The following is a 1066916-nucleotide window of genomic DNA, read 5'->3' as shown; positions in this document are numbered from 1 at the left end:
TTAATGTGCTCATTAATTCTGTGTTAAGCTGTTCAAATTTCAGGTTTTGTCTGTTGTATAAACTAATAGTCACTTAACTGATTAATGCAGAGTTCCTATTTATAGTAAATTATATATTTTAGTAAATATTAAATATTTATATTAGTAAATATTTTACTAATTTATATACTTAAAAAATATTTAAATTACTCTAGGAGCTCCTTGACTTTGCATATAGACCACTAAATATTTTAATTACAAAGGTAATTGTGCAAACATACCTATTGCAAAAAAAAAAAAATCTGAAAGTTCACATTTAACACAATTCTTACCTTTACAAAGTTCCTCTGAAAGGTCATCGGAATTAACCACAGTTAATAATATAATGTGTAATATTTGAGGAATGGCCTGGGACTAGTTACCTCATGCAGATAAAGGGCTGGGGTCCAACATGCCTTGAAAAATGATCCAGATAGTGTACCCACCTCAGACCATCTCCCTTGGATTCTGGGCCATTGGCACTCTAGAGGGCATTTGTGCTGTGGCTATGACTGCTGACCTACGTTGCCACCAGATACTATCTGGGATAGAGGATTGGACAAAGTGCAGACATTGTCAGGGTAGATGAAGATGGCTTGCTTCCTTGTGGAACTGAAGAGATATGTGGGTGGAATGCTCCTGAAGATGGAACACTTCCTTGTTAAATTAACAGAGATGTGTGGGATGCAAAACAAGAAGCATTGTGTGCCATGCTGTGTGGAAGTATATCCACAATCAAGAGGGCATTTAGGCCTGGAACAGAGTCCATATTGAAAGTTTCAGTGGTAGCTTTCCATGGGAATTCTTAAGTTACATTAGCAGTTGTGGCACTTTTGAGTTTTTTTCCATAAAGGCATAAGGCCCAGGCATGGGGCAGGCTCCATGTTTTAGTCTGTGAATGTGATCCTTTGCTACTTTGATTCATTCATTCATTCACTCATTTATTCATTCATCCAGCAAACATTTATTGAGCAAATGTTAAGGAAAAATGAAAAAAAAAAACAAGAGAACACTTAATTTAGCCTGGATTGGGTGCATAGATAGAGGTTGTCTGAGACACAAGCTTAGGAAATATTGTAGTTTGTATACAATACAATCATCCCTTCTCCTGAAAACACAGTAACCAAAATCACACAAAACTTGATAAATCTAGGTAACCATTTAAAAAGAGAAATTACTTACCAATAAAAATCTACCAATCAGAAAGTTTTCCTGTTTACACACACACACATGTGCCTATGCCTTTTACATCTCTAGTCTTATCCCTAGGATTCCTCTGAAATAATGCGGCTGTTTTACGCTGCTGGAAGCTCTTCAACAACCAAAGTTTCTTGTGGCAAACAGAGCAAGTGGCTAGAGGCAATACTGAGCATAAGTATCTGGAGGCCAAGATTCCATTATCTATCCTAACTGGTGAATAGTAGTTGTCAAATTTTACATGAGAGTGGCTTGAAAGGCCAAGGCAGGAGGATCTCAAGTTCAAAGCCAGCCTTGGCAACTTAACAAGGCCTTTGAGTAACTTAGATCCTGTCTCAAAATAAAACATAAAAAAAAGGACTGGGTATGTATCTCATGGTTAAGCATCACAGGGTTCAATCCCTGGTACCATAAACAAATAAACAAACAAACAAAAAACATTACACAAGAGACCCATCATCCAAAATGAAGCCTTCTACAGAAATCCAGCCCATGAATATGAGGAAACTGGAGAAAGCTGATTATTGTGAGGATTACTAGACCGGAGTCCTGCCTATTCAGTACCCTTTCCTCTTCCTTGGGGTCAATGGGTCTGGATACTCAACTATAGAACTCTAGGCTTCCCCTAGCACAGATAGGAAAGCTCTGTATTAGAAAACCCCCCTCCTCAAAGATGAAGTTTATCATACACCTGCACAAGCATCTGTGTGGTCCGCATTCTGCCCAGTACACTGAATCCCTACTTTGCTTCCATAATTACAGATACTATCAACTTTTGGCCCACCAACTTCTGTATCTCCAGCATACCTTGCCATTCCATTTATTATTTCTCCAACCCCACATTGCCATCAAGTTAGAGCCCCATAGGCACCCACTACCCTCCTAGCCACTCATTAAGACTCCATTCTCAGTCCAAGACTGACTGAGAATATCTAATGCACTATATTCCTTCAGATTTTGCATAAATTCTTTCTTCCTGCTGATTTCATTCCTGGTCTCTACCTTCCTTCATAACCTCCTTTGACTTTTCACCATGTTTTCTTCTTTTGAACCTATTATCAGGTCATGTTCCAGCTCCCTCAAAAAGAGCAGAAAACCTATATTATTTTACTTTGATTTGTTGGCTCTTTTCCCTCAACTTGATTCACAATTCCCTTGACTGATTTTCAAATTACCTAATCTTAGCCATACTCTATGAAAGATGTATAGCTTAATTCCTGTTAAGAACCCAAGGGGAAATTATTCTTCTAAGAGTTCTTTATATGGGACAGAGAGTAGTAATTTGTGGTTCACAGCACCCATTCTGATAACCATGTGTTCACCATTTAAATGACAAGTTTTTTTTTTTTTAAATCCCTCTTACTTGTGAGCTCACTTGGTCACTATGCCAGGGCCTTATGTATAACAGGCAAATAGCTGGCCCTACTCAATTGGACCTCAGAATAATCATCAATATAAAAACTAACAATATCTCTCTTCTTGGCCTGTGGTGAATTGTTAGCATACATTTTACACCTACACATGTTTAAACTCCTTTTATACATTTTTATTCTTCTTATTTTAATTGTTGATTATCTTTTTTTAAATTAAACAACACATTTATTTTCTCATAGGCTGGAGGTACAAAACTGAAGGTATCATCAAGTTTGGTTTTTTTCTGAGTTTTTAAAATTTTTTTAATTTGTTCTTTTTAGTTATACATGACAGTAGAATGTATTTTGACATATCATATATACATGGATTATAACTTCCCATTCTTGTGGTTTTACATGATGTGGGGTTACACTGGTCATGTATTCATTCATATATGAACGTAGGAAAATGATGTCCAATTCATTCTACTGTCTTTCCTATTCCCATTCCCCCTCCCTTCCCCCTGACTCTGCCCTGTCCAACCTGGTGAATCTCCCCTTCTCCCTCCCCTCCTTGTTGATTATCTTTTAAAGACACACACAAAGAAAGGAAAACATTTTATATTTACCCATGTAGTCACAATTTCTAGTGCTCTCCATTTGTATAGGATCCAGATTTCTGTCATTGTTTTCCATTGACAGAAGGACTTCTTTTTAACATTTCTTATAGTCCACAACTGTGGTTGACAAATTATGTTAGATTTTGTATTTCTACAAAAGGCTTTGTTTCACTTTTCTAAAAAATATTTTTCCTTATATAGAAAATTAGGTTGAATTTTTCCCCTTTTCAGTACTCTGGCTTTCATTGCTTTTGACGGGAAATCTTCTGCCATCCTTATCATTGTTCCTTTGTAGGTAGTGCCTTTAATTTTCCTCTAGCTTCTTTAAAGATTTTCTTTGTATTGCTGGTTTTTAAGGAATTTGATTATGATGTTATGATGTCTGTTTGCTATGTTTTCCTTCATGTTTCTTATTATTGTATCTATGATTTGCAGTTTATATCAAATTTGTGGACTTTCACTCATTATTTCTTTAAATATATATTTTTTCAAACTGCCTTTGAGCCTCTTTCTCAAGGTCTCAATGCATATAAGTTGGGCTACATGAAATTGTTCCATAGATTGATAATTCTCTACTTAGTTTTGGTCTTTTTTCTTCTTTGTTTCAATTTGGAAAACGTCTATTGCTATATCGTCAAATACGCTAACCTTTTATTTTGCTATGTTTAATTTGCCATTAATTTAGACAAGTGTAATTTTTTACATAGATATTGAAATTTTCTTCTCTCAAAGTAACTTTCATTATATATTTCATGTCTATTTTTAACATGTTTACTGTTCCTCTTATTTCTTGAACATATGAAATACTGTTATAATAACTGTTTTTCATAACTTTGCCTATTAACTAATCATCTGTGTCAGTTTCAATCAGCTGATTTTCTTCCTCAGTATCAAGCCAAATTTCATGCTGCTTGGCATGCATGGTAATTTTGATTAGATGTCAGACTTAGTGAATTTTACCTTGTTGAGTGCTGGATATATTTTTTAATTCTATAAATAAATAACCTTGAGCTTTCTTTGGGGACATAGTTAAGTTACTTGAAAACAGTATGATTTTCTCAGGTCTTGCTTTTAAATTTTGTTGGATAAGATTACAGCAATGTTTACTCCATAGCTAATATTGCCTCATTACTAAGGCAAAACACTTCAGAGTATTATACCTACTGCCCCAGGAATTATAAGGATTTTCATTCTGGCTATTGGGAAAAGGAACTATTCCCAGCTCTGGGTGAGCTCTAGAGTTTCTCCCTGTACATCTCTCTCCTCTCAGATATTCTGTATTGCAAATTCTAGCTATATTGGCCTCCCTGGATTCCCAGCTCTAAATCCTTAATTCAAGGAGAATGTGTTTTTTATTATCTCCCCAGGTAACTACTACTCAGCCTACTGGCTGAGGCAATTGTGGGTTCACCTTATTTGTTTTACTTTTCTCAAAAATCACTCTTCATCATTACCTGATGTCCATTAAGTTAAAAATCGTTGTTTTGTAGATTTCTTCTATATCTTTAAGTATATCAGATAGGACTAAAAATTTGTTCCCTGTTGCAACATTGTAGTCAGATGCAGAAGTCCTATAATCCAAATGAAAAACTTAAATTATCTGAGAAAGACAAGTCTCCCAATTTCAATATTATTCAAATTAAAATCAGAATTGAAGGACTTTCAGGCACACATTTATATTCATATGGACATATTTATATATAACTGGCAGAACATAGAGCAAAATACCAACAATGTTTTTCTTTACTTGTTGTAATGTAAGTGGTTTCTTCATTTATGTTTTTAAAATTCTCTAACACTTATGAACCATATGAATTATCTTTAAATATATAAAATAATATAAATATTTAAAAATATGGTTTAGACTACCAAAAATAAACACATGTTCTCTAGGTTGTTTGTTTGCAATATTGATCAACCTCTTGCTGGATTCTAGTCAGCCTTTGGCATGCCTATTGCTTGTTTAACAAGAAAGAAAAAAATGCAATGCAATTAGTAGACTATGGTCATCCAACTTCCCCCACAGTTTCACATAAAATGCTGCCCCAATAAGAAAGCATCTTCATTTTAATGTCCTCACTTTAGAAAAAGTATTCATTTATATTTTATAAGGGAATTATATGTATACTTAAACTATATTCTCTCTGACATGATTGCTTCCAATATTTATATGAAGTACAGTATATAGGCAATATTTGGAGAAGGGATTATGATGATCACTCCATTAATTATGAGTATTGTTTTACATGTCTTTTGTAAATGCTAACAAAAATTATGTTATTATACAAATGTATTCTTTAGTCATTACTGCCAATATTTCCAAGTTGTGATTGAAAATGTAGAGTACATTTAAAGTATACTTAAATATTCCTTGATTTTCCTGTGAATGATGCAACATTTTCAGAAGAGAAATTAGCATTTTCTTTCATAGACTTTTATTCAATACATGGTTTCTTAACATATAGTTAAATATCATATTATTAAGTAAATATCATGTAAAAAGTGCTATGCTTAGGCTGGGGTTGTAGCTCAGTGGTGGAGCGCTTGGGTTTGGTTCTCAGCACCACATATAAATAAATAAATAAAATAAAGGTCCATCAACAACTAGTAAAATTTAAAAAAGTGCTATGCTTCATGATTTAATGTTTCTCTACTGTATATATTATGTACTTTGTTGTTAGCTCTATGTAACATATTCATTTTTTGCACTCAAAAATTTCACCATTTTAACATTTTAATTCACATACTCTCCTGCCAATGTCATTAATGGTTACTGATATAATTCCATATTATTTTTATGGTTTTAGCTTTTCTCATTCCTGTATTATTTTTATTTATTGTTACTGTATATGAACACAATACCTTTATTTTCATTTATTTATTTTTATATGGTGCTGAGGATCAAACCCAGTGCCCCACATGTGCCAGGCAAGTGTTCTACCACTGAGCCACAGCCATAGCCCTCATCACTCTATTATTCGTTCATCTTTTATTTCCTTTTTATAAAACAACACTGTCTACCTATCACTGTGAATTGGTAGATAGACACCTCTTCAATATTCTGAGCTTGTTTTTTCATATGTTGGATCATGAACCTCTTTCTGAAACTACCAGTTTCTGAACTTTACCAACTAATTTGATTCAAATGTGTCTCTATAGGTATTAAATTGTCAAATATGTATACATTACTTACAAAGGAATTAACATATATTTTTTTAAATTTTTGACATATAGGTTTGTGTTATCCAAAAAGAAAAGTATAAGTGAATTAATAAGTACCAATATCTTTGACAATATCATTAATACCAACACCATTCAGTATTTAACCAGCATTTTCCCCTTGCAAAAATAAATCTCTTAGTTTTCCATGTTATTACCTTTCTTTATACTAATTCCCTATTGAGTTAAATAATTTGGTGACTCTTCCACACTTTTAACCAAAAAACTGGGGATATACCTCAGTGGTAGAGTTCTTGCCCAGCATGTTTAAGGCTCTGGGCTCAATCCTCAACACTGCATTTAAAAAAAAAGTAAACTATTACAAACCAATAGTGACATTTATTCATTTATATGATTATAACAGATGTCTTGTCATTTTTACTCTCTAGCCAACTCCTGTGTTATGTCTTTCTATATGTATATGCAGTTCCCTTTATTTTAAGTTGTGTCCAAAGTCATTCCTTTTCAATTAAAAAAAAATTTTTTTTGAATATTTAAGTTTTACTAATTTTTTTCAAAGAAACATTTTTTGTTCCATTGATATTATTTATTTCCAATTTCTATTACATTGGTTTCTACTCATCTATATTATAACTCTTTTTGCTTGTCTTGGGTTTGATTTATTTGTTTTTTATAATTTCTTAAGGGGGAAGCTGATATCATTAATTTGAGACGTTTTTCTTTCCTAAAATGATCATTTAATGGCATAAATTTTTCATTATGTTGTCCTTTAACTGAATTCCATAAATTCTAATAAATAGTAGTTAGAATTTCATTCAATTCAAAATATTTTATAATTCCCCTCAAACATTGTTTTGAAGTATGGCTTATTAAAACTGTATCATTTCACTTCCAAATATATGTGGACCTTGAAGATATAACAAAAAATAATATTGGGGCCTTAAAATGCCAGAGAAAAGTATCTATACCTAATATGTTGAATAGTGGGTGTCATTGATGATTTCTGAGAAGTATACTGATCATAGTTATGTATGAGAAAAATCAATCTTGAAGGGTAGACAGATTGGAGGCAAGAAGTGAGTGGGTAGATAGACGCCTCTGACATATTCTAGCCAACTGTGTCATATACTGCACTTACCTGCATTGAATTTCTAAGAAAGAAGGTATTTCTCTAGGTATTCAGGTCACTTTAAATTTAAATCCCAATTTTAATATACTAGTAAATTCCCTAGGTATAGTATTATCTGCATTTTTAATTAACACATTTAAACTACCTATATTCAAATGACTGTTACACTGGTCAAATCAGTTAAATCACTCAAATTGGGATAAAACTGTTGTTAGTAGAAAAGATGTTTGCGTTTAAAATGTATTTTCAAATTATAAGTAATTGCTGTTTAGCTACCTAAAATGTAATTGGCATGAGACATAATTAGTATGAAATCAGAATCTTATATATCTCTGCCTAATTATTTGATTCATAATCCTTGAAGTCTAAGTGCTATATATATTTTAAAGGTTTTATGATTTTTAAAATTAAAACATTTATTTAAACAAATATCTTAGAACTTACAAATGCTATGGAAATAATACATTTGTCATCTAACATATGAAATAAAAATGGTAAGAAAATTACATTGAGCTGGGCTCATAAAATAACATTACATTTTGTTCTGCAAGGATTCTTCAATTTTAAAGAGTTTTGGTATTTTGTCAATAGAGCTAAGTATCACGACAGCATATTATGTAGTCGGAGAGTAAGAGTATCCTCTTAATTTGGTACATAAGGACAAAGAGATAATTTTTTCCTAAAAAATGGATGAAAGGATAAGCCATAGCCCTACAGTTAAAACAAGCTGGTTCTTTTCATAGAAGAGATTTCTGAATCATGGCTTGGTGTACAATGCTCTCATCTAGAAGTCAGAAGGCAGTTTTCAAAGAATATTTGAGAACTTTATCAGTGGCAACTGTCTTAATACTTTTCAATGGGGAATCCTTTCAGAATCAGATGAAAGTTAAGGACAGAGCAACTTTTGCCAATAAAACTCTGTGTGTGTGTAGTTGATAAATTTCTTTCTATTATGGATTGAATCACATCCCTCAACAAAGAGAGATTGAAGGCCTAACCCTTAGTACCTCTAGATGCAATCTTTACCAATATAAAGACACTTGGGTGAACCCTAATTCAATATAAGTGGAGTTCCCACAAAAGGAGGGAAAACAATGCGAGACACAGAAACAGGAATAGAATGTCACATAAAGATCAAGGCAGATTGGAGTAGTGCATTTATAAGCCATGGAACACAAAAGACACCTAATGATGTGGATTCCCTTGAAATTAAAAGAAGACCAAAAGGGTCTTCTAGGAAAAAATTCTTCTCCATTTATAGAACTATGAAATCTAGGAAAGAAATTATTTTCTTCCAAGACACAATAGTGAAACAGACCTAAGAGATATTCTATTCCAAAAGGAAGAAATCATAAGGAAAAACAAGAACCACTGATTTAAAACAAGTTTGCAACACAACAGGGAAAATTCTATTAGTTTCCAAGACCTGTGAAAGTGACCTTATTTAGAAATAGGTTCTTTGCAGATATAGTCACATTCTTTAGGGTAGGCTCTAATCAAGTATGACTGGTGTCCTTATAAAAAGAAGGAATATAATACAATGTGAAGATGCAGACACAAGGGAAGTGCCATGAGCAGATGGAGTCAGAGGTTGGAGTGATAAATACAAGCCAAAGAATGCCAAGGATTTCTGCCCATCACCAGGAGAGATAGATAGAGATTGATAGCTAGATAGAGAGACAGATATATAGATAGATATAGATATAGATAGATAGACAGACAGATGATAGATAGAAAGAAAGAAAGAAATTCTCCCTGGGAAACCTTGTATGGAACCAACATTGCTGACACCACGATTTTGAACTTCTAGCATCCCAAATTGTAAGACTATACATTTAAATTGGTTTATGCCACCCAGTTTGTGGTACTTTGTTTCATCAGTTTTAGCAAACTAATAAACTTGCTCTCAGATCTCATCCATGACTTCTTTTAGCAGTCTATGAAATCCAGGATCCTTCCATTGGTAGGTATTTGTTCAGCAGCCAGAGTTAATGGTGCAATGCCTTGAAAACAATATAAAGCACATTTTGCTCCAACTTGTATGACTAGGACTAGATAATATTAAACATTTTAAGACCTTTGCATAATTTAATATGCATAATTTAACTATTGAAGAGTATACTTTGAAATTGGTACAAGTTGGACACAGAAATTTTATTCCAGAATTCTGATTCTCCCTCTGACTAGCCTTTGCTTTCTCATTGATTAATGTGTTTACCTGTTCTCCATGAGCACAGGGTTGAATATCAGATTTGCAGCTGACTCACTATTAAATAGACATTCAAATAAGCTCTTTTTCCGGTTCTAGGTAAAACATTTTTCTCAGTAGAATAAAATGTAGTCAATGGGTAGATAACTTTTACCTACTGAACTGTTAGGGCGAGTGACTTCCTAGGTTGTTAACTGGTGTTTATATCAGTATCCTACCCCATAAATCATTGAAATATGGAAAATACAAGAGATTAAAGATGGACTTGTACAAAAGTAAAAAATCTAACTATTTGGGTCAATACATCATGTTTCTTTGAGGCCAAAGCAGTTGTTGAAAATTCATGAAATACGTTTCACAGTGTTTAAAAAAAATAGAGAAAAAAGAAATGATTGCTTCCATTAAATTTACTTTAATTTTTGTCTTCTAGGGAAAAATACACTATTCTATCAAGTGTGAGTTTAGAGATCTATTTTAGGAAAGAATTTCTTATAATTTCTTAGTGCAGTAGTAAAAGTTTTCCAATTGTCTATAAAGAGAAAATATAAATATTAATATCAGGTAATCATTCACTTATCAGTGCCTATTATGAGTAAGGTACCATGTGGAACAATGAGAATATAGAGACAAATTAGATATAGTTTCTACCATCAGGGAATTTTGTTGATAGGAAAAAATACCCAAAATAGCAATTATTACACATGGTAATAAGAGTCCTCTGATCCACCCAGGATACCTAGGTCGGAGAGAATTTCAAGGATGGGTGTCATAAAGGAGATAGTAATTGCACTAAATCTTAAAATTACAAGTGATTGAATCGTTATTCTCATGTGGAAAGTAAGTAGAAGAAAAGAATAAAAAGGGATCTCACCAAATTAGAAGAGTGACCACTAGAATAGAAGTGGGGGACCAAAAGGGAGGGAGGGAAAGGGGAAGAACTGAAGAAGGAACTTGATCAAATGATACCTTGTGCATGTATGAATATATCACAATGAATTCTACTCCATTATAACTATAATGAACCAATTTTAAAGAATTATGTGTAAGACCAAGAGAATAGAAGAAGAGGATCATGGGAGTGGGGGGAGAGGAAGTACTGGGGGTTGAAAAGGAGCAAACTATGTTATATGCACTTATAGATATGTCAGAATGAACCCCACTGTCATGTATAACTATAAGGCACTAATAAAAAAAGTTGAAAAGTGAATTCCAGGGAGATGTGATAGCATTATCTAAAACTAAGACAAGAAACAGTATGCTATATGCAACATGCATATACTAAAAATGTGTTCATTGTTTATCTGAAATTAATATAAGTTAAAAGTCCTAAATTTATGTGGAAACTCCATATGTGATTAAATGAGAGCATTTCTGTATCATTGGAATATTCTGTGTAAGGCAGGGATTGTGAGATTATGCTGGAAGTGTAGATAGATGTCAGATCATAAAAATCTAGGTTTCCCAAGTAAGACACTGCACTTAGTTTTGAGGAAAGTAGAGTACCAGTACTTTGACAAGTTTTTAGTAGAGTACTAGTACAATCATATTTTTTAAAATGTGTTATTAAATAATATATGGAGACTACTTTGAAGTTAATAAAACTAGGGACAGGGAAATTATTAAATAACTAAAGCTTTGGTTAATCCAGAGGAGATGATGGTAGCTTGACTGGTTCAGTGGCTGATAGAGTTGAAGATAAGGGAATGGAAGAAAAATTTTCAAAGTCAAACCTAAAAAAATTTGAGTGTTTGGTTAAATGGGGAAATAAAAGAGAGGAAGTCTGGGATGACCCTAAACATCCTATTACAGTGACCAGATGGATGAAATGTGTTATGGTTTACAGATGAGTTTTTCCCCAAAAATTCATGTATAAGACAATGCAAGGCTTAGAGGAGAAAGTATCAGATTATAAAAGTTTTAATTTAATCAATGTATTAATATCCTGATAGTGATGTAGGGTTTAGTTGGAGGAGGTAGGTCCTGGGGGTGCCTTTGGGGGCCCATACTTTGTTCTTGGTGAATGGAGCCTGCTCTCTCTTGTACCCAACCCCCCCTGCCACTGCTCTCTCTCCTTCCTGATGCACTTTCCTCTCCACACCCTTCCACCATGAGACCTCTAAAACTGTGAGCCCCAAAACAAAATTTTCCTCCTCTAAAATTGTTCTTGCCAGATATTCTTTTGTTAACAACAACAAACTGACTAAAACAATATGGAAAATCTAGGTAAAAGGGGAAGGATTTTTAGGAAAAATTACAAGTTATGTTTTGGAATTAAGACACAGAGAAGTTAATTAGCATTTGTAGGGAGATGGCAATTTCCTGAGTATATGTTTAGGAATGTCATATTATGTGTAATATAATATATTATTAATGAGTGTCATGTATATATAGAAGTAATATATAAATATACATATCTATGTAGGGATACATACATGAAAACATAGCCTAATGTGTAGTCTAATAAATTTTTACCATTGTCAGAGTAACATTCCCTATTTTACTGCTTGTTTCATGATGCATATCATAAAATCTGCATCAAAGGGAGTGGTATAATGTGAATTTCTCCCTCTCTGAACAGCTATGCCATTAAATAGCCAACACATTGCTTTGACATATGTCAATTTACCTTCTTACATTTGAACCATAGAATCTCAGAGTTGAAAACTTTTTTATTTTCTTATTGGAGTATTATAGTTAGACATAATATTGGGGTTCATTTTGACATTATCATATAAGCATGGAATATAATTAGCTCTGATTCACTTCTAAGTGCTTCCTCTTCCCTCCTCTAAGCCCTCCCCCTGTTTCCCTTCCTTTACTGGTCTTCCTTCTATTTATTTATAGGCTATTTCTATTTATTTCTAAGATATCTATTTGTTTCATAGACATACATAAAGATGAAATTCACTGTGGTATATTCATATGTACACATAGTATAGTTTGGTCAATTTTATTTTGCTATTTCTCCCTTTTCCCATCCCTCATCCTCCCCCTCTGTCCCCCTCCTCTACTCTATTGATCTCACTTCTATTTTCACAACCCCCCCCCCTTTTCCGCCTTATTTTGGTCTAGTTTCCACATATGTGAGAAAACTTTCAAATCTAGAAGTAATGACAAATTTATAGACAAATATGACCTACCCAAATTGAACCATAAGGATGAAGAAAAATTAAACAGATCAATATCAAGTAATAAGATCGAAGCAGCAATTAAAATCTTCCAACAAAGAAAAGCCCAGGATCAGATGGATTTTCATCCTAGTCTACTAGTCCTTTAAAGAAGAATTAATGCCATTCCTCCTCAAATTATTTTATGAAATATAAAGGAAGGAAGCACTGCCAAATTCATACTATGAAGCCAATATCATCCTCATACCAAAACCAGACAAAGACATAACAAGGAAAGAATACTTCAGACCAATATCCATGATAAATATGGATGCAAAAATCCTAAATAAAATATTGGCAAACCGCATTCAAAACACACTAAGAAGATAGTATGCCATGAGTAAATGAGTTTCATCCCATGGGATACAACATATGCAAGTCAATAAATGTACAATAAATCACCACACATATAGAGTTAGGGGCAAGAATAACATGATCATTTCTTTCCTTTTTACTGTCTTTTTATTGACTCTTTAGTTATACATGACAACAGAATCCATTTTGATATAACTATACAAGATATAATTAGAATATATTTTATTCTAGTTAGAGTCCCATTCTTTTTTGAAATACTTATTTTTTACTTGAACAAAATACCTTTATTTTTTTCACATTTATATTACCATGTTTTTTTAAATTTTAATTTGTTATATAGGACAACAGAATGCATTACAATTCATATTACACATATAGAGCACAATTTTTTATATCTATGGTTATACACAAAATAGAATCACATCCTTTGTGTCTTCATACATGTATTTAGGGTAATAATGACCATCACATTACACCATCTTTCCTATTCATATAGCCCCTCCCATCCCCTCTCTCCCCTTTTTCCCTTTGCCCTATCTAGAGTTCATTTAATCCTCCCATCCCCCTCCCCCAACACAACATATTATGGATCAGCATCCTTAAATCAGATAAATCATTTGTCACTTGGTTTTTGGGGGGATTGGCTAATTTTACTTAGCATTATGTTCTCCAGCTCCATTAATTTACCTGAAAAGGCCATGATTTTATTCTCTTTGAATGCTGAATAATATCCCATTGTGTGTGTGTGTGTGTGTGTGTGTGTGTACACACACATACCACCTTTTATTTATTCATTCATCTACTGAAGGGCATCTAGGTTGGTTCCACAATTTACCTATTGTGAATTGTGCTGCTATAAACATTGATATGGCTGCATTACTATAGTATGTTCATTTTAAGTCGTTTGGGTATAGACCGAGGAGTAGGATAGCTGGGTCAAATGGTGGTTCCATTCCCAGTTTTCCAAGGAGTCTCCATACTTCTTTCTATATTGGCTGCACTAATTTGCAGTCCCACCAGCAGTGCATGAGTGTGCCTTTTTCCCTGCATCATGGCCAACACTTATTGTTGTTTGTATTCTTAATAGCTGCCATTCTGACTGAAGTGAGATGAAATCTTAGAGTAGTTGTGAATAAATGAAAGAGGTGAAAGACCTCTACAATGAAAACTACAGAATGCTAAAGAAAGAAATTAAAGAAGACCTTAAGAAGATGGAAAGATCTACCTTCTTCTTGGATAGACAGAATTAATATTGTCAGAATGACCATACTACTAAAAGCACTATACAGATTTAATGCAATTCCAATCAAAATCCTAATGACATTCCTCATAGAAATAGAAAATGCAGTCATGAAATTCATCTGGAAAAATAAGTGACCCAGAATAGCTAAAGCTATCCTTAGCAAGAAGAATGAAGCAGGTGGCATCACTATATCAGACCTTAAACTATAGTACAGAGCAATAGTAACAAAAAGAGCATCGTATTGGCACCAAAATAAACTTGTACACCAATGGTACAGAATAGAGGACATGGAGACTAACTCACATAATTACAGTTATGTTATATTTGACAAAGGCACCAAAAGTGTACATTGGAGAAAAGATAGGCTCTTCAACAAATGGTGCTGGAAAAAACTGGAAATCCATATGCAACAAAATGAAATTAAACCCCCATCTCTCACCATGCACAAACTCAACTCAAAGTGGATCAGGGGCATAGGAATTAAACCAGAGACACTGCATCTATTAGGAAAAAAAGTAGGACCAAATCTCCATCATGTAATATTACGCCCCAACTTCCTCAATAATATTCCTATAGTGCAAGTATTAATATCAAGAATCAGTAACTGGGATGGATTCAAACTAAAAAGCTTCTTCTCAGCAAAAGAAACAATCAGTGATGTGAGCCAAGAGCCAAATTGAGAACAAATGCATGTCAGATAGAGCACTAATCTCTAGAATATATAAAGAATTCAAAATATTTATTTATTTTTATGTGATACTGAGAATCGAACCCAGGGCTCACACATGCTAGGCAAGCACTCTACTGCTGAGACACAACCTCAGCCCTAGAGTTCCATTCTTATGGATGTACATGATGGTGAATTCGCTATGCTGTTTTCATATATATATATATACATGGGAAAACTACGTCAGATTCATTCCACAGTCTTTCCTTTTCCTATCTCCCATCTTTTCTCTCTAGTCTTCATTGTCTAATCTACTGCACTTGTATTCTTCCCCTCATCCTTACCCACCTATTGTGGGTTAGCTTCCACATATCAGAAAAAAAAATTGACCTTTGTTTTTTGGGGATTGGCTTACTTTAGATAGCATGATAGTCTCCAGATCCATCCATTTGCTGGCATATGTCATAGAGTCATTCTTTTTTATGGCTTAGTTATACTCCGTTGTGTATATGTACCACATTTTCTTATCCATTCATCTGCTGAGGGGCACCTAGATTGGCTTAGCTATTGTGAATTGAGCTGCTATGAACATTGATGTGGCTGCGTCACTATAGTATGCTGATTTTAACTCTATACTGAAGAGGGGGATAGGTGGCCAAATAGTGGTTCCATTCCAAGTTTTCTGAGGAATCTCCATACTGCTTTCCAGAGTGGTTGCACCAATTTGCAGCCCCACCAGCAATGTATGACTGTGCCTTTTCCCCCATATCCTTGCCAACATTTATAGTTATTTTATTATTGAAAATTGCCATTCTGACTGGAGTGAAATGGAATCTCAGTGTAGTTTTAATTTGTATTTCTCTAATTCCTAGATATGTTGAATATGTTTGCATATATTTGTTGACAGTTCATATTTCTTCTTCAGTAAACTGTATGTTCAGTTCCTTTGCCCATTTATTGATTGGGTTATTTGTGAGTTTTGTGTTTGTTTGGTGTTAATTTTTTTGAGTTCTTTGTATATCCTGGAGATTAAAGATCTATCTGATATGCAGGTAGCAAAGATTTTCTTCCATTCTGTAGTCTCACTCTTCATGATTTTGATTATATTTCTTTGCTGTGAAGAAGATATTTTTAGTTTCATGTCATCCCATTTATTAATTATTGATTTTATTTCTTGTGCTTTAGGAGTCTTATTAAGGGAGTCAGTTCCTGAGACCATATGTTGGAGTGTTGGGCCTACCTTTTCTTCTAGTATGTGCAGGGTTTCTGGTCTAATTCGTAGGTCCTTGATCCAATTTGAGCTGAGTTTTGTGCAAGGTGAGAGATAGGAGTTAAATTTCACTCTACTACATATGGGTTTCCAGTTTTCCCAGTATCACTTGTTAAGAGGTTATCTTTTCTATAATGTATGTTATTGGCACCTTTGACATGATCATTTCTATTAGATGAAAAGAAGCATTTGACAAAGTCCAGCACTCTTTCATGGAACTCTGGAGAAACTAGGGATAGAAGGAACTTATCTCAACATTATAAAGTCTATGTATAAATAAACCCAAGGCCAACAGCATACTGAATACAAAACTTTTAATTAAGTTCAACCTCCCTTTCTATGTGAGATTCACTCTCTGAAATCCATGAATATGTTTTTGTTAGTCTCTGATGAAATATCTGTAGTTACTAGAAGAACAAAGGCCATCAATTCTATTCTTGGGCAGCTGCAGTAGGTATATACTGACCTACACTCTGAGTAACACTCTATTTTTAAAAGACCTTTTGTAGGGTTTTCCTCTAATTCTTCAGGCATCTCCTACTCATGAAACTTCCTTCAGAATTTCCTTGAATGATTTGTGCAGTGGCAGTAAAATATGTCCACCTAACTTTGATACTAGTCCTTTCACAAAGTAGTGCATAATTTTCCCCCTTTTTGATTATAAGCTGGATTAACAAATAAAGTATGGCAGAAATTATCATGTATGACTTTTATAAAAGACACTGAAGCTTCTTTCTGTTTTCTTCCTTAGATTACTTGCCCTAGGGAAAGCCAGATGCCATGTTTTAAGGATATCCAATGAGCCCCATGGAAAGGTTTATATGGTGAGGCACTAAAGTGTTGTGCCAAAATCCATAAAGGAACTGAAGCTTTATGCCAAAATCTATGTGAGTGAGCCATGTTGAAAGTGGGTCCTCCCTGCCTCAGTTGACCCTTCATATGACTGCAACCCTAACACTGAGCCAGAACCAATAAGCTAAGCTTCTCTCAAATTACTGACCCCTAGAAGCTGAGGTAAAAATGTTTATTTGACTTGCTAAATCTGGAGTTCATCTGTTACACAGCAAAAAATAACTAATACAATGATTTCTAGGTCTTTTCACATACTGATCTCCTCTTCTGGAAACACTGAAGTTTGTTGGTATCTATCATAATATGTAACATAATAATTGATCAGATTGTTCTGATTCTTGCCACTCTACTTGGTGTGAAACGCACTGAACTATTTTAAGAATTGCAAAATAATAGATTGTGAACTTGCAGTGAACTGAATCCTTAGATTTTTTTAGATGAGCTTTTGGCAAGCTTTACTTCTTTTCTGTGGTTATACAACTGAATTTGAAAAACATAAATCACAAATATGACATTTATCCTTATTAAATATTATTTTATTGGGGATCAAATGCTTCCACCATGGTGAATATTTTATTTTATTCTGTTTTGAAAGAACTTTAGATTCACATTACATTGCAATTAATAATACTGTGAGGTCTCATTCAGCTTGTCTGCAGTTTCTTCTAATGGTAACATTTTGTATAACCATTGTACATCACAGCAAGGAAATTGATAAGGATACTATCAATCAATCTCATTAAGTCTTCCCGAGTTTTAGATATACATGTATACATGTGTGTATTAAGTTTTTACAATTTTATCCAATGTGTATTTTGTATATCTCCCATGACATTCAAGTACTGAATAGTTTAAAGCCACAAAAATTCCTTGCATTGCCCTTTTTTAACCACATCTTCTTAGATTTCTCCCTCCATCTAATTCTGATCCTTTGGTAACCACTGATCTACTCTCCAGTGAAAATGGCAGAGTAGGGGCAGGGGTTGTGGCTCAGTGGTAGAACCCCTGCCTAGCACATGGAGGCCCTGAGTTGGATCCTCAGCACCACATAAATATAAATAAATCAAATAAAGTTATTGTGTCCATGACAACTAAAAAATATTTAAAAAATTAAAATAGAAAAAAATGGCAGAGTAGGTGACCAAAAGAGGTCATTTACAGAAACATTTAAAAAAATTGAATAAGAACTGTCAGAATCAACTATGTCTCAACTCTAAAATATAGTCAAATGTTTACAGAAATCAAATGAACCAAGAAATTGAGGGGAAAAATGAACTTTTAATTGATAGGAAAGGTTTCTGGAGTTTTGCTTGCCCTTGGCCTACTCATCTCTCTGACTTGCCAACTATCTTGAAAATGGAAGCCCACGTTCTCAGTATGGGAGCCTATCTGGTCTCTCATTCTGAAGGGAGCAAAGCATATCTAATTTTCAAAGCATTGTTTTTGTCTGTTTTTACTTGTCAGGAGGTTTTCTTAAGGACTGATACAAGGTCTTTGCCTTTTTTAATTTAATGCAGAACTCTTTATTACTGATGCAATATAATTATACATAATAGTGGGATTCATTATGCTACAGTTGTTCATGCACATAACACAATGTAATCAATTTCATTCCCTAGTATCTTCCTATTTCTCCCATCCTCCCTCCCCTAATCTGCTTGCTCTACTCTACCAATATCCCTTTTATTACTATTATGATTATTATTATTATTATTTTGATTATTACATTGTAATTATATATAAAGACAGGATTTACTGTGGTATATTTATATATGGACATAGCACAATTTGTTCCCCATTGTTTCCCCCTTCTCTCTCCTCCCCTCTTCTCTCCCTCTTGATTCCCTTCTTTTACTCTATTGGTTTCCCTTCTATTTTCATGAGACACCTTTCTATTCCATTTTTTTTTTAAATTCTAAGACAAATGAACCACCTATTTCCATTGTGGCAAGAAAGCACAGATGAGGCAAACAATAGCTATATTAAAAGCCTAGAAGAGAGTTTCATGGGGAAGTAGTGTATTGAAAGTCAACTGCATATATAAGGGAATTAAATAGACATGCACATAGCCAGAATATGCTCAGTAAATGTCTGAGAGCACTAAACTTTCACCTCTGGATTATCTCTAGGCTCAGTCTAATCAGGAATTGAAAATGAAGGCAATGATGGCCTAGCTAAGACTCAACACTGAAGCAACATGCAAAGGTGGTGTACAGATCTTTCAATTCCTTGGTCAAAATTATTCCTAAGCATTTTGTTCTTTTTAATGTTACTGTAAATGGGATTTTATTCTTTCTTTATTTCCTTCTTTCTCTTGGCTAATTTCTTGTTAGGGAATAAAAATGTAACTGGTTAAATACTACAGTTCTGGTAAAAAAAAAAAAATCAGACACACAGACCAATGGAAAAAGAACAATGAGCCCAGAAATAAACCCATACATATAGAGTTAACTCATCTTTGACAAGGGTGTCAAGAGGATACAAGGAGGAAAGGATAGTCTCTTCAATAAATGGTGTTAGGAAAACTGTATTATAACCACATGAAAAAATGTGAAACTGAATTGGAACCTTGTCTTACAAGATATACAAAATTAAACTCAAAATGGATCAAAGACTTAAATATAAGATCTGAAACTATAAAACTCCAAGAAGAAACCCTAAGGAAAATCATTAACATTGATCATGGTACCAAAAGCATTGGGACTAAATAAAAATAAACAAGTGTGACAACATTAAAATTCCGTACAGCAAGGGAAGTGATCAACACAGTGAAAGCCTGTAGAATGGGAGAAAATATTTTCAAACCATAAAACTAAGGGGTTAATATCCAAAATACATAAGGAACTCATAACTCAGTAGCAAAAATATAAATAAATTAATTAATTAAATAACCTTATTTAAAAATGGGCAAAGAACTTGATTTTTTCCAAAGAATGTATACAAATGGCCAACAATATACAAAAAAGGTGCTTTAACATTATTAATCATCAGGGAAATGCAAATTAACACTACCATGAGCTGTTACTTTATACCTATTGGGATGATTATTTTTTTAAAAAAATGAGAAATAATGATGCTCACCATTAATCATCAGAGAAATGCAAATTAGTACTACAGAGAGATATTACCTCACACCTGCTGTGATAGTTATTATACAATACACAAGAGATAATAAGTACTGGTGAGGATGTGGAGGAAAGGGAACCCTTGCACACTTTGGGAATATAAATTGGTATTGTCATTATGGAAAACAGTATGGAAGTTCTTCAAAAAATGAAAAATAAAACTTCCATATGCTTTAGCAATCCCACTACTGAGTTTCAAAAGGAAATGAAATTGGTATCTTGCAGAGAGATGTGCTCTTTCATGTTCATTGTAGCACTATTCACAATAACCATGAGATGAAAATAACCTGTGTCCATTGACAGATGGTTGGAAAAAGGAAATGTATCATACATACACATGTACTCACATGTATATGTGCATATAATTGAATAATATTTAACCATAAAGAAGGAAATCCTTCCATTTGTGGCAACATGGATGAACCCAGAAGACATTATTCTAGGTTAAGTAAGCCAGATAGAGAAAATACTGTATGACCTCATTTATATGTGGAATATAAAAAAGTTGAACAAACACAAAGAATGGAGAATAGAATAGTGGTGGCCAGAGGCCCAAAGGTAGAATAAATGAGAAGATGTTAGTCAAAGGATACAAACTGTCATAAAATATTTTAAAATAGATTGATTATGGGTACATAATGTACAGCATTGTGACTATAGTTAATAATTCTGTAATGCTTTCTTGAAATTTGATAAGTGAGCAGATTTTAAGTGTCCTGATCACATACACACAAATACAAAATTGGTAAATTTAGGTGGTGATGGAGTGTTAATTAATATGACTATGATAATCAGTACACAAGATACATATATATATATATAGCTTATAGATATATAAAATCATCATGTGTACACCTTGATATGTGTATATATATATACATAATTCTTATTTGCTAGTTAATTTTTAAACAACAAAATAGATATTTGCAGAATGAAATGTAAAAATATATGATCCAAATATATGCTCTCAATTTTAATTCAGACAAAACTATGTGGAAAACAAAAGGATGGAAAAAAGACATCTCAAGAAATTAAAGAGAGCTGGAGTGGCTATATTAATATCAGACAAATATATACTTTAGGCAAAAAGTTATTGCAAGAGAAAAAGTTACATTACAGATGAATAAAGTGTCAATTTATTAAGAATATATAATGATTAGAACACACACACATATATATCTATCCATATCTATATATATATCTATATCTATATATCTATCTATATCTATATCTATATATATCTATATATATCTATCTATCTATCTATATATATATATATATATATATATATATATATATATATCCTGAAATAGAATTAGCAAAATCCACAGAATTGGAAGGAGAAGTTGTTCGACAACAACTGTTGATTTTTATATCCAACTTTCAATAATGGACAGAACATTTAGAAGATCAGTAAGGAAACAGAATACTAGACCAGAAAAATAAATCATTTAGCACTAATAGACATACATAGAACACACCATCAAGAGAGAAACACTTTTAGGTCACAAAACAAGCCTCAACAAATTTAATGATATTTAAATCATCCCATTTATCTTATCCAAGAATGATGAAATGAAACTAGAATTTAAAACCATGAAGAAAACTAGAAAATTCATAAATATGAAGAAAGTAAACAATTTACAACATTCTTCAGCAATCAATGGGTTGACAAATTTACAAGGGAAAATGAGAAATACTTTGAAACAAATGAAAATACAACACACTAAGATTTATGGAATGTAGTCAAAACCAAACTGAGAAGGAAATATACACCTGCAAATATTTAATTTTAAAAAGAAAAACAATTTCAAGCTAATAACTTTATATCTTGTAGAACTATATAAAGAGGAGCCAACTAAACCCAAAGCCAGGAAATCTAATAATAAAGACTAGAGAGTAGATAAGTTAAATAAGAGAATAGAAAGATAATAGGAAACTTCAACCAAATTAAAAGTTTCTTTAAAAAAAAATCAACAAAATTGACAAACTTTTTTCTAGACTGATTAAGAAAAAAGACTAAAATTACTAAAATCAGAAATCAGAAATGAAATAGAGACCTTAACACTGACCTTACAGAAATTAAAAAAAAATGATGGCAAGCATATTAGAAAACCAAGATGACAAGAGTAAATTCTTGGAGAGGTACAACCAACCAAAACTTACTCCAGAAGAAATAGTTAATAGCAAACAATGAGATTGAATTAGTAATCCAAAACCTTCAATTCAGAAAAAAGTTTTAGATTAGATGACTTCTCTGTTCTCTCCTTCTTTCTCTCCCTTTTCCTCCTCCTCCTCCTCCTCCTCCTCCTCCTCCTCCTCCTCCTCCTCCTCCTCCTCCTCCTCCTCCTCCTCCTCCTCCCCTTCTCCTTCTCTTTCTCCTCCTCTTCCTCCTTCTCTTTATTCTTTCTCTTCTTCCCCTTCTCCTTTTATTCCTTCTCCCTTCTTTTTTTATAATTTGGATTGAACCCAGATTTGCTTAGCCATAAAGAACTTTCTATTTTTGTTTGTTTGTTTTGAGACAAGTCTCACTACATTGTTTAGGGTATTGCTAAATTGCTGAGTCTAGCCTCAAATTTGTGATCCTCCTGACTCAGCTTCTTAAGTTACTGTGATTACAGGAGTGAGCTCCCATAACTCAGCTTCACTATTAAATTCTATCCCACCTCATGCCATATGAAAATTTCAATGCAGAAGGGATTAATAATCCAAAGGAGCTAAAAGTATAAAAGTTTTACAAGAAAACAGGTATAAATTTTCATAACCTTGGGTTTGATGTTACACTGAAAGCACAGCCAAATAATGAGAATATGAGATAAGACTTTATCAAAATATGTCATAGCTTTTGTTCATTAAATGACATTCTCAGGATAGAGAAAAGACAATCTCCACAATAGGAAAAATATTTGCAAACTATATCTGATAAATTTCTAGTATTCAGAATATATGAAAAACTCTACAATTAAAGAAAACTACACATCATAAGAGGGCTTGAATATTCATTTCTCCAAAGAACGTATCTAAATGGCAAGTATATGAAAAGATGCACAATATCATTAGTCACTAGGGAAAGTTGAGTCAAAACCACAATGAGATATCATTTCACATCCATTAGTATGGCTATAATTAAAAATGCAAAATAACAAGTGTTGGAAAGGATGTTTAGAAATTGTAGTTCAGAATATAAAATGGTGCAGCTGGCCTGGAAAACTGATGGGTGGTTCCTTATATTAAGCATATATTTTCCATATGATGGGTTATTCTACTTCTGGGTATACCTAAGAAACTTGAAAACATATATTCAAACAAAATTTGTGTACAACTGTTCATAGTGACCCTATTCAGAATAGGTAAAAAGTCGGGGGAAACTCCAATGTTCATCAAGGGCCAAATGGATAACTAAAATATGATCTATCTAGAAAATAGATATTCAGTCATAATATGAAATAAAGTACTGATGTATGCTACAATGTGGATGAACCTGTAAAATAGTATGATAAGTGAAAAAATTAAGTGCTATGTTATTATCTGGTTTCACTTCTATGGAATATCCAGAATTGGTAGATACATAGAGATAGAATGTATATTGGTGTTTTCCAGGAAATGGAGGAAGGTTTTAATGGGGAGTGACTACTTATTGAATCCGATGTTTTGTTTTGGGGTCATGAAAATTATTTGGAACTTGATATAGGTAGTATTTTCACAATATTGTGTATGTCCTAAGTTCCACTGAATATACACTTTCTAATGATTAATTTATGTGCATTTCACCTCAATAAAATATGAATGGTATATAAATGTAATCAATAGCATATGACCTTTTCTGTCCTTGCAATACTGGGGATTGAATGCAGAGGAACTCTACCACTCAGCCTCATCCCCAACCTTTTTACTGTTTTATTTTATGACAGGGTCTCTCTAAATTGCTTAGAGCCTCACTAAGCTGCTAAGGCTGGCATCAAACTTGTGATCCTCTTGCCTCAGCTTCCTGAGCTGCTGGGATTATAGGCATGAGCCACTGTGCCTGGGCAATATGTAACATTTTGATATTAACTGTTTTATTCATCAAATTTCATTTGAGATCCATATAAACTCTATGTTTTCTGTTTTCAGAGAAACTGAAAAAAGGGTCAAGGCCAAGCTAGAATATTAGTGGCATTCTCTACCCAGGTTAAATTGCCCTATTCATATTTTTGTACATTTCTACTAGATGTAATGCCACTTACCTGTCCTATCATCTGGTCTACTTTTCTCCCTCTTGCTCCTAATGCTGTAATGAAATTCTTTGCTGAATTTAATGAATATCTTCATTTGTTACTATTGTTGCTGTAATAAATCCCCCCATTTTGAAGCTTAAAGTAACAGGAGTTTATTCTGCAGTTCTGGAAGGGAAAAAATAAACAGTGAAGTACGCTTCATTTGCCTCAGATGAAGATATCAATAGGACTGAATTCCTCTTGGAGACTCCAGAGGAGAATATATTTCCTTGCTTTTTCCATCTGTTAGAGACTGCCAGCAAGCCTTGCCTATTAGTGGTACTTCCATCTTCAAATCCTATCACTCCAACCACCTTCTATTATGAAGACCCTCTCTCTCTGCCACTCATTTCCTTACTAAAAGACTTATTACCTTGGAATCACCTGGATATTTCAGGATACTATCCCCATCTCAAGGTCCTTAATTGAATCACATCTGCAAAGTCCCCTTTGACATACTTAAATATTATGGGGATTTAGGACTTGAATATATTTGATGGACCATTATTCAACTTTCCACAGTACTTTTTCCCTGAAATCCACGCATATTGGTTCAACAGCATCCCTTGACTTTCTAACCTTGTAAGCCTTTCAAGGGATATCAACCAAATCCATTGATTTAGCTGCAATGCATTGAATGAAATGAGTGAAAAGAACCATATTAAATTGCATATGCCAATTATGTTGCATGAATTGACTTTTTCTAGAGCTATGACTTTTATTAAAGCATAACCCTTACTTACAGTTATTCATACACTGTGTTTAAGGGAAATGCTTGGGATATTTGCAGATTCAATATGCATTGATTAATTAATCTTTCTTACATCTCTTCATTGAGTTTTTGTTTTGGTGGTTTGCAGTATTGATTTCCACAGTAGAAGTAATGATTTGTATTGGTAGAAAGAACAAATTAATACTTAAGTATTCATTTGACCAGCATTGTTACCATCTTTTGAAGAAAGAGAAGAAAATAGAGACAATACAATCTCAGAAAAGCTAGGCACTTCTTATAAATATACTTAAGATACAAGGTACAGCAATGTATCTAGTGAATATTTATGACATAAAAATGCAAAGTAAAGCAATGTACATCTATACACATGTTGCATATGTAATGTATTAAAATATATAGCATAGTATTATAATATATACCCTCCTTAAAAATGGGAAAGCATATCCAAATAAGAACATTTTTTAAACTGGGTCTTCAAAAAAATTTCTCACTACAAAACTAAAATTTTATTATACAAAAGGAAACCCCTTTTTCAGGAGTTCAGACCCAATGTTCCATTAGTACTTATGGCAATTACCAGCTGAAAATATAAAAAGTATAGAAAATCCCATCATAGCTTTCAAGTCAGTTGACGACAATGAAAATACTGGGACATTTATTCCTCAGACTGTGACTCCAAAGAGACCTTAGGAGTCTTCTAGCTTAAATGTTTACTCAGTTTGTGGCATCTGCCCGTTTAGTAAACATATCTTCTAGGTAGTCATCAAAAATGTTGACTGAGTAGAACCAAAGATGGGGACCAAAATAGGAAGGTCCCTTGAGAGTATTCTTGGCCATGTTTGTTTGGACATTTCCTAAGACTGGTGTGGGGGTTTCTAATTTACCTGTGGCCCTCCCCCTCTCTTTGTCCTCTTCCAGCCCTTGCAACCTGTTTTAATGATCATGTTCATTGCTTGTATTTGCAAACATGTTTGACTGGACTGCTTTGATATAAGGAAGTTACTAAGGGTCTTCTTTTAAGCTTCAGTTTTATTCTATGCACTAAATCCAAAGGAAAGAAATCTCTTTTCACAGACTATGGAATATTTCTAAATATCTTTACTGCAGTGGTATCTTTACTGAAACTGGGAATTTGCCTTACTTTACCTTTTCTTATTTATCGGGTCACATTTATTTTTTAATCAAATGGTATATATTGATATGTCATTGTTTCCATGTTTTTCTTTGTTGCCATTTGTCTCTCTAAGCTGTGAGCTGAGAAGGTTGAGAGCCAGACTTTGAAATGAGTCAGCTGTGTCGAGCCCAGATACCAAAAGAGGTTTCCCTAGCAACAGGAGCTGTGTGGGAAAGCCTTATGCACACTATAGTTTAGGAAGCAGGATTTACTGGCTGAGGCACAAAGCTTCCCCTTGGTCCCGGAGTTATTTTTTAAGTATCAGGATAGTTTGTATTCATTTTATCTAACAAACATGATAAAATTTCTTCTCAAGGCAAAACTTGCATTATGTGCAAATAAATTAGATGGTGATACGGAACACATATTGCTTCAAAAATAACCATAAAATCACACAGAACCCTATTAACCAAAGGAGCCAAGCTTTAGTAGTCAGTGATAACTAGCAAAGGTGTCTGATTTGTTTCAACACAAATACATTCACTGTAATAGTGAATTCAATCTGGTAAATGTCTTGCTTCTATCCTTATCTAGAAAGTGGTTCTTAAATATATAGAAAACATTTGACACCTAGCAAGTTTCCTAGAAGGGACTTCATCTTTCAGAACAATTGTTAGTTGATCTGTGGTTGACTTAACTGGTTAAAAATGATACAAAGTGAGCCAAAGCTTCTAGTCTGATCGCCTGTGCCTCTGAATCCTATGTAGTTGCATTGTGTTGTGGGCATTGAGCAAAAGAAAGAATCAGTATGTTTCCACTACTAGAGAAGCGACTCCAAGGGCATTCTGGGAAATGCATTCTTCTAAAATAAAGAGATTATATATTTCTGGAGATTTTGAAGACCAATTACAGATGTCTATGTGATCTAAGAGATACCACCACTAGACCATAAGGGTACTTGTAAACAAATTCTGCAAATGAACAATTTTTGTAAAATACTCTGTCTCAACTTAAAGCTAAACATGGTAATTTTTGAGGTTAGAATTATCATCCCATAGTCTTTGGGTCCATGGTGAGAACCTGGTTTATTAAGAACCATTCCTTTCTCTTTATTTCTGTCTTCTCTACTCATCTGTCCTTTACACTCTTGTTGCCATTCTGCTGCAAACCCACAATAAGTTTTATCTCCCTTACAGAATCACTTTGTTGACATTTAAAGGGACCCCAGCATTTTTTAACTAAAACCTGCCTCAAATTTGTGGTCACTATAATTAAAATATTAGATGGTCTTTTAAAAGTGACTATAACTAAAAGCTATGTAGGGGTACATGCAAACTACCAGCAGTGTTTTGTAACTTCAACATAGGGACCTGCTTTTAGATTCAGCTCTGTATTTATAGAATGTGAGAGCAAGAGTTGCTTTAATTAAGTAGTCTATTCTTCTCATTTTATAGATGGTAAAACTTGGTCTTTTATTGACAGGAGGTTATTTCTCCTTCATTTTAATAAAGGGAAGTTTAGTGATGTTTTTAATTTGAAATATATTTTCAATTCCCTTCTAATATACATTTTAAAACCAAATTACATGTGGTTAACATGACTATTTTTCTTTGAAGATCTTACAGGACATGAGGGCAGTACCCTCGTGAATGGGATTCAGGCCCCTATAAAGGAGGCACTTCCTAGCCTAGAACTGTGAACAATTAATTTCTGGTATTGACAATTACACAGTCTAAGGTATTTTGTTTTAGTGGTACAGACTAAGGTATTTAATGGAATAAAAAATATAATGAAATCTTCTGTGCCTAGGTTCTACAAACGCAGTGATCCTCCCTCTTTGTTCATGATAAAGACAAAAATGTTGAAAGTACCTAATATCATTCAGACTAATATTTATAAATACTAAATATGTAAATGGAATGCTCTTATTTCTGAATTAATATAAAAATATTGAAGGTATAGCTAAAGCCTCAGAAGTGATTTCATTAATGACAAATACTGTCTTACAGCTATAATGAGAGAATTTCTCTATTGGTTTTCTTTTATTCAGTAGGCTATACATAGAAAAAAAATGCCTATGAAAGTCTTTCTCAAACTAATGTACCAGTCTTACTATCTTGCCTGCTTTTCATCTTGGTATTACTGAAGTAGTAAATTATTTGTATTTGAATAATTAATAAGTTCTAACAAGTATATAGCACATAGTTTACAATTAGTGAATGCTTACTGAATAAAGGAGTGAATGAATGAATAGTACTCCTAATTTGTTTTTGCCAGGCTCTCTTAGGGACTCCTATCTTCCATCTAATCCCTGCAATTAGTATTAATCAATACACTATTTCAAACGTCACATTTCAAATTTGACCCTTTGACCCAGTTCTAATATTTCTGCCTGGATATTTGACATATACTCTTGAAGAGTGTATTCTTTACCCCAAATTAGTTAAGTCCATAAGCAAACTCCCTTCCCACAGCTACCATCCCAAAATTGTTTTCTATTCCAGATAACTTTGTCCCTGCTAGTAACACTTTTAATTTCTTAATCTATTTAGGCTTAAAACTTTGGATCATCTCTGGCAATTTCTACTCACATAGCTCTCATTCTAATTAAACACTTCATTTCTTTTCAAAAATGACTGCCATTTTCCTCCTATATTATTTCCCTTCTCTCCATGCCCATTCTCAAGTATTCACCGTCTCATCCTTAGATTTCTGTAAGAGCCTCCTTGCCAAGACTCCAGGTTCCAGCTTTTCCCTTACCTCAAATTATCTCCATTGCTTTCCAACTCTGCTCTCTACAATAGCATTTAAAATGTATCCATCAGGTCAGCCTTGAACTATGCAGTTTCACACTGGTCCTTACTGCTACATGTAAAGCTCATTTCCCCCCAAAATATTATAAATTCCTCAAAGACCTGGATACTATATTAAATTGCTCTGTATTTCTTGCAGCACTAAGCACAGAGTAGACACTCAAAAAATTAAGAAAGAATGTGGATAAAAATAAAGAGAAAACAGAAAAGGAGAAACAAAAGAGGAGAAAATAATCCTTAGAATTCTGTGGAGCATATAGTAGTTTCTCAGAAAAATATAGCACCTACCACCCAGAGAGGGTCTGGTAACTCTGCAAAGGCCATAAATTTAACTATTTCAGAAGTGGAATTAGAAACCAGTTTTTTTTATTATTATTGGTCTTTCAAAATATTACATAGTTCTTAATACATCATATTACACGGTTTGGTTCAAGTGGGTTATGAACTCCCAATTTTACCCCGTATACAGATTGCTGAATCACATCAGTTACCCTTCCATTGATTGACATATTGCCTTTCTAGTGTCTGATGTATTCTGCTGTCTGTCCTATTCTCTACTATCCCCCCTCCCCTCCCCTCCCCTCCCCTTTTCTCTCTCTACCCCTTTTACTGTAAATCATTTCTTCCATTTGTATTATCTTGTCTTACGCCTCCTTTCCTCTTATATGTCATTTTGTATAACCCTGAGGATCGCCTTCCATTTCCATGCAATTCCCCTTCTCACTCCCTTTCCCTCCCACCTCTCATCCCTGTTTAATGTAAATCTTCTTCTCAAGCTCTTCATCCCTACCCTGTCCTTGTTGACTCCCCTTATATCAAAGGAGTCATTTGGTATTTGTTTTTTAAAGATTGACTAGCTTCACTTAGCATAATCTGCTCTAATGCCATCCATTTCCCTCCAAATTCTATGATTTTGTCATTTTTTAATGCAGAGTAATACTCCATAGTGTATAAATGCCACATTTTTTTTATCCATTCATCTATTGAAGGGCATCTAGGCTGATTCCACAGTCTTGCCATCGTGAATTGAGCTGCTATGAACATCGATGTAGCAGTGTCCCTGTAGCATGCTCTTATTAGGTCTTTAGGGAATAGACCGAGAAGGGGAATAGCTGGGTCAAATGGTGGTTCCATTCCCAACTTTCCAAGAAATCTCCATACTGCTTTCCAAATTGGCTGCACCAATTTGCAGTCCCACCAGCAATGAACAAGAGTGCCCTTTTCCCTGCATCCTCTCCAGCACTTATTGTTGTTTGACTTCCTAATGGCTGCCAATCTTACCGGAGTGAGATGGTATCTTAGGGTGGTTTTGATTTGCATTTCTCTGACTGCTAGCGATGGTGAGCATTTTTTCATGTATTTATTGATTGATTGTATGTCCTCCTCTGAGAAGTGTCTGTTCAGGTCCTTGGCCCATTTATTGATTGGGTTATTTGTTATCTTATTGTCTAATTTTTTGAGTTCTTTGTATATTCTGGTTATTAGGGCTCTATCTGAAGTGTGATGAGTAAAGATTTGTTCCCAGGATGTAGGCTCCCTGTTTATCTCTCTTATTGTATCTTTTGCTGAGAAAAAACTTTTTAGTTTGAGTAAGTCCCATTTGCTGATTCTAGTTGTTAACTCTTGCGCTATGGGTGTCCTATTGAGGAATTTGGGGCCCGATCCCACAGCATGTAGATCATAACCAACTTTTTCTTCTATCAGATACCGTGTCTCTGATTTAATATCAAGCTCCTTGATCCATTTTGAGTTAACTTTTGTGCATGGTGAGAGATAGGGATTCAGATTCATTTTGATGCAAATGGATTTCCAGTTTTCCCAGCACCATTTGTTGAAGATGCTATCCTTCCTCCATTGCATGCTTTTAGCCCCTTTATCAAAAATAAGATAGTTGTAGTTTTGTGGATTGGTTACTGTGTCCTCTATTCTGTACCATTTGTCCACCCGCCTGTTTTGGTACCAGTACCATGCTGTTTTTGTTACTATTGCTCTGTAGTATAGTTTGAAGTCTGGTATCGCTATACTGCCTGATTCACACTTCCTGCTTAGTATTGTTTTTGCTATTCTGGGTCTTTTATTATTCCATATGAATTTCATGATTCTTTTATCTATTTCTATAAGAAATGCTGTTGGGATTTTGATTGGCATTGCATTGAACTTATAGAGAACTTTTGGTAATATCGCCATTTTGATGATGTTAGTTCTGCCTATCCATGAGCAGGGTATATTTTTCCATCTTCTAAGGTCTTCTTCTATATCTTTCTTTAGGGTTCTGTAATTTTCATTGTATAAATCTTTCACCTCTTTTGTTAGGTTGATTCCCAAGTATTTTATTTTTTGGGGGGATATTGTGAATGGAGTAGTTGTCCTCATTTCCATTTCAGAGGGTTTGTCGCTGATATACAGGAATGCCTTTGATTTATGCGTGTTGATCTTATATCCTGCCACTTTGCTGAATTCATTTATTAGCTCTAATAGCTTCTTTGTAGACCCTTTTGGGTCTGCTAGGTATAGAATCATATCATCTGCAAATAGTGATAATTTAAGTTCTTCTTTTCCTATTTTTATGCCTTTAATTTCTTTCGTTTGTCTAATTGCTCTGGCCAGTGTTTCGAGGACTATGTTGAACAGAAGTGGTGAGAGAGGGCATCCCTGTCTTGTACCAGATCTTAGAGGGAATGCCTTCAATTTTTCTCCATTCAGAATGATGCTGGCCTGTGGCTTATCATAGATTGCTTTTACAATGTTGAGGTATGATCCAGTTATCCCTAATTTTTCTAGAGTTTTGAACATAAAGGGATGCTGTACTTTGTCGAATGCTTTTTCTGCATCAATCGAGATGATCATATGGTTCTTATTTTTAAGTCTATTGATGTGGTGAATAACATTTATTGATTTCCGTATATTGAACCAGACTTGCATACCAGGGATGAATCCTACTTGATCATGGTGTATAATTTTTTTGATATGTATTTGAATCCGATTCGCCAGAATTTTATTGAGGATTTTTGCGTCAATGTTCATTAGAGATATTGGTCTGTAGTTTTCTTTCTTTGAAGTGTCTTTGTCTGGTTTCGGAATCAGGGTGATGTTGGCCTCGTAGAATGAATTTGGAAGTTCTCCCTCTTTTTCTATTTCCTGAAATAGCTTGAAAAGTATTGGTGTTAGTTCCTCTTTAAAGGTTTTGTAAAACTCTGCTGTATACCCATCCGGTCCTGGGCTTTTCTTAGTTGGTAATCTTTTGATGGTTTCTTCTATTTCCTCTATTGTTATTGGTCTGTTTAGATTGTCTATATCCTCCTGCCTCAATCTGGGCAGATTATATGACTTAAGAAAATTATCTATGCCTTCACTATCTTCTATTTTATTGGAGTATAATGATTCAAAATAATTTCTGATTATCTTCTGTATTTCTGAAGTGTCTGTTGTGATATTGCCTTTTTCATCCCGTATGCTAGTAATTTGGGTTCTCTCTCTTCTTCTCTTTGTTAGCATGGCTAAGGGTCTGTCGATTTTATTTATTTTTTCAAAGAACCAACTTTTAGTTTTGTCAATTTTTTCAATTGTTTCTTTTGTTTCGCTTTCATTAATTTCAGCTCTGATTTTAATTATTTCTTGCCTTCTACTTCTTTTGCTGTTGTTTTGCTCTTCTTTTTCTAGGATTTTGAGATGAAATATGAGATAATTTATTTGTTGTTTTTTTTCTTTTTTTAAGGAATGAACTCCAAGCAATGAATTTTCCTCTTAGAACTGCTTTCAATGTGCCCGAGAGGCTGTCCAAGATCCACTTCTCTGGGACGAACTGTTGCTTCCAATAAACCTACCAGTTCACAGCTGCTCTCCTCTTAAGGGAATTATGCTAGAAGTTCCTCCGTAGGTAGGCTGCATCTGTTCAGGTGGGTCTTTCTTATCCCGTTAAAGTGGAGACGTTGGAATCGCTGCTTCCTCGCCGGCCGCCATGATCCAGTTTTTTTTTTTTTTTTCAGAAGAAATGAAAGTAATTTTCTATGAAAAAATACGTTTAGAGGAATGTTATCTCCCAATTCTGTCACACCGTGCCCCTGACCCACTCATGGTATTGGAACAGAAAGAGGCCTTTGTTTCTTACCATGACTGTCATTTGTTTTGTTGGTCTAATACTCTGGAAGGCTCTTAGCTTTAACATCAAAACAGGGCTTATGATAGAGCTGATGTCTTGGCCAGAGTACTGAATTTTGACATGATTTGGAGAAACTTTGCTCAGGAAATAAAATCTGTAATTCTTCTTGTAGGGATCACCACCAAAAGCTTTTTGGAGTTCCACATCCCTAGTTCTCTAACTTCCACAGAATATTTCAAATATCAATAATGGCTTGTGTTTGTGCTATGGTCTGAATGTTTGTATTTCTTCCAAATTGATACATTATCCCCAATTATATATAATTATTACAAATCATCTGATATTGTGTGAAAATATATATATATCTTCAAAATTTACATGATGAAATTTGAAATACTAACCCAAAGTAATGCTATTAAGATATGGGGCTCAGGGAGATGATTGGATCATGAGGCAGAACGCTAATGGATGGGATTAGTGCCCTTATAAAAAATATTCTGGACACCTGGTTTTCCTTTCTGTCATGTGAGGACACACAGAAGGCATCATCAATGAGGAAAGGCTCTTACCAGACACCACAGGCACATTAATTTTGGACTTACCAGCCTCCAAAACTGAGAGCAATAAATTTCTGTTGTTCGTAAATTATCCAGTCTAAAGTATTTTGTTATGGCAGCCCTAACAGACTAAGACAGTTTGTAGCAATGCATTAGAAGAGGATTGGGTGTATTTCAGTAACATACAGCCTCAAAATCAGAGAGGCTTAAGATACAAAAATGTATTTCTCACTTTATGGTGTGAATGTGAGATGTCCCCCAAAAGTTCATGTTTGAGACAATGCAAAGTTTGGAGGTGAAATTGTTGGGTTATGAGAACCTTAACCTAATCATTGCATCAATCAAATCACCTGATAGGGTAACTGGGTGATTACTGTTGCAGGTAGGGTATAGCTGGAGGAAGTGGGTCCCTGGTGGCATCCCTTTGGTGTACATATTTTGTTCTTGTTGAGAAGACCTCTCTATCTGCTTCCTGGTGTGATATCTGAACTGCTTCCCTCCACCACAGTGTTCTGCCATATGTTCTGCCTAACCTTGAGCCCTGAGGAATGGATCTGGCTGTCTATGGACAGAGACCTCTGGAACTGAGTGCTCAAGTAAACTTTCCTCCTTTAAAATTGTTCTTATCAGGTCTTTTAGCCACAGCAGCCAAAAAAAAAAAAAAAAAACCTGACTGAAACACTCACACAGTCAATTGAGAATCATTTGAGTATGGGGTTTTCCTCCATTTAATAACTCAGTGATTGATGTTCCTTCTATCTTATGATACTACCATTTCAATATATCATCTCATTGGTTACTAAAGAGAGAAATATGGAGCTTGGAGAGGGCACACTAATTTTTCATGCTTTGACTTAGTTGTAACACATGCCATACCTACTAACAGGGTGCTCATATGGTCCCAAGATAACTAAAAACTTGTTAGGCTAAATATGGCAACACATAGTAAATAGGAAGATAACTACTGTGTTCCACAAGCACTTTATGTTATCCAAGCAATTTTACATCTATTTCTTGCTTGATTCAAACAACAGTCCTGTGAAGTCTGTAGAAACGAACCACCCACCACCCAGAGGGCATGATCCTTCTAAGGTCATGAATTTGACTATCACAGAAGTGGAATTATACCCGAGGATATCTGTTTTCATTCTAGAGTTCTTTGTGCTTTAAAACATTTCTTCCTAGAAGAAAAAAATCAAGGGCCAGGATAAATCCAAGAAGATATAGTCAACTTACTGCATACTTAGCTACTTTCATTCACTTCTGGATTTCAAATAAGTTCTCCCTCTTTAGAATGTACTTCTAAAAAAATTAAATGCATTTTCAGAATCTATTCAGAATAAATTATCAGATGTTTACACATTTTTAGATAGATACATGTATTTTTTTTTACTAGCAAAGAATCTCTGTTGATGCAACAGCAGTTAGCACCACAAAGCAGTTTAAAAAAGTAGTAGAGAAAAAAATCTTAATACACAGAACAGATGCTAAAAAGAAAGCCAATCAGAGGAAATTTAGTATTACTTATATGGTCTTCTTATGTCATGGTCATTTGCACACATATATACTTCTGATTATACTAAACCAGAGAGAGAATTTGTCAACTAGACTTCAAAATAATAAATGTTCCCAATTTGTTACTATGCCTCTCCTTACTCTTCTTCCACACTTACAGACCCCTGTAGTAACATGTGTCACATTGTGCTGTAATCACTGATGTTAGTATCTCTCTCTCATCCCTCCAATTTTTAGACAAGGACCATGTTTGTTGGTCATTACAGTCACAACACATAGTGAAGTGCTCTTGCCTCTCTTGTTCCTTCTTTGCTCAACTCTTGTCTCAGGTCCTCCTTCCTTCTCGATCTATACTCTCCTCTTGGGAGATTTCATCTATTCCCATGGGTTTAATTCTCAGCATTGTGATGATCCCTAATCTATCTCTGACTGAGCGTTAGAATCATAACTCATGGTCTACAAGACCACTCCATTGATCCTAAAATTTAACACATTTCTAGCTAACTCAATTATCTCCTTCCCCACACCTGAACTGCAACTGTTCCTATGTTCCCTAGCTCTTTGAATGACACTATCTTCCAACTAGTCATTCAAATAAGATATTTGAGAGTCATTTTTCCTCCTTCTTATCACCTATCATGATCAATCAATCATCAAATCCTGCTCATTCTACATCATTAAACTTCTCTCAAATCCATAAAATATCTCATCTCTGTCTCCATCACTATATTAATCATGACACTATTACCATCCAATTGAAATACTCCAATCTGTTTTTCTATCCCTTTTACATAATTTAGAGGGTCATATGTGTAAAATATCAATATGCTCTTATAGTGTTCATAGTAAAAATAAATCAACATGCAAATTATACAGAGGAAATGCATGATTCATGATCTTAAGGAGTTCAAGTATAGAAAGAAAAATCACTTAAGATTTTTGAACACAAACAACAGAAACTGACTCTAGATATTCAAGCAAAAATTTTTTTAAAATGTGTTGAGGGGCTGGGGTTGTGGCTCAGTGGTAGAGCGCTTGCATAGCATTTGAAAGGCCCTGGGTTTGATCCTCAGCACCACATAAAAATAAATAAAATAAAGATTTTTTAAAAATGTGTTGAAAGATCAGTGAATGGTTCACAGAACCAATGTGAAATCTGGAAAAATAGGTTCAGAAAACAGTCAAGAACCAAAGATAACTAGGTGGCAAAAAACACAGCTAAAGTCATTCCACAAGAAGAGCCGAAGCTGGCAGCACTATCTGTGGTTACTTAACTATCATATCAATAAATAATCTCTAACTGTTCATCTTTCTTTGTATTACTTCCTCAAAATTCAGATCCCAGGGGTTGGGAGTATAACTCAGTGGTACAGTACTTACCTAGAAAGTGGAAGACCCTGGGTTCCATCCACAGCATTACAAAAAAAATTCAAATCCCAGAGTATACCATTCAATTGGTGAAGTCTAGGTCATGCAACCATGACCAGGTGCCAGAAAGAAGTAAGGGTACCTAACTACTTTGAAATCTATGACACAGTACTGCCAGTACTCCCATGATGGCAGATTCTCATAATAGAATGGCTATTTAGATATTAGGCAACCCAAAATAATGATAACTCTATATAAATATAATCAATTTTCAATTCCTTATCCCCCAAACCTTGTAAACTGCTGTATTTCTGAATTCATAGATTTTTCAGAGTCAGAAGAGTAGTAAGGTCTATATAACATATATTAAATAATATGCTGAATAGGATTGGGGTCAATATTCTTCAATCAATCACATTTATATTTCTGAGCTGAAATATATGACTATTAACACTAAACTGGTCTAAATAATGTCTAGAGAGAGTCTCACATCACTACTGGTTAAATATTACCACCAAAAAATCCAGGCCAAATCAGATATTTTAATGTATTATGAAAAGTTTTCTATTTTCATAGCTTTGAGGATTTGAGAATTATAAGAAAGACATGGTTAGCCAATTTGTGCTAAGCACCATAAATACTAATCAAAATTTCTCTGATAAAGGAGAAGGTGATTATTCTAAAGCAATCAAGTAAAATTACTGAAGAAGGTAACATTTGAATCTACTCTAACTTAAATGATGGCTAGGATTTGAGTGGCTCTGAATGTGAAGGACATACATATTAGAAGGCATAGCATGAGGAAAAAATCCTGGATAGAATTACAAGGAAACATGTGAAGAGTAACTTGGGTTAAATTTTACAGTCTTAGAATAGGAAGAGTAGAATATAATCTTGAAAATTGGAGAACCAGATCAGGAGATTAATTTTACTCTCTAGCCAATGGGGAACCATTGAAGGTTTTTGAGCATGGTATTATAAGATCAGCAGTATGCTTTGGGAAGATTAATCTTGCTGCACTGTGTCACTTTCAAACAATCTTTACAGATAAATTTTACTGATGTCACAGGAGATTTTTAATTTATACAATTGAAATCCATTTTCACTTGTCCTTGTCTCAGTGAAGATAAACTGCTGCTCAACACAAACAAGTCAATATTCCTATACTTGCAGAACATCCCTATTCAATTGGCTACTAAAATTATTGAAGAATTGTCAGAAGAGTTGTGAAGAACTAGGTATAAGATAAACCACAAACATGCAATGTAATGCAGAAGACTGGAATTAAATGTTAATATTTAGTCACCTTTTCAGTTATTGCTTGTTTCTTTTAATTATCTAGTATCGATATGCCAGATGTTGGTCAGAATAAGTTATTTACAGTTTTTCCTTAGTGAGGGACATAGTTAAAGGGAAGATCAGCTCCAAAAATATTTATTGAGCATTCGGAGCCAGACATTATCCTAAGCAATTTCTGTATGTGATATTCATGTCAGGAGAGAACTACTTCTTGGCCATGCACCAGCAAATAAATCTCTCACCTTTTCCTCCTCACCCCAAATTACACACTCATTTCTTGGATGCAAAACAAAAATTCCATATTTGGCACTTCTTTGTCTTCAGGAATAGGAACTGGTAGTTTTCTTCATTTCAAAGTATCTCTAGTCTCAGCTACCACAGGGATCCAAAGTAGCTGTATATATCAAAGACCATTGGCTGTCCCAGCTGATTAACAGCCAAAAGCACAAAAGAAATGCAGTCTCAGCATATTTGATAATAGAAGCCCATTAGTACCCACTAAGTATGAGCCATGAAAATATTCTTCATTGCTACCACCCTCACCACTGCATTTGGCTAGATAGCACTATCCTCCCTGTTAGCTCTTACCTGCAGACACTGCCATGACATAAATCGGCCAGTTATGGTCAATATTAAACAACATATTTTTGCTCCATAGGCTAAAATATTTCCAGGAATTAAGAGACTTCAGAATGAATTTTGTTTTAAAACCAATTATTTTTCATGCATTTCACCAGTATCATTACAATACAATATATAATCCAGATCTTCAAATCCCTTAGTCGCTCCTTCCAACAATTAATTGTAAAAAAAAATGACTCCTTTTTAATCTGGAATAACATTTTACAGCAATAAATATGTTAAAAGTCAGCTGACTATGTTAAAATATTTTCAAGGACTTTATGTTTAGTTGGCTGCTATAACTGGAAAGATAGCATGACCCAATGGCAGCAGTTCTCAGCTCAACTTTCCCATGGCATGTGGAATGGAAAATGTGAATATTTTCCCCACTCCTCTGAGAAAATCCCAATGCACTATTAATAACGGCATCCTTTTCCCTTTCATTCAAGAAAGCAAATCAGAAAGTTTGGGGCCAACAGTAACCACATATTCTCTTGTTTTTTTTCTTTTTCTTTAATATTTATTTTTTGTAGTTGGACACAATACCTTTATTTTATTTATTTATTTTTATGTGGTGCTGAGGATCAAACCCAGGGCCTCCCATGTGCTAGACAAGCACTCTACCGCTGAGCCACAACCCCAGCCCGTGTTTTTTTTTTTCTTCTATGTTACTAAATCTTCATTGTTGGATCTTCTTCCTCAGCTTGACTTCAAACATGGAAGCTCTTTGGGATTCAATCCTGGAGACATCTATTTTTATTCTAGACTCTTTTGTTAGAGAAACTCTTAGATATCTATAGATTGATTTAATATCTAGATGCCAATGACTCCAATCAAATATATATATATCCAATACAAATCTCTTTCTTGGTCTCTAGAAACACATCTGTTTTTCTGTCTACTTGATAGCTCATTTTTTGATATTTAAAGAGCATTTCTAACTCAACTTTTCTGCATAATATTTCCCCAGGTCATTTTCCAATATGTCATGCCTTAGCTAGTTCTATAAGTCAGAAACCCAGGATTTAACTATACAACCTCCTTATCCCTCAACTACTATAGCTAATCTATCCTCAGGTCTTATCAATATACACAGCAAAATATGTCTCTATTTTGTCTGCATGTCTCTCTTTCTACAACTATCACAGCTATCCCCCTAGTCTAAGTCATTCCATTTACTACTTTACTTGGATTATTATTATTTACTTTCCACAGAACAGACCAAATAGAAGGTGAATGGTGCCCTAAGAGTTAGGGGTTGCTCGACTCAAGTTGTGGCACTGGAAAGTAGTAAAATTATGTGATCATGACCAGAAATCAGTTTTCAGAATTGTAGATGAAGAGATGCTCAACTGTTAGGAGACTAATGTGAAAGGCAGACGTTTCTCTGTGACCAATCTAGGGTCACAGGTGATAAAAAATATTAATAGATGCGAAGAATTAGGATGCAAGAACTGAGAACTCTGGGTTCATTTTTTATGGAGAAGTTAGCTTCTTATGACTCTTGTGATAGTCCAGAAACTTTCAGTGATCATGAAACTTGGCCACCATAAAGGCTCAGTACACTGAGTGAAACCTGTCTTAGAATTAATTTGTTTTCCATAAAGGTCTTCTCTAGCTCCTGGGCAGATTCAGCTCTGTCTGCTAAATCCAGTTCTCTAAGAGAAGAAGGAAACGGATGAACAGGGAGATGTAGATGGAGATAGAGATAAAGGGAACAAAGTTCTGTACTGAAAAAGAACAAGAACAAATAAGATGGTCTTAAACAATGAAGAGGGGCTGGGGTTGTGGCTCAGTTGGCAGAGTGCTTGCCTAGCATGTGTGAAGCACTGGGTTTGATCCTCAGCACCACGTAGAAATAAATAAATAATAAAATAAAGGGATAAAATACAATAACATTATAAAAAAATAAGTTATTAAAGATAACGAGGAAATGTTTCACCTACAGCTACTTTTGTTCTCTTGCAAAATCACAAACTCGATTTCATCATCCATTGCTAATTAGACATGGGCCCATAGCAATGAAAGTATGCATCATCTTTTACTACTCTCTTCTCCATATTCCTTCAAATCAGGAATTCTTCTTGCTATTACAGGAACCTACCATGGGTTGCCTTAAGGATTTATACTTGCTGTTGTCTCCGCTTGGACCCATCTTCTCCAGATATCCTCACTGCTTTCTACCTCACTTCCTTCAGGTCACATCTCAGGTGGTATTTCTTTCTTCTTACATCTCAGATGGTAATGTTCCTTTGGTTCTTCCCCCCATGCCTACCCACCCATAATAAAATGTCAGCTCCATCAGAACATGTTCTATTTTTGCTTCTTTGTGACATGCAAAGGGTTTAAAACAATGCCACACTTACAGTAAGTGCTCAATAAATGTTGGTTATATGAAAAAATGAACAAAAAATCTGACGCACCCTAATGATAAAAAACCCTGATGAAAATTCTTCCTATTAATTACTAGCAAATGCAAACAAAGAAAGCCCTAGTTACTTAAGCAGCATCAATCTGGTTGGATAGAATCCAGGAACTATGACAATCTCTGCTAACACCCACTCAGAAACCCCTTTGCCCCATCCATCTGCTAAGTGTTTCTATTCATGTATTTGCCTTGCGGCTTTGTTTTCAGTCCCATTTAAACCTTTTCTTGCCCAAAGGAAGAAAGATAATCTCAGTGTCTTGTACATATTTAGCCTTTTCCTGCTCAAGAATTGGTGTTATTTCTTTTTCCCAAGCTTCTGAGCCACAGCCCCAACTGCCAGTGGTTATCCTGCAGCCAGGCTACCCACCCTACTCACCACATTGCTGACCTAAAATATATTCACATTTTCTAGACCAAGTTAAGTACCTACCTCATACTGGGAAAGTATGGACAAGCTGACTAAGTTGTGTGTGGGAAGTAGAACTGTGAAAACTAGTTTTCAAGCTGCTTTTAGGAGTTGCCTGAGTAGTTATGCTTATGACAGTAAGCAGCACAAGAATGTATTCATGCTCACAAAACAGTAGGAAATGCTAAGAATTAAGTTTTCCAGAAATTAAAAATATTAGTATGTGCTTATTTATACAAAACCAAAACAAAACACTAATTATTCTACTGGATTTATATTGAGCCCTTTTCCTATGAAGGTTTTGTATGGAGCATTTTATAAACATTAAGTATATCAGTGTAGCAGGGAGAATATCAGGAAATGCAACTCTCATGCAATAGGTCAGATGGCTGTGGAAGGTTCATAAAATTTATAGAACAGTCATACTCAAAACTCATACCTCTTCTTCATGGTGGTTTTCCCAACAAGTGATATTAACTTAGGAGACAAAAATAAAACTATCTTCTAGTTCAATTTACATTGGAGTTATAGTTGGAATATTTTCACAACCAGAGAACTGAAACAAGAACTGGGATCTAGTCATAGGTCTGTAAAAGGAAATTGTTGTTCAACTTATGTAAATTACCTCCACTCTATGAACCTCAGTTCTTCCATCTGGTCAATGAGAGGGTAGAGTAACAGATGGCTCTACAATACCTTGAGGGGAGTATTTTGTAAAACTTTGGTGGCATTCTTGGCAGGTAACAGACAGGCAAGAGGGATATTAAGTGTTCTACAATGTATACGCCAGTCCTATACAATTAAAAAATGTCCTCCTCTAAATGTCAATAATGTTCCTCTGGGAAAACCTTGGGCTGTGTGTTTTTAAAGATCTCTTCAAGCTCTGAAATTCTTCAGTCTTATCATACTACCTCTTTTAAAATCACTACACTGATATATAAATACTAACACTTGGAATCAATAAGAAACACTTTTTGAAAGATTGTTTTTAATGTAATATGAAATATCAACTTTTCTTTTGGCCAATAAATTGTATGGGTGGAAATATACACTGAATATGATCAAAAAAAGTATGAAGAATGAGGAAGAGAAAATGGGCTTATAAATAATAAGGTTTATATATATTTTGAGAAGTGACAAAATATTAACCACAAGACAATGAAAAGTTAAAGAAGCATAATATCTAGAATACATTCTAAAATAAAAATAAGAAAGATATGTAGTTACAGAGCCAAAAGGAAAACAAAAATTAATTTTTAGAAACATTTGATTATAGTAAAAATAAATAACAGGGGTTCACCATAAAATGAATAGTAAATTTGTAAACCTAAATCTAACTGTATCAGCCATTATAGTAAAACCTCATATCAAGTTCTCTAACTAAAATATTAAAACCATTAGAATGGATAAATTTCAAGACCCACGTGAATGCTATCTACTAGTGATACACCTTAAAAATAAAGACACAAATTGGTGGGAAAAAAAAGGTGGATAGCCAAAAAGATGAAGAACATAAACTGTATACATGGGAAAGCAAGAGTCACTACATTAATATCATATAAAATGGGTTTCAGTAAGTGTATTAACAAATGCAGTAGGGAATTTCATAACAAAGAGGATGGGTAAATTCATAAGGAAGACATAAACAACCATGTTTATGTATTTAGTAAAGAGCTTTAAAATAATATAATAAATCTGAAAATGTCAAAAGGAAAAATAAACATTTCTACAATCAGGCAGAAATAAGAACATCTCTCTTTCAGACATAAAATAATAAGACAAAAAGTCCCCAAAGATATAGAAAATCTGAACAACTTTTATCAATCACTTTGAGCTAGTTATTTATAGAGCTCTGCACCTTACAAGTGCAAAGTGCACATTCCTTTCAAGTGTAGCTAGACCAGTGTCTGGACTGAAAACAAAAGACATTTAGTACATTTAATAAGACTAAAATCATAAGAGTATGTGCTCTGATGGCAAGGGAGTTAGAAATATCATGATGTTATCTAGAAAATAAACAAATATTTGGAATTAAACTTTTAAATGACCAAGAGAAGAAAGAAGAAATCACAAGGAGAATGAGAACATTTGGTTGGGGGGTACCAGGAATTGAACCTAGAGGCTCTTAACCACTGAGAAACATACCTGGCCCTTTTTAAAAATTTGTTTATTTAGAGACAGGGTCTCACTAAGTTCCTTAGGGCCTGACTGAGTTGTTGAGGCTGGCCTCAATCTTGTGATCCTCCTGCCTCAGTCTCCTGAGCCATTGGGATTATAGATGGGTGCCACCACACCTAGGAAATTAGATCATTTTAAAGCTGAATATAATAATCATGACAATGAAACTATATGACATGCATAAATTGTGAAATGTAGGTAAAGCAGTACTTATAGGAAAAATGTATAGCCATAAGTGCTTATAATAGAAAAAAAAAACTCCACCCCAAAGGCCAGAGGAAAAAAGAGCAAAAATAACTTTTAAACTTATTGCACAATTTTCATGTCTTATGTGTCAGTAAAAATTAAATATAGTAAAAATTTGTGGTAATTTATTCTAGCAGCAGAACCTTTAATCTTAGATAAGTAAAAGGACATAATGAAGACAAAATCAGGGGCTCTTCATTCAATCCCAAGCACCAGGAAAAAAAAAAAAAAAAGAGGAGGAGGAAAAAGAGAGTAATAGAGAAACATAAAGAAAAATTGGTTTCTTTGAGGAGTTGATAAAACTCTAATTAGTCTGATCAAGGAAATATGGAGAATAGAAATCAGCAATGTCAGTAATTAAAGAGGACTTAACAATAGAAAAAATATTAAAAGTATGATAAGGAATTATATCCTATCTATGTATGATATATCAAAGTATATAAGTACCTTCTACTGTCATATATAACTAATTAAAACAAATAATTTTTTTAAAGTATGATAAGGGAATTTTATGAATAACTTTATAACAAAACAGACTGTTTAGATGAAATTGGCTAATTCATTGAGAAATGCAATCTATCAAAAGTGACCAAAATAAAAAAAAATCCCTGAAAATCAAACTTACACAGTAAATCTTAAGAAAAATGAATTTATTATTTTAAAAATACTGTCCATAAAGAAAGATTTTGGCCCCTTATACTTTCAATTGTGATTTTTACCAAATATTTAAGGAGGAAACAAATGAATCTTAAAGAAACTCTTTTGGAAAATAGAGAAGGGTCAATTCAAAATACATTTTATAATGCAAAGCATAAATCTAATTATAATACCTCAGAGAAATTAAGAAAATAATATTCTTCATAAGTACAATCATAAAACCCTTAACATGATTTGAGCAAATGAAATTCAGAAACACAAAAACACATCATAATTATGTAACATTTATCTCAGGAGTATAGAATTGGATTAATTAAAAATAATTGGGAGGGGGTGGGATGAGGGTGCAGCTCAATGGAATAGTGTTTGATTAGCATCCATGGAGCCCTGGATTCAATCCCCAGCAACATAATAGTAACAACAATAAATAAATAATAAACTTACGTATTGAATAAAGAGAAACATAACTTTGCAGAATTCAAAATCCATTTATGATAGGAACCTTTAGCAAATTGGGTACAGAAGGTAACTTTTTAAAGTCAGATGAAAGGCATTTACAAAAAAGACCTAGAACCAACATGACATTTAATGGTGAAACATTGGATATTTCTCACCTTCCCCTTCAAATAAGAATGGCCAATTCCACCATCTTTGCTGGAGGTAAATAAGGGAAAAAAGAATTAAAAGATATAAAAATCAGCTAGGAAGAAGCAACAGTCTTTTATTTCTAGATCTCATGGAAGTATATATAGAAAATCACAAGGAATCTACAAGTAAAATTACTAGAACTGATTTATGTCACTTTAGCAATGTAACAGAATGCAAAATTAATATATAAGATCAACTATATTTTCATACAAAAAAGTCTCAATTGGAAAATATAAAATTAAAGCAATACAATTTACAATAGCAACAACAACATTATATTCCTAGAAATAAATCTAGCAACAGATGTGCAAGACCTCTACACTGAAAATTACAAACTATCGCTGAGAGCAATTAAGACCTAAATTAAATAGAAACATATGCCATGTTTATGAATTGGAAAACTTAATATTTTAAGATGTCAGTTATACTCAAATTTATCTTTCAATTCAATGCAATCTTAAATATGCTCTTACCATTTTTTGGTAAAAATTGACACTCTGATTCTCTAAATACATGCAGATTTCAAAGAACCTGGAAATGTGAGAAAAAAAAACAAATTCGGAGATATACACAACCTTATATCAAGGATTACCACAAAATTACATTAGTAAAGATAGTGTGGTACTGGCATGAGAATTAATAGGACAGAGTCCACAAGACCCACATGCTGACAACATTTACTCAATTTTTCAAAATGTGACTGAAGCAATCCAATGTTCAATGGAATGTCTTTCAACAAATGGCAATAGGAAAATTGGCTATCCATATAAAAATAATAAAACTCAATTTTTACTTTATATCACAAACAAAAATTAAAGATGGATCATTAACATAAATGTAGAATAATAAATATTATGTGTGTTTATAATTAAATACAACTTAGTAATAGAAAAGTACTACTGAAATAGGAAACAATTTGGAAAATCTCAAAAATGCTGAATGAAGAAATCTTCCACAAGCAAGCACATACTGTGTGATTCCATTAAATGAAGTTCTATAAGGCAAAACAAATATACTGTGGAAAACATCAGAACATTGCATCTGGTGAGAATGTGGGCAGGATATGCCTAGGCATGGTGCATTATGGAACTTCCTGAAGTCATGGTAATGTTCTATATTTTTGATATACATTGGAGTTACATGGTATATTCATTAGTCAGCACTCATTGAAAATTACATTAAAACTTTTACATTTCATGTTATGTAAATTTCACCTAAGAAAATAGCTATAAAAACACTTAACTGTAATTAATGATATGCATGCCCAAGTCTTCCCTGAAAAAAGTCTTCCATTTATTTTGAAGTGCATTAAAGAAAAAAAATGTATGAAAACAGATATTTTGATAAAGCAGAAATCATAGCAGTAATTCTAAAATCTAGATAATATGGGGCTGAGATTTTAGCTCAGTGGTACCGCACTAGTGTAGCATATGCGAGGCCCTGAGTTTGATCCTCAGCACCATAAAAATAAATAAATAAAGGTATTTTCTCCAACTACAATTAAAAAATAAATATAAAAAAATCTAGATAGTATGTATATTGGTGCTCATTGTAATGTCTTGGAGCTTTTTTGTGTGTATCAAAGATTTCATTGCAGAATGTTAGCCAAACAACAGACAAAAGGAATAAATGGATACATTTATAATGTCAAGTAGTTGTCTTCAATATAATACTAAATGGGCTGGGGCTGTGGTTCAGTGGAGGAGTGCTTGCTTCACACGTGTGAGGCCCTGGGTTAGATCCACAGCATCACATAAAAAAATAAACAAATAAAATAAAGGTATTGTGTCCATCTACAACTAATTTTTTTTAAAAGATAATATTAAGTGAAAAAAATTAAGGCACAAATCAGTATGTATATTATGCTTTCATAATGCAAAGATATATGTATATATAATATTATATGTTCATGTTATATTGTACTATAATATTATATATAATATTATATATCACATATATAATATTACATGTTTATGTATAATGTGTGTACACATAGACACCTATGCATATAAAATATGCATATATATGTTTTATATATAATTTCTTATATTCTTTGCATAAAATATTTTTGGAAGGGTAGGCAAAAGACTGATAATAGTGGTTGCTTTGTGGCTGCCTCAGCAGGTAGAGACTAGAGGGCTAGACACACTATTTATCCTGTACCATTCTAAATTGTATGAAATTTTATTATATTAATGCATGCTTTTTCAAAAAGGTGCTATGTAAAAAGCTAAAAATAAGCAAAATAATAAAATAGAAATTAATCCAGGCATCTTCTTCTCATATTTATTTAATAAACTAGCAATAGATAAGCCTAAAATTTAGAATCCAACAGGGTCTTGGCCATGCTATCATCAGGGTAGGCAAGTAATCAGTTTCAGCAAGGTCAGTATACAGATACTCTATACCTGTGTGGGCTTCATACAAGTTATTTAAAGTCTCTGAACTTTGTTGCTCGTTATAGGATAGAGATAATAATATGAGATTGCAACTTTAAATTACATGACCAGTGCAAGCATATGGATGAAACAAGATCTCAAAAGTCATAGCCCCCATGATAATAAACTCCCCCAAAAAGTGGAAAAAGAAATTGATTGAGGATCATTTGACTTGCTGGATATGTATGAAACAAGACACCTTCCTTCAAAACTACCACCATAAGAGACCAAATGCTCAGAAAACTATTCATAAATTACCAGAATAAATTAATGTACATGATGCTCTGCTGCATCTTAAACATGTTGATAAATGGGTTCAGTTACTTCTTAGCACCTGATGCCTGAAAACCTGTGAATCTTTGCTCAGGTGAACCCAAATCTTGTAATGAGTTCCTTGCCCTCAATACACTTATTTAAGAAGTGCCTAATAAATAATAAAAATAATTTCATTAGATTATTAATATTAACTTAGGGGTTAATATTTATCTATTTAGGAAAACTGTTTTTCCAAACAATTGCTTTTCTAAATACTTCAGTTTTATGAAGATTATTCAAGTGTTGAATGGTTGTAGGGACATGGATCCATTATAGGGGTGCATTCAATGCACATTTATATAACTGATTAAAATTTAGCTTTACACAAATCCACATTTAGCTTTGTCCAAAAGAGAAAGAAAGGCCATTAATAGGAGAAAGCCAACGGTGTTTCTATGTTCCTATTGACCTAATATGTAGAGGTGGTTCTAGAAATCTAGGTGTTGCCATCAGATCAATGTTTCATTAATCCAGCAAATATTTATTGAGAACCTTCCTTTTAAATGCCAAACACTACTGCAGTGGCAGTAAAGGCAATGCTGTGAAAGAAAGATCAGACTCTAGCTTTTGTTGGGTTTTCATCCTCATTGAGAAAGATAGGCAATAAAAAAGTAAACATATACACAATAACATAACTTCCAGATGGTGTTAACTGTGAAGAATATAAGACAGGATGATGAAATAATGACTATATGATTTGGATGTGAGGTGTCCCCAAAAGCTCACATGTGAGAAATGCAAGAATGTTCAGAGGAGAAATGATTGGGTTATGAGAGCCTTAACACAATCAGTGAATTAATCCTCCTACAGGGATTAACTGAGTGGTATCCTGGTATCTCCAGGAAGGTAGGGTGTGGCTGGAGGGGGTGAGTCCCTGGGAAATGCCTTTGGGGTACATATTTTATCCCTGATGAGCTCTTTTCCTGGTTATCATGTCCTCAGCTGCTTTCCTCCTCTACACTCTTTTGCCATAATGTTCTGCTTCACCTGTGGCCCAGAGCAATGGAGTAGGACATTTATGGACTATGAGCCTCTGAAACCATTAGCCTCCCAACAAACTTTTTCTCCTTTAATTGTTCTTGTAAAGTTTTGTTGTTGTTTGTTTGTTTGTTTGGTAACAGGGATCAAACTCAGGGGCACTCAACCACTGAGCCACATCCCCAGCCGTTTGTTTTTTGTGTGTTTTATTTAGAGACAGGGTCTCACTGAGTTGCTTAGCACCTCCCCGTTGCTGAGGCTGAGTTTTAACTTGCAATCCTCCTGTCTCAGCCTCCCAAGCCACTGGGATTACAGGCATGCACCATCACACCCAGTTCTTGTCAGGTCTTCTGGTTATAGCAGTAAAAAACAAAAAAGCTGACTAAAACAGTGACTTAAAGTGGGGGCAGGGGGCTGGGGTTGTGGCTTAGTGGTAGAGAGCTTGCCTGGAGGTCTGAGGCACTGGGTTTGGTTATCATCACCACATATAAATAAATTAAATAAAGGTCCATTTGGCACCTAAAAAAACTGGGGGCAGGGTATGTTCTGCTACACTGGCTGGGAAATCCTCTCCATTCTAGAAGGAGACACAGTGAAGGAATAAAAAGGTGTTATGGTTTGGATATGAGGTGTCCCCCAAAAGCTCACATGTGAGACAATGCAAGAAGGTTTGGAGGGGAAATGATGGTGTTATAGTCCTAACCCAATTAGTGAATGAATCTGTGATGGGATTAACCTAGTGGTGACTGGAGCAGGTGGGGTGTGTCTAGAGGAAATGATTCATTGGGGGTGTGGCTATGGGGTATATACTTTATATCTGGAGAGTGGAGTCTCTCTGCTTCCTGATGTGAGCTGCTTCCCTCTGCCACATTCTTCTGCCATGATATTCAGCCTCACCTCGAGCCCTGAGGACTGGAGTCTGCTGTCTATGGACTAAGACCTCTGAAACCGTGAGCCCTCAAAGAAACTTTTCCTTCTCTACAATTGTTCTGCTCAGATCCTTTCAGTCACAGCAGCAAGAAAGCTGACTAAAATATAAGGACATGCAACAACAAGGACTGATTCTTAAATATTCATGTAGTGATTTAAATAATAATTTCTGAGCTCCAACTGAACTAGTCTCATTCAATAGGTCTGAGTTGAGCTCCCTCATCTGCATTTGAGCCAGCTTCATGACCACCCCAAGATATTTCTGATTCTGATAATTTATTAACCACATTTTGAGAATCATAGACTTAGGTCCTGCTTCTTGTCTATGTGGGATGGATTTTTATACACTGAGGCTCAAGATTGATTGGGGAATCTAGAGCTTTTGGCCTAGAAAAAGGACCCCTAGAATTTTGTAACCCTAGAGGCATGGATGACATTGAAATGGCCAGGCAAACTGAAATCACGTTGTCAATCAAGGCTGGAAATCAGGTAGAAGTAGGAAGATCAGCTAAGGTAGATGGTATAGGCTCCATGTCTAGTCAGATAATTTTCTAATTAGCAGAAATCACTGAGATTTGTAAGAACTGATGGCTGATCCAAAAGCAGGCTGCTGTCTGCCTTGCTCATATTTCCTGCTGTGTGTGGGTAGACCTGAGCTCATGGGTGTTGATTGGCAAAGAAGGACTTCAAAATCCTGCAGACATACTGTCTCTAACGGGGAAAAAAGTTGAGATGTTGAGTTTTACCTTTCTCATTGATGCATCTTACCAGTGGAAGTATCTCAAGGTTGTTGACTGAGATAAATGGGGAAGGAAGAGATACATTCCACTTTTTATTTCCAACTCGGATGATAATGAGCTTCACCATATTCTAATTACTGATTTCTGCCTGGAGGGACATCTTGGCTTTTCCAATTAACAATAATTTAATATGTTATTGCTTATCCTTTGTTCTTTTTCTTTGACTTCATCCAATTATTACATAATGCTTTTGTTTTCTTGGGCTGAAACCCTAGTTTTATTATTTTTTTCCTTGTGATATTTTTCTTAGATCTTGTCCTAATTATAAAGTATTTCCAGTTGTATTTAAAACCATAGTTAAATGCTTTGTATTTTTGACAAGTATTAAAAGAATGGATAAAGTATCATACATTTGTTATTTAGGCAATAATAGAAATTACAAAATATTGTTTTGAATTTTTTAAACAAATCATTTTCATCTCTCTAAACTATTATCTGTACAAGGTATATGAAATTTAAATTAAATTGCATCATCTTTGCAAATCAATAGTTTCAGAAATAATCTCCATTGTTGATTGAATAATCAATCCAGGATTCATTCTGTTCCTTTTGCAACAGCGTGCAAATGAAACCATCCAAAAAATATAGTGGTTTAACTGTTAATGAAATATTTTAGAAAGAAAACAATCATTGGCATAAAATTTCCCAAGATATCACTGTTTTTATTAAGTAATAACAATCTTGTAGGCATTGTAATTAGTGTCTTCTAAGCAGCACCTGCAGTCTATACCTCATAATTTACTGTATTACAATGTTTTATATTTCCCAAATGTAATACCAACTTATTCATGGCAGAAATCTTCTATTATGCCTTTCTATGTCCCTATCATGTCAATCAAAAAGCTAGGATCAGAATGGGATTCCAAAGGTAACTGGCTGGCTCCCCAGTTCAAAAAGAAAGAAAGAAAGTGCTAACATATTTTAGTGTCATTTGTCCCTCAATGTGCTACCTACATTTGTGGTATAAGAGCATCCCTGAGTGTAAAATTCAATTAAATTAATGTTTCTAACTCATTTGTTCACCTACAACTTCACTGAGCTCATGCTTTGCCCCCTTTATAGGCTGTCAGAGAGGCCGGCTGACTGATCTTCTGTTGGGAGGAAAAAAGAATAGAATAGACACATTCCTAACAGTTTTTCCAGTCTTCATTAGAAAATTCTATAGCCTGAAGGCCAAAGCACAATTTTCAAGACTACTCTATTAACAGAACTCATCAGCTTTATTTCATTGATTTCATTGATAGAATTTGTGATCTACTAGAAGAAATGTAACCTCTGAATCATTTATTATAAAAGGACAACACTTTTAATCAGGTTGTATACTTCACAAAAGGTTATACATGTTGGAATATTTCAATTACTTACCAACCCACCCTTCTTAAGAGATTGGAGAGTTTAATTCACTGCAATAAATCATTGACTTATACAAATACATTATTAGCTCTATGTTGTAAGCACCCTCATTCAATCCAAATTTGCTAAAAAGCTCTTCATTGATTTACTTATGTAAGAGAATATGTTCTTAATGTTGACGTAACTTCAGATGTAAACATGTGAAATAGCTTTGTGGGTAATACAATGAATTCTGAAGATACAATTGGAAGAACTGGCTCTAGGCTTGATCATATCACTTATTGGCCAGGTCACATTGGGCACGTCTGGGTACTTCTCTAAAATATTGACTCATTCCTTGTAATGATGCCCATTATCCATCCCTTTTCAGGGCTCTGGGAATTTAAATGCTTTGAAGTGGTCAAATACAATGCACATTTAAAGGGTGATAGCCACATGTTGACCAAACAAATTCTTACCTTGTACTGTACTTTTATTGGATTGAGCATGAATTTTTCCAGAGGCAGGAAGATTCTAGTATCTAAATGAATAAAATTCACATCCTACTGGCTACAAATTGCTTCTTGCATACAAACATTTACCAGTTCTCTCTAAAAAGGTAGAGATATCTTCAATTTAGATACCTTGTTTCTAAGTACAGCTTTCCTCCTCATTTTTGCAGGCTGTTAACTCCAGTTCCTTGGCCAATGTATCCACACTACATTGGTTTCTTCCTTCCCTGAATGGTCTAAACCATTTGGAAAATTCCAGCTCTACAAGCAAAATTTCCCTGAAACACCTGCCACATCTGCCATCCGAGGCCCCTGGGCATGTCACACTTCTCTTAAAGCACCTGTCACACTTCATATTTTAAAGAGCATTATGAACTCTGACATAAAACTGAATTAAATAATAATTATTTATTCAAAATACAACTTAAGAAATAATGACCTCATCGAAATATTGAAGTCATCTAGGCCCCCCTCTTGAGCTTCATCCTTCTTTCTTGCCCAAAGAGGTAGCTATTCTGTGTTGATGTACATTGTTCCATGAAATTCCATATCACTTGACTATACATCATCTACAACACATAGTATTATTTGATATCTTTTAAAAACCACATATGGAATTACACTGGAAGCATTTTCCTGTGATATATGTTTCTGCTCAATGCTTTTTTGAAAAATTCCTCCATGTTGTGTTCTTGTATATTCTGCAGTTTTGGGCTTTGAATATACTACAGGCTGAGCATCCTTAATCCAAAAATCTGAAATCTGAAATTCTTCAAAATCTGGAACTTCATGAGTGCCCACATGTTGCTCAAAAAGCTTTTGATTTTAGAACATTTTAGATTTCAGATTTTTATATTAAGGACACTCAACTGATAAAGTCCAAAACAAAAACTTCCAAAGGCTGAAATAGTTATAATCCCAAGCATTCTGGTTAAGGAATACTCAACCTGTACATTATACTCATTGATTGTTTTAACTGATGATTTATTTTTCAACCAATATTTTCAGATATCTATGCTATGGGCATTCTTGTCTTTTGCTGTACTTGTATGTGTTTTTCTGCAAAGTATATACATAGAAGTGGGATTGTTGAGTCATAATGTATGTATGTGTTAAGATTTAGCAAATATTGCCAAATTGCTCTCTAAAGTGTTGGTTAAAAAACCCATCAGGATTGTATGGGTTTTTCCTTTGCTGTACACACTCTTCAACACTTTGTATGGATAGAGTTTTAAAATTAAATGGATCTTCTGCCACTCCAGATCCACTCTTCATTCCTTTTTACCCCGCTAGGTGATCTAGGAGATTGAACTGTATGGAAGAGAACAAAGGGTTCCCTTGTCTTTGGATTCTATTTGGGTTCACAGGAAGAACCAAAGAAGAAAACTGCAGGAAGGGAAAAATATTCTTACTCCTCCTGTCCCCTCTCTGTGAAGTAACTGCAATGTGGTCTAGAATCCTTTTTTTTTTTTCATTATTTCTTTTGGAGTAATCTTTTATTTATTGATTTACTGAAGTTTTTATATATTCTGGATACTAATGCTTTGGTGGGGGAGGTGGGGTATATGCATTGTAAATATCTTCTCCCAGTGTGTGTTATTTTGTATCAAGAGTTCTAAAAAAAATTATAGTGGTTATACATATCAAGTCATTCTTTTTTATAGTGTATGCTGTCTTTGTTTTCTTAAAGAAATCTTTCTCTACTCTAAAGTCATAAAGTTTTTTTCCTAAATTTTATTCTAGAAGATTAATGGAAGAATTGTTTTTCACGTTAGACTTTTAATCTACCTGGAATTGATTTTTGTATATAGTGTAAAATGAAAATCCACCTTTAATTAACTTTCAATGCCACACTTCCTCTGAAAGTCAGGGGGAGAATGTTCTCTTGCTCTTTTATGGCTTCTAGAGGCCACTTATATTTCTTGCTTTCCCTGACACATGACTCCTTCCCCCCATGTTCAAAGCCCACAGCATAGTAACTTCAAATCTCAAAGGTTGTTACATCTTTAATCTTCTGAAGTAAAATCTCGTTCTTCCTCCAGTTTATAAGGAGTTTTCATATTACACTCAGGTTCTACCTGGATAATCCAGGAAAATCTTCCTATCTCTTGATGCTTAACTTAATCACATCTGCGAAACCCTTGTTACCATATAAGGTAACATTTATAGGTTCTGAGAATTAGGGCCTGGATATATTTGGGAGATATTATTCAGTCTATCACATGCTCCATGAGACCTGTAAGCTACTTGAAGGTCTATAATCTTATTAGCCTTTATATCCCTAGTGAATCACACATAGCAAATGTTCCCTGAATGAAAACAATTTTGCTTCATTTCCGTGCTATTATTGTAAACTCCTTTAAAGATGATTTTGTGTCTTTAGCTTATTTCATACCTTCCAATTAGTCTACGATAGCATAGTAAATTCAATATACTTAAGGCAATATGGCAGAGTAGAAAAAGAACCTAGAATCTAGTCCTGGTTTATTGCTTATGGACAATGAATTAAGGTAAACACATTTTTTTTGTTGTTGTTGTTTCTCTGGAATTCTCTTTCTTCATTGATAAAATGGAAAGGAGAGAATAAGCCTAGCTGGTGAGATCCTAAGCTCCCTACTCCTGATCCATCTAGGGATTTTCTGCTTTTATTTGTTTAATATAACTAATGAGCTTTTTTAGACGAAATTTCATTTGAAAAAAAGAGTTTTGCTGTTTGATCAAATTATGTTATGTGCATGTACAAATATACCACAATGGAACCCACTATTCTAAATAAATATTATGCACCAATAAAAAAGTCTTTATTATTGTTCTTCTTGCAGCCCACCATGGGTGATACTGAAACTCGGAAAGTAGCATTACTTTACCCCCTGAATTTTTTTTCTGAAACCACCATCTTGAAACCATCTTGTTGAAAGAGCCACTGGGACCATTTCTGTCTTTTTCCTAGGGGTTGCTAACATTCTCTCTTGCTTCACTCAAAAGTCACCGTGTAAGATCTAAGACACCATATAGTTATATCATCAGTGACATGTTTCCTATTAACAGATGAAATCCCAATCTGCAGTACAGTTTCGTAAATGCAAAACCAAACAATAATTTGGAAAGAAAGGAAGAGTAGCACTAATCCATCACTAAGCCAGGCAACTTACTGTCTGTATTCCATGTGGTGGGGTGCACGAGATACTCATTGAAAGCAGGAATGGTATTTTATTTATATTCATACACACATTTATATTGACTACATGGCACAATATCTTCCCCAAAGGGACTTATATCTTAGTATGTTACATCACATATACAACTTTCATCTGTCTTCATCAGTAAGGCTGCCAAGCTGATTTGATTGACTATGGGCCAATACTTGTAGTCACTCAGATATGAGTTACACTGTCTCTCTCTAAGCTCTATGATTCAACTTCTAGAGCTCACTGTCATACATCCAAGAAATGGTCAATAAAATGACTGATGAGGAATATCTTAGCTTTTCTTTTATATATTTTCACAGTTTTCCTGAAAATTTAAATAAAATCACAAGCTCATTTTATTATATGAGAATCATGTTTATGTATTCCGATCATTTAATATCTGTGGGACTTTAAGCAATCCCTTCCTAATTCAGTGTGTCATTTTTCATATATATAAATGAGAAGACTCAGGCTAAATGATCCCTGAATTCCTCTTCAGAGCCAAGGGTTTATAATATTTTATTATGTACATAAATGTATCACTTTAACCAAGTGAATCAGTTTTCTTAAATGTTTTCACCCCTCAATAACTATTCTAATAATTACTAGGTGCAAAAAAAATCACTCAGAAAGATAAAAAAGAAACAGGAAGAGAGCATTGATTCTGATAGTGATAGATAATATTATTCATTGGCACAAATGGTGATGTCTGGTCACCAAGAGTACCATGTCAACCAAGAGTAACCATGGTAACATAGGTTAAATTGACTATTGCCCTATGGTAAAGTGTCAAAGTTTTAACAAATTCCTCCTCCGCAACAATGATAGCAAAGCAAGAAACCAGACACTCATTTCTGAAGCTCAATTAGTTGAAATAAATGCAGTAAGCTGGGTAATTTGAAAGGACTTCTCAAAAATTCTGTGACAGACCTTTTAAGTATTGAAGAGGAATTTAACTGCCACCAATAAAATAAGATTACCATTTTCTAATGTCCCATTCTGTCCATACAATGTAAACTCAATAGTCTGAGTTGTTGAAAAATATTATAATAAAAAATGGATTCATATTGTAAATAATTGCTATATTAGTCAATTTTCTCATTGATTAAAATTAAGAAATAATTTTAAAAATTTTAGCATTAATAATATAAGAAATGATGAGTGAAAGAACATACAGTGTGTGGAAAAATATGAAAAATAACCAATACATCTTGAAAAAGAATTTTTAAAGGGTAGAATAATTCAGAACCACCACTTGTATAAATCATTTAGGATTCAAATAAAATGAATTACATTTGAACTGGTTATTTAACTGGTTATTTGAACTGGTTATTTGTCTTAAATTATGGTTGTGTTATAGCAACTTATTTTTTTACTAGGAGATATACCAACAATATTTGTTAACATGTTAGATTGCTTCTCAAAATCAGAGGTGAATATTTCTTAGTTCTTTATTATGTTATGCCAAGTCCCTAATCTTTCTTTATCCTCACTTTCAACTCTACTTTTACTAAGAAGACACAAGAAGATAAACGTGGGCTGGGGTTGTGGCTCAGCAGTAGAGTGCTTGCCTAGCATGTGCAAGGCCCTGGATTCAATCCTTGGCACCACATAAAAATAAATAAATAAAGATGATATTGTGTCCAACTAAAAAACTATCTTTATTGAGTTCCTTCAAGGATTTTCCATTCCACTTCTATTCACTCATTCCCTCATTTTTTTCATATTTTAGAGGAAATAAATTCTTTCCATTATTTTAAATCTAATTCATCCCATTGCTCCTCTGTGGCTCTTTCCCCAAAACATACTCATCTCAATTTTTTTTTTTATCCACTTCCTGTATTTCTGTCTCAAGTACTTGCCTTTCGTGTAGGATCCAAAACAGTCTTTACCAACTACAAGATGGATATTTATAGGTAAATATTCCTAAGACTCTTCAAACTCAATTTTTCAATGAAATTCATTATTGCCTTGTAAACTCCTATCCAAAATGTTGCAAATTCTGATTTTCTCATTTTGTGTAATATTACTACCCAATTATTCTGTATTATCTTGAACCAAGTTTTGAACCATTCCTCCCACTATGTTTTGAACCATTCCCTCACTACATCAAGATAGTCATCAAGTCCTATTGATTTTAAGACTGTTATATTGGTGACATGTGCCCTCTGTTTGGTGGTCAAGTTAATACAAGCCCTCATGCTTTCATAATATACTGCAAAAGCCTCCCAATTAATCATTTTCTATTCTCACCCTCTTCATTTTATCCTTCATCCTACTCTGAAATGATCTCTTAATATTCAGCTGTAATCATGCCTTACAGCAGCTTAAATACCTTCGTTGAATGAATCAAGAGCAAAGCATAAACCAGTTAACAGCAAATTCCATTTCCTCAAGAAACATGGGCTAATTTTCCCATGAACCTCACTTCTTAGATCTACTTAACAACTCTTTGTTTCAGAGATGACCCTATTTCATTTCATCTGTGCAGACCTGCCCCCACCCTGTATCTGCAGCCTTACTCTCATGTCTATCAAAATTCAAGTCCAGTTGAACCTTCAAATCCACTATGAAGGCTTTTTATCGCTCTGTTTAAAATCACTCTTTTCTTACCTGTGTTCCCTTCATTCTCTACTTGTTCTCATCAGGTTTTAATTATTAGATGCTATGTTCTCAAAGATTCTGACACAATATAGGCCCTTGTATGTTTGAAGTGAATTGAATCAATACATGGGCAGTAAGTTGATCTGTGGTTGTGGTAATAGTTTATGTTGTATTATATGAAATCACTGTTTCTTTTGGTAAAAGAAATAGTTGAATGTAGGTAATTTCACATGGTTTAACTTAGCACAGGCTTATAATTGGATGTTCTATTTTTTTCTGGAAATGAATTTTCACAGTATAGCTGGGCCATAATTTAGCTAGTTTGAGTGCCATGGTTCTCCTTGTTAGAATGAGAGTATTTGGTAAACATTCTTCTATTTGTATTTCCACATTATTAGCAGTCACATTTTATTCCCTAGATCATATCACCTAAATCACAGGACTAAGGTCATACAGGATCAGAGCTAATACAGCATAAGTGCATTCCTGAAGAAGTATTGGCACACATATTTCATGGAAAATAGTCATTTGAACCCAAAACAGTATGGCTGAACATCATGAGTCAATAGAAGGGTTTAATTTTGGTTTAGTTGATCTGGCTCTATTAAAGGAATATTACCACATTCTTGAAGTATTTTACAAATGAACCGATTCTGATTTTCTTCTTTAAATTCATTATGGCCTGTTCAAGAGAATTATGAAGTAATTTTCACATATGTAAACGAAATGCACTTGTAACCTCTCTATAATGCACTTTACTTCACTGAGCCCTCAGCGGTAAATGATTTCCTGGAAATGGCTGGCATATCAGGATTACAGTCAGTACATTTGAGTTATATCTTGCATTTTCTCAACTACCCAATCTGCTCTTTGGAAGTAAAAAATACACTGGAAATTTTATGCGATGCTAATTCACAATAAGGGGGAGGCTAGGGAAAAATAGAAGTACTTTGGATTAGGCAGAGGGGAGTGAAGGAAGGGGAGAGGGAATGGGAGTAGGAAGGATAGCAGAATAAATCAGATATTATGACCCTTTGCACATATATGACAACATGAGTGGTATGATTCTACATCATGTATAAGCAGAATGAAAAGTTATACTCCATTTATGTATGATGTGTCAGAATGCATTCTATCATGTCTAACTAATTAGAAACAATTTTAAAAATGGGCAAAAGATATGACAAAAGGAAAAAAGAGCTTTATAGAAATACCAGTTTTGATATTGTGGAGGAACAACTAGTTAAACTATTTTTTAAGCAGAAAAAAGTTGTTCTGCCAAGTTACCGGTATTTATTCTCGCCTATTAATCTAAGAAATGCACTGAAACTATAATTACATAACTTGGTATAATCATTCTAGTTGTTTTATGAATTTCTGAGTTCAAAACAGTAAAATAAAAATAGAATGCAGATTCCAAATACATAGCTTAATCCCATTGAATATAAATGTGTACATTTTATCAAAAGTTATTCCCTGCCTTATAAAAATGTTGATATATAAAAGGCTCTATGTTCAAATTTCATCACCTTAAAATAAAAATAAAATAGATGCCCCCTCCAAATGGAATCAGGCCAAATGCATTTTGATAGATGATGTTTAAAAAGAAACAGAGAAGGAGTTCAACAAAGTAATTTAGAGTCAAGGGGTATATAGTTTGAGGCCCTACTTAGCCTCATATTAGTTAATGACACTGAGTCAGTTAGCTAATTTCTATGGATACTTATTCATGTATAGCACCTTTTCTGAAAGTTTATTAGGACTGCTATAAGAACAAGAGATTACAGAAATTAGATAACTTTTTTAAGGCAAAGAAACATCATCTTTATAGAAACTATAGAGATAAATCAGTCCATTTTAAAAGGAATGAAATATTTCACACTTTACAAAACTGCTAACAAATCCTATTTTCCTGCAGATTCCAGAGCCTCCTAGCAGAGTTAATTGTTCATGCTAACTGGCTATTGCCATTTTTATTTACACTTTTTCCCGTTAAACCATCATTCTGATTTCTTACATGCAGAAATAGCTGCCTTTATATTTCATGTCTTCTTTCCAATATCAATACTAATACTGTGCGGTGACATGAATAATAGCCAATCTGCCATAGCATGCACTATACCTAGTAACATGATTCATTGAGGCAGTTCTGGTAATGCAATGCTCCTTGATCTGAAGTCCTGCAGGTCTATGGTTTCTCTATATTAACTTTGACCATGTTTTGTCAGAGGCTTTGGACTGAAGAATGCTCCATTTTGAGGGACAAGGACTGTACTGTTGAATATAGAACCACAGTTTTTAGACAGATTCAATCCTTTTCTTAGTTCTCATTCTCTTGTTTACATTAGAAATAACTGTTACACTGCAGTGTACATAGTGATTGATTTCACAACGTATTTCAATGCTTTCCCCTCATTTCATTTTGTAAAGAGCCAGCGTGAGTTAGTAAAGCCATCACCAAAAATCTTTTAATTGAAAGAGGAGTCTATAAAGTAATCAATGGCTATGTTGAGGGCAATCCCATCCATGGCTTGTCTGCTTACTTGTGGTTTGTTTTTTTTTTTTTTTAAAAAAAAAAAAAAGTCTACCAGCACTTTCTACGAGGTTTTTTCTTCAAAACTGTGAGATACTCTCTTTGTTCTGGGATATTGGCTCTTTTCATATCCCTATACCTATAAAGTCATGTATCTGTAGAAAAGTCAATTCTCTATTTTTAGCTGTGCTAATGGCCAATTTTCACACAATAGAGGAACCTGACCAAACACTGACCTGAAACAGCATGTTAAGACAGATGACACATAGACCTGCCGTTACAATTCAAAATGCTGGTTGTTAAAAGCTATATGTGGTAACAGCTAAATCCAGGGCTGCTTAAAGATGGCACCCATAGCACAACTTTGGGAAGTTATTTGCAGCTCCATTTCAGATAGATGCTGAGTTCATATTCTGGGATAATGGAGTGAGCCCTTTTATGGGCTGAGGTTGACATTTCAACTGATTGATACATATTTCTTGAGTCTTTGCCATGTGTCTGAGGCTAGCAAATTGACTGAATTATTTGATTGTGTTGAAAGGCACCCAGTTTTAAGGCAGGGATCAAATTTGCAAAGTGAAATACTAAAAACTAAATTTAAAATGCCTTTACCATAGCCTAGGCTATAATACCTTAAAAATTATTTAAGTAAGGCATCTAAAGAGCAGACTGGGGGCCTAACCACAGCAAGGAGCAGGAAGAAAAATGGCACATAGGGTCTCAGAATGGGACTGGGAAAATGAGGGGAGATCTCCAGTCATCCTGTATGTTTTCACCCATGGCCTCCAGCTCCCTTTGGAGGTAACACGGGATGCCTCTGTTCTCTTTAATATATAAGCCAATTAGTCAATTGGTAAATAATTACTTCCTGTATGTACACTCTTCTCTTGATAATATAGAGAGATGAAATATGAATATTGAAATATATGAAATATGAAATATTTATTTTTAATTAACTTTAATCAGATATGATTTATATTCAATAAACTGTAGTCATTTAAAATGTCCAAGTTTTGATATGTGCATAAGCCATGGAATCACTGCCACAATCAAGATACAGAACATTTCCATTACCCCAAAATTCTCCTGAGTCCCTTTATAATCTATTCCTACCTCTGATCATGGGCCCTGGCAACTACTGATGTTTTGGTTACTATAACTTCAGGTCAATTTTATAGAATTTCACATACATGGAAATATAGAATATGTATCCTTTTGTCTAGCTTCTTCCACTAAGCATAATGACTTTGAGATTCCTTCATGTTATTGTGGTAACACAGTATTTTTTTTTGCACACCCAACAGTATTTTCTGATAACAATTTCCATTTTATTGCAATACATTATTTCAGTCATTTTCTCATGATAAATGGACAAGTGTGTTCCAAGTGGCATATGATATTTTGTAAGAATCTTCAGAAGAGTCTTCAGAAGAGACCTCAAAACTTATCATTGTTAAATGAACTTGCATCAGGCATTGGAATGAGTATTACGTAATTTTCATCTTTTGAAACTCTGGGATTCATTTTCTTTCTTTTCCTTTTAGCTAACTCCTTGTCAGATGTATTAGATAGTCATTGTTTTTAACTTGAATATAGCTAAGAGCTTGTAAGAAACATGTCAAATCTGTCATTTACCTGTCATTAATTTGTGCTCTTGTTATTTGTATTAGCCTCAAAGCTAAATGTCTTTGAAGGTATATTTTTAAGTTGCTTGTCAATTTTGTAAAGGTTTGTTTATTTCAAGCCATATTTTTAAGAACCCACAAATCAACCTAACTGGGTTCACAGAAACCGTAATTCATTGTAATCAGTGGAAAGTGAAGTTGGATAAGCAAGGGCTCTACTGTGTGTGGAACATCCCTCTGTGTGGTGGTCCCCCTCACTCTTTCCTTGGAACACTTTACCTACCTTGTGCTGTATGTGGTCCTATAAACACAAGGTGAGGCATCACCATATATCTGCATATTCACTATTAGTAGAGTGTATTTCTCTTGCCTGCTTTTTAAGCTCAACTATGTAAATAGAACCTACTTCACTTTGGAAACCACTATAGGCAGAGTTAATGAGGGTCAGTGAGCAGAGAAGTGACATGATGTAAAAGGTGCTTTAATTATATTACCCTTTTTAATACCATACCAAATGCATTGTAGAGAGTAGAGAATGGAGGCAAAAAGAGCAGTTAGAGGTTGTGTTTGTTTTTATGTCCATTTATTTTTTAATGAGTATATTTATGTTTTTATATTTATTTTTTAGTGGTAGATGGACATAATACCTTTATTTTATTTATTTATTTTTATGTGGTGCTGAGGATCAAACCTAGGGCCTCGCATGTGCTAGGCCAGTGCTCTACCACTGAGCCACAACCCCAGTCCCTAATTAGTATATTTTATTAGACAATCTTTATAAACAATCCTCCACAAAGAATGTGTGCATTTTTGATGGCTCTTTACAACTCTAAAAATATTGTAATATTCAGTATACCATAGAATAATAATATAAAAATGATATAAGTTGTATTGTAAAAGAAGAGCCAAGAGAACTTTTTAACTGATTAGCTATATAATGATAGGCAAGGATTTTTAAAATTTCAATGTTCAAAATTGGGCCTCATTGCCCAAGTTAGAGTTTTGTACTACAAGAAACTACTCTGCTCTTAACCATAATAATGCTCAGATGCCCTCTACAAACACATTCCTAAGGTACTTAAGCATCTTTAATAATAAGAACCTCTCCTTTCCCTACTATAATCATTCCATTCAGTGTCCTCAATCAAATGAAATTGTTCTTCCTAGAAACTTGAACTCCTCAGTCCTCCTTCCAACATAGAATACAAAGAATCATTCAGTTCTTCCTTTGCCAATTACCATGCTCTTCCTCAGTCTTTTCTTCTTTAGATTTAACATCCCCAGCTCTTTCATCTGTTTCCCATTTCATATCCCTTCCAAAATATTTATACTCTCTGTGGACAGCTGTATATGGATATTTCCTATTTTCCAACATTCCTTTGTCTCACACAAAATATGGAGTCTCACAAAATATAATGGAATGCAGTACATAAAAATGAGAAAGGTTTGACTAGTATAAAGCAAAGCCAAACCATTATTTCCTTTCCTTGGTAATTAAATTTTTAACATAAACCGAGGCTATGCTAGCTTTTTTTTTTTTGAAACTGTATTTTACATTTTACCTATTTCTATTTTTGAATAAATGAACAGCCAAAAAATAGAAACATAATTGAACAACCTTTTTTATGATATGCTCATTTTGACACTGTGCCAGGAGAGCCTTGAAAAGTCCTGAACTTCCAAGCCAAGAACTTTTTGTCACCCTACATGTGACGATCTTTCATCTAAGAAGAAACTGGGCTTAATAAACTGTTGTTCCTCTTACTACAAAGTAGTATCACAAGTACTGGGCCATTTTTGTTCCCAAATTATAATTTAAACATCACATGATTTACTTTACAAAGAAAAGTAATAAAACTTGAGATGCTCTGGGAAAATATTGTATTTTGCTTTTGTCCTGAGACCATATAGATATTAGGTACCCTGTTCTATTTATTTATTTATTTATTTATTTATTTATTTATTTATTTATTTATTTATTTTTGTGGTTCTGGGGACTGAACCCAGGGTTTTGTACATGGTAGGCAAGTGTTCTACCACTGAACTTACTCCTGATTATGTCTTAACAATAGATTCGCTGTTTCTACCAAGTTCTTGTCATTTTTTTAAGTACAGAAAAAGCCTACTTTTCATTGCATCAAATGAGAAGGAAAAGTTGTACTTACACATTAAGATTGTCATCTCAATATATTAATATTAAAATATAATAAGAAAGAAAAGGCAGATGGGCTGAGGTGATAGCTCAGTGGTAGAGTGCTTGCCTAGCATGTGTGAGGCAGTGTGTTAGATTCTCAGCACTAAAAAATATATAAATAAATAAATAAATAAAGCTACTGTGTCCAACTACAACTAAATATATTTTTACCAAAAGTAGAGGCAGAAATACTTTCCTATAAGTAACCAGTTTCATTCTTCTGAGAAGGTGGAAATGGTTGGGATTTCTACTTTTTAGATGTTTAAAACAAAAGAAAGAAATGTTATTGGCATAGGATTGAAAAACCATTACTTATGAAAATAATTGTAACTTAATGCTGTCTTTAATATAAATGGGTCTTTGTTTTGACTTTCTTTTTGAGTCTAAAATATAGTAATTAATAGTCTTATCAATTAATTGACTAATAGTCAGTTAATCAATTTATGGTTTAGAAGGGAGCTAAGTCCCCTGATCTTTGGCGATGAGTTCCTCTAATATAAGATGACATTTCCCTAAACTGTAGCTGCAGAATGGACTTTTTTCCACACCAATTATATTATTTTATATCAATCAAGATTCATCATTTTTATTCAGACCAAGAGTCTAGCTTGGATAAATCTCTAAGGCTCCTGATTATGTCTTAACAATAGATTCACTGTTTCTACCAAGTTCTTGTCATAAGCAGATTTTATGTGCATGTTATGAATGCCATCACCCAAGTCATTAAAAAATTATTGAACAGGACAAGCCCAAATTTTTAGCTCTGCAGTATGGCACTAGAAAATTCCCTCTAAGATTGCAGGGAGCTGTACTCAGCACCTTTTTGGCTATAGAAAATCAACAGGGGCTGAATCCACCAAGTTCTACTGGGCATCTAGCCCATTCCTTTCTAATTCATCCAAAAGGACATCATGAGAAATACTAATATCTGCTTCCTCCATGCCCACTCTTGTTTTCCTCCCTGAATTCCTAGTTTTTAACTCAGCAAGGTTTAAGTTTTTCCTCATATTATTTAAGCTTCATAAGGAAAGGCATTTCTAATGCAAGTATATTTTTGAATGTCCATAAAGTTCTTTAATTTGAAAATGCCAAATTCATCCATACAACAAATAAAGTGAAATAGCCCAATGCACGCTATTCTTAGCACAATCTGTCAGAGCAAATTTGCATAATATCACAATGTACTGATTTCAGCTGTTTGTAATATCAGTACCAGAGGGAGCAAGGCCAGGAAACAGTGGAAGTGGCTGTAGATGCTACAGTACTGCTGTTCATTAATAAGGAGCTTAAAGAACGGCCTTCAAAAAAATAACACTTGTCAGAGGCTAAAATGGGTGCTTTTGAAGGAGTTTTGATAGATCTCAACTAGCCAAGAAACTAGAAAGAGGAGAGCTATAGTGCAATCAATAAAAGGAATATTCTGCTCTGGAAACCATCTCTCTCCTGGTCTTTAGATATTAGGTAAAAGCATCTTTAAGGATGCCATCTTTCAGAAATGTATGTTTCTTTAGCAATTTTCATGTGTTATCTTGGAAAGTTATTCAATTATAGTAATTATTTAAGCTTATACTTGTCAACTTAAACTACTTTTACTCACACTCTCCTACAAAAGTAAAGTGTTGTAGGTATGCAATGTCCCCTAATGTTATGAAGGAATTTCTCAGTATGGTTTCATTGAAAATGACCTCATGTCAATGAAAATTCAAAGTTACATTCAATTTGTAATGTTTTCATTAGAATGTAAGCACCATGAGATTTGCAGTGTTCCTTTGCTCTCTGTCATGTCCCTAACAATGAGATGAGTACCTGGCATGTAGCAATAGTTAATAAATATTTGTGAGATAAATTTATGCATAACTTCTTTAATACATATCTATAGAATTTCTAAAATAGACAAGGGATCATATGCTGTTGAGAAGATCCAGTTAGTTATTTAACAAATATCGAGTACCTTCTACATCTCAGGCCTTGAACAAGGTTCTAGGCTTACAACTATGCAGAAGATGATGTTTACCCTCTTAACAATTTATAGAACAGTAACAAGTAGCCAATAATAAAAGGTAGATTCTCTACTCTTGAGAATTAGCTATTTGAAAATCAAGTTGTTGAGACAAAATCTGAACACAAAAGAAGTTAAACAATGAGAGTTTAACATATATGATACAAAATCCTGCCATTTCTTTTTGTTATGTGTAGTTCATAAAGCATAGAGACTCCACCTGCAGTTAAAGGTCAAATCAGTTTTTTAAATTTTGTTTTGTAAGAATTTAGCTGCCCTTACCTTAAACACATAAACCTATTCTTTCCTTTTCCCTTATAGCTACTTTATTTTCACTTATGATTTTTTCTTTCCTGTATACTGTAAACCCCCAACCAAATAGGAAACAAAATAAAGTGTGATACATCTTGTTTATTTTAAAACGTCTCAACCTTTCTGCCTACACCACCAAAAAGCAATCATACTTCAAAGTCTGTTGGCTGTATCATCTCGGCACTTTTAATTTAGATGTAGTTACATTTGCATAACAGTTTAGCTGTGAATTTGGCAGGAAATTTCTGAAGAGTTATTTTGGATCTACAGAGAGTATGCCCAATGTCTAATAAGCAGATCTCCTGTGCAGTGTTGCATTTTTATCTTTACAAAAAAAAAAAAGTACCCTGGAGACTCATATCTTGGCAAAAGCTTTTTTCCTAACAAATAATATGATTAGCAGCATTGCCTTTCATAAGAGTGAGAAATGGTAAAGCCTGTTGAATCTCTGAAACCATAGTAACAATACAGGAGAAACTCAATGAAATGGTCTTTAACATTTTTGTATGATTTAATTTTTATTGTAAAAGAAATGAATATTCAAGATTGCATATTTGGAAGAGGCAGAAAAATATAGAGAGGGTAAAAAAGAAATCACTCATAATCCTACTACCTGAAGGTAGCCACTTGTAATTTGCTGGAGTAAGTCCTGGTTACTTTTTCTGTGTATGTGTGCACGCGTGTGCGCACACACACGCAAAATCCAGAGTATACAAGCCCAGTATAGGAAGTAAGCATTATTTTATGTGCCCCTCTGATAGATTATTAGAGATTGTTAATGTATTAAAGACAATTCTTACTGGGAAGGATGGTGATGTATGCATGTAATCAGTGACTCTGAAGACTTTGGCAGGAGGGTCGCAAGTTCAAGGCCAGCCTCAGCAACTTAGCAAGACCGTGAACAACCTTGTCTCAAAATAAAAAAAAAATAAGAGGGGTTAGGGATGTGACTCAGTGATTAAATGCTCCTGGGTTCGATCCCCAGTACCAAAAAGAAAAAATGACAATTCTACACAAAGATACTGTGAAGAAATAATAATGACTGCCTTCTTTGTTTCTTTTTTACTTTTGATGACAGAAAATTTCAAACATAAAATTTTTAAAAATAATGGAAACCCATATACTCATTAACTCACCTCAATAACTATCAATGTTCTGTCATTCTTGTCTCATCTATATCACCCCCACTCACCAAGTTACTTGATTATTACATTTGTATATTTTAGATAAAATATGCAAAAATGCACACATTTTAACTACACAAATTTAAAAAGTTGACAACATTCATATCCAGAAAATTTCCCTTTTATAGTCAATCCTGCCCTCTTTCACCATGGAGGCAAACATAACTTCGCCTCTCCTAAAATACAGTGTATTTATACATGTAAATGTAAATGTGCTCTTTTGTGTATGGGCTCTTCAATCAGCTTGGTACCTATGAAATTAATCCATATTATTATGAATACCACAGTTTATTCATTTTTCCATTGATGGCCACATGAGCTATTTCCAGTTTTAGCTATTATGAAAAAAAGGTGCTATAAAAATTCTGGTGCATATTTCTTACATGTATTGATTAATATATTTTTATTTTTATTCAGTACATACCTAGAAGATGAATGGTTGAATCATAGGATAGGTATATGTTTTCTTTTATAAGAAATTGCCAGAATTTTTCAAAGTGTTTGTACCATTTTCTATGCCATTAACAATGTAAGAGATTTCTTATTTCTGAATCCTCAACCATATTAGTTGCTACTGGCCATTCTGGGGGAACATTGCTATTACATTTTGCTCCAGTCATTATGAAGACCAGCTTCCTAACGTGCACATTTCTAGAGCAAACTTGATCAGAACCCAAAGGACACCAACATCACCCTAATGTCTGAGGTATCACAAAAGCTAATATGGAGCTAGAGCACTGGGATACAGTGTGCAAAAATGAGCACTAGTGACTGGTGTTTCATGACACTAAGGACAGCTGGATGATCAAGCTTGACCAGTCAGACCAAAACCCAGCCATCTCATTCTCACCATGACCAAGAAAATAAAGCATAGGAGCTCCTATAGGTGTCAGAAGCTGACTTTCTCCTTCTTCCTAAGAACTGAGGAGCAGTTCCCAGGGAGCCATGTGGATTGCCTTAGGCAGGAAAAATATACTGCCTAGTGTCTGGGATTGTTCATCTGGTTTTCCTTAGTGCTACTCTTCAAAGCTGGTAGGTAACGAGGCCCACAACTACAAGATGTACATCACCACAGAACACATGAAGAGTGTGGTGGATAACAACCCACCACTTTGAGGATGACATCAACCCTCAAATTGATGAATTGTTTTGATCCAGGATGAACTGCTGATACCTGGGTCCTATACTCTGAAGGAAGTCCACACAGCCTTGTCATGATACCAAGCCATTTCTAGTCACGAGAGCTCAGGCTATTGCCATCTGAACATACAAGTAAGGACTTTATATCAGTATGCTTCCAGTTCCTCTCAATTTCAGATGATTTGAATTGAAAGTGTGAAAAATCTAGGAATAAAAATATATTAAAGAGTTGAATTGAAAGGATCAAATACTTTCTCTCATATGTGGAATCTAGAGATTAAGAAAAAGAAAAAAAGGTATAGAAACTTAACAGAGGGGAGGATCCCACAAAGATAGAAGGAAAACCAATAGAATAGAGGAATAAGATTGAGAGGAAGGTAGGAATGAATAGGGAAATACTGTGGAATGAAATCTACCAAATTAAGTTGTGTGTATTTATGAATATACCACAATGAATCTCCCATATGCATGTGTAATCATAATGCACTAATTAAAATAATAGAAGAGAGGTCAGTGGAATACAGCAATAAAGATGGGGGAAGGCGAAGGGAAGGGAAAGTGAAGTACTAAGGAATTAAATTGATCAAATTATGTTACATGCATGTACAAATACAGTATAATGAATCCCACTACTATGTATAATAATATAGCACCAATAAAAATATTATGGTATGGTCAGTGTAGGGTGTTCACATCAGTGATTTTTGGATAGGTACAATTTCTTTTTTTTTAATTTGTTTTAATTAGTTACACATAACAGTACAATGATCTTGACATATCATACATTTGAATCAGATGGGATATAATATCTCACTTTTCTGAGTGTACAGGTGATAAGTGCAATTTCTAATGGTGACAGTGCCAGACTCATTAGTTCTAATAAAGGCCTTATCAGGCCAGGAAGTTGATTTGGGGCCTCAAGGCATGTTAAATTCTCAAATAATGGTGACAGATGGAATTGAAGGTCATGACTGTGGTCTAGAAGGCTTCTTTTGTGATAGATATAGCCTAAAGTTTAGAAGGTGATAACAATGGGGATGGGGCAAAAAGGATTACATAATAGTTGGGATGAATTAATGGGGCTTTTAAATGAATATTGAGGCAGAAAAAATACTAAAAACTATATAAAATAAAACATGCTTATGTTTATTTCATTATTATTGTGCCCTATTTTATTCAGAGAAATGACTTAAAGCAGACATTATTAGCTACATAGTGCTGTGGTCCTCACTATAGAAATTATCTTTCTCTCCTCTTTTATGACACTGGTAAATAGTAATATTATTGTTAAAATAAGGCCTAAAACATGCAATTCAAAAAGTTCTTGATGACTATTAAGTATTAATGAAAGGGTTTATTAATACATGTCATTGTAAACACAATTATCAATCGCATTATCAAATCACGTAACAATGAATAATGATAATATGTTTGGTACAGTACTATGGAATTATGAGTGGTTGAATAAGTGTTTTAAAAGGTATAAGTATATTCTATATAAATTCCATCCGAAGTGATGGACTCAAAGAAAATGTAATACTTATAAACACTTACATGCACTGTATTAAGTTAACAGTAGGTGTCACAGAATGTGTTGTAGGATAAGAAATCAAGTTTTATGAACATTAACTATTCACCCTCTGTTGTGAGTGTCAAAATTTGATGTTTTCATTGTTCATTGGATACTCAAGGGTTACTTTCTTCTGTCTATTGACTTTTTCATAGAGAGCTAGTAAAAGCCTAAGCATCTGACTTGCACCATGGAATCAGAAGGCCTGGGTTTGAGATCATGGTTCACCGCTTACCAGCCTTGTAATCTTCTTTATATACTAGACATTTTAGGCATGGCTTCTCAAGGTCAAACAGATATGGTCCTCACATGATTGCTGTAAACCTGGATCATTTGATATGGAAACTACACCCTGCTGAATATTTTGGAGAGACAAAGGAATACAATGAAGGAGACATCAGAGAACTAGACAATCCATACACTAGTTTCTCCTTGGTTGTCCAGTATGTGGTGACTCACCCTCTCTCTGTTTCTTTCTACCATCTTTCACATTAGAAGGACTCTTTGGCCTTTGCCTGCTTCACAGGAGTTGCCTGAGAATGAAATTTAAAGTATTAGGACTGGGTTAACAGCTTTGTGGGAATACATGTCTATATAGATTCCAAAAAACCTTTCTTGTCTCACAATGCTTATTAAAAATCATATTGAAAGTTGATTGTCAAAATGCTCATGTTACAAATTTGTGATTTGTTATAGAGAGGCATTAAGCCTTCCTTTCACTAGCTAAGCTTAATTCATACTAATTTTGAGCCTCTCCCTGACAACTGGCAGCGGAGATTCAGCCTCAGATGATAATACTGGAACACAAACATTGCCATTATCACCTAACCCCAAAATGAAGTATGGTTGTCCAAGACATTAATTTCTCATATTACTGCTCTTCAGTCTACAGTGAATGCCTCTCAGATGAATAATGCCAAAAATTAATCATTACATATTATGGTTTGGATGTGAGGTGTCCCCTAAAAGCTTCTGTGTTAATGTAAGTATATTCAGACATGAAATGGTTGGATTATGAGAGCTGTAAGTTAATCAGTCCATCCTAGCTTGTGTGGCCTGGGCAATAAATGAAGGTAGGTGGGGGGTGTAGCTAGAGGAGGTGGATCAATGGGAGCATGCCCTGGGAGAATTTGTCTTCCCTGCAGCCCCTCCCAGCCCCTCCTGCCTCTACTTTCTGGTCACCATAAGCTGAGCAGCTTGCCTCGTTACACCTTTCCACGATGATGTTCTGCCTCACCTTGGGCCCAGAGTAATGGAATGAGCCCATCATGGACTAAGCTTCTGAGACTATGAGCCAAAATAATTTTTTCCTCCTCTAAGTTCTCCTCTATTTTGGTCACAGTGATGAAAAGCTGACTAACACATTATACTAGGATATGACATGTTGATAAAATAGTTATCTGATTTTTAAAAATTGCTTACTTGGTTTTAGAGTTGTTACTTATGGCACAAAACATAGTCTTCCGGATACTTCACTTGCACACCAGAGGAATTCATTATAGGAGTCAAGAGGCCACAGTAGACAGAAAAAAACAATGTCAAGGTTACATTTTTATATAGCTAGACACAGACCTAACAATCCATGCAGTAGTCAAAAATGGTCACTTATGACTCTTATAAGGAGACAGGCTTCCAGGGCACTTCAGATACTTAGTTTAACATCTGAAGTAAAAGCTGAGCATTCATGAGCCCATGTTGGCAAGTCCTTTGCAGAGTTAGGAGAATCAGGCAGAAGAATATCACAATAGATTTAAAGAATTGTGTTTCAGCTGCCCTTACAGTTTTTTGTTTTTTTGTTTTTTTTTTTTTTTGTATTCCACATTAAGTTTATTTAAAATGTGTAAAAGTATTAACAGATGCCAGAGTATTATTTACTCAACAGTATGTTTTACTGTTACATAGAACATTTAGTCAAGTGGAACACTATTATATCTGTCATTTAACAACAGGATGCAATACATGAGTGTTAACATATAAACAAATATTCAGTTATAAAGACATATTGCATACATAAGGTAAATATAGGTAAAAAAAAATGCACTATAAACCTGGCATGATGGTCCATGCTTGTAATCCAAGCAAATTGGGAAGCTGAGTAGTTTCAGAAGTTTAAATTTAGCCTCAGCAACCTAGTGTGGTTTCAAGCAACTTAGCGATACAGTCTCAACATTTGAAAAAGTGGAGAGATGGCTTAAGAATGTGGCTCAGTGTATAAAAATACCTAAACGTAAACTGAAATACAACAAAAAAATTAAAGTTTAAAATATTATACTTCAGTGTTAAACATCAAAAATAGATTTCATATAATTCTTTTCTCAGTATTCAAAAGTGAAAATAGTAATTTTGATTTAGAAAAACATTTATATTCTTTCAAACATGACATTTCTTCACTATGCATGTATGATATCTATGACTGATATTTCTACAAAATAACTTGATAATGCTTAATAAATTTAAGCAAAAGCTAAAGACAACTACTTGTTTTCTAAACTTAAATGAGTTCTGTATTTTACTGATCCTCATATACATCAAGGTGTAATATATAGATAATAACATTACTATACTCTCACATTTATTATAAATGTTACACTGTTATATAAGGCATATATTTTGGACAAAATCTGTTCAATATTCACTACTAGTATAAGTTTTCAAATGTTCAATGAATTTAAAATTTAAATACATTTTGGATATATTATTTAACTTTTTAGGGTTTCTGGGCACAATGAATTTTCCAAAAATAAGCAGTGTTTAAGAAACATGTAGCTACATTTTTTTCCATTTGTATTTTCTCTAACCAGTATATATCTACAGGTTCTGAATATTGGTGAATAAATTTTGGAGGCATTGTCAATTTTCACATTTCGAAACATTCTCTATGCTATGGTTATTGTGGTGAGGATTAAATGTTGTCCCTTTCTTAGAGTAATGATCTCATTTGTATAGCTTCTCTCCAATGTGTTTTCTCTGATGTCTAGTAATATATTGATATATAATTGAAAATGTTTCTACATTCTCTACATTTATATGTCTTCTTTCCAGAATAAGTAGCCTAGTGGTGAAAATAATTGATTTCTTATTAAAAGCTTTGCTGCATTTTTTTTTCAATTTGTAGAGGTTCTTTTCTGTATAAATTCTGCTGTTAATAAGGTTTACTCTCTTTTTTTATGTTTATTTTTTAGTTTTAGTTGGACACAATACCGTTATTTCACTTATTTATTTTAATGTGGTGCTGAGGATCAAAGCCAAGATCTCACATATGTGAGGCTAGCACTCTACTACTGAACCACAACCCCAGCCCCACATTCTTTACATTTGTAGGACTTCTCTCTAGTGAGATCTGCTGTGATGAATAAGGTCTATTTTTGACCAAAAGCTTTGCCACATTCTTTACATTTGTAGGGCTTCTCGCCAGTGTGAGTTTTGCTGTGACAAATAAGGCTTGATTTTTGACCAAAAGCTTTGCCACATTCTGCACATTTGTAGGGCTTCTCTCCAGTGTGAGTTCTTTGTGGCGAATAAGGTCTGAGTTTTGACCAAAAGCTTTGCCACAGTCTATACATTTGTAGGGCTTCTCTCCAGTGTGAGATCTGCTGTGGTAAATTAGGTCTGATTTTCGAACAAAAGCTTTGCCACAATCTTTACATTTGTAGGGCTTCTCTCCAGTGTGATATCTGCTGTGGCGAATAAGGTCTGATTTTCGAACAAAAGCTTTGCCACAGTCTTTACATTTGTAGGGCTTCTCTCCAGTTTGAGTTCTCCTGTGGCAAGTAAGGTCTGATTTTTGACCAAAAGCTTTGCCACAATTTTTACATTTGTAGGGCTTCTCTCCAGTGTGAGATCTTCTGTGGTAAATTACGTATGATTTTTGACCAAAAGCTTTGCCACAATCTTTACATTTGTAGGGCTTCTCTCCAGTGTGAGTTCTCCTGTGGTAAAAAAAAAAATGTTTGATTTCAAACAAAGGCTTTGCAACAGTCTTTACATTTGTAGGGCTTCTCTCCAGTGTGATATCTGCTATGGTAAATAAGGTCTGATTTTCGAACAAAAGCTTTGACACAGTCTTTACATTTGTAGGGCTTCTCTCCAGTGTGATATCTGCTGTGATAAATAAGGTCTGATTTTTGACCAAAAGCTTTGCCACAATCTTTACATTTGTAGGGCTACTCTCCAGTGTGAGTTCTGCGGTGGCGAATAAGGGATGATTTTCGACCAAAAGCTTTGTCACATTCTGTACATTTGTAGGGCTTCTCTCCAGTGTGAGTTCTCCTGTGGCAAATAAGGTCTGATTTTTGAACAAAAGCTTTGCCACAATCTTTACATTTGTAGGGCTTCTCTCCAGTGTGAGTTCTGTGGTGGCGAATAAGGTCTGATTTTTGAACAAAAGCTTTGCCACAGTCTTTACATTTGTAGGGCTTCTCTCCAGTGTGAGTTCTCCTGTGGTAAAAAATGTTTGATTTTCGACCAAAGGCTTTGCCACAGTCTTTGCATTTGTAGGGCTTCTCTCCAGTGTGATATCTGCTATGGTAAATAAGGTCTGATTTTCGAACAAAAGCTTTGCCACAGTCTTTACATTTGTAGGGCTTCTCTCCAGTGTGATATCTGCTGTGATAAATAAGGTCTGATTTTTTAACAAAAGCTTTGCCACAATCTTTACATTTTAGGGCTTCTCTCCAGTGTGAGTTCTGCGGTGGCGAATAAGGTGTGATTTTTGACCAAAAGCTTTGTCACATTCTGTACATTTGTAGGGCTTCTCTCCAATGTGAGTTCTCCTGTGGCAAATAAGGTCTGATTTCTGATGGAAAGCTTTGCCACATTCTGTACATTTGTGGGGCTTCTTTCCAGTGTGAGTTCTCCTGTGGCAAATAAGGTGTGATTTTTGACCAAAAGCTTTGGCACATACTTTACATTTGTAGGGCTTTTCTCCATTGTGGTTTCCTCTGTGGTAAATAAGACCATTTTTTCTACTAAAAGCTTTGCCACATTCTTTATATTTGTAGGGATTCTCTCCAGTATAAATTCTCTGGTGGAGAAAAAGGCCTGATTTTTTATATGATTTGTGGTGTTCACTCTCACTTGGAGTTTTCCCTATTTTCTTTTGTGGTAAATATTCAGGATTACAACTTCTATATTTTGCACTTATCACTTCTTGAAACATATGTTTTAGGCCCTTTTCTGGGGAATATACGTGGGTATGTTTAGGTGTCATGGCCAGGAATGCAAAGTTTCTATAATTCTCTAGCATCACATCTCTATATAAATTTTTCTGAGCAGGCTGAAGGCATTCCCACTCCTCTTCAGTAAAATCAATGGCTATATCCGTAAATGATAACAGTTCCATTTCCTGGCTCTCAAGGTTCTCAGCGTTCTCCCTGTGGTTTGTTTTCAGATTCTGCACAGCACAGACACCTGGGCTCTGGATCCAGGACAGAACCCTACAAAAAGATTGAAACAATGGCCGCCCTTACAGTTTTTACAGGAAGCACAGTGACTATGACAAATATAACATGCAATGCAGTTTGTAGCTTGCTTATTCATTTCCATTTATTGGTGTCTTATGAGAACTGTAAATTGTTATGAAGTATATTTTTTTCAGAATTATGTTGAATTACATGGAATTATTTTACCTTACATTGCTAGGATAGTTCCACTCCATCATAATGTATTTTCTACTTTATGTATTACTCTATACAGTTTGCTAATATTTGACAAAATAATTTTGGATTTGTGTTTCTGAGGAATAGCAATCTAAAGTTTTTCTTAGACTCTTCAAATGCATTTTTGGAAAGTTTTGGCATTAGGGTTATTTTAGCCTCTGAAATTTAGGAAATATTTCTCCTTCTGCTTTCTGAGTTTGTATAACATTGTTATTTCTTTCTGAAATGTTTTATAGAGCTCAGCAGTAAAATTATCTGAGGTGGAAGTTTGGTTTGTTTAAATGTTTTCAATAACAATTTCAATTACTTTGATAGATATAAAACTATTCAAATTTTTGTTTCATCTGTAAACATTTTGATGAGGTTTGTTTTTCAAACAAATTAATACTTTTTTCCTCATTGTTAATTTATTGGCATAATATATTCCTTTGATATCTGTAGAATCTGTATAGACATCTGCTCATGCACTCCTGAGACTATTTGTTGTTGTTTTTTCACTCTTTGTTTCTTAGTCTTTCTAGGCTTTTATTTATTTATTTCTTATTTTTTATTTTTTTAAAAGAGAGAGTGAGAGAGGAGAGAGAGAGAGAGAGAGAGAGAGAGAGAGAGAGAGAGAGAATTTTTAATATTTATTTTTTAGTTCTCGGCGGACACAACATCTTTGTTGGTATGTGGTGCTGAGGATCGAACCCGGGCCGCACGCATGCCAGGCGAGCGCGCTACCGCTTGAGCCACATCCCCAGCCCCTTTCTAGGCTTTTATAAATTTTATTAACCTCTGCAGACAATAATATTTGCTTAGTTCATTTTATGTTTTTTATATGTTTTCTGCTTCTATACTTGTTTTTTGTCATTTCCTTTCACTCTACTTAAAGTTCAATTTGGTATTATTTTTCTAGTGACATAGGGTAGAAACTGGATAATGATTTTTACTTTTTCTGTAATATGAGCATTTCAGATGCTGTAGCTGCATACCAAAAAGTTACTATGTTGTATTTTTAGTTTCTTTTTTAAAAATTATTTTTGTAGTTGTACATGGACAACATGTATTTATTTTGTTTATTTTTATGTGGTGCTGAGGGTTGAACCCAGCACATCACACATGCTAGATGAACACTCTACCACTGAGCCACAACCCCAGCCCGACACAGAATTTTTTAAAAATGAAAATTTCCTGGTTTTTTTTTTTTTTCATAGATGGACATTATGTTTTTACCATTTTAAACATTTGATGCTACCTTGGACAGCTCTACCCTATGCCTTGTGTTATGAAGGCTTTCCATTATGGATGGTAGGAACACAAAACATTCTTAGTCTTGTGGAACGTTCAGAATTTTTTAGCCTAGTGCTTTACAGTGATTCTATTTCCTGTGCCTGCTAGTTTCCTCTCACATATGAACAGTAATAATAATCCAAAGACACACAAGAACACTTCTGCAGGTCTCTGGAACATTTTTCTTTCTGGTACTCTGTCACACATTTGACTGGCTCTGTTGGCTTCCCTGAACTTTGATTATTGGTTCCTCAACTAGGCAACATCACCAGATTCTATTTAGTTGCCACCTCCTTCGAAATTGCAGCTTGAAAAAACCTCCAGGCAAGAAATCGGGATAATTGGAGAGATCACCTCCTTATTCTTTGTGAAAATGGTTCTGTGCTGTCTGTTGTCCAATCTGAAAACCATTCATTCATGTATTTTATCCAGCTTTCTGGTTGCTTCAGCAAGGAAAGTAAATTCAGTCCCATTATTCCTTTTAATCTTATCCACGTTTATTGACAAATAAAAAGTGTGTATATTCAGAGTGTACAATGTGATATTTTTGATGCATATATACATCATGAAATTCCAGTTACTCTAGCATGGATGAATACAGAAGTCTGACAAATTTCACGATTTATTATTTCCCAATGAAATTTTAAAGCTTGTCTTTTATTTCTTTAAGCACAGTAAGCATGGTCATTTTTTACTACAGATAGTTCCAATTTCTCTAGCCTTTATTGGGGTTTTCAATTTTTATGGTTGCATATCAAATTACCACAAATTTAGTCACTTAAATCAGCAACTGTTTATCAGTTCACAGTTTGGCCAGTTGGAAGCTTATATGGAATTCTCTGCTTGGTGTTTCATAAGGTTTTTGCCAAGCTGCATTTCATCTGAAACTGAGGGTCCTCTTCCTAGTTCATGTTGTGGCAGACATAAATTTTTTGCAGTTGTAGGACTGTGTTCCCTGCTTCCTTGACTGGCAGCTGCAGTGCAGTGCTAGTTGTCACATGCCTGCATTACTTGACACATAACCCTGCCAATTTCACAGCCTGAGGGCCATCTCCCTATCTCAGTCAACTGATTTGGGACCTTAATTACATCTTCAAAACCTTTCCACAGCATCACCTTAGTGTTTGATAAAATAACTGGAGAAGGGATTGTGAAGAGGGCTGCAAGGGACTGTGTCTGAGAATTTTGTCCACCACATTTGGTATGTTTCTGTTGACTGTGGTTTCTGTTAATTCTTGCTCATGGTGCCCTATTTCCTTATGCATCTAGATATAGTTACCTGTTTTCCTAGTATTGTATTTGAAAGTACAGATAAGAACTATTTGAGGCCTATAATTATAGTATCATTCTTCAGAGAGGATATTTTCTTTGTTTATACCAGGTGCTTATGGGCATTACTATTCCAAGAACACCTTAATAAAAATTTGAGGTTCGTATTGGTCTAGACCATTTAAGACTCTTTGTGTTCTGTTTACTTCTCATTACCTTCATGTTGAGAATTTATTTCTTCAGTGTTCTACCACAGAGTGGGAGCCAATTTATTCAGTCTCTCTATCCTAGGAAGACCCTGGGGTTTGACCATTGTCTTAATTAACCCAGGAAATTGTCAAAAATACAGGTCATTTTTGTAGGTTTATTTTTTAAAATTTTCAAGTTAGAAAATTTCCTTCATAGCCAAAATGTCTTTGAGTGTTGGACTCCCTTGTTTTGTCTTCATCTTCTGATTTCAGTTATTTCTTTGTGATTTAGAATGTGAATACAATATTTCATTCAACTTGTCTTAGATGTGTTCCACAGAAAATAATTCTAATTATTTAGCTGCCAATTTCAAAGTGGATGTCATCTCCATTGTCTTCTGGGCTTAATGTTATTTTAAGGAAACTGATGCCATTTTGAGTCCTGTTTCCTTGTATATGACCACTTTTCTTTTTAATAGTTTTTAGTTGTAGTTGGACACAATACCTTTATTTTATGTATTTTTATGTGGTGCTGAGGATCAAACCCAGTGCTTCACACATGCTCAGCAAGTGCTCTACCACTGAGCCAAACCTCCAGCCCCAACCACTTATATTTTCACCACACAATGTTTTACAATTCATTCTTTAGGTCTAATTTATTTTCATTTCATAGTGATGTGTCTGTCATATTTTTTTCCTATTTATTGTCCCAGGAACTTAGTATGTTCTTTTGACACAGAAATTTATATTCTTCAGTTTTAGGAAGTTTACTCAAATACTTTATAATTTCTTTCTCTGATTTCACTGCTCTCTTTCTAAATATTAGTTAGTTGGATATTTTGCATCCTATAATGATCTTCTAAATTCTGCCCTTGTTTCCATTATTTATTCCCTTTTTTCTTTTTTTTCCTTATTTTGCTCAAATTATCTCCCAACACTTCATTAAATTTTCACATCAGCAATTACATACTTAATTCCTTGTAACTATGGAGTGGCTTCATCTGAGAAGATTTTTCCTCTCTTAGATTTCTCTCTTTTTATGTCAAATAGGGTGTGGAAAATCATGGAAGCCTTTCTGGGCCAGCATAACCTATTATAGTCTCTGTCAAGTGCTTTCCCCTATAATGTGGCTCAATGTCTCAATGTTTCAAATTCAAATTCTCAAGAAAAGGAAACAAATTAACCCGATACTGCTAAGTTTGTAAATTATATAACTTTTCTTGAAGTCTTTGGCACATGGTGAATGAGGAGCTCAGGGTGCTATATTCTCAGGCAGTAGGTGGAGTGGGCCACAGGGAGCCAGGGACACTGGAACTCTTGAGGTTACAGAAGATGTCAGTGATACTTTAGCTTACCTTTCGTAGATTTTTCTAATCTGCATGCAGTATGAGTAGAATTACGGAGTTAAAGGAAGACTTAGAAGTTAAAAAGAAGCCAGGCATGGTGATGCACTCTTGTAATCTCAGCCTCTCAGAAGCCTGAAGCAGAAGAGTCACAAGTATGAGAAGGGGAAGGGGAGGAGGAGCAGGAGAGGGAAGTCCAAAATTTAAAATTGGAATGATGATGGATCGTGGTAGCAGATGACTGCTTAATGAAACCTTATCAAATTGATGATATTTTCATTAGCCATCTCAAGGAGAAAACCAGTAAGTGGCAGAAGAAGCAAAGAAAATTTTGCAAGAAACTGGCATTTAAGAATTCATAGTGGAATCATTTCAGAAGGTGTCAGCAGATTTGAAGTTTAGTTCTATGCAAAATTAAAAATAATATAAAACTTGAAGGTTATAAAAGTTAAACATGCTTAAAATTTTGTTTAATAAAATTAAATATTTAAAAAAATGAAAAATAAGTATTTGTTTTGATCTGACAATTCCACTTCTAAAAAAATTATCCTAAGAAAATAAACCTAAGGACACGAGTTAATATATGTATGCACATGCATGCAATTGTGTAATGAAATATCTATATTTGTATGTATAAATACACATACATATGTGTATATACATACAAACTTTCATGTTCTAAACATATTTTATGACATGAGCTATGTCATTTTAATTTTAAAAACAAATTACAGGGCTGGGGATGTGGCTCAAGCGGTAGCGCGCTCGCCTGGCATGCGTGCGGCCCGGGTTGGATCCTCAGCACCACATACCAACAAAGATGTTGTGTCCGCCGAGAACTAAAAAATAAATATTAAAAAAAAAAATTCTCTCTCTCTCTCTCCTCTCTCACTCTCTCTTTAAAAAAAAATTACAAAGCTTTAGAGATAGCATTCTATTTTTACAAAAATAGAATAATGCATAAAAATAAAGGATGTATGTTCTCATGTTAATAGTGGGCATGACTTTATTTATCCTTTTTAAATTTATTTTTTAGTTGTAGTCAGACATAATACTTTTATTTTATTTATTTATTTTTATGTGATGCTGAGGATTAAACCCAGGGCCTCACACATGCTAGGCAAGCGCTGTACTGCTGAGCCACAACTCCAGCCCCTTTATTTTTTCTTTGCACTTTTCTAAATATTCAAAGTTTCTATAGTGAACATATATACTTTTTTAAAATAAAAATGACATAAATATTATTTCACTTGTTAAATAAAAAGATCTGGTAATTTCAAACAGCATATTGGTTGCTTCAAAGTATAGGTGCCTCTTGAAACAGACAATGCTTGCATGATTTTCAGATCAGTACAGATCCTGGGAATTTTGTGCTACAAGGCAGGTAGTCAAAGAGAGACACTGTCTTCTTGTCTCTTTGCACATTGATAGGGAACTGCTCATTTTTTTTTTTTCAGAGATCATTGCTAGAACTTATTCCCAAGAATCTGTCAGTAGATGGCCTGTCTGACTTTTTTCTGCCTTTTTGAGTTTTTATCTTTTTCTGGGTATTCATTGGTGTTTCAGGGGATATGTTATGTGAGGCTTAATTAAATATATTAGTGTAAAGTCCTTTTGAAGTAGAACATAGAGGAAATTATTTCTGTTGCTCTATAATTCAGTTGTCAACAATAGTTGTGCAATATATGTGATGGGTCCCCCCACCCCGACGCCAGGGATTGAACCCAGGGCCTTGCATATACTAGGCAAACACTCTACCACTGAGCCACAACCCCAGCCTATGGCAGTATCTTAAGTAGGCTATTTTTCCTCTTATATTATTACTTCACAGAGACCAGTAATGCCTCCCACTTTGTGGTCACTACAGTAAGTTAGGTATGGCTTCTTGGCATATTGGGGGAAATTTGTTTTGTTTTGTTTGTATTTATTCCATATGTCTGAACCAGAGTGCAAAAAGAAGAAATGTTATACACAATGTGGATACTGTGCAAGCAACAAGGTTTGTTTCCGAAGATCACTCTCCTCCTGGTCTTCAGGAACCTCAGACAGCTTGTAGTTGTTAATATGCTTGGAGCAAAATCTCCCTGAAAGTTGAATTATACTAACAATGAAAATTAGGGTCATTACAAGAAAAAAAGTGTCATAGATCCCACTTCTCATACGTGTGGATTTTCTTGAGGGTCTTATTTATTTTTATTTACTTTTCAGACAAATTCCAATGATCAGAAATTTGCCCTAATGTTTTTCTTTAAGCCCCACAGAATTAGCCAACATAGGAAGAGGCCTAGACTTTTCCTTTACAGATTTCCATGGGTTCCCAAGGCTTTTCTTCTCCAGATTTCAAGTACTCAGTTCTGTCTACCTCTTGACATTTTGTTCTTTGTTCCAGCTCCCTTTGGGCACAGTGGTTCATTGTATCACAAATCTTCCAGCCCTTCTCTTTTCAGGTCACCATTTTTGCATGTTATTCACCATGATATCTCAGGAGCCTGTCAAGTTATTTGCTGCAGATACCTTATTTCAACAGGCTTTGTCTGACCAAGTCAAACTATCAAAAAAAAAATATGAGTTTTGTCTGGAGTTTTCCCTTTGTAGAACAAAGTTTGAGCAAATTTTATATGAAGTGTTTCTGTCTCCTCCACCTGAAAGTATCATTGTGATGGGTTTTATGTCTCATTGGGGAAGGCTTCCCAGACCTAGTATTGTAAAAGCCAAGGCATGTAAGTTTGCCCTTTGGACATGTGTTTTTAAGACTACACTTTAAATTTTTCTGCTAACATGATATTGAAGTGAATGAATGGATACAAGTTACATGTAGATTTGGTGAAGATTGGGAAGTGAGATCTCATAGAAGGTCACTACAATTTTCTCCTAATAGAATTTTCTGTGACATCCCAAAATAAAAATTTTAAATTGTATACTTGTTTTTTAAAATATTTTTGTAGTTGTAGATAGACAAAATGCCTACATTTTGTTTGTTTATTTTTATGTGGTGCTGAGGACCAAACCCAGTGTCTCAAGCATGCTAGGCAAGTGCTCTGCCACTGAGCTACAGCCCCAGCCCAACTGTATGCTTGTTTTTAATGCCTTAAATGAGTTGCCCTGAACACACATTATTTATTCCATTTTATGTTTTAAATAGAATAAATTTTAAAATATGAAATTTATCATTCAAAATAATGATGGAGCTGTAGAGATGGGTTGTAAATCAGTTTTGTGTGATCCCTAAGACAGTTTGATTAGTAATAGTCTTTGAATCATTCTCCCCAATATTAGCAAATCTGAAAAATCCTGAAAACTAGAGTTATATTGTTTATCAACTTGAAGAAAACTTTGAAATCATCCAAACCTAATTCTTTATTTTAAAGAATAAAAAATGATACTTTTCTAAATATAAGAGCAAATGTTGTATGTCAATCAAAAAAAATAATAAATATATAACTTGGGATCATATACCAGAGTTTTAAAACTACTGTTTCCTTGCTTTTATGAGACAGTCAACTGCAAAATACACATGCTGTGGAGGATGTCAACACAGGTGTCCTATAAAAACAAAATCCTGAACTTATTTGTTGAGCAATTCTTTCCTTTTTGTAAGTGAAAAGAATCAGAACAGCTATTGCTCCTGCTATTTCTTTTGCTACTTATATTTAGTTCACATTTTTTTAAAAGGCTCATTTGGTAATTACATAAAATCACAACCATTAAGGATGAGTCAGTCTACACTCAAGCAAATTTTTATTGAGATTAATTTATGCTAATCAGGGATAATGGGCTGACCATGAACAATTATATTGGCTAATGTAAATACATGAGCTAGTTATTAGAGTGGCGGCGCTCTGAGGAAAAAGCCAATTTGTAATGAAACAGACCTCTTCCACCTCTGAGCTACAGCTAGAGACCTGTCAATCCTTCAAATTCCCTAAGGCCTATGCTTCCTAAGCTTTGACACTAGCTACCAGAAACCAAAAACGAATTCATATTTCTTTCACAAAAATCCTCCTGGCATTTAGTGTCTTGTTAGGCACCTAAGCAGCAGATAAATCTCAGCTTCATGAAATCTGACTGTTTGGCTCTGTCTCTTACAGAGATGAAACTAAAGAAAAAACCCATCAATTTCTGACACCATCATGATTTCTCAAAAAATTGTGTGAATGTATTATTGTCATTTAGATGTGGACCCCTCCAGCTGTTTCTATGTGAGCTTTTGGAAAATAGTTACTAATAGATTTCCCTGGGAATGTGATGGTTGTTTAATGATGCGATTTCCTATACAATCTCTGCTTTTCAAAATGTAGTAATTTCCCCCAAATTTATAAGCACTGCCAATCACATCTCTTCCTCCAACTCTCCTGAAGGAAGTGATCTCAACCTAAAAATACAATAGTAATTTCAAACCAACATGTAGTTCCATTTGATCTCTTCTTGAACGTATGTGTGCATACTTGTTTAGTTAAGAGGCAAGTTTGAATTAATGAAAATTTGATATGTCTGAATATTCTAGATAAAGAGTGATAAAACATTTTGCTTGTTGAATACCTTTATGTGTCCAAAAGTATTTCAAATGCATTGTTTCATTTGATTTCACTTTTTTAGTTGTCATCATTGGTATTTAAAAAAAAATTAGTTGTAGGTGGGCACAATATCTTTATTTTGTTTATTTATTTTTATATCATGCTGAGAATCAAACCCAGTGCCTCACACATGCTAGGCAAGTGCTCTACCACTGAGCTACGATCCTAGTCCTGGTATTCTTATTAGGACATGCATTAATGGATTTAACAACATTATGTAAATTAATTTTATCATAACATAAGTAAATGAGCATTACTGAAGTGTTTGAAAAGAGTTAATGAAATATGTTGTTATAAAATTATTACTGAATACTATAGGGATGTAGCTACATCAATGTTTATTGCAGCACAATTCACAATAGCTAAGCTATGGAACCAACCTAAGTGCCTGTCAACAGATGAATGGATAAAGAAACTGTGGTTTATATACACACAAGGAGTTTTACCCAGCCATAAAGAAGAATGACTTTATGACATTAACCAGTAAATGGAGGGAACTGGAGACATTCATGCTAAGTGAAATAAGCCAGATCCAGAAGGTCAAAGGTCAAATGTTTTCTCTGATATTTGAAGATAATCCAAAACAATGGGGAAAAAGAAAAGAAAAGCAGGGAGGATTCCACCAAAATAAAAGAAAGATCAATGGAGGAGAAGAAGAGGATTGAGGGGGAGGGAGAAGGGATAGATAAAGGAAGAACACTGAATGCCTCTGACCTAACTTTCCTATATATGTGTAAGAATATAGCACAGTGAACCTTACTATAATGTGTATTCACAAGGCACTAATTAAAAATAAACTGTAAAGTAAACAGCAGAAATATTAAGAGAGAAGAGGGACAGGAACAGAGGGAGGGCAAAGAGGAGGAAGAAGGGAAATACTGGGGAGTGAATTAAAGCAAATTATATTCCATGCTTTTATGTGAAAATGAATTCTAATGCTATGTATAACTAAAAAGAACCAACTGAAAAGAAAAAAATATTGCTGATATATTCGGAATTCTGCACAGAAGAATCAAGACGTCAGAGGACTCTGGGTAATATAGCAAATGCTAGAAATTAGCCCATCATTTACGGATCAAAGTTGACCATTCAAAATTGACATGGTGACATTAACAAGGTGCTATTGTTTGAATATGTTTTTTTTCTCCATAGATTTGTGTGCCAAAAGCATGGTCACCAGTTGGTGGTATTGAGAGGTGGTAGAACCTTTAATAGGTGGGGTCAAGTCGAAGAACAGTAGGTCTTTGGAAGCACCACATTTGGTCTTATGAAATTGGATGGATTACAGCAAGAGAGAGTTTTATAAAGCAACTTCAGCTTTCTTGTCTTACTTTCTTCTTGCTTTCTCTCTTATCTTGAGATATCTTTCTTGCCTGTGTTCTTGCCATATGATGCCATCCACCATGAGTATCTCACAAGAATCTAATGCAAGTGTAATGCTCTTGGACTCCATAACTGTGATTTAAATAAATTTATTTTCTTTATAAAGTACTAAGCCTCAGGTATTTTGTTATTGCTACACAAAATAGACTGAGACATAAGGTTACCATTCCAATTTAGGATATTCAAGCTGGTGTTTTAGTTGTGAGTACCAGCTCAATGAGAGCTTAAGAATAAACCATTTTTACTCTTTTTCAAGCCATAGTATGTCCTCTCTTTGCCTCTACTTCACTTAATTGAAAGTCTTGCACTGGTAAGTTGGCTTTTTCAGGAAGCTTTTTTTATCTGATATAGAGCTCCATGGAAGCATGTTCTATTCACTGTTGGTGGTACTGAATTTATAACCTCCTCTTGCCTTATGTATTAAGCAGGTCTTTCACTTGTTCCATTTATCACACTATGTTTCAATATGAGAGCAATATAACATGCTTGCTTAAAACATGGATTTAGAAGTCAGATTGACTGAGGTTTGTTTTATCATGTTCTTATCTTATCCTGCCACCCTTAGCTGAGTGATCTTGGACTACACTCCTGAGGCAATGATTCCACATCTTAAAATGGTGTTAATGTGTTAATTTACAGGGGGGTTGGATAACAATTATACATAGCAAGTATAAAGCTGAGACAATGCAGGGACTGACAATAACTATAGCTGAACTGATTGTTCACCCATATTTTTTGGTTTAAGGAAGCCTATGTTACTTGGTTGTTACAGTTATTGAATTATGATGAGATAGATAGATAGGCTGACATAGATACTGATAGATATCATCCACATTCTGCCAAGGCTATTTAATTATGTGACCACTCAAGTATAGAAATATCTCCTATATAGATAGATGTATTTACACATAGTTTCTGCAGTTCATTTAACCTAATTTCTTCTTCTGGGACTCTGTTTGTTAGTATATTTAAGTACTCAGTAATAGAATAACCAATTAAAAAGTGATTTAAAACAATGGAGGGCTGGGGTTGCAGCTCAGAAGTACAGCACTTGCATAGCATGTGTGAGGCACTGAGTTCAATTCTCAGCACCACATTTGAATGGATGAATAAAATAAAGATCCATGAACAACTAAAAAAATATTTAAAAAAAAAGAAACAAAAACAAACAAACAATCAAACAAAAACCAATGGAGATTTGTTATCTGATTTGGTAAGAATAGATCTACCCTGGGATGGGTCTGTAGCTCAGTGGCAGAGCACTTGCCTAACAGGTGTGTGGCACTGGGTTTGATCCCCAGCACTACATAAAATAAATAAATAAAATAAAGTCATGCTGTTCATTGACAACTATAAAAAAAAAATTTAAAGGGGATAGATCTACCCTAGGATCCAGCTATACCACTCTTTGGCATATACCCAAAGGAATTAGTCAGTAGAGTATAGAAATACCTGCATACCCATGTTTATCATGGCAAAACTTACAATAGTCAAGTTATGAATTAGACTTGGTGCCTATTAACAGAATACATAAAGAAAATGTATGAAATTCACAATGGAATGTATTCAGCCATAAAGAAGAATGAAATCTTGTCATTTTCAGGAATGGAAATGAATGGAACTGGAAATCATCTTAAGCAAAATAAACCAGATTCAGAGATTATCACAAGTTTTCTGTCATATGTGTAATCTAGACAAGAAAAATGGTATGAAAGTAGAAGGGATACTATTAAAGAAAAATGGGGGGCTAGGGTTGTAGTTCAGTGGTAGAGTGTGAGGCACTGGGTTGGATTCTCAGCACCACATATAAATAAATGAGTAAAATAAAGATCCATTGACAACTAAAATAATTTTTTTAAAAAGGAAAGGGGTAAGGGAAGGAAAGGAAGAAAAGGTAATGTGGGAGTGGATGTGAGTAAGTATGTTGTATACATGAATGAATATGCTGCAATAAAACCTAGTACTTTGTATAAATAATATGCACTGATGACAAAAAGGAACTCTATAACTAGGCTCTCCTAAGATCTATGTCCTAGGATTCTGAGTTTGGTGTCTTCACAATTATTTTGGCTTCCCCTTCACAATTGCAAGATAGCTGCCACAAGTAACATATTGACAGGGAACCTGGCAAAGAGTTCTCCTACTGCATGTTCTGCTGTTTATCAGGAAGTAAACCTTACCCAGAAGCCCCACACCCTTGCCCTCTTGGAAGAATTTCCTTTAAGTTTTTTTTGAGTTTTTTTTTTTTTTTTTTTTTGGTATCAGTGATTGAATCCAAGGGTGCTTAACCACTGAACCACATCCCCAGCCCTTTTATTTTATTTTTTAAAATTTGAGACAGCATCTTGCTAGGTTGCTTAGGGTCTTGCTAAATTACTTAGGGACTCACTAAGCTGAGGTTGACCTTGAATTTGTGAACCTTCTGCCTCAGCCTCCCAAGTTCCTGGGATTACAGGTGTGTGCCACTGCACCCAGCTCCCTCTTATGTCTTTTTAAACAAAACTTGATCACATAATCATTACTGAACAGATCACTGTTATGTTAGTGAGCTTTCTGTAATTGTGACCAAAATATCTGACAAGAACAACTTAGATTAGGAAGTTTATTTTGGTTTATGGTTTCAGAGGTTCAGTTCATGGTTGCCTGACTCCACTGGTCTGAGCCAGAGTGAAGAGGAACATCATGGCAAAAGAGTATGGCTGAGGAAAGGTATTTACCTCATAGTACTTGGGAAGTAGAGAGAGTGGGAGGAGCCAGGGATAAACTATATAATGCCCAAACCATGCCCCAAACAACCCACTTCCTCCAGCTCAAGTCCCACCTGCCTACAGTTATCATCCATTGATCCATTCATATTATTAATCCATCAAGTGGATTAATCTATTAATTAGTTTATGACTTTCATAATCTAATCATTTCACCCTCCTGTATTAACACAGGAGCTTTTGGGGGACATCTCATATCCAAATCATAACAACTGTCAAGTGGGCAATGAGGTTCACATATTTCATTTAGACTGGAGAGATTCACACTTTCTGTGAGCTTATCACTATACATCGAATGAAAGTAGGGTTCTGTTAATAAGGTAATGGGGGAGTGGGGAGCTGGCTATAGGCCATGGGGACACACAGATTTTTGCCAGGCAATAAGTTTTTATCTGATGTAAGATTGAACCTCTCCTTGGCCTAAAACTGAAGAAAAAAATACAGCCCTGAAGACTCTTTAGAAAGTGAGAGTAATTTTCTTTTGTGGAATATTTGTTGTTTAAACAGTGCTAAGAGCCACAGCCAAGTAATATGATGCATGGCATTCTTGGTTGAAAGGTGATGCCAGCTAGCCATTGAGATGATATGATTATGTTAAGATCTGCATTCATATGGATATTGGACTCCTGCTGTTCACCTTGGCCTGCTACGGGACTCCTGGAGAGTTCCCATTGGTTGGGGAAGTGCAGTAGGGGGGAATTCCGGGGGAGGAACTTGTTCTGGGGTTCCGGGAGAAGCTGTGTGAGTGGATCAGCAATCTTCCCGGCGCGTAGGGGGCATTGGCGGCAGTTTCAAAAAATAAAGTTTGTTCCTGCTTGAGTGGCTCGTGATTTTGTGCCCAGCCAGACTGAGGCAAAACAGTACACATTGGTTTTCTTATCATTCTGGAGACTAAAAGTCTGAGATCTGGGCGCCAGTATTGGTCAGTTCTGGTAAAGCCTCCCTTCCTGCTTTATGGGCAGTCCTCTTTTACTGTGTTCACATGACCTCATTTTACCTTAATTACCTCTGGAGAGACACTATCTCCAAATACAATTGCTTTGGGGGTTAGGACCTCAACACATGAATATGCAGGATGAGGAGACACAAGGGAGCACATAACAAAATGTGAGAAGAGAGCCAAAGCAGAGACAAGGTAGGATTGAAGGGGGATTCTGTGAGTCTCATTGCAAAGGAAGTAATAACTTAGAGATTGTTTGAGAAACCAATTCAAATTAAAGTTGCAGATGACCCCAGTAAATTTAGAAGTGAAATTTGATATATAAAACCATATAAGCTATAATTTTAAAATTAGAGGATCATTTTCTAAGTTATCCAGAAATCCCAGTGTTGTGTTAATATAAAGTAGTTCTCTCAGGTTCAGATATCTTCTCAAATATTTATATATTTTGGATATAAATTAGAAATGACTTACATTTATTTATATAAAAATATAATCCATTTTCCACCCTTATGAAACTACTGTTAAAATTTTTGTATGTTTTCTTTATAATATCTCATGTCTTTCTCTTATACTCCCCCTTATGATCTTAATCACTTTGATATTAAGCCAAAACATGTCAGGTGAATATGTTCTGTTTTTTTAAATGTTTTTTTTTAGTTGTTGATGGACCTTCATTTTATTCATTTATTTATATGTGCTGCTGAGACTAGAACTCAGTACCTCACACATGCTAGGCAAGTGCCCTACCACTGAGTCACAACCCCCGTCCTGAATGTGTAATTTCTAATGAAAGAATGCAACATACTTCCTTCACCCATTTCCCCTTCATTAGGCATTTAGAATGGTGGTTTTAAGTAATGCTACACTGAATCTCTCAGCCATATAACGTTTACCATATTTTGAATAATTTCCTAAGCATAGCTCCCAGAAGTGGAATTAATTAGTAAAAGGGCATGAATATTTTATTGAATATTTTAAATTTCTTTCCAAGAGATCTATAAAATTTGCAATAAAATTTTCCACATATGAAGATACTGGTTCTGTCACACTGTTGCCAGAATCAGGTCATATCACTTATCATTTAATTTTTTGCAACTTAATAGACAAAATGACCTTATATTGCCTTCTGTGACATGCATTTCCTTGATTATCAGCAGGGTTAAATGTGTTCTTACTTTTAAATTTTTCCCAATCTGTTATTTTTCATTTATTTAGAAGTAAGGATGTAGGTTTTGGGTGAATAATAATATTTTTTTAAGTGGCCATGAATGATCTGATGATAACATGGTTTATGTGAAGATTCTTATCATGCAGTTTTCTGAATGAATATATATTCATTCCACAAAGTAAAATCAATGACAGCCTCTGAATACTTACCTGGTCCAAGGGAAACCAGATCCATAGGGCAAAAAGCCCTGTCTACCTTGGGGTAGGAGTGGGGAAGACATGGAAAGAAAGGTAAGAGAAGTAGGGAATTATCTTTCATTCTGTTATTTTGAAAATATTGGCAATATTAAAAGAAATATGACAATCAGTTTTGAACAAATTATGCTTTACTACACAGAAAAAGATACCTAGAGACAATAGGAAGTTCTCTAGTTTATGTGGATCTTTTCAACCTAACTTCCAGACTTTTAAATATCCACAATAATATGTAATTTGTGCTTTACATTTAGAAAAATAGCATTTGCTATAAATTTTATTCTTTTTGATGTCCATCCTTTGCATATCTCTCACTTTATTTATATATTTCTCTATTTACAAATATTCAGGTTGCCTTCAATACTAACACTACTGCAATGGGCATACTCGTACCTATTTTTGTGTGCCTGTGCAGGAATTTTTCTAGGTTCTATATTCAGGAGCAGAATCTCTAGGTCCTGAAAACTTGTATATTTCTGTTTTTGCTGGAATCTTGCAAATGCCTTTTTGTAATGGCCACACCCTATAAACACATAAGGATTCCAAATTATGCAATACCTTTATAGCACCAGTTATTATCCAGATATTGAAGTTATCTGACAAATATAAAGCAATGCTTTCTGCTGTTTCACCCTGTATATTTTTAACATACCAGGTTGAGCATCTCATTTTCCACTTATTACCCATTCATGCTGTCCTTCTCTGAACTTTTTTCCATATTTTTTAACCATTTTTCTATTATGGACGTCCCATTTTTATCTTGCTGATTTGCATGAGTTTCTTGTGCACCTAAACTCATTATTCTCAACGAGGGTAGCACTCCTCCCAAGGGACACTTTGGAAGTTTAGTTGCTTCAATGATTGGAGGGTATTATTAGGATTTAGTGGCAAGGGACAGGAATGTGAAACATCCTACACATAAAAAATTACTCTTTCATCCTTCTCAGATTTCAAATGTCTTCTCAGATAATCATGTGAATGATGAACATTTCTGCATAAAGCATATTAGATTTGGAGTTCAGATAATTTAAGCACAAAGTAGTTCTATGCTTTGTTCAAGAATCCATCTCATTTTATTCATCATTTTACCTCAGTTTGTTTAGAAAAGCAGATCATTGATGGCCACAAGGCTCAAAAATCTGTGACTTCAATAAAACACATCTACATTAGATTACATTTGTAGCAGACCCATTCCTAATAATTCTAAGTATAGATTCAAGCATCTCTCTACTCCATATGTCTTGTGGTATATTTGTCCTGACATTTACATTTTGAGCACATATATTATCATTATTATTATTAGACATTAATTTCCTTCACTCCCTCTAATATAAAATTAGAATATTATAGAGAATACTCTAAATTGTGTGTATTGGTAGGTCATAGTATCTGTAAATTTTATTTCAGGATAATACAGGATGGTTACAAAACAGTAATGAAAGGAATAGAATATGATAGAATTGCGACCTACTGCGGTTTACATTAATCTGTTTGTGTGTTTTTGACATTGCAAATGATCTTTCCCTAATAAGATCCTTTGTGTGTGGTGTCTTCTAATAAAGTGGGCATTGGATTTTGAAATGTATTGCATTTTTTCCATTATATTGTGTGTTTATTGCATCTTTCTTTAAAAAATCTAATTCATATCCAACAATACCTGAAATCTCTTATATTTCCTTATAATAAAATTATAGCTTTACTTGGAGTTTATACTTTGAACATGGTGAAAGGTAAAGATATTATTTCACTTTCTCAATATGGTAAATCAGTTTTTCCAATTTCATTTATTAAATATTTGATACAGGGGCTGGGGATGTGGCTCAAGTGGTAGTGCGCTCGCCTAGCATGCGTGCGGCCCGGGTTCGATCCTCAGCAACACCTACAAACAAAGATGTTGTGTCCGCCGAGAACTAAAAAATAAATATTTTGCTGCTTTGAACATCGATGTAGCAGTGTCCCTGTAGCATGCTCTTATTAGGTCTTTAGGGAATAGACCGAGAAGGGGAATCGCTGGGTCAAATGGTGGTTCCATTCCCAGCTTTCCAAGAAATCTCCATATGGCTTTCCAAATTGGCTGCACCAATTTGCAGTCCCACCAGCAATGAACAAGAGTGCCCTTTTCCCCGCATCCTCTCCAGCACTTGTTGTTGTTGGACTTCATGATGGCTGTCAATCTTACCGGAGTGAGATGGTATCTTAGGGTGGTTTTGATTTGCATTTCTCTGACTGCTAGCGATGATGAGCATTTTTTCATGTACTTGTTGATTGATTGTATGTCCTTCTCTGAGAAGTGTCTGTTCAGGTCCTTGGCCCATTTGTTGATTGAGTTATTTGTTATCTTATTGTCTAATTTTTTGAGTTCTTTGTATACTCTGGATTTTAGGGCTCTATCTGAAGTGTGTGGAGTAAAGATTTGTTCCCAGGATGTAGGCTCCCTGTTTATCTCTCTTATTGTTTCTTTTGCTGAGAAAAAACTTTTTAGTTTGAGTAAGTCCCATTTGTTGATTCTAGTTGTTAACTCTTGCGCTATGGGTGTTCTATTGAGGAATTTGGAGCCTGACCCCACAGTATGTAGATCATAACCAACTTTTTCTTCTATCAGACGCTGTGTCTCTGATTTAATATCAAGCTCCTTGATCCATTTTGAGTTAACTTTTGTGCATGGCGAGAGATAGGGATTCAGATTCATTTTGATGCAAATGGATCATAGCAAGATTGTGGAACCAACCTAGATGCCCTTCAATAGATGAATGGATAAAAAAAATGTGGCATTTATACACAATGGAGTATTACTCTGCATTAAAAAATGACAAAATCATAGAATTTGGAGGGAAATGGATGGCATTAGAGCAGATTATGCTAAGTGAAGCTAGTCAATCTTTAAAAAACAAATGCCAAATGACTCCTTTGATATAAGGGGAGTAAATAAGGACAGGGTAGGGACGAAGAGCTTGAGAAGAAGATTAACATTAAACAGGGATTAGAGGTGGGAGGGAAAGGGAGTGAGAAGGGAAATCGCATGGAAATGGAAGGCGTTCCTCAGGGTTATACAAAATTACATATAAGAGGAAAGGAGGGGTAAGACAAGATAATACAAGTGGAAGAAATGATTTACGGTAGAAGGGGTAGAGAGAGAAAAGGGGAGGGGAGGGGAGGGGAGGGGAGGGGAGGGGAGGGGAGGGGTGATAGTAGAGAATAGGACAGACAGCAGAATACATCAGACACTAGAAAGGCAATATGTTAATCAATGGAAGGGTAACTGATGTGATACAGCAATCTGTATACGGGGTAAAATTGGGAGTTCATAACCCACTTGAATCAAACTGTGAAATATGATGTATTAAGAACTATGTAATGTTTTGAACGACCAACAATAAAAAAAAAAATATTGAGAATCACAGAACCGTAAACTAAATAAATAAATAAATATTAAAAATTCTCTCTCTCTCTCTCTCTCTCTCTCTCTCTCTCCTCTCTCACTCTCTCTTTAAAAAAATAAAAATAAAAATAAATAAATATTTGATACAACTTTGTAGTATGTTTTTGTTTTTTGCAGTACTGGGCATTTACCAGGGCATTTCACATGCTACAAGAGAATTTTATGACTAGGTTACATTTCCCAGCAGCACCCCCCTCACTTTTTTTTGGTACTGGGATTGAACTCAGGGGCACTCAACCACTGAGTTGCATCCCCAGCCCTATTTTGTATTTTATAGGCACTCAGTTGCTTAGTGCCTTGCTATTGTTGGGGCTGGCTTTGAACTCGTGATCCTCCTGCCTCAGCCTCCCGAGCCACTAGGATTACAAGTGTGTGCCACCATGCTCAGCCATCCACATCCCTTTTTTAAATTTTGGTTTTGAGACAGAGTCTAGCTAATTTGCCCAGGCTGGCCTCAAACTTGCTATCCTCCTGCCTCAACTTCCCAAGTACCTAGAATTACAGGAGTGTGCTACCTTTTTAAAACTTAGTAGAACCAGTGGCTTGGAAAGCTGAGTTAGGAAGATCTCAAGTACAAAACCAGCCTCAGCAATTTAATGAGAATCTAAGCAACTTACCAAGACCCTGTCTCAAAATAAAAAATAAAAAGGGCTTGGTTGAGTGCCTAGTAGGTTCAGTCCTTGGTACAAAAAAAAAAAAAATAGTACAATAAAATCCTTCTTTGGTCTTTTTTAGAATTGTCTTAACTAATTATTATCATTTACTTTTTTCTATAAACTTTTTAGTCTATTTGGCTTATTACTCCTAAACTAATGCTGGATTCTGTTCTAATTTCATTAAATCTATAGATTATCTTGGCGTTTTATTCAGCTTTTTTATCAGTATGACCAAAAGACATGAAAAAAAAAAAACAATTAGAAGACAAAAAATTTATTTGGGGATTCACAGTTTCATTGGTTTCAGTCCAAAGACAGCCAGCTCCATTACTCTAGGTCCTAGGTGAGATGGAATACCATGGCAGAAAGATATGGAGGAGAAAAGCAGCTCAGGACATGAACAAGGAAGCAGAAAAAGACATCTTCAATCTCCAGGAACAAAATATTTACTCCTAATGGCCTACCTTTTCCAGCCATATCCAACCTGCTTAGAGTAACCACCCAGTTAATCCCTATCAGTGAATTAATGCATGGATTGGTTAAAGCTCTCATAACTCAATCATTTGACCTTTGAACTATCTTGGTTTGTTTCACACATGAGTTTTGTGGAACACCTCATATCTAAACCATAACACTTGGGTAGAAATGCATGCAGCAATATCATATATATTTTTACTTATTCAGCTATTCTTTAAGGTCCTTTGTAAACATTTACATTTTCTTCATTAGGTTTTGTGCTTTCGAGTTAAATTAGGTTTTGGATAATTTATCGTGTTGTCTGCTGTTTTAAATTGCATCTTATTTTCTATTATATTTTCTAATTCGTTATTTTTGATCTAGAGAAATGCTATTGATTTTTTTATGTTGACTGTGTTAGGCAAATTTTAGGAATTCTTCAGTTAATTCCAATGGTTTGGGGATTCTTTTCTGCTTTTGATGTAAATTATTATATTGCAAAACCACATTTTCAAAATTAACATTATATCTAAACCAATTATAGTAAAATGTAGTGGTAACAGTCAGCATCATTGTATATATCCCAACTTCATAAGAAAAGTATGTATGCTTTCTCCATTAGAAAGTGCTGGGCCTGGAGGTTGTAGCTCAGTGGTAAGATGTTTGCCTATCATGCACTGGATAGATCCTAGGTTCCTTTCCCTGTGCTAAAACCAAATAATAGTGGTTGCCATAGATTTTTGAAAGATAAACTTATGAAGGCAAAGAAGTTTCTTTCTAAGCTTTGTAAGCACTTTTGCCTTAAAGAGTTCCCCTCTTTGGTTCATTTATGTGGAAATTATATTAAAATATTTTTTCTGGCACTAAACTATTGTATCCCTGCGTTACACCTCATTTGATCATGATATGTTATTTTCCCTTGAGTTTCTCTTCACTTGAATTTAGCTAGCTAATATTGAGTTGTAAATTTTATATCAATAGTATTTGAAATTTTCTTGTTTTATCCTTGTATTTAACTGGACTTAGTTTTAAGACTGGAAGCCCTATAACACGAATATCTCTCCAAAATTTGCATAAGAGAATTAAATATTCTTTGAAAGTTGGTAAAAGAAGGAAAGTTGTTTTATTATCATTTCATTTCTTTAATATGATTAGGTTAATCAAGTTTTCAAATTTTTATGGCAGTTTAAGAATTTCTATTTTCCAGGTTAAATTGATTTGTGTAGGTTTAAGCATATGTCCAATGAATATATGCCATTTTTATTCCTGTAATTTTTCCACTGGGGTCTAAAGTTTCACATTTTATTTTTGTTGCTTTCAGATGTCCCTAGTTTCACATACATAAAAGCCTAGACTGTTTAGTAAAGTGATGTTTTCAGAGCTGGATTCCCCAATACAAAAAGGAAGGAAGGTTCTTCAGCCTTGTCAATATTGGTAATATATAGTATTTATTATACAAATGTAGGATTTGATGAACTTTCTGATGGGGATATTTCAAGAGACTGATCTCTAAGCATCACAGATTTTAAGAGGGTAGTGAACATCCTGGTGGTCAGAGGATGGCCTGATTATCTCAGAGGGAATATAGGCTGTGATTAGGAGAAGGAACAGTATTTGAATGTATTATATGGCTTAAATATTTTCTCAATGGCCACATTGGATTAAAATCCAGCAAACTTTCCTGAAATTTTTTTTGATTATATGTGTTATGACAATTTTATGTAAACAAATCAAACAATTATATGCAAACCTCCAAATCATGACTGAGACCAAATTTCACACTCATTTTAGTGGTAAGGGCTAAGCCAGGTTTAATTAGGTCATTATAAAAATTAGTTTTGTCCTACAAACTAGAAATATTGGGAATACTTTGACAGAAAGGAATGGTTTGTTTTCAGAGCACCACAACCAAAGGAATTCTTCCTGTAAGGCCATATAATATTTTGTCCCATCTCTCTTTTAGCATTTATTACATTCTTCCTTTTATTAATGTTATTTGTGGCCATGAATCATTAACTTAGAGCTCCAAAGGCATATATCATTTCATATTCATCATTAAATATTAGTTATAGTTATATTTCTGATTTTCCTTCCAAAAATGGTCTGAGGAAGGTGATAGTTCTCTGCCCCCCAAATTTAAGTCCAGCCATGTCACTTGTTCAATTAAACATGAGTGAAAATGTGTTTGTTATTTCCAAGTAAAAACTTCAAGAACAAGGACATAATCCACCACACTCTTTGGTTTAGCAATTCTAAAAGCACAGAGTTTGAGATTTTCTCAGCATAAGTCTTTGAGTAAAAAGACTGGATGTAACACACCAAGCCAACTGTGGTGAGCATGTAAATTGGATGAAAAATGCATTTTTGTTGTTTTAACCCTCTCATACTTGGGGGTTGTTTGTTTTTGAAACATAAATAAACCTATTCTGACTAATATATAATCCACATCACTAAACATGGTACCTCACAGATAAATTATCAATCACTAAAGGTCTTTTAGTTCTTAGGATTATTTCATTCTGTGAAGAGTCTTCCAGATCAGTGGCATGGATTGCTCTTGGTGTGGAAGCCTATATCTTTCTATGATTCTGAGTTTACCATGATGTACATGACCTTTAAATAATGTTTCATTATTTCAGCTTACCTTTCCACTAAGCAGTAATTGAAATCAATGTGATTTGAGAAGCACCTGATCTTCAATTGCTATAGCCATGGAGTTCTAGGACATCAAATTTGGAAGATACCACAGAGAACATCAACAATTTTCTTTCACTGTACTGATGGCCATTACACAGAGAACTCACGACTAGAGAAGGAAAGCCTTAAGGCTATGGTCAGTAGAAGAAAATAGGTTTAATGTTAATGACTGAAGTATTTACAGTCTAGTAGGGCAGAGAACAGGATGCAAGAACAAAATCTCTGAATACACTTATAATAAACTTATTAAAAATGGGAACCTATAAAAAAAGTGATCTATCTATCTCTGCTATATAATAACATATCAGTGACATCATATGAATTTTCTCCATGTGGCTTGTGTGCAAGAAATGTTGCATTTCTTAATTTAAACAAAAATCTAATTGAATCTGACTTAGTCCTTACCACTAAGAGGAGTGTGAAATTTAGTCTCAGTCATAATTTTGAGTTTCTGCTTTTTACTTTGCTTGCATAAAATATCCATAACTCATATAATTCAAGAAACTTCAGGAAACTTTGTTGGCTTTTAATTAATTACCTAAATATTAAGCTTCAAATACCTCACACAATGTGTAAGCACAGAGATTTCCATGTGCACTGCATAAAAAGGTTAAAATAAATATGAGATGGGGTTAGAATATCCCAAATTTAACTTGGAAGAGAGAACAAAGTTTAGATCCATGTATGTAATTCAGTTCAACTGCTGTTATTATGATTATTCTGGAGTTTCAATCTATTTAAAACTTCCTTACAAATACATTGAATCATATCTGAAATGTTTCCCAACACTGGTAAAGGGAAAGTGCATCTCATAGTAAAATTTTCAAGGATAGTAGTTAGTCCTTGGGCATCAAAAGTGATTACATGGGCTGGGGTTGTGGCTCAGTGGTGGTATAGCACTTGCCTAGCACATGTGAGGCACTGGGTTTGATCCTCGGCATCACATAAAAGTAAATAAAATAAAGGTATTGTGTCCATCTACAACAAAATTTTTAAAAAGTGATTATACTTTGAAGCTTTCCCTTTGCAGTACAATATTCATTGAATTTCTGTTCAATTCCTTTTAATCATGCTCTGAAAACTTACTGGATTTGAATTAAGGCACATTTTATTTATTCACTTATCGATGGAGTGGCTGTTAGAATGTAAATTGCAAGCCTCATTATGTGTGGAACTTCTTGTATTGGTTTGCATTTACTTGTGGATTACTTATTCTCTCATTATTTTGTAACCCTTGATAATGTTGAGTACTCACCAGTTCTTTTTCTCCACTTCTGATTTCTTTCAGGTGATGATGCGTTAGTTTTAAATACCCTGACTGGACATAGGGGGCACTCAGATTTCCATAACTCATAGAATGCCAGTCCCAGTCCCAGTGTTTGCCTCAATAGTGTAAACTCTAAATTTCAAGGTTCCTTCATGACACCCTCAAATGTATATTCTTCTTGATATTCTTTTGTCTGTTTATATGGTCCTCATAGATGCATACTACAAAGAAAACTTCCAGGAATATCTATAGTCATTCTATTTGGCCACAGCAAATTTATAGTTTTCAGAGTTCTGTGTAATTTAGTGATAAGGATATCTAAAAACTTAAACTAGTTTTTTTTAACTACAGTTGGCAAAAATCATAGTTTCTTTGTGCTGGCAACAATTTTATTGTTCTCAAATTCTATGAACTGTCATTGCACTATAAGTTAATTGCTATCAAAAGTTACATATTGCTGTGTGTGGTGGCACACACCTGTAATCCCAGTGGCTGGGGAGGCTGAGGCAGGAGGATCATGAGTTTGAAGCTAGACTCAGCAAAAGTGAGGCCCTAAGCAACTCAGTGAGACCTCTGTCTCTAAATAAAATACAAAATAAGGCTGAGGATATGGTTCAGTGTTGAGTGCACCTGAGTTTCATCCCTGGTACAAAAAAAACAAAAAGTTACATATTGCCAGGTGCAGGAGTGCACGCCTGTTATCCCATCAATTTAGGAGGCTGAAGCAGGATGAGCCCAAGTTCAAGGCCAGCCTCAGAAACTTAGCAAGGCCCTAAGCAACTTAGTAATATCATGTCTCAAAATGAAAAATAAAATGAGCTTTGGATGCAGGTCAATTGTTAAGCACCCCTGCTTCAATCCCTGATACCCTCCCAAAAGTTACATATTACTACAACTAGAAAAGTGTGGAGGTTTCCAACACATAGAAATGAGAGATATTTGAGGAGATAGAAATTCTGATTACCCTTACTTGATCATTGGACATTATATACATGTATCAAATTATCATATATACCCAATAAATGTCTACAAAGGTTACGTGTCAATTTTTTTAAAAACTACATATTAATAATGTAGTTTTACTGTTTATCTTCAATTTTAGGTGGTGTCATACCTTCTTTTCTGAGAAAATGGAAGCAATTGAGAGAGAATTTCCACATTCTTATACCACTACATTGATGGATCCAACTATATGGTACACAAAATTCTGCTTCATCATTGCTTTTAACAAAAACACTTCCACTCTTGTACAGGATCCCTAAACAAGGATTAAAACTATCACCTTTTAAAAAAAATAAATAAAAACCCTTCCTAGACACCACAACCACCCTCCTCATTCCCCAACCTCCATTATTAGTTATCTACTGCTAGGCAACAATGACAACAACAACAAAAATCTCTAAAACGTATCAACTGAAAACAATGTACACTTTCTTACAGTTTGTGTCAGAAATGTGGGGGCAGGTCAGATGGCAGATGTAGCACAGGTACTCTGATGAGACTGTGATCAAGCTATGTATTTGTTTACTCACAAAGTCATTGGCAGGATGTGGTCAATAGTCCACCAGGACGTGGTCCTTTGTGGAATATTGGCAATTGTATAGAGGGCCTTAAGTTCTTATCATACCTTTTGAGCCTCTCTATACAGTAGAGAGTACTCTGCTACCTGACAGCTTGCTCCCCACCAGAGAGGAAGATAGAGGGGGAGAGAGACAGTGAGGGGGTGGGGGGAGAGAGAAATGCCACAGAAAATATTACACTTTTTTGTAAATTCAACTTAAAAGTTGAACTGTGCCACACTCCAATCTTAGAAGTGAGTCTAAGAATTTAAGGGGAGAGGATTACATAGGAGTATGAATACCAGGAGGTAGGGAATCATGGGAGAATAGTTTGGGACTGAGACTAGTAATACTGCCTCAGCTGCTGTCATAGTCCTCGGCCTCCCTTCCTAGCTAGCTTAACACCCTAAAGGGCGATGCCTTAGTCAATTTTTGCTGCCATGATAAAATACCCATAGAGTGGGTAATTTATAATTACAATAATAGAAATTTATTTCTCATGGTTCTGGAGACTGGAAAGTCCAAGAGTAAGGTGTCAACAAGTTCAGTGTCTGATGAGGGCTTCTTTTCAGCTTCTAAGATGACACCTTGTTGTTTTGTCTCCAGAGGGAATAAATACTGTGTCCTCACATGGTAGAAGGAATGGAAGAGCAAAAGGGAACTCTGAACTAACTATAGTTTCTTTCAGAACGCGACTAATCCCATTCATGCAGGCAGAGCCTGAAGACCCCACTTTTTAATACTACTACATTGAAGATTAAGTTTCAACATGAATTTTGTAGGGGCACAAACACTCAAACTGTAGCATGTAGCTACTATTAAAAAGAAAGAAAAGAAGCATTGGTGAAGATGTAGAGAAATTTGAATTCTATTCACTGTTATTAAGATTGTATAATGATGCAGCTACTATAGAAAACAGGACAGTTCCTCAGAAAGGCAACACAAGAAAATCCAACAATAGTTAATGACTGATGAAAATAGATGTGAAAATTCTTAATAAAATACTAACAAGCTGAATTCAATAATACATCAAACAGATTATACATCATGACTGAGCATGATTGAGCTTAACTCCTAAACGTTTAGCCTGTACTTGTCATTTTCTCACCTCACATACCTTATTTTACTCCTTCCACTTCATTGAAACAACTTTGACTTTGACAAATCCACTGATTATTCTCAGCCCTTATGTTAAGGCATTATCAACAGCTTCTGATGTTGGAAATCACATCCTCCTTGAAACAATTGCTACATATGGGTTTTAGGACTCCATAGTCACTTGGTTTTCCTGATACGCTGATGGCTTTTCCTTGCCAACCTCTTTAATTGTTTTTTTCTACCTATTCTACGAAATCTCTAAGTGTTGGTATGAACAAGCATTTACTCCTAAATTTTAAGGTTTAGACATGAGATTTTTTTCCAATACAGGAATGTTCAAAGGTAGTAAGATTAGATTATGAGAGCTATGTCCTAATGAGAGGGTTAATCCATCAAATGGATTAATAATTTGAATGGATTAATGGGTGACAACTTTATACAGGTAGGGTATATCTGGAGGAAGTATGTTATTGAGAGGTATACCCTTGGGGATTGTATTATCCCTGGCTCCTTGCACTCAAGTTTCTCTCTCTCTCTCCCCCCTCCCTCTCCCTATCCCTCCCCCACCCCTTCTTCCCTCCCTCTTTCTCTCTTTCTCTTTCTCCCTCCCTCCCTCCTTCCCCTGCCTCTCTCCTCTTTCTCCCTCTCTCCTCTCTCTGGTTGCCATGTCCCAAGCAGCTTTCCTCCACAATGCACTTCTGCTATGATGTCCTGTTCACCTCTGGCTCAGAGCCTAAATTGTTCTTTTCAGATCTTTTAGTGATGAGAAGCTGATTAACACATAAACCATCTTCTTTTCCTTATATTATTTTATCCAGACTCACATCTAATGTTGGAGAATTTGATCAAAAAGTTTGGAGATGTTAAACCTGGGCTGCTCTCATAGTCTTAGGACTGAATTTTTGCTTCCATTCTTTAAATCCTACAGGTTTGTGTATGTTAAAAAAATGCTTAGTATCATAGCTTTTAAGTAGTAGTTAAGTAGTTTTAATTATACTCACAATGTTGTGAAAGAGATATGAAGGCTTCTTTTACCTTGTAAAACTAAAATTCTGCATCCATTAAACAACAATCTCCCTTTTTCTCCTTCTCCCAGCTCTTTCTATCAATTTGACAACTATAGATAACGCATATAAGTGGAATCATAATGTCTTAGCCCATTTTGTCTTACTGTAACAGAATAGCACAACTGTGTAATTTATAAAGAACAGAAAATTACTTGACTCATGGTTCTAGAGGCTGGGGAGTTTAAGATTGAAATACTTTTGTTAATTTGTATAAGCATTACTATAGTCTACACTAATTAATATATGGAAAATAGAGAAACATAGAAAGAAAATGATAATTACCCATAGATATTTTGTGCACATGTTAGTATATATCAATTTAATTTGTTATAAAGAATTGGAATTTTTTACCTAAATACATTGCTGAACATGGATGAACTGTACTTTATTTAACCATTTCCTTTTTGTTGAACATTTAAGTGGTCTTTAATCTTTTGTTAATGTCTGATGAACAGTGTTATAAATTTTTTTTTTCATTTTTATGCATGTTTCTTAATAGGAAAATTCAACATTGAAAGATTCTGGGTCACAGAACATACAAAGTATTGAGTTATTTTTATACATATTACTAAATTTTCTGCGGAGATAATTCTTTTAACTTGTACTCATATTAGTAGGGTTGGCAATTTCCTATTCCTTTAAAATTTTCCAACCTCGAATACTTTCATATTTATTTTATCAATTCATAGGCCAATTCATAATGATGCTTTGTCTTAATGTATGTGTGTGTGTGTGTGTGTGTGTGTGTGTGTGTGTGTGTGTGTTTTACAGGAGATTGAACTCCAAGACATGGTAAGCAAATGTTCTACCACTGAACTACATTCCAGTCCTAGCATCCATTTTACTTATTAAGGCTGAGCATTTTTATATGTTTATTGAGACTTTATTTCAATTTTATGATTATCTACCCCTTGTCATTTTTTTTTTTAGTTTTAATGTTTGCTTATTGATAAGGGAGTACTCTGTTAAGAAGATAATACTTTATTGAATATATGATCCCTTTCCGAGTTTCTCATTTTATTCTTATGTGAAGTTTAATGTGTTTATTTCTATTGCATCTAAATGTCATAATTTTATTTAGATAAACACTAAATATTACTTGTGTTAATTATTAATACTTTATATTTTCTTGTTTTTGTAAATAGGACTTTTGTCTCATATTTTCTAAATTACATTACTAAGTTAAAATTTTAATAGATGTAATTTTATTACATTTATTAGATTTTAATATTTTTATATTTATTTTTAGCTGTAGTTGGACACAATACCTTTATTTTATTTATTTTTATGTTGTGCTGAGAATCGAACCCAGGACTTTGCACATGTGAGATGAGTACTCTTCTGAGCTACAACTCCAGCGCTATATTTTAATCTTTATATTATGTCACTTGAATGTAATGTTTCACTTACTCCTTCATTCAACTATATTTATCTAGTACCTAATTTAAAAACAGACACTACTCCTCACACTGGGGATCTTTATCCAGCTACAGAACAAGACATATGACAACTGTACCCTCAGAGTAGAAGAAATCAATGATCCAACAAAACCTTCTACAATACATAAGATGCTGATAAGTATTTAAAAAAAATAAATCAGGGAAAGAGAATAGAGAGTAACAGAGAAAGGTTGTAATTTTAAATATGGTGATGATTCAGCAAGGATGCTCTGATAAGGCAATATTTGAGAAAAGGCTTAACATAAGTTAGGGAATAAACCATGGAAAGATGTAGATCTGAGAAACAATATGCCAGATAGAGGAGGGCACATGGAAAGTTCTGCTCTGAAGCAGAAATAAATCTGACATTTTTTAAGGAACAGTAAGGTGGCCAGTGTGCCTTGTGTGGCATGAACAAGAGGAAGAGTAGTGAGAAATGAGGTCAGAGAAGTAATAACAATGGTAGAATGTGTATCACTTTGTAGAGTTTTGTTTTTTGCTCTAAGTGAGATGGGAAACCATTAAACAATTTTAATGAAAAAAATGACATGAGCCAACTTAAATTTTATAGTGATTTATCTACTAATAGAAACATTGGTGGGGAAGGACAAAAGCATGAAAACTCAGTTTCAAGGGTATAATCAGGGCAAGCAATGAAGATATTGGCTATAATGAGATTGGTAGCATTAGAGGTGGTGGAAAGTACACAGGTTTGTAGTATGTTTTGAAGGTGTAAGTGACGATCATTGCTCACTGGATAGATGTAAATTATGAAAGAAAGTGTATTAAGTATAGAGTAAAGTATAATTTCTAAGTTGATGACCTAGACAACTGAGTTAATGTCCTAGCCATTTATGCAGATATAGAAATATAGGAAAGGAGTGGGGTTAGAATGAGAAATGAATCAAAAATTCTTCCTTGCATACATTAAGCAGGAGTTTTCAATTCAACATCCAAGTAGAGTTCTCATGGAAGATATTTAATATATGAATGTGAATTCAGGGAACAGTTCTGGGTAAAGATATTAGTTTGGGTTTCATCCATTTATAAAGAGTGTTTTAGTTAGCTTCTGCATCACTGTGACCAAAATACCCAACAAGAACAACTAAGAGGATGGAAAGCTTATTTGGGGCTCATGGTTTCAGAGGTATCAGTCCATAGGTAGCTGACTCCATTGCTCTGGGTCCAATTTTAGACAGCACATCATATAAAAAGGAACAAGCTAAGGAAAGCTGCTCAGATTATGATGGGATCAGGAAGCAGAGAAAGGAAAAGAGAGGGTGGAGAGAGGGAGGAAGGAACCACAAGGAAGCTGCACCCTTCCAGGGTGTGCCCCCAAATGGCCCACCTCCTTCAGCCATACCCCACCTGCCTGCAGTTAACAGTCCATTCAAAGTAGGTTGGACTGATTAGGTTATATGTCTCACAATCCAGTCATTTCACTTCTGAATATTCCTGCATTAACACAGGAACTTTGAAAGGAAACCTCATATCAAAACCATAACAGATGAAATTGAAAGACATCAGCTGGATAAGACTGTCACATGGTATCCAGCCATATGATTTTGCATGGAAAGACCTCAAGGTCTGAGCCCTGAGATGCTCCAACATGTATTTGTTGTGAAAATGAGTCAAGATCCAGCTTTGGAGACAGAAAGGAGTAGTCTGCAAGGTTGAAGAACAACCAAGAGCAAGTGGTGTCACAGGAGCAAATACAAGAGAGTATTTCAAGGAGGAATTGGTTCTTATTTTCCAAAATTGATCTCTAATTTATCATTACATTCTCCGAAGATTTCAATGATATTATTAACAGCATTTATATATTAAGCATTTTGTTAAGTCCTTTACGTGCATTATACAATTTAGTTTTCATAATTGTCTTAGGAGTAGATGAAAATTATTTTCAGATGCAAATCTAAGGACAAGGAAAATTAGAGTACTTACCTAAGATTGCATAGCCTTGAATCTGGATTTGAACCCAGAAATTCAGAATTCAAAATTAGTGTTCTTAACCACTAGGCAATTTTGCCAAAGCTGTGTTAATTATTAATGATATTATCAGTGGTCATCATTGGTTTTAAAATGGGTCTTGCCTTCTTCATTGTAATACTAGCTGTTAGCAAATAAATAAAATAGATTATAAGACAGATTAATAGAGATAGACAAACACAGTCATACTATGGAAATACAAGAAAAATAACCTATTTCTAATTTGAGAAGAATTTTTATCAGGGACAAATACTAAAATTGATTTAGAAACCCACTGAAGTGTTTTGAGATAATTATTGACAAGATTATTTTAAGGGGCTGATTTCAATGATATTATTAACAGCATCTATGTATTAGGCATTTTGTTAAGTCCTTTACATGCATTATACAATTTAGTTTTCATAATTGTCTTATGAAAACTAAGAGGCTGGGGTTGTGGCTCAGTGGTAGAGCACTTACATAGCATGTGTGATGGTCTGGGTTCAATACTCAGCACCACACACACACAAATAAAATAAGCAAATAAAATAAAGGTATTAAAAAACAAAACAAAAATTTAAAATATATATGGAAGCTGGGCATAGTGGTGCATAGCTATAATCCCAGTGGCTCAGGAGGCTGCAATAGGAGGATTGCAAGTTTAAAGCCAGCCTCAGAAATTTAGCAAGACCCTAAGCAACTTAGCTACACCCTGTCTCTAAAATTTAAAAAAGGGCTGGGGATGTGGCTCAGTTCAATCCCCAGTACCAAAAAAAAGTATATGGAAATATTAAAAGGCCATAGAATAGCTAAAACAATTTTCAATAAGAGGAACAATGTTAGAGGATGTACCTCATCTATCTCAGAACACTATAACACTACAGCAATCAAGACATTGTGGTATTGATGTAAGAATAGGCATATCCTTTTGTCAATGGAACAAAATAAGGAGTCCAAAAATAGATTTATAAATATATAGTCAATTCATTTTGACAAAGGTGCAAAAGCAATTCAGGGGAGAAAAGATAGTCTTTTAAACAAACTGTGCTGAAACAATTAGATGCAAAAACAAGTGGCCTGATGTTTTTATCAGGTAATATACAAAAATTAACTTGAACTGAATCATAGACCTAAATTTTAAATCTGAAAACTATAATACTTCCAGGAAAAGACATAAGAGACAATCATTGTGACCTAAGGTTAAGCAAAGCTTTCTGAAATAGGATACAAATATGTGCATGAAACCAAAAAAGAAAATTTGGGCAATTGAACTTCATTGAAATTTAAAAGTATTGCCCTTCAAGGTACATGGTTAAGAAAATGAAGAGGTAATCCTCAGACTTGGAAACGTAGTTGCAAAACATTCTGATAAAACATGTATTTCTATATTATATAAAGAACTCTTACAATCCCACAAGAGGATAAATGATCCAATTAAAAATGTGCAAAAGATTTGATGAGATATTCCACAAAAGTATGCATGGGATCAGTAAGCACATGCAAAGATAGCCAGTATTGTAAGTGGAATATATGACAAGTGTAGCTTTCACAAACTGGTGGTAAGTTATACAATAGTATAACATCACTTGTGTGATGGTTTGGGTTCAATACTCAGCACCACACACATTTTTATTAAAATAAATTACAAATTTTTTATTAAAATAAACATGCAGTGGGCTGGGGTTGTAGCTCAGCAGTACAGAGCTCACCTAGCATATGTGAGGCCCTGGGTTTGATCCTCAGCACCACATATAAATAAATAAAATAAAGGTATTGAGTCCAACTACAACTAAAAAATAAAAATAAATAAACATGCAGTTGTATTACTCAGCAATCCTACATTTTTGCTTTTACACAGGCAAAGTAAAATTCTATATGCACAAATAGACTTGCACCTGAAAGATCATAGCCACTTTGCTGATAATACCCAAACTCTAAATCATACAAATATCCATCAACACATCAATACACTGAAGCATTATTCCACAGTGAAAAGGAATGAACTCATACATGTTATGACATGGATGAACCTCAAAAATATTAGATTGATCAAAAGAAACCAGACAGAGTGGATACTGTATTATTTCATTTATTTAAAACTTCAGACAAAAAGGCTACACTAGATATATTAGGGAAGGGTATTGACAGTGATGTTAGCATGATGAAACTTTTAGTGGCAGAAAGATAGTTTTGGGGATAATAGAAAAGTTTTACATCTTCATTGTTGTGATGATCACATGAGTTTCAGTCAGCTTTTTCACTGCTGTGACTAAAAGACCTGACCAGAACAATTGTAGAGGAAGAAAAGTTTGAGGGCTCACAGTTTCACAGGTCTCAGTTCACAGAAGGCTGATTCCATTCCTTGGGGGCCAGTGAGGCTGAACATCACGGGGGAAGAGAGTGACAGAGGGAAGCAGCTCATATGATGATCAGAAAGCAAAGAGAGAGACTCCGCTCACCAGATACAAAATATATACCCCCAATTCACACTCCCCATGCCTACCTCCTCCAGGCACAGCCCACCTTCAGTTACCACTCAGTTAATACCATCAAGGGTTTTATTTACTGATTAGGTTAAGGCTCTCATAGCCCAATCATTTCACCTCTGAATATTCTTGCATTGTCTCATACAATAGCTTTTGGGAGATACCTCACATCCAAACCATAACATGAATAAATCTGTCAAAACTCAACAAATGCACAAAGTTGTATTGTAGATGAATAATACTTCAATAAACTGTACTTTTTGAAAATAAAATCTGTTTTGACAACCGAGGAGGTAACAGTATGATTTTTCTGGTTGATGATTTAGTGTGAGAAAGATATTTATAAATTTCATAATATTTGCCCTCCTTGCATTTCTAAAATGAAGCACAATTTATCATATTTTCTTCACTTACTTTCTTGCTAATTTTCAGTTTTTAGGATTTTCTTTAAGAATTTTGCATCTATATTCAGGAAATTCATTTGTGATTTTATTTTTCTATATTTGTCAAATCTTAATATCATGATCATAATAGCAGTGTGAATAAAGTTGGAAGCATTTGTAGAAAAAAAATTAGAAGTTGTTAAATAACATTATTGTTTTTTTCCTTGAAGGCACATAAAATCTGTGTACAATGTCATTTTAAGGATGCTGTTCTTTGATTTTTTTGCTGTCTCATTGCTATTGTGTGTCTATATTTTCTACAATCTATAAATTGTTTTTTACCTTGAATTATATTTTGTGTCATTTGATTTTGTTTCTAGCAAGATTTTTGACCTTTCTTCTAGTCTTTATTTTCTGTTATGTGTAATATCAAATTAGTTATCATTACCAAAAAAAAAAACAAGTTCATATGTAAATCGATGCTTAATTTCCAAATAACATGTTTCTTCTCTTCCCAGCTCATCCATCCCCAAGATTATGATATACTTTCTTAGGGATGTTGTGTGTGTCTAGGTTTTTATTATTTAGTAAGATTGCTAGTGACACATATAACATAGCAACACTGACAACAATAATCACACATTAAAAGAAAACTAAAAATAATGTATTTGTTCATGTAACTATAAAGGTCAAGAATAGCACAGTGAGTAAGAGAAACTATTGCTAAAAACAAAACAAAACAAACAAACAAACAAAACGACTTAATTAGATTGTCCCTGTTTGGGACATGTGCCCACTTTTGAACCAACCATATTGAATCAGGAAATAGTAGGCTGGGGCCAGGTCAGGGCCATGTACTTCACTCATACAGTGGTCCAAAGAAGGGTCAACTCCATTAGAAGCACATCAAATGGGTTCCCCAAAGAAACCAAAGAAGTGGTTCTGTTACTGAGGAAGAAAGGAAATCAGAAATGTTCCAGGCACTCTAATATACTCTCACCAATTGCACACTGGCATGCATACATTTGTCCTTCTTATCTCTCTTTCCCCTGTGGTCCCTGCTATTAGTTCATAGCCTGACATAAAAGTTAGACATTTTTTTCCTGTTCATATTTTGCAAGAAGTATTTATTACACCAAAAATATGTTTTATAACTTTGTGTAACCTGGTTTTTGAGTGACCTGGGCTCAGTTAGGACTGGAGGAAGTTCTTTGACTATTTCCCAACAGTTCTTATTAAACTTTCTCCAGCAGTTTGCTCATTCTTCTCAGAAAAAAGTATTGGGCATGTTCCATAGCTCTTCTGGTCATTCTAGGGTAACAAGAAAGCCCTCCAGTGACTTTCAGGTAATGAAGAGGCCAGTTCAATGCAACACCAATGTCCCAAACCTCATTCACCTTAAAATATCTCCACTTTCCCAACTTGTGTGTACCACAGCCTGGTAAATCAGAGGAGAAGGGAAGTTTGGTGCTTTCTAATTATTTCTTTCTCCAATTCTATCCAAAGTTACAAGCTGCCATAATGTGGAACTTCAACAATCAATCACAAAGGGTGAAAGAAAAGAGGTCAAGAAAGTAGAAAAAAATATTTTCCCTACATTTCTTATGTTCATATTTAGTTTCTTATTTTATACTGTCCATTTTTTAAAGAATAACCAGTAAAAACAGAAGTTATCTAAAATTTGTTTTCTTTCCTTCTACAAATAATTTTAAAAATATGTCCTTTCTCTTGAAAGCAGAGATCATCCACGATTATTATTTCTGCATTTGCCACATTTGGTAAACACAATAGATTTGATTCGCCAAAGGCATTCATAATACATATTTACCTTGCTTTCCTTCATTATAAAAGCAGATTATCTAAAATACCTTGCCAGTCTTGCTTGCAGCTGAGTGTGGCTATGTAACACAGTCTCTAGCCAATAAAACACAAGCAAATGTTTCTGAGTAAGACTTACTAGAAACTTTTTATGTGAAATATTAAGTATCTAGGCATGGGTGTACACTAAATTAGCATGTTCTTGAAGTAAATTATGTATTTCTGCCTAAAATTCAGATGTGAAGCTTAGGGATACAGTTATGAAGGGAAAATCCATGCATTAAGGCTAGTAGAGCAAGAAGATAAAAAAAATCTTGAATCTCTGTTGTTGTCCTTGAGTGCTGCATAAGCCCTGGATTGTCTACCTGTGGCCAGTTAATCACTGAAATATAAAGCCTTTCATACTTTTAGTCATTGTTAGTCAGGTTTTCTCATATACACAGAACAAACATAAGTGTATTTTCCTTGTATAGATTCAATATCTACCAGGTGGCTATTGACATTTTTCTATCACATATTACAATGGAGAGTGGACTGAAAACTATTAAAAATAACAACTAGTGAAGAAGGTAGAGCAAAGAATAGAGAAAGTGTTGGTGTTTTGAGAAGCTACATAAAGAATTTTTTATGATGTCTTCCATTTAATAAAGCCACTGAGCTGTGTGACAGCTTTCTGTGTTCATATGCCTTTTTTGCTTAGCCTCCATTTGATGGCTCTTCCTGGTCTTCTTCCTAGAGCTGTTATCAGAAATGCAGCCATCTGTACAGCTGGCTATCTGCTCTTGGTAGCAATGTACATCCTGGAACCTTCCAGGGTAGTTGTTTGTTGATATTATGGCTCTTCATTGTCAAAGGGGACTCAAGGAGGTTTGTTTCACATCCGCTCTAAGGTCCATTCTTGCCTGCAGCCCTTGCCCTTCCAAATGAGGTGATGATGATTGACCATTGCTAGGATCCCCTTTTTCTATGGTCCTGAATGCACAGTGCCTTTTCAGAAGACATTTCACAGTACAATTTTCCCCTCTTCAATATACTGATATATTCCTAACATTTAGAAAGAATTCTTTGAAATTTTACTATGTGACTAGCACCCTTACCTGGTTTCCAGAAACAAAACAAGTCCCCTGCCATCTTTTTAAATTCCTTTAGTTGTTCAATTGGTGCCTATTTAGGAAGACACTTTTGTTCAAGCCCCTTTCCTATACAGGGTTCCTGAAGTTGGCTTTAAACTTATGTAAGTATGTAAACATTAAGAAATAAAATTAAATATCTCAGTTTCAAATATAAATGATCTGCTTCATAACACTTGACAATGACACTAATGCATGTCAATCCAGTCAGTGTGGAACAGTTTGAAGTGCCCTGGTCTGGAAGCTAAAGGCTTGCTTACTAGGTGTACACTAGGGGCAAAAGATTTCAATTTCTCCATTTCCTCATCTGCAAGCAAATATTTGGTCACAGTTTTCATCCAAAATTACATTGTAGAACAGTAAATTGTCTGATGTCTGCAGTGTGAACCTCAGGAATAATGAATAGAGCACAGGGGACAGAAGAGGGCATGTTTTCAAGGCACAAAATAGCAGACAATATCCTAAGATTTCTTTGAGCTCCAATATTCTAGTACATGATTTCTTTCAGTGTGTGACATTTCTTAGAAATACCACGCTCAAAAAATGAGATGCCTCATTTTCATGAATTAAATATAGATAGGTAGATGATACATATAGATAAAGATAGATTTACAATGTATATTATATATGGTGGCTATTTTAATTTGGCAATTTTTATATTTCTATGTTTGAGCCTTTCTGAATTTCATATATTTTCTACAGAGTCACATATTATATGTCTAACAATACATGCAAAAGGAAAATCATCCTTTCTTTTCCTATAATGATATGCTCATTTAGGTAGGGGTTGTCCAATAAAGACATTGGGATAGTTAATATGCTGGTGTCAGTTTCCAAAAGGTATAATACAATAATAGAAGCAGCAGCAATAACAAAAACAGTGATAATAAGCATTAAGCTCTTATTCAAGCCCTATTTTGTGTTTTAGACTTTTATTTTGTTATAGTTAATATTTCTCATTTACCACGTGCCCAGACCTGTTCTAACATCTTCAATTCAATTTTATTTAATTCAATTTTTATAAGAAACCTATAAGAACACTACTATTATTATCCATAATTAATATTTAAAGAAACTTAGGAATATGGAGATCTACATCATCAGAATGACACACCATCACATGAAACAGAGGAGAACCACAGCAACCCAAAGATCTCTAAAACAATCAAGTAGTTTTAGTAAACTCACAAAATTGTACTACCAACACCACTATCCGATTTCAGAATATTTCAATTCCCCCAAAGGAAACCCTATACCTATCAGCAGTTACTTCCCTAAACTTTCCTTACTCTGGTGCCTAGCAACTATTAATCTATTTCCCGTCTTATGGATTTGCCTCTTCTGGATATTTTATATAGATGGAATCATATAATACGTGGCCTTTCATGTCCACCTTCTTTCACTTAGCATCATGTTTTCAAGGCTCATTCATGTTGTCAATGTGTCAGTTTTTTTGTTCCCTTTATTGTATGAATATGCAACATATTATTATCAGTCAGTTGGTGTCATTTGCCCTTTTTAGTTATTGTGAATGATGCTGCTATGAACATTCATGTACAGATTTTAATATAACATGTTTCATTTCTGCAAAGCACATACCTAGTAGTGGAATTGCTATGTCATGTGATAACTTCACATTTAACTTTTTGAAGAACTACCAGACTGTGTTTCAAAGTGGCTATCACATTTTACATTCCAACTATCAGTGTATGAAGGTTCCATATTCTTCACATCCTCACCAATGTGTTTATTATTTTTTTTCCTAACCATTTTAGTGAATGCCTTTATTGCAATCTCATTGTGATTGTGACTTGCATTACCCAAATGACTACAAAGTTGAGCATTTTTCATGTACTTATTAGCTATTTTTCTGCAGTCTTGGAAGGAATGACTATTCAAATCATTTCGCTACATTTAAGTGGGTCTTTTTGTTGTTGAGTTGTAATGGTTATTTATATATTCTGGATCCAAGTCTCTTACCATATATATGATTTGCAAATATTTCCTCCCATTCTATAGGCTTCCTTTTCACTTTCTTTATACAAATTTTGAAGCACAATTTTTAAAAAAAATAAGCATTTTGATGTGGGCAATTTATTCCTGTTTTTGTCTCTTGTGCTTCTGGTGTCCTATTTAATAAGACTCATTAAACTCATCTAGAGTTATAAAGATTAATGCCTATGGTTTCTTCTAAAAGTTTTAAGGTTTTAGTTTTTCATATTTAAGTGTAAATGTAAATGGGCTCATACATACATTTGGAGTTGATTTTTATGAATTTTGTGAGCCAGTTATCCAACTTTATTCTTTTGTGTATAGATATCCAGTTGTCCCAGAATCTTTTATTGAAAAACTCATATTTATTCATTGAATTGTCTTGGCACTGTTGATGAAACTCAACTGACATTAAACCGAAGGGCTTAGTTTTATACTCGCAATTGTCTGACATTGATCTATATCCTTATGGCAATATCACACTGTCTTGCTTACTGCAGCTTTGTTAATTTTTGTTCTTATTTTGGCCATTTAGTCTCTTGCATTTCCCTATAAATTTCAATATAAGCTCTTGAATTTTAGTACAAAAAGGTTGATGTACAATTCCGTATTCCTAAGTTCCTTTAAATGTTAAATATGGATAATAATAGTAAGCACTGAGTCTGTGGATAATTTGGGGGAATGTTGTTAAGTTTTATGAGGCAGCTTGCTTAATGCTGTTGTTTAATCAAGTAACAATGTCATAGATACACCTATATCTATACAGGTGTTTTGTACATATGGTTAAAAAACCTTTAGTGCACTTTAAGTAAAGGAGATTATCTCTTACAGTGTAGATGGAGGGCTTTAAGCAACAAGTTGCTAGGCCTAAAGAGTATAAATAGGTTTCTTGGAAAGAAAAAAATTCTCTCAAGCTTCAGCATCAATTCCTGCTTGACTTTCCAGCTTGTCTGCCCTGAAGATGTTGTATAACAGCCCCCCATAATTATGTAAGTGAACTCCTTGAAACAAATGTCTTTATAAATATATTTTTTTCTCTCTCCTCCCTTTATGACTGCTCTCCCTATTGATTCTTTTTCCCTGGAAAATCCTGACTGATACAAAGACTGACTGTATGTTTAATATGTCAAAATATACTCTACTTTCATGTATATCTAAAAAAAAACAAATAAAAAAATCAAAGAATATAGCTATCTTAAAAATATGAAGTCTTCTAACCCAGAAACATACACTGTCTTTTTATTTATTATACCTTTTCATTCAGCAGTATTTATAATTTCCACTGTACAATAGTTGCACTTTTTTATTTCTGAGTATTTTATTCTTCTTGATGTTATTGTAAATGGAACTGTTTTTGTAGTTTCATTTTAGATTATTTATTGATATGGTATAGAAATACAATTGATTTTTGTATATTAATTTTATAATGTAACAATGTTGAATCCATTTATTAAATCAATTGTTTTTGGTAAATGCCTTTTCTCTGTACAAGTTCATGCCTTCTGCCAATAAAGATAGTTTTACTTCTCTTTCAATCTGAATTCCTTTTATTTTTTTTCTTGCCTAATTGCACTGGCTAGAAACTATAGTAATTTAAAAAAAAATGGAGGTAGCAGATGTCTTGTTCCTGATGGTAGAGATAGTTTTCCGTCTTTCCCCAACAACTACAGTGGGAGTTATAAGATTCTCATGATATTATTTATCAAAGAAATGTCCCCTTTAAGCTTCATATTTTCAGTGTTTTTTTATAATGAAAGGGTGTTGAATGTTGTCAAATTTTTTTCCTACGTCTATTGAGACAGTTGTTTTTTTCCCTTACTAAATTAATATTCTACATTATATTTTCTTATATTTACATGTCAAATTGCATTCCTGAAATAAATCCTGCTTGTTCATGGTGTATAGAATACTTTCTGTATGTTTCTGGGTTTAGTTTGCTAGTATAATTTTTAGGATTTTTGAATCTTTAACAATAAAGGATATGGATCTGTTTGTGCTTCAGGTAATTTGGAGTTTCATTGGTATGTGCATATATAGCTATAATTGTTATGTCTTCTGGATGGATTGATCCCTTTATAGAATGTCCATTCTTTCTAGTCTCAAGTTTTGTCTTAAATTATTTTCTAGTATCAGTATAGCCACTCATCCTATATTATGGTTACTTCTGGCATAGTATACACACACACACAATGCATACTATATGACAATATTTTGTATCAAAACATAATGTTTGTGAATGTAATGGTCATGTATTTTGAAATGTTCTTAAGATTTGTGAAACTCAAATGCCGTTCAAGCTGTTTTGTTTCTATTCTTTTACTCTCCATAATTTTATCTTAGACTCTAACGTGTGTTCTTTTAGATAGCCGATGTCTAAAATATGCATTTTCTCCATTCTTCCAATCTATGATTTTGAAGTAGAGATTTAAATCCATTTATTTATTTTTTTATATTTATATGTTATTTGTAGTTGGACCCAGTATATTTATTTATTTTTATGTGGTGCTGAGGATTGAACCCAGGGCCTCGCATATGTGAGGCAATACTCTGCTGCTGAACCACAACGCAGCCCGTCCATTTATTTTTGATTGTGGAAAAATATACAATTTAAGTTATCACTTAAATATTTTAAACTGTACAATTTACTTCCATTAATATGTTTCTATTGTTATACAATTATCACCCTTCTCCACTTCCAGAACTTTTTTCATATTCTCACACTGAAACTCTTTTTTTTCACATTTTTATTTTTGATGAATACAACTTACCTATTTTCTTCTTGTTATCTGTGCATTCAGTGCCATGTCTAATCCATTTATTTTAAAATTTTTAGATTGACACATGGCAATGGTACATATTCATGGGGTACAATGTGATAATTTGATACATGTAGGGAATATGTAATGATCAAGTCCGTAATTAGCATTTCTATCTCTTTCAACATTTAGCATTCCTTTGTATTGGAAACCTTAAAACTCTTCACTTTTAGTTCTTTATCAGCTATGTAATAAATTGTTGTGCACTGTAGTCACCCTATTGTGTTGTAGAACAACAGAACTTATCATTCTTTTTTAATATTTATTTTTTTTAGTTGTAGATGAACACAATGTCTTTACTTCGTTTTTATGTGGTGCTGAGGATCGAACCCAGAGCCTCACGTGTGCTAGGCAAGCACTCTACCACTGAGCCACAACCCCAGCCCTGGAACTTATCATTCTTATCTAATTGTATTTGGTACCTGTTATCCAACCTTCCTCTATCTCCCCTCCCCTTGCCCTTCTTACCCTCTAATAATCATTACTCAAGTCTACATTTCTCTGAAATAAACTTAAATCTTCTATTATATGACAGAGAATATGCAGTACTTGTTTCTCTTTGCCTGAATTATTTCACTTAACATAATGTCCTCCAGTTATTTCTGCATGCCACAAATGACAGGGTTTAATTCTTTTCTATTGTTGAGCAGTATCCCACTGTGTACATATGCTACATCCTTTATCCATTTTCCCATTGATGTATAGCTCTGTCAAGTCCATATCTTGGCTATTATGAATAGTGCTGCAATAGACATGGCTATGAAGATATCATTTTCAGAAAGTGATTTCATTTCCATTAAATATATATTCAGTAGTGGGATAGCCAATTCATTTATTTTTAAGGTCATTACTAATATGGTAGAACTGACATCTGCCATTTTGCTGTTTTCTATGTCATATCTTTTTTGTCCCTCTGCACCTTTGTTACTGTCGCTTTTTGTCTTAAATGGCTATTTTTACTGTATGACTTTAATTTCCTTGTCACTTTTTGCTACATTTTCAAAGTTTTAGTGCTTACCCTCAAAATTCCAATCAATGCTGTATTTTAGATTAATAATGAACTTGGTAGCATATGAAAAGTTCGCTCCTATATATCTGTTCCCTTCCCCCTTGTGCTATCACTGGCATACATATTCAGTCTTTTTATATTATACATCCAACAGTTGTATAGCGTTTATCATACTCTCAATATGTCTACTGAACACTCTAGACTGAGAGTTTGTAGAAAGCAGAACCTATGCATTTGGTTTCTAGCACAGTTGAGCCACATGGTATTTTACTTACTGATGTGACTCCAAGGACCTTTGAAGCTCTCTGTAGCCACACCTCCCTGAGAGTAGGAGGTAACAAGAATTATGTAGTGCCTTGCTCCATAACACACACACACACACACACACACACACACACACACACAAATGCACACTATATGGCAGTATTTTGCACCAAAACATAATATGTTTGTGAATGTAATGGTCATGTACTTTGAAATGTTAAGATCCTTGAAACTCAAATGCTGTTCAAGATGTTTTGTTCAGCTATTTTACATTACAAGAGTAGATAGTCTTTTAGAACTAATTCATTCTGGTTTTAAGATTTTTAAAGAAAATAATGCTTGGATTGTAAACATCCTGTTTGTATAAGGGTATGAGTGACACAGAGGTTTTCATGTCTGAAGAACAGAATGGTTAATTCCAATTAGAGTTCCACTTTATTAATCTCAGTAAGAAGATTAATCCTTACAAAATCCCCCTGTTGCTGAACCCAGAATCTCTCTTTTTCTATGAGATTGACTCAGCCTCAACCCATTTATCATTGTGTGAATGCTTTATCCAGCCTTGGTAACATGCCATGCAGCATCAACATTTTATGAATCAATAAATACCCACAGTGCCAACAAGCTGAGCCATTGATTCAAAGAAACAGAGTTTTTACCAAAGCATTGCTCCATACATTTTAACTCTAATTGTTAACCTTACACATCATCAAAAACATTATTATGAATGCACACAATTATTTAGAGTACAAAATGTGCAGACATACTAGCATGTTGTGAGGCATACCCAGGCAAAATTCCTTAGTGTGCAGAAGACATGTGTCATAACTGCCAGGTCAGCTTCAGAAGCTTGAGATCCCTGGATTTCTAATCTGGCTGTTCTAGTGTCCCTACTGAATAAACACATGGTCATCTTTCCAGAACAAAGCATCTCTGCAAACTTTAGGAGGCACATCTGTGTTTGTGCACGTGTGTGTGTGTGTGTGTGTGTGAGTGTGTGTGTGTCAGTGTGTGTGTGTGTGTGTGAGAGAGAGAGAGAGAGAGAGAGAGAGAGACAGAGAGGAGAGAGAGTGGGGGAGAAATGTTTATATGAAAGACAAGAGGCAGAGTGAAACAAAAACTAATAAAAAGGAGAAATTGAAGTGTTATTTGGTCAGTTTAGAATTCTAAAGTGAAAATCATCCATATTGTATGTTCTACAAAAACTTCCTGCATGATGACAGAATTACAGCTTTTACAAACATCTTTGAGAATGTCCACATAGAAAGCCAAGCATGGTGACATGTACTTGTAGTCCCAGCTACTCAAGGAGCTGGGGTAGAATTACTTGAGTCCATGAGTTCAAATGAAACCCCCATTTCATAATACATGTAAATACCAAAATACCCACATAGAAGTTGTAATGTCCCCCCAAATGATACTTTTCTGCATTCATTAGCATAAATGTGATGAGAAAGACCAGACATTTGTACTCATGAGATATTAGCAAAAGAGCTGATTTTGCATAGATAGTTTTCTATGCAACAAATCCAAACCAAACTCTAAATAATGGTATGATGTTTAGAGATTAAAATGACCCAGGATGTGGTTCAGGAAAGAATTATTCCCCAGTGCTTTTACATTTAAGGTGGAATTTTCTTTCTTTCTTTCTCTCTCTCTCTCTCATAAAGAACAGTCCAAATTTAGAGACATATATTTTTGAGTATACAATAGCTTGTAGCAGTCTTATTAAAGAGAAGGGGAATGCCTAGGGTCAGAGCATGGCAGCTAGGTGTTTTCATTCCAAGGTAGCTAAATGCATGAAGTCAAACCATGGACCACATCTTTGTGGACAGAACAGTGAAAGCATGTCATGCTGTCCTTGTAAATATGGAGTCCTAGTGGCCTTCCCTAACTACAATTCACAAGTTATTTCTGTAATTGGAAATGATCATGTATTATGGCACTGCCATATCCTTGTATAGATTTTTTTGTGGCAACAATAGGATCCTGCTATAATCAATACTTAAAATGTAGAAGTGGCTTTGAATAGAGGTTGGAAGTATTTTGAGAAACAGAATAGAAAAAGTGTATGTTGTTTTGAAGTGACTGCTGGTAGAGACATGGATATTCTTCAAAGACTGCTGGGAGTATACTTTTCAATTTAACCCATGAATGATACACTTCAGCTAATGAGGGTTCTAAGATGCACTTGGATGAAATTGATTCAAAATGATTATCAGTTCTGATCCCATCACCCCTTATCCACAGAATGGTTACTATAATAAGCCAGCATCAGTGAAGAGATAATCCTATTAGATATTCATTTCCCCCATATGTTTACTTAGACAATGGATGGTTGGGAAAGTTGGAAACGTGTAGCTAAGGTCTGTGAGAAATTCTTTAGGGAGCATGTCTGGCTTAGGACCAAAAAAAAAAAAAATGCTGGTGATGGAGGTGAGGAGGAATGCCATAGATCACTTCCCCTCTCAGTGCTTTATAGACCCAATGGCAATGAGAACATGCCCTGTCCAATTGCAAACTCCTGGTTAGGATTTGTAAGTAGGGGCTGGGGTTTGTTTGCATTATTACCTAGAAGAAAGTGATTGTTTCTGTTTCTATATTCTACCCTAGGCTAAATACAGTGTAAGGATTGGATGTACATTTACAGAATAGTGATAATCTGTGGTCAAGTGCTATGCCACAGAACAATTGTTTTCAAGCTTTGGTAGAAATCATATTCAGGAGATTTCCACCCAAGTATAAAAATGCAGAAAAATAAAAATGACCATAGGTAGTTCAGATACCCACAAAGGTTTTGAAGTCTGCACTCCAGTGTTAATTGGTACTGTGTATGCCCAATCCTTATATAGCTTTATGTACAGATTTGTTTATCTCAGCATTTCACCAAGTTAAGCAGAGTTCTTCAACATGTTTTTTCTCCCTCAGAATATGTGCTAATGCACACTTCATTTTTACAAGAAAGTTTACTTTTTTCTTACTAGGTCTTCAATATCTCCTTTTTTGTTTGTTTTGTTTTAAGACAAGGTCTTGCTCAATTGCCCAAGCTGCCCTGGAACTTGTGATCCTCTGACTTAATTAAAGATCCTAGCCTCTAAAGTTGCTAGGATCCCAGGCATGTACCACCATGCCCAGTTTTAATGTACACTTTAAATCTGAGGAAGGGAAGAGTGTATGCCAATGGTTGTCAAAGTGTGGTTCCTCAGGATCAACAGTCTCAGCATCACCTGGGAACTTGTTACAAATGCTAAGTCTTGGGCCCACGTCAGATCTACTCAATCAGAAGCTCTGGAGGTCAGTCCAGCAATCTGAGTCTTATAAATCTTCCAGGTGATATTGTAGTGTTTTCCAAAACTATTTGACTACAGAATCTTTTGTCTTTCATCAAGGATATGGTAGGACTAATATTTTCTGCCATGATGTGTGCATGTATGTGACCAAGGGAGGTGTGTGAAAGTGGTGTCATCACTTACAGATAAGTTTCTTTGAGAACTATTTATTGATTTGTTTAAGTACCTCCTTCTTTTAAAAACAACTTGAGGCAGCTTAAAAAGAATACTAGGAACAAAGTATTCTTCAGTATTTTCATTCTTTCCTATTTATGTCAGGTTTCCCTGAGACACCAAAGTGCTAACTTGTTAACTACCAGTATGCCTACAGTTTTCCTGAGCAATGAAAGAGCAAAACCAGCAACCTCATAATAGTCAATAAAGAAACCTTAAAGTTCTTGATGGTGTGCTGTTTTATTGGTTGAAAATTATTAAGACTTAAAGGGGGAATGGGGAACAAGTGAGAGGCTACTGGTGTTTCTATCATGTGGCAAAGGTTTCTGAGTCCAATATAGGCAGCCTCACTACATACAGGTGTGCTTTAGAGCTAAGACAGGATGACTTAAAATGGAATCTCCAGGTCACTGGGCTAGGCTGGGCTGGATTGGGTTGGGAGTTTGTGCTGAATGTACATCTTGGGAATGGGCAGCCCCCTGGCCTTGCAAAACAATGCTGCTTGGGCCACAGTTACTATTTTGTGTATGCCCTGAACACAATTATGTTTTATCTGGTCTACTATTCTTCCCTTCTGTCATGGTTTGGATGTGAGGTGTCTTCCAAAAGCTCACATGTGAGACAATGTGTAAGAAGGTTCAGAGGAGAAAGGACTGGGTTGTGAAAGCCTTATCCCAATCATTGATTTAATCCCCTGATAGGGAGGGATTAACTGAGTGGTAACTGAAGTGGTAGGGTGTGGCTGGAGGAGGGGGGAATTGGAGCATGGCTTTGGGTATATATTTTGTATCTGGAGGGTGGAGTCTCTCTCTCTGCTTCTTGATCACTATGGTGTGAGCTGCTTCCCTCTGCCCCACTCTCCCACCATGATGTCCTGCCTTACCTTGAGCCCCAAGGAATGGAGCCTGTCATCTATGAACTGGGACTTCTGAAACTGTGAGCCTCCAAATAACTTTTCCCCCTCTATAATTGTTTTGGTCAGGTCCTTTAGTCATAGCAGTGAAAAAGCAGACTGAAACACCTTCATATATCCATAATTCCCAAAGAATTCATGGTCAGGCAATGGCAGCTTGTGGGAATGAGGTGAAAGAGATCAACACCAAACAATGTTTTCCTTCAGCTCTCAGAGATGAGAAGAACTTCAGATATTTAGTCCTGTGTATTTCCTCTACAGAGGTGAGAAATGAGAAACAGACAGGGGATATGACACTGTAAATGGTAGAAAGACTACTAGAGCACAGATCTCTTTTGTGTAATTTGATTGCTGAATGGGAATGAGATTTCCTTGTACCAATCTGAACTCTAAGTAAGTCCAATAAATGTACTTGAAAGATTGAACCTGTTAATATGAATGTCTAGACTGTAGATTATCTGAGGACATTGACTTTATCTACATAATTCAGTGTTTAACTCCCGTTTCTAATATAGTTAATGACACCTAATGGATACTCAATAAATATATGTTGAAGGATAATCTTCTTTGAATGAATATAAAGAGTTTATTCGGTGCGTATTTGGGTATACAACAACAAATATTAAACAACTTTTTTTTTTTTTTTTTACTTTTTGTGCACAGGACAGAAAACTGCCTGTACATGCTATGTTCACTTTTGGAACACAGATTTTAACAATTATTAATGCACAAAATCTTACATATCATGCAACTCTATGCCAAGATTCCAACTTTCTTCCATGCAACAGATATGAAGATCTAAATGGAAACCTAGCTAAGTCTTAAACACTTTTCCAGTAGCAGGTATAATATATGTTGTTTAGGGGTAACCAGTCTTAACATTTCCTTGTACACAATATTCACGTGCCAAATACAATGACAGGAGGACTTGTACATATACAGAGAAGACTTTTCTTATGTTAACAACACAAAAGACAACATCACATTTCCACAGTTCCTGTCTTACACAAGAAGCCACAACAATAGTTTAACATGATACACAAATGGAATTAAGAGAAATCTACACTTAAGGATATTCTTTTTTTAAAGTTATCTTTACTGACCAGGGTTGACAATATAACTTAATTTCTACTCACAAAGTACAGCACAAGAACTTGACCAGAATACTACAAATCTAAATAAAATAATTGGTAAAATCACAAGAACACTGTTACCTTGAGCCTGAGATGCCAATTCAGATTCAACCCTGAATTTGGTTGATTTGGATTAGGTGACACAGAGAGTCAATTAGAACCATTGAATTCAGAAACCATAAAGTTGCACTATATGAAAGTAAAGAGTACAGTTGAATGAAGCATAGATAGAAAACATTAAGCCAAGAAAACAACACTGTTCACATAATTTTGTTTGCCCCTACAAAACATTTAAGCAGTTAATTTTGTTTTGTTTTGTTTTTGAAGAACAATTGTGGTCTTTAAAATTTTCTTGGTTGGAGAGCAAATTTTGATCAGCGTTAGTGCTGTGAAATATTTTTGGTTGTCATCCCCAACATATACGTAAGATTGTGAGAAAATTTGGCAGTCCTTCTCCCAGGTTTAGTTCATTGATAATGCTTGGCATTCTTTTGCACAAGCTTTATCTAAATTTCGGGGCTTTAGTATGGATGATTAGAAGGTCTAATGGCAGATAGAATAGTGAATTCTGCCTGTTTGTTTGGTAAACGTCACTGACAAATTTGAACTTTTGGGTGAAGGACTGCTAGAAGAATTCAACAGCACCTGGAGGTAAGGTTCTGTTACAGAGCCCTTGTTTTGCCCTCACTGGCTACGTTGATTCATTGTGGCTCATGGATTTGCCTCCGTTCAGCACTCCGGAGACACTTCTGCTCTTGGTTGGGGTCCCACTTCCAGATCGAGAGAACTCCGTGAGATCGTGCAGCGATGGCTCCTTGTACATGGCCACTGAAATGCACATAAAGATCGTGTAAAAGGCCTTCAAATGAGCACATCAATGTATTGTAGCTTTGAAAATTGCTAAGAGAATGGATGTTAAGTGTTCTCACCACAAAAAGAATATGCATGCTATGCAAGGCAACAGATATGCTAATTAGCTAAATGTAGTCATTCCACAATGGATATATTTCAAAATATCTTGTCCATGAAAAATATATACAGTTTCATTTGTCAATACAGAAATAACTAAAAAAAAAAGGGAAAACAAAACAAAACAAACAAACAAAAAAACTGGGCATATCACTCCACATTGGCCAATTGTTCTTCCTGCCAAACATGAAAAATGCTGGTTTCAAGTCCTCATTACAGAGTGGATGCGATCAGATGAAGCAAAATCTGGTCTTGATGCAGTAGTGTGTCAAGAATTTTAATGCCTAACTTCTATCACTTATGTTTATATATGAGAGGACTGATGAAAAATGCATTTAATAAAGCTCTTAGAAGTTTAAATATGATCTACAGCATACTGTGCAAGCCAAATATTAAAGTTTAAAACATCTTAAAATACCGATTTCTATCATACTTAGAATGAAATTCTCCAAGAGTCTATTACCATATTTCTTGGTGCAGTAAATGTAGCAATTGCTACTGTTGGATTGTAAATAGCAGTACTAGCTTATACTTGTAAAACATAACATGCTAGATGTTGTTCTGAATTCTTCACATGAATTATCTCATTTAATCTAGATAAGATTCCTATGGCATAAATACTCTTACTCATACTTTACAGATGAACTTGAGGTACACACTGATAAATAGCCTTTTTAAGACCATTAGTTAGTAAAAGTAAAGCCAGGACTTGTACCCAGGAAGTCTGGCTCCAGAAAATGTGTTGTAAAACATAATGATATGCCGATTTCAATGGGGGTGGCATCATTGTGCCCCTACTTTAAATTCTTATTCTAATCCCAGTCTGGAAAACTTCTTTGAAATCTTCTCTTTGATCTGCATTTTCTGTGCCTTGTTTAACATATCTCACTACTTCTAGTATCCCTGTGTTCCATAGCCATTTCCTAACTTTTGCCTTTCCAATTTGCTATTAATCTGCTAGTAATGACTGGAAAACAAATTTATGAGTGAAAATTCTTGGGACCATATTGTTGGGTCTTAGAAAGGGCCCTCAGGAGATATCTGATAAGTGTTAAGTATGTGCACATTTTTAACATCTATGTTTCTTTATAGTTACCCTTTTGGTATAATTTGGGACTCTTAACTTTCCTGAGTTAGCAATTTAGCTACTTCTACTAGAAGTTACTGATGTAGATGTACAATGGAAAAAATCAGGAGACTAACTAACATTGCCTTAATATTTCTGTGACTTTTTCATTATTGTCCTAATGTTTTGAGTACTATAAAATGTAACTCTATGTATATTAGAGTTACATTTTATAGTATCTATGTATAAATGCCTTAACATAAATAAATTTCTCAAAGTTTTTATCAAACTTTCAAAAGTATAATAATCGAGTTAAATTAATATTTTTGGTACTATAACCCATAGTTCCTACAGTATCAACTTTACCTTTTAGTGGTTTGGGCAGAAAATGAGCTGCAGGCTTGTTCTTCTTCACATGGTTGCCTTTCATGATCTCTCCTTCTTTGTTCAGACCCAGATACCACCCTCGGCCTGACTGCTGCTGACGGTATATCATCGACGAATAGGTCACATAATAATTTTCAAACACCGATTCTTTGAATTTGCACTCAGGTGTGAAATGTTCCTGCAACAAAAGTAAATAACCAAAATCTCAATATTTGTAGCTATGAATTTCATGTAGAATAACTTGAATCACCTTTCAGGGGTTTAGGACATACTTTGTTAAAGCTTGTATGACTGCTGCTCTATTTTAGTAGCATAAACTATTATCATTGGAAACCAATAGACTATATATAACATTTCACATGATGTTTTAGGAAAAGACCTAAGTGAAAGTGCTACTGATCAATGATTAGTTCTCTCTGTAATAGGTAATGGGGAAATGAGAAGTAGCCACGTAAGTATAATATATTGGACAAATAAAAGAGCCAAATTTTGAAACAACCAATATAAAGCTATACTATGGAGCTTTGCTCCATTCAAGAATAAATATGAGAAAATAAACAGTCAGTATTTGTACTTAATTTTCATGGATTATCAAGTTATTATACACTATGATTGTCAGTTGCCTGAGGCAGAAACCTGTGTTACAATGCTGACTGCCTATATTTCTAAAAGGATGCTACAAAAAAGGCTACCTTTTACTTCAAGACAAACTAAATTGATTTTTTAGATTATTGGACCTTGACTTTAAAAAGAAAAAAATCCTCCCCCCACCCCATTCTTGCCTTATAGTACATTTACAAGCAAATCAATATAGAAGCAAGGAATTTACAGTAATTCTACAAGCAGACATGAGAGAGCAACCCAGGAGACTCTGAACCCTGGAATGTGATTTTCTGTCACGTACTTGGCCATGTTTTCTTTGGACTGGGCCATACAAAGCCACAAGAACTTATCGGGTAGAAAAAAATAGCCTCTTTTTTAGTATATGTGTACCCATGTACACATGCATGCACACAATAAATAGCCATTACAAATGACCATTTCTAAGTTGAATAATTGAAAAGCAGATTTTAATCTGTAAGTAATTCAGAGAGTAGCAAAGTGTTCACTGAGAATGGAAGATAATGAGGAAAATGCCAACTGAGCTACCTGTGATACACATACCAATGGAGTGCTATCAGATTTTTGCTAATATTTTATATGATATCAGGAATAACTGTTGATAATACCCCCAATTTTTTAAACATTGGATTGTAAGCCTCTATCTTTTTTCTAAACATTGCCTCTATAGTCCTTCTTTTTTCATTTTCATATTAGGTATCATTTTTTAAAAATATTTTTTAGTTGTTGATGGACCTTTATTTTATTCACTTATTTCTATGTGGTGCTGAGAATCGAACCCAGTGCCTCACACTTACTAGGCAAGTGCTTTACCACTGAGCCACAGCCCCAGCCCTAGCCCCATATCATTTTAAGCAATTGTACACTAGTTGAGCAACTACGTCTGAAGTACACTTAAGTCACTTCAGCAAAGAGGGGCATATTCCTCAGCTTTTCTCTAAAAGTTAAGCACCAAAGCAATTTTCTTTCCTCTTTTTTTCCTTGGAATTCACAAACCCTATTTCATTCAGTTATCAGTCTTATTCTCCCCCACTGGGCCTCCAGACTGCATGAATTTCAGTATCCTGAAGGGGTGGGACATTGCAGCCTAGGTACGTACTTGACAGATCCTCAGAGGAGTTACACAAATTCAACCTACTCAAGAAGAAAGGTACTTCTAAGGCAGCTGTCACATGGTAGGAACTGAAGAGTTCTATATACAGGCTGTGAAAACTCTTTGTAGGATTTCTTGACATAAGGAAAGCCAAGGTATGTCTACAAAGAAATCTGACTAGAAGTCTCATTTTGTCTAGTGGTGGGGCCAACTGCATAGAACACTGCTGAAATTCGTTGGGAATTAAATAATTTCTAAAAAAGTTGCCATCCTTGGACAGTGTGGACTGTGCTTTCATAAAGAGTCAGAAAGCATTTAAAAATAAAATTGCTGGAAAAACATATCATCAAGGTGGGAGGTACCATTTAGCCTCATGAACCATGTATAGCTGACCACAGAATGATGAGATGAGATTATAATTGTGTTCTAAGCTAGATCCTCAAAAAGAACTATATTTTAACATCTTGTGTAATAGCAGCATTAATTCATTGATTTCATGCACATTTTCTAATAATCCATGTGTTTAGGTGGTGCTAAAAATTCATAGGTAAATAATATGTCCTGCCAGATGGCTTATTATGAATTTGCAGGAGTCAGGCACGTACCCAAATGACTTACACACAAGATATGCTGCCCTAAGAACAAAAGGGAAGCATCAAATAGGTATTGTATGAGAACAGAGGAAGTCAGACTTAATTCTGACTGGGGGACTGGGGAGAACTTCACAGAGAAGGTGTCATTTCATTTGAGCCTTGAAGGATGGGTAGGAATTCAATGCAGAAGAAAAGGAATGATACTTCAAGTACTGTGTCACACTTACTCTCCCTACACTTTCCCTAAATTTCCTCTCTTAGTAATTGGAATCATCTATGTTGGTAGTTGCTTACACTAAAAGCTTTACATTCATTTATACACTCTCCAATCCATGATCCATGACTTTCACTTCCTCATTGCCACTGCTCTAGTTTATGCCTTTGTAATCTCTTTATTGGACTGTTGTAAGAATCTCCTAACTGGCCTTTCCTCTGCTGGCAGATTTGTCTTCCTAAAGCAAAGTTCCCTTCCTCAGGAAATTTTGATGATTTCACCACGCCTATAGTACAAATGACAAACAACTTGGTGTGGCATTTAAAATCCTCCACTATTCAGTCACCACCATGCCTTCCAGCATCTTCCACCAGAGAACCATATGTGTTTCTCCAGATGCTATTCATTTCCTTTATTTGGAAGGTCATTCCTCTTTTCTCTCTACTGGTTTCCTCTCATCATTCAAGGCCTTGCTCAAATACGAGTAATTTGGAATCATATATAATCTGTCCCAATCTGAGCTGATTACATCTGTACCTGGGCTCCCATAAACTCTATCTATATGACTAGCATGGCTCTGAGATTTAAACATGTGCATGATTAGCTACAGATGACGGGGAACTCATCTTATTTCCAAATCTATCTTCTCCCCTCAAAAATGACAGATCCTACTGTCTAGCTCATGGCAGACCAGTTGATTATTAGACCACTCAATTACTATTGATAGAATTTGAATTTCAGAGAGTCATATTTAAATATTAGAAATTCCAGGACTCCGATGTGTCAACCAGTAAAATGTCTGCAGGGATTTCCTTAATGTCATAGAATAAAATCAGCTGTCTGTAGAAGCAGGCTGTCATTGCACAGGCAGATCCCACATGTGTGATTTAATATCTGTTAAGAATAACATGACACCTACAATATTAGGAGGAAAACTTGGCAATTGTTACAACTATTGGAAAATGGCAAGGAAGGACTCAATGAACTGAATGCTCTGTCACATCCTGGAAATTTCTTAGTCATCCTCACTAAATTTGGACTCAAAAGCTCAGTAGAGAGAGAAAGAGAGAGAGAGAAAAAAATGAGGCCAAAAAAAGAATGTTGAAGCAACCAAAGGAGTGTTCTGTTCTCTATGTGTGACACTTGTCATTTCATCCAGTGTGGGAATGAGTAGGCAGAAGAGGTTTGATTTTATCAAATGTGGAAAATGTGAGCATCCCACCCAACACAGAAAGGTCCCCCAAAGGAGACAGGGTGCAACTGTACCTCTTTATATCTTAGCAGTGATCCCTATAAACAATAAAAATTCAATTTGACACAAGCCAGAAAGGTCCTATTCAGGGGAGACTAAATAGACATATGCTAGGAACCAACCTACTTTGATTGATTTGGAGATGCTCACTAGCACCCTGAAAGAAAGAACCCTAGTGGTCACATATGAAGGACTGAATGAAGAAAGTAATCACTGTGTTCTAGAATTAATAGGCACTAGATAAATATGTCCTATTAGAATGAATAAGTGAGGTAAATAAAATGTCCCATATTCCATGCATAATCACTAAGAAATTACTTGGCATGGGCAAAAAGGAAAGGTGCTTTATAACTTTTTCTACACAATTTTCTCTTAAAAGTTATTTACTGCCTTTGCATATCTGTATGGGAGAAATAACATCTTCTTAGTTCATGGAATAATTGATTTGTCTCTAATATCTTTCCTCTATATAATTGTCTCTATTCTATTTCCCTTAAACTTCAAGGTTTGCTTTTTTAGTGAATATTGAAACTTTTATCTGTGGAATCTATACCAGCTACTTATAATGATCATATTTTGAGTAAGGAATGAGGATCTACAGTTAGGGAACACGTGGACCCAGGAGTAAAATATAACACTGCTATTTTGCCAATTTGCTCACACTATTAAAGGGGAACAATTTGCAACCCTGCTATGTCAATAGAACACATCAATAGAACATATTGAGAATTTTTACAGCCACAGATGTTAATGTCAGCTGCTCTTCTATGGCAGATCAGACCTCCACACAGACTATGAGAGTTAAATGAAGAAGGCATTAGCACAATCAGTAATGTGGCCTGGGTGCAAATAACCCCAACAGTCAATGGTGTGTCAGGAACATATTCACCTGAGTATAAAGGGCTATTCTCTATTATAGTCAGAAAAAGCAATAGGGCCCTGGGTTGTCCCAGGCACTGAGAGTAAGATGTGGGGAGCACAGTTATCTTTGGCCTGCTGCAACTGGAGAAAGTCAAAAGCATGGGCTGTGAAGGTGGCTTCCCTGAAGGGAGCCAAGCAAGGGCCATGTCACTCAGCCAGAGGGTGTGTAGCTACACCCTCAGCAACTATAACCCAAAACACGAGAGTCAGAATATATCTGTATATAATTTATATTATCTCAGTCCTTAAATACATCTCCAATATTAAAGGATACTCACCCAGGCTAAATACCTTCCTGATTAAAGTTAGTAATTTTGTAAACATAGGCCTTAACAATAGATTTTCATCCTTTTTTCCCCTGGTCTTGTATTTTCAGCTATGACACCACTACTAGGTACCAGCATTTCATTTAAATCTGTTTCTCAGCAGGATGGGAAGCTTTGAGAATGGCTGTGTAGACTGTAAATGTTTCCTTTTAACATATTTTTCCCCAGAAGAAATATTTTTTTAAATGAGCTGCCCTGATTCTCTTGGATCTAGAGAGAGCAAGAGTCTATTGAAGTGGTCCATACACAAAATGGCAACACTAAGCTCCTAGACAGTAGGGGAAAGCCTGTGATAACAGTATTACACATTAATCACTTTTCACATATGTGTATGCTATGCTAAGTGCACACATCCTGGTACAGATGAATGCTTTTCAAAACACTTTATTTAATGCACATGTAACATTTTTAAGGCAGGCACCACAGAAAATGGAAACCAAAATATTTTATAGATGTATGAGTGAGCATTAACAAACTCTGATAATGAACCTAGAAATACATGATTTCCTGTTTCCAGCAGGTTCTTCATTTTAATTATTCTACATTTCCCTTCAATGCTTCCACTTCCCTCCCTTCCCCTTCTCTCTTCCAATGGCCTTATCGTCCAATTAATTTAAGAATTACTGCCAATAGCAAGGGTCACTCTTCTAATTCTGATCCATGTTCTGATGATGATTAATTTTCTATATTTAAAGTGAGCAGGTTATTTAAGCAGGTTTGACTTATGTGTGTCAATTATTCCCCAGGCTAATGAAAATCATAGGCAGATTAAAATCAGATTTTCAACTCTGTAAAAAATAAATAAATGGAAATTTAATTAGCAATAATCGCGCCTCGGATAAACCTCATTGGCTACGATACTGCCACTGCGCAAAGCTAATAAATGGAAATTTAAAACATAGATCAGACCCATGGGGTGACAATGTAGCTACCTATATTCTCTGTATAGGCTTGTCCTCCATCAGTGATCTCAAAATCCAGGACTAATTATTATATTCAGGGCTTTCATGTTCTCTCCCAGGGTGTATTTGATGTGAATGAACTTCATTATCATTGAGTTCAAGGAATGGGAAGGGATAGGTTAGGGAAGAGAGAATCAGTACTTACCCAGTACACTGTAGCTAAGCAAAATTGTTAATTCATGATAAAAGTGCATGGTTTATTCACAGATTATGAGATACTTGAGGGCAGTGCATACTATGAAGCATAGCTAATAGTATAAATCCAAAAAAAAAGGTAAAATATGGCATTACATTTTCCAAATGAATAGAGAAAGCTATTTTAAAGGACAGAGCTTGCCTGCCAGGGCAGAAAGAATAGGTAATAAAAGGAGGAAAGTGGCCTAGAGATACATTCAATATTTTTGTTTTAAAGGAAAAGAATGGAGGGAGGGAGGTAGGAAGAGAAGAAGAAAAGAGAATAATAAAGCATTGTTTTCTAATGCTTAAGCAGCAAACAAGAATAAAGACACTCCCTCATAATCAAGACATAGGCACAAATGTATACTCTTGGTTTTTGGATATGCAAATATTTAAAGTAAATTTTACTCATCTGCTTTTTGTAAAATGTTAAAAAAAAAAAAAAGTCTACCAGTCCTGCTCACCTTATTGGGTTTTTGTAAAAGGATCCAATGAAATGATATAGTGAAAGAAACTCTGAAAATTATAAAGCTCCATAAACATGAAATGTAGGATCACTTCTTATAATACATGCCCAGAAAATCAGGACAAAATAAATAAAATCTCTTTTGTTTGCAATACTCTTTTTACTATGGAATCAATTTACAAAAAAAAAAAAAAGCCTGTATACATTTTATTAACATGGAAGAATATAAATTCTGCCAAAAATTAGAGCTGCACATTAATTACACTTGGTGTTTAGTGTTCTCCTCCAAGCTTGCTTCCCAGAAAACAGTTTTGTCTCGTTTCATTTTTCATTTCTGTCTGCAGTAGGCTGAAATGGCTGCAGTGCTTCAAGCCACAACACTAAAGAAATGAGGTGTTTAAAATGGGCTTCATGAAATATCCTGCTGCAAAATGACTTAAAAGGTACACATAGGCAGGCATTTGAGAGTAAGTGCAAATTATAATTAACAATATGCATATGGGGCAATTTTTCCTCATTGTTACAATGGAATTTCTTAGTAGTGTTTTTTATATTCCAAGATATTTCATAGACATTTTAATTTACTTTAAGTTGAGCCCATAAAATATGCCAAAACAGTATTGCTTTATTCTCTTAGTTCTTTATGAACAAAAATAAATAAACTATTGAAGTGCCTGTCACAACCCATGGTCTGTTGAAAACAGAATTAGAGCCCAGATAGCATGATATTTTAGCCCCAGAGGTCATTTAGACCTTTGTAATGGATAGTTTGGGATTTTTATATATTTCTGAAAAACAGGGCCATGTGTTAGATTATCCAGTCTGTCAAATTTTTAAAAGCAATTTCTTTTCATAAACACACTGAAATAAGCTAGAAAACAGAATAAACAAAAATCATAATGCTTTACAGAGCTAAAAGGATTATTTTTGTCATGACATAAAATATATGATCCAGAAGCTGGGGTTGTGGCTCAGTGGTAGAGCACCCATCTAGCACGTGCAAGGCCCTGGGTTTGATCCTCAGCACCACATAAAAATAAATAAATTTTATATATATAAAATATCCAAAGGCCTCATTTAGCTCCAAGCCTGGTCAGCAAGTGCAGTATTAAATGGAAGTAGCTTGCTGATATTTGTAACAAAAAGGGATGGCCCACATATCTTTAAGCTGTGTGATTGGCACAAGGCAAGTTAGTCTATCCATACTTTCTGGAAGAATACAGATTGTTTAGGCAATCCAATTAGGTGGCAGAAGAAATACATGATTTTACATGAAATATGTTCCAGAAACTAAAACAAACCAAACCCCAAATTAACAGAAAGAAAGAAATAATAAAGATTAGAGCAGAAATAAATGAAAGAGACTAAAAAACACAAAAGATTAATGAATTGAAGAGCTAGTTTTTTGAAAGAAAACATGAAACTGATGAACCCTTAGATATCCTAAAAGAGAAGCCTTAAATCAATAAGATCAGAAATGAATAAGAAGATATTATATTGACAACACAGAAATACAGATAATCATTAGATTTTTATGAATAATTGCATGCCAACAAGCTTAGTAACCTAGAAGAACTGGACAAATTCTGGGATGTATACACCTTATCAAGATTGAATCATGAATAAATAGAAAACCTGAATTGACCAATAATAAGTAAGACTGAATCAGTAATAAAAAGTATCTCATCAAGGAAAAGCTCAGGACCAGATGGCTTCACTGATGAGTTCTATCAAACATTTGTAGATCTAATAACAATCTTCTTAAATCATTTCAAAAAATTGAAGGGGAAAAATTCCTCCAAACACATTCTATGAGGCCAGCATTACCCTAATACCAGAAACAGACAACAAGGACACAACAAGAAAGAAAACTACTATCCAATATGGTTGATGGATACAGATGTAAAAATCCTCAACAAAATGCTAACAAACAGAATCCAACAATACATTAAACAGATGCTCACCATGATCAAATGAAATTCATCCCAGGGATGCAAACATGGTTCAACATATGCAAATCAATAATCTTGTTAAACCACAGCAACAGAATGAAGGACAAAAAACATATGATGATCTCAAAAGATGCAGAAAATTCATTTGATTAAAGATAACATCTCGATTTTAAAAACCCTGAAAAAATTAAGTATAAAAGGAGCCTATGCAATAAAATAAAGGCCATATATAATAAGCCAACAGCTAACATTATGCTGAACGGGAAAAACTAAAAGCTTTCTAAGATCTGAATCAAGACAGGATGCCCACTTTCATCACTTTTGCTCAAAAGAGAATTGGAACTCCTAGCCAAAGCAATAAGGCGAGAGAAATAAATAAAGCTCATCCAAATTGGAAATGAAGAAACAAAACCATCACTTTTGCAGATAATACGATTCTACAGATAGAATATTCCAAAGATTCCACAAAAAATGGTAGACTAATAAATGAATACAGCAATCTTGTAAGATATAAAATCAACATACAGGAGTCAGTAGCATTACTGTTCACTAATAGTGAATTATATGAAAAAGAATTCAATGTCCCCTAAAATGATCTATACATTTATGAAAACTCTATCAAAATGCTAATGGTATTCTGAATAGAGAGCCTAGAAGTAAACACAGCCATCGATGGCCAATTTATTTTTGACAAAGGGTCTAAGAACGTACATTGAAAAAGGCCATCCTTTTCAATAAATAGTGCTGGGAAAATTGGATATTCATATAGAAGAAAGAAACTATACTCCTTTACCAGTAACAAAAATCAACTCAAATTGATTAAATAATTAAATAAAAGACCTGAACTTATGAAACCACTAGAAGAAAACATAATGGAAATGTTTAGGAGATGGGAATGGCCAAGGATTTTTTTATAAGACCCCAAAAGCAAAGAAAATAAAAGCAAAAATAGAAAAATTGGATTCCATCAAACTAAAGTGTCTGCACAAAAAAGAAAGCAATCATCATAATGAAGAAACAGCCTACAGAGTAGGAAAAATATTTGCAAACTATATATCTGACAAGGAAGTGATATCCAGAATATGTAAGGAGCTCCAAAAACTCAATAGCAAAAACCAAGTAACCAATTTCTAAATGGGCAATAGACATGAATAGCTATTTCTCAAAAGAAGACATATAAATAAATGGCCAAATGGTATATGAAAAAGGCTTGACATTATTAATCATCAAGAAAATGCAAACCCAAACCACAATGAAATATCACCTCACTTTAGTAAGAATGGATTCTATTGAAAAGACAAAAAAAAAAAAAAAAAAAAAAAAAACAAGTACTTGTGAGGAGGTAGAGAAAAGGCAAATCTTGCACACTGTGTTAGCAATGTAAATTAATAGAGCCACCATGGAAAACAGTAAGGAAATTCCTCAAAAAAATAAAAATAAAAATTGATCTACCATATGACCCAGCAATCCCACTACTGGGTATGTACCCAAAGAAAATAAAATCAGCATGTCAAAGAGAGGTCTGCCCTCCCACATTGATTGCAGCAATATTCACATTAACCAGTAAATGGGAATAATCTTAGTGTCCATCAAATGATGAATGGATAAAGACAATTTGGCACATATACACAAAGAAAGACCATTTTGCCATAAACCATGAAACCCTGCCACTTGCAACAACATGGATGGAAATGCAGATCACTACGTTAAGTGAAATAAGCCAAGCACAAAAAGACAAGTGCCATATTATCTCACTCATGTGGAATGTTAAAAACATAGACCTCATAGAAGTTGAGAGTGGTATGGTGTCTACTAGAAGGGAATGGCTACTAGTGGAATTGTGGGTAAAGCAGAAGGCAGGGGGAGTGATGAAACATTGATCAACGGGCACTAAATTACAATGACATAGGAGAAAGAAATTCTGGTGTGCTATTTTACAGTAGGGTGATTAAAGATAGGAACAAACTACACATTTCAAAAAGCTAGAAGAAAGGGTTCTTAATGTTTTCTCCATAAAATTGATGCTTGAAGAGATAGATAATGTTTAACCTGATTTAAACATTACACAATGTGTACTTGAATTGAAACATTATTTAGTACTCCACTAATATGTGTGATTTTAGTATTTTATGTATATGTTAAAGAAAGAACTATGTTCCAGGGAGACTGTGTAAGCATCAAGTTATTTTTTAAAAACACAGTGCAACTTACTGTTTACGAGAATTAGCAGAAAAAAGTATTTTTTTTCTAAATAAAGAATACTTCTATAAGGGGAATAAGTTTCTAAAACTTTTTTGCTTATTATATGTATTAGCTCTGCATATTGGCATTTTTAATGGTAGAGCTGACCTACATGATTTGGAAGGTAGATCACATATCAGAAAAAATTTTCTCAAAATAATCTTTTTAGCTAGTTCCTAGAGTTAATTACCCTGGTGTTTTCTAATTTGTGGCAGTACTTTTCTCTGTAATAACTTCAGAGTGTGATCTAAATCTATCTGCAAGAAAATGAGATCTGAAGTACTTTGAGGCAGCAGAAGAACAAGCTTAGTAGGTTGTATCTTTTCAAATAGCTGATGCTGGCACCTGACTGAAAACTGAAAGCCTAGGAACTCTGGAAAATTTTTCCCAGAGATCTGACCAAGTGTCAGGCAAAGGAGAAAGCTTCTTTTCCTCCTACAGCAATTGAAAACTTCTGGCACAACAGGTAACCAATTAAGAAATAAAATCATACCAACATAGGTACAGAGGATGCTTTGATACTTGAGGAAACTTTGAGTTTCATAATTGGATAGAGGTTATATTAAACTTGATAGGGTCTGTCTCTGTAGAAGTATATCACTTACACAAACTAGGAGTCTGCCTTTTCAAAGATTTCCAGAGGAGACTTCTCTCTTTTGTACAGGTAGAAAAGCAATGCTGAACGAAAGACTGGTAGCTCCAATGGAAATCAGTAATGCATGCTTCCACTGCAAAGTAGAAAACCTGGTATCACAGGACAAGGGGCAAAGGCCTCATGTATACACTGAGGATGAGAAGAGTGTCACAGAGGACTATTGGACTGCTATATTGCATGATCTCTGCATATTACTTCTGAGGACAGGAATCTTTCTTATAAAGGTAGTGCATTTCCATAGTCAACTGCCCCTTGAAATGAGCTATATGAGAGGATGCTAGGCTGTCACTTTCCAGGAGTCTGAATGGAGGAAGTCAATTGATTAATTTAAGATCCTCGATGGAATAATTTATTCTCAACTACCACTTACTGAATGCCTACTGCATGCTGAGCACTCTGGCAGACCCCTTTGTGCATATAATGATCTGATTTAATCTTGACAGCACCTCTCTGTAATCACTTCAGCATGGATCTACATCCTTTGGTCTGAGAGAGAAATTCCCCCACCTCATAGGTAGAAAGAAAAAAAAAACCCAGAGGAAAGAAACCCTTAACAAGTCCTTTATTTATAAATTCAATTGCAAGTTCACCTTTTCACCCAGTTACCAGTAACTGTGTAGACAATAGCTTCAATGTCAACTGCTTTCTAAATGTATGATTCCAACATGAAGGTTCAGCCCTTCCTCTCATTTGTGTGCCCTGCCCCTCGAACCATTGAAGAGATCTGTTTGAATCTGTACTCTACCTCTTTCCAGCTTTTTGAAACCAGACAATTTACATTGTGCTCTGATCCTGCCTCTGAAATATGGGAAGTAGTATCATATGCCTCAGAGGGAGGATTGGAGAGGGCATGAGAAGTGATTAACGTGTGTGTCAATGTTCAGTGACCACTGGATCCTTTGCCCTGCCTTTCTGTTTGTGATATATGAGAATAATATAGTTTCCCTTCCACTTCTCCCCACCTTGGAACTGCTATAAAAATTAGTAGCTGTCAATGAAGATACATGAAGTAGAGGACCACCTTTCCATTTCTGTGAAGGGTTAATGTTACAGATTAATTGTACCTGTGAGAATTACTTTCAGTTGCAATTCCTTTTCAAGGGTAACAATACATAAGCTTTCAATTTGGACCTAAAATATCCTAAGATTCTAAAACTAGAATTACTATAATGTGTATCAGTGAGCCCACATGATATTAAAGGGATCTCTGAGATAATCCAGTATTAATGGGCCAAATGACATTTCCATGTCTCATTTTAATTTCTATGCCACAAAAAGTACAACATTATTATCTCACTTCTTTTGTTCTAATCCACTGTTTCACTAGTTCTACTTTCATAATGTAGGCTACCAATAAAAACAATAATGAAAACCCTAATAGTACCTTATGTTTAAGCAGTGCCTGCTTTTAAAGTTTCCTGCAACTGCTTGAACATTATGTTATGGCATTCAAGTGACAGATAAGGGACAGTTTAATAATGATGATGATAACAAAGGTAATGATTATAATGAATTTTGGTAATTCTTCTTTTTCAAAAAATGTTCTCTAAAGAGCTTTTTTTAGCATCAAAGAAATGGAACCAGAGATGCTAATACACTGGAACCTGGCATTAACAATTTTTGCTAGAGAATGAATCCAGGGCAGGGAAGCAGTTCTTTCTAGAGAAAGATAAAATCTGTTTAAGGTAGCTGGCACTGGCCCCTGAGAGGCCCTTATTCTGGGGCAACCTGCTCTCTAAGATGCTCCCCTGGCAGTAACACACTGAGCGTCCAGTAGCCTTAACTGGCCCTGGATTCCAGAGGGAAGGACAAATTGTAACACAGAGCAGAAGCCAAGATACTTCTTCCTCTACCATACCAGGCAGCAGCTTTCCATTTTTATTATATAAATCTGTCCACTTAACATTCTCCTAGATCATTCCAAGAATAGTCTATTCTTCTACTGCAAAATATTTACAATTGTACTTCAGCACATTTTAGGTTTTTTCTTTTCAGTGACTTTCTCTCTACCCCATAGGTTTTTAAGGATATTTGCTGAAACTAAGCTTGTGCCTTTTTGGGTGCAGATGTGGGCATCACATACAAGGAGAAATCTACATTAATCTAGCCAGACTTAATGTGTGTAGATTTGCATGCACATGTGTGAAAGAGAGAGATGGAAACAGGGAGAAACAGAACACAGAGAAATAAAAATAGAGAAAGGAACAATTGTGATGACTTGGTTTTTCCAATTCTATAATTCTATGGTCTTTGAGAATGCACCCCCAAAATGTTAGTGGGGAAGATGAAAAGATAAGTTGTTTTCTCTCTGTTGGGGAAGATGTGTTTCTTATCCACAGTACTGGCTGTGCTCAGAACTGGAGTAAAATCTGAGAGGCTGCCACAGACAGGCTATGTTCTTTAGTGAAGTTAGCATGTATACAGGAACCAGAGACAGAAGTAACCCTATTTCTTCTGGGAGATATCCCAATGCACAATGCACATCCATCTCTGGGAGGAAAAAAAAGGAAACTCAGGTCTCTTGAGAAACTAAGAATTGATGCACAGAAGTCCTGTAAAAGTTAATTAAGACACTTTGAAATATGAATGTCACTCTCATAAAGTGAATCACATTTTCACAAGGGACATGTAATGCTTAGCTGTGTAGCTGCCCTGAAGTAATCAAGATGATGGTTACCTATTTATGACCAAACTGCTATCACCTGGGATGCTATTTATTATTATCAGCACCTTATATTATGGTTATGTAGAAAGCACTGCAGTGAAACCTTAATTCTTAAAAACACTGCTTTATAGGATTGTGTCAAACAAGTAGATAGCTATAATTCATAACTGAGCTTCTGCAGCTTAGCTGAAATTAAATGTTTTTTTTCTGTATTTCCTGAGATGCTGCAATATTTTGTGTTAATATTTTTAAAAAGCATTTGATGACATTCAATTTTGAAATAGGAAAATTATGGTTCTTTGTCAAAATATGCAATTTAAACTTTCAAATATTTGTTACTTAAGTATCACCTTGGTTGAAAACACAACAATGAAACAATAGAATATACACTCTGAGACTATATAAAAAATGATGACTACTTCACAAGCTTTGTACAACCATTACCTATTGGAATAATTTTCAGCTTTCATTTTCAACTGTGTAGACTGTTAAAGCATCTGACTAAGAGCAAAAAATGCATAAATTATCCCTCCAGGAGCACTTAAAACTTAAGGTAATTATATAGCATAGAAGTGGTGTCGAATGCAAACAAAATAACAATTCTACAATCACTCTTTAAAATGATTATTTTCCTGTTATCAGTAATCATGATCACTAAAATTCCTTCTCTTTACAACTACATTCACAGGATCAATTCTTACTTTGTTCTTTTACCATCAAGCTCATACAGCTGGCTCTGAAAATTTGCATGCTATAAAAGCTGAACTAGACAGCTAGTAGAGATGAATCCTCCAGTTATATTCATGCTGCGAACAGAACCGTAACACTCCCTTAATATATCTTATCATTGCACTTTTATACTAAACATGCATCCAAATCAAGTCCTATTTTTTACATTCCTCCTGCTCAAAATCTTTTCATGGCTCCCTGCTGCCTACAGGATAAATTGCAAACTCCCTGGCCCTCCCAAGGCCCTCCACAATCTGGCACCTGCTCTCTTACAACTCTAGCATAAGATTCCTCAACTCAAGCCAGAAAGGAGAAATAAGGCCAGGGCAAAAAGTAGCAGAGATTTTTTTTCTTATGAATGGAAAAATATCTCCAACAAACCATTTACCATGCTTCAGAGGCTGGGATACTCACTGTTTACAGAGATACTCACTGGGCCACAAGGAATATATAACTAATCATTCCTACATTTCTTTCTTATGCTCTGCTTTATTATATTTATATCCTGAAAAATGATTTGCACCTCTGGAACACCCAAACTGTCCTATATCCTGGTACTCTGCACTGTGAGTTAGCAGACACTGTGCTCATATAAGGGCTGCCACCAGACATGTAATTCTTTGGGGGACACTTGCTAATAATCATCACCTCTTCTTTTCAAAGCACAAAGAGAAAAAGAGTCAAACGTCAGCATGTCAGAAACCTCCAGGCTCAGCTTTGGCTGGAATGCAAAAGCACTTAACAATTGATTATTTTTGAAGACTTTTCACAGCATCAAGGAAGAGGGTAATGAAATTGTATCTGAACAGAAGGAAGCTAAATTATTTATCTCATACTAATCTTTACCAGATGGCTGGTGATGAAAAATCTATACTGGCAAATATGCTGTATATATTACCTTAAAGATAATCAGGGGAACTAAAACTTTAAATGTTCACAATATATGTGTTATTTAGTCTTATGTCTCTCATTGATTGCATACAAAGGTTCTTTGGTTCTTCCAAGTGTACCTGACTAGTATAAAATAAATCACATCACCAATTTCTAAGCACATTGTCTATTCAGGAATCACATACATCAGCAGTTAGATTGCCTTTCTCGTTTTAACCTCTCAGATGTAATAAATGTGATAGCTGGCTATGTGATGGTGCCTACTATATCCTTCAACAATCAGGAGGATGCAAACAACACTTCTTCCCCACAAGGAAGAGAAGGATGTAGCCCTTTAGGGATAATGGTCCTCAGAATTAAAACTTCCTCACTGTGCTTCAGGAAGAACTGATTCAATGCTGCTTTCCAACTAAAATAAACACATTTTGTCAGTTGAAGGAAAGGTGACTACTAGGAAGGAATCACACTATACCAGATGTACATTCTTTCTGTTTCCTGCCCAATTTATGTCTCCAGGGGCGAGGGTTGTGTGGGTTTAACATCCAATTCTTCCCTGCCCCATCCCATCATAGATCCATTCTCTCTTTGCTTTGAAACTTATCAACAGGGAATGGACATGGACTTGTTCTTTGACTCTTAAATTCCAACTGTTTAGAAAAAGGAGAGAAGACAAGTGTGGGTTCAAATCAAATATTTTCAGATGAGCCTAGCTATGCTATACTGTTTCCTATGTAAATCAGGTAAAAGTTCTGACCCCAAAAAGGAATTGGTTTGTGTAAAGAATCACAATGCATGATTTGCCTAGAGGGTCAGAACTTCTCTGAACATCTTTGTATAATGATTTTTTTTTTTTTTTTTGCAGAATGTGCAATAACACCCCTGGATGACTTACAAAGACTGACTATTCTGTATACCATTGTATGGAGAAGTTACTTGTTCAAGTCAATGAAGATTTCTTGATTGCCAAACATGTGCACTGGTTTCTAGATTCTGCAAGCATAGTGCTCAGCATGTGGGGAATTAGCATGTGTCTGTTCAGACAGTTGTCCAAAGTGCACTTCCCAAGGCCATACAACAGACACTTTGGTTTCACTGAAGTTATATTTTTGGCAAATGACATCTACTGAAGGAATGTTTAGGAAAGCTGAGTATTTGTTGAAAATCATAGGGAAGAGGAAGACACAAGAAAATCATAAGCCAAGTGACCAGAAGAAAAGGACAATATCAAGACTCTGAGCAAACACTAACTTTCAAGCCTCATAGCTTTGTGGGGAGCTTCACAGCCTAAGCTTAGTGGTTAGGGACTTTGTGAATTTTCTAGAATTAGAATGAAATAGAAGTAGAGAAATTAAGCAGCTGTGAAGCCATTTAGAATCAGGATGTTTAACTCTGTGCAAACATCAAACTGCTTGTGCGAATCCAGTAGAAAAGCAAAGAGATGGGTGTGCAAACAGCAGTCACTGGAGGACAGACATTCACACAAAGGCAGCTTGAGAATGACTGTAGATTACTTGCTTTCTTGGCAATGTTAACTCTCTATTCTTCTAAACAGACTCAATGTTTAGACACAGTTGCTTACAGTATTTTGAAGCAATAATAGCTTCGATTTTCCCTAAGCTTAAAGCATAGCTTAGTAGTAAATTAGGTGCTTAGAAAGGTGCTTTACTTCCTTGAGGACACTGGGCCATCATTTAAGGCATAATATGCTTGCCTCGGTTTATGAAGATGCTCCTGACTCACTTCAGTGGGAGTTGTTCTTGCACTGCTGATGGTGGAGTTAAATGAATGTACTTGTTTTTTCCTTATTGCAGTATGGGTGGGACAGCCTGAGCTAATTACACTTTCTTGCCAACTCCATTGTGACCCACAGAGCAAATGTTCATGATGTTTGGTTAAAGTTTGAAGTTTATTCTGTGGCTTTGGAACAAAGCAAAGTCACTGAGATTAAGTAGAGAAGTGTTTGTGGATTACTTGACAGCATTCTCTAATTGACTATGTTAGTTGGACATTGGTACCATATTAGCCATAACTGTAGGGAAATATTAATTAGCAATATAAGATATAAGTCTGATAATGTCACTCCTCTACTAACACCCTCCAATAGCTTCCCATATCACTCAGTTAAAGCCAAGCTCTTGCCTTGATATATGTCACTGATATGATTGCTGCCACTTCTCTACACTTGGGTATCACTTGCCCTCTTTTTTATGTTACATCAATAACGCTGGATTCCTAGGTTACCCACTGAACATGTGAAGCACATCCTTATCTCATGATCTTTGAACTTGCTGTTACATAGGCCTGGAATGTTTCCCTCCAGATACCCACATCAACCTTTCCCTCTGATCCTTCAAATGCCTCACGAATACAGAGGCTTTCCTTGACCAGCCTGTGTGAAAGAGGAACCTCATGTCTCAGACTGCACTATTCTCCTAACCCTGCTGATTTATTCCCCACAGCAAACTATATATTCATTTGTTTGCCTAATGTCTGTCTACCCCTCTAGAACATAAGCTCCATAAGTACAGGGATCATATTTTGTTCACTGCTATATTCCAGCATTTGGAACAGTGCCTGGTGCTCTGTATTCATGCCAAAAAATTTTTACTGAATGAAAAGATGGATAAGTCCTGGTGGCCTGGCGGATTGAAGGGACTAATTGTTCCTGATTATTAAGGTCTCTGCATAGTTGTTAAATAATTAGATTTATCATAAAATATTTAGGCTCCTTTTGAGGTACAGCTATCAGGGCTTTAATTTTCACTGTGGTTATGAATTGCATTATAATTATAAACCAGCATCTCTATCCAAAGCAACCAAATAAACTTTTACTAATACTCTTTTGAGCTAAACATGAAAGGCTACTCAGAAAAAAGGGAGAAGAAGATGAAAGGAAATAGCTAAATACCTTTGAAAAGTGTGCCAACAGGTAATTAATCATTGAAAAGAGCAAATTTTGATGGCTACTAAATTTCAGGGGCTTTCCTCAGTAATAGATGAAGGTGAAGTCCTCTCCTCAACATATTAGAAATGTCTATTCATTGTACAGGACAAAAGAATACATCTTTCCAAAGAAAATGCTGTAATTTTAATGATTCAATTAAGATACATTAAAGATTAAAGCATTAAAACACCAAGAGGAGCTTAGCCATGGACTAGTGCTTAATGCTGAAGTGTTTCTCAGGGATAGGGCTTAAAACCTGGCATTACTTGTGCTTAAACTGCTCTGTATAGACACAGAGATCTCAGGCAAATATACATAGAGTAGGATTCACAGCTCATTTCTTTTGCCATGGACCATGTTTTGTCTTCAATTTACCAAAACAATTTTTTTTTTTGTAGAAAGAGGTGCATTAAGTAAGAAAGAAATGTGACAACTTACTAATTACATACCATGGGATAAAAAAAAAGTCACTACAGGATCACAATTGTGATATTGTTTACAGAAGGGACTAATTTGAAAGAGAGCAGAGTGAAGGAGAAAGAAGAAAAAGTGATTTGGGAGTGGAGTATAGCACTTGCCTAGCATCAAGTGTGAAGCCCCGGATTTGATCTCTAGCACTATAAGGAAAATAAAAAGTTTACATTGTGAATTACATTTCACAAAAATAAACATTTAACTTTGTTAATAGCAGGCAATGGAAAATGTTCTGTTATTCTGCTCATTGACTGGCTGTGGCTATGTAAGGTAAGTGTGCACTTCGTAGGCACTTCAGGATTCCAGGGCACTGTGCCTTGCTGATAAGTAGACTCAGAAGTAACTAGACATAACCAAATGCCTGGCATGGGTCAGCCAGGAGCAGAGGTTCAGAGCCCTGATCTAAATATAATGAAGTGACTTGGCTGAATTCCCTGCAAGACAGTCTCTTTTGGATATAAACTAATGAACTAGACACTTTTTTCATAAGAATAAGGCAAGAAGCCCATTAGGCCCTCTAGTTCTTGTCTCAGAAACATTTATTTGAAGATACACCCATTTCAATCAACTGTCTCACTTCACTGATTTTGGGCACACTGGGAAAAGGAACAGTGGATAACAACATGCCCCTCAAACAATCCTAACTAAAGGCTAATGGCAAACAGTTCCAGACTGCTGTACTGTACACTCTTTAACTTCATTTTGAACACTATGTTAAAGCAAGTTTGTATACTGGTTAAGACAATAGGTTTTAAAGTCAGTAAATGGAAGCGCAACAGTTAGAATTGAGGACTAATTCAGTAATCTTAGGCAAGTAACATAGCTTCTGTGCCTCAGCTTCCTCATATTTAAAGTGGGAATAATACTATTTTCAGAGGGTTTTCAGCAAGATAAAATAGGTTAAGGGCTATTGTAAAGGGCCATCTGGCCTATAACGAGGAATCAAATTTTCTAAAGCAGATTTTTATAAATCCAGGAATGAATGGCAGTAATTTAGGATGTTTACATTTGTATAAAACATAATTACTTTTTGCCGGAATAAAATATCAACATATTTTCTCTGGATATAAACCCAGGAGTGAGGTGGTGGAATCATATGTTAATCTATTTCCAGTTTCTTGAGGGACGGCTACACTGTTCTCTATAATGGTTATACTAATTTACATTCCCACCAAGACCATATGAGAGTGATTACTAGATACTAGAAAGGGGAGGTGATGAATAAAGGGAGGCTGGATTTGTTCAGTGCATGCTGTATGCATGTCCTGAAATATCGTGCTGAACTCCATTACTATGTACAATTAATACATGTTAATCCAAAATAAAATTTTAAAATATCAACACAGTGGTGGCTGCTAACAAAATCATATGGGCCCTACATATAAACCACAGCAGGACTATTATTAGCACCTGCAGGCAGCATCAAATCTGCTTCACAGTAGATGATTTAGGTTCTCAAAATGGGATAGTGGCAGGTTTTGAAATTCTGTAACTCAGTTTTTTTCCTCAGTAAAGTCTATTTTTCAATCTATGCTTAATCAGTCATTCTCAGAGCATACGTGAGGATCTTCTACCTTTAAAAATTTAAGCAATATTTCCTAAACATCTGGCTGAGAAATCCCCAGAGGAATTCTCTGGAAGTGCTTCTCCACGCCTCTGCTCTTTCTCAGCTTTTGAGGAGTGAGGTCGCTTCTTCTGTTGCCAGGCAATAAATTACAAGAGCTTATATTCTGATAGTGGCCTCCAAAAAAAAAATGTGTTTCATTCTAGTGCACCTCCTCCTTATCAACATCCCAGTTCCTTGGATTTTTCTTACTGTTGTTTTGTTAATATTCCCATCTAAAACACTGTTAAAATGTTGCTTGGTAACAGTAATCTGTGCCTGATAGTTTTCACTTGGGAGTGGTCAGATCTTACTTTAGAAGGGATCCTAGAGTAAGCATCAATTGTAATTAGCCATTCAGTGTCTCTTTCTTTCATTTGAATGTTAAGTTCAGACAAGGCAGGGACTACATTTGGCAAGTACAGGGCAATCAGTGGATTATTGTTCAATTAATGAATGGATGCAAATATATATGTAACTATAGTAAGCTACTTGAAAATGGTAAAAGAAATAGAGATAAAAAAGAGCAAGAAACACATCTGTTCAGAATTTTACTAACTGGTAAACTAAATGAGAATCTGGGATTAGGTAGACTTGATGAACATATCCATAATAGGTGGAGAAAGTGAAAAGTAGGAAAGACATAAGATGTGTTGACGGGGTAGGTTTGATGCATGTGGGGTTTGGTTACATGAGAGGGAATGTGCATTTTAGAAGCTGCTACCCTAAGTAGATTTTAACCAATTAGTAATGGTACTGCATAATGATGGTGAAAGTATAATTATTTTAAAGGATTTGTAATTAATGTCAAAGTGTTATTATCATCTTGCAACCAACCCACAGTTAATCTCTGGAGCACAATCACTAATAGTCAGGCTTTGCATCTATTCATAGCACTTATGTTGATTATACTAACCAACATAAGGGGGTATAACTGAACAATGTACATCATCTTTGGGGTCCACTCTCACTCTGTAGGAGTCAGACCCTGTGATAGTAGAACATGTCATTCAACACTTACTGAACACCTATTATACATATGAAAAGCTCACACAGTATGCTATGCACTAGAGATACAGTAGTGAACAAGCTATAATCATTTCCTGCCCTTTTAGAATTTATAGCCTAGTTAAAGAAACAGGAGAGATAAATGTGCAAATACTGTTTGGGAAGATGAGTCCTGAAGGAGGTGTAATCCCAATGTACTAAGGAGACCTTGAGAACACAGAGCTATCTAGTCAGGAAATTTGCTGCTGTTTACTAAGAGCACACTAGGCCCAGATGCATCAGCCATTTTATCCTGAGGGCCACTAGAAAGGCTTAGACATAAAATGGATATTTAATAACAGAAATGGCTGCTGGGTATGGTACCATATGCTTGGGATCCCAGCAACTACAGAGGTTAAGGCAGGAGGATCACAAGTTGGAGGCCAGCCTCATCAATTTAGTGAGACCTTCTCTCAAAATAAAAAATAAAAACGGATGTGTTAGATGGCACTTGGTTTCAATCCCTAATACTGCAATAATAATAAAAGATAGGGCTAATATTAACTTTATACTTACAATATGTCAGTAATGTGCATAAGTCTTTATATACACATATATGTAGGTAATAGGATGAAATATCATATGTAGATCACATAGGCATTGCCAAGAGAACAGCAGAGTTGCCTTGGGAAGTTTTCTAAGAAGGCTTTTTTCTAGGCTGTCAGCTCCTCAGAGCTGAGGTGCTGACAGCAAAAAAGAACAAGAACTGTCCTGTGGTACTCTCTTGGCTGGCAAGGAGTTCAGTGGAGCTTGTTAGAGAAGCAGTGAATGGCAAGACCTATAATAGCTATTCTGAATTGCCAGTCCCCAGAAGCACAGGACTCTAACAATAGCAAATCTTCTGGCAGATGCCAGTATGCAAGTATGATGCTTGTGGGAGGGGTGGCAAAGCAGGGGGAGGGGGGAGGCTCAACTTCCTTTTTAATCTTCTATGTAGGTACCACTGAACTATGAAAGAAATGATAGAGTCCTCTAAACCTTGGAAAATAGGCACAATGTCCAGGGAAATAGAAAAGCTTGGGAGATGCTAACTTGGAAACATCGTGAAACATCTTAACCAGGGAAATGCTGTATGCAGAAAGGAACAAAGTGTCAGCTACATATACTGCTATGGCCTAATACCAATAGTCTTAAATGAAAGAATCTCTTCTATTTTTTTTTCTTTTTTGGTACCAGGGATTGAACTCAGAGGTGCTTAATCACTGAGCCACATTCCAGCATTTTTTATATTTTATTTTGAGTTAGGGTCTCACTCAGTTGCTTAGGGCCTTGCTAAGTTGGTGAGGCTGGCCATGAACCTGAGATCCTCCTGCCTCAGCCTCCCAAGTCACTGGGATTACAGACAGGCATGCACCCCCTCACCTGGCTTTCTTCTATTTAATGACTCTTAGAGAAGCTTTTTATATATGATGCTGTTTCATAGCCCACCCGTGTATACTTTTGAGCTGAATGCCCAATTTGAGGTCAAATGATTTCTAAGTATTGTTCTCCTTGAATGAAGTCTTATTCTTTTTTTTAATATTTATTTTTTAGTTGTAGTTGGACACAACACCCTCATTTTTTATTTATTCATTTTCATATGGTGCTGAGGATCGAACCCAGGGCCTCGCCCGTGCTAGGCAAGCACTTTGCCGCTGAGCCACAACTCCAACCCCTGAAGTCTTATTCTTTAGAAAAAAAATAGAAAACCAATTTTAGCAAAAACAAAGCTAATTGACTGTTAAATATTATGGATTGCCTATGGGCAGGACATTGTTCTACCAAATTCTTGGGAACAGATGAAATATGTTGTTGAATCTGTATTTTCTCTAGGGTCTTGTTTACCATGAATAAGCCCCACCTACTGATTTACAGATTAGGCATCTACATGGCTGCACCTACCATTAAAATAACATTAATCACTTGAAGTTCATCAATTATCTTGTCAGAATGACAAATACAAATATACCTCTACCAACCACAGATTCCATAGCAGCATGAGAAGTTAAAGATGGTCATTTGTCTTTATCCTCAAAGAGCCAATGTTAACTTTTGTCTTAAGCTACATGGGTACACGTAAACTATTTAAAAATATTTTCAAAAACTAAACCCAATGTCATGCAATGATATTGCATGTGATAATGGAACTACATTTCCACTTCCAGGCTAAGGCCATGAACCTGAGAACCTTATCCTTAAGGAAAACAATTATTTTTTTTAACTGAAGACTGATTTTTAGCAAGGTTCACTCTGGCATTCCATAACAGAAATTCAGTTTATTGCCCAGCATTCTGCCTGCTGGAAAAAAAAAACAGCCCCTAATATGATTACTTCATTGATGTCAAAAATCACTATATGAAATACTTATTAATGTTGGTCTTTGCTCATTATATTTCTTCCTCAATGACTCTATAGGACAGCATAGAATTCTAATAAAGATTTTGCCTTACTGATTTGCTTTGGGTTTTTTAAAATGCCTATGTACAAGTTGATAATGCAAATACTCATTATGCTTAATTGGTTGTTTTCTTTTCTTTTCAGTCATGAAAGGTGGAGACTGTGAAGTAAGCTCCCATTTGCAATTGTGAGACCTTACTAAAACAAAGCCAACTCGTAAAGTTGAGCAGTTAGATTTCACCAGAACTATAATATTTGTGTTCCAGAGGGAGGGATTTTTTTTTGTAAGACAGAAGGAAAAATAAATTTTCTGCACTCAAGTAATTTTCCCATTTAATTTCCAGAATGAGCAGAAAATGTGAGCCTGTCAAAACAGACAAGTTTCCTTTAAGGAAAGGTATGAGCAAATATAACCAGCAATTACTAACAGAAATTGCCTTCACTACAACAGTTATCAGCAAGGTTGCATAGCATATGTAAGAAACTAATCCCTAAACCTCATTTCCTTTTGTATGGGTACTTAAATGAAGGCAACCAGCTAATCCAATTATTCTAATTGTACTTTTTAAATTAAACTTTCTGATTTACTTTGGCTAGGCAGATAACTCAAACGTTACAATTATGACAAATTTAACTTCAATTTGTGAATACAGAGAATAATCAGTCTCATATAGCACTACAGGAAATAACTTTTCAATTTGGAAAATGTTTCAGTATTCAATATTTGAGTCTAGTTACCATCTTGGAGATTCAGGAGTTCTAGGAAGGGACCTCTGCATCTGTCAGTGACTTGACAAGTACCCTTACTCAAGCCTGGCAAATGCTTTGAGTCTTAGATTTCATAATTCATACAATGGGAAGAATGATATTGATCATTTCCATTTACAAGTTAAGGTATGTTGAGCATTATCTCTGCAAGGCTACGTAATCATAGTTGGATTTATTTCTCAAAATCACCATTAAAGAAGAAACTAGTTTTTAAAGTATGAGTAAACCCTCATCTCCTGCATTTTCTGACAAATATCTCAAGTTGAAAGAAATTTGCACACATCACATCTCAATGAAATAAGTCAAAATATAGGATCTTAACTCAAGCTGATGGGGGAAATACTGGCTTGCTTTTTCTATCAACCTTATATAATAATCTTGAAAGTTGTTCTTATCTGTCTAATCCTGAAATATGAAGGACATGAGTAATGGCTTGAAAACTGTGAATGACAGATATTCACAATCACATTAATGCCTTCCAAAGCAATGAGCCAAAAATGTTCCATGAAGAGATTTTTTAATTAACAATACAGTGACTATGAACTTAACTGTTCTTATTTTTGTAAACCATGTACCTTTACCAATTTGATGCCTGCTTCTAGTATTAATGTCTAAACAAAGCTGTCACATAGGTTATTAACCCAAGGCTGGCCAGAGAAAATTAACTTCACTGCATTTCCAACTTCATGTAAAAGTAATTCAATCTTTTAGAAGTGAAATGCTACAGCTCTTCCTAACAACTCTGTGGGCTGCAAACAAGTGACAGTGGTTTCCTAGTCTCTTTAACCCACCTGGATACTTTTGTTTAAATCATTTACACCTTGTCTAGCAAGTCAAGCCAATGATTTGAAGTGCCCATTCTTACATGAATGCCACTTTATCTATGTAAGATTGCCTTTGTTTTCAGAATCAATTGATTTGAAATGTTTTATATTTGGGGAATTACATAGGGAATACACACTCACTTTAGTATCCATCTAAGAAAAATATAAATGGGAAGAATCATTTCTGCTCCCCAAACCATCTTGCATGATCCTAAAAGGTCCATTGCAAACACATTTGATGAAATGTGCTCTTTAGACACTATACAGTGGGGTATTTTTGGCAATCTATTACTACTACTATTAATCTACTGGAGGAGTTTAGGCTAGTTAATGGGTAGCAAGTGACCCAAACTACATTGGTTATTAGCCTACTATGTGTCCATGTTATTTTCCTTCTTCCTCCAACTCCCTATCACAGCTCTCTTGCTTAGCCTTCTCCTTTTGTTATACACTAAATAAATAAGAGCTCAGAAAAATTATTAGAAGCAGTATAAACCTCATTTCTCATCTTCTCAGATATCTGGTGCTCCTCTACCATTGACATTTGTGGACACAAGAATCGTGGTTTGTTTTTGTGTCTCTTACATAAACTGTGTTTCTATTTGCTCATAGAGAGATCAACAATTGAGGAAGAATCTAATTTTCTAAGCTGTGACAAAAATCTACTTGGTGCTGTGGAGTTCAGTGGGGAACAAAGGATTTCACCATGAACTCTGGTGATGTGACTGATGCTATATTACTTCATCATAGTAGATGCTCCCCATACTAGGAGGCCCAGGAGGCACTGGGCTATTATTTGGAGAGCTTTCCTTTTTCTTATATGTTCTGCAATTTTCATCAAATTTTTACATAATAATTTAATTTCTCTGCCTCATTACTTTGGTAAAAAAAAAACACAGAGAGAGTTTCTGCATTAGATGAAAAATAAAGGTACTGAAATAGTTGAAGATCAGTATCTCTGTGTTCCTTTTCACAATTTGCCATTTTCATGTGTTTAATTCTATAGGAATGGTTTTGTTTTATTTTTTGATAATTGGGATATAATGAGAAACAGAATCAAGCTGTGAAAATGTTCATGACAAAATCTCACTTAGACTATTTCTCTAAATGTGATGCAAATTTCATTAGTGGTTTCTAACCTTCTTCATCACCTAAGTCTTTGGAAGAATAAAGCCCAGGATCCTCAATAAAAATTCTAATCTGCATTTTAACTAAGTTTTGCTTCTCTTTGGAGGAGGCGGAATAAAACTGGAAATAAACAATGCATCAACATAAGAAATGAGGAATTCACATTTACATAAGTCCTCATCCAAGTCTATGTCAGAAATATAAAAAAAGTCATATTAATAAAGTTGAAATTCATGAAGTCCTAATGATGTTTCTCTGAATTCTATAGGCCTGGCATTCAATGAATCACTTCCTGAGCATTGACAAAATCAGATCTATTGTTTCTTTAATTTCATTATTTTTTCCTATAAAATAGTTCCTTTTCAGACAAGGGTACAGTGATAGGTTGTGACAAGTAGAATAAAAAAACAAAACGCTCCCAATTAACAATGAATGATTAAGCTGTCTCAATAGCAGTCAATATGATTCCATAAACTTGCTGTGTGAGTTAAAGGATGGTTTTGGAATATGCGTCAACCGTCATTTTAATATATATTGTTCAGCATGAGAAAATGAGCTTACTAAATAATGTTTTCTAAAAAGCATCTGAAAATAAATGCAGCAATCAGCAACACATACTGAATCCATGTCCAGAAAATTTCCATTTTTAGGTGGAATGAAGCATGTGTCCATGGCAGAAAATAAGACATCGTTCAGGTACAATGGCACATCTGATTCAGAAAAGCACATTCTTTTCTGTTGAAAAATTGATTCTAAACACTAAAAGCAGCAAGGGCCTCTTCAGTTTTCCATTTGCTAATTGTTTCTAATCTATTCTGCAATAAAAACACGGTGTGCTAATGGATAATCATTAAGAAGGAGGGAATGGCATTCAGCTAGCTCCCATTCTCTCCAAGTCCAAAGGAGGCATTGACTGCAGTTTAGAAGCTCTAATACCTACTGGGTAGCTGCTGGGTGCTGTCACCAGCCAGCTGACAATGTAAGAGTTGGGATTTACCTCTACTCTAGAAGGCTCTTGGATTTCATATTTCCTTTTTTTATTATCTAGTCTCAAGCTTTATTCAGGGTTTCTAAAGTGTCTGTGCTATGTAATGAGTTCTACCTTGGACAAGATAAATTCCTCCCCAACCCCCAAAGGCTAAATTGTGCATTAATGGAAAGGAAAAAATCTGCAGAAGTTATCTAAGGGTAAAAATTACCTCAAATGTGTTTCTTTGGGAATTTTGTATGGTGCAACATGGTATTCAGGCAAGAACGTATCTTCCTAATTACATTTCGCTTAGGTGAATATTAAGATGCCTGTGTATTTTTTAAGACTCTTTGGTTGCGGGGAGTAATTCAGAAATGGGGTAAGGCGAAGCCAGCCTGGAAGTAAACATTTTTCTTTCTTTCTTTTCCTTCCTTTCTTTTCTTTCTTTTCCTTCCTTCCTCCCTCCTTCCCTCCCTCTCTCTTTTTTTGGGGGGTGGGTACCAGGGATTGAACTCATGGACTCTGGACCATTGAGCCACATCCCCAGCCCTATTTTGTATTTTATTTAGAGACAGGGTCTCACTGAGTTGCTTAGCACCTCACTATTACTAAGGCTGGCTTTGAACTCGCAATCCTCCTGTCTCAGCCTCCTAAGTCACTGGCATTACAGGCATGTGCCACCATGTCTGGCTTGGAAGTAAACATTTTCTGTAGATACAAATCATAATGTTCCATCTGCTAATTGTGTCTAATTAATCTTCAGTCAAATAGCCTGACAAAATCCATAAAGCAGTGAATAGTACCTTGATTTTATATATATATATTTGAAAGTTGACTAGTGAGTTCTAAAGAACAAAATCCAAAAATATCAAAAAATGGTTGATGCATGAAAAGAGTGCACATTAAATCCTTACCACAAATCACCATTGCTGACTTTGTACTTATATACAGGCATCCACTAGAATTTTAAAAATGGCATGGTTTGAATTGTGTCTGCATTCTGTATCTTATCCTAAATGAGTCATCTTTGACTACTATCCCTCACTCTCCACTATGGAAGCATATAATAAGCGAGTGGACATATGGTTGTGGACAATCTTAGAAACAGACATTCAAATAAACATGCACATATTTTATTTATTAAAAAGCAAAGTGGCCACCTACCCAAAATCCAAATCCAATTTATAAAACAATATAGGGTTGGTGTGAGAGTAGCACAGGCATTTTGGTCTATACTTTCTGGGCTTTATACTTGACATCATTGTAGCTGAAACTTAAGTTTTTTTAAATTAGAGTGGGGAAGCCCTACAGAAAGTCTTACAGCATCTTCTTCTGTGATTCACCTGTCTCTTTTGTATTCTTTGTCATCTGATCATCTACTAGTCTAATTTAGGTCTCATTTAGCACACCCCCAAGGCTTCTCTTACAAACAGGCAGCTGCTCCTAGAGCATCTTCTTAAATGGCTCCATAAATGAATAAGTAAAGAGTATGGCTGTTCCAGTGGCATGTTTTGGCTCAATGGTACAATCTCCCAGCTGGTGAATTCCCCAGGAAGTAACCACTACAAGAACAATCTGTTTGATTGATGTAGTGGAGTCTGAAATCCGCTATGGCATGAAGTTCCCTATCCAGATTGGGAGGAAACTGCCTAGCACAGTCCCTTGAGGACAATCATATGAAAACCCACCTTAGATTTTTCTTGTTAGCCAGGGCCCTCAAAACACTCAAAATTATTTCAAATGAATATCCAGGCCTCATATGCTATATCTGATACCTATACAGGCCCCCAAAACATACATTACTCCTTTGTTGCAATGAAATTACCTCATTTACATGATTTTAGGAGAAAACATTATTAAAAGCAAGCAATAAAGTTCAGCTGGAAAAAGGAAGTTGTTACAAGAGAGATCAGTTGTTCATTGATCTTCAATCACTAGGCACAGGGAGAGAGAGAGAATAAATTAATAAAAAATTAACAAGAAAAAAAAAATTCTTCCACAGATGGTTGGTTATAGAACACTTGGCAGTTAGAAAATGCCAAGAGGTTTTCCCACATGGGGCCAAGAAAAATGATTTTACCTCTGTTTAAAAGAAGTAGTGGCAGAAGGACCAAGAAATAGAGAAAGGGAAAGACAAAAGTAAAACAATCTGACCTCCCTCAACCAATAACCAACAATGGCCTGGGTCAAAGAATTCAGGCAACATATACCACCTAGTTTGGTTCTGAGAAATCCAGAGAAACAAAAGTATAAGAAAGCTGTCCCCTTCTCACCCTATTCCATCTTCTTCACCATCATTCCACTCTTTGTTTCTAGGTTGTTTTTAAAAATTCAGTGTGCACTGAACTTAAAAATCAAGGGCATTTTGTGTCCACTGAGCTCCCTGGACGTGAGCGAACACAGCCAAGATATTCATTTGTAGGAAAGGGGTTCTTTGTGCCCTAGAGTTTGCTCCTTTAGTTTCTTCAGAGCTCTCTAGACTTGGAGAGTAAACTCTATCTCATTGTATTAAGAGATCAATTCCAGGCAAAATCCTGTTATCACTTAAGCCTAAAGTTCCTTTACTCATAACCAATTTGAAGGGACAAAGCCATGCTATCTTGCCTCTTCTTGGTCCTGTGAGGCCTTGGAACCTGTGTCAATTTTCCTTCAATTATCATGTTGATTCTACAGCTACCTGGGTTTTGGTTTGAGCATGGGCTCTTATGATCTCAAGTTATTCTTGATCTGACTATGTAATTAAGTTAGTTTCATGGCGGTGCAGTGAACAGCTATTATATTTCCTATGATTATTGGAATGATGAGGGGATAGTGTGTGAACTGATACCTGAAAAAATATTTTTGGAAGATTTCATAAATAGAATCTGTGTATCTACAACATACTCTTCCATCTGGACCTTTGGAAATGTGTCATAAGCACCAAGTATACTAAAGTTAATGCCAAAGCATTAATTCTGAGGCAAGGGAAAATACTAAAACATTTCTTTGCTATTTGTGAAGCATATGCAGATTATTTTTCATTGATTATGTGCTCATTACATCAAGGGAGTTTTGCTGAGATGCAGTGGCACTTGATTCTTGAAAAAAAAAAAAAAACAGTCTTTACCCTCATGTAAAACAGGTGGTTAAAGTATGTGCCTGACCAGGACAGAACAGGGGAGCATATGGTGCTATTTTAGAAAAAATGGCAACCTTCTGTGAAGAGGAAAAAAAGAGGGAAGCAATAATGCCATCAAATCAATTTGGGCTGATATGAGATAGGAAGTTACAAGATCATCTATTTCAGAAGTCATTAGGTGAGGAGGAACCTCATTACCACTATCTGGTTATTTTACCATGTATCATATCTTAAAGATGTTTCAATAGGGAGTTTTTGTCCCATGATTCTGATATGTTGACTGTATTTTTTAACCTGACCATCCACATTTTGAAATTAAGCTTTTCAAAATATGGATGATGGCAATCTATACTTTCTAAACTCTTCAACAGAAGTAATGCATTTCTTTCTTCCCAAGAAAAGCCTGAGTTGCTATGTTAACTCATAAATATCATCAATAAACATCAAACTCTAAGAGTGTTTTCCCTAGATACATAATATACAGCTAATTTGCATTTCTGAAAGGAATTTTTATCATTAAAATCTAGCCATATTCAGTTTTTTCATAATAAGGAAATTGATGAGAAATCTATATTCTCCTAAGGAATGATTTGAAAAAAGTGTAATAAGAGAATATTTAAATAAGAGCTACTAGAAGCAAAAGGTGGAAAAGTATTGTTTGAGTCAGAATACTTGATTTTAAATGCTAAATTCCAATTTTTCCTCTTATTTAATAAATTATGTGTCCTTTGGAAAATCACATCATCTCTGTGAACATCAGTTTACTCATTTATAAGGACACAACATTGTAGTGTTTATCTCACAATCTGGTTGGAGAAATCAAATGAGGAAATAAATGTGGAAGTAATGCAAATCTTACAGAGTGTTAAACATATATATTATTACTATTATATATGAACAGGATATAGACACATACAAAATTTATAAGCAAAAGATTATTATAAACTATTTCGTTTCATAACACATTTTCAAAAATTCAAGTGCCTGAAATAGATGGAGATTGTACATTTAGATGCAAATAGTCACAAAACCAAAATGAACAAAAACAATATAATACACTATTACTATACAGCCATTAAAATGTTGATTTAGAACATTCTAATATATGAGGTAGTATTCATGGATGAGAAGAAAGCAATTTTTAAACATGTATACATAGATTGGTTCTAAATATGTGTGCATACACACATACACACACACACACACACACACACCATACAGAGAAAGCAAGAGCGAGAGCTCCAGCCAGTCTAATGGACCTATGATAGAACATTAACATTGGCTTTCCTTGGTTAGGGAAATTTCAAAAAATACTTTTTTGTATTTTCTAATTTTTCTACACAGACATTTATTACATTGATAACCAGAAAACAAACATTAGTGTTAAGAGATACAGAAAGAGAGGCTCAAATTGGAACTACAATTACGGTTCAACTTAAGACAATAAAAGAGTTACAAGGATTTTTGATAACTAAAGAAATTTATAAAGGTTGAGTTTCTTCTTACAAGCAGATGAGTTGACTTTTCATGAAGACTTGGATTGGTGGGGTAGATTCCTGGTGAAATGGCTCTGAAATCGAGTTCTGGTCAATCTTTGCTTTGCAGGGTAGCTTGTGCCCTCTGTATGGGAAACCCTGCCCTGCGCTCCCTTCAGTATGTATACAGATAGAGTGCAGACCAGGGTCTCCCAACAGCAGCAGATTCAACATTCCACTCCAGATTTTCTCTCTTCTGTTGTGACTTTATATGGGAAATGGATGGCTCGGTGAGTGACCTTGTCCTTTTGAACTGTCCTACTTTAGTAATGAATACGGGCTGATGAGGGTAGACTGTGGCCTTGTGGATCACTTTACCCCTGAAAATAACTGTACTTTTGGACTTTATATAAATGGTATTAATTCAGTGTTTAAGAAAACAAAATATGACAATTTAATACATGTTAGGATTCCTATAGTTTTCCAAGAATTGTAGGCTGTTACATAGGGGCCTGAAGGCAGCATGTTATTAAATGGGCTGTAATAGCAAATAATAATATCAACCATTTATTAACTTTTGCTTAACAATGTAAAATGCTGTGCATGTATCATCCCCTTGAATTCTCTTAAGAACCCTACAAGGTCTATACTATTATTATCCCGTTTCATAGATGAGGAAACTAAAGGATAGAAGGATTAATGCCTTTGTCACAAATCATTAACTTTACAAACACTTGAGCTGGGTTTCAAAGCCAAGTAATCCAATCCTCCCTATTTACCACTGCAAGCATTCTGCAAGCAAATATTATGTAACATTTATTAATGATGTTGAGTCTGTTTAATCCTAGGACATCAAATATTTGTTGCCACAGGGTAAAGAGGAGAAATATTCTGTTCCACTGCAGAGATAGAGACAATGGTTCCACAGTTGGCTATTTTCAGTTTAAAGAACAATTTATGATGCGCTGATGTGCAGGAGCCAGTTATACTGGTCTGGCTTTCAAGAGGAAGTTGTCTGTATATGGATGGTAACATGAATAGAAAACAAGTACAACAGAAGCTGGAAACTAGGGGAAGGGAAGCCATCAGACCTTTAAGAGATGAAGGAAGAGGAAAAACTTAAGAGAAAAATGGTGGTGTAGAACAGAGAGAGACACAAGTTGATTTCAATGAAGAGGACATCCCCAACCAGGGTCCGATGCTGCAGAAAGGAGAAATAAGGCAAGGACTGACAGGAACAACGGACTTTTATCTGTCAGTCACTAGTGATCTTAGAAAGAGGAGTTTATGGATGGTGATGAAGGCAGAAGATAGAATGAAGAGGGCTGAGGAATTAAAAAATAGGTGATGAAATGAAGCAGAGGTAAAGTTGGGTTTTGCCTATGAAGGGAAAGACAGAGGTAAACTGTCCGACGAGGAGACAGAGTTGCAGGAGAAACTTGTTTAGGATGAGGAGACCTGAAATAATCTGCATGTCAATGGGAAAAATTCAGGAGATAAGGAAATGGATAATGATATATCTAGGTCCACATGACTTTGGGAAGGGGAAAAAATCAATAGAAAGGTAGAGGGCTTAGCCCTGAAAAAGAAGTAGAACCCTTCTTTAGGGAAAGAATAGTTGACCTGTAAGGCCCTTCCCAATTTTCATATTCTTTAATGAAGGATGGAAAATCTTACAGCTATTGTAGTGAGTTCTGGAAAAGTAGAAAGTGAATATACTCCTGTGAGATTAGACTGGTTGCACATGGTACAAGGGAATGTTCCAAGGATTCCCGTCTGTTTCAGACAACTACTAATTAGTCATTCACCTGATGCTAAATGTAGACTTTTTCAGCAAAGAACCCCCTTTTCCTGTCTTGCTTGGCTTTTTGTAAATGCTGAGAATAAAATGTGGTACCTTTTACATGAAAATTACATGCAACCTTACATGGAAGTTGCTAAGAATATTTTGCAAATAGGTCACTTTAATACTGTGGATTGGGGCTCCCTACCTCACCCCTATCCATACTATTTTTAAATTTCTTCTCCTCCTCCTCCCTAAAATATTTCAGGATTTCTCCTGTGTGCGTAACAAATAACAGCATGATTTATATTTCAGCACTTTTTCAAAGAGGTTTCCAGGTGCTAGATATAAGCAGAAGATCTTGTGTTTTTTCCTTTAGATCTAAATAGTCTGAATCTCAGTATTGCTCATGGGAACTGTTTCAAAGGCTGAAGTGTCAGAATCAGAAAGGAAAGAAATGTGTGGGTGGGAAGTTCTGCATGCAAACTTGTCACACTCTTCTTTCATTTTCAGACCTGAATATGCATGGATGCAGAAATTATAGCTTATTCCAAAGTTTTTATTGTCAGCATCAAATATAACAAAAAATGTCAAGAAGATCAGTTTGGTATATTTAGGTTAAAATGTTCAACAGACTTGATCTTTAACTTAAATAGCTCTATTTGTTAATGAGCTCTTTCATTCCCTCTGAGTATACTTTTGGTTCTTGGGCAAAGTACAGAGTAACATCTCATTTATTCAATTTCATGACTTTGAAATTTACAACAATTTAGAAACAGAATAAGGGAGAAACTTTTATTAATGATTCCTTTAACACAGGAAAACAAAATAATGGCAGTGAAGAAGGAATTTTAAAAGTACTTGCAAATTGAATTATAAAGTTGCAGGGATTAAGACATTCACTGCAGAATTCTTTTAAAACAACAACAACAAAGAGAGCAATTCATCAACAGAAGACTGGCTAAGCAAAGTATGATACATACATAAGACAGAATATTATGCATCTTTTTAACATAACAATGCAGATTACATTTTGTTGACATAGAAATATGTGCACAAAGCAAGAATGGAAAAGGCAAGTTACAGAATAGCACAGAGGAGTTTAGTCCCTCTTACCCATGGGTGATGTATTCCAGAATGTTCCATGGATGTCTGGACTGCAAATAGCACTAAACCCTATTACATACTGCTATATTTCTTCCTACACATACATACCCATGATAAATTTTAATTTGTAAATTAGGCACAGTAGATTAACAACAGCAATAATAATAAGGGAAAATTATAACCATATGTTGTAATAAAAGTTGTTTAAAACTCACGAATTGTTTATTTCTGGAATTTTCCACTTAATAATATTTTCAGACCACAGTTGACTAAGGGTAACTGGAACTATAGAAAGTGAAACCTCAGATAAGGGAGGGCTGCTGTATAGAATTATCATGTTAATGTACAATCAAGTACATATGTACGTATATATACATTATATACATGGAGAGCAATATGGGTAATAGACACAAATCTGGGTGATGAGTTTGAGGTGATGGTTTTACTTGTTTTCATTTTACTGTAAAAAGTACATATAAAAAAGCAACTTAAATTCATCTATAAACAACTAAGACACTAACTGTATGTTATCTCATTAAATCAGGTCATCTCAGGACCCAAAGTAAACAAGAGTTAGCATAGTTTGAAGTAATCTAGGAAATAGATGTAATGATATCTCTTTTAAAATATTTTATAAGACTGACCCACTTCATAATTCTTTTTGGTCATCAGGGGATTGTGGGTGGTGTGTGTGTGTGTGTGTGTGTGTGTGTGTACTGAATAGCAAATTCCAATGCTGCTCTTTATCTGCAAGACACACACACACACCACCACCACCACCATCAAAAGGGTATTAAAAGCATGGAAGTGATCACCTCTTAGTGGAAATAAATATATACCTAAAACACAAAAGAATCATTGGATGGACTATAAATGTTAAATATAAATTAGGCTGAATGACATCTTTCCTTCACATGGGGCAATACACCTAGCAGGCAAAAACTCTGTTTTTTATAGTTATATTTAACTACCTTTGAACAAATCAGCATTTCCATACCAAGAGGTAAAGTAAAACATGAATCTTAAAAACACAGGCAATGTTTATCGATACATTTTTCTCACATAGCACTTGGATAAATATCCATCACATTAATTGTATTGGAAGCTGCTTTAATTCTTGAACTAATGAATTAATCAATTATTTCAAACAATATTCATTAAGCACCCACAGTATGCCAGGCACTGTTCTAGCCATTGGGGATAAATCACTGAACAGAATAGACTTTGCCATCAAGAAGCTGACATTCTATTAGAGTGACAATACACACAAAAATACATGCATATTCATTCATACAACAAAATAGTGAACAAAAAAAACTTGCTTATGAATAATTTATATTCTAGTGTAAAGATACAAACATTATACTTGTCCCTCAGTATCTGTGGAGGATTGGTTCCAGGACCTTTGTCAGATATAAAAAAATTCACAGAAGTTCAAGTCACTTATATAAAATGATGCAGTATTTGCATGTAAACTATATATATACTCCCACATTTAAAATCATCAAGATTATGTAGAATATCTAAATACAAGATGAATTCTATATAAGTGGTTGTTATATGATATTACTTAGGGAATAGTGACAATAAAAAGAACCTGTACATTTTCAGATCAGATTCAAGTTTTTTATTTTATTTTATTTTTGTTATTAGTGTTTTTGATTAGCAGTTGGTGGAATTCATGAATACATAACTTGCAGGTATGGAGAGTTGATTGTGTACAAATAAACATCTTACTCAACAAATATACTCAACATAATCAACATGACTTGACCCATTTATATGTACAATATAAATGATGGATGTATAAATAATGGATAATGGGAAATGGAAAATGACGGTGACAAAGTACTATTTTAAATTAAGTAGTCAGGGAAGCCTCTTTGATAAAGTGATATCTGAATAGATACCTGAAGGCAGTGAAGGAATGAGTAATAGGGAAAAGAGTCCAGAAAGGAGAAACAGCCAGTGCAGACACCAAAGCAGGAGTGGGCTTGTCATGATGTGGTAGAGGAATAGCAGGAAGGTCAATGTGAATATAGTATGTGGGTAGTGGGGAGCTCATGAGTATCAGGAGGATGTGGTCACATAGATTGCTAAGGGGCCACATCAGGAAAGGCTTACAATCCATACAAAGGATGAGAATAAATTCATTGGAGAAACCTGAACACAGAATTCATTACATGGTCTGACTAACATTTTAAAAGGATAACTACGTGGAACCTACAGTGGGGGTGTATAAGGATGGAAGCACAGAGACTAATTAGAAGGCTCCTACAATAATCCAAGTGTAAGAGCATAGAACTAGAATGTAGAAGTGGAAGTGGTGAGAACTAGTTTGATTCTGGAGTACATATATCTTGGAAGAAAATCCAAGATTTGCTTATGTATTGAGTGTGCAACCTTAGAAAAAGAAAGAAGGTGAGCATAGGCCCAAAAATATTGACCTAAGCAATAAAAAAGATAGAGATAGAGAAGACTGTTGCAAAGGAATATTTAGGACGGGGTATGACCATTTATGTTTTGGAAATCTTGAATGAAAGGTGTTAATTAACTAAATGGAGATGCTGGAAAAGTAGTTGAAAATATGCCTCTGGTCTTTAGGTTAAAGGTCTAGGCTGAAGAATTTGGAGTTGCCATATTTGAAGCCATGAAAATGGTACATCATCAGGGTAAATGTAGATAGAGAACAGAACTGGTTCAAGAATTGAGTCATGGGCCTACCACAGGCCAAAGGTGAGGAAGATGAGAAGGAGCCAATAAAGGAGACTTAGAAGGGTCCACTGATACAGTAAGAGAAAAACTACAAGAATGTGAAATATTAGAAGCCAGGTGAAGAAAGTACTTTCAGGAAGAAGTAGTGGTGAATAGCACCAACCACTACTGTTAGGTCAAGGAAGAGGAGGACTGAGGAGTGAACACTAGCTCTGGACACACGGAGGTAATTGGTGACTTAGCGAAGAGTAAGTTGAGTAATAGGGGGTAAAAGCTCAAATGAAACAGGTTTAAGAGAGAATGGGAGAAGATGAGGTGAATATACGGATTGTGTAATATGTGAGGGATTCTGGAGTGGTAGCCAATGAGGGCTGCACAATAAAGGGAGACTTTCTTATTTTAAATGGGAGTATACTTGTGTGCTGATGGGGGTGATCCCTAATAACAGAAAATAAGACAGAGTATGGGGGCAGACATACAGGTGGGTAAGTAGATATGAGATGGGAGTAGAAGCAAATTATGTCCTTTGTTTTCTCTGTGAAATAATGAAAATAATTTTTAAAAAACAGGCTGAAAAAGGGAAGGAGACATTCAAGTTTCAAGAGAAAGGATGCATGAAATAATCAACAAGGTTAGATATAAAAGTAATTCAACTAGGGAAATGCTAAGAACACTAATATTGAAAGGGGGAGAAGGGGGAAGAAGGAAAAAAGAAAGTAAGCACACACCAGAGAACTGTAACACTCTTAAATCTCCTATCTGTGACCCTGTTTGTTTGCTATTATTATCTTTATATTATAGATGGGAAAACAAAATCAAGTCAATACTCATTTGAGTCAAAGGTATACTGGGTTGCAATGATGGTCCATTGACAGTCATGGACTTAAGGTGAAACCAGTCACTGTGGTTGTGTTTTCCCCTGGAAGCACTAGTACACATGCAGAGTTGGCACAGACACAGATTTGCCTATGAGTGGGGTGCTATCTAGTGATTCACAATGGTGGGAGAAATGGAAAACTAAATCTTATGCATAAAAGATTATTATAAGGTAGTGGACTCTAGGCTAGGAGACAGAACTGAGGACATGAATGTGAGGGGGGTGAGAAGGTACTAGAGGAAGTATGAAAACTATGATAGAGTGAATATGGTGTCTCCCAATGGGATCAAGAAATTGTAAAAGTCTGGGGGCTCAAAGAAGTAAATCGTAAAGGTAGAAAGTGATAATCAAAGAATGGAATGCTTGAATTTAAGAGAGGGGAGCAGAAGTAACCATTGATAACCATAATGTTTCTATACAATTGGATGACTAATACAGGGTGGGCAAGATCATGGAGGAGAAAAGTTCAAGGAAGAAAAAACTGAAAAACACTTCCATACTTAAAAAATTTTATGACTCAGTGAATCAGCAGCTACCTATTCTTTGGCCCTAGCAAGCCCGAAAGGTCTATTACCACAGCAGCCTAAGAAAACAATGAGTTGGAACTAAGATACAAACCACGTTTATGGGGCCACTCAGGGTTCAAAGTTATGTTAAAAAGTGGATGAAGTTGATGCACTTAGAAAACCTATTTAAATGTCCAGTAAAGATTTATTTCCATGAATATGTGTCTGCTTCATCACTATTCCTCACTGACTTCAGAAAACCTTAACTTTGTCCTCAGTCTTCCAAGCTGTAAAACAGGGAGGCTATGAGGATATGGGATTACATTAATGGAGCTCAAGACTAGATCACCTTTGTGGAGACTCTCATGATTTCCTATAAGGAATTCATAAAAGTATGAATTCTTTTCACATAACTCAGCCAATCAGAAATTTAAATGTTTGGGACTATGATTAATACTAAAAACTAGCTCAGTCTTCAAATGTGGTTGATCCTTTCACAGAAAGCTTTTCATATTTCACTATATTATGTATTGCTTGTTATAGTCACAGACTGATATAATATCTCTGCAAAACAGAATGGCAGGAAAAATAATGAAATACACAATGATATCTTAGGAAATAAAATAGCTTTGCAAATAAACTATCACTTGATATGGATAAGTAAGCTGTTAGATTCAGTCATGTCAAATATTCTTTCAGTAGCTTTAATGCACTTTTTGTTCCCTTCTAATATATACCAAATATCATTCATAATTATCATGGGTCCACACAAGGTTAGCAAGAAGCGACTACAAGTGTGAGCCTTTCATAGGGCCCTATTTGTGCACATTTACAACCTGACCATATGTTTGTAATGCTAGACAGGTGGGCCATGGCAAGTTCTAGCTCTGAAATAATCTCAGATTTATACTAGTAATACGAACTTAGATGAGTGTAGCATTTTCCCACTGATATTCTTGGCTTACTTAATATAGAAGAACTTTTAGCTTATAATGAACAAAGTACACTCAACCAAATAAAACACGATAACAAAGTACCCATAGGAGATATTTTCTTTATAAGTTGCTTCATATAAAAGTCTAAAAATCCCTATGGCTTTTCCATAAACTGAGCTTCCAAACTGATATTAAATTTTAGACTCTGTAATTACATGAGCCCCAAGAAATGTTTCTAGAACTTCTGTTACATAGAAGGTGGCCTAGTCAAATGTTCATTCAACCACAACATGGATGCAGACATTTAATGAGCATCTATATATGACAGATAATTCACTAAACCTGAAGAAAAGATAATACTCCACTTCTATTTCTGGATCCTTAAGTTCATAAATGTAAGGTAGCTTGTCCAAGGTCACAGAGTTAGCAAGTGATAGGATATTCATGTTTATGGTGCCATGTTGAGTCTTAGTGGTGGGTTCCCTATACCTCGATTTTCTGTGACCCTATTCTATCACAGGAAACGAGGTTGTTTGAGGCTTCCACTGTAATTCTTTCCTCTACACATCTATAAATAGATTATAAGATGGAAAATTTTATGCATTGCCATGTCTAAGGAATATTTACAATGCCCCTGAAAGTTGTGCCATTAGAGTGGGTTGACTCTCTAGGTCAGAAAAAAGTGCTAACTAACTGTGGAAAGTTACATCATGGGACTTCTCAACTTTGTCCTGCAAACTAAATGGATTCTGAATCCTCATAGTTCCTGACAGAATTATACAAATCTCCATCTACAAATATATTTTTAGAGGAGGAACTTGGGGACATTGATCTTTCTGTGTTTCTCTAAAATGAAATAATTTGTACATAAATAGGAATTTTATGACAGACTCTATGTCCTCTAAAAGTTAACCTGAATTTCATTGCCATTTAGAGATCGATAAAAGAGGTCTGTAAACTATGAAATGGCTTATCTTAGCTCATTTATGAAGAAACAGCACAGAACTTCTTTGGTTTAATTCTTGGAAATTCTGAACACCAGTATATTTGATCCCCCCCCAAAATAAAACACAAAGGAATAAATAAACAAACCTGAGTCAAACCTAGAGCTTTAGCACTTCCTCTCTCTTTACATCATCAAAGCTTAGATTCTTTATCTGTGAACAATTCCCCTGAAGAATTCTCAAGCATGTTTTCTTGCCAGCAAAAGTAATATAAATTCTCAGCAATTATACTTGATAAATTCATAGAAGAGACAAGATTCCCATAAATATATCAGAAGCTTGCTGACATTCTGTAGTAACACTAACAAAACCTGCTAACAGAGAATAGAACTAGGGTATCTTTGGAGGTAAACTGATTTTAATTTGACTTATGTTTACATATCATATTCAGTTATGCCCAGAGATCCTTTCTGATAAATATCAACTTTTCTAATACTGTTTAACTGAGTTTGGAATGAAACTACAGATTGGCTAATTACCATCTGAGAGAATAAAGCCTGTAACTACCACAATTACCCACATTAATTCAAATTGCATGAAAAGAAAAATAACAAATGTTTGGAAGACTGCACTACGGGGGAAACTAAACAAACCAGCAACAAAGAAAAACCTGATTGTAACAGAGAAAGAAATCATGTATTTTCTCTTGTTATGTGGCATAATGATACTTCAGCTACAAGTCCATTTGATTTGCTTCCTGGGGCAAATTATCAGTGGGACAAGAATAAAGATGGGGCAAATGAGCCCTCATTAGATAGATGACTTAATATCTAAGTATATAACAAAAGTATATTTCTAAGCCCAAATGAGAGTTTTTCCATTTAGAAATATCTAGTTATGTACCTTAGCATTTTCAAAAGCTGTCTGCCTCCCTTTGCATACAGCAAATTGCTGTGTTTTGACACTATCCACACTTTCATTTGTTATGTGAGTCATAGAGCACGGAAATGTGACATTTTCCATAGTTCAGTGAGATGAAGAGCAGGACCATTAAGCGGAGGCAATTAGAAGGCACAAACAATCATCCTTTATTGGTCAAGTCCAATTATGTCCCCAATGGAATTCTAATGTTACCTTTATATAAATAAACTCAATAATTAAAGACAGAGAAAAATAAATGTTTGCTACCATGAAAGAATCAATAGAAACCTATATCCACTGTTTTGATCATGAGCAGATAATAACTATTTATTTGTTCAGGTATAGCCCATCTATTCCAAAGAGAAGATCCACCTGGCTACCCAGTATTCAGGAGCACTCATTAGATCTACACTCTACTCAACCTCATTGCTGTGGATTTTATTGGATATTTAATAATGGATACAAAGCAGAGGGATTATTTCTACTTACAAAATAGATCCAAGGGGCCACAAGAATCAAAAATTATCATTTAATATCAGACATATAAAAGGAGGGAGTTGGTCAACTTTATACATTCATTTAAACAAGGCTTAGAAGCTTTATTCCTGGATTTCTACTTCACTATGCCTATATTGCAATTCCCTATTTAACTAATATTTCTGATGTATATAAAAAAGACATGATTAATCAACCAGCATTTTATTCACCACCATTTTGGAATGGTGACAAAGATTTGGTACATTAATAGTTTCTATGAGGAAAAGAGAGAGAGAGATATATACATGTGTAGGCACGTGGAAATACACATAATTTGAACCTCTAAATCTTTCCTTACTCAATGGTCTCATTCTGATCCAGTCATCTTTTATTGTATAAAAGAGAGATATCATTTTTTTTCTCAAAATCTTTGGGGTTTTGCATGGTAACAGTTTCTTCAACCATTAATTTATTACATATTTGTAGATGATTTACTGGGTATTTGGTAATGAATTTGATATAATGGGAAATATCAAAGAAGGCACCATTCTTATTTGAAAACATCTTATATTATAGTTTACAAGATACCAGATTTATATGCAAGAAACATTTGGGGATAAAAGAGGTATGTGAAAATAGTACACACACTGAGCTCTAAAAATGCAAGGTTAAGGTACTTGTTTCTGTAATCTTTTAGGAGATTGTAACCTCTCAAGCAGATAGTTTGATGTTATGTGATACTTATCTCAATAATATTCATTTACAATGGACTAATGAAGTCCAAACAGGGTGTGGAGTTACAGACATGCATTCTAACCTCTACTGAAGAGACTTTTTGCTAAATAAAAATGTGAGGGCAGTGAGTATTCCCTTGAGCAATTCAAGACTGAACAGAATGGCTATACAAAAACCAAACAATAAAGCAAAAACTAACAAGAAATCCTATCTCATTTGAATAGAGAATGTCACACCTGAAGGGAAAATGAACTACTTGATATTCTTACAAAGAAAATTTCAATTTAAAGCAGGAATTACAATTGAGTTTTATGGAAGCTCATTTAGCAAACACAATTAGATACAATAAAACTGTCCAGAGGAATACTTTTTTCCTTGAATTTGGTGAGATGACCACTAAAGGTGTAGAAATGCCTTGGGGATTACTATCAATATCTGAACAGCAAATTTTTTTTCTAAGACCTTTGGATACTATATGAATCTGCCTCAAGATCACTTCAGAGGCAGTTAATTTGGAATTCTTCCCAAGATTGAGACTTAACCAACAACTAAAGTGAAGTTCATGTATCTTTTCAAGAAAGACACTTGAATGGTTTCTTGGCCAGCACTGCCTAACAGATAAAGGTACTTTACCTACAACTTCTAGGATGAAAGAATTCTTTCAGTATTCCCCTACATCATAATAAAAGTGGCATGAATGCCAGAAAAATAATAATGGGCAAAATAATAAATTTCACGCTATCACTCTTTGTGGTATTTTCTGTTGTTAGGAATTCTGAACCATCTGGACCTATTTGGACTTTGCATTTAATATAACAGTATAAAACTGCAATTCCAATACAATAGTGTTTTGTGATCACTTGACAAGTGCTATAAGGTAATGTAGGCAACAGGGCTTTGAAAGTATAAATTTCCATACTAAGTATTATATCTTTTAATATTATTACACTGGGTTATTACTATAATTGTACCCTTAGAGTCCTAGAAGCAGAAAAAACATAGAATGCAAATTGTTTTTATAGCAAAGTTTCTTTGGCATGCCACAAACTAAACTCCCCTAAATGAGATCTTCCTATATAGAGTGAGAACATTTATATCCAGGGTCTCCTGTGAACTTCTGACCCACCATGCATTCTAATAAAACAGCTCTGCTTGTGACTTCATGAAAGAGTAATTTCCTCAATATACTGTATAACACACTCCTTCCTGATGAGATGGTAATAGGTTGGGTGGCCACAATAACAGCAAATTAATGTTCAATAAAATATCATCAAAAAGACAAATTGTCTACGATGTTTGTAGTTTAGATAAACTCCATCTGAAAAAAAATTATTTTAAAATGTCTTGATGCTAAATTTTAGGAACAAAGGTTAATCTTAACTTCAGAGAGAAAAAATATTATTTATGCAAAAATTATATTGAATGGTTTCAATTTTTCCCTAATGCTCCAATAAATGTTTGAGAAGGCAGCATAACCACTGAATTGGGTCAGCCCATATGCTAATTCATAACCTATGCAACAGTCGTTAGTTCATTATGAAATTAAATGTTGTTAATGTTCAGTAAAATAAAGTGTTATTGTGCTTATAAAAGTGAAATGAGAACATGATGGACAAATTTGTGAAGTAATTAACTAATATGCCAGAAACGAGCAACTTGCTAGTGATACTTTTCAGGGTTTTTCCACAGTGGCCCTATTTTCGTTTTACCTGACTTGAAAACATCCTATGAAGTTTGAGATCCGTCAGGTTGAGGAGTACTGAGGCATATAAAAAAGCAAATTTAACTACTAGATGCTATTTATTCAATAAATCAGTGGGTTAACATCTCATACTCTTTATGACACATTTCATATAGTAAGATCTTGATATGATTTTACCTCTCCACAAATGACTCTGATGTCTTAGTAGAATCTTTTTGACTATTGAATTTTGGATCTGATGAAATCTATATAATTTCAGCTAAGACAATTGTGTCATATTAAAGAATGACTCAAATTGTGTAATGACACCAATACTTGAGGATTAGCTATACTTAGAAAAAGGCTGGGATGTGCATATGTGAAGCCTCTCGAAGGCTGATTGTGTCACTATTTGATGATACATAGAAATACTTCAGGAAACATTAATAATAAAACACAGCCAAGCATGGGTGGTTAAAAATGACGTAAAAATCCAAATAAACGAATTGTCCAGCTCCTCAGGAAGCTTTTTATGGTAGCATTCCAGTGCAGTAACCCACCACAGCAACAGAAAGTCTCATTATGTTTCCAATGTTCACAAGAACTCTGACTAAAATGGCAAATGCTTCCTCTTCCAAATGGAGGACTGACCATAGAAAAAGATGATGGTACAAGTGCTTCTATATTCACCACAAGAAATATTTTGTCAAATATGATGACAGAAAATGCTAAATAAACAGGAAAAAATCTGACCTTTTGGTATGAAATCAAACCATTTAAAAACCCATTTGCACAGATATTTATATGAATATGAGCATAACTGAAATAAATAAATTTTAATTTTTTTGAACATATCTGCCATGTATAATCTACTGACTCGCCGAACTCCCACCATTTTATAGCATTATCTCTTAAATAACAAAGGTGGGGACAGGAATTATGGGGTATCTAAGGAAGGAGCCCCCACACTGTTGAACCCTGAGAGTGGAGCCTAGCACTTAGAGGTCAAGCAGAATTTCAAAGAGAACTAAAAGCTTTGTAGAAGAAAAGTGCATTTTCATTTTTGCTTTGGCTCCCTAAACTGCCAAGACTGAAGAGTCCCAGCTGCTAAAATGAAGAGAAACCAGGTCTGAAACAAATTGAGTCCAGAATTTTTTCATACACATCTGGGATTCTTACCTTTCTTCATTCCTCACCTGTATGCTTGCATTTTTGTTTGCATGTATTGATTTTCCACAATTATAAAAACAACACTGCTATCTAGGTAGCTTGTTGCAAAACAACTGTGTCTGTGGATCAACATCTAGGTGTAAATGCCAATAGGCAGAGCCCTTGCCTCTCTGACAGCAAGGACCATGAATGGTTCATGCAAATAGATGAACATCACTAGAATGTTACAGATATCAGAAAACAAATAATTCCTTCACTACTCTCACAAAGGATTCAGAACCTCAAGAAAGCTGGTACAGGGAAGATTGGCCAGGAAAAGATAGGTTAAAGAAAAGAGAAAAAAAAAGCCTAACTTCAAAATATGAATAGGTGGCAGAGCTGAAGCAACTAGAGTACTGGATAAAAGAGCTTCCAAGCCATCTCAGATAGAATGCTGCTATGCATAGACAAAATCAGGCCAAGGTCCACAGCAAAGAAAGGTGCTATGCAAAACCATCCATCACAGTTCTGTTGACCACTGTGGTCAAGGTTAACTACTGATTTGAATGAAGGCTCATGCTCAGATTGAAAACACTAACAGCTAAAGCATTTGTTAAGCCCGTTTTCTTATGTAAAACTTAAAAATCATTAGGTGAAAATACCCTTGTGACATACAAATGCTTTGATTTACTGATAGCCCTACTAGAAACAGAACTTCTTTTGTATGAGCAAATAATCCTATTTGGAAATAGATAAGTACAAGGAAACATGAGTTGGCCAGGTGGTTTCCCTTGCTGGTAAGGATATTAGGAATATAAATATAATAAATAGCTTCAATAAATATGGTTGCATCTACTTACTTTCTCTAGCATTAACTACCCATCTACTCCCAAGGAAATAAGAAATGAATAATAGAGATTTTGAAGCAAGTAAAAATAATAGGGTCAAAATGTGGCTCCATTTCCTAATTGCTCATGAAAGTCAATGATAGCAAATAACTCCTTTCTGGAGGAAACAAAGCACTTTTTATTACTCAAAATATCAGGTGTTAATGTGTCTTGTGTATTACAGTTGCAAGCAGTTGTACCTCTATAGATCTATATTGTTTCTCTTTGTTATTCCTAATACTACAGAATGGAATCATGTAGGGAACAATAGCCCTGTGTCCTTGCCCAAACATGGAAGGTGGACTCTGATATATCTAAAAGGTTTGGTTGGTTGAATCCATCGTAATCCACTTGTGCTGTACAAGGGGAGATTTTTTAAAGAATCACATATTTATGAAAAATTAAAAGCACTTTAACCAACATCATTTCTGGGTAAAATTGAAGATTGTTTTCCATTAAACTCAATTTTACCTCACCATGACATATAAACATGGTCTTAATGTGTTCTGTATTGTTTAGTACAACTGGTAAATTCCCATAAAGGTGTGCCCTTATCCACCCCCAATCCCAAGGGCTCTCAAATTGTTTCCCTATATGGAGTCCTCTTCCAATGAGTTCTGGGCTAAAAATAGCATTGCCAGACTGAATATTTGGGTTGAAATAGTTTCTGCAGATCCTTCCTGTAGTAGATCAACTATTAGCAATCAGAGCTCTGAATTTAGGGCATATGTCTTTATGCACCCTGTAAAATCCAGACAGTGTTAATAGGGACCAATATGATCACTGCTTGGGGTGCCTCAGACCTTGTGGAGATTCAATGGGTATCTGCTAATTTATTGGCTGAAAAAGTTCCTGGAGCATTTCAAGCTTCAGGTTCTCTGGGAGTGTGTGACCAAGTTCTCTGAGACTAGAGGAATGAAGGGAGTTTTCTGGGAAATCGCTACTTTACAGCTTTCAGTCTCCAATAGGTTCTGTCTTCCACCCAAACTGCCTGCAAAGAGGTTTTTTCATTAAGACTTTTATTAGAGTGATTCATTATTGTGATATGGGCAGAAACCAGGGAATACTTTATGCAATATTTTTAAAAACTCTTTAACCAGACCAAATAATCTAAGAGGGATTTTAGTGTTTAACCTTGCTGACTTTGTGGCCAGGATACAACAATGGATGTTCTAACACAGACTTTTTTTGTTATAGCATTTGCTATATACAATGGAGTTTTACCTGTCTGAATTTCATTCTGAAAGTGATTACTGTGATTGTCAGGTTTCCCACTGCCAATTATGAAAGTATTATGGGATAATTCATACCTTCCTTCTGTTAAACATTTTCATCCTTTATATTTTCAAAGTCTAAGTTATAATACTTTGGAGTTGTACATTTGCCTTTTCTAAATCTTTATGAAATATTTTTCCTTAGGTAATTATGTTCATGTTATATTCTCTCCCAGAATTCCTGTATTCATCTGAAGTCTTTAAGGAAGGGGGTGTTATGTATTATTGCTACTGGCTATATGCAAAATCCACCCAAGAAATCAATTGAGGTTTTCCCCTAGTTCTACTTCCAGGGTTGTCAAAAGTAGTTAGCATCAGAGCATCTGATGAATAACTTAATCAGAATTTTTGCACAGACGTGTCATCCATTCGCACATTCAGGCTGGGCAAAACATATTAAATGTATTAGTCAGGGGCTTGCCAGTTATTAACCTTGGTTACAGCTATTATAATGATCAGAGAAATGTTTTCATTTAAAGTTTCTCTGTTCAGAAGTCACAATTCCCTTTAAGCATTGTAATCACTGAAACCAGTACTGCAGCCTTCAATTTTTTTTTCTTGCGTCTCAGTAATTCACTTACTTATATAACCTTGAAACGGTAACAGTTTAGCAAATGCACAAAAGGTTATAATTGGGACCTTTAACATATTTAAAATATTCAAAAGACCCAACAGAAAAATATTAGTGGTCTTTATATTTTATTACACAATAATCTACTAATTATTTTAATAAATAAGTACAAAAACATACTTTGTGCCAAATATTGCTCAAAGACTAAGGGGAATGTGGAGAAAAAAAGAAATCAGTTACTACTTAATGAGTAAATATTTTTGTAGGCAATTTGATTCAAATGTATGAAATGTCAAGATCATTGTACTGTCATGTGTAATAATTAAAAAATTAAAAATAAATAAATAAATAAAAAGATTTTGGTAGGCAAACCATTTCAAAGTACAAGTTTCATGGAAAGAAGGACAACACAGCTGTTTTTTTTTTCTCCTATCCCATTATGGATTAAAATGATACAAACAGGAAGGCAGAGACTAAAAAACAATATCCTCATCAAGACAGTCAACTCACTGGATAATCACATAAAATAAAGCTAAGAAGTCTTATTTGTTCTCTTTCATAAAGCTATTAAGTATTACTGAATGTTGCTAGAGCAATCTCCAAATGTTCAGTGTAGGTTACATATTTAAAACTTAGAATTATTTTAAGAATTCCAAAATAAACTAGTGTCATCATAGCAACAGAGCAATGAATATAAGACTGGTTTCATATGTGTGTGTGTGTGTGTGTGTGTGTGTGTGTGTGTATCTGTGTGTAATCTCCTTACATCCGGCTTTATTTGTTAAAAGTACGCTTAGTCATTCCTGCCAATTATTTTATTCTTCATCTCCAAGATACTGGTTTCTTCCTACAAAGATGAATTTAGCTTCAGAGTTAAAGCCATGAGACATTGTTAAATATGTGCCCCATGACCTCTTATTTAGATTAGTTTTTCAACTTGGCCACAAAAACAGAATACAGAGCCAATCTTGCTCTCTTTAGTTACAACCACCATAGTCTCTGATTTCTGAGAAAGTATCATTATCATTCATATACATAAGAAAGTAAATAACTTACCAGCTTTGGTTATTTTTTTAAAAGGGATCATAAAGAAAAGATACTTGATTTTGAAGGTACAAACAGATTTATCTAATTCCATTTTCAAATATGCTCAACTAGATTTTCTTTTACATTTTTAAAATATTTTTAGTTGTAAATGAACACACAGTATCTTCATTCATTTTTATGTGCTGCTGAGGATTGAACCCAGTGCCTCACACACGCAACGCAAGTGCTTTACCACTGAGCTACAGCCCCAGCCCTAGATTTTCTTTTACATTTTAATGAAACTTTTATTAACTGCAAAAAATACTAAACATGAAATAATCTGATTTGGGAAATGTATTTTGGCATTGAAAATTATGCTGATTCACTGGTAGTCTGAGGGAAAAAAATGTAAGACAGCTACTTGGGTATATTTTTCACTGCAATAATTTTAATGACTTCTTAGCTCTATAGCACCAATACCATAACTGAGCATCTCTTTAAAACATATACTCTAGTTCCTTAAGCTAACAGAATCATTCAGTAACAAATAAAATGTGCTTGTTTTCTCTGTTTGTCTTCTTGTAAAATAACTTTCTACATTTTCCATTTCTAGAGATATTACTCAGAAAAATGTGTGTGTGTGTTTGTGTATGTATATATATAATTACCCTCATAATCTTACAATTCAGTATTCTGAACCAAAAATGCCCATTGAACTTCAGTGCAGTGGCGCACACCTGTAATCCCAGCACCTCAGGAGGTTGAGGTAGAAGGATTGTGAGCTCACAGTCAGCCTCAGCAAAAGTGAGGTGCTAAGAAACTCAGTGAGACCTTGTTTCTAAATAAAATACAAAATAGGGCTGGGGATGTGGTTCAGTGGTTGAGTGTTCCTGTGTTCAATCCCCAGTACCCCCCCCAAAAAAAATGCCCACTGAAAATATTTATTTCCATATGTATTCACTATTTTGTCAAAAATTTTCTTGTATATGCACCAAATTGGGGAAAATAAGTTTTGGTTTATATTAAACAAACCAAATTGAATAATCTTTTAAATTAAATGAAGGGTACAAATATGCAAAGTTGTAATTAGAAGTTAGAATTCTTTGTACATGCCTGCTCTTTTTGGTTTGATATTTTCATTTGATCATGATCACTTTTTTCCACATTGGATATGATACTGCTGGTGCATATTTTAAATCTATTTACATTTGTAACTGAGTCAATCTCACTTTCTAAAGAGCTCAAATGATGAAACCAATGCTCTCCATTTAATTCTATTAAATTTGCAATTCTCTATGATGATAACCCTAGAAGTTATATTATAAGTATATGCTGATATAAGGATTTGACATAATGTAAACATTTACATGCTACAAATATTTACTAGGAGTATATTCATCACTGCACTGATCCATGAATTCATCTAAATTTCAATAACCCTTCTATAGTAGAATGTGGGATATAGATGTGAAGTCACATCATCTAAAATTAAGTCCTAAAGTATCACACTGAAATCAGAAGAACTAAACAAAGTAACAGAAGAGTAGCTCAGAGTCGACAAGTAAACATGCTGAACATTTGAGGCACCTTAACACAAACCAATCCCCATCCACAGTATGAAATTAAAACATTTATAAGAACTAATTTAAATATACCTCTGCAAAACTTGCCCATAAATAATTCTATTTAAGCCCAGAGATAAAAATGCCAAATCTATAAAATCTTTTGTTGCCATATCCTATTTTTCATGACTCTTGTTGACTTTGGGATATAAAATATTAATTTTTTTCTACCTCAATTTAGGTATCAGTAAACTTACAAAGACTATTTACTAATTACTTGTCATGTCCAATCATATTATTAATATAATTGCTAGTATTCATATATTTATTCCTGATTTACTCTCATTCCAGTAAGCATATGAACACATATTACATTTCTGTTATTCACTAGAATTTTGATGAGTACATGCTACTGGTTTCTCAATAAAGGCTTGATGACTGAATTGGTTAGACTCAAAAGAGAAGGATAGGTATGACCTCATGAGTATTAAAAATTTGTTTTTATTTGTACATAATTTAAAACTTACAGAAAATCTGGAAGAACAAAGAATAACATATATCCCTTACTAAGATTCATTTTATCTCATATTCTTTATCATTTCTTCATTTGTTCTATCTATAATATTTTTCTGAGCCTTTTGAGAGTATGTTGAATCCTGGCATAATATAATTATAATTATATTATTATATAATCATGTTATATAATTAGTGAAACTAATTATATTATCTTTTGAAAGAGGTTAGGGATTCCTAAAAATATAGTGTTAAAAACTTATAGTGTTAAGGCGGGTATGGTGGCACACGCATGTAATCCCAACAGCTCCCAAGGTTGAGGCAGGAGGATTGTGAGTTCAAAGCCAGCCTCAGCAACTTACCGAGGCCCTAAGCAACTCAGTGAGACCCTGTGTCTAGATAAAATACAAAATAGGGCTGGGGATGTGGCTCAGTGATCAAGTGCTCCTGAGTTCAATCCCCAGTACCAAAACAAAACAAAACACAACACAACAACCTGGGATCTTAGAGGGCTGGGTTTGTGGCAGTGGTGGAGCGCTTGTCTAGCATGTGTGAGGCACTGGGCTCCATTCTCAGCACTACATATAAATAAATGAATAAAATAAAGGTCTATCAACATCTAAGAAAAATTTTAAAAAATACTGGGCTCTCAGGAACATGATATTTACATGGTCTCAAAATGTCTCCTGATGCACTGTTTACTAGTTGAAGCAAACAAAAACTCAAGAGCTAAACAGTGGAAAAATCAGATAATGCATTGACTGGAGGATCAAAACTAACATCATCAGTGAGGACAGACATGTATGCCTCCAGATGTGAACCCCTAGAAGGATATATAGTATTCTGGCTAGAAACAATTAAACTCAGTCAAATCATGAAAAATTATCAAACCCCAAATTGGGAATTTTTTTTTTCAAAATTGGTGGATGGACTTTTTTTCTACAAAAACAATGTCATAAAAGATAAAGAATATGGAACTTTAAGGGACTCTAAAGGGACATGGCAACTTAATTCAGTATCTGACCCTAAGCTGGATCCTATAGTGAAGGAAAAAAATGCTATAAAGAACAATTTGTCAACTAACAAAATTGGAATATGGACAGTAGATTAGATAAAATATTATATTCATGAAAATTTACTGCAGTTGACAAATGTACTATACTATTGTTATATAAGAAAATAGACTTATTCTTAGGAAATATATACTGAAATATTTAGAGGTAAAATGCCAGGATTCAACATACTCTGAAATAGCTCAGAAGAATATGATGGGCAGATAGATAGAACAAATGAACAAATGATAAAGCAAATGGGGTAAAAATGAATGTGAGTAAGGGATATATGGTGTTCTTGCTACTGTTATTCTTGCAGATTTTCTATAAGTTTGAAATTATTTACAAATAAAAAGTATTTTCTAGAAAAAATTCTCACAAGGCCATACTTATCCTCCTCTTTTGAGTCTAACCAAGTCAGTCATTAAGCATTTATTGAGAAACCAGTAGCATGCACTCATCAAGCCTCCAGTGCATAACAGATATAAAATATGTGCTCCAATATGCTCATTGGAATGAGAGGAAATCAGGACTAAATATATGAATATGAATTTAAAACAGATAAGATATTAAAGAAGATAAATGAGGATAACATGGACAAGTAAATGTACTGCTTCAGTTAAGGTGGTCAGAAGTGAATTTTCTAAGGAATGCCTTCCAGGTTAAGACATGAGAATGAATCAGCTATGCAGCTATCTGGAAAAACAATCCAAATTTCTATCAACTGATGAAGGATAGACTAAATGTGGCATAGCCAATACAATGGAATATTACTCAGTCATAAAAAGAATGAAATACTGATAATATACTATAATATTTCAAGGAGAAAAATAATGTAAGTGACTTCATATTATTTAATATCTACTCTGTGAAGTTTTGAGGACCTCTCAAAGGCTCATATGTAACTCTTTATTATTGGTAAGAAAAACCAAAGGTAAGAACAAAGTTACCACTGTACAATGAATAATAAATTCCTTGTAGTTCCAGAAAGATTTAGTTATATTATGGGGTAAAGTAGTTATGTTATGAAATAATGGCTAATTATGATTCTCTTGCCACAGATGGTTTCTCACTGCCACTTGAGCCTACATCAAGTCTGTCCCCCATGGCAACAGGAAAAAAAGGGGAGAGGGGAGGGTGAAGTACAAGAATCCTGAGATTAATTATGGAAAGTAAATTGCTATCTCTGTAACAATAACAATGTGGAGGTGTTGTTCCTTTATTTAATGGAAAAGGGGGAATAATTTCTAATTTATAATTCAATCCTGAATTCAAAAGAAATTAGGGATATAGAAACAAATGCAAAACAGGAAGGAAAAAAGGAGATAGAATAAGAAAGCTCTTCCACGAATCAGCATTTTCTATCATCTTAAGAATAGTCCTTTAGAAATGTAAAGGCAATTTGCTTATAAAAGCAGAAAAAGATTGGCATTAGAAATATGGGATAAAATAAAGTGCATATAAATTCATGGTTTCTGACTTCATGGGGGGGGGGCTCAATGCTATTGCATTATCATTTTTGTTAGCCTCAGATCTGTGGTTTCAACACAGGCTACATATACACATCAGCTTAGATGCTTTAGAAAATAGACCCTACCCTCAGATATTCCTATATAATTCGTGTGCGTATAGCACAGGGAATGGCATTTTTTTACAGGTTCCTAGGCGATTCTGATGGATAAGTAAGGCTGAGAACACACTGTCTTATTAATAAGAGTTTAGAAGTCCACCAGGTGTGATGGCACATGCCTGTAATCCCAGCAGCTCTGGAGGCTGAGACAGAATGATCTCAAGTTCAAAGCCAGCCTCAACAAAGATGAGGCACTAAGCAACTCAGTGAGACCTTGTCTCTAAATAAAATACAAAATAGAGCTGAGAATGTGGCTCAGTGGTCGAGTGCCCCTGAGTTCAATCCCAGGTACCTCTCCCCCCACCAAAAAAAGAGTTTAGGAGTCAACAAACATTTTTTGATAAAGGGTCAAGTTATTTGGTAAATAATTTAGGCTCTGTGGTCCATAAGGTCTTGTCACAACTATCTAACTTTGCTAATGTAGCATAAAAGCAGCCAAATACAGTAGGTAAATGAATAATTATGACTGTATTCCTCTAATACAACTTTATTTACAAAAATAGGTAGTGGCCTGGATTTGGTCCATGGCCATAGTTTCTCCATGCCTGGTTATTAGACCCTTTTCCTTGTTCCTTTCCCAAAATAGCTATTCTTCACCAAATGCTATCCCTATGCCTCTGATTTTCACAGATGACCTCTTGTTGTACATCAGTGGGAAAATGCAAGTTGTGTGGCAGGAAACCCTTCAACTTCCTTGGGCATCGCCAGCAGACTCAGAAAAAACATCTACATCTGCATCTGTCATCATCTTTGCCTTCTACCACAAGAGGAACCCTTCTTCTCAAAGGTCATTCTAATCCTTTTACTTACACTCTTTTTTTAATGTTTTTTTTTTTTTAGTTGTTGATGGAACCTTTATTTTATTTATTTATTTTTAGGTGGTGCTGAGGATCAAACCCAGTGCCTCACACATGTTCTACCACTGAGCCACAACCCCAGCCCATTACTTATACTCTTAATTGCATCACTCTCCCATCTACTCTGGAGCTATGCCCCATAAAGAATACAATTTCCTATTTCTTTAATCAATCTCTCTCTGCTAGCTCCTTTCTTTTACATAACAAATATTTCCATGTGTCTTATTAAACAAAAAACCTTCAAAGCCTTCCTGAACCCTGTGTACTCACCATGTCTCCCTTTCTCTTAGGAATTCTATCCTTGCTGCCTCTTCTTCCGCTCCTCTCCTTCCCTCCTCTATCCTCTGAAGCCTGGCTTGTGTTCCTACTACTCCACTGAAAGTGATTTTGTCTGCATCACCAAAGACATTCATATGGTAAATTCACAGTTCTTGGTTTTGTTTTCTCTGAAGCATTTGACATGGTTGACTCTTTTAATACTCTCTCCCCCTTTAGTTTTTGCAATATATCTGCTATAATTAGTTCTTTCTCTCCTGGATGCTTCCATGGTAGTATTCCCTAATATTATTTGACAATTCTATTCTCTTCTTATGCTACATATGCTCTCAACAATTCCCATGGAATCAAGTGCCACCTACATATGATATCTTCCAATTTTATCTCTAGCTCAAGTCCCTTTCTCAAGTGCTAGGTCCATATTTTCAAATATCTTTTGCAAGCTGTACCCAACGATCTTCTTTCTCAAATCTGCCCTTCTTCCTTTATTCCCATTTAGTTAATAACTTTACATCAAAACAAATGCCAAAGGTCAAATTCTCCATCTCCTTCATGACCTTTGAACACCCTCTGAGCTCTACTGTACAAATTTGTTTAAATCACTACCTGTAAACACTTCATTTCCATCCATGCAGTGAATGGCAACAATACATGTTCAACCATATGTGGTAATCCTGCATTCTTTTCAAATACAATTAGCCAATAAATCCTGATGATTTTACCCATGTTGATCACCATGGGTAAAATTGTATAGGGACTCTAAGCTATAATCAACATGGTATAGGGACTCTAAGCCATAATCAATCATGAGTCATGGGAGCAATGGTAACATTTATCATGGAGAAGATTTGGATTTCTTTCTTGGGTAGAATAATTTGAATATTTTCTTCCTATATGAATTTCTGAATCATCAACCAGGCATATTTCCTTCTTCATAAAAACAGTTTGTTTTCCTTTATAGGAAATGCTTACTTACTGCTTCTTTTCCTAAATAGGAAATGTATACAGAATGTTTGACATTTTGCTAATATCCTGTACATTATAAAAAGGAAACTCACAAATCTACAGTGTTGATTCCTCTGGGAACCGGGACTGTCTATCTTCTTTTTTTCCTTCCTTCTTTTTTTCTTTCATTTGGTACTGGGGATTGACCCAAGGAGCACTTTACTACTGAGCTACATCCCCTGTCCTTTTTAGTTTTTTATTTTGGGACAGGTCTCACTAAGTTGCTGAGATTGATCTTGAACTCTCATTATTCCTGATCAGTCTCCTGAATTACTGGGCTTACAGATGTTCATTAACATACCCATTAGCTGGGAAGCGGGGTTTTTTTTTTTTTTTTAGAAATGAGCTCACATTGGCATTTACAACTTTGTTGGAATAATTGTAAATTTGAATGGTAGACAATACATTTCCAATATCAGGTCCCTAAACTTAATACTGAATGCTCTCATTTTCTTGAGTGGGGGAACCTCACATATGGCATAATGTAAGTGATTTCCCCACTCTTAAATATTATTTCCCAAATGTGAGTTTAGAAAAATTATACCATTGCAAGATCTGTTTTTACTCTATCCTTCTCATCCCAGCACCATAATGGGGACTACATCCCAGTGAAATTCTGAATGCTTTACCAGTAATTATTTCCTATGCCATCTGGCATTTGCCTTCTTACTGTCCATTATGTTCCATTTCCTTCTTGTGCCTGTATATAAGTTTTATTTATTCATTTATTTATTTATTTGAATCATTGGGGTATAATTTCTCATTTTTCTGATTGTACAGATTGCAGAAGCATATAAGTTTTTGAAAGCATTCTTTTATTAGAAACCTACCTTTGCCTCTGGTCCTGTTGATCTAAGGGAGGCTACTGAAAATCCTTCATTATAAAATTATCTTACCTCAATGTACAAATCTAAAAAAATCAATTCCTTTTCCTATCATTTATTTTAATAGCACTGTATTAAGAAAGTGACAGATTTCATGAAGTTTACAATACTTTCAAATCTTTCATTTAGTAAGAGGAATAAAATCCCTGTATTCATTAAGTAATAAGAAGATGGATACAGGAAAGCAGATAGAGACCAGGATTTGAAGCTGATAATTATCTTTCTTATCAAAATCTTTTCCATAGCATGAAAAGGACCACTTGGGTTAATCAAATAAATAAGCCCTTTGTGGACTAACTCTTTTCTCCCCTTTTTCCTATCCTGGCCTCTGGTTTCTACCATGTCTTCCAAGAACCTTTCTATGTGCCTGGCTTGGAAATAAATTCAGGGAACAGAAGAGAACAAAAGTGATTGCAGGTAAGTGTTTTACCTGCTGTTTTAGGAATAGATTTCTATAGTCATAATAATAATTTCCTTTAGGGCAAACTGGTGGGAAGTTTGACAAACAAATTTTTCCCTCTTAAATACCCCCTCTTTTATTAAAATATAAGAATTCAAAATAAAGACAAAATAATTCATATATTAAATGGTCTCCTGTATCTGAAAATATATCTACTGATATAAATGAAATCCTAACTTTTGTGCAAGTTTTGCTTCATATTTAAATGTCAAACATTTGTCAAAAAGCTTAATTGGCCTCATGTTCCTGATTGAATTGTAGACTATAAATTAAATTCACCTTTAAAAAATTCCATTTTTTACTTATTTCACTCCAAACTTGTAAGAAAAAGTCAAGCAAGAATTTGTATGTAAGGAGAGGTTGAATTGTGCTTGACAGAAAATGGTACTTAAAATGTATGTTTTATGAATAAGAAGAGAGGAACTCAAAGGCTCCAAACACAAAATTATGTCTGAGATACAAATACAAATTATCCTGCTTTGATAGGTACATATTATATACATGCATTGAAATAGTACACCATAGTCTATAAATATATACAGTAATTGAGTGTTAATCAGAACAATTTGAGTTATTAAGGAAATGGAAATGTTCATTATCTGATTAGACCATTACACATTGTATGCATATATTCAATTATAATATTATACCCCATAAATTTGAATAATTGAAATAAAAATTTACAAAATTGAAAGTAAGTATAGGCAGACAGCCATCATGTACTAGTTGAACAGTTAACAAAACTCTAGAAGTATTTCTAGAACTGGTCTTTGTGTCCTAAAGTTCATCTGAGGGAGATATATCATTAATTATTTTAGGAGTAAAAATGGATAAATGTGCTTAACTGCATTAAGAAATGGCTTTCTTTTCCAAAGCAGCAAAGCAAGAGAGATCATTTATTCCCATAGCCCATGACATTCCAATGGCACTGTATGTACAACTTTCCAGTAAATCTTTAATTTATTCTAAACATGTTAGCTTCACATTGGTTAATCAATAAGAGATATAATTTTCACAGGAAACTAATTTATCCTTCCAATTATGTATTCCCATCAAGAACATGATTCTTCTCATCACAGAAATCTGCACATTATTATGATTTGGACCTGAACGTGTTCCCCAAAAGCTCATGTAGCTTGGTCCCCATGATGGCAGTATTCAGAGATTTGGTCTTTGGAAGGTGATTGAATTAGGGTTCCAAAATGATTAACTCATTGATAATTTCATAATTTAACAAACTACTGGAAGGTAGTAGAAACTTAGGAGTTGGTGCTTAGTGGGAAGAGGTAGATCCTTGGGTGTGTGACCTTGAGGACTATGGCTTATCCCCAGTGTCTGTCTGTCTGCCTGCCCCCACCCCTGCTTTCTGGCCACAATGAAATGAGCAGCTTTGTTCTGCCACATCCTCCCTAACATGTTTGCCTTATCAAAGGCATAGAAACTACAGAGAAAAAAAAAAAAAAAAAAAAAAACATGGACTGAAACCTCTGAAGCCATGAGCCAAAATAAATCTTTCCTTCTTATGTTGTTTTTCTCAGGTATTTTGCCACAGTCACAGAAAACTAACACACATACATATTTTCTTTTATATCAGGTGAAAACTAGAATAGCCAAAACATGCACAATCAGAGGCTTACCGAGGTGTATAAGTATCCCTCACTGTTCATTGCCAAATACAGCTTGGTTTGAACTCCTTGAATAGCCACCACTCGAAGACCCACAGGGATGAGGTTAAACAGAGCTGAAATTTAAAAGAATGTGAAAACAACATTAATATTCTGGATTCCATAGCTTTTAATATTTCTAGCAGAACTACTTTATTCTCCAAAAGTAGTGTGAACTTGGTGAAGATAGATAATTAGATACAGATGGTCTTTTTTTTCTTTCTGTATGCTTGATTTATGGGTATAGTCACTTAACAGGGAGTATAACTATACATTCTCAGATAAAAGAGGAAATAGAAGACTTTTGTCCCAATTCTATGGGGTTTACACTATTGGAGGTGGAGAATCTTGATGCTTCTGGGGACCATGATCTAGTTCCAGGAATTGGTCTGTATACTAAACAGTGTCATCCTCCACAAAGTGAGATTTCAAACTGCTCCCCCAGATAGTTACTGAAATCTGCACAGGCACAGTTAATATCTACCAGTCAGGGAGAGATTATTAGACTTTTAAATACTAGTCCAATGCCCTCATCTAAATTATCTGTATGATTTTCAATGCAAAAACCCCCAAAGAATTTAGGTCTTTCGAAAAAGTCATCTTGCAGTCCTATATTCCCAGAGTAGTATTTCTCAAAGAACTGACATTTTCCAAGATAGAGTTGAGAGGATTCCTAGCTTTTAGTCTCTAAGAGCAAAGGTTACAGGAATAAAAATAATGAATTTGAGAGAGGTGTATTTTATTATTTTATTTTTTCCTGCAAAAGAGTTGCAAGTGGGCAGCTGAGTGGTGCCAATGAGGCCTTCATTGCCCCCACCTGAAGGTCTGATTGCGTGAAACTTACACCCAGGCTCTCCTCACAACCACACACCACTCACTAGAGACAACCAGTGGGTGTCCTCCCACTACCAGCTGTCTACTCCCTCCCACACTGTGAATAAAAATAAAACAGTACATTTTTAAAACATAGTGCTTGCCACACACATCTTTTGAAAATAGCCTATGCACCTTTTGCTCAGGAGTCATAGACTAATGTTGATGATTTTTGCCTTGTTTTGTAATTTTCTCAAGGATGATAAATCAGCCTGTTATTTTTGTGAACAAGAATGTAAAGAATTCAGTTCATGGGTAAGAGCAGGTTTTTTTAGGGGGAAACACTTTTCTCTGTGCATATATATTCTGCTGCAGTAGGTGGGGTAATATGGATGAAAAATATTAATGAGGAACTAAGTATTCCTTAGTGAGCCTACAGTGTATCTTTCTCTTAAAACCAGAGTGTTACCAAAGAGGAACTAGGACATATTGTACAGTTCAAAATACAAGTGTTCCTACCACATGCCACTGATGGCACTTTATTCAATGCTCATCGTATTAAAAGCTGTGCCCTTCTGTTATGTGAGGTAAAGGAAAGTAATTGCACAGATTGCAAGCCAGGATCTCATGTTATAGTCTACAAAGCAATGCACAGGCAAGAAGTCTGATATCTTCAGGACTGTCATCTACACGTCATATCTCTATTGACCATGCATGCCTTGCTCACAGCAAGGTGTTCAATACACATTTGTGGATTGATAGCAAACTGTATGGTGAAAACACAATATATTTTGGTAAAGTAATAGATCACAATTCCATAATATAAAAGCCCATATTTTAATTTTTTTGATGTAAAAAAAAGTGAACAAAAGCATTTATATAGGTTTGGTTTGGAAGCTTTAAACACTATATACTGCTTGACATCTGTAATACCAGAATATGTCTGAAAATGCATTTGGAGGTACTAATTGATAATATAGAACTATAAATGAAATTCAGAATTATTTCAATAACATCATATTTGATAAAATTCTCAATCTTTTTAAATTCTCTCAATGCAGCTTGAAATAGCAGAGTTGGGGGAAAAGAGGGAAATGGAAAGAGAAATTGAGATTGACTTGATGTTTGACTTGTTCCACAACCCTCTGATTTGGGCTTTAATAAGCAATAAAATGTTTAAACTTGGGCTGGGGCTGGGGCTCTGTGGTAGAGCGCTCGCCTAGCACATGTGAGGCCCTGGGTTGGATCCTCAGCACCACATAAAAATAAATAAGATAAATATATTGTGTCCAACTACAACTAAAAAAATAAAAATTTAATAAAAATGCTTAAACTTAAAACACCAGACAACTGTAGGGGGAAGAGAAGCAAACAGCATCAGCAATCCTACCTGAAAAATGGGACTGTGTAGTAGAAAATAAAAATTTCACTATGTACTATATATTTTTATGAAGTCTGTCTTTTTCCAAAAAAAAAAAAAAAAAAACAAAAAACAAAAAGCAAAAAAAACTAGTACTCAAAAAAATTTTTTTGAACAGCAATTGCTAGAGTCCTGCTCATACTAATCCAATATTTTTCTTTACTTAGACATTCAAGATAGATCATAACCTGAGTTGGCTTCAAATGTGTTTAAAGGGATAGTCTTTCCAGATAAAAATGCAAAGAAGTTACAGTAGGGGTAAGCTTGGACAGGATCACTACCTTTCTATATGCCTTGGTTTCTCTAAATCTGAAGTACTTCATCATAGACTTAAGATTTTTTTTTTTGGTCAGGATGAAAATATTCTAAATTTGAGAAGAAAGGAATTGATTTCATTTGTGTATCTAAGACACATTCATTAAAGGTCTAAAATCATTTTTTTCCATTTTAGCTAAAGTTTTGAAGAAGTTTTTAATAAACAGAAGCTTCCTTGGTTCTTATCTGTTCTATGTTGTATCTACACAAAAACACATTCTACCCTGAAGGTATCATTTTTTGGAGCTGTGCACCTAGTTGGCACTTAGTGTTTGTAGAAGATAGCAGTAAAACCATGCTTCTTTATTGGTTGAGTTAAAGTCCATTTCTCAAAAGACGGTAATTAATAAATGCATATTTTAATGTAGATTGGAAAGACATGACACACTGAGCTGGTAACGCTATAGCAGTTTTGAAGAGAAAGGGCAAACTATCCTTTAAAAATAGCCTTCATTGTATCATAGTCATGAAATGCCTATCATCTTTTCCTTTTCAGGGGAAAAATTCATAATTTATAATGGCTGATTTGCTCATGATGAAATTTCCTTGGACTGACATTTACCATTGTAATAAATCTATATAAGGTAGGCTTGAATGAATAATATCAAACATGTTTTAGGATTGAATATGTCTGGGTAAACATTAAATGATTCGTTTTATCATGATCTTGCTTCCCATATCAGAATTTAAAAAATATAAAATCAATTAAATTGAACTAAATGAGAAAATCATGATAAAAAAGAAAATTAGGAAAATAAAAACATAAATGTAATACCAGAATACATATTAAGGAAATACACTATAAATGAGTGGTAGTTGAAGAAAAACAACTTGTATTCTTGTTCCACTCATTTAAATAATTAGTTAAAAATTAGTGCCAGGCACGCCTGTAATCTCAGAGGCTCAGGAGGCTACAACAGGAGGATCATGAGTTCAAGACAGCCTCAGCAACTTAGCAAGACCCTGTGTCAAAAATAAATAAATAAATAGATAGATAGATAGATAGATAGATAGATAAATAAATAAATAAAAAGGGCTGGGGATGTGGCTCAGAGTTTGAGTGCCTCTGGGTTCAATATCTGGTATAAATTTTAAAATATATATATAATGCCAGGAAAATTGCTTGGATTTAGAAGAAAAGGAAGTCAATTCGGATGGCAAGATTTCCATTGTGACAGATCATTTCAGTCATTAAACACTCTTGTTTCACGATGGTTTATACTGCGTGATATTCTCACTGGGGAAGCTAAATTAGCTTTCTAGCTTCTGGTTACTTAGCATCAAGGCTAGAGTCAAGTCTCACCGAAGTACTATTTCCTTTGAGATAACTTCCATCAGTATGCATTATATTAGAGATATTAATACTTACCTTTGCTGACTTACCTGTTTTTGCTTTAATCTGCCTAAAAACAGATACTCGTTATCAAGCTATGTTATCTAAAAGCCTTCCAATATCATTAGTATATAGAAATGCCACACTTACCAGTCAAGAGTTATAAGAAAACCAAAGGCTGGAGTTATGCATATGTAGGGATAGAAGAGTAAAACCCACTATGTGATTTAAAGATCCATAGTAAGAATCAGAGCCTGATTTGTGTGTGTGTGTGTGTGTGTGTGTGAGCGAGCACATGTGGCATGGATCTCCTAAAAAGCTTACATAGAGTGTGATCTTGATGAGTTTGGCATAAAGGCTGTTAGTTAGAGACAACATAATGAATCATCTATTTTTTTAAAAAAATTCCTTTTCAGGAAATGCATGTGAACACTGGATTCAAAATATTTCTTCTGATTTGGGCCTGGAGAAGACATTAAACATAGATGGAAGAAAACTTGACTGAGAAGGGCTCATTGGTAGCTAATCACGAGCTTCCCTTTAATAATGCCCCACAAACCCATTTTCTTGAGGCACTCTGGAAAACAGAGCAGTTTATAAGCCTTAATTTCTTACCCAAACACTAATCTGTACACGTAATTTTGGGGAATAGTTTATTACAGTGCTAATGTCTGTTATTTGATAATAGTAAAGGCCTCCAGTTACACTTAACTAATTGCTTTAAATAGAAGAGTATGCATAAAACTGAAACTAAGATTCATTATAAAACTTTAATATCACAACACAGAGAGCACTTTGCAAAACAGGGAAGAGTCATGTGCAATGGAGATTCTTTTTTATTTTTTTTAAGAGAGAGTGACAGAGGAGAGAGGGGGAGAGAGAGAGAGAGAGAGAGAGAGAGAGAGAGAGAGAGAGAGAGAGAGAGAATTTTCAATATTTATTTTTTAGTTCTCGGCGGACACAACATCTTTGTTGGTATGTGGTGCTGAGGATCGAACCCAGGCCGCACGCATGCCAGGCGAGCGAGCTACCACTTGAGCCACATCCCCAGCCCGCAATGGAGATTCTTTATCCCAAGAACCAACAGAGCTGATTTCAAGGGTAATTAAAAGTGACTTCCTCTTGAGGTCACGGCTTTCCCATCAGCCCAGGAAACATTCCTAAAAGACCCTTGTCTAGGCTTTGCTGTCTATAGCTTTGCTGTCTACAGCCACACAAATTCTTCAAAAGCTGCAGAGTATTTCTTAAGAACAAGGCCTTCTTTGCTTGGCTGTTTTCTCAGCCAACAATGGGAATATTTCTGGAAATTATCAGTGTCTGAGGGAAATTCAAAACAAATTGAGGAACAGAGCATGAATTGTGAGAACCAAGTGTTTTAGCTGTATGCAGCATTCCATAGATCTGCAGAAATCTGTAAAACTGTAAGAAAACACCAGTTGTCATATGGAAGAGAAGGTTGCACTTTGTGTTTATGTTTTTATTATTTTAAATAAATCAAATATCGGTGATCCAAGGTTATATAACATCTTGAAATTACCTTTTTCCAATAATTATAAATGAAATGGCTGTTATTTTTGATGTGTTTCCTTTTGGGTTCACCACTATGTTCTCCAGTTTGGGCTTTATTTCAACCATGGTTAATTCTTTGTTTTTAATATTTTTTAGTTGTAGTTGGACACAATACCTTTATTTTATTTATTTATTTTTATGTGGTGCTGAGGATCAAACCCAGGGCCTCACACTTGCTAGGTGAGCACTCTACGGCTGAGCCACAGCCCCAGCCCCTCAACCATAGTTAAAAATGAAGCACTAGAGCTGGGGTTGTGGCTCAGTGGTAGAGCACTCACCTAGCATGTGTGAGGCACTGGGTTCAATACTCAGCACCACATTAAAAAAAAACCAAAAAAATCAATAAAGGTATTGTGTCCATCTACAACTAAATTTTTTTAAAAAATAAAGTACTAAAAAAATCCTTCACCCACCTGTGGAGGTCACTCCACATTAAGGTCCCAATTAATCTCAGGTTTATCACTGTGTGTGTGAAGGGGGGAGCAGGAGTGAAAGCTTGAAATGATGAATTCTCATGGTATGAAACCACTCCTGCCTCTTGGGATAAGACCAGTTCTTAAGAGTAGAGATAACATGCTATTTCAGGATCGGTGTGTGGGTGAGTCAATTTTCTGTGGGGAAAAAAGTAATAAAATCTAAAGGACAGCCATAAATCTATCATCTAGATTACCATGGAGATGACATTTGGATCATTCTTCAGATGGTGTCAACATTATTTGCTCAAGTTCACTATTTTAGATATTTTCATGTTCAACTTCCTGTAGGTGAACCTGTGTAAACAGGATTATGTGGTATGATCATATTTTACATTCACCTAAGGATTTAGTGAGGATTCTTTGCTGAAAAAGTAAATAAAAAGAACACGAAGTCAACAATATGCTGGCATATTACATTATTTATTTAGTGGTCACTTACTGTAAGTGCTGTCCTCGTCTTTGGTGCCATCAATGGTTCCATCTGCCTGCAGCTGCAAGTGGTAGCCTTGTCGGCTGTATAGTTTGGTAACTATACCCTTAAGCTGAGGCTCTGCAAAGAGAACAATGATTTGAATCAATTGATGGATTGTGCGTATGTAGTTGAAAAGACTCCATTCGAAATTCTAATCTCAGTTACAAATTCTAGTGCAAAAGGTTGAATTACATGTTTAAAGAATCCTCTAGAAGAAGAAAACAAATTAAAAGTTTCAGACTAAATCTCCATGCTTCTCCACTGAAGAAATATTTCATTTCTACCTCAGAGCGTTGGAACATTGGTAAAACCCTAAAGCTTCTGACAGCATTCACAGTGTCTCATAGCTTGTCCTTTGACTTACTCTGATTGAACATTCGAATGGGTTGGCAAATGGTACATTCTGCCTTTTTAACAATGTGCCGCCTTTCATGTGCAAGGAAAAAAAGTATAAGGATGATTTAGAGTTGTTTGCCAACCAAGGGCCAAAAACCCACTAGCAAAGGTTTCCTTCAGAATTACCATAATTTGAATAAATAATCCCCTCCATTCTAAGAATGTTAAAAAAGCAAAATAACCTTGAACCCATCAAAGGATCTGTAGTTAGAAAACTGAGGCTTCCCTACAAAACAGGGAGGGGGAGATAAAACAACCAGCATCATGCCCTATCATATTAATTACTGTTAAGGAAAACGGATGTGAGAAGAGCAAGTTTTTTTTTTTTGTTGTTGTTGTTGTTGTTGTTGTTGTTAATGGGGAGGAAAGAAAATTAGTTCATACTTATTTTCAGATTTAATATCAGAAATATGATTACCCAAAACATGGGTTATTAATTAAAATGATTTTCAATTATGAATTACCATAGATTAATCAAGAGACTAATTTACCAATAACAGCCGTGTTATCCAAAATTTGCTTTTATTGAATACAGACACCTGCGCTGAAATATTTATGTGATTATTCCAGCCACATAATCATACTTCGCAACCGCTTAAGCATCTTTAAAACAAGCCTAATTTACAGCTAATGCTTTACAAACTTTGTGCAAACAGAAGACGTATGCCTGCATTTCCATTCAGGGGTGTGTAGAATACATAAAGAAATAATAGATTGATGAGTAAGTCTGATTTGCTGTAATATTTACCTAGTAAAAGGTAAGAAAATACTGCAAAACATTCATTTAGTTAAGAATGACAAACTGCTTGTTCCCCTGAAGGTCTACCTTGACGCAACCTGACACCTAGAGCTATCTGAATTATCCTGTCACCAGAATATCGTGCTACTCTTACCACTGAAATGGTTCAAAAGGACCCACAATCAAGCTAGCTATGAGTTTAAACTCCCTCTTCAATCTTGCATTTTAATAGCTAGTAACCACAGTTTTACTAGTCTAAACAGATCACTAAGCTCTTTGCCGCAAGGTTCTAGAAACCCTACCTCTCCTCCCGCAAACATTTGAAAGCTGCACCACAAGTCTGTCCCGAAAAGCATAAAAGTAATCAAAGAAATGGAATGCCTAGACAGCGGAAGCCCACATCCCTTGGGGACGGAAGGTGTAGGGGAAGGGTCTGACAGGCAGAGATCAAGGAAGAGAGGGATTCCCTGGGTTTTCCAAGGGGAGCAGGCAATGGTGTCTGCCCAGCTCCACTTCTGCAATTTCAACGCCACACACACGATAGCCATGTCTGGGTCACGCCTTCCCAGAGCCCACCAGGCATGCACACACATGTGCGACACATCTGAAGCTGATGGCGTGCCTCCTGGGCAGGGTATGCCCCCAGGCTTTGCGCCTGTCCCAGGGCAGTTGCAATGCAGCAAGCTCTTTACTGTTACGAAGGAGGCAAGAAAGCAATCTCCTTGCCTTGCACGCACACGGACTAGGTAGTCTCACCAACACAATATGGGCTACAGACAACTCACCTAGGCTTCCATGCCCGCCCCCTAAACCCCTCCACACTCATAAAGTACAGGGGGAAAAAAACCCGAAAATTCCTAAATCCCCTTCCGACCTGGTCTTCTTCTGCGCCTCTTCTTGGAGCCGAAGAGTTTGACCCGGGAAAAGACGTTTAACTTGTTTTTGTCGCAGCTGGTCTTGCCTTTGCTGGGGCTGCTGACACACTTGCAGGCGTTGGATTTCTCGCGCTCACGGGCTTGTCTCTTCTGACGGATCAGCGAGCTGGCGATAGCCGCCGCCATGGCCACGACGCCCACCACCACCACTTCTTTTGCTGCCCCTCTCCGGGTTCGCCTCCTCCTCCTTCTCCTCCGCTGCTCTCCCGCTGTCTCGCGCTTCGCCGCCTTGGTCTCCTTAGCCTGAGCTTGCCCGGGCTTCTTTGCACTCGGGCTTCAGCCGAGGAGGGGGCTCAGCATGCCGTCCGAGCTCCTCTGGCGGTGGTCCGGCTCCCGCGCGGGCTGCTGGCTGCCTGGGTCCGAGCCGACGCCACAGCCCCGGGCCGGGATCGCAGGCGAGACTGGCAGGCGGAGGGAGAGCTGCGCGACTGCGTGCGCTCGGCCCCTGAGCCCCGAGGACACTGTGCGAGTCCAAGTGGCTCGGGTCGGAGTTTCGCGGCACCCCCCGCCCTGTGCCGCTGGAGGGGGCCGGAGGAGGGAGGCGGGAGGGCGGAGGGAGAGCGCGCAGGCGGGAGAGGCCGGGAGCGTGGGGGCCGGAGCGGCGGGAGGCGGCGCGGGGGAGCGCGCCCTGGTCCTGGCCCCTCCGAGTCTTCCACTAGTCCTTGCAACTTCTTGGCCTGATAATCGGGAAAAGTTGGCCCGTGCCGGCTTCCCGGCTGGGATCAAACAGGTAATGGCCTCGCATCCTCGCTGTTGCTGCTGCTCTGGGCGCGGCACAGTCGCAGCACAGGAATTCAGTCTCTGCAGGCACCCTCCCGAAGAGCGCGACGGCCTCCCTACGGCCCCCTCCCTCGCCGGCCCCTCCCTCGCTGCCTCCTGACGCTGAGCCCGTTGGCTCCGGGCCGCGGCTGCCCCCCACCCCCCCACCCCCCAAGTCCCCGACGGGCCGTTGGAGCTAACACCTGTAGGGGCTTGGGCTCTGCCCCATCGCCCCAAGGCTTCTCCTCTTCTTTTCCCGAAAGGAGCTTCGGGAGGAAACAGTGATGGAGGAGGCACCGGGATGAGGTAGTTAGATTGAAGGAGCGGGGGTTTGCTCCGCGATTGGGTGCGGGGAGGAGCAGGGTGGGGGTGTTCCCTTAGTGTTTGACTCTTAGCGGGCCAGACTGTGCTCGGGCTGGAGCCCCTGGAAGTTCACCAGACCCCCAGCCCCAGGCTCAGGCTCACCAACACCCCCACCCCCACTGAAATATTTTGCATGGCGACACTTGTAGCCATTCAGGAGAGGAGGCCAGTGCTCCCAGACGGGCTCAGCCCCCGCGGCAGCGGCAGCAGCAGGCACTGCAGCGCTGCGCCCGCACACCACGCTGCCACCCAGTGGTTTTTGCTGACTTTTCATTTCATGCCAATTTGTGCGGTCCGAACCCTGTTTTTCTTCTGCGCCCCCTAAGCTGTGGGTTTTGACTTTGGGATCCAAGCGGAGAGCTGGATCGTGAACCATAGGCAGTATTTGGGAAATATCTTTAAGCTATGGCCCATCTGCAGTTTCCTAATTTCTTCTTTTTATCTGCTCTTCAAACTCAAGCACCCCTCCCCCAAAATTCAGGAATCCAGTGTGGCTCTTTTCTGACTTCACTCTATTTGCAAGTTCTGTCTACACTGTCAACAAGAGAAGAAAGAAGGAGTTTTGAGGTCAAGGATGCAGTAAAGAGAACGGTCCTTCGACATCCCTACCTTCAAACAGACACAGTTGTCTTACTATTTTACTTGATTTCTGAGGCCAAACAGAAGTCCCAAATAGTAGGACTGCTCTATCCTAGAGCTGCCACTACACTCCTACACTTTCTTTTACTGGACTCCTTCCTCCTCCTTTACAGATCTTTTCAGAATTGAGATAGATGCAAAAACAAATACATAGCTTATCCCCAAGACTCCATTCTGTTTTTTTCTTGCCTGACCTCCCAACAAGCTCAGATTCAGCAAGGCGGAAGCTCTTTCTGGATTCTTAGCCCATCAGAGCTGAATCACCTGAGCCTTCTGTAGATTCTCTTGCTTAACAGGGGCTGTTGCTGCTACCTCTCCTTTATCTCCTTCCCAATACTGAAACGTCTCTTGCTCCATCAGAATCATTATCATGTTGCCTGTCTGCAAGGAAAGCTGGGGTGAAAGTTGGCTGCAGAAGCTGATGGATAGTTACAGGAGGATGATTTCAAAGGGCCTGAAATTCCCTGCATATTCCTTTGTGCTTTTAGCTTTCCCCAAAGAAAAGGACACTTCAGACTTGAATTCATAAGGGTTAAAAAAAAAAAAAAAACCTGGTCTGTCCCACTGGACCTTAAATGCCTTGACTGTTGAGAAGAGGTCTTGTTCACTACTATGTTCCCCATCTCCTGTCACAGATCTCATCATATAGTCTAATGCTCAGTAGAAATTGTTGAAAATAATTGATGAATGACTGACATATCAACTTCTATTGATTCAGAAGGGAAGAAGATGTTTCCCGGCTCTGAATGTAGGCAATTGTTGGCTACATTTCAGGAGGGGAAGTAAACTCACCAAAAGAGGGGTCAGAAGTTTTGACCAGGATCAGATTCTTGAGGTGTGGATGCACAGTTAAAGAGGTCCTTGTTCGTGCTGCCTGTTTGTGCCTTCTGTTGAGCACCCACCCCAAGGGCCCTTGTTTTTCTACTCTTGCTTCTTTCTTGGAATCGAAGCCAGAAAAGGCATGAAGAAGCTAAGAAGGACAAAGTTTGGATTCAGGAAAGGTATGGACCTGGAAAGAATGAGGGGATGATATTGAGAAAATGAGTAAGACTTCCCCATTCTTTTTTCCTCCACTCGTCTTCTGAGAAAGCTCTCATCATTTGTTCATTCAAACACCATCCATAAGGTATTTTCAGGATGCTTGGAGAGTCACTAGTATGGCCACTCAGGTGGATATTAGACGAAAACAGACCCAGAGAAGACTTAAAGAATATATTATCAGGGTGGGGGGGACACTTATTATTACAAAATTGCACACACAAATGTGTAAACGCATCTGCTCAGTTCCTAACCCCTATCTACCACCCACAGCTTCTTCTGACGGAGAATTAAACTCTATTCCATAAGCTCATGGAGCTACTGGGCCCAAACAGACAGCCTGTTGATTCTACAGGTGTTAATAGATGCCTTTCTTGCTCCAAGCCCTATCTCTCTGATTATTTTGTATTAAATTTTTAACTGCAGCACAAAAACTTAAAATTTTACACATTAATCAGGCACCATGTGATGTTTGTTCAAATCAGATAGATCTCCTTAAATATTTATAATTTCTTTACTATGAAAATATTCAAAATCCTTTCTTCTAACTTTTTACATTTTTGTAATCTATAGTCACCCTACTGTGCAATACACACCAGAACTTCTTGCTTCTATTTAACTGTAGCTTGGTATCCATTGATGGGCCTCTCCTCAGTTGACTTTTATAATCCTGAAAAATGAGCAGTATGAGGGAACCAGACATATTTCTTGTCTGTCCATTTTTATAGCCACCATTCATCCCCATGGATAAGAAAATAGATGGTATGTTATTGGTGACACTGGAGAAGGGGGCCTCTAATATTCTGTGATCTGTCTGCCTTTAGACCATCTGCTTTCTTTTCTCTCCTTCACTAGGAGAACTCAAGTCTACAGGGTCAATTTAATCCAGAGCAGAAAATGAAGAAAGACCATTTTCAGCTGGGGTCTACCCAAAACATATTATCCAATCAGCTTATCAATGAAGCAGATAGTTTATATTTTCCTCTCATTCTATTTCCCAGGTGCTTAGTTACTCAGAGATGAGTGTGAAGAACACTCTCACATCCTCAAAGGGGAACTAGGCCAGAGTCCTATCCATCTCAGGAAGGAATACTGAAAGACACATGGACTGCCAATCCCAGAGAAGCCCATTTTGCCTTCTCTTTCTTCTGCATTGCCATCTGAGACTAAGAGAATGGCATTTTAGTGGAAGAATAAAGAACGCTCTTTTGACACCTATTTGCAAAATCCCTTTTCTCCTGTCTTGCTTTATTCCAAACAATTCTGCTATGAAACTTCTGGATCTCCTCCAGATTCAGAGTTTCAATGCTCTCTGTTTCACCTCTGAGCTTCCTTGAGGCTGGATAGTCTACTTTTCTTTGTTCCTATCCTCTGGACCTCCTTCCTTTATTGCACTGCCCACCACACTCTCCTTAACAATGTGCAGGAAGAATGCATTCTTAGCCCCTTCCTCCAATTCCACTCCCAAAAAGTTTTAGCCTGGCTGGGCAGGAGGCATATATTTTAATCATATGTCTGCCACTGATTGACTGTGTGACCTTGGATATGTCATTTCTCCTATTGGGGCTCTCAGTTTTCCCATTTTGAAAGTAATGCTTAGATACTATTGGTTGGCTTTAAAATTCTGTTCTTTAGCACCCTAAAAGTACATGAAGATGATATGTTTCCTTCCCAGTGGGAGGGGGAACCATAGCACATCAGCTTTCATTTATTTTATACACTGTGGCTCACTGTATCATTTGTTTAAAAAATGATCCCATTACTGGAAATAAAATGTTCAAAAACCTCTAGATGAGCTGTTTCTTAAAGTTCTTTTGGCTCCAGGAGTCTGTGATTATTTTTCATTTGCCCTGTTCCTCCTACCTCCTTATCTTTCTCTCTTTATACTCCCTATCCTTCCAGTTCCTTCCTACTTCCCCCCACCAAAACATAAAAATCTATTTTAATTAGAAAAAAGAAAAAAAACATAAAATCTAAATGGGATTCCAAAGAAAAACACAAAAGTCCCTTTGGTTCTATTCCTTGTGGCTTCTCTTGAGAATCAGGTTTTAGCATCCTTTTCAAAGAGTTATGTGAGTTATCAGAGCATAGAACGCTGATCATTCTCTGCCAATCTCCCTTGGCAGGCCACAGATGAGCTGTACGAAATGAAGGGGACCTGCTCTCAAGAGGCATCTCCAGGAGAGAGACAGAAACCCAAACAGATGTGACTGTGATGAGTAAAAACGAGAGTATTCAGACAGCCTAATCAGGAGCAGTTTCAATACCTTTGGAGAAGGAAGTAATTGGCTGTCTTTCTGCAACTCTGAAAATGAGAGGTTTTAAATACACTTCCTTCGTGAGGCTAAACATAATCAGAGCCACTTGCCAGTTTGTTCTCTATGTCCACTAACAGTTCATCAAAGCCTCTAAGTGTCCAGTTCCCAGGTCAAGGGCTGATGATGAGCTCAAAGGGAGGCTGTAGGAGAAGGTTCAAGTGCATTGGAATGAAGCAATGCTGGAACCTCCTTATTCACTGAGTAAGGCAGCAGGGGGAGTTTTAAAAGAAATAAGCAACAAGTAGCACCTTTTGTGGTCTATCCAATTATGTCCAAAAGCCCAGAGAAACAACCAGATAGAAATACAAATGAGGAGATTAGGGAAAACCCATTAGAATAGGTTTATGCCACTTAACTCCATGTAGGAAGAAAGATGCAATTTAAGGAATTTCTGTCAATGTCACACTGGAGTTTCAGTGACAAAAAAAAGTGACAAATGTATCCTGTAACATGACCTGACATATTTATTAGCTGCCAAGCAGTCTTTGCTAGTCAGATCATCTGGGGAAGTTCGACTTCAGAAACAATGGTCTCCAGAACCATTTTTTAATAAATTGATTGGCTCTCCAGATTTGCATTCAGAATGAAAAGCCACGGGACCCTAGGTTTGCATTGCACTGGAATGGTCTTCATTATGTCTTCCCTCTGACATCATTCTCTAAATACTTGTTAGAGAATTTACTGAAGCCACCTCTGATTTATATTTAAAATCAATTGAGAAAACAATGATTAGTTCTGATTCTTAAGAAGAAAAATCCTATAACCACAAAAATTTCATTGTTCAGTCATAATTTATGAACATTAAAACATAAAACACCCTCATGGTATTAATCATATCCATGAGTTTAGTTCTTTACCATTTAATTAGCCATGGCAGCTGCAACATTGAGAGTTCAAGGCCTATGATTACCTGCTTGGCCATTTAATCAAGAAAACCTGAAGAGAAATAGCAGCTTGCTGGGGTGGAGGTTCCTCTCTTGATCATAAGGAGAGAACATAAGGAACTGATCTTAAGCTGCAGTATGTGGAGATTTACATTCTGTAGGAGGAAAACATTCTTTTCAGTAGAGGTTGTTAAATACCATAATTGATTACTGATTTTATTTCTGTAGATGCATTTAGGAATATAATAGAAACTAATCCATTAGGTGGGTATGTGGGTTGATTTCACTCAACTCTCAATATGTCATAAAAACTACACTACATATATACCCCTGACCTACAACCAAAACATGGTCACAAAGAAAGGGCAAAGGGGAAAATAAGAGACATGCCATTATGGAGAAAGCTTAATTGGGCATGGAGACAGCAAAAGCCTTTGTCCTTAGAAGATCATATTGGATGAACTTGGAGCACATGGGTCAAGTCACATTCGATTTCCAAATTTTCTCTCATTCAAATTGTGGAAAACACATTGTATAACAATATATTTATTCCTTACCAAATACGTTGCTTCTGTGGTGAGAGAATATCCAGAACTGACAAAAGCATCAGTTTCTTTAGATGAGTTTGATTCTGTTTTATTCAATAATGTTTGAAGATCTCGGAAGAACAGTTTATATTTCTTGAACTGACTAGTGGCTAACAACATAAATGAGGTGTTTTGATGATGAACATTTATGGCAGACTACAAATGTGCAAGATTCAGAGGCAAAATATCTGTAACACTGGCTTCATTTCTTGCCTAGTGAACTAACTAATCTAAATGAAAAACTGGGGGAAATGATGGAGGATTTGAAGCAAAAGCAGACAATACTATATTTCTGGATCTAAGATGTTTCAAACAATAAGGTTAATGGAAGCAGGCGATCTAAACTCAGGATTTAAGACAAGAAGCGCAATATTTGCAAATGACCTCATGTGCATTATTATTTAGCATATGGCGTAGGGCTCAAAAGAATCATAAAGAACACTGGATTGATTTCTTACTGTTGTCGTCACTAATTTCCTATCAAGAGTTTTCAATTTTTAAAGAAGCAGGGAGTTAATGGGGAAAAACTTCAGTGCTCTCTTGGGGTTAAGAGTCTTAACACCTCTCTTTTAAGACATCTGACTAGGATTTGTGCAGGAGAACCTGCAGAATTTGGAGGAAATATTATTCTCCAGAATCTATGAGAGTCTGAAGGATGTGTACCATGACACACCTGAGAACTGTACAGATGCCCTGGATGGTTTATAAACTCTTCAATCTGCTTCAGATTTTTTTCAAAACTAGGATTTCAAGTAGTAATAACACTCAATTAATTCCATGGTTATAATTGGACAAGTAAATTGTTAAGTGTTAGAAGACTACTTCTTCTAATCAAACAACCTGTGAGGTAGGTACTATCATTATTGCCATTTAAGAGGCAAAGAAAATGAGGTTTAGAAAGACTAAGTGATATATCTGTGATTCCCTGGCAAGTACACAAATGGCAGTGCCAGTATTTAAACTAAGGATCCTCAGCCAATACAATTTATGTGTACAAGGCCAGCCTGTTAAATACGACTTCTTTTCTCTTTGGCACAGTGTCTGGAATTGGGTTGCTGAAGAATGGTGCCTGGATAAGGCTATTTCTTGGCTGGAGTAACAGAAAAAGATGAGATATAGCGTGTTCTCAATTCAGTTCTGTTGTTTTCCTTTCTTTAACAAAAGGGAATTATGAAATAAGCAAGAATATAGATGATTTATACATTGTAATGAGTTGAAAGTTCATAACACTTTTAATAATAGCCTCTAACAGCAATACTTAAGAAGAACACATTGCTAATTCTCCTCACCAAAATCCAATGATTACAAATCACTGCTTACTGTTGTCTGGGGTTTCCCAGCTCAGGGAACTAGTTTGGCACTAGCATGTAGTCTGAACCAGGTAACCTGGGCCTTTGCAATAACATAGACCCAAAGGACACTTCTAGGCCTTTATCTTCATTTACTTAGCAGAGACAAGAAATAGAAGCACTCTCCATTCTCTCAGTTCTTTTCATATAAGGAAAGCTGGCTTTCCACATTGTAAGCTTTTCTGTGCCATCTGCTTTCAGCTACAGGAAGCTTGAGTTCAGCCAAAAGAGAGAAAAATATTACACACAGTGTATTTACTTCCATGGTTGGAAGCCCATGACTATCCTTTTGCAATCAGGGGTTTTTCCAGTATCCATTATAATTTTCTCTCACTTTCCCCTTCTGACAGACAGCTAAAAGTACAATCAACTGATTGAACTTATTTTGTAACTTCTCTTGCAACCACTGACGGGCTCCAGCAATTTTAGAACCTGATTTCATAACAGAGGCTTGGATGCTCAGCTAAGGATCCCATTTTTGAGAAGATATGTGGAGCAAGGGAAGTTAAATACATTTGACCTGGGCTATTTGTTCGCTTGTTGATTTGTTTGCTTATTCTTTCAAGATTTACCAGCAACTACCACCCAAGTACAGAGGTAAGACCTGAAGAATGCCAAGCTACTAATAGCTACAGTATATTGAGCAGTAAGTTTATCCCAGGTACTCTTATATCCTTGTTTATTCATTTAATACTTACAACAATGTTATGAGCTTATCCCCACTTTACAGATGAAGAGGTTGAGGCAAAGAGAGGGTAATGAATGTGGTCAGGTAGGAAGTGGCAGAATCAGGATTCAAATGAATGTATTCTGACTTCAGATCCCATGTTCTTAAGACTATTCTATTGCTACTGTCTCTCTCTTCAGTGACTATCCTTGGCCTTAAGTGGAAGGAAAATAAAAGTAAACAATAAAACCACAAATGTCATAAGCACAATGAGTAGCACCATATGTCCAAAGTGCTGGGAGACCCTGAAAGGAGGTACAGCTAACTGTGGGCAGGAGGGCAGGAACTGTGTTCACCTTCAGAAAGAAATATCCCACTAAAGATGACTTTTAGAGAATGAGAAGGAGCTAAGAAATTCAAATCTGGATCTAAAGTGACTCCTGGTACAGGATTATGACCAGTACATATTATTTCCTCTCAGATAAATGATCTTAGAAAACCTTGGATTTTTATGCCCTTTCACTTTGAATCCCCTGACAATAAGTTGCTCCAATATTGTAACCCTCTCTAGAAGTATGCTTCCTTGTGAAATGTTGATTACTACTATTGTTAGGAAGCTTCCTGACCATATTGAGGATTGAGAAAAATAATTGAGCTATGTGGATATTCTGATGGACATTTGGGTTTTATCATTCCTTGCAAACTGATTGTCCTCCTTTCCCCACTGATCGCATTAAGCACACATTGTCAATGATGACATTCACATTTACAATTGCTATCAATTTACCACTGCCATCAGCAGAGACCTGGTTCAGTAAAAGTAATGCTTTTAGAAAGATGCCAATCAAAATTAAAATTACATTGACAGGTAAGTTGCAGTGAAGCCAGCCATTCCCCTCCAGAAATAACCTGAGTGAGCTTGAAGGCCAGAGATTTGCATATGAATATCATTAAATGACTTTTATTTTGATGATGGTGAAGCTTTAAGTTAACAAGTGAATTAAAGATTATAGTAACATCACTGTTCAAGTCAGGCAATTCCTCTATGTAGATTTGAATATGCCTATTAGAGAGGAACAACTAGGATTTGGTTGATATTGAAATATATTGAAAACATGTTTAAAATCTCCTTATTCATTGCATTCCTCTTCCTGACTCTAAAATATAATATGTACTTTATTTGCTAGAATATTGGTATCATTTGGTCTAAAGGAAAAAAAAAAACACTTAACAGAATTGATAAGGGAAACAATGCCCTATTTCACTACATGAAGAAAAAATGTAGAGTATGTACATGCATGCATGCATGTATGTGTATGTACTTACTCCAGGCAGGCCTCAGGAAATGCTGCAAAGCCAGTACCTTAGCCCAGATTCTCACTGTCTTTATGAGGCTCTATAGAAACCTACTCTTCAGAAAAAAAAAAAAAACAACACTTTAGGTTCCAGGGTTATTCTCCTTCTTTAATATGGTCCCTTCCTGTATCACTGCCTTCCAGTGAGACAGCTTGTCCCTCAGATGCTCCCATCAGTGCCAGGTTAATGGGTACTAACATGCCTTCAACACACTCCAACCCCCAAACTGGCTTACACAGAGATTTTATGGAGTTAATATTAAACTACAAAAAAGCACCACTAATGGTGATATTTGAAATGACAGAATGGACTTCAGGGCAAGGGATACCTTCAAATAATCCTTCCATTCAAGGAAATTTCACCTTTATGTATATGCGGAAGAAAGGAAGTTTAGGAGGGAGGGTGGGAGAGAGAATACAGGAGAGGAAAGAGTGGGGTAAATAGGGATTGAAATCAAATTCCCTTCGTGGGGCTGGGGCTGTAGCTCAGTGGCAGAGCTCTTGCCTAATATGTGAGGCACTGGGTTTGATCCTCAGCACCACATATAAATGATTAAATAAAAATTAAGGTATTGTGTCCATCTACAACTAAAAATTAAAAAAAAATCCTTGCATGCATGATTTTGTCAAAATTAACCCAAATACTATGTATAATTATAGTGCTCTAGTAAAAAACTTAAAAAGTCCCCTGCCAGTTCAGTTCATGAGTATGTGTGTATGTAAGTGTACATTTGAGGTTGCTGAGCTGTTTTTGCTACTGATGTGGCATAAATTAATATATTTAGATGTGTACATCCTTCTTCTCCTTCATAGCCAAGGTTCTTGCAAAAAAAAAAACAACTTTTTGACTGATAATCCCTACTGCCTTACTTTATATTCATCATTCATTCTGGTTTATTATATATTCCTGACAGTTACTCTATGTAGATTTTGGTATTCCCACTGGAGAGATACAAGTAGGATTTCGCTGGTATTATAATATACTGAAAACATATTTGTAAATCTCCCTACTCACTGAATTCCTCTTTGATTGTGGTCCTTCAATTGTTCAATTGTTTTTCTACAATTCTGTAAATTTAGCCACCATCCCTTCAGTTATTGCATCTCTTTAAATCTCTCTGTTCTTCTTCTGAAACTTCTATTAAGTGTATCTTCCTTCTTTACATCATGATTCTTACTTCTCCTACTTCTCTTTCCTAGTTTCATCTATTCATCTTTCTTTGCAAAACATAGACACTTCACTCATTCCCCTCTTTAGCTAGACTTAGTGTATTATTTGACTTTGCTTGATTTTATTGGTATATACTCATACTATATTGTATATTATGCACTATATTTTATATATAACATATTATAAAATCATATATACATATATTATATACATAATTTATAATTTATCTTTGGTCATTATCAATATATCTGCTGTTTTTCACAATGTCCTTTGGCATACATTATGGATTCTACTCCTTCCTTTGACCCATTGAACATTTTGAAGATACTTGTGTTAAAGTATTTCATATTACCTTATTTCTGAATACCACTCTGAATTTTTGTCACTGTTGACTTACCCTGGTTTGTCTCCTTGCTTGTTCTGTAAATTAACCATGGGTTTATCTTTAGCAGAAGAGTTGTTTTCTGTAGAAGTCACATATGAAGCCAGGGTAGAAGAGTTATCTGTCTCTATAGTTTTGTGTTTGTTGTCTACCAGCATTTTTCACTTGTTCCAGATCAGTTTTTCTTTGAATTCCTCAGAATAGTTTAGAAATTCATATGTGAGTTCAAATTTCTTATAATCTCAGCCAATTAACATTCTGTAACTGGGCCTTAGGTCCTGATTCATCATTAACTGGGCCGGTCTTGTTGGTTCCTGGTTTTATGCAAGAAACTTGGGACTCTGTATTAGGGCTGTGGTTTCAATTTAAGTCCCACTTCTACTACTTTTGATGGCCATGTAGCATCCAATGGCTTCTTTGTTTCTTTTTATCTTATTTGACTAATCTTTTTCTACCTCTGTTTTCAGACCATTTGAATTCTTTAGGATTTTGTCCTTTAGTCTCTAATTTTCTCCCTTAATGTTTTCTTTCTAGGGATTTGCTCCATTCATTTCATGCATGTTCTTTTTTTTTAAGTTGCTGAGAATAGAACCCAGGGTCTCACACATGCTAGGCATGTTGTCTGCCACTGAGCTACAACCCCAGCCCTCAACAAATGTTCTTTTAGCATCTACTATGTGTTAGGTCAACATGTAAATATTTGGAAGTGAGAAAGGCAGTGGTGATCCCACTCTCACATGGAAATTACCTTCTAATGAAGAGGAAGATAATAACATAAATATGTAGTTATGAATGATGATGATTACTCTTAAACAGCATTCTAAGAGTAATGTAGAAGAAACAGAGATTGGAAAGTTGGGGAATACTTCTAAAAGAAGATAATATTTTGCCAACTCTTGAAATATGGTAGGGCCAAGCCACATGGACAGTATAGAAAAGAATTACTATTTATACTGTTCACAACTTCAAAGTTCTCGATTTGCTGTCATTAGTTCAGATGGCTCCATATTATATATAGTTTCACCTCAATGCCCCACAGGACCGAAAATTAAACAAATCCAAAGCTGAACTCATCTCAGCACACTGATGGTTAACAGTGTCTCTTGTATCCTACTCCTGTCTAGATATACCAGTTATGTCAACCAAGCCAAAAACTTGGGCACTCTCCCAAATGCTTACTTTTCCCCAACCCTGTATCCATGGGGTAACCTGGTACTGCAATTCTACCTCCTTAATATATCTCTGAAATTCCCATTGTTATAATACTTTACCCATTCCTATTTCATTTCTTTTTTTGCCTGAATACATCATAGCCTCCTAATGGGTTTCTCTGCCTCCTCTCTGCCTGTGATCAAACTACTCGGCTCACTGCTATAATCCTAACCTACAAAATTGATCATGGTATGCCCTATTAACAAGTCTCCAGTGGCTCTTCATCACATACAAGCTCACTATTATCTTCCCCCAGATTTCTTTGTCACAGTTGCTTCCTGCGACTCTTTCTCTGACACACTGTATTTCAGACATATCAAAGTACTTTCTTTCCCCAAACATATCTCTCCTATCCTTTAACCACTCCAACTGCTATACCCTTGAAATTTTCATTCCATCCCATCCAGAAAAGTCTTCACAAGTGGTCACAGATATTATGTCCTCTAGGAAAATTTCCCAACTAACCCCATGTAAAGTCACTGTTTCCTCTTCTCTGTTCCATAACCCCCTTCATATAGAGTTGCTATTATGACAACTATTAATTTGTCTACTTGTCTATCATTCCCTACTAAGCCATAAGCTCTCTGAAACAGGGATACCACAATTCTGTGTCCCCATATCTAGACAGAGTGAGCTAAATAAATATAGTTTCATAAATAAATTAATTTTCTAACTCTCCCTTTGTCCCTTGGGAAAGAAGACAGGAGGCAACTGAAGCAATGAAATGCAGGACGGGTCCATGTAGATGGAGTAGATTCATGTTCAATGCATATCAGAGCAAGTAGGATTCAGGCCATGTTTAAAGTACAAACGTCAGGAGTGTTCTGGCATTGAACTATGAGCAAGGAACTAATAGTAATACTAATAATCAAGTTAGTGGTTATATTGGTCCATGTTTTACCAATATTCTGATATTAAAATATAAATTTGTAAATATACAACACTTTAAGGTTTGCTTAAGCCTGTTTAAACAGTTGTCTTATTTACTGTGCATGAGGACTAGTGAGGCAACCAGGGTAACTTTCAACTGGATCCATTGTACAAACTGGAGGTCATGGTTTACTTTGGAAAGCAGTATAGAGATTTCTCAAATGACTAGGAATGGACCCACTATATCACTCAGTTATCTCACTACTTTGAATTTTCCTCCAAAGAACTAAAATCAGTATACTATATTGATAGAGGCACATCAATATTTATAGCAGCTCAATTTGCAATAGCCAAGTCATGGAACCAGCCCAGATGCCCCTCAATAAACAATTGGAAAAAATGTGGTATAAATACACAATGGAGTTTTACTCAGCTATGAAGAAGAATGAAATTATGTCATTGGTCGGTAAATAGATGGAACTGAAGAACATTATGCTGAGTGAAGTAAGCCAGACTCAGAAAGTCAAGGGTCAAATACGTGGGAACTAGAGAGAAATAAGGAATTAAAAAAGGGGGACAGATCTCATTAAAATAGAAGGGAGAACAGTGAAATAGAGGAAGAGAATAAGGGGGAAAAGATTAGAAAGGGGGAGAAATAGCAGAATTAAATTTACCAAACTATGTCATATGCATGCATGTACATATCCCGATAAATTCCACGTTTATGTATAAGTATATTGTACCAATTAAAAATAAAAAGGTTCAATATGCTGATATTGCTCAGAAAATATTAACATTATATTGTATTCACAATTACTACATAGTCTTTAAAATCATCATCCTTAACAGCTGCAAAATGTTTGAGCAAATGATTCATTCATTCTTTTAATAAATATTTGCCAAGCATAAAAAAGGAGTAAAATGGTCATGGTTTATCTAACATTATACTACTCATTTATTAATCAGTGTGGGTCCCACCTCATTCCAAAGAAGAAAAGCAGTGGCTTATAAAAAGTTGTACAAGAAAGAAAAACTGAAACACAAAGAAAAGGACATTGGAATCAGGAGAGGAGGTCAGGAAGGTTGAAAAGTCAAAGCTTCTGATTCCTTGGGTCACTCTTTTTCAGGCCAAATAGGCTGCCTCCAAAAGTTTGTTAGCCACTAAGTGATAATGGGCAGAAATTTTGTTGACATTCAAAAAAGAGTCAGTAAAAAATTTGGCCTCACAAAGCATGTAGCCCAAACAACTATGTTTTGAATAATCTCCCATCAAATGTGAGCACTGAATATTGAATCCAAACATCAATTACTGCAATTATCCTGCTTGGACTAGAAACATAACCAACAAAGGCAAGGTGAAATGAACTGAGACCACAAAGAAAATTGGTCCATGAGATGGCAGAGGCCTGGGTTTGTTTTTCAGAGCTACACATACATTATAAAAGAGGTGACTGTGTTCCTGTGGTAAACTAATTCACTTTTGATCACATAGCGTTTTAGAGATATCCATCTGCTCCCAGATTTTGATGAGAGTTTAAACAATAATGTGGCTTTACTTAGATCCTGTGCCTCAACAAGAATCACAGTTACCATTTTCCTAAGTGTTGCACTGAAATTGAAAATGATAATACCTATAAAACCTCTCCAGTGCTGACATTTCCAAGTCTCTTTTCTAGCACAAACAAAATTAGAAAATGGAAAATATAACCTTTCTTGCCCTGTAGTTTCTTCACAAGGTATAAAAATTGAAAGGTAGTCTACATTTTAGAGTCATGACCAACTAGCAGGAATAATAATGATGATGATGATAAGAATGATCATCATAATAAAAGCAACTAACATTTTCCAAGTGTTGACACTGGGTCAAGAACTCTTCTAAATACACATGTTAGCTTATGCAAGTCTCCCAACAACTCTATAAAATAGGAACTCTTCCTATTCCCAGGTCATACATGAGAAAGGTGAGGCACAGTGACACTTAAAACATTGCCTAGGGACTGGGATGGTGGCTCAGTGGTAGAGCGCTTGCCTAACATGTGGGAGGAACTGGGTTCAATTCTCAGCACCATATAGAAATTTTAAAAAAGGTCCATCAACAACTAAAAAATATTTTAAAAACATCAACAACAAAAACCTTGCCTAAGGTTACATAGCTAATGAATATTGGAACTCGGATACTAATGCAGACAATCCTGGTATACATTGCTATGCAAATAGTCTTAATTCATAGTTATTTGGTCAAATGAATGGATTATATATTTTATCGGTCAGTTCTAGCCTTTTCCTACTCCTTTCTGCTTGTTTTCTATTTATATCATTGTCAATTGTCATTCTAGTAGTAGAGGCTCAGGGAAGGTAAGGATGCCACCAAGTTTTTAGAAAGTTGTATGAACTTCTTTAAGAAATGAGAATACTTTTCTTTTCTGATTTTGTTTTCCTCTATGCTCATTGCAGTGATTTCTATCATCTCTTACAGTTTTGAAATCACTTCTTCACATGTATACTGCTAACCTCATTGTTGCCATGGAAATTTAGATCAACACCATGAGCCAGGGCCTAATTTGCACATTCTGTTGATTAGCAGGGGTATTTGCTAATCCTTGCCAAACACTCCTATCCACTACCATGACTAATCTTACCAGTTGGCGATATATAGGATTCATGAATGTTAGGAACTGATCCTCTGAGGTTATTTAACACTTCAGTTCTGTTCAGTAACAGCTTAATTAAACCTTAAGGGAGAAAAGGTCGACAGAAAAAAATAAAATTTCATCTTTCAAGAAATTAGATAGCAAGAAGAGAAAGAATTCACTGCTGTCAGGAAGAACAAAGAATAATGCAATGCAACACAAAGGGTCCAGTTCATGTGGGTATTCTAGAGTTGATCATCCTAATCAAAAGGTAACTATCATTTCTTAACAGTCTTTTCTGTGATTTTTGGTGTGCTAGGTGCTTCTGTATGTGCTATGCCATTTAATTTTCACAACAATCCTATCAGGTAAGTTTTTAAAAAAAACAAGTTAAGGAAATGAAGATGTTGAGAGATTGAGTTACATGTCCAAAATGAAACACTGAATAAACAATACTATGTGGTTGAATCTAGGACCCCTCTGAGTGTGTTCAAATTCTTCCACACCACTGGGGTAGGACTCTATTTTGCAGCTTACTTTCCCTCTAATACCTTGATTCTCTGGAGTATAGAAATAAAACCAATGAAGAGAAGCTACAAAGGAACAGATAAGAATTCATTTTTAATGAATTCATTTTAACAATATGGACTGTCCAAAGTAGGTAGCACAGATTTGTGGGAGGTAATCAAATGCTGTCACTGAAAATATTCATAGAGGGGTTGAAGTAGCATACAAACCTGTGCCAATGCTTAGCCCATATTGTGGAAGGAATTTTTGAATTTAGTGGATGATGCAATCACATTATCATGGATCAATCTGATATAGCCTCTACATAAAGACCACTGGAGAAATCTGTTGGCCATATAATGCTGTATGTATGTGGAAAAATGCTAAGCAAGAGAAAGTATCCCTTGTTAGAGGATCAGTAACAGCTCAAAATGGAGGAGTTAGTAAAGAGTAGGCATAGGTTCTTAGAGGCTAGCATCGGTCAGACTATAGTTTTAGCGCAGAAGTCTCTTAAATATGGCTCTTACAAATTCAGGTCAAAATCTGTAAGGTAGGTAGGTTGCTAGAACAGTCAGTGGTCTTATCTTCACGACACACAAGCCATGATGAGTCACTGTTAAAATAGTCTGAGCTGAAAAAACAAAATATGAAAGACTGTCACAGACCAGAGGAGGCTAAGGAGACGTGACGACTAAATACAATGTCCAATCCTGGATTGAATCCTAGAACATGATAAGGGCATTAGTGGAAAAACTGATGAAATCCAAATAAAGTCTATGGCTTAGTTGATAGTAATGTACCAGTGTTGGTTTCTTATTCTTTACAAGTGTATTCTAGTATGCAAGATGTAAATTCAGGGTAAAATGCATGAAACATACATGTACTATCATTACAATTTTTCTATAAATCTTAACTTATTCAAAAAATTAAAGGTTCATTAAAAATTTTTTTTATCTGTGGAGATTTATTTTCTTTTTTTTATTGTTGGTGTATTAAAAATTTTTGAGGTTCATTTTTCTCACACATCATGGTTTGCTCCAATTGATCTATTTTGTGAATGATAGTTCAATATGTTTTACAAACTGATTTGTTTCATTTCGTATCATGAACTGAAAACCACTTCAGAGGCCATGTAGTATAATGCAAACACAGTTTCTACATAAGTTGACTTATAAGGAAACAAGTAATGGGATAGATTATGGGGTTGGAAAAGATGTGTATAAAATGAGATCTAAATACTGCATTCATTCATTTTTTTCCTAATTGTATAATATCCTGAGCTAAGGGGACCATTCTGAGTGTACAAATAATATTGCACCAACAGGAATTTAGGGATAAAATGCACAACTTTTGTCACCACTATCCCCAGTGTTATATGTGAAGAAGTTATATATACATGTGAAGAAATGATTTCAAAACTGTAAGGGATGGCAGAAATCATTGTAATGAGCATAGAGGAAAACAAAACCTGAAAAGGAAAGCAACAAGCCAAGACTAGGGAAGCCCATGATGTGACTATAACCAGAGACTACAACTCCCTGGGTCTAACGGACCAGTGTAGAAAGTCAAAACAAGTTAAGAATGCTTCTAAAAAAAAAAAAAAAAAAAAAAATAGCTTCTTCATGTCCCACTGAATTAGAAACTGTATCCTTATTTCTCTTAAGAAGTACCATGAGATTTCTCAGCATTAAGACTGCCAGCACCACACATTATGAATGTCAAGTCTTTATCTCTTCAAAAGAGCTAGCTGCAGAAGGTGTTTATGACTTCAGTAGAGAAATGCCATTTAGGGCAAAGAGTATTGATAATACAATGGCTTCTGTCCTAGCTGGGAATATTTGGCATATGTTTCCACCAATACTTACTTTCATGTGCTCAGGAAGCTTGACATTCCTTCCTCCATACTCCCTGCAATAATTGTGATAGTATTGGTAATGGGCAAAGCCTTACCTTGCATTGGCAGAAGTAAGGCCTAGGCATTATAATAAGACAATTGGTGTGAGTTTTTATTATTTTTATTTTTTGACACCAGAGATTGAACCCAGGGATGTTTAACCACTGAACCACATCCCCAGCCCTTTATAATATTTTATTTAGAGATAAGTTATAACTAAATTGCTTAGGGCCTTGCTAAGTTACTGAAGCTGGCTTTGAACTCATGATCCTTGCCTCAGCCTCCTGAGCCACTAGAATTATAGGTATGTGCCACCACACCCCACCTTGGTATGGGTTTTTACATAATAATTAGAAGCAGTATTTAGGTGTAGTCAAGGTGTATTGTGATTTCCACTTTTCAAACTAATAGGTTTGTTGGAATGATGGAAATAAGCCTCTTGGGTTTGAGTCTCTGTTCTCCCTTTACCTAGTTATGAAACTTTACGAAAGCTCTACCTACACACTGGGCTTCTGTTCTACATATGTAAAATGACAGATAAAAGTTATATGACCTCCAAGACCTAGGAACTAGAAACCCCTTTGAAATTAATCAGTCCACCACTAATCAGAAAGACAATGGCTATGGAAATTAATCCCATAGCCACCATTCAGTTGATCCATCAAACCAAAAAAGTCAAGAAGCACAGGAATGCTGAAGCCCCAGGGCAAGCTCTCTACTTAGTGTATAGGATACTGGACTCTATAGCAGAGTTAGGAGTATGGGCTTTGTAGCTAGGAAACTCAGGTGGAACTCTTGATTCAGTAGCATGTAACATATATGACCTTCAAATGATATTTAATTTTTCTGTTCCTCATTTTTTTTATACTGCAACGTGATAATAAGTACAGCATCTACTCTACCTTTCTAGGTTAATTGTGAGAATTAAATGATTAATATTTGTAAAAAGTTAGTACATATTTGGTATGTTGTACATATTCACGAAATTGTAGTTACTTATTTTGTAATTTTCTTACTTACAGATACTATGTTTTTATTAGAGTTAGCTTTATCTGCATATATGTCTTGACAAAAGCAGCCAGAACCTCCTGTTTACTGTAGATCAACTAAAATGACTAATAGTTGAGACCTCCAATGGTCTCCCATCTCCTCAGCTTGCCATGATCTAGACTTTCTGAAATGGAGAGGAATAACAAGGATACATAACAACAACAAGTAATAAGAGTAACAAGTACATATAAGCATACTTATTCTATGTATCAAACACTGGTCCCTTTGATGCATTGATTAATCTAATCCTACTGATGAGGTGGATACTATTAATGACCATCTAATTTGGGGATGATAAATCTGAGGCATAGGGTGGTTAAGCAGCTTGCCCAAGGAGCAGTTAGGAGACATCAGAGTCAAGATTTGGACCCAAACAGACTGACTCTGGAGTCCCTGCTTTTAATATTTTGCTTTGCTGCCATCATAATACCTTGTATTTGTTAAGTGCCTAGCAAATGCCAAACTCAGTACCAGCTGTATCTTTCATACTTAAACTACTGCTGTAAGGTAAGTATCATGTTTACCTAAATTTTTATATATATGAAAGTGATACTCAGAAAGAATAAGTGACGTGAAGTATTTTCCCTATGTTTTTGAGGATGTGGAGAAAGGGGAACCCTCACACACTGTTGAAGAGAATGTAAATTAGTACAGCCATTATGGAAAAGAGTAGTATGGAAATTCCTCAAAAACTGAAAATAGAACAACCATATGATCCAGCAATCCCACTACTGGGTATATATTCAAAGGAAATGAAATCAGTATGTCAAAGAGAAACATGCATTTCCATGTTGTTATGGTTTGGATCCTTAATGTTCCAGAAAAGCTCATGTGTTAGGCAATGCAGGGATACTCAGAGTTGAAATGATTCAGTTATGAGAGCTATAACTTCATCAGTGAATTAATACATTTGACCAATTAATAATTTGAAAGGACTACTGTAGGCAGGCAGGGTGAGGTTGGAGGAAGTAGGTCACTGTGAGTATGTCCTTGGGGATTATATATCTTCTAATTACCCCCTCCTTTTCTGGCTGCCAGGAGCCAAGCAACTTTCCTCTGCCACACCCATCTACCATAATGTTCTGCCTCATCTTAGGCCTACAGCAAAGGACTTGGTCAACCATGGACAGAACCTCTGAAACCATGATCCCAAATAAACTTTCCCTCCTCTAAGTTGTTCTTGTCAGGTATTTTGATCACAGTGAAGAAAAGCTGACTAAAGCACAGGTTTATTGCAATGGTATTCATAATAGCCAAGATATGGAATCAATTCAGCTATCCATCAATGGATGTATGAATGTGAAAAAAATGTAAGCTATATACACAATGGAATATTATTCCATCACAAAAAGAGAGAAATACTGTAATTTACAGTAACATAAATGGAACCGGAGGACATTATACTAAATAAGATAGGCACAGAAAGACAAATGTTGAGTGTTTTCTCTCATTTGAAGAAGATGAAAGATTTGATTTCTGGGAAGTAGAGAGCAGAATAGAGATCAATAGAGGCTAGGAATGGAAAGGGGAAGAAGGGAGGAAGAGAAGGTGAAAAAAAAATACACACACACACACACACACACACATATATATATATATATATATATATATGCACACCTATATATGTGCATATATATGTATGTGTATATATGAAGCCAGATTTAAAGTTAGGTAGTCAGTGTAGTTAGGTAAATCGGGTCTAATATTGAGTGAAATCTAAAATGGAGGCCATGCTGAGAATGACTCAGGGAAAACACAGGACAACTCATGGAATGTTAATGAAGTCCGAAGAGGCCCTAGACCAAAGTCCACCTCAAAGAAGTGTTAATGAACAGCCCCCAGCAAACTTAAAGATAGCCCATCACAAAGAAGTGTCCCACCCCTCGGGCCTTCCAACCTACATTCCATCACTGAAAGAACTATAAAAAGGGGAGACAACAGCCCTTCCACGGATTCCACCTCTTGGGTCCCCTTCTTCCTCCGGGAGAAGTCTTTTCTTCTGTCCTTTAATAAACTTCTAATCTCTACTCTGACCTTGCCTCAGCGTGCTTCTTTGGTGTGATTCTTCAACATCGGGGAAGCAAGGACTCGTCACCGGTCAACAGCGGTAACATATATATGCACATTATATGTATGTGTATATATATAATTATAATATTGTATACTATATATAAGTATAGGCATCATACATCTTAAAAAAGACTAAATAACTTACTAAACATCACAGAGGAATGCTAGAGTCTGTGTTTACAATCTGTGTTCTGTCCACTCACTCTACCAAATTGGGTCTTGGCAGGAAAGAGACCCATTTTTTAAAACTCAGAGGCTTCATAGTAGAAGATGAAGGCAAATTTTATTCAGTGCTGAATTTCAGGGAGAGTTAGATTACAGCAACACCAACAGTCTGTCTGGGAAATATGCTTGCTCCACACCCCCTATTAATGAGGGACTGAAAGCAACAGCTTTCACTGAAGCCCCATACTGTCTGTCTAGCCCCTGCCCCCAAACCCTGGAGAGTTCTCACCAACAAGATTTTCTCATATATAAAGGAAAAATGTTACTGAAGCACATAAAGAAAGCTATCATATGAAATTCAAATTTGTTCAACCTTCCTGAGAATGAATCTTAAGTGAACAAAATAACATTCTGACTAAAGCCCATAATCACATCACTTTTTAACATGATAAAATACAATGACATACATGATGGAAATAATTGTGGAATAAACTTGCCCTGTTTAATTCTATAGGAGAACAGTGCACAGGATATCAATGAGGCCAATACATTTTTATGATCTACTACAAAAAGAGTAGTCAGTGTGGAATTAAGCTAATGATTAATATTTCCTTCTCTTTAAACTAGATGCTTGCAAGTATTGCCCACAAAATATTAATATGAAAGAATGTTCCAAAAGGCATTATAATGAACAACAAAGATTTAGAAAAATATGTAAGTTTATGATTTGTATGCTTTCCCACTGGAAAATATCTCCCAAGTTCAATGAGGTCATAATGCTAAATATGAAAAAGAAGACAGATGGGGAAACTTGTATCTTAACAGTGACTTTTACTCACCCAGCATTTTAATATTATATTATCCCTTCCAAAGCCACAGTTAGCAAAAGCTGAAGAGAAATGTGTGAATTTCTACTCTGCTGAGGATCCTTATATGCAGTAAAATATGAACACATTTGTATTAAATCAAAGTCTTTTATGAACTATAATCCATCATTGAATGACTTATTTGCTTATATTCCACTCTAAGCTGATACATTTTTTACAGCTTTGCTGTTTTGGCTCTATGGGCTAGAATTCCAGGTTCTTCAAAGATTCAGAGTGGAGTATATCTCCTATTTAGCATTTAAACATGGATAGACAAAGTGTTTCCCTTATCCCGTTTCCAAAGACCCCATTCCTTGAGCCTACAGTCTCTTAAATCTTCAAAGACTTTACATTTAAAATTTATTATAAACAAACTCTGACATCCAAATTGAAGATGGGGTTTAACTACACCCTATGTCAAATTATTACTTAGTTGACTACAACATGTACAGCATTTGAGAATGTTGTGTGGTTGGTATACATTTGATTAACATTATATTAAGCTATATGCTATAATAATTATACTCAAGAATAAGTATAAGACAAAATGGTGAATGAAACTCAGAAAGTATGAGTCAGAATGCTCCTACATCGTAGGCTTTACTACAAGTAGGAAACAATGGTTATCTAAATTGGGAAAGGATAAGGAAAGCTGAGAGCCACCATATTCTAGGTTTACAGTAGAAGGAGGAATAATAACTGAGAAAATAGACACAGGTGTTGATTACTTCAGCATACTTAATAGCACCCAGTGGTCCTCTACTGCTATGAGGGGTGAGAGATATAAGAAAGAAAACCCCCTCTAACCAGGGTTCTGCAGATGTATGAGGTTAAGGAAAAAGAATGGAGACAGACTATCCAGGTACTCAGATCTAAAGTCCCATTAAAGATAAGGTTGTGATCTTTCTCTTAAAAAGTGTGCAGCCTGTGGTGAATTGAATGTAACTAAAGCAACAACAATGCTTACATTCATCTCAATCTTACAGTAAATCGATCCCCAACAAAATATGAGTGGCCTAATAGAGAAACAAATTCCATTTTGGAACACTGATATAATTTACCTCAATTTCTGTTCTTTTACAAATAACAAGCTGTATTCAGAAAGTAGATAAACAACAACAAAACACACTTACACAGAAGGAAGAAAATATGAAGCCATCTCAACCAGTCACACAGATGGCCAAATCAAGGAATTATCAAAGAGGGACTTTAAAATAACTAAGATAAGGGCTGCGGATGTAGCTCAGGGTTAGTGTGCCCCTGGGTCCAACCCCCAGAAGTGGGAAAAAAACAGAATAACTAACATAATGTTTTTAAAGATTTGGTGGAAAAGGTGAATAACATGCATGGATGGGTTTATAATTTTGGCACTGAGATGAAGCCATCAAGAGAGAAAAATGAAAAAGCTAGAAATGAAATATAGAATATCAGAGATGAACCCTTTATAAGGGCTAAGCAGTTCACTGGGTATAGCAGAGAAAGGAATTTGTTACTTGGATAGTCTAAAGAAAAGTATCCAAAACTCAACAAAACAAAACAAAACAGCACAAATCTAGAACATTGTCTGATATCTCTGGGAGAATAGCAAATCATCTAGCATATAAGTAATTGAAGTCTCAGAAGTAGAGGATAGGAAAGGTAGCAGAATACAACAGTTACTAATATGGCATTATGTAAAAATGTGGATGTGTAACCGATGTGATTCTGTAATCTGTATTTAGGGTAAAAATGGGAGTTCATAATCCACTTGAATCTAATGTATGAAATATGATATGTCAAGAGCTTTGTAATGTTTTGAACAACCAATAAAAAAAAAGAAAAAAGAGAATTGGGCAGCAGTAATATGTGAGGGGATAATGACCAAGAAGTTTTCAAAATTTGTAAGATACAAGATCTTATATATCCAAGAATCTCAAAAAATACCAGGCAGGCATGTCATAGGAAAACTGTAAAAATACAAAGGTAAACAGAAAATCTTGAAGGCATCCAGAGATAAAAGAAATATTACATAAAGCAGAATAATAATGAGAGGTATATAACTTCTTAATGAAAGAATAAAGAATAGAAGACAATGGAACATCTCATCCTTCCCTCTCCCACATCCCCAGCCCTTTTTTAAAATTTTGAGATAGGGTCTCACCAAGTTGCTTAGGGCCTGCCTGGCTAATTTGCTGAGGCAGAGATAAAGATGCACATTTTGCTTTTAAAAATTTGTTTAAAATAATACTAAGAAGATAACATGAAAAATTATGTTTGGTTCACCTACAAAATGCTAGCAAAGAGGAACAGAGAGACACAGAGAAGGCAGGGTGAATGGAATTCAAGCACCAAATGGGATATTTATATTGAAACATACCAATAATTATTATAAATGTAAACAGACTAAAAGATTTAATAGAAGGCAGTTCTGTGGACCACAAGAAAAAGACAAGACTCAATTACACGTTGTTTACAAGAACACATTTTAAGCAAAAAGACACAAAAAAGGATGGCAGTAAAAGGATGGAAAATATGCACACTGGAAATATGAAACCTAACAAAGATAGTGTGGCTAGACTGATATAAGGTAAGGTGGACTTCATGGTGAAGAATATCAGCAGAAATTATGAGGGAAATTTCATGATTATAAAATGTTCAATGTAAAAAGGATATACAAATTCCTATATATGTTAACTACTAGTCCCAAAGTTTTTACACACTTAGAGAAAAAATTGAGAGCACTACAAAGAAACTTAAACCCACAACACAGGTTGAAAGCTTCAATACTTTGAGCAGTTTCAACACTTCTTGAGGAATGAATAGAATTTATAGAAAAAAATCAGAATATGGAAACATTGATCAACATTATTAATTTTACTTGATATAAATTTGTAGAACTGATCAACAGAAGAATTTCCAATTATGTATACATGGAATAGTCACCAAGTAAACCATAAACTGAACCATAATATAAGTTTAAATAAATTTCTAAGGTCAAAACCAAATAAGATATGTACTGATGCTGTGAAAATATTGAGCTTGAAATCAATGAGAAGTTATACTCCATTTGTGAGTGATGTGTCAAAATGCTTTCTACTGTCATATATAACTAATCTGAACAACAATAACAAAAAAAGATTAAGGGCAGCACTATTGATTTCCCTCCTTCAAAGTTATAAAATTCTTATTCTAATGTAAAAAAAAAATGTAAAAAATCTACATCCCCCCACATTGGAAATAAAACATCCCACAACAAAATAAGTCATGAGTAAAAGAAAAATTCAGAAGGGAAGTTGGAAAATACTTTAATTAGAATGATAATTTAAGTTTAATAGTGAAAAAAGAAAATTAATGTAAAGTAGCCCTAATAGGGGAGATTTGTAGCTTGAAATGCCTTTTCTCAAAAGGAAGAATATCCTAAAAGAAAGAGTTTGCATTTATATCTGATAAATCTAACAAAAGAAGAATTAATTAAACCCTGACTAAGTAGGAAAAAGTAATAAAAATGAGAAAGGAAATCAAGTAATGACATAAAAGCAGATAAATAAAATCACCCAAAGCCAAAATTTGGTTCTTTGAAAAGACTAATAAAATGTTAAACCACTAGCAAGACTGATCAAGGAAAAGAGAGAAACTAATAGTATATTACTAACCATTATCACACAAATGAATAATATAATAAATACAAGTGGGGATATTACTGGAGATGATATAGACATTAAAAGGATAATGAGGGGTGGTTATGAACAATTGACTAATAAGACCAAAAAATGAATAGACAAAACACTTGAACAGAAACTTCACTAAAGAAGATACACAAATGGATTAGGCACACCAAAAAGCACTCAGCATCATTAGTTATCAGGCAGAGGCAAATTGAAACCAAACTTCAATACCACTATATTCACACAAGATGGGTAGAATGAAAATAATTGGCAACCCTGAATGCTGAGATTATGTGAAACAATCAGGACTCTCATAGATTGCTGGTGGTGGGAGTATAAAATGGTACACCATTTGGGGAAATTGTTTGGCAGTAGCTTTATTTAAATTTATATCAACCTTATGAACCAACAATTTCACTGGGAGGTGTTTGTCCAAAACAAATTAAAACATTTGTCCAAAGAAGATTTGAAAAAAAAATGTTTATAGCAGCTTTACTCATTAAAGCCAAAATCTGGAAGCAATCCAGGTGTCCCTGAATGTGTGAAAGGATAAACAAACTGGCATATTCATGTAATGGAATACTACTCAGCAATAAAATGTAGTGATTTACCGATACATACAAAAACATGTGTGAATGTCAAAAACATTCTGAGTGAAACAAGGCAGACACACACACAAACACATCACACATACACAGAACTCCACATAATGTAGTGTTTCCATTCCTATACAGTCCTAAAATAGCAAAAACTAAGTTATGTTGATTGAAATGGTTACTTCTGGTGATAGAGGGAAATTCACTATGAAGGACAGAAGGAAATTTTCTGGGGTGATGAAAATCTATGTCTTGATAGAGGAATAGATTACATGACTGCATTTTCCAAGTTTATCAAACTATCCAATTAACCATGGAGTACTTCACTGTATATTAATTACACACATAAATAGCAAGACAACTTTAAAAAGAAGTATACACTCAACTTCTTGTATGTGGATGGGTGAGGCTGCTGAGAGAAGAACCATGAGCACTCGTAAGAGAGACATCAGTAGAGAGAGGAATTCTCAGTGAGATACATATGGTCTTCCTATATCAGAATCACATGGAATGCTTATTAAATGTAGATTCTTGGATTCTCATCAACTTAGTTTGGAATCTCCAATTTTAACCAGATTCACAGAGGATACTGATGGCACATGCTAAAGATTGGGACCAGCTGGGTTGTAGAATTTTCAGCCCAGAATACAGAATTTTATCATATAGAAATAGTGTAGTTAGACAACATTGAAGTTAATGCTTAAAATGTGATTTTGGATATTTTCACGAGTTATGAGTGTTATGAGCCAGCTTTCATGTCTATAAATTGTATTATTTTATTGAGATGAGCTGACAGTAATTTTTTGAAACTTTGAGCATCTGACAGAAACTAGAACTTTAAATGGGATTCTTTTTATATTATTTTTCAGTTGTAGATGGACACAATACCTTTATTTTATTTATTTATTTTTATGTGCTACTGAGTATCAAACCCAAAGCCTCACACATGGGAGATGAGCACTTCACCACTGAGCCTCAACCCCAGCCCCTTTTAAATGGGATTCTAACTCTTCCTATGTTATCTAGATAAATTTTCAATAAATATTTATGTAAAAATGTTTAGGAAAGTGAGTTATATTGCACTAAAATAATAGCTTTGTTTCTGTGAAGCATAAAGCATTCAAGCAACTACTATTAGGAACATAAAGACATCTGCTCAGGATTGATAGCAACCAAACACTACCAATCTTTCACACTGAAGTTTTGAATATACAAAGAGCTTTCAGGCAGAATAGGAATAATCAATCAATCAATCAATATTTGCCTCAAATCTATTATATCAAAGTTACTATAACTTTACATGAACCTGTTTTGAAGAGTAGCTCCAATGATCATTAATTAGGGATCTTGGTCAAGATATTTCACCTCTCTGAGCCTCGGTTCCTTCAGTATTAAAATGAAGAAACTACTAATATATCTCACAGGATTTTTGTAAGGATCGGATCTATATTAATATATAAGTGGGGACTGGCCCAGAGTTGATGCTTAATGAATGGTAACTGTCATTTCTTGGTCACAGTCTAACCATTAGAGTGATTATTTAAGCCTCCCTTTTCTTAATGAACAGGGACAAAGAAGATGTTGACTAAGGATCAAGTGGATCATATATTTAAAGAATAAAATATTTTGGAGAGGAAAAACAAGAATCTGAGCCAGGCACAGTGGTGACACAGTCCTGTAATCCCAGTGGCTTGGGAGGCTGGGGCAGGAGGGTTGCAAGTTCAAGGCCAGCCTCAGAGACCCTAAGGAACTTAGTGAGACCCTGTGTCGAAATTAAGTATGAAAAGGGTTGGGGATGTGGCTTAGTGGTTAAGTGTCCCTGTGTTCAATCCCCAGTACCATAAAAAAAGTACCTTTGTATTATTCACTTTTCCTTGTGTTTGGGATGTTGAGACATGTAGGATAGGATTAGGATGTCCTCTTGGGGAAAGGGACCAAAAAGACCACTTCAGGTGCTTCTAGACCTTCTAGTCCATGTTTTGATCTGTACTTTATACCTGGCAGCCAGCACAGTGCTTGGAACATAGTAGGAAATTAGAATAAGGTTTAGATTAAGCTTCCAGCTAATAACAGTAAACATGACTTGTTTTTTTTTCCTGTTTGATTCTCTTGGTATCCTTCTGTATAGCAGTGGTTAACTACGAAATCAAAGAATTCTCAAGATCCAACCAAATATTTTTCACATAAATAACATTTTCAGTTACTATCATTATAGGTTGTAGGTAATTGATTAGAAGGATAAAAAGAAGTGTTGAATATGGGCCTTGCCTCCCAGGAATTTATAATCCAGTAGAGGCAAATAAATACAATGGTCAATACAATATGAGCAAGTTTAAGATAAATGTTGTATGAATGTTTAGCTAGTATTATGAGAGTTGTATGGGATGGGGGGAGGGGAGTGAAAGGAGAAATCTTATTTTAGTTGGGAGGACAGGAAAGACATTTCAGAGAACATAAACTAAAATCACATACACTGAAATCATACCTCCTTGATGAAGCTGTCTCAAATCCAGCCAGGAAAAGGCATCTATCTTAATCCTGTTCCCCTGTGGCTTTTTGAATTTTGATTACAGCTCTCTTCCCAGAGTGTTTGTATAAGCTAGCTGGGCAACCAGGCTGTGCCTTCCTGGAAGGCAGGGTCTATGGCTCTTTCATTTTGGCACCTTCCTCACTGTCTAGCACATCACAGAGAGGACACTGTATAGAGTACACATTAATGAATTAGACAAATATGTCTAGGCCCAATAGAGGAGACTGGATTGGCTAAAGTATTATTTGTAGGTTAGGACTAGAAAGATACGTGGAGCCGACTACTATGCACTTTGTTGATAGAATAAAATCAGCCACCCTCTGCCCCCAACTGGTTGGCATTTAAAGTAAAGCCAGGAAAAGGTTGTATATAATGAAGGAATATGATGAATGTGGCATTTGGAGATGTTATTTGGATTCCATTATAGTAGTTACTATTAGAGCTTAAAAAAATCTTCTTCATATTCAACTATGCAGTGAAGTCTGAGTAGAACTGTGGATGTTACAAAGAACACTGTTATATTTGGTAATTACACTGAGATGCAAGCACCACACCAACCAAAGAGTCCCAGTGAACATTTTCAACTCTGACTCCACTGGAGAGCTGGTATATGTCTAACTAAAATCCACCCTGTAACGCAAGGCAGAACTTCTGAATCATAACTCTAAGAACAAATTTAAAGAATGGAGTATGCTAGGAAAGAGCTAATATTTGGACACCACAGCTGCATGTTAAATTTGACAAGGGAACTGGCACAGTTAACATTAATTAGAGTTTCAGGTATAGAAGATGGGTGCATACCCTATTTACATATATAAGTGGCCATACCTGTTACTAATAGCACACTTTGGGTAAGGTTTTTAAATCCTATTTCAGTAGACAATACTATCATGTCTAATCAGATAATAGCTGCTAAATAGTAAAAAATATTAATAAGCTTTTCCAAAGCTTGCAAAACAAAGTTAGCAGATTTAAATGTAACCATTTTCAATTTTCTCACAAATGAGGCATTATTGCATTAAAATATACATACACCAAGTAAGCCTTTGTCAAATAATTCCTTCTGAGTACAATGTATATATCTTGTTTTCATGCTGATATAAAAAATCTAGACTTCCAAACAGATAAAGGAGTGATCCTTTAAATATGCCTATTGTACAGAAAGTTTCATTTATAGAACCACTCTCAAAAGATTCCTTTTCTCTCTATACAACCCATGTAGATTTCAAATGAGATTTGAGTTACATATAATTTTCTGGAAACAATTTTATTGTATAAAGTCAGACACATTTACACTGCCAATTGAAATATGCCTAAACTTGTAGGCCATGCCCAGTGGCACTACTGAAATTAAAAGGGAAGTTAATGGCACATTTGTCTTTCTCTCATGGGACTGGAATCCTAAGGGAACTTACAGAACTCTTTCTGCACAAGAGGCACAAGTGCTTAGGTGCTTGGATGAATTATCTTACCATCCAAGATATTTTCACTTCCAATGTTATTCTCAACCCCAAAGCCTCCATTTTCTTTAGAAAATGGTAAAAGGCAAATATAGATTTCCATTATATGTTCTAATGACTACATTAAACAGAGTCATCTTGGTTCATTTTATATAATTGGCATAGATTATTTAATAATTTCCCAAAGAAAATATTCACATATTTTTCAGTGTTCTATGCAGTCATTTTGCTTAGATATAATCACTTGAAAAACACTATCAAATAAGCACAAGCCAGCAGCCTTATCAGAACTGCAGATTATAAGGAGGCACTTTGAGACACTGTTCAGGTGACAATAGCCTTGGTATTTGGAATAAGAGATCTGTGGACACTGAAAGAACACCTCTGCAGACCCTGAAAATAGACCAAGGAATTGTTGATTAAAAATGATAAGTTTATCGTTTCCTAATTGTCCATGTCTAAGAAGATAATTTAAAATATATGGTTTCCTATCATACCCAAAGAGAGTGAAAACTGTTTTTCACATACCCTGCCTTTGGAAACTCGAAGTTAATATGAGAGGTTGACTATTAGGCAGATGGTCACTGAATAAAAGGTTTGTAGCCACAGACAAACAGAAGAGAACATGATGAGCCCTTGAGAAGTCACAAACAAACAGAAGGCATCAAGGCAAGAAGCATAAGGTATATATTTTTACCTTAGAGAGGTAAATGGGTGAACTAAAACATGGTGTACTAGAAATAAGACTAAAGGGTAGACTAATGAAACTCTGTCTCCTTAACTCAAATGAGCAAGATCAGAAGGACTTCCAGGCTATGATGGGTTACAGAGAGCACAGCCACTGTCTATTCTTTAGCTTCCCTACAGACAAATGAGAGGCATCATACTTAACTTCAAGATGGGGGACTTAGTGAGAATGTTTTTCTTGTCTTGAGAACTGTTGAAATGAGTTCTTTAGAGAGCTTGTGGATATGGTGGCTGGAACAGTCTCATCTGTAATATGGGGGCTGAAGTATTTTCCTGTCTGTAGGCAAAGAGATAAACCACCTCACCTTTCTTGGGACTTGACATTTTTATTTCATAAGACTTTTTCCTGGTCTAATTTGCATTGTGCTACTATGAATTCAGAGCCTATCCTATATCACATCAGGTACTTCTAGTATTCCTTCCAAAGAAGAACACCTGCAGCATCACCAGTCACTGCTGATCTGTCCCATAGCCTGCATTCATTTTTGCAAACAGACTAGGTTTCCCATGAACATACATTTATTAAAATGGACATGTCTATTTATAACATTCCATCAATCATCTCGAAGTCTTTTGTAAGCATAAAGTTGGTTTGTGCTTGAATCTAACCCAACAGCTTAGATGGCTGCATGACCATTTCCAATTAATAGATGCACATGTCGATGCAGTGGTTGTTTGGTGAGAATTACCTATCACAGACCTTACTCAGCAAAGAATTGATGTACACATTCCACTCAAACACTTTAAAGAATGCTGAATATAAATGTCTCAGCTACACATAGCATATTCTGAGTTAAAGGACATAGAGTGTGTAGTTTTTTTTCTTTAAGGATGATTATAAGCTGTCCCCCATCTAGTACGTGAAAACTCTAGTATATTTATTACTGGCATTAATTGTGAAAATAATCAGAAAGTTAAATGCTGACCTGACCTCACAAATTCTACAATGATTTTTATCACTACAGTTGCCGTTGCTGCTTTAGCCTTCCAAGGGAGTCTTGTACACTTTTTCATGGGAAAAACAATCCAAAATAACCAAATAACACCCATATAACAGGATAGAGCAACCTAAACCTTCATTTGGGATTGTTCTAGGACCACTCCAAGTCACTCAGGAGATTCTGTAGTATATGAAGATATACACACACTCCTCAGCAGTTTCAGGGCAGGGGAAAGGATTGTGAAGAACCAAAACATCACAATGAGTAATCGTTCATCTGGACAAAATGCTCTAGCCAAAATATGGCATTTAGAGAGGTTAACACTCTCTCTCTCTGGAAACCTTTCAAGTTCAGTGGTAAAGAATGAACACGTTTGCTTGATGAGGTTGCTCAATTCAGATAATACAAACATTGGCAAAAATAAAAGTTTTCCGAGAAATGATGTCATTTTTCATTTAGCTACATATTAAAATTTCCCATCAAAAATTAGCTGGTGGAGTGATTTCAACCTTCCCAAAGAATCCCTGTCCTATTCTCTCCAAAGAGGCTTGAAAGTGACCACTGGCTCCAGCAATCTTCTCTCCGCTTGTTTTTCTCTGTGAGCCGGAGGCTCTTGGGCGTTGGTTCTGTCAGCTATCTGCGGCATCTCCCTTGCCGCCATGGAGGGACACTTGCTTGCTCTCCTAGTTTCCCTTCGGCATTATGGAGTGCTTATCTTCTGTGATTTCCCTGAAGATACACCTAATAAGATTCTCAGAAAAATATACCAATAGCTAATTATAATTACTTATGCTCTTGTGTCATAAATTAAAATTAATGTTTTGTGCTGTGTGCTTAAAGTTAATAAAAGTATGAGGGACGAGATCCTTTTTGAATCAGCTGGTATACCATTTCCTAAACACAAATAGGGCTTTAAACAATCAGATATACACATTCACTTTTCAATATCAATATTTTCAATTCCTCTTAGAAAACAAAACAAAACAAAGGATGCACTTTTTAAAGAGTCTAAGCTGAACAGTCAAACATCATGGAGTTTGGGGAATCAAGAACCCCTGTCCCATCCGGAAAGAAGAAATGCCTCAACAAAAAGATCCCCAGCATAAATTTGTTAATTTCTACAAAGACATTCAGGTTAAGCCTTCAAATCTACATCCTTCAAAAACATTGCTTAAATAAATCTTACCTGAATACGACTTCCTTAACAAAGCCATGCTTCTTTATATCTGGTCCTACCCAGACAATTGCTGTCTACATTTGGAGCAGACACAGAGAGAGGAGATCAGAGAAAGTTTAAGGCATATCTAAAGTATTCTCCAAGGTACTGGCCAGAAACATCAAGCCCATACTCGCGGTATAGAGAGATCATTAATGGGCATTAGTGACAGACCATTATGACTCTCACAGATCATTAATGATTCATCATGTAGCAGTATTGTTCTGGCAGTAATCAGACCATTGCTTGGACGCAGATATAAGCTTTGCCCATACTATTTGCTTAAACTTATTATTTCTAAGCATAAAATTTTATTTTGCCTTCTAGAATTACAAAAAATGGTCTGTAATAGGATCCCTCAGCACATTAGAGGAGTTTTTGGAGCTGGCTGCCTTATTTGGTAGATGCTTCTTCCTAGTCAGGAATCTTATAGTCTGAAAGGCTCCCCAATAGCTTTTGGGATGTAGAAATGTGTCTTTTAGTTTGAAATTGAATTATTGATGAACAGAAAATGCTATGAGCAAAATAAACGTTTGCAAGAAATATAGTTACTCAATCCTCTGAAACAGTTTATAAAATGTTGAAAATCTACCTGAACATTCAGTTCTTCATCTAAAAAATACATTTTCATATTAAAGACTTTTGTTAGAAATCCAGAGAATCTACTAGCAGTCTATGAAAAAGGCTTTCAGCTAATTTTAACAATAAGCAAGAAATAGACTATTCCAGCATTATAGCGTACATGTTACTGAAGCACTCGATAGTGTTAATATAGGAATCAAAATTTTAAGAAAAAGCAAAAGCCCAAGCCAAATTACCACTCCTTTTATTTTTGCTTTATGAAAGATCCACTATTTTGGTTAAAATATGCAAATGAAAATGGAAATTTCAGTTATTCCGGGAGCAAATGAGTCTTTCCTATTGAACAGATTGGATTCTCCTTCTGTGTGGCTCTGGGAAAGCTTCCCTTGAGTCAGAGAGAAAGGAAATCTGTCTCAAGTTCTGAATATTGTCACTATCAATGAATATTGAAGAATTACTGACACCCACAGGGAGCTATATTTATGAAGTCCCATCACCAGTATTCAGTGCTATATGGAAAGGAAGATTATGTATATTCAAAAGTATTCCATGAACTTACATTATTTTTTTTCCTTGAGCTTCTCTGCATAATCAAAGTTGCCTCGTGCTCTTGCCCTCCACTTTTCTATCCAACACTAAGAGTGTAACAGACAACAGCTGCAAATGTTAGCCCCTCCCAAAGGGATCCAGCCTCAAGCAGAATTGGTTTAGCTGTAAGGATGGGATTTCAGCAGAAGACAGAGGGTGTAGAAAATTTGTTCTGCCCTGACATCAAACACCCTCCTCTATACCCCAGTAGCTGTCCATAGCCTGGGGAATCTGAACATCAGGATCCCTTAAAACCCAAAAGGGCAGAAAAGCTGGTCCTCATCAGGGCTAAATTCCTGCACGTGTGACTGCTGTGGTTACCCAGGGCACTGCTATGAGAAGGGCCCTCTATTTGGTTTAATGCTTTGCTTTCACTGGTTTGAAATTCCTTAACAATTTGTAAACAAGGAGCTGTGCATTTTTGTTTTTTACTAAACCCTGCAAATAATATAGCCAGTTCTATCCCTCAAGAAAACCATTTGTTAAATAATCAATAATTCTGAAAAGGGCAGGTGATCAGCTTCAGAGCATAGCCATGGGATCTTCCCCATGGCTCTTTGGGAAGCTGAGCTAGTTGCTCAGGCCAACAGGAGCACAGTTGTATATGCTCAGTCCCCTATTTGCAACCAAAAGGGCTAATGGAAGAATTTAGGCTTCAGTGAACTCCTCATACAGGAGGGATGCCAAATTCCTTCAAACAAAAATAGAAAACTCTAATATGGAGGCAGCATCTCTTGGCCAATATAAGAGCTCTTTTTAAAAAAAAGGCATTTCCCAAGGGACAAAATTAAGTTATCTCCATATGAGTGGTCTTATCAGGTCTAATCAAGAGACTCGGTTTTTGACTTGTGTCATAGCTTTGTATAATGGCCCTGCAGGGGCTGCACAGGTCAGTGCAGTGGGGAAGGAGGTCCCCAAGGATGGAAGCAACTCAATCTTTTGATGTCTAGACAGCACAGAAATAAACAAAATGAGGGCTGACATGGAGCCAAATTGCAAGGTAGGTGAAATTCATTTCTGTTATCCTGTCTCTCCTGAACCAATTCCCAACTATCAGGTCCTCCATGCTGCTCTATCTCTAGCTGTCTGTAATTCCATTGCAAGAGCTATCCCTATTCCCTCAGTAGTAGCTCATGCTCCTACCTTCTCCTGCATTCCACTTCTCCCTATTCTCCCAGTCCTTATTGTGCCTGGTCTTGGTTAGGCATTATAGAAGAAAGCAGTCTGATTGAATAAATACACACACTTTGTCAATTTTCATGAAAGTATTTTCATTTTGGAACTAAGCATCTTCTCTGATGGGAATACTGTTGGGTAGCAAGACAAATAAGGTGGCTGCTAAGCAAAAGAAAGGCACAGGGTACATCAGTGTTCCCCTGTTATACTTCAGTTTTGATACCTTAGGACTAAGATGTTCCATCCTATAAAAGGTCCTAGGGGGTACTTATTTGTGCCAAACCAGCCTTTGGCTCAGGGTGCCACCCCCAACTCCACACCACCAGCCTGACTTCTCAGAATGTACGAAAGTTATTCTGTGCCTCTGCCTGTTTGTTCAAGATCTTTCCATACCTGCCTACTAATCTTTCAGCTTTCTCTAAGAAGAATCTCTGCCACCTTTCCACACTTCTCAGATTGACTGTGGCCTCTTTGGTCCCTTTACTCCATAAACTTCTATCACCATACTATTAAATTTGGTGGTATTCAGTTATTTACATAAACTTGCATTTATTGGACTATGAGTGGCTAGAGGGCAAAGACTAAGTGACATCTGACAAGCACCTGTGAATAATTCAAATCAATAGAGAATGGTATATCCTCACTGGAGAATACACTAGAATACACTAGAATACACAGTCTGAAACTGTGTGGCTGCCATAATTGTGGCACATCCATATAGTGTACATATAATGTACAATTCTGCATTAGCTGACAGGCAGTGAGTGCATACAATAGTTTCAGTCTCAACAGAATCACTACTAGGGTCCACTTCAGTGCTGTGTCATGCATCCTTTTTAATAGATGTCATCAGCATCTCTGTTTCTCTCCATGTCTCAGCCAATTAACCAATAGTACCCGTTTAAAGTCACAATCCATCATCTGTCCCTACAGGCAAAGTCCAACTAAACAGAACCTGACAAATCTAGTTAATTCTCTGGCCTAAGAAATTGCGGATCTCCAAGCTTTCATTGCTTTGTGGTCAAGCAGCCCGAGCAAGCTTCCTGCCTTCCTGGAGGCCTCGATCAATACTCTGCCCTCTTCTTAGAGCCCAGACACATCAAAAGCAATAATGCCTGAGATTTAATCATTTCTCATTAAAATGCAAAGTGCTGTCTCCAGGTCCCCTTGATAGCTTAATTGTTTTAAAATGTCTTCAGAAGCCGATGTAAACAGATTTGTAGTACATTGTTTACTTGCTGTGCCACCACAGCTTCTTGGCTAATTAATAAGAGAAAGCATTGTGCTACAAATTGGGCATCTCCAAGGTACCGATCCCTCACCTTAAGCAGTTATATGGGGCGAATTTTGAGAGTAAGGACAAACACATTTTTTGTTATAAAGTACTAGGTACCAATAAGTTGAAATCTAATATCCACAAAACCTTCCCAAGGATGATTACAGCACTTTTATAATTGCCCAAACTTGGAAGCAAGCAAGGTGTCCTTCAATAGGTGAATAGATAAATAAACTGTGGTACATTCAGACAAGGGGACATTTATTCAGCACTAAAAAGAAATGAGCTAGCAAGACATGGAAGAAACTTAAATGCACAATAAGACGTTAAGGAAATCAGTCTGATAAGGCTACATACAGTGTAACTCTAACCATATGACATTCTAGAAAAAGCAAACTATGGAGATGATTTAAAAAATCAGTGGTTATCAGATGTTGGGCAGGGTGTGAATAGGTAGAGCACAGGCTTTTAGGGCAGTGCAATGATGTGATACTGAAATGCTGGATACATGTAATTATGTATGTATCACAACTCACAGAATGTACAACACTAACTGTGAACCCTAATGTAAACTGCGGACTCTGGGTGATAATGATCTGTCAGTGTAGGTTCATTACTGTAACACATGTACCACGATGGTGGGGGATGCTGAAGGGGAAGCCTGTGTATAGTGGCAGGGGGTATATAGGAACTCTATGAACTTTATGTTCAGTTTTTCTGCTAACCTAAAACTGCTTGAGAAAACAAAATCTATTTAAAAGGCAAAAAAGTCTGAAAAAAGTACAAAAATCTATTTAAAGAAAACCACTGTGTTTCAGGAGTACATGTTTTCTCAGTAATCCCCATGACAACCTTCTAAGGTTCTCTTTTCCTTTTCTTTCTTTCCTCTTTTCAGAGAAGGAAACTCTAGGTAGGAGAGATAATGTTCCTTGTCCTAGGTCACAGAACTGGCAATTGGCTGGAATGCTGTCAGGGATTTCAAAAGCTTGCTTGGTGGTTACACTGGACACCTTTGAGAGTTTCTTCCAACCCAGAATTTACATGAACCTGTGCCTCTATTCATTCCATAAAGTTCTGTCCAGTGATTCCAATTACTTGAAGCCCAATAGAACTGCCCAAGTCACTCTTTTTTTGTAAAACTAAAGGGTCCCATGGAGGAAGAGAAACACTGCCCAGGGAGCCCTCCATTTCAGTCATATCAGATCATTGATGGCTATTAACTACCCTCTTATCTTCTCTGAGGGTATCAGAAGGAGAAGGTAACCAGAGAGATTCCTGCCCCCCATGTGAACACAGTAGCCCACTGGCTATTCTGCCCATGCCCCAAATCCCAGTCAGCACCAGAAGCCCTAACATACAGAAGACAAAGGTAAAGCCTTCTATGTACTCAAACACACCATCTATTTGAGTATTTTGATATAATAGCCACATCATGTTAAACAAAACAGGTGATGGGTGGTAGGAATTGGGTGATAATAATTTCTTCTCTGTACAATTAAATCATATATTCATATAAAGTCCTTAGTGCAGTGCTGGGCACCTTGTGAGCAGTCAATGAAAGTTAGTCCTCTTCTCTTACCCTTAGTCAATTGTTATCCATTCATTTGTCTCCTCTATAACCTCATCATTCTCCTTCCTAACATTTTGGCAGCATTTTTGTGAAAACAGATCAATAAGCAAGCAACCCACAAATATTAACTGAGTCATTATAAGGTACTAGGACATTTGCCATGTGCGAGAGTTATGACTATGGAAAACACACATGTACACCCAGAGCTCTGGGTTAAAGGACTAGCTACAGGACCAGTAAAAATAGACAGGGATACAATTCAAAAATATCAGAGTCCAAGGCCATAAGGGATATACATAGAAGACAGTAACTGGACCTAAGATGTTGACAATGTGGTTTGATTTGTCTGAGTCACTGGTTTCATAAACTTCAATGTCCCCAAACTTGACCTGATTGTGTGTGCTCTCCATATGGTCTTGTAAGAAACAAATCTGAACTAGTATACACAGCTGGTAATGTGGCATCTGTGTACATTTACTGATAAGAGGTGATTGATGTCCCACCTCTGATAGGACAAATCTTCTAAAAGTGTCTATTCTACGTCAGAGAATGTTTTTTAGTCTATTCAATTCTGCCTTTGACATTGTAGTATATAATACCTAAATTTGTCAGTGAACAAATTCCAGACATAGCACAAATCATACATCTTTCAATTTGATGCCTGGTCTTTCAAAGGTGCTGCTGCTGTGTGTCTGGGAGTGGGGGGACAGGCACATTCACATGTGTGCATCTTAGTACCAGTAAGCCTTGTATGAAGCATACATAATTTTCAAGCATTATGGGAGTTATTCATTCATTGCACAATTGTACGCAATGCAGGGAAAACAAAAAAGTTACTTGGTTTCTGCAGTTCCTCTCCAAGGAAGAAAAAAATTGAGAATGGCTTCTTTTATGTTTATAGCACCCCCTGGTGGAAAAACAGCACATTTCAGTTGCATGCTAATCCCTGCCAACACACCTATCACCCTTCCTTCAACAATTTATTTTTCTTCTCAAGAGTTTTATGGAAGTAGAAATCAAAGAGTTAGATGTTTCCAGATTCATATTTCATGACCATAGGGGCAGAAATATCAAATTTTAGTCTCTGTGTTCATTTATTTTGAAGATTATCTTGGTCAATTGAAAAATTAATGTCAAATACTTGCCCTATTTTAGGGAAACTTCCTTTTCATTTTTTAATTCAGCAAGCATTTCCAGGCTGCCAGTTATGTTCTATATCTGTTCTGGGTACTTGGGACACAGGAATAAATAAGGCTGATTCCTACTGGAGAGGAGCTTGTCCAGAATAGAGAGAGAGGAACCTGTGGAAGGGAACCAGTTCCATGTTCAAAAATTCCAGGTTCAGGGCTGCATCAGGTCTATAGGAAGGTGAAAGGGAACCATAACAGTTTTATACAGCATCCAATAATTGAACTGAGTATTGAACAACTATTTAATTGTTCCCAAATCAGATGGGCTTGGTTGGTGAGGAAGATGAAGTACATCAGGCAGAAGTAGAGGGAACAAAAACTTGGAGGTGGGAAATAACCTGAAACCAGGCAAAATAAAGATGAAACTTGAAGTAATCTGGCATTCCGACATGCCAAGAGGTAGAAGCTGAACAATAAGACCAGACCTAGAGCTTGACTACCTATTTAACCTCACTTGATCCTTGTATCCCTGAAAATAAGGTGAAGGGTGTTTCTTTTATTACTTTGAGTCTAGTGATTAGCAAGACCTTGGGGGAGAGCTACCCCTTTAGCTTGTCCATGGCTTAGTATGTCAGAAACAGCTCATTGGCAAACTCATCAGCGAGGCAACCCAGGAAATCATGATTTTTGTTGTCAAAAGTTGCAAGACTGAGAAACATTCCCTGGCCCAGCCATTAGGGTCAGATGTGCTTCATTTGGCCACAAACTTCTACCTGTGAGAAGGCACCCACCAGTCTGGGATCACCCATCTCTTCCACAAACTCCTCCCAAATCAGCCTCCTGGCAACATGGCCTTTTAAGAATGATGGCCTTGGGCTGGGGCTGGGGCTGGGGCTCAGTGGCAGAGTGCTTGCGTTGCATGCATGAGGCACTGGGTTTGATCCTCAGCACCACATACAAAGTTATTGTGTCCATCTACAACTAAAAAAAATTAAAAACCATAATGATGGTCTTCCATCTTCCAATGAGCTAGCTCATTGTCAAAGTTTTTTCTCTACTCTGCCTCGCCTTTTTTTAAGCAGCAAAGAAGTGTTTATTGTGAGCTAGCTCTGTCCTCCGCACGCACACAGCAACTAGTGATGCTGAGTCTGCCTCACCTTTTGACTAGTTAGCTTCCATCATGTGGCCAGCAGACTGATCCTATGCATGGTAACAGTGAGAGTGGGCCAAGAGTTGGCACCTGCTGAAGTAAGCAAGGGAAAATTTAGGAAGCCATTTGTTGGGGCAGACCATAATGGCTATAGTTAGGCTCCTTTGCCAAGGCGTCTGGTGAGCTGTGTTATGACTTTAGTGTGTAACCAAGGCCATGAATCAGCTATGTTATGGTCAGTGTGTAGTCAAGGTCAGAAACACTCTGATTCAGCTTATGTACTCAAGGTCTTAAACATTTGCTTGTGCGCATGCACCCACTTATGTAACCTGTTGGCAGTGTGCCTCCTTTGTCTGGCCTGCACATAAAAAATGGGCCTTTGGAAATGTCTGGAGGTGGGAGGGCTGACTAGGGGCTATTGCTGCCTCCAAATAAAGGATGACCAATATTCCTACCATGCCTCACATCTTCTTCCACCTTCCAGGATCCTGAATCTGTTTCCTGGGTCTGGGCCCCCACACAACACCACATTAAGGAGTTTGGACTTCATACCAAGGACAATTGGGTTTTACACTAGCAATGATCAAACTGCTTTCAGAAAGGTGACCTGGGCTGTGATGTGGAATATGTCATGGGAACAGGATAAGATAGGAGACAGGGAGCTCTGTTAAGAGACACAAGAGGGATGGGGATCTAAATTAGTACCTCACTGTGAGGGTGAAGACTGGAGTGTATATTCCCTCTGAGGACACCACCAAAACTTGGATCACTGTCTATGAAGAACCTCCTTCTACTGCCTAGAAAACAATTTCCTGGAAAATAAAAATGGCACTTGAGTTGGGAAAGGGTCAGCCAAGGATTATTTTAAACAGCTATGTAAGGTTTGATATGGCCAATACAGTAAAAGTGAGCCCTACCCTTTCTGTAGTTCTACAAAGAAGTAGCAGGGCAAAGCTGGTAAACCATAACGAAGAATGAAATTTTGGCATTTGTTCGTAAATGAATGGAACTAGAGATGATCATGTTCAATGAAACAAATGAGAGGACTCAGAAAGTTGGGGTCAAGTATTCTTATATTCAATAGCTAGAACAAAGTAAGAAAAAAACTTGAGGAGGCAGTGGGAAGATCCCATGAAAATAGAGGGGATATCAATGGAGTATATGGGATTGAGGGGGTGAGAGGAGGGAAAGGGAAAGGACAAGGGAGGAGCTGTGGAATGAATTTTACCAAAGTATGTACAGATATGAATACACCATAGTGACTTCCACCTTTGTGTATATCAATAAAGCACCAATTAAAATGTAAATAAATAGAAGGGAGACCACTAGAAGAAGAATATAGGGAAGGAGGAAGGAAGAGAAATGGGAAGTACTGACAGAAGTAAAGCAAATTGTATTCCACACTTGTATGATTATATCAAAACAAAACCCACTATTATGTATAACTATAATGCACTAATAAAAACTTCTTTAAAAAGAGAAAACCATGAGCAAGAACTGCACAGATATAGATTTGAATCCTGGTTCTACTAATCATTGTAAGCTATGCTTCTTGGGCCTCTTTGCTCATCTTTCTGTGCTTCATTTCCCTTCTCTGGAAAATGGATATAATAATTGTATCTATATCATGGGCCAGTGATATCCATCAATTAGATAATGTACATAAAGCACCTACTACATCCTGGTATATGGTTAAGCCATCAATAAGGGCCAATTTGTTTCATCTTCCTCTTGCTTGAACAGTGTGTTCAGGCAAGTTAGGTTTTTGTAAGAAGGATGGTACAGAACTTCCCTTAGTACCTCCCCAGGACAATCTACCCTGCGCTGAAGAGAAAGCTTCTATTTGAAAAGTACTCGGTGACTTCATCAGTTTGTTTCTCTGCTAACTAGGGTAGAGTCAAATCTCCTCAGAGCTGGAAACAAGCCTTTGGTGCTCATAGACCCAAGGACCTGGTCTGCATTTTTCCCAGTTCTCACAAAAAAGCATGGGTCTGGGAAATAAGGCTGGCAATAGAATCCTATAGGGTTTCTAAGTCAGTCAAGAAAAAGACAGGTGACCAGGACAAGGTGACCCAGTCACACTGGGAGACCAAATGAGTTTGTTTACTGGGAAACAATGGGTGGGTGATACAGGGAGGGAGACAGCAGGATTAGACAGGGGAAAATCACTGAGACATGTTGTTCCCCATAGCAAAGGCTATTTACATAATTCTTCCAGAGTTGGGGTTCCTAAGAGTGAGTCCTGAGGAATTTTAATCTTATCAAGATTCTCTGAAAAGGAATCAGTGATTTTGGTAAAGTTTGCCTATCAGACCCCTCTGTTGGTGATTTATATTGTACATTTGGCTTGCTGAAAGTTCAAATAAAGCATACAGAAAAGAAACCTATTTAATATGAAAAATCCTTGGTAAACATACTTATTTGCCTACAGAATATTTTATTTCCAACAATAACTACTAATGTCCCTTAATATTAGTATTCAATAAAAATGTTTTAAGGGCATGTCAGGCTAATTAATGCTTCCTGGGCACAGGTTCTTTAGCCAGGACTGACAGAATCACTCAGAGAGGCCCCCCTTAGTGGCCTCCAAGGGTCTTAATCCCAGATTAGTACTGTATTATCAATCCATGTATCAGATGACCACAATAGGAAGGGACCAACTCTACTGCTTCTGAGATTTCTGGTTTCTAGGCTAGGGTTCTTTAGGGAGGTTTCTGATACCTGTTACCCAGAAAATGGTAAAAGTGAAGTTCTTGAAGAAAGCAGTCCTTGTGACCAAATGAGTGGGGCCTCTGAGCCTTTCACAGTGATTCTAAGCATTAGGGGTAACCGGAAGGGATGGAAAAAGAAAGAACTCAAATATCGTTTTTCAAGTCCAAGTGTTTCCCAGGGCTTCCACTAGGCCCTGTACTGCTCCTTTGACACATAAGGTAACTGATATACAGGAGTTTGCTCATTAGTTACAACCTATTTTGCTGCTTTGTTCTAAGGCAATTTAAATATAGCATTTCATTCAATAACACAAAATTTTGATGACTTAGGAATGTATACATGTTATGTAATGAATTATGACCCCCTCAAATGCATGTGTTGCATCTGTCACCCACAAAAATGATTGATTTGGAAATAGGATCTTTAGGGTGGTAACTAGGTTAAATGATGTCATAGAGTGGGACCATAACCTGTTAAGATTGGTATCCTTATCATAAAAGAGAAACCAGAGAACTATTTGTCTTTCATGCAGGTACAGAGGAAAAGCCAGGAAATCACCTACAAGCCAGGAAGAGAGAGCCTCACTGAAAAGTGACCCTAAAGGCACCTTGATATTGAACTTCTAGTCTCCAGAATTGTGAGAAAATAAATTTATGCTGCTTAAGCCAATTAGTCCATGATATTTTGTTATCACATCCATGAAAGAATAATGTGGTCCTTCTTTCTTTTATTTCTTTCATGCCACTTTGCCATTTCTTTTTTAAAGAACTCCACCTAGAGGACAAGATAGCATTCCAAACTTAAAAAAAAAAAAAAAAAAAACTATAGAACACTTGGAAAAGTTGTCATAAGCAGGAGTGATTTAAAAATGGAAGTGCAGGCCAGGTGTGGTGGTACGTGCCTGTAATTTCAACCTCTCGGTAGGCTGAGGCAGGAGGATCACAAGTTCAAAGCCAATCTCAGCAAAAGCAAGGTGTTAAGCAACTCAGTGAGACCCTGTTTCTAAATAAAATGCAAAAAAGGCTGGGAATGTGGCTCTGCAGATAAGTGCCCCTGGGTTCAATTTTTGGTACCCCCCCCAAAAAAAAGGAAATACAATGTACAACACTGTGATTGTACTTAATAATACCATATTCTACACTTAGAATCTAGAGGGTACATACCATTGCATGTATTCTTACTACAATAAACATAAATTTAAAAGTGAGAATGGAATTTTAATAAAGGAAAAGTAAGAGGTAAACTTGCAATCTCCAAAATGAAAAGCAAATCAGTATATGATTCAAGAGGGCCTAATCTGTACCAGGCTGTATGCTTGGCCAGACAAGGCTCAGGTAGAGAACATAATTTTGAACAACACAGTCCTGCCACAGTCTGGCTGGGCACAAAATCACGAGCCACTCACAACTTGTAGATTCAAACAGCAACTCTTTATTCCGAACTCACACTGGCACTCTACAAACACGTTCTGGGGAAAAATTCACGTTCTGCCGCAAAATTCACTACTCCACCAGGCTCTAATCAGCAGGATATGCCCTATTCCCGGCAGGGTACACCTTAAACCTGGAACCACCCTAAACCCAAGGACAGGATACTCCCTAAAACCTGATCCTCCCTAAACCCGGATCCGCCCTGGTCCTTGAGCAAGGTCACCTTACTCAAGCATACATGCAATGTCACTGCAAATGTCCAAGGCAAGTCCATTTCCACGAGTCCTTCCTCTAAGCAACATGGGGTACACTGGCAAGGAAATTTCGATGCGTCATTCCTACTTGGCAATGGCTCTCAGCACAATCCCTTTTTCCAAGGAGCCAGTATTTAAGCCAGGCACCAAGAATGTAAAGGAGAAGTTTTCTGTTACCAAGGGAGGGGATCTAAATCATTGGCTGGAGGTTGAGAGGCTGAAGTCAAGGAAAGCATTCCAGAGGAAGTGATAATAAATTGAGACCTGAAGGAAGAGCTCTAGAAACTGACAGAACTCACACAAATCATACAAATCCTCTGCTCTGTATGGGCTTCTAACTCCCAGGGAACAGAGACAAACATGTATGTGTGCAGATGTGCATACACAGGCACACACAATTACTTCACAAAGCGGTAAGTGTAATGACAGAGATGTGGCACAAGGCATTATGAAATCACAGAGAGGCACTTTCAACCTAGCCTCAGGGGTGGTCAGGGAAACCTTTCTCAGAGTAGGAGTTTGGGGCTGTTTCCAAGGCCTGGGATCATTAGTCAAGTCAGTTAAGGGGAGGGTAAAAATGGTGGGCTGAGAGAATTCCAAGCACAGAGAAAAGCATAAAGACATTCAGGCTGCAACAAGGGCTCAAGCTGTGAAAGTTACTAAGGGGACAGATTATGTAGATGTTCTTGGACCACAGAAAGGAATCTGACATACACCTGTATGACCTGGGGAACTCTGCCAGGGTTTTAAGAAAGGAAGACTCATGATTTGATTAACATTTCAGCAAGATCTCAGTGGCTACAGGGAGGAGGGGCCAAGAGACTTTGAAGAGGATGTCGTTTGTTTAGAGAGCAATGTTGATAGTCACAGAATCTATAGAAATTGGTTATTGGGGAGGTGAGGAAGAAGGAAGTGTTAAGGAAGACGCCAGGGTTTCTGAGCGGGCTATGTGGTCATTCATCAAGATGAGGTGTGCTGGAGTCCATTTTACCAATAATCTATTTTTACAGGAGAAGAAACTAAACATGTGCAACATTACTCAAAAAATGAGTTGTTGCTGGCGCCACCCACCAAAGCTTTCTGTTTCTCTACCAGCTAATCATCTTCTACCATCTTGTTGCACACAACCAGACACATACACATTCAGTATTGGATATGCTTTTAGGGCATGGCAATGAACACGAGCTAGAAGGATTAGGTCTGGAATAGTAGGGAAGAGGGAACTGGACTGGAGATTCTATAGTGATGAGTCAAGAGTTAGTAATTTTAAAATCTTGATGTGGGTGTGGCAAAGGGCAGAATGCCCTAGAAAGAATGTGTACAGCAAGATGAGAAGGATGACAATGGAATCATGAGGCATACTAACATTCATCAAGAAGGGAAGGAAACTAGGAAAGGATAGGTTAGGCCACAGGAGCCTTACTGGCCCTGACCTAGAATTCATGCACAGAAGTGCCTGTTCCCTCAGCCCATGCTCCTGAGACTATCAATTTTATACTGCCTTGAAGTACACAAGTCCTTTTCATTGTTTCTACCAAAGCACAGACCATGAGATTAATCTAAAATATATCTTTGTGAACAATATATTTTGCAGACATTTGTCCTCTGAGGCTATTTCTCATTGTCAGGAAAAAATCAGACGTATCTATGTTTGAATCAGCACCTTCCATAATTCATTTTTATTGATGATTTTTATAGCTGAAATATGAAAAGAATGTGAAATACACACCCAGGTATATTACAAGTTAGCTTCATTTTCCACACAAACCCTAATCACTATTTTGTATTTATGCATTTATTCCAGTTATTCATTCATCAGCTACTTATTGGGCACACATTAGGTCCCAGGCTCTGTTCCAGGCAGTAAGGAGTTAAGCATTCATTCAATTCATCTCTCAAAATCCATGCCTTGGATTTTGGTCATTTGTAAGAGTTGTGTGCTGGAGAGAGGGTTTTTATTATTGTTTTTTTTTTCTTTCAGTTTTTTAGCCACCTGTGGCAGAGAGGTAAGCACTGTTGGTTACTTAGTTTTATAAGAATACAGCAAATATGTAGGAAGTTATTGTATTGGTACACATTAAGTCACAATTGCAGAGTTGTTTAACATTTTGATGGTTTTGAGCTACACTTTGGACTTTTAGAGGGTAGACATCAAGATGTAAGTGATTTTATCAAGTATCCAAACTACCTGTATGCTACAGTCCTCACAAAGCCTAATTCAGCTGAAAATAAACAATGCCAAACTATCGGATTCCTGGAACCTTTGAAATAAGCATATGAATCCTAAGTTACCAACCTCTCTAGTTCTGTGGCCACATCTGGACAATGTTTGAATCTAAGACTGGGCTGTGCAAAAGTAAACTTGTCTTTTATGAACTGTTGTCAAGTTAAGCTGAGAGCCACTCTCATTGGTATAATATGGAGAAAGTTATCTGGAGATGTGACCTAGCCAATTGTGCCAGAGAGTTGACAAAAATAGTTCAGTCTGTTAAACAGCAGTATTCCTGAGGATTTAATCAGAATTGATCAGACACTACTAGGCTTGTTTGGATAAAGCAGATTAGTCTGTTTTTTGGACCGGTTGGGCCTATACTCTGAATAGCTAGCAGGTTATTCCTCACTCCTGTTATCAACAAGAAAAATACATTCTACTGTCATGTATAACTAAAAAGAACAAATTTAAAAATCTAAAAAAAGCCATGCTACTAATATATAAATAGATTTCTGATCTTTGGACCCACCATTGACAAAACACCAAGGCTAGTGATCAAAGCATCATCAAATGACTTCCTTTTAAGTTCAATTTATTAGCAGTCAATATATATGTGTAACAGGTTACTGACATGCAGGCCTAGCTGCAATTTTGGATAGTGGATATTTTCTTGTGTTTTTTCTAATCAGGAAATCTACTAAATATATTTAAATGTTTATGTTCTGCTTGAAACTAGAGAACTCCAATAAGATGGATGTGGTATAACACATATTTGCATATAAAATGCACTAAAATATAGGCTCTGCAAGGACACCAACTTTGGTTTGGTTCCCTGTTGTGGCCTCAGAGCCTTGCATATCACACGGCACATGGAAGGAACTCGATACACATTTTTGAATGAATGCACATATAGATACACAAAGACTGTCAACTTGATTAATTTGTCTCCTTTGTCCTCTCCTTTTGTTCATTTTCAAAAAAGCAGCAGCCCTTGTATTATGGTTTGGAGGTGAGGTCTTCCCCAAAATCTCATGTGTAAAATAATGCAAGTGATTCAGAGGAGAAATGATTGGGTTATGAGAGCTTTAAACCAATCAGTGAATTAATCCCTTGAGAGGGATTAACTGAGTGGTAACTGAAAGCAAGTATTGTGTGGCTGGAGGAGGTGGGAATTTGGGCATGGCTTGGGGCTATATATTTGTTTCTGACAAGTGGAGACCTCTTTGCTTGCTGATCAACACATGAACTGCTTTCCTTGGCCATATACTTTTGCCATGATGTTCTGCCTCACCTCAAGTCCTGAGGAATGGAGCCAGCCTGCTATGGACTAAGACTTCTGAAACTGAGTCTTCAAATTACTTTTCCTCCTCTATGATTGTTCTGGTCAAATATTTTAGTCATAGCAGTGAAAAAGCTGAATAGAACACCTTGATATTACTTTCCCCAGTTAATTTAACTGAGATTGCAGTCCTTAGGTTAGCTTACAAAGTTGCCCCCTGGCTGACGACTGGGCATTTGACTGGTAAAAGTTCCCTATGCTGATAGGAAGCATTTGCTAAATGAACCTAGTGGCTCAATGTATTTAAACAGTTTTGAATAAACAATGTGATTTATGCTGAACACCTACCTACCTTCTAGGCATCTAGAATTTTGGTATATACCAGGCAGAGGGTACCCATGTGGCCAGCCTTTGACAAAGTCCTTAGATGCTGGGTCTTTAGTGAATTTTTCTGGCAGACAACATTTCACATGTGTCATTACACTCATTGCTGGGGAAAATAGCATGACCTGTGTGATAGCACTGGAGAGAACTCTTGGAACCTTGCCTCTGACTTCTTCTGGACTTCTTCCATAATACCTTTTCTCTTTGTTCATTTAGCTTTTATATATAAACTATGGTAAACCATAACCATTCGTACAACTATATGCTGTGTCCTGTGAGTCCTTCTAGCGACTCATGAGGCTGGGGGTGGTATGGGAAACCTCCAACATGTCATCTACTCTATACTTATCACATTTAATGCAATAAACAAAATAGTCTCTGATCCACTCTAGACTGTAAGCTCCATGAGGTCAATAATCATGCTGGTTTCATTTAGGATCTGTAGCACCTAGCTCAGGCCTGTCCTACCACGGATAATTGAAATGTTCTTGGAAAGCAGGAATAAAAGAAAGGATAAGTAAACCAGAGGACTCCATACAGGCAATCAAATCTTTCAGACTCTATATTTACAAATCCATTGTTAGAGTTATAAGAATGATTAAATTTGATATTAGTTTTACTTTATACACCTTGTGTTCCAACAATTTCTTGTGGAATATATGTCTAAATTATAATAAGAGCTAATTAGAAAATATGGTCTAATCTGTTCAGTTATTTTCTCACACTTAGCCTAGCACCTAGCACATATGAGGCCCAAAAAATGTTATTTAATAAACAAATAAGAATATATAGCAAGTTTACATTCTATAATGAAATTGCTTACATTGGTTGACTTTAAGAATAAGAAATCAGGGCTGGGGCTGTAGGTCAGTGGTAGAGTGCTTGCATCACAGGTATGAGGCACTGGGTTCGATCCTCAGCACCACATAAAAATAATAAAATAAAGGTATTGTGTCCATCTACAACTTGTGTTAGCTCTTTGTCACTGTGACCAAAATACCTGACAAGAACAACCTAGAGGAAAAGGTTATTTTAGGCTCATCATTTTAGAAGCCTCAGTTCATAGTCAGTGGACTCCATTGCTCTGGGCTGTAGATGAGGCAGAACATCATGGTATAAGGAAATGGTGGCCAAAGCTACTCAGCTCATGGTAGCCAGGAATTAGAGAAAGGGAATGAACAAGGAGCCAGGGACAAAATCTAAACCACAAAGGCACACCCCCAGTGACCTACTTCCTCCAGCCATGCCCCACCTGCCTACAGTTACCACCCAATACAGTTGTCCTTTCAATTATTAATCCATCAAATGGATTTATCGGCTAATGAGATCACAGTGCTTATAATCTAATCATTTCACCTTTGAACATTCCTCTATTGTCTCACATATAAGATTTTAGGGGACTCTGCATATCTAAACTATAATGTAACCCATGACAAATTTTTATTTCTTTTCTTACCTGTGCTTCATAGAATCACTCATTTTTAGACAATATCTCTAAGCTTTTAGGTCTAACCCTCTTATTATAATGATGGGGAAAGAAAGATCCAAAGAGGGAAAGAATCAGGGCACCCTCTTACCTATATGTAGGGTATTATGGCCTGAATTGTGCCTCACCCCACAAATTCATATGTTGAAGTCCCAAGCTCCAGCACCTCAGAATGTTACTATATTTACAGATATGTCCTTGATTGAGGAGATTCAGTTAAAATGAGTCCATGGGGTGGGGCTTAATCCAACCTGACTAGTGTCCTTCTAATAACAGGAGCTCAGGACGCACAGAGACATCAGGGATATGTACACACAGAGGAAAGTTTATCAGTGAGAAGGTGGTCATCAGCAAGCAAAAAAGTGAGGCCTCATGAGAAACCAAGTCTACAAGAAGCCCCTTGATCTTGGATATTCATCTTCCAGAATTGTGAGAAATTTAATTTCTGTTCTTGAATTCCTCCAGTATTTTGTTATGATCTCTAGCAAACTAACACAGGGGTTTTTGATCCTTCAAATAATAACCTTTGCTGTACATCCCTGTGGGACCAGAGAAAAGGAAGGCAGGTGGCAGTCATGGGTTCTAGAAGCCCTGGGCAGTTTCTCCCTCCCTCCAGCTGCCTTATCAAATTTCAGGCTGGGGAAGCCAAGCCAGCCAGTGGAGGTGGGGGCAGGCAAGGAGGAGCCTGCCTGGGCAGCCAGTTTGAAGCAGGCCTGCTGTGTACTGGATATTAGCAAGCAGGTTCCTGGAGATGGCAGCATTAGCTAATGATTACTCCTTCAGGCAGTACAGCTGCCTTTTTGCTTTTTCTCTAGCAATTTGTAGCAAGGAGAGGATAAACAATAGGCCCAAATAAGGAAAGGACCCTTGCCAGGGCCATATGTTTCTAACTGGGATGGTGAGACCTAGCAAAGCTTGGAGAAAGAAGCACTTTTTTCTAGGCTAATTACAATTCCCCTACCCCAGCCCTTCAGCTGAACACAGTCTCAGGAAATGCCAGCCTGCCCAGGGGGCCACTGGATCATTACATCCCTCAGTCAGAGTTGCGAATTGCATTCATCCTATTGTACTCTGTCTTGCCCATCCCCCAACATGCCATTGCACATTTCTGGCTCCAGATTTATGGTTCCCACTCTATGCTCCATGTACTCCATCTGGTGTGCCCTCCTTCCTATTACATCATTCCAGTCCTTTACTTACTTGTAGGCAGAATTGTCCCTGACATCCATGAAGCCTTCCTTGGGTACTACAGCCTCTCAGTAAGGTCTCCGTCCCCAGATCACAATGATGCTGTGATGAGAGACCTACAATAGTGCTGTGCACAAGGGGCAGTGGAGGCCCAGGTAGGAGCAAGGGATAGAGGAGATGGGCCCAGTCCTATCTGCATACCTTGCACTCCTGACTGGCTTGGCATCTACTCACATGCTACCCATGGACACATATGGAATCAAGTTTGACTCTTAGGTCACATTTTATTTTATGTACTTGGTCACTATTTTGTCAGAGTTCCTCTTCCAGCTTTATCCCTCTCTTTGGCCCTCCTCCCCATCATTTGAGCTTTACTTATGGTGTCTGTCACTAAGTCTTCTTCCAAGCTGCTTATACTGCTGTGAGCTTAGTAGGTGTTGAATATAACACCTACTAAGGTGTTATATTTTTTTGAGGTGAATTTAAATCCAGCACATTGTAGCTCAGTGAATTTCTGAGAAAACTTATAATATTTTGCTATTGTTTTCTGTCATCATTAAAATGTCAGTGAAGGGCTTGAAAGAAGAGCTACCTGCTCTGCTAACTGTGCTTACAGTATCTAGAAATGAACATCAGGCAATACAGAGCTGGCAGTATACCAGACAAGGCAGGGGCATAGGCAGGATGACAGTGGAAAATGTTTAATACAGGATTGCTGACCTTGAAGTATGTACATATGTATGTGTGTATATGTATTTATACCAGGGATTGAATCCTTTGCATCCCTAGCCCTTTTTATTTTTAATTTAGAGACAGGGTCTCGCTAAGGGCTCAGAGCCTAAGTTGCTGAGGCTTGTTTTGAACTTGTGATCCTCCGGCCTCAGCCTCCGGAGGCGTTAGGATGACAGGCATGCTGCCATCTTGAAGTATTTTGATGAGTGAGGAAGATAATGTACTGAGGGCTACAATGAGAAATGAGCAAAGAGAGATGGGAGCAGAGGGAAGAGAGAAAGGGAGTGGGGAATAAGGACCATTTGCTGAAAACATATTATAAACCAGGATTTGTTACAACTGCTTTCCATGCGCCATCTTATTCAATTCCTTTAGCAATGTGTGGCATTGGGACTATTACATGGGTGTAGTAATGACATGTAATTCTGACATGACAAGAGTAAGGTTAATTGGCCTGTCCAAAACTACATAACAAAAACAGTATAGGCAAGAGTCAAACTCAGGTTAGATGGACTCCAGGGAGTAGACTGTTAACCACTGTGCTGACCTGGCAGATGCAGTCCTGAACACTCTCCTCTCATAAAGCTTCCACTCTGGGTGCACGGTGACTTGACTTTTTCTTGGCAGGACTGAGGAAGCTATGTCTGCTTTTCCAAGTTGGAAGTGGAGAAGCAAATGCAGAAGAAACCAGAGCAATCCCTGGACATTAGCACCATTGTGTGCAGTTCTTCCCCCATCACAGGTCTGAGGGCCTACTCATCCTCTCCTGCACATTGGGGATACATTCCCTAAAGGGGTTTCGGGTTTGCAGCACACATCTCTTGTTCTGACTCAGTCCATTTCATCCAGATTTGACTTCTGGAATGCAATACCTTTTCTTGGTGACGGCTACACCCTTCTCTGTAGTCTTTTCCATACACAACCCAGCATGAGGAACCTGTAGCCAAGTGCTCAGCAAATGGCCCACTGACATGACCAGAGAGACAACAAAAGCTCCTGAGTCCTAATGTATGTTATTCAAGCTCTCAAACTCTCCTCTGTGCTGGCTCTTGTGGCTTCTCTTCTCAGTAACCACTAAGTAAGATTGACATGAATCCAGTCTTCCTCCTCACACAGGAAGTGCCAGCCAATCCCATGGCATGCTATGTGCTTCCTGCTCCAACTGCTCAGTTCTTAAGGCCCACCCTGAAGCTTTCAAGTCCTACAGCTCTTTTTGCTTTTGAGCAAAATGAGTTTCAATTATAAAAACTCTCAGAAGGAAAATCATTTCTCTTTGTTTAGGGACATAGCCAAAATCAATATATGCATCCCATCCTATATAACAGTCATTTTCATTTATGATAATTAAATAATATATCCACAATCAATTCTTTGCCTATTTACTAACAGGGAGTACTGAAAGAAACTCAGGTGAATAAATTCACATTTATTCCCTCTCTTTTAAATCATTTTAGGACAGTCTGTGCACACTTTAATACAAATGAGCTCACCTTCCAGGTGTTCTTGAACAGCGGGCAGCTCTCGCCTTACACATTAACTCTTTCAGAATGACAGGGTAGCAAAAGGCAACCTATAGGCCTTTTCTTTTGGAACCAATGGGAGATGAAAGGGTGAAAATGTTCTCTGCATGCAGCCCACATGCAGTTTTCACTGCAGGTTGGTCTGAGTCATTGTGGGCTTTTGTTCATAAGTAAAGCAGCGAGTTTCTGACTAGATCTCCTGACAAAGAGCTTGGGATGACATCATACATCTGATGAAACCACTTTTGCTTCAAGATCTCAACACTCCTAACCTGCATACATAACACCGAGTGGATATTGGTGTTTTGACATCTCCTTAGGGCTTGTTTCAAACTGGTCACCTTCCCTGTAAAATGCCATTTATGGCAACTGGCTGAGAGGGAGCTATTTATAGTAAGCAAAGCAGGGCACTGCTCCCGTGGACACCTCAAGTGTGCTTTATTCATCACCTGTTTCTCTGGACAAGCAAACAAGGGATGGATGACATTCTAATATAGGCAGAAGAGAAAGAAAATGTGGGAAACAGTTACAAGGGGCCAGCTCACAGTTTCCAGGTCCTGAGTCACAAAAGAAATGAGAATATCTTTAGCCCTGCTCAGTGCTATCCTGTGTGCCTCACTCTGTGGCCAAATCCTGGGGGCTGTGTTGCCCCTGTTGTCCTCCTTTTCCAGTGCAGGGTGGAAAAGCGGGAAGGGCACAGTCTGTGGAGTCACAGAGACCTACACTGACTGTGTCACTTAGAAACTTGGTGACTCTGGGTAATTGTCATCTCTGTGAACTTTAGTTCCCTGTCTGTAACTTGGGGCTGTGCACTGTTCTTGTGAAGGTAAGAGGACTAAGTAGTTGAGACCTGCAGTAAATGGCAACTTACTGCTAATCCCAAGGCCAGGTTCCTGTGTTTCACCTCATCTCTATTCCTAATAATAACTGGCACAGTGACTTCAAGAACTAAAGCAAATTTTGATAAGCCTTCCCATATGGCAGGAACTCTGCTAGATATTGTGCATGCCTTGGTGGGGCACATGAGGGCGGAATGGGGTGAGTGAGGAAATTGTTGTTATGTACAAAAAAATTATTTGGGTGCTGGGGATATAGCTCAATGGTAGACTGCTTGCCCAGCATGTGTGAGGCACTGGGTTTGATTCTCAGCACCCACATACAATAATAAAGAAAATAAAAATATTGTATCCATCTACAACTAAAAATATTTTCAAAAAAGAAATTATTTGGTTACTGAACTTCTGTCATCCTTGGCAACCATTATGAATTTTGGAGACACTCATATAAGTGTCCCTAAGTGATGCAGTTAATCCATATTTGAAGTTATGTACACTGTCATTCAAATACATTTACCCTCTCTCCACCAACTCCTTGCATTCATCTTAAATGGAATAAGCAGAAAGGTGTCACTGTGAGATTTGGATGGCTGTGTGTGCGTGCATGTGTGTGTCTGTGTGTGTGTGTGTGTGTGTGTGTAAGCTAGTGCCAAAGAGAAAGGCAAGTTTGTGTGAAAAGCGGTTTGTTTACATTAAGTCCTGTCTTCTTTTGTGTGCCAGTGTTCATTTTTGAGAGAAGGAGCAGGGAACTGATGTGAGTCTGCCTTGGTGTCAGCCTTACTTTTTAAGGTTAGGGCCATCTCTGGGAAAGATTCTGAGGACTCTCAATATGGGTGGGGGAGGGGGTTGGGAATCCATCCACACCAAGGAAGAAACTTGGAGACAATTCATTGAAGCTTAGAAGACTGAGGGCTAGAAGGCTTGCTGGCACGTATAACACCCCTTATCATGAGCCCTCACAAAACTCTGTGGAGCTCAGAAAGGGTAACTACCTGGTCTAATGTCACACAGCTGGTAAGAGGCATAGCCAGGATTCTAGTTCAAAATGGTTCACTCTCAAGGCCTCCCACTTTCCTACTGTAACATAATATACCACAGGAAATTTCTTCCCAGGTCACTGAGTCAAGAGCAGAGCTGGATTAGAACACACATCTCAATGTGTTAACCCAGGCCCTCTAACACCTCAACACAGGGGTACCTTGACAGCTACAAGTAAAAAAGAAAACCTGGAACAGTCAAGTAAAAGTGAAAACTAAACTTTCTCTCAGCTTCTAGAAATGTGTGGATGGACTTCCATTGCATTATCAGAAGTACTGGATCCAAATTCTGATTTATTTCCTCTCTGGGCCTATCTCAGCAGAATCACCTGGGCCAGTGTGCCTAAAGGAACCCCAGATGGAAAATTTTCAGTCAACTAAAAAGGCTCTTACCAATACTTTTCACAGTCCTTATGATGTAACATTCTCTATGGTGCTGCCTGGTCTCTCTTACATGTCATTCAGACTTTCTTAATGAGTATAAAAGGTCACAGACATGTTTTTTGCTGTCATTATCAAACTCAATCATCACCTTCAAAGTGAGTAGTGCTGCCTTTCCATAGTGCTGAGCACTTTGCCACTCCTGGAATTGCTCTGGAAATGTTGAAGGCCAAAGGCCTTAAAAGGACCATTGGGACCTTCAACAGCTTAGTGAGACCCTATCTCAAAATAAAAAATAATAATAATTAAAAAGGGCTGGAGAGCTGGGGTTGTGGCTCAGTGATACAGCACTTCCCTGGCATGTGTGAGGCACTGGGTTCAATCCTCAGCACCACATAGAAATAAATGAATAAAATAAAGGGCCATCAACAACTAAAAAATATTTTAAAAAAAGGGCTGGGCTGTGGTTCAATGGTTAAGAGTCTGTGAGTTAAATCCCTGGCACCAAAGGGGAGGGGCACTGAGGCAGCAGGAGGTAATGAGGCATGCTGCTGACCACAGGGTCACAGCCAGTGGCAAGTCAGACTCTCAAAAAGCAAATCAATACTGCACTTCTGTGTACTGTCTGCCCACTGCACTTGAGAGCAAGCAGCAGCTGGGGCTTGGGACCTTCACTGTCCAGCATAGTATGAATTCATAAAGCAGCTTCATTAGCAGTGCCTACCAAGATGACACCAACTACATATCAAGTCCAGAGGATATTATTCAACCTTTAACTTCAAAAGACCTCTTGCCAGCATCTGACACTGATAATCACACTTGGCCCCTTGTTATTCTCCTACCCTTGGCTTTCTTAATTCTGTATTAGCAATCTTTCCACCCCTTACATCTCCTCCTATCTCCTTCACAGCCCATGTTTCATTTCCTGAATTCTAACAACAGGTAGTCAAGGTGGGTCAACATTTCTTTTTTGTCCTCTTTGTTCCTTTCTCTGTAGATCAGTGCTATCCAAAGAGCATTCTGTGATGACAGAAATGCCGAGTACCTTTGTGTCTAGTCTGGTAGCCACTTGCTATATGCAGTCATTGAATAATCAAGTGTGGCTAATGTGAAGAACTGAATTTCAAATTTCATTTACTATTAACTAATTTAAAATTAACTGGCTGCATGTGGCTAATACCTATGCTATTGGATAGCTCTGCTCCAGACACTTGCATGTGGCACTCCTATCCCATTCCATGGCTTCAGGTAGCACCTCCATGTACATGACTTCTCAAGGTCCTCTGCCTTGATCCCAAGTTCCCAATGATTCCTTTGACTTGATAACCAATTGCATGTAGAAGAATTTCATAGCTGCTACATTCAATAAAATCTCTAGTTATAGGTCTAACACATGCATTTAACGCTTGTTGAATGAAGGAACAAACAAAGATAACTTAGTTAATTTTAACTTTATTTTTGTGAGAATGAGGTTTCTGGACTGAGAAAAAGATGGTTCAAAAAATTAATTGGTTTTCTGTTCAGACATAAAAAGCTATGATCTTCTGTAATGATTATATTCCCTCACTAAATTTATAACCCAAGGAACTTTGATTCTGTCCTCTGGGGAGGCAGCTGAGTGTTGGGCTTAAGATTTTGATATCAGGCAAAAGTGTGCAAGTTGCATAAATGCCCTGTGCCCCAGTTTCCTCATCTATAAAATGGGGATGATAATAGTACCTACCTGATAGGCTTCTTGTGAGAATCACACACCAAATGAGATCACACAGCAAATTTCACAAAGCTCAATATGTGGCATATAATAATGGTAAAAAGCAAATCAATACTGCACTTCTGTGATATAATATAATATACTGTATAGATATAATATCTAATATTGATGTGGATCACAATCTTCCTGAATTCACTGAGTCTGGGTTGGACATGTCATCTATTGGGAAGTATATGGATTCTGCATCTCAGTTGCTAAATGAAGAAACTTCAAAGAAGTCCCCAGCCCCAGAAACTTCAAGTAACAAAACTGATAAGTTCTTATTTCTGGAATACACTTAGTCCCTGGAGCTTCAAACTTGTAGGGCCTGTTTCTAACTTGACATAATTATTCTCATTGTTGACTACAAAATTCTAGTAGATATTCTGGACTTATAAAGAATAGTTCCCCAAATGGTTGAGTTTTTCAACATGTCTGACTATATATAGCTAGACAATGTTGTTCCCTACTTAGCTAACAGCAGACTTATAAACAATGCATATGTATAATTCCCAAAGTTGTCATGAGTAAAGCTGTGGACCCCACTGTCTCTAGTTAAGAATGTGTATATGCATATATGCATACATACAATAGAAGTATATATTATACATACCATTAAATACATACACACATACTTATGTCCACTATATGGAGGGGTTTCTCCTATTTGAGTGGGTCCTTAATACATACAACATTAGCAGAGAAATCATGTATGTCCTTGCTAGTTTGGGGACAGACACTTGGCTCAATCCTCAAGTATTGTAGTCCTGTGTCACATCCAGTGTACAAAACTGCAGCTATTTTATCTGGAAACACACTGTGTGTCTTGTATGGCAAGAAAGATAATTAGATGCTAAGGTCCTAAAGTCAACATTTGCTTTTGGATTGAGCATATTGGTAACGGGAAATAAGCATCCCCCTGCACAGCATTACCCTCTATCCTAAATCAAGAACCTTAGCATGAGGGGCTGCTTCAGTGGATACTAAAGAGTCAGCACCCTTCTTACATACCACTTTCTCCCCTCTCAAATTCCCCAACTGTAAAACAAGGCCTCCAGGTCTTCTTCCATGTGGTAAGTTGGACCTATGTGCTAAGAATATATCTTTAGCAATGGGACAGCATTGTCACTCTTGCATGTATGTATTGGATATCAAGAAGTCAGCCAGGGAGAAGGCTGTACCAGGGCCTCATGAAGACAGTAAGTACTCACACTGCTGCCTGGTTGCTCTTTAGAAGGCCACAAGGGTTTCTTAACACAGAACCTTGCCATCTACCCTGTGCCTGAGGCACATTGGGAAGGAAGACTGCCAGTTCTATAGACCAGCCTCTCTTTCCTCTACATGAGGAGTCTTTGCCGACAGCACTGCTAGCTTCAATCCTGAGTTAAGAAGCCCCTTCCATTCCCAGGGAACCTCAGGTCTAGGGCCCTAGGATAATAGTCCAGCAGCTGAGGAATAAGCTATGATTAGGCAGCATGTCAGCTCTGAACCTGAGCCAGTGGACTCCTGGCAGCTTTTCCAGATGAAAGCATGTGTCATTAACCTTCTGATCATCCAGCTGAGTAAAATCAAATACTATTGTTTGCCTGAAATAAAATTTGGGTATGGGGGAAAACTCTACTCCTGATCATATAAACATCCAATTTTTTACAAACACTATGAGAGTTGCTAGGCAGGAACACACAGACATGTTACTTAACCCCTTTATACTGAGGTTGGCAAACTGTGGCCCAAAGGTCAAACCTGGCCCACTGCCATCTGCCTCAGCACAACAGTAGGAATGGGTTTTACACTTCTAAATGGTTGGAAAAATTCCAAAGAAGAATATTTCATGCTATGTGAAAATTATATGAAATTCCAGCTGTGTAGTCCACAAGTACAGTTTTATTGGAAACACAGTCAGGCACATTTATTTCAGAATTGTCTGGGGCTGCTTTCTAACTACAGTTGCAAAGTTAAGTAGCTGGAACAGAGACTACAAAATCTAAAATATTTACTGTCTAGCTCTTCACAGAAAAGTTTTGTCAACCCCTCTCTTAGCACTCTAGTAGACTCTTTTATAAAATGCAGTTGTTAACTCTACCTTTGAGACTTCTGTGTGGACCTAATTATATGATGTATATAACTGGACCTGTTGGGAATTTGCAAGGCAACATAGAGGCAAGAGAGAAATCTGGGCTTATTTCAAAGATGTTACTTCCTCTGTTCAATCAGGTCCTGATAATAATGCAATAATTCCTGGTTAGCAACTCAGGAACTAGAGAGGTTTTGTTTTAGATATGAGCTAAACCACTTACTTAAGAGGTTACCTGGAAAAGTCTTATGAACTTACTGAACTTCTTTTCTCATCTGTAAAATGTGGTGATAATATATCACCCTATTTAATGGTTACCACAATCTAATAGGGAAATAATCACCTATGTCAAATTGTGTTGAACTTTTTTTTTTTTTTGGTAGGGGAGTACTGGGGATTGAACCCAGGGGCACTTTACCACTGAGCCACATTCCCCAGCCCCTTTATAAGAAGTTTTATTTAGAGACAGAGTCTCACTAATTTGCTTTAGGATCTTGCTAAGTTGCTGAGGCTGCCTTTGAACTTTCAATCCTCCTGCCTCAGTCTCCCCAGTCACTGGGATTATAGGTGTGTGCCACTGTGCCAAGCCTTCAAAGTGTTTTTGGATGTAAGAATGCCTTGAATATCAGTGTTAATATTATTACATGGATTGGCTTTCTCTCATTCACTTGCTTGGTCATTCCTCTGGAGAATGCCAGACCTATCAGGCATGACCCCTGCTTATAGAAATGACATGTGCTGCATCTCTCCAGATAGGATTCTCTGATCACATCCTGTATTGTAAATTCCACCAGCTTATTTGACATGGAAAGCTAGACTCACTCATCTCACTGACACCATGCAACATATACTGTCCCAATGCCCACTGCCACATTGTGAAAAACATTGAGGACATGCTTTAAAACGAATCAAAGCCAGGCACAGTGGTACATGCCTATAATCCCAACATCTCAGGAAGCTGAGGCACAAGGATCACAAGTTCAAAGCTAGCCTCAGCAACTTAGTGAGGACCTAAGGAACTTAATGAGACCTTGTTTCTAAATAAAATATTAAAAGGGTTGGGGATATGGCTCAATGGAAAATTGCCCCTGGGTTCAATCTCCAGCACCCTCCCCCTGGAAAAAAAAAAAACCTGAAAACAAAACAAATAAATGCACAGATTGAATGAGGGATAGCCTAAAGTTTAAGGAATGAAATAGATTTTGGAAAAAGTGAAGCCACCATAAAAGACCATAAAAGCACTATATTATCATGGTTAAGAGACCTAGCTGAGCTGTCAGAAGAGCTTAGGTTTGAATCCTCTCACTGCCCCTTATAGTTGTTAAGATCTAGAACAATCCATTCTCAATCTCAGTCTGTTGAAAGACCTTGGAAGTTTCTCCATGCCCTGGAGTCAGCATTACTACCTCTCAGGTGGCCATCAAGGCCCTGTGCAATCTCACTTGTGGGCAACTTCTCTCTCTTTCCTCAAGCCTTACTGGGTCTGTTTTAGTTCTAGAGTGTTCTGTGCTCTTTCTTACCAAAGGAACCCTGTATGTGATATTTCCTCAGCTAGGAATGAAACCCCAACTCCAACTCTTCTCTCACCCACTTTACCTAGTTACACCATTCATCTTTCAGATGTCACTTCCACTGGAATGTCATTTCTCTAAGAAAGTTCTCCCTACTGCTACCCCCATCTCTCCAAACTGTTTTAGCTCTTCCTCCTAAACTCCCAGTATACCCCGCACCTCTGTGTACTTGCAAGTGACATCAATATTTCCATTTTTAAATGTGTAAATTGGGCATTATTTGTTAAATAGCTACTCACCCATGAGATCAGGGGCTGGTCTTGTTTGCCATTTTCTCTCTAGCATCTAGATTTATGTCAGCTATGTAATATGTGGTCAATAAATGCTTGTTAAATAAGCAAATGAGTGATTCTGTCATGTGCCGTTGTTACTGTGACATTTTAGAGTTCAACTTTACCATCTCACTGAGCTAACAAGCTCAGAGGATAACAACTGCACAGTGGTCACTTTTCTGATGACAAAAGGCCTTGGAGAACAGAGAAAACCTTTTCTGAGGAGCAGTTCCAACATTCCTGTTCACATGCTTTAAGTGCAAACCCATTTCTCTTTGCTGTTGCTAGCCAAAATGCTATTAGAAGCCAAGGAATGCAGCCTCTATTTAGGAAGTTTAAGTATCTTTTTGATGCTGCTCATGATTTATTATTTCTTTATTTATGTGGTAATGAAGATTGAACCCAGGGGCACTCTACTACTGAGTTACATTCCCAGCCAGTTTTCATTTTATTTTGAGAGAGGGTCTCATAATTTGCCCAGGCTGTTCTCGAACTTGTGACCATCCTGCCTCAGGCTTCTGAGTAGCTAGGATTTCAGGTGGGCACCACCGTGCCTGGCACCAGCACATGATTTAGAATGTCTACAAAGGCATAACTGAGAATGGCTGATGTTTCCTTACATTGCTGCAAATTAAGGTGTCTATTTTCCCCAGCAGGTGTGTGAATACTGTAAATCCAATTAATGCTAATGTTGCACATGCCTGCAAAGCCAGCAAGTGAATGAGGGAGGTTGTTCCTATTTTAATCTTCTCACAACCTCCCATTGCCTTGGTAAGGTAACAGCTGCAGGGTTTTTTTTTCTTCTGGAAATGAGGAAAACAATAATCTCACCCTCTGTTTCTATGCCTTTTACCCAAGACACTAGCTCCACATAAGCCCGTCTTAGCAGTGTATACAAACTCTGTTTCCAGGCACTTAAGCACGCTTCTCAAAATTTAATGTGTATACAAATTCCATTGGGAATTTGTTAAAACATAAGTTCTCATGCAGTCACAAAGAGACAGGGCCCAAGATCCTTTGTTTCATGCTGCTGGCCCATGGACCATACTATGAGAAGCAAAGCCCTAAGGGATACTTTAGTCTTTCTCTGGTATAATCAGTAGTAACTGATGTAATTAATGATCATTCTTAGGTCCTGAAAATTCCTTCTGAACCATGCACACAGAGCAGAATTTTAAGACATTGATCTGAAATTCTGGGAGCCATACTCAGGAAATTCTCCAATAAAGAAATACTCTGGGAAGTTACAGGTATCTGGAGCGCTCGCTCCTCTCTCTCCTCTCTCTCTCCTCCCTCCCTCCCTCTCTCTCTCTCTCTCTCTCTCTCTCTCTCTCTCTCTCTCTCTCTCTCTCTCTCCTCTCTTTCTCTCTCTCTCTCTCTTTCTCTCTCTCTCTCTCTCTCTCTCTCTCTCTCTCTCTGACTATAAGCAGGGGCTCCGGTCAAACAGACATGATTTTTGCACACTGGCCCAATCATTTATTAACTATTTGATCTATGCCATAGCATGTAGTCTTTCTGAGCATCAGTTTCTCATCTCTAAAAAAGGGGTAACAAGCCAGATGCAGAGGTACACAGGTCTAATCCCAGCAGCTCAGGAAGCTGAGACAGGAGGATAACAAGTTCAAACACAGCTTCAGCAAAAGTGAGCTTCTAAGCAACTCAGTGAGACTCTGTCTCTAAATAAAATGCAAAATAGGGCTGGGGATGAGGCTCAGTGGTCCAGTGCCCTGAGTTCAATCCCCAGTACCGAAAAAAAAAATAGGGAAATTGGCTGGACCCAGTGGTGCATGCCTGTAATACCAGCAGCTGGGAGGCTGAGGCAGGAGGATTACAAGTTCAAAGCCAGCTTCAGCAAAAGCGAGGTGCTAAGCAACTCAGTGAGACTCTAGGGCTGGGGATGTGGCTCATTGGTTGAGTGCCCATGAGTTCAATACCCACCCACCCCCTCTCAAAAAAAAAAAAGGGAGTAACAATCCAAGGGGGATTAGGATTCAGAACTATAGTACACCGTCTGGCAGTGATTATATTATCCCAGCTAAGGGTTGTCTGCTTGGTCCCATGAAGTCCTGGTTGTAATTAAGACCTATACTGCCTGGCCAACTATGCTTCCTCAGTGGCAATTTCCTCCTGTGGGAATAACTGCTCAAATAGCCCTCTTGGTGGACTTCAAAGCATGGAGTTCTAGGACTTAGCCAGCAGCTCTTGGAGATGACTACTGTTATCAGCCTCTTTAGGGGCAGCATCCTGGAAAGCTGGCATCTTCCAGGGCTTACTCTTTTAGGTCTGGCTACTCAGGCACCTCACTTTAGCTTCCAACACTATGAAACAGATTTTTCCCCCTTGAACCAGAAATATTCTTCCCACCATGGAATTTAGAAAGTTTCATAATTGTAGGAATGAATTAGCTAATGTATAAGTTTCAAAGAAGATGGTTGTAGCTCAGTGGTGGAGGACTTACCTTGCATATGTGAGGCACTGGGTTTGATCCTCAGCATCACATAAAAATAAATAAATAAAATAAAGTTATAAAAAATATATTTGAAAAAACCCCAGATGGTCCAGATCTCATGTCTGCCATTTAGCAATTGGATCCATTTCACTTTTTCTAGCTCATATGATGTTCAGATTCAGGAAGAAATTACCCTTGAGGGTGAAGAGGTCCAAGTGGCTTGTCTTGGGATGTGTCTGTGTCTGAGTCCTCACTTTTTAGGTGTGTTCAGTTTGTTAATATTAATCATTAAATATAATATGTGAATTCTTGTGTTTTAGATATTACTGCAAAATTAATAATATGCCATTCCTATTAACTCATCCACAAAGACTATTCAGTGATCTGAAAATATCACAAGTGGCCAGTCTCTGTACTGACAGCCTAGAAGGTGACATCTCATGAATCCTCACAACTAGCCTACTTCCTGTTATTTGGTCTATGTGGAAAGGAAAAAAAAAAAACAGATTCATGGAAATCTAGAAGACTTAGAAATTTGGGCAGCAGCACAGTATAAGCCTGACTGGTTTGGTTCCATTCCAGGTGTATCTAATTGTCCCATGCTCTGGATAGTTAACATCCTGCATCAGCTACCAGTTATGAATCAGAGTTGAACATAATTCAACTTATTATTCTAATTTAATAATACTGTCATCACACTTTGATCTATCACATATATTACAACGATATATAATCAACCTATGACTACTTGGAAAGTATGCATACATAGATCATAAATGGGTTACATGGTAACAAAGAGGTTAAGATTGTTTTCTTGGAGACATATTTGTGTGAACATAGAAAGGAAATGCATAGAACTTCTATTTGGTTATACACTGCAAAGGATTTGTAGTAGACTTAATAGTGGCAAGCACATAGTCTTTAGTGCCAGATAGACCCACAGGTTCAAGTCCTTGCTCTGCCAATTACCTGTTGTGTGACCTTTCAGAAGTTACACAGCTCTCTGTGCCTTGGTGTTATTATAAGTGGATTTAATTGTTCAGAAGATTAAACAAAATATTTTTAAAATACACTAAGCCTGTTGCCTGGAAATATACAGTCAATCCATCATTACTATTATAATGTTATACTTGTGACTGTCATGGAGAGCACCAGGTATAAAGTTAGTGCTGGACAGATAAACACTGTTATTACCTTAGACTATTATTTCAGAGATTAGCATTGGTGTGGAACCATTTGACTTATAAGGCAACTGGAGGTTTTCCTGAATACCTGCAGTATAATCTGGCTTGTAATTTAAAAAAAAAAAGAAAAAAAATGAGTATAAATTACTGTTCCTGAGGAAGATTTGCAACAGGCTTGGAAGCTGGGCCAGCCTACCTTGTGCATGGCTTCCCATGCTGCCCAGGAACCATCAATCACCCAGTTTCAGAAAGACTATAAAGGATAAGCTGAGCATTTTACTTATCATAGATTTTTCTCACTTTATATTCATTCATGTAGCTATCCATTTTTATTTCTCCTATGGAGCATGATTTCCCCAAGTGTGTTCCAAAAAACAATCTTTCAAATGTTTTATTCAGTGAAAAAAAAAAACAAGTATGTGGGCAAATAAGGCAAGAGGTATATTATACCCAACTCTTTCAATCTATAACACACACTGGCCAATTCAAGGCTCTGACAAGTCCTGGCATTTATTCAGTCACAAGTTCATTCATTTACTAAAATATATATTGGGTACCTACCATTTGCCTGTCAAAATTCTAGACATTGGGGGTAGTAGACCAGGAACAAAATTATGGCAGAGGACATTGTTTAATCCAGTGTTTCTCCAAACATTATCTCTGTAAAGATGCTTCATAATTTGCTACCTTTTACCCCCTACTTTCAGTCCAGCTGAAATGAGTACCTTGAGGTTTCCAAAGCATGGCATTTGGTCACACATCTCTGTGAACCTACTCATGCCATGTCATTCTGCCTAGAATGCTTTCCTCTCTCACCCATCCTGCCTCACAAAGCTCACTCTTCCATTCAGATTCTGGTTAAGCTCCAAACTCTGAGAATCCCTCCTAATTCCATGGCACCAGGCTGAGATAGCTTCCCCTTCTCTGTGCAGATCTCCTATCATGGCCCATTTAGTAATAATCTCTTGATCTATCCCAAGCCAGACTGATTCCCTAGAAGGAAGGGACCATGCCTCATCTCATTTCTGTATTTCCAGAACTTACAGTGCTTGGCTTAGTAGTGACTTGGCAAATGAGTGTTAATGCTTGTGTGAATCAAGGCCAAGAGTCTAGTGCCTTTATGCAAATTATAAAAAGGTGCCTGCTGTGAGCAGGCGCAGTGTGGGAATGTGTGAACTGGTAAGTAAAACGTATAGTAATGAGTGTTTGCACAGGCAGGGGTGAGGTGGGCCGTGCCCTTTCTGATGTGCACAGAGCTTGAGAAGCAGAATGTGGGATGGTCTTTGGACCCAACTGACCCCTTTTTGCCAGTAATCCTGGAATGAAAAGAACAGGATCCCCCCACAGTAGGGCGATTTTGAAGCCAGATTTAAAGTTAGGTAGTCAGTGTAGGTAGGTAAATCGGGTCTAATACCGAGTGAAATCTAAAATGGAGGCCATGCTGAGAATGACTCAGGGAAACACAAGACAATTCATGGAATGTTAATGAAGTCCTGAAGAGGCCCCAGGCCAAAGTCCACCTGGAAGAAGTATTAATGAATAGCCCCCAGCAGATCTGAAGATAGCCCATCACAAAGGAGTGATAATGAAGTCCTTCCTGCTCAGACTACTTCTTTGGCCCACCTGTGTCCACCCCTCGGGCCTTCCCACCTACATTCCATCACTGAAAGAACTATAAAAAGGGGAGACAACCGCACTTCCACGGATTCCACCTTCTGGGTCCCCTTCTTCCTCCGGGAGAAGTCTTTTCTTCTGTCCTTTAATAAACTTCTAATCTCTACTCTGACCTTGCCTCAGCGTGCTTCTTTGGTGTGATTCTTCAACATCGGGGAAGCAAGGACTCCTCACCGGTCAACAGCGGTAACAATTTCATTACACTGACTGACCTCTGCAGCTCTTTCCAACTCTGAAACATTGTAAGTCTAATTAAAAAAAAATTTCTATGCAAGTGTGTGTGTGTGTGTTTGTGTGTGTGTATGTGTGTGTGTATATATATATCATTAGAATGTTTCTTTTTTCTTGTTTAAATTATTATATAAGTTGGTTGTACTCAGCTGACAGTTCATTCACCAAATCAGACATATGCTGCTCATTTGTCACTAAGGAAGTGGTGAACATTCTGCAGGATTCCCACTCTAATGAAACAAGTTAAAATTGGACTTCCTGCTGTCTCTCGTTTATGTGATCTGGAAATTATAAATAGCATTTAGGGTTGCCAGAGAAAATAGAGGATGCCCAGTTAAATTTGAATTTCAGATAAACCATGAATTTTTTAAAATATAAGTCTGTCCCATGAAATACTTGGGACAGACTTATACTAAAAGTTATTTTGTGGTCATTTATCTGAAATTCAAATTTAATTGAGCATCCTCTATTTTTGTTGGATAAATATGGAGCTCCTACACATGCTAATATAGGAAAGATTTTCTGGTGCTGCCCCTCCAGAAAAAGGTACATTTGAGGCAGTAATTAATAGACACACATGAGAATAATCTCTATTCCTTCACTGTTTTCAGAATACAGTATTCAGGGAGAAGGGATACAGTCCTGTCTGGAAGAGAAAGCAGCTTTCTGATCAGAAAGCAAAGGAGGAAATGCAGTTGGGAAGGATTCAGAACTCCAATGTTGGCTTGGTAAATTCTATGCTGGCTGTGATAACAGAGGCATTTAAAGTGAAAAGAAGAGAGTGCCTTTGTTTTTGCTCTTGGTTGGTTAGGTTTTGTCCTCTCTGTGTTCAGACAGCATATAAATTTGTTTTCTTTAAAATGAAGTTTTTAACTGGTTTTGTGTAAATGCTATTCCATTTCCTGTTCATCTATCTCAACCTTTGCTGGGTGCAGACACGCTGTGTTCTCTCCAAGGCTCTGTCTGCTTCCTGATTCTCTGAGTGGACTGGAAGCAGCCCCAGGTGCTAGTGCAGGGCTGGGGTGTCAGTTTCTGGTATTATGCGTGTTAATCCAGGAAAGCATTTGAGATGTCCAGCTTGGAATAAGGTTTCTTGGGAGGGGTGGGGTGAGGGTGGCTGAAGCTTCCTAAAAATGGGAGGGGGGAACAGTGAGCAGGGGACCCTAATCTCTGGCCCCAGGGTCCATGTAGGTATGGGGAGGTGGTCCCTGGGTGGACTGGGCTAGGGGCACAAACAGACTCCAGGGTGCTGCCCAAATGAAATATTAAATTATCTTTGTCAAAAAATCAATAAAATGAAGTTTTTGGAATATTACCTTGGGGAGAATAAAAATTCCTATGGCTGAGGGTTTCAGAAAAGTAAGAATTAAATGTGGTATAATGTCTTAAGCATCTAAACAGACCAAATGTTCCAGAATCTGAAGCTCTTAATCTTGGTACCATCTCTATTGCTGTTATTATTTCTACATCTGGATCCCACAATCTAATAAGAGCTTCCGTTTTTCAGGTACAAACAGGAAGGAGTACCTATTAGGAAAGAGACTTCTATGCCTTCAACTTCACCCTCAAGACTATATTTGTGCTCTCAAATTTTAACATTCACAACAGCAGCAAATGTTTTACTCAAACAGAATGTTGATGCTATATATTTTCATTTATTATTTATCATGTGTCAGTTTTTTAATTTCAAGCTGTTCTAACCATTTATTAAAATTGACATTGAGAAAATTTTGCTAACTTTTGTTTCCCAATTACAAAGATGGGCAGAGTTTGTGTCTTGCTTTCTATTCAAAAGCACATTCAGATAGCTAGGTTGTTAATTGGAAACTTGAACTCTACCACAAATTGGCCCAATATGGTTTTGGCAAAGCCACATTTTTTTTTAACCTGTTTAATAGGTCGTTAGTTTTGAAAACCTTTAAAATACAAAAAGTAACTACAAATAGAGCCTGTGTTAAGCTGGTGTGACCTGTCATATTTTTAGTTCCTAACAGGAATCTGGACAAAGTATCTTTCTTTGAGGCTTGCTGGCAGAACTAGCAATAAAAGTATCTACAGTGGACTCAAATCATAGCAGAATAGAATATTTCTGCATCATTGACTGAGCTAACTGCTATGTCCTTTTTAAATGTCAAATTGATGGCTGGTCTCTATACAATTTTTTTTAAATGGCATCATTGGAAAATGATATAAGTGGTCAGAGAGAGACAGCACACACAAATGAGAGTTGCCACATAAAATTAGAAGAGGAAGACTCAAGGAGGCAGGGCAATTCAAATAAAGCCATGAAATCAGTTCATGTGCTATATGGTCTGTGTTCCTCACAGTATGTAGTGTGCCTGGGAATCAGTCCCAATAGACAGTTCTGAGGTCATTCCACTGGGATCACATGGAGGCCTTCCAGAGAAATTCTGGTCTCACAGAGCCCCTAAAGGACAAAGGAGCAAAGGCAGACTTGACCACAGGTGAAGTTGATGAACTTCCCATATTTCAGTGACCAGGAGAATGCAAACACTTCATTGTACCCATTAAAAAACATGAAACACAAGTAACAACAGACCACCAGCTTAAGTTCTTTGAGACAATGAATTTGGACCTCCAGAGTTAAACAATGAATATTAACCACATTTCATAAAGCCATGCTATAAAACATTGTCAGGTGGTTAAGGCATTAAAACCAAAATGAACGTTAACTGTTCTTATTTCATAGAAGTTAAATTTGACAGTCTTATTTCTTAGGTCTAAATACTTTTTCTGTGACATGAATATTTATTTATAATTAAGAAATTTATTAGAAAATAATATGTCATGGAGGGTTGATTTCACAGTTTGTGGACACAGACCATTTGGCATCAGCCCAGTAGCTACTACAGATCAGACTTAGGTACTATATACCAGCAATGGGGCATACCCTCACCCGTTGTTTGTCTAGCTTCCACCCAGCTATTTCAGGTAATTTTCTTAAAGATAACCCAGAATGGCTTTATGTTCACAAGTGTGCATATGAATAGACTCAGATAACACAGGCCTTGCCCTATGCCTTCACATACTTGACATAAGCTCTATGCATCATACATTCCAGTGACACCAGTCTTCCTGTCCTCTATCCTTTCATTTTCCTGTGTCTTTGACTGCTCCTGCCTTAGATCCTGACTTCACAGAGGTTATAATCTAGTAGAAAGAAGTAGGTAAGCTAGATGTGGTAGTATACACACTATAATCACAAAGGATCGGGAGACCGAGGAGAGATCACAAGTTCAAAGTCAGCTTCAGCAACTTACAGAGGCCCTAAGCAATAGCAAAACCCTGTCTCAAAATTTCAAAAAAATTAAAAAGGGGTCTAGGGTTGTAGCTCAGTGGTAAAGTGCTTGCCTAGCATGTATGAGGTGCTGGGTGTGATCCTCAGCACCATATAAAAATAAATAAATAAAATGTATTGTGTCCATCTATAACTAAAAGTATTTTTTTTTAAAAAAATAAATAAAAATAAAAAAGGGTTGGGGATGCAGCTCAGTGGTAAAGTACCTCTGGATTCAATCCCTAGTACTATAAAAAAGGTAAATGTGTTTTACCCATTTCTCATAGGAACTGGGAAAAGCAGGAATATAATAAATAAATTCTTCATAAAAAAGAATGGAAGAATGAATCATGTGATTTAACTAGTCCTAGAAGGCAGAACTCAAATACTTTCTCTGTAGAAATAGATGATGATGATGATGTTGGTCATGAAAGCTAAAACTTATACAGCACTTGGTATGTGCAAGGAACTATCAGAAATACTTTGTACATGTTAACTCATTTAATCTTATATGCACCATATCATCCCAATTTATTGATGAGAAAATGGAGGCATAGAAAAGCATGACATCTTGTCCAAAGTCACTCAGATGTCAAGTAGAATATTTTGTATTCAAGCAAGGCAGTTTGGTGCCAGAATCCTTGCTCTTACCCACAATGCCAATATGTTACACTTTCTTAGAGCTCCCATAGCACCTCCGCAAAAGCCAGGTGCTTCAGAAATAACTAGAACACATGGTATGCAGTCTAAGTGTTCACATTCAAAGGGAATAGTGAGATCTTTGAAGGCAAGTCCCCTGTTTCACTTATGTCTATATCTACCTGGGTCAAGCACGGTATCCAGATTTGTGACATGCCCAGAGTAATTTTTAATTGAAATGAAAATATTAGACCAATAAATATAAATATACATTTTTATTGTTAAAAACCATCAGGAATCTCATCAAATATAACATAATGGAATGTGAACAACACCCACCAGCTCTGAAGTGGCCCATATTATTCATGCTGTTTAAATGATCTATTAATTTGCAATGCATTGATAGTTAGAGGAAGAGAAAATACCATCTGACAATATACTCACTACCACTGAAAAGGGCGGGAAAAGAAAGAGCTGGCAATCTTTGACTTCTTTATGCAAGTAATTTTTTCATTTTCTTCTGTGGTTGGTACCTAATAATGCCTAAGTGGGTATCTACAACACCATTTTTAAAAGTCCAGCACATTTAAAAGGGACAGCACATTAGATGTTTTATCAAGGAGATATTCAGCTTAGCTATGCCTGCACTCCATTTATATCCTCTCTCTCATTAATTAATTTATTCAGTAGTTATCAAACATTCCTATCCGATTGTGTATGGATGATTCAAACAAAACGTATTTGGTTCCCTCTGGTGTCTTTTAGCGACTGCTAAACAGTAATGACAGATCACTCCACTAGATGGCACTACTAATTCTTCTTTGTATTTCTTTTATATCATGATTAAAAAAAAAAACAAACCTATGATTTATCTACTGTTGTGGAACAAATAGAACCATGACTTCTGTTTCACGATTCATGCTGTGGATGGCGCATATTAACATGTTTCAGACACTTGAAACCCTTGGGTTTTCTCATGGGCTTTCAAGTGTTACCCTGGGCTGTGGTGTATGTTATACAGCATGGGAGCATGCCGTGATGTGAGCTGGAACCTTTCCCTACTGCTGGCTCCCATCCTTGAGGAGTTCTCAGGCTTAAGGAAAAGATGGGCAGAAAGTTGCACATAATCCTGCAGGTAGGCAATGCTCCAGCAGAATGTGTACCTGAGCTGCTGCAGCTCAGAAAGAGGTCTTAGGCACTCAAGCTTCCTAGGGAAGCAGGTGTTTCAATTGCATCTTCTACCCATTTGGCCCCCACCTCACTATTCATACCAAGACTGGTCCTGTATTCCTGTGCCCACCTTCATCTACACCCTGTCTACCAAAAACATGGATTGAGCTGAGTTTGGCAAATTTGACCACTGATTTTCCTTCAAGGAAATATCTTAAGGCTAAAAAGAAGAACAATGAAAATGATAACAATTAGTGAATACTGACTACCAGGAAGTTTGCTAAGGACTTTTTAAACTTGATATTATTTAAAATTCATAAGTGTTCTTATCAACATGATGTTCTAGGCATTTCTCAAATATTAATTCATTGCAATCAATCATCATAACATTCTTATGAAAATATATGCTGTTATTATTTCCATTTTATGGGAAACTGAGGCACAGAAGGACTTCTGTGTTTTGCTAAAGGTCTCACAGCTAGTAAGAAGTGCAACTGGAGCTCACAGCCAAGAATGAAAAACCCCAGGGTCTGGACTCTAATGCTGCCACTCTATTCACAGAAAAATAATGAGACCCATCTGCCAAGAACATCCTCAAATTACTAATACTTAAACTATATGAATTTACCTGAAACTCCATCTTCACTCCTCCCCAACCGTTGCTACTATGTATAATCTTATCTGTGTTCTGAGTTCTCTTCTTTTAGCCCTTTTGGGACCTTACTCTATTGACTGCCCTCTCTATCTTCGCTTTGTCTTTTCGGTGTTTAAAACATAATCAGACTTCTGGTTCAGAAAATATGGTATAGATGCCTCTCTCCTTGTTCCTCTGTACAACTATAAATCCTGGGGAAAATGCAAGGGGCAATCAAAGGAGAACTTTGAAAGGAGGTGAGAGGAAGGCTTACTGGTTTAGGACCACAGGTCTGAAGAAATAACACAGTGCAGGGCATCTTATGACCCCCTGCCATTGACAAAATGAGGTGACCCAGACTCAGAATTTCCTTACCCTCAGCTGAACAATAGAAGGCAGCTCAGATAGTTGTATTTCCTCCTGGATCAAATGATAATTCCTTTGACAACATCTGTTGAACTTGACAGCACCAGCAAGGGGAAGTGACAGGGAGTCCTGCTTCCAGCAAGTAGTCAGGTGAAGCACTCACCTTTCCTGCCACAAGGACTGATCAACTTAGTGATCAACACCAGGCTGTCAGACAGCACTAGCAAGGGGCATCTGCCACAATGAGCAGGCATGCTCCAGAAAGTTTCTTTGTCTCCTCAGTTCTGACATTTTCTCACCCTCTTGAGAGATATCAATTATCTAGGCAACACCAACCAGTGGGATCCTATCTTGAGTACCTTATGAATGAAAAAAAATTGTTCACCCAAAGGGAGCAGAGGGAACTGGGACTCCCTACCCCTACCAGGGTTTCTGGAGCAGGTGGGTGGAAATGATGGAAGGTACTAAGCCTTGATGAATGGTCTGTCCAAGAAGGTTCTTTCTTGCTATGGGCCTAGGGAAATCCCTTTTGCCCCATTAAGCAGCCTGAACAGAGACCACAGGGAGCCCTTAAGACATCAGATGAGCAAGTTGATAAGAGTAACACAGCAAATGCTCTAAAAACTAAACTGCCATTGGAACCATAACCTATGAAGTAGGCCAGGACCTTCAAACCAAATCTCAGCAGAGTGACTACCTGCTAAAATAAATGATTTAAATAGAATCCATAGTTTCCTAACATATTAACCAAGTACAGGACACAATAAAAGAGAATAACCTATCATACCAAGAGTCAGGAAAATCATAACATGAATTAAAAATAACTCACTCTTGCCAACACTGACATGACTAAGATTTTAAAGCAGTGATCATAAAAATGCTTAAATAGGAGGCTGGTGTGGCTTGGTGGCAGAGCACTTGCCTAACATGTGTGAGGCACTGGGTTAGATTCTCAGCACCACATATAAATAAATAAAATAAAGGTCCATTGGCAACTAAAATTTTTTTTAAAAATGCTTAAATAGGCATTACACAAACTCTTAAAACAAATTAAAATATATAAAATATAGAAAACCTCCATAAAGAAAAGTTACAACAAAGAACCCAATAGAAATCATAGAAGTGAAAAATACAACATTATAAATAAAAAAAAAAAAACTCAATGGAAAAGCTCAGTGTTAGAGTGGAGACGACATGGGATAGAATCAGCAAACTTGAGAAAGAATCAATAAAAGTGACAATATGAACATAGAAAAAATGGACTTTAAAAAGGAGGGGGAAACAGCCTCAGAGAAACTTGGAGCAAAACTGAAAGAGCCAGGGCTTGGGTTGGAGCTCAATGGTAGAGTACTTGCCTAAGTACCATGCCTGGGTTCAATCCTTAGTACCATGCAAAAATAAATATACAAAATAAAGGTATTGTGTCCATCTATAATTAAACATAGTTTTTTTTAAAAAAAATGAAAGATCAAATTTTTGAAAAATACCTTTTAGTTATCAGTGGACCTTCATTTTATTTATTTATATGTGGTGCTGAGAATTGAATCCAGTGCTAGGCAAGTGCTCTACCACTAAGCCACAGCCCCAGCCCCAAAGATCCAGTTTTTATGTCATAGGAATCCTAGAAGAGGAGGAAAAAGAAAGTGGAGCTGAAAGAACATGTATATAAGGGCTGAATACCTCTCATATTTGGTGAGACACATACCTATAGATTTAAGAAGTCTAGCAACACCCCAGTAGGATCAACCCAAAGAAATGAATGCTACGACACATCACAATTAAAATTCTGAAAATAAAGACAAAGTAAAATCCTGGAAACAGAGATGCATCACTTATAGAGGAACCCCAAAATGAATGACAGAAGACCATGCATCTGAAACCATGAAGAATAGAAGGAAGTAGGGAAATAGTTTTAAATACTGAAAAAAAGTTTTTTTCCTTTATGGAAGGTCATATGAAGACAATGAAAATACATGCTACATACTGGGAGAGCATATTTGTAAATTACATATATGACAAAAAGCATATAGGGTAAAATCATTAAAAATCACACAATCCAATTGAAAAATGAACAAAAGATATGAACAGATATTCTATCAAAGAGAACATACAGATGGCAAACAAACATATGAAAAGCTATTAGGTATTATGGAAATGTAAATAAAACCAAAATAAGATACCACTATACACCTATCAGGATAGCTAAAATTACAAATAACATCAATTCTGGTGAAAATTCCAAACAGATGGGTAACTTATCCCTTGCTAGTAGGAGTGTAAAATGGTATAGCCACTCTGGAAAATGGCCTGACAATGTCTTTTAAAAAATTAAATATACAAGTACCATATGACCTAGTACTCTTAAGCATTTATGCCAGAGAAATATAAACTTATTTTTTCACAAAAACCTGTATGGGAAAGTATATAGCAGCTTTATACATAAAAGTTAAAAACTAGTAACAAGGGAGAGATCTTTTAATGGGTGAATAGTAATGCAAATCGTGGTGTATCCATATCATGGGACTCAGCAATTAAAAAAATATGTAAACTCCTCACAGAATACCTAGATGAATCTTCAGTGAATTATGGTAAGTGAAGAAAGCCAATAGCAAAATGTTACATACTGTATGATTCCATTATATAACAACAATACGAAGGCAAAATGATTGAAAAGGAGAAGATTGATTCTGAGTGATTAGGGACTAAGGTGAGGGGGTGAAGAGATGCAGGAGGGTAGTAGCCATGGTTTATTAAAGGGAAATAGGAGAGATCCCTATGGTATTGGAACAATGCAGTGTCTTAACAATGGCATGCCATGCATAAGTGATAAAGTTATACAGAACTGAATACACACTCAGGAAAGGACAGGTGTCGCGGGAGAATGCTGGGTAAGATCAATGTTTAATATTAGTGTAATTTTAGAGTTGAGAGATTGTACTATGTAATTATAGGATGTTAGGACTGAAGGAACCTGGGCAGGTTGTGCAGGGGATCCCTCTGTATTACTTCCTGCCATTTCATGTGAATTATAATTATCAATACAAATTTCAATTAAAAACACAATTAAATGCTAATTGGTCTTTGAAAAAAAATCCTTCACTGAAGACTTTATATTCCTATTTAGCTACCACCTATTCGTTAGTTTCTCTTCACAGCCAAACTTCTTGAAAAAGTCCTCTGACTCAATTTTCTTATTGTCCAATCCTGCACCAAGGATTCTATCAATCCACTGAAACAGCACTTGTTCAGGTCAACAATGATTCTCTTTATGTCAATATATCCAGTGTTCATCTTTCTATCCCTATTTTATCTGATGTAAAGTAAAAATAAAGTAGATGAAGAGAAAGAGACTGGTTGACTGCTTCTTCCTTCTGGAAATATTCTCCCCTCCTCCTACCTCAGTGGTCAATCCTTAACCTCAATTGTGGGTCCTTATATCTCTATCTGCCTCCTCCTTTTCCTTCCCAGTTCAATAATCTCATTCTAGTTGTTCTCTAATTTCATATAATTTCACCAACCTTATCATCTTTCCACCACTCTTTATGCACTTCATGTCTTTATATCTCTCTACCCACACTTTGCATTTCAGAATCCATTATATTTGTCATCTTGCAAACATATTTAACTCCTTAATTTCTGTCTTCCTCCATCACATTTTCTCACAAATCCCAAACGCTAGTTTTCTCTGTGCCTGTTTCATCACTGTATTTTTGTAGCTGTATGTTGCCTGAGAAAAACACACAGCCAAGTTGACAGGTTTCATTTAAAGTCACGGCTACAGATTTCAAAATGAGTAGTCTATGTTGGCTGAGCATCCTACCACACTAACCATTAATGTCCAGCTCTCTGTTCTCCAAAACAACTATTTTTCAGCTTTTCTCTTTTCTCAAACCTACAAACACATCAAACACCCAACCCTTCACTCACAGAAGGTGTCCTGACCTCACCTAGTTGACCAAAATGGACATTACTGTGAAATATCCTTGCTCTTAACCACTTGTATTTAGTATCCATGTCATCCTATCCAGCCTTCTCAAGGGTGACCCTCTCTTTCTCAACTCTTACATTCCCCCCTCTCTACAGGATCGTCCTCATTAGCAAACAGGCATGTCCTATTTGTCACCTATCTTAGCTCATATCTTCATTCCAGCTGCTACCTCATTTCTCTTTTCCCCTTCTCTTTCTCAACACAATTTCCTTTATAAGTTGTCCACAGTCACCATTTTCAATTCTCACTTCTCTTTTTTTTTTCATCAGCTCATTCTAATCTAGTTTCAGTCACTACCACTCTATAGACACTTTTATCAAAGTCATCAACAACCTCCAGGTGATCAAATTTCTTCTCTCCTCTTTCATCTACTTGAGCTTCCAGCAGAACTTATTATGGCCAATTACTTGGTTCTTTTTAAAACCCATTCTTCTCTGGGCTCCCAAGATACTGGACTCTCCTTGTTCTATTTCCATTTAATTGGCTTTTCCTTGCAACCTGTTTTGCAGTCTCTTTTTCTTATCACTGTAAGTGACCTCATTTAGTTTAATAGTTTTAAATATTATCCACGTGCTGTTGATTCCAAAGTTCACATTTCCATTTATATGTCCCACTGACCACTTGACATGTCCATTTGGTGTCTAATAAGTACTTCAAACCTAACATGGCCAGATCCAAACTCATGATTCTGCCCATTCATTAAATTATCTCCCTTCGTCGTCAAGGGCCAATTGCACACATAAAAAAGCAAGGAATGATTTGACTCATTTTCTTACCTCATGTCTGATTCCTTCACAAGTCTTGACTCTATGTAGAATCTGATTCTGCCTCCAAAAAAAAAATGTATCCCAATTCTGTCTACTTCTATTCATCACTATTATTACCATCTGAATCTGGTCCACCATACCCATTTGGCCCAAGGTAATTGCTTCTGGTGTGCTTTTTCATAGCTTCTATAACTACCTAGAATCCATTCTCCAATCAGTATCACAGTCATCTTTTTAATGAAAAAAAAATGAAATTGTTTGTTCCCTTTCTCAAAATCTTTCAGGGCTTGAACAGGCTTATAATAAAATCCAAATTTATTTTCCTACTTATTTCTACACCTGGTCCTATGGGAAAAGCCAGAGGAAGGTTGCAGTCTGAAACTTCCAGAGCAAACAAACAAACTTGGAGAGAGGGGAATGGAACTAAAATATAAACACCCACTCATCTACATCTGAGGGGGAGGAAGTTGTTTTGTTTGTAGGGAATCAAAAGGCAATGGCAGCTCTTTCCTAAGTATGGGTTGATGAGTCTGCCACTTCCAGGGCTTTCCATCTGGGACTGCTTTCTAGATTTCTCTAATCTATTAGCTCCTGTTTCAAGCAGGCTTGTTTTTTCAAGGTGTTACAGTGAGTCAGCCTTTTGGGCTCTTGTTAAGCTAGATCTGCCACTGACTAGCTGTGTGAACTTGGGCAAGCCACATAACTTCTCTGTACCTTAATATAGTTGAAATGGCTCTTCTTTTTTTTTTAAATATTGTTTTAGTTGTAGATAGACACAATATCTTTATTTATTTATTTATATGTGGTGCTGAGGATCCAACCCAATGCCTCATACATGTGAGGCAGGTGCTCTACCACTGAACTACAGTCCCAGCCCTGAAATAGCTCTTCTTAACATTAAAATTCCATAATCAACTTCTATTTTTCAAGTCACAAAACATCATTAATTCTACTAGTACCAAGTTAAAGAGAGGAAATGCAATGGTTAATTTTCCTCTCGTTTTTCTTGGAAAGCCTATACAGTTAACCAATGCTTTGATCTTTCTTTCGTGAAACAGAGAAATCTTAAGCTCCTGAAACAAACTGTCAATATCTGCTCACTTAATAGCTTATAATTGCAACAGTTTTAGACTAATTTCTTTAACATGGTGGGTCTTGCTTGACTTTTCAAAGGAGAAGATTTTTCCTCATTATCTGCCCTGTGAAAATGTTTGAAAAGGAATTAAACAAGGAATGATTAATTGATATTTGAATTAGTTCTTAATCAGACAGATGGGGCTGTGGAAACTTCAGGGAAGCACTGGCTCTGGTGGTCCAGATTTTGTTGCACACAGAGAGAGTGATGCTTCCCAAAACAGATACTGAGTATCTTAGACAGTTAGGGCTGCTACAACAAATGACCACAGGTTGGGTGCTTTAAACAACAAATATTTGTTTTTCAAAATTCTGGAGGTTGGGTGCCAGCAGGCCAGGTTGTGATGTGGGCCCTCTTTCAGGTTGTAGATAGCTCACTTTTCATTTGTATCCTTATATGGCATAAAGAGGACTTGCCATCCCTCCATGCTTTTCTTACAAGGGCACTAATCACATCATGAGGGCTCCACCCTCAAGACATAAATTTGGGAAGACAAAAACACCCACCCATGCCACTGAGGCAAATCCAAACTGCGGGCTCAAAATGCAGTCCTAAACCTTCCAGCTTTCTGGCCTCGACATGCTCTCTCTTTCCCTCCATATATCTGATCCTCACCTACTCCTGGTCCTGGTGAATCCAACTTGGAAACATTTCCCAGATAGCTCCAGATCTCTTCACCTTTAACCAACTTATGCTTTTTTGATGGTTTCTCATTATTTTCCCCTTTGTTCTCTGTCTCTGGTAAAATTTCTATCCCAAAAACTATCTTCAGCTCTCATTCATCCTCTTAAATGAAGCTGAAGTACCCCTCCTATGGAAGCCACCCTAACTCTACAAAGAACAATAATGCTTTCCTTGCTCTGTACCCTTCCCCAAATTTACAGTACTGTATCAAAGTTACTTTTTAAATTTATCTGTTGAGTCTGATTCTTCTTTATCAATGTATTGCTAGCTCATTAGGATAATACTAATGAATTCAAAGTACAGTCACTCCTCAAAATCTGTGAGGGATCCATCAAACAAAATCTGCACTACTAAAATCCCTCATATAAGGTATAGTATTTACATATAACCTGCATATATCCTCCTGAATGCTTTAAATCATCTCTAGATTACTCATAATATCAAATATAATGTGAATTTTTAATAAATTGTTGCTATACTGTATTGCTCAGAGAATAATGACAAGAAAAAAGTCTGTACATGTTCAATACACATACAATTTAAGAAAATATTTGTGTCAGGTATGGTTGTGTAAGCCCATAATCCCAGAAACTGGGAGGCTGAGGCAGGAAGATGGCAAGTTCGAGGCCAGCCTCAGTAACTTAGGGAGACCCTCCCTCAAAATACAAAATCATAATAGCTGGGCCATACACAAGGCCCCAGGTTCAATCCCCAGCACAGCAAAATGGGGGTGGCTGTGAATGCAGCAAATGGCAGAGCACCCGTGGATTCAATCTGCTGAACTGCAAACATATACACATACATACACATTTGTGATTCACAGATGGTTGAATCTGCAGATGTAGAACCCAAGGATACAGAGTGTCAATTGTAGTCATTGTCTGTTGAATAAGTGAACACAAGAATGGACTCTCAAAGTCTGATTTACCCATTCAGGAAATTTAAAAAGTGGTACTTCCTATACCTAATGCCTAAAACGATAGTTGATAGTTCTATCAAACTCTGAACTGGCTGATTTACTTAGAAAGTACTTTTCCTCTGCCATTGGTTATGACTTTACATTTTACTTGATAAAAACTTGGGCCACTGCATTGTATTTAACTGCCATCAAAGAAAGAAGCAACAAGGCAAATTGGGATTCCTACATTATTGTTCTGGAAGACTCCCTTGGTGGTCCAAATTGTAATATCTTGATGTTTGCAGCAACACTTTAATTTCTGCAGAAAGCAAGATATTTATGAATAGTCAAGCTGGTCTTGTCACTCTAATGACCCTAATTGGAATCTGCCAGTAAAATAAGGAAAAAAAACCCTCCATGAGCATTCAGCTAGAAAAGTGAAATACAATTAAAAAGGGTTCATTTGTTAGTCATCTACATTTCTCAACTTATCCCCAGGACATATTTAAAATCTGTGAATTTTGACAGAAAAGACATTAGCTTTGATCTGTGGTCTTGATATCAAAATGTTCAACATAGTTAAAATGTTTGCTCGTTAAAACTTAATTCACCCCTAGCTTCTTCATTCCTTTCTAAATTCCTCAAATGTTTGCAATTTCATCCAAGAGTGAAGATGATTTAACTATATTCCATGGAAATAATTTCAGTGGTGTTGCAAGTGGCCATGGGTTGAGCAGTGCTGCATGGTAATATTATCTTTCATCTGCTAAGTTCAACTTGTATTATAGGGAGACTGAGGTGCACCCCTGCAGTGCTCCATCGTGAACAGTAGAATGGCTAGCATAGATGAGGCACTCCATAAACTGCCAACTAACAACAACAATAAGAAATTTAGTGAGTAAACCTTGACACCAACTAAGTTTTATCTACATTTGATTATGAAATGCTCACATCTCTGCAAGTTAAAAGTTGTCATCCTTATTTTTCATATGAGAAATGAGTTTCAGAGGGTTTCAGTGTTTTACCCCAAATTAAATTGGTAGTGGATGACAGATCCAGGAACCAAAGCCATGCCTGTCTGTCTCCAAAACCTAGGTATTTTTATCTGTCTCCCAAGAGCCTCTAACCAAAGTGGATTTCCTTATCTGCTTTCTAATCTGCAGGTGAGTTATCTGAGTCCTATAGAGGTTAAAGTAACTTGTCTATGGTCACATCACCTAGAAATATTAGAGTAACTTGTAACCCAGTTCTGTCAGATTTCTAAATTCATACTCTCTTATACACCCCTGCTTCAGTGAGCAAATGGACCTAGAACAAATCTCTGACTGATCCCATTGGGATCGAGAGAATTTACGGCCTGAGGGGGCATGTTGGAGGGGTGATACTGATAGAATGGGAGGGGAAGGCAGCCCTAACCCTATCTTCACATTCCTATTGGCCCAATTTGACCCTGAACAGCCTGGTTCCACATCACTCAGAACACAGTTGGGGAATGTCAAGATCGCTATATAGGATGAATGGTGATTCCCCCAGGTGTTCACTCCTGGTCTAGTCCTCAGAACTTGAGGATCTTACCATTTTTGAAAAAGAGACTTTGCAGATATAATTAAGGACTATAAAATAAGATCATCATAAATTATCTGAGTGGGCCCTAAATACAATGGCTAGTGTTGTTATAAAAGAAAAGAAGTGGTGGGGGTGTTGGGGTTTTGGCTCAGTGGTAGAATACTTGCCTAACATGTGTGAGGCACTGAATTTGATCCTGAGCACCACATATATATAAATTTAAAAAATAAAGGTATTGTGTACATCTACAACAAAAAGTCTTATAAATAAATAAATGAATGAATGAATGAATGAATGAATAAATGGCATAGGGATATTCAAGACAGTAGAGAAGATGATGCTGAAAAAGAATGATATGAAAACAGAGGCAGAGATTGGTGTGATATATCTACAAACAAGAACTACTAAGAAATACCTTCAGACATTAAAAGCTAGGAGTCCAGGGACAGATTCACCCTAGAGCCTCCACAGGGAGTACAGCCTATTGACAACTTGATTTTGAAATTTCTATCCCCCAGAAATGCAAGAAAATAAAATGCTATTATTTTAAGTTATCACATTACTTTCAATTTGTTACAGCAGCCAAAGGAAACAAGTACATGTTCAGAGCATGGCTTGAAGTCTCTCCATCTCTAGATACACAGGAAAATAGTTCTGTCTATTTCTAGGGCTGAGTAATTGGATTCTGACAAATTCTTATCCAGGGAATTCAGGATGTTTAGCATCCAGGGGAAGGCCCAACTTAATGGACTCCAAGGTATAGGGAGTCAGAGGGTGGCAGTCAGAGCCTAGTGAAATCTTCATGATTGGAACCATCCCCTGGAGTAAAATGTGTGGCATCAAATTTGTGATGTGTATGAAAATAAGGATTACAACAAAAGGGGAATCAATGCCATACAATATACATTATCCTGGAACCAAGAGGTCTTCAGCTAGGCTTCCATTAGGACAATATGCCCTGCCCTTAAACTTCATTTTAAGCTATGACATAGCAAAAGGAGCATAGGTTTGGCCTAAAATCATGGGTTTGAATTTTAGCCCTGCCCAAGGTCATGGTTAATTGGGATGGCATGACAAGAATATGTAAAATTGCCTTGTGTGTAAAACTGTGATAAAGATAGTAACTCTTTTTTTAAAAAAAAAAAGTTGTATATGGACACAGTGCCTTTATTTATTTTTATGTGGTACAGAGGATCAAACTCAGTGCCTCACATATGCTATGCAAATACTCTCCCACTGAGCTACAACTTCAGCCCCAAGACAGTAACTCTTATTGAGATGTTGTCTCAGGATTAAATATTACTCATTTATATGTAATACCATTGACACAAAACAAGAGCCCAGTAAATTGTGGTGGTTGTTCTGGTCATTCATGAGTTCTCAGAATAAAGCTCTGTCATTGCTTTCCTTTTCTTGAACAGGTTGGGAGGAGTGGAGCTATATTCTCATACCCAATGCTGTACTCTCAATGGAAGATGCTCAGAATAGCAGCCTCCTCTCCATCTTGGACTTGTTTTTCCAAGTAGAGAAGTGGGAAAATCCAGGATTTCATAACTCTGGGGAGAGGCAATGGTTTCTCATTTATAGTAAAATTGCTTGGGCAATTTCCTAGTGATTGTCCTCAACTTAGGATAAAATTCAGTCATATTCATGAAATGCATGGTTCAGAGGAATTACATTTAAAAAATAAAATCTACAGAGCCAGGCACAGTGGAATGAACCTATAGTTCCAGCTACGCAGGAAGCTGAGGCAGGAGAATGGCTTGAGAACAGGAGTTTGAGGTCATCCTGGGCAACAATATCAAGACTGCCATCTCTAAAAAGAAATGAAGTCAGCAAAAGCACTCAAGGTGCCACCACAGCTAATGGGCAAGACAGTGTCATGATATTCACTGATGGCATGTACTTGAGTGGCTGTGGAGATTGGATGATGCAAGGGACATAGCATTTGGAATGACTACTTTTTATGAAGTCACACTTCATTTGCATTGTGACATCAAATGACTCAATTCATTGTCATCTGTTCTGCTTAGTTCACAGGCTTTATCTGCAGTCTAATCTGTCTGATCCTCTTAGAGGTGTTATAAGATGAGAGGTGGGAGGGAAAGGGAGTGAGAAGGGAAATTGCATGGAAATGGAAGGCGATCCTCAGGGTTATACAAAATGTCATATAAGAGGAAAGGAGGGGTAAGACAAGATAATACAAATGGAAGAAATGATTTACAGTAGAAGGGGTAGAGAGAGAAAAGGGGAGGGGAGGGGAGGGGAGGGGAGGGGAGGGGGGATAGTAGAGAATAGGACAGACAGCAGAATACATCAGACACTAGAAAGGCAATATGTCAATCAATGGAAGGGAAACTGATGTGATACAGCAATTTGTATACGGGGTAAAAGCGGGAGTTCATAATCCACGTGAATCAACCGTGTAATATGATGTATTAAGAACTATGTAATGTTATGAACGACCAATAAAAATAAATAAATAAATAAATAAATAAATAAAAGGAGCTGATAATCAAAAAAAAAAAAAAAAGAAAGATCTGGCAGCATGTCAGGTGGTCTTTTCTTTTTCCTGCTATTCAGTGTTCCTACACTCTGGGATTTGGATAACTGAAAAAATGCCTGTAATTTCTTATTTAATCATGGGGAACCTCAGAAGTGAGGAAACTGATCTATTGTCCCAAAGGCCATAATTTGGTTTTAATATATTCTCTAGAGAGCGGAGAGATCAGCAATGAAGTGAGCAAAATTCTCTGGGCTTTTAACTGTGTGTATTACTCTTACCAAGTCACAAGTTAACTCCCTCTTCAGAATGTCGGTCATTTGGTGGGGGGAGGGGGGAGAAACAGAATCACAAATAACTCCAGCCAGGAATAGTACAATGCATGCGTTTGTTCTTAACTGAAGAGGTATTTTGACATTTTGTGCTGTGCTTGGCATTTTAGAGTTTCTTCATGGAAGTACACAAGAAGTCAAACTCAGACAATTCAAGTGAGATTTTATTCATTCTATAGGGAGTCCTCTTTACAACTATGAACACAGGGCATAGGAAGGGTCAAGTTATTCTCGCAAGAAGCTAAACTGAGGTGGAATGGAGCCAAATTAATTAACTCCTACATAGGTTTAAGTTATTTATAAACCTGAGAAATAAGCACAGCCTGGATTTCCAAGTGCCTCTAACTAACACACTTAACTCTTTACTGACTAGTTAAAAACACACCAAGTCTCACTTTGGCAGTGGAGCATCAAAACTGCTGGGGATTATTACCACATGTTTATTGGGGTCCACTCTGTGTCATTCACCTCTACTTGGGCAAGTCACTATCACATATATATTTTCCTGGATGGGGCTTTGGCAGTTCAGACAAAACCTTCAGGATTTCCACCCCTAAGTCACTGTAGGGAATCTCCTGGTTATTATGACCATCTATTTGTATATGTTTCCTGACTGGCTGATGATCTTTTGGCCTAGAGTCCTGGGGAAGCAGTCTTCTTTTTACACAATTTCACAGTATTTGAGAAAAATAGCAATGGCATAGCTTGTTCACTAAAGCACAACTCTGCAGTTACATTTGCTTGCTGTGCAGTAGATTTGGTCTCTTGGCTCAATGCCACATGTGGTGGATGCATCAAGTCTGGTTTGGGACTAAGAAGCAAATTTAAAAATATCAAAATCCACACTCTGAACCATAGCACCCACTTCAGTGCAGTTTGTGTGTGCCATCATGTTTCCTTGAGTTACAGAAGGGAGTCAGTTCTCCAGGTGACCCCTCCAAAGAGAGGCATATGTTATTACCTTTAGACTTAAAGTGCTTTATAAAACCTGAAACACTTTGCTCCCACAGAATTTCAATGTTTCTCTTCACTTAAAATATCCTCAGCTCCCTAACAAAGAAAAAGTGTTGAAGGTAAACGGCAAACACTCTGCTTCTAATTTCTACTCTCAAATTCCTTTTCCTGAGTGTGTTAGTACCATTCATGTTACTCTCATGGACAACTACAGTCTTCAAATGTGGCATTGTCACTGGTTCTTCCACCATCGCTGTTACCTGTCATATGTCACCTGCACCTGACTTGTATAATTCACTATGGACCCATTTCTCAGGTTATATGGTCAAAATATTATTTGGAGCTAATAATTCTTTGACCAATGGCACTATTAACCATAATTATTCAGCACTATTTATTCTATTATTATATGTATGTCTGTGGGATGTGAACACACAAACACAAACACACACACAAAACCAAGTACATTATTGAGATCTTCCTCTTCAAAATGGAGAATCATTAACACAATAGATCACTTTATCTATGCATTTCAAGTGCCTTTCTGCTTTGTCAATTTGACTCTGGTTCATTTTGTAGAAATACACAGATTCTATTTTTAAAAGGCTTCCTTGCAATTCAAATCTCTGTTGTATAAGCATATCAGAAGAAACATTTCACATTTAGTCTTGCTTTGAGGTATACTGGAAACTTCTGAAACAGATGAATATTCAATTTTTGAGACTGTCTTTCTCACTGAACTACATTCAAATAATTTTAACCTTGGAAACATTCTTTACAGTTTTAAAATTTGATGTCAGAATTAAGATCTAAAAGATTCCACATTACTTTTGAACAGTAGCTTAACAGTAGTGTAAATGTTGATAATATTTTTTTTAATTTTTATTGTTGGTTGTTCAAAACATTACACAGTTCTTGACATATCATATTTCACACTTTGATTCAAGTGGGTTATGAACTCCCATTTTTACCCCGTATACACATTGCAGAATCACATCGGTTACACATCCACTGATTTACATATTGCCATACTAGTGCTACTTAATGGTATCATTATTTGTTTGAAATTAAAAAGCCTCACAATTATTGATATCAATCAAACTGAAAAGGTATTTCAAACACATGTAAAATGAATTTCAGATGTTACATTAAAAAGTTTATATATATATCACATAAATACATATTTATATATGAATAACCTCCTATACATTCAAATTTATATAAATACCCTCAAATTTGAATTTAAAAAATATTTATGTATATTGTCTTTTGGGAAATAAATATACAAAATAATATCAGATGCAAAATTATTTTTGGACATTTATGTCTGAGGAAACCTTGTTGTTTTTATCCTTAAACTTTTCAAAAAAACTTGCTACACATTTAGATAGTTGAGGCATTATATTTGAAATAAAGTGAACTGAGATGTCAAAAAGTAATGATAAACATAACTACATGCATAAATTATGGAAGGAACTTGAATATAAAAATGGATGAAGTACGGGGGGGCTGGAGTTGTGGCTCAGTGGTAGAGTGCTCACCTAGCGCATGCAAGGCCCTGGGTTCAATCCTCAGCACCACATAAATATAAATAAATTAAATAAAGTTATTGTGCCCAAGTACAACTAAAAAAATATTTTTTTAAAAAAATGGATGATGTGTTCATTAAATTGACAGGATGGATTGAAATTTTTTTGGGGGGGTACCAGGGATTGAACCCAGGAACACTTGACCACTGAGCCACATCCCCAGCCCTATTTTGTATTTTATTTAGAGACAGGGTCTCACTGAGTTGCTTAGTGCCTCGTCATTGCTGAAGTTGGCTTTGAACTCGCAATTCTCCTGACTCAGCCTCCTGAGCCACTGGAGTTACAGGCATGTGCCACCACTACTGGCTGGATTGTAATTTTTAAATGCAAAATTGGACTCAACCTGTGGTAATCTAAGGTGGGGGTTAGGAATGGAAAAATGTGATCAATCTTGTGCTAAGCAGCTCTAATGTAACACAAAAATCACGATTCAAAAATGTGTTGGACCAGTCGAGTTCTGCAAACATTAGGATTTGAATACTTTTACAATATTTTTAAATGGTACTTTAGTAAGAACACAATGCAAGATTTGAGCAGCAAATTATTGATGACTATAGGTACAATGTTGTACAGCTACTCTCTAGAGTTTATTCATCTTGATTAACTAAAACTTTATGTCCTTTCATTCATGACTCTCTATTTTTCCATCCTGTTTTTAATCCTAGAAGAAAAGGGGAAATGCTGGGGTGACTGACTATTCAAATGAAAACATCTACAAACTCTTTGTCTAGTTCAGCTCTGTGGTGCCAGGATGGAGTGTGATGCTTTGCACACAGTGGGTGCTCAATAGAATAAATGGCTGTAAATGAAGTAGATTAAGGAAACTTAAATCCTTAAATAACAACATAGTTTTCCAAGATATTCTGTTGCTATTTTAATTTAATGACAAATGTTGCATATATCTCTCTTCATTCCCATCTTCTTCTAGTTATGTTTCTTGTTAAGTTTGAAGGTTTATTTTCCCCTGCTATGTAACTTACTTAATTATAAAAATTAATTAATTAATTATAAAAATAAACATGTTCTTATGTTTCGTTAGCAGCCAAAATCAATCCTGAAAGAAAAATCTCCCTATCTAAGGAAAGATTAATAATATTAGGAATTTGAATCTAGTTCTTATAATTTTTAGAACAGCAAACCTCAAACTTGATGAAGCAGAAACTATATGTGGAACTTGAAATACAAAAGCATTAAATGCAGAACTGGTTGTGTATGGAGAGGTGGCATTTTCTGTCTCTCTAAATACCTCTGTATCCTAACCTCATCATCTCTTCACAACATTCTGTAGCCCAGAAGCCCCCAAGTTTGAAAACTAATGCTCCAGAACATACTTTAGCAGTGGTAGAGAAAGGAGGCCAAGTTCTATTTCATGGTAGTGCTACGAGGACACAAATTTGGAGCTAGACAATGTGGGTTGACTTGAAAGAATGTATCACAAGGTAAAATGAGCAAGAACTACAACCAGTTATGGTGGCCTCCTAGAATAGCACAGCCTCTGCATTGCTTGGTGGCAACTGCCTCAGCAGGAACACAAAAACTGCTGTTGGCATTCAGGGTGCATCAGAAACAGCTCCTGTCAACACTTCTAAGTGTAGGACATGTTTTTCTCCCCATGCACTCTCCTGCCTGCATATCTGCATTTCTTTCCATAGCTTCTCCACCTGAGAATCTGAAATGCTATGACTCTGAGAACACCCTTTGCCCTGGCCCAGGCAGAGGGTATGATCCCAGGGGGCAACAATTATCTCTGATGCAGGAGACAGGCCACATAGGGCATAAATATTTGAGATTCCTTGAAAGTCATTCTACTATCCACATCCTTCAACCATGAACAAATGCTACAGCAAAACTGGGACATTTCCATCCCAAAGAAAATTGGAACACAGTACCTAGGGCACTATCAGGAAATGTCAAAGTCAATCAAGGCCTATTAAAGCACAATCTCACAAGGAACTAAGACCACAGGGCATTTTATTAGAGCCTGAAATACCCATTCCCTTCCTCTTTTCCTGGGCATAGCCTTCAAAGGCCCGAACAAACACTATCTCCTGCAGCAGGCCATTTTCCACTGGAGTTTGCAATGATCTCTATCTTTGGAGATTTTATTTGAAATTATTATTTCTACTGATCACTATTTCTTACTTTTGTTTTCAGAATTGTTTTTTAATAGTTTTTGGCCTCCCAAACCAGACTAGAGAGTCATTTAGGATAGACTCTGTATAATATAAAGTGATAAACTGTTTATCTGTATGGTAAATTCCTGAAAACATCATATAGGAGAAAGCTGTGAACTATCAGTAGCTCCAGAATCGACTGGTCTATTTCTACATCCCAAAAGCCAACTGTCAACCACATACCAAATATCTCCACTTCAAACATTTCCAAATCAACATGATAATAACAAGGATTAAATTTTCTATTACACCTCTATCCCATCCTACTCTTTTTCTCAAATTCCCCATCAAGTGTAGAAGGTACTACTATACAACCCAATTATTCAGCTCCCAAACCCAAACTTAATTCTTCATTGTCTTTCTTTCGTTCTCCAGTCTGATGCAATCTATCATTACATCTCATTATTTATGTATAAAAATATAGCCTTAATTCAACCATTTTCCATCATCTCCCGTATTACTCTAGAGTCTAGACCATACCACTATCATCTGCCTGTCACTACACAGACAGCCTGCTAACTGAGCTCTCTGTTTTTGTTAAGGTTCCTTTATAGTCCTTCTCTTCATTATCCCTCTCCAATCTTCTCCTTTCTCCAAAACTCTTTGGTCCAATGAAAGTATTAGGAAATGCACATTGAACCAACAGCTGCCTCCTTGTTTCACTTTTCCATTGCCCCTTGATCTACTTTCTAGAGTAATGACGAATTCCTGACACCCATTCATAAACAGGCAGGAACTCCAAGTTAGCTCTTCTTTAACCTCTAATATCTCTAGTTCTCTAGTCCTCACAGGAGATGCTTTCTTGACCTCTTGGCATATCTGGTTGCTCTTCTCCAGATTATCTCAATTTTTGTCAATGTTTCCTTAATCTATGATGCTCCCAAAAGAAGAAAGTACTCTCTAAACAATTTAATGTAATAATTTCACAATGTATACATATATCAAAACATCACATTGAGTGCCAAAAATAGTTTTTATTTGTCAATTATATCTCAATGAATCTGGGGGGGAAAGATGAAAATATTTTTAAAAGAAGATGTAATACTGATGTATCAATGGAAATAGGAATAGAAAGTTCAGAAATAGACTAGGGTAAATATGGAACTCTAGTAGTTAATAAGGGTGACATTGCAAATAACTTGAGTAAACATATCTTAAGTAAAGTTGGACCTTTGATAGTGCTGGAATAATAAATAGTCATTTGAAAAAACACAAATTAGGTCCACACCTCATATATATATAAGAATAAATTCAAAATGGGATTTCAATTGAAATGCTCAATGAAACCATACAAACACTAGAGGAAAACACTGGTGAATTCCTCTAAGTTTGATGAGAAAGAGTTCATTTAAGTAGAACTTCAAATGTTGATAGAATAAAACAAATGACTATTGATATGTAACAACAAAAACTAATATAGGACAAAAACTACTGTAACCAATTCAAAATATAACTGACAAACCAAGAGAATATCTGAAATGTGTGACAGCTAAATGGCTAATATCCTTACTATATGAAGAATTTTTAAAATTCTTTATTCATTTAAAAGATAAAATTGTACATATTTGTAAGTTACCATGTGATGTTTCAATACATGCATACATTGTGTGATATTCAAATCAGGGTAAGCATATATGTCTCTTCAAACACTTGAGAATTCTTAAATATTGAGGAGGAAAAGCAAACTGAAGACAGAAAAATGGTAAAACATGAGAAGCTAAGGTACAAAAAGATAATAAAATGGTTTTAAGGCCTATGAAAAAAATGCCCTCACTCATAATGACGGACACACAAATCAAAGCTACATTAAGGTACCATTTCTCAGTTATCAGATCAGTATATTTAAAAACAATAACACATGCATAAAGTGAGGCTATGAAGAGGCAGGTACTCTCATATATTCCTGGTGGGAATACAAACTGATACAACCCTTTGGAATGGAATTTGGCAATATTTAACAAAGGTATAAATGTATTTTGACCCAGCAATCTCATTTATCAAAATTTACTCTATGGGCTGGGGTTGTGGCTCAGTGGTAGAGTGCTTGCCTAGCACAGGTGAGGCCCTGGGTTCAATCCCTAACACCACATAAAAATAAATAAAGGTATTGTGTCCAACTATAACTAAAAAATAAATATTTTTAAAAAATTACTCTGAACACATATCAGCAACAATGTAAATATTCAGAATAAGCACAAGGTTCCTTATTCCAACATGGTTTTTAATTGAAAAAATGCAGAAAGCAATGCTGTACTAATAGAGTACTGCTCTTTTGACTTTTCTGAAAGTCTGAAATTAAAAGTAAAACAAATGATTTTTTTCCCCTCTAAGGAGATCATTATCAGATCTTACAAATATGTACAAATATGTACAGATCATTATCAGAATAATAGTCAGAAATCCTATTATCATAGTATGCATTTTGCATTGCATTTTCAAAATAGAGGATCAGAGCTTTTAACATATAAGTGTGAAGACTATTCTACAAATCATTAATTATACTGTTGTAGTCCTTTCCAGATTGATAACAAATTCTAGAAATCAGTTGGTCAACAATATTTGCCTTGAAAATGTGAACTATATGGAGAATACTTCAGGAGACTTTAGAATAGGATGGTAAAAGTCATGGAAGTGATTCTGATCATTCTTCCATGTCCCAACTAAAACTGGTTATTGAGTACCTTTAAATCTCACTTAGATGGACTTAGCAATGGAGGCCAGGTGGTAAAAAGATGGCCACAGATGTGGGGCTTTCCTCAACTCCGTGTGAAAAAGGCAGATGAACCCTAAGTTTGTTTTCCCTTAAGAGTTGCCTACAGATTGATTTCATCAGCATGGGCCAGACAGAGTTTGAATGCAGTATGTATGCTTACCTGTTAAAAAAAAAACATCAGTGGTATATCATGGATAATGTTGAGGAAATATGTAGAGGATTGATGGGAAATTATAATAGTTACAACCTCCACAGGATCTTCCCAAAGATAATACTATCATATGGTTCATTCATTTCTCTAAAAACATTCTGATCTAGCTTTGAGAAGTAATGATGTGTGGACTGCCTTTGTGCATCCTCCAGTTTCAAGTTTAGGCCACTAGATTGAAGTTATGGATGTACCTGTTTATCTACAACAAATGTGATGATCTTTTGTTAAAAAGAATCAGATAATAGATATTTGAGGCTATGTGGTCCATATGTTGTCTGTTTCATCTCCACAGATGTGATGCAAAACTAGTCATCTGTAATATGACAGAAAATGGGTGTGGCTGTGTTCTAATCAAATTTTATTTACAAAAATAGATATCAGATAGGATTTATCATTTGAGCCACAGTTTTCTGACCCCTTAGACTATAAGACAGAGGTCATGTCCTAAGTCTTTATATTGCCAGTTCTAGAACATTACTTAGAATCCCCCATGGGACTCAATAACTAGTTGCTGAACAAGTACACAGTTGACCACAGGGTCAAGTTGTGTGGTTATGCCTAGAGACTTCAAATTTCTGATTTCTCCCAAAGTATGAACTATGGAAATAATGTTAATCATAATTGTAATTCTGCCATTAATTTAATTTTAATATCTGAATAACTTCTCTGACACTCCCACCAAGTTTGGCACATTTCTGCCTGACTAGCTTTAATGAGAAGAAACGAGCCACCACTGAAGTTACCACAATTGATTTCAGCAAAGTTGTACCATTGTGAAGTAAAATTCTAGAAAAAATGCAAATAGAGTTAATGTTAAGTATCTTCACCACAAAAATGATAACCATGTGAAGCAATGCATTTATAATTAGCTAGATTTAAGCATTCCACAATTTAGATATACTTAAAAACAGCATGTTATAAATAATAAAAACATATAATTTTAACTTTCCATTGAAAAAATGAAAAATAAATTTCTTATTTGAAATCAAATCTATCTCCTTCAATTGGTCCTAAGACCTGCAAATCACACTTCCTATAATAATATTAATAAAATAACAATAATAAGGTGGGAAACAACTTCAAATTTCATTTAACTCAGCTTCCCCATGTTATAGATAAGAAATTAAGGCTCAGAGAGATTTAGAGTTTTGCTCCAAGTAACCCAGACTGTCAGCTGCAGAACTCTTTAATAGCCATTTTGGTATGTGCTGGTCCCTGGCTGGATTCCTTACAAATTTAAGAAAGATAAATAATAATTCATGGTTGGAGTGCTATTTTATTTTCTTTCCTTTTCTTTAAGCAGAATTTCTTTTCTCAAAATGATTTCAAAAATAAAATAAAATGGCTGTGCACTTGGTTATATTTAACAAGAAATGTGAATTGGGATGTAGTAATAGTGTAATAGTGGACCAGGTTGTCAGGAAGACAGAGCACTGTATGTCCCATGAACTGAGTTAGTTAACTTGGGCAAGTTGTTCAACCTCTAATGGTTAAGTTAGGACTCTGGCCCCTTCTAGCTCTAGGACTTAAACTTTCGAATGAAAAAAGAAAAAACATGCCGAAGCATAGTACTTTTTAATTTCAGAAGTCCCATTATTTTCATCTCAGAAAATATTACTTTCTACAGTAGTTACAAGCATAGAGAGATGTGGTTTCAAATCTCAGATCTGCCACTTTGTTGCTATGTAACCTGGGGTACAGGGCATTTAGCATCTTTAAGGACCAGTGTGCTTCTCTATACACTGAAAATAATATCTACCTCACAGGGTTATTGTGAGTTCAAGAGATTATACAAGCAAAATTTTAGCCATGTTTAGTAAGTAAAATTTGTCATTAACCTTAAAATTCTGAGAAAACAAGAAGCTAAAAATTTAAACTATAAAATTAGGGGTGAGAGTGAAGGTAGATAATGAATTCCTCTAATTACTATCAATTTGAATATTCTCCTAGGAATTGAATTCCTCACTGTAGCTTTTGTACCTTTTGCCCTCATATCATAAAACCTCCAGATCTTTCTGTGAGATCTGCACCTTCTTGTCCTTGAAGTTCTTCATTCATAAAGGTATGGCTCAAGTTTGGAAGCCATTTCCAAGGTTTGCTTCCTGAATTCCAGTTTTAAAATGTGACACTATGATTACCAAGTGACATTTTAGTAATATGGTTACCAATTTCCTCCTTCAAACAGGAAACTTTCAATAATAGGGGTGGAGTCAGAGCAATGTTCAAAATCTATGGCCACGGTACTTATTTATTCTCTGTGGAGGAAAAATAACTTCTTTAATTTAAAAAATTATATGTCATGTTCACAATGCCCATTAGAAAACTGCTCATTGCATTCACACACACTTTGAGCAATACTTGAAGGTGGGATATTGTAATTTTCACTCAAGAATCAGAAAATAGCATTAACAAGTTAGGTCAAGTGTCTCATCCAATGTAACCAATTAGGCCAAAGATCAAGCCAAGACTTGAATTCACAGCTTCTGGCACTTAATTTTGTGTTAGAGGCACTCAACCTCTTAGAATTTAATCATTTGGTGTTCTTGAGAAAAAATGAAATTTAATAGGAATCACAGTGGAAATGGTAGTAAAACAAGCAAACAGTGACAGTAAGGTGGGTGTTTTAAAGAATTCTAAAGAGGTAGCAAAAACATAACTTTCCTCCAACATGTTATCAATTACAGAGATATCAGCTTTCATCCAACTCATCAATTCAATTTCATTCAATCTATCTATCTTTCAATTCCACCACCATTTACTGAGAACTTGCCATTTATCTGGTGCTATGCCAGGAACTGAGAACACATGAGACAGAGAATCCATCCTCTAGGACAGAGGTAGGCATCTTTTTTTTCTGGAAAGGCAAGATATAAATATTTTAGATTTTGTAGGTCACTCATTCTGTTGCAACTCTTCAACTCTGCCACTGGAGCATGAAAGTAGTAGGAAATATGTGAATGAACGAGTATGGCTCTGTTCCAATGAAACTTCCTTTACTAACTCAATTTGGCCCATGGGCTATAGTTTTCTGAGCTCTACTCTGAGCTCCCAGACTAGTACATAAGATAAATCAACACTCAGATCTAGATAATACAATGAGAAATGTGTTTTATTTGAGTTATGCACAGGGAAATTAATGCTCCTGGAAGAAGGGCTACTAGAAGGCTTCTTGCAGGAAATAGCATTTGATCTGGGCTTTGAAGAAACAATGGGATTTGGACGTGCAAGGGAATCTATGGAGAGTTGTTTGTGCATGGTGCTCCTAAAGAATGGAATGCATTTCAAACACAGAAGAATAGGTAAGGAGTGGCAAACTAAGAGGTGGTGGAGGTTCAAAGAGATCAGGTCAGAAAGGGTCTAGCATGACATATTCATAAAATTGAGCTTTACCCTCCAGTCCACATGGGGGCACTGAAGAATTCTTAAGCAGAAAAATAACTTGACCAGATATGTGTTTTACCAAGACCCATCAGGAATCAGTGAGGTTGATCAACTCGGGTAAGGTGGCAGAGGATTAAGGACAAAGTGACTAGATAGGAGAACATGGTTAATAGTCCCAACAACCAAATTAAAGCCTCCACCTTAGGCTTTATTAGTGAGGGAAGAAAAGGAGATGTATTTTGAAGATAATTTACATGGAGCTCTCAAGTACTGGAAATGTAGTAACATATCAAGCCCATCATGCTGAACATGCATGATCTCATCTAAATGACCAAATTTAAAATTTAACTTTAAATTAAACCTTTAATTTAAAAGCCTATACATGATACAGTCATTAGAAAACTTTTGAATATGTTTAGAACAGCTTGAGTAATGTAGACCTAGGTTTTCAGCTGTAAATTTGATCAAATACACACTATTTCCAACGAATATTTGGTTTTGGCATTGAGATATATAGTAAATATAAAATTAACACCAGATATTAAAGAGAGTATCAACAAGCTACACTATTTAATTAAAAAACTTTCATATCAATTAAGCATTCAAATGATATTTCGAACAGATTAAAGAAAACATATCATTAAGGCTAAGTTCACCTATTTCTTATTTTTTTTTTAGTGTGACTACTAGAAAATGTAAAATTACAAATGTGGCTCAAATTATGTTTCCATTGGGCAGTGTTGTTTTAGAGGGAAGATTTCTATGATTCTGTGACTAACTCCATGGAACACAGTATGAGGACTGTTGGTAATAATAGCAATGATATGAGGAAGAAAAAAAGCAAAATGTGATTTGAAACCTTAAAAAAATTCACCTTAGGGCTGGGGTATACTGGCTCAGTAGGGCTGGGGTAGTTTCAGATTTGAAACCTTAAAAAAACTCACCTTAGGGCTGGGGTAGTGCCTAGCATGTGTGAGGCAGTGGGTTTGATCCTCAGCACCACATGTAAACAAATAAATAAAATAAAGGTCCATCAACATCTAAAAGAAAATTTTTTAAAAGCTCAACTTATTCTCCCATAGAGTACGTAGGGAGCCTAGATTCTCCAATCTGGGAAAGAGAACCAAGGTTCATATACTCTGATCCTCCATGCCTAGCACCTAGTCCAGATCATCAAATATGGCAGGTACACAATATCTGATGATGTAGATGACATGCTCATGATCACACACTGAAACCCAAGGTTAGATCAAATGAAGAAATGTGATTGTTCCTTTGACTAATATTTCTATGGCTTGGTTAGAAGCACTCTAAAGCAAATAGGAGGATTTCTTTATCTTTGTCTACAGAAATGAGTACAGTTGGAACCACTACCACATTCTTCACAATGAAAGAAACAGCAATTTCTTACCTTTACTTGCATTATACACAGGAATGTATAGGTTAGTCCATAACTTTCTTGGATCAGAATTATAGATAGTGTGAGGGGAATTTTTCAAAACACCTCAAGGGCAGCAATAATTGATGGAAACAAGTTGCCAAAAGCTATCTGAGTTCACCGAAAGAGAAGGGTCATTTCATATGGGCAGGGTCCTAGAAGGAAGAAGATGGGATATTTAAGAGAATGACATGAAGAGTGCTTGATAAAGGGACCAATTAAAGAAGTATGGATAGAACTTAGGGAACTCTTAGGGGATGATGAAACTCCCAGAGAAAAGCAAGAGTAGAAAGTTGCCATCTAATATAAATCTGGAAAGATAATGAGAAGAAGTTATTGCTGGAACCTAGCAAGAGCCACAGCCTTGGAAGAAGGGCCACCAATAGAAGAGGAACATGAACCTTTGTCTCTTCCTGTCTTCCAATCTCTGTCCAGGACTCCCCATTGGCCTGCTCCACCTGAACCAACCTGAAGTCAGAGAGAAAGGGGTTCTGGATGATTCTCTTAGCCCACACCTTATGACCAATACAAATACAAAAGTAAGAGTATGGATCTCAAGTGGCAAATGGGGAATATTTGCCTTCTGAACTCATTCTCCAGCCCAGGCGTGTAATCTGTGAGCCTATAGAAGAAATCAAAATACAGTCTTAGGAAGATAATGAAAAGGGAAAACAGGTAACAGGGATAAAAGTAAACACACGTAAGTCTTTCCACTTAAATGCCATAAGAATACCTGGAAAATAAGTAGAACTGAGTCAGCATTATTCTTTGGACAAAATCTGGCTTGTCCATCATTTTGTTCTTTTTCTCTTTCCAAAATAGAGAATTTCCCCAACATTCTGACACTAGGGCAACAAAATGGAAAACATAATTTACATCAGAGGTTCTCAAACAGGAGTGCTTTCATCCCTTAAAGAATGTTTGGCTATTCTGGAGACATTTTTGGTTTTCACAGTGGGAGTGTGGTGGCATGTCATTCACATGTCGAAGGCAAGTGACCAAAGATGCTGAAAAATACCCCATAATACATAAGTCAAACCTCCATAAAAATGTTATCAAACCCAAAATATCAATAGTGTCAAAACTATAAAATCTTGTTTCAAATGCAAATATTCTACTTGATCAAAGACAATGAGAATATGAGGATAGAAGAATTTATAAAATCAAATATTTGGTATACAAACTGAAGAACTTTTCAAAAATACATATGGTAGAGTTTAACTGAAAAATATATTTTCTCTGAGATAAAGTGTTCCCCCCCCCTAAAACACAAAAACAAAGTAGGCCCTGAAATTAAAATATTCAGATGACTACTGTGAAGCCAGGCCTTAGTATGCTCAATTGCTCATTGAATGTGTAACATTATATATACATGAGAAATTTCAGACCACTGAAAACAATGTGCATTATCTTTCACCAACTACTTGCTCTTGATTGAACATGGGCATTCAATTTCTTAAAAGACAGAATGCCCAACAGGGGGTAATGGTCACAGGATAGAACCTCTTCATGACTCTTGAGGACATTCATAAGTGTTTTCAAATATCTGAAGGAAACTGAACTTGTTCTGCTTTGTCCCACATCATGGGGAGAGATGCAAGAAAAAAGTAAAATCAGTTAATTACAAAAAAAATTAACTTTCCCTCTGTTCTCTCCTATTGAATATTCACAATGGTCCCAATGGGTAGGTGCTAATATTACAACCATTTTAAATATGTGGTGGCTGAGAGGGGTTAAATTCCATGCACAGTCAAAAATCTGGTCAGTAAATCTGAGCAGTTCAAGATAGAGGTGTGGAAGTTATTGATCTGATTCAAGCCAAAAATAAGCAAAAGGGGACATTTAGATAAATTGACCTTTTAGGTCGTTTCTAAACCTCAGATTGACAACAAATAAAGAACTAAGTAGAAAACTCACTTTTGGAAGAAAAGATCTGATCTTATAGGTAAAGGAAAGCTAGGTCTTTAAGGTATCTGAAACTAATGACTAAGATGTAATTAAAACATTAGCTGTCATAAGGTTGCCAACCTCATAAGTAAACTACAATCCCAATCCCATGGTTAAGACAGCCCTGAATTCTTCCTTCCTCTTTAATCAACTTCTTCTCTTCCAGAATTATAATTTTGACCCTGACAAGAAGACAGAATCTGGACCTACTGGATCCTGCTATCTGCAACTCTTTGCTAAATGATGAAGGCATGCTTTGCATCTTGAATGAAATCATTAAGTTGATGATAATTACTGCTTCCAAATTCACTATGTAACTTCACATACACCGAACAGGGAAGATGGCAGAGTTCTCTTTCATTTGATGAGAAGTCACTAAAATCACTCAACTCCTCACAGAGAGGTGAATGAAGAGTGGCTGAGAAGGGATTCTACTTATTGGAGTCCATCATTTTTAAGAGATTATCTGCCCTTTATACTCTAGAATCTAAAAGGTTTGATTTCTCAGAATCCATTGGAACAGCTGGGAAGAAAATAAAGATTGTATTAATTTCTCAACTCTAGAATGTCTAAGAAAGGGACATTCATATTTAACTACTTAAAATTTTGAAAACCAGTTGGTCATGGTAGCATATGCCTATAATCTCAGCTATTCAGGAAGGATGAGGTAGGAGGACTGCAAGTTCAAAGTCAGTCTGAGAAACTGAATGAGACCCATGTAAAAGTAAAATAAATGGATGGGGATGCTGCTCAGTGGTAGAATGCTTGCATAGCATGTGTGAGACCCTAGATCCAATCCCCACTACTGTGAAAACAATTTTTTTGAAAAATAAAGAATCTCTGATGTCACCAAATTTATTTAATGTGATCATGCAGTTCCTTTTACTTGGTGCGCAGTGTCACAAGACCACAGGAGTTGTCCATTGACATAATCATTAGACTTTTCCTAAGTATTCCAGCACTGGACATCAAGCTGAACTCCAAATGCAGTAAGCAGATGTAACAAGACTATGGAATATTTATGTACATTGACTCTACAAACAAGAAGAGGCTTTGAGATCCCCAACTCAGCCCAGACTACTGTGGTGATGAGAAAAGGAATCTGAGCTGGGAATACCATTCTAGGTTTTATGGAGGAGGAGAACATGCATGAAAAGCAAGGAAACAGTATAAACGGCCCTAATGTATGAAAGGCCATGATTCGGGGATGGGAAGTGGCCTAATGTGCCTGAGTCAAAGGAGGTTTTGAGAGGAAAGGGGACCAGGAAAAAATCTGCATGGAGGTATAATGTATAAAACAGTGTGACAAAAGATAGGGCAGTGAGTTATGGGCCTAAACTTGTACTTGTGGAAGTAAAGGGTACCTTATGGGCATTTTCATTCCATTCCACCAAAACAAGTATTCCTGCCATTACTACTATAATTACGACAAATAGCCCCATAGTTGCAAATGTCATCATTTTGAGCATTTACTAGGTGACAGGTTCTGTTTGGTGATACACACTGTTCCATGAGTTAATATGCGTTGATTCATTTGATGCTCAAAAAAACCATGCCATGTCTATATCATTATAACCATTTAAGAAAATCATAACATTTCACTAATGGATTAGTTTGATACAGGGGATAGTTGAAACATGAGAGTGAAGCTATAACTCATTTTCCTGTATTTCCTATCCTTGCCAATTAGCACCAAAAGGCATCTAGTCTCTCAGGCTCGTTTCCCTGAGTATATTTGTATTTTGAAAGACAGCACAGCCAGTGAAGTGAGAAGGAAGAAGCTAGCAATATAACAGAGGGAGGACTGATTGAGATCAAGGTCACTGAAGGGTGGAGAAGAGGGAAATCCATTGTACATGAGGAGAGAGAAGAGGATTTACATTGCAAAGAAAAAGACATTTTCCTGGATATGAGGAATGGAATAAAGGGTGTAGTTATGTTTGTAGATGCAGAAGAGAGAAGCTGAGAGAGTGTATCCCAACTTTTTTCCTGCAAAGTTGAGAGTCCATCTGCTGAGTAGGCTTCAGCTGAAGCAGAAGGGAGCTCACTGGCAGGGGATTGAGATATCTGCCATGGAAGATGAAAAAGGAATACAACAAGATACATGTCTGACCTGATGGCTTCAGTGGCAAGACTGGATGCTAAATAAACTTGCCCTACTCACCTATTATAAAAGACCAATAGGAAGAATACTTGTTTTATTGTGTCTTTGAGTGTAAATCACCTAAAAATTAGAGCCTGAATGAGTATAGCAATTTTTATTCAAAAGTGACCTAACAGAAGTAAACAAAAATACACACACACACACACACACACACACACACACAAATTCAATTTGTCAGAGTACTTCTAGAAAATATCAACTTATCTTCATGACCTAACAGTGAACCTATGAAATAATGTCAATTGCTTGCATTTCTGGTGTACATTATATGCTAATCAGAAGATTGTTACATGTGCCCTTTCTTAAATATTTGGCTGTGCTTTTTCCCCCCAAGAACTTAGTAATATAATTCTTCTGTAGAGTGCTCGCCTAGAACATGTCAGCACCACACACATTTATATATATATATATATATATATATATATATATATATATATATATATATATATGAGGCAACTGAAGATGCATAATAAAAGCAACCTTTTATTTGTGGTGATAAAATGCATATGTTAAGAGGAGCTGTGTCAATGATCTTGGTCATAAATAGAAGTTTTGTGGAATTCTGCCTATATTTCTTCTAAGCACATCCACAGAAGCTAGAGTAACATTTGGTCTTTAAAGAAAAGGAATTGGGTGTGGTTAGGGTTTCTGTGTTAAAAAAAAAAAAAAGTCCCTAACACATATTCACACATTCTTTCCTTCACTTAGTTGTAGTTTTATGGCCCCTAAGGAAAAGGAACAATGTCTTCCAGCTTCAGTAAGTAGACTATTACATCTTGCTGCAAGGGAATTATATGCTGTACTCTCTTTGTGCTTAAGAACAATATATGTACTCAAACATTTTCTCCTTTGGGAATTTCCTCCACTAAATACAATTCTTATGCATATAGAACTATTAGCCACAGAACTTGGGGAAAACATTCCCTTGAGGGATGTCTCTAGGCCTACTGAATGAGACCTAGGAAGGCTGGACCCTCAGTTCACTCATTTTCCTTTCCTCTACCTTTTAGTGTAACATCGTGAGTGTGAGTAATCCATGAGCAGGTGTGACTGCTTCAATGGTCACAAGTTGCTCACTGGGGTAATAGTCACACAATGGTTAAAAAGCATACTATCTAGAGGGCTAGGGTTGTGGCTCAGTGGTAGAGTGCTCGCCTAGAACATGTGAGGCACTGGGTTTGATTCTCAGCACTACATAAAAATAAACAAAATAAAGGTATTGTGTCCATCTACAACTAAAAAAGATTTTTTAAAAAAGCATACTATCTGGAGTCCAGCAGTTCTGGATTCAAATCCTAGCTCCATAATTTCCTAATTAGGTGATCTTGGACAAGTAAATTCAAATTCATTATCTAAGTCTCCATCTTCTCATCTTGAAATAGGGGACAAATAATAAAAATAAGCTCACAATATTATTGTTAGGATTACAAAAGGTAATGTGTGTAAATTCCTAGCAGGGGACCTGGAACACAGTGGTGCTCACTAATGTGCAACTGAATAAAAATAACAGTTATTTCTCTTCCCTTTGCTTCAAAGGGAAAAATAACTTTTTCATTTTCTACCTTTCCAAACCCCTGTGACAAGCATGCCAACCCTCTCAAACTAAACTGCTATGGTTGACAACGTGACCTGTGGACTGATTGTCCAGGTTTGAGTCCCTGTTCTTCTAATGATAAGTTGTGTGATTTCAGACAAGATACTCTTCTAAGCCTCAGTTTTCTCATCTTCAAAAATGGGAGTTAAGTGAAACAAAATATGTCAAGTACAGTGATTAGCATATAATGTACACCAGAAATGCAAGCAATTGACATTATTTCATAGGTTCACTGTTAGTTCATGAAGATAAGTCGATATTTTCTAGAGGTACTCTGACAAATTGAATTGTAAGCTTCCCACCCACAGTGTGTAAAGTCTTTTACTTGTTTCCAAGGTGTCAGCCAAACTTGTATCGGGATGGGTTTTTGTTTATCTTCCTAAACAGAGAGCTTCTAATTCCTTAGGCAATAAAGAAAGTTTGGCTATACTGGGCAACATTTAAGGACTTCTAGAACCCTAACTGTTCTTACAATGTTGGCAAGCACATTTATGGAAATAACATCTGACAAAAAATTTTGATTGAAAAGTGATCCATCCTTTCAGTCACAGCCAGCTCAGCTTTTTGATTTATATAGATACTTTCCAGAAGATTGTTACATGTGCCCTTTCTTAAATATTTGGCTGTGCTCTTTCCCCCCAAGAACTTAGTAATATAATTCTTCTGTTCTAGGATGTCATGCCAATGCATTAGGTGCTCTACAGAATGAGTTTGCTATTTCTAGAAACCTCTGAACTCTTTTAGGCTAAATGAATGCCATCAGACAATGAATCTCTACAATACACTAATGGAACCAAGGGCCTAAGAGTTGGCACACCCCTTAAATGCCTCACTGGTCATTTATAATGTTCAAACAAAATCTATACAGAACAAATCCAAAGAATGATACCATTCCACAGGAATACAAAACATAAAGACACAAGCCTAAAGTACATGTTTCTTAAAAGACTTAAATGGTGATATTTGACCAAAAAAAATATTCCAGTCATGAAAGCCTCTTCATGATCTGCCAACTATGCAGAAACAAAAAATCAGATTGAAAGAACGCTGCTAAGGGATAGAATCAAACCACATAGCCCAAGGCAGCTCTCCCTTACTTTATCTAATAAAGTGGTTTGATCTTAGAAAGTTACATATAAATCAATGCTTATTTAAATACACTTTGGAATGGCTTTACAAAGCAATCTTGCAGTGCATCCATTAGTAAAATGAATAATCACTCCCATTTACCTCTTTTATAAATTCAAATGCTCAAATAGCAATACTTAAAGTGAGATTTACTTAAGACTCAAGAGACCATAGCTCAATAGTTATACCTTAAGCAACTCATTTTCCAAGATGGACCCATGGAACTATGCTGGCACACTAGTATACCAATGCACAGTAAAATGAAAGAAAAGCCAAAAAAGCTGGTGACATGACAAACCTAGTATAGGGGGGCACATATGGCACCTAGCCCTCTCTATAGAAGATTACACTCCTTATTCCATTGGCTGCACTGCTACTTATCAAAGGAAAAGTGAGTGAGTTACTGGTGCCAGTTGCAATGCAGAAAGAATTTGTGGACAAGGTAGAAAATGGTAACAAGAACCAACAAATCTCTAATGAACAGATGGGTATAATCTATGGTCCTCATAGCTTGATAACAGTATTTGCAACTTCACAGCCCCTGAGTATTGAAGGACTTCCCTGTAGGGGAAAGAGTAAAAGAATGTTAAGAGTTCTGAATATAGAAAGGAAGTCAGCAAGAACAGAAGAGCTTTCATGGTGAGGGGCAGAACTTTGTAATTGAAAAAAAAAATCATAGACATAAAATAAATAACATAGGACTCTTCACAGTCTTTAAATATTTTATTGTTTAGTGTAAAACTCCAGGGCACAGATATTACAAGCAGCTGTTCCTCCAACAGCTTTTACTCATGGGACCCTTCCTGGGGGGAACATTTCATTCTGGAAACATATTAGGAAATGCTGCACTAAAGACCATTTAAATAATAATAGAATGACTAGCATTTATTAAATGCCAGGGACAGAATGTGTGAAACTGAGAAATCAGTCTAAAAGCAAAGTTTAAGATAGGTTCCAGTGGGAGGCAGTGGTGCACTCTTGTAATCCCAGAGATTTAGGAGGCTGAGACAGGAGGATCATGAGTTCAAAGCCAGCATCAGCAACTTAGCAAGATCCTAAACAACTTAGTGAGACCTTGTCTCAAAATAAACTATATAAAGGTCTGGGAATGTGACTCAGTGGTTAAGTGCCCCTGGTTCAATCACTACTCCCCGACTCCTCAAAAAAAAAAAAAAAAATAGGTCCTAGTGAGTAGTTTGGGAAAGAAGGTAAAATTAGCAAGGACTCTGAAAGTCCATTTTTACATAGCAATGACTGGGTAGGCTTAAGGATGGCGTGATGAGAATGGATTCCTTCAGAGCTGAATGATCATAATCTTTCATAACAACAACAATAATACATTCTCCTCTATTCAACGCTATGTTTCATGCCTACGCTCAGTCAACCCTCAAGACAACATCTTATATTTGATCCTATTATTGTCTCATTTCCCCCTTATTGCCCCCAATCACCCAGCTGGTAAGTGTCAGAGGAGGTTTGTTCAGCAACTAGTTCTGTATTTGCCATTCCACTAGACTTCTCATGAAAAAAATTAAAAAAAAATATTCTGAAGGTCATTCACAGTATCATATACAATGTATCATGATATAGTTAATTGCATTCACCAGAAGGTACTAGGAGAAAATGATATATATGGATAGATTCACACAGCTTAGAAATAAAAATACAGAAAAATACTTTTAACCCAAAGTAGACTACAGAAAAATTCTACGAGGAGGCTAATTGCCTTGATAAAATAATGAATCTATTGTTCACTCAGAATTTTAAAAATTCCATTAAGGAAAAACAGCACTCAAGAGACAGACTTTATTGTGGAACACATTTAGTGTAAAGTGACTTACTAGTAAGACAAACGTGCCCTTAACAAGGATGTGGAACACACAGCATTTTCCAGTTCTAAAAAGTATTCTTTGGGGCATTAAGAGGTAACAGAGGGTTCTGTTTACTTGGTGAGTCCCCTGCCTGCTATCTAAAGCAGCAAGCAGCATGTGGATTTGATTGAGAAGTTTGTATTGTTATCTTCCATATGCCAGGAAGATACCAATGGACCTGCATTCTAAGGTGAAAAAAAGAAACTCTTTAATTTAAGGCAGGTAGTGGTAAGACCTAAGCTGGAAGGCCTTAGCCAAGTGCTGGGAAATTGAGATTAAGGGTCTGATTGCAAGAGCATCTCAGAATTGGAATGTTAGGAGTTGACGTGGGAAGGCTGAGGCAAAGGCTGGATTTGAGAAGGCTTTTAAGAGTTTTGAACCTGACCAAGTAACAGGGATGTGCTATGTTTCCCACACTAAAAGAGAAAAACTTCATGTTAAAAAGTCCAGGTATGAAGACATTCAATAAATCGTGCTTTCTATTTATGGACCAACAGGTTTGAATGCATATGTATGCAGACACCATCTTTATAGTTCACAACAGCTTCAACAATACAGCATTTTGTGTGTCTAATATAACTATTACTCTAGAATAAAATATTTTGTAAATAGAGAATATAAATTTAGTCACATCTTAAACAACAGTTGAAGACACCAACCTAGGTGACACTCCAGATGGAAAAGCCATCTAGTTTAGATTACTTACAGTTGCAAGTCACACTGTATTTTTTAATGCCTACTGGATTCCCTAGTCTAAGTTCTTTGAGCCTCAGTTTCCTCATGTATGAATTTGGAATAAAATACCTATGTTAGTAGACTTCTATATGTATTAGAGAAGTTTGAGGAAATATCTGGTCCAGGTTAGATTTTCAAAGAAATAGTGGTTATAATGATTGCTCCTCCAAATCCAAAAACCAGATGCTGGGGACAGAGTTGAGGGAGATAGAAATCTGCCTTTATGTGATATTCCACTGAAGTTTTCAGTTTCCCTTCCAACTGAAATATCACTTTTATTTTCTTAACTATTCATTAAACTTCTCCAACTTCCAAACAATCAGGATTCAGAATAATAAAAAAATAACAGGGATTATGAACTGTGCTGTTCATAGAGATACGGGGGCTGATTCTCTGGAAGGACAAGAAGCTACCACCTAACAGAAATCTGGGTAATCCAGGAAACTACATGTCTTTTGTTCGTGTCTACTGCTTATCTGGGAACAGTTTACACATGGGAAGGATGTGAACTGTTATTCACTTTCAAATAGAAATAGGCAAACATGGAAGTAGGTGGATGGTTAAGATTCAGTGTGCACAAGTACCCCTACCTCCATGTATTTCTCCACAGGGGAGATTAATGAAAATGGTTTCCAGAAGAAAGGGAAAAAGATAAGTTAGCACATACCTAGCTTCTCTCAGAATAGTGCCTCTCCATACCTGACTGTCCCTGTGTATCTGGAAGAAAAGGAAGGGGCTGTAGGTAGGAAAGCATAAATGCCAAGAGAGCACCAAGATGGTGGCTGGTGAATTGAAGAATGATGTGAAATTTGATGTCTATGATTCTGAATCAGCGACAGACATGTGAAGTCTAAGGGTTGGGGTGCTGGTCTACCAGTAAGCATTCTCTCTCAGTCCCAGCTTCTAATCTTCTGCCAGCGAGGAGGGAATCCTCCTTACTCCAAAGTATTTCTTCACAAAATGACACAGAACACAAAGCAGGGGGTTCTTCCCATCAGGATCATAACATCATTAGTTTCTTGACATCAAGGTTGGAGGCACTAAAAGAAAGAGTTAAAGGGTCATCAGGTAAGACATGCTTTCATAATCCTCCTCAAGGTAAATTCTGGGAGTCTAATTTGATCATATTAACTAATCTGAAATGAAGACAGTCAGGTTCTCAGAAAATAATACTTTTCCTTTTCTCATAGCCACACTAGGCCCAGGCTTTACTCTTCTGCAAGCCAGTCAAGAATCAAGATCACAAGTTTTGATAAGAATATGGCCCATAGCCATCAAGTCCTCCTGCTTAATAAAGATAGCAAAAACATGAAAATTTTATGAGTCTTATTTCCAAACTGGTTGAATATAAATTTGTTAGGAAACAAATTAACAAATTGAGTCTTATTTTGTACCATTTTGATATATATGAAACAAGATAAATTAGTACCCATTCAATCCTTTTTTGTTCAGTTTTGTTGTTTTTCATTTTATAGATAAGGACATGAAGACCCATGGAAGGAACAGACCTTATTCAAAGTGACTTAAGTCACTGAAGGCACTTTACTGTAATAAAGAAATAAAATCAAAGCTAAAAAACAGGAACCAGATAAACCACAACTACTTTTGAAAAAAAATAAAGCAAAACACACTAAATTAGCTGAGAGGTAAATTTAATTCTGGTCTTTGATAGTCCTTTGGAGTATTAATTTTCTCTGAACTTTGATAGGTTTAATTCCTGTATGTCCCTCAAAATATGCAAAACTTCACAAAATTCATTTTTTCCTGATAATCTTATGCTTATTGGCAGTGCAAAGGAACCAAGAAGATGCAAAGACAAGTGATGGCTTATTATTTTGGATTGTTTTAAGAATAAATAATCTGTGCAAAGCAATTAGTCCAGTTCTTTGCACTACTATAGGGACCCTATATTAGTTGAGTCTGAATGATCTAAGATTCTGTATTTTGAATTCTATATGAAAACATGGAAAAATTGAAGAATACCTTCACCTTTGCTCATTATCAACTCTGCTGAAGAAAAAATGAATTGAGCAGAAGTCTTCTAAAAGGACTACAACAAAAAGACCTTCATGAATAAGGTTAAACATGAGCCTGGCCATGACACAAACTGACTTACATTATTTTTCACATGTGAGAGCTTTACTTTAAACTCTTAGAAGGAGGGATTCTGGCTGGGCATGGTGGCACATGCCAATAATCCCAGCAGCTGGGGAGGGCAAGACAGGAGGATCTCAAGTTCAAAGCCAGCCTCAGCAACTTGGTAAGATCCTGTCTCAAAATAAAAAATAAAAAGGGTATAGTGCCTTTTTAAAATTAATTAAATATTTCTGATAAAAGGAAAAAATAAATAAAAAGGGCTAGGGACATGGCCCAGTGGTTAATCACCCCTGTGGTCAATCCCCAGTTAACAACAACAACAACAACAACAACACCCCACAAAACAAAAACAAAAAAACAGTGTGACTCTGTCTTGTGTCTCCAGATCTCCTATAATAGACACAAGGAAGAAACCAAGTTGGTACTCACTGTGGAATGCTAATTTAACCTGATTTCCTCCATTTTCTTATATTAAATCTTCACTTTAAGCTCTATTGGGAAGTTTTATAAATAGCTTCGAGGTTTTGAAGGGACAGGGGAAGGACTGTCAGGAGAAAGGCCGAATTTGGATGATGTTGAAACTATTACTATATTAGCTATCCCAAGGAAGAAGAACATTGCTGGTGATTAAACAGAAGCATTTTTACTGACTCAAACAATTTTCAGAAAATATCTATTTTGTTGGCATACTTATTACATAGTCCAGGGTTCTTAACAAGGCATTTTTTCTTCTTGTGGAATAATTCCAATGTCGGAAGATATTTTTGATTGCTACAACAAAGGAGTGATACTGATATCTAGTGGGTAGAGGCCAGGGATAGTACTCAATGTGTCCTACAATGTACAGAGAGGACATCACCTGACAAAAAAGAAAGATCTAACCCCAAAAGCCAACAGCACCCAGATTGACATATACCAATAGTCCAGCATGGGACCTAGAAATACTAAATGAAGGACAGACAAATATATAAACTAATTTTTACAGAAAGAAAGAAGCCTTAGCAAATATCCTCACTGGGATTTATGTCTCACATGTGCATCCCAGGTTAAGTTGGTATAATTATTTTAACCCAAGGTTATTCATTATCAAGTATTAGAATGTGTTGGTTGATTTGTCCAAATCTTTTATATAGAAAAAAATTAGGCACCATTGGATAAAGATGACAAATCGCAAATCTCTGGAGTACTCTAGGGGCATTGGTTGGCTTCCAGTGTTCCCTGTGTCCATTCCTTGTCCCACCTCCCAGCAGGATAAGCCCAAAGGTCAATTTCTTTGTTAAATCTGACCTTCTTCCTTCTACCCACTGAGATCTTTCTCCTTCCTCGTAAAAGCCCTTTCTCAAGGCTAGCAGACAGGTGAGAAAATAATGACAGGATACCAAAGAGCTTCACAGGTTGCAGGAATATATAGTCTCCTTGATTTACTTACATGTACCACTACTGAAACCCCAAACTACATTTAATGTTCAAGATGCTGTCTCAGTACAGAGTCAAATGAGATAAAGTCGGGAAAGGAAGTATCACTGGGTATGCTAAGAAAAAAACCACTGAATGTCATTAAGGGTAGGTACATAAGTGCTGTATTTATTATGGTGACATTTGCCTGTTTTAAGAAAAAGGTGTTCAGGGGAAAAAGTATAGAGTGGCTCTAGCCTCTGGAATAAATTGAGAAATGCAGAGTAGTTTAATGTAGTCTGAATAGAGAGGTGATTCAAATACCAGACTTCTTTCAGAAAGAAATATTCCCCCAAATACTCTCCCTTATACTATGAAAAGTGAATCAATTGAATTTTTTTTTATTTTCTCAGACTAAAGACACAAGCCTCTTTACCCACTTGAGGCCACTAAGGAAGAATTATTTGACCTTGGATTAGAGGACAACCCATACAGAAAACTTTCATCCAGTTCTGCATGGGAAGCTTTCCTTGGATCCAAATTCACAAATTCCAGATTAAAACTCAGCTCATTATATGGACTCTATATAATCCTGTCAACTCAACAGTTCTTTACCACAAAACTGTGTATTTGTTTCTTTTAAACACTAGTTTTTGGATTCAGCAAGAAACCTTTGCTGCTAGATAAAGAATCGATTTCCACAGGCTAGCAAGAGTGCACGTTTGTAAAGTTGGCAACAAAACAAAACAAAACAAAAAAAAAAAACTTGCTTTATTGGAAACTCATGTAACATCATCCTTGATTGCAGCATATTAATATAGCTCCAAAAAATATGTCAATTTAAAAAATTTAATTCCCAGCACTCCAGTATTTTTACGCTACTGAAAAAAAATATTAAGTGAGCTTAACTATATTAAAAAGGACAAACAACAAAACAATAAATTGGTCTTGGCAAGGACTTACACTTTAGATGCACTATGAGAAGAAAAATCAATGACATCTTTATGAAGACCTATTTTCATTAGCAGTCAGACGGTATGTGTTTCCCTGTAACTCTATCAAGGATTCTGAGCCAACCCATTTTGATTATTTCTGCCACTTATTCACCAAAATGTGAGAGATGGAGAGACTTCTGTTCTATATTACAATGAATTGTACCACAAAGCCTAGATGGTAAAAGGAATATAGGAAAGACTTATATTAAATTAGCATTTCCTCATTGCATTTAGCTCTTCTTATCTACCTGTCCTTCCTGAAGCCCAGTCCTTCCTTAGCTTCCTTAGCACCTCACTTTCCTGGTTTTCCTTCTTTCACTTCTGAGCTAGTTTCTCTACCAACTCTATCTCACTAGGTGTCTCCTCTGCTCTCAGTTTTTTTTTAAATGTATTCTTTGATGTTCTAATCTGTAGACAAAGTATAGCTGTACATACTTAAGGGGTACAAGTAATGATATGGATTTTTCAAACAATGTGAGAGATCAAATCAAGTCAACCAACTTTTCCATCATTTCAAACATTTGATATCATCCATAATAAGAACATTCAAGATCCATTTCCCTAGAAACATGGAAATGTACTGTACCCAAATATTAGCTCTATTCATTATGCTGTATAAGATACCTCAAGAAAAAGGAAAGAAAATATATTCTTCCTGTCTGAGGCTTTATGTCCTTTGGTACTGGGGATCCAATTCAGAGGCATTTTAACACTGAGCCACATTCTCAGCCCTTTAAATTTTTTTTTTTTTTTTTTTTTTTTTTTTTAGAGAAAGGGTCTCACTAAGTCGTTTAGGCCCTTTCTAAATTGTTGCGGCTGGCCTGGAACTTGCAAACCTCTTGAGTTGGTGGGATTACAGGTGTGCACCACTGCACCACTGTGCTTGGCCCCTTTGATTATTATTTCTCCATTCCCCACTGTGGCCTCTGGTAACCACCATTCTATTCTCTGCTTCTATGAGTTCAATTACTTTAGATTGAACATATAAATGAAAAATATGCAGTATTTTTCTTTGGTGTTTAGCTTATTTCAGTTCATATAATGTTCTGCAATTCCATCCCTGTTGTTGCAGATGTCAGAATGTCTTTCTTTTTTTAAAGGCTGAAAAGGACCCCACTGCATGTGCATACATGCACTCATATGTACCATTGTCTGTTTCCATTCATCTGATGATGAATATTTGTGAATATTGTGAATAGTGGTTGAGTAAAAATGGGCATGTAGACAACTCTTCAGCATACTGATTTCAAAGCTTTTGGTCAAATCCGCAAAAGGTACTGACAAAAAAGCAAAAATTGACAAACGGGATTATATCAAAGTAAGAAATCTTTTGCACATAAAAGGAAATAGTGTGAAGAGACAACCTATAGACTGGCCAAAAATATATGCAAGCCACATATCTGAAAAGGTATTAATTTCCAAAATATCTAAGGAATTCAAACAACTCTATAGAAAGAAAACAAATAATTCTAATAAGAAATGGGCATCTGAATACACTACTCAGATGAAGAAAGATACATGAAAAAAGTTCTCAACATTACTACTCATTAGGGAGATGCAAATTAAAACCAAAATGTGATATAATCAAAAGATATCAAGAGCTGGCCAGGATGTGGAGTAAAGGAAACATTGGTCCACCCATGGTGGAAATGTACATTAGGACAACCATCATGGAAAACTTTATGGTGATTCATAATAAAACTAAAAATTTTATTATCATATGATGTAATATTCTTACTTCTGGGAATTTACCTGAAAGATTTAGAATCATTATGTCAAAGAGTTATCTTTCCTCTCAGTTTTAATACTGGCCACAGACTGATAAATCTTAACTACCTATTGCCAGCCTAAAACTCATTTCTGAGCCATTTGAAGTCAAGTTCATGTAGTGCCTGACACACAGAAAAGTTGCTCAGTAAGTGTTGCATGAACAAATCAATTAATGACACAGAAAAAGGATTTACTCGACTTGAATAAAAGAAAAATGGAGGAGGTCTGAGTTGTCATATACAAACCCATCCTAGAACCATCAGCACCACCCTAGCTTATCAGCTAATCAAATACATGTGATGGAGTCCAAGTGAGATCAGCAGCACCATCTTGCCAACTACAGCCTATGAGAAAGTGGTTTTGAATGTAAACAAGCTAATAAGAGATGAGTATGAAGTTTGTCTTTCCTGCCAGTCTTAAATTCCTTCTAGAGAGTAGAGTTGCTATCTATCTTGACATGAAGCTCCTAGTCTCAAGCATGATGGATCACTGTGCAAGACAGTCAGTAAATATCTATTGACAAATATATCCAAATTCTGCTAATGGTGATTAGAAACAGTCACTTGCTGCCAGGAATTAGGGCAAATGGTCCATTGAACTCAGAATATCCAAATTTGTTATACAAGTAAATTATTTGTAATGATAAATATTTCTTGAGTACTTCTTGTTGCCAGACACAAATATGTTTAGTAAAGTTCTATTCAGAAGGAATGAAATAAAGTCTATAATGTTTAAATTAAGTCCACACTGGGAAGGGAAACAGAAGTCTTTTAAATCACTAGTGTCTGTTTCCAAAGCAAAAACTCCACTAGAAAAAGAGTTCTCAAAGTATTCTACTTTGCTTTGGGGAGCTTTTTTTCCTTCTTCAAGCAAATGTTCTGGGTATATTTAACAAATTATCCACTAAGTGAACAGCTAACCATGCATGTTGATTAGAGATTAACTGAATCAGTTCATGAATCTTCTAACCCATATGCAAAACACCTTCTTTGAGAAGAGTCAAGAGAGTTCAGAAGAAAAAAATCAGTGATGAAGGAAGAAGTGGAAAAAGTAACTGGCTAGCAGTTTCTATAATCCCCACTTTTTGAAATGACTTCTGTCCTTGTTGCATGAAACAAATCAGATTTTGTTCAGAGCCTGAGGCAACCTGCTAGACAAATATTCTTACTGTATGAATGAATGGTTTGCTTGGATCCACAGTGTCCTATTGACAGATGGGATTAGCCTGGGCTTTGCTGGATTGGATGGATACTAATAAAGGACAACAGTGGAGGAACCCTGTGAGCTCCACAACTTCTCTGCTTGTGTTTTATTTCCATAATTAACTATTATGAATACTGGTGTGTGTCTCTGTGTTTGTTCAGACCCTCTTTGAATGGAGATCAGCAAACACAGAGGGGTACTTTCCCCTTCCCTGTGTTTTTGTATTTATTTTGTTTTGTTTTTTAAATACTTAAAATAACTTTTAAATAACTAACTAACTAAATATAGTTAGTTAGTTAATGTGGTGCTGAGAATTGAACCCAGTGCCTCATACATGTTATGCAGATGCTCTACCATTGAGCCACACCCCTAGTCCTTGTCCCTGTGTTTTGTGTTTTGCAATGGAGCAGAATCAACTTTGTCACCATAGGGGCAATGGAAAGACTCTAACAGAAGTCAACCAAGACAGCTCCTGACCCATTGAGGTCCTTAGTGAAGGCACAGTTCACAATGTCCTGCACAGAATACATCTGCATCTGATTCAGGGAAAGTTACCTATGCTTATACAGAGAGAGACAGAAGGAGTGAATAACCCTAATATGGATATGTTGGTCCCTAAAATCTCCATGTGTTTGTAGACAAACTATCCTAAAAGGGGTGCTGCTCCTCTTATTGCACACGACCCCTGTAATCCAGGTTGGCATGAAAATCCAGAGCAAGAATAAAAACTCTTGAGCTCTCACTAGGGGTACCAAATCCAGATGACCTTAAAACAGGCCTTCTCTACCTGTGTGGACCCTACCCAAAAATATTACAGCTCCAGAACTCTACCTTACCCTTCCCCCTTTTGGGACAATGAAGCTCATGGCAGAATCTGCAAAGCCAGCTTTAAAGTCTAGTGGTTCCATGAGGTAAACTATGGGATTGAAGCATTCCTCTATTTAGCAAGCATTGCAGCAAACAGGATCCCAGATGTTCATATAGGGAACAATGTAGAAGGGCATGGGACACATCTCGGGGATGCTTCTTTATTTAACCCCTTGCCTATCACTTTTGCCACCATTTGAACCAGGATGAGGGAAATATACAAAGGAAATCCTCTATTGGGTACACTAAGTAATTCTCCTGGAAAGTTTCAAAGAATTCTATGATTTTCTTCTTAGTACCTCTGGCATTGATAAGATGGGGTTGAGTTCTTGTGTTTTGTGACTGAAAGGTTCAGGGTATAGGAGGAGCTGAGGCAGCACAGTATGGTGGAAAAGATCAGACTTGGGAGCTAAATAATCTAAGCTTCAACTTCCAATTAAGACACTGATTAGCTGTATGACTCTGAATGAGTTATGTCACAGCTCTACACTCCAGCTTCACCATCATGCCTTTCAAGATTGCTGACACCTACCTCATGGGGTGGCTGGGAAGATTATCAATAATAAGCCTAAAAGAGCTGACACATAAAAGATGCTAAAAGTTGGTAGTTGAGCATCTACTCAAAGCACAGTTCACAATGTTCTGTACAGAACACATCATGAAAATTCCCAGGACCTCTTTCTTCATACTTCTGGAGGGAAGTTGACCATTATATTCAATCCCACTTTGTGTCAAAGTCACAAAGAACAATATCTGGACAGTGATCCAACTGAGTTTGGCAGGACTTTCTCCTCATGTGCCTTAAGTTACTTCTATGTAATGAAGGTTTTGTCACACAGGAACTTAGGGCATCAGGTAATATTATGTGAGACAAGTTTGGAAGTGGAAGGTCAACTGGCCTGAGGTGATCAAGAACTACCTGTAGCTGAGAAGCTTACGCCAGTACAGGGAGCGAATCCCATCTTGGAATGCTATATATTGTAAATCATTTTGCCCAAGTCAAATTTGATTAATATTTCCCTGAAACATTCTAAAATCACATATGACTGTTTCTCTTCTCTCCTAAAAGCAAGCTACCTTTTTATTATTCTTCTGACAGCAGGCAAAATGTCTAGCCATCTCTGGTTATAGGCAATGTGTCTCATCAAAATGATACTGTCATCACTAGATGGGAGCTCCTTCTAGGGCCACCCTATATATGACACACATTCTCCTATTAACAGAAAGACCACAGACTCTGGATTGACACAAGTTTCATTTGAGTATTTGCTCTATCATTTACCAGCCAGGTGACCTTGGGCAAGTTATTTCACTTATCTGAGTCTCAATTTCCTCATTGATCAAATGGAGAAGAGAAAACATCTGCCTGCCTCCAAGGATTTCCCTGAGAATTAAGGCAATGTTGGGTAAACCTGGTCCACATACTGAGTTCCAGATAACTCAATTATTATTTTCTTTTGTTCCTAATTACCATAGGCCAGAGAACAGTGTTCCCACAAGTTATGAAAGAGAGTCTGTTGTGATTAGCCCCATCTCTAGGTGATATCTAATTCAATGGGGCTCAGGAAGCCTGCAGGGCAAGTCTGAACACTTCCATCAGTGGTGGTGATTTTATTGAACTAAGAAAAAAATTAAGCTATAGAATTGGCTTTTTAATAATTTGGATGACATTTCCTCATTTCTATTATTATAGGTGGAGAGAAACATCACCTAACTTAAAGAAAGGACAGAAGGCAAGTGATATGTTTATGTCTTTAATCCAGGAACAGTTCTGTCACGTTCAAATTGATTTAATTATCCACTCATTAATCTACTATTTCTTTGTGTGCCAGATAAATCATCAGCTCCTTGAGGATAAGGGCCACTGTATTTACTCCTTTTGATCACTGCACCCCACCTGAACCTAGGCCCAGAGAATGAGCAAGCAGTCCTGAGTTCCTACTGTTTGCAACAACACCTTCCTTCTACAAAGCTGAGGATGGAGTGTTGACAGTCTTTCATTCCTTTAAACATTAAGACACTTTTTGTAAATAAAATCATATGTATGCATGTACGGAAGAAGAAGAGGAAAACTGAGCATTGAGAGAAACCATGAAAGGTAAAGGGCATGGGCATTAGAAGCCAGAAAAGTGAAATTCAAATCATGTCCTGCCCATTTATTGTAGACATTCTTAGGCTTTCTGTATCTTTATTCATCTGTTCAGTGGTGGCAGAAGTTCCTATCTGACAGGGTTTTGATGCTCCTGCCTTCAGGGACTTCAGTGTTTTCCCTCTATGGAGACATGACCCAGTTGAAGGTGATTTCTTCCCTTCCCCACTGGAAGGCCTGGACTTGGAGCCAAAGTTGTTTGTTGTTTTCAAACTTGACATGCCTGAAGTTTGTCTTGGAACTGTTTTGAGAACATATATCTTAAAATAGCTGAGTCTCCTAAGTAGACATCTGCTAGCACCTGGGTAGAAGTGGACATGTGACTTTCATGTGATAGAGTGTGGATATTGGCTGTGAGGCAAGACAAGGGTAAGTGTTGATAAATGCAGGATGTAACATCTCGTTTGACACGTTCCCATGGGCATTATTCAAGCTGCTTATTCAGTTCATGGAGAATACTACAGAGGATAACAAATGAATACCTGAATCAGAGTAATTTAGAATGCTAGGAATGATTAATAAATGGATAGAAATTAAAGCCTCCCAATTAGGTCAAAGTCAATGTTCACATGCATCCTGCTGTAATGATGTGATGCAGAGGTAGCTGATGATGTCTATGTGATAAAGGGGCAATGCTTCAATAATGAGTCAAGCTCTGCCATGTCACTAGAATAGTAGCAATCAAGTAATGAAGCCACAGTATTTTTCTAACATATCAAAATATCCTTTTTATCCTTCTTTATCTTCTTTAAGTGCACTCACACATAGGTCCCGAGAAACTCTTCCACTTACATTTGCAAGCTGCACTAGAGTCTGAGAGCAGATCCAGTGTGACAAGGATTGCTTGCAAGAAAGGATGTTGGTCACAAGGTGGCAGATTACCACGCTACTATAGAGAAGCCTGATTATTTTTTGAAAAGCTCAGAATGACACAGAGGCAAGAAAACTTCAGAAAGGGGTGTTCTTGCAGTGGGAAAGATGGCTACCTTATATGGCCACGAGTTCTAAAGGTTATATAAATGCTGCCTGTCCAGCTGTGCCCTCTAATCATGGGGCACCACTTGAAAAGGCTCAAGCAATCAACGTGATAAGATTTTGGAAATGACAGCTGACATCAAGCAACAGGCACAATGCCAAGGTAGTTATTTTCTAAGGCACTGGTTCCAACTCTGTTAGCACATTTGAATCACCTTGGAAGATTTTTTTAAAGTGCCCATGTTGAGCCTCCACCATGAGAGATTTTGGAGATTTTCTGTTGATTTTGGTCTGGTCTGAGGCTTAGGCATCAACATTATTTAAACAGTCCTCAGGTGATTCCAATGTGAAGACAAGATTGAGGATCACTAATCTAAAGCACTTATTACTCAGATATGGTCCAAAAACCCAGGGCTGGTCTGGGAACTATGTCACTAAATATATATATATATATATATATATATATATATATATATATATATATATTTAAATTTAGTTCAGTTGACATTAGTTTTCACAACAAGAGAGAAATACTTTATTGATGAAGGAAGCAGTATGTTATTAACATTTTGGCATAAGCTCCTTATGTAGTCATGAACTGGAAACAAACCATTTTAGATCCAGAACTGATCCATGGACTACACTTTGAGTAGCATGTAGTAGGTGGGAGTCAGAGAGAAGGGGAAGGAATAGCAAAGCATTTTCAAAAGTGTGATACTTGTCAAAACCCAGCTCTGATGAGAATACACTGCTCAGTGGAGCCAGCACAGCCTTCCAAAATATATACTTGTGGGATGTTAATTGGTATAAGGAGCAAGAAAGTTCCAGTAGCTAGAAGATGTTGTTTAACAATGAGCTGCCTGAAGTAAGACAGCTTTCTCATCTGCAAGACTCCTCAAAACCTTAAATATGCTCATATGCATCATGACTCTCTAGGGATGGTACATAGTTTGGGAAACATATTTGATTGTAGAATCTGTCTTTTCCTGAATATATCTTATACAATCATTGTGTCATGAAACATAACTAGAAAACAATGATCTGATGCTTATTTAAGAATCTGAGACAAAGAATACAGTTAATTTATGTATTCTACTTGATCAGGCAAGGAGTTGTAAACAAAAGGGAGTGGTAAACAAAAGATGGGATGGATGTTGAAGTAGCTGCAACAGCAAATTCTTATGCATTTCCTTAGTAAAGGAAAACTGCCTTGTTGGCCCTGACTTAGGGAATCAATTTTTATGGATGAAGAACACAGTCTAGCTGTTCACACTATGCTAAGTCAGAAGGTTAGATTTTGCCTTATCAATCAGCTGTGCAAAGAGGAAGAAAAAAAAAACACTAAGGGCAGTTGCTGAGACATCAAAGCCCAGGGGCATGTTGGCCACATGATCTAGAAAGTAATAGTTTTGAAAGGGGCAGCACCCACAAGGATGGGAAATTCCCAGATTTTTTACAGGTAACATACTGCAATTGTGATTTATATCAAAATTACCACTGCACAGGATTCTTCATTCAGTAGACCTTTCAGAGCAGTTTCCCAGAATGACATCAAATCAAACATAAACTCCTGAAACAGGTCATTAGCACTGGATTCACACAGCAAAAATATTTACTCCTAATATTATGAAGGGAAACCTGGAGAAGAAATTTATCAGAAAAGATTACTTTGTCTCAAGAAAAATTCACCACCATGATGGGAACACCTAAGTGCAAAAGAGATGGGAGGCCTGCTACTTTAAGAAGTAAATCATATTTTCCAAGAACAAATGATTATTAGTTTGTACTGTAAAAGCCAGCCTGGAAACTGAATTGAGATGCATATATTCAATAAGAGAATAATAAATGCCCATCCTGTCCTGAAATTGAATCATGGGCTCCTAAGTATACTTCCTGGATTAGATTATGAGTTTTCCAGAGTGCAGAAGCTACCCCCAAATATGACTTAATTTCATGTTTGCTGCCATAAGGAGGGGAAATAGAAGGGAACTGAGAACATGTGCCATTTCCGGTTTCCTAATGTTATTAGGACATAACAAATTGTGTTCTAAGAAATAATTGATATGCAACTGAAGAGAAGCATTTTTGAACACTCTGTGGAGAGAGGATGGGTTTTACTGGTTGCTAAATCAACAGGGCCTCCAGATTTCTCCATTTTATTTGGACTAATATTTTTATTGGAGGGGACTCTGCAATTAAGCTGTCATTTGTTTCAATGAATAAAGAAACCTTTCTGGTGTTGTTCTGCCATCTTTCAGGTCATGAATCAAAGGCAGGGTGAATTGCAATCAAGTCATAGTTACTTTGCAATAAAACAGTTTGGAATAAAGTGCTTTTATCTTTTCATAGATACTCAAACAGATGGGCCCATATTTTCCTAACAGAATAGGGATATTTCCTCAGGTCTCATCCTCAAAGTGACAGATATGGAACTCAGTTTTATTTTTCCTAAAAGGCATCTCAGGTGTCAAGTATCAGAGATTGTTACCTAATTCCAGTTTAGTGACAAAAGGATTTAATAACAGTAGTTTAGATTTGTCACACTGCCTATTAATTCAAATTGATACTGACCTACTTTTCAAAAGAAAAATTAGTATTAAAATGAGAAAGGCACTACAACAGGAGACAACGAAGTTTGAAAAAAATGAAGATGAAAAGAACATTTTCATCAGCATGCCCTATAATATTTCTCTATGGTTTTCTGATCTTATCATTTTGGCAATACTGATATTCATGGTGATATATGCTCTTTCTGGGATTAAAAAAACTAAGGCATTATCAGAGTATCATCATTGTGATAGTCAAAACTATATCCCCTTAGCATTTAGCACAGAATTGTGCTTTCTCTTGGTTGGTAAAGCCTACGGCACTTTATCACAGTCTCAAGTATATAGTCTCTTCTCCTCCAACAAAAGCCACTATGGTTGGATACCTCTCCATATAAAAAGGTTATGGATGACCCCAGCCCAGGGAGATGTATGTGTATATGTCATTTGAGAACAGGCTATAGGAAAGAGACCAATGCCTGATTAAAAGATGGTGACAAATCACTGAGCTTGGTAATATTTTCTTCCATCACATTAATTCCTTCCAATTTACTATTGTAATCAGAATTTTCAATCCTAAAAGCAAACACCGGGAATACATGATTTATTTGTCTCTGTAGATTTTCAACACCATCTACTTGTAAGCTTGTGTCTCATGGTGTGATTCTTTTAACAATCTTCAAACATCAGAAAAAGCCCATTGAGTGCCATTTTAGAATAAGGAGCTGTGCTGATAATAGATTGGTTTCCAGGAGTTAGTCTAATCAGTGATTTCATTTGGCACACATGGCATAGAAAAAAAAAGAAACAAAGCTATGAAGATTATACTTTCTCTTGCCAAAAGGCTCCTGGAATAGTGAGAAAAAAATTTTGGTAACGATCTTCCCTCTCCATGCAGCTTTCTTATAACAAAGGATGTTGCTGGTACCAGGCCAAGTTAGACTCTCAGATATTTGTATGTACTTCTTCAGCCAAATCCCAGTACTCATATAAGTACTCACTAATATCATAAGTGGTTTTTATGGAAATAATCACATCACTGAAAATCACAAGTATTTGGAACAGATTAAAATTTGTTTTCAAATAAACTGTTCATAAATAGAAACTAGTGTTTGGCAAAGTATAATTCGGCCTTAGTGAAAAACCAGTGATATATTTCATTCCATCTATGTACTTACATGGATTCTGGAGGGCCTGGACATGACCCCAAAAAATGCCTTAAAAAGACAACTATGAAGCATTTTAATGAAGTTATCTGTGCCAAACCTTACTTTGTCATAAACTTTGGAAATAACATGGCCCTTACAAACCACTGTTATCCAAAATAAACGCTAAAATGTTATCTATACTAATACAAAACATTTTGATTTTGTCAATTCAGTAAGGGAAAGCAAATTAATTCCAGCCTTATCATAAAACACATAGACCTTTTTGACCTGTTAATCATTTCTAAAACGTATGCCAGTCAAACTTTCATTTTCTCCCAGATGTAAATAAATGTTTCATTTTTCACTTCAGGGTTTCTGAATAGACACCACCTCGTTAGAAGAGGTAATACTGGCAGGTTAGCATTGCACAAACCAAACAATGGATGGCTTAACCATTGCCTACTCTTGCTGTGAAATTGGTAGGCATCCACAGTCAGTGTCAATTAAGATCTCATGCTTTGGCTCAGAGACCAAGAGATGGAGTATCTACTCAAAGTGCTTCACATAGGAACAAATGTTTCACTGTATGCACATAGTTTAGATCTAAGATACTATCCATTTATAATAAGAAAGTCTTTTATTCCTATTAATGACAACAAAATGTTACAGCAACTTTGAAAGAGAACTGAAGACTATACCTTATAGCATTTAAAAACCATCTTGCAAAAATCTTCAAGGTTGCCTGAATGGCTACTGAACCCTTCCAAACCCACAGTTACTTCACCTCCTGGAAATGACAAGATTCAGTATGCTACGGGAAGTAAGTGTGTTAATTTCTCAGCATTATTTCCTTATTTACCCAATGTCTGTTCCACAGCACATTTTCTTTTGCCCCGTCTAAGGTCTTCTGCATCCTGTTCATCTGCACAGAGATCAAGCATTTTCATTTGTAGGTCTGGGTTTACCATTAACTTCCAGGCTCTTGTTTAAAGGAGTACAGTCCAATTTAAGCAGTATTAGCATGTCACCCCAGAAAAATTCTAATTAATCTAATTTGATTTACAAACAATTCAGAAGAATAAGAAGGGAAATACTAGCTCCAATACCCCAGAGGACATGGAAGGAGATCATAGCCAAGGGACATCTTCAATCTGAAAGAAGACAATGCCCATCAAAGTATACGAATAAAAAGATGACAGCCACACTCAATATTATGGCAGTCATTCAATATATGGATGAAATGACAGATGAAAAACTGCCCAAACCTTATAGAGGAGAATTTAACTGCTACCTGCTCTCTAAAGAATACTTCATATTAGAAAACATTCACAACAGGATTCACAATACACTCCAGGTGGTACTTAAAAATTAACAGATCCTGTCAAAAGTGCATGCAATAAAAAGGTGGGGTCTTAAATTTAGTTTTTCAACTTTTCTTTAATCCAAAATATTATTGAAATAATTTGAAGTTTCTAACCAATTTCTTGACTGAATTTATTCAGTGGCTTCTTAAATGGCTTATTTTTCTTACCCAAAGCAAATTTTGCTTTTCAGGCTAATTTGCAAGTACAAAACAGTATTTCTATGTGTGTATACATGCATATATAATTTGAGAGTGAAGAAAGCAGAAAATAATGGAATGCATTATATATAGTAAAGTAATTGCCACTGGTCAAAAATTTTTGTTTCAGTAAAGTTGAAATCAAGTTAGTATCTTCTCTACTAAACCACCAATATGTTGATTTTACTCACTGTAGTGGGTCACCATTTCCACCTGCAGATGAATAATTGTTGACATCAGAACTCACACTCAAAGTGGATAGGTTATGTACCAAAAGTAGGGGAAAATAAATCCAAAGGCTCTACTCTATTGCTGAAATAGAATTAAACATAGACACATATAGGCTTTTCATTTTCTGCCAATGAACACTTAAAACTCTATTTGAAAGAAAGGAGAAATTTGAAATGTCAAATTTTGCTTCTCAAACCATGGACTGGAGTTCACATGTAGTAATTTCCTCACATATCAAACTTCCAACCAAACCAGGTGGCAGTGTTTTCCAGATGAGAAAGACAGTGATAGTGAGGATTCTCACAATGTTGCAAAGGGGCAACAAATAGAAACAAAGTCACTTTCAGGAAACATAGAAGAACCATTTATGCATATGTGTACATAAAATACCAAAGAACAGATGAATTTTGTCAGTTTCAGTGTTATTCACTGGAAAACTACAATAGTGTTTCATATGAGGGAAAGATGAGCTGTTATATAATAAGAATTTAAATAGCAAACACATTATAATGATCAAATGTCATCTTTGAAGTTGAAACGTACACAGATGCAATAAAAGAGTACATTTTATTTGTACATTATCAATTCTTTTTTGTAATATTGGGGATTAAACCCAGGGCCTCACATGTGCCAGACAAGCACTCTGCCACTGAGCCACATCCCCAGTCCTACCATATTTTATTTGTAATATGAAAAATAGTCCTATCTGATAGGTGCAAAAATGTTGGAACAAATGAATGAATATCTTCTGGTCAGGCAAGTTACGTCAGAGAGAGTTTTGTCACAAGGATTAGAAGGAATACCTTATTAATCTGAGTTTAAGTAACAGCAAGCAGAGTTGTCCAAACCTGTACTTGAGCTGAAAAGAAGAACAAACTACTCATACTCTCCTGCAGGCATGCATTCACTATGGCAAAGTGCAACTGGACGTGCATTACATGGGAAGTCTGGGCCCACTTCAGCGAACTACGTGGATCATGAGCATTCTTCCAGAGCAATGCAGAAGCTTTATGGAGTGGAGGAGTTAGAAAATTTGAGACAATCTTCTTATTATTTCATTTCAGGAGTGTCATTCCTCAGCTGACTGCTGTTTCAGGAATGAAAGGTGATGGGGAACAGACTTGGCCAGATGTTGGCTACAGGAGCAAGCAACTTTGGCAGCCAAAACCAGGCAGTGTCATGACACTAACTGAAAATGTTTTAGCTGCAAAAAGCAGGAGGATGCTGCGTGCTGTGCCAGAGATGACTGTTTTATACAGTGTCCCATCTGAGACTGCATAACACATTCACCGGCGAGCCAGGGGGCCTCCTAGTCATAGCAGGGGCCGAACAACACACAGCACACCAGAGGGCAATGCACAATCAGAAACAAAAAAGGAGAGAGAAAAGAAAGAAGAATGAGAGAAAACAAGCAAAACACGCGTGTGTCGGCCACAAACCTTCGGGCTCTGTGTTCTCTTTGTGGTGTACTTGCTTCAGCGGGCAGCAGAAGATTTCGTGACACTTAGCACGAAAGGGGGACTCTTTTTTCTTTAATTCCGCAGATTGGATGGAATCTTGCCGTAACATAATGTATTCCTGTGTGCCAGGGGGGGCGTCATCCAGAACTGTGGTCACCACATAACAAAATGAACTCAAGTTAGAGCTTTATGAAAGTAGTGAACATCATAAACCAAACCTACACCCAGGGAAAGACTAATGAAACAACATTTCCTACACAAGTTTCAAAGAAACACTTCGAATAATGGTGATTTTATTTGTAGGGGATGAGTTTAAAATACTAAAGCCTTGGAGATAGCTACTCAATCATGTATACCTGTATGGATAGTAAAATCAAAATGTAACAGTTTTATTAACTTATTTATTTTTGGTATCGGGGATAGAAACCATGGACATGTTAACCACTGAGGCACATTCACAGTCACTTTTTAACTTTTTTAAAATTGGGAGACAGGGTCTCAGTTTCTTATGGCCTCAATAAATTGCTGAGGCTAGCTTTGAACATGCAATCCTCCTGAGCTGCCAGGATTACAGGTGTGCACCACCACACTGGGTGCAATTTAACAGTTTTAAATTGTACCTGCAATGAATAAAATATCTTAATATCAACAGCCATGCTGTATGTAAATTATCACCATGTAGAGCTCACATGCTTCCATTTGAGATGCAATATAAATATCTACAGATGAAACTGCCTAATGTTGACCAATTATCAATAAGTCAGCTCATGATTCTTGGTCTGTTCTTGGTGAGGGCCTAACTTCAAAGAGATGTATACTGAATCTGACAGAAGTATCTAGGATTCTGCTCTTTGGTTTCCAAAGAGAACTGGGGCCATGATAAATACCCTTCAGATGTTCAAAAACCATTAATGAAGTCCACAGATTCTGGCTGATAGCCCAATAATCTATGGATCAAAGACCTACCTTATTGGATTGTGGAACAGCAGGGCCTGGTTTACTAATTTTGGCCTTTTAGATGCACACCAGGCTCCTCTCAGTCTGCCCTTGCTTTCTAGGCCCCATGTGTGTTTCCTAAGTAGGCCTGTGAAGCACCAGTGTTTTTTCCCTGTAAAACCCAGAAGTCTGCCTTCATAGGGTCCACTGCTACATTCTATAGTCAGAAAACCACCCACCAAAGTGGGTACAAATTGGATCTGCATTTGCAGAAACAGGGAACAAACCCCAGAATGGATTTTTTTTTTCTCTTTCACACTCTTCCCAATGAGCCTATTCCCTTTCACCAGGAGTGAGTCAGTGCCTGCAAAGCTGTGATTAATGATTTCCTGACTCATTCTTGTCCCCCAAATGCATACACTTAACATGCATTTAGGAGGACAGATACCACCAGCAGATTTCTTATGGGGAGAATAATGTTGTGGTGTTTGTGAAAAATAAATGGTTTATGGCTGAATTTAGATGGGATCTGAAGTTTCTGTGCTTGGCAAACCATTCCTAGCTCATTGGCTGGGATTTTAATGGGCTTTAACAACTTCCTTTCATATTGGGGGGGAAATAGCTTAAAAACAAACATAACTTTTAAATTCATATTATGAGTTTGGAACAAATTCTTGATAGATTGCCTGTATTTGGAATCATTGTCATCCTTTATAAGTCATTAAATTATGCAAGAAAGTTATGAATATTTTAGTCAGTTCTCTATTTTGTTCTAGTAGTCAGTGGCAGTAATCAAAAATATTCTATAGATACACCAGCACAGCTTTTCCCAGCACAGTGTTCCCTTCATCTACCAGGGATGTTACTGCAACTTTTTAGGATCTTGTTGTGGGATACACATCTTTGCTAGCAACAGCTGCTGTTCAAAACATGTGCAAACATTTCCTGCCATGAGCAGATAGTTATGATAATATAGACACTTATCAAATTTCAGCATCACAGCTGAAGACAAATTCTGATTTTTACCATCCAAAATATTTAAAGAAAACTCCCCAAATTAGAACACTTTTTTAAAAAACCCACAATTATATGAAAACTGAGAAATCCATTTTCATGAAGTACTATATAGAAAACACAGTTTAAGATTAAAGGGCAATTGGAGGATAAAAAAGAAAAAAAATGACTTTTGCAGATTGCATAGGAAAGTTGTTGCTCAGGAGCACATGATATATATATTGGTAAATTGTCTTCCATTTTCATTGTTCAATAGCAACAATGATGTCACAAATGGGCATTTTGGGAGATTAATGGTGGACCAAAGCTAATAGCCTTTGGCCGACTCTCCAGCCATCAGCTTTTCCCAGCTGGTCATTAGTTCCCAGAAAATGCCTTACACTGCCATTATTATTATTTAATTAGATACAACTGGTTATGTGCAACATACAACAAAATTCCAGCAAAAGCCACGTGCTGACTGATACAGGGCTAACCCCAAAATTCATCATGATGAAGAAAGCACGAAGGTCATGAAAGTGCAGGATAATTGTGTACCACAAAATTCCCTCTCTCTCCTGTTCTTTCTTCAAATTGAATTTAGCAAGTGCAAAAGGTGCCAAGATGAGAGCATTTAAGGAGCCATCTGAGTAATAACCACAGGCATAGAACATTTCTTTGAAAATCGTGAACATCTGGGAGTTAATGGCTCAGCTTTGGGTCACAGACTGTCTCTCTACTCAATGCCTCAAACATCAGTCAAGTCAGGCACACAGAAAAAAAGAAAGAATAGTCAACTTCACAGCAGCTTGATGTTATGTTGACACATGCGCTAGAAACATTTGGATTTTCTAACCAGAAAGGGCATTCTATAAGCAACATCTCACTTGGGTCTATAAAATCTCTGACCTTAAATTTATTTTGGAGGATGAACTATTATATGAAACCCTCTTATTCCCAGGACTTCCTCAGGTGGGAGACTAGCTATATGTGCAATGGACAACAACAGGAAAGAAAGGGGATTTCCCATAGGACCCCAGCACTAAGGCAGGTGGGAAGCTCCGTTCTACTTCCCCAAGGAAGGGATGAAGATAATGTGCTTCCAAGGGCCACCAGTTCTAGAAAGGTAAGGGGTTGCAAGGAATTCAGCTCATCAAAATGGGAAAAATGAGATTCTTCTTTTCCTGGATCAATCCACTGTTCTCAGCCATTTCTCCCCTTCTGGTAAATTCCCTTCTTGCCCACAGCCTCTATCCTGACTCCTCCCTCTGTTCATTGGAACCTTTTGTTCACATTTCATTCAGTGAAAACTCTTGCCCTTTCAAACCACAGATTTATCCAATCCTGGTGGGGGTAGAGGGTCAAAAATATCCATTGATTAGGTAGACACTGGAATTATACAAAGTTTCCTCCTCTTTCAGAGGTTCAACTTGACTCTGCAAGGCAGATAAGGTGGTAACACTGGCTTATGGTTGGTTTCTGTATCCAGGAGCCCCAACCTTTTCAAAAGGCTGCTGAGCCCCATGAGAATAGCTGCAAAGGGTTATGCCTCTGGAGAATTTTCACTGACAAAGCAGTACCCTCAGTCTTGACCACACAGCCCACACTGTCAGGATTCCAAAGTACCACAGGAATAAGTAGCACAGGGTTACAAGAGACAAGTGCACCCATGCAAATCCACACATCCACAGACACACAGACACTGACAGGTGGCATACTCAGACACAGAGGTGACAAGAATAAGTGACCTTAGTGGTAGAATTACAGTTATAAGCACAATTTATGCAGGAGCTAGTTCCCATTACAATAAGATTACTATCAACTAAGCATTAGGTGGGTAAGCCTGCATCTAGATTTCATTTCTGATCAGCAACACTGGACTGATACAGAACTATCCCCACCCTTCAGTAGTCTTCTTGCCAATTACCAAAAATCAAGGTCAGGGACAAGGAGCAGTCATGATAAGAGAAGAGAATTTGGTAGAGTCCAAGCCTGCTGACCAGGCCTAAGATACTCATATTCACAGAAATATTCCCATTTCAATCTAGAAAAAAAGGAAAATACCAATTTATAGCAATATTTAACCTCTCATAAATATTTAAAATATCAATATACTATATCTTTCAAATGCATTTTTGTTTGTTTGCTTTTTGCACCATTGGGGATTGAACTCAGGGCCTCACAAATGCTAGGCAAACACTCTATCATTGAGCTATATCCTGAGCCCATTTTCTTATTTTTATTTTGAGACAGGGTCTCCCCAAATTGCCCAGGCTGGCCTTGAACTTTAAATCCTCCTGTTTTAGCCTCCCAAGTAGCTGGGATTGTAGTTGTGCAATGCCATGCTTGGTTTAAATGTACTTTTAATTAAAAAGTTCATCATGTATCCATATTTAGTAAGTCCAGCTCTTAGTTTACAAAAATATATCAACAAATATTGATATAAAACAGCTAGCCAAATATCTAGTAATATGATGTAATCCTCCATGTCATTCCAAACAAAATTTCTTTAGAGAAAATTTAATGCAAACGTTTTGTTTTAAAACAAGAAAAATAAGGCTTAGAAAGGGGAAATGGCTTTAAAAAGTCACACAGTAAGTTATTGGAAAATCCCAGAAGCCAGGATTCTGGCATGTTTGCCAGAAAGTCTAAAAGTAGACTACTTTGTAAAACCATCAATACATTGATGGTTATCAGGTCTTTTAGTATGTCTTCATTTTCATGATTATCTCTGTCTACAACCAATTTTTCTTTCTTTATTCAAAGACAGAAAAGTATGCAGAAACAACCTAGAAAACTATTTAGACAATGCCAGAAAAAGCACCTCCCCTGTCTCCAGGATACTGTAATTCACAGGGTTTACTGGCTTCAAGCTGGAAGCAGTTAACAAGCCCTCAATTATTTGATGGTTCTGATTTTTGGTTTTTGGGGGTGTTTTTTTGCTTTTAAATTAACTCTTCACAAAGATGACTCAACATAATTAATGATACATGATTTAAATCAAAGCAAATCTAAGATCACCAGGGCAACAGAAATGAAATTAGCAATGAGACTACCAATCAAAGTTATTAGACATATATTAGTGACTCCAACAAGAAAATACTTAAAACCCTCTATGAAACAGAAAATATGACAAAATATACAGATTACCAAATGTCCTCATGTAATCGCAAAAAAAAGTGAGAGGAAAATTCATTAATTACTGTGATTAACCTTCCATGTCACTGAGCACCTGTTATGCTGAAAAATACATAGAACCACAACATTTGTAAGTGCTAGGCCCACATTCTGCCTCCCTAACTATCTACTTATCTGAATATGGTATTAAGCTTTATTGCCACAGTGGACACTATAAGATGGCAGGTTTAAATGTGCATGAGGAACTTAAGTCAACAAAGAGAATATTAATAATAGTCATTAATATTGGTAAAGGTGGACATAACTTTAACATATTTGTTGAAGTTTTAGTTATATTCTGCTTTATAATCTCCACCTATCTCTATTCTGTACCTCAAACACTCATAGGTCTTTGTCTATCTCATCTTTCTTCAGGTTGTTCTGCTCATTTCAGAGTAGAATGAAAGGCAAACTTCTTACCATGGTGCCCATTCCTCCCAACCTCCTCAATTCCATCATATACCTTCTTGCTCACACTAGATTCCATTAGCCTCTAAAATATTCTGGGCTTTATCTTGCCTCAAGGTCTTGGACTTGCTGTTCCCTCTGACTGCCCTTCTATGTACTTCAGGAATGCACCTCTTAGAAATGCCTTTCTAGATTTCCACTTGTCAGGATAATAATTCTATCTATCTATCTATCTATCTATCTATCTATCTATCTATCTATCTATCTATCTATCTATCTTGTCTCTCAATATATGAATGAATACAAACACCCTGAGTCTTGGATTTTATATATCTCCTTTGCCATATATTATTTATGGGGTCCAGGATAGGGCCTCACTCTAAATTCACACTCATTAGCCAATTGAAAGATGCTCTCCTTCTTCACTCACCCTTCCCAAAATGCAAATGGTTAGCTTCATCTCCTAACTGTTAATTTCCATTTAACTTTTTAGGAAGTTTATCTGGTGATGCCTCAGGACAGCTTTTAGGTTAATATAGGCTTTTACTAAAAATTTAGAAGAATAATTACTTTCACATATATGTCTAGAATATCACCTTAAGAACCATGTTTCAGTCTCTTTAGAGAATACCTTTGTTTTGCAAATGGCCTAAAACATTTTGCATATGGTAATTTTATATGCACAAAATGAGTTACTTCTAGGAATAGGCGTGCCTACCTTGAACGTGTGCATTAAGGAGGAAAAATAAATGGAAAGAGCACATTGCCTGGCATGTAGCAGGCACAAAGTAAGGGGGCACTGCAGTGGAGAAAACGATATTCCTGCCAGAGCGAAACTGCTGAGCCTGGCATTCTGCTGGATAAAAATCAGTACCTCACACTTACTCAACACTTTCTGGATGACCTATGGAATGCCACTTTACTGCTCTGAACCTCGGTTTCCTCATTTTAGAAATAAGAGATTTTGACTGGACCAGGGTTTCACAACATTGAACACATTGGTACTTTGACCATTTGAGGCCTAATAATTCTTTGTTTTGGGGTGCTGTTCTGTGCCTTGTGGTAGGGCAGCATCCTTAACTTTCACCTGCTAGATGCCAGTAGCACCCTCCTCCATTGTGACAACCAAAAATGTCTCCAAACATTGCCAAATGACTCCTACCACACCCACTGAAGCCATAATGTCTTAGTTGAGAATCAGTGGACTTGAAGATGGGTAGTCTCTCTAAGCTACAGTCATCTTTGTAGCACTAATCCCAGATGTCCCTTTATGACATTCAGAGATGCTCAGCATCCTCCAAGACATAGCAATTCCATTCAAGGGAGCTTGGCCCACACAGACCAGGAAGAGAATGGGATGCACTGGTGAGCATGCCAGTCATCCAGGGAAAAGAACCCCTCTGACTGGCAAAGTGGAAAGCCCTCTATACATCAGTAGAGCCCTTAGTCATCTTAGGGCAAAGACTTTCCTAAGTGAGTGCCATTGGTTGGGACTTAGTGCGTACTCTCAAGGGCCTTCTGTGTATCATAGGTGGGCCCAGCCAAGCAAAATCTGACTTAGGAATTAGAAGCAAGAAGGGAGAGCTGGGGGAACCTTCTTTGGCATTATGACAGCAGTTCCCTCCAAGCCTAGACTCCTCATCATATAATGGCCCATGTATCCAGAGAGGATACATCTACCTGCTAAAGACACAAATGAATCCATTCAGAAGAAAAGGGCAGCTTCCAACCAGCAGAGAAGAGTGTGCTTCCAGGTGTCCTCTGCCCTAGCATGAATGACACATACCTCATCCCTGCTATAATTTTAAGCATGTGAGAAGAATATGGCAAGATTAGACAGAAGTACATTCTACCATAGTATGTTGGGTATTGCTGTACAGCCCCATGGTATAGTTAGAAGAATTGATACCAGCCTGTAACTTTCAACTTTCTAGTCATATCTCATTGTACTCCCCTCCCATAAATGCTCTTCAGCTTCAAATCAAATTTAAGCATATGAGACACTTACCTAGAGAACTCGTTAAGACCCAGATGGCTGTGTCCCACCCCCAGAGTTACTGATTGCAGTGGATTGGCATAGAGCCTGACAATGGGCATTTCTCACAAGTTCCCAGATGGTGATGCTGCTGTTGGTCAGGGATCACACTTGGAGAAACAATATCCCCAAGATACCAGTTCTGTCTCTCTGTACTCACCTGTACCTGTCTACATTCTCTCTTGTCCAGTGCAAATGTAATCTACACCAGTGATTCTCAGCTGTGACTGAGCATTAGAAGCACCTGTGGGACTTTTAAAAACTAAAATAACCATGGTGGCAAGACAGATTAATTAAACTAGCAGCATTTCCTGGCTGTAGCCTGAGCACTGGAAGGTTTCAAAGCTCCTCAGGTGTTCTGACTGCATTGCCAGAGTTGAGAATTACTACTCTACATAAAGCTTTTCTTCCTTCTCTCCAGTGAAAATTCCTTTCTCTTTTTCTCCAGAGGGAAGATTCAGGTCCCTGATTATCTTATTATTTCCATCTCTTTCCAGAGCTCAGTCTAGGCTTCCGTTAACCCTTGTTCAGTTGTGCAGTGGTGCTATTTACTGTTTAAAATGTCACAGTGGCACATATTACTACACAAGCAGCCCTCTTCCGGCTTGAACCACCATGATGGATTACTCAGAGCTCCACTACAGAATTAATACAACCCTTCCCTGTGTTCTCATCTTTAAAAATGTATAAATGAATATATCCTCACTAGCCAGTTTTATTTAACTGAATAAAACCAAACTGAATTTTTCTTAATGCCCCTAATGATTTTAGGTTGGTGAGTGAGTCAAGACTTCCAACACGTGTCTTGCCCTAAAGGCAATCCATGAAGCTCCATCTCTCCACCTTGGTACCTCCTCATCAGTTTCTTCATGGGCTCCTCATCTATAGGAGCCCATACAGAGACCTTTAGGGTTCACATAGAACCATGTAAAACTTTACATTAGCTGAAACCTTGGGGAACTCAAAGTTCACAGGCACAAAATGATAGCAAAAACTCACTACAAAACTTGCTGGAGACTGGCTAAATATATATGACCTTCCTCTTGAACATCATAAAAAAGGGAACTGGGGGATATTTTCCAGAAACTGTTTCTTTAAATCCTACAATTCAGTATTCTGATAGCTGCACAACAAAATCACCTGGGGAGTTTTTTAGACAGTGTCCATACACAGGACCAACCTCCAGAGACTCTGGTTTAATTGGTCTATGAGTGGGGTTTGGGCCTTGGTAGTCTAATGAGTTCCCCAGGTGGTTCCAAGGTGTACTGAGGGTGACAAAGCAATATGTTTAATTGAATGAGAAAGAGAAAAACCCACAAGTGTAAGCACAATTAACTGAAAAAGATGTTTTCTGAAGAAAAAAAGGAAAAGCTCTACAGGAAGCTAGGACTTTAAAGTGCCAGGCTCTTTGATCAAGTGTGGAATACAAATGGATCTCTCCAGGAGTAGTGCAGTATGGTATACTAGCAGTGTCTTTAAACTCAACCTGTTCCAGGTGCAAATCATAGCCGTGTACTACTTACCATTACCATGAATTTGGGTAAGCCATGTATTCTCTTTGGGGCTGTTTCTTCCCTCATAGAAATAGAGTGATAGCTGGTCTCCCAAGTGAGAACAAATACAATTTTTTTTGAGGCATTCAGTCGCAATTCAACATTTAAAAAAAACACACACACAACCAGATGGCACTTTGAAAGAAATATGACTTTTGCTTGTCAGTCAATATGATGATCCATGAGCAGTACACCATCTTTTTTCTCCCCTGGGTCATTCTCCCTACTTTGGCTAGAAACTAAAGTGAAGATCATGTGAAAGTTTCTTTGGACCCTGTCATCCCTTTTTGGTGTCACCTGAGAGGTTGTTATACATGCAGACTCTCAGCTCTGCAAATTCCAATTCAACAGAATTGGAATCCATATTTTTATAAGATTGTAAAGTGATTGCTGTGCACAAAGTTTGAGATACCTCTGGCACTGTGGTTGGCACATAACTGGTATTAAGTATAGATTCATTCATTTTCTCCTGAGCCCCAACTTTTCTTTGGGCAGAGTTAAATGTATATTCATGGAAACCCAGGCCTGGGGTGCAAGAGGGAGTACCTTGGCCACCTCCTAAAGGACCCTGGATAAGTCAATTTCCTACATTTTACAGATGACACTACTGATTGACAACATTGAACTCCTTAGAGTTGTTTTACCAGTTTTAAAACATAATGTGAGTGAAGTAGCTAGCACAACATCTAGACCTTGTGTTATGGTTTGGAAGTGAGGTGTCCCCCACAAGCTCACGTGTGAGATAATGCAAGAAGGGTTAGAAATAAAATGATTGGGTTATGAGAGGCTTAGCCTAATCAGTGCATTAATCCCCTGATAGGGATTAAATGAGTGGTAAAGCAAGCAGGATGTGGCTGGAGGAAGTGGGTCCCTGGGGGCATGCCTTTGGGGTTTATATTTTGTCCTTGTTGAGCAGAATTCTCTTTGTTTCCTGATCATCATATTCTGAGTTACTTTCCACTACCACACACTTCTGCTATGATGTTCTGTTTTATCTCAGGCCGCAAGAGTGAAGTGAGCCATCTATGGACTGAAACGTCTGAAACCTTGAGACCCCCTCCCCAAGTGAATTTTCCTTTCTCTAATTATTCTTCTAAGGTCTTTTGGTCACAGTGACAAAAAAAAAAGCTGACAAAAACATCATTATAGGTACTCCATGTGTTTTCAGAATTCCCTAAGCATCAAATGAGCCTGACCTTAAGTTAACATTGATAACGTTTTTCACAAGGGGGAAAAAACACCAACCACCCATATCCTCGCTGATCCACAAAGTCCTTTCCATGATCTTCACTTAACTATTTGGTGAAAATAGCAGGAATCCAATGACCCAGGGAAGAAAAAAGATGGCTGTATTGCTCATGGATTATCAGACTGACTGATGAGCCTAAGCCATACTTCTTTCAAAATGTCATCTGGAATTTCTTGAAAATGTTTAATTGTGACTGGCTTCATTGACAAATTTTATCTGGTCTCAACTGTCTTGTTATTAATGCAAAGTATTCCTGGCCCAATGTACTAGGGACTGAATACCTCTGCAGCTTTTAAAAACTACTTACAGACTGATTCCATGCATCACTTTTGTACTAAATTTTACATCTTTCTCCATGGATAATAATGGAGGTCACTGGTTTCATTTAAGGGTAAAGTTCCAAGATAATGCACTGCTTTGTGCATGTTGTTTCAGCAAACTCTGACCTGTGTGTGTGTGTGTGTGTGTGTGTGTGTGTGTGTGTGTATGTGTGTGTGCGTGCATGCATGTGTATGTGGCTTAACACATGCTTTTGCTTTTAACTACTATTAGTACAGACGCTCCAGTTAGGATCTCGAAACGATGTCAGAGCTATTCACAGACACTTTTTGAGCTGAAGTCTTCCCATACTTTGATCTTAAGACCCTTTTCAGGGAACATCACAGACTAAATTGCTAGAGGAATCTATTTTCTCCTCCTCAGTCATTTCCATTTCTAGAGTACTACATCTCAGAGGACTGAGGTTTATGTGCCAGTATACTCGCAAGCACACTCTGAAGCCTTATAGCCTGTCTAGAGCATGTGCACCTCCATATCACACCTTCTCACACACAAGGCACAGACAGGAATCCTGCACTGGCTCCCCCTCTCTATCCCCCTCACACTCTTCACACTTGCACTTCAAATTTCGAAAGCTAATCCCTGATGCAGATCTCATGGGCCAAGGGAGAAGTTTGATCCTGGTAGTTACCCCAAGCCTCCTAAGATATCCTGGGAGCTCAGAAAATCCCATTTCACAGGTTCTGTTGACTCCCAGGAATTCCTTGGTCCTTGTGCTTGTGGCTGGAAAATTATACTACAAGGTTATTTAAAAATTAGACAATTGGGAGAGTGACTAGTGCCATCTGGCTCACCTCCACTTCTCCATAACTCTCCTGCCTCTGAAAGCATTGAAGAAGGAAACTAATGTTGCTTTCTATCAATCATGAAATGCTTGTATTTTCAAGTAGTCATAGTTCTCTTCCTTCCCTTGTGACCGTTTTTCTGTGCTCATATGTGCTTCTGTCACCTACTGGTGCCTCCTTTCAACTTCAAGGATATAGATAAAAAAAAAATCACTTCAGGGCTGGGGTTGTAGCTCAGTGGTAGAGTGCTTGCCTAGCATGTGTGAGGCCCTGGGTTCCATCCTCAGCCCCACATAAATCAATAAGTAAAGGTATAAAATAATACATTGATACATACATTAGTGACCCATCTTGACTGACCCTTCAGCAAGAACCATAAAGCAAATACTAATAAATAGGCTCAGCCATAAAAACAGCTCTCAAAAACTATGATCTGTGCATATCTTCATGGCCTTGTGCTCCCAGGCTTTCCACAGAATATGGCTGTGCTAGTGATGGCCGGGTAAGCGGATGAGGAAGGCTGAGAACAAAGGGGAAGAGAAGCTTCTTCCACTTAATCAACACATGAGTCCTGGGTTCTCTCATTTCATATAAAATATACACTGTTTAGATTCTTCTCTCGCTAGTTAGTCACAAGCTCATCAAAAGGCAGTTAGTTCAATTTGGCCTCAAAGTCATTCATCAATTTGCAAGCTCAAATGGTCCTCAGCACCTCCAGAAGGTGCAGTTTTCTACCTATATGCTAAGGAATTCATCCCCCTTAGATAGTCAAAAGAAGCACATTTTTAGCTAATGGAAAGCACCAGAACATGGCTCCCAATTAAAATAATTGAAATCCAGAAAATAATTCTAATAAAGAAAGAAACATTCCAATTAGATGGGTGCTTTTCTTTGCACTCATGCCTGCCACTGCTTCTGACTCCCCATTCAGTAAACAGAGCTGGCGCTGCTTCTCAGGAATTCCTGCAGGGAATTCAGATGGAAGGGTATATTGTGCCAGGTTAGAACCCACTCCAAATTTGTTTGAGAAGAATCTTTAAGCAAATGGTATTTGAGTTTGTTTACACTTGGCAGCATTTCTGTTTAAGAAAAAGGCATTACGATTATTTTAAAAGCCTCGAGCCATCAAATGTCCTTAAAATAGCATTTAATGATTTAGTTGTAAATGAATCATAAGCACTTATATTTAACTTCCCCCTCATTCCCTGTAAACCCAGCTGCTTTGGTGAGGTTTTAGCAAAGGAACACTTGGTCTCCTTTTTTCCATTTAAAGGTAGATTTTCCAAGGTGGGCTCTAAGCTGGGTTTGGTGCTCAGATTTAGAACAAAAGGAAGACTCTGTGTTTTTAAAATAGTAAAATAGAATTCCGGATACATATTATTTACTTTCACATATCATATTCAATACTGGCAGCAACCCATGTGGCAGATAATATTATTGTTCCCATTCAATACACACAAATCTGAATGTCAATGAGGTTAAGGAAGATTTTCCAAGTAATCCAGCTCTGAAGTTGGAGAGCTGGAACCCAAACCCAGCCCATGCCATACCCACCAGACCCTATCGCATATCCATTTGTTCATTTGCAGTAGGCTCAATAATGACACCCACCAAAATGCTCAACTTTGAATCCCTGGAACCTGTGACTATGTTACCTTAGGCAACAGGTTGATTTAAGGTTGCCAATCAGTTGGCCTTTAAGTGTAGGGAAATTAGATTATCCAAGTAGACCCAATGTAATTACATGAAGTCTTAAAAGGGTAGGTAGAAGAGTATGTCAAAGAGATAAAAAGGAAGGGGACGCTGAAGAGATGAAAAGAGAGGACTTTCTTTGCCACTGGCACCTCTGAGGACAGAGGAAGGGGGCCATGAGCTGAGGAATACACTTTCACTTGAGAAGTTGGGAATGGCCCTCAGTTGACAGCCAGCAAACGAAAAGAGGGATCTCTGTCCCATGAGGAGCTGAATTCAGCTAAAGACAAAAATAAGCTTCCAAAAATGGAATGCAGCTATTCCAAGACCTTACTTTTGGCCTGGAGAGATGTGTGTCTGAAATGTAAAGAATAAATGTCTGTGGTTTAAGCCATTAAGTTTATGGTAATATGTTATGGGAGCAATTGAAAACTAATACAATATTCAAACATTAACACTAAAAAACTAAATAGGTTCTAAAGCCTGTAAATCATCTAGTTATTTTAATGACAATAACCAAATATTATATGTGTAATTAATACATATTCACCATCTTTAACCTAAGAAGAAAAAATACTTCCTTTAAAGTTTTCCATTTCCATTCCCTCCCATAATATTTTCAACTTTGTTTCAACAAATATTTACTGGGAACTTACTATATGCCACATAGCATTAGAGACCTAAGGTATACAGCAGGTATGAAAAAGAGATTGGCAAAAACCCCTGTCTGTCATGGATTTTACACATTGGTGGGGGACAATAAACATAATACACAAATCACTAAGGTCACACCATCAAGGATCTTGGAATCTCTAATTAGAAGTGAACTTCTATGAATTGCTTTAAGACCCATGTGTGAAACGTTTTTAATGAGTTAAGCACCTAATATATCAGCTAGTTTTCTGTTACTACAGTGCATTTTAGTGTCATAAAGATAATATAGAAGACCTCACTGAGAAGGAGATATCCAAGCACAGGTTTGGAGGAAGTGCAGAAGAGAGTGAGCCATGGAGATATGAATGGCAAGAGTGTCACCAGCAGAGGGATCAAAAATATAAAGTTCCTAAGATAAGAGTGTGAATCACAGTAGGGCCTGGAGGTTCACTCCTGTAATCCCAGAGTCTTGGGAGGCTGAAGCAGGAGGATTAGAACTCCAAGGCCAGCCTCAGAGACTTAGTGAGTCCCTGTTTCAAAATAATAATAATAAAAAAAAGATTCAAGGGGCTGTGGATGTAGCTTCAGTGCTAGAGCACCCATGGGTTCAATACTCAGTATCAAAACAAATAAAACATTAACAGTGTAAATTGCTGTTTTTGCAGAAAATGAAGAAGACCAATGTGGCTGGAATTTGAACTAAGATATTGAGGGAGACACTGGTATGAGATGAGATCATAAAGGGAACAGGAAGGCTGTTTATATGGGCCATCACTATATTACCTCTAAATCCTAATACAATATTAATGCTATAGAAATCATTGTTATCCTGTTCCATTTAGGGAATAATGCCAAGAAAACAGTGTATACATGTTCAGTACAGACCATTTTTTTCAAATATTTTTGATTAGTAATTGGTTAATATGCAGGTAAGGAACCTTCAGGTATAAAACCCATGGATATGGAGGGCCAACCATATTTTCTTCTATATTTATGCCAAAGGTTCCACCAAACAAATATAACACTTCAGGTGCTAGTAAGGGAAATGAATGGTGGGAACGCCATGTTGGAAGCCAGGTGCTTGGGTTCCTAGCCCAGCTGAGCTACTGCTCTTCATTGGATAAGTCCAGATGGCCTCAAGGGAAGTTGACCACATGACCTAAAAATCTGTTCCTGAGTTGAAGTGAGGTGTGGGAATGCTTTCCTCTCCATGATGTTTTCTTCACTAGGAAGCTCATTAGCATAACATTTCTGCCCTTCTTTGGCCACATTATTCAGTTTTTTTCTGAAAGAAGTAGACTGAAGTGGTGAAAGAGAAACCAGCATTCATAGCCAGTTCCTTCTTTTTTCCGCTGGCCTTACATTTCCTAGGTGGAGGGCCTGGGTCAGGTAAGGGTGGGAGAGGAAAATAGGGGTGTGCTCTGACTTAGTTGTCTGCAACCAGATTAGCTCTAATTCTGGGGCTTCACAGAAAAAGTCTCTTCCTCCAACACTAATTTTACTAGCAATATAGAAGATATTTTGCTTTCCATACACCTGTCTGTTTTGACTCATTTCTTAATTTGCTCACAACTTGGACAGAGGAGTAAGAACGTGTTTGGGGTTGTGTTTTTTGTTCCCCACACCTCCCAGCCATATTTGTGAAAGCTCACAATCATAGCCTGCAGGATACTGGAGAAGCCTCCAATATCTCCATTGTCAAGCTCTGCTGGTCAATCTGGCTCTGGTCCACTTTTCTTCGTAGCCAAGATCAGTAGCAGAGACATTCACTCCTAGGCCAGGAAAAGCAGCAGGAAGGAATAAAGAAAATTCTGGGTAGTAGGGAGGGGCACAATGAGTGAGTACCAACTTGCTCCCTAACACATGGAAGGTACACACCACCACATTCATTTAAAAAACCTTCTTCTGCTGCTGTGGAAGTCACTAGTTACTGACTGATGTTGCTGTAGTCCCACAGGAATCTTGTCAAAAGCCCTGATTCAGAGCAGCAGCTGGGGAAAGATCATGCCAGACACACATGGGAACAGGAATGCTAAGCAAGGGGCAAATGCAACTGTGAACACACTTCTCTGCAATGGCATTGAAGCCAAGTGTTCACATCAGGAGGCAGCAGGAGCTTCCCAAATCTGACCTCCCTGTCTTTTTCTGATGGCCCTTAACAGCTCCCCACTGACACACCTCCAAGTTTTGCTTTTGTAAGATGTATAGTGAACACCTGGTCTTTTGGGAATACCTGTTGCTGTCATCTAGAAATTGAAATATGCCACTCTTCCGGAGTGGAAGAGCAGCATATTTCAATAGGTGAGGGAGTAGAACCACTTCCCAGTTCTCATACTAAAGATGGGCCTCTGCATCCTCCCTAGTGGGTACTAAAGAGGAGTTCAAAACTGCTTTTAGGAAAGCCAGGGCAAATATTCTTCATAAATTCTCTCCCATCCAAATGGATATTTAATTGCTGAGTGGTTGAAGAGATATCTTTAGAGTTCCTATGGCATGCAGAAGAATCTCAAACCTTTTAGAGTCATTTTGAGAGTGGTTCACTCCTCCTTTCTCTCCCCAAGTCTTTGTGTAATACGTGTTTAAGTGACAACCATTCCAACACGAGCATAATGTATGTGGGATATTCTCAGCTACTCAAGATGTCATTTGACTCAGATCCCTATCTTGCAAAAACATCTTAAGGTGAAGCTATGGTGAACTGGAAAACAATGTTTGGGGCTGAAAGCAGGATGGCTCACATTCAAATCTAGAAAGCCTCAAGGTTCATGGATACATCTACGTGCAACTTGGATTCCCAACATTTTTCAGCAGTCTGTTTCTCTACAATTTTCTCTGTTCTGTGGGGAGTTTTGGAAGTTCTGTTCCAAATTTCTGGTGAGCAGAACAGGAACGTGGTTATCTTTTCTGATATCCATATTGAGTAGTTACAATGGATGGACAAAATGGCAGAGGCGAGTAGACAGAAGGAGCAACAGACATGCCTAACTGATGAACTCTAGGAAGGAAAGGCCTCTTTGTCCCTGCTCCTGGTGTCATCATTTCCCTTTATGCCTGATCACACAGCTGGATTCTCTTTGCCCACTGGCTCACTGGAGGCTCATCGGCTCAAGCACTGTAACATCCCTGAAATATGCCACAGCAATGGGTTCAGGAAATAGCCTGAAAAAGTTGTCTCCACCCTGAACGCAGGTTCATAGGAACAGTAGAATCTCAGTGACACCTGATAGCATGATCACTGGATTAATTCCACTTATCAGGGTAAAGGCCATGCAGCTACTAAAGAACAACATGGGTTAACTCGCCTGGGAAATGTGGTGTCCTGATATTTGGTCAAGTATTATTCTGGGTGTGTCTTTGGGGTATTTTTTAAATCAGTAGACTGAGTAAAGCAGATTGTCTTTCCTAATGTGGGCTGGCCTTGTCTCAGCAGTTGAAGGCTTGAATAGAATAAAATGGTTGACAATATAATGAGTCATAGTGATTCTTACTTGTCGAACCAAGTCATTACTTTTCACTTGCCTTAGAATTAGAACTGAAGCTCCTCTTGGATCTCCAGCTCACCAGCTGATCCTACAGATCTTGGAACTTACCTGCCTTCTTTCTTTAAGTTGTCAATGGGTATTTATTTATTTACATGTGGTGCTGAGAATCAAACCTAGTGCCTTACACATGCTAGGCAAATATTCTACCACTGAGCTATGACACCAGGCCCTTAACCTGCATTTTTAATCATGTGAGAGCAATTCTTAATGTGTACACCTATCTACACACATACACAAACTTTATTGGTTGGTTCCCTTTCTCTGAAGAGCCCTGACAAATGCAAACAGCCACTATAGCAAGCTGGACAACATGAAGAGAATACTTGCGCATTTCTTCAACCAAAGTTTGACCTAGCTACATTAGTTTTGTTGTAAAACTCATCCTTCTGCCCATCTTTTGCCAACGTTGGGTAATAGTCCCAAGGTATGGGGTACACATTCTAGACTGATGCTTGATTCCTTAAATTGTAAACAGAAGCTATGATATTCTTTTAGCGAAGAGGATATGGCAAAGGCAAAGATGATTTTTAAGATGTAATTCATATTCCAGATGAGTTGATGGTGAGTACATCAAAAGGGACAATAATCTGGATGGGCCTGACTCAATTAGGTGAAGGCATTAAGAGAGATGCAGTGGTTGCCCCTAAAGAAGTAAGATGCCACAGGAACAAGGAACTCTGTGCAGTCCCTAGGAGTTGAGAATGGACTGGGTAACATCCAGCAACAAATGGGATGTCAATTGCACAACCATAAGCAACTGAACCCAGCCAACAATCATGAGTTTAGATCACTTTGACCATCATAGACACACATCATCCAGGAAATACCTTGATTAGGTCTTGTAAGATCATGGGCAGAGGAACCAACCATGCTATGCCCTCCAGAAAACTTCACTCAGAGACGTTACTAGCCAGAAATGTGCTATTGTTTTGAGGCTTTGACTATTAAGGTTGAAGAAATAAGCTGTGGTGACGGATCAAGATTAGCTCAGATGGGTCTATAAAACAAGATTACCATAGTCAGGCGTGGTGACACATGCCTGTAATCCCAGTGACTCAGAAGGCTGAGGCAGGAGGATCACAAGTTCAAGGCCAGCCACAGCCACTTAGTGAGCCCCTAAGCAACTTAATGAGACCCTGTCTCGTGAGACCCTGTCTATTCCTAGTAGAGATTTATTTGTGGTCATCTTTATTTATTTAGACAAAAATGATTTGAAAACACTTTTACTGCATCTTAAATAACTTTATTTTTAATAAAGTTATTATTTAATAAAGTTATTTTTAATTGGAAAAAAATTTCTATCTCTGTAAAATTTGAATCATCAAATATCAGTAATCTAAAACTTGCTATTTTAAACAATTTTAGTGGACAATTTTGTGGTCTTAATTATATTCACCATGCTGTGTAAACATCCCAAATATCCATTTCCTAATTTTTTCATCTCCACTATATATCCAAACTTCACTTCCTTTTTCATGGCAAAATATATCCCATTGCATGTGTATAGCAAATTTCTTAACCCTTTCATTTGTTGATGAATGCTTAGGTTGTTTCCAACTTTTGACTATTATGAATAATACTAGAACTAACTTTGTAATACAAGTATTTATTTTGGCCTCTATTGTCAATTCTTTGGGGTATATACCTACATGTATAATTGCTAAGTTGGGGAGTCTATACAAAGCCTTTTTAATAGCTGCCAAACTGTTATCCACAGTGGCTGCACTATTTTATATTTCAACCAGTATTGCACAGTTTCCAGGTTCTTCAACATTTGTTACCACCACCTGCACTTTTTTATTTTTTATTTTTTTGTTACCAGGGATTGATCCCAGAGGTGCTTTACCATTAAGCCAAATCTGCAGCCCCCCATTTTTAAAATTTTGAGACAAGGATTTGATAAATTGCTTAGGGCCTTGCTAATTTGCTGAGTCTGGACTTGAACTTGCAATTCTCCTGCCTTGATCTCCCAAGTTGTTGAGATTACAGGTGTATGCCAACATGTATGGCCTTTCTCTTTCTTTAAAAGACAAATTATATCCATTTTAATGGGTGTGAAGCAATACCTCACTGTGATTTTGCTTTGTATTACCCTAATGACTATTGGTTTCTCATTGAATGGACTTAATAGCCTTGTCAAAAAAAATGGCCTTAGATGTACTGGTTTATTTCTGGATTCTTAATTCTATTACTTATTGGCCTATATGTCTAAACTTATGACAATACCCCACTGTTTGACTACTATCATTTCCATTAAGTTTTGAAATCCAGACAAATGAGTCTTCCTTGTATTTTCTTTTTTTTTATTGTTGGTCATTCAAAATATTACATAGTTCTTAATACATCATATTTCACAGTTTGATTCAAGTGGGTTATGAACTCCCAATTTTACCCCGTATACAGATTGCTGTATCACATCAGTTACCCTTCCATTGATTGACATATTGCCTTTCTAGTGTCTGATGTATTCTGCTGTCTGTCCTATTCTCTACTATCCCCCCTCCCCTCCCCTCCCCTCCCCTTTTCTCTCTCTACCCCTTCTACTGTAAATCATTTCTTCCATTTGTATTATCTTGTCTTACCCCTCCTTTCCTCTTATATGTCATTTTGTATAACCCTGAGGATCGCCTTCCATTACCATGCGATTTCCCTTCTCACTCCCTTTCCTTCCCACCTCTCAACCCTGTTAATGTAAATCTTCGTCTCAAGCTCTTCGTCCCTACCCTGTCCTTGTTTCCTCCCCTTATATCAAAGGAGTCATTTGGTATTTGTTTTTTAAAGATTGACTAGCTTCACTTAGCATAATCTGCTCTAATGCCATCCATTTCCCTCCAAATTCTATGATTTTGTCATTTTTTAATGCAGAGTAATACTCCATCGTGTATAAATGCCACATTTTTTTATCCATTCGTCTATTGAAGGGCATCTAGGCTGATTCCACAATCTTGCTATCGTGAATTGTGCTGCTATGAACATCGATGTAGCAGTGTCCCTGTAGCATGCTCTTATTAGGTCTTTGGGGAATAGACCGAGAAGGGGAATCGCTGGGTCAAATGGTGGTTCCATTCCCAGCTTTCCAAGAAATCTCCATACTGCTTTCCAAATTGGCTGCACCAATTTGCAGCCCCACCAGCAATGAACAAGAGTGCCCTTTTCCCCGCATCCTCTCCAGCACTTATTGTTGTTTGACTTCCTAATGGCTGCCAATCTTACTGGAGTGAGATGGTATCTTAGGGTGGTTTTGATTTGCATTTCTCTGACTGCTAGAGATGGTGAGCATTTTTTCATGTACTTATTGATTGATTGTATGTCCTCCTCTGAGAAGTGTCTGTTCAGGTCCTTTGCCCATTTATTGATTGGGTTATTTGTTATCTTATTGTCTAATTTTTTGAGTTCTTTATATATTCTGGTTATTAGGGCTCTATCTGAAGTGTGTGGAGTAAAGATTTGTTCCCAGGATGTAGGCTCCCTGTTTACCTCTCTTATTGTTTCTTTTGCTGAGAAAAAACTTTTTAGTTTGAGTAAGTCCCATTTGTTGATTCTAGTTGTTAACTCTTGCGCTATGGGTGTCCTATTGAGGAATTTGGAGCCTGATCCCACAGTATGTAGATCATAGCCAACTTTTTCTTCTATCAGATGCCGTGTCTCTGATTTAATATCAAGCTCCTTGATCCATTTTGAGTTAACTTTTGTGCATGGCGAGAGATAGGGATTCAGATTCATTTTGATGCAGATGGATTTCCAGTTTTCCCAGCACCATTTGTTGAAGATGCTATCCTTCCTCCATTGCATGCTTTTAGCCCCTTTATCAAATATAAGATAGTTGTAGTTTTGTGGATTGGTTACTGTGTCCTCTATTCTGTACCATTGGTCCACCCGCCTGTTTTGGTACTAGTACCATGCTGTTTTTGTTACTATTGCTCTGTAGTATAGTTTGAAGTCTGGTATCGCTATACCGCCTGATTCACACTTCCTGCTTAGTATTGTTTTTGCTATTCTGGGTCTTTTATTATTCCATATGAATTTCATGATTCTTTTATCTATTTCTATAAGAAATGCTGTTGGGATTTTGATTGGCATTGCATTGAACTTATAGAGAACTTTTGGTAATATCGCCATTTTGATGATGTTAGTTCTGCCTATCCATGAGCAGGGTATATTTTTCCATCTTCTAAGGTCTTCTTCTATATCTTTCTTTAGGGTTCTGTAATTTTCATTGTATAAATCTTTCACCTCTTTTGTTAGGTTGATTCCCAAGTATTTTATTTTTTGGGGGGATATTGTGAATGGAGTAGTTGTCCTCATTTCCGTTTCAGAGGGTTTGTCGCTGATATACAGGAATGCCTTTGATTTATGCGTGTTGATCTTATATCCTGCCACTTTGCTGAATTCATTTATTAGCTCTAATAGCTTCTTTGTAGACCCTTTTGGGTCTGCTAGGTATAGAATCATATCATCTGCAAATAGTGATAATTTAAGTTCTTCTTTTCCTATTTTTATGCCTTTAATTTCTTTCGTCTGTCTAATTGCTCTGGCCAGTGTTTCGAGGACTATGTTGAACAGAAGTGGTGAGAGAGGGCATCCCTGTCTTGTACCAGATTTTAGAGGGAATGCCTTCAATTTTTCTCCATTCAGAATGATGCTGGCCTGTGGCTTATCATAGATTGCTTTTACAATGTTGAGGTATGATCCAGTTATCCCTAATTTTTCTAGAGTTTTGAACATAAAGGGATGCTGTACTTTGTCGAATGCTTTTTCTGCATCTATCGAGATGATCACATGGTTCTTATTTTTAAGTCTATTGATGTGGTGAATAACATTTATTGATTTCCGTATATTGAACCAGCCTTGCATCCCATGGATGAATCCTACTTGATCATGGTGTATAATTTTTTTGATATGTATTTGAATCCGATTCGCCAGAATTTTATTGAGGATTTTTGCATCTAGGTTCATTAGAGATATTGGTCTGTAGTTTTCTTTCTTTGAAGTGTCTTTGTCTGGTTTCGGAATCAGGGTGATGTTGGCTTCGTAGAATGAATTTGGAAGTTCTCCCTCTTTTTCTATTTCCTGAAATAGCTTGAAAAGTATTGGTGTTACTTCCTCTTTAAAGGTTTTGTAAAACTCTGGTGTATACCCATCCAGTCCTGGGCTTTTCTTAGTTGGTAATCTTTTGATGGTTTCTTCTATTTCCTCTATTGTTATTGGTCTGTTTAGGTTGTCTATATCCTCCTGACTCAATCTGGGCAGATCATAAGACTTAAGGAATTTATCTATGCCTTCACTATCTTCTATTTTATTGGAGTATAAGGATTCAAAATAATTTCTGATTATCTTCTGTATTTCTGAAGTGTCTGTTGTGATATTGCCTTTTTCATCCCGTATGCTAGTAATTTGGGTTCTCTCTCTTCTTCTCTTCATTAGCATGGCTAAGGGTCTGTCAATTTTATTTATTTTTTCAAAGAACCAACTTTTAGTTTTGTCAATTTTTTCAATTGTTTCTTTTGTTTCCATTTCATTAATTTCAGCTCTAATTTTAATTATTTCTTGCCTTCTACTTCTTTTGCTATTGTTTTGCTCTTCTTTTTCTAGGATTTTGAGATGAAGTATGAGATCATTTATTTGTTGGTTTTTTCTTTTTTTGAGGAATGAACTCCAAGCAGTGAATTTTCCTCTTAGAACTGCTTTCAATGTGTCCCATAGATTCTGATATGTTGTGTCTGTGTTTTCATTTGACTCTAGGAAGTTTTTAATTTCCTCCTTGATGTCTTCTAAAACCCATTGATCATTCAGCAACCTATTGTTCATTCTCCAAGTGATGCTTGATTTTTCCTTTCTTCTTTTATCATTGATTTTCAGTTTCATTCCATTATGATCAGATAAGATGCATGGTATTATCTCTACCCCTTTATATTGTCTAAGAGTTGCCCTGTGACATAATATATGGTCTATTTTTGAGAAGGTTCCATGTGCTGCTGAGAAAATAGTGTAACTACTTGATGTTGGGTGGTATAGTCTATATATGTCAATTAAGTCTAGGTTGTTGATTGTGTTGTTGAGTTCTATAGTTTCCTTATTTAACTTTTGTTTGGAAGATCTGTCGAGTGGTGAGAGATGTGAGTTGAAGTCTCCCATGATTATTGTATGGTGGTCTATTAGACTCTTGAACTTGAGAAGAGTTTGCTTGATGAACACAGCTGCACCATTATTTGGGGCATATATATTTATGATTGTTATGTCTTGTTGGTGTATGGTTCCCTTGAGCAGTATGAAGTGTCCTTCTTTATCCCTTTTGATTAACTTTGGCTTGAAATCTATTTTATTGGATATGAGTATGGACACTCCTGCTTGTTTCCGCAGTTCATATGAGTGGTATGATTTTTCCCAACCTTTCACCTTCAGTCTATGAATATCTTTTCCTATCAGATGCGTCTCCTGTAGGCAGCATATTGTTGGGCCTTGTTTTATGATCCATTCTACTAGCCTGTGTCTCTTAATTGGTGAGTTTAAGCCATTAACATTTAGGGTTATTATTGAGATATGGTTTGTTCTTCTAGCCATATTTGTTTATTGATGTTACTAAACCTGATTTGTTATCCTCTTTGACTACTTTCCCCCCTTTTGCTGTCCTACCTCCCATTGTTGGTTTTCAATGTTATTTTCCATTTCCTCTTCCTGTAATGTTTTGCCAAGGATTTTTTGAAGAGATGGTTTTCTAGCTGCGAATTCTTTTAACTTTTGTTTATCGTGGAAGGTTTTAATTTCATCTTCTAACCTGAAGCTTAATTTCGCCGGATACACGATTCTTGGTTGGAACCCAGTTTCTTTCAGTGTTTGAAATATGTTATTCCAGGATCTTCTAGCTTTCAGAGTCTGTGTTGAGAGGTCAGCTGTTATCCTGATTGGTTTACCCCTAAATGTAATCTGCTTCCTTTCCCTTGTAGTTTTTAAAATTCTCTCCTTATTCTGTATGTTGGACATCTTCATTATAATGTGTCTAGGTGTGGATCTCTTATGATTTTGCACATTCGGCGTCCTGTAGGCTTCTTGGATTTGGGATTATGTCTCATTCTTCAAGTCTGGGAAGTTTTCTCGTATTATTTCACTGAATAGACTGTTTATTCCTTTGGTATGGAGCTCTGTGCCTTCCTGTATCAATGACTCTTAAATTTGGTCTTTTGATATTGTCCCATAATTCTTGGATGTTCTGCTCATGGTTTCTTAGCAGACTTGCTGAGCTGTCTATGTTCTTTTCCAGTTGAAATACTTTGCCTTCATTGTCTGATGTTCTCTCTTCTAGGTGATCCACTCTGCTGGTAGTATTCTCAATTGAGTTTTTAAGTTGGTTTATTGTTTCCTGCATTTCTAGGATTTCTATTTGTTTGTTTTTTATTACCTCTATCTCCCTGTGAAATTGATCTTTTACTTCCTGGATTTGTTTGTCAATGTGATCTTTCATTATCTGATTTTGCTGTCTCATGTCTTCCTTGAGACTCCAGATCATCTGAAGCATGTATATCCTGACCTCTCTATCTGACATTCCATCTGTTGCAGCTATTACCTCTTCTAAAGTTGAGTTGACCTGCATTGCCTGTGGTCCTTTCTTTCCTTGTCTTTTCATACTGCTTGCGTTTCTTTCTGCTTGGTGAAACTGTTGTGTTTTTGAAATTTTCCCTCTATTTATTTATATTGCTCTTGTATGGTTGAAAGATCACCTTGCAGGGCAGGTAGTGGCTGTGATCCTCCTCCAATTTGTGTGATCCGTCTACTACGCTGGCAGGCCCTAGGTCTGCTCTGCTGGTTGGTCAAAGGTCCGCCTACCCAGCAGGCACGAGGGGCACCTCTGTCACTCCACAGGTTGCTGGGCCTAACCTCCCGATGGGTCAAAGGTTCGCTTAGCTTGCCGGCACTGGGGGAGGGGCCGGTTCCACCCCTCAGTAGGCCGCTCGGCCTGATCTGCCAGTGGTCACAGCCCCGCCTACCTTGCAAACACTGGGGGAGGGGACGGGCCTGCCCTTCAGCAAGCCGCCGGCCCTGTCCTACTTGTGGGTCCTGTCCACGTTCCCTGCAGGCGCGCGTAGCTGTTCTCTTACTCGGCAGGTTGCTGGACCTGACCCGCCCGTGGGTTGCAGGTTCGCCTAGCTTGCAGGCACTCTCCTTGTATTTTCTTTACATGATAGGAACCTATATAGGAGCCCTTTGTAATTCCATATGAATTTTAAGGTAAGTTTTTTCCTCCATTAGTGTACAAAAATGATGTTGAACTTCTCATACAGAATACACTGTATCAGTAGCTCTCATTGGGTATTATTGACATCTTAACAATATTAAGTCTTTCTATCCATAAACACAAGATGCCATTCCATTTATTTAGGTATTAATTTCTTTCAGGAATGTTTTGTAGTTTTCCAGTGAAAGTATTTTACCACCTTGGTGAAATTTATTTCTTGGTATTTTATTCTTTTCAATGTTATTATAAATGGTCCTAATTTCTTTTTCATAATGTTCCAATTGATATATAAAAACACAAGCAAATTTTCATGCTGATTTTATACCTTTCAACTTTGCAAAATTTGAATATTTTCTCTTTTTTGTGAATTTGTTTTGATTTTCTACATATAAGTATTATGCCACTTGCAAAGAAATCATTTTACTACTTCGTTACCAATTTGAATGCTTTTATTTCTTTTTTAGCCTGATGGCTGTAGATATAATTTCCAGTAACATGTTGCAGAACAGTGGTGAACTTGGACATCTTCACCTTGTTTCTGATCTCAGGAGAAGAACTTTTAGTCTTTTACCATTGACATGATGTTATCTGGAGGGTTTTTTCCATCAATGGCCTTTATCATGTTGAACAAATTCCTTTCTGTTCTTAGTTTTCTGACTGTTTTAATCATGAAAATATTATGTCAAATGCCTTTTATTTTTCAGTTAAGATAATCATGTGTTTTTCTTTCTACTCTATTAATGTGATATAATGGCTGATTTTTTTATGCAGAGCCATCCTTGCATTCCTGGGATAAATCCTACTTGTCCATGGTATATAATCCTCCTACTATACTCTTGGATATGGTTCACAAGTACTTCATTGAGAATTTCTGAATCTATGTGCACAAGGGATATTGTTCTACAATTTTCTTGTGATGTCTTTTTCTGCCTTTGGTAAGCAGGGTAATAATGGTATCATAGAAGAAGTTAGGAAGTTTTCCCTTCTGTTCTCTTATATGAAAGTGATTCAGAAGGACTGTGTTAGTCCTTCTTTAAATGTCTGGTACAATTCACTAGGGGAGTCATCTGTTTCTCGACTTTTCTTCATTGACTGGTTTTAAATTACTGATTTGTACATCTATTCAGATATTCTTAATTCTCCATTATTCAGTCTTGGTAGGCTGTTTGTTTGTGTCCATTCCTTTAGGTTATCCAAATTATTGCCATATTGTGGCTCTTATTACTCTCTTATAAAGCTTTGTGTTTCTGTAAAGTTACTAATAATGCCCCCATGTCATTTTTTATTTTATTTGTATCTTCTTGGTCAAACTTGCTAAAGCTTTGTCAACTTTGTTGATCTTTACAAACAACTAGCTTTTGGCTTCATTGATTATTTCTATTGTTTTTCTATTCTTTTTTAAAATTCCATTCTAATCTTTATTATTTCCTTCATCTTCTAGCATTGGATTTAGTTAGTTCTTCCATGTCTTCTCAAGGTATAAAGTTAGGTTACTGATTTGATATCTTGCTTCTTTTTTAATGTAGGCATCTGTATTTAGAAATTTACCTTTGAGCTCTTCTTTCACTATAACCGATAAGATTTGGTATGTTGTCTTTTCCTTTTCCTGAATCTCTAAGTATTTTATAATTTCTCTTGAGATTTCTTCATTGACCACTGGTTGTTCAAGATTGTGTTGCTTAATTTCCACATATTCCTGAATCTTCTAGTTTTTTAAATTATGGATTTCTAGTTTTATTACCATCAGAGAAGATATTTTGGATTATTTCAGTCTTTTAAAAATCTAGAGATTTCTTTTGTCACTTAACATATGGTCTATCTTGGGAGAATATTCTATGTGTACTTGAGCAAAATCTTTACTATTGTTTATTGTTAGGTGCAGTATTTCATATATGCCTGTTAGGTCTAGTTGAGATATATATATATAATCTTTTGAGGAAGAGAACTTTGGCATTATGTTGCAATCTAATAAGTTTCCTGAAATCTCCTCTTTGACATTCCTCAAAGGAACCTCAAATTCTTCACAACCAACAAAATTACATCCCCACTAAATAAAGTGTTTTATCAAGGGATGGAAAGTGGCATTTTATATCCCAAGTAAACTGATCCATGAAGGTAAACTGGTGGTTGGCTTCAGGTCTCATTCTATAGGAAACATGAATGGGACTAATTTCAGAAGACAGGACAACTAATACATAGACCTGAAATCAGCACATCATAGCAGTTACTTTCAAATTTCTTCCAAAACCTTTTATTCAAACAAAGTATACAATGGAAAATTAATACACAAACTGGTTTGATAAGGGTTTGATAAGAGCCCCCCACCAAATCTCCCTCCTACCAAATTTGAAAAATGCTACCCTACATCATAGGATTTCAGCCAAGGAGAAAGGATTGAGAAGCCTTCCCTAGAAAACGTTTCTATTCTCTCTGCCTCAAGGACAGTGGCAGCTACCACTTGTATCTGGAGTACCAAGTCAGGAACAGGCATAGATATGATGTGGAGAAGAAAGAAGAAACCTATACACATGGCCCAGGTGAAGTGCAGTGTAGTCATGTTTAGCATAAGTTGTGCTGCCCAAGAATTGCAATAGCTTCAACAAAGAAGTACTATAATCTTATTACTTATCTGGATCCCATTCTTCCATGCATCAAGCAATTAAAATTCACTAGAGCAAATATTTACTATGCAAAATTCCCAGAGACTACAAAGTAATCTTCTCTGATTTGGAAGTAAAATCTGTCTTCGTCTCTATCAGACAGAAATTTTATTTGGCTACTCTTTAGTGAAAGTGTGATAAGCAGGCATAAAGAGAGTGGGGATAGAGCAAAGGACTAGACACCAGCAAATGTGGCATTTTATATCCCCAGTAAATTTCTCTGTAAAAGAAAAATTTCACTCAGGCCTGTAAGGCAAGCTCTTCTCCATACCAGGATGTCAAGACCTGCACTTAGGAAAGCAAGACTAGGCTATTGGAAGGAAGATCAATTTCTTCAAAGGGAGAGAAGGCATGTCACCAGAGACCTGGGATATACAGTCATGATCAGCAAAATGGTCATTTATGTGTAGACAATGAAGTCAATCATTTCAGCTATGGAGAATGAAATATCAGAAACTATCCGTTCTTTCCATGATTGTTGATCAGCAGTCTCCATAAGCCAGACACTGTTCCAATGTAGAAAAGGTCACAATAAGTAGAGGAATTTGGGGTTAGCAAAACCACAAGTAGTATCTGATGATGAGACTCATTGTAAACTTGGTTGCAGAATGTCCACATCTCTGATGGTGATGGAAGAAACAGAAGGGATAGCTAATGACTAGTGAGAAGTCAGGGGCACTAAGTCTCAAGTTCTGGTCCTGACTCTATCACTCCTTTCCCTAACCTAGGGCAAATTAACTCCTGTTTAGGTCCAAATTTCCTTCTCTCTGAGACAGTTTTGAGATACCAGGCCTTCTCCTCTTATAATATATAGCAGTAAAGACTGAAAAGTAAACACTAAATGGGGTGTATTTTTTAGAGGATAGACTAAAGGTTCAACTTCTCTTGCATTGTGACAATGGTGATGAGGATAACAATAATGCTGCAGTATAAATGAAGATACACATTAGGCATTTATTGAATGCTTACCAGGTCTCAAAACTCTTCTTATGTGGTCATTTTTTTTGCGTCTTCAAAGTATCCTGCCAGATTAGTAGGTTTGGAAAAATCCACAGACGGTACAACAACCAGAAAAGTAAAACACAGACCATTCAAAGGACATCAGATTCTCACCTTCATCTCAAGCAAGTCTCCTCACTTCTCCTAACTTATACCCCATTATTTGTACTTCCTCTATTTCAAGTCAAAACTCATCAAGCCCAATCATAAGTGTAATAATGTTTTTTAGTGTTTTCTCCAACCCTCTGGAAGGGTCCCAACTGCTGTGAACAGTATACTATGTATGCAGAGGTAGAATCTTTATTCTAACACCTTGTAGTGTTGTGACAGAGTGAATATTTATTTCATAGGAAACTTATGTTTCAATTTGTACTTTATATTCCTGTATCTGTACATACTAGAAAATGTTAAAATCAACACTTAACACAATCCTGTGCTCTCCTCCCTGTGAGGTGAATCTCCTCAGTGAAATCTATGAATACTCAGTATCATTTCCACTGAATGTTATCAAAATGTTTTGGTGAAATGGATGAAAAACACTGAATGTGGTTATCATAATGATACCCTGAAGACCCAAATACAATGTGGTGTGTTACCAGTAGACAACTAACCAATTTGAAGTATTTAGCATTTTAGACTAAAAATGCTTTCCCATAGAGTCCCTCATTGTGATTTGACTTTGATCTTCTCAGCAACTCTAAAATTCTAAAGAAGGCAAGTATTATCCTGATTGTATCAGGGAAGAAATCTGAGGCTCTGGGTATTATTTGCTTTAGGATACCCAGAAAGCTCATGGCAGAATTAGAAACAACCTGATCTCTGATCCCAAATCCACCATCTAACACAGATAGATTGCTTAGATCAAAAAAACTCACTTGCATATCTACTTATTCTGTACCTAGTATGTACCAGATCATATGTTGTATGTGCTAGACTGTAAGGCATATTGGGGTGAGCAAAGCAATGAATGTTTCATGAGGTTAACGAATGAATGAATCAATCTTGTCCTCTTTCAGTCTTGTCTCATACAGCTCTCCAGCAAGAAAAGCCATATGACAGATATGTTGGTATGACAATATAGACTTTTCTTACTATGGGACACCATGCTAAACATCATGCACAAAGTGTACAATCTGAACAACTTTTGAGCTAGGCAAATCGGGGGCCACTAGTAAACTAGGAAGGAAAACACTACTAGACAGGGATTATTCAATTAAGGTCTGCCAGCATTGCCTCTTGAGAGCAAATTACTCCAGACAACTCTATTTATTTCCCTTTTTGAATTTAAATACAGTAACAATAATGACAAAAAGAGTTGAAGGGGACCCCCCAAAACCGGCTAATGGAACTGTATTTCTAAAATGAAACACAAAGCTTTAATCAGCACCTCCGCCTATGTAGCTGCTGGAGGAGATGGTGGTGCCTTTCCTTATTGAATTAAAAGGAAACAAACCTCTAATTTTTACCATGTTTTGGCAAGAAAATTATAAGTAGCTGTGCCCCCTGGGTTTGGCATGACTCTAAATATAGGCGGGAACATGTAAGCTAAATGCGTGAATGCTGTCAGTTCGAGGCATGTGCACTATCCAGCATCTGGCATGAGAGAAGGTAGGAGGAGCCTTCTTTAGGCAGATGCCCCACAGGAGCTACCCAATCTCATGCAGTTGCTTTGCACAGAGGGTTTTTCCCTGGCCACGTTTACTCTCTCCTGCTATATGGGGCACAGTGCAGCAAAAAAGGTGTCCTGGTATCTACACGGAGGTAATGTTCATTTTTCTTACACACCCAGCCTTGCCATAGGACCTATGGTGACTCAACATGCTCACTTATTATACAGCATGGATGAATTTAAGATGACAGTTTCAGGCCCATGCCCTGTCCAGTCATATTACCCATCTACCCTTGGGCTTATGGGATAGACTGAGAGGGGAAGACTCCATGTATTGACACATAGGCCATACAGCATCTACATGATTTAGCAATTATCTAAGCCATCGAATTCTGGGAACTGTCCTATCATAGGTGTGATCAACCACAATGATCACTTGTCAAGGTCTTACAAAACAAGGTCCCCAGAAAGTTTCTTATAAGACCCAGAAAAGGAGCTTAGTCAATATTTTCAGTTGAATCACTCCCCTTTGGCTATTTTAAAAATCACTGCCAAGAGAGGTTTCTGCCATCTTTGATGCTCTGAGTTATTGAGAGAGTTCTAATTTCTTCAACAAAAGGAAAAATAAGACACAGTCACCTGCTTCTCCATAAGGTGCCAAGTACTTATTCACCCATTACCTCCCCCATCTCACCACCTGCTCCCTATTCTCTAAAACTCTGTCTAGTTGAACTGGAAACAAGCTGATCCCAACACACTGAGATAGATTGGCGGGTTTGTCTCTGCTTGTCTGCTGTTAGCAAATCCCAGGGGAGTAACCGGAGCTGGAAGACACAGGGGAGGCAGCATTAAACCAGTTCTCAGGAGTATGGATCTGTATCCCATACAACACAGCATGGCATTGATTGATTAATGACCAACCAGGAGCCAAGACAATAAACAGGAGGTGGAAAATATGCTGCCAGATGACAGAGATGGACAAGAAAACAGGTGGCTGGGTAACTGATGAAAAGGAATGCAAAATGAGGATGAAGAATCACACAGCTACAATCCAGAAACTCAGGACTCAAAGAATCACTCCATGGTAAAGCACAGCCAGCCACCAAGAGGCTATAACGAGGAGAGTGCCACCTTGGCAAATTACTTGGAGAAAGCAGATTTGATTTAAATAAATGGAGATGTGCTGGCATCCCTGCATAAAGAGGAAGTAGAATGACCACATTAGTAAGCATGATGCCAAAAAATAAGTCGTTGCTTTTCCTTAACATTGATCTCTGGAAGAGCATAGCTGTCAGAAAATCTAGGGTCTATTTCTATCAACACCACTTAAAAGCTTTGTTACCAAAAGCTTGGTTCTTGTCCCCAATGGCAATCCAATAATGAGTACACAGTTTTGAGAAAAAAGAAGAAGGTCCATTGCTTTGCTAGTGAAGGAGAAGTGCAGAGGACTCCTGTCCCAGAGGCTGTGATTCTGCCCATCAACATGAACTTCTAAAGAGGTGATTCAAAGGCTACATTCCACATGTTCTCTGCTGGAGTTGTAATTCACTTGGTAATTTGGGAGATGATCATTTCTGAGATCTTTTGGAGCTATCCCTAAGTCTGAATTACTTGGTTCCTATGGTGGGTGTGTGCTCAGGGACAGATAACTCTGACTAGGATAAGGAAGAAAGGTAATCCTGTTTCCACTGAAATTGGGGAGGGGGAGAGATTAGGGAGGAGCAGGGAGACAGGAAGAGAAAGAACACATCTGTTTAAAACATAAGTCACAGTGGCAAAGCAGCAAGGGCTATATTCAAAGCATAAAGTGGACTACTGTTACAGCTTTGTGATCTTGGGTGAGTCACTTAAATTTTGAAACCATATTTCTTCATTTGCAAAGTGGAACCATTGTGCCTCCATGCCTATGTCACAGGGTAACATTACAGGGTGGCACTGTGAGAATGGAATGAAGTGTCCTCAGAAATTACAGAGGTCCTTCAGGACATTGAATTTGCTCATTCCAGCATATGTAATGGGGAGGACCTTCAGTTGGTACTTTCTCACATTATTTGCTAAAATTTAGATCAGTAAAGAGACATTTGTTACCCAAAGCATTTGCCCTCTAAACTTTAGTTCCTGATAACAAGTCAATTTTCCCACACTTATGAGAAATGGGTAAAAGGCAAACCTCTTGGTATTATTGAGATGGATTCAAGTTTTCCAGGCAGTTTATTTCTGCTTCAGAAAATGGAAACCAGGAATAAAAGGCTATAGTTAGATAAAAGGTATTTTGCAAAACACTGGGGTTTCTCAGAAAACTGCAGATATTATATTCACTCACTCATGATTGCAAGATTTCAGGAAGGAAGTCAATATGTATTGACTAAGATTCCAAATAACTAAAATGAGGCATCTAAAGAGACCCTCCTGTGGATTCACCTACTGGTGTAAAAACAAATCAATCACTCTAACACAATGCCATCAAGACCCTAGTTAAAATGCTCTCTTCCACTGAGCAGCAGAATTCGAAAGAGATTCACAGGCGTGCACCATGGTAACTTTAGTGTATCTAGCTCCTAAGTTATCTTTCCTGGTTCCTTAAGACCATGGAAGATAGTATAGAATGTCATGAATGATCTGCCTCACCATTTTGGCATCTGGTTAAATAAAATGTAATCCAAAGTCAATATCTAAAGAGGAAAACAGAGCATGTTAGTTTTCTAAAATTATATTGCTTAAAGTTGGTTTCCTTGGTTTAGGTTCCCTAGAAGCAGATACTAAGCCAGGGATTTGTTGGGGAGGTGGGGTAATGAGAATGAGCAGGAGAGGGCATGGAAAGAACTAACAAAGCAAGACTGGGGTCTAGAGTTCACCTTTAAACTAACCTCATGGGGATATCTGACCAGGAATTCACCACAGGATTGGTTCTACCTTGAGGAAAAGGGGTTGAGTCAGTCATTGGCTATGGGCTGCCCTTGGGGCTGTGGAGGCAAAGTTTCCCAGGTAAGAGTGCTCTTACTAACAAAGGAGAGGAGGTACTATGAGCCTTAGCAACCAACATTTCTAGCAGCTAAGGGATAATAGAGCAGTCTGGTAAAGGGAATCTGGGTAGGCCAGCAACAATGCCACTATAGTAGTTGAACATCACCAGATATCTTGTAAACCAAATTTCTCACCATGGTCCACCCAACTTCCTGGCCACCTCTCTGATCACATATCCTACTCTTCTCTCCCTTGCTCATTCCCCTCCAGCCACACTGGAGTGTATCACCATCATAAGGTCTCTGTTCCCCTACCTGGAGTTCTGATGTATGCATTTCTTCATCTTCTCCTTCAGATCTGGACTCAGATGCCACCTGCTCAATGTATTCTTCACTAACCACCTCCAATGCTGGCACCCTTCCTCCTTGCTTTAGTTTTCTCCATAGCCCTTATCACCACCTGACATAAAATATGTTTAACTTATGTTTATTGTCTCTTCTTCCCCTTTTGAGTGTCAGTCGAAGCGGGTAGTAATTTTTGTCATTTTAAAAAATTCATTGATGGATCTCCAGTGCTCATACCAATGTAAGATTCATTAAATATTTGTTGAATAAGTAAATGAGTATCTCCTTAATTTTAATGTCCTCTCCTCTATGCTTGAGCTAACTGAAATGTATATCCAGTGTTCACATTTCCCTCCCTCTATTTCATCTACACTATTTCCAGTGCATTAGGTTCGTTTTAAAAATCATTTACAGTAATGGTCTTGTTTATTCCCACTTCATGTTTTCAAATGTTCACCAAATCAACTACAGTCACTGCATCCACATGGGTTATGAGTCATATTTGTTTTGAGAGAGAAAATGCTTAAAGCTACAAATTCTGCAGTCATAAGGGACAAGATGCTACAAGAAAGAATCCACTGTCACATACCAAGGGCACAAATAAAATTGAAATGGAATGAAGGTATATTGTATATTCTGAAAGGGAACCAAGCCCCCAACACACATAAACAAAAAATCAATGCAGCTTCTATCAACTACCAATTTCCATTATATAATTCTCATTGTAGGGAACCTAGAGAATAATGAATGCTACTTGTATTCTTCCTATAATATAGGACAGTATTTATGAATTCAATCAATGTTTACTGAATGAGTTTTTAGATCTGAAATGAAAAAGTAATACCAGTGTATCATTACGCTCCTGCATGCATGATACATGTTTTGAAAAGCCAAATGTTTCACTAACTGGTTCATTTCAGTGGGGCATAAAAACAGAATTGCCAGCTCTGATAGACTTCCTCTGATGTATGTTTGTGTTTGCCCATGCCCAGTAGCACAGGTGCCTGACAATGACTCCAAAACCTTAGTAGCTTCATGACATTGGGTTCTCTAAACCTTTTATTTCCTTTGCAGTAAAATGGAAAGAACGCTCAGTAGCTTTTTATAAGGATCCTATGTGATCTTGGATGTGGAAGGACTCTGGAAAACACAATACACATACAAGATGTCAGGTGCATCGACTTCTCAACAGGCCTCAAGAATTTAGCCTGTAGATGGATTTATATTTCTTAGCTTTAATTACTGGAAGGGGACCACAGTAGGAAGAGAGAAATACATTGTAAATTATTACCACGTGTTAGGGGCATGGTGGTAAGAAATAAGTATTTAATAGTAACTTAATATTTGAAATTAGCAGATGTGGATAATTTGCTCTTCTAAATCTAATCTTGTACATCTGTACTTGTTAAACTTACTCCTGCAAAGAAGAAACATGTCTGTCTTTTATTCTCAACTGTTCCTTTGTCTCTGGACTAGTTAACATCTACTTCATTCTATCCTGGTAATTAGATTCAATGGAGAATGGTGGTTATGAGCACAGACTATGGGGTTTGACTACATGGTCTGCATCTTATAGCACTGAGTTATGAGTTGAGAAAGATTGATAATGCTATATAACCTCCCTGAGCTTCAGTGTCCTCATTTGGAAAATGAGTAAATGAATATAAGCTTGAGTATTTACCTCCCTTATAGGATTGTTATTAGGACTAAATACATAAAGTGTGTAAAATGTGTATTTCACAGAAAACTCAAAAGGGGCTAGCTATGATTGTCACATAAGTGCTCTGTGCCCAAATTCTGTTTTTGTTTCAACTTTACCTTTTACAGTTCCAGGTTCCTGCTGTGCTCAATGAGCATTAGGAAGCCCTGAGCAGCTGTTAGAACAAAACTGAGCTGCCTCATCTGGCCAAGTCATCATGGTTGTGACTAATCATTCCTCTTCCTTGTTGAGCAACAATGTGACACAGTGAGGAGGGCACTGACTTAAAGTCAGAAGATTACAAGTTGCAGCCTTACCACTTACTAGCACTGCCATGTTAACTCCTTCCGAATTCCTACCAGAATAGAAGCTCTTAGAGGAAGGGACTATATCTAAATGTGTTCACTCAGCTCTAGATAAGAAAGTCATGAATGTGTCTGAGTCTCAATTTCCTTATGCCTTCAAAAGGATAATAGTTGCCCAGCCTATTCCTCAATATTCTCTGGAGACTAAGCAGTGGACCCTGTACTAATCCCTTCTTCACCCATGCCCAGCTTTATTCTACTTAATTGTGACTACTTTTTTGTTTGCTTTCTTGTGCCTAGTAGAATACCTCTCATGATAATCATCCTTCTACTCCCTACTTTAATGCCTATTCATCCATTAATTCTCAGCTCAGAAAACCCTTTCATTGACTCTGCACAGTTCCTCTTGCTATTATAGCTCTTCCAATATGTCCTCCACAGAATTCAAAATGTGGCAACTTCATTCTTCCCACTAGAGTTTAAATACCATCAGGGTAGGCCACCATGTGTATCTTGCTTACCACTATATATCTTGTGCTTGGCCAATTACTAAGCTACACAAATACCTTAAGAAACGTTTGCTGGAGGACTGAGTGAATGAGCAAGTGAATGAATAAGAAGCAGAAGAAAACCTAAAAACTGAAAATGATCATCCTGTCTGCCTTACCATTTTATAGAACCCCCTACTTGTTAGTTTAAGTCTATCACATTGTGTGGTATCATTCTATTCCAATACTCTTAGGAATGTCACTCTACAAGCCTACTTTTTAAAACAAAACATCTACTATAGTAGATATTTCCTTTTTTTACTGCATGACCAGTTTGATTCTATATCATGATAATCATCTTTCTACTCCCTACTTTAATGCCTATTCATCCATTAATTCTCAGCTCAGAAAACCATTTCTTTGACTCTGCACAGTTCCTCTGCTGTACTACCAGAAGAATAAGTTATACTCCATTTACATATGATGTGTCAAAATGTGTCTTACTGTCTTGTATATTAGAACAAATAAAACAATTATAAGACACTGAAACTGAGAAAGCCAGCACTCTACCTCAGTCTTTGTGAACACCAATCACATAAGGCCCACATTTGTACTCTCACCTCTCCTCTGCTTCTAAGATTTGTGCTCATAGGCCCCCATCTGTCTAGCTTGGAATGGGACCTGCCTTTGTGCTCTACTGTTCTAGACCTCTGAGACCCATGCTTAGCAGTCCTCACTTGGGGCAGTGCTTCCCAAACTCTATAAGGCTGGTAGCTGACAGCACTCTTTATAGCTCAGTGAGGAAGAGTGAAAAGGGAGAAGAAATGGAGAGAAGAGATAACCTTTGTTTGTAAGGTACTGTCTTTTTTATTCTCCAAACTCCTGCCTGCTTATAGGACCAAGAAAAAGGGGGAAACCAAAATTCTAACTGCTACATAGAAATCAGAACTAGCCTCGTTGGAGGGCCTTTATGCGCCGAATTCCTACAATGTTCCTGGGAATTTCCTACTACAATTAGTACTAAGTTCTGAACAAAGAAACTCTGACTGATCTTTTCCCTGGCAGCACTCCCAAGAGTGTCACCATTCTTCTGATATCTTTGTCCACAGTAAGCCCTTTGTGTGATATAAATATGATACATGGGACTATAATTGTGGTTTTTGCTGTTCACTATGGACATTAGAATCATTCATCCAACTAATATTTTGTGAGCAGGAACCATGGGTTCAGCACTATTCTTGGTGCCGGACAAGACAGCCACAGACCTTCAGGAGTGGGGAAAGAAAGACAGACTTAAATGGACATAACAATACAGTGAGTGCTGTAATGGGGGAAATAAATATTGTGAAGGTAGCAAAGAGAGCTAGATAATTCAGTATGTGGGTGGAAAGAAAAGGCCTTCTTTGCTGTAGTGTACACAAGACTGGCCAAATCCAAACTTACTAATAACATAAGCATTTCCAGTATTCCCCTGAAAGATATTCATTTAATCAACAGATGTCAGTTGCATCCTTACTCTGTGCCAAACATAGTGATGTGCACTGGTGATGCAAAGGGAAACAAGGCAAATACAGTCCCTGTCCTTAGGTGGAAGTTTAGACCAGATGGACTCAAGAGGCCCCCAGCAAAAATGTTTGATTGCTTTTCCTCCCATCAGAACAAAAGCCCTTTGATTTGATGCCACCATGACAAACCCCAAGGGTAACAACAGGCAGTCTATCCAAGATTAGGACATCTTAGAATCATACAAAAAGCAAACTCATCAAATCTCCCTGGTGTCATACAGAAGACAACACAGGTGGCTTTCACAACACATCTTGTAGCCTGGCTCTCTTGAGCAGGCCCCTAAAGAAATGACAAATAACTCAAAGCAGCAGGCTGGTAGAGAGTTCCAAGAAAAATCATTCTTATTCATATGACAGAGGAGAGAGTTATTACTGTGGCATCCTTGCTTATAACTGTATATCAAGGCTAGAAGAGAAAAAGGTATATCATGAAAGAGGAGCCTTGTACAGTGCTGAGACAAAACCTGGGCTTCAGGGGGCTCAAAATAGAGGGAGAGGTAAAATGTTAGGGTATACTGGAAACGCACCCATTTTAAAACAATGAAGAGATTTCAACTAACCTCTATCTTTAGAACTTTTTCTATGTAGCTACTTCAGTAATGTAAAGGTTTGAGAGCATTTAATGTCTTACTCATTCTACAAATATTTTTGTAATATCTGTTAAGTGTCTAGTACATTGACAAGTTACATGTGAGACATGTAGATAGAACTTCTCATTCCCTAAGACATAAAGATCACTGGTGTCATTAACACCATTCCTCTTCCTTTTGTGTCAAGTTGCACACACTAACAGCAGTGACAGTAACAATGATAGAAGAGCAGAGATACATCAAGTGTCCCCTTTTACTCTAAATACTTTACATATATTAATTCATTTATACCTAATAGTAACCCTATAAATACTATTATTATTCCCATTTTATGGATGAGTGAATTAAAGCAGAGAGAGGTTATGTAGTTCCATCAAATTGTAGCATTCTTCTTTCTTACTCAACCTGGTGTTGAAATAATCATTTCAGGAATATTTCAGTGTGCTTACCCTGTGCCAAACTAAGATATGCTGTCCTGGTTTTTGCTTAGGTTCACTATAGCCTTTCAATTTTTAAGCACTCAAGGATCCTACAAAAATTAAGCATCAGAGAGTTCCCAGGGTGTGTTCCAAAGTGATAGAAGGGGTGTTACAGCTGAGGCTGCTATAACAACATACTATAGATTGAATGGCTTAAAAAACAGAAATGGATTTCTCAGAGTGCTAGAGGCTGAATATCCAAGGTCACAGGTTCTGGTGAGGGCTCTTTTCATGATTATAGATGGCTGCCTTCTTGCTGTGTCGTCACATAGCCAACAAAAGAAACTCTGGACTCTCTTCTTCTTCTGAGGACATTTTATGGGGACTTCCTGCTTATGACCTCATCTAAACATAATTACCTCCCAAAGGCCCCACCTCCAAATACTGTCCCACTAGGGGTTAGGAACTCAGTATTTGAATTTATGGAAGGGGGAGAAACACATTTAGTTCATAACAGGAAAAAAGAATTGATATTCAATCTTATCCTCCTAGCTACAATGTAAGCTCTTTTAGGGCAGAGATTAATATCTTACCATGTACTGGTTAAGAATTTAGTTCTAAATTCATGTGAAAACTGGGCTTAAATCTCAGTTTTACTCTTACAAACAATGTGACCTTGGGCAAATTACTTGACCCCATCTGAACCTTATAAAATGGGCACAATGAAAATACTGAATAATTAGAAATAAGTTATATCATCAACATAAAAAGAATAAGTACCTGACAAGAAGCCAGCAAAGCAACAATGCATGCTACCAATACATATATGTATATCATAAGAACAGAGTAATTAACTAGGAAACCAGTGGTACCATGGATAAGTGCTGTACAAGGTCAACAGGTACAGGATCAGTATCAACTGCAGGTATCAGACAAAGCTTCATGGAGGAACTAGAGATGCAGGATGCTGAGGTATATGCAAAGCAGAGGAAAAGGACATTTCAGATGGGGGAACAAGCTGAGCTAATATAGAGGCCAAGGGATGGCAATGAGCAAAAGCCCACAAAAGGCTGGCCAGGTAATCAGGCTGCCAGGAATAACTTGGTATATTCCTGGAAGCTTCCAGTTATAAGCTTGGTTGATTTAGATGAGCTCTTAAATGATAGGAACAAGAGTTGGTACTCAGGTATCAGTGGCTTCCAGAGACTCTGGTTGAAAATTCAGGAAGTGCACATGTATATGGTAAATATACTTAAATACTTGAGGCCTGCATTGTCCAACCCATTGCAAGGCAAATAACTTTAAGTTCTGAGTAAGTCCTATTAACTTACTCATCCACTATTCATTAAGCATCCCCTAGGACCCAAGAATACCTAAAGTAAATGTGTGAAGTAAGCAAAGGAGGGGGAAATAGAGGGGAAGAACAGGAGGGAGGAAGGAAGGAAGAAAGGAAGGGTGGGAGGAAGGAAGGAAAGGAGAAAGGGGGAAATAAATATGTGGCAGGAAGTAACAGAAAAAGCTTGGAAGGAGACACTACTAAGGCAGCCCAAATGAATCTAAGCAAGGCTTGAAGCACAGAAATGGAAGAAAAAGGGACCATCCAGGAGACTCTAAGGAGCATGAGAAGGACTTCAGAGGTAGCCCAGAATGTCTGGCAAGGAAGATCATAGGTGTCAATGGCCTGGATCTGGTGATATCTATCCCCCAGCCCCATGAAGACCCTTTGCTTTTTGAGATATCCCCCCAACTCATTTTGGCCATTTGCCTCCAAGTGGGACTCAAAGCAAGTTAATGCACAAGAACTGTCCATGCGTTTATAGTTTTCCGACTTTTATTGAAATGGTACTTTGGATATTGTAAAATGGCCCCATGTTTATTTGTTATCTATCAACGCCCTCATAGCTCTATTGTCACATGATTTGGGAAGGGATTATCACCTTTAGTTTACAGCTAAGGAAGCTGATGTCTAGAAAGTTAAAATGTCTTGCCCAAGAGCATTAATTAATTAGTTAAAAAGTGACAAATCAGTGTATGGTTTTCACCCAACTATGCTGCCTTTCTTATAATGAGCTGAGCGTCTTCATTGAGGATGATTTTATGTCATTAATCACTAAAGGGTAAGGGGGGCAATCAGACCTCTGAGCTAAACTTCACCTGAGGTTCACCTTGTCCAACTTCCTGCCAGGTAGATGACTTTGAGTAAATCTGAGTAATTTATCTAACTTCCAGGTGAGCCACCTGGCATGGTGCCCAACACAGGCACCCAGATATTGCTCAGGAAATCAGAGCTACAGTGGTAAAAATACACATAACCTTGACTCCAGCCTGTCCACAAAATGTTCCTTAGTGCATTCAACACAATTACAATCAAAAGAGCCATGTATAGGGCTCAGCAGGGCTTTTCTCTTCCCACCACATGCTTATATTCATTATAATTGGGGTAACACAGATCCACCATACCTTGTTACCATATCAGCAATTTCAAACTCCAAAATCCTCTAAAGAAAAAGATGTATTTTTGTGGCATTATTTGACCTGAACTGAACTTATTTGGCAGCAAAATTTGACCTCAACTGCCATGAGGCTACTTACTGTCTTTATTTATTGTATTTTAATACCAGTAGAATATACGAAAATGTTCTAAGGCACACTGGGACACAGGAGATTTTAGGCAAGACTTAAGGATCTGCATTACCTTCTCTGCTGACTGGACACAATTCTTCTGAGCAAAAAATGTTAATCGTTGTGAATATACTATGATTTCACAGAAAAAAAGGCTTTGTTTAAACCAAAGTGATTATCATATAATTTTAGAGCTGTACCTTTAAGGATGAACTTAGATTATGCTCACCATCTCTAGCAGTCAGAGAAATGCAAATCAAAACCACCCTAAGATACCATCTCACTCCAGTAAGATTGGCAGCCATTATGAAGTCAAACAACAACAAGTGCTGGTGAGGATGTGGAGAAAAGGGTACTTTGTACATTGCTGGTGGGACTGCAAATTGGTGCAGCCAATTTGGAAAGCCATATGGAGATTTCTTGGAAAGCTGGGAATGGAACCACCATTTGACCCAGCTATTCCCCTTCTCGGACTATTCCCTGAAGACATTAAAAGAGCTTACTATAGGGATACTGCTACAACGATGTTCATAGCAGCACAATTCACAATAGCTAGACTGTGGAACCAACCTAGATGCCCTTCAATAGATGAATGGATAAAAAAATGTGGCATTTATACACAATACTGTATTACTCTGCACTAAAAAATGACAAAAGCATGGTATTGGCAGGGAAATGGATGGCACTAGAGCAGATTATGCTAAGTGAAGCTAGCCAATCCCTAAAAAACAAATGCCAAATGTCTTCTTTGATCTAAGGAGAGCAACTAAGAACAGAGCAGGGAGAAAGAGCATGAGAAAAAGATTAACATTAAACAGGGATGAGAGGTGGGAGGGAAAGGGAGAGAGAAGGGAAATTGCATGGAAATGGAAGGAGACCCTCAGGGTTATACAAAATTACATACAAGAGGAAGTGAGGGGAAAGGGGAAAAAATACAAGGGGGAGAAATGAATTACAGTAGAGGGGGTAGAGAGAGAAGAGGGGAGGGGAGGGGGGATAGTAGAGGATAGGAAAGGCAACAGAACACAACAGACACTAGTATGGCAATATGTAAAAAAGTGGATGTGTAACCAATGTGATTCTGCAATCTGTATACGGGGTAAAAATGGGAGTTCATAGCCCACTTGAATCAAATGTATGAAATATGATGTGTCAAGAGCTTTGTAATGTTTTGAACTAATAATAAAAAATATCAATCTAAGTACATACAATGGTCATGGGATTGTTGAAAAATAAAAAACAAAAATTTCAAGCCACCATAAAAGCTCATGAGCCATTGATTCAGTGAAAGCAATAGAACAGGTTTAGCCCAAACTGTGGATTTCACTCCAGTGGCTGTAGTCGATTCTCCACTTGAGTCAAGGGATAGTCATATATCTGAGATTGGCTCCCATGTGGGCCCCTTAGCCTGTAAATTTGATTTCCTGTAGCATAGATGCTTCTTTGTATTCTCATATATTTGATTTGGAAGAATTTTCTTCTAGGGGTTTCTGACTAATCCCCAGACTAATGCTTCTTTTTTAAAAAAATAACAAGAAGAAAATCAACATCTGAGCTACCGCACCCTATTTATCAGCTCTGTGTTCACAGCACAGAGTCATAGAGGTATCTGATTATGAAGACCACATTATCATTACTAAGGATGTTGTGACAGTTTCACAAATAATTAGAACCTAATTCCCCTTATCAAAAGAATTGAGCCAAGTGCATGGTGGGGCATACTGTCTACAGCTTGTTTACTTTGCTAACTCTCTAGTGTACCAAATCGAGTTATTTGTAGCAACTCATTCCAATTTTCTTTGAAAATTGTAAAGTTGTACTGCATATGGGCAAAATCAGTACCTTTAAAATGTAGCCTATAATGATGGTTCACATTTTCAGTCTCTGTCTCCAAATAGAATTAGTATAGTCTCAGAGGTTTTAAATTTAAACAGTAGCTTTAGATGTATCTTATTTGTTGGCAAACCAAGTTCTTCCTGCCAAAATGACCCCAGAAGTATATTATTGCATATGTACTATATTCACAAATACCACTAGAGAGATTTAATACAGTAATGCTTTGAGGACTACAAAAAATAAGTAACCCAAGGGAGTAGAATGCAAATGGGTATTCCAAAAACTGAAACAAAGGAACAATATTTATTTGTAAAGTTTCACGATACTTTACTGAAATTTTAGGTCAATCCAATTTATTTGATATTCATGAAATGTAAATTAAAATAAATAACCCACAACCAACTGATACTGCCCAAGTAGCTACTTCATTCCAATCAAAGTCTCTTTGGGAATGACATGCATGAGATCAATATGAGATCAGTAAAAGAATGTACCCAAGAGGGGAAAGAGAGCACTAGCAAATTTCCTTTTTGGATAATGCTATATTTATATGAACTAGTGGGTATAGGACTGATCATATTATGTTAAATGGAATCTTTAATCCCTAGTCCACCTCTAAATTACTGAGATTTATTTTAAAAGATTTTGCATTTTCTCTACCTCTATTTTATACTACAACTATATTTAACTTGTTTATGCCTACTAAGGTTGCTCATTGTGGAAAATGTGGAGATTAGTAAATTTACAAGGAACCTAACAAGTACACACAAACCTAAAAACTAAGGGTAATCCTCCATTGACATATTGGCAATATTTCAATTCCAGTTTGCTTTTTTCCTATACACTGTTAATTAGTTCCCACATAATTTAAGTCAAATTTTCATTTCCAATTTTTCACCTAATACCATATAATAGGCATTATTCATGTTACTAAAATTCATCATCAACTTAAATTTTAATAGTCACTTAATATGCTAACTATAAATTCTCTAATACTGAACACTAACACACAAGGCAACAATGAACATCTAAATCAGATCCATAGATATTAGACACCATGAAAATAGAAGAGAGATCACTGGAGTAAAGGAAGAGGTTAAAGGGGAGGGGGGCACAGAAAAGGGAGAAACAGAGGAAAGAAACTGACCAAACTATGCTACATACAGATATGAATATACCACAGTGAATTTACCTTTATGTATGCCTATAAAGCACTGATTTAAAAAAATATATATATGAATACAAGGAAGACTAGGAAAGTAGAGGAAGTGGGGTAGGGAAGGGAGGAGAGGAGGTCTCAAAGAGGAAGTACTGGGGACTGAAGAAGAGCAAATTATATTCTACGCATGTATGATTATGTTAAAATGAATCCCAGTGAAAAAGCAATGACAATGAATTTTTTTAGTTTATACTCTAGATGTAGCATTACAAGTATATGTGCATTTTAAAGTTTTAGACAAAACTTGTCAGCACAAATTCCAGAACGATTGTTTGAATGTGCCTTTCCAGTAGCCCTATACTTGAATACCAGTGTCAACTTAATGCCACTCAACAATGGCTATGATTAAAATGCAAACAAATAAATGAAACCAACTTTCACCAATGTGATAAATATAATGGTCTACCAAGTTTGATTTTGTCATCAATTATTAGAGAAGGAAAAAGAACATTTTTTCACAAGCTTATTGTGTGTTTTTAGATTATATTTTGTAAATTGACTCTTTAAGATATTTGAGAATGGGATGTTTTTATTTGTTGTTTTTAGATATACATGACAGTAGAGTGTATTTTGACATATTATACATTCATGGAGTACAACCCATCCCTATTAGGATCCTATTCTTGTGGGCATACATAATGTGGAGTTACACTGGTTGTATATTCATATATGAGCAAAGGAAAGTTGTGTCCAGATAATGGGGCCATTTTTGAAACTATGAGATAATAAATATTTTCAAAGGAAAAAGCTTTCCTTTTGTTCCCCATAGCTAACATAAATATCTCTTTTTCTTGTTCAAACCCACTTCCCCTCTTGCTGTCTTCAATGGGGATACATGGTTTCTTCTATGGCTTTAGATATAAAATCTTAGTTTAGCCATCAGTCCCCTCTTCCTTGGAAAGAAAGGAAACCCTTTAGTTCAATGGTTCCCAATGTTCAGTGCACATAATAATCATATATTGTGCTTGTGAAATGCAGATTCCTTTATCCCTTTACCAGAGATTCTGATTCAGTAACTTGGGACAGACCTAGAAAGTAAATTTTAATAAGCACCCCAAGTAATTCTGATGTACTAATCATACTTTGAGAAGCACTGCTTTAAATATTCATCACAGATCTTTGGTAACCCCAGGAATCCCATAGGAACCCTGCTGTGTCCATCTTGCCAGCTTCCTCTCCAGTGTTTCCCTCCAGTGCACTTTGGCATTTGGACCCAGATAATTCCTTGCTGAGCAGGATATCTCATTTAATGGTGAGCATTTCACAACTCTGACATCTGCCAACAAAATGTGAATAGCTCCCTTCCATCAGTGTGCAAATTCACAACACTCCCAGCACTTTGCCAAATACACCCTAGGAAAGTAATGCTTCCCCTGAGTCAGAAGTACTGCCAGATTCTCTTTGGCTCATATTGTTGGGGGACATCTGACCAGTTATAAGACTCCTGAGAGATATTCACTCTATATGTCTGTATGTATGTATTGGTGTGTCTATATCTTTCTTTAAGCCAACATCATATTTCTTTTTTTAAAGATTTTTTTGAGTTGTAGATGGACACAATACCTTTATTTTATTTATTTATTTTTATGTGGTGCTGAGGATCTAACCCAGTGCTTCATACATGCTAGGCAAGTGCTCTACCACTGAGCTATAACCCCAGCCTCAACATCATATTTCTTTCCAACAGGCCCAAATCTACCTGTTACTTCTCAAATAACATGAAGGCACTTGATACACATGCAATATGTTACAAAGTAGACCAAGAGGGGTCTAGGGAATGAAGAGAAGATGTCTGTCTCTTTTGATGTCTATCCATCAGGACACTATTTAATTACAACTGAGGAGCAGTAACGAATTGGGAAGCTGAATCATGATTGTTTATATGTCTCTCAGATAATAAAGACCTTGTAATATTCTTCAATAAATCTGTCAAATAAAGGCCTTGTAATACTCTTAAATTTTTTTTTAGTTATACATGAACACAATATCTTTATTTTATTTTTATGTTGTGCTGAGGATCTACCCCGTGCCTCACACATGGTAGGCAAGTGCTCTACCAATGAGTCACAACCCCAGCCCTGCTATACTCTTCATTAAAATTGTCATTTTATGACATAACTGACTCCAGTTTAGGTAACCAAGTGGATTCTAGCATTGGAAGCTAAGGTATATGGAATGTTAGGAGGAGAGATGAGTAGAGCAAGACACTGAGACTACTCTGGGGAGCTTTTTTTAAAGTTGTAGATAGACACAATACCTTTATTTTATTTATTTTTATGTGGTGTTGAGGATCAGAGTGCAAAGTGTATAGAAGTACACTAGGATTTGGGTCACTGTGAGTTCCAGTGTCCTTAGGGCCTTCTTTCTCTTCCTTCCCAGCAGAGAAGTGAGGAGAGCTTGCCCTGAAAACAGTAGCATTATAGTTGATCATCTAAGATTAAAATGAAAGAATCAGTATCTGCCTGAGTTGATGAAATGGAATGATCTAGATAGAGAATATGACTATCCAATTCTTACATTCATTTTATTTTTGTCCAAAGTGGACATGAGGAGAAAGGCTATATAAACTATTTTCCTAGAGATACTGCTATATTTAGGAACTGGAATGTCCCCCAAGGACCCAAGTCTTGGTACCCCAGCTTGGTGTTATTGGAAGCATGTGGAAACTTTCAGAGGTGAGGCCTAGTGGGAGATATTAAGATATTGGAAGGCATGCCCTTGAAGAAGATTGAGTGACCCCTGTCTTCTCCCCTCTCTGTTGTTTCCTAGATATGAAGTGAGCAGCTTTGCTCTACTACATGTCCTCTCATGATGTGCTACCCTGCAACAGGCCCAGAGCAACAGAGTCAACTGAGTGTGGACTAAAACCTCTAAAACTATGAACCAAAATAAACCTTTTCTATAAGTTGATTATCTCAGGTATTTGTTACAGTAATAGGAAGCTGACTAACATAGATACCTTCTGGACAAGAGCATCATGATGATACAAGTCCAAAGCCCACTCAAAACATAGCTCAGTGGTTATAGTACCCCTAGGTTCAATCTCTAGTACCCCTCACTCCCTGACCACCAAAAAAGAAAAGAAAACACTAAGCCAGAACTTACCATGAAGATTAATGTCGATGCAGGGGCATGCTGTCCAGGCAGTCAGGGTGAGGCAGGCATTAATGCTGCTTCCACTACTTATGTAACCACTGTGGGGATCAGCATTTCTGCCCTCTGATGGTAGCCAAAGAAAGAGGTCATAGCCTCCAGGAAATAACTAGATCATTTTTGAGAGTTCAAAATACCAAACCCCAGAACAATAGGGACTGGATAAAATTCTCGGTGCAGGAGCAATAGTGTCTGAGCATTCATTCATGCCTGCTAGTGGCAAAGATAATTAGTGAGGCCCTCTCTCCAGAGCTTTTGCAAGTATGCTTTACTGCCACATGACCTACTGGCGGCAAAACAAAAACAAAAACAAAATAACAACAACAACAAAAACGAATAATCACTTACTCTTTCTTCCAACTCTCCACACCCTCAGCTCCCAAAACTGCACTTTCTGTCTTGCCTCTGAAATGGCCACCACAATGTCCATGCTTACTCATTTGAAGTAGGAAAAAAAACATGCAATTTGGCTTTCTATATATACTTGTTACTTTTCTTGGACCCCCTTTCTTACTTGACAACCTACTTTTTCAAATTTAGTTGAGGTATAACTGACAAATAAATGTGCATATATTCTGGGTATATAACTTAATGATTTGATATATGTATATATTGTATAATGATTAACATTTAAAATTAATTAACATGCCCATCACCATACATAGTTACAATTTGTGTGTATACTGGGGACCAAGAGCACTTATAATACGAGGTTAATGTCTAAAATATATGAGGAATTTATGCAACTCAATCCCGTCCCCAAATCAAAACTTAAAAATGTGTAAAGGGGCCTGGGGTTGTGGCTCAGTGGTAGAGTGCTCGTCAAGCATGCATGAGGTACTAGGTTCCATCCTCAGTACCACATAAAAATAAAATAAAGATATATGTCCACCTAAAACTGACCAGTTAAAAAATAAATATTTAACAAAAATATGTGTAAAGGGCCTGATTAGACATATTTTCAAAGAAGACTAATGGTTAACAGGTATATGAAAAGATGCTCATCACTCATCATCAGAGAAATGCAAATCAAAACTATAATATTTGAAATGCAAATCAATACAATAAGTGTCTCATACCAGTTAGTATGGCTACTATAAAAAGATAAAAACTAATAAGTATTGGCAAGGATGTAGGAAAAAAGGTACAGGTTTGGTGGTAATATAAAGTGGTAGAGCTATTATGGGGAAAAGTATGGAGCTTCCTCAAAAACTTAAAAATACAACTACTATGTGATTCAGCAATGTTACTACTGGATATACATCCAAAGGAAATGAAATAAGTATGTTGAAGAGACATCTGCACTTCCACATTTATTGCAGCACTATTCACAATAGCCAAGACATGAAATCAACCTAAGTGTTCACAAACAGATAAATGAATAAAGAAATTATGGTGCATACAAACATCAGAATACTAGTCAAGCCTTAAGAAAGAAAGAAATCCTGTGAATTACAATAACATGAATAAACCTGGAGGACTTCAGGCTATGCAAAATAAACCAGGCACAGAAAACAAATGCTGTGTGATCTCGCTTATATATAGAAACTAAAAAAAAGTCAAGTCAAAGTAGTAAACAATACGATTGTGCTCACCAGAGGTTGGGAAGTGGATACATGGGGAGATGTTGGTCAGAATATACAAAGATTCAGTTAGGAGGAATAAGTTTGAGAAATCTATTGCATAATATGCTATCTATAGTTACTAAAAATATATTATATATTTCAAAATTGTGAAGAAAGTAAATTTCAAGTGTATCCACCATAAAAGTATCTGAGATGACAGATGTTTTAATTAGTTTGAATCATTCCACAACATATACATATATGAAAACATATTATACCCCATGGATATATCCAATTATTATTTATCAGTTACAAATTTTAAAAAATATACCTGTGACACATATTATTGTAGGGGAATTAAATATCAATAGCTGAGAATACAGTGATAGGTTCTAAATCATTTATGCCTATGCTTTTACAACATCCTCCAACTGTTCTCTATTTCTAGCCTGTCATTTTGTTAATCTATGCAGCACATGACCACTGAATTAATCTTCTTAAAACATTGTGTTTTGTCATCTAACTCTCCTTCCTAACCTTTTAATGGCTCTACTTAATGAGATATATCCAAATTCCTCAATCCAGCCTTCATAAGGCTGCATATTGGCAAATACACAGGCTTTGAAATTAAAGAGACATGGGACTGAATCTGGGCCCTGCTACTTTAACTAGCTATTTGAACTTAAGCAGGATGCCTCAATTGTCTAAGCTTCAGTGTCCTTCTCTTAAATGGGAAAACAACTGATCTTCCACATCTTAGAGGTTTTTTTTTTTGGGGGGGGGGCGGTACCAGGGATCGAACTCAGGGGCACTTGAACATTAAGCCACAACCTCAGCCCTATTTTGTATTTTATTTAAAGACACAGTCTCACTGAGTTGCTTAGCACCTAGCTGTTGCTGAGGCTGGCTTTGAACTTGTGATTTTCCTGCCTCAGCCTCCAAAGCCACTGGGATTACAGGAGGTGCACCACCATGCCTGGCCTACATCTTAGAGTTTTGAATGCTATTCCTCCTACCTGGAATGCCTTGCTCAGGTCTTTCTCTGTCATCACTGTCTGAATGCTCCCAATTATCCTTCAAGACACTGCTGTAATAGCAACAACACACTGTACAGAAGAGTAATCAGATAATGCAGATGTTGGTGAGCATCTAAATCCCTGATCTAATCAAAAGTTCCAGGAGGGGGCTGGATTGAGCATTACTTGGCTACGTGAACAAGGACTATAGGATTGGAATAGTTCATACTCTATTGATCACTAACTATAGTGAATAATTATGTGAATGGGCCCTAAGGCCACATGACATCAGGCATAGTTGTTGAAAATCTAGAAAGGAAACTCACCAGAGGAGTAGAGCCAACTACAACAGATGTAGCACAACTGCCACATCTCTGTCTGCTGGGCCAGCACTATTACCATTGTGTTGGGGCCAGAAAACTTTTAGAAGGCCATCTGAGTCTAGGCACACTTATGGATGAAGCTGGTTACAGCAGATAGGCTCAAAGAGCTTGTTTCACCAAACTATTACTGATGGGTCTCAGCTGCCACACTCTAGCTATGCCCTAAATCATCAACCATGGCAGTTTGCCCTGAGAAACATTTCAGAATCAGGACCTGGGTCCAATTCAGATCTAAACCAGGATTATTCCCTGACAAACAAAGCCAATCCCCATGCCTTTGTTTTTCTTTGATGAAGCCAAACATTAACAGAACTCCCCAAAACATCTGGGAATACCTACTCAGGCTTTTTGTAGGAGAGTTGACAAATCATTCCATATGTACAAACCTTAGATATAACATCAGCCTTCTCTGAAGCTAAATCCCACTTGCCTAAATAAATGTCATGAGATTTCTTTCCAGGTATAAGAGGCATATTTGCCCTTCTGTTTAAAAATACTTCCTCTGACATCAACAGAAACAACACAAATTAAGATTTCCTAGTAGAGCTGGAGTCTAGCAACGTAGAAGAGAGGAAGTATGAGCACTATTTTATTGCACACCTGTGAGTTGTTTGAAGGCAAGCAATAACATCTATTGTTCACCCCTGCACCATCAGCCATTAGCACAAGGTCAATGCTAAGAGGAAGCAGTTGATAAATATTTCTTGAACATCAACTAGCAGCCAGGCCAGGCATGTTACTAGGTACTAGGAAGGTTCATGGTAGGAGTGTGGTGAAATGAATTTATTGCTTAGTCACATTTCCTTCTACTCAGCTACTGAGGCAGATGTTTAAGTACAAGGACCCTGGAAGGCCCAAAACCCACTTTATGCCCCAGGTCATTGAGGTAAAGTCATTGTGACTTTCACTTTGGAGAAACATGTCCAGACTCCCTTTTTTGTGAGTTTGTCTTTTTGCTATTCTGAAGCATTCATAGCTTTTTTTAAAAAAATTGATAGTTTGAACAATATTAAGAGATGATTAAATGCCTCAAATTGGTTGAGAGGGTGGAGATTTGTGGGGGGATGAGAATAAAAAAGGAAACCTTTCTTTTAACATTTTCATAAAATATTACAGTAATTTCATAAATGAAAAGGAGAAAATTTACATCTTCTACCTTCTCAAATAGAAGTCTGAGGGAGAAATAATTGAGAAAAGCTGTTTTGTGAAGTTCTTTTTGTGTGTGTATGTGTGTGTGTGTGTGTGTGTGTGTGTCTTCTCTCCTATTGTCTAAGCCCATTTTCTAAGCCCATTGAAAGGGCTCAGGAGACCATCACATTAAAACAGTCACAACATTTTCTTTCACTGAGGAAAGATCTTTCTGGCATTTTACTTTCTAACCCCAACAGTCAGGTCCATGGAGTTAGAACCCAGGTTCAAGGCTGTCTTGTTCTGTCACTTTTATTTAGTTCTTTATTAAAACCTAAGTAAGTTGTTGCTATTGCTTACATGTTATAAGGGTGTAGATGAAGAAAGGAAAAATAAAAAGCATATGGGCTTGGATTGGGGGTTATCAGAGTTTAGAACAACTACTGGTTGTAGGCTAGATTTGCTATGTGTGAGTTGGGAAAACATGGGGAAATGACAGCCTATATTTAAATATAACTTCCAATGTCATAATTGTTAAGCAATTACAATCCCTCACCCTCCCCACATATGCAGTAGAGCACTTTTCCCAGGTTCTGCCCTGCTCTCAGGTCCCACAGAGCAGCCTTACTGACTGGGGAAATTCATCTTTCCATCTCTTTTTTGGCATGAACATCAGTCACATAGTCCTCATTCTCTCCATTTATGAGGAGAATGGTTGCCAAAGTGAGAACAGTAGAAATGTTTGGAATGGTTTCATAAGAAACTGAGGCTGGACTAGGGTTGTGGCTCAGTGGTTGAGCACTTGCCAAGCATGTATGAGGCACTGGGTTCAATCCTCAGCACCACATATAAATAAATGAATAAAAAAAGGGCTGGGGCTGGGGCTGGGGCTCAGTGGTAGAGTGCTTGCCTGGCATGCATGAGACCATGGGTTCGATCCTCAGCATCACATATAAAGAAATAAATAAAATAAAAGATCTATTGACAACTAAAAATTATACATATTAAAAATAAATAAAAAAGGTATAGTGTCCATCTACAACTAAAAAAATATTCAAAAAAGAAACATGCTGGTAGGCCCAAGTGACACATGTCCACAGAAGCCTTCTGAATCTCAAGCAAGAAAGCAGGTAGAGCTAGAAAGAAGTTCCAAAATGATATATGTGATGAGTCAAGACAAGAATTAATTGGTCATTTTCTACCTTGGATTTCTCCAAAGAAACTTCCATGCAATGTATTTACCCAAGAAAGCCTATTTTTAGCTTTTCCTAAAGTAACTAATAAGTAACTATCTCACTATTTCTCTCAGAAAGTTGCCTATAATTTAGAAACAGGAAGCAGACTGCCAGGCCAGTCTTACAAGTAAGGTCACATACTGTTGGTGAGGAAAATAGAATTAGTATAATTTTTTGTACACATGAATGTATCGGTGTTCACATGGGTGTGACCATGTGTGCCTGTGTCCTGGGTTTATAATCAGGACAGGACCTAAGTTTTAGAATGTGAGAAGAGAAAAAGATGAAGAATTAAAATTGTAAAAGGCCATATGTCTCATTGGGACTGAGGTCAGACAAGTTTGTTTTTTCTCATTGACAATAAAATGTGTATCAAAACCATACTTAGTATACATCAGTCAACATTCTGGGGCTCCCAGTGGATGCTCAATTGCATTCTAAATACCACAAGTTAATAATGCTACTTCCTAGTATCCAAATCTCCACTAACTCAGGGTTTCACACAGGATCATGTCCAGACTGCTTAATAAGCCTTCCTTATCTCCATTGTCACCCTCTATCCCTTGGCAGGTCAAAATTGAAACTCTTCATACTCATTTCCCTGCCTTTATTCAGAAGCTTCTCTCAAACCTCCCCATCTTAGTCAAAGGCACCATCCATGAATGCAGCACAAACTTGGGTTTCACTCTTTCTTACTTTCTCAATTCCAATCCATGAACAGGTTCTATGGGCTCTACAACAAAAACAGTTCCCAAATCTAACCAATGTCACCATTCTCTCTGCCACCACCCTAGTTCAACATACCATGACTTCTCTGTTGGACTATTCCAGTAGGTCCCCAGCCCTTTTTACTTTTAAAAGTAAACTCTGATTTGATTGCCTCTCTGCTTAAAATTATCCTCCCATGTCACTCAGAAGAAAATCCAAACACTTTAGCATAGACTATAAGGCTTCACTTGATGTAGTCAATGTATATAGTCTGTCCTGAGCAATGCTGTATCCCAGCATATTTTCTGGAATATAATCAATAACTGTATTCTGAAAGCCATGTCAGAATGCCTTTTGTTTTTTTTTTAAGGTGATGATTCCTCTTCCTTCCCCAGTTTTAGTATTTAGCACCTGGACTAAGATGCATTGATTTAATTTTAGCTAAACAGTGGGGCTGTTAGCTGAAAACTTACCAGCCAACTTGCCCCTCTTTGTGCAATACATTACCAAGAAACTTACATGGGAGAGTTGGGAGCTCAGTATGTTAAAGGCACAGCTGCCTATGGACAGAGCAAGGACAGAGAATTACATATTCCCTTGATGTCCATAGCACTCCCCTTCTTACAATTACCATTACCCATCTAGGCTATTGTGAATCTCTGAGCCTTTGAACATACATTATTTTCTTTATATAATCAATCCCTTATTCCCCTGACAAATTCCCAAATATCCTACAAAACTTAGCAGAAGCATTGTGCCTCTGCAAAATTTCTATGACTCCCACCCCTTCTTCTGGCTCTCACTGCATCTCATGTAGGTAACTCATGTAATTAATATGAGGACTTCTCGTCCAAAGTGTAAACTCCATGAGGTTAGGGGCTGGTTACTAGCATTTTATCATTGCCCCAGGACCAGACACAAGATGTGATATATAGGGTAAATGGGAATGGATTCATTCATTAGACATTCATTGAACATATATGATCAGGGAAAAAAATCAAAGGCCAGTGTTCTTTCTATCCTAACACACTCTCTAATGACTGGTGGTGATATCATGATTAAATCCCTTGCTGCAGCTGAATTTCCAATTAGTTTGAAGGTGTTAGGATTCATGGAAATGAAATTAAAATATCTTGCTATTTTGAATCCATGCAGATTTAAAATATCGGTAAACTAGAAACTTTCTGAGAAAAAAAGAAAGAAAAAAAAACACCCAGACTGTAGTACAGAGAGGTAAATAGACACTATAAAAACAAGGTTAACAGACTTGGAAGGCAAAATGAGGAACCAACCAAAGTCTTAACAGGATTTTTGAAAGGAGACAATAGAGAGAATGGGTTTGTTGAAACATTTCAAGATATAATCTCAAGAACTGAAAGAAAAAAAATATATGAATCCTGAGATTTAAGAAAAATATTAAGTTCCAGAAAAGATAAATAAAAACAAATCCATACCAAAACACAGCACAGTTATATTGTAGGTTCTTGAAGAAAAAAAAAACAATATTTCAAGTGACCGAAGAAAAACAAAATATTATCTACAAAGGAAAAACAATAAGATTAATAGGCTTCTCATAAGTCAAAAATAGAGTAGTAATTTTGAACTGCTGAGGTTGTTGCTGGGAATCAAGATATTTCTACTGTACTAATCCATCATTAAAAGAGCAAAAGGATAGCAGGGTGTGGTAAAGGGCATCTGTAGTCCCTGGGGAGGTTGAAGTAGGAGTAACAAAAGTTCAAGACCAACCTGGGCAACTTAGTGAGACCCCATCTCAAAACAGTTTTGTTTCAAATGAAAAAAAAAAAGAATAAATGGGAAATTTCAACCTCTGCAAACAAAGTAGAACTTAATTCACAGCATAGAAAACTTCACTCTAGTAATTAGTCATATTTTAAACACAAGGTAAGTAAATCCAAATGAAAGGACTAAGATATAAGAAAAAAAGGACTGTAGAAAGAACCTACAGCATGGGAGAAAATCTTTTTTAGGTACTCTTCTGACAGGGGATGAAAACACAGAATATATAAAGAACTAAAAAAAAAAAAAAAACCACAAAAACAACCCAAGTGATAAATGGACAAATGAAGTAAACAAATAGTTCTGAAAAGAAGAAATACAAATGGCCAACACGAAAGAGTGTTCAATATCATTACCATTTAGGGAAATGCAAATTAAAACTACACTGAGATTTCATCTCTCTACAATCAGAATGAAAGCCATCAAGAATACAAACAAGGGGCTGGGGATGTGGCTCAAGCGGTAGCATGCTCGCCTGGCATGCGTGCGGCCCGGGTTCGATCCTCAGCACCACATACCAACAAAGATGTTGTGTCTGCCGAGAACTAAAAATAAATATTAAAAAAAAAATTCTAAAAAAAAAAAAAAGAATACAAACAATAATCCAGGTGTAGTGATGCACGCCTGTAATCCCAGCAACTCAGGAGGCTGATGCAGGAGGATTTCAAGTTCAAGGCTAGCCTCAGCAACTTATTGAGACCCTAAGTAACTTATTGAGATCCTGTCTCAAAAAAAAAAAAAAGAAAAAAGAAAAAGAAAAGACAAGGAAAAGGGCTGGGGAGGTGTCTCCATTGTAAAGTGCCTCTGTGTTCAATCTCTAGTACTCGCCCATCACCCCCCCACACAAAATGAATATAAACAATAATAAATTCTTGCAAGGAAGTAGAGAAAAAGGCAGACACATACATTGTTGAATGGGACTGCAGATTAATACAACCACTTTGAAAAGCAGTGTGGAAGTTTCCCAAAAGACTAGGAAATGAACCATAATATTATCCAGCTATCCCACTCCTTGGTATTTTTCCTAAAGAACTAAAATCAATATATTCTGATATAACCACATCAATGTTTATAGTAGTACAACTCATAATAGCCAAACTATGGAATCAGCCTAGATGTCCATCAACAGATGAACAGACAAAGAAAATGGTGTGTGTGTGTGTGTGTGTGTGTGTGTGTGTGTGTGTGTATAAGATGAAGTTTCATTCAGCCATAAAGAAAAATGAAATTATGTCATTTGCAGGAAAATGGAAGGAATGTGAGACCATTATATTAAGCAAAATAAGTCAAACTCAGAAGGTCAAAGATCATATGTTTTCTGTCATATTTAGATGCTAAAGAGGATAAAGGAAAAGAAAGGTGGGGTGGTTCATGAAAATCAAAGGGTAATCAGTAGAGTAGCAGACAAGGATCGGAGGGACAGAAGATGAGAGGGAAAGGGAAAAGACTGGGGAATGATATTGGCCCATATTTGTTTGTTATATTCTGTGCCCATATGAATTTGTAACAACAAATCTCACATTATGTACAACTATAATGCACTGATAAAAACATGGAACAGAATAAAAGGTAAGCAAAGAAGCTCCTGGTCAATCTAAATAAATGTTAACTGTAAATAATAAAAGAAAATAATGATTAATGGAGGATATATGAAAATAAGGTGAAACTAAATACTGGTAGATAATAATTTGGTGTATTGTAACTGAGAGATCAAAATTAACACATTCTATGTTCCTCATGATTATTGGAAGGCTATTAGAGAAATTGTATAGTTTTAGATTTGTGAAGGTTATCATAGTTCATAATATTTTAAGGAAGACCAGTAAAATAAGAGAAAAGGGAAGTCTGTTCTTGGTGGTCAATGATTGTCTGGTACCAGTGAAATAAACTTTCCTATCTCACAGCCTGCTGGGTTGCAGATTTATTGATGTCACATATTTCTGTTACACTGTGAGAACAGGGCACTCAATGGGAGTTGTCATTTTTTTAAATAATTTTTTTGTAGTTGTAGATGGACAGAATGCATTTATTTTATTTGTTTATTTTTATGCAATGCTGAGGATTGAACCCAGTGCCTCACACATGCTAGACAAGTGCTCTACCACTGAGCTACAACCCCTGCAGGAAGTTGTCATTTTGATGGTCATACCAAGGGGTAAATGTGGCACTTGTTTTTTGTTCTACACAAAGTTTTTTAATGAGGCCTATCAACAGAACAATAGACAGTGGGAATTTATCACTTATTTAATAATTTGATCTTATTCTCATCTGTGCCTGGTTCTCCGAAGGAAACCATCCCTCCTCCTCTAATAAGATTCCAGTGCCTGCACTTTCTCCTCTTTTCAACAGATATTCTCACAATCTCACTTGAACTAATAATTTCAATCTTCTGCCCATCAACTTTTTACCTATTTCAGGGATAGGGAAAACATCTAAATTGGAGTCATCTTTCTGCCCACCTTTCTGTCAGTGTGATAACAAGTAGGAAGAATAAAAGAATAATAAGAAAAGGTAATGATTCAAGCCCTGAATAAGACACATATTGGTAGAAATACCAAAAATATACTTAATCAGTCAATTGCTTTTTGAAATCTATGATGGAATTCTAGAGATATTGCTAGTAGCCTCTATATTTAAAGCAAAACACAGACTATATGCAGCATCACTTAAATGTCTAAATAAAATCATGAGATCATTTATTAAGTGCCTCTAAGGGGGCCATTACCACAAGTGAACAAACATCCCTAGTTTAAAAAACACATTTAATTAAATATTGAAAAAGAATCATTGGACAAAAAGTGTTATGAGTCTTACATGGAAAAAGGTAAAACCTGATTATCAATATTTGAATCTAGAGAATTGGATTAGACATGGAGTCAACTTTTCATTATTTTTATATTAAGAAAAAGGTTTAAATGAAGATCAAGTTTAAAGAAGATGAGATCTGTTATTATTTCAGGGCCCAGTGAAAAGAATAAAAAAGGGGGAAAAGTTCCCAGTGAAACTAGCAGTTTAAAAGCAGCTTAACAATTATAAAGAAAAATACTAATTACCAGATACCGTCAAGCATAAAAGGACAAGTTTGATAACTGACCCTTGCATACAAGCTTCTAGGATGTCAATAAGATGTGGCTCTCTAGGGGCTGGGGTTGTGGCTCAGTGGTGGAGCGCATGCCTTGCACGTGTGAGGCATTGGGTTTGATTCTCAGCACCACATAAAATAAATAAAGGTATTGTGTACATCTACAACTTAAAAAATATGTTTTTAAAAAGATGTGGTTCTCCAAATTCCGATTACAGACTATGCCAATATTTTAAGGTTGTTATTCTGTAGGAAGACGTTATTGTAGAGGAGAAGATAGAAAACTGACAAGTCTATAAAAAATTAAAATGGCAAGATGAGTAGGGACTAATACAACTATATTCTACCAGCTGCAAAGCAAACAGTCTAGCCCAGGGAAGTGATTTCTCCTAGTGCAGTGAAGTCTGCAGTTCTTTGGCAAGGCATAACCTAGCACCCTGGAGTGCTAGATAAGTTGTGTAATGAATCCACACCTATCTCAAGCATGTTGCAGGGCAGGCTGAGAATGAGTTTTCTCAAGTACTTAAAACACCATATTTATGCACAGGACTTGTATCTTTATTTCTGAAAGCAGAAATGAATGGTCCAAGTGCACTTAAGGCTGTATCATGATCATTGCTCTTTCCAAACACCAACAAATAGATGAAAAGGACATTGGTTTGTATTGGGATACTTTAAATATGGTCACCTAAAAGCAGCTCCAGGAAGATTTCCAAAAAAAAAAAAAACACTTTGCAATTTCCAGGAAGACATGATTTAAGTATTTGGTTGAAACTTCACTAGTATTTCTGGCAAGGACAGAAAGTGATTGGTGCAAATGGCCAGGCACTGGGAAAATGGATACTTCAAATAATACTTTTCTAGATCAGTGGTTCTCAAATAAGATGGACTGCACAATAAAACCCTAGGCATGGGATGCAGTGGAAATTCTGTAATTCAGTGGCTCTTAGGTACATATTAAAATGCCCTATACCTTACCCCCAGACCCTCTGATTTACTTGGCCTGTGGTGGAGCTTGGACCATGGTCAATTATGAAAGTCCTCCCAAGTGTTTTTAATAAGCAAACAGGGTGAGAACCTGGAGATAGTTGGTAAAAGAAACACGTGCACTCAGGCAACAAATCACATGGACTACATTTCTTCCTTACCAATTTATAACTTGAAATGATAGAATATGTTTAAATGTGAAACTTGGTAAAAAAAAATAGACTTTTATCTAAAGTGACAGGAACCCAAGTGTCAGGAGCCTATATTCCTTCTTTCAGAGATTTATTCATTATCTACAAGTCAATATGAAATATTGAAAAGGACTTTGAAATCTCAGTGAACTCAAAACATATGTAAGTACAATCATGATCCATTCCAGACAGATAGAAAGAAAAATTGGCTCAGGAAGTCTGGTAAGTGGTTTGAACACTGAGAAGGGACCTAGAATCAAACCAGGTTGAGTAGCACAGAATTCTCCTAAAATCTGGGAGTCGGGCTGGGGATGTGGCTCAAGCAGTAGCGTGCTCGCCTGGCATGCGTGCAGCCCGGGTTCAATCCTCAGCACCACATACAAACAAAGATGTTGTGTCCACCGATAACTAAAAAATAAATATTAAAAATTCTCTCTCTCTCTGTCTCTCTCTCTCTCTTAAAAAAAAATCTGGGAGTCTTAAGGCAGAGAAAACTGACTGAGCATAGTGGTGCTGGAGCTTGCCAGGTCCTTGGAAACAAGAGTGACCCCTTCAATCTTTCTTAGGTACACAGCATCTCTCATTCAAATGTAGGTCTCCTCCAAAAAGAATAATAAAACTCTTTAATTGGCTAATTATAATACAAACACACGACAGAGTCTTTAATTTTCATCAACACAAGATAATGATGTAACGACTCTGAGAATGGATTGTGCCAGGTGCTACTGTGAAGATCAGCTCTGCTCATGATGAAAATGAGACTCCATGTGCTCTCCCAGCCAGGGGGCTGACAGTTCCTGGAAGCCCCCCACAAAGAAAGAAGCCATTGCAGGAATCTTAGGCTGCACAAACAAATATGTATTCCCCTGGAGGAGTTCAGTGGGCTGCTTTTACTCAGGGTGATTTTGTGCTCTGATTTATTTTTGTTGCATTTCTCTTGGGGAGACAGAAAACCTACGAATTGCCCCAATACATTCTGGCTTTGTAAAGTATTTTAAAATGGTAAATGAGGTTGTTTAGATCATGTCTCCAACAGGAGAAAACGCACATTAAGCTAAGGACGTATAATGGGCTCTTTCTGTCACATACAATAAGGCACTTTCTGTGTTGATAGTTTAAGTTTATGATGATAAGCGTGTATGGGTTACAGGTGAAGTGGACACAAAAGAAACATGCACCTTGTGTGATCATTTTAATGAAATTGTTTTGTAGAGTTGGTAGGAAGCAAGGAAAAATTTTTTTAAAAAAAAACATCTCAATTCAAAAGGTTATCAAGTGAATCCTTCGCCTGGCCTGTCTGACATTATTGCCTCTAGGTTCTGAATCCAGTCTGGCTCTGGCATTTTTTTCATGCTGTGACCCTCCAAGGTCATGGAAACAAGTCGCTTTACCTTACAGTCCAATTTTACTTAAGTGCAAAAGAGGGAAAAGGACAGCATATGGCATGCATGGTTGCTGGGAGAACTAAATGGGTTAACAAACCACATGTATTAACTGTTCTTATTGTCATTTTACCAGTATACTAACTTTCTTATGTATACTAGCTTTATTCATTAACACAATTCATGCATTCATTTTACATATATTTTCTCAGCACCTGCCATGTGTTAAGTACTGTTCTAGAAAATGGGGACACACCAGTGAACAAAACGAGACCCCTATCTTCTTGAGCTTTGCATTCTAGTGGGTGAGACAGACAATAGAAAATTTAATAAACAGATGAGAAGCATGATGTCAGGTCATGATATGTGCAGGGAAGAACAATAATGCTGGCTAAAAGGAGAGATAATGACAAGGGCTACTTTAAATAGAATGCCAAAGGAGACTTCACTGAGGGTGACATTTGAGCAGAAGCCTGAGGTTTCAATACTCCTGGGTAATGAGGCTGCTTATTTTTTCCTAATTCAACCTCTCAGACAATTGGTACACCATGTTTCCTCAGCCCTCAGGTCTGTGACACAGAGTCCTATGTCTCCTTTCCCTAGTGTTCACGTTCTGGTTGCCCAGGGATGTGCAATTACACTAGCAGCACTGCACTGATGCAGGCAAAAAGTCTCATTTGCAGCCCAGCTAAAAAATCTTGAATGTTAAAGTTTGGCAGATCGTTATTCTACCTGCTGATCCCCAAAGAGGAAGCTGCTATCTTTTTATTTCTCCTCTTCTAAAAATAGATGGCTGCCTCACTAAGGTGCTGTGTAACAAAGAGGCTGCCTGACTCCCCATCCTATTTGTTTCCTATTATTCGAGTTAGCTTGGGCAGTATAGTTAGTTCCTGCCTCCCCAAGGAATTATGGCCAGCCAGTAAGGCACAGAGAATCTGGATTCCCTGTTAGGAAAACCCTTGGGGAAAGTTCTTAGCTCAGTTTAACTAAGGGAGTTGGGGCAAGAGGGCGTTCTCTTACTCTCTCCTCAGAGCACAGGATGGTATAGCAGTACCTACATTAAAACAGAATGTACTCAAAGGACATTCTGACCGATCTCAGTTGCCCTCAGCCACATCCCTGCCAGGGCACCCTCCCTTCTTACTAATGGACCTGAATCAGACTGATGATAACAAGATTGTGGGTTGGAAGAGATCAGGGAGCTGGAGTGCAGGCTGCAGCTGGAGTTCTAGTAATTTGGCCTTGGAAGAGAGAACAGAAGCTAAATCAAAATGCCTAGGGCCCAGGCATTGCATTCCTGACATTAACAGGACTGTCAGAAGCATCTCCTGTGGCCTTTCCATTTTCTGCTCCCTTTCTGGGGTGGGATGAGCTCAGGCATGGAGGCTGTGTTTCAAATAGAGGGCATGCCACTGAGCATGCTCCTTGAGGGCAGGAATGGGGTTACGCTTGGCTCTCTGATCTAGGCCATTCTGGTGATCTGATTTATTCATGATTTCATTATTAGATCTGTTTTCTTAATGAGCCATATATGTTTGGGGGCTCACTGGCAGTTCTAATTATTTTAGGTAATTTAAAATCTAAATGTTGTTTATCAAGTATAAAATAAGGATGCCAGTTTAAAAAGGCAGCCTAGTATGCTAGAGAAAGCACTGACCAAGATGTTAAAAGGCTTAGCTTGTAATATTTTTCCCAGTAGGTGAAATAAAATGCACAGAGAGAAGACAGAAAGGAAGGCATTTGCCAAAATGATAATGGTGCATATGTCTATGCAGTGGGATTATGAATGTTCTTTTTCTTCATTCATTTTCATACTTTAAAAATGTTACCCAATGAATATGTCAAATCAAAACATTGTCATCATATAAGACAAGAGATCAGAGTTATAATCCCACTTTTATCATTTATTATCTGTGTCGCATTGGAGTCAGACACAGATCATTCTGTAGTTCCTTGGTTTTCCTGCCTATGAAAGGAGAAGTGAGGAATAGATGAAAGGCCTACGGTTCTAACATTCTATACTATGAATGCATTTTTATTGTATTTTATTTTTTAAACTGGTAATCTAAAGAGTTAGAACATTTACTGCTACTTCAAGTCACTAGAACCAGAGTTGCCATGTGCTGTGGAAGCTAATCCTTTCTGCAGGATTCTAACTCTCAGACTAAAAGCTCAGGTATTGTTGTTATTCTGCATTAACTTGTGAGTCACAGTTGGCCTGATGTGGGATCTTGAAGTGCTATTACAGATGTTAAAGTATGGGATTAATGACAAACTATTCATAACATCTGCCTTCAGTTGAACCAATTTTTTTATTTCAAATTTTTAATTCAAATGCTGCATTGGAATGCTCATGAGACACATATATAACATAGTCTATCAATTAATTCATCTAATAATTATAATGACATTATGAAAAATGAGCAAGAAGTATTATCCCCATTTAATAATGATGAAACTGAGGCTAAGAGAAGTACACAGCTAGGTTTTAAAATCTGAATCTATATTTGCTCAGCTATGATCAATGCCACTCTAGGAATTTAACTGAAGAGAAATGTGGACAGCTAGGACTTCTGTCATTATGTGGCTTTCCTCTGTGACTTAGAGACACCAAATTCTCAAGAAAGAAGGGTTTTGTGTGCCATTTTCTCATCCCTGGATACTGGCGATAATAGCACTGTAAAACCCTCTACAGTGATTCCCACCCCAAGTGGGAGGCTCGTGAGCGGGTATGGAAAACACTGACACAATCCCTAGATGAAACAGCTGGTAATTATGCCATGATCTGTACTCCTCCCATTTGAGAATTTCCCCAAACCCACAGAGATGACAGCAGACCCACGGCAATCTCCCAGGTATGAGACTAAATGACATACCAGTGGACAATTCCCAAGATTTTTTTGTGGCCTCAGTTAAACTAGTTCTGAAAGCATAGTGTATCCCTGCTATAAAACTGAGGGAAACAGCATGGGCTACTGATGCCATGAACAACCTATGGAAGGGTATTGCCTCCCAACCTTGTGCTAATATGACATTTTTATTACAGGGCCAAGGTCAGCACTTAAGCCTTCTGGGATAGTAAATGTTGGGGGAGGAGTAGCAGGATTTTCAATAACTTTTCAATTTGCAAATTTTTAATTTGCTTCTAGGTGCTGCTGGACCAGTCCTGTAAGCTCTTTGAACTGTATTTTGTGCATCAATAAAATGGAGATAATATATCTATCTCATAGCACGTTTACTAGGATTCAATTAGGACATTTGATCAAACTGAAAGGAAAATAACATATGAACGCACTAATAGACATTTGGTAGGCATGTTATGTGAATCAGATTGTACATGAGCAAGAAAGTACCATGGCCTAATGGGTATGGGAGACACTGGGGTAAACAAAGTTCAGTTATTATATAAGTAGCTTTTCTACCACCAATTTCCCAACCTGTCATAGAGTCTAGAAACTGCTTAGAAGCCCCCACAGCCAGCTCAAGGCAGGCCAAGATTATCAGGCTGGCCTGAGGGAGCTATTCTGGACTACCAGCTTGTTCATAGTGTGTAAAGATAAGATCAAGCTATGAACCACAGGTCTTCTTGCCTTTGCCTAAGGGCATCATCTGTCAGGTTCAGGAGTCCATTTCAAGGTCAGCAAATATTCAAGCTGGCCCCAAGCTGCTATCCAAGGGTCTCATTCATGATCAGGTTGGTTACTTTTGATCAGCCATAGCCGCCTGTAAGATTGGCTGGCAGGACCTGCCATATGCAAAGACCAGAGTATATTTTAAAAGACTTTAAGGTACTTAGCCTAGAGGCAGCATTAGGAACTCTGTATGATTGTGGAAAAGCTCTCAGGAAGACAGGGTAAAGCCAACAAGATTAGACAATCCAAGTTGGGGTCAAAGCATGCTAAAATGGGAGCAGCTTAAAACCCAAAAATAAGTCTACTACAGAGGAAATATACTGCAAGTTCTGAGGGGCTGACCTTTTTTTCTTTTTCTTTTGTTTTGGAGAGAGAGAGAGAGAGAGAGAGAGAGAGAGAGAGAGAGAGAGAATTTTTAATATTTATTTTTTAGTTTTCAGCGGACACATCTTTGTATGTGGTGCTGAGGATCGAACCCAGGCAGCATGCCAGGTGAGCGCGCTACTGCTTGAGCCACATCTCCAGCCCCACCTTTTTTCTTTTAGGTTATCAACTTTCAAGGGGGCATCCTGATCCTGGGTAAAGTTAAGCAGAGAGCTGAGATTTAAAGAAGACATAGTATGTTATAAAATAGAAAAAGAAGTGTACTTTGGCTTTATAGAAAGCCAGGCAAGCATCCAGCATCCCATTTTGAAGTGTGGTCTCTATAAACATGACCCAGATAGTTAATTTATTGAACATTTACACTGTATTAGCTACATAACACACCTTATATTTAGTGATTAAATTGTGCCTAGTATAACATGGGTGTTGAGAATCAAAGTTGGAATCCAGGTTGAACTGATTCCAAAGCCTGGGCTTTTTTTCATTTATACTGTAAAGTCAGTAGTTTGTCTGGCTTTTTCTAAACCTTTTGGCCTCTATGTTTTGGTAACATATCCCAGTGCTGGATCCTTACCAGAACCCCACAATTGGCTCCTTATCCCAGCAGAATTTCTGCTATTTATTCACTACCACAGCTCAAAATCCCCAGGATCCCAGGCTTTTCCCATGGAATAGAGTTTTTGGAATGCCCAGATATCTAACAAATCCTTAGATGACTAAATATCAAAATAAACCCCAACTTACATCTACACAGAGGAAATTACCCCTTTTCATGACAGTCTGAAGGAATTTCAGGAGATTTTGAAGACAATTTCAAACATACCTTGGCTATGTTCACTGTCAAGCCATTGTCCCAGCTGTTCTCTGCAGTGGGCATGCCTGTATATGGTCCAATTGTATGTGTTTCTCACATCAATATCCCACTATGAATAATTTGCTCATTCTCCCAATATTTGGGGACCTTCCCTGCTCTGAATAATCATGCTAATCATTTTTACTTATATCACAAACAACTGATAATTTACCTTTACCCCACACTTTGCAACCATTAGTGTACACTGGTCAAATCAGGAACTGCACATTCCTTATATCTATATGTTCTGAAACATCCAGAATACCTTGTCCCACAAGTTACTCAAAGACAATTCCTTGATTTGAATGGATAAATAAATGTCTAACTCATATCCTGAAAGAACAGCTCCCTCCGACTTACTGGAAAAAGGACTAAAGGGGAGTGACATCCTACGTCCTTAAGCAAATAGAATTACACTCTCTTGGAGAATGGTCTTTGTATACATCCCAAGAGAAATACCATTTTGTAAAATTGTTCAGGGTTGACATACATAATACTAACCAAGACAAACTGTGACCACAAATCTATAATTCCTTTTAAATCATTCAATTTAAGATGACAAGCAGAGATTGATTACTGCAAGGTTGATGAATGAATAGTTTTATCCCCTGCCCCCATCTGTCTTCCTCTTCATCTGCTGAGCATGCATGTTTTACTGTCACCATGTTTCCATGGTAATTTACATTTTGAACTTTTCACAATCATTTTCCTTTTGCATGCAGCATGCTAAACAAGAGTGGTAAAGTCCACACGGGAGACAGGGAAAGACTGAATCATAGATATGTTAAAGGTCAGTCTTCAAATCAGAGGCAGATCTGAGAACAGAACACTGACTTCAGAGACTTGGGCTCTAAAGACACATTAATCAACAAGCCAGTTATCCATACAAAGGGAAGAAAAAATGTTACTGAAATAGAGTTAGAAATTTCTATAAACATACCATTATTTGACTTATATCAAAGGATAGATATAAGTTGACCAAGGAGCACGTTCAAGAACACAGATTCCCAAGCCTTACCTAAAACCCACTGACCCAACATACTGGAAAAACTGCCCAGGAATCCACATTTTAATAGATTCCCAAGAGACTCTAATGGACAGCTATGTTTAAGGTCATGGATTTTTGTAACTGCAGAGATGCTACATGTGAATTCTTACTCCCAAGTTCTGTTCTGCCTCACTCTGAAGTTCTTATTCAAAATGGCAATGGGTTTTGGAGAAGATGGTAGATAGTTCTAAGGCCAGGGAAAATGAACTCCCTAAAGAACCCTGAACAGGAAGCTAGAAGAGAGTACCCTGACCATGCCTCAGGTTGCACTCAGCATTTGGCCTTGACATTTCCTCAAAGCCAGCTTTTGCTCTTGTGTTGTTCTAATATGAAGAGACAAGAAGCTACTAGCAAACACAGTTCATTCAAACTCAGGATATGATTCCACAGCAATAAGCTTCAAACACAATTTCATCTCAAAGCCATTTGCAACCAAACCACAGCGTCCTTAACAACACCATTCCTCTTTTAGGAGCAGGACCTTGTTATATTTTTCTTCTCTTGAATCTCAGCAGAAAAGGCCTCTACTATTTAGAGGCCCCAATTATAGTTGGGTTACTGTTAGACTTGTGAAAATCTGATAAATTAAATTACTCAGAATTATAACAATGAACAAGGCAGAAAGCAAAAAGGAAAAAAATCTAGCAGGTTGAACAAGGAGCATTTAAAACCAGCCCTAAAAAATAATAATATGATTTGACCAATTTTGCCCATCCTTAATGATTAGAAGAGTTCAACAGCTTGTTTTTTTTGTTTGTTTGTTTCTGGTGCAAAGATAAGACTCCAGGAAGAAATATCTTAATGGAAACAACTTGTCTGTACCCCAGGATTAAATCCAGACCAACCCTGAGGGAAGGCTCTCACTGCTATCCTGTTAGTATTATTTGTACTGTGCTTGAGCCAGGTGAGCTAATGCCTCATTAATGAGAGCAAGGCTACCACTGAGATAATTCCTCCTTTCTCAGGCCTGAAAAATAAAGAAAATGCAAAAAGCCATGGAAATTTTTCATTTGCCTTTGACAAACTCTATTCACTAATTATAAATCAATCATCAGTTCTCTTAGACATCCTACTCTCAGGGCTCCTGCTGACAGAGCTCCCACCTTCACCTCCTACTACTCTCCTGGACACCAAGCAGCTAATGGGCAAGTAGGGGAGATCCAGGAAAAAAGGGCACTTGACCAGATGATTCCATCCACTTGTGCCCCCAGAGCAGCCATTGCCTTTCACACAAATACCCTTCCTTTCAGCCCCATCCTGAAATATTAATATTCCTCTGACCATCATTTTGCAGCCCCCCGCCACACTGTACATTAGGCCAACTTCCTGGCCTTGTTCTGCTTCTTCACCTCTTCCTCAAAGATTAAAACGTTACATGTTGACTTGCTTCTCAGTTTCCCCCATCACAGGGCAAAGGAATTAATAGCACAGGCTATGCTTATCTCTGCTTTTTTCTTTACAATCTATTGGATTGACAGCAGGTAGACAGCTTCCAATCCCATAATAGTTTCCAAAGCCTTCATAAGGCCACGACCTCACCACGGTTTCTGAGGTCCTCTTGGAAGTTTTTCTTTGTCTGTTTGTTCATGTATTTGTTTAAATAAAATAAAAAAGGAAATAATCATTATATTTGGACAAAAATAAACCCTTCACACTTATTGTTAGGAGATTCTTTGCAGCAGAGTGGGGGGAGTAGTACAGAAACTTCTCCAAAGAAACACTTAGTGAATCTTAGAAAATTCACTGTGTGGTTTCAGGGCCCAAAGCAAATTCTAGCTATACCCACCTTCAACCTCTTGGCAAAATCTGTTCCTGTATATAGAAACAACTTTCTACTGAGTGCATCTGCAATTTCTGTTTTCAAAGAGTCCTCTCTGGCCCTGGGAGCTTGCTCAGCCTGAGCATGAGGCAAGCTGGAGAATTGGCATAATTGCCAGGGGTTGACTTTCCTAGGAACAGCCCTTAACCAATGACTGATAGAAATTAACAAATAACTATTCCAGTTGTTTTCAACTCTGAAGCATGTTCTGCACAACTCCTAGGAGCCCATGATGATTGAGCCCTAGTTGCCTACAGTTGTAACCTCTCATTAATGTATTCTGAAGTGATTTACAACCCTTTCTTCCCATTTTATTTCCCCACTCCATTTATAGTGCTTTGTGGAATCAATCACTATCTAAGTAAATCACTTCAACTCAAATCTTATCTCAGGATCAATTTCAAGGAGAGTCTCGAACTTAAGACTCAGAAGTTTCAAGAAGGAGCTGGGCATGATGACCTGAGCTCCTTTGTAACTCTTGTCATCTGCTTCCTTAAAGGAAACAATATTGTTCGCTTGGCAATAGATCACAGCCATTATTTCCAAATAGCTTTATCAGAAATCAGAAATTGATGATATTTTCATCTCCATTAACCTCCATACCACATCTTGTTTTTGTTCGAGACTCAAATGGGGAGATGAACAGGTATTATTTATTGATCCCCTAAAGCCTCAACAGAAACTTGTGTCTTGTCATTGTTCAATGTCAGAAGAAACCTAGAGTTAAGGAATCCCAAATCCCCTAGGGTGCAGGATGATGGGTCTATGGTAATCTCTTCATCACTGTTATTAATTTCCATACACTTTCTTCAGAGAGGTAAACATACATCTTCCTTGCCATGAGAACTTTAGAAAACTACTTAAATCTCTCTGCACCTCTATAATAGAATTTTCATGAGGATAAGATATGAAGTATCTTTTACAATGCCTGGCACAGTATGCATAAAACAAATAGTACATAAATTTAAACAATGACCCATCTTTGGTTTCCTCAAGTTCTTCGTGGTCCTAGTACCTTGACTCATCACACTTAGTTCTTACCCATTTCACAGTAAATACCCCCATACGTAAATCTTTGTCCTGGATCATAAGAAGCTACAACATGTTAACAGAAGAAATTCTGAAATGTTTGGGGTTTGGGTAATTTTCTTCAACTGTCCTGATGGAATTGTGAAAGATGCACGCAGGGATTTCGGAGCCTACTGACTATAGAGCAACATCTGTCCCATCATCCTCAGTGAGTTTGTTGTAAGGACATCAAGAAATGATTGGGAAAAAAATGTCACTATCTAGGTCTGGGATGGCAAATTATTGACATATGGGCCATTCTGACACTTCTACATTCATAGTGGCCAAACAATCCTCAAAATACTTTTAACAGGGTCTGGGGTTGTGACTCAGTGGTAGAGAGAGCACTTGCCTAGCATGTGTGAGGCCCTGGGTTCAATCCTCAGCACCAGGTAAAAATAAATAAATAAAATAAACATATTGTGTCCAACTACAACTAAAAAATAAATAAATACTTTTAACATAGAACCCTGGTATCCTTCACTAATTGAACAGAATTGTCAAGTGAAATAATCCTACTTTCAATCGTTAGCATGATGAGACTTGATCATAGAAGAAACAGACTTCATAATGGGAAGAAGCCTGCAGAGGTGTCAGGATGATGATGCCAAGAAAGGGTGTGCAATCTGATAGGCTACCAACAGAAGTGGACAGCAGTGAGTCAGTACATCATGCTGATTATAAATTCCCATTTCTGATGTTGACAAAGACAACATTAAGAGAACTACAAAAATGAAGCAGACAGAACAAACTCTTTTCTGACAAATAGGATGCTTTTAAAAAACTACTTCAGGTACAATGATCATATGCTGTTTGCTGTTCAGGCATCATATCAATATTCAATTCAGTAAAGATCATATTTCAATGAATCCAACATAAGCATAAGCATAAGCAACTTTAGAGATCTATTTGCCCAAACCTCTCTTTGTATACTTACAAATACTGATTTCTACAAAGCTAAAAGAATATGCCAAGTCCGCATAGTCAATTAGTAGCAGAGTATTGAACATAATTAAGATATTCTGGCTTCTGGATAAATGTTATTTTTATTGAAACAGATTATCTCTAAATTACCAAAACCAAAACAAAAAGGAAAAACAAGGGAGAGAGAAAAAGGGAGGAATAGCAAAATAGTATAAAATTTGGCAGTGTTTTTTTTTTTTTTTAATGCTAACCTTAACTATCAAAGGTCACTTAGGCAAAAACTAATGAAAAAAAAAAAAGGAAAAAAAAAAGAGAAGCATTATATTGAAAACTAAGAAGTCTAACACTACATGAAACACCTTTGGTTTGAGTCTCCCACTTTGTTATAGACTAAATATTTACCTCCTCTCAGAGTTCATATGTTAAAGTACTAACCTCCAATGTGATGGTATTAGGAGGTGAGCTGATTCAGAGGTAATTAGAGTTAGATACATTCAAGAGAGTGGGAACCCCATTTTGGGATAGGTGCCAGCATAAGAAAAAGAAGAGACATGAGAGTTTCCTCTCTTCGCCACATGAAGGTACAACAGGAAGGTGGCCATTTTCAAACATGAAGGAATCCTTTACCAGAACCTGACCATGTTGGCATCATGAACTTGGGCTTCCAGCCTCTGAAACCATGAGAAATAAATGTCTGTTTTTTTAAGTCAGCACATCTATGGTGTTTACCAATCCCATCTGACTAGAACATTTCCACTTTACTTTTTGAACAGCAAGTCTCACCCAAGATAATTTACTATCCTATCATTTACAATAAATTCTAATTGATAGTTAATTGCTGGACCATTATTTAAAGTTTACTAAAGCTTGTCAAAGCATGTTAAGTGTGTCTTGTTATTTTCTCTTTATTTTCCTTTTTAATTCTATGTTGCCATGTTATGAGCATACTTTTGCTACTGGCAGCATCTGGGGGTAATGAATTTTAGATCCCACAGGTTACCATGACATAAAATTAGTCTTTAAGCTCTCTAATTTTTAAAAATATTTTTACTTGTAGATGGACAAAATACCTTTATTTTATTTATTTATTTTTATGTGGTGCTGAGAATCAAACCCACTTTCTCACACATGGTAGGCAAGTGCTCTACCAATGAGCTATAACCCCAGCCCTCAGCTCTCTAATGTAAAATAGGCTTTCTGCTTCATGATAGTAGTCAAAGTCCAGGAACAGCAAGAACTGACCAGAAAAGGAGAACCTATTTTCTCTTCACTCACTATCAGAATAATTTTTCTTAATTACAGTGAGTCTGAAAAAACTGTTTATTATTAATGCATCTGAAATAAGGAGTCACAGAGAATTCTGTGAAGTCTGACCCTTCTCCCTGGGATTGATAATGTGTCTGGGTCTATGATGGGAGAGGGAATATATCCCACCATATAGTTAAACCATTTTGGATCAGAACTTTTTCAAAACAATTGTCAAACTTCTCAACTTCCTCAAATGGAGGAGGAGAAGGAGAAAGAAGAAGAGGAGAAAGAAAACGACTCCCTCTCTACATGTATTTCATTATTATTTTCATGTAGCCCCTGGCTCTTGACACCCAGGCATGTTGTTCATACATGCTCCCTCTGGGAATTTGACTTTGGCTTTCTTTCACTCTCTTATGTTTAACCAACCCCCTTTATTACCAAGACACCCACTACCTTGAGCATAACACCGTGCACTATAGCCTGTGGCCCCCAGACTCTCTTCTCTATTCTAAGTAGTTCAAACTACAAAACTCTGTCAAACCCTTCTCACATGAGAGAGCCAAGTATCCTAAGAGAGTCTGCTTTTGAACTAAGAACACTGTATGTGTGTGTTTTCATGTGTTTGTTGTTCGATGTAATTTCATGTGTAGTCTTGTGACAATAAAAACTAAGAATAGCAATGTAAAATATAGGGTTAAAATCAAGCATAGCTAGTTTAAATCACAGATATGCTACTTTCTAAATGTATGGCCACAACATCAGTTTTCTATTTTATAAAGTCAGTATAAAAATCCCTGTCTTAAAAAAGGTTTCTTTTTCTGTGATTAATTAAAATAATGGCTACAATGTGCCTGGCATATACTATGAATCTGATTAATTATTGATATGAAATTATGTTGATAATGGTTAATCCTCTTTATGTAGCCTCTACAGAAATTCATTTGACACATCCCCACAAAGCAAGCCAAAGATTATTCAAGTTAATCTATGAAGGCTTTTTCTTAAAACAGGACAAGTATACATTGGTTGGTATTTTCACTTTAGCAACATTGAATCATATAGTCCTTTACATGATTTTATAGAATTCAGAAGATTGTATAACAGGGAAGGTAAGTGGGGATAACTGTTGTGATGTCATCTCTGTCAGAGTTTTATTACTATTTTTCAATGGTTTAACAACAGAGAAAAGTAACACTGAAGGAATGGAGTGAGAGCAACATCAGAGAATTGTGTTTCAAGTTCTCTGTTTTCTACTCTCTACTGCGTATCTGTAGACAAAAGTTTAAACAGTTCTTGGCAAAATTTCATGACCTCCTACTTGCATATACAAAAGAACTGACACTGATTATAATGTAGTTAATATACTCTGTAAGCGGTATAACCTAGTTCTTAAGGGCATGAATCTGAGATTTAGCCTTGAAGAGACCTAGCTCCACCACTCTCTACTTGTGTTCCCCTCAAATGAATTACTGAATGTCTCTGAGGCTCCATTCTTTTATCTATAAAAATACAAATGAGTTGGGCACTGCGGTCCATGCCTGTAATCCCAGTGGCTTGGGAGGCCAAAGCAGAAGGATTCCAAGTTCAAAGCCAGCCTCAGCAACTTATTGAGACCCTATCTCAAAATTAAAAAAAATAAAAAATAAAAGGGCTGGGCAATACTTGGTGCAAACAAACAAACAAACAAACAAAAAACAACCTTAAAATGAAAAAATGAATGAGAAAAACCTGTTCCAGATGATCAATCATTAAAGGGAATAATAATAATAATCTATATAAATTCCCTAGTATGGTAGCAAGTACATAGTAAACTCTTGAGAATAAGCTAATTGACATTATATTGACATTAGCTTATTCTCAAGAGTTTACTATGTACTTTCAAACCATAAAGTACTGCTCATATCAAGAGCAAACTCTACTGACCATGACATTTTGTCTTAAAAGGTCCTAAAGGAAATTAGCAAGACATAAAAAATAAATTGGGTTATAACTTTCATCACTGCTTCCATGCAAAAGTTGTACAACATGTACTCTTAGGTATGTAAAAGTTCCATCTTATTGCATCTTTTAATACTATAAAATGAAATGATAAATATTTGCCACTTAGTGAGAACTAAGTGACCCTACCTTTATAGCAACAATTTTGGTAAGATATGTATTATATGAAATGTTATTACCAAGTTCCTGTGAGTCTTACAATAGTTTTCCCATCCCTCTTATTGCCAATTCCTTAGGTCTTTCTGACTTACAGCTAAAAAGAGCCCTTTAAGCTATGATTTCCACATGTTTTTTTTCCTTTAGCCTAAGAAATATATCTTGTGATTTACTAGAAGAAAGTCAATATTTATGGGAACAGCTTGATTGCAATCTTGCACAGAGGCATGTGAATAGATTTGACAGTGTTTCAAGGGTCATTATATGTAGCCTTATAATTCTATTTGTTATGATATAGTTTTTTTCTGTAAGAGATATTTGAGTGTATGCTACAATAGTTCAGCACTATATGAGATATTGTTGGGAGATCCAAAATGTATAAGGTAGAGCCCACATTTCAAAAGAGCTGAAAATTTATTGGGGCAATAAAACCTAGAAACATCAAGTAACCAGAGGAATCAACCAATCTTGTCCTTATGGAATTAAAAAAATGACACATGACCTCTGTTACCATTCCTCTTCATTTTAAGTTTATAGTTCAGGGTGTCAGTAGCTGCTTTTGCTGTTGGCTATGCCCCAAATAATCTCTCCAAGCAATCACTTCTCACATGTGAAAATGTTCCATTACCATATTTTCTCACAGAAAGGAACCTTAATTAGGAATTCCTAACTAACAACCTGAGTGGAAGCAACATTTACTCTCAACATATCAGGTCCATTGCTGAGACTTCAAATGTGCTTCTAGTGGCAGAGCTTGAGTGTTCTCCAAAGTTTCCCTGTTCCAAAGATTAAGGCTTGAATCCCACATCACCATGGACCCAATGGTTCCAATCACACTCATGGGGAATGGTATGGCAAGTTACTCCATGGTGGCCCATACAGGGCAAAAGCTTCTATCTGTGGGCCTCTCTTGTCTCTCTACATTCCTCTCCTTGAATGAGTTTGGCAATTTCCATGGCTTTCACAATCAGCTTTAGAGGGGTGACTTCCAAAACTGCATCTTCATCTTCAGAACTCAACTTGATGCTCAGTTCTAGACCTGCCTTCCAGATGTTCACTAGGTATCATCTTCCATATTTCTTTGAAGATCCCAATGCTATCAAGAGCACTACCATTTACTCTGCCACCCACAGTTGATGCCAAAAATACATAGTTGATCTGTCTCTGTCAACCCAACATCTAATCTGTTACCAAGTCCTGCTAGTTTGATTCCCAAATAATCTGGTCACTTCTGTAGCTCATGCTTATATTTTCACTTACTCATAGGACTAGAAGTGTTTCTTATAAGTATGTCCTGCTTTATTTTTGACACACACCCAATCATTCTGTATACAAGAAGCACAGTCTTCTTTTTAGACTACAGATCCATATCAAACATTCCATATATGTATGTTGAATTGAGATGAATTAAATTGCCTTGCCAAATCTTTCTAAGTGGCAGTTTCCTTATTTGGAACATGTGCATATTAAAGATCTAGGGATGTTCTGAGTGTGGAAGAATAAACATGATTTGAAGATATTTTTGTGAGAATATGTCCCATAACTTGAAAAGAAAAATATACATCTATTACATTCTATTAAATCATCACCATTTTTGCAGTATGATGAGCTTCATAGTACTAATTTTATTAACATTTATGGTACCATCATTTGGAAACCAGGCAAAATTCTGAGTAAGGTAGTCACACAGAGATAGGGCATACTCTAGGCCCATCCAGGGCAAGGAGGAGGCAATTGTTAAATTAAGCCCCAGTTAATGTGAGAGGTTAATTTATTTCCCAAACCTGAGCCATTTATTTTCAGCTCTGCTAACTTCCTAAAGGATCAAACAGAATATATTTAACTATATGATCAAAACAGAAGGATGATTCACTGACTTTTCTAGGTTGGTAGTACAGCAAGTGAACTGCTGAACAGCTTTGCAGACATCATCCAATACAGCTACACTGAGCCACAGTGCCAAAAGGGCAAGCTATCCTGTGAGGTCATTGCAGGAATTCAGGCCTTCTTTTCTGTCTTTTTGGCTGCCCATTTTTATTCCTATATTATGTGATACAGGGCTAGATGCTTAGACTGCTCATAGTGTCCCAATTCATGTCTTCTCTGAAAAAATTCAAACAACCCTTGCCTGCCTCCACTCTTATTCTATCTCCTTTTCTTTCAAAGCTCTAGTCACATGGACTTTCTGTACATATCAAACCAGCACTGAGCTCTTTCCTGTCTCTGGGCCTTTGTACTTGCTGTCTCTAGATGAGCACATGCCTGGCTGCTTCTCATCATTCAGGTGTCAGCTCAAATGTCACTTCCTTGATTTAAAGGAACAACCCTCAGTACCACCTCAGGTGCTCTTTAGCCCATTACTAAGGCGTTCTGTCTCCAGTGGCATCATTATCTCTGCAATTCTGAATTGATCAAGGCAGGAAAAGATAACCACATGGAAACTTTGATACTAGAATTTATAACCTTTTGCTGATAAAAACTTCTTTTTTATTTTTTCCTGGAGCATTATGAGGTAGTGGAAAGAGGATGTATTAGTCAGACCCCTTTTGATTGCAAATGGCAGACTCCCTAGTCAAATTAGCTTTAGCAACAATGGGACTTTATTAGCTGAAAAATAGGATGTCCAAGGGGTTATGTTGGCTGCAATCATGACAGGATCTGAGGGTTTGACCAATAGCAGTACTCTGCTTCTTCTTCATTTCTCTACTTTGCTGTTCTATACTTTGGCTTCAGTTTCACACAGGTTTCTCCCCTATTTGTAAAAGATGGTCACCAGAATCACAAGACTCTGTGCTGGAGACACAACCATGAAAAAGAAGAGTACAGTCCCTGTTCTCTTGGGGGTGATTTAAAGAATAATGAGCTGTCTAGGCATCAACCCCTGTGTGACACAATACAGGAGTAAAATGGACAATAGGATGCAAAAATGATATATACATGCAAATAAAGAAATAGATAGGGTAATTATAGAGAGTGACAAATACTATTTAATACACCCTTAGGACAGTGATCACTATTTCCCACATACTTTAATTCCAATTGGTCCTTATAGGACACCTACTCTGTGCTCGCCTATGCAAAGGTTGGGGTGTAGAATTGAGTAATCAAGTCTCTATCCTTTAAGAACACATAGTACTATACTATATACCCCAATAAATCACCAACATAGTAAGCATAATAAGATGGAATGCATAGGCATCATCCTAACCAAGGGCTATGAACCACTTTGGTAGGTGAACTCTCAAGTCCTTGAGGGCAGGGAAATGTTAAAATCAATCCTGGTAAAATAGTACATGTCTGATGATGAAAGGTAAGAACTAGAGTAGTAAGATTGGTAACTGAGAGGAAAAGATCATCCCTCAAAGAGTCAAATTGAACAGTGGCTCCCCGAGAGCCAGAAAGAAATCAAGGAGTTGGGTATGGTAGAGCATACCTGTAATCCCAGCGGCTTGAGAGGATGATGCAGGAGGGTCATGAGTTCAAAGCCAGTCTCAACAACTTAGTGAGGCCCTAGGCAATTTAGTAAGACCCTGTCTCAAAATAAAATATAAAAAGAACTGGGAATGTGGCTCAGTACTTGAGCAACCCTAGGTTCGGTTTCCAGTAGAAGGGAAGAAAAAAAAAAAAAGGAAGGGAGGGAGGGAAGGAGGGAGGGAAGGAGGGAGGGAAGGAGGGGGAAGAAATCAAGGAGCAGTAGTTTTCTTAGAATAGTCTAGCAGAAAGTGTTGAACTTCTTTTGATACATATTAATTTGAAGGATATATAGAAAGCACTGAACATTATAGATTTCCTATTCCCATTTGTTGAGACCTATATGTGCAAAAAACTGTGCTTAGAATACATTATCCTACTTAATCATACATCTAGTGACTCTTGGCAAGGTTCATGTGCTTTTTATTTATGGAACCCATGAAACTCAGTGAAGTTATGGAACGTGCATAAGGTCATACAGATTAGTGGTATGGCCAGGACTTTGATCCTTTACTGTTATCTGATCTTTTCAACCTTGCCACACTGCCCCATAATAATATATGCCTTCAGAAATGACAAAGGTCTTACTAGCTTACCTTCCCTTTGAAATCATTTCTCAGTTAAAAAAGAAGCAAGGGGGGTGACTAAACCCCAAGAGGAAGGTTGATTATTGTAGAAGACTTTTCAGAAGACTCTTAAGGAGCTCTCTGACAGTGCTAATTTTAACCAAGTCATTGTGAAGCAACCTTGGATTTTTCTATGCCAGGCAAAGTACAAATACAAGTTTGTGACTCAGCACAAACCAGCTGTGGCTCTCCCTCCACCCCATTACCCACACACCAAATGGGATGAGTAACAACTCTCAGGTTCACTAAAGAATTCAAAACTTGCTCAGAAAGCTCTATGTTCCCCATCCATCCAGGCATTTCCTTATAAGAGTCTACCCCAGAGAATCTTCTTCCCACAATTAACTCTTACTCAGGTATTGGAAGAAGTGTTGAGCTAAGCTGTAGGACATGTCCCAATTATATATGACAGTGAGCATCTGTTTTCTGAGACCTCCAATCAAAGGAAGATGTGGGCAAGAAAAGGCTCAGATTGTAGTTACAGCAGCAGAAGCAATAGGGACAGAAACCTATTCTCAATTTGGGGATGCGGTTCTTCATCAAAGAACTCTGAAATGCTGATCTGTATTTCAGACCTGTTATGATAACAGCTTTCCAGGACATCCAAATTCTCCCTATAATTTTGTCCTCTGTCTTCCTCATGCCATCCTCAACATGAAGATATAGAAGTGTGTGTTTCTGCAGTCTTTGGACTAGAGTCCAGAGAAAACAGCTCAGGGGGATGGGAGAGAGTTCTTCCTTGGTTTTCTGAACTTAGAAATATCATTTTCAACGTCACTTGCCAATAACATGATCAGTAATTCACTTCACAAATATATAATGATCCATTATTGTGCAGAAGACACTGTTTTAGGCTCCAGTACCATAGCAGAGCCCAAATAAAGATTCTTGCTTTCATGAAGAAATGGGGGAAACAGACAATAAGCAGTCAGCATAATAAATAATTACACAGTATAATAAAAAATTATAAGCATAATTTGATTAAAAGGGGAGGAGTCTAAGCAGAAGAGGGACCAGGAATACCAGAGTTGGGTTTGATGGTATGTTGTGTTATTAAATAGGGTACTCAATGTCAACATCACCAGCATTGTAAGAATTGAGCAAGGATATCAATGAAGTGAAGGATTTGGTCCAATGGATATCTGAGAAAAGCCCATTCCATGCTGAAGAAATAGCCAGTGCAAAGGCCCTCAGGTGGGAGTATACACAGTATGTTTGAAAATCAAAACAAGACCCATGTGGCCAGAGAAGAGTGAGTTGGTCTCCTTCAGTCAGCCTCTTAGCCAGATGAGGCATTTAGGGCCAGAGTGCAAACTTTGCATCTGTTTCATTACCTAATGCATTTGAACAAACTACCCAAAAGGCAGCTCCAATGCTATGTTCGTAAATGCATCATCACTATGAAAACAGTCCTGACTCAAAGAAATAATTGTTAAATGACTAAAGGAATAAATGAAATAATGAATGTAAAGCTCTGGCTTTTATTATGACAACTTGATCTCCCTGCAACCAATCCAGTTCACTTTCACTCCTAGGCTCTGTGATCAGTTCAGCTCTTTAGTCTACTCTTCAGTCATATGTGCTATATGCTTCATGAACTAGACCACATTATATCTTTAACATGTTTCTCTCTGTAGCACTTCTCTGATATTAAGTTCCAATGCATTTAACAACATCATTGCTCAGTAGCCCTTCACTTCTCAGTTCTACCTCTCCACTGATTCCTTCTACACATGCTTATATTCCCTTTTGAATTCCCCTCAGCCAAGAACAAATCACATGTCATCTCAATGGGTCTTACCACCTTCCCTTTAAAAATGGCCTTTTCAACAAATACACATAGTATAGCTGATTTGTGCCAAGAAAGGTAAAGAATAAAATGTCCTGTTTTCTACAATAGATCAGTTTTCCATGTGTCAAGCTAATACAGATTACAAGCCATGCTATTACTTAGCACCACCAACAACAGGGTAGTCAGCTACTTCCATGTACTGCTGGTGGAAGTATACATTGGTGTACTGTTTCCAAGAAGCAGTTGGTAACCTCATTCGTAATTTCAATTAATGAGAGCAAGACTAAAGAAACAGGGAGAACTGGTGCACACATGTAATCCCAATGACTTGGGAGACTAAGGCAGGATGATTGCAAGTTCAAGGCCACCCTCTATACCTTAGTGCCATCCTGTCTCTAAATAAAAAAAATTAAAAAGCCTGGGGATGTAGCTCAGTGGTAAAGCACCCATGGGTTTAATCCCCATACTGAAAGAAAGGAAGAAATAAACAAACAGACAGACAGATATGGTCAAATGCTTACAAATAAAGCTATTGTTTGCATGATGTCAGGAAGGAAAGTCTGACAAATAAATTCTCACAAACACACATTTTAAAATGCTACTGTACAACTGTATAACCACCAGGAACATTTAATGACATAAGAAAATATATGCCTCAAACTGCTAAGAAAAAAATCGATACAAAACTGTGCATTATTGTTAAACTTATTTTATTTAGCACACATACCGAAAGTACTGGAAAGAAATATAATAATATACCAATCTGATCTTCTACAGATGTTTAGAGTTACAGACATTTTATGTGCGTTCTTGTATCTCCCACAGTGTGCAAATATTTTAATATATATACTAAATTGTTATAAATGACTTATAAAATTTTTAATAAAACAATTTAAAAATTCTAAAATAAACAATAAGCAACAGACAAAAGATGTATCCTATTTCTCAGAGTTTTCTCCAAGATAAGGGGCATGTGTATTCCATGTGTATATTTAAATCTACAGAAGGGATATCAGAGATTTTTTTTTGTCTCTTCCATTTCTGACTTTGAAGGACATAGTTCTCTTACAGAAATAAATTGTCACATTTTTCTCAGTAAGTAGGAGGTCAGAGTCAAGGATGCCCTCACCTCCCAGGAGTGTCTTCTTCCCCAGGGGGCAGGACATTCCCCAAGGGGAGAAAGAAATCACCGAAGTTCCTCTGGGAGGATTCTGCAGTGTCTCAAATTAAAGAACTATAAGGTGGAACACAATCTTAGGAAAATAAAAGTTTCCCATGACTGCCCACTGAGCTCGAGAATTTTTTCTATGGTTTCTCTGTGAGTTGGACATTCAAAGAGCCATAAAGACTTCCTTCTTCCATACTTAAAATGATTCCCTAAGTTACAGGCCCACTCTACTTCTCTTTCAAGTCTATATTTTCACCATTTCCTACCACAGAAATCCTGATTTCCAGTTATTCCAGTCCCCAAACAGTTTACTAAACATACCATACTCATGTCAAATATTAAGTCTCTGCATAGACCTCTATTCTTTCTTTCAACAATGACTAGCCATATTTGAAATGACAATCAATTCTATGCTCTATTTTGACACAAGTTGTATACCTTTGAGAATAGTTTTAAAGTTGTGACTTTCCCTCCTAGGTATAGCTGAATTGGATCACAATGCACAATTGATATAAGATAGGTCATTCTGTCATCAGGACATGGAAATTCTCATCAATCTCTGTTGGATCCTCCAATTCTGCAATGTATTTAAAGTTGGGGCTCAGGTGGCCATAACAGTGTAAAAGCAGAAAAAAAATCCTCTCAAGTATGTGTGTGCATGAGTTCAGTATGGGAAAGGGAGATAAGTAGCCTTTGGAAGGAGTAACATGTGTCTGCATGACCAGAGATAACTGATGAGGAATCTTGCATTACTGATCTTCCCAGCTGTAGGATTTTACCACAGGATCCTGGATCAGGTTGTAATCTCAGACTCCTCCAATATAATCCTCTTTTATTTAAGCGGTTCAAATGGATTCTCAAAATATTATAAAAGTTGCACATTTGTAATGAGTTAGTCAATAAAATAAAAGCTGTCTCCATACTAAACCATAAGTTCCATGATGGCACTGATGATGGCTGTCTCATTCTTCACTCTACCCCTAGCATTTAGCAAGTAAGAGGTTGTCAATCACTATTTGCCTTACTTGGGCAACATCATGAATCCCTGTACCCAGTGTTTATAATATCCTCCCAACTCTATTTAGTTCAGTTCTAGAGCTTCTTTCATGGCTGCATGAGTCCCCTGTGATGACCTCCTTTTCCTGTAGTATGTTAGAACATCTGTGGTCCACCCCAGTCACCCTGGTCCACTGTCAGGAAGTGTCCTGGTGCTATTGCTATTCATGTGTGTATATTGCATGAATGTATGTTGGATATTCTCAAAAGACTGTAAGCTCATTAAAAGCAGGTACAACACACACACTCTCTCTTCTTAGTCCAATATACTTCCAATCCTGAGTACTATCTTTGGCTAGAGCAGACAATTAATACTTGCCTAGGTATAGCTCAATGGTAGAGAACTTGCCTACTATGTGCAAGGCCCTGGGTTTAATCCCCAGCATCACAAAAGTTAATTAATCAGTTAATTAATTTAATAAAGAAATAAATACTTGCCTAACAAATGCATCATGCATTCTAAATATGCTGTTTCTATTCTCAGGTCAGTCCGTGGCAGAAAACTGATAGATCTCAAAGCCATGGACTCAAAGCCAGCAGAGTATTGGGTACCTGGCATTGAGTGGCCTGAAAGAGTTAATGACCTTCATCAGGTCTGAAAAACATGATACATGTTTACGTTGAGGCCCACATATTTCCCAGTGAAACGTGTACTATGCTAGGGTGTCTGATTTTTTTTCTGTGGTGATTATGTCATAATAAAGTAATGTTTCCGTCTGAAAGCTGTTTGAATGTAACTAAAAACTAGGATGTTCACTTCTTTAGTAAAAGCAAAATTTATATTCTAGGGTTTCTTAATGTTCACAAATAAATATAAAGAAGATGAATAGTAAAATGCACACATAATGGAAAATATGATCAATTGACTGCTTTCTGGATTGGGCAACTTTCCCCCTGAAAAGATGACTTCTCCAAATCCAGAAAAAAGGGCAAAAATGAAGATATACAAACAAAATATTTTGCTGCTACTTAGGAAGACAGATCTGAAAGTCTTTTGCTCTTTTCTCATTAAAGTCAAAAACAGGCATTTGCCAAGCATCATTTTTTTCATCACGAACCTAAGAACTTGTGCTGGAAAACTCTACCAGCTTTTACTTGCTGCATTATCCTCCCCACACACTTATCTCAGCAGTTTAGTGAAGATAACAAATGAGCCTGAGCTGCTGCTGGACTGCAGCTGTTTACCAAAAGCTTGACACGGGGACTAACACACAGCTCAAGCTGCAACTTGACCACCCAGATTATAATTGAAGTTGAAAAGTCAAGGGCTGTGGAGATACCCCAAACCTCCATTGGCTGCTCTGGGCTGAAGCACTTGATGTATCCCTAGCAACTTGGGTCACTGAGGTACACACATATCCTACATTTAATAATTGGTTTTATACAGAAAACAAAAAATGAAAAGAAAGGGCAATAGAAAGGGGGGGCTCCAAAAACGGTTCTCTTCTGAAGTAAATTCCTTATGAATTTTAAATTGAAAAGAGTTTTCTACCATAATCAAAATTGCAGTCATTTTGTCCCCTTCTGGCCATCCTTTTGGGCTATTTACTCCTTAACTACCCAGAATGCTTAGTAACAGTGGCTACTTGCTGTGAGAAACATGAGCATACCTAAGCACTGGATACAGACCATTTGCAATGGCAGACTTTACTGAAAGGGTATGACAGAACAGAATTCTCTTTTTTATAACTGTCATCTTTTCCCTAACCAGCAGTGAGACTGACAGGGACACCTCCAGCTACAGATACTGGTGGGAAACCTTCAAGAGAATACTGTCTAGGACAATATGATTCCCCTTTGCTTTAGCACAGATGTTTTTATGAAACTCCAACCCACCAGGGAGCTGAGAGTCTAAGCAGAATTCTTTTGTCAAGAATCAAAATGATGAACCAACACCTCTAAGCTGAAACAGGAAAATAAACTCATTAAAAATAGAACACATCACATTATCGAGTTTGGGGGTTGAGTTTCCTTCCAATCCTAAAAACAACTCTCCATGGCCAATTGCTCCAGGCCTCTAACACACCCAACATAGCTATATGTGAATAAAGTCATCAACTTCCCCAGTTAGTATACAAAACCTTGTGTATTCCTACACAGAATTTAAGAACTCAGAGATAGTCTACTCAGTTGTATCCTAAATGCATACAAGTCTAGTAAGAAGAGCATAACAAAAGGTGATTTGCAGCATTCAAATATTGGGATATCTGCTCAGTCTAAAGCAAGCATTCTATCCACAATACCAAGCAAAAAAAAAGTATATAAATAGGAAAAAATGAGCAAAGCTCAGCATCTAGAAACAGGCTCTGACAACAGTGGTAGATTTGGGGAAGATTCCCCAAGTATTAATTAACATGGATGATCAGTGATGTACTTGAGAATTAAATACATGTCCCCTCAGACCAAGATTCTGTAATATAGCCTGGGAACATGGCCCAATCAGAGAGGAAGAGAGAAACAGAGCAGAAGAATAGCACAAGTGCTCCCCCCCCTCCCCTCTGCATCACCATGACATGATGGGATAAAAAAGCTCCTATTGCTCAGCAAACATGAAGGGAGCAAGTCTAACCTCCAAGTTTCACTTTTGGAAGTTCCTAGGGTAAGTAACTTGGTGTTTTAGTGAGCTTTTCCACTGCCGTGACTAAAAGACCTGATAAGGACAATTAGAGGAAGAAAAGTTTACTTGGAGCTCATGGTTTCAGAGATCCCAGTCCACAGACAGCTAGGTCCATTCCTCAGGGCTCCAGGTGAGGCAGAACATCATGGTGGAAGAGTGTGGTTAAGAGAAGCAGCTGAGGGGGAAGCAGAGAGACTTCACTGGCCAGGTATAAAATATATATCCCAAAGCCATGCCCCCAATGCCCACCTCCTCCAGCCACACCCTACTTGTCTTTACTCATCATCCAGTTAATTCTATCAGGGGATGAATTCACTGATTGGATTAAGGATTTCATGACTCAATCGGTTCTCCTATAAACTTTCTTGCATAGTCTCACACATTAACTTTTTGGGGACACCTCATATCTAAACCATAACACTTGGGAAGGACATCACACTGTCTAAATGACACTGGCTTTACCTTAAGGCCAAATAGTAAAACAGTGTGGCATCTTGGTAATGACTTCCTAACTAGTCTCTCTGCTTCAAGCCCTACTTTTTTTGAATATTGTTATCAGATAAATGGTTCTAAGAGTACTATTGTCATATTGATGTCCTGCTTAAAAGTTGCACTGGCTTCCAATCGCCTGCAGGACTAAGTTCTTCTTTTCCACCAAGCTATGAGGTTACTGAGGGCATTGAATATGTCATAGTCATCTTCAAATTCGCAGAACTAACCATTAAACCTGTAACTGTACACATTAAATCAGATGAAGTAATGAACCTGTTTACCCAAGTGGTAGATTATAGATGATTTTAATTTTCTCTCTCTTGTCAATCAATGTTTTAAAATTTTCTGTAATCAACAGTTTATTTTTCTAAATTAAAAAAAAAGATTATTTTCTTAGAATTCAAGATAATCTCTTTTGCTTTAAACTTTAAAGAGCTGAATTACACAGATACCAGCAAGGCACTCTTCATAGTTCTCTGAACAAGACCTGGCTGCCCTGGAGAGGAGGTGGATATTATAGACTATTCAGGGATGTGGCAAATAGAGAGATAATTATTTTATGAGGCAAAATGCAGCAGCTATAATCTATAAGCATGGTTCTAGAAAACACCATGGGAGTTAAGGGGAGGGAACAGGCCTATAGTAAACAGGATGCCTTCTATTTTAAAAGGTGATAGCAATGAAGGTGCAGGAACATTTTTTTCTCCATGTGACCATACCTCAAAAATGGTTGATTTGACCATGGGCAAGTACAAATGAATTGCCATCATAAGAACAGGTTTCAATTCTTTCTAATCACTCCAAGGTACAATAACAATTTGGTATCTTGTCTAACATGCCAGAATACCTTGATGGGAACTTGCATTTTATTACAATTGTGTGCTGTTCATGGAGCATGGCTGTCTGCTCACAGCTTTTAAAATAAAATAGATGAGTCGTGGTATAAGTTGCAAACCTATATCTGTGAATTGGTTGCTAAGTAGATTGAAAATAAAAGCATATGTTCCCATTGTAATAAATTGTAGTGCCCAAGCCAGTCCATCATAAATCCTCATTCATCCTCATTGTCATATACATGTACCCGATTCTTTGATATTTGGCCAAAACAATCTGGGGTTAAACAGGATGAGCTCATTATCTACATACATCAGATAAAGAAAGAATTAAGGGCTTGATTTTATGCACCTTTCCAATGGTCTCATGTAGTAAAGAGAGGTGTTTAGGAAAATCTATGCATGTTGCTGAAACTAGCAAAATTTGTGACAAATTCTCCCAATATAGAAGGTGGAACTAGAGGATAGAAAAGAGAGAGGGATACAGCCCCCAAATTATTTGGCAGAGATGCATTGGTCCTTCTACTCTACAGCATCAGAATTGAAGGTTCCAGTCCACTCTGTAGAAAACTTTGTGGGTGACCCATTTACTAAGTCAGGGCCTGTGTAAGTCAAGATCTGCCTGCTCTGGGATGCAAATAAAAACAAGAACTAGAGTCATGTCAAACACTGACAGAAAGCTGGGAGGCTGATATGTTTGAGGATTGTGGTCACAGCATGGGCAAAAATGCTCTTTCACCCAGCTTTACACCACTCCCAGAGAATATGCACTATGATTATGTACCATCCCATACTGTTCTCAGGGCCTTTTTCAAATGAGTGCACTCAGTAGCTTAACAAGAAAGATGGTACATGTGAGGATAAATGAGTTATCTTATGACTTGAAAAGAATCAAGTGCCAAATTCAAACAATCTCCCCATTTATTATCCTTCTTACAACTCTGCCAAACAAATCATCCAATGCTTTGAATGTCCACACTTTTGTACAGGAACTGAGAGTTAAACAATTAAACACACAAGATGGCATGTACTTAGTTCTTTTTAAATTTTACTTAAAAAAATAAACAGTAAAGTTGGCTTTTCTTGGTGTATAGTTCTATGGACTTTAGCACCCATAGATATTTGTGGAACTACTACCACAAACAATTGATCACCAAACTCTCTCATGTTTCCTCTTTTCAGCCATACCACTCTCCTATCCCCCAACTCCTCACAACTACTGTTGTTGACCCAACACTAGTATTGTGTCTTTTCAAAACTGCCATATAAACATGAAAGACACAACCTATGTGATATTCTTTCATTTTAACCTGTATGAAGCACACTTGTGGGACCAGCTGCTTCCAAATGCACATGGTCAATTATACAGCCTGGCTGGGCTGTGGGTTCAGGAAGTTCTGAAGGCACCCTTTCCATTGATTCCCCAGGATCCCTTATGAATCCTTAGAAACACAGACATGGGCAAGGAATACTGAATTATTCCAAGGTTCCAAAGTTGCACCTGAGCAAAGAGGTGAGTCATCTTAAAATTCTTGCTAAGGCCCAATCATCTCTTGGAGAGAGGGCCCCATGGTCTACAGAGGCTGTACTACCATATACCAATGAACCTACCACATTCCACTGCCACTTCCTAAAGCTCCATCCCTGAACTGCTTCTTTGCCTATAAGAGGCCTCCCTCTTATCCATTCCTGCCAAAATGGTCTCAAGCTTCAGTCCAGACCCAAAGGCACAATCAATGGCACGTAAGAAGTCAAACCTTGGAGTCTATCTGCCTGGTTTGAATCCTGATTTTATCAATTTCTAAATGGGTGATCCTGTGAAAATTATTTATTAATCTTTTTGCGACTAGGTTTCCTTATCTAAAAAGGAGGAGGAAATTAAAGTATCACATTGAGTTATTTCAAAGATTACATGAGATAATGCTCATGGAGTATTACCTGGGCATAAGAAGGGCTCAATAAGCATTAGCTATTATAATGTCCATAATGAAAAATGGTATCGACTTATTAACACCTCAGTGTGTTGCATTAGAACATGAACAGAGCTTCTTGGGAGCAGAGACCTGAGAATTGTCATCTGTACATACCCAGTATGCACCATAATAGCCAACCTAAATATATTCTGGCTTATTACAGCTCACCTATAAATCATTTATTCAGCAAGTATTAATTAAGCACCTATTACGCATTTCTTTCTATGGAAGTATGCCTTCTATAGAAAAATTTCTATGGAAACTCACATTCTGGGCTCTAAACAGAGTCTTAATGTTTCACCATTCTCCCTCACTCCTCCAAACTGGAGAGAGAAGTCTAGGGGTTGGAGAGTGAGTCACAGTGCTATCAAGAGAATATCTTCCTATAAATCTGGGCCATCTCTTTCAACAGGTACTCTAACATGACAGATAGGACAAGAAGGGCCCCACAGCCCTCTTCTGCCTGAGAATAGGTACACTTTTTTCCCTCTATTTCATCTCTACTTCCTCTTTAGAGAACTTAACAGGAACTCAGAGAGGCCAGGTTTAGACAAATGAGCCCTTCAGGTCAAGTTCAGCCAAATAGGGCTGGAGTTATATATTCTTGTGGGGAACCCAAGATCTAGAAGTGCTCCTATATGTAAGGAGAAAACTATGAACTTGGCAAACACCAACTTTTCCAACACAACTTATAACATGCACATATAAACATGCAGGCTAACTTTGAGAGTCCCCTCTACACTTATTTTGGCATCCAAATCATCTCTGTGTGACGCTTAGTGCGGCCTTGTGATTGCCTTTTGACTTTCTAACTAAACTATATGCTCTGTACAGCATCCCTATTATGTGGCATAGCACCTGGCATATTGAAGGTTCTCTGCTAATATTTATAGAATGAAAATTTGTACATGACTATGCGCATACTAATGACTGCATGAATACATGCATCTCTGCTATCCAATGAAGTCACATATCCTAGTGTACTGGAATTTTCTATCCCCAACCCCCCAAACTCCACTGCAGCTATCACTGTGTACAGCATAGATTATCTGCTAATATCTGTTGAAAGTAACTCTTGGGTAATGGAGTCTCCAACAAAAAAGACATCAAAGGCCAAGGAGTAAAAGAAAGATCAGATCTCTCTACAGTTAACTTTACTTCACTGTTCTGCTTTCACAAGAATTTTTAGCACAACACATCTGAGAGCAAGATTTAGGATTGGAGACAGCAGTATAGAAGTCAACTGCATATATATTAAAGCCAGGGTGGCATATGAGTCCACCAGGAAAAGATGTACACAGAGGGAAGCAAGTTCTGAGGAATCTTACCATTTAGAGAATAGTTAAGGGGGAGACAATAAGAAAGGAGCATGAGAAGGAGGGTTCAATGAAGAAGGAGATTTAGGAGAACATAAGGTCAAATGGATGCTGCTAAGAGATTACTTGAGTCATGAAATGAGAAGACCATTCTATTGGGTCCCCTGGGTGTTCACTGGTGACCTTGATAAGAGCAGTCTCAATGGATGGATGAGTGGAATGGAATGAGGAGGAAAAACAAAGAAGGGGAGGCTGCTAGTAGGGACACAAAGAGTAAACCTTTCTATCAACCTTTGGGGAAATTAGTCTGCTTCCCAAATATCATTAGCACTTCATTTCCTGCTCACTACTTGAAAAGATACTTCTCCTGGCTAAATCAGAGCAATTGTAGGATGCAAAAAGCAGGCATCCAGAAAAGAGAGCCAGGGTGGCAAGTTCTTGGCCCAGGTTTCACTGGATTCTTCAGTTTCAAAGAACCATGACTTGTCTCCCTGTGTTGCCCTGTTTTCTACTGGGCCCCTAGCAAGTTCTCACCCTGTCCCTACCCATTCCATCCATTATTAATGACATCATTGTAATGAAAAAAAGAGTTAGGAAGAGTTTGGAATGTATCAAGTAGGAGTTGCAACAAAATACTTTGTTATTCAATGATGAATTTTTAAATGAAACATCTAAATACAGATTTCTCCCCAAAAGATGTTCCGATTTTGAGGCTGAGCTTGATGTACTTCCAAGAAACTGTCTAATTACAAATTAGGTCCTAAACCTAGAAGCTTAGGTAAGTTTCTCATGCACAACACAATGATGTCTTTGCTACCCAGCTTCTCCTCGGGGCTGGGGTGCAGAGCAAGGTTAGGGCTAGACAGCTCTGTTAAGGGGCTTGTCCATTGGATTTTTAGAGGCATATGCTAAAGTTCCTTTGTGTTGGAGTGGTTGGCTTTAAATGTAATGTTAATTTTACTTTGCTTCAAAGTGCTTGTGGAACAGAGGCTGGCATTTAAAGCAATTTCCTAAAACAACAACAACAAAGAATCTGAAATCAGATTTGTCTCTAGATTTTCTTGCTTGATTGAGATATTGCCAGGAAATAATAAAGCTGGGCCTGGTTTGGCCTCCTTCTGACATTGTTTAAGTTGCTAGTGAGAATGTCTTTATGGACCCAGGCCATAGGTCATCTGATCAGGATAGGACCAAAATCAATAAATATCTCCCTTTACCTGTCTGATAAAAGTAAAAACAACAGATGTTGCTTCAAATTTCACAAACTGTAAATCCACAGTCTTGTACAAAGAAGACGTCCTCAAGCCTTCTAAGGTAGCATTTAAGTAGAAGGCCCCTTCCCTGAAATTCCAGGCTAAATTGGGATGCATCCATGACCTCTCATTCCTCTGAAAAAGTGGCACTTCTGCTGATATACAGGCATCTGATGCCACCTCTCTACTAGTGTGTCTGTGCTCAAGCTGTTTTTCACCTGTCCCTCATAACCAAGGCCACACTCTGAAAGAACTCCAGATAAAGCTTTAATCTGCAACTTGTAAACTTCTGCCTTTCCTAAATGAGACTCAGTGACTCAAAGGGGGAGGCCCTCTCATTAGTATCATGTTCACAGAAACAGAGTCAACAAGCCCAGGCGGTCCTTGTCCTGCCCAAGCCCATCATTATCATCAATCTTTCCTCAAACAACTATTTACCATAAGCACGGCATGGGGAGAGGGTTTTTTATATGGATTATCTCATTTGATCCACGAAATAAGCCTTGGAAGTTCTTATTAATGTTCTCTCCATTTCCTAGGCAAGCCAGCTGGGGCTGAGAGAGAGTCATTTGTCCCAGGGCATATATGGAATAACTGACAAAACTTAGACACCAGAATCCATGTTCCCATACCTGCATGCTTTCTCCTCCAGAGCAAAGTACCTGCCTGAGCCTAGGTAGAAAATGGCATCTCTATTCAGAAGGAAGCATTCCCTATAAACAACCAGGGCCAGGGTATGTTTTGAACACATATACAACTGTATAATCAATTGGCAAAGAAAAGGACATCGTGAAGGCTGTGCATGAGCCAAAGATCTGGTTCCAATGAACCTGGTTATTTGAGCAGTGAGATACTATCCTCTTTGGTTCTTCTCTATTCTTCCAGCTTCCCTTGAAAAGTCAGTGAGACAAAATGCAGCCTTCTTTTTGCTTGCTACAAAGCTAATTCTTCCTGTCCATGGGACAAACTCTTCTCAGAATTTTACTTCTAACAACAAATCTCTGAACAATTAATTAAGAATCCATGCTTAACTAGATTCCAAGGTATTCTCTATTTTCTTAGTTCACATGGGGGGACAAAGCCCTCAATATTCCAAGTGAAACAAAATGGGGGAAATTCTCATTATACTGAGTCCTTGTATACTGTGCTCTTCAAGTGTCTTGTTTGTTTTGCCATTCAACATATCACTTTTCATCTTAGGAATCATTCTAGGCCATTTACAAAATTGCAAATTTTTATTTGAGCCTAAAAAACCAGTTTCTACAAGCATTAGACCAACCAAGATTCTGCTTTGCTCATAAAATTTATGTCAACTCCACCTAAAACTCCCCCACGCTGCTCTTTTCCTATTGGCTCTAAACCCTCCAGAAGATCTAGCTGTGTATACTTTTTGCATCGTGGGGTGTGTGTGGAAGGGGACTGTTGTTCCATAACTTGGGAATTTGTTTCTGTCCTGGGTATCAAAGGGCTCCATGACTATGCAAAGTCCACATTCTGCAAGGAGGGTCTGCTCTATGCAAGATCCATCGTGTAATATCCACTAGGGCCTCACCATCCAGTCTTGCTGTAAGCTGTGCACAAGTCACTTGGGTTGATGTGATTAGAATCCTACATGTTGGACAGTGTGTGGCAACAGAAGTCCTGCAGTTGGTTCCAGTTCTCAAAATTTCATTAAGGTAATTGTATGAGCTTGGGCTGGGGCTGTGGCTCAGTGGTAGAGTGCTCACCTAGCATGTGTGAGGCACTGAGTTCCATCCTCAGCACCACATAATAATAAAATTAAGATATTGTGCCCAACTATAACTAAAAAATAAATATTTAAAAAACAAAAAAGAGTATGAGCTTTCTGGAGCTCCCAAATGAATTCTGAAGAAAATCATATAATATATACTAACGAAGTATTATTATCTGATTTACTGGAACATGGGTAAATCTATCTGTGAAAATGTCATTAACAAAGAGCAACCAACAGATGTGCTGGCCCATGGGGTTAATTAACTGCAGGGCATCTGAACAGTAATGGGTAGAGCCATCAGTCTAAAACAAGGAAAATCTGAAACCTAAATGGGTCTTCACTGTGACTCTATCAAGTAGGACTAGGAATGAGGCATCATTTTAGCAAAGACCATCATGGTAAAGAGGATGGAGGCAGAAGAAGAGAGTAAACTTCACAGCTGAGAATAATCCCATGCCTTTTTCACCCCTCAGGGACAAAGTATAATAGGCTAATGCGGACACTAATCTGACTGCCTTTCAAAAGCAACAACACTTGAAATAGTCTACAGGGAGAGACCTGAAATCATTCATGGAAAAAAAAAGGAGCCTGGAAATAAATTCAGGACTGAGCATTGGCCATTGGTATTATGTTACAGGTTATTTCATGACTCCATAATGGGTATCTTTGTACCTCCCATGTAACCCCACAAGGAGAGTATTTTAGTTCCTATTATACTGATTCATTAAATAAATATTTATGGAATGCCTTCATGTGCCAAACAAATAACTTTAGTGTGATAAAGAATTGACCCAGGGTCACACAGCCACAAATGACAAAGTCAAACAGTGAAGCCATATATATGTCAATCCTAAGTCTGTGCCCTTTCCACAGGACTACACTCTCATCCCAGCTTCCATGATGCCTTCTATTATCCAAAAGATCTGTCACCAACAACTGCCATTCTCAAAGAGCCCTAAAAATAATTCATTGTTTCTTCTTTCCAAGCTCCTCATTGAAAAACCCATGTCATCAGAGAGTATGACACAATATTAAGCTCTTAGATTTAGTCACATGAAAATTGAGGGTGTGGAGAAAGATGATTGAGACCCAGAAGACAAGAGTTCTGATTCTCCTTGCCACTTAGGTGCTTGTGACCTTGGGTCAATCACTTTGTCTTTTAAATCTTAGTCTCCTCAGCTTTCCTCATGGGAGGATAAGACAAATAGCTCTCCACAAAGATCATGAGAAAGTCACAGTGGGAGTCCAAGAGCTCATTTAACATTTCAGTGTGCCTAAGGGTGATGGGTTGTAAAGATTCCCAAGATCAAGATGACACCAGGCTAACTGGACCATCTTCTGCCTTTGCTTGAGAAAGAATTACATAAGCTTATGATGGTCACACTGGTTATTTCATGCTAACCAGATACTCTAATGGGCAGTCATCAATGGCTCTGAGCAACAAAGAATACAAAAAGGAGTTGTGATGTAATGAAGGTAATTAGTTTGGTAGGCCTGATATTTCAAAACATAGAGTGCAGGGATAAATTAATTAAAGGTGCCCTTGGTAATGAAAACATTTAGAACCACTGGACTAGATCATCTCTAAGGGTATTTCCAGTGCAAAAATGCTCTAACACACTCCAAAGCAGCCAATAGATCATGGGATGCATCTTAGAGCCAGGCAGGCTAATTTCAGGATGAAAGATTAAAAAGTAGCTTCTGTATTGCTGTTCCTCAAATATGCTTAGATATTAAATTTTTCAGTAGCTGAAAAGCAGTGGCAATTTTCTCACTAATATTTTCCTATTCAAGAAACAAGTAATCTAAAGTTCAAAGAATAACCATTTACTACCACCCTCACCAACATGGGATTAATAAATCCACTTTAATTTTGAAAACACCCATCCTAACTTCTGTCCCTTCATATCTATTTATCATCTTCTATCTGTCACAGTTTTCTTTTTCCTAGTTTGACCTACCATGAAAGATATTGGTCACCATTGCTTGAAAGGGGACTGAGGTGGTGTTGAGTATACAGAGGAAGCCTATGGGGAGACATCAGAGAACTCCTGGCAGAAGCTGCCTAGTGAAATGCAGATACAGTGGCCAGAATTTGTGGAGTCTCATGATAGACCTATAGTATTACCAAGGCTTTCATTTTCTACATCATTATGTCCAAAATGGTGTTCTTCAGTGCTTCACTTTGAGAAGTTCATGAGACACGTATTGAACCTCTTTCAACATGATGTGAAGTTGTAAAAAAAGCAAGTGCAGATGTTAGGATGGTTTCTGTAAGGACTGCTTCTCTACTCCTCCAGCAGAGATGCTGAACCTACCACATGGCATGATGAGGAGTACATTGCATGTAGCAACAGAAGTCGGAGTCAAATGTCTACATATAGGCAATAGGTCTCAAGGAAGCCAGTTTAGTGCAGCAGTCTGCCTGCTGAATGAGCAGTGAAACCCATTCAAGGAAAAGGGATATACTCACCCAAGGGATCTACATTATAACACTTATTAACATCCCTTGCCAACAGAATTAATGAACCCTTATCAGGAAAGCATACAGGGTCTGAGACTTGTATGGGTGAGTATGTTTTCAAATAAGTTATACATGAACCAAAAATAATAGGTACGTGGAAAAAAAATCTAGTGGATTAGAGAAATAGAAGGTCAGAAATAGTTTTGTAGCAGTAATGAGCAAAGAAGGTATTCTCTTTGCACTCACAGCACCTGTGAGTGACCCTTAAAGGAACCTGACTTATAAACTTTCCAACCAACTATAGAGGACTCTTACCTAATTAGATGATGTAATTAAATTAACAATTTTGCTTTCGTAGGCACATGTTTCATTGCGTTATTTTAAAATTATTGGATATTTTAAATCAATCTATTTCCTAAAGAACGACCCATACAAACTATAACTTCCAAATAAGGTAGGTTAAAATAATCTGTCCACTGAATTAAAGGGATATAATGATTAAAAACCATGTTCTGGAGCATGACTGGATTAGTTTAAGTTGTGACTATACCATTTAATACTAGCATAACTTACCACTTAATATTAGCAAAATTTTGGGAAAGTTACTTGATAGCTTCTAGACCCTGTTTCCTCATTTATAAGGCTAATATGATAATAGTTCTTTTTACAGAGCTATTATAAGGATTAGAAATAATGTATAGCCAGCACCTAATGCATGGCATTATGGCTGTTCATTACACATTAGCAGCCAAAGGAAAACATGTACATGGAAAACTGAATCAAGGACCAAATTCACTAAACACTCTGCCTCACAGAGCCCAGTGAGAAAGAAGCCCCAGTATCTTGGCTGGTATCCACTCAGCATTTCAAACTAGTAAGCCACTATTAATGGCCCCAATTCTACTTATAAATTTTTCCAAGAAGACAAAATGTACAATGGTTGAAAGTAAATGACACAATGTGTTGAACATACAAAGAATAATTTGGGAAGTGATTTGGGATGACTTAGATGTTTGCTCTGCCTCCATTTAACCTCTTTCACCTCAATTTCTCATCTGCAGTATAGATATCCCAATCCCTAACTGATCACTTCAATGTGATTTTCTGTAAATCAAAGGAGATACAGAAAATCTGCATAAGTCCTAAAGAACTTAACTATAGAACACATTTTTATTCTCACCACCAACGTCAGTTTGAAATGGCCCTCAAATCCCCTGGAATATATTTTATCTGTCACTGGCACTGCCAACACCCCCTCCCTCTGCAAAGAATCAATCCTTAAGAACCGATCCATTCACTAGACAGAAAGAAGATCACAAAATGTTCTGAGAACTGGGATGGTCCTGACTTTTCCCATATAATCTCTGATCAATTCTAAGAGTTTGGGAACAAAACTGCATATGGAACAGTGCACATAAATAGACCATTTTTGGTACTGCAAAGCAATGTGTTTTGACAAAGAAAACTGGAGCTTGATTGCAGAGGCCATAGGACAAATGTGAATCACTTCAGTACACCAGCAAGGCTGAAAGGGCTCTCTGCACAATCACCCCCCAATTCTTTTCCTCAATTTATAATTAACCACTTTGCTGTCTTCATATTCTGATTCTTCAGTTGTTCAAGTTTGCATGGGAAGTTCAGAAACAGAGACAGCAAGTGAGGCAATACTAGAAAGAATGCAGAGTGAAGTATGGATATATGATAAATGGACATATGAATAAACCATGACTGTGAACATTTAGAAACCCCTTCATAGAATTGTTTGGTTTTTTCATTTTAATAAAACAGCTTGAAATGAGAAGAAAACCTTTCCCCCCAATTCCAGATAAAAGATGGATATGGGAAATACATGCATGGATTTACAGACAGATTTATATTCAAATCTCTAGTCCAGTATTTCCTTGTTTTATTCCTTTGAGGAAGTCAATTTGGCCTCTCTAAGTGTTATTTTCATCTTCTGAAAAAAATGGAGGTATAAAAAATTCATTTTTCTGAGTGACTGGAAAGAATAATTTAAAAAATGTTATTACAGCCAGGCACAAGTGGAGAATACCTATAATCCCAGCAACTTGGGAGGCTGAAGCAGGAGGATCACAAGTTTGAGGCCAGCCTAAGCAATCTAGAGAGACCCTGTGTCAGAATAAAAAAATTAAAATGGCTAGGGATGTAGCTTAGTGGTAAAATGCCCCTGGGTTTAATCCCCATTTCTGAAAAAGAAAAAAATCCTATTACAGTGCCTGATACATGGTACATGTTCACTATGCAATAACTCCTGTGATTCATTTGCCTCTCCTATAGTAAGGAAGTCCTGAAAATTGTGCTTGAGTAATTTCTATGCACATACCACAAAGTTGAAGTTCCAGCCCTCAAAACTTAATGTGTGGCTAACCAAGACTAAATTTAAAAATCCATCAAAAAGTGATTGGAAAGCTCTTGGATTATAAAGATCTTGACCACAAACCTACCACAGGGCTGTTATGGGCTGAAGGGTAACTGCCAAAACTCCATATATTGAAATCCTAATACCCAGTACCTTTCAAGGTAACTTTGGAGATAATGCCTTTAAAAGAGTAATTAAGGTAAAATAAGGTCAATATGGGTGGGGATCTAATCCAACCTGACACAAAAGGAAATTTGGGCACATGCTCATGTGTGCATGGAGGAAAAACCATGTGAAGACGAAGGGAGAAGAGAAGACCACCATCTCCAAGCCAAACAGAGAGGCCTCAGAATGAAATCAACTTTGGAACACTTTCATCTGAGACTTCTGGCCTTCAGAACTGTGAGAAAATATATTTAACTGTGAGGCAATATATTTCTGTTGTTTAAGCCACTTAGTCTGTGGTATTTTTTGTTATGTAAGCCCAAGCAGATTAATACAAGGCCTTTACCCAGATGGAGCAGGCATGTTATGCTTATTAACTACTGCCCATGTTAAACATAGTACATGTCAACGTGTATAAATGCTCCAGTATGATTTGACATAAAGCCTGCTCTCAAATAATTCTGATGATATGCCTGGAAAATGAGATGATGAACCAAAAGTAAGGGAATGATATTAATCATTGACCTTTTCTAAAAAGGGGATTGGTAGGGTTTGGTATAGAAACCAAGAGCTCAGGACAAGGAACATATACATAGTCCCAACTTATTGACAGGTAGTGAAGCCTCCAGGAAATAAAAAAAAAAAAAAGATTCTCCAGAGCTGACCCCTTTAGGAAAATGTCCTGGAAGAAGAGAGACCAAAATACCAACTGGTAGACTTTTGACTTTTTCATAACATGCAGCAATGTGTACAGATGTTCCAGTGCTACGTATAGGAGCTATTTGATCAACAAAGCACTTTAACATTTCCAATTTTCTACTCTACATTTAGCCATCAAGACAAAATCTACCCCACATCTTAAAACTCTGGAAGTAAAGGATTAAAAGACTTTTTGGTTTTTTTTTTTATAACTCAGTGCCTTAGATCATGGCCAGAACTCCTAAAGTAGAAAACTGGATCCATGATACCCTTAATTTGAACATTGCTTGTCTCTTCCATTAGTAGGTACCACATTCTACTTGTACATACAAAGATGACTGCATGCCCATCTATGTTCCCTCTAGCCCCTGAACTACTAAAAACAGAATTGTTGCCCTTGTTCAAATATTAGCACAATGAGACAGAATGAGTAAATCCATTAAGAAATATGTTGTGTCATATTTATTGACACAACCACCCCCATTAGGTTGACATATTATTTCCCTTATGCAGATAAAGAAATCCAGGCAGAATTTGGGTCAGGATTAGGGTCAAAATTTCTCTGGCAATAAAGTTTGTAATCTTTCCACCACAGCAAAAGAGTATGAAATTATATCTAGTTGAAGAACACTAAGAAGGTATCATATTTGAGCCTGACCTTGAGGAAGGGCCTCCTCAAGGCTCAAGAGAAGAGTCCTTCCTTGCCTCCTCTTCACTTCCAGTGGTTGCTGACCATCATTGGCTTTCCTTAACTTCTAGTTTCCTTAACATCACTCTAATCTCTATCATCACATGGCCTTTTCCCCTATGTTTCAGTAACTTTGTGATGTCACATGACATTTTATAAGGACATTAGTCCTTAGATTAGGGCCCACTCTAACCCAGAATTATCTCATTTTAACCAGTTACACCTGCAAAGACCCTACTTCCACACAAGGTCACATTCCAAGGTTCCAGGTAGATGTGAATTTCAAGAGAACATGATTCAACTCAGAACAGATGGATACTTTTAGTAGTGGATATAGGAGGAAAAGCTTTGTGGGTTGACAGGATGGAATAGCAGGAATAAAGATGTAAAAATAGTTAAACATAAGAATTATCAAAAAAGTAGTTTACCATGGCAAGAAAAGAGGTAAAGTTACAAAGGTAGGTTGAGATCAGAACATGAAGGACCTAGAGTGGTTCCCATGGTAAGAACATTAATATGACTAGCTTCTGAAGTCTTGATCAAAGTCTTTGATGCCTAAAAGCAAAAATGAATTTACAGTCAAATTAGCTTTAGCAACAATGGGACTTAATTAGCTCAAAAAAGGATGTCCAAAGGGATATATTAGCTGCAATCATGACAGAATCTGAGGCTTTGACCAATATCAGTATGTCCAAGTGATTGTTTTATATGCTTTAGTCACTGTGTTCACCCTCAAAACAGCAGCTGTAGCAGAAAAAAAAAAATCACGGGCACCATCCTTTCCTTTTCCTTCTCTCCCCACAACAGCAAGATGTTAAAAGGGGAAATGTATGGAGCAAATTTTCTTCCTCATTATGAGGAATCAGTTGAATGCATGTTTCTATCTTTTAGACATGACAAATGGCTAGGAATCCTCTTGTATGTTTCAGAAATGCATTTAATCAATGAATGATCTATAAAACGACCCCACATATCAAAAGAGATATATTCAGTGAACACAATTTTTGAATACAAAGAAGAAATTCATCTAAAAGCACTATCCTTCACTTCTTTAGGATATTACTCATTTGAAATTCAATAACTCACCTTAGTTTGCTATCACAACTGATAATACAAATCACAACAAATAATGAGGCTAAAAATTATCACTCTTGAATATCTGCTATGTGCCAGAAAGTATACACATATTCTATTAAATAGTCATAAAATATTCTCCAGTTACTAATTAAGCCCCATTTTACAGATGACAGAAGTAAGGCTCAGTATAACCAAGTAATATATCCATGTATTCAATGTCACATCTCAAAATCTCTGGCCTTTTCTCTGTACAACACTAACTAGAAACCTTTCTAGAAAACATCTGCATTTATGCACATTTAATCAACACATCTCATGTGTGGGAAAGCATTTCATGTATTATTTCATATAGTTTCAGTTTTCAATGAAATTGTCTTCTGTGCCAGTGAGTTATATAAGCATATCTATCATATCTGTGCTGGACAGGTACAAAAAGTAAGGGACAGACCTTAAAACCATCTTGCTGAGAGAAAAAGTCAGTTATTATTATTACTCAAATTATAAACATGTGATTTTTTTACACCAAAACTATGTCCACAAATAAAGCCTACCTCTTCTTGGTGGTTTGTCTCTGTTCAATAGTTTTTTTGAAGGCTGATAGGAAGGGGGAAAGGGAAACTCTATTTGTCTCTGGCATTAGAAGCTCTTTGTAAGATTGGTACAGTATGAATGAAAATTATTATAACTACAGCAGGTACCATTTTTTGAGGACTTACTCTGTGCTGTGCCCTGTGCTAAGAATTGATTGGATCCTTGTATATTAAATCCTCATCCTGCAAGATACAAATGAAAGAGAACTGACCACAAAGAAAGATCAGTGATTTTCCCAAGGTCACACTGCTAGTACTGGAGAGAGGATTTGAATGCAGTTCTAGTGAACATCAAAGGTATTTTTTACTGAGTTCTGCATTATACTGCTTCCCATCACCTTATTCTGATAAAAATTATATGAAGAACAAATGTATCCCTATAAAAAAATAGGGGCAGAAATAAAGTGCACGTTGTTATCATGGAAAATGTAGGCTTTTGAAGACACCAAAGGAAATATGTTCATGAATTTGGGGTTGACAAAATTCTTTAAGCCACAGGATGTATGCACCATAAAAGAAAAACTGATAAATTAGAAGTCATCAAAATACAGAGATAATGCATAACAAAAGAGCAGAAAAAAATAAACAGCCAGAGTCTGGGGAAAATATTCACAAAAATATGCCTGACAATGAACTTATATCCAGAATATATAAAGAACTCCCACAACTCAATAATAACAGCACCAAAAAATGTGGAAAAGGGTTAGCAGATGATTAACAAGAAAAGATACATGTATAGCCAATAAGACATGAAACAGTGCTTATGAGGGAAACATCAAAGAAATATCAAGTGCTGGCAAGGATGTGTCACACCTGCAACTCATATATTGCCAGTAGCAAAGTAAAATGGTACTGTCTATTCGTAAATATGCTTGGTAGCCCCTTGAAACGTTAACCATATTCTTTCCATAGCACCCAGGAAATCCAATCTAGGTAAATATAGAGAGAAATGAGTACCTCTCTGCAAACCTGAACAAATAGTCATGACAATTTCATCTGTAGTAGCCAAAACCTGAAAATAATTCAAACATTTATCAACAGAAAAAATATGAACAAAATTTTGGTATATTCATACACTAGAACACTACTTAACAACAAAAAGGAAATAATGAGGCAAAAAGTAATGGAGAGATCTTAAAACCATCTTGTTGAGAGAAAAAATTTAGATGCACAGAAATTCATAATGTACAATTATATTATATGAAATTGTAGAAAAGACAAAATTAACCTGTGATAAAAAGCAAAAACTAAGAAAAGCCTTTGTTTCCAGAGTGGGAGGGGAAGTTGACAAGAAAGGACAAGAGGAAACTTCTAGGATGAAGGAAATGTTCTATCTCCTTTTTTAATGTTCTTTTTAAAATTTTTTTAATGTTCTATCTCTTGATGGGTTTTATAGGTATAAGTATTTGTCAAAGCTTATGAAATTATATACCAAACAGTGGAACATTTCATAGATTTCATAGTATATAACTTTAGCCTAAGAGAAAGAAGTGGGGTACGTATGTGTGTGTGTGTGTGTGTGTGTGTGTGTGTGTGTGTGTGTTATTACTGAAAAGAGCACTTTGAAATCAGACAGACTTGGGTTGAATCCAGGCCCACCACTTAATATGTTCTACACACATTTATTTATTGAGATATAGTTACAAGCCAAGCACTATTCTCATTGCTAGGGATACAGTAGTACCATAAACGGTCAAATGTCACTGGTCTCACAAGGTCATCTAGATACTTTGTTAAGTATAAAGACTGTCACTGACAAATTTTATAACATTGAATAAAGTGACCCAATTTGCATTTCTAAAAGATCATTCCCATATCTGTTCAGGAAATGTAAATCATTTATTAATTGTGTGGCCTCAGGTAAGTCACCTTGCCCCTCTGAGCTTTATCTTCTTTGTTTTAAAATTAGAAAAAATATTAATGCCTATCTCAAAGATTATCATAAAGATTATAGAAACATAGGTAGTGACTGATACTTAGAAGGTCCTCAATAGCTATTCACCTTGAAATAATTCTACTCTATGACACATATTGTGAAATTTTCTTAGACTTCAGTCACAAAGTAGAGCAAATGCATTGTTTAAATGATTTGAGCAATGATCTGGGAAGGCCAACAGGAAGCAGAATCCTCAAATTCTCTCTGATCTGTACTATACCTCCTGGCATCTGACATCAAGTCACAAAAGCAGAACCAAAATGTATTTTCCATAGGAAAAAATCTCATCTTCAAGACCATCTAGAAATAGTGTAAATACTCTTATTTTTTTCCTGTGTGAAAATCACAAAGTCTGAGTGGTGTAGGAAGTGGCAGGCATGACTAATGCACACAATTTTTGTGAGAGTCAGAAGTTCTAAGACGGAAGGAAATCATGAAGGGAGAACTTTCAGAATTTTCTGAATTAGTGGTTCCCACATTCATCAGAATTATCTTCAGGGCTTGAAATACAGATCCTGTGACCAGACATTTGATGTCTTCAATCAGACTCTAAGAGTGACACCTGTGTATCTAAAAGATCTAATCATCTTTTATTTATTAACAAATAAAGAAATAAATAAAAGATGACTTTAATAATTCAAGTCCTGGATCAGCATAAAGAACAACTGTTCAGGGGCTGGGTGGTGGCTCAGTGGTAGAGCACTTGCCTAGCACATGTGAGGACCTGGGTTCAATTCTCAGCACCACATAAAAAATAAATAAATAAAATAAAGGTACTGTGTCCAACCAGAACTAAATTTTTTTTTAAAAAAATTGTAAAAAAAAAAATAACAACTGTTCAATGGTAAACCTCTCATTCTCTGGTGAAATCAAACCAAAGAGAGGGAAGGGAAGTGAATCACAATTCATACAATAGTTGGTGGCTAAATTAGTTCTTTTAAACCTATGCCCACCATGTTTTCAGTGTCTCCTCTATTGGGTAGCTATATAAACCAGTGGTAGGGAATACAACATTTAAAATACAAAGTCTGTTGTGGGGTTCTGAGGAAAATAGGCAAGGGGAGTAAATGGTTAATATTCAGACTTTGTCTCCTCAAAAGACTTTCCTAATGTGGTTATTCTTTTCTCTGTTTGGATAGATGAGGAAATAGACTGCATCTTAAAAGACTAAGATTATCTGGCCACACAGGTAGTAAGTGGTAGAACCGATTCAAATTTATATCTGACTGAATCCAAAATCTGTGTTTATAACCACTACACTCTGCTATTCTGGTTTGGAACTTCAGCCTGGCAAACTTTTGTTACTTTTTAGTTCCCTGTATAGGATAAAGCGATATGCAAGTAGATCTCTGGCCTGGCAGATGAACCAATTTTGCTTCTGATGTAGTACAGAGAAATTTCACCCAAGGAAACACTAGTCTTCAACTTAGGAAGTCTAGAGGCCATCTTGCCCCTAACTCTATTAGTCAGCTTTTCAATGCTCTGACAAAATACCAGGGAGAAACAATTAAAAGCAGTCAAGGTTTGTTTTGGCTCATGGTTTCAGTACATAGTTCACTGGCCCCACTGCTTTTAGGCCTGTAGCAAGGCCAAAACAACATGGAAGAAGGGCATGGTGGAAGAAAGCTACTTACTATGTGGCAGCCAGGAAGCGGAAAGAGAGAATACAAGAAGAAAGGGCTAGGAACAAGATATACCCTTCCAGGTCCTGTCCACAGTGACCTACTTCCTCCAACTAGGCCCTACTTACTACAGGTTTCACTGGATCCCAATAATGCCATATTAATGCATTAATAGATTAATCACACTGATGAAGTTAGAGGCAAAGGTTCAATCACCTTCTCAAAAGCCCCATCCCTGAACTTTGCTGCACACTACATGAGACTTTGGGTAGACATTCCAGATCTACATCATAACAACTTCCAAAGTAATTAATGAATTTCCTTTTTTCCCTCTTGATATTGTTTGTTTTCCACTCTGATATCCTAAATCAGTGTCCTCATTTTGAAACAATATACAAAAAAAGATAGAGCAGACTACGCTTGGCTTGTGTATACTCAGGTCCAAGGTAGATACTGCATCTGGGACTCAGTTGAGTTTCTTGACAATGACAAAGTAGATTGGAAGACTGGGGTGGAGACCAGTCCAATAATATCCTGGGTTGTATAGCCAATGGCCTAAAGCCAAGCAGGCACTATGCCAGGCCTATGGCCAGCTGCCGTTTCTTTAAGAATTATGGGCAGACAGTGTGTATATGGAAAGCCAACTGGAAGGCACTTTTTTGAGGACAAAGAGGTTGCTTTAGACTATGATGTGTATTCTAATAAAGCACATGCTTTGAGGCAGGCCACAAAGACAAGTGGCAGAAATGAGGGAGAGTGAAGGAAAGCCTTGAGAAGACCACAACACACAAGTCAGTTGTATTTTCATTTCCTTCTGTATGAATGGTGGCATTTTAACCAACTTTCTGTTGCTGTGATCAAAAGTCCTGATAGGACAACTTAGAGAAAGAAAACTTTATTTTGGCTCACAGTTTAAAAAGTTCAGTCCATGCTCAGCTGACTCCATTGCTATGGGCCCAAGGTGAGGCAGAACATCATGGCAGAAGGGTGTGGAGGAAGAAAGCTGCCCAGGACAAGATAGCCAGATTGCAGATAAAGCAAGACATAGGTGCCTGGGATGATATAAACTTCAAAAGCACACCCCCAGTGATCTACTTCCTTTATCCATACCCCACTTGCCTACAGTTTTCACCCAGATAATCCATTCAAGTGGATTAACCCACTGATTCCATTATAGCTCTCACAGTGCAGTGATTTTACCTTGGAATATACACTTGCATTATGTCATACATGAGCTTTTGGGAGATACCTCATATTCAAGCCATAAGAGGTGATGATTATATATAATTGCAGGTGTACAATATGTTGTGTCCAGGTTCCTTATGAGGATAATGCAGTATTGTGGTAGGAAAGTGGCAATTGGAAGAGAAATAAGAGATGGTAGAGGCTCTGCCCTGGGAGTCATGGGCATGGGTTCTAGTTTCAACAGTGCCACTTACTAGATGCTTGGCCTTGGATTAGTCAACTCTGCTCCCTCTTAAACATTTTTTCATATGAAGGAATAAAGGGACTGGACAAGATGACTAGCTTTCAGACTATGCTCCTCAGAAGCTCTCCAAGGATTCTGTGGTTAAAATAATTCCGAAAAGCAGGGAACCTAATGATTTGTAGAGCTGTCCCAGCACTGAAATTCCATAGTCCTCATGGACTGTGGGCAAGCTTCCAGCGGTGGGCTAAGTCCTTGAGACTCTTCTAACTGGATGTTCAATTATATGTCCATAGGGAAGAATAAAATTTTCTTCAGAAAGGATTTACAGATTTCTTCAGATTCTCAAAGGAGTTCCTGATCCCTGCGAAAAGAGATGTGGAATGTTCAAAATGCCCCATATCTTCTAAATCCTTTATAGTGTAAATTAAGATTAGCCATAAATTAGGACATTAGTATAGGTTTATAGGGAAAGAAGAGATGAAAAGGAAGGGACTGCAAGACAGAGATCAGCTCCCAGCTAATCTACCACAACAAAATAAGAGAAATCATCACAAGTCACACACAGTCTCCTCCAGGAGGAGACTGGGAGCATCGCCCAAGCTAATTAGTACACACTGTAATAAGGAGAGACAATTAATACATCATAATGCAGTGGCAAAATGTATACATGACTTCATAGTATTCAGAAAACCTCAGCACAGCTGCTGGGTGCTATTTAGTTGAAGGTGGATGAAGAATTAACAAGCACAAGAATATATCTACTTTCACCTCCAAACCACATTTCTGTTCAATTCAAGATGAAGAAAACAGATGGGAGTTCAAAGTTCAGCTGCCAGAAATAGAATCCCCATTTGATTTTCTTGGCACACAGTAGGCTCTCAATAAATATTTGCTGATGGATTAAGAGGCTGTTCCAAATCACTCACTGGGAGGAAAATTAAACTCTTTCAGGCCTCTATAATAGTCTTTTTCCATGAATTCTGAAATACCACTTCTAACATTCTGGGAAGCTACTCAAATTGCCCTTGTTGCAAGGCTTTCTGACCACTCCCATTACTGGGCAGCACTTTTCCACTTACAGAGTGGTGACTGGTAGTTTAGGAAACACATTACCTAGCAAAGACTTCTGAGAGTCCCTTCACACCTGCCTTAAGAGGTTAATGTTCGGGCTGGGTATGTGGCTCAAGCAGTAGCACGCTCACCTGGCATGCATGCAGCCCGGGTTCGATCCTCAGCACCACATACAAACAAAGATGTTGTGTCCACCGAAAACTAAAAAATAAATATTAAAAATTCTCTCCCTCCCTCACTCTGTCTTTAATAAAAAAAGAGGAAAGAGGTTAATGTTCACTTCCTTCCCATTGGCTGGCCAATCTCCAGGTAAGTAAGCTCTGGATTCATAAAGCCTAGGTGACATCCCTGGCTTATTTTAACGTATGTTTCTAAGCTCTCTGCACTCACCTTGCCTTAGCATCCTGTACCCACCCAAACCGTCTTGGGACTTGTTCTATACTAACTGAGATTGTTGAATTTAATTCCCAAGCAGTTATTTAACTCCCATATTACACTGCACACCTCATAAGAAGACCCATATAGACTCTTTGCGGTTGGTGTTTTGCTTTCAGGAAGCCCTATGAAACTTGATTCATTTTCATTTCTAAACATCCCCTTTGAAGGAAAGACAGTAGAAACACCCGTTGAGTGTTTAAAAATAGTATAGTTAAATGGATACTTATTTTATTTTACCACCTACCAGCTCCTTAACTGTGGTCAAGATCAACTAGCCATGTCTCAGTTTTACCATCTTTAAAATGGGGATAGTAATCCTCCACTCATTCATACATACTCTCAACCAACACTTGTTCAGCTAGTTAACCAGGAAGTGGACTAGGATATTGGCTTGAAGGTTTTTTTTTTAATTTGTTCTACTTAGTTATACATGACAGTGGAGTATATTTTGACATATTTATACATGTATGAAATATATGTTATTCTAATTAGGACCCCAGTCTTGTAGTTATACCTGATGGCAAGATTCATTGTGGTCTACTCATACATGTGCATAGGAAAATTATGTCTAATTCATTCCACTGTCTTTCCTTCAGTCTTCTTTGTCTAATCCAATGAACTTCTATTTTCCCCCTGCTTTGTTTTAAGTTAGCATCCACATATCAGAGAGAATACTTGAATATTTTTTTTTAGTTTTAGTTGTAGATGGACACAATACCCTTATTTTCTTTATTTATTTTTATGTGGTGCTGAGGATCAAACCCAGTGCCGTACATGTGCTGGGCAAGCACTCTGCCACTGAGCTATAACCACAGCCCTTGAAGGGTTTTTTTTTAAGGCAGCTTACAGACCCTATTTCCCTTGTGTCCAATAATTTAAGGATCCTTAAACATAAAGAAAACAATGCCTATAAAGTATGATGTATGGCTTGATCAGGAAGTCCCAAGGATGTTGCATAGACATACAGCAAAAGTAGTAACCTAATCTACAGAGCAACAAGGCCTCTCTGGGAGTTTAGAGGGGCATACAAAAGAAGAGGGTTAATGGAGAGTTTTCCAGGAAGAGGAAAAGCAAATGCAAACAAAGCTTCTGGAACCTGAAAGAGCTTAACTCTAGATCAGAAATCAACAAACAATAGGTTAAAAAATCCAATTTCATTTTGTCCCTAAATAGTCAGAAAACTACCTTAAACCCTCTGTTGAATGTTTCATCCCTCACTCTTTGTGGTTCCTCCCAGATTGTCCTAGTTTAAAAGATCATTGTATCATAAATTGAATGTGCATAATTTAGAAGGAAATTTTAAATCCTCTAAAAAGGAATACTATTTAGAAAAAAAGAATATTTTGTAATAGTAGACTCTGAGTGTTCTGTAATGTTCCACCATTTTAGAAACCCTGAGGAAGTGAAGTGGAGCTGGATAAGGTGCCTGGGACAAATAAAGGCAGGAGTGGAGGGCAAGGGGACTAAAGGAATTGGCAAGTCCTGGATGGAGGGGGTTAAAACACCTGGGCAATCCACATCAGGGGAGAAACTCAAATCACAATTTTGAATACAACTCATTATCCAACTGTGTGATGCCTTCAAGTTCTAGCCCCGGAAACAGGTTAAGACAAAATACGGTAAACAGAATATAAGGTTATGATAGGATTTATTTATAACCACAGGACAATACAAGACTGTATACCTTTTTGGAAAAGATTAAATGGAAACTGTGGTAGTCTATGCCTAACCATCAACCAATTAGTATTTCCAAAGAACTGCCCAGAAGCAGGAGATCAGAGTTAGAGCTAGTAAACTAGAAGCAAGACAATGAACAGTTGGTCCACCTCCTTACTTTTCCAGCTGTGGAAACTAAATCCCTCCACAGTGAAAATATTTGCCCCAGATCATCCACCTACCAAATGCCAGAACCAAAATTACACGTTGGATCTCCTGGCTCTGTCCTTTCTATTTCTTCTTGGTGCTTCTTGGAAAAATGATTAAAATGAAATAAAACGTACTTCTTGCAAGTTCTGACAATTATTACATAGCAAGAGAATATGAAGGCAAAGATTAATTCACCTGTGTGTGCAGGAGATTTCATTTAATTTCTCAGTTTAATATTAAGTTGTAGAGAAAATGATTTATAAACCAAATCACAGGCAGAAATATTCATTCATTCCATATTTTAAAGGAAATATATCAGTTGTAAAATTTAGTGGCTTCTTTTTGATTATGCAACCCTGTTGGGTCATAATACAAAACTAGTAAGTTTTCAAGGCAAGGAAAAGTGGAACTATATTGATTTTCTCTCTCCTTTCCTTCCCTCATTCTTCCTTTCCTTCCATTCTGGCTTCCTTCCTTTTGTCCTCCCTTCCTCTATCCTTTCCCTTTTTACCATCTTTCTTTTTCTTCTCTCCCCTCTTGCTTCCTGTCCTCCTTTTCTCTCCCTCCCTTTCATGAACTGTAAGACCTATTCAGAGTTCTGGGTAAGTGCTGGCACAGTGCTGGATACCGCGAAGACACAGCTGAAAAAAGATATTGTCCCCTTAAATAAAGAGTCAGGAGGGCCAGGTCTGACATGCAAATGAGAAAACAACTTCAAACTATGATAGAAGCATGGAGAAAAGAGAAAGCAAGCTGAAAATCTACCTTAGATATAATGCTTACCAGATGATTCCTGAAATAGGAGTAAGCAATTTCTAGACAAATAGACGGTGAGGAAATTGCTTCCGGCAGAGGAAATGGCATAGGAAAAGACACAAAAGTTGTAATAATGAAACAATCTGTGTATTTCTTGTTTGTTTCTCCCATTATAATGCAAATTCCATGAAGAAAGGGTCTTTTGTCTGTATTGTCCACTGCAATATACCCAGTGATAAGACAAGTACCTAGCACACAGATATGCACCAAAATGAATAAATGCTAGATTCTGGAACTATAAGTATTTTGGATGGCTAGAAAATAAAAAGGAATGATGAGAGCTGATACTAGATAGAGAGGGAACAAATCAGGCAGACCTTTATATGTCATGCTATGGAATTTGTGTGCTATTCTTTACAAACAGCAATGGGAAACCAAAGACCAAACATGAAAGTGACAAGATCAACTGCCTGTCAGAAAATTGAGACTGCAGTAAAGAAGGTTGAAAAGGTGGAGCAGGACTGGAGCTGGAGGTAAGGAGATTGGTTTAGTTATTGCCATAAAATAAGCCTGAGATGAAGAAAGGAGAAACTAAAGTGGGAAACTCAAGAGAACTTTGCAACAGGACAAATTTGGGAATCTATATGCCAGAGAATTAAACATCTAGGTTGTCTTCCAGGTTTCTGACTTCCTTGGTGCCATCACACACAAAGATTTGAAATACACAGGGCAGAACTATTTGTGGAGGAAAAAGATAGATTGGAATATACATACAATTACATCATAGCTTGTATAATGCCTAAAAAAATAAAATAAAATCAGTTTGTGGGATGTCACATGCATGAAACTTGCTATAAGATAGCATAGTGCATTTTTTCATTTCTAGAATTTCCTTATCAGATCACTGGCCTCTGAGTCCAAAATGCAACTTATCAGGGATGCCTTTTAAATTATCACATCACTGCAACAAATTAAAGAGCTGATAATTTGTCACTGTCTCCCATGTGTAGCAATACCAAGAAACTAAATTCGAAATGACCTAACCCATCAGAAACCCCTAAAGCCACCTGACTTGGTGACTATATCCATACATTCATCCTGCTCTGTTGACAGGCAAGTCACTCAAAGCCAATCAAGACTTTTTTTTTTTTTAGTTGTCAGTCAGTTTTTGTTTTTTTAATTTATATGTGGTGCTGAGGATCAAACCCAGGACCTCACACATGCCAGGCAAGCACTCTATCACTGAGCTACAACCCCAGCCCCTCAAGACTGTTTTTGACTGACTCTCCTGCCATACATGAAAATGACAACAGTCTTAGTAAAATAATTGAAAGGCATAAAGATCTGAGTGTATGTGCTTGTGCACTCAACTGATGATACACTACATATGCATGCCATTCCTAACATTATGATGCTAAAACAGAAAGAAAGAAAATCCACATTTGTGAGCACTAAATATGTTGGGGGTAAATTTACATCCAGCACTCTTATTTAATCCTCACAGCAGGCTTACTGACCAGAAGGTAGGTACACTCTGTTAAATTTCAATTTCATGCAGGCAAGAACAGTGTCTATTTTATTAGCCACTGTATTTCGGTGGCTAGCACAGTGTCTGGCATAATGCTGGCACTCAATAAGTATTTTAAAGAATAATTTAGTGGAGGGAGGGAAGGTGGGCAGTCACCCAGCTGCACTTTACAATGAGTCATGCACTTAGTAAGGAACAGAGTGGGCATTTATATGCACTTTGCTCCCTTAGACCCTGTTACGTTTACTGTGCTCCACTGTTCTCCACAATGACATTGAAGGGGGAGAAAAAGAGGAACAATATGTTATTTTCTTTGGAGATTGATAGCCTACAGAAGTAGTGCCATTTCTGATGCTCCTAAAAACAGCCTGTCCAAAAAGGCCTCAATTCTGAAGGCGCCATGAAGTTTCCAGTTCAGGAGTGTTTCCGGTTATATCTAATACAATTTCAGGAGAAATTTCTGTTCTCTCAAAGCACCAACAGGACCCATGATAATTGGCTAGTGACTAGTAAAAGTGTACTTGGGAGTTAATAGGTGGATTCTAAACTGGCCTTTATCTACTTCAGTTTTCATTTCATCAAGCCTTGGCAATTCCCCCAAGTTCCTATCCATTATCGACACTTTTTGCAGTAATCAAATCCTATTTTCAAATATGATGTGGAATAAAATGCTTTTAGGTACTACAGTTAAGAAATTATAGATAAATATCGCATTTAGATGCTTAAGTAATTCAACTGACCGCATAATAGTAGCACTAAAGTCCTTTAAGCTTTCAGCAAACTCATTGGCAACTTGATTCAGAATGAAATTCAGAAAACTTGGCTTGAGCATTAACAGATATTAATAGAATTCATGACAAACCCTATTTTCATAGATTCTAGAACTGAGTAATCTAAGTAAGGAAAGAGAATATAAGCAAATTTAGGCACCACAGACCTCAGTAGCCCACTACAATGTGTATCCTCTGGAGGGAAGTAGAACAGGGGATTGCCAAGGGCTGGTGTAAAACAGACAGATTTAATTTCTGGCTTCAGTACTTATTAGTTGTGTGGCTTTTGGCAAATTACTTATCCTCTCAAGACCTCAATTTCCTTTGAGGGAACAATACCTATCTTATAGGGATATTGTTAGAATTAAATAAATAAAGCATTTAACTCAGTTTGAAGTACTTAGTAAGCATATAATAAATGCCAGATGTCTTTAAAATTATCTTGAGCACATTAACAAAATCATGTGAATCAAATAAGTACTATGTTTTTACTTAGATGAACCCTTCCTTAAAACCTTCAAAGAGAGAGAGAGTGTGTGTGTGTGTGTAGGATTATTTTTCTTTGGTACTGGGGATTGAATCCAGGGGCATTTTTACCACTGGGCTACATCCAGACCCCTTCTTATTTTTTATTTTAAGACAGGGTCTTGCTAAGTAGCTGAAGCTGGCCTCAAACTTGTGATCCTCCTGCTTCAGCCTCCTGAATAGCTGGGATCATAGGTATGCACCACTGTGCCCAGCAAAGAGCTTCTGTTTTGACTGTAGATAAGACAAATACCAGAGACACCACCTGAATGGTACATGTTCAGTAAATCTTTATTCTGTGATTAAATTAATGAATGAATAAAAGCCACATATAGGAAGGAGAAAAAGCCCACAAGACTTAAGGTTATGACCAGTGGAGTTCATTCAAAAAACTAGACTCACACTAACACAGGAACATTATCTCAGATCCTACTATAGGACCATTGGATCTGAACCATTTGTTGCTTCTAGGATAGCCCAAAATAATCACCAGATGCAGAGGATGCTAATTTTCTTCCCTGGGCTACCTCAGAGAGGTAAGAAGGGCTTGGCTTGTGGGCCGATGCTGGAGGCTAGTGCTAGAGCAACTTGAATTAGATTGAGCCTGAGGTAACATGGAAGGCTCAGCCTAAAAATTCCTCCTTAATAGCAAAGTTAGGTCAAAGGTGAGTTAAGGGCTGAAAACAGGAACAGGAGTGAGAGGCCAGAAAAGACATGAGTGATGAATTGGAAAAGATGGGTCAAAGCAAACTTGGAAGGATAAAGGGAGCTGAAGAGTCTATGGTATTAAAAGAATTGGGCTTCCTATAACTCTTTAATACAGGTGCTGTATACATAAGGTAGTGAAAAGAATGAGTGGGGTATAGAATGGAGCTCTCTGTTGTCATTTTATTCATTTTATGATACGGCCTACTTAGGATTTCCTACCCTAAGAACAAGGGCTCAGGCAACACTTGTCATCCTGCAGAAGCCCCATTATTATACTACTTGTTTTTAATTAATTAATTTATTTTAATTAGGTATATATGACAGCAAAATGCATTTTGATTCATTGTACACAATTGCAGCAAATTTTTCATTTCTCTGTTTGTACCCATTACCATACTTCTGCCAACTTGCCATTCCACAACCTCATTCCCACCTCTCAAACTTTGCACTGGGTCATTGTCTCCTCTCTCTGCTTCTAAGTCTTCTATTCTTGAAGGTTCAGTGAAGGTTAGGAGAACCCCTCAAGTGTGAAAGAAAACTAAAGAAAGAGAAGTTTAACAGTATATCAGGCTGGCACAGTATGTGTTTTGGAATCTAACAACTAGGATTTCAGTTACACATATTACATGAGTAGTTTTTTTACATTCATTACAGTTCCAAAATGGAGACAGAGAATTAGCACATTCTGCAGACCAGTACTGGCATGGTGTTAAGTACCATGTAAGCAAGTGCTGTAGTTACAGAAACCGTGATTTTTAACCCCTCAATCAGAACACACAGTGTGACTAAAGATGTCTATACCTCTTCTGCCTCCAGCCTCTAAATTCTGGAAATTCACATTTGTAGGTTAAAATATCATAGTTTCTGAGACATTCTCATGATTATGCCCAAAGACTTGCTGACACGCTTCATTCCTATGCACCTTTCAAACTGATTACTTCAAAGCAGCCCTGGCTGCTTTTTCAATGGAAAAACAACAGTGAAAAGAACAATACTGCCTACACACACAGCTCTGTGCTATATACAGAGAACTTTAATGAGCATTAGCTCCTTTAAGATTCACAGAAAGTCCATGCCATGTGCAGAGAAGGAAATGTTATTTCTAGATGAAGGCGCAGTGTCTGAAAGTGAAGTTAAATGTCTTATCCAAATCACATGGCTAGAAAATGGCAGAACTGAGACTCAGTGCCAGGGTTTCTGCTTCCAAGCTCTTTGACCACACACAGTCCTAAAGGACTAGACTACCTTAGAGAGGAAGAGCTTCAGTATGACTGGGGACTCTTGGAAAATTCCCTAGAGAAGATAATATTGGTACTATGATTAGAAGAATGGTAGGTTTTGTCTGGCAGATCCAAAGGCGAGAAAAGACCCTGGAGGAAGAATGGTGTGAGCCAGGGGAGATGGTAACAAAGAGTATGAGGGATGACAATAAAGCTGAACATGGTTACTGGGCATGTATAGGAACAGGACAGTGAGAACAAAGGCAGAGAATGAGGGAAAGAGCAAAATCATGAAGGACTTTGACATTTAGGCTAGAAAAAAAGTGCATTTAGTGGGCAATAAGCAGCTACAGGAAGTTTGGTTACTGCAGAAGTCAAGGTCACTATGTTGTGTTTTAGCGAGTCTAAGCTTGTAGCCGTGTGGGACTTGAGGGGGTTGTCTTGGACCTGCACTGTCAGATTTTGAACTATTGTCCATTGGTAATTCTCACTCACTAATAGAAAAAAGAAAGGCTGGGTTCCATTCATGGCCATTCACTGATGACTGCTGTTTTCAGTCCGGACTGCTGACACTGTACTGTGTTACATGTAAAACTCAGCAAAGCTCCTGGCCCCTGGGGAACAGCTCAAAGTGAGGCCTAGTTTCCCATGACTTTGTGAATGAATTGATTTTAATAAACACATTTATTCTGTGAACATGTGTGAGAGCTTTCAACATTTCATATTTTAAATAAAATAAGAAGTATTTGTGACAATTTCCTAAGGGGAAAGAAAAGGCCACTGAAAATGGATTAAGGTGGATTATTAGCAGATAGACAAAATGACATTTTATATAAAGAAAACAGGCACAATAACACATTTGGGATTTGATTGTTGAAATTATAGTCCTTTTCTCCCTAGCCAAATGGAATAAAAGGTCAGAGTCACCATTTTCTCTACAGAAAGCTGCTGAAGTTATAATTTTAATATGGATGGATTCCACAAATACAAAGAGGTTTTACAGTGCTCTATAAAATAGCTTCTTTTACAATAGCAAATGTTCAAGTCATTTAAGATATTAACTATGACTCAGTGCACATTTAAAAAATCCAAAATACTAACAATGAGTGGTTTTAACCTGGATGTTAGAAATGCACAAAGGGCTTGTTTTAAAAGGGCTGTAACTTTGTTCACGTGGCAAACACTGGCCTCAAACAACACTACCTGGACAACAATATAAGTGATTCTCAGCTCCCGTGGTCCAGCCACTATATCTTCACCTTCCAAATATAGTTAAGTGCCATTCATTTTCTTGGCTTTATGTTAAGTGTTTCTCTTTCCCTTAGAGAACTAGTTAACTTTTCAAAATAAGGTGTATTATAAAATGAAGGAAGTGGGGCTGGGGTTATGGCTCAGTGGTAGAGCACTTCCCTCACATGTGCAAGGCCCTGGATTTGATCCTCAGCACCACATAAAAATAAACAAATAAATAAGATAAAGTTGGAAAAATGAGGGAGGTATTAAAATATCATCTGCATCCAGCTCTGTAAATAGCGGCAGCTTTTGCTGACAGTCCACGAAACTTAAATGATCTTGCCAGTGATCTACTACTTAATAGGTTGGTAAGATCAATACTAAATTGATGGAGGGTAACTCTTTGCATGAAAATAGTGCAGAAAAAGCTTTCTTTTTGCCACAGCTTGCAACTACTTCACAATCACCTCCCATTCCTAAGTAACTGACCTTTGCACCACAGGAGTCTTAATATGCATCCTCAAGGATATCTTAATGACCTTAATTGGTATGAATTTGCCTACACTGGCACAGGTCTCAAAATACATTTGGTTGAGGAAGCTGGCTGGAAGAAAACAAGTAGAAATGAAAGCAGAGTGTGGAGGTAAAAGGTGAGAAAGTGGCATAAAGGGAGTAACAAAAAGAAACCTTTTTGAGATACAAGAGGGACCTATGAGGTTCCATTTGGAAGAAGCCCCTAATTCCAAGTCACTGGTACCAGCAACAGGGCATTCAGTCACATGCAGCTATTTAAAATTAACTATAAATTATGTAATATTAAATACAATGGAAAAATCACTTTCTCATTTGGATTACCCACATTTCAAGTTTAAGAAGCATATGTAACTAGCAACTACAAGAGGGTAGATACAGAACATTTCTATCATCATAGATGGTTCCACTGAACAACATTATCCTCAACCATTATTTAAAATATGGCTTTGTGAATCTTCTGTAATACTGTCCAGCTCCTTTCTTCTGCAGGTCTGCTCTTTCTTTAGGAGATTGCCTATTGTGAATTTAATATGCTTTCCATCATCTTTAGTCTCCTGGACAAGTCATCCTGCTTCTACTGGTGTTATATGATTATTAATATTTTTTTTGGTACTGGGTATTGAACTCAGGGTGACTCGACCCCAGAGCCACATCCCCAGCCCTATTTTGTATTTTATTTAGAGACAGGATCTCACTCAGTTGCTTAGCACCTCACCATTACTGAGGCTGGCTTTGAACTCTTGATACTCCTGTCTCAGCCTCCCAAGACGCTGGGATTACAGGCATGCGCCACCATGCCCAGCTGGTGTTAGAATATTTGATAGTTCAGTCAACAATGATGATAATAAGAGCTGACATTTATTGAAGACATGTGATTATACCAAGTATTTTAAAGCACTTGACTTATATATTCAATCCTCACAATCCATTTTAGAGAAGGGAAACTAAGCTACTGAGAGGTTAACAAAGTGTCCAAAGTCTTACTGCTAGCAGGAGACACACCAGTATTTGAACTGATGCAAGTTTGACTCCACAGCTATCATGTACCAGATTACTGTGTGATTGAGAGGATTTTCAGATAAAGCACTAAAAGAGTTTATATACTTTGAGATCTTACAACTAAGCCCAGGAAACTGACAAAATGAGGTAAATACCAAGCTATCAAATAATTGATAATCTCCAAGAAATTTTAGCATCCGAGTAATGTGTCTTTTCCTCTAATATAGAACAGCCTTCTTAAATTACAGATTTTTGAATGAAGGCTTGTTAAGTAGTCATCCTGCCTGCTTAACCTCTAAGTAATGTCAACACAGATATAAAGAGATAACTACTATCCTGGAGTTCTCTGTGTTTATATACCTCCCTGTGAAGAAATGTCAAGGTCAGACCTCTTATCTTCTATGAGAAAACTCCAACTGTGACAGGATAGAGACATTACAATTACTTAACTATAGGACAGATTGATAAGACATCATCATGCAGAAAGACACTAGTTGTGAAATCAAAATATTTATATTCCAGTACTAGTTTGACCGCAAGTTAACAAGCATTGCCCCCTTAGGTAAATCCCTTCCTTCTAGGTCTGAGACCATCATCAAAAAGGAGGAGGGGTAGACAAAATCAAATATTTTCTTATTTAGTGTCTGAATTTCCCAAGGGTGAGTAGCCTGGGATATTTGCCCATCATTTATAGATTCTCCTTTCCCATAGCCATTTCCATGTGTTCCTTTTCCCATTTCACCAAAGAGGGAAAGACCTCTGCACCATCCTAAATTTTAGCATGAACTTTGTCCAAGGGGAAAATTCTCCCTCTGGGGTACCAAACAACAAATGAAGGGTTCAAGAACATGGGGGTTTCCAGGGAGAATCCCTAGACAGAAAAGCAGAATATATGGATAAGAGAACTGAAGAAATAGTTCCTTATTTCACCAACATGAGAGACCATGATAAGGCTCTGGGCCTATGTGTCTGACTTCACATTAGAATTAGAATATAGTGGTGGCATGCTTGTCACACAGGAATATAATGAAATCAGACTCTTCCAAACAGAAAGCTAATCTGAGTTGGTGAAATGGGTTTAACAATAAGAATTGGTTTCACTATTGACATTACATAGTGGATAAATTCCATAAACTAAATGAGCTGAGTAATTCAAAGGTATTTCAAGTATATAATAAAAACATACTATGCTGAAAATTATATTTTGTGCAACCATTTAAATATAATATTAGCATGCACACACCTTAATACACAAACACATGAACAGTCATATAATTTATTGAAATACTTTCATACTTTAAAGGAAGAGAAAAGCAAAAAATAAAAGATAAAAATAAGAGGATCACTGAACAAGATATACTTAAAGCCTTTCCTCTCTGTCAATCTAGGTGTAATGTTCCAAACTACTTTTCACTCATTCCTTTTAGTCTCTGAGCCAAAATTACCTGATGTAAAGTCTCCAGGATTTGTATCACTGGATTCTGCAAATTTCCTTGGAACATGAACATCTTACTTTTCAGATTCTTAACTAGAAATCAAAAAGAATCTACCATTTCATCTCTCTTCTGATTTACAAATGCTGATCACGAAAAATTTCATGTTTTCCTTTACCATGTGGACTTGATTAGGGAGAGAATGTTTTCTTTTAAAAAACAAATTTTACATTAGATGCCACTTTGTTCCTGCAATTAGCTACAAAATGTGAAACAATTACTAAAGCTCTTTCCATGAAACAGCTGGTTGATAAATGCTAATAATCACTAGAGAATAGTAATGATAGTCAGCACTAAGGATGCTTCTAGAAGCATTTTCTGGCATGGATGGCAGTGAAAGCATAGAAGAAAGTCATATTAGAAGAGAACCAGTTTGTTTCCTGGATAAGAATAAATAGGGTTTACTTGTAGATGCCCATTAATTTTGGTGACTTCTTGATCTATGTATCCAGATGAGCAAAAGGGTCAAATGGAGCAGACAGGATAAGCAGGAAGAAGGTTTCCATTCATATATCCAGAAAATGGACATTGAAAGCCTAATGTGAGCCAAGCCTCAGGTTAAGCACCAGAGACAGAAAAAGATGAATAAGATGCAAACTCTGCCCTCTACAAGCTCACAGTTCAAAACGAGATGAGATCAGAAATAAAACTGTCAAGTTCTGTTCATTTCACTCTTATGGCAATGATATCTTAAGATGCAATGCTCTGAGAACACAGAAGAGGAACACCTGGGGACATTCTAAGGTCATCAAGGAAAACTTTGTGGACAAGGTACTAGAGGGAAATGACATAGGTAGAGAGATAGCAAGTGCAATAGCAAGGAAATATGAAAAAAATATGGCGTAGTCAGAATACCATTGTTCCAACCGAGGGATTTATGTGTGTGGATGAATATGAGAGAGAAGGATTATTGTGGTGAAAAATTAGGCATTCAAGTGTCAGGTCTGTATCTACCATGCTAAGGAATGCAAGAAAAATCTGGAATAAATGAGCAATAACTAAATGCCACCAATATGCCAATATGATAGGCATGAAGAGGAAGACGTATTTCTTTTGAAGGGCCCACAGAGCAATTCTTTTCCATTATCATTTACCCATACAGAGTCCTAGAGAATATTCAAGCAGTCCTTCCCTTTACCTTCAGGTGATATAGTACAACAGTACACTTGAACCACTGTCCACAGAGTCATGAAAACTGAGAAGCAGCCAAAATTATTCACCCACAGACATAGGGCATTAACTTTGGGCTCAGAAGCCATACAATGAAATCTCTGTTATAATTAGACCTCTTATTCATTTTTCACCTCTTATTTCTCTCTTCCTTCCACATACCTCTCAATTCATTTAATTTATTTACTCTTACCCCCTGCCTTAGATCTGGCTTCCATAATCAGTCACCAATAGGTGATCAAGATCAAGAAACAGACTGGGGACCTGATCAAAGTTTGGCAAGATTTGGAAGAAGGGTAAGTAAGGATGTGTTCAGTATTGTTGGGGTATACCTGAAAGAGTAGGGGGTATAGATAGCAGTAGATGTGGTAGAACATTCTTAGCTGAAGTAGCTCTGTGGGTTTAATGAATTTAATTGGGGTTGGGGGACAGTAGTCCTTAAAGTCAGGAATACAAGTATGACCAAAGAGAAGGTGGATATTTTAGGTCTGAGCTGCTGGATATTTTGACAGAATTCAGGGATCTGATTTAAGAACTGTTTTTGTGCTTGAAATATGGTGAGGGCTGGGGGATGTAATGATAGAAGGGACAGAGAAACATTACGCTTCTTTTTTCTGTGATTTCAAGCCCTACCATTTTCTCTACCAATATCTGCAGTTCTTCCCTTATTTTATCATTTCATATTTATTTCATATTTTTGGGGTAATGCTCCACAAAATCAGGACACAACTATGCTAAGGAAAAACAAAGATGACAAAACCCAAACTCAGAATGTATGTTTTTAAATGCAGAAAAAATTATTGAGAGTGGGGAAAAATGGCTTCTGAATGTCAGTACAGGTTAAATAACCTCAATCTAAAAAGCTTGGAACCAGAAGTCTTTTAGATTTTAAGCTATTTCAGATTTTGGAATACTTGCATATATATTACAAGATATTATGGGGCTGGGACCCAAGTCTAAACATGAAATTCTTCTGCTTCTTATATACCATATGGATATAGATTGAATGTAACTTTATATAATGTTTTCAGTAATTTTGTGAATAAGACAAAGTTTCATTATATGGAATTTTCCACCTGTGGTGTCATGTTGTCGCTCTTAAAGTTTTGGATGGTTGAAGATTTCAGATTTATTTTTTATTATTATTTTTTTTATTTATGGATACTCAACCTATAACAGACTTCTGCATAGAAACTCAGGAAGCCATTAAGAAAATTACACAAGAAAGGGTAAATAAATAATCATTTCAGTCAAATATAATAGAATCCACGTCTTCACAGACTGGTAGAAGAGAAATGTGAGTAAACATGACCCAGTAGCCCAGAAGAAAATGGCACAAGATGGAACAGGAAAAACATGGACCAGGAATCAGGAGATTAAAATTCTTATCCCAGCTCTGCCACTAGCGAGGTGAGTACCTCTGGGCAAATTATATTACTCTCTGACTGCCCATTTCTCTATCAAAAAATGAGTTATTTTGCATTTCCCTGATGAGGAGTGATTGTGAGCAACTTTTAATATACTTGTTGGCCATCTGCATGTCATTTTAAAAGAAATGTTTATTCCAGTCTTTAGACAGCTTTTGAATTAGAGCATCTGTTTTATTTTTACTATGACATTATAGTTCCATGCACACTTTGGTTGTTAATCTCTTATCAGATATATGGTTTGAAAATATTTTCTCCCATTTTGTCATCTGTTTTCACTCTGTTGATTGTATACTATGCAGAAACATTTCAGATGGATATAATCCCACTTATCTATTTTTACTTTTGTTGCCTGTGCTTTGGAGGTCATATCCTAAAAGAAATCATTGTCCAGATCAATATCAAGAAGCTTTTCAATACATTTCATCCTAGGAGTTTGTTAATTAATTTCACATTTAAGCCTTCAATCTACTTGGAATTGATTTTTGAGTATGGTATAATATAAGGTCATAATTTCATTATGTTTATGTGGAGATCCCATGCTCCCAGCACTAGTTATTGAAGAGACTATCCTTTCCTTATTGTGTATTCTAGTGTCCTAATCAAAGATCAGTTGGTCACATATACATGGGTTTATTTCTGGGGAATTGCAAATCAAAATCATAATGAAATATTAATTCACACCTGCTACAATAGCTACTATCAAAACAGACAAAACGTTAGAAGTATTGGCAAGGATGTGAAGAAATTAGAATTCATACACAATGCCGGTAGCAATATGCAATGGTCCAGCTGCTATGGGAACTGGTATACAGGTTCCTCAAATAATTCAAAATAAAACTATCATGTGACCCAGCAATATCCCTTCTAGATATTTAGCCAAAGAAATTAAAATCAGCACCTTGAAGACATACTTACATTATCATGTTTGTTGCAGCATTATTCACAGTAGTCAAGATATGGAAACAACCCAAATGTCCATCAGTGGATGAAAAGATAACAATAATGTAGCAGATATATACAGTAGGATATTGTATAGCTTTTAAAAAGATGGAAATCCCAATATAGGCTATGATATTAATGAACCTTGAAGAAATAATGCAAAGTGAAATAAGCTAATCACAGAAGAAATTATGCTGTACTTTTATGATATATTACACATAATAGTCAAAAACACAGAAGCAGAAGGTAGAATGGTGGTTGCCAGGGGCTGGGGTTATGAAAAAATTGGGAGGTGCTATTCAAATGACACAATGTTTTAGTTATGCAAGCTGTATAACATTGTAACCTACAGTTATCAATAAAGTGATGTGTACTTTAAAAGCCTGTTAAAGGCCTGGCGCCATGGCCCACAATCAAAATCGAAGAAGCTTGGGAGGCTGAGGCAGGAGGATTGAGAGTTCAAAGACAGCCTCAGCAAAAGCGAGGCGCTAAGCAACTCAGTGAGACCCTGTCTCTCAATAAAGTGCAAAATAGGGCTGAGGATGTGACTCAGTGGTTGAGTGTCCCTGAGTTCAATCCCTGGTACCCAAAACAAAACAAAACAAAAGTCTGTTAAAATGATAGGATTTCACGCTGTTTTCTTTTAAAAATAAAATAATTAAGAGCTTTGACTGCTGGGTGATGAAGACTAGCATTTTGATAATGGTTTTACTTTGTTTTTAAGCAAAAACAAGGTAAAATGAAGTGTACTGTGTCGGTTTACTGTGTGAGGTTTTTATTTTATTTTTACTGTTGTTGTTTTTGAGGGGTTGATATTTTTATGTTTTTTTTCCTGTAAAAGCAATAAAGCAACAAAATTATCTATTTAAAATGAAAGTTCTCATTTTAAATGAAAGCACAGGCAGAAATATTCTTCAGCTACAAAAATTACCTATAGCGGTAACACAATAAAGGCAGTTTAGGGGAATATTGATGGCATCACACCTAATCATACTAATGTCTTTTAGTTAGATAATAGCTTCCTCCCAAAGAGTTCAAATTGTGCACCGTACTTTACCCCTGGAAAGGAAGAGAGGAAATCATCAGTGTCCTCCAATAGGCCTATGTGGAAGCTAAAGATGAGACTATATCTAGATCACAACAAACATGTTATGGCAAGGAACTAAATGTTATGCAGATTTGCAAATAGGAACTAGTGTCCCAGTTTTTTTGTTTGTTGGTTTGGTATTTAAGCAGCCAAGTTAACAAGTTTCACAGAATCACAAGATATTAGGGAGACATCAAGAGAGGAAGAGACAGTGAATAGTGATAGGATGGGAAGAAAACTGGAGTCACCTAACTCTGGGTCAATGGCTTTCTACCACGCCTCTTCCTACCTAACATAACTGATGAACTGGAGCTCCCTGTGACATCTCTGCAGTCATGTTTGTCTACTACAGAGATTAAAAATAAAAGGGACCCTTAACGTAAACCTTCCACCAATCCTTTGTGAATACAATTCATTATTGGAGAAATATTATAGCCAAACAGGCTAAAAGAAGTTGAGAGTGCTTCCAGCCTTACTAAGGACAAGTGTGAGCTCAAAGTAGAACCTGAATGGAGCTGCTGAACCTCACATGTGCTTCCTTCATGATGTGAATCCAGGGTAAGAAAGAAACAGACTAGCCACTGGCCAAAAGCAATCAGAATGGACCTTCGCTATTCCCAACCCTCAGGAAAATAGCCACCCACAAATATGACTGATTACTGAATGTGGTTCTCATTTTGCCAAATACTAATCTTAAAGAAATGGGTTATTAGCCAAATTATTGCTGTCTGGAAATAAGTAAAATCATAAATTATTTCATCAATTAAATGATTAGCATTTAAATAATCTTAATAGAAAAGAATATCAGCGTTTTAAATAAATGCCCTATGTTATAAAATTACACATTACATTTTTTCCTGTAAGGATTCTTGAGAGATTTAAAAAGCTGCTGGAATTATGTAATCTTTATAAATATAATCTAGTTTGAAAACAGAAAAAAAGTAGCACTCTGTTTATTGTCAAGTCTTGAATATGAAGAATTTTCAAGTGTTAATTCAATGTCACCTTTACAATAATCAGTTAACTCAGCCGTACCATTACACCCATTTGACAGATAAGAAAACTGAAGCATAAAATGGTAAAAAGCTCACCTAAGATCACATAGTTTGTATGAGACAAAGATTCAAATCCAAACAGGCTAGCTCTAGAATTCATACCCTTAAACACTATGTGCTTCTGCCTATGTGCATGGAAATTTACCAATTGAGATTAGACATTTATTTCTTTTGCACTACAAAAGCAATAGAATCTAACTCTATGACTGATCCTGGAAATTACAAGCAAAGTACCACTTGCAGGTCATCTAGCACATTTTCTCTCCTTTTACTCAGGAGGAAACTGAGGCCCAAGCCAGGTTCAAGATTAAAGGATGAGTAAATGGCAAAGCTAGGAATTTAAACTATATTCCATCACCCCACACTTTCCCCAGTCTATATTATGCACTTGAAATTGGACATGCCCTTTACCAAGTTAGCAAATACAGTAATCACTTCAATATTAGGACCACATACTGTCCTTCATGGAAAAGGAAAAGGACATACGTCCTCCTGTAATTGAAGAATTATTAAAAAAAAAATAACATCAGGGCTGGAGTTGTGGCTCAGTGGCAGAGCACTTGCCAAGCATATGTGAGGCCCTAGGTTCCATCCTCAGCACCACATAAAAATAAACAAAATAAAGATATTTTAAAAAACACATAGTAATGATGTTTTTAAAAATTAACATCAACTAAATTGGCCCTACAGTAAATTTCTATGAAGCAACCCATTTTCTCATTGAATCTATTTTAAAAATAGAAATGTGTTACATTCAATTTTTTTGTCACATGATATTATGAAAAGTATATCAAAATAAAGAGTCACAGGAAGGAAACATGGAAACCGAACAGAAATAGAAGGAACAATTTTTTAAAATCACCCATTACCCTGCCAACTTTTCAAGCCAAATATTTAATGCTGTTATAATGTTGCTTGTGCAATAAATATTTTAAATGAACAAAACTTCAAAAACCTTTGAAAGAGAGAAAAGAAAGCAGCACAGCTTTTTAAATAAATAGAAGTATGTATTGAATTGAATGGCCAAGTCATTCAACACTCCAGGAGATTTGACCCCAGCATACTAAGGAACTGTAGGTATAGGCAAAAGACAAAAAAAGGTCCAATCAAGATTTCTCTTAGGTATAACACCAATATTGTGTCATATCTACAAAAACAGCAGCAGTTTTTGGTAGGGATGAGAGTAAGCACCCTCCCCTTAGAATGTTCTCCCTTAAAGTCTACTTTTTTGGTTTTTGGTACTGGTATTGGACCCATGAGTGCTTAATCCTGAGCCACATCCCCAGCCCCTTTTATATTTTACTTAGAAACAGGGTCTCACTAGTTTGCCTATAGCCTTACTAAGTTGGTGAGGTTGGCCTTGAACTCACAATCCTCTTGACTCAGCCTCCTGAGCTGCTGGGATTACAGGTATATGCCACTGTGCCCAGCCTAAACTCTACTCTTAATCTACTAATAACTCTCTGACTTATTCTGAGTACACTGCCCATTCTATTAGAACCAGCATTAGCAGCAAAATGGGAAGGTGCAAATCCTGCAAGTATCTCCAGATACTCCACAGAGGGAATCCATGGCTGGAATTCATTTAATTAAATTTTGAAATTGCAAATTGGATAATGTTCAGCTGAAGCAAAGATTTGGCTGATGTTCACTTAGTTGAATAATCTTCATAATGACCAAAATGACCTCTTATTGGCTTGGAGACTGGATGAAGTGCTGGTCCAAATGCTGTCTAAAAAATGTTAACATTAGCAAATTAGCTAATGGTAATAGATACATCAAGGAAAATTAATGAATTCTTAAAATCATATTGGGACATTAGCAGGAATAGTGGAAGGTTAAAAAATTTTTAACAGCTACTATTCAACTTTCAGCTATAAAATACATGTTCAACATTTGGTGATAAACTAAGTATATATAGGATATGCTATTAATTTATTAGTTCACTCATTTTTGATAAGGGGACAAAAACACAATCATCTATATGATTTTATTCATAACTTATAATACCTTTGAATATAGGAAAGAATTTTCCCGTCATGATCATGAAAATAGACTACTGTTTATCATTATACATTTAAAAAAATGATGTGGAAAGAACAATCACTGATCTCTCTGGTTTTCCCTTGTTCCCTATTTACCAACAAGCAGAATAATTTTCCACCTAACTCACAGTGTGTTTGTCCAAAATCTCTTTGGTGAGCTTTCTTCTTTATACATCCCTAGCTTATATCTCAGTGTTCCAAAGTCTCCTTTCCTTCATTAACCCCTTTCTCTTCTACCTCTCCACTATCTCCTGCTGTGAATATCATCTGCTCTCTGATTCAACTATCCATATGTTAAGGACTTTCAAATGGCCTATTTTCTATAGTGAGCTCAATTGACAATTAAGTCAGGATATCAGATTCAGATTTCTAATTTTATTTATTTTATGTTATTTGGTACTGTGGATTGAGCTCAGGGGTGCTTAATTACCAAACCACATTCCTGGCACTTTTAAAAAAAATTTTAGTTATTGGCAGACATAAATTTTATTCGTTTATTTATATGTGGTGCTGAGGATTGAACCCAGTGCCTCACAGATGCTAGGCAAGTGCTATACCACTGAGCTGCTCCCCAGTCCCTCCCTGGTACTTCTTATTTTTGATTTTGAGACAGGCCCTCACTAAATTTCTGAGGCTGGCCTCAAAATTTGAGATTCTACTGCCTCAGCTTTCCACATTGCTGGGATTACAGGCATGAGCCACCACACCCAGCCAGATTTCTAATTCCTATTACAAGTAAAAATGCATGTAGGAAGTGATCATAAGGGAATGAATGGACCTATTCATAATGATAAACTATTATCAGAGGCTCTTCAGCTAAGATCTCCAAATCATATTGTATGAAAATATAGGGAAACATATTTAAAATGCACCAAAATTTGTTAGTATTTTTCTAAAAAGTCCCAGTCTTCTGAATGTAAATATTGTCATTCAAAAGAGCTCTGCTCTTTCATCAGAATAAAGAAGGAGTGTGCCTGAGGAGTGTGCAAACATGAGTATATATAATTGTAACAGGTACATTATACAAGGATCCCAGTATCCTTGAGTTCTGGAACTCAAGCACTTTATTTACAACTGAGGTGAATGGGACATCCACTCCACCTAGCAACATCATTTAAAAATATAACACAGAAAACAGGAGTTGGAACTATCATAAATTTTCCCTTGTTTTTGTTAGTGTATAAAATTCTACATAATAGCAGAATTTATTGTTATATTATTTATACATACACATAATTTAATGATATAATGTGTTCAATTTCATTCTCTACCACTTCCCCTTTTCCCTCATTTCCTCCCTCCCCCTAGTCCCCATCCTCTATTCTACTGGTCTCCCTTCTTTTAAACATTTTTTTTTTTTTGGTATTATGGATTGAACCCAGGAGTGCTGTACTACTGAGCCACATCACCAGGCCTTTATTTTTTGATACATGGATTCACTAAGTTGCTAAGGGCCTTGCTAAGTTGTTAAGGCTGGCCTTGAACTTGCAATCCTCCTGCCTCAGCCTCCTGAGCTGGTGGGATTACAGGTATGCACCACTGTACCTGGCTAAAGTAAAATTTTAGAAAAAGTCTGTGCATTCTTCTCTTTAATATGCATCTATGGCTTTCTGCTATCACATGTAGATGAATCAACTCTATGCTTTCCTGCTGCATAATTTGGGGAAGTAAATTTCTTCCTTTATGCTTATAACATTTTTAGTATCTCCAACCAGGAGTGATGACTACAGAAAACTAAGAGATGATACTTGCATTTAACTACCAGAAGGAACTCCTTATTAACTGTATAGAAATTAAACCTGTCCTCCCCAGAAACAAGTGGAGAATATGGAAGAACTACATTTAGCAAGTGATTTTGTGTCCTGGGATTTATCCTACTGCCAATTTGTCCTGGACAGAACAGCAAGAGGCCATGCTGAGCACAGCCATGTTTCTCACAAGAGCCTCACTTGACTTTTCCACAGCTTAAGGGGTCAGCTAGAAACACCCACCTTGAAAATTTCTTAACCCAAAGTATTTTCTTAGAAAGGACCTGGTACATAATAGACACTCAATAAAAAAGTGACTATTGCTATTTATATTTCACTATATATAGAAATTCCTGAGCTATAGAAACTTCCTGGTATTGTCATAAATATCTTGGGTAGGCAGATCCCACTTGAAAATAACATTCATAATTAGAGGTCTGGCAGAGATAGAGCTGCAAGGGAAATCATCACAATTATGGAAATAGCAGACATCTAAGCATAATAGGACACTGATTAAATTTGAGAGTTGAACCACACAATGAATGTTATGAAGAAATAAAAATAATGATGTAAAAGGATAATGACATGGGAAGATATTCATGATTTACTGTTAAATAGAAAAAAAGCAAATTATTTCTCTTGGTGGGGTTAAATGGCTGGTCCAGTTACATAACTACTGTAGGAAACACCAGGAAAAGAACCAAGATTATCTAACCCCAAACCATGCATTACATTAAAACTCTACACTCAAAGATGGGGTTGTGGCTCGTCAGTAGAGTGCTTGCCTTGCACATGTGAGGAACTGGGTTAGATCCTCAGCACCACATAAAAATAAATAAAGATATTGTGTCCACCTACAACTAAAAAAATAAAAAGTAAAACTCCACACTTGGGCTGGGGTTGTAGCTCAATTTTAGAATACTTGGTTAGCATGTGCAAGGCTCTGGGTCTGATCCTCAGCACCACAGAAAAATAAATAAAATAAAGGGATTGTGTCCAACTACAACTAAAAAATTAATATTTTAAAAAAACAAACTCCAGGTAGAGACCCCAAATAAACTGCAATACCCACCAGCCTTGAATCAATGAAGCCTTTGCATAAATTACCAAGTAGAAAATTTTATTTTTTTAATTTTTTAATCAATTTCTGGGACCAACCTTTATTTATTTGACAGTGAATAAAGGTACATATATTGCCATTGAACACTTCCCTTTAAAATTACCAAGTAGAAATTCTTAAATACTTTGTAAAAATGAAGGAACAGTGAATATGGTTTTGGCATGTTAAAAGAATCTGCTTGGACAGTATGTGTCCAGGCCTACAGATGTCCTACCCATTGGAAAATTTACATATTTCCTATTTTTTTTTTCTGGAAATGTACTGCATGATACCTATACAGTGAGTCTTTTTGATCTGTCCATTGTCATCATATGTAGAGCACTTAACCATTAGAAGCCAAAATTCTGATCCATAAAGTATAGGAATTAGGTTAGATATTCTCTAAAGTCTCTTCCAGATTTCTCAGTAAAAAGGGGAAAACAGGCTTTCTAGTAAAGAGGGAGAAACACAGATTTTATATTTAGATACAATTTGTTTTCAATCCGGGGGCCTCTGCTAGCCTATAAGGCACTTCTGCATGAATTAAAGCAGCTGTCCCATCAAGGTAGACCCAATCCTATAAACATATGTAGATTGAGCTTTTGGGAGAAAAAGTGTCCTTTCCTTAAGGAGCCCCTATTAAGAACATCTGCTAGAGCCTGGCTTGGTGGCGCATAACTTGTTGGCACCAATATTTTTTTTTCTACTTAGCAGTAAATCATGAATATCTTCCCATGTCATTATCCTTTTACATCATTATTTTTATTTCTTCATAGCATTCATTGTGTAGCTCAACTTTCAAATTTAATCAGTGTCCTATTATGTGCATGTCTTGGTGGCACATGTCTCAGCGGCTTGGGAGGCTGAGACAGGATAATCAGGAGTTCAGAGCCAGCCTCAGCAAAAATCAAGGCCCTAAGTAACTCAGTGAGACCCTGAGCAGAGAATAGGCTGGATTCTAGCTCCCATAGGTTCCCAGTCTAGGTGTCTTTGTGAATTTTTACATAATTCTCCAGCTTCAGTTGAAATAGATGCTCCAGGTCCAGGGTAGGCCCATGGACATATTATCAAGTGACTAAGAGAAAAGGATAATGAAGCTAGAACATAATTTAGTAATCAACATACACTTAAATGATATGGCTGCAAGTGCTAATGAATTGCTGCTGCCTAAGGATCCTGGGAGAAGTATTATGGATGATTATAAAAGCAGTACATACTTTCCCTCAACTTGATACTTAGGAGAAAAGTTGCTGTCATGAAATGAAAGTGGGAAACCTTACACAGTTGGAAAACAGTGACATATATTGCTCTAATACATACACTGTATGCCTACTATAGGTCTGGTTACTTCTAGTTTGCATAAGATTTGTAGCATTCTGGTCAGGACCCATTTCTCTCAGCTTTGACTCACTGTGTGACCCTAAGCACATTACTAGCCCTCTCTGGACTTTGTTTTATCCTCAAAATCATCCAGGGATGATTTTAGATCATCTCTAAAGTTGTTCTGAGCTTTTACCTTTATGACTCTATAGTTCTATTTTCATTTTAGAGAGAGGTCATATATCTGATTCAGGTGGGAAGCAAAAGAGCAAAAATGTTAACATCAGTAACAATGAAAATGACTGGCATCTTGAGGCTTCTTAGGACTTTATCTCTTTAAAAAAAATAGAAGGAGGTAGTATTTGGGAAAGTATTTCAAGTACCTATAAATGCTGGTTGGACAATCTTATGTAATACGACTGATATTACCAATGACCTTCAAGAACATTGTAAAGCAGCCTTCTCCCAAATGTCACCAGAAAAGAAACATATTTCTGTTTCAACCACAGTATAACCTCTGTATTAGAAAACTGAAAAAGTTCCCTTACCAGTTTGCATTTCCATCAACAATGATGTGATGGGGGTGCCTGTTTGCCATAGCCTTACCAAAATAATATGTGGTCATACTTTTAAATTGTAACCTGTCTGATAGGAGTTATATGATACTTTCATATTATATTAATTTGCACTATTTAAATTATGATTGAGCTTAATCACTTTCCTTATGTTTATGGAACATGTATTATATGGTATATATATATATATTTTCCCCATAGTAAATGTTATATATATAGTGAATTGTCTGTATCTTTTTTCTACTTTTCTGTTAGATTTTTTTAGTCATTAAGTTGTCAATTTAAGGGTTCTTTGTATAATTAGGTATATTAGCCTTTTGTGACATAGCACAAATACTTTCTTCCAGTTTGCCAGCTGTCTTTTGACTCTGCTCATGGTTTTATAATGCAGTTGTTTCTTAGTTTCACATAGTTGAGTTTATCAGTCTTTTATGTATAGCCTTTCCCTACAGCAAACTTTAAGAGGAATTCCTCTATATTTTCTTCTAGCATTTTTGTGGTTTTGTTGTTTTTTACATTAATAGGTATATACAATCATAAAATTCATATGAAACCATAAAATATTCCTGTTTTAGACAGCTTTTCATTATTACAACAAAATGCCTGAGATAATGAACTTAAAGAGAAAAGCTCTACTCTGGTCCATGATTTGGAAGATTCTATTCTAAGATTTGGGGGGTATATTGCTTTGATCCTCTGATGAAGCAACACAGCATTGTGGGAATGCATGGTGGAACAAAACCACTTTCATTATGACCCAGGGAGGGGAGAGAAAAAGGTCAGGGTCCCTTAATTCCCTTCAATAGTATGTACCCAAGGACCTAAGGACCTCCCTTCAGACCACACCTCCTAAAGGTGTCACCATCTCTCAGTACCACCATCCCCCTAATCATACCTTTAAAACATGCACCTTTGGAGAACATTTGTCCAAACCATAGCAGACTCCAAGTAGCCCAAGCAATCCTGAACAAAGATAACAAAGCAACAAAGTTGGAGGCTTCACAATACTTGACTTCAAAACAAACTAAAGAGTTACAGTCACCAAAACAGCAATATATTGGCATAGAAATTGGCATGTAGACCACTGGAGCAGAATAGTGAACTCAAGAGAATACTCTTTTATACAGTGTGGAATATAGGCTTAATTAAGTGATTATAGTAATGGAGTACAATCTATATAACAAAGTAATGATATCAGATTACATACTGATAAAAATAATTCAATCAATAGAGAATTCAAATTAATATATGTAGAAAGATTTTAAAAAACACCATTAGTCAAATACCACAAAAACAATAGTTATAGACAAGGAATATCAATAGTTGATAAAATTAAGGCATTTACATAATACCAAAATATTTCCCTGAATGATATGAATTAATACAGAGAGAAAACTAGTATCCTTTAATGAATGGTACCATACCATCCCAGCACCCAGTAAGGCAACTTAGGAAAATCATATATATCCCTGTTGATATGAATCACAGAATGGCATGACATAACTTCTGTGATAATGCTGTCAAATCTTTGTAATTTGAATTTAACTATGAAGAAACTTCATAAAAACTCACATTGCAGAACATTCTGAAAAATACTTAACCGATAAGCCTCAAAAGCGCAGAATTATGAAATACAAGAAAATACTAAGAACTGTGATAAACTAGAAGAGAATAAGGAAACATGGCAACTGTATGTAACATGAGATCTTAAATGGGATTTCCAACAAGGAAACATTAATGGACTAGATGGAAAAATCTCAATAAAACTTGTAGTTTAGTTAATTGTATCAATGTTTTCCTCCTAGTTTCAAAATTATGCTATGGCAATACAAGAAGTTAAGATTAGGGGACACTGAGTGAAAGGCATATAGGAACTTTGTACGATTTTTGTCACTTTCCATAAGCCTAAATTATTTCAAAGTAAAATGTTAGAAAAAGTTCCTCTTTGCTATCTGATCTATTTCATCCAAAATGAAAAATTTAAGGAGTGAAGCAGCTTTTATCATCTATACTTAATAAAAACATGTATCTGAGACAATAGCTCTGTCCTAAACTCTTGTTACCAATTAATCATCATAGCTGAAGAACACCTCTTCCAGGAAATCTTCTCTCATTATACCCTGTTGGCATGATGATGAGCAAAAAATAAAGACATGGGAAACAGACAAACCAAATTCTCCCTCGTTTCATATGTCATAGGTATATTATCCTAAGTGACTTAATCTCTTAGAACTGTACTTTCTACATTTGTCAAATTGAGATAAACCTTACCCTGCTATAAAGTATAATAAAGATTAAATGACATCCTGTGTTGTCATATAGGATTAAGTGTGTTAAGCTATTAAAAGTGCCTCTCCCAGTGCCAGGTATCCAGGAAATGCTAAATTAGTAATAACCACTATTTTCATTTTTTTAATTATCCCAATCGACCCAATCTTTCCTTTTCAGATCAATGCATTTAAATTTTTTATCATGACAAATGACTGAACCTATCCTCTCAGGATTAAGGCACTTAAAATGATTTCTGATGATTAGAGATATTATGTTTGCCTCCTCTATCAGATTAGAGATTACTGAATCCCTGAAGTAGAATACATTCCCTCCAGTTTTGCTCTTATTTGTCTTAGTCTGCTCAGGCTACTATAACGAAACATCACAGATGAGATGGTTTAAACAATAGCCATTTATTTCTTGCTGTTCTAGATGCTGGAAGTCCAAAGTCAGGGTTCTGATGAAGGCTCACTTCCTGGTTGCAGATGGCTGCCTTCTTGCTGAGTCCTCACATGGTAGAAATGGGGTGCTTTAGTGTTTCTTCCTCTTCTTTAAAGGGAAATACTTCCACCATAGGGTCACATCCTCATTACCTCACCTAACCTAATGAACTCACAAAGGTCCCACCTCCAAATACTATGATATTGGAGGTTAGAGCTTCAAGATACCAGTTTGGTGGGAACAACAACAAAAAAAAAAACATTAAATTCATAGCACTGCTGTTATTGCATTTTTTAATTTTAAATACCATTTTACCTGGTAATTTTATTTCACATTTAGAAATAAAACATTTTACACATATAATTACCTTACATACAATATGTACTACAGATGTTATGAATTACATTGTACAGTGTGATTTTTCACGTAGCTTTTGTATCATATCCTTATATACTTGATTAGGAAACACAAGAAACTTATGGTTTTTAAAGCTGCTTAATATTTCATCAGAACATGTATTATAGTGCTAATACCCTTATTCAATATTTTATGGTTGTTTCACCCAACATCATTCTTATGAAAATAATATGTGCTGATGCATAAAAAAGAATCTCCACTTTTGAGAACATTTCCCTCTATCAATAAATATTTTTACAATAAACTTTTTAATAATTGCATTGTATTTTGCCACATGTTCCATTTTTCTTTACTAAATTCCTGTTATTAGAGAGGTTGTATCTAATGTTTTACTATGAGAAATAACTACAACAAACTTGCTTGTAAAAAGTGGCTTTATGCACATCTTTGATTTTTACTTCAAATGAATTCCTCAATGTGGAATTGCTGGATCAAAGGCTTCACCACTTTCAAGGTTTTGATATCTACCACGAAGCTGTCCTCAGGAAAATAATATAATTTCAAAGTTCACTAGAAGACTATCAAAGTGTCTATGTCTCTATTCTTATCAATATGTGTCATCTTTTAAAGAATGTCTGCTATTTTAATCTGTAGAAAATATTTCAGTTGTGTCAATACTCTCATTTTAAGTTGAGCTAAACATTTTAGTCCCATTTCAATCTGAATTACTTGAACCTGTGAAGGGGTTTAAAATATCATCTGGTTATGTTTTATATTTTGATACCAAGTAGTAGTGCAAAGGACAGGGAAAGTATTACCTCTATGCCTGTTTTTGCAAATAGGGAAGCTGATGCTCAGAAAGTCAAAAGCAGTTATCCCAAGGTCAGTCAAAGTTCAGGCCTCCTACACTCTTCCTAGTTCACTTCCAACCTGAAGTTGCTAAGTAAACATGGAGCTGGAAGGCAATCCAAGCTTTTCCAAGTGCAAATAAAAACGGAACATATATAATTCAGTGATGAAGTTGGCCCAGGCTTTTCCTCTTCTCTTGCCTTTCCCTTCTAGCTTCATCTTGGCAAAAGAATGTTGAGGGAGGAGGAAAGAAGGCAGCTGGGCTCAGGAGGTCTCCCATGCATAACTAGAACATATTTGATTCGCTTCAGCATTTGGCTCCACAACAGTACTTGAGATGACAGTCTGTGAGGTGCCTCAGGGCCAATCACATGGCCTCCCTGCCGATGTCCTATCTAGGTTGCTCTGGCCTTCCTTGTCCCAGCTTGCTTCCAGTTTGCCTACTGCATGGAGATCCAAGAAGAAATGGGCCACTCATGAGACAGTTGCTTTCCCCTGCACCATAAAAATATGCTCATTTCCTAATTTGAGTTTCTGTGTTTTTAAAGAAAAATGCAAATGTACTACTTCCTTTCAGTCAAAGTCACATTTGTTTTTATGTCCTTCCAAAATATTCATGTTCTTTCCGCACACCCAATACTCAAGACAAATCTTTTTGCTAAAAAGCTTCAGCATTCTTTCAAGTGATTTAATCTTAAGTAGATATCAACTTTATCCTAGAAAAAAATATATACATACACATGCACACACATACATATGCAATATATATATACATGCATAAATGAGTGTGCATAAACACAGGATAAGTGCTTATTTGGTTGCATGAATGAAGGCACTAGATATGAGTCCAGAGGTAGGAAGAAAGGAGCTGGCACTCATTGAGAGATTTCTATATGAAGGTATTATAATTGTATTATTTCAAAGTAACCCTTGAAATGGGACAATATGGTGCTGGTCTCTCAGACCCACCAGCATATTCCCACTTCAGTTTCAATGATCCTACAGATTGATAATCTCCAGTAAATCTGCATCAGGGCAATGTTAACTCAGGATGATTCATTGTAGGGATTAATAATAATGCAAATCCTTTAAAAACTGCAGGTTTGCTTTTTGGGGGGAACGGAGGTAACAGGGATTGGACTCAAGGGCACTCGACCACTGAGCCACATCCCCAGCCCTTTTTTTATATTTTATTTATAGACAGGGTCTCACTGAGTTGCTTGGTGCTTCACCTTTGCTGTGGCTGGCTCTGAACTCATTATCCTCTTGCCTCAGCCTCCTGAGCCACTGGGATTACAGGTGTGCACCATTGTGCCCAGCCCAGAGTTTGCTTTTGCATCTTCTAGTTGGCACCAAACAACTGAAGAAATTCAGCATGGGACAGTGACAGAGCAGAATGATTCAGATACAGATTAAAGGATCCAACTTATTACAAAACTGAGATGCAAGCTGTGTCCCAAACTCTGTTGTACAGATTACATCAAATGTCTGGAGTAAACCAGTGCTATTGGGAGTAAAGCTGATGGTTCCAGTGGAGATTAATAGATCCAATTCCTTATAAAATCAAGATCTAAGATGTGCATTTCTTTTTATCCTTTCATCATGTGGAATGGCTCAGTGTAGGGTAACAGGCCAGAATGCTTTACTGTGGAGATAGAGAGAGACCCCATTACAAAATGAGGGCCTAAGTCATGTCCTCAACTGTTAGATCTGCCAGATTGTGTCAAATGTCTCTAATAAGCCTGCACTCAGTAAATTCACCTTGGAGGAGCTTTCCCAGTGGAGATGGATAAATTAACTCTTCGGAAGCTATGGCCTCAATTCTTTTTAGTATCACAACTCCATACCGGATTTGCCAGTATTGCCAGGCCAGGATGGTTTATATTGAAGAGAAGTAAACTAAAATTGAGGTCTGAGGTATGTCTCAACTCTTCAGCTAGGAACTTGGAAGACCACTGGCCCTCATATGCCAGGAAGCTCCAAATGGCAAATTATTTTTGCATTGTGCCTACTTCAGGTAGATGCTGAAAATAACTCCCCAAATCCACAAAGGACTAAAAATTACCCAGTTACGGTTTCTAAAAGGAGGCAATCTTGCCACAGAGGCCACTGGCATACAGCTGAGGAGAGAAGACCTGAGACCATGTACTTATGGGTATTTCTTTGGGTCATGAAACTAAATGGTGAACCTCAAGTAGGCAGAAAAGATTGAACTGGTCCATTGAGGCCAAAGGGATTCAATTGTTGGTCATCTCAGGAATTTCCCGTCTCTCTTGAAATAGATTTTTTTAAAACATCATCAAAATGTAACATACACCATTCAACTTATCCTTTAATATTTTAAATATATTTACAAGTTGTCAAACCACCTCAATTGATTTTTAATATAAGAGCCTTGTTTTAATTTCTTCATTCACTTTTGGTCACAGGATTGAACCCAGAGGTGCTTAACCACTGAGCCACATTCCCAGGCTTTTCTATTTTTTTTTTTTTTTTTACTTAGAGACAGGGTCTCACTAAGTTGCTTAGGGCCTCACTAAATTGCTGAGGCTGGCCTCAAACTTGTAATCCTCCTGAATCAGCCTCCCAAGCAGTGGGATTACAGGTATTTCCACAACACCTGGAGCAAACACAGTTAATTTTAGAATATTTTTTCACCTCAAAGAAAAACTCCATATCCTATATCAGTGAACACCCCATTGGTCCTCCATATTCTTTCATCCCTAGAAAACCACTGGTCCATTTTCTGTCTCTATAGATTTGTCTAATCTGGACACTTTGTGTAATTCTGAAATGTAGCTGTTTTTAGTTTTTCTCAAAAAGCTAATGAACATTTGGAGATATTAAATAATTCTCCAAAAGACACATAGGTAAAAAATGATGAAGCCAGGAACAAAACCAGTGTGTACCTGAATCTAAACCCAATATCACTTCGATCTTTCAATCCTGCATATCTCAGAAGACCTGGGTTCCAGCCTGCCTTACTCAACATTTTGCTTTGTGGAATAAAATGATCCAACATATATTGTATGCATAATAGAAATGACTTAGGATTTGTCTGTAGGGATTCAGTCACAGAGAGTCTCTGGCTTGAGCAACTGGGTGGATGAAGGTCCCATTTATTAAATAAGGGAAAAGGGGAGATAAAGGTAGGGCAAGAGAAAAAGATTAAGGCTCAAACTGCTACTGTAGAAAATAAAACCATATCTTCACATTCTGAAAATCTTTAGAGGTCAAAAGTGAAAAACTAAATTTTATAAAAGAGTAAAACAGAAAGGGAAACAGATAGGAAGGCCAGAGCTGACTTAGATATCCTAGGCATTTCTGAGGATGAAATCAGAATAACTGGAAGATAATAATTAAAACTATAACTGAGGATAACTTTCCTGAGCTGAAGAAAGAGCTAAATATACTTATAAAATGGGTTTCCCAAATTACAGGTAAAATCAGTAAAGAGAAACACATGAGATGTTTTAACTTTATTGTTGTTGTGACCAAAATACCTGACCAGAACAATGTAGAAAAAGGAAAGTGTATTTTGAACTCATGGCTTCAGAGTTTTGGCCTATGATCAGCCAATTCGATTGCTTTGAACCCAAGGTGAGGCAGAACATTATGGACAAAGGGTGTAGCACAGGAAAACTGCTCACCTCAAGTGTGCAAGGAAGCAGAGAGAAAAAGAAGAAAAAGGCCACAAAGAAGATGCATCTTTCTAGGGCACACCCCCAGTGACTACCTCCTCCAATTACACCCCACCTGCCTACAGTTACAACCCAATGAGTCCATTCTAAGATTGACTGATTAGGTCACAGCTCTCACAATCCAGTAATTCCACTTCCAAACATTCCTGCATTAACACAGGAGATTTTGGGGGACACTTCATATCCAAATCATAACAAAATATCAATATGGTTTTGGTATATTTGTGTGTATATGTATAATAATGAGACAAACAACCATTATTATCATCATTAAAAACAATCACATTGAGCTGGGTGTGGTGGCATACACCTGTAATCCCAGTAGCTTGAGAGGCTGAGATAGGAGGATGACAAGTTCAAGGCCAGCCTCAGCAACATAGAGAGGCCATAAGAAACTTAGCAAGACCCTTTCTCAAAATGAAAATAAAAGTAAATGGGCTGGGAATGTGGCTCAGTGGTTAAGTGCCCCTGGATTCTAGTCCCTGAAACAAAAACAAAAACAAAACTATTACACTGAGTCCTGGAGAAGCAGTATAGAGTAATGGGCAAACCATCAGACTAGGTGCCTTAAGAACTGGCTAGTCATATGAAAGCCCCTGATTATCTTGAGACTTGGTTGCTTCCAACTTGATGTCAAGATAATTACATTTTCCCATAGTTTTGTAAGAAGGATAAAAAAGTGATAATTTGTAATTATAAATTCATCAACAGAATCAAACTAATGTTTTTCCTTTCCTTTCTTAAAGTAAGGACCATGAGTTCAAAGCCAGCCTTAGCAACTTAGTGAGTCACTAAGCAACTCAGTGAGACCTTGCCTCTAAATAAAATATAAGAAAGTGCTGGGGATGTGGCTCAGTGATTAAGCATCCCTGGGTTCAATTATCAGCATCAAAAAAAAAAAAGTAGTTCTGCTCTGTCCTTCCCTTCTCCTCAGACAGAATTTATAGTTGAAGCAATCTATGTGTGGGGACATAAAAATTCCTCTTTCTTTCTCTCAAACTTCCAGCTCTCAATGTGGTAGCAACACAGGTATAAGCCTCTCTGTTTTGCACAGAGTAACTCACTTGACAGTTTATATTCTCCAGATTTTGGTCCCATCTTGTACAGTGAAGCCTATCCCTGGCTCTCTCAAGAGTGAAACTAATGGGTCTTATTTCTTCATATTACTGATACCTGTTCCATCTTCTATCATTCAATCTGTATGAAGCTTGGATCACACCTGCCCTAGTACCTCTGCTAAATGCAGTTGTCTTACAGTTAAGGAAGAGATCTATGTTTATCCACTTCTGCCATAAAGTGTCCCCCAAAGAGTGCAACCATTATTGAAATTGCCATTCAAATTTTCCTATTTAAACTGTGAAACAAATAATGTGATTGATACTCAAGTCATACTCTTTAGTTTCTATAATTCACAATTTGGTTCTTCTCTATTTATAATTTTAGCTATATTTGCCCATATCTCCAAGTTCACTGTAATTTCCTTGGTGTTGGGAGGTTAGGAGTACATGTATGAAGACACGAATAGTGTGAATATACTTCTATATAACCAGAGATATGAAAAATTATGTTCTATATGTGTAATATGAACTGTAATGCATTCTTATATCATATATTATAAATTAGAATAAAAAATTAAAAATTAAAAAGATTTGAACTATATAATTAACAGATTTGATATAAGTGAACTGTGCAAATCCCTGAACACAATTATTAGAGAATATCCATTCTCTTCAAGCCCACATAGGATACTTGGAAATCTGGTCACATATTAGTCAAAAGGAACTTCCAAAAATTTCAAATAAATGCTTTAATAAAGAATACAAGACCTTTCCAACATCTCAAGATCCAACAACAAATGCTAACAAGGAGGACAGAAGGCAAGACAGAAACCTATTGCCTCCTATGTTCAGAAAATGAAAAAGCAATGGAAGTTCATGGATCAAAGGAAATATCATAACAGTTTTTAAAATAATTTGAAAATAAGCATGGTAAATACTAAAAAGATAAATACTTCCAATAGCCACCACATCAACTTTGCATTCCATCAATCTGGATGATTGAGAACTAACATAAGTTCCTGATTTCTTTTATCCAAATGAAACTTTCTGCTTTGCATTCTTCCAAATATCAAAGAGGACCCTGTGATAAAATTCCTGAGGAAATTATCATATGAATAATAGAATGAAATAGACATTGTTATTACTGTGTGTATATACGTGACTGCATGACCAATGATTCTGCAACCTGTACACTCAGAAAAATGAGAAATTATACCCCATCTGATTCAAATGTATGATATGTCAAGGTCATTGTACTGTCATGAGTGACTAATTAAAACAAATAAAAAATTTAAAAACAATAAATTATCATTTGGAATACTTGAAGGTGATGGGAAATCAAAGCGATAAAGGATGAAACAAGGCGTGAGATTGGCCAGGTTGGGATGGGACAGGAACATATAAAGAAAGAAGAAAGGAGAGGCTATCATCTTCTAAGTTTGGGGAAAAAAGTATAAGGATTGATATGGAAAGAAACACAGCATGAACTTAACACATTATATATAAGGGCAATAACTCCAACCACTGCGTACATGGCAACCTTTGATTACTCAAGGCATTTCTCCTGAGGTACATAAAAACCTGTTTTCTCTAATTTTTCTGTATGACTTTTAGGCACACGATACATAAGGAATATTAAGAATCGTTTTCCTACATCAACTTAAAGTAAAAAAAAAAAAAAGTCACCACATTCCAATATCTTCCATCCCCTTTGCTTTCTTCTCTGTCAATTTTTTCTTCTTTTTCTTTATAGACTCTTTACCCAATTGAGTTTCTATAATTTTCTTCATTGACATTGTTCCAGGTGCTTGTGATCGTGACTCTAATACAAAGTCACTTTACAAAGCACTGTGGATTATCTTTATGTGCTTCTGATAGTCACTTTGTAAAGGAAGTGAAACTTATTCAACCACATGCAAGCACCAGAAGCAATCAAGATAGCCCCACCAGGCTAGCAACCCAGAGATGCTTCTTGATCAGGGGGAACAATTTCCACCTTGCCCCATTTGGGAGCATCTGCAATGATTTTAGAAGGTATTATATGTGTCAAACATATGAAGATCTCCAAAAGAAACATGTTTGGACTTCCATCATTTGAAATAAGTGCATGATCTTCTAATGGGACACTCAGCAAATGGCTACATTTTCTTTAGTGATTCTACTTAACCACCTCTGAGCCAGCCACTCTTCCTGGTGCTTCAAATGTATTAACTCATCCACTCTTCACATAAACCATGAGATTGTGATTACGATTAGCCCCATTATATAGATGAGAAAACTGGTGTTTGGATTTACAATATTAGAGTAAGCCATGTAAGCAAATTACTCTGTAAACAAGTTAAATGACTTGCATTAGCTATAATTTCTAAATCTCTCTGGGTTAAATCAGGGCTCATCAACCCTTTCCTGTAGAGAGCCCAATAGTATAAATAATTTAGGCACTGTGGGCCATACAGGCTGTGTTGTAACTATTCAACTCTGCCATACCAGTGCGAAAGCAGCTACAGACAACAGATAAACAGCTATAGCTGTACTCCAAGCATTATTAATGGACACTGGAATTTAAATATCATATAATCTTCACATATCACAGAATATCATTATTTTAGATTCTTCAACCATTTAAAAATGTAAAATTCATTCTTGCTTGTGGGTCATACAAAATTAGAAGGCAGGCTGCATGCAATTGGCCTGTGGACTGTTGACCCCTAATCTAAATCAGTAACATGCCTGATAGAAAATCCACAGTATAATGATATCAAGGATGAATCTGATTTCAAATATAAATTTTAACAAAAACAAAAGAAAGAAAGACAGGAAGACAGGAAGGCAGGAAGAAAGAAAAGAATAAGAAGACAGTCTAGGGTTATGGCTCAGCCGTAAAGCACTTGCCTAGCACATGTGGGGCCCTGGGTTCAATCCTCAGCATCACATATAAATAAATAAAATAAAGGTATTGTGTCCAACCACAACTAAAAAATAAATAAATTTTTAAAAGAAAATAATAGGAAGAGAGAACACTTTGAGTGTCAGTCATTATATTTCTAAGAGCCTAACTAATCATGACTGCATGCCATATGTTTCTATATGTTTTTCCTGAATTAAAATATTTTTTGCATAAGTCTGTGAAAAAAGCAATTTTTCCTGATAGGCTGGTTCTTCTAGCTATAGTGATAGAACACACAGAAGTCCATCAGGTATGTACAGCCAAGTCACCAAGCAGTAGGAGGAAAGCAGTCATCTGTGAAATTTACATCTAGTGGCTCAAGCCTAATTTGGGCCACAAGTTTTCCTGGAAGCCATTTTTAAAAGACTTACAAAGTTAATCATCGTTCAATTCTGGGTACAAAGAAAAGTTAGTCACATGCAAATTGTGCCAAAGCAAACTGTGATCCTGGAAAGAAATACTGACATCAAGTTCTAAGCCTTAAAGTTTGGGGTCCTTATCTAAACTTAAACTTGAACCTGGAAGAGTTCTTTCCCAGGACTTACTTTTCTACAATTCACAAGATGGCAAGGAAGCTCCACAAAGCTTTCATTAGCCTTCCACACAAAACTGAGGTCAGAAAATCTCAATATTCCTCCATCCTGCACCCATCATCCTTTCTCATTGCCCAAAATGTAAGACCCTTTCTCACCTGTAGTCTCATTCTCATCCCCCCTGTGCTGCTTCTCTATGCCTCCAGCTCCCACAGCTGCCCTTGTCTCTAAAGCTTTTCACTGTGTGATCTGGACCCTTAAGACTACAGTAGTTGGATTCACCTCTTTCCTGAACCTCAACAGAATGCTCCTCTAACTCAAGACTTTTATGACAACCTGGCTCTCCTCTGATGACACTGTTTTTCCATTAGGGTCCCAAGAGAAGACTAGTTATTCTTCCATCTACTTCTCACACCTCAGTATCATAATATTATTGGCAATCTGGTCCTGTTTTTACTAAGCCAACATAATGATCATTATTCCTGAATTTTTATGTAAAAATGACTGGTCTCTTAAAATGCTCATCCCAGCTATATACCTCCCTAAGCCTCCTAAAAACTCTCTCACATTCCTATTCAGGGTGATTTTAGAGCATAGTTAACTGTCTCCTGTAGTCTACCCTCATATCAGCCTCAGAGGGTCCTGTGGTTCATTGCCATCTGCATTTCCTCCCAGGCTACCAGTGAACACACTGCTCCTGTCTTCACTTTCTTCCCTACCTTGCCTGATCTGATGGTTACAAACACAAACTACTTGCCTCCAGGCCCCTCACCTTATTTCCCTCACTCTCCTGCCACAACCTCAAATCCCAAACCCGAGTCCAATCCCACAATCTACTTTTTCTGTTCTACAAAGCAAGGAAAGCATGCAAACCAGGAAGTTCAGCAACATCACAAGCTCATGATCTCATCTCAGCAACATCCCTTTATACTTTGGTCCATTCTCTATTCTTCTCTATGACCTTGTTAAGCCTTTAATACATTTCCCAAAACCTGTGGCTCAACCTCTGCCCCTTCCAACTTTAATATCTGGCTGGCTTCCCTGCTTAATTAAACAACTGAGACCTTCAGCTAAGCTAACATTTCCATAATACTCCTCCCATCACAGAATAAACATTTACAAATCATGACTGAGGATAAAGGAGTCCCTCCTCTAATTGAAGTTCAATCCTTCCCCTGTATCCCTGCTTGTTGTATTGCAAACACAAACACAGCCTGCATTCCTGCCTGTTGTCTCTGGGACATCAGTCCTCAATTTCCTTTCAAAATCTCAAACCATTCTTTCCTTCTCCTGTCAAACTATAATTATCCTAAAGATCCACCACCCTTTTTTGGTACCAAGGATTGAACCCAGTGGTGTGTAATCACTGAGACACATCCCCAGCCCTTTTTTTATGTTTTATTTGGGGACAGGGTATTGCTAAGTTGCTGAGGCTGGCCTTGAACTTATGATCTTGTGATCCTCCTGCTTTAGCTTCCCAAGTCACTGGGATTACAAGCATGCACCACCATGCCAAGCCCTAGAGACTCTTTATGACCTTAAGTTTTTAAAAAAAATATCCTTTCTTTTTTTTTTTTTTTTTTGAATTTTTTTTAATATTTATTTTTTTAGTTCTCGGCGGACACAACATCTTTGTTGGTATGTGGTGCTGAGGATCGAACCCGGGCCGCACGCATGCCAGGCGAGCGCGCTACCGCTTGAGCCACATCCCCAGCCCCAATATCCTTTCTTTATGGATGTCTTGTCTTCCCTCTAGAAATCACATTCTTGTCTCTCACTAAACCTCTGAAAGGAACAGATTATTCTCTCTTCCTTCACTTCCTACTCACCCCTCATTCCTTATTTCTGCTTCTTGACCATTCAATTTAATATAAGGGGATCTTGGTAAGGTCAGTATTGACCTCCCAACTACAAAATCTTATACCTATTTTTAGTCTTTATTATTCTGAACCACTTTTATATTTCTGACCATGTTGAATACTTGATCCATCTTGAAATTTTCTCCTCCTTTGGCACCCATGACAATGTGTATTCATGGCACTATCTGCATCTATCTAAATCACAGCCACTCTTGTAATGCTTGCCACAGAATTCAGGACAAGTCTTGGCAGGTTTATGCTTAATTTGGATCATTATATTCAAATTCTCATTGCCCCAACTTCTCTGCCTTTATACCACTCCATCAGTGAAATATCCCTGCTAACATTTTTAATGCCTAAGTAAGATTTTAGCAATAATAAGTAACTTTTTAAAAGATGATTCCTTTGTCATGTTTATGTCACATTATATGATATAATTTTATTTGTAAAAACATAAATATATTCTGCCTAAAGTTAGAAGAGCCACAGCATGGAATACTAGAAAGAGCTTTCATTGAAACACTTAAAATATTAACATTCCTCACAATAATATGAGGATTAAATGAGATAAAAGTATCAGAATAACCAGACACTACCTGGTACAAAGTAAGTCACATAATAAATGTTTATTGAATCCAAATATAATGCCATTGAGTCTCCTTGGCCATTTAACAATTGGTCAACTGAAAAAAAAAAATTAGCCCAGGCAAGTAAAGGAAATCCATCCCACAAATTGTCCAGTGTACTCAAATCAAGGTCAGAGGTCAGTATCCTCTAGCAGATGTACCAAAACATGCAAATGACACCATGCTAGTCTCAGTGGGAGGCCCAGTGGCTTTCTCCATGTTCCCCCTCACCACTGCTTCCAGCAGCACAATGGGAAGCAGCAGCGTTAAAGAGGTGGGAGAGCTGGAGCCTGTGCTTTCACAGCTGGCAGGCACAGGAGGCATGGGAAATATTTGCTGCTGCTCAAACCTGTGTGCAGTAAGCATTCTCCTCCCCCAACTGTAACCAGCACACCTTGGCACACCCCTTTATAATGTGGCCAAGTACCAGCATAAAGAAAACCAGTGGCAGATGGACTGGATCTTGATTTCTGCAAGCAGTCATTTTGGCATTATACAGCCAGTCTTTGAGTGCTTCTCCTCCCCAAGATTAATGAGGTCACCATGGGAGTTTGTGAATAGACACAGGAGGTGAAACTGCCACATTTCTTTAGCTCCTCTTTTTTGGCTGTCAAGTGAAATTACCCAGTATGGCTTTAGTAGTGCCCAAGGCAATCACGAATTTAGCACACATTACACATATCCATTGCATCTCTTCTACTGTGCCCCTTATTCAAAGTGGCATTTGATTGTTTGGGAAAATATTTGTTCTTATGTAAGCTTCCTTAGACCTTATAAAATGTACTGTCACTTGCAATCTAACTGGTACAGAAATGTTTACATAATGTGACACTGATCTTTTTGAATTTGGGAGTGGTATTGATGCATAACACTTTTCCATAATGGGATACAGCTTGTTTCTCCTATCTTCCTAAAAATATAAATGGTTAGAAACTTACCTACAGGGTTAATAAACTTCATGATGTGGGACACTTTTAGGGCATGATACACATTATCTTTTATTACTTTAAAAGTCTCACTTTTAAATATTTAAAACTTTCAAGCCATTTATCTACCTAAATATCATCTCATTCATACTTTGCAGCTACTGCATGAATTCCACTTACATCACAATGTATACGCTGATGCTGACATTTAAAACATGCAACACCAGTAAACATCTGTGCTTCATTGATTCCAAACACAGGCTTATTTGAAATCAAGTTTTCATTCAATACCAATAGGCCATAAGTGCAAATATACCTTTAAATATGCTAAAATAAAAGGCCAAGGGCCTGTTGTACCCTTTTTTTAATGTCACTCTAAATGAAGAGGCATACAAATTCAGAAAGAAAAAGAACAAAAAGACAATCCTGGACTAATGGATGAGAAATTCTGGAACCAACATACATCTGTTCTCCCAGGATAGCCACTTCTTCTCAAATTTTTGAACACAATATCATAAGTGTCACTATGCAGTATGTACAGATACTTATTTTTGGCAAACCAACTGTTCTACATGCTTTCAAAAGAACAGACAATACCAAAAGATCTAAGACAAACAGTATCACATAGAACCTGTCTACCCAGTGATCACTATCAATACTTAAGCTCAAGTCCCTCCAATTTTATTTGTCTAAGAGAAAGTGAGATATCACACGTACACACACACACACACACACACACACACACACACACACGCCTCCACACAAATATACCATGGCTACAAAGCTAAACCACAATGCATGTCAAATTCTTTTCATCAGTATTACATTATAAGTGTTTTCTAATGTCACTAAATATCTTCATAAACATAATTTTAGAATTAGCATAAAACTCTGTCCATATGGAAGTATCAAGTTAAAAATGGGTTTTCAAAAAAGGTTCAAAACTTTCATTTCAGATTATTATGTGTTTGAGGGAAATTTGGGGTTTGGAGCTCTTACAGCAGTTGCACACTACATTAATTCATAGTTCTTAAGGCTAACTGGGCTAACCAAAAAGATTCTTACTTGTATCTCTCCTGCACTTGTTTTTGGCCAGAGGCCTGTAAAGGTTTGCCTGGGCTCAATGTCCAATGATGCTTTATTCATATGCTATCTATTCAGAAAGATAACAAATATGGCACTCGGCTGATCAGACATTGTATTCCATGTGGTCTCTTGTATTTAAGTTTCCTTGATATTGTGGAATTAAGGTAGTCAGACTTCTTACCTGGTACCTCCCTTCCACTAGAAGGTTGATTCCAAGAGACTGAGACTGAAGTTGCAAGATATATTATGACCTAGCCTAGGAAATCATGAAATGTCATTTCTAGCACATTCTTTTCTATTCTAAGGCTCTCTAGATTCAAAGGAAAGGCTTAAATACAAGAGACATAGCTCACCAAAGGCATCCACTTCAAATATCCAGTTTTTGGAGCAATACTTGGTTGACTTATATAGAAGTCTGAACCAAATCACTTGACAAACTCCAAGATTACTCTACTATATATGTGTATTTCCTTAGATTAATTGGCTCTACATGCAACTTGTCAGAAGTTTTGGTCAAAATCTCTTCATTTTCCTAAGGGACATGCAGAGCCACTTTATAATAAAGATGTAAAATATCTTCAAAGAAGCTAAATATATTTGAGACATTTTTTTAAAGCTGACCTTTCAGGAGAAAAGCAAACATTGCTCAAGATTCTATCCATAAAACCTGTTTGAAGGCAAATCCAAAGCAGGAAGACAACAGTTCCTGTATTATTCTAAAATATAGCAGCAAGGATAAGCCAACAGGGAATCTCAGAATTACAAAGAACCCAAGAGAGCATCTAATTCAATTTTCTACACAAGAATTCTTTAAGCAACAAATTTTAGGGAAGTAACACTTTTACCAAATACACCAACCCCTACACCATGCTAAATGATTCAAATAATATCTCAGTAATTCCTCACAACAGCCTTATGAAGTCATTACAAGGTAGATGATATCATTACTTCCATTATACAGATAAGGATACTGAGGCTCAGATAACTTGTAATTTTCCTGAGGATACATATATAGCAGCAGTAGAATCTAAAGTTCATCTGGTGTACATCAAATGCAATGACTTTTTCAACTTTGCTACCCTGTCTCTCTGGCCAGTCAATACCTGTACACATGAAGTATCAAGTATTGATTCCATCATGGAATAGTTCATTCCAATATTGGGAAGGTCCAGTGGTTAGAAAAAATGCTTTCCTAATGACTTGCCCCAACAATTTATGTGATCACTCAATAATCTTTTCCTGCAGGGATTTTTACCCTCAGCATGGCATGGCTGGGGTTTAGTGGCACCATAATTCCTTAATGTGTAAATTGTGTTGTTTGCAGTTGTAATTCATGGCAGTGGGGGCTTCAATTTTGATCAGACTGTCAAAAAAAGGCAACTCCAAAAAGAACACAGTTATGCCCAATGGGAGCTGACAAGGTGTTGATTCATGAAGACAGCAAAGATGGACCATGATCTTCATGAGCTTACATTCTACGTGAGCAGAGAGAAAGTGCACCTATGCAACCACAGCAGGTACAAAATAATATAATTAACACTGAGCAGGTCCCTACTACTCTATGGATATGTAACAGGGCTGAACAGATGCTTTCCCTAATAAACTGCTTTGGCCATAGAACCTTTTCTCCAAACAAAATCACATGCTGTTGTCAAATTTGGGATAAAATGGAAATTCTTTGGTGGAAGAAACAATAGGTTCAGTATTTCTTGGGCACAAATTCACACATTTTCTGAATTCCTCCTTATGGAATCCTTGAGACTCCTCCAGAGTATTACTCTAGGGCTCTATGAAGCATAGTTTGAAAACCAGCAATATAAATATTATGATTGTCACTGAGAACCCATTTTTTTCCTCTACTTCCCTGTAGTGCTATGCCTCTACATTGTTCATAGCTACCAAATAAACATATAATTTCTTATTAGCTAGGGTACATAGAGAAATTATTTAGAACTGAGAATGAATGAACACAAGACACTCCAAGAAGGAAAGGGAAGAACCCTCGGACCCATAGACAAAGGAGGACTTGGCTTAGACATTGGAATGCATGGGTTGGAAGGCAGGCATCAGCCAAGTCACTGTAGCCTAAAGAGTTTGATGTATCAGTAGAAACAAGAGGAGGCTCATGTATGTGCTTTGCAGCCCACTGCTTCCTGCTCAACTGGGGTCTGAATGGCTGAGAAACCATGACAACTGAGATGGATGGATGTTTCTTTACTCAGTTCGCTATCACCTTCCTGCTGCAAGCTAATAACCTTGCAGTCTGAAGAGGCAGATGGCAAACAATTCAAAGGCACTAAGGAGGGCTTTCTATTCTTTGAATTTCCTGGTGCCAAGAAAGACTCAGGTTTGTCAGCTCTTCTTTCCTGGTCTGGTGAAATAATTATAAGACCAGGATCAGGATATATGATTATAGTAAAAAAAAAATGTGGCTGATATTCTGGGGCTAATTTGGAGAGATTCGTGGGCCTTCTTATTCCCCTCAGCTCTGTGGGGAAACTCCCAGACTGCATTTGGATTATATCAAAGCAGAGCAAAATTGGAGTTTCTCTGGCAGCTATTGCTTTATTAAACAAATCAATTTTATTTGAAAAGGTAAGACACATTTGATACTTTCTTCTTTCCACCTCTGATTTACAAAAGGATGTAAATAAGTAATGTTAACAATAACAATAAAATGACTACATTCAGTCACAGACTTGGAAAAAGAGAAAAGACTAAAAGTGCATTCTTATTCATACTGTCAAGGGACTCTCCTTTAACAATAACCTACTTAGGTGAAAGAGAATTTTCACCAGATGATCATGAGACTTACATTACCCTGACCCATTCTAGAAATGACAAATCAAGTCTCAGAGTCATCTACTTGCCCAAAGTAATACTTGCCCAAGAGTAATACTTGCCCAAAGTAATACTTTCAGAAACTAAAAAGATGAGAAAATTTGACTCCAAATTTAAAACTATTTCTAATATCCACATTCTTTCTTACAGGGAGAGAATTATAATGTCATTAGAAGATTTTAAAAAGCCATGTGAATACACAAGGTATTTCATGAAACCCAACTCTGTGAATCTAACCCCAAATGTCATCTTTCAGCCCCCTTCCCTTCCTGACCAAATGACTGCAGCATAGGACAAAACTCCAAAAGCTCCTTTGCATTGTTGGAATAAGCAATGGTATCAGTCAAGCTACAACCCAATAAGTTCTTTTCTTGCATAGAGCAAGTGTTAAATGTGAAAATGTGTGATGAAATGATTTATCTCCATTGCTACAATCTTATTGTGATCTTGAACACATCTGAAGAGAAACACATTACTACAGCAAAATATTGCCCAGCAACACAGTGCACATGCTGCCTAAGCAGTATTCCTTCTCTCACTGAATGATTATGTCTGCCCTACTCCCAAAATGACTTCTATCAGCATTATAAACTTTTGCCAAGTGCCTTTCAAACATGGAAAACATATACTTTATAATCAAAACAGAAAAATCCATTTATTGAATACTTACTCTGTCCCAGGCACTATGCTAAGAGTTGGAAATATAATGAAAAAGTATAGCCAGTGTCCCAGAGCCTATAGTCTAGCAGGAGAGACAGATATTCACCAAGTAATCACCACTTGGTGGGACAAATTGCCCAATAGTAAAAGTTACCTACAATAGGGAAACAAGTCTGAAAACTCAGGGAGAAGTTCCAGCAGAAAGTGACACCTAAGATGAAGCATGGGAAGAATGTGGGGGAGTAAGCTAGTTAAATGGGGAAGAAGGGAGAGAATGTGGACCAAACAGGGGAAACGGAATGTATAATGACATAAAGGCAGGAAAGAGCATGTTCTAGAAACAGGAAGAAGTACATTATGTCTAGAGTTGTATGAGGGGGCTGAGGGGAGTGAACAGGTAATAACAAGCCTATTCTTGGAGGACTTCATAGCCCATGGTGTCTATACTCAATGGGAAGACACTAAAGAAAAAGGCTTGCTCCTCCATGATTCATAGGTCGCAGGAGTATATTCCAAGTATCTTAAATATTGGACTTTTAATTCTTACACACTTGCTTTGTTAACTTTTTCTACTCCTATTTATATTACCCAGAGAAAAGCCCTCTGAGGAGAAATTATTACTCTGGAAAAAAATTGATGTTTTTGTCATGTTAGAGGATTGGAATTAGGAATTATATTCTAAATTTTCCTTTTAAAAAGCAGTGTTAATAGCTGGGCACAGGGTGCACACCTGTAATCCCAGCAGCTTGGGAGGCTGAGGAAGGAGGATCATGAGTTCAAAGCCGGCCTCAGCAATGGCAAGGCACTAAGCAACTCCATGAGACCCTGTCTGTAAATAAAATACAAAATAGGGCTGGGGATGTGGTTCAGTGGTCTAAAATAGTGCTAATAATAGTTGTTCTTTTTGATTAAAAAAATGAAAGCACTATGGGAATGTTTCATGATAATATCACAAAGAACAATTTTTTTATCATTTTTACAGGACAATTGATCAGCATTGTGCCATCTGCAGTATCAAATTGGTGGAAATATCCCATAGCAGCGACTAGACCCATTATAAACTCTGTATGGCAATGGTCTTCCTATCCTATTTGCACTCATCAATTCATCTTTTACTTCATTTCAAAGATCATTTCAAGCTGCTCCAAATAAATACATAATGAAAATATGATTTAAATTTTTTTTAAAAAATTTTTAGGCAGCAAACAAGGAAGGGTAGATTAAAATATGTCACTAAGATCAAGGCAAGAAGAGAATGGCATTCAGACATGCACACTTGAAGTCCTATACAGCTCTAAGAAAATGCCCCAAAACTGATTTTGAGCTTTCCAGTAGCCAAAGCACAGAGAGCCTGGTCAGTTCCAATAGTAATCTTAAACTATGATCATTCATTAGAATCAATGGAAGGTGGAAGGAGGATTTTTAGAAAAAAAAAAATATCCTCATTGTAGAAACAACAAATTCCTGAGAATGGGGCCAAGTACTATTATTTCTAATATGCAGTTATAGGGTTTTTTTGGTTGCCCTCACTACTGAATACTAAAACTTCTAATGCCCATAAATTTAAAAACACATTATAGCTAGGCATCGTGATGCACATCTGTAATCCCAGTAATTCAGGAGACTGAGGCATGAGGATTGCAAGTTTAAGGGTAGACTGGGCAACTCAGCAAAACCCTATCTCAAAATAAAATATAAAAAGGATGGGGATGTAGCTCAGTAGTAATGTTCCTCTGGGTTCAATCTCTGGTACCAAAACAACAAGAACAATAATAAAAATCTTTTTGCTCAAGAAAAACACAGTTCTTCCTGGCAATGAGGATTGAGAGAACTTCCTTCCCCCCTAGAATTCTTCTAAAGGTATGGCATGGGATATGCTGGGCAATGGTCCCAATACCATTTATACAAAAAAACCACAATGGCAGTCTCTGAAAAAGAGTTTCTAGAAAGAATTCCATCAGAAGTAGGCTTAGGGGGGCTGAGGCACATTTCAGGGACACAGGTCTGTGTTGTGTTCATTTCATCAGAAAAGAACATTTTTTTAGAGGAACAGACAGAAAAAAATAGAGTTACTTCACCTACCAACCCCCAAAAGAGAAGCCCTTTGAAACTCAAGCACATTTCTCAACAGCCAGGCAAAGAAACAGCTCAATGTGCAATCATTCCAGATGATATATTTAAGGCATTAGAGATATGAAACATCCTTAGTTTACCAAGGGACCAGTAAGTAAACCTTAAAAGTCATTTTTATGTCAAGCAAATGCTTAAGGATCACAGAGAAAGCCACTAGTGATCTATGGAATAATAGCACACCTGACCTATGAAATAGGGGATGATTTGAGAATTCTATTGATTTTGACCTTTGCCAATGCAACAGAAATACCCCTTCATCACAAATGTGTTTAAGCCTCATGGGTTATGAAGCTCCAATTTTTATAATCCACTTTCAAAATAAAAAAACAGCCCAGATGCTGTCATATGCATGGCATTCTGCTGCTTCTCAAAGCCATCCTCTTCTTGGAAGCTTGAAGGCCAGGCCTCTTGGGGTCTCCAAAAAGTCTGCTATGTCCCCTTCTCCTTTCTGTGAGGTTTGATTAACCATCACCACAGGGATTGTAATTCTTATCATCTACAGAGGCAATATACAGCATGTAGACCATTATTTTAAATCATTTTAGCCTCAGAATCATTTTATTATTTTAATGAAATCTCACCTAGAAGTTAAATATTTTAAAAGCACAGAGCCTCTATGGTTGAAGGAACACACAATTTCACAAATATACATCTCTCAAGAAGAAATTCTGGCATGGTGGCAAACGCCTGTAATATCAGCAGCTCAGGAGGCTAAGGCAGGAGGATCACAAAGTTCAAAGCCAGCCTCAGCAACTTAGCAAGGCCCTAAGCAATTCAGTGAGGCCTTGTCTCTAAATAAAATATAAAAAAGTGCTGGGGATGTGGCTCAGTGGCTAAGTGGCCCTAGGTTCAATCCCCAGTACCCTCCTCCCCCAAAAAAATCCCTTGCCTGGCAGCAAGCCCAAGTTTAAGTAAGGATTTATGCCCTGACTAAAGGTGAGCTCAAATCACGCAGCAGAATGTGTTAGGCCCAATAGAGACAGCTCTACTATCATCTCTGGATAGGTTTGCCACTTCAGATATCACCACCTACTCACCCCATAACTCCCTGAAATTTGGCTTTCTTTTGCTACTTCTCTACAGTAGAAAGTGTAGCACTGAAGGAAAAGAACACTGAAATTGGAATCAAGAGCACTTGGTTGCATCTCTAGGTTACTCTAACTACAAGCAAGAGTTTTCAAATCTCTGACCCCCCCTTTCCCTCTATATAATGAATAGAGCAATTCCTTCCTCATCAACTACCTTAGTTTACCTGTGAATATTAGAATAATGTTCATGAATCTGCTTTGTAAACTAAAATCAATTAATAAATAGAAAGCTACATTGTCAGTTTCCTATAGCTCCTGTTGAAACTTACTACAAATTTTGTGCCTGAACAGTACATAAATTTATTATCTTACAGTTGTGAAAGTGAAAAGTCTAAACTGGGCCACAATCAAGGTATCAGCAGGGTTGTGATCCTTCTGGAAGCTCTAGGAGAGAATCCATTTCTTGCTTTGTTTACCTTCTAAAGGCTACTCACATTCCATGGCTCATGCCCCTATCTTGGTGACTTGTGCATCTATGATCATGTCACCTTTAACTCTCCTGCCTCCCCCTACAGAAACCCCTGTAATTATATTGGGCCCACCCAGATGTTCCAGAAAATCTCCCCATTTTAAATTCTTAATTGCTTCTGCAAATGTGTTTTACCATATAAAGTAACACATTCACAGTTCCAGGATTAGGACATGGACATCTTCTGGGGAAAGGGCATTCACTTACCACAGTTATATAATAGATACTGTGCTGTTTTCAATTTATCTATGTGGTTGTACACTTCACCCCTCCCCATGTGCTCTATGTTCCAGAAGGATAATTTCTATAGAGTACATCAACCCAGCTCTCTTCTGCTCTAGCCTCCAGTTGAATTTGGCCAATAAGGAGGTATTGGTAAGAGAGCAAAAAACAAGGTATACGTTCCCCCACCAAATTCCTTAGTGTTGAGCTTTAAATTGGTAATAGTTGTGTTTGTCTACCAAAGGCCATTGCAGTCAGCAGGACGTCTCAATGTAGCTGCTGCCCTCTTGGGCTCTGTTATTGCTTTCTCCCCTACCTTCACCAGGACCAGGGGTAATAATAATTCACTGCACTTGCTTATCCTGGAATGTTTCCTTGTTGGTTTCATTTAAACATTAACTCTAAATCCTGTCTAGAGATTTGTAAATAATCTGTCTATTAAATTATCCTCTAATTAACCTCCACCACTTGCATGGATCACTCATTTTCTGATGGGACCCCAAACTTATAAAAATATAGAAAATATTTTTAAAAGATTACCATGGAATCCTTATTGCCTGCTCCTACTCCCTTGACCTCTGTATATTATTTGAAAATGTAAATATCTTTTCCTCATTTTTTCTAAATAAAGGATAAGTATATTCTTGTAAAATAATTAGAACATCTGTAAATTTCCCTTTACAGAAACAAAACCAATATTGAGTGAAGGTGAGTAACTTGTTGAAGGTTAATCATTAAGTTTGGAACAGTAATTAGAAACCATGCTTCCCTTTACTCTGTGACTCTCACTAATGATAGCTAATGTTTAGTGAGTACTTAGTTTATGGTAGGCTTGTACAAAGTGCTGTATAGGCATTCTTTCTTTTTAGTGCTCATGACAACATGTTGGTAATTATTATCCTTATGTCAAGAAACTAAGCCTCAGAGATGTGAAATGGCTTTCCAGGGATCACACAGCTAGGAAGCAGTGAAATTGAGATTTAAGTTCAGTAGAGTCTGACTCCAAATCCCTTTCCTTTGCATCATGAAATGCTAAAGACCTTAGAACAGTGTCAGAAACACTAAAGCCTAGAATAAGGTGAGGCTTTCCTTAAAAAAGAATGTGTTTCATATTTTCCAAAAAGGATGAAATAGGAACTGCTAGGCTTGTTCTTGGGAACAAGAGCATGCTGTAACCAGAAGAAAGAGAAAGGCAGAGATTTTCAAATCCTATTTTGCTTCTCTGTTCTCCAAACAAGGTAATGAGTTGAAGATTAAGAGAATAATGGGGTGGGGTGGACAAAGTTAGGCAAGGAGACTAGAAACAAACCTGTGGCTGTCCTAAGGATTTCTCCTTACTGGAGGAGTCACTCCAGGAAGGTAAGGAAATTATTCTGTTCACCCTAGATCCCTAAAACAGCAACTGTCTAATAGTAGGCATTCAATTGGTATTTTATGAAAGAACTTAAGGTCTCCTGGAACATTTAGATGACATCCTAGGCAAAACAAACAAACAAACAAACAAACAAAAAAAAACCTCACCAACTAAATTACTGAGTGACCCTATATAAGTTGAGAAAAGGAGAAGGTGAACCATATCAGAAACCAAAAATTAGCAAACAATTTCCAAAAATGTTGAATATTTACATTTCTTAACAAGCTGAATGAGCTCAGTGGGATACTCAGAGTGATTTCTTTAACAGGTTGGGTTGGAAGAACTTACCTATGAGGAGCCTCAGTGCTTACCAATATTTTCTGTTACATTAATTGAACATTTCATTTGTACAGGGAACGTATGAGACATTTCAAGGGATTTCTCTCTTTTAATCTTCATAATAGCCCTATAAGGCAAGTACTATGATTATTCTCTTTTCATAGTTAAGGAAAATGAGGCACAGGGAAGTTAAGCTGCTTGCCCCAGTCTGACTCCAGAGCCTAGCCATATTACAGCCCCATCTCATCACTGGGGTGTTCAAATGTGCTGAAGATGATGGAGATAATCTCCAGTCATACAAGCCAATTAAGAAACACAAAATAAGGACTTCAATTTCATTAAAATATTACTTGTGTGGGGGGAGGGGAGCTTTGAGAACATGGAAGTGAGACACATTGCAGCTAGAAATAGAATATATGTTAGATTGGCTATATCAAGAAATTTAAAAACCCAAATCCTTGGAAGGGTAGGGGAAGATCAAGCGTTGCCTAAGAAAACAGAAGCTCAGGCACATTTCAGTTAACCAATGTGCATGCTAACATAATAAAGGTTGTTGTTTTTCAACTTTTCCTATTAGGTACAATAGACTTGTCAGATCCCTTTTCTATTACAACATTTAAATGAATGGGATAGCACTCTTGAGAGGATTAAGTAGGATTATAACATGTATACAAAAACCATTGGTGGGGGAATGGGAATGTGGCTCAGAGGTAGAAAGCTGGCCTAGTGTGCAGGAGGCCCTGGGCTCAAGCCCCAGCACCACTTGCCACTGCCAAAAAAAAAAAAAAAAAAAAAAAGGCACTGATACTTATGAAGTCACATGGCTCGACTTAATCACTGTACAAATATCAGCGGATATTATACAAACTAAGAGGGCCAAAATATCACTAAGGGATATGATCTAATGTAATCACCATCATAATGCAGTCCATCAGTGATCAAAACATCAACTACAATATATTATCTATATATGGATACATAGATGGATGCCTCCCCCCCAACATTGAAAATTATATTCTAGATAGATTTCATTTTTAATCAATTGCCGCACACATTCATTCATTTAACTGATGACTGAGTGTTCAGTGCATATTCAGCACTCTGCTTGGTCACATCAGTTGCTTTGATAAACCTCAGTTTGTGTCCTAATTGAACCATAGTTCCTAGCTATATTCAGATAATTTGAATGGGTATTTTCAAATTACTTTAGCCATACCAACCTAAAATTTGATCTAATGTAAAAGCTGGCATTTGAATATAACTTCAGAAGCCTTGATGACTGTGGGTGGAAAAACAACATGGAAAACAGCTAATAGTACATGTCCACAAAAGCCACAAAAGGAAGAAAATGATGCCTATTCTGTCAAAATCATTCAAAAATTATTTATGATGCTTAGAAGCCTGTCATGGAAAGGAAATAATCTGAATATTCAATCACATGAGTAAAGCTGCTGAACTATCAGAATATTCCATTATGGTTTTTGACAATACTGGGTATTTGGCCATTAACTAGAAGAATGGGTATGTCTAAATTACCTAAGAATTTAAATGGAATTTATACAGAGAAATAAAGGAGTCATTGTACCTATGTCCATTTCCATTTCAAAATGCCGAGCTATGCTTTGTCTATAGAATAGTGCTGCTATTTTTAATAATGGGTGTTCTTTGTGGACACCCCCCCCCATGGGATATCCAGCCATGCTGGGCATAGATTTAGGATACATGGAGGCAGATCCATGAGAAATGAGTCATTTGGACTAGGAATTATCCTGGAAATGGCACATCTTGCTGGTATACTATCCTAGGTAATCCATTACAATATTTACATAGAGTAGGCAGAGATACAATTGGCTCATTGGTACTGCCTACACTCAGGAATTTAGGGACAAGTTTACATATTACATTATGATGGCAAATTCTCTCAGCGATAAATTGAAACTGACAAATAAAGCATAATTAGTGCACTGTACATTGACTACCTATTAACATCCATTTATGTAAAAAATATTTGATTTTAATAATAAAGTATATTAATGATTCCATTTAGTTTCATAATTTAAATATTATTTTAAAAGGCAGATGAACCACTGTAATTTATTCAATTTTGTGCGGTGTTCATGTCAGTTGAATTATGTGTAATTTTTTGGACATGAACCTTTAAATATTTTATGAACTGACATAACAGAAAAGTGAGGTCACTTATCATTGAGAGATATAATTGAATAATGTTGAATCTATATTTCATGGAATTGGATTCTTAAAAGTATCATGGATTCTGATTAGTGTATTATTATTTTACTAAAAATATTCTATACTCAGCTTTTAGAATTTAAGCCTATGCAGGACAGAAAGTTTTCTTTATGTATTCACAGTGTATGTTACATTCAGTAGTACCTTATAGGTTCTCAATAACTTTGTGTTTAATGCATGGATGATAGTTATTCCTTCTAGCTACCTGTCATCTCTTGAGGATGGCATGCTCCACTTCTCTTTTCCTCTGTGTACATGTGAAAGGATTTCAGCTGGAGTAATAGTCTTAGGTTTTATACACCTGTGACTCACCCCACCCCAAGAAAGAGCAGTATGTTATCAATTGGTGGGAAACAACCACGTGGACTAAACTTCTCAATTCAGGAAAGCAAATGAATATTAAAAGGCTAGAACTATGGACAAGTTTGGTGATTTCTTATCACGTCAAACACAGAATTACCATATGACCAGGGATTTCATTGCTAGGTATCTACCCAAAAAAGAGTTGAAAGCAGGTATTCAAGGAAATACTTGAAGACAAAAGTTCATATTTATAGCAGCATTATTCACAATAACTGCAAAGTGGAAACAATCCAAATAACCATCAATAGATGTATGGATAAGCAAAATGTGGTACATATCCAGACAATGGAAGTTCATTTGGTCACAAAAAGGAATGAAGTACTGATACATGCTACAATATGTATTAACCCTTGAAAACATTATATGAAGTCAAAGAAGTGACAAAGAAAGCATCATATTATATGACTCCATTCTTATGAAATTTCCAGAATAGACAAATCCATAGAGCAAAAGTAGATTATTAGTTGCAAGGGGCTTAAGAAAAGGAAAGTCAGGGAGGTAGGTGGGTATGGGTTTCCTTTTTGGGTAATGAAAATATTTGAGAACCAGGCACAGGTAGTGATCACACATTGTGAATACACCAAGTGCTACTGAATTGTATACTTGAATGGTTGAACAAGTGAATTTTATGTTATATATATTTTGTAACAATAAATACAACAGGCCACAAGTATGGGAGATTCATTTTCTTCTGTTCCTTTTTGAACAGGATTTGTAAGAGTCAGCACCCTTGGTAGGTGCAGTTTCTCCTCTTGGGTCAACCTTTCCCTCAGGTTTGCCGTCCCAACATCTAGATTTGAAGCACTTGGAGGATGCAGTGGAATAAAAATGTTATCGAATTCCTTTCACTATAAATCTAAAGCCAAATTCTCTTAGCAGCCTCACCCATAATAATATTGGCATTCTGCTTCTATCCATCTGACTCTTGAATCTTATTTCTCAACTAACTTTTAACTTGGAAAGGAAGGAATGGAACATTATTGATTGACATACCCTGCCCCAACAACAAAACTGAAAAACCTAGCAAGCATGGCTTCTATGGCTTCATCCAATTTGATGACATATAGGCTGAACAATAAAGAGTTAAAGATGAAACAGGTGAGGATGTGGGGGAAAAGTTACACTCATACATTGCTGGTGCGACTACAAATTGGTGCAACCAATCTGGAAAGCAGTATAGAGATTCCTTGTAAAACTTGAAATGGAACCATCCTTCGACCCAGCTATCCCACTCCTTGGTCTATACCCAAAGGACTTAAAGTCAGCATACTATAGTAACACAGCCACAAAAATGTCTATAGCAGCTCAATTCACAATAGCTAAACTTTGGAAGCAACTAACATGCCCTTCAATAAATGAATGGATAAAGAAATTGTGGTATATATACACAATGGAATATTACTCAGCATTAAGAGAATAAAATTATGGCATTTACAAGTAAATGGATGGAGTTGGAGAATATCATACTAAGTGAAGTAAGCCAACCCCCCCCCAAAAAAAAACAAAGAGGAAATGTTCTCTCTGATAAGTGGATGCTGATCCATAATGGGGCAGGACATGGAAAAAATGAAGGAACTTTGGGCAAAGGAGAGGGCAGGGTGGGGAATGGCATGGGGGCAGGAAAGATGGTGGAATGAGATGGACATCATTACCCTAGGTACATGTACAACTGCACATAGGATGTGATGCTACATGGTTTACAAACAGAGAAATGAAAAGTTGTGCTGCTATTGTGTACAATGAATCAAAATTAATTCTGCTGTTATGTATACCTAATTAAAATCAATAAATAACAAATTTTTAAAAAGATGAAACAGGACCAGCAGGGCCCCCTTCACTCTAACCCAACCTCTCTGGTTCTACAAAAAACAGTCTTAGAATTTGCTCTGAGAATGCAAAAAGAAAACAATCTGTTTGCCCTCAAGATATTGGGACAATGTGGACACAAAGCTTTTCATCCATCCATTTGCCATTCCAGTTCTGAGATTCAGGCCTCTCTAGTATCCAACTGGTGGGATCTGAGAGACCATGGCTCAGGGCACCCTGTGAGTTAGTGGTCAACTGACCATCAATAGACTGAATTCCCTGGCTGCTTTAAGTCCTCTTTGAACTATAATCAATCACATCAGCTCAACACTAACAGTGTCTGGGTATGTTTTCTTAACGATCTGCTTAGATCTACCTAACTATGCCACCACCTAGCACACCTTCCTAGGTTCTTTTTTTTTTAAGAGAGGGAGAGAGAGAGAGAGAGAGAGAGAGAGAGAGAGAGAGAGAGAGAGAGAGAGAATTTTAATATTTATTTTTTAGTTATCGGTGGACACAACATCTTTGTTTGTATGTGGTGCTGAGGATTGAACCTGGGCCACACTCATGCCAGGCGAGCGCACTACCACTTGAGCCACATCCCCAGCCCTTCCTAGGTTCTTAACAGTACAGCATTCAACATTGATTTTTTTAAAGAATTATGGCATTTATTATTTCTATGACTTGTTCCACCATGATTATTTATTTATTTATTTATTTATTTATTTATCTCTCTCTCTCTCTCTCTCTCTGGCACTGGGGAGTGTATCCAGGGGCCCTTAACTACTGAAACATATCCCCAGCCCTTTTTTGTATTTTATTTAGAGACAGGGTCTCACTAAGTTACTTAGGGCCTTGCTAATTTGCTGAGGCTGGCTTTGAACTCATGATTCTCCTACCTCAGCCTCCCAAGCTACTGGGATTACAGGCATACACTACCAAGCCTGGCTGTGTCCACCATGATAATTTCATTATCCAACAAAACGGAACCTCTAAAGTAAGGTATTATATCTTTAAACTTTTAAATTCATTTTGGATAAATGATAATTTATATATATATTTCCAGTGTACAACATGATGTTTCAATATATGTATATATAATGGAATGAGTAAATCAAGTGAATTAACACACCTATCATATCACATACTTATTTTTGTGATCAGAGGACTTATACTCTTTTATCAAGTGTCAAGTATACATTATTGTTACCATGTTGTACTACAGATCTCCAGTACAAATGGCAGCTCTGCCACTTTGGAGCTGTATGATCTCAGATAAGTCAGTCAAACTCATTGAGCCTCAATTTCCTTACCTGTATAATAGAGAAATTAGCATTACACAAGATGAGTTGCAGGCTTGAATGATATTGTATCATACCTGGCACAAAGAGGGTGCTTCATGAGTGTTAATTTATTCTATCTGTAATGGGACTACTTTCCTAGATCTTTTTTTTTTTTTTTTGCTTTAATGACAGTAATACTGGTCTTCATCCTCTTGGCTTATTGTAATCTTTCTTACAATACCAGAATTAACTAAAGTAAAAGTGATAGTATTCTTCTCCCTCATCTAATATCAGACCCTTATGTAGCAACCATCAACAGTTATATGCCTAATATTTCCTAATATTTCCATATTAACAAATAAAAACATACCTATACTTGGGCTTGCTTTTTGACAAAATGGGATCATACTATATATCCAAGTATAAATAAAAAAAAAAATATATATATATATATATATATATATGAGCCTATCTTGGTTTTAGATAGTTAGATGAATCTATAGCATTTTTGCTAGCTACATATTATTCCAACATAGAGAATTACCACAATTTATTCAACTATTTCCCTGTGGTTTGCCATTCAGGTTACTCCCAATAGTTTAAAATTCCAAATAAATGCTTTTATGAGTTTTTCTGTAAATATTTCTTCATGGGACAATATACTTTATATCCAATGAATTTCAGAAATAGGATTACTGGATCAATGCCTATGTGCATACAGAAGCTAATAAATACTGCTCCATTAATCTCCCAAAAGGTTGTAGTCATTTGTAACACAACCAGTAGTGTAGGAGAAAGAACTTTAGTTCCACATCCTTAACAAATATGTTATTAAGCTGTTTGATTTGGGCCCAGTGTGATGACATCTCATTTTGATTTGCTATTACCTGATGATTAGTGAAACTTAGAACTTTTTATCTTTGTATTTTTTCCTATAAATAGTCATTCAGGTTCCTTTCATTTTTTTAAAAATATTCCAAATAAATGTCCTAACAAATTGGTCCTCTCTCCTTTAAATTCCATGTTCCAATCCTTTGATCGTTTATTCATTAGGAAATTCTTTTTTCTTATGAATTTGTAGAAGTATTTTGTATTTTTGTAACATCAAACTTTATTTCAGTCTGATGTCTTAAGGTTTTTTCTACCAACTGATTAATTTTATGTAAGTGAGGGGTTTTTTCGTTTTTTTTTTCTTTGAAGAGTTTGGATTGATGTCTCACTTAAGGAACATCATCCTACAGTCATCTACATATTCTCTTAGTTTTGTAATAGTTTGATAATTCTCAATTTATATTTCACCTTTAGGGTATCCAGAATTTTCTTTGTTTATGTTGTATGTTAAGAAGCAGTTCTGTTTTTATTCTCTGCTAACACCTTTATCACAGAGCAGGTTCCCATGTAACTTGGATCTGTACTCTCCATTCTGTTTCATTGATTAGTTTGTCCATGATCACTTGTTTATATTTAATTTCATATATGATAGGAAATCTTTTCCCTTGTTATTCTTTTGTTACAAAATTTCCCTTTGTCCTTTCATACAAACTTGAAATTATGATCTCAAGTTTTAAAAAATATCATAAGTCATCATTCTTGCCATGTAGGAGGGCATGGTATATCTCTCACATTATAGAAGTCTTGCTTTTTGCTGTTGAATAGTATGTTATAATTTTTCAGAGATAGTATCTTTCTAATTACGTCTGTTCCTACATAACTTTTAAATCACTACATTGTTGGCAAATGGGATTTTGTCCTGTTTCTAACAGATTAGCACAAGTATAATTAAAAGCAATTGATTTTTTTAAATATTTATTTTGTATCAAGCCAATTTATTAAATTCTTCATTCTAATGATTTTATAATTGAATCTCTTGGATTTGATAGATATGATAACCTATGCAAATAATGATGATTATCATAGTTGTTTACAATACAATTTCTATTCCTTCATATATAATGTTAATGAATATTCACAAAATAATGTTGAAATATAGTATTAATACAGATATATTCCTGATTTTCATGCAAATGCCATTTTCATTTCTCCATTTATTATGATGTTTAGCATTGGTTTATAGTAAATATGCTTCATGAATCTCCAAATCATGTACAACACAAGAATGGGATTCTAATTAGTATAAGTTATACTCCATGTATGTATAGTATGTCGAAATATACTCTACTGTCATATTCATCTAAAAAGAATAAAAAAGTAGCTTTCTACTACCATTTTATTTAATATTTGCCATTCATTCCTAGTTTTAAAAACTCTATAAAGTGTTTCCTTTTTCTGTATCCACTATGCATAATGGCTTTTCTAATTCAAATTTCTCATATTATAAACAACTAACAATTATTTAAATTATTTAAATTTAAAATTTTAATTAAAATGTTAGCTGATAACAAACATTAACTAATAACAAATATTAACTAATATTAACTAACAATTGTTGAACTAGCCTTGCATTCCTATAATAAACCTGACTTAAAATTTTTCCTGTTATTTTTTCCCCTTCAACTCTCTCTTTTCTGTTCAATTGACAATGGAAATCAATGAGTTAATGGGAACCTATTTGTTTGGCAATGTCAAAAAATTGCCTAGCATGCTGCCCTGCCCTTTCTGGTCTCCATACTGCTTAGGATGCCTCTGCTCTGCAATTCTTAGCTTTTTCAAGCTGGGAATTTGCCATGAGTCACAATGGCAGCTGGGCTTCAGAGGGAAGCTGCTCTGATTTTGCTAAATTGTCTGCCTATGCAGATGTTATTTCTGTCTTGCTGACTGAATAACTTTTCATAGTTTGGTCATACCTGGCACAGATGGTGATGAGTTTTGGAATCCCATGGCATTCTTTCTGATTTCAGAGATCAGTACATTTGTATAATGGGCAGTCAGGAGAATAATCAGGGTTACACTTTGGATAAAACTGGCATGAACACGTAAGAGAGAAATGAATTTTCTTTTGCCTCGATTCAGAACTCAATCAATTAAAATCAACTTGCTCCTGGATGTGAAGAAAAGTTTAAAACATACATAGTAACATATATTTACTATATCTTATTTTTCTAGAACAGTTCCTCCCAAATTATAGCTTAGCTCATATCTGTCATTCATTGAATATGTGTTTAGCCAATGCCATAGTCAGTGTGCTAGGTTTTGGGCAAAGTCACAAGTCAAAAGCATGTTATAAAGGCACTCTAAATAGGCAAGAGACAAACATTAACAATTCAATGTGATATAATGAGATAAGGTACAGTAAAAGAAGGAGATCTGGACTCATGTTCTTCAATAAAGTCTTCCCTTTTGGCTTCCATCTTTGATAAAGTAATTGATTTTCTTTCTCTTGTCTTAAACAGGAGACTCACCTAAAGCAACAATCCTTCAAGACAATACCTTCCAAAATGCAATAATGTATTAGAAGAGTAGCTTATCATCTCTGTATCACCAGCAGCACCAAACAGAGCCTTCTTCTGAATCAGTACATGCCTTGACTATGTTCTGGATTCCATAAACATGTGAGTACAGTCAAATATCAAAAGCATTAGAGCCTACTGAAGTAGAGACCAAAGCCAAAGTGGATGAACAAATAGACAGGCAAGGAAGTTGAAAATGGAAAAATCATATAAAAGTATCAACAGTGCCACAATTTTTCCCCCTCAAGTAACATGACATTAATAGCACCACTGTCTCTCAGAGGGAGGCAACTATGTTTTAAAATGGAATGTATGATACCTCCAGTTTATTTTCTTGGAGATGTTGGGTATCTAGATTTTCCTTTAATGCATGTGATTTTTTTTTAAATCACTTGGAAATGTAACAGCTCAGAAAAACCATATTCAGTCATAGTGAATTCAGATTGCCTGAAATAACTTTATGACTCAAGTCAGCATTTACTGTATGTGTATAAAAAATTTACCAATACTTTACACACACTCTTCTCTGGCTCTTTGGCATGATAGTCTCTATTAAGCATAAGAAGTACTATCCTAAATTCAGATCCTTCACTAACTTATTCAATAGACTTTCAACTGCTCAACATAACTGGGGAATGGCATATATGGATTAATGAAAATCCTAGTCACTGGAGACCCACCAATATACTTACAGCCCCATTAAATATACTACACATAGAAAAATCACAGTAAATCAAATTCAACGTTTTTCTAATGATTCAGAAACTTATTGACTCCAGTAATCTTTGTGGAGGATGTACATAGGTAGCTTGGTAGGTTATTCATCACTGGACATATATAGTACCATTATTAGTCCAGCCTTCAGGATGGGTAACATATCTCAGACAGATATGTTACATAAAGTCACAGACACCTGCTTTGGTTTTACAGATGTCAAAGAATCTTAAACACCTGAATGATCATCTAAGGATCACTTGGTCTGATGATATCCCATTCACTCAGGCCTTAGAATCCTTAATCTAAATGAAACACCAAAAAGAGCCCCTGTGTACAAACCAATGGAAAATGGAATTGATTGGAGTTGAAGGCTTGGAAGTCAGCATCCTTCCTTCATGAGCTCTAATGTATATTTGTGGAAGAACATGACTGCACAATATAACTTTTAATTAAGTGTTCTGATTAAACTACTAGCCTTCCAGGGAGGAAAGTAAAGTCTACAACATTAAAGTGACTTTTTCAGGACCTCACTATAACGTAGTGACTGATCTCGAACTAGATACCAAGTATCCTGACTCCCAAAGGGCATTTTCCATCCCTACCAGTCTGCCTCTGCAGTTTCTCTTACTGTATATTTTCCCTATAAAATAACAGCATGGTTTCTGAAAGATCCATATATGTTCAGCATATGACTAATTTCAGCCATGTTATGAAGGCCCCTCTCACAAAACTAGATCTTTCTTTTCTTTTATAGTATTGATCCAGATGTTGGTATAAATTATAAGTCTCTGAAGATTGAATTTTTCCACAAAATACCACAAATAGCTAAAGAAATCCTGAGCAAAAATAACAAAGCTGAAAGCATCACAATACCTGACATTAAAGCATACTATAAAGCTATATAAACAGAGCAACAAGGTATTGCATAAAAAAACAACACATAGACCAATGTAATAGAATGAGGAACCTAGAAACTAATCCACATACATAAAGCCAACTGCTTTTTTTACAGTGATGACAAGAACATACATTGTAGGGGAAAATGTCTCTTTAATAAATGGTGCTAGAAAAACTGAATATACACATTTAGAAAAAAAACAAAAACAAAACTAGATCCCTACTTGTTATTATACACAAAAATTGACTCAAAATGTAACAAAAACCTAAAGTAAAGACCTGAAACAACGAAACTACTAGAATATAAGGAAAACACTTAAAGACAATGGTGTAGGCAAAGAATTTTTGGATAAGACCCTAAAAGCAAAAATGGACAAACAGCATTATATCAAACTAAGAAAATTCTGCACAGTACAGGAAAAAATCAACAGGATAAATAGACAAACTGAAGAGTGGGATAAAGTATTTATAAACTATTCTTAAGTTTTATTCCTAACATTAACTTAGATAGTGGTACTTTCTTTAATAGTTCATTCATCTGCCCTGCTTTCAAAATGACATAAGGTTATGTGATGTGTGATATATTGATTATTTGTTAGCTTTCCACTGCTGTGACACAATGCCTGAGAAAATCAATTTAAAGGGAGAAAAGTTTTATATTGGCTCATGGTTTCAGAGGGTTCAGCCCATGGTTGCTTGGCCCATTGCTCTGGGCCCACAGTAGGGCTGAGTATCATGGTGAAAGCACATAGTAGAGCCAAAGGAAGGGGCTGAACACAAGATGTACCCTTCTAGGATACATCCCCAGTGACCTCCTTTCTCAAAATAGGCCTTCCTTCCTAAAGTTTTGACTACTTCACGTATTTCCATCAGATTGGGGCCACATGAGTCTTTAGGGAACATTCCAGAGGCAAAGTGAAACATAACAGTTATTCGATTTATTTATGTTTTTCAACATTGTTAACATTGCTAATAATGACAGTTTATAAAAATCTTAAAAATAATGAAAAACAGTGGAATGCTTAAATGTAGAAACTACACACACATTACACACAGAGCCATTACCTGAATACAGAATTAAGAATGAGTAAATCACTGGGCGCAGTGGTGCATTCCTGTAATCCCAGCAACTTGGGAGGCTAAGGCAGGAGGATCACGAGTTCAAAACTAGCTTTAGGAAGTAAGTGAGGCCCTAAACAACTCAGTGAGATCCTGACTCTAAATAAAATATAAAACGGGCTGGAAATGTGGCTCAGTGGTTAAGTGCCCTTGGGTTCAATCCCCAATACCAAAATAAAAAATCAATAAATCTGGAATTTTTCAATAAATGAATGAAGAGAAAGTTTTGGATTAAGGGGGATTTGGAGAATTGGCAAAGCCAACTATATAATAAGCTCCTAGTCCACAGCATTTGTTCAGCAAAATTTTACAATAGATACCATATAAGGAAGACCTGCTAGCAGTAGTTACTTTATAGAAATTTCTTGAAACAGATATATAATCATTACCCTTTACCGCCTAGGAACTGGGGATCAAATAATCACTGAAAAACTAGTGTTATAACTTTACAGGAAACCAAAGGATCAAACCTTGAAACCTGAATAGCCAGTCAGAGTGTCAGTGAAGAGCAGGGATAACAAGATTGACCCAAGGCAGTTGGCGCATGATGAGGATTAGAAAGTTCATGTTTATAGCATTCCTTCTAATCTTCTTTGACAAAATACAAACTCTGTGAAATTACAGAGCATTGTTGTTATTACAAGGGATTTTGAAAACTGCTGAATGTACTTTCAACTCGAAAGATTGTGCTGGGAATCATTTTAATTCAGATTCTCATTTGGAATGAAAGTAATAAACATCTTTTTAAAAGATTTCTTTCTCTGTTCTAAGTGGTTATGAGTAATAATGTGGGTGTAAATCTTCTTAATTCTTCCTGAGCTATTTGAAATTCTTAATCATGATCAGAGAATAAAAACAGAACAAGATATTATATGTGTATCATTAAAAACTGTATTTGCTGAAAAGTCACTTTAAGTTTTCTTTCTCTGGCTTAAAAGATACTAGTTGTCAATGATGGAGCATGCAAATATTCAATAGAAGGAGAGCTGCTTCTTTGACTTTCAATTTAAATCCTGGAAACAGTATTTTTGCTGCCAAAGATAAATTCCAATGTCTGCAAATTAACAACAGAGAGGAATCAAAGAAAAGAGAAGGAAGTTATCTAGGGAGGTAAAAAGAACCTTGGGACTGGAGAAATGAGACCTTCACACTAAGCCCAGGTTGGCTGGTTATGTTCATTCCCTTCTCTGCCCTTTAACGTTCTCTATGAAATGAGGCAATTGCATAGATGACATCTAAGACCACCTGAGTACCTAGATGTAAATATTCTATAAAATAACAGGGTGTAGAATACTATAAATACTGTCAATCAACAAAGTTTCCTTAGGTACCTACTTTGTGTCAAGTCTGTGCTGACAGACATAAAAGAAGCGGGACATCAGGACAAAGCCACCAAATGTAGGCAGGTTAAAAAAGATTTAGGGAATGCTTTCCAGCAGAAGTGGCAACTGAGCTAAATTTTGAAGGCTCTTCTGTCCACATTTTAGAAAAGATAAGGAAATACTTGAACAATTAAAGCCCTGCCTTTGAGATGACATAAGGTTAGTTAATTGACAGAAGTTAGCTTTGGAGATATTTTCTGAGTAACAAGACAAAATAGAAAAACATAGACCTCCCACAAGAGTGGCTAAAATTAAAGACACTTACCATACCAAATGTTGGCAAGGATATGAAGTAACTGAAACTCTTGTACACTACTGTATGAGTGTAAAATATAGCAGTTGCTTTGGAAAACAGTTTCACATATTATCTGGCAATTCCACTACTAGACATGTACCCGAGAGAATTGATAATATATGTCCACACAAAAACATGTACATAAATGTTCATTAGCACAACTATTCATAATAGCCACAATCTAGAAATAGGCCAACTATCCATCAATTTATGAATGGATAAACAAATATTGGTAAATCCATATAATGATGAACTATATGGCAATAAGAATGAATGAGTACTGATACAAGCTGCTATGTGGATGAACCTTGAAAACATTATGCTAAGTGAAAGAAGACAGTCACAACACTACCTATTGTATGATCCCACGTATATGAAATGCCCAGCATAGGCAACCTCTGGTGGTATATGAGTTAACGCAGTTGCCCTTGTGGTGAGGAGTAAGGGCTGAAAGATAGAGGGAGGAGGACTTCTGGATGTTCATAATGTTATCTTTCTTGATTTGGATGATGATTATTCTGAATTGTTCAATTTGTAAACATTTAATGAAGTATACACTTAGGATTTGTGCACTTTCCTGTGAATAGCATTCGCCTAAAGAACTTTGCTAAAAAAAAAAAAATCTAAGAGGCTATTTATAATTTGGCTGCTTCTACCTTCTGAGGGAATATTAACTTTACACAATCAAATACCTGCATCATCTTGAATTCTGTGTTTGAACACAAAACCAGAAAGAAGCCATGTAGCTTTGATGTGATTTTCTTCCCTTCCTCCCTGGAAAGACTTCAAACATTTTTAAGATCATAAATAGCAAGTATCCTGTGGCTGGCACTCTGGATATCCAAGTGAGAGGACAGGCATTTTAAATACAAAAGGCAATTTTCCTATAAAGTGAATACCTTCCTCATGAGACTCTCCTGAGGCTTCTCCCTTCTGTTTGTTCATCCTTCTTCCCTTCATTCTTCCCTTCACCCATCCACCCATTCATCCTATCCAGGTATTTAATACATTTTGCCTTTTAAGCCTCCACAGCCATAGATATAGTTATATAGATGACTAAAATATCCCTTTTTAGGCAGTGCAGTGGGTCCAATTTCCTATATGAGTTGCTAAATTTAGTCAATGATATTAAAACAATGATTCCTAACATAATGTGAGATGCATACCAAAATAAGATAGGGCAAAATCCATAAATCAATGATATTAGAATAGTGTGTTGGCACAAAGCTGACAATCGACTAATGTATATAATGATAATTACAACTCCCAGAATGAACAAAAATGTTCCAAATGGAATATGTAATTCAGTTTTCTCTTTCATATATGCAGAAAACATTTCAGATCAAACAGCAGGACCTGTGAACCCTACCATCTAAATTATGGTAACAGGAGCTTGCTTGGGTAGCCACATCAGATGAGGTCCTGATTTGATCTCTGTTGGCCTTCCCTTTTCTCTCTTTGAAAGTTACACTGAGTTCAAAGGGATTAATCAACCAAAAAGTTACTCTTCAGAAATGCCTTCATCTTTCATGTTCTGAGAGTGAAAGAAAGCAGGGTATGGGGATAGAGAAAAGATTTTTGAGTATAACTTTCTTTCATTATCAGTATGGCCAAAAAGCCTGAAAATTCTGAATTTTTAGAAATGACTTTCTATTCTTTAACAAAAAACAGCCAAACGTTAAGTGATTTAAAAAAATAACCACTGGGCCCTTTTCTTTCAAAAAGTTTTCAGTGGTACACAAAGAAAACAACAAAAAAACCCCCACACACAATATATGTTTTTCTAGTTCAGCTTATAAATTCAGACTTTTAATCTAGAATCTGAGTCATTTGACCCTTAAACTCTTCTTGGCAGAGAGCCACCACACAGAGCACCTGAATCACCACCACAATAATAAATGGTATTCCATCAGAGTTTTCTTCAAGGGTAAGGAGAAGATTCTTCTTAAAGTAAAAATGTCCTAAAGGGGCTCTCTGTTTTACTGCTTCAATTTTGTTAGGCACAAGGAGACAGGACTGATTTCTTCCAAGATAGTCTCCTCAGGGAATTGTATCAGTCATATTTAGCTCACTTAAAAAAAACTCTGAGAGCTCCTCTGGGCAGGATCTATATTCCTATTCTTTTGCATATCCTTTTACAAAATTGCTTTGTACACTCAACACTATTTTCCATATTCATCTTTGAAGCATATGCATACAGTTTATCTATTTAAATTGCTATATATTCTTCCATTCTTAAAATATGCTCTTTATAATATTAATCCTTTCTAATATTATTTGACAATTGATTGACTGATTGGGGGTATTTTGGGGATTGAATCCAGAGGCCCTTTACCATTGAGCTACATCCCAATACTTTTTTTTTTTTTTTTTAATTTTGACACAGAGTCTCACTAAGTTGCTCAGGGCCTTACTAAATTGATGAGGCTGGCCTCAAACTTGTGATCCTCCTGCCTCAGCATTCTGATTGCTGGGATTACAGGCATGAGTCACCATACCTCACAATTAATAATGCATTATAGTTGTATATAACATTAGGGTTTATTTTGACGTAATCACACATGCATGGAAATATAACTTGCTCCCTCAGTATTTCCTCTTTCCCTCATTTCCTGCCTCCCCATTCCCTTCCTCTTCTCTACTGGTCATTCTTCTACTTATAGTTTTTTAAAAGGGATAATTTGTGCACACATATATAACAGACAATAGTTTTTTTAAAATGGCAATAAACATTCTTTGCCTGTTATACACATGCAAAGATTTTCCCAAGGTAATCTAGGAGAGGGATTTGAAGATTTTAAGAAGGTACACCTATCTTTTCTTTGCCATAATGCTCTCCAAAAGAAGTATATAAATTGATACTCCTTCAGAAGTCCTAATCCATGCCCCCAACATCTTCCCAGTGTGTGATCTTGGTATCATTCCACTGTGTAATGATTGCTGATTTGATGGTTGTGAATTACTTTTAATTTAATTCACATTTCTTGTATTATTAGTGAAGCTAGGCACCTTTTTCAGGTTTTGCCTTCTGTAAATTGCTTGGTCACATCCTCTGCACATTCTTAATGAATTGTTTGTCATTTTCATAATGGTTTTTCGAGTACTTTATAACCAGTGGATATTAATTCTTCATTATTTATAGAAGCTAAAAATACTTCCCAACAGCCTATGGCTCATTACTGTGAACTTACTTTGTAATATGTTTTACCATATAAGGGTTTTCATTTTATGTGGTATAGAAACACAAAGAAGTTTTACACAGCCATAAAGAAGAATGAAATTAGGTCATTTGCTGGTAAATGGATGGAACTAGAAAGAGAACATCATGCTAAGTGAAATAAGCCAGACTCAAAGTCAAGTTTCCAATGTTTTCTATCATGTGGAAGTTACACCAAAACAAAGTGGGGGAGTGGAAGGGATTCCATGAAAATATCAGGAAGACCAGTGGAGTCGAGGAAGGGGGATGAGAAACTATATGAATATACCACAGAGTGTTTCACCTTTATGTATATCTATTAAGTATCAATTAAACAATAAATAAGTGGAAGGAAGACCATTAGAGAAGAAGAAGGGGATCAGGGGGAGGAAGGGAAAGAAAGTTAAAGTACTAGGGATTGAAATGAAGCAAATAATATTACATGTATGCACATATATGTCAAATGAACCCCACTGTTAGGGATAAGTATAACACACTAATCACAACTTTCTGAAACACTTTTATTTAAATGAAGTCAGATTCATCAATGGTTTCTTCCATGATTTCCATTTTGTACTTTGAAGTCTCCCCATCTTGAGACCATAAAGAGATATTCTTCAAAACACTGAAAAGCAAATTAATGTTTGTTTTTCATATTTAGGTCTTTAATCTATCTTGAATTTAATTTGTGGATGGTATGGGGTGAGGGATTTTTCCATATGAACAGCCAATTGTCTCATGACTACTGATAACCTAATTCATCTTTTTCCCATTAATTTGTAGTTCTCATATAATTGTGAATTCATTTCTGGAATTTCAATTGTGTTCCAGTGGTAGCTTTGTCCATTCTGATGCTGAAATCATACTTTATATTAATATGGTCTAATAATATTTAATTTTGACAGAACTGGTCTTTTCCATCTCATGGATTTTCATCAAAATAATCTTGGCTAGGATTCACCTTTTCTCATTTCATATGAGGTTTAGAATAACTTTGTTAAGTTCCATGAAAACGTTATATGAGGTTTGATCAGAATTGCACTGAATTCGAAATTACTCTGTGGGGTATTGACTTGTTTATGATATTGAGTCTTCCAAATCATTAATCCCTTAATAGTTCATGATTATATTCTTTAATAAAATTTCTTATTTCCTTAAATGTAGAATATATTTTTTAATTTATTTCTTTTTATGTCAAGTAAAATTTCATATTTCTATAAAAATAAGGACCTCATGTATCTTTTGTGAGGAATATTTCTAGATTTGAGTTTTGTTACTGTTGTAAATGGAGTTTTTCCCATTTCAATTTAGTAATTTATCTTGCAAATAAACTATAATTCTGATATAATTTCATAAATTAAATAAATAGCTAAGGAAATATATCTATGCTCTTGAGAACAGCTGACATTCTGAGCTCATCAAATTTTAGTCAATTTTCTGCTATCATTAAACAAAATATCACAATTCCCATTATTTCAGAGATGGCTTTTCAGTTTGTATGATGTAGGGGATAGGAAAGGTAGCAGAATACAACAATTACTAATTGGGCATTATGTAAAATTGTGGATGTGTAACCGACGTGATTCTGCAATCTTCATTTGGGGTAAAATTGGGAGTTCATAACCCACTTCAATCTAATGTATGAAATATGATATGTCAATAGCTTTGTAATGTTGTGAACAACGAATAAAAAAATAAAATTAAAAAAAAGTATATTTGAGACATGATATTTTTTAGTTATAAAAGCTACTTTTATTACATAAAACCCCGCTCCATCTTCATAGTTCTAAATTGAAATGTTCTTTTCTTGTTTTTTTAGAATGTGTCAGTACTTAATTTTCATTTGATATAAGTACTTGCTAAATATTTTTTCTCCTTAGAAAGTTCTAGTTTTAGAAAACATTATTTACTTACATATGTCCTAATTTGTTGTGCTTTTTCTTTTTTCTATTAAAGTCCTTTTTCTGAGTACTATTTACCTTGTTTTTCATTTATATTTCTTTTCAGTTGTTCTCCATGTCTAATCATTTTGTTCTTACTTTGCTCATTCAATTTTCCATTGTTGAATGAGGCTTCTTATAGACAAAGCAGTTTGTTCTTGTCTTATTTTAGATATAGGTTCATATTCTTTGTAATTCAGTACTTAATGCAAAATAACTGTGATCCACCATCTTGATAACACATTCATCTGTAAATTCAAGAGAACCTGCATTCTTTGTAATGGAATGGATCTATACCTATATGATCCAAGATCGTTTTCTCAATCTTCTGCAACATTCATAAGTTTCAAGGATTCCTTGAGGTTATATCATACTTAGGCTTTTTAAAATAGTTAAATATTCTCTTTGAATGCCTTGCTCATAGGTTAAATTTTTCTTTCATAATAATGGCTTCCTTTCATCCTAAGAATCTAATTATACAAATTTAAGGGCTTTCTTTTTCACTTTAAGTAGGGTCTTGCTATGTTGTCCAAGCAATTCTCCTACCCCAGCTTTCCAAATAGCTGGGAATTGGGGTGCCTGTCACCATACCTAAAGCTTTTGTGTTTAAATAGTTTATTATTTAAATTTTTTTTAAGTATTTGTATTTTCTTTTGGTCTTCCCCTTCCTCTTACCCTCTTTTCTTGACAATTTCTGTAGTAACTTTTAAAAGTCAATAGGACTGATTTTTTTTAACTGACAAATAAAATCATATATATAAAATCACATATATGTACAAGATGCTGTTTTGAAGTATATGTACATTGTAGAACAACTAAATCTAGCTAACTACCATGCATTATCTCATATACACCATTTTTGTGCTGAGAACATTTAACATTCATGTTGCTAGAATTTGTACAATTAACTAGATCTCTGGAATATTATTTTTGTGTCCTGTGACCAACATCTGTCCAACCCCTCACCCTAAACTGACCTGATCCCTGGTAACCAAAGGTCTATTTTCTAGTTCTGTAGGACCATCTTTTTCAGATTTCACATGTGAGCAACAGCATGCCGTATTTGTCATTCTTTGCCTGGCTTATTTCATTTAACACATGTCCTTCATGTTTATCCATGTTATCACAAATGGCAGGATTTCCTTTTTAATGGCTGAATAATATTTCATTGTGCATATAGATCATATTTTCTTTTTCCAAGCATTTGTTGATAGACATTGATAGATTGAATCCATATCTGGCTATTGTTTTTTAAAATATTTATTTATGTATGTATCTTTAGTTTTAGGTGGATACATTAGTTTTGTTTGTTTGTTTTTTTTTAATGTGGTGCCGAGGATAGAACCCAGTGCCTCATGCATGCTAGGTGAGTACTCTACCACTAAGCCACCACCCCAGCCCCATATCTGGCTATATTTTTATTAATAATGCTGTAATAAATATGGAGGGGAGATATATCTTCAGTTATTGATTTCATTTCCTCTGGGTATACAACCAGTAGTTGGATTGTTGGATAATATAATGCTTTTAATTTGTGGAGTAACCTCCATCCTATTTTCCATAATGACTGTACTAATTTACACTCACACCAACAGTGTCTGAGAGTTCCCCTTTCTCTACATTCTAATCCACACCTGTTAACATTTTTTATAACAGCCATTCTAATTGCAGTGAGGTGATATTGTGTTTTTGTCTTGCATTCCCATAGTGATTAGTGATGCTGAGCATTCTTCATATACCTAATGGCCATGTGTATGTGTTCTTCCCTGTTTCCTTTGCTTAGCAGAAGCTTTTTAGTTTGATGTACACTTATTTGTCTATTTTTTGCTTTTTTATCTGTGTTTTTTTTTTCAGGGTGGGTCATATTAAAAAAAAAAAAACATTGTGCACATGAATGTCCTGGAGATTTCCCCCCTATTTTTTCTTCTGATAGTTTCATAATTTTGGTTCTTATATGTAAGTCCTAAATCTATCATGAGTTGATTTTTGTATGTAGTATGAGGTGAGGACTTAATTTAATTCTTTTGCTTGTAGATGTTCAGTTTTCCCAGCACCGTTTATTAAAGAGACTGTCCTTTTCCAACTATGAATTCTTTGTACCTCTGAAGAAAATAAGTTGGCTATACATATGTGGAATTTTTCCTGGGCTCTTTACTGTACTTAATTTGTCTATGTCTGGGATAAATACAGGTGCTGTTTGGATTACTATAGCTTTGTAGTATATTTTGAAGTCAGACAGTGTGATGCCACCATCTTTTTTAGGATTGTTTGATTATTCTGGGTATTTTATGATTCCATACAAATTACATGATTTTTTCTGTGAATAATGTCATTGGTACTTTGATACTGACTGGACTAAATCTTTTGATCACTTTGGGTTGTATGAAGAGTTTTAACAATATTAATTCTCTCAATCTACGAACATGGGATATCTCTCCATTTATATTTACCTTCAACTTCTTCAATGCGACTGGTTAAAAAGAAAAGTAATTAGGTGAATTTCTTGCTTGAATACACTCAAGGGAAGCAACACATTTTCCTAAGGGATGTTGTATCCTTTATTTAGGTAAAATAAAAATGAATTAAATTTTTAATAAGCTGGTACCAGAAGAATCACTGTTAACACTTTAACATTCAATTTTAAAGCCACTCTGAATGAGGAATAGGAACTACTGCAGAGGAATATTTTCTAAGTCCTTCCCAAGAATCCTGTTCATCTTCATTTGTTTTTGTTTAATTAAACCAGTTAATTTCTATTTTGAGGACCTAAAAGAAAGGAAGGGAAAATCTCACAGCCCAAGCATATTGTAGTAGTTGGAGGTAAAGAGTACCATTAATTTTTACAAAACCACTTAAGACCCAAAATAATATGAAAAGTGAGAGGAGAAGAGACATTAATGCAAATCATGGGTGCCATATTGGTTGTGAGAACTGTCTTTTAAAACATTTTTTTCTTGGTTCTTACTGTTGTAGAGTACTATTGATTTTTATATATTGATCATATGCTCTGAAGACTTGTTGAACTCTATATTAGTTCTATTAGTCTGTCTACATATTCTCTTACATTATCTTTGTAGATAATCATGCCATTTTTGAAAAATCAATACATATTTTGCCCTTATATTTATCTTTTCCCAGTTAAATCATTTATAATGCAAAATAAAAATGGTAATCATTAGTTTTCTTGTCAGTCTTCCGAACTTAAAAGGGACATCTGGGTGTCTAATATTTCACCCTTAAGCATAATATTTGTTATAGGGTTTTGGCAGATTATCTTTTTCAGGTGAAGGATCAATTTCTTGTTTGTTAGGTAGATTTTTGTTTTTAATCATAAATGTTTATTGAATCACCTATGTACCTATTGAGATTACAGTTCAGTTTTGTTTCCTTCTTTAATGTAGTTTATACTTATCAGTTTCACACTCTGTATCATTTTTTCTCAAACAATCTGGTCTATATGATGCTAGATTTCTGATACTAGAGATTTCTTTTCAATTTCAATTTTAGTACATGTTTCCTATTTGTTAGAAAACACTTTTATTCTCTGATAATTGGATGCAGGTTCTATACATGTCCTTTGGATCTAGTTTCACCATTGTGTTACCCAAATTTTCTGCATTCTAAATATTTGTTTGTTTGATCCATCAGTTTATCATCACTGAGGGTTTAAATCACACACTATGATTGTATATTTGTCACCTTCCCCTTATGATTCTACAAATGTTTACTTCATATATTTGAATATATATCATTAGATGGATCAGGTAAAAGATGCTTACTTTATGTGTGGAATTATTCCTTTTATTGTTAACTAATATTCTTATTATTAATGATGCCTTTGTCATTAATATATATTTAGTCAGACATTGTCTCAACTAGCTTTTTAAAGTTAATGTTTACCTGGTACTTACTTTTTCGTCTATAAACTTCCCATTTTGTTGTCATTGTGTTTTTGTAGTGCTTAGTATAATAAGCATAGGGATGAGTTCTTCATGAAGTCAGTCTAAGAATATTTATCTTTAACCAGGTAATTTACATTTATTATAATTAATGATTATTTCCACCACACAATTTTTAATTTTATATTTGCCATATTGAGTCTATTTCTCTGCTATCATTTTATTGAAAGAATTTTCCCTGTTTTCTTTTATGTCTTCTATTGGTTTGAAGGCTTTACATGTAATTGCCATTCACTTGGTAGTACTGATAACCTTCTTACATGATACTTGACTTTTAAAAGTGTGAAGTTAATCAGCATCTATATTCTCCTTCTGAACAATGCAAGGACTTAGAATTTTTTAAATCCTATTACTCCACTCCATCTTACATGCTATTTCTGTCCAGAATTTCCAGAATTTCTTACCCAACTTATTTTACCCTTCTCAATATACTGATTATTTTGTTTTCTTTAGTCCATGCTTAAATTTACACTTGGTTTATCAAAAGCACTGGTCCTCACTGTTTGTTGCATCTCATACATTCTTTATGTGTTTTAATCAATTTCCAGTATAATTGCATCCTGTGAGGGTACTTTTGTCAAAGGTCTGTTAGTCACAAAATTCCTCTATTTTTCATGTCAAATTGTCTTTATAGGTCAATATAAGGCTATACACCCAAATTTATCATCTCAAAATACATATGTTAAAACACTTTTTATTGTTTCTCAACTAACAGAAATCAAATGGAACTAAACCATTTGAAAGACACATGTGTCTAGTTGCAGTGTTTTCCTCCTCTCCACTGGGAATGTTGTTTGGGCACCCAGAATCAAAATCTTCACTCACAGAGTGAACAATTGTTTCCTATCCCAATTGGAAAGTGTGTAAAATTATTACAGGTTTTGGTGTGATGAGTGGGCAAGAAATGTTTATCAAGTTTAAAAGGTTTGAGGGAAGATGCTAAAACTCTGAATAGCACTTTCTTTTTAATTCTGGTTGGAAGTGTCTGTAACTCTCAGAACAAAACGTAGTCCCTGGGCTGTCTTTTGTCAGATAGATGGCACTGAAATTCTCTTTACTCTTGTCAGTTTTAGAAAAAAGTGTATTTGTGTTTAATTGCTGCTGTATGCTTGGGAGAATTCTGTTGGTCCTTTTGTTGAGTACTCCAGGATGAGAGGAATAATGTGTGGTATCACATCAATGTTCTTGTATTCATTTCAAAGCCAATTTTTATCACAAAAATGTACAACTCATTCAGACCACCAGCCTGTAGGGCTGCACTTAATAAAATCCTGAAGAAAATCTGAAGACTCCAAGCTAGCTCTATCTTCCTCTCATAAATCACGTGTAGACAGAATGTGTTTGTTGAACAGTTGACACCTAAAAGGAGGTTACATATAGCAGATAATCTGAGCAATAAAGCACAGCATCTCTTAATTCATTAAGCTAAGCTCAACATTAAGTTAAACCAGAAGCCTAATTCGGTTCAGAGAAGTGAGACAATTTGCCCAAGATCACACAATCCATCCATTTTTGTCTTACTTCCATCCTAGACCAAGCTACCACCATGCCTTGTCCAGCATACTTGTCAACAGCTGCCTAAATAGTTCACCTGCCTCCAATATGGCTCCAGTTTTACTCTATTTCCACTTTATACTTCCAAATAATCCCTCTACATAAAACCTGCCAAGGGATTCCCATTGTTCTTATACTAATGTTCAAGTTCTTTACCAAGGATAGATAGGCCTGCAAGGCTCCAACCTTCTTATCTCCTCAACCTCAGTTTTTGACACTTTGTCCCTCATTGCTGTGCTCTAGAACCTACTATAATTTCTTCTTATGCCTTACAATTTTTGAGTCTGCTCTTCCCTCTTTCAGAAATGTTTCCTTTACACATCATTGCCTAAATAATCGTTCTTGTCCCTTCATATTAATTCTTCATGTATCAACTCAAGTTTACTTTCTCAGGATGTGAAGTTCCATCAATGAGGTTCACTGATGTACCAGATGAGGCTGGGTCTCCCATAATATGTTAATATGTACTCTTTCTTTCTTTCTTTCTTTCTTTTTTTGGTGTTGGGGACTGAACTCGGGGCCTTGTGCACATGAGGCAAGCACTCTACCAACTGAGCTATATCTCCAGCCCTGTACTTTTTCTTCATAGCAGCTACCATGTTTGTAACATGCTAAGGTCAATAGCTATCTGGTAAATACATGAATTACTTGTTAAATGGTTCTCTTTTTGACTAGATAGTAAGTTCAAAAAAGATTACTGATTAAATAGTAGATCTAGGGTTTTAACTCAAGGATTCAACCCATCCCTATTCCATCCTGTTTCCCACACTAATTTCCCACTCTGCTTCTCTCCACTCCTCTGTTCCTCTGTTCCCTGTCTGGCCAGTGGGCTCCTCTCAACAAGTGCTGCCTGATATTACTGGTAGCTCAGTGGGGGGCTATTCCCACTTCCATCTAAATACACATTAGCAAGTGTTCCTTGTCCAGGAAATCCTTCCTCACAGGTGGTAAAAGCAGCTTTCTGCAAATACCTAAAATGCCACCACCCCTGGTCGTGTTCCTTCTAATAAGGATGGTCTTTCCCATGGAGTCCTCTTTCAAAATGCCCATAAGCCTATCATGGGGAAGGTAATGAATGTTTGCCATATCCATAACTCAGAGTCCATGCTCTTATGAGTCCACTCTCTTCACTTCATTGAAAATGGCTGGGGCACTCAAATAATTAGATGGAAGAGGGAACTGGAGGAGAAAGAGAGGTTCTCAATTTGTCCACAGGCTAAATCTGCCTCCGTTTTCCTACCTAGTTTTCCATTTTCCCTTAGTTTGGAATGGGTAATTTGGTTTTTAAACCTGTATATACCTTTACATTAAATTATCCATATCAAACCTGATGGCAAATTATGTGTATGTGTATTTCTCCAGGTACCTTTATTTATATAGCTTGAATAAATAATAATCATCCAACATTATCCATAAGAAAAGGTTCTCTCTGATGATTCTACCAATGCTCTTTGCTGGCCATTTAGAGCTTCATGCTTGCAGATAGGCTACCCTTACATTTAAAATTCCCCATTAGCAAAAACATCACATAAATGGCTTTTCTGGTCACCTAACACTGAAGCATTCTGTAGGCCATTAGTGCATTCTGGATTAGAAAACCCAAAAAGTGTAAAATGGAAATTTGTGACCTGAATGTGGCCTAATCATCATATGGTCAAATACAGTCAGTGCAATCACTGGAATAAATAAACTGGTATAGAAGTGCAATTTCCACTCATTTGGATACCTGGCTACTTACTTTTGCAGTATTTGACTTTCACGTTCACTAGATCCTAAAAAGAAAAAGTAAAAAGAGGGGAGGAAACACAGAAAATTCTATAAATACAGAGATTAATTTGCCTTAAATAATCAACATTATTGAGTGGTAACTTTTTTATTTTAGTGTTCTGATGTTTTCTCCTCTATCATCTCATTGATGAGTGAAATAGAACATTAAAAAGAAATCTGAATAACATGCAGCTCCATGCTATCATAATATTTCTAAGTTATGATCACTTAACTGAGGATGGAATCTGACTCTCACTTGGGAATTGAGGAAAAGGAAAAGTTCCATTTTTAAAATCAGTGCCCCATTTTATGATCCTCTGATCTTTTTGAAACTTTGGGGGATCTTAATAGCTTGAGGGTGGTGAGGCAACTCAGCACATGTGACAGACTATGCCTCTGAGATTTGTCTAAAAGTATCAGAGGACATTAAGCCTACCTCCCACTAGAGCCCCACAAACAAAGCAGCACATAGCATAGGTGCATTTATTTAATGACAGAGAAGAGAAGAAAGTGTTCTTTCTGAAATGTTCAGATTCGAAGAGGGAGGCTATGTTTTTTAGTTTTGTTTTGTTGTTGTTGGTATCAGGTATTGAACTCAGGGGCCTCAACCCCTGAGCCATGTCTCAGCCCTTTATTACTTATTTCATCTAGAGATAGGGTCTTGTTAAGTTGGTGAAGCTGTCTTTGAACTTGCGATCCTCCTGCCTCAGCCTCTCAAACTGCTGGGATTACAAATATGTGTCACCATGCCCAGCTGAAGGGGGAGATTTAAGGAACTACAGAACATGCTTTCCTGTGTCACTGCACCCAAACTGCATTTGGGATCATTTCATTGTTCTGCAAAATTACAGGAAATTGTGGGGCTGACTGGTGTGGAAGGCATAGCTTTAATTCGTGTTGATTCAACATTGACATCACCACTTTCTAGTGGGCTCTAACCTCCCACTTAACAGATCCCTTGTAGTAGTCAATAAATGCTGGTTGAGCCTTAATAAAATATATCTCCATTTTAAAAGCCACTGGAATGTAACTAAAGATTGCCAATGGAGTGGTTGTTACTGATTAGTTTACCAAAAATTCTATTTGAAGAAATGTAGGTTTATTAAAATAAAACCAACCTTGGAATTACATAGGACTTTTTATTACAGTAAATTTGGAAATACTGTGTTGCTTCATTATGGAGCAGAGGCAACGCCATTTAAAGGTTTAGGAACCCTATTTCATGATCTCTATGTCCCCAGTCCCTAACACGGTGCCAGACACAGAATAAACATCTAATACACACACACGCACAAACATACTTTTATGAGGTGGTAGCATAGAATGGACTCTGAACTAGCCACTGAACATAGACTTGAGATTGGTGCCTCATACATTCATCTTTTAACAAAAACACAGGTACCACATGTTCTCTTTCATAGGTGGAAGCTACAAAAATATCAGCCTGAATGTACAATAGTGAATAATAGAAGGGTTGGGGAATGAGGGCAGATAAAAGAACATTGGATAATTGGTACCAAAATATGGATAGAAGCAATCAGTTAAAGTGTCCCACAAAACAGTAGGGTGACTGTAGGTCACAACAACCTATTATATATTTTATGAAAATCATGGAGGAAGGAGTTTGAAGTCTCCAAACATGAAAAAGTTTTGTGGAGAGAAAAATGATAATTACCCTGAAATGATCAATGCACATTGTGTGCATGTGCTGAAATACTACAGTGCACCCCATTAATATGTACAATTAATACATATTGATAAAAATAAAATAAAAAATGGAATAAGAACCTCTTAAGAGTAGTTATTCTTGTTGGGCACGGTGGTGGCATATGCCGGTAATCACAGCAGTTCAGGAGGCTAAGGCAGGAGTATCGCAAGTTCAATGCCAGCCTCAGCAACTAGCAAGGCCCTGTCTCAAAATAAGAAATAAAAAGGGCTGGGGAATGTGGCTCAGTGGTTAAGCACCTCTGGGTTAAATCCATGGTTCCAAAAATAAGTTGATTTTTTATTTTTTTAGCTAGGTAATGGCCACTATGCGTTATCTCATTCACTCTTTCCCAAACCCTATAGAAGCACAGGTTTCCCAGTGGACAATTGAAGAAAGAAAGGAAATTTGGGGAGAATAAATGACTTTCCCAAAAGCATATGAATAGCAAGTGATAAAATAAGAATTCAGACCAAAGTCCTTCTTACCTCCTTTTAGCCACTGTCTTCCATCTACTTGAGATATTCAGTCAGCATCTCTAGTATCAGGGCTTAAGCCTGTGGGATTTTTGTTTGTATCTTTAGTTTTCACAGTGATTCTGAATCAATTTCCTAGTTAATAGTGATTTAGGGAATAATCAAAATGAGAGAGGGAGAGAGCACATGCACACTTTCAGGCAGACTGTTCAGGCTATTAGCAAAATTATTCAAATTTGAATAAAACTGTTTGAAACAACCCATTCCTGTGAGTGAAGCAAAAGTAACTGGACCCTCAGATGGATGTGAGTCTTCTCTGAAAGTGTGCTAACACTTCTTCTGTCATTCTGCCATTAGCTTGTCCTAACAGCCACTATGTGTAGCAAGGATAGTTCTACCATTTCCGGAGATGGGACCATAAGGACAATGACACAATCTATACAATATCCTAAACTTAATATTAAAGAATAGATATTATTCACAGCTAAACTGTCCAATACTTTTCCCCACTGAATTTATAAAAACATTGGGAAATAGTCTAAACATCAATGTTATTGCAGAACCAAGAAGCAACTATTGTCCCAGTTCCATAATAAATGCAGATCAAATACATTGGAATTGGAAAAGTAAATTTAATTTGCAGGTTGCTGTCTACATGTTCTGCTTCTATTTTCTTTGATAAGATTAGTGAACAAAGTTCAGAGTACTTTTTCAGTTCAAACATTTTCCCATAATGGCAAATCAATCTGCTCAGGCAAACAGAACTTCAAAACACTAACAAGAAGGGACTATCATCAGAAATTGATCCGATTTACACATAAATATGCCCACTAAAGTTTCAATGAAACTTTATAGAGGAGTAAAATTGGCTAAAGGATTTTTTTTTTGGTCTTTTATTTTTTTTTTTTTTTTTTTTTTTTTTAGTTAAAATTGTTTTTATTTTTTTATTTTTTTTTTTTTTTTTTTCCATTTTTTTTTTTTTTTTATTGGTCGTTCATAACATTACATAGTTCATAATACATCATATTACACAGTTTGATTCACGTGGATTATGAACTCTCCCTTTTACCCCATATACAAATTGCTGTATCATATCAGTTTCCCTTCCATTGCTTGACATATTGCCTTTCTAGTGTCTGATGTATTCTGCTGTCTGTCCTATTCTCTACTATCCCCCCACCCCTCCCCTCCCCTCCCCTCCCCTCCCCTTTTCTTTCTCTACCCCTTCTACTGTAAATCATTTCTTCCATTTGTATTATCTTGTCTTGCCCCTCCTTTCCTCTTATATGACATTTTGTATAACCCTGAGGATCGCCTTCCATTTCCATGCAATTTCCCTTCTCACTCCCTTTCCCTCCCACCTCTCATCCCTGTTTAATGTAAATCTTCTTCTCAAGCTCTTCGTCCCTACCCTGTCCTTGTTTACTCCCCTTATATCAAAGGAGTCATTTGGTATTTGTTTTTTAAAGATTGACTAGCTTCACTTAGCATAATCTGCTCTAATGCCATCCATTTTCCTCCAAATTCTATGATTTTGTCATTTGAATCCCTATCTCTCCCCGTGCACAAAAGTTAACTCAAAATGGATCAAGGAGCTTGATATTAAATCAGAGACATGGCATCTGATAGAAGAAAAAGTTGGCTACGACCTACATGCTGTGGGGTCGGGCTCCAAATTCCTCAATAGGACACCCATAGCGCTAGAGTTAACAAATAGAATCAACAAATGGGACTTACTCAAACTAAAAAGTTTTTTCTCAGCAAAAGAAACAATAAGAGAGATAAACAGGGAGCCTACATCCTGGGAACAAATCTTTACTCCACACACTTCAGATAGAGCCCTAATAACCAGAATATACAAAGAACTCAAAAAATTAGACAATAAGATAACAAATAACCCAATCAATAAATGGGCCAAGGACCTGAATAGACACTTCTCAGAGGAGGACATACAATCAATCAACAAGTACATGAAAAAATGCTCACCATCGCTAGCAGTCAGAGAAATGCAAATCAAAACTACCCTAAGATACCATCTCACTCCAGTAAGACTGGCAGCCATTAGGAAGTCAAACAACAATAAGTGCTGGAGAGGATGTGGGGAAAAGGGCACTCTTGTTCATTGCTGGTGGGACTGCAAATTGGTGCAGCCAATTTGGAAAGCAGTATGGAGATTTCTTGGAAAGCTGGGAATGGAACCACCATTTGACCCAGCTATTCCCCTTCTCGGTCTATTCCCTAAAGCCCTAACAAGAGCATGCTACAGGGACACTGCTACATCGATGTTCATAGCAGCTCAATTCACGATAGCAAGACTGTGGAACCAGCCTAGATGCCCTTCAATAGATGAATGGATAAAAAAAATGTGGCATTTATATACTATGGAGTATTATTCTGCATTAAAAAATGACAAAATCATAGAATTTTTTGGTCTTTTAAAGCAGCTACTACAGTAATAACTACAGAAGTATGCACAAATTCTGCCAACTTTAATCAATCTTGTGTATTTCTTCTGCACTGTTACAAAATACATTTCATAGAAGGGTAGAGCAAGCTCACAGCAGGAAAAATGTAGTAGCTGAAGTCAAGCATAGCTAATTTGCTGCTTAGGACAGATGCAAGCTACAAAATTCGTCAATCCATCCTGATCAGCTTTGATATGGAGGACCGATTCCCAGCATGTGTGGCTTCTACGGGTTTTATGTTGATGAAATAGGTCTCTTGAATCTGGATAGATATAGGAGAGAGTGGCAGTATATGAGCAAAAAGTATATCCTATTTTACACACTGGCATTAAGTATGATAAAAAGGCAATTTGTCATGCCAAGCCTGGTGAAGTGAGCAGATCTCAGACTGAGTTCAAAACTTACAGAAAAGAATGGGGATGCTGGGGGTAAAATGATAGCATGGAACAGAAAGATGGTAGCCTATTATCAATGGAACCAGCAAAGCAAGAAGATTCAACCAAGTCTCAGATATGAGGAGGCATCAGAATATACACTAAAACCTAGAACACAAGTCTTCAGAACAAAGATTGCTCTCCCTCTAGCCTCTTATAGATTTTCTATGCACAAAATGGATGGAGGACTTGCAGCTGAACACCACGCATACCTTCACCCCAACCAGCAACTAACATGTTCAGTTAGCACAAAGGGGGCATTGGGAGAGTTCAAGTGAGTGGACAAAGAGATGAATGAGTGCACCAACTTTAGCAAATGAAATCTTAGGAACTGAAAGGCAATTCTGGAATGGTTAGGAATGTGGACTGTGAATCATAAAGTTCAGGGTTTAAAACCTAGATCTGCAGATTATTAGCTATGTCATATTGGATTAATTGTCTGGCTTTATCTAAAAATGAGAGTAATAGTATTGAATCCCTATTACTGTTGTGAGGATTAAATGAGTTACTGTATCTCAAACACTAAGTGAAGTGCCTTCTTTATGGTAAGTACTCAATAAATGTTTCGTTGGTGCTATTATCATTATCATCATCATCAACATCAAAAGACCAGTAAAGCTTTTACACTAACCAAAATAGACATACTTCAACTGCAAAAAAATTTTAAAAAACAGACTCATAGTGAGTTTTCCTCAAAATACCTGCTATTAAGTTTTTAATATTAAATATTCTACAAGCTTGATGCCCATCTCTCTTGCTAACATGTACATGGTTCCTCTAGGGCTTTGCCATTTCCTCTCTCTCCCCCCTCCCCATACCTGTTTATAGCTAGGGAGGACCTACTCTATATCTTTTTTGAAATATTATCTGCAAAGTCATAAAATGAAACAGAACACAAAAAATAAGGAGGAATCATTAAGGAAGTTGAAGGAGATGAATCCTGGAAGAGGTCTGCATACACCCTCAATTTCCATGCTCCTCATTTATCATACACGTATGCTGACAAAACTCCAGTTCAGATTAATTCCAACTCCAATGACTCCATGCCTGCTCTCAGGAAGCTTACTGTGGCTGGAAAAGTACACAACCATGCTGCCTGTTCTCCTTTAAACTCATGACCTCAAGCCTTGGTGGGGGCCCACAGTGCTGTCTGCCATCTACTTTCTTAGAGAACTGTTTCATTCTGTCTCTTGTGTACTCACACCTCAAATTATCCTTTCCCTTTCCTGTTCTCAGCTGATGACCAGGCTTTCCATTTCATGAGAATACGGAAGCAATTTGAAGAGAAAGCCCACATCCTTCCCATCAGCACACCTACCACCATTTGTAAAATACATCAGTTCCCATCCTTCCTTAGCTACTCTGAAGACTTTGCTCTTGTAATTATTCCCACTCATGTCCATACCACTGTACCATGCTCAGCATACTATAATTCCCACCCTTAAAACAATAAAGCTATTCCTCAACCATGTATTCCCTTCCTCCAGCTACCACACTAATGATTCCCTTCCACTTTAGAGAATAACTCCTTGGAAGATTTGGTCCATCCATACTAACTGCTCCAATTCATAGCTTCTCACTCTATTTTGAAATGCCTACACTCCCACATCTACCAAGTAGTCTTTCATTCTCACTACTCCACTAGAAATTCTCTGGTCAACATCATCTGCAACCTCCCTGTTTTCACATTGGGGAGAAAAATTTTCTCTTTATATGACTCAACTCTGCAACATTCATGGGGTTGATTAGTCCTTCACCCTTGAAATATTTTGTTTGTGGGATATCTCACTCTCTTGATTTTCCATCATCAGCAGTATCCACTCCTTATAAACTGGCCTTTTAATCCTGGAATGCCTTGGAATCCAAAGCTTGATCTTCATCACTTTTACATCTAATTCAGTTATAAACTCATCCAGTCCCCTCTCACTGCTGACTTCCAAATTTAAATTCTGCAGCCCTCCTTTTCTCCTGTGAACTTTAATAATTTTTTAGTTGTTCATAGACCTTTATTTATATGCAGTGCTGAGAACCGAACCTAGGGCTTCACGTGTACTAGGCAAGTGCTCTACCACTGAGCCACAAACCCAGCCCTGAACTTCAATCTTATATATTGTTACCTTCAATCTTATATATTGTTCTCTGTATCAATAAACCACACAGCTATTCACAGTGTTGCTTAGACGGGAAGATTTGCAGCCATTCTTGATTCACACCTCTCTCTCTCTCTCTCTCTCTCTCTCTCTCTTTCTCCTATCTCTTCCATTAAATTCTTTCTTTTATAAAAATATATTTTAGTTGTTGATGGACCTTTATTTAATTTATTTATTTATTTATATGTGGTGCTGAGAATTGAACCCAGTGCCTCACACATGCTAAGCAAGCACTCTACCACAGAGCCACAGCCCCAGCCCTTTCATTAAATTCATCTCAATTTTCAAATGATTATTTTCTAATATGACAATTTTGATCAGCTCTATTACCACATAGATTTCTATAATAATCTCCAAATTTGCTCTGGGTTTCTACTCTTTCCCCTAGATCATTTTTCATACATTATTGAGTGATTGTTTTCAATTAAGGTTAGATTATATCAATCTCCTGCTCAAAGATTTCCAAGGTCTTCCCTCTGCCTCTGGAATAAAATACAGATTATTTTCCATGAGCTTCAAGCACCTGTATCATCTGATCCCTGGCTGCTTCTCTGACCTCATTTCCTATCACTTTCCTCTAGTCCTTCCCATTGCACTCCAATGGTGCTGATATTTTTGTTCTTCTTCTAGTACACAAAGCACAATTCAGTCTCATAACCACTGCACTTCATATTCCCACTGTCTAGAACACTCTTCCCCAGGAATTCTCATAGCTTGTCACCTCATTTCCCTTGATTATTTCCTCAAATATTCACTCCTCAGAAAGATCTTTCCTGATTACTTTATCTAAAAGAACAGACTTCACTTTTCTTCTCTTTCCATGGCTATAGTGGACTGAATACCGTACCCCTAATCCAAAATTCATGTTCACCCAGAACTTCAGAATATGATCTTATTTTAGAAAATAAGATGAATCAAATTAAAGGAGGTTGTACTAGATAAGCATGCACCCTAAATCCAATGACTGGTGTCCTTATAAGAAGAGAAGAAGATAAACATACAGAGACGCCCATGTGAAGATAGAGCAAGAGACTGGAATGATCCAGGTATAAACCATGGAATATAAAGGATGCCAGTAGCTATGAGAAGCTGGAATAGACAACAAAGGATTTCCTGGAGCCTTGAGAGGGAATGTGGTCCTAATGACACTTTAGTTTCCGATTTCCAGCCTCCAGACCTATGACAAAAAAAAATTCCATTGTTTTAAGCCACTTGGTTTGTGGTAGTGTGTTATGGTAGTCATAGGAAATTAATATAACTGCTTTGTTTATTTCTTTTCCTAGCATCATGACATAGCAATTACTCAATAATTTAATATCTGTCTATTTGGTTACTATCTCCCTCATTAGAATATAAATCCCTTAAGGATAATGTTGCACCCTGAGCCTAAAGTAGTGCTGGACAATTATCATACACTCAATGAATGTCAGCGGAATGAATGAAAAGATGCATGAAGGAAAGAAAAACAAACTTCTCACGGTGTGTGAAATTCCCATTTTCATGCTTAGATTTCCTTCCTTCCCGCTCCCTCACATCTTTTAGAGAGAAACTCAATGTACCAGGAAGCTAGGATATTAAAAGGTAATGCTCTTCAGGGAGGAATTCCCTGGGCATCCATATAAATGATGCCGCCTGTACATAACCTGGCCTTGGCTAAAAACAGCATCAGTGACTGACATTTCAACCACATAGGAGGGCTGGCCAGTGAATATAGGAAGCATGCTTATCAAGGAAAATTCTATTTAGGATCTGGATCCAGTGACAGGAAAGCTTCTGGACTTCCTTCCTTTCTCACCACTGAGGCTGGGGATGCACCTGAGAAAGTTCCAACCTTCAACACCTACAGAGAGATCCCAGAGAGGAAATTTGAAGCTCTGTACACCATCTACATGGTGCTCCAGAAGCAAGTCAGTCTCAATGGGGAATGTCTGTTGACTTGCACTTTCCATCTGAGGGGAAGATGAAGTTTCTGGGCACTGTGGCCACTATAAAAAAAAGGATCCAATGAAATCACTGATGTAATAGCAACTTATTAATTCAATAGCACACATGATTTATAACAGAGAAGTTATTATGAATATGATAATGGAGAAGAACAAAATGAAAGAGGAGGAAAAGTAGGGGAAGGGAGGAGGGTAGGGAAGGAGAAACAAATCATGAAGACAAAATAATTTAGCTCTACATGGCATAAGTGACTATGACTATACTAAGGAAAGCAGATGTGACTACTAATCTCTTAATACTCTCTCAGGTCCCAGTGTGGACACATTGGACAAGTCCCATTCCCTGTCTGGGCCTTGGTTTCCCTACCAGTCAATGAAGGGAGTTGGTAACTTCCATGGTCTCCAAGGATCTTTGCAGTTCTGACCTCTGTAGTCCATAATCATTGCAGTCACCAGTTTGGCACTGTAATCTGGGTCAGTGGAGCCACCAAATATTAGGGCCAACCAGGACACAGTTTAGGGATTTAGCAGATGTCCTTGAAAACAGTCACAGACTTCCAGTGCCAAAATTATTTCAGTCTCTGAATGGAAGCTTAGCTGCTTCCTCATAGCCTCCACCTTATTCCTAGGAAGATATTGTCCTTGGGAAACTAATGATAATGTTACGTCTCATTTTACAGTTTCTTTTTCCTGGAAAATGATCAGCACAAACTATAATTTGTTCCTTAGCACAGAATGAAACAGTCCAATGAAGTAAAGCCAATTTGTCCTTTAATAAATTTTACTGGCTCTTTAATGATGAATTCATTTGAGCACTTGGCCCCAGAACCTAATTCACAGTGACTCTTAATGCAAATGAACTTCTCCCAATCTCTGCTCCTGGCACCTTTTGAACTTCCATAAATCACACCTGGTCATGTCAGGCCAGTCACTCTTGTTCTACTTTGGGAAAGAATCCAAGATGGCAGGCAGCACACAGTTCCTCAGAATTTAGCCACAGGCAGGCATCTCAGAGGAAGTCATCCTGGATGGGGAAAGAAAGGGGCCCAGTCTATGAACACCATGTTGATTCCTTATTAATATATCTTTTCAAAATAATTGGTGTGGAATTTAAATCCCTCACCCGTGTGTAGCCTTGGAATATCGTAATTTCAAGAGGATTTATGATATACTAGAAAGCATCATAAATTTTAAGTCCAAAAGAGCAAAGTAAAATTTTGTCTCTTCCATTTATTACACTTTGGGCAATTTACAAATTGTTCTGAGCCTCTTTATTCTCTCCATTTCTAAAATAAAGATAATAATTCATTAAACTAGGGCTGAATAAGATACTTTTATCTAAAATACATAGTACAGTAACTGATACATAATACATTTATTATGCATGAGTGTATAATAAGTACTAGCTATTAGACACTAGTAGTATTAAATAAAATAATGAATACAGAAATGCTGGTGAAATAAGAAGAGCCAACAAAGTGTGTTTGCAAAATAGCTGAATCTAGGGCTGGGGTTACAGCTCAGCGATGGGGTGCTCGCCTTGCACGTGCAAGACCCTGGGTTCCATCCTCAGCACCACATATAAATAAATAAAATGAAGTTAAAAAAATAACTGAATCCAATGTTCAAAACATATATTTGAAAAAAATAAGGTTTGGGAAAAGATATTCCATTTTATACTTTATAAACTTATCTTGTATTAATTTTAACAAACATGTTTTACAAGCAAATACCACATGATCTCAATTTTGAAAACATATTAAATTATGTTAAAATGCATAGAAAATTCCCAAAGACATTACACTAACTGGTGATTCTCTCAGGATAACAGAAATTTTGATGATTTTTACTTTTTCCTTAGAATTAGCTGAATTATGTTTCTATGATTTGTTGTAAACAATGAACTTGTATTTGTTTGATGTTATGACAGACAGGGTCCCTAGCCCTAAACCATCAATTCTCTCAAAAGAGCTAAAAATTATTTTCAGAGGCTGATATGCTAGTTTCAGTGAGCCTTGAGCCTCCTGAAAAGGATAGGCACCTACTTCTGTCCTTCAAATTTACATTGTCAAAGAGACAAAAGCAGAAAGTACATTTTTAAAATTTTGCCATTCTGCAGGAAGGGAGGAGTGTGGAGTAACTGCATAAATGTGTATGCAATTACAAATTTGAATGAATTTCCTTTTTATTATAATTATTAAAACATAGTAATTGTACAAATTAATTGGTTTCATGGAGATATTTTTATATATATGTATGGAAATATATTTTTCATGCTTTGATCAGATGCACCTTCCCTTCTATGCTCTATTGACTTCTACTCTTCCCCCTCTCCAGTTTCCCTTCCCATTCTATAATAGTCCGTCTTCTAACTTTCAGGTCATGTTTTTTTTTTTTTCCACATATGAAAGTAAATATGTGATACTTGTCTTTCTATGTCTGGTTTATTTTGTTTAGTGTGATTTTCTTTATTTCCATCTGTTTTCCTGAAAATACAGGATTTAATTCTTTACAGCTGAATAATACATCATAGTGTGTATATACCATATTTTCTTTATCTAGGTTTTGTTTTTGTTTGTTTTGTTTTGTTTTGGGTACTGGGGATTGAGCCCAGGGTTGCTTCACCAGTAAGCCACATCCCTAGGCCTTTTCATTTTTAATTTTGAGGCAGTATCTTTGTATGTTACTTAGGTGGTCGATAAGTTTCTGAGGCTGGCTTTGAATTTGCAATCCTTCTGCCTCAGTCTACCCAGCCACTGGGATTACACACATGTGCCACTGCACCCAACTCTTTATCTATGTGATGAGTACCTAGGCTGATTCCAGAACTTGGCTATTGTGAGCTGTGCTGCTATAAACATGAGTCAAATTAACCCTGTTTGCAGATGATATGATTCTATACTTTAAAAACTCTAAAAACTCCACCAGAAACCTCTCAGAACTGATAAAGAAATCCAGCAATGTAGCAAAATACAAAATCAACATACACAAGTCAGTATTTTTTTAATATACCAATAATGAACTCACTGAGAAAGAAAACAGGAAAGCAATCCCATGCTCAATAGCCTAAAAATACTGTAGATTGGGGCTGGGATTGTAGCTCAATGGCAGAACACTTGCCTAGCACGTGTGAAGCACTGGGTTCAATCCTTAGCACCTCATAAAAATAAATAAATTAAAGGTATTCTGTCCATCTACAACTACAAAAATATTTTTAAAATACCCTGGAATGACCCTAACCAAGAAAGTGAAAGACCTCTACTATGAAAATTATAATACCCTGAAGTAAGAAATCGAAGACTATAGATGGAAAGATCTCCCATGTTCATGAATTGAGAGAATTAATATTGTTAAATGGCTATATGACCAAAAGTGATCTTCATAGTCAAAGTAATCCCATCAAATTAACAATGACATTCTTGAAAAACTTAGGAAAAAACATTTCTAAAATTCATATGGAAGCACAAAAGGCCCAAAAGAGACAAAGCAATCCTGAGGAAAAAGAATGATGCTGGAGGTTTCACAATACCTGATTTCAAAACAAATTACAGAGACATAGGAACAAAAACAGCGTGGTCTTGGCATAAAAAACAGACATGTAGAGGAATGAAATAGGACCCAGAAATAAACCCACACATCTACAAAAACTTTCTTGGCAAAGGTGCCAAAAACATACCTTGAAGAAAGGGGAGTCTAGTTAACAAATGGTCCTGGGAAAACTAAATATCTACATACCGAAGACTGAACCTAGACCCTTTCTCTGATTATGTACAAAAATCAAATCAAAATGGATGAAATACCTGAACTTTGAAACTACTAGAAGAAAACATAATATAAACACTCGGGCTGGGGTTGTAGCTCAGTGGTAGAGTGCCAGCCTTGCATGTGTGAAGTACTGGGTTCAGTCCTTGGCACAACATAAAAAGAAATAAAGATATTAAAAAAAGATAAACACTCTAAGATAATGGCAGAGGCAATGATTCTCTGAATAGGAATATAATAACTCAGGAGACAAAAGCAATAATTGACAAATGGGATTACACAAACTAAAAAGCTATTGCCCAGCAAAGTAAGGAATCAACAGAGTGAAGAGACAATTACAGAAAGGGACAAATTTTTTGCCAGTTATTCATCTGACAAAGGATTAATATCCAGAATATATAAAGAACTCAAAGAGCAGCAAAAGAAGCAAAATCCAATAAAAAATATGATTTCATCTTGGCAAGATGAAAATATTCTGGAACAAGATAGAGCTAATGTTGCACAGCATTGTGAACATACTAAATACTACTGAATCTGCATATTTAAAAATGGTTAATTACATGTTGTGTGAATTTTGCCTCAAAGAAAACATAAAAATTAAGCTATGGACGCTGAGTGCAGGTAACTTTATTATGGGTGTAAAAACATTGCCTTTTTGGTTTTTGTGTGTCCAACATGTAAATATTCTCCACAAATAGATCAAAATTTTAAAGAATTCTTTTCATTTTGTTTGGAGGAAATAAATGTATATTAACTATTGTGCAGTTTTCATTATGACATAATATTTACAGCATATTAGAACTAAAAGACAGTTTAGCTACTTTGTTTTACAGAACAGAAAATTGAGGTCAGAAAGACTTGAACACATAAGGAAATTACAAAACCAGATTTAGAATTTAAGTGTGCTTGTACAGTGTTCTTTTCACAATAACGTGTGACTCATCTTGTCTTCATTTAATTTTCTGGGACTCTTTAAAATTATTTTTAAATATTTAATGTTTGATTGTATGTTTCCTGTCATTATCCAGGATTTACTTTGTGCACTCAATTTTTTTATATACTTTGCATTAACCATATGTTTTGGTACTTGCAATGAACAAATTTATCTTTGTTTGATACAGTTAATTCCGTTGTGGGAAGGACGTGATGTATTGTGGATTAACTTAGTAATGCTCCACACCTTCTTGTATCTACCATTTTATCCCTGGGAAAGCTGAAGATTGGGGTTGCACCTGGGTCTCGAAAATACTGTCATTAACACAGCAGTTTCTGTATCTGTACTTTTTACACTGCCTTGACTCCATAACCAGTTAGATCATTTATTTGAGGGACAAAATCTTTCCATTCACAGCCAAGAAAATTATACCTTACTTGTGCTTTGTACACATTAATTTCTGAGAAGGCATATGATCAAATGGCTCTTGAATGTGTGTACTCCACAGTTGGACTATATGGTTGCTAGTGACCTGCTCTTTGAAATTAAAGGAGCATTGGCATGAGGGGGGCTGCAATGAGTTTCTGGAACATCTTGTTAAGTTACATGGTATAAATTTGTACTTTTGTAACATCTCCATATAGCCATTTGTAGTCTGAGTTGAAGTGTGCCATTTCTGTAAAATGGCAAGTTTTCAATACAACCTGGGAAGCTCTGGCATTGTGAATATTCAGATACATTCAGAAGGAATGATCTGATTTGAATCTACATGCCAGCCTTCAGAGGTTTACTCCCTAACACACACACATACACACACACACACACACACACAAAAAAAATTCCAACCCTGATCACCAACCTAGCAGAGTCAATGATGACATACCAAGTAGTAACTTGAGCAGGAAATAGAGATGGGGAGACCTATTTGTTAATATATCCTGATCAATGCACATAAATTTAGAGCTAAAGTTAATTTGATGGTGGGGATGTTAATGCAAGGAAATAACCTACAAAGTTTTCCTAGGCAGATTTAACAAAATCAGCTACAGTATGATTCAGTCAGCATTACTGAGACAAAACACTCCCCCCTCCCCTAAAGAAAAACCCTGATAATAAATTTGGTCACTATATCAAACTTCAAAGGAAATGCCAATAACATGTGCCCTATCAGACTCGGCAATCTAATCATAAAATTAGAAGGCTGAACAACTGCTATGATTTTTACAAATATCTTTCTTACAATGACACATGTTTGGAGAAAATATACCCATGGTGGTGCTGTGGTCTGAATGTTTGTGTCTCCCCAAAACTCATATATTGAAATCCTAGCCCCTAAGGTGACAGCATTTGGAGGTGGGTACTCTGCAAAGTTACTAAGTCATGAAAGCTCTGCCCTCATGAAGGGGATTAGCACCCTCATAAAAAAAAAGACACATCAAATTCCCTCATCCCCATTTCCATGTGAGGATACAATGAGAAGGAATCATCTATGTGCCATCCCATCTGGATCTTGATCTTGAACTTCCTAGCCTCTTGAAATGTGAGATATAAGGTTCTGTTGTTTATAAGCTGCCCACCCAGTATGTGGTATTTCATTAGAGCAGCCTGAACAGGCCAAGACAGGGATTGGCCAGGTTATGATAAAACCCCAATGGAAATTCCATTCTGTGTATATATATGTATTCACATGCATGCATGGCACTATGGAGGAACAAGACCATGGAGCAGCTTCAAGACAAGTGGCTGAAGCACCCCCGGGGGAGTCCTAGCACACTGGGCAGCAAGTGGCTCATACACTCTGACAGTGCAATATAATTTATTTCAAAATAAATCAAAGTTGAAAGCCTCTAGACTACAGCTCTTTAAAATAGTTGAATTGAATCAAAAAATAGTACTACTGTTATAAGATCTTTAAATATTTAGACTTCCTTGTCACTATGTCTACATCTAATACCCACCTGAACTCTCATGAAGCAGTGAAAAAGTGCTTTTGATGCCCTGTTCATGTCCATGTAGATGTCTACATTACTCATTCCATGTGATGGTTGTGAGCTGATGGAATTGATTAGTTTTAGTGACAAAGACATGGACTCAAATTTTGCTTCTGCCACTGGTAAGTTTTGTCTGACTCAGTTTCTTCATCTGTGCTCAAATCCTGAAGAACCATCATGCAATCTCCTCAACTTCTCTAGGGCATGCTCTCATTGTTTATAAACTAAGGATAATGATAATATTCATTTACTACACTTGTTCTTAAGGATCTAATGAAATGATATGTGGAGAGCTCTTCAATTGCCTACAGCAGAGAGAGTGCTCAATAAATGTTAGTGACAGGTAATAGAAACATTGCCTTTGATATTATTATTATGACAGTGGTTTTTATGGCTCTCATGTATAGTAGGCATTTTAAGTTGACTTTTGAATAACTTTATTAACTTCCTGTACTCCAATAATTCACTTAATAATAATAATAATAATAATAATGGCTAAGAATTGAGCTATTATGTGTCACATACCATGATCACAGTAAGCAGTTTTGCATGAAATAATTTATATGATATTAGCAATGTATCTGCTGTATAAGTCCGTAGAGAAGGTTCCCATAGATAAGAAACTGGTATCAATAGTCACACCACAAATATGTGACAAAACTAATATGTGAAGTCAGGTCTGTTTTACTGGAAAGTAATTATTAATGATATAAAAAATAGCAAAGCTTCATTGAGTTCTAATTATGTACCAGGCACTGTACCCAAAGTTAAATGTGCATGACAACTGTGTCAGGCAGATTCACAATGATTATACTGCCTTGGTTTTCAGGGTCAAAAATTAGAGAGGCTCTGGAAATATTAGGAGATCTGGGGTTTCTGAGGGCAAAATTTTTTTAAAAAGACAGTTTATCCCTTGGTCTCTGCCCATATCCAACAATCAAAGTAGCACAAGCCCAAGCCCATGATGCAGAGGAAATGATTTGGTTTTCCAAGCAGAAATTATAGTTGTACAAACCCTTCTTGGAAAGTTGGGTCATAGAATCCTGGAGCTAACCAGGACCTCAAAACTTTAAAATCCAACATTGCAACACCTCCTCCCAGATTATTAGACCAGAAAACTTAAGTCCTAAGAAAGGAAGCAATATGTTTTCCTCCCCTCCTACAGACTCTCAAGGGTTTTGTAAGCTTTTAGCCAGTGTGGCAGGTGGGGTCATGAAAATATTTACCAAGGGCTCTGTTAAGGCCCCAAAGCAGAATGTGATGATGAATCTGGCACAGGTCCTGGCATTCAAGGAGCTCACTGTCTACTGCAGGGTGAGGGGCAGAAAAGTCACAAGCACTTGAACCGAAGCCAAGAGAGAAATTCAATCACCAGCCTATGTGAGTTCAGAGGAAGAACACCATTTCCAATTGGGGATAAAGTATCAAGGAAAGCTTAATAAAATACATGATGTTGATGAATGACGGGTGAAATTGAGAGAAGCAGAAATAGGTGACAGTTGTAAAAGAGGCATGTAACTTCAGGTGTGTTCTGCAAATTTACCTGAATATGAGCTCATATGAAGGGGGATAAACGGGTATGGGCTTTAAATTGGTTGGGAAGCCTGTGGCCAAGAAACTAAGGAGGGAAGACTCTGTTTCTTAGCTTTTGGAGTCTGAGTCCAGGACTAAGTGATGGACTGGGTCTTAGAAAGATGTATACTGCACTGCATTATGGAAAGTGCTAGAAGAGGAAGGATCCAGAGAAGGAGATATGGGAAGCCGGAAAATAGCTAGGAGGCTATTTGTTGCCATACTCAGAGAGGCATGGTTGAAAATCTACCTAAAATTGGGCAAGAGCCTGGGAAGGGAGAGGAGGATGGCTACTAGATACACTTTTCCTTCTCTTCTATTCCATCTGTGCTCAATCACTGAATGGCACCCAAGTATCAGAAGCAGTAAATAGCCCTGGCTCACACTTCTCTTGCACTTTGAAGGCTTTTGCTCCCTGAAAGGGTTATCACTAATGACATAGCTTTTGATCATGCAGTCCTACTCTGGGCTTCATTCAGTCAAATTCTGGTATAATTGAGCCCTTTATAACATTCTCAAACCTCAAATTTTATAACCTCATCAACACATTCCTCCAGACTGCTTTTTCTTCAGAAAAGAGTATAGGAGTGGGATGCACAGGCAGAAGCCAGGCAGTTCAAATAACAGTCCTTACTGTGATCACATTTGTAATTGCTTCCACTTGCCTGTGGCCACTGCTTTTCTGGGTTTTTGGTTCCTAGCTGGAGCTTTGTGCTGCACCAATGGTCAAACACCAAAGGTACCTGCCTCCCAGGATTGGAACTAACAGAAAAAGCTACTCAGCAATGACTTATGTCTATTCAGAAGCTAATATTTACCCAGTAAAATCTTGCAAATATAGCTGGAAAGCACAGAGCAAAGAGAGATCCCCGATTAACTCTCCACCATGTTCTTAGACATTCCAAGAAACCCAAAAGCCCCACCAGAGAAACTAATCCTTGGCATTGCGTATTTGTTTAACCTACCCAGAGAAATTCGCACAATTTCCCCCACTGTTCAGTGGAGATATCCGCTGAAAATTAACAAGATGAATTTGATTTTCTCCCCTAAGATGAGTTACTCATCTTAGGATAAGGCAATAATACTTGATAAAGCCATATCTGTAGTAGTAGAACACATCTCAAATCTTCTTATAACAAAATCTGTTTCACAGCTATTCAACAGACTAAAAATGGAACAACCACAAGCATGGAATGATCAGCAGGAACTAGAATAATCAAGAAGGAGGCATCAGTCTTCTAGGGATGAGCACTGGGGCATGCTGCAAACACCTGTGGAGCACTATTTACCTGAACCCACTGCAAGCAGAGTCATCCCGATGAAAAGAGATGTAAAATTAATGGGCCAGCCAGCTTTGTGCAGCACACCAGGTAGAAGAGATGGCTCTGATGGACTAAGGATAGCTGTTGTCACAATTATACCTACTTTTACAGCTGTATGATTTCTTGCCTTCAGAATTGTCTCTTGCCAATTCAAGCTTACTGCCTGTTCTCAGGACTTTCAGGCAGCTCTTCCTTGGAAGCTGCCTTTGGAGATGCTTGTATGTGCTTTTAAGCATATGCTATTGCTAAAAGAGCGAGGGGACAGTGGAGAAGTGAGTAGCAGCTGGAACTGACCCTACAGCTAAATTCCACCTTTTGCCAAGCAGGGGTGGATTTTGAACTTCTGTAGTATTTGCTGACCTCTTTAGATACTAAAGGAAAGTGTAGCCCAGAAACCACAATAGAGGCATTAGAGTTACCTTTCAAACTCCTCTTCTAGGGCAGGACAATTTATTCCCTTAGACTGCAGGCAGTGCCAGAGGCTCCAGCAGGCTGGCTTTCCATGGATGCATGTGTCAGCTAGCACCAAGAGCTTAGGTGACATGCACAAGAACATAACAGTATCTCTGCTCTTACAGCATCTTCTACAACTATATTTTATTATTTTATAACCTCTCTAATAATAAAAAATGTACTGTTACTGTTCAGAGAACTGCATACACCATTTCCAAGTGTTTTGATAGATATCACCTCATTGGGTTCTCCCAGCATATCATGGCAAAGGTTATTATTTCTATCAACAGGTGAGGAGCCTGAGACTAGGAAATATGAAGTGACTTGACCAAGGTAATTTTTCTTGGTAGAGGATGTCAGGGATAGCACCAGTATAGGAATGTGAAGAACAGACAAGCATATCTGACACACTATTCAGCAGGTATCATCTGTTCTTCATGCAGCCCCCCCCCACCTCCCAGTGCCTGTTGATTTGTTTCAATTACAGATTGATATCCCAAGAGAGGCTTCCTTTCTTAAAGCTGGGGAAGGAAGCAGAAAACCAAGCTTCATAACCCAATTATTCTGTATCTTATAGACAAGGTAGACATAGCTATGCACCTTTCTTGATGGTACTGCATGAAAAATTGCCTTATAGCTTTAAAGTTAAATGGAAAAATACTCTACAAACCATAGGTATGTGATGTAAAAACATTATTAAAAATCTGCATGAATCAGTCAGGTATGGTGGCCCATGATTGTAATCCAGCAACACAGGAGGCTGAGGCAGAAGGATCCCAAGTTTGAGGCTAGCCCCAGCAGCTTAGTGAGGCCCTAAGCAACTAGCAAGACACTTTTTCAAATAGTAAAAAACAACTGAAAAATAAAATGGGCTGGAGATGTAGCTCAGAGGTAAAGTGCATCTGAGTTCAATCCCCAGTACCAAAAAATAAAATAATAAAACTGTGCATTAATTAGAAACAGAGTTTAGAATGGACTTCAGGGCACTGGAGCTAGTAGAGGGCCTGGCTGTGAAAGCTCTCCCTCCAGGTAGAGGAGATACATACAGTGGAAGGTTGCATTATACTGAGGGCAAGGCCAGAGACACTAGGAGTCCTGTGGAATGAGGTTCAGAAGAGGAGGCTGAAACAAATAAGACAACAAACTCTCATTGAGGACCAAGTATATGTAAGGCATGGTAAGGAGTCCAAAATCAATTATAAAATATACTCTCAGTCTTCAAGGTACTTAAAGTCTAACTGAAAATAAAGATCATGTTCCCTAGAAAAGATAACTAATAGAAAGCATAATCTTCACTGAGAGCCAAAGAAAGTCTCCCAGTCTGGGACATTCCATCAAAACTCCCGAGTCTTGCAGGGTATAGTGGCACATGCCTGTAATCCCAAGGGCTCTGGAGGCTGAGACAGGAGGATCCCAAGTTCAAGGTCAACCTCAGCAAGTTAGTGAGGCCCTAAGAAACTTACTGGGACTCTGTCTCAAAATAAAAAACAAAAAGGGCTGGGGATATGGCTCAGTGGCTAAGTGCCTCTGGGTTCAATTTCCAGTACCAAAAAAACCCCCAAAACTCCTAAGTCTTAATGTAGGCTTGACCCCCACTGTCCCCACTGTGCTATGTGACCCTGGGTGAGACATGCCCTCTCTCTGGGCTACCTGCTCCTCATCTTCACAATGAGGGGTTTGGACCAGATGACTTATAATACTATAGACCTGGCAGCCCTAAAGCAGCTTTATGGATTGGGGGAGTGAGAATACGAAAAATGTGGACTCTCAGGAGCCAGCCAAAGACTGCCTGGAAAACAGAACTAGAACTGTCCACAAATATATTCAGTCTCCAAACACATGTGCTCTTTGGTTGGCCCTCTAAACTATTTCCTGAGGCCACCCTTATTCCCAGCTTCCATGGAGACAGTTGTCTCCCTTTCCTTTCAACAAGGAAGTTGGTGTTTCCAAAAGTTGGATGTTGGTGTGATCAGGTTTCAGGAAAAGTCTACAGATGCAGTTGGAATGACATGACAAAGCAGAGACTTTGTTTTTAAAGAGGTTTCAGGTCCTTCCAAAACCCAAAAGTCCTCACTCAGGGAACAGAAAGAGCTGCTGTGGGTACTGGAAGCAGCCCAAGAAATTTCACACATTCTTGGCCTCTTTCCAGCAGCTCCCAAGAGCAGTCAGCAAACAGGAAGTCACTTTGACCACTAAAGTATCTGAAAAAGTGACAATGATAGTATGGAGCCAAGCAAAGCTACTCATTAAAAAAAGGTGCTTAATAAATAGCTGAGGTTTGGACATGGGGTAATAAATAACAGATAACTTGAGTAGGGTAGTAGATCACAGTCCTCCAGAACTTCTTCTGAATCTCAACTATGCATTAACTAGTTGAGTGTTCTAAGATAAATGTCTTAACCTCTCCGAACCTCAGTTTTCTCTTCTGTACAACTAGAGATGATTAGTAGTACCAAACTCTTGGAGCTGTTATAAAGAATATATATTATTTAGGACCACACTTAGAATACAGCAGATACTAACTAAAAGTTAACCACTGTGAGTATACCTAACCATCACTTTCTGCATCATTTTTGCCCCCTAGAGATGTTCCTTGTTCAGGTCCCATCAGTATATCTATTCTCGCAAAAAGATCTAGTAAATCCACTTGCTTTTTAGAGGGTAGGGAAAACTGTATGGAGTTGGGTGTCAATGCCCAGAAAGAACTCTTCTACTTTGCTAGACCAGTTAGTATTTTTAACAAAGAAGAAACCATTAAGATAAATGAATGGAGCTCAAATGGTAGACTTTCTGACTTTAGCCAGTTATCAAAGGAGGACTTTTAAGAGAGGTAAGGACCTCTTCATGTTACTCCACAAAGAATGCTTTTCAAATTCCACTCAGTTTTATTCATTTCCATTGACTATAACAGATTTTGAGTAGACCCCTGCTAGGTGTTTAGAATGTAACTATAGAGAGGACAGGGTCTTTTTAAAAATTTTTTGTTCATAGATATACATGACAGTAGGGTGTGTTTTGGCATATCATACATACATGGAGTCTAACCTATTCTAAGTAGGATCCCATTCATGTGGTTGTACATGATGTGGAGTTTCACTGTGGTGTATTCATATATGAACACAGAAAATTTATGTCTGATTCATTCCACTGTCTTTCCTATTCCCATCCCCTCTCCCTTCTCTCATTCCCCTTTGTTTAACCCAGTGTTCTTCTGTTCTTCCCTCCCCCTTTATTTTGTGTTAGCATCCTCATAACAGCGAGAACATTCAACCTTTGGTTTTTTTTGGACTAGCTTATTTCACTTAGCATGAGCCACAGGCTCACAGCCTACAGGAGTCTGCAGACACGTAAGCAACTCATTAAGTATAAACAACATTATACTTGCTGTGGAGAAGTTTGAGGGAATATTTTGCCAGAATCAGAAGAAAATTTGTATTCTGTTTTGCAGAAAAAAGAGAAATTCATGGACAGAATTTGATATGAGCCTTAAGAAACAAGAAGTATTTCAATGGATGAAGATGTACAAGAAAGGGTAACCAAAGGTCACAAAGGCATTGTGCTACAGAAGTCCAGAATATATCAGAACTACATTAGTCCAGTGTGACTGAATCTCAAAGAGGAGGAAGACAGTTTCAAACCAACTAGCTGGGGTTACATCATAAATGGCCTTAAAAGTCCTCTTATGATTTGTTAATGTGGAAGGTAATTATACTATTAGTTCCATGTTTGAATAACATTATTTTGGTGATTATGTGGGCTTTGAAATAAAAGGGAATAATACTGAAAGCAGAGGCACAAATATCAATATTAAGAATTAAAAGGGTCATAACTACTGATGCAGCAGAGTTTAAAAATGATCTGAAAATGTTACAAGCACATTGGAATTCAGAAATTTCAACAAAATATCCAAATTACCAGAAAAATATAAATTATAAAATGGACTAAAAATGATCCTATAACCATTAATTTTTTTATATTTCCCATTAAGCAAGCATCAGGCAAATTCTACAAAATATTAGAAAAACACATAATTTCAATGTTATATAAACTCATCCAGAATTTTAAAAAAGGGAATATTTCTTCACCTTTGGAAGCTACTCATACCCTGGCACCAAAAATAGACCAGAATAATATGACAAATTAAGAATATATACTAATAAAATTTATGAATATAAATTCAAAAATACTAAAAAAACATTAGCAAATGATATCCAGCCATGTATAAAACAGAAAACAAATCATGACCAAGTTCTGTTTATTCCAGGAATTTAAGTTTGTTTTATTACTAAAAATCTATGAGGCTAACATGCTACGTTGGCTGAAAGGATCAAAAGAGAAAGAGGGGCAAAACTATGTTAAATAATTATATCAAAAGACACAGAAAACACGTTTGGTAAAAATTAACATCCATTCACAATAAAATATATTAATTAACTATATGTGATAATTCCTCAACTTGATAAAAGCTATCTATAGGAAATATTTTGGAAATATTATAACTCAACAATAATATGTTAGAAGTATTCCAATTGAAAATCAAGAATAAAAGAAGACTGTTTACTGGCACCACTGTGATTTGACATTGAACTACAGATATTATCTAGTACAGTAAGTTAAAACAAAGGAAGAGATGGCATAAGGACTGGAGAGGAAGAAGTAAGTCTCATTATTTGCAAACAATATGATTGTCTCCCTAGGATAAAAGACTTATAAATTATTGGAATTTTATTAAGAGAATTCAGCAACATTGCTAAATATAGTCATCTAAATACAGATAATATTCCATTTCTCAAGCTATATGTTAGATATGTTAGGAGTTCATTTTGTTCTTAATCCCCATGCATATGTTAATATGTACTTTTTAATCTATATTTCACCATATACATTAAAAACAAACAAAAACTTTGTAGGCAGAAAGATCAGTTCTGTGCCTAGCTGATATTCCAGGTAAGAGAGGGGAGGTCTTGTGTAGGGCAACACAGGATGGGCTAGCTAAGGGCTGTTACAGGAAGTCTACCATCACTACCCCAGAGCTTGACAGATACTGAGAAAGGAAGAGGGTCTGAATAGGGCATCATAGAGTCACCCATCACCTCTCTATGAGGACACCCCTCCCTTAGCAATCTTTGCCCCAGAGCACCTTAGTGATAGGCTGTCTCTAAGCACACACACAGCCCCAGCTCAGAGACAGTGGGAACTAATCTCTTGGCCAGTGGTTGGGTGTTTCATCTCAGCTCTCTGCTCTGCTTCCTATGGCCACTCCCTGTCTGTGGGCACAAAGCATTTTAGCCCTGGCTTTAGAATGACATGGCCAAATGGATCAAGTAAATATGCCTTTACTGGGTCTGAGTGACCCAGCTTTGCTTCTTAGAATAAAAGTTGGAAATAACAACCTCATTATAAGACCAGAACAGATCTTATTCACTTAAATAATCTCTATTAAAGACATGGTAACCTGTCAAGCTGCAATCAGGACTGGTTCTGCCTGGGGCTTTTGGCTGCAGGGGAAAGAAGTGGAGAGGATCCTTTCTGTCTTAAAACAAGAAGGATTCAACATCTTAACCCTCCATACTGGCCAGACATCTGTTAGATACTGACATGAATATTGAACCAGGGGCTGTCTTTTTGTTTCATTCAGGACCAATGATTGGGTTGCTCACTACAACTTTGCACCATTGACCCTTTCTGTCCCTATCCTCTCCCTGTCCCCATCTTGGTTGTCATGTATAAGTTGAAAGGAAAGAGAATCAGCCCTAGGCTTCATCAAGCTCTACTCCAATGAACTGTAGAGGTGGCTGGGGAGGAGCAAGGAAAACGAAGAATTCTCCACCTACATTTTAAGCACAGCTGCTCCAACGGACCTATTTAAAATATTGGACTTTGCTCAAGATTTCATAATAATCCCAAGTGCTGGGGATACAGCTCAGTGAGTGGTACTCCATTTGCCTAGCTATTGTGAGACCCTGAGTTCAATTCTCTACATTGCTCCCTCCAAAAAAAATCCCTATTAGAAGAAAAGAAAGGAAAGCAAACCAATCCCCCAAAAAAGGTGTGAAAGCTGTGGATATCAGACGACCTACAGTAATGAAAACAATTTAGATCATTAAGCCCTAAAATTCCAGAACCATAACCTGATGCACTTACTGGCCGCAAAAGAGAAGCAGACTTGAATGTGAACAGGGCCCATCCATACTCCCTGAATAATGCAAAAGTTGGGGGTGGGGGTGGGGACGGTCTTCACAGTGTCTGTGTGTATACAGCAATCAAGGAAGCAAAATTATTTCTTTGGGCAGGAACCCATCATAGTATGGCATAACAAAAACTGGGCGTGAGCTAGAGTTTGTGGAGCAAATGGCCCCAGTTTGGAACAATACTTTCCAATGTGCTACAGGCCAGGTACTAAGGACACACAAGCAGAATAAAAAGAAATTGAGGAAAAGAAACCAGATACCTCACTGAGAATATACTAGCACTTAGAAGTGACAGAATCAAGAGACAGCAGGTGGGAGAGAGAGGGAGAGGTAAAAAGAAGGAGGGGGCAAACATAGTAGCACAGACCTATAATCCCAGGGGCTTGGGAGGTTGGGGCAGGAAGATCACAAGTTCAAAATAGCCTCAGAAACTTAGCAAGGCCCTAAGCAACTCATTGAGACCCTGTCTCAAACTTTAAAAAAAAAAAAAGGGACTGGGGATGCTGCTCTTGGTTCAGTGGTTAAGCATCCCTGGGTTCAATCCCTGGTACCAAAAAAAAAAAAAAAAAAAAAGGAGGAGGGAAAGAGGAATGATAGTAGAGAAGGAAAAAGAAAAAGGATGGAGAGAGAAGGGAGGATAATAGGCAGATAAAAAGAAAAATGGGAGGCTTTGAATAGCAATGAAAAGAAACACTAGGAATTTCACAAGAAGTCCAGTTCTGAAAAGGGGAAGGCAGACTATTACCTGAAAACTTAAGGCCTATAGTCCTGATTTTGGAGGCTGAGGCAGGAATCCTGCAAATTCAAGGTCAACCTCAGCAATTTAGTGAGGCCCTAAGCAACTTAGCAAGACCTTGTTTCAAAGTAAAAAAAGAAAAAGTGTTGTGTGGATTCTACTGTTATATATAACTAAAAAGAACCAATATTTTTTAAATAAAAATAAAAAGTGTTGGGGATATAGCTCAATGGTAGAGTGCTCCTGGGTTCAATCTTCAATAAAAAAAAAAAAAACATTTTAAATTAAAAAAAAAAACAATTTGATGCATAAAGGGTGCTATGGTTTGGATCTAAAATGTCCACCAAAAACTTATGTTTTGCAGCAATGTCAAGATGTATGGCTTTGAGAAGTGACTAGATCATGAGTGAGGTAGATACAGAAAGGTGTAGGCAGTCAGGGTAAGATGGAGAGTGAGGAGGTCAGGGGGCAGGGCCAGAATAAAGGGGTATGAACGGGTAGGTCTTCTGATGAAGTCAACTTCCTGCTTGATGAAAGTGCTCATGAACACAAGCGGGGGACCCAATCAGACAGACACATCTGTACTTGTACCCCTAAGTGGGGAATCCAATAGAAAAATGAAAACAGACGCATGGAGATAGGGTGTACCAATTTATGATAGTGAAGCTAGTGTGGACAGAGGAAGAGATAGGAGAAGGAAGAAATTCCAGAGACCATAAAAAGAACAGGCCCAAACTCCCCCACCTGACCCCTCCTCTTTGGATAAGTTCATCTCTGAATCATCTGTCACCTTTGCAATAAACTTACTTCTTCCTTGCTATCTCTGTGTCCTGTTCTTCAATTCTTTTTCATTGATTTAAAAAAAAAATGAGAGCTGGATGCATTACAATTCTTATTACACATATACAGCACAACTTTTCTTATCTCTGGTTGTATATAAAGTATATTGACACCACTTCTTTGCTGAATGGAGACCATGAACCCAGCACCCCTAGACAGTAACACAAGGGCTCTGACCTTATCAGTAGATTAGTTCACTGATAGCTGAATGAACCACTGGGAGGTAACAGAAAATGCAGGCAGGTTGGGCATGGTTGGAGGAAGTAAGTCACTGGGGTATGTGCCCTTGGGGATTATATTTTGTCCCTGCCCCTCCATTCTCCCTCTCTCTCTGCTTCCTGGTTGCCATGAGAAGTTTTCCTCCATCATGCCCTTCCGCCATATTGTTCTACCTTACCTTGGGCCCAGAGCAATGGAGTTGGCCAACAATGGACTGAAATCTCTGAAATAATGAGTCAAAATAAACCTTTCCTCTTTTAAGTTGTTTATGTCAGGTATTATAGTCACAGTGAGGAAAAGGTGAGTAACACAAAGGGCCAAGTTGAGGATTCTCTGGTGGAGATGTAATACAAGGAAAAAGAAAGAAAACTTTTTCCCTTTGAACATGACTATCTGAGAATAACAGGATTCCTCCACTTAGAAGGAAAGGTAAAGAATTTTATAATTACCCTTTTCATGAAATACACAAGTTCAAAGGACAAGCAGAACACTTGAAAAGACATCACAGCATTCCTAGGGCCTGGGTTCTGGGATGTGATCTCTTGTATACAAAGGGGAAGAGAGGGACTACTAACTTTATCTGTGAGCTAACTTCTTTGGCCCAAGTGTAAGGTGAGCATCCATCCTTGGCTCTTTTCATGTAATGCTATGAATAAAGACAAGTAGTTGCTATGGTTTAGCATCATGACAAGACAAAGAGAAAAGATCAAGCAAGAAGAGGAATTGCTTGTAAGGTTGAGTGCTCTCAGTTTGCCTGGTCCTCAAACATGACTCATACTAATTCAAACCGAACAAGTCCATCAAGACCAGGATACTCAACTGCTAAACCATACATGTACTTGGCTCAGAGGCCCAACTCTGACCCTCTGCTGAGCAGGTGCTTTTTATACAAAAAGCCACACTCTCCTCAAAGCCATTGTGACAAGAAGCCAATAATCCACTATCCCTCCAGAGATTATTAATACTGTAGTTTTGTTAGAAATCAATAAATGTACTTTTTAATCATCCTTGAAGCCAAAAGCTATTGAATAGTCTGCTGTAAATACCTAAAAACCTGCACGATTTATTTTACTGCTATTCCAACTACAGCATTTGTTTTGAACACATGCTATTATTTGTGGTTTATAATCAGACACGAGATCATATTTTTAAGTGAGAAAGAGGTTTACAATTTTGAAAAAGAATGTTCAATGGAATTGGATATTGCTTTGCCTTTCAAGAAAACTGAAAGAGCTCAAGAAATAAAATTAGAATGTAAGGAAGTATAAAATCTTCAGAATAAATATCAAATATATCTACAATGGAACAAAAATAAATTAAGGCTCCAATCTATTATAGTAAGTGAAAGCAGATGCAGATTTTAAAATCAAGTTTAATATCTCAGCAGAATACCAGATGTGCAAAACACACAACTCTGATACAGTAAGGCACAGAATGGTTTTAAAGGGAAGGGTAAGAAGAAACAATGCTCTAAAAATATAGGTTTACACAAAATGATAGACCCTTCAGAATTCCATGTTAGGGATGTTAGGGTTTACAACCAGATTGGTCTGAAGAAAGAGAAGGAGCATTATTGAAAAATGCAAGGCAAACAGGTAAGTTACCAATCCAGCCTGGACCCCAGATACAGGTCCAGGCATCTAACCTGGACTGGCTGCTTTCCTTGTTGTTCCCTGGGGTACCATATTGGAGGACGCAACCAAGGCATTCCATAGGACTTTTGCTTTTATCATCACACTGGGCTATATGAATTCAGTTTCATTTGGTAGTTTAGGTTTTTCTTCCATACAATACACACCTGAAACAAGGAAAGAAGTTACACAGGGAGTGACCTTGTTTAGGGCTCATGCCCTAGTGAGAAATGCTGACTTGTTATAGCACACTGTAACTACATGTGTGTTTGATTCATACTTTGAAGCACAGATGGAGGCTTTTGTGAACTCTCTCACAAATGACATTAGTTGATAATGGTATTCACCAAAGCAAATTTATTTTAAATTGAACTTATAAACCTAAGTAATTCTAATATACATCATCCAGTTATATCATGGCCTCACCTGTCCCTTTGAGATACATAAGCATATTACAAAGTCATATGCCCACTTCCATGTTACACAACTCTCTTTTTCTAACACTTGTCCCAGTGATGCTAAGACCAGTGCTAAGGATCTTAGAGAATATTGGACAATGTGGAGGATGGGGCTGGAAAAATGACTCCATCAGAAGCTTTGAACTGCTCCCTCTCACCACCTGTCTTTACCTCTCCCCTCTCTGCTTTGCCAAAGTCACTCCTTCTTCAAGAAGAAGAACAAGCCTTCCCTCATTTATGAAGTTGTCATGACCTTTCTCAAAATTTCTATGACATTTATAATCCTCACCACAATATAGAATCTTCTAGCTGCTGTTATTGTTTATGTGTGAGCATCTCTTCCTCCCTGCTGTTTTATAACATGGTAATTATCATCATCAAACAGCACGCTGAGGCCCCAACACACACTAATGCCATAGTACAGTAGGGGGAAAATGTGCTTAGAGACAGAAGTTCTAATTTTAAAGTCTCTTCTTCAACACTCACCACACATGTGACCCTGGAAAAGGCACCTAACTTGTCTGAGCCTTCATCTCCCAATCTGCAAAATGGGAAGGATGCTGAACCTGGCATTAACTGGACCTAAGCTATATCACTTACCTACTGAGACATCAAATATAAGTTACTTGGGCTCTCTGTTTCCTCAGTTAAGAAATGAAAATAATAGTTCCTACTCTGATGACTTGTCTTTTTGGTTGACAAATACAAGGTCTGGCATGTTACAATTTCTGAAACAAATGGTAGGGATGGTTATTATACTCATGATCCTGGTTATGAGTCACACTTGATTCCTGACCTCATGGGGTTACAATTCAACAAAGGAAATGAAATAGATAAGTATAGCCCTCCCAGTGTGTAGCAGCACATGCTAAGGGCCACATGAGCAGTAGAGACAGCTCCTCAAAGAACGAGAGAGGAAGCAGAGCCAGTTGACATGTATGACAAGATGGGAAAGCTTTATGAATAAGCAGTTTTTTTGAAGGGCCTGAGTTAATCGGCCAGAAAGGCATTTCAAGCAGGAAGAACAGAGTGAAGACAAAATACTAAGAAACAAATTTGAAATATAAACATAACAGATAGCTTGTGTTGAGGATATGGTAAGAAAAAGTAGGGGCAGGAGGAAGAGCAAAGACTTAGGAAAGCACAATTCCCTCACCATTCCATCCGCAGTGGAAGTGTCCAGTCCATACCTTGTGCTTTCCCATAATAAAACGTGAACTCTGGAATTCAAACAATATCTAAGAAGCAACAGGAAATGTATGATGACTTTTGTTCAAAGGGATGACATGATGAGAGCTGCACTTTAGGAAAATTAACCTGAGAATGCTGTACAGAATATACACAAGAAGCCAGTTAGTTCATAATATTTAAAAGATTGAAATGACCCAAATGTCCATCCACTAATGACTGGATAAATAAAATGTGGCACACCCATGCAATGGAATAATATTCAGTCATCAAAAGGAATGAGGTTTTGATGAATGCTACCTGTGAACTTTAAAATAATATGGTAAGAGAAATAATTCAACCTTAAAAGCCTACATATTATATAAGTTCTCTCAAATGTAAGTGCAAAACAGACAAATCCATATCAATGAAAAGTAGATGCATGGCTGCCCAGGGCTCTGGGAAGGAGCATGCTGAACAGGAGATAGTGGCATGATGCCTAAAGGATTTGGGGCTTCCTTTTGAGTTAATGAAAATACTCTGAAAATTGATGTGGTGATGGTTGCACTTATCTGTGAATATACTAAAAATCACTGAACTCTCCACCTTAAATGGGTGAGTTATATCACAACAAAGCTGTTTTCAAGGGAGCTAGTTAGGAGTTACTGAAGAGATTCAAGCATGAAATACTACAGGCCTGAGACTGAGAATTGAGGACAAAATAGGAGCAACATGGGAAAGGAAGAAGGGAAAGAACGATTTCAGATGTGGATTGAAAATCAATGCTATTATTTGGTTCTCGAATAGTTCCCAAAAGCTCATTAGTTGAATACATGATCCCTGATACAGCCAGGTTCAGAGGTGGGGCTTTGGGGAAGAGAATGGATCATGAGAACTGTGACCTCATCAGTGGAGTAATCTATTGAGAGCTGAATGGACTACCGGGAGGTGGGGCTTAGTTAGAAGAAGTAATTTATCTTCTCTCTCCCTATTCCTCTCAGACTTTTTCTCTCTCTCTCCTGGCTATCATGAGCTGACCAGCTTTCCCTTGCCATGACCTTCTGCCATGATGGTTCTGCCTTGGAGCCAGCCAGCCATGCACTGAAACCTCTGAATCCATGAGCCAAAATAAATCTTTCCTCCTCTAAGTTGTCCCTATCAGGATTTTGGTCACAGTAACAAAAAGCTAACACAGGCAGCCTTCCTGTGCCCTCTACAATCTGAAACACCAATGAAATGTAGGACAGTGGTAAAGGGCATGGACTTTTTCATCACCTGGCCTGGCTATAGATTTTCCTTAGCCACTTATTAGCTATTTGACCTGGATCAAGTCACTGAACCTCTTTGAGCCTCAATTTCATTATCTATTAAAAGGAGGAAAGGTAGTATCTTTTTTAAAAAGTTATTCTAAGAACTCAATGATGAAAATGTATTAATATTGGGTAAAGTGCTTGACACATAGAAGGTCCCCAGTAAATGTCAGCCACCATGATCCTTGTTGTCATTATTCATAAATACTTTTGACTAAATTGGTAGAATAATGAGTGTGGAGCTTTAAATTCAGAGGTGCATTCTGTGAAGCGTTATATTGGTGAGGCCTGAGCTAGGGCTTAATGCCGTTACCATTGAGATACTTATTATTTGATATGACTTCATTGCTCAAAATACCTCTTAAGCTATGTTTACAAAAAGAAGAGTGAAACTTAATAGCCAGTCTATCAGTAAGGAGCACCCTCAGAGAAATGTGGCCTTTGGCATAACCAAGAGTAACTAGGGACATTGGTTAGCACTGGACCATTCTGCCCAGCTTGGCGTTGACCAATTTGTGTCTGCCTGAATACACACCCCAAAGCAATCACAAATAAACTGTCTTAGTTCACCTGGACTGCTATAACAAATTACCATAAACCAGGTAGCTTATAAAAAACAGATATTTATTTCTCACAGTTCAGGAGACTAGAGGACAGGGATTAGGGTGTTTTCATAGTCAGGTTCTGGAAGGGGCCTGGGTGAAGACTACCAACATTTCCTTGTGTCTTCACATGGAAAAAAAAGACAGAGCTAGGCCTCTGGTCCCTTCTTATAAGGGTACTAATCCTTCATGTCTAAATCACTCCCTAAAGGCCCCAGGTACCAACACTAACCCATTAGGGATTCAATATGAATTTGGGGAGGACATAAATAGCTGTATCACATACCAATTCACACTTTTTTACTATAGGATCAGGATTATTTAAGTCAGAAGTGGCTTGCAAACCAGACCCATCTTTTTCATATAAAATATCATGGAAGCCTAGCCATGGTCACTTGTTTATATATGGTTTCTGCCTTTTTTCCTTTTCCTTTTTCTTTTGGTACTACAAGGGTAGAGATAAGTAGTGAAAACAGAAGGTATATGGCTTGCAAAGTCCTAAGTATTTTCTATCAGGTCACTGATAGCAAAAGCTTCCCAAACCCTGATTTATGCTATAATGAGCTCACTACTATGTGCTTGATACATTTCTTATTTTTTATATTTTTTTAGAGATAGGGTCTTGCCTTGTTGCTCAAGCCAGCCCCATACTTCTGGGCTCAAGGGATCTTCTTGCCTCCTGCATAGCTGGGACTCAAGTTGTATGGTGCTTATAAAGGCACTTTTTATTTCTTTCAACATTTCCCATTTTAATTATTTATTGTTCTTTATAATACCAGGATCATTATTAATACCAAAACTGTTTTCCAGTAAGGCTAAACTATTCCTTATCTGACCAATTCTCACAAGATTATACAGGCCACACATATGAAAGGCATTGGAACTCTGGGCAGCCTGACATGTTAAAAATAAAGCCTGGTTCATTTTTTAACCTTGATTGCCATGCAATGACCTGACCTCTAGACATCATGAGGTGCCATGTGTTGTAGGGTCAGGGTGATGTAGGGGAAAGCTACTGGATGGGAATCAGAAAGCCTGATTTCTGGCCCCAGGCTTTCTATTAACTTTCTGAGACAAGGAAAATTGCTCTCCCTCTCTGAACTTCAGGGTCCACTTCTGAAACTAAGAACATCTGGTTCCCTTCTGTCCCTGTGATTCAGGTGCCAAATTCCATGGAATATAATTTACTATACTCTACCTTCCTGGTCATGAGCTACTACCCCAGAATCAAACAGGCTTGGATATAAACTGTAGCATTGGCATTTGGCCTGGTGTCTAATATCAGACAGGTGGCATACCCTCTTAGAGACACAGTTTCTCAATCTGTCAAATACTGAGGATACAGTAAGATCATTTAAAGTAGCCAGTACAAGATGGGGCATATAGTTAGCACTCAATAAACAGTAGCAGTTCTTATCATTATCACTCAATATTTACTTTTTATTTACTAAATGTTTAAATTACATTATCAACTTTTCAGAATATATTAGAATGCATTCTTTTACAATATAAAGCCTTTGAATACATTATAGGTTGGTGTGACTAAGAAAACAATTATCCAAAGCAATCTAAACTTATAGAAAAGATAGATTACAAGATGAATATTTACATTATGAAAAAGCTTTGTCTTTTACTAAATAATTCATCATAAGTTTCCTGGAAAAACACAAACTTGCCTCAAGCAAATATGATTGGCTGTATGACCATGTGATTTTCATTTAGTTCTTAAATATCACCTCCAATAGCTTTAAAAAAGCAGTATGTGTAGTATAGATTATGGGAAAGCACCAAACTGCCTTCCAGTAGTAACAGCAGGATTTTAGAATTAATTTGAGAATGCTGTACAGGAATGATAATTCATATCCATTTGAAACTGGAACCTGTGTTTGTAATGCAAGATCTTTGACCAAGTGTCCATCTCAAAATGAACCTCTCCCCTCCCAAGCACAAGATGGTATCCTCCAGCTACTGGAGCACACTCCACACAAAGGCAGTCAAGACTGATTACCTTCATTTATCAGATGACTCAAAAGAGCCACAGAGGTTTGGTGACTTATCCAAAGCCAATCAGCTAGTCAGCCACAGAGATGCTATTCCAAGTCCAGTGATACTTTTCCCTGTACCTTCCACTTGGCTTTGTGCAATCCCAGTACTATAAACTTCTAAAGGATGGTTTGGGTTTGTTCACAAAAGTCCAAAATTTTATAATTTCCTACTATGGTCTCAATGAGCCTATACTTGTGAACATTTAGGGCTGGATAAAAAAACAGCATACACAGATGGGATGGAAGTATGGAATAATCAATTTGGGCCTCTGAGATGTTCATCCCCAATATTGTTTCTGGTAACTGCTTTAAATATTTTAATGAATCACTTCATTGGGCTTAAGTTCAATGAAGTGATTCATTAAAGTATTTAATGAATATGTGAGCAATTCAATCCCTAAAACCACAAAAACAAAACAAAAATACAGAGAATATATAAACAAAGAAGGTTACTTCTAAGATCAAGTTAGGATTCTAAACTTACTTGGGAAAATATGTGCAGGATACTTCATAGAGTTTCAAACAGGGCTTTGACATTCTTTCTAAGGCATTTTAAACTCTTTACTGTCAATTGCAAAGGAGTCTGGATTTGCCAATGCAATCAATGTCACAAAGGCCAAAGAGTCTCAAGACCAGGAAGATTTCAAGAAGGAGCTAGGGAAGGGAAGCTAGAGTCTTGCTGAACATATGAGGAAATCAAGCCTCAAGATATTTCCAGAAGGCTTCAGAAGCTTATAAATGATCCTCAGTGTAGAGGGCATGCTTTTTCATTGTTATTTCACTTTTAATATGTATCAGACCCTGGGGATATAAAAATGATTGAGACACAGTTCTTTACCCTTAAGATGTACACAGTGAAATGCACAGGAAGGGTGTGGAGCAGTAAACTTACAAGTACAATAAAGTATGATAAACAGAGGCACATGCTGTGCACCTCTGTAAGGAGCACCTGACCCCTTATAATGATTATAGAGTGAGTGAACAGGAAAAATTATGGTTGTGAGGGGAGAAGCATATTGTAACTTGTTCCTGTAAGATGGCTTTCCTGAAACAAAAGTGGCTATTTGTCACAAACATACTACCAGCAAGAAACCTCTAAAAAGCAAAGGCAACAAAATAAACTAGGCCCTGCAGATGGAACGTAATCAAAAAGCCTTAGGTCACTGATAAAATATGCTGATCCTGAAATATTTATCCTTTGCTGCTGAAAAGAGAGGGATCAGGTTATGAAAGCTGGCCTCTCAGGCCATCTGCCAGGCTAAGTGTGAATCTCCAGTGAATCTTAGTTAAGAGAGTTTAAAATAAAGATTTATAGAAGTAACTAAAGAATGAGAGAAAGATGGAGGGTGAGAGATGGGAAAGAAGGAAACGCAACAGGGATGACTTTGTATGTTTGATATCATCTTCTGGGTCATATTCTGGGTTCATGAACAGGTATTTAGTCTCTCAAAATGTAACATTCTAAATGGCATAAGTGTGCTAGTTAGACAGAAAAGACCAAGACAAAGATGACAACAATGATGAGAAGGAAGGGGAAGAGACACGGAAGTAGCAATCATTTTATTGAAACATAGTATTACTCATTTAATTAATGAATACACTGTGGTGAAGTAATACAAGTTGAGGAATCTGGATTCAATTGTTGGTTCTCCCTCTTCCTAAATGGTCATATCAGACTTCAGTTTTCTCATCTATTAAATAATAGTTCATATCCTAACTATCAAGAAGTCTGTAAGACATAACCAGATGATGGAAATGAATAGGTCATATAAAGTCTAAATAGCTGTATATTGCTGTTAGCTATAATTTTTTATAATTTTATTTCCCATGATAGAACATAATTTAACTCTGACATAAAATAATGCACCTTTGACAAGTCTCTTGTCCATTACAGATCCAAGGGAGGTACAGCTGTGCTGCTGTATTCACATCCAACAAGGCATACACTAATACATTCTTGATGTCAAATGTCACAGACCTAGAGAGTTTTGATCACTGGAAGTTGGGAATCCTGAACAGTCTGGCAACTAATGGCTCATAACCCATGCTCTGCCTGGGTAACTGACACATAGGACTGCTGTATCTGATTGACTCACAGGCAGGGGCAAATAAAGAAATGATAGTTTCACCTTTAAGAAGATGTCAATTCAGACCATGAATAATACTTTGCTTTTTCATTTTTCTATTATTAATAAAAGTCATATAAATTTATGACAAAAAATCAGAATATGAGTGTAAGAAAATAGAATCAATGAAAAAGTGTCCTAATTTTACTAACTACAGTCAACTGTGGTTAATGCCCTTTTAGTGTGTATTTTAAGAGCTCATTCTATGCACATTTACACAGATGTTTAAAACAATTGTAGATACTGATCTTTTTTAAATTTTTTTCTTAGTTGTTGATAGATCTTTATCTTATTTATTTTTATATGGTGCTAAGAATTGAACCCAGTGCCTCACACATGCCAGGTAAGTACACTACCACTAAGCCACAGTCCCAGTCCCTATACTTCTATTTCTTTTAAAAATAAAGTTTTTTTTAAATAAAACTAATGGGTTTTATTTAAAAAAATAAGCATTTGATAATGAATGCAAGGAAGACATGGAACAAAATGATGTGAGAATCTCCACAACATTTTCTTTTGACAGTGATGAGAATTGATTCTGTGGTATCTTTCCCTGCTGTGGGACATGGGACCAGCTCATTAATGTTTATTTAACAACTAACCCAGCAACAAAAAATGCTCCCGACTGCCAACACATGTCACAAAGGGGATGAGAATCCTAAGACACAGGCCAGCACTTCTGTAGTATATTTTTGGATAAAGATGAAAACAAGAAAGACTACATGGAAGAGGAAAAGGAAAAGAAGATGACAAATCTATGCCCTCAATGTCATTCTCTTTGAGAAAAACTGAAGCTTGCTTAGTGACAATAAGTAGGACTTTCAAGTGAGGCAGATGTGAGCAGTATGACCAGGACCACCTACTTCTCTTTTCTGAGCACCCATTTTCTCACATATTAAATGACTAAAACTCTTCACGGGGTCTTCAGGAGGCTAAAGAGAAATGCTGCACGTCAAGTGCTTGGAACAGAGACTCACACAGAGGACTGTGATGGAGATCTTCAGGTAGCTGCCTAATGCAAGTCCACCTAAGAAACTCTCAGGGATTTAAGCTGGAATTTGGAATTTGGAATTTGTCTAGTCTAAGCCCTTTCTTTCTCAAAGAGAAGGCTCAAAGAAGGGAAGATGGTTTACCAACAGCATATATACCTATTTTTAATGAATCCAGGACACACCTACAGAGCATTTGAGTAAAAACTTGTGCTAGAAGAGAACAAAATGCATATCAAGAGGTAAATGTGCTTATAATCCGTGCAAGTCACTGAATATCCCTGTGCCTCAGTTTCTTCATCTGAAAAATAAGGGCAATAATTGCAGCTACTTCATAGGGTAAGGATTAACTATACTAGGATTAACTGAGTATATATAAAGAGCTTAGAACATTGCCTGAAACATATTAATCTATGTGTGTATTTTCATGTTGATATTTTAGGATATTTATATATTTAGAATTGATGTATACTGGCATGATATCCAAATACAGATAGATAGGCAGATGTCCATTCAAATGCTTTTTTTTACACATTGTTCACATTATATGCTTATATTTGGGAGATCAGAGCACAGCAAAGACCATTTTCATACATCAAAGCTATTTGGTTTTTCACTCCCAGCAAGCCAAGTTGAAGAGAATGGAATATTTCACTGTGATATTCCAGGGTCTAGTCACTAGCTTTGGCAGGAGGGATGGTGGTTTCCTCCCGCTGGGCTACAGCATTACCTATGTGCCCTGGAATCCAGCTTTTAAGTGGTGGTCTCCCAATCCCTCACCTCCCTGGATGTAAAAACACAGCAGATGCCTTTGGTGGGCCAGCTCTGAGTTGATGTTCTGGTGTCATTCCTGCAGACCCTGACTAGAGCTCCTACCACCATTCACCCCATGACTTTGTAAGTTCCTAATTAAAAGCATTGAAATACCTGTCTTATCTTTTGTTGCCTACAGAGGAATGTAGAGGTGGAGTGGAGAGACAGGAAATGTGCCCCAGCTAGTGGGGACAGCCAGAACAAAGATGTAGGGGCATGATATGCAGGATACCTTCTGGTGACCATGAAAGGAAGGGGTCTCATGCCAGAGTGGACAGTTGCAACAAGTCCAGCAAAGATTTGCTACAGGGACTGACAGATACACTAAAATGTACCCCACGAACAAGTTATTAGACATTAAAGAAAACCAGAAATCAAGGCATACCACTGCACTGAGGCAAGGATGGAAGATCCTCAGTACCACTACAACCCTCGAGAGATTTCTTTTAGAACTACGGAAAGATCTGGAGCTGTAAAGTTATAGCATCAGACTCCAAAGATGAAGATGTTTTTAGCAAGAAGGATAAGGATAGAACCAAGCCTAACTATCACAGAATGACTTTATTGCTTCTAAATAGGAATTTTAGATTAAAGTATATCAGTATGAACTCTATTTTATAGAATTCCAATATTTCTGCCAAGATAGTTTCGTTGCAGTGCCACAGAAAATGCCCCCAATGAAACTGCTTCATTTTATGAATGCTATCTATTTCTAGAAAAAAACACACGCTGCTGCTTGTCATAAATGAGGGAAGTTTACATAAGAGAAACAAAACAGAACACCCAAAATGAACAGTACGTTTAAAATAAAACACTTCAGTACTGCCAAAAATGAGCACAACAAATAGCTCATACATTTTCCCCATTCTAAATTCCTTACACATGAAGCATTTTTCAATCTCCAATTTTTACCTGATATATTAAATTTTAATCATTAAATTACTGGATGAACACTCCCTCCCCCTAGCTGTTTCCACATAGAAAAATAAAATATGTGGGTAGTGATGTGGCAGAAACATTGCAAAGTTTTCTTCCATGACCATTTGATTGTAGAGACAATCATAAATTCTAAGACAAATAAAAACGGAAGCTATATGTTTTCTATACCAAAGAAAAAACCAACCACTTCCTTATTTTAGGAAGATAGAAAAAGTACAAAAGCTTTAACATCAAAGACAAGTGGGGAGGCTGGGGCTGTGGCTCAGAGGTAGAGCACTCGCTTAGCCCGTGTGAGGCACTGGGTTTGATCCTCAGTACCACATATAAATAATAAAGATATTGTATCCACCCAAAACTAAAAAAAAGTAAAAAATTTTAAAGAAGACAAGTGGGGTTAGGTTCAGGCTCTAATGCCTACATGTATGATTTTGGCCAAGTTCCTCAATCTCTTTAAGCTTTGACTTCCTCATCTATAAAATGGAGATTATGGCACATTTACTTCACAGAGCTGTTTTGAGAACAACTAAAACATTGTTTATAAAAACCAGCATGATTTACAACATATATTAGGCTCTTAGCACTAACCATCAAGTTATCCTGCCTTTATATAACAAAAGATTTGAGGTATAATCCACATGCTATACAATTCACCCATTTCATGTATTCAATTCAATGACACTTTTTAAGAAAATCAGTTGTGTGACCATCACCACAATCTAAGTTATTCTTCTCACCTCACCCCCACCCAAAAAAATTTTATACCCATTAGCAAGTCACTATAATGCCTTTTTTTCTTTTTTCCTTTTTTCCCCTTTGGTACTGGATAATGAACCTGGGGGCACTTTACACCTGAGTTACATCCCCAACCCCTTTTATTTTTATTTTAAAATAGGGCCTCACTAAGTTGCTGAGGCTAGTCTCAAACTTGCGATCCTCCTGCCTCAGCCTTCGGAGTCACTGGGATTACAAGTGTGCACCACTGCAGCAAGCATTATAATGCCTTTTGAATACCCATATAATTTTGCTAAAACCTTAGGTCCTGGAGATAGTCACAACTGGATTCAATTTCAAGCTCTACTGTTTTCTAGCCATGTAACCCTGGACAAATTGTTTCCATTTTCTAGGGTCCCATTTCCTCACTGAAAGAGGGAGGCTGTAATGGGACCCACATAAATAAGTCAGGATACAGTGAGACAATGTGCTTATAGTACCTGCTCATGGCTGACCCATAGCAAGTACCAGGTAAATGGCAGTATCATTGCACTTGCACTCCTTCTCCTTTTCATTCTGCTTATTTTCCTTCTCCTATTTTTCCTATCATTCCTCTAGAATGCATCCTGCATCCCAGGGACCTTGAATAGTACCTCATGCATAGTAAGCACAATATGTGTTTCATGCATTAATTATGTGTATGTGCATGCATGCCTATGTATTTCTTTTCATTTAGACCAGGTCCTATTCCAGAAAACAAAAATTAAAGTGGTTTCTTTAATAGTAGTAACATATCAAAAATTAAAAAAGACAAATGCTCACATTAATGCCAACTACAGGCCATTTTACCGAAGGAATGCATCTATTAACACTGTCCGAAATTATCAAAATCACTGTCTAGATTCATTCACAGAGTAGAATTCTGTCACATTCTAGAGCTGAACACCAGGTTCTCCAACATCTCTGAAAATGCTCTTTCCAAAGACTTAAAAACTAGTAGATTGTAAAGCCATGATTTGGAAATAACAAAGCTCTATGCTCTCTCAACTACATGACACTCCTACCTTGTCAGAATCATTCATGTTCTTTTCAGGAATTACAAAGAAAATTATATTTCCCTCTTTGTGCACTCTGCAATGGTAGCAGGTTACAGAGGTGGAGAAAACAGTACTAAAAATATATAACCATTCCATATTCATTAGCAGATGTTGCCACTGCAAACCAGGCTTGGGGGTTGATTATATTTGGTCTATTATTTAAAATACAAGGTTACACTTTAATGAACTACTTCTTTACTTTTTAGTAAAAGCCCATTCACAATTCCTTACACTTGGTGAGAATGCCTTTCACATGTTAAATTAAGTGACAGCATGCTAAAGTAGAAATAACCCTGCAGTGGGAGGCAGAAGACAGGCCCACTAAATGGCTTGACCTACCCAAATGCCTCTGCTACTCTGAATCTCCAGTTACTCCACTTCCTCTTCCGGAAAATTAGGGGGACTGAACTGGGGATGACTAAGGGCCCTTCTGGCTCTAATATTCTCAGATTCTCTGGTGTCTTTAGGCAAAGCAAAACTGACTTCATATTCTCTTAACACCCACTTAATTTAAATAATTAATGTCCTTACAGCCTTGGATGGCAAGTAAGTCATCAAGTGACTTAATCATGAGTACTCTGAAATGAGAAGAGAGCTCAAGTCTCCTTCCAAGGCCTCAGGGCCTGGTTAACTGGAAGTTGGCTTACTAAAGGGAATGAAATGTAGAAAAATTCCCTCTATAGAGAAAGATTTGCTGTAAACGATCTGGGTTGTTTTGCCTTGAAGTAAACAAACTCCATTAAGCCAAAAAGAGAACTGGCTGTGCTTTGGAAAATACAATTATTTAAAATTTTGGAAAATATGATTATTAAAACTCTAGGTTTATAAGATAAATGAATCAGGACAACTGTTCACAGTACAAAAGAAGATAGGCCAATAGATCTGGATGGATTCAAACCTAGTTGTAACAATTAAATACTAGGAATGTGAACCAGCTAAGCCAGATCTATTCAACACATGCACATTTTATTGGGTACAGATGGAATGCTAGGCCCTGGATCAGGAGATTGGGCAATTGAATGCAATTCAATCAGTCCCTGCTCATGAGGATCTCATTGTCTTGTGACTGGGATTGGAGAAGGTGACACCTAAGCAAGTGTTTGAACTTACCTAACATCCTCGCTGAGCTTTTGTTTCCTCATCTGTTCAATGGAGAAAATGAAGTCTGCCTTACAAGACTGCTATGAGAGTTCAATGAAGCCACTGATGGAAAACTGAAGACAACAGAAATTCATAGTTATAGTGGCTGTGATGTTTTCTCAATCTTATGTAGAACAGGACTTACATAAGCTATTTATTTTTCTGTCAGTTCTTACTTGTCTATCTACCTCACTAGAATGCCTTACATTAGAAAAGGGAACTTTGTTTTGTTCTTTTGGGTGGGGGCAGTACTGGGGATTGAACTCAAAGGCACTAGGCCACATCCTCAGCCCTTTTTATATTTTGAGACAGGTCAAGCGCTTAGGGCCTCACTTTTGCTGAGGCTGGCTTTGAACTTGAAATCCTCCTGCCTCAGCCTCACAAGCCACTGGGATTACAGGCATGTGCCACCATATCTTTCTTGTTTTATTCTTAATATCCATCTCCAGTACCTAGAGGAAGCAGGGAAGAAAAGAGGAAGGAGGGAAGAGAGAAAGGAAGGCAGGCAGGAAAAAAGAGCCAGTTGGTCTATAAAACTTTGCTATTTTTAGCCATACATAAAATACAATCTGTTAAAAGTGTATGTGTTATACAAATACAATTTCACATTAAATCTCTGAGCTCCTCCTTCTAACTGTAAGTTCTTTTGTGAAATATTGCTGTTGACATGAGAAGTAGTAGTATGTCAACCTGAAAGCTCCACCGGAAGTTTCACAGCCATCTCAAAAATAATATGACCCTAACTGAACTCTTGGCTGTTTCCCCCAAAACATATTCTTCCCAGACTTCCCCGTGTCAATAATGTAACCATCTGTCCCTATTCTTCACATCCTGACATTTTATTCAGTATAACAGGTATCTAGCCAAAACAGAAAAGAAAGCATGCCCCAACCACATTTGTAACTGACATATAAATAGCAGTCCAGTTATTGGGTAAGACTTGCAAGGATTGCTCTTCAAAGGGCCTGACTTAGCTGAGAGGCAAGCCCTTTTGTCTCCTCCATTTCTTTCCCTCTTCCTCCTCCTGCCTGACCGATAAGGCCAGCAGACATCTCAGACCATGAAGTGAGTTTAAGATGGAAGCCCTATTCTAATTCTGGAGAAGCTAGAGGGGCAGAAAGCTAGAAGGTGCCTGTATCCTGATGACATTATGGAACCACCTCCACCCTGAACTGCTCACCCCTATACTTATGTCATGTGGGAAATACATACTTTGAGAGTTTTTCCTGTTATTTTGAGTTGAATGATTATTCTGACACAAGTTCTCAGCTCAAATATTTGTTTCTTTTGTAGTAATGCTTAACAGTTTTCATTAAATTGTTTATTTCTCTGTGTTTTTGTCCTTTTGATGTTTTCTCAACTGGAAATATCAACTCTATGACTTTACAGACTGTCTGTTTGGTTTACCATCATGTAGTTTATGCCTGGCACGTAACAGGAACTTAATAAATATTTTTAAATAAATGATTCAAGCTTGAATATGGTATGATATAAAATGAATATTTTAGATAATTCCCACTTTAAAAACTCATGCAGAAGGTACTTTAATGAGTTTACTCCAGAATCAATTGTTAATAACAGCTCAACAAACGTTTGTTAAGCACCTACTAGGTGTCAAATCCTATGCCAGAGACTAAAAGGAAGTGGCCCCAAATTTTTATGTCACAGTACTTCATACAAGAAAAACCTCTCAATTTGCATTGCAAACTAACAAAAGCAACCATATTCTGATCATGGGTAACTCTGAAATCTTAACAAGGAATATAGGATGAGTGATCATTGCTAATTTTCATTAAAAATGCACAAGTTCCAAAATAGTGGGATGCTCATATTATGGCACTAGGATTAATATCTTTAATTTATTTTGTTCATTTCTAGCATACTTTTTTTCCATCAGTACTTTTCCTTCTAGATCAAGAAAATGCAGAAACAAATATTTTTAATTTTTCCCAAAAGACCAACTTGTTTTGGGTAATTAATATACAACAGACTATAATAATTCGATTGCAGCTTTATCTATTCTGGTAGTTGAATTCTTCCTATGAATATTGTTTTGGCATATTTTTGAATCTTGAAAAAGAATATGAATATTAATATAAAAAGGCACATATGTCTTCTTATTGCAAAGCTAAAAGCTTATTTCTGTGAAAGTAATCTAATGTAATATCAGAAGTTGTTCTAAAGGTTGGATCCTGTTGCTTCTAGTTGGCAAAGAAAGGATAAAGGGGAGCATGAAAAAAGTCTATTTTCACTGTGTCTCGCTAACCAGGAAGAAAGAAAAGAACACCAGGGGGATTGTTACTGAGCAAAGGAAAGGCCAAATTGAAGAACATGCAAGCAGGAAGGAGAGTGGTACAGAGTGACCATGTTCCCGTCTCCGCCATGGCAACCACCTGATTACCCATGGCTAGACTTCCCTGGAGACTGCTAATGAGATATTCTACGAACTTGGATATTAAAATTATCAGCCACAGTGTTAGATGAGTAATAGCCAAACAATAAGGACTTTTGAAAGGAAACAGAATAGGAACAACTACCATTAAGTAAGAACTTAAGATGTGCCTGATACTGTGCTAAGGACCTCTTAGGACAGAAAGTACCACAGACAGATCATTTAGCTCAGTGATTTGCAACTGGGGGTAATATTGCCCCTCCTCCCACAACACTTAGTAATATCCAAAATCAAGTTTGATTGTTACAACTGAGGAAGGGATGCTACTGGCATCTAGTTAGTAAAGGCCGGGATGCTGCTAAACATGCATTAGATAGTCCCATGCTACAAAGAATTCACCAATCCAAAATACCAATGGTTGAGAAACCCTAATTGAGCTCTTCCTCTTATGGTACAGAGGAGGAAATCAAGGTCAAGAAGGAATATGTCTTGTCCAGGTAATCTTCCATATCTCTTTATTCTCTATATGCCCATCTTTCCATACAATCATCTATTCATGTATCCATGATTGCATGCATCTATTGGCCTTAGCTAAAATTTTTCATTTGAATAAAGGATTCAGCCATTTTGAAAAGTATGAAAACCACTGCTCCAATCTCCAGGTATTCTTAGATACACTGAAGGAGGTGTTTCCTCCCTTTTCCAAGGAGGCTATTAGTGTCCAGAAAGGCATGTAACCCTCTCAGTTAAGTTCTATTTCTATCATTAATTTTTAGATGAAGCACAATAGTGATAAGAAGAGAGAAAATCACTCATCACCCCACCACTCACACACTCTACATCCCACTCATGCCTGAGGTGATACCTCCCTGATGCTCAGGACCTGGATATTGAGTTCCCTACCCTTCCTCAATCACTACCCATCATTTAGTCCATGAAGTATCCCTTCTCAGGCTTTCTCATTTGCCTGATCTTCATATCATCTCCTTGGTACAAGGCACTGAGCTAGGGCTGGAGTAGGGATAATTAGGTGTAGAGAATCACAAAGCACAGTCTAGGTCCTCTAGGGACACCCCAGCTTGGTAAGGGATCGAGGAGACAATGAACAATTTTTCACCAGATATGCTGGAATAAAAGTTTCTGGAGGTTACAGAGTCCTACAGGGGCCACAGGAGGAAAGGACTACCCATGGCAGCTGGAAGAACAAGAGAAGGCTTCCTGGAGAAGGTAGCAGGCATCCTGCAAGGCAAAGTATGTACTGGAAATTGGGAGAATCTACAAAGGAGGAGTAGTCTCAGACCTACTCTAGACTTACAACTTTTGACACTGAGGTCAAACAACAGAATCTTATTTGAAGCCTCCTTTCCCTACTAAATGATTTATATCCTCTATGGCCAGCAAAATCAAAACCAAATTCCTTACCTCAACATCCAATACCCTTATATCCCTACATTAAACCACATCTCCCGCTACAGGAACCTTCCACAGGATCCAAACTTGTCTGTTCATCGCCACCAGAACTCCCTAGGAGCTTCTTGCCTTCCTGTCTTTGCCACTATATAAACCTTTCCTTTTCAGAACACCTAAGTCCTTACCTACCTTTCACAATGGCAGTTTGAACTCTTCCAGAGAGTTACAACTTGCACGTACTGCAATTGTGAGGATAAGCAGCAACTGGTAAACAGTATCCCCATCTACTAACCACTGTGTCTGTCACGTACTATTCAAGACAATTTATGTGTACTACCTTGCCTAAGTCTCCCAAGGATTCACTCTCATACCCATTTTGCAGTTAGAGAAACTGAAGCACAGAATGATGATGTAAGTTGCTCAAGATCACTCAGCCAACAAGTGGCTGAGCAAGAATCCAAACTTAGGCCCATAGCCAAACTGCTTTCCAATATATCAAGTGTGTCCTGGGGGCCTACTATCTCTGCAATGCCTTCCAGGAGGCCCCAGTTCCCAGAATGTACTTTTTCCTCTGAACTCTGAAGCACACTGTGTCTGCAACTCTTCAAGCCCATGCTGCCTTTGGCTACTGATATAAATGATCAATAGCAATCATCACAAACATTTATGTAGTCCTTCCATATGGCAGGTACTCTTTCAATCACTTGACATAGTTGAACTCATTGAATGTTGGCAATAACCCTATCATAATCATCCCCATCTTACAGGTACAGTAAATGAAGCAAGTCAGGATTCAAACATAGGCAGACTGGTTTCCCCACTGTCTTCCTACTTGCTGTATTATCATACCTCTTGTATACTAACTCTTTTCATCTGCACATCATGACTACGAGGTGGGTACCATAACCTATATTTTTATAGATGAATAAATTGAAGTTGAGAGATGTTAAATAATTTGTCCAAGGTCCCACAACCAATAGGAAGAAGATCTGGGATTGGAATTCAGTCTGGCTCCTAAGTTCATGTTCTTACTCAACACACTATGGCCCCTACAGAGCCACAAGATTTCTTAAGTCTCCCTATCTATATCCTTTATTAAACTACCATGCAGTTATAATAGGTTCTACCTAAAGAAAAAGAATTTTCAAGCCTCCTGCTGTAGGCCCCTGAGAGGTCTCCCCAGGAGGTCTCTTTGGGCCCTGATCTCAGTTAATTTGGGATATTCCCACATGCAGTTACATGTCCCTGTGGGTTGTGGGCCAGCCAGAGAATCTAAACCCCTGCTTCCCTATCTTCAGACTCAAGTCAAGCCTAAACTGACAACCAGATCCACCACTGAAACAGATGACTAACGAAGGCAGAGGAGGCAGGGAAAAATGACAAGCATATTACTCATTTTTAAACCACAAACGTACAATTATAACCTTACTCACTAATAATTTCAGGTGGCACTCTCCTGACAAGTAAGGATGACTCTCTGCTTGCAACAGGACCATTTTATAGTAGCAAGTGGTATGGGGAGAAGCATATAATCATTTATTGTTGTTTTTATTCCCCCTAAGGGCTTCCAATGTTATGATTCTGACATCACTATAATTTATTACATTTCTTTCTATTCTTCATCAATAGAGCCTGTCAGAAAATGAGTTACCAATTCTCATTCTCCATGAGAAGATCAGACAGGATTTAAATGCTTTGGGTGTTTTCGTGAGACCAACATCTGCAGGGCATTTGTAAAATAAGCATGTCTACAAAGCAAAAGAAAGAGCATGGATCCTGCTTTGAGAAATTGGGATGGCACAAGTGGCTTCACCAGCACCTGTGTGGTCATGGGCAAAGCAGTCCTCATTCCAGGCATGTTACAATCATATCCAGAATTTGTTCTAATCAGGTATGGCAAGGTACACCAACATGGAAATGAAAGAATTTACTGTACTACTTACAACCCCTTAGGAGTAGGAGGCTCTCCACACCATGCAGGGCCACATGGGGTAGCACCAGGGTTAGTAAGGAGGCAGTGGGAGTCAAAGAAAATGTGAGCAAGAACCTTAATTGTGACTTCCCCAGGAAGAACAGGGGAGGCAAGGTAAGCAGGCTTAGGAATGGCTAGTTTGTAGAACTGCAGAGGGTTCTGGAGTATAAGGGCTCTTGTCCCTGCTTGTCTGACAAGGGTGGGGGTGGGTAATAACAGCCCAGAGTCTAAGAGCTTGAAAAGGGAGATTGTTGAGGTAGGGAAATATAAGATGTACACTCAAAGTAGGCTTCTTCACTATCTCTATTAAGTAGCTAACACGAGGAGGGACAGTCCCACCAGGGTCATCAAGTTCCCAAGATGTCAAAGAATCAGAAAATTAAAAAAACATGACTAATAAAAAGTCTCAAGACCATTCTCAATAATAGGAGATAGCAATGTTGGTATGGGGTTATTTGAGGAGTAAATACCATAATTTGTAAATGTCGAGCCTCTCCATAATCTTACAGAGCCACCAAGAATAAAGCTGTTGGTTAAAATCATAGGGAGCAAACAAACTCTTCTCAAGTTCAAGAGTCTAATAGACCACCATACAATAATCATGGGAGACTTCAACACACCTCTCTCACCACTGGACAGATCTTCCAAAGTTGAATAAGGAAACTATAGAACTCAATAACACAATTAATAACCTAGACTTAATTGACATATATAGAATATACCACCCAACATCAAGCAGTTACACTTTTTTCTCAGCAGCACATGGATCCTTCTCAAAAATAGATCATATATTATGTCACAGGCAACTCTTAGACAATATAAAGGAGTAGAGATAATACCATGCATCTTATCTGATCATGATGGAATGAAACTGAAAATCAACAATAAAAGAAGGAAGGAAAAATCATGCATCACTTGGAGAATGAACAAGAGGTTACTGAATGATCAATGGGTTATAGAACACATCAAGGAGGAAATTAAAAAATTCTTAGAGATAAATGAAAACACAGACACAACATATCGGAATCTATGGGACACATTGAAAGCAGTTCTAAGAGGAAAATTCATTGCTTGGAGTGCATTCCTTAAAAAAAGAAAAAAACCAACAAATAAATGATCTCATACTTCATCTCAAAATCCTAGAAAAAGAAGAACAAAACAACAGCAAAAGAAGTAGAAGGCAAGAAATAATTAAAATCAGAGCTGAAATTAATGAAATCGAAACAAAAGAAACAATTGAAAAAATTGATAAAACTAAAAGTTGGTTCTTTGAAAAAATAAATAAGATCAACAGACCCTTAGCCATGCTAACGAAGAGAAGAAGAGAGAGAACTCAAATTACTAGCATACAGGATGAAAAAGGCAATATCACAACAGACACTTCAGAAATACAGAAGATAATCAGAAATTATTTTGAATCCTTATACTCCAATAAAATAGAAGATAGTGAAGGCATCGATAAATTTCTTAAGTCATATGATCTGCCCAGATTGATTCAGGAGGATATAGACAACCTAAACAGACCAATATCAATGGAGGAAATAGAAGAAACCATCAAAAGATTACCAACTAAGAAAAGCCCAGGACCGGATGGGTATACAACAGAGTTTTACAAAACCTTTAAAGAGGAACTAATACCAATACTTTTCAAGCTATTTCAGGAAATAGAAAAAGAGGGAGAACTTCCAAATTCATTCTACGAGGCAAACATCACCCTGATTCCGAAACCAGACAAAGACACTTCAAAGAAAGAAAACTACAGACCAATATCTCTAATGAACCTAGATGCAAAAATCCTCAATAAAATTCTGGTGAATCAGATTCAAAAACATATCAAAAAAGTTGTGCACCATGATCAAGTACGATTCATTCCTGGGATGCAAGGCTGGTTCAATATACGGAAATCAATAAATGTTATTCACCACATCAATAGACTTAAAGATAAGAACCATCTGATCATCTCAATAGATGCGGAAAAAGCATTTGACAAAGTACAGCATCCCTTTATGTTCAAAACTCTAGAAAAACTAGGGATAACAGGAACATACCTCAACATTGTAAAAGCAATCTATGCTAAGCCTCAGGCTAGCATCATTCTGAATGGAGGAAAAATTGAAGGCATTCCCTCTAAATTCTGGAACAAGACAGGGATGCCCTCTCTCATCACTTCTGTTCAACATAGTTCTCGAAACACTGGCCAGAGCAATTAGACAGACGAAAGAAATTAAAGGCATAAAAATAGGAAAAGAAGAACTTAAATTATCACTATTTGCGGTTGACATGATTCTATACCTAGCAGACCCAAAAGGATCTACAAAGAAACTATTAGAGCTAATAAATGAATTCAGCAAAGTGGCAGGATATAAAATCAATACACATAAATCAAAGGCATTCCTGTATATCAGCGACAAATCCTCTGAAATGGAAATGAGGACAACCACTCCATTCATAATATCCTCAAAAAAAAAAAGAAAATACTTGGGAATCAACCTAACAAAAGAGGTGAAAGACTTATACAATGAAAACTACAGAACCCTAAAGAGAGAAATTGAAGAAGATTTTAGAAGATGGAAAAATATACCCTGTTCATGGATAGGCAGAACTAACATCATCAAAATGGCGATATTACCCAAAGTTCTCTATAGGTTTAATGCAATGCCAATCAAAATCCCAAGGGCATTTCTTGTAGAAATAGAGAAAGCAATCATGAAATTCATATGGAAAAATAAAAGACCCAGAATAGCAAAAACAATGCTAAGCAGGAAGTGTGAATCAGGCGGTATAGCGATACCAGACTTCAAACTATACTACAGAGCAATAGTAACAAAAACAGCATGGTACTGGTACCAAAACAGGCGGGTGGACCAATGGTACAGAATAGAGGACACAGAAACCAACCCACAAAACTACAACTATCTTCTATTTGATAAAGGGGCTAAAAGCATGCAATGGAGGAAGGATAGCATCTTCAACAAATGGTGCTGGGAAAACTGGAAATCCATATGCAACAAAATGAAATTGAATCCCTTTCTCTCGCCATGCACAAAAGTTAACTCAAAATGGATCAAGGAGCTTGATATCAAATCAGAGACAGGGCATCTGATAGAAGAAAAAGTTGGCTCCGATCTACATATTGTGGGGTCGGGCTCCAAATTCCTCAATAGGATACCCATAGCACAAGAGTTAATATCTAGAATCAACAAATGGGACTTACTCAAACTAAAAAGTTTTTTCTCAGCAAAAGAAACAATAAGAGAGGTAAATAGGGAGCCTACATCCTGGGAACAAATCTTTACTCCTCACACTTCAGATAGAGCCCTAATATCCAGAGTATACAAAGAACTCAAAAAATTAGACAATAAGATAACAAATAACCCAATCAACAAATGGGCCAAGGACCTGAACAGACACTTCTCAGAGGAGGACATACAATCAATCAACAAGTACATGAAAAAATGCTCACCATCTCTAGCAGTCAGAGAAATGCAAATCAAAACCACCCTAAGATACCATCTCACTCCAGTAAGATTGGCAGCCATTATGAAGTCAAACAACAACAAGTGCTGGCGAGGATGTGGGGAAAAGGGTACTCTTGTACATTGCTGGTGGGACTGCAAATTGGTGCAGCCAATTTGGAAAACAGTATGGAGATTCCTGGGAAAGCTGGGAATGGAACCACCATTTGACCCAGCTATTCCCCTTCTGGGTCTATTCCCTAAAGACCTAAAAAGAGCTTGCTACAGGGACACTGCTACATCAATGTTCATAGCAGCACAATTCACAATAGCAAGACTGTGGAAGCAACCTAGATGCCCTTCAATAAACGAATGGATTAAAAAAATGTGGCATTTATACACAATGGAGTATTACACTGCATTAAAAAATGACAAAATCATAGAATTTGGAGGGAAATGGATGGCATTAGAGCAGATTATGCTAAGTGAAGCTAGCCAATCCCTAAAAAACAAATGCCAAATGTCTTCTTTGATATAAGGAGAGTAACTAAGAACAGAGTAGGGAAGAAGAGCATGAGAAGAAGACTAACATTAAACAGGGATGAGAGGTGGGAGGGAAAGGGAGAGAGAAGGGAAATTGCATGGAAATGGAAGGAGACCCTCAGGGTTATACAAAATTACATACAAGAGGAAGTGAGGGGAAAGGGAAAAATAATACAAGGGGGAGAAATGAATTACAGTAGAGGGGGTAGAGAGAGAAGATGGGAGGGGAGGGGAGGGGAGGGGGGATAGTAGAGGATAGGAAAGGCAGCAGAATACAACAGACACTAGTATGGCAATATGTAAATCAGTGGATGTGTAACTGATGTGATTCTGCAATCTGTATTCGGGGTAAAAATGGGAGTTCATAACCCACTTGAATCTAATGTATGAAATATGATATGTCAAGAACTATGTAATGTTTTGAACAACCAACAATAAAAAAAAGAAAAGAAAAGAAAAATACCATGAAAGTAAAATAAATAAATAAATAAAATCATAGGGAGGCACATTTCAATTCAAGTACCTTTTCCAAGTAGGTTTTCATCCAACTACCCCACTGGCACTGTGGATGTCATGATCCATGATCATGATCATTATTGACTTCCCCATTGCCAAATCTAATAGGCAATTCTCAATCCCTACCTCATTCAATCTTTCTGTGGCATTTGACACTTGAAACACTTCTTGGACATGACTTCTGTGACCAGTAGTCTCTTGATTCCCATTCTCCTTCTTTAGCTACTCCAGTCTCCTCTAAAGAAACTTTAGACACATAACAGCCTCCCCAAAGGTATCATGTTCAAAATTGAATACTTGATTACTCCTATCCAAACCTCCCCACCCCCACTCCCACCACCCAGGCTTCCTTATCTCAGACTCTCAGAACAAAATTCCTGGCATCATCTTTCTCTTACATCCATGTCCAACCCATCAGCAAATCCTGTCAGCTCAATCTTCAAACATGCATCTTAAGGGAAACATTTTCCAATCTGGATGCTGTTCATATTTTGAGCCAGATAATACTTTGTTGGTAGGGGTGCTGTTCTGTACACTGTACAATTCTTAGTAGCATCCCTGCCCTCCACCCACTAGATACCAGTAGCAACCCTACCTACAAACTGTGGAAGTAAAAAATGTCTCTATACATTACCAAATGTTCCTAGGAAAGAGGGATATTACCCTTGGTTAGAACCACTATCCTCCACTAATCACTTCTCACCACCTCTATCCAGGTCTCAGCCATCTTTCCCCTGCTCCTACCTTTGCCTTCCTAAAGTATATTTTCAATAGGTTACCCACTGATCTTTTTTTATTGGTACTGGGGATTGAACTCAGAGGTACCCAACCACTGAGCCACATCCCCAGCCCTATTTTGTGTTTTATTTATAGACAGGGTCTCACTCAGTTACTTAGGGCCTCACTATTACTGAGGCTGGCTTTGAACTCACAATCCTCCTGCCCCAGCCTCCACAGCTGCTGGGATTATAGGCATGTGCCACCAAACCTGGTTTACTGATCCTTTTTAAAAAGTCAAAATTGTGTCACTTTTTCGAGTCCACCCAGGGATGCAAAAAAAAAAAAAAAAAAAATGATGTCACTTTTCTACTCAAAATCCTCTAAAGGCTTCTTATTGAAATTTTTTAAATTCCTGGTATACTTCCTATTCCTTACAAAACCCTATAGGATCTGGCCCCTGCCTACCTCTCACACCTTATCTCCTTCCAGTCTTCTGCTCACTCCCCCCATGATGCTGCCTTGCTGGTCTTCAAGCACAACAAGCAGGTCTTGAGCATGGACACTTTGACCCAACTCTACTCTGCCAGGAATGCTTTTGCCCAGTTGTTCACCATGGCTCACTCAATATATTAAGGTCTGAACTTAAATGTCACATCTTTGAAGAGACCTTTCCTAGCTGAAACAGCACCATAGGCACTCTCCCCCACCTTCTTTTTTGTTCCTTCATGGTGCCCCCTTCAAGTTTCCTTCATTTTTATTCCTTGTCACATTCTGATATTATATACTTGTCATGGTGTGTGTTCTGTTCCTTGAGGGAAGAGACTGTCTGCTTTGCCATGCATCTCTAACATTATGAAAGGTTCTCAGCACACAATGGGTGTTGAATAAATATGGTGTAGATGTGAAGTGTCCCTCAAAAGCCCACATGTGAGGCAATGCAAGAAGGTTCAGAGGAGAAATGATTGAGTTGTGAGAGTCTTAACCTAATCAGTGAATTAGGTTAAGATTAGGCTTTGTGGGAGCAATACATTGAGTTAATGCCCTGACAGGGATTAACTGAGTGGTAACTGAAGGCAGGTAGGGTGCAGCTTAGAGGAGGTGGGAAGTGGGGCATGGCTTTAGGGTGTATATGTGTATCTGGCAAGTAAGACCTCTCTCCTTTCTGATCACAGTGTGAGCTGGTTCCTTCCACCATACTCTCCCACCATGGTGTGCTGTCTCATCTCGAGCCCCAAGGAATGAAACCAGCCACTTATGGACTGAGACCTATGAGACAGTGAGCCCCCAAATAAATTTTTTCTTCCCCATACAATTGTGCTGGTTGGGTCCTTTAGTCATAGCAGCAAAATAGCTGGCTAAAACATGTGCTGAGGGGCTGGGATTGTGGCTCAGCGGTATAGCGCTCACCTAGCATGTGAGAGGCCCTGGGTTCAATCCTCAGCACCACATATAAATAAACAAAATAAAGGTATTGTGTAAAAAAACCAAAACATGTGCTGAATATATACAATATAAGGTCTAAAATTAAGGCCCGACACTATATGCTTCTTTGCAAAATCAGGAGGGTCTCAAGTGCTCTAACCATAATTTCCCCTCCACACACTGCTCCTTTGGATAAGGTCGCCTAGTCAAACAATCCTCCTTATCAAGTGGACAAGGTACTATTCTTACTTATACACAAATAGTGAGTTTCAGTTTCCTGCCAGCATGTGGAATCATTCCAACAAGTCAAGCACACCATCCCAGGGAACCAGGGCACCCCACCCTCTGATGCTACAAAGCCTGACTCTCACAGCTCCTGCTGGCTCACTTTGTTCACATTTGCAACCCTTGTGTATCTTTGCATGGCATGAGGTACCCTCCTCCCTGGGCTGTGGGTATGAAAGACTAAGAAACTATGGCCAATTTTATCTGTCCAGTGTCAGCTGACATGTTTTAGGCCATTCTCATAATTGTAAGGTACCAATTTCTCCCTCATCAATGGGATGAATAGGAGGCAAATAAAACAATTATAAAAGAACATAGAAATATTTTCATAGGGAAAGCCCATGAGATAATGATAGCTGAACAATTACTTCCCTCTGAGTCTTTTTTTCTCCACATCACCCAGTCCCCTTCCCAGGCCTTTAGTCCTCACAAACAATTCTGGGGGTCCAGATCATACCCACTTTGCAATACAGGGCCTACAAGTAAGCACAGGGACTTCCTTCCCTCCACAAGCAGGCTCACCACCAAAATGAAAATACCACAGGTTCTGAAGTTAGACAATCATAGGTCCAACCAAAGCTCTGTAGCTTCTGCTCTCAGCCACCCTAGCTATATTTTCCTCATCTGGAAAATAAGAATACCATCAAGTTCCTTATAAGGTCTTCCTGGGGCTCAACTGAAAACACATTTATATGGAGCTTAGTCCAGAGGTGGAATTTAGTAAACTATTGATATTATTACTACAATCAAGTCAGAAAACACCAATGCTATATGGGAGAAAACCTGGGCTGGGGGTGAAGGGAGGGCTGAAAATGGGCTACAGATGAGCACAACCATCCTAGGCCTCCAAATGGGAACTCTCCTGTGCGCTTCCTCTGGGAAGAGGGTAATACTGCTGATTCCCATCCCAGCTGCATGGACAGCAAACACATTCTAAGGCTCCAAATTGGCAGTCCAAACAACAAAATCACATGACACAAGATTCATCCTTCTGTCTATGAGACAGGAAAGTAAAACCTTTTAATTTTTTTAATTATTAAGACAAGGTGATTGTGACATGGCCCATGGGCCCAATCAACTAAAATCCATCATGGAAGCAAGAGGAGAAGTTGCAAAAGTAGAAATGCCTGCACATCTGACTTCAGGGGTATTTTTAAGTCTCCCTAGAAACAGTCTCCCTATGGGCATATTCATATTTAGGACTGATTATTTCATAAATATCTTCAATTTGATCCACAAAAAGGGGGGAAAAGCCTATTGTCCCTAACACCAGCAAAAAAATTTTGGCAACCAAAAGATGTTCAGCTCTTTTTTCAGCTTGCGAAATTATGGACTTTGTCATCTTCCACTTTCCATTCATTTAAAAAATAATAATAAGTGAAGAATGAAAAATATTTTTTTCCTTTTGAGGAAGTGCCAATATACTGAATGCTACATAAACTGATGAAGCAAATGTGAGCTGGGTACTTGCTCAGTGCCAGACCTGTGTTGGGGAGGTAGTATAGATGAAGACATGTGGTTGAAACAAACTGCGATGCTTCAGGGCCAAGACCTTGGAAATGGGTAGCCTGTTAGGAGGAAAGGATAGGCTACAGGGTAATAATAGGTCCAGAATACCAGGACTAGTCCTGGTTCTCATGGCACAGTATAAGCGCACTTCTTCCAGGTTACCCACATGCCATATTTCACATGTACCCTTGACCCTTACTACTAGTGCCAGGATACTTATGTGTCTGGGCTTCTTTATCTGTTCATATGAGGAACTGAACACACAGGCAATTGTTTGGCCTAGAGCAATTCAGTTAACCCCTATGAGCTCCTGTTTCCTCACAGACAAATGGAGATAAGAAATGTACTTATACCTTATTTGGCAGAGCATTCTTCAGCAGTCAATCATTTGTTTATATTTAGTCTATGGTGGTGGTTGCACTACAAGGTACACGATTAGTTGAAAAAGACAATGTATTGCTCCACAAAGCCTAAAATATTCACTATGGGCCATCTATAGAAAAAGTTTGGAGACCCCTACTCTATAACACCCTCCCCTCTCTCTCCTACTTGAGTAAGTCCTTATCTTTTAAATTAAGCTCAGGAGTCCTCTCCTGTAGGAAACCTTCCCAGATCTTCCATCTGCCAAGAGAATACTTGGAGGGAATTTGAACCTTCTTCTTCTATGCACCCTTACCCCAATTTACACTCCAGCCATGCCCCTATCAAAGCATTAATCACACTGGATTGGAATTATCTGTCTGAGACACAAGAGAGCAACTTTGCTGCGGACAGGCTCATACATCTATGGATACTGAACACCCAGCACAGAGGGCTTGCCCGGAAATTGTAGTAGATAAATTCTGCTTGAATGAATAGGCTTAGCTGGCTTGTATTTTTAATGTGACATTAGGCTATACCAGCCAGCATTCAACAATCACCTTGGCACTTTAAGTCACAGGCATGGCCCTTCAGAAGAAAAATAACCGCTGGGGGGAGCTGTTCTCTAGTAGACAGGTGTGGATGAAAGATGTCAGCAGGACAGTCCAACCTGGCCCTTCTACTTACTGGGAAGGGTCATCTACCAGGCCTTGAATTCTAAGAGCTATTTCCCAGTCTTTCTCTATTCAAATATCAGCTGTGAACACAGCTTAACCAGGGGTCTGCTAGCTGAGCCACACTCCAGGCTGTGGTTCTCAACCTCTTCATTTCACAGCTCATCACCCCCAGCTCCAATCAATCCCATACTCACACCCTCATGCACGCACCATGGTTTGAGTACTGCCTCCCTCATCACATACAGCATGTCCATGAGCCTGATTTTTGACCTGCTTATTGTCTTCCTAGATACTGATCTTAATATTAGGGGTGGGCACAGTGCCACAAACAAAGCACTGGACTTGGAGTCAGAAGACCCAGGTGTTACTATGGGCTCCTGCACTCTCTGTGAGAACCTTGAATAGCTGAAGCCTCAGCTTCCTTTTCATAATTTGGAGATGACAATGCTACCCAGTCAGAGGAAGTGGGTGGAAAGTTCTTTCGTATCTGGAAGTACTAATTCACAAGGGATAGGAACATGCCCCCTCAGGAAGGCATTTCAGTCACCTGAGGTGCATTTTCAAACTATATGCAACCCTGGGAAGATCCAGAACACAGCCTGCCCATCATGAGAATCAGAACTGGGTAGGATACCTTTATCATGGCAGTGGTTCTTATCACTAAAAAGTCTGGAGTAGAAAAGGGTTGAAAATCACTACTCTTTTTATTTTTATTTATTTTTTTAGAAATGAAAGAGGACATTGTACAGCACTGAAAGAGGCTGACATGGAGTGAGACTTCAGTGACATTTCCCAAACCTTCTCATATCATGGTACTTAGCACAGAATGCCAATTGCACAGGGTATTGTGAGGGCAACACCTAAAGCTGCTAGCCACAGGAAACCCAGGGTTAGCACTCCTGGAAGTTATGAGAACTTAGGGGGAAAACATGCCCAACACACCTGAACTCATTTTTAAGTACATCATTGGGAAGCTGTGCTCAAGGAGAAGTTGGAAATTTCAAGATATATGACCACATTTCATGAGCAAGTGAGCCAGCAGGAGCCATTTTCCCTAATGCAAGGGGATGCTGAGAGCATGCCTGTAGTCATAACCCCACCATCCCACGGCACACCAGGAACTTTTTAAAATTCTCAGCCCTGAAATCCCCTTTCACTTTGGCACAGGGTTTCATGACCCTAAGTCCTCAACCTGCTTTGAAGGAGCCCCTCAGCTCTCTGCCCTGAATCTACTTCTCTCTCCATCTCTGCAGTTCCTTAGCCTGAACTCAAAGCCTTTGTCCCATCCTATACTCAGTCAAGGACTACTATTCACACAGTAGCTTATGAAACTCAGCATCAGTACCAGGGATGTTGGCACTGCCTTTGTCCTGGGCTCTAGTTCTGATTGCAGGGGTTTATCCTTGCTTCATAGAGTAATCCCCTAAACACAGTAACTGTATTTCCTCACAGACAAATCGGGATAAGAAATGTACTTATAGCACATTATAAGTACTTATACTAACTGGCTTCTCATCTTTTTTCTCTGTATCCAAGACACAGTATGTTCCCCAATTCTTCAGGACTATGCTCCTGTCTTATTCTTTTCTGATCTCTAAAGGCCTGGAATGAATACTTTTAGCCTTTACTAGGACTGCAGTTCTACATGTTCTACCCCAGTTCCCTGCTGTCTATCCCAGAGCCCACCTGGCTCTCTAGATCTCCTACTCTGAACTTTCTCCAAGGCCTTTCCGCTAATTATTCTCACCAGTGCCATCCTGCCTGGGACGTCTGCTGTCTATATCCATGGCCTTCTTGACCTGGCCCCTGCCTAGTCCATAGGGTAGAAGGGCTCATTCTGCTGGATGGCCCATTAGAGGATGGGCCTTTGACATAGACAAACCATGGGAAAAATTGCAGCTCCATGCTCACAGGCTATAACAGATTGAACGGAGCAGCCTACTTCAACTTCCACATTTATGAAAAGATAAGAAGAGGATCCATCTTATTAGGTCACTGTGAGAATAAAAATATGGTATTCATTCACCAAATAAAGAGTTGAGTGCCCAATGTGTGTGAGGCACTATACTTCTTAGTCACTGGGGGATACAGAGGTACACTCTCCTGCTAACATTCTAGTGCAAATTAGCAAATGCTCTATAACTGTTATAACAATGATAATGATGATCAGAGACCAGAAGTGTTTACTAGACACACTGTAGTGTATTCCAACACCTGCATTAGCAGACCAGTCTAAACATTTTGCCTAATTTAATCTCTTCATTCAGTAACTTTGGGGGAGGACTCCTCTAGGCAGGTACTCTATCTGATGCTATGAAGTAGTTTTTTTCCCAAACCTGGTTCTTCAGCAAAATAATCACAGAAATGAATACATAAACAAACATACATACACAGACACACAAATATACATATATAATTTAAACTGCATGTTAAGTGATATAATAAAATATCTAATTTATTTAATATGTAATAACATGAAATATATTCATCATGTACTATGCCTCCAGATCTATGTAATCTGAATGATCAAGGTCAGAGATTTATGTCTTTTTTAAAGGTTCCTCTGTGTTTTGATAGCCAGCCCAGTTAGGAACTGATGCTGTGGGGAATAGGGAAAAGAAGGCCTTAATCCCACCTTTGAGGATTTTGGTGGGGAAGACAAGCCTGAACAAGCTTCACCATGACCTACTTGAAGTCCTTCATTGAACAAATGAACTATTGCATAGGTGCAAAGAAAGGGAAGACATGTTTGTTATGGGCACTTGAGAAAGATTTGCCCCCAGAGACAGGCCCCAGAAAATGAAGAGTTTTCTACATCAGAGAAATAGGCGAGGCCAGACTCCAAGAAGCAGTAGAAAGCAAGGAGAAAGCAGACTGGTACCCTTGGTCAAACGTCTCACCCTTCTTTAGGAAGATGATGATTAGTGAGAGCTCCCAAGTATTGTGGTGGCACTACCCAAGTCCTCCATATGCTGAGGAAAAAAATCCAGGTATTTCCTTTATTGACTCAAAATGTCACCAAGAAAATCCTACATCCAGGAACATTTCCTTGTTTCTATGATCTTTCATGCCTTACTTGCTTAAAAATGAAGGCAAGTCTCTGATGTTGCGACTCATCAATTTTCTGATGTTTTGGAGAAAGCCACTAGTTAGTTCTTAAGGCCATTTTCAAAGTCCTACAATAATGATTCATTTCTCTCACCCAAATATTTATAGGGACTTTTATGAGGTAGGCACAGGACTAGGAATTGGGTGGATATATAAACAAGAGACTAACTCATGGTAGAATAAATACCTGTCAAAGTATAACTTCTAATGATCAATTTTAAAATGAGTATTCCTGCCTTATTTTTCTTGATGAATTATGCCAACAATTTGTCACATCTCATCAGTTATTCCACTGAGTCTTTAATTGTCATATACTGACACTATACATGAACTCAGGTAATACTGTAAAAAATTTTTCCCACGTTTTGCCTTTTCAATTTAAGCAAAGTATCTCTCCATTTATTTAATGTATGTTATTCCTCCCATAGGATTGTATAATTTTATTTAAATAAATCTCATGTCACCAATTAAAATAATGTCCAAGTATTTAATGTATTCTGTCTCCATTGCAAATGAATTACCTTCCTCAAGATATTCATCAAATGTTTGCCAGTAGGAACATGTGTTAATGTGCCTTGGATTTCATAATGTTGCTGAGCTCATTTATATCAACTAGCATATAATGATCTTATGCCCTAGATCTGCACAGTCTTTCTGGGGTGCATCTTCACTATCTTTCATAATGACTAGCATATATGAGGTGCAAGGTCTGTTGAACAAAGGATTATCTTTCTTTGCTGATGGCCTTCATCTGATTTCTTTTTCCCTATTAATGGCTATGGCTCATATTTCTAGTAAAAATGTTTAAAATGGTAGAACTTTACCATTTGTCACTTATAATTTTTCCTATTTTTATGGAGATTCTCTTCTCCGTAATATGTAGTATTGGATTTTATATTTAAATATTTAGAAATTAAGCTCATTTTCAGGTTGCCAAAACATTTCCTAAGAATGGTTGTTTCCATTTTCTGGATATTTCAATATCTATTGAGACAAATATTATACTAACTGCTTTCATATTAATATGATTATAACGATCATGTAATCATCCTGTGCTCCTGGATGAAATTCCACTTAGAGATAGATTTTTAAGTAGAATTATTTTTATTTAAAATTTAATAAATATTGAATATCCATAGGTAAAGTTGGCCCATAATTTTCTTTCTTTATACTTTTTCCAAATGTGAAGATTGACAATATTTCCCCAAAATGTAAATTAAGAACCACTTATGAGAGGCATTTTTATTCTGACAGAAATTATAGAACAGGCAAAGATTATGAACTTTGTAGCCAGACAGATATGGTTTCAAATCCCAGCTCTATCACTCATTTGCTATGTGATTCAGGCAAGTCATTGAACTTTTCTAGACCTACTATATTACCTGTAAATTGATTTTATTAATAACTCCCACATAAAATGTATGTATGGATTAGAACATATAATATAGGTGTGTGTGTGTGTGTGTGTGTGTAAAGTATCTAGTCTAGTAGGCAGTAAAAAAATTATTAACACTGTTCTGAAAGTCTGGGATCTTTCTATTAATCTGTTGGGGATAACAACCATAGCTTATGTGGGTTACATAGTAAGACTTTAATGACTTCCCTCATTTCTTCCTCTGATATTGCTATATTAATGTTTTCTATTTAATATTGCCTGAGTCTCATATTTTGTAATTTTGCAGGGAGTCATTCATTCCCACTCTGATTTATTTGATTTATTAACATGCAGTGGAGAGTATTGCTTCTCATCAAATTCCTAAATCTTTTACATTTATTGTCAACTCTCCTGTTTCATTCCTAATTTAATGAATCTGTGCTTTTTCTTTCTTGGTTAATCAAACAGTTGTTAGTTTTCTGAAAAATCAGCTATAGAGTTTACCAGCATTTTATTCAGTATCTTATTTCTGCTTTCAGGTTTATTACTTCCCCTGCCCATCATTTCTGGCCCCTGACATTGCTCCTGTTTGATGATATCTAAGTACAAACTTAATTCATTATGTTTTACCATTTCTTTCTGACCAACATAAACAACATCATATTATGTTCCTCTAAACACCACTCTAGAAATATCCCACATTATTTTATTATGTTCACATTTATTTTTGTTTTGCTTCTTCAAAAGTCTGGGTTATGAGGTTCTACACTTCTCTCAGGATGAAGGTGTTATTTGAGAGAGTATATTGTTAATTTCCCTTATTTATTCATCATTTTATTACAGCTTCATAAAATGCACTCTTAGTACTTTTATCTTTTTATATTTACAAAGGATGTATCTAAGTCCAGGCATATCATTAATTTTTATGAATGATCTGCATACATTTGCAGATAAATTTTATCACTATCTTAAGAGTAAATAATGTGATTAGTTTGAAATTTATGCTGTCATTTTTAATTAAAATAAGAGCAAGAGGACTCTGAAAAATGTGTGTTTTCTTTTTTAGATTCCACTCTTAATTATGGGAATTCTTCCAAAGAAAAATGAAATGCTGTTAGTTAATTTCCTAATGTTGCCACTTCACGTAAGAATGACAGTTAGTCTAAACAAAATATTTCAATGTGTTAATTCTAACCAAATGTAGTAATTTGTGATATTTAAAGTGGGGAACATAGTGAGGTCTCATGTTAGTAGTACCAAAATACACCAGTGTTGAAATACACACCTCTTTTAGATAAATGACCATTGGTTAAGGGGGGAAATTCCACTTCTCAGTGGGGAAAATAGTTCCATGAATTAAATACTTCTCGAAGCCTAGATTACAAAAAAAAAGTTTTCTTACTACAAAATTTCCTGGATTCTTTATGTTCTTATTTAGATTATGAATCCCTAAAAAAGGAATATGATTTCCAATTTTTGACCATAGGGCATTTCATTGCTCTGTATGTTGAACAACTAGTATTTTAATGGAATATACTTTGGGAAACACTATTGGTATAGCTCTCCAAAGGCAGAGATGCCTGATGTTTTAGTGAGTTTTTTACTGCTGTGACCAAAACTGGCAACAACAATTAAAGGAGGAAAAGTTTATTTGGGGGCTCATGGTTTCAGAGGTCTCAGTCCATGGAAGGCCAGCTCCATTCTTCAGGGCTTGAGATGAGGCAGAACATCATGGTGGAAGAGTGTGGAAGAGAAAAGCAGTTGGAGACTGCACCAGGAAGCAGAGAGAAAAGGATTCCACTTGCCAGGAACAAAATACATATCTTAAAGGCACGCCCCTAATGACCCACTTCCTCCAGCCACACCCTACCTGCCTTTAGTTACCACTCAGTTAATAATCCCACCAGGGGACTAATTCACTGATTGAGTTAAGGCTCTCAAAACCCAATCATTTCACCTCTAAACTTTCTTGCATTGTCTCACACATAAGTTTTGGGGGGAATATTCCATATTTAAACTGTAACCATTCTGCCCCAGCCCCAATAAACTCATGTCCATTCCACAATACAAAATACATTTAGTCCATTTCCAAGAGTCCCCGTGGTCTTAATAGTTCCAAGATTTCCCAAAAGAACAAGTTCAAAGTCTCCTCTGAGACTAAAGGCAAACTCTCAGTGTGAGCCCCTGCAAAAATCAAAATCAAGTTACATATATCCTATATACCTGGCCTCTGGAAGCTGGTTCCCCAGCCCTGCACAAATTTGCCTCAGCAGGAAGCTTAGTAAAGTTAAGCTGGTAATAATTCTTGCAGAACCAGGAGAAAAAAAAATAGATTCTCACCAGGAGGCTGGGGCAAAGCAAATGCAGAGGATAGGGGGTCAGGCAGTAAGAGGAATGCCCTCATGGCTGTTGTACAAATTTTAAAGAGTGTCTATTTCTTAAAGGGCCAAAGCAGAGACTGTCCTGGGTCAAAGCAAGCTTTAGATAAAGAGGAAAAAGTGCAACTTCACATTCTGTGTAATATGTCCCTTCTCTGAGGTTTATAACTGTACAACTATGTGACCTCTCCATTTCCTCATCTCTGTTGCCTCATGCCTCATAGGTGCTTTCTCAAAACTACTGGGGCTTTGACGCCTGGCCACTAGACTTCCTCTCTGCTGTAAGCCCCACCTTCACCCTAGATGGCTTCAGTGTACATGTGGATAACAAATCCAACATGTGGCCTTTTGGATCCTTGCTTTCCTCACCTCCAAAGATGTTCACTTTTCCATACCCATGTTGACCCCTAGAGTTTGTACTCATGTGGTACATCCCAATTCTGAAATCTTAAATTCAAATAGCACACTTTCTGGTCATTAGTTTTCTCAGCCTTTTATTCTCATTCTTCCAGAATTTGGATATAAATTAGAGGAGTCAGGGCTACTAAGTCTATCAGGGCACTCTTGCCTTTCATGTTAGATACCATGGTTCCTGAATTCAGTCACTCTTTGTTCAATGTCCTTAACTGTTTTCCTCCTTTTCCTTCCAATTCCTCCACCTGGAAAACGTTTAAACCCAGACCAACATGGCAGAACATACATCATAGAACCATGTGGACTAGGGCCCAACCTCCGCAGGGTCTTCAACCCTGCGAAACAACCAACTATGCATTCCTCAATATGGCTCTCTTAATTCTTTCATTTGTTTCTTCAAGCTTGAGTTTACTTGTTAAAATATAGCTCCTGCCTATATTCTCTTCATCTGTCACTCTCCAGATACATCAAACTATTTATTGTTCTCAGAATGAATCCTGGTCTCTCTTGCTACTGGAATTTTTCACATGCTATATTTGTTCTTGCTAGAAAGCCTTTCTCCTGTCCAGGTTGAAATCCCTTATACCTTATACCCTTATACCTAGACATCTCCTCTCATGCAACACTCTCCCCGACTACCCACTTGCAGTGAGGATAGGAACTCTCATCCTCAATCTCATCATCTTGCAGCAAGATTTCCTCAAAGTCCAACCAACTCAACTCAGAAACTTCCAGATCCTCTTGAAAAACAAGGGCTTGAACTTTCTCTCTTGGGTCCCTAATAGGCAGCACAGAACGCTTTAAGATATAGTCAATGTTCGGCCCATGTGTGACGTGTTAGTGAACATAGTCATTAAACATTTTTAAAGAAAGGAGTGAATCAAATCTAAAATGATTTAATGTAGAAGAACAAGTTAGTCTTTAAATTTGTGTAATGTCTATTCATCCTGCTTCACATAGCTAACTTTCAATTGCCCTTCTAGGTTTGATTCAAGAGCCAGGTGCAGTGGTGCATTCCTGTAATCCCAGCAACTCAGTAGACTGAGGCAGGAGGATTGCAAATTCAAAGCTAGCCTCAGCAACTAAGTGAGACCATATCTAAAAAATAAAAAGGGCTGGGGATATAGTAGCTCAGTGGTAAAGTGCTCTGGGTTCAACCCCCTAACACCAAAAAGAAAATAAATAAATAAATAAAAACATTAAACTCAAATGTCAACTCCTCCAAAAAGCTCTCCCAGCCCCTCTCCATTAGAGCTGGAGTAAATGTTCCTCCTCAGTTCTACCCCAGCCTCCTGAATTAACTTCTACTCACTATATTATAATTATATGCTTAAATTAGGTTTCATAATTAATGTGTTGAATCTCTGAAGGGCAAAGTATGTGTCTCACATTTACATCTATATCCATGTGTCAGGGGTCTCAAGACCATTCCCAAGTTTGATGATCTGCTAAGAAGACTCTCAGCATTCCCCAAATTGTTGTGCTCATAGCTATGATTTATTATAATGAAAACAGGCAAAAATATAGCAAGAAAGAAAATTATATAGGGCAAAGTCCAGAAAAAGCAGGTGCAAGCTTCTGAGAGTCCTCTTCTAGTGAAGTCACACAAAACATGCTTAATTCCCTCAGCATATTATGATAACACATGTGAAATGACATCCACCAGGGAAGCTCATTAAATTCGGTGTCAAGGATTTGGGAGTGGGAGAGAGGCTGGTCATGAAGGTACTTTCTAACAAGAACATACCAAAATTCCAGAGTCCCCAAATGAAAACAAAATGTTCTACATAAACTACATTGTTTGTACCAAAATTATAGGAACTGTGAAAAAATTATGTTATTTAGAAAATGGTGAGAACCTTCCTGAAATCCAAATTCCCAAACTCCAGCCAAGGACCAATCATATAAATGGACCTTCCAAAGGACAACAGTTAGTCAGGTCTGCTATGTCAACCATTTTCTGTACACTTGGTAATGACTAGTACTGATCTTGCTACAGAGTGGGCATTTAGCAATATATAAAGAACACCAAATGCCAGATATTAGATAAACCAATGATCTGTTATCCCATGACTTTCACAATCAGCCTGTAACAAAGCACCAACAAGCCAAATGAACTTGCAGGACACATACCACCAAACAAGTTTCCAAAAGTTCTCAAGAGCCATTCATATGTTACCATATGAGGAACTTGCAAGGGTCCTCATCTGGATTCTTCCCATTCTATAAATAAAGCTACTTAGTTGGGTTATTGATTGCTAAGTTACAGACTACTTCACCACTTGGAAGTTACACTTGTCCCAGATACACAGTCACACTCATGAAAGCTAAGCAGACAAAATCCCACCAAAGGATTCCATTTGGAACCCAACCTAGGGATGAGGAGTTAGAACTAGTCAAATTGCCAGAGTCCTCAGGCACTAGTTGAGGAACACTCACCTTTACAAATCACTCCTCACAAAACCATTTCCATTATATAAACCTTAGTATCTACTGATGAAGGTCTGTGACTACAATACTGGGCCAAACTCCATTTAACAGCTCATCTAATGAGTTGAGTGTTTATGCTTATGTTTAGGGAAAAAAATTTCAAACCACCATAAAGCAACATTTACATATCCACTTCAAAATCTCTGCCTTGTATTGAGTGCATGCTCTGGCCAACCCTAGCCCATGCCTTGAGAAGGCAGAGTGAGCAAGGTCCAGTCACGGTCCTTGTATACTGTATGCAATAGTAAGGGTTACAAAGCAGAATATCCCTCATTCTGGACTGTCTTCTATCAATGTGGAATTGAAAGGACCTACTGAAATCTATATCCACAGTAAAAACAATAGCACCCACCATTTACTAAGCCACTTGGCTAAACACATTCAGCGTAATTTCATTTGTTCCTCATAATAACCCTGTGATATATATTCTTATGAGCTACACATTACAGATGAGGAAACTGAGAATTAGAGGGGCTAAGTAATTTTGTAACCTCCAAAACCCAATAATTGATAAAGCTGGGATTCAAATCCATTGCTCTTTGACTATAGAGCCGAAATTCTTGTTTGTGTGTATATATGTGTGTGGTGTGTGAGCACACACGCACATACGTGCATGCCCAGGCAAGTGTGAATACATCACTAAAAATTGAACCAGAGGTAATTTACCACTGAGTTACATTCTCAAACTTTTTTTTTTATGAGACAGGGTCTTGCTAAATTGACCTCAAGCTTGCAATCCTGTCTCAACCTCCCAAGTTGCTGGGATTATAAGCAAGTGCTACTGTGCCCACATAGTACTCACTGGCTTAGAGAAGATACTGAAAAGAAGCAAGGTGGCAGGATTTAGCCACTCTGCTCCTCCCTCCCAACCTGGGGGGGTCCTTTCTTACACTTAGAACAAAATGGTCTGGTCAGGGAAGGCCCATACTGGGGCCCAAGAACAGGTCTGGGACTCATACATAGCCTATCAGCCATTTTTATATAAACAGCTCCCTCCACAGAGACCCAAGTGCACAGGGGCTTGAGACAGCTACCAAAAATTCACTTACTAATATATCCCTACCTGAGAGACACATAGTACAGGATAAACAATAGCATATACCAGTTACAGATGATGAGCCCCAGGCACCCAACACCCAAATGCTCTGGCTGGGATTCCCATACAAGCATACCTTCCAAGGGGAAAATATTTCCAGTTTGCAAAGCACGTTCACATGCATGACCTTATCCAATGGCAGCCTTTTAAGAGAGATTTGACTCTCTTGCTTCTGGTTAGAGGAAACTGAAGATTGTGGATGTCAAATGACTTGCCAATATCACACAACATATATGGGGCAAAGAGGATTTTGACCTAGGTTCTCTGATTCCAAATCCTTAGTTTTTCTATATTAACTTACATTTGTTAGCACCATACTGCTAAGCAAGTTAGACAAAGAATTATTGAGTACCTTAATGTCCCAGGTGTCCACAAAAATAGGTATGAATTACTCATATGTCCTCATGTGCATACAGATACATTTACCTGGAATGAGCAGATTACTCAAGGCCCAATAAGACATTAGCATATTATGGAGAGAGTACCAGGAATTGAACCCAAAGGCACTTAACCACTGAGCCACATCAACAGCCCATTTTTTATTTTTTTTTTATTTTGAGACAGGGTCTCTGCTAAGTTGCTTAGGGCCTCGCATTAGCATTTTTAAAAAGGGTCTGTTAAATCAAGTGTTAAATTTCTTTCAGTCTTAAGAAGTAGACTAACAAAGGAGGATATTCAATTAAAGGTACCAAGAATGTTCAGGCTTACAAAATTATACAATATTAATTGAAATGGAAAAAAAATTTTTCTGCTTATCTTAATATGATTTGTATATATCTTGGAGAAAAAGATAGCTAAATGTAGCAAGACTTTCATCTTTATGAATTAATGATACATAGAGCTCCATAAATATATGGGGGTATACATATTATACCCTAGTAACTATATCTACTTTGAACTATGTGCCAGAACTATTCTATGGCTAGATGTAAAAGGTAAAATAAAGCACAATGTTAGAGGAATATGCAGGTAAGGGTGGGAAGGGAGGTATAGGTACTGGGAATAGTGTATGCAAAGGCACTGAAGCAAGATCAATTGCTGTGAACAACTCATTTCTTCTTGAAACACTCTACCCTTGACTTTTGTGAAGCACACCCTCCTGATTTTACTTCTGCTCCTTTAAACATTCTGTTTCTATGTGTCTTTATAATTCAATTCTTCCCAACCTTTAAAAGTGGTGATCCTTACCTTGCATCATCCCTTTTCTCTTCTCAATCCCTCTTTACCAAGCTTATTCATGATCCATGGTTTTACTTCTCATTCATATCTTCTTTCAGGTCATCTCCTAAATCTACATTTTCAGCTCAGGTCACACATCTGAAATCCAGACCTGAATGTCTAATGGTCTGCTCTTTTTCTCCCCCTCAGGTTTTTTGGGTATCGCTAAATCTACCCTAGTTCAAAGTAGAATCATTCACCCATTTGAGAGCAGGAAGTGCCTCCAGTAAATGACATCACCTAGTTGCTTCAGCCAGCCAAACTGGAGCCATCCTTAATGCCTCTCTTACCCTCATTCCCCATATTCTACCCATCAGCCCACCCTGCAGATCAGCTCTAATGATCTATCATATCTGCTCCTACCTCAGCCCCACACTCAGATTCAGAACATCCTCAGCTTTCTTCCAGTTTCTTACCAGGTCAGTGCACCAGCTCACTAATGCATCTCCTGGCTTCTATTCTTGCCTTCCTTCAAATCTGCTCTGCAGTGGTCATTCTGATCTTACCTGTGATCCTAGTCAGCATCTCTTATTTCCACTTTATCCCTAATGGTCTACTTCAACAAAGCAGACTGGCAGAGGACGGAGGCAGAGACTAGCAATCAAGACTGATCAGTTAAAACACCTTGTATGTTACATCATTCCTCTAATGGCTTCCCATTTCACTCAGCATGAAAGCTAAAATTCTTGAATTGGCTGAAAAGGCTCTCCACAATCTTGGTCCTTACTATCTCAGGGACTTCATCTCCCTCCACTCTCCTATACTCACGCTCCCCTTGAACATCTCCTCCCTCCTTCCAGCCTTTGAGCCTGGTCTTCTCTCTACCCAGAAAGCTCTCCTCCTTCATGGTTCTTTGACTTCCACCAGGTCTTTACTTCAATGCCAGTTTCTGTTTGAGGCATTCCCTTGCCACCATGTATAAATTAGCACCCATTCCCACACCACACACTTCTAGACCTTTGCTGCTCTGTCTAGCTCTCCTTGCCATTTGGTTCTATCCATAGTCACTTGCTGACTTCTTTAGTATCTTCCTACCCCACTATAATGTAGATTATAGGGCAAGATTTTTTTGTCTAACTTGATTCCCTGTTTTACCCCTTCCCCAGAGCCATTTCTGTAATGTAGTAAATGCTCAATAATTATTTGTGGAAGTAATAACAACTACATTGACCTTTAAAAAATGTAAATGTAAATTGGATCATGTTACCCCAGGCTTAAAGCCTTTAATAACTTCCCATTGCCATTAGAAAAAGGTTTAAATCAGCATCATCTGTGCTACCCCACAACACCTCCCTATGTCTGCTTACTCTCTCTGCTCCAGGCCTGCTGGACATCTCTGTTTTCCTCTATCATACTATTACCTCTTCCACTGATAGGCCTTCACACATACTGACTCTTCTACCTACAATGCTCTCCTTCCTTCTCATCACAGACTAACCCCTGCACACCCTTCCATCCAGCAGAAAAGACATTTCTCTTGGGGAAGCCTTCTTGGAATCCCTATACTAAAGCAAGATTCCTTTTGGATTTGTGCATTTCTTTTGCAGCCTTTCCTACTATTAACTTGGTCATATTTGGCTCCTCAGTGTTCTGTTTCCCTAATAAACCATGAAGATGAAGACCATGTCTATCCTATTCGGTACTCTAGTTCCTACCATGCACATAGTAGGTACTCAGTAAATATTTAAATGACTGCTCAAAGCTCATGGCTGATAATACAGTTCAAATCACATTAAAGTATGTAAATTAAAGGCCATGGGTTGATGCACCCTGGGACTCACACACTGATTACTCTCCAGACCATAAATAGAGATCCCTGGAGCTCAAGCCAGCAAGCAATATTTCAAGGCTCAAGCACCCAAGATACATGCTCTGCCTTAGGACCCCATAGGCAATGTGAGACTACTGAATGCCTTCTGTGAGATCCGAATTGGTGTTGTAAACACCAGTTCTTTACAAGGGCATCTGTCATCTGAATATGAAGACAGTTTTCAAAACTGAGTCATGATAAATGTTTTGCCACATTTTTCTAAGCTGTAAACAATGATTTTGATGTTTATTGTCAATATTTTCCTTGATGAGTGAGAAAATAGCCCGATAATCCACTATAGGTTCTGTAGATAAAAATGACAGCTTAAAAGAAAAAAAAAGTAAAAATACCACCATATAAAAACACAAATGGCATCACAGGCAATAAAAACAGATAAAGTGTAAACTTTCAGATAATAACACAATACTTTCTCCAAGAAAATTTTGAATATATGAGTCTTCAAAGTCAGCTGCTAAGTAGAGTAACACCTAATTCTGAATACTTTAGGAGAAATGTCTTTTTGGCTTTTAGGTATGTGTAATGGTTAAGAACAAGGACTTGGGCTACCTAAATTCTCATTCAGTCACTTTAAGGCATGTGACCTTGGGCAACTTTCTAAGCCTTCATTTCTTCTCCATCTGTAAAACAGAAAAAAATAATGTCTCTCTTAAAGGTTGTTATGAAGATGAAATGCATTAATGTATGAAATGAACAGAATAAGCATTCAATGACACTTATTTCATTGTGGCAGTTGTCATCACCACATTTAATATGAGCTAAAGACTAAAGAAATATTGGTAAGTAGAGGTCTTGATAGACTTTTTAATGAAAAGAAGAATGGACTGGGCATGGTGGCACATGCCTATAATCCCAGCAACTCAGGAGGCTAAAGTGGGAGGATGGCAAGTTCAAGGCAAGCCTCAGAAACTTAGCAAGACTCTGTCCCAAAATAAAAAATAAAAATGGCTGGGATGTATCTCTGTGATAAAGCACCCCTTGATTCAATCTGGAGGATAAATATTGGGGAGAAGAAAAAGGGAAGAATCACCCAAGGTCATTCACAACAAAACATAACAGCACACTGTCAAAGATAGGACTTAGCAATGCAAACACTGTCTTCTCTTAAAGTTTTTGATAAACAATATAAGGAAGCCAGGAGATTAAATGGTTCATGGAGAATGTCTTGCCTGTAAGAAGCATGCTATAACTATTTTTGGAAAAGAAACTAGAAGTCTCCAAGCGCATTTATGTCTGGTTATTTATTTGATAATCTAAGTTATTGGTTCTACATTACTGGTGTCCATGTTAACAGGCCCGTAGTTTGGAAGACCCCAATGCTTCTGCAGTTATCTGCAAAGTGCCTATGGTCCTTTATACATGTGCCATACTTTGTGAAAATGGATACACTTCCATAAAGATAGATAGATATATATATATATATATATATATATATATATATATATATATATATATATATATATATATACAGAGAGAGAGAGAGAATTTTAATATTTATTTTTTTAGTTTTCGGTGGACACAACATCTTTGTTTGTATGTGGTGCTGAGGATCGAACCCGGGCCGCATGCATGCCAGGCCAGAGTGCTACCCCTTGAGCCACATCCCCAGCCCAAATGTTAATTTTTAACAAATACATAACACATTTACAAAAATGTTCATTTTATCTTTGGTTCCATCTAAATGGCCATTACTTTCATATCAGTGATGTTCAAATTACTAGAGGTTTAACACACTTCAAAAAGATATACCCCCATATATTACATGTGTTGCTGGTGCCCTCAGAGTGTGGAAGAGACCCCATGACAAATAAGGTTCTTTTCAGAAGACCTCAAAGCTCAATTAAGGAAGGTGATACCCATTCATTCCAATTTGGAGCTTCTTGTCCCCAAATGTTTTCTGGACTTGAAGACAAACTAGCCTAAATAAGGAGCTGCTCTTCTAGGGGCTAGAGGACTACTTCCCTCCAAGATGGACACCAAACAGACTTCTCCAGGGCAGGGCTGGAGGCTCTGAGCTCATGTTGGAGTTGCATCAAAATCTAGTCCGAAGGAACTTCTAGGTACAATGTCCATTAAATCTAGCTGATCATACAAATCCATTCTACCTTCTCAACTGCCTTCCAGTGTGGTCTCAGGCTCAAAGGACTGCCTCTCTCCTCTTGCCATGTCTCTGCCACACCAAAACTTCTGCCAGTCCCTGCCTGCCACCATACTTCCTTCACAGTGGTCAGGTCTTCAGTCAACCTAGCTCAAGTCCACACAAACACAACCAAGGAAGGATGGGTCAGGTAGATTGCAGTGATGCCTCCCTTCTTCTCCCCAGCAGCTGCTGACTTCACCACAGTCTCATTCTGTGCACCAGCTGCTTTCTGGGCAGAGAAGCCTAAACCACCCCTGGACTGTGGGAAAGGACTCTGACTTGAGGTCCAGCCCTGCCCTGGCCAGCCCTTTCCCTTTACCCTGATGGTGTTCTGCCATAGCCCAGCTAGAAATCCTGGACACAAGAAGCTGCTTCCCTCTTCTCCACTGCCTAAGAACCCCTGTGTGGGGAACAGTTTACATCCACATTCTATGAGAAATGAAGTCCTAATACCATACCTTCTGTTCTCGTGATCTCTCAAGCCAGGTCCCTTCTGTCCAATTCCCTCTGCCATGGCATCCTCTCTCACCTGGACTCCTGCAAAGGTCTCCTTTCTGGTCTCCCTGTCCCGTCTTTTCCCATGCTTGTGCTGCTAGAGCCTTCTTCTAACCCCAAGTCAGATTTTGTCACTTCTCTGCTGAAGAAATCTTCAACAAGTGCCCACAATTTAGGGTGGGGAAGGAGAGGAGGAAGTCCATAAATGTTAAAATAGCATCAAAGCCCTACATAACAATTATTGTCAAATGTTTTGATCTCAGGATCTTAAAAATAACTGAGAGGTAAAGAAAAGGATGATTTCTAGAGAGAGGAAAAAAAAATGAGTATTCCCAAAATCTTTCACTGGTGTGGGTTATATTTACCAATATTTATTGTATTATAAATAAAAACTGAAGCTTAAAAATATTCAGGTATAGATTCATTTAAAATAACAATATTGTATCTATTATATGCTCATATAAATAATTAAGTACATGGTAATATAAATAACATTTTAAGAAAATAGCTATATTTTATGAAAAATAACTATAATTTTCAAAACAACCAAAAATGCAATTCAAAGCAACACAGTTCTGCTTTTTTGCACATCTCTTTTGGGTCTAGCTTGGTGGAGAACAGCTCAATTCTCATGTCTGTTCCGGCTTTCAACTTGTAATCAGTTGCTTTAGCTGAGATACAGGAAGAAACTGAAGGCTTATGCAGACACATAATTAGAAAAGACTTCATGGACCCCGGAAAGTGGGTGGCTTCCTAGACATGGATGCATGAGTATCAGAGCCATGGAGAAGTGGAAAAGAGGGAATCACAAAAGACAGAAGGAAACTTTGGGGGTGATGGATATGTTCATTATCTTGATTATGGTAACAGTTTCATAGTATACACACATGTCAAAATTTATCAAATTATACATTTTAAATATATGTTGTTTGTTATATATCAATTGTGCTTCAATAAAGTGGTAAAAAGTAGGAATATTTAGAAAGAAATATTAGTCATCATAGCCTCAACCTCCGTTTCTTCCTCTTATGCCTCCTCTCCCAAAAGCCATATGACTGCACTACTGCTAAGGGTTACTGACAGTCGTGCTCCAGACCCACAAGCACTGGCTCCTCTCTGTACTTTTCCTCTCATCCCTTCCTCTGCCTTAAATGCCTTTCCCTATCCATGCCACTCTCTGCCTCCCCTCCTTCTCCAACTGAAAAATCTCTACAAAAATCCACATGAAATGTCATCATATCTAAGAAGCCTTCTTAGATCCCAGTACCCTCTCTGTGATAAATTAAGCTAGCAATGCGTCAACTTCTAAGGTCAAAAAGGACTCAGGTGAGAGCAGCTAGGCACAACTCAATCTGAATTTCCTCACAATGGCCTATCTGCTGGTAAATTTCATTAATCAAGAAGACACTAAAAAAAGGAATCAAAGCCAAAGCAGCCTATGAGCAGATGAAGGCAACCCAGGACAAGCAGGGACTATTGGAAAAAATCATCTCCTCCACATCCAGGGCTCACCCAACATACACAACAGAGGAAGTAACCAGAGCTACATACTGCAGGGAGCTTTCTGAAGGGCAAAGGTAACACTTAGCCATCTATAAGCCAAGTATCTGACTCATTGAAGTTGCTCCTAAAATATCTGTGGTGCAAGTGAGACAGGACATCCAGTAAGATTGAGCTTCCTCTGGGAGACCTACAGTTGCAAAAGAATACCTAGGAATATATAAGATAGGACTTTCACCTGCCAATGTTGTCAAAAGTCCTTACTAACACAGTGTATCAGTTTCCTGGGGCTACCATAACAAAACCACCAATTGGGTGACTACAAACAACATAAATATATTCCTTCCAAGTCCTGAAGGCTTGAAATATAAAATCAAGGTGTCTGATATGGTTTGGATCTGGAGTGTCCCCCAAAAGCTCATGTGTTAGGCAACACAGCAAGGCTCAGAGGTAGGGATTTAGGTAATGATCAGATTATGGAAGGTTCTAATCTCATGTGATTAGATGAATAAACTACTGAGAGGTGGGGCCTAGTTGGAGAAAGCAGATCACTGGGAATGTGCCATTATGAACTATATCTGTCCCTTCTTTCCCACCTACTCTGCTTCCAAGTTGCCATGAGCGGAACAGCATGCATGTTGACATAGTCATGCTTCCTCTGAGGGCTCCTCTAGCTTCTGGTGGCTACCAGAAGTCCTTGACTTTTCTGAGTTTGTAGCTGCAAAACTCCACTATCTGCCTTGATCTTCAGGTGATCCTGTGTCTCTGGGTATCCAACTCTGTTTCTCCTCATAAGGATGCCAGTCATTGAATCTAATCCACTATAACCTCATCTTTTTAAAATATTTTTTAAATTTTTTAGTTGTAGATGGACACAATACCTTTATGTTATTTATTTATGTGGTGCTAAGGATCAAACTTAGTACCTCATTTATGTAAGGCAAGTGCTCTACCACTAAGCTACAGCCTCAGCCCCTAGATCCTCATCTTAACATCTACAAAGATCCTATCCCAAATAAGATTTCACCTTGAAGTTCCAGGGGGACATAAATTTGGGATCGGAGGATGGCACAATTCAGCCCAATACATAAACCAGTGTGAAAGTGCCAAGAAATAGCAGGTGTCTAAATCATGTGAACATCCTCCTTTCCTGCTGCAAAGGCAGAAGCATAGCAGAATCTCTTCACAGAGGGCTGAGCTGAGCTGGTGGAGGGCTTTCTATTTAGATGCTTACTAACCAAGTGGCAGCCACTGGAAGGGAACGAATGATATAAGCCAATGATAGTTTTCCTTTCCAGTCCCAGTCCCTGTCTTCCTTCTACAACTGCTCTGCCCCCATTCTTCCTTGTTCCCTCACCCCATATCCGCATGGTCCATCCCATCAGAACATACACCTGCCTATTCAGGGTAGAATTCCATATGCTATCCAAGAAGAGCCTCTTTTCACTTAGGGACTAAAATTTAATGTTAAAATTTCTCAGTAACAGCAATAGCATTTCCCAGAATGTTTCTTATGTGATGTCTACACAATAAATTGTAAAGGCCAGCTTTTTCAAATGAATAAAGAGGAAAGAATAGCTCTGAATAAAATTACCCTAAAGAAGTCTTCCACACTAGCTCTGATCCAAAAATGCTACAATGTAACTGGGCTTTCTAATATCATTAACCCCTGGTCTTAAAAAAAAACTCTTAAATATATGTTAAACCATCAAAAAGCTTGGTTGAAAAACAGAAACAAGTAAATATTATTTGTCCATCTTTAATGATGAAAGGTCAGAAAAGTGCAACAAAATCCACATTTGGGAACCTGAACTTGAGCTTTTAGCTGTAATGAGCATACTCCTAATATCAGTTGTACAGTAAATTAGTAACAAGTCCTGCATACCCCAGAGGTCTAGATGCCTGGGAAGTATGGAGACAATTGGGGGTCACATATGGGAGGTCCTGAATACCCCCATATACACCAAGAACACAAGGATTTGTCAGACAATGAGGTGGTGGGCATACAGTCCTGCTATCATCTTTTTGTCCCAAATAACCAGATATTAGGTACAATTTTGAGTTACTCAAAACATCATTACTTCTCAGAGGCAACTTGGACTTAGTCTCCTGCAATGTTAAAATGGCCTTGACCTTTTCTGCTGTTAGTCCTTGGTGATTTGGTGATATATTTACAAAACCCTATTATTTCCCTTGAAGATTTTTTTCTCTCTTTGTTTTTCTTCTGTTCTTTATTCTTTCTCTATTCTTTCAGAATGTTCACACTACCTTTTACAAATTGTGATACTTAACACATCATTAATTTGCACCATTTCAAAGGTTTTCCATTTCTAGACCTATCTACATAACATATACTATTGGAATACATTAGGTTAAGGATATAAAATTAAATTAGAAACATGGAATTGACATCAAACTGGAAACCACATGCTATAATATATTGAGAACATTCTGTTAAATGGACACAGAGATTCAATCTTTACAAATGCCAAAAACTAATAGTGCTCACATTTGTAAGGACAACTCTTATTATATCTTGCTCATTTGTGTAATAAAAGTAAGTTTAAGATGTTCTAAGAATAAAAGTTCAGTATCTGGGTCAAAATTCCCATTAAAGTAATTATATTTTCCAACCAAACGTTAATTAGTGCTTTTTGAAAATACTGTTGGATCATATTACTTGATAAGATTATTTAAGCAGGTACAGGTCCACAATGTATAAAAACAACCAAGATCACCAATAGTTTACTTTTTCTATGAATTGGGAATCTGTCGTTATTTATTCAAGGGTGAGTCACCACTGAAGGATTCTTGGCCAGCCCATTAAGACAAACATAAACTTCATGTGGATACATTTCATAAACTTTTCTGAAAAAATAGTAAACCAGTCACTTGCTTATGTAACACAAAACCTATCAGTGCATTTCACCCATCCAGAACTCAGGGAATAATGGGAAGAAGAACAAAACAGGTTCTGGAGAGGTCTGCAATTGTGCAGCACATATCCATACCCAAAGTTCCAAAAATTTAAATCACAGAACTCCTCAATTATTCCTGAGAACTTTCCTGTCTCCTATTTTACAAAAAATTTTTACAAAGTGGGCTACTGATCTCCATTTGAACAGTCTATAAATATAAAATGAGAGCAAAGAGAGCAAGTGCTACCAACAGGTCCCCAACAGAAACCCAAAGTGATAGCTACTAAGCTGTCAAGGAAGGAGACAGAAAAACATAGAAATATCAGTTCCCAAGGACTCAAAGTCTAGTCTCAGACCACTTGGTGCAAGATAAAGTGATCCTATTGCCTCAAGAATTTACACATATTAGGGAGATTTTGAGTCTCCAACAAAAGGTAAAATATATTTAGCAGTAATATTTATTTCGAAAAAGCAAAGTGGTGACTAGTATATTTTAGAGATAACTCCTCAAACTTTTCAAATTATAACTATTTTGCTATCTAAATGGCAAATAGTCAAAGTCAGTTCTCTACAATATCTCCCTTCCTGAGGCTCAGGTAGATGAGGTAATGTTAATGAGAAAGCTTTGTTTGGAGATGGTGGCTTGGGAGTCTTCTCAAACAGTGAAGTTTCTTTTGTCATGTTGGGATTCAATCCTCACATAGCTTACAAAGTTGGCCAAGTTCATCCCTAGTTTCTTCTCTCTACTCTATCAACAAAGAACTACTGAGCTGTTTCTGTGTGCCAGGCACTTTGTTAGATGTTAGCCAACAGGCAGAAATGGATGATGCCTGCACAGGGCTGGCAAACTATAGAGCTTATGAAATAACTGTTACTCATAGTACAGAAAGCACCAGGATGACACCAAAAGGTGCAAGAACTTGGAGGAGTGGCCCTTAGCTGACCCTACTGCTATAGTACCCTCACATTAGTGACCAAGATCTCTTCTTTCAGTGCTCCACTTGGGCTACTCTTCCATGTCCTGAATCTTTCCTCATCCTTTGTCTGAAAGCCTAACCCATACCCAGACACCCTTAAATGACTTACCACTCCTCTGGGGGTAAGGTGGGAGCTAAATCTTGAAAGAAAGTTTGCAAAGCATTTCTTGATGCCTCCTATACCCAAATTGAATTTCTTCCTATTTCCCCATGTGCTATTTTTGCTGTCTCCCTTCCAAGCCCTCACACCTGTCCTTCATTTTGTCAAGAAAATTCCTGCTTCTCCACCCCTTTGCTCTGCTTGTTTTCTGGGTAACTCCCAGTCACCTTTTGAGATCTCAGTTCTTCAACACCCCCACAGAATTCGAACTGGGTGCCCCTATTGTGTACTCCTCTCACAGCCCTCACACAAATGAGCAAACAATTTGAGTATAACATAGTCTGAGCATTCACTGGACTGTGAGCTCTATGAAGGCAGGAATAGGCCCTATCCCTTTTATCAGTGAATCCCCAGTACCTAGTTCAGGCTAATAGCTCATTAAAAATATTGATCCGATTGAACTGAAATGCATGGAAGACTGACCTGGACTCTAATCTTGCATGGCTTTGGGTAGTCAATTCACTCTCTATAGATAGCCAAGAACTACAACTATTGGCAGGTCAAACCTGACTTCCATTTTTCTAGCTATTTCTAGTTTATACTAATTTGCATCAATGTCCATTGGGATGTTAAGTTTTTCAGCCACAACAATCCAACATCTTTATCACAAGGAAAAGGAAGAAGATAAAGAAAAGTCTTCACCTTGAAGTCAGGAAACTCGAGTTTGACAACTTGACTGTTCCTTACTAGGTTTACTAGATTTCTGACCTTAGCCAAGTATCCTCCTTGAACCAAAATAGAAGTCTATGACTTCTCCTAGCTTTCTCCCTTTTGCTGTAACATTCTATGACATCTAATTTTTGTAAATCAATTATTCCTATATCACTGGGTACAATATATTTTTCAATGGAAGAAGCAGAGGCCTCCATATCAAAATAAGAGAGAAAGATAAATACATGTTATCATGGGTTAAATGTACCCCCCTAAAAATATATGTTAAAAATTTTTATGCCCCATACCTGTGAATGTGACTTTATTTATAAATTGGGTCCCTATAGCTATAATCAGGGCATGATAAGGTCACAGTGTATTGAGGCAGGCCTTGATCCAATGACTAGTGTACTTAAAAATGTAGAAAAATATGAATAAGAGAAAGAGAAGATGCACAAAGGCACACAGGGGAGAAGGCCCTGGAAATACAGGGGCAGAAATTGGAATGCCAGCAACTACCAGAATCCAGAGGAACCAAGGAAGCATTCTCCCCTGTAGTCTTTAGAGGTAATGTGACCTTAGTAGTATATTGATCTCAGACTTCTAGTCTAAAACTATAGACAATAAATTTCTATTGTTTGAAGGCATCAAATCTGTGCTCATTTGATGTAGCAGACCTAGGAAGCTAACTGGAGTACCATCTTAAGAAGAGACCAAACATACAAAAGTTTTTTTTGTTCATTTTATCTAAGATCTAACATCCCTTGACTACACCATGGATCCTGGTAGTTAGGGGACTTCTTAGGACTACTGCTAGCAGCAAGAGGGTATCTGGCTATGCACAAAGCAAACATATCTTCAGGAGTGGGAAAAGGGGGCCAAAAATAGCCCTACTTAGAGTTACATTTTGTGCTGATCACAAAGCAGGCCACAATCCGTCATTTTAAGACCACTGACAAAGTGATGCATTTACCAACCTCCAATCAGCAACAGGGATGTATCCAGGACAACACATCAATTGTCTCAAGAAAGGGATAGATGAATATACTACATTATCATGGAAGCAAACAATTATGAAAAAGGGTTCTTCTGGGCACAAAAAAGTACATCCAGGCAACCACTACTTTTGAGATACTCCCATTTCAAAATGTGTCTACCAAACAACAATAGGCCCTCAACAACAACAGAAAGCTCAATTGCCTTTCATTAGGCAAAGGCTTTAAGAGACAAAGAGTTCAGTATACAATAGCAAAAAATGATGTGGCAAGTGTGTACAGGATCCCTGGGCTCTGTCCCCAGCTGTGCATTCATTTAAGAAACATAATAGCAGGTGTATTTTTAGTATCTTTTGATTGAGAAAATGTGAACAGCTACCATGCACTGAGTAGTTCTTTTAATTTGGATGTTAGTAATAATAAAGTTAACACGTACAGCACTTTGTAGCAGGCACCATTCGAAGCACTTTTTTGGAATATCTAATGTAAGCTGGACACCAAACTTCTATGGTAGAGACTACCATTATATTCACTTTCTAGACAAGAAAACAGAGGCCCAGAGAAGTTAAGAGATTCATCTAGCACCATCACACATCACATAGCTTATATGCTCTAGATGGAGAGTCTCAAACTAATGTCATGGATACATCCCCATTGCTGATTGGGAGTTGGCAGTCTAGTTCCAGAGCCTACTCATTCTTAACTTTTCATTACAACAGCATGCATGTACTTGTGAAAAGCAATAGCACATATAAATGTTAACCATTTAGACTATAGCAAATACTAAATGATGGCTGTCCCATCATCCTTTTACAGAATATCTGTAATGACATAATATTTATTTCAAAGTTACTATAAGTGGTATATTTGGAGCTCAACTTAAGCTCTTATAAATGTCCTATATATCAAAACATGTGACATAATGGGTTAAGGCACCCCCACACCCTCAGGGTCCAGAATCTACAGGTTAGAGCCAGTAGACAAGATATTTTACAGCCGAATCCAGCTGTCTCTCTATGGAGAACCCTTCCAGGTCAGTGCTGGCCAGCAGGAATCTACTACAATGAAAATCTTTCAAGCCCCACTTGAAGCAAAGAAATTCCCCAGCACTCAGATGGAAAGACATAGTGACACAACTTCTTTGATTTTTAAAGTTGTCCCCCATGAGTTAGCCTAAGCAGTATGTAGCTAACTGTGAACTTCCTAACTCACCATAGTAGGGAAGAATTTTGTCATATTCTGGGAATAGGAAAAGGGGCAGAAATGTTCAAAGGCTCTTACTGACCCCAGCAATTGTGAAAGACATATTTGCACCACAGATCCAGATGCCTGGTAGATAGCAGATGGGTAGAGAAGAACATGGAAAATACTTGACTGAGACATCTATTTTCTCCTCTGTGCTTAGCATTAGCTCCCCCAAAACACTGTACCAAATACAAAAAAAAAAAAAAAAAAAAAAAAACAAAAAAAACACTCTTCCAGAACTCATCCTCTCTACTTTTCCAAAAGTGCTTGGGATAATGATTTAGGGAGTCCCCCACGCTAATGGTGTCTCCTGGTAGTAGCTGCTAGGTCAGGGATTAGCAAACCACAGCTCGGGGGGCTGTAAATCAGGTTGAGTCCGGGCTGCACTATTTTCCAGCAAAGAAACCACCAGAAATAGGGCTCTAGGGAGCTGCTCTGCTTGGTGGTAAAGGGTACTGACTTACCTTTCTGTTGAGCTCCATCCCTGAAAAGCCCACTGTTTATCTGACATCTTCTCTCAGCTTTCCCACAGGAAGGACACATCCATGTTTGGTGAGGCCTAGAGCTTAGACAATTCTAGAGTCCCTTTTCTAGGAATGGATTACAAAACTATGAATGTGAAATTAGGTATATGGCCTTGGAAGGTCTGTAAGTACAGGGGACTGGACTTGAAACTTTTTTTAATTAAAAAAAAAAACTACCTTTGCACATAGTGCCTTAACTGTCACATATGGAAAAATGAACTCACCATCTCCATGTATCTTCACGTTCTGTAGGAGACAGATTACAATGTGATTCCCATGATCCCCACCTCCTGGTATTCATGACCCTGTATAAACCTCTCCTTTTCAGTGTGACCTGTCCCTAATCAAAGGATATTGAAAAGGTGACAGGATGCATGTGATTATGTGTACATGGCTACACTGAATCAGAATGTAACACCTACGTTGCTAAAATAAAAGACTCTTCCCCTATTGGCTTTGAGCAATCAAGTGGTCATGTTGGGAAGGCCCAAGTATTGAGGAACTGAGGGTAGCCCCTGTCCAATAGTCAGTAAGAAACTAAGGTTCTCAACCCTAAATTCCATGGCCTAAGAAAGAGCTTCTCAAACTCTGAAACACACAAAAATAATCAGGGGAGCTTATTACAAATCAGGGCCTATTTCCAGATACTTTTTTCCATGTTTTTATTGGTATGTTATATTAGTACTAATTGTGGGATTTATTGTTACATATTCATACATGTACATGATATAACAACATAGTTTGGACAATATCATTCCCCAGTATTTCCCCTTTTCCCCCTATCCTCCCTCCCCCATGTCCTTTTCCTCTACTCTACTGATCTCTCTTTGGTTTACATGACATCCCTCATCATTGTTCTCCTCTTTCTTCTCTAGCTGTCACATATACAAGATATTTCACTTAAAATAATGGTCTCAAGTTTCATCCATTTTCCTGAAAATGCCATAATTTCATTTTTCTTTATGGCTAAATAAAATTTCATTGTGTATATATACCACATTTTCTTTATACATTCATCCATTGATGTATATGCACAGTCTGGTTACATAGTTTCACTGTTGTGAATTATGCTGCTATAAACAAGGGTATGCATGTATCACTGTAGTAAGATGACTTTACTTCTTCAGGATAAATACTGAGGAGTGGTATAGCTGGGTCTTGTGGTGGTTCCATGACTAATATTTTGAGGAGCTTCCATACTGATTTCTATAGGGGTTGTACTAATTTATAGCCCCACCAACAATGTAAATGTGTTCCTTTTTCTCCACTTAATCTCCAGCATTTATTATTGCTTGTATTCTCTTTTTAATTAGTTGTCAATTAATCTTTTTATTTTATGCAGTGCTGAGAATCAAACCCTGTGCTTCACACATGGTAGGCAAGCACTCTACCACTGAGCTACAACTCAGCCCTTATTGCTTATATTCTTCATGATTGCCATTCTGACCAGTGTGAGATGAAATCTCAGTACAGTTTTAATTTGCATCTCCCTAATTGCTAGTGATGTTGAATATTTTTTCATGTATTTGTGGATCACTTGTATTTCTTCTTTTGAGAAGTATCTGCTTAGTTCATTTGCCCATTTATTAATTGGGTTTTTGGTGTTAAGTTTTTTGAGTTCTTTATATATTTTGGATATTAATCTTCTGTCAGAAGAGTATCTAGCAAAGATTTTCTCCCATTCTATAGGTTCTCTCTTCACATTCTTTTTTTTAAGAGAGAGAGAGAAAGAGAGAGAGAGAACTTTTATTTATATATATATATAACTTTTATTTATATATATATATATTTATATATATATATATATATATATATATATATATATATATATATATATATATTTTAGTTTTTGGCGGACACAACATCTTTATTTATATGTGGTGCTGAGGATCGAACCCGGGCTGCACACATGCCAGGTGAGCGCACTACCGCTTGAGCCACATCCCCAGCCCTCTTCACATTCTTAATTGTTTCCTTTTCTGTGCAAAAGCTTCCAGACACTATTTTTCAGTAACTAGCATAGAGAAGCAAGACTATCAATCATTTTTAACAATATGGCGACTCTGATGCTATGCTTTGCCAAATAATGGACCCTAATTCCTATTCATCTTTCTGCCTGCAATCCTTCTCATTTGTCACCTCTTCTCCATTCTCATTGCCACCTTACTAGTATATCTATGATCTTATTTTACCTATAATAATGGAATAGTCTCCTGCCATTTCTCCCTGCCTATAATCTTTTATTCCTGCCATCTACTTATCATAGTGCCCCAAGAATAATACTGAAACTGAATGGGGATCTTGCCACTCCCCTTCCTCAAAAAACCTCAGTGACAATACAAACAATTTATAAGCCAACACCTTTAAACTTTAGGGTTCATAATAATTTAAGGAAAAAATTCAGGTCTTTCTGTTACTGCTTTATGTCAAATTGTAATGAAAAGCCAGGCATGGTGGCTCACACCTATAATGCCAGCAACTCAGGAGGCTGAGGCAGGAGGATCAAAAGCTCAAGGTTAGCCTCAGAAATTTAGTGAGGCCCTAATTAACTTAAGACACCCTGTCTCAAAATTAAAAAATAAAAAGAACTGGGGATATAGCTCAGTGGTAAAGCATCCCTGGGTTCAATCCCCAGGAGCAAAAGGGGAAAAAATGAAACATAGTCAAAAGCTAAGGGAAATAAGTAACACCACAAAGCCATCTGGGGAAAATAAGACCTGGACAGAGGTTGTTGGGGAAATCCAATAGCAAGATTTTCTATTCCTGGCAGCATTTGCAGGGCAGGGATATGAATATGAGTAAAGAATAAAATATACTGTCATCCTCATTTCACTGATATAACTTCTTTGAGCTTCAGTTTGCTTATCACTTGCCCAAGGTCACACAGCTAGTAAGTGGTAAAGCAAAAACTCAAACCCAGGTCTTCCTAATTTAACCCCTGTGCACTAAACTAGATCATAATAAGGTTCCTCCTTTCAGTACTAGCCTGGCTATAGTTCCTTCAAGATGCCACTAGAAAGCCCTTTCTAAAACCTGTTCTGAACATTCTACTTCCCCACATAAAACATACCTAAGAGATATACCTAAGAGATAACATCCAAGCTTCTTACAATGAGATGTGACATCCTTCAAAATCTGGCCCAGACTATTTCTAGCCACTCTCATACCCCCACACATGCTTTCCAAATTCATCATCCTATTTCGTGCCTCTGCACTTTTTACAAATGATATTCCTTCTGCATTTCAATTGGGAAAACTCCTATTCACCCATGAAAACTCATGCCAAATATCACCTCCTCTGAGAAGTCTCCTTTGAGCAATTATCCTTTATACATTAACATCTCTTTCCTTTTGTTTTTCCCTAACACATCATATGTAAGTCAACTGAAGCAACTGCCAAAGTATACTCTTGTTCCTTCACTGGACTGTGACTTCTTCAAGAATGAAGTACATACCCTGTACTTACCATAATAGCTGGCATATAATAACATTCAATCAATGTTTATGGGAAAATAGCACGTTTAATATAAACACCAAGACAGAATATATTCTAATTACAGAGATAAAAGTAAGCAAAAATCAAGTCAGCAATTACATGCATGTGCACACACACCCCAAACTAAAATGTCAACTTTGCATTAATTATAGCAAAATAGAGGCTCAATCAATGTCAATCATCTCAACACACTCCAGGAAATTTTCTATTCCTAATATCCAAGATATGAATGTTAGCAACACCTGAAAATGAGGACGTCTCACTCAAGAATATGTTAATACAGAGTGCCAGAAGAATGACATCCAACAATGCCAATCATCTAATACATGGACAGATGTCAAAACCTCAACTGACCCTGGTCCCTCATGAGCTATATATAATAAGAATAATTCCAACCACCAATTTCTCTGGAGTCCCAGTTGGGAATCTCAGAGCCCATGAGTGATATCTGCATTAACAAGTCACAAGTTTGATCCAGAAAATAAATATGGTAGTATTAATCAGCCCACAAATTCAGACAAATTCCACTTCACAAAAATCTGGGACAATGTCATAATGTATATGCCATCAACAGCTTTAAAAAGCAGCACAGGACTCCTTTCAAACACTGACGTGTAAATGTTGTAAAGTAATAATTTTCAAACTATAATTGCAATTTTGCTATATATATATAACTACAAATATCTATGCTTTCAAAAAGCACATACTTTCACTTGTACAGAAGACATCATACTTTACAAATATAAGTAATTCAAATGTAAACTAGGATTTCACACTTAAATGAATAAATGTGAGAGCAATTTACAGATGCATGTTTTTTCATTTAAGACCTTTTATGAACTGAACTATTTTTTACATTCTTTTTCATGACAATTTCATAGTAAATAAGCTAGATGACAAGTTTCTGAATTGAAGCAAGTGTTACATAAACAGAACTTTGGAAGCTTTATCAGTAAGACTATCCAATGAAGCTTTTAGTAAGGTGCAAGTTTTGGTACCCTATACTTATGAATGGCAGATAAAATTCCAAAAACTGACTCTCTTGCCACTTAGATCCTTAAGAAAGTCAATTTCAAATGGACTTACTCTTTAAAATATACCTTTACTTTGTGATAAAAAGGTAACTCTTCTCCTTAATAAGTAAAACTTTTTACTTCCCTATAATATATACAGCAACAAGTATATATTAATATCTATAATAGGTAAATGTTAAGTGTAAGAAAGAAGCTGAGGAAGAATAAATACAGTGAGAGGTCTTATATCTAATGTTGAAATAAAGAACAACAAATGACATGGAGCTGGGGTTGTGGCTCAGTGGTAGAGTGCTTGCCTGGCACATGTGAGGCACTGGGTTCAATCCTCAGCATCACATATAAATAAATAAATAAATAAATAAACAAACAAACAAACAAGTTGTGTCCATCTACAACTAAAAACAAAAACCAAAGGACAAACCAAAAACAAAAAACAAATAACATACAGTCAGCCCTCCATACAAGCAGGTTCCACATCTACCACTTCAACAAACCACAGATGGAAAATATTTGAAAAAATAAAGTTATGTATACACTAAACACATACCAGCTTTTTTGCCATCATTTTCTAAAGAAAAGAACAACTATTTTCAGCATTTACATTGTATTAAGTATTATAAGTAGTCTAGAGATTATTTAAAGTATATGGGAGGATATATATAAATTACATACAAATACCATACCATTTTATATAAGGGACTGAAGCATCTGTGGATTTGGGGATCTGTGGTGGGGGGCAAGGGTCCTAGAACCTATCCCTGGGGATACTGAGAAGCAACTGAATCCTTCACAGATGTAACCAGAATATGTAACCCCAATATGAAGGGTCTCAACGGCATCAATAAATGTTTTGTTACAATCAGTGCTGGGTCCACAAGTTCTCTATGAATTATTCTTCATTACTATTTTGGTATCTGAATTCCTTCCTAGTAATTTTTAAAAGCCAGTGCTAGGGTTAATTCCTTGAATTTCCTTCATGAGACATAACTAAAAATACAGGATGCTCGGGTTGTTGAACTGAGAGGCGTTCTTCCTTAGCAAAGATAAATTTATCAAGATATGAGGTTTGAAGCCACTACTGTAATTGAGTAGACAGTCTTCTGATTATAAATAAAGAATATTAATAGCCAAAATATATCAAGCACTTACTATGTGACAGTCACTGTGTTAAGCACTTTACACAAATTATCTTCTTTAATCTTCATACAAACCCACTGAAAGAGGCACTAGTGTGATTTATGTTTGATAGATAATGAAGCTGATGCTCCACAGGGTTAGGGAAGTTGTATGAGGTCACACACCTAGTAGTGGCTGGGCTGGGACTTGACTCCAACTGCAGCTCCCCAGCTCTCTCCTGCTCCTCACCACCTCATCATACTGTCCCCCCCCCCCAAAAAAAAATGCCCACTGCTAGAGCAGGAAGGGTCTTTGTAGGAATTTTTAAAAGGCACCCTCCCCACAGGAAGGGCACAACCCCTCCCTGGCAGCCAAAGCACCATCTGCATTACATCTCCACTCGCCCCAAGGGCCAGGTGTCCTTGTGCAGTGACTCTGGATAACTGCATAGAGTGGCCCCGTCTCCAGCTCTCAAAGAATTCTCCAGATATTTTGCCTGTGAGCCCTGCCTGGTTGGTGAGAGCCTCAAAAAGAGACTCAGCTGACTGTCCCCAGGCAAGTCTGGCTACTCACTGCCCAACTATACCAGTGAGGAGGCCAGTTTCCCTTTCCCAGAATCATGGAAGATAGCAGCCTTGGTTCCTGGTGGAGCACATGGATCCTTTCAGAGCACTGGCTTTCAAACTGCATTTTCTGAGCTTTATTCCATTCTAAGAGGTGCCTCAGGAGCCATTATAAAATAAAAGAATTTGGGAGAACAGGGAGACATCAACCCAGGCCCCATTCCCACCAGAATCCCATGTAGCTTGGCCCTTCTTGTTTTTGCCATCTGTGTAAGGTTTTCATCAGAGTCCACTCAACTAATGATGTAGTTTTAGCAAGAATATAAAACCATTCCCCTAAATCCTTTTAGTCATCCCTCCAGCTTTCTAGACTCTAAGCCCCTAATACTGTTCCTTTACTTGTTTTGCCCCCATGGTCACTCTTCCCTCACCAAACCAGCTTTTCTCGTTTGTTCTAATGCATCCTCCTCACCACTACCAAACTGGTGTTTTGAAAGCATGCGTGTAACAACCCTTTCCTGCAAATGGTCCCTGAAGTCCAAACTGCTTAGCTAGGTCTCATAGCTGTACTGGGATCTGGTTCCTGCCCTCTCCCCATCTTTATCTCCCATATACCTACACTCTATACCAAAGTCCCCAGCAAGACACACTCTCCAAGACCCCTGGGACTCTGCAGTTGCAATTCCTTCAGCCTGCAATATCCTCCTTCAACTCAACCCCTAAGGACTCACATCCATCTTTCAAGACTCATAGAAGATCATCCATTGATTCCTTGACACGTTCTCCAGCTTCCATAACTGTGGAGATTAGTGGTTCCCTCCTCTGTGCTCCCAACCCATTTGCATTCATTTCTCTCATGGTCATAAAATGCTGTCAATATTTGTTGTAGGGCTGCCTAGCTAATTCTCTGGATATGTCTTAGCACTACCTATAAATAAAGTCCAAAAGGCATTGCTCTGACATTCAAGGCAGTCTTTGCCAATCCAGCTTCAATTTACATTGCTAACCTGACCTCCCATCATCTCCCTTCCCAAGCCCTGGACTTCCAGAAAAATCTACTTCTGTTAGCCAATGTGCTATATTCTTTCTTAACAGTGTGACTGCTCCCTCTGCCTCCACCACCTCTTCATGCTCAGATTCTACCTATCCATCAAAATCCAACTCCAATTGCCCTCTTCATGAGTGCTGCCCCGAGTCTCCTAGGAGGAATCAATTTCCTCCTTCCTTGAGTGCCCATAGGCCCTTGGTGTGTCTTTATGTCACTCTTATTCAATGAAACCAACTAGATTGTGAGCTCCCAGCAAGCAGAGTGTGCCCCATTCATCTTTGTGTCCACAGAGCTGACAGTGGGTGTCCAATGCAAGTTTGCTGAAAGAATAAGGATGAACTCTCAGGGCTATTTTTAAAAGAAAAATCCTTATTAGGAACTTGTGAAATGCAAATTCTAGATCGTGTTCCTTTTGCCTCCTTAAGAAAACTATTATTAGATGCCCAATTTCCCCTCAGTTGTACAACAGAGTACCCAAAGAAGATTGAATAAACTTGTGAAAGAAACAAGGGACTGGGGAAGGAGAATGCCTCGTAATGACTTCTGGTGCCATGTTCTAACCCAGACCTCTACTACAGCTCTTAAAACTATCTTCTTCTTTCATCAGAAGTGGGGGTGTGAACAGATCCTGTTCACAATCCAGGCTCTGCCTTGGGTCCTTGTTCCTCTGCCTGCTTGTCCTTCTATCCCCTCCAGTGATGACTTTTACTTTGTAATAAGAAGAAATCTATTTCATCTCCAAATTGGATGCTTTTCCTAAAACATATATGTCATTAATAGCAAATCAGCATGCCCATTATCCAGTGGTTTCTTGAAGACTTATCACAGTCATGTAAAAGAGTGTGCTAATTGTTTTCTTTTCAAAGTGTGATTTACAAATGAATGAATAAGTTAGACTTCTAACAACTTTATGCAAGAAAACAATGTATTATCTTCTCTATGTTGTGATTATGATATTGCTTTGACATGCAGCCAATTTATAAACTTTTCAAGAGTGAAGAAATGTGCATAGCTCTATTATTTTCCTTTATAAATATTCAAGTAACTTCATTATGACTGGTTCTATCTTCCTGTCTTGAAAAAAATCATACCTAGAATGGGTATGATTTGAGTACCCATACCAGTGAGTACTCAACAAATATAATTATTTAAAAGTAGCTTCATGAAGATATCATTCCAACGTAAAAACTCAGATATGACTCTGTATTTCTATTTTATTTGTATTAAATTCCTAACTATTCCAGAAACATCCCATATACTTTGACATACATTTAAAATGGTTTCAATTTTTTTAACTCTTTAACTCTCCTCATCCAATTTGAATAGTAATTCTTATGGGATTATTTAGATGGCTCTTGGGCTACTGCTGCAGAATGCTGGAAGGCCAGTGTTAGCAAAGGGGCAGCAGGTCATCTGGGGAGATGACAATCAACCAGGCCAACAGGAGCCTTGCTTCCTGATTCAAACATCAGGCTTGTGTCCAGACTCCTACTTACATTGCTTACACTTCCTATTTCTTCTTCCTCTTGCCCTCTCTCCATTTTCCAATCTTGCCTAATCTGGCTTCCGCTTTCTTGGCTCTTAGCACAAACCAGGTATTTGATCCTCCTTGGTTTCCACGGTTCTGGTTTTAGGCATAGAATATTACCCTGTGAAACACTGCACAAAGCTCTAAAGACGAATCTTCAAAGGAGAAATAAAACCAACTTTTTCACAATTGGCAAACACCACAAAGCTCTGGAGACAATTTAGATAGCATTCTACAAACTCTATGCCAGAACTCTGCAACCTCAAATTAATCTTTATATTCATATTCCAACAGTCAGAATCTGCTGGCAGACACAGATTTTCTCAAATCAAGAGACAAATTTTACATAACACCTGATTAAGGATAGGTGACTTGCAAATTTTATTACCCATGATTTTTTTTTTTTTTACCCTGAGCCAGGAAGCAAAAGACACTTGCACTTCCAGATTTATTTTAGACATATGCAAGGCCCCAGATGACTGTGAGTATCAGACAATCAACAAATAGTCATCAAGCTTGTATTTCAGGTTAGGTACTAAGAGAGATCAGATCCAAAGGCAAAATAAAACCTGGCTGGCCACAATCCTCAGAGACATAACAGAGAAACAAAGTAGCTACACGTTTTTAAAGTTAATGACCATTCTAAGGAAATTTGCAAGTGCCAAGGAACAGTAGTGTCAAAAAAATGATGCAAGAGGGGTCTGAGGTTGTGCCTCAGTGGCAGAGAACTTGCCTAGCACATGTGAGGCACTAGGTTTGATCCTGAGCACCACATAAAAATAAATAAATATCCATTCATCTACTGAAGGGCATCTAGGTTGGTTCCACAGTCTAGCTATTGTGAATTGTGCTGCTATGAACATTGATGTAGCAGTATCCCTATACTACGCTCTTATTAGGTCTTCAGGGAATAGACCGAGAAGGGCAATAGCAGGGTCAAATGGTGGTTCCATTCCCAGCTTTCCCAGGAATCTCCATACTGCTTTCCAAATTGGCCACACCAATTTGCAGTCCCACCAGCAATGTACAAGTGTACCCTTTTCCCCACATCCTCGCCAGCACTTGTTGTTTGACTTCATAGTGGCTGCCAATCTTACTGGAGTGAGATGGTATCTTAGGGTGGTTTTGATTTGCATTTCTCTGACTGCTAGAGATGGTGAGCATTTTTTCATGTACTTGTTGATTGATTGTATGTCCTCCTCTGAGAAGTGTCTGCCAAATGTCTTCTTTGATCTAAGGAGAGCAACTAAGAACAGAGCAGGGAGGAAGAGCATGAGAAGAAGATTAACATTAAACAGGGTCAAGAGATGGGAGGGAAAGGGAGAGGGAAGGGAAATTGCATGGAAATAGAAGGAGACCCTCATTGTTATACAAAATTACATATAAGAGGAAGTGAGGGGAAAGGGAAAAAACAAGGGGGAGAAATTAATTACAGTAGATGGGGTAGAGAGAGAAGATGGGAGGGGAGGGGAGGGGAGGGGAGGGGGGATAGTAGAGGATAGGAAAGGCAGCAGAATACAACAGTCACTAGTATGGCAGTATGAAAAAAGTGGATGTGTAACCGATGTGATTCTGCAATCTGTATACGGGGTAAAAATGGGAGTTCATAACCCACTTGAATCAAATGTATGAAATATGATATGTCAAGAGCTTTGTAATGTTTTGAACTAATAATAAAAATTAAAAATAAATAAATGAATAAATAAAGGTATTGTGTCCACTTTCAACTAAAAAATTATTTTTTATTCCAATCATTCATTTATTTGGACATTTTAGCATATGAGACATTGGGAAATATCTTTCAATTGATGACATCTTAGATTTTATGAAGAACGGGGATTGAAATTCATTGTATTTAAATTGAGATGATAGCACCTAATTATGTCATACAAATTCATATAATGAAATCTTGAAAGTCACCAGTAAGTGTTTCCCCATTTTGAATAGAACACCAAATCTGTAAAGAACATCTTCACTCATCAGGAAGATACTGTTATATAAAACAGAAGGACTTTAAAAATGTGGGAGACAACATTGAATCTAATTCTTAGGATTCATTCAATGTGATTACAAATGCATATGAGCTTGGAGTGCATCAAATCATAGCACATGCTTTTGAAAGCCCCAAAAACACTTGTTTAAATGTTGAAATACAAAAACAAAATAGTTTCCAAAATTTATATACCAAAGTTAAAAAAAATGATGCAAGAAGTACTTCTTTGACAGGCCTAATGCAACAGAAATGCCTGTTTGGAGGCATTATGGTGTCCTATCAGAAATGTAAAGACTTGGGCTTTAATCCAGGTAGACCACTATCTCTCAGGTCTAAACCAGCATTTTAACCTCTTTAGTTGACTGGGTCTTCCATACATTGAAACAAAACAACCTACTCCACCTTCCTCACCAAATTGTTTTAAAGACTAAGCATAGCTTGACGAAAAGTATTTCCAGCAGGTATACTTTACTAACCCAAATCCTTGGGAAGTTTTGTACCCTCCCCTGGCCTCAGTTCCTTCAACTATACAGATAGAACACTGGTTGATCTCTGAGGTCGCTGAGTTTAGGATGATGAGAGAAAATGGAAAGAAAGAAAAGGAGAGACATCACTTATTCCATATTACCAGTGGAAACTTCAAAACATCAATATCTCTGTCCATTCAGGTCTCACAACACCAGAGAGAATGCTGCCAAGTATATAGGTATTTTCATTCTAACACAATGCCATCACATACTTAGAGCCAAAGCCCATACTCCAAGCTACCATATCACATTAGGAAGTTTTCTACCACTGCAAAGTTTGGAATTCTCCATGAAAACCTCAAGGAGGGGTAGATCCAGAACATGATTGCTAAATAAAATACGTCAACTGATGACTCTATCTAAGGGATTTAAACAAAGATCTAGTGAACTATATGCCTAAAATAATAACAACATGTGTTTCATGGGACCACAAGCTGCAGAATTTGGATGTCAGGCCTATAATCACAATTTCTTTCTTTCATTCTTTGTCAGAAACCCTTCCCAGTTATGTGCCTACTTCATCCTCTGATTGCAGAAAAGAATAAAGTATTAAACTGTATATCAGTGTTCTATATCCTCTTTATATGTCTCTTTGCTTATCTGAAAAGTATTGAGTCAGCAAAATAAGAGAGAAAAAAGCCAACCAAACTAAGCAGTATTTTTTTTTTTTTGAGGTGGGGTGGAAGCAGTTCTGGGGATTGAACCCAGGGCCTCAGGCATGCCATGAAAATACCCTACCACTGAGCTACATCCCCAACTCCTCTAGCATTCTTTCTTATTAAAAATATTTATGCTGCTTGTGATGACTCATACCCATAATCCCAATAGCTCAGGAGGCTGAGGCAGGAGGATCCCAAATTTGAGGCCAGCCTCAGCAACTTAGTGAGGCCCTGAGCAACTTAGTGAGAACTTGTCTCAAATTAAATATATATATATATATAACTAGTAATACAGCTAATTGGTTAAGCACCCCTGGGTTCAATCCCTGGTACTAAAAAATATAAAATAAAATAAATATAAAACTAAAACAGACTGGGGATGTAGTTCAATGTTTTAAAGTACCCCTAGGTTCAATCCCCAATACTAAAAAAAAAAAAAAAAAAAAAAAAAAAGTTTATAAAGTGCAAGCCAACAAGATTAAAAACTGAGACACATAGATGATTAGATGCACAGTGACTTTTACACAAGTTTTGCTTTGTAGAACACTTAAGTATATGGTCAATATTCCATGGTGCTATCTGTAAATTATCACCACTTATTTGAGAAAGAAATACGTCCCAACAATCCCAAGACTTTTGTGAAGGTAAGACTTTTGAAAGGGAAGGCTCTTGTCTAGTAAGTCCTCCTTTCTTTTTTTTTCTTAGAGAGCTGGGGATTGATCTCAGCTGCACTCTATCACTGGGCTATATCCCCAGCTCTTTTTGAGACACAGTCTTGTTAAGTTGCTGAGGATCACCTCTAAGTTGAGATCCTCCTGCTTCAGTATCCTGAATCACTTGGAATAAGTTCTCATTTGTAATAAAAGTTCTCTCCAAATATTAAGACTGCCTTGATGCTCAGGAATCAGTGAAGAAGGATTACACAACTACTTCTCAGCTCTAAGAAAGAAGAGTATGGAATGTACCAGAAATCATAGCAAACTGTGGTACTTCACAGTGAAGTAGTGAAGCAACACATCCCGCCTGGTTCCTTTTTATTTTTAGTACTTATTCACCTTCCTGTTACATGTCTTCAAACTCTAATTTTTCTTGAGTTAATGGCAATTTTTTTCCATTCAGAAAAATCATTTATTTCTTTAGGAGAAAGATGCAGTTCTTCCCACAGAAAATCATTTTTCAAACTTCATTTCTGCTCATACCATATTGAACTGAGCAGCCTCATGATTCTAGAAAATAAAAACACATACAGAAAAAGTGGGTTCATGTCCTGGCTCAACTATTTCTTAGTGTGATCTTCAGCAAATCACTTAATTATTCTGTGCCTTTAGAGCACAGATCTAAACTCATAATCTCACATTCATAATCTCTTCATTCATAATCTCACTGATTATGTGAGATGTACATGAAAACAGAAACAATCTCACAGGATTGCAGTGAAGATTATATCTGCCTCATGTGAAAAAAAACACTGCTTAATGACAAATGGCTAACTCTGTTTTAATATATGAATCTACCTGGGCTATGGAAGTGTGTTAGAGTGGCCTGATTTATTTCTGTATCCCCAGCATCCAACATAGAGTGAGACCCAAAGAAGAAACTTAATAGATGTTTGATAAAGGCATCAATGATTGATAAGTAAAGGAATGCATTCTCAGTGTGGCCCTACAGTATGCCAAGAGCAGGGACAATGTCCTATGTATCTCCATGTCCCTAATATCCAGCATAGTACCTGGCACAAAGTAGTTGATGAAACAAATTTCCACTCATGAATGAATGAATGATTTGTTCCACCACTAACACCCCATATTCCATTTTATTTTCGTTCCCAACTTTCCCTTTCCCCCACTTGAATTTTACTTTCCTCTACCATAGGTCTTTCCCTAACTTACCCCACCCTTAGCATGCTTCCTGTGAACACTTCCCATATGTACAAAATAGACAGCTTAGCTTTATATTTTGTATCCTCTCCAACTGCTCACTAACATTTCTTTGGTGACAAAGACCAGGGCTTAACAATTCTTTACAATGACTGGCACCATGCTGGACACTAAACTAAATGATGCTCTTTTGCAACTTATATTCCCTAAGGGTATTCCATATATGAACTGCTCTAAGCTGGGGTAGCCACTGCAAGAATTCTCTTTTCTAGAATTTTTTTAAACTGAATTTTATGAAATACTTGGGGTTATTTACTTTTTAGTTCTATTTCTTTCTGGATATATATAAAAAAAACTTACTCTAAAAATACTATATACTTGTTTAACTTTTCAAGTGGGGAATCTCAGATGATTTGCCTACCTTTTGTGCATCAGTAATCACAATGAATACATTGAACTTCAGATGTAGATGAGGATGGTGTTCAATGGGGTTACCTGATTTAACCACTCACTGTATGACTATGTGTGGTCACCATTTCCTCTACTTCTAAACTACACAGGTTGATACACTCAACCCCTTACTCAGAGACCTCTGCCCTATGAGTTGCTGACCTATATTCCCACTTCCAAATATACCCAGAAAATAGAAGCACCGTACACCTATGCTGCTTTTAGGTATGTTCAATTCAACATTCACCAACCAATTCCTATGTGCCAGGTACCAAGTGACATCTCTTTTGCTTGTTTCAACCTCTTTACTGAACAAAACTCCTTCAACACTCCCTTTTCCCTTTCTAACAGCCCATGTTTTATGCAGAGTATTATACTGGGGTTTGAACCCAAGGTCTCTCTACCACTGAGTTACATACATTGTAGTACTTTTTATTTTTTATTTTGAGACAGGGCCTCACTAAATTGCTGAGGCTTGGCCTTGAACTTGCAATCCTCCTGCTTCAGCCTCCCAAGTCTCTGGGACTATAGGCATGTACCATTGCATCCAGCTATTGTACTTTAGACAGATTCTTCAAACCAACGACCTTCATACTGTAATAGTGTCCTGTGAGTACTGGAGGGTTCTTGTCTCATACACAAGAAGAATGAAGTACACAAATGACAGATGTGGAGAATTCATTAGCAAATGTATAAAAAGCAAGCATAGGAGGGGTCCCAAACAAGGTATCACTGGTGGCTCTCTGTCTAGGGGTTTTTATAATGTTTTGACTAGGAACTAACCTTTCATTAGAAAGTGTCTCTTGATTGTTCTCTTTCTCTGGACTCAACTGAAGGTATACAATTTTAATTCCTTATTCCCATATTGAGATGGTTTACTGTGTTAACCTGAGTTTTTCCTGAACTTTTTCCTTAAAACAAGAGAATTGCTTGGGTTCAAAAACAACTCTTTGGGGTGATGTTAGGATAGTCAAGGAAGCCTGGAGCAACAATAGAATGTATGGGCATTCAAGTGTAAGGGAGGCCTTCCACTCAGGCAGCCAAAAACAAACAAACAAAATTTTAGCCTAGGGTTGTGTGTTAGGTAGAATTTGGCACAGGCTATGCCATTTTAAAACATATCCTCCATCTTAGAATAAGAGTCACTTCACAGTCACTCTGACTCAGCCTGAACTAAACCCCAGACAATAAAAGAAACCACAAACACTCCATCATCATAAGAAAAACAAAAGTTGTTATCTGGGATTGAAATCCAGAAAACACCTAATTCCTTATGAAAGTGATACCACAAGGACCCTTCTCTGACATTCCCCCAGCAATCCTAATTTCCCCCTCCCTCATTCCCTTATATCAACCCCAGGCTGTAAGAGAAACACAGGTCTCAGTCTCCACTGGGCCCTCCTTTGCAGGTTTGTCCAGAATAAACCTATGTTACTGTGGAGCTGCCTCCCCTCTCTGTTTATTTCCTTCACTGGCTTCTTTGCTTTCAGTGGGATCCCATTCTCCAAGGTCCCCAATTCTATCTGCCTATAGACACCCTAAGTCCTGCCTCAATATTAAGGGTTTATATACTGATGATAATAATTAGTAAGCACTTATGTAGTGCTTATTCTGTGTCTGTTATTATTCCAAGTATTATATACATTAACTGATTTAATCCCCCAGCAGGTAGGTATTATTGCCATTCACATTTTACAAATGGAGAAGCTAAAGCCAAAATTTTGTGCTTAGCCACTATGCCACACACCCTTTACTTTTTATTATGAGATTTTGAAGGTCTTCCCTCACAGCAAAATGGACTTTAGTAAGCAATCACCAGGGTACTTTGATTTAAATACAAAGTGTTAATCTCAAGTATCAGGGTCACTAGAAGATATTTCCCTAATTGTTTCAATTGTCCTTCTTGAAAAACTTCCCATCTTTGAATTCCAAAAGGACCATCAGTCTTTCATGTTAAATAAATTGCAGTGTCATAAGGTTGCTTCTTTTGAAATTGCGTATTGTTCCAGTTCATATACTATTAAACACTCTATAATATTTCCATCATTGAATGACAGCAAGGCAGTAGAAATGTAAGCTCTCCCGCTGATCTGGGCCTGTCACTTTCACAGTACATTATCTTTTATTTGTCAATAGTAAATTGTCCACATGTTCCCTTAGGGTAGGGTGGGGAAGGTATCAAAATGAAATAAAATGGCCTATAGTAGTTTAGAAACCATACACTTTCAAATGTGTTTAATGCGCATCTGGGGGACTTTCCTGACAAAAGATTGTATGTTCTTTGGATGGCTGAAAAACTTTCACTAGAAAGGCCTTCTAGAAAAAAAGCAAGTCCACTGGCTAAACCAAATACACTTACATGCATGGCAATATACCAAGTGCTTTCACTTACTACATCTTGTTTTATTCTCCAATAAGCTTAGTAGGTGTTTAACTCATTACTCTCATAGTAAACATCCAAAAAACTGAAATCCAGTGAGATTAAGAGGCTCACCCAAGATCTCCCAGTTCCTGTCTTCTTCCTACAAATAGTTCCCTCCTCCCCTCTACCCCACCCCCATAAGTCTATATTTTACAAATGAGCATTTAAGAGAAGACAAAGTAGGGGAGCATATCACAGTCCCTTCCCAATTACAAATATTTGTCCTAGCATGAGTCTACTCCCTGGCTCTATTGGTATACAAGAAGCAGACATGCCAAAAGGCTAAATATTACATGCCCAGATCTTGTGCAAGGGAGATTGCAGATATAACTTTTCACTTGGGGACTGGGATCTTCCCAACAAAGGATCAGTCCATCCTTTCCAGACCTAATGGGTCTCCCCCACCTTATCTCTCTCAGGAACCAGCAAGGGTTAAGCAGAGCACTGTTGAGGGAGATAGATTTATACATTTCTAGTCCTAATACTAATCCACACCAAATAACTGCACAAGATCCATTCCTCCCCATAATTTTGAATCCCACGCTACTCAATGCACGTAGTTAACTACTGTTGTCACCTGCACCTTGCAGGTGCTCTGAAGAAGCCAGTCTCTCCAAATCATCCCAATTTCAGGAGTCAAATTTTAAAGTAGTTCAAGCTGAACCTCTGTACCAGGGAGATGCTCATTCTTCCAAGATATCCTTCTAGTTCATGCTTTCTTTTGCATTAATGAAAATCTGGCATGCTTGCATTTACAAATCAGCAAGTAGTTCCAATGCCAAAGCAGGTATATCCATGGGTACATACCAATTTACTACTTGCAAATGTTTTCTGTGTGCATATACAGAAATTTCAGAGGATGCAATGAAAAAAGCTGTTCATGCACTTTTAAGATTCAAATAACTGGAGACTATATTTGAAACTCTATCTTGCAAAATTTATACAGGAATGTAGACAGAAGGGCTTCAGTCCTGTTCAATAAAAAAACAACTCTAACTGCATGACTTCTGGTTCATACATTTTTTATTTGGGGGCCCTTTTCTTTTCCCCAGGAAATGTGGCAAAGTTTGGCAATCCTCTTCCCCCCAGGTATCTGTATGGCTGTTTCTCGGGGTTTTTTACTTATGAAAAATCATCCTCTTACCAACAGAGTAGAGGAAGGAGAGAGAGAGAGGGAAGGAGGGACTGGGGAAGTACTAGGTAACAAAATCTACCAAATTATGCTATGTCCATGAATGAATATACCACAGTGAGTCCCACTTATGTATATAATTATAATGCACTAATTAAAATAATAATATTAGTGGAAGAGAGATCAATAGAGCAAGTGGATCAGTGGGAGGAGGAGGGAAGAGAAAGGAAAGATACTGGGGAATGAGACTGATCAAATTATATTATATGCATGTATGAATATGGCATATGAATCCAACTATTATGTATAATTATAATGCACCAATAAAAAAATCATCTCAGTGAGCCCTCCTGAGATGATAGATTTATACATCTCTAGTATATATCACACTCAAAACTGAAGAGATTTACCACCACCATCTCACCTCACCCCAATATGCACACACCTTTTGGGAGTTATTTTCCTTCAAATCACTTCTGAAAATATAACATCATTTAGTCATATATTTTGCTTATTGTATATTCAATTAAGTATTCTCTTAATCTCTCTCTTTCTCTACAACATAAGCCCAGGAAGGAAGAGATCTTCATTTTATTTTCTGTTTCATCATCACATCTGAAACAGTACCTGACACACAGTAGGTATTCAATAAGCATTTGTTAGTGAATGTTGAATGAAAACTCCCTGTTTTCAAAATTGAAATATTTTCCCATAAAACCACAAGTGTTACTTCAAAATGAACATCCTTTTTCATTTCTTCATTTGCTAACACATTTTTGACTTATGAGCATTTCTATCTTCAGAGAAAGCACTCAAATGCATATTCTAAGACATTTTATTGGGCTGGCACTCATTATCATAGCCTCAAATGTAAACCATTTGGTTCTAGCCCACGCACAGATGAAACAAGCTCTCGTAGGTACTTGTATTAACTTTGGTTTTGCACTGGAGCAAAACTTATTAAATCCAACCCAACAATATAGAATTCATAAATCCCACATGGCCAATCTTTAGCTATTTGTAAGGAAAGAGTGTGCTGAGTAACACTTAGTAACCCTTGCCAAACACTTTTGCAATAGCTACCTTTAAAAACAATATAAAAATTTTTAAAAAACTTAAACTATTTTAATTTCTTCATTATGGAAAATCATAAAATCCTTAAAAAATTTGCTAGGCAGACATTCACATTCCTTTGTATACCTGTGTATAATAAAAGTGACCTTTTTTGAACACATTATTTTTTTAGATGTAGATGGACACATTATTTTTTTAGATGTAGATGGACACAATACCTTTATTTTATTTATCTATTTTTTTTCATGTGGTGCTGGGGATCAAACCTACCACTGAGCTACAACCCCAGCCCAATAGAACTCATCTTTAAACCCATTGCCTTTCATTCTACTATTCAGATGAACACCTATTCCCTGAGATAATGACCTCAAAACACTATGCCTTTGACAGTTTGGCCTAATAATCTAGTCTGAGGTCAACAGCAATAGCAATCCCTATACATTTCCCCTTTACCAGGATTGAGTTCTTACCAGTTGTGGTTTTGGCTTTTACATTTGGTGCTGAAAAAAGAAAAGACCATGTTGCACAAGACTATGCAGAGTGAGGCGTGTGATTGGGAGTGAGCAGACAGGCAGTACCTAGATAGTGGCAGCCTACAGGGAGTTCAGAACGCCCACCACACCCACTGCTTAGGTTAAGTGTGGGGTAGGGTCAGGGCATAGATTCTCTGAAAAGCTTAAAGACTCTTCATTCTCTGTCCTACCCCATCCCCAGTAAGAACAATGAATGCCTACAATCCCAGTGACCAGGGAGGCAAGTTTGAGACCAGCCTCAGCAGGTTAGTGAGACCATGTCTCAAAATAAAAATAAAAAGGGCTGGGGATTTAGTTCAGTGGTAATCACCCCAGGGTTCAATCCTCCCCCAAAATACTAAATGCTTAAAAGCTATTATATTTTTAATAATAACACCACTGAAAACTTAAGTCAGGATCTGGAATTATTATCTACATTTTACAAATGGGAATACTGATCTAAAGCACTTGAGTGACTTTCTGGTACACTAAAGAAAAGCAAGATAATAGCAGAGGAGAGGAATGTGAGTTTTTAAGTGCCAGCCCAATATGGGGGACCATGATACCACACTCACTCTAAGGTCTGATTTCCACTTTTGACTGGCTTAGTCTTCTTTCAAAAATATATTCCAAGCTGAAAACTCCAGTAAGAGAAACCAGATATGCTAATCTGCACCTAAAGAAGGAAATATGCATATACATAAAGATGTACCTGCATAATGTCATTCATTTAGGCAATATTTTTTGAGGGTCAGCTATGAACTTTAGAAGTAAAACATTGAGAATCATTTTGAAAACAACTGAAAATCGGTCTGCACTCACAAAGGAGGCACAGAGAGAAGTAATACTGCCCAATCACATGTTGAATAAGTGCTTAAATGAAATGATAGTCCAAAAACATGAAAGTCATCAGTCTCGACTCCTCTCTCCTCATTAATTAAATGAGATATCAATGTGCCACTTATATTATTATTGGCACTAAACCAAATCTCCCTCTACTCCTAAAGAGTGCTTTCAAATTTTTAGACATCATCCATCTTTCTTCCTACCCTACGAGGTCTCAGCCTCAGCCTGGACCACCACATCAGCTTTCTCAGAGCTCTCCCAGTCAGACCAAGGTTTTGAAAACATACATCAGAACATTTTGAATCCTCCCTTTTAGCTATTTTGAAATACATAATACATTATCATTAACTATAGCCTCATTAAATCATCCCATAATGTATATGTATATCAAAATACCACATTGCACCCAAATAAGTATATGCAATTATTGTCAATTAAAAATAAAAATTTAGGCCAAGCACAGTGGGACACTCCTGTAATCTCAGCAACTCGAGAGGCTGAGGCAGGAAGTTTGCAAGTTCAAGGCCACTCTCAGCAATTTAGTAAGGCCCTGTCTCAAAGTAAAAAATAAAAAGGACTGGGGATGAAGCTTACTGGAGAGCACTTCTGGGTTCAATCCTTACTACCATAAATAAATAAATAATTTTAAAAACATATATAAGACCATTAGGGTTCCCATCACAGAACCCTCCAAGGCTTCCCAAGGCATTTAAAATGAAATCCAAATTCTTCATCCAAATCCACAAAGCCTGGCTGCCTTTGTGTGTCCACCTCTCTGGGTGCAACCCATGCCTCTCTAGCCATAAAGCATGTCATGGTTTTAGTCACATCTATTTACATATGCAACCCCTCCCCCTCTCCCTTCCCACCCTCCATCCCTCTCACTTCTTTGTCCTCAGAAGTGCTGTGCCCTCTGCTTGCAACTGTTTTCCCCTCCTCTTTGCCAGGCCAACTCTTAACTCACTTCTGGGATGCAAGGGGATCCTTTTTCTCAGGGAGCCTTTGCTTCTTCAAGGTTGAGTTAACTGTCCTGCTCTGGGCCTGCACAGCTTCCTGAGAGCCCCTGTTACAATGCTGGTCAAACTGTTTAGTCTAAACAACTATTTCCTTGTTTTTCTTCCCCACTAGACTGTGAGCCCCTTGAGGGCAGGAATCATCTATAGTTTGATCACCGTTTCCCAATACTTAGAATTAAGCCTGATCTAGAGCTTGTCCCCAATACATACATGTTCATTGAATAAATGACATGAATTGAACTATCTAGAAATTTCTGTATGGCAACATCTAGGCAAATATTGTGAAAGCATGCTGCCTCTCATGAAAGTGCTGAAGTCAAAGCTGAGAGATGACATGAGTGATGAACATGAAGTCAGAAATGAGTTGTGTTCTGCCTGACTACACCTCAAGCTATAAAGAATGGTATTATCTGTTAAATATCAATGGTCTTTCTGACTTAAAAAATTCATGGCCTACTAATAGCATACATATAACTATGTACTTTTGTAAGAATTAAGCCGATTAAAGAAGTTTTCTGGACTAGCTGTGTATTAATACAAAACAATCCATATTCCAAATAGCTTAGAGATTATCCCTCACTCCTGTTGTACCCAATTCATGTCCATTGAATAAATGAAATGAATTAAACTATCTAGAAATTTCTGTGTGGCAACATGTAAGCAGACAAAAAAAATTCATATATATATGAATTCCTGATTGTAGAGCCTATAACCAACAAAAGCCCAAGGCTTTTGATCGTAGCAGCAAAAAATATGGCTTCTATTTAAAATCTAATGAGTTTTATTCATTTAAAAAGAATATCTGAGGTTTTGTTCACAATCAGCATTTAAACAAGTACATTATATATTATCACTGAGCACTGAGGCTGAGGCTGCTAGTCTCTACTTACTAGGGAACTTCCTTTTGTTTGTTTGTTTGTTTCAGGGAATTGAACCCAGGGGTGTTTAACCTTAACCACTGAGCCACTTCCCCAGCCTTTTTTATGTTTTACTTAGAGACAGGGTCTCTAGCTAAGTTGCATAGGTCTTTGCTAAGTTGCGTAGAGCTTCACTAAGTTGCTGTGGCTGGCCTCGAACTCACAATCTTCCTGCTTCGGTCTCCCAAATCGCTGGGATTACCGGCTTGCGCTACCATACCTAGCCAGGAACTTCCTTTTAATACATGGGGGGAAATGGTATATTTTTTATATTCCTGCTTCCAAACTGGAATCAATGAGACTCTCCACTGAAATAAGAGTGGCATAATTCAACATATGCAAGGACCCTCTATGTAACTGAGGTGACTCATTCCTCTAGGAATATTGAACTTCCTTCAGTTCTTTAAGTAAGCCATGTTCTTGCTCATTTCCCAGCCTTTTGTGTGCTGTTCCCAATTTCCAGGACTCTCTTCTTCCTCCTCATCAACTGACAAGCTCTTACTCATCCTTCCGGTGTCAGATTAATAATCCCAATATTACCATCACAGGAGAGCATCAGCTCCCTTTACTATCTTTCCAGAAACTTCCCTAACTCTCCATCCTCCCTCATCAGGGCACTGCTTTTTTGCCTATTTCTCCCATGGTCATCTCCAGAAGAGCATAAACAGGGATTCTCTCCTCACCAGTGTCTCCCCAGTGCTTGGCATTGAGCCTGCCATATGGCTGATACTCATTGAATGAATGGAGTCCAGATTCTCAGACATATGTCGCTAAACCATTGTCTATCACCTGAAAATAAATGTATCCACAGGTTTTCTGCCCACCAATGGGAAACAGAATAAATTAAACATTGCTAGCACCTTCACTAGAAACCAGAGTCCACTTTGGGAGATTTCTATTTCTGGAAATTTATAAAGATGCAGGACTGGGTTCAGAAGAAGGCAGGGAACATGGAAAACAAGGCTTAGGAGCCAACACATGGAGTGGGAAATCTGTACCCTAATACAAATACAGCACTTACCACACTAGCTGTCCAACCCCAAGTCACACATAATGCCTATACATACCACCTTCAGAGGTGGATGGGAGGAAAAATGCATAGTGAAAACATCAGAGGAACCTACCCAAATCTAAACTAAAATTCAGGCTCGAATATTTTCTTTTCATGCCAAGTGTTCAGCAAATGTTTTTCCCACACCCTACAAAGGGGTTAAGAAAAAAAAAAAAAAACCTTAACTGTCACATACTTAAACCTAATTTGTGCTCCTGAACATAAGCCATGTCTCGCACATGAAAGCAGATAAAAACAAATAAAAATGTCAAATTGTTCCAAGACTAACTAGGGATTTAATTTTTTCCAAATGACAGAATGAGACAAATTTCTATTCAAACAAGCATTTATGTGTTTCATTGGCTTTATGGGACAGGCTGTCCTAGGTACTGGAAATCCCGAGATGAATGTCAAGGTCCCTGGGTGTAATAAGTTTATAGTATAGTGGAAGAGACATACAAAGCAAAAGGGAAATAGAAGTAAATGGCAAAGGGTACAGAAAGGCACAATCCACTCCAAATGCAGGCATAAAGGGTCAGGGAGGCAATCACAGATGAAGTATCTTATTTCTACAAAAAGCTGCACAAAAGGAAACAAATAATAAACAGACCTAAGAGGACCAAAGAAAGCCCTATTCTCTCTTCTCATATTGTCAAACTTGCAAGTCATTTAGATTGGCATGTCAACACTCCAGGTCCTTGACAAGTTCGAGTTCTTCTTTCATTTAATCTACCATGTTATTTTAATAACCTAAGACTGAAGATTGAGGAAATATATTAAGTATGTTAAAACAACTTTCCCATCAGTTAAGATCTACACTTGGGCTGGGGTTGTGGCTCAGTGGTAGAGCTCTTGCCTAGCATGTGTGAGGCACTAGGTTTGATTCTCAACACCACATATAAATATGAACAACATAAAGATCCATCAACAACTAAAAAATTTTTAAAACAAAGATCATGTTACAGTGGTACTTGGTATTGGTATACTGTCATAAACCTCTACTCCAAGAAGATGTGACTGGTAGACAATATTCCCAAATGTGTAACTTGTGTAGAAACAGTTACCACATCTAATGAAGAATTCTTCACCTAATTACTAAATCAGAAAAACAGTGCTACTTCAATTCTTTCAGTCACGGGTCAATACAATGATCTGAGCAGGAATGAATGTACTTTCAAATACCTTTGTAAATACCCTTTTGTAAGGGAGAAACAATGCAGGCAATCTGATTTAGGTCACAGCAGTTACTGTAAACATCCCAAGGAAAGCTTATTAATAACAGCCACCTACAAAGGGCCTGGTTTTAACCATGGAATGACATGGAGTCAATGGAAGGAAGGCTGGAGGACAATTCTTCTGGATCTTAGAAATTATAATATTAGCAAGCTCTTGTATTTTAATTTAGATTTAGTAATAGCAAATTGATTCAATGTTTCAAATAAGGAATTTTGACTAGAAGTTGTCTGAAGGGTCTCCAGCTCTAAACACTAAATGGTTGCTTGCTTGATAAAAATGAAAATCAGAAAAGCATCCTAAATATTTATGCCAGTCCTTGAACCTGCTATCAAGAAGGGAGACCACATGCTTGAATCTATCAGTATGTCAAAGTAGAAGCGCGCTGGGCTAGGCTCCTGCACTACCTTGGTTTATGACTTTGGACAGGTCACTGCCTGAGGCCTGATTCTTCTCTGAAATAGGAAGGTTGGACCAAATGATTATTAAGGTCCCTTCCAGCCATTATAATCTACGATTAAGAATTAACCTCGGGAGAATGGTGCTGAAGGCTGCAGAACAATGTGAATGTACTTAATTAATGCCATGGAACTGTACACTTTAAAATGGCAAATTTTATGATGTATGTTTTACCACTATAGAAAAATTTAAAGTAATTAAAATTTTAAAAAAGAAGCTGGGAAGCAAAAACAGATATTCTGAGCAATAGTTTATTATTAGAATTGCAAGAAACTTAAATACTTCCACAAGAGCCCTCTAGGCTTGGTTTTTATTTCTTTATTTTTAATCAAGTAGTCCTTGATCCCTAAAGAGACATTCAGGTACACCATAGATGATGCTATTAAAAGAAAACCTTTTCATAAAACAACAACTCACAAAATGGTAGTTAACTCCCCATTCACCATTTAAGTCCAGTTTATATATATATGATTTTCATGAACTGAGCCTCACTCTTATAGAATATGGTCCAGAGATGGACAAAATCTCACTGTCAGCAAAGCAACTACTCTCATTTCTTCTAGCCATGTAAACTAAGTAACTCAAATCTGGATCAAAAAGGCAGGGGAACAAGTTTATTATCTTTTACTAGGTTCTTCAGATCCTAGGGAGGAGATGCCTCTGCACTAAAAAATCAATATAAGATTTTTTCAAGGTATTCAGTTTTGTCACTTGTCTGGAGACAATGGCCTCAGAAAAGATGAACTGCCTTACTTCCTTTTCCTCCCTTTTTGTGCATGCTGCCCTTTAAAAGTATGTTCTTTGTATCACAAATTCAAAGGTTGCTTTTATGTCCAGTGGGGTGGAGGAAGCTGGTGTTTTTTAAATGGTGAAATCTGTCAAAGTCCCAAAGGCTCTTGTGATACAAATCAGGTCATTCTATACTGCCTGAACCCCCAAATCCATAAGAGAGATTAAAAAAAAACATTTATAACTCGAAGTAACTAGCAGTAATAGGTCAATGTACTTGATTGGTCATGAACCAATTACAGCAAATACTCCTTGGTACCTGAAGGATAAGGAGAGGTAAGGGATGCACCTAGTCCTGGCCTCACCCTTACTCTCCCACCCACATCTCCCGCCTACTGTCAGACACAGGAAGGATATCCAAGAAGGAAAATTCCCTTGACCACCTCACCTCATCCTGTTCTTGACTAGCAGATGATCTCTTAGAAGTAGCCCCACCATATCTCACCATATAAGGATTTACTGAGGGTAAGTGGATAAATTAATTTGTCCCACTATGCTAGGATCCACTGAGGTTCAAGCTACCAAAAGCCTCAAAATATTTAGGCACGACCTCTACTGTCCTAACAGTTGTGCTGGGATTGCCAGCTCTGAAGGGCATCCCTAGCACTACCTCCTCTCCCCAGGCCCTGCCCTCTCTAGAAGGGCGCAGGTTTTGAAATTCTCTTCTATCTCCATTTTCCCCTAAAGAGTGGGCAAGCAAGAGGAAGAATGGAGGCAAAATTAGCAATAAGAAAGAAAATAGGCACCAAAAGGAGGAAAGGAATCTTCCAAACAGTTCATTCAACCCATGAGGAAACTAAGAAAGCAAGACACACAGTTGATGACAACATTGGCCCTTGACTTCAGGGATCTACTGCAAGTGTATTTTTGGAGTCACTGATGCCCTTGAGAATCTGTTGAAAGCTATGGACATTGCTCACCACAAAAAAGTCTCATTTATGTGTTATTTCTAGGGGTCTTGTGATTGTTTCTAGGAAAAAAAATTTCTCCAACTTTGCCTGATAAGAGTCATCCAGACATATTTCAAACAATTTGGATTACCAGGCTCTCGTCTTACATTTCTGATTCAGAAGTCAGAGGGAGGTGTATTTTGTTCTTAAGCAAACACTCAAGGTGATTCTTAACTTCAGGCAAGTTTGAGAAATACTGCTCAGGGGCAGTAAGTCCCTGAAACAGCTGTACATTAGAACCACTTCAGGAACTTCATAAAAATGATGGCTTCCTAAGCCCCCTACCCACATCTATTGAATCAGACTCTCATGGTGGGAGATATATGTGATGGGAGATAATGTTGATATCTGCATGGATTCAAGCACCATGATTTTGTGGTCCCTGGAGCCAGATAATAATCCCTGCCTAACTCCATTCAGGTTGCCTCCTTAATAGTTTGATCGGGCCAGGACCTGAATGACTATGATGAACACCAAATCACTCACTACTTGACACACCACCAACAAAGATCAGAGTGCTTCAGACACTGAATGTCTGGTTTCCAGAAGCAAATTTATAAAATACAAGCTCCATGAAGCCAAGGGTTATTATCTGTTTTGTTCACTGCTATACTCTCAGTGTCTGAAGTAGGAGCTGCCCCATAGAAGATTTAATAAATTTTTGTGTGTATGGTACTAGGGATTGAACCCAGGGACCTTCTACCACTTAGCCACACCCCCAATCCTCTTTTGGGGGTATACCAGGGATTGAACTCAGCGGCACTTGGCCACTGAGCCACATCCTCAGCCCTATTTCATATTTTATTTAGAGACAGGGTCTCACCAAGTTGCTTAGCACCTTGCTATTGCTGAGGCTGCCTTTGAACTTTTGATCCTCTGCCTCAGCCTCAGGAGCCTGGCTCCCAGTCCTTTTTATTTACTTTAAGACAGGGTACTGGTAAATTGCTAAGGATCTCACTAAATTGCTGAGGCTGGCCTTGAATTTATGATCCTCTCTTGTCAGCCTCTTGAGTCACTGGGATTATAGTTTGGACTTGAAGGATTGTAAAATGCAGAAATGATAAGGGCAATACAGATCAAGAAACACTGGGGTCTGGAACAGAAAAATCAGCCTGAAGAAAATAAGCAATACTTTGTTTATATGAATATATTGTTAATGTAGTCATGAATATCCCCCGAAGACAAAATAGAAAATAATAATAAAACCTGCATATTTTTTCTAATCCAACTGACTAAGGGTCCCTTTTGGTGTGTGTGTAGTGTTTTGTTTTATTTTGCTGTGGTACCAGGGATAGAGATGGAACCCATAGAAGGAAACTTCTATGCTACACAAGTGCTCCACTACTGAACTACATCCAAGGCCCTTGGTGTCTATTCTTACAGAATTTAATCTAAGCACATTTGTAATGTATTTATTTAGACACATGCATAGTTGTCTACATGTTATTTTGAATTTACAGATTTACACATGCATATAGGTATCTCATATGCACATATTCATATATATATATATACTTTTATAAAATACTAACAGCACTTGTGTAGCCCAGTGATAATGATGTCAAGGAAATGCAGAAAAACCTATCACGTTCACAGATACAAAATTACCATCTCTCTTTTGTTATACCCAAATTCACACCCATTTCACACACTAAAAATGATGGTGCAGATTAACAACATAGACTAACATCCCAACATGTTATTGGGGAAAAATGAATATAGTATATTCTGCATGATTCCACACACATACTTAAAGATAATTATGCATGTCTATGCGTCTATAATAATATGCGGAGAAAAAAAGACTGAAAGGAAAAATCTCAAAATGTTAATCAGGGGGGTGAAACCTTGGGTAACATTTTCTTCTCTATGCTTCTGCAGCATTCCATATTATCCCTGGTAAGCATGCATTATTTTGTAATCTCAAAAAGCATTGCAATGGAACATAGCAACAAAAAAAAAATGCAAAAAAATTCCAAACAGCCCTGAGCATTCTGCTCAAGATGCATCCTTGATTGTTTTGGAACAGCTAAAACCGAATAAGCGTTAACCAGAAGACAGAGAAGGCAAAGCTCTGGTGTTAACCAAGCCGGGACTTCAAGCCTCTGGTTACAATCTTTGCCTTCTGTAGTCTGCCTTTGAGGCTTCCAGTGGGTGGGGATCAGGTGTTGGGAGAACAGGGCTACTTGACTCCCGAGCCCCCTGAGGCCACCACCATCTTAGGGCTGAACATTGCCTCCCACCGGCTGCAGGGTGCCTGCCCTCGGGCCGCAAGGAGCACCGCGACTCTCTCTGAACACTCCGCAGGCAGCCACCGGCACAGCCAGTCCTGGCGTCTTATGGCTCCCTCAGAGGCGCCGGCACACCAGCCAGCCGCGCCACGGGTTCCGAGGGCAAGTGGGCAAAGCCCTCTGCTGCGGCCAGGAAGGAGCTTTGTCATGCCAGGCGCCGCGCAGCTCCTCTCCAAGTTTCACCTTCGGTGACACAACTTTTCCGTGTTTCTTTTTTAGGCAGCTGCCACATCACGAGGCTAATGAGCACACTGAGGTTTGTAATAAACCTGACTGCCAGATACATGGTGACTGAGGGACACTGGTTGACCAGACCGTTCTGCGTGACTGTCCGGTTCCCAGCTAGTTGCAAAACAAATGCTCCCTGGAATGAGAGCATCTAAGGAGTGCCCTGCCCTGTTTCCAGACTGGCTCACGTTGTGTCCAGAGCTCGGAAAACCACCAGGAGCAAATCCAAGTGCTCCTGGAAGCCTTAATGTTCAATAAACCCCCCGAGGGGAGAGGCAAGCATACACACAGAGAATCAAAGGCAAGATAAGCAGGTCAATTCTCAATACTTTCAAAGTCATGGTTGAAAGAAGATTCTGAAAATATCTATGGGCAGATTCAAGAACTGCATTCAGCCTGCCTTCTTTAGGTTGTTTACTTTTACTTTTAACAGCAAGATAAATATTTTAAGAACTGGAGCTGTTTACTAACCCTCAGTTCCTGAGCAGTAGAAACGCTACCTATGTTATTTAAAGGGATTTTACAAAAATGGATTTCATTTTTGTTATTAAACTTACCTATAACCATGTAATAGACCCATCACTATTAATTACAACTGTTAAACATAGGTTTCCACAGCAGAGAAACACTACATGATTCCCAACTTTGAGAACTATAATTAATATGCTCGTTCAAGGCGTGTGTCTCTGTTAACAAGATATATTTTTGGAAATATTATCTAACTGAAGACAGCATAAATAGTATAAAAAAATAAAGCTTGCACTTTTTTATTTTTTCATTTAAAATGAGTTATATAAAAAGTAGCAAAAAGCTCCTTCCATGGAGCTACACTTTAAGGGAGGTGGGGGAATTTTCTTTCACAGTTAATATATCTAGGGGAAAAAAATCCTGAAATGAAAATCCTCCAATTAGCCTAGCATACCCAAAGGAACCCCATTTGGTTAATAAAAACCAGAGACATCTGTTGACAAAAAAGGAGGGAGGGGGGGAAAGAGAGAGGGAGAGAGGGAGGGAGAAGTGGATAGAGTTAAGAAGGGAAATGAAACATATGATTCTGATGAGAGACAGACTGAAAGCATATGCCATGTAATGGAAAATAAAATAAACAAGTGGAGTTTTACACAACAGTGAATTAAGAAGAAGTGAAACAAGCTTCCAGGTACAGTTCTGGAAAAAAAGTCCCATTGTTTTCAAATTGACAAACACTTAAATCTTGAAAGCCACAGTCACATAGCCAATTCCCTGTAGCAGACTTCAAGCAATGGTCAAATGAGGTCAGATGCCATTGGAAAGGGAAAAGTTGGAATGTCCAAAGCCAAATGGGGAAGGAAAGGGAAACCTTATGAAACAACTCAGGTTCTTTCTTCTCTGTATTCTATGGCCTAGCACAGAACCTGGTATAGAAGTAAAACAAGAAATGTTCAGAGATTTGTTCAGCTGAATCAAGACCACAGACAACCCTAGAGTAACAATGCATGTTCGGGCACACTCTTCTTTATTATATCCATGTTGGTGAATGGAGGTAGTTTTATCTTTCTGCAAATCTGGATTTGAAAAGAGGTAGACAGTAGGAAATTGGATTTGTAGCCAATTAAACTTGGCTCATATCCTCATTCTATCAATGTTGGCAGTTGAGTGACCTCAAGATGGCTTCCATTTCTGAGACTCAGATTTTTCATCTGTCAAATGGGAAGAGTAGAATGTATATCTATCCTCCATAAATTGTTATAATGTTTTCATGAGATATTTCATGTCAAACCCCTGGCATACAGTCAGTGCTCAGAAAATATCTATTTTAGGATCCCAACCAAAATTACTTCCCTAACTTACCCAGGTGTTTAGAAGTCAACCACTGATGATTGATTCATTTGGGTTAAAACTTTACGTCTTAGTTCCAATATAAATATTTCCCCCAGACATTTATCAGATTAAGCCACCAAGAGGCACAACAGGGCCTTTCTCCATCACACTGCCTTCTGACAGGACAACAAAACAGGAAGTTCACATAGCATAGGACCAATGACTTTTGATGGCAATGGCACATGCTCTCAATGATCATTTATGGATTACCAAAAAACACCTAAGCACTGTGCTAGTAATTTGCAACCTACTAGCTGTGTGACCTCATACAATGTACCCAGTCTCTCTGGGCTTCAATTTTTCTCATCTCCAAAGTCCATGTACTATATACTAATGACTATTTCATTTGGTTATCATAAGGATTAAATTATATATATATATATATATATATATATATATATATATATATATCTCCTAATAAAAGTTCTCAGCAATTTAGAAGCTACTGTAATAATGGTGAGAATATTGCTTATTGATCTTAAATGATGAATAAAACATACTGATGCCTAGAGGGATTCCCTGCTTTATCTCAGTTGTTCAACAACTGCTTCTTATAGTCTATCCAGGTACAAAACTCTATTAAGTACCCTAGTGTAGGGAACAGTGGGTCCTCAAAGAAACCAGAGGACAAGAAAAAGAGATATCAATAGGGGAAGTATCACTGAAAGGGGAAGTGACTAGGTGACCAAAACCAAAGAGTGCATACCACATAGTTCTATTTATATGAAATTCAACAGCAGGCAAAACTAATTTGTAATAATATAAATCAAAATAGTTTGCCTTTGAGCGGGGGAATGATTAGAAATAAATATGAGAAAACTTTCTGGGGTAACAAGATTCTATATCTTGACACTGGTACTGACTACATGGGTATGAACATTTGCCAAAATTCATTAGGATGCATACTTCAAGCCAGGCATAGTAATGCACTCCAAGGACTAAGGAGGCTGAGACAGGAGGATCATAAGTTCAAAGCCAGCCTCAGCAACTTAGCCAAGCCCTAAGTAACTTTGACCCTGTCTGAAAATAAAAAGGGCTGGGGATATAGCTCAGTGATAAATTGCTTCTGGGTTCAATACCCAGTACCAAAACTTCAAAAGTGTGCATGTTACTGTAGGTCAACTTTGATTACAAAAAGGGAAATTGAGTCCATATTATATTTTTTAATTAACTATTCCCTAATTTTGTCTCTGTCCAGGTCTACTTTGCATCAAAAATGTTTTTTTTTTCCCCTAGGCCCCACCGACATGATCTAAAAAGGACAGACATTCACAATGGGAATTCTTGTGGGCCAAATAGTGACTGTCCAGATGGAATCTAATATCTCAGCAGGCAGACCAGGCAAGTAACCCAGCTCAGGCTAGCCCTACTCTCTCCCTAGAATGTCAACCAAAACTTTACACCAATAGGAGCCAATAGTACTTCCAAATTTAAAAGAATTAGCAAGGACAACTATTACCCTTTTCCCTCTGCCTGTGGGGAAGGTCATTAGCAAGTAATGCCAATACCATTTCCATCTGAAAATTAATGCTAAAAGTAACTTCAAAGGGCAAAGACCACGGCATGAGAACTGCTTTCCAATAATCTTAACAATAAATTGTAATTTAGGCTTAATGTTTATTATAACTTAGCTCTCTTAATAAAATAGTCCACATTTTGATCATTCCCCAAGAACCAAGAATTTAACTCTTTTCTAATATAAATTTCCCACTTTCAGGAAAAATGAAAAACACTGCTTTGCAGAGAAAAAAAAAAAAAAACAATGCCCAACCAATTCAAGGAGAAACTGGACTTCAGGGCTAGAATGGTGGTCATAATGACTCTATATATTATTTTGTTTTCTTTAGGAGATCAGTACATTTACCTAGAAGTCCTCACCCCTAAGAAATTTTTCATCAATACATGACATTCAACAAAGAGATAAAGTGCCATGTTAAAAAATGGCACAAGGGCTGAGGTTGTGGCTCAGTGGTAGAGCACTTGCCTAGCAAGTGTGAGGCACTGGGTTCAATTCTCAGCACCACATAAAAATAAATAAAGATAAAATCCATTGACAACTAAAAATATTTTTAAAAATGGCACAAATAAGATTCAATCAAATTTTTAGAACTTGTATATAACAAGTAGATAACCTACATTTCAATTTGAGAAAGATGAACCATGTTACACAGGACAATGTACCTGAAATCCACTCTTCCAGCCTGTGCTGATAAATCCCAGTGATAATACGTATTCTGAGTAGGGAAATGTAAATTTGTGACTACAGAATATGAGGTATGCAGTCATTTGTATTCTGTACTAATTATTAAAACCATATTCTGTGCCTAACCTTTACATTTCAAAGGTTATGTTACGCTCAGTGTGGTAACAGACATACAAGATCCCCTCCACCCACTGTATTTTCAATTCATGTGTGTTTTCTGCATTGAATTGTTTAATCTTGGCAATTATTTTCCATTCCTTTCAAATTTCTCAACTCCAAAAATATAAGCCATAATGAAACAGACACTCGAAAGCCTTTTTATTGGATATATTTGAAGAGCTTCAACACATTCCGGTTGTTCTGTGTTGATTGTAATTCCCAAAATGAGGAGTTGATTTGGACATAAAACAGCACAGCTGCAAAGAGACCTGAAACTCTAACAGTTTCCTCTCCTTATTTGCTGCCTTAAAAATCAGCCCTCCAGCTTACTTCCCAGACCCTGATTCCAATTCCCTCCCCAGCTCTGCCCATCTTCGAGGCCACCATACATCTGTGGCCCCACCATGAATGCAAACCTCAACCCCTTCCTTTACCCCACAGCTCACTTTCCACTTCTCATTCAGGCCCCAATCTGATATCCATTCCCACTCCAACCTCACCCCTTTCAGGATCCCTAGGTTACACCTTTTTAGTGACTTAACTATATTCCAAGTTGACTTAAATGAAGAAATACTAAATTAGAGAAAAGAAACAGGACCCCTACCTTATGCCTCAAGATAATATAGGGATACAAGTAGCTGGTCTTGAGGCATAAGACAGGGGTACTATTTCTTTTTTCTTTTTTTGAGAGAGAGAAAGAGAGAGAGAGAGAGAGAGAGAGAGAGAGAGAGAATTTTTAATATTTATTTTTTTAGTTCTTGGCAGACACAACATCTTTGTTTGTATGTGGTGCTGAGGATCGAACCTGGGCCGCACACATGCCAGGCGCGCACGCTACCACTTGAGCCACATCCCCAGCCCCAGGGAGTACTATTTCTTCTTATGCCTCAAGATAAGATAGGGGTACTGTTTCTTCTCCCTAACTTAGTACTTCTTGCTCTCTCTTCTAATTTCAGCCTATGTCAATGAAGAAGGCATATACATACAGAAATAGTAATGACAGAGAGGATCTAGGGACATTGTGCATCCATCTCCCACACCCATCCTCCAAGAACAAGCTAATATTTGTGATTAGAGGTTTACCCTCCCTGAGACTGTGATCACCACTTTTAGCATTGAACAGACTATGTGGCTTATGACAACTGTCTACAAAACCACTGGTCCATGATGACAAAATCAAAAAACAAGTCCTTACATAAGTAATAGATTATGATTGTTATTTTTTAATAAGAGGCCACCAACATGCTTTCTTACCAGAAAATAATACCTCTAAACACCTGCTTTGCCTGGCCCAAGTCTGAGAAAGACACTTCATGACATTTATTATAGTAAATCACCAAGACCAAGATGATCTTTGGGAATGGCATTTGGGACTCTGAGCCTTGATATACTGAATGCCTGACCACAATGCTCTCCCTGTCCTTCTTGGGTAAGGTACAGAAGCCATTGGAAAAGGCCAGGAAGTGAAGAGAAAATGAGCCGTGGACATAAATGCATGTGGGCACCACAATCCATTAAAGCAACAGCTGTGCAAGTAGCTGGCCTCTTGGACTATGCATGGAATTATCCTCCATCGTCCAGCAGCCAGCATGACTCCAGCTCTGATGATAACACTTTCTCACCAAGAGAACCCACAGCCTACATAGCCTTGAAACTTGCCTAGATCTGCTGGCTCTAGGGGTAGGCACAAAGGAAAGGATTTCTGGAAAACATACCCAACTCCACAAATATCTAGCAAAAAAACAAGTGACCAGATTTAAAATCAAGAATTGCCTAGCACTTTTACAACATCCAGAAAGATTTGCTTTTATCTATAGCAGGCTACAAGTTTTCTGGTGCCACAAAAGCACAGTTGCAGTAACTACACACAGCCTTACTTAGTGCTTTTCCAATGGAGGGCTGCTAAAAAGATCTCATGTGACAAGGTAGAGAAAAGTGAGACAAAGCTAAGCCAATATCTGCTTGAATGAATGAATGTTATGCTTTCATCTTCCCTGAACTAGAAATAGATTCTCGTGTTCAAGAGCAGTGTGACCCAAATTACATACACAACTGACAATTTTAAAGTTTATGCAAAGCATAAATTAATACACAAAAGGTTACTGGCTGTACAAGAGGCCATTTTAATAGTTTCAAACAGAATCAAGATCCCTGCCCCCCTTCCAAAGGGAACAATCTTATCTAGCTACATTATTGAAAAGGTTATCAAAAAGATCATTGTCCATCACTGATCTTAACCTCAAATAGTTGAAAAGATCATTTTAAAAGATGATGAGCAATTTATATCTTCTCAAACCCGCATTTCAGCTGGGCAGTGATGTGTGCCTGTAATCCCAGCAACTCAGGAGGCTGAGGAATGATTTCAAGTTCAAAGACAGCCTCAGCAACTTAGCAAGCAACTGTGTCAAAACAAAAAAAGGTTTGAGGATATAGCTCAATGGTACAGCACCCATGGGTTCAATCCCCTAGCAACAAAAAAGCCATATTACAATCATCAGTACAAAATAACTTTCTAATTACCTGTGCTTCATTTTTATGTATGTATATATGTATTTAGGCATATGTATATGTGTATTTATATGGGGATTGAACACAGGGGTGCTTTCACTGAGCTACATCCCCAGTCCTTTCTATTCTTTTTTTTCTTACTTTGAGACGATCTTGCTAAATTGCTAATGCTGGCCTTGAATTTGGCACTCCTCCTGCCTCAGTTTCCTGAATCCCTGGGATTACAAGCATGTGCCACTGTGCCCAGCACTACATGTGTTTAGAAACTCTAGAAACATGGGAGTCTATGAAAATCTCTATTTAGTGATGATAGGTTGTGGGCATAAGCCCTAACTGTTAGGGTGGGAGGTTAGATTTAAAAATAACAGTAAACTCCAAATCATGAAATTCATTCAAACTTAATTTCTTGGATTTGATTCAATTATTTGTCACACCACTGTTCAAAATTAAATGTGTATTTATTTGAAGTATCTATTCAATATTTGATCACATATGCTAAGAGTACTTCAGCATAAAAAAACTCAAGTATGACCTATACATAGAAAATTTATAAATAACCAAATCTCTTCATGAATATGGACAATGTAAATACCCTTTATTGACTAAAAATATGAACAGTCCTAGTATCTTTCACCTCTAACATAAAAAGTAGTTTTTAAATTTTAGTCATAATGTGGGCATGGTGTGACATACCTATAATCCCAGCAACTTGGGAGGCTGAGACAAGAATATCACAAATTCAAGGTGAACCTCAGCTAATTAGCAAGGTCCTCAGCCACTTAGAGACTGTCTCAAATAAAAAATAAAAAAGTGCTGGGGATGTGGCTCAGTGGTAAAGGGCTCCTGGATTCAATCTCCAGTACCAAAAAGAAAAAAAAAAAAAAACAGTCACAAGTCTTTTCACATACTTGAAAGGAGAAATTACTAATGAGGATATGTATTCACTATTTTGAAACTGCTCTAAATTCAACAACCAACAGAAAGGTTGAATGATAATTTTGTTCCTAACAAACAGGAAGAAGATCCCCATCTCCTCAAGAAAGTAAACACCCTTCTTAAAAGCTGCCTTATGAAATTAATTTATTTTAATTACAACCACAATTTCAAGCACTAATTACACAATTTCTACGGAGAGGTATATGGTTTCAAATGTGTTGAGTCAACATAAGAAAATGTCATGATGGATGCCTAGTAAAATTTTCATTATTGAGTTACAGAAACCTGTCCCAATGTTTCCAGACTTGTTAATACATTCTGGACAACTGCAAATTATATTCCTAAACCAGCAAGTTATTTTCTGTGAATGAATTTGGTTTCAGAATCCTTCAAAGGTAGCCTGAAAGAAACTTGAGGTAACCACCTGATGGAAATCAGGAATTCAAGTTCCAGAAACAAAGGTGAAACACCCCCAGGTTCCCAAGGGAATGACTTGCTTAGATCAATTAGGTGCTAGGATCTTTAATTGCATTCACTTCTCTGGGGCCAGTGAAAAATAAAACCTCTTAAGGAGGTGGGGAGGGCTGTATAATGGGAGCATGCTTGCCTAGCATGTTAGATGCCCTGGGTTTGATTCCCCCCAAACCACACACACACACACACACACACACACACACACACACACACAGAGATTTCTTAAGTAGCCTTAAGTTATTTGCCTTTATCATAACTGCCCTTATTATTATGGCATGCTCAAGAAAGCCCTGAAAATGTATGCCAGCAGTTCTAACTTTCTTAAGTTACTGCTACAATTAATTTGTGTACCACAGCCAACGTGTCTGAATGGGTTCGTGGGCACTGAATTCTGGACTGGAGCGAGGCCAGCGGCAACACTGACCCTTAGGACAACAGATACAACCCTCCACAAACTTAAGGAGTCTTCCTTCAAACCCTTTGCCTAGTTGGAAGAGAAACGGCTCCATTTAGAAACAAGGATAAAGGCCCTGAGCTGAAGACTTTGACAACTTTCCGCGGGGGAGGGCTGGCGCTGCCCTAGAATCTCCCGGGAAAGAAAGCTCTGAGAGATGGGGAGAGGCGAGAAGGAGGAGATGAGAAAAAGAATAGGGAAAGGAGTGGGAGGGAAGGGGGCCCGAGGGCTTAGGGAGGAATTGAGGCCCCCATAAACGAAAGCTGGGGCTTCCCCCGCTGCAAACCCACTTCCAAAGCATAGACTGGGCGTGGATCGCAGTGGTACGGTGTACGTGGGGCCCTCAGGGCCACTTCAGCCAGCGTCTGCTCTGTGGCCATTCGGGACACTTGCACCTAAGGCACCCACTGCTCTTCCACACCCCCTCAGTGCCTCTCTCCACGCCCAGGTCTCCAAGGCTGTCTTCAGTTTACATTCCAGAGCTAAGCCTGATCAGTGGCAAGGCACTGGATAGGACTGGTGGGGGTGGGGGGACGCCCCTTCCTTTGCCTGAGTTCTCCCTAGCCTGAGCCCGGCTCTGCTGTGCCTCCCCAACCCGCCGGTGTATGGCCCCAGGCGGAGACGCGCACTACAGGGGACCTGAGGCGGGGCGCCCTGGGCTAGGTGGCTGAACCCCATCAAGATGAGGGAGGGTACTGCCTTCTCCAGCGGAGGCCCACTCCTTCTGGGCACTAGTGGCAAGGGGACAACAGCCTTTGTTCTCCCGGGGCTTGGCGAGGCTGCGCTGCTGAGGCGCAGCGCGGGCGGCGCCAAGGCACCGAAATTGCTCACTTTTGCACGCGGCGGGTCGAAGGGTGCAAGCTCCTGCCTTTCCCAGCGGGTGGGATGGGTAGGGAGTTGGGGAGTAGGGGGATGAGGGGAAAAGGAGCGTGGGGGGAGGGGTTCTGCGTCTTGGCCAGGCTCTTTGTTTGCACTGGGGGCGGGGAGACGGGGTTGAAGGTGGGTTCAAGCTTGGGTTCTGAGAGCGGGGCAGATTCCTGAGTATGTCACCATGTTATACTCGCGCAGCACACACATGCACACTCGTTCACACGCACACACACGCACTCGCACAGACCCGCGGTCGGCTGGTAGCAGGCAGCGCGGTTCTCGGCGCTCTGGGCTGCAGCAGCTTCGTCTGCCCGCAGCGCCGCCAGCGTGCGTCCAGAGGGGTAGTGGAGGAGGCTGGAGGCACTCGAGGGGCGACAATTCCGCCAGGAAGGAGGGAAAGTAGTGCAAACCCTGACACCCCCAGAGGCCTCTGACCCCCCTTTCTTGCCTTGGGTCGCAGAGGTCATGGGCAGCTTAGGCTCCAGGAGGGAGAATGAGAGCCGCCGGAGGGCGGCGCGCAAGCAAGGGGGCGAGGGAAACCTAGCGAAGGGAAGCAGGCGGACTTGGCAGGCGGGCTTACCCTTAGAAGCATCTTTCTCCTCTTTGGGCTTGGTCACCTTTCCACTCATAGATCCCAGCTTGCTTGACAAGGTTCGCCCAGGAGACTGAAGTCCTCGCCGAGCGGGCTGGACTTGGGAGAGTGCTTAGGGCGGCAAGTCGCGACCGCAAGCTCTCCTCGGTGTGGCTCGGGGCGGAATCCGCTTTTCCCCACCGCTGCCGCTGCCGCCGCTGCCTGCAGGAGAGTGGGGAGGAAAAGAGAGGGGTGAAGGAGGAGCCGCCGCAAGCCCGAGCGGCCGGCCGCGGGAGGAGCCGCTCGCTCGCTGCGCTCAAGAAGTGAAGAGACAAAGCGGTGCGGCGCTGCCTCCGCGCCCAGTACCCGCCGCTCCTGCCCGCCCGCGGAGAGCCGCACTCGAAGCCCTCGGGGCCCCCGAGAGGCGCGGCCGGGACTCCCCGGCTTCGCCGCCGGCCTCCCGGAGCTCTGCGCTAGCTGCTGGCCGGCCGGCGCGGGCCGCGCCTGGAGTTGCCTGGGTGGGCTGCCCGCGCACCGGCGGGCCGCTTTCGCCCGCCTCTCTCAATCTGCTGCGGGCCGCCAACTCAATCAAAATAAAACCCCGAGGAAGGTTTTTTAAAAATCAAAACAAAGACAAAAATATTCACTTAAAAATAACGAGCCTCCCGAAAGGGAAATGTTTGAACATGTGATGAGCAACGTGTGAGCCTGTTACACCGCAGAGCCCAGCAGCTTCTCGCCCGCGGGGAATCGGAAGGGGAGGGTCGCCTCTTTCTGTTTAATCCATTTTCGGGTTCCTATTATTTTGTCAAAAGGGGGCCTGAGTTGCTCGCGAGCGGAGGAACGGGAACCGGGAACCGAAGACCCTTACCTGCTCTTTCCCTACACCCACACCCCCTCGGAGCTCGCCCGCTCCCTCGCTTGCGCTCTCCTTCCAAAGAACTCTCGGGTCCCAGAGAGCCGCGAATCAACACCGCGGCGCATTCTATATAAGCGGCAAGGTGTGGGCACGCGGGGGGCGGGGGCCGGCGAGGGCGGGGCCCCACAAAGCCGCCTGCCGGCTGTAGTAAAAGGAGAGCTCGGCAGGGGCGCGCCGACGTCAGCCGGTGGCTGGCAAAACCCAGGCGAGCCCGGCGGAGTGCGGGCGAGCGTGTCGCCCTGGCGTTCCCCGGCCCCTCGGGAGAGGCAGGACCCGCGGTCGACACCCGAGCGGGCTCGCCGTATCCGCCGCGGACACCAGAGCCTGGCGCCCCCTCTCCGCCCCTGTTACTCCCTCTCCTCCCAGCGCCTGCCTTCCTGGCTGCGCTGCCAGTGCCCGCGCTGGTCGTCACCCACACTTTTGGGACTCCGCTGTTGGCAACTACCTGCACCGAACAGTGGAATCTCAGTCCCGGAATCGGTGACTTTGCCGCCGGCCAGCTACCCAACTTGAGACAGCCGAACTCTCGGAGAGGAGAGAAGGGCGCGCTGGGATCTGGGTGTCACTAGGGCAGAGAGTGAAACTGACTGTGGCGGCTGCAACCTCCCACCCCTACACGCTGGCCCCTCCTCCTAGAGCTGTCGGCTCCAGTTGGCAAACAGGACGCTAAGAGTCCCAACTGCCCAGATTAGCCAACCCCAGGCAAATGGCGTGAGGTGGGACTGGGGACAGGTGCCAGAGAGAAATAAGTGGGATTGACAAATCGCCTGGGCATATTTGTTTCAAAACCCAGGGAAAGTCCCTGAAAATACTAGAAGAAAAACTGCTCAGAAATTGTACAGAGGCGAATGGGGAAAGGAGAAAAAGTCAATGGAAGGGGACAACGGGGCATCCAGGAATCAGCCCCCAGGGCATCATAGGAAACCATTCCAGGGATGGCCCTTTCTGTAAGTAGTGATCAGCGTGGGCCGACACTTTCTTGAGGGACTGGGGTGGCTGCTAGGACTTGATCCACAGAATCATCCATTAATTAGACTGTAGGTTTCAGCCTGGCCATGGCAACACACAGTGAGTCTTACGTAGCAAATCTGTTTCCCCTCAACCCCACCCGCACCTTAATTCGGTTTCCTTAATGGCATTAAACCAGGCGAAGAAATCATATAGATGGATTAGTCCTACTGAATCCCTGGCAGTAACTCAATTATAAGAGCCTGCTGTGGCTTTCAAGACTAGGAGTGTGGGCTGCCCCTGCTGCCAACCGGGGTCTAAAGGTCAGCAACCCTCTAAACTCAATTTGCCGCCTCCATCCTCAGTCTGGGAGGAATTGGAGGTCTGCTTTTCTTGTAAATAATATCTAATAATCTGGAGCTTGATGACACAATGCAATTATCCAACCCAAGTTTAGACCATTAATTAAGATCAGTAGTCTGGGAAGGAAGGAACTACTCTTCAAATGACAGGAATTCAAAATGGGTGGAGACTTGCATAGGTTTAAGGGAAATGGGTAAAAAGTTCCTAAGTAATTAATACCCAATAGTTACCATCCATTTAGCGCCTGACCTGTGCCAAGAAGTGTACTAAATGCTTTCTATCACTCTTTTTCCTCTTCAAATCAACAACCCTAGTAAGTGCTGGTACTGTTATTTCCATTTTACAAATGAGAAAAGGGAGGCGCAGAGAGATTAAGTAACTTTCAAAGAGGTCACACATGGTGGAGCATGGATAACAAACTAGGCAGGTCAGGATAGGAAGCCAGTTGGGGTCTCTCTACAAACAATGTTCTTCTATTATACTTCACCATATCTCAGCACTCCTATCAGCCTTTTAAATAGAAGGTGGAAGAGGGCTGGGAATGTGGCACACTTGCTTAGCAGGGATGAGGTCCTAATTTCAATCCCCAGCACCACTGGGACACATTTTCACTTGGCCTATCAGCCAATTCTAAACTCCTAAGACTTCCAAACTCCTCTCACACACACTCCTCTCCTATGTACACATACAAGGTGCTTTGTCAACTCCCCACCCCCAGTGAGCAACAACACTGTGAACTTACATACATACCAAGTGTATTAGCTTTCCTGCCACCTTAAGAGATCCCAAAAGACTCTCCGCACAAATTTGCTCCACTCATCCCTGCCCAAACTCTATAATCAATGGCATCTTTAACAAGGATAACTTCCAGGTGGAAGCCACATTTCATTCTGTTCTTTAAAGGACACTAATAATCAATATATGGCTAGGCCTAGGTTAGTTAATATTACTGAGGAGAGTTGAGATGTTTGCTTAGGAACATGAGTAGAGTTTACCTGTTCATGAATATAAACTGAGAAGACAAAGTGTGTTTCTTCACTTGTAAGCCACCTTGAAAAATAAATATCAGAACATAAAGGGAACAGACACCTCATACAAGGAATCTATAATGATGTGTGTCCATATGAAGGCAAATCAATGACATCATAAGGAAATTCATGCCAAAGAACAAGGATTTGGACTATTCATGTGCAAGGTCAAGTAATCGTATCTAAATAAAACTTCTGAAGCCCCACCAGGAAGGTCACAGGTAGCCTGATTTGTGAAAGAAACAGTGGCCTTCTCATCTTCAAAGCTCCATGTGTCTAATATGAGCAGAGTTCTATTAACACTGGCTCAGAAAAAGGCTTGCTCCAGTGTTCAGTTCCCAAACTACTTGGTAATGCAGAATGGTCTTCTGGAAGATGACCTGACATCTATGGAGGTCAGAGGGTGGTCTTTTCCCCACCACCAAAGGGACTCAATCTGGAAGCATCTCAGTGAAGCCCTGATTTATCTTGTGGCACCCTCTTCCCCACACATCTACCTTGTCCCACTGGGGTGGAAGTGCCCTCAGATTTCAGTCTAGCAATTTTCACTATCTGGTTCCTTCACTTTTCTCTGCCTTCTCACCATGGTAAAATATGTCCCAACCTGTCTCTGCCTCTTCTATGAGCAAGAAGTGCATAGACCTGACAAAGCATTGGGCACAGGGATTATCTTGTGTAGTCAATTCATCATGGAATTAAATATGCTAAAACAAAATGTGGAATGGCCAGGTCTCTAAAGAGGGTGGGGCTTTTTTTCTGGAGTAAGGGGCAGAGGCTTGAGTCTTAGTTAATACAAGTGAAAAAGGTCCTGTGAGTCTCAACATTCTTGGCCTATAATTTCCCTGGTATCTGTTTTGTTTCTATTATTATTATTATTATTATTATTATTATTATTATTATTATTATACTAGGGCTTGAACCCAAGGGCACTTAACCACTGAGCCACATCCCCAGCCCTTTTTATTTTTTTTTTTATTTTGAGTCAGGGTCTCACTTAAGTTGCTCAGGGCCTTGCTAAGTTTCTGAGGCTAGCCTTGAGTTTGTGATCCTCCTGACACAGCCTCCCAAATCACTGGAATTACAGTGTGCCATCATACCTGGTCTGGTGTCTGTTTCCTGACAGTCTCCTAAGGCCTCAAGACACCAGCCTCTGAATTCCAGGTTGCTCTTCCTCCAGCAACTCTGAGTACAATGTTTCCAGACAAGAGGCTGCATACTTCCCTGTCTATAGTAGAAGGTAAGGTTGGAGTGAGTGGCAGCATGAAGGGCACATACACTTAGGGATTTATTCCTGGCAGTGTTGGACTGCCTGAGTGTGGAGACATTATCATCAGGCACAGCCAATTAGATATTTTAGTAACAAGACTGCTTCTAATTGGACAAAACATGTTTTTCATTTGTGAAAACCCTGCCTAGCACAAAGCTTCTTCAGAAGGAGGCAGCCTGGCAGAAGTTCCACTTCTAGTCAGGCTACTTGAGATAAAGAAAGGCCCATGGGCCAAAGTCTAGGAGTTGGAAATCACTTTAATTTTTAAGCTCATGTCTCAGCAATTTGAATCTTCATGTCCAAATGCTAGAACTATGACAGACATTCATTTCTGATTCAAGCACTGCAGTGTTTATCTACATCATGATCTAAGGCTGCTTTCTATCAATCTCAGGTGGGTTGGCAGGTTACTGAAACATAAGAGCAGGGGAAGATAATCTCCAAAGTGAACACTGTGTCAGTTTTAAGTATGGCCATTGAGATGTGGCACTATGTCCTCTCCCCTTAGTCCTAGCTGGGCTTGTAACTCCTTCAGCCTATAGTGTGTGGGGAATTGATGCTCTGTTCATTTTAGGCTTTGTTAGAAAAGGCCATATGGCTTATGCCTGGCTCTCTCATGGGTCTGGGGAAAAGCCTTCTGCTATGTATGAAGTTTCCCCACCCAGAAACCACCATACTAGAGATTTCACAGCTAGGCTCCTCAGTTGACAGTTCTAGATGAGCACCCAGACAACAGCCAGCATTACTTGCCAGCCAGGCAAGAGAGCCATCTTGGACAGCCAATCCAATCAAACTATCAGATGACTGCAGCCTCAGCTAACACCTGACTGCACCCTCATAAGAGACCTCTCCATGGAGAATTACTCAGTGTAGCCCTGCTCAAATTCCTGACCCCCAAAAATTGTGATCAAAATTAAATACTTGTTTTAGCTACTGCCATGGTTTGGGTATAGTTGGAGTATCTCCCAAGTGTCCATTATAATTATAGTCATCCATAGGAGGGTGCTATTGGGAGGTGTTTAAACCATTAGGAGGTTAAAGCCTAGGTCACTATGGATATGCCCCACCTTGGAAGGGGTTATAAGATGCCAGCCTCTTTTTATGACTGTTTGGTTATATAATTTCTTGTATGTACACACACACACACACACACACCCCTACCATGATGTGACTGTTTGACCTGAAACTCATTCCTGCAATCCAACATGAACTGTTGCCATCCAAGATCTACCATAGGCCTCTTGCCATATCCAGCTTGAGCTGCAGTGGCCTGTGAATGCCTGGGTGGCTAAGCACAGTGAAACAAATCCTAAGGAAACAATTTCCTAGTCACTCCTGTGTGAGCAGGGCACCCCCATGGTCTTAAACAAATTTTCACTTTTACACCATTGAGCCTACATGGATGAGGTCTTGCCCATACCTGAGATGCCCTCATGGTATCTGTCCTATTGTATCTGTGCAAAGTAATTAGCATTTCTTTGGTAATGGTAATCTCTTCAATACCACAACTTTCTTGACCCCAATTTTACATGTGCTTCTCTGGCCAAACTGCAAGTTTTTAAAATCTTTATTTTCTGCATTCTGATCCTGATTCTCACAGTAAACCTGACAAAACCTGGCATCAATACCTAAACCACCACTTGAATGCTGTGCTGCCTTAAAATTTCCTCTGCTGGATTAATTATCCTATGGCCTTTAAATTCAGTATCACAGAAAGTCTCAGGACATGGACAAAACAAAGACAACTTTTTTGCCAGAATGTAACATGAATGGCCTCTGGTCCATTTCCCAATAGAGTTGTTTCCCTCTGAAACCTCATGAGCACAGTCTTTACTGATCACAATACTATCAGTATTCTAGTCTTCTAAGCTCCCATTAGAATCACCCATTAATCTCTCCTTATAACTTTCTAAAGCTTCTCTAGCATGCATCTCCAAACTTTCCCAAACTTCTTCCATAACCAGTTCCAAAAGCTTCTGAACTGCAGGACCAGGTATTGTCACAGCAACAACCCATCGTCTTGGTGTCAATTTCTATGTTACTCAGCTTTTCATCACTATGACCAGAATGCCTAACAAGAACAACTTAGAGAAGGAAAAGTTTATTTTGGGCTCATGGTTCAATCCATGGTCCACTAACTCCATTGCTCTGTGCCAGAGGTGAGGCAGGACATCATGGAAGAATGGCATGACAGAGGAAATCTTCCTAGCTTATAGCATCCAGAACCAGGATGATTGAGTACTGAGGGACAAAACATAATTCCCAAAGCCATGTCCCCAATGATCTACTTCCTCCAATCATATCCCATCTGCCTACCCAGTTGTCTATTCAAATTATTAATTCATCAAATGGGTTAAACTACTGATCAGGTTACAGCTCTCATAATTTAATTATTTCACCTCTGAATATTCCTACACTGCCTAACACAGGAGCTTTGGGGGAGAGGGGTACATTAAAGATTTAAACCATAACTAGCAGAAATCTCAGGGCTTACTAGACTTACATTCATACTCTGTCAATGCCTGATCCTGCCACCATCATCTGCTGCCATGATGTCACCATGAAGGCATGCTATCCAGATATCCCCCTCCAGAAAAGACTTGATGCTCTGCTATATGGAGAGGCCATCCTTCAGCTTTCAGCTCTGTCAGGGTCTTATATACAAGAGATACTTGTATCTGTACTTTTCTTTACTTGAAACTGTTTGTAACCCAGTTGTTATATGTGTTAGTCAGCTTTCTGTTACTATAACAAAATACCTGAGATAATCAACTTTTAAGGAGGAAAGTTTTGCTTTGCTCACAGGTTTGGAGGTTTTAGTCTGTTGTCAGTTGGCCCATTGCTTTTGGGGTTGTGGTGAGGCACTACATTTTGGTGGGATCATGCAGTAGAGAAAGCTATTTATCTTATGGTGGCCAGGAAATGAAACAGTGTGAGGAATGGGCTAGAGTCCCAATATATCCTTTGAGGGCACACTCCCAGTGACTTAATTTCTACCCTCTGGGCCCTATCTTTTTAAAGGTCCCATGACCTCTAAATAGCACTGGCAACAAAAGCTTTAACACATGAGGTTTTAGGGGAGACTTATCCAAAACCATAACAGGGTGATTTTTTTATATGCACAGAATGGATATGTGCCTGGCATATGATCACAGTGACCTTACCCATTACACTGTTGTTATGACTATATCTGCCATGCATGGATAATTTTGGTCTTCTCTAAGGGACCTCCATATTCATGTACTCTTCAATTTCCCACTTCTGGGTTTCTTTATTCTTCCCCATTCTACTTCTCCCAGTGCAACTTCTGGTACTATTTTCCATTTCATATTCTCATTCATTCTCCTACTACTAAGATTTAGCAAGACTGTTTCTTTTTTTTTTTCTTTTTACAAAAGGGGATTTATTTATTTTTAATTGTTCTTAATTTTAATTTGTTATATAAGACAACAGAATTATTACAATTCATATTATACATATAGAGCGCAATTTTTCTCTACAAAGTAGAGTCACATCCTTCATGTTTTCACGAATGTTCTTAGAGTAATGATGACCATTGCATTCAACTGTCTTTCTGACCCCCATGCACCCTCCCTTACCCTCCCTCCCCTTTTCTCCTTTGCCCTATATAGAGTTCATTTAATCTTCCAATCCCCCCTGAGTATGGAGATTCCTTAGAAATCTGTGAATAGAACCACCATTTGACTCAGCTATCCCACTCCTCAGTCTACACCCAAAGGACTTAACAACAGCATACTACAGGGACACAGTCACATCAATGTTTATAGCAGCACAATTCACAATAAATAAACTGTGGAACCAACCTAGATGCCCTTCAGTGGATGAATGGATTAAAAATAATGTGGTATATATACACAATGGAATATTATTCAGCATTAAAAGAGAATAAAATCATGGTATTTGCAGGTAAATGGATGGAGCTGGAGAAGATAATGCTAACTGAAATCAGCTGATCCCCAAAAAACAAATGCTAAATGATTTCTCTGATTTAAGGAGGCTGATTCATAAGACTGTTTCTTAATACATTTTGCCTCCATTCCATATATTTGTAAAAGACTCCCTCTGTTCTATATCACTTAGCCTACAAGGTAAAGATTTACTATTGTTTGTTTTTGGAGAAAACAATAGATCAGTGGCAGGGGATTTGCCTCCCTGCTATAAGGACAGCAAAAGAGGAGCTGCTTTGAGAGTTCACACTTGCTATGGAATAAAAGAAGCAACAGCATCATTTTGCTTTGCTGTAGGCAGACACCAGAAGCATAGTATGGCAGCAAGGCTAATGACTAAAACAAAGGAGGAAACTCATATATTTTGCTTGATGTAAACTGTCATTTCACCCTTGAATTGTTTTAAATGTTAGATATTTTTTTTCTTGATTTACAAATAATAAAATGAGCTAAGAAAAGGCAGGAATAGAAAGAGACACTCTGGCTTTAGTGTTAGCAGAAAAGGCATTTCTGAGACATTGAATCATTCCATTCAAGAGAGATATGATACTGTGACTAAGGGCAGAGGAATGATCTCTAGAGGCTTCCTTAGCCACACCCACAATCCTACACTGTTTTTCTTTGTTCTTCCTAGTGGGATATTGTGCTGGCACAAAATGGCATTTGGTCAGAGTGACTGTACCCATTACACTGTTGTCAACTCAGCTACCAATGCCAATTCTGATTAAGGCTAGGGTCTAATTTTCCCAGAATCCTCTTCACTGTATGATTCTAGGTTAGAGTTTTCCATCCAGAGAAACTCACTCAGGACTCTGAAAGTGGTTGTGAAACAGAAGACTGTTCTCCAGAGGCTATAACAGCCAGATAGTATGGCTTCACAGAGAGTTCCTGCTTATTGGTAGTGCCGTACAGCTAGTATGGAAACTTTTCAGAATTATTGTGGGTTTTGATTTCCTCACTTCTTCCAATGCTTCAAGTTGAAGCCATTAGAAACATTTATCTGATACTACAGTGTGAACCTTCTGGATCTTCACTCTGTTAGCTTCCCCTACTTTGTAAGAACTGAAGATTTAAAATACATTACATCCCTTAGCATTGCAGTGTTTTAGTGGCTCTATTTCCATGGCTGTCCCTAGACTAGTACAGGTACCTACCCTGAGCCTTACCACCAGCCCTGTGCTATTATAAAGTGACTGCTTGGGAAGTGATGTAACTAAAGTCTAGTCATATAAATATCCTTTTCCTTTTTTTCTAGAAACCACTGAAGGCTCTGAGAAAATGATGACATAAGCATAGATTGTGTCCCATTCCCAAATCCAGGCTACTTGCCTCTCCTCAGCCAGATAGCTGTTGAGGCCTATGGAGATAAACTTAATGTGAAGGAAGTCTAAGATGTTGTAAGAGCCTCAACACAACGAAATTTCTTTCTTTCTCCCTTGAATGCCAAGAAAATCCTGCATCTAGCACTAAAAAGCCTAGCACAAGGAGACCAGGAAACAGAGAAAGTGATATCCGACCTGTGTTCCTGGTTTACTAGGCCTTCAAGAGGCCATGAAAGAATGAACTGAAGATACATATAGGGACAGTATAGACCTGTAGAGAGGGAACCTTCCTTTAGGTACTTTTCTAACATTTCAAGACCTACTACTACTTGGGGAGCTCCCCGTTGATCATAAGCTGACCTCAATGGGCTGACAACAAAATATTTATAACTCCCTCTGTGAGTCCAACAACCAGCAACCACGAAGGGGTGCTTAAGCAGCCTAAAGAAATAAACTGGTGGGAGAAACAGGTGACAACTTGAAAACCAACAATGATGATTTAGGAGCATATGTGAAGATTAAAGTATAGCATAAAAAAATCGATTTAGGGAGGGGCTGGGGCTGTGGCTCAGTGGTAGAGCACTTGCCTAGCATGTGTGAAGCATTGGGTTCGATCCTCAGCACCACATATAAAATAAATAAATAAATAAATAAAGGTATTGTGTCCATCTACAACTAAAAAATATATATATAGTAATGGGTAAATTGCCAAAATGCAATTTCCCAAATCAACAGATCAGTAGGTAAGTTGAAGAAGAGGATGATCATGGTCGAGATCCCAAACATTGCCTAGAAGATAAAGTGGAAGAATTACAGAGCACAAAGTCAAATATACCACAATAGAGAAGTTGTGATGGAAAAGATAAATGACTTGGAGGATATATCTTGAAGAATAATCTTTTAGAAGGAAAAGGAGGAAACAAAAGCAATATAGTAATTTTAAAAATAGAAAAGAGCTTTTTGAGCTTAATACCTATAAAATTTAAGTAAATAATTTAAAATATGTAAAAAAAAACTGTTTAGAATTTAAGAAATACAATCCTAGAATACCACTATGTGAAAAGTGAAATTTCAAGCTATTTAGAGAGCAATTAAAAAGGAATACTTTACTTCAAAACATACATGGCACAGAGAATGCTATATTCAGAAAAAAATTATATTCTTCAGTGTCTTCAGCATTAATGAACAAAAGACAGGAAGACAAATGAACTTGGTGTTCATCTTAAGATATTTAGAAAAGAATTGCAAATTAATCTAAAAAGAATTAGGAAAGGGGACAATCAACAAAAAAAAGTTGGAAATAATAAAATAGCCAACAAATGTTCTTTGAGAAAACCAATGAGACACATAACCTCTTACAAGTCCAACTAAGGAAAAGAAAATAAATATTTATAAGACTTGAAATATAAAAGGAGATATAATCATGGATTGGATAAAGAAAAGATTTAAATAATTATGAAAGATACTACATTAAGCTCTATGGCAACATGGTTGAAAATCTTAGGAAAAAGAAGGATCTTTTAGAAACCCAAATTAACCTAAAAAGAAGTAGAAAGATTGAATAGGCTGGTTATGAAATAAGAAAATGAAATAATGAATAAATATTTATCATTGAACCAATCATCATAGCAGAGAGGTTCATTGGCTTTAATTCACCAATATATATATTTTTTAAATAAAGTATTTCAATGTCATTTAAAGTCTTACAGGTCTTAAGAAAAAACGAAAAAAGGCCCTTAATTCTTTTCATGAGGTCAACCTAAATTTAATCTTCAAACCTACAGAGGATGCTACAAATTAAGAAATCTATATACACTTTCTTTCTGGATATACATGCTGACATTTTGAATAGAACATCAAATATAACCCAGCAGTTTTCCAATAAAGTAAAATTTTATAACCAATTAGGATATGGTATATTATAGCAAGGATTTCTATTTTTCACTCCTCCTATGTCCAGGAGTTGTTTTAATGGTATATATTTCCCTGTCCATTAATTTAGGGATCAGCCAAGTAACTGGTGACACATGTAAGGTGGAAGTGTGCCACTTCCCAATCTGGGCCTTAAGAGACTTTCTGCATTTTCTCTTTCCTTCCTGTTTCTCTGCATTCCCCTTGAGACTAGCCTCGCTAGCCTGCTTGTCCTAGCAGGGAGAAGAGAGTTACCTGAGGCAAAATGGTGCCAGCCACCACAACCTAAAGAAAAGCAGCCCAAAAGACCTACAGTGACAATCACAACCACTTAGCTGAGCCCAGACTAGTCTGATCAGCCAGACCCCAGTTGTCCTAAAGACACATTAGCAGCAACAAATGACTGTTGCTTTTTTAGCTACTGATATTTTGACTGGTTCATTTTACAGAAATTACTAACCCACATATAAGATTAAATTTGGAAATGCAAAGGAGGTTTAATATCAGAAAATCTATTAACATAATTCATTGCATCAATAAAGAGGAAAACCATATGAATGATGATATCAATAAAGGCTTAAAAGTCATCTGATAAAATTCAGCTGTATTCCTAATACATTTCTAAGTTAAATAGGATTAGAAGGAAATCTCTTAAAATAGTACAGACTTTTTACCAAAAATGGATGCCAAATATAATCCCAAATGGCAAAGCACTGACCTGTTTAAATAAAATTCAGAACTAGACAAGAATACCTCTTATTCCTGTTATTATTCAACATTGCCTTGAAGGTTCTACCTAATAAAAAAGATCCAAATATTAACTAATAAAACATCATAAAAGATATCTATTTCCTGCCTGCTGATGTTATTATATTTGTACAGCTAGAAAACCAAAACACTCTAGTAAGATCTGTGAGACTTATCAGAGAATTTGGTATAGGGAAGGAATATAAGGTTACTATACAAAACAATGTTTGTCTTGTCAAGCAACAAGCACCAAGAAATGAAAATTTTAAAAATTATATTCACAATAACAAAAATATATATTATATTCAGGATTAGATTTAACAAGAAAAACATCAGATCAGTATGAAGAAAATTATAATACCATTGTGAAGGAGGTAAAACATAAGCCCCCCAAAAGGGTTAAATGAATCATAAAACAAGACATCATAAAATCTTAATTGTACCAAGGTCAAATAATATGTATTAAAATTCCAATTTAAATTCTCAATATGATTTTCAGGAGAAAGATAGGAGGTTTATGTAATATACTCTCTGTCCCCCCCCCTTTTTTTTTGGTACTGAGGATTGAACCCAGGAGTACCACTGTGCTATGACCCCAGCCCTTTTTATTTTGTATTTTGTATTTTGAGACAGGGTCTTGCTAAATTATTGACTGGCCTCAAACTTGCAATTCACCTGCCTCAGCCTCAAAAGTCACTGGGATTAAAAGTGTGTGCCACTGTGCCTGGTAATGTAACAGATTATTAATCTTTATATGTAAGAACAAATGCCCTAGACTAGCCATGCAAAATAAGACAGATACACACACACACACACACACACACACACACACACACACACAGGCAAAGAGAATATCTTATCCTGATATCAAAATATACACTAAAGTCAATGTAATCAAATCAAAAGATGGTAGTGGCACAGGAATAATAGATAAATAAATTAAAGAAACAAAATAGGTGGTGCAGGGGCTGGGGATGTGGCTCAAGCGGTAGCGCGCTCGCCTGGCATGCGTGCGGCCCCGGTTCGATCCTCAGCACCACATACCAACAAAGATGTTGTGTCCGCCGAGAACTGAAAAATAAATATTGAAAATTCTCTCTCTCTCTCTCTCTCTCTCTCTCTCTCTCTCTCTCTCTCTCTCTCTCTCTCTCTCCTCTCTTTTTTAAAAAAAAATAGGTGGTGCAGAATTAAATTCCATATAAAAGCATTGAGTACTTGACAAAGTTGGTGTTTTCATTTCAGTGGGGTAAAAGATGGATTCTTAATGAACAGTATAGATGTGACTGGCTATTAATTTGAAACAGAATTAGACCTCTATTTTATACCTAAAATAAATAAAATTTCCAGGTAAAGACAAATTTAAGTATAAAAATAGTAAAAGTCCTGCAAGAAAATAGAAAACTTGGGCTGGGGATGTGGCTCAAGGGGTAGCGCACTCGCTTGGCGTGCGTGCGGCCTGGGTTCGATCCTCAGCACCACATACCAACAAAGATGTTGTGTCTGCCGAGAACTAAAAAATAAATATTAAAAAAATTCTCTCTCTCTCTCTCTCTCTCTCTCTCTCTCTCTCTCTCTCTCTTTCTCTTAAAAAAAGAGAAAATAGAAAACTATGTATAACCTTGGTGTGGGGAGATCCTCTTAACCAATTCTCAAAACTTAGAGGTTATAAAAGAAATTTTACAATATATAATTTTTCAAAATTTGACATAAGATACAATAGTTAAAATAGACAAATAAGAAACTGGAAACATAACTACACCCAGAAAATGGATGAAGGGTTTATAGCAAGAATATATAAGAAGGTCTTCCAAACTGACAAGGAAAAATAACTCACTTTAGATACAGGCAAAAGATTTGAAGAACTGCTTCACAGAGAAGGAAATTAAATAGCCAACATTTTTCTCTAAAGATGCTCAGCCTGAGAAGAAACTAGAGAAACTTAAAGTAACAATGAGGTGACTCATTTTTTCCATAGGATTGGCAAAGTTTAAAAAGAGCACTAAGATCTAACATGGTGGAATTGCTGGTAGAATTGTGAGTTTGTTGCATGCTTTCTAGAAACCAATATGGCAACATTTAATGAAATTAAAAACAATACTCATACACTCTTCAACCCTGCTTTGTAGGGAATCTGCTCCAGAGTAAGAAAAACAATAGTATGTAAGGGGATATATTCAAAGGTGTCCATTGCTATATTGCCTTTGAGTGCAAAACATAAATTTAAAAATTGGAACCAAAATGAATATTCACTAAAAGTGGAATTGCTGGAGAAATTATTCTCCATTGACTTCACAAAATGCTGTGCAGCCAATGGAAGAGTAAAATTGAATAACTATGGATGATTTTTAGGTTTTGTCAATTGGGAATTATAGTAGCAATGTAGTAGCAAACATTCACATATGGCAGTTTTAAGTGCTTTATGTATTTTTTAAAGATTTTTCAGAACTTTGTTACTGATTCTGCTTTGTTGTCTTTTAATATATTTTTAGTTGTAGCTGGACACAATACCTTTATTTATTTATTTATTTATTTATTTTTATGTGGTGCTGATGATTGAACCCAGTGCCTCACCCATGCTAGACAAGCGCCCTACCACTGAGCCACAACCCCAGCCCCAAGTGCTTTATGTATTTTAACTCACCAAATCCTCACAGCAATCCTATAAGATATATACTATTATCATCTTCATTTTCTAGATGAAGAAAGCAAAACCCAAAAAATCCAAAGGCCACATAGTTTGTAAAAGAAGAAGGCAAGAAGAATAAGATACAGAAAAGTGTGACTGATGATATAATTTCCATAAAATAATTTATAATAAAACAATATGCATATTTTATGTTTAGTATAATTCTATGATAATGGAAATGTAGGAAGATATGTACTAAACCAATAACATGATTTAACAATTAGTCATCCATATAATAACTTGGGTTAGTGTATATTCTTTAATTATATTACTTATTATATATGTATGCTATATAATTTTATTTTATACTATGTATTTAAACTGAAAATAACTAAGGAGCCACAGCCTTTCATCAATGAACAATTACAGAGATGCAGTTGTGGCTCCAGGTGCAGCCTTGAAGGGAACCCTGTCCAAAGTGAAGCACATCTGAATCCCCATCATCCATTGCCTCTTGCCCTTCCTTGCACCCTTTGGCAATTGTGCTTATCCCTCCCATATGGGATAACTACTGTATTTAGAAATGCCAGGTGCTTCCCAACCTAACTAAGCCAAGAGATTCTCTGGAATCCAGTCATCAATTTGCTCTGAGAATTCCCAAACACAGAAGGCCTCTACGATTCCACTCTGGTATATAAATCTCAGATATGGGACATGTAGACAAAAAAAGAACCTGCCTTACTCATGTCCACGTCTATTAGGAACAATAAAATGTCACCTTGTGACAGATTCTATCATCCTCCATCTATGACAGAGAGATTTAAATTTTACCACCCCCATAGATACACTTATACATAAGGTATTCACAAAGATGAATAGGCAGTGATCTCTTCTCCCATGGAGTTTGAGTTCTTGAAGAAAAGTTGTGCCTTTTACATTAGGCACTTAATGAATGTTTTTTGAGTGTAGGAAATGCAAACATACAATGATTCAAACAAGGTAGAGAGTAAACTTTTAAATTATAGTGCTATAAACAAACTGCTATGGGAGTTTGATTAGGGAAGGGCGAACAATTCCAGAAATGATTTTGTAAAAAGTAGATGCAATGTTTCTGAATGTGAGGTCAACATTAGATCGCCTGAGGTGCTTAAGAATTCTAGACCTCCTAGCTCGGCATGCTGACACAAAACCTGTAGTCCTGGCAGCTCAGGAGGCTAAGGCAGGAGGATCACAAGTTCAAAGGCAGCCTCAGAAACTTAAGGAGACTCTTTCTCAAAATAAAAATAAAAAAGGATTAGGGATGTGGCTCTGTGGTTAAGAACACCTGGGCTAAATCCCCAGTACCAAAAAAAGAAAAAAAGAAAAAAAATCCAGACATTCTGAAAAAGAAGTTGTAGGAGTTGGTTATTTTAAAGAAGCCCTCTGTATCATTCTTATGCACAATATAGTAGAGACCATAAAAAATCAGATAGACTTAGGTGTGCAGAGAAGTGAGGAAAGACACAGATATTGAAGGCAATATCATGAGTAAAGTACCCAGCCATGATAGCAGAATGGAAGCCAGGGGCAAATTCAATTAGACTGTGGATGTTGGAGGTGGCAAAGAGGAATAATGTAGAATAAGATTGGAAAGGTGGTCAATGCTAGACATGGAGGGCCCGGGTAATGTCAAGTTAAAGAGTTTGAACTTCATTCTGAAGGCAAAAGAAAATCATTTAAATATTTTGGACAGACAAACAAAACAGAAGTAGCAGGATCTTGAGTTGCTCACTGCTTCCCAAAACAAGCTATGCATCAGAATTACCAGGATTGCTTGCTACAAGTCCAGGGTGTAGGGATCCAACCCCAGACCCTCTGAATCAGAATTTCGAGGGATGTGACTCAGAAATTATATTTTAGACAATCTTTCTAGGTGATTAGTAAGCAGCCAGTCTGTCATTGGTTCATGAAACAGAGTTTGGGAACCACTGCTTTACTGATGAATGTATTTCTGAAAAGTTGTTTGTACACAGAGATTTTATTATTGGAGTCATTTGTTCAAAGTACTAGGCAAGTATGCTATTTAGAGGCAAGCTCCAGTGAATCTTCTTGTTCAGCAAAAGAAAAGGAAATCACTTTCTCTAGAGTATTTCGATAAAATGCACACCCAGGTTAAATGAAAACCCCCTGACAACTTTCAATAAATGTGACAATATGTTTGAGTGTGCAGTATTAGTGATACCATATGGTCCACTAATGCAACATGGAAAAACAATTCAAAATGTTCAAGTTTTATCTAGCTCTGCAGCAAAATGAATAAACCTTAAAGCAATGTTGAAAAGGAGAAAGCACCAGTAGGATGTGATGCTGGCAGGATGTGATGCCATGGCTTCAAAATGAAAAATATACCATGTGACCATTTTGAGGTTCCAGGGAAAGTTGAGGAAACATTTGAGGTAGAAACTCATCACAACTCAAACTCAAATAAGGAAAAGACCATATGACTTTCAAGGTGTTTTTGGTAGTGTAAGATTTTAAGTTTATGTTATTTGGATATTTACATACCTTGAAGATAAGTGAAAGAAAAAACAGTAAGGAAAGGCAGTAAAGGGATAAGTTTCAGTCTAATTCATTTTTCTAAAATAATGCCAAAACAAGGATGATTCTGAGTTAGGTTTGTTTCCTTAGCCATGTGATATTTTAAGATTGTCATTTTCATTTAAAGAAAGCATATCTCTTATTAAAGCATATCTTTATTTCCATGAAAACACCTTGTTTTGGCAAGCTGCAATGTTGGCAATGCAGTTTGCTTAGTATAATGCTCAAAAGCTAATTCTGAGCAAGAACTTGCTGATGTTTAACCTTCCAACAGCCAAGCCTGCTTCGTTTTCTCTCAAAGGGCTCCGATCCTTACCCCAGAACTTTTAAGTTCCCATTCAATTCCAACACCTTCCCCAAAGCCTATTGCTGTAATCTGGGTAGGAATCAGAGCTGAGTCCTGACTGTGGTATTTCAGGAAGGAAATGTAATCCAAGCAAGATTTTAGTGCACCTGCATTGGAATCCTTCTTTCATGGGAACAATAGGAATCCCTTCAAGGCAGCTCTGTATTGCTCTCAACTTTCACATAGCAGAAAAGGCAAATACCAATAACCAATGCCCTGAGCCAAATTCAAATGCACAGAGTAATGGGGCAGGAAAGACAAAGCACCCAGATAAAATAAAGCAGACCTAGGCAGAGAAGTTGAGAGAGGATTAAATTTAACATTTGGTGTGCTTTCTTACAGGTGAATGACTTGGCTTTTAAGTGGAAGGTGTTACAAAAGGAATATAATTCCCACATGTTATTGTGGTTTGATTGTGTTAGGAGCATAGATTTGTAATTTTTTTTATTTGTAGGCTATATCCTGTCCTGACATTTGTCTCCCTGCCCCAGGCCAAGGAAACCTGGGCCTCGGTTACCCAAGAGGATCCCAATTCCCATAGCATTTTCCCCAATGAATTTGGTTTCACCTACCTTAGAAGTGGAGACACAATAGGCCTGGTAGTGAGGAACAAGTAATATCCCACCATGGACCAAAAGCTTAAAGGGCCCTGTTGTTATTAGTGCCAATGGTCACACACTCCTTGGAATAGGAAGCTTCTTGGTCATATCGTCACCGTGAGTTTCTGAGGTTTGCAAGAGTCTGCATGTGAGCCAAAATACCCCCAACCCTCTAAGCTCCTCCTGGCTTCAAGGGCTCCAAGCAGGAAACACAAATAGTCCAGAGTGATTTCAGGGGCCAGTGGACCCTGTTCAGCTCATATCAGACTGTTCTGAGGAGTGGTAAGTCACAGGGTCTATATTGCAGCTATTTTTAGTGAAACCAAATTCCTTCCCCAAGTTCTCTTGCTTCCAACTTGTTCTAAGTGTAGGAGACCAGCTGTGGTCAGATCATCTTACTGGACCAAGGTTCTGTCAAGGCGAAGGGACCAAACCAGGGAGGTAAAACAAAGAGCTTTTGACTGGTGGTGGTTTGGCCCTCTCTTACTGTCTCAGCCATGTCCAGAAGAGGAGGATCCTTTGGAAAGGAAAGTGTTATGACCCAGGGTAGTGGGCATTCCCCTCCATTCTGGCAGAAACTTGATAGGTAGGTGACATGAGGGGAAAATTGAGAAACTGGCAGTCCTTCTCCTCTTGTCCAAATCATATAAACACACACACACACACACACACACACACACACACACACACACACACACCAGCTTTGCAGGCCAAACCTACATCTTGGCCAGACTTTCTAGAAGGATCTAGAAAAGAATGTCATCATCCAGGATCCAGGCCAGGGGTGAAAGTGTGAGGAAGAGTGATGTCTAGTCACTTTGCAGCTGTCATTCATTATTCTAAGGGGCAAATTTAATGGGGAAGAAAATTCAAGGAAGATTTTTTTTTGGCTTCAGACCTTGGCCAGAGGTGTTAATTCAAAAGAAGATGGTTCTCTGGGCTCTTGAGAGTGCTAATTGCCTCCTTCAAATTCATCTAGGTAAGTGTTTTACAAACTGTGGGCTATGACCCATTAGGCAGTAATGAAATATATTTAGTGGGCTGCCATGAACATTTAGAAAATGAAAAGATAAAATGGATAGAATAGAATGAAATAGAATAGGGGACACTGTACACAGTAAGGGTAAATCTCATGAAACTTTTATTTTTTCTGTGTATATCTACACTCAAGCACTACATAAAATGTATTTCTTATTGTTGGTCATAACAAAATTTCACTTTCTTGGAAAATACTGATCTGGATGATGTGGTAGAAAAGTACATAAAGTTAAACCCTCAGCCAGCCTCGATTTTCATCAGTTACTCCCAATTATGACAATTAGTTTGGGGTGTTTATTGCCAGGTACTATTATAAATATCTCATGTTTATCACATTATTTAATCCTTATCACAACCTTTAATGGTAGGTTTATTTCAGATTTATAGAAGAAGCAGTTGAGGTTCAGTAACAAGTTCAAGTAGCTAGTAAGGGGAGCACCTGGGGTACGAACCTACGTCTCTATGTCTCCCCAAATCTGTGGATTGTGGTATGTATGTGTGCATGGGTGCATGCTTGCATGTGTGTACATATATGTACGTGCACATATATGTGTGGTACTAGGGATTGAATTCAGGGGCACTCTACCAGTGAACCACATCCCCATCCCTTTTTATTTTATTTCTGAGACAGGGTCTTGCTAAGTTGCCCAGGCTGACTTCCAACTTGCCATACTGCTGCCTCAAGTATCCTCCTCAGCCACCCCAGTTGCAAAATCTGTGTTCTTAACAGCTTGAAATCACTTCCCTCTTTATTTGGACAATATAAGGTTAAATTCATTAGTTAAATGGATATGAAAATCTTGGCAGTGCTCATAGCTTTATATAAAATGAGATAAATGAGATTTTTTTTTTTTTCGATTTTAGGGATGGAACCCAGGGCCTCATGCATGCCAGGAAAACACTCTGCCACTGAGCCATATCCTCAGCCCAGATTAAAATGTTTAGAAAAATAATTTCAGTTTCCTAGAAACTGCCAATAATCTCTTATTAAATAGACTTCTTAATTTTGATTGGTTGCCTGTTTGACTCACAGTGTCACACCCCAAACCCAGTCTCAAGACTCCCTACTGGATGTCTGAAAAATCATCTGGAGGAATATGATTTCAAGGCACTATATTTTCATGGCTTTACCCCTCTAGTTGCTTCCATTCTATTTCACACAGAAATCTTGTCCCAGGGTGCATTTGGTTTTTGTCTTTTTATAGTTTGAGCTAAATCAGTTCAACCACTTTTGAGTTGATGAAGGAAAAAAAATCATACTTATTCCACTTCCAAAATAAGCTCCTCTTTTGGGTACACAGAAAGCTCAGAAAAGGCTGAAACTTTCAAACTTCCCACTTCACATATGGGGACTTCTAGGTCCTCATTACTTTGAAATTTACTTTAAAAATTCCTAGTGATTTGCTCATTTTGTAACCTCCTATGTTTTGTTTTTGTTTTTGTGATTCCCATGGCACACATCCTGTGTGCATGCCCAGTATGTTACAGATCAGAGCTACTTGCCTCAACAAGTGACACCATATGGAAGATGTGCATTTGTGGGGGGGGGGCAGGACTAAGTACGGGGTAAATATTAAATAAAGCCTCCTGCAGAGCCCCTGCAGGTGTACAGGATAGGTCAAAGATGCCCAAAAGTGAAGGCCCCTTTTGTTTCTTAGCTGCCTGCAAAGGCCAGAGTAAAACTGCATGGTTGCTAGCTTCAGAATAGAATTCTCTCCAAACCAGGCAAGGCTGAAACTTGACCTAACTGGCTATTAGCTTCTCTGTTGCTGTTCCTGGCCACTCATCAGATCTTCTTTGCTCTCTTTGTTTGGAATGAAAGTTAATTGACTCATAAATACATGCAGAATTTCCAGGCAAAACATTCTCCATTGTTTCCAATGTCCAAACCAGGCACTGGGGCCACAGGTGCTGTCAGGAGTCCAGCCCAAATCTTAGCTTCCCACCATGGGGCCCAGCAGCTTCCTGGCAGGGTTTTACTCTTAGGGGCAGACATTCACCCCCACCTGCAGCCACATCCTTCCGACTCTCTTCAAAACAGGAACAGTTGTCTCAGTCCTCGTTCTCCTGGCTATTCTATTTTTGCCAGGCTGGAATAGGATATTGCAGGCCTTCTCTGGCCAGAGCTTGGCTGACCTGTCTAAAGGGAGCCCAGGACTCCAGAGCTCAGGGCTTCCCATCCCAGGCATGCTTCTGGCCCTATGTGTCCCAGCCACTACTTTCATAGAATCAGTGTGGCAAGGACAAAGGAAAGGGGTTCTACTCCTCAACCTTACCACTCTGCCTGAAGCTTCTAGGAACAAAGGACATTTAATAATAGAATTCCTCCTCTGATATTTATAGCATCAATTGCTCAAAGCTGTTTTAGGTTTTTATTTTAAAATCCCAGTCTTTGACACAACCTTGCCAGGATCTAGAGCAAAAGGCAGGTACAAGCAGCTCCACTTCGCAGACCAGGAGACTGAGGGCTGAGGGGTCATCTTTCAAGGATGGACAAAATGCAAACATTGCTGAGAAGTACAGAACCCATTAGCACTACTGTGCTAGGATGTTGAAGATGTGGTACTTTGCTCATTCATTTATCTGTTTGCCTAACAAGAAGTTTGGATTATTTCCTAGCTGCTGCACTAGGCGCCAGATGAATAAGTTATGGCCTCCCATGTCTTCAACAAATAAATTTCAAAGAAACAAAAGAGGGATGGAGAACTTACTGATTAAAAGAGATTTGGGAGATATATAAACTAGATGTAATATGTGAACTGTGTTTGGACCTTGAATCAAGCACACCAAATAGAAGGACACATATATGAGACCAAAAGGAGAATTTTAACACAACTGTTGGATATGACATAATTATTGTATTATAATTACCTTCCTGTTTAGAAATATATACCAAATCATTTATAGATGAAATGACACATTTGAGATTGAAGGAAATGGGTAAGGGATATAGATGAAATAAGAATGACCTTAAGTTGATGATTGTTGTAGCTAGGTAATGAATGTAGGGTAGTTCATTTACTTTTCTCTTTAGTTTTATATATGCTTGAAAATTTCCATAATCAAAGAATCAATTATAAAAGAAAAGTAAAGAAGTGCAGTCATGGTATCTGCCCTTGAAAGAAGTCCCAGAGTCCGCATTCCCTAGAGAACTTTATTGACAGCCATTTGTGATGAGCCCACAACCTCTCATGACTTATAACAGTCAAGATTAAGGAACATGAGGCCCCAGCATGTGGCCAAAGGTTCAGGAAAAATTAGCTGGGCTAATGTGGGTCCTGATATCATTTCTCTCACTACTGGTGACTCACCAGGTGATTTTTAAAATTTGTTCTTTTTAGTTATACATGACAGTAGAGTCTATTTTGATATATTTATACAAGCATGGAATAAACTTATTCTAATTAAGATCCCAGTCTTGTGGACATACCTTATGGTGAGATTCACTGTGGTGTATTCATATATGTACATAGGAGAGTTAAGTCAGATTCATTCCACTGTCTTTCCTATTCCTGTCCCCATCCCTTTCCTTCATTTCCCTTTGTCTAATCCACTGAACTTCTATTCTTCTTTCTCCCTTGTTTTAGGTTAGCATCCAAATATCAGGGAGAACATTTAACCTTTGGTTTAGGAGGATTGGCATATTTTACTTAGCATGATAGACTCCAGATGCATTCATTTACTGGCAAATGACATAAAGTTATTCTTTATGAGTAATATTCCATTGTGTATATGCACCACATTTTCTTTATCCATTCATCTGTTGAAGGGCACCTAAATTGGCTCCATAGCTTAGGTATTGTTAATTGTTCTGCTTTAAACATTGATGTGGCTGTGTCACTGTAGAATGCTGATTTCAAGTCCTTTGGGTATATGCAGAGGTGTGAGATGACTGGGTCAAATTCCTAGTTCCATTCCTAGTTTTTTGAAGAATCTCCATACGGCTGCTTTACAGATATTTGTAGTCCTACCAACAATGTATGAGTATACCCTTTTCCCCAGATGCTTGTCAACATTTATTGTTACTTGTATTCTTAAAGATTGTCATTCTGTTTGGAGTGCAGTGAAACCTCAGTGTAGTTTTAATTTGCATTTCTCTAATTGCTAGAAATGTTGAAATTTTTTTCATATATTTGTTGACCATTTGTGTTTCTTCTTCTGAGAATGGTCTGTTTAGTTCCTTTGCTCATTTATTAATTGGGTTATTTGTTTTTTTGGTATTGAGTTCCTTGAATATCCTAGAAATTAATGCCTTATGCAAGGTAGGGGTGGCAAAGAGTTTCCTCCCATTCTGTAGACTCTCTCTTCCTGTTCATGATTGTTTCCTTTGCTCTGAAGAAGGTATTTTTGTATGATACCATCCCATTTGTTGATTTTTTAAAAAAATTATGTCTTGCCCTTTAGGAACCTTAAGGAACTTGGTTCCTAAGCCAACATGTTAGAGTGTTGGGCCTACATTTTCTTCTACTAGGTGCAGGACTTCTGGTCTAATTTCTAGGTCGATTCACTTTGAGTTGAGGCTGGTGCAGGATGAGATTTCCAGTTTTGCCAGCACCATTTGTTGAAGAGTTTATCTTCTCTCTAATTTATGTTTTTGGGACTAGGTTTGTATCTAGGATTTCTAATTCTATTCCATTGATCTTCATGTCTGGTTTGGTGCCAATAGCATGCTGTTTTTGTAACTATAGCTCTGAGGTATAATTTAAGGTCTTGTATTGTGATGATGCCTCCTGCTTTACTTTTCTTACTAAGGATTGCTTTGGCTATTCTGGGCCTCTTATTTTTCCAAACGAATTTCATCACTGCTTTTTCTATTTCTATGAAGAACATTATTGGAATCTTAATAGGAATTGCATTAAATCTATATAGTGCTTTTGGTAGTTTGGACATTTTGACAATATTAATTCTGCCTATCCAAGAACAAGGGGGATCTTTCCATCTTCTAAGATCTTCTTCAATTTTCTTCTTTAGTTTTCTGTAGTTTTCACTGTAGACACCTTTCACCACTTTTGTTAGATTGAGTCCCAAGTATTTTTTGAGGCTATTATGAATGGGATAGTTTTCCTAATATCTCTTTCAGCTGATTCATCATTGGTGTATAGAAATTCAATTGATTTTTGGGTGTTAATTTTGGATCTTGGTACTTTTGTGAATTCATTTATAAGTTCTAAATTTTTGTTGGAATTTTTTTGGGGGGGTTTGAAGTATATAATCATTTCATCAACAGATAGTTTGAGCTCTACTTTTCTGATTTGTATCCCTTTAATTTCTTTCTTTTGCTGAATTGCTCTGGCCAGAATTTCAAGGTCTATGATGAATAGAAGTTCACTAGGTGATTTTTGAACCAGAGAGCTCTGAAGCTCTAAAGTGGAAAAATTGAGTCTGCAAGTTTTTACATGGCCTCCCAATACTACACAGCAAATGAGTGGCAAAAGCAGCCATCTGAAATCTGAAGCCTTTGACTCTTCACCAGGATTATATTCTTTAAGAAATTAAGTTCCAAGTTTTCATTCTGTGAATGTTTTAATGAAACTGAACAGGTGCATTGAAAGAAGTTGGAAATCATAATATAAAGCTTATGAATTGTATATATATATATATATATATATATATATATATATATATATATTTCTCAGAAGAACAGACCTCTAAAAACATAATAACAATTTCAAAGTTATCATCAGTGGCATATCTTATTCTCAATTTAAGTTCTTAGAGGTTCTCCACATTCTGGGATGATGGGACAAAATGATATAAACATTTATAGGATACCTGTTACGTGCCAGGAACCATGCTAGGCAATAGTATACTGTCATTCCAACTTCAGATCCTCAAAGACAGAGAAATACATATTCATTCCATTTTATTGCTCTTAGTTGAATATCTCCTATAAAGAAAGCACTAGTCTGAAATTTGATTTAATTAGGGTTGAGTCCCTCAAGAGCAATATTCCTTTGTCTATATTTGACATATATTGTGGATCTATTTGTTTCCTTTACTGAAGCTCTAACCTCTAGTACCTCAGAATGTGACCATATTTGGAGACAGAGTCCCTGTAGATGTAATTAGTTAAGATGAGGTCATTAGGGTAGTAGGCTTTAATCCAATATGACTGGTATCTTTATAAGAAGGAGAAACTTGGACCCAGACTTAGACTCATACAGAGGGAAAACAATGTGAGAGGACATCAGGGAAAGATAGCCATCTTCAAGCCACAGAGAGAGAGAGAGATCCTTCCTTCCAAGTACTCAGTGGGAAATAACTTTACTGTTACCTTGATCTTGGACTTCTGACCTCTAGAGCTGTGACTTAATACATTTCTGCTGTTTAAGCCACCCCATTTGTGGTACTTTGAATGGCAGCTCTAGAAAACTAACACAGCTTTTCTGAGTAGGCAGGTGAGTGGAGGAGGAAGTGACTGAAAGAAAGAGATTCATTTACACAAACACATATTGTACCCCTTTGATGTGTCAGCCATGGTGCAAGGCACCCTGGAGGCTATAAAGATGGCCTTTTGCTCCCAGTGGTAGTCACAGAGATAACATGTTCAATCACAACTATAACATGGGGCAAAAAGTATTGAGAAACCCTGAAGGAAATACTGATAAAGTACCAGTGGTGTTCAGAACATGAGGAGGATGTCTTTCAGCTAAGAGAAGGAGAATAATACACAAGACTAAATGGACAAGACATAAGTTAAGATATACAGTGAGTAAGATCAGAATTCCATGTCAGTGAAGGGCAGTTCCAGTGGAAGAAATGGTATAACATACGCATGACAGAGACTTAAAAGAGAGGGATGCAGTGGGAACAATGAGTAGTTCTTTAGACCAGAGTTTAAGTTTGGTGAGAGAGAGTGTCGGAGGAGAAAAAACTTAAAAGGCGTTGAGGAAACCAGTTAAGAGGCAGTATGGAAAAATACCTGACACAGCAGAAAGTTTTTAGGTAGAGAATGTAGCTAACAATAGACTTAATGATACTTTCCCTCAGTTCAGGAGTATGGCAAGAAGAGGGATCAGAAGTCTAGTTTGGTAGACTAATAAGGCTAAGATGAGTCAGAGTGCTCTTCTTCTATGCTAAGTCCATGCTAGGCCCTGACCAGGGCCTACAGACCTAGCAGTAAGCAAAACCATAGTCACTACCCTTGTGAAATATGATGTGGAAAGATAAGGGTAGTATATACCAGCACATTCATTTCAATCCACTCTGAGAAATGCTAAGAAGGAAATATATGGGGGTACTGAAGAGGTGAAAGACCACAAGGCAACTCCCACCTCCACTTTGCCCTTAGAGAGACTCTTGGTTTGCTTTCCCAGCATGAAATTATTTTTTCTTCACAACAGCACTGTGAGGAAGTTAGGAAATGAGATGATACATGTGCAGGCTTAGGCCAGAGAAGTTAAGTAACCTGTCTAATTCACTCAGCAATGACTTAACATGTGTGCTTTGGGGACCATGACTTCTTTGTTCATCTCTTTTTCTCCTAATACCTTTGGCACCTAGAACACAGCTTGGCCCAGAAAAAGTACACATAAAGTATTTAGTGAAAGAAATAAAATGGTATTGTTCATCTTAATTAAACACAGTAGCTCCTTCCTATCAAAATTCCACCCAAAGCTATCTAATTACCCTTCACTTATTTGTTGAGATTTCAAAGTGCTAGGTATAGTTAACAGTGAGGTTTAGCCTTCTAGAAGCCATATGAGCCTTAGTTAAAAATAATTTAATCAAGGAAAGCATCTTCAATAGGCACAGAGATCACCCTTTAGGAAAATGAAATTTGCAGAGGGAAGTAGTGAACTTTTATTCTAGAAGCCTAGGATCAATGATAGAATTAGCAAGTTGAAAATGGGTAGGCCATACTAAGTAAATATAGTAAAATAGGGAAGCAGTCTTTTTATATACAAACAGAGATATGAAAAATTGTGGTATATATGTGTATTAAGAATTGTAATGCAAAAAAGAGCACATGTATAATGGCATAATTTGGTGTGAACATACTTTATATAGAGAGTTACAAAAACTTATGTTGCAAATGGGTAATAATGAGTGTAATACATTCCACTATTGTCATGTATGTAAAAATAAATTAAAAAAAGAAAATGGGTAGCCCATACTAAGTAAATATAGTAAAATAGGGAAGCAGTTTTTTTTTGGTGGGAGAATCCATATAGGCAGAGACAGAGACAAAAGGTATGGAAGAGGGGAGGCCAGCTTTGAAGTAGCTTATTTTCTTCAGGATGGGATCTTCTTTTTATGATTTCTAGTTTGAAAGGCAAGGGGAGAAAGGCAGTTAGGGATTTCTTAAAATGTAGTAGTTAGGACTCTTGATTGCAATAAACAGAAATTCAACTTGAATGGCTTCCCCTGTCAGGCTATTCTTAGGTCTGTCAAACATAAGAAATACAACTCTACTGAAAAGACATCTCTTTTCCAACAATTACAACCAAAATTCTGGAATTGAGTCACATTGAACTCAACTGAGTCACTTGTCTAATCCTAAGCCATCACTGTTGCCAAGAGGCTGGAACTCATCAGTAATCCAGTCTCAGGTCACAAACCTATCCTTAAGTGGTAGATGGGGGAGGTCAATCCCACCCAAACCAATTAGACAGATAATGGGGACAAATGGTTCCTAAATGAAAAATTAGTGTCATCAGAACATAAGGAAGTAAATGATGGGTAGAGAAATGACAGAAATCCTCTGTACTGGAGGATGACACCATGAAAAAACATACACTTGAAAACCTTTGAGGAGAATGAGCCCAGGCAAGAGATGAGGAAGATCATTGGATTTAGATGGGAGAGGAGTGATGGTGGGAAAAAAAGGCTTCTTGGGGCCATTGGGATGGACTTTGGGGATTTTTGCCCTGTGTTTGGGACACTGACATAATGCTTTATGGGACTGACATGAAAAATGCTCTGCTACTGGACTAATCAAAAGAGGAGTAGAAGTTGTAAGGGAAGATGGCCTCTGGTCCTGAGCCACTTATTCACAGAAGGCCTGAAAACCAAATTGTAAACATAATCCTTGAATGACGGTAACAACCAACACACAGTATGTGCTATGTACTGGGCCCTATTCTGAGTCCTTTGTAGATAACAACTCATTTAATTCAAATAAGGTTATACTAAAGTGATATTTTAAGAAAACATTAAAATTGTATATATGCTAATATTTTAAACAGAGCACAAATGTTGTAACCATATTTGGGCATTATTTTTTTCCTTAATATATTATAAGCTTCAAACAAATGAAAGATGCCTGGGTCTACTGAACTTGGAAAGGACCTGTCACCATGTGTCATTAGCCCACTCACTCACCCATTCATCCATCCACCCCATGCATCTACACACACATCCATCTACTCACCCATCCATCTATCCAACAATGCTGAGTTTCTCCCATATACCAGGCCCTATGGCTTGTGCCAATGATACAGAGATAGAGGAGATACAGTACTAATAGTTTGTGCTTGATTCCTTCAGTTTGGTAGAGGAAGAATAAGTATAAGAGACTATAGAACATGAAAACTACTGTTCAGTAGTGACATAGAAGCACAAAGGAGGGGCACATTATGTAATCTGTTTTAGAGGGAAGTCTCAATGAAGATTTAAATGCACAAGAAAGTGACACCTCAGAGGAAACTGGGACAATAACAATAGGAGACCCCAGCAAAAGTTTTCAGTTTCTGATATCATAATACCCTTTGAAATTCTGATGAAGATTGTAATTGTCTAAATAAATGCATATATATATATATATATATATATATATATATATATATATATATACACACACATTTCACCTATTTTGAGGTGAGTTTAAAAACAGCCCCATTGCTTACTAGCTGTAAGACTTTGTTACCCAATTGGTAAAATGAAAGTTAGCAATGACATTTGTCTTCCTCTTGGGGTAGTTGTGATGATCAAATGCAAAGTTGTGTGTTAAATACAGCAGAGAATTGGCAATTGATAAGTCGGAGTTCCTTTTCCTTTCCCTAAATGGAATTTAATTTTCAAAAGCAATGAAATAGCAACGTAGCCAAGAGGTAAAATTGATCTTTTCTTGCTTCACATGGAGTCTACTTCTTCCTGCCTGTCTATCACACAGGTTAGTCTGGCCTCATTTTCCCAAGTGGCTTCTTATGGTCAATACCTTAGATTAAAAATTCAGAGCTCCTTAGAGTGCCCAGAGAGATCTGATCCCTGCTGAAGGCAGAAAGCAGTTCTTTCCCTTTGGGAAATCTCGTTTTCTACCTGAAAGAATTTCAACATCTTTTCCTGTAGGGCTCTCAGAAGTTCCTAACCAATCCCAATTCTAATAGAGTAATGACATGGGCTGGAGGCACTGGCCTTCAGGAAAATGCCATCGTCACCCCAACTAAGATCTTAGCTTACTTTTTAGGGTCTGTATTAGTTTCTTAGAACTGATGTAACAAAGTACCACAAACTAAGTAGTAGTCTCACTGATACCCCTCTCTTAGCCTTTCGTGGTTGCTGGCCATACTTGGCATTCATTGGTTCATATTGGTTTATAGACCTATCACTCTAATCACTGTAGCCATCTTTTCACATCCCCTTCTCTGTGTCTCTCTGAGTGTCAAATCTGTCCCAATAGAGCTGCCCCATGCTGCTTCTAACAAGAACACTTATCATAGGATTTGGGGCACATCCAGATAATCCAGGATGGTCTCATCTCAAGATCCTTAACTCAATTACATCTGTAAAGATCCTTTTTAAAAATAAGGTCACATTCATAGGATCTGAGAATTGGGACATGGATGTATGTTTTGGGGGTTCACTGTTTAACCCACTACAGATCTTATTTCTTAACCAAAGTCCAGCATTTTCAAGCATGGCATTTAGGCTTTTACATGATGTCACTGCCTTTGAGTAAAATGAAAAAAAACCTTAACAGTTATGATTTGGTGCCAAGCAGAGTACTGGGTGCTGTATATGCATTAACTGACAATCTTCACAACCTTTGTAGGAGGCAGATGCTATCTATGATCATTCTTATTTTATAGATGAGGCTGAGAGTGTGTCAGTAATTTATCCCAGGCCATACAGCTCATATGTAGTGAAGCTAGCATTCAAATTCATCTCGCCTAATTCTGAAACTTAATTGGTCAAGCACGAACACTGGGCAAAGTACTCTCCTGTGTGCTTCACAAATAAAACACATCTAACATTCACAAGAATTCACCAAGTTAAGTATGGTTTTCTTTAAAAAAAATTTGTAGTAGTAGATAGACAGAATTTTATTATTTTATTTTTTATGTGCTGCTGAGGATCAAACCCAGTGCCTCACATATGCTGGGCAAGTGCTCTGCCACTGAGCTATAACCCAGCCCTAGTACAGTTTTTAATAGCCCTTCTTCCCCTATAGATAGGGAAACTGAGGCACAGAGAGATTTTTTTTAAGAGAGAGAATTTGTTAATATTTATTTTTCAGTTCTTGATGGTCACAACATCTTTATTTTATTTTTATGTGGTGCTGAGGATCAAACCCAGCACCCCGCGCATGCCAGGAAAGCATGTTACTGCTGGAGCCACATCCCCAGCCCAGGGTTTTTTTTTGTTTTTGTTTTTGTTTTTGGTTTTTTAGTAACTTGCCTAAGGTGGTGCAGCTAAAAGACTAACTATGAGCTTGAATGTCCTTCATCTGAACATCAGAAAGGTTTACTGAATACCTACTATGTGTTAGGCACCTTGTGTTTTTTCATATAGAGTCTCCCTGGCAACCTGTGAAATAGATATTATTATGATGCCATTTCACAGAAGGGGAACTGAGACTCAGAGGGGCAAAAGAACTTGCCCATGTATGATGGTAGTAGGATATAAACCCAGGTCTTTGCACTTTGGCCAGCATTATTCTTCCCACTGGCCCTCACTGCTTCCCATAGTCATCATAGAGATTAAGGGAGATAATGTGTATAACTATGACTCACTTTGAAAAGTTCAGTGGAAAACTAAGTAATTGTCAGTATCTTTATAATACTCCTCCTCTTTGTCATCGTCATGGTCATCGTCGTCGTGGTTGTCATCATCATCATCATCATCATATCAAAGTCTTATTGTATTTGTCCAAACTGAAAAGACTAGGGCCAGGGTCAGCAATACCCAGGGGGTGCTGCAGGCTCACACAGCTCTGATCTGACTCTGACCCTATTGAGCAAAATAATTCCATAACATCAGGGAAGGAGGACAAGTTGACATGAGGCACACGGGTCAATCACATTGTAGTCACACTTGGAGTAGCAAATTAAGCATCAAGTGTGTTCCTCTTGGCAACAGCTGCTAAGAGGGTCATGACAGAACCACATACCCCCTATATACACAGGGACCTGGGAAGCAGAACTTAGAGGTACAACAGAGCTATGTAGCACCAAGTGCTGCTCCAGGTGGGCCTATCTGCTAACAATGAGGATAGGTGAAGACAGAGCTGATGTCATCAGAAACACTATTCATACTGCAGGTCAAGGGCAGCAGAGATTCAACCATTCAGGGCAGGTTCCCCAAAGCACTATCTGTCCTGATGTTTCTTCCTAAATGATGCAATTAGTGCTGAAACTCCAGCTCATTTCAGCTCCTTCTTCTGCTTTATATTTTGTGGAATTCACATAGTGGTGATGGCCTTGGTCCCAGAAGTCTCCTTGGGTTCCATGCTTATGGTTTCTACCTCTCTTTTGAGAAAAGGTTCCTTTTCCATGGTGATGATAAGACAGGGTCTCACTAAGTTGCTTAGGGCCTTGGTAAGTTGCAGATACTGGCTTTGAACTCATGATCCTCTTGCCTCAGCTTCCCAAGCCACTGGTATTAAAGGCTTACACCACTGGACTAGTTGTAAGGGTTTATTTAACATCTTTACCAAGCCAAATGTGCCTGGGAGACAGTTTGTATCTTCTTTCTTGACTTCATCAATGTTCATTTGTCAATACCTTCTACATGTTTGACCCTACACTTTGTGCTGAGGATGGTTAAAAATATCAGATAACAAGACAGAGACTATCCAAAGAACTTTACACACATTAAATTCTTAGAGTACATTATGCTTATATAATTCTTACAGTAATTCTACAGAGTTGGTATTATTGTGCCCATTCTGCACAGACAAATTAAATAAATTGCTTAAGTTTTCATGACTAATGAGTGGCAGAGATGAGATATAAACTTAGGCAGTGTGGCCCCAGAGACCTATTCTTAAGCACTAAACTAGTCTGCCTTTGTAGCCTCTTTTCCATCCTGGCACCCTCTTCCTCGATGATCCTATCCATTCCTACATCTTCATTTCTTTATTCTTTCATCCATTCACACCACACAGTTTTATTCAATGCCTATTGTGAGCCAGACACTGATGGTGATTCAGTAGTACAGTGAGCTGAATGATGGCACCAAAGATATGTCTACATCCTGATTCTTAGAACCCATGAACACTGTGTAATATGGCAAAGGATGTGATGACATTAAGGATCCTGACAAGGTGAGTTCATCCTGAATTAACTGGGCAGATCCAATATAGTTACAAAGAAGAGGTAGGAGAATCAGTTAGTAGAGACATGACAATGGAAGCAGAGATCAGAGTGATGTAGCCACAAACCGGGCAATTCTGGAATGCACCAGAAGCTGAAAGAAGCAAGGAACACATTTTCCATTAGAGCCTGTGGAGGGTGTGCAGCCCTGCTGATACCTTGATTTTGGCCCAGTGATACTGATTGCAGACTTCTGGACTCTAGAATTGCTAGACAATATAGTTCTGTTGTTTGAAGCTACCCAATTCCTGCTAATTTGTTATGGCAGCTCTAGGAAATTAATACAAACAGTGGTCAAGATAAATGTGATTTCTGCTTTGATGGATTAAAACAAGACAAATACTAACAAAAAATTAGAAGGCCACTGAAGATTATAAATGGGAAGTGCAGGGCACTCTTGAGAACTTCCATAACAAACCAAAAGCTCTTCTTCCTTGTTATATGCTTGAGGTGGACAAAGGAACAAGGATGATGGCTAAAGACTCAAAGATTTAGTACAGTAATTTCCCCCTTATCCATGGGAAATACTTTCCAACACCCTCAGTGGATGCTTGAAATCACAGATAGTATTAAACCCTATATATAACCATGCTTTTTCCTATGCCTATACCAAAGCACATTACTAAGGCACAGTAAGAGATTAACAACATTAGCTAATACTAAAATAGAACAATATGACAATATACTGCAATAGAAGTTATTTAAAACTCATGAATTCTTTATTTCTGGAATTTTCCATCGAATATTTTCAGACTACAGTTGCCCACAAGTAGCTGAAACTGTGAAAAGCAAAATCACAGATAAGCAGGGACTACTATCAGCATATTGAATAAGAATGGCAAGGGTATCTTTGACCAGTGTCCATGGCATTGCTTTATGACATAAACATAGCATATAATCCTCATTTCAGCTGCTTTCACTGGTTTCATGGGAGATACCCAGAGGTTCTTAAAGCCTCTACCAGGAAAAATATCTCTCTCCTTTGTTAAGATATACACAGAGGTTCCTGTGGAGGCAGTCCTGTTGCCACTTATGCTAGGATGACAATTGAGTCTCCATTAAATTGGTAGTGACTAATTAGGGCACTATTTAAAGAAAGCATGGAGGACTTGTCCATGTTCAGTTAGAGTCATAACAGGCTGTGTATTATGAATTGGTAGCATATACACCACTCTAGAGCAATAGTTCCCAAACTTTAACTTGCATCAAAATCACCTGGTGGGTTGAAACACAGAGTGTTGGGTCTTAGTTCCAGAGTCTCTGATTTAGTAGCATTTGGGTGAGGCCTTAATATCACACATTCTCAGGTAACATTGATGCTGCTGATTCCAGGTAGCACACTTTTCAAACAACTGCTTTAGAGTGCTTCCCAAACTTGAACATGGGTACAAATCACCTGGAATCTTTGTGAAAAGGTGGATTCTGATTCAATAGGTCTACGATAAGGTCCATGATTCTATATTTCTTTCCAGTTCCCAGGTAATTCCTATGCTGCACCATAAGCTACATGCACCTTAAGTAGAAAGGAACTAGAAAATCAGTTCTCAACTGTGGTGACATGGCACACAAGCAAGCCAAGAATAATTAGAGGTGTCACAAGTATCTACATGAATTACCATCTTGAAAGGCAAACTAGAGGTGATTCATTTTCTCTGTTTAAAAAGGCTATCCTTTACTTGTGTATTTGTGTAGTAGGAGAGAAAGAGATGCAATTGTAGTGAATCCACAAGGAATTGTTTGCTAAGTCAGAGACCATCCCATCTGTCCAGTGGGCCATAGTGTGTTGAAGTGTATATTGTCCCTCTAAAGTTCACCTATTGTGTGTAGAAGCAGAAAAAGGCTAAGACCACTGCCACTGGGCAAAAGAGTAGGATTCAGACCTTTTGGCAAAGGACATCTACTTCTTCCCCCTAAGCTTTATTACAAGGACACCATGAAGGGTGAGAAAAGAGACAGAGACAGTGAGTTCTTTATTAAAAGATAAGGCAAGTTGGAACATAGTAGAGTGTCCAACACACTAGGTATGCCCAGTGACTTTTCAAGATGCAAAAATTTAGCACAAGAAGCCAGAGAATTTCAGGCAAACAGGGATGATTGGTCACCTTAGCATTCATTTTCTTTTTTCTCCCCTCCTTATATTTCAGGTTCCTGTACTACATAACCCCTGTCCTTCTCCAAACACATAATATTATTTGGAAAGTTCTTGGTGCTGTTCTGGAATGTTGCCATTGCTTATGGAATATTAACCATTATTAATATAAATGTTGGTAATGTTAGAGACATTTCTCCCACCTTGCTTCATCTCAAAACAGAAGAGCAAAATGATGGGACAGGAAAGAACAGAAAGATGATAGGGATGGAATGAGAAAGCCAATTACTAATGTAGGCAGAGTCCATGGAAGTAGGCAGGGAGATGTGTTTTCACAATGGGAGAGAAGACACCACACATTTCCTTCTCCTTCCTGTGGATTCCCCTCTGGCTAATTTTGTAGATTTTTTTCTCTATTCATTATAATAGAAATATATAATGTATATCTACATAATAGAGATATATAATATATAACTGAATTGGGGCTGACACTGTTTTCTTCAAGGTTGTATTTCATTATAAATAAGTTGTGATCTCTGCGGATGAGGATGGTTGGACAAACAAGGGAAAATCCCTCACCTAAGAACCTGTATGACACAGGGTCACCCATGGGTGTATCAGGTCTACCCATTTTCTGCATAGAACATCCAAGCCCTGATAATATTTGTTTAATTCAGGAATTCTAGTCTTGGGTCTTCTCACACAAGATCACCAAGAAAGGGAAAGAGTAGAATGAGGCCTCTGTTCTTTGGGGATTTTATCTTCTTTTGAGGCTACAGGGGAGAAAATATAAAACTAAATTCAAACAAGTCATTTTTAGAACCTTGATATGGTAAAATCCCATGGTAACATCATGGTCTACAACTTTCCCATAAGTAGTAGACATAATTTACTTAGCAATTAGATGAATTGTGGTATGTGTTGACAGAGAAGAAAACTCTGGGTCATGTGCTGTGGGTGTAAATTTCAGAAACAAAAATGTATGCAAAAATTAAATGTCATTTCTCTAAAGCTTAACTTAGCTCTTAGTCTTTCTATTTGTACTGAAAACAGAAAACTTAACCTTCCAAAATCAAAGTAAAACTATCATTTGCAGTTTTCTTTCAGTTTCTTTTAAGTTAATACTTAACAACACAACATATTTCCTTACCCCTTTCTTCTGTCCTTCTTCATTTTGGGAGGTTTACACAGGGCAGATATCCGTGACCTGCTTTCTGTCTTTAATGAGTTTTAGTTCTAGGTTGGCAGCCACTGTCCATGTGCCTCATTCTCTCTGTTCTTTGCTATCTTGCTGCACTCACTGCTAAAGCACTCAAATTCACCTTTAATCTTTCTTCCTTGTAACCCTGCAAATAGTTTTACTTCATTCTCTCAGGTTGTGCAAGCTCCCCAAGCTCAATGACCTACTTTTAAGTACCATCCCAGAGAGTCACATGTGTGAGGAGGGTGTGTCAGGCAGGATCTTTCTATTCATCCCATACCATCCTTGGTGTTAACCAGGTATTGTAGGGTGGAGGTAGATTTTTCTACTGACCCCAGAGTATCTTCTGATCAACTGATATCTCTGTATCAGAAGGCAAAGAAAGAACCAGAGTAGGTATAAGGTAAAAGAAGAGAAGGAGCAGATTGATTAGCCTGCCTCTGGTCTGTGCAAAAAGTGTCTAGGCCATCCTAATGTGCTCATCAGAGGAAGAATGATCACATATGGATCTCAGGTCAGAGTATCAGTCACTGGAGATGATTTTGACCTTCAGGAATCTATAGCAGCAGTATGAAATTGCCTGATGGTCAGTAGATTCAGGGATCTAACCAAAATCCATGCAATATCCAGGACCAATGGAGTTTTCTTATTTCCCTAAATATCAACACAGTTATTTCTTTTATTTTCCCTTATTTTGTAATATTTTTGGCATTATCTCAGATCACTTACATTGGTATTTCAAGAAAATAGTTTTCCCATGAGGCAGAAGTTAATAATGCATCTATATAAATTCCCTCAAGAGGTTTGATTACTGAAGTCTCCAAAGAACCTCATGGTCAAATATGTTTTGTTTTTGTTTTTGCATATAAAGCAGGGTTTATTTAAAAAGGGGTAAAGATATGTCTATCTTTCTCTCAGGAGGGAGAAGGGAGCCATAGCTGTTATCCTGGTATCCCAAGAAGTGACAGCATTCTGCCTTTTTATATGTCCTAGGCTTCCTTTTTTCTCCTCCTCTCTTCCCCCTATCTCTCTCCTTCCTGTGTCCATGACTAGGCCCAGGAGATGCTTTGGTGGGATGGCCAAAAGGTAAGAAGCAGTTGGGCTGGAGGGACAAATATTTTAATGATGATAGTCCTGGTAAGTAGTTCTTCCCATTAGTTTAGAACTGTGTACCTATTTAAAACAAAGATGTTCCATTTTATTTCATGTTATGGTTAAATATTGGTGTCCCCCAAAAGCTTATATGTGAGACAATGCAAGAAGGCTTAAAATGATTAGATTATGAGAGCCTTAATACAATCCATTAATTAATCTACTGACAGGGATTAACTGAGTGGTAACTATAGGCTGGTAGAATATGGCTGGAGGAGGTGGGTCATTGTGGGGTGTATGCCTTTTGTGAGTTGAACTTAGTCTTTCTCACTGCTTCCTGCTATCATGCTTTGACCTACTTTCCTCTGCCATACACTTTTACCATGATGTTCTGCTTCACCTTGGGCCATGAGCAATGGAGCCAGCCATCTATGGATTGAGATCTCTGAAACCTGCTTCTACAGCTCTTTCTGAAGTAGGAACTTGAAGTCCTCAGGGAAATAGCAGCATTTTTTTGTTGTTGTTCCTAGGCATCAAGTAGAAATGCAATGCTTCAGGAAGAGAGGTAGAAGCAAATGGGAAGGAATTCATCTTGGGATCAGTATCTTGCAACGATACCAAAGAAAGGCCAACATCACCTAGAAGAGGGGAAAGAAGCCCCCACACTAGAATGGCCACAGATTAAGGCAGAATTTGGATGCCACAGGAAACAAGGGTTAAGAACACTGAGAAATCAGTATACAAGAAAAACCCATCCCACACCATAAGCCAGCCTATCACTGAGTGACAAGCAAGAGCAGTTTAGCAACCATGAGGGGAAAGTCACATCTTTAGTGCAGATAGAAGGGACTGGTAAAAGCTGAGGAGGGCAATGGAAATATTTGGGGAAAAAAAAACCATCCACATCCAACTCCCAATCTATGTACAAGGCAACAGCAATCTATACCTAAAGGAATTTAAAGCCCATGCTACACTTAAGGTACAGGTAGCATCTACAAAACACAAATTTACAAAGTCCTTGACTAGGCTGACTCAACCCCTAATGCTAATGGCCTGAAAGAAGTGTACTCATTGCCAGTCTAAATATTTTTTTTTCCATTTTCAATGTCCTATCCATGATGTCCAGCATTCATAAAGAATTTCAAGAAACACCAAAAAAAGTAAGTTATAAACATTGTCAACAGATAACATGATTAATAGAACCAGACTCAGAGATCATCCATTTTCTGAAATTTTTAAACAGACATTAAAATAAATATTATTAATGTGTTGAATATGATACTAGAAGGAAATGGGGATGAATACAATAATTAAGAGTGTAAAGAATAGTAAAATTAAGGTAAACATAAAATATGTTTTTTTATCATCATTTTCCTTGCTTTAAAAGACACTAAATTCAAATCCTAAATACCTTACAGAATTATACTCCATATTCTCTCCACTGAATGCAATTATAAAACCTTGACTGAATGTATGAACTTCTACTTCAGGACTCTAAAAAATAGTAGCACACAAATTGAAGAAGTAAATGATAATTCAAAGTAACACTAAATAAGCAACAAGTTTAGCATTTTCTATCTCCTTTGCTATTTTCCAGTTTAGACATAATGCAGCCTGAAACCTAGAAGCAGGAACTTACATGAACAGAAAAAATTTCTAGGGAAAAATCTCTATTTATTGCTTAAGAAGCAGGAAAAATAACTTCCTAATGTTCTAAGAGGGAGAAATTGACATTTTTAAAATTTTTCCATTAGTTCTCTCATACTCCCAAGTCCCTCAATAGTTTTGTATTGTTGACATAGGAGTAAAAGAATCAGCAATAGGGATTGGGAGGAACCAAAAAGTCTCAAAGATGAGAATCATAGTCTCCAATCAGAGGATTTTTCTTCTGTCTTCCCACCAGTTAGTACCAAACATGGGCATAGTCATGGGAAGTGCACAGCAGCATGAAGTAAATACAATCTCAGTGACTGAGTCAGAGAACCAAAATGGGGGGAGTCCCGGGGGATGGAGGCAGGTAGGGAAAGAGAGGAAGAGAGAGAGAGAGAGAGAGAGAGAGAGAGAGAGAGAGAGAGAGAAAGGCCTAGCGAGAGAGAGATCAGGATACAAAATCAATAAAACTGCTCATGAAGTCATGTCCATGTATAAATCATACCCTGAAGTGTAAAGTGTAGACGTTGAAAACTAAGTTAAAGATAACCTGCCAGTCAGGTCCAAGACTGCCCACTGGGTGGTAAACACATGGAACAGATACAAAAAGCACTTAAAAGGCATTGAAAATAGAACAAAACTTGGCACCATGACCCATAAAAAGCTGCTTGGAACTTGTGACCTGAACCTGACAGGGTTAATTGCTTACGAAAGGTAAATTATCAGAATTCTCCATAAATAAAATACAGAGCTTCATTATATGATGTTTTCAATGTCTAAGACACAATCCGAAAGTACTCAGAATACAAAGAAATAAAAAATATAAACTCTCACTGGAAAAATAATCAACAGCGTCAAAACCAAGATAATAGAAATGTTAGAATTAACCAACAAAATAGCTATTTAAAAATATGTTTAAAAAGCCATTATGAAAATGCCCATCAAAGTAAGGTGGGATGTTGGAAAGGTATAAATTTCAGCAAAAAAAGAATAAATAAAAATATAGATATGAACAAGAACTAAATGTAAATTTTAGAACTAGGACACAATAAAACAGCGGAAGGGCTTAGCAACAGAATGGAGGTGACAGAGAAACAGTAAACTTGAAGACAGAACAATAGAAAATGATCCAAAATTAAAAAACAAAGGGAAAAATTAAATTATAAAACAGAGCCTCAGGCACATGGGGACAGCCAAAGGTCTAACAGTTATGTCACTGGAATTCAAGAAGAGTATGAAGCTGAAAATTTTTCAACTAAATTATAGTTGAAATTCCCCAAATTTGGTTAAAGTTATAAAACTCTAGTTTTAAGAATCCCAGTAAACCCCGAAAAGATAAGCTCAAAGAAACCCAAACTAAGATAAGCAAATTGCTGAAAACTATAAACATAAAAAACTTAGCATCCGGAAAGAAATGGCACATTGCCTTTAGAGAATGATGGTGTGACTAGCTGTGGATGTCCCACAAATAACCATGAAAATCTGAAGTAAGGGACACAACATTTTAAAGTGCTGAAAGAAAATAACCCTCAACTCAGAATTCTATATCCAGTAGTATTCTTTGGGAAAAAAGGTGAAATAAACTCATTCTTAGATGAGGAAAACTAAGAAAATTTGTAGGCGGCAGACCTACTCTTAGCAGAACTGCTAAAGTTCTTCAAAAAGAAATGATATCTGAAGGAAACCTGGTAAATCTAGAAGTGAAGAGAAACAGCAGATATGACAGAGATCTAGGTAAATATAATAGGCCAATCTTCTCTTGAGTTCTTTAAAATATGATGTATACTTGAAACAAAAATTATAATATTGTTTGACAAGGTGTTCTGTGTAGGTAGATGTAAAGCAAAAAGTATAACAAAGAATGGGGAGGATAACAGGACATATATGGTGGTAAGGTTGCCATGGGCCACTTAAAGGAATAAAACATTTATCCTAACTAGACTACTGAAAATGAATTAGGATATCATATATCCTAATAGTAGCAATATTTTAAATCCTAATAGTAATTCACACAGAAACCACTGGAATTAATACATACAGAGATATGCTAAGAAATAAGGGATAAACAAGGGATAAAAAATCCTCAAATAACCAAATAATAATAAAAGAATCCAGGAGAGAAGAAAAAGAATAAACACCCAGAACAGAAGTAAAATAATGAAACGGTATATATAAATCCAAATATATTAGTAATGACATTAAATATAAATGTCTTAGACACACCAATTAAGATAGATTGTCAGAATGTATTTAATTTCTTTCATCAGCATTGTGTAGTTTTCAGCATATAAGGTCTCTATGTTAATTTTTTAAAATATTTTTTAGTTGTAGATGGCAGCATATCTTTATTTTATTTGTTTATTTTTATATGGTGCTAAGGATTGAACCTAATGCCTCACACAACCACTCTATCACTGAGCCACAACCCCAGACCCCTGTTTTATTAATTTTTGCGTAAATAATTTTTGGAGCAATTGTAAATAGTATTGTGTTTTTAACTGCCATATCCACATTTTCATTGTTTTTACACAGAAATATAATTGATTTTCATGAGCCGCTTTTGAAAGAAAGAATAAAGATAACAGATAAAATAAACAAATGGTTTACCTTGCATTTAACCCAGGGATATAATGTTTGTTCAAATTTAAAAGACTGCAGAATATTGATGAGAACTTTTAGGACCCTAGTATGATTTTATTTTTCTTAAAATCATAATTACAAGCAGGTTTCTACCCTACTGAGGCAAGCCAACCCCCTGCCCCCTTTTAAACTAACAAAACTCTCCCCAAGCCCTTTTATTGGAGAATCTTAGTGCTTATTGACAGAAAAGGAAAGCATAAACCTTTCTATTCTTACCAAGAAAAAAAAAGTGTATGAGAAAGTGTGGATTATCAGAGTGAATAGAGTCCCTGCTGAACCCTGTGTGATGGACCACCTAGGGGTATGTTTTGAAGAAGGCTATGTAGGGTGGGCTCAGGGATGTGTATTTTAGGGAAAGAGAAAACAATAGTATAGGATTGGATAAACAACATACGGTTCTTTAAATAAAGAAACACTATTCAATGATTTTAAAAGCCATTGTATGGAGTATTAGTCAGTCATAAAGAAGAATGAAATAATAGCATTTGCCAGTAAATAGATGAAAGTGGAGGACCTCATGATATATGAAATAAGCCAGACTCAGAACATTGAAGGTTGAATGTTTTCTCTCATATGTGGAAAGAAAAGATGACCTGAAAGTAGAAGAGGGACTATTCAGGAATGGGAAGGAGGCTTGGGGGAGGAGCAACAAAGGGGAGCTCAAGAGAGGGTGGAAGGGAGGGTAGTCATGATAAAGGCACTATATATACAAGTATGAAAATGTCACAGTGAAACCCATTAATTTGAACAATTAATATAAGAATAAAAAATTGTAGATTATTATTTATCAAAGTGTAGTTTCCATAAATCATGTTTAAAAAGCAAATTTTTAAAAAGTATATGTAATAAAATTTTGTTTAAAACTCTATATACATGTATTAATAAGAATGAGCTCTGACAGACATACATCAAGGTTTAAGTCATAATTATCTCTAACTAATAAAATTTGGGGTATATTAAACTTTTTCATCTATTATCTTCTTTTCCTTATTTTTACACAAACATGGTAATAGTTTATATCATAAAAATAAATGGTAAACATTTTTATATGTTACATTTGGTCTCTATCATCTCTCTCTCTTTTCTTTTGGTACTAGGAACTTACTCGAGGGCGCTTTACCATCAAGCTACATCCACAACTCTTGCTAATTTTCAGATTGAGACAGGGTCTTGCTAAATTGGTGAGGCTGGACTTGAACTTGCCATTCTCGTGTCTCAGCCTCCTGAGTTGCTAGAATCATCAGCATATGCTACCACTATCACCCTAGCTATATCAGTACTCTTGTATGGTTGAGAACGAATATCACAGAATCATTTATATATATATATATATATATATATATATATATATATAAATCATATATATATGATTTATGTGTGTGTGTATATATATATATATATATATATATATAAAATCTTTCTAAGTTTTTTTTCATCTTGCTCATCTTCACCTAAGTAGCTATCAAGATAAATTTAGTGCCAGCCTTCTCATGTAACTGTGTTGAGATTTGGGTGGTTTCATTTGAACTTCATATTTTCAGCATTCTAGAATCTCAATTATGTTTATAATTTCCCCAAAATGCTTTAAGGTTCAATTATATTTTGACATTCATAAACAATCTTGCTATTTTGAATTTCCTTTCTTTATTGACTCTTATTGCATTTGGTGTGATAATATGACACATCACTAATTTTGACAGTAGTTTTAATCAAATAATAGTACAAATGATCACATTTCCATTTGCATTTTAAAATATTACTAAGTATGCATATTATATATATATATATATATATATTATTCAGATAACTGCTGGGGAACATAATTTCTATTTTACTTGTACTGTCTGCTTTGGAAAAAATCACTAATTCACATTTTGAAATTATTATTATGAAATAAATGTTCCTAAACAGAAATCAGATCCCAACTTGTCAACAAAATCTTGGGCCTGGTACTTTGTCTAAAAGTCATCTATTTCCCCCTCCTTTTAAAGGATTATGGAAATCATTATACATTGGTTATTCACTGGAGTAAAAGATAAAACTGACCCAGGACTCTAGTATATTATGATGAAATTGAGTTTAAAATCAAATACTGGTAAATGAGCTAATAATGACACATGTTTGCAGCATTTTAGGAGACTAGGCTCTGGAATCAGATGACTTGGGTTCCACACCCTTGGCTTATTGGTCAAGATAAAAGTTACTTAATCTCTCCTGATCTCCATTTCTTCCTTTGTAAAATGAGGATAATGCCAGTCTCTCCCTCAGAGGGATGAAATGAAAACTGATTGAATCATTACTTATAAGGTATCATGTGCCTGTGCTAAGTGCTATTGCATGGCATTATCTGGTTTTGTGAAATTCTCCAATAATCTTATGGTATAAATATTAGCATCTCTATATCATATAAGCAGCATAACACAGTAGTTAAGAATTCAGACTGAGGATCAGACTTCCAGGGTTTTAATCCTGGCTCACCACCTATTAACTATGTGCTCTGGGACACATCACTTAAACATTCATAGCTTCCATTTCCCATCTCTAAAGTGGGGAACACTTTAAGCAAAATGCCTACAACATAATGTAACTATGAGGATTAAATGAGCCACAGCCTATTAAGGTCATCACAGTGCCTGGAACATAAGGTGATCTTAGCTATCATTATTGTTACTAGAACAGATGATAGCAAGAATTTTGTCCCATGTCACAAAACTTCCTAGTTTTCCACTTCGTGTTCTTCGCATAGTTCTGTGCTGCTTATGATGGCAATTTAATTCCCTTTTCTTGGCTTCAGTGAAGGATGAGGATCTTAAAAATAAGTGTGATCTCTGGTTGCACCATAAGGCTGTCTTGCTACTCTAAATGGCAATGATTCCTGGATGGATTGAAATAGTCTAAATTAGAAGTTGAACAAAAAGCAGGAATGCATTCTTTCTATTTAACATTTAGCATGTCAGCACACACAAAAAAAAAAGGTTGAAAGGGAGATATATAATTAATGACAGCAGTGTCACCTACAACACAGGTATTTGCATAATTTTTAAATTATCTTATTATGTTTTCTAGTGTTTGTGAATGTAGAACATACAGAGTCCAATACTCTGGTAAACCTTACTGAAAAGGACAGTACATGTAAATGTGATTCTATTCAACTAATGGTGACATAAACTTCCCATCTCTGAAAGGATGGGAAGGTGATTAAAGGGAAAGAGGCAAGCAGAAAAATCCACCCTCAGAGTAAATCTTTCTATGTGTACAGCCAAAGAGCACCAGGCAATTAACTCCCCTATACAGCCTTGAATACTCTTCCTAAAATATAGCCTGTGGGTTTGACAACCAAAGAATTTTTGTTACCTTTGTTGACCAAAAAGATCATTTGAATCCTTAGATTTTACAGCTTCAAAAGTAAACTGATACCAAACCAACTTGGGTTTTTGTTTCATTTGAGCAGTATGACTAAACATCTTTTGAAAATTTCAGAGACTAAAATTCAGAAATCAAAAAAAATCATAAAAGACATCTTAGCAAGAATACTGAATTTGGTAAAATATCTCAGGAAAACAACATAAGAGGAGGTGGCTAAGCATACTGCCTCTTTTTCATTCTGAACCTTGCAACATTTATGCTATATTTGAATTGCCCTCTGAGAAAGCTTTATGAAACTTTCAACACTAAAGGAGAATGTGCTATTATTAGTCTGTATTTGTGATTGGGGAAAGTTTTTCAAAGCAAATTATACATGAAAAGTATAGCTTCCAATAAGTAAAACTAACTATTGTAAATAAAAAATCACATTAGGCCCTTGATCTGAGATCAGTTGTGTCACAAAACCTCTTCACTGATATTTTGGTTTCTACAAACAACAAGCCAAAAGGACTTCCATTCAGGATATGTACTGAAGTAAAAGTAAAAACAAAAACAAATTTCTTGCTCAAAACACAAGCAAATGCTACATTAAAAAATTACAAAGTTCATTTTAAAATGCATTGTCAAGATTAAAAACAAGAAGAGGAAATCCACTTGTTCTAAAACCCAAGGAGGACCTCAAAATTATAACACAAATGGCTGTTGAAATCCAGCAGCTCATGGAGATATAAGGACAGTTCTCCAAGTTTATATTTTACTATTTATTCAGGAATAGCAAAGAACAACTCAGGTCTATAGGAATCTATGATTGAACTCCCTGCATAAAGCTACATGGCATAAAAAACATGACCCTAATATGATGCAGGTAACTGCCTACCAGCCAAGGGAGGCATTAAAGTAGCTCACCATCTTCTTAGCCCTGTGGGTAACAAAAAAGGAGTCGACTTCAACAACCAGTCCCCAAACCTGTATAACTCACAGATGTAATATCCCGATTCATAATACTTGCATGTTTCAGGAAACTAAAATGAATAAATAAACATAAAAATAAGTTTGAAGAAAGGGGATTTTTAGGGGTACCAAAGAGACAGCCAAATTGACCTATAAGGTGACATCTGCAACCAAAAGATCCAGGATATCTACTGAAAATAATTCCTTTTGAAGACTCATTGGCATTCGAGCATTTCAAGGAAACAAGCCACTATTATTGAGAATTTGGATTTCCCAGAACAGGAAACAGTTCAGTATTTGACATATATTTAATATCTCTTTAAATTTTTTTAATAAAGGAAGAAATAGAACCAATATAGTAAGAATCAGTGGATTTGGAGATGATCTAAATAAGAACTTCAAAGATTGAAAAACATGATCATTAAAAATCTTTAAACAATATGTTAAATATGCTATAAACATGTTAATTTATTTTGTACTTATATATTTGTATATTTATATTACATTTTTATATTTTAAAATGTCATATTTTTAAACAATATGTTAAAAATAGCTTAAGAGAGTTAAATGAACTGGGAGATAAGTCTGAGAACATCATTGAAGATGCAGTACTAAGAGATAAAGAGATGGAAAAATGAAAAAGAGGTTCAGAAACATGAAGATAAAATGAGAAGAGTCAACATATGGCAATCAGGAGTTTTAGAATCTTAAAATATAGAGACTATCTTCAAAGCAATTATTGCCAAAATTTGTTCAGAATTTAAAAAGTCTCTCCAAATTCAAATGGCAGTACCCTGGACCCCTAGCAGGATGAGTTACAACAAATCATAATTAGATATACCGAGGTGAAATTGTTGAACAAATAGCATGCTTTAAGAGAGGATAGATTAATCACAAAGGAAAGAAAGACATGTTGGCAGTAGATATTGCATCACAAATAAGAGATGTTAGAAAGTGGTAGAATAATATATTCATAGCTTTAAGGGAAAATAACAATCTAATGAACTATAGACAGTTAAACTATCATCATTTATATACATATATGCATATATATCAAAACATAGAATATAGATATATAAATCTTGAGTTTATTACACAAACTAACAAAATCACTAAATGATATATAACCACAGAATAAAACGAAAATCACAAGTAAATTGTTAAATGCAAAAGCACTGTAAACAAATAAAGTACTAAACATTTCAGAAAATCTAAATATTATTTAATTTACTAAAATATAATATGTATATAGCACTTACTATAAACCAGACATTCTTATAAGCACTTTGCAACAACCCTGTGTAATATTTACTGATATAATCCTATTTTATAAATGAGAAAGCTGAGATTCATAAAGGTTAAGTAATTTCCTCATGGTCTCACATCTAGTACATGGCAGAGCTTGGGTACAGAAATTCCTTATATCCACTTTGCTCTATTGAGTCTGCAATAAACATCAACTATTAAAATTATTAATACAAATGATAAATGAAAGATGAAACTAAGCATCTAAACAATGCTAACATAGAAGATGGAAAATGTTATCTCAGAATTAAGGCATCTTAACATAATTTTATTGTTCAGGAGGATAGAAATATTTATGAACATTAGTTTGTATTAAGTATAAAGAGTAAAAATTTAAAGGTAACCACTAAAAGAATACAAATAAGCTCTATAACAAACCAAAAGAGGGATAAAGGAATAAAGAATCCTTGATTACTCCAAGCAGATAAAGAGAAAAAAGAGTAAATAAAGAGCATAGTGAAAAGAAAACACAAACTAAAAGAAACATACCCAAAAACTTAAATGGTAAATGTAAACATATTAAACGCATCTATTAAAAGAAAAAGTCTCATACTGGATTCTAAAATGAGAGATACATCTAAAAATCAATGATATAGAAAGCAAATAGATTAAAAAAGATATATCAGTTAAATACTAACCAAAATAAAGATGAATCCATGACTTAATGAAATAAAAGGGAATACAAGGTAAAAAAAAATTAATACAGACACTCTGAAAAATGAAAAGAAAAATCCACCAAGAATAATCATAATGATGTACCTGACAACCTAGCTTTTAAACACACACACACACACACACACACACACACACACACACACAGGGAAACATTAACTAAATGACAAAATTTGATAAATCCACAATTACAGTGGAAGATTGTTAACATACTTTGCTAAGAAACTGATGTTTCAAGTAAAAATTAGCAAATCTGCAGAAGATTTGAACAATACTTAACAAGTATTCTCTAATAGACATATAGAATTCTGAACTTGGTTAATATAGAATTCATAACTTTTTCTTTTTTAAAATTATATATGACAATACATCCACTTTTTATACCTTTATTTATTTGTTTATTTTTATGTGTGTTGGGGATCGAACCCAGTGCCTCACGCATGCTAGGCAAGCACTCTACCACTGAGCCACAGCCCCAGCACAATAGATACATTTTTAAAATTTTTGTTGTGTAGTTGTAATTGGATACATTATCTTTATTTTATTTATTTATTTTTATGTGGTGCTGAGGATCAAACCCAGGGCCTTGCACTTGCTAAGCAAGCATTCTACCACTGAGGCACAACCCCAGCCCGACAATAAATTCATTTTTAAAAATATTTTAAAATATATTTTCTAGTTGTCAATGGACCTTTATTTATTTATATGTGGTGCTGAGACTCAAACCCAGTGCCTCCACATGCTAGACAAGTGTGCTACCACTGAGCCACAACCCCAGCCCCAGGATTAATTTTGACATAATTATAAAAGCATGGAATATAATTTGCTCTAATTCAGTCCCCAATACTTTCCCTTCTTCTCCTTTCCCCATTCCCATTCCCTTCCCTCTAATATAATTATCTCTCTTCTATTTAATTATTTTTTAAAATTAGTGTCTTGTGGATATACATGATGGTGACATTCACTATGGAACATTCACATATGTACATGGGAAAGTTAGGTCAGGTTCATTCCACTGTCTTTCCCTATCCCATTCTTCCTCACTTCACCTTCATTCCCCTTTGTCTACTTCACTGATCTTTCTTCTATTATTTTTTATCCCCCTCTCCTTATTTTTAATTAAGTTCTGCATATTAGATAAAACATTTGACCTTTGACAGTTTTGGGCTGGCTTATTTCATTTAGCGTGATAGTCTCTAGTTCCAAACATTTACCAGCAAATGTCATCAAATCAAACTCCTTTACAGCTGAGTAACAATCCATTTGTATATATACCACATCTTCTTTATCCCTTCATCCCACATTGTTTTTAAATACACATGTAATATGCCACAAAGGAAAATTTAAGTAAATTCCAAGAATTAAAAGCCATAGAAACATTTTTGTTCAACCACATTTAATTAGAAATCAATGATAAAAACATTGCAAATATGTAGACTCCAAAACATATATTTTATAAATGAGGAGTGAATTAAATAAAAGACTAATGAATCTAATTAAATATTTGCAACAATGAAAGATCTATCTATTGAAATGTGCTGGATGTAGTTAAAGGGGAATATTTGGGGTAAATTTTATAGCTTCAAGTATATATATTAGCAAACAGGAAAGATTGAAATTTAATAATATAAAACTACAGATCAAGAGGAAAGAAAAATATCAGTACACAAAAATGGAAAGAATGGAATGGTAACAATAAATATCTAAATGAAACACCAAAAACACAGATGATCAGCAATATCAGAAGCTAGTTTTCTGGAAAAAAGAAACAAATAAAGGTTAGAAAGGAAAAAGAAGACATTACTACAGGTACCACAGAAATGTTAAAACAATGAAACAATACTATGAACAGTGCATGCCATTAAATTTGAAAATGTAGACAAAAAGAATAATTTCCTTAAAACTACTCAAACTGATTCAATAAAATACATAGATTTAAAAACTATGGAGAAACTTAATTAACAGTCAAAAAACAAAACAAAATAAGCAGTAGGCCAAGAAATTTTCAGGAAATTAAAACAAATTTTTTAAAAAACTTTGAGGAATAGATAACTCTTATCTTTTATAAACTGAGAGAATAAAAAAAGAAGCAAAGTCCTCAACTCATCCATCTTGTTATGTTGTTATGTTACACACACACACACACACTCCTAACAGGGAATAAATTACATCTAAAAGATCCTCATTATATATAAGCTATTATAAAATTTTATTTAAGGACTTGAAAGAAGACCTAAATAGAGAAGCATGTTCGTGGATGGGGTGACACAAAATGAAAACAGTGTAAGTTTTCCCAAAATAATCTATTAATATATCAGGAAGCTGGTCTATACTCTAGTAGAATGTCCCATGGAATTTGATCAACTGATATTAAAATTCACAGAATGTTGTAATTCAAATGACAGTATTTCCTTGTTATCATACCTGATTTTCTAATTGTGTCTCATTTTGATCTGACACTATTGAAAATATTAGATCTTCCAGCTTTATTTGCAACCTATTGCCAGAGCTATCCCACTTGGTATCTTCCCACACCTGCATACATTGCATTTGGCAGCACTGATTCATTTTGGTTCTAGGATACAAATGTCTTTTACTGTCATTGAAAGTGAGATTTAGGTCCTGATTTCTTTTTCTACTGGTTGATTTGAGATTATTTCTACAAGAAAGAGGAGGTTATTGGGCAAGGTGGCACACACCTATATTCTCAGTGACTTGGGAGGTCTGAGGCAGGAGGATCGTGAGTTCAAAACCAGCCTGAGCAAAAGCAAGGTGCTTTGCAATTCAGTAAGACCCTGTCTCTAAATAAAATACAAAATAGGGCTGGGTATATGGCTCAGTGGATGAGTCCTCCTGAGTTCAATCCCTGGTACCCACTCACAAAGAAAGAAAGAAAGAAAGAAAGAAAGAAAGAAAGAAAGAAAGAAAGAAAGAAAGAAAGAAAGAAAGTCAGTCTTCAGTGGGTTTTATTTTTTTTATTCTTGTTTCCCAAAATAATGTTTTAGGAACAATATGCTAACTTGCATATTTTAAAGTTGAAATGTTTTTGTCATATGTGTAAATAGATATAAGGAATATAATTTTCTACATGTGAAAAATTGTTATATCATTCTATGGTAATCACCATTATCTACTTTAAATATACATAGTTACTTTTCCTCTTGATTTCATATATCCATTCCTTTTCATCTGCATATTTTTGTAATGTAGTGTATTTTATGTTTAAATATTTATAATTTTTCCATATCAAAATATTTACATTAAAATTAATTCCTATTAACATAAACCTAGACTGGGTTATCATTGCAGTGGTCACTATTGTACAACTAAAAACAATATAAATTAATATTTTGGTAAAAATTTACTTGCTTTTACGTTTCATAATTTTTTACCAAAATAAAAAGTAAAATTTTATTACAGAGTAATCTCCATGCTTTGCATAGGGATGGATTTGCAATTAATTTGTGTATATCATAATGAATACTATGTTTTGCAAAATGAATAGAGTTTAATATCTAGCCCTCTTTTACATTTTTGTATAAATGAGAGCTAAGAAATTTTGTTCACATGAGTAAATACGAGAAGTTTGGTATAATAATGCCACTCAATTTTTTGAATCCCTTCTGAGTTCTATGCCAAAATTGCTTAAACATGTTTATTCAAAAAATATTTTTGGTATACTCTTAATGGGAATGTAAATTAATATAGCCATTATGAAAAACGGTATGGCAGTTCCTAAAAAAATAAAAAAAAAATGGAACTACTATATAATCTAGTAATCCACTGCCAGGTCTATAGCCAAAGGAAATGAAATCAGTGTGCTGATATAAAACCAATTTAAAAAGCCCACCAATGGACAAATAATAAAGAAAATGTGATATACATAAATAATGAGATATTATTCAGCCTTAAATGAAATCCTGCAACTTGGGACAGAATGGAAAACCCAGAGAAATTTACATTAAGTGAAATAAGCCAGACACAGAATGGTAAATATTGCACGATCTCACTCATATGTGGAATGTTAAAAGGGTTAACTCCAAGAAACAGTAAATGGTGGTTAACAGGGGTTGGGGTGTGATGAGTGTTATTAGTCAAATACTGATCAAGTTACACAAAATTTCAGTTATATCAGAGGATAAGTTTGGATATTTTGTACATCATAGTGACTGTAGTATATTGTATGTTGTATATTCAAAAATTGTTTTCAGTGTTATCATCACAAAGCATTGAAAAAGACATGTGGCAATATATGTTACTTTGCTCAAAGTAGCCATTCCACAATGCATACGTATTTCAAAATGTCATGTGTTACTGAACACATTTCTATTTGTCAGTCAAAATTAATTTATTAAAATAATTTTTAATGATCTATTAGTTGAGCACACTATGAAGTCACCCTAATCTCTTCTCAGGTAGATGAATTTCAGGGGAGAATACATAAAGAGAAGATATCAACATGGATACAGAATGTCCATGTATTCCCAGGAGTATATTCATCCTAATTCAAAAAATCATTGTTTTACTCTACCATCTTAAAATTGAAAGTTTCTGGGAAAGAAAAGATGTGATCTGACCAGGATAGGCTCAGAACTCTATTCAGCTTGAACCTGAGCATTCCCACTTTTATCATGTTTATACATTGAGTTTCTGCCTCAGTTTTCCATTTTAAAAAGGGCACTGGTATTGAACAAATAAACAAGTCTAAAAACAACAACAACAAAAAAAAAAACCTGCCTGTAATACCAGTGACTTGGGAGGTTGAGGAAGGAGGATCACAATTTGGAGGTTAGCCTTAGCAAATTAGTGAGACCCTGTGTCAAAATACAAAATAAAAATAAAAAGGACTGGGGATGTAGTACTGGGTTCAATCCCCAGTACCAATAAATAAATAAATAAATACACCTAAAAGTTTCTGTAACATAATTATGAAAAATTTGAAGTAAAATATCATCATTTATTGTTTTGGGGGTTGAGCATATTAATATATGTGCTCTGTATTTGTTTGTGCATGTAAAATATCTCATTCAACATAATTCATTACAAATTGACAATGGTTGACAGGACCTAATGAGGACATCATACTCTGAGTACAAGCCCCACCCATTGTCTAGAGCATCTGTTTTCTTTTGTGGCATTCAGTTGCTTTGATTTCTCAGATTTCACTGTGAAGTTCAAAACATACTATTTAAAACAACCATTTAAAATCCACTAAAGAGCATATACAGAACTTGGAGCCTTGTCAAATTTGAAAGTCTCAGACATGGCTGGAGGGCACATATGTTTGCAAGCCTCCAGTACCCACACCATCACTGCCCATCCATACCTATACTCACACACTCTGAACATAGTCTGTGTAAAAAAAATCCTTCAGAAGAAGATTTCAGCCAAAATTTGTTATCCAGGGTATTCCAGAGTAGGAATGAATGAGCCTGTGGCTGGGGCTGGGGATAGTACAGCTCTGAAAGTACCTGATCTGAAGGGAGTGGCAATCAACTGTAAATATTAAGCTTGATCACACCACTTATATGACTCAAAGAGAGTTGAGACAAGACATATTCATTGAGAAGCTACAACACCAAGGCTATGTGAATGCCATTGTAAAAGCAGGAGTCAGAGTGACCTAGGTTCAAATCCTGATTCTCCTGATAAGCACAAGCTAAATGATCTCAAATACATTGCTAAATCTCCACAAGTTTAATTTCAGATTGACTGTAGGGATGAAATTAAAGGGTATGATTTTATGTAACAGGTCCTAGTCAAGCCCAGCACAGAATAAGCATTCATTCAAAATCTGTTCCTTTCATGTTGTTATTTTTAAAAGATATTTTTCCATCATTTGAGGCATTAAAGTTAGTGAAAGATATGCAGATAAACACATGAATAATACTGGGAGTTTACTATTTGGGAATATATGAATTTTGGGTGGATGGTATAGTGAACAGGTTTAAGAGTTCTAATGTCCAAATGTCTGGGTTCAACTCCCATCTCCACTATTTTCTAGATATATAAACATGGATATATAAACCCTAGCAGACTAATACACATTTTTATTTTTATGTTGAAGCCCTTGCATGTCTAAAACAGCTTTCTGTCCTCAGATCTTCAGTTGTTAATGGTACCTCTAACAGGATTGTTATAAAGATTAAAATGTATTATCCATGTAAGGCTTTCCCATTGTGCTTGGTACACATATGAAACACTCAGTTTAGTTAATTTATACATACACACACACGCACACACACACACACAATTTTATGAGGACCTACTCCCAACAAATCATACTACATAGTTTTTTATTATAGTTGTTTCTTGAAAACATTGCTGAATGTGCTGAATGAATGCTTTAACTGACAACCAAGTCAGATAATTGACCATTTATAGTTTTGTTTCTCAAACACCATAAACATTGGTGCTACCTGGGTATTGGTCAGAAATGAGGAATCTCAAGCCCCATCCTGACCTACCCAATCAGAATCTGCATTTTATCAAAATGCATACCACAAAAAATATATACAGTACAGTTTAAGAAATGCTGGCTTACCACTCTACTTTCACTCTTCTCCCTACTATGACATGTTTCACTGTTCCAGAACAGGCAGAACTCCTAGGACTTCCAACAAAGCCTATATTTTGACCTTGAACTCTTCCATAAGTTTTCAGTGTCCTCTTTGGTCAGGCCTGCTATTTCAGGACAAGGACTGTCAGAGCTATAGCTGCTTCACATCCAGCACTGAGCACAGCACTTGATATTAGTCAGTTTACCCCGACAGGATTATAAAATCCCCGAAGGCAAAGACCATGCTATGGTTGATCACATCAAGACACCATGGTTGACTACTACATTTCATTTTACACTGAGCACATGAGGGAAAGGGTAGACTACAGAAAAACCATAAAGCCATCTTTAAGATGAGGACAGCAGACTCACCAGAAACTAACCTTGACAGTATGTTGATCTTGGATTTTCAGGCTCTAGAACAGGGAGAAAATAAATGTCTGTTGTTTAAGCCACCTAGTCTATGGTATTCTGTTACAACGGCCATAGCATAATAATACACATTTTATTTTTATGTTGAAGCCCTTGCATTCCTAAAACAAACCTCAGTTTTTCATGGTTTATAATCCTCTTTATTTTTGTGGTGCTGGGTACTTAATCCAGGGTGTGGGCATGCTAGGGAAGAGCTCTATCAAAGAGCTACATCTCCAGCCCCTATAATCCTTTTAATATATTGCTTGATTTGGTTTGTTAATATTTTGCTGAGGATTTTAGCATCTATATTAATAAGGGATATTGGCCTATAATCTCCTTTAGTTTTATGAGACACAATCCTCCACACATGCATGTCTTTCTAGATACCCAGGGCTTTGTTGGGGTTTTTCAAGATATCCCATGGACATCTCACTACCTAATCTTTCTCTACAGTCTTTTTTTGGCCAAATTAGTATTGTTCACTCAGATAGCTACAATGTTAATTCTTGGTGACCCTTTGTAACCAAACACCCTCTAGCTAGGGTTGTTGGCAATGAGCAAGATCTTTGCCAGGTCAAAGAGAGACAAACTTTGAAAATAACACATTTTTGCATGTTGCCAGCCAGGTCAAACAGTAAAATGTCTCTAGCTGGGTGTGGTGGTGCACACACCACCATAATAATCCCAGTGGCTCAGGAGGCTGAGGCAGGAAGATCACAAGTTCAAAGCCAGCCTCAGCAATTTAGCAAAGCTCTAGGCAACTTAGCAAGGTCCTGTCTATAAATCTAAACAATAAATTAATTAAAAGGGCTGGGGATGTTGCTTAGTGGATAAGCTCCCTGGATTCAACCCTTGGTACCAAAAACAAAACAAAAAAGTCTCTAGCCATGGGCTTTGGGGGGATTCCAATCCACTCTTCTTCCAGTGGCTGCTGGGCTACTAGTTTTCAAGGCTACTATGAGTTGAGGAGAGTAGAATGAATAAGGGAATTTTAAAATACTGCAATGCTCTCTGTTCTTGTTGAGGTTCAGTTGTTTTTCTTGAATAAAATGCTCCATGGATTTCCAGAGTTGTGACAAAGTTGATTTTGAAAAAAAAAATGCAGGGCTTTTCCTTGTCTTTAATGAAGAGTATTTTTTGGAGGTCCTTACTGTACTATTCTGCCAGCATTTTCTTGTTTCTAGTGCTTTTTCGTTCTAGATCCATATGATCTCTGACCTTGGGCAATCCAGGTTACTTCTCTGGGCTCTCTTCCTCTGTACAACAATACATGAGTCTGGAGGTATGAAGGATAGATAATCTCAAGATCACTTTTTCTTACATAGTGAATGCACTTATGATGAAATATATTAATCCTTTACTTCATTGATTCTAAGATGCATTTTTAAAATTTTAATATCACTGATATCAGAATGCATGCTGCAATTGATGTGTAAAACAGCACTATGCCACAATTTAATTTGCAGTGTGAAAAAAATTCTTAGAGGCATATAACATAAGAGAGTACCTTACATAAGAGGCATTTGAGATTCTATAAGATACACTGAGATAGTCCTATTTACAAGGCTTTTAAGCCAGTTGTCATGGCAAGCTGGCTCAAGCTGTTTGATAGGGGTAACCAGGTAATATCTTATTTCTTCTCTGCTAGCGCAGGACTCAGCCTGAAGTATTGTTAGGCTATCCAAACCACCCTCTTCTCTGTAAGCCTCGTAGCCTAGGAAAAGTGATAGAGATTGTAAACTTTAACTTGTTGATTTTTAATTTTAGATCATTAAAACTGGCAGGAATTTTAGAGATCAATGTCCAACCTCTCTTTGTGCACACTGGGACTCTGAAGCTCAGCTTTGCAAAAGGACATCTCAATATCACTCAATTAGTGATAGAGCAGAATTAAAACCATGTTCTATTGCTCTGTTCTCTCTTTTATCCCTTCCCTCTGAGCTTCAAATTTATCTGCATATCATTTTCCAAACCATTCCAAAGGCATTCTCCCCACCTTAATGGGCAGTTAGAATGGAGACAGCTACATATTTTAAAAATCATTAAATCATATTTGTATTTCAAGTAATATGATTCCAATTTGGTAATGAGTAAAAATGCCAAGATAAGCCAAAGCCCTTTTGCAGACCAGATTCTCTTTCCAGACTTCAGCCAGATCATTGTTGGCAGGGGCAGACTGGCTGTAGCATTTGTTAACCCTCAGTGGTAACTCAAATGTTTCTAAGCCATTAGGTCAGGAAATGCAAGTTTTTGTCTCAGCTGGCTGTGTGACCTGAGCACTGGGTTGTCGAGCCAAAGTGTGGACTGTGACTGCTACAGTTTAAAGTGAAGCAATCTAGATCAAATGCCAAATGGATAGGGATTAAGAACCTTGAGAAAGTATATGGCCCTTGACATAGAAATTCAATTTCTAGGAAATTATTCTTTGGAAATAATAAGATTGATATACAAATGTGTATAAAAGGGGAATACAGAAATGCTACTTATTACAGTAAAAATGGAAATAATTTAATATTTAACATATTTCTTTACAGTGAAATGTTATATAACTACTAAAAGTAAAAATAGATTTGTGATGACAAATATTTTCATAATTGATCAAAAGTCAGTTTATGAAATAGTGTATGAATGCCTTAGTGTATAAAAAGTGACAATCAGAAAAAATAAGTGAGTGAAAGGAAGATCAGTAAAGTAGAGGAAGGAAAATAGTAGAAGGACAAAGGAAAGGAAAGTGGGGAGAAAGAGATTGAAATCAAATTCCATGTATATGTGATTTCATCAAAATTAACTCACTGTGTATAAATATAATGCTGTAAGAAAAATAGTGTGTGAATGATAATGCCATGTTTGTAAATTTAAAAACACATATATTTCTATATGGATAGGAAAAAGACAAGAAATTCATGTTCACAAAACATCAACTGTGCATTTTTTTCTCCCTTTATTTGTCTATATTTTGTATCTCTTCCTCAAAGAATATGCCTAATTAAAAGGTTTAATGCTGAGCTGGGGATGTAGCTCAGTGGTAGAGTGCTTGCCTGGTGTGCACAAGGCCCAGGGTTTGATCTCCAGAATCATAAAGCTGAAAAAATGGATCCTGAGCAAACTGAGCAGTGCTCACCAGAGGAAGATGGAATATAACTTTATGATGAAAGCTGCTTTGGCTTTCTGGAAGGTACTGTGGAGGAATACAGTTTTAGACAGATAGGTTCTGAGAGCTTAGGAGCCATTGCCCAAAGGCACTGTGTTTGGCCCACATATTCACAAGAAACATCCAGCATGGGTGCCCCCAATAAGTACTCTATAAATGTTTAATGACTGAATAATGATAAACAGACACACAGTTATTAGTAACTTATTAAGAAACATTTTCTTTTGTTTTAGTCCCAGGGATTGAACCCAGGGGGTGCTTAACCATTGAGTCACATCCCCAGATATTTTTTTTATGTTTAATTCTGAGACAGGGTCTCACTGATGTGCTAGGGCCTTGCTAAATTGCTTAGGCCGGCTTTGAAATTGTGATTTTCCTGCCTCAGCTTCCAGAGCTGCAAGTATTATTACAGGCATACACCACCATGCCCAGTGAAGAAACATCTTTTTACTTAATACAGCAGAGGCAAAGCCTGCATGATTTCAGATAAATCTGTAAATTAATATTCCATAAAGAAACACTTCATTTACAACATTCTGATATTTTCAAATAAATACATACACAAAGAGGTTACTTCCCAACTTCCCTTGAGTTTGTGGGAAAGTATGCCTCCAACCCCAGAATATTTTAAAGATTAACTGCATTAAAATTATTTCTCATCTTTATGAGTTGATGAAAATCAAGTTTGCTTTAAAACGGTCTGAAATAGCCAGCCTTAATCTAGTTCTCATTCTAGCACTGACCACCTTTGGGCTATTGAACAGGTCATGACCACCCAACACCTGAAAGCCTCCATATATACAAAACATCATCCAGATCTAAGAGTAATGACTCTAGAAGTGAATAAGAACTACAATAAGTCTGTATTACCTTTTGATTTTAAATATAGATGTTCCTGTGTGCTCTTGTTCTATCTCACTTGGAGTTTCTAGCATTGAATATATAAATTCAATGGGTTGATTCTTCTTGGATTGACCTTCATGGGTCAGAGTCACTGTTGAAGGATTGGAAGGATAGGTTTATCTCCAGAAAGACCCAGGAGGACTGGTGGTAAGGAAGAAGACCCCCTCTCTGTTCAGTGGTGGCCACCATACATATTAGACTACTCTTCGAAAAATTCTCTCTCCAATATTTCACCAATTGGGTTGATCAAGCACTTGCACATACATAGGTGGTATTAATACATTGGTGTCTACTGCTTCAACTAGCTGTACATGGGAAAGAAATGGCCTCACTCAAAGTTCTGTTGATTCATTTTCAGGAGTGAGAAGAGAAGAAGAAAAGGAAGGATATAGAAAAATGAAACAAGAATCATGGCTATTCGCTTCACCATATATCTGATTCCTCCTTATCACTGATTTTGTATTATGTGTGGTAATAGGGATTGAACTCAGGGGTGCTCTACCCCTGAGTTATATCCCCATCTCTTTTTTATTTTTTATCTTGAGATAGGGTCTCACTAAGTTGCTGACACTGACCTTGAACTTGGGATCATCCTACATCAGCCTCCTGAGTCACTGGGATTATAGGCATGCACCACCATGCCCAACTAGTTCATTATGATATATTCTTGTATGCACTTAGTATGCTTTACTCAATTGATCTCCCTCTATTATTATTTTAATTAGTGAATTATATATGTGTATGTATATGGATATATAATGCACTAATTATATTTAATACATATATACACAATCTAAAAATTAATTGTGGTATATTTGTATGTGGACATAGTATAATTTGGTAGGGTTTGTTCCCCAGTACCTCTCCATGCTCTCCTCTCCTGCCTCCCTCTTGATCTCCTTTCTCTATTCTATTGTTCTTCCTTCTGCTTTTGTGAGCAGAGACATATTTCTAGGCTTTGGAGGGTGGTGGGTTTAATAGAAAGAGCAGGTTCTGGAGATAAAACAGTTTGGTTTGAAGACCTGGCCTTGTCACTTACCAGATTTTTGGCCTTGTGAAAATAAATAAATCTCTCCAAGTCTTAATCATTATACCATCACTGAGATAAGTATAATGCACCTTTTTCATAGAGCTACTGGGAACCATAAATAATTTGTGTAAAAGTGATCGGTATGAAACTTGTCGTAGGATAGCTGCCCAATAGAGGGTCTCTCTTTTAAAAATACTGTAAGGCTAATCGCTAAATGTGGGGCTTGCTTCTCTAGCCTGTCCACATCTCTCAGATATTCAACCTGGCAAAACAGAAGAGAGAAGGCAATGAGATCAGAGAGCTAAGAAGGACCTGAAAGCCACTAAAGGGCTTTGGCTATTATTCTGAGTGAAGTGGAAGAATATATGGGAATAATATTAGTACCTATCTCCTCTTTTTTTTTTTGAAGATTAAGTGAAATAACATATGTCAGTGCTTAGCCCAGCAGCTGGCACATACACGCCAGCTATTATCATAAATAGTCCTGATATTATTTAGTATTCCTGTTCTGGAGACATGAAAGTATTAATGACTGAATGAGAAGAAAGAGGAAAGAAATTATGGAGAGCCTCTGTCTGACCTTAGATTTTTCAGTCAGTTAGAAGGTGAGCAAGGGTTACTATAGGTGGATGTGTGACAATAAGATGAGATCATGCCTGTAAAATTGTTTCCAGAGGAGAAAGATGTCCTGCAAATTTAAGTCACTATTATTTTGAAAGCCAAATACCAGGCTTCGAAATACAGCCTACCTCTCTCCAATATCTAGTTATGTCTCCATAGTACAGGAAAAAAAAAAAACAACTGTTTATATGCAGTAGTATTTCTGGTAACTGAACTTATTAGTTTAAAAGACAATATTTACAGAGCTCACAAAATAGTGTGCACTCTGTCCACAGAGACCCGTTTTAATTAAAGCTCTACCTTTAAAATTCATTAAAGTAATCAGTTCTAAGCGATTAGGAAACCTGCATATTAGATTTCACCATGTGAGAGCCTCAGATTTCCTTCTGCAGGTGCAGGAAGCAGTGATTTAAACAATTGTAAAGATCTCTTCTTTCATTTGATTTCAGTTTTATTGAAAGGCACCGAATGGATAGCCTCAGGAATTTCACTTCGTTATTAGGCATGAATAGCTCAGATGCCTGTTATGTAGATCACCTCATTACTATTGTCACCTGGGCAGAGTTGTGATTCAGAAGCTGGTGCTGGTTCTCCTGAGGAAGAAGGGATAGAGAGGTGGCAGTTAACTGTTGAGTGACAAAACATCACAAAGAGCCTTTGCTTTTTCACTCTGAATCCCTGGTCATGTCACAAGAGGGATAGTTGGAATTGCTCAGTGAGGTGGCTTAGAGTGGTGATGACAACAATAATAACAGAAACCACAACCACCATAGCTATTACCACTACAGTGTGTGGGGCACTGACCATGTGTTAGGTACATACATTATGTTTTGTGTGCCTCATAGCAACACTATCAGGTAGGCACTCTTGTCATTTTTATTTCTTAGATGAGGCTCAGAATGGCTAGGTCACTTGCCAGGAAAGCAGTGTAGAAACAAAAGGATTGGCCTTAGAATTCCCTTGGAGTTACATTCTATATGTGGGTTCTGTGGCTTAATTCCCCTGGGCTTTAGTTTGCTTATATAAAAAATAGCCATGATTAATGTCCACCTTTAGAGGGTTGTGGTAAGGATCAAATGAGGCAACATAAAACATTTAGCCTGGCCCAGAGGATATGCAGATGTGGAGTAGTGATTCATATCATGAGACTGAAATGTGGCACCACCAGCAACCCTGTACCCCAATTATCTCCCTTGCAACCATGACTGGGAGAGTGGGAAGGAGGCAAGAAAGGTGTCCTGCAAAGAGGGGATTTAAATCAGCTTGTGTTGGGGATGTAAAATAGCCCTAAAACTGAGGGCCATGTGGCAGCAGATAACAACCCTCTTGTCACAGAGCATGTGAAGTAGAGCTTTTCTGGAAAGCACTAAGGCAGGGATACTAGGTACAAGAGGATAGCAAAGAACAATGAGCCCAGGGAGGTGACAGTTTACTCTGAGAGGGACCTTGGCCACTTCTATCACTGCCCTATGGAAAGACTAAGAAACATCTTTAATGGCATTCGTGTCCAGCCTCCTCAGTTTCCATGTGAGGGTACCAAAGATCCATGATTTGAAGTGCCATAGTTTTAAGTATATTCCATTATCTTTATTGTCCAGAGAACAAATCTCTACACTCAAGTTCAAGATGACTCTGCCACCTTACTAATTGCAAAACTCTAATAAAACTACCTAATAACTTTATGCCCCAGTTTCTTCTTCTGTAATGAAGCACTCCACAGAATCTTTCAAGGACTTGAGAAAATTTCTATAAAATGCTTAGTACAGTACTTGGCACCTGGTACACATTCAATACCTAGAGGTTTCTTCTTATCCTTCCCTAATTCTCTGGAACTTTATTCCCCTATCAGAATCATCTTCTCTGCTGTCCCCACCTCTCTTTCCCTTAAAAGCTATCCTTCAAAGTTTCCCTAGATGCTTGCTGTTGCTCACCCCTGTTATTTGTGTCAGTTTAGCCCTCACTATTATGCCCACATTGGTGAAGTGTCTACTCTGTAGCCCTCTGGAAAATGGAGGGCCTCACTCAGTGTTCCTGTTCTAGAAGCTACTTTTGGGATAGCTGAGCCCCAAAAGGATTAAATCCAGGAGTCTCCTGAGGGCAGGCCTGCCTTACCAGCTGTGGCTTCTCCTGTTGAGAATCTGTAGTATGCCTCTTGCAGGCATGATATTCATAGCAGGCTCCTACAGTAACCTTTCTCATTGTCCCTAAGGCAAGGCTGGCATCTATCCCTGAACCAGACTCACTCCTTCAGTAGACCCTGATCTGGGCATTGAGCATACAGTGGTAAGCAAGATAGATACAGGGTATGCTTTCAGGGATCCAAAATGACAGTCAATTAAACAAGAAATCAAAATACAAGGTTATTAGAGCTATTTACTACTTAATTAACTAGTATGGATTGAGCCAATATTTTGTGCCAAATCCTATGCTAGGTGTTAGAATCATGCTGATGAATCAAAAAACACTGTCCCCTTACAGTATAGCAAAGGGACTTCATAATTATAATTACATACTTCTTATTGTAACCACTTGATTGGCATCTAAGTGATGAGAAGAAAAGAACTGGGTAGCTAGAGCAGAGAATGGGGATCTGACCCAGGGTAGAGGATGGCATCTAAGTGATGAGAAGAAAAGAACTGGGTAGCTAGAGCAGAGAATGGGGATCTGACCCAGGGTAGAGGATAAGTGAGGTTTCCCCAAGGAAGTAATATGTGACATGAGCTCTGAAGGATGCAGAGTTATTTAGGTGTCTTTGTTTTGTGTTGTTATAATAAAATACCTGAGGTGAAGTAGTTTATAAAGAAAAGAGGTTTATTTAGCCCATGATTCTGGTTCCTGTGAAGTCCAAAAAGCATTGTTTTGGCATCTGATGAGGGCTCTCTGGCCATATTATAATACAGCAGAGAAATAGAAAAGGAAGTGGACATGTGCAAATGGGGAAGTGAGAGACCAGGAAGGGGCCAGGTTTGCTCTTTTATAACAACCTACTTTCATGGGAAATAACTTGGTTCCTGTGACGATTAAATTAATCATTTCCAAGGGTGTTGTTGCCTACATGATGTGATCTGATCTTGAAGGCCCTACCACCTCTGTACCTTCACATTGGGGGACCAAACTTCCAAAACATGAAACTTTGGGACATAAACTTCATTCAAACCATAGCACTAGGCAAAGGCAGAAGGAAGCAGGGTAGTGGGTGGGAGAAACCACTCAAGGAAGAGGAAAAATAAGGGAAGGTTCCAACAAAGGGAATCATATAATAAGTTTCAGGAGTTGAGAGGTGACCAGTGTGTCTGGGGGTAGTCACCAAAGGAAGATATGGTACAAAATGATGTGATGAGCTTGCGAGTTTAGAATAACCAAGGTCTTGTGTCCATTGTAAGGGATTCAGACTTTCTTTTCAGGGTAATGGGGAGCTGTTGATGGATTTTAAGCCAAAGAGTGATGCTGTCTGAATTATGTTTTCAAAAGATCTGGCCACTATGTGTAGAATGTATTGTGGGAAAGCAGACCAGAATGAAAGTGCAGAGACAAGTTAGGATGCTATTATCCAATAAGGGATGATAATAGCATGGACTAGGGTGATGGTGGGAGGTTAACTTGAGATAGATTATCAGAATTATACCTGGAAACACATGGTGACTAATTGGATATGGAGCGAGAGAGAGAGGGGGGGTCAGGAATGGCTCCTCGATTTCAGATTTTCATACCAAGTGGATGATGGAGCTGATTACTGAGATGGGGAAACCCAGGAGGAAGAGCAGGTTTGGGATGGGGTGAGAGGATGGTGAGGTCATTTTTAGATGTTGAACTGAGGTTCCTTTGGGACATGGAACTGTGCAGTTTTACACGTAAATCTAGAACTCAGAGGAAAAGCTGCCAACTGAAGATAGAAATCTGGCTGCTGTCAGTTCAGTGCAAAGGTAGTAACTGAAACCGAGGAGTGAATGAATTCACCCAGCAAGAGTGGAAAGTGAGCACAGAAGAGAACCAAAGATAGAACTCCAATAATCTGCAACAGCTAAAAGTCAGAATAAACTTAGGAAACTGAGAAGAACTAGCTAGGAAAGAGAGTGCTTCAAGGAGGGAATGGTCTACAGTAACTACTGGGACTGATGTCAAGTACATGAGAACTGGAAAACAGCCATTAGATTTAGCAACACAGATGGAAATCATACAGGGTGAAGAAATAGTCCAGCTCTTCCTGTTCTCCCCTTTAGCTGAGATGCATTCTTTTGGTGACTGGCCTTAAGTTGTGGAATCCAGCTTCTTATTCTTTTCCCTCACCAGTACCGTGGATTGAACCCAGAGGTTCTTTCCTACTAAGCTACATCCCCAGTCCTTTTATAATTAACTAACATTTATTTTATGGTACTGATGATTGAACCTATGGGCACTTTACCACTGAGTTACACCTCAAAACCTTTGACTATTTATATATTTACTTACTTTGTGGTACTGGAGATTTGAAACCAATGGTGTTTTACCACTGAGCTACACCCCAGATCTTTTCATATTTATTTTAATTAATTATGGTACTGCAGATTGAACTCAGGGGCACTCCTACTGAGCTACATCCCCAGCCCTTTTCATTTTTTTTTTAATTTTGAGACATGGTCTCGCAAATTTGCTGAGGGTCTCATTAAGTGTCTTGCTAAATTGCCAAGCTGGCCTTGAATTTGCAATACTCCTGCCTCAGCCTTCCCAGTAACTGGGATTATAGGTATGCACCACCACACCCAGCCCCTTTGCCCTTTCCTAAGCCCACCAATGTGTTCGGAAAATACCAGTGACAAGGCCACCACCAGTACAGTTCATCTAGTCCTTCAGGTCTCTGGGTTACTACCAATTGGTTGGTGTTCCAAGTATCATTTTTATAACTACCACTTATCACTAATTTGGTCCTAATTCTGGCTTCACGCAGTTTTCCTTTTAAAGGCTAATAGTTATGCATTAGCTACAATTTATGCCTACAATTACTTTTGAAGGGCTCAGCAATGATAGTTTTCAATCCTGTAGTATAAAATGTGTTTTCAGAGCTATTATAATCACATAATTATATAAATAAGTGAATGAACAAATTTTTCAAAGCAAAATGCTCTTAGACTTCAGGTACACTATCTTATCTCTAGAATTACAGGTACCTTCTCTTTCAGGTACCTCCCAGTAATGTCATTACCTCTATATGGATACATAAAAATTAAAGCACAAGGCAAAACTACTAAAGCAGCAGATTAAAAAATTCAAGGTCCATCCTAGGCAGGAAATTTGGTGATGCAAAAGTCATTGAGAAATAGACAGTTATTTAAAACCACAAAAATGCATAATTAATTCAAACTTGGAGAAACTTGGAGAATGCAAGATCATAATTCAATTTTTGTTTCAGAAGTAGTTGTTATATGGGCTGGGGTTGTGGCTTAGCAGTAGAGTGCTCTCCTAACACTTGCGAAGCCCTGGGTTTGATCCTCAGCACCATATAAAAATTAATAAATAAAGGTACTGTGTCAAACTACAACTAAAAAAAAATAAATAGTTTTGAAAAGTAGTGGTTATAATTTGGATATTAGGTATTCCCAAAGATTCCTGTTAATGCAGGAACATTCAGAGGTGAAATGATTAGATTATGAGAGATGTGACCTAATCAGTCCATCCTAGCTATAATGGGCTCACTGTGTGGTAACTGCGGGTAGGTGAGGTGTGCCCAGAGAAGGTGGGTCATTAGGAATGTGTCCTGGCAGGGTATACCTTCCATGTGACTCCTTCCCCCACCCTCTGCTTCCTGACCCTACCAGGAGCTGAGTAGCTTTACCCTCTGGGCCCTTCCCCCATGATATCCTGCCTCACCTGGGCCCATGGCAATGGAATCAAGCATCTATGGACTGAGACCACTGAAATCATCAGCCTCAAATAAACTTATCCTCATCTAAGTTGTTCTTGTCAGGTGTCTTGGTCACAACAATACAAAGGCTAACTAAAACAGTAGTTGTTATTTTCTTATATAGGAAAGCAGAGCATATTGAGAGTGGATTTACCTCTTTATAGAAGTTACTCCTTAACATCTCCTGTGAGGATTCTCATTAAGTTTAATTTTAAAGATGCCATTGCTGACTATTTAACATTTGGACAAAATGGTTCCCTCCTACTCACTAGTTGTATTTGAATCTGTTAGGAATAAATTGAGCTGTATCTACCCATGTTGGCATCTCAAAAATGCCATATGATCGTGGGTACTAATGATTAGTCCAAATATGAAGTGTGTGTATTCTATATTGTGCACTTGGTGGCATGAAGCCTGGCAGCACCTTCAGGGAGTTTTGCCCACTGTTCTGGGCACCAGGCACTACTCAGAAACTTGGAGAATACACCTTCTCAGCCAGCTGGACAGTTTGTACTCACAACTCTTCAGCTCAATTTACAAATAACTTTTAAAACAATTACCATGTAGCACTTTGCCCTCTCAACAATCTACTCTATCTCCATTAGCTTTCCTGGGACTTATTTTCTTACTTCAGATAAGATTTTTTTCTAGAATTCCTGCTTCTCCTTGGCTGGTCTCCTGTTCTCCCAAGGTTTGCTGGTGTGTATCCTTGCTATTTCTATCCTTGTTATTTTATGGAAAGCCCTCTCATTTAAGAAAGAGGCCTTGTGGGATTGCCAGCCCTCTTCATGTAATGTCTACTCACAAAGAAAAACACCCTTCCTTTATAAAGTCCCTTTTTCTCTTTTATTGCTGGTGATAATGAAACATAACTTGATTTGATTAGCAACAATTGCTTTGTCTCCAAACTACTCTCCTTCCAATTCCACTTAAAAATTGGTACATTCTTTTTTTAGAAGACTACATCCTAAATCTCCATCGGTCTCCCCAGTCTTTGTTTATGTCTCATGTATCTCAAAGGGACCATAGAAGCATAACACACAAATTAGCACACTGAGAAGCAAAGAGCCCCCAACATCCATCAGCAATTGTTTTTAAAGGCAGAACTTTTCTGATTTCAACAGACTCGTTTTTTAAAGATTTCGATGTCCTAATTCCAGTTTAAAAATAAGAGAAAACTCTTCCTCCACTATTTGGAAAGCACAGGGACAACGAGAATACTTCATTTTGTAAAGAAAAAGCAAAAAAAAGTATCATTATCTTGATCTTTGGAACCTGGCTTTCCTTTTATTTAAAGATCTGCTTGATTATTATTGTGGTCAGTTTTGAGAATCCCCTGAAAAGTTTCCAAAGTTGGATGTTACAATGTTAAGAGACTCTAAGGAAAAGTCAATATTTCTCAAGACTCAATAACAATGAAGAGAAACAATGGGATATGAATTTCTAGGTGAGCCATGTTCTAAAATGAGTAGCTTATAAATAAACAATATGCCTCTGATTGTGGTATTACTAATATTCTTTCTTTGAGAAATTTCTAGCCACAAAACTCAGAACAATGCAGACAGAGCATATTTGCATTACAAAAGGCTTTTTCAGATTATAAAAGAATTCTCCACAAGGCTTCTTTAATGAGAACATTTGTACAAGAATTCTGTTTACCAAAATATAAACATCAATGTGTATCAGAGTTATAGAAATGCTCTAATGGGTAATATGAGATGCACCCTGTTAGATGATTTATCTTGGGTCAGCTGGGATGGAAAGCCACACTCAAGAATGTGCTGGCTGGCTCCACCAGGACCCTGGAATCCACTGAGTAATTCTAAGCTCATGTTTCCCAAATATCCTTATCTGTTTTTTGAGTGTACCTGTGTGGAAGAGTGAAGAAAAGAATGTTTCAGGATATTTCAACTTGGAGATAAAATCTAACTTAATCCTGTGTCATCCTGAGCTTCAGGAATCATACCACATCAACCCTTTCATTTTCCAGCCTCTTAGCCACCAAAAATTGGGGAGTTAAGTGGCCAGAACCCTCAAATTCATGGAGTTTGACATTAACACGTAACTGCAGAGACCAGATTCTATATCACTGCTCGTGTTGGGTCTGTATAAAAACTGCTTTAAGTATCCATTTAAAATATTTGCTAGTGATTGGCTAAAAACATCAACAAAGGTTCTTTTCTGATATAAGCTCCAATTTGTGAATGGAATCTCTATCAAACAAGGCTATGTAGTAGTCTCAGTACTTATTTAAGGAAGCTCGAAAATGTATTACAGTGATGCTAGATTTTGTCCCACTCAGAAGTTTACAGAAAAAGAAGCAAATAGCATAAAACAGGGCCATTTTGTAATTCGTGAAAGAGGAAATCAGTTAGCAACCTTTACCATTAGTCATTCATCCTACTGTTATGGGACAGCTTTTCTTTTCATTTCAACTGGGAGAAAAATAGTAAGAAACCAAGTGAGCACCACATAAACATGGACAGGGTCCCCTGATCTGGAGATGAGCTACAGGCAGCTGGAAGCAGTTGAGCATATTATTAGAAAGAGCCCGTGGAGCTTGGCAGCTAATAGACCTGGGTGTGAATCTGAGCTCCACCATTTATTTTCTGTGGAACTTCAGCAAGTGACTACATCTCTCTAATGATATGATTCCTCATCTGGGAAACTGAGAGGATACCTCAACCTTGCAGGGTTGCTATAAGTTAACAAGATGTATAGGTAAAAGGTTTAAAGAACACAAAGCCTGACAAACAGTAGGTTCTCAAGAAATGTTGAATTAATGAATGACTACATATAAATATTGAATCTAAAGCTATCTCTTTAATTCTTTATGAAGGTTAAGCAGGGTCAAGAGAGCACTTATAGTTGTGACATAATTAAAATTAGGCAGAGCATTAGGCTTTTGATGCAAATATTAGACTCAGGATTTGATTTTCAGATTACATTTACAGTAAGTTAACAAAGATGATCTAATCAAAGCCTGGAAGCAATAAAAGAGTTAAGATTAAATGTAGGTGATTGCCATTAATGGATGATACAAATATAAGTTCTGCAGTTAAGACCAGGCCTTGGGGCCACATAACCAGTGCTCACAATGATAGTGCATCTTCTTTATATACAACTTACCTGAGGGGAAAAAATGTGTCCCCTGAAGAACGTACTCTTCTTATTACCTCAAAAGTGTAGTAACCATAAAAGACTTTTCCAATAACTGCCAGTTACTGAACCCTTTTCTTTAAGAGAATGAAGAATCAAATGTTTTCCCTTTCAGTCTGCCATGCCTCATCTGAGGGGTTTCAGGAAAAAGGTAACCCCTTCTGAACTTCTTGTAAGAATTAGGACCCTTGGCTTGTCTTCTTCATCTCTTGGATATTAGTTCAATGAGAAACACATGACTAGAAATAGATGGCATTAACAGGTATTCCATAAAGCAAAGAAAAACAGCATGAAACTTGCTTTGGGTTAATGTATCTCTTTTGCTTCATCCAGTTTCAGAGGGGAGGAAAGAGCTTTCATATTCAAGCTGTACCAACAACCTTTTCCCTGCTCCCCAATTGAATTTGCCTTATCTCAGGTAAGTATGCCTTATTTTCCTGACATGCCCTCTCCAAGAGTCAAGGTAGCCTTTCTCTCTTTTTATTTACATGTGAGAAGATCTATTGCCTGGTGCCATAGAAGCATACTGTGGAATCCAAGGTTCTCTTTATATAAGGACCCCATTTGGGCTATCTCAGACCTCTTCAGGAAAGCATGAGGATCAGGCCATATTTGTCCTTTGACTACACTAATGGCCAAGAAGTTCTTTCTGACCTTCTGTAGTGCATCTGCCACATACTCTACTCAATGTAATTTTTCATCAAGCATTTATTTAACACAAGTGAGAAACACTTATTTGATTGGCAAATGTAGACAGATTACCTGGATATCCCAACTCTGTTCAGTCTTCCTTTGTCTTGGGAGCGATCATACTGATGAGAGCAGGTGTTGCAATCTGCTTCTCCTGGTGGGCACCCTGTCTTCCTGTGCTGCCTGTATTTAAGTGGAAAAGTCAGCCTTATTTCTGAAATTCACTTATCAGAAACTTTGACTTGCCCATCAATCTAGGTTCTCTAGCCTGACCTCCATCACTGATGAAGTAGTAAATCCCATACAACACTGTTCTATGTATTTTCCAACTTGTTCAGAATGTGGATGATAAAATGAAGTGGTATTCATTGGGGTTTTGGGGAGTCCCCCACAAGCACCAACTACGTGCCAGGCACACAGTCTACAATGCACACATATAATGGTAAGCATCATAAACAGAGGTCTTGTCTTCATGGAGCTAATATATCTAAGTCTCCCAGGAGACATTTTTGGAGAAAATTGCATTTCTCTCCCCATGACTTTTATGACATGTTATCTCCATGGAGTAGATCACTGGGGAAATCCCCCAGCCATATGATATCTGCAGCATAGCCAGATATTCTGCCCTGTTTTCCCGCTCATGCCTTTTTCCAAGATGGCTTTGCTAAGAGTTATGTTCCTTATGGATGTGACTGCTACTGGAATAGAGATGGAATCCTGCCTGCTACACCTAATGTTGGAACTTGACACTTTTTTTTTCCTTTTCAAAATGTGTTCTCTTCTTGTTTATAGATCACATCAATGCCCTGTGGCAGAGTCAAAGCTTTTGAAGGTTCACTCTTTAGGATTCAGGATTACTTCAAAGCCCTGGAAACTTTAAGCTTTGACCAAATATCAGATATAAATTTCCAAATAAAATCATAAAGTCCAAAAATATTCCATGTGGTGCACTGTGCTTAGAGTTCTGAGGCTGTTCAATGTTGTTAGGTATGTATGCATGTCTGGAACCACAACCTGGAGCCATTACAGGTATGCCTCTTTTTAAAAAAGGTTTTCATTAGTGCATAGTTATACATCATATTGGGGTTCATTTTAACATAATCATACCTGCAAGGGTTATAGTTGGCTCCATTTCAGTCCCCAGTACTTCCCCTTCCCCTCCCTTCCTCCTACCCCCTCTTTCCCTTCCTCTACAATACTGATCTTCTTCATATTTATTTATTATTTTTAATTGGTGTTTTGTATATATACATAAAGGTGAAATTCACTGTGGTATGATCATATATGTACATAAAACGATTTGGTCAATTCCATTCTGCACTTCCTCCCTTTTCTCATGTGCCTCATTTTACTGTGTTTTGCTTTATTGTGGTTTGCAGATATTTTGAGTTTTACAAATTGAAGGTTTGTGGCAATCCTGAATCAAATGAGTCTATAAGCACCATTTTCCAACAGCACAGATGATTGTTAGCATTTTTAGCAATAAAGTATTTTTAAATTAAAATATGTACATTGTTTTCTAGACATAATGCTATTGCATACTCAATAGACTATGTATAGTGTAAGCATAACTTTTAAGTATACGGAAAAACAAAAATTCATGTAACTGACTTTATTATGATATTTGCTTTAGTGCAATGGTTTGGAACCAAACTTGTAATATCTCCAAGGTATAGCTGAATAATTTTACTGGATATATTGCGGTTACCTCTAATAAGTACTCTCAAGCAATGTGCTTTTACCAAGTGCCAGCAATGTGCCCCAAGGTGTAGTAACTGTCAACTCCTGCTTATCCCAGCTCTGCCCAACTTTAGTTATTAAAAGCCTATATATTGCAGAGGAGGATACAGGAAGCCCAATCTTTACCAGGGATATATTTTTTTCCTCATTTTTTGCGGGGGGGGGGGTATACCAGGATCACTTAACCACTGAGCCATATTACCAGCCTTTTATTTATTTATTTATTTTACTTTGAAACAGGCCCTCACTAAGTTGCTGAGGCTGGCTTTGAACTTGTGATCCTCCTGCCTCAGTCTCTCCAAGCTGCTGAGATTACAGGCATGTTCCACTGCACCTGGCTTTTTTCTCATTTGCTGCCTGAAACTTGCTCTCTGTCATATCTAAGATGAGACTTTGGGCATTCATGTCACATGAAATACAGCCTCCCCTCTGAACTTCATTATATGTGCTCAATCAGTTTCTAGTTACCATTCCCAGGCTTCCCCTGATATAGGAACACGGCTCTGATCCCACTATTCACATTTATTTCATGCTCAAGAATTTACATGATATCCAGCTTTGCAATTTTTTTCCCCACATGCTATATGGTTATTCTGTCAAAGTCACAGTCATTTGTTATCTAAGACTAATCTCAATTGGAGATAGAACTGAGGATTTTAAAGGGATTGGAAATAAAAAACCAGGTAAGAAGAAATTAGTAATAATTATTTTAGAGGAAGAGATAAAGATATGGTCTGCTTTATATATTTTTCTTCTCTATCACTAACCATAATATATGTTAATTGTGATAATTATTTTCTGAATCATAAATCTTTAAGACACATGGCTGGTTAAACAAATATTTAAACCACTTGCATTGTGAAAGACACTCAGAATTTGTAATAATGGCAAACAGTGATTTTTATATTTTGATTACTTGTGGCAGGGTTAAAATTTCAAAAGTACAAGTTCCAAATATATAACCAGTGACTGAAATGGGATAAATGTAACACCACAGGGAGTGATGGGGATATTGGTGAAATGGAGTATGCTTGCCCTATTTAAATGCTTACCAGTTCATGGAGGGCATCATATTAATCAGAGTAAGTGAGACTCAGAAAGTAAAGGGTCATTTGTTTTCTCTCATACGTGGAAGCTAGAGGAAAAAAATGGAAAAGAAAATCTCATAAAAACAAAACAGAAACTAGTAGGATAGAGGAAGGCAGGCAGAGGGAGGGAGGAGGGGAGGGGAGGACAAGGGAAGGTATTGAGGAAAGAACTTGACCAAAGTATGTTATTTATGTGCATGTACAAATGTGTCAAATGGAACCCACTATTCTATGTAATTGTTATATACCAATAAAAATGAAGTTTCTACATATAAAAACATAAAGACTTAGCAGTTAAACTGAATCAATCTATGGGATTTGGGGTGGATTAATTCTAAGAGACACCAGTTTGCAAAACTTAAGTTTACAAAAATTGTCCATTCGCAAAACTTCAGGTTTTAAAAAATCTCTATAGCTAATATTCTTCTAGATATAATTATTCACATACAGCTTCTTTATACAACCATAGTAACAATGGAAGATACACTAGATTCAGGAGCAGAAGACCTGATTTCTGCTTTAGATCTAAAACTGTGCTCTGTAGTACTGAATCAGTCCCTTCTCTGCTTCTTACTATGTAAATTTTTAATTGAAATTTTGCATATGTGATGTGATGTGTTGATATACATACATACTCTGAACTGATTACTACAGTCAAGCTAATTCATATATCCATCTCTTCATATAGCTACCATTTGTGTGTGTGTGTGTGTGTGTGTGTGTGTATGTGTGTGTGTGTGTGTGTGTTGAGAACAGTTAAGATCTAATTCTTGGAAAATTCCAAGTACACAATAGAGTATTATTAATTATGGTCCCTACACTGTACATTGGATCTCTAGAAAGACTTTCATCTGTAAATCACCTGTACTAGATGGCCTCTAAAGCACCAAAGCCACTTCATCTCTAACATTCTTTGTTCTATTTTCTAATCTAAGAATGAGATTCTGGGAAAGAGGAAGAGAAAATATTAGAATACCAGTATTTACTTCCATGATGTGCAAATAACATGTCCATGATAATGATTTCAAAGAATAAATTCTATTAATATTCATGACAAGCAATTGAACTCTGTGTTCTTGTGTATAAATGGTTTGGGGCTAGATATGGCAAGAAAGGGCAAGAGACAGAGTTCCATTTTGCTTTTTTATTTCCAATAATGCTGATATGTAAGTCTAACTCATGAATAATTGTGAGCAGAGAAACAGGAAATGGATGCTGGCTAAGCAGTTTTTATTCACCATTAATTGATTAGTCATACCTTCATTCAACAAATACTGAGGACCTCAGCTTCTGGGGGTGCTGGGATAAGTGAGCAAGGTTTTTTGCCTGGTGGAGCTCAATGATAAGCATTAAGAGGCATTAGGTTTCACTGAAAATTATAACAGCAGGGAGGTGGTGGCTGAGGTGTTTCCAAATGGTGTCTTTCCTTCAGGTATAAATCAGTTTTATTCAGCTTGGTTCTGGAGTCACAAGCTTTTACTTTAGGTGCTTCTGAGACAGTCATGGGAAGGAAGTAATGGTAGTTGAAAGGGTAAAACATTAAATACAGCAGCTCTGCTATAATTTATATATTGCTATTTATTCCCCACATGATTTCACTTGAAAAAATTTTATTAATTGTGATAAACTTAAGAATAATGCCACCCCCACACATCCATGGGGCTGGGGCTGTAGTTTAGTGGCAGAGCATTTGCCTAGCATGCGTGAGGCACTGGGTTTGATCCTCAGCACCACATATAAATAAACAAATAAAATAAAGGCATTCTGTCCATCTTCATCTACAAAAAAATTTAAAAAGATGTATACATCCAAATTTCTGAAACCTGTTATCTTGTTAGGAAAAAGATATATTTTAACTCAGGATCTTGAGATTGGCAGATGATCCTGGATTATATGAGTAGAAGCAATATAGTCAAAGGATTCTCATGAAAGGAAGATGGGGGAATCAGAGTCAGAAAGAGACTAGACAATGTGACAATAGAAGCAGAAGTCTGGATGAAACAACCACTGGTCAAAGAATGTAAGTGGCCTTTGGAAGCTGAGATAGGCAAGAAATGGATTTTCTTCAATAGCATAGAAGGAACATGCCCTGGTAACACCTTGATTTTAGCCTACTGAGAGCTGATTTGGACTTTTGACATACTATAAAGTAATTAGTTAGTGTTGTTTTGAGATACTAAGTTTGTGGTGATTTGTGATAACAACAATAGGGAACTAAAACATTAGTATAAAACTTGATATTAGAAGTCCTCTAATCAAAGCAAGTGTCATTAATCTACAAGGTAGAAGGAAGTTTTCTCAGAGCATTTTTGCCTCTCCATCACTGTTTCTAAGGCCTTTCTAGTCCTGGTACTGCAGTTAGAATTCTAGATGCAAGCTTTCCAAGGCCCAAGTTTTAACAAGATTCCAACCATACCAAGCCACCCCAGGCTAGAAAAGCTGATTGTCTCCTACTATGGGTACAGTTCAAAGATGGCCAGTTTCCACTGTTTAAGAGTACTGACCTACCTCTGCAAGTTATTGCTAGTTAAATTAACATTCTGAAATAGATATGTTAATGCTTATTCCTCTCCATCCTATTTTCTTTTTTTAAATATTTCTTTTAGGTGTAGATGAACACAATACCTCTATTTTATTTATTTATTTTTATGTGGTGCTGAGGATTGAACCCAGTACCTCACATATACTAGGCAAGCACTCTACCACTAGCCACAACCTCAGCTCCTCCATCCCATTTTCTAACCAGGTTGGATTAACAGTAACTCAGAGATGAATGCTATGAGTAGGTTCTTCTGACTCAAGAGGGAACACATCAGCAAAATATTTAAGTGACGATTCTTCTTGGCCCCCTGCACTACAACAGGGTTAAGAATCATAGGAAGGGAATTTCATTGTCATTTCCCATTGGACCTTTAGCTATTCTTTTGTTCCTGAATTTAAAACAAAACAGAAAATAAACAGTGCATGGTAAAAACTTGCTACATAGTAAGGACAAAGGAGGTTTCTTTCACTGCCCCTTTCCATTTGGAGCATCAGAACAGGTAAGAGGAAGCTCAGTTAGCCTGAGTGATCTGAGTTCTAATCCTGGTTCTGCTATTAACTTGCTATATGAATTTGAGTCCTTCAGTTTATGTATCTGCAAAATTGGGATGGGGATTAATGTTGAAGAATCCTTTCATTTTGGTGTTCTAAGACTCCCATATTTCTGGTTTTCATGGATCAATAACACTTTCCCTAAACATTTCATATATGTGAACAAATAGATATTATATAATATTATATATTAAACAAATATATAAATACTATTTATGATTGTATCATATATCATTATGTTTATATAGTCATGCAACATATATATTTATAAGTATGTACTCATACATAAGTAAATCCTATGGATATATTTATATGCAAAAACTGTCAAAGTTCCTCAGATTTACCTTTAGGATTCAATATTCTACAACATGCAAATTTTCTTCTTGCTCTCAGTAAATTACTCTTGATAGGTTATTACTTCTGCCATGTTTGTATATTGCTGCTTAGTCAGAATCTCATGGAATGGTGATATCACTGGGCTTTTTCCTCTATAGAGAAAAATAACAGCTCTGCCTACAAGCTTTTCAAAAGAACAAGAAGGAGAAAAAAAGTGACAAAGGAAGCTGGGTTTGATGACTTGGAAAAAATCAAACAAATCAAAAAAACACGTGTTAGCTTACACACACACACACATTCCAAAAGAAAAATAAAGAAAATTTGAAGTTTGGCCCCTGGCAACTGAAGCTCAGTCTCACTTATCTGACTCTGGTTCCAGTGAAAAATGCTATGACCTGGGTCTCTCCACCCATCAGGGTAGGCTGGACAGCTATTTTAAAGTCAGGTCTATCTAAAATTTTCAGCAAATGCCTCTGAAATAGTTCTAGCTCACAAATGTTGGCGATTCTTATTGGTTCAGAGCATGGATCTCAAGCCAGTGATGCTGCACTGTGCTGACTTTAGTCTCAGAGTAAGAGAGGTTACGTGTCTTACCCAAAATCACAGGTTGGCCAGTAGAAAAGCTGGCATCCCATCCAGTACTATCAAAATACAATGTGTATGTTCTTAATCAGGCAAAATACTGCCTTCCAAATAGTCCATTTTTAAAATTTTTATTTGTTCTAATCAGTTATACATGACAGTAGAATGCATTTTGACACATCATACATAAATGGAGTATAACTTCTCATTCTTCTGGTTGTACATGATGTAGAGTTGCACCAGTCATGTAATCATGTATGCACATAGGGTAATTATGTCTGATTCATTCTACTATCCTTCCTACCTGAAAACCCCTCCCCTCCCTTCATCCCTTTCTGTCTAATCCAGAGTACCTCTATTCTTCCCTGCCACCCTTATTGTGAATTAGCATCTGCATATCAGAGAAAACATTCAGCCCTTGGTTCTTTGGGATTAAGCTTATTTCACCTAGCATGATAGTCACCGCTCCATCTATTTACCAGCAAATGCCATAATTTCATTCTTCTTTAAGGCTGAGTAATATTCCTTTGTGTATATGTACTCCATTTTTTTTTGTCCATTCATCTGTTGAAGGATGCCTAGGTTGGTTCCATAGTTTAGCTATTGTGAGTTGAACTGCTATAAACATTGATGTGGTTGTATCACTATAGTATGCTGTTTTTAAGTCCTTCAGGCATAAACCAAGGACTGGGATAGCTGGACCAAATTGTGGTTCTATTCCGAGTTTTTTGAGGAATCTCCATACTGCTTTCCATAATGGTTACACCGATTTTCAGTCCCACCAGCAATGTATGAGTGTACCCTGTTCCCCAAATCCTTGCCAATACCAAATAGACGGTTTTTTTACTGTAACATAGGCTGTATGATGGCTTGATAACTCATTCATCAAAACTTTTTTACCGAAATAGTAGAATGAGAATGATTAAGCAATTGTGGTGAAATTTGAGTGATGGATAAATTGGAGTTCTTTGTAACTATTTCTTAAAGTATGAAATTATTTCAAATGAAACAATATAAAAATAGTAAAAAAAAATGCCCCAAAAATCAAACCTGGCAGGCTTATTGGAAATTATCATAAGAGCCAAAGTATATTTAGTGCTTAATGTTTCAGGAACAGTGAAAAACACTTTACATGTGTTATTTTATATGATTTTCATAGTAACACTGTAAGTTAAGAAATATAATTATCCCCGAATTACAGATAAAGAAACTGAGGTACTGAAAAATTAAAAGACCTGATATAGGTCACAAGGCAGTTGATCCTGGAAACCAGTTCAGAGAGAGAGAGTTGAGAACCCCACTGTATCCTCCATAATTCGTCTTCCCACTTGCCTCTTCTTCCTGTTAGGACATCTGTATCAAAGTTCCTATTTATGTTCATAATAATTTTTATACTACTCACACATACAACCACAAGCAATATATCATTGGTTTGTGTGTTTTCCAATGTTTAACTAATGAGCTCATGCTGAATAATGAGGGAACTTGTTTGTTTCATTCAATGTTATATTTTCAAGATAATATATGGTGCCTCTGTGCAGAATGTTTTATTACAAAATCAAATTTATCAGTTATTTCATTTATGGTTTGCGTTTTTCTATCTTGTTTAACAAAACCTTCTGTGTCCTATGGTCACACAAATTTCTACCCATGTCATTTATTTTTTGTATTATGTGTAATGGAGGTTTAATTTTATTTTTCACCATCTCATAATTATTCTATTAGAACCATATATTAAATGATACTTCCTTTACCTCATCAATCTGAAACTCCTTCTCTGATGTATGTCCACTTTCCATGAACATATGGGTATGCTTATGGGCTCTGTATTCTAGGCCATTGGTATTTTTTCCTCCCTGCACCAAGACCCAGCATCTTTTTTTTTTAAACCATACGATTTATTTTTAATTTTTTTAGTCATACATGACAGCAGAATGTATTTTGATATATAATACATATATGGAATGTACGTACATCAATCATAATATCTATTCTATTCTGCTGTCCTTCCTATCAAGACCCAGCATCTTAATTATTTTAACTTTATAGGAAAATTATTAGGTGGGCAGATTCTGCTGCTTCATTCTTCTAAGATATCTTACCTATTTCTCTTCTACTTTTTAATTCACTGATATAGTTTATAAAAAGTATGAATTACTTGGTCCTTGAAGTTTTAGAAAACTTTTCTGTAAAACTGCCTGAGCCTTGTGTCTTTTAAAGAAAAAAACTCTTGACAACCAATTCAATTTCATTGATGTTTATTGGTTATTTTTTTTCTTTAGTCACTTTTGATCCATTTTCTAAGAAATTATTCACTTGTAAATTTTCAAGTTCCTTGGCATAAATTTAATTACAGTATTATCTTATGATCCTTGTAATTTCTAATTCATTTGTATAATTGTTGTATTCTCATTTTGTTCCTAAAATGGTTTGTTTCTTTTCTTGACCACTGTTGATATTTTATCATTGTATTCACTATTTTCTCCCCTAAAGAACCAACTTTTGATTTTGTTAATCTTTTCTATGGTTTCTTTCTTTTCTACCAAACTAATTAATTTTTTGTTCTTATCTTCCAATTTTCTTTTATGTAATTTACATTTTGTTCTTTATTCTGTTTTCCTGAGTTGAACACTTACCCTACTGATTTTTCTCTTCCTTTAAAAAAATTAGTTATAGATGGACACAACACCGTTATTTTACTTATTTTTGTGGTGTTAGAGGATTGAGCCAAGTGCCTCACATGTGCAAGGCAAGTGCTCTTCCACTGAGCCAGAACCCCAGACCCATCTTCCTTAATTTTTTAAATTAAATATAGTTAAGATTGGAAAATTGGCCAGGCATTGTGGCACACATCTATAATCTTAGCAGCTAAGGAGGCTGAGGCAGTAGGATTGAAAGTTTGAGGCCAGTCTCAGCAATTTAGTGAGATCTTCTCTCAAAATAAAAAATAAAAAGGTTAAGTATGATGTTTAAATACATGTATATAATATATAGTGATAAAAGTGCCCAAATCCCAGAACCAAAAAGAAAAACAAATTGCAAAATTACTTTTAATTATTACTTTAGTTAGATACCATCAGATTTTATAGTACAGTACTCTTATTGGGTATATTTTTGTTTTATTTTTAAATAATGTAAGACTGATAGAAAAGTTGCAAAAATAGTGAAAGAATTCCCATGTACCCCAATGGGAATTCCCATGTAACCCAAATTCCACAAATGTTAACATTTTATCCTATTTCATTTAACTTTCTCACGTTTTTATCTTCCTTCTCTCTTTCATGCACACACACATAAACTCACACAACTATATGTACTATAGATATTTTCCAAACTGCTTGTTGAAGGAAAGTTGTTGATAATTCCCTTCAAGGGCATACCCCAATGACCAGAACACCTCCCAGTAGATACCACCTCTAAAAGGTTTCACCACTTCCCAATAATACCACAGTCTAGGAATCAAACCTCTAACACCTGTGCTTTGGGGTGAAACTTATCCAAAATATAGTAATCTCCTTAAATATTCTTTTAAATTTTTTATTAACACATAAGAATCGTGCATATTTATGTGGTAAAGTATGAGGTTTAAATACATGTATATAATATATATTGATCAAATCAGGGTAATTAACACTTATATGTCTTTACCAAAACTTTGTTATTTAATCCTTTGAGTTCCTCTCTTATGGGTATTAGGTAGAAGTAATAAATTCTAGCATTCTATAGCACAGTGGGGCAACTATATTTCACAATAACTTATTATATATTTTATGAGCTATGGGTTCTTAGCAGGACCTAGTAGGGAGAATTAGGCACCTTGGATGCAAATTTTAAAGAGGCACTCACTCTCAGTATTATGCAAGTACCTTCTTAAGAATGGTATGTTATGTACCTCAAAAAACTAAAAATAGTGCTACCATATGATTCAGTTATCCCACTTCTGGGTATATATCCAAAGGAAATGAAATCATCATACCAAAGACATACCTCCATTCCCATGTTTATTGTGGTACTATTCACAATAGCAAAGACATAGAATCAGTCCAGGTGCTTTCCACAGATGAGTGGGTAAAAAAAAATACAGTATGCATATAGAAAAGAGCATTATTCAGCCACAATGAAGATTGAAAACCTGTCATTTGCTGCAAAATGGATAGAAATGGAGGTCATTATGTTAAGTGAAATAAGCTATATATAGAGAAACAAGTACTGTATATTCTCTCTCATATGTGGAAACTAAAAACAATGAATCAGAAAGTGGAATAGTGATTACTAAGAGACTGGGAAGGGAATCAGAGGACAGGTGGGAAAAAGGTGATTAGATTTGATCCATGAATGCTGTATACATGTATGTAAATATCACACTGAACTCTATTAATATGTATAATTAATACATATTAATAAAAATTTCAAAAAACATAATGATATGCCTAGGGACCTTTTTTGTTTCTTCTTCTACTCCCATTTCTCCCCATCTATTAATTTTGTTTTTATCTCAACTCAGCCATAATAGTTCCTATTCCAGAACCAGATCTGATAGAATAAATTTAGAGTTTTAGCCCAGTGGTAATATTGAAGACATAGCAGATCCTTTCACTGAAAAAAATTTGTTAGTTAACTTTCCATAACTGTTTCAGAATACTGAAAGTAAATAACTTAAAGGGAGGAAAGATTTATTTTTGCTCAGTTTCAGATGTTCCTGTCCATGGTCATTTGGTCTCATTGCTTTTAGACATTGTGGTGTGAGTGCATGGCAGGGCAAAGCTGCTCATTTCAGGGTGGCAAGGAAATGAAGAGAGAGCCTGCTTTTATAACAAAGCCAATCTCCCACAATCGATTAAGCTATGAATCTCAATTGATTAATCAATTGATAAGGTCAGAGCCCTCATGATCCAATCACCTCTCAAACACCTCCCACCTGTCTTTGAACACTGGGAACCAAGCCTTCAACACATGAGCTTTTGCAGGACATGTCAGATCCAAACTATAATAGATAACTTGGTTTATTCTTAAGTCATGAAGTTTATTTATGTCCTCCTACTCCTTAAGCCCATATCTTATGAGGACTATGGTCTCAGGTGACATTTTCCACCTTCCATGAGACAAAGTGATGTGTTCTGTTCCCCATTCTCATTGATTTTAAGCAATGAGTTAAATGTTTAAATTATTCTTCTTTATATGTGGAACACTTTAGCTACCTCACCCCCAAAGGATCTAAATCCTTGGTCATCATTGCCTTTTATTAGATAGGAGCTCAACAATACTAGCCTTAACAGCACTTGGGTTTTTCTCTTCAGGATATGATCTGTGGACATACTTATTTTCTATTCAAGGGCAGTTGTATCATTTTATTCATCTTTTCTATCAACACTACTCTCTGTAGTCAAGGAGTTATCAAACTATGTGCCATCTCAAAAGATGTGTCATTTCTCCCGGAGATATTTAACCAATGAGTGTACAGACACATTATAATTTTTATGTATTATGTTAATTATAATTTAAAGCCTCCTGAAGAAATTTATATGCTCCCTATTTTAGTTTTTTTAAAATCTAGAAAATAATATATGTCAGTGTTCAATACCAGCTTTAGATTTTAAATAAGAGAAGCTGAAGAATAAAATGCAAATAAGATAGGAGAGCTCCATAAGAAAGCTTGATTAACATTGTAAGGTGAAAAAGAGGGAAAATAGCGTCAATTAGTCCTGCTTGACATTACCAATTGAGCTTTTAGCTTCTGTAATAAGTACCTAACAGAGAGGAATGGGTTATATTTTTTCTTATGCATACATGTAAATTTTGTTTCTTTAAAATTATGAAAATAAATCTGCTTTTAGAGGAGAGACTAATTGTCCATTTATGCAGGTTCTAGCTAACTTTACTGTTAAATTAATTATGTGGCATATATAGTAGGTTTAATGATCAACTAATAACCTCATTTTAAGACTAGAGGTTGGCATTTAGGATTTTTTAGGCCTCCAGGATTTTTGTTGTGGGCTGAATATTGAAATTAAAGCCATGTTCAAAGTTTTGAATTCCCAAGCTCATTCTCTCCTGGGCCTGATTTATGTATCAAATAGCTGACATGGATTTGTGGTGGAAATGTGCAGCTTTAGCTAACCAAGACAAGTGATTAATTACCCTGGACAGCAATTACATGAACAGATAACTTCCCTTTAATTAAATATCAGCCTTAATATCTATAATGTCAATGTCACTTCAGAAAATATAATGGGAATGATGAAAATGCAAATCTTTTAGAATCATAAGAGAAAATGTAGTAAATATGAAACTAAATCTTTCATTTTAGGACTCATTTTCATATATTCGCAAATCCCTTGCTTTTATCTTAAAACCTTTCATTTCAGTAGTTACAGAATGGAAAGGCTTTGGGAGATATGAAATCAACACACTGAATACTTAAAGAATGATAAATACAGATATTACAAAACAAAAGCCTATGTCTTTATAGTGTAACAAAAATCCTATGAATACTACACTGCACATGATAGATGCATTTTTTTCAAATTTGTTCTGCATTTAATGACAAAATATTCTGACTAAAGTTAGATTTTTTTTTTGCCTCAAACACCTAGCTATGCAAAGAGGTGTCACCGTCTTAAATTTAACTTCATTATTTCCTGTCTTCTCATTTTTTCTTGCCCTTGCCATCTCATACCAGGATTACTGTAACAGCCTCAAAGCTGGCTTCACTCTTTTCTCATAAAAATAGGGGCTTTTGCTGTGGTTAACATGTTTGTCCTTTCAAAATTCATGTTGACATGATCCTCAATGCAATAGTATTAAGAAATGGGGCCTTTTGAAAATTGATTAAGTCATGGGAGCTCTGCTCTCACAAATGGCATCAGTGCCTTTATAAAAGGGCTTGAAGGAGAAAGTCCATCCTGTTTTTGTCCTTTTTACAATATTAGAAGCAACAAGGAGGAACATCTTTGAAAGAGATAACAAGCCCTCACCAGATACCAAATCTGCTGGTCCCTTGATCTTGGACTTACCAGCCTTAAGTCCTATAATTAATAAATTTATGCTGGTTACAAATTACCCAGTCTAAGATGTTTTTAGAGCCGCCCAAAATATGGTTCCCACTTATTGTTTGATTACTATGGATCAGACCCAGGAAAAGCAGGTCTGAGACAACTTAGAGTCAAGAAAGAGAGAATGGGACAACTGAGAGTCAAGAAATAGAGAATGGCTTGCAAGGCTACATAGTCAGTCAGTGACAGAAATAGGAAAATGATCCTAAAATTCAAATGGAACCACAGAAGACCCAGAATAGCCAAAAGTTATCCTGGGAAAGAAAAAAAATGAAGCTGGAGGCATCATAACACCTGACTTTTAAACATGCTACAAAGTATGGTACTGGCATAAAAACTGACACATAGAAGAAGGGTGAAGAATGGAGAATCTAGAAAGTAATCTATGTATATAGAACCAACGGATTTTTGACAAAGGTGCTAAGATCATACACTGGAGAAAGTACACTCTCCTTAATAAGTGGTACTGGGAAACTAGCTATACCTGTGCAGAAGAATAAAACTTCCTCTCACTTTACACAGAAATCAACTCAAAATTGTTCAAAAACCTAAATATAATACCTGAATCTATAAAATTACTATGAGAAAACATAGGGGTAATAGCCAAGACCTTATTGTAGGCAGAGTTTTAGGGATAGGACCTCAAAAGCACAGGCAACCAAAGTAAAAATAGACAAATGAGATTATATCAGCAAAGGAACAATGGAGTGAATAGAGAACCTATAGAGTGAAAGAAAATATTTTCAAACTATTAATCTGATAGGGATTTATATTTAGAATATAATAGGAACTCAAAAAAATTCACACCAAAAGCATCCAATTTAAAAATGAGCTAAAGATCTGAATACATGCTTGTCAAAACAAGGTGTACAAATGATAAAGAGGTATGCAAAAAATGTTCAATATCATTACTCTTTAGGTAAATGCAAATCAAAACCACAATGAGAGGGGCTAGGGATTATGGCTCAGAGGTAGTGCGCTTGCCTAGTATGTATGAGGCACTGGGTTCGATTCTCAGCACTGCATATAAATAAATACAGATACATCAACAACTAATAAAATATTTTTTTAAAAAAACAATGAGATATAATCTTACCTCAGGTAGAATGGTTATTATCAAAAAGTCAAAAATTAATAAATACTGTTGAGTATGTGGAGAAAGGGGAACCCTTTGAGCTGTTGGAAGGAATGTAAATTATGTGAACTAATATGGCCATTATGAAAAACACTAGTGGAGATTCCTTAAATAAATGAAAACAGAACTATCATTGATCCATCAATCTCACCATTAGTTCTATGGCCCAAGAATATGAAATTATATCAAAGGGTTGCCAGCACTCCCATCTATATTGTAGCACTATTCACAATATTCAAGATATGTAATCAAACAAAGCATCCATCAATGGATAAATGGATATGGAAAATATGGTATATTCACAGAATGGAATATTATGCAGCCATCCAGAAAAATAATGAAATTCTGCCATTCACTGCAAAATAAGTGGAACTGGAGGTCATTCTGTTAAGTGAAATAATCTAGACACAGAAAGGCAGATACCACAGGTTTGCATTCATTTGTGGAAACTAAGAAATTAATCTCATAGAAGGATGGAGTAAAAGAATGGTCACTAGAAGCTTGGGAGGACTGGGGATGGGTCAGAAAGTAGTTAGATAAGGGTCACCAAAACATATTTAAATAGGAGGAATTAGTTCTGGTTTTCTCAAAGTAGAATAAATATTGGTTATAAAAATCAACAACATATTTCAAAACAACTTGAAGAATACAAAAGTTTCTAGCATATAGAAATGATTAATGTTTGAGAAGACTGAAATGCTTATTATCATGATTTGATCATTACACAATGCATACATATGTCAAAATATCATACTGTACCCCATGAAGATGCATAAATATTATGTCTCAATAAAACATACTGAGTGTGTCAAAAAACACTGTAACATTTAAAATATAATAAAAAATCTACCAAAAATCATCATAAAAGAGAATAGATTCTGGAATTAAACTACTTGGGTTCAATCTTAGCTTTGCATCCCACTGTCTGTCCTTGGGAAAATTAATTTCTCTTAGCCTCAGTTTTTTATCTGTAAAATTATTGTGATAATACTTACAACAAGTAGGACAGTCCTTCTCACACATGATTGTTTTTTGAGGTTTGGCACTACAGTTAGTAAAAAGCATCTACTACAATATTCTAGCACATTGTAGGAACCTAATTCTTTCCATAATTGGTGCTCAGTAAAAACATAGATGATAGGTAGAGAGATTAGATACATGATAGAGTGATAGATGAAGATGTAGTAGGAGTGAGTGTGCTGGCCCCTACTGGGTCAATACAGAACACTAAATGTTGGGAGCAATACCAACATAAATGTACTTTCTTCAACTGTGCTTATTTGAAAAAAAAATGGTTTGCATGTTTTCTCATTTCCCAATGAAAAGACAAATGTCCACATCAGTGATGTGACACCCAGTATAGTACTCTTATATCCAGAACTCCAAACCAGAGCTGTAAATGTTATTAGCTTCACTAGAACATGTGGTTTTGATACCAGAGGACTAGAAAGTCTCACTATTTGCATTAAATTTCACAGAAGAATCAAGCTAGAATCTGCATATCATATGTTTTAGTGGTAAAGGGAATATCATACCAGGAAACTATTAATTTCTTCCAGGAAAAATAATCTCATTTCAAAATAGGAACCAAATATTGCTCCTTAGAAAATTATAATTTTGTTACTAGAGTGCCTCTTCATCTAGAAGAAAAACTGCTCACTCATACAGTCAAACAAGGATAAATAAAACATGCTGGTAGTGAAATACACTAGGTATAAGGTCCCATTTAATTCCATTCTACTGAGTCAGTATATTCTCTAGAGATAAGTTTCCTAGACTTCCACAGAGTTTTTGCTATTAAAATATCAGGGATTGGGAAGCAGGTTGAATCAGGCTTATATCCAAGTATAGTGTAGAAAAGTAAAAGTTCTCTTAACAAAAATATGTATGAGATGGATTCATTTAAAATAATACCTCTATTTATAAGCCTCTGTAGTTTTGGTACAAATCCAAGAATCTCAAGTTAGACCAGCTTCTCCCAGTATATTAGCTACTTCCTGAGAGGCATTCTTCATACAAATTAGAATCAATATTTGCAAACATCTCAGGTACAATTTCATTTGGCAAGATAATGAGTGATTCCACCAATGTCCCTCATTTTAGGACACAAAGATTAATGGGGTGTAATAATACTTATTTATCAGGAACAGAATAACTGTAATCATTGTTGTCATTAATATTTATAATTATATAACAAATATTTTGTGACAGACACTTTCTAATATGCAACTCTGAGAGATGGGTATATGATCTTTACTCATTCCCAGTTATATGCCCTTTGACAAGTTGTTTAATCTCTCAGATCTTCTACCTACTCATTGGTAAAATGTCTATAAGGACTTTTTGTTCACACAGGTCCAAAGACAAAAGGGAATATACAGATGTCAGAGAATGAAACCAATGATTTGCCACTACATGTTTGTAACTAAACCTGGTCTGTGCCTGAGAGATTTGTTATGATTTGGATATGAGGTGTCCTCAAAAGCTCATGTGTAAGTCAATGTTCAGGCCAGGTGGTAAGATAGGAGACTAGAGGGGAATGGCATTTCTCATAGCTCAGCAATCCAGGATTCAAGCAGTGGGAAAACTGCTTCTTTGTGAGGTCCTTCCTATTATTTGGCGCCCCTATTCTATGGGGGTACTGGAAACCAAAAGGGGCACTTCATAGATATTCATAGGGTAAAAAGTCTTCTGCTTCAGATTTATTCAGATACATGGGTTAACACACAAACAATATGAAAAATAAAGGGAAAAAATCACCCTTGATCAACCCAGAATGCTTCAACAATAGACTCCATTGATACCACAGTGGAGGATATGTCAGAGAAGGAATTTAGACAGTTCATAGTTAAACTAATCTACAAGGTAAAAGATGATATGGAGTGGAATCAGAGAGAAAACACAGAAAGTGAAAGATCACTTCAATAAAGACATACAGATTCTGAAGAAGAATCAATTGAAAATCCTCAAAATGAAGGAATCAATAAAGCAAATTAAAAATTCATTGCAAAGCATCACCAATAGACTAGAGCACTTAGAGTTTTAGGCAGCAAAGCATATAATTTTGAAAATGAAGTTGATCATGGAGAAAATATGTTAAGACACCATGAACAAAATTTTAAGAAATATGGGATAAGATTTAAAGGGCAAATCTAAGATTCAGAGGGATAGATAAAGGCTCTAAAGAACAAGCTAAAGGAAGACACAATCTTTTCATTGAAATAATATCAGAAAGTTTCCCAAATCTTAAGAATGAAGTGGAACATCAAATACAGGAGGCATACATGACTCCAAATATACAAAAATACAACACTCACTCCAAGACATATTATTAGGAAAATGCCTAACATACAGAAAAAGGTTAGAATTTTAAAAGCTGCTAGAGAAAAAAACACTGGTCACATTTAGAGATAATCCAATCAGGATCTCAGCTGATTTTATTCAATCAAGACTAAAAATTAGGAGGTCTTGGAATAATATATACCAAGGTCTCAAAGAAAATGGATGCTAACCAAGAATATATACCCAGCAAAATTAAGCTTCAGCACTGAACATGAAATAAAACCTTCCGGCCTGCAAGCTAGGCGAACCTGCAACCCACGGGCGGGCGGGTCAGGCCCAGCAACCAGCCAAGTGACAGAGCAGCTACACGCACCTGCGGGGAACGCGGACCGGACCCACTAGTACAGGTCCGGCGGCCGGCTGAGGGGCAGGCCCGTCCCCTCCCCCAGTGTCTGCAAGGTAGGCGGGACTGTGAACACCGGCAGATCGGGCCAGCGGCCTGCTGAGGGACAGAACCGGCCCCTCCCTCAGTGCCTGCAAGCTAGGGGAACCTGTGACCCATCGGGAGGTTAGGCCCAGCAACCTACGGAGTGACACAGGTGCCCCTGGCGCCTGCTGGGTAGGCGGACCTTTGACCGACCAGCAGAGCAGACCTAGGGCCTGCCAGCGTGGTAGACGGATCACACTAATTGGAGGAGGATCACAGCCACTACCTGCCCTGCAAGGGTGATTTTTCAACTATACAAGAGCAATATAAATAAATAGAGGGAAAATATCAAAGACACAACAGTTTCACCAAGCAGAAAGAAACGCCAGCACTATGAAATGACAAGGAAAGAAAGGACCACAGGCAATGCAGGTCAACTCAACTTTAGAAGAGGTAATAGCTGCAACAGATGGAATGTCAGATAGAGAGCTCAGGACATACATGCTTCAGATGATCTGGAGTCTCAAGGAAGACATGAGACAGCAAAATCAGACAATGAAAGATCACACTGACAAACAAATCCAGGAAGTAAAAGATCAATTTCACAGGGAGATAGAGGTAATAAAAAACAAACAAATAGAAATCCTAGAAATGCAGGAAACAATAAACAAACTTAAAAACTCAATTGAGAATACTACCAGCAGAGTGGATCACTTAGAAGATAGAACATCAGACAATGAAGACAGAGTATTTCAACTTGAAAAGAACATAGACAGCTCAGCAAGTCTAATAAGAAACCATGAGCAGAACATTCAAGAACTATGGGATAATATCAAAAGACCAAACTTAAGAGTCATTGGGATACAGGAAGGCACAGAGCTCCAAACCAAAGGAATAAACAATCTATTCAGTGAAATAATACAAGAAAACTTCCCAGACTTGAAGAATGAGACAGAATCCCAAATCCTAGAAGCCTACAGGACGCCGAATGTCTAAAATCATAAGAGATCCACACCTAGACACATTATAATGAAGATGTCCAACATACAGAATAAGGAGAGAATTTTAAAAGCTACAAGAGAAAGGAAGCAGATTACATTTAGGGGTAAACCAATCAGGATAACAGCTGATCTCTCAACACAGACTCTAAAAGCTAGAAGATCCTGGAATAACATATTTCAAACGCTAAAAGAAAATGGGTTCCAACCAAGAATCATGTATCCCGCGAAATTAAGCTTCAGGATGGAAGATGAAATTAAAACATTCCACGACAAACAAAAGTTAAAAGAATTTGCAGCTAGAAAACCATCTCTTCAAAAAATCCTTGGCAAAACACTACAGGAAGAGGAAATGGAAAACAACAATGAAAACCAACAGTGGGAGGTAGGACAGTAAAGGGGGGAAAATAATCAAAGAGGAAAACAAATCAGGTTTAATAGCATTAATAAACAAACTATGGCTGGAAGAACAAACCATATCTCAATAATAACCCTAAATGTTAATGGCTTAAACTCACCAATTAAGAGACACAGGCTAGTTGAATGGATCACAAAACAAGACCCAACAATATGCTGCCTGCAGGAGACGCATTTGAAAGGAAAAGATATACATAGACTGAAGGTGAAAGGTTGAGAAAAATAATATCACTCATATGGACTGCGGAAACAAGCAGGAGTGGCCATACTCATATCTAATAAAATAGATTTCAAGCCAAAGTTAATCAAAAGGGATAAAGAGGGACACTACATACTGCTCAAGGGAACCATACACCAACAAGACATAACAATCATAAATATATATGCCCCAAACAACGGGGCTGCTATGTTCATCAAGCAAACTCTTCTCAAGTTCAAGAGTCTAATAGACCACCATACAATAATCATGGGAGACTTTAACACACCTCTCTCACCACTGGACAGATCTTCCAAACAAAAGTTGAATAAGGAAACTATAGAACTCAATAATACAATTAATAACCTAGACTTAATTGACATATATAGAATATACCACCCAACATCAAGCAGCTACACTTTTTTCTCAGGAGCACATGGATCCTTCTCAAAAATAGATCATATATTATGTCACAGGGAAACTCTTAGTCAATATAAAGGAGTAGAGATAATACCATGCATCTTATCTGATCACAATGGAATGAAACTGAAAATCAACGATAAAAGAAGGAAGGAAAAATCATGCATCACTTGGAGAATGAACAATAGGTTACTGAATGATCAATGGGTTTTAGAAGACATCAAGGAGGAAATTAAAAAATTCTTAGAGTTAAATGAAAACACAGACACAACATATCGGAATCTATCACATTGAAAGCAGTTCTAAGAGGAAAATTCATTGCTTGGAGTGCATTCCTTAAAAAAAGGAAAAACCAACAAATAAATGATCTTATACTTCATCTCAAAATCCTAGAAAAAGAAGAGCAAAACAACAGCAAAAGAAGTAGAAGGCAAGAAATAATTAAAATCAGAGCTGAAATTAATGAAATCGAAACAAAAGAAACAATTGAAAAAATCGACAAAACTAAAAGTTGGTTCTTTGAAAAAATAAATAAAATTGACAGACCCTTAGCCACGCTAACGAAGAGAAGAAGAGAGAGAACTCAAATTACCAGCATACGGGATGAAAGAGGGAATATCACAACAGACACTTCAGAAATACAGAAGATAATCAGAAATTATTTTGAATCCTTATACTCCAATAAAATAGAAGATAGTGAAGGCATCGATAAATTTCTTAAGTCATATAATCTGCCCAGATTGAGTCAGGAGGATATAGACAACCTAAACAGACCAATATCAATTGAGGAAATAGAAGAAACCATCAAAAGATTACCATCTAAGAAAAGCCCAGGACCGGATGGGTATACAGCAGAGTTTTACAAAACCTTTAAAGAGGAACTAATACCAATACTTTTCAAGCTATTTCAGGAAATAGAAAAAGAGGGAGAACTACCAAATTCATTCTACGAGGCTAACATCACCCTGATTCCGAAACCAGACAAAGACACTTCAAAGAAAGAAAACTACAGACCAATATCTCTAATGAACCTAGATGCAAAAATCCTCAATAAAATTCTGGCGAATCGGATACAAAAACATATCAAAAAAATTGTGCACCATGATCAAGTAGGATTCATCCCTGGTATGCAAGGTTGGTTCAATATACGGAAATCAATAAATGTTATTCACCACATCAATAGACTTAAAAATAAGAACCCAACCATATGATCATCTCGATAGATGCGGAAAAAGCATTCGACAAAGTACAGCATCCCTTTATGTTCAAAACTCTTGAAAAACTAGGGATAACAGGAACATACCTCAACATTGTAAAAGCAATTTATGCTAAGCCTCAGGCTAGCATCATTCTGAATGTAGAAAAATTGAAGGCATTCCCTCTAAGATCTGGAACAAGACAGGGATGCCCTCTTTCGCCACTTCTGTTCAACATATTTCTCGAAACACTGGCCAGAGCAATTAGACAGACGAAAGAAATTAAAGGCATAAAAATAGGAAAAGAAGAACTTAAATTATCACTATTTGCAGATGACATGATTCTATACCTAGCAGACCCAAAAGGGTCTACAAAGAAACTATTAGAGATAATAAATGAATTCAGCAAAGTGGCAGGATATAAGATCAACACGCATAAATCAAAGGCATTCCTGTATATCAGCGACAAATCCTCTGAAATGGAAATGAGGACAACCACTCCGTTCACAATATCCTCAAAAAGAATAAAATACTTGGGAATCAACCTAACAAAAGAGGTGAAAGACTTATACAATGAAAACTACAGAACCCTAAAAAGAGAAATTGAAGAAGACCTTAGAAGATGGAAAAACATACCCTGTTCATGGATAGGCAGAACTAACATCATCAAAATGGCGATATTACCAAAAGTTCTCTATAAGTTTAATGCATTGCCAATCAAAATCCCAACGGCATTTCTTGTAGAAATAGAGAAAGCAATCATGAAATTCATATGGAAGAATAAAAGACCCAGAATAGCAAAAACAATACTAAGCAGGAAGTGTGAATCAGGTGGTATAGCGATTCCAGATCTCAAACTATACTACAGAGCAATAGTAACAAAAACAGCATGGTACTGGTACCAAAACAGGCGGGTGGACCAATGGTACAGAATAGAGGACACAGAAACCAACCCACAAAACTAAAACTTTCTTATATTTGATAAAGGGGCTAAAAGCATGCAATGGAGGAAGGATAGCATCTTCAACAAATGGTGCTGGGAAAACTGGAAATCCATATGCAACAAAATGAATCTGAATCCCTTTCTCTCGCCAAGCACAAAAGTTAACTCAAAATGGATCAAGGAGCTTGATATCAAATCAGAGACATGGCATCTGATAGAAGAAAAAGTTGGCTACGACCTATATGCTGTGGGGTCGGGCTCCAAATTCCTCAATAGGACACCCATAGCACAAGAGTTAACATCTAGAATCAACAAATGGGACTTACTCAAACTAAAAAGTTTTTTCTCAGCAAAAGAAACAATAAGAGAGGTAAATAGGGAGCCTACATCCTGGGAACAAATCTTTACTCCTCACACTTCAGATAGAGCCCTAATATCCAGAATATATAAAGAACTCAGAAAATTAGACAATAAGATAACAAATAACCCAATCAACAAATGGGCCAAGGACCTGAACAGACACTTCTCAGAGGAGGACATACAATCAATCAACAAGTACATGAAAAAATGCTCACCATCTCTAGCAGTCAGAGAAATGCAAATCAAAACCACCCTAAGATACCATCTCACTCCGGTAAGATTGGCAGCCATTATGAAGTCAAACAACAATAAGTGCTGGAGAGGATGCGGGGGAAAAGGGCACTCTTGTACATTGTTGGTGGGACTGCAAATTGGTGCAGCCAATTTGGAAAGCAGTATGGAGATTCCTGGGAAAGCTGGGAATGGAACCACCATTTGACCCAGCCATTCCCCTTCTCGGTCTATTCCCTAAAGACCTAAAAAGAGCATGCTACAGGGACACTGCTACTTCGATGTTCATAGCAGCACAATTCACAATAGCAAGACTGTGGAATCAACCTAGATGCCCTTCAATAGACGATTGGATAAAACAAAATGTGGCATGTATACACAATGGAGTATTACTCTGCAGTAAAAAATGACAAAATCATAGAATTTGGTGGGAAATGGATGGCATTAGAGCAGATTATGCTAAGCGAAGCTAGCCAAGCCCTAAAAAACAAATGCCAAATGTCTTCTTTGATATAAGGAGAGTTACTAAGTACAGACTAGGGAAGAAGAGCACGAGAAGAAGACCAACATTAAACAAGGATGAGAGGTGGGAGGGAAAGGGAGAGAGAAGGGAAATTGCATGGAAATGGAAGGAGACCCTCAGGGTTATACAAAATTACATACAAGAGGAAGTGAGGGGAAAGGGAAAAACAGTACAAGGGGGAGGAATGAATTACAGTAGAGGGGGTAGAGAGAGAAGAGGGGAGGGGAGGGGAGGGGAGGGGGAATAGTAGAGGATAGGAAAGGCAGCAGAATACAACAGACATGAGTATATCAATATGTAAAGCAATGAAGTGTAACTGATGTGATTCTGCAAGCTGTATACGGGGTAAAATGGGAGTTCATAACCCGCTTGAATCAAAATGTGAAATATGATATATCAAGAACTATGTAATGTTTTGAACAACCAACATTAAAAAAATAAATAAATAAAAAGAAAAAAAAAAGAAATAAAACCTTCCACAATAAACAAAAGTTAAAAGAAATCACAACTTGAAAGCCTGTCTTACAAAACATAATAAAATATTTCATGAAGAAGAAATGAAGAAGATAAATGAAAAACAGTAGAGGGAGAAAACACTCAAAGAATAGTCAAGTAAAGGAAAATATAATTCAAATTAAAATCAGAAATAAATCAAAATGACAGGAAATAAAACTCATTGCTCAATAATAACACTGAATGTAAATGGACTAAACTCATCAATCAAAAGACATAGGATTGGATTAAAAACTAATAACAAACAATATGTAGTCTCCAGGAGGATCACATCATAGGCAAAGATATCCACAAACTGAAGGTAAAAGGATGGGAAAAACAAACCATTCATATGGATCTTGTAAACAAGCAGGGGTCTATTCTCATATCAGAAAATTTATACTCCAATAAACTAAAATCTTGAAGACATAGCAAATTCCCAGAAACATAGGACCTACCCCAAATTGAACCAGGAGGATATAGAAAATGTAAATAGTCCAATTTCAAATAAGGAAATTAAAGCAGCCATCAAAGCCTACCAACAAAGAAAAGACCAGGACAAGATGAATTCTCAGCCAAGTTCTACCATACCTTTAAAGAAGAACTAATACCAATCCTCCTCAAACTATTTCATGAAATAGAAAAGGAAGGAATTCTTCCAAACACATTCTATGAAGATAGTATTACCCTGATTCCAAAACCAAACACACATCAAAGTAACAGAACTTCAGACCAATATCCTTGATGAACACAGATGCAAAAATTCTTAATAAAATACTGGAAAATCACATACAAAATTACATTTCAAAGATAGTACACCATGATCATGTGGGTTTCATCCCAGGGATGTAAGATTTTGTTCAATGTATGGAAATCAATAAATGTAATTCATCACATAAATAAACTTAAAGACAAGAATCAATGATTATCTCAATAGATGCAGAAAAAGTATTTGAAAAAATACAGCATCCATTCATGTTTAAAGCACTAAAAAATAGGAATAGAAGGAACATACTACAACATTATAAAAGCTATATATATTAAAAACCAAGGCCAACATCATTCTAAATGAAGAAAAACTGAAAGCATTCCCTCTAAAAACTGGAACAAGACAAGGATATCCTATTTCACCACTTCTATTCAATATAGTCCTTGAAATTTTAGCCAGAGCAATTAGGCAAAATAAAGAAATTTAATGGATATGAATAGGAAAATAAGTGCTCAAACTATCTTTGTTTGCCAATGACATGCTTCTATATTTAAAGACTCAAAACGTCTACCAGAAAACTTCTAGAACTAATAAATGAGTTCAGCAAAGTAGCAGTATAAAAAATTAATGCTCATGAATCAATTGTGTTCCTATAAACCAATGATGAACTAGCTGAAAGAGAAATTAGAAAAACCGTCCCATTCACAATAACCCCCCAAAATAAAATAATTGGGAATTGATCTAATAAAAGAAGTAAAGGAGCTCTACTATAAAAACTGTAGACCACTAAAGAAAGAAATCGAGGAATACCTTAGAATATGGAAAGATCTCTCATGTTCTTGAATATGCAGAATTAATATTGTCAAGTGGCCATACTACTAAAAACACTACAGATTCTATGCAATTGACATTCAAATTCTGATGAATCTTCATAGAAACAGAAAAGGCAGTCATGAAATTCATTTGGAAAAAAAAAAAAACTCCAGAGGCCCAGTATAGCCAAAGCAATCCTTAGTGAGAAAAGAGAAGTAGGAGACATCACAATACCAAACCTAAAATTATACTACAGAGCTATAGTAAAAAAAAAATGGCATGGTATTTGCCCCCAAACAGGCAAGAAAATCAATTAAATGGAATAGAAGACACAGAGACAAACCCACAAAAATATAGTTACATCACACTAGAACAAGGCACCAAAAATATACATTGGAGAAAGGATAGCCTCTTCAACAAATGGTGCTGGGAAAACTGGAAATCCATATATAGTAGAATGAAATTTAACCCCTATCTCTCATCTTGCATAAACCACAAAATGAAAGGACTCAAAGACCTAGAAATTATACCAGAAACCCTGCATCTACTAGAAGAAAATGTAGGTTCAACACTCCCACATATTGGTTCATCCTTAGCAACACTCTTAAATTGTAAGAAATAAGACCAATAATCAATAAATGGGATGGTATTAAACTAAAAAGCTTCTTCACAGCAAAGGAAACTATCAATAACATGAAGAGAGTCAACAGGATGGGAAGAAATCTTTGCTATCTGAACCTCAGATAGGGTGTTAATTTCCAGGATATATAAAAAATTTAACACCAAAAAAAAAAAAAAAACAATCAATAAATGGGAAAGGAACTAAACAGACCTCACTTAGAAGGAAAAATACAAGTGGTCAACAAATGTATGAAAAAAATGTTCAACATCTCTAGCAATTAGAGAAATGTATATCAAGAATATAAGTAACAATAAATGTTGGCAAGGATGTGGGGCACACTCATTCATTGCTCATGGCACTGAAAATTGGTACCAGTCTGGAAAGCAGTATGGAGACTCCTTAAATAACCTGGAACAGGGCTGGGGTCGTGGCTCAGTGCAGAGTGCTTGCCTAGCATATGTGAGGCACTGGGTTTGATTCTCAGCACCGTGTATCAATAAATAAAATAAAGGTCCATTGACAACTTAAAAAATATTTTTAAAAAACTAGGAGCAGAACCACCATCAGACACAGCTATTCCACTCCCCAGTATAAATCCAAAGAATTTAAAATCAGTATACTACTGTGATACCACTGTTTCTAGCAGCTCAATTCACAATAGCTAAGTTATGGAGCTAACCTCCATGCCCTTCAACAGGTGAATGAATTTTTTAAAATGTGGTACATGTACACAATGGAGTATTACTCAGCCATTAAGAAGAATGACTTTATGACATTTGCCAGTAAATGGATGGAGCTGGAGACTATCATAGTAAGTGAAATAAATCAATCCCCAAAAGCCAAAAGTTGAATGTTTTTGCTGATATGTGGAAGCTAACCCATAATAAGGGGAGAGAGAGGAAGAATAGATATTCTGTAGATTAGACAAAGGGGAATTAAGGGAAGGTAAGGGGATAGGAAAAGAATAGACAGTGGAATGAATCTGAAATAAATTTTCTATGTATATTTATATGAATACACCATAGTGAATCCTACCAGCATGTACATCCACAATAATGAGGTCCTAATTAGAATAAGATATATTCCATGTTTGTATAATTATATCAAAATGAATTCTACTGTCATGTGTAAGTAAATAGAAGCAATTAAAAAATTAAATACATTTCTAAAAAAGACTGTTTCAGAAATGATTGCATTATGATAATCGTAACTAATTAGTGGATTAATCTATTGATATGGATTAACTGGGTGGAAAATACAGGCAGGTAGGGTATGGCTTGAGGAAGTAAGTCATTATAGGCATACTTTTGGGGTTTATATTTTGTCCCTGGTGAACAGAGTTCTCTCTGCTTCCTGGTTGCCATGTCCTAAGTTTCTTCCCTCTACTATGCCCTTCTGTCATGATATTCTGCTTCACCCTGGGCCCATAACTATAGAATCAGCTGAGCATGGACTGAACCTCTGAAACTAAGTTGAACTTGTCAGATATGTTGTTCAGAGTGACACAAAAGCTGTGTGAAACAAGACTTTTCAATGTTGAACACTTCAAATGAGTGCTGAACTTGCCAGCACTATTCTAATTACTACAGTGGATTCTTGGTGTAGAGGAAAGCACTCAGACCTACCCATGAGTTCTAGATTCACATTAACTGGGTTTGAATCCTAGTTCTGCCAGTTGCTAAATTTATAACTTTAAATTATTTAAATTTTCATGTCTTCATGTCTTTATTCTCTCATAATATTCCTCAAGAAGCGAAACAAATATAGGCAAACAGCTTAGCAACCATGCTTGCCCCATCACATGTGCTTAATAAATCTCCCTTTTTACTGTTTTAATCAGTTTTCTTGCTGCTGTGACCAAAATACCTAACAAGAAAATTTAGAGGAGGAAAATATTTATTTTGGCTTACAGTTTCATAGGTTCAGTCCACAACTGGCCAACTCCATAGCTCTGGTCTCAAGGTTAGACAGAACATCATGGCAGAAAGGCATGGTAGAAGAATGCTGCTTAGAACATGGTAACCAGGACCCTGAGAGGGAGGTGGAGGTGGGGGAGGAAGAGAGAGAGAGAGAGAGAGAGAACACACTTTCCTCACTAGGGACAAAATATAAGCCCTAAAACTTCCCCTGGTGACTGACTTACTCCAGCCATAACCCGGTTACCACTCAATCAATCCATATGAGTGGATTAATCTGCTCATTAGGTTACGACTCTCACAATCTAACTATTTAACCTCTGAACATCCCTGCATTGTCTCACACATGATCTTTTGGGAGACACCTCATATCTAAAACATCACAGTTACTATTGTTATTTTCTGTAAAGTGTGGATGAAAGTAGTAGAATTGCTACAAGGGTATTACTGAGGAAATTCCATCATAGTTTCAAATGGATTGTTTCACATTCAGAATTTATGCTGAAAGAGTCTCTAAGAGGCCAGTTATTTTGATCTCTCTTCCCTATTCAAGAATTCCAATCCCATTTGCAGGTAAATGGATGCAGTTGAAGAATGTCATGCTAAGTGAAGTAAACCAATCCCAAAAAAACAAAGGCCAAATGTTCTCTCTGATAAGTGGATGCTGATCCATAATGAGGGCGTAATGGAGATAATGGAGGAATTGTGATTGGGCAAAGGGGAGTGAGGGAAGAAAGGTGAGGGGGGTATTGGGGTAGGAAAGATGGTGGAATGAGACGGACATCCTTACCCTAGGTACATATATGTCTGCATATGTGGTGTGACACTACATCATGTACAACAGATAAATAAAAAGTTGTGCTCCATTTGTGTACAACAAATCAAAATTCATTCTTCTGTAATGTATAACTAATTAGAACAAATGAATAAATAAAAATAAAGTCCCAAACTTAAAAAAAGAATGCCAATCTCACAAATGGAAAATAGCTACAAATGTTGTGTCCATGTAAAATTCTCACATTAGGCAGAGATTCCTTAGCCTCTATCCTGTAAGTCTTTCCTCCTGGTAGCCATATATTGCTGGTAGCCATATGTTGCTATATATGCTATCCAGCCCCACCTCATGTTTCCTGAGTTCAACCTCCCCTTTCCAATCTGGTAGGGTTAAAACCCATCCCTTTACCCATCTCCTTACTCCCAGGATACACCTTTGTGTATAGGAAAACATAATACTTAAAATTAATCCAAATTGATTTTGTGTTCAGTAGTCCTATAAAAAGATGCCTTTAGTATTAGGTAGGATCAATTACTAAATATATTAAATTCAATCATGGTTGATTGAAATACATAGCATCAGAATATGTTATATTTGACACTATGGGTCAAGGGTCTTAAATATATATATATATATATATATATATATATATATATATATACCATAATTGTATTAGGAATTTATAATAAGGTAGTGGTTGGTCAAAATATAGACAAATTAATTCATGATAGAACTATTTATAATTGGTTTTTATAATAGCAAGAAATGAAAGCAGAAGAATGTCCAGTAATAAAGGATGGGTTAAGTGAATTATGATCAGTTTAATCATATATAACCATGAAAATTTTTTCAACAAATTAAATGACTTGAAAATATGCGCACAACAAAAGGTTAAAGGTTAAAAGCATTGTATAGAACCATGAATAAAACATATTCATTAAAAAATGTACCCATGCATTGGGATAAAGAGTTGGATAAAATATAATAAATGCAATGGATATGTGTAGGGATTTTGAATCATTTATACTCTTGTTTTCCTCATTATACTTAATCTTTTTCAATTTTTCTCTAATGGTCACATATGGAGGCAGATCTTGGGAACAGTAAAGTGTACAGGATCTAGAGTCAGAAAATCCAGATTCTAATTCCAGTACTGCTAGTTTCTAGCTGTGTGGTACTGAAGGAGATACAGAATTCTTTGGACCTTTTCCTTCTATGTTGAATGGAAATATTTACTCCAGAAGGTTTCAGGGACTAGTCAAAGCATGTAAACACTAATCCTATTACTAGCTCTTGGTATGGACTCAAAATGATGCCATTATTATGCACTTTTTTTATAATCAGAAAGAAAGTGTTATTTCAAAAATAGCTCTGAATGTTCCAAAGTTGATGATAGGCCCCAGGTGTTTTGCTTGCTTGAAAGCCTATTTGATAGTAAAATATGCACAGAGCAAAGAAAATGCTTAAATAAAGACCCCATTTAAAGTACATCATATAAAACTTGTCCTGGATGAAAAAGTAGCTATACTCTGAAGCCCATAAGGGAAAAATGGAGAAATTTCTTTCTCAATTTAAGCATATAACTATAGGAAAATCAGATCCTAGCCATTATTGAAGTGCATACTCTATCAAAAAACTCCATGTTTTCATCATATCATGCTTTTTGATATTTTGTTAAGATAGTGATGGTGTGAGTTGTCTTAGCATTGTGCCAGATGCACTCCCCAGCTTTCATGAATGATCTTTTCCAGATAAGCCATGTCAGGCTGCACTGTACAAATCTATCAGCTTTCTTACACAAACCCAAGGTACCAAAGGACACCAGGCAAGTGGCAGCATGAATGAACTATAAGTAGTCCATCAATCACTCTACAAAAATCTGAGCAGGTATAATTATTCCCTCCTTCTCCAGGAAGTAACCAGCCCTGGTAAGAAAACTCAGAGTCCTCTTGAGATGCCAACCTTACAATCCAGCGTCAGACCACAAAGACGAAGATAGAATGAGTCTGAACATGTGAAGAAACACACAATCCACCAAAGCATTGTATGCTTAGAAAGCAACATCTGAGTTGAGGATTCAACCTCAGATTGCCACTTGCTCAATACACAAGAATTCTTGACAGAGGGAACAGATACCAAGAGATTTGTGAAGGAACCTCAGGGTGGCAAGGGCATGTTCACACTTGTTTGATTATTCATGGAAAATTTGAGTACTCTCAACAACTTCAAGAAAACTTTATGAGAAGAAAACTCACAAATCCAAATAACTGTCTTGGAAAATAATGCAAAGACACTAGTGAAGCTAAAGTGCTCCCGAGGTTCACTGTAGACTGTGAATGCTCACAGGTATCCATGTTTTATTCTTCCTGGGAATAAAGCTAGACTACACTTCCCAGCCACCCTTGCAGCTAAATGTGGTCATGTGACTGAGTGCTGGCCAATAGAATGTGAATGAAAGTGATCATATCCTTCCAGGCTGATCCCCTAAAACCTACTTCATTCAACAGCTCTCCCCACCCCTGTTTTAGTTGGTTTTCATTTCTGTGACCAATATAACCAATATACCTGACAAGAACAACTTAGAGGAGGAAAAATTTATTTTGGTTCATGGTTTCAGAAGTTCCTTCAGTGTTTGGCTGAGTTCATTGCTCTGGGGCCAAAGTGAGGAAGAACATCATGGCAGAAAGGCATGGTAGAGAAAAATAGCTCAGGACATGACAACCAGGGAGGAGAGAGAGAGAGAGAGAGAGAGAGAGAGAGAGAGAGAGAGAGAGAGAGCGCTCTGCTATCCAGGGACAAAATATAAACCACAAAGACAGACCCCCAGTGACCTACTTCCTCCAGTCAAATCTTACCTGCCTACAGTTACCACCTAGTTAATCCATATCAGTGAATTAATGCACTTATAGGTTACATCTCTCATAATCTAATCATTTCACCTCTGAATATTCTTACTTTGTCTCATAATGAAATTTTTTGGACACCTCCAATCTAAGCCAAAACAATCCCTTATAATCAATTGCATTATATTCTAAAAGGGAAACAAACTTTTATTGTGTTCAGACACTGGGTCTTTAGGGAGGTAGTTTATTATAGTAATTAGTCTATTCTGATTATGCAGCTGATCATATTGTTCCCTTCTTCACTTTATGATCAACACAATTATATTACACAGTTATATCTTTTAAATTGCTGTCAACTATCCTCTCTTTCTAAAATATTTTTCCTTCTTGATATAACAGTGATACATATTCAGTGCAAGAACTGGACAACACAAAGAACACAACAAAGATCATTTATGATTATTATCCATCACTCAGAGATTGAAGTCTGCCAATATATTTTGGGGAGTGTTTATATATGAATGTGTTTCAAAATTGGAACCAGAGTATGCAACATGCACATTCAATATATATGGTTCCTCATCATAATTTTACAGTTGCTTAGGAAAATATTTAGTAAAAAATATCACTGACCTTCCTATATAAAACAAATAATCCACTATAAAATATAATCAAGGAAAACAACCCCTTAAAAACAAGAACAGAAGTAATTCTTACTAAAGCAATTCTGTCAAAAATATTATAAAATTCAACAGCCATATTTTCTAAAATTCAAATGGTTTCTAAAAAAACCCAAGAAAGATTCTAAAAAAGAAGAGTAGTAGAGAGGGAAATAAACTTTTATTGAGTTCAGACACTGGGTCTGAACACCTATTAAAATATCATAAAGCTTATGTAATTAACATAGTTTGATACTAGTACATGAATAGATAAATGAAGTAGAACAAAAAACTTATAAATGGGCCCAAATAGATTTTTAAAAATTGGTTAATTATGAAAGAGGCATTTCAATTCAACAGGGGGAAATGAATTATTTAATTAATGGTAGTAGGCCAACTGGCTACCTTTGAAAAATATATGGTTGGATATACTTGCCTCGTTTCTACATCAAATAAATACCAGATGAAAAAAATGAAATTTTAAAAATTGATATGACCAAAGTAATAAGATAAAACTGATTTTTCATATTCTCAGAAGTGTTTTATAAAAATGACACATTCTCACAGTCATTAACAAGAGACAGAGACAGTAGATAAATTAACATTTCAAACTTTTCTTGGGGGCTATGGATATGAGTTGGTAGAGTGCTTGCCTTGCATGCACAATGCCCTGGGTTCAATCCCAGCACCACAAAACTAAAAAAAAAATTTTTAAACTTTTCATGTACCAAAATATCATGAAAGTCTTAAATAAATTCAAAAGATAAATGGCAGTTAAAATTCTTACATCATATGCGGCAAAGAATCTAAATGTGCAATATATAGAGAGGTTTTACATACAAGTAAGATAAATTGAATAATATATAAGATAAATGAGCAAAGAACATGTAAATAGAAAAACGAAATTCAAATTACTTTTAAATATATGAAAAATGATCAATTTGCTCATAGCAAAACAGACACAAAATTAAGCTAAAATAAATGATTGTTTCCCAACTATGATTGAAAATGATAAAACTATAATGTAGGAGACTAGGATGTAAAGAGACACCTTTGTTCATTATTGGTAGTAATTAAACAAGGACAATCCCTCTTAATTAATTTATATATATATATATATATATATTTTTTTTTTTTTTAAATACATGAGAGGGGGAAGGGGATTACCAAGTATGGTGGAATGTGATGGTCATCATTATACTGGACAATCCCTTTGAAGAACAATTTGGCAATATTTATCAACATTATAAACGTATATACACTGATGTGGCTGTGTCACTGTAGTATGCTGATTTTAAGTCCTTTGGGTATAAACCAAGGAGTAGGATAACTGGGCCAAATGGTGGTTCCGTTTCAACTTTTCTGAGGAATCTCCATTCTGCTTTCTATAGTGGTTGCACCAATTTACAGTCCCACCAGCATGTATGAGTGTGCCTTTTCCCCCACATCCTTTCCAACACTTATTGTTGCTTATTTTCTTGATAATTGCCATTCTAATGGGAGTGAGATGAAATCTTAGAGAAGTTTTGATTTGCATTTCTCTAATTGCTAGAGATAATGAATATTATTTCACATATTTGTTAATCAATTGTATTTATTATTCTGTGAAGTATCTGTTCAGTTCCTTAGACCATTTATTGACTAGGTTATTTTGGGGGGTTTTTTGGGAGGGGGTCAAGTTTTTGAGTTTTTTATGTATCCCGGAGTACAGTGCTCTATCTGAGGAGTGTGTGGAAAAGATTTTCCCCCATTCTGCAGGCTGTTTCTTCACATTATTGATTGTTTCCTTTGTTGAGAAGAAGCTTTTTAGTTTGAATCCATCCCACTTATTGATTTCTGATTTGACTTCTTGTGCTTTAGGAGTCTTGTTGAGAATGTCTGTTAATGTGGTACATATACACAATGGAATATTACTCAGCCTTAAAGAAGAATGAAATTATGGCAATTGCATGTAAATGGATGGAGCTGGAGAATGTCATATTAAGAGAAAGAAGCCAAACTCAAAAAACCAAAGGCTAAATTTTTTTTTTTCTGATAAACAGATGCGGATCCATAATAGTGAGGGGTGCTAGGGAAGAATGAGGAAATTTGGATTGTGCAAAGGGGAGTGAGGAGAGGGGAAGAGGTGTGGGGATGGGAAGGATGGTGAAATGAGATGGACACTATTACCCTATATACATGTACAATTATATGTGTGACTCTGCACCATGTTCAGCTAGAGGAAAGAGTAGTTGTGCTCCATTTGTGTACCATGTGTCAAAATGCATTGTACTGTCATGTATAACTAATTAGAACAAATTTTTAAAAATAAAAATGTGAAAATAAATAAATAAATTTTCATCTTATTAGCACCTCCAAGAATTTTAAAAATATATATATACAAGTGATCCAGTGGTTCCAGTAATAATCATTTATCCTATGACTCTACATGCATGTAAGCAATGATGTATGTACAAAAATTATTTGAAATAGCAAAAAAGTACAAAAAATTTAGGATTGTGTAGGTAAATTATGGGATAGTCATATTTGAGTACAACATACTCATATTTGAGTACAACATAGTCATTAAAAATGATAGAAAGTTATTTATAATGAAATGGCAACATCACTGAGACACATTGATAAATGATTAAAAAAACAAGGTTCAGAATTGTGTGTAGAATATACAATCAGGGTGATAAAATTATGCAGAAATTCTTGTATATGAACAGGTTAGGTGATAGAAAACAGCCATTTATTCTTCAGTGTATAACCTTTGGTAGTTCTTGTATTTCCCCCTGTGGGTATATATTATTAAAAATATAAAATAAGAAAAAAGGTCAAATTTTTGAAACCTCTGTGATGTACAAATTCTTCGAGAGGTTAGAATTTCCATGTAAACGGCCAGAAAACAGAATAGATATATTTTCAGAGGGGAAAATGGAATACAAAATTGCTTCAGCTTAGTTTCCCAACTTATCCAAATTTTAATACAAAAAAATACATCTTTCTAATTTGAAAATAGTCAAGCTAAAAGTTCAGCCATGACCACTGTAGAGCTGAAGCTGAAATTTGCCAACTACCTAAATAAAGGCAAAAGATCTATAATTATAGGTAAGGGAAGGACAATGAACAGACAGTTGCTAGACTAGACACTCTACATGTACTTTCTTTGTTTTTAAAATAGATTTTATTTTGTATTGTAATTTGGGGTTCACAGCAAAATTGAACAGTTATGAGATTCTCACATACCCCTATCCTCACACATTCATAGTCTCCCCACTATCAACATCTCCCATCAAAGTGGCATATTTGTTACAATTGAAGAATGGCACACCATTATCACCCAAAGTCCATAGTTTACATTACCTTACATCACAAATTTGGTATACATTCTACTAATCTGTGTAAGTTTATAATTACATGTTGTATACACTTTCTCATTTAATATTTATGGCAAATATGTGATATAGGAGTTATCTCCATTGTACAAAGGAAGGAACAAACTCAGAAAGAGAAATGAATTTGACCAGAATGACATGGTTAGTTCCTCCGAGAAAGCAAAGAGATAATAATACACCTTCCATGGTATTTATCAGAGGTCCACTAAACAAAAAGAATCGAGATTTTGCCTTTCTTACCAGTTCAGGAAATGTCTAATGAAACCCAGTGGCATATAGCCCTTGTGCTCCCCACTTTGAAGGATACTAAGTTTACAATTAAAAGACAGTGCCTGATCTCTATGAGTCCCAGATTCCTTATCCATAAAATGGGAAGCACCTATATAGCAGAGGTGTTTCAAAGGTGCAAAATAATCTCTCTGAGTTGTTAGGGACATTATGGATGCTCAAAAAATGGTAGTCCCTAGATTTGCTATCTTCATCAACTGAAAGTGATATTTATATGAACAACAGTGGGATTCCTGATTACAGACTATGGAAATTTCTAGAACCAGGATGGTGAGAATGTGAGCTCTGGAGTAGACTTACCTCTGGCTGAATACTGACCATGATTTCCTAGCTGTGTGACTCCGAACAAGCCATTTAACTCCTCTTGGCTTTCATTTCCTCCCCTTTAAAAAGGAAGCGCTTATTTGCAAGCACTATCTCATAGATTTTCAAGTTTTCAATGAGGTAATAATGCATCTGACTTATTTAACAAGTGTTTGATCACATATTAATTGATCAATAAATGTTATATTCTATTTTTACTCACTTTTCTGAATTTAAATATACATCTCTATGTCTTGAATCAGAACTCACAGATTCTTGGTTTTGGATATCAAAGTACAGAGATACTCATAATAAAGGAAAGAACTAAAACATATCATTAATCACTACCTCTGCTGTCAGATATCCTCTTTGGTTTCCCCCAAATTCTACCTCCTCTGTAATCCTTTTTTACCTAATCCACCCAGAGAGAAACCTAATTGTGCTTTACTCAGAGTTCCCACAGCATAATAGTTATACTTCTGTCACAGTATATTTGAGAGTCCATATGCCTGTCAGGGTGACCATACAATTTATTGTTCAAATTGAGACATTTCTGAGAGTGAAAGGGGGTGGTATTAATCATTTCACTAGAAGAACAAGATTAAACCAGGACGGTCCTAGAGAAACCAAGATATGACTCTATGCTTAGTAGAATGAGAAGGAGTCTTGGTTCAGGTGAAGCCCAGCTCTACCAAGTACCAGCTCTGTGATCTCTGACAATGCCTGCAGAGAGTACGTATTTAACAAATGATAGCTATTATTTTTGTATACTTGTATTACCCAATAAATTGCAAGCCATTTGAGTGAACAAAACAGGTTTAAATTACTTTTATACATCCCTAGTATCTCATTTACATATACATGGAGAATATTAGGTGGTAGCAGAACTGTTGACCAAGTAACATACGTTTCCACCTCCAGGGGAGGTGTCCCACTGCATGGAGGAGATCAAATACTATAACAATGACTGTCACCAGGAGCAGCAGTCAACTCATTCCAGGATCTCAACTCACTCCCAGCTTTGGGGTCACCAAGGTAAATATGACTCACATATGTACTAGAAGGAATACTCACACAGAGAAAAGACAAAGCAAAATCAGCTACAATCATGATGGAACAGTTAGCATAGGGAAATTATCTGCTCCTACCCCTCTCATGCTGTAAAAAGCATAGAACCCTGTTCCATTTCCACCTAGAACAGATATAATAGTGTCTTGGTCAGGTACTGTGATGCATACACTTAAACAGAACAAAAGAGAATAATCAGTCTGAAACAAGGAAAGACATTCCCACATAAACAATAAGATTAACACAGGCCATGAGGGCTCTTTGCCTCTGGATAAGGAAGTGATGTGGACCCAAGGCATTCTTCTACAGCGAAGCAGGGGGACAAAAAGACTGCACTAATGAGACTAACTTTCCTAGGAGTGTTTAATGAATATTAATTGAGTGAATGGGAGTAAATATTTTATTATTTTTTTCTGAAGTCCATATTCCTAACTAGGAATTCTAGGATTGTCTGAGAGAGAGAGAAGCCAGTGTCACCAAGTAGGCACTGAGAATGGGAATGTCAGCACATTATATTCATGCTAATCTATTGATTAATACATTAATTTAAATATTAGAATATTTATGAAGTGCTAACTATGTGCTAGGCAGTAAATACCATGGTAACTAAGACTTAGTCATTGTCCTCTTGGAGCTCAGTGTTTATGGAGGTCATAGCCAAGGGAACTGGTAATTAGGGTTGAGCATAATAAGTGTTCTGACAGAAACAGACCCAGAAGGTAGCACTCATATCTAGCCTGGAGAGCAAGATCTCCATTTCTAGAATAGAAGAAAGTTACAGCTAGCAAGGATCTCATAGAATAATCTATCATAATAATAAAAAAATTGACCAACATTTGTTGAATGCTATGTATCAAGCAACAGAGTAAGAGCTCTGTTATGTCCTTAACCTCATAACAGTCCCTTGAAATAGGTAAGATCATTGTCCTCATTTTATAGTTGAGGAAACCAAGAATCAGAGAGGTTACATGGCTTTCCCAGGGTCACACAGATAGGAAATTGTAGGGTTGGGTTTTATCTAATTCATGTGTATCTGACTGGCAAGGCCTGGGCCCTTTTTGCTATATAATATTGCTTGCCTTTGTAGAAAGTACAAAGGAGTTCATGATACCCATGAGTTCCAGGTTCCCAGATCTGAACCCCTGGGTCATTATCAGTGGTCTAGGAACAGACTTCAGTGAGTTATTATCTCCAGAAACCATTTTCAGAGTCAGAATTCTGGCCCACATATAGAAACTCCAGCTAGTCTTGTGTGTGTGTGTGTGTGTGTGTGTGTGTGTGTGTGTGTGTGTGTGTGTTTATTAATTCGTTTGAAGAGTCAAGTTTTCTGCTAAGTCTTGGGGAATCAGTGAGGACTCTGAAGATCAGCCAGACTCTTCTTTTACTTGGGAATCTCCTGTGATTTGGGCCAGAGGTTCCACAAGATCCCCAGGTCTATACCATCTACTTCCTGTGCATGTATTGGGAAAGGGACTTGTACCCTATATTCTACTGTTCTGACTCTTCAGAACAAGCCTCAACTTAGCCCTGAGGACATGATCTGTTTTTCTGAGGCTTCTGTTATGGTTTCAATTTAAGATGTGCCTCCAAAAGCTCATGTCATGATGCAGGAATATTCATATGGAAAAAATTATTAAGTTGTGAGAGCTGTAACATAATCAGTGGGTTAATTCATTTGATGGATTAATAATTTGAATGGATTACTGTGTGGTAACTATAGGAAATAGGGTATGGCCAGAGGAAGTAGGTTATTGGGATATCCCCTGGGGAACTGTGTTTTGTTCCTTGCTCCTATCTTTCTTTCTCTTTCCCTCTTCCCACCACTCTTCTTCTCAGCTGCCATGAGCTAAGCAGCTTTCCTCCATTACACCCTTCCACCATGATATTCGGCCTCACCTTAGGTCAAGAGCAATGGAGACAACTATGGACTAAACCTCTGAAACCATGAGCCACAAATACATTCTCTACTCTAAGTTGTTCTTGTCAGGTATTTTGGTCACTGACAGAAAGCTGACTAACATACCATTCCCACCATCCATGGAGCCCAGTCATAGATAGCTCAGATACTGGAATCCAGAAGAGAAAAAAAAAAGAATCCATTCAGAGAAGCACAGTTTGACCATCTTTGAAAGTTAAGGTTTCTCTATAGAGGCTTGCAAATACTTCTGCAGGTGGGAATGTGTGATGGAACAACTCAGGGATCACTTCTATGGCTCCCTGGGAAATTAGTGGGCTCTTTGAGTCAATTCTCATAAAGAGCCCATCCCTTCAATAATGGTTCCAGAAATACACTTGTCTGAATCCTGGGTCTCAGAAGATCCAGTCCCGATGATCCTGGTACCCTTGTTGTTACCCTAGTCTCAAGTATCTTTACCTTATTCTGACAACTTTTAGTTGCTGATACTGCATCTATGTTGGGGAAGGAAAAAACAAAGTATCTGGAGAGTTAGAATCTGTTCCGCCACCCACTAGTTTGTGGTATCAGTTGATCCTCTCTGAACCTCAGTGTCCTCATATGTCAATGAGAGCTAATGATGCTTACTCTGATGAGAATCTGTGGGAACTATTTAAGGGAATGCATAAAAAATTCTCTGCAAATATAAAAATGGAGTAGAGATAGCCTAGTACCTGGCACATAGAGAGTATACAAAGAAACATAGTTGTAATAAAATGTGAGTTAAGGAGCTGCCTGGTCATAGATAACTGGAATGGAGAACAGCTACACAAGAACCCAACTGAACCCTCTATTCAGAGGCAGCTAATGACTCTCTCCTCATATGCCAGAGCATGCTATTATCCCTTCTAACTTTGTCGAAGCCATGGTTGAAGTGGGCTAATCTGTAACAACCATCTCTGACAGTAATCTTCACTTTGTCTAACCTAATGTTTTATTATTAAGTACATATTAGACTGAAATAGAATTTCTCAAATTTATTCACAGTAAACACAGCTTTACAAATTACTCACTTTCCCCTTTCCAGATAGTAGTTAGACATTCTGGCCAAATGCAAGAATTTATTGGGTGCATTTATTTAGGTGCCAATTTGGATTCAAAACTCTGCCCTTTCTTACTTGTGTGCAAATAAATAGAAATTTATTTTGAAAATTTGAAGGCAAATTTTTTATGCTGGCTGGTAGTATAAACAATCAATATCCAATTTATCAGTGATCACTATATTTTCTGGCATTTGGGGATTTAAGATGAGGTGGATGGTTCCATGTATAATGAGCACCAAAGTCAGTGCTTTCTGTACCAAGATAATATGAAGATCATTTAAGTGTTTCCAGCTGGAGCTTAAAAGAATTTTATATCCTCATCAATATATGAAAACAAATTTGAATCCTTGATAAAGTGATAGGCTTTGCCATACTCCAAACCAAATGATTTGCCATGAAATTTATGAAAATTCCAATAGAATTACTTAGCTAAGCATAAGAGTGCCTCAAGGAATAATACAAGTCTAAAATACTAACTTACTTTCTTGGTGACTAACAAACATTGAATTATACTTTTTGAGGCAGAGGTGCAGAAAAAAGACATCTCAAGTTCCTAGAAATCAGTGAGAAATTCCAAATTAAATCTATCCTGAGCTATGAAAAGTAAAGTTACAGCCTCTCATTTGATTTGGCTCTTTGGATGATGACAACATGCACTCAGTGAATAAATAAACTCCCAGCATTTTCTCATCAATGAGTAAATACCATTTATTTTTTCCAATAAATATTTATTGAACATCTACTGGGTAAACTGAGTTAGAAACAGGTAACAGAACTTGTCCTCATGGAGATTTGCAAGAGACACCAATCAAGTGAATATGTAAATAGATACTTAAATATTATAAAAACAGCAAAAGAAAAATAAATGGGGATCTATAATGGGGAATAGAGGAATTGGGGAAACAGTTTTTTCTAGTTTTCTACTATACTGAATATGTTTTTGTGAATATTGTCCTTCAATATTTGACTTGCATATTTATTTTTTTGAGAGAGAGAGAGAGAGAGAGAGAGAGAGAGAAAGAGAGAGAGAGAGAGAAGAGAGAGAATGTTTTAATATCTATTTTTTTCACTTTTTGGTGAACACAACATCTGTATTTTTTTTATGTGATGCTGAGGATAGAACCCAGTGCCCCACACATGCCAGGGGAGCACATTACCACTTGGGCCACATCCCCAGCCCGCATATTCATTTTTAATGGTATGCTTTGATATTCAGAATACTTTATTTTCATTAAGTCCAATTGGCCAATATATTTTGTTTGTTTCTTTGTTCTGTTTATAAAAATGGTACCTACTCCTATATTACAAAGGTATGTTTTTCATAGACAACTTATAGTATAAGCATATTTCTATCTATGATCCACCTTGAATTACATAGAGTATGGTATAAGGTTGGGGTCAAGATCTATTTTTTTATATATTGTTATCCAGTTACTTCAACTTATTTCTGGAAAAGATTTTACTATCCCAATTGAACTACTTTGGTGCATTTATCAAAAATCAATTTATTTTAGAAGGTTGAGTTTATTTCTGGAAGTCCTATTTTTTTCTATTGATTTATTTTTCTCTTCTTATGCCAGTACCACAGTTTTAATTACTGAAACTTCATAATAAGACTTGAAGTTATATATATATATATATATATATACATACACATATATCTTGCATATACATATATAGTGTATATATGTGTGTGTGTGTATATATGTCTATGTATACATATATACAAACATACGATACCAACTTTGCTCTTTGTTTTCAAGATTTATCTATTCAAGTACCTTCCTTCTCTAAATTTTAGAAACATTTTATCAATTTTTATTAAATAAACGTCCTTGATTTTTCTTTTATTTCATGATTCTATCAATTACTTTAAGAAGAATGGATATATATATTTGAGGCAGGGTCTCACTAAGTTTCTTAGGGCCTTAATAAGTTGCTGAGGCTGGCTTTGAACTTGCAGTCCTCCTGCCTGAAGCTCCTGAACCACTGGGATTACAGGTGTGCACAACTGCACCCAACTGAATATATTAATATTTAGTTATTATGCAGCAATTTTTGTGATTTTCAATCTAAAGATACTATATGCCTGTTGCTAATTGTTCTTCATAGATCATGTTATATTTCAAAGCTGCTCTGAACAGAATTGGTCACTTAAATTCTTCCAATTTTTTTTCCATTATAAAGATTACTAGTGCTATTTCTTTATTAAATAATGCTAACTTGTAGATTCACTTATTTATTTGTTTTGAAGATTTCTTAAGAATATTCTACATGAACATTCATGTTTCATGAATAAATACACTTTTCCATTTTCCTTTTAATATTTACCCATATGGTTTATTTAACCTGCTTTATTGCACGTGTTACTATCTCCAAAACAGTGTTCAACAGAAGTGGTGAGAATGAGCAGCCTTGCCTAATTCTGAACTTCAGAGAAAGTGTTTCTATTTCGTCATTAAATATCATGAAAGATGTTGGTTATCAGATGGAGGAAGTTTTCTTCTATTTCTACTCCACTAAATTTGTTTTATAAAATTATGAACATGGGCTGGGGCTGGGGCTTAGCAGTAGCACACTGGCCTGGCATGTGTGAGGCACTGGGTTCGATTCAGCGCCACATATAAATAAATAAAGGTCTAATGACAACTAAAAAATTAAAAAATTATATAAACAGGTATTGGATTTTGTCTTCCTTTAATTTTTTAAATTTGTTCTTTATAGATATACATGACAGTAGAGTGCATTTTGATATATTATACATACATAAAGTATAACTGCCCATTCTTGTGGTTGTACATGATGTGGAGTTTCCCTGGTCATGTATTCATATATGAACATTGGAAAGTTATATCTAATTCATTCCACTGTCTTTCCTATTCTCATCCCCTCTCCCTTCCCTTCATTCCCCTTTATCTAATCTAAATTACTTCTATTCTTTCCTCCCACCCACTCCGCACCTACTGTCTGTTAGCATCTGCTTATCAGAGAGAATATTCAACATTTGCTTTTTGGGAATTGGCTTATTTCACTTAGCATGATACTTCCATCCATCTACTGGCAAATGCCATAATTTCATTCTTCATTATGGTTGAGTAATATTCTATTGTGCATTACCCCATTTTCTTCCCATTCACCTGTTGAAGGGCACATAGGTTGGTTCCATAACTTGGCTATTGTGAACTGAGCTGCTATAAACATTTATGTGGCCTGGTCACTGTAGTATGCTGATTTTAAGTCCCTTGGATATATTCTGAGGAGTGGGATAACTGGGTCAAATGGTGGTTCCATTCCAAGTTTTCTGAGGAATCTCCATACTGCTGTCCATAGTGGTTGCACCAATTTGCAGTCCCACCAGCAATGTGTGAGTGTACTCTTTTCCCCACATCCTCGCCAACATTTATTGTTACTTGGATTCTTGATAATTGACATTCTGACTTGAGTGAGATGAAATCTCAGTGAAGTTTTATTTGCATTTCTTTAATTACTAGAGGTGTTGAACATTTTTTCATATATTAATTGACCATAACTGGGTATTTGAATAAGCCAATTAATAAATGGATTTTATCTTCTCAAAACTATTGAAATGATCATACTTTTTTCCTTTTATTCTACTAATGTGATGAATCGCAGATTGATTGGTGAATGTCAAATCAACCTTACATCCCTGGAATAACCACCATTATATAATGATTTAATATCCATTTTATATATGGCTGGTCTTACGTAAATAATTTTAAAGGATTTTAAAATATGTGTGCAAAAGTATATTGGCTTATAGTTCTTTTCTTTGATTTTTTAGAAGATTTTGGTATCAGTATTTTGTGATTTCTTGGAAAAATTTATGAAGTGTACTTCCCCTTGCATTTTATAAAATGGTTTGTGTGTGATAAGTAGCCTCTCTTATTTGAATATTCCATTCAATTTACCAATAAAAATATGGGCCTGGAGTTTTCTTTGTGAGAGAAATTTGTTCAATGATGAAATTACCTAATGACATATTTCTAAGAATATAACTCTATCATTAAGTAAAGCATAAATGTATTCTGTATGTTTCCAGTCTTTTGTAATGTTTGAGACTTATTTTATGGCCTATCATATAGTCTATTTTGTTTAATGTTCTATGTTCACAGAAAGTGTGCTTTGCAGTTGTTGTCTATAATGGTCTGTTTATTTAAGTCAAGAGTGTTTGTAGCCATTATTTATTCAAGCACTTTTATTTTTTATTTTTTTAGCATTTTCATATCCTATGGTATGTCTCCTTCTGACTTCAGAAAATGTTATAACAGTTTTTACAAAATGTCATGCCATAGTTCACAGTTCATATTTTTCCTTAGGAAAGAATACATTTTATTGATATAATATTCATCTTTACTTATCCATTGTACTGCAAGGTCTAGTCTACTTTTTTCTGCAGGGCTGGGGATGGAACCCAGGGCCTCATGCATGCTGGACAAGTACTCTATCACTGAGCCACATCCCAGTCCTCTAAATCTATTTTTAAGTCCAACCAAAAGTTTATAAAATTTCAGATATTTACTTTTAGTTTTAATCTTTTCATTTAGTTTTAGTTTTTACTATTTCCATTCTTCTGCTGAGATTTCTCATCTGAAATTTCAACGCAAGCATGAGTAAGGATACATATTTTCACCTTAGAACAACCTAACCTTATCCCTTTAATTTCAATGGAGGATTCTCCTTTTTATTACTTCCTAGATAAACTATAATTTCAAGTATGCAGGCCCATTTTTGAAAGGGAGTGTTTAAGAAAGTAATTTAAAAAATATTTTTAGTTATACATGTGCACAATATCTTTATTTTGTTTTTACTTATTTTTATGTGGTACTAAAGATTGAACACAGTGCCTCATATATGCAAGGCAAGTGCTCTGTCACTAAGTCACAGCCTCAGCCCAAGAAAGTAATTTTTAGTATCCAGTTCTTAAGATAGTTTTGTCATATTTTTATTGGTTCATTCTAATTTCATTTTATTATTACAAGCAGAAAATATGAGTTGCAAAATCATGTCTGGCTTCTGATCAGTTTCTGTTAATATTCCTTTAATAGAAGAAGAAGTGCCTCAGGTACAATGGCTATCATAAAAAAGACAAAACATAAACTAGGTGTCGGGGGAACATGCCTGTAATCCCAGTGACCTGGCAGCCTGAGGCAGGAGGATTGCAAGTGTCAGGCTAGCCTGGGAAATTTAGCAAGACCCTGTTTCAAAATTAAAAATTATAAAAAGGGCTGGAGATATACCTCAGAGAAAATATACCCCTGAGTTTAATCCTGAGTATTGGGGTGGGGGGAAAAGCTTACAAGGATGCAGAAAAAAGGGAAATTTATATACTGTTGGTAGGAATGTAAATTAGTATAGCCACTATGGAAAACAATATGGAGATTCTTCAAAAAACTAAAAGTAGAACTACCATATGATCCAGCACTTCCACTATGGGTAGTCATCCAAAGGAGATGAAATCATTATACGAAAAACATATATGCACTTCCACGTTTATTGTAGCACTATTCACAATAGCCACAATAATGAATCAACCTAAATGTCCTTCAGTTGAGAAGAAAATGTAGTATATTTACACAATATAATTCAGCCCTAAAAAGTGAAATTATGTCATTTGCAGCATCACAGATGGAACCAGAAGCCATTATGTTAAGTAAAACAAGCCAGATACAGAAATATATACACACATATTCTTACACATTTGTGAAAATCAGTAAGTCAGCCTTGTAGAACAATGGACTGGGGTGGGATGCCGCAGCACAGGCCTGTCATCCTAGTGACTTGGGGACTGAGGCAAGAGGATAACAAATTCAAGATCAGCCTCAGCAACTTACTGAGGTCCTAAGCAACTTAGCGAGATCCTGTCTCTCAACAAAAAGGGCTGAGATTGTGGCTCAGTGGTAAAGTACCCCTGGGTTTAATCTCCAGTACCAGAAAAAAAAAATAAAGGACGAGAATGGTGGCTACTAAAGACTGGGAAGGGCAGGGAGTGAGCACAGAAAGAAGTTCAGTAGGGCACACCAAAAATACAGAATGGAAGAATCACTTCTGTTTCTTATTTAGCACAATATGGAAACTATTGGTTTAAAAAACATGATATAATGAGAGCAACTAAGAATAGAGCAGGGAGGAAGAGCAAGAGGAAAAGATTAACATTAAACAGAGACATGAGGTGGGAGGGAAAGAGAGAGAAAAGGGGAATTGCATGGAAATGGAAAGAGACCCTCATTGTTATAAAAAACTACATATAAGAGGTTGTGAGGGGAATTAGAAGAAAAAATAAGGAAAGAAATGAATTACAGTAGATGGGATAGAGAGAGAAGATGGGAGGGGAGGGGAGGGGGGATAGTAGGAGATAGGAAAGGTAGCAGAATACAACAGTCACTAACAGGGCATTATGTAAAAATGTGGATGTGTAACCGATGTGATTCTGCAATCTGTATTTGGGGTAAAAATGGGAGTTCATAACTCACTTGAAACTAATGTTTGAAATATGGTATGTCAAGAGCTTTGTAAGGTTTTGAACAACCAATAAAAAAAAACATGATATAGTTCAAAATGAGTAGAAAATAAGGGTTTGATGTTCTCAACACTTAAAAGTGATGTATGGTTGAAGATATGGGAAAGCTTATAACCCTGATTTGATTATGACACATTGTATACATGTATTGAATTACTATAATGTACCCCATAAATCTATACAAATAAAAAATGAAGTTAAAGTTTAAAAATGATTTCAAAAATAAGTGTATATATAATCCATATTTTTAGGATATAAGGTTCTAAATATATTCAGTAAATCAAGCACATTGTTTATATTCTTTATATTCTCAACACTTTACCTAGGTTTTGTTTTAAGATTTGACAAAAGCTGAAAAGGGTATAATAAAATCCCTACCATAACTGGTTTTTGCCTTAAATTTTGAGGAATATTAATAAAACTTTAGCTGATATTTAAGGATATATACTAACTTATGATCACTAAATCTTTTTTATTTCTTTCTTTTTTCCTTTTTAAAACTTAGCTTTTTCATTGAACGATGTCCTTTTATCTGGTTAATGTTCTTTAACTTAATCTCATTTAGCCTGATGTGCATTGCTCTGTTACTGTTCCCTTTTTGATTCTTGTAAAAGATAGTGTTCTCTTTCCTATCACTTATTTCATCTTTCTTTCATAATTTTATTTTAGATATGTTATTTTGAAAAAAATAGCTGGATTGTTCTTCCCTTTTAGTGGGAGAATTCATCGTGATCATATTAAAATTGGTATGCTTATGACAATAACCTGAAAAAATACTTGGGAATTAATCCAATGAAGGAGGTAAAGAACCTCTGCAATTAAAACCTTAGAACATTGAAGAAAGCAATTAAAGAAAACCTCAGAATATTGAAAGACTTACCATGTTCTTGGATAGGCAGAATTAATAGTATCAAAATTTCTATATTACCAAAATGCTATTGAGATTCAATGCAATCCCCATCAAAATAACAATGATATTCTTCACAGAATTAGAAAAGGCAGTTCTAAAATTCATTTGGAAACATAAGAGACCCAGAATAGGCAAAGCAATCCTGAGCAAGAAGAGCAATGCTGGAAACATCACCAGACCTCAAAATATATTACAAAGCTATAATAATAAAACAGCATGATATGGCACCAAAACAGACATGGAGACAAATGGAATAGAATAGAAGACACAGAGATAAACCCACATAGATACAATTATCTAATACTGGACAAAATTTAGAAACAAATGGTGCTGGGAAAACTGGAAATCTATATGTAGTAGAATGAAATTTGACCTCTATTACTCATTCTGCACAAAAGTCCACTCAAAGTAGATCAAAGACCTAGGAATTAGACTTGAAAATCTGCAACTTCTGGAAGAGAAGATGTAAGTCCAACACTCCAACATGTTGACACAGGAACTGACTTCCTTAACAAGACTCCTAAAGTGCAAGAAATAAAACCAAAAATCAATAAGTAGGATGACATCAAATTTAAAAGATTCTTCACAGGAAACAAGAGTGTGAAAAGACATTCAGAACAATGGAAGAAGATCTTTGCCAGCTCCTCCTCAGATAGGGCATTAATATCTAAAATATGTAAAGAATTCAAAAAACTTAACAAAAATTTAAAAATGAGCAAAAGAACTAAATAGACTCTTCTCAAAAGAAGAAATACAAATGACTCAAAAATACATGAAAAAATGTTCAATATCTCTAGATATAAGGGAAATGCAAATCAAAACTACACTGAAATTTTATCTCACTCTAGTCAGAATGGCAATTATCAAGAATATAAATAATAAGTGATGGCAAGGATATGGGGGTAAAAGCACACTCATATATTGCTGGTGAGACTGCAAATTAGTACAATCATTCTGGAAAGAAGTGTGGAGATCTCTCAAAAAACTAGGAATGAAGCCACTATATGACCCATCTATCCCACTAATTGGTATATATCCAAAATTGGCTTACTATAGGGATACAACCACATCAGTATTTCGGGCAACACAAGTCACAATAGCCAAACTATGGAACCTAGGTGCCCTTCAACAGGTGAATGGATAAAGAAAATGTGGCACATACCCAATAGAGTATTACTCAGCCATAAAGAAGGATGAAATTGTGGCCTTTGATGTTAAATGTTTGAAACTGGAGACTATTATGCTAAGTGAAATAAGCCAGACTCAGAAAGTCAAGGTGAATGTTTTCTCTGATATGCAGAAGCTTATTCAAAACAAGGGGACAGGGCAAAAACCAAACGCTAAATGTTCTCTCTGATAAGTGGATGCTGATCTATAATGGGGAGGTGGGACTGGGGAGAATGGAGAAACTTTAGACAGGGTGAGAGTAAGGGAGGGGAATGGGGTAAGAAAGATGGTGGAATGAGATGAACATAATTACTTTGAGTACATAAATGACTGCACATGTACTGTGACTCTACATTATGTACACGCAGAGTAATGAAAAGTTGTGCTCCATTTGTATACAATGAATCAAAATGCATTCTGCTATCATATATAACTAATTAGAACAAATAAAATAAAATTAAAATATAATAAATGCTAGAGAGAATTTGGAAAAAAAAGTGCAATCATACATTGTTTATAGGACTACAAATTGGTGCATTCACTCTGGAAATCAGCATGGAATTTCTGCAAAAGACCAGGAATGTAACCACCATATGACCCTGCTATACCACTCCTCTGTATTTATCCTGAAGAATTTAAATCATCATTTGGGGCTGGAATTGTGGCTCAGTGATAGAGTGCTCACCTAGTGCATGCAGGACCTTAGGTTCGATCGTCAGCATCACATAAAAATAAATAAATAAATAAATAAAGGTATTGTGTCCAATTACAACTAAAAAACATTAAAAAATAATTAAAGTCATCATACTTTAGCTATATATTCATATCCACATTTATAATAGCATAATTCACAATAGCCAAACTATGAAACCAGCCTAAATGTTCATCAATGGACAAATAGTTAAAGGAAATGTGATATATATATATATATATATTTTTTTTTCAGCCATAAAGAAGAATGAAATTATGTCATTTGCTGGAAAATGGATGGAACTAGAGAACATTATGTTCAGTGAAATAAGCCAAACTTAGAAAGTGAAGGGTCATATATTTTCTCTCATATGTGGAAGCTAAAAAAGAAAAAGGAGGGAAAAAAGGAGGGATAAAAAGGAAGATGTCATGAAAATCAAAGGCAGATCAGTAGAATAGAGGGAAGGGAGGGAGAAGGGGAGGGGAAGGGGAGATACTAGGGAATGATATTGGCCAAATTATATTGTATACATATACAAATATTTAACAACAAATCCCACCATTATGTGCAATTTTAGTGCACCAATAAAATATGGAAAATATTTTTAAAAAATAAGGGGAGGGGAAAAGAAAGAAAGGGAAAATGTGTGTGGAGAGAATTCCATAAAAATAGAATAAAGATTGGTGGATTAGATGAAGGGGACTGAGGGGGAAGGAGAAAGAATGGGATAAGGGAAGAATGGTGGAACAAATCTGACCTAACTTTCCCATGTACATATGTGAATGTACCACAGAGAATCTCAAAAAACGTTGGTATACTTAGCCTTTTTCTGTCATCTTGTTTTTTGCTTGATTCTCTTTCTTGGTTTTGTTTTTTGTTTTTTGCTGGTCAAGTTTTTGTTCCCTTTTATCTTCTTACTGCTTTGGACTGTGTTTCAGTTCTGTCAATGGTTACTATTCCATTTGTAAAAATTACAAATATACTTATGCTACTCAATTATGAAAGGAAGAGAAAACTACATTTTACCAATCTTCTCCATACCATTAGAACAATTTTATTTCAGCACTCCTCTCTTTATTTTAGTTCCTTTTTTAGTTCTGAAGTATTAATAGGCCTTTCCTTATGGTTCATATTTCAAAAACTTCTATTTTATAGTAGAAATTCCTACTCATGCTATGATCATTCATTTAGATTTAACTAAATATAATACTGTTAAATTATTGTTTTATTCCTTTAGCTTTTCCTACCTGAGGGTCTCTATTATTTTTGTCCTTTGTCTGAAGTCTACCTTATGAAATATACCTTGTTGATAAAATTCTTCAGTTATAGTATGCACACAGTAATGCACTATATAAATACCTACATACTTCCTATGTCCTTTCTTTCAGTATGACAAGTGAATATTTCAATAAGTAACGACTTCATTGTAACAATATTTTTCCTTCATTAGGTTGTGACTATTGCTCCAGTCTCCTGTCTTCTGGATTCCAGAATTACAAATGAAAATTCTAATATGGTCTGATTCTTCTGCCATTGTAATAACTTGCTCTTTGTGTGGACCTCAGAAAGTTTGTTCTCTTTATGTGAATTTCACGAGGCTATAATTATAATTGTATTATAATTAGCTTCTCTAATTAATACTTTATGAATAACTGCACCAGATTATCAGATTCAAGTTGCTCTTTTTTTCCTCAAAATCAAGTCCTTTCTAATCATTTATTTAAATACTTCCTCTCTCCCACAATTTTCCCCTCCTTCTGGAACTCTTAATACTCTTCTGTTTAGCCTCCTGGATCTGCCCCCCAAGTATCTCTTCCCCAACTATTTCCATTTATTTATTTGGTTTTGAATTGTTTTTTTCCATTAGATTGTCTAGGTCACTAAAACTGTATTCAATAGTGATTATCTTCTCTTTCAGTTCATCAATCAAATTAACAGAAAATCATATTATTTAAATTCCATTCAGTATCTTTCAATGTTCCAAATGAATTTCCTTAAAAATTTGTACTGGTTATTGTTTTGTTTTGTTTCTAAAATTCTCTCCTGACACTTCCATACTTTTATGCAAAAAGGAATGACTAAAAAAGTTGCTCAACAAGGTTTACTTATTGTAATCGATTTTCATTAAGTATGATATTTATTTTAATCATTTCATGTTTGGTTTATCTTCCACCTTCAGTTAAGAGTATTTGAGTGTCTTGAATAATAGCATTTTTCTACTCTTTGCACTGAAAGAAAACAACCTGGAAAACAATTAACCCTCAATGAAACACAGATCAAAAAAACCTGTTACCCAAGAATTAATCAAGTACAACAAAAAAATCATCACCTCACCTCAGGAACTATACAACTCAGTCCACTAGTTCATTTATAAATCAACCATTAAGAGAGAACAATATTAAGTAGTATCCCAGAACCAGAAGCAAACAAGATTCAGCTCTTCTCTAGTTTTGGCCTCAGATCTCTACCACTGATCCATAGGCTCCTAGCCAGCAAAAAGTATCTCAAGTTTTCAGACCTTCTGTACCACCCAGTGATTCTGATAGAATCTGTAGACTTAATCACACCATCCAGGTTTGACTGCTTGCCTGCTAATCTTATTCAAAATGGGAGATGAGTAAAACTTGGTATGGAAAGGTCTGAGTTGGTGGCTCTCAAGTCATTTTCTTTTTAGAATCCCTTGTGTTTTAATATACATTAGGTGTTGGCAAACTGTGGCTCCCCAACTCTTTAGTGTGGTTCATAAGCTAAGAATTATTTTATATTTTTAAATGGATAGTAAAAATAAAAGGATCAGTATTTTGTGACACATGAAAGTTATATGAAATTCAAACTTCAGTGTTTTTAATATACATGTGCATTTAACAAATATATTTTGATTTAATTATTTTAAAGTCTTCTGTACAAAAGTTCACAGCCCTGATTAAATATTATCACTATTTAATGATATTAGAGTATTATCTAAAAAATCAATTAATTTGGTTCCAGTTAAAATTCAACATTTTTAATGGAATGCAACAATATTCGTTCTTTTGCATGCTGTGTATGATTGCTTTTGTGTTGCGACAGTAGAGTTGAGTAGTTAAACCAGAAGTCAAATGGCCTTAAAATTCTATCTTGTCCTTTACAAAAATGGATAATATCTGATATGAATCATCAAAAATGTTTTATGACAACATATAAATAGATATCATATGGCAAAAATTATGACTGGAAAAAAGCATATTAAGGAGGAAATAACAGACAATGATTAACTTTAGCTGTTATTGAGAAGTATAAGCTAAAGTACTGTAGTTGTTATCTGCTGATGAATATACTGCTTTTTGAATGAGACTATTTAAATGAATATCCCTAGTTTTTGCAGGGAGGAATAGCAAACAGTTTTATGATCATAGTTATACCACAATAATGTAGATATAAAAAGTCTGAGAGTAACAATTACTACATTAGAAAATGAATGCATACAATCTTCAAACAAGTAGAACAGAAAAGATGTAACAAGAAAGTGTTGACTCCACCAAATGGCAAGAAATATTTCAGGAGAAATTACTACAAAGTTTTATAAATAGAAAGTAAAATTGTGGAAATGAACCCATGCATATCAATAATCACAATTCACTTTTTACATAATAGCTTTATATTTTTTCTTCAGTTACTAAGGTTGAAAATTGTCCATATGTATTATCAATTATGTTTTTAAATTATTTTTTACTATATTATAGTTATACATGGTTTGGGGGTTCATTTTGACACAATTACACTTGCATGGAATATAATTTGCTTCAAATCAGTCCCAGTATTTCCTCTTTCCCTCCCCTACTCTCTCCCCTTATTCCTCTATTTTACTGTCTTCCTTGTATTTATTTATAGGTTTTTAAAAATTGGTAATTTATAGATATACAAAAAGGTGAAATTCACTGTAGTATATTCATGTATGTACATAACATAATTTGGTCAATTTTATTTCATGGTTGCTCCCTTTTCCTGTCCTTCTTCCCTCTCCCTCAATCTCCTTCCTTTCCTTCATTGATCACCCTTCTATTTTCATGGAACCCCCATTTTTTTTCTTATTTTAGTCTAGCTTCTGCATGTGAGAGAAAATAGTCAACCCTTGGCTTTCTGAGTTAAAATACTTAGGAATAAATCTCACAAAGGAGGTGAACAACTTCTAAAATGAAAACTATAGAACAACAAAGAAAATAATTGAGGAATACATTAGAATATGGAAGGATTTCCCATGTTCTTGGATGGGCAAGATTAGTATTATCAAAATAGTCATACTAACAAAAGCAATATACAGATTCAATGCAATCTCCATGAAAATATCAATGACATTCTTCATAGAACTAGAAAAAGAAGTTCTAAAATTCATTTGGAAGAATTAAAGACCCAGAATAGCCAAAGGAATCCTAAGCAAGAACCATAATACTGAATGTATCACAATACCAGATCTCAAATATATATTACAGAGCTCTAGTAACAAAAACAGCATGGTTTTGGTATCAAAACAGACATGAAGACCAATGGAATAGAGATGGCACAGAGACAAACTCACATAGATACAGACATTTAATACTTGGCAAAAAGTGTAAAAACCATGTTAGAGAAAAGATAACCTTTTTAACAAATGGTTTGGGAAACTCAATATCTACATGTAGAATAATTAAACTAGATCCCTATCTCTCACCTTGCACAAAATTCAACTCAAAGTGGATCAAAGACATAGGAATCAGATCAGAAACTTTGCAACTGCTAGATGAAAATGTAGGCTCAATGCTCTAACATATTGTTGCAGGATGACTTACTTAACAAGACCACTAATTCACAAGAAATAAAACCAGCAATCAATAAGTGGGTCAGCATCAAATTAAAAGGCTTCTGTACAGCAAAGGAAACAATCAAGAGTATGAAGGGAGAGTATACCGAATGGGAGATCTTTGCTAGCTGCTCCTCTGACAGGGGACAAGTATCCAGAATATATAAAGAACTTAACAATCTTAAAACCAAAAAATAATAATAACCCAGTTAATAAATGGACAAAAGAACTAAACAGACACTACCCAAATGAGGAAATACAAATGTTCAATGAATATATGTAAAAATGTTCAACATCTTTAGCAATCAGGTAAATACAAATCAAAACTACATTGATTTCATCTCACTCTAGTTAGAACAGCAATCATCAAGAACATAAATAAGAATACAAAAAAAAATACATGCTGATTAGGATGTGGCCCTGATACATCATTGGTGGGACTACAAATTAGCACAACCACTCTGGAAAGCAGTGTGGAGATTCCTCAAAGACTTAGGAATAGAACCACCTTAAGACCCATCTATGCCACTCCTCAATATTTATCCAAAAGATCTAAAATCAGCATATTATAGTGTAATAGTCACTTCAATGTTTATAGCAGTGCAATTCACAATAGCCAAGTTATTATGGAACCAGCCCAGGTACTTGTCAACAGATAAATGGATTTTAAAATGTGATATTTATACACAATGGAGTTTTATTCAGCCATAAAGGAGAATGAATTTATGGCATTTGCTGGTAAATGGATGGAAATGGAGAATATCATGCTAAGTTTTCTCCTATTTTTAAATTTTTTTTCATTGTAGATGGACACAATGTCTTTATTTTATTTATTTTTATGTGGTGCTGAGGATTAAACCCAGTGCCTCACACATGTGAGGCAAGCCCTTTACCACTGAGCTACAACCCAAGCCCATTTTCTCCTATTTTTGAGGGAGATTCTCAGATTTGATTTTTTAAAAATCTAATTAGGCAATTTTTTAACAAAAGATACTCACCTAAAATAATGCAAGGTAAAAAACAAAATGCAGGAAAAAGAAATGATAGAGAATATTTGAAAAACAATTAGCAAAAATGATATAATACCAATGTAGAGAAAGTTTTACACAGAGATAATCCACCTTATTTTTAAATAGATATGGAACCATCTTAAAGGTTAACCACACATTATTTCTGTCTCCCTCCCTCCCTCCCTCCATTTCTCCCTTCTTCCCTCTTTTTCTCACATACCCCCCAAATTCCTGCACATTGCAAAAATAAATGTAATAGAGGCAAAATCTACTGATGACAATGTAACAAATTTATACACTAACCAGAAAATGGTGACTACAAAATAATCTACAAACTAAGAAACAGATTTTAAAAACTCTTCTATACAGTTATTTAAAATGAGGCATTTTAAATAATGTAGTGCAGCAATTCCAGAAATCAGATTATTCCCCCTCTCCCCATAATTTGCTGTGGTTGTTTTTTGTTTTTGTTGTTGCTGCTACTTCTACTGCTCACATAGCAACTTTCCTGGACTAACCCTGTAAAGTCTGTATACTTTATCATTTTTAGTCACTGGAGTGTCTGGCTAGCCTAGAGGTCAGGTAATGATTGTAAACAATGTTCATTTAATGCCTTGAACCCATAACTTTTTAATTCAAGTCAAGGGGCTCTCATAGCCAAGGGACTGTGTGTATATATTGGAATATGCTTCAAACAATCCAGCAGGTAGTTGTTTCACTTCCAGTTCATACAAACCTCCAGGTCAGTCAGATGTCAGAGATTAGGACCTTTTTAGACTTCTGCATGCACCACATACTAGTCCTACACATGACCTTCTTGATTTTCTCAAAATATCATAAAATTTTAAAGATCTCTAGGGATGTTTTGTTCCCAATTTTCCTTTTAGGTATTTTGATTACCTTGCTATTTGACCCAACTGTTATCTGCATCTCAAGCAGCTAAGATGCTTTAAAAAATTGTCCCTGATTCTACAAATACCGCTGGGGAAAATAGCTATTCATCCTAGGAAAACTCTGACCTGGGTCAAATAAAGACAAGCTCTGCAAACTGGGATTTTATAAGGAATGGACAGATAGATAAAATAATGGCAGTTACCTGGGAATGGACCTTTGGAAGTGCTTCAGCCCCATTCTGCTCCCTCCAGTGCTTACTAGGCTATTCATTTTCAAGAAGATGAGTATCTATCTGGGTGGGGAAGAATAGGACTAGTAAAAGTGCCACAAAGTTTGTGGTTCGTACCACCAGTAAGTCATTTTTTTATTGAATAAATTCTCCTTAAATTACAGCAATTTCTGGTTAATTTCTAGAATTATAAAATTCTTATTTTGACATTTTTCTTCAATTCTTAATATTTGATAAGGGAATAAATTTTTGGAAGTCCTTACTCTACCATTCAGGAAATTCTTCTCTTAGATTATTCCTGAATTATAGGAAAATCACAAGTTGTTTAAAGCTAAACAATTAATTGAAAATTATAAGTGTTAGTCAACTGTTTGGCCCTGGCACAAAATTTCTGAAAAAAAAATCAACTTAGAAAAGGAAAGATTTATTTTGGCTCATGGTTTCAAATGTTTCAGTACATAGTTTGGCTGGCTCCATTTTTCTAGGAATACGGTAGGGCAGCCAATCATGACAGAAGGGCATGATAGGATACAGTTGCTCACCTTATGGTGAAACAAAGAGAAAGGGGAAGGGGCCAGGAACAAGATATAGTTCCCAATGGCACACCTCTAAAGTTCTATTTCTTCCAACTAAGTTCTACCTCTTATAGTTTCCACGACCTCTCAGCAGTCCACTCAGCTATGAATCCTTCAATGGATTAATCTAATGATGATGTTATAATCCTTATGATCCAATAACTTTCCCACATCCCTACCTCTGAACATTGCTGCAAACCTTCAACACATGTGTCTTTTGGAAACATTTCATATTAAACACGATATATGTATCCCAGTGAAAGGTAGCCAACATTTGGTAAGAATATGTACAATAAAGTACCTTACTGAGAACATCAAAAGACCAATAATATAAAGTTCAATTTTAACTCAGAAAATATTGAAAAGAACCAAAATAAATAATGCCAAAGAAAGTATGAGAAAAAAATGATAAAACCAGGAAATACTAAAATTTGACAAAACAATCAATCCCTATAGAATTCAAGATTCACTCAATATATTTTTATTGAGCCTCAATGAATTCTTTCAGTGTTCTTACCAGTAACACTTTCCAATATAACTTTCTGTGCTGATGAAAATATGCATTATAATCTGCATTGTCCAATTTGGTAAACATTATCTACATATGGCTATTGAGCTCTTGAAATGCAATCGAGGAACTGAATTTTATATTTGACTTATATTTGATTAATTTAAATAAATGCAGTCACTCAGACACATTGCTGAGTCTTGAGTGATGAGAAGGAGCCAGTCAAATGAAGAACAGGAAGAATAGTATTGTGGGGGCAGGGGGCTTTGAAGTAGGAACAAGCATATTCTCTTTTAGAAAGCAAACAAAAGACACTATAACTGCACAATCAGGGAAGAATGGTAGGAGATGGCATCAGAGAAATAGGTGGGAGTGAGAACATGCAGTCATATAAACTGTGATAATGAATAAGGATTTCATTCCCATTACAATGGGGAAAATGTTAAAACATATTATTTTTATAATAATAACAATGAGTGCTCATTGTAAACAAATGAAATAATATATAAAAGTACAAAGAAAGTAAATATCACTCAGAAATTTAGGAAACTATGTCATGTTATATAGACTATAATGTGAGTGTTTTATTTCATTCAACAATATTCTTTCCTTATCAGTGTTACATTTTTCATCATCATTTTATGATTTTTTTTTAGTTGTTGATAGACATTTATTTTTTTGTGTGGTGTTTAGGATTGAACCCAGTGCCTCACACATGCTAAGCAAGCACTCTACCACTGAGCCACAACCTCAGCCCTCCATCATCATTTTTAATGGGCTGTGTAACATTTCATTGAATATACCAAAATTTATCATACCTTACTGATAGATATTTAGATTGTTTGTTTTATACTGAAAGTTTTAATGAAAGAGAATAATGTGACATGACTTTTATTTTAGTGTTATCAGTCAGATACAATACAGAGAATGGACTGAGTGAGTAAGAATCATAGCAAGGAGTCTATTCAGATGCTACAGCAGTAGTTTAGGTCAAATATTATAATATCTTGACAAAGGTTTTAGTAGTGGGGATGATGCCATGTGGTTAGATTCAGAAAACACCTCATTGGTATTGGCTGCTGAAAGTAAATTTGGAAAACTAAGATTTTTTAAGACCAAGAAAAATGAGCAGAACTTTGGCAATTTTGACTAAGAAAAAGAAGAGAAAAAAGCAGAGCATCTAAAAAAAAGGGAATGTAAACATAGGTACAATAAGATATTTTTTTAATGTAAGGGTTAACTTAATGCTATGTACAACCTCAATTAAAATATTTAATCCTATACTAAATAAATAATTAAGACTATATAAATGATCTAGATTTGAGCACCTGAATAGGACATAAGCAAAAAAAAAAAAATGATTGCAATTTGGCCAAAGACCTATTCCCTCAATATAAGATTCATATGGCTTTATGTGTGAGTACAAATCAATCTTCAAGCCATAGGTGAAATCTACCTTAAACTGTAAGCATAGAATTTTTAAAAATAACCATTTGTTTTAGCAGAAAAAAATACAGCACAAGAAATAAAAGTCAAACAAATTTCACAAATAAAAACAGATGAGAAGCCAGGCATTGTGGCAAATGCCTGTAATCCCAGCAGCTTGGGAGGCTGAGGCAGGAGGATCCTGAGTTCAAAGCCAACCTAAGCAAAAGTGAGGCCCTAAGCAATTAGAGACCCTGTCTCCAAATAAAATACAAAATAGGGCTAGGGGTATGGCTCAGTGGTGGAGTGCCCCTGAGTTTAATCCGTGGTACAAAAAAAAAAAAAAAAGATGGAAAATCCTAAATAAAGTGTAATAATCCACCACTGTGTCAAAGAATAAAGAATAATGTATTATGACCAAGAACATTTCACTTTCAACATACTAATATGATGGCAAAATCCTCTTACCAAATCAAGAACAGAAGAGAAGTTTATTAACTTATAAAGGTCAACTTGTAAAACCCTACAAGTTGAATAGCTGTTTTGAATTATTTTCCATTCACTTGTAGCAGATCAAACCACTTACCAAGAAAAATTTTAAAATTGTATGGATTTTTAAAAACAAAATATCTGCCTTGAGGCATCACAGTGCTACCAAGGTAGATGGACCTCCGAAGTGAAGTCCTGAAAGAGAAGGGGAATTCATTGAGATGAACCATGAACTCAACATTCAATGACACTTTTCCCCCCACTGGCATTTGTTAACATTTAGGCCTACATTCTGAGAAGCAGAGTGCATGAGGAAAAACTGGCAGCTAAGAGGAGACAAGTAGACCTATAAAGTTTATCATGATATTGAGGACACACAAATGGGGCTCTAGTGATTGCTAAACAAAAGAGGCCTTGGTAAATAACCAGGTTTTTTTTTTTTGAGACCACTAAAGAAGTAAACAATAGGAGAGGGTCTAATTTTGAAACAGATTTTGACAAAATGAACTCTAACCTCTTAACAATTTATTCCATGACTACATGATATTTAGCTGAGTCAATAGACATAAATACCTGCCCAAAGCTATGAATTTATTATTTATTCAGAGTATCTATGATTTTTATGTAAAAATTCTTATATTGAATAAAAATTTTCAAGTTAACTAAGAGAATGCCAAGACAAACAGGGAATTCAAGCAAACCTCAAAGTAACCCAACATTTGAGTTATCAGACTTATTTTTTTAATACTAGCAATTCTAAGAAAACAGATGAGACAAACTGCCCTCTGGGCAAAAGTAAAATAATATCAGATGGAAATTTGGAAGAAATAATATGAATTTTAACACAATCTCTTAGAAAATAGAAGAGGAGGAAATATGTTCCCTCCTGTCTTATGAAGCTAATATTACCTTCAGAACAAAATCCAAGACTTATAAAAATGCACAACAAATAGTGTTTGTGAATATAGGTATAAAGCTCCTGTACTAAGTGAAGACATAGCCAAAGAGTAAGCTTCATTTGATAGACTAGATTTAGATCATAAAGGACCTTACCTATAGGTCACATTAAGGATTTTAGATTTTACCCTAAAAGCAACCGGAAGCCATTGTGGTATTTTAAATAGGGTGGTTCCATGCAGCCTGAATGATATTGTAGAGAATTGGAAAAGTTAAAGTGTTCAAGTAATCCAAGTAAGATATGGTGTGACAGAGATTAAGGTCATGTCAATGGAAATATTGAAAATTAAACAAATCAGAAATAAATCTGCCAGGTACAATGACTCCCAAGTTTCTGGGTTTAGTGACTAGATTGGTCATGACATAAATCATGTACACAATCAGGGACCAGAGGGTAAAGAACGAATTTTGTTCCTGATCTAACTCTAAATTTCCTGGATTGCCCTGCATACCTCTTCACATTGGTTAGGCACTTTTTTTGAATAAATAAATAGGCCAAGCAGAATACATACTCTTTATAGTCCATGTATCTAGAATATGTCACAGAACCTGACAAGACAGTTTACCTCTGCTTCAGGAAGAAATGAGTGATAGCTCAAGAAAAAAACAAATTAACTATTTTGAAATCCTGAGTAGTAATAGAAAGAATTAATAACCTTGGACATATTTTCATTTTGCCTATTGTGGAAGCCAGATCTTCAGGTCAATGCAAACTGTAAACATTTGTAGATAGAGCAATGATGTTCAGGGAAAAGTATAATTTTTTCCAAAAGAGGGTTTATGATGCCAAAATAAAGAAAAAGAGAAATGGTCCATCAAAGGACCTCATTGCCAGTCTGACCTATTTATATACCTCTCCTCCCATGCAGAAGTTAAATATCCCCTTGAGAAGAGCTGAAAGTGGAATAGTGTTGGAATACTAAATTGAGGAAATCTCCCAGAAAGTATAATAAAAAGTCAAGATACAGAAAGGAGGGGTAATTTTTAAAATTTTACCTACTTTTTCACCTTAAATTGCCACAATACAAAACAAAATGGAAATCACCTCAGGACCTCACATCTTACCTTCAACACTTAGTCATGATTATTACAGCCAGGAGAAAGCAGAGACCATCAGGAATATACTCTGAATTTTATGCTCCTCTGTACAAATATTTATAACCTCTTGCCTTCCCCATTGATTATTCCTCCTTTCTGTCTCTCCTGTATCTTCTGCTTCACCTTCCCTACTGAGTCTTCGTAATCATAAATATAAAAATGCCTGAATATGTCCTAATTAAAAAATAATAGATCTTCTTCCTTAGCCCCCAAATACCATGGTATATCCTTCACAACCAATCTTCTTGAAAGAATTATCTATGTTTAGAACCTCCATTCCTTTAAAACCTCTCACTACTGAACTCATAGCATTGTACCTTCTGCCTTGTTGCTCAAAGGAAACTGATCTCACCAAAGTCATCAATGATGTCCCCATTTCCAAGTTTGAGAAATAATTTTCAGTCACTTTTACTTGACCCAACTACATCATTTGTTACTATTGTCCAATTTCTGCTTCTGACAATTCTCATTTTTTTCCACATTTTAATTGGTACATTATAGAAATACATAATGATGGAATTTGTTGTTATATGTTCATACATGCATACAATGTAAGAATATAATTTGGAATAATTCTCATTTATGGTTTCTGCTATCAATCAATGGGGAAAACTGTATTTCTTCCAGTTTCCTTTTTCTCACTGTAGCTCTTCCTCATTTCTTTTTCTGCTTATGCATCTTTTAAAGGCTCTTAATTGATGCCTTCCAGGATTCTATCTATCTTCAGTGTTTCTCCCTGCTCAATGTTCTCATATTTTCCAGGTAATCTTATCCACTCCTATAGCTATACTGATATTTTCTTAGTTATTTTCTCTAACCCATACCTCTTTTCAAAGTATGCATCTCATTCATTTGTTCACACTCATACATATTAAGTTCATCCTACATACCAAACACTCTTCTAGGCACCAAAGATCTAGCAGTGGATAAAACAATCCTTACCTACAGAGGAACAACAACTAAATAAATAACCTAGAAATGAACCTAAGGATGTGAAAGTCTTCTACAATGAAAATGAGAAAACACTGAAGAAAGAAATTGAAGAAAACAATAAAAGGTGTTTTCTTACTTCATTCCCTAGCACAGGAACACAAACAAAACCAAACAAATGCTAGGCACAGTGACACATTCCTGTAGTCTTAGCAACTTGGGAGTCTGAGGCAGAAAGATTCTGAATTCAAGGCCAGCCTCAGCAACTTAGCAAGACCCTGTCTCAAAATAAAATTTAAAAAAGGAGGCAGGAATGTATCTCAGTGGTGGAGTACCCCTGGGATTAATCAATCCCCAGTAACAGGTGCACATGTGTTCACAAATACATGCACACAATTTCAATGACATTCCATACTCAGAAAGTCAAGGGTCATGTTTTCTCTCATATATGGAAGCTAAGGAGAAATAAAGGGGGGGGAAAGGGAGAGGATCTCATAAATATAGAGGGGAGACCAATAGAGTACAGAAAGGGGACCAGAAGAAGGATAAAATAAAAGAAAAGGGAGGTACTGGGGAATGAAATTGACCAAATTATGTCATGTGCATGTACAAATATACAATAATGGATCCCGTTATTATATATAGTTATAATGTACCAATAAAATATTAAAAATAAAAATAATAAAAATACTATTTATATAGCATCAAAAACAGAAAATGAAATGCATTGAGTACTTTTATGGCAGCCATGCTTGGAGTAATATAAATATAAATAATGATGACCTATGTTAAGGTGACTATTGCAGAAAGAAATAGGAAAGTCCTGATCTCTTAGGTATGAGCAACTGCTACATAGTGGTACCAGCACAGTAGTTGAAGTTAAAAGACATATTAGCATCTTTGTTCTGTCACTTAGTAGCTTTGGAATTGTGAAAAAATTATTTAAACTATTATAATATAAAGGATTTTATTATACCATAAAATGGTACAATGTCTACCTACTCTTTAGGTATGTGTAATAAACAAATGTGATAAGAAATGTAAAAATGTAAAATATAAAAGTGTCTACAAATGTAATATAAAATGATTCATGTGGTCTTCAATGACAATAATAAATACTGAGGGTATTAAAAACTTTTTAAAATGACATTATCTACAGAAATAGAAAAAGCAATCCTAAAATTCATATGGGAGTACACCCTGAATATCCAAAGCAATCTTGTACAAAAATAATGAAGCTGGAGGCAACACCATACCTGATTATAAGACATACTACAAAGCTATGTATTGGCATAAAAACAGACAAATAGACCAATGGAACAGAATAGAGAACCCAGAAATAAATACATGCATCTGTGGCCAACTGATAATTGACAAGGTGCCAAAAACATACATTGAAAAAAGCACAGCCTCTTCATCAATCTCTGCTGGGAAAATGGATATTCACATATAGAAGATTGAAATTAGATCACCATCTCACCCTGTACAAAAATCAAATCCAAATTAATCAAAGACCTTAATGCAATACCTGAAAGCTTGAAAAATGAGAGGGAAACATAGGGGACACATTTCAAGAAGCTGGTACAGGAAACAATTTCCTGGATATGACTCCAAAACCAAGAATTGACAAATAGGATTCCATGAAATTAAAGTTTCTCTCCAGCAAAGGAAACAATTAAGAGAGTGAAGAAACAATCTATGGAATGGTAGAAAACCAGGTACTCATTCAACCAGGGATTAATATCCAGAATATATAAAGAACTCAAAAAGGTTAATAATAAAAAAATCCAAAGAAAAATGTGCAAATTGATCTGAATAGATCAAAAGAATAAATACAACTGGCTAATAAATTTGTAGAAAATGCTCAATATCATTAACCATTAGAGAAAAGCAAATCAAAAGCACAGTAGGATTTCATCACAACCCAGTTAGAACATCTATTATAGAAAATAAAATAAATGATGGCAAGGATTTGGAGAAAAAGAAACCCTAATACACGGTTGATGGGAATATAATTTAGCACAAAAACTAAGGAAAACAGTAGGGAGTCTCCTTATAAAACTAAAAACAGAACAGCCTAGATGCCTGTCAAGAGATGAATGGATAAAGAAAATATGTGTAAGTTGCATGTGTAAATATATACATACACATACACAATGGAATATAATTCAGACATAAATAAGGATGAAATTCTATCATTTGAAGGAAAATGGATAGATTTGGAAGACATCATGTTAGGAAAAATAAGCAAGACAGAAAGATAAGAATCACATGATTTCTCTTGCATGTAAAAACAAAAACAAACAAACAAACAAACAAACAAGATGACCTGAAAGTAGAATAGGGATCACTAGGTCCTGGGAAGGGGACTAAGGATTAGGGGAGAGGAGGATAGAAAAGGGTAGAAGAGTAGATGGCCATTATCAATGTACAATGTATGCATGTATGGAAATACCACAGTTAATCCCATTAATTTGTATAATTAATACATGTTAATGATTATAAAAACTTCTATGTATTTACAGTGTACATCATGATGTTTTGAGTTACCCATAAATTAGGATAGCTTAAATCAAGCTAATTAACATGCCCACTACCCCATACACTTATATTTCTTTTTGTATTGAGAACATTTAAGATCTACTATCTTAGCAGTTTTTAAGTACACATTACAATATTATCAACTATATTTACCAAGCTTTACCATACATTTCCAGAACATATTCTTCTTAACTGAAACTCTTTATCATTTGACAAACATCTCCCTACATAACACACCTCCAGGTCCTGGCAAATACCATCTTGAGTTCAATTTTTTACATTCCACATTTAAGTACCATCATGAGTATTTGTCTTTCTGTGCCTCTTATTTCACTTAATATAATGCTCTCCAGATTTAGCCATGTTGTCACAAAATGACATGATTTTGTTCTCTTCTAAGGTTAAATAATATTTGGCTATACATATATACCATACTTTATCCATTCATCCATCACTGGACACTTAGAATGTTTTCATATCTTAGCTGTTGTGAATAGTGCTGCAATGAACATGGAAGTATGGGAGTGCAGATGTCTCTTCAACATACTGATTTCATTTCCTTTGAATATATATCCAGTAGTGTGATTGCTGTTCATATGCTATTTCTATTTTTAATTTTGGAGGGAATTTTCATACTATTTTCCATATTGGCTAAAATAATTTACATTTTTACCAACAGTGTACACGGGTTCCCTTTGCTACATATGTTTACCAATATATCATATCTTAACTTTTTAATACTAGATATCCCTACTAGGTATGAAGTGATATCTCATTGTGGTTTTGATTTCCATTTCCCTGATGATTAGTGATACTGAACACTCTTTCTCATATCTGTTGGTCATTTGTATATCTTCTTTTAATAATTATTTATTCAGGTCTTTTACCCACTTTAAAATCAGTTTCTTTTCTTGCTATTTCATTGTTTGAAAAGGTGTGTAAGCAGGGCAGTTACTTTTTAACTCTTTCCTAGGGTGTGAAGCAGGATAGAAAAATAAAAATAAAGGAATAAACATAGGTTTTTGTGGTAGATATTTTGCTGTGGAGTAGTGATTTATCAGAGATCTCTCATAGTATGAAGAAAATTTTCCAAAATCATATTGGTCCCAGGTAACTGAAGTGTGACCTACCACATTTGCTGTTTACCCAGACTCTTGTTTGTTCAGTATTGTCTCTGTATGTGGCTGAGGTTTACATTTAGCTCAAAAGGTCTCAGAGAATTTATTGATCAATTAATTGTGCTGCAGACCTGTCCCCTAGCTCTCATTTATTCAGAATGGATCAGTCTTTTTAGGAGTTCTGATGTGTTCCAAATTTGGCCCCATTGATTTCTATAATCTGAGCATCAGTTCCTCGCTTCCCTGCTGGTAGGCTGGAGGAAACATTACCAACTGCTATCAATATTATTGATATTTGCAATTGAGCATTTGGAGAATCTAAACTTTTAAATCATTTATGCTATTTTCATGAACACATTTAAAACATGATCCATAAGATAACATAGATGACAAAACATAAGCATGAAGAATTCAGTTCTTTCATACAATTTTGCATCAAAATATAGGGCCTCGGGAACTTTTTTTTTTTTAACTGCCATTAGCTGGAGCCTGGACATTCAGGGTTGTCAAAGCAATAGGAATCATTTTTTGATGACAACTTCCTCCTCTAACAACACCAGCAAAATTATTTGTACTTTTAAAGGTTTCTCCTATAGATGCTTTGACTTCTTTTGGAAATTAAGATAACACTGAATATAAAAATTGGTATTTTAAAGTGATAGGAAACAGACGTGAGTTGTGGGAACACAAGGTTAAGGGAATAATTCTATAAACTGGGCCCACTGTGCTGACCCCCACATGCTTTCTTTTGCAAGAAGCAACTTACCTGCAGCCCTGCCTGGCCTCAGTGGACAGGGTATGTCACATTCTTCAGCAAACTACCTGTTAGCCATAGAAGAAATGCATGCCCCAAATAATATTGATAAGAGGAACCCAAGTTACCCTGAAGGGAGGGGCTTTATGACCCCTTTCATAGACCAGAACCCGAATCTCATGGAAATAAGGATAATTCTTCCTAACCATAAAATCTGTAAGAATTTATAGTTAAGAATCCAATTAGAACTGGTCAGCATGGGCCAAGGTGACCTAGAGTTGTCATGGCAGTGGGGACTTGAAAGTCTGATGTCACCTTGCTGTCAATCAAAAGTGAAGAGGTGGACCTGGGTGGGGCTCTCGGGAAACTTCTCTGGGATCCCCAATAAATTAAGAGTGTAGGAGAGGCATACTGTTCCTCTCCTCTCTGAGAGAACCCATTCTATCCCTTGAGAGTGTCCCCTTTCTTCTTTCCCATCCCTTCAATGAACTCATGCCTGTTTCTCTGAGCAACGTATCATAAATCTTTCTGACATGATCACAAGAATCAGAGTTTGAAGGTGGCGGGGGGCGGGGGGGGCTTTACACTGTCTCAGTTTCTTGGAAGGCCCTATCCTCCCAAATCATAAGTGGGAACATACTGTACAAATTGATCACATCAATTTGTGATCCAGTTCTTTTGAATCCTCACCAACATTTGCCAACAGTTGCAATCACTGTTATTTTTTATTATTTTAGCCATTCTAATAAATGCATAGCAATGCTTCATTGTGATATTACTTTGATGGCTACTGATGTTGAACATCTTCTAAAAAATGAACTACTAGCAAGACCTCCATTATCACTAAAGTTTAGTTTCCACATCTCTTCTCTAGACTTCTGAAATAGCATGATCACTGTTCCTTCTGTCCAGTTTACCCCATGGTAGCATTTTACAAAACTATAGTATAATATCAAAATCAGGATACAAACCTTGATACAATCCACTAATCTTATTTAGGTTTCTACAATTTTAGTGATTCTCATTTATGTCAGTGTGTATGTATTGTATACTTAGTTTTATACATTATTTTTGTCCTATATAGGCATATTCACCACAATATAAAAATACTGAACAATTCCAATGACACTAGGATCCTTAGTTTTATACATTATTTTTGTCCTATATAGGCATATTCACCACAATATAAAAATACTGAACAATTCCAATGACACTAGGATCCTATCTGTTGCCCTTTTACAATCATGAACGTCCTCCAAGTGTCCTTTTCCCCACTCCTAACCCCTAACAACCACTAATCTGTCCTCCATTTCTGAAATCTTGTTATTTTGAAAATGTCACATAAATAAAATCACATTTTTAATCTTTTGTGAACAGTTTTAATTTCCTAGGCATTCAACTAAGTAGCATGCATCAATAGTTTGTTTCTTAAATTTACTGAGTAGTTGCATTCCATGGTATGGATGTAATTTTTTTAACCATTCACTTGTTGAAGGACATCTGAGGTATTTCTAAATTTTACCTCCTAAGAATAAAGCATCTGTGCTGAGGTTGTAGCTCAATGGTAGAGCACTTGCCTAACACATGAGAGGCACTGGGTTCAAACCTCAGCACCACATATAAATAAATAAAATAAATGTATTCTGTCAATCTACAACTAAATTTTTTTAAAAAACTAATTAAGAATCTATGAACATTCATGTATAGATTTTTAAAATATTTTTAGTTGTCAATGAACCTTTATTTTATTTATTTATTTTATGTGGTGCTGAGAATCAAACCCAGTGCCTCACACATGCTAGACAAGCACTCGGCCACTGAGCCACAACCCCATCCCTCCTCATGTATAAGTTTTTTGTGTGAACATAAATTTTGACTTCTCTTTGATAAATACCCAAATTGTGCTCCCTGGGCCATCTGGAAATTGCATGTTAAGTTTTATAAGACTCTGTGAAACTAGTTCCAAGTGTAGCTATATCATTTCACATTTCCATATCAATTTGTGATCTAGTTCTTTTGACTCCTCACCAACATTTGTTGTCATCACTGTTATTTTTTATTATTTTAGCCATTCTAATAAATGTATATTAATGATTCATTGTGATATTAATTTGATGGCTACTGATGTTGAACATCTTCTAATATGCTTATCTGCAATCTGTGTATTCACTTTGGTGAAATGTTTCTACATTGTATCTTTCTATTATTTTATAATTTTTTTTAACTGCTGAGTTCTAAGAGCTCTTTATATATTCTTGATACTAATCCTGGGGCTGGGGATGTGGCTCAGTGTTAGAGTACTTGGCTAGCATGCATAAGGCCCTGGGTGCAATTCCCAGTCCTTTGTCAGTTATGTTGTTTGCCAATATTTTCTCCAAATTTGTAGTTTATCATTCATCTTCTTCACATGCAATTTCAAAGAAGAAAACTTTTTAATTTTGATGAGGTTCATTTCTTTCTATTTATCCTTTTATGGATCATACTTTTGTTGTCAAGCCTAAGAGGAAGGCCAAGGAACTGAATAGACACTTCTCTGAAGGTGATATATCAACATACATATGAAAAAATGTTATACATCTCTAGCAATTAGATAAATGCAAATCAAAACCACTCTAAGATTTCATGTCACTCCCGTTGGAATGGCAGCTATTAAGAATACAAACAATATGAGTTGGTGAGGATGTGGGGGGGAAAGGCACACTCACACATTGCTGGTAAGACTGCAAATTGATGCAACCAATATGAAAAGCAGTATGGAGATTCCTTGGAAAACTTGGAATGGAACTACCATTTGACCCAGCTATCCCACTCTTCAGTTTATACCCAAAGGACTTAAAAACTGCATACTAAAGGGACACAGCCATATCAATGTTTATAGTAGCACAATTCACAATAGCTAAATGTGAAACCAACACAGATGCACTACAGTAGATGAATGGATAGGGAAACTTTGGTATATATACATAATGGAACATTACTCAGCATTAAAAGAGAATAAAATCATGGCATTTGCAGGTAAATGGATGGAGTTGGAGAATATAATGCTAAGTGAAGCAACCCTGTCGGGGGTTTTTAGCCCCATCTCTTCCTGACCAGTGGGAGAAGCGGGAAAAGCATGCCCCGACCAAGATGAACCAAGAAAGGTAAGGGTCGACTGGCCACCCACACCCAGTCCTCCCTCCTGGGAGGACAATCAGAGGTGCCAGGGAGAACAGTCAAAGCAGGATCTCGTTTAATAGGAAGTACACACAGCTTATATACTGCGCAGGAGCCAATCAGAATAAAGGTCAGAGGGGTGGAGCAAGTTCATGTGTACACCCACCCCATAGTCTGTAAGGGAAGGCACAAGCTGTCCACAAGGGCAGAAGAGTCCTGGACCTATCCTGGAGGTGGTCCACCTCCTACATCACCACCCACAGCACCGCCTCCTGGCTGATCGCCAGGAGCTGTCCCAGCCATATGTGCGGCCTCAAGACCAGGAAGCTGGAAGCCAGAAAATATAATGCTAAGTGAAGCAAGCCAATTCCAAAAAAACAAAGGCCGAATGTTTTATTTAACATGAGGATGCTGACTCGTAATGGAGATTGTGGAGAGCATGGGAGGAATGGAGGAACTTTAGATAGGGCAAAGGGGAGGGAGGGGAAAGGAGGGGGCAAGGGGATAGGAATGATGGTGGAATGAGTTAGACATCATTACCCTAAGTACATGTATGAAGATATGAATGATGTGAAGATACTTTGTGTACTATTAGTGACTTGAAACATTGTGCTCTATATGTGTAATATGAAATGAATTGCATTCTGCCATCATGTATAACAAATTAGAATAAACAAATAATTTTTTAAAAATAGACCAATATGCCTATCCTTTTTGACCAATACCACACTTGTTTTTTTTTTTTTAATTGTAGGTATACATTAAGCCAAGTAGAGTGATTTCTCCTACTTTATTCTTCTCCATCAAGATTATCTTATTTGGGCTGGGGATGTGGCTCAAGCGGTAGCGTGCTCGCCTGGCATGCGCGCGGCCCGGGTTCAATCATCAGCACCACATACCAACAAAGATGTTGTGTCCGCCGAGAACTAAAAAATAAATATTAAAAATTCTCTCTCTCTCTCTCTCACTCTCTCTCCTCTCTCACTCTCTCTTTAAAAAAAAAGATTATCTTATTCATCCATGGGCCTGTGCCTTTCCATTAACAACACATTTATTAATGTATGCACAAACAAATAAAAAGTAACTTGCTGGGCTTACACTTAATGCATCAATAGGTAAATTTGGCAAGAACTGTCATCTTTAGTGTGTTGAATCTTCCAATCCATGAACACAAGTGTCTCTATTTGAATTCATACTTTTGGATTTCTTTCATGTGTGTTTTATAATTTTCAGCATATAGATCCTGTACATATTTTGTTAAATATATTCATAAGGATTTCATTTCATTGGAGTGATTATAAATGATATCATTTTGAATTTCTGTTTTCAGAGGTTCATTGTTAGTATATAGAAATGTGATTAATTTTTGTGCCTTGCCTTTGAATCTGCAACCTTGCTGAATCCACTTATTAGTTCTAAGCGTTTTCTTGTAGATTTCCTTGGATTTTTCCATATATGCAATTATATCTTCAGATAGAGAATTATATCTTCCTTTCCAATACATATGCATTTTATTTCTGTTTTGCCTTAATGCAGAGGTTAAACATGTAGTACTATTTTTTTAATATTTATTTTTTAGGTGTAGATGGACACAACACAATGCCTTTATTTTTTTATGTGGTGCTTAGGATCAAACCAGGGTCCTGCCCATGCTAAGCGAGCACTCTACCACTGAGCCACAATCCCAGCTCCTGTAGTACTATATTTAATAGGAGTAGAGAGAGCAGAAATCCTTTCTGATTTAGGAGAAAACTTCCACCAGTAAGGATGATATTTATGAATAGGAAAGACAGTAGAATGAATTGGACATAACTTTCCTGTATTCATATATGAATACACCATCAGTGAAACTCCAAATCATATACAACCATAAGAATGGGATCCTAATTAGAATAACCTATACTCCATGTATGTATAATATGTCAGAATGCATTCTATGTCATGTATATCTAAAAAGAATTTTAAAAGAGAAAAAGGAAAAGCCAACCTTATTAAATGTTTGCAACAACAATAAAAAGAATGTCATCTGCAGAGATTTTTTGTTATTTTTGTTGATGCTCCTTACCAAGAAGAGATAATGGGATTGGGGTTGTGGCTCGGTGGTAGCGTGCTCACCTAGTATGAGTAGGGGCCTTGGGTTCAATCCTCAGCACCACATAAAAACAAATAAATACAATAAAGGTATTGTATCCAACTACAACTAAAAAATAAATATTTAAGAAAAAAAGAGGAGGTAATATCCCTCCATTTTAAAATTGCTAAAAGTATTTTTTTCCATTAGTGAGTGTTAGATTTCATCAAATACTTTTCTGTATCAGTTGATTTGATTATAGATTTATAGTTCTTTAGCTTTCCACTATTGAGGAATAAATGTTTATCAAACCTTGCAATTTGGAATAAATTCCAGTGGTGGCCATATAATGTAAAACTCTTTGTACTTTGATGGATTCAGTTTGCTAATATTTTGTTGAGAATTCTGGCATCTAAATTTATGAAAGATGTTAGTCTCGTTTTCTTTCCTCTCCTCTCTCCTTCTCCCCTCCTTCCTTCTTTCCTTTTTTGATACTATTATTTTCTGGTTTAGCTAATCACATACCACTGAACTCATAAAATGTGCCATGAAGTATTCCTTTCTCATCTATGTTCTAGAGGACATTTATAAAATTAGCATTAAGACTTCTTTAAATGTTTGGTAGAATTCTTCCATCAAACCCGGAAGTTTCTTCTTGGTAGCTATTTATTACAAGCCCAATTTCTTTAATGTGTATAAGCCCAGTCAGCCTACCTATTTTTCCTTGTTTGGATCTCTGGACTGTTGATTTTTTCAGGAAATTGGTTCATTTCTTCTAAGTTTTCAAATTTATTTGCTTAAAGATATCCTAATATTTTAAAATTATTTTTCATGATTATAGGATCTGTTGTGACATCCTCTAGTTTATTCCTTATACTGGTGACTTGTGTCTTACCTTTTTGTCAGTTTTGCTCCAGGTTTATCAATTTTTCTGAGGTTCTTCAATTTTATATTTCTGTTTAAGAAGTCAGCTGTTTGTATCATTTATTTTCCCTACATTTCCTTATTTTCAATTTCATTGAATTCCGATCTTATTATTTCTATTTTGGTTTTATTGTGATTTTCATTTTCCAGTTTCTTGAGGTAGGAATTTAGGTACTGATTGGTGACCTGTCTAATTTCTAATTTAAATATTTAGTACTATAAATTACCTCAGCACTAATATAGTTGTTATCTAACATCTTTTGCTATGTTTTACATTCCTTTTCATTTAGTTCTATGTATTTTTAAATTTTCCATTGAGTATTTTTGTATGACTAATGGATTACTGAGAATGATGTTGTTTAAATCCAGGTGCTCAGGGACATTGTTTTGTATTTATGCTACTAATTGTTGGTTTGATTCTTCTACAGTCAGAAAACACTATATTATTCAAATTCTTTTAAAATCTTGAGGATTGTTTTATGGACATAAAATATCATCTATTCACATATTCATATGAATGAATAAATAAATAAATAAATTTGCATATATTTGAAGTTTATAACATGATATTGTGGGATATGAATAAATAGTAAAAATGATTACTATAGTGAAGCAAATAAACTTATATGTCATCTCATATAGCTGCTCTTCTTTTTATGACAAGACCAAATAAAGTCTGTTCAATAAAAATCTCTAATATGATATAATTTTATTAAATATAGTCCTCAAATTGTACATCAGATCTCTAAGTCTCTTCATTCTGCATATCTGCTTCTTTGTGTCTCTTGTCCTATATCTCCCCATTTACTCGTACCCCAACTTGTCCTCTCGTTATCTCTATATATTCTAGCCTTTAAAAATATTTTTAGATCCTATATATAAGTGAGATTATGCAATTTTTTGGGTCTTGCTATGTTACCCAAGCTTGCCTCAAACTTTCAATCTTCCTGCCTTAGCCTCCAGAGTAGCTGGGTGTATAAGCACAATGCCATCCAGCTCTGCCATACACTATTGTTCTTCCTGTCTGGATTATTTCCCTTAGCATAATGCCTTACAGTTCCATCTATATTGTGATAAGTGCAAAGATATACTTTTTAGGGCTGTATAGTTTTCTTTATCATTTTGTCCATTAATGGACATTTAGGTTGTTTATAAATCTTAGAAATTGTGAATAATGCTGCAAGTAACGTGGCATTAAAGAGATATTTACAAGGATATGGGTCCATTTCTTTTGGGTATATAACCAGCAGAGGGATTTGGGGGTCCTATAGTATTTCTGCTTTTTATTTATTTAGGAATCTCTGTATTATATCTATAATAGTTTTACCAATCTATATTCCTTTAAGTATGAGGAGATACCTCACTTCATTGTGATTTTAATTTGCAATTCCCTAATTAAGAGTAACATTGAGATTTTTTTCATATACCTGTTGGCCATTTTTATGTATTCTTTAGCGAAGAATGTGTTCAAGTCCTTTGTCCATTTTTAAATCAGGTTATTTGTTTTTCTGGAATTGAGTTATTAGACAGCTTTATAAATTTTTAATATTAACTTCTTATCAGATATGTAGTTTGTACATATTTTCCCCAATATGTAGGCTATTTTTTCATTTTGAGTGTTTGCTGTGCAAAAGCTTTTAGTTTCATTTAGCCTTTTTTATACATTTTTGCTTTTGTATCCTGAGCTTTTGGTGTCATATCTAAAAAATCATTGTCAAGGCCAAGGCCAAGGCCAAGGAGCTTTCCCCCTGTTTTCTTCTAAGATTTTATGGTTTTATGTCTTACATTTACATCTTTTGTACAATTTTAGTTGATTTTTATGTATAATAAAAATAGTATAAGATGTAGTATAAGATGATTTTTATTTCTTTTTCTATTTTTTTATTCTTTTGCATGTGAGAATTCAGTTTTCTTAGCACCCTTTATTGAAGAGACTGTCCTTTGTCCATTGTGTCCTCTAGGTACCCTTGTCGAAAATTATTTGATTATATATCTTTGGTTGTTATTTCTCAGTTCTCTATTCCATCTCATTGGTCTATGTTTCTGTTTTATGCTAGGAAATAATTAGCTAATACTAACCATATTATTTTTGGTTACTTTAGCTTTGTAATACAATTTTAAATCAAGAAATGTAATGTCTCTTGTCAACATTTTACCATTTCAAATGTAGGAACTTTCCTCCCATTTAAATACCTTTACCCTCCCAACTTTTAAATATAATTTTTTGAGTATTAGATGATGTCATAATTTTTGGTTTTGCTAAAAATGTTATTTATAAAACTCATGAGGAAATGGATAACCTAAGGTGCATGCCAATATTTCTGTTATTTTCATTGTTCCTTCTTTCCTTCTAATGCTCCAAAACTCTTTTTTTAATCATTACCTCTCTAGTGGAAGAATTTCTCTTAGTCTATATTTAATGGTAAGTATGATAGTGAGAAATTCTCTTGATTTTCCTATGTCCAAAAAAGGTTTTATTTTCTATTTATTCCTAAAGGATAATTTCCCTGTATACAGAGTTTGTGGTTGACAGTTCACTTTCAGCAGTTGAAAACATGTCACTTGTTTCTGGTCTCCATGCTTTCAATCAGAAATCTCCAATTGAATTAGTATTTCCCTTTAAGTAATAAATAATTTCCTCCAGGCTGCTTTAAAGAAACTTTTTGACTTTATTTCTAAATTTTGAATTATGATCTTTTATTAGAGTTTTTATTTGGCTTTTCCTGTTTATGAATCATTCAGATTCTTGGGTCTGTAAGTTTGTTCTGCCAAATTAGGATTTTTCAGTCATAATTTGTTCAACTACTCTTTCAGCCCCACTCTCTAGCTCCTGTCCTTTATTAATATAGATTATATGAATGTTAGAATATTGTTATTTTATCATATGTCCCTTAGGCTCAGTTTATTTTCAGCTTATTTTTTCTCTGTTCTTTAAAATGGGTGGCCACTATTATTTTGTCCTCAAGTTTATGTCCTCCGTCATCTCTACTCTACTATTAAGCCCATTCAGCAAGTTTCTTTTCCAGTTGTTGTATTTTTCAGTTCTATAATTTCCATTTGGTTCCTTTTTGCAACATTTTTCATTTATTTCAAGAGAATATATAATTGATTGCAGAAGCATCTTTATGATGACTGCTTTGAAATCCTTGTCAGATAATTCCAACACCAGATTTATTTTGTGTTGGAATCAATTGATTGTCTTTTGCTCATTCAACTTGTGATTTTCTTGTTCTTGTTATGATGGGTAGTTTTCAAGTGTATCTTGGACATTTTGTCCATTATGTTAGGATGCTCTGAGAGTTTTTTTTTTTTGTTTGTTTGTTTGTTTTTTTTTGTACTTCAGCAGGCAGTCACCCTGTTTTAGTTTAGCATGCAGGTTCTGACCTAATTTTGTGGGCTGTAGTTCCAATGACAGTGTGTTTTCAGAGACTTGATGGTGTTATTTTAGTCTGCTTCTTTTATGTGGTGCCATATTTCTTGCAGGTGCTAACTGGGGGGGATTAGTAAAATAAAGGTTCAAGTTGTTCTAATGAGGGAGTAGGGGGTATTTTAGGATACCTGTACAGATATCTCCAATTGCTCTGGTATCTCTGGATGGGGACAGAGAATCTCTTACCTGTGGAAATAAAGAGATTTCCATATCTGGCCACTTACTGTTGACCAGCTTTCTTTTTCCAATTCTTCTTGCCTTCCCTAATGTCTCGCAACAGGGGATAAGGGTCTCTGGTTCATGAAGAGAAAAATACTTCCCAGATTGGGCCCATGGCAATCCTATACAAATCATTATTTTCAATACTTTTTGAAGTATAATTTACATAATGCATAATTCATTCATTAAAAGCATTTAAAAACAATGACTTTGTAAAATTATAGACATGTACAATGAGAAACATCATATAGCTTTAGAACACTTGCATCACCTCAAACAATTTGTTGATACCCTTTTGCAATTAACCCAGGCTTCCACCTGCAGCCCATTGATTTACTTCAGGTTCTCTACAAATTTACACTTTGTGGTCATTCCATATAACAGGAATCGTAAAAATTGTCAGGGTTTTATATCATGTTTTTATAAGTGGTTTCTCACACTTATCACAATGTTTTTCAACTTCACCAATGTTATTACATGTATTAGTAATTTATTTTTTTTAACTGTGAATAGTAATCCATTTTATAGATATACTACCTTTTGTTTCTCCATTAATCAATTGATGGTCATTTGGATTTATATATATTTTTATAGTATGTTTATATATATATATATATTTATATTTTTATATTTATATAAATATATATAAATATATTTTTATATATTTTATAGTATGTTCATAACATTATAAGAATGATAATGTTATAAGAATGATAATGTTATGAACATACTATAACATTCTTATAACATTATAAGAATGATGTTATGAATATTTAAATGAATGTTCTTGTGTGGACACATGCTTTCATTTATCTTAGATTTGTAGGAATGAAGTTGCTGAATCCCCCATTAAGAAATTGATAAACTGACGTCAGTGATTATATCATTTTACATCCTCATCACAAATGTCCGATGAGTTATTGTTGTCATACCCTATTTTTTTTTAGTTCTTTGAACATATTTATAAGAGTAGCTTTAACATCTTTTGTGCTAAACACAGCATCTTGATCCACTCTGAGACCAACATGTTGATTATTTTCCCCTGAGTATGGGGTCACACTTTGCTGTTTCTTTGGATGTCTCCTAATGTCTTACTGAAAACTGAATATTTTCAAAAAACTATAGGAAGTCTAGATTTATCCACTAGGGGTTTATTGTTAATTTTTTGTTAGTTGTTTATAGACTTTTGTTGTATGCTGAATCTGTTGCCCCTAAAGTATGCAACCAATATCTCAGCTCAGTTTTTTAAAAATTCTTCTTTTTTATTCTTAAGCCTCTTTTCTTAAAGATATTCCTGAATCAGTCTACCTTTGTTAGAAAACAAAGATTGGTAAGAGATTGTACTCAAACACTTCAAGCCAGTAGGTCTCCCACCTTAGGATGACGAATCCCTGCATGAGTTGGAGATCGCATTCAACTTTCCAGCTTTTACCTTCTAATGGGCTCCCTTGTGTCTCTTCCACCATGTGCAATGCCTTATATTTGGACAGGGATTTATGGATAGCTAGAGCTCCCTCTGATCTCTCCTTTACATACATGCAGCCATAAGTATGCACATAACCTTCCAGACTTCCAGAGACATGTAGGAGCTTATCAAAGCCCACCGTAGCTATCTTATTCCCTGGATTTCCCTGTTTAATTTGAAGTCAGTCTGCCAGACTGTTGCTTACCAAACAGGATCATAACATCAGGCAAGCTGTGACGTTGTCCTTCTCCCCTCTCATTTCTTACCAAGATCTCTTCTTTTTCCTCCTATTCTCAGGGCAGGTGTGGAGTTTTCCCTATTATACTCTAAATCAACTCAGCCATAGTTAAGCAGCAGAGTATATATCTATCTCCTCAAACATTTATCATTTCTTTGTGGTAGAAACATTCAAAATTCTTTCTTCTTCCTTTTTTTGGGGGGGAAATACACAATGCATTATAAATTCTCAATTTGTTATATGTCCTTAGTTGATTTCAAAAATTCAGAATGGGTGTTTTTGTTTATTTGTTGTTTTTTAGTCAATTTTGTGCAAATTTATTGTTGCTTTTTAAAGGACTATTTGCTGACCTTCACTTTTTACACAACCCATAATAGCCTGTAACTGTTTCTGATGCCCTTTGTGCCTTGCTACATTTCACTCCTCAAGAAGAGGTCAGATCATATTCCTTCCCTACTGAAAACACATCACTGGTTTTCCATAGCATTTAAAAAAATACAGCCAGAGGTGGTGACACATGCCTTTAATTCCAGCAGTTTAGGAGGCTGAAGCAGGAGGATCATGAGTTCAAAGACAGCCTCAACAATAGCAAGGTGCTAAGCAACTCAATGAGACACTGTCTCTAAATAAAATATAAAATAGGGCTGCGGAGGTGGCTCAGAGATTGAGTGCCCCTGAGTTTCAATCCCTGGTACCCCCAAAAGATAGATAGATAGATAGATAGATAAATAAATAAATAAATAAATCCAAACTCTTTAGTGTGGTCAATGGGTCTTACATGATCTGGCTCCTGCCACCTTCTCAAACTGCCCCCCGATGCTGTCACCCAGTTAATCCACTATGCATGCACCTGAGTATCCATCTTCCTATACCTGCAATATACATGCTCTTTCTTTCACTGTTCTCTGTTGTATTTGCTGTTCCCTTTGCCTGAAATGTAGAATAACTGCCTTCTTCTAATCACTTAGATCTCACCTTCTCGGAGAAGCCTTCCATGACCACCCCAACTAAAACAGTATCTCCAATCTGATTGCTCCATTTCATTTATTTATAGCACTAATTGCAGTCAGAAATCATAGCATTTGTGTTAGTTCATTCCCTTGCTAAATTCTCCTGATACAAGCTTTATGAAGACAGTTTGGATTCTGTGGCACTTTAAACTAAGTCTGGCACTATAGTAGGTGACCACTGAACATTTATGTATATAAAACAAAAATATATTGGATATATTGCCAAGATTTTACCATTTTTTGTAATGGATATATATTTTTTCATTGCAAAATATACTATCATTCATTCACTTGAGCATCTTACTACTATAATAACTCAAGAGTCACATGAGAGTTATGCAAATGGACTTTGAAATCCAGCAGACTTGAGTTCAAATCCTGGATTAATTATATTTATTAATATAATATTAATTATATTTATGTGATTTCATATCAATTCTTAATCTCTCTGTCTGGTCCAGTTTCCTTATTTGAAATAATGGCATCTGCTTCACAGAGTTGTTATTAAATAGTAGAGCATTAGAGGTCCAGGATTGGCCAGGTTCCCAGCAAATGGAAGTTAAATTGCTTTATTTTGCTTTTGTCTGAAGTGGCAAATTTGATCCCTAGTGCTTTCCCTTCCCTGTCAATCCTGCACAAAAAGAATATAACCCACATCAAATAGACTGACTCTCTGTCTCTCCTCCTTTTTCATTTCCCCTTGTACAGACACTCATGTAATATGGAATCCCTGCATTCCATTTTTTTTAGTAATAGTAGAAGCCCAGCAAAGAGGATGACACTAAGGATGGGATAGGTTCTCCAAAGCACATCAACTAAGTAGGTTGCAAATGGAGCCTGAAACACGTTTTGCTTCTCCTGCCAGGATCAGATAATTGTGGAATTCTATAAAGTCCAGGAAGGACCTTGTTGACCTATAGATAAAGTCAACTCATTTGATTAAAAATTGTCCATATGTAAAGTCAACCATATTTCAGTAACCACTATAGTTTGTAATCTGGTTTTTGAAAACTTCCTCTTAAATCAAAGAAATTCTGAAGAAACAGTAGACTAATACACTTATCAGGAAGAAAAATATTCTGGCTTCTGAAAGCCTATTCTAAATATACATGTTTTGTGAATGCATGGGTACGGACTGACAGGGATGGGGCAAAGGGCCTTTTTAAAAAAAAACAACTTTATTGAGGTATAATTAGCATATTGCACAATTTAAAGCATACAATTTTATAAATACTGATATGTATATGCACTTCTAAAGCCACCTGCACAACAAAGAGAGTGAATAGGTCCATTATCCCCAAGTTTCTTTTGTGAGTTTGTCCCTTTGTGATTATTCCACATCCCATCCCCCACCCACTCTTCCCAGGAAATCATTGATCTCACAAAGGGATATTTATAAGACTTACATCTATCTTGCAGAAAACTGATTTTGCTGGAAAATGCAATTTTATATCTCATGTTCTTCTTAATTAGAATCTTATAAAAACTGAAAATGGAAGTCAAATTTAATATGCAGTAATATTGTTGATAGGAGGTTAAATCCAGTTAACAAAATCTGAATAAATTTGTTTTTCTGTCATGCAACCCAGATGTAGTAAGGGCTTTCCTTTCTGACTTAAAAGGTATTTTTGTCATCTCTATTGTGGATCCAATTTGGTTTCCTCTTGTACCTGAGGGCTCCTTTGGGATGTTTTCTCCTATAGATAACTAGTGGACATCATCCCTTAATAATCTAGTAGGCAGTAGGTACCTGTGTTAGTCAGCTCTTTGTTGCTATAACCAAAAGACTTGAAGAGAACAACTTAGAGAAAGATAAATTTCTTTTGACTCATGGGTTCAGTGGTTCAGTCCATGGTCAACAGAGTCCATTGCTGTGGGCCTGAGGTGAGGCACAACATCATGTTAGAAGAGTATAGTGTAGGAAAGCTACTAGCTCAAGAGAGCTGGGAGGTGGGAGTGGGCACAGGGAAAATGAACCCTCCTAGGGTATACCCCTAGTGACACACCTACTCCCGCCATGTTCCACCAGCTTACAGTTACCATCCAATAATCAGTCCATTCAAATGAGGATGGACTAATTAGGTTACAGCTCTCATAATCCATTCATTTAACCTCTGAGTATTCTTACATTAACATAGGAACTGGGGTGGGGACACCTCATATTGAAACCATAACAGTGCCCTCATTTGTGTCATTTTATTCTCAGCAATAACAATAAAACCATATCATTTTCAGGCCTATGACTATCCTTTCTCTTCAATATTCCATAAGATGCACTGTATTAAAATGGGAGGATATTGTACTTGATTAAAGAGTAAGAGAAATCAAGAGTAAATTAAAGTCATATTCTTTTAGAGACTATTTACTGCATTCTATATCCAGTCCAAGGGCCACTGCAATCTCGTGAGAGAAGGATGGTCTTTTCAATATTGGGTAGTGGGCCAACTGCATATCCACGTGGAAAATTAACCACAACTCTCAAACAGTCCATGAAAATGAACTTGAGATATATAATAGATTTAAGTGTGAAAGGTAAAACAATAAAACTTCTAGAAGAAAATATCATAAAATACATTCATAACACTGGGTTAGACAAAAGTTTCTCAAATATAGCATAAAAGAACTATTTTTAGTTGTGGCTCAGTGGTAGAGCACTTGCCTAGTAAATGTGAGGCCCTGGGTTCGATTCTTAGCACCACATATAAATAAATACAATAAAAGTCTATTGACAACTAAAGAAAATCTTTTAAAAAAGCATTAATTATAGACAAAACAATTGATAAGGTGGACTTCGTTACAATTATGAACTTATTAATAAATTTTAATGAAAATATAAAATAATATATGAGCTTAATTAGTGCTGGATGCTGAAACAAACAATGCAACAAGGGTTTATTTTTCATTCACATTATAATAAAATGTGGATTAACTGTTTTGAAAGCAATGACTAAAAAACTCAGACTGCTTCCATCTAGTAACTTCAATATCACCTGGTATCATCCAGACAGCAGAAAAGTGAAAGAGGGTGCTAATAATATGAATGTTCATGTCACCCTGAAATCTATGTGTTGAAATCCAAGCACCCAATGTAATGGTATTAGGAAGTGGGACCTTTGGGAAGGAAAATAAAAGAGGCCCAACAGGGCTAGCTTAACCCTTCCCACCATGTGAAGACAATGAGAGGGTACCATCTATGAACCAGAAAAGGGACCCTTACCAGACATTAAATATGTTGACAACTTGATCTTGGACTTCCCAGCCTTCAGAACTGTGAGAAATAAAATTATGTGCTATATAAACCATCCATCTATGGTATTTTGTCATACCAGCCCAAACAGAGAGTTAAGAAGTGGTGAACTGGATACTTAACCACTTAGGTATGTAAATGACACATGTCACTTTCACTAAGATTCCATAGACTAGAATCAGTCTATGGCCAATCCAACTGCAAAGGGATGCTAAGAAGTCTAGGTTAGCTCAGGGCTATCAATAAGCACCAAGACTGGCCAATGAAAATCAAACTGTTTCACATTTTGAAAACTGTTATTACTCTAAGTTGAAGAAAATTTGGAAATTATACATACCAAAACTAAATGTAAAGAGAAAAATAAAGTTTAGATATTCAGGGTCCCTTCTGCTCCCACTGATTTATGAAGACCCTTCTTCTGCTTGCCTGACCCTGGAAGGTACTAGCAAGAAAGAGATGAGTAGATCCTAAACATGAGAGCAAAGAGCAAGGAATATAAGACTCACAGTACAGACTATCTTTGGGAAAGACTGAGACAGAAAAAGCACTATAGGTAAAAGCTACTAAGACGGAATGACACAGAGAAGGAAGTTTTAGAAAGAGCATTTATGGAAATTTGGTATACCTTGAGATTAGAATCCCGTTTGGTACTTTATGTGACAACATCTATAATACTAATTCTAGTTGTTTTTTGTGATGTTTAGAACAATAGTTCTTTGAATGTGACCTCTTCCTGCCAAGATTAGGTCCTTGGTTATTCTGCTTTTCTCCACACACCTCCTTCCCATGGAATCTTTGCATACGCTATTCCCTTTTTCTGGAATGCTTCCCCCACCTCCATACACTTGACTTAGTAACTCCTATCCATCTTTTATATGTTGATTCAAATGTAAGAAAAATCTTCCTTGACATCAGACCAGTTATGTGTAATCTGTAGGGCTGTGGCTGTGGCTCAGTGGTACAGTGCTTGTCTAGCACATGTGAGGCACTGAATTTGATCCTCAGCACCACATAAAAATAAAATAATAAGATAAAGGTCCATCTACAACAAAAAATATTTTTTAAAATAACCTATATTTCTCCTTCATATCATTAATGATAATTTGAAAGGAATTATTACTTTGTATTAAATGTTTACATCTGCCAGTTGGCCCCATCTGTTTTGTTCATCATTGTATCCCTAAAACCTAGCACATAAAGGCCTTTAATAACTGCTTTTTCAATGAATGAACACATGTCTTCTGGAGGGATTAAAAGCCAAACCCGTCATCCAAAGTTACTTCCCCCATCCCCTCTGGGGGAGCAATGATAGCTTGGTCTGGACCTCCCATTAATATCCCTCTGCTTAACCGGTTGCTTCCAGGATCTCTAAGCAAGGGTTCTCTCTGTGGACAAAGTCATTAAGAATAGCCAAGTGGAGGTAAAGCTGTAAACTCCTATTTCAGCCCTGTTGCTATTTTTTAATTTAAGAGTTGGTATAAAGACTTATTCTGTTGATCCCTTAGGGAAGACCTAGGACCAGCTTATAGAATAGCAAACTCCTTTGATTCACATAAGAAAGAATATATCAGAACTATTCCAAGATTTAATGGTGGCACTAAGAGGCAATGAGTTCTCTGTTACTGGAGATATTCAAGAAAATACTGGATAACCTCTTGATGAAATTATTGTACATCAAATGGAGAACAAAATGTGAAGAACTCTAAAGTTCTTTCCAACACTGACATTGGGAGATTCTAAGATGTATGTTCTTTGAACTGTCTCTCTAATCATGAGGTATGTGTTTATACTGAGTCATCTCCTCTCTCCCCTAGATTTCCTTAGCCCCAAGAATCTTCTGGCTATGACTGGGTTACTCTCTGTCATCAGGGAACATAACTGAGTTAACACCCTCACAGAAACTGAACCCATGACCTTGTCCTCATTAGCTCTGTCTGCTAATCCCCCAAGTTCACAGGCACATTTCTTATAGGCAGCAGTGAAATTACCTCGAGAGAGAGTGTTTCACACCATGAAAAGTGATGTAATCCAATGACATCTATTTCAGCATGATAACATTGTGCTCAGTTTAAAAATGAAATTTTCAGGGTGATAAAAATTTAAATGATGGTTTTGAAGTATTTGAGTGAGGAATTTTCTATCAAAGCAAGAGGAAATGTTATGCAAAAGGATTTGCAGTTTCAACCATGCAGAGACATAAATATCACATATTAATAGATTTGACCTAGTTGCAATCATAGTCAGCTTCATTCTCATCTTGTCTCCCTCACATGTTTGTTCTCTATTTGGGTAGCTTACTCTTAAAGCTCATGGGATAACTGTAGATATGCAAAAATAATGAGAAGTGGACAGTAAGTATGATACTAAACAGCACAAAATAAAGATAACTTGAAAAATATTTTATTACTAACTTCATTTAAAATAATTGAGGTTTTTAGCTTATTGTTCCTTATTACTCTTGCTGTCTCTAATTTAAAATCAAATTAGTTTATCTCATTACATAGATTTTCAATTATGCTAGGTAGTGGTAAATATGACATGGCCTTCATTGGGCTACTGGTTGAGTTTCCTATCACCTTCCTCTCAACAAAAGAAGAGCTAAAATAAAATTACTCCACAAATCTCTGAGCTTTAGAGTTACAGAGGAACTTAAAACACCTCTAGCTCACAGATGCTTAATTTTCTGGGATTACAAGAATGTTGGAGAATCTAATGAAAGCATGTACTCTATCATCAGAATGATGCACATATATATTCATGCACACACACACACACACACACACACACACACACACACAATTTTGCGTAGTTTCCTGGGGCTTATGGATTCCCCCTCCATGAAGCCCACCCATGGAGCTCAGATGAAGAAACTATGCTGTAATATAGCTTTTGCCATTTAAAGGCAAGGTAGGTGAGGATAAGGACGTGCCTGCTCATTTTTCTCCAGGGATATGACAAGGTGAATGTGGGTTTTTGTTCTTATTCATTTGAACAAAAAGATGATTTAGTCCACAACAGAATTAACAAGAGTAGAATCAGTGGACTCGAGAAAATGGCTCAATTTTCAGTTGAAATCTGATTAAAACACAGAAGACAAATGAGAAATTGAAGGCATCAAGTTTAAGAGAACATATCACTTGATTTTTTTCTTAAATTTAAAACCTCTATAAATAAACTTTGAGAATCTAGAGTCATTACTAAAATATGGGACTAGCATATATAAATTGAACATGATTTTAAGTGATATGTCCAAAGAAGAGGAAAGACATTTTGCCTGCTAAATTAATTATAATTCCTTTTCTTCATAGTCATATGTATTTTGAAGACCCTACACTATTTTGTTATATTCTTTGGAAAACCGTACATATCAAGTTAATTATATTTTCTTCCCATTCTAAGGAAGGCCTACAAAAGTACTATTTGTTTCCTTATCTATTTGTTTATAAAGATAATTTAGTGTGCACACACTGATACAAGAAAAGGTTCTTGGGAGATCCAACATGGTGGCAGGCGCAGAGAGATCAAGTCTCTGACCTCTTCAGCTGCACGGGCATAGGGAGTCGTAAACTGTCTAAATGCTGTTTTCTCAGGATCACTAGGCAATGCTGAGCTGACGTGGATCTGGGGCGAACAGTCTGGGCCTCTCGGAACACACACTGAGCCCGGATCGGCTGCATTCAAGCTCCGGTTTGCCTGCTTCTCGTGACTCAGCACTAATGATCCTGCTGAAAGAACTGGTCAGCCCTCCTGAACTTACAGAGGTAAAAGCCAACCGAGCCTTCATAGGCAGTGGCCACACGATTGAAATGGGGCTTGGGAGAGACAGTCAGGACCCACCCATTGCATTGGTCACCCGGCAAAGGGAACGAACGGACACCATTTGCATGGGATACCACCATGGCAGAGAACTGACGTCACGGGTGGAGGAGATAACTTCATTGAAACCAGCGGCGACAGCATCAAATGAATTTATAAGAGTAAACAGTAACTCAGCAGTCAACAGAACAAGAAGTAACATGAGCAGCATAAAAAAGCAAGGAAGAAAAGGAGTACAAACAATGAAGGACAGCCTAAATATTCAGGAGGATCTAGAGTCATCAGAAAAATGGTCATATAAAGAACTCAAGGAATACCTTAGACAGATGGAATGGAACCTTAAAGAGGATATGAGACAGCAAATCCAAACAGTGAAAGAACACACTGAAAATGAATTACATAAACAGACAAAAGAAGAAGTTAAGCATCTTTATCAGGAGATAGAGATTATAAAAGAATCAAACAATCATTCTAGAAATAAAGGAAATGATAAACCAAATTAAAAACTCAATTGAGAGTATCACTAACAGAGTGGAGCAAGTAGAAGCCAGAACGTCAGATAATGAAGACAAAATATATCATCTTGAAAAGAGTCTAGCCAACTCAGAAAGGCTGGTAAAAAATCACGAGGAAAACATCCAAGAGATATGGGATAACATTAAAAAAAAACAAACTTAAGAGTCATCAGGATAGAGGAAGGTACAGAGATTCAAACCAAGGGAATGAGTAACCTGCTGAATGAAATAATTACAGAAAACTTTCCAGAAATAAAAAAGGAAACAGATATACAAATCGTAGATGCATACAGGACACCGAGCACACAAAATCACAGTAGACCAATGCCAAGACACATTGTTATGAAGATAGTCAATATGCAGAACAAAGAGAAAATATTAAAATCTACAAGAGAAAGGAGGCAGATTACATTCAGGGGTAAACCAATAAGGTTAACAACGGATTTTTCATCACAGACGCTGAAAGCGAGAAGATCCTGGAACAACGTATTTCAAACACTGAAAGACAATGGATGCCAACCAAGAATTCTGTATCCAGCAAAATTAAGCTTCAGGTACGACAACGAAATAAAAATCTTTCATGATAAACAAAAGCTAAAAGAATTTGCAGCCAGAAAAACAGCATTGCAAAGCGTCTTGAGCAAAACACTACACGAGGAAGAAATGAAAAACAACAACCAAAACCATCAGTGGGAAGTGCCTCGGTAATGACAGAGGGTGGGGGGAAAGCTAATCATGGAGAAACAAACTAAATTAAAAAAAAAGATAAATAATCAAACATGGCTGGCAGTACAAACCATATATCAATAGTAACTCTAAATAGTAAATACTAATGGCTTAAACTCTCCAATAAAGCGACATGGGGTGGTAACATGGATTAAAAAAACAAATCCAACAATATGCTGCCTCCAGGAGACACATCTGATTGGAAAAGACATACACAGGCTGAGGGTGAAAGGTTGGGAAAAAATATACCAGGCACACAGTCCTTGTAAGCAAGCAGGGGTGGCCATCCTCATATCGAATAAAATAGATTTCAAGACTAAGTTAATCAAAAGGGATAAGGAAGGACACTATATACTGTTAAAAGGAACCATTCACCACAAGACATAACAATTATCAATAATTATGCACCAAATAATGGTGCTGCAACGTTCATAAATCAAATTCTCCTCAAGTTCAAGAATCAAATAGACCACAACACAATAATTATGGGTGACTTCAACACACCTCTCTCACCATTGGACAGATCCTCCAAACAAAATTTGAATATAGAAACTATAGAACTCAATATCACAATCAATAACCTAGACTTAACTGACATCTATAGAATATATCAACCATCATCAAGTGGATATACTTTTTTCTCAGCAGCACATGGATCCTTCTCAAAAATAGACCATATATTATGCCATAGGGCAACCCTCAGTAAATATAAAGGGGTGGAGATAATACCATGCATTTTATCTGATCATAATGGAATGAAACTGGAAATCAATGATAAAAGAAGGAAGGAAAAATCCTACATCACATGGAAAATGAACAATATGTTACTGAATGATCAATGGGTTACAGAAGACATAAAGGAGGAAATCAAAAAATTCTTAGAGATAAATGAAAATACAGACACAACATATCGGATTCTATGGGACACAATGAAAGCAGTTTTAAGAGGGAAATTCATTGCCTGGAGGTCATTCCTCAAAAAAAGGAAAAACCAACAAATAAATGAGCTCACACTTCATCTCAAAGCCCTAGAAAAGGAAGAGCAAAACAACAGCAAAAGAAGTAGAAGGCAAGAAATAATTAAAATCAATGAAATTGAAACAAAAGAAACTATTGAAAAAATTAACAAAACTAAAAGTCGGTTCTTTGAAAAAATAAATAAGATCGACAGACCCTTAGCCATGCTAACGAAGAGGAGAGAGATCTCAAATTACTAACATACGGGATGAAAAAGGCAATATCACAACAGATGCTACAGAAATACAGAAGACAATTAGAAATTATTTTGAAAACCTATATTCCAATAAAATAGAAGTTAGTGAAGACATCAATAAATTTCTTAAGTCATATGATTTGCCCAGTCTGAGTCAGGAGGATACAAACAATTTAAACAGACCAATATCAATGGATGAAATAGAAGAAGCAATCAAAAGACTACCAACCAAGAAAAGCCCAGGACAGGATGGGTATACAGCGCAGTTTTACAAAACCTTTAAAGAAGAATTAACACCAATACTTTTCAAGTTATTTCAGGAAATGTAAAAAGAGGGAGCTCTGCCAAATTCATTCTATGAGGCCAACATCACCCTGATTCCGAAACCAGACAAAGACACCTCAAAAAGAAAACTACAGACCAATATCTCTGATGAACCTAGATGCAAAAATCCTCAATAAAATTCTGGCAAATCGGATACAAAGGCACATCAAAAAAATTGTGCACCATGATCAAGTAGGATTCATCCCTGGGATGCAAGGATGGTTCAATATACAGAAATCAATAAATGTTATTCACCACATCAATAGACTTAAAGATAAGAACCATATGATCATCTAGATAGATGCAGAAAAAGCATTCGACAAAATACAGCATCCCTTTATGTTCAAAACATTAAAAAAACTAGGGATAACAGGAACTTACCTTGACATTGTAAAAGCTATCTATGCTAAGCCTCCGGCTAGCATCATTCTGAATGGAGGAAAATTGAAGGCATTCCCTCTAAAATCTGGAACAAGACAAGGATGCCCTCTCTCACCACTTCTGTTCAACATAGTTCTCAAAACACTGGCCAGAGCAATTAGACAGACGAAAGAAATTAAAGGCATAAAAATAGGAAAAGAACAACTTAAATTATCACTATTTTCAGACGACATGATTCTATACTTAGAAGACCCAAAAGGGTCTACAAAGAAACTACTAGAACTAATAAATGAATTCATCAAAGTGGCAGGATATAAAATCAACACCCATAAATCAAAGGCATTTCTGTATATCAGCGACAAACCTTCTGAAATGGAAATGAGGAAAAACACTCCATTCACAATATCCTCAAAAAAAATAAAATACTTGGGAATCAACCTAACAAAAGAGGTGAAAGATTTATACAATGAAAACTACAGAACCCTAAAAAGAGAAGTAGAAGAAGATCTTAGAAGATGGAAAAATATACCCTGTTCATGGATAGGCAGAACTAACATCATCAAAATGGTGATATTACCAAAAGTTCTCTATAGGTTTAATGCAATGCCAATCAAAATCCCAACGGCATTTCTTGTAGAAATAGAGAAAGCAATCATGAAATTCATATGGAAAAATAAAAGACCCAGAATAGCAAAAGCAACTCTAAGCAGGAAGTATGAATCAGGCGGTATAGCGATACCAGACTTCAAACTATACTACAGAGCAATAGTAACAAAAACAGCATGGTACTGGTACCAAAACAGGCGGGTGAACCAATGGTACAGAATAGAGGACACAGAGTCTAATCCACAAAGCTACAACTATCTTATATTTGATAAAGGAGCTAAAAGCATGCAATGGAGGAAAGATAGCATCTTCAACAAATGGTGCTGGGAAAACTGGAAATCCATATGCAACAAAATGAAACTGAATCCCTACCTCTCGCCATGCACAAAAGTTAACTCAAAATGGATCAAGGAGCTTGATATCAAATCAGAGACTATTCATCTGATAGAAGAAAATGTTGGCTCCGATCTACATATTGTGGTGTCGGGCTCCAAATTCCTTAATAGGACACCCATAGCACAAGAGTTAACATCTAGAATCAACAAATGGGACTTACTTAAACTGAAAAGTTTTTTTCTCAGCAAGAGAAACAATAAGAGAGGTAAATAGGGAGCCTACATCATGGGAACAAATGTTTACTCCTCACACTTCAGATAGAGCCCTAATATCCAGAGTATACAAAGAACTCAAAAAATTAGACAATAAGATAACAAATAACCCAATCAACAAATGGGCCAAGGACCTGAACAGACACTTCTCAGAGGTGGACATACAATCAATCAACAAGTACATGGAAAAATGCTCACCATCTCTAGCAGTCAGAGAAATGCAAATCAAAACCACCCTAAGATACCATCTCACTCCAGGAAGATTGGCAGCCACTATGAAGTCAAACAACAATAAGTGCTGGCGAGGATGTGGGGAAAAGGGTACACTTGTACATTGCTGGTGGGACTGCAAATTGGTGCGGCCAATTTGGAAAGCAGTATGGAGATTCCTGGGAAAGCTGGGAATGGAACCACCATTTGACCCAGCTATTGCCCTTCTCGGACTATTCCCTGAAGACCTTAAAAGGGCGAACTACAGGGATACTGCCACATCGATGTTCATACCAGCACAATTCACAATTGTTAGACTGTGGAACCAACCCAGATGCCCTTCAATAGATGAATGGATAAAAAAAAATGTGGTATTTATGCACCATGGAGTATTACGCAGCACTAAAAAATGACAAAATCATGGAATTTGCAGGGAAATGGATGGCACTAGAACAGATTATGCTTAGTGAAGCTAGCCAATCCCTAAAAAACAAATACCAAATGTCTTCTTTGATATAATGAGAGCAACTAAGAACAGAGCAGGGAGGAAGAGCAGGAAGAAAGATTAACATTAAACAGAGACATGAGGTGGGAGGGAAAGGGAGAGAAAAGGGAAATTGCATGGAAATGGAGGGAGACCCTCATTGTTATACAAAATTACATATAAGAGGTTGTGAGGGGAATGGGAAAATAAACAAGGAGAGAAATGAATTACAGTAGATGGGGTAGAGAGAGAAGATGGGAGGGGAGGGGAGGGGGGATAGTAGAGGATAGGAAAGGCAGCAGAATACAACAGTTACTAATATGGCATTATGTAAAAATGTGGATGTGTAACCTATGTGATTCTGCAATCTGTATTTGGGGTAAAAATGGGAGTTCATAACCCACTTGAATCTAATGTATGAAATATGATATGTCAAGAGCTTTGTAATGTTTTGAACAACCAAAAAAAAAAAAGAAAAGGTTCTCATGTATCTTTCACTTAAGCTTCTTGAAATGTAAGCTGAAGATTTTTATATTGTTCAAACTCTGGTTGTTTCCACACATCTGCATTGGAATGGCTTCCCTCTGTGACCTATTGCTAGGGTCAGCCTGCTTTAAAACAATGTAGCTAAAGAATAAGCACTTCCCATAAATATATCATCTGTACCAAATCCCAGTTAACCACAGTGTCATGCAAAGGCTATGACTCAACACTGACCGCAGGAATCAGCATCACCCCATAGGCTTCTACAAATCCTCTTTTTCCTTGAGTATAATAAATCCATTGAGTTATGATATGCCCTATAAACCTTAAAGCAAACATTACCATTCTAAAGGCTGAGCACAGATCCTGGCGAGAATATTGGTGCTAACAGATTGGATGCCATGGAAACTGAAAAAGACCTATTTAAGCAGAAACCTGTTATTTATTTATTTATTTACTTATTTTGATCAGCCTTCTAAACCAAGAATGAGTAAGAGTTTGGGGGCTTCTAAAAATAACAGATTTGTAATATTTAAAACCACTTGTGTTTTTCTGAATGTAGGGCAACAAATACCAAAATTTCCTTGCCACCTGCTTCTTTGCAGTGAAATGCTGGTTTTCAGGACTATGAAATTCCTGAGGCTGGGCTTGAGATTGTTATAGCAATTGGCATAAATGCATAGATCTCCCAGTCTTTACCTGAAGAATCATGTACTTTTACGTATGAAATTTATCTTAGATCAAGCTCAGAAATTATTTGAGTAGACTATTAATAAACATGCCTGCTCACTTTTCTCCGTGGATGTTGTTAAACAAGGTGAGTGTGGGTGTTTGTTCGTATTCAATTGAACTAAAGTACAATTTAGTCCACAACAGAATTAACAAGAATGGAATCAGTTGACTAGAGAAAGTGGCTCAATTTTCAGTTTTGCAGATGATGTCCACCATTTATGTTCTTGAACTGCATGTCAGGGCTACCAAGTGCAAGAATGGCACACAAGCAAACAATCCTACATACAGCATAAAAGTCAACACATCACAATCTGGTCTTTGTCTACAGTCTGGCAAGTAGTAGCCAAGTTAGAGTCAAAGCACTGTCATTCTGTCTTCAAAAGATGCCACAGGATAACCTTTAGCCACTCAATCCTTTACCTGAGGTAGGATGGTGTAATGATTAGGTGCACAAACCCTAATGCCACCACTGCTTGAATTTTCATTGCTGCATTCACTACTTCTGATCTGTGTGATTCTCAGAAAGTTCCATTACCTCTTTGTGCCTCTGTTTCTAAATGTGTAAAATGGTGATGATAAGAAAAGCATACCTACCTCTGAAGGTTGTCATGAGGATTAAGTAAAATAATGACTATATAATCACCTAGAACAGCACTTGAAATATACCAAGTACTATATAAAAATTAGCTACTATTTACTAGATTTTGCCTAGTTCTTTAAGTGCTAAGAAACATGGCTTCACTCAGGAGTATACTATGGAGACATCAATTTATTTTTTATCTTTCTTCTTCATTACATGGTCAAAGGAGTGAAGAAAGTGCTGAATCCTAGATGGTATTGATAGGAATGAAAGCTTTATTCCAGCAAAGAAAGCAATATTCTTTTCTACCGCCTGTGCTCTTACCCCTACCCGACATTGCTACAGGTTTCACCATCAATGAGGTAGCTATCTGTTCTAGATTTGCTTTCTCTTTCTTTGGAATAAAATGAAAATGCAAATCAATTGCTTCTCATTTGAATTGCAATAGTTCCTCAGAAACCAAACCCATAAAATTTCCAGTCCCTTAGTACAAAGACAGAGCATTTGTAGAGCAACTTCCATCAGGCTACCTGCCAGCCAATCATGTTCCTAGAGGAAACAATGAGTTACTAGAGGACAACAGGCTGTGAAAGACAGACTCCAGTGTATATGAGAACCGAACTCTTCCTGCTACTTTGTGAGATTTATAGTAAGTCCTATTTGCCAGCCAAAACATGGTTCTTAGATGCTACCTACTGAGTCTCCTAAAGAAAATGTGTAAAAAGTCACCAGATTGATGAAAGAAAATCCAGGCAAACTTCTGAGATCCTCTGACATTCTCCAATTGTGACCAAGCAGTCTGCACATTGCTATGTTTAACACATGCGCTGTGAAATCAAACAAAGCTAGGTGTGTGAATCCTGGTTCTGCAATGGCTCACAAGGCGAAAAGCTATTTAATATATCTGTGCCTCAGTTTACTCACCTGCAAAATAAGATAGTAAAACTTACATTGGAAGACTACAGTCAGGCTCAAATAAAATAATGTAGCTCTGGTAATTAATGCTTTGTTGCCTCAATATTTGAGCATGTAAGAACAGAACACAATGGAAAACCTAGAGTAGGGGACTTGATGTTTAGTATCCATTATTTTTTCTACATTTTAGCCCAGAATTGCAACCTCTTCTTACCAGCCCAGAATACCCACTTAATCATGTGACCCCTTGAACAGGAGTCTGTTGAGGGCTTTGTATATGCTGCATAAGCAGCTAACCCCCCAAGAACATCAATATTTTGTCCAGACAGATATGGCTCATTAATGTAATAGCCCTGACTTGGGCACATGTGTCAAACCTCAGTAGTAGTTTTGCTCACTTCCACTTCCAGGCATAACCTTTGCAGGAAATCACCTTTTCATTAATGTCACGAAGGAGTTGGGATAGAAGATAATCTCTAAGGGCCCTGAAACTCTGATATTCTAGGTTCTTTTGAGTTTATATCTAGAGATATAATCATGTAGAAATATCGTGTTCTTGGGATTTTAAAGAAGTGATAGAGACAAAGATGGGGAGGGAGTGCCTCAACAATGGGTTTAAGGGGAACAGTAAACCCTTAAGAATAAAAAGTAGAGGTGAAAAGAGTTACAGAATTCCTGTAGGAACTTCTAAGCAAGGAATAAGGAAGAAGCATATGACAGTTAATGACCCAACCTCATTTAGTTTCAGGAAAGAAAAAAGATGACTGAGAGTGTTAGGATATTTCTCTCCCTCCTTTACTCTTACACACAGATATGGTGGGCCTCTAACAACTCATAGACATGAGACAATTTTGTCTTATAGAGCTTGCAGACTGGGATTATGGACTAACAAGATCTGGCCACAACCAAGGGTTTATTACAGAAGAAGCAACAATCCATGCACCAAGGCCAATTTGAATGCAAGTTTACCCAATCTAGTTCTTGGCATGAAGTAAGAAACAGATTTGTTTGAACAGAGCAGTCTTTCTATTTGCAATCATACCACTATGTGCTATGATCCTATTAATTCTCACAAGCAAAGCAACTCTGTGGGGCTCGCTGCCTCCATCCATGTACACACAGACACACACACACACACACACACACACACACGAACCTCCAAGAACACACAAAATGGTATCATGGAGGCAGTAGGTAGCAGTCCTCTACTTCTTAGCTCAGGAATACTTTGCAGATTGGGGGCTGTCTTTTGTGGAAGGTGAAACTATGGTCCTGAATACTCCTGAAAAAAAAAGACCTACTTCTTTTGACGTTGAATGAAGGAATGAAATCCACTTATCACCAAAGTGTAGGGCAGAAACCTCATTTCATCCACTAATGGGAGACAACCTGGTATGAGACAGGCTTGGAGTCAGATTGCCTGAGCTTTCTTCTGGACTTTGCCACTCATTAGCTCTGTGACCGTGGGCAAATTACTTAAACTTACATTGCCTTAATTTCCTCATATATGTAAAGTGGAGGTAATAAGAAAGCCTAGCTCATAGGTTTGTTGAGAAAATAGAAAATGGCAATATTTATAAAGCAGTTTTAAAGTGCCTAGCAGAGTAAGTGCTATATAGTCATTTATTAAATAGAACAAATAGTCTTTATATATTTGATACTGCCTAAATTATTTCAAGGTCAATAGTAACTCAGTTGCTTTTCTCCTTTATTAAAAATCTGCAGCCCACTTACAGAGTGCAAGCACTAATGGCCATAATCAGTAAAGCAGATTTTAAATAGCTTCACATCACTTTGAAATCCATGACCAAGCTTACGGAATATTCTGCTCCAAATTATAAATCCAGAAAGATGCAATTGTATTAGTTAGGGTAGGATAACTTCTAGAACAAACAGATCCAAATATGTAACACACGTGAATTTTATTTCTCACTCAATTAAAAGCCCAAAAGGTTGTTTCTATTAGGCAGGCATCTCTCCTAACAGTAAATCAGTGACTCAGTCTCCATCTATTCTGTGGCTCTATTGTCCTCAATAAATGGTTTCCAGGTCACTATACTGCTCTGTATCAAACACACAAAAAGGAAAAACAGGGTGGAGGAAAAATGCATGATTGATCTGGAAATAATATATATCTCTTTCTCTCATGTTCCATTGATGAGAACTAGTCACATAACCCCTCAAACTATAACAAAGACCAAGAAATAAAGTCCCTGGCTAAACAGCCACCTCCCAGGGACCACTTCAAACAATGGAAGGGAAACATGAGTTTAGGTGGAGGATTGGTCATCTCTACCACAGCCTCTAGGGTAACAAGCTTGGAATTGGCAGAGTAAGAGTGGAGTATTACCCTGAAATCCTAAAGAATAGGGGTTGTCTTATTCTCAGTACCCAGCACAAGGATTCTTTCTTGGTGGGGGACAAAGAAGCAAAGTGGACAAGGTACCAGTATGGTCCCAAATTCTTTCTTTTGTGAATACTTATTTGTGTGTATGTATACTGGTATATATGAATAAATATGTTAATGTATGTGCATCTGAGTATGCATGTATGTCATATATGTGTGTGCTTGCATATATACATATTTTATTTTTATGTATGCATTGTATGTACATTCACTAATGTATGTGTTGGATGTGTGTGTGTGTAGGTATATATATATATATATATACATTTGCTATATGTATCAGCTCATTGAATGTTTATATGCATATGCATGTATGTGTGTGTACATATGTGTATATATCTGTATATTTGTGTATGTTCGTGTCTTCATTTTTTTATGGGGTGCTGAGGATTGAACCCAGGGCCTCACACATGTGAGGCAAGAGCTCTACCACTGAGCTACAGCCACAGCCCCTGTATGCAAGTTTTATATGTACATGTGAATATGTTGTAAATGTGTGTATCTTTAAAGTTTTATGTTTGTATAAAAGAATGTATATGTTTTCATGTATAACCATGCATGTTTTCATGTGTAGCCATACATGTATTAATATATATATATGTCTATATATTATAGGCATATGCATACACAAACACATTTTTAAAGTTTTATGAAATAATAATTTACATTTATAACATTCAGTATGTTCATATTTGTTATTTATTGCTATTTAATTAATGAAATATCAAGGTCATGGCTACCTAAATGTTTTTTATTATCTATTAATGTGTTGCAAATAAGGCAAGAAAAATACTGGTATGAGATAATAGTAGCAAATATTTGTTAAGCAGTAGCTATGTGCCAACCACTTTACATTTATTATTTCATCTAACTCAACAATCTCATGAGGTAGGCACGATTATTAGTTCCATTTTATGAATAACAAAACAGTCATAAAAGGGTTGATTAACATGCTACATGCCAGAGCCTGAATTAATAAGTTAATCATGATAACTAATCAGAGCCAGAATTTGAAGCCAGAGTGGCTCCAATGCCCTAGCTCATAGCCAGTGGTCTACTCTACCCTGTCATTTATTTGTAAAGAGGCCTCTCTAGAATGCCCTTGGCCATGATGGTTGTTGGAAGTATATTACTCTCCTATACTTTCCCACTCTATTTTCCCACTTCCAGAGTCTGTTGCAGGGGCCATGGCTTCCAGCCTCCCTAACTCTGGCTACAATAACTCAAGAGAATCTGGCAGTGCTTACTGATAGGCACAGATGTAGTAGAGTCAGGTGCAGCTATAAGAAGTACGCATTATTCTCCAGCAAGTTCCATTATCATTATTTTTTTTCCAGTAATAATGTTCCCAAGTCTTTGGGCCCCAGTCAGTCATAGAAATTGAGAGATGGGCCCCAGCAAATCAAAGTGACTGAATCTTCCTAGCATGTCTGATTGCACTATGGGCATAAATCCATGGACTTCATAATCTCTGTCTTCTTTTGACATCTACTTAATGAACATAATAACTGCAACATTTATTAAGCCCTCCTTGTTGATTTCCTTTAGTTTTCATACTTGGCAACTGAAATTTTTCTCCATGCCTTTTTGTACTTGTCTTTATTTATTTATTTATTTATTTATTTGTAATTGCTCTCTGCTTTCCATCACCTGTTTAGATCATAAGCAACTCAAGGCCCAAACCATTTATCTCATTTCCTGAGTGTTCCCCAGCCAATTGAGGGAAGTGCCATGCATGAAAATTCTCCAGCACAGCTGTGCCTCACTAACTCACATGTACTGAGCTCTTCACTGTGCCTGGCACTGTGCTAGGAACTGCAGATACAGAAAGCCAAAAAAACAAAGCCCTTGCCATTAAGGAGTTCAGTGTGACTGGCACTTGAGAACTTATCAGCAGTTCAGTTTCATTTGGCTTGAACTTGAGATGAGCACTCCTTTCCCCCTTCATGGGGAAGAGGGAAAAATGCCCCCACTCCTCTTAATAATTCCACACTAACCCAAATTCTCTTTCTTCAAAGATTCTCCTACCCTCAAAATTCCTCATTCTTGTGCTTATGTAGGCTGGATGGGATGACGGGAGTGAAAGTCTAAAGGAGCAGTTTAATCACCTCTCATCAAGCACTGAAAAGGCATATTGGGTAGCTCCTTGGCAGATCCCTTGAGCCTAAGAAATAGTTGAAAAGTGGCTGTGAAGGGCATGGACTCCAGAATCAGATCACCTGGACTTAATTCTTGGTCACTGCACTCATTGTTTGTGTGGCTTCAGACAAATTACTTATCATTTCTGCACTTCGGTTTCCTTTGCTGTAAAATGAGAGTCATAACAGTAACCACCTCATGAGATTGTGTTTAAATTAGTCAAAACATATGGAAGCATTTAGAAAAATGCCTGGAGCTGAGTAACTGAAAACTTTCATTATTATTAATTTACTTAACACCAATTCCACCCCCCATGCTCCCCAATATTCTGAGCTTTAGCCAAAGACCCAAGAGTACAAAAAAAATGTCCCATCATGCATCCTACAACATTCACCTATTTCATTTCATCTAGTGTGTCTAGGGCAGAGTGAGAAAGGAGTAAAGTGAGAGGAGATTAAGCTTAAAGACCAGAAGGGACCAGATGATGCAGGGCCTCTCAGCTTATAGCAAGAAGTATGGGTTTTATTCTGAGTGTGATTGGAAGTGCTTGGAGCAGGACAGTTACAGGATCTACTTTACATTGATAAAGGAGTGCTCAGGCTGCTATTGGAGAAAGAATGATTATAGGGAGCAAGAGTGACCATGTAAAATAACTGGAAATATTAGTTAGGACCCTAAGGCTAACGAGGGCTGTGATCCAGGTTAGGGATTATATATACAAAATATTATATTAGGAGTGTGTGTGAGAGAGTATGAGTGTATGTGTATTCTGGATATATTTTCAAGATAGAGGCAATTGGATTTGGTGGTGATTCTCATTCATATTCTCTCTCTCTCTCCCCCTCTCCCCCTCTCCCTCTCCATTTTTCCCTCCTTCTCACCCCTCTCCCTCTCCCCCTCTCCCTCTCCCCCTCTCCCCCTCTCCCTCTCCCCCCTCCTTCTCCCCCTCTCCCTCTCCCCCTCTCCTTCTCCCCCTCTTCTTCTCCCCCTCATTTAGAGAAGGAAAAGTTTATTTAGGGATCATGTTTCATTGGTCTCTGTCTGTATATAATCAATTCCATTCTCAGGGCTTGAGGTGAAACAAGGACATCATGGTGGAGGGAAGTGGCTCAGAACATGACACCAGGAAGGCTGGGGTGGGAGGAGAAGCAGAGAGAGAGAGAGAGAGAGAGAGAGAGAGAGAGAGAGAGAGAGAGAGAGAGAGAGAGAAATAAGGACAAAATATAAACCCCAAAGGCACACCCCCAGGGACTCACCTCCTGCATTAATCCCTATCAGGGTATTAAAGCACTGATTAGGTTTAGGCTCTCATAACCCAATTATTTCATCTCTAAGATTTCTTGCATTGTCTTACCCATGAGCTTTTGGGGACACCTCATATCCAAACAATAACGCACGCACCCTCTTTCTCTCTCTCTCTCTCTCTCTCTCTCTCTCTCTCTCTCTCTCTCTCTCTCTCTCTCTCAGAATTAAGGAAAACAGACATATACTAGACCAAAGGAATGTATCATCACTCAATTTTGAACGAATGATGGCAGTTACTTGCTGAGTGAAAAACATCAAAGTGTTTAAATGAAGGCTCCTGAAGAAAATAAGTTGTGGGGGGATATTAAGGTAAAGATATCATATTCTATAACACATGATTATGATGGTGGTGATTGTCCTGATAATGGATATAGTTTGTAGATAATGAGATAACTCTCAGACAGTGGCTGTACAGGAAAAGTCACTGAGAAAATAAAGAACATGGAGAATATGGTGGGTACCTCCAATCCCCCCAATCCTTAATTACTTAACTCTTGTAAGATCAGACCTGTTCTCATTGTTTCCTAAGAATGAAGTCATAGAGCTGATGAGATTTCTCAGAGTAAGAAAGCTAAAATGAACAGAAAATGTCTGTTTTTAAAGCTCCTCACACTTTCCTAGCATGTGTACTGTCATATTGCTGCCAGTTCAAGAATTGTATTACTTAGCTATTGCCTTTAGATATGAAAGGTTCATTCATCAGTCAAGGTTTAATCCAGCTGTGAGCCAACACTGAAATGAGTATTACGTAACATATTTTACACACTTTCAAAAGCACATGAGATTCTGGTCTCCAAGATTTAAGATTAAGGTCTAGGGCTGGCTATATATTCAAGAGCCCCCAGGAAGTCTAATTATGGCCTAGTTTCACCTGGCCAGGAAGAGAAACATTTTGCAGGATTCATCCTTCTAAGGACACAGAAGACAAAGGGAAACCAAGAGCTCCAAACTGGTCCTTTGGGTATCTTGAAATCAATGTTTTATGGAAAGGTATTTAGAGAACTTAGGCTTGGTAAGTGGCATGTACTGATGGGCTTGCAGCAATTTCCTTTGGAAGGGCCATGCTCAACTCCACCAGCACATTTAATTCATCAAGATATCAGCAAATGCCAGTTAAAAGCTAAAGAACAGAGCAAGGAAAACTTGCAGCAACAGAAAAAAAAAGTGCTTTTTAAAGTGTACAAAGTACATAGTATAATATTCATTTTAGGGTTGCTTCACAGCTGAGATTACACCTAATGAATGAATGAATCTTCTTTCTTGGTCTTCTGATACTTATCTGTTACATTATTGAAAGTCTACATGTGGGGAGACTACTCTTTTAAAATATGGAAGTGTAGATTGATCCTTGAGGATAAAGTATTCATTCTTAACAGATCCTAAATAATTATCAAATAGTCTGCAGTCTCAGCCACAGCAATGAGGGCACCTTACTATGAATAGGTTGATCTAACAGAAAATCCTCAGTGTGATGGTACAGATGGTAACAAACAGAACGTTGTAGGGGAAAGAGATTACACGTTTTCAAAGCACAAAGATCTGAGCTCTGATCCCGGCTCCTCCGCTTGTTGGCAACATGACCTTACCCTTTCTTCAAGTATAAAATGGTAAAGATGTAACAATAAAAGGAGTTCTGCAAAGATCACATGAATGAATACATTAAGTATTCAGAATTCTGATCATAAAAGTTAGCATGTACTGAGCATCAAACTTATTGATTCTTTCATGCATTCATTCATTCAAACACTTGAGTGCTATCTATGGGCCAGATATCATTCTTGGTTCTGAGCATGTAGCAGTGAGCAAATTTTCACAATTATTTCACTTAAATCTTAGAAAAAGCCCATGTGGTACATATTTACTACTCCCATTCTACAGAGAAGTTCAGAAGCTCAGAGAACTTAAATATAAATTTTTAAATATTTATGATAACTATGTGCTTGTCACATAACAAGTAGTGGCAGGACAGGGAATTCCATGATCTTACCCTGACTCCAATACCCATGTCCCCCCACATTGCATAATACTTCTATAGTTGCTATTTTTCCTTCCCTTCTCTATGGCAGTTTTGTGTATTTTCATAATCTGATTGAGAAAAAGAAAATGCCAAGTTGAGGACACAGGCCACATGTTGGATTCTGCTCAAAGGAGGTATTGGTCCCAGGGCACTGTGTGCTGACTCAGAGTCCCTGGGTCAATACTGTGTTCTGCTCTGGACTTTTTGATTAGTGAGGTAGTTCACAAACTGTAACCAGTACTGACACAGAATAGTCACCAGAATGGCAAGTGATATGGTGGGCATGGACACATACCATGTAGATCTCCCCTCAAGGAAGGACCACAACCTACCCACAGAGAGCATGGTTGGAACACAGCCTCCAGTTATCAGCTCCTTTAGGGTCTTTCTCAACTGCAGAGAGTCTCTTATCTTGAGATAACACCTACTGAAAGCAACATGACTCAGGTTAATGCCTTTCCCAAGGCTGCCATCATCTGGTGACTGAGCAAGGTTGGTGAGGGGTGACAGGTTAAGAAGGACTAACCATTCAGCCTGCTTTGGGGCAATTGTGAAGGGCAACACTTTTTCCTGAGCATCTTGGTTGGTCAGCCAAGGCTTTATCAGGTCAACATTGCATTTTGGCTACTTCATCTACTCAATCATGTTTCCTTTCACAGGAATTATTCCCTAAAAATATCCTGTACTCTAAATGCCATCTTACTGTCTGCTTCCAGAAAACTCAGCATGCAGAAGTTAGTGCTAGGCATGGTCCACAGAAATAGAGAATAAAATAGATGTTTGGAGCTGGATCTCTCACAGTCTCTACCCAGGCTGGCAGAGAGGATTCCCTCACTGGTGATAAGTAGAGCATAGATTGCTCCTGGCTCAAAATAGTTTTCCAATTGTTAAAACTCTTAACAAAATTCAGAAGATTGTCCTATAGGAAAGAAGTCACTAGTGAGCCAGATGTGTTCAGACTTTATGGATAAAGTAATAGATATCTCAAAATTTTGTGAGTCTACAGAAGCGGCCCATCTAATAAGAGGTTAGTTCTCCATTCCATTGCTAAAAGACAGTTCAGAAGTCTCTACCAAAAAGGTATTATGTACCTCCCTCAGTATCTTCTCCCAACATCACTTCTGGTAACCAGGCCTATCGCTAGAGTTAAGTTACAGGATAACCCAGCTAAAAAAGTACTGGGCCTGATAAAGGAAGAAAGAGATTCTACCCTAAAGAAACTTGTCAGCATGTACCATCAGAAGCTTAGGAAGCAATACATGGGTTTGGATTCTGAGGGTGTTTGACAAAGGAGAGGTGGATAACACTGGAAATGGAAGAGTCTATTGATTAATGAGTGCTCTCCAGAGATGCAGAATTTTACAACCTGGTGAGCATCCCAGGAGATATGAACTTCCTAATGAAATGGCTCCTAAAAACACGGGAAATAATGGCCCATATTGAGTAGAGTTCAAATGCCAAGAAAGGTGGTAGAAGAAAATGTTAAATGGCTCAGAGTTATAGGTACAGTAGAATGAATCTACTTCATACCACTGAGAAAGAATCAGATGATTATAATTTATAGGTTAGACCTGGAGACATACCATGTACTAAGGCCATAGGGAATAAATGCTCTGATGACTGGGGTACCAACATCATATATCTTCAGTGGTGTATCCATTATGCAGACAGGGGATGATTGGTGTAGGAGAGGCAGTCACAAAACTTAGCTTACTGATATTAATGTGTATGAGAAGATGCCAAAAGTTATAGAGGCTAAGTAATGGAGTTTAAATGCCAGAAGCCACAGAGTCACAATTGTCATAATGACTGGCAAGGTTAGAGTGACAGCGAATAAAATCTGATCTGTAAGAGTGTTATGAAGGTAGTTAATATTACATAAATCTTTACAAGCAAAATACATGGGAAGGGGAAAGGGTACTACTCATCTTTGTATCAGCAGAAGAAATTAAGATGCATGACCGGGACACTATGGGAAGTCATGTCAATAAAAATGTATAATTCCTGGCCCAATTTCTAAATCTAAAAGAGTGTTTTGATCTAGACCCATTGACTTAAGTGGCTGAGTCCACTAGAGGAAGGTCCTTGAAAAATCACTGCAAATACACACAATAATGATTTACCTTGATCTTACAGCAAAGAGATGCAAAGTTATAGAGGTATACTAAGGATGAAGGAACATCCAGACATTTCAAGAACTCCTGGGCCATGAGACTGAATTCACATTGTTGTCCAGAGATCTGAAGTATTATTATCATGTCCATGGTTAGGAATGAAAGAATAAAAAGGCTAGGCAATACATGGAATCCTGGCCAAGGTCTAGCTTACAGTGATCCACTCTATCTGTGGACATACTTGATAATTATCCTCAACTTGTTCAAAGGTTTAATTAAGATTGATATATTTAACAGCTAAAGGAATAGCCACCCTAGGTCCTTAGACTATGGAGCAAGAGCTATAACATTAGAAAAGCAAATGGAGACATCTGAATCTGCTTCTTTATCAAAATAGTAAATAAAAAACAATAATGCATAATGGGAAGGAGAAACAGAGGACAGAAATTAGTTTTCCTTTAAAAATGTAACAAATGCAGGTATGGTGGTCCCCATCATATCTCCATTGATTCTACCAGTCGGCCTTGCAGAAACCTAATTGTTTCTTAAGAATGACTATAGACTACACCAAGTTTAATCAAGTAATAATTCCGAATCATAATCACTTCACCAGATGTGACTCATTTATGAATCAGATTTATATGGCCTTGATACATGGTTTGTAGCCATTGATTAAAAAAACATCAGAATGAGTCTGAATTCATAAATAAATGACAACAATACATATTTACAGTACTCAGGCAGGGCTAGTTAACACTCCTGCCATTGGTCATGATATAGTACAAAGAAATCTGGACCACTTGAATATCATGCAAAACATCACAATGATCTATTATATCAATGACATTATGGTAATCTGGATGGGGAAGCAAGAGCTACCAAGTGTGTCAGAGGCTTGGTAAGACACATATTCTCCAGAGAATAGAAGATGACTTCTAGAAAGATTTAGGACTTGCACATCTGTAAAAACATTTAGGGTTCCAGTGGTCAAGAGTATGTTAGGATAGTCCCTCCAAAGTAAAATATAGATTATTATAAATTGTATCTCCAACCATGGATAAAAAACAAAAACACTGATGGGCTACTTCAGTTTCTAGGGAACCATATTCCACACCTAAGAACAGATCTCCAGCTTATATACTGGGTGATATGGAAAACTACCAGCTTTGAGGGGAACTCACAATAGGAAAGGGTTTTGTATCAGGTTCTCATTATTAGTACAAGCAATCTTACCTCTTAAGTCATATAGTAGTAGACCCTATGGTGTTTGTTGAAGGCATCAATGGTAAGAAACAATACCATGTATAGGCTTTGGCAAGCTCCAGTGGAAAAGTCAGAAAACAAGTCACTTGAATTCTGGAACTAGGCAATGAGACCAGCAGTAAAGAAATATAAACAAAAAAACTCATGGTATATGCTACTGGGTTCTGGTAGAAAAAGAATGTTAGAACATTATCCATCAAGAGGCCAAGAGGCAAAAGTCTCCCCTATGGGCTGGGTTCTGTAAGATGCATCAAGTCACTAGATTAAATGGGTTTACCAACAACTTTTCATAAGAGATTAAGTATGAGTAGGGTTGGTAGCCCAGATCCCCATGACCACCACTATTGACCCAGGACCCTCTATTAGGTGACATTTATGACCATATCACCCTCTGATACAGAAGAAAACTGAACTTGGTTTATGAATATAAAGACATCCATATGTGGGTATGTGTGGGTGGTAGCAATATAGCCTCACACAATGATGGCCTTGAAAAATCTTCTCAATGAACAGAGTTTTGGACAGTAACCTGGTCACCTACTTTCCATAGAAAAAGTAATAGATAGGTCACCTGAGTTGGGGTCCTAGAAAGAGAAGACCAGATTATAGGAGACGAGGAATTCAGGAGAGAGAAGCCTGTGGATAGGTATGAGAATAAGTACAAAATATGAAAATGTTTGTATCGCCTACTGACACCCACTATAAAGCTTTACCATGGAAGAGGCACTTAAAAATCAGGTTGGCAAAATGACTCAGTTGACTTTAATTAGCCTTCAGATGACATCAGGCATCTCCAAACTGGCATAATGAGCACATGAATAGAGTGGTCATGATGGCAGAAATGAAGGTTAACTGGAGGTCCAATAGCAAAGACTCCCACTTAAAAGGGCTAGCTAAAACTTAATTATTGTTGCCTCTGAACATCCAACTTGTTAGCAACACAAAATAACAGAGTGCCCACTATGGCACCATTCCTTAGAGTCCTAATGAGTACTTGGCAGTCCCACTGAGCCATCCTTATCTGGAAAGGTCAGTGGTTTATTCTCACAGGAATAGTATGAATTCACCTTTCTTTGTCTACAGGGCTTAGCACTGTTATCTGAGGGCTTTTGGAGTATTTGATACATCACAAAGTGATCCTACATAATATCACATCAGACCAATGGACCCATTTTACAGCCATTATATGTGAGAATGGAACCATCCATACCATAGGCCCCACTGGTTGTAAAACACCCAGAACCTGCTGACCTGAGAGAACACTGGAATGGCCTCCTGAAGGCACAACTAAAACATCAACTCAGAAGCAACATTTATTAAGGATGAGTAGACATCCTTCAGGATGCCATACACTGAATTAAATCTGAGGCTTCCATTGGTGTTATGACCCCAATAGAAATAATAGAGAGTTCTGGAAAACAAAGAGTAGAAAAACTCATGACCCAGTTGTTAGGGGGCTGAGCTGTCTCTTTTCCACAATTTATACCCTGAAGTGTTAATCTCCACTACTTCAAAATGTGCAATATTTGGATACAAGATCTTTATAAAATTAAGTTAAAATTAGTTATTTAGGTGACCCCCTAATCCAATATGTCTGGTATCCTATAAAAAGAGGAAATGTATACACAGACATGTACAGAAGGAAGATGATATAGAGACATATGGAAAAGACACCTATCTATAAGCCAAGGACGGAGGCCTGGGATAAATATATCTTAGTCAGCTTTTCATTGTTGTGACAAAATACCTGAGAAAAATCAACTTAAAGGAAGAAACATCTATTTTCTAACAGTTTCAGAAGTTTCAATCCATGGTCACTTGGCTCCATTGCTTCTGGGCTTGTAGTGAGGTAGAACATCAATGTGGCTAGGAAACAAAGAAAAAACTCACTTTTAAAATAAAGCCCCTTCTCTCAAACCTGATGAATCCATAAATTGACTAATCCATTTATGAGGGCAAAACCCTCATGATCAATCACCTAATTAGGAAAACCTAATCCATGAAACAGAGTAATAGTCTCAATGAATTATATACAGCTGTCACTTGGGCAGTCTGAACTCCTTACTTCCAGTAAAAAGCAGGAAAAATCACTGTCTTGACAAAAGCAATTGTTTCTAGTCATCAGAAATAGGGTTGCTCTCAAACAAAGGTATGGAATCCAGGTGATCTACTGGGATAGTTCTTGGTACTCCCTTGCCCATTTGTGACTATAAATGAAAGGGCAAGATGTCAAATCCCTCAAGGATAAGGGTCACAGAGGTAGTAGTTGAGGGTGGGGAGACTCTGGATAGAGGAAAGAGGGAGATTGATATCAATTATAATCCTGAAGTCAACTGAAGAGACAGGGCTATGATCTGTCCAATTAACCTCTCTCATCTGCTTTTTCTAAACTTCCTCTCAGAAAGACAGATCTACTGACTCCACTGATTCCTGGAATACCTGAGCTTTGAAACTGTGTGAAGTGAGTCCACATGGCACAATGGATAGTCAGATAAACATGGAAATGCACTAACAGGGATCCCTCTCCAAGAAAGTCCTTGTTGCCAGTTGCAGGCAGTCAGCAGACAGGCTCAGCTGAAGACCACTGTCTCATACAAAATGGCACCCTTCCCACCTCTTGGAACTGAGGGAGGTTGGGCTGGCCATTTCAGCCTGCCAATGGCCAACTTTCACAGGCAATAATCCTTCTAGATCTCCCTGCCTCGATGAGATGAGATTTTTTGTTGAGCCTGAATTATACTTCAACTTCTTCCTTTCCCTAATATTGCTTTTTCCCCATTCCTTTTACAAGCACTGATTCATAATAAACATCTTGCACCTTGTAGTCCATTTCAATATCTACTTCTACAGCCTCTGAGGAACAGTTGACACATTTGGGAAATCTTGGAAAAGAGCTAATTTCAAAATGACAGGAGAGCTCTTTCTAACTATATCAAGGCTTCTCATAAGGTATCAGATATAGCAGAATTTATTAAGCTTGTTCTGGGCTCCATGAGGCAAAACTAGGTAGGTCCAATGGGAGGGCATCACAAGCAGACAGATTTGGGTTCGATATAAAAAGTGAACTTCCTAGTATTTTGAATTAAATGAAAAATGAAATGGTCCAGACATGAAATCCTGCCCTGGAGAATGTGAAGTGGAAACTGAATAAGCTTTCATAGCACAAAGGTAGCAGAGTTTCTTGCATTTGTGGGAGACACCTCCTGAATGATCTCAGAGCTTGTTCCCCACTCTCTGGAGCCATGGCATGACAATTGGCTTCTTTTGCCCCCACTCCCACACTTTGGCACTTAAAAAATGCAAAGGTAACTATGCCATCTACAAATTTAAAATAATACATAAGAGTATAAAGTAAAACACCATCCTAATTCCACTGCCCAGAGACAGTGAAGATATTTGACAAGCAACCTCCAGATACTCATCCATCACCTATTATGTTTCAAGAATCATAGTATACTTTATTTAATGAATTAACTCCAACCTTAGGAATCCTGTAAGTAGGTACTAGCATCACTGTTTCATAGATGTGAAAGTGAGGCTTACAGAATGTCACACAGCTAGGATATATGATGGTGATAAAGCCAGGAATTGAAACCAACTCTGTTTTACTCTAACTCTGGGCTCTTAACCATGACACTAAATTTTGGAGATGAAATGGAGAAAGGAACAGAGATAAACAAATACAACCATGGCAGTTATTTCCTAATGATGGAGCAATGTTTCTGAAACTTTTCAAAATTATTAATACCCATACAAAACTGATAGTGAATCAAAAGACATGACATTCCAGTGACTTACTGAGTTCCAGAAGCCACCTGTGATTTCTGCCGTCCTGCCCTTTGGGATCCATTTTGAACAATAATAGCCTCTGAGAATCTCTGTTCATCACAAGTGCTTAAGCTCGGCTTTTGGGGATTAGATTATTCTGTACAGGAGAATTCTGTAGGATTCTGGTTAGAATCACCTAGGGAACATTTATAAAATACCTAGGATAGGCCCTATACTAGAAATTCTGAATTAATTTGTCTAATAAAGAGCTTGAACACTAGGATCTTATAAAAAGGCTCCTCAATTAGTCTAATGTACAGTCAGAATGAGATTTGGTTTAAAGCAATACCACAGCTCTCATATATGGAAGCCACCCCAAGGATAAATCAATACCAATTGCAACTGGACAAACTTGGGACAGCAGAATTCATGTAAAAAGTAATGCAGTTATTCTCTTCCTCTACTATGGTGCCAGAATAGTTTTGGTACTTCCTTCCTAAGGGTGTAGAAGAACTCCTTGTCATTTGTCCCAATAGCTAAATGCCTTGTGATCCCAACCAGTAGCCTCAGAATCTGGAAATAAGCCTGAGCTAAAGGAGATGGCATTTTAGAAAACCAAAGTCTGCCCCTTTGGTGACTTAGACATAAGTCAAATTTACATCTGAACTCACCATGAACACTCTCTTTCAATTCGTTGATTACTTTAGTGTCTCCAGCACCAACATAATGTCAAGTACATAGTTGGTGCTTATTAAATGCTTATTGAGTGAACTAATAAATGAAAGAAAAGATTTCTATGTCAGGATCCCACTTTAGACCACATTTTTTTCAAGTCTGAGCTACCCTTGATTCATTTCTTTATACCCTGAAGCCCATGGTTTAGAGTAGCAGTTCTCAAATGGTAATCCCATGCCAGCAGATCAGTATCACCTTGGAATTTATAACCTGTTAGACATGCAAAATTACAAGAACAACCCCAGAAAAATAATTTCATGAATGTGGCTCAGTAACCTGTGTGTGTGTGTGTGTGTGTGTGTGTGTGTGTGTGTGGTGGTACTAGGGATCAAACTCAGGGCCTCACATATGCTAGGCAAATATTCTACCCCTGAGCTACATCCTCAGACCCCTAATCTGTGCTTCATCAAGCCCTCCAGGCAATTCGTAAAAACCCTAAAGTTTGAGAATCAGCAAATTAGAGAAGAAGTTTCAACTCCCCAGGAGGTGACACAAAGCCCTTCACCCTCTGATCCCAACTTCCTTTCTCAACCTTTCAACCTCTTTCAACTTCCCTCCAGGCAACTACAGAACCAGACACAGCATGTTCTTGCTATCAAAGACTTATTGGTCCTTTATCAGCCTACACAAACATCTCTAGCGTTTTCCTCCTTGTTTCTCCATTCTTCCATTCACTAAATCATTAATTCATTTAGCCAACAGACATGAATGAAGCCCAGGATTGCTAGGTGCCAGAGATATAAAACTAAAGAAGCTTGCAGTTATACTGGAAGAATTCAAAACACAAATAAAAGATAAAAACACATGTGGTGATTGATAATATAGAGGCAATAATAAGATCCTATGGAGGTTGAACTGAAGCATTCCAAACTCTGCCTGGATATGAGGAGAGTAGTGTTCTGGAATCTCATAAAGAAGATGACACCAACAGAGTCTTAAACCATGTTAAGAAATGTTCAAAGGCATTTAATGGGGATTTAGGCTGCCTTTGCTAGGACCGAGATGCCCAATGAGTAACTAAAAGCATGATAAAGCTTGATACCTCTGCTTTCATTTTTTTTATCTGTCTCCTTTGTAAAGCAGTAAAGGTGCATGAGATCAGGAACCACGGAACAAGAATAAGGCACCAAAAGAAGATTTATTGGGGGATGCTCCTGGGCGAGGTTCACCAGTCCGCAAAAGGGTGAGGGCCAGAGAAGTCTGTGGCGGGAAAGGTAAGAACAATGTTTATAAGGGAAGTTGGAGGTAGGAAGGCCTAGGCCATCTAAATTGTTGCTGCCAACAGCAGGTTGGCTGAGTTTAGGGGCATCTGTCGCTAGTTGACAGGGCCATTGCTTCAGCCTGCGGGAACCCATGGTCCCATTGCCCCCACTCCTTGCCATGTGAGCTTCTGATTGTCTATTTCAGGTCTCCTCAGCCAGGTGGAAAGTCCCCAGTCACAGCCACCATGGAAGAGGGAGGGGGAAGGGAAGGCTGCCTACCTAACTTCCTTTATTGCCTTAAATGTTGGAACAGATCCCTGCTCAGCTGTACATGTGGACATGTTAATTATTTAAGGAGTGTTCATCTAAAAACTAGTAATACAAGGTTTATTAATCCTAAATTTACCTAACCATTCTTGACCCCTTTAGGCCTAAGGCAAGATATGCAACACCCTTTTCTGATAAAGCAATATCCTGAGCAACAAGTGGAAAGTGTCCCCTCAAGTAATAAGGACTTCTGTGTAGCCACCTCATAGAGCCAGAACTGAGGAATGATCAACTAGACACAGTATGACTAAGACTGCTTCAGTATGCATACCTCTTGCCCCAGCCCCAATTCTTTCTCTATTTATCTATCTTTAGGTTATAGATGGACATAATACTTTTACTCTACTTATTTATTTTCATGTGGTGCTGAGGATCAAACCCAGTGCCTCACACATGCTAGGCAAGCCCTCTACCACTGAGCCACAACCCCAGCCCCCTTCTTTCTCTATTTAAACCTACTACTCCTGTCAGCACACTGAAGACAGGTCTGAGATGCTGGATCTCACTTTGCCTTCCCAACATGACCATACTGATTAAAGTTCCTTTCTTGCCTTTCATCATTACCCTTTTGGTTTGGTTTTGGGGGCAAGGCTGGACCTGCTTTGTTGGGAGCCCTAGAGTCAGGGCACTGGCCCAGGACTCTGGTAACAGGTTCAGTAAGTTTTCCTAGACCTTCCTTACACAGTGTTGGTTCCCTCATCTAAGATCTTCATTCCTACAATTCCCTAACCTACTGCTTGCTGCATATCATACTCAATCTGCCTGGTTGAGCTGTCTCCTACTTGTGGCCCTGGGTCTGCCCCTCCAAACACCCATACTGCTCTGTGGCTCCCTTCTGGAACCCAGCTCTACCATTTTCCTATTCTTTCTCTTCTGCTATGGCCTAGAATTCTGAATCATGCTCCTATTTTCCTGCTGGAAAAAATATTTATAGTCTCTCAAACAGGCTGAACACCAAAATACAGTCCACTTTATGAGAACAATGCATTTTACAACATAGCAAGAAGTGTGGGAGCTACAATCTGGAGGTGTGGAAAAACAGAGCTTCCATCTTCTGTTTAAAGCTAAACAGTTCATTTGGGATTGAGTCTATGACCCTGGCCTCATTGGTGCTGGGCCCTATACAACTGAGAACTGATTAGCCCAAGTTAGGTCTACTATAAATAATGTCCTTAAAACACTTATACATTAGAGGTAAGAGAGTATTTTTGAAAATGGATGATGTCAAGAACTTATTGATAATCGTGTTGTATGTAATAAACAAGGAGAATTCACCTCTTTAGAGTCCCTGGAAATCTACAAGAAGGAAAGTTTTAGAAAATACTTCAAGGGCAGTGTAATACTTCGAATCTTAAATGTCCCCCAAAGGTCCATGTGTTTGAGGCTTGGTCCCCATGGAGGAATTATGGGTAATGGTGAAACTCTAAGAGGTGGAGCCTACTGGGGTTTTATAGGTTACTGATGGCATGCACCAAAAAGAATTATGTCTCTTTCTAATTCTCTTTTGCTTCCTGACCATAAGGCGAACAATTTTGGTCCATCATGTGTTCGTCATCTTTGCCATCCAGCACTCCCACCCGAAGAATAAAAGCAATGGATCCACCTGATCATGGACTGGAACCTCTAAAATTTAACCAAAATAACACTTTTCTCTTTTCAAGTTATCTCAGATATATGCTATAGTAACAGAAAATTGACTAACATAGAAAATTGGCACTAAAAAGTAGAGTCTTTGCCATTCTTATATATCTAACTATGTGGAAGAGCCTTTGGAGTCGGTTTATGAGAGGAGTGAGGAAAAGTTTGGAGGATCAAGACAGGACTGAGATGCTGGATCTCACTTTGACTTCCCAATATGATCATACTGATTATGAATACTATACTTAGAGGTTAATGGGTGATTCTGAGAAGATTTCAGTAAACCAGAATGTTGATAAATATGTGGACAATAAAGGCTAAGCCAATGAAATTTTAGATGGATATGAGGATTCTACTGGTAATTAGTCTAGAAACCAGCCTTGTTACACCATAGCAAAGAATTTGCCCAAATTTTGTCCATGCCCTGAGACTTTGTGGGAGGCTATGCTTAAAGAGGATGGACTAGTATTGCTTAGCAGAGAAAATTTCAAGGCAGCAAAGCATTAAGGGAGTGGCATGGGCATTGGCTACTTTTAGCCAAATTTTCTATGTGAAACAAGAACAAAAGAGGAGCAGAATATAAAAACTTGCAGTTTGGCCAGAAAAGGAACATGTATAAAAATAACAAAATAAGGTATAGTTGTTAGCCTCAATAAAAAGAAGGCCAAGTCATTTTGTACCAGAACAATAGGAAGGGTGCCTTGAGGATATCTTGGGAATCTAAAGCCCACCCCATCCATCACAAGCTCAGATATGGAGAAATTCAAATTTGATTCAAAGGCTTTTCAGGGCAGGAATGTTTCAGAAGAAAACCCCAGGATGTCCTGAGCACCCAAAACTGCCTAGGTATTCATGTTCCCTGTTGAGCTGATAAGACATTCAAAGGTCACCAAAGCCATGGTTTAAGTAAGCCCATTTACAGCTCAAGATGGCAGCATACTTTAGCATCATCCATGTGATGCTGGCTTTGAAGACATGCAGAATCCAAGAGGTATGGCATCTTGGAGGATTCCACCAAGATTTCAAAGGAAAATCTGGAGGTTTGAGTAGCATGTTGTATGATCACTGTCCCTTCAAGCATCCTTCAAACAGGACAATGCATGGGAGTGAAGCTAAAGTTTCAATAGAGACACCAAGGAGACACAAGTGCCTAAAATTAGCAATTCCTCCTGAGGGAAGCTATAGGTGATGAACAGTAGCAGCCCAAGGGAGTGAGTGACCAAGTAGATTATAAATAGCAAGGCTACAAGGATATGGCTGTTGAGGACCTTGTGAGTCCACATCCTACCACAGTATGCCCCAAATTCCAGACATGGAGATTTAAGATTTAATGTTTGCTCTGCTGGGTTTCAGTCTTGCTTTGGATAAATTCATTATTACTTCCCTATTTCTTCTTTTTTGGAATAAGAATATTTACCCTGTGCCTGTCCAATCATTGTATCTTGAAAGTATATAACTTTTATATTTATTTTTATAGAAGCTCACAACTGAGTTTTACCTTGAATCTCAAAAGCGATATTGGAGTTTTGAGCAATGCTGGAACAGTTCACTTTGGATACTCTCAGGGATAGACTGACAGCACTTTGCATTGTGAGATGGACGTGAATATTTGGGGACCAGAGGCAGAATGCTATAGTTTGGATTTTGAATGCACCCCATTGGCCCATGTATTAGAGTCTTGGTCCCCAGGGAGGTAGTGAAAGCTTAAAGAAATGGGGCCTTGATGGGCACAGTTGTGCATATCTGTAATCCCAGCAACTTGGGAGACTGAGGCAGGAAGATCACAAGTTCAAGGCCAGCATTGAACCAGGACAAAAGGAAGTATGCTTGAAGTTGCTAAGCCTCAGCAACTTAGTGAAGATGTAACAAGCTTAGCAAGACCCTGTCTCAAAATTATAAAAATAAAAATGGCTTGGGGATGTAGCTCAGTGCTAAAGTGCCACTGAACCCAGTTTTCAGTATGAAAACAAATGTAGGGCTTAGTGGGAGGTTTCTAAGTCATTGAGGGTGTGCCATAATGAAGACTGTGGGACCCTGGCTGCTTCTGCATTCTCTTCATATCCCCCCAACCCCTCCACCCCGTTTCTCCTGTCTCTTCCTCTCTTCCTCCCTCCTTCTCTCTCTCTCTCTCTCTCTCTCTCTCTCTCTCTCTCTCTCTCTCTCTCTCTCCCTCCCTCCCTCCCTCCCTCCCTCCCTTTTTCCTCCTTGGTCATGAGATAAACAGCTTTGCTCTGCCACATACTCCTACCATGATGTGCTGCCTCTCCATAAGCTAAAAGAGATGGGGCCAATCAGTCATGGACTAGAACTTCCAAAACTGTGAGCCAAAATAACACTTATCTCTTTGTACATTTGTCATCTCAGGTATTTGCTGACTAACAAAGGCAGTGTTCAAGACCAACATGATCAACTTGAGTAGAAGCATATCTCAGGACTCCAGAAGATCTATTTCTGCTCACTTGATCTCTGGTTGTTTAATAAAAAGGATGTCTTATAAGCATTAATGTAATGATTTGCAACTCAAAAGAATTTTAGTTTTAGTTTTCCAATTTGGGGGAACAAAAGCTATTTAGGGAAGGAGTGGTTTTTAAATATTCTAGACTTGAACTAACTAAAAATAACTAATGAAAATAAATACAATTTGAAAGTCAAAACATGGTCTACCTTCTGTTGCTACACAACTAGGCTCAGAATACAGCAGCTTACCTTCCTTCTGAATTGCTGAAATAGGCATTAGTCTCTGGAGACTCACTCAGAAAGCAAGAACAATGGGAAATTTCTGCTTATTTGATGGCAAGAAGGCCTTGGAATGATTCCACTTGCCATCTGCTCCTAAGTAACCCCTCATTTACCATACCTGAAGACCTTCTATTCTAGCTTCATTTTTAGGAGTCCCATAAAGCATTTTGGCTATGTAGGGCCTTTTATGAAATAAACATGAGAAATCATTGAAGGCATTAAAGCATGAACCCTTATAGTTATGATCAGGAAGATGGCAAATGAGTGACAAAACAAAAATCTTCTGGCATAGTATTATGGTGGGGTGTACTGAGAGGGGACATGACCATTGTGTTCATCTGCTTATAGCTAAGCCATAAATAAAAATGCATAAAATAATTAATTGTTCCTACTGTTGTTTATCAGTAGGAACAATAAATTATTTACAACTTTTCCCTAAGTTGATTTGCAGTTCAAATTTGAAATATGAGAAATGACAAAATGTAGTAAAGTTTTAGCCCCATTCTTACCCTGTAGATCCCCAGATCAGTGGATACTTTTCATACCCACTATATGGTTCCTCTCTGCCTATTTCAAATAGCCCCTCTTTTCTGGGTTGAACTGTAAGGATACAACTTGGAGTCTATATGAATTGTGCCAGATTCTGTCTTGACTCCAAGAAAATGCAATCCAGAAAGGGATAAAAAAGAGCAGCAAGATTTTGCTCACAATATCAGGATCTATTTCCTCATGCTTGAAATCTTAAGCTTTTCTCTCCTTATTTGGCAAAAATAGTAACTGGGTCAAATATAGAAAACTCACCACCTCTCCCTTTTATTTACTTCTCCATCTGTGTACGCTCTTCATCAATGATGACAGCGGGAATTAGCTTGGCTTTGGAGCTTGGTTTGTTAGCTATTTGATGTGAGGAAGCAGCTGGGAGAACATATACACATGCCATTCCTGGGCCATGCTGCGGGGGGGGGCGTCATTGGGCTTTTCCCCATTTGCCAAGTGAGAGACTGTTCTGGAAGTTGCTTACAGAACCCTTAAAAGAAATGCTTTACTTGTTTTACTTTTTAAAAAATCCTACATGAAAGGCATTTTAATCGTATGTGTTATGAATTTTTTTCTAAGTATGAGAGTAATAAATATCCACTCTGGACCACTTGGAAAACAGAAAAATTAAATAGAAAGAAATAATCCATAATCGTACTACCATAAATTAACCATATTGAATATTTTTTCTATGTCTTTGTTTTTCTGCATATACCTATGAGAATAAATGAAATTATTAGTTATATACAATCCTATCATAATTTTCAGTGTTTTCTAAGCAAGGTAGATTCTAAGGAAAAATCAGCATGTCATGTTCCACATCTTCTGTACTCAACAAGGCAAAGTTGAAGATCCAAAGGACACCTAGCTTATTTCACCTAAGGATGGTCTACTAGCCACACGTGGATAATTTAAATTAGATTCCCTACAATTAAATAGAAATTTTTAAAATATGTTTCCTCAGTTGTACTAGCCATAGTTCAAGTATTTAATAACCAAAATTAATAATAATTAATAGCCAAAATTAATAAAGTCAAAAATATTTTTTTCTCAGTTACAACAGTTACACTTAAAGTGATCGATAGCCACATGTGACTGGTGGCTGCCATATTGAATAGAGCATTTTATAGAACATTTCAATCATGAAGGAAAATTTCTCTGGATATGCTAGACTAAAGAAACACAGAAGGCTGCATGGTGGTGGTGGTAAAGGTAAAGAAGAAAGAAGGGGAGAAAAAGATATTGACCACAGAAAGGGGGTGAAACACTGAATGGGTTTGAGATAAAGGGAGGTGAGAAGAACAGCTGCAGAAGGCCATCAAACTGGTAAAAAAAAAAAAGGAGAGAAATATGTTTGAAGGGTGAGTGATTTAGAAGATTTTGATGTTTAGTATATGAAATAACTCCACCCTACTCTATTCTCTAAGGAAGTTTTCAATGAAACTTGTATCATTTCTCTGGTTTTAGTCTTGAATTTGTGGGCATGTATGTTAATATGATAAATGTGACTAACTTCAAAGTGGACATCTAGAAAGTCAGAGCTACATTTGGTTTATGTATGGCATGAAATAAATGAGATATTAACATATTATCTTATTCTTTGCTTTTGCTCACTTATCAATATAAAAATCTTCTCAGGTTTATCATTTATATGCAAACATGTCATACACACACATGCACACACATTCCTTTAGGAAATATTTCTAGATGTCAAATATCTGGGGTTAGAAGATATATACATTTTCAAGCTATCAATTCATGTTATTACATTTTCTCCCAGGAGAGACGTACCAACATAATTGCCAGCCATAATGTATTCGCATTCCCATTTCCTCATGCCCTCGCCCAAACTACATATTTTAATACCTTTATTTTATGTATTTATTTTTATGTGATGCTGAGAACCAAACTCTGTTCTTCATATGTGCAAGACAAGCACTCTACCACTGAGCTACAACCCCAGACCTCCAAACTCCATATTTTTAATTCTTTTATATTTGCTCATGTTTTCAGAGGCAAAAATATAGTATTTGTTTAAATCAGAAATATTTCTGAGGTTTCTCTAGAGAAATGCAGAAAAAAACCATGACAATGCCAATACTTCAATATAATGTTTGGATTTTCAAAACATCATAGAGAAACCTGTCCATGAAACCCAAATAGGCAACCAAACCAATAATTTAATCCCAACAAATCTATTCAGTCTTTAATCTCCAAATAATATGGTGCCTCTATAAAGCACTTGGAAATGTGACTATACTAAATATATTCATATATATTTCCATTTACCTCCCACTGGGTCACAATTGCATTTCATTCCCCTGTGAAAAAACTATGGGGCTTAGCATAATGTTTCATATACAAAGAGGGTGAAAGATGTATATACTCCCATGAATTGAGGAGCTCTTGCACAGCTTTGAAATCTTGAGCTCCCGGTGGGGAAATAGTCATAGTGCCAACAATACCAGAACTTGGTTTTAGTCCTGATTCTGCTTTATACAATCTCTCTTTGAGCCTTAGCATATCCATTTATGAAATGAGAGAGTTGGTTCAGATAATATTTCTAATCTATTCCTATTTTAAAACAATTCTATTTCAAGGCCTTGAGCATGTGTAGAAATTGGGTGGGATGGGATGAGAGAGGTGATTAGGTGAATACAAGTGTGTGGGGGGAGGCACCAAGAGTGATTAATGGATACTCTCTGCTCTCTTTCTGAGAATCCTTAGAGATAAGGAAAAAGAAGCAGCAACAACAGGTTAGAACACCAATTAGATAAGACTTCAAGATACACAAGCCCATCATAATAAATTGTTTTGGGGATACGTGCTCTGGGCCTTTAGGGCAAAACTCCCATGATGCTTTTTGAAGCCGAAGGTCATTTTAAAGTGCCAATGTTGGCATTGTTCTTTCAATACTGAATATAGTAACTAAAAAAAAAATATCTGTGTAGCTTGGTTCTTGATTAAAAGCAGCAAGAGCACTCTCAAAATGAGTTAGTAGTCTCCTGAGGCTGACATTGAATGGTTGCAAAATTTAGGAGCCATTTTTCTAATTGCCACTTCAAACGAACTTTATGCCAATGACAAAACACTTCATCACTGGAATGTCTTGATGGCATGGCCTCGTGAATAAATAACTGCCTGGCTAGTGGTTGGGCTTTGTGTCATAAAAAGGATTGTTAGCAGGGCATGTCTTTATTCTAATAAGGAGATAGCCATTGTTCAAATAAGGGAACACAAGATTCTACAACCTGGTCACAGATAAGGATTTTTTAAGGCATAAACATGATGCCACATTTATGTACTATCAGTCTAAAGAAGTATGTTTCTCTGCACTCTTTTTGTCAAATTTGAGTTCATTTGAATCAGAGAGACTTTCTGAAGGTTCATTATGAAGAACCACACTATGGCTACAAGCTGTAGAACTTGAGAACACAAGAACAGTGAAAATAATTTTTTCTGATGGGTTAACTTAATACCTGAAAGCAGAAAGGACTTTTGCAGATAAAGGGACAGATCAGAACCTGAAGCCAAGAACACTACCCTCAGTTTAGTACTAAATGTGGAGGTGCACCCATGCCTCTGTTTCATTCAAACAATCAAAATTGATTGAGTACCTATAGAGTACCTGGCATAATGCTAGGTGTGTGGGGAAACACATGTGAACAAGACACATCTGTTTCTCTGGATACTTTGCAGAATGACTGCTTTCTGACTAAAAAAAAATACTTGCTCAAGCTCCAAACCTACATTTGAGGCTCATTTGTACCAGGACCAAAAATATAAGCATTTTCTTACTACCAGAGTGCAAAAGTCCTTGTTTTAGTGACTGAGCAACTTCCAGCTTCCCTTTGTTTGCCACATCTTCTCAACAACATACTAAGGACTAGGAGGCATTTATATTCTTCTTTGCTGAGAATTTTCAAAACCTATTGTCTTTTCACTGTCAACTGCATTATGAGGACACTAAATAGAAATAACATTTCTGTCAGGGTATTGGTGCCAATTAAGAATTTTACCAAATTCACAGTGCCTTTGAGGCCACATTTACATAGTTGAAAAATGCTTAAATTTGTTTCAGGAGGAAAGAAACCAAAAACATGTTTTATCAAGTAAGGCAGCTGTTATGGTTTAGATAAGTGGTGTCCCTCCCAAAACTCCTATGTGAGACAATGCTAGAATTTTCAGAGGTGAAATGATTAGATTATGAGAGTTGTGATGTACTCCGTAGATTAATCCACTGATATGGACTAACTGGATGGAAACTGTAGGCAGGTAGGATACAGCTGGAGAAATGCCTTTAGTGTTTATATTTTGTTCATGGTAAACAGAGTGGTGTGTCTGTCTCTCTCTCTCTCTCTCTCTCTCTCTCTCTCTCTCTCTCTCTCTCTTCCCCCGCTTTGTGTTTGCCATATCTTGAGCTGATTTCTTCCACCATACCCTTCAACTATGATATTCTGCTTCAGCTCAGGTCCTAAGTTATGGAGTTGGTCAACCATGGACTGAACCTCTAAAAGCACGAGTCCAAATAAACTTTTCCTCCTCTAAATTGTTGTTGTTGGGTTTGATAGTCACAGAAATGAAAAAGCTGACTAAAACATCAGCTACAAGTGGCTGAGCCAGGACTAACACCTCAGGCCTATTTGACTCCAGAGTCCACATGAGAAATAATGTCATGTGGACTTTGGGCAATGGTTGTAGGAACAAGACAAACAGAAATTTATAAGATAGAATCATCACAACTAACAGATATATACTCACTCAGTAGTCATACATCCCACCAGTGTTTATTAAGCCATTGATACATATATGTGTGTGTGTGTGTGTGTGTGTGTGTATACACACACCAAGCCTGTGTATTCTAAAAATATTTACTTCTGTAACATACCTTAATCTGTGATTCATCTCTAGTTCCATTGACATGCCTTATCTCCTCAATCAGAATGTAAGTTGTTTTGAAGTCATATGCCATGTTTTGTATGTCTTTATATCTACCTTCCACAATGACTATAGAAAAAAAGGTAGTTTTAAAACACAAGAGGGGAAGGAGTTAAGTGATACACAAAAGAGCTACCTTTCTCTGTGAGTAGGTGACACATCAGTGCTGCCTAGAACTTTCCAGTTGAAAACCTTGAAAATGCTTATTTCCATGTTTACTCCACATTCAGAATTATGATTGTTCCCACTCACCCAATACTCACCCTAACCTTATCTACCACCTTATAGAAGATTTATATTAAAATAAATATTCACTTGAAGGCAAGGATCATGTCTCACTAATCTCAGTATTCAGCCTCCTTCATAGCACCCAGTGTATTCTTTGCATATATGAGGTTAACAATAAATATTTAAAACATAAAACAGTGGTAGGTTAATAACATAGGCCATGGACCTCATTTTTCCTGGTTTGCCATTAATTTAAGCAGAGCATATCAAATGGAGTTCTTTATTTTCTAAAACCAACCTCAGTGCCATCTTCCTTATATCTGTCTTTGGCATTGATGTCCAAAAGAATTTTCCAGTCTCCCAGGCTGGATGCATTAAGAGTCTTTGATGAAAATAAATATCTCTGGCTATAAATCAAAATTGCACTATTATATAGGCATTTGGAAAGTAAGGCAGAGGTAGAATGGCTAAGTTAGTGAGGAGGAAGAGTCTTGTTCTTCCTCTGAATCTGGAGAGAAGAATGACATAATACATGCAGAAACAGAGATGATCTGAGGCAAGGAGAGGAGAATATAAAGGCAGTCAGTCTCAGCAAAGTAGGAGAGGTCATCTGCTAAGGCTGGAAGTAGATGGAAGAATTAGGGGGAATGTTTTAAATAACTGGTGTCAAGAACTCCCTTGAGTATTGACATAATTGAAATTCTGCATCAAGAATCCTAAATCAACATGCCATACTCAAATAAAGGTCCCATTGTTTGTAGTTTTTGAAAAATGACTGTAGAGGTTGATTAAAATAAATATTCGCCTTAGACAACACATGGGTATAAGATAGATATTCTTTGTGTACAGTGACCCACTTAGGTCCCATTTAAAGGAGTTGGAATGTAGTCATTCTAGACATGGTATGAGACAATTTCTTTTGCTATTCTTCCATTAGAATATTAGGATAAGATGGAAGGTGAGTTGCTAATTATTCCCCTTCTTTACCATTATTACTAATTTTACTTAAAGTAATATGCTTACAATCTATATTTTTGTTCTGATCTCTTCCAACCATTAGCTTTATTTAGGGTAATTGATTATCTTATTTTGAATCAAAGCACAGCCACTTTGTAACCACTACCAGGTTAAAACAATCTTGCCAGTTACCCCAAAAACACTTCCAAATGCCAAATTGTAAATATGGCCTACTCTCTTTCTCCAATGTAATTGCATTCTGAATTTTATAGTTATTATTTCTTTGCATTCTATACAGTTTCATCACCCAAAAGAGAATAGTTAGACACTATAGCATAATCTTGTTCATTTTTAAAACACATATTAAGTCTTGTGAGCCTGTATTTATCTATAGCCCACATTGTATTTGCTGAAGAAATCACTGGGCGAGGTGGCACATGCCCTTAATTGCAGCTACTCAGGAGGCTGAGGTGGAAGGATGGCAAATTTAAGACCAGCCTAGACTCTGTCTCAAAAAAATTAAAAGGGCTGGAGATGTAGCTCATTGATAGAGCATCCATGGGTTTTATCCCTTCTACCACAAACAAATAAACAAACTCATGCTGTTTCACCTGCCAAGTTTCCTACAGTCCTCATGCTGCTGATTGCATATTAATGGTACAATTCAACATGTTCCTCTGTATTTCCTAGTGGATTCAGGTCTTGATCAGTCCCAGGTTTCCACTTTTTTGTTCCTATTCACTATTGTAAAATAACCATATTCTATAAACTTATTATCATTTACTGGTTGGAATTATATTTTTATTGAGATATAATTAGTACATTCACAAAATTCTGTAACCATCATGTCTGTTGTTGTTGTTGCTCTTTTTTAGTGACTTTTCTGAATGAATTCCATCAAGGCTACATTCTTTGTTGTTTGGTCAAGTAGTCACTTAAGTTTCTTCTGGGTTAGCTTAGTAATCAGTTAGAAATTAGAGATTTTCTTAAATTCTTGGAATTAATGAGTCTTCAGTCTTTATCTAGAAGCTGTGTGTGTGTTTTGGAGTATGCTTTCAACACTCAGCCAGTTAGTTTTCAGCTATGCCTTAGCCTTCACTCTCTTTGTGCCCAGAATAAATGCCAGCCAATGGTGAGAGTATAGGATTTGCTCATATCCTTTCTGAACATGTGCATAGCCTTACAAATATGTATTTCCTTCTGGATTATCATGAATATGTTTGGACTTTTCAAAATCCTTGTAGTTATATCATTCCCTAAGTTTCTCCTACAATTTTTGGTTAGCCAGCTGTTTACCACAAAGTTCAACAATTGTGTCCAAATATTTTCAACAAACTTTCCCCAGGGAAAATTTTTTGGTACTATGTTATCTATGTGCTAGGTCTAATAAAGACAGCCTTGAAAGTGAGGTCTTCTAGGAAACCATCAAACATCTTAAATAACCACAATTACCTAGAAATGAGGCTAAGAAGGAGCTCCAATACTGGTCCACCTCATCTAGTGGCCGCCAAGATTCTGTATTTTACTGGGAGGAGCTATTTGTTTTCAAGGCTGCTGTGGTGGTGTACATGGAGGATGGAAATAAGGATGAGAAAATGCCATAGAGTTCACTATTCTTACTGGGATTAAGTCATTTCCTTGAATAAAAGATTCCTAAAATTTTGCTAGTCTATTGTTAAGTTTCAGTCTTAAAATACTGATTTTGATCATTTTTTGACAGTTTTCATTATTTTTTTCAGAGTCCCTTACTCTACCATTCCCAATGATGCCTGACAATGGATGATCTTATTAAAAAATAATCTCTCATACCATACAGGAAAGATAAAGAAATACTGTAGTCTTTCCTTTTATTTGCCCATATCCTGTCACCCTTAGAAGGCCATCAATTATTATTTTTAAAAACCATTATGAAATAAATATAATACTATTATGAAGTCTTTAATCTTATTTAATGGGTTTCAATCCATTGAAATTTCTGTAATTATTACACTTCAAACTGTAACTCTGGCCAATAAGAATATCTTTAAATTGGCCCCTCAGTCATTTTTAGTTACTTAATAGTTTCCTATCAAGGATATTAAGGATGCCTTGGATTCGTCTTGTTTACTTTCTGCCTGAGACCTGGAATCTACAATTTTTCTAAAAACCCTGGTTTCTTTTTATATAAATGAGATTTTAAAAATCTGGCCAGTAGGGATGCTCACTACTAATAGGTTCATCATTTATTCTAGGTCTTTTCAGTGGACCAATCAAGGTAAAATGTATTTAAACCTAAAATACCTCATTTTCATACTGATATTTCTATTTTAAGTTCAGGACTATGGAATTTAATCTATTTCGTATTCCATTATTTGTATTTCCTTTCTATCACACTGAGAATCTTGGTCTTCTCAATGACACAGAGATGACAAACTTTGAACAGTGTTTCTGAACATTTCATTCATTATTCCCTGACTGAATTGCTTTTTTACAATCTGTAGCTGTAGATGGACATAATATCTTTATTTAATTTTATGTGGTGCTGAGATTCGAACCCAGTGCCTCACACATACTAGGCAAGCACTCTACCACTGAGCCACAACCCCAGATCCTAAGTTGCTTTTTTAGTATATTTCCCCTAATATCCCCCACCATGAAATTTTGACACCATACATACACTATATCTCATTTTCTGTATTGTACATGTATCTATGCTTTCAGCATAACAAGTTGAAAAAGATTTTTTGCTTATCAACAATTATTTTTTGCCTTCTTAGATGTGATAGCCCCATGTAGAATACACAACTTTACGTATCCTAAAATTGCTCATGTGTTTTTTCATATACAATGCATAATATTTGCATAATGATACTATTACTGCCTCTATAAACATGATCATTGAAAATAGTTTTAAAAATTTTATGTGTGTGAACCCCTTTCTTCTCCCATCTATTTTGATTATACTATTCCTAAAATGTCAAGTCATATAGCTATACCATATTTTCTCCCTTTTAACTCTCATTTTCAAATTAACTCTGGGGGTAACTACATATTTAATGCTTACCATCAGGTCTTATGTATATGTATGTGTGTGTGTATACACACACACACACACACACACACAGAGAGAGAGAGAGAGAGAGAGAGAGAGAGAGGAGAGGAGAGAGAGAGAGAGAGAGAGAGAGAGAGAGAGAGAGAGAGAAGAGAGAGAGATCTAACAAATTTTTTGGTGGTCTATGGTTCATTTTCCATTGTTTTCCTCAGCAAGGGTTATAGAAATAATAGTCTATTAGTTCCTACCTACTATCAGCAATTTGTTCCTTTTATATATGAAGATATTTTGCTGGATATAAAATTCGTGGCTCACATTTTCTTTCCTTGACTACTACTCAATGATTTTGTGACATAAAGCATTGCTTTTAAAAATTCTGATGATACTGACTTTATTTTTCCTTATTAGTCTTGTTTTCTTTATCCAAGATTCCTAAGGTTTTTCTTTTTCTTTAAATTCCAATAATTTTATTAGATAGTTTCCTGAAATTTTTCATTCTGTGGACAGCATTCTCAGAGACACTGTGAGTGTGCTTTTCCAATATGTAGTTTAATTATATATATTTACATGTATGTGTCTGCGTGTGCATGCACACATGTATCTTATGTGTGAGTTTGTTCTGTTCCCTTGTTTTGCTTTTCCTTCTTCAGAGATTACTATTTTCTGTATGTTGGATGTTCTTTGAATACTTTCCATATTTTTCATTTACTCTCAAGTTACTTCTCTTTTTCATTTTATTTAATTTTTAGAAATTTCTCCTTGTAATCTTCTGTTTCTCTTAAACATTATTTGTTTTCCCTATTCACTCTTGTATTTCATCTATTTTACTCATTTCTAAATGAATTTTCCTGTTATTTACAATTATTGAGTCTGATCACTGTATTTCTGAGTTTTCCTAATTTTTTTTCTTCTTTTTAAAAATGATTATAATATTTTATTAGTACATTATAGTTACATATAATTGTGGCATTCATTTTGACATATTCATTATCTAATTCTTATTTATTCTTTCAAATCTTGTATTATTTCCTTAATATAATGTAATTTGTTATGAAATAATGTAAATTGTATCTGTTTTTTGAGCATGTCTTTCTTGTATGCCTTCATAGTTTGTAGGGATATTATTTACTCTTTAATCTGTTTTCTTTATCGTAAATTCATGAGATTTTTCCATGATACATTTTTGTAACTCATTTTACTGTAAATTCACTTTCAACTTTTAGAATGATTCAAATAGATTTTCTGACTTCACAGGCCCTCATCATCTGTTACTGTTGTGCAATGTTCAACAATATAGCCATTTGCTTTCTGAGATTTCTTGTACCTATTTCCTTCAACTTGATTTGACCTTTTCTTTCCCTCCTCTCTATTATTTCTAATGTGCTTAATTTCATTCAACTACAAGGAATGTCTCCTCAACATGGGGCTCCATCCTAGAGGGAGAGTTCTAGCAGTTCATAGCTAAAGCCCTTTCAGATCTTCTGAAGATTGGTTCCTATAATTTATTTTCAACTATTTAATATTTTGTATATACTTTTCCATGCATTTCAATTCTCTTCATACTAATCATTTTCATTGATTATATCAGGAATTCTATTGATTTTGAAATGCCATAGTTATTTTTCATTTTTATTCTAATTTGTTATGTATGATAGCAGAATGCATTACAATTCTTATTACACATATAGAGCACAATTTTTCATATCTCTGGTTGTATACAAAGTATATTCACATGATTTATATATTCATACATGTACTTAGGATAATGATATAAATTTCATTCCACCATTTTTTTTTACCCCCATGCCTCCTCCCTTTCCCTCCCACCCCTCTTCCCTATCTATAGTTTGTCTATTCCTCCCATACTCCCCCTCCCTACCCCAGTATGAGTCAGCCTTCTTATATCAGAGAAAACATTCAGCATTTGGTTTTTGGGGATTGGCTAACTTCATTTAGCATTATCTTCTCCAACTCCATCCATTTACCTGAAAATACCATGATTTTATTCTCTTTTTTTTGCTGAGGAATATTCCATTGTGTATATAACCATCTCTCTATTAATGGCTGTTTGGGTTAGGTCCAGTTTTTCATGGTAATAAATGACATATATTGCTTTCCTTTTTCTGAGTTATATCCTTAAAACAGGTATCCAGGAGTGAGATTATTTAGTAAAAAGGTATGAAACTTTTTATGACTCTTGCTAAAAACTGCCAGATTGCCTATCAATTTGACTGAGATCATTTATAATGCCACTAGAAATGTGTAAATGTTTCAGTTTTCATAATAGTCCCATCACTGTTTTAATAATGTTCTTTTATTATTGCTAATTTTAGAGGTATAAAGTGACATGTCATCATTGTTTTAATTTGCAGTTCATTGATTGTTGGCAGGAATGTACACTGTTTCCAATATTAATATACTAATGGTGTTTCATCTTACATAATCATTCTTCATATTCTTTACCACTGCCCACAGGGAACTTAAACTTATAAAAACTCTTAATATATCTTAGAAATGCATCTTCCATCATATATATTAAATATAATTTTCTATTTTGTCACTTAACTTTTATCAGTTTGTTGCATTTTAGTTGTATTACATTTTTGTATAATCATACTGCCTGTCTTTTCCTCTGTAATTCATTTTTTTCCTTTAATCAAATGTTATTGTCCTCCACAGACTGAATAATAGTAGTATTTTCTCCTGTTTTTATTATCTTGTAATTAATTTTTTAGAATATTTGACATTTTAATTTTGTGCTATTGATTGTGATATACTACATGAGATGCAGGTGTACATTAATTTTTCTCCACAGTAATACAAAATTATCTCAACATCATTTATAGAAATGAACTCCTTGTTACCTTAAGTTTTGGTGGGTATGTATTGAGCTTCAATGTATGTTGATTAAAGTTCAAACTCATATTTTCTATAGGACACCTAAAAAGATTCAATCAGGCTATATTAATTATGCTGCTTTTTGAGAAACAAAGGTAATGTTGCTGCTGTTTTATCTAGTGGCCAGATAATGAGCTAACTAGTGACAACTACTCAAAAGTAACCCTCTATCCTTGCTTTTACTCCCTCCCCTTCTTTCTTTCTAGAGAGCTCCATCCATCCCTTGGGTCTATTTTCACCATTGATATGATGAGGTATCATCCAAGAAAAGCCTCTGGCCTCTCGATGCTTTATGAATGGAAAATATGTGGGATAGGGGATTTACCTTTGCACCCATGGGTCCCTTTTCTAGAGGTCTCCATGGGGCCCTTTTCTAGAGGTCTCCATGGGGCCCTTTTCTAGAGGTCTCTAGGACCTAACTCTTCTCTGAAATGGCAGTGACTTGAACAGAGAAGGCACAGAGGGCTTGGAGCGGTAATGATGCTTCTACACTTTCTTCACTTTAAACAGTAGATGTGCTCCTGAGGTGTGAGTTGAGTCACTGTAAATTTGGCTGTGTCTTTCCAATGAATGGAGTTATTTTATAATAAACACTTTCCTTGTGATATTATTGACAAGTAATTCTGTAAACCAAAACTTCGATAAAGCAAATGTATTAGGCATGTTTCATAATCATCTGTGAGGCTTTTGAATTTTTAGTCTACTGATGCCTCTCCCTGAGGCTCCATATACCTTAGTGCCTGAATATTTAAAGAGAAGGTAAAAGGGGAGCCGAGGAATACAGGAATTTGAGATGTTTTGCAAAGTCCCAGAAGATAATGTTACACCTGTCCTCACCCACACACACAGTAAAAACCCCTGAAGCAAGGTACACTGATTATATTTTATAAGTTCAGATTTTTCTTCATTACATTTTCTTAAAGTAGAGCCCATCTATGGAGTACACAACTAGCCAGCCCTCTGGCATGCCAAAGAATGTAGAAAAATATAAAGAGAGCCATAAATAATTTTTAAATTAAATTAAGCCTTCAAATACTTGTTTCCATAAAAAACGTTTTTGCATTTGGCAGTCTTTGCTCTGTAGTTTAACTAAGCTTGGGCACTTTTGAGTTTAGGCAGCAATAAAATGAATGATCCAAAAACTGCTTAAGAGGCAACTTTCAAGCTTTGCATATCCAGGCTAGGACTCATGAGACAGTTTTCTACAAGGCATTAGACCTGAAATTAAAGCTGTGTAAACACAGTATCTTACCTTAAGGATCAAAAATCCAGAGGTATTTCCAACAAGGGAATCTGTATATACTGAACCCTTACTATGACTAACACACTTAGAGGCTTTAAAACATTCCTGCTAATTTTCACAAAATTGTTGGGATATAGGTTAAATATGTTAATAGATTAGGAAACTGAAGCGTGGAGCAGTTTAGAAATTGTCCAAGTTCATATAAATATTAGGTGGTGAAGCTAGGACTGGAACTCAGGTCTATCAAACTCTAAGCCTCTGTCTGAACTGCTATATCTCAACACAGCAGAAGCAAATTAGCAACAGTGTTGGCTAGGTAGAGAACAAAGGATTAGCAGCAAATGGTTCCAACTTTGGTTGTGGGGATGGTGATGCTTAATCTTCTGGTTACCCTTGAATATATCAGCAGCTGTGGAATGGCGGTGTCAGTGAACATCTGCCCAAACAGATGAAGCACAGAGCAATTACAACCCATGCTTATGGGTGTCCTCATTTCCACAATGACTTGAAGAACAAGGAGCCCATTATCAATTGGTGTTGAATCTGTGAAGTCCATTTCTCTTGAGAAAAAGAGAGAAGTAGAATAAAAATCAAGTGATTGACTGTTGAGGGATCAACTATTATCCTACACAATTTGCCTTAGAAATTAAACTCATCTGTTGCAATCTCCTATTGCTTTTTTTGAGGAAAGCACTTTAGTCATCCTGTCTTCTTTTGACACTCTTTGCTCAATCTGAGCTTTCATCTTCTGAAACTCTTTTTTTAAATATTTTTTTTACTTGTAGATGAACACAATATTTGTTTATTTATTTATTTGTTTATTTGTTTTATTTATTTTATTTGTTTTTATGTGGTGCTAAGAATCAAAGTGCTCTACCTCTGAGCTATATCCAGCTCCTTGCTTAACTCTTTATTGACACCATAAAATATGGTTAGGTAATTTCATCTTTTATGCAAGGCTTTCTTAAAACTGAGGTCAGCAGGAAGTTTATTTCATAGCCACATTTAAATATTTTAAAATATTAATTGTGGTACAATACACATAACAAAATTTATCATCTTAACTACTATTAAATATACAATAATGTTAATTATATTTATATTATTGTGAAATAGATCCACACAACTTTTTCACTGGGCAAAACGGAAACTCCAGACCCATTAAACAACTATTTGTGCCCCCATTCCTCTATCCCCTGGCAAACATCATTCTGCTTTCTATGAGTTCGACTACTCATAGACAAACTCTGAGTTCGATACCTTATGTAAGTGGAATCATATGCTATTTGTCTTGTTGTGACTGGCTTATTTCATTCAGCATAATGTCCTCAAGGTATATTCATGTTGTAGCATGGGTCAGAATTTTATTCTTTTTTAGATTCCTAAAAAAAAAAAATCAGGATAAATATACCATATGACCCAGTTATCCTACTCGTTGGTATATATCCAAAAGATCTAAAATTAGCATACTACAAAGATGCAGCCATATAAATGTTTATAGCAGCACAACTCACAATAGCCAAAATATGGAGTCAGCCCAGATACCCATCAATAGATGAATGGATCAAGAAAGTAAGGTGTATATACAAAGGAGTTTTACTTAGCCATAAAGAATGGAATTATGGCATTTGCTGGTGAACAGATGGAACTGGAGGACATCATGCTAAGTGAAATAAGCCAGACCAGAAAGACAAGAGTAAAATATTTTCTCTCATATGTTGAAGTTAAACTGAAATAATGGAGAAAAAGGAAACGGAATACCATGAAAACAGAAAAAAGAACAGTGGAGTAGAAGAAGGAGATTGAGGGAGAGGGAGGAAGGACAGAATAAGGGAGGAACTGATCCAACTATCCTATGTACATATATGAATATACCACAGTGAATTTCACTATATATATATATACACACTAATTTTAAAAACTATGAAAAGAATTTCCTTCATTTTAAAGGCCAAATATTATTCCATTTGTGTGTGTGTGTGTGTGTGTGTGTGTGTGTGTGTGATTTTGTTTTTCTATTCATCTATCTCTGGATATTTCATTGCTTCCATCTTTGGCTACCATGAAAAATGCCATTATGAACATCAATGTATAAATATTTCTTCAAGTCCCTGATTTCAATTCTTTTGGATATAAGAAGTGGAATTACTAGATTATATGGTAGTTCTATTTTTAATTTTTGAAGCATTGCCATACTGATTTCCATAGTGACCATACCATTTTACATTCCCATCAACAGTGCATAAGAATTCCAATTTCTCAATTTTCTCACCAACATTTATAATTTTCTTGGTCTTGTTTTATCTTCTTATAGAAACCCACCCTAATGTATGTGAGGTGATTTCTCAATGTGCTTTTGATATTCATTCCTCTAATGACTGGTGATGTTGAACATCTTTTCACATGCTTATTAGCCATCTGTATATATTTAGAGTAATTTTATTTAAGTCTTTTGCCTTTTTTAAAATTCAGGTTATTTTGTTGATGGTATTGAGCAGTAGAAGTCTGCATATCAACCTTTATCAGATATGTGATTTGCAAATATCTTCTATCCTATAGGTTACCTTTTCATTGTGACAATTGTGTTCTTTGATGCACAGGTTTTAATTCTGATTTTGTATAATTTATCTATTTTTATTCTTGTTGCCTTGGCTTTTAATGTCCCATCCAAAGAATCATTGCCCAATCCAATGTCATGAAGCTCTTCCCCATATTTTCTTCTAAGAGTTTTGTATTCTTGGGTCTTTTAAGTCTTAGATCCATTTTAGTTAATATTTATATATGGTATAAGGTAAAAGTCTACCTTTGTTATTTTGCATGAGGATATTCAATTTCTATAACACCATCTGTCGAACACAGTCACATTTTTTTTAATGTTTCTCCTTGCTTAATGGAATCATTCAAGAATGGTCAGTTTCATTTTTGAGAGCTTTCTATCTTTCTAGAGCTATTTTCCTTTCTTGAGGTTGGGCCATGGATCCACACTTGATTTTTTTTTTTGGAGTATATTTTTAATAGTTTTTTTAGTTACACATAACATTAGGATTCATTTTGATGTAATTATAAAAGCATGAAATATAATTTGCTCTAACACACTTGATTTTTATTGGACTTTTTGTAACCATAGTCTGATAGTCTTTTGAGCACAGTTCCTCCCCTTTTCTTTGCTTTCACAAATGCTATAGTAGTCTCTTTCATACTTACCAGTATTTCTGTAATTTTGGTAAAATGCATGTAGGCTGAGAAACAATGAATCTATGCTTCAGTTCCATTTCTGTTGCTGCTGTGCTACATGACAGACACTAGAGGCAAATAAATTGCTATTATAATATTCAGCTGAAACTTTGGTCCCAAATCTGGTAGAGCTTAGCTTTAAGCATTGCCTTTACTCAGATATGGGAAAGGATATGCATCTTCTTCCTTGGTACCATTCTCTTGAATCAATTCACCTCCTCATTTTACCAAACCTGTTCTTCTGACTTCGTCTTCCACAAGTGGTACAGAAAAACAAGCCCAGAGAATTTTGTCACTTATCCTTGGCCACATCTTGATCCTGTTAGACCATTCTAAGGTGGCTGATATATGAGGAAGAGTTGCATAGGGAAGGAATTGTAATAAAGAGGCCCTTCTCTAAGAAGAAAGGTAGTCTAAACGCATATTATTGACTAGAAAGTATGAAGGAAGAGATTTCAAAATAGACATGCCATCATGAAGAGAGGCCCTCATCCCTAAAATGTTCAACATCTCTAGCAATTAGAGAAATGCAAATAAAAACTACTCTAATATTTCATCTCACTCCAGTCAGAATGGCAGCTCTTAAGGACACAAACAACAATAAGTGTTGGAGAGGATGTGGGGGAAAAGGCACACTCATACATTGCTGGTGGGGAATTGCTGGTGCTGAAAACTGGTGCAACCAATATGGAAAGCAGTATAGAGATTTCTTGGAAAACAGAATGGAACCACCATTTGATCCAGCTATCCCACTCCTCAGTCTATACCCAAAGGACTTAAAAACAGCACACTACAGGCACACAACCATATCAATGTTTATAGCAGCACAATTCACAATAGCTAAATTATGGAATCAACCTAGATGGTCTTCAGTAGATAAATTGATAAGGAAACTTTGGCATATATACACAATGGAACATTACTCAGCATTAAAAGAGAATAAAATCATGGCATTTGCAGGTAAATGGATGGAGTTGAAGAAGATAATGCTAAGTGAAGTTAGCCAATCCCCCCACAAAACAAATGCCAAATGTTTTATCTGATATAAGGAGGCTGATTGATAGTGGGGTTGGAAGCGGGAGCATGGGAGGAATAGACAAACTCTAGATAGGGCAAAGGGGTGGCAGGGGAAGGGAGGGGGCATAGGGGTAAAAGAGATGCTGGAATGAGATAGACATCATCACCCTAAGTACATGTATGAAAACACAAATGGTGTGAATATACTTTGTATACAACAAGAGATAAGAAGAATTGTGCTCTATATGTGTAATAAGAATTGTAATGCATTCCACTGTCATACATAACAAATTAGAATTAAAAATTTAAAAAAGAAATCTGTAGTATTATCCCAACATCACCATTCATCTGCTTTTTATCATGTTTTCCTCTTGTCCTATGGATTTAGAATGTTAGGTACAATACCTTGCAACTCTTAATCCCTATCAGATGAATTTTGGATAAAAAGTATACAACTATTACAGTATTTCAGTCATGAATTCCACTCTACATACTTCAAAAAACCTAGGAGATAATTTTAACTTGATCTATGAAATCTCCAACATCATTTTGGTCATGATCTCTCTTCCATATGTGGAATTAACACCTGAAGCCAAGAGAAATTACCCTCAAACTTTTACCTTGTGAAGTTACCAGGCACCTTCTTTCATTTCTATTCTTCTATACCAGATATATTAAACATTCTAAAACCATAATTATTTTTTCAATGAAGTTTTAAGCAGAAGACCAAAAGACAAAACAGATAAAATCAAAGCTGGTCTGGTTCAGCAGGTATAGACAATCTGAAGCCTTACCTATACCATGCCCCTGCCTCTCCTTCTCCACCATCTGTTTGAGGTATTTTCTCAAACTCGTAAACTCCACATGACACAATTTGTTTTAGCCTTTTTGTTCCACAGTACCTGTACAGCAATTCACAGTGTTTTTCTCCCTTGCCTTCAGTTTCAGTCCAAAACCTTCTTAATGTAATCAATGAGACTGAGTGTTTTCAACATCTTAAGTATCCATATGGTTTGGCAGGTGTAAATATCCCTATAATGTAAAAGGATGATTTATCAGGTCACAACAGCTGGTTGAAAATACACTTATGGATTTTCCAAATCTATTTGTCATGATTCTACTTTAATCATGCATCCTTCTGCTCTTACAAAATTTCCTAGGCAAAACAGAATCTCTCAAATGATCTCTACTTAAATTAGTTTAAAAATCAGCCAAATTCCCATTCTGTTTGTAAAACACCCTGTCCAATAGTCATAGCATGCTAAACCCTCAAGGATAATAACCTGGGTCCTACTATACCCAACCCGATTCCACCATTAGGATATATTCATACTGTTTATAAGTTCAATTTATTCACAATTTAGAAGTTCACTGAAGAAAACATTTCATTGAAATTGTATTTGTTATCAGAATTTTCAGATTTAATTTAAGCATTAAACCAACTAAACAGAAGTTCAGGGAATATGTAAGATGTCTTTTGTATAAAAGTAAAGTTGAATATTTGAGGAATACTTTATAAATGAAATCACTATTAAATTAGATATGGGCAAGACTTCTGTGAAATAATGGAAAGAATAGTCTAAGCCTAGAAGGATTCTGTACCAGATTATACTATAGTATAATAATAAAGTTCATTACCCATTTAAAGAAACAGAAACTGTGAGTTTTAGAGGAGGCATGATTAATGCATGGGAAAAACCTCAACTCCCTGTTTTATTGATGAACAATGCTCATTGCTTTGTTTCAATTTGAAATATTAGAGTCTATATATAAACTTTTCATTTTTTAGTGCAAAGATCAAGCCCACAGCTTTGTACATGCTAGGGTACTCTACCACTGAGTTATTCCCTCCAGCCCATGTATACAAATTTTTTTTTTGGTGCTGGGGATTGAACCCAGGGCCTTGCACATGCAAGGCAAGCATTCTACCAACTGAGCTATATCCTCAGCCCTACAAACATTTTTAATTAACCCCTACAAAATCATTTTTAAAATAACTCATCATACTACATGTAAACACATCATAGTTAACTAATGAAAAGCAGAAATGAAGAGGATCTTTAAAGCAGGAAGAGGAAAACAACACATGTACATTACAAATGATACCCAAATTCCATAAAAGAAACAATGGTGGCCAGAAGACAAGGAAAACATATCTAAAGTGCTGAAGAAACACACAAAAATTCCATTCAAAATTCTATATCCAGAAAAGTATCCTTCAAAAGTAAAGGCAACATGTGATATCAGCAAGATGGCAGAATAGGAAGCCCTGGACTTGACATTCCCCTGTGGACAAACCAACTCAGCATCACTACACCAATCAATTTCCTTTATGAGAAATTTAGAAACTAATGGGAGGCTCCTATACCCAGGATGAATGCAAAACTAACCACATCAAAGTTGTTAGGAAAATTGGAGAAACCTTCTTGCCATAATCCCAACTCCTAGCACAACACCACATGATCAGAAAGAAATCCCCATCCCCCAACTTCTTCCTGAGGAGAGAGACAGCTGGACCATACACCCAATGCCTCAACTTTTTCAGGTGCTAACACACTGGTTTCAATCCTATGTATCTCAGAGTATTTAAGGGACCCAGCAAACACTGGAACCCTGGGGCTAAAGAGAACAAAGGTAGTAGCAATGTGAACTAGCATGTGGACACTGATCACAACTTTTCACTCTAAATCAGTATAGAGCAAGCAGGAGGAGAAAAATCCTACTACCTCCTTATCCATGGGAGAGGAAGAGGTGAACCATATAGCCAACATTCCAGATTTGGGGGGGAGACACTACCTAAGGGACTGAATTCTGTGTCACCTGTATTGGAGTATTGAAAAGCCCTGGCATATTCTAGATGCCTGTGACTGACTTTAAACAAGATTGAAATTTGAACTAGCAATACTTGAGAGGCCCACAGAAGCTCTGGACAGGTTGATTGATGAAAATATTTTCCTACATAAAGCCAATCCATGAAGACTGGGAAAGGGTACAGGTTTTTCTCATGTATAAACATCAACAAAAACAGTGAAGGAAAGTGAAGAAATAGGGATGGACAATCCAAATAAGGAACAAGATAAAATTTCAAAAATAGATCCTAATGAAATATAATAATGAATTATCACACAGAAAATCTTAAATAACCATTCTAAAAATACTCAATGAGCTCAATAGGATGATACATAAGCAAAGTGAATTTTTCAACAATATATACAAAATATAAAAACCCAAATAAAAAAGTGACCTGTCATATATAAGAGCCCTTCACCAAACAATAAGCAGATTTTTCAGCAGAAACCCTGTAGATCAGAAAGCAGTACAGTAATATATTCAAAGTGTTAATAGAAAAAAATTCTAAGCAGGAAGGGGTAGAAAAACAGTGTAGAGCTTTTACATGAAATTGAAGTTATCAGCTTAATATAACATGGTATACCTATACATTATTTTATTAAAGTCTCATATGTACAAAAAAACTATGTAAGTGACACAAAAGAAAGGGAGAAAAGACTCAAAATGTAGCAATAAGAAATTAGTGTTATGGTTTAGACAAGAGGTGTCCCTTGAAACCTCATGCATGAGGGACAATGGATGAATGTGCACAGGTGTTATGATTAGATTATGAGATTTGTAACTTAATTGGTGGATTAATCCATTTGATACATTAATGATGAGAATAGAAATATGGGTTGTAACTGTAGAAAGTTAGAGCATAGCTGGAGGAAGTAGGTTACTGAAAGCATGCCCTTGGAGATTATATTATCCCTGGCTCCTCAAACTCAAGCTCTCTCTACTTCCTGGTTGCCATGTCCTGAGCAGATTTTCTCTGCCACACCCTTCCTCCATGATGTTCTGCCTTACCTCAGGCCTGGAACTATGGAGTCAGCTGACCATGGGCTGAAACCTCTGAAATCATGAGGCAAAATAAATCTTTCTTCTAATTTTGTTCCTGTCATATCTTTTGATCACAGTGATGAAAAGATGACTAAAACAATTATTGAGACAGATAAAAAAGTAAAAGAGGGACAAAAGAAAGAATAAAAAGTAAGAGGGACAAAAGAAGTATAAGATACACAAAAAATAATTAGCAAATGGGTATAAGTCCTTCCCTATCAAGAACTACTTTATATGTAAATATATTTGACTCTACAATCAAAAGATATAGAGTGGATAAATGGATAAAAATAAGATTCAACTATATGCATATGCTTTCTGTAAGAAATTCATTTTACATTTAAAGACACACATTCGTTGAAAGGGAAAGGATAGAAAAAGATATTCCATATAAATGGAAACTAAAATAGAGCAGGGGTGGCTATACTCACATCACACAAAGTAGACCTTAAGTTAAAAACTGTCATAAGACAAAGAATATTATATGATTATCAAAGAGACAATTAAGAAGACGCACAAATTATAAATAAAAGTACCCACCATCAGAACACCTAATTATATATGGTAAACATTAACATATCTGAAGAAAGAAATATCTATGAAGCATAATTAAGAGAATTTCACATACCACTTTTTGGGGGGAGGGGTACCATGGATTGTACTCAAGGGCACTTGGACATTGAGCACACACACCCCCAGCCATTTTTTCTATTTTATTTAGAGACAGGGTCTCACTGACTTGCTTACCACCTCACTTTTGTTGAGGGTGACTTTGAACTCACAATCCTCCTGCCTCAGCCTACCGAGACACTGGGATTACAGGAGTGTGCCACTGCGCCCAGTTTAATATACCAGGTTTAATGATGAATAGTCAGAAAGAAAATAAACAGTGGATATGAATAACACAACAGGCCAAATGGACATAATGGAGATATATACAGAACATTCCACCCAAAAGAAAAAGAATACCCATTCTTCTCAAATATACAAAGAACATTCTCCAGGACAAATCAAATGTAAGATCACAAATACAGACATAAATTGAGGGAAGATTCAAATTTTTACAAGTATCTTTCAGACTATAATGGGATAAATCTAGGTACCAATAAGAAATTGGAAATGAGAAAATTTGCTAATACATAAAAGTTAGGGACTAACATTGTAGTTCAGTGGTAGAGCACTTACCTAGCACATTTGTTGCACTGGGTTCAATCCTGAGCACCACATAAAAAGTAAATAAAATAACGGTATTATGTCCATCTACAATTAAATATATTTATTTACATAAAGAGGAAATTAAAGGGAAATTAGGAAGCATCTTGAGACAAATGAAAATAAAAATACAACATATCAGAAATTATGGTATAAATTTAGCAAAAGCAGTACTGAGAGAAGTTACAGTGATATATGCCTCTGTTAAAAAAGAAGCAAGATCATGAATAAACAATCTAACTTTCCTCCTCAAGTAACTAGAAAAAGAACAAACTAAGCCCAAATTATCAAAAGGAAGAAAGTAATAAAGATTAAGGCAGAATTAAACAAAATAGTCTAGAAAACCAAACAAAACTAAGAGTTAAAAAAAAAAAAAGACAGCTTGGCACAGTGGCGCAGGCCTATAATCCCACTGGCTTGGGCAGAATCATGAGTTCAAAGCCAGCCTCAGCAACTTAGCAAGGCCCTAAGCAACTTAATGAGACCCTGTCTCTAAATAAAAATACAGAAAAGGGCTCGAGATGTGACTCAGTGGTAAGCACCTCTCAGTTCAATTCCTGGTACCACACACACACACACACACACACACACACACACACACACAAATATCAACACAAGCTGGGGATGTTGCTCAGTGGGTGTTAGATTGCTTGTGAAGCAAGCATGAGGCCCTGGGTTTGAACTTCAGTACTGCTAAAATAAAAAAATCTAGACTAAGGGAAAAAAGAGCATCCTAATAAATAAAATCAGAAATTAGAAAGTAAACATTACATTTGATTCCACAGAAATAAAAAGGACCCTAAGAGTATACTATGAACAATTTCATGAATATACAAACAAGATAACTTCAAAGAAGTAGAAAAATCTCTAAAAACACACAAAGTACAAAGACTGAATCAGGAAGAAATGGAAAGTGAGAGCAAGTCTACAACTAATAAGGAGATTGAAATCAATAGTCAAAAACCTCTTGATAGAAAAAAATACCAAAACCAGATATCTAGACAAGAGAACTGTACCAAAAACATTTAAAGAAGAATTAACACCAATCCCTCTTAAACTCTTCCAAAATCTGAAGAAAACACTTCCAATCTCATTTAATGAAGCAAACATTACTCTAATACAAAACACGAAATAAATACAAGAAAACTACAAGACAATATCTTTGATTAACATAGGTATAAAAATCCCCAACAAAATATTAGCAAACGAAATTCAACAGCACATTAAAAGGATAATACACCATGACCAAGTGGAATTTATCCCTGAGATGCAAGGATGTTTAACATATGAGAATCAATTAATGTGTTACACCACATTAACAGACTGATGGATATGAATTACATAATCATCTTAATAGATGCAGAAAAAAACACTTTATAAAATTCAACACTCTTTCAGGATTTAAAAAAAATCCCTCCCAACAAGCTAGGAACAGAAGGAAATATCCCTACTATAATCAAGGCCACACATGCAAAGGGCACAGATAACACCATATTCAACAGTAGAAAAACTGAAAGTTTTTCCTCTGACATTAGAAAGAAGGCAAACATGCCCATTCTTACCACTACTATTTAGCATAGTTCTGGAAGTGCTAGCCAAGCAATTAGGCAGGAAAAGAGAACTAAAAAGCATCCAAATTGTAGAATAAAAACTAAAATTGCCCCTATTTGCAGATGAGATGAACTTTTATCCTTTTCATTTATTTTCAGTTTTGTTGAGGTGCATTTGACAAAGAAAAATTGAATATAATTAAGATATGCAACATGATGTTTTGATATATTTACATTGTGAAATGATTACCACAATTGAGACAATAAACATCCATAACCTCACATGGTCATGATGTGGCATGAATACTTAAGATAAACTCAGCACATTTCAAGTATACAATATAGTATTTTATAGTCAAAATATCATTTATTAGAACTCCAGAATTTATTCATTCTGCATAACTGAGCTTTCATACCTTTTGAATAATATCTCCCCATTCTTTACTACCACCCTTACCACCACCACCCCCTGGCAACCTTTAGTCTACTTTCTACTTTTATATGTTCAATGTTTTTATATCCTGCATATAAGTGAGATCGTGGAATATTTATCTTTCTATGCATGATTTATTTTGCTTAGCCTAATGCACTCTGGCCCATTCATTTTGCTGCTAACGGCAGGATTTCCTTCCTTTATAAGGCTGAATAATATTCTATTTCATATATATATATATATTCATTTCATATATATAATATATACACATATGTAACATTTTCTTTATTCATTATGGGATAGTTAGCTGTTTCCATAGCTTGGCTATTAAGAATAATGTCTAGGGCTGGGTGTGGTGGCACACGTGTGTAATCCCAGCAGCTCAGGAGGCTGAGGCAGGGAGATCGCGGTGAGGCTCTAAGCAACTCAGTGAGACCCTGTCTCTAAATAAAATACAAAATAGGGCTGTGGATGTGGCTCAGTGGTCAAGTGCCTCTGAATTCAGTCCCCTAGTACCAAAAAAAAAATTATTAAAAAGTACTGTCTAGGATGACCATAACAATGTTTCATACAACTGGTGGTAAATAAAAACAGAAATATACTTTCTCACACACAGTTCTGAAATCCAGTCATCCAAAATCCATAGAAGAACCATGTTTACTATAAAACCTGTCCAGGAATCCTTCCTTCCCTCTTCCTGCTTTCTGGTTATTTATGGACCATCATTGGTGTTCCTTGACCTGCAGCTGCTAAGTACAGTCTCTGCCTCCATCTTCACAAGACATTCTCTCTGTGTCCCTCTGCCCTCACAGGAATTTCTTCACGAAGACCCAAGGCACATTGGGTCAGGAGGTCTCCATGTTCCAGTGTGGAATCATCTTAATGACAGCAGCAATGATACTATTTTCGGGTAAGATTTTATTCTGTGGTACTTATGGTAGTTATGTAAACATATATGGGGAAATATTCTAACAACATCCAAGAAGAATAATCTTTTCCAAAATTTTATAATTTTAATAGATTTTAAAATGTTATACAATATTCTAGCATTATACTATAATCAAACATAGTAAAATGGATTCCAAAAAAAAAGAATAATGCTGCAATGAACATGTGGATGCAAAAATCTGTGTGAGATCTTGATATGAAATCTTCTGGATACGTACCCAGAAACAAGATTGCTGGATCATATGGTAAATCTATTTTCTATAGGTATGAGGTCATGTCTTTATGTGGTTTTGATTTGCATTTCCCTGATGATTAGTGACATTGAGTACCTTTACATATGTCTGTTGGTCATTTGTATGTCTTCTTTTTAAAAATATCTAGTTAGTTCCTTCAGTTAGTTCCACAGTTGAATTGAAATCAGCAAGCTATTACTGGGGATATGGATGGGAATGTCTCCCACTATTTACCTTTGTGGGCAAGATTGACTCTGACAGTGATAGAGCAGGACTGACAACAAGTTATAGAGCTGCTTTCTGATCTGCAGGTGGGGCTGAGGTCAGCAGATTTGTTACTAAGAACACAGATTGGGGTGGCTCCTCCAAGTTTCCTTGGTAGATGGGACTGGTTGCAGGAATACAGTAGAATTGGAGCTCAGTCTTTTGAGGGAAAGGACTACTTTCAGTCTATCAGTACCATATTTGGCAAGCCTGCCACCAGGGTGCAGCTCTGCCTTTTCAAAGTGATTCATTATTCTTGGGAATCACCAGGATTTCCAAGTCTTTTTAAAAATATATATATTAAATTATCAATGGATCTTTATTTTGTTTGTTTGTTTATATGCAGTGCTGAGAATTGAACCCAGTGCCTCACACATGCTAGGCAAGTGCTCTGCTACTAAGCCACAATCCCAGCCCAGGATTTCCAACTCTTTACCTAGATCCCACAGCCAACAGTGCCCTGATACAGAAATGACCCAAAACATAGAGAAAGGTACATTTCAATATTTCTTATAAAGACAAACATAAAAATTTTATATAACAATTTTGATAATAAAATATTATCAAAGACAATACAGTCAAGATATAAAAGGACCATGAGGGGTTTATCCTATGAGTACAAAGTTGGATTAATATTTACAAAATCCGATCAATGTCAACCAATATGTTAACTGACTAAAAATAAGACCTATATGTTCATTTCAAAAGGATGCAAAAAATATTTTTGACAAAATTCAATGCTATTTCATGATTTAAAACTCCCAGAAAATCAGGAATAGAAGGGCTCTTTGAGTTTATAAAGTATACCTTCAAAAAAGCTAACAATACTAAATGAGCTAACAATTAAAATTAATGCTGAAATATGGAACATTTTATCCTGACTTCAATAATAGGCCAGCATGGTCATTTTGCCATTTTTATTCAATTTTGTGCTAAATGAACAAATATGAAGTTATAATTTGGATGTGGGATGTCCCCCAAAAAGGTCATGTGTTAGGCAATATAGCAATGTTCACAGGTAAAATTATCAGATTATGAGAGCTATAACCTTGTTATGGTTTAGATTAAAAGCTCATGTGTGAGACAATGAAGAATGTTCAGAGATCAAATGATTAGATTGTGAGAACTATAAGCTAACTGGTGGATTGATCCATTTGAATGAATTAACTAGGTGGTAACTATAAGAAGGAAGGGTGTGGCTGGATGAAGTAGATCACTAGGAGCATGCTTTCAGTGTTTATATATTGTCCCTGGTTAGTAGAACTCTCTTTGCTTCCTGGTTATCTTATACTGATCACTTTCATCTGTCATACCCTTACACTATAATGTTCTGCCTCATATTGGGCCCAGAGCTATGGAATCACAAATCATAGACCGAACCTCTGAAACTGAACCAAAATAAACTTTTCTTCCTTTAAGTTGTTCTTGTTGGGTCTTTTGGTCACAGCACTGAAAATATGACTAAAATGAACTTCATCATGGGATTAATTCATTTCAGGGATCAATAATTTGAATGAATAATTTGAATGGTAATTATAGGCAGGTAGGGTGGGGCTAAAGGAAGTAGGTCACTGAGGGTGTGGCCCTGGGGACTATAAGTGACCCTGTGGCCCTGGCCTCTTCCTATCTTCCTGTCTCCCTGCTTCCCTGCTACTATGAGCTGAGCAGTTTTTCTCTGCCATACTCTTCCACTATAATATTTTTGCCTTGGAGCATGATAACCATAGAATGAACCTCTGAAATTATAAACTTTCTTCCTCTAAGTTTTCTTGTCAAGTATTTTGGTCATAGTGATGAAAAGCTAACACAAACAGTAGGGTAAAGGGTATAAAGTTAGCGTGGAAGAAATTAATTTCTATTTGCAGTTGCCATCATTGTTTTTGTAGAAAATAATGAAGACTTTCCAAAACAATTACAAGAACTCATAAGTGAATCTAGTAAAGCATCAGAATATGACATCAATATACAAAAATCAATTGTATTCTTATATACTTCAAGTAAACAATTGTAAAATGAAATTTTAAAAGACAATTCCATTTATATTAGCATCAACAAGATATGATGTACTGAGAAAGACATAATATCTTTTGTGGTATCTCTGCCAAAAATATATATCCTGAATTTAATTATGAAGAAACATCAGACAAATTCATATTTAGGGACAATCTAGAAAGTAACTAGACTATATTATTCAATAACAAGATCAAAAAAGCAAAAAAAAGGATAAGAAACTATTCCAGAATAAAGGAGATTAAATTCTCATGATAACTACACATAATGCATGATCATGAATTATATCCTGGATGGCGGAAAACATTAGCTAAGCAAAACATTATTTGGAAAATTGGTTAAACTTGAAAGTAGACTGTGAATTAGACAATAAAAATGTATTGCTAAATTTCCTGATCTTGAAAATTATGCCATATTTAAGATAATATCCTTGTTCTTAGCCAATACGCAGTCAAGTATTTGAAGGGCACTAAATCTCTAACTTACTGTACATGCATGTGACACACCCACACACGTATATATGTGCATTTGCACATGCATGTACATCACGAGTGTGTGTGGGAAAGTATAATTTTTCATACACCTCTCTCTAGAGAGAGAGAGGTAAAGAGAGAGAGTGAGAGAGAGGAAGAGAACAAGTACAAATAAGGCAAAATGCAAACAGTGGATGGATCTGGGTAAAAAGTGATAGTACATGGTGCATGGTATGCAATAGTTCCTTGCCTGTTCTTCCAATGTATTTTTTTTATTTTACCAAAATAAAAATTTAAATGAAATAACCAACTGCACATTCCCAATGCATTAGACAAGAGTGCTCCTAGTATAGTTTTCCTTTCTTGGAAGGTAAAGGATTAATGGGAACATCACTGATCATTTGACAGTTTCATTGTAAATTAACAGGCTGACTTTCTAATTCACAGTCTGAGCTTTAATGCATTAACTCAGTTTTCCTAGAGCTAAATTCTGAAAAATTGAGATGCTTGAGAAAATTCTGGACCTCACTCTTTCTTCAAATTTTTCCTAAGTACATCCTCTGTGCAATATTCTGTACTACTTTGGCTCTGGAGCCAAGTAATTTTCCCAGGAGTCACTTCCTATGTTGCTTGATGTAACACATTCTACCAGTCTCATCCATCTTTACTAAAGAGAATCATCTTCTCTCTCCATTTGTTTGGCAAGAGAAAAATGATGTCTTGTCATTTATGTCTCTAACTTCTTCAACTGACTGCAAAAATAGGCCTTCCAAATTGGCAATTCTACAATATCAATTGCCAAAACACATTTTGCCACATGCTCAGTGCTGCAACACACTGATGCAACTTTGTTTACATATAAAGTGATTTTTCCCATTGCTACTGGAATGTCCCAATATTCTTTTTGATATCTCAGAACCTTCACATGAACATCACACTATAAACCCTAAATATCCTCCTTAAGCACTTGTTAACCCTGAAAGCATCACTTGTGTTTGGGAAGGCAGATGGCAATTTACTAAACTAATTTAGATGAGAAAGGTGTGTGTGTGTGTGTGTGTGTGTGTGTGTGTGTGTTTGTGTGTATGTGTAATGATTTTCCTATCTGCTCCTAAGATATAATATGCTGTGAGTGGAAAGTTTTAAAAGGCTCTATTGTATATTTATCTTCGGTCTTCCACATACTTTACTCATATTTTTAAAAATTTCAATTGGTATTATGGGGATTCCTTAAACCTCACATACTCTATCTAAAATAGTCCCCATGCCTTATCACCCACATTCCTCTTATTTCCTATTTTCTTATCCTCCTTTATTTTTCTTTATACCTCTTATCACTACTTGAAATATCACATTTGTCTTTGTTCTACTTAGTGGAATAGAAGCTCCCTTATAGAAGGAGGCTATCTCTCAGCGCCTAGAAGAGCACCTAATGTATAGTCAGCAATCAAAAAAATGTGTATATCTGTTTGTCAAATGAATGAATGATTAAACAACTATAGAGCAACATCTTGTGTTTCCGATGCACATTATAACTCAAAAGCACATCTTTGTCTAATACTATACTCAATCCTTATAATAATCCTGTGAGGTAGAAAGAGAGAGGAACAATATAATTTTAGGAATTTGGAGGCTGGATTTATATACCCTAAATGATAGGCCCAAATTCATCGAGTAAGTCATAAGCATAGTTGTAATATATATTCCATCATTTTCCAAGCTTTGAGGCCAGGTTCTTTCTACTCACTTATTCTGCCTTGCATAGACCTTTGATGTCTTAAATTAAACCTGGAGGATGGGATGGGGATGAAACAACCCTATAGCCCTAGGATAATTCTTCCTTCATGTAACTGGGTTATGGTATCCTTTTCTTATCTGATATCAAATTTCCCTCTCAAACCAGAGTAAAATGATGAAATAACCATACTGTAGTTCTATATTTAGTTTTTTGAGTAATCTCCGTACTGTTTTCATAATGGCTGTACTCACTCACATTCACACCGTGTATGAAGGTTGTATCTTGTTCACATTCTTGTCAATACTTGTTATCTTTCTCAATAATAGGCATTTTGAATGTTAGGAAGTAATAATCTCATTGTGGTTTTAATTTTGCATTTCCCTGATGATTAATGACCAAGTATAATTTTTCATACACCTATTGACCATTTGCATGTCTTCTTTTGTGAAATATTTATTATGTCCTGTGTCCATTTTTAAATCAAGTTGTTTTCTTACTATTGAGTTGTTTGAGTTCATTGTATATTTTGGATATTAATCTCTTACCAGATTATGGTTTACAAATATATTTTCTTCCATTTCATAGGTTGACTCTTCACTCTGTTGTTGTTTACTTTGCTATACAGATACTTTTTAGTTTGATGTGATCCCATTTGTCTATTATGCTGTTTTCCCCTGAGTGTTTGCAGTCGTATTCAACATTACGATTACCAGTATTGGTTTGGTAATATCATGGAGATTTTCTCCTGTTATTTCTTTTTAAAAATTTTTTAATTTATTCTAATTAGTTAATATATGACAGTAGAATGCATTTTGGCACATTGTACACAGATGGAGCACAACTTCTTCTGCCTTTGGCTGAACGTGATACAGAATCACACTGGTACGGCAATCATACATGTATATAGGGTAATAATGTCTGTCTCATTCCACTGTCCTTCCCATACCCACTGCCCCTTTCCCTCCCCTCACTCCCCTCTGCACAATCCAAAGTTCCTTCATTCTTCCCCACTCCCCCTCACTATGGATCAGCATCCACTTATCAGAGAAAACATTCAGCCTTTGTTTTATGGGTTTGGCTTATTTCACTTAGCATGATAATCTCCAGCTCCATCCATTTACTGGCAAATGCCATAATTTCATTCTTCTTTAAGGCTGAGTAATATTCCGCTATGTATATGTATCACATTTTCTTTATCCATTTATCTATTGAAGGCCATCTAAGTTGGTTCCATAGTTTAGCTATTATAAATTGAGATGCTATAAACATTGATGTGGCTGTGTCACTTTAGTATGCTGATTTTAAGTCTTTGGGCTATAAACTGAGGAGTGGGATAGATGGGTCAAATGTTGGTTCCATTTTAAGTTTTCTGAGGAATCTCCATACTGCTTTCCAGAGTAGTCGCACCAATTTACAATCCCACCAGCAATGTATGAGTGTACCTTTTCCCCCGCATCCTCACCAACGCTTATTGTTGCTTATATTCTTGATAATTGCCATTCTGACTGGAGTGAGATGAAATCTTAGAGTAGTTTTGATTTGCATTTCTCTAATCACTAGAGATGTTGAACACTTTTTCATGTTTGATGATTGATTGTATTTCTCCTTATGTAAAGTGCCTATTCAGTTCCTCAGCTCATTTATTGATTGGGTTATTTGGGTTTTTTTTTTTTTGGTGTTAAGTTTCTTTATATATCCTGAAAATTAGTGCTCTATCTGATGTGCAAATACTAAATATGTTCTCCTATTCTGTAGGCTCTTTCTTCATGTTACTGATTATTTTCTTTGCTGAGAAGAAGCTTTTTAGTTTGAGTCCATCCCATTTATTGATTCTTGATTTTATTTCTTGTGCTTTAGGAGACTGGTTAAGGAAGTCAGTTCCTAAACCAACACAGTGGAGACTTGGTCCTCCTTTTTCTTCTATTAGGCACTGGGTCTCTATTCTAGTGCCTAAGTCTTTGATTCACTTTGAGTTGATTTTTGTGCAGGGTGAGAGAGAGAGGTTTAATTTCATTTTGCTACATATGAATTTCCAGTTTTCCTAGCACCATTTGTTGCAAAAGCTATCTTGCCTCCAATGTATGTTTTTGGGCACCTTTGTCTAGTATAAGATAACTGTATTTATGTGGGTTTGTCTCCATGTCTTCTATTTTGTACTGTTGGTCTACATGTCTATTTTGGTACCTATACCATAATGTTTTTTGTTACTATTGCTCTGTTGTGTAATCTAAGGTCTGGTGTTGTGATGCCTCCTGGTTCACTTTTCTTGCTAAGGATTACTTTGGCTATTCTGGGTCTCTTATTTTTCCAAATGAATTTCATGATTCTTTTTTCTAGTTCTATGAAAAATGTCATTGGGATTTTAACAGGAATTGTGTTAAATCTATATAACAGTTATAGTAGTATGGCCACTTTGATAATATTAATTCTGCCTACCCAAGAGCATGGGAGATCTTTCCATCTTCTACGATCTTCTTGGATTTCTTTCTTTAGTGTTCTGTAGTTTTCATTGTAGGGTGAAAGACCTCTTTTGTTTGGTTGATTCCCTATTATTTTGTTTTGTGGCTATTGTGAATGGGGTGGTTTTCCTAATTTCTTTTGCAATGGATTCATCACTTATGTATAGAAATGTATTTGATTTATGTGTATTGACTTTATATCCTGCTACTTTCCTGAATTCATTTATAAGTTCGAGAAGTTTTCTGTTGAAATTTTTTGAATTTTCTAAATATAGAATCATGTCATTGGCAAATAGTGATAGTGTGAGTTCTCCTCAAAAGCAGTAGAAGACAGGAGATAATTAAAATCATAGCTGAAATCAATGAAATTGAAACAAAAGAAAAAAATTTTAAAAATTGACAAAACAAAAAGTTGGTTCTTTGAAAAAATAGATAAAATTGATAAACCCTTAGCTACACTAAAATGAAGAGAAAGAGAGAGAAAACCCAAATTACTAAAATTCACAATAAAAAAGTAAATATCATGGGGCTAGGGATGTGGCTCAATTGGTAGCGTGCTTGCCTAGCATGCGGGAGGTACTGGGTTTGATTCTCAGCACCACATAAAAAAATAAAATAAAATAAAGATATTGTGTCCACCTCAAAAACTAAAAAATAATTTTTTTAAAAAAGGAAATATCATAATAGACACTACTGAAATACAGGAGATAATTAGAAACTATTTTGAAAATTTATACTCCAGTAAAATAGAAAAATCTCAAAAACATTGACAAATTTCTAGAGACACATGAACTACCTAAATTGAATCAGGAGGATGTACACAATTTAAACAGATCAATTTCAATCAATGAAATTGAAGATTGCCATCAAAAGCCTACCAACCAAGGAAAGCCCAGGACCAGACGGATTCTCAGCCAAGTTCTACAAGATCTTCAAAGAAGAATTAACACTAATACTCCTCAAACTATGCCATGAAATAGAAAAGGAGGGAACCCTTCCAAACTCACTATGAGGCTAGTATCACCCTGATACCAAAACCATACAAAATATCAAGGAAAGAAAACTTCATACCAATACTTCTGATGAACATAGATGTAAAAATTCTTAATACTGGCAAATTGCATGAAAAAACATATTTAAATGATAGTGTACCATGATCAAGTGTGGGATAAGTGTCTAATTTCATTCTTCTGTGTGTGGATACCCAGTTTTCCCAATACCATTTATTGAAGAGACTGTCCTGTTCTCACTGTATATCTTTGGCACCTCATTGAAACCAACTAACTGTAAATGTATGGTTTATTTTTTGGTTCTTTATTCTGTTTCGTTAATTTTGTGTCTATATTTATGCTAATATCATTGCTTTTTTTATTACTATAGCTTTGAAATAGATTTTGAAATCAGGTAGTTTGATGCTTCTGGCTTTGTTCCTTCTGCTCATGATTGCTTTGACTGATGTCTTTTTATGATTACACACGAATTTGAGAATTGTAATTTTTATTTCTACACAAAATGGCATTGGAACTTTGAGACAACATTAAATCTCTAATTTTCTTACAGTTGTATGTACATTTTTAATTTATTTTATTACTACATTTTTCTTTATACATAATAGTGGGACTCAATATACAATATTCTTACATGTATATTACATAATTTGATCATTCTGAATCCCTTTTCCTCTCCTCCTCCCTCCTCTGATTCATCTGTTCAATTCTACTGATCTCCCTTCTATGAATATTTTAATTAGTGAATTATATATGTATATATACATATATATGTGTTTATATATAATATAATAAAAATCAGGATCCACTGTGGTATATTCATACATGGATACAGCATAATTTGGTAGAATTGTTCCCCACTGCTTCCCTATGCCTTCCACTCCACCCCCATTCTCAATTGTATGTACATTTTAACAATATTTATTCTTTCAATCCACACACAGAATATTTTTCCATTTATTTGTGTCTTCTTCAACTTCTTTCATCAATGTTTTATGATTTTCAGTGCACTGGTCTTTTACCTCCTTAGTTAAATTCATTCCTAAGTATTTGATTTTGTTTTTACAGTTATTGTAAATGGGATTATTTTCTTGATTCCTTTTTCAGATAGTTCACTAGTGTATAGAAACACTTCTGGTTTTGGTATGTTGATTTTGTAACCTGCTACTTTGTTAAATTTGTTAATTAGTTCCAACAGTAGAGTGCTTTTTTAAAAAAAAAAAGGTTTTGTGATCCTTAATTTATATACAATTCATGCACTTAAAATACACAATTCAATGTTTTTATATATTCGGAGTTGTGCCAACATTACCACAATCAATGTTGGAATATTTAGAATATTTTTGTCATCAGAAAGAAACCCTGAATCCCTTACCCATTATCCACAGCATACCCAGCATGCCTCCCAAATTCCCTGGTAAACACTAAATTACAGTCTATCTTTAAAATTTTCCTATTACAAACATTTCATGGAAATGGTATCACACAATATATAATCTCTTCTGTCTGGGATATTTTATCAAGCATGTTTTCAAAGTTAAACCACCAATGAATGAAGGTTCAATTTCTATATATCCTCACCAATACTTGTTACTATTTTTATTTTTTTATTATATATATCTTAGTGGGTGTAAAATGGTATGTCCTCCAACTGTTTACGTTCTTTGGAGTTTTTTCCCCAAGGTTGTTTTGGCTCTATTAGTAAAAAACAAAATGGTGCTGTGCTCTGGAAAATAGTATGGCAGTTTCTAAAAAATCAGAAAACATGGCATGTAAACACAATGGAATATTATTCAGCTCTAAAAACAAAGGAAATCCTGCAATATGTGACAACATGGAAGACATGGAAAACATTGTGGTAACTGAAATAAGCCAGTCACAGAAAGTCAAATACAGCATGACGCCACCTTTATAAGGAATCTAAAACAGTTAAATTCAAAGAAATAAAGAGTAGAAAGGTTGTTGCCAGGGGTTTGGGGAAGAGGGGAATGAGTGCTCCTATTCATTGGGTATAAAGTTTCGGTTATGCAAGATGAACAACTTGGGGCTGGGGCTGGGGCTCAGCGGTAGCGCATTTGCCTGGCATATGTGAGGCACTGGGTTCGATTCTCAGCACCACATATAAATAAATAAATAAAATAAAGATCTATCAACAATTAAAAATATTTTTTAAAAAAGATGAACAACTTTTAGGGGCTGGGGATGTGGCTCAAGCAGTAACGCACTCACCTGGCATGCATGGCGTGCTGGGTTCGATCCTCAGCACCACATAAAAATAAAATAAAGATGTTATGTCCACCAAAAACTGAAAAATAAGTATTAAAAATTCTTTCTTTCTCTCTTTAAAAAAAAGATGAACAACTTTTAGAGATCTGCTGTACAACATTATACATATAGTTAAGTATATTGAATTATGCACTTAAAATATTAAAAGCATAGAACTTGCATTAATTGTCTTTACCATATTGGGAAAAAATATACTAGTTTGAAAATCAAGAGATATGTTTTCAATTGAATAGAGTATTAGACAACATCATATATGTAAAACTGTAGTCTTTGAAGAGAGATTGGGGACAGGACAAAGAAAATATTTTGAGAAATAATGGCTGGAAATTGTCACTTAATAGCTGTCTCAGCTAACAGATTCAGTTTTAAGGTATCAACGCTCCTGTGTTAAAATAACCCTTATTTTATTTAATAAAGCATGAGAACGGTGATGCAAAGGAGGCACCATGGCATAAAATGTGTAAAGACAAACTAATATGTGACAGCAATGCAGGGCATATAGGAAAAAAACATATTATATATAAGGTTTGCTACTATCTGTAGTTTCAGGAATCTACTTTGGATCTTGGAGTTTATCCCTCATGGATAAAGATGGACTATTGCATATAGTCATCAGGCTTTTATACTATAATTGAAGTGCTATAACATCAATTGAAGGTAGACCATGACAAGTTAAAAATGTATACCACAAACTATAACTCAACAATTTAAATAACCCAACAAAGAACTAAAACTAATAAGATGACAAAGGATAAAATGGAATCATTAAAAATACTTAATTAGTTTGAAGGAAACCAGAATATTCTACCCCCAAATATGGCATTTTGGCATATAGATTATTTTCAGGGAAAGGCAATTGAGAACCAAGAGTAGATGCAGGAAAAGCACTTTACCTCCCCTAACTATCTAAAATCAAACTATACATTTCCCCTTCTATAAAGGGATTTTCCAATTAGAAAAAAAGAAATTTCCATTGTAAAGATGACTCTGTACCAGGAAAAAACTATTCCAGAAGACAACTCTTTATTACCTGAGAGATTCTTACTACATAATAAGATAAACTTAATTTACATACTCTTTCCCCCATAACTTGTTTCCCTTGCCCAAATGTCTAAAACTCCTTTCTTTTGTTTTTCATGAAATGATATATAAGCCTCAAACATCTGGCCATCCTTTTGAGTTCCATTTCTTTGTTAGACTTCCATGCATATGTTTTTTTGTTGTTGTGGTTGTTAGAGAGGGAGAGGGAGAGGGAGAAGGAGAGGGAGAGGGAGAGAGGGAGGGAGGGAGAGAGAGAGAGAGAGAGAGAGAGAGAGAGAGAGAGAGAGAGAGAGTTTTTATTTATTTATTTATTTATTTTTTAGTTTTCGGCGGACACAACATCTTTGTTGGTATGTGGTGCTGAGGATCGAACCCGGGCCGCAAGCATGCCAGGCGAGCGTGCTACCACTTGAGCCACATCCCCAGCCCCCATGCATATGTTTTAATTAAAATCTTATTTTTCTCCTTCTGTTAACCTATTGTATGTTGGTTTAACTTTTAGGCCACTCACAGAAACTAAGAAACTAAGATTATTCCCCTACAATAAAATTCAAAAACAATGCAGAATTTAAGGATCAAAGAAATAAAGAACAAACAGAACAAAAGAAATCAAATTTCAAGATGTGAGATTTAAAACTGTATCATAGCACTAATCACATTAACTATAAATGGTTTAACCACACATACACCCCCACACACACAGCTAAAAAACAGAGTTTGCCAGATTGGATAATAAAACAAGACCTAACTATATGCACCCTAAAATATCTTCACTTTAAAATATAAAACACAGATATATCAAAATTAAAATAAAGGAGAACAATATACCCTGCTAACCAACATCAAATGAAAGGTGGAACGGTTATATTTATTATCTGACAAGGTAGATTTCAGAGCAAATAATATTACTAAAGACAATGAAGATGATGTCATGTTGACAAAAGGGAGCATTCATTGAGAACATCATAATTCTGATTGTTTATGCAACTATTTGTTTTAATATTTATTTTTTAGTTTTAGATGGACACAATATATTTATTTTATTTTTTTATGTGGTGCTGAGAATTTATCCCAGTGCCCCATGCATGTTAGGCGAGCACTCCACTACTGAGCCACAAGCCCAGCCCTGTTTATGCAACTATTAATAGTGCTTCAGACACATGAAGTAAAAATTGCTAGAACTGCAAGGACAAAGACAAACCCACAAAATCTATGAATCAAAAACAGATGAGGGCTGGGGCTGTAACTCAGTGGTACAGCGCTTGCCTAGCATATGTGAGGCACTGGTTCGATCCTCAGCACCACATAAAAAATAAATTAATAGGGCTGGGGTTGTGGCTCAGCAGTATAGCACTCACCTAGCATGTGCAAGGCCCTGGGCTTGATCCTCAGCACCACATAAAAATAAATAATTAAATGAAATAAAGGTATTGTGTCCAACTACAACTAAAAAATAAATATTTAAAAATTAATTAATAGGGAGGAGGAAGATGAGCCACGCGCCCAGCCAGACCAGAGGAGGAAGTCCGGCCCCACCCCGAGTGCTAGTCTGGAGGAAGCCCATCAACCCTTAAAACCCATCAAAGGGGTGTGGCTACCAGCACCGTTCTGCGGCTGATCCAGAGGGATTTGGGAGCTACACAAGAACAATACAAATATATAAGGGGAAAAACATTAGCACAACAGTTTTACAAAGCTAGAAAGAACCATGAGCAGTATGAAAAGACAAGGAAAGAAAGGACCACAAACAATACAGGTCAATTCAACATTAGATGAGGTAATATCTGCAGCTGATGGAATGTCAGACAAAGAGTTCAGGATATACATGCTTCAGATGATCTGGAGTCTCAAGGAAGACATTATACATCAAATTCAGACAATGAAAAATCACTTTGACAATGAATTACATAAACAAACCCAAGAAGCAAAAGATCAACTCTATAGGGAGATAGAGGATATAAAAAACAAACAAACAGAAATCCTGGAAATGCAGGAAACAATAAACCAAATTAAAAACTCAAATGAAAGTATTACCAGCAGAGTAGAACACTTAGAAGATAGAACTTCAGACAACAAAGACAAAGTTTTTCAACTTGAAAAGAACATAGACAGCTCAGCAAGAATGTTAAGAAATCATGAGCAGAACATACAAGAATTATGGGACAACATCAAGAAAACAAACCTAAGAGTTATTAGGATACAAGAGGGTACAGAGGTCCAAACCAAGGGAATGAGCAATCTATTCAATGAAATAATACTAGAAAACTTCCCAGACTTAAAGAATGAAAAAGAAATCCAAATACTAGAAGCCTACAGGACGCCGAATGTGCAAAATCATAAGAGATCCACACCTAGACACATTATAATGAAGATGCCCAACATACAGAATAAGGAGAGAATCTTAAAAGCCACAAGAGAGAGGAAGGAGATTACATTTAGGGGTAAACCAATCAGGATAACTGCTGATCTTTCAACACAGACTCTGAAAGCTAGAAGATCCTGGAACAACATATTTCAAATGCTGAAAGAAAAAGGGTTCCAACCAAGAATCATGTATCCAGCGAAATTAAGCTTCAGGATGGAAGATGAAATAAAAATCTTCCACGATAAACAAAAGTTAAAAGAATTTGCAGCTAGAAAACCAGCTCTTCAAAACATCCTTGGCAAAACATTACAGGAAGAGGAAATGAAAAATAACAATGAAAACCAACAGTGGGAGGTAGTACAATAAAGGAAAAACTAAGCATAGAGGAAAAACAAATCATGTTAAGTATCATACATAACCAAATGTGGCTGGAAATAAATACAAACCATATCTCAATAGTAACCCTAAATGTTAATGGCTTAAATGCACCAATCAAAAGACATAGGCTAGTATAATGGATTAAAAAAAAAGATCCAATAATATGCTGCCTACAGGAGACTCATCTTATAGGAAAAGACATACACAGACTGAAGGTGAAAGGTTGGGAAAAATCATATCACTCATACGGACCCCGGAAGCAAGCAGGGGTGTCCATACTTGTATCAAATAAAATAGACTTCAAGCCAAAGTTAATCAAAAGGGATAAACAAGGACACTACATACTGCTCAAGGGAACCATACACCAACAAGACATAACTATCATAAATATATATGCCCCAAACAACGGGGCTGCTATGTTCATCAAACAAACTCTTCTCAAGTTCAAGAGTCTAATAGACCACAACACAATAATCATGGGAGATTTTAACACACTTCTCTCACCAATGGACAGATATTCCAAACAAAAGTTGAATAAAGAAACCATAGAGCTCAATAATACAATTAATAATTTAGACTTAATTGATATATACAGAATATACCACCCAACATCAAGCGGATACACTTTCTTCTCAGCAGCACATGGGTCCTTCTCAAAAATAGACCATATATTATGTCACAGGGCAAATCTTAGAAATTACAAAGGAGTTGAGATACTACCATGCATTTTATCTGATCATAATGGAATGAAATTGGAAATCAATAATAAAATGAGAAAGGAAAAATCCTACATCACATGGAGATTAAACAATATGCTACTGAATGAACAAAGGGTTACAGAAGACATCAAAGAGGAAATTAAAAAATTCTTAGAGGTAAACGAAAACTCAGACACAACATATAGAAATCTCTGGGACACTATGAAAGCAGTACTAAGAGGAAAATTCATTTCATGGAGTTCATTCCTTAAAAGAAAGAAAAGCCAACAAATAAATGGCCTCACACTACACCTTGAAGCCTTAGAAAAAGAAGAACAAATCAGCAGCAAATACAGTAGAAGGCAAGAAATGATTAAAATCAGAGCTGAAATCAATGAAATCGAAACAAAAGAAACAATCAAAAAAATTGAAAAAACTAAAAGTTGGTTCTTTGAAAAAATAAATAAGATTGATAGACGACTATCCACGCTAACAAAGAGAAGAAGAGAGAGAGAACCCAAATTACTAGCTTATGGGATGAAAAAGGCAACATCACAACAGACACTTCAGAAATACAGAAGATAATTAGAAATTATTTTGAAACCCTATACTCTAATAAAATAGAAGATAGTGAAGGCATCGATAAATTCCTTAAGACATATGAACTACCCAGATTGAGTCAGGAGGATATAGACAACCTAAACAGACCAATATCAAGTGAGGAAATAGAACAAGCCATCAAAAGACTACCAAGAAAAGCCCAGGACCGGATGGATATACAGCAGAGTTTTATAAGAACTTTAAAGAAGAACTAATACCAATACTCCACAATCTATTTCAGGAGATAGAAAAAGAGGGAGAACTTCCAAATTCATTCTATGAGGCCAATATCACCCTGAATCCCAAACCAGATAAAGACACCTCAAAGAAAGAAAACTACAGACCAATATCTCTAATGAACCTAGATGCAAAAATCCTCAATAAAATTCTGGTGAATTGGATTCAAAAACATATCAAAAAAGTTGTGCACCATGATCAAGTAGGACTCATCTCTGGGATGCAAGGCTGGTTCAATATACAGAAATCAATAAATGTTATTCACCACATCAATAGACTTAAAGATAAGAACCATATGATCATCTCAATACACGCAGAAAAAGCATTCAACAAAGTACAGCATCCCTTTATGTTCAAAACATTAGAAAAACTAGGGATAACAGGAACATACCTCAACATTGTAAGAGCAATCTATGATAAGCCACAGGCCAGCATCATTCTGAATGGGGAAAAATTGAAGGCATTCCCTCTAAGATCTGGAACAAGACAGGGATGCCCTCTCTCACCACTTCTGTTCAACATAGTCCTCGAAACACTGGCCAGAGCAATTAGACAGACAAAAGAAATTAAAGGCATTAAGATAGGAAAATAACTTAAATTATCACTATTTGCAGATGATATGATTTTATACCTAGAAGACCCAAAAGGGTCTACAAAGAAACTACTAGAGCTAATAAATAAATTCATCAAAGTGGCAGGATATAAAATCAACACCCATAAATCAAAGGCATTCCTGTATATCAGCGACAAACCCTCTGAAATGGAAATGAGGACAACCACTCCATTCACAATATCCTCAAAAAAAATAAAATACTTGGGAATCAACCTAACAAAAGAGGTGAAAGACTTATACAATGAAAACTACAGAACCCTAAAGAGAGAAATAGAAGAAGATCTTAGAAGATGGAAAAATATACCCTGTTCATGGATAGGCAGAACTAACATCATCAAAATGGCGATATTACCAAAAGTTCTCTATAGGTTCAATGCAATGCCAATCAAAATCCCAACGGCATTTCTTGTAGAAATAGAGAAAGCAATCATGAAATTCATATGGAAAAATAAAAGACCCAGAATAGCAAAAGCAACTCTAAGCAGGAAGTGTGAATCTGGAGGTATAGCGATACCAGAGTTCAAACTATACTACAGAGCAATAGTAACAAAAACAGCATGGTACTGGTACCAAAACAGGCGGGTGGACCAATGGTACAGAATAGAGGACACAGAAACCAATCCACAAAACTACAACTATCTTCTATTTGATAAAGGGGCTAAAAGCATGCAATGGAGGAAGGATAGCATCTTCAACAAATGGTGCTGGGAAAACTGGAAATCCATATGCAACAAAATGAAACTGAATCCCCTCCTCTCGCCATGCACAAAAGTTAACTCAAAATGGATCAAGAACCTTGATATCAAATCAGAGACTATTCATCTGATAGAAGAAAAGGTTAGCTCCGATCTACATATTGTGGGGTCGGGCTCCAAATTCTTTAATAGGACACCCATAGCACAAGAGTTAATAACAAGAATCAACAAATGGGACTTACTTAAACTGAAAAGATAAAATACTTCAAGAAAAATTAAAAAAGAGAGAAGAAAGATAAAACTATTGATGACAAAAAAAAGATGCATTGAATGTAGAGGATGCAGGGGTTCTTTTTACTTTTCTCTCTCTGTTTGTATGTTTGAAATTTTTCATAATGAATGTTTAAATATAAACTTATAACTTAAAAATTTTTTTAATAAATAAATAAATAAAAATTTTAAAAAAAGATTTTTATCAGCAAGAGAAACAATAAGAGAGGTAAACAGGGAGCCTACATCCTGGGAACAAATCTTTACTCCTCACACTTCCGATAGAGCCCTAATATCCAGAGTATACAAAGAACTCAAAAAATTAGACAATAAGATAACAAATAACCCAATCAATAAATGGGCCAAGGACCTGAACAGACACTTCTCAGAGGAGGACATACAATCAATCAACAAGTACATGAAAAAATGCTCGCCATCTCTAGCTATCAGAGAAATGCAAATCAAAACCATCCTAAGATACCATCTCACTTCCAGTAAGATTGGCAGCCACTATGAAGTCAAAGAACAACAAGTGCTGGCGAGGATGTGGGGAAAAGGGCACTCTTGTACATTGCTGGTGGGACTGCCAATTGGTGCGGCCAATTTGAAAAGCAGTATGGAGATTTCTTGGAAAGCTGGGAATGGATCCACCATTTGACCCAGCTATTCCCCTTCTCGGACTGTTCCCTGAAGACCTTAAAAGAGCGTACTACAGGGATACGGCCACAGCAATGATTATAGCGGCACAATTCACAATAGCTAGACTATGGAACCAACCTAGATGCCCTTCAATAGATGAATGGATAAAAAAAATGTGGCATCTATACACAATGGAGTATTACTCTGCATTAAAAAATGACAAAATCATGGAATTTGCAGGGAAATGGATGGCACTAGAGCAGATTATGCTAAGTGAAGCTAGCCAATCCCTAAAAAACAAATGCTGACCTTTACACATAGTAGATCTGAAATAAATTGGTGATGGTGATGGTGATGGCAATGATTTTGTTGTTGATGACCCTTTCTTCTTTGTGCCTGCCAAACTTGAATACAAAGCGGTATATATAATTTAAAAAAAACACTTGTGTTCCTTGCTCTACTAGGAAGACCTGATGCCAAACAGAAAGAGAGTGTTAATAAAGGCATAAGCTACAATCTATAAAGGAAAATGAAAGTGTGGCTGAATGTGCTTACAGACAGGCTGAGAGGAATCTGGGAACACAGCTTTATTCCTTCTTGTTTAATCTTGTTTTGACAGGGAATTAGAGGCCCCTGATTTCTGTGACTAAATTCCTCCCAAAATTGGCAGTGTTCCGGCCCACCCACCTTCACAGCTGCTAATATTGTACTGCAGGAGATACCTAGAACTGACTAAGTCATCTGATGTTCCTATGCCCATGAGTAAAGGTTATATTTTTCATAATAGGAAATCATATAACTGTGGTATCTCTAAGTTTAATCATGTTGTCTGTGCTCTAAAATAGTGGTTTCTAGTAGTGATTGCAGCATTGCCTTTTCTCATTCATATAGATGCTGCCATCACTGCTATGGAACAAATTAGATTAGGAACCTAAGTGCAACTTGCCTAATATCAGAAGATGAAATTATTGTGGAAAACCACACCATCTCCTTGAACATCATATCATTTGAATGATTTTTTACTTGTGGTTTAAACAGAGTGAGTGATATTAAAGTAGAAATAACTGCCTTCTACTTCAGAACATGTGCAGGACTCTATTTAGTAGAGATTTATCTGGAAATACTTCTTGTTGCTATCAAATTATGTCTCAATGCAGGCAGTCTTCATTCATTTTTTGAGTTCTGACTTGCCTTTTTCAGTATTAATATAATTACTGAAACTAATATAAGTTTCCTAGAGTTTGTATAATGAAATAGTATACATCAAGTGGCTTAAACCAAAAGAAACATATTCTCCAGTTCAGAAGGCTAGAAGTCTAAAACCAAGATGTTGGTAGTACCATGATCCTCTGAACCCTCTAGTGAGACCCCTTCCTTGACTTTTCAAGTTTCTGGTGGCTTTAGGCATTCCTTAGTTTGTGTCATCATTATCCCAATCTCTGCCTCTGTCTTCTCTCCATAAATGGTTTTGGCTCTTTTCTTCTTCTTATAAGGAAACTAATTATATTGTATTATGGCTCCCTTCTCCAGCATGACCTCAACTTATGTTGATTAAATCTGAAAAGGATCTATTTCCAAATAAGATCACATTCACAGGCACAGAGGTTTAGAACTTGAACATACCTTTGGGGGGACAGAATTCAACCCACAAAAGCGACTAAGACATACTATGCCAGTTGCTCTTTGCTAAGAAAATTAGATCACAACTCTAACAACCTGGTTCATATTTAACATTCCGAGGTATTTTTCTTGAGTCTTCAGAGAGACATATTTTTGTATATGGGAAATAATTTGAAGTCTTTAAAAGTATTTTACAACTGTAATGAAGTGCCAAATAACCATGTACAAATAGCTTCCCAGGATCTTTTCAGCGTACTAAGAAAACACTTCTGAGATAGAGGTTAGGACATTGCAAGAGAGGAAACAAATTAACCCCCAAAATAAGAACATTTCATTGCTTTATCAGCTTTAAAAGTCCCAGAGCTTGTTGACAATTAAATTCTTACTAATACATGTTCTTTCTTCAGAATAAATTGGTTTTCCCCTAGCTGAACACTTTACAGGTTAATCAAATAAGATAAAAAAAATTGAAAGGTTAAAAAGTATGATGACTGTACCAATAAAATGTTTGCAGGAAGAGTTTTTATATAAGTTGTAATATCTTCAATGACATCTCTGATTCCCAGATAGTGCCAATAACTGTTTGACATAGATACTTTCTCTTAGACCTGGTAAATATGAGCAAGCAATGTTTTTCTAAAAAAAGTCCATTTTTACAACCACAAGGGATATGAAACCCTTGAGTCTTCAGAGAGACTGCTGTATTAGTTGGAAATTCATTGCTATGACCGAAATACCCAACAAGAACAACTTAGAGGAAGGAAAGTTTATTTGAGCTCACAGTTTTAGAGGCTCAGTCTGTGGTCAGCTAATTCCATTGCCCTACACCTGAGTGAGGCAGAATGCCATGCCATAAGTGCATGGCAGAGGAAAGCTGCTCACCTAATGGTAGCAAGAAGCAGAAAGAACAAGCGAGGAGACCGGGGTATAAGATACAATCCCCAAAGACATGCCTTCAGCAACTCGCCTCTTCCAGACATACCTCATCTGCCTATAGTTACCACCCAGTACAATAGCCCTTTCAAATTATTAATCCATCAAATGTATCAATCAATTTATTAGGTTATAACTCTCATCATCTAATTATTTCATCTCCTGGATTAACACAGGAGCTTTTGGAAACACCTCATATCTAAACCATAACAACTGCCAAATCCTCCTCATTCTTTATTATTTGACTCTCCACTTACACACAGAAAATATTTTAAAGGGTGGAGGTCCATCATATTGATCCAGTTTGGACTTAAAATATCCACTGCACTTTATTGCAATGTTAAAAGGTAGCAGACAATCAGAAATGTCAATAGTCTTTGCAAGTCAGAACTGGCATCAGAAAATTAGAGGACTGTAACAGCATAACCCTGTATGCATGTTAAATGAGGAAAAGTCAATTGAGAAAAAAGTTAAGAATGAGTTTAATTAGTTAGAATCAATGTTGTTAACTATAAACACTCAAGTGTGTCTCCCCATGAATAAAGTTGGAATTTGGTTATGAGTATTTGTTAAATGAAATGCAATGCAAACACAGGTATACCAGACCAACAATGATGGCTTTACCCAGCAGAACAAGGGAAACTACAGTTTATAGTTTATTTTAGAGAATCTGAACATCATTTCTCTAAACTAAATCAATGATTTTGGTCAGTAAATAATGTTCTAAATGACTGATTATTTTCAGAAAGAATTCTCAGACCGAAATTGATTGAATGTACCCTCTGTGCATATATGTTGCTCTGCAAACTAGAAAGCAAAAGGATACTCATATTATACAGATGCCCCAAAATGCACAAGTAAGCAAGAAAAGACCCTTGGCATCCATGCAAACAAACTGAGAGTATCAGTTCTCCCACATGAAGTTGAAACCTGAGTCTAAAGATGCAGCATCTCCCTTCCTCTTCCTATTGCTGTATGCATGAAAGAAGAATTGAGGGAAGAAATGAAGGTGAAATGTAAAGAATAATAAAGAGATTATGTCAATTTAGGAGGTGCTCTTATACTCTCTACAGTCATAAAATCTATTGCTTAATTTGTTATCTCATTGAATTTAATTCAACATTATTTGAGTGCCCATTAGTTCTAGGCACCGCCAACATATATTGGATAGTCCAAGTAGATAGCAATAGCAACTCATGAGTGAGAGAGTGTTTGGCATGTTTGAGAGAATAAGTAGGTTGAGGAGGCCGGCATGGAATGATTGAAGAGAAAAAAAGTAAATGATTACATAAGAGAGGCAACACAGGACCAGATCATGTAGAACTTTGAGGGCCATTGTGATAGCTTTGGCCTTACCCTGAGTAAAATGTAAGGCCATTGTTGAGTTCTGAGGAAGAAAGTATCTTATTAAAACAATTACTAGGACAAAGGTGATAGTGATGGGGGTCATAAAAATTCAGATTCAAGAGGTGGGAGAAGGAAGGGAAGGAGAAGTGAGAGGGGGAAAAGTAGATATCAGAGAGTCAACACATTTTTTTCTTCTAATGGGTTGATTGTAGGGTATAAGAGAATAAGAAACAGAAAACAATCAAGAGTACACCAAGGTTTTGGACCTGAGCTATTTTTAAAAAGGCAGGACAAAGTTGGTATTCCATGGTATATAGAAGACACACTAGAACAAATCTGAGGTATGTGTGGAAATCAGAAGTTCTGTTTCTAACATGCTCATTTAGGGATGCTTATGAGCTATCCAAGTAGATATGTTAAGCAGGAAGTTGGATATACAAGTAAGGAGTTTAGTGGACATATATAGGAAAAGATACATATTTGGTACTATAAAATATTTAAATTTCCATGACAAGAAAAGATCACTAAGGGAATAAGGATAAATAAAAAGTCTAGGGACTAAGTCACTTCAAAGGGACAAAGTCCTTTAGACTAGGGACTTAGTCACTTCAAAGTCAAGAAGTCAAAAGATGACATATATTTTTGTATACCAAAGGAGATTGGGAAAGTGTGGCCAGTAAAGTAGAAAGAAAATGAGAAGGTAGACTGTGTTTTCCTAGAAGCTAAGTAAATAAAGTGTTTCCAAGAGGATGAGGTGATTAGCAGTGGCAAATGCTGCTAAAAGATTAAAGACAATGAGGACTGAGAATTAACTGTTGAATGTAAAACACAGAAGTTATAATGACCTTGGGAAAGTCTGATTGGAGGGGGATCAAGAAAGTATGGACAGAGATGAATTGGAGACAGCTAGTATAGACAATTCATGAGCTTTCATGTAATGGGGATATGGGTAAATGGGATTTAAGTGGGGTCAACAAAAGACTATTTTAAACTGAGAGGACTAATAGTATGTCTTTATGTTGAAGGAATTTATCCAGGAGAAAAAGAAACACATGAGGGAAAAGGGAGAAATGTTCGAGTGATATCCTTGAATAGGTAAGAAGGGGATCTGATACAGAGTTAGCAGAATTGGCCTTACACAGAAGCATAGATGAACTCTATGTTTAGCAAAAGAATAGAAGGCAGAAGATATGAGAACACATGAATGTATGTGGGTGAATGTTTTGGTAGGAGTTTGCAAAAGTGTTCTTCTGACCATTTCAGTTTTCTCAATGAAGTAGGAAATATGAACACTATCTGACAGAGAAGTCGAAAGAGGAGGTGTTGGGTGTTTGAGGAAAGAAGAGAATGTGTGAAACAGTCATCTGGGAGAGTGGGTGCACAAACTGGACTAGTAAAAAATAGTGGGATCGTTAGGTGGCATCAAGAATCCACTTGCAGTTCATGAAAATATTCAGCAAAATTGTATGTTTTTTCCTGTCACATTCAGTTATACAGGTGAATGGCTACACGGAAATGGCACAGTTGGATTTATCTAGTGTTACAGTTTGGATATGAAGTGTCCCCCAAAGACTTGTTTTGAAAGCTTGGTCCCTAATGCAGCAATGTTCAGAGATGGGGCTTTGAGGAAGTGATTGGATTATGTGAGCTCTGACCTCATCAGTGGGTTAATCCATTGACAGCTGAATGGGCTACAGGGAGGTGGGACCCAATTAGAGAATGTAGGTCACTAGGGATATATCATGGAATGGTCTGTCTTGACCCTGCCCCCCCTTTTTTCTCTCTCTGCTTCCCACTGCCATAAGCTGCCATACCATTCTGCCATGATGATCTGCATCACCTCAGGTCCAGAGCAATGGAGCCAGCCAACCATTGACTGATACTTCTGAATCTATGAGCCAAAATAAATCTTTCCTCCTCCAAGTTGCTCACATCAGGTATTTTGACCACAGCAACAAAAAACTCACCAACTTAGGTGGGATTGTGGTTTAGCCATCTAGGAAAATAGGGTATATTTTAGAGGATCAATATAATAATTGAGCATATAATTTAAACTGGGAAAGGAAGATAAGGGACAGCAGAACATAGCATGGCTAGCCTTCTAAATTCATTCTCACTAAAGAAGAGCTGAAAGAACTCCAATAAATTATGAGAGTTTTAGCAATAGCCATCAAATTGCAAAGAAATTGAATGAGGTAATACATAGGTCACCCTCAAAACCTCAGCAATGGCAGGAAGATCCATTAGGATTCATCACCTTTTCCAAAGGAACATCTTGAGCTGAGAAGATGAGTGAGCCAAAACCCACACAAATGGAAATACAATACTGGCTGGGTAGAGTGGCCTTGATATATTTAATAGGACCTTAAAAGACTAAGTCCCCAACACATGTTTTTCTGAAAACACCCATGTAGTACCAACTGAACTGTCTACCCAAACAACTGAAAACTGGAGTTTTGAGATAAGAGAATATTCCCCACTTTGCCAATTTCCTTGTGGGTTCTTGTCTTGCAAATTATCCACGGATAATCACAGAAGGAAAGAGGAAATGGAGTAGGATTTATTCATTTAAGTGAAAAGAGATAGAACTTCTACCATCCAGGAGGGGACCTGATAGCACGAAAAAACTCATCTTGGTGTATTACCTTAGGAGTTTATATATGGTTCTGAATAGAACATGAAGTAAAACCTATGCAAAATAGGCATTGAAAAACTATGAAGGCTATAGCCTTCCCATTACTTCTATCTGGGTTCACCTCCACCTTCCCATTTTCCCACCTCAGGGACAAAGGAGTTGGCTGGAGGCATTCACACAGGTGAGCCTCAAGGTCTTTTATATTTGAAATAGACCTTTATACTGCCTATTAATATCTCTATAGGTTAGTCTAATTGCAAAGCAACTATACCAAAATACTGCCACAGTAAAGGAAAAAAGGAGGGGGAAAAGGGGAGAAGAATAAAAGGAAGACTCACCTCTTCTAGAGGCAAACACATATCAACAAAAGAGAAACACCTATTTTTTCTAGGAAGGTTTTATGCTACAAAAAATGGTAAATAAAACAGAATATAACAAAATCAGGGAATGAAGAGAGAGATAACAGGGATAAGAAAATCAAATTAAACCCCAAATGCTCTTAATAAAGATTATAATAAACAAATTGTAAATAACAAGAAAATAGAACCAACTGAATAGAGGAAATTTATGAGGTAATGAAGGTACATGTACAGGGGTAAGTCTTTAAACAACTACAGGAAAATAGTAAATAAAGCAGACACAAAAAGATGATCCAACATTTGGATCTCTGAAATAAGCAACATTTCCATGAAGGAAGAACTGGTTCTTCCAATCAAAGGTCACACAATATGCTAGGAAACATTGACACAATGCAAAAACCATCCAAACATATCCTGGTTAAGTTGTTAAACCTGAAGTATGAATAAAAATAATCTAAGTATTCAAGCAGAAAAAGCAGCTTATCTACAAGGGGGAAATTCTCTCACTGGTATCAGACTCTTCCCTAGGACCTTTTGTGCTAGAAGATAAAGGAAAATCTTAAAGAAAAGTAAATGTAACTACAAAATACTTTACCCAGACAAGTCATTCAAGTATAAAAGCAACTGGCAGATATTCTCAGACATGAATAAATTAAAAACTTGGGAAATTCAGAGCCCTAATGAGGTCTTTTAAAAAAAATAGTACTTGATCATAAAATTCATACAACCAAGAGGGGAATCTAATGAGGAACTCAGGACAAGATAAAGCAATGGAACAGTAAGCACTGAATCCAATTAAATGTAAAACTTAACTGAGAGAATTATGATTGCATAATAGCCTATAAATATTATTAGCTCTGATGAAATAAAACAAAGACAAGCAGTCAAAAATGAACGGTATATGGGAGGGAAGTGGTGGGAGAAGGAGCTAAGAGATCTAAATAGTTCATCTTTGAAAGTGGTGAATTCACCATACTGTTTAAAATTGAGATGTGGACTTCTACAACATATCATGATTTCAGCGTTCTAATGATCTTTACAACCTGTATTCATTATCTTAAAGGGATCTCTTATCTCTTATGGCCAAGAAACATTAATCTAAGTAAGTTTCAATGATTCTTTAACTTTATTTTAACTTGTTAAATTCAGGAAAAATCAAATCTACTAGACTTTATTAAAATAATAACATGCTTCTGTATAATCACTTTTCTTTTGCCTATATATATATATATATATATATGTGTGTGTGTGTATACACACACACACACACACACACACACACACATACACACATCCATTCATCCTCCTAATACTTATATGAGAGCTACCTATAATGATGACCATAGAGTGTGATTTACCTCTAAACCTTGGGATTTGGTTTTTTAAAAAATAAATTCTTTTTACTTCTTTGTAATATTCACCTGTATCTTTTTTTTTAAATCAGGCCTGTTAAAACTAATTAGAGGGTCACTGGATGGTAGAGGGAGGAGTGAGAAAAAGAATTGACTAAATATTTGTTTTTGACCCTAAAATGAGGCTTTAACTATAAGTCACCCATGTCAGAGCTACTTTACAGGGTCATCATTTTGAGCAATTTCAAATTGATTGAACATGTGCTGCCTATACTGTTCCAACATGTAATTATTTCTCCTTCTGCTTGTGACAAAATAAACACTAGCCAAAAGAACAATGACAAGACATAAATTATGCTGTGAACTCGAGGGGGACTGGGGCTTTTATTGTCTGCAGCAGTGGTTAAGTAGCTGTTCAGAGATAGAAAACACACGATCCAAGTGGTAATAGCTCTATGAAACTCCGTTGCAGAGTGCTGGAGGTATAACTGCCCTGGTCATCCACTACTCAACATACATAGTCATACCCTGTGTTGCAATACATCATCCAGGTAGAGCCTGTGAGAGAGAATGCCTTATTTCTAAATAATAATATTTCTGAGGCCCTAAGTCAAGTAACTCTGGATCATTTTTATTCGTACACTTGTAGATCTGAAGATTAACTACAAGCCCATTAAAAATAACACTAAAAGATGTGTACCCTGTGAAATATTCATAGGAACTGGGAACCAACTTCCTTCCTTTGAAAAACAGGTAAGCCCTGCACTCAATGATGAAAACAGAGAGCTTCAGAAAAGAACTTCCGCAGCATAAAAACTGCAAAAAGAGTAGAGGGTTCATATATATACTCCTTCTGGCTTCCTTTAATGTTAACATCTTATATAACTATAGTATAACCATCAACACCAGGAAATAAAATTGGCACAATACCATTAGTCACATACTTTAAAGCTTCACCAGTTTTTCCACTACTGTTTTTTTTTTCTGTTCCATGTTCACACCTTGTATTCAGTTGTGATTTCTCTTCAGTATTCTCTGATTGGCAACAATTCCTTATTCTTTATTTGATTTCATGACTTGGACACTTTTTTAAAAATTACTTTTTTTTATTCTAACCTAATGCCCTTCAATAGATGAATGGATAAAGAAACTGTGGTATATGTACACAATGGAACATTACTAAGCATTAAAAGAGAATAAAATTATAACCTGGAAACTTTTAAGAATAGTAATGACAAGTTATTTTGCATAATGGTCTTTACATTTGGGTTTACTGATGTTTCTTCATGATTATATGGAGTTGTGAATATCAAGAAGTCATATTATACTCTCCTCAGTGCATCTTATCAAAAGGTACACCATGCTTATATGTCTTATTCATATTAATCATGAGTACTTGGATAAGGTGGCATTTGATGGGCAAAGTTAATATTTTCCTCTTCAAATGATAAACACTTTAGATATTTTAAAACTATGCTAATATCCTCTTTCTTCTCATTCACCTAATGCTTCTGTTACCCACCAGTGGCTCTAACCCATGAATAATCATCACTGTAGTATTTGCCTAATGGTGATTTTATATTTTGTTCTTTCCTGCTCTATATATTTATTGAAATTTTCTATAAAGAAAACTGCCATTTTTCTTCAATTTATTTATTCATTCAATCATTTATATTTGTATGAGTGAATAGATATTTATTTTATTCCATAGGTTAAATCCAATTTTGTCATTATTTATTTTGTTGATCAAATTGTCCCATATTTGGTCACTAGGGGCTCTTTCAGGTGGGATTCCATCTTTTTTTGACATGTTCCTATCTTTTTGTGTGAAAGTTTTCTAATTTTCTAGTACTGGAAGATGTTCCAGGATGATTTATATTTTCCATACCCCAACTCTGGAATCAGTCACTTTTTCAAAGAGTCTTGGTTCCATGTTTTAGAGTATTGTGTTTTGAAACCAAGGTCTGTATATTAAGTATGCTTACTTCTAGTGAGTTGTCATTAGTCCTAGTCCTCTCAGAGGATAAATCTGGGAAATATAGGAATGTACATTAATCTATGAATACACAAATATCAATATCTCTATCTCTATTAAAAAACCATGAATTCACACTGATACTTAATAATTCGATCTAATGCCTCAAAGTTCATTCTAGCCTTCTCTCCTTCCTTATTTGTAACACCTTTCTCCACGCATAAGAAAATTGGTTTTCAGGGCTGGGATTGTGGCTCAGCAGTAGAATGCTCGCCTAGCACATGCAGGGCCCTGGGTTCAATCCTCAGTACACATAAAAATAAATGAATGGAATAAAGGTATTGTTTCCAAATGAAAAAGTTAATAAAAAATAAAATTGATTTTCATAATCTATAATAGATTCATTCACTTGTTCAGTCTTGATCACATAAATTTATTACAAAATTTCTGAACAATGCTCCTGTGAATAACATTATCAATAAGAATACAGTATTGTGGGGCTGGGGTTGTGGCTCAGTGGTAGAGCACTTGCCTAGCATGCATGAGACACTGGGTTCCATCCTCAGCACCACAGAAAAAATGAAATAAAGATATTGTGTCAACCTACAACTAAAACATAAATATTTTTTAAAAAAGAATACAGTATTGGTATATTTTTTGTCTTTAATCTTATACTATCCAGTCAGAATACTGTTCTTCAAAGTTATTATATTAGTTATCTTTTGTTCCATAACAAATTTCCCCCAAAACTTATTCATCAAAAACATAAATATTTTTCTCACAAAATATGTAAGAAATCTGGGCACGGCTTTACTGGATACCCTTAGCGCATGGTTTCTTACAAGGCTTCAGTCAAGGTGTCAATGAGGGCTGCATTTATCTTATGGTTTAACTGGGTAAGGACTCATTCCCAAGTTCATTCATGTGGCTGTTGATAAGCCTCAGTTCCTCCTGGCTGTTGCCAAATCAATTCTTTGCCCCATAGGTCCACTCAAAACATGGCAGCTAGCTTCTGTCAAAGTGAGTAAACAAGCAAGAAGAGGTGCCAAAGGCAGAAGCCACAATCTTTTTGTAATCTAATTTCAGAAGTGATACTCCATCATCCCTGCCACAATCTTTTCATTGGAAACAATACTAAGTCCTGCTCCAACTCAAGGAGAAGAGATTACACAAGGGCAAGAAAGTCAGGGGGTGAGGATCATTGGAGGTCATCTTAGAGGCTACCTACCACAGTGGCTTAGGCCATTTCTTTTCTTCCAGATCCCCTTCACTGTGACTATATTATTCATTTTAAATAGAATTAGGTTCATTGAATACTGTTTGTATTCCAATTGAATCTTCCCTCACTCCACCTTCTTGATTTTACTTATTGATTCACCTATGATGTGAAATGTTTCCAGGGTTCTAAGAGTCAATAATATATAAAACAACAAACACTGAGAAGTATCACTACCTCCTTATCTGTATTACCTCATTCACATGCTTCCCTTCTTTCCATCCATTTTTCACCCAAAGCCTATAGGTAACCAGTCTTCAGTTTCTAATTTACCCTTCCTGTATCTTTTGTACAAATAAGCAGATTATGTCTATATTTTTATATCCCTTTCCCGCTCACAGAAAGAGTAGAAATTACCAATAGTCTTTTTTTATTTATTTTAGTTGTTGATAAACCTTTATTATTTATTTATATGTGGTGCTGAGAATCAAACCCAGTGCCTCACACATGCCAGGCAAATGTGCTACCACTGAGCCACAACCCCAGCCCACTGATAGTCTTTTATACTTTGTCTTTCACTTAACAATATACACTGGAATTCATTCCAAATCAGTTTATTATAGATCTCCCAAATTCATTTTGCCAACTGTATAGTACCCCATTTGGGGGGTGCACCATAATTTATTCAACTACTTGGAATGAAGAAATTTTTTTATTTGTTCCAATTAGTTATACATGACAGAAGAATGCATCTTGATTCATTGTACACAAATGGAGCACAGCTTTTCATTTTTCTAGAAGTATATGATATAGAGTTGTACTATATGTGCAGTCATACATGTACCTAGAGTAATGATGTCCACCTCATTCCACCATCTTTCCTACTCCCATGTCCCCTCCTCTCCCCTCTCCCTCCCTATGCCCAAAGTTCCTCCATTCTTCCCATGCCCCCCCCATTATGGATCAGCATCCCACTTATGAAGGAAAACAATCTGCCTTAGGATTTGGGGGATTGGCTTACTTGTCTTAGCATGATATTCTCCAACTCCATTCATTTACCTGCAAATGACATAATGTTATTGTCTTTTAAGCTAAGTAATATATTGTGTATATATACCGCAGTTTCTTTATCCATTCATCTATTGCAGGGCATCTAGTTTGGTTCCACAGTCTAGGTATTGTCAATTGAGCTGCTACAAACATTGATGTGGCTGGATCACTGTAGTACACTGATTTTAAGTCCTTTGGGTATAGATCAAGGAGTGGGATAGCTGGGTCAAATGGTGGATCCATGCCAATATTTTAAGGAATCTCCATACCGCTTTTCCAGAGTAGTTGAACCAAATTGCAGTCCCACCACCAATGTATGAGTGTACCTTTTCCCCCACATCCTCACCAACACTTATTGTTGCTTGTACTTTTGATAATTGCCATTCTGACTGGAATGAAATGAAATTTTAGAGTAGTTTTCATTTGCATTTCTCTAATTACTAGTAAAGTTGAACATTTTTTCATATATTTTTTGATCAATTGTATCTCTTCTTTTTGTGAAGTGTTTGTTCTGTTCCTTAGCCCATTTATTGACTGGGTTATTTATTCTTTTGGTGTTGAGTTTTTTGAGTTCTTTATATATCCTGGAAATTAGTACTCTACCTGATGTGCACGTAGTAAAGATGTTATCCCACTCTGTAGGCTTTTTCTTCACATTGTTGATTATTTCCTTTGATAAGAAGAAGCTTTTTAGTTTGAATACATCCCATTTATTGTATCTTGATTTTATTTGTTGGGTTTTAGGAGTCTTGTTAAGGAAGTTGGGGCCTAATCTGACATGATGAAGATTTGGGCCTACTTTTTCTTCTATTATGTTCAGGGTCTCTGGTCTAATTCCTAGGTCCTTAATCCACTTTGAGTTTGTGCAAGGTGAGAGGAGTGGTTTAGTTTCATTTTGCTGCATATGGATTTCCAGTTCTCCCAGCAACATTTGTTGAAGAGGCTGTCTTTTCTCCAATGTAGGTTTTTAGCACCTTTGTCTAGTATGAGATAACTTTATTTATGTGTTTGTCTCTGTGTTTTCTATTTTGTACCATTGGTCTTTGTGACTATTTAGGTGCCAATACCATGCCATTTTTGTTACTATAGCTTTGTAGTAATTTAAGGTCTGGTGTTGTGATGCCTCCTGCTTCACTTTTCTTGCTAAGGATTGCTTTGGCTATTCTGGGTCTCTTATTCTTCCAAATGAATTTCATGATTGCTTTTTCTATGAGAAAAGTTGTTGGGATTTTAATTGGAATTGCATTAAATCTGTATAAAGCTTTTGGTAGTGTGGCCATTTTGACAATATTAAATCAGCCTATCCAAGAATATGGGATATCTTTTCATCTACTAAGCTCTTCTTCAATTTCTTTCTTTAGTGTTCTATAGATTTTATTGCATAGGTCTTTCACCTATTTAGTTAAATTGATTCCCAAATATTTTATTTTTTGAGGCTATTGTGAATAGGGTGGTTTATTAAAACTTCTAGTGAAGTTTTTTGGATCCTCTGAGTACAGAATCGTGTCATCAGCAAATAGTGATAATTTGAGTTCTTTTCCTATTCCCATCCCTTTAGTTTCTTCCATCTCTCTAATTGCTCGGGCTACAGTTTCAAGGACTATGTTGAATTAGAAGTGGTAAGAGAGGGCATCCCTGTCTTGTTCCATTTCTGAGAGAAAATGCTTCCAATTTTTCTCCATTTAGAATTATATTGGCCTTGGGCTTAGCATAGATAGCTTTTACAATGTTGAGGTATGTTTCTACTATCCCTAGTTTTTCTAGTGTTTCAAACATGAAAGGGTGTTGTATTTTGTCAAGTGTTTTTTTCTGCATCTATTGAGATAATCATGATTTTTATCTTTAAGTCTATTGTGATGAATTATGTTTATTGATTTCTATATGTTGAATCAACCTTGCATCCCTGGGATGAACCCCACTTGATCATGGTGGACTCTTTTTAATATGTTTTTATAGGCAATTTGCCAGTATCGAGAAATTTTGCATCTATGTTCATCAGGGATACTGGTCTGAAGTTTTCTTTCCTTGATGTGTCTTTGTCTGGCTTAGGTATCACGGTAATACTAGACTCATGGAATGAGCTTGGAAAGGTTCCTTCCTTTTCTATTTCATGGAATAATTTGAGGAATATTGGTATTAGTTCTTCTTTGAAGTTTTTGTAGAACTTGGCTGAGAATCTGTCTGATCCTGTGAATTTCATGGTTAGTAGGCTTTTGATGGTGTCTTCTATTTCATTGCTTAAAACTGATCTGTAGAACACTTGCCTAAATGAATTAGGCTCTGGGTTCAATCCCCAGTACTGAGGGAAAGAGGGAAAGAGAGAGAATGAGAGGAGAAGGAGAAAATGAGAATATATAAATCTCAAAACCAGAAAAATAACCTAAATGTCTAATAATGAAGTCTAATAACTTAGAATTCATCAATACAATTGAATATCATGTGGCAAATAAAAATTATTAGGAAAACTTCGCAGTTAGTGAAGGTTTTAAGGTAATATTAAGAGCCAGGCAAGGTGGCACACGTCTGTAATCCCAGTGATTTAGGAGGCAAAGGTAGGAGGATTTCAAGTTCAAAGCCAGCCACAGCAATTTAGTGAGGCACTAAGCAACTCAGTGAGACCCTGTCTCTAAATAAAATACAAAATAGGGCTAGGGATGTGGCTCAGTGGTCAAGTGCCCCTGAGTTCAATCCCTGGTATACCCCCAAAATATAATATCAAGTGAAAAATCAGGACACAAAGTGGTATATTATGATTGCAATGATGCCAAATTGAAATTAGAAGCTATTTGTGGCTGTACCAAGTTGGATTGATTCTGGAAAGTGACTGCCTTGACAGATAGGACATTGACCAGTTCCCCTTGCATCCTTGTGGAGCTACGTGAATGAGTTCTGGCCAATAGAATTATACTGAATTTATGTGATCAACTTCCCTATCTGGTCCATCAACATTTCCCATGTGGTTTCTTTCTCTGTCTGTGAGTCAGATGTCATCTCCAAGAAAACATGTTAAAGATCACAGAATCTGTCAGACTGAGTCCCTGATTATGAGGCACAGCCTCACCTGTACCACTATTGACTGCAATTTAATGGACAAGAAATAAATATCTGCTATGATAGTCCACTAAGATATGGTCTATTATAGCACCAAGAATTATTTTAACACTGTGTGCTATCATGGTAAAATTAGTAAGTGATTTTATATTAAAAAATTTCTTTAATGCTAATATTTTTCCACCTGTTGATAATAAAAAATAATGTAACACTTCAGTTTGCAGGAAAAAATAAAAAATAAACAAGTGAGTCTCTTCCCTATGTACTCTTCCCTTTGGTCACTTCATCAAGAAGATGGCCAACAGAAGTCAAACATTCGTTTTACAGCTGATTAGACTAGAGTTTCATAATACTCCTTGATAACGGTTGGGAAGTGTATTTATGGTCCTATGACTCTCAAGATGTTGTACTCATGGGGTTGCCTCAGTCAGCAGGAATACAATAATCTAGGAAGCCAAGAGTGTCAGAGATTTGGGGATATAAAAGATGACTAGCAATATATCAAAGCATCACCTTAATCCAATTGTGCAAGCAAAGATGTATTAGACTGAACAGCTGCCTTGGGCCTGTCAGAGATTGGCTGACCCAACTCTCCAGACCCTGACAAAAAGAGACCTTAGGCTGTATATCATCAGCCTTAATATCTGCAGCCACATCTACAAACAGCATTGCTTCTTGTGTTAGAATTCCTGCTACCAGTTTGCCTCAAGTGCCTTTGTGCTGACCAATGCTGGTGGCTTACTACATTATTCAGAAGTCAGAACTTGGATAGTCCATATAACGGGTAAAGAAACCTACATCTTTTTAAAGCCCAAGAATGAAAGCCAACCCCCTCCAGAAAGCCACTTATTACCTCTCTCCTATGACTGCACCAAGGGGGGAAAAACCTGGCTCCTATGGGCTTTCAGAATTTATTCAGTTTGAATTGTATTTTTTCTATTGCCTTGAATATACATCTCTTCTCCCCTCTTGCCAGCTCCTTCAAAGCAAGGACCATGTCTCTCTTATTTACCATCTTCTCATTTCAGGGTCTACAAAGGGGTCAAAGGAATCCTCTCCATATATTTAATGGATTTGAAATGATTTACAAACACCCAAATAGTCAATGTATTTCAACCAGAGAATGTTTCCACTTTAGTAAGCCACTGATCTAAAGATGCTGGTGTGTTTATGAATGTAATAAAAAAATTGTTTTAGTTAGAAAAAATTCCCATACAAATGTCTTTCCTGGTTAACTTTATGAGTTAGTTTAACCAGGAAACTTTCTAACAAATCACAAACATTTTTCTTCACATTTGGTTGCAAATAATTGATTTTACTGATTTTCTTTCCCCTTGAGGTAAAATTATGCAAATGACCAATTATTCAGACTCATCCCCTGCCTTATATGAATATAATAAGAACTCTCCTTTATTGGATCTATACTAGCTTAGGGGACCTGTGAAATGTTAATAAACTTTAAACTTATTTCCATTTTATAGATAGAAAAACTCAGCAAAGTTAGTTGATGTTTCCTATGTCTTGTGGTATGTAAATGACATATGAGAATCTGAATTCAATTGTCTAATTCCAAAATCAACTAGGCCAAGATTTGTGCTGAGAGAAAAATAAAACCTATGTCTGTGTGGTTTCTCTGTCTAGATAGAGCAAATCCTGTCTTTTAGCTATAGTGGATTAAGTATCAGAGAACATAGTCCAGAGTGCTGGAGTTAACATAGGGCATTACATCTAATGGAGGAATGATTAGGCAGATGGGGAAGGAACCTAATCAGTCAGTCCCTAGGAGGAATTAAAATGGTGTATGTTGGGAGACATCCATTTGTGGCAAACCAAATCATGCAGAGTTATATAAGTTTCCTCCTCAAACACCATAAAGTGAGTGCAAAGGAATAAAATCGGACAAGTTTATAAGACAGGGATGCTATAAAGAAACAGAATATTCAGAAAACAAGATATACTGTTGTGGATTAAGAATTTGATAGTTGTTTTAAAGAATATGAAGAGTTAGAGGCTTAAATTGAGACAATCTGATCTGCTTAGCTGCAGGGGAAGCTGACCAGGGAAGCTGAAGAGGAGATATTAAATGCCCCCCCCAACACCAGAAGCACTCAGGTAGGTATCCAAACAAAAGACTGCAGCCCTGGGCCAGCCTTCTCAGGCTGCTAGCCCAACAGAATCTAGAAAATAGTGGTACAATAACTCTATGTCCACAGTGTCAAGCATTGCTCTGCCAACTGTCCAAATGCAGATGCTTAAAAGGATAATATCTCTAGTCCTAGCTCCAATTCATGGTTTTACCTTGACCAGCTCAATTTATTCACTACCTCAATTTATTCACTACTAAGTGAAGAACTTAAGGCACAAGTCAGCAATCATTGGCATCACTAACTTTCTAACCCAGGTAAAATACAAATTCATTCTCCTATAAGAAACATATCCTGCCAAAATGGACACCAAAAATCCTAATTTAATACTGGTCTTGTAGGATAAAATTGATATCCATTTCAATGTCTTATCCCATTAGGGCACATGATTTGCCCAGCAATATTTCTGACCCTCTTTTATGGTAAGATTGGGTATCATGAAGTTTTTCTGCATTTTATCTAGCAGAGGCAATGAAAACTGATCCTTTAATGTCCTTTTATGACTGAAAACAGAAGACATATTTATATTCAAGATATTTTAATTATCAGGGTTTAGGTTAGACTAAAATTATTTTTGGAGAATATTCCACACTATCACATATAGATCATCTAATTCAAAGAAGACTTCTCTCTTGTTCTCTCTCCTCCCATCCGTGCACATGACCCCCACCCCATGCACAATGAAGCAGGCAAGCTCTCAAATTAAACGCAGAAGAATTCCATTCTCAGAGGCTTCTTGTACAGTTGATTCATGTAGATTTTATTCAGTCTCTGGCTTCTCTCCTGAATTCCCAACCAGAAAATTGGTAGTTAAGAAGGTTGTGGCAGGTCTATTTTTTGTTTGTAAAAGTTTTTTGTGGGGAGGGGAGGGTACTGGGGATTGAACTCAGAGGCACTCAACCACTGAGCCCCATCCCCAGCCCTATTTTGTATTTTATTTAGAGACAGGGTCTCACTGAGTTGCTTAGCACCTTGCTTTTGCTGAGGCTGGCTTTGAACTCGCAATCTCCTGCCTCAGCCTTCCAATCTGTTGGGATTATAGGCATGCGCCACCACTCCCCACCTGTAAAAATTTTGTTTTTAGTTTTTTGGTTGGCAAGTTGCATTTTACATCTCTTAGAAATGAAACTGAGGGCTGGGGATGTGGCTCAAGCGGTAGCACGCTCGCCTGGCATGCGTGCGGCCCGGGTTCGATCCTCAGCACCACATACCAACAAAGATGTTGTGTCCGCCGAGAACTAAAAAATAAATATTAAAAAATTCTCTCTGTCTCTCTCTCTCTCCTCTCTCAAAAAAAATGAAACTGGAAAGGAAAAATTCCCATTAGTGTCAGTGATATCGTCTGTGAAGACACTTCCAGAGGATCATAACAGCTGCACTTGCCAATACTGTCCTGAGCACACAGCTGTCCCAAAGAGGGACTCACAAAGTGGAAAGAGAAATAATAAAGATTTTATCATCAACTTTCATTACTGAAAATCTTCTCCTGCTTTTCAAAGGCTTCATTGTCCACACACAGTTGGCTATTTTATTCTTCAGCAACATAGGGAATGTGCCTTAATCATTATTTGACTAGAACCAGGTATAATATCAAAAATATTTAATAATCAGTACCACATAGATACTGAACAATTAGAAAAAATGCAGGCCTGCAGGCTGGAGCTACTTACTAAAAGTTTCCTGCTTTAGCAGAACTTAACCCCTTAATTGCTAGATGCACAGGAAGGAAGTAGAGAAGGTTTGTCCTGCCCATGCAAAGCAGCTGAATGTTGCCATGACTGGAACTGGACATTAGGCTACAGCAGCCACACTTATTCCCTGAATTCAGCACAAAGAATATTTGGAGTTACCATTCCCAGTGACAGAGGGGATTGTCATGGTCATAGTGATAAAAGTAGTCACAATTTAGAAATAGCAGGAGCAACAGCAGCAATTAAGCTACCATCAATTGAGGATGAAACAGTAAGCTAGGTTTAGTTTTATTATCTCTAATATTCATAATTCCACCAGAGACACAAAGTTTCAGCAACATTAAGTAACTAGCTATAACCTACAAAGCTAACACATGACAGAGCCACTATGACAACGTTAGCCTATATATTATGGTTTGGATCTTAAATGTCCCCCAAAACAGTTGGTGGCACTATTGGGAGGTGGTGGAAAATTTAGGAGGTGGGGCTTAGTTGGAGGAAGTGGGTTATAGGGGGTATGTCCTGGAAAGGCATATCCTGTCCCTGGCCTGTCTCTGTCATACCTGTCTCTCTCTCTTTCCCTTCTTCCCTCCTTTCCAGCTGCCATGAGATGAGCAGCTTCATTCCACAATATACTCCTGCCATGATTTTTTGCTTAACCACAGGCCCAGAAACAAGGGAGCCAGCCAAACACAGATTGACAGCTCTCAAACTGGGAGCAAAAATAAATCTTTTCTCTTTTAAGTTGTTTTTCTCGATACTTTGTCACAGCAATGGAAAGCTTACTAAACACCCTATTCTGTTTCTCATATGCAATACTATCTCCATTGCAAAAGGAAATCAAAGAATAATGCCATCCACCAGGGGATTCCAATTTCATAACTTAATTCTGACATGTGCTTATACAACTTGTACCTCTGTACTACACTTCTGACAAGAAAGGCTTCAGTTCACATAGAAATATTTGTCTGCAAAAGACTAGTAAGCTTCAGGAGTCAAATTTAGAAATGGGAAAAAGTGATAGAACTAGTGTTTTGGTAGGTCACTCCACATTTTTGCATTTGAAAAGAGAGGATTCAAATACTTTAAGATTACCAAGCTTCTCTTAGCCTCTAATAATTTTAATAAGATTGTTTAGATACTGGACTTGATTGACAAGTATAGTGACTAACGTTCTTCTCATAAGAAATTCATGCTCATTTTTTAAACTTTGTAATATATAAGAATATAAAAACTTCCCACTATCCCACTTCCCAGAGATAACCATGTTAAAATATTGATATATTTTCTTCCAATCTTTTTACTATGCCCATATAGGCACCTACTTGTACATATATACACACAAATTCAGATCATATATATATTTAAAAACTATGTCATATTATGAGCATTTTTTCTAATGGCCATTAAATTCTGAGAAATAAAATTTAAAGATTTTGTAATGTTCCAACATACAGATATAGTATAATTTATTTAACCATCCCTCTATCTTTGGAGAACAGCAGTCCTTGGTCAGGAAATAAATGCTTATGTAAATAACAGGACTTGAATTAAATGAGGAAGATTAAGAACCCCAAGTTATTCCATGGTCTTTGCAAGTTAATAGAATCTAGGGAGGCAGGAGAATCAAATGCAATATTTTTAGTCTTTTAAAAGATATATATATATATATATCCCTGATGTGTTATGCTGAAAGGTGCCCCAGAGCAAGGTATTTAAGACAGAGGCTCCATGCCAGAATGAAAGGAGTCACTCTCACATCCATATACATCAAAAACCAGTACCAGAGAATACAACTCATAGAATGCAACTGGCCCCAACAAAATCTAGCCTTTATCTAAGGAAAGTAGAGCATCATTTTTAAATAATGTTTCAAAGTCATGATATTTAACAAACATGGAAAACCTGATCTGAAATCAACAATTATTTCATTTGTTTTTATATCCTCTAAGTGATGACCAATTGTTTCCAGCTTTATTGATGTGTAAATGATTTTGAAAAATCATATGTATTTAAGGTATAGAACATAACAGTTTATATATATATATATATATATATATATATATATATATTATAAAATGATTACCCCATCAAGCTAATTAATAATATATCTCCTCAAATAGTTAGTTATCTGTGTAATGTGATGTGTTTATGAGAAAAATGCTTAATATTGACTCTTAGTAAATTTAAAATTCAATTGTAAACACCATGCTGTACATTAGGTTACTAGGAGTTATTAATATTATAACTTAAAGTTTGCACCTTTGATCAACATCTCTTCATTTATCCCACTCTCAATGACTGGTAACCACTCTTCTCTATTTTTATGAGTTTGACATTTTTAGATTCCACATATAAGTGAGATCGTGCAGCATCTGTCTTTCTTTAGTGATGGTTCAATTTTAATGGGTATGTTTCTTGTCCCAGAAAGCATTAACTATAAGATGGTGCAGTTATTGGCATAAAGACGTACCCTACTATTCTCCACATATATTATTTAAATGAGGAAATTACCATACTTATTATTGATGGCTTTGACCTGAGAAGGATTTTGTAATTTCACATAATTTATCCAGAAATAGAAAACAGAGAGGGTTACTTAGGGATCCAAAGACAGCTGAGGCACTCTCAAGGAACAATGTTTCCAAAAGATGGTGAGCCAGAAACAGTTGGAAGTACACCAAAGTGTGGTAATGTCACTGGGAAGTGACTGCGTAGCTAGTCTACATTTCCCAGTCCATCTTCCATCTATGTAGTGCCATGTGACCAGTTCTGGCCAGTGGATTTAAAATAAAAGTGTAGTATATACAACTTCTGGACCAAATGGTGAATGTTCCATCTTTGTACATTCTTTCCTTTCTATAGAGACCATAGAGGCTCATACCAAAGATAGCAGCATCACAAAAGGGAAGGAGGCTGCATCCTTGAGTCAACATTTAGAAAAGAGCTACCCAGGACAAAGTCTAACCAGTAACATCAACATAGACTTTGTGCCACTGAAAAATAAATATTTATTATGTTATAGCACTGACATTGAGGATTGTGTAAGTAGTCAACATATCTTGACCAGTTCATTTAAAAGAATTTTGCTATCTGAGTACTTGCTATGGAAGAAAGAGAATAAGGGAAAAGGTATAGAGTACTTTTTTATGATGGAAAACATAAATCAGGCAAACATAGGAAAGGAGATGAGAAAGCACTAAGGGTAATAGAGGGAATCAAATCTTAAATTCCAGAAAATCAAGGTGGTGAGGGAAAGTCTAAAATCAAATTACTTTTTGATGTGACTTGGGCTCTTGATTTGTTTTCTGGCCTACAGGAGCAATGAAACAATAGTTACATGTGTATATTTCTGTCAACAAGAAGTTTTTTCTTTGTTATTCAAATCAATTCTGTTCCCCCAAATTATCTTCATCTTTTTAAAAATATTTATTTTTTAGCTGTAGTTGAGCACAATACCTTTATTTATTTTTTTAAAGATAGAGAGAGAGAAGAGAGAGAATTTTTAATATTTATTTTTCAGTTTTTCGTGGACACAACATCTTTATTTTTATGTGGTGCTGAGGATCAAACCTAGCGCCCCACTCATGCCAGGCAAGTGTGTTACCGCTTGAGTCACAACCCCAGCCCCAATTTATTTATTTTTTAGTGTGGTGCTGAGGATCGAATCCAGAGCCTTGAACATGCTAGTTCAATGAGCTAAGCAGGAAACACACTAGATACTAAAACAAATTCTGACTAAGGCAGAGAGTCTTACAAAAGTTCCAGCCATGCCAAAAGGTAGGATTTTGGACTGGGGATGAAGCTCAGTGGTAGAACACATATGTAGCATGCTCAAAGTGCTCTACCACTGAGCCACAACCCTAGCCCCTCCACCTTTGATTGATGACTCTTCTAGGGCACATTCTAATTTATTATGTCCTCTTAAAATTTTGGTTACTGGCTCAAGCAACAATAAAGGCATGAAAACTAGCTTCAGATTTCATTACATAGATTAAAGATGTTAATGAAAGATTTTTTGATCCTAAGCAAAGCATTCAGGATTTTTCATTTAGCTATAGATTTTTCAGACCACCAATATTGTTCAGAGTGACATAAAGCTGCACCAATCCCTTTACTGGTATCTTGAGTGTTAAATGTTCCTAACATTGCTCTGAGGATAAAGGAATGTTGAATTGTTGTAATGTATTAGCCTTTGCTTTCTGCTGAATTACTGAGTCTCATTTACATCTGTCTATCTGTATTTCTTTTTTTTTAAAGAGAAAGTGAGAGAGAGAGGGGGACAGAGAGAGAGAGAGAATTTTAATATTTATTTATTTTTTCTTAGTTCTCGGCGGACACAACATCTTCGTTTGTATGTGGTGCTGAGGATCGAACCCGGGCCGCACGCATGCTAGGCGAGCACGCTACCGCTTGAGCCACATCCCCAGCCCTATTTGTATTTCTTTCTTTCCCCCAATTTTAATCCTTAATAATGAGCTAGGCCAGGGGCAGTGTCACATGCCTATAATCCCAGCTGCTCAAGAGGCTGAGGCAGGAGGATCACAAGTTCAAAGTCAGCCTCAGCAAAGTAAGGTGTTAAGCAACTTATTTAGAAACTTTGTCTCTAAATAAAATACAAAATAGGGCTGGGATGCGACTTAGTGGTTGAGTGCCCTGAGTTCAATCCCTGGTACCCCCCCAAAAAAAATAATTATAATAATGAGCTAAGCAGGAAATACACTAGATACTAAAACAAATCCTGACTAAGGCAGAGATTCCTACAAAAGTTCCAGCCATGCCAAAAGGTAGGATCTTAGACTGGCAATGAAGGTCAGTGGTAGTACACATGTGTAGCATGCTCAAAGCCCTAGGGTTTAATCCCTGGCAAACACACACAAGAGAAAATACTGAGGGATTAAATGGAGCAAATTATATTCCATGAATGTAAAATTATATCAAAATAAGCCCCAATATTATATATTAACTGTAATACACTAATGAAAACAAGTTTAAAAATTGGTATCTAGACTGTGTCTTGTTACCTTTATATGATCCTAGGTCTGCCTTATTTACTATATCCACTGGCCTCTCAATTCCTTACTGTTTAGGGGCATTATATCCTCAATGCTTGGTAATTTATTATATAGTAAATACTCTACAAATGTAAATTGAATGAAATTAAGATCTGGAATTCTCACGGTCAAGTTTTGTTTTGTTTTGCATCACAATTCTTATGACACATACAGAACACAATTTTTCATATCTGGTTGTATATAAAGTATGTTCACACCAATTCGTGTCTTCATACATGTACTTTGAATAATGATATCCATCACATTCCACCATCATTGCTAACCCCCTGCCCCTCCCTTCCCCTCCCACCCCTCTGCCTATCTAGAGTTCGTCTATTCCTCCCATGGTCTCTCTCCCTACCCGACTATGAGTCAGTCACCTTATATCAGAGAAAATATTCACCTTTTTTTGGGGGGGGGTGGCTAACTTCACTTAGCATTATCTTCTCCAACTGCATCCATTTACCTGCTCAGGGACAAGTTTTTCTTAGAGCACTTTGCTAATTGGTAAAGTCTATTTGAATAGCCTTCTGCCTTACTTTCTTACTAGGGTAAAATATCAGCCTTGCAAACAACTACACCCTACTTCAGCACTGATCAAGCTCCTCCTAGATGAAGTTGGATTCTATTATCAGTGGATATATCATTTTTGCACCCTCTCTAAAAGAACCAATGGAAATCCTACACTTGATTTGAGAGTATCACCAACTCCTGTCACATATCCCCTTCCACCCATACATGTGTAAACATACTGTAACTTTGAAGATTTCCAAATAGGCTTTGTCAAGGAAAAGTTCACCCCACTCTGTTGGATACTGCATTTTCTATTATTGTATAGCCATGCCATTGGAACACAGCCTATATCTCTGCCTCTTTTCTTAAGAGGTCCTACTATTTCCACTGCTTCTCTCTCAATACCTGATCACTAAAAAGGCTCTAGTAAGTCCCTCATCAAAGTCTTCTTACCCCCTTAACCCCAAGGAATGGCTTAAAGCTAGCTTCAAATGTTTTCTGCTATTTAACAAACCTAGGAATTATTACATGTAAATAGCTATACACATAACTAGAAATCCATAGAACATGGTTGCTTTCTACTGATAATTCATTGGATCTAGGATTTACTGAAAGTGGAAGGATTTTACCTACATACAAAAGGAATTGAGGTGACATATATCTGTCAATAATTATAGATAAAATGATGGGGGAGGGAAGTGCATATGACCATAACATAGAAGGAGAAATACTTGTAAGGATACTAATATTCTGTATATTGACTGTGTCAATGTCAATATCCTGGCATGATATTGTATTACAGTCTTTGAAAGATATCACCACTGGAGAAAGGCAATACAGTCTGTATTTTTCTTGCAACTGCATGTGAATCTACAATCATGTTAAAATAAAACTTCTAATTAAAATCAATGAATGGAAGTAAAAGAAGTTAGAGTTTTAGAATTTTGTTCTTAAAAATCTTGTGTATACATGGAGAAAAAAAGGAAACTTCAACTAAAAATGACTGAATTGATTTACTAATAAGGAAAATTCAGATAATATACAGGCTATTCAGGCCATTTTCAGTAAGGAAAATGAAGAACAAGTAGAAGAAACATAGTAGCAGAATCTTCTAGACGTCACCAGGATATGAATCATTCAACTCCTGACTATACTCTGAAGAAAACTGCCTAGAACAAAACTTTTAATAATTTCAGATTCCACACCATGCATGCCATAGCATGTGAAATAGCAAAATAAATCTTTCACTCTGTGTTATAAGTGACATGAGATAACCCATGATAAAAAGTAAGAGGCCTGATGACCAAAGAAAGAAATATTAGGCTGCAACTCAAATGTCAACTAAATAAATTCCTGGCATTAATTTAGAACTCTTTTTGACAGTTGCAATATAGACCAAACTATCAATGACATGATTGTTGATGTGCTGAAGTCACCTAGGAGGTGATGTTAAATTGTACTTCCTCATGTACATTCACTAGGAAATAATCATGATTACTTTTAGTACAGCCCTGAGCTATCATTAGTGATAAATAATGAACATCGCACTGCATACAGTTCAATGTTACTGAGTACATGAATAATAACAGTATTAACAAATTAGATTGAAGGTCTTATCTAAAATTAATGCTCTAATTGGGAGAGGTAAACCCCTTCCAGTGAGAGTCCCAGAGCTACTTACAGATTGCCAGTACTTTCTTCCTATGAGCTCTGATGGTATCAAGTAGATAGCATGAGAAGTGGTAAGTCTCCAATTAAACATAAACTCAGATCCCTATTCTGAGTGAGAATAAAGGAATAACTTGTACTTCCCACTTGCAGAGTCATTAGACAAAACTTGCAACTCCTGGAGGAAGACCCAGAGAACTGGACCATGTGTACCAAGTAAAGTAGGAAAGATTAAGGTCTCCAAGTTGACATTAGTAGAATAGAGATAGAGACCTTGCCAGAAATTACAAGTCATAGGATAAGTCCAAAAAGGAAGAGCATTTACTCACCCAACTGAAATCAGCTATCAGAGCCAGAAAGAGATCAAGTTGAGAAGGCATACCCATGCTCACAGGACACAGCAAAGGATGCTCATGTGCACATTTTCCTTTCTCCATCTCTAGTCCCAATACCTTCACTTATTGCTCATCTTGTACTGACTATTTCATTGCAAATCACCTCAAATACTTTTAGGAAAGAAGTACAAATAAAAGGATAAAATAATGATCAAAAATACCAGCCTTGTTTGCAGCTCTTGAAGGCCTGCATCTACCTTCCTTGTACCTTGACTTACAAAAGTAGTTAAGTCATGAGGTTGTAAATCACCAATAATCAATTGCTGATGTGGACATAGGCATTTATGGGGAATTGTCATGATCAAGTAATAAGCTATCTGGCTCCAGTTAACAGTAGTCTCTGAAGAGAAAGAGATGTTTTGCTTAGAAACTTTCCCTTGCACCCCTGGGTCCCAAAATAGTCTGATCAAACAGCACTCCTATCTTCACATATCTATCATGCAATTATTCAATCTCTTCAAGTTATTTGAGCTACAGTCATTGAATGTTTGAGGTATACCTATTTCCAAAAGCACTTGAGCATGTTCAGCACCTGTGGCTAATTGTAGATAAAAATGGATAGAATTTTTTAAGTAGTGATTTTTGGCATTTTCTCTTAAAGCCCTGTCAACACATGCGGAAAGATAAAGAAACTTCAATTGAAAATGACTGAATTGATTAAGTGAGAAGGAAAATCCTCCAAAGCATGGTATATGCAGCCAATTTTCAGTAGGGAAAATAGGAACTGGACTTTCGGCTCGGAGGAGGTTAAGGTGCAACTCTCTTCGGTCATCCCGAATCCGGGTTCATCTGACACCAGCCGCCTCCACCATGCCGCCCAAGTTCGACCCCAATGAAATCAAAGTCGTGTACCTGAGGTGCACCAGTGGCGAGGTCGGCGCTACGTCTGCCCTGGCCCCCAAGATCGGCCCCCTGGGTCTGTCTCCCAAAAAGGTTGGTGATGACATTGCCAAAGCAACTGGTGATTGGAAGGGTCTGAGGATTACAGTGAAACTGACTATTCAGAACAGACAAGCCCAGATTGAAGTGGTACCTTCTGCCTCTGCCCTGATCATAAAAGCCCTCAAGGAGCCACCAAGAGACAGAAAGAAACAGAAAAACATTAAACACAGTGGAAATATCACTTTTGATGAAATTGTCAACATTGCCTGACAGATGCGTCACCGATCTTTAGCTAGAGAACTTTCTGGAACCATTAAGGAGATTCTGGGGACTGCCCAGTCTGTGGGTTGTAATGTTGATGGCCGCCACCCTCATGACATCATAGATGACATCAATAGTGGTGCAGTGGAGTGTCCAGCTAGTTAAGAAGTATATGGGAAAATTTCTTTTCCACAGTTAAGTAAATGGGAGAATATTTTAACAAAGGATCATCTGACAAAAAAAAAAAAAAGAAAATAGGAACTGGAAAGCAAAAAGAAGAAATCCTAAGAGCAACAAAAAAATGGCTAGCTTATGTTTACCTCCTCAGTGTCACTGCATGGGTCACCCCTCTCACCTGGAAAGCCTATTCTTCCATCTTCACATCCCTACTGCTTATTAACTCTTCCCTACTTTCACCCTTCACTCACTTTATCTACTCCTTTTGTGATTACAAAGAAATAAAGGTAAAAATGATGAAGTGTGGAGAATAAAGGAGTGGAGGTCAAGCACAGCTGATCTCTGGCTGGTAGTGAGATATACTGAGATGTGGCTAAGAGGGTTTGCAATCCAGCCTGGCTCCTATCATGGAGATGCAGAAAGGAGGATAGCAGAACTGAATGAGGTATAATATTCTTGCCTGGTTCCAGAAACACCTGGCATGTCTCAAGGGATCATGGAATAACACAGCCACGGAATAAGGGACCAATCACAAGAGACTTAACTCTAAGTGAAAAAGACAAGGATCGCATCCATGGGCTAACTTTTCTCATCATACCACCCAGAAACAGGGCTTCCAGGTTTAGCAAATAAAAGTATAGGACTTCCCTGGCCTTAGCATAATTTAAATTTTAGATCAAGTATGAATGATTTTTAGTATGAGCTTATCCCAAATTTGGAATAGGACATACTTATACTTTATTTATAAAATTACTGTTGGACTGGGGATGTGGCTCAAGCGGTAGCACGCTCGCCTGGCATGCATGTGGCCCGGGTTCGGTCCTCAGCACCAAATACAAACAAAGATGTTGTGTCCACCGAAAACTAAAAAATAAATATTAAAAAATTCTCTCTCTTTCCCTGTCTCTCTCACTCTCTCTTTAAAAAAAGATTTAGAAAGTTACTGTTTATCTGAAGTTTAATTTAACTAGGTAATCCTATCTAGGAAATATATATATATATATATATACACACACATATACACTTGAGTGATAGGTTTGAATACAGCTTCACTGGGTAAATTGATTAATTCTGTGTGTATATACCTTGGTTTTTTTTACTTATAAAATGAAAACAATAACAGTTCCTACTGCACAAGATTCTTATGAGAAATAATTCATGTAAAGCACTTAGAAAAATGCCTCGCACATAGTAACTCCTCAGGGAATGTTAGTTAAATACCATTATTTGGAAGCATATTAAGGGCCATAACAACTGGATAAGAAAAGTGGCAATGAAAAACTTGCTCAACTTTGTGGCCTCAATGCAAATGAGGTTCAAAAGCATTATCTCTAACAAACTCTTCCTCCACTGGCTGCTGACTAACTGCTGCAGCATCTCACCCTCAAACTAAAGCAAGTACACTATCTTCCTTGGTGCTACAATTCTCAAAATAACCTTAAGTCAGTTCATAGCACCACACTTCCCCCAGGCTCAAGATCTACTAGTCATCTCTGGCCACACCTCTCCCAAACCCGAATCTGATATCTTTGGTATCAGTTAACTATTACAGGTTGCATATTAATTTCATTTTTGTTGCTATTAATTTCTTTTAACATCATAAGTCTATGAAATTCTGAATAGGCATTATAACCATTCTCTTCTTAGAAATAATGAGAACATATGAGTGCTGCTTATCTGACCGACACTGCTTTCAGAAACAGGATACATGTTTATAGAATTAATTGTAAATCCCAAAACCAGGTTTTCCTTCATATAAATGAACAACAAAAGTGAACTTTGGCCCTGAAGAAGGTCACAGACTTTGGAAATGAGCCAAAGGCCTGAATTTTATTTGATTTTTTTCTTTAAGTAAAGTGAATGTAATCAACACAGATTTGTTTTTTAAATTTATTTATTTTACAGTAGAATGTATTTTAACAAATAGTACACACATGGAGCACAACTTCTAATTCCTCTGGCTGTGCATGGTGCAGAGTCACTCCAGTAGTATAATCATACATGTACATAGTGTAATAATGTCTGTCGCTTTCTACCATCCTTCCCATCCCCACAGCCCCACCTCTCCCCTCTCTCCCCTCTACAAAAATCAAAATTCCTTCATTCTTCCCTATCCCCCACCCCACTGTGGATCAGCATCTGCTTATCAGAGAAGAGATTTGGCTTTTGGTTTGGGGGGACTTGATTATTTCACATAGCATGATATTCTCTAGTTTCATCCATTTACTGCAAATGGCATAATTTCATTCTTCTTTAAGGCTGAGTAATATTCCATTGTGAATAAGTACCAGATTTTCTTTATCCATTCATATATTGAAGGGCATCTAGGTTGTTTCCATAGTTTAGCTATTGTGAATTCAGCTGCTATAAACATTGAAGTGGCTCTGTGATCGTAGTATGCTGATTTTAAGTCCTTTGGGTATGAACTAAGCAGTGGGATAGCTGGGTCAAATGGTGGATCCATTCCATGTTTTGGGAGGTAACTCCATATTGCTTTCTATAGTGGTTGTACCAATTTACAGTCCCATCAACAATGTATGAGTATACCTTTTTCCCCACATCCTTGCCAACATTTATTATTGCTTGTTTTCTTGATAATTGCCATTCTAACTGGAGCAACATAAAATCTTACAGTAGTTTTGATTTTCATTTCTCTAATTGCTAGAGATGATGAACATTTTTTCATTTGTTTGTTGATAAAGTGTATTTCTTCTTCAGTAAAGTGTCTGTTCAGTTCCTTAGCGCATTTATTGATTGAGTTATTTGTTGGGTTTTTTTTGCTAATTTTTTTTAGTTCTTTATATATCCTGGAGATTAGTGCTTTGAGGTATGTTTGGTTGCCGCAGTCTGGCTGGGCACAAAATCACGAGCCACTCACAGCTTTGTAGATTCAAACAGCAATTCTTTATTCCCAAACTCACACCGGCCCTCTACAAACACGTTCTGGGGAAAAATTCACGTTCTGGGCAAAATCCACGTACTCCACCAGGCTCTAATCAGCAGGATACGCCCTATTCCCCGGCAGGGTACACCTTAAACCTGGAACCGCCCTAAACCCAAGGAGTGGGATACTCCCTAAAACCTGATCCACCCTAAACCCGATCCGCCCTGGTCCTTGAGCAAGGTCACCTTACTCAGGCATACATGCAATGTCACTGCAAATGACCTGAGTCTAAGACAAGTCCATTTCCACAATGGAGAGTCCTTCCTCTAAGCAACATGGGGTAGGCTGACAAGAAAATTTCGAATGCGTCATTCCTACTTGGCAATGGCTCTCAGCATTTGGTAAACATTTTTTCCCATTCTGCAGGCTCTCTTATCACGTTATTGTTTTCTTTGCTGATAAGAAGCTTTTTAGCTTGAATCCATCCCATTTATTGATTTTTTATTTTACTTCTTGCGCTTTAGGAGTCTTATTAAGGGAAGTCAGGTCCTAAGCCTACATGATGAAAATTTGGGCCCATTTTTTCTTATATTAGGTACAGGGACTCTGTTCTAGTGTCTAAGATTTTTATCCAATTTGAGTTGATTTTTGTGCAGGGTGAGAGATAGAGGGTCACTTTCATTCTGCTGCATATGCATTTTCAGTTTTCCCAGCACCATTTGTTGAAATGCTATCTCCTCCAATATAGGTTTTTGGTACCTTTCTCTAGTATGAGATAACCATATTTATGTGAGTTTGTCTTTGTGTATTCTATTTTGTACCATTGGTCAACATGTCTATTTTGGTACCAGTAGCATGCCATTTTTGTTACTATTGCTCTGTAATATAGTTTAAGGTCTGGTATAGTGATGTCTCCTGCTTCACTCTTCTTGCTAAGGAATGCTTTGGCAATTCTGGATCTTTTATTTTTCCAAATGAATTTCATGATTGTTTCTTCTAGTTCCATAAAGAATGACATTGGGATTTTTATAGGAATTGCATTAAATCTCTATGAAAGTTTTTGTAGTATGGCCATTATGACTATATTAATTCTGCATATCCAAGAGCATAGGAGATCTTTCTATCTTCTGATGCCTTCTTCAATTTCTTTCTTTAGTGTTCTGTAATTTTCATTGTAGAAGTCTTTCACCTCTTTTGTTATATTGATTCCCAAGTATTTTGTTTTATTTTTTGAGGCTATTGTGAATGGGGTGTTTTTCCTAATTTCTCTTGCAGTGGATTCATTGCTTATGTATAGAAATGTATTTGATTTATGGGAATTGATTTTATATCCTGCTACTTTGCTGAATTTATTTATTAGTTCTAGAACTTTTCTGGTAGAATTTTTTGGATCTTCTAAATATAGAATCATGTCATCAGCAAATAGTAATAATTTGAGCTCTTCTTTTCCTATGCATAACCTTTTAATTTCTTTTGTCTGTCTGATTGCTCTAGCTAGAGTTTCAAGGACTATGTTGAATAGAAGTGATGAGAGATGGCATCCCTGTCTTGTTCCAGTTTTTAGAGGGAATGCTTTCAATTTTTCTCCATTTAGAATGATGTTGGACTTGGGCTTAGCATGAATAGTCTTTACTACATTGAGGTATATTCCTATTATCCCTAGTTTTTCTAGTGTTTTGAAGATGAGGAGGTGCTGTATTTTGTCAAATGCTTTCTCAGCCTCTATTGAGATAATCATATAACTCTTGTCTTTAAGTTTATTGATGTGATGAATTACATTTATTGATATCTGGATGTTGAACCAACCTTGCATCCCTGAGATGAACCCAACTTGATAGTGGTACACTATATTTTAATATGTTTTTGTATGTGATTTGCCAGAATTTTACTGAGAATTGTTACATTTATGTTCATCAGGGATATTGGTCTTAAGTTTTCTTGATGTGTCTTTTTCTGGTTTTGGAATCAGGGTGATACTAGCCTCATAAAATGAGTTTGGATGGGTTCCCTCCTTTTCTATTTCATGGAATAATTTGAGGAGTATTGGCATTGATTATTCTTTAAAGATCTTGTAGAACTTGGCTAAGAATCCATCTGGTCCCAGGCTTTTCTTCATTGGTAGGCTTTTGATGGTGTCTTCTATTTTCTTGTTTGAAATTGCTCTGATTAAAATGTGTATGTCCTCCTGACTCAGTTTGAACAGATCATATGCCTCTAGAAATCTGTCAGTGTCTTTGGGATTTTCTATTTTATTGGAGTATAAATTTTCAAAATAGTTTCTAATTATCTTAGGTATTTCAATAGTGTCTGTCGTGATATTTCCTTTTTCATCACAAATTTTAGTTATTTGAGTTTACTCTCTCCTTCTTTTTGTTAGGGTGGCTAAGCATGTAGCAGTTTTATTTATTTTTTCAAAGACCAGCTTTTAGTCAATTTTGTCAATTGTTTCTTTTGTTTCAATTTCATTGATTTCAAGCCTGATTTTAATTATTTCCTGTCTTCTATTACTTTTAGTATTGATTTGTTCTTTTTCTAGGGCTTTGAGATGTAATATCAGGTCATTTATTTGTTGACTTTTTATTCTTTTAATGAATGAGCTCAATGCAATGAACTTTACTCTTAGCACTGCCTTCATAGTGTCCCAGAGATTTTGATATGTTGTATAGGAGTTCTCATTTACCTCTAAGAATTTATTATCTCTTTCCTGATGTCTTCTGTTATCATGTGTCATTCAATAGCATATTGTTTAGTCTCCAGGTGTTGGAGTAGCTTCTATTTTTTTATTTTATCATTGATTTTTAATTTCATTCTATAATTGTCTAATAGAATGCAGGGTAGTATCTTTCTTTTTCTTTAATTTGCTAAGACTTGCTTTGCAACATAACATATGGTCTATTTTAGAGAAGGATCCATGTGCTGCTGAGAAAAAAAAAGTGTATTCGCTTGTTGAAGGATGAGATATTCTATATATGTCTGTTAAATCTGAATTATTGATTATATTATTGAGCTCTATAGTTTCTTTATTCAACTTTTGTTTGGAAGATCTATCCAGTGGTGATACAGGTGTGTTAAAGTCACCCAGTATTATTGTATTGTGGTCTATTTGACTCTTGAACTTGAGAAGAGTTTGTCTGATGAACATAGATGCTCCATTGTTTGGGGTATAGATATTTATGATTGTTATATCTTGTTGATGTATGATTCCCTTAAGCAGTATGAAATGACTTTCTTTATCCCTTCTGACTAACTTTAGTTTGAAGTCCACTTTATTTGATATGAGGATGGAAATCCCTGCTTATTTCCGCAGTCCATGTGAATGGTATGTTCCCCCGCCCCCCAAACTTTCATCTTTTTCTATGAGATGAGTCTCTTGAATACAGCATATTGTTGGGTTTTATTTTTAATCCAATCTGCCAGTCAATGTCTTTTAAGTGATGAGTTTAAGCCATTAACATTCGGGATTATTATTGAAATATGATTTGTATTCCCAGTCATTTTGGTTTATTTTTGGTTTCTATTTTGACTTGGTTTCTCCTTTGATTAGCTTTCCCTTTAGTGTAGTGCCTCCCTTTGCTGATTTTCATTGTTATTTTTCATTTCCTCCTCCTGGAATATTTTGCCAAGACTGTTCTCTAGTGCAGGCTTTCTAGTTGTAAATTATTTTAACTTTTGTTTATCATGCAAAGTTTTTATTTGGTCATCAAATCTGAAGTTTAATTTTGCTGGATATAAGATTCTTGGTTGGCATCCATTTTCTTTCAGAGCATGGTATACTCCCTTTGACTACCCTCATTTCCAAATTTTCACCCATTTCAAATACTATCTCCACTATAAACTCTTCATTGGTTTCCTAATCTAAAGTGAGCTCTCCTTACTCAATTTCTTTAGCATGTTTTCCATCTATTGAGTCATCCAGTAAACAACTGATCAAATTCTGTATGCCAGCTTCCATGGAATATGCTAAAAAAAAACAGCAGTAAATGACACAGGAAGGATGGATGTGGAAAGAATCACATTCATAAAAACTAAAAACACTGTTTTTGAGAATGGCCTTTAATTTCTCATTGTTTCCACTTAATTCAAGTATCATGAATTACAAATAACATATTAATACCTAATTTTTCTGGAAGGAATACACCTTATCTTCAACCACGAGGAGGTCACCTAAAATACAAAAAGCAGCAGAATATTCTTCTAATAGCCAAAACACATTTTGCAAAGCGTAGGCTCTAAACATATATATTCCATTGATACCTCTACTTATTCATTACACAGATATTGAGTATGCATGTTTTCTCTGTGCCAGGAACTCACTCTGGGGCCTTTAACTCTTATTTTAGGCACAATTCTATCAAGCATAGCTACATACTTTTCATGTCCTACAGCAAATGAAAGGTAGAAAAGGGTTGGCCAGAAGCAGGCTATTACATCCCATCTTCCTAGATCATTGTAATTCCAACAGCCACAGAAATTTGTCATTATATGCCAAAGAATAAACACAAGGCGGTGTCAGTCTATGGATTACAGCATTTCATATTGGTGAAATATATTATATATAAATACACTGTGCAAGAGAAATTGGGTTCCTTCTTCACAGAAGCCAGTTAATAATCAGACTTTAATGACTAATGGAAGAAATACTCATTTCTTTTTCTGCACTCAAAAGGCAAAATCATTAACTACTGTAAGTGAAGGCATTTTGTTGCTATGCAATTCAAATTCTCTCCTTTGAAATTGTTCAGCTCCTGAACAGGTCACATATGGATCAGTTTTCACCAGTAGGGGGAGGTTAAAAACAAGGAGGTTCTGAAAACTGCCAAGTCTTCTTCAGGGAGGCAAAGCTTTTCTGTAATGTGAATGATTGGCTCCCTTTTGCAGTACAGTGTAACTTGGAAAGGTTAGGAAATGGCACTTAACATCTACTGAGGTGACAAGCTTAGCAAAAACAAAAATGGCAAAAATGAAACACTCTCAGCCCAACTGGCCCTTGTGCATGGCTCCAAGGAGAAGACCTAAGGGATAAGCATCACTACACACTGACAAGAAACCCTTTTTTGCCATGAAATCCACTTGGCATGATTTTACAGTGAGAAGACATATATACTTCAATTCAGAAAGAGCTTAGTTTTCATTACAATGACACTCATAACATGAAGGCACTAGTTGTCATTACTATGTGGAAATGTTCATGCATAAATCTAACTAGTTGGCAAGACCAGGGTAATGGGCAGAGAGGGGCCAACTCCCTGCTGCTACCACCTTGAGGTCCAGTGTGTGAGGGCCTCTGAAGGAAACATCACCTAGGATTGTCCCAGGGAGGCTTAGTAATTATCAGACTGGGAAGCACAGTATAGAATTAACTAACCACCAGACAAAATCACATCCAAGGAGAAAGGGGGTCATGCTCTGAAAATGCAAATTTTAACAAGTCATTTGCATCTCCTGAGAGATAAGAACAGGCATAGCAAATCCAGGGGAAATCCAAGTTTTAACATGAACTTGCTATAAAATGAGGGGTTTGAACAAGTCAAAGACCCTCTTTCTGCCTCAGTTCCTCCATCTGTGAATCCAGGGAGAAGTGCGGACTAGAAAATCTCTAAAGTAATTTTCTTGGTCCTCACACACTAAGCTCTGTGAATCAATTGCCAGAATGAAAACATGTGAGCAGCTTTATCTCCCCAAACAAAGGTTATCACATATGTGTATTTATTCCTCATAAGAAAGATGAGTCAATTATTGGCAGTATAATGAATCAACCCTCTCTCATGAATTCTGCTCAATTTCTAGCCATATAACTTTACCCAGAGACAGGAACACTTGCTACTTTGTGCTGGCTGTGGAATTCCTCTCCGGGAAAGAACTGTTTTTATTTAGGACAAAGACTATGTTTGACTATGAAGATGAGTCCCCTGGGCAGAACCTAAATGGTCTTGGCTCAACTAACCTAACAGCTAAACTATCTTCCATTAAAAAAATGAAGAGATTTTGGGTGTTGGGAAGGAAATGAACTGGAGAGGGAACAAAAAAAAAGGGGGAAGCCCGGAGCAAGAGGCCATACAGCACTGGATAGTTACATCATGAACATATTTCAGGACACATCTGGAGAATGTCTGTCAGGTACTAGGGATAGCCTATATTTTTAAGTGAACAAGGAATAATTTTTAGAGTAACTACACTCCAAATATTGCTTGAGACATACTTGTACTAAAAATATTTGCTTATCAGAAATTCACATTTTACTGGTATCCTATGTTTTCATTGGCTAAATCTGGTGAACCTACCAGGAGCAAAAATGACATTTTAAGAACTTCAATCTGAGGTTGTTTAGCTATATTGGGTTAGAACCTCCCTTGGGACTAACACCAACCCATAAAGCATGTTTAGGTTAATTAGAAAAAGGTGCGCCTTCCTTCCAGGATCCAGCCAAAGCACAAGGTATGCTGAGTGGCTTATAGCTAGATTTTAGCCTCCATTTGCACCTCAATCCTGTCTCCTTCCATGTTTTCAAACCTTTAGCAAAGTCTGCCTCACACGACCATAAGTCAAGGATATGAGGGTGGGGATAGTAAATATCTTCTGTTCCTAGAGTGAAGGATTTGCAGGGAGAAATGCAGGAAAATAAAAGCAGGTCTATTTCAGGAATAAGCCCCAGAGCAAAGATAAGGATTCAGGAGTTATAGGGAATAGTATCAAGAACTGACTGAATCAAACAGCCCTCAGCCCTCATCAAGAATCTCTAGAGATCTTAGAGGTATTCTAGGCTGCCCATTGTATATTGAGTGGGGATTAGAGTGAATACTAAAGGATAGGGTGAAATCCAAAGATAGGACTATGTAGAATATAAATATGGTTACATAACTTAAAAGGAAAATAGAAGAGTTCATGAAGATTTACTGATCATGGAGAAAGAATTCTTATTTGTAACTTTAAGACCCAGGTCAGATCTGTGAAGCTTCTTCTGATAGCTCCAGGAATGCACAATGCATTCCTTCTTCCTAGAGCTCTACTATTCCTGACACTTATCTCTGTTAAGCCACATTCTTCCCTCTCCCTCTTTCTCCATCCAGATCATGAGTTCTTTAGAAACAGAAACTGGTTTATTAATTCATTAATGTTATGGCCCCATTGACTAGGATATTTTAGCAAATTTATACATTTGTGAGAAAAATAAAATAGATTTTGAGTTTGAAATTAAGACTGTGGAACAATATAATAATTGTCTCCATGTATATGAAGTCTTATACAGCTGCACTCCATATTCAGAGGGCACAACAAGAGAGTAGACATCTCAAATGCTAGATGAGAAAACTAGGTTAGCCAGAAGGAGGATAAGAAGAGGAATTCCAGCAACTGATGTAGGCTTTTAAAAATAGAAACAAATCAGGGCTGGGGTTGTAGCTCAGTGGTAGAGCACTTGCCTAGCACAAGTGAGGCACTGGGTTAGATTCTCAGCACCACATAAAAATAAGTGATAAATAAAATAAAGGTATGAATAAATAGAAACAAAGCATTTTTCATTTTCTTTGGTCAATTTAATATGGCCCTACCTTCAGGCCTCATGCAGATTTAGTTCTGTTCTATGACTCTGAACTGTAAGTATAGCTGTATCTTTACCATTTCCCTAAGCCAGTAAGGTAACTAAGTACACAAATTGTAATGCTATGCTAACTGCCAGCAGAGTTGCCACCCTGGGAACATTTGCAAGAAAATGTAGCCCAGAAAGCAAAAACAAAACTGCCCGTCCACAGGGGACCCTGAAGTATGTACTTTGATTCAACTCTGAACTTTTCCTTTAAGGAAGGAGAGATGCAATTGATTCTTGAAAGCCCTGCTAATTCAGTCCTGTTGACTAATCGTCTTGGGTTAATTTTGGAAGTGCTAGAACTGTCTGAACTCTCATATAAAAGAATTGTAAATAGAAATCTGGAAAGGAGAAAGGAAGGACAGGTCAAGCCTCAGAATAATATTGCTAATAGTGATGAGAATTTTTCTAGCCTATAAAAACTCACAGAGGCTTCATTTTCCCTCTTTTGTTCACATTTGACTCCTTTCCAAGGTTAAGTTCACCCACATGGTACCTTTGTTCCCATCCCTCTTCCAGGGCTTTATCGGATCAATTTGCCCTTTTCCCCCACCCTCCTCCTTTCTCCTTTCAAATTACTCTTACTCTGGCACTTTTCTCTTGGTGTACACATATGCTCAGTTCTCTTCCAGACTAAAAATGCTTTATCCCTCCTCTGCTCCCTTATAAGCAAAAATGCCTGGTCCTCACCAATATCTAGTTTTCCTCTCCTTCCAGGCAATGTAGTCAAAATGAGGTCAATAGGGTAGATCCTAATATAATATGACTGGTGCCCTTCTAAAAGGGAGACATTTGGATACAAACAAATGGATAGAGGAAGACATTGTGAAGAGACAAGGAGAAGACAGCCATCTATAAGCCAACAAGGGAGGGCTGGAGCTGATTATCCCTCACAACCTCAGAAGGAATCAACCCTGTTGATGTTACAAAGCTGGGGCCTTCTGATAAACTGAGGCCCCATGAAAGTTAAAACCTTTTAAAACACATTCTGAGGCACTAGAGTTTAGGACTTCCACATACAAATTTTATGGAGAAGCAATTCAGTCCATAACACTCTCCCAGTAATTTAACCTGCTCAATGGCTTGAATGATTGCCTCTATGAAAGTGATCCATCACTCTTGGCCTTGACCTACCTCCTAAGCATTAGTTCACTGATTTTTAAAAAAGGCATTGTGAACCTGTGATTGCCCAGCTACACAGAAAAAGCAGAGAACTTCTCTACACAAAACTAACAGGAATTCATTGCACAGATATCTGCAAGGAAAACAAATGAGTGTTGGGGTAGAGAGAGTGTAGGAATCTATGGGAAATTATTATCATAGTATCTACCCTCATTTTGTTCCATATTTCCAACTGCCTTTTGAATATCTTTACTCAGACTTTAACTAACACTACAAACCCAACAGGTTCAAAATGAAACAGAGCCTCTCCTCTTTCAAATCAGTGACTCCAGCTAATTTCTCTATTTTTATAAGTGATATTATTCACCTAGTCACCCAGGTCTGCAACTCACTGCCAACATTCAATCAGTCACCACATCAGAATCAATTTAGCTCTCCAATATGTCTATTTCCTCCATTCTACTACCACTGGCACCAGAGTAAATCAGGCCTACATCATTTCTGCTTAAGAGCTAAGAAATGGCATAACTCACTTCCACACTTCCAAGATATTCTACATGGTAATACCAAATTCATATTTAAAGTAAAAGCTGCTCTGGCTGGCACTGCCCCAACACATCTTTCCAGAGTTATTTCTTGTCACTCCTCTACTTTACTTGGCACTAAAATGTGCCCCATATTTTCCAATCTCTCTCCATGCCTTTACTTTCTTTTTATTTATATTTCAGTTACAGGTGGACACAATACCTTTATTTTGTTTATTTAGTTTTATGTGGTGCTACAGATCAAACTCGGTGCCTCACGAATGCTACGTAAGTGCTCTACCACTGAACTACAACCCCAGACCTCCATGTCTTTATTTTCTGAGATACTCTATGTTCACTAAGAGCATTGGACATAGTATGCATCTCTCCACTCTCCTTATTCTAACCTATTCTTACACTCATGAAATAGGGTTTGGTACTTACTTGTTTGATTAATGTGTATGGTGTTCTCTGGTTTACAAGAGATATGTCAGATATATCCTCAGATTCACCCTTGAACTGCATTTTTAGGGGTCTATCCCCAGCTCAAAACAGTGCTAGGGGATTGAACATATGTTAGTCAAGTGTTCTACCATGGTTCAGTCCTAGGCTAACTGGACTGGGCCAGGAAATTGGGGAAGACAGCCATTCTAGAGCTTTAAGAGCATGTTTCCTGCCCAGTGAAGCATGTCGGGTAATGCAGAGGAAAGCTGTGTTCATGGAATTATTTGGGGCATTAGCTTCAATCCTTTGCATCTTGTTCTTATGTCTGCCTGCTCTCTTATGCTTATCTGTCTTCCAGCTAGCACTGCCTTCCAGGGTGGCAACCTATTTGATCAATCTTCTGACTCTTAATCTTCCTGTTTTCCTTGCCACTATAAATTACCCTGTTCCTCCAGTCTCAGAACTTTGGCTTGACCAAAGCTTGGCTTGACCCCAGGTTCTCATAACTAGGAATAGCATAGTTCTATCCCTTCCAGGAGAAATCATACAACATTGGGACTGCTTTCAGATTTTGTGGTCAAGTCTGATGGTGATAATAACTTCATGCTTCTTTTAATGTGAGCAGTATAGCTTGAAAACACCTGGGTGTATTACCTTTCATTAATTACTCCTGAAATCCTGAGCCCTATTGGGGAGGGCTATCAGGATCAATGTTGATTGGTCCCTTAACAAAACATCCTCTGGCATCACTTATGCTTACTGACTGCAAAGGAACTTCACATCGATTTTCCCATTGTGTGTGGTGTCCTTATCACCTCCTAGCATACAGCTCCTTGTTGGTACTTTTTCTAGAATGAAAAAGAGCTAACATTATCTGTTCTTCCCATTCTCAGCTGCTAAAAATCCAGTCATGTTTTTATGCTTCTGAGATGGGTGACAGGAAGGTCCTGTCTAAAGGGCTCTGGGACACTAATCCAGACAAACAGCAAAACTGGAACCAGAGTGCTTGCTCTGCTTCTCTCCTCACAGTTTCTAAGCAAAAATCACAGGGAAACATCACTCTATGCTAAGTATTGGGGAATCTAGATCTTGCATCCCTTGAGTAGCTCACAGTATAGCAAACAGATCATTTTCTTTTTTATTATGATCATTCAAAACAAGCATTTCCTCACATTTGGAAGGCTCTAATTCGCTTTTTCTCATCAATTTCTGTCTTTTTTCCCCAAGGGAAAAAAAATGACAGTTTTGCCTAAAAAAATTTGCATATAGATCCAGTGGGAAGAAAATAAAAGATTTCCAGGGTAGTGGTCTTATTTATACCCTTCTCCTTGCAGACACTATTCAGCCATAGAAAATATTTCATCCACAGGAGATTACTTCATTTCATTTTTCTTTTGTCTTTTGGAAATCATGTCATGACTTAACATGAACTTGAAAATGCCCCACCTTAACAAAGAGATCACTTTCACCCATTGTGAGTATAGCACCGGTAGCTGGGGCACTGTGGCAGATACCTATAATCCCAGTGGCTCTGGAGGCTAAGGCAGGAGGATTGCAAATTCAAAGCCAGCCTCAGAAACTTAGAAAGGCCCTAAACAACTCAGCAAGGCCCTGTCTCTAAATAAAAGTTAAAATGTTCTGGGGATATAGCTCAGTGGTTGAGCGCCCTGGGTTCAATCCCTGGTACCAAAAAAAGTTGGGGGAGCCATAGTGCTATAGAAACACAAGAAACCAGGCCTGATACTTAGCCCAGTCTGAAAAGTGGAAGAGGTGGTCAGAAAATAATTCTTATGGGTGATTCTTGAAACAAATCTGAAAAATTGGGGGAGCAAAAGAGGGCTAAAAGACCAATGGTGGAGAGAGCCTCATTCCAGGCAGAATAGACCGAAGGAACAATGACCTGAGGGTGAGCAATGGCAATGACACACATCACATAGAGCTTGTCAGGTCCCTAATGAGCCGCTTCATTTCCTCAGAAAATAAAAACAATAAAATATCTGCAAATTTTCTACCTCTGGTGTTTGGGAAACCTCTTCAGTGACTTAGGTGATGTTTTTCCCCATATTGCATTAAATAATTTCCCTTTTCCCCTAATTGGATAATAATTGTCTGCATGCCAGTATTATTTTGGAGCTTCTCTAAGATACTGCAGATATTATATAGAGTGGTAAAATTCACTAGGTCTCCTTTGAAAATACAAAGGCCCTAGGCAACCATTAAGGCTCTTTTGTGAATGTGTCAAGTAACAAATATTCAATTGCCAAAGAAAACTAAAAGAAAAGCTCTCAGCCTTGACCAAATGACAAGTACAATCACTACAGGTGTAGTGATCAACAGGAAGGTCTCCTAAATGAGAACAAGAAAAGATGGGCAGGAAAGAGGAGACATACCAATCTGAAATGGACAGTGAGCTAGTGACAGAATCCAGCATGGTTCTTTGAAGATGGTTAAGATAGTGATCCAGGGCTGAGGCAAGTCAGAGAGATCTCAGACAGATGGTCATGTAGAATGAGTAACCAAACTAGCACATGGCAGTATATATTAGTTTCCTATAGCTGCAATAACAAACTACCTCTAAACATCAGAAATGTATAATTTCATGATTCTAGTGGCCAGAACTTCAAAAATAAAGTATCAGCAAAGCTGTACTTCCTCTGGAGGCTATAGATGTGAATCCTTCTGTACTTCTTCCAGCTTCTGATGGTATTTTTTATTTAACTTTTTTTTAGTTGTACATGGATACAATATCTTTGTTTTATTTATTTTTTATGTGGTGCTGAGGATCAAACCCAGGGCCTCAAGCATGCAAGGCAAGCACTCAACCCCAGCTCTTCTGATGGTATTTCTTAGTTCATGATCACATCTCTCCAATGTCTTCCCCATCTTCATGGTACTCTTTCCTCTATGTCTGTGCCTTCTTCACTTCTGTCCCTTATAAAGACTATTTTCATTGGACATAGGGCCCAGCTGAATAATTCAGAAATTATGTCATCATGAGATCCTTAAACAAACTTTTTGTACAAAGGTTCTTTTACCAAACAAGATCACATTCACAGGTTCTAGGAGTTATAATATGCACATGTATTTTTGGCAGGCAACTAACCCACTATATACTGTTTACAAGAAGGAGAGGGATCTTCTCTTTTTCCCTTCCTGAATATAAAGTTAGTATATATTCACTACAGAAAGTATAGAAAATATAGTAAGATCACAAAGAAAAATAAAACCCACCTCAGGGCTAAGGGTGTTGTTCAGTACTAGAGCACTTGCCTAGAATGCAGAAGGGCTTGGATTCCATACCCAGCAACAACAACAAAAAAGAAAAAGAGGTTTATTTCTACAACCTACAGTCAGCCACCATTAACAATTTCAGAAATTATACTCTAGGATTCTGTGAATATATGTTCTTGTATTTTAAAGCTCCTACTATACTTATTCTTATATAATCTTCTTTTTTCCCAATTGTTGACATACTGTGAACATCATCCCATGCCATTAAATCTCTTTCTTCAACAAATGCATAATATACCATCATGTGGCATCATAGTTTAATGAATCAGTTCTATACTGTTTGACATTTAAGCTGTCCACAATTTTTCAATGTTATAAGTAACACTTAGATATGAAGATGCAAGGCAGGATACTTAAAAAAAGACTTGGGTTGTATGATACAACAAAGCACTGATTGTGTATACCTTAAATTTGCTGAATTTTATAATGAAGTGTGTAGTGAATGATACTGAATCAAGCTGGAATTAGGCAAACGATTTGGCCTAGAACTAAGAATCACTTGACTACTCATTTTCTCCCTTAGAAAAAGGCTTCATTTATTCAGCTTCAACTCCTACCACTCCTTTCATTATGCTTTTTTATTTTCAGTGATGTAGGTAACATACCTATTGTCTCTTTTTAAAATCTCATTAATATTTTCTTAATCCTTACCATATTATCTATACAAGCAAACCTTATTCAGTGAAATATAAATATAGCTTTTAATTTAAACTCTATAATAAAGCTGAAATAAATAGCACAAGGAAAAGAATCCACATACCTGGGCTGATAATATTTGTATTTTGACTAGAATAAACCACCTCTAGGAGAGGGACATGTGAAAACTGAGTAAATACAGAGCTGCTTTAAAAAGTTTTTTGTACCCTTGAATAACTAGAAAATTTAGTCCTGAAATGAAAAGGAAGCTTATGTTTGAACACAACATATTCAGTGCAATAAGGAACACAAAGAGTCTCTAGATTGTTCATTAAAGAGAAGTGGTATTTATGAGGATTCCCATTCTTGGGCACAGTCAGTTTACCTTTTGAAGTGACAAGGAGACTAAAAAATTCCAATCTATTTGTATTTGTGATTTCCAGAATCTCTGACATAGGATTTTGGCCCATAAAGTTAATATTTTTTTCTGGCTTTGGCATCTTGCATTAATAAAGTGAGGAAATGCATTAAAATGATAATCTTGGGGTTATTTCTGCATCTGAATAGCATAAGAAGATAATCCTTATGATTAAATCACAGAATTGACAGTAATACACATTAACAGTATGTCCAATTTCACAAACTATGTTGGAAGCACACTTTCTTCATTCACTAAGGTCAACTCCAATAGTGATTTACAAAAATAAAAGGGGTTGGGGATTTGGCTCAGTGACAGAACCCTTGCCTAGCATGTGGCAGGGTCCTGAGCTTGGTCCTTAACCCTGAAAATTCCAGTCCTAGTGGAAGGATATTTTTGAGAACTTCAGAGAAAACATACTGTAGCACATTCAGTTCATTAATAACAGCTTTTGTTGTCTTGCAGTTCCACATAGCTTTCTTCTTTCCACACTGAGCTTTCATACACAGTGTAAACACTTAACCCTTAGTTTGGCCAGGAATATTCTTTAAGATTTGTCCCATTCAGTCATTTCCTCATTCATCAAATATTCACTATGCCTGCTATCAATGGTCTTAAAACAAATGAAACTACACAGCCTGCTAACCACAATTATAAAGGCAAGAGTATAGAAGAGAAACAGACACTTTACCCTATTGGCAGTAAAACAGGCATGTAGAACAATGGAACAGAATGAGGACCCTGAAATAAATCCATGCATTTATGGCAACTAATTGTCAACAAAGCTCCCCAAAACACATACTGGAGGAAAGACAGCCTCTTCAACAAAATACTGCTGGGAAAATTGGATATTCATATGTAGAAGATTGAAACTTGACCCTTATCTCTTATCCTATGAAAATGAACTCAAAATGAATCAAAGATCTCAATGTAAGACCTGAAAGCTTGAAACTACTAGAAGAAAACATAGGGTAAACACTGCAAAACATTGGACAGGTGACAATTTCCTGGATATGACTCCAGAAGCACAAGAAATAAAAGCAAGAATTGACAAGTAGGATTACATGACATTGAAAAGCTTCTGCCCAGCAGAGGAAACAATCAACAGAGTAAAGACAAACCCACAACAGAGTGAAGATAAACCTACAAGAGAGAGTGAGAGAAAAATCTCTACTAGCCACTCATCTGGCAGAAGAAGATTAATATCATTATATATATATATATATATATATATATATATATACACATATATATATATACATATATATATATATATATATAGAGAGAGAGAGAGAGAGAGAGAGAGAGAGAGAGACTCAAAAACAACAAAAAAGAAGAAATCCAATCAAACAATGGGGCAGATGATCTGAAGAGATATTTCTCAAAAGAAGAAATACAAATGACCAATAAATATATGAAAAAAATATTTAATATCTTAGCCATCAGGGAAATATTGAGATGCTATCTCATCCTAGTCAAAATGGCTATTATCAAAAGACCAAAAAATGCTTTTGAGGATGTGGAGGAAAAAAAGGAACTTTATACACTATTGATGGGAATGTAAATTAGTACAACTACTATGGAAAACAATAGGGAGTTTCCATAAAAAACTAAAAATAGAAATACCATATGATCCAGCTATCCCATTCCAGGGTATATACCTGAAGGAAATAAAGCCAGTATACAAAAAAGATTCATGCATACACTGTTTATTGCAACACTGTTCACAATAGCTAAGTCATGGTATCAGCCTAAGTGTCTCTCAAAAGATGAACAGGTAAAGAAAATAGATTACATATACACAGGAGTATTATTCAGACAAAAAAAGGAATGAAATCCTGTCAAATGCCAGAAAATGGACACAAAAGGAGGGCTTCATGTTAAATGAAATAACCCAGGCACAGAACAACAAGTTACACATATTTTCTCTCACATGTAAAAACCAAAAAAGAAAACTGAAAGTAGAATTATTAAAGAACCTTATCAGATGGGGCTGGGGTTGTAGCTCAGTTGTAGAATGCTTGCCTCACGCCTATGAGGTACTGGGTTTGATCCTTAGCACCACATAAAAATAAATAAACAAAATAAAGGTATTGTATCCATATATATATATATATATATATATATATATATATATATTAAAAAAGAACCTGAGCAGAAGGGGGTAAGAGTGGAAGTAAGAAAAAAAGGAGAAAGGACATGATCAACGCATGGTATATACATGTATAGAAATGTGACAGTAAAATTCATTGATTTTGACAATTAATATGTGTTCATAATATAAATATATAAATAACTATTTTTAAAAGTGCCTCACTTCCAGCATCCTTTCACTTGCTTGGTATCTAAGCTGACACTCAATGTCTAGGTTCTTCCCAAGCTGACTTGAGAGCTAACACTTACTTCTCAGTTTGTGCTTACTATATAACACATATTTTATATACATTAAATCAAGTGACCCTCACAATCACCATATTAGGAATATATAAATTCAATTTTATTGACTTACAAAAGATGAGTAAAATTACCCAAGAATTTGAACCCAGGCTGGCCCAACATCAGAACTCTGTTTCATTCCACCTCACCATGCTGACTCAATGATTTTAAAAAGGAAGCTGGCTTATGGGCTGGGGTTGTGGCTCAGTGGTAGAGCACTCGCCTACCCCTGGGTTCAATCCTCAGCACCACATAAAAATAAGTAAGTAAAATAAAAGGTATTGTATCCAACTGCAACGAAAAAATAAATATAAAAAGGGGGGAGCTGGCTTATTAGGTTAGAGTTCAGAAGGGCTGGATTTTATTATTATACAATCATGTCTGTGCCCATTGCACTGATTGCTAAAGCCACCATAACAAAGTATCACAAATTGGTTGACTTCAACAGCGGAAATGTATTGTTTGTGTGTCAATCTGAAGACTAGAAGTGAGAGATTATGGTGACAGTAGGGTTGGCTGAGGGTCGTGGGGGAGAATCTCTTTGTGTCTCTCTCCATACACCTCTCTTGTAGTAGCCTCAATCTTGGCATCTAGATAGCATTTTCCCTATGTCCTGACATCATTTTCCCTTTGTATGTGTCTGTCTGTGTCCAAATTTCCCCTTTTTTATAAGGACACCAGTCATATTTGATTAATGTCATTTTTATTTGATTACTTTTGTAAAGACCCTATTTCTTTTTGGGGGGTGGTACCAAGGATTGAACTCAGGGGCACTTGACCACTGAGCCACATCCCCAGCCCTATTTTATATTTTATTAGAGACAGAGTTGCTTAGCACCTCTCTTTTGATAAGGCTGGCTTTGAACTCTAGATCCTTCTGCCTCAGCCTCTCAAGCTGCTGGGATTACAGGTATGTATCACCATGCTCATCTAAAGACCCTATTTATAAATAAGGTTACATTCTGAGTTGTTGGGTGTTACAACTTCAACATATCTATTTTTAAGTGAATTTGGACATAATTTATCCCATAATCCTCACTGAATGAGTACTTTCTGCTCAGTAGTAATTAAAGGAGGCAGTCTGAAGGGTAATAAAGGCTGATATATAAGGTCATAGAAATTGGATAGGGTAGAGGATGCTTGAGAATGATTTTCAGGTGAGAGAAAGCAGCAGAAGTAAGGAAAAACTCCAAGATCTATGGGGAGTGGGCTGGGGGTGCAGCTCAGTGGTAGAGCACTTGCCCAGCATGTGTGAGGCCTTGGGTTCCATTCTTAGCACCACAATAAAATAACAAAATCTACTCAGAGTGGATAACTGGCAGGGCAAAGTCCTGAAGGGAAGGAGAGAGGAGGTGAATTGTCAGAAAGAAGGTAGTATTCCACCTCTTTTTCAAGCTTTAACAAATTGCTATTCATATGCCCTCCTGGAGACATCTTCATCAGCTCAGCCCAAGTCTCATCCAAGATTTACCAGAGAGGCTTGCCTCCTTTTTCCAGTAACTTGCAGCTATAGCTTTATAACTTTTGAACAATTTTATTTTCAGCTTTAAAATACTCAGGTATTGCTTATGCCTTGATACCAAGTATCACAGATATTCCTTGTAGTTATTTCTAGAAAAAAAATGTTTGAATGAGTGATTGAATACAATAACACACAAGCATAAAGAAAAGGAAATGATGTCATGCAAAATGATTGAGTCTTGTCTCTACTTAAACCTGAACATAGCACATTGCTCTGCCTCACTGAGGTTAAGCATGCCTGTGGCAAAGGCCTGCAGGCAGAGACAGGAAGAAAGCACTGAGCAAGAATGTCAACAAAGAATTCTCCTGGACCCAGATGTGTGACAGAAGCCCTCTATTTGCTGCTGGTGCTCACACTCCAATAACAGGACACTCAGAGAGAATAACTGCAAAATCCATAGGCCTCATTTCCTGCTACGATAAGTAGCAGTTAAGTGTAGACCTGAAAACCTTGACATATAATGAACAGTTGGAACTTAAAGGATGCCTTATTGCCTACAATGTCAGTATTTCCATCCAGTTATCAAAATTCAAAGCTACCAGAAAAAAAGACCTACAGATGAGTACAAGATTGATGTATTAGTCAGTTTTTCATCACTGTGATCAAAATACCTGACAAGAACAACTTAGAGGAAGAAAAGTTTATTTTTGGCTCACAGTTTCAAAGGTCTCAGTCCATGGTCGGCCAACTCCATTACTCTGGGCCTTAGGGGAGGCACAATATCATGATGGAAGGGTGTGGAGGATGAAAGCTGCTCAGCTCATGGCAGCTGGGAAGCTGAGGGAGTACATTCATGAGGAGCCAGAGACAAAAGATAATCCCCAAAGGCACACTCCTAGTGACCTACTTCTCAGCCATACCAAAACCTACCTACAGGGATGGGGATATAGCTCAGTTGGTAGAGCACTTGCCTCACATGCATAAGGTCCTGGATTCAATCCCCAGCACCACAAAAACCAGTACTTACCTGCCTACAGTTACCATCCAGTAGCCCATTCAAAGTATTAATTCATCAAATGGATTAATCCACTGATTAGGATACAACTCTCATAATCATTTCACTTCTGACTATTCCTGCATTGTCTAACACATGAGCTTTTCAAGGGACACCCCACATTCAAACCTTAACAATGGACATGGCTGGAAGTAGACATTTTGATATGGCAACCAACCAGCCACCATGCTCCAGTGTCTCTGGAAGTGCTTTGTGGAGTTGTCCTTGCTGCTGCAGATCTGGGGACTTGGTAGAACATAGTCCTTGCAATTTAATCACATTCATTTTAGCAAATTAAGAAAGTTCCTTAAAGAGAGTTGAAATGCTTTCCCCAGCAAAGTCAATGCAAATGTAAATACTTAGTGCGACCCTGAAGACCCCTGAGTGCCTGGCTTATCTCGTAACCATGAACCAGAGTAGGCTCAAGAATATAGCACAACACAAAAGGGAAGTTCATTAGCATTGTCAACATTTCTCTCTCTCATCATAATTTCTCTTGGATTCAATATAGTGTATATCTACAAAAAGAGTTTATATATAGCTTACCTGTCTTACAGCATGATTCATTCTATATAAAATGTGACATCTTATATTTGAACATATACTCTAATCACTTTATCCTTTCATTAATGTTACAATTCTCTCTTGAAAAGAGAAGTTCTCATAAACCAGAACCCCATGTATCTGTGCACATGTGAATGTAAATAAAATAACCAAGAAAATATTATATTATGTAAAGGAATAAGAGCCAAAATTTAATAAGCCTATCCCAAAAAGAAAATGAAAGCTTCAAAGAACCTGACAGATTCAACCATTAAGCCTTCTTCTCCCTTTAAGGCATTATTCACAGAAACAGGTTCCTATTAAATTATAAAAATATTTTTTTCAGTCAAACTGCTACATTACCTGTTCATAATTCCAATATTTTGTTTTCAAAGGAGAGTTCACATGAAGAAACATACCCCAAAGACAATGCCTGTGGACTAATTCAATCACACCATTCATGACTTTCCTTTCCTTTTCCCCTTCTGTCTGCTCCATTTGGGAGCTAAGAAGCAATTAGTGCTGTCTCTATGTGCTATGGTTAACCATGAAGAACTCAATTCAGAAAGTCCAACTGTTGCTCACTCATGCCAATTAAAGGATTCTGTGCTTAAATTTGCTCCAGGCCATCTTTTAGAAATGAGCCTTTGTGACCAAAATTCTCAAAAGGGGAAAGGCACTGGAAATTAATTAGTACTATTCCTAGGTACCAGCAAGGATGCTGCAGTGCCACTGTGATTCAGGAAAGCTCGCCTGGGACTTGAAGCTATGCTCAGAATTTGCACTATCTCACCTATTTTCTAAGTTGATTTTTACTAATGACAGATACTGGCAGGTCAGTTCAGGCAAGGTAAAATTCAAAGAGCAAAGAACCAAAAGTTAGGCTGAACTTTCAATTCACAGTACACCTGGCCTTAACCTTCTGCTTCAGAAGAGATTTGTATATCAAGGATGGTGCTTCAAATAAGCAGGGATATGGAATCTGCCTCTAAGTTGTCACTGCTGACATGACATTTAATGGTGAAAAAGGGGAAAATAGCACTTGGGTCCTCTTTTATGTGACCTGTTGATGAATGTCAAAATAAACGATGTCATATTTGGAAATAGTTAGTGTTCCTTTGCTCATGCTAACCTTTCCATCTCTATCCTATCCCACCCTTCTCCTCCCTCTCCCCCCCACCACAAAAAACAGCAAAGTAGTAAATTGACCTGTCATGATGATGGAGTGCAGCAACATCTTAATTATAACACACGGCTCTGGCTACAACAAAAAGTGGTTCTGTTACAATATTTGCTTTGACAAACTGTCACTGCCCAATATCTCCTTAGCATCTTGTACTCGACAAAATTGTGAGATTATCTCCCACCAAACTTTTAAAAAACTGTGAGAAATACTCTGATATATTGACTCTGAGGTTCCTCCAACCTGGGGTGGGGGGAAAGACCTAATAGAGTGATTGGGACTAATAGAAACAAATTTTGTTCTACATTTATGCTCACTGTCAAGCACACATTTGAGACTTCTCATGTCATTTCACTGTCTTCTCATTTTTAGTAACTTTTGTTAGCTCTTCCCTATCTCCCTGGCCTTTCAAGTGTTAGAGGGCTCCAGTCTTTGGACATCTTCTGTCTCTATACTCACTATGAAGTTTGGTCTTTATTATCTGCTTCATGGCTTTCAATTCCATATATATAACTCCTAAATGTGGATATATCTTCTGAGACTAAGATGTGTATGTCCAAGCTGCCTCCTCAATAGTTTCACTTGAATATCAATAAGTATCTCAAAATTAACATATGCAAATCCCAAACCTTGACTTTTCCCAAAATCCAGCTGTGCCTTAATCTTCCCCATATAAATTTATGACAATCTACCCTCCTAGTTGTCAAACCAAATCCCTGGAATCATCCTAACTCCTCTTTCTCACACCCCAAACCTGTTAAAAATTCCCACTTGCAATACTTTCAGAATACATCTAAAACTCCATCATTTTTCGCTTCCTCCACTGTCACCACCCTGGTCAAGCCACCATCATCTCTCTCCTGGATTGTTGTAATACCTTCTTCACTGGTTTGCCACTGACCTTTACCTTCCAGCCTTTTTTTTTTTTCTTTTTTTTAGGAGGGGTTCCAGGGATTGAACTCAGGGGCACTCAACCACTGAGCCACACCCCCAGCCTTATTTTGTATTGCATTTGAGACAGGGTCTCACTGAGTTGGCCACACTAGGCCCAGCCTGTTTTCAACACAGCAGCCAGAGTGATCTTCTTAACACATGTCAAACCATATCACTTCTTTGCAGAAACCCTACTACTGGCTCCCCATTTCTTGGAGAATATAAACTCAAGTCCCTACAAGGCCCTCCATGATCTGGACCTTCATGTGCTGTTTAACTTTGTCTCTTAACCATTCTCTGTCTCCATCACTCAGCTTCAACCACCTAGCATTTCAGCAACATAGCTATAAATGGACGCAAATCAAAGTCTTTGCACTCACTGTTATCCCTCATCTGCAACTGCCTTTCCCTCAGGAATCTGCACACATCATTTCCTCAATTCCTTCAAGTCTTTGTTCAAATGGCACCTTCAATTTCCAAATGGCACCCTCTCCCATACATCACATATGCCCTCTGTTGCCCTCCCTTCATTTACTCCATAGCACTTTCCACGAACATATTGTACATTTCATTTATTGCTTAATTCTGTGTCCCCTGACACATAAAAATATATTTGATAAGAAATATTTATCTTTTTCTCTACTTTATCCCTAGCACCAAGAAGAGTACACCTAGAACATGATGAGTGATCAATAAATATCATTTGAATAAATGAATTAAAATCCCAAGGCAATTAATCAATTCAGAATAGAAATAAGACAAACATATTAAAGTAGCTATACTTTGAATAAAATGTGGACTCCAGTCAATTATTCAAATTATTTGAATGACGAGAGAAAGAAAAAACTAAACTACTTAGCAAAGAAACAATAAGGTCAGGAATGACCACAGAGTGGCTAAGCAAAGTCCCCCAGGCCATGAGGAACCACCAAAGCACCCAAGACCAATTCTGTAGGCCTGATTCTTTAAAAAATAACCTGAAAATCTCATGATGAAATACTATTGACAATTAAATTAGCCATATGAATAAAGGCAAATTCATCTAACACTGTGCTGAAAAGTTGTCATTTTATTGTATAATATGGCTACAATCATATCTAAACAAAATTACCAAGTCTGATTATTTCTTTTATCTGATAGTTCATCATCAATAGAAAACAGGCTAGACTCAATAGAAGGAAAGTGATAGATGTTATAGGAAGAAAATAAGGTTTACAAATGAATTAATAATCATGTTTGTCCTTTCTACTATAAAGCCTTGCCTTCCTCGCCACTCATTTTTGTCACTTGAATGGAAAACCTATCTTTCAAGTATATATTTTAAGTCAGGATCTTCATTCAACCTGTATTTTTTTTACCTTTGATATTTTTTTACTCTGACAGGATTTCTCAGATGAAAGCAGAGTTCAAGATAGGTTACTACACAAAATTCTAATTAAATATTTGAGAAAATAGGTCTTTTGATCCAACAAGTATTCAAAAATCTATTTATTCATTTCCCTTGTAGTATACTAAAAATTTTAAGGTAGGGTTTAAGATGGCTGAACAAACAATAACCAAGTTAGCCTGAAATCAACTCAGTTCCTAGGATAGAAGAGTTTGATAATGGCAAGAGCACTGGCTACAACTCAGTCTTTGTTTCCATATCTGTAAAACAGACAACATTTTTCCCTACCCATCTCAAAGGACGACTGGGAGAATTAAGTATGAAATTAAGTATGAAAATAAAACACTGTCTAGTTATAAGCCAAGATACTGGGAGAAGTAGGAGGAACTTTCCTCTACTTAGTTCCCAAGCTGGAAGAGTAAATGGAATTATTAAAATATAGACACATTCGGCCTCCAAAGAAAATGAAATGCTTTAAAAGGCAAAAGAATAGTGTTGTGTTAAATCACTCAAAAATTCCTTTTATGTTTCATCTGTTATGATGTATTATCTTTGGAGACAATATGATGCTTCTCTTCTAAAAATGTCAAGAGCTTTGAGTATAATAATTTAAGAATTTCAGACAAGCCAATGAATTTCTCTTAGAGATCCTTTATGAAAAATGACCAAGTGTAAATCCTTTACCCTCGATTTATGTTACAGCAATCAATAACCAGAGTGACTGACTGACTTGTAATTGGCTATATCCTACCAATATTGTTCTTCAATCTAAAATTCAGGGATGCAGCAACTGCTTTTGCAAGAGACTGAGGTACATATTGAAAACCAGCTACTTACATCCACTATTTTTTATGTCAAAAAACGTATACTACAACCTGAGTAGAATGGTATCTTCTCTGTTTCCTTTTATCCACATAGTCACTTTATGCCAGGCAATTGCTCCTCATTTTCCCTGGACTCCTTTGCTCATCTGAAGATTCTGACACAGAGAGGACACTTAGTGATTATCATCACATCCTCCAGTTCTTGATCTCTGCATTCAGAGATGCAAAAATGGCTGGTAATAGATGTAAACGCTAGCTGCCCCCACCCTAAAATGATAAACACTTAAAAAGCAATGCTCTAGAGTGGACAGGTAAGCACACCATACACTGTACACTGCCAAGCAGTATCCATGAAATCATCAATTTATTTTTAAAATTGATATGTTTCTTTCTCTTCCTCTCTCTCTGCCCCTCCCTAATCTAGGGAAACAACATAACCTTTCTTTCCCATTCTAGGCAAAGTTATCTGTCCTTGAGTACACACCCTCCATAAGAACCAAGTAATCCAGACTTTGGAGATGGTACCAGGACATGTTAGAAATGACTATCTCCCAAATTAACAAAGAATTACAACTCAGACAGATGACACATGGAATGTAGCCTTTGAGGCACCTCTTAAAAAACAACAACAAAAAAAAACCTGTTCTATTCCCCCTGGTGGGCAGAATCACAGCCTCTGGACAAGAGTCCCCTGTGTTTCTCCTTTGCTAGCAAAGCAATAAAACTTCTTTATACTTTTTCTTAAAACCTTGTCTTCATTATTGGATTGGCATGGGGACAAGGACTGAGCTTTAGAAAACAATAGCCAAAAAGTGCCCCAGTCTGGCTGGGCACAATTCATGAGCCACTTATCAAGCAGGAACGAACTTTATTTTTAGAACGCATATGCTGCACCATGCGAGCTCTTCAGGAATTCCCTCAGAGCCCAACTGCCACCACGGGCTCTTCCAACGAGCCCTTCAACCCCCACTCCTCCCACTCTTGAGGCCAATTGGCTGGGTCGCATGGGCGGAGCCAAAAGAGTCCCCTAATGAGCAGCTCCGTGGTCTGAAAGGGCGGGGAAACAGCCCAATGAGCATCACCGCAGAGGAGCCAATCAGCTGGAAGTTTGCTGGGGCTGCTGTGAGCCAATCAGCTGGAAGTTTGCTGGGGCCGCTTCGGCTGTGGCTCTCAACAAAAATGTAGAAATTTTCATCCATTAATGAATAGATAAATAAAACATGTTACATTTATACATGGGACATTTTTAGCATAAAAAGGAATAAAGGATTCATATATGCAATATGATGAATGACTCTTACAAACATTATACTAATTAAATGATGCCAAACATAAAAGGACTACATTTTTTATGTTTCCATTTATATGAAATGTTCAGAATAGGCAAATCCACAGAGACAGAAAGTATATTGATGTTTTCTGGGGTCTTCTGGGTCTGATGTTTTCTGTTTTCTTAGGGTGAGAGGAAAATTGGAAGGAACTAATGTAATGGGTGCAGAGTTTCTGTTAAGGGTGATAAAAAACAGCCTAAAATTAGTGGTAACAATTTCAGAACTCAGTGGATATGCTGAAAATTATTGAATTATATACATTAAAAACATGAATACTATGGTATAGAAATTATATTTCAATACAGCTGTTATAATTTTTTAAATTAACTATTTTGTACTTACCAGAGCTTGTATTTAAAAAACAAAAGGAGAGAAAAATATAAGGACTTTTCTAAAAATAAAGGGATAGAAAAAAATAAACCAAGCAAACATTAGCCAAAAGAAGGATGCCTGCTATAATTTTATTAGTAGCAGATAAAGTAAATTTTAAGGCAAATAAGCATTATTAGAAATAAAGGGCAACACTTCATACTGAAAACCACCAAAATCTTTCAATATGCTATTAATGGTAAAGAGGTCAATATGTTCTATAAGAAGATACCACTATCCTACAACTATATATACATAATCAGCTTCGAAGTATATAAAGCAAAAAAAAAAACCCATGAAAACTAAATAGAAATTGACAATTCAATGATCATAAAGAAATACTAACACACTTATCTTAAGAATAGTGTAGATTAACAAAAAAAATCAGTACAAATAAAAGTTCTGAATTTGATGTAATATTCTGCATCCAAAAAAGCCAGAATTCCCATTTTCTAATGGCACATGGAACATTTATCAAAATCCACTATACACTGAGCCATGAAGAAAACCTCAATGAATTTGAAATACTGAAACCAAACAGAACATGTTTTTTAACCAAAATAGAATTAAAGTAGAAATTAATATCAGAAAGATAAATAGGAAAAAAGCCCAAGTGAATGAAAATTGTACAGCACAAATAAAGCAACCCACAGGGTGGGGGGTGGTGACTTAAATATCATTTTAAGCCTTAAAGTTTTTGCTGTGGCCCTTTCAGGCTGCTCTGTTCAATATGATTCCAGGGCCAGCTTGAGACTTTCAGGATGTTCACACACAGGTTTAGGACATCTTCTCCAACTCTCTCCCTTCTGGGAATTATCCATCACTTATGGATGCCTACGTTTCTTTCCCTGGTTCTCCTGGCCAGAAAGGCAGCCCTATTTTGATCTGACTTTTAGCTTCCTTTATTGCCCCATTCCACTGATCAACTGATGCCTGCTTTTAAGTCAAAGCCACACAAATATAAATGCACAGAAATGATGCCCATGGTCACGTGCTTCTTCAATTTTCAGTTCTCTTCCACAGTTGATCTACCTATATTTTCCCTCAGAATCTTCAGGCAGTTATCTTTGTATTTTATTTAGAGTGAATAGTTGGCAGTGAGAGAAATGGTCTATAAAGGGGTTACAACCCTCATAACAGAAGCTAGACATCCCACATTGTGATCTTAATTTCATTCTTTATCTGACAACAATGAAGCAGGATGACCATTGCTTTCTTATCTCATCAGAAAATATGAAGTAAGATAATGGAATAGCATATTTAAAATGATAAATGGAAAAAAAGGCTACATAGAATTCTGTATCCAGTGAAAACATCATTCAGAAATGACGACATAATACATTTTTCAGAGAAAAAGGAAAATTAAGAAAATATATTGCAGTGTTCATTAGACTAAAGGAAAATTTTCTGGAAGGAAGATTGAATCTTCAAGAACAAATGAAAATAATTAGAAATGGTTTACTTCTTAACTTTTTATTATTATGCTTTCATTAGTATATTATAGTTCTACATAATTGTGGGGTTCATTTTGACATATTCATAAATACACATAATTTGTTCCATTTAAATCTTCAGGACTATCCCTTCTCTTCCCTTCTCCCTCCCCCTGATTCCCTTGATCTACTCTATTGGTCTTCCATTAATTTATTTTTAATATATGTTTTTATTTTTATTTTTTTTCTTTAATTTTTATTGTTGGTTGTTCAAAACATTACATAGTTCTTGACATATCATATTTCACACTTTGATTCAAGTGGGTTATGAACTCCCATTTTTACCCTGTATACAGATTGCAGAATGACATCGGTTACACATCCACTGATTTACATATTGACATACTCATGTCTGTTGTATTCTGCTGCCTTTCCTATCCTCTACTATCCCCCCTCCCCTCCCCTCCCCTCCCCTCTTCTCTCTCTACCCCCTCTACTGTAATTCATTTCTCCCCCTTGTATTATTTTCCCCTTTCCCCTCACTTCCTCTTGTATGTAATTTTGTATAACCCTGAGGGTCTCCTTCCATTTCCATGCAATTTCCCTTCTCTCTCCCTTTCCCTCCCACCTCTCATCCCTGTTTAATGTTAGTCTTCTTCTCATGCTCTTCCTCCCAACTCTGTTCTTAGTTACTCTCCTTATATCAAAGAAAACATTTGGCATTTGTTTTTTAGGGGTTGGCTAGCTTCACTAAGCATAATCTGCTCTAATGCCATCCATTTCCCTGCAAATTCTATGATTTTGTCATTTTTAATGCAGAGTAATACTCCATTGTGTATAAATGCCACATTTTTTTTTATCCATTCGTCTATTGAAGGGCATCTAGGTTGGTTCCACAGTCTTGCTATTGTGAACTGTGCTGCTATGAACATCGATGTAGCAGTGTCCCTGTAGTATGCTCTTTTTAGGTCTTTAGGGAATAGGCCGAGAAGGGGAATAGCTGGGTCAAATGGTGGTTCCATTCCCAGCTTTCCAAGAAATCTCCATACTGCTTTCCAAATTGGCCACACCAATTTGCAGTTCCACCAGCAATGTACAAGAGTACCCTTTTCCCCACATCCTTGCCAGCACTTGTTGTTGTTTGACTTCATAATGGCTGCCAATCTTACTGGAGTGAGATGGTATCTTAGGGTGGTTTTGATTTGCATTTCTCTGACTGCTAGAGATGGTGAGCATTTTTTCATGTACTTGTTGATTGATTGTATGTCCTCCTCTGAGAAGTGTCTGTTCAGGTCCTTGGCCCATTTGTTGATTGGGTTATTTGTTATCTTATTGTCTAATTTTTTGAGTTCTTTGTATACTCTGGATATTAGGGCTCTATCTGAAGTGTGTGGAGTAAAGATTTGTTCCCAGGATGTAGGCTCCCTGTTTATCTCTCTTATTGTTTCTTTTGCTGAGAGAAACTTATTAGTTTGAGTAAGTCCCATTTGTTGATTCTAGTTGTTAACTCTTACACTATGGGTGTCCTATTGAGGAATTTGGAGCCCGACCCCACAGTATGTAGATCGTAGCCAACTTTTTCTTGTATCAGACGCCGTGTCTCTGATTTGATATCAAGCTCCTTGATCCATTTTTTATTATTAGTTGTTCAAAACATTACAAAGCTCTTGACATATTATATTTCATACATTTGATTCAAGCAGATTATGAACTCCCATTTTACCCCATATACGTATTGCAGATTCACATCGGTTCCACATCCACTTTTTTACATAGCCAGTAGAATTTCATCTCCTCCTTTTCACTTCTTTCTGAGGCTTACCTAGCTTGCAGAATGAAGGCCCCCATCCAGTAGGATGGAGAAGCATGCTCTAAACACGCAGAGGAATGATCCCAGAGCAGAATGATCAATAGTCCAATGCACATAGCCCCAGAGGCCACACATTAGCACATCAGAATTGAAAACTGTGAGCAGCTGAGATAATAAAATCCAGCTCCCAGCTCCATGGAAAGTGAGGGTAGAAGAGAGTTTAGAGGAAAACTGGTGGGCCAGATGGAAGAAAATGAGGCAGAACTCCAGTGAGATGGTCTACTCAAAGGGTTCACCTCAGGCACAGTGAATACAGGCCCTGGCAATAGAAGGAGGTCCAGGCCTCACCTGATGGCAGGAATGGGACTTATTATACTTTCTGCCTCAGGTCTGGTTTGGGCTAAATCCATAGCCTGGAGACTGGAGAGGCAGAGGTTAATTGTGAGAGTTTTCCCTGAGCAGAAAGAAAGCTCAGCACTTTATTGAAGATAATAATATTGTTTTCCTACAGAGTCTGATGTATGGGAAAGGAGCAAATCAAAGACCTAATATTTTGTTCCTATAACATAAACTCATTGTTAAAAACCAGGGCACTCAGGGCTGGGATTGTGGCTCAGTGGTAGGGTGGTTGGTTGCCTTCCACTTGTGAGGCACTGGGTTCAATCCTCAGCACCATATTAAAAAATTAAACAAAATAAATGTGTTGTGTCCATCTACAACTAAAAAATATTTTTAAAAATAGTGCACTCATTTCTGAGACATTCTTTTTTTTTTTTTTTTTTTGGTACTAGTGTTGGAACCCAGGAGTGCTTAATCACTGAACAACATCCTCTGCCCTTTTTAAAAATTTTTTTTTAATATTTATTTTTTAGTTATTGGCGGACACAACATCTTTGTTGGTATGTGGTGCTGAGGATCGAACCCGGGCTGCACGCATGCCAGGCGAGCAAGCTACCGCTTGAGCCACATCCCCAGCCCCTTTTTTTTTGAGAAAGGATCTTGCTAAGTTGCTTAGGGCCTCACTAAGTGACTGAGGCTGCCTTTGAACTTGTGATCCTCTGGCCTCAACCTCCCAAGCCACTGGGTTACAGGTATATGCCACCATGCTCAGCCTTCCATTATATCTTATGGCTGATTCTCTTGGCAAAATGCAAGAGAGTGTTTCAGGAAACATCTACTGAGAGAGAATGCTGGAGGCATTCATTCCCCAAGCTAGGCAAGCCTCAGAGAGAAGTGAAAAGGAGGAGATGGAATTCTGCCAGCAAAATCCCACGAGATCACTCTTGGCATGAGACTTGCTTGCTCAGCCTGATACAGGCTGTCTCTCTGGGCTTTCATTTTCTAAGTATACTGGCTTGTCTTCTAACAACCAAGAGGCTATCTGACAGCCATAATTACCAATAGGCCATCTGACAGCCATAATTGATTCCCAGGTATAGTGTGAGGGCTATTTATTTTGTAGATGGCTGAGCCCATCTGAGAGAATAAGTCTAATACCAGTTTTTCCCCTTAACAGTTGTTCTGATGCCATTTTCAGTAATTGTTTTCTCAACCCCCAAAATACAGAATACTTCATGTATTTTAGTATCCTTTGTATGCTTAACATTATTCTTGTTCCACAGGATTTGGCAAAGAAAAGTAACTGGTTACCAACCATTTTTAATTAAAAAAAAAACTATTTATGAGTCGATTATAGCTGCTTCACAGGCAAACAACTCACTATTCAGGACTCTGAGTTATCTTTTTTTTTCCAGAGAGAGAGAGAGAGAATTTTTTTAATATTTATTTTTTAGTTTTTTGGTGGACACATCTTTTATTTTATTTTTATGTGTTACTGAGAATCGAACCCAGCACCCCGCACATGCCAGACAAGCAGGCTACCGCTTGAGCTACATCCCCAGCCTACTTTGAGTTATCTCTACCAGAAATATTCAATGTGGAATTTTCTCAGTACCATATTTTGGGGTACCTCTTTGAACCCTTAGCATGTTCTGAGAGCTGTGTCCACATTAATTTCTGAACCATCCTTGAATCCCATTTTGCAGTCACAAAGATCAGGCTGGTGGTTGACAAAGATTTAATCAGAGCATTTAATACTCACAAATTTTCTGCCAATTGATTGTCCCTTTACAGAATAACTGAACCAATCAGTTTGAGTGAAACTCAATATGGTCCTTGGAAATCTGCCATCACAACCAAAACTCTCTGTAGTGAAACTTCGTGTAAACCCATGTCAATCATGGCCTAGTGCAAGGAGGATATTATTTCTACAGTGAAACAATTGAGTGAGGATATTAAAAAAAAAAAAACTTCGGTAATTTAGTGTTACAATTACAGGGAGGGAAGAAGGTAATGTTTAAAAAACATAGGCTTGGGAGTCAGACAAACTTTGATCTAAGTTATATCATTTCCCAGCTGTGACTTAGCAAAAACTTCATCTCTCTGAGTCTCAGTCTCCTCATCTGTAAATTGAGAAAAGCAAAAAGGTCAACTTCAAAATGTTATAAAAATGAAAATATAATAAGTTTGAAAAGAACTGAAGATAAGCTCTGGTGTTTGACTCATATTCAACAAATGAGCACTACTGATACAGTTACAAATATTTTAATTATTCACAGACTCTGCAGTGAGTTGATCACACATCCTCAAGTCCAGTCAACCTCAAATACTACTTGGATTGCTCTGCTAAGTGCCTTACATTCACTGTCTTAGTTCATCTTATTTAACCCGGACAACCATTCTACAAGGTGGTACCAACAAAATAGTTAACCACAGGATTTTGCAATCAGAAAGACCTGTGTTTGAATTGTGGTTTTACCCACATAATAGGCATATGATCTCAGAGGAGATATAGCACCTATCTTAGCTACAGAGTATCAATTTCCCCAACTGTAACAAAAATTTAATTCCTACTTCATGGTGCTCTTGTGAGAAGTCAAGGGGATAGTATAAATAAAGTTCCTGGCACATAAATTGTGTTCAGTGTTAGACAACTTCCTTCTCTTTTTACAATTTAACAATAAAAGGACAAATGTGGGAGTTTTATATTACCTTATCATTCCTTAAATCTACAGATTAAGCCAGGATTTGTAAGAAGACAGCCAAGAAAAAAAAAAAATGGAAAACGTCAAGCCTTCTTGGAAGAAGTGGAGAGAAAAAAAAAAAAAGATTTTGATCTCAGCTTTTCTAAATTACTCCTGAAAACAGTACTATTTTTACTTGAATGTGGTTTTATTACTCAATTTTATTCACTTGACAACTATTTCAGTAGTTCTTCATTGGGGTTGTGTTTACTGGGAAAAAACATATTGTGACATTTGAATAAACCATTTTAGAAGATCAATTTTGGCTAAATATAGACAATGTAGATGTCGGGGAAGCAGAGTCAGAAATCAACCCAGTGGCTAAATTCATCTTAATGGTATGAAACCTTAGCTATCAATTCCCAGAAACATTCTAACTGGCCCCTTCCCAGCAAGACATGATTCAGCCCTGGACAGAACATTTACAAGCTATCCTGGCCACAATGTGCCACATGCCCAGTGTTCACAAACTCATCTCCTCAACTACCCACTTCATTCACTCCATACCTTTTCCTTTCTCTGACTCCTTTCATCCACTGGCCCTTCATCATTTAAACATTAAATAACCCCCTCAATGGGGAATTGGGAGTGGATGAAAAAGAGACATTAATCAAAGGGTACAGAGTTCAGTTAAGGGAAATAAATACTAGTGATATATTTCATAGCATGGTAATGAGAGTCAATAATAATGTATATTTATTCCAAATTCCTACAAAGTTGACTTTCAACATTTTAATCACAAAGAAATGATAACTGTACAAGGTGATGGATACTTTAGTCTGATGTGATCATTCCAACAATTAAATCATCACACTGTATCCCATAAATATATAAAACCATGTGTCAATTAGGAAGGCAAAATTTTAAAAATAAATCACCTCTTCAGCTGAACAGATAATCTAATCCATCTAGACTTCCCTCCTTGGCTTCTTCATAGCTGATGTCTCCATTATCTCCATACTTCATGAATTCTGATAATTTGCAGAATAAACATTATTTTTGGATCAGTTTGTCTCCCTAGAAGATTTCTGTCTATACACTGCCCCAGCCTGCAGCTTCCTAAGCCTATTCTACCACAGCCTTGCATACAGCCCTGGACTGACATGAATGAGCAATGTAGAACCCAGGGGTCAGCAATCCAACAGTCTTCTATGCAAAAAAAAAAAAAAATCTGAACTTGAAGGTAAATGAGATTCTTACAGAATAAAACTTCTTCCATGGGTCCATCCACATCCCATTTCACTCTTCCCCCTAACATTATCCCAGTTCCAATTTCTTTTAAGATCAATCCTCACACTCACCCAAATTCAACATCTTCCCCTTAATTCTTCTTTCAGCATATAGCCATTTGGATTGGTATTCCCATTAGTCAATACAAGGGACAGCTACTAAAGAAATATCCTTCAGAGTTGATGCTGATCACACTAGCATCTTCAGCAGGCTTGGCTGAATGGTTTAGCACAACAGCATTTACATTTTGTTATAGTTTAGATATGAGGTGTCCCCAAAAGATCATATGTGAAATAATGCAAGAAGGTTCAGAGGAGAAATAATTGGGTTATGAGAGCCTTAACCTAATCAGTGAATTAATCTGATGATGGGATTATTATCTGACTGGTAACTGAAGACAGATAGGGTGTGGCTGGTGGAGGTGGACGTTGGGATATATATTGTGTATGTGGTGAGCAGAATTTCTCTCTTTATCTCCCAATCATCATGTGAGCTGCTTCCCTCCATCACACTCTTCTGCCATAATGTTCTGCCTCACCTCAAGCCCAAAGGAATGGAGCCAGCTGCCTATGGACTGAGACCTGCCCAAATAAACTTTTCCTCCTCTACTGTTGTTCTGGTCGGGTGTTTTAGACACAGCAGTGAAAAAGCTGACTAAAACACATTCCATTTAAGACACATCCTTTGGCTTCTATGGGCATAGTTACAGTGTACACTTTGAGATTTCTGCAGCATTCAAACAAGTTATTTATCATTCCTTTTGTTACCAAAAGAATTTAAGGTAGCTTACTATATTATTTTATTTATCTTATTTTACTTCACAATATAATTAAAATTGTAAGTAAGAATATAAAAAGTGAAAAAATTGAAGATGAAAATAATGGTTGAAAGATTAAAATAGGGCCATATGTTACGTTAGTATTCAAAATGTCTACTGAAAGTTTGGAACACTTGCTAATTGGTGAGCCACAAAATTCACCAGAATGAAGGAAGAAAAATGGTTACAAGATTTACAGTGCCCATAGGAAGTAAGCCAAACAAAAGAAATATGAGTATTCCTGGTACTGAATCCAGGCATCACATTATCTACAGTAACACATTTCATAGAACTGTTTCCTCTATGGCCACTCCTGCTGGCTGATGGCTTCAGGCCAAAGCACAATCCAGCTTCTACAGGGAGTCAGAATGATCAGATCCAGGTCAGTAGCTCTCCAAAAGCCTCACTTAATTTAGAGAAATATTTTAGAATTTCTGTAGGAATGGGTAAACAATATAACTTTTAAGTAATCCTCCATAAATATGGTTCCTACAACTGAGTTTTCATTTTTAGCATCAGTAAGTCTGTGTACATATTCCCTGATAAGTCACTTCCATGAAGCTCTTTTAGACTACCAGTTAAAATTGAACCATGTACTTTAACAGTAAGTCTACCTATAGTGAATGAAATACCCATGCTATTTAGAAATATAAAATAATCATAAAATGCCTAATCTAGAACAATTTAGTTTCTGGTATACACTTTAAAATAAATGGTGTGTCAGATAAATAAATAAAATGGTAGCTCCTGTGATGTGCTCTTCCTGACAGCCATGCTCTAAACAAAGATGGGTTGTGTGACTTGTTTCTAACCAAAACATATGTCAAAAATGATAGGATGTTACTCTTATGATTAGATTACATAGTATAAGGTTTCACTTTGTTATCAGTCTGGCTCTAGAAATTTCTTCCTGACTTGATGAATTAAAGGGAAGCCCACATGTGAAGGAACTTAGGGTAGCCCCTCAGTAGTATAGGTAGCATCCAGCCAACACCCAACATAAACAGTATCTTCTGTCCTTATAACCCCAAGAGAATGAATCCTGGTGACCACTTAAATGAACTCAGGAGCAGATTCTTCCTTAGTTCAGTATAAAATGATTTCACAGCATGGCTCATAACTTGATTGCAGCCTTGTAAGTTCTTAAGCAGAAGACCCAGTAAAACCATGCCTAGACTCCTGAACGACAAAAACTGAAATAATAAATGAATGTTGTTTTAAACCACTAAATTTATGATGATTTGTTTTTGCAGGAATTGGTACCCAAAATCATCTCATAGATTTGTTCAAAAAATGGCAAAATAGCAGTCTATTTGTTAACTACAAGTCAGTTAAAGGATAAGGAACATCTATCAACAAGGAAACCTTTAATTTGAGAATATAGAAAATCTTGCTGGTCACAACAGCAAGACTAGTTGATGATCAAAATTTCTCTTGCTTTATGCTAGTGCAACCATTTCATTTGCATTGTCTGTGCCCCGGCTATGTGCAAAGCACAATTATTAGGTTCTGGGAGAGCAAAAACAGGGGAAAAGACAAGAATCTACCCTAAAACAAGTTACAAGTTGCTCAGGGACCAAATATATACAAACAAAACATATACAAATAAAACCTACAAATATTAAATAACATATCAATCTTACTGATGCAGGGAACCCACTCAGAAAAATAATAGGCATTCTTAAATGCATTTCCACTCAGCTGTAGGTGTTTGAAGAAATTTCATTTGATTGTGAATATGCCTGCTATACTGAGAGTCCCCCCTCTCCGCCAAAATAAGTAGGAACATGAACCTATGCCCATTATTCCCCCATCCTTTCACTGAACATGGGGAAGGGAGCAGGCTCATTTTTTCTTACCAGTTGATGCTAGGTTTGTCTTCCATAATACTTGCCCTGGAGCAGAGGAGATATGTCAGGGGAAAGCTGAAGTTCAATGCACTCCTGCACTATATCTGAGTATAGAAACTCCTGCAGTTTCATTCTGAATTTTAAATAATATATGCTGAATACAAAATTTTAAGAAATTATGAACAATGAAAAAAGGATACTAAAAACCTGTAACTCAACTTCATAAAAAAAAAACACTTTGGAAATGTTGGGATAACCTACTATGTCTATAAATGTACATGTCTTAGAATCATTTACATACACATGAACAAAACCATGGTAAATATAATAACACTAATATGCTGATGTTTTTCCCTTGCTTAACAATTGTGAGCATCTCCATGTCAAATACTCTACCTTATCATTGTTTTTAAATCCAAGACTTTGTTAGAAGCTTTCTTGAAAATAAAATGAATGTTCCAGTTTAGGATTATTCCAAACCACATCAATTTTTAGATCTAGTCCATTTATTTGTATTAAGATCATGATTCATATTTTATATTATTCACCAATTCAAAGTGTACAATTTAATGATTTTAGTATATTCACAGAACCCTCTAGAACTGTCACTACAATGAATTTTCAAACATTTTGATCATCCCCAAAAGAAAGTGTCTCCATAAGCAGTTACTCCCTTTCCCCCTCATCATCCCCCTAATCTCCCAGAAACTACTACTTTCTGTCTCTAGAAATTTGCTTCTTTTGGATGTTTAATGTAAATTGAATGATACAATATGGGCCGTTTGTGACTGGCTTCTATGAGTTTAGCATAATTTTTCAAGTTTCACCCATGTTGTAGAATTTAATAAATATTTCATCTTTGTTTATGGCTGAATAACATCACATTGCATCAATCAGACCACATTTTTTATCCATCAATCCATTGACTGACACTTGAGTGGTTTCAGCTTTTATGCTATTATAATAACTATAATAAATATCCTTTCAGGTAAATTTTTGTACTTTCATAACTAACAGAACTAGTAGAAAATGGGCAAAAGATGTGAGCAGGCAATTCACAAAAAGGGAAAAACAAAAGTGTGAAAGTATACAGAGACATATTCTATTCTAAAATGTAAAAAAGGCAATATCAGTTAAAACAGATAGCACTTTACCTATTTTAAACTAGCAAAAAATGTAAAGGAGGATAATGCCAAGCTTTGGCAGAAATATATAGTATAGAAATCTATATGTATTGCTGATAAGGTTGCAAAATGATGCAGCTAATCTGGAGAGCAACTACCAGTGCTTAGACAAATCAAGACTATGAAGGTATCCATTGTAGATTAATTATAGAAGCAAGAAGTTTTAGGCAATCTGTCAATCACTGGGTAAGTAGTTAGGAAAATATGTAGTATTAGGCACTAATCAGAAGCATTAGACTAGACAGTCATATGGCAATAAAAATAGACCTTAAAAATTATCCTGATTTTTAAAATTAAAGAAACACTGACACATAATTTACTTCCATTCATATAAATTAAAACTAAGCAGAATGGATGGAGAGTTCAGGAGAACTCTCACATGTATAGAGCCAATTGATGTTTTATAAAGGTGTCAAGGCAATACTACTAGTGATATCAATAGTGCTGGAAAAATTCCATATGTGTATAAAACATGTCTCACTCCATATGTAAAACTTATCCAAGATATATGATAAATGCTTTTATAAACTCTATTGTTATAAAGATGGGGGCTGGGGATGTGGCTCAAGCGGTAGCGCACTCGCCTGGCATGCGTGCGGCCCGGGTTCGATCCTCAGCACCACATACCAACAAAGATGTTGTGTCCGCCAAGAACTAAGAAAAAATAAATAAATATTAAAATTCTCTCTCTCTCTCTGTCCCCCTCTCTCTCTCACTCTCTCTTTAAAAAAAAAAAAAAAAAAAGATGGTATCGAACTGTACTGGCACCAATAGTTCAAAAAAACTTCAGAGGGCTGGGGATGTGGCTCAAGCGGTAGCGCGCTCACCTGGCATGCGTGCGGCCTGGGTTCGATCCTCAGCACCACATACAAACAAAGATGCTGTGTCCACCAAAAACTAAGAAATAAATATTCTCTCTCTCTCTCTCTCTCTCTCTCTCTCTCTCTCTCTCTCTCTCCCCCCCTCTCTCTCTAAAAAAAAAAAAACTCCAGAGAGAGAGAAGACTACATTTAGCACAAATTAAGTACTGATGATGGAGGGTTAATTTTCTATTGATGCATAACAAGTTGCCATAAACTTAGTGGCTTAATACAATACCTCTTTATTATATCACAGTTGTATAAGTCAACAGTTGAAGTGAACTTAGATGAGAGCTCAGCTTAGTGTCTCCCAAGGTAAAAGTCCCAGTATCAAGTAACTGAGCTTCAATCTGGAGGCTCTGAGAAGTAATCCATTTTCAGGTTCATTAAGGTTATTCATATATTAAATTCCATTTGCCTATAGAATTACAGTCCCTGAGTGGGGCATGGTAGTGCATGCCTGTTATCCCAGCGGCTCAGGAGGCTGAGGCAGGAGGATTGCAAGTTCAAAGCCAGCCTCAGCAAAAGTGAGGTGCTAAGCAACTTAGTGAGAGCCTGTTTCTAAATAAAACACAAAATAGGGCTGGGGATGAGGCTCAGTGGTTGAGTGCCCTTGAGTTCAATCCCCAGTACTCTCCCCCGCCCAAAAAAGAACTACAATTCATGATTTCTAGTTAGCTATTAGCCATGGGTTGCTATGATCTCCTAGAATCCAATCTTTTTTTTCCTTTCATATAGCTCCCTCTATCTTCAAAGTCCCGGTGCTTCATCAAATCCTTCATGTACATTGATTTTCCATTATTTCTCCCTCTTCTCTCAGCTAGAAGAAAGCTCTCTGCTTTTAAAAGAGCACACATGATGAGGTCAGGCTAACCCAGATAATCTCTATATCACAACATCAACCGAGTTGGAACTTTAATTGTCAAAATAACACCACAAAGGATCTGGAAATTAAATTGGAATTGGAATCATGGCCTGGGAAGAAGTCCATAACTTGGATGTTAACCCTAAACAGGCTGATTGCCTGTTAAAAAGGATCCAGAGTCTATTAACATAAATTATAAAATGTCCAGGATACAATTAAAAATCACCTATCATACTACCAAGAACCAGGAACATCGTATACGATGAAAAAAAGACAGTCAAGGAGAGTCAACATTGAAATAAATCAGATGTTGGAATTATCTGAGAAGGGTATTAAAATAGCCATCCTATAAATGTCTCAACAATCAATTACAAATCATCTCAAAAAGCTAAAAAGCACAGAATCTTAATAAAAGGTAGAAGTTATAAAAATGGGAATTAGATACTGAAACAAAGATCATTATACAGTGTAAACATGTATTGAATTTTCCTAATATATTCCATAAAGATGTACAAGAATTATGTCTCAATAAAATAAAATAAAGCAAATAAAAACAAAAAACAATAACCAATTTTTAAAATTCTCTGGATGGCCTCAATATCATTGTGGGTATGACAAAAGATACAATTTTTGAACTTCAAGAGAGTTCACTGAATACCACTAACTTCAAAGAATTTACTTGAGAACAAAGAAAATTAATAAAAATAAAAGAGATTCAGAACCTGTGGGACACAAAATATATGGAATAATCATGTCACTTGAGTCCTGGAAAGAGAGGAGAAAGAAATAGGCCCAAATAAATAATAGCTGAACTTTAAAAATTTTGGCAATAGATACCAACTTACAGATTCAAGAAAGTGAGTGAATTCCAAATACTATAAAGCCAAGGAAGTGCATCCTAAAATATATCATAACTAACCTTCTTAAAACTGAAGAAAAAGAAATAAATCTTGAATGTGGTCAGAGAAGAATAACACATGACCTATAGAGGAAGACCAATTTTAATAAGTCAGTTTCTCATTTGAAACCATGGCAGCCACAGGGATGTGTCACAACATTTTTCAAGTCCTAAGAGGGAAAAAAAAGTATCAACCACAAATTCTATCTCCATGAAACTCTCCTTTGCTCTCCTTTGGGAATAAAAGAAAAATAAGGGTATTTTCAGAGAAAGGATAATGAAAAGAATTTGTTGCCAATAATCTTATCCTTAAAGAACCCCTAAAGAAATTGTTCCAAAAGGAAGCATGAGGAAGGAAATACTAAACACTGGAGCAGAAACCAATGACAATGATACTAACAGCAGAAAAGTAGAGAAAGTTAATGAAACAATGTTCTCTCTCACATGTAGAAGCTAAAAAATGACAATCTGAATGTAGAATAGTGATTTATTAGAGTTTAGAAAGGGTAGTGGGTAAGGAGTAGATAAAGAGAGGCTGAATTTGATCGGTGCCTCCTGTGTGCATGTGATGAAATAGCACACCAAAACCCATTAATATGTACAATTAATAGATGTTAATAAAAATAAAATATTTTATAAAGTCAGTTCTTGGGAAGAATCAATAAAACAGAAATCTCCAGCAACAGTGACAAGAAAAGAGAGAACATACAAATCAACAACAGGAATGAAATAGAGGATATTACTACAGATCCTGCAGCCATTAAAACATAATAAAGGAACATGACAATTTAATTTTCACATATTCAACAACTTAAAAGAAATAGGCAAATTCCTTGAAAATGACAGACTAACAAAACACAAGTAAGACGAAGTAGAATATCTGAATAACCCTACAATGAAAGAAAATGAATTCATAATTTAAAAGATCCTGAAAAAGAAATCTCCAGGGGCTGGGGTTATGGCTCAGCAGCAGAGCGCTTGCCTAGCACATGTGAGGCCCTGGGTTCAATCCTCAACACCACATAAAAATAAATAAAAAAAAAAAGTATTGTATCCAACTACAACTAAAAAATAAATATCTAAGAAGAAAGAAATCTCCAGGCCCAGATTATTTAACTGTAGCTAAATAATTAACATAAATTTACATAAACTGTTCTAGAAAATAAACAAACCACAAAGAGCATTTCCTAAACCACTGGGAGGTCATTATTGCCATAATACCAAAACCAAACTACACAAGACAACTAAACAGTATCACACATGAAATTAGATGTAAAAACCCTCCACAAAATAATAGCAAATTGCAGCAAACTAAATCCAACAATGTTCTTTTTAAAGTTATAGATGGATACAGTATCTTTATTTATTTTTATGTGCTGCAAGGACCAAACCCAGTGCCTCACGTGTGCAAGGCAAGTGCTCTACCACCAAGTCACAACCCCAGCCCCCAACCAATGTTCTTTTAATAGGTGGAACCTGCCTAAAAGTCCAACAACAGACAGATGGATAAAGCAAATATGCTACATGCATACAACAAAATATTACTCAGCCTTAAAAAAAAAAACTCTACTATGTGATGACATGGATGAACTTTGGGTACCTATGCCAAGCGAAATAAGCCCATCACACAAAAAAGACTATGATTCCATTTATATTATATATATTTTATATATACACATACACACACACACACACACACACACACACACACCAAAATCACAGAATCATAGAATGCTAGTAGCCAGGTGTTGGGAAGGGGGGGAAGAGCCGCAACTAACCAATAGTCATAAAGTTAAGTAAGATAAGTTCTAGAAATGTGCTGTACAACGTTGTACCTACTGCCAACAATATTGTACACTGAAATAACTATTGGGAGGGTAGATCTCATGTTAAGTGTTTTTACCAAAATAACAAGATGGAAATAATTTATGTATACCATAAACAAATATAACTTTTTCCAGTTAGGCAATGCTGATTCAATATCCAATAACCAATCAATATAACCCACATAATCAAGAAAGTACTAAATAAAGTCATATCAGTTAACACAGAAAAAGCACAGCAAAATTCAGTACCCATCCATAATATAAAAAGCCTATGGCTAACATACTTATTATAGAAAGATTGAATGCTTTCTCCACTAAGATCAGGAAAAAGCAAAGATGTTTGCTCTTATCATTGTAACATATTAGTGGATATCCTAGTAACTGCTCTAGGCAAATATATATATATGAAGGCATATAAATTGGAAATGAAGAAAAAATGTTATTTGCAGATAACTTGCTTATCTATGTAGAAAAGTCCAAGTTATCTACAAAAAAGGGAAAATAAACAACTAAAATTGATCAATGATTCTGCAAAGTGAAAAGATAACAAAGTCAATAAACAAAAAGCAATTGCATTCCTATTTAGTAAAAAAAAAAAAAAAAAAAAACTTATGACAATGGGAATTCAAAACACAATAACAAAACTCCTGGAACTAGTAACTGACTACAGCAGGTTGTAGAATACAAAAGTCAATGTTTTTCTATATACCAGCAATGAACAAGTAGAATTTAAAATTTTAAAAAATGGCATTTACACCGCTGGGTTTGTGTCTCAGTGGTAGTGCACTTGCCTACCATGCGTGAGGCACTGGGTTCAATCCTCAGCACCACATACAAATAAATAAAAATAAAGGTCTATCAACAACTAAAAAATATTTTTAAAAAATAAACTTTATAAAAAATTGGCATTTACATTAGTATCCCCCCAAAATTAAATATTTAAGTATAAGCCTAAAGAAATATGTATAAGATTTTATAAGGAAAACTCCAAAAGTGTTATGGTTTAAATATTAGGTGTCCCCCAAAAGCTCTTGTGTGAGACAATACAAGAAAGTTTAGAAGTTAAATGATTGGGTCATGAGAGCCTTAACTAAATCAGTGTATTAATCCCCTGATAAGGATTAACTGAGTGGTAACTGAAGTAGGTAGGGTGTGGCTGGAGGAGATGGGCATTGGGGGCATGGCTTTGGGGTTTATATTTAGTGAGCTGAGCTGAGTCTCTCTCTGATTCTTGTTGTGATGTCTTGAGCTGCTTCCCTCCACCACATCCCTCTGCCATGATGTTCAGCCTCACCTTAAGCTCCAAGGAATGGAATCAGCTATCTATGGACTAAGACCTCTGAAACCAGTCTTTTGGTCATAGTAGTGAAAAAGCTGACTAAAACAAAAGTCTGGTGAAATAAATCCAAGACAAATTAAATAAATGAGGATATATTCCATGTTCATGGCTAGAAGACTCAATGTTGTCAAGATGTCAGTCACTTCTTTCCAATATGAACTATTGATTTAATGCAATTCTGATAAAAATCAAGGCAAATTATTTTGTGAATATTGATAAGTGATTCTCAAGTTCATAGAGACAGGCAAGAAACCAAGAATAGTCAACATAATATTGAAAGAGAACAAAGCTAAAGGACTGACATTATTGGACTTCAAGGCTTAATGTAAAATTATAGTAATCAAGGAAATATTGTATTGATGAGCAAATATATAATAGATTAATGAAAAAGAATAGAAACCTAGAAACAGAACTACATAATACAGTTAACTGATCTTTTTTTTTAGAGAGAGAGAGAGAATTTTTAATATTTATTTTTTAGTTTTCGGCGGACACAACATCTTTGTTTGTATGTGGTGCTGAGGATTGAACCCAGGCCGCACGCATGCCAGGTGAGGGTGCTACCACTTGAGCCACATCCCCAGCCCCAGTTAACTGATCTTTGACAAAGGACCAAAGACAGTCCTTTCAAAAAAGCATGCTGGAACAAAGGGACATTCACATATAAAACAATAAATCTAGACACAAACTTTATAACCTCCATAAAAATTAACTCAAAATGTATCAAAGACCTATATGAAATGCAAAACTATAAAATTCCTATAAGATAACAAGAAAAATATCTATATGGCCCTGGGTTTGGTAATGGCTCTAGATACAACACCAAAGGAAAGATACATGAAAGAAAATATTGGTAAGTTGGAGTCCATTAAACTTTAAAATTTCTCTGTGACAGCTACTATCAAAAAAAGAAAAGACAAAGCCACAGACTGGATAAATAATTGTCAAGATGCATCTTATCAAGGACTGTTGTTAAAGATAAAGAACTCTTAAAACTCAACAACATGAAAACAAATAGTTTCATTAAAACAGACCTTAACAAATCCCTCCACCTTAACAAATACCTCACCAGATAAGATATACAGATGGCAAAGAAGCATATGAAAAGATATGGGACATTATATGCCATCAGGGAATTTCAAATAAAAACAATGAGATGCTACTACATTAAATGGACCTATTAAATGGACCAATAACAAGAACACCACAATACAAAATGCTGGAGCAACAGGAATTTTATTGATTGCTAGTGAGAATGCAGAATGGCACAGCCACTGTGGAGGACAGTTGGGCTGTTTCTCACAAAACTAAACATGTTTCTTCCATATAATCCAGCAATTAGATTCCTCATTATTTACTCAAAGTAAATGAAAATTTATAACCACATGAAAACTTGCACACAGGTCCTTATAGGAACTTTACTAACAACTGCCAAAACATGGCAGCCACCAAGATGTTATTCAGTAGGTAAATAGATAAACTGGAGTACATCTAAACAATGGAATATTATTCCATGCTAAAAGAAAATGAGCAATCAAGCCACGAGGAGACATGGGGAAAACTTAAAAGCTTAATACTAAGTGGAAAAAAAAGCCAATCTGAAAAGACTATAATACTATATAATTCCAACTATATGACCTTCTAGAAAAGGCAAACTGGACATAGTAAAAAAAAAAATCAGTGATTGCCAGCAGTTAGGAGGTAGAGAAGGTAAAGCACAGATATTTTTAGGGCAGTGAAACTCTTATGTATAATTATATAATGGTGGGTACATGTCATTTTACACATTTGCCCAAACATATAGAATGTATAACACCAAGGGTTAACCAACCCTAATGTAAACTATGGACTCCGGATAATAATGATGTGGTGATGTGGGTTCATCAATTTTAACAGGTGTATCACTCTGGTGGGGATGTTGATAATGGGGGAGACTGTGTACTTTGTAAGGGCAGATGGTGTTATGGTTTGGATATGAGGTATTTCCCAAAAGTTCATGTGTGAAACAATGCAAGAAGGTTCAGATGAGAAATGATTGGGTTATGAGAACATCAACCTAATCAATTAATCCCTGATGGGGTTAACTGAGTAGTAACTGGAGGGAGGTGAGGTTTGGCTGGAGGAGGTGGGCATTGGTAACATGCCTTTGGGGTACATATTTTGTATCTAGCAAATGAGCCTCTCTCTGCTTCTTGATCATCATGTGGGCTGCATCCCTCCACCATACTCTTCTGCCATGATATTCTGCTTCACCTTGAGCCCTAAGGAATGGAGCTGGCTGATTATGAACTGAGACCTCTGAAATCATGAGCTCTCAAACTTTTCCTTCTCTAATTGTTCTTGTCAGGTCTTTTAGTTGCAGTAGTGAAAAAACTGAATAACACAGGGGATATATGGGAAATTTCTATACCTTACTCTCAATTTGTCTGTGAACCTAAAAGTTCTCTAAAATATGAAGTATTTATTTTTTTTATTGTTGGTTGTTCAAAACATTACATAGTTCTTGATATATCATATTTCACATTTTGATTCAAGCGGGTTATGAACTCCCATTTTACCCCGTATACAGCTTGCAGAATCACATCAGTTACACTTCATTGCTTTACATATTGATATACTCATGTCTGTTGTATTCTGCTGCCTTTCCTATCCTCTACTATCCCCCCTCCCCTCCCCTCCCCTCCCCTCTTCTCTCTCTACCCCCTCTACTGTAATTCATTCCTCCCCCTTGTACTGTTTTTCCCTTTCCCCTCACTTCCTCTTGTATGTAATTTTGTATGACCCTGAGGGTCTCCTTCCTTTTCCATGCAATTTCCCTTCTCTCTCCCTTTAATATGAAGTATTTAAATGAAACATATTAGGATGCATAATTATTCCAAAGAAATTATATACATAGTTAGGCCCTTAGAGAATTACAGGGTCTAGGTGCTGAAAATCTCAACATGCTGATGTGAGAAACCAAAGACACAAATACAAGGAGATTGTGTGTGTGTGTGTGTGTGTGTGTGTGTGTGTGTGTATCTCATTCATGAACTGGGAAAACTCAACACATTAATGATGTCAATTCCCCTAAAATGACATACAGGTTTTTAAATAATTCCTATCAAAACCCCAGGTATTTCTAGATACCAACAAGATAATTCTAACTTTTATATGAAAAGGTACAACCTCTTAGAATAGAATTATCTTTCCAAAGTAGAAGAAAGTGGGCAGAATCACCCAACCCGGTATAAAGGTTTCCTCTATACCTAGAGTAGCCATGTAAGTGTGGTACTGACAGAAGGATAAGTACATCACTGGAACAAAACACAGGACCTAGAGATAGACCTTAAATAAGATGCTCAAATGGTTTGGGAATAAAGTAGACAAACTATTATAATTGAGATAGGATAGTCTTTTAAACAAATGGCACTAGAGGAATTAGACAGCCATGGGGAGAGGGGAAGCCTGACCTAAACCTCATACCCTATACAAAAAAAAAAAAATCATGAAGTGGAGCACGGATGTAAACCTCAAACTGTAAACTATAAAACATTTAGAAAAACAAAAAAGAAAAAATAATCTAGTGTTAGTGGAACCCTTCTAAATGTAATCCATAAAAGAAAAAAAATTAAGACACTGGACTATATCAAAACTAAAAAGTTGTGCTCTGTGAAAGACCTAGTTAAGAGGATGAAAATAAAAGCTGAAGATTTGGAAACAATGTTTACAAACCACATAACTAACAAAGGACTCATATCTAAAATAAAGAACCTTAAATATTCAACAGTAAAAAAAAAATCAAACAATCTCATTGGGAAATGGGCAAGACATGAACAAACATTTCACAGTAGAGGATCTGCAAATGTCAAGTAAATGACACAGTTTTAAATTGTTAGCCATTAGGAAGACACAAGTTTAAACACAATGAGATATCACTACATACATATATGAATGGGCAAAATAAAAATAGTGACAATATCAAATGCTTGCAAAGATGTCAAAAAAAACAGGGTCACTTACATATTGCTGGTAGAAATGTAAATTGTACAGCCATTTTTGCAAACAGTTTGGAAGTTTACTAAAAATCTAAACACACAACTACTATATGACCAAGAAATTGCATTCCTGGGCATTAATCCCAGGGAAACATAAAAGTTACATTCACACAGAAGCCTATACATGAATGTCGTTGGCACATTATTGCAATAGCAAAAAAAAAAAAAACTGGAAACAATCATAATGCCTCTTAGCAGGTGAAAAAACTATACCACAATCTCACTATGGAATACTACTCAGCAATAAAAAAGGAATTAACGATTGAAACATATAATAATCTAGATGGATCTGAAAGGCACTATGCTGGGTGAAAAAATCCATCTCAAGAAGCACTCATATACTGATTCCAATTCACATAGCATTCTCATGGAGATGATAAGAGATTAGTGGTGCCAGGAGTTAGGGATAATTGCAGGGGAGAGGGGAGTATAGTAGCACAAGCCATATCTTTGTAATGGTGGTTATAATAACCTAAACATGTAATAAAATGACTTGGAAATATATATATGATATCAATGTCCATTATCTTTTTTATATTGTGTCATATGTATATAATATGTGAACATTAGGAGTAACTGGGTGAAAGGTACATGGATTCTCTTTGTACTGGTTTTTTTTTTTTTTTTGCAATTTCCTGCAACTCTAAAATTATTTTAAAACTCAATGATAAGGGCCAGGTAAGTTGCACATGCCTATAAGCCTAGCAGCTCAGGAGGCTGAGGCAGGAGTATCATAGTTCTAAGCCAGCCTCAGCAACATAGCAAGGCCCTAAGCAACTTAGCAAGACCCTGACTCTAAATAAAATATAAGAAAGGGACTGGGGCTGTTGCTCAGTGGTTAAGTGCCCCTGGGTTCAACCCCCATTACCCCCCGAAAAAAATCAATGGTAAGAATATTTACTGACTCTTAGTTGGAAACAATCAATTCCAGAAGAGAATGGGATAGTGTCTTTAATATGTCCCCCCTGAAAAATGCACGACCTAATATTCTCTATTCAACCAGATTATTTTCTTAAAAAAATGAAAGCAAAATGGAGACATTTTCAAATAAACCCAAATTGAGAAAATGTATCATGAGATCTACACTGTCAAAATTGTTAATAAAGCCAGGTGCAATGGTGCATGCCTGTAATCCCAGCAGCTCAGGAGTCTGAGGCAGGAAGATCGCAAGTTCAAAGCCAGCCTCAGCAACTTAGCAAGACCTTGTCTCAAAATAAAAAAGTATTGGGGATGTGGCTCAGTGGTTAGGCATTTCAGAGTTCAATCCTTTGCATTGTAATAGATAGAAACCTGGATCTACACAAAGAAATGAAGGGTATTAGAATGATAATAAATGATTCCAATATAATAGATATTGCCTCCTTTTTAAATTTCTTTCAAACATTGTTGATTGCTTAAAGCAAACGGAATAACAATATAGGATTTATAACATATGTAAAAGTAAAATGTATTACAACAATATCACAAAGAATAGCAGGTAAATGGTAGCATACTTGTATATATTTTAAATACTATATGTGCAGTGGTATAACACCATATATTAATATATACTATTATATATAATATTCACAAATTTACTTGTATATATTAACATGTGTTTGTATGTATATATGCATGAATGTGTGTATGTATGTAGATAGGCATACATATGTGTATATATGTACATATGCACATATGTACATATACATACATACATGTATTCTGAGATAAGGTCCATATGTTTCACCATACAGATACTTGACAAAGATAAAATGGGCCCTACTGATGGAATTTGTTCCCACAGCAGCTGTACCACGGCACCTATCCCTATTCTGAAGATGCGTCACTTTCTGCTTCAGCCTCTAGTCAGCCACTCTTGCAAAAGGTATGAAATCAGAGTTGAATTTGAATGGTGACCACTGCCCACTCTCTTCACTTGACCCATGAGGCCACTGGAAAAAGCCTAAAGACCCACCAAGGGAGATGAACATTATTCCCAGAAGTCAATAGAGCACTGCTTGTACTTTGGAACAATTGATCAACCTTGCCACTTGCACAATCTACTAGCAAAGGTTATGCAGTGCCTGAACACGATCATGGCAGAATCACCGGGCCTCATCGCCATCTGCCTTTTTGGATATCTACTCAATGCTGAATGTACAGGTTTGTTTCCTTTTTAAAAATACTCGGAATACACTTGTATTTTAGATTTAAAAATGTCTGGTGCTGTCTTCTTTGATAAATAATGATTATATGATTTGATAGATTTAACATTCTAGCAGCCAGCATGTGGGTTGATAAGTGCTGGCTCTCTGCTATCTGGGTCTTCATTTTTAAAACTAAATAGTCTTACAATGCTTTTGATGCACTTTTATTTAGTGGACACTCTTGAGCTTATGATCTTATGATGTAATTCCTCTTTGAAAATGTTTGTCTCCTTGGTTTAAAAAAAATTGGAAATAGGAAGATATCTTAACAAAGAAACAGCAGAATATGCAAAAAAGTTACTTTTTTATTCACCATTTTAAAACCAAAATGGAAAACATCAAAACTACAAATGATTTTATTTACAAAAAAGTCTTATCTGAAGATACACAATGAGTTTCAAAATTTTAAAACTATATAATGAGGTATATCTTGAATTGTAAAAGTTATACACCATCCATTTAAAGCTTTAGTTAATACCAAAAGATTAACTTTTCATTAGTAAGTTGTTATTTGCCATGAAAGTATTTTTTTTGTGGATTAGGAATAAATCATATTTTGTTTCTGATTTCATAATGTCTCAGAGTTGATATCTGATACTTAGATAAGCTCCCTAGGGGACAAAACAAGTCCACAAATTGATGAAAAGAGTAGGAACTTAGTTAATGTAATATATATCACTTTGTTTTTTTACAACTACAGTTTCTTTATATACACTCTAGGGGATGGTACACAGGGAATAACTTATTCCATTTAAGCAAATGGCATGTTCTCACAGGAAGCATTTATCACACTTACTTGTCAACCCACTAGAATCAACACTAGTAGCTGACAGTGCCAGGATCAGGGGTGCCAACCCTAAAGCATCACCAGAAAGCAGACTGGTCTTCTGGTTCCTATTCTAGACATGATGTCAGCTAGGGAATCAGACTGAAATACAGAAATAATGATATGAGAATGCAAAGGTTAAATCGAACTAGCAAAGTGGGTAGAATTAAATAAAAAATATGTTGGAAAACTCACAAAGCAGGACATAAAGCCAAGTCATTAGACATATCTCATCAGTGAGACATATGGGAGGACAAAGGATTCAAACCCTTCCTTTGAAATAAATGGTGAGATGATGGAGGTTATAAGAGGGCTGTTGACTCCCTGAAAACCTCAGGGAGTTGGGAAAAAATGATAGAAAAAAAGAGTGAAACCAGGGTTTCAGAACTGGGAAAACAATGACTAGAGATAATCCTGAAAGGGGATTTAAATAAACAATCCCCAGACAACACTAAGAGAAAGTCAGTGGGATTCTGGTGTCACTGTTGTAAAAATTAAAAGGCCCTTGAGGAAAGGACTAGGATAACTTCTCTAAGTATGGACAGCATTGGTGCAGTACTCTCTTCTGTTAAACTGTCACTGGCTTCTGAAAGGAGGAGATATTGTGTTTTCATAGCTGATGCTCTTAAGTATTATTGCATCAATCTGGAATTTGGAAATCAAAATCATTCTATGAAATCAGTTCAGTTTTGAAAAGTGTATGGATTGAAACTGTCTTTCACTCATTCAGACATTACTGAGTTACTGTTATGGTTCTAGGTACTATGGCATGGTACCAGGGGCATGGGCATAAACCAGACTCTCTCTTTGGCCTAAAGCACCATGAGATTGGGTGAGAGATTTTGATATAGTATTATAAAATGTGTAACACATGCTAAGGGAGTACAGAGTAAGGCACACAATAAATGGGGAAATACCTGAGAAACAGACAGTATTTGGAGCTGGGTCTTAAGAGATGAATAAGAGTCCACTGTCCTTAAATGTCTGATCTGGGGTATTCTATGCAGAGGGGATCCCTCACATGCAAAAATCCAGATTCACAACAATGTGAGGTATTTCAAGAGCTCCATCTTGTCTATGACAAGTGAGACAGGAACTAGGCAGGACCAGGTCATCAGATAATAAAGACCCTAAACTAAGAAGACTGGAAAAATAGAACATAATATGAAGGTATCATAAGTGTAAACATAAAGAGTAACACTAATGGCTGAGTTCAGATGCTTCATCTGATAACACTCTAATGAACTAGTGTGAGGGTAAGACTGTGAGACAGTCCTAAGGTTACTGTAATCATTCAGGTGAGACACAAGGGCTGGAATCTAGATAATAGCTGTAAGAGAAGAGAGAATTTGCAGATTTTAAGGAAGTAGAACTGATATGATTTAATAACTACAGGGTTATGGAAGGTTCTGGGGAAGTGTACAGAGCATATCTTGGGCATTTTGAGTTTGATGTGATCACAGAAAGAACACAGTGCCTAAGAGCACAGATTCTGTAGTCTGACTGCCAGAGTCTAAATCCTAGCTCTGATGCTTTAGTGTGGTACCTTGAGCAAATTACTTAATCTCTTAGAACCTTGGTTTTCCTCACTTACAAAAATGAGATGACAGTACCTATCTCATGGAACTGTTGTGAGGATGAAGTGACATAATGAATGCAAAGGACTGAGAAGTATCCAGCACAACAGAAGCACTGCATAAACATCAGCTATCACCAGCCATATTATAGTGTATAGTTAGGAAGCTTGAAAGATGATCTGGGATTCAGAAGATATATCTGCCTAGAGATGGATATTCAGGAATCAGTGTGGTGTAAGCAGCAGTTATAGCTACATGTATGTAAGAAGCTAGGGTGTCAGGGAATGAGTGTGGACATTGTGGCACCTATTCAGTGTCTAGAAGTACTGATTGGGTACTCAATAAATTTTGTTGAAAAGATTAGAGCCAAACTAAGGCACAGCAAATGAAGCCTATAGGACACAAATGTACTTGTATATCTAGAGGTGTGGGAGTGGATTCCTTCAGTGTTGTACACTACACATCTTGTAAACCTTACTCTAGCCCCAGCCCTGGCAACAATGTATGAAGTTAAGTTAAAAAGCTAAAATCCTGCAGCTGAAGCCTGGAGCAGCCCTGAACATTTAAGGACCAGTCAGAGGAAGGAAAGTCAATTGCTTCAAGAGGTAGATGGATTACAAGAATTAGAGTAAAGACAAGAACCAGAATAGAGGGCTTTCATGGAAAAAGTTTCCTGAAAAGGGAGAGATCAACAGTTAGAAACGTTTTAGAGTAGTCAGGAAATACATAAGTTAAAAATTATCCTTTACAAGGTCATTACTGATTGCGACAGTCTTCATTATATGGATGGGAACATGGAAGGAAAAGAGCTGCCAGAGTGCATTAGAGCTAAAGAGAACTGAGAAAATTAAGAAGGAAAGGAGGGCCAGATGAGAGAAATAGGAGAAAGAGAGATAACCAACATACACTGGTCTACATGTTATCTAACTGATCCTGTCAACAATATGGTAAGGCAGATACTCTTTTTTTTAACAACTTTACTTAATTTATTTATTTTTTATATGTTGCTGAGGATCAAACCAGGTGCCTCATACATGCTAGGCAAGCACTCTACCACTGAGCTACAACCCCAGCCTGGTAAATACTCTTATTACATAGCTGTTAATCCCATTTTACATTTCTGAAAGTTAAGGTACAGAGATCATGTGACTTGTCTATAGGAGTCAGATATGTGATTCAAAACCAGGTCCGTCTGATCTGATTCCAAACTGTTTTTTCACTCAACCACACTATAAATGAATGCAGAAATGGATTCTATTTACCAGTACCTAGGGCCAAGTAAATGAATTACTGAGAAAAGAGATGGACCTGGAGGCATTGTGAGGCAGCAGTATGTGATGGTACCCATGTGCAATTTGATGATCCATAGCCCTAAGTACTCAGCTGCCTCAGAAAAGAAAAAGGCAAATGGCTACACTGTTCTAGGATATGGGATTGCAAGGATGGTGCAGCAGTTACAAGAAGTGAGAAAGTTGGCAAATGTAATGGGGAGAAGAAAAACCTAGGCTAAATTCAGAAAAAAAAAAAGTGAGCCTAAAGGGGACAAGGGTATCAAGGCATTATGTTATGAAAATAAGGTACTTTAGTTCATATCTTTATCTTCCCTTCGATCTTCCCCTTTCCTTCCTTCTTCCCTTCATTCTTTCTTTTCCTTTTCCTTCCTTCCTTCATGATCTCCTAAAGAAAGGAACAACTACAGGCAGATTCTTGAGTTACTAGTATTAATTACATACATGCACACATACACATACAAGAGTGTGTGTGTATATATATGTGTGTATATATACGTGTGGGGGTGAGAAAGAGAGAGAAAAAGACAGAGGCAGAGATAGAGACAGAGGCAGGGAAAGGAGAGAAGGAGGGAAAGGATTTGGAGGCCTCAATCCTTCAGAGTTTATGAGTGTCCCTATAGACTAGGCAATCATAGTTAAAATAAACCACATCCTGATTTCCAAATGCTTACAGCACTGGAATTTCTATGACATATGCCAACTGAAGGTGTTATGAATCTGAAGATTAAAAAATAATAATGATGCACTGGTTTTATTTTAACATCAAATGAGAGGCATTGGGGTCATATTTGCAGCTGAACCCACAATTAGGCTCCTGCTCTTCAAGAGATATTTGTTGCAAAGTCACTGGGCAACTGCATCCTGAAAACACAGCCCAGCCAGGGTGATGGATCACCTTGCAAGGATCTGCAATGAGCTATTTTCAAGTGATGACAAAGTGTGAAGTTAACTGCTTATTTGAGGACTTTCTTTTTCATCCAAAGTAAATTCAAATGTGGTTGAAAATCTGACCTTTTATTATTGGAGATCTCTTAACTAAAAGTAAAATTGAATTTTAATTCCTAAATCTCCATGTTTATATAGTACTGTAGGAGCATGACAGATTTTGGCTCCATGCCCCAAAGAGAAATTGGCTTTGGGATTACTTGGATTAAAAGCAAAGCCTTTCTTAAGAGATGTATTTAATTTTCATGATGTTTTCTTTTTTAAAAGCTAAACAATAGTTCTTTTAAATTTCAGTGTTTCTTGATCGTGAAAATGCCACCAAAATTCTGAGCCGGCCAAAGAGGTATAATTCAGGGAAATTGGAAGAGTTTGTTCGAGGGAATCTTGAGAGAGAATGCATAGAAGAAAAGTGTAGTTTTGAAGAAGCCCGAGAAGTTTTTGAAAATACTGAAAAAACTGTGAGTATTTCCATATAATATCCTTCAGTTGCAGACCAAAGACAGAATACCTTTTAAAAAGAAAAAAGGCAAAAACTTTTCTTTGGAATTTTATGACATTCATGCATATATTTACATTATAATTGTTATATAAGAGAAGGAATCAACATCAAAGCACTTTAAATACTACTATTAACTTGTCCTCTTTTTATTCTTTATAGACTGAATTTTGGAAGCAATATGTTGGTAAGTAATTCATTTTATCCTCAATTATGCATTTTTTCTCTGAATAAAGAGATCATATAGTAAACTCTGTCAAAACAACTCAGAAAAATAAATCTAACTCTTTAACCCAAGATTGAATAGTGATATCCTACAGAGTTATGCCAGTGTGGGAGGGATCAGCTGGCAGATAAGTAAACTCTCTGCAGGGCTTCACAAAGATCAGCATTCCATCCCAGGAAGCTGGAAGGAAGAAAACCAAGTGATTGGATCTTGGGACTGAATAAGATTTTGTAATCCTCAGTAGAGATTCAGAGAAAGCTAATTGAAAAGTCTTAAAAGTCTTCCTTGTAGCAGGGTACCATAGTGCATGCTTGTAACCCCAGAAGCTCAGGAGGCTGAGGTAGGAGGACTGCAAGTTCAAAGCCAGCCTCAGCAAAATCAAGGTGCTAAGCAACTCAGTGAAACCCCATCTATAAATAAAATACAAAATAGGGCTGGGGATATGGCTCAGTGGTCGAGTGCCCTGGAGTTCAATCCCCAGTACAAAAAAAAAAAAAAAAAAAAAAGTCTTCCTCGTTATGATGGCCTACAAAGTTCCTCCACCATCACCCTTTTTTAAAAATTATTTTTTCGTTGTTGATGGACCTTTATTTTATTCATTTACATGCAATGCTGAGAATAGAATCCAGTGCCTCACATATGCTAGGCAAACACTCTACCACTGAGTTACAACCTCAACCCCCTACCATCACCCTTGTGTGCGTACCCCTCTAACATCCTCTCCACCTTGCACACTAGCCTCCTTTTTCACTCTATGATGCTCCCACACTAGAGACTTTACCTGGCTATTTTAGCTGGCTTATCCTAGCTTGCCCTTGGCTCACTCCCTAGTCTCCTTCAGGTCTTTGCCCCAATGTCACCATCTCAATGAGGCCTACTTTAATCATCTATTAATACTTCAACCTACCCCCAGGAATCCCACCACTCCAGACAATAATATCCTGTTATATTTTTAGTACTAAAGGTTGAATAATCCTTATCCGGAATGTTTGTTTCAGATTCAAGATTTTTTTTTTCAGATTGTAGAATGTTTGCTTATATGTAATGAGATATCTCAGGGGTAGAACCTAACTCTAAACACAGGACTCATTTATGTTTCATATACCATTATACACATAGCCTGAAGGTAATTTCATACAACCTTTTTAACCATTTTGTGCATTAATTAAAGTTTTATGGGGTAGAATTTTCCACTTGTGGTGTCATGTTGGTACTCATGGGATTTTGGATTTTGGAGCAATTTGGATTTTAGATTTTCAGATTAGGGATACTCAACCTGGAACACTTTTTGCCATGTGATGTATCATAGCATTTTCTTACTTATACTATTTATCCTTGATTTCCTCCACTCCCCTCCCACCCCATCCAAAAATGCAAGCTTCATTTTGGCAGGGATTCAATTGTTTTGTTTATTTATATATTCCTAGCACCTAGAACAATATCTGGAACAGAGGCACTCAGTAAATATTTGCCTACAAAATTGAAGAAAAGGAGTAAAAGATATACTTTAATAACAACTCATTTTAAAACTAACTTAAAAGCCAGCAGGATTTTGAGACAAGGGAAGCCTCACAGATTGACTTACCTAAGACCATCTTCATGGTCAGGAACAAATTAGCCTGAACCACAAATTCACTGAGGTCCATTAATTCAAGTCCCTTTCTATTTGCTACAGTTCCCATTCTGAAGACATTATTAGATATTTTTATACCTTCCTAACTCATAATTTCCCTGTTTTTGTTTTCAAGTCATGAGCAAAGACAACATTCACTCTGTTACATTGCTTTATCTATCTTGCCTTATTCTTAGGGATGAATGCTACCATGACTGTTTCTATGAAATATTCCCCATAACATTCATCCAAATAAGTTTTTTTAATGCTTAACTTCTAATGAATTTAAAACTTTGACTTTGGAACATATTTTTAAAAGCAAATCAACATCTGTTTTCCCCAAAACAATATTCTTAGTTGTATTTAAATCCCCATGATTCTTTCATTCCCCACATATACCACAGTTTCAGTAGCATATTTTGAAGTTGGGTGCCTGCCTTCTAGGTCACACAGGTACATTGTTTCCTCAGGCTTAGATACCTGGGAAACATCAATGATATGCTTCTGTCACTAATACTTTGTCTACAAAAAAAAAAAACAAAAAAACAAAACAAGAACTAAAAGGAAACAAACTCCATGTCTCTTTTCACATGCAGTGGGATTCCAAACCACCACTAAAGTAGCCTATGCTGTTTCTCATATATAGCAAGAATCCAGGCTCCTCACTGCTGTCCTTTTCTCTGCCTTTAACTCATCATGCACAGACTTGGTTGAAGAAGAATCACCACCCAATCACATTAATTGGCATCTGTCAGAAACTTTACAGAATGCTATTTTCAGAAGCAATTTATAGCATTCCTATAACATTTAACCCTCACACCATCCCTGTGAGCAAAGCATTATGAATTCCATTCTGCATAGAAAGATACTGGGGCTTAAGGAGGTAAAGAGATTTGCCAAAGGTCACCCAGCTAGAAGTCATGAAGCACAGAAAAGAACCCAATCCCTTGCTTTCTATTATACTTCATGGCCTTCAAATCTAAACACAGTTATTCATTAAACAAGAACCTAGTAGTCTTAAATGGGAATCTGTCACTTGGCAAGGCCTTGTCTCTTGTTGTCTTTGATCCCTACTGACAATGGCTTTTTCTAGGCCCAAAGTACACACAGACAAGGACCTAAAAGAGGACCAAATGCAGGATAAAATGACACTCATTTTAAAGATGTGTCTCAGCAAACGGGTTCCTGTGTAGCTGGCTGCAAGCCCAGACCCTTTCAGTGAAACATCCTAAATAATTCAGATTTGTTGGTCTATAATATAAAGTGCAAATGTAGCTCGTTTTTTAGACCAGTTCTGAACATCAATAATAATAAACCAGAGATAACGTATTTTGTTTTCATAGAATTGGAACAAATTGAAGTATCCATGCAAGAGCACATTGGATCAAGGGGCAGAGGGGACAAGGTCTCATTTTTACAGCAAGCAGATTTTCCAGAGTGGCTACTTCTGAGAAAGGGATATTAGTCCCTTAATTAATGGAACCTGAATACATGCTTCATCAGAGAGGAGGGAGAATGGGCAGGCATCCACACATTGGATGTTAGAGAGTTTTGCTTTGAAGTATAATTAATAATTAGAAGTTTCTCTTTGATTTTCCCTTTTTCTCTTCTTTGGCTCTTATTGTCATCATTGTCTCTTACTCTTTTCTTACTCATATATCGAGTCTTACTGATCTAGCTCCTGTTTTTTCCTCAGGGCTATTTTTTCTGAACTCAAAGTGTGCACCCACTCTCCCTTCTGTTTGTATTCATCCTTTTCTCCTGAAGCTTCCTTGGAAGTATGCACTGAGACAGAGAATGAAGAAATCAGACTTACAGAGTCCCTTCTCATCCTGATCCTTCCCCTCTTGCTTATGCCTTCCTCCTACTTTCTTACTACCAGTGTCTTCAAAGACTTTCAAGAAACTTCAGAAAAGGTATAATGGATGTAACTAATCTATGCACAAATAAAGTACCTTGCAGAATCTTTTAAAATTCCATATGATATACTGAACATTGTTTTTCACTTTACCTAAATCATTTGGAAGCTAACTTGTAAGATAGTAAACTATCTTTAAGTAGTAAGAGATGCTTCCCGCTTCTTTTCTATTATCTTGAACCCTTACTATATATGATACTTAAAGGTTAAATGATAATACATTTGTTCCATGCCTAGGTCACCAGTTCCTTGAGTGCAAGCACCGTTTATTATCTAGCTCAGCTTGCTCAGCAAGACCTGCAATAAATCAGACTATGTATGATATGTAGCTAATATTCATTGAAATTATTTGCTTTGATGTAGAATTAACTGCTGTAATTCTATAAGAAAGGACTGAAAATTCTTCTCATCCTATGCTGATATGGCACATTTCTTATACAAAGATATTCTTCTACCTCTTTCCTTGGATTGCATAAACTATGTACATGCCTTCGTTGGGGCATTTTCCTGGGACAGTATTAACCTGAAAACCTTTGCTGCGGTGTGCTTTAGAAACCAAGTAAGACAGAAGCATCAACTGGCTTCCAAGTCAGTAATCCTGCTCTGGTCCAAAAATCAGATTCTTATCTCCATAGTATGGACACTCTAAGCAATTTATCTGATAATTTTCCATTTCTTAACCTGTCTCAAAGATGGAGATCAGTGTGAGTCCAATCCATGTTTAAATGGTGGCAGTTGCAAGGATGACATTAATTCCTATGAATGTTGGTGTCGACTTGGATTTGAAGGGAAGAACTGTGAATTAGGTGAGTAATTATTTTTTGATTATTCGTGGTTCAAAAGTTTCCTTTTGAAACCAGATAAAACTGGAAAATGCAATGTTTATGTATCATAAGCTTCTCTTAAAAACATACTTTCAGGCTCAGTACAGTGGCATATACCTGTAATACCAGCAACTCAGGAGATTGAGGCAGGAGGATCACAAGGCCAGCCTGGGCAATTTAACAGGACCCTGTCTCAAAATTTAAAAAATAAATAAATAAAAAGGGCTGAGGATGCAGCTCAGTGTCAAAGTGCTACTAAGTTCAACCCCCAGTACAAAAATAAACTTTCAAAGATTATAAATATTTACTTCATCTGTAGTCACAGTTTTCAGGATATAAGCTCAAGCAATTATATTCAGAGCAGTAACACTATCTGGTCACTAACATTAGATGATAATATTGTTTCATTCACTTTATTTATTAACCCTCAATACAACCATATGTGGTTAGTACCATTATTATCCTCACTGTTTGCACATGAGAAAACTGAAGCTCCAAGAGCTCAAGTGGTTCAGCATAAGTGGTTGAGCTTGACTTGAATTTCAGTTTGACTAAAATCTGTGCTTCTGACAACTATGCTCGAAACTCAAAGAAAATTGAACCCATAAAATTGTTTGAACTCATGACTAAATTGCTATCAGCCTAGGCAGTAGAAGTCAATTACATACAAAACCAGTGGTATGATAGGCCAACTATCCCATACAATAGGAACTGCTCTACACATACAGATCACTTCACATGTTAAACTTGTTGACAAAAATTACAGGTCATTCCCAAGTTTGACCATACTAGTCACATAAAAAAAATCTAAGATTATTATATACTTATACCCTAGAATATTTTTCAGGTTTTGGTAACTGGAACAAAGCCCTTTACCTAATTGATTATTAGCTCTGGATGCAATAGTACTGGTATTGTGACCATGATTGGCACACAATTCTGCAAAAGAATACTCTTTCTACTCTAAAACTCTAGAAGAATAGAGATGCAATCTCAGGGAAAGAATCTGATACCACAAGCTACATGACTACTGACAAAGAGTAGAAAATTAGAAGGATACTGTTAAGGCATCATAGCCAGCCACCTGACAGATGAAAAAGGAATAAAATGAAATGAAATGCACTTGTCCTATTGAGAAAGGGGAAAAAAGTCACCTGAAATGTTATTCGGAAATCCTTTCAGTACTAAGGAGAAATTGATTGATCATCTTCCTTTAAGATCTAAAAGATCTTAGAAGAAAAGAAAAATGTAACAGGGAAAAAGCAGGTAAAAGGAAAGAAAATAGCAAATGCAGGTGGATGAATTAGTATAAACTGTGGTGGACTCCCATTCCCTTAGGTTTCCCAGTGTGGAGACAAGCCAATTTCTTGGTTAACTTTCCTGTGGGTGTGTTCATGGGTTTAACATATCTAAAGTGCTATTTTCATCTGAAAGATTATAATTTCAAATTCAGATTTATCTAGATAAATTTGATCCTGCTATTATGGAAACCTACAGAAATCCTTAGAGTAATCATTCATTATCAGCTTAAATAATAAAACTATTAGAGCTGAGGGAATGAATAACTCAATTAGTCTCAGTTACTATGTGGTAGTAGACTATCTTGAAAACATAAATGTCTATATCTAGCTTAAATATACAGATGTTTTTAAAAAAGAAAGAGAATCACTTCAAGCAGTGTAAGTAAATCTAGGTACAAAATTTCTGTAAACGTATTTACTATATGTGTGAGGTCATGGCCCACAGAGAAAAAATGCTAAGTCTACAACTGGCACTGTCTCAATACTTTCAAGTTCCCACATTTCCGCAGCCAACACAACCCTTGGCCTCTATGGTATATTGATTTCACCCAATCAATCTGATCAAGGTTTAGAAAAATCTTTTCAGCTCTTTTATTTCACAAACAAATTGGTAATTCTTTCAAAATGTTCTTTATCTCAGACACTCTAAGAAAGCAACAACAAAAGCATATACAAACTCCCATTTTAGCTTGTTGCCTCCAGCTGAACTAAAGACTAATCTCAAAAGCCACTAGATAGCACAGTGTATAGAGTATCTGTGCCCCAAATGTCTTGCTTTACCCTGTCTTGGAAAAGGAAAGGAGATTTCCATTGTCAAGACCTTTTTGTTTTCTTTTTCCCTTGCAATCAAGTTCTTCGTCAGGGGAGAAAAGTACAAACATTGAAGGCATTCTTTCTAGTTAGAAGAATAGCAATTAATTGGTTACTGGGTCCTTTTGGCTAGAATAAAGACCTCCATATGTTCCCAGCTGCACATCAAATCCAAATCTCTTTCAAAGAGATCAAGGTCCATAAGAATTCAGTCATCTCTGCCACTTCTAAAGAATACAAGAAGCATTTTCCCACAGTAAGATAGGGATGAGAAGAAAAAACTCACAAGCAATAAATATTTGGGTTTTTTTTTTCACTTTTGCAGCACATCACAGACACTTCTGTCTTATTTACTGTGTATTTCTGTGCAGTGGTAGGGATGTTGAATTTAACTGAAGAATGTTGAATTTAACCACTTTGTGGTAAACTTGTTAAATAGAAAATCTTTTGTTCAAGTTTTTCTTGGCACATCAGTAGATATACCAGGGAAGGTGAAAGCAGGGTAAAGTAAACAGAATGTGATAACTTTTGTCAGTAGGCACAAAAGGAATTAGAAAGTGTTCATGGTAATATGCTTATACTGTAGTGATGAGCTTGATGCTCTTCAACAGAATGTCTAGGCACAGAGACCAACTTCAAGATCAGAGAGAACCCATGGTCAACATAGAATGTGACATCTAAGTGCTCAATAACTGATGAATGAGTGCCATTCTGATTGTTTCTTAGGTCCTGCCTTATTGACCCTTTATTGACCCAGAATTCCTTATGCTATTGTTCTGTTTCTAGAATCCTGAGCCTTTTACCTGAAGGTTAAAAAATGCTGAATAGGCAGCAATATTTTTCATCACATGCACAAACCAAGCCAGAGATCAAGAGAGGCAGCAACATTCTGGTTCACAAAGGGCAATGACAAATGTTCCTCATTTTTCCAATGATCAAGAGGTCTTAGTCAAGGACACAGAATGGGAATTGGAGAAAAAAACACACCACGTTTATTCATTCCCATTGTGCATTCCCTGGGACAAAACAAGGCTACTCCTACCACCCACCTCTGTTAACTTATCACAATCTCATATTGACTGAACACTTTCCACAGGTGGTATTTGATTTGGCTGAACACTTTAGCATTTCTTGTAGCAACAATATGATAGCCAGAAACAAGCAAAGAGCTAGGGATATTATCAGCATTTGTTAAGAAAAATAGTCCTAAAAATAAGTAAATAAAGAAGACAAAATGTCATCTTTTTGGATCATGCACTTGGTGGATTATTGGTAGCAAAGATTAAAGCTCAGACTGGTCCCTTTGTTCACCTGATGAGAGCTGATTTGCCTCCCTTTATTTCCTAAAGTATCAGTAAGGACTATGAATTAATTATTACTTTAGCTGTGTGCTAGCATATATAAACGAGAATTTTAAAATTTAGATTTACCACTTAAAAATTCATGATATTCTCCAATACCATATAGTCACTCTGCTAGCTTGAGTTCCCCCATAATAAAGAGCCTCTTAACATAAGTTTATTTACTGGAATGTGAAGTCCTAGGGGGAAAGTGTAAGGGACAGGAGAGTGAGTCTGTGAGGAAGGGAGAACCAATAAGAGAATCAGTAATCCGATTACTTGCCTATAACTGTAGCTGTCTGCTGGATCTCCTGGGATTATCTCCAAAAGACAGGTGCACTGATCTCAGGATAGTCCACCTGAAAGACAAGAAGAGGTGAAATAATTTATCCATCAGCATCTCTCCCATTGGTCAAAAGTTCAGCCTATGGGACATTACCATCCCCCATTTCCCAACTGGGTATGCTTGGGCACCCAGAGAGTCATATAGCATCCCACACCTCATCAGGGAAGCCCCAAGGCAAGATGTGAAAGGCACCTAGACCAGATATAAGCCAAGATGATTCAAAGCTGCTCTCATGTGAAGTCAGTAGAAGTACATGTAGAGCTCATCACTACAGTACTAGTAAAAGACATAGATAAGGTTGAGAGGTGGTAATAAAGGTGGTACACAGGAGGCATCTAATACAGTCACTCATTGTCAAACTGTCAATAATAGCTGCACCAAGCATTTCTATGGAAAGGTGTACAGTACTTGAGTATATAAGTAGAAGGTGTCTTATATTCACTGGATTCTGATACTGTGCTAGAGATAGAGGCCCAAGGGCAGAGCCTACTTTTCTTATCTCAGCAGGTCTCAGCTTGCAAGCCCTGAACCATGCTACTTTCTGTTATTGAGATGGCATAGGAGAAACAAAAGAAAGCACAATAATTTGAAAATACAAAATAAGATGGCAGGAATAAACTGACTATACTAAGAATCACAATTAATGTGAATTGGGGTTCAACTAATCTATTAATGACAATGTTCAGTCTGGAGTTAAAATCTAATTGCATATTGTTGACAAAAGAGATCCCTAAAATAAAATTACACCAAGAGATGAAAAGAAACGGATATAAAAAGAATTATCTGGTAAATGTTAACAGAAAGAAAACCATCAAAGCAATCCTAACATCAGACAAAATAGAATCCAAGATGAAAAGCTTTACAGGACACAAAGAAAGATATTTCATATTAATATGGGAGATTTCACAGGAGAGTAAGAATGGAACGCTTAGCACTGTCAACACATAATATCTTTAGCATTTAAAAAAATCCTATTTTGTCCTCTTGTCTTTTATACTTATCTTCACGTTGCCTATAGGCCCTTATGGACTCCCCAGTACTGCTATTTCTAGAGATCTCCAGCTTCTACTTCTGGAGGTAACTTGTCAAACTGGCTAGCTCTGGAAGCCAAGCAACTTCTAGAATAACTAAGCAACAAATACTACACCTCAGTGTAGACAGGCAGTATCTACAGAAAATTAAGAGATTGTTCCTGCTTTTCTTGTTTGCTAAAAGTAATAAAAGTGTAATTTTCAGAAAAATGATTGCACATATAGAAAACCCAAAGCACCTAAATAATTCGAAGAAATAATATATAGAGAAAGGCTGCTGGACATATAGTCAACATACAAATATTGATTATGTGCCTATATACAGCAAGAATTTAAAAAGAAGTTTGTTTTTTTTATTTGCTGGATATATTTTATTTTCTGTAGTATGCAATACAAATTTACATGTGTATGCAATATAATTGTCACCAACAAATTTAAATCATATTTTTAAAAGCAATGAGTACATAATTACATGTTAGTAAATATCAGTTTCCAGGTATTTATGGGAGAAGATTGAATGTTAATGTATGCACATGTAGCTTTCTTGTACTGATATTTTGCTTTTCAATGTGGAGCTAGTAAAAGTGATTCTGTTGACAAAATGGATCAAACAAACAATAAATAACAAAATAAAGGCGAAATCATAGAGTATTGGTTAAGGTCACTAGCTTTTGAATCTGGATGGAACTGCATATCAATTTAACTCTCTGAACTTTTAATTTTCCTTATCTGTAAAATATAGATATATTCTCACTAGATTTTTTTTTTGAAACTTAGGCAAAAAAGAAATATATTGGAAGGAGAATTTACAGAATTTATGAGCAGTCTGGAGAACTGTGCTCAGAAAATAGTCTGGAACAATGTTATAATGAAGGAAAGAAATACAATGAAGTCATACACAGGACAGTTGGGTTAGGGGTGTCCCTTCTGCCCTGGGTTTGAGCTCTATGATGTGTCAGCTTCTTTAATCATACACTCCAAATTCAGAGGCTCAGATGGGAGCATCCAGTTGTTCAAGCTTGGTTACATGGTCAAACCAAGACTAAAAAGAAGTTTTATAATAGAATAAAAGATTAATGCTTAGGAATGAAATTAATAAAAATGTAAAAAAAATTCTACACAAAAATATGGAAAATTTTGAAAAATTAAGGAAGACCTAAATAAATGAATGGATAGGCTATCTTCATGAATTAGTGGATACAATACAGTAAATATAACAATTATCTCCTAATGGATTTAGTCCAACACCAATCAAAATTCCAGCAGGCATATTTTTTGTATACGTGGAGTAGGACTACCAAGCTAGTTCTAAAATGGAAATACATGGAAATACAAAGGGCCAAGGATAGCCAAGACAATTTTGAGAAAGAATAAAATTGTAGTAGTAAAAGTACTACTACAAGAGTTAGAGAGACATATTAATTAAGATGGTGTAGTATTAACACAAGGGTAGACAATAGATCAATGGAACACCAGAGAGTTCAGAAACATACATACACACATATAGAAACTTGATTTATGACAGAGGTGCCACTGTAGGGAATGATTGCTCTTTTAACAAATAGTGAGGGATCAATTATATATCCATAGAAGGGCAAATACATCCCTACAACATACCATGTATCATAATCAAATACAAGTGGATTCAAGATCTATATGTGAACTATAAAACAATAAGTTTTTAAATTCATGAACTTGGGATAAGCAAATCACTCTTAAATAGCATACAAAAAGTATGCACTACAAAGGAAAAATTGATAAAATGACACTAGAGAGAAAAGTCAAGTCACAGAGTGAAAGAAGATATCCCCCCCCCAGCCACACACACACTAGAACTCTTATACACTGATGGTAGAAATTTAAATTTGTACAATTGCTTCAGAAAATTGTTTGGCAGTATCTACTAAACCTAAACATATGATCCAATAATTTGACTGATACACATAAATGCAGTAAAATCACATTCTTATATTACCAAATATATGTACAAAATGTTTATTAAACCATTATATATAAAAGCCAAAAACTGAAAACAACATAAATATCTATTAATAGTAGAATGGCTGAATAAAGTTGTAATAGTAATACAATGGAATACTACACAACAATGTGAATAAACTATAGCAATACAAAATCACATAGATGAACCTATAGATAAAATGTTGAATGAAAGATACAGAAAAGTACATATTGTAAGTATTTATATGAAGTTCAGGAACTGGTAACTTTTGAAAAGGAAGAAAGATGGAGTGATTAGGAGGGAGCGTCAGGAGAATTTGGGGGGTTTTGATAATGTCCTATGTATTGGTGTGTGCAGCATTTAAACAGATTCATTTGCTTTGTGAAAATTCATACAAAAGTTTTATATTCTTTTCTGAATTTGTGTTACATTTCAATAAGTAGGATTTTAATTGCAGTCCATGATTTAATGAAAATAAAATATCTAGTCATTTAGCTTTACACCAAATCAAAATACTACTTCCACTATTTTATGCCTGAAAATTTTATTTTTCTTCCCATTATTTGCTCCAGGCTCCCAAGCTTCTCACTATGAATACTCCCAGCTTATTTGACCCATATGTGAGTCAGTAGTTCCATGTACTTTTTAGAAAGGCATGTTAAATGGTGCTATTTTGCTTTCTTCCAGATGCAACATGCAACATCAAGAATGGCAGATGCAAGCAGTTTTGTAAAACAGGCACTGATAGTAAGGTGGTTTGTTCCTGTACTGAGGGATACCGACTTGCAGAAAACCAAAAGTCGTGTGAACCAGCAGGTCAAAATCTAAATAAGTTGTTGTTGTTTTTTGTTTTTTTTTAAGAAAATATATATTTGAACCTTTGGCATTTTAACTCCCTAATTTTAATCCCTACTTGCATGTACTTCCTTTTGAAATCAAACAAAAGATCAGTAGCATGAAATGGAGAAATTATTTTTCAAAATTATATCATCATTTTAAATATAAATTTTGTTATTATCCACAGTCTTTTTTGTGTCGATTTTTTTCTCTGACCTTTAAATCACAAAGCAATTGATTTGTGTGATTTCTGTATATATTTGTAATTCATCAAGTCAAATTAATGTAGTAATATAGTACTGTACCAGAAAAGATACACAAATAACTGAGTGATGGACTTCTAGTAGAAGGCTGGTGAATTTTAAGCATGAGACTGTCAGGGCCTGACTAGTGTACTCTAAGAAAGTTATTTCCTGACTTTGGGCCTTAAGCTGAGTTTATACAGAGTGTCAGAATGTTTCCAGCAACTAACTGTTTAAGTTCTGCTAGGCTGATCAGCACTATGTTACAGAAGGAATAAAACAATGTTTCTCAGTCATGCTGACCATGCCACCATGTTGACAGTTGATTGGTATATTCAGCACATCTGTACTCCACTCTCATGCTGCTCTTCTCTGAAGACAAAAGCAGTAGAAACTTTGTTCTGAAAAACATTGGGCTCTGCACGATTAATTATATTTGATGAATGAGACACTTTTTTGAAGCAAGCTACACATAATTTCTTTTGCATTTCCAAAGCCTGCTATTTTATTAAATTGGTGCATTAAATCATGCACCATTCCTCTGTAATTGGGTTCAATACCTATTTCAGCAATGCATCAGGCAGAGGAAATTAAAGTAAGGACCAGAATCCAGGAATATACATACTGCAACTAAAATAAAGAATCTCTAATGCTTTAGGGCCTGTCCACCTAATCTTCTGCCTGGTTCTTCACATATACTGCCTTAAAGCTTGCCTTCCTGGGAGGAGTGTGTGTATATATGAGTGTACACACACACTTGGTATTTAACTTTACAAAGCTACTTTCCAGTGTAGACAAATGGCATAGTAGCTAAGCCCTTATAAGCCCTTCTATAAGAGAGAAAAAGAATTGAGAGCCACCTCCAACCATTATGAGTTATATTTGAATGTAGCCTTTGCTTTAGCAGAATAAGTAGGCCAAACCTAAAATAAGCTTTTCTGCCTTTTCAAATATAATGGTCCCTTTTCTCTCACCATTGTTGATCATGTATATTTATACATAAGTATTTTGAAACTAATTTCCTGTTTTCTCAACCACATGCTGCCTTCATGATACTTTCCCATAGCTGGTTGCTATAGAAATGTCTGTTATAAGGAAAGTGTCTAGGAGGAAAGTGAGAAATGAAAATGAAGTATAAGGTAACTTTGTTTGACTACAAATTTCCATTTTGGTAGTCCCCAGTGTAGCTGTAGATAATTGGGGGCCAGGGGACAGGGAATAAACCAACTCAAAGAGGTGTTCAAGTTCCAGGTAAATACAGCTGTGATAATCATATTAGTAAACTTTTTGGTTAATAATTGACAGCCAGGTAATTGAACCAAAATGATCTCACTTCAAAAAACACATGAAATCCACCTTGGATACTAGAGGGCATTCTAGTCAAGAAATCCTGTTAATGATAACCAGCAGAAGTTCCATTCACTAATTAGTCCCATTAATCTAATGGCACAAAGCATTCAACTTCCATTCAGGGACAGCACCTGGAAGTACAATGTTAGTAAAGAAACTAAACAAAGTCATGAGACTTTATAAAAAGTCCTACCAAATTTGATTCCAGAACACCTATTTCCATCAAGATGATGGATTCTGGAGCCAAATGTTCTTTCCATGAAGGTTTTGAAAACTTTCCATGAAAATAATGCAATCAACTATATTCATTGATTAGATTTTTTAATGTTGATGGGCCTGCTTCTCAGAAGTGACAGGAATTGGCCTCATTCTCCATTTTCAAAATATATCTTCCATTAGCCAATGAAAAATATTGGAATACTAATATTTTTTTTCTATTTTTCTAGTGCAATTTCCATGTGGAAGAATTTCTGTGTCATACACTTCTAAGAAGCTCACCCGTGCTGAGACTATTTTTTCTAATATGGACTATGAGAATTCTACTGAAGCTGAAGAAGGCATTTTGGATAACATCACTCAAAGCACCGAGCCATCTAATGACTTCACTCGGGTTGTTGGTGGAGAAAACGCCAAACCAGGTCAATTCCCTTGGCAGGTACTCTATACTGATAGTGTGTCAAAACTGGAGTTCAGCTGGCAAAAGACAGGCCAGGTGGGAAGCTGAAGCTAGGCCACTGGCAAGACCTGTAAGGGTGAGACAAGTATTTAGGTAAGTTTCAGTAGTAAGCAACGTGACAGTCCCGATAGATGAGCATCTGGGGAAAGAGAAATCCAGGGACAGCTACCATAAAAGGTCAAGAAGAATTTGGCATCAAAGAAAGAACACAGCAAGATTCCAGCAAGCAATTAACTGGTCAACAATAGGGAGGTCTGGAAGAGAGGTCACAGGTACTAGAGTTCAAGGTACTGCTCCAGCTCAGCCCCTGGGGAAACTGGTGAGAGTCAAAAAGTTTCTTGGCCCAGAGAAACTGGATTATTTTTAAGGGAGCAAAGGACTCTTGTAGGAAGGATTAAGGCAAGAATGGTTCTTAGAGTCAGGACATGAAAGGGGGCTTGATCCATTACTCTGGTTTTCAGTGTGGTAGCAGTAGAGTCACCTGGGAACTTATTAATAATGTAAATTCTCATGCTCCACCACAGATCTACTGAATCAGAATCACTTGTGTGGGGCCCAGCATCTGTGTATAAGCAAGCCCTCCAGGTGATTCTGAGGCACACTTACAATTTGAAAATCACTGGTGCAAAGGAAACAAACATATTACATAATCCAGCATTCAAAACACCAAACAGTGGACTCTTTCTACCTAGTTTCTTCCAGGGTGTTCTACAGACAACCTACATAAACAGAACTACCTATGCACATTTTTATGTAACTACCAACAGCTAGATTTGTAGCAAAACCAGGGTTGTAACTATGCCTATAGCTAAAGCCTAAGTGATTCCATCTGTGAGAAGGGATAAGCCACCTCCTCCCCACCTCAAGGCAAGGAGCCAGGCTGGTCCTTATGGAAAGTTGTGCTGTTCAAAATGGTAACCACTAGCCACATGTGGTTACTTAAATTAATTATGAGTAAGTAAACTTACAAATTCAATCTTTAATCACACCTGCCACATTTCCAGTGCATAATAGCCACATGTAGTGAGTGCTACTGTACTGACCAGGGCAGGTGTAAATAGAATACTTCCATCACTGCATAAATTTCTATTGGAGAGTGCATATATATATTAGTTTAGTCTAATTTAAAACTCCCTAGTGGCCACGATCATATTTGGTAGTTATTTCAAGGATGCTTCACTCCAAAATATTTTCTCTACTGAGGTTTGAAATTCTGCCATCACAGAGTGGTAGCTTTAAAGACTTTGCAATCATCAAATGGGTAACAATTAAAGCCACATAAATGTCTCCAGGTTTAACACCACTGAAATTTTCTTAGACTAGCTATGTATTTATCCATTCTTCAGAATGCTTGCCGTTTTCCAACATAATAAATGAAAGATATTAAACATAGGCCTCAGGACATGGGGACATTGTAGAGAAAGGTACCACAGGGTAACACAACATTACAACCAAGACATAATATTTTCCTTCCTTTTGTCTTTTTTTTTTTTATACAGTATTTTGTTGGACCTGATCTTCTAGCCAATAAAGTACACTGTATGTCCCTGTGTCCCCACTTAAAGGCACCCTACCAGTGCCCTTTCCCTCACCCACCATACCACCCTTCCTTTACTCATCCACGTCTTTACCATTCTTTGTGGTCCTGCTAAAATTGACCTTGTCCACTCACCTTTCTTTGAACAACCTCTTTTTGGTACACTCTGATTATATTTTCATTCTACTTAGCATCCACGTATCTCATTCTCTTTTTCTTGTTTGCACTTTCATTCATTAAATATCTGATTTACATGAATAAGGTGGTTATAAGAAAAGATCCTACTTTATGACAATTATTCTCCTTGGGCTTGTGGGACATAAAGCAGTGTTTATAGTAGAGAAGCCAGGGGGCCTGTGTTATTAGTTCAGAACATCACTTCCTTTTTTTTTTTTTTTTTTTTGGAGTGCTCTACCACTGAGCTACATACCTAGCCCCATTGCTTTCCTGTTTAAAAAATCCAACTTCTTTTTAAATCCCAGGGTGAATGCATTGTGAGTTTAGCATTGCCCCCTTGTCATACCAGAAATGAAATGGCTAATATAATTAAATGAGAACCAAAACAGGAGAAGGGGTGGATAAAGTCTCTGTTTAGTCGCATAATGTGTATTTTCCACCAATCCTCTTTAAACCAGATGCTTGGCAGTGTTTTAACAAATGCAATGTGTTTCCTAAAAGAAAGCAACTTGGGCAGACATTTTATTTCCTTTTTAAGTAGAAAAGACTAATAGATTGTGGTTGCAGTTCTGTGAGAAGATATGATACTTATCATTCCAAATCTTTTTGTATTCTTCTCACTGCACACTTACAGAAGACCTGTGGTCTTTTTCCTGTCCTGCCTATCTAAGTTCATTTGGAACGTTCAAGATTACTCACAAATTCATGTGTGCACACATGTTCACTCCCTGTTTCTCCCATATGTACTAAGACTACTGACTATGGGTGTACCAAGCACTAGATTTTCTTCTTTTCCAAAGGCAAAGTACTAAGCTTTTTCTAGTATACTTGAGAAAGACTCTACACTGTTTCCTTCCTCAACAGAGAATGTTCTCTCCATACCTACCCAGTTCCCCAGGAAAGGTTATTGGTTTTTAAAACTTGGAGATTATCTGAATGTCCAAAAGGCACTTTTAGACAAAGATGAACAGTAAATAAAACAAGCCAGAATCTTTCCTACTTGGTGGAAAGGCCATCTCGGCCACACCATGGTTAATGTGTAGAATGGGAAATACTAGATGTGTTGCAGACAAGATTGCAACCAGGGTCTGGGGTTGTAGCACTGTGATAGAACACTTTCATAGCTTGTGTGAGGCACTAGGTTCAATTTTCAGCACCACAAGTAAATAAATGAGTAAAATAATCAACATCTAAAAAAAAATTTTAAAGACCAAGAGAAAGGAAACAACAGCTGGGGTTTCAGTGGCCACCATATTTTACTTCTGGCTCTGAAATATGAAATACTACTTAGAATATCATCTGGAAAAGAGTGTGTTTGTAAGTGCTGATGTTTCATAAAAGCCTTTCTATTCAGAATTGATTCTTTCATCTTTCAAATTGGCAGGGGTGAGGGATAAAGTGATCACTCAGGGTGAAGAAATCCCACAAAGAAGGACATAGAGTTCACTTTCACCAGGAGTAATGAACAGTTTGAATGGACTGAGAAAGCTTTTTTTTAGTCTGTCAAAAGAAAAAGGTGTCGGTGAGCTGTCAGCGAGCCCCACAGGGTGGGGGGTTCACCCTGCGTCTTAGCGGGAAGTTTGCAGGCAGATTCCGGCCACTGCTGGGTGGTAGGCTGGGTGGCTTTGGGAGGAAACGTGGGTAGAACAAATATTTGTGGAACTGCCTACGGGAAAAGGTGTTCTGTTCCTGGGAACAGACAGCAGCCGCTGCGTGGCCCCGGGAGTTCATAGGACTTGGTTCACCTGGCGGGAGACGAGAGCAGGCTGAGGGATGGCAGGGACGCCGTCCCAACCGTAGCCTGTTCCCGCTAGCGCTCATTTTTTACCTCACTCTCTGGCTTCCACGTCAGTCTGCTGGGCCAGAGGAAAGTGCCAACCCAGCCGCGTCGCAGGACATGGTCGCCTCCCAGCAGCCCCCAACGGTTCTAGAGCGGTGCAGCACGCCCCATTCTGGGCTGAGCCCGAATGCCAGAGGCGCAAGTGCTTCGGGCGCTTCCCCCTCGGAGAGTTGTTAGGCTGGGGGGGGGGGGCGGGGGAGGGGAAGGAGTCACAGCTGGGGTCTTCTTCCTTCTCTCTCCTCCGCCCCCAGCTGGCTTGGGCTGGGAGGGGCAGGATGCAGGCCCCAGAAGGGACACTTAAGAAGAAGAAAGAAAGTAAAAGGTTAAGTGCCCTACATGGAAACAGAAAGGAGATTTTCTTAGAGTTACCATATCTCGTGGAATGGGGAACTAAAACAAGACTTGAATTTCCCAAGTTACAAAGGGAAGAAATCTTTGAACATTATAGAGAACAGGGAAATTACGCCTATATTACCAGATTGGTTTCATCAACCGCGCAAAACTGAGACGTTTGAGCGGAATGCGGCTGTGCACGCTGCTAATCCCAGCGTCTCGGGAGGCTGAGGTAGGAGGATCGCGAGTTCGAAGCTAGCCTCAGCAACTTACTGAGGTCCTCAGAAAATTATCGAGACCCCTTCTCTAAAAAGATCTGGGGTTGTGGCTCAATGGTTAAGTGCCTCTGGGTTCAACCTCTTGTAACAAACAAAAAAGCTTAGAGGTTTGAGGCAGGAGATGTGGCTCAGTGGTAGGGCACTTGCCTAGCATGTTAGAGACCCTGGGTTTTATCCCCAGCACTGCAAAACACATACATATATGTATATATTTCATATATACATATGTGCATATATAAGTGTGTATATACATACAGACGGAGAGACAGACAGGTTTGAAGGAGTGACATGTTTTTCAGGGATTCTAGAGCTTTAATTTGGTTTTGGTCCCAAGCCCATGATCCTGCCATCTGACAATTCTGAGCATGCACAAACTGACCCAAGAACTGTTTTGGGTTAAGATCTGATTAGCTCTGTAGGTGAAGTACCTGGTCTATTTTCTGTTTTATCATAAGCCTCAGTTCTGTATGAGGCATATTTATTCCACATTTAATAGTCTGAAGATCATTCTACCACATTGAAAAAAAAGGGAATAATATGGAAGCCAAGTGACTAAGCTGTCCTCATATTATGTTGTATCATATGCATTTCCTAATATTTAACTATTTTAACCTATAGAAAATGTCTGAAGAAGCATTTTGTCCATTCTTTATTCTATTCTTTGCCTAAATCTTTAAAGCATCTTAACATTTTCCCCAGTCTCGGCTTCCCTAAGCTCTGGCTTTCAGCTATCTTTAAATTTGCCTGCACTCTTGCCCTATACTGCTAGCTACAATGATTCAAATAGGACACAAGTCAGTAGCAGATAGCAGGTGGAGTTACCATTTGCATAAATCACAGCTTTTTTGTGTGGAGGGGTATGTTACATGAAAATAGAAAGATAGTCTCTTGAAAAAAAGATGGCCCTGTATTATTCCTAGCTCAGGTGATAAATAGGAACATGATATATATAATCACACCAGGCCCCACAAAGCTAGTTGGGACAGAATATTTAGACTATTATACTCTAAGACTGTTTGATGAAATATATTTCAATATTAACTAATTGAAATAATGGTATATTTGAAATAATGTCATATTTCAAGTTAACCACTAAAAACCAAAGTGAGTATCCCCTCTATGCCCAGTAAAATGACATAGGGCCATGGGTTGACTGAATCATGCCTGCAGGCATAGCAAGTTATAGGTCATGTAGAAATGGTTTTACTTTGTATATGAGAGTAAAGATACAGAAAAAGTATTATTGGAAAGTTGGAGTGAGTGACAGAAGCAGAATAAAAGTTTTGCTGAAATCACAGGGAAAGGCTAGGTTGGAATTAACACTTGGAAAGAGAACAACAGGGCAACCACTGGTACTCTGGACTGGCATTTTCATGAAGAGTATAAGTGCAATTTTGTGAGTATGTATTTTGTAGATGAATGTAGTTGTGTTTGATATGTATGTGTGTGTGTGTGTGTGTGTGTCCAAAACAGGAAAAACAGGCTCCTGTTAGGCTGTGGCTACCATGAAAATGTTTAACAGATCAGAACTCAGGTATCTTGCTCACAACATATGCCTTCCCATTTCCTCCATCATTCTCTGAAGTGGTGTCTTAATATGAACTTGTCCTTGGCCAAGTACAAAGCTCATCCCCCAAATATCTAATATTTATATAGATTTGGTCCAGAGGTAGCCAAGAAAGCATTCCAAAACCATACCAATTGTAATATCTTTAAATGCAAAAATATATATTTGAGGTCTTTTTTTGGCAAAGATGTTTGCTAAAATTTCTAACACCAATCAGGGATTGGCAAAGAATTCTCTTTGGGCTTAAAAGAACAACCATATTTCTCAGACATCCACTGGAAAGCAATAGAAACATCAGGCAGCAAGTCTTTGGCAGAAGTCAGACAAACTACATCACAGTCTCTGTATCCAGAGGCTGTGGATTCATTCAGTCTGACCTAAGTAGCCCACTAAACTGAGAGATGCCCAGCTTCCACAAACAAACCCATGCCCTGCCTCAAACAGTGGCTGGAGGGGAAACAATGTGATATCCAGGCTGGTAAACTCTTATTTCCACCTGCTTGAATGAATGCATTCAGTTGTAATCATCACGTCCATTATAGAATCATGTTGCCCACATTTTCTTGGTGATAATAATCACTTGGGGTCAGAGTTCACACATGGTCTTATAACCAGCATGCTTACAGAAGGCTTTATACTGAGAAGGGTGGCATATCTAGAGTTTAATACATTACATTTGTGCTGTGTAACTGAAGTCTGATGAGACAACAGAGCATGCACTGGGGCCTTGGAACCTGGGATTACCAACTGCTTGATTACCAAGCAGTTCCACCTCTCACCACTTCCTAGAGAGTTTCTTCACCTCCTTCTCCTCTACCCCTGGTGCCTTAGCCAGCCCTGCCTCTCCCTTCCACACCTGCCCAATGACCACTGCCACCCCCAACCCCTGGTGCCCAGACATACACCTCCTCCTTGTCTCTACCCAACTACTGTTGCCACCCTTCTCCCCTGGCAAGGACCTGGGCCCAGACACAAGGAGAATTGAGGTCAGGTGCACACACTCTGTGCTATCTGGGGAAGGGACATACATGGCCATAGGCATCTCTGGACCAGAAATGGGCTACAGAAGAATTAAAGGATTAATGCTAGGGGCAAGCCTCTTGCCAGTTTCCCTTTTGGGTACATCCTGACATGAATGTTGCAATCCCTTGGGAATTATCTCTCTGCCTTGATTGCTGCAATAGGAAACCAGTAGTACCCTAGGCCCCCTGGCAAAGAAAGATTGACTTACCCTCCCGTGATAGAGTCCAGTGACCTGTGGCTGGCAGACAGGGAGTCTTGTGGGTGTGTGTGCTGAACTGTACAGTGCCACCCCTGGGCACCTGTAAAGGTCTACACTCTCCTAGCAAATATCCCCATGCCAAAGGGAGCATGATATTAAATATCAAGCTAAAAAAAGAAAAATAAATAAACATTTCAAGAAAGATCACTGAAGAAAAGAAAAATTTTGTATTTTAGTATCTTCAGTGACACATTTTTCCTGGCTTTGGAACAAAAGACTTCACATTTCCGTTTCTCATTGATACCCCTCCCCCCACAAAAAAGTATGTTGATACAATGGGGTGAGCATTATTAAAACAAAGATTACCAAGCCTTGGGAATTCTGATTCAGTAGTGCAATACACTTGTCTAACTTAATCGTACGTAAGAATATGCTAGAGAGCTTCATTTTCCCCAGCCCCTAGCAGTAAATATTTTAAGTCTCAATAAGCCTGCAAATCTGCACTTTACAAGCACTCCAGGTGATTCTCCTGCCTTGGTCCATAGACCACATTTAAAGAGATACTGGATGCTCAGAGGTACAAATACTGGAGTCAGGCAGACTTGGTTCTGTATCCCACTAGCTAACTTGAGGGGAGTTAATATATATCTCTAAACCTTAATTTGCACATCTATGGATGGATACATTACTATCATTCCATAAGGATATTATGTTTTTTTCAATAAAGATGATTAACATGTATTATCTATATACTGGCCAAAGTGTTGGGCAATGTACACAACTTATCTCCTTTAATCTTCAAAATAACCCTGTGAGATAGCATTTTTTATTACTGCCTTTCTTTGAGGATGTTGTTTTGATATAAAATGTATACAAAACAGTACAAGGATTGGCCCCAAATAAGCACTCAATATATATTCAAAAAATTAGAATAATTGTTAAATCTGGGTGGTGGACACACTGATGTTTATTATATTATTATTTGAGGTTTTTCAGTAGTTTTACAGCTTTTTTAAGATAAAAAGCAACAGAAAGGGAGAGCCAGAGTTTGGAAAAGATCATGAAGCCTATTATGAGCTGTCCCTATAGCTCTCACAGTGAGAGGCTAGTGCTTCAGTGTCTAGTCTAGGACATAGTAGGTGTTCAGTAAGTTGAATTCAGGACTGGAAGAACTTTCAAAAGAACATGCCCCAGGGACTATCTCTGACCCACACATAAAGGAGTTGACCATCTGCTTTCCCTGGTTTATGAATGATTTTATGCTTAGGGCTACCAGTGCCTTAGGAATAGTGCATCCTTTCACAAAGAGCTCATGGGCTCCTGAAGAGTTTACTGAATGTTGAGTGTGCCCTCTAGTGTTCACATATCTCAGCTTTCTTTGGGAAAATTTAGATGGAGAAAGGCCCTCACTTACATTGGACCTGAAATTCTCTAACTAGATCTAGACCTTAAGGTGCTGGAAATATTTGTTGTCCTCTGTGATTGTGCAGCAAATATACAGATGAATGAATGGATATCTTTGCCCACTTTGCCCCCAAATAAAATAAAGCACAGCTAACTAGACCTTTTAAGACAAAGGCAGATTACATATTCAGCCAGGCAGGGTGGGGTATGGATAGGAAAGAATGGAAGGAGCTTGCGAGTCCTGCTGTGCCCCACCGCTTAGGTGGCTTTATGCACAGCCCTGATAGAGGCATTAAGTCTAGTTCATACTATTCCAGTTTGGAAGGGGCTTGAAAGAACTCCTGGAAGAATATATCATCTTTTCTTTTTCAAATGATTTATAGCAAAGAGATCTCTACACGCAGAGACAGGAGACTCAATATCCCTATTCATCTGGAGGAGATGTCAGTGTGTTTCCTAAAATACATGCTGTATCCCATGAAGCAATTGTGCCATCCGAAAATCTGACTCACCTGGGAAAGGAACTCGAAGGCCCCAAATCTCTCCTGTCTCTCATTGTGCATTTTCCTCAAGATAGTTACAGAAATGGCTTTTTGGTTTGAGTTTCAGAAACACTAATTCATCCACAAAGGTGACACCTTGCAGAAATTCGCCATTTCTGCCAGTGTCTACAAGCCAAGTTTCTGCCTACTCCTGTTAATAGCACATGTATTTATTTTGTTCTGGAACAAATATATTGTGCAGTAAGATTCTTAATTTGTTTCCACAGGTCCTTTTGAATGGTAAAATCAATGCCTTCTGTGGTGGCTCCATCATCAATGAAAAATGGGTTGTAACTGCTGCCCACTGTATTGAGCCTGGTGTTAAAATTGAGGTTGTTGCAGGTAAATAAACAAAAGGATAATAATCTATACAATTGCTAAACCTTCTATGTGATTGACACATCATATTTTACTAAGATCCAATAGGATTGTTACTAATTAAGTTGGGCCAGTGGTAGAAGAAATATAATTTCAGAACTTGCTCTATCCTTCAAGCCCCATAGTTCTTTTGATGAATATGTAAAGCACTCATCTCAAGGATGCAATTATTTATTGTGGTATCAATTTCCCCACCAAACATGTAAGATTTGGTAACATTTTGAGACTTGGTTGCCAGTTTTCAGTGATACCAAGTAGACACATGGAAAATCTGTTTCTATGAAAGTCGTGACTGAAAATGAAATTTATTTCAATAGGTGAATATAACATTGAAGAGAAAGAAGATACAGAGCAAAAGCGAAATGTGATTCGAGTTATTCCTCACCACAACTACAATGCAACTATTAATAAGTACAACCATGACATTGCCCTTCTGGAACTGGATGAACCCTTAATACTAAACAGCTACGTAACACCTATTTGCATTGCCAACAGGGAATACACAAATATCTTCCTCAAATTTGGATCTGGCTACGTGAGTGGCTGGGGAAGAATCTTCAATAGAGGGAGATCAGCTTCAATTCTTCAGTATCTTAGAGTTCCACTTGTTGACAGAGCCACATGCCTTCGGTCCACAAAGTTCACCATCTATAATAACATGTTCTGTGCTGGCTTCCATGATGGAGGTAGAGATTCATGTCAAGGAGATAGTGGGGGACCCCATGTTACTGAAGTGGAAGGGACCAGTTTCTTAACTGGCATTATTAGCTGGGGTGAAGAATGTGCAATGAAAGGCAAATATGGAATATATACCAAGGTATCCCGGTATGTCAATTGGATTAAGGAAAAGACAAAGCTCAATTAATGAAAAATGCATTTCCACAGTTGATTCATTGGGATTGGAACTGGATTGGGCCCTTTAAATTCCTTGTGTCTTGTTGAATTTAAATATATACTTCTATAAACATTGCCTTTTCTCTTTGCAGGGGAGAATTCCATCTAGAATTTATATTTTACTAGAGGAAGTAGATTAGAAAATGTAATCACTAGAGAAATGCAGTGTGGTAGGAAATCATCACCATTTACAAAGGGCTCAGCCCTTACCAAAATTGTGAAGTTCTCCACCCTGCCCAGCAGGTTCTATGGTTCTCCATTGTGGTAACTCACCTGATTCTCCCTCCTTAACAGCATTCCTTGTTCTAAATCTTCCATGCCTCTCTCATCAAAACATCAACATTCATTAGGTCAGTAACCAGGATCTTTACTTGAGTCCATCACAAGGCCAACACCACATTCATAAAGAGAACATAGGAATAGTTAACAGGTCAAAACTTGTTGGAAGCACTTCTTATTTTTCTCTGTCTTTATTCCTGAATCCTTAAATTTTTCTGACTCCCAATCTCCAAATCAACTTTTCTATTTCTTACTCCCTCTCGGTCATTTCCCCTCCACAGTCATTAAAGGTGGTAAGGGGAGCATTCTGTTTCACTGCTGTATATAGGTGTATGTGTCTGTTAAAACCTGGCTTTCTTTTATTTTAGTCTCAGATTGACTTTTATAACATAGGGATGAAGGAAGGTGATTGAAGAACATGTTGGGAAAGTTCCTTTCAGAGCATTAAAGCTAGTGTGTGTGTATCTCAATGAGCCATCTAGAACAGTTCCCTAAGAGTTTGTCACTAGGTGATTATGGCAGTCTGGCTGGGGATGGTTCCATCAAGGCAAGGCTGGCAGGTCACTAACTAAAAAAGCTGACATAAACCAAGGTATTTTATCCCCTGTATGGAAAAAAATAATGCTAACAGAAAGAACATTCCATTTGTAACCAAGAACTAGCAGAGTCTTTAAGGGAGAAATTAGCAGCATATCTCCAACATTACCTGGAGCCAAGCAAGAAGTTTCCTAGACCAGAGACCATGAGCATCATCTCCTTGGCTAATATATACATCAGTGGAGAAGGGCACACAGGCTCAAAGAGCTGAGTCATTACACCCAGATAACTAACTCCCCCTTTTTTTGATTCCATGTTCACCAAGGAACTTTGTGATTATGATTAATCTTTCTCTACTGAATTTCCTAGAGGGCTGCTGACCAACCAACATGTCATTCTACTTATGAATTAATAAACTGATGTTCTAGTTCCTACTGAGTTTTTGTGAGTTTATTTGATGTGACTCAGTCACTCTGTATTGATGTGGGACTACTGACAAAATCATGTTTGGAACCCACCCCCTGCCCCCACCATAGTCTCAGACACACCTCACTTATTGATTTCTTTAAAGTCCTCCTACTTTAGTCTTATAAACATAAGTATCAATAAAATTTGAAATATTTTCAAATGTCTCCATGTTTCTTGTTAAATAGTTCACATAGAGGTATCCCAAATGCTACATTCAGCAAAACACTCAGAACAATGTGTCTGAATGCAATACACCTAGGATGGCATGGGTTCTAATTAGCTGTGAATATGACCTGGGAAAAGTCACAACCTCTTATGGAATTTGATTTCTCCATTTGTATAGAGAGTTTAACAGGATACTCTCCAAAAGCCTTTATGACGTTGACAGTCTGTGATTTGTTTATTTGTTTGTTTGTTTTTTTGAGTCTTTGTGTATGTGTGTGTGTGAGAATGGTCACATGTATAGTACTGAGGATTGAACCCAGGGGTTCTCTACCTCTGAGCTATATCCCCAATCCTTTTTATTATTTTGAGACAAGGTCCCCCCCTAAATTGCCTAGATTGGCTTCAAACTTGTAATCCTCCTGCCTCAGCCTCTTGAGTCGCTAGGATTACAGGCATATCCTGCCATGCCTGGCTCTTTTCAGTCTTTTACTCAACAAATGACAGTGGATACTATGTGCCAAACACCAATAATGTTGATTAAATGTGAGTTAACATGGATATATTTGGGGACTTAAATAATGTATGTAAATTATTTTATGAAATGCCTAACACATTAATAAACAGTAGGTGCTCAAGAAGTCCACAGTATCTGAATCCATGTTTATTGCAGAGTAGTGATTAGTCTTACATTGAGCATCACAAAAAGAGAACATATTTAAATGAAAACAATGCCTGAGATTTAGGTTTCAGGAACACATGAAAGAAATCACTTGTTATTAATGGTTAAAGGAAAGAGGAGACACTACAATTGTCAACCTTATGTTTAAACAGGATGCCAGTAGATGTGTGAAATATTTTACTTCAAATCTAAATAACTAAAGGTCTACAGCCCCAGGGGCTCTGCAATTGGGAAAGAGACGCTCTGGCCTTGTTGCCATGGAGACCACCCCTTACAAAGAGAGCAGTGGGGAACTGGCCTCATACCTCCTGTGATTGGCCTTCCCTGTGGCAGAGGGAGGAGCTTTTGGGCCCACAAATTACTGAGCCACGGTTATCCCTTTTCCTATGAGCTCAAAAATGACTGAATTCATCATAAGTCTCCTGTGGCATGCCATCACCACTAAACATGTGGGAGCTGTAAGCCCACCTAAAAGAAGCAGCAGTCTCTGAGCCAGGACCTGGCTGGGCTCTGCCTAGCTAGGGCATTTGCAGATGCCCTATAGGGATCATTAGTGCTTTCAAAATCGCTGTAGCTACTTAACCTAAATAGGCTGAGACATGCTGCTATAATATTGTAAGTGACAGATTAAAATAGAACCCTTGCTGACTGATGAAAAAAGTGTGTTAATATAGTGCAGTCATTGTGTTTAACTATGATTGGTTTTAGTTTCTTTTTTTTTTTTTTTAAATATTAGCTACTTTATGGTGACAGAAGTAAATTCCCTTCTGATTTTCTCTTTCAATTCCCTTACTCTCCTGGACCGTGACATACCAGTTTACAAAATTGCTTAATTACAAATTCTAAACAATTTCTGAATGCTTACAATCTTAAATGTTAAAGAGGAAAGGTCCATTAAACAGTATCCAATTCACTCCACCCTTACAGATGTGGAAATTAAGGCCAAGATAAAGCCAAGGTAACACAATTGCCATTGTGTTACCAGGAATAGAACTCATCTTCCAACCTGTGCTAAGAAAGTGAAGTGCTTTCAACTGGAGTACATTAACTCTGTCATTATTTTTAGGGCAGCTGGGACTTTCTGCATTGATGGCAATGCATTCAGTAAGGGACTGAAAACTGCCTGGAATTCTTACTGGGTGCTCTAATTGATAAATAAGTGACAAAATCAAGAAGACCAACAGGTTCCTGGAATGCAGAGTTGCAGCAAACTGAATCTACAGACCCTGGGTCACAGCAGGTACTCAGTAAACACATGTAGCGTGAACATGTGACTCTGATGTCTGGTGTTTATTCTGGCTGTGAGAACTGGGCTTTCCAGATGTGACATTTGACTTCTAGAGCATATCCATACTTATCATCTGGCAAACAACCATTCCAGAAACATTTCAACTTTATTCTTTGCAACCATGCTGAGGAAGACATGTGCAGCTCACCAAGACTGCAGGATACTCCAGGAGCTGTAGTTGGAGGATTGAAGGAAGCCATCAAAGGCCTACTGAAAGACAGGTATGGTCCCAAACATTTGAAATCCCAGCAGGTTGACAGGCTGAGGCAAAAGGATTACCAGTTTGAGGCCAGCCTCAACAATTTAGTGAGGCCCAAAGCAACTAAGTGAGACCCTGTTTCAAAATAAAAATATAAAGACCTGGGGATATTTCTCAGTGGTTAAGCACTCCTGGGTTCAATCTCCAGTACAAAAAAAAAAAACTAAACTAAAAAAAGGCTCACTGAATCTAGTACAGTACTTACTGAGTCTAGTACAGCTGTGCATGACTTAGAAACATACTACAGCTGGTGACAGGCTTGAGTACAGCAATCAGAATCAGGGCTCTTTCTTAAATGTGAGGTGTGTAAGATTTAGAACTCTTCAGGTTGCAGCCACAGATATCTACATGTTCTGCAAACTATGGAGACTGGTGAAGGAGTCACATCAGGCAAAGGACTATTGGAACCCACTCGTTTCAACCATCCAGGTCCACAGATCACTCTCCTCCTTTTCTCCTATAGTAGTTTCAAGGCAGACCTTTTTCATCCTCTCCTTGGGGCCACAGATAACTGCCTTGAAATTCCCAAGTTAATCTCAACTTCTAATAAGGATAAAGGTATCAATGGGAAAGACTAGCAGACAGACAGACAGACAGACACACGCACACACACACACACACACACACACACACACACATATGAAAGTGAGAGAGAGACAAATGTTTCTGGAATAGTCAAAACATTTTCTCCATACTCTCACAAAATATGACAGAGCTATTTCAAAGTCCTGGTCAGATCATTTCATTCTAGTAGGAAAGCCACCTTTTTGGGTAAGAGAAGGTGGAGATAGAAACAGAGATATTCCTGATTCCAAAGACTTCATTCAAAAAGTTGCTTTGCTACAGTGTTAAATACGAGATCCTAATCTCTAAAAACATACCAACATAGTGAACCTCCCCACAGCTGTCACTCTTAATCTTTTAGAATGGTTATAGTATTCAACTTCTCTAGCTAATAACTGTGACATGGCTTACGTGCTGAACTCAGAAAGATAAATGGGTCCCACGATGTACATATTATCTGCTTTAGTAAAGATCTGTATATAAAACCATATTTTCCTCCTGGATTATATTACAAAAATAAGCATACATTTTCATGAGATTAAAACCAAGTTCTAAAAGAAACCAAATTAGGAATGCAAAAACTCTCTGAGAAATTCAGTGCATGTATGTTAGATGAAGAAACCAATGTATGAATGAAATGGAAGGGGGAAAATTCTATTAGTAACCACAATACTGCACAAAACTCCCTCCCAGTCTTCTAAAATAGGAATATTTGTCTTGAACATATAAGGGGTAAGCCATAGAAAGGAAGGCAAATATAAAAAGAACTCCTACCTTCACTTTCTTCCCAGGATGTAAGGAATGATCACAAATTTGTAGGAAATACAAATGAGCCTAGAAGACTGTGGTCCCATCCCCATCCTTTGCATCTGTTCTTGTGCTTGTGATCTCCAGCAGCTGTGTTTGCCTCTCTCGTTTGTGCTTTCTGTCTTCATTAGGTAGCTGTTTTATTGTTGTATCTTATTTTTAAGGATTTGGTTCTTGGCATTTTTTAGATTTCATTCTCCCTAGAATTATCACCCAACAAATTACCTTTCAATGACGTTGAATATCTCCAAGGGTTGTTCTTGGCCACAGGAATTTAATGTCTCCTAATATGCTTCCCCACTTTTCATTGTCCCTGCTCTCTTCCATACGCTGTTTTTAGTCCTAGATGATCATACCTAAGATTAGCATCTCTGTGTCCTTTATATAATGTAAATTGAATCACAGATATGCTAACAGTACAGTTGCACATTACCTAGTGGTTGGATTTTTATAATTTCAAAATCACAGCACACATGTAATGAAGAATTTTACTGAACATTTAAACTATGGGCCTACTGCATGCATTTCATCAGATACAACGAACGGCATGCTACAATTGGCATGTACTAACTCACAAAAGCCAATGTCAATTGAAAAACCTTAAACAAAATAAATTTAATAGTTTACTTGAGCAAAGAGTGATTCATGAATCGGGCAGTGCCTGGAACCAAAAGGCTTTGAGAGTCCTGCTGCAGTACCAGGAAGACACAAAGGAAGATAAAAAAAATATATATTTCACTGGTTAGAGTGAAAGACACTATTAGATGTTAGTGGATGGCTCTGATGGGAAAGTCCTCAATTTCATTTTACTGTTTTTGTTGGGCTTCAGTTTCCTTATGAGGGAACTTAAAAAGTTAGAGCAACCTAATCCAGTGGCCCCAAATTCACTTTTAACAACAACTGGGTACATCACTACCCAACTCCCACTTCACCAACTTCATGCTAATAGCTTAAAATCCATCATGGTCAGGGTAGTTACACTACAGAAATCAGAATGATACTAACAAGGTTTCGGGGTGTTTTTATAAGAGTCTCCATTGTTTAAATATTTATCAACACACCATTGGACACTATGTAATTATTTGACTAAAAACTCACCATTTTTGCAGTCCAGCTACCCAATTATTGCTAAGAACAAGCACTAAATGAATACTCTAAATTAAAATAGGTTCAAGAAGCAGAATGTTCATGAAATAGAAATATTGAGATAGCACAGCTTTAAAGATGTTCTCAGATGCTACAGGTAATCTTTTTGACATAAAAAGCATGATATTTCTTCAGTACAAATATTTCTCCTACAATAAATCTTTATAAGATTTATTTTATGGTAGTTTTCAGCTGTGCCAATGTTACTTCATAGCAATTTGTAGATATTTTATAAATATTGTGGAGAAGAGTTCTTGACTGTTATTTACAGTGAGCATGTAAGAGAACTTAAAAACATAAAACCCCACAGGGATATGTGGAAGGTAAATTTGATGCAGTTTTGCTACATTTCAATCACCAGGAGATGAGACATTTTATTCTACTTTTCCAGTACTGAATTAAAGTGAGCAGAATGTTTTGCAGCATGAAATATTACAAACATAAAATGTACAGAGAATAACATGAATTTCCATGTGCTGACATCCATCCATTCCTCATCATGTCTCCAGCTGCCTGTCCATTTTCAGAGGTAGGTAATTCTTCATTTAGTGCTCATCATTATCCAGAAGGTCCATATTCTTTTGCTCTAAATTTCCAGTGAAATATACATTGTTCTACATATTTTATAACTTTGTACAAATGCTTCCATATTATTTCTGCCTGCCATTTTGTCCTGTGAGATTCGTTGATGACATTGTGTTTGACTCTAAGTCATTCATTTTCTTTTCTATATAGATTTTTATTGTATGACCTTCCATAATCAAATTATATGAACTTCTGCTCATGATCATGATGTTTCCAAATATTTTTCTCTCCCAAACAATGCTGCTATAACTATTCTGGCACCTATGTGTTTGTCTGGGTCACATACTTAGGAGTGGAATTGCTAATCCATAGAGCATTTATTTCAATGTTACTTGGTATTAGCAAATGGCTCACCAAAGGATTTTACCAATTTATGCTCCCAGTAGTAGGGCATGAGAGCTTCTTCTTTCATGCCCTTGCCAAAACTTGGATTTTTAGAAATACATATAGACTTTTACAATACTAACACTCACATGTAGAATGCCTATTTTTCATTGAGTCCAGGTATTTTAGAACTAACTACAGTTGTTAAAATACATGTCCTTCTTGGGTATAATTCCACATCCTTCCCAGGGTCAGGAGGAAATTATTTTGGTGTCTAATATTAGAATCCAAAATGTCAGGTCACCAATAAATAGTGGTGGGTAGACCCTCATCAAAAGCAAGGAAAAATTCAAGACTTGAATATGCCATGAACTTTTAAAAAAAGCATTTCAACTTAAATATCAATTAAGTGGGTTACTTTTTTTCTTTTCTTTTTTAGTGGGGGCCTGTTATGATGAAACCCAGAATCTTATACTTGCTAAGCACACATTCTAACACTGAGCTACGTCCCCAGCCCTAAAAAAGGAATTAATTTTTTAAAAAAACTTTTTAAAAATACATTTATTTATTTATTTTTATGTGGTGCTGAGGATCGAACCCAGGGCCTTGCAAGTGCTAAGTGAATGAGCCACAACCCCAGCCCCAGGAATTAAATTTTTTAATGAACAAAAAAACACTACTATTTCCTTTGCAGCAATATAAAGGGTTTAGGTTTTAACACTGGGTTTCTTCCTAAGCATTTTGCCTTTGCAGCAATATAAGGGTTTAGGTTTTAACACTGGGTTTCTTCCTAAGCATTTTGCCCCATAACTGACCATTTCAAATTAATGTGGAAATGTGTACTGAAATGCAATTAAAATGATGTGTTTTGCTACTTAATTGCTGAGACTTGGCTCGCTAAACACTGTAGTCTGCTTCCCCTTGGTAGAAGAAGGTTCCTGGGTATCACAGTACCTATTTTATAATAAGCATTTTTCTTAAAGAAAGTCTGTAATACTAATTTCTGACTAAACCCAAAACAAAAACAGACTTAATTTTTACTTCAAGTAGACTATTTCTTCTGCTCCCTCACAAACTTTACAAAACTTAATTGAGATTTTTCTCTCTGAAGAAAATATTGTAGTCCAGATATCGGGGGGCTTTAAGAACAACTGTGAATTCTCTAATGTGAGAATTACACATAATTTCGGAAATATCAACAGTAACATTGCTACTCAGCCAATATAGTAATAAAAACTTGAACACAGGTTTTAATTTTCAGGGAGGTGGATTGACTTATTGATTTAGTGTTTTACTGATGTTGCTTCCTCAAAAGAGCTCAAAATTGATGGGCTACTCATTAAGACATCAAAAACAATCTCAGATTTTTTAAAAAAGGAAGATTCAATCAAACCAACATACTTCAAACCAATGTTTGCACCCCCCCCCCAGTATTAAACCCTAAGTTCTAGCTGCCAAATGGGCTATGAAGTAGACCATTAGATCTGGTACTCTGAACTAAAGATCCCTTTGCAAAGCAAGTGATAGTTTAGAAAACAACTGCAAATATCTAGGTGTTCCTTGGGCTCCATTATATGGAAACAGACCTTTTCACTGTGTGGAAATATCCACTCACAGACATGGCTATCAAAGTCCTAAAACTTCTTTTATTACTATCTTATAGGTTTAAGCAAAGAGCCTTTTCTAAAAATATTTTTTTAGTTGTAGATGTACATAACTTTAATTAATTATTTATTTTTATGTGGTGCTGAGGATCGAACCCAGTGCCTTACATATGCTAGATGAGTGCTCTGCCACTGAGCCACAACCCCAGTCCAGTAAAGAAACTTTTGAGCAAAACATTTTACTCTGGCTTTGGCCAGATCAATCCTCTCTCTCCCCCTCCCTCCCCCTCTCTCTCTCAGAATCATGAAGCAAGGCTGAAGGTAAACATTTAACTGAAAATACATTTGGTCCCTTTAGGAGTTTATCACTAATACATGAGAGGAAAGGGATTTTCAACTACAAATGATACTATACTAAACTGAAAAAATACATGAAGAATTTAAGGCTGGATATTTTTAATGTAGAATTAATGTGACTACATTTACATTGTAAGTACATTTACAATGTAATTAAATTTTGAAGACTTAAAGGGAAATTGCTGCTATGTTTTATAGAAATACACATTTATAGCCTAATAAAATTAACAAAGTGCAGTTACATGTGTACATACATTCAAATATGGCATTCATTGTACAGTGTTTAAAACAGTCAAGACTATAACTATACATTTGGATCTACAGAACTCAGTATCATCTTAAAGTGACTAAAATCCTCTAGTTTAATACCATGAAATTAAACATTTTGTGCAGAGGAGCTCCATTATTTTAAAATTATATCTCCTAATTCGGTTTTCTAATCACAGGATCAGTACATAAAAGAAATGCATTGTGACTTCAATTTATTGTTGCAAAGCAATAAGTGGATTATCAAACATATAAACATTTCCATGAATAACTTATAAATCCACCATAGTGAATTCCAGCCATTGGATATGAGAAGATTTATCATTGATAGGTAGCTTTAAATAAAATACAATTGATTTGTAATACAAATTGTCACAACAAATGATACTATTGGCATAATCTGTTACCTTGATATAATACATAAACCTATTTGAAAGATAAATGATATATTACATGTACTTACTGTGTTTATTGTTCATCACAAAGACAAACACAGGAAAATATGCACCTATCATATGTCCAAACAGCAAACCATGATTCCAAAGGCAGAAATCTCAAACTGTTGTCTTCAGTGGTCTAGAACATAAATACTCCAAGCATACATTGAACAGTAACCGCAACAACTGACCATGTGCTTCAAAACAGTGATTTAGTTATTTACATAACTAAAAGAAAGCCTTCAATTCATGCATTATTTTTAAACCCTAAAGACTTATGACATAATTTAAGAAAACCTATACTAGCATAGGTTTTCTAAAAAATTCAAAAAGAAGATACTGAAAAGTAGACCTTTGTTATAAGAACGTATCTATTGCAACTATGAATATTTAACTTAGTTGGTAGGCTTTTGACAGCCTCTTCAATTTCAGGCAATGAAATTCATTGCCTGAAATTGATCTATTTAAATTTTCTATGTCCTCCTGGTTCAATTTGGATAGTTCAAATGATTCTAGAAATCTGCCAATATCTTCAAGATTTTCTATTTTATTGGAGTATAAGTTTTCAAAATAGTATCTAATTATCTTCTATATTTCAGTGGTTTCTGTGATGATATTTCCTTTTGAATCACAAATGTTAGAAATCTGAGTTTTTCCCTCTTTCTCTTGGTTAGCTTGGCTAAGTGTTTCTCAATTTTATCAATTTTTTTTCAGAGAACCAAGTTTTTGTTTCATGATTTCTTTGTTTTTGTTGTTGTTGTTCTTTCAGTTTCATTGATTTAGGCTCTGCTTTTAATTATTTCCTGTCTTCTACTGCTTTTAGTGTTGATTTGTTCTTCTTTTTCCAGGACTTTGAGATGTAATGTTATTTATTTGGTGGATTTCTATTCTTTTAATTAATGAACTACTACAAGAAAATGTAGGCACAACACTCTATCATGTCAGCTTAGGTACTGAATTCTCCTACAAGACTCCTAAATTGCAAGAAAAAAAAAATAAATGGTATAGTATCACTAAAAACCTTCTTCACAGCAAAGGAAACAATCAAGAGCACAAAAAGAGAGCCTACAGAATAGGAGAAAATCTTTGCCACCTGCACCTCAGATACAGTGTTAATTTCCAGTATATATAAAGAACTCCAAAAAAAACTTATCACATATATATATATATATATATATATATATATAATCAATAAATGGGCAAAGGAACTGAACAGGCACTTCACAGAAGAAATACAAATGGTCAACAAATATATGAAAAAAAATGTTCAACATTTCTATTAATTACAGAAATCCAAATTAAAACTACATTGAGAATCCATCTCACTCCAGTCATAATGACAATTATCAAGAATACAAGTAACAATAAATATTGGCAAGGATGTGGGGATAAGGGTATACCCACACACTGCTGGCAGGACTGCAAATTGGTATAACCACTATGGAAAGCAATATGGAGATTTCTCAAAAACTTGAAATGGAATCACCACTTAACCCAGTTATCCTACTCCTAGGTCTATACCCAAAGGACTTAAAATCAGCATACTATAGTGATGCAGCCACATTAACATTTATAGCAGCTCAATTCACAATAGATAAACTATGGAATCAACCATAGTACTTCAACAGATGAAAAAAAATCATTAAAGGGGCTGGGATTGTGGTAGAGCATTTGCCGCATATGCATGAGGCACTGAGTTCAATCCTCAGCACCACATATAAATAAATAAACAAAATAAAGGCATTGTGTTCATCTACAACTAAAAAAAATATTTAAAAGAAAAAAATAAATAAAGAAAATGTTGTATATATACACAATGGAATATTACTCAGCCATAAGAAAGAATGACTTTATGACATTTGCTGGAAAATGGATGGATCTGGAGACTATTATATTAAGCAAAATAAGCCAATCCCGAAAAAACAAAGGTCGAATGTTCTCTCTGATATGTGAATGTTAACACACAATAAGGCAGGTAGAGGAAAAATAAAAGTTCAGTAGATTAGACAAAGAGGAATGAAGGGAAGGGAGGGGGTCAGAAAATAAAAGAAAGTGGAATGAATTAACTTTCCATATTTTTATAAATATGTCAAAATATACTGTCATGTATAACTAAAAAGAACAAATTTTTTAAATAAAAAATTTTAAATTAAAAAAACAAAAATATTTAACAATGTTGTGACATGTGTCTAGATTTCAGTGCATAAATTGTATAGTTCAGGGCTGGGGTTGTGGCTCAGTGGTAAAGTGCTTGCCTCACACATGTGAGGCCCTGGGTTCGATCCTCAGCACCACATAAAAATAAATAAATAAAAATAAAGATATTGTGTTCATCTACAACTAAATTTTTTAATGTAAACTTCAACACATCAAAACTACAGAGTTTTTATTGATTTTTTTAAATAAATGACAGAATGCATTACAATTCATATTACACATATAGAGAACAATTTTTCATATCTCTGGTTGTATATAAAGTATGTTCACACCAATTTGTGTCTTCATACATGTACTTTGGATAATGATGTCCATCACATTCTACCATCACTGCTAACCCCCTGCCAAAACTACAGGGTTTTTTAGCTTTGGATCTTTTTAGAATCTTAAGACAACTCTAAAGACCCCAAGTATCAATGTGTAAGAGTTCCTTCAGAATGTATCTTTTTGGTACATTATAGTCATAGCTAACAGAATTACTAATAAATTATCAACAAAAAGTTTAAAATCTCTGATTATGTTTCCTTTCTCTTTGAAATTTTATTGTTTTGTACTGAAAAGTTACCAAAAGAATACAGGTAAAGCCGGGTACAATGGCTCATGCCTGTAATCCCAGTGGCTCAGGAGGCTGAGGCAGGAGGATCTCGAGTTCAAAGTCAGCCTCAGCAGCTTAGCAAGGTGCTAAGCAACTCAGTGAGACCCTGTCTCTAAAGAAAATACAAAATAGGGCTGTGGATGGGGCTCAGTGGTCTAGTGCCCCTGAGTTCAATCCCTGATACCAAAAAAAAAAAAAAAAAAAGAAAGAAAGAAAGAAAGAAAATACAGGTAAAACATTTATTTGTAAATGTTCTAAAGATTTGAATTCAGATTTTCAGATGGAATCTCACTAGGTGTCATAAAAACATTTTAATTTCGCCTGGACCAAATGGAAGTTGTGAACATGGCTTCTTGGCAAGACCAAGACAGCTATGAAGGATAAAGTCCAACTCTGTGCTAAAAACATTCTGTTTATCTATAACACATTTAGGAAATATAACCTACCTCACACCTCCTAAAGGAAATCTTTATTTTAAAAAGTCTATTCTGTCCTTGATTCAAGAGGAACTTAGTTTCCTTATGTTAGAGTACTGTCTACAAAGTAATATGTTAATACTCAATTAAGGCCAAAAATGTTGTCTGTGCTATAACTTCTAAAAGTCAATGTGAGGATTCAAAAGGTCCAACATAAATTCCAGACAGTACCTTCTGGTTGTTTATTTTAATGTAAACGTCATTATTCAGTTCAATAATTATTTGTCAAGGCATCTATTTTATAAGTATTCTATGAATTATGCGTTGTGCATAAAGGTAGTATGAATTATGTTAACTGTATAAGTAGCAAGGAGATGTTTACATTCAATTTGCTCAATAACAAATGAAGTACTCTATTTTTTAAACTAAGTGCTGTTGACAGTTGCATGTATACTCCAATGTTGTTTTCTAATCCACTAATTGACAAACATTACAATGATTTTTTTGTAGTTATAGATGAACAGAATGCCTTTACTTTGTTTATGTTTATGTGGTGCTAAGGATTGAACACAGTGCCTCACCCCTGCTAGGCAAAAACTCTGCCACTGAGCTACAGTCCCAGACCTACAATTATTTTTATAAACTACAATATACTATTTTGCTCTAATCAATGTAATATCAAGACCATGGGATGTTAGAGGATTCAACGAATTTGTCACAAAGTATTGATTTAGCATTTCAAAATTAATTATAAATGCATATTATTAAAAGTATTATTGTTGTGGGATTTTTGTTTGTTTGTTTTAGATTTTTGTACTAAGGATTGAACCCAGGGATGCTCTACCACTGAGCTCCTCCTGAGCCACTGGGATTACAGGTATGCACCACCATGCCCCACTTACAGTGCTGTTTATTTTAATAATATTTAACTCAGAAGCTTCTGAGAATAGGGACCAATAGAGAGACCTTGCCCTCTTATGTAGCAGCATGTCATACTAAGAAGAGAGAAATAAATGCTCTAAGTGATGTTGATAATATTGATATATTTTAGATTACATTTCAACTCCCCTAACAGTAATGAAAAAAAAAATGGAGGGCTAGGGTTGTGGCTCAGTGGTACAGCGCTTGCCTAACATACGTAAGGCCCTGGGTTTGATCCTCAGCACCACATAAAAATAAATAAATAAAACAAAGGTATTATGTCCAACTACAACTAAAATATTTAAATAATGGATATTGAAAATGTACACTCATAGAAAATAATGTGACTCCCCCCCACCCCAAAGTGTATGCATGTTAACAAATATACAGATTAGCTCTACACTGCCTGAAAAATGTGCACAGGCCAAAAGTAGATAAAAGTTGTTGTTTTGCCATGTACTTTTCAAACAATGTTAATATGCCCTAAGCCTACTGGGGTTACAGTAATGAAGTCATTTCCAATTAAAACTAATCAAATATGTAATTTTATATGTCCTTCATTGGTTAGAAAAAAATTCATGTAATTAACTTTGTCCTGAATTAAGTATGAGGACATCTGACTCTACATTTAAAATGATAATATGTTATGGGAAAAACTATACTAGGCCTTCTTAATGTTGAACAAAAATGACAATATTATATGGAAGCTAGATATATACATTTAGTGTTTCCACTTTAAAATCTAGGAGACAAAAAGATCATTAATTTCTAGTAAATACATTATAGTGTTATTTCATGATTTCATTGATTTTTAAAATTGCTTTTTAAAACCTGATGTATAAATGTTAAACAGTTCTTGGAGCATGAATTTTAAGTGAGTTGTGTTTCTTCTCTTTCTCGTTAACCATTTCAAGTAAGCACAAAGTAGTTAGAATACTGCTCATATTTATTTTGAAACTTAACTCTTCAATGTGTTAACATGGAACAAGTTAAATTGGGGGGAACGTGAGTCATTAGAATCAATTAGCTTTTGAAAGTGTTCAAAATGTCACTGTCTTATTTATCCTATACCAACAGGCATACATTTGTTACGTTGTAAAGTGCTCAATTCAGCACGTGTAATGTTTGTATTTGTCTAATACTCTTCTTTTATGGTTGGTGCTTTTTGTGTTGTATAAGACATTATTAACTATGCAAATTTAGGAACATATTGTCCTGTGTTTGCCTTATGATTTATGATTCTAGCCTTTATGTTTAGATCTATTATTCAACTCAAATTCATATAAGGAGTGAGGTATATGATGTAGGTTCATTTTATCTTCTATATGAATACCCAGTTGTTCAGGACCATTTGTAAAAACATCCTTCTTTTCCCATAGTTGATGTGGAATTTGATTACAAATTAATTTTTTAGGTTCCACATGAGTGAGATTATGTAGAATTTTATTTCTGTGCCTGGTTACCAGGAGCTAGAGCAGTTGTGGGACTGGGCTGATGTTAGTCAAAGGATATAAAATTTCAGTTAGATAGGAGGAATAGATTCAAGAGACCTTTTGTACAACATGATGACAATAATAGCAATATACTATATTCTTGAAAACAATGAGAGTGAATGTTAAGCATTCTCACCATAAAAATAAAATAGTTGAGGTAATATTTATGTGAATTAGCCAAATTTAGTTATTCTACAAACTTCAAATGTTGTACACAGTATAAAATTCAATCTTTCAATTTAAAATAAAAATAAAAAATTAAATATACACATGTCCATTTCCAAAATCTCTATTTTTCAACATATTATTGCTAAATTATACTCATTAATGTAGTATACATTAAGTATTGAAATCAGATATGTAAGTCCTCCAATTTTCACAATAATTCTTGCCTTTTAATATGCAATTTAAAATAAACACATCTTTTTAAAATTTTTCAAAAGAGCTTGCTGAGATTTTGATTTTTTTATTCTAATTACTCATGAGATTTTGATTTTGATTTGCATTGAATCTATAAGCCAATTTGTGGAAGACAGATTACTTAATATTGATATTTCTAATCTATGGACTTGGTATTTGTCCCCATTTTTCTTAAGGTCGTCTTATATATATCTTAGCAAAGGTCTGTAGTTGTCTGTAGAAAAGCCTTTCACATCTGTTGTAAGAGGCATTCCAATTTACTTTGTTTTACATCTCTAACATTGATTTTTAAAATTTCATTTGTTCAATTCTTGTTGCTAGGATAATTATAATTTATTTTGTATATAATTTTATATACCGCGGCCTTGTAAAATTCACTTATTAGTTCTATTCAGGGCTTCTTATGTGTAGATTCCTTATAGTTTTGTAATACATATAAACTGCTAATCATGATACTTTTGTCTCTTCTTTTTATCTTTTCATTCACTTAGGGCATTGGCTAGGAATTCCAGTATAATATTGACTGTCAGAATATACATCCTTGGCTCATTTCCAATTCTGGGGGGAAACTTCTAATATTTCCCTATTAAGATGTCAGCTATGGGATTTTTTTCTAAGTGTACGTGATCAGATTGACGAATTTCCCTTTTTTTCTACTTTGCTGTGAATTTTCATAATGACAGAGTATGAGGTTTGTCAATTACTTTTCTGCATCTGTTGAACTGATTATATGTAATTTCCCCTTTCATTATGTTAATGTGGTGAATCACTGATTTTTAAGTGTCTAATGCAGGTATTTAAAGCTATGGGTTTTCTTCCATTTCCCTCCTCTTTAACTGCAGCCACAACTTTGGTATATTACGTTTCCTTTTTCATTCAATTTGGAATGATTCTAGTTTCCCTTGTGCTTTCTTTTTTATCCTATGTATTGCTTAGATGTCTATTGTTTAATATTCAAATAATTTGAGGTATTGGTTTCTAATATAATATCTTGAGACTTTATATGATTCCAATATTTGTAAACTTATTAAGACTTTTTAAAAGTATTATTATTATTATTATTATTATTTTCATTTTTGGATCTTTATATTTATGTGGTGCTGAGAATTGAACCCAGTGCCTCACACGTGCTAGGCAAGTGTTCTACCACTGACCCACAACCCCAGCCCCTTATTAGGACTTTTTGTTATGAAACAGTATATAGTCTATCTTGATGAATACTCCTTCTAGTCCTAAAAGTAATGGTGTGTTTTGCAGTTGTTGGATATAGATATTAAATATCAGTTCTATTTTAACATCACAGATTCTTCAGGTTATTATCTAAATCATTAAACAATTATCTAAATAACCCAACAATTAGTGCTAAGAACCTTTCAGAAGTGACCCAGATTAGAGTACTTAGGGTTTCCCATGTGACCCAATATTTACATTGAGCCTTATCATCCTTCAATTGGGTTTCATGTCATAAATGAAACTTGAGACCAAATAAATTACCCCTAGTCTATTAGATTCAATTGGAAACAGTATACCATTCTGGAATTCAAACACAAAGCCAAACTAACATTTCAGAATTATGTATATAGAACAATGATAATCTTTCTTTTTTGTTCTTTTTTATAGATAGGTAAATATCACAAAAGTCTGTAAGCACACTGGTCTGTAAGGGGACCAGGTGGAGGGAGGGAGGGAAAGGGGAAGTACTAGGGAAGGAAATTGACCAAATTATGTTATGTACATGTACAAATATGTCACAATAAATCCCACTATTATATATAATTATAATGTACCAATAAAAAAGAATACCGATTTGTATATAGATTATTTTTTCCTGAAGTTGAGTTACTAGAAACCAACATCAGGTTACTTCTCATTACTACCTACTACATTCACACCTAAGTCTTAGGTGTAGACACAGGTATATGTGTGTTCACATTCATGTAGCAGAAACCTACCATAGAGAAATAACATGTTCCTAGGTCAAAGTAAAAAATACACACTGGTAAAGAATTCTTGTCCAGTAAGGTTGGAAGCTTAAAAGCATAACATCAGCTTTTAATTCTGAAGGATCTCTTAAGACACTACAGTATCTGAAATCTCTCTCAGGCTTATCAATGTTGTAGAGAAAAGTTTAGTATGTTTTAAAAAACTATTCACAAATATAAGTCTATTGAAGAAAAAAAATAAATCCTAGTTAAAACAATAAATTGGCAGCCATATTTCTAAGTGCAGAGAGGGTCTTACTCTATGCCAGTGTCACATTTGACAAGGATTAGGAAATTTTAACCTTCAAACAAACATACTGTGTGTTCATATTATATTTATAAATTTTGGCATTCTAAAACCTATAGTCATAGATTAAGATCTGTACACTGTTCACTAGAATCAGATCTTGACTTCTGCTTAGATTTTTCACCAACCTAAATAATAAATGAATTAGTAGCCCACAATGGTAAGGAGATAAAAACAGATTGCAATGCAGCTCAAATTTTCTTCAAGCTCTTGCATATGTTCAAAAAGACTTCCATTTCATTATGTTTGAGTTCTTTGAGTAACTTATAAAGGACTTAGAGTAATAACCATTTTTTTCTAGTAACCTAATGATCCATCATTCATTTCTACCGTTGTGCATATGCTCTTTCACTTTTACAGTTATAGAACAGTCAGTGCAGCATCTCAGTTTAAGTTATTGACACCGTAGATACAGAATTGTTTTATTTCTTCCTGCTTTGGATTCTCTCATAATTAAACAGTATATTAGGCAGACCCATCTTTACAATGGATGCTATAAAAAGTCAAATGCAAAAGAAGAGTATGACAAAGCTCAAAAGTTAATAATTGAACCAAAAAGAGAATTGTGGCTATGTTGTAAAGTAGGAAAGCATGGTCCCTGACACTTCATGGGCATTTATTAGATATGTGATTATGAATGACTTAATCAAATGTAATGTGATCTGTAGCCATTACAATAGCCAGATATATCAGCTAAATTTTGAGCCAAAGGCAAACCACAAAAGAACATGTAGACTCATTTGATTCTTTTGAAGCATCTTTCACTCACCAAAGGTTAACATTCCCTTCAATAAGCTATATAGGCATGGCTGAAGCAATGAAAATGTGATCGCTCTGCTATTGTAGGCTGTATAACAAAAATACAGATAAAGCGTACCTTTTGATTATCTGCCCATCTGCATCAGCCAGAAGTCATCAATGGCATTATAAATGCACCTATCATTGACCCACAGCATCTTCATGGAGAAGCTGAATGACATCTCCATTTCTAATTAGGAGGTCTTCTGAACCTCTCTTCCTGCAGTCTGCTAGGGCTTTATGTTTGCCTAGAGATTGTAATGGTGTTTTGAAAAATTATATTACAAACTTGATTGCAAAACTCCTTCAAGAACTGCCTGCTCTCTGTAACAAAGAATTCAGTCTTTACTTCAATGATAAATGGGGTAGCTGCAGTAGCTTTGCAGGAACAAAGTGGAGCAGTTTGTGATAGGAAAAAAAAAAACAGAACATGTGTTTTTATAACCTGAAGAATTCTTTTTTATTTGGAAAAAGAATTACAGCGTGAAATGTACAGAAAATAATAGAGCACAACTAATTTGTTACATGAATTATAAGCATAAACCCAGAAAAGAAAACAAGCATGAAAATATTAAATTTTAAATACAATTATTTGTAAACTACTGTCAGGAAAATTTTATCTTGGCACATACAAAAGGCAATAGCCCTGAACAAAATTTACTAACACCCCCCAAAGGATTTATGAACTCTATCATTTTGCACAGGTTAATGTAAGAGGCACCAAAGCTCTAGGTTCAATAAAAGCATATTAAATCATAATGTTGTGCTTCACTTGACTGTAATCATTTTGCAGCCATAATTTAACTTAGTTCATAATAAGCTAAATAATCCAAGGCACACTGATTGCATTTGGTTACAAAGTAGATAGAGAAGAAGTGATTTTTCAAGTCCAAAAGTATTCTGAGATGAGAATTTTTGCAGCACAATATTTTACATGTTGAAATGCATGATTTTAGAAATAAAGAGTATCATAATTAAAATGTTGTAAATGAAAGTAAGGAAATAGTTATGTGCTGTTGATTCTTTGCATGTCCAAAGGAATCAACCTGAAAACAATATCCACATCATTTGGGCTGAATGTCTTTTGAGCAGTATTTTTTTCCAAATGAGCTGAGGAGCGGGCAGGAAAGAGCTACTTGCTATTTGACATAGCAGCTTCATCAAAATAGGAGAGCCATCTCTGACACGGGTCTCTACAAGGGAAGTGGAACCCATTATTTCTCAGTCATTTGACTTGATAAAGTGAAGCCAGAAGAACAGCTTATCCCAGCTTCTCTGGGGAGATGTATAGAATGCACAGCATTGCTCTTCCCCATATTTTCCTTAGCACAACTCAGAAAATTATTTAGAGAAGAGAGGAAAACCAAGAGGTTTTTCTGTATTCCCATCCACTGTGATTAAAGCATTAATCAATTTTGCATATTTACTTTATTTTTTGACATCATAACTGGAAAAATGGCTACTTAAGACAGTTCCTGACAATCCTTTCATAGATCTGTAGCAAATGTTTAAACACAAATTGGGTTCCTCTAAAGGAAGATGCCTCTCACATCTGAACAACTACCTTGATCCACTTCATTCTCAGAATTAATTATGGAAATTAAACTTCTTTGTGTTATTAGTCTAAACCAGTGGTCCTCAAAGTATAGGAGGCAGACCACTGGGGGTTCCTGAGAACTTTTTTGAAGGGTCTGACAGGTTAAGCATACATTAAGACAGCATTTGCCTTTTTCACTCTCAGCCTTTCACAGTGGAGTCTTCTAAAGGCCACCAAGTACAATAGATTAAACACAAGAGCAGATATGCAAATCCTGCTGTCTTTTACTAAGCCGTATGTTAAAGTAATTTACAAAAGTAAAACACCACTCTTCTTGCCAATTGTTTTGTTTTGAAAAATATGACTCTTAAATAAAAATGTTGTTTATACACATTTAAAATGGGTTTATTAATTTAAAATAAATCTTATTTCTCAGTTTTAATTTATAGTAAGGTAAATATGAATGGATATAACCTCCATAAATAAGAGTTCTTTGGAGTGGTATATTTTCTAAGAATGTAAAGGATTCCTTCATTCATGATTTGAGAACTGCTGGTCTAGATAATCAACTCTAAGCAAATCTTTTACTCACCACAGTTTCTGCCTCTGTAAATTAGAGGTAATAAAGCTTGGCCTTTTTCATACTAATACTGGTAATATTAATTGATAAATCATTTAGTAAATGTAAGCTACCATGCAAATATGTATAATGGTCATCATATCATTACAAGAAAAAAAAATCTACTACTTTTTTTTAAAAAACAAGCATTTCAGAGTCAATGCTGTGCAGCTTTGTGATTATCAATGCCATTAATCTCTGACACCAACATTCAGCCTTCCAAAATGAATTGGTTCCTCTGAAGGGCACCTAGGAGCAGTCCACTGCAAAGCATCATTTCCACTCTCTAAGCTAATGACTTCAGAGAAGCAGGATTCACCCTAAGCAGTCAGTTCTAATGCCCCTCTACTAACTTGGTAGGATCCTAACAACTTGGAAACTATTTCTTCCATGAAATACTTCTACCCCAAACCCTTTCACTTTATGGGGTACACCCTTGCTCACCCATGCTGACATTTGATATCATGAGCACATTTTTTGAGAACCCATTAAAATATATCCCCCCCCCAGGTATTATTAAATAGTTTTTAGCATGGAATTTTTACTTCCTATATTTTCTGATCTGGATTATAAATTGATTTCTAAAGTTTGTCTGAAGCTCCTTTATTCTCTAATTCTATCTTATATGCATAAATGGAAAACTCAGTGGTGGATAAAATTATACAGAACTATATATACACATAAATAGGTGCATGGAAAATTGGTGAAATATAAACAAGGTCTGTGGATAGTACTAATTTCCATTTCCAGATGATATTACAGTATAATTATGTAACATATTACCATCGGAAAGCCTGGGTAAAGAATAAACAGGACTTTAATACTATTTTTGTTAACTCCCTATGGATTTATAATTATTTCAAAATAAAAACTTAAATAAATTCTATATAATGGGGGAGAAAAATAATGAAAATAATTTTTGAAAAAAGATAAAATTGGTAAATTTGTAGAGATTTGAAGAGATTGACTATTCAATCAACTTCAGTAGGAACTCAAACAAATTCTACATAAAAAGAGAAGTACTTACTGAATGTTCATACGATTTGCTTCAAATCTTCTGGCTATGGAAAGTACCTAATGACTTTAAGGATGCTGACAAAAGATTGTCCCTATGGGCTCCATCTATTTCATCAGTGAAACTGCCTAAAGAATTTCAATTGAATATGCCATTACTAACCATTAGGGGCCTATCTTCTTCTTCATGGTCATCATAAGTAGAGTAGAAATAGTTGCTTGACCATTCCTCAGGCTCTTCAGAGATTCCTGCAGATTGTGACATCTCAGTCCAAACTATAAGAAAAATGTTGAGTGTAGCAGTTACTTATCAGTGCTGGTTCACTGCAAGGTGAGAAGTAAACTAGCTGTGATATTTAAGGTTTTAACCTTCAATGGACCAAGATTTGTATCTTCATCTGTATTATAATTGTAGATTAGACCACACTCTTTTATAATTTTTGACCTTTCACAAAGGGGCCAGTTGTATACTTCTTTAATTTTTAGAATGATCACAAGGTGAGATTGGTTGTAAGTTGTTAAAAGTAATAAGTTAAATATCATTTTAGAAAATATTTACCCTCTCTTAGAAAGTCACCTGTTATAAAAAATTCTTTCTACAGCATTTTTTAATTGGTTCCACTCAAATAGTACCTATCAGATTCTACTTGGTATTATTATTTTGGGTTGGCTTGTCTCTCTCACTAGGCAGAGACTTTGTGTTATACACTGCATGTCTTCTAAGAGCCTGGATGTAGGAGGTGCTTAACTTAAAAAATGAATTTATTTAGATTAAGTAATCTAAGTCTTAAATTAACAAAATCTGATCTTGGCCAAAGTAAACTATGGTATTCATGTGACATTGGAAATCATGTCAACCTTCTCCAACTTGGTTTTCTCACCTATCAAAAGAAGTCATTGATACTAGCTCCTCTCTTTACTGCTCCAGTAAAGAGTGAAGTGACATTTAAATAAAAACTGAACTAGGTTATGATTACTTGTTTCTCCTAAACTAGTGGATTACCCTTCCATCTAAGGACCATCAGATTAAAATACTGAATCAGGCACCCTAATTGGCATCTCTCTAGTGGTGTCCAAGTTGTTTAGGTAATACTACTGTGTGCTTCTATAGCACCCTATTTTAACACTTGCCACATATAATTTTAATTGCTTGTTAAATTATCTCTCTACCCTCCCAGCTATGTGAGAATGCAGCTGAGTGTATTTTAATTATACTTTAGGCCCAAACTTTTGCACAATTCCTGGCACACAGGCCATATTATATTATAACATTTGTTGAACTAAATAAACTATTTAAAATCACTTCATATAACACAATTTCCATAAGGACAATAAATATTCCATCTGTAAGTGATCCTTCCCTATTCATCAAACCATGGTAAGTGAAGGGTGCACTGGCACCAGTAGATGCATTTCATTCATCACTGCATCCTCTAATGCAGGGATTCCCAAACTTGAGCAGGGATCCGAATCATAGAGAGCTGCTCAAAATTTCAGTGGCTAAGCCTCACACCTGGAGTTTCTGATACAGAATGTCTGAGACAAAGCCGAAGAAATGTGCCTTCCATATAACAAGTCCCCAGGTGATACTAATGTTCCTGGGTCCAGGGACCATACTTTGACAACCACTGCTCTGTAGTGTCCAACAGAATGATTTGCATATGCAAAATAGGAGAGCCTGATAAAAATGGGTTGGCTTTGTTTTCTTTAGACAAAAATAACAGACATAGATTTTCCAAATTAACAATGGGAGATTAAAAAAAAGAACTTGCACAGCCATGAATCTCATCTGAGGATGACCATGACACATACCTGCATTTGCTTCTGCCTGAACTGACACAACTGCCTCACTGACCGCCACCATAGCACTGGGTTGTTCCGATTCAGTTTCCTGGATACTTAGAAAAGCTCCCTGTTGCTTTCTGAAATAATAATGTATAAAAATAAGTGAGCTTTCACATAATCTAAGAAATAGTAAGAATTTAGAAATGGTATTTCTTCCATTCTCAGAGAATTCATTCAAAGAGCAGATATTCCCCCCTTTTGAGATCTGTGTGATAGTATGCAAAAGCCTAAATCATAGGATTCAATCCAACAGGTTCTCTGTTATGCAAAGCAAAAACTAATCCTGTCTAGATCCAAGGTAGGTACACTGTGTACAATCCCTGTTACTCTGTGAGCTTCTAATCTCAGTGAATCAGGTAAGTTTTGTATAAATGAAGATGAAAATTTAATTGAGCACACCCCTAAAATCCCAGTATCTTGAGAAGTCGAGACAGGATGATCACAAGGTAAAAGCCAGCCTCGCTAAAGTGAGCTGCTAAGCAACTCAGTGAGACTCTGTCTCTAAATAAAATACAAAATAGGACTGGGGATGTGGCTCAGTGGTTAAGTGCCCCTGAGTTCAATCCTGGTATCAAAAAAAGAAAAAAAAAATTAAATTCATTTGTATTGTCACATTTGTACCAGCTACTATTAAGTCAACTACTGCATAAAAATAAGTCTTTATTTCTCTAATATATGATAAAAAGACTGGGTATTGTAAACCCTAGAAGATAAAAGACTTTCATGATTTATTATCCTAAAGCCTCAAATGAAACACCATGTGTTGCCTCTGATTTTATCTACTTCTAAAAAATGATGTGCAACAAAGGAAAAAGAATCTAATAAGTTATTCACAATGATCCCACCATCATGCAGATACTGCATGGTCAATCTCTGTGCCAGGGTTTTGGAATCAGTGTGGGAATTCTTACTGTGTACATGCGAATGTTCTGTTGACAGTCTACCCTTTAGAATTACTAGATGCAGGACAGACCATATCTCTTAAATCAGTAGCAGTGTGCTGTCATATAAGACTGCCACTTTCCTTAAAGACTTCCTGGCTACATCCAAGTTCAGTTCCTTGCCAGTATCCATACCTTCTAACTTATACAAAGAAAGAACAAATCACAAACAAGTGGCCTCCATTCAAGGGATTACAAAGCTAGCTGGGTACAATGGCAATCCCAGCAGCTTAGGAGGCTTAAACAGGAGGATCACAAGTTCAAAGCCAACCTCAACAAGTTAGAAAGGACCTAAGCAACTTAGTGAGACCCTGCCTGACTCAAAATGCGGAAAAAAAAAAAAAAAAGGCCGAGGATGAAGCCCAGTGGTTAAGCACCCCTGGATTCAATCCTGGGTACCAAAAAGAGAGGGGGTGGGAGAGGGAAAGAAGGAAGGACAGAGAAAGATTACAAAGCTTACAAAGCTATGAGCCAGTTCTTCATCTGCTTTGTTCCCATATTCTTATAACTCTGTCTCCAATTATCATGATATACTGAAAACAAAGCATTTTAATTGTGTTCTAAATCCAGCCTGAGATATAACTGTTAAGGACTATTAGACTCCAATACAAGATCAGAACTGAGAAAATGATGTTTGTGGAATTTGATGAGTTATTGCTAAAATGATGGGTTGGTTCTTGTCTGAGATACCTTAATTGCATTGCTTCACATTACCTATGGAAAACAGAAGATTGCAGGAGTGATAGTTCTTAAAGAATTATCACTTACTCATCACTCTGCTGAGGAGAAAGCCGTTCCTCTGTAATCGGTTCTTGTTGCTTCCGTTTTTTAACTGTAAATAGAACAAACCTTATATAAGCATCATTTAGAAGCTATACTTCCTACTTAAAGGCCAACAATTTTTTTTAATTTTTTTTAGTCATAGTTGGACACAATACCTTTATTTTATTTATTTATTTTATCTGGTGCTGAGGATCAAGCCCAGGGCCTCTCACGTGCTAGGTGAGCACTCTACCACTGAGATACAACCCCAGCCCTACAAGGCCAACGACGTTTACAAACATACTCACACACTTACACACAAATCTTTCATAGACCTGAAGTAACCAGAGGAAAGGCCAGTCTGAAGGTAGAATTTGGAAAGGTCCAAATCATGTAATATTTTATTCAAGGAGTTCACATTTTGAACAAGAATCTGTCCCCTATCCCAACTTCACCAGGTACAAATAACTTGAGGTCCTAAAATGAATCATCTCCTGGGAAGGACTAGGAATTAACAGTCAGATCTCTGTGCTGCTTTTAAACAGCTTCTCAAGCCGAGGTTCATTTTGTAGTGTTTGAATTCTCTTGCTGTTTAATAAACCATTTCATTTTAAACATAATAAAGTAAATATTAGCCCCATTCTCTGAAAAAAAATTCACAAAATCTGAGACAATGAGCTATTACTATGCTTGTTCTAAAGAATATATGTTTGGAAAAAATTTAAAAAAAAACAAAGAATGGAAAAAAAAGAATATATGTTTGAATTTACCTGTCATAAGTTCCTGTTGCTTCAACAAAATATTTCTTATTTCTTTTAACCATGACATCTTCACATCTACATTCGGAGCCTAAAGATTAAAAAGGGTAGAAGGTATATTTCTTCTAAAAAGAATGCTTTTATAATTAAACAAATGCAATTAAGTATATCAAACATGATCTACTCCTTAAAATACCATATTCAAATTCTAGTATTTTGATTCTTAAAACTTGTAGGGAAGGAGTAAATCATTAGCCATAAGATAGATGAAATAATGCAGTTCAAGCCATTATAAAATTGCCCTCAATTAATAATCGAATAATAACAAATGGATAGAATGCAAAGTATAAGTTCATTCATTTTTTTTTTTTTTTTGGTAACAGGAATTGAATCCCATGGGATGCTTAACCACTGAGCCACATCACCAGCCCTTTTTATATTTTATTTAGATACAGGGTCTCTCTGAGTTGCTTAGGGCCTTGCTAAGTTGCTGAGGCTGGCTTTGAACTCATGATCCTCCTGCCTTTGCCTCTCGAGCTGCTGGGATTACAAGTGTGTGCCACCATGCCTGGCAAGGAGGGAGGTTCTTTTAAAAATATATAATTTTTATGTTTAGTTTTGGTAAAATAATGCTCTAATACTTCCAGAATTAAAATTGTTTGGAGAATGATCTTAGTGACTGATAACATGAAAGCTTCCCTACATATCCTCCCATTACTCACAATATACATTTGTTAAATGATTCCAAGCTTTGTTTGGTACTAGGGATTAAACGCAGGGGTGCTTACCTACTGAACCACATACCCAGCCCTTTTTTTTTTTTTTTTTTTTTTTGAGAAAGGGTCTCACTAAGTTGTGGAGGCTGGCCTTGACCTTGTCATCCTCCTGTATTAGCTTCCTGACTCACTGGGATTACAGATGTGCATCACTGTGCCTGGCCAAATACTATATCTTTAAGCAATTTTATGAACTGCAAACAGTACAGAATTAAAATAAACAAAAATTGCTGAGCACTTGCAACAGATTCAGTCACAAGTCAGGATACAAAGATTTATTGAATATTTGATAACAACATCTTGAAAGGATCTGCTTCCTGTCCCCTTCTGTAATGTAAGATGGACCTTATATCACATCTGGCCAGGGCTTTAACAATATTCTTTAGAAGCAGGGAGCAAACCTTAACTGTTGCATCTTGTAATCATGTACATTTCAAATGATGACAACAAGAGAACTCGGAACTATTACAATCTCTAACTCTAGAAACTTGATGAGGCAGGGAAGTACCTCCCAAACCATCAGCTACAGCTGATAGATCTCCTTGTGTAGTGGTAAAAATTAAAACCCTAAAAAACACCCAAGTTTACCTCAATTTAAAGAAATCATGTGCTACTGCACAAAAATGTTTAAATATACCTTAAAGAATACTCAAATAACAGTTGAGAGTGGGGCCTTTTAAAATGTGACCAAAATTATTTCCTGTGCCACTCAGACTTCTTCCTTTCATTCTTTCTCTCCACCCCCTTTCTGACAGGGTCTCACTATGTTGTCAAGGCTGGCCTTGAATTTATGATCCTCCTGCTTCAGCATCCTATATCACTGGGATTACAGGCCCATGCCACTACTCAGATTTTATATGTTAATGCAGATTACAGTTTCTAGAATAATTTTAAGATGACCAACCTGTATAATATAAACTTCTTCCTTCCCACCATACCAGATTTCAAACTTGCGGTTGTCACCTTTTACATATTCTGTGATTCCAACTTCATCCATCTGTAAGAAATAAAATTTTCATGAGCATTTTATTTTGAATATACAATTACATTAAATATACCCCATCATATTCTTAAAGAGAATGTTTTATTTGGGCAAAATAAAAACAATAATAGGCACGAGTATTTGTTTTCATGGAACTATGCACTTTTGGTGTTCAGACTGCAAGCTCCATTCCAGTGATTGACACAAATGTTATAAATCTAAACATCCACACATCCCATCTATGATTCAATTCTTTTATAAATTATCTGTGTGCTATTCAAGCAAATTATCAGTGAAATCTAATTAAAAATTAGTGAGAAAAGCCACCTGAAATTAATGAAACTTAGTTTTTGAAATTATTATCTGTCAGATAAGTAATAAACTTACAAGATTAACTAATCTCTATAGTATCCCTACAAGTTATAAACATCCAATTTATAAGGCAAGGAAGAACCAGCTAGGAATCTCTCTACTTCCACCAATCCTTCAGACGCTATAGAAACCAAAATCTCTATCATAAGACAGTGATATCTTCCTATAGTCAGTAAAACTTTTGTACATAGTATCTTTTCCTTACCACAGCTTTTCTCCTCCTCTAAATGTCTGTACTTTGCACAATTTTCTTTCATCATTTGCTGCTAATACCTCGGTTAATTACATTTGGGGCAATTTCACTCCCTTGTATGCACCTTCTCTTTTAGCTCTTTTCTCCCTTTCCTCTTTTCTTTCAATTCCTACCCTAATTACCTGAAAGACTATCTCATACTGTTCCACTTATGAGCCCCCCAAATGGCCCTAATTAAAACCAAGAATCATTAAGAGTAGTGCTAGTGAGACTCCCAAATCAAGGAAAAGGAAAGCAATTATGCTTAGAAATGAAATGCAACCTAATGAAAGAGCCTCTAACTCCACCCTGAATGTAGGTGGAAGTTACTTTCAAAATGGCCCAAAACATATTTATGCTCTTACTATACCACTGTAACCTACTTTTGCTCAAATATTAAGATGTAAGATGAATAATAATCTCACTCTGTATTTATAATGTGTCAAAATACACTCTACTGTCATGTATATCTACAAAGAATAAAAATAATAATCTCACATTCAACCTTTTTTAAAATTAATTTTGTTTCAACACATGATCTTCCCTTAATATATGATAAGAAAGCAAATGGGCTTTGAAGTCAGAGAGGGCTGGGTTGGACGTCCATCTCTACCATTCACTAGTGTTTCCTGGTGCTAGTTGAACTTTTCTGAAATTCCATTTTCTTAACTTGCAATGGGAAGAACGCCTATTTCAAGGAGCTCATTTAAGAGTTAAATAGTATATATTAAATGCTGATTGCAAAATGAACTATTTAAAAAATGAATTCTGTTACATGCATGTATTAATCCCACTACTATAATGAGCCAATAAAAATATGAATTCATTTCCTATTTCTTCTCTTATTTGGATTCCATTAGCTTTGTCATTTGTCATTGCTAGCATAGAGCATATCTCTAGTGACTAAATGAATTTTGGAGTTGGACAACACATTGTAAGTACTATCTGCATGTTTATTTTTTTAAATTAAAAGAATTGGTGATAATAGTAAACACATGAACTGAGGAATCTGAAGAACTCAAATTTCTTCCTCTGGTTAACTGTGATCTTACATAGAGTTTGTCTTTGCATATAAGTGGCTGGCTTAAAATATAGCATGTGTTCATTAGAAAGACATGATCAGGCCATGAGACTCCAGCTTGCTGTGATGCAGTCAAGACAAAGAGTCCATTTAAAGTGAGCGACAAGTTGCTCAGCAGTAGCGCGTCTGTACTGGGCAAGCCCACCAAGGGTAAGACTTTAAATTCAATTACCCTGATGATTCACTAACAACATGCTGTCTAATAATACTAGCAATTGCTTAATGGTGGAATCTCCATGGTACATGAGTAAGAGGAAGTAAGCATAATAAAACCTAAGAAATACCCTGATTTCTCAGTCTAAAGCATCACCAGTTTACCAGGAATCCTGGTTTAAAACCTTGCAGCATCAATGTTTCTTTTTTTTTTAATTAAGGATACTTGAAATTGTTGGGGAACCAAAGAAGAATCTGACAGATTTTCTTTCTTCAAATGTCAAGTATTATTTATTTCTTGTATCTAGCAAGTCACTCAGCTCAAGTCTACCTTCCCTTGAAATGTTTCCTGCATCTATCCCATGCCATTTCCATGGTAACTATTGTATTTTCAATTCTCCTGACGTCATACTTCATATCAATCCTGCCTTACTTTAATGTACTTGAGAAACATTCTGTTGGCATGCCCATCATTGTGTCAAAATACAAGTAAAGTCAGGCATGGTAGTGCATGCCTGTAATCCCAGCAACTTGGGAAGCTGAGGCAGAAAGATGAAAAGTTTGAGACCAGCCTCAGCAACTTAGTGAGACCCTGTCTCAACATAAAAAATAAAAAGGGCTGGGAATGTGGCATAGTGCTTCAGTACCCCGAGTTCAATCCCCAGTACCCCCCCCCAAAATAAATAAATAAATAAATAAAATAAACTAGAAAATCAGTACACATCAGAAGTGCTACATTAGGTAGTAACTAGATCACCTTACAACTAAAAAGTGAATCAAATGGATTTGGGTAAAAATATGCCTAGGAAAGCAAAGTACCTTCCCAAGGAATAGGTACACACACAGCAAAAGATCTAAACCCTGTCTGAAATAGATTATGACTCCTTGGCTCTCAATCAATGTTCATTAGAGTCGTAAAAGACCCTTAGAGATTTGGGGTTTTGGACATAGACTGCAAGCATCAAAGTAGCATCTGGGCATTTGTGATAATGACAGCTGGAATCCTAAAGAAGCTATGAAGTTGGGCTGGGGCTGTAGCTAAATAGTAGAGTGCTTGCCTAGCTGGGTTCGAGCCTCAGCACCACATAAACATAAAATAAAGATATTGTATCCAACTACAACTAAAAGTAAAATTGGAAAAAAAAAAGAAGCAGGGCTGGGGTTGTGGCTCAGTGGCAGAGTGCTTGCCTAGCATGCATGAGACACTGGGTTCAATCCTCAGCACCATAAATAAATAAATAAATAAATAAATAAATAAATAAATAAAATTAAGATATTGTGTCCGTCTACAACTAAAAAAATGATAAAAATTAAGTGGTGAAGCTGCTGCGGATACAGAAGTGAAGAAGGGAAAATAGTGGGAAGGGCTCAGAGACCCAACCCTGCACAGGAATCTTGTTTGGAACAGTAAGAGGCAGCTGACCCTATGGGGAGAATCAAAAGCAGAGTCTGCTTATCTGGTAGCCTTCTTATATTATTTCCAAAGGCCTATCTCAGGACACTGCCTGTCCTCTTTAAAAATGCTGAAAATTCTACTGGTTCTCAAATTTACTGGTAATGACAACTATGATAAAACATTTTCATGAAAAATGACTAAATGATAGTGACTGCAGAATAAAGACTAATAGTTTTCTGTATTTTGCAACTTCTATGCAACAGATATCATGTTGCTTTTAGAATTTAGAACTTGAAAAACATGAAGCATAGAGAAATCAAAACCAATTACAGCCTCATGTGAATTGGATATTCCTCTGGTTCTGATAGTAAAACCAGCTGGAAGTATTACTGGGTTGTCAGTGACTTCCTCAAGTAATTTACTGCTCCCACTTTAATACACACTAACATTTTGGCAGAATGAAAACTTGGTTTACAGGAAATAATATATAATTTTAAGGGATACGAAAGAACAGGTATGGAATGGATTCAGCCATAGGTAGCTTTGTACACACAGAAAGCATGATGCTTGGGAATGGAGGAGGGATACAGAAAGGAAAGTATGCTGAGTATGAAAGTCCTTCAATTTTAAACTGCTTTGAGGAAAAGAGAGAGATCCTTTCCTCCTTGTCTCTCCTGCAACATAAAGGTCCCTTGCTAACAAATCAAGAACTGCATCTGGTACCACTGGTAAGAGAGTGCTCATGGGGGAATGTGGATCTCTCCCTGTCATTTCAAACTGTGCTCTGCAGATTGCTAGGGAGCCCCTTGGAGAATACCTGGGATTGCTGCTGAGAGGGAGAAAAGAAGGTATACAAGTTTTGTACTCCCTCACTCTCATTTTGAGAAAAGAAGTTCTGCTTTATTGGACTTCAATAGTACTTCTACTGAAGATTCCTTTTAAACAAAGTATAAAACCCACCCACTTGAACCAAAAAAGTGTACAGAATGAAACATATATAGAGAATGCTATTACATTACACAATTCAAATTGTCTTACTTTCAAACAATGCTTAAAACTATATGATGGGTATCTATCAGAGCCTTCTCCAGATTCAGTGCGCCTTTTGCAGAAAACAACAGCTTTCTCATACAAGAAGAGGTGTCGCTGCATTGGTTTGAATCTAGCAAAATCCTTCATTTTTGTAGCACCTTTCTTGTGCCCTATCCAGACACTGAATCCACCATGCATTATCATCTTGCCAAGCTCATTTAAGTTTCCCTAGAATAGAAAATCAAATCCCATTAGTAGAAGGCAAAGCTACATTCAAATCTCTGACATCAGCATTTAGTGTTTAGCTTGACCTACTAAAACGCTGAAGCATAATTTGTATGTTTTAAAAACTGCATTCATTATAACTTTTTAAATTAAAATGTGCCATGCATCACATCTGTATAAAATTACTGTAGGGGTGGAAGCCAAAAGAAATTTCCTTTTCCCTAGCTTCATATCAATTCCATGTGAGATGACAGGGTAACTCCCATAGATTCCTCAATCCGGTTAGGTACCTGACATACACCAGGTCCAAGTTTCCCCACTGGGTGGAGCTAATTTATTAAAAGGCTGCAAGCTCCAAAGGTGTCCTCTTTTTATTAAAACCCTATCTTTCCTAGGCTAGGGCAAGCAGCACTCCTGGGACAATATGTCTCTTTTGGTGACCCAAACATTCCTTCAATCGAAATCTCCCTAGGTCTGGACTTGGGAACAGGCTGTTGAAGATAAGAACATTGCAAATCCACTTGATCTGTAATGATGCATAATGAGTAATGATGCTAATATTTTTATATCCATTTATCTACCTCTTCTATGTTCTTTTTCAGGTGATTTCAGAAGGGTAAGAAAGTTATGGTGACAAGCTTACCCCCTAAAAATTCATAGTCTTAAAAGTTTACTTACAATGTAGCCATTTATTGCAATCTGATGCATGGAGTCATTAACTGACTTCAGTAAATCCAGCATTGTGTCAAGGGCCTCCTTTAATTGAGTAGATCCTTCACAGTCCTTGCTATATTTTAATAGCTCCTGTAATTAGAAATCAGGAATTAAACTTAATATTAAGCACATATTAACATAGCTGCAGAAAATGAATAAAATTTTGGCTAACATGCTCTCAAGAAGGAATCAAAGATAATGACACTTTTGCATAATTTCTTTCATATGCTCTTTGTCACATTTATCTATTTAATCACAGTGTTAAAATTGGGAAAGAAGTAGAAGAGTGACTGAACTCTATGCAACAAAGGCATCCAATGCTTTTGGAGCTGAAAAACAATAGCTATTTAGTCACACTAGATATTATTTTTTGAAGCAATTATATATGTGGGTTTTTTCATTCTCTACATACAATAACTTGTTTTATCCATGATGCATTCATGATGCACACAGCATAGGACATTATGAAAATACATTTTAAAGCAAACTATGTTATATTCATACTTAGCTCAATATTTTAGTAATCTTTTCACATTACACTAGAAGAACAGCATTGGCATTGTTGATTGAGAAAGCAATATGAAGTACAGTTTCAAAGAAATGTTTATTTAGATCTTAATATCAAAAGTTCTTTAGTACAACACTGTACATAAATTAAGTACCTAGCACGGAGAATTAAATACTTAATCCTCCAGATGTTCTCAGCCTGTTATCTATGCCTGTCCTCTGCACTGCCATCGTGAAGGAGCACACTGCACTGTCTACTGCCAACTCCTGCCTACCCACTCAATGCGCCTACCTATTTCTAGCACTTCCTAGTCAGCAACTTCCTTTTTAATGGCTTTTCCACATCTGACCCAAAAATGTGAGTAAAAAAGGAAAGAAATGTTTCATGTAATTACCTTTAAGAGTAACTGATATTTAGTGATTCGCTGTACTGGCTTGAGCAAATAGGAATCCAGACCAAGTCTGTGTTTTAATTTTCTCTGACATTCCTGCAATTAAAAGATAATTATCAATAAATTTAAACTAACACATGTACATGTAAAAATATCAAGTGTTCTTTGATGAGACTCAATGCATGAATGTTGCTTACATCTCAAAGAACATTTATCAGAAAAATTAGTATTACATATGGTACAGAAATTTTAAGTCATTATAACTGAGAAACAATAAACAGTATTTCAAGGACTTGGGAGGTAGAAAATTCTAACATTTTGAAGACTAAAAACATTTGACATGTAAATTCTTATTGATGTGTAATGTTTAAGGTGAGAAAGCAAGGAATGACAATAGATTAGCATGATTAAAAAGTTCTTCAATATATCCAAGAAAATTAACAAAAGACTCAGCTCCATAGGCCAAGGCCCAGAAAAGAAATAGGTTGTGCTAAATATAAATCAGACTGGGCATGAGAACAGATTTTTTTAAGATCACAAGAAAAATACAGTCTTTATCAACTGGTGCTATATTTCATTCAGTAATTGGCTCACTGCCACTATAAATATAAGGGTCATGACATTGGGTCCTGGGAATAGTGGAAGGCCCATAATTAGGGCAAGATGGGGATGGTGAGGAATAAATATACATATAGGAAATTCAGAACACAAAATGAACTAAATAAGATCCAGGATCCTCCACTGGAAATGGATAAAATATAATATTCAATCTAATTCAAAGAATAATTATTAATAATTTATGGTTAAAGATAGTGGGCTGGTGCATGCATTTGCAGCTCCTCGTTCCTGAAAGCTAAGTAAAATGATGGAAAAGATATTTTTCAGAAGGCAAAAACCCAAAGATGAGAAACTAGAAAGTATTGTTAAATTTGGAAAATGAAAACCACACCAACAAGTGGTAAACAATTGAGCATGCTTGAGAAAAACAAATCTCAAGTTGGCAGAGGAAAAAGCTGAGGAAAGGATCAATCTGTTATAGACCATTCCCCCCGCACCACCCACCACAAACACACACATACCCCCATTACAAAAACTCAAGATTATAGACATGAAGTAACTCTGAAGACACAAAATAAATCTGGGGTTCAAAAAGAATGGTTGCTCAAAGCCCATTTAAGAAATAATTAGATATTGAGTGTGGTAAGGATGTGGAACAATCAGTACCCTCATATATATTGTTGGTAGAAATGTGAAACAGTGTAGCCAGTTTGGAAAATAGTCCAATATATCCTTTAAAAGGCTGACAGAGAGTCACAGTATTATCCAGAAATTTTACTTACATGTATACAGCCAATAGAAATTAAAAAATAAACCACATATTTACACAAAAACTAGTAGAAAAGTTTTCCTAGCAGCATCATTCATACTAATCAAAAGGTGGAAACACCCCAAATGTCCCACAACTGATGACTGGGTAAATGATATGTAATATAATCACTCAATGAAATATTATTCTGACATAAAGAAGGAATGAAGAACTGATAAATGGTACATGGATGACACTTGCTAACAAGCTAAATGAAAGAAGCTAAACACAAAGATCATATATTATGGGATTCCATTTACATAAAATGCCCAGAACAGGCAAATCCATGAGGGACAGAAAGCAGAATAGGGGTTGCCTAGGGCTGTAGGGATTGGGAGAAATAGGAGGTGACTTGCTAGAAGGTACAAGGTGTTTTCTTTATAAATAAAGTAAAAATGTTCCTAAATTGACTGCGACCATGATTGTACAATCTTGTAAATATAGTAAAACCACTGAACTATATATATTTAAACGGTGAATTTTATAGTATTTTCTTTATATTTCAATAAACTGTTCCCCCCAAAATTTAAATGGGCACAAAAAGCTAAAAATAAACATGAAAATCAAAATCTCTCAGATAAACATACTATTATGCTCAAGTAGGTAGCTGCCCTTCGCTCCTGATGAAAGAATAACAGATATTAGATATTAGATTATAAAGAGTAAAACAGAGGGCCCCTGGACTAAGGGATACAAGGATGCAATCTGAGGGCACAATGCCATATTGAAGGCAAGGAGAGTGCCTGAATATCTATTTACCAAATTAGGGACTCGTAGTGTTTGCCCCAAATATGGCATCCACAACATTGTCAGGCAGACCCTTATACATTGGGTAGCAGGTTGGGAACTCTAAACAGCTGACAAGCAAAGGAACTAAACATATAGGTATTGAGGAATCCCCCTAAGGAAACTACTTCAGACAAATCACACAACCAAGAGGATCATGGTCAATAAATCCACAAATGCATAGGAACTTTCCAAGGAGTTTTTTAAAGCTCACTCCTAAGATAAGTGAACAGACAACTACCATCAGACTTTTGAGGAAAACCATCTAAGATGAGTGGCAGGAACTAAATGAAAAAAGAAGAAAAAAAATAGAAGCAATTTGAAGATAACGGGATCTATGCCATGAGAAGAAAACTACTTTGTAAAGTAAAATCATATGGCACAAACCAGTAATCCTAGTGATTCAGGAGGCTGAGGCAGAAGGATCAGAAGTTTGAGTTCAAGATGCCTGAGCAACTTAGTGAGACCCTGTCTCAAATTAAAAAATAAAAAGGGCTGGTGATAAGGCTGGGGCTGGGGCTCAGTGATAGAGCACTCGCCTAGTATGTGTGAGGCCCTGGCTTAGATCCTCAGTACCACATAAAAAAAATGAATAAATAAAATAAGGTATCATATCCAACTACAACTAAAAAATATTTTTAAAGGACTGGTGATGTAACTCAGTGGTATAGCACCCCTGGGTTTGATCCCTAGTTAAGAAAAAAAAAAGAAGTAAAAATCTATTATCTTCATATCAATAAGCAAACATTGAATTTATGAAACAAAAACAGGATTGTATTAAGAGGAACCAAGAGAACAAAAAGTTATTCTTTTCAAAATTAAGGACATAATGGCAGAAATAAAATCCTCAATAGTAAGAGTGAAAGATATATCCCAGAAAGTATAACAAGAATACAAAGAGGTAGAGAACAGAAAGAAAAGATATTAGATGATCAGTCCACAATATGTACCATCTGTACAATAGAAATTCCAGAAATTGGAGAATGGGAAAAACTGGATGGAGGAAATCAAATAGAAAAAAATTAGTAAATTTGGACTGGCAGCTCAAAATTCAATGTCATCAGCACAAGACTAGCATAATGAATGAAAATGGCACCAACACCCAAAATAAGTTTTCATAAGCTCCCAAAGGACAAAAATTGGATCTCCTGCAATGGAACAAAAATCTGATGCTAGCTGGGTGCAGTGGAACATGCTTGTAATCCCAGCAGCTAAGAAGGCTGAGGCAGGAGGATTACAAGTTCAAAGCCAGCCTTGGCAATGGCGACGCACTAAGCAATTGAGTGAGACCCTGTCTCTAAATAAAATACAAAATTGGGGCTGGGGATGTGGCTCAAGCGGTAGCACACTCGCCTGGCATGCGTGCGGCCTGGGTTCGATCCTCAGCACCACATAAAAACAAAGATGTTGTGTCTTCCAAAAAATAAAAAATAAATATTAAAAAACTCTCTCTCTCTCTCTCAAAAATAAAATAAAATAAAATACAAAATAGGACTGAAGATGTGGCTCAGTGGTGGAGTGCCCCTGGGTTCAATCCCTGGTACACCCCCCCCCAAAAAATGATGCAATTTAGCAACTCCTTTAAATTCCTGAGGATTATCATTTCTTACCTAGAACTTTATACCCAGTCATGTTAGCAATCAAAGTGTTATGGAAGAAAAAAAAAGATATTTGCAGACACACATGTTCTTAAAAACATTTACCTATATTGCACATTTTCTCAACACATTACTGGAAGATATTTTCTACCAAACAAGGAAATACAACAAGAATGATAAGATTGTGGCACCTAGGAAACAAGAGAACCTATTCAAGAGACAAGTGAACGGTGTCTCAAAAATGATATTCACCAAGATCCTGAGATGAAAACTATGCATCAGGCCTAGTGAGTCAAGATTAGCTGGCCAGAAACCCCTAGGAGATACTTCTTCAAGAAGATACAATTTAAAGAAAATCAATGTATATAAATATTGCAAGAGTATATTTTTATAACTCCTAAAACTGGAAGAAGTGTCAGTAGAATTAAGACAAGTATCTAGAAAGTTGTGTGAGTAAAAAAACAACTGTAAGAAAAACAAAAGGGGAGGAAAAGCAATCATACTATATCAAATGGATTATTTAAGCAGAGAAATAATAGTCTCAACAATTAAATGCAGTACATAAATCTAACCAAAATTACAATATAACTATATTGGAAATTTTGGAAGAAAGAACTATACGTGTATATGATCAAGTGGCAGTGAAAGAGCTAAATCCTCTTTTTACAGGGTAGGAAGGAGGAGGATGAGCATGCTATTTGGATATATAGAGGTAAATATCAAAAGAAGTAGTTAAAAGCACCGGAAGTGGTTGCTTCTAGGGAACAGAAAGTGTGTGTGTGTGTGTGTGTGTGTGTTTTGGAGACAGGAGAATTGCTCTTTAACTTACATGCATATATAAGTTACTCAAAGTAGAAATGAACTTATAAATAAGAAGTATCCCACTATCTCCCAGAAAAAACATATCCAATACTTAATTATCATACCTGGAAAAAGGCACATTCTGAATACTTCTTCCAAATTATCTCTGATCTGGGCTTATTCTGACAGTATTTTGCATATATCTGAAAATCATCCTTCTGTGATGAGAACAAATTCAAACATATTAACAATTTGCAAATATGAACTTTTCTTACCAAGAAAAGCAGAATAAGAGTGAGTATGGCAAAGCATTATAGGGACTATGACCTAAAGGAGCCCTCTTCATATTCAAAGATCAGCATATGTGTTGGACCTGATGGTGGGACTCGTGATTTTCTGAACTTCCACTTGCCAAGTTTGAGAGTTAAGGGGCGGGGGAAAGGCTCCTCTGTCTGAATAAAAAATCTTTTCATAGCCAAGTAATGTGCTCTTTCTATGCTACTAGTTTCTCAGTTCCCTAGTGAATGAATTTGGAGCTAACCTTCAAGTCAGCCTGCAGTCCTTGGTTCATCACTGGGGCATCACCACTGTAGCATAACCCATCTAGGTATCTGCCTATGCAATTTTCTCTCCATAATACTCATTTATGCTATATCCTACTCATTCTTTACCATTCATCTCACGAGTCATCTCTTCTATAAAGCCATTTGCTTATACCCCACAGATGCATAAGATGCCTGTTATGGTTTAGATCTGGAATGACCCCCAAAGGCTCATGTGTTGAAGGCTTATTCCCCAATGCAGCAATGTTCAGAGGTGGGGCATTTGGGGAAGTAAATGGATTATTGGGGATCTGACCTCATCAGTAGATTAATCCATTGATGGTAATAATTTGATATTAGTGGGAAATGGTGGAAACATTAGGAGGTGGGATCTAGCAGAAGGAAGTAGGTCACTGGGTGTGTGCCCTGGAAATGTATTGCTATCATGTCCCTCAAAACCTTCCCACCACACCTTTCTGCCATGATGTTCTACTTGCCTCAGGTCCAAGGCAATGGAGCCAGGTGATCATGAACTGAAACTGCTGAAGCCATGAGCAAAATTAATCTTTCCCTCTCTAAATTGTTGTTCTCAGGCATTTTGTTCCAGCAATGAAAAGCTAACACGATGTTCCTTATTTGGATTCCCACAGGACCCTTTGTATATCTCTAATATAGGACAACGGGTGCTATATGAAATTAATGGTTTCCATGTTTTTCTACCTGAATAAATAGTCTTTGGCTGGGTATCCACATCACCTAGCACAGCACTTGGAACAAAGAAGATGTTCAGTAGATGGTTGTTTAATGAATAAACATTACCATCAATAATCATTTATTAAACCATTACTAGCTGCCAAGAACTCTACTAACCTCATGAGAGATACATATATAGGATATGGACCCTGTCTCAAAGATTTTCTCATCAAGTTGGTGAGAGAATTTGTGTACACATGTAAAGATACATAGTAAATGTAAAATTTCCAGTCAGTAGTGGTCTTATGTAGTAATCCAAAGGGAAGATTCACCACTGTTGGGAAAGAAACTGTCCATAGTTCAAATAAGTTTCAAGTTAGAACACGTTGAGAAAGACATTGATATGCAGTTCTTTCTTAGCCTTATTCTCTTCTCATTTTATAAACACTTTCTGGGACAAATACTCATTTTGAGTTTCAACAATTCTATCTATCAAAAATGACTCCCAAACCAAAGCAGAACTGATCTTTCAGGAAGAGGAGGAACTAGAAAAGCAAAACAGGCTAAGCAAAAATCTATTTCTGAGGGAAAACTCTAATGGAGGAGAACACAATCACTAACCTAGAAAGTCAATTTTACTGAGTGTACTCTTGGGACATGGAATAATGAGCCTCCCTGAATGACTTAGTTAAATTAAAAGAAAAGACAACTTTCTGTTTTGTGAAGTTCCTGTGATAAATGCCTTGCTGGCTGAATGCCAGACTAGATCTAATTATAAGATTTTTACATGAATTGCAGGGGAATACCAAGGTATCTTTTAGGTTAAAAATAACCAAGCCCAGGGTGGTTTTGCTAAGAGGATCCCAACTCTCACATTTTAACACCCAGAATGATCCCTGAATCCCTAGGATCACCATTCCTAGGAGTTGAGACACTGAAGTATTTGCTACTATAGAATATGCAACACATGCTCTGGATACCCCATTACATCAGTTTCTACAACAAAACTTGGTTTTGCATTAAGTACTTATTGGAGTTGATGTCACTTCTCCAAAAACAAAGATGTTTTAAAAACCTATTTTGACTCTGAATATACTCTCATAAGTGAGTTTTTATTTTGGTGTCCCGTATTTATATAACTTAAAAAAAAAAATTAGACTAACCCTTTCCAGGAAGCAAGGTCCCACTCTTTCTGGAGCATCAGAGCAATTTTCCAGGCTGCTCATGAAAATGCTGTGAAATTTTCAGAGAAAAAATGTGAAAAATAATAAACTGGTCAATGGCCCTTTCAAAAACATCATGAAAAAATACTCAATTTGACAATTACATACTTGTTATGGAATTCATATATTTCTGCCATATTTCCAAAGAGAACATCTTTTTTATTTCTCAGGACAGGTGGCATAAGATCAAACATCTCTGGATTATCCATCTCCGCTCGATAGCCCTATTCAAAATAAATATATTTAGGCTTCTTTATAATATTTACATTAATAGTTGATTGGGCAACTAAAGGTCTAAGTACAGTACAATATATAGGGATTTGTGGGTAAAGCTGTTTGAATGTTAACTTTGGGATCTAGGATATTTAAATGTTATCCATAACATTTTTCTTTAGAAAGCAACATAGGGAAGTTAAGGATTTCCACTGGATGGGCAGAATAAAATGACAGTCTTTGGCCTTTCAAGATAGCTGCATTGTTGATAACAAAATAGAAATCAAGTATGAAAAAGTATAGTACAGGTAATCAACTTCTTAAATTGGCAATAAGTGTTTAGATTTTTTATGACCAAATAAATACTGTGACATTTATGTCAAATGAGTATTTTTATCCTATTCTCAGTTCTTTTTACCACAATCTCTAAATAGCACCTTGGGATTAATTACAACAATCCACTATATCCCTAAGAGAATAGCATTTCTCTTCTGTAATAAATTCTGAATCAACCATTCCCAGTACTGAGAGAGAATATAAATATACACATTTAAACATGCAGCCTCAAACAATGGGTACCATATCCACTACTACCATGTGACAATTGAGGAAGGAGTCAGAACTCGAAAATTGCCTTAAACACTTTCTAATGAATGTATCAAGGGACCATTCAGGAAAATGGGAGTCACTTACCAACAGCACAGTAAACAGCTCTCGAACATACACTCTCTCAGTCTGTATCAGCTCATTTAGGACGTGGCTAAAATGAAAAGACCATATTTACCAGTTATTATATTATTTAGAATTGTATAACATTGTTTCAGTTATTATAAGTCTTTGAAGGAAAAAATACTTAAGTCATTGGAACTACCAGTGGTTTGGGTTTTAGCATCAAAATAACTGAAAGTACCACCCACAGGGCTGTTTAAAATATATTCAAAAGAAACAGGGGTACTCAAGGGTTATTAATGACTTACAAAATTATTTCTAATTCACTAAGATTAAGAATCAATTTACTAAAAAACTCACAAAATCTATTCCTAAATGTCTGATGTTTATGTATTTATTTTTGGGCGGCATACTTTTCTGAGTTCTTAGTACCCTTTCTCAAATAAATAAATAAAAGATAGTAGCATTCTTAGCATCATTTTCCCCTGTTCCAGGTAATATTCTGAATTTTTCTAAGACACACAATAGATGTATTATACTGGTCTTCCCAAGTGTAAATCATACTTAAGTTTCTGTAGTAATTTTGTCTACTGTCTCTGTAAAATAAAATACATTTCAACATCAATTGACTTTATATTTAATTTTCCTCTTACCAATATAAGAAAGTAAAAAAGAACCAAAGGGTAGTTAAATTAAATGGATTACTTATATTAATCCATTTAATTTAACTACGCTTTGGTTCTTTTTTACTTTCTTTTCGTCTTCTAACATCTTAAAGCATGTAGCATTTAAAAGTCCATATTCAACTTGCTGCAAAATACTGGCTACTTATCATTCTGTGACATAAAATTTAAAAGGCAAATATGCAAGTCTAGAATAGTAATACAATATTGTAAAAGTTAGCCAAACAATGATTAATGTTAGTGTCTTTAAAACAGTATCTATACAATCCTTTTTCATTTCATTCATTTTCACCTTTTTTAAAAAAGAAGAAATGATGTTGACCAAAGGATTTAAACTTTCACTTATAAGTTGAATCAGCTCTAGGGATTGAACATCCACATGCTGACTCTAATTTTTATACTGTATCATATACTGAAAATTTGCTTAGAAAGTAGATCTTAGCCGTTACACAGCAGATATAGTGAACACTATTGAACTGCACACCCAAAATGGCTTTTAAAAACTTAAAGCAGATATTTTAAGAATGTTCAGTTTATAATGTCAGTTAACCTCAATAAGACATGGATATATGTGACTTTAAGAAGCAATAAAGTGGCACATGCCTGTAATCCCAGTGATACCAGCAACTTGGGAGGCTGAGACACAGGATCATATGTTTGAGGCTAGTCTAAGCAACTTTAGTGAGATGCCGTCTCAAAATAAAAAAATAAAAACTGGGGATGTAGCTCAGTGGCAAAGCATCCCTGGGTTCAGTCCCAGGTACTAAAAAAAAGTGATAAAGTATACAAACTCCTAAATCAAACTTCTTGGCCTCAAACCCTAGATCTGCCATCTACTAGTGGGCATGTTATCTAACTGTTCCTCAATGTTCTTCACCTAGCTTTTTATAAGTCCCACTTGGTTGGGGTAATATTTATAAAGCAAGGACATTGTACTAAATAAATGTAATGATCTATCAAAAAAAATGAAAGTAGATCTTAGATACTTAGTAGCCTCACCACCAAAAGAAGCAAATTTATTAGGTGACAGATGTGTTAACTAACTCAAGTATGATAATCACTTCATAAAGTATACTTGTATCAAAGTCTCAAAGTATCACATTATATTCCTTAAATATATACAATGATAGTTGTCAATTATACCTCACTAAAGCTGAAAAAACAAATTAAAAAGCAAAACGTTTCATTTTTATTTCCCACCTGGGAAAAAAAAGGAGAAATGAAAAATCTGAAAAATTCTAAATAATTTTCCTCAAGTAACAAACAGACTATAGGTTGGTAAAGCCTAAATTCAAGACTCACACCTCAACTAGCACTCTTTATCACACCCAAGAAGAACCCAATTCTGTGAACACAAAAAAAAAAAATTATTTTGAGACAGGGTCTTGCTAAGTTTCTCAGGGCCTCACTAAGTTGCTGAGGCTGGCCTTGAACTTGCCATCCTCCTGCCTCAGCATCCAAAGTCACTAGGATTACAGTAGGCATGACATGCTGGAAATGTGCTCAAAATTCTAAGCATATTGGCTTTTCAACACTGAACCAAAGAGTCCTCCGGGGGTGATGTGTATATGAGTTTATGTAAATAAATAAAAGATACTTCTTTAAAACATCCAAGCTATTGTCATTGTCCAAACTGGAGGGTTGAGCAGAACTTCTCTTCTCCTGACAATCATGGACTACTTCAATCTGAAATTATGAAAACAAAAAGTTATATTAGCATGTATGTGTATAGTTCTTCAAGGACACATAGCTCAAATTAAGTTTACTTCAGGTCCTAACTGTACATAAACTGAAAAATAACAGATTTTTTTAAAAGTAGTTTTGATATATATTAGTAAAATGAAAGATTTGAGTTACTTGGAAAGATAATATTTAAGATACTAATTTATTTTGTATATTTTCATTTATCTGGCACTTTGGGGAAAGAAAGTCAATTCATAAAAGTTTATTTTCCAGATAATTAAAATTTATTCATTGAAAAACCAAAATGGCTTTTTAGTCTTAGTTTTTTACAGAAAAGCTCCTAGCAAATATTACATGCATCCTTAAGTTTTTTAATCAAAGACAAACAACATAAATGATCCTTTTCTTAATAACTCAGTGGTATCATCAAAAACTTAAATGTGATAAAATCTAATGATGCATTTCCAGGGCTACTGAGACAGAGAACTATCCTTTTTCAAAATGGCTGTACCCGTACATCTCTGTGTCTCCTGTCTGTCACATGTTAGTTGTTCCTACAAATGGCTTCCCTGATCCTAAACTGTTGCCTTTTTTTGCAGACTCTACAGAACTTGGACTGGTCTACTGAGTCAACTACATGAAATTTGTGATGGTTAATTGCTCTTCAGAAACATTTAAAATATATTCCTGGGATCCCACCTATATCAGACATTTGAGCTTGCCAAAAACCTGACCTCTAAGTAAATTCAACATTATTTTGTGACAGCTAAAACCTAAAATGAAGTACTGGATTTATCAATTAAATATTTCAAAAAAAATGTGGCCTATGCATGGCAATACTTGTGAACAAGAACATTTGTAACAAATTTCTACATATTATGCAGACACAATCCTAAGAGCTTGACATACATCATTGTAATCAATCCTCAGCAATTTAGAAAGCTAAGGCATTCTTTTTTCCATTTTAAAGATGGGAAAAAAATGAGACTCATAGAGGTTTAGTAACATGATCAAAGTCACATGCTTAAGGGCTGGGGCTTTAGCTTAGTGGCAGAGGACTTGCCTAGCATGTGTGAGGCACTGGGTTTGATCCTCAGCAGCAAATAAAAACAAAATAAAGGCATTCTGTCCATCTATAACTACAAAAAAAATTAAAAAGAGTAATTATAAGACTAATTTTTTAAAAAGTCTCATATTTAATAGGTGATGAGACAGTCAAGCCCAAGTGTCAAAGTCTGTGGGTTATCACTTTTATCATATTCCCTCCTGCGAATATGCTTTGTTACACCTGGCAAATGTACCAACTATTATCATCATTTTAATATTATACTTAACACTAAAAATACTGCATACTACCTTTATCAGGTAGGTATGTTCCATTTACTCCTATCAGATTTCTGAAATACATATGTGGAAATATTTGAAATATAACATTTTCAAAACCTAAGGATTCCTAAAATTTACTTGAATCAAAAGAATGCAATTTGGAACTGTGTTTAGCTGGATGCCCCACCAAGAAAATTCACAGAGCCACCATCTCATGATTTTTCCCTGGGGATATGGAACTGAATAAATCTAAGAAGAGGTGTCATGAGTTGACACTAGAATGGAAAGACATGGAAATATCTCCAAGAGGCTGGAACGACATGGAAGACTACAGAATTTGGCATTCACTTCATTTCCTTCTTGAAACTAGTAAGTTGTGGTCGTACAACATGCTGACCAGGCCTTGTATACATCAATATAGGCCATTCACTAGCTTCACGATATTAAAATAAGAACTTAGAATATTACCATATTACCATTGTTCAAGTGCTTCATAAATATTATTTTATCTTTACACTAACTTCATGTCATATATTACTATCCCTATTTTATAAATAAGGTGTCTGAGATCCACAGAATTTACCTAAAGTTATACCACTAGTAAGTGATGGAAGTGAAATTAAGAGCAATCTAGTTCTACAATTTGTACCCCTATGCCTTACAATATAGCCTCTTGGAGATATGTCCTTGTCTTATTTACCATCAAGAACACACAAATAAAATGTAGGCTCTTGTAGCTATCATGAGACTATTCTCTGCAGATCCCAGCCTATCATGGAGAACTGAGAAGGGAGGACTATTGTACATATGATTTTTTTCCCAATACATATGTGCCTATGATAAAATATAACTTATAAATTAGGCACAGTTAAGAGATTAACAATAACCTAATAAAATGGAACAATTTTAACTATATATTGTATTATGTGCACTCCTCTGTCCCCACCCTGAATCTCCCTTTTTCTATCTTTCCCTCTCCCTCTTAATATTTTTGGAGCACAATTAACCACGGATAACTGAAACTGTGAAAGTGAAACTGAGGATAAGAGGTGGAGGAATTCTATATATATGAAGAAATTAATGGATTTCTTTCTGAACCACAGTTAGCCTCTGCATGGTTCATTAGAACTTGGCCCCTGTCCTCCCTTCATACTTGAGGGATTGGAATCCTTCATGAAAGGAAGTTCCTTCTGTAGAAAGGTATGATGTTATTTAGGTTTATGGAGGTGCAGTGTAGAGAAGCTGGAACTTAATATTCTACAGAAGTGATTTTGAACATGAGCTAGGACTTGCGAAATTGTTCATACATCTGTGACTATATCAGTACTGCAATTAGACACAATGCAGCAGCAGCTTTTATCGTTAAGATAAAATCAGCTTTGAGATGCACAACATTGGTCCAGTGAGTGAAAAATATGGCTTAAGCCCCATACCAATTCTGCAACTACAGAAATAAAATGAGTTTTGAATTAATTGATGATATTTACCTTTAAGTTGCTCTGATTTTGTCTCCAAGTCTTCTTCCCTGGTACAAAAATATGAAAGAAGAATTTCAAATCAGAATTAAAGTCAACACTTTTAATGAAAACACATGTGAATTTATTAAATAATTAGAGTTCATAGTCCAACATGTTTGTATTAGTATTTTTAAATCACACTATAGGAGACAGTTATTGGTTAGACATAACATACCATTTCAACTTCTTATTGGGCATGATTTTGCTAAGTACTCACCCATTTCCTCAAACATTCTCTTACTTGCTAAGCACAAAGCTAGGTATTAATGCTCATAATTATTTGTAGATTTGTAAATATTTTCAGGTTTCATGGTCATTCTAACATGTAAACATTTAATCAGATTGTAAATCATATGTGGATCAAAAATTCTCTTAAAAATTCTAATTTATCCTAGAAATTAGAGAATCTAACATTTATTTGACACTTACTGCGCACCAGGTACTGATGTAAGCCCTATGGACACATTCTCTTTTATAATCCTCATATCCTCCCTGGGAGGTAGGTAAGGACTCCTATACTCATTTCATAGATAAGGACTAAGGTCAGTATATTGTTCAAGAAGCAGAGGTAGTTGTTTAAATCCATATAGTCTACAATTAGAGTACATGTTTCTAACCACTATCTAAACTAACATTTCAAAAATATGTTAAAATTCCCCAAATAAAGAAACCCTTCATCAAAATTCAAAACTTTATTATTTTTTAGGTCTCACTTATGGCTTCTTTTATTTATCTCTGGAACATTTTCTGACAGTGATGGAAGAATTATTCTTGACTATGTACATAAAAATAAATTTAAAGATCAAGAAATTATGAATTGAGCATGGTTTTTGAAGCACAACTTTTCATTTCTCTGTTTGTACACAATGTAGTGTCACACCACATGTGTATTCATACATGTACCTAGGATAATGATGTCCATCTCATTCCACCATCTTTTCAACATTTTAATTTTTATTTTTAAATAATTTATGATATTTATAAAGGGCGAGTCCCTGTATTATTGAGCAATAAGTTAGACGTTCCTAAAAAGCCAAGGGCATGGTCCAAAGAGTAGATTAAGTTATCAGGGCTGCCAAAAGGCTGTCCCCCATACAAGTTACATGGACTCCCGTCTCAGCAAGAAGAAACACTGTTTATCCTTCAATTCTCAGTGGCAGCCAGGCACACTCAGGAAAAGGATGTAATGTTGTACACTCTAGGTTTTGTATACTTCACTTTCGTTTATTAAAATATAAATCTATTGTGCATATGATTTTTATGCATGATTATTATATAATCACATATAAATATATAGCAAATTTGGTGGGAATTACCATGTAAAATCAGTTTCTCAAAAAAAACCCACTTTGTGCCCCACTTTAAAGAAACCTGATATACAGAGGTTCAAACTTATTTCTAAAGTTAACTTAGGAAATAATCATTGGTTTTACTAATCAATTTTTTGTAAATATATTAAGAGAGGCAAAAGGAATATATACACAACTAACTATAAAAATATCTTTTGTGAAAATATATTCATTCTTTCAGCAATATAAATATATACAAAATGATGGAGTGCCATATGATACACTAAGCTCTTTGGGGATGCACAAAGATGAAGTGTACCCAGTCCATGCTCTTAAAGAGCTTATAGTCTAGCAAGTGAGTCAGAAAACAAGCAATTATACTAAAGCTGAAGAAATACATACTAAAGCTGAAGAGAACTGGGAGGCCTGTTATCACGGCATGAACACCTAACTCAGGGGAGGAAAGAGATAGGAAGAAAAAGCTTACCTGAAGGAAGTGGCCTAGAAATATAAAATCTGAGGGAGAATTAGGAGCTACCAAGGGAAAGGGAGGCAAGAGTGTATGTGTGAGTAAGACATGGAAGAAAAGGAAGGAAAAGCAGGCAGGGGGAGTGTGGAGACAGGGAGACTGTTGCAGTTGTCAAGCCATGGATGTTAGCTTGGACTAGGAAAGTGGCAGTAAGGAAAGCAATAGGGATGGAAAAGTAGATGGGTAAGAGAGGTACTTAGGGAGTAAATATCCACAGGATGTAGGAGTTTTTGATCTATTAGAGGTGGGGCAGGAGTAAGAAACAAGAACTGAGGTCCTAAGCTTGGGCAACTAGGGAAATCATAGTGCCATTTGCAGAAGAAGAAAAGGTCTGCAGGAGAAAGGCATTCATTTGGAGTGTACTGAGTTTAAGTTTCCTATGAGAAATCCAAGGAAGCAAATTGTAAGCATAAGTCTAAAGCTTATAACAAAGATCTAGACTACAGATACTGACTTAGAAGCTCAAACCGCATTTAATGCTTTATCCCTCACTGAAAATGTCCTTCCAAGATTCCTCTCTGTCCTTGTTGATAATTCAACAAATATTTTTTATATCCTGCTAGTTGCCAGTCACTGTGCTAAGTACACAATTCAATACAAAGAAAAAAATGAACAAAAACAAAGAACAACAAAAAAAACAGTTTGACTCATTTTTATGAAAAATAAACAAATTTTGATTTGGTTCAATCTTGTATAATTGTCTTTGCAAAACTCCTAAAGAACAGCCTGGAATAGATTGTTATAATCCCCATTTACTCACAGAGCAATGTAGTAAAAGGAACAAAGTTTGCAGCATAAATAATGCTTTGATTTCATTTTCAAACCATGGTCAATAATGGATAAAATCATTTATGTGTCCATGCCATTTATTCATTAAGCTGCCTTCTTTCTCATAAATACATTAGGCAGTCTTAACTAAAGCAAACCCAAGCTACTTCCAACAAATGGCTGGGTTGTGGAAGGCATGAGAGTCTTTCAAAAGAATGAAAGCCAGATTCGCTTTAACACTACCATTTTTTTTTTCTATTTCGAATGGTCATTTTATTACAGATTCTGAGTTTAGGAGCATAAGTTATTTTTTACATGTTCATTTTCAAGGGTAAGTTTAATACTGAGAATAATGGGTAGTCATTATGGAAAAAAATGGAAAGAAAAAAGTTCCTTGTGGGCAGAACTCAAGAATGAATTGCTGCTGAATTTAGATGCCAAACTGGTTTTTCACATGTACACAAACTCAGAAAATGTACTGATAAGTAATATAATAAAAATGGGTACCTTTTGAAAAAAGCTTACATGCTTGAAAGAAAGAGTATCCAATTCCCACTGCAGAAGGAAAGTATAATTAAATAAGAATATGAGAAAGAAAAATGAAACGATACAAAACAAAATTCTCTTTGAATGATTAATGACGCCAGTGGGTCCTGAACAATCTATTCACAACCCTGATTTTCAACCTAAGATGCACCACTTCAGAGGACAATTAAGCAAGAAGTCTTAACTAGAGGGAAAGGACAGTTTATTAAATGTCCCTTGGATATTTAACTGAGTACTCTTATAGTCTACAATGTTTTTCACTTTGTCTTCACAATAACCCTTTGAAGTCAGGAGGTTATCATGGTCCTTATTTTACAGACCAAGAAATTAAAGCTAAAAAAGGTTAAGTAAACTGCCCAAGGTCACACAGCCAATGGAGCCAGAAATACCTAACAGTATATCTTTTGCTTAGGAATATCAACCTGTTCTCATAGGTAGTCTCACAGCTCTTGGATTTTATCCACTCCCCCCCCCAACTTTTATTTTTTTAAAATTAATGTTTTTTAATTTATATATAACAGTGGAATGCATTATAACTCTTATTACATATAAAGAGGTCAATTTTTCATATCTCTGGTTGTATACATAGTATATTCACACCAATTTGTGCCTTCATACCTGTACTTTGGATAATAATGACCATCACATTCCACCATTATTAACAACCCCCTGCCCCCTCCCTTCCCCTCCCAACCCTCTGCCCTATCTAGAGTTCATCTATTTTTCCCATGCTCCCCCTCCCTACCCCACTATGACCATTCCCCTTTTTTTGGTTGATTTTTTAAAAACTTTTTCCCCCAGTATGTTTGATATTTCTAGCATCTTCAATATAGGCAGCATTATTCATTTCAGGCATTGCTCACAGCTTTATTTTTAATATTTGTATATTTCATAACTATAACTATTTAACTTTCATTGTCTTATCTTAGTTTACTTGCTTCCACCACCTTTTTTTAATCTGATCCACTTCTGTATTTTTATGTTCATTATCTCTGGCTCAAGCCTTCTCTGAATTTCAAAGCAGTTTCCCTACACTAGTGAAGTCTCTGATTCTACCTACATGAGAGAGAACAATTTTAGTCCAAGTTCACCCATTTCACCAATTTAATGCCTCAAACACCAAAAAACTTTCCCGGAAGAGGCCCTACAGGCAGCTCAAGGAAGTCCTTGGGGTAGTAGTTTTCATAGTAGTTCAAAACCATTATAAGGATAATTTTTTCTCCCACAGAACTCAGAAAGGAAGTGGATGTTACACAGTTAAATAGACTACAAAGATTAAAACTTGAAAGTGGACTCTAACAGGAAATCACCAATAAAATTACTGTTTACCATTACCTATTTAGAAAAGAAAAACCATCCTATTATCTAAGCCATTCACATATCAGAAGCATATAAGAACCAAGTAATAGTTGGACATAATAGTTTAACATAGTAAAATTACTTATTCAATAAGTAATATGAACACATATGTATATTAGTTTCATATACCTTCTACCACCTACTGAAGAAAAGTGTCAGCTTGATGCCAATACCTTTTCACACTCATTTTTAAGGGTAGAAATAATCACTCCTGAGATGTCCATCATCCTGCACTATTCTGTTACTACATTTTATGATTATACAATAGTCTCAATGTGACTCCTGCCTTTCGCAGTATCACTTAAATATGGCCAAAGATGCTAAAATAAAATTTTAATATATCAGGCCTGAAAAAAGAATTCAGCATCAAGAGTAACAAAGTAAATAATAGTAAGAAAAGCAGAGATAGATAAGTTAAATACAAGAGATTTTTACCATGTTTAGTTGGAAAAAATGGTGCTCTAGCTCTGATCAAATTTTCAGAGGCAGGTACCACAAATTGGATTGGCCTCACATGCTTATCTCTCAGGTTCCTGAAACCAGCCTGCTGATTCTCAAATATAGTTCTAATATTTTCAAGCTTGAGTTGGACAGTCTGCATTTGAACCTGTAGGTTGCATAAGAATTCTATGAAGTATATTGTGAAATGGGATCAGAACAAAAGCCGTATTACATTTCTCACATTCAGACAAAAACAGTTTAAAATACAACTAGAAGAAATTTAGGAAAATAACAGAAAGTGGAGTAATGTATTTTCTTCAAATGGATATAGAGCCAAGACCTCAAAACAACATGAGGAAGAAATCTAACAAGCAGTCATAAAATCGTTTTAGAAACAATCAAATGAACAAATTGTCATAGTACTTTGTTACATCTTAGTCTGCTCTTTAGTTCTCAGTGTGTTCCTGGCTCCTCAGAGCCACCAATGGAAAACATATCCTTCTGCCCCTCCTAGATACTTTGAAGCAACTAGAGTTAAGCTTGGTTGCTTCCAGAGAATCTCTTGGTTATTGCCAAAGCATGTTTCTGATCTTCTGGGGCAACCCTAAGGATCTGCAGCTAGGCATGGATTTACATATTGCTCCAAATTTAGGGTCATTTACACATTTTATCAGCAAATAGTATCACAAATGCTCTTATCTACAACATGATAAGAGCATTTGTGATACTTCATGTTCTTCATGTTCCAAGGGAACAGTACCAAACCAACCTATAGCTCTCCCGTTAAACCATACCAACTTCTACTTGCTCCCCCTCCTCCAAGAATACCCAGACCCTTTCTTTAATCCTTCATTTCAAACAGAGTAGGAAAGCCAGATCTGTGTTCATAGAGCACCTGTAGGTGGCCACTATGGCACAAAGGAAAGATGCTTGAGGTAGAGTGCTTCTGACATGGGCCCAACATTCTATATCAGCTTTGGCCCCGTCTGTAAGAGCTCCTAGTATATTTTAAAAGTTTGAAAATAATGAAATTGGAGCTCACAAAAGAAATTAGTTTTCATTATATAGTAAGCACATGCCTTTGGATTTTTTTTAATATTTATTTCTTAGTTTTTGGTGGACACAACATCTTTATTTTTATGTGGTGCTGAGGATTGAACCCTGCGCCCCGTGCATGCCAGGCCAGCGTTACCGCTTAAGCCACATCCCCAGCCCCGCCTTTGGATTTTTTGATGCTTGACAGTGGTACTATTATCACCTCTTATTCTCAAGAAGGACTGCATACATTCAAGTTGACAAAGTTAGTTGTAAGATAAAAAAGAGCTTATGGTACAATAACTATGATTTTCTTATTTGTTTCAAAAACAAAACAAAACAAAACCACCTCCTACCTTGAGTTCAGGAGATAACATTACATCAAATTCATACTGCAGGGTTTCAGCATCATAATTGATAAAAGGTAGAGCCATTTCAAGAAAATTTTCAATGTCTTGAAGGGCTTTCTGGGCATCTTCTTTAGACTGAAACTTATCCATTTCCTGATTAGCTAAAAGACATTCCCCTTCATCACAGCACTGACGAGCCTAGTGAGAAAATCAAGAAAATAAATATGAATGAATAAAGAGGAAACAGGTTTGCCGTTAAGAGAGTAGTCATCAGCCCTCACTGCTGTGAATTAGGATTGCTTTCAGAGCTGTTCAAAGATAAAGATATCTGGGTTCTGCCCCCAGAAATTCTAATTCAGCAGCTCTGGGCTATAAGTCAGACATTTATACTTTTACAGAGCTCCGCAGGTATTGCTGATGCACAGTCAAGGTTAGGAAGCACTGCATTTATTTCATAACAAGTAATTTATTCTGCAGCAGGGGTCTGGCCATTTTCTCAATACTAACACTTTAGTTGCACACTATTTTCCCAAAGTCAATAATTGAAATATGAAACTTCTAACAAACTATAAAGTGTAATATAAATGTTTATTGATTGCAAAGGACAAGAATAAATGTTTCCTTACCAGAAAAGATGTACAAATCAAAATGTTTGTGTTCAGATGTGATGTCTGTAAGTGATACTCCTATTTTACATTCAATTGACAATGCCAGATCTGTATGGTGACTTTTCAATTCATTGCCTAATCAGAAAAGGGCTCAGATCCACAAGACATGGAGGAGTATTTTCCAGTCGCTATTTAATTTTTTAGAGCTGTACTATAAAATGTGAAAGGAATTTCAAGCTATAGAAAATGCTCCCCAGACTTTTAAAAGTGTTCTGAGCATAAACTGTCACCAGCAGAGTCTTCAGAGATACACTCAAAGTAGAAAGGAAGCCATTACCACCACAATCTTGATATTCAGAACAGAGGGCAAAATTTGTACTGTACCAAATCTGCCATGAATACTGTTTCAGTAAATAGATAGACTGAAAAACCATAATCAAACTCAGTCCTTAAGACCCTTTGAAAATTAAATTCACAGCTATACCAGACTCTGATCCTATAGCCTCTGAAAAGATAAAAAGTATGCCATAAAGGCAATTTATGTCAGGCCAGGAGAACCCAAGAATAAACTTACTCTCTTTTTCAGAAACGGATCATTCCCCATCACACTACCTGCTGTAGGAGTTTATGCATTTTGAAGGTCCTGCTAAGCTGAATCCGTTTTGCCTTGATCTCATTAACCAAAATATCAGAAAGGTAACGTAGCTCATTGCATCTCTGGCAGATTAAATCAAGTGCATAATGGTGATTTGCTGCAAGCCTGTGTCCATGTAATATCACAAATCGGGCTTTTGTTAATAGATCCTGGTTTTAAGAAAGAAAGAAAATAATGACTGCATGACCTCTGTTCATACAGAGGAAAAAAAGAAAACAATTTAGAAGCAAATTGTTTGAGCAGGGGACATACATGGCCAAAAAGATGATTTGATGCCATACTTCTGCAGGCTGCCCTCCCGAAAAAAAAAACTTAGTTATAATAATTAGCTAGAGCAGAAGCTTATGCATTTCTAGTTACAGAAATTGAAAATTAACATCCCATCCCACTGAGAATGTAGAAGAGATTTACTTCTCCTGATATGTACAGATTTAAAACACAAACACATACAGCAATTGAGATACACACCAGCCAAGCAAAAGCTAATGTACTTCATATCATTCCAGGCTTGCAAATCTCCTTATAATCACTATTCACATGATTACTTATTTTTATTGGTGCATTATAATTATACCTAATAGTGGGATCAATCTCATTCCCCAGTTACCTTCCCTTTTTTTATAGGGTTCACTGTGGTATATTTAAACTGGACACAGCATAATTTGGTAGACGTTGTCGTCCAGTACTTCTCCATGCCCTCCCTTTCTCATTCCCTATTAATCCCCTTCCTCTACTCTGCTGGTCTCCCTTACTATTTCCATTAGATCCTTTTCCTCTCTCTACCTTCCAAATGAGAGAAAACGCTCACCTGAGCACTTTTTTTAAAAAAATGTTTTTTTAGTTGTCAATGGACCTTTATTTTATTTATTTATATCTGGTGCTGAGAATTGAATCCAGTGCCTCACCTGTGCTAGGCAAGCACTCTACCACTGAGCTCCAGCCCCCCACCTGAGCACTTTTAACATACCTAATATAAATCTCAAAAGGGAATTTTGCATCATTGCTTCTGCTCTGTCAACTTCTAACTCCCCCAGTATAGTGACTAAATCATGGGAGGAGCTCAGGAAATGCACATCAAGGCAAAATAAAGAAAACTAAAGCAAGAAATGATAAAGGGACTAGCCTGTCTAGCTAGTGGGAAAGCCAAGATTAAAATGGGGAGTTGCTGTTTAACGGGTCTAGAAATTCAGTTTCAAAAAATGAAAAAGTTCAGAAGATCTCATGCATAGTGACGTGAATTTACCAAGCACTACTGAACTAAACATTTAAAATGGTTAAGATAGACAGAGCTTCAAGATGGCAGAACAGCCAGGTGTGGTGGGGCATGCCTATAATCCCTGGGCTGAAGCAGGAGGATCGTGAGTTCAAAGCCAGCCTCAGCAATGGCAAGGCCCTAAGCAACTCAGTGAGACCCTGTCTCTAAATAAAATACAAAATAGAGCTGGGGATGTGGCTCAATGGTTGAGTGCCCCCGAGTTCAATTCTTGGTATCCCGGCCCCCAAAAAATAGCAAAACAGAGACAGTGGACAGTAGTTTGCTGCTGATGGAGAAAAGGAACCATGGATAAGCATTGGAAATTGATGACACAGAAGACTACCTGATGGCCAGGCGTGTTGGTGCATGCCTGTAATCCCAGCAGCTTGGGAGGCAGAGGCAGGAAGATCCAGAGTTCAAAGCAACTTTAGTTCAATCCCAGTACAAAAAAAGAAAGAAAGAAAACAACACGGTAGAGTACGGAGAACAGCAAAGCAGGAGAAATGGAATATCCCAGCTCCTGGTACTCAGCAGCTTAGTGGGGAAAGGGTACTGTCCCCTCTGAAGGGATAAAGGTGAAAGAGTCACACAGCATGGTGCAGAAGGCTGAACCTTGCAAATAAATAGTCTATATAAATAGGTGACCTGCATAAAAAGCTAGCTTTAGAGAAGGAACTCACTGCATCTCTCAGCAAACCCTCAGAATGCTATAGCCAAGAGCCATCTTGCAGAGGGTCCTATGGTTAGAGACTAAACTGCTAGGGGGGTCAGAAAACCTAGCAAAATCACATCTCAGGGACCCAGTGAACACCTCATCACATTGGGGAAGCAGCAACCACACAAGACAGGGCTTGAAGGAGTGTCTGTGATAAAAAGCTCACTGAGAGGTATGTGCTGCGGGGGGAGCGTAGGCTGGGACTGGGGCAGGGCACACAGACATTCAGCAATCCTGCTCTCTGTGCCATAAAGTGACACTGATCATGTATTGTTTCACATGGGGACCAAATCTGAAGGCACCAGGATTGAGACTAGCAAAATACTTGGTTCCCATACCCTTCTAAGACAGAACTTGATGGTACAGTTATTCCCCTCACCCTTAGAGGTATTCTGTGGATCCACAAAGGCATGGACAAATGTCACCTCAGGGAACACAACATAAAAGCCTCCAGAGCAAATATATACCTGTACAGCACCACACTCACCAAAATGTAGTAATGTAAGAAGGGCTCAGCGCAGCGCCGACGTTTACCGTAACCAGGGTGTGCACAGTCTATAAAGCCTCCAGAGAGGATCTAATTCAGGTGTGGTGAACATTCCCTTAACTTGTTCATTGGGAAAGACAGAGCACAGCTTGTTTTTCTGCCCAACCTTCTGGGGGGACCTGAGAGGAATTATAACAAGCTGCAGCTGTGACCCATTACCCCTCTCCTCCATACCTGGTGGATTTTATTAGAAGTGCCAGAGGGAGAGAAGTGGTTCCAAGTGTGTTGCATTACAGAAGCTACTTAAGAGGGGGTTAGGGATGAAGATTAGTGGTATAATGCTTGCCTAGCAGGCATGATGCCCTGGGTTCAATCCCTAGCACCACAAACAAAAAACCCAAGAAACCAAAAACTTCCTACATCCAAAAATGAAAAATGATAAACACAATCAGGACAGCATGGGAAAGAAATAAATCTTGAAATAAGGGGAAAACAAATCTTCAGAGAATTAGGAAATAATCAAACATTATTAATACAGATAACCGAAAAATCTAGATGAGTAAGACAGGAGAATATGAACATAGAATATTCAAAACAAACAGAAGAAAAACAACATAACTGTAACCAACTACACATCACACAACATATTTCAATAATAATCCTGAAAGCAAATATGTTAATTCCCCAATTAAAAGACACAGATTGGATGTATGATTGGATTAAAATTCAAGATCCAATAATCCACTGCCTGCAAGAAACTCACCTCACTGACAAAGATATGCACAGACTGAAAGTGAAAAGATGAAAAGTGATAATCCATGTAAAGAAAATCCAAAAGCAAGTAGGAATAGTGATTCATATCTGACAAAGTAATCTATGAGCCAAAATAAGTTAGAAAAGACAAAGAAGGTCACTACACATTGACAAAGGGAACAATTCATCAATAAGATGATTATAAATATATACATATGCACCAAACATTAGAGCTGCCAATTTTATAAGGCAAACTCTATTGGACATAAAGGGAGAATTCACTCCTAGTACAATAATAGCAGGTGATTTTAATACCCTCACTGTCACCAACAGATTACACAGATAAATAACAAAGAAACATCAGTTATATTATACTATAGATCAAATGGATCTATAGTATTATTAACATTTTGTAGATTAACAGAAATCTACAAAATATTTTATTCAACAACTGCAGAATACACATTCTTTTCATCAGCACCTGGAACTTTTTCCAAAAATAGTTCATACATTAGACCATAAAACATGTCTTCACAAATTCAAAAAACTGAACTAATTTCTTGCATCTTATTGGATCATAATGGGATGACACTAGAAGTCAACAGCAAGGGAAATTACACAAACATGCAAAATGAACAATACACTTTGAAGGAACAGTGGGTCACTGAAAAAATAAGGGATGAAATTGTAAAATTTCTGAAGTCAAATTAAAATGGAAACATAATGTACTATCAGAGGCAGTTCTTTTATTATTTTTTATTTGTTCTAATTAGTTATACATGACAGCAGAATGCATTTTGACATATTGCAAACAAATGGAACACAACTTCTTATTCCCCTGGCTGTACATGGTGCTGAGTCACACCACTAGTATAATCATACATGTATATAGGGTAATAATGTCCATCTCATTCCACTGTCCTTTCCACCCTCACACCTCTCCCCTTCTCTCCTCTGCCCAATCCAAAGTTCCTCCATTCTTCCCAGGCCACCCCCCATTATGAATCAGCATCTGCATATCAGAAAAAAACATTTGGCCTCAAAGGCAGTTCTAAGAGGGAAGTTATAGCTATGAGTGCCTACATTTTAAAAACATCACAAATAAATAATCTAAAGATGCATCATCTTAAGATCTTAGGAAAACAAGAACAAATTACTATATTTCACTGCATAAGCATCACCACTATATTAATATGTATTCATAAGTATTCTATGCATCCTAATCTTGCACCAAAGACATTTAGTGATAAATGATATTTAAGTAATACCAGCACATTATTTTTTGTTTGTTTGTTTGTTTGTTTGTTTTGGTGCTGGGGATTGAACCCAGGGACTTGTACATGTGAGGCAAGCACTCTACCAACTGAGCTATATCCCCAGCCCTCCAGCACATTTTTTAAAAAGCTTTACATAATGCTTGTATCCTACTTTTTTCCACAAAAATAGAGCATAAAATCTGCAATGATTATGTAGTGAAATATGGTAAAACAAAAATAAGCAGAAAAAAAAAGAAAAATAAAGATCACGACAGAAATAGAATGAAATAGAGACTAAAAGAACAATATAAAGGATCAGTAAAACAAAGAGCTGGTTCTCTGAAAAGATAAACAAGACTGACAAACCCTTAGACAAACTAACCAAGAGAGAAGACCCAAATATATAAAAATCAAAGACAAAAAAGGGGATGCTACCACAGATACCACTGAAATCCAGAAAGTCATTAGGGAATATTTTGAACAATCATTTTCCAATAAACTGAAAAGTCTAGAAGAAATGGGCAGATTTCTAAATATATATGACCTATCAAAATTGAACTAGGAGGATATAAAAAACAGAACATGAATAACAATGAAGCAATAATAAGAAGTCTCCAAACAAACAAACAAACAAAAAAAAAGCCCAGGAGAAGATGATTTACTGCTGAATTTTACCAGACTTATATTAAAGAACCCAGACTTTTATTAAAAAACTATTATCAATGCTCTTCAAATTATTTCATAAAATAGAAAGGCAAGGAACACATACAAACTCATTCTATGAAGCCAGTCTTAGCCTGCTACCAAAACCTCATAAGAATACAACAAAAAACAAAACTACAGACAAACATTCTTAACATATGTGATGGAAAAATCCTCAATAAAATACTTGTAAATTGAATTTGACATCATATTTAAAAGATCATACACCATGATCAGGTTGGTTTCATTCCAATGTAGCAAGAATAGTTAAATCCATGCAAATAAAAAAAATTGATAAAGCACATGAATAAAATCCAACAAAAATATCACACAATCACCTCAACAGATGCAGAAAGTCTTTGATAAACAACTTTTCATTATAAAAATAACTTAGGTATAGAAGAACCATATTGCAATATAATAAAGGCTTATCTACAATGAGTCCATAGCAAACATCATACTGAATGAGAAAAACTGAAAACATTTCCTCTAAGATTGGGAACAAGACAAGGATGTCTACTTACTGCTCTCAATCATATATAGTACTTGAAATTTTAGCCAGAACAATCAGGCAAGAAAAAGAAATCAAAGGAACACAAACAGAAGAGGAAAAAGTCAAATTATTCCTGTTTGCAGATGATAGAATTCTTATACTTAGAAAACCCTAAAGATTCCACCAAAAGACTCTTTTAGAGTTGATGAACAAATTACACAAAGCAGCAGGATACAAAAGTAACATACAAAAAACAGTAGATTTTTCTATTCACCAAAACTGAATTTGCTGACAATCAGAAAAGCAATCCCATTCATGATATCTTTAAAAAACACTTAGAAATCAAGGAAATCAAGAAAGTGAAAGACATTTACAATGAAAAACATAAAACAAATAAGAAAGAAACTCAAGAAAACACTAGAAGATGGAATGATCTCCCAAGTTCATGGACTGGGGAAATTAATAGTTAAAATGCCCATACTATCAAAAGTAGTCTATAGATTCAATGCAATCTCTATTAAAATACCAATGATATTTTTCACAGAACTAGAAAAAATAATCCTAATATTCAAATGGAAGTACTAAAGACCCTGAACACTCAAAGCAATCCTGAGCAAAAAGAACAATGCTGAAGTCATATAATTCCTGGATTCAAAACATACTACAGAGCTATAGTAACAAAAGTCACATGGCACTGTCATTAAAACACACATAGACCAATGTAATAGAATAGAGGACCCAGAAAAAAAAAACATGCATTTATAGCCAACTAATTCTCAACAAAGGTGCAAAAAAAACTTATATTAGAGAAAATGCAGCTTTATCAACAAAGGTGTTGAAAGAACTGTAGAAAACTGAAACTAGACCCTTATTTCTCACCCTGTACAAAAATCAACTCAAAGTAGATCAAAGACTTTAATGTAAGATCTGAAACTTTAAAACTAATACTATAAGAAAACATAGGGAAACACTCCAAAATATTAGCACAGACAACTATTTCCTGAGTAGGAGTCCAATAGCTCAGGAAACAAAATCAAGAATTGACAAATGGAATTAGATCAAATTTAAAAGCTTCTGCATACTTTGCAACAAAGGAAATGATCAAAAGCATAAAAAGACAATCTACAGGGGCTGGGGATTTGGCTCAAGGGATAACATGCTCTCCTGGCATGCACTGGGCGCTGAGTTCGATCCTCAGCACCACATAAAAAATAAAATAAAGATGTTGTGTCCACCAAAAACTGAAAAATATTAAAGAATTCTCTCTTCTCTCTCTCTCTTTTTTAAAAAAAGGACCACCTACAGAGTGGGAGAAAATCTTTGCCAGTCATTCATCTGATGGAGGATTCATATGCAGAACATATAAGGAACTCAAAAAACTTAATAGTCCAACTTAATAAGTAGTCCAATCAAAAAAATGAACAAATGAGGGGGCTGGAGTTGTAGCTCAGTAATAGAGTGCTTATCCAGCACATATGAGGCACTGGGTTCAATCTTCAGCACATTAATTATATAAACAAATAAAATAAGGTTATTTAAAAAATAGACAGGGGCCAGGGGTTGTGGGTCAGTGGTAGAGCACTTGCCTAGCATGTGTGAGGCACTGGGTTCAATTCTCAGCACCAAATAAAAATAAAAATAAAAATAAACACAAATAAAATAAAGGTCTTAAATAAATAAATAGGCAAATGATCTGAACAGATACTTCTCAAAAGAAGAATTATAGATGGCCAAAAATTTATTAAAAACTACTTACAATCATTAGCCATCAGAGAACTGCAAGTTAAAAACTACACTGAGATTCCATTTCAACTCAGTCAAAAAAAAAAACCTGTTATAAAAAAATAATGTGAGAATGCAGGAAGGAATAAAGGAAATGTATACACTGTAAATTTGTATTATGGAAAATAGCATGGAGGTTCTTCAAAATTAGAACTAATATATGATCCAGCTGTACCGTGCCTGGATATTTATTTGAAGGAAATGAAGTGAGTATACTAAAAAGACACCTGCATACCTATGTTTATTGCTGCACTATTCATAATAACCAAGTTACTGAATCAGCCTAGGTGCCTATCAAGAGAGAGACACATAAAAAAAATATGGTATATATACACAATGGAGTATTATTAAGCCATTAAGAATAATGAAATCTTATCATTTGCAGGAAAATGAATGGAACTCAAGAACATCATGTTAAGCAAAGGAAGCCAGATGCAAAAAGATGAGTATCCCATGTTTTCTCTTATATATGAAAACAAACAAAAAAAGATGACCTGAAAATAAAAGAGGGATGTCTAGATGGGAAGGGAAAGGAAGTGAAGGGAAAGGGGAAAAGAGAGGAGAGGAGGGAAAGATAGGTGAGGCCAAGAGAGGGTGGAAGGGAAGATAGACATGATCAAAGCACAATATATACAAAGATGGAAATAGCGCAGTGAATCCCATTAATTTGTTCAATTAATATGCATTAATAGTTGTACTTTATTTTTTTCTGTTCTTTTCTTTTTTAATTGTTTTTTTAATTCATGACAACAGAATGCATCACAATTCTTATTACACATATAGAACAATTTTTCATACCTCTGTTTGTATATAAAGTATGTTCACACCAATTCTTGTCTTCATACCTGTACTTTGGATAATGATGGCCATCACATTCCACCATCCTTGCTAATCCCCTGCCCCCTCCCTTTCCCTCCAACCCCTCTTCCCTATCTAGAATTCATCTCTTCCTCCCATGCTCCCCCTCCCTACCCCACTATGAGTCAGCCTCCTTATATCAGAGAAAACATTCAGCATTTGTTTTGGGGGGATTGGCTAACTTCACTTAGCATTATCTTCTCCATTGCCATCCATTTACCTGCAAATGCTATGATTTTTTTTTTTTTTTTTTTGCAAATGCTATGATTTTATTCTCTTTTATTGCTGGGTAAAATAGTTGGACTTTAAAAAAAAAAAAAAAAAAAAAAAAAACTTTGCTACACACAGCCACTAAGTAATCTAGGCAGATGGAGCCTCACTCCCTTTATTGTTCACTCCATCTGGGATATGTCACATTTTAAGTCATACAGTATTGTATCTTAATTCTTTGAACTAATTGGTCACAAGTAATCACTTAGCCCACCAAAATATATGTGCCTAAACGAAAAGGAGAGCCAGATATAGGCGAGTAGTGCAAATCTCTACCAGAGAATTTATCAAGTCAGTGGTCATTTTTAAAAACTACTTTGAGGGGGCTGGGGTTGTGGCTCAGTGGTAGGGCGTTCACTTAGCACGTGCAAGACCTTGGGTTCAATCCTCAGCACCACATAAAAATAAATAAGTGAAATAAAGGTATTAAAAAGAAATTTCTTTCTAAAAAAAAATCTACTTTGAGTGTATAGAAGCAGATACTATGTAAACTTCACCTGTATCTTTCATGCTAAAACTTTTCCAGATATATGATTGTTCTTTCCCTTTGGTTTTGCACAATCCTGAACTGAGAGCATTGGACTATTATGCTTCAATTGTAGTTAATAGATTTTAACATACTAAAATAAGACTGATGCCATATAAAACATTTACTGACATCTTAAATGGTTTTCCCAGATTAAATTCTAACCAGTTGTCCCTATACCACTTACCGAGTATTCTTTCTCATTGCTGATTTGAATTATCATCTTTGTATAATAAAGTTGCATGTTTTAGGCAACTGGTAAAGCATTACCTTGTTTTCTGAATTTTCTTTACTATTCATATGCATTTAGCCTTCAAGTGAAATTTAGAGTCATTTTACTATCTAATTTAAGATATCTGAAAAGATATATAAAGTGGTATCACCTCATCAATTTTATGCATGATTAATATAAAGCCTAAGAATGAGTCAGATGCTTCTCAATTTTGCCAACCAAATGTAGAATGATTGGCAAAACCAGTAGGTCTTATTTTTCAATTACCTCATCTATAAAATGGGGAGAGTTAAGGCATCTATTTTAGGAGGCTGTCATGAACATGAGACATGTACGTGTAAAGATTTTAGTATAATGCCTCATATATACTAGGTTTTACATTCATATTCTTAAAATATAAATAATGGTGAATTAAATCATAATACTGTAATATAAAAAATGGTTTAAATGGCAAATTTTATGTTATGTGTTTTATATCACAATTAAAAATGAAAACAAAAATGCAACTAGAGATGCAGTTCAGTGGTAGAGTACCTAGCATGCATGAGGTTCAATCCTTAGTACCACAAAAAGCCCCCTAGTTTCCAAGCCAGCTTGCATTCTTTTTCTACTATGCCAGAGGAAAATGTAAAATTAATACACAATCATGGAGATCTACAATCATAATGCCAGAACTGATTACTACAATTGCTGTTTCTCCGTTTTTATTTTTACATATGTGTGGTTCACCCCCTGATCTGTTTACTAAGAACACATCTTAGAAAGCATAGCCTTGCTCTCACGTCCAAGAGAGGCAAACAAAGATAGAATTTGTTAAGTACTAAAGCCATTAATACAAGCTTTAAGACTAGCAGAAATAATGACAGCTACTTCCTTTAAGTACTTAATAAACATCTCTGGTGCTGCTCTAATTACTTTATATACATCTGAATAAATCCTTACAATCACTCTGCAGAGTAGATCATTTTATTCTCAATTTATAGATGAGGAGGTTAAGACTTAAAAATTAATATACCTAAGGTCACACAGCTAGTAAGACTCAGTAGACTAGCTGCGTGAGTCTCCATTTGGTTCAACTGAATATATCATATGGTGGGCATTTAAGGAATTATGTTTTGGTATGTTTCCATCATTTCTAAGTACCTAATACCATTCTTTTTTTAAAAATTTGTTCTAATTAGTTACACATGCCCAATACCATTCTTGATGACATTTTTCTAGTGTTTCCAAAATGATTTATGCTGTTGTTCCAACTACTGGGGTTGAAACAGTTCAAGCCATTATCTCAGAGGCCTTCCTTTACAACTATATGTCATTCCATCAATGTCACATTGGGGCCACATTGAACAAAACAAAATTTAGATCAATATCATTGTGCCAATTAAAACAGAATGCTGTTAGAAGATTAAGCACAATATGGGTTCATATTACTTAGTTCCACCAAAACAAAACTATTATACTCAATAAACACAGTGGATATTTAAAATACAATCTTACCTGAGACTTTTCATCTAAGTTTTCCAATTTTTTAATTTTTTGTTTTACTTGAGCTATATTCCCTGTTACATCATCCAGCTCAGCTTGCTGATTTAATAGAAGTTCAACTTCAGTGACAAGCTAAACATAGGAAATAAAAAAGATTTTTTAAAAACATACAAATAATTAATCATTCTGAATTTATTTAGATTTATTTATTGGTGGGGGTAACTAGGGATTGAACCCAGGGTGCTCTACCACTGAATTACATTCCACAAACCTTTTCTTATCTTCTGAGACAGTCTAACAAGTTTGCTCAGGCTGGCCTCAAACTTATGATCCTCTTGCCTCGGCCTCTTGAGTCACTGTGATTATGGGCCTGCACTACTGCACCCTCCTGGCATTCTGTCTTTATGATCAAGTTTTTTTAATTTATTTTTATTTATATATGACAGTGGAATGCTTTGCAGTTCTTATTACATATATAGAACACAATTTTTCATATCTCTGGTTGTATACACAATATATTCACATCAATTCGTGTCTTCATACACGTGCTTTGAATAATAATGGTCATCACATTCCACCATTTAACCCCATGCCTCCTCCCTTCCCCTCCCACCTCTCTGCCATATCTAGAGTTTGTCTATTCCTCCCATGCTCCCCCTCCCTACCCCACAATGTATGATCAAATTTTATAGGGAATGTCATCAAATAAGAATGTCAATATGAAAAATTAAACATATGAAAATATGCTCAGCTATTTTACCTACACAAATAGATGTAATCTGTTAAAATTTAACTTTCCAAGTATACTCAAGTATACTCATGATTCATACAAGATCACTATGTATGTGTACAGTCATATGTAGACATGTATTTGCATGTATGTATATAAACATATACATATGTATATATATGCACACAAATTTCCCAGCTTTATGGTGAATAATCCTGCAAACAAAGCCCCTCCTATGGTGATAAGCACACCTGGCAAGTATTTTTTTTTAAATATTTTTTGAGTTGTAGTTGGACACAATACCTTTATTTTATTTATTTATTTTTAATGTGGTACTGAGGATTGAACCCAGAACCTCACACATGCTAGGTGCTGGTCTACCAAATGGTCTACCACTGAGCCGCAACCCCAGCACCCCAGCCCCCAGCAACTACATTTTAATCTTTAATGATGTTTCTCAGTAAAGAAAGTAGGGTCCCTAAGAAAATGTTCATTTCCAAGGGTTAATAGGTGCAGAATAGGTGCAAGATAAGTTTGAAATATCTCTTCATGCCAGAAAGTAACAAATGATTTTATTTAAAAAACACTGGGGAACATCACAAGGACAGAGTAACCAGTTTCAATAATAAAGTAGTGAAGAACAGTAAAAGAAGCAAGGCACATTGGTACACACCTATAAACCCAGCCACTTGGCAGTCTGAGGCAGGAGGACTGTAAGTTAGAAGCCAACCTCAGCAATTTAGACTTGGTCCCAAATTTAAAAAAAAAAAATGAAAAGGAAAAAGAAAAGGACCGGGGATGTAGTTCAGCAGTAGACCATTTGCACAGCATATGTGAGGCCCTGAGTTCAATTCACAAAAAAGAAAAAACAGAGGAAAGAATAGTAATAAATTATAAATCATGATAAATGTATGAATCAAATTAATTAAATGAGAAAAAGGAAAGACTCTTGCTTTAGCACAGTTCCTACTGTGGATGGATAAGTGTTGGAAAATCATCATTTAACAATTACCATAGTAAAGAGTTGTTCAGGAAAGAAACAGATTGATGCTAAATCTATGGGAAATTTTGATTAGGAGCAAGATAATTGTATTGCTTTAAATTTCCTCTCAACATATATTCTACTAGTTATGGGACAAGGGGTAACGATAGGAGAAATTCAGTAACATTTTTCTGGTTAATCAAAATCCATATCAACAATGAGAGGCAGGTGTGATACCCTGAGAAGAGCACATCACTTATGTAGTCATCTAGTTGGTCATATAGACTAAAGCTATTCATGAGATGTCAAACTCAAAATGAAGAAATCTTATTTTAAAATAGACTACATTCTTCAAAATATTAATGTCATAAAATACAAAGAAAGATTGTGGAAATGTTCTAGATTCAAGGAGACTAAAGGGACATGACAATTCAATACTGAAATCTAGAGTAGACCCTGTATGGAAAGAACAAGAAATGCTATAGAGGCCATTACTGGGTCAATGGACAGAATTGAAATATTGATGGTAGAAAGTATAAAAGTATTGCATTGTTGTTAAATGTGCTGAATTTCATAACAGTACTGTGGATATATGAGAATAATTATTAGAAAACAAATGAAATATTTAGGGAGGAAGTCCATAATGTATAAAACTTATTCTCAATGCTCACAAAAAATTATCTGTATATACATATGAGCAAGGGAATAGAAATAATAGAGCAAATTTGGCAAAATATTATAAATAAATTAATCTGGGGAGAAGATAAATGGGTGTTTCTACTTTCCTTACATTTGCAAGTTTTCTATAAATTGAAATTTCCAAATGATTTTTTTCTTTCTTTTTTTCTTGCTTTGTTCTTTGTTTGTTTGTTTTGTTTTTGGTACTGGGGATTGAATCCAGGAGCATTTAACCATTGAGCTACAATCCCAGCCCCAAGTAAGTTTTTCTTAAAAAAAAAAAAAAAAGAGGAACCTTCTAAACAAACAAACAAAAAAAAACCTTTCTTCAAGTAACTATGAGATACAGACTGTCAATAAGGGCACACTGTAAAACAAGAATACTGATTAGAGACAGCAATGACTTGAAGAAACAGAATATAACCACAGAACAAGAATGTCGATTGGATGAAAATTCACATATGAGTAGATAACATAGTTGGTACACTCAGGAAAGTCCTATTTTGTGAGTATTGGGTTGGGAATAACTGAGCCCTAAGTCCAGAATGCTGTGCTCCTCCAAAACACCTAATTCTTAGAGAACAAATGAATACCAGGCAAGTAAGCCATTCATGAGCAGAACACAAGCTAGACACACACAGGAGAGAAAAGAAATGGAATTTTCCTTGATGAGCATGACCAAGTACTATGTCTGTGAGGAGCTTCGACAGGGCTGCTACACAGATGGAAGAAACTAAAGTATGGGTATTGGCCACTTATGATGGATTATCCAGGTGGGTGAAACTGAAATATACTTTCGATCTTTTAAATAATATGTAACTAGGGGCTGGGGATGTGACTCAAGTGGTAGCGTGCTCGCCTGGCATACACAGGGTGCTGGGTTCGATCCTCAGCACCACATAAAAATAAAATAAAAAAGATGTTGAATCCACCGAAAACTAAAAAACTAAATATTAAAAATTCTCTCTCTCTCTAAAAAAAAATATGTAACTAAACATGATTTAATTGCATCTGTCAGGCTTTTCATAGAAATCAAGTCCTGGATCAAAAAAAAAAAAAAAAAAAAAAACCTTGGTTAAATCATAAGCTCAGCTCAGATATATGGTATTTAAACACCAAGTAGGAAGTGGGTATTATTTCCTTGGAATGCTATCACACAGCCTATAAATACTTAATATCTAAAATGAATAACAAACCTCAAGGAAGACAAACTTTGTCCCTTTCATACATGTTGGCACCTAAATACCATCTCATAGGAAATGGGTAAGTTGAAGAAGAGAAGTCTGAGAATTTTAGTAGAGGTTTTGTGCATTCTAAGTCAACGCTCACTTATACATGCTTCACAGTCTTTCTATAGGTATATATGGGCATATTATAAGACTGGATTCTGATGCTCAAGAAGTAAGAACCTCTGGCATAATGAAAAGAAATGTATAAGAAATCCTTTAACTGACCTCTTGAAAATCTTGCTCAAACTTCCACAGTTGCAGATACTGCTCCATTTTTAATTGGTGTTTTTCCCAAAATCCATCAAAAGCTGTTTCCATGTCATGCACTTGAGCCAGCAATCTTAACAAAGAAAAAATCAAAGAATTTATTAAAAAAAAAAAAAACACCTGTATCACAGCTACGTCAATAAAACTGGTCTGGACATTAAGAATTATAGACAAGGTCACAGTCTGTGGCACTTGGTTATGACAGAGACAATGTTCACAAAACTTAGTTCTGCAGGCAAGCTAATTTCTGTGAGATGACCCTGGCAAGAAGTTCTCAGATTTTCAGAGCTCCAGAACTACTTTCACACATAATGGAATGTAACAAAAATATATAATTCCTTCTTGAAAATATAAATAAGTTAACTCTAAAGTAAAAAAAAAAAAGTATACTTACTTATTAATAGTTTGCCAGTCACCATTTATTTGCTGATGACGTTCAATACTCGAACTGACAGCTTCTCCAGTGTCAGGCACTTCCAGATTTGTTAGAAGAATTTTTCCTTCTTTGGTTACAGCTGTAATATCATTCTGTACAGAGGCACAATGGGATATATCAGCTGATTAGTGATCCAACCTGAACAACCTGAAGGGAAGGCAATATACATTCATGGCATGTAGAATAGAAATAGTGCTCTAGAATGGGCTTTCCTTGCACAGCTATCTGAAAAATCAAGGATATTTCAATACTACAAAATCCACAAGCTTTGAAGATCCAAGAAGCCTTTGCCTTAGAGATGGATGTTTCAATCACTATTCTATAAAATTATTACCGGGAGAAGTAGCATGTGTTCTCTTTGCTGCCTCCTTCTCTTGCTGGTAGCAAGTTCTAATCTATTCCATTCTGTTCTGGTAATATTTTAAAGTGTTCAAATAAGGCAGTATTAGCACAATAAAAACTATCAAAATAGAAAACATAGAGTTACAGATGTCGAGTGTATATTGAAAAAGAATCATGTATCTTTCTTACTAATCCTTAATTGTTAGCAATCACTTCCCACCATAAGTCTTATTTTACTTCACATTTGGGGTTAAATAACACCATGAAGTATATGTTTCTATTTAGAAGGTCTTATGATTGGAGACTTGTCTAAAAACATAGACTTTTTTCAGACATCAAAAAGTAACATAAGACTTTCTTCAGTAGTTTCAAGGGTCCCCTAAAATTGTAAGTAAAAATTTGGGCCTAAGGGGCTGAAGGTATGACTCAGTGGTAGAGCACTTACCCAGCATGTGTGAGTCCCTGGGTTCAATTCCCAGGATTACAAAGAGAAAAAAAGTTGAATTTATAAGCATGAGCTGTGTGCCAAGCACTGCTATACATACACCACACACTTTACCTCATTCCACCTTCACACAACCATACATAAGATATGCACAATCATCATTATCAACCTCATTACACATATAAAGAAACTGAAACTCAGGAGGATAAGCAAACTGCCCGACATCACACAGTTTATAAAATACAGTTTTCTTTCCTTGGAAAAAGTTTGGCTTTTAGGTTATAGTTCAAACATTCAGTTTCTCTCCTCTTTTAACTGAAATATGCAACCTGTACACAAAGCTCAAATATGACAGTGTGCCCAGTATGCCTATTAACATATGAAGGAAACAGTGATAATTCAATGTGTGGTATTTGTTGAGAATGTTATTAAACTTTTTGAGAAAAGAGACCCTCAAAGTACTTGCTCATTGTCAAAACTGTGCTTCAGAATCTTTCACAACCCAAACTCTATGATCAGAAATGAGTAGGAAAACTAAATTCAGTTGCCACTCCTGGTTTACCAAAGAAAACATTAAGCACTAGTACTCTGTGGAGAAGAAAGCTCATAATCTACTGAGCAACATGGCCTTGGCCACAACACTAGATCATGGCAGAGATGGGAGAAGAAATCAGGCTTTCTGGCTCCTCATCAAATGCACCTTCTCCCATTTCACACTGTACCTGTAGAGGAAATTAAAACAGAACACCTGTGAACTGCTGACTCTTACACTTGCTTTCTGAATGAGAAGGCTTCTCCATAATATAAAGAATATGAGATTAACAAATGACTGTAGATTTCTTATTCTGTATCATTTATAATATATTCTATTTTCAAATAAACAATTTCCCAAGACAATATACCATTTGCAGAAGGGACACTTAAAAGTTCAGCCTATCCAGAACATTCTTCTCTTATGGAATATTATTTTTATACTTTTAAATATAAATATACAAACATGTAACAATCAGTGTGAAATTGATGTGTCAAACATATTTCTGGAAAAAGACCATGTAAAACTTTTGCTTGTCCATTCAGACATACCTTCAATAAATGATACCTTTCGGCACGAATTGCCAGGATTTCTTCTATTGAAGGAATATCATCTGGTAGTTCTGTCTCAGCGAGTTCAGTTCCAAAGGACTGTAACATCTGAGCCATTTCTTTCACTGTGAGGGCAAAATTTTCTATAGCCTGCAAAGAGCCAGTGATTCTTTTATGGAAACTCTGCCAACATAACAAAACCTGGACCAATAATTGCATTTATTTTTATTTGGGTATAACATCAAACATGTATGTTGGGAACTCTGGCATTACCCTTGGCAATCAACTCTAACTTTGCATCTAAGGCTCTAAGAAACTAAGAGCAAAGTTATGGTTCTTCTTGGATGTCTTTTTTCTAAATTTATGAACTTTTGTCTTAGACACTGATAAAAATGTTTTGGGGGGAGCTAAGAATATAGTTCAGTGATAGAGTACTTGTCTGGCATGCACAAGGCCCTGGGTTCAATCCCCAGCACCACCCCCAAAAAAATATTTCTTAAAGATGCCATGTACTGAATAATCCATTTTATGTCCTTAAAAATCACAGAGCTTTCCTTATTCTACAAACTCTGCAATGGGTAAAAGTGCCATTAGTTTACTGTTAAAGAGATGAGAACAGCAAAGTCACTTTATATTTGTTTATAACCATTTATCAATAGCATTAGCATTCCAAACAAGGTAATGGTCTTAGGAAAGAGGGGGGACAAGTTGTCACAATAATTCATTGCAAGTACTATTGAAGATCTGAAATGCCATATCAAAGGCTCTATTGCCCTAAAATGGCAAATAAGGTTGTGTTGTTAATTTGTTTTTGTTTTTGTTTTTTTACAAAATCCATTACTTACAGAGAGATGGACAAAATGTAGAGATTACATGAACCATCTATCTACCATGCAGCTCAAGGTATTTGCTCCTTTAGTTTGGTTTTGTAGGTTATTAAAGGATAGATATTATTATCTTGACAACACACCTTCATGTGGATGAATGAATTGTTGAATGAATTATTAAATGAACTGTTGGATAAAGAAGCAGGATGAGGAAAATGAAACCCTGATTTAATGAAACATCATTATTTTCTTCAGAAAAAAAATCCCATTTCTCTGGAATTTGAAGTTAACACATTTAACATGGATTCCGACCTGATTCTGACCTGGGAAGCACATAGCCTTCACTTATTCGAAAATTTCTAAAACAGAAGGACTCTGCTACAAATGTAATTGCCTCAGAAAAATCCCTAGGATGATGAGATTAATATTACTTGACTTGTTGAGGGCTTGTCATATGCTATGCACTGAGCCAATCTTTTTGCATTAGGTATATTATTTAATCTCCCCAAGACTCCTATGAGGTAAGGTATTATTATTCCCATTTTATAGCTTGGAAAACTAGGATTAAGAGAGGTTGTGTATATTGTCCAAGGTCATACAGCTAAAAATCAGCAGTGACAGGATCTGAACCCAAAACCTTTGTTTCTTCAAGTTACTACATGACCACAGGCAGGGTTTGGCAGAGTAAGATTTCCTCGTTCTCTAGACCTCTCCTTCAACTGCCAACCCTAGTGACTCTTCATTTCTAGATATTGCCTATGGAAGAAAAATCAAGATGTTGAATTTTAAATGTATTTGAAAAGTAGGAGCCCCGAAAAAATCTGTTTTTCTCAAATAGGAAAAAATTCTAGAACTAGATTTAAAGACTAATATGAACTATAGGCTCTACGGTAAGGGCAAAAGCAACATACATTTCTGAAGATGATCCATTCACTGTGGCAGTACTGCAAGGTGCCGCCTAACTCAGGGGTTAACTGCTTGTCATCAATGTATGCCAGCAAATCACTAACTGAGCTCAGCATAACAACCTATATAAATAAGCAAAAAAGATACTGTTAACTGTCCTTCATGACATCCCTCCATTAAACTGTAAAATGAACTTTAGCATACATTTAGCAGAAATTCATCTTCTATAAATGGTTCTAACAGTTCTCTCTTGTACATGAACCCCACACGTTTGCATTACCTTATTTAGGTAATAAGTCTTTATTTACAAAACATTTCTCTACAGCAAAATTAACCTACATAAAAACCCAAACACCTAATTCTCTTTCATCTAAAAGTTTTCATTGTAAATGGCTCAGCTTGTGAAAGAATACTACACTCACAACAAAGTAAAAGGACTGTATATTGTAAGCTATAATTTATCAGGAGGGACTGATCTTTCCAAAAGTATCAAAATTTATGAACACTGTATTCCTAACAATAAAAACATCTTTTCAAAACAAAGAACGTGATACTCTGAACCAGCTCAGGATGTGAGTTAATGGGAGTTCAAATACATAAAACATACTCTTTTTTACTAAAAATAAAAGTTCCTGATTATGCACACACATACACACATATACACATAAACACATACATATAACATTTATTCTTCAAAGAAATTGGTTTTGTTATAAATTGCTTGATCTATTTCTTAACAGTAGAAGCAGAAGACTTGGGGCCATTTGAAATTTGCATTTTTCAAAGATTTTTTTTATTTTAAAAGCTTTATGTAAGCACATGTTAAAACAAACAGCATGGGACAAAATCTTCATGAGAATTAAAGGGATGAAACATTTAAATAATATATTCTTACTGGTAATTTGAGCATGAAATCCTCCTGACTAAATCGAAATCCAATGTCTGTGAAAGTTCGTTGAAGAAAACTGGTAGGACGTAAAACCAAAACTAAGTGCAAGTTCCCAGGGAAAGAAGCCTGTCGAAAGAAGGAACAAAAGAATGAGACAAAATTGGCAAAACCGAGCACTTGACTGAGCACATGTCAGAAAATATGTAATTGAAGGAATAAAGTTTAAAGTAATAAAAGTCAGTAAAAGGCCAATTCTTAAAAAAAATGGATGCTGATAAAAATCCAAAAACATGAAAATAGAAATAAAAATACTATAAGGTTATTAGGTCAGATCCTTAGTGTTCCTGGTATGGAATTTTCTCACAATAGATAAATAGGTCCCAAGTTTCAAAGTATTACACTCTAACACTTCATTTTTAAGTTAGTTTTGTTTTTATATTTTATTTTTTGTTTTTAACTGAAAGAAAATTCATACTCATTTATGGGGTACAGTATTATAATTTGATACATATATAAAATGTGTAATGATCAAATCACAGTAATTAGCAGTTCCATCTAATAGTATCATTTCTGTATGTTAGGAAGAATCAAACTACTTCCCCTTCTATAACTGTACTATGGTACTAATTATCCCACCTCCCTCTGACTTCCCTATTCCCCGCTCCTTTTCCTCCAATGACTTCTATACTACTCTCCTCCTATGTGATCAACTTTTTTCATTTCCAGAATTATCTTCATACAATACTCTATGAGAACATATAGTATTTATCTTTCTGTCCTTGGCTTACTTCACTTAATATAATATCCTCCAGTTTTATCTACACTGCCAAAAAATGATAGGATTTCACGTTTTTTATGACTGAATCATATTCCACTGTGTATATATGCCACATTTTCTATATCCATTCATTCACTGATGGATACCTTAACTGATTCCACATTTTGGCTATTGTTGTTAGTGCTGTAATAAACATGGGCATACAGGTTATCTCTTTTTTTTTTTTAAAGAGAGAGTGAGAGAGGAGAGAGAGTGAGAGAGGAGAGAGAGAGAGAGAGAGAGAGAGAGAGAGAGAGAGAGAGAGAGAATTTTTAATATTTATTTTTTAGTTTTCAGCGGACACATCTTTGTATGTGGTGCTGAGGATTGAACCCGGGCTGCACGCATGCCAGGCGAGCGCGCTACCGCTTGAGCCACATCCCCAGCCCAGGTTATCTCTTTGATATAATCATTTCAAGTCATTTGGGTATATACCCAGAAGTGGGATTGCTGAGTCACATGGTAGTTCTGTTTTCAGTTTTTTGAGAAACTTTCATACTATTTTCTATAATGGCTGTTCTAACTTAATCAAACCAAGAGTGTATAAGAGTTCCCCTTTCTCCACACCTTTGCCACCATCTGTTATTATTGTCTTTTAGATAATAGTCATTCTAGCTAGAGTAAGACAATACCTTATTGTGGTTTTGAATGCATTTCCCTGATGATTAATTTTATTGAACATTTTTTTTCAATTTCTGTTGGCCATTTTTATATCTTCTTTTAAGACATGTCTATTCAGAGGAGTCATCAAGAATACAAGCAATAATAAATGCTAGAGAGGATGTAGAGAAAAAAGAACACTTACACTGTGAGAAGAACTGTAAATTAGTACAACCACTAATGGAAATCAGTAAAAAGATTTCTCAAAATACTAGGCATGGAACCACCATATGATCTAGCTATACCATTCCTTGGTGCATATCCCATCAAGAATTACAATCATTATTCTATAGCAATACATGCATACCCATGTTAATAGCAGCACAATTCAAAATAGCCAAACTATAGAAATAGCATGGTTCACTCAACAGATCAATGGATAAAGAAAATATGGTATATGTACACAATGGAGCTTTATTCAGTCATAAGAAAAATGAAAGTATGTTGTTTTCAGGAAAATGAATGGAACATGAGAGCATCATGTTAAGAGAAATAAGCCAAACTCAGAAGATCAAGGATTGTATGTTTTCTTTCATATGTGGAAGCTAGAGAGGAAAAAGTAAAAGAAAGGGATATTAAAAAAAAAAAGAAAGGGATATTTTTATCCTACCTAGAATGACTATTATCTAATACACAATAATAAAAAAGACAATAATAATAATGATAATAATGACTTGAGGAAGGGAAACTCTTATACCCTGTTGATGGGGATTACATTAGAACAGCCATTATAGAAAACAGTATGAAAGTTTCTCAAAAAACTGATGAAAATCAAAGGAAAATCAATAGAGTCAGGGAAAGGGACCAGGGAGAGGGAGGAAAGGGAAAATACTAGGGAATGATATTGTGCCATTTATATTGTTATATTATTTGCACCTCTGAATATGTTACAACAAATCCCATCATTATGTACATAATACACCAACTAAAAATACAGAAGATGGGAATAATGGTGGAATGAGATAGACATTATTACCCTGTATACATGTATGATTACACTACCAGTGTGACTCTGCACCACATTCAGACAGAGGCAGGAGAAGTTGTACTCCATATGTGTACAATGTGTCAAAATACATTCTACTGTCATGTATAAATAATTAGAATAAATAAATAAATAAATAAATAAAATATGGAAAAAATAGGGAGAATTGACAATAATATGACCCAATATTAATAAATCACCTGGTATTAAATGCCTACTTTATGCCAAGTATTTGTCATAATTCCTCTTCACAATAATCCTATAAAGGAGTCTCCTCCTTTTACAAACAAAATGTGGCTCAGAGAATTTAAGTATAAATTACCACAGCTGGCGAAATCTTAAATTGTACCTAGGTCTATGCTCTTAATAGGTAAACTATCCCAAGTCTTGAAGAGATCACAGTCAAAAAAGCTAGAGGAAAGTGATGCTGGGAGATACAGAAAGATAGTGTTGGAAAGGCAGCCAAGAACCATATCAAGAAAGATCTTGGAGTCTTTCCTAGAAGTAAAGGGAATCTCTAAGATTCCCTTTACAAGCAACAGAACAACATAATCAGATTTGCAAATTTTTAAGTTTATCATGGTATTAGGAATAGAACCCAGGGCCATAGGCAAGTGCTCTACCAGTGATCTATATCCACAACCCCATCAGATTTGCATTTTAGGAAGATTACTTTGGCTTTAGGAAAGAAGTGGATTTGGAAAGGAATAGACACAGACAGATGCACTAGGAGGGTTAGTATAGTAAAATCTAAGCCAGGAATTGTGAACCAGAACAAAAATGGCAGAAATAAGGGTAGAATTTAGGAGGTATAGCCGGGCATGGTAGTGCATGCCTGTAAACCCAGTGGCTGGGGATGCTGAGATAGGAGGATAGTGAGTTCAAAGTCAGCATCAGCAAAAATGAAGCCCTAAGCAACTCAGTGAGACCCTGCCTCTAAATAAAATACAAAATAGGGCCAGGGATGTGGCTCAGTGGTCAAGGGCCCCTGAATTCAATCCCCAGTACCAAAAAAAAAAAAAAAAAGAATTTAGGAGGTACAATCAGTAAGACATAAATATTGGATGCGTTAGATAAGGAGGGACTCAATCAAATCAATCTCAAAATCTGGGACTTCAGTAATGGTGTGAATGGTACCACCCTCACTGAGATGAAGAGAACACGAGAAGCAGGTTTGAAGGAGGGAAGCAAGATTCTGATTCCCCTTTGTAGGCATGTTGGGCTGGAAGGGTTGCAGGACATCCGGATGACCATCAGACAGCTGTTATATAGGAGTAAGGGGGTGGGGAGGGAAGTGTCTAAGCTGAGAGTGTAGAGTCAGGAGTCATCAGTCTCAAGAGGGAAGATTAAAGCATAACAAAGCAAAATCTATCAAAAATGTTTAAAATTCACTCATATTCCAGGCATGCTATAATAATAGCAATTGAACAAAGCTATAAAACAAAAGTTAAAAAGATATTGGGGGCACAAGAACTCTATGAGAACTCTCTGTACTTCCTGCTCAATTTTGTTGTGAACCAAAAAACTACTCTCCAAAGTAGTCTATTAAAAAAGAAAAGAGGGCTGGGGTTGAGCACTTGCCTAGTATGTGTCAGACACTGGGTCTGATTCTCAGCACCACATAAAAATAAATAAAATAAAGGTCCATCAACAACAACAAAAAATATTTTTTGATAGTGGTGCTGGGGATTGAACCCAGAGCCCTGTGCATGTGAGGCAAGAACTCTACCAACTGAGCTATATCCCCAGCCCCCCCCAAAAAAATATTTTTAAAAAAGGAAAATAATAATTTTCACTAAAGTATAAAACATACTCTTCCAGAAATGTTGTCTACAACTGGGGACTTTAAAAACTCAATTTGTGATGGTAATAAAAACCATAAACAATTAGGTAGCAATGAGAACTAGAGTGAGAGAAAGAGAACTGAATAGTCACAAGCACATAATAATTTACACAATAGTATAAATTCACACAAATTGGGATGACTGTTCAACCTACAATTCCCCTCTTCCTTTGAGAAACCACTCCTCCTTTTTAATTCTAAACATTGAGTCCAAATGAATACTGTTATTTTCCTCCATGACCCCACCCCTCCAACACACAATGATTAGTAGTGTGTTAGTATAAAAATCTGATATAAGCATAAGCATAGCCCTGTCCAAGATTTTTAAAAACAGCACCAAGGTAAGGAAACTTTAAAGACATCATTCCAGAGCTACTGGTAGCCATGAACCCTGCTGCTGGAAAGGTCTTATTTCAAATCAACATATATAGAAATATCAGATCATTCTTCAGTAAAACCTTCTTAGTATTTTTATTATACATTCTCTTTCCTTAACTCATTCAAAATCTTTTGTGATTTACTTGTCACAAAAAAGTCCACAAAATTTGCATTTTTAAAGAAAATACACCACCAAAGGATTAAAACCTCATTTATTGCCTGTATAATTAAATTGACAATGCTTTTTATTTTAGGATTATTTAAGAATTCTCTTCCTAAATATTCTTCTAACTAGATAGCTACTCTTAAATTTAATAGCTATTTGGGGGCAATAGCTATACAGGTACTAAATAATTGAGTGGCATACAATTTTGATTAACCAGTTAAAGTTTCTAGCCTTCCTGCCCATATATGAATAGACATACTTGATTTTTCAATCTCACTCCCATTAGTTAATCTCAGACTTTAACAGGTATTTGCCAAACTGTCATAATAAAAGTGAATCTACAACAGTACATGTATAACTATCTTTCATAGCTTCTCTCTCTCTCTCTCTCTCTCTCTCTCTCTCTGTGTGTGTGTGTATATGTGTCTGTCTGTCTGTCTGTCTGTCCCTCTCTCTCACACACACACACATCCTGAAAATAAATACACACAATCTCACTCTTGCTCTCTCTCACTCTCACTCTTGCTCTTCATTCAGTACTTTCAAAGCCTTAAAGTAGGGAAAGGAGATTGGATAGCAGCATAAGGCAGTGTCACTATTTATTAAATGCTTATTCCAAGAATTGTGCTCTTAATGAACACTATTACAACACTGTACCAAGTGTTTGTAAATAGTAGGTTCATGGAAAGATTATCCTGATTTATCAGGGTGGGACCATTGTAATCAAAAGGATCTTTATTAGCAAAGGGGGGGGGGGCTAAGAATGTGGTTCAGTGATAGAGCACTTGCCTAGCAAGTTCAAGACCATGGATTTCATCCCAATACCACAGAAAAAGAAAAATAATGAGAAGGAGGCAGGAGAATCAGAAAAGGAGATGCAGTGACAAAAGCAGAGGTCAGAGTGATTGAAGGGCCACAAGCCAGGGAATGTGGAGAGTCTTTAGAAGCTGAAAAACTCATGGATATGGACTCTCCTCTAGAACCACTAGAAGGAACGCAGCCCAGTTGTCTTCCTGGTTTTAGCCCACAATACTAACCTTGGACTTCTGACTTCCAGAACCATAACAATAAACTTTTTTTTCAAGTCACCAAGTCTGTAGCAATCTGTTACAGCAACAATAGGAAACCAATACACTGAGGTTTTGTGAGGTTAAGAAATTTTTCCAGGCTGGGCATGGTGATTCACGGCTGTAATTCCAGCAACTCAGGAGGCTGAGATGGGAGGATCATGAGTTCAAAGCCAGCTTCAGCAACTTAGTGAGACCCTAAGCAACTCAGGGAGACCTTGTCCCAAAAACAAACAAAAAAAGGCTGGTGATGTGGCTCAGTGGTTGAGCGCCACTGGGTTCAATCTCCAGTATTAAAAATAAAAAAAGAAATTTTTTGAGACCCTCTAGCTTATAAGAGGCAGCATTAAACCCAGGTTCACCTGATTGTTGAACCACACTCTTGATCAACAGAAATTTGCAGAACCATAGGGGGATAATGCAACAATCAGATTCAAGGCTGAAACTCTAAACCTGAAACTAAACAAAGACAAACCCTACCATGTGTTAGGGAAATAATGTAAATGTGATGTAGGCAAGATTTAATTCAAGCAATTGACATGCTTTCCTATATGGTGAGAAACGATAGGAAATGGTGAGAACTGTGATGTACTTGAGAGCATCCAAAAGTGGGGAGGCTCTCTAGTCTGTTACAGCTAAATGTCATGTAGAAAAGTGGGCCCAGCAGGGTCCAATCTTTGTTTTCTCAAGAGAATTCAGAAATCTCTATGTTAAACATTTATTTTTAAAGATGGGAAACAAGTTGAAAGTTTGTTAAAACTTAACAAGGCCCTGAGTAACTTAACAAGACCTTGTCTCAAAAAAAATATATAAAAAAAAGGGTTGTATAGTATGTGATGCCCATTCACAATCTCTCAACAAAAACACCTCACACCTCTGAACATGGGCAAATACACATCCCTTTTTGTTATTGCCGCCTATGATATTTGAATGGGACAGAGCATTCTGGAGAAATTTAAACCTGATAGGATACATGGATTTAGAATTAGTTTGCCTATTCAAAAGGCTGAGCAGGAGGATCACATGTTCTAGGCGAGCATGGACAATTCAACAAGACCTTGTCTCAAAATAAAAAAATAAATAAAAGAGGCTGGGGATATAGTTCAATCTCCAGTAACACAAATAACAAAAGATTATTTTATGCATGTCTAAAGCATTTTCTCTATATACAGATATTTATATAACTAAAATCTTCAAGATAATCCATATTAAATCTGGCATATAAATGAACAACCAAATAGCATATGGTTTCAGATGCATATTATCACAGCAAATAGAGATCACGTCAATTGAGCTTTCCCATTATACTTTGAGAATACATTTCTAAATGTTTTGGTATGCTGCTTTAAGAATTTCTAATCTGTATGGTTATATAAACATGAAAAGGCATACTTTCTATTTTCTCCAAAATCAAACTCCAGATTCTAAAACCATAAATCATTTTTTGAGAACTTGTCAAAAAAGCAAAGGGATGTGGTCAAGGGTCAGCTTTGTTTTATTTTTTTGCTTTTCATTTAAAAAAAAAAAGACTTTTCATGAGAGAGGAAACAGCATTGGTTTTAGCTTCTCGTATGCATTTTTTTAGAGTTCCAACATGTGACTGCTTGAAAGCATATCACTAAAAAGGAAAATGTTGCTCATCGTCATAAGGCTCAGAGCCATGTGTCCAATCATTGTACATAGCCCCACCCCAGGCCTCTGCAGCAGCTCTTACTGGTTCTTTAAGGTAACGGGCACAAAACAGGCTTCCTACCACCTTTCCCTCATAGACAACATATTTCTCTCCTTTTAGTTACACCTACCCTGACTGCCTAGGTACATCGTCTTTCAGCAATAATAACAGCAATAACAAGCATGACAGGCATAAACTCTATACATCATTTCACTATTAAACTCCAGAAAGTAACCTTGTTTAATATTCTTTTGTGTGATATCTAAGTGAGGCAATTCACCTACCCTATCCAGTTTTTAATTATTCTAGTTATTTCTTTTAAAATATTTTAAATGCCTCATACAACATAAAATTTTGTGTACTTACAATGTAGTTTATATTCCCATATCTTTTGTTTTTCAACCTTCAGGACAAATACAAGCAGTAAAAATAAAAGGGTCCCTTGACTGAAAGCCATAATATACCTATTTAGCCTGCATAACACTGCAATGAAGTAGGTATTATTCCCCTTTTACAGATGAGCAAACTGAAGCACAGTTGGTAAGCAGTAGCACTAAGGCCTATCTGGATCTGAAGCAAGCTCTTCCCAGTCACTTAACAGTTTATAAACTGAACACTTAGACTTAATATTTTTCATTTATGAATCACTTGAGCTTGACTCTATAAAATAGAACCAATAACAACATTCAAACAAAGTTATGAGAAACAATTTAACATAATGGCACCCACTGAATAGAAACTATTATAGTTTAATATCATGACAGAATAGAATGTTGAGATGCTGACATGTGATTGACCTTGATAAGATCTAAACCATCTTTATAGAACATGCTGGGGACATCTTATGACCTTAAGCTATAGAACATAGTTTTTAAAGGCATGAGCCACTTCTACACTGTTCTCCCATACCCCCACCATTAAAGACTACAGAAATAATGAGTTACCCACATGTTGCCAAACAATTTGCCAAGTGACCTCAGGAGCAGGCCAGCCCCAACTGATATTCCTTCTTTGTGTTTGTCTTTGTTGTCACATATCTATCTCTTCATCTCCTCCCCCTCACTCAGCTATTATAACTGCAATTTCAACCAAGCAACCAGTTCAATCTTTTCATTGGATTTTTAATTTCACTGGACCATCATCCTTCTAGGCCTATCATGGTCCCCAGGATCAGCCCAATTCCAAAGATCCTTCAAGGTCAAACCAGTCTGTCACAAGTCGGGATTCAAATTTTTCACCTTGGTCAAGTCCTATCCATGTAAGTAAAACAAATTTGCCTGCCACTATAGTTCCAGGCTGTGGATTTAATTCAAACAGTTTCCTTTCAGGACACCTGTTCCTAGAGGCCACTTAATTCATTTTTGAGGGGAAAAAAACACAGATAAGAATCAAGGAAAGATAATAGAAACATATGGTTTTACTTAAGGTCCAAACAAATATCATCTCTTGTATAAGATCTTCCCCACCAACCAGAAGTTCTTCTGAAATAACTATTTATAAACATATTCCCCCTTCTCTAGTAGTTGGGAGTTCCTTCAGCCCAGTAGCCATTCTAATATTGACCACTGGAACCCATGGTATATATATTACAGTACTAGACACATCTATTCCATGAGTACCTGTGTGCTGTATTTATATGTGTATATATTAATATATATATATGTATATTTGAAACTAAGCTTGGCATGGAGAAAACATCTATGTACAGAAAGGAATTAGGAACTTTCTGAAAGCTTAAGTCAGTTACCTTTGATAACAAAAGTACTAATATCATTTCCATACAATACTGCAAAACACATACACAGGCATTTCTTATGCACTGCAAATTGTTTGATAAATGTCTAACAGTATTATTCTCCTACGACAAAATCGTTGGTAGAGCTTAATACATAATTTTGTCAAAATGAAGAGCATAACCTAATTTTTAAAACAGCATTCTGTGCTAAGAGCTGTATTAAGAAAAATCATTTACTCACCCATGATGCTCACTATCATGCAATAACAATGAAATTTATGCTGTCCCTGTCTTACTCTTGATTCAAAATATCATTTTTTTTCCTATGGCCAATTTTTATCTTCTTACCTTTTTGTGTGTGCTATCTTGATTTTTTTCGGTAAACAAGTTTATATTTTACACCATAATATCAATAACAGTATCTCAGGTTTGAAAGAAAATGAGTGGCATTTAAAGCCTTGTCGATGACTAGTTTGCCATTAAATTGATTAGTGTTATTTCAACATTTCTCCAAAATATATATCTAAAGATCATGTTAGAAATTTTCTAGGTAATTTAGTATATGAATGAATAAATGAAGGAAAAAATTAGGTAGAAGAGTATTTGAAAAATTATCTGAGGAGAGATTTCCAAATTTTAGTTTATCCTGAATAAAGAGTCACTTTTTTTCCTTAAAAGAAAAAAAGTTGTCAACAGGCTAGAATTTTGCATCTTTAAACTTTAAGTCTGGAGAAGATCTAAAAACATAAAGATTTCAAACAATTACAGAATTTTACATTTTTTCACTTGTACAATAACACCCAAGAAGTCTGCCTTTTTAAGTGCTGATGAAATCACCTCCAACCCTCTCCATGATATCATACTCTACTTGATCATGGGCAAAGAGAGGAGAAATCCTTTTGTTATATATTATTGTAACTCATGATTTAAAGCTATACTGCCAAATGAATCAACATTGTTAATACACTCAAACAAATAACATGACGAACATGCTCCCTTATAAACTTGATGACATTTTGAAATCATATACTACCTCCTCCACTTCCTTAAATTACCCTACGCCACTATCACAGTAATCACATCAATGCAATCCATGCAAATACAAGACATCATTCTCTCTCCATCTGTCCTTAAAAGCCCCACTCAGCAGTTTGTGCTATAGCACCATGCTGCAGCATCCCTGCACTTGAACTTGGGAATAGGCTTTCCAGGACTGCAGGCAGAGTCCTTACCGCATTCCTTCTGAACCTCATCTTGCCTCTCGGGGGATTTGCTTCTGCCATCTCGCCTAGACACAATTATACTCTTCTTTTCCAATTGTCAATGCAACATTGATGAAATATGAGCTGCTTCTGGGGTAGTATTTAAAAACGGCAGCCAAAAATCTCTATCAAACAAAGCTACCGTAGCTGCTTCCATTACCACCGTGGCAGCGCTGCAAAAAAATCCACTATCCCTGATTAGTCAGCTGACAGATCCTTCCCTGCTGCTCATTGTAATTCAGAGTTGACACATTCCCCCAATTACTTAGCCTGATTGAACCTTGTGGATTAGCTTGTGCTGGACTGCTCAAGAAGATCAGGCATGTCCTAAGAGTGGAGGAAGAAAAAAAAATCAGTCTCTCCTCCTAGGAACAGTCTGATGGGACTGGCTTTCTCCCCTCTACGCAGTTGGATTTTTAAGGTGGAATGCTAAGAATCTCTGTGAAGGTAGTATTAACTGATAGATTTTACTCTTGTCCTATCCTGGTCTATGATTTAAATTACAAAGCTGCATTGTTTAACTTTTTATTAAATTCTACCCTGGATTTAAGTATTGGGAAAGGTCACAGTTTGTGAAATTCTGCCCTGATAGTAATCTAAAAAGAACAGAACATGTAAACTTCTACAATGGATAGGATTCTCACTCAAATTAACCTTTCCCCCAAAGAGCTAGAAGACAGAATTTTTAATTTTCTCACCACAAAGAAATCATAAATGTTTTAGGTGATAGATATGCTAGTTACCCTGAATTGATCATTATACAATGTATATATTAATTAAAACATCATATTGTGCCCCCATTAAAATGTACATTATTATGTCAATCAACAATAATTTTTAAAAAATCTCTTCTCATTAATTATAAAGTATAACCTAACTTTTTATTTTGGAATCTGTAAATTAAGGTCTTCAAATTGAATTATATTATTATTTCACAGACACTTAAAGTAATATGCCATAGTTACACCTGCCTACATAATTGTAACTTCCACTAAAAATTCTTTAGGAAGGTCAACTTACATTCTTGAAATGAGCTCATATTCAATACATACCTTTATTTCAAATAGTGCCCAATAGCTACTGATAGTTGAGATATAATTAATTTGCTCTTAAGTATCAGAAACATTTAAAATGGTTGAAAAAATACAAAACACCTATAGCCACACCATTCATGTCTACTTTGTGTACAAAAAGAGAAATGAAAAATTGTGCTCCATTTGTGTACTATGAACTGAAATGCATTCTGATGTTATGTATAACAAATTTAAATAATATAAAAAATAAATATAGTAAGGGAAACTCAAAAACTATTAAAGAATTTCATATGGCTGGTAATAACTGATTCCCAGCAACTCTGGTCTGATAGAAGTGGGCCATATGAAACTTCCAAAAACAGTACCAATGTTGTCAGCTCATGTCACAAGCACCTGTACCCCACCTTAACCCCCCCCCATCAATTTGGCAGTTATGAGAACAAAAGGACCCTGAGCACTGAGCTCTTTACTGAAAATGGTTCATCCTTCCCCACTGAGAGAGCATTCCTAAGAAAACAAAAAGGAGAATATCACTCTTTAGGAACAAGTGGTACCCCTCTATTGGCCTCAAATGGATAGAATCCACGTAATCTGTTTCTTTTATGCAAAATGATACATCTGTTCCAACCAACCTATTTGATTAATATAAGTAAAACTTTACCAAAAGACTGATGTCATGTGCCAAACAGATATTGAAATTTTAAATTACGTATAGTGTTGGCCAAAAGAAAAAGAAAACCAGGCAGTAAAAAAAAAAAAATATTTTATTGCAACAAGTGCTATACTTAGTATAAAAGAATTGATTATTGGCATAAACCAAAGACTATTCCACAAGCTCAAAGAAAATCCAAAAAGGCCACAGCAAGGAAAATTACTTTTACTTCATTTAGCCCCACTGATAGGACTCAATAATATATGGAGGGCGGATTTACCTTCTACAAGGCAAAAAAGCCACTGCATTTAGTTGTTGTATATCCATATATCATTTGGAAAATGACACAAAGCAGCAAGTAGAAAGGGAACCAACTGAAATTCATGAAATTTCATTTCTTGCTTTAGCTATTTTGGTTACTTAGCTATCTGACCTTGGGTTCAACCTTTTCAAAATATATGTAGCAATGTAATTTCATCATCTATGAGATAATTATGGTGATACCTGCCTGTAATACCTGCTAGGAAATAAGGATAATCAACATTACTTAATAAGTATGAATGCTTTTTGAAAAAGCAAAAATATACATGAAGGTTCTGCTATTTTATTTTAGTAATTTATTTGAAGCTGGTATTCTCTCCACTGCTTATGATCAAACAACTCTTAAAAAAAACTTTGCAAATTAGCCCAAGATGAGGAATAATTCATGCTGGATAGTGAAAGAATAATGATCTCACTCATTTTGCCATGTAAATGCTAGTATTTTATTTTCCCTTTGAGACTAGGTCTCATTACGTTGCCCAAGCTGGTCTGGAAATCCTGGGCTCAAGCAAGATCCTGTCTCAGCCTCCCAAGTGGCTGGGATTATAGGGGCATGCCATGCCACTACATTCTGCTTTGAGTGCTAATATATTTTTATAGTAATTGATAAAATAGTATAGCAAAAAGGAGTATTCACTTAGAACTCCAACAACCTATACTTTGGTCTTATCTTTGCAACTAAATCTACTTCCTCTAGTGGGAGTGGCCTCCTAAATCAGCAAGGAGACAAAATTAGAATTTCAGATGATAGAACTAAGAAGTTCTTGTTTTCTAGGCATAGTAGGGTAACTATAGATAATGATAATGTATATTTCAAAAAGCTAGAAAAAAGGATGTTTTCATAAAGTAATGATATACATTTAAAGAGATAATCTATTACAAAGTGCTGAGTTTTACATTATATAATGTATGTATGTATCAAAACATCACATGGTACCCTATAAATATGTAAAATTTTTTACAGTACTGGTGATTAACCCAAGGGTATCCTTACCACTAAGCTACATCCTTTAATTATCTCATAGATGATAAAATTACATTGCTACATATATTTTGGAAAGGTTGAACCCAACATCAGATAGCTATATCCCTTTTTATTTTGAGACAGGGTCTCGCTAAGTTGCTTAAGGCTTCACTAAGTTGCTGAGGCTGGCCTGGAAATTGTGATCCTTCTGCCTCAGTTGTCCTTATCTCGCCCCCCCCCATTGCTGGGATTATAGGAATGTACCACCACACTGTGACAATTTTTATATTTTAATGTATCAGCTAAAAATAAATTTAACTCCCCACTATATCATAAATTACTGAGTGTCCTTTTTTTTGCAAAATAAAGTAATGGATGTACACAAAATAGAGCCACACCATTCGTGTCTACTTTGTGTACAACCAGAGAAATGAAAAACTGTGCTCCATTTGTGTACTATGAACTGAAATGCATTCTGATGTCATGTATAACAAATTACTACAAATAAATTTTTGAAATAATATAAAAAATAAACAAAGTAATGGAAACTCAAAAACTGTTAAAGAATTTCAGATGGCTGGTAATAACTGATTCCCAGCAACTCTGGTCTGATAGAAGTGGGCCACATGAAACTTCCAAAAACAGTACCAATCTTGTCAGCTCAGGAGGAGTCTATGAGTTCCCCCTACTCATATATGAAAGGAAAGTGTCACACAATGTCACTATATCCTAGTGAGCCTAATAATGTAAAAGATCATCCTGGCTGTGGGCAGGATTATATTCCTCATATTGTTTCTTTTTGGAAAATTGTTCATTTACTGGGTCTTAGAATACTGGGGACTAGATTCCAATATGGGAGATTTGTTATTTTGTAGGTGACTCATCTCCCTACCTTATCCAAGTCTAGAAAGATGCATACTAAAATGTTATAAAGGGCTTATTTCTGGGTGGCTAGATTTATTCATTATATTTTAAACTTTCTTCATTATACTTTTCTACATGCAATGAGTATACATCACAGCTTTTTTTTTAAGTTCCCATAAAAACTTGCCTTGCTCTGAAAGGCATATAGAACCATGTGTCTTTGCTCACTTATAACTTGAACAAACAACTATTCATCCTTTCCCATTAAGATGTGCATTTGGGGAGTTGTTTATTTACCTCTGTCTTCTCTACAAATCTTCTTCCTACATTTCCTCCTCATTATCTCATCTGCTTATTGTTTCTGTCAACATCAAAACAATGTACACCCCCAAAACAGAGAGTATAATGTAAACCAAAAAAGAAGTTACTATAGAATACAAAGGTACTTACAGAGATTTTTTGGAGAGATATCTTAAGAGAGGACCATGTATCCAATCTTCGATCCAAAATAATGGTAAACCGGGAATCAGACCCATTTTGCCTGCAAGGTAAGTGGAAATGATAACTTTGCCTTAGTAATTACCCAAATTTTCTCTATATACCTTTATTTCTGATTATTTCATTTACATTTGATCTTTGACTAAAAACAGATTTATATTTTGAAATCTATTACAAAATGCTTATATAAGCAGTTTAATTTATGTTCCCATACTCATGATTTAAAATTTCTTCTTCAACACTAATGCCAATCTTTTAAATAGGAAAGTAATAGTGCAATGAAGATAGGTCACTAAAGTGGATTTCTTGGGGGTGGGAAAACCCAAAGATAACTGTTCTTCATCACAATCACATTTAACTTTTCATCAACAGCCAATGATCCATTCATTCAGAAAAATACTATTAAATATATTTTGCTACCTCTAGCTTGTTCCTTGAGAAGATAGTTCAGTGGATTATATAACATTTACTTGCCCTAAAAAGACCACTTTTAAGCTTCAACAGTTAAACTACAAATTTGGTCTTCTAGGATTTGATTTTTGCTCACAAGACTCTTCAAATGTTACATTCTAGATTTATGCTCTCTTATTCTTCAGGGTTAGTAAATGGAATATGTTTCCTTTAAAAAGCTGTCTTCAACGTTTAAAAAAATTTCTAAGGAGACTTTTCAATTTTTCATTGTAAAGCATTCTCATTTCAAATGATTCTAATGTCAATTCATTCCTCCTAGTATCTCCCAATCCCACTATTGAGTCTACTTGAGATGCAATCTTGTGATCCTTGGAAGAAATGAAGAAGGTCTATCCTCACTCTTAATGTAAATTAAAGTCTTTATGTAAGATTATCATTCTTAATCTTCATGAGAACAAATACTTCTAGACTGCTAATTTTGTTTTCATAGACCCTCAGTATAATGTTTATAGCAATTAGGTAGCTGTCAGTTTCCTCTTTGGTTATATTTCTTTTCTACTCTGAAGGTAAGTTTGTTTATTATTATTATTATTATTATTATTAATAATAATAATAGCTATATTAACAAGCCATTTTCCTGGTATAACATTTGAATGGGTACTTGATATAAAACATATTGAAAAAAAGAATAAAATGCTATACCTTGCAATAGATGTCAGATAAGTGAGGACTTTTGCTATTACTTCCTCTGGTATACATCTAAAATTACAGTTTTCTGGAAATGTAATGATCCAAGCATTGTCCTTTCCCCGGCCACCTAAAATAGTAAAACAAAATCAACCAAATTAACAATTTATGTGACAACAATACAAGGAAAAGGATTCTAGATATAAAGGAGGGAAGGGTTTAGAAGACTGAGGTCAACAAAATTTTTTAAGGGTATTAGTATCCACATAAACCAAAATGGCAGCAAGCTCCTCATACTTTAAGTTGAAAAAGTGGCAGAATGGCTTCTAAACGAAAAATCAAAGAAAGAAGAATGAATATAGCCAGAAGAAAATTTTATGAAATATGTGTAATAAATATAGTTGAAGAAATAGCTGATCTCCCAAGTTGGATAATCAAGGGAGCTTAGGGAATAACTGTTTCTATATCAGTGTTAAGAGCCTGAAATCCAAATGAGGGATTGACAGCAACTGGAGAACTTAAAAAAATTGACCTCATAGAATCATGGTAAGCATAAAAAGATGGAAGAAACAAACTAGAGGAAGTAAGTGATGGTCTAATGTATTTATGAAAATAACAACAAAATAAATAATAGCAGCAGTAGTATAGAGATTTTATTAACACAAAAAAACTCACAAATTCACTGTTAAAATTTAACATGGAGGGCTGGGGTTGTGGCTCAGAGGTAGAGCACTTGCCAAGCATGTGTGAGGCACTGGGTTCGATCCTTAGCACCACATAAAAATAAATAAATAAAATAAAGGTATTGTATACATCTACAACTAAAAATTTAAAACAATTTAATGTATAGCCTGGATGGTGAATCAAAGTTCAAACAGGGCAAGGGGTTAAGATTCGGCCCCTCCAGGCTCCATCTCTTAGGCCCCCCACCATACTGTGAACCAGGAGAATTTCTATGCAGCAGTAGTACCTCCTCCAGCTGTACCTCCACTAGATGGGTACCATGGGGAAGCTCGGGTCCCAGGAGTTGTAGGTGAGACTTCCCTTGGCCCATTTCCATAAGGACCTGGAGCAGAGATAACTGTCATTGAGATTCCTTGTGGAGAATAACTGGATTGGCACTGGGCTTTCATTTTGAGGTAAACTGCCATCTCTATATGTCCCTCTACCAAGCCCTGTAGCCCCCTATTCAGCCTGGGTGATGAAGTACATTGAGTATGAATGCCATGTAGTGCTGAGATGAGTTTTTACACATGTTTAAGGTCCCAAACTGCAGCTGGCGTAAACACCTACACAGAGAATGAGTGATCAATAAAAATTAAGTGCTAAATGGAATTTGAACAATTATTTTAGGAAGAAATTTGCAGGGTGATCTTTTAATTTAGCTTGCTAATAGAAAAAATATACACACAACTGTGATTCTTATTGGCTGAATCAAAGTGAATATGTAAAAGTACTTTTAAAAATTCAATGTGTGATAAAATATGATAATGGCAAAGGAGATAAAATGGAGTGATAAAAATACTCAATCCAAAAAAAAGGAAGAAATGGAGGAAAAAACGATGAATGGGAGAAATATAAAATAAATAGTAATATGGTAGATTTAAACCCATATGAATAATCACATTACATGAAAACGATCTAGACATTACAATTAAAAGTGAAAGATCATCAAACTAGATAAAAAATGATCCAACCTAGGGCTGGGTTTGTGGCTCAGTGGTAGAGCACTTGCCTGGCATGTGTGAGGCCCTGGGTTCAACCCTCAGCACCACATAAAAATAAATAAATAAAGTAAAAATCCATTAACAACTAAAAAAAATTTTAAAAAGATCCAACCATATGCTGCCTACAGTAAATAAACTTTAAACATAAAAGAACAAATGTACTGGGGCTGTGATTGTGGCTCAGTGGTAGAGCACTTGCCTGGTAAGTGTGAGGCACTGGGTTCAGGTCTCAGCACCATATTTAAATAAATGAATAAAATAAAGGTCTGTCAACAACTATTTAAAAAAAAAAAGAACAAATGTACTAAAAGCAAAAGGATAGAAAAAGATGCACCAGGCTAATAGTAGTCAAAAAGAATCTAATATTACACAAAGTAGATTTAAGAGCCAAGAATATTACTAGCTAATAAGAAGTTCATTTGGTCATGATAATGTGATTAATTCATTAAGGGAACATAATCCAAAATACTTATGCACCTTATAACAGAGCTTTCAAAATATATGAAGCAAAAACTGATAAAGCGGCAAGAAGAAATAGACAAATCTACAATTTTAGTCAGAAATTTCAGCAGAGTACTGTGGTGCATGCCTATAATCCCAGGTGGTTGGTAGGCTAAAACAGGAGGATTGCAAGTTCAAAGCCAACCTCAGCAATTTAGCAAGGCCATAAGCAACTTTGTGAGACCCTGTCTCAAAATAAAAAATAGAAAAAAGGGCTGGAGCCGGGCACAGTGGCGCATGCCTATAATCCCAGTGCTAAGGCAGGAGGATCATGAGTTCAAAGCCAGCCTCTGCAATTTAGTGAGGCCTTAAGCAACTCAGTGAGATGCTGTCTCTAAAGAAAATACAAAATAGGGATGGGGATGTGGCTCAGTGATCAAGTGCCCCTGGGTTCAATCCCCATACCAAAAAAGAAGGGGTTAGTGGAGCTGGGGATATGGCTAAGTGGTTAACCACCCATCTCTCAATAACTAATAGAACATGTAGCAAAACATTTGCAAGGATACTGTATAAATGAACAAACTCTCAACCAACATGACCTAAATGAACTCTATGGAACCCTCCACCAAATGAAAACAAGATACACACTTTTCTCTAGTGCACATGGGAAAAAATCAAATTAATTATTTATCTTAATCTTTACTAAGGGAAACTTGAGGGATAGTTCTCAAATTATCTTTTGAATTGAACAAATCAAGATTATTAAATCAAAAAAGCATTAATCTTTGCTATATGGTATCCTAGAATTAAAGAGCAGAATGGAAATAATCAGTAAGAATAATGGAATCCACCTAAGAGTTTTCAAAGAACTCAAAAGAGAAACTGTACAACCCTGAACCAAAAGGTTTAGCAAATCATTAAACAAAGGGCTTCTATAGGTAAGGCATGATATAGAACAAAGTATATAAATAATATATAATTGAATATATATCCTATATGTAAAAAATATAACTATAAACTTGCTAAGAAAGCTGACGAGCACTCTAGTTTAGGACAGAACAATTTAATACTAATGCAAACTACACCCATCAAAGGAAAGGATATTTGGCTCCTATAGGGGTAAAATATCACTGATTAATCTATATACCACTCAGCACCTAACAGTACTGTACTAGATAGTAAATTTGTGAGAAAAGAACAAAAGATAGTTATACTCTAATTGGGAAGTTTTAATTATTTTTCTCTCTGGGAACATATTCCTCAAAAGAAACCATAAACATTTTTAAAATAAATACAAAAAGCAGATAAGGGGGCTGGGGCCTGGGTAACGCGCTTGCCTAGCATGCAAGAGGCACTGGGTTCGATCCTCAGCACCACATATAAAGAAAAAAAAGGCATTCTGTCCATCTACAACTACAATTTTAAAAAAAAAAAAAGCAGATAAGGAATGAAAAGTGTGGAAAAGGGTAGGGAGCAGCAAACCCTGAGGAAGATTGTAATTCAGAAACCTTTAGAAAATACTGAGGGGCAGGCAGTTGTAGCTCTGTGACAGAGCACTTGGCTAGCATTCATGAGGCTCTGGGTTCCATCCCCAGCTCAAAAAAAAAAAAAATCACTGATAAACTTTTGTTTATTTCTTGCAGTGCTGGGGGTCAAACCCAAGGCCTCACATGCTAGCTGAATATTCTACCACTGAGTTACAACTCCAGACTGGAAAACACTGATAATCTTAAGTAAAATCTCTAAATCTTAAAAGTAAACCTAACATACCACTAAATTTACTAAGACAGAACAGTAATCCCCCTTTATCCATGGGGAATGCATTCTAAGACCCTGGGGGTCTAAAACCACAGGGAGTACCAATCCTACTAAAAATGTTTTTTTCCTATATGCCCTGCAGGGTTGTTCATAGTCCCCAAATTAATCTGTCCTTCCATGTTTTATGCCCTGGTATCACCTTTAGCATCATTATTATTTTTTGTTTTGGCGGGGGTTTGCAGTGCTGGGTATGGAACCAAAGGCCTCTACATGCCAAGCAAGCACTCTATCACTAAACTACATCCCAGCCCTAGTATCAGTATTCTTGTGCTTTGGGACTATTCTTAAGAAAAATAAGGGTTACTTAACATAAGCCCTGTAAAACCATGACAGCTGATCTGCCTACAAACATGGTTACTAATTGACTAACAAGCTAGTTACACAGCGTGGAGATACTAGACAAAAGGATGATTCACATCCCAGGTGTTACAGAGTGGGACAGTATGAGATTTCAGAATGGTGTACCATTTAAAACTTAGGAATTGCTTATTTCTAGAATTTTTCATTTAATATTTTTAGACCATAGTTGATCACAGGTAACTGAAACTACAAAAAGTAAAATCACAGATAAGGAAGTGCTGTTATATACTTTGTAAAATAAAATATAAAACCACATTAAATAAATCACCCCAAATTCACAATTACAATTAATTATGATCATCAAAAAGCAGAAGCCAGACTAAAGTGTCCGATTAGTATTACCTACAAAGTAAATGCTTATTTATTAAAATGAGCATGTAGGAGAAATAAATAAGATAGCTTCTTGTACTATCAATACCTAGAAAATACCATTTTCATAAAAGCAATGCATATTCTGGTAACTTTTTCTTTATCTGTTTAATATAATAAATAAAATGTAGGCCAGGCATGGTGGTACGCACCTATAATCCCAGTGACTTGGGAGGGAGGCTGAGGCAGGAAGATTGCAAGTTCAAGACTAGCCTCCACAAATTCAAGATTAGCCTCAGCAACTTAGCACAACTCTGTCTCAAAATAAAAATTAAAAAGTGCAGGGGATATGCCTCAGAGGTAAACTGCCCCTGGGTTCAATCCCTAATAGCTAAATAAATAAATAAAATGTATAATGGTATCATTCGAATTACTATAATATCTAAAAAATAATGTGCTTATTTTTAAGCAAAATTTTCTCTAGAATATGACCAGAAGCAAAACGGGCAGAGTGGTTTACCATAATTATATCTCTAAAAATATATAATGCTACTTAGAAGCATTAGAAACAATAGTGAAGGCAGAAGCAATCCATGTATCCATCAATATGAATGAATAAACAAAGTATGGTATATATATACAATGAAATGTAATTCAGCCTTAAAAAAGAAAGAAATTCTGCCAGACATCATAGCACACGTATGAAATCCCAATGACTTGGGAAGCTGAGGCAGGAGAATCTCAAGTTTGAGGCCAGACTCAGCAAATTAACATGACCTTAAGCAACTCAGTGAGACCCTGTCTCTAAATAAAATACAAAATAGGGATGGGGATGTGGCTCAGTGGTCAAGTGCCCCTGAGTTCAATCCCCAGTATAAAAAAGGTGGGGGTGTTTAAGATGGCAAATTTTATGTTATATGTACTTCACTGCAATATTTAAAAATTATAGAAAAATGCATATACCTATTTGAGAAAAGTAAATTTCATCATATATAATTGAAGCCTAAAAATAAACTTAATGCTTGCTGCTTAATTAGGATCACCTGTCGACATATGCAATAAATCTTTGAGTAATAGGAGCAACAGTGAAAGAGAAAAACCTCAAAGAAGCTACCTCAGCCGCCACTCTCTCACTCACCCTGTGCCTACCTACAAGATATATTCCCCGTCATGGATGTCTGAAGCCTTGTCTGAAAACCAAAAGTATAAGAGTAGTTAAGGTTGGTTCTAATCATACATTTAAACGTCTTTAAAACCTCTGATTAGTCTCTAAATGTCCATTTGGTTAGCAACTGGTGTACAATATATTCATATATGTTAAAATAATGCTTTTCAAACATACAGAGACAGAGAGAGAGAGAGAGAGAGAGAGAGAGAGAGAATTATAAGTGCCAAACTAACTCTGCTGATCATTTCATACATTTGTCTACATTAAATACATGAGAAAGTTTGCTTACCAGACAGGAAGGCGATGTCTTGCATTAAGAAATGACTGATGTCCTTTACACGGAGGAGCAGCTCTGTTTCTATAACAAATAAGAAATAAGAGGAAATAACATCCATGCTAAAATACAGCTGAAAACATATACATGATTTCTCAATGTGGCCAAAACAACCCTGGAGCTCCAGCAGATCTCCATCCACAGACACACTGCTAATCTTCTCTTTCCTCCTCTCAGCTATAAGGCACGGAAATTATGCTCTTAAAAATATCACCAGGCACGTAGGACGCGCGACCTACTTCTCAATCTACGTCCGGGACATAAACTGCTCTCACTCACCAGAAAGCCAAGGGCAAAGATGCAAACTCCAGGACATCCGGAATTATTTCAAGGATGGATAGTCACATTGAGATATTGTAGCACATTGTCTTCTTCTGATAGTGCCTTTCATTCCACAAAGCTTTATTATTAACAACAAAGCACCTTTAGGATCCTCAAAATAACCCTGATGTAGATATTTCCATGCATCTTATAAGTCAGGAAGGTGTTTCAGAGAGTGCAATGAGGCAATTTACCTTGTGGTCTTCTGAGTCACAAAGGCCTGGATTCAAATCCAGCTTGTTGCATTTACTAGCTATATAACCCTAGGCAAGTTAAAGCCCCCTCTAAGTCTCAATTTCCTCATCTATAAATCAGGAATAATTACACTACCTCACAAGGTACTCTGCCAAGGAAATGTGAAATATCAGGCATAAGAGTAGGTGTTTGATATACAATAGCAGGTTAACTCATTTTTTATCATTATAAATGAAACCATGCCTGTGCATTATTCAATATATTTTAGTTGTCCCAGATCTTAAGTGCTAACTTGTAATGTTCAAATCTACAAAACTCTACAGGAGCCAAAAATCAAAGTCCATTATCTGCTTCTGGTCCATGAATAAGGATAACATTTTAAAAGAAAACAGGTCATCGAACCAGGCTATTTTGGATTGCTGAGTTTAGTGACTGCAGTTCCATGTCTCTTACTGAAGCCATATTTTTTTACCTGCTCTCTGATAAAAAGTGTCTTCAAAGTCCTAGACTTTGATGGTGTGAGACTGATGACACACTACCCTTGTAGTGTTCCTCAAATCATACCATTTGGATGTGGTTTATCAAGGTCAATCCTTCCCAAGGGAATTAAATAAACAGATTCTTGATGACACATGAGACAGTAGAATAGGGTCTCTGTTACAGAATGACCACCTCACCCCTTTTGAAACATAAATTAATTAATTGACAAGAAGCTACAAGCCATTACAAACCTGCAATTGGTCAGAACATACAATCCATTCTTAAAAATGTCTTGTAATATTAGATTCTTGTCATGTCCTAAGCCAAAGCATACACACTGACATATGCAATTATTCTATCAATGTTGCATGTTTCCTAAGGTAAAAGAA

The 1066916-nt window shown here is 36.7% G+C and overlaps 3 protein-coding genes and 2 pseudogenes across 9 annotated transcripts; 2 read left to right on the top strand and 3 right to left on the bottom strand.

The window, feature by feature from the left end:
* Positions 1-124263: 124263 nt before the first annotated feature.
* Positions 124264-646515, bottom strand: Fgf13 (fibroblast growth factor 13). 6 transcript variants are annotated; one of them, XM_077793712.1, is made up of 7 exons: positions 646218-646515; positions 627633-627845; positions 322005-322172; positions 193609-193719; positions 187217-187320; positions 127247-127445; positions 124268-125673 (listed from the first exon to the last, which is right to left on the bottom strand). In XM_077793712.1, exons 2-7 carry the CDS (start codon positions 627679-627681, stop codon positions 125537-125539), a joined length of 768 nt encoding a protein of 255 aa, XP_077649838.1. In that variant the 5' UTR covers positions 627682-627845; positions 646218-646515; the 3' UTR covers positions 124268-125536. The 6 variants fall into 6 exon arrangements, with proteins under 6 accessions (XP_077649843.1, XP_077649838.1, XP_077649839.1 ...); XM_077793713.1 differs by lacking the exon at positions 646218-646515 and adding an exon at positions 628988-629106; XM_077793714.1 differs by lacking the exon at positions 646218-646515 and adding an exon at positions 628495-628579.
* On the bottom strand, positions 133036-133165 carry LOC113185211 (U4 spliceosomal RNA; annotated as a pseudogene).
* Positions 646516-886590: 240075 nt separating the features above from the next.
* LOC113185197 (large ribosomal subunit protein uL11 pseudogene) lies at positions 886591-887242 on the top strand (annotated as a pseudogene).
* Positions 887243-938883: 51641 nt separating this feature from the next.
* Positions 938884-969986, top strand: F9 (coagulation factor IX). Its single transcript, XM_026392214.2, has 8 exons — positions 938884-938972; positions 943951-944114; positions 944315-944339; positions 948601-948714; positions 956208-956336; positions 958396-958604; positions 967753-967867; positions 968221-969986. The coding sequence occupies exons 1-8, from the start codon at positions 938885-938887 to the stop codon at positions 968766-968768; spliced, it is 1392 nt and encodes a 463-aa protein (XP_026247999.2). The 5' UTR covers position 938884; the 3' UTR covers positions 968769-969986.
* Positions 969987-988872: 18886 nt separating this feature from the next.
* On the bottom strand, positions 988873-1065511 carry Mcf2 (MCF.2 cell line derived transforming sequence). 2 transcript variants are annotated; one of them, XM_026392224.1, is made up of 28 exons: positions 1065487-1065511; positions 1059390-1059504; positions 1058229-1058319; positions 1043365-1043484; positions 1042475-1042591; positions 1040737-1040886; positions 1038825-1038958; positions 1038389-1038503; positions 1034557-1034676; positions 1023688-1023879; positions 1022474-1022665; positions 1021077-1021248; positions 1019244-1019291; positions 1016121-1016158; positions 1013222-1013310; positions 1010966-1011032; positions 1010168-1010283; positions 1010000-1010069; positions 1007727-1007819; positions 1003054-1003146; positions 1002116-1002241; positions 1001219-1001440; positions 996869-996961; positions 995201-995279; positions 994437-994500; positions 992695-992804; positions 991046-991158; positions 988873-988905 (listed from the first exon to the last, which is right to left on the bottom strand). In XM_026392224.1, exons 1-28 carry the CDS (start codon positions 1065509-1065511, stop codon positions 988873-988875), a joined length of 2997 nt encoding a protein of 998 aa, XP_026248009.1. The 2 variants fall into 2 exon arrangements, with proteins under 2 accessions (XP_026248009.1, XP_026248010.1); XM_026392225.2 differs by lacking the exon at positions 1019244-1019291.
* Positions 1065512-1066916: the final 1405 nt, after the last annotated feature.

This window comes from Urocitellus parryii, chromosome X, assembly GCF_045843805.1.
Source record: "Urocitellus parryii isolate mUroPar1 chromosome X, mUroPar1.hap1, whole genome shotgun sequence".
NCBI classification, from domain to species: Eukaryota; Metazoa; Chordata; class Mammalia; order Rodentia; family Sciuridae; genus Urocitellus; species Urocitellus parryii.
This window is presented reverse-complemented; position numbering and strand designations above follow the sequence as displayed.

Bases quoted from the DNA above. Each gene is read 5' to 3' on its own strand.
- Fgf13 (XM_077793712.1), bottom strand. From the start codon at position 627,681: ATGAGTGGAAAGGTGACCAAGCCCAAAGAGGAGAAAGATGCTTCTAAG. The intron at 127,446-187,216 runs GTAAGCCTCTGA...CTTTTGTTGCAG, and splicing joins AGGGATACTTATACACCTCG to GAACATTTCACACCTGAGTG. The intron at 125,674-127,246 runs GTAAAGTTGATA...TGTGCATTTCAG, and splicing joins TCTGCCCAAACCACTAAAAG to TGGCCATGTACAAGGAGCCA.
- F9 (XM_026392214.2), top strand. From the start codon at position 938,885: ATGCAGTGCCTGAACACGATCATGGCAGAATCACCGGGCCTCATCGCC. The intron at 948,715-956,207 runs GTGAGTAATTAT...GCTTTCTTCCAG, and splicing joins AGGGAAGAACTGTGAATTAG to ATGCAACATGCAACATCAAG. The intron at 958,605-967,752 runs GTACTCTATACT...TTGTTTCCACAG, and splicing joins CAGGTCAATTCCCTTGGCAG to GTCCTTTTGAATGGTAAAAT.
- Mcf2 (XM_026392224.1), bottom strand. From the start codon at position 1,065,511: ATGCAAGACATCGCCTTCCTGTCTG. The intron at 1,038,504-1,038,824 runs GTAAGTATACTT...TTCTTTGTTAAG, and splicing joins GACTGGCAAACTATTAATAA to ATTGCTGGCTCAAGTGCATG. The intron at 1,010,070-1,010,167 runs GTATGTAATTGT...AAAATTTCACAG, and splicing joins ATATATGAATTCCATAACAA to CATTTTCATGAGCAGCCTGG.